This window comes from Carassius carassius, chromosome 12 (assembly GCF_963082965.1).
Source record: "Carassius carassius chromosome 12, fCarCar2.1, whole genome shotgun sequence".
Classification (NCBI taxonomy): domain Eukaryota; kingdom Metazoa; phylum Chordata; class Actinopteri; order Cypriniformes; family Cyprinidae; genus Carassius; species Carassius carassius.
Window position 1 is genome coordinate 23,926,392 of NC_081766.1, and position 1,087,790 is coordinate 25,014,181.

Here is a 1,087,790-nt window from a genome sequence, read left to right on the forward strand (position 1 = left end):
CACCATATAATCATGCATTCGTGATTGTTTGTGGTTTTCCCTTTTGGGAAGAGGTAAAATTTGTTATTTTTACAGTTGATCACTAGGTGGGACCATTAACCCTTTAGATAGGCCTGTGCAAAAAAAGACTTAGTTTCTGGCTTGTATATGGAGTTATATAGAAATCAGTGTTCCTGTAGCTTAATTGGTAGAGCACTGTGCTATCAAGCGCAAAGTTGGGGGTTCGATTCCCAGGGAACACATGATATGTAAAAATTGATAGCCTGAATGCACTGTAAGTGGCTTTGGATAAAAGCGTCTGCTAAATGCATACATTTAATTTAATTTTAATTTAATATGGAGTATAACAGCAAATTATAGTGTGTGTGTGTGTGTGTGTGAGAGAGAGAGAGAGAGATATTTGCTGCTCAATATGTGTCTGCCTGTCATGATATTAGAGAAAACACTCAACCTGCCTTGATCTGATGTTTCCATCACATGTAGGTTATGTTATGCCATATTACTGTATTGTATTACCTAGATGTATATTTTGCCTCTGTAAATCAAATACTATTCTATTTTATTTTATTTTATTTCTAACTTATACATTCACATACACTAATTCACTTTGCACTACATGGTTAATACTTTTTATATATTTTATTATTATGCGTCGTCAAGTCAAGTAACCTTTATTTATATAGCGCTTTAAACAAAATACATTGCGTCAAAGCAACTGAACAACATTCATTAGGAAAACAGTGTGTCAATAATGCAAAATGATAGTTAAAGGCAGTTCATCATTGAATTCAGTGATGTCATCTCTGTTCAGTTAAATAGTGCATTTATTTGCAATCAAGTCAACGATATCGCTGTAGATGAAGTGACCCCAACTAAGCAAGCCAGAGGCGACAGCGGCAAGGAACCAAAACTCCATCGGTGACAGAATGGAGAAAAAAACCTTGGGAGAAACCAGGCTCAGTTGGGGGGCCAGTTCTCCTCTGACCAGACGAAACCAGTAGTTCAATTCCAGGCTGCAGCAAAGTCAGATTGTGCAGAAGAATCATTTGTTTCCTGTGGTCTTGTCCTGGTGGTCTTTACAGGATATCTGTATCTGGGGCTCTAGTTGTCCTGGTCTCCGCTGTCTTTCAGGGCAGTAGAGGTCCTTTTTAGGTGCTGATCCACCATCTGGTCTGGATACGTACTGGATCCGGGTGACTGCAGTGACCCTCTGATCTGGATACAGACTGGATCTGGTGGCTACGGTGACCTCGGAATAAAAGAGAAACAGACAAATATTAGCGTAGCTGCCATTCTTCTAATGATGTAGCAAGTACATAAGGTGTTATGGGAAGTGTTCCCGGATCCGGTTTACCTAATTAATGCAGCCTAAAAATCCTTTAATGGATTTGGATATTAAAAGCATATTAGTATGTTATGTGTATGCCAGGTTAAAGAGATGGGTCTTTAATCTAGATTTAAACTGCAAGAGTGTGTCTGCCTCCCGAACAATGTTAGGTAGGTTATTCCAGAGTTTAGGCGCAAAATAGGAAAAGGCTCTGCCGCCCGCAGTTGATTTTGATATTCTAGGTATTATCAAATTGCCTGAGTTTTGAGAACGTAGCGGACGTAGAGGATTATAATGTAAAAGGAGCTCATTTAAATATTGAGGTGATATACCATTCAGGGCTTTGTAAGTAATAAGCAATATTTTAAAATCTATTTGATGTTTGATAGGGAGCCAGCGCAGTGTTGAATGGACCAGGCTAATATGGTCATACTTCCTGGTTCTAGGAAATGCTGCTGCATTTTGGACTAGCTGTAGTTTGTTTACTAAGCGTGCAGAACAACCACCCAATAAAGCATTACAATAATCTAACCTTGAGGTCATAAATGCATGGATTAACATTTCTGCATTTGACATTGAGAGCATAGGCCGTAATTTAGATATATTTTTGAGATGGAAAAATGCAGTTTTACAAATGCTAGAAACGTGGCTTTCTAAGGAAAGATTGCAATCAAATAGCACACCTAGGTTCCTAACTGATGACGAAGAATTGACAGAGCAATCATCAAGTCTTAGACAGTGTTCTAGGTTATTACAAACAGAGTTTTTAGGTCCTATAATTAACATCTCTGTTTTTTCAGAATTTAGCAGTAAGAAATTACTCGTCATCCAGTTTTTTATATCGACTATGCATTCCATTAGTTTTTCAAATTGGTGTGTTTCACCGGGCCGTGAAGAAATATAGAGCTGAGTATCATCAGCATAACAGTGAAAGCTAACACCATGCTTCCTGATGATATCTCCCAAGGGTAACATATAAAGCGTGAAGAGTAGCAGCCCAAGTACTGAGCCTTGAGGTACTCCATACTGTACTTGTGATCTTCATTCACTGCTACGAACTGATGGCGGTCATATAAGTACGATTTAAACCATGCTAATGCACTTCCATTAATGCCAACAAAGTGTTCAAGTCTATGCACTAGGTTTTGGGGACATATCCTAATGACAATGAGAAATTAATAAAAGTCAGAAGAGGATCTATGACTTGTGGTAGCACCTCTTTTAGGAGCTTAGATGGTATAGGGTCTAACATACATGTTGTTGGTTTAGATAATTTAACAAGTTTATACAATTCTTCCTCTCCTATAGTAGAGAATGAGTGGAACTGTTCCTCAGGGGGTCTATAGCGTCTATAGTCTGATGCGATACTGTAGCTGACGGCTGAATGATTGCAATTTTATCTCTAATAGTATTGATTTTAGAAGTAAAGTAGTTCATAAAGTCATTACTGCTGTGGTGTTGGGAAATGTCAACACTTGTTGAGGCTTTATTTTTCGTTAATTTAGCCACTGTATTGAATAAATACCTGGGGTTATGTTTGTTTTCTTCTAAAAGAGAAGAAAAGTAATCGAATCTAGCAGTTTTTAATGCTTTTCTGTAGGATAGGTTACTTTCCCGCCAAGCAATACGAAAAACCTCTAGTTTTGTTTTCCTCCAGCTGTGCTCCATTTACGGGCTGCTCTCTTTAGGGTGCAAGTATGCTCATTATACCATGGTGTCAAACTGTTTTCCTTAACCTTCCTTAAGCGTAAAGGAGCAACTGAATTTAAAGTGCTAGAAAAGAGAGAGTCCATAGTCTCTGTTACATCATTAAGTTGTTCTGAGGTTTTGGATATGCTAAGGAATTTGGATACATCAGGAAAATAACTTAAAAAGCAGTCTTTTGTGGTAGAAGTGATGGTTCTTCCATACTTGTAACAAGAAGTAGGCTTTACAATTTTGGCTATATGAAGTTTGTACAAAACTAAATAATGATCTGAGATATCATCACTTGGCTGCATAATTTCAACACTATCAACATCAATTCCATGTGACAGTATTAAATCTAGAGTATGATTTCGACAATGAGTAGGTTTTGAAACGTGTTTTCTAACCCCAATAGAGTTCAGAATGTCTATAAATGCTGATCGCAATGCATCTTTTTCATTATCAACATGGATATTAAAATCACCAACTATTAAAACTTTATCTGCAGCCAGAACTAACTCGGATGTAAAATCACCAAACTCTTTAATAAAGTCTGTATGGTGACCTGTTGAACCTAAATTAAATTGTTAATCTTAACTTGGTTTGGACGTCTTTTGTGTTTTCTAGTTCGGGGAACAGACACAGTCTCTATAGTGTGATATCTAGGTGAAAGAGTCTCTATGTGCTGAGAATTAGCTGACCTCTTTGAAGTGAGGCAGCTAGCAGACGGTCGGTCGGTTTAGCCAGTCTGTCTGCTTCCTGACCTGGGCCCCAGTTAGTCAAGTGTAAACACTAAGACTATTTGCCATATTTCTAGAGAGAAGAGTGGCGCCACCCCAGGAGGGATGAAGACCATCTCTTTTCAACAGGTCAGGTCTGCCCCAAAAGCTCGTCCAATTGTCTATGAAACCTATGTTATTCTGTGGGCACCACTTAGACATCCAGCCATTGAGTGATGACAATCTGCTATGCATCTCATCACCACGGTAAAGCAGGGAGGGGACCAGAGCATATTACAGTGTCTGACATCGTGCTTGCAAGTTCACACACCTCTTTAATGTTATTTCTAGTGATCTCCGACTGGCGAAGTCGAACATCATTAGCGCCGGCATGAATAACAATCTTACTGTATTTACGTTTAGCATTAGCCAGCACAATGTACAGGAATCCCTGAGCTAGACGCATCCAAAGCCGTATCTAGAACCCTAACATTCTTACTGTCCTCAATTAAAGTTTGGATGCGTGTCTCTAATTCTGAAATCTTCTCTGTCAGCCTAACTATTTCCCTGCATTTATCACATGTGAATCCCTCATCTGCGACAGAGATAGATTAACTGTACATGTGACAAGAGGTGCAAATAACAATAGCAGGAGAAGCCATTACTCACCGTGCTTGATGAAATATTCTTACTGCGGTTGTTTGATGAACTTGTGAAAAACTGGAGCGAGAGAGAGGAGAAAAGAAAACAGCGATAGGTTCAAATGAAAACGCTAATGACAAGCTAACGAGTGCTAACGCTTTGCAGGTGTACTGCACTCACGGATATAAAATAAAAGTGAATGATCGAAATTAATCTGATAAGATTGATCGATAATATCAGAAATATGGTGTGAATTAAGTTATATTTTATCACTTTAAAAAAACAGAGAGTGATAGTGAGATAAAGATTCTAGAGAAAAAAATAAAAACAGCTACACTGAGCTACGATTAGCTACAGAAAGGTACAGACACAATATCCTGGCACCGAATGGAGCTACGCATAAGGAACTGATTGCTTTGCTCTGTGACAAAATTGACGTCCTAGCAGCAGATTTTCCTCCCCCTTTCTCTGGCAGGAAACAGGCACAGAGGAGACAGAATATCGACCCGGCTTCCACTCTGACTTATGTTGCAACAGCCAAGCGGGCAGGTGGTTCAGCCATCTCAAAATGAGCAATCAACTCTTCTTCAGTCCTAAGCAATGACACAGTGTTGTCAGCATTGTCCAGCATTCAGTTTTCGCTCTCCGACATGAACTCCAGAATTCAGGCTCTGGAGTCCGTTTCAAAATCTAGGTCCTCTGCAAATCAGCTCTTCAAGGCGTGGCTGTCCGTGCTTACTCAGCAGCAGGATGATGATATCATCAATTCGGGGAATATACCACGAGGAACGATGGGAAGTGCAGTTCCAGTGTCTACAGGCTTTCCATTCTTTCCGCCGGCTGCTGTGATTTCTAATCAGTTGAGAAGACAAATAGTTGCAGGTAACGATGTTAATCTTGTGAAAATATTGCTTTGCTCAGAAATGAGTGAGAAGCATGTTGTTGACTGTGGCGATGTATCTGTTATGCTTAAAGACAACGATCCCTGGCTTTCCAAAATATTAACACTAGCTGATTTTAATGTGGCATTTGGGGTTTACAGAGATGTCATATGCAAAATCTATCCGTTTCATAGAGCCGAGCTGGACACATATTTAGCAATTATTTCTGACTTGGCTTTGACTTATAGAGGAACTCTCTTCTATGACTATCATAAGTCATTCTCTGCAAAAGCTGCTATGTTTATTCAATGTTTCAAACAGAGATTGGACTGGTCTGTAGTCGACTTAACCCTCATAAGCAGACATTTCACTGGTCATTAAGCCCTCCCCTGCTCGATCTGTGACTCTCTTTCTCACACTCTCAATCTATGCCCAAAATCTGTGTCTCCTCCACTCTCTAAGCCTGGCTTTCAAACTGTTGACTCTAAGGTAACACCATTTACTACTCCATTGTGCTATAATTTTAATGAAAATGTTAAGCAATGTTAAAGCAAATTCTATAATTGTAAATATGTTCATGATTGTAGTTACTGCGGGTATGGCCACCCAAAATCTGTGTGCCCAAGACGAACCTGCTTTATGAAAAAGGAGAAAAAGAAATAAAGCCATCATTCTTTTTCCTGTAGTAATTTGCTTTCTGCTGTAAAAGAACCTGAAATTGTTGATACTTTGTTGGAAAAGGAAGTTAAGAAAGGATTCCTGATTGGGCCTTTTGATAAGTCTCCTTTCTCAATTTGTCGGATTAACCCTATAGGGATCGCTACTCAAAAATATTCAGGGAAAAAGCACTAAGATCAGCTAAAGATCTTAAGGACATGGTTACCTTAGATGCAGGCTGCAGATCAGATCAGATTGAATTTCAGAAATTCCACCTCCTGTGTCCAGGTTCAGCGTCAGCCAGCTTGGTCTGTCCTCCTACCAGCCAAACCGTAATAGATTAGACATGACCCTTCAATCTTATTTACATTCAGCAGCCAAGTACACGTGCAGTGGTCTAGCAACTTCGACATTAAAAATGTACGACACTGCTTGGTCTCATTTTAGTTCTTTCTATGCCACCTTCGCTGTAAATATACTCCCTGTCAGTGTTTGTGTTAGTGCTTTTATAGTCCACTGTTTTGAGTCCCATAAAATGCAGCCTTCATCCATCAAAAGTATGATCGTCGGCATCCAATTTCACCTACACTGCTTGGATCCATCCATTATCAGCTTGCTTGAAAATTCATCAATTCGTCTCATGCTTAATGGACTTAAAAAAGAGAAACCTAAAGGCAATGATCAATGTCTCCCTCTCACACTTCAGCTTTTGAAAAAAATAATATCACGTCTGAGAGAGGGATGCTTTGGGATTTATTCTGATATGATGTTAGAATCTGATGTTAGGCTTTCTTGGAGGTGGCGATTTTTCAACACGCACAGATTCCTTCAATCCGTCACATGACCTCACAATATCAGATGTTTAAATTTTTTCTCTCCACTTCACCATATTTCTAAAGAACTCAAAAGCTGATAGGAAAAGGAAGGATCTTTTTTTATGTTTCTGAAACTAACTCTGCTTTTTGTCCTCTTTCATCTATGTTGGCTTATCTGAGGATTCGTCCACAAGCTCGTCTGGAGGACCCATTTTTTACAACTGAGGAGGGAAAGCTCCAGAGCCTGGTTTGCATCCCGTTTTCCACTTGCTTTGTCAGTACTGCGGGCTTCCCCCAGAGTATTACTCAGCTCATTCACTGCACATTGGGGCTGCTACAACTGCAGCTTCCTCTACTCCCGTTTCTACCCTTAAAGCTATGGGGAAGATGGTCTTCGGCAGCATATGAATGGTACTTCTGGCCAGATACTTGAGCCATACTTAGGCTCAGAAAGCTATGAGTGATGCTTGTGATCTGTAGTTGAAATAAATATTGCTTCGGTAACTAATGGGCTTATTTAATTACAGCTTCATTAGCTATAGCTTCATTCCTCTTGCTAGCTTCACGTTGATCTATTGTCTATTTCTTTTTACTAAATAAGATTGGCTTCTTGAAACGCTCATTTTGATCCTTGGCTGGCTCTTCGATTAAGCAGGAAGAGGCAGGGATGATTGCCTGGTATGGTTTGTTTGGGTGGAATTCATTTGCTGCTCTTCCAGTTTTAAATGGGAGATTGTCCCCAAAAGCAGTGGCTGTTCCCTGATTAGCTTTCATGGAGCTCATGAAAAGGATGGGTAACTCAGAACAGTGCCATACCGCCAAATGTAACTTTAACAATCATGCAAATAAAATATATGAAAATTTGACCAAAATAAATGTCTATGGTATTTTTTGACTCAAGTGGTCCTGACTGAAATAGAACAAAATGCTGGGTTTTATTGTTCAGTGAATTCTTAACGGTTTAGCCAACATAAAATTGTGTTTAGTTTGCGGTGTTAACTGTTTTGAGAGCTGTTACTTGAGAAATGTACCAAATCGAGTTGTAAAAGTGTAACTGGGAATTCTATCCAGTCTCTTTCAATCAATATTCCACATGTAGTAATGTGTAAATTTGTACTTTTGAAATGGATATATGGCATACATAAGCATATGGCATACTGTTCAATCCAGTAACTACCATCCAAAATGTTACCATAGTTTACATTAGGTAATACAAACAAAGTGCACTGTTATATTGACAACATGACTAAGCATTTTGACTTTCTTGTTTGTGAACATTGACACAAGGACTTTTCATTCTTATAGCACTGATATGTCCATTGACATAAATACTTACTATTGAGAGATGAACTAAAGATTTTGAGTAAGTTACAGGTTTTTGCAGGTAAACGTGTAGTACAGTTTTTAAAAATTTTGAGAAATCCACATACTTTTTGCAAATATTAAGAATGATTTTAGAAATGCACCAAAGCGACTGAGAAAAACGTCTCAGGTTAGGAATGTAACCATGGTTCCCTGAGAGGGAACGAGACACTGCGTCCTCTGAGGGGACACTATGGGGAACACCTCGTCGTGACCCGTGTCTGAAGCATACTTTGAAAAACGCCAACGTGTTGGCCGGCGACAGCCTCTGACGTCACTACCAGCGCGACTATAAATACGCCCCCGTAGGCCCCGTCACTATCTTCTTCGTGAAGCTTGCGTCCGAAGCATGGCAGGGAGCTAGAGGACGCAGTGTCTCGTGGGCAGTGCAGACCAGAATCATGGCAAACACTAAGTACCAACTCTACCGCTTTTCTCTTCACCGGGAGTCGCCCCTGGGACGGTCTGACGGCTGCCTAATGACATTATGCCTTACGGCCAAAGGCCTAAGCTACATACCCAACTTATCCTGTAGGGCCCTGGCCCGGGGTAGAGCTAAAGGCTTGGAATCACAAAGATTCCTTTAAAGGGATACGGCTAAGAGCCTGGCACTTTCCTCTACCAAGTCTTTGCCTGTCACACAGGGGCAACTGCTAGCTTTCGCAAAACTTGCCGAAAGGGCTGTCCCCACAGCACTCTAGTAGCGGCGCCCTTTTCTAGATAGGTATCCGAGGATACCTAGGTGGAGTGGTGCCCAAGATGAACGGGGCTTAAACCAACTCAAGAAAGGGCACGAAGCAGCAGCGCGAAGCCCTTACCATCTAGGGTTTTTAGAAAGAATGCAGATACTAGCGTGCGAACTTACCACAATGTGGATTTCAGAAAGTGTGCAAAGACTTCACGTGCACACTTACCATAAACATGGATTTACAAATACTGTTCTAAGGAGGGGCTCTCGTGGAACTCTGTCAGAGCAGCTCATAGAAGAATGGCCCGGGAGCAGGCAATTGGAGGCCTCAGCCCCTGCCTCAGCAGGATGCCTGCTCTCACAGAGCGTCTCAAACAGTATGTGGTACTGGAGCGCTCTGAAGAACCGGGAATCAGTCTCCCAAGAGAGGAAGACTCCGAGCTCCGAGCAGCATGCTCATAGGTGACCCTTTCAGAAAAGGGGAGCGCTGCTGAACTACCCGAGAATTGCCCACACAGCCCCCCCAAGTTGAGGGGGCTTGGGGTGTACAATCAGTACACACCGGTTGGATGAAGCCCAAGGAACACCGGGGCAAATCATCCCAAGAAAGGGAACGAAGCGGAGCGCGTAACCCTTACCATACAGGATTTTAGAAAGTGCGCAGAGTCTTGCGTGCACACTTACCACTCTACGTGGATTTCAGAAAGTGTGCAGAGTCTTGCTTGCACACTTACCACTTTAAGTGGATTTCAGACAGTGCGCAAAGCGTTAACATGCACACTGACCACCATGTGGATTTGAGAAAGTACACAGGCCTAGCGAGTGTACTGAAAGGTACCTGTCAACCACCGTATGTGGGAGCTCACATTCAGAGAGACCTGTGAAGCCTGCTACCTGATAACCACAATATGTGGGAGTTCACCTACAGAGAGGCCTAGAGAGGCCTACTATCTGTTACCAGATAACCACCTCAGTGGAAACTGAAAGCAATATGGAACTCGACTCCAGGGAGGCCTGGTGAGGCCTACTACCTGACAACCACAAATCGCGGGAGCTCGCTTTTTAGGAAACACACAGTATGTGGGAGCTAAATCTCCAGGGAGGCCTGGTGAGGCCTACTACCTGGCAACCACAGTATGTGGGAGCTCGTCTTCAGAGAGACCTGATGAAGCCTACTATCTGAAAACCACAATGTGCTATTTAGTGGAACGCACAATATGTGGGAGCTAAATCTCCAGGGAGGCCTGGTGAGGCCTACTACCTGGCAACCACAGTATGTGGGAGCTCGTCTTCAGAGAGACCTGATGAAGCCTACTATCTGAAAACCACAATGTGCTATTCCGTAGAAACGCATAGTATGTGGGAGCTAAATCTCCAGGGAGGCCTGGCGAGGCCTACTACCTGGCAACCACAGTATGTGGGAGCTCGTCTTCAGAGAGACCTGGTGAAGCCTACTATCTGAAAAAGCCACAATATGCTATTCCGTGGAAACGCATAGTATGTGGGAGCTAAATCTCCAGGGAGGCCTGGTGAGGCCTACTACCTGGCAACCACAGTATGTGGGAGCTTGTCTTCAGAGAGACCTGGTGAAGCCTACTATCTGAAAAAGCCACAACATGCTATTCCGTGGAAACGCATAGTATGTGGGAGCTAAATCTCCAGGGAGGCCTGGTGAGGCCTACTACCTGGCGACCACCGAACGTGGGAGCTCACCTTCAGAGAGACCTGGTGAAGCCTACTATCTGAAAACCACAATATGCTATATAGAGGAGACGCACAGTATGTGGGAGCTAAATCTCCAGGGAGGCCTGGTGAGGCCTACTACCTGGCAACCACAGTAAGTGGGAGCTCGTCTTCAGAGAGACCTGATGAAGCCTACTATCTGAAAAAAACACAATATGCTACCCCGTGGAAACGCATAGTATGTGGGAGCTAAATCTCCAGGGAGGCCTGGTGAGGCCTACTACCTGGCGACCACCGAACGTGGGAGCTCACCTTCAGAGAGACCTGGTGAAGCCTACTATCTGAAAAACCACAATATGCTATTTAATGGAGACGCACAGTATGTGGGAGCTAAATCTCCAGGGAGGCCTGGTGAGGCCTACTACCTGGCAACCACAGTATGTGGGAGCTCACCATCAGGGAGGCCTGATGAAGCCTACCACCTGATAACCACAATATGTGGGAGTCCACCCAGCCCCTCATGTGGAAGCGATGCTTGAGGTGTATAACAAATACACACTGGTTGAATGAAGCCCATGGAACCCAGGGCTAATCATCATAAGAAAGGGAACGAAGCGAAGCGCGTAACCCCTACCGTGCAGGATTTTAGAAAGTGCGCAAAGTAATGCGTGCACACTTACCACTTTACGTAGATTTCAGAAAGTGCGCAGAGTCTTGCATGCACACTTACCACTTTACGTGGATTTTAGACAGTGCGCAAAGCGTTAACGTGCACACTGACCACTATGTGGTTTTGAGAAAGTACACAGGCAAGCGTGTGTACAGAGAGGTTCCCAAGCATCGCAGAGGCGCTGGATCGCATGGGAGCGGTGAGCTCCAACCCTCTTTTCTAGGCGAGGGGAGCATCACCTGAGGCAGTAAATACAGAGCTTCTTGCCCTATCCACCACCTCCCCGGATGCGCCAAGCGGCCAGGCGGCCCCGCAGGGTGACCTGGCCGGACATCTATGGAATTCCCTGCAGTGCTGTGTCAATTCTTTGGCCACCTAGCTACTGTAAAGGAAACTCACAGAGATTGTTAGTAGACATATAACCACCAGCAACATAACGTCCATAAACAGGTAGAGCAAGGGTTACGTACTCACCCACCCTCCTGTACTGGAGTCCCGCTTGCGGGGCGCCCCCTTCTGGTCCGGACCGTCAATAAGGTGGTTGCTATGAACATAGACCCAACCAAAAACATCATCGGTCCAGGTAGGAGACTGTTATGTGAGAGACTGTCCACCTAACCTCGATCAGGTGGAAAGCTGGTGGCTACAGGGGAATTAGGCAGGGGAGGACAAAAAACAGAGGTTAAAACAGAGGTTAAAACATCCGGAGCTACTAGGTCTTCCTACCGCTCTGACCCGGGCGAGGACGCAGCCTCGTCTGAATCACGTCCCTCAGACCCTGCTTACCACACCGTGACCCGCGGTTCCTCTTGCCCCTGCCCGTAGGCGGGGGAGGAGCACGAGCCGCAACACTAGCCTTCTGCGCCCATCTAAGATCCTCAGATCGAGATGGGCCAGGACCCCTGTGTTGTTCGGGCTCAGACCTTGAACGGAGAATTGAGAGAGGACATTTCCCCCACAGAGAGATAGCTAGCCAGCATCTGCCTACAGGGGGCATCCTCTCATAGCCGCTTTCGTGCATGCCCCCGATATCAGCATAACTTGTATGCTGAAACCGATGGATGTGAGAGAAAAACGGCCTCTTCCATTCCCTTTCGACTTCTGCAGCTAACAGCTCCCCATACGCAGGGCAGGAGGATTGAGAAAGGCTCAGCCTCCGCTTCTTCTCCACTCTCAGACATCTCCTGCTCTTCCTGGGAAAAAAACCAGCAGAGCACTAACTTCAGTACAACAAAGGGTTAATGACAACGCATCTTCCTCCCGAAGTTCACTCTCGTTTGCCGCCGGAGAGTGTGAAAGGAAAAAAGTCCCTCTCTACACTCCTCAGCGAGATCCACCTGTAATCACCCCGAGCTCATCCTCCTCCGTGCCTCGGCAACGGTGGGTCCTGAGCCACGGGATCCAGATGGCTGTCCCTCTTTCCTCGAAAAGAGAGGGAAACGAGAGAGGAGCTTTTTCACCGAAAAACGCTCGCAGTGCACGCAGATTGCCCCCTCGAGGACATCACGCGCGTGCTCTCCGCCCAAACAAGAGATGCAAAGAGTGTTGTGTGCCGTATAACACTGACACGGATGTACACACTGTTTAAACGCCTGCTAGTGGATGCCATGACAACAATAATAGATCGCTCTTACCGTTTTGGTCGTTTCTCAGATGCACGCTTCAAACAAAACAGTCAATGAAGACAAAGAAGATAGTGACGGCTCCTACGGGCGCGTATTTATAGTCGCGCTGGTAGTGACGTCAGAGGCTGTCGCCGGCCAACACGTTGGCGTTTTTCAAAGTATGCTTCAGACATGGGTCACGACGAGGTGTTCCCCATAGTGTCCCCTCAGAGGACGCAGTTCGAAGTTCCCTTGAAAGGGAACTGTATATATGACATTCTTGTATAGTATAGAAAGAGGTCTGTCAACAGAAAAGTAGGAAAAATCTCATAAAACAAATATGAAATGAAATTGCATAAAACTAAATTATATTTGGATATAGCACAAAATTAACTGAAATAATGAACGGAAATTTGCATATAACAGATATTTCCGTGGTGAAGAAACATAACATTCTGACTAGTCTGACTGACACAATGACAAAAACACTGTTTATTTTGGTCATTGCAAAAGAGGCTGGCTGTTCAAGTCAAGTCAAGTCAAGTCACCTTTATTTATATAGCGCTTTAAACAAAATACATTGCGTCAAAGCATCTGAACAACATTCATTAGGAAAACAGTGTGTCAATAATGCAAAATGACAGTTAAAGGCAGTTCATCATTGAATTCAGTGATGTCATCTCTGTTCAGTTTAAATAGTGTCTGCACATTTATTTGCAATCAAGTCAATGATATCGCTGTAGATGAAATGACCCCAACTAAGCAAGCCAGAGGCGACAGTGGCAAGGATCCGAAACTCCATCAGTGACAGAATGGAGAAAAAAACCTTGGGAGAAACCAGGCTCAATTGGGGGGCCAGTTCTCCTCTGACCAGACGAAACCAGCAGTTCAATTCCAGGCTGCAGCAAAGTCAGATTGTGCAGAAGAATCATCTGTTTCCTGTGGTCTTCTCCCGGTGGTCGTCTGAGACAAGGTCTTTACAGGGGATCTGTATCTGGGGCTCTAGTTGTTCTGGTCTCCGCTGTCTTTCAGGGCTGTAGAGGTCCTTTCTAGGTGTCGATCCACCATCTGGTCTGGATATGTACTCGATCTGGATGACTGCAGTGACCCTCTGCAGTGAACCCCCTGAGGAACAGCTCCACTCATTATCTACTATAGGAGAGGAAGAATTGTATAAACTTATTAAATCATCTAAACCAACAACATGTATGTTAGACCCTATACCACCTTAGCTCCTAAAAGAGGTGCTTCCAGAAGTCATAGATCCTCTTCTGACTATTATTAATTCCTCATTGTCATTAGGATATGTCCCCAAAACCTTCAAACTGGCTGTTATTAAGCCTCTGCTCAACAAAATACAACTTGGCCCCAAAGATCTAGTTTATTATAGACAAATCTCGAATCTCCCTTTTCTGTCCAAGATACTAGAAAAGGTGGTATCCTCACAATTATATTCCTTCTTAGAGAAAAATGGTATATGTGAGATTTTCCAGTCAGGATTTAGACCGTATCATAGTACTGAGACTGCTCTCCTTAGAGTTACAAATGACCTGCTCTTATCATCTGATCGTGGTTGTATCTCTCTATTAGTTTTATTGGATCTTAGTGCTGCATTTGACACAATTGACCACAACATTCTTTTGCATAGACTTGAACACTTTGTTGGCATTAATGGAAGTGCATTTGCATGGTTTAAATCGTACTTATATGACCACCATCAATCCGTAGCAGTGAATGAAGAAGTATCATATCGATCACAAGTGCAGTATGGAGTACCTCAAGGCTCAGTACTAGGGCCGCTACTCTTCACGCTTTATATGTTACCCTTGGGAGATATCATCAGGAAACATGGTGTTAGCTTTCACTGTTATGCTGATGATACTCAGCTCTATATTTCTTCGCGGCCCGGTGAAACACACCAATTTGAAAAAAACTACTGGAATGCATAGTCGATATAAAAAAATGGATAACGAGTAATTTCTTACTGCTAAATTCTGAAAAAAACAGAGGGGTTAATTATAGGATCTAAAAACTCTGCAGGTAATAACCTAGAACACTGTCTAAGACTTGATGGCTGCTCTGTCAATTCTTCGTCATCAGTTAGGAACCTAGGTGTGCTATTTGATCGCAATCTTTCCTTAGAAAGCCACGTTTCTAGCATTTGTAAAACTGCATTTTTCCATCTCAAAAATATATCTAAATTACGGCCTATGCTCTCAATGTCAAATGCAGAAATGTTAATCCATGCATTTATGACCTCAAGGTTAGATTATTGTAATGCTTTATTGGGTGGTTGTTCTGTACGCTTAGTAAACAAACTAAAGCTAGTCCAAAATGCAGCAGCAAGAGTTCTTAATAGAACCAGGAAATATGACCATATTAGTCCGGTCCTGTCAACACTGCACTGGCTCCCTATCAAACATTGTGTAGATTTTAAAATATTGCTTATTACTTATAAAGCCCTGAAGGGTTTATCACCTCAGTATTTGAATGAGCTCCTTTTACATTATAATCCTCTACGTCCGCTACATTCTCAAAACTCAGGCAATTTGATAATACCTAGAATATCAAAATCAACTGCGGGCGGCAGATCCTTTTCCTATTTGGTGCCTAAACTCTGGAATAATCTACCTAACATTGTTCGGGAGGCAGACACACTCTTGCAGTTTAAATCTAGATTAAAGACCCATCATTTTAACCTGGCTTACACATAGCATACTAATTAGCATACTACTACACAATTAGCATACTAATATGCTTTTAATATCCAAATCCATTAAAGGATTTTTAGGCTGCATTAATTAGGTAAACCGGAACCGGGAACACTTTCCATAACACCCAATGTACTTGCTACATCATTAGAAGAATGGCATCTACGCTAATATTAGTCTGTTTCTCTCTTATTCCGAGGTCACCATAGCCACCAGATCCAGTCTGTATCTGTAGAGAGATACAGCCACGATCATATGATAAGAGCAGGACATTTGTACTGCCTTTTCTAGTATCTTGGACAGAAAAGGGAGATTCAAGATTGGTCTATAATTAACTAGTTCTTTGGGGTCAAGTTGTGGTTTTTTGATGAGAGGCTTAATAACAGCCAGTTTGAAGGTTTTGGGGACATATCCCAATGAAAATGAGGAATTAATAATAGTCAGAAGAGGATCTATGACTTCTGGAAGCACCTCTTTTAGGAGCTTAGATGGTTTAGGGTCTAACATACATGTTGTTGGTTTAGATGTGTGACGAGTGGGGCGGGGCCGAGGGACGTGGGAGCGAGGCCGGTGGAGTGATTGGAGATGAACTACACCTGTTCGACCCGCCGGTCTCGAGGCCCACGGAGGAGATGGAAGGATATAAAACTGGAGCGACGACAGTGAAGGACGAGAGAGGACCAGGCCTGGGCTTTTAGTTGTGTTTTGGGTTTTATTTGAGCGCACCAGTCGTCCGTGAGGGGCTGGTGCACTGTTTTGTGTTTATTTTGTATTATTAAAATGTTATTTGATTGTCCGCCGGTTCCCGCCTCCTTCTTCCGGATGAATATGAAGGTTTTTATCATTACAGTGGTGCCGAAGCCCGGGAGAAGGAGGGACGCGCTGCTTAAGATCCCTGGCCGCTGTGGTGAATCCGTGGTGCCATCGAGCAGGCGAAGAGTGTGCCGCCATGGACGCTCGAGGCGGTGGGCTGGAGTGAGTTGCCGGGGACGGGCGATATGGAGGGGCGACTGCTGTCCGTGAGGGAGTGGAGGAGTCGGTGCCGTTCGCCAGGGGGCCGGAGCCTGCTGCCATCCGCCGGAACAGGGAGGAGCAGGGAACGGGGGACTCCTGCAATCTGCCCAAAACCGGAGGAGCCGTCGCCATCCACCGGGCGGCGGAGGAGTGTCGTGCCGTCCGCCGAGGGCCGTCCAGTGCCACCGCCAGGCACCGCGGAGGAGATCACCCAGCTGGTGGAGGGCCGAGCAGCAGTGCGCCTGGGAACCGGAATTTTTTATTTTTTTATTTTTTTCCTCTCTCCCCTCTCTCATCTCTGTCGCTCCTCCTTCCTTCTCCGTTTCTCTCACCTCGTCTGTCCTACCCCCAGGTTCCCGCAGGTCCCCGTGAGCGGTCCTCTCCGGAGTGAAGGGGGGGGGTGTAGAGCGCAGTCTCAGGAGTACCCCCCGGCCTGCGAGGGGCGATGGGGGTATGTGACGAGTGGGGCGGGTCCGAGGGACGTGGGAGCGAGGCCGGTGGAGTGATTGGAGATGAACTACACCTGTTCGACCCGTCGGTCTCGAGGCCCACGGAGGAGATGGAACGATATAAAACTGGAGCGACGACAGTGAAGGACGAGAGAGGACCAGGCCTGGGCTTTTAGTTGTGTTTTGGGTTTTATTTGAGCGCACCAGTCGTCCGTGAGGGGCTGGTGCGCTATTTTGTGTTTATTTTGTATTATTAAAATGTTATTTGATTGTCCGCCGGTTCCCGCCTCCTTCTTCCGGATGAATATGAAGGTTTTTATCATTACAAGATGATTTAAAGTTTACAGATTTCTTCCTTTCCTATAGTAGAGAATGAGTTGAACTGTTCCTCAGGGGGTCTATAGTGCACTGTCTGATGCGATACTGTAGCTGACGGCTGAATGGTTAAAATTTTATCTCTAGTAGTATCGATTTTAGAAGTAAAGTAGTTCATAAAGTCATTACTGCTGTGATGCTGGAAAATGTCAACACTTGTTGAGGCTTTATTTTTCATTAATTTAGCCACTGTTTTGAATAAATACCTGGGGTTATGTTTCTTTTCTTCTAAAAGAGAAGAAAAGTAATCTGATCTAGCATGCTTTTCTGTAGGATAGGTTACTTTCCCACCAAGCAATACGAAATACCTCTAGTTTTGTTTTCCTCCAGCTGCGCTCCATTTTTCGGGCTGCTCTCTTTAGGGTGCGAGTGTGCTCATTAACCCATGGTGTCATACTGGTTTCCTTAACCCTCCTTAAGCGTAAAGGAGCAACTGTATTTAAAATGCTAGAAAAGAGAGAGTCCATAGTTTCTCTTACATCAAGTTGTTCTGAGGTTTTGGATATGCTAAGAAATTCGGATACATTAGGAAACTTAAAAAGCAGTCTTTTGTGGTAGAAGTGATGGTTCTTCCATACTTGTAACAAGAAGTAGAATTTACAATTTTGGCTATATAAAGTTTGCACAAAACTAAATAATGATCTGAGATATCATCACTTGGCTGCATAATTTCAACACTATCAACATCAATTCCATGTGACAGTATTAAATCTAGAGTATGATTTCGACAATTAGTAGGTTCTGAAACGTGTTGTCTAACCCCAATAGAGTTCAGAATGTCTATAAATGCTGACCCCCAATGCATCTTTTTCATTATCAACATGGATATTAAAATCACCAACTATTAAAATTTTATCTGCAGCCAGAACTAAGTCGGATGTAAAATCACCAAACTCTTTATTAAAGTCTGTATGGTGCCCTGGTGGCCTGTATACAGTATCCAATACATACATTACAGGGGATTTATCATTAACATTTGTTCCTCTGGATAATGTTATATGAAGCACCATTACTTCAAACGAGTTATACTTGAAGCCTGCCCTCTAAGAAATCCTGAAAACATTGTTATAAATTGAAGTAACACCTCCCCCTTTGCCTTTTAGACGCGGCTCATGTTTATAACAGTAATCTTGGGGGGTGTACTCATTTAAGATCATGTAATTATCAGGTTTTAGCCAGGTTTCTTTCAAACAGAGCAAATCTAGATTATGTGAATAACCCAAGCTTTATCATTTGCTTATCCGTATTGCATCTGTTTTTTATTTGTTGAACCTCAATTAAATTGTTAATCTTAACTTGGTTTGGACGTTTTTTGTATTTTCTAGTTCGGGGAACAGACACAGTCTCTATAGTGTGATATCTAGGTAAAGAGTCTTTATGTGCTGAGAATTAACTGACCTCTGTAACGTGAGGCAGCTAGCAGACGGTCGGTTTAGCCAGTTTGTCTGCTTCCTGACCTGGGCCCCAGTTAGTCAAGTATAAACTCTAAGACTATGTGCCATATTTCTAGAGAGAAGAGCGGCACCACCCCAGGAGGGATCTCTTTTCAACAGGTCAGGTCTGCCCCAAAAGCTTGTCCAATTGTCTATGAAACCTACATTATTCTGCGGGCACCACTTAGACATCCAGCCATTGAGTGATGACAATCTGCTATGCATCTCGTCACCACAGTAAGCTGGGAGGGGACCAGAGCATATTACAGTGTCTAAAATCCTGCTTGCAAGTTCACACACCTCTTTAATGTTACTTTTAGTGATCTCGGACTGGTGAAGTCGAAAATCATTAGCGCCGGCATGAATAACAATCTTACTGTATTTACGTTTAGCATTATTATGTTAGCCAGCACTTTTAAATTTGCCAAGATGTCAGGCGCTCTGGCTCCCGGTAAACATTTGACTATGGTGGCTGGTGTCTCTATATTCACGTTCCGTACAATAGAATCACCAATAACTAGAGCACTTTCATCAGGTTTCTCAGTGGGTGCATCACTGAGTGGGGAGAACCTGTTTAATGTTTTGATCGGAACAGAAGAGCGGTGTTTTGACCCACGACTATGCTGCCTCACTGTCACCCAGTTGCCCTGCTGCAGGGGCTCTGTTGCCGGAACCGAACAATGTACAGGAATCCCTGAGCTAGATGCATCCAAAGCCGTATCTAGAGCCCAAACATTCCTACTGTCCTCAATTAAAGTTTGGATGCATGTCTCTAATTCTGAAATCTTCTCTGCCAGCCTAACTATTTCCCTGCCTTTATCACATGTGAATCGCTCATCACCGACAGAGATAGATAAACTGTATATGTGGCAAGAGGTGCAAATAACAATAGCAGGAGAAGCCATTACTCACCGTGCTTGATGAAATATTCTTACCACAGTTGTTTGATGAACTTGATGAACTCTGTGTCCAAGCACATTAATAGAGAGGCGAAGGGAAGGAAAAGATTTGGAAGAATAATGTGTACAAGCAATAGGGATAACCGCACACTTGAGATGATTGTGAAATAAAACCCATTCAAAAATGTGAGGAAGATTCACAAAGAGTGGACTGCAGCTGGAGTCAGAGCTTCAAGAACCACTATGTACAGACGTATGCAAGACATGGGTTTCAGCTCTCGCATTCCTTGTGTCTAGCCACTCTTGAACAGCAGACAGTGTCAGAAGCGTCTAAAGACAAAAAGGACTGGACTGCTCATGAGTGGTCCAAAGTTATGTTCTCTGATTAAAGTAAATTTTGCATTTCCTTTGGAAATCAGGGTCCCAGAGTCTGGAGGAAGAGAGGAGAGGCACACAATTCACGTTGCTTGAGGTCCAGTGCAAAGTTTCCACAGTCAGTAATGGTTTGGGGTGCCATGTCATTTGCCGGTTTTGGTCCACTTTGTTTTCTGAGGTCCAAGGTCAACACAGCCGTATACCAGGAAGTTTTAGAGCACTGCATGCTTCCTGCTGCTGAACAACTTTATGGAGATGCAGATTTCATTTTTTCAACAGGACTTGGCACCTGCACACAGAAAATCAATGGGGTATTGTGAAGAGGATGATGCGATATGCCAATCTCGAATCTCCCTTTTCTGTCCAAGATACTAGAAAAGGTGGTATCCCCACAATTATATTCCCTACTAGAGAAAAATGGTATATGTGAGGATTTCCAGTCAGGATTTAGACCGTATCATAGTACTGAGACTGCTCTCCTTAGAGTTACAAATGCTGCTCTTATCATCTGATCGTGGGTGTATCTCTCTATTAGTTTTATTGGATCTTAGTGCTGCGTTTGACACAATTGACCACAACATTCTTTTGCATAGACTTGAACACTTTGTTGGCATTAATGGAAGTGCATTAGCATGGTTTAAATCGTACTTATGACCGCCATCAGTTCGTAGCAATGAATGAAGATCTATCATATCGATCACAAGTGCAGTATGGAGTACCTCAAGGCTCAGTACTAGGGCCGCTACTCTTCACGCTTTATGTTACACTTGGGAGATATCATCAGGAAACATAGTGTTAGCTTTCACTGTTATGCTGATGATACTCAGCTCTATATTTCTTCGTGGCCTGGTGAAACACACCAATTTGAAAAACTAATGGAATGCATAGTCGGTATAAAAAAACTGGATGACGAGTAATTTCTTACTGCTAAATTCTGAAAAAACAGAGGTGTTAATTACAGGACCTAAAAACTCTGCTTGTAATAACCTAGAACACTGTCTAAGACTTGATGGTTGCTCTGTCAATTGTTCGTCATCAGTTAGGAACCTAGGTGTGCTATTTGATTGCAATCTTTCCTTAGAAAGCCACGTTTCTAGCATTTGTAAAACTGCATTTTTCCATCTCAAAAATATATCTAAATTATGGCCTATGCTCTCAATGTCAAATGCAGAAATGTTAATCCATGCATTTATGACCTCAAGGTTAGATTATTGTAATGCTTTGTTGGGTGGTTGTTCTGCACACTTAGTAAACAAACTACAGCTAGTCCAAAATGCAGCAGCAAGAGTTCTTACTAGAACCAGGAAGTATGACCATATTAGCCCGGTCCTGTCAACACTGCACTGGCTCCCTATCAAACATTGTATAGATTTTAAAATATTGCTTATTACTTATAAAGCCCTGAATGGTTTAGCACCTCAGTATTTGAATGAGCTCCTTTTACATTATAATCCTCTACGTCAGCTACGTTCTCAAAACTCAGGCAAGTTGATAATACCTAGAATATCAAAATCAACTACGGGCGGCAGATCCTTTTCCTATTTGGTGCCTAAACTCTGGAATAATCACCTAACATTGTTCGGGAGGCAGACACACTCTTGCAGTTTGAATCTAGATTAAAGACCCATCTCTTTAACCTGGCTTACACATAACATACTAATATGTTTTTAATATCCAAATCCTTTAAAGGATTTTTAGGCTGCATTAAATTAGGTAAACTGGAACCGGGAACACTTCCCATAACACCCTATGTACTTGCTACATCATTAGAAGAATGGTATCTACGCTAATATTTGTCTGTTTCTCTCTTTGTCACCGTAGCCACCAGATCCAGTCTGTATCCAGATCAGAGGGTCACTGCAGTCACCCGGATCCAGTACGTATCCAGACCAGATGGTGGATCAGCACCTAGAAAGGACCTCTACTCCCCTGAATGACAGCGGAGACCAGGAAAACTAGAGCCCCAGATACAGATCCCCTGTAAAGACCTTGTCTCAGAGAACCACCAGGACAAGACCACAGGAAACAGATGATTCTTCTGCACAATCTGACTTTGCTGCAGCCTGGAATTGAACTACTGGTTTCGTCTGGTCAGAGGAGAACTGGCCCCCCAACTGAGCCTGGTTTCTCCCAAGGTTTTTTTCTCCATTCTGTCACTGATGGAGTTTCGGTTCCTTGCCGCTGTCGCCTCTGGCTTGCTTAGTTGGGGTCACTTCCATCTACAGCGATATCGTTGACTTGATTGCAAATAAATGCACAGACACCATTTAACTGAACAGAGATGACATCACTGAATTTAATGATGAACTGCCTTTAACTGTTATTTTGCATTATTGACACAATGTTTTCCTAATGAATGTTGTTTAGTTGCTTTGACGCTATTTATTTTGTTTAAAGCGCTATATAAATAAAGGTGACTTGACAGTACAAAAGAAACATTATCCCAGTCAAAACTGGAAAATATGTATTGCCCATATAGAGTATACCATAAGCTAATTTGCATCTCAGGTCCCTAGAAAGGCTTTTCTAAAAAAAAAATAATAATAAAAAAAAGTTAAATAGAAACAAAGAATAAAACTACTACTCATAGAATAAAACTACCACACTATTTCCCTTACAGACATTCGAATACCTCCCTGAATTATACATATAAGGAAAAAAAACCCTTTACATTACATTACCCTTATACATACAAAAATTCTTACATTTAAATATACGTGCAATTCTGGTTTATTTTAAACCACCGCTTTACCTTCAATGTAAAGGACTTTATTTCAAGTATTGCCTTAAACTCATTTGGCAACAGGTTCCAGAGTTTGGAGCCCTCAATAGAAAAGGCTCTTTGTTCTTGTGTAGTTCTACAAAAATTTATCCTACAATTCCCACCTGCCAAACTCCTAGTAATTCTACTTGTATCATCCTGTCTCTTTATCAATTTACATAAAACAGATGGTGCCTTATTATGCAAACATTTAAAAATCAATTTTATATATCACAGCTTTTAAAAATTTGTGAAACTTAGCATATTAAATTTAAGACGTTGCAATGATGCCATCGATTTGGCTTTTTATCCATTAATTTTAGAGCACGGTTATACAACATTTAAATTTTTTTGATTAAGGAGTCACTTGTTTGAGTCCAAACTGTTATACAGTATGAGATGCAGGACAAGATCATTGCATGCATAAAAAGATGAGCTGCATCATTTGAGATATATTTTCTAATAAGTCTAAAACAGTTTAGGGTGCGCCTTACCATTTTTTATAGCTTTTTTTATATGTTTATCAAATTTAAGTTGTGAGTCTAAAACGGTACCTAAAAAATTAAGCTCATCTACCTCCTCTATTTCTTTATTATTTACTCGAATTATTACTTTTTCTTTTTGCTTTCTATTAGAAAAGCACATAAAGACAGTTTTCTTAACATTCAAGATGATTTTCCTGGAGCCATATAGTTATCCTTTCCATTTGTTTATTTAACCCTTGTGCATTGTTCAAATTCACTACCCTTTCGTTATGTTCGGGATGAAAACATCCACTCAATTAAACTGCTGTAAAAATGTATCAGATTCATATTTTGTTTTTGCATAAATCTGTTAATCAACTTAATTCCTGATCAAAACTACCAAATGTTTTTAAAAAATCCAAGATTTTAACTCTTTAATTGCCAAGTTCATAAATTATGTCATTGATTTGGGGAAAAAAAACACACAAAATGACTTATTTTCAATATAAAAGTAATTGTGGCTGGATTTTTTTTTTAAGTTTTTATAACAGTCTTGGGCATGTCAAAGATAAGTAGCAACATTGGCTTTGATTTATTTTTAGTTTTTGTGCAGCATTAGATTTACATTTTTTCTCCCTCATTTACTGTTCGTGGCTGTTTTTGCCCCATTGACTTCCATTATAACGACATTTCTTATTGCAAAGCCATGCCACCATATAATCATGCATTCTTGATTGTTTGTGGTTTTCCCTTTTGGGAAGAGGTAAAAAAAAATATTTTTACAGTTGATCATTAGGTGGGACAATTAACCCTTTAGATAGGCCTGTGCAAAAAAAAGGCTTAGTTTCTGGCTTTTATATGGAGTTATATGGAGTATAACAGAAAAATCTAAAGTCAAGAATGCATGATTATATGGTGTCATGGCTTTGCAATCAAAAAATGTTGTTATAATGGAAGTCAATGGGGCAAAAACAGCCACGAACAGTAAATGAGGGAGAAAAAATTTAAATCTAATGCTGCACAAAAACTAACAATGCATCAAAGCCAATCTTGTTACTAATCTTTGACATGCCCAAGACTGTGATAAAAAGTAAAAAAAATATCCAGTCCACAATCACTTTTTATATAGAAAATATGTAATTTTGTGTGTTTTTTTCCCCAAATCAGTGACATCATTTATGAACTTGGTAATTAAATAGTTAAAATCTTGGATTTTTTTTAAACATTTGGTAGTTTTGATCAGGAATGAAGTTGATTAACAGATTTATGCAAAAAAAAAAAATATGAATCTGATGCATTTTTTTGTGCAACACAAGTTCCCCTCATTTATCTGTAATATATTATCCCAATCAGCGTTGTTAATCTCTAATTCAGATTGACCTAATTTAGATTTCGGTATCCCAAACTTAATTCTATCTGGTCTCTGGTTTTTGAATTGCTTTAATCGTTGTTTAGTTAGTTTTCTTACTGTTAATATCATATTATGATCTGATAACCCAGTCAGTAGATTATATTTTTTTATAATACGCTCTTCCCTATTTGTAAAAACAAGATCTATCAAAGTCTTACTAGTTCTGATTACTCTTGTTGGCTTTTTTTTTAATCAACTGATCATAATTAAATTTGGACATCATTATTTTTAACTTTTGTCTTCCACATTTATCTGCCCAATTTCTATTAAAATCACCATAAAATATTTTCAAAATGTTTCAATAGAATTATCAAACATTTCCAATAGTTCTTTCAAATCATCATAAAAAGGAGTGTTTGATGGAGGATTATATAAAACAACAATATTAAATTGCATTCGAGGAGAAGTATCACTTTTAAGGCTAAACATTAGATTTTTGTATTTAGATCAACTCTTATACATTTAAACGTTTCTCTAATATAAATTAACACCCCACCACCCTTACCAGATGATCTGTCTTTTCTGAAACAGACATAGCCAGGGACATTTACCATGTTTGTAGGGATTTTACCATGAAGCCATGTTTCACTCAGACAAATGTATAATGGTGCTATGTTGGAAACAGTTCTGCTGTCTAATATATTTGATGAATAAAAGGTTAAAAAGAACTGCATTTATTCAAAATAAAAAAAACAATTCTAATAATATATATTCTAGTAATATATTTTCTTTACTATCACTTTTTATCAATTTAAAACATCCTTGCTGAATAAAAGTATTGATTTTATTTAAAAAGAAAAAAAATTACTGACCCCTAATTACTGACCAGTAGTGTATATTTTTATTACAAAATATTTATATTTTAAAAACAGCTTTTTTTTTGTTTTTGTTTTTTTACTTTTTATTCATCAAAGTATCCTAAAAAAGTATCACATGTTCACAAGCAGCAGAACTGTTACCAACTTTGATAATGAATCATCATATTAGAATGATTTCTAAAGGATCATGTGATAATGATCCTAAAAATTCAGCTTTGCATCACAGAAATAAATGATAATTTAAAGTATAATAAATTTAAAAACAATTATTTTAAATTGTAATAATATATCACAATATTACATTTCTTTCTGTATTTTTGATCTAATGAATGCAGGCTTGATGAGCAGAAGAAAATTCTTTCAAAAACATTAAAAATAGTAATGTTTCCAAACTTTTGGTCTGTACTGTATATGTTATATGAACAGTTATACATGTATAACTGTTTAGGTCGGTTCTTCTGTCACACTACACAAGGAATCAAATATCCAGGAATGAGGAGACAATGAATTCATGAAGTGAGAGTATTTAATAATCCAAATGGGAAACATACAGCACATTGAAGACATCAGGAACCTACTAACACAAACTGAAAGGACTAGGGCTAATAAAGACAGGATAATTGGGGAAACACCGGTGCATGGACAAAATTATTAACAGGAAAATGGAACCCATATGGAGGGAAAACATAATGAGTCCGGGGTAGTGACACAAAAAATATTTCTAGATTTTCAAGATGTGCATGATCATATGAATTAAATGTTTGACGACATTTGTAATCATTGTAATTTACAGTAATTATCTGTTGATCATTAGGAAACTTTTTTTTTAAATAAATTTAGAAAACATTAACAAGCACATTACGTCTTTGTATCTATGTGAATATATATTAACTAATGGTCCATTAAGCATAATTTTTGTTATTTATTAATAAAAATTATTATTAAGTGTTACCATTTATTTAAATCAGTGTATTAATGTGTTTAGTTATTCAATGCATCAGTGAACTTATTTAATTTGTCAAAACAATATCTAGAAATACTGCAATATCCCCTTCCATTCTGGTCCATATCTGTTCTGTATTGTCTTATCTAATTTGTACAAAACCACATAAATATTAGTTTCTTAAATTAAAATATAAATAGCAAAAATATTAATTTACACTGCAATGTTAATATATATATATATATATATAAAATAATCGCTGCATCATGCTTTCTTTTTTATGTGAGTAACTATGCTAATGTCTTCAAAGCAACATGCAAAGTACTGTGGCCCCGGGGCTCATTTTCTAAGACAGAACACAGGGCTGTCAAGGCCCCCCTATGTGGCAGAGATGCAGACAGATGGTTGGGATAATTAGATAATTAGAGTCATGCAGTCCGTTGTATTAATAAACATTATAATAGATTGAAAACGTCTTCAGGTGGGCCACAGGGGCAGCACATGGACAGGAAATGCACAACAAAAAGAGTATGACTGTCATAGCATAAAGGACAAAGTGTTTCTTTGACATTGGTGAAGTTAATACAAAACGTATTATAAAAAATAAAAAACAAAACACAAATTTAATGATTGTATATATACATAACATATACCCCCTTTTTTAATCAACTGAAGTTATTTTACCATTGAGCAAATTACACCAAGGGTTATTGCGAGGAATTAATGCAATTTCTTCAAAGTTCTCAGAGAACATCAAGACCCAGGATGGAGGGGCAGGTCATTAGAGCTGTGCTTATGGCATGATGTCTCTTCCTGCTGAAGGGAATAGTGGTAGGAGGCCATAAGCATATTAAGGAGCTCCTTCAGTTTGGTTTGAGAACCCTGATACATCCTCAAGTTGACATGTTAAGTAATTGAACATTCAACTACAGTACTTCAAACTACTCCATTTTACAACAACCTTTCAGAGGTTTCTTGAGTAAAAATAATTTCTGAAAAGGACAAAAATATATTCAGGACTCGACAATGTGAGTGTTTTTTGTTTTGTTTTATCCCAGTGGGTCCTTAAAAGTCTAAAATTTTCGATTTTTAATAAATATTAAAGTCATAAAGTCTTAAATATCATAAAAAGTACAACATTTTAATTACAATTTAAAGAGGCCTGAAATTAAGGGGATGCAAAAACAGGAATTGCGATAAAGCCTAATGTGACTATTAACCTTTAAAAGACAAATTTCTTTGAAAAAATAGGATTGATGCACATTTCAAAGTAAAAATATTAACTATATATATATATATATATATATATTAATGATCTGTTGTTGATGAAATATGAGTGTTTACTTGATGGTGTTTATATTTTTGTAGATTGTTTGGAGATATAGATGGTGTTTATATTGATTGTAGATGCTAGTTGTCACAATGATATTCAGTTTAGTTTGGTTTTCTGTCTTTGTGTTCTTCTCCTGTCTGTGTGTCTGATGTGTTTGCCTCATCAACCAGTGTATTTTAGATACTCTGTTTGAATCCTCATTTGTTCGGTATCGTTAGTGTGATGTGGTTGTTCTACTTTGCCTGCTTGCCTTTTGAGTTTGTTCTGTGAATCTGTACTATTAAAAACTATTTAATTTCTTTATATTAATCACTGTGCTTTGGACTACCACTTTTTGTGACAAAATACTGAACCAAACTAAACTTAATATCATCGTGACACTAGTACAGCACAGACATTAAGAAGTGTCTCAGTGTATTTGGGTCTTGTTTATAATTAAAGCTCCATTATTTGATAAAGATTCATTGTGCTCCTTAATTTTTTTTTTTACTTATGTGCTCCTTCTGTAAAATGTTAGCATCATGCCTTGATTTGTAAAAGAACAGCAGGTGTTTTAGATATGTTAGTTAAACTACAGATATTCTAGAATGGAATATTGCAGAATGGTGTCAGCTCTAAATTTATTTTAGATAACTTTGATGATTATACAGGCTTATAAACTATACAAGTGGCCTGTTTTGAACCAGAGCACAGACCTTAAATTATTCTGCCACATTAATTAAATACACTTGAGTGACAGCCCTATATCTGATAAAAAAGGCAAATTTAATTAAATTCTCTGGATTCTCTGGTGATTCATATACACATGCCCACTGTTTAAATTAAACCTATCGTAATCAGAAAAAATAGACTGGCTGGAAACCTAAGCAAATGTGACAAAACAAACATTTTAATTTGCCACCTACCTCATTAAAAGATAATTGCTCACTCAGCTGTTAATTTAGGGAGTATTTTATTGCTCCCTATCTGCAGGAAACAACTGCTTCAAACTCGCAGATTGTTTACACTTAATAGAAGCAAGCTGTAAAAAACGTACCCATAGTAACTTGCTCTGGAGCAGGTTATGTTCCAGGGTTAGTTCACTTCAGCGCTATCAGCGCACGCCGAAGGTGTGACGAGCCTTCAGTGGGTGTGACGGATAGCGTACAACATTATATAATATTACAATATGTAAAATAGACTATATATATATATATATATATATATATATATATATATATATATATATATATATATATATAAAATGATGAAGCACTAATATAAGTACTACATAAGGCAATATATTATTCTAATATGGTTATTTATTTTATTGGCATAAATAGGTTATCTGTATAAATTATAAAACACTATGATATGTTAATGTTTAATTTATATTTTATATATTTTTTACATTTTATATTATCATCTCACACATGGATCTGCATTTTCTATAATGTCTAAATTCTAAATCAAAATACATATCTGATATGAGTGCAATACATAATTAGCATCAAACAATATAATACATATTCTCAAGGATTAAAGATTAAAATAAAATAAAAAAATGTTTGCACAACAATCAATTAGGTGGCGATATGCACAAGCATGTAAATTACAATTGAACAAAAGAAGACAGAAGTCGACAACAATCTCCTTCATTTTCTCCACATTCAGAGATAGAGATTGTTGTCACTGCACCACCCGGCCAGGCAACTCACCTTGCTCCTGTAGTTTGTCTCATCTCTGTCTCTAATGAGACCCACCACAGTCGTGTCGTTCCGCAAACTTAATAAAGAGTTTAGAGTTGTGTGCCGGTGTGCAGTCGTGGGTCAGCAGAGTGAAGAGGAGTGGGCTCAGCACTATGAACAGTCTATGAACAGCATTCTGACATATGAGTCCTTTTGGTCCAGATGTGTGAGTGCTGAGTGGAGGGCAGTTGTGATGGCGTCATCAGTCAAGCGATTGGACCGATATGCAAACTGGAAAGGGTCCAGGGATAGGGGGGAGGGCAGAACTTGATATGGTGCATGACTAGCCATTCAAAGCACTTCATGATAATAGGAGTATGTCTAACAGGAAGTTAGTCATTGAAGCAGGATGGAGATGGCTTCTTCGGGACTGGAATGATGGTGGTAGCTTTGAAGCATGTGGGAACAACAGCCTGACTAAGCGAGATGTTGAAAATGTCTGTGAACACACAAGTAAGTTCCCCTGCACAGTCTCTCAATACACACCCAGGGATGTTGTCAGGACCCGGAACTTTGCGTGCATTGATCCTGCTGAAGGATCTCCTCATGCTGTCTGGGGTCAGCGTCATCACCCTGTCACCGGGAGGAGGTGGAGTCTTCTGTGCAGTGGTGCTGTTTTGTTTCTCAAAGCAAGCGAAGAAGGCGTTCACCTTGTTCGGCAGAGAGATGTTGCTGTCACAGGTCCGTGGTGGGGGCTTGTAGTCCGTAATGGTCTGTATCCCCTGCCACAGGCTCCAAGTGTCTCTGCTGTTGCTGAATTGATGGGCTATCCTCTTGGAGTACTGTCTCTTAGCCTCTCTGATGCCACGGGATAGGTTGGCCCTAGCTGTTCTCAGGCCCACCTCATCTCCAGGTCTGAAGGCAGCGTTCTGCGTCTTCAGGAGTCTGTAGACCTCCACTGTCATCCACGGTTTCTGGTTGGCCCGGACAGTGATGGTCTTAGTGACTGTTAAATCATCAATACACTTGTTGATGTAGGCAGTGACAGTCTCTGAGTACTCTTGGAGGTCAGTGTTATTGTATGTGGCAGTCTACTTAAACATATTCCAATTGTGTCAGTCTTGAAGAGCCTCTGACAACCCTTCCGGCCACACTTGAATCTAATGAGCGGTCTGTATGCAGGCATTAGCATGACAGTGATGTGGTCTAAGGCACCGAGGTGGGGGGAGGGCTTTGTAAGCTCCTCTCTGTGTGGTGTAAACAAAGTCTAAAATGTTATTACCTCGTGTTGGAAAGTTAATGTGTTGGTGTATTTTTGGAAACACTCTTTAAGTCTGCATGGTTTGAAATCCCCAGCTATGATGAAAAAAGCATCAGGGTGGGCTGTCTCATTGATGTGCTGGTACAGTTCATTTAGTGCATCGTTCCTGTTGCTGTTGTTCGGAGGAATGTAAACAGCAACGAGCAGTATGGCTGTATATTCCTTCTGCAGATAGAACGACGAGAGCTCTATCCACTTGATAGCACGTCAGCTGGTCGAGCTGAATAGCGCCGTCTGGAATGCTGTTGTTAATCCATGTTTCTGTGAACACAAAATCACAGCAGTCTCTTACAGTCCTCTAAATTATGAGTAGTAATCGGATGTAGTCCAGTTTATTGTCCAAAGAGCATTCGTTATCCAGTATGATGGTGGGGATAAATGGCTTGTGTGGGTACCTCTGCGCTAACCCCTCTACTGCTTCCTCTCACGCCGCTTGTGGCACCTCCGTTGTGGGGGAGATGCAGCAGTGGGGGTCGGTGATGGTGTAGGCCTCCGGAGCAGACAGAGCAGCTGTTAACTCTAAAAATGTGGTTCTGCCAACATCCAGCAGAAACTCACAACTGTATGCATGCTTCCAAACAGGTAGACGCAATGAAAACATACAAAAACTGCGACTCACAAGACAAAAATCATGAAAACACTGTTCTGACGGGACAGAGAGAAGCCGCTGCATGTGGATGGACCACCATCTTGAGTTTGTCGCTCTGTTGAGAATGTCTTGAGTCTTAACCAGGAACATATTCTGAGTTGAATAAACTTACTCCCGGACACGTTTTTGGAACCACATACCTCAAGTAAACAAGGTTGGGAGTTAACCAGCTGAAAATTCAGGGTATAGCTGACGGTAAGTTTCAGGGTTCGCATCATCTGAGGTCCTCTGAGGGGTTGGCATCATCTCTTCTCAGGTGTTCTGGAACGGAACTTAATAGGTAGCCAGTGCAGAGACTGTAAAATTGGGGTAAAATTATAATATTTTCTTGACCTGGTAAGGACTGTAGCCGCTGCATTTTGGACTACCTGTAGCTTGTTTATTGAAGATGCTGGACAACCACCAAGAAGTGCATTACAATAGTCCAGTCTAGAGTTCATAAATGCAGTTCACTGACTTTGGAAACTTCACATTTACTGTGCAAAATTTACTATGCTAAATGCTAAATTTACTTTAGTTTCACGATAGGGCTGGGACAACGCGTCGAGGTCATCGATGACGTCGACGCAAAAAATACGTAGATGCAAAATATGCGCATCGATTCGTCAACCTGTTTTTATTTCTCTAAAAAACGTTTGCAAAACGTTTACCTTATGTGCGCTGAATATACGCGATGGCCGGATCAACATTCTGTCCAACGTTATATAACCAATTCAGGGGTTTTTCTGCATTGATCTTTTTTTTTGGCGGCTGTCAAAGCCTTATTTGATCGGTGAGTGACAGTGACAGGGCGCGTATGAGAGAGAGCCCCGGCTGCGCGCGCACTCACAGTCTTCAAACAACACGAGCGCTTCTTGCTCTCTCTCTCCCTTGTGCATATTAATCAAAATCATTAAACACGATAGAAAAAGGGCGAAACACCCAAGTTTCACGCGCGCTCGCGCACTCACAGTCCTCAAACTACACGAGCGCTGTCTTGCTCTCTCTCTCTCTCTCTCTTCCTCTCTCTCCCTCGTGCATATTAACCAAAATCATTAGACACGATAGAAAAAGGGCGGAACGCCAAAGTTTCACGTGGAGCATTCAGAGATTTTTTTTTCTACATGACAGGCTGCTGGCTCCCACTGTTAATTTTTATTTTTTATTTTTTGGAAAGGCACTCTCTGTATTAGCTTAAAGCCCTAAAGTTTACATTAGTTACTGTATTCTTTCAATTGCTCTAAACAAGTATTTTGGGTGAACTTTTTTATTGAATGCTAGACATCAAGTTGTTGTTATTTTCATCTGAAAGAAGAACTTTTTTTCAGTAAGCTAGGCCCTGTGTGTTCAGTAAGCTTGTTTCAGTAAGCTATGTTTTCAAGGTTTCAAGGTTTTATTGAATGCTATCTCTATACAAGTGCAAAGTAATGCATTCTTAGTCAGTCTTTTATTTTGTAATTTTAAGAGCAATAAACATATATTGCAATGTTAAGGAATTCATGTTTTTTTCATTCAGATATGTAAATCAACATGTATAAATTGTTAGTAGTCAATTAATGGGGAGATAATCGAAATCGAATCAGTCTGAAAAAATTAATCGTTAGATTAATCGATGCACCGAAAAAATAATCGCTAGATTAATCGTTTAAAAAATAATCGTTTATCCCAGCCCTAGTTCACAATGGTGCCGCACACGGCTGCATCAGTTCTTGGCTCTCCAGTGTTTATAATGTTTTTTTTTGTTTCTCCTGTTTTTTGTAAGTTTCACCAGGGATGAACTGCTAAACTTTCATCAGAACACACCACAAAATCTTCTACCAGATTTAAATTATTCTGACATTTTACACCCAAGAATGCAGAAGAGCTGAAGGCCACTATCAGAGCAACCAGGCCTCTCATAACACCTGAGCATTCCACAGACTGATTGACTCCATGCCAGTCAAAAGGAGCCCCAACTAAGTATTGAGTGCTGTACATGCTCATACTTTTCATGTTCATACTTTTCAGTTGGCCAATATTTAAAAAAATCCTTTCTTTGTATTGGTCTTAAAGCTTTAGTTCACCCAAAAATGAAAATGATGTCATTAATAACTCCAGCTTATCATTGATACCTCCATTTATCTTCGGAACACAGTTTAAGATATTTTAGATTTAGTCCGAGAGCTCTCAGTCCCTCCATTGAAACTGTGTGTATGGTATACTGTCCATGTCCAGAAAGGTAAGAAAAACATCATCAAAGTAGTCCATGTGACATCAGAGGGTCGGTTAGAATATTTTGAAGCATCGAAAATACATTTTAGTCTAAAAATAGCAAAAACTACGACTTTATTCAGCATTGTCTTCTCTTCCGTGTCTGTTGTGAGAGAGTTCAAAACAAAGCAGTTTGTCATATCCGGTTCGTGAACGAATCATTCGATATAACCGGATCTTTTTGAACCAGTTCACCAAATCGAACTGCATTGTTTTAAACGGTTCTTACTGGTTTGGAACGACATGAGGGTGAGTTATTAATGACATAATTTTCATAACCAACCCTTTAAGTAATATTCTAATTTTCTGAGATACTGAATTTGGGATTTTCCTTAGTTGTCAGTTATAATCAAAATTAAAAGAAATAAACATTTTAAATATATCAGTCTGTCTGTAATGAATGAATATAATATAAAAGTTTTACTTTTTCATTGAAATTAGAGAAATAAATCAACTTTTTGATGATATTCTAATTATACGACCAGCACCTGTATGCATTATTCAGATGGGGGACAAAGAGAAAATGATAAAATACAAGAAAGCCTGACCACATAGCTTGTTTTCATGGTTCCCAAGGGAAAGCCAAATGTGTTTGTCCTAGACTTATTTTCAATAATCATATTGCAGATAATATACTGATTCATGACTCCATTTTATCCAGTGACAACAGTTTTTTCATCTCAGTCTTAAACACACGGCCATGACCATTTCTCTTTCTGTGCATACATTTACTCAGAGCAAGCCTTTGATGAAACATTATCTGATCATTTGAACGTGGTCATCCTATTTTTACATGTCCTCTTGAGTGCTCGTGGTGTGGCCTATGGTGGGACTCAGTGCTGCGACTATTCTACTAGTGACCCTAGGTGTCACAAAAATCATTACCAGCCTTGTTTACCCTGTGAGAGAACACAATTGCTATAATTATTATAATTTTCATCAAAGCCGGTGAAAGCTGATGTAATGTTAGTTTGATGCTGTAAAATTACAGGGGACACACTAAGAAGGGCCTATTAAAATGGCTCTTATTGAAGAGTAATGACTGCTGCCTCTTTTTCACTTTACAAAAAGGGCCAAAAGTTTTGAGAATGACACAAATATTAATTTTCACAAAGTCTGCTGCCTCAGTTTTTATGATGGCAATTTACATACACTCCAGAATGTTATGAACAGTGATCAGATTAATTGCAATTAATTGTCCCTCTTCGTCATGAAAATTAACTTAATCCCAAAAACATTTTTGCATTTCAGCCCTGACAAAAAGGACCAGCTAACATCATGTCAGTGATTCTCTCATTAACACAGTTGAGAGTGTTGATGGGGACAAGGCTAGAGATCACTCTGTCATGCTGATTGAGTTAGAATAACACACTGGAAGCTTTAAAGTGAGGGTGGCGCTTCAGCTGCAGGATCAGGGAACCACCAATGCAGAGCTTATCAGGAATGGCAGCAGGCAGGTGTAAGTGCATCTGCACGCACGAGGCGAAGACTCTTGGAGGATGGCCTGGTGTCAAGGAAGGCATCAAAGAACCCACTTCTCTCTTGTTGTTCTTCTTCTTCTTTATTTATTTATAAAGCACAATTTAATACAACAGCAGTTGCCCAAAGTGCTATACCACAAACGTCAATATAATACCAATAATATGTATAACAAATTATACAAAAATAACATAACATACACAATTACTACAAGATCAGAATAAAACATGCCTTCGGTCCTAATCGAGATTAAAAGCCCGGGATAATAATTGAGACTTTAATCGAGCTTTAAAAGTAGATATTGATAGAATTATTCTGACAAGCAGAAGTAATATGTTCCACAGTTAAGGTGCAGCGCCTGTTTGTCTGTTTGTTTTTCCCTCTTACACATGTGGAAACTATGAAAGCTTATTTCTGTCATGGAATATAAAGGGTAAAGGGTAATTGTGACTTTGTTTCATCTCACAGACTTTTATTTCTTGCAATTGTAAATCTGATAAAGTCTGAATTACAAGATGTAAACTGTAGTCCAAATTGTGAGATAAAAAGTTCACAATTACCGTTTTTACAAGCATGCAAAGTAACCTAATTTTTGTTGATCACTGACATCAGCTACCCTCGACATCCAACCCCCACCCACTGGAGAGCAATTTCAATCAAGGTTTCAATTGAATTTCTGCATTGAGGACCCCATTTTATTCTATTGTACATTCTATAAAGAAACGACTCATTCAGTTTTAGACAGTAAGTTGCCAAGAATGAACACTTTCAACACTAAAAATTTTAAATGGGTTTCAGTTTAAGGTAACTAAATTACAAAAAACAATGGTTTTTTGAAAAAAATTAACAATGAACAATATTTATATTGTCTATGCAAGTAGAACTAAAACATCTATGTCAAACATGTACAAGAAAGTAATGCAGTTTTTGTAAAGCCATCAACTGTTAGTATTTTGAGATTCATTGTTCTATGATTGACTATATGTTCCTATTGGAGAGCAAAGTAGTGCTAATATTTTGTTCGATTGACTTTATTTTGAATTGTGTTTGCTGTGTTTTGATAGAGTTAGTATATGTAGAAAAAGGTATTCAGCATTTTGAAGTGTAGAGTTCGTATTTATTTAACAAAATTTGATTTTGACCAGAAAATTAACTATTTGGCTAAGTGTGAGATGTAGTTGTGTTGCTGTGTTAAGAGTTTAGAAAAAGTACTTTAAGTATTGGTAAACGCTTGTTAGCAACTGAAAAAAAAGTAAATATGTAAAATGGGTTTCAGTTGAAGGTAACTAAATTACAAAAAACAACAGAATTTTATATTGTCTATATGCAGGTAGAAATGAAACATGTATGTCAAATGTACAAAAAAATAATGCCGTTTTTGTAAAGCCATCAACTGTTAGTATTTTAACAGTCACTGTGTTATGATTGACTATATGTTCCTATAGGATAGAAAAGTAGTGCTTATGTTTTGTCCGAATTACTCGATTTTGAATCGGGTTTGCTGTGTTTTGATAGAGTCAGTATATGTAGAAAAAAGTATTTAGCATTTTGATATGTAGAGTTAGCATTTATTTAACAAAATGTGGTTTGGGCCAGAAAATTTACTATTTGGCTCATTGTGTGATGTAGGTGTGTTGCTGTGTTAAGAGTTTAGAAAAAGTACTTTAAGTATTGGTAAAGGCTTGTTAGCAATTGAAAAAACTGTAATAAACCAGCAAAGTATGGGTGACCATTTAATGATTTAAAAACAAATAATAAAAGTTTATATTCAATTCTGAAACATATCGGCAACCATACAAGCGAAAAAAAAATAATTGGTGTAATTTGCTCATGCTTGCGTGTACTGTACTTGTCAGTAGTCTAGCGGCCGCATTCAGTGCTGTCTGACTCCTACATAAAGATAGTTACAGTAGTCAGGCAGTAAAAAAAAAATGGCATGAATGATTTTCTCAAGACCATTCATAGAAAAAAAACATCTAGGATATGTATGTAACCCTCGTTCCCTGAAGGACGGAACGGACACATTACATCAGAAAGAGACTGACGAATGGGGTCTCGCCCGAGAGCCCAATCACCTTTGAATGGTAACAAAATGAGCCAATTGTACACAGTGTACCTTGGTCTGCGGGTTTGCATTGTGAGCACAGCCCTGCTGTGTGGTTATATAAGGAACAGCACAAGTAACTCGCATTCAAGTCTTCAATGAGGAGCTGAGCCCAGTGACCTGGCCATTCAGCGGAACGGCGATGTGGCAAAGGTACGTAACGTCTTTGTTCCCTCCCTCAGGGAATGAAGGTTTAATACGTAACCTAGACATTCCCTTTCAGTCGGTCACGTTCAACGTTATGTCAGAAAGAGACTGACGAATGGGGTCACGTGACCTACATACCTTTACGTAGGGATCTTGAATGTATTGGAAACACTAGTTTAGTTGTGCACGCTTTTCTTGTATGTTTTTGTTTAGTGTATTTAGTGTAGTTTATGACAGTTTTGCGTTGAAGTCTTTTCTTTTTCTTTAATAGTTTAGGGGTTTGTGGGATTTAGTTACTTAGTGGGAACTTTTTTTTCTTATCTTTTATTTTATGATTTAAGAGTCACTTTAACTTCCCTTCTTTTCCTTTGTCTTGTTTGTTTAACCTGTTGTTTCTTGGGGGCAATAAAAATTTATTGTAGTGCAGTTTCGTATCATGTGTTCCATTGCAACTCATTTCCCTGGCTTATTTCTTTAATATGTCTACATAATGTTACCTCCTTTAATCCCTAGACAAAAATTTACATCAGAGACGTAACACTAACCAAGGCCCTTCTCCATCAGCTGCTCAGTTTGGCCACGAAGCCAGCTGTAAGAAGAGTCCTGGTTGTTTCACTAAGGGTAACTTCTTCCATTAAGGGTAACAGAGACTACATGATTCTGTGAACCTTCAATGATACAGAAACCTTTCTGTATCCTTCCCTTGATCTGTGCCTCAATACAATCCTGTCTCAGATATCTACAGACAATTCATTGGACTTCATGGCTTGTACAAATTTTACTAGTTAGACTTTTTCCAAACTATATAATCAAGTGAAACATTATGAAGTTTCATTCACAGCATCTTAATGTCTCACGATGCCAGGATGTTTATTTATTTATTTTTATTTGTTTATGTTCTATGACATAGACAGCAATATGATATAAAAGTAATATGGGTTATAATGTTACTAGCCTAATGTCAGTAGGAATGATTAGACAAAACTTTACTGCAATTCTCTGTTCATCTGAGGTGTAAATGCACCAAGTAAGCTGTAAATATCACTGATAATATGTGTGCTATGTGGTAATTGTTTTTTTTTTTCTATTACAGTTTTTTTAAATTGCTAATAAGTGTTTACCAATACTTAAAGTACTTTTTCTAAACTCTTAACACAGCAACAGAACTACATCACACAATTAGCCAAATAGTACATTTTCTGGCCAAAACCACATTTTGTTAAATAAATACAAACTTTACATTTCAAAATGCTGAATACCTTTTTCTACATATACTAACTCTATGAAAACACAGCAAACACAATTCAAAATCGAGTCATTCAGACAAAACATTAGCACTATTTTTCCATCCAATAGGAACATACAGTCAATCATAGAACATTGACTGTCAAAATACTAACAGTTGATGGCTTTACAAAAACTGCATTACTTTCTTGTACATGTTTGACATACACTCACCTAATGGATTATTACGAACACCATACTAATACTGTGTTTGACCCCCTTTCGCCTTCAGAACTGCCTTAATTCTACGTGGCATTGATTCAAGAAGGTGCTGAAAGCATTCTTTAGAAAAGTTGGCCCATATTGATAGGATAGCATGTTGCAGTTGATGGAGATTTGTGGGATGCACATCCAGGGCACGAAGCTCCCGTTACACCACATCCCAAAGATGCTCTATTGGGTTGAGATCTGGTGACTGTGGGGGCCATTTTAGTACATTGAACTCATTGTCATCTTCAAGAAACCAATTTGAAATGATTCGAGCTTTGTGACATGGTGCATTATCCTGCTGGAAGTAGCCATCAGAGGATGGGTACATGGTGGTCAAAAAGGGATGGACAAGGTCAGAAACAATGCTCAGGTAGGCCATGGCATTTAAACAATGCCCAATTGGCACTAAGGGGCCTAAAGGGTGCCAAGAAAACATCCCCTACACCATTATTCCACCACCACCAGCCTGCACAGTGGTAACAAGGCATGATGGATCCATGTTCTCATTCTGTTTACACCAAATTCTGACTCTACCATCTGAATGTCTCAACAGAAATCGAGACTCATCAGAACAGGCAACATTTTTCCAGTCTTCAAATGTCCAATTTTGGTGAGCTTGTGCAAATTGTAGCCTCTTTTTCCTATTTGTAGTGGAGATGAGTGGTACCTGTGGGGTCTTCTGCTGTTGTAGCCCATCTGCCTCAAGGTTGTGCATGTTGTACCTTGCTCAAGTCGTGGTGTTGCTGGCCTGAGACTCGAACCCACAAATATAGGGTTAGGAGTCAAACTCTCTAACCACTAGGCCACAACTTCCCCAATAGAACAGAATAAAATAATGCATTAGGATAGAATGTACAATAGAAAAAATGGGGTCCTCTATGCAGAAATTCGGTTGGAACCTTGAAATTGAAACTGTATGTGGATGGTAGCTGATGGTCAGTGATCAACAAAAATTACAACATACATGGACTTTGGTTACTATGCAAGCTTGTTTCCGTCACAGGATAAAAAAAAGTTCAAACGGTAATTGTGAACTTTTTATCTCCATTACTATTCAATTTGGACATCCATTCTTGGAATTGCGAGTTTACATCTTGCAAATCAGACATTATCAGATTCACAATTGCAAGAAATAAAAGTCAGAACTGTGAGATGAAACAAAGTCACAATTACCCTTTATATTCCATGGCAGAAATAAACTTTCATAGGTTCCACACGTCTAAGAGGCAAAAGCAAACAAACAAACTTAAAAAATATACAGTCCAGCACACATTCCAACCCGTTCTCATCTCAGGGCGTCATAAAAGGCCATTTTGTCACGTCCCTAGGCGTTTTTTGCCCACGCATATAGCACCCTTTTACGTATAGATGACACGCACATGGCTTTCAACCAACTTCAATGTAAAACCATCAGTGTTGTTATTACACGCTCAGGGCTTTGCCAGTCATCAATTCACCTCATCACTGACTACACGTAACAGATGTTTCAAGCAACAACGACTTACGTTTGCTCTATGATTAGGATTGCCTGCACCTAACACAGGAGGTCAATGTTTTCCATTATTTATCTTTCAAGAGTAGTCTATTTGACATTTCCAATGCCCTTATCGCCTGTGAGAGATGCTCGGCTTAACCACCTCCAATGCAACCCACCTGCGTATTACAGGACGCAGTTGGACTTTGCCAGCCAATCCTCTTGCGTTATATCAGATGCTTTCATGCGTAGGCTACAATTTCGTTTAGTTTTAAATTAGCCTGTGGTAGCCTACTCAATTTAAACATGAATGTGTTCTAGGTATCCTAACTAAAAACACGACAATATAGGTTACATCATCCCTTAATTGCCCGCAGGAGTATATTGGCCGAATTCAACACACACGCTTTATCGTGTGTGAGAGACGCTCATGGCTTTCAACCATCAATGCCACCCACAGGAATTTAACAGGACGCAATTGGACTTTGCAAGCCAATTCAAGTGTGTGATATCTGACGCTTCCAGCAACAGCAATGTGCAGAACATTTGTTTTTTAATAACCTGCCTACTTTATCAGCCTTTGCCTTTTCTGTGGCACTGAGGACATAAACATCACTGTCCTCAGCTAAGTGCTGAAGCGGACAAAGAAATACACCTTCATTGTTGGCAGTAAGCTAACTTCATTTATCTCTTTTGAACATTTCATATTAGCAAATCTCTCTTGAATGAATGACGTCCGCCAATGTCATTCATTTCATTGGATCACTTGCTGGTGACGATGAAGAGTCCACACGTGGGTTAGAAGCCACTGATTGGCTTAGAAGCTTTCACTCAACGCTTTCCTTGGGCTGCTTATTGGATGAACTGCTAAAATGAAAATCACTCACTACTCATAGGCCTGGGCCAAAATGTGTGCTTGGTAGGCCCAATTAAACTCTACTATATCATCCCTTAATAGTGAAACTGTCCTCCTCCTAAAAACGACCTCATATGTCATTTGTGCAAGCAGCGTATTTTGACCTATTATTACGTTTAAATCAGGCGCCCTCTAGCGGCCTTATTATGACAGTCTCGTTTGTCAGTTGTGTCGTCATCAAATGACCTTTGACTTTCGTTACCATCGTTACCACTCACAAAAAGGAGGAGTGACCCAACAGTTCACCGAGCGTTGTTATCCAGGTGTGTAAACTATTTTATTTTATGGTTTATTTTTAAGGTACTGTTCTGATTCTCTGCAATTAATGTTATGTAAGTGCAGTTTGACATTTTCTTTACAAATCTGTTGCGAATGCCAGTAAACGAATTTGTGAAATGCCCAGTGACCACAACACTTACCATATTATTTACCATGATAACTGTTTTACTGGGTTATTTGTATTTAAAGAAAATTAACCACAGTGCCATGCCTTTAATACCTTTTTGTAATTGTCACAGTGTCTGGTCTGTGTTTCCCTGGGTATCCACTAGTGGTCTCAATTCCCCATAGTCACCCCACTGCAGGCACTACATTTTCCCACAAGCCTTTGTCCCTTTCATCACTGTTAATTGCACACCTGTTAATTGCACTCAGCTGTCTCCACTTTCATCATCTTCACCTGTCTATATAAACCAATCTGTTTCTATCTTTTTCATGGAGTCCTTGTTTTCCGTCACCCGGCTTTCTCGTGTTCTTTTCATGTTTCTTGTTTTTGGACCTCTTGCCTGTTTTTGAATATTGGTTTTTGGATTACCCATTAAAACACTGCATTTGGATCTCTCGTTTCCTGTGTGCATTTCTGACAGAAATGTAATTGTAATTCAATGTTTTTCTTTTCTTTTCTTTTCTGTTTTGCAGTTTCTTCATATCACACACATCTTCAGCTCCTACAACAACATTCAGTCTCCAGTAGCTCTTTATGAAGCTCTCTCTCTCTCTCTGTGATGTTCCTTCCCTATTTTTCTGAACTCTAATTCATAATTCAGTCACACATCTGTTTCTTTCTTTCTCTTGTTCGTCATGGCATATTTCCAAAGCTAAGAATCAGATTTGGATCAGTTCTGTCAGAAAGCTGCTAGTATTAACAGGGAACTTGAACTCGAAGCTTAATGCTTAATGCTAAAGTTGTCAGGGAAGCTGAAGTCCTTCACAGGTTCAACACTTCACAGGTAATGTTGAAGACATTTAGTTGTAACTGATTTACTTTAATTAATTTATTATGTGTTAATAACCTTCCTTATAGTCCTTCCTTTCAAATATTTTGTTCACAGATCATTTCAAACACACTGTCTCAACAAGTCTTTATCAAAACAACAACAAAATTTTCCTTTTTCTGTATTTAAGTTTAAAAGGAAGACCAAAGGAAGGCCTGTCAAACTCTGTTCAAACCCATCTTGTTTGTGGAGAGGGATGAATTTGACCATCTTGTGTGTTTACGGACAAGACCAAAAGCTGCAAAGGCAAACATTTCCAGTGGTACGTCTGTGTCGGTCTGAGCACCTCAACAGAACTTTACTGCAGTTACATTTTGCACCGAATTTGATGTTTTTTTTAAACTTTTTACATACCTCACTACCCCATCAGTATGAGCCCTGGGCTTTTGCTCCTGCTGTCATTGACAATTGCCTCAACTGTCATGCAGACTTTGCCCATTGTAAGTAGTCAGAGCGTTTATATCCTAAAGTTTATATTGAGTCCACTATATTCTTTATTAGTGCCGTCTCTTCTCGTTCTAAAAGTACATGATATCTGTCCACACCTCACAGTCTGCCTTTATTTCCATGTTGATTTTAATTGAACACATCTGTCTAAAAGCAAGTCTGGAAATGCTGTTTAACTTGTCATGTGATGCATCAGATCTTCAGTTAATTGGGCCAAATTAGATCATTTAAGGCTGTTCACACCCAGAATAGTAACTACAATAACTATTTTAGCATCCACACCACCAGATGATAAAGTTATGTTTATTATTATACAAGCAGCAGTGATGTTGTCTGTCACTTTAAATGCTCAAGCTTGCTAAACGCAGGTGCATCCTGATTGGCTGTTTTTATTGTTCATCAACTGGAAAATATAATCCAATGATGTCATTCCTCTGTGTCATTAAATGTTAAATGAAAATGAAAACTGATACCAATGATGTTGTTCCTCTGTGTCATTAAATGTTAAATAGTTGCAGTATGGACTCATCCTTGGTGTGAATAGGTCTTTAAACTGCTTACAATAATCCTGCTAGCATGTTATCGTGTAGAAAATAATTGAGAATAATATAGCTTGAAGACTGCATGATAGTGAAGGTGATGAATCAAGGAAAGATCAACATGAATCCTGTTCTGTATTATAATAAAGATGATCATGCACATAACTGATGTTTTGCACCTTAAGAGGACAAAGATGAGACATTCTTTACAAAGATTTATGAATTAGGTCTTTTACATTATGATTCTTTGCATTGCATGAATTGTATGGCTTTTGCACCATAAAATGCACACTATCATACATCATCTTACTAAATGACACATTGGCCTTGTGTGATAGTACACAATATGTGATGCAAAATGAAAGTGTCACAATATGTATTTGTTGTCTTAGTTTTGTAGTGGAATTTACAGTTAAAACCCAAGGACCAGGTGTTGTCACAATGAAGACCAGGAGTCAGAGATGAGTTCAATTAATAATAATAATTTTACTGAAGAAAATAGTTTGCAGTTTCATCAGCAGAAGTCAGCTCAAAAAAAAAAGCCCCCGTACAACTCAAAATCAACCACAGTTATACCCTGACAGAGGATACTAATTGCGTCAATACATAAGTCAACAAAATTCTGATTGGTTCCAAAACCTAGATAAACTCTCCAAAGACGTATATCTGATACGCTGGACACTGGCAGTTGATCGTTTGTCCTGGGACTGTCTGAGCTTCTCTCTGTACAGACAGATACTAACACACATACACAGAGAACTTGTCTAAAATTCAAGGCTTTCTAGCACTGGCGAGTGTTTTATCATTACGGTTGGACACACACACATAATATGTGGACATTAAGCTTGAGGAAAAGAAATACAGGGTAGAACAGGATTCTTTAATATCTCATAAGTGCACATAAGGTTACACATTTCACTCTTGCCATAACTTGATTAATAGTCAAACAAGAAATCATGTAATAATATAATTAATATCAGTATGAAGGATATGGCAACTATAACATCCACTCCTTCAGTTTACTGTCAGCACTGTATTCTTGCTCTTGATCTAATGAAATAAATGGATACCTTTTCAAATCGGCATTTGTGTAGATTTTCTGGTGTCTTTATTCTAGGTTAAGTATGACTTCCAGCGTACATAATGGTATGTTTTTGAAAAGACAATCTAAAGAAATGTGACTCAACAGTTTTTTATCAATGATGAGAATAGATTTGTGTATTTTTTCCTGCCCTTCCATCGCCAGGGGCCCAGTAGAGTCCCCTGGAAGAGCAAAATAATTAACATTTCAAATGGCTGTAAATCAAAATCTGAATATAGTTTCAAAAAGAAAATGGTTAGGACAACTACTTATGCTATGTTTACTAACACACTGTGTTGGACAGCTTTAAAACATTTTTAGAAAAGTGCTATAACTTGTTTAAAAAAGTGCTCTTAGTGAAATACCAAATTTCAGCCTGCCTCTAATATATGTCATGGATGTTTACACAATCAACATGCTTAGATATCCCTCTGTAAAAAAAAGATAGTATTTTTCACAATTTCATTATGAAACATTTTAAACTACATTGCCCATAAGCCTCAGCCATTCTATAGATGGAAAGTGAAATTCATGGCGCTGTTTTGTGTAGTTCACTTTAAGCCTGGTTAACACGGGACGATTTTAAAATTGTCGGCCGATTTTCCAAACCGGAGAGACCCACCACACGGCGATAAAAAATCACGGGTCTAACAGTTTTGGTCGTACAGTGTGTGGTGTGCAGCCACACGGCAAAATCAACACATCACACACGAACCGATTTGACCCCCGAGAATTCCCAGGTCGGACGGGAAATCTCGCAAAATCCCTCGAGATCAAACGTTACTTCAGAGTAAACAATCATGGCGGACGAAGAGGATGCAGTGGCCTAAGTTTGTGCTTTGTTTGTAACCGAAAAAAAAACATAAGAAAAACAAGAAAAGGTGATGGTCAAAGAAGTGGAGACAAAGTCCTCCATCTCCGACGTCCACCGGACTTTCTGGTGCGCCATTGCCACCGGCTGTTTTGATTTTGTTTCCCGGTACTTCCTCGCCGCCTCGTCACCTCGCTTTCTGATTGGCTACATGCCACAGTCCACAGGCTGCGTGATCGTTTGTCCTCGGGGGACACCACACACGAGAAGAAATCGGGCCAAATAAATCCAACATGTTGGATATCCCCGATTTGAGATCGGAGCGGTCCCGACGTCCTTCCGAGCAGAGGAGAGCAGTCTTAACACACCACACACGGCAGGAATATCTGATCAGATTATTTTACGATAATCAGAGCATCATTAAGATTGTCGGAAGGTGTCAATCGGGGCTAAAATCGGCCTAATTATCCTGCCGTGTGAACCAGGCTTAAGTTATGTTCAGGATTAGGGTTAGGATCTCGGTAAAGAGTTAATTTTTTCACAATATAGCAGTACATCATTGTTAACTGAAGGTATTACTGACGTAATAATAACAGCAAAACTTACTTTGCAACATTAAATGTTTTTTTAATTTGGGTTAAAAGAAAGTCCAATCAAAGCAAGTCCTGCGTAAACTTCAAAGCCAATGGCAACCCAGCTGAGCAGAAGCGTCACACTAACTTGTCCATATATGGTCATTCAGGACAGGGTCTTCCAGGTTCTTGTGGTGAATAGAAACATTCAGATTTTCGCCCACTAAATATAAAACTAAAACTACAGATTTGCATTGTGGGGTAAACCTGATTCAGCAATAGATTTTTTGATTACAGTTATTTATTTATTTTCCAAAAAGGGCCTAATATTTCCCATTGTACTGTGGCAATTTGGAAGAAATCCATGCCAGCTTTTCATTTTTTCTAATGGGCGGAAATCAATGAGGAAATTTAATATAAAAGAGAGTTAGAAACGGAAGAGGAGGAGGGACGTAAAAACAAAACACACGTGTAGGTTGTCTCGGAATGGGACACACGCTACCTTAAGGTCGTTGCTATTCTTTGCTGGAATCTCTGTGCATGCGCTGACTGGGTGCGATCGCCAAAGCGTTGGAGAAATTGAGCTCTACTGCATGGTTCGGTCGCCTGCCTGGGGCAACACAATCCAGTCTGGTTCGTTCGCCTGCCTCAGGTACTAGTGATGTTGTCCATCATTTGTTAACCTCACGTCAAGTCTCCAAACTCCCGGGATTAGCGGCCGTTACACAGACTTCACACAGCCACCACACACACACACACATACACTCTCATTGCACACGCACACGCATACGTACACCCACACACAAACACTCGTTTGGATTATTTATTTTTCTTTGTTTCCTTTTTTTTTCCTTTAATGGAAATTGAACATGGAAAAACTGAGTTGGAAATAGAAACGAACTTTAAGACACTCGTGAATCAAGGACTCGCTGATTTTGTGCTTGTTTATGAAATCTTGAATTGAACTTGAACAGCAACCCAGCTAACACAAATAAGTAACTGTTACGTAACTGCAACGTAATCTTGTGACCAAACTTTCGTCGTGGCGACGAAATTAGTTACGTCGTGGCAACCGGAAAAGTGAAATTCCCAGATACGTCGCCACAACGTAACTTTGTGACGTTGCCAGTAAGTAACTGCGACGTAGTGGCAACGTCGCGGATCGGTGGTCGTGTGCTGGTAATCAGTTGGTCATTTTTTATAATTATTCTATGGGCGGACATGCAGTACTTGAACCTAATTTATGTCCTCATATGCCCAAACTAATTTAAAGGCTGTTTCAGCAGCTGTGAATGATGAATACATACTCGAAATGAATTCAGTTAATTTATTAACAAGCAAATATGAACAGTAATACACCCAGATTATTAATAAAAACATAGGATATACAGCGAAATATGATTGAAAGCATTCAGCCCATACAGAAGCACATAGATTGAGATATATTAATAATAAATACATTTCCATATATTTAAATATCTATACTCTTCTGTAAGCATCCAGGGTCAAAACATTATGCACCAACATGCAAGTCTTAGTAGGCACTCAGTACATTGCATTTAAATATTAGCATTAACAATGTACACATTCATCAACTAATCACAAGCTCCCACAAATAATACATCAGCTAATCACACCCTTAACCAAACCACTACAAATAATTCATTGAAAATAATATGCAATAGCTTATGAACAGATGTATTATAGCAAATCAAGTTTAATGAATCTCACACCTATCATACAGCATTATGGCCAGTTCACACTGCCACAAAAAATATATCTAAAAAAATATATATATGTATATATGTTTAAGCAATTAACATTAAATTCTAAAATCTTAAGTAATTCTTACTTTCTCTATTCTTGCAATATTCAAGTGTTCATGTCCCTGAGTAATATCTGCATCTGGCGAAGTCTGAAGAGAACACAATATGCTAGTAGACAGCAATCCTCGTGAGAGAGAGGTCTGGTGTGGAAGGTGGATCTGGAACTGACTTCTCTTGATTATCTGTCTTCACAAACTGCCCTGAAATACAATTCAAACATTAACAATGATTGTTATAAATGCAATGTAAGGCTCTTACATTCATAATGCTCATTTTGGAAATATAGTTAATATCAGTAATATGCAGCATGCACGATACAAGGAAGTGGTCAGTAACAACACTTTGAGGTATGATATCTGTATCAGTAAGGCTACCTTTAAGAAAAAATAAAATGAATAAATTAAGTTGTGTTATGCATTCAAATAGTTAGACATGCTAAAATACAGAATCTGTTAACAATAATAATAAAAAATAATATGCTGGGGAAAAAATGAAACATTTCATAGGGCCCTAAACATGTTTTTTTTTTTTTTTACTTTTAATAAATTGATGTGAAAATGTATGTACTACGAAAAAGGAGATGAATGAAATGAAATGAAATATTTATTTTATCATTCAAAGTCAAAGTCACCTTTATTTATATATCGCTTTAAACAAAATACATTGCGTTAAAGCAACTGAACAACATTCATTAGGAAAACAGTGTCAATAATGCAAAAAAAAAAAATCATTGAGGATTTCTCTAAAAAAAAAAAAAAAATCTCATCTCGCTCTCATGAACCCAGTCTCGTGTCTCATCTCGTCTTGTGGGATAAGTGTCTCGTCACACCCCTAGTAGCCAGAGCAAGAGATACATTAGATTTCTTTTGCATGTCTGACAGTGTAACATTAAGCTGAAGTATTTCGAATGAGTTAAACCTGTATCCTGTTTTCTGGGTAACATTGAGAATATCACTATATATTGTTGCAACACCTCAGCCACTACCAGTCTGATGGGGCTCATGCTTATAACAGTAGTTTGGTGGAGTTTAGACTAATGCTAAATCAAAAATGCCTGTCAAAATTAACACTGGAACAAACACAATCTTTATTGATTGGACAGCACAAGTACTTCTATTTGAGCGTGTAGAACAAAACTGATCATAATAGTTATTTGAGAATTGTCTTACTAGTCACATGGAGCGAAGTGTCCTGGAGATGTTGTCAGAGAGCAGCTCCGCTCCGACTCTGCTGGGCTGCAAGCCATCAGCGCGAAACAGCCTAGGACGCTCCCAGAAAAGATTCCAGTTATTAACAAATAGCAGTTTCTGTTCTTTACACCATGACAACAACCATTCATTTAAAGCAACAAGTCTACTGAACCTTTCGTATCCTCGTCGATACGTGGGCAGTGGTCCTGACATGATGATCGTCGCCGCGGGCGTCGTGCTGCGAACCGTCTCGATCAGGCTGCTGAAGTCCCTCTTCAGCGTATCCGTCTGCCGCAGCGTGGTGTCGTTAACCCTCTCAGATGATAACAGTGTCGTGTTCTGTCTCGCGAAGTGGAGCTCCTGCAGGTGGAGATCCTGAAGACCGGAGGCGTTGGAAGGAGAGAGGTCATCGCCCAGGTCCTGGCTCATGTCTTACGCTGTGGACATCTGGGAAGATCGCGTCCTGGGTGCACCAAGCTTGTGCTGAGAACCACACAGAGTAGAGGTGGTAGTAGGGTTAGCTGTTTACTTACCCTGGACTTATGAGCGTCAACCCCTGAATGTTTCCAGCACAGCTCTCCACTTTCTCAGCTGGGCCTGCTTCTCCACGAGGTCACGGATGTGCTTCTCCACAGCCTCCAGCTCCTTATTAGAAATAAACAAAGTAGAGAATAGGGGAAATGCAGAAAAGAAAAATAGCAAAATGGAAAACATACATATAAATCTTAAAATACCAGTATTCACATTTTTTGATGTTACAGATGCATAATGATATGTTGTGTAAAATAAATATTAAGTTATTTAATAAGCTTCCTCGGATCACCTGTGTTTTCTATCTCTGTCAGCAGCTCCCATTAGAAATTCTCTTGGAACTTCCCCTCTGTTTTAGAGGGTTTTTAAGACACTCCTGAAATCACAGTACAATTTTAATCCATATTTGTTTACAATGAAAAATCAAAACGTGTTTGAAACACTGGTTTGAAATAGTGTCAGCCAAATTTAGACCGCGAGTGACGTCACTGATAGACTCTACAGTGCAGACTTTTAGTTTTAATTAGCTTACTTCCATTTATCTTTTGACATATTATCATCAAAAAAGTTTACAAAGCTATCAAAACCGCTCCTTTACACATAAGATGTGATTAAAAGCCCAAACATTCATTAATAAGAGCTCAAATCTATTATGTTATACTTATGCTTCTAAGCTAGCATAATATTTGCTAGCAGACATATCAGATAATTAAGATGCCATAATCACAGAGGTATAAATGTTAACAAAAGTACTTAAAGTAGACTGTGGATAATATTAACATATGTTACTTAACCAATCTGTCGCAGTTGTTGAACTTTTCTTTGGTATAACTGACGAGAAACAGAGAAACTGTCAGACGAGTCCTCTCCTCTCCAGCAGCTGATGTGTCCGCGGTTGCCATGGTAACTCTCAACGGCTAGTAGGCTAATAAAAACAATAATATTAAAAAAGGGTTTTAGCGTCTTTACGGAGATCAAGACTTTTGTTTTATACATTTTATCAACCTCTTTATTTATTATAAATTGTAAGACTCACCTCAGAAAAGCCATTTCTCCTGTCAGACACAGTTGAAGTGAAAAGTACTTCAAACAAACGCGCTGTCCTCCTGATAACGTTACTGTATCTGCGGCAGATGAGATGGTGCAGCCAGTCTGTCATTATTTCACGTTCACAACTCCTTACGAAATAGAAAGTTTCACAACTCCGAAAAATGTATTTCCTTTCTTGTCAATATTGTGCGCGTGGGTGCGTCAGTTGTGGAAGCGCGCACGCGCTGTATGCCACGTCACTATATATTAAAAGCATGTCCATATTCTGACTTGGTGAAAAGAAACACATTTTATCTTTAAGGAACGTTTAATCGTGTGTCTGAAGTTTAATTACACTTTATAAATAGCACTATACTCAGGGAGCATATAAAGAATGTACAAAAATTATGGTAATTAAAATTACGTGCATACGACGTTGTAGTTACGTTGCCAGTAAGTCATGAAGTTACCAATATATTACGAATAGAGGACCTATCTGGGACGTTCTTGGTTATCTTGTTACGTTGGAAGGACGTACTGACGACGTTGTGAGTTGGTAATGTGATGGTAATACAATTACGTGCATGCGACGTCGTAGTTACGTTGTCAATTGGTAAGTCATGGAATTACCAAAAATTACCAATACGTTACGTAACTGTTACGTCGTGTGTTAGCATCTTCTTACTTTCTGTTTACACTTTCTTCTGTCATTTGTTATGTGAAGTAACGAAAAAAATACAAATGGTGTGAAAATTTAATTTCATGTAGTTTTTTTTTTTTTTGAAAAACTTTTTCTTAAAATATATTTTGTTGTTGTTTTTTTTGTTGTTGTATAACAGTGGCTTGAGCTATTTACAGGGAAACTGAAATTAATTACGCCTATATATACATTTTTTTTTCTTGACAAGTTTTGCTTGTCTGGCGCCCGAACAATTTAAATTAAATATACATTTATTAAATCAAATTTTATTTGGGGCAGCCACCGTTACAGTACACATTCTTTACATTTAATGTTAATGTCTGGGAGATGTATGTCCAATCTTGCCATTCTTAGCTCTACCAGTTGAATTACAGGTATAAAAAGTAAAAAAATAATAAAAATGAAAAATAAATAAATATTTTAAAACACAGGCATACAAATTGTACTCATTTGTAGTAATTTCCATATCAATGTTTGATATTTCGTACTTTTCAGACAATGATAATTCCCATAACCGCATTCACTCTCTCCAGTTTGTGCCACTATGAAGACATACAAACATATTAGTTATTATAAAAATTATAGATTATACTGAAACATAACAACTTTACAAAATGACTGATTGATAAAGTTACTAATAGGTAGAGACAGAAATATGTAACCGACTAAAACTGTTAATAACAATTATACTTTTATAAATCGTTTTCAGTTGGAAAATGCATTTCTATCATTAAATGGCCTTAAAGGTTTCAAACACACACACACACACACACACACACACACACACACACACACACGTGTATATAGATAAAACATAATATACAATTCAATAACATTGTTGATAAATTTAATGAAACAATTTTAAAAAGAAATAAAAAAAATATATATATAATTTTTACATTACCATTACCATCAGCTTAGAAATACATGACAATTAAGACTCTTAATAATGTCTTTAAAAGTAAACAGTGGTTATCATGTAGATGTGGCAGTGGGACATCTATCCTGTAGCCTGGTTATGAAGATGAGTGTCTCTCAGCAGTGAGGTCCATGCCAGCTGACACTTGAAAGCCTTAGTGATCTGAAACAAAGAAGACAACAACCAGAAGGTGCACAGTAATATGCTCATGCTTATAATGGAGAGGGAGGGAGGGTTGCAAGCCGTTTGACCATGCTTACCGAGCAGTGGTGCCACGTATATATATCCGCGTCTAATAGGAGAGTGGTAGTGATTGGACCGTTTTGACAGCTGACCGCATCAGCTGGTCGCAGCCTATGCCTATGTGGCCTGACTGAACTAACGCTGTGCTTGATGAGTGTTCATTCAGATGGGAGTGTTGACTAGAGGAGAAATAATACAAGTAGACGTGCTAAGGACTGAGAGCAGATGTGCCACACAAGAGAGAGTGATGTGGATGCTTTTGGAAAAGGTCTAAGTAATCTGTGAGAAATTCTGCAAGAAGAAAAAAAGAGAATTTATCACATGATGAACAATTAAAACATTGACAACAAACGAAAGTAACAAAAATGTGAAAGCGACGTGACATACAGCCATGAAGCTGACTTCACCCTGGCAGTGGCCTAGTGGTTAGAGACAACATAACTGCAGTGTGTATAACAATAAACACAACTTTGTTTGTACCGATGCTAAAATAGTTAATATAGTTGATTGTTCTTGTTGCCACCTAAATGATCTAATTTAGTCAAATTAATTAAAAACCTGGGGCCAGCTGCATAAACTGCTTAGACTAGTCTTAAAAAGTTAGCCATCTAATTTGTTTTCCTCTAGACTAGTCATAACTGTTAAAACCCAGTTACAAAAACATAGATTGGCCCAATTTTAATAAGAAAAATGAGACCAATTATCTTTTGGCTCACTGCTAGTTCAGTCAGCTAGATCTTAAGACACCGTCTTAACATAATGGCTGTGTCTACCCAACCGGCCCCTGATGTGTCACATGACAAGTTAAACAGCATTTCAAGACCTGCTTTTAGACAGATGTGATCAATTAAAACCAACATGGAAATAAAGGCAGACTGTGAGGTGTGGACAGATATCATGTACTGTTACAACGGGAAGAGACAGCACTAATAAAGAATATAGTGGACTCAATATAAACTTTAGGATATAAACGCTCTGACTACTTACAATGGGCACAGTCTGCATGACAGTTGAGGCAATGGTCAATGACAGCAGGAGCAAAAGCTCAGGGGCTCGTACTGATGGGGTCGTGAGGTATGTAAAAAAAAAAGTTTAAAAAACATCAAATTTGGTCCAAAATGTAACTGCAGTAAGGTTCTGTCGAGGTGGTCAGACTGACACAGATGTACCACTGGAAATGTTTGCCTTTGCAGCTTTTGGTCTTGTCCGTAAACACAAGATGGTCAAATTCATCCCTCTCCACAAACAAGATTGGTTTGAATAGAGTTTGACAGGCCTTCCTTTGGTCTTCCTTTTCAAATGAAATACAGAAAAAGGAAAATGTTGTTGTTGTTGTTTTGATTCATACATGTTGAGACTGTGTTAGAAATGATCTGTGAACAAAATATTTGAAAGGAAGGACTATAAGGAAGGTTATTAACACATAATAAATTAATTAAATTAGTTATAACTAAATGTCTTCAACATTACCTGTCAAGTGTTGAACCTGTGAAGGACTTCAGCTTCCCTGACAATTTCTTCAAGTTCAGCATTGAGCTTCGAGTTCAAGTTCCCTGTTAATACTAGCAGCTTTCTGACATAACCTATCCAAATCTGATTCTGAGCTTTGGAAATATGCCATGATGAACAAGAGAAAGAAAGAAAGCAACATATGTGTGATAATGAATTACAGTTCAGAAAAATAGGGAAGGAACATCAGAGAGAGTGAGAGAGAGAGCTTCATAAAGAGCTGCTGGACACTGAATGTTGTCGTAGGAGCTGGAGATGTGTGTGATATGTAGAAACTGCAAAACAGAAAAGAAAAGAAGAACACTGAATTACAATTACATTACAAAAAGGTATTAAAGGCATGGCACTGGGGTTCATTTTGTTTAACTACAAATACCACCGTAAAACAGTTATCATGGTAAATAATATGGTAAGAGTTGTGGTCACTGTCCATTTCACAAATTAAGTCACTGGCATTCGCAAAAGATTTGTAAAGAAAACGTCAAACTGCACTTAACATAGTTCCACATTAATTGCAGAGAATCAGAACAGTATCTTAAAAATTAAACCATAAAATAAAGTAGTTTACACACCTGGATAACAACGCTCGGTGAACTGTTGGGTCACTCCTCCTTTTTGTGAGTGGTAACGATGGTAACGACAGTCAAAGGTCATTTGATGACAACACAACCGAAAAACGAGACTGTCGTAATAAGGCCGCTAGAGGGCGCCTGATTTGAAAACGTAATAATAGGTCGTAATACGCTGCTTGCACAAACAACATATGTGGTCGTTTTTAGGAGGAGGACAGTCTCGCTATTAAGGGATGATACAGTAGAATTTAATTAGACCTACCAAGCACACATTTTGGCCCAGGCCTATGAGTAGTGAGTGATTTTCATTCGAGCGGTTCATCCAATAAGCAGCCCGAGGTAAGCGTTGAGTGAAAGATTCTAAGCCAATCAGTGGCTTCTAACCCATGTGTGGACTCTGCATATTCACCAGCAAGTGATCCACTGAAATGAATGACGTTGGCGGATGTCATTCATTCAAAACAGACACAGACACTTTTGCTAATATGAAACGTTAAAAAAGGGATAAATTAAGTTAGCTTACTGCCAACAATGAAGGTGTATTTCTTTGTCCACTTCAGCACTTAGCTGAGGACAGCGATGTTTATGTCCTCAGTGCCGCAGAAAAGCCAAAGGCTGGTAAAGTAGGCAGGTTATTAAAAAACAAATGTTCTGCACATTGCTGTTGCTGGAAGCGTGAGATATCACGCACTTGAATTGGCTTGCAAAGTCCAACTGCGTTCTGTTAAACTCCTGTGGGTTGCATTGATGGTTGAAAGCCATGAGCGTCTCTCACACACGATAAAGGGTGTGTGTTGAATTCGGCCAATATACTCCTGCGGGCAATTAAGGGATGATGTAACCTATATTGTCACTTTTTTTAGTTAGGATACCTAGAACACATTCACATTTAAATTGAGTAGGCTACCACAGGCTAATTTAAAACTAAACAAAATTGTAGCCTACGCATGAAAGCGTCTGATATCACGCACGAGGATTGGCTGGCAAAGTCCAACTGCATCCTGTAATACGCGGGTGGGTTGCATTGGAGGTGGTTAAGCTGAATGTCTCTCAAAAACGATAAGGGCATTGGAAATGTCAAATAGACTCATCTTGACAGATAAATAATGGAAAACCGTGACCACCTATGTTAGGTGCAGGCAATCCTAATCATAGAGCAAATGTAAGTAATTGTTGCTGGAAACGTCTGTTACGTGTAGTTGTCACGATCATTAGATGGAGTGCCCATGAGCTTCAGTAGAGGGCACTCCAGTCAGGACCATTCCACCCATTCACCACCAGTTGTCACTTGGACACTAGCACCTCTCAAACTGTTGCACCACACCCGAACTACATTACCCATGAGTCACTGCATCACAATCACCCTGCCACACCTGCACCTCATTCATCAGCCAATTTCCTTGCCACACCTGCACCTCATTTACACACACACATAAAAGCAGCACACTCACTCTCACTCACTGCGAAGTCTTGTTTAGCCAGTCTGACATTTCCGAGCGTTTTCCCTGTATTTATTATTCCTGTGTTTTGACCTTTGGACTGTTTATTCCGACTCTGATTCTCCGCAGCCTGTCCCGATCCCTGCTTGTTTCTGATTACGATTCTGGTTATCCCTGACACACCTGACGCCATTCCTGATCTCTGCCTTTTTGACCATTCTGTTTAATAAATGCTGCATATGGATCCGAACGCCTCCGACTCCTTGTTACAGTAGTCAGTGATGAGGTGAATTGATGACTGGCGAAGCCCTGAGCATGTAATAACATCGCGGATGGTTTTACATTGAAGTTGGTTGAAAGCCATGTGCGTGTCATTTATATTTATTTATTTATTTATAAGTTTATTTGTATAGGGACAGTATCTTCCTGATGTATCCAAATTCCTTAGCATATCCAAAACCTCAGAACAACTTGATGATGTAACAGAAACTATGGACTCTCTCTTTTCTAGCACTTTAAATACAGTTGCTCCTTTACGCTTAAGGAAGGTTAAGGAAAACAGTTTGACACCATTGTATAATGAGCATACTCGCACCCTAAAGAGAGCAGCCCAAAAAATGGAGCGCAGCTGGAGGAAAACAAAACTAGAGGTATTTCGTATTGCTTGGCGGGAAAGTAACCTATCCTACAGAAAAGCATTAAAAACTGCTAGATCCTATTACTTTTCTTCTCTTTTAGAAGAAAACAAACATAACCCCAGGTATTTATTCAATACAGTGTCTAAATTAACGAAAAATAAAGCCTCAACAAGTGTTGACATTTCCCAACACCACAGCAGTAATGACTTTATGAACTACTTTACTTCTAAAATCGATACTATTAGAGGTAAAATTGCAACCATTCAGCCGTCAGCTATAGTATCGCATCAGACTATAGACCCCCTGAGGAACAGTTCCACTCATTCTCTGCTATAGGAGAGGAAGAATTGTATAAACTTGTTAAATCATCTAAACCAACAACATGTATGTTAGACCCTATACCATATAAGCTCCTAAAAGAGGTGCTTCCAGAAGTCATAGATCCTCTTCTGACTATTATTAATTGCTCATTGTCATTAGGATATGTCCCCAAAACCTTCAAACTGGCTGTTATTAAGCCTCTCATCAAAAAAACACAACTTGACCCCAAAGAACTAGTTAATTATATGAACGTTTTAGTCGGCGGAGCAGGTGCACTGATCAAGCGCTTCAGGACGCGCAACAGAGAAAGAGAGAAGGCGTGCTCGTCAAGCTCAGAAAGCGTGGATTCTGAACGCCGTTGCCTAGTGTCCATCTATCCATATCCGCTCTCTACCTGACAAAACGGACAAACTTCTCCTGCACTCTCTGACAATTAAAGATTTCTTACATTCTGTTGCTCTGTGTTTCATGGACACCTAGCTGAATGATGCGATTCCGGACAGCGTGCTCCATCTGCCCCACTTTCACATGTTTAGAGCAGATCACGATGCAGAATCAACGTGGACATCTCGCAGCGGTGGGACATGCTTTTACATCAATGAAAGGTGGTGTATAAATGTAACTGTGTTAAAGAAGATGCACTGTCCTGATCTAGAAGCACTCTTCATTAACTGCAAGCCGTCCTATTCACAGCGGGAGTTTCACTCTTTCAATCTTGTGAGAGTTTACATTCCACTGCAAACGCGTGTGAGCTCAGCTTTACAGAACAACAACACCCAGACTCTGTTTTAATCATTTTTGGGGACTTTAATAAAGCAAAGCTTTCCTGTGAACTGCCAAAGTACAGATAGCATGTTACATGTCCCACCCGAGACAGTAATATACTGGATCACAGCAATAGTCAAAGTCAAAGTCACCTTTATTTATATAGCGCTTTAAACAAAATACATTGCGTCAAAGCAACTGAACAACATTCATTAGGAAAACAGTGTCAATAATGCAAAAATGATAGTTAAAGGCAGTTCATCATTGAATTCAGTGATGTCATCTCTGTTCAGTTAAATAGTGTCTGTGCATTTATTTGCAATCAAGTCAACGATATCGCTGTAGATGAAGTGTCCCCAACTAAGCAAGCCAGAGGCGACAGCGGCAAGGAACCGAAACTCCATCGGTGACAGAATGGAGAAAAAAACCTTGGGAGAAACCAGGCTCAGTTGGGGGGCCAGTTCTCTTCTGACCAGACGAAACCAGTAGTTCAATTCCAGGCTGCAGCAAAGTCAGATTGTGCAGAAGAATCATCTGTTTCCTGTGTTCTTGTCCTGGTGCTCCTCTGAGACAAGGTCTTTACAGGGGATCTGTATCTGGGGCTGTAGTTGTCCTGGTCTCCGCTGTCTTTCAGGGATGTAGAGGTCCTTTCTAGGTGCTGATCCAGCATCTGGTCTGGATACGTACTGGATCCGGGTGACTGCAGTGACCCTCTGATCTGGTCACAGAATGGATCTGGTGGCCACGGTGACCTCGGAACAAGAGAGAAACAGACAAATATTAACGTAGATGCCATTCTTCTAATGATGTAGCAAGTACATAGGGTGTTATGGGAAGTGTTTCCGGTTCCGGTTTACCTAATTAGTGCAGCCTAAAAATCCTTTAACGGATTTGGATAATAAAAGCATATTAGAATGTTATTTGTATGCCAGGTTAAAGAGATGGGTCTTTAATCTAGATTTAAACTGCAAGAGTGTGTCTGCCTCCCGAACAATGTTAGGTAGGTTATTCCAGAGTTTAGGCGCCAAATATGAAAAGGATCTGCCGCCCGCAGTTGATTTTGATATTCTAGGTATTATCAAATTGCCTGAGTTTTGAGAACGTAGCGGACGAAGAGGATTATAATGTAAAAAGAGCTCATTCAAATACTGAGGTGCTAAACCATTCAGGGCTTTATAAGTAATAAGCAATATTTTAAAATCTATACGATGCTTGATAGGGAGCCAGTGCAGTGTTGACAGGACCAGGCTAATATGGTCATACTTCCCGGTTCTAGTAAGAACTCTTGCTGCTGCATTTTGGACTAGCTGTAGTTTGTTTACTAAGCGTGCAGAACAACCACCCAATAAAGCATTACAATAATCTAACCTTGAGGTCATAAATGCATGGATTAACATTTCTGCATTTGACATTGAGAGCATAGGCCGTAATGTAGATATATTTTTGAGATGGAAAAATGCAGTTTTACAAATGCTAACGTGAAACGTGGCTTTCTAAGGAAAAATTGCGATCAAATAGCACACCTAGGTTCCTAACTGATGACGAAGAATTGACAGAGCAACCATCAAGTTTTAGACAGTGTTCTAGGTTATTACAAGCGGAGTTTTTAGGTCCTATAATTAACACCTCTGTTTTTTCAGAATTTAGCAGTAAGAAATTACTCGTCATTGAGTTTTTTATATCGACTATGCAATCCATTAGTTTTTCAAATTGGTGTGTTTCACCGGGCTGTGAAGAAATATAGAGCTGAGTATCATCAGCATAACAGTGAAAGCTAACACCATGTTTCCTGATGATATCTCCCAAGGGTAACATATAAAGCGTGAAGAGTAGCGGCCCTAGTACTGAGCCTTGAGGTACTCCATACTGCACTTGTGATCGATATGATAGATCTTCATTCATTGCTACGAACTGATGGCAGTCATATAAGTACGATTTAAACCATGCTAATGCACTTCCACTGATGCCAACAAAGTGTTCAAGTCTATGCAAAAGAATGTTGTGGTCAATTGTGTCAAACGCAGCACTAAGATCCAATAAAACTAAGAGAGATACACCCACGATCAGATGATAAGAGCAGATCATTTGTAACTCTAAGGAGAGCAGTCTCAGTACTATGATACGGTCTAAATCCTGACTGGAAATCCTCACATATACCATTTTTCTCTAAGAAGGAATATAATTGTGAGGATACCACATTTTCTAGTATCTTGGAAAGAAAAGGGAGATTCGAGATTGGTCTATAATTAACTAGTTCTGGGGTCAAGTTGTGGTTTTTTGATGAGAGGCTTAATAACAGCCAGTTTGAAGGTTTTGGGGACATATCCTAATGACAATGAGGAATTAATAATAGTCAGAAGAGGATCTATGACTTCTGGAAGCATCTCTTTTAGGAGCTTAGATGGTATAGGGTCTAACATACATGTTGTTGGTTTACATGATTTAACAAGTTTATACAATTCTTCCTCTCCTATAGTAGAGAATGAGTTGAACTGTTCCTCAGGGGGTCTATAGTGCACTGTCTGATGTGATACTATAGCTGACGGCTGAATGGTTGCAATTTTATTTCTAATAGTATCGATTTTAGAAGTAAAGTAGTTCATAAAGTCATTACTGCTGTGATGTTGGGAAATGTCAACACTTGTTGAGGCTTTATTTTTCGTTAATTTAGCCACTGTATTGAATAAATACCTGGGGTTACGTTTGTTTTCTTCTAAAAGAGAAGAAAAGTAATCGGATCTAGCAGTTTTTAATGCTTTTCTGTAGGATATGTTACTTTCCGCCAAGCAATACGAAATACCCCTAGTTTTGTTTTCCTCCAGCTGCGCTCCATTTTTCGGGCTGCTCTCTTTAGGGTGCAAGTATGCTCATTATACCATGGTGTCAAATTGTTTTCCTTAACCTTCCTTAAGCGTAAAGGAGCAACTTTATTTAAAGTGCTAGAAAAGAGAGAGTCCATAGTTTCTGTTACATCATCAAGTTGTTCTGAGGTTTTGGATATGCTAAGGAATTTCGTTACATCAGGAAGATAACTTAAAAAGCAGTCTTTTGTGTTAGAAGTGATGGTTCTTCCATACTTGTAACAAGAAGTAGAATTTAAAAATTTTGGCTATATGAAGTTTGCACAGAACTAAATAATGATCTGAGATATCATCACTTGGCTGAATAATTTCAACACCATCAACATCAATTCCATGTGACAGTATTAAATCTAGAGTATGATTTCGACAATGAGTAGGTCCTGAAACGTGTTGTCTAACACCAATAGAGTTCAGAATGTCTATAAATGCAGATCCCAATGCATCTTTTTCATTATCAACATGGATATTAAAATCACCAACTATTAAGACTTTATCTGCAGCCAGAACTAACTCGGATGTAAAATCACCAAACTCTTTAATAAAGTCTGTATGGTGCCCTGGTGGCCTGTATACAGTAGCCAGTACAAACATAACAGGGAATTTATCATTAACATTTGTTTCTCTGTATAATATTATATGAAGCACCATTACTTCAAACGAGTTATACTTGAAGCCTGCCCTCTGAGAAATCCTGAAAACGTTGTTATAAATTGAAGCAACACCTCCACCTTTGCCTTTTAGACGCGGCTCATGTTTATAACAGTAATCTTGGGGGGTGGACTCATTTAAAATAATGTAATCATCAGGTTTTAGCCAGGTTTCTGTCAAACAGAGTACATCTATATTATGATCAGTGATCATATTATTTACAAAAAGTGTTTTCGTAGAAAGGGATCTGATATTCAATAAGCCAAGCTTTATCGTTTGTTTATCCATATTGCTTCTGTTTTTTATTTGTTGAACCTCAATTAAATTGTTAATCTTAACTTGGTTTGGACGTTTTTTGTTTTTTCTAGTTCGGGGAACAGACACAGTCTCTATAGTGTGATATCTAGGTGAAAGAGTCTCTATGTGCTGAGAATTAACTGACCTCTGTGACGGGAGGCAGCTAGGAGACGATCAGTTTAGCTAGTCTGTCTGCTTCCTGACCTGGGCCCCAGTTAGTCAAGTATAAACACTAAGACTATTTGCCATATTTCTAGAGAGAAGAGTGGCGCCACCCCAGGAGGGATGAAGACCATCTCTTTTAAACAGGTCAGGTCTGCCCCAAAAGCTCGTCCAATTGTCTATGAAACCTATGTTATTCTGTGGGCACCACCAGGGGCGTCATGCATTCATGATTTTTGAGGGGGCACATTTGGGGGGGGGGGGGTCGGGAGTATAAGTCATTCTACGAAAGCACTGTATAACTGATATAGGCTTATTTTTTATTTTTTTTAATTTTTATTCAAAACAATTCCAAACATGCTTAATATATCAGGAAATATCTCGTTTCTCAAATATGTGTAGGTAAACGCGTTTTGCACCTTTATAGATTGTTATTTGATCAATATATGGAAATGTAGTGTAATCTATTAACTACACATAAAAACCTTACTTTTTACTTAAGTGCCATATCATGCCATAAAATATTTTTAATACGACTGAATTTGCATTTAATGTAAATTTTAATAACAATATTGTAAGATACTTATTTTAACACTTTCATTTTACAGAGAGTAAAGAACATTTACATTATCAAAAAACATTATGAAACGAATATCTTACTTACATTCGTACGCACATCTGCACTTTTTGTTGTTTTTGATGAGAGAATTCGCTAAATAATTCAGTCAGCGAGCAAGTGAACAAAACACCGCGTTTCAGTGATGACTCTTCTGGATGTCTCTCATTGGCCATTGCATCCATAAGCGCAACAGAATAGTTTCTGATTAGTTATCATGAAGCGTTGTACGAACGCGTCTGTCTCTGGCCCAGCGCCAGCCAGCGAACGCAGATTTGAATTTAGCAGCTGATGCTGTGCACTGAACGATCTAATCACACCGCTGTGATTGTATCAAATATATAAAAAATATTATTCTGCGTTTGTTTTGTTTTTTTCGTTTGGAAGCTGCATTTAAAATCCACTTGGCTCAGAAATCTGAGGGGGCACGTGCCCCCTCACTTTGAATGGGCACGACGCCTCTGGGCACCACTTAGACATCCAGCCATTGAGTGATGACAATCTGCTATGCATCTCATCACCACGGTAAGCAGGGAGGGGACCAGAGCATATTACAATGTCTGACATCGTGCTTGCAAGTTCACACACCTCTTTAATGTTATTTTTAGTGATCTCTGACTGGCGAAGTCGAACATCATTAGCGCCGGCATGAATAACAATCTTACTGTATTTACGTTTAGCATTAGCCAGCACTTTTAAATTTGCCAAGATGTCAGGCGCTCTGGCTCCCGGTAAACATTTGACTATGGTGGCTGGTGTCTCTATATTCATGTTCCGTACAATAGAATCACCAATAACTAGAGCACTTTCATCAGGTTTCTCAGTGGGTGCATCACTGAGTGGGGAGAACCTGTTTAATGTTTTGATCGGAACAGAAGAGCGGTGTTTTGACCCACGACTACGCTGCCTCACCGTCACCCAGTTGCCCTGCTGCAGGGGCTCTGTTTCCGGAACCGAACAATGTACAGGAATCCCTGAGCTAGACGCATCCAAAGCCGTATCTAGAGCCCTAACATTCTTACTGTCCTCAATTAAAGTTTGGATGCGTGTCTCTAATTCTGAAATCTTCTCTGTCAGCCTAACTATTTCCCTGCATTAATCACATGTGAATCCCTCATCAGCGGCAGAGATAGATAAACTGTACATGTGGCAAGAGGTGCAAGTAACAATGACAGGAGGAGCCATTACTCACCGTGCTTGATGAAAATTCTTACTGCGGTTGTTTGATGAACTTGTGAAAAACTGGAGCGAGAGGAGAAAAGAAAACAGCGATAGGTTCGAATGAAAACGCTAATGACAAGCTGTTACGACCGCAGCCATAACACAAGAGAGGACATGGACAACACACCTCGTACCATAGGGGATTTATTACGACAATAATAAGGACATAACAATAGGAAAATGAACTGGGTTTAGACACAACAGGAGAGCACACAGAACCGCCGCCGAACACCCTGCCCGCCGCACAGATCTGGCTGCTCGGACTTCTTATGCCAAACATACAGCATCCACAGGTGCCGGCAATCAGTCCCTAATAAAACAAAGACAGAACACACTCGCCCTCTAGAGGAAAAACAGATCAAAACTTAAAACAACAAATCACAAATACATGAATATGTAACACCTTCACCCCCCACAAAAGTGAACCTTCACCTTTTCATTACCTCTCTAGTTCATGCCCCTAACCGACCCGGGACAGGGCATCAGCCACCACATTATCCTTACCTCGAACATGTTTGATATTGAGGTCATATGGTTTTAACGTCAAACTCCAACGCATAAGACGCTGATTAGTGTTGCGCATTGAATTCAAAAATTGAAGCGGATTGTGATCACAATACACAACAATAGGATGAGAGCCAGTCAAATAAACCTCAAAATGACAGATGGCGAGGACTAAAGCTAAAGCCTCCTTCTCAATAGTAGAATAATTCCTTTGAGCAGCAACAAACTTCTTTGAAAAGTAACAGACAGGGTGTTCTACCTCATCAGAACCCCTCTGCTGGAGAACAGCTCCCGCACCCACGTCACTCGCATCAACTGCGAGGCTAAAAGGTCTTAAATGATCCGGTGCCATCAAAACAGGCGCTGAAATCAACAAGGACTTAACATTCTCAAAAGCACTCTGACACGAATCTGACCAGCGAAATAATGGCTTAGGACTTAGCAAATCGGTAAGGGGTGAAACCACAGTTGCAAAGTTTTTACAGAACGCTCGATAATAACCGACCATCCCTAGAAAACGTCGCAGCTGTTTTCGATCGACAGGTGGTGGAAACTCACAAATGGCAGTAACCTTTGCCGCAACTGGACGAACCTTTCCCCCACCAATCACTTTACCTAAATAAATTAGGTTAGCTTTACCGAATTCACACTTACTTAAATTGACAGTCAGCTTTGCATCTGCCAAGCGGGTAAAAACCTCCCTAAGCAAGTTTAAATGCTCATCCCAAGAAGAACTGTATAAAACAACGTCGTCCAAGTAGGCTTCACAACCCGATACGCCGGCCAGAACAGTGTTCACGAGTCTCTGGAACGTGCTAGGAGCATTTCGCTTTCCAAAAGCCATTACCCTATAATTAAGGAACGCATCAGGAGTTACGAACGCTGAAATCTCCTTAGCACGTACCGTTGAAGGTACCTGCCAGTATCCTTTTAACAAGTCCAGTTTTGAGACGTATTTAGCGGAACCTACACGATCTACGCAGTCATCTACTCTCGGCAATGGATAACAATCAGCCTTAGTTACAGCATTTACTCTCCGATAGTCAGTGCAGAATCGATAACTACCATCAGACTTCCCCACCAGCAAACAGGGTGAACTCCAGGGACTAATACTAGGCTCTGCGATTTGATTCTCTAGCATATACTGAACTTCTTTATTCAAAAGAGTTCTTTTATTTGGATTAACACGATATGGATGTTGCTTTATAGGTCGAGTGTTAAGCCCCACATCTATATCGTGCTCTATAACAGACGTTTGTGTAGAAATATTACTAAACAACATCGAGAAGTTCTTTATCGATTCCAAAATGTCAGTTTGTTGCACAGCAGATAAATGTGACAGTTGACTACACAAGGTTAGTAACGCTTCAGAATTTTTCAACCGACCCTCAACTACACACCTAGAAGGTCCCACCTCTTCATACAACAGTTCCTGTACAGCCAAACATACAGCAGCAGTCATATCAGTTGGTCCTGGATTAATACTGGGAGGAACACATTTCAGAGACTTCTCAATGCTCGACTCCCTCTCATGATAGATCTTGATCATGTTAATATGAAAAACTTTGGAACTTTTACGGGGATCTGGGAGATGAATAACATAATTATGGTCGGAAAGTTTCTTTTCCATAACATAAGGACCACTATATCGTGCTTGCAGCGACCCTCCCAGCACAGATAACAAAACCAGCACTTTGTCACCTGGTCTGAAACTTCGTTCTCTGGCTTTCTTATCATACCAGACCTTCATTTTACCTTGTGCTTTTTCAAGATTTTGTTTAGCCAACTCACGGACTCTATGAAGACGGGTACGAAAATCAGTAACATACTCGGGAAGAGATTTACCTTTTTGATCGGATAGCCAACTTTCTTTCAGGACTGTTAAGGGTCCACGCGGAGTATGGCCAAAGACCAAATCAGCGGGACTAAACCCGAGTGATTCCTGCACTACCTCGCGTGAAGCAAAAAGAAGCCATGGAATTCCCTCCTCCCAATCTCGTCCTAACTCAAAACAGTAAGAACGAAGCATAGATTTCAAGGTCTGGTGAAACCTTTCTAATGCGCCCTGACTTTCAGGATGATAAGCAGATGAGAAATTATGTTTAATGTGGAGACGTTTAAGCACTTGCGAAAACATACGAGATGTAAAATTAGTACCTTGATCGCTCTGGAGTACTTTCGGTAAACCAAACAGTGTGAAGAACTTAACGAGTGCTTTAGAAATAGTTCTCGCCGTTATTGTACGTAAAGGTACCGCCTCAGGAAAACGTGTAGTCGCGCACATTATGGTCAGCAAGTACTTACAACCAGACTTCGAACGAGGAAGAGGCCCGACACAATCGATGATTATGTGTTCAAAGGGTTCAGTCACCACAGGAACTGGAAACAACGGAACAGGAGGAATAGTTTGATTAGACTTCCCAACCATTTGACAAGTATGGCAAGTTTGACAATAGCGGGACACATCTTTCTTCAAACCGGGCCAGTAAAAGTTACGTAAAACTCGATGGTATGTTTTTTTTACACCCAAATGACCAGCCGTACCATCATGAGCTACACTTAAGATCATGTCTCGATAATCAACCGGAATCACAATTTGATCAACAACATTCCAGATATCAGACGAGTTAGAAGGCACCCACTTTCTCATCAATATCCCATCCCTGAGAAAGTAACCCTGGTGTGCATTCCCAAATGTCTGTCCTGTATGAACCAATTCAAATAATGACGCAAGCGTAGGATCTAACCTTTGAGTGGCAATTAGTCTATCAGAAGACAGAGACAAATCACCAAGATGTTCAAAACCCTTTTCAGCACTCAGAGGATGTAGATTTAATTCCCCCTGTGGAGCAACAGAAGACGACTTTGTTAACTCAGGATTTTCAAACCACGTACTACTTAACTCAACCTCATCTGAGACATCAGGTTTAACCATAGAGCGTTTAACCGCACATGCTGAAAACACATCAGGGTGCTTTAAAGCACACTCATCAGTAGTAGCAACGAGAGGTGACATTACCACTTCAGGTGGCACATTTAAACAACTCCACACACTGCCTCCAGCTAAATCGTTTCCCAGGATGAAAGTTACGTCAGGAATGGGCAAAGACGAACGAACACCTACAATCACATTCCCAGACACCAATTCTGAGTTCAAGTGAACACGGTGTAATGGAACTTCTAAAACTCCCATTTCGAAACCTCGAACGAGAGCGAAAGTACCTGTAGCAGTCTTCTCAGACAATGGTAATACTCCCTCCAAAATGAATGACAAAGCAGCCCCAGTATCGCGAAGGATGCTTACCGGCACACTCTCATCAGAACTAGACACGGACACAGTTCCCCTATTCAGGAATGGCCCATATCCAGCCTTCTCGGACTGAGTCATGGAGTCAGACGGAAGAACAGATTTCGAATAAAAATCACCTGAAATCAAACCAACAGACTTTGGGCTGGACTTCTTTTTAAGAATGGGACAGTTTGCAATTAAATGTCCAGAAGCTTTACAATAAAAACAAGCCCTGTCACCAAAAGGAATGACTGTTTTATTGCCAGATGACTTTTTATCACTTAAGACTTATGAAGAAACAGGAAATCGGTCTGAAAATGACTTGAAATGACTTCTCCTTAAATGCTACCTTATGCGTCAGCAGTCATCAGCTAACATAGCAGCGTTGTGAAGTGTCTCAGCTTTCTGTTCATTTAAATATGTAGAAAGAACAGCAGGCAAGCCATTTTTAAAATCTTCCACCAACATCAGTTGTCGCAACTGTTCTCTGCTTTCAGCTTTTTTAGACGCGCACCATCTATCAAATAATATCTCTTTCTCGTGCGCAAACTCCACATAAGTCTGATCAGAGAGTTTTACATAATGTCTGAAACGCTGTCTATACGCCTCCGGAACTAATTCATAGGCTTTTAGAATTGCAGATTTCACGGTTTCATAATCGGCTGCTTTGTCTATGGTCAAGGCAGAGTAAGCTTCTTGCGCCTTACCAGTGATCACGCATTGCAGTAATAAACACCAAAAATCTGCAGGCCACTTTAGAGTAATCGCAACTCTCTCAAAATGACTAAAGTATTTTTCAACATCCCTTTCGCAAAAAGGAGGAACCATCCTCCGATTTCGTCCCACATCAAATTCAGAGACAGCAGCACCCTTCTTAGTGGCCATTTCTAATTCCATTCGTTTTAAGGCAAACTCATGATCCAATTCACGTTTTCGTAAGTCTAATTTTGCATTTTCAAACTCCAACTCTTTTTCTTTCAAAGCTAATTCTCTCAAACGAATGGCATGATCTCCCATAGAAGGACCAGCCGTTTCCTCTGCTAAGGGACTTTCTAGAATACCCAATTTAACAAGATTACTTTTCAGTATGCTCCGCAAAGTTTCCTTTAAATTCCTGTCCTTAGAGGTTATTTCGATTTTATAAAACTCTGCTATCTGCAACAACTGTTCCTTTGTATACAAAGAAAGCAGTTCCTCAGATGGAGATTCATGAAAAGTATCCACCGAAGCCATTTCAAACTTTTATCCGCACTCGAATAAACGAATAAATGTCAAACGTACATGCACGTATACAAACAACTTGCTCTCACTAATTAACACTCATTTAAGCAACTAAACAAACGCGGCTTACACTAATTGCAACTAACAGCGATCCCACAGAAAAATGCATTTACCCTGTAACAGTTTTATTTTTTACCATCTAATCTTCAGTGGCGTTAGGGGCTCGGGGCGACTTTAAACGCTAAACTCATGTCCACCTCTGCACCGATCCCATTAACAAGCCACACGTGAACTGAAACGTACCCCCACTCCGAATAACCACTAAAAATAAAAAAGGCAAAATAACAAAGTGGCAGGTCCAACCTACCCGACGACTACAAAATACAGGGCAAATACTCACGTGGGACCACAGCAGTTACACCAAACACGGGCCAAATACGTCACACATTTTCCTCCACACATGGAAAAACAAAACAAAAACCTAATCGTTTCGGACGAGCCCCCAATTATGTTACGACCGCAGCCATAACACAAGAGAGGACATGGACAACACAGCTCGTACCATAGGGGATTTATTACGACAATAATAAGGACATAACAATAGGAAAATGAACTGGGTTTAGACACAACAGGAGAGCACACAGAACCGCCGCCGAACACCCTCCCCGCCGCACAGATCTGGCTGCTCGGACTTCTTATGCCAAACATACAGCATCCACAGGTGCCGGCAATCAGTCCCTAATAAAACAAAGACAGAACACACTCGCCCTCTAGAGGAAAAACAGATCAAAACTTAAAACAACAAATCACAAATACATGAATATGTAACACAAGCTAACGAGTGCTAATGCTTTGCAGGTGTACTGCACTCACGGATATAAAATAAAAGTGAACGATCAAAGTTAATCTGATAAGATTGATCGATAATATCAGAAATATGGTGTGAATTAAGTTATATTTTACCACTTTAAAAAAAACAGAGAGTGATAGTAAGATAAATATTCTAGAGAAAAAATAAAATAAAAACAGCTACACGGAGCTACGATTTGCTACAGAAGGCCAACAGGAAGTAGAGAAAACACTGTCCAACAGCCAATAAACAATGCATATCATTCTGTTCCCACGAGCAGCTTTAGGGATGTCTGATCACTGCTTGGTTCATCTTATACCAACCTACAGGCAAAAACTTAAATCTGCTAAACCTATAATAAAGACTGTAAAGAGATGGACCAACGAAACAGAGTGTGCTTTAAAAGCCTGTTTCGACCTCACTGATTTTAGTGTTTTTGAAGCTACTACCACTGATCTGGACAAACTCACAGCGACTGTAACATCCAATATTAGTTTTTGTGAGGATTTAGGCAGTCCTACCAGGACTAATTTAACATTCAACAATGATAAGCCATCAAAACTGAGACATCTTCATCAGGCCAAAGAGAATGCATACAGAAATGGGGACAGAGTCTTGTACAATCAGGCCAGGAATACATTGAATAAAGAGATTAGAGGCTAAAAGGACCATCATCCCTGTTCCAAAGAAACCCAAGATAACAGGACTTAACGACTACAGACATGTGGGTCTAACATCTGTCATCATGAAAAAGTTTGAAAAACTGGTTCTGGCTTATCTGAAGGACATCACTTGGACCCTCACTGGACCCCCTGTAGTTTTCTAACCGAGCAAACAGGTCCGTGTATGATGCAGTAAACATGGGACTGCACTTCATCCTGCAATGTCTGGACAAAACAGCGACTTATGTGAGAATCCTGTTTGTGGACTTTAGTTCGGCTTTCAACACCATTATCCCAACAGCCCTCCAGACCAAACTGAACCAGCTCTCTGATCCTAACTCTATCTGTCAGTGGATCACCAGCTTTCTGACGGATAGGCAACAGCTAGGGAGATTGGGGAATTTATGTCAAACAGCTCCTCAAACAACACCGGTGCCCCTCAGGGATGTGTTCTCTCCCCACTGCTCTTCTCCCTTACACCAACGACTACACCTCTAAACAACCCTCTGTAAATCTCCTGAAGTTTGCAGGCGACACTACAGTCATCTGTCTCACCCAGGACGGTGATGAGTCTGCTTACAGACAAGAGGTTGAGCAGCTGGCTGTCTTAACAACCTGGAGCTGAACATGCTCAAAACAGTGGAGATGATGGTGGACTTCAGGAGAAACACCTCTGCACTCCCCCCATTCACCATCATAGACAGAACTCTAGTGGTAGTGGAGTCATTCAGATTCCTGGTAACCACCATCTCTCAGGACCTGAAGTGGGACAACGACATAACATAACATAACATTTTAACACCATTAAAAAGGCCCAACAAAGGTTGTAGTTCCTTCGCCAGCTGAGGAAGTAACCTGCCACAGGAACTGCTGAAAAAGTTCTACTCAGCCATCACTGAGTCTGTCCTGAGCACTTCAATAACCGTCTGGTTTTGTTCAGCTACAAAATCAGACATGAGAAGACTACAGAGAATGGTTCGGACTGCTGAAAGCTTTACTGGTGCTCCCCTGCCCACCCTTTAACAACTGTATACACCCAGAGTGAGGAAAGGGGCTCAGAAAATCGCTCTAGATCCCTCACATCCAAGTTATCCCCTTTTTGTACTTTTGCCATCTGACCAAATACCAGGACAGCCAGGCACAAGAAAAGTTTCTTCCCCCAGGCAATCTACCTCATGAACATATATATTGTATATGTGGCTCACCCTCCTTGTGGAGAGTGTTGATGATTGTCTTCTGGACAACTGTCAAGTCAGTAGACTTTCCCATATTTTTCCCATAATTTACTTTTCCTTTAGCCTGAGGTTTATTCAGTACACTTTTTGGTATTGAAGGGATTTTACATTTCCTATAAATATAACTTGTGTTAAAAACAATCAAGCCCTGCTCATATTTAAAAAGTAACGTAAAAGTAATGCAAAAGGAATGTAATGCATTACTTTTCATAAAAAGTAAATAAGTAACGTAATAAGTTACTTTTTAAGGGAGTAACACAATATTGTAATGCATTACTTTAAAAGTAACTTTCCCCAACACTGTGTGTTGTATGTATATATATATATACTTGTGTATATACTTGATTTAATGATGAAGTGCTAATATAAGTAATAAATAAGGTAATATCTTATTCTAATGTGGTTGTCATTTATTTTATTGGCATAAATAACAGATATCTGTATAAATTATAAAAGTCAAGAACAGGGAGGAGAAACACCTACCCCTACCTGTGGATGTCACTGTTGGACAGTGTTATTCCTGCTTCCTGCTTGCCTTGCTGCTAATTTGTGATTGTATCTCCATGTAGCTTTGTTTTTCTGTATAATCTCTATCTTACTATTACTCTCTGTTGTTTAAAGTGATAAAATATAACTTATTTCCCACCATATTTCTGATATTATCTATCAATCTAATCTGATTAATTTGATTGTTCACTTTTATTCTAAATCTGAGAGTGCAGCGCACCTGCAGCGTGTTAGCATTCATTAACTGGCGTGCTTCCAGCTTTGCTACCGTTCGGACGTTCTAGCTTACTGCTCTGCGCTTTGCTTCTTATTTCTGTACTTTTCTCAGCACAGTGCTCAAACAACAGATTTTTGGCACAAACGCTAAAACTAAAAACTCTTTGGGACTGGATTAATACTACAAAAAGAAAACTTACATTCCAGAGACGGGATAACAACAGCCTACATTCAAACAGAAGAGAGAGAAAATGCCTCCTGTTGGATCTACTGGTTGCATAAACTGCTGCAAACTTCTACAAAGGATTGTGATTCTTGAAACAAAGTTACTTGCTGGACTTCCAAAACAGGCGGAACACTCAGCAGACTGTCATCATGGACCCCCTCAGCATACAGCCGGTCAGTCCCATGAATCTTCTGAATCTCAACAGTTTATACCAAGTGTAGAGGAACAAGCCGAAACTGATCGCCACACTAATCGATGGCACAAACAGGGAGCGAGACCCAAAGGAACACGAGACATCAGATTGTCACGAGTTTCTCGTATTGCTGCCGTAGCTTCCTCTACCCCAGATAGGACTATGACAAGGCTTGTAAATACTGGCATTCTACCACCCCCTATACATCTTGAAAACAGATTTGAAGCATTAATGAATGTGGGTGAGGAATCCCCAAATGTGATTAAACATGGATCAGATCAGCCAGCAGCTAACATCGCTACTAACAGGGGCTCAAGGACGAGCAGACAGCGGCATTCACCTCAGAACGCAGCCGAGCCCAGGACTCTGATAGTGGGTGACTCTATTATCAGAAACATCCGTAGCAGGACTACAACAACTCTGTGATATGAACAAGGAATATGTAAATCAAATATGTTTTCACGGTTGCTTGGGCTGAACACATGGCTACAAAGATCTTGTAATATAAAAGGAGTGAATTTCATTGACAACTTCAATCTTTTCTGGGGCCATAGACAAATTTTTTAACCTCTTAGCCAGCACCCCAACGCCCTCGTCCTGAAAGCCCCTAAACTCGCACGTGTCAGTGTTTATTAATATTGTTATTAATAGATTAAATGAAACGGGACAAATTTAATCTTGACAATCTATGTATCATTATAAAGATCTAAGCCTCAAGCATCGACAACAGATCGCTGTTTTTCAATGGAAATCTTATAAAGACTGTATTTGCTACATTTGTGTAAGCAGTACACATAAAAACATGAGCAATGGAAATGCTGTACATACCAGATCTGTCGTAATAACGAGTCATAAACACATCCACAGCTGTAAATCCCAGTTTAGTTGGAAAGGTAAGGGTCCACTGAATGACATCTCATGAAGCACGTTTAGTCCAACGAAGCAATAATGTTGTAATATGGATCATAATTCCTTTGTTTACGTTTCAGTTCTTCAGCGACAGAACCGTTTGTGTCCGTTATGGAATAAGTCACGGTCAGAAACTGCGTCTTTGTAGTTAAGAAACGGCATGGTTTTGCAGTGTACAGTGTCACAAACAGAATGAGAGGATCCACCGGAAAAATGAATGAATGAAAAATAGGTGAAAGATAGTATATTTGAATTTTGGCGCTCCCTCGTGACGCGCTCTGACACACCTGTCAGCTGATGGAGGCGGAACTTATAGCAATCGCCTTTTTTTTGTTTTTTATTTTTCAACAGTTTTTATATATGTGAGAGTGTGTTTTATGTTGAATGTGAATGTATCTGCATGATTACCATCTGTTTGAGTGCAAAATCAGCCCAAATCAGCTCGCTATTATTGTATGATCATGGTTATTAAAGTGAACGCGTCTATATGAATAGAGAGAGTGGATTATTTACTATATGGCGCATGTGTGTTATTACCATCTGTATAAGTGGCCATCAGCACATCAGCACTTATTTGCATCGTAATTCATTGTAAATGATGCATTTCTAGCAATCTCAGGATTTTCTGTAATTGGCAAACAAAGTTAAATCTTTTTTTATTTTTCTTAATATTCTTATTTTTCTTACTCAGATTATTCTTATTGTATTTTTCTATTGCTCAAATAAATCACTTATATGATGTCTAAGTTTCTGTCTAGTGTTTTATAATTGAAAAAAAAAAACTATGCAGTGGTATGTTTACTGACTAAATAGTTTGTAGAAGCCTTCAAAACTATTGGGAAATATATTTTTGTATATTTGGGGGGTGATGGGTCTAGACATAGTCTCAAAAATATTTGCAGGAGTCTCATTTCTCATGATAATCTACCCATTACTTTTCTAGATTGCTCCAGGACTCATTTCATGTATTTTTATATCTAAAAAAAAATGTTTTAAGTGTGGTAAAAAAAAATTCAATGCACTTCAGTGTCTATAACTTTTTATATTTTTGAGCATTATCAAATCTGGTTGATAAAAAGTAAAGCCCAAAGGGTCTTCTTTCCAAAGACACCAAAATTATGTTTGTAACACACTGAAGTAGGAAATTGTTACAATTATAAGTTAGGTAGAGCACTTTCAGCTGTGAGTCCCATAATGGGGGGTGCTGGCTAACAGGTTAAACCGGATAGCCTCCACCCAAACAAACTTGGTGCTAGAGTGTTTAACCCTCTGGAGTCTAAGGGTAATTTTGGGGCCTGGAGAAGTTTTGTCATGCCCTGACATTTGTGCTTTTTTCAGTTTCTTATAAATATCTAAATGGCTAAAGTCTAATCTCACTGTAATCAGCTCAAACTGGGCTATAATAATATGTGAGCAGCATGTACATGATTGTATTTTAGAGAAAAAAAGTTATGCGTGGTTAGTGAAAAACTAAAAATGTTAAATAAAACACATACAGAACATTGGTTCCCGGGATTTTTGAGAACTGGAGCTTGTAGCCTAGAATTTTTCTTTCTAAATTATGTGAAAATCATCTTGTTTACTCACTCACAGAAAACAATATATTGATTTAAATTTTCTAAGACACTTTTTGTTGGTAAAAGTCATATGCGAGTAGGCGTTAACTATCATGAATATCATTGTGATTTACACCTGAGAAGACAAATATGGAAGCATATGGGTAGCAATATTCAATTTGGGATGTAATATGCAAAATGACAATGCGATATGTAAAATGACAATGCATTTCTGTATTTACATTTACATTTTCCAATACATTTGTGCAACGTTTGGTGCAAAATGAAAATGAAAATTAAATTACATAATTTTCATTTGCCATTTCATACACCAGTTTTAATATGTAAAATGAATACTAATTTTAATGCTTTATAAGTTGCAAAATGAAAATGTATTACAGAAATGATTAGATGTCTAACATGTTCAAGCAAAAACTGTGGCAAAATTATCATTTAAATGCTATTTTTCTTAAATGCATTAACACTCACAGTCAAGACTTACGATTGCATTTTCATTCAGTGTCCTGCAATGAATGTAGCAAAATTCAATGTGCACATTGAAAATGCATTCCGAGCCGATCACGTCTCCGCCCCCTCGTGCCATGTCAATCACTGCGTGAACAAGGTGGGGCTTGCAGAAGGTCAAGAGACTCAAATCTCAATTAGAGGATTCAAGTGAGAGAACTTGGACAAGACAGTTGGTCCATGTACATTTTGATTATTTCGGTTTATGGCTTCAATATTTCATTCGCACTTGTGGGTGGAGCTGAAACGCTGCTTTCATCTGATTGGTCGAATCGCTCCACCTTCAGCTTGGTCTTTTCATTCTTTCAGGCAGAATAAGAGTCAGTGCGAGTGAAGCACTGTAATGTCTGAAACCACCGCTCACATTTAAGTAGCATAATATTTGAATCAGATGTAGCTGGGCACATAATTCGTGCTGCTGAGACCTGCAAATTATTTCTAGGTTGTAGTATTGTATGAATATTGTCCCACTGATAAATACAGTGCAAATAGTTCTCTCTCTTTGGATAAAAGTGAAGTGGAAATAAAAATCAATAATAGGCTGAACAGTTCCATGTCTGTTACATTTACCACTTTCATATTTTAAGTCATAAGGCACTAGGTATGTGTGTGTGACATTAATAAATAATTTTAAAAATTAATATAGTTACATTTCTAAATAAAAATAGTAAAATTAGCTCTGTGCTGCTCAGTGCTCCTGTAGCCTACCCCAAAGCGCCCTCTCGCGGCTGTAGACGGTAATGTTTTCTCTTGGTTCTGAATAAATGAGACTTATAGTTCAGTGCGACTTATATATGTTTTTTTCCTCGTCATGATGTATTTTTGGACTGATGCAACTTATACCGAAAAATACGGGTAACATTATTATTATTATTTATTATGAGAGTAATTGACACAGACTAGAACTTTAATGTTTCACCAAATTCAGCTCAGATCTTCAGACTCGCCTGACTCGCGTTGCTGTATAACTGGCCAGACTTACCTTCCCAAAAAAATCCTATTTAATTTTATTTCATAAATTTAACTATATTTATTTCCACTTCACTGTTATCCAAGGAGATTGAACTATTTGCACTGTTTTTATCAGTGGGACAATATTTATACAATACTATAACCTAGAAATAATTTAATTTAACTGGCCAGACTTACCTTCCCAAAAAATCCTATTTAATTTTATTTCATAAATTTAACTATATTTATTTCCACTTCACTGTTATCCAAGGAGACAGTTGTTATCCAAATAGACAACTATTTGCACTGTTTTTATCAGTGGGACAATATTTATACAATACAGTATATACAACCTAGAAATAATTTAACCGGGTCTCTTGCAAGTCGCAGCAGCATGAATTATGTGCCCAGCTACATCTGATTCAAATATTATGCTAATTAGCCTTTTGCCGAGCCCTGCCCCCCTTAGTTACTGTTGCTACTTCCGACAAACAAATGGTCAAACACGACCAGCGCAACAGATTGCCATGACGGGAAGAGGTATACCCGTGCGTGTCAGTGACCTTTTATGGAGTAATACCTCCTCGCGGTCCTCCAGATCGAGGCAAAAGGGGTTACAGTATGCCGTGGAGGGAAAAAAAGCGAAATCTAAGAAACACCATGACCTGTAACGTTACCTCAAATGCAACCAGCACAGCCTTGTGTACCAGTCATGCTCTTGCACTGCCGGGAAAGTTCTCTTTCATATGTTATGGTCTATTATTTTCTATTGCGAGGTTTTAAAAATGATAACTAAATACTAATTGAGTCTTAAATGCATAATGTAGACATATAGGCTAGCCTATATAGGCTAATGTTGGCATTATTCTTTTATTAAATTTCAGATGCTATCGCAAAGCAAATAAGGCAGAGTCTTTATCTTAATTAATTTCGTTATTGCCAAATACCCATCTTAATTTAGAATTTATCTTAATTAAAATTTTTAAGAAAGACTCGTTTTTATTGGTGCGATGGCCTATTTATAGGCTAAATGAGTCTATACCTAGGGCTATTTAGAGTTCTGAGATGTTACGATGTCACAGAGGACTCATTTTATTTCTTTGTTCAAACTTCCAAGTGGCCTATTACGTTAGTCATGTATAAATTATGTTAAAACATGTATAAATGACTCTTCTTGACAAAAGGCAAAAGAGCTGTGTGCGTACGTACATTTGAATAATGTCGGGCTGTAAACGGGTTCGGGCTTTTAAAAAGCTGTCAAATCAAAATGTACTTGTCTGGCTCGGGCCGAAATCTGTCGGGCTCGGGTCCTGTCGGGCCTAACTTTTAAGACCCGATTACAGCTCTATTCTAGTGTCTGATTTACAAACGCTGTGGGCGCACCGCTTCACCATCTTGCTTGGAGTCAAAGTTTGTCGGAACTGCCTCACATAGTAACGGTTGCTATGATGTGTGATTGGACAATGGCCGTTTTTGGGGAGGGGCCGGCGAAAGGCTTATTAACAGTGAGTGTAGTTTCATACATTACAGTGCTTCACTCGCACTGACTCTTATTCTGCCTGAAAGAATGAAAAGACCAAGCTGAAGGTGGAGCGATTCGACCAATCAGATGAAAGCAGCGTTTCAGCTCCGCCCACAAGTGCGAATGAAATATTGAAGCCTTAAACCGAAATGATCAAAACATACACGGGCCAACTGTCTTGTCCATGTTCTCTCACTTGAATCGTCTTCTTGAGATTTGAGTCTCTTGACCTTCGGAATGCATTTTCAATGTGCACATTGAATTTTGCTACATTCATTGCAGGACATTGAATGAAAATGCAATCGTAAGTGTCTTGACTGTGAGTGTTAATGCATTTAAGAAAAATAGCATTTAAATACTAATTTTGCCACATTTTTTGCTTGAACATGTTAGACATATCTAATCATTTCTGTAATACATTTTAATTTTAATTTTGCAACTTATAAAGCGTTAAAATTAGTATTCATTTTACATATTAAAACTGGTGTATGAAATGGCAAATGAAAATTATGTAATTTAATTTTCATTTTGCACCAAACGTTGCACAAATGTATTGGAAAATGTAAATGTAAATACAGAAATGCATTGTCATTGCATTGTAATTTTGCACATTACATCCCAAATTGAATATTGCTACTCATATGCTTCCATAGACAAAGGCCTGCAAAATGAGCTGCATAATGAGCCTCTCAGTCAGCTGTGCCACTGAGAGGGAGGTGTTACAAGAAAGAATGTGAGAACAAAATAAATGTATATAATTTTATGTTTGTAGTTTATTAAGAATATATTTAATTATCCCACAACATAATTTAATATCCACTTGGGGGAGCAGTTAAACAGTTTATTAGAACAATCAAAGCTGAATTTCAAACACATATTTTGGCATCCTTACTCCAGTCACACAATCCTTCAGAAATCCTTTTAACAATCTTATTTTCTACAAAAAAACAGACAGCACACCTTGTTTGTTATCTTTATTTTATAAGTGCACAAAGTTTTGTTGTTATTATGTCTGTATGAAAAAAGTAGACCCTTTACAGATTCGATTGATGTATTGCTCTTATCTGTATGATTAAAACTGAAAGTGCAATTTAACTTCTTTTCGGGGTTATCAGGAGAAAATGACTCAAAACGTGTATCCGCGTTAATCGACTCCAGAAGCTTAAGGACTATATCTACTTTCCCCTCCGACATCCTTCAGCCGTGTGTGTCAATCCATTCAGCACACAAACACTGGGTCTGAGTAATCATGTGTTTGACATATCCCAGAAGGACACTGATAACACCACGCAGCCAAAACAAGCACTGCTGATGGACACCATCCCGGCTGAGCCCAGCCCACAGAGCTCCTCACAGACAGACTGTGATGTATCAAAACAGCTACAAGATTCAGCACCCAAGGATGACTTTCTGGAAAACAGCCAGGGAAGCCAGGACAACATATCACAGCCACCGGAAACTCCAGAGACACAGCCCATCCCACCAGACACATTTCCCTCTCTCCAGCATCTCCACTTCTGTGCTTTTCACAGAAAATGGAGGAATTGGTGTATGCTGGGACTAAACTTTCTCACTCATTTGCTGCAAGCCCACAGATATCAACAAAAAAACTGACGGGCCCCGCAACCAACAAAGCCTGTGGACCCTGCTCCTGTGAGAGCTCTCCGACCGCTGCCACAACGCCAGGGCCCAAACCCTCTATCTGCTGAAGGTGAACCAAAAACAACTGATAGCAGCACATAGTGATATGTGTCGGGTCTAGGGATGGGAGGAAATATCGTTTGACAAAATATCGCGATACAAAACGTGACGAAACGCATCGAGGTCGAAAAAAATGGATTGCGAAATAAAGATAGATGGCACTGCTGCATGATTTGCGTAGTATATATAAATAATTTAGTGTATTATATGTGTGTGTATGTATATGGGGCAGACATGCAGTCTATGGTGGCAGGCTGGCAGCACCATCTGCTGATCAAGCAGGGTAAAAAAACTAAATGAAAAAAAAATTATATCCGGGGAACGGACTTAATTTGGCTGTTATTTTAATTTTATATATGTATACATGTCTGTATGTATATACATTTTTATTTTTATTTTTTTTATATTTTATTTACATGTTCAAATAAAATAAACAAACAAACAAAACGGTGCGGTACGTCATCACGTCAAGACAGCGCATGTTGCAACAACAACACTGCAGCGAGCTAACAAATATTAGGCCCCCAAACAGCCGACCATGGAGTCAAATGAGGTCGAAATTGAGGACGCTCCTCCTCGATACAAGTCATAAGTCTGGCATTATTTTGGCTTTCTAATTAAAAAAGACAAAGACGGCAATAGAGTAACTGACAAGACTAAGACTGTGTAAGCTATGCCATGCTGTCATTCCGTACACCACATCCAACACATCAAACATGAACCACCACCTTCAACGTCACCATAAAAATGTAAAGACGGCCCCGGAGAAAACGAGCCTACCGAAGGGACAGCTGACCATGAAACAAGCACTGACACCAACTCTACCTCCGTCAAGTCTGCGTGCCAAACAGATAACCAGGCTCATTGGCGAATTCATAGCAGACTATATGGCTCCATTTAACATGGTAGAGAACAGAAAATTCATCCAAATGTTCAATGTGCTGGAGCCCAAGTTTAAGATGCCATGTCGAGGACATTTTTCAGAGAAGGTAATCCCGGAAATTTACAATGAAACCAAACAAAGCGTGAAAGAGTATCTGAAAAATGCTGACTGTGTCGCCCTGACCACCAGGGTGGAGACCGCTCTCTCTCACAGCAATTTCCATGTTGCTCGCGTTGTCTGTGACACAAGCAATGGTTGTTTGTGGCCTCGTTAGCTCCCACTCACTCAGTGCATTTCTCAACACGTGAGCTATGTTAACACCAGTATGACTTTCACTTAGCTCACGAGTTTGCAACACAAAGCTTTTTCTCTCCCAAGATTTTAACTCTTTAATTACCAAGTTCATAAATGATGTCACTGATTTGGGAAAACCCCCACAAAATTACATATTTTCAATTTAAAAAGTGATTGTGGACTGGATATTTTTTTTACCTTTTATCACAGTCTTGGGGTTGCAAAGATTAGTAACAAGATTGGCTTTGATGCGTTGTTAGTTTTTGTGCAGCATTAGATTTAAATTTTTTCTCCCTCATTTGTTGTTGGTGGCTGTTTTTGCCCCATTGTCTTCCATTATAATGACATTTTTGGATTGCAAAGCCATGACACCATATAATCATGCATTCTTGATTGTTTGTTGTTTTCCCTTTTGGTAAGAGGTAAAAATTTGTTATTTTTACAGTTGATCACTAGGTGGGACCATTAACCCTTTAGATAGGCCTGTGCAAAAAAAGGCTTAGTTTCTGGCTTGTATATGGAGGTATATGGAGTATAACAGCAAATTATAGTGTTTGTGTGTGTGTGAGATTCTTGATTGTTGGTGGTGTTCCCTGTTGGGAAGAGGTAACATTTGTTATTTTTTTACAGTTGATCACTAGGTGGGACCATTAACCCTTTAGACCATTAACCCTTTAGCAAATTATAGTGTTTGTGTGTGTGTGTGTGTGTGTGTGTGTAAGAGAGAGGGGGAGAGAGAGAGAGAGAGAGGGAGAGAGAGAGAGAGAGAGAGAGAGAGGGTGTGAGAGAGACCTTTGTTCACTTACCTTGATGCATCTGAAAAAACCCAAATATGCACCTCATGCTCTCAGAACTTCATGGAGTAAACAATAAAAAAATAAGTGTGTTTATGCACCTGCTGCCTTTTGATGGTGAAAAGTATGGATGGTCTATGTGTGAAATGCTCATCTTTTCTTGATGGTAAAGCCAGTTTAAAACCTTAAAATCCTGTAAAAAAATCAACTTTGCATCAAATTTATGAACAATGTATTATGAACCAAAATGCAATACCAACTTCAAATAAGCTGCAGCTCGCTGGAGGGGTCAAGCTGCATAATCATTTCTAAAACTTCAGTACAAGTCAAGCCCTTTCTTGTGTTGTTTGCTGCTCTTCTCACCATTAAATGACCAGCACGATGGCATGCAAGTGTTTAAATCCACGTACTATGCTTTTGTTTAGTCTATACTTATCACCACCATCAAAAGGCAGCAGGTGCAGAAATACACTTTTTTTACTCCATGTAGTTCTGAGAGCTGAGGTGTACATTTTGATTTTCTCAAATACATCAAGGTAAGTGCGCAAAGGTCTCTCTCACACACTCTCTCTCTCTTTCTTTCTCACACACACACACACATACACACACAATATAATATGCTGTTATACTACATATAGCTTCATATACAAGTCAGAAACTAAGCTCTTTTTTTGCACAGGCCTATCTAAAGGGTTAATGGTCCCACCTAGTGATCAACTGTAAAAATAACAAAATTTTACCTCTTCCCAACAGGGAACCCACCAACAAACAAGAATCTCACACACACACAAACACTATAATTTGCTGTTATACTCCATATAACTCCATATACAAGCCAGAAACTAAGCCTTTTTTTGCACAGGCCTATCTAAAGGGTTAATGGTCCCTAGTGACCCAGTGATCAACTGTAAAAATAAAAAATGTTACCTCTTCCCAAAAGGGAAAACCACAAACAATCAAGAATGCATGATTATATGTTGTCATGGCTTTGCAATCAAAAAATGTCATTATAATGGAAGTCAATGGGGCAAAAACAGCCACCAACAACAAATTAGGGAGAAAAATTTTAAATCTAATGCTGCACAAAAACTAAAAATGCATCGAAGCCAATGTTGCTACTAATCTTTGACATGCCCAAGACTGTTATAAAAACTAAAAAAAAAAATCCAGCCACAATTACTTTTATATTGAAAATAAGTCATTTTGTGTGTTTTTCCCCCCAAATCAGTGACATCATTTATGAACTTGGCAATTAAAGAGTTAAAATCTAGCATTAAAAAAAAAAATTGGTAGTTTTGATCAGGACTGAAGTTGATTAACAGATTTATGCAAAAAAATTGAGAAAACATATGAATCTGACACATTTTTACAGCAGTTTAATTGAGTGGATGTTTTCATCCAGAACATAACGAAAGGGTAGTAAATTTGAACAATGCACAGGGGTTAAAACATTCGCTCACTAAAAAAACAAATAATTTCTAATCAATGACTTTATAACCACAAACAATCTGGATTTTATGTTTCTGAACGAAACATGGCTAGAAGACACCTCCAATGCAACAATCCTCAATGAAGCAGCCCCTCCTAACTTCACTTACATGACTGTCTGCAGGACTGCTAGGAGAGGTGGAGGTGTAGCTGCTCTATTTAAAGATGCATTTATAGACAAGCAAGTGTCATTTGGTCAGTACTTGTCTTTTGAATATCTAGGGATTGTGCTGAAAGGTGCTACACGCATTGTTTATTATTATTTACAGGCCTCCAAAATACTCTCCAGCCTTTGTTGAAGAGGTCACAGGAATGTTATCAATGATTTCCTCAGAGTTTGACTGTTTTGCTGTTGCAGGGGATTTTAATATTCACATAGACAATGCAGAAAACAAAACAACAAAAGAAATTAAAGCTGCAAGCAGCGATGAACGGGCCCTCGCACCCGGTCTCACCGGCAGCGAGTGGCTTTAGTAAATAGGTGAACGGTGAGAAATATGCATTTAAACTCATAAATTTAAGTAGAATATATCAATGTTTATTCCATATATGTTCCAATCTTCCTGTTGCCAGCAGTTGGCGCTATCATTATAATGGAATATTGGCCTTCAGATGTGTTCAGGGCTGCACTCTTATCGAACATGTGAAGTTTGGGGAAGATCAAACATTTTATGCCTGAGTTACAACAACTTCTCTTGCTGTGGCGAGACATACAATTTTGTCATTTTTGCCATGGACACGCTCTTTAACAAAAACTCAAGATTGCCACAATTTAACATTACACAGGCCTTTAGATTAGACTGACCACAAAAATACATTAATGTCAAAAAATCTCTAGGAGTAGTTTGTCTCAGCGTAAAATATGTCACTTCCTGTTGCCAGCAGGTGGCGCTATGACTATAATTGAATATGGGCATGTAGATCTGTTAAGGGCAGAAGTCTTATCTAACATGCAAAGTTTGGGGCAGATTGGACATTGTATGTCTGAGTTACAGCAACTTCCTTTTTAATGGCGAAACATCGAAATTTGGCAGGCCGCCATGGACACTCCCTTTAACGAAATCTCAAGATCTTCCCAATTTAACTTCGCAAAGGCCTTTAAATTTAACTGACCAAGTTTGATGTTGATCTGAATAAATCTCTAGGAGGATTTCGTTAAAGTACAACCCCTGAAAATGCCAAAAACAACACCAATTTTGCAGAGAACATTCTAAATAACTGACTTCCTATTTGGATTCGGATTTCGTACCAAGAGACTTTTTCGTAGATATTGGTGTGTTACATGTGTGTACCGATTTTTGTACATGTACGTGAAACATAGCTTGAGGCGCACTCCGTTGAAAGTGTATATGCACTCAGTTGAAAGTGTATAGGTGGCGCTATCGAGCCATTTTGCAACACCCAATGGAATATTGGCCTTCAGATCTGTTCAGGCCAGGACCCTTATCACACATGTGAAGTTTGGGCAAGATCGGACATTTTATGCCTGAGTTATAACAACTTTTATTCCCATGGCGACACATCGAACTTCGTCACGGCGCCATGGACACGCCTTTTAACGAAAACTCAAGATCTTCACAACTAAACATCACACAGGTCTTTAGATTAGACTGACCACAAAAATAACATTGATGTCATAAAATTTCTAGGAGTAGTTTGTCGAAGTGTAAAATATTTCATTTCCTGTTGCCAATAGGTGGCGCTATGACTATAACTGAATATTGGCATGTAGATCTGTTCAGGTCAAGAGTCTTATCCAACATGTGAAGTTTGGGGCAGATTGGACATTGTATGTCTGAGTTACAGCAACTTCCTTTTTCATGGCGAAACATCGAAATTTGTCAGGCCACCATGGACACGCCCTTTAACGAAACCTCAAGTCCTTCGCAATTTAACATCGCAAAGGGCTTTAGATTACACTGACCAAGTTTGGTGTTCATCTGAATAAATCTCTAGGAGGAGTTCGTTAAAGTACAACCCCTGAAAATGGCAAAAACAACACCAATTTTGCAGGGAAAATTCTAAATAATCGACTTCCTGTTGGGATTAGGATTTCGTACCAAGATACTTTTTTGTAGGTATTGGTGTGTTACATGTGTGTACCAATTTTTGTACATGTACGTGAAACATAGCTCGAGGTGCACTCCGTTGAAAGTGTATAGGTGGCGCTATCGAGCCATTTTGCCACACCCGATGGAATATTGGCCGTCAGATCTGTTCAGGCCAGGACTTTTATCACACATGTGAAGTTTGGGGAAGATCGGACATTTTATGCCTGAGTTATAACATCTTTTATTCCCATGGCGAGACTTTGAATTTTGTCACGGCGCCATGGACACGCCCCTTAACGAAAACTCAAGATCTTCACAATTTAACATTGCACAGGCCTTTAGATTATACTGACTATAAAAAAGACATTGATGTCAAAAGATTTCTAGGAGTAGTCTGTCGAAGTGTAAAATATGTCACTTCCTGTTGCCTATAGGTGGCGCTATGACTATAACTGAATATGGGCATGTCAATCTTTTCAGGTTCGGAGTCTCATCAAACATGTGAAGTTTGGGGCAGATTGGACATTGTATGTCTGAGTTATAGCAACTTCATTTTTCATGGCGAATCATCGAAATTCGCCAGGCCGCCACGGACACGCCCTTTAACGAAAACTCAAAATCTTCGCAATTTAACATCGCAAAGGCCTTTAGATTAGGCATACCAACTTTGGTGTTGATCTGAATTAATCTCTAGGAGGAGTTCGTTAAAATACAACGCATGGAAATGACAAAAATGACACAAAATTTGCTCATAAAATTAAAAATAACCGACTTCCTGTTGGGTTTCGGATTTTGCTCCAAGAGACTTTTTTGTAGGTATTGGAGAGATACATGTGTATACCAATTTTCATACATGTACGTGAAACGTAGCTCGAGGCGCACACCGTTGAACGTGTATAGGTGGCGCTGTCGAGCCATTTTGCCACACCCACTTCTGAAACCCATATCAGACGTAAATTTTCGCCAGTTCTGAGGTGTGTGCAAAGTTTCATGACTTTGAGCATGTTTAGGCTCTCAAAATTGCGATTCATCTTAGAGAAGAATAATAATAATAATAACAATAATAATAATAAACGGAGCAATTCCAAGAGGGTCCTCACACCATCGGTGCTCGGGCCCTAATAATAATAATAATAATAATAAACGGAGCAATTCCAAGAGGGTCCTCACACCATCGGTGCTCGGGCCCTAATAATAATAATAATAATAATAATAATAAACGGAGCAATTCCAAGAGGGTCCTCACACCATCGGTGCTCGGGCCCTAATGATAATGGTTCTAAACACTTTTGACTTGACTCAGTATGTGCATGGACCCACACCCAAAGGTGGACACACTCTAGCTTTAATCATCAGTAGGGTTCTAAACATTTCATCCATTGTTATTAAGGACATAGCACTATCTGATCACTTCTGTATTTTCTTTGATATTTTGATCTCTGCTACAAATGAATCTAGACCGGTTTCTGTAAGAAGGAGATGCATTAACGAGAACACAAGTGTACTATTTATGGAGGCTATATCTTTAACACCAAGCATTTCTGCAGACTCTGTTGATATTCTCCTTGATTCCTTCAACTCAAAAGTTAAGAATGTTATTGATGATATTGCTCCAATAATAGTCAGTAAGAAAACAAACAGACAACAAATCAGTTTGGAGAAGATCAACAGCAATTGTGTAACAGAAACTATGGACAGTTACAAAAATGTAACAGAAACTATGGACTCTCTCTTTTCTAGCACTTTAAATACAGTTGCTCCTTTACGCTTAAGGAAGGTTAAGGAAAACAGTTTGACACCATGGTATAATGAGCATACTCGCACCCTAAAGAGGGCAGCCCGAAAAATGGAGCGCAGCTGGAGGAAAACAAAACTAGAGGTATTTCGTATTGCTTGGTGGGAAAGTAACCTATCCTACAGAAAAGCATTAAAAACTGCTAGATCCGATTACTTTTCTTCTCTTTTAGAAGAAAACAAACATAACCCCAGGTATTTATTCAATACAGTGGCTAAATTAACGAAAAATAAAGCCTCAACAAGTGTTGACATTTCCCAACATGACTTGAACTACTTTACTTCTAAATTCGATACTATTAGAGATAAAATTGCAACCATTCAGCCGTCAGCTACAGTATCGCATCAGACAGTGCACTATAGACCCCCTGAGGAACAGTTCCACTCATTCTCTACTATAGGAGAGGAAGAATTGTATAAACTTGTTAAATCATCTAAACCAACAACATGTATGTTAGACCCTATACCATCTAAGCTCCTAAAAGAGGTGGTTCCTGAAGTCATAGATCCTCTTCTGACTATTATTAATTCCTCATTGTCATTAGGATATGTACCCAAAACCTTCAAACTGGCTGTTATTAAGCCTCTCATCAAAAAAAACACAAATCAAAGTCAAAGTCAAAGTCACCTTTATTTATATAGCGCTTTAAACAAAATATATTGCGTCAAAGCAACTGAACAACATTCATTAGGAAAACAGTGTCAATAATGCAAAAATGATAGTTAAAGGCAGTTCATCATTGGATTCAGTTATGTCATCTCTGTTCAGTTAAATAGTGTCTGTGCATTTAATAGTGTCTCTGCATTTGACCCCAAAGAACTAGTTAATTATAGACCAATCTCGAATCTCCCTTTTCTTTCCAAGATACTAGAAGAGGTGGTATCCTCACAATTATATTCGTTCTTAGAGAAAAATTGTATATGTGAGGATTTCCAGTCAGGAAAGTACTGAGACTGCTCTCCTTAGAGTTACAAATGATCTGCTTTTATCATCTGATCGTGGGTGTATCTCTCTATTAGTTTTATTGAATCTTAGTGCTGCGTTTGACACAATTGACCACAACATTCTTTTGCATAGACTTGAACACTTTGTTGGCATTAATGGAAGTGCATTAGCATGGTTTAAATCGTACTTATATGACCGCCATCAGTTTGTAGCAGTCAATGAAGATGTATCATATCGATCACAAGTGCAGTATGGAGTACCTCAAGGCTCAGTACTAGGGCCGCTACTCTTCACGCTTTATATGTTACCCTTGGGAGATATCATCAGGAAACATGGTGTTAGCTTGCTGATGATACTCAGCTCTATATTTCTTCGTGGCCCGGTGAAACACACCAATTTGAAAAAATAATGGAATGCATAGTCGATATAAAAATCTGGATGACGAGTAATTTCTTACTGCTAAATTCTGAAAAAACAGAGGTGTTAATTATAGGACCTAAAAACTCTGCTTGTAATAACCTAGAACTCTGTCTAAGACTTGATGGTTGCTCTGTCAATTCTTCGTCATCAGTTAGGAACCTAGGTGTGCTATTTGATCGCAATCTTTCCTTAGAAAGCCACGTTTCTAGCACTTGTAAAACTGCATTTTTCCATCTCAAAAATATATCTAAATTATGGCCTATGCTCTCCATGTCAAATGCAGAAATGCTAATCCATGCATTTATGACCTTAAGGTTAGATTATTGTAATGCTTTATTGGGTGGTTGTTCTGCACGCTTAGTAAACAAACTACAGCTAGTCCAAAATGCAGCAGCAAAAGTTCTTACTAGAACCAGGAAGTATGACCATATTAGCCCAGTCCTGTCAACACTGCACTGGCCCCCTATCAAACATCGTATAGATTTTAAAATATTGTTTATTACTTATAAAGCCCTGAATGGTTTAGCAACTCAGTATTTGAATGAGCTCCTTTTACATTATAATCCTCTACGTCCGCTACGTTCTCAAAACTTGATAATTTGATAATACCTAGAATATCAAAATCAACTGCGGGCGGCAGATCCTTTTCCTATTTGGCAGATAAACTCTGGAATAACCTACCTAACATTGTTCGGGAGGCAGACACACTCTTGCAGTTTAAATCTATATTAAAGACCCATCTCTTTAACCTGGCTTACACATAAAATACTAATATGCTTTTAATATCCAATCCGTTAAAGGATTTTTAGCCTGCATTAATTAGGTAAACCGGCCTTCAATAAAAGACAGTTCTTATGCCATTCTCTGACAAAAGATGTTCTGTGGGGACCAGAGGTTAAAAGGCCCCCTTAGGAATTTCAGACTGGTTCTGCTAGGTGAGGGGGAAGTCAATCCAAGGATCTTGTTTATTACTCTCATGGGTTTACATGTGCTGACCTGCGTTGTATCTTGATTACTTGCCCCAAATTTGACAATCTCTTCTCCGAATTGAAATGGTCAATAATTGTTCTAGTGGTGTTAATGTTGAAAGCTGTTCTGTGAAAGAGTTGATTGGTTGGTTATCTTACTTCTGACTTGTGGCACTAGGAATGATTTACAACCTCCTGTTGCCTTTCTGAGGAATTCGGCTGGTGTTTCAACCACAGTCCTGATCGACTCTTTAATCTGTCTGGTTCGGGTCTGATACGCTACACCAGGACATTTACATCTTGCCAACACACATTTAACTACCCTAGTCAACCCAGAACTGGTTTGTCCACTTTGCAGCCCCCAACAACCTGGTACAGTATGTGTCATAAGGCTAAAATCAAATTACATCTAAATACCTAAACATACACAGCTTTAGCCTACATCAAAACATGTTGGAAACGTTTGTGTACATTGAACATCTAGTGTTTACGAAACAATCACAGTTAGTTACGTTGTCATTTTGGTCAAGAAGTGTATGCTAAATGCAATGTAATTACAACACACTAAAACAGATATGAAGAAACTAACCTTGACCCGTACAATGCTGTTTTCATCACCTGGAGACTTGAAGATGGCCAAGTCCTACACCCAGCCACAGCAAAAAGCCTCGTAACTTTCCAAAGACTTAAACTCCTGCATTGTGTAGTAACTTACACCAAAAACAAGATAATTCACAATGTCCATATATGTGCTTGGAGGAAAAATGGTTCAGGTCTCTGTGCCATTCCGCTGCAGGTAGCTCGCATGGGTCGATATTTTGGATGCCTGAGAGCTTTTCGCTGTTTTGCGCTTGGTGTGAGCTTGTTCCTGTAAGGTCCCTTTTCTTTCGCCTTATCTTTTTGCATTGCTTTACTTTCTTCCTCTTCTTTCTCATATTCGTAGATCCCTCTCTGTCCCGCCGAAATAATAAATGCACAAAAATGAAAGAGCTCTGGAATGTTTAGTCGTGCCTCTGTAGAGTTCTGAAGGTGTTGCCCCTGGCAACAGATAGCGTCTCCTACAGTCATGGCTGACTGGCTCAGTCTCCGCCCAAATCAACCCAAATCGGCACGTGACTCCTCACTCTCAATAGATATCAATGTCAGTGTGAGAGCCACAGGCAGCCTGAGAAGCAAACATACCCCAGTATGTGTATTGAAATATGTCCTGAAGTAAAGAGTCTACTCCAGTTGGCCACACTTTGATGGTCCTCACTAATGGCTTCACACGGTTGATGAGGAGTGAATTCTTAGGGGTGAGAAACAAAGGAAGGTGATCAGACTTTCCGAGGTGGGGAGGGGGGTCGCGATGAAAGCTCCATCAATGTTTGTGTAAACATGATCTAAAGTTTTGTTCCCGCAACAATAAAAGCAGCCTCCGGGTGAGCAGTCTGTTGTTTACTAATGGCCGCGTGAAGTTAGTTCAAAGCAAGCTTGGCATTAGCATCCAGTGGAATATGGACTGCAGTAATAATAGTGAAAGTGAATTCCTGCAGCAGATAAAAAGGTCTACATTTAACCATGAGAAACTCTAGGTTAGCTGAGCAGTGTCTCCCAACAATAGCAGTGTTTGTACTCCTCTTGTGCTCATTTAGAACATGCAACCAAAATTATGGGAAAGTCTACTGACTTGACAGTTGTCCAGAAGACAATCATCAACACCTTCCACAAGGAGGGTAAGCCACAGAAGGTCATTACTGAAAGGGCTGGCTGTTCACAGAGTGATGTATCAAAATATACTCATAGAAAGTTTACTGAAACGAACAAGTGTGGTAGGAAAAGGGGCACAAGCAACAGGGATGACCACAGCCTTGGGAAAATTGTCAGGATAAGCCGATTCAAGAACTTGGGAGAGCTTCACAAGAAGAACTGGACTGTTGCTCAGTGGTCCAAAGTCCTTTTTTTAGATAGAAGTTAATTTAGCATTTCATTTGGAAATGAAGGTCTGGAGTCTGGAGGAAGACTGGAGAGGCAAAGAATCCAAAGTCCAGTGTGAAGTTTCCAAAGTCAGTGATGATTTGGGGTGCCGTGACGTCGGCTGGTGTTTGTCCATTGTGTTTTATCAAGGCCAAAGTCAATGCAGCCATCTACCAGGAGATGATTTTGGAGCACTTTATGCTTCCATCTGCTGACAAGCTTTATGGAGATACTGATTCATTTTTGCAGCAGGACTTTAGCACCTGCTCACAGTGCCAAAACCACTTCCAAGCAGTTTGCTGACCATGATATTACTGTGCTTGATTGGCCAGCCAACTCACCTTACCTGAACCTCACAGAGAATTCATCTGACAAACATCTGACAAACAATACAGAGGAGCTGAAGGCTCCTATCAAAGCAACCTGGGCTTCAATAACACCTCAGCAGTGACACAGGCTGATTGGCTCCATGCCACACCGCATTGAAGCAGCAATTTGTCAAAAAGGAGTCCCAACCAAGTATTGAGTGCATAATTAAACCTGCTTTGGAGATCTTGAACATTTCTGTTTTGTAAATCTTTTTTTTTCTTGATTGATCTTTGATAAAATATTATATATATATACAGGTCCTTCTCAAAAAATTAGCATATTGTGATAAAGTTCATTATTTTCCATAATGTAATGATAAAAATTAAACTTTCATATATTTTAGATTCATTGCACACCAACTGAAATTTTTCAGGTCTTTTATTGTTTTAATACTGATGATTTTGGCATACAGCTCATGAAAACCCAAAATTCCTATCTCAAAAAATTAGCATATCATGAAAAGGTTCTCTAAACAAGCTATTAACCTAATCATCTGAATCAACTAATTAACTCTAAACACCTGCAAAAGATTCCTGAGGCTTTTAAAAACTCCCAGCCTGGTTCATTACTCAAAACCGCAATCATGGGTAAGACTGCTGACCAGAAGGCCATCATTGACACCCTCAAGCGAGAGGGTAAGACACAGAAAGAAATTTCTGAACGAACAGGCTGTTCCCAGAGTGCTGTATCAAGGCACCTCAGTGGGAAGTCTGTGGGAAGGAAAAAGTGTGGCAAAAAACGCTGCACAACAAGAAGAGGTGACCGGACCCTGAGGAAGATTGTGGAGAAGGACCGATTCCAGACCTTGGGGGACCTACGGAAGCAGTAGACTGAGTCTGGAGTAGAAACATCCAGAGCCACCGTGCACAGGCGTGTGCAGGAAATGGGCTACATGTGCCGCATTCCCCAGGTCAAGCCACTTTTGAACCAGAAACAGCGGCAGAAGCGCCTGACCTGGGCTACAGAGAAGCAGCACTGGACTTTTGGACAAATTTTGCATGTCATTCGGAAATCATGGTGCCAGAGTCTGGAGGAAGACTGGGGAGAAGGAAATGCCAAAATACCTGAAGTCCAGTGTCAAGTACCCACAGTCAGTGATGGTCTGGGGTGCCATGTCAGCTGCTGGTGTTGGTCCACTGTGTTTTATCAAGGGCAGGGTCAATGCTGCTAGCTATCAGGAGATTTTGGAGCACTTCATGCTTCCATCTGCTGAAAAGCTTTATGGAGCTGAAGATTTCATTTTTCAGCACAACCTGGCACCTGCTCACAGTGCCAAAACCACTGGTAAATGGTTTACTGACCATGGTATTACTGTGCTCAATTGGCCTGCCAACTCTCCTGACCTGAACCCCATAGAGAATCTGTGGGATATTATGAAGAGAAAGTTGAGAGACGCAAGACCCAACACTCTGGATGAGCTTAAGGCCGCTATCGAAGCATCCTGGGCCTCCATAACACCTCAGCAGTGCCACAGGCTGATTGCCTCCATGCCACGCCGCATTGAAGCATTCATTTCTGCAAAAGGATTCCCGACCAAGTATTGAGTGCATAACTGAACATAATTATTTGAAGGTTGACTTTTTTTGTATTAAAAACACTTTTCTTTTATTGGTCGGATGAAATATGCTAATTTTTTGAGACAGGCATTTTGGGTTTTCATGAGCTGTATGCCAAAATCATCAGTATTAAAACAATAAAAGACCTGAAATATTTCAGTTGGTGTGCAATGAATCTAAAATATATGAAAGTTTAATTTTTATCATTACATTATGGAAAATAATGAACTTTATCACAATATGCTAATTTTTTAGAAGGACCTGTATATATATATTTCAGTTTTTGTGCAATGAATCTAGAATATAAGAAATGTTTTTTTTTTTTTTTTTTTTTTACAAAAAATAAAGAACCTTTCCATGATATAATTTTTTTTTTTTCTCAGATGCACCTATATATTTAGAATAAACCCTGTTCACAGCTGTGTATGCTATTACACCACAAACAATTAAGGTTCACTCTTCATAAAGCCACCTTAATTTATTAAAAGCAGAATGAAGATGTCTATCAATGTAAAGCCAAATTACATGCCTCAAATCTCAGCCAAGATCTTTAAAAGGGCAAATGCAAGGCCCACGGTTGGTTAGTGTGTGTGTGTGTGTATATATATATATATATATATATATATATATATATATATATATATATATATATATATATATATATATATGCATGTTTAAATTTGTATTTATGTATAGTCGTGGCCAAAAGTTTTGAGAATTACATACATATTGGAAATTGGAAAAGTTTTTATAATAGCAATTTGCATATACTCCAGAATGTTATGAAGAGTGATCAGATGAATTGCATAGTCCTTCTTTGCCATGAAAATGAACTTAATCCCAAAAAAACCTTTCCGCTGCATTTCATTGCTGTCATTAAAGGACCTGCTGAGATCATTTCAGTAATCGTCTTGTTAACTCAGGTGAGAATGTTGACGAGCACAAGGCTGGAGATCATTATGTCAGGCTGATTGGGTTAGAATGGCAGACTTGACATGTTAAAAGGAGGGTGATACTTGAAATCATTGTTCTTCCATTGTTAACCATGGTGACCTGCAAAGAAACATTGTGTTGCATAAAAATGGCTTCACAGGCAAGGATATTGTGGCTACTAAGATTGCACCTAAATCAACAATTTATAGGAGCATCAAGAACTTCAAGGAAAGAAGTTCAATTCTTGTAAAGAAGGCTTCAGGGCGTCCAAGAAAGTCCAGGAAGTGCCAGGATCATCTCCTAAAGAGGATTTAGATGCGGGATCGGAGTGCCACCAGTGCAGAGCTTGCTCAGAAGTGGCAGCAGGCAGGTGAGCACGCATCTGCATGCACAGTGAGGCGAAGACTTTTGGAAGATGGTCTGGTGTCAAGAAGGGCAGCAAAGAAGCCACTTCTCTCCAAAAAAAAACATCAGGGACAGATTGATCTTCTGCAGAATGTATAGTGAATGGACTGCTGAGGACTGGGACAAAGTCATATTCTCCAATGAAGCCCCTTTCCGATTGTTTGGGGCATCTGGAAAAAGGCTTCTCTGGAGAAGAAAAGGTAAGCGCTACCATCAGTCCTGTGTCATTCCAACAGTAAAGCATCCTGACACCATTCATGTGTGGGGTTGCTTCTCATCCAAGGGAGTGGGCTCACTCACAATTCTGCCCAAAAACACAGCCATGAATAAAGAATGGTACCAAAACACCCTCCAACAGCAACTTCTTCCAACAATCCAACAACAGTTTGGTGAAGAACAATGCTTTTTCCAGGACGATGGAGCACCATGCCATAAGGCAAAAGTGATAACTAAGTGGCTCGGGGACCAGAATGTTGAAATTTTGGGTCCATGGCTTGGAAACTCCCCAGATCTTAATCCCATTGAGAACTTGTGGTCAATCCTCAAGAGGTGGGTGGACAAACAAAACCCCACTAATTCTGACAAACTCCAAGAAGTGATTATGAAAGAATGGGTTGCTATCAGTCAGGATTTGGCCCAGAAGTTGATTGAGAGCATGCCCAGTCGAATTGCAGAGGTCCTGAAAAAGAAGGGCCAACACTGCAAATACTGACTCTTTGCATAAATGTCATGTAATTGTCGATAAAAGCCTTTGAAACGTATGAAGTGCTTGTAATTATATTTCAGTACATCACAGAAACAACTGAAACAAAGATCTAAAAACAGTTTAGCAGCAAACTTTTTGAAAACTAATATTTATGTAATTCTCAAAACTTTTGGCCACGACTGTATATGTATATGTTAATATTAATATAGAACTAAAGTTTTTTTTTTGAGGAACGGGGATGGTGGTTATGATTGATTCACCCAGTGATAGCTACTCCATTAAATCCAATTTTACTTTAGAAACAAAATAAGACTTTGATCTTAACATATGTTGTTAACATTGTATTATATATTTTTATTTGCATGTGGTGCTTAAACCTATGTAGTCTAATCATACAGCAATTCAGGTATCAGGGTATAACAGTACAAATTGAGATCTGATACACAGAACTGAAAACACGTCACCAAGGGGAACAGTTAGTTATTTATGAGAAACAGTGCTATGTACAGTGATGTCATTCAAGTTATCTCTGGATTCACAGTTAAATCTTTACCCAAAACCATTTAAACCAGCAATTTTGGAAACAACACTCTCAAAAAACAAACATGAAATGAAATAAAATAAAATAAAGCTACTGGTTCACCTCAATATATTAAAGAGCAGGTCCATATGGGTTTTTGAAATATTTACAAACGTAGTTATCTTTCAATGTAAAGTCTGCAAAGGTGTTTATCAAAAAAGTGCATGATAAATAAAGACAATGTCCCTCAAAATAAAGAGTTGACTCTGTACCGCATTGAGTCATCATATTTTCAAATCTTCTGCCGGTTACCTATATACGTCACAAGGTAATACATTTGCATAATCTCTGCCTACCCGTGAAATACGAACACTCTGACCTGCCCACAAACACTTCCGCTAGTTAGTGTGTTTACATTGTCTATTTACACCTCAAATAAATAAAATTAATGCAATAAAACTGCTGTCACATCACGTAAAGATATTTAGCCTGTGGAATGTGAATTTTTACAGGGGAACCCCCCTCGAAATGTGATTGGGCTAGTTTTTAGTAGCAATTGGGTGGAGTTGCTATGCTAATAGTAGTAGCTGTATTATTTGAGTCCCCTTTAAAACCCCCCTCCCCACACTGTTAAGACAAAATTTACACCTCCGATATGACCTGCTCTTTAATGATTAAAATGAAGGTGACCTCATGATTTGATGCTGCACTTTTTACTTAATTTCCACTTAAATATTCTATAAATGTGTCACAAAATACATAGCTAATGAACCATTCCAAAGGCACACTTGCTTTGTTTATAACCTGTAACAGGTTTCAGACTCATACAGGTATAATTACACATTTCACTTATGTTGGATCAGTTGCAAGTTTTTCTTTATTTCCTCATATGTCTACACAACTGTGTGTTACTGAAGAAAATGAGAGTGTTAGGGACAGGACTGGGCAGTGATTTATTATTGTTTGTTCTCCTCCCATGGTGGAAGTCTTTTCACCAATGCCTCATGGTCAGTTTTAATGCTTGCCAGCAGGCCGCCCTTATTTCCCTCTTTCCCAGAGTAATCAATCTGCTCTCCTTTGAGAGTCGTCATTTCACCACCAAGAGACCTCAAGATGGCATCACCCGCACAGATATCCCATTTTTTGATGTACGTCACATGGATGTAGATATCGGCCGTATCTTGTTCCTCATCAGTGGGGTCTAGAAGAGCTAGTACCTTATATCCTTTGGGAAAAAAAAAAAAGACACAAAGGTTGCAGTTGTATTTCCCTCAATGCAGTCTACATGAGAATTACAAAATATAAACTTCTGTATCTCTGTGAATAAGTATATTCTATATTAGGATAGGATTTGAAATTATATTCATTTGGAATTTAGTGGATTGTGAAAATTTGGGTGACAAGATGAGGTGGAATATATACATAAAATAAATACTATTTGAGCTGGGGCAAGTTAAATTAAACTATATTAAATATTAAAATGTTTATTAATAGCATAGAAATATGAAATTCTAATCAAATATAAACATTTATATTAAATTATAATTGCTGAACCATTTCAAAGGTTTTTTTTTTTTTTTTTTACTATGTAAAACATGCACCAATTAATTCACAATAGCACCAGGAACATGTATTTAAAAAGTAAATTTGGTCAATTCTGTTTTTAATGTGGACATTTACTTGATTTACTGCTTGCATCAACAATTTACAAATAACTTAAAATGTCTTGAAAAAGCTAAAAACCTTAACATATTACAAAATAAATACATCAACAATATTTTGTTGCATAAATATACAGTACATTTTAGCAAATGAGTATGGATATTCATTGTTGATATTTGTATTGATATTTGATATTTATATTTTTACAACAACAAAAATAGTGTTTAAAACACTACCAAGAGTCAAACGTTTGGAGTTGATTTTTGAACATTTTTAAAGAAGTCTCTTATACTCACCCAAGGCTGTGTTGATTTGATCTTAATGCAGTAAAACAGCAATAATGTGAAATCTATTTTTTAATGTGATATAATATATATATATTTTAAATGTAATGTGTTCATGTGATGGCAAAGCTGAATTTTCAGTAGACATTACTCGTATTCAGTGTCACATGATCCTTCAAAAAAAAAACAAAAAAACAACAACATTCTAACATGTTGACTTGATGCTAAAAAACAAACAACCATTATTTTCAATGTTAAAAAAAACATTAAGTGTTGCTTAAGATTCTTTTTTTTTTCTTAAGACTTTTTTTTATAAAGTTTAAAAGAACAGCATTTATATTATTTTTACATTAAAATGCCTTTACTGTTACTTTAGTTAACTTTAAATCTTACTGACCCCAGTCATTTGAATGGTAATGTACATTTTTGGTAGAAACATTTTTTTTTCAGAAGAGGGTGATTTACAGAATGCAGTACCTGCACCCCCTGCTGGTATAATTTCTGTATTGTTGCCAAAGGCCACTTGAACGAAGCTCTTCACCTTGCCTGAGTGTGAGCGTGAAACGATCACCTTAGGAAAGTTTGTGTTGTAGGAAGCACGAGGTACCACATTGGATCCCTCTCCAACAAAACCCCATGCTGAGGATGAGAACGTACATTTGAGCAGCACAGTGTGAATTAATAAAAAAAAAAAAAACAAGGTCAGAACAGAACAGTGTCAGTTATAATGACCATTACTGCCCTTATAGATAATAGTTTACTATTATAATTGTCATTAAAGACACTATAACTCATAATAGAAATTATAATAGTAAGCTATTTTAAATTCTCATGTTAAAATATTGTTAATACAATTAATCATTACACATTTTTAATGTTAATCATTAAACACCGTGTAGTTCTTGTCAAAGAATCACATATTTGTTGTTACCAATAATTTACAAAAAATGTGCAAAAAATGAACCGTGTAAATCACAAATCATTAATTATTCTGAACGTCACAGCACTCCCATAATGCCTCTTGGATCCAGGATCCAAAACCACCTGCTTAATCTGGTTTTGAATATGTCTGTAAACCTCAAATTAACACACCTGTGTACCCAGTGAAGGGTTTGTGAATCACACCTATAACAGGATCCCCGTCCACAGCCACACACACCATTGTGGTGACATACTTCTGGAGATTTTCTGTTGAAAGCACAAACAGGATTTACATCCTGGTAGAGCACCTGTGCACTGAATAAACATAAAACCATTCCTCCTGCTATAACAGCAGAACTAACACAATAAAACTACAAGACCAAAAAATACAACTCGAACATAGATAACCTACATAAATAATGTGATCCAAGATATATTTCTACCTGCTTCTTTCCTGAAATGGTTGCAGTTTAATGGCAACGGATTTACATTAGGAATAAAGAGTTGCACCAGACCTGTGTATTCCTGAGTGGCGTCCAGTGGATCAATCCACACTGTGATACTTTCTGCAGGAACTTCCTTCCCTCCTGAGATCTTTGCCAGAATTTCTTCAGGGATGATGTGTGTCCACACAGTGGCCTCACCCTCGGCATTAGCATGTTCTTCTGAGTTCACCTGCAAACAATGGAAACCACACTTGAGAACATTTATGCAGTGGTACTGGTTACTTCCCTTGAATTTAGTTGATAGAAACCTATCTATTAAAGTGGGGCAATTTCAAACTTTGCAAGGACAGTCTGGCGCTTCTGACTCTCAGCCTGTAAGTACATTTACATATTAAAAGAATTTTCCACTGATGATTCAAACTCAAGTTTTAAGCAGTGTAGAGTAGCACTTCTTGTTTGTCGTTTCTCTGATCACAAATGCAGACATGGTTTTGTTTACACATCACGATAAGCAACGCAATGCATAAAAAGGCAGTATAAGTTATTATAGCAAGTAATTATGTCCCCACTGGATGCAACAAATGACTCATTTGTAATGGGTTTTATTGGTTTTGTCTCGTTGTGCCGGGAGACTGCATCACAGTATTGATTCAGCCAATCACAACACACTGGATAGCTGGCCAATCAGCATACACCTTGCTTTTCAGAACAATATTCAGTAAGGCAGGGCATAGAGGAGCAACAATAATGTACATTATGTGGAACATAATTTTCTTTTAACCTTAAACAGCATAAACATTGCCTTACACCAAATAATGTTTATTTTTATTAACATCATATTTCCCCTTTAACAAAACATACAACAGGGTTATTTGGTGTCAAATAAACCAAATTTCAGAAACTTCCCTAGCCCAAATCTTTGATTTTGTCAATATTTTTTCTGAAAAAAAGATATTAAAATATTAGTCAAAATATTAAATGTCATGGATGTATATTTACTGAGCAATCCACAGTTTTGTAGAGAAATGTCAAAATGACAATTTTTCACCTGAGAATCACAGCCAAATTAACCCCTTAACTGTCACTCACCTTTTTGAAGATAGACTTGAATGTGCATGATACAAACCTAAATTTTTACAATTCATGACTGAAAACATTTTGTTACATGATTTTGATGTACCATTTACATGGTAATGCAATGTTTGAATTTAAAATGGGTTTCAAATGATGAATTTTGAGATTTTAAGTTTTCAGTTGATATATAATTTCTGATGATTTCTAAAATGTGATAAAAGGCAACAAAGTCGTCTTTTTTTTTTTAAACAAAGGTCAAAACTCCTGTTATAATTTAAATTTTTGAGGTGCACTGATCATAAATTAATCTATTACTTTTCCTACATAATTTTTAACAAAAAAAGATTGGTAAAATATACCATAATGACAAACGGCCGATTCTCGGTTTTTCATTTTAGGGGTGCTCAGCCCCCAATAAGGGTCAATTAAAAAAATATTATTTGACTATTAGGGTAGGGTTGTATACTACTAACCTTAGTGCAATCCACTATTCCATTGTATTCCCTGTTTTTCATATATGGAAGTAGGAGTAAAAAAAAAAAAATAATTGTGACCAGTCACTACAAAATTTTGATTTGGGAATGTAGTTTTTTTTTACAAAGAAGACTTCCTGATTCAATATTAGGACATTCATGTTTATCCTTTGAGATACCACTGCTTTTTCTTATGAAATGTACGTGGAAATTGGCAGACAATTAAAACAACATAAGGGTTCAATGACTGCAATGAATCTTGGGAACACAGTGGTATTGTGTGTGAGAGGATGTCTATGTTCTATTCTCACCTGACTGTTGCTCATTTGCAGACCTACTCCCGCACGACAAGAAAAAATGTTGTATATCTATCTACAATGAAATATAAATTATTATTATTTTTTTTTTAGCTTTTTAGCTTTTATAATCAACAATACGTTGGTTATACATCGTCACCCCCTTAATTTGAAATTTATTTGAAATCATTTAACTAACCAGCTAATATTCATTAAGTATATAGACAAAACATGTATTCATGTAATTGTCTATTGGCAATATGTTTAATCTGTTTTATATTTTTTTTCTATTTATTAAAAATAACAACATGAATTCAATTTACTACATAAAAAAATCCCTTTACTCTTACTCTAATATATGTATCATGATACACTAATGATTCATTATTATTACGCTGTTAAGCAGAGTTTTGTACCCACTGAAGTTTGCTCAAAATAAATTTTGATGCTCCTGCTAACAAGGCATTGCAATAATCAATTCTAGAGAAAACCCAGAGAATTTATTAATTTTTCAGCTACAGGGAAATGCAGCATGGACTGTAATCTGGATATATTTCTGAGATGAAAAAAAGAAACTTTAAAAGTTTTACGTACATAAAGATCAAATGTTAAATTAGAATCGAAAATTACTCCCAGGTTTTTTTTTTTTATTTAGATTGGAACTGTATAACAGAGCCATCCCACATGCAAGGCTATGGGTTTCACTCTGCGTAACTGGTGAGGAAAGTAGTTATTAGGTTATACGATATGCCAAGATTTGATTGATGGGTTTGACCTTTAGCCCTCCCCCACATGACCTTGACCTTTTGACCTTGGCATTTTGTCCTTGACCCCTCCTCCACTCGTCCTTGACCTTTTCTCCTTGACCCCTCCCCCACTAGCACTTGACCTTTTGACCTTGACCCTCCTCACCTGTCCTTGACCTATGACCTTTTAATGGTCACAGGTGTTGCTATGCTATGCCATCTGTTCATAATAAATCCAGGTTATACGTCATCAGAGTGAAATGACACCATCCGTGAATAATCGGCAGCTGTGACTTGTCATCTGTTTCCGAAATAGATCACGTCGTAAGGGATTATCCTAATGATGAGTGTGACAGTCACTTGTTTGAGAAATAGACACCGGACCTCCGGTACGTGACCATCCAGAGACAGGTGTCCTTTAGGTGAAAGATAAATCCTGTGTGTGCGTGACCATCCGGTGACTGGTGAACTTAGGGTGAAAGATTTTATGGTCTGTCACGTGTGGGGCGGGGTTTCCCCAGCAGCGGTGTCATCGGATTGGATTCGCTTAGATAAATAGGGCCCACCTCGGATTTCTGAGGAAATCAGAAAAAGAGCTGTGAAAAATACATAGACTTCTTATACTCACCTAAAACCCCCGAGAAGGAATTGGATGAAAAGATGATGGAAAGGTTGACTTTGGCACCGAGAAAGCCGTACAACAGTAAATTGTGCCTGGCGAGGTTTCTTGGTGAATATATAAATCGAAGTAAAATCAAGTTGTATAACAAAGGTTTTAAAATAAAATCCAAATAATTAAATGGAAATGAAAACAATCAATAAAGAAGTTGTATAATAAAAGTATAAAATAAAATCCTAATAATTAAATGGAAATAAAATCAACCAATATAGAAGCTGTATAATGATAGGTTTTAAATAAAATATCTAATAATAAAAGTTTACTCTTAGTACTAGATTAATATTGTACAGTTGAAACCTCTTAAACGTGGTCCTCTTTTTCACCCCTCTCTTAGAGTTTCTCTGCGTGTGAGTGTGTCTGTGTGAGTGTGTCTGTGTTAGACACATCCGCTCCTGACAATTTTGTGAGATTCAACCCCCATCTCTTTACACTCTACCTTTGTGTTAAAACATGTGAACTATCCATACGACGTGACCATTTGTCGTTTTTCCAGGTGATTCGTCAATATTATCCGTAGCGCTGTCTGTCCGAAGACGCATCTGTAAACCACGTGGCGCGGGTACTACTTGCATTCATGTCTCTCTCTGCACCCCCTCTCTCTCTCCCTCTCATGCATGTGTACACATTCATTCGTCTCCAAGTCTTATTTTCTTCTTTTAAATGAAAATAAACAAATGATACATTCACAAAACAATTTAAACAAAACATTTACAATAATTTTACTCATCACTAAAAATATACCAGGTTAATATATTTTTAAAAAATATTAAAAAATATATTTTACCAGGTTAAGAATAAATAAATAAATAAATAAATAAATAAATAAATAAATAAATAAATATAAAAAAAAAATATATATATATATATATATATATATATATAAAATTGAACAGAACGAAGGATATGGGCTATTGAGGAAGCCGGACATGTCATTGACAATTCAATTCACATTAATTGTTGCAACACATTTTCTACATTATATTTAGAACCTTTTATATTCATATTCACATCATATTAATGATTATTGTATCACCCCCACAGTACCCCCACACAATAAAATGCTGCATGCACGTACATTTTTAATTAAATTTAGTTTTTAAGCGATCCGAATTATGACTACTCAATAAATTTAATCATAAAACACATGTCCCTTGTTATATTAGTATAATATCCATGCCATGATAAATCATATAAACAAGCAGACATACACATGAACATATCAAGTTAAAAAGATAGTTATCTCGATTTTAAACAATATGAAAAAAATAAATAAAATATAAAATTATACATGACAACATGTTACTAAAGCAGAACATACATTTTAAACAAGTATTCACCAAGTTTATCAAACTTATAAAACACATCGCAGTAACAGACATGTTACTAAACCAAAGCATTTATTATACATTTTTAATTGTGTATTAAACATATACAGTACTTCAACAACATAAAAACACGTTATAAACAAAAGTTAAACAAAAACTGGTCATAAACGCTGCCTTCTCGAAATTACAGACATGTATAATCACAATCATGCTGCTCACATATTTATGTATATTCAGAGTTTAGCCATTAATACGTTTTAGGACAATGAAAAACACCAATGTCGGGGGATGCCAAAATATCTCCAGTCCCCCAAAACCCACCCAGGGGTTAAAGAATATGGAAATAAATAACTATATAATGACATCATGCTACTAAACTAATTCATTCATTAAACAAAGAAAAAGTAGTCAACATTTAAGTTAATCAAACTTATAAAACACACCATACTAGGGCTGTGCAATTAATCGCAATCGCAAAAAAATCGCGATTTAAGCACATGCGATTTCTAAACCGCATAAGGCTGCGATTTTATCTATTAATTTATTTAGATTTTTATACAGAATGCGTTCTTGTGCGCATGATTTTAATATGTTAACCAACCAGAGCTTACGCAGCGCACAGCTAAGCTGAGCGGGAGAAAGATGTTAACTAATCAGAGCTCACTCAGCGCACGACGAAGCTGAGCGGGAGAACCGAATAGGCGAGCGGGAGGAAAGAACATAAAATATGGATGCAGGTCAAAATAAAAATGAATTGGTGCCAAAAAGAAATTCAACGTCAGTCGTTTGGGAGTATTTTGGATTCAGGAGAGAGGATGTGTCACAGAGCAAGGTAATTTGCAAGACTTGTGAAATGATTATTCCAACAAAACGGAGCAATACTACAAATCTGTTCCAACACTTAAAACAGCGTCATAAAAAACTGCATGATCAATGCATGTCGACAAAGTCAATCGAAACAAACAAAAGCACATATCATAGCCAGCCCGAACAGCCTGAACAAGTATCCATTGCTCAAGCATTTGCAAGCGCCGTGCCTTATGAGAAAGGATCAAAACGGCACAAAGAAATTACAGACGCAATCACCTATCATATATGCAAGATATGATGCCTGCGCACATCGTCAGTAAAGACGGCTTCCGAAGACTAATTCAAACACTTGACAAAAGATACCAGCTGCCATCTCGCACTCATTTCACACGATTTGCTATTCCCGAAATGCAGTGTTGGGGAGTAACTAGTTACATGTAACTGTAATTAGTTACAGTTACTACGAAAAAATGAGTAATTAAATTACAGTTACTTATGAAATTTTTAACGATTACAAAGGGGATTACATTTGAATATTTACACACATCCACATACAGATTTAACTGATTTCTTTCCCAAATTGCACTGAATATTCTGAGACATACCGCCCTAATGATTTCCGGGATGCGGAAATACACTCTGGTTCGTAGAATCCAGTCATAAAAACGAAATGCCTAACGCGGACGGAATATGCCACATTTTGGATGACTAAATCAAAAGTAGGTCAGTACACTTGAATCAAAACATGACATCGACTAGTGTCTGTGACTGGACACCGGGAGAACCGGGACAATTCCCGGTGGCCTGGCAGCCGATTTTGCCCCACTATTTAATATCATTATTGTATAATTGCCTGCCGAATGTACTAAAGCGATCATTTGCGAATACTCCATTTGATAATTAAATCTCTAATAAGTCATGAATTGTTAATCATGACTCGCGCGTTCACCGCGCCTCCGCCAAACGGTTTGGATCAGACTCCGAGTAATCAATGCGAGAGAGAGAGAGAGAGAGAGAGAGAGAGAAAAGAGTGGACTGTGGAAGCGCACAGCTGGAGCAGAGAAGCAGAACTACTGTTCAGGGTTTCAGGTCAGTTTCATCTGTAAAGATGCTTTTTTGTCTTTGTTTTTTTATTTAATTAATCAAGCAGCAGCACGTTGCTCATCAGTCATCCCTCAAAATACTATATAAAGGACATCATTATTATCAGTTGTAAAGTTACAGTAGGAATTTAGCTGAAATTTAGCTTTTATAGGTTTAGGGGGAGCTACGACAGACAACACCACAACCGAATGGTTACTATTGTTTAACTGTGGTAACCAAAAATGTAAAATTATTTTACAAATGTATTTATTTAAAAATAAATACAAATCCATTTAAAAAACAAAACAAAAACAAAACAAGGTTATTTTACTTTTATATAGGCTAATAAAAGCATGGTAATTTTTTGTTAGGGAAAAACATGACTCGTGTACAGTATTAGGATTTTTCTATAAAGATATTGTAGTATTGTAGAGTATTGTATTGTAAAGTATAGTTTTGTTCAATCTTGAGTATTAAAGTCATGAGAGAAATGGATAACAGGGCAAAATAAAGAGACGGAAGAGAAAAATGGAAGTGAAGGTGCAGTTCAGGAGAGAACTTTTAATTATTTTGCATGTCCCCAAATTAAAGATTTAAACATTTTTTTATCTCAGGTCCATACCAAAAATAGTTTTGTCCATGAATTTGTTTGTATGAGTTTGAATTTTCCAGTCTGAATTTTTTTCCCAGTCTGCCCCTCCTGTAAATTAAAGGCAAAGACATGGTTTCATTTACTACACATAGGCCTACTGAAGCTCGCAGCGTTTTCAACCTCTGCTGCCTCAATATAGGAGTACACGAGCCCATAAACATAATTTCTAGAACTGCTCTGTGTCACTTAATGTGCATTTTACTTATTTTGCGAAAACTATCATCATATACAAAGAGACAGCAGTTTCAAAAAAACACCAATGTTTCAGGAGTTTATTACACAGAATACATCACATGCTTATTAGATAAATGTATTTAAGTTGATGTATATGCTTTCATTTATTATTCTTTAATTTTCACAAATTTAGAAAAGTAATCAAAAAGTACTCAAAAGTAATTAGTTACATTACTTTAATAAAGTAATTGAAAAAGTTACACTACTATTACATTTTAAACAGGGTAACTTGTAATCTGTAACCTATTACATTTCCAAAGTAACCTTCCCAACACTGCCGAAATGTATGAGAAATGTAAGGCGGGCGTTGAACACAAGCTCAAGCAGGTGAAATACTTCGCCACGACCACAGATTTGTGGTCCAGCAGAACGATGGAGCCATACATGAGTTTAACGGTCCACTATATGAATGACAACTTTGAAATGAAAAGTCGATGTTTGCAAACAGCATTCTTCCCAGAAGATCACACTGGAGAAAATATATCTGAAGGTTTAAAAGAAGCTTTAGCATCATGGGGACTTTGTGAAGAGCAACAAGTGTCTATCACCACAGACAATGCAACTAATATAGTGAAGGCTGTCACTTTGAACAACTGGACACGATTGCAGTGCTTCGGACACAGACTGCATTTGGCAATTGGTAAGTTAGATTTTATTATACATTTATTATACTTCACATTAAGTAATGTATAATTTACATTAGGACACTTTGTAGGGCATACTTTTTTATTAAGAAACAAATTGCGCAAAGATGTTTAATATGAAAACGTATTATAATGTTTTGTAATAGTATTTTCAACTTGTACCATAGTTGGTACCATAAGTCTGAAGGAAACCGATTGTCATCAGAAATTTTTGGATGTCATTTTCTTTTTATTTTTCCATAACTTACATGCCTGATAAAGCAGCCGAGCGTTGCAATGCTTTGTATATAGCGTTACCAAGGAAATCGCTCTCTGTTAACGTTAGTTCATGTCAGCCTCCTACTGGCGGAGAATGAATTAGCATATATGTCGCCACAAATACTAATATTTTAGCTAACAATAAACAATTTTCTTTTTCAGCATTTATTCATTCTTGTTAATGTTAGTTCATGTCACTACAGCTATTCATGTTAGTTCATGGTGCATTAACTAATGTTAACAATGACAACGTTTGATTATAATGTATTAATAAATGCTAAAATTAACATGAACTAACATTATTAGTATTGCTCATTGTCAGTTCATTTTAGCTAATGTATTAACTAGTTGTTAACAAATAGCACCTTTTTGTAAAGTGTTACTCAATAGTTTTATATTTAAATGAATGAAATACACAATTTCATTATGTTTTGCAATATTTTATTTTTTAGAAAATGCAATCAAAGATGAACCTCGCATTTCCCGAGCCAACGGTTTGTGTAAAAAGCTAGTGGGACATTTTTCCCACAGTTGGAAAAAAAAGAAGATGTTAGCCGAAGCCCAGGAAGAACTCAATGGGGCTCAATGCAACAAATGATAGACAGGGTTTTGGAGCAACAGAGGGCACTGTCCCAGGTCCTGTCAGCTGACCGTAAAACAAGACACCTAGTGCCCCAATGGCAAGACACAGATGTTCTAGAATCTGTAAGTAAGGCATTAGGTCCACTTCAGGAGTTCACGGATGCCCTTTCCAGTGAAAACTACATCAGTGTGTCGTATGTGAAACCGGTTCTTCACCTGCTGAACACCAAGATACTTGCAGTGGAGGATGAAGATACTGACTTGACAAAGACTATAAAGTCAAAAATTCTGAACTACCTCAACAAACATTATGAGGATGAAACTACCCAAGAGCTTCTGGATACAGCAAAATTTTTGGATCCAAGATTCAAAACCAGCTACACTGATGAGGATAAACTTCCAAACATTAAGGCCAGGGTCATGTCTTACATGGAAATGAGTTCACACAAGGTGAGTTAATTTATGTAAACTGGATGAAACTGTCATCTCCTTAGATAAACACTATTTCATATGGCTTTTTAATCTTTTCTTTCTGTTCTGTATGCCGAAGGATACATCTGAATCTGTGAGTAACACATGCAGGGAGAATCCTGACATCGATCTACCTCCACAAGGCAAAAAAGCACGGAAGTCCTTAGGAAGCTTCTTCAAAACGACATCAGCCATGCCAGCAGCTCTGCGACTTGAAGAAGCCATAGCCGCTGAGTTAAACAGCTACCTGCTTTCTCCATCCATTGACAGTGAGGAAGATCCTCTGAAATGGTGGAGATTCCATCAGATAAATTTTCCAAGAATGAGCAGGGTTGCACAAAAGTATCTTTGTATTCCTGCCACCAGCTCACCTTCGGAGAGAGTGTTTAGTACTGGGGGAAATGTGGTGACATGTCACCGGTCATGCTTAAAACCAGAAATGGTGGACATGCTGGTTTTTCTTGCAAAAAACCTTTAAGAGAGCAATCTGTTTTTTTTTTTTTTTGATTTAGGTTAGTTTTTAATTATTGTTATGACTGGAATTGAGGCTAGTTAATCTTTATTTTTTTCATGTTGTCTGTTTAAGACAATTTATTACAGTTTTATCAAGCAGTTAGTACTACTGTGTACAGTATGTTATTACTGTAACTAGAGTTTGAGGTTAGTTAATCTTAATTTATTTTATGTTGTCTGTTTTAAAGACAATTTTACTACAGTTTTGTTTATTAAACTTAATACTATGTTATTTCATTGTGAAATGTTTTGTTATGCACTTCTTGTGCACTGAATACATTTAGAATGTATGGCTGTAGCTTGTTTGAAAAAGCAAAAACAGTTGCCCAAAATCGCAAATAAAATCGCAATCGCAATATTCGTTCAAAAAAAATCGCAATATGATTATTTTGTCTATATTGCACAGCCCTACACCATACCCTTCTTTTAAAAAAGTTATCTTATTAGGGCCCGAGCACCGAGGTGCGAGGACCCTCTTGTATCTGCTTTGTTTATTATTATTAGGGCCCGAGCACCGAGGTGCGAGGACCCTCTTGTATCTGCTTTGTTTATTATTATTATTATTAGGGCCCGAGCACCGATGGTGTGAGGACCCTCTTGGAATTGCTCCGTTTAATATTATTATTATTAGGGCCCGAGCACCGATGGTGTGAGGACCCTCTTGGAATTGCTCCGTTTATTAGGGCCCGAGCACCGATGGTGTGAGGACCCTCTTGGAATTGCTCCGTTTATTATTATTAATATTATTATTATTATTATTATTTTTATTATTATTATTCTTCTCTAAGATGAATCGCATTTTTGAGAGCCTAAACATGCTCGAAAAGTCATGAAACTTTGCACACACCTCAGAACTGGCGAAAATTTACGTCTGATATGGGTTTCAGAAGTGGGTGTGGCAAAATGGCTCAACAGCGCCACCTATACACGTTCAACGGTGTGCGCCTCGAGCTACGTTTCACGTACATGTATGAAAATTGGTATACACATGTATCTCTCCAATACCTACAAAAAAGTCTCTTGGAGCAAAATCCGAAACCCAACAGGAAGTCGGTTATTTTTAATTTTATGAGCAAATTTTGTGTCTTTTTTGTCATTTCCATGCGTTTTATTTTAACGAACTCCTCCTAGAGATTAATTCAGATCAACACCAAAGTTGGTATGCCTAATCTAAAGGCCTTTGCGATGTTAAATTGCGAAGATTTTGAGTTTTCGTTAAAGGGCGTGTCCGTGGTGGCCTGGCAAATTTCGATGATTCGCCATGAAAAATGAAGTTGCTATAACTCAGACATACAATGTCCAATCTGCCCCAAACTTCACATGCTTGATGAGACTCCGAACCTGAACAGATTGACATGCCCATATTCAGTTATAGTCATAGCGCCACCTATTGGCAACAGGAAGTGACATATTTTAAACCGCGACTAACTACTCCTAGAAATTTTATGACATCAATGTCTTTTTTGTTGTCAGTCTAATCTAAAGGCCTGTGCGATGTTAAGTTGTGAAGATCTTGAGTTTTCATTAAGGGGCGTGTCCATGGCACCGTGACTAAGTTCGATGTCTCGCCATGGGAATAAAAGATGTTATAACTCAGGCATAAAATGTCCGATCTTCCCCAAACTTCACATGTGTGATAAGAGTCTTGGCCTGAACACATCTGTAGGCCAATATTCCATCGGGTGTGGCAAAATGGCTCGATAGCGCCACCTATACACTTTCAACATAGCGCGCCTCGAGCTCCGTTTCCCGTACATGTACAAAAATCGGTACACACATGTAACACACCAATACCTACAAAAAAGTCTCTTGGTACGAAATCCGAAACCCAGCAGGAAGTCGGTTATTTTTAATTTTATGAGCAAATTTTGTGTCATTTTTGTCATTTCCATGCGTTGTATTTTAACGAACTCCTCCTAGAGATTCATTCAGATCAACACCAAAGTTGGTATGCCTAATCTAACGGCCTTTGTGATGTTAAATTGCGAAGGACTTGAGGTTTCATTAAAGGGCGTGTCCCTGGCGGCCTGACAAATTTCGATGTTTCGCCGTGAAAAAGGAAGTTGCTATAACTCAGACATACAATGTCCAATCTGCCCAAAACTTCACATGTTTAATACGACTCCTGACCTGAACATATTTATATGCCCATATTCAGTTATAGTCATAGCGCCACCTATTGGCAACAGGAAGTGAAATATTTTACACTGCGACAAACTACTCCTAGAAATTTTATGACATCAATGTTATTTTTGTGGTCAGTCTAATCTAAAGACCTGTGTGATGTTTAGTTGTGAAGATCTTGAGTTTTCGTTAAAAGGCGTGTCCATGGCGCCGTGACGAAGTTCGATGTGTCGCCATGGGAATTAAAGATGTTATAACTCAGGCATAAAATGTCCGATCTTGCCCAAACTTCACATGTGTGATAAGAGTCCTGGCCTGAACAGATCTGAAGGCCAAAATTCCATTGGGTGTGGCAAAATGGCTCGATAGCGCCACCTATACACTTTCAACTGAGTGCATATACACTTTCAACGGAGTGCGCCTCAAGCTATGTTTCACGTACATGTACAAAAATCGGTACACACATGTAACACACCAATATCTATGAAAAAGTCTCCTGGTACGAGATCTGAATCCAAACAGGAAGTCAGTTATTTAGAATTTTCTCTGCAAAATTGGTGTTGTTTTTGGCATTTTCAGAGGTTGTATTTTAACGAACTCCTCTTAGAGATTTATTCAAATCAACACCAAACTTGGTCAGTTAAATCTAAAGGCCTTTGCGAAGTTAAATTGGGAAGATCTTGAGATTTCGTTAAAAGGAGTGTCCATGGCGGCCTGACAAATTTCGATGTTTCGTCATGAAAAAGGAAGTTGCTGTAACTCAGACATACAATATCCAATCTGCCCCAAACTTCACATGTTAAATAAGACTTCTGCCCTTAACAGATCTACATGCCCATATTCAATTATAGTCATAGCGCCACCTGCTGGCAACAGGAAGTGACATATTTTACGCTGAGACAAACTACTCCTAGAGATTTTTTGACATTAATGTATATTTGTGGTCAGTCTAATCTAAAGGCCTGTGTAATGTTAAATTGTGGCAATCTTGAGTTTTTGTTAAAGAGCGTGTCCATGGCAAAAATGACAAAATTTGATGTCTCGCCACAGCAAGAGAAGTTTTTGTAACTCAGGCATAAAATGTTTGATCTACCCCAAACTTCACATGTTCTATAAGAGTGCAGCCCTGAGCACATCTGAAGGCCAATATTCCATTATAATGATAGCGCCACCTGCTGGCAACAGAAAGATTGGCAAATTTATGGAATAAACATTGATATAATCTACTTATATTTATGAGTTTAAACGCATATTTCTCACCGTTCACCTATTTACTAAAGCCACTCGCTGCCGGTGAGCCCGGGTGCGAGGGCCCGTTCATCGCTGCTTGCAGCTTTAATTAGGGCCCGAGCACCGATGGTGTGAGGACCCTCTTGGAATTGCTCCGTTTATTATTATTATTATTATTATTATTATTATTAGGGCCCGAGCACCGATGGTGTGAGGACCCTCTTGGAATTGCTCCGTTTTTTATTATTATTATTATTATTTTTATTATTATTATTATTATTCTTCTTCTCCAGGATGAATCGCATCTTTGAGGGCCTAAACATACTCAAAAAGTCATGAAACTTTGCACACACCTCAGAACCGGCGAAAATGTACATCTGATATGGGCTTCAGAAGTGGGTGTGGCAAAATGGCTCGACAGCGCCACCTATACATGTTCAACGGTGTGCGCCTCGAGCTATGTTTCACGTACATGTATGAAAATCGGTACACACATGTAACTCCCCAATACCTACAAAAAAGTCTCTTAGAGCAAAATTCTAAACCCAACAGGAAGTCAGTTATTTTTAATATTATGAGCAAATTTTGTGTCATTTTTGCCATTTCCATGAGTTGTATTTTAACGAACTCCTCCTAGAAACTTATTCAGATCAACACCAAATTTGGTATGCCTAATCTAAAGTCCTTTGCGATGTTAAATTGCGAAGATTTTGAGTTTTCGTTAAAGGGCGTGTCCGTGGCGGCCTGGCGAATTTCGATGATTCGCCATGAAAAATGAAGTTGCTATAACTCAGACATACAATGTCCAATGTGCCCAAAACTTCACATGTTTAATAAGACTCCTGAGCTGAACATATTTACATGCCCATATTCAGTTATAGTCATAGCGCCACCTATACGCAACAGGAAGTGACATATTTTACACTTCGACAGACTACTCCTAGAAATTTTTTGACATCAATGTCTTTTTTATGGTCAGTCTAATCTAAAGGCCTTTGCAATGTTAAATTGTGAAGATCTTGAGTTTTCGTTAAGGGGCGTGTCCATGGCGCCGTGACAAAATTCAAAGTCTCGCCATGGGAATAAAAGATGTTATAACTCAGGCATAAAATGTCCGATCTTCCCCAAACTTCACATGTGTGATAAAAGTCCTCGCCTGAACAGATCTGAAGGCCAAAATTCCATCGGGTGTGGCAAAATGGCTCGATAGCGCCACCTGTACACTTTCAACGGAGTGCACCTCGAGCTATGTTTCACGTACATGTACAAAAATTGGTACACACATGTAACACACCAATACCTACAAAAAAGTCTTTTGGTACGAAATCCTAATCCCAACAGGAAGTCGATTATTTTGAATTTTCCCTGCAAAATTGGTGTTGTTTTTGCCATTTTCAGGGGTTGTACTTTAACGAACTCCTCCTAGAGATTTATTCAGATGAACACCAAACTTGGTCAGTGTAATCTAAAGCCCTTTGCGATGTTAAATTGCGAAGGACTTGAGGTTTCGTTAAAGGGCGTGTCCATGGTGGCCTGACAAATTTCGATGTTTCGCCATGAAAAAGGAAGTTGCTGTAACTCAGACATACAATGTCCAATCTGCCCCAAACTTCACATGTTGGATAAGACTCTTGACCTGAACAGATCTACATGCCAATATTCAGTTATAGTCATAGCGCCACCTATTGGCAACAGGAAGTGAAATATTTTACACTGCGACAAACTACTCCTAGAAATTTTATGACATCAATGTTATTTTTGTGGTCAGTCTAATCTAAAGACCTGTTTGATGTTTAGTTGTGAAGATCTTGAGTTTTCGTTAAAAGGCGTGTCCATGGCGCCGTGACGAAGTTCGATGTGTCGCCATGGGAATAAAAGATGTTATAGCTCAGGCATAAAATGTCCGATCTTGCCCAAACTTCACATGTGCGATAAGGGTCCTGGCCTGAACAGATCTGAAGGCCAATATTCCATTGGGTGTGGCAAAATGGCTCGATAGCGCCACCTATACACTTTCAACTGAGTGCATATACACTTTCAACGGAGTGCGCCTCAAGCTATGTTTCACGTACATGTACAAAAATCGGTACACACATGTAACACACCAATATCTACGAAAAAGTCTCTTGGTACGAAATCCGAATCCAAACAGGAAGTCAGTTATTTAGAATGTTCTCTGCAAAATTGGTGTTGTTTTTGGCATTTTCAGGGGTTGTACTTTAACGAACTCCTCCTAGAGATTTATTCAGATCAACATCAAACTTGGTCAGTTAAATCTAAAGGCCTTTGCGAAGTTAAATTGGGAAGATCTTGAGATTTCGTTAAAGGGAGTGTCCATGGCGGCCTGACAAATTTTGATGTTTCGCCATGAAAAAGGAAGTTGCTGTAACTCAGACATACAATGTCCAATCTGCCCCAAACTTTGCATGTTAGATAAGACTTCTGCCCTTAACAGATCTACATGCCCATATTCAATTATAGTCATAGTGCCACCTGCTGGCAACAGGAAGTGACATATTTTACGCTGAGACAAACTACTCCTAGAGATTTTTTGACATTAATGTATTTTTGTGGTCAGTCTAATCTAAAGGCCTGTGTAATGTTAAATTGTGGCAATCTTGAGTTTTTGTTAAAGAGCGTGTCCATGGCAAAAATGACAAATTTTGATGTCTCGCCACAGCAAGAGAAGTTGTTGTAACTCAGGCATAAATTGTTTGATCTTCCCCAAACTTCACATGTTCGATAAGAGTGCAGCCCTGAACACATCTGAAGGCCAATATTTCATTATAATGATAGCGCCACCTGCTGACAACAGAAAGATTGGCACATATATGGAATAAACTTTGATATATTCCACTTATATTTATGAGTTTAAATGCATATTTCTCACCGTTCACCTATTTATTAAAGCCACTCGCTGCCGGTGAGCCCGGGTGCGAGGGCCCGTTCATCGCTGCTTGCAGCTTTAATTATTATTATTATTATTCTTCTCTAAGATGAATCGCATTTTTGAGAGCCTAAACATGCTCGAAAAGTCATGAAACTTTGCACACACCTCAGAACTGGCGAAAATATACGTTTGATATGGGTTTCAGAAGTGGGTGTGGCAAAATGGCTCGACAGCGCCACCTATACACGTTCAGCGGTGTGCGCCTCGAGCTACGTTTCACGTACATGTATGGAAATTGGTATACACATGTATCTCTCCAATACCTACAAAAAAGTCTCTTGGAGCAAAATCCGAAACCCAACAGGAAGTCAGTTATTTTTAATTTTATGAGCAAATTTTGTGTCATTTTTGTCATTTCCATGCGTTGTATTTTAACGAACTTCTCCTAGAGATTAATTCAGATCAACACCAAAGTTGGTATGCCTAATCTAAAGGCCTTTGCGATGTTAAATTGCGAAGATTTTGAGTTTTCGTTAAAAGGCGTGTCCGTGGCGGCCTGGCGAATTTCGATGATTCGCCATGAAAAATGAAGTTGCTATAACTCAGACATACAATGTCCAATCTGCCCCAAACTTCACATGTTTGATGAGACTCCGAACCTGAACATATTTACATGCCCATATTCAGTTATAGTCATAGCGCCACCTGCTGGCAACAGGAAGTGACATGTTTTACGCTGCGACGAACTACTCCTTGAAATTTTATGACATCAATGTTATTTTTGTGGTCAGTCTAATCTAAAGACCTGTGTGATGTTTAGTTGTGAAGATCTTGAGTTTTCGTTAAAAGGCGTGTCCATGGCGCCGTGACGAATTTCGATGTGTCGCAATGGGAATAAAAGATGTTATAACTCAGGCATTAAATGTCCGATCTTGCCCAAACTTCACATGTGTGATAAGGGTCCTGGCCTGAACAGATCTGAAGGCCAATATTCCATTGGGTGTGGCAAAATGGCTCGATAGCGCCACCTATACACTTTCAACTGAGTGAATATACACTTTCAACGGAGTGCGCCTCAAGCTATGTTTCACGTACATGTACAAAAATCGGTACACACATGTAACACACCAATACCTACAAAAAAGTCTCTTGGTATGAAATCCGAATCCCAACAGGAAGTCGGTTATTTAGAAATTTTCTCTGCAAAATTGGCGTTGTTTTTGCCATTTTCAGGGGTTGTACTTTAACAAACTCCTCCTAGAGATTTATTCAGATCAACACCAAACTTGGTCAGTTAAATCTAAAGGCCTTTGCGATGTTAAATTGCGAAGATCTTGAGGTTTCGTTAAAGGGCGTGTCCATGGCAGCCTGGCAAATTTCGATGTTTCGCCATGAAAAAGGAAGTTGCTGTAACTCAGACATACAATGTCCAATCTGCCCCAAACTTCACATGTTAGATAAGACTTCTGCCCTTAACAGATCTACATGCCCATATTCAGATATAGTCATAGTGCCACCTGCTGGCAACAGGAAGTGACATGTTTTACGCTGCGATAAACTACTCCTAGAGAGTTTTTGACATTAATGTATTTTTGTGGTCAGTCTAATCTATCACATGTTCGATAAGAGTGCAGCCCTGAACACATCTGAAGGCCAATATTCTATTATAATGATAGCGCCACCTGCTGGCAACAGAAAGATTGGCACATATATGGAATAAACTTTGATATATTCCACTTATATTTATGAGTTTAAATGCATATTTCTCACCGTTCACCTATTTACTAAAGCCACTCGCTGCCGGTGAGCCCGGGTGCGAGGGCCCGTTCATCGCTGCTTGCAGCTTTAATTATTATTATTCTTCTTCTTCTCTAAGATGAATCGCATTTTTGAGAGCCTAAACATGCTCGAAAAGTCATGAAACTTTGCACACACCTCAGAACTGGCGAAAATTTACGTCTGATATGGGTTTCAGAAGTGGGTGTGGCAAAATGGCTCGACAGCGCCACCTATACACGTTCAACGGTGTGCGCCTCGAGCTACGTTTCACGTACATGTATGAAAATTGGTATACACATGTATCTCTCCAATACCTACAAAAAAGTCTCTTGGAGCAAAATCCGAAACCCAACATGAAGTCGGTTATTTTTAATTTTATGAGCAAATTTTGTGTCATTTTTGTCATTTCCATGCGTTGTATTTTAACGAACTCCTCCTAGAGATTAATTCAGATCAACACCAAAGTTGGTATGCCTAATCTAAAGGCCTTTGCGATGTTAAATTGCGAAGATTTTGAGTTTTCGTTAAAGGGCGTGTCCGTGGCGGCCTGGCGAATTTCGATGATTCGCCATGAAAAATGAAGTTGCTATAACTCAGACATACAATGTCCAATCTGCCCCAAACTTCACATGCTTGATGAGACTCTGAACCTGAACAGATTGACATGCCCATATTCAGTTATAGTCATAGCGCCACCTATTGGCAACAGGAAGTGACATATTTTACACTGCGACTAACTACTCCTAGAAATTTTATTATGACATCAATGTCTTTTTTGTGGTCAGTCTAATCTAAAGGCCTGTGCAATGTTAAGTTGTGAAGATCTTGAGTTTTCGTTAAGGGGCGTGTCCATGGCACCGTGACGAAGTTCGATGTCTCGCCATGGGAATAAAAGATGTTATAACTCAGGCATAATATGTCCGATCTTCCCCAAACTTCACATGTGTGATAAGAGTCTTGGCCTGAAAACATCTGTAGGCCAATATTCCATCGGGTGTGGCAAAATGGCTCGATAGCACCACCTATACACTTTCAACATAGCGCCTCAAGCTCCGTTTCCCGTACATGTACAAAAATCGGTAAACACATGTAACACACCAATACCTACAAAAAAGTCTCTTGGTACGAAATCCGAAACCCAACAGGAAGTCGGTTATTTTTAATTTTATGAGCAAATTTTGTGTCATTTTTGTCATTTCCATGCGTTGTATTTTAACGAACTCCTCCTAGAGATTCATTAAGATCAACACCAAAGTTGGTATGCCTAATCTAACGGCCTTTGTGATGTTAAATTGCGAAGGACTTGAGGTTTCGTTAAAGGGCGTGTCCATGGCGGCCTGTCAAATTTCGATGTTTCGCCGTGAAAAAGGAAGTTGCTATAACTCAGACATACAATGTCCAATCTGCCCAAAACTTCACATGTTTAATACGACTCCTGACCTGAACAGATCTACATGCCAATGTTCAGTTATAGTCATAGCGCCACCTATTGGCAACAGGAAGTGAAATATTTTACACTGCGACAAACTACTCCTAGAAATTTTATGACATCAATGTTATTTTTGTGGTCAGTCTAATCTAAAGACCTGTGTGATGTTTAGTTGTGAAGATCTTGAGTTTTCGTTAAAAGGTGTGTCCATGGCGCCGTGACGAAGTTCGATGTGTCGCCATGGGAATAAAAGATGTTATAACTCAGGCATAAAATGTCCGATCTTGCCCAAACTTCACATGTGTGATAAGGGTCCTGGCTTGAACAGATCTGAAGGCCAATATTCCATTGGGTGTGGCAAAATGGCTCGATAGCGCCACCTATACACTTTCAACTGAGTGCATATACACTTTCAACGGAGTGCGCCTCAAGCTATGTTTCACGTACATGTACAAAAATCGGTACACACATGTAACACACCAATATCTACGAAAAAGTCTCTTGGTACGAAATCCGAATCCAAACAGGAAGTCAGTAATTTAGAATGTTCTCTGCAAAATTGGTGTTGTTTTTGGCATTTTCAGGGGTTGTACTTTAACAAACTCCTCCTAGAGATTTATTCAGATCAACATCAAACTTGGTCAGTTAAATCTAAAGGCCTTTGCGAAGTTAAATTGGGAAGATCTTGAGATTTTGTTAAAGGGAGTGTCCATGGCGGCCTGACAAATTTCGATGTTTCGCCAAGAAAAAGGAAGTTGCTGTAACTCAGACATACAATGTCCAATCTGCCCCAAACTTCGCATGCTAGATAAGACTTCTGCCCTTAACAGATCTACATGCCCATATTCAATTATAGTCATAGCGCCACCTGCTGGCAACAGGAAGTGACATATTTTACGCTGAGACAAACTACTCCTAGAGATTTTTTTCACATTAATGTATTTTTGTGGTCAGTCTAATCTAAAGGCCTGTGTAATGTTAAATTGTGGCAATCTTGAGTTTTTGTTAAAGAGCGTGTCCATGGCAAAAATGACAAAAATTTGATGTCTCGCCACAGCAAGAGAAGTTGTTGTAACTCAGGCATAAAATGTTTGATCTTCCCCAAACTTCACATGTTCGATAAGAGTCCAGCCCTGAACACATCTGAAGGCCAATATTCCATTATAATGATAGCGCCACCTGCTCGCAACAGGAAGATTGGCACATATATGGAATAAACATTGATATATTCTACTTATATTTATGAGTTTAAACGCATATTTCTCACCGTTCACCTATTCACTAAAGCCACTCGCTGCCAGTGAGCCCGGGTGCGAGGGCCCGTTCATCGCTGCTTGCAGCTTTAATTATTATTATTCTTCTTCTTCTCCCGAATGAATCACATTTTTGAGGGCTTAAACATGCTCAAAAAGTCATGAAACTTTGCACACGTGTCAAACCTGGTGAAAAGTTTCGTCTGATATAGGATTCAGAAGAAGGTGTGGCAAAATGGCTCGACAGCGCCACCCATACTAAGAAAATCAACAGCCTTCCAGCTATGTTTCACGTACATGCACGAAAATTGGCACACATATGTAACACTCCAATACCTACAAAAAAGACTCTTGGAGCAAAATTCTAAACCCAACAGGAAGTCGGGTATTTTTAATATTATGAGCAAATTTTGTGTAATTTTGGTCATTTCCATGTGTTGTATTTTAACGAACTCCTCCTAGAGATTTCTTCAAATCAACACCAAATTTGGTATGCCTAATCTTAAGGCCTTTGCGATGTTAAATTGCGAAGATCTTGAGTTTTCGTTGAAGGGCGTGTCCGTGGCGGCCTGGCGAATTTCGATGATTCGCCATGAAAAATGAAGTTGCTATAACTCAGACATACAATGTCCAATGTGCCCCAAACTTCACATGTTTGATGAGACTCCGAACCTGAACAGATTGACATGCCCATATTCAGTTATAGTCATAGCGCCACCTATTGGCAACAGGAAGTCCTAGAAATTGTATGACATCAATGTCTTTTTTGTGGTCAGTCTTATCTAAAGGCCTGTGCGATGTTAAGTTGTGAAGATCTTGAGTTTTCGTTAAAAGGCGTGTCCATGGCGCCGTGACGAAGTTCGATGTCTCGCCATGAGAATAAAAGATGTTATAACTCAGGCATAAAATTTCCGATCTTCCCCAAACTTCACATGTGTGATAAGAGTCCTGGCCTGAACACATCTGTAGGCCAATTTTCCATCGGGTGTGGCAAAATGGCTCGATAGCGCCACCTATACACTTTCAACATAGCGCGCCTCGAGCTCCGTTTCACGTACTTCACGACATACAATGTCCAATCTGCCCCAAACTTCGCATGTTAGATAAGACTTCTGCCCTTAACAGATCTACATGCCCATATTCAATTATAGTCATAGCGCCACCTGCTGGCAACAGGAAGTTACATATTTTATGCTGAGACAAACTACTCCTAGAGATTTTTTGACATTAATGTATTTTTGTGGTCAGTCTAATCTAAAGGCCTGTGTAATGTTAAATTGTGGCAGTCTTGAGTTTTTGGACAAGAGCTTGTCCATGGCGCCGTGACAAAATTTGATGTCTCGCCATAGGAAGAGAAGTTGTTGTAACTCAGGCATAAAATGTTCGATATTCCCCAATCTTCACATGTTCGATAAGACTCCTGGCCTGAACACATCTGAAGGCCAATATTCCATTATAATGATAGCGCCACCTATTGGCAACAGGAAAATTGGCACATATAAATGACTTTGACATATTTCACTTTTTATTTATGATTTGAAATGCATATTTCTCACCGTTCACCTTTTTACTAGAGCCACACGATGGCGGTGAGCCCGGGTGCGAGGGCCCGTTCATCGCTGCTTGCAGCTTTAATTTTAAATGTGATTATATGTAACATAGTATATAAAACAAACATCTCTGATGATAAATATAAAAAAAATATCCCTTACATTTTTTGAGTGCTAAGAGATGGCCAAACCTGAATGAAATATCCCCAAAATAATAATAAATAAAAATAAATATAAAAAAAAAAAAAAAATGTAAAGTTATGTGATAAACAGAATCTCACAGGTCCTAGTAGGGGTATTCTCCTGTATGTGAAACCTGAAGGGGTGCTTCACATACCCCTCACAGCGAGGGTGGAGTTCCAGACTGTATGATCAATGGCGTACATTATTTCAAAGCTAACATTAATTAATGTTTAAATAAACAATACCCCCACTACATCTGATGTCCGCTGATTCTTAATTCAACAAAATGATACTATATATATTACCTATAATATTTATATTTTTATATAATATTATATAATAAATAATAATTTATATTATATTAGATGTGTTATGCATTAATCACTTTAGATTCTTTAAAGTTCTTATTTTAAGCATGATCTTCAAAGTTTTAATACCATCCCTCTCTCTCTCTCTCACTCTCTCACACACACACACACACACACACACACACACAATGAAACATGATGCCAAAGTCTTTCTGTATGTTTAAAAAAAAATATATATATTTTGCTTTAAATGTATGCTGAGGAGCTTTGTTTGTCACAGCATAGACTGTGAAGTTTAGATGTTAGTTGATTTATCTTTTAGAAGAACCCTCGTTTGTATTCAGCATTTAAGATGGTTCAGGACAGATGGCTTTGTGGACCCATGCTGTACATCTCCTGTACATCTCACGGCTGTAGTTCTATTTTATATATTTTATATTAAAAGTATCCTTACTATCCATATTATATTCTTTATTTAAAACAATATATTTAACTGGCAGTATTCCCCCAACGTGTATATTCCATCAGTTGTTTGGCCTTCAGCCTTTTTAAGTAGTGCTTTTCATTTACTGTAAGATCGCTTTACAGTAGTGTAATGAAAGTTAACTTTTCTTAAAGTTTATAGTTGTATTTTACTGTATCCGCATCCTTCTATTTATGTCGTATACTGTAAGAATCACTGACTACCAAAAGGATGCAAAAATGATGCACTATATTTTTAAGTAAATAGCATATTGTTTTTTTCAGTGCAGTTTAACACTTTCAACTGAAACACATCTCATCATTGCGGTCAAAATTAGAAATTCAGGTTTGAGGTTGTTAAACTTCGACACTATATATAAAAAATCAAGTAATGTTGTGCACACAGAATCCCTGTGTAACCGAATCACTAAGAAAATCAGCATATGAATGTGTAAATTCACGATCGTGACCATTTAGGTATATTCTTATAAAAGTTGCTTTTTTTCTTTCTTTATTTCTTACGGCACTAGATTTAGACCTGTTGTTCAGATAGGTGATGACAATGTTCACATTTTACTCGTCGTATTCGTGTCATTCAACATTCCCGCTTGACATTAAAGCATAGGTCTATGTGTACACCCCATCGGTCATAAGTATTAGCATCTACATATTTATCCCTACTTCAATTTAAGAATGTAAATTCAACAACATATTGTTGAAATAAAAAAATGTTGAATCCCTTCACTGGCAATTCTTTTCTTAGAGTTCATTTTTTTGGATTTTAATGATTTAGCATACGTCTTTATTCAAAGTGACTTACAATGAGTATGACAGAAGCATAAAAGTCGTGTATAGACAGGACGGGAGTAGACAGAAGCGAAATATTAAAAAACGAACTTGCATCTGATATAAACTAGTATAGTATAATAATATAACGTAAAAGACGAGGACGAAAAATATATTTTATGAAATCAAGCAAATTCACAGAGATATTGCGGCGTATGAACAAAGAGGTTGACGGCAAAAACTAGGAAACAATCCGCGAGGCCTAGGAATTACACTTAGTTGGTGAAAATAAGATAAGAATGGTGAAAGTCCATTAGACAAATTTAAACAGAACGAATGAGCAAAGTCATGGAAGCATACGATTGTACTTGTTTCTTAGTGTAATGCGATGAGAAAGTTTGTGGTTTACAGTTCACTTCGGCGTGATGAGATCTAGCGTCCGTTAAACACAGTGATAAAGTCAAGAAATCAAGACATTTCAACATATTTATGAACACTGTTACAGATTTTGTCTTAGTAACATGGAATACAATATTTTGTTAAAAAGATAATGCTATGGGCTGTTTGAGTAACACTGTCGTCTCCGATGCTTGAAGTTTTCACCGCTTACAGGCACCCCACTAACCTAAACCTGTAACTATCATAATAATTATTTAAAATAACTATAAACTTCATGCATGGCACCTATGTAACTGACTTAAACTAATATGTATGCTAAACAAACATTTGCAGTTGTGAAAAATTAAGTGAATTATTTAGGGGTGTAACGGTACGTGTATTCGTACTGGACCGTTTCGGTACAGGGCTTTCGGTACGGTGCACGTGTGTACCGAATGACCGAATGCAATATTTTGTGCGTGGAACATAGGTACATTTTCGTGTTTCCAAACGAACCTATTAAGTAGCGGAAGTCTCCGCGTTCAGTGCAAATCCCGCCCTGCAGCTGATTCTAAGGCCAGTGACACACTGCGTGTCAGTTGCGTGACGGCTGTTTCCCGTTTTCTGTGTCTTTACACACCAGAATGTAACACCGCGCTGCTGCTACGGTACGTGACATAGAGGGAGGCCGCCGAGGCGCCGACAGACCAGGATCTTGTCTACACGACAACAATATCTATACTTCATGTTGAGCATAAATATAAAGCTGATAAAAGGACACTGTCAACCGTATTGACGGCAAAATAATGTTTGACAGGTGCAATATGCCAGTGTGTCACCGGCCTAAGGTTTTCAAAAGGCATCACGTGAGTGTGAACATCACTACAACTAGGAAAAAAACGATTGTAATTCAAACGCAGCTCCCGTCAGCATTTAAACAGACCTTTGCTCTTAATTCCGATCGGTCCAACGCAATAACGAAATCTGAGCAGGTCTAAAAACTGAAACTGTTGATGCTGCACTTTACTTTGCGATGGCCCAACAGCTCCGGGACTCCTGCCGCAAGTGGCTACTAGCCGAGGGAAGCGACGTGGAGCATGTCATCGACCTGGTGGTGCTGGAGCAGTTCATCGCTCGGCTTTCCAAAAAGAGGGCCTAGTGGGTCCAGTGCCACCGCCCCACGTCGCTGGACTCGGCCATCCATCTGGCGGAGGACCACATGGTGGCATGCCCAGGGGTCGGCGCACCCCCAGCTGCTAACTCTCTCTCTCCTTCTCTCTCTCCCCCCTCTCTCTCTCGCCCTGTCCCTCTCCCTAGGTCCCGTCCACCCGGCCCTCGTCGTGTCCCGCCCCGGGGGCGGCGGGTAGGTCTGGGCTGGCCTGTTGGCGTTGCAGGGACCCGGAGCATTTCATGGACAGGTGTCCAGTGATGGAGGTGGGGACGATGATCCGGGTCCCGGACGTCCCACAGGTCACCCCCGGTCAGGCTGGCGAGTACCAAATACCTGTGAGTATCAAGGGGGGTACATATCCAGCTTTGGTGGATTCAGGATGCAACCAAACCTCAATCCATCAAAGCCTGATTCAACCGGGGGCATTGGATACAAGCCGCGTGGTTAAGGTGCGGTGCGTACACGGGGATGTGGTGGAGTATCCAGTCGTCCCAATTATGATTCAATTCCGGGGACAAAAGCATAGTGTGGAGGTGGCGGTTAGTCCCCACCTCCGGCATCCGATAATTTTGGGAACGAATTGGCCCGCATTTACGGTTTTATTGGGGTCGTTATGTGCGGATGCCTCTTGGGGAAATAAGGCGCGGAAGGAGACCGCGCGGGTACAGGTGGGGGAAACTGAGCCAGGACCGCTGGGTTCTGCTTCAGGGGAACCGAACGAAATCGGGAGACTGATTCTCTCGGAGCGTGCTGACTTTCCTCTGGAGCAGTCTCAGGATGAGACACTAAAACATGCGTTTCAACAGGTCCGCGCCATCGATGGCCAGTCTCTCCAACCTGCCCTCCCGCTCTCCTATCCGTATTTTGCAATTTTAAAAGACCGGTTGTATCGAGTGACCCAAGACGCTCGGACAAAAGTGAATACAACCCAGTTGTTAATTCCAAAGGGCTCATTCTAATCCTATGGCGGGCCATTTGGGACAGGCCGCAACACTAAATCGCCTCATGACCCGTTTCTTTTGGCCGGGCATTCATGACAACGTGCGCAGGTGGTGCGCGTGTTGTCCAGAATGTCAGTTGGTGAACCCACCGGCCGCCCCAAAAGCGCCTTTGCGCCCTCTTCCCTTAATGCAAGTCCCCTTCGAAAGAATAGGAATGGACCTCATCGGGCCATTAGAGCGATCGGCACGAGGACATCGCTTTGCATTAGTCATAGTTGATTATGCAACACGATATCCTGAAGCGGTGGCCCTCCGCAACATTTCCGCTAAAAGTGTTGCGGATGCCCTGTTTCGTCTTATCTCCCGGGTGGGGGTTCCAAAAGAAATCCTCACCGATCAGGGCACGGCGTTTATGTCACGTACGCTACGCGAACTGTACGGATTGTTGGGCATTAAATCGAATCGAACTAGCGTCTATCACTCACAAAGCGACGGCCTGGTCGAACGATTTAATCGCACTCTTAAATCCATGATCCGTAAGTTCGTTCACGAAGACGCCAAAAATTGGGATAGGTGGCTAGAGCCCTTGTTATTCGCTGTGCGAGAGGTCCCACAAGCCTCCACGGGGTTTTCCCCCTTCGATCTTCTCTATGGGCGCCAGCCCCGGGGGGTGCTCGACGTACTGAGAGAAACTTGGGAGGAGGGACCATCTCAGGGCAAAAACGAAATTCAATATGTGTATGTAATGGCTAAGTGGCAGGGACCGTTTGAGGTCGCACGACAAGTCGGAGATCTCGATTATGAGGTAATACGGTCCGGTCATAGGAACGGGTCCCGTCAGATCTACCACCTCAACCTCCTTAAAAAATGGAATGAGGCAGAATCAGTGATGTTGGCAACGGTGATTGGGGGGGGGGGGGGATGATCTCGGTCCAGAGGCGAATTTCAAACCACAATCCCTCGCCCTGGCTCCAGGTGGAGATCACCTCTCGCCGTCCCAACTCATTGATTTAACGAAATTACAGGCAGACTTTGCCGACGTCAAAAGCTTGATGTAAATAATATAAATGTAACAAATAGATAACTGTCACAAATGTAAAAACATGCTTTTCTTTCAATTTATTCCCCCTAAAAACCCAGAAAAATATTCTCAGCTCTTTTCAACATTAATAATAATGATAATAATAATAACAATAAATGTTGTTTTTGTAGAAAATAAGATTGTTAAAAGGATTCTGAAGGATTGTGTGACTGGAGTAAGGATGCCAAACAATTTGTTTGAAAGTCAGCTTTGATTGTTTCTAATAAACTGTTTAACTGCTCCCCCAAGTGGATATTAAATTATGTTGTGGGATAATTAAATATATTCTAAATAAACTACAAACATAAAATTATATAGATTTATTTTGTTCTTGCATTCTTTCTTGTAACTCCTTCCTCTCAGTGAAACAGATGACTGAATGGCTCATTATGCAGCTCATTATGCAGGCCTTTGTCTTCTCAGGTGTAAATCACAATGATATTCATGGTAGTTGACGCCTACTCGCATATGACTTTTACCAACAAAAAGTGTCTTAGAAAATTTAAATCAATATATTGTTCTCTGTGAGTGAGTAAACAAGATGATTTTCACATAATTTAGAAAGAAAAATTCTAGGCTACAAGCTCCAGTTCTCAAAAATCCCGGGAAACATTGTTCTTTATGTGTTTTTTTGCCTTATTCAAGTGTTTTAACATTTTTAGTTTTTCACTAACCACGCATAATATTTTTTTTCTCAAAAACACAATCATGTACATACATGCATTTCTTATATTATTATAGCCCAGTTTGTGCTGATTACAGTGAGATTAGACTTTACCCATTTAGATATTTATAAGAAACTGAAAAAAGCACAAATGTCAGGGCATGACAAAACTTCTCCAGGCCCCAAAAATACCCTTAGACTCCAGAGGGTTAAGTAACTGTAACATGCAATTTTAAGCAGTGTTACCTTAAAATCTTTAGTTGAGAATCATAACATATTTGAGTATCCCAATGAACAAATTGGTGTAAGACAATATTTTAAGTAGATTTTACTAATATATTTATTTATAAATTTAACTAAAACTAATAAAGGTAAGTTATTTCTACAATAAAAGTCTTGCTAACCCCATTATAAAATTTCAACTCATTTAGATTGATAATTTTTAGTTTTTGTAGGTACTGCTCAATACTTAAATTAGTTATATATAACTATGAGTGGAAGTCATGACAGACAACTGGTGAATATTAAATGAAAAATAATTTTTTACAAATGCAACTTAAAATATTTTAAACATTTTTAAAACAATTTAAAAAATGACTACAGATACAGTAAAAATACTGAACAGTATCAACATGCTTTTTTATATTTGCAGTGTTGTATGTGTGTGTGTGTGTGTGGTATATATTACACAATGTTTGAGGGGTTGTTTGTGTGTTTGTTTGAGTGCTGTGAAGTGCTGAGTATGTAATGTGCGGTGTTGTATGCTTTTTGACTTGCATGTGTGAGTTTTACAATGTATCGTGGCGTTAAAAATGCATTACAGTTTGCATCGATTACTAACCCACAATTCGTGAAACAATTCACCATTTTCTCACATTTATAAACACAACCTCAAAACTACACACCAACTTGTGCAAACTTCAAACTTCCGGGTCAAAATCAAACAGTTTAGTCAAAAACATGTTTTCTTTTGTCAGACTCAAACTTTGGCCACAGACGATACACAAACCTGACGTTCAAGGTTTCAAAACACTGTTACAAAGACCTCCTTTTGGGAAATAGGAATCCTTTTGGTAGTCAGTGATTCTCACAGTATACAACATAAATAGAAGGATGCGGATACAGTAAAATACAACTATAAACTTTAAGAAAAGTTAACTTTCATTACACTAGTGTAAAGCGATCTTACAGTAAATGAAAAGCACTAGGTAAAAAGGCTGAAGGCCAAACAACTGATGGAAAATACACATTGGGGGAATACTGCCAGTTAAATATATTGTTTTAAATAAAGAATATAATATGGATAGTAAGGATACGTTTAATATAAAATATATAAAATAGAACTACAGCCGTTAGATGTACAGGCGGTCATTTTAATATTTTATTTTTGCTTTTAAATAGAGTTATTTTGGAACCGCTAAACAGAGGCCCTGCAAAATGTCTTTCCTGCTCTGTGTCTGAAAGTACCATAGATATTAGGGGTGTGCACGGATAGTCGAACATTTGAATTTTCGTTCTGCTCTAATTATTCGATAAATAAATTTGATATTCAAATTTCGCAAAAAAAAAAAAAAAAAAGTTCACAATAAAACCTAATTTGGGTACTTTCTGTGATTCTCCACGGCATATTTGAAGATGTATGCAAGCAAAAAATAATTCATGAATGAATAAGGGGCCGTTCACATATCGCGTCTAAAAATGCGTGGAAAAGGCTAGGCGCGCCGCTTTCTCCTTTCCAAAGCGCTCAGACAGAAGCGCTCCTGGCGTCTTCGGGGAAGTCGTGGCCTAATAGTTAGAGAATCGGATTCACAATCGAAAGGTTGTGGGTTCGAGTCCCGGGCCGGCAGGAATTGTGGGTGGGGGGAGTGCATGTACAGTTCTCTCTCCACCTTCAATACCACGACTTAGGTGCCCTTGAGCAAGGCATCGAACCCCCAACTGCTCCCCGGGCGCCGCAGCATAAATGGCTGCCCACTGCTCCGGGTGTGTGCTCACAGTGTGTGTGTGTGTTCACTGCTCTGTGTGTGTGCACTTCGGATGGGTTAAATGCAGAGCACAAATTCTGAGTATGGGTCACCATACTTGGCTGAATGTCACTTCACTTTCACTTTCACTTTCACTAAGCAACAATGAAGCCGCGTAAATTTCAGCAAAGGATGAATGGATTTGCAGCAAAAAAAAATCGCTTTCAGTAGCTCTGCTACTAAATTTATTTCAAAATGGCAATCCATATACAGCTATGATCAGCTGTTCCTCCATCTTGGCTGAGCTTTCAACGTTATTACGGGAAAGGATGAAGCTGAATGTTTAGTTCTTGTCACATGAGCCGCGGTGCGCTTGCGGCATTCTGAAAAGTTGAGATGTTTTTAACTCGATGTGGTGCGGACGCGCCTGGAAAAAACGGGCGCACCGCGTGCGCATCGCGACCGTGTCACTTCCGTTATAGGGGCGCATACTGCGCGCCTACATTGGAAATAACGAACTTGGGCGCGCAAATGACGCGATATGTGAACAGCCCCTAAGAACTGCAGTCTTCAACAGTACTTCAAATAAGCCATGGAGAATCACAGAAAGTGACCGAATTCAAGAACATTGTTGCGGCATCTCTCAAGCAACGAATAAACACCGCTAACTTGGAGAATGCAGTGAAAACTCCTCTTCTCGCGTCTGCCCTAGACCCTCGGCATAAACATCTCAGGTTTCTCGATGAAAACATGAGAGAAGTAAGAAAAAATACTTTTTTGAACATTATCAGAACATTTTCCTTGATGCGAGTGGTGCGGATGCAAGAGGATGCAATGCCCACTCGTCGGAAAAGGCTGAGCCAGTTCTTCAGCGATGAATAAAGAGAGTCCAGCCGAGACGAATGGGAACAGTTCTTGCTGGAGCCATGTATTTCACCAAATGAGGATCCCATTCAGTGGTGAAACGAAAACACGAAGCGCTTCACAAAACTTATTCGCTTAGCACACCGTTATTTGTGTGTCCCGCCAACGTCTGTGCCGTCAGAGCGCGTTTTCTCCGCGGCCGGCCTTATTGTTAACAGACTAAGGAATCGACTTTCCCCCGATCATGTTTACATGCCCGTATTTCTTAACAAGAACATGTAAAACAATAGAAAAAAAAGCAAAAAAGACTTGCTGACAGTTTAAAAGTTTCAAAGTTAATTGTAGGCTACGTTCTACAATAGCCTAATTGCTGCAGGCTGCTTTACGTTTTTTCTGTGTTCACTTTTTTTTCTTTTCTTTTTTTGCTTTTAATCTGTACTTTTGTTTGTTTGCACGCATTGTTAAAGGTTTTCAGCTACAAAACACGATGTGTAATGTTCAAGCTTATTGTGTGTAAGCTTGTTCAAAATGACGGAAACAATAAATGTTGCTGAAAAATAACGTCTGTCTCATTAAACTTAATTTAAATAAATGAATATTCGAATATTCGTTTTTTGTGAGCTCAAATATTCGAATGTGATATTTGCGTAAAACGCCCATCCCTAATAGATATGTATAAGGTTTATGACCATACCAAAGCACAGTTCTCAAATTGCAACTCAAGGATGCATGGGTCCACAAAGCCATCTGTCCTGAACCATCTTTAATGGCTGAATACAAACGAGGGTCTTTCTCTGAACGAATTCTTCTAAAAGATAAATCAACTCCATCTAAACTTCACAGTCTATGCTGTGACAAACAAAGCTCCTCAGCATACATTTAAGGCAAAATATTTTTTGTTTTATTTTTAAAACATACAGAAAGACTGGCATCATGTTTCATTGTGTGTGTGTGTGTGTGTGTGTGTGTGTGTGAGAGAGAGCGAGAGAGAGAGAGAGAGAGAGAGAGAGAGAGGGATGGTATTAAAACTTTGAAGATCATGCTAAAAATAAGAACTTTAAAGAATCTTAAGTGATTAATGCATAACACATCTAATTTAATATAATCATATATATAATATGATATAAATTATTATTTATTATATAATATTATATAAAAATATAAATATTATAGGTAATATATATTATCATTTTGTTGAATTAAGAATCAGCGGACATCAGCTGTAGTGGGGGTACTGTTTATTTAAACATTACATTAATGTTAGCTTTGAAATAATGTACCCCATTGATCATACAGTCTGGAACTCCACCCTCGCTTTGAGGGGTCTGTGAAGCACCCCTTCAGGTTTCACATACAGGAGAATACCCCTACTAGGACCTGTGAGATTCTGTTTATCATTTAACTTTAAATTTGTTTTTTTGTTATTTTATTTTGAGGATATTTCATTCAGGTTTGGCCATCTCTTAGTACTCTAAAAATGTAAGGGATATTTTTTTATATTTATGATCAGTGATGTTTATTTTATATACTATGTTACATATAATCACATTTAAAATAAGATTTTTAAAAGAAGGGTATGGTGTGTTTTATAAGTTCGATTAACTTAAATTTTGAATACTTTTTCTTTGTTTAATGAATTAATTAGTTTAGTAGCATTATGTCATTATATAGTTATTTATTTCCATATTCTTTAACCCCTGGAGTCTGAGTGGGTTTTGGGGGACTAGAGATATTTTGGCATCCCCCGACATTGGTGTTTTTCATTGTCCTAAAACGTATTAATGGCTAAAGTCTGAATATACATAAATATGTGAGCAGCATGATTGTGATTGTACATGTCTGTAATTTCCAGAAGGCAGCGTTTATGACCAGTTTTTGTTTAAAATATGTTTATAACGTGTTTTTATGTTGTTGAAGTATATGTTGAATACACAATTAAAAATTTATGATAAATGATTTGCTTTGGTTTAGTAACATGTCTGTTACTGCGATGTGTTTTATGAGTTTGATAAACTTGGTGAATACTTGTTTAAAATGTATGTTCTGCTTTAGTAACATGTTGTCATGTATAATTTTATATTTTATTTATTTTTTCACATTGTTTAAAATCAAGATAAGTATCTTTTTAACTTGATATGTTCATGTGTATGTCTGCTTGTTTATATGATTTATCATGGCTAGGGTTGGGAATCGTTAGAAATTTTCCGGTTCCGATTCCGGTTCCGGTTCCACCTAACGGTTCCGGTTCTGATCCCGGTTCCATTAAAATCATTAAACAATTATTAAGAAATAGTGGTAAGGAAAAATGCACAATACTCAACTACTCAATGCTCAATACTGTTTATTACTTACTGTCAACTTAATTTAAAGGTTGGCAATGTCAAAATGCAACATATATTACAGTGTACATTACATTTACATTTAATCATTTAGCAGACGCTTTTATCCAAAGCGACTTACAAATGAGAACAATAGAAGCAGTCAGGTCAACAAGAGAACAACAACAGTATACAAGTGCCATGACAAGTCTCAGTTAGTCTAGTATAGAACGCATAGGTAGGTTTTTTTTTTTTTTTTATAAAATTAAAAGACAAGAAAAGGAAAAGTGCTAGTGTTAGTTGGTTAAGTGCAGGCGAAAAAGATGAGTCTTTAGATGTTTCTTGTTTCTTGTGCAAATCTTCATAAGTAGGGTGGGGTATTTTTTGACATTTTCTGGTTCGGCTTCTGGTTTCATTTAAATGAACTATGTTTTTTACTATTTTACCCTCACTGAATGTAGCGTTGCTGGAAGGTAGTAAGTAATGCTGAGTAATGCTAGTCCATCAATCAGCATGTGTTTCAAAGTTGATGTTTTTTACACTATCAATAACGTTTTGCTTTTCAAGCAGGAATAAGCTTGTTGGCCCCTTGAGGGCTGAGACACTTGTTAATTTCCCTTAATTAATGAAATATAAACGGTTAAATGTATACACACTTTCCATAAAGTCCCTATTTTAAAAATAATAATGCAGTCAGGAGATGGTATGATGCAATGAGTGGTTTCCACATTTTTAAACATTTAAAATGCATTAAAATAAATATTTTCTATCACTTTGCTTATCACTCTTGAAATGACCTGTACACTAAATAATCTAACCCTCATACTTGCATAACAATAGCAGTCTATTTATTTAGTGGTCCAAGTTGAAGCCACTATGTATATTAATGACAATATGGGACAAATATAATGTAATTTAGTGGCGGCAGGTGCAGCGCGCTGCTGTTAGATGTACAGTCAGACAAAACGATGTGCAGTCATCAAAGGCGCGAGTGCACATACAGTCGTGGGAAACAATGTGTTCGGCAATTAAAGACGGGACAGCACAACGAGTTTGTGGATGCGTGTCATTGAAATCAATGTGCTCAGTAATTAAAGAGGCAGGGAGGCGTGTCTGTTATTCGGTTCGTAACATCCTTTATGGCAGCGGTTCTCAATTCCAGTCCTCGCGCCCCACTGCTCTGCATATTTTGCACGTTTTTCTTTGTTAACACACCTGATTCAGATAATCAGCTCGTTAGAAATGAACTCCGTGCATGAACTGTGTTCCAATTGTTCATTGCTCCCTACTCCCGGAGCAGGGGAAATCTGTTGAAGTTTACCTCACATCGAAACATTCATTCACTGATTTGTGCTGTGCAGCGTCTTTAAACATGGACAACTGTGACATATACCTCTGTAAATCAATACAATTTAAATTCATGTCTTTCACACTTCAATGCACTTCGATTAGAACATATAGCTACATTCGCTTCGAATTGGAATCATGGCTGAATATCCTGTGATGTCCACTTCGCAGGGCACTTATGTTCGAATAGAACAAATGTCTGAAGCGTCAAGAGAAACGTTCAAAATGTGCAGAGCAGTGGGGCGCGAGGATTGCAATTGAGAATCGCTGCTTTACGGGAAACGCCAAATATTTAGAACACCGGCTGCTCACAGCGCTTGGTCACGTGTTGCACCAGAACCGTTTTCGGAACCGAAACTTAGAAATTGCTCACGGTTCCGGTTCTTTTCAAAGAACAAAACCGGTACTGAATAAGAACCGGTTTTCGGTTCCCATCCTTAATCATGGCATGGATATTATACTGATATAACAAGGGACATGTGTTTTATGATTAAATTTATTGAGTAGTCAATTCGGATCGCTTAAAAACTAAATTTAATAAAAAATGTACGTGCATGCAGCATTTTATTGTGTGGTGGTACTGTAGGTGTACAGTAAAAATAATTATACAGCTTTTGAAAAAGATCAGTTATACTACATGATCTTTAGAATGTTTACAATGTTGGTAGGTTTAGGGGGTGATACAATAATCATTAATATGATGTGAATATGAATATAAAAGGTTCTAAATATAATGTAGAAAATGTGTTGCAACAATTAATGTGAACTGAATTGTCAATGACATGTCCGGCTTCCTCAATAGCCCATATCCTTCGTTCTGTTCAATTTTATATATATATATATATATATATATATATATATATATATATATATATATATATATATTTGTTAGATATTTTATTTAAAACCTATCATTATACAGCTTGTATATTGGTTGTTTTTATTTCCATTGAATTATTATGATTTTATTTAAAACCTTTGTTATACAACTTTATTGATTGTTTTCATTTCCATTTAATTATTTGGATTTTATTTAAAACTTTTATTATACAACAACTTCTTTGATTGTTATATTTTAAATCTTTTATTTCCATTTCATGGAATTTTTATTTAAAACCTTTATTATATCGCTGTGAAACGATTTATACAGTCAACCGATTATATTTGAGGGTACACACACTCATATTATGATATGAGGTCACATTATCTTCGGTCTTGATTCATTTTTCCTCGCACGCTGTCCGTATTTTCACAGAGAAACCTCGCCAGGCACAATTTACTGTTGTACGGCTTTCTCGGCGCCAAAGTCAACCTTTCCATCATCTCTTCGTCCAATTCCTTCTCGGGGGTTTTAGGTGAGTATAAGAAGTCCATGTTTATGTATTTTTCACAGCTCTTTTTCTGATTTCCTCAGAAATCTGAGGTGGGCCCTATTTATCTAAGCGAATCCAATTCGATGACGCCACTGCTGGGGAAACCCCGCCCCACACGTGACAGACCATAAAATCTTACACCCTAAGTTCACCGGTCACCGGATGGTCACGCACACACAGGATTTATCTTTCACCTAAAGGACACCTGTCGCCGGATTGTCACGTACCGGAGGTACAGGTGACCATCACACTCGTCATTAGAATAATCCCTTACGACGTGATCCATTTCGGAAACCGATGACAAGTCACAGCTGCCGATTATTCACGGATGGCGTCATTTCACGCTGATGACGTATAACCTAGATTTATTACAAACAGATGGCATAGCATAGCAACACCTGTGACCATTAAAAGATCATAGGTCAAGGACAGGTTAGGAGGGTCAAGGTCAAAAGGTTAAGGACGAGTGGGGGAGGGGTCAAGTATAAAAGGTCAAGGTTAAAAGGTCAATGACGAGTGGAGGAGGGGTCAAGGACAAAAGGTCAAGGTTAAAAGGTCAAGGTCATGTGGGGAGGGGCTAAAGGTCAAAGGTCAAACCCCATCAATCAAATTTTGACAGGTCGTATAACCTAATAACTACTGAGGCAAACCAATAAGCAACACTTCTGTCTTATCACTATTTAGACATAGAAAATTAACAGACATCCATTTTTTTATATCTGTGATACAGTTAGAAAGATGTGAAGCAGCCACACTTACAACAGATTTTGCGTGAATGTATATCTGGATGTCATCAGCATAAAAATGAAAATCAAGACTAAGAGACCTCAAGAGTAGGCCAAGAGGAAACATATAAAGACTACAAAGTAAAGGACCTAAAATTGAACCTTGAGGTACACCATATTTTACCACGCCAACCTAAGATCTGCAGCCACCCAGCACAACAAATTGTTTGCGATCTGAGAGATAAGACTTAAACCAACTCAGAGCAGAGTCAGATACACCAAAGACAGATTTTAGGCGAGAAAGTAAGGTACAATGAACAATAGTGTCAAAAGCGGCACTGAGATCAAGCAAAATCAGTATTGATAAGCATCCAGAATTGGAAGCCATCAGAAAGTTATTTATGACTTTCTCAGTGCTATGCATTTTACAGAGGCCAGATTGAAGAGGTTCAAAGAGGTTATTTACAGACAGATGAGAGAGCAATTGTAATGTAACAATACGTTCTAACATCTTAGCAATAAAAGAGAGATTAGAGATGGGACGAAAGTTTGTTAAGATTCTCAAAGTCACGGCTATTTGTTTTTGGAACAGGAGTTACAGCGGCAATTTTAAGTGCAGTCATTTATAATACTCAAAACAGCCGGACACAATGACGAAAAGCATGACTGAAACAACCTAGATGGTATGGGATCAACATTTGAGGTGGTAGCTTTCATTTTTAAAACCACATTACACAGGGATTGAGAATCTAATGTGGAGAATTCTGAAAGATAAACACCAGATAATTCTATATTATTTAATTTTGGGGTAACAAATGTATTTGTAGTAGTAATCTGATCTCTTATCCCCTCAATCGTATTACCAAAAAACACAAGAAACCTGTTACATAATTGAACAGAAGCAGAAACATTGGAAAAATGATTTCTGTTTAAATAATTGTTGATTGAATTTTAAAAAAATTTTTAGGGTTATCTTGATTACTTGAAATAATCTGGGAAAAGTGAGTAGACCTCGTTGATACAATTTCAGTCCTATATTCACCCAAACTTTCTTTCCAGGCCTGATGATACACAGTTAAAGGGATCCACAAATGACTTAAGCTGTTAACTTTTTTAATGTGGCTGACACTTCCTCTGAGTTAAAACAAACCAATAACCCGGAGTAATTCATTTACTCAAACAGTACACTGACTGAACTGCTGTGAAGAGAGAACTGAAGATGAACACCGAGCCGAGCCAGATCACGAACAAAAGACTGACTCGTTCCTAACTGTCCACTTCATAGCGATTGATTTTACCATGAAGAGCAAGTGCCTACAGACTTCTTTTTTCCCCGACGACCACAAAGGTGAGATCTTGGCACAGGGACTCAAGGATGCCCTAGCATCTTGGAGTTTGGAAGAGGAGAAAATGGCATGTATAACAACAGACAATGGATCAAACATAGTGAAGGCAATCTCCATCAACAACTGGACCAGGCTCCAATGTTTTGGCCATAGGCTACATCTGGCAATTGGTGAGTTGGTGTGTGTGCGCGTGTAAGTTAACTGACTCTGTGTGTGTGTGTGTGTGTGTGTGTGTGTGTGTGTGTGTGTGTGTGTGTGTGTGTGTGTCTGACTGACTGACTGTGTGTGTTTGACTGTGACTGTATGTTTAACTATGACTGTGTGTCTGTCTGACTAACTGTGTGTGTGTATGTGTGTGTGTGTTTGTCTGTCTGACTGACTCTGTGTGGGTGTTTAACTGTGTGTGTGTGTGTTTAACTGTGTGTGTGTGACTGTCTGTCTGTCTGTCTGTGTGTGTTTAACCATGTCTGTGACTGTGTGTGTGTGTGTGTGTGTGTGTGAGAGAGTGAGTGAGTGACTGTCTGTCTGTGTGTGTTTAACTGTGACTGTGTGTGTGTGTGTGTGTGTGTGTGTGTGTGTGTGTGTGTGAGAGTGAGTGAGTGTGTGACTGTCTGTGTGTGTTTAACTGTGACTGTGTGTGTGTGTGTGTGTGTGTGACTGTGTCTGTCTGACTGACTGAGTGTGTGTGTTTAACTATGTCTGTGACTGTGTGTGTGACTGTCTGTGTGTGTTTAACTATGTCTGTGACTGTGTGTGTGACTGTCTGTGTGTGTTTAACTATGTCTGTGACTGTGTTTGTGACTGTCTGTGTGTGTTTAACTGTGACTGTGTGTCTGTCTGTCTGACTGACTGACTGAGTGTGTGTGTTTAACTATGTCTGTGACTGTGTGAGAGAGTGAGTGTGTGACTGTCTGTGTGTGTCTGTGTGTGTCTGTGTGTGTGTGTGTGTGTGTGTGTGTGTGTGTGTGTGTGTGACCAAGTTAGCCCTTGTACTTGCAGTGGTTCCCAAACCTGTCCTGGAGGACCACCAACACTGCACGTTTTCTTTGTCTCCCTAATCAAACACACCTGATTCAACTCATCAGCTCATTATCACATGGATTAATGAGCTGATGAGTTGAATCAGGTGTGTTTGATTAGGGAGACAAAGAAAACGTGCAGTGTTGGTGGTCCTCCAGGACAGGTTTGGGAACCACTGCTCTAGGGCATACTACTACTACAAATAAATAAATAAAGTTATTTGTGATATTACAGACTAATAGTTTGTGTGTTGTTCTCATTCAGATTTGTTATATTTTTCTTCTAGAAAATGCCATGAAAGATCCACGAATTGACCGCGTCACAGGCCTTTGCAGAAAGATTGTGAGCACTTTCAGTCACAGCTGGCTACGGAGGAGAAACCTTGCCATGGTCCAGAAAGAGCTCAAACTCCCTGAGCATCAACTGAAAACCGAGTGCCCAACAAGATGGGGATCAAGGCAAGAGATGATTCAGAGGATCCTGGAACAGCTTCCAGCCATTTCACAGGTCCTCAATGATCGAAAGGTTAGACACCTAGTGCCCACATGGCAGGACATAGAAGTCCTTGAGGCAATGAACAACACCCTAAGTCCTCTGGCTGAATTCACCGATGCACTCTCTGGGGAACTATATGTCAGCATATCCTCTGTGAAGCCGGTTCTCCACCTTTTCAAAACCTCTGTTTTGGCTGTGCAAGAGGATGACGCAGAATTCACAAAATCAATCAAGTCAAACATCCTGAAATATCTGCAAGAGAAGTACAGTGATCCCCAAACTCAGGATTTACTCGACATGGCCACAACCCTCGATCCTAGGTTCAAGATGAACTACATCAGTGAGGAGAAGAAAGCCACAGTTAAAGCAAGACTGACAGACGAGATGACTGGCATAACTCTAGCTATGGTAAGGTCATTTCCACATTTCAATACAATTGTCTAGTCCTGAACTGTTGTGATATTATATTACTTAATATTGATTATTAATTCATTTTAAATCCCCAGCCAAATGCCTCCCCAGCACCCCCCATATGAAGAAGGGCCGAAAGACTCTGGGAAGTTTCTTCAAAGCAGCACAAGGCAATGACGACAAGTCCTCTTCTCTAGAGCAAGCAGTGTCCACAGAGCTGGAGGCATATCTTCTGACATGCAACATCGACAGTGAAGATGACCCCTTAATCTGGTGGCAGCAAAATAGCAATGTATATCCACGGTTGTCTGTGTTGGTGAAGAAATACCTATGCATTCCAGCTACCAGCTCACCTTCTGAGCGGCTGTTCAGTACAGGGGGCAACATTGTGACATGCCACCATGCATCACTAAAGCCAGAGCATGTTGATAGACTTGTTTTTCTGGCCAGGAATCACGGTTGTCTGTGTTGGTGAAAAAAATACCTATGCATTCCAGCTACCAGCTCACCTTCTGAGCGGCTGTTCAGTACAGGGGGCAACATTGTGACATGCCACCGTGCATCACTAAAGCAAGAGCATGTTGATAGACTTGTTTTTCTGGCCAGGAATCTTTAAGTGCAATATTCAGGGTCACATATTTGGTTATGTGAGAGGCCTATGGCCCAAAGAAAATAATATTTAATTTACTCTTTTGTAATGGCCAAATTAATATTCATTTTCTTTTGTCATTGACGCCTTAGTAGGTTGGCAGATTTATTTTATTTATGCATATTTATGTTACTATTTTAAGAGCCTAATTGAATGGCCAATTAAATGTTTGTTTTATTTTTTCATTGAAGCCTTCATTTACAGGTGTGTGGAGTTGGCTCAATAAACATTAAACTACTAAAAGGCCAGCAATTAAAGACAAGGTGCCGCTATATATACAAAATAAATTATTAGTTTTTGATACTGCAACTGCACTTCAATGGCCAATTGCTACTTTTCTTTAGACACTGAACCCTCAGAATGTTGAATGATGTTTCAATTAGCCTATTTAGAGCCATGTTCAGGCCATATTCAGCGCAGTGCGTTAAACTTCTATTTTTGGTAACCTACTTGAATGGCCAGTTGAATGTTAATTGTACAAAAGGCAAGCAGTTAAAGAGTGTTTCTTCTTTATTCATTGAAGCCTCTATGTTTACAGGCTTGTGGTGATGTGCAATGTTCTATAGGTGCCAAAACAAATATTTTTGGTACTTCCAATTTGTTTTGTTTTGTCATGGTTCATGTGTGCAATAAATATTACATTTCATGAGAAAAAAAATCGTTGTAGAGAATCGTGATATCAATTCTAAGCTAAAAAATCGTGATTCATATTTTTCCCAGAATCGTGCAGGCCTAATTGTAACATCTTTAAAAAACATTTATTTTTTTACAGCGAGTTAATTTCAAAATGTAGGAGTCTTAGGCTACAGTCTACACATCAAAAATGCAAATATATATATATATATATATATATATATATATATATATATATATATACATATATATATATATATATATATATATATATACATATATATATATATATATATATATATACATATATATATATATATATATATATATATACATATATATACATACATACATACATACATACATACAGTACAGACCAAAAGTTTGGAAACATTACTATTTTTAATGTTTTTGAAAGAAGTTTCTTCTGCTCATCTGCATTTATTTGATCAAAAATACAGAAAAAAGTAATGTTGTGATATATTATTACAATTTAAAATAATTGTTTTTAAATTTATTATACATTTCTGTGATGCAAAGCTGAATTTTTAGGATCATCATCACATGATCCTTTAGAAATCATTCTAATATGATGATTCATTATCAAAGTTTGAAACAGTTCTGCTGCTTAATATTTTTTCAGAACATGTGATACTTTTTTCATACTTTGATGAATAAAAAGTAAAAAAAAAAAAAGAAGCTATGTTTTTAAAATATATATTTTGTAATAATATACCATACTGGTCAGTAATTTATTTTTTCTTTCTTCTTTTTAAATAAAATCCATACATTTATTCAGCAAGGATGTGTTGAATGTAATACTTTTATTCAGCAAGGATGTGTTAAATTGATAAAAAGTGATAGTAAAGAAAATATATTATTAGAATATATACTATTAGAATTTTTGTTTTTATTTTGAATAAATGCAGTTCTTTTTAACCTTTTTTTCATCAAATATATTAGACAGCAGAACTGTTTCCAACACTCATAATAAATCAGAATAATAAAATAATTTCTAAATGATCATGTGATAGACTGGATGTTACATGTGACACTGAAGGCTGGAGTAATGATGCTGAAAATTCAGCTTTGCGTCACAGGAATAAATTATTTTTTTAAAGTATATATATATATATATATATATATATATATATATATATATATATATATATATATATATATATATATATATATATATATATATACACACACATATACGGATAAAAAACTAAATTCTTGGTTTAAAAAAAATCTTCAGGTTCCATATGCAGAGCGAAATCAAAACGGTCCAGCATTTAGCAATAATTATTATTAACTTGGTTTTTATTATTCTTGATTTTTCAAACTGCTAACACTTTGCATTTTTGAATTATGCCTTATGTGTGACCAAAAATTTAGTATTTTCTGTTTCAGCTGTTTGATCGCGCTGGTGCCTCGCGCACATATTCATAAGAAACAGCAGCCATTCACTTTGGCATATTGCTAATTATGATTTTTTTCCATCCATACTGAAACACGCATGAACTACAAAGCCTATTTTACTTCATGAATAATAATTAAGCTTCAAATGGGCAACATCACGAATATGGAAACGTTTGGATTTCTCCCGAGTGAGAGAATGAGAAAGCCCAACCTTACCTTATGTTTCGCTTTATATTATTATTATTATTTGTTTATAGCTAAGCCTATATTATTATATACTGCAATTATATTTATCCATTAGAATTATATATTTATAATTCTTGTTTTGTTCTGATAAATGTATTAAATTTAAAGGATGTGTTGTAAAGTTAATGGAACAAAAAATATCCTGTTGGTACATCATAACATTATTAGGCCTGCCGTTTTTATTTCTAAATGTAATAAAATGCAACTTATAAATGACTTTTTTTTTTCCTCTCACAAGCTTAATTATTTTTTTAGAATGTTTAAAAAACATGCAGCAAACGAAAATAGGCGATTAATCCGTTAAAATTTGGGTTAACAGTAATTATAATTATTATATACTTAGGAACAGAGCCTGGGCCTAATCTAGGCTATCCGGGTTATTATTATTATTTTAAAATTTTTTTCATTGCATCTGAAAATGAGTTCAATGAGTGCATCACATTCACTTCACGCGCTCTGGCGCAGATCCGCCTCTCGCGTTGCTCAGCTGTGGGTGATTTAAAAATGTTTGATATAAAGGTTGCTGCCCCATTTTATACAGGAATGGTTCATTAAAAAAAAAAAAAACTAATTATATTGTTAACACAAGTTCACTTAGGCTATTTAACATGCACTGTGACATTTTACCCTTTTTAACTTATAACTTATAAACTTTTAAGATTTTAAAGTTAGTTTAATAGTATTTCAATTAAAAAAAAGGTTTTAATTGCTTAAATTATTTCTATGAATTAATAATACTTTATGTTTATTCTTGTAGAAAATAAGTGTTTATTATTGAACAAAATAAGGGAAAAAATAAGGGATGATCCAAATATTTGTTTTATGTAGGCTACAATTATTAAATGTGTATGTATATATTGTATGTATATATATGTATATGTGTGTATATATATATATATATATATATATATATATATATATATATATATATATATATAATATAATGTCATTAAAAAATTCCATCGGCCTGAGTAAATTTGACCATTATAGAATTGTGACTTTAAAGGTTAGTGATTTAGGAGGTGAAAATACTGTGAAATTACAAATGGCAAGGATTTTAGAGCATAACAACTGAAGGTCTATGAAACGTTAGACAATAAAGCATTTTTTAAACAATGGAACTTAAAGTTGTGAAATAAAATTTTATTGCAACCAAATAGCCTGTGAATAAATAAAATGCATACTTTTCATAACGTTTCATTATTCATAAAATGCATAACGTTTCTGGTGTTTGGATTTGTACTAATGAGCTCCAAGTTTAACCCTTGTGCATTGTTCAAATTCACTACATTTTCAGTATGAAAACATCCACTCAATTAAACTGCTGTAAAAATGAATCAGATTCATTTTTTTTTTTTTTTTGCATAAATCTGTTAATCAACCTCAGTCCTGATCAAAACTACCAAATGTTTAAAAAAAAGAAATCCAAGATTTTAACTCGTTAATTGCCAAGTTCATAAATGATGTCACTGATTTGGTGGAAAAAACACACAAAATGACTTATTTTCAATATAAAAGTAATTGTAGCAACATTGGCTTTGATGCATTTTTAGTTTTTGCGCAGCATTAGATTTAAAATTTTCTCCCTCATTTGTTGTTGGTGGCTGTTTTTGAGAGCATGAGGTGCATATTTGAATTTTTTCAGATACATCAAGGTAAGTGCACAAAGGTCTCTCTCACACTTTCTCTTTCTCTCTCTCTCTCTCTCTCTCACACACACACACACACTATAATTTGCTGTTATACTCCATATAACTCCATATACAAGCCAGAAACTAAGCCTTTTATTGCACAGGCCTATCTAAAGGGTTAATGGTCCCACCTAGTGATCAACTGTAAAAAATAACAAATGTTACCTCTTCCCAACAGGGAAAACCACCAACAATCAAGAATTCCACACACACACACAAACACTATAATTTGCTGTTATACTCCATATAACTCCATATACAAGCCAGAAAATAAACCTTTTTTTTGCACAGGCCTATCTAAAGGGTTAATGGTCCCACCTAATGATCAACTGTAAAAATAACAAATTTTACCTCTTCCCAAAAGGGAAAACCACAAACAATCAAGAATGCATGATTATATGGTGGCATGGCTTTGCAATAAAAAAAATGTTGTTATAATGGAAGTCAATGGGGCAAAAACAGCCAACAACAACAAATGAGGGAGAAAAAATTAAAATCTAATGCTGCACAAAAACTAACAATGCATAAAAGCCAATCTTGTTACTAATCTTTGACATGCCCAAGACTGTGATAAAAGGTAAAACAAATCCAGTCCACAATCACTTTTTATATTGAAAATATGTAATCTTGTGTGGTTTTTTTTTCCCAAATCAGTGACATCATTTATGAACTTGGTAATTAAAGAGTTAAAATATTGGATTTTTTTTAACATTTGGTAGTTTTGACCAGGACTGGGGCTGATTAATGGATTTATGCAAAAAAAAAAATAGAAAAAAATATTTATCTGTTACATTTTTACAGCAGTTTAATTTAGTGGATGTTTTCATCCACGAACATAACGAAAGGTGAATTTGCATGATCATATCATTGTATTGGTGAATTTGCCCACATTGTACCGTTGAGTTTTTGAAAAATTTCATTTTCCCAAAATATGGGTCAAAATAAGATTTGTCACCAAAAAGCATTCCATTAGCTCAAACACAGAGAAAGTTGTGGCCAAAATAAGACTGAACTTTACCCCCTAGTGGACGAAAACGTCCCCAACAACGCATAAGGGTTAAAGGGTCATGAAACCCCCCAATTCAGCACAGGTTAGTCCTCACCACGGTTTTGGTGTAGCGGACCGGGGGAGGGGGAAGAAAGAGGGGAGACAGACAGCACACAAAGCTTTGCGTTCAGAAAGTTTCATTTCGCTCCCATCGAGCTAAAAGCACAAATAAATGCACAGCCATTTGCACTCTGCATCGAAAACATATTACACATTCAGTCATTTAGCAGACGCTTTTATTCAAAGCGACTCACAAATGAGACATATATATTATTCTGTGGCGTTTATATAAGCCTTCTGACAGGTTGTGTCACAGAGCTATAAAAACGGTTACACTCACCAAGTGAATGAATCGCGTTTGTGCCGAACTCTAATTACAAAGAAAAAACAAACACTCTTCTGCAATCCATGAATGTTTCTCTGTTAATGTGTGCGATGTCATTTCACAGTCTGATGAGTCTTCCATAGCAAATGAACACATGCTGTTGTGAATAATTAAGCGAAGCTCTTCTCATAGGATAAACACGCAATCTCATGAATAATTGAAGACACCGACGCGTCATCAATGTACTATAGTCCATTGCCATGTCAAAAATCGTGACGTCAACACAATGTAGATTCTAAATCCGGAAGATGAAAATGGAGCAAAAAAAAGCTTAAAATTGACCAATTTTCTCCAAAAGTTAAAATTAGCGGATGCTAACATTGTCTTCTATGATGTGCAACACAAACACCTGCTAAAATCTTAGAATAAGTAGTCTGGGGTTTCATGACCCTTTAAGGATAGCCCTAGACTTGGTTTTCTCTCTCTCTCTCTCTCTATTTAACAGCATTAGCTCAATGAAATATGTCTTCCTTCAGTTAGAATTATAGTTTTCCTGCCTTACTAAATATTGGGCTCATGATCAATAAATTGAATTCGCCTCAATCTGATTTAGTAAAGTCAAACCGCAGACAGTGAAGCTGCGTCTGAGTCACGCGCGCTGTGAGCCAGGAGCAGATGAAGGAGGACTCCCCTTGGTCTTAAATCCTTCCGCAAACACCCACAATCACAAATAATGCATTTTGTAAAATAATGATTAATTATCAATTGATAATTTGTTATAATCATTATGGCTGCGAGAAACTAATGAATAACAAGAGTAAGGCTGCTGTGAGTACAGGCATGTTTCAACTCAGTAACATGAAAACACATCATTCCTTCAGCCAAAAAAAACAAAAACAGACAGAATTCAGTTCAGCTGGAGGGGGTTGGTTTTTTGGGGGGTATTTATGTAAGGCTTGTGGTGGTCGAGATCAAGGTGTGAATTAGAGCTGAAGATCTTTGCCCGAAACCGACGGGACCCGATGGGACCCGACGGGTTCGGGCTTAATTTATGTCATCTTACGCGGGCTCGGGCCGGGCTCGGGCTTGCGCTCCGGTTTGCGAGGTAACCGAGCGGTCATGTGATGTGTTTCGATTAGCGCGAGAAAGATGCGAAAATGGATGCGCAGTAGGTGTAACGGGGGCTTGCCTCTGGTGATTACGTTTTGGTTGCACCAGCAACTAAAGCAAAGTCTGAGGTGTGGAAAAGTTTTGACCATGTTTAAAATGAGAATAAAGAGTGAATAATGACGCACCATCAGTGAGCGCAGGAACGCACTGAAGACATCTACAGTGGATTCAATCATTTTCCTCCACAAAAACATGTAGACCTAGCCTAATCTCTGTGAGTAAAGGTTTTTCAAATGATAAATAAATATTCATTGAGTCTTAAATGCATAATGTGGACAGAGTATTTACGCTAATGTTGGCATTATTCTTTTATTAAATATCATCTGCTAGTGCGAAGCAAATCCGGCGGAGCCTTTATCTTAATTTCGTTATTGCCAAATACCCATCTTAATTTAAAATTTATCCTAATTTAATTTGTCAAAAATGACTCGTTTTTATTGGTGCGTTGGTTTATTTATAGGTTAAATGAGCCTATGTCTAGAATGCTGAGATGTTACGATGTCACAGAGGACTTATTTTATTTCTTTATTCCAACTTCCAAGTGGTCTAGTCTACGTTAGTTATGAATAAATTATGTTAAAACATGTTTAAATGACTCATTATTGACAAAAGGCAAAAGAGTTGTGTGCGTGTGACATTTAAATAATGTCGGGCTGTAAACGGGTTCGGGCTTTTAAAAAGCTGTCAATCAAAATGTACTTGTCGGGCTCGGGTACTGTCGGGCGTATCTGACCTGAACCAGACAAATTAAAGAGTCGATCAGGACTGTGGTTGAAACACGAGCCGAATTCATCAGAAAGGCAACAACAGGTTGTAAATAATTCCGAAGCAAGATAGCCAACCAACCAACCAACTCTTTCAGAGAACAGCTTTCAACATTAACACCACTAGAACAATTATTGACAATTTTAATTCAGAGAAGAGATTGTCAAATTTGGGGCAAGTAATCAAGATGCAACGCCGGCCAGCATATGTAAACCCATGAGAGTTATAAACAAAATCCTTGGATTGACTTCCCCCCCACCTAGCAGAACCAGACTGAAATTCCTAAGGGGGCCTTTTAAAGGCCATCTTTCAATATAATTTTATAACTTAATTTATACAGAATATTGTATGAAAATGTAAATTTAAAAAGACGTACATAAGAATACATATGTTTTACAACACCCACGGGCAGAAATTAAGGAAAAAAAGTGCCTATTCTAAGCTACGCGCCAAAAAACCGCCTTTTCCCAGAGAAGGCGTCATATGACGTAACGACAGGCAAACATAGGCGCTGCAGCCCTGGTTCTCAGTGTGGGTTTACGTAGTCTGAGAGGTGGAAACAGAAAATAGAGATTGTCGTTATCGTTATTATAGTTATAGTAGGTTTGAGTTGTCACAATGGTGAATTCTTGTGTTTGTTTTGGATGCAACAACTCCAACTTGTCTGGCCATCGGGTCCACCGATTTCCAAACAAGAAACACAAAGATTTCCGTGCTTGGATACGTTTCGTCCAGGCAAAGAGAAGCAATTTCGCTGCCTCCTCGTTGACTAGACACACGGTGGTATGTGAAAAACACTTCACACCGGACAGCTACAACCAAGGAGATCTTATGGAATTTCGCATGGGATTTCGACGAAAAGAGTGGGTTAGGCTGGCAAATGGAGCTGTGCCATCGGTGCATGCAAGTCCACCTGCAAAATCTGGCGGGAGTGAAGAGTCTAACGTTAATGTTAGCACTAGCAGAGAATCTGCGCGTCGAAAACGGGAGCTTTGCACAGTAAGTCTTATAATACCATATACAAATTGTTGCATCGAAATGTAGCTCTGCATGTAATCTCTGCAAATGTATTTTTCTTGACGTTATAATGGATTAGTCTTGGCATGGCACGAAAGCCCGCCTAGCTGCCGTCAGCTTACTCTTGTTACACCCCGTGAGGCTGCACATGAGCCTCCTGCCACTTATTTTATTGAGCTATTTAGACAGGGTTCCAGAAAATTTAATTTTTTTTAATTACAATTTTATGTGGTCGCATTCGCATATTACTACTCGGTTAAATTCACGCATGAATTTTCCTGCATTTAACTTGTTTTAGCGCCCGCCAAATTGATTTTTTTGTCCCGCCAAAGTCTTATTTGATCGGTGAGTAATGTAGATTGTGACAGGGCGCATGTTTGACTGAAAGAAAGAGCGCGCACTTTTCACCGTCTCCAAAACGCATCCAAGTAATTCTTTACAATATTAGTTTTCTTAGTTAAATCGGATTTGCCTTGGTTTTCTTTGACTAATCGAAGCTGGTATCAACAAGGCACATGCAAGGGAATGCAGCTCGGGACTAACGTACTTTAAAAAGATTTTGAAAAGATTAACAGTCTTTTAAATAATGCATGAATGGGGGATTTTCATGAAAGGACTACATTTTTTAGAGTTCAAAGTTGTGATCTCGGTCTGTTTTCAGATTATGGGAGAGAGTGCTGCCAGCAAAGACGGGGCGGGTGCAACTGCCACTTCAGATCCTGATGGAGATGGAGACATCTCTACAATGGACCCTGAGCCAGAACTGGTCCATCGTGGATCACAGTGCAACATAAGATGTTTACATCGTTCATTAGGTAGTTAGCTTATATATCTAGCATTCAACATACATGCCATAAACAATCACAAATAAGGATTACGTCAAATTTCATGATCTCCATGGTTACTATTTTGTCATTTCCACTTTTCAGACAGTAAACATTAAAAATTAAGAACTTCATAATGTTAGAAAAATACATTTTTACTGGGTTGCATTAGATAGTGCATGTGTTGTTACCAATGAATGTACAATTGGTGAACAATTATTAAGATGAATCTCTTTCATCTAAGGTGTTCAGGTAAAGCCTCAGATGGTGGATGTGGGGACTCAAACCGAAAGGTTTGAGCATCGCAGATCAACTCCACTGGCCAGTCCTGAACAAAGTGATGATGAATGGTCATTTTCTGATATTGTCAACCATTCTGGTGATATGTCATGGAGTCCAGGGGAGGAGATGTTGAGAGAGTCCTCTGAGGAGGAACCAGAAGAGCTGGAATCTCTCAGTGACCCAAAGTAAAAACCTTTTTATTAATGGAAACTGTTTCTGATGTCATAGTCAGAATTAATGAGTCTTTTCCTTTTCTTGTTTTCAGTGCTGTTGACAAGTTCATTGTTTGCCAGAGGCAGTTGCTGTCCTTGTTCACAGTTTGCCCTGCATGCTGTGGGGAAACCCAGGGACGCATAATGCACCCGGAAGGAACTTTCATAAAAGTCAAGCAGGTAATGTCTTAATTGTCAACTGTCTATGAGGAGCTGAATTATAGTCTGTGAATGTACAGTATGTATATTCATTATTTGTGTCTTAACTATACAGGTTTTTTACTGGCTCATCTTAAAGCTGCTTGAGTATTGAATCTTCTATCATCTTTCAGGCCTGCGGAACTTGTGGCTATGAGCGTTACTGGCAAAACCAAGAGAAGGTGCATCGAAACATGCCTGCCTGCAACCTTTTACTCAGCGGTGCCATCCACTTCTCAGGTTGCATGGCTACTCAGACAATCAGGATGCTGAAGCTGTTTGGACTGCAGTGCATAAGTCCCGGCACTTTTTTCCGCCATCAGCGCTATTACACTATCCCTACTATCGTGCAGGCCTGGAGGAATGAGCAGAGTGGGATCATCAGGGAGTTGAAGGAGACTGGGGGTGGATTGATCCTGTCTGGTGACTGCAGGTAGAATGGTCCAGCTCACGTCACTGATGTAGAACAGGTCAATGTGTTTTTGCATTAACCTATAAATGTAACTGTTTTTGACGTTCTTAGATCAGATTCTCCTGGACACTGTGCCAAGTATGGTAGCTACTCCTTGATTGAGGATCGAATTAACAAAGTTTTGGATGTTCAGCTTGTCCAAGTAAGTTGATGTCACACAGAAATCTTGTGTCTGATTTAGTTACTGATATTACAGTTACTGTTCAGTAATAATCAGTTGGTTTTACAGAGCTCAGAAGTCCCAAGCAGCTCTTGGTGTGAGCTAGAGGGTCTAAAGCGGAGTATGCAGTTCCTGATGGACCAAGACATGCAAGTGTCTGCTCTGATAACAGACAGAAATCGGCAGGTAATGATGCTAGGAGAGATCTAAAGCTGAACAGCATTGACAGGCACAGTATCACTCAAAATCAATTCTATAAAATCAATTTGTGTTTTAGGTGGCCAAGTGGGTACGTGAGAAAATGTGTTCAGAAGGAACAAAGCATTTCTTTGACGTCTGGCATATTGGGAAAAGTATGTATTGTGATGCTGGTAGTTCTATATAACAGACTTGTTTTTGTAGTTAAATTCACTTTCCTAATAATTAATTTGCTCTGCTCTGTTTGTCTGCTCTGGAACAGGTGTACAGAAAGCACTGAATGCTGCTGCAAAAGAGAGGGACTGTGAGGATCTGAAGCTGTGGAGGCCTGCCATTATCAACCATCTCTATTGGACCGCAGCTTCCACCCCTACAGGAGATCCAGATGAGATGCAGGCAAAATGGCAGAGTATGATAAATCATGTACAGGACATACATGAACACAGCTCTCCAGCATTTACCAGCTGCGCACATCCACCATTGGAAGGAGAGGCAAGAAACAAGGAGTGGCTGGAACCAGGTACAACATAATAGCCTATGTTAAAAGATGTCAAATGTTTTGAGGCTAAACTTTTTTCAGTGCTTGTAAATTTTAGTTTGGTTTTATCAATACGTAACCCCATGTGTACTAATAATTACTTGTGTTATGAAATGCGAGAGATTATATGACAGAATACGTTTTATTCAGGATCACCAGCAGCCACTAAACTGGAGAGTGTAGCTGCCAGGAAAGCACTGGTAAAGGATATTCGACAATTGTCACCTTAGCATCAGACATTCTCCCTGGAGGCCTACCATTCTCTTATTCTGCACTTTGCTCCCAAACACACTGGCTTTTCTTTTCTTGGGATGTACAGCAGGTAGTGTTATCACTTAAAAGTATCGATACTAATAAAATTAGTGTTTTTTTTTTTTTTCAATTTCAGGAAATTATGACAGAATGAATATGGCTAAAAACTAATGCAGTCTTGTATAGCAGACCAAAATGTTATAGATTGATAACAGCATTACATATTGTTTGCAAAAAAATAATTGCAAAGATGAGTCATTGTCTTATACCCATTTGAACTGAAAACATTAATGTCATATTTCTGTTGCATTTCACTGCATTGGGTTAGCTTTGGAGACCTAATGTTTTATCTACTTATCTCGTACAGACTTCTCTTGGCAGCCCTACATTTCAATAGTAATGGCAACAGAGATGTAGTGCGTACTAGTGAGGGTGAGGTACGCTACGCTGTTCGCTACCCACGGTTTCGGAAAGGTGGCTGGGTAGTCCACCCCATCAAGGAGAAACCATCTTACGGTTAGTAGTTTCACTTAGTTTTTCAATATCTTTTTTGTGTGAATCTATCTTTATGCGAGTCATCCATGTTACTAAATGTTTTCTAAACATTTCTCTCCTCAAGGATACGCAACAAATCTTATGGTCTCTCTGGTAGAGGAATACTGCAAGTCACCACAGGCCCTACAAGAAAGCAGTGCCGTCTTGTCCTCTGCTGCACCGCCCCCCCCTCACCTCTTCCGTCCAGAAGGTTGCCAAGGATGAGGCAGTCAGCCTCCATCTCGCACGACACTCACGTTTTAACATGTAATAAAAGATCAATTGTACCAGTACAGTTTGTTTCACTATGTATTTATTAATCGTCTTCCAAGCGGGGCCACTGGAAACCTTTGTATGTTTGTCCCTCCTCTGCAAACTGCTTCCTTATTGCTGACACAACACATGAAGGTATGGCTTTCCTAATGTTCCTGCCTAGTATTCCATACGCCCAGCGGACAACCTGCCTGTATGCTGTGTATCGGAACTGCCTGTGGTGTAGATTGGGACATAATTACATTTTGATCATACCATGTTTTCATAGTAAACAATTCCAATGGTAAATATTGCATGTCCTGTTGGCTGATATTCTACTGTACTACACAACACCAAAGTTGTTTTTATAGGAAGTATATGGAAACCACTGAGTTTAAAAACCTGCTTAACAGGATTTACTATTTTGGTGTAGAAAAGCTGTTTCTTTGAATTGCAGTGTGAAATAATTTTTGCTCAAAACCTACTCTGGTCTGCTGGCTTGAAGAGGGCCATGCTCCTGTCTGAAGTTCATGTATGCTATCTGCAGCACAAAAGGATTCAGACAGGATGCTTCAAACCCTGGATGGAGTGTGAGGCAGGTAATGTCTTCTGGGGGATCTAGGTTTTGGACAAGGGACCAATAGGCGTCGACCTCCCTACAGCACACACTCTCCACTGCTGATGGCATAGCCTCACATCTACCACACAAGCACCTGTTAAACAAATGTGCTAAGATAAATTCACTCTCCTTCCCTCCTTGTAGCTCTAATGGTTGGTGTAAGACCTTGTAAGAAACGACATGTAGACTACTTACTTCCTAAAACTTGGGTAAATATGCACTGTAAAAAGACACACCCCCTGTACAGTATAGGCTGTCAATTAGATGCATTTATCTGCATGCCTTACAACCAGTATCCCTTCACATGACAATAAAATATCCTTGTTACAATGACTGTATTTACATGAACAGCATATTCCCGTCCTAGCCGGAAGACTAACCGCTTTCATACACGTACTCCACAGTACATGTGAGCTCATTTACATAATGTCCGTCGGAAATACTAAGGTGAGTAGTATAACAGCCGACTAAGTTCGGAATTCCAGCTGTCCGGTTATGTTGTTTAGATATACGGCCCAAACGCTTGACATCTGCAGAAGCAGAACATGCGGACACCTAGGTCTAAAAGCAGTTACTGATTAAAAATCAGTTAGCAATTTCTACAAAATTTCACATTAAACTGTGTTGAATAGAAATGCACAGAATTTCTATCCCTATCCAGACTAGCTGACCGTCACATATGTAAGCTATAGCCTACATCCTACAACATTCATTTAAAATCTGGGATCTAAATTAATTATTTTAAGACACATGTTGCTGGCATAAATGGTGACAATCTACATGGATGCTTGAAAAACAACAAAGTCGACAGCAATATTGCTAAATATGATTTATTAAAAATACTGCAATGTGTTAAACATGGAGACGTTAGCCACAATTGGCTTTAGCCTGTGGTCACTCACCAAGACACCTGCCCAATTCTCAACCGATTCTCCTCACACCACAACTCTATCTCTCTCCTCTGTCCATTTACCCTTCCCCTTAACTCTGCCTGACCCCTCTCTCGCCTAGGCGGCTCGTAATTATACGGCAATGGCCCATCGTAAGAGTTGACATTTATCCCTACTGCAACCTCTTCACTGTCTGACTCCATTACGAAGAGACGATGTTTACCGGCCGTTGCGTCACTTCCGATCAGAGCGTTTTCACAACGGAAGTAATTTTACTCACAATTTCTTTTAAAAAACTGTTTTAATGCACATTTATGATTAATTTCTTCAAGCAAGTCGAATTCCTACACTATTTATCTACACGTTCATTCACAGGGATCTTCAACTTGAAAGATAGGCTTTAACCTCTGGTCTCCACATTCTCTTTATGTCAGAGAATGGCAAAGAAACTGTCTTTTCTAGATATAAATGGACCAAAATGAACTGAAAATGACTTCTAAATGAATATCAATCCATCACTTGACTCCATATTCATTTATATGTAACCCACACATTTGACTATCATGTTATAATCACTTATAGTGTATGTCTTTTAATAACTATTGGATAGCTTAAGAATACATATTCATGTTTCGTATGTATGTGTTTGAATCTGTTAGCTTGAAACAGTCCTGACCATCAGTTATTTGTCAAATGTATCATATTCTTGTTATAGGAATCATGTCCAAAATTATACCCTGCAAGAGCGGGAAAATTCGGACCACGTGCTTGATAAGATAACATATGATTTATGATACCCCGAGCAAAGAAAATATCTGATTGGTCAAGACAACATTTGAGGTGTGGCCAACAGGCCAGTTTAAATACTTAGGACACCATCAAATTTTGTTTTTTAGCTTGTAGCTTTGCTTTTCGCTTTTAGCTTTTAGTTTTGCTTCTGCTATTTGTCATGCCTGCTTTTAGTTTGCTTTAAGCTTTTAGCTTTGCTACTAGCCAGGCTTTCTTAGTCATCACTTTTAGCGTTCTTCATAGTTTATTTTTCTTTTCCGTTTGAGAGTTACGTTTTGTAACGCCTTGTTTCCGAGTCTGACCAAGTGCACGTTCAACTTCAACCAGCCCATAACTCTGCATCGTCAGCCAACGCCCTACCACGGGCTTCCCAAGACATCACTTCAACGACTACTGAACTTCCAGTCAATCAGAGACATCGGGAAACCCCCTTTCAATGACAACAAAGGGAACCCCCTTTTCACAGGAGACGCAATTAGGACCTCCTGACTGATCTATACTGTTGTATCTAATATAATTTTAACCTCATTGAGGAACTCAATGCGAGGGCTAATTAAGTGATTGATGGTTGTTCATGTCTATGCAATTTAACGTATTGCTGTAAACTTGGGATGCCACATTTCCATTCTCTTAAACTCATCTTTCCCTAACTTTCGATCTTCCCTGCAACTTGTGTGAATGTGTGAGTGCGTGCGTTTATGTGTTAGATTGGTTTATGTCTTAGATTTATCTAATAAAGCCTTATTCATATTGAAAAGAGAAGTATCGTGTATTTTGTACTTACAAGTTAATGTCTTAAACTGCCGATCTTGTTACTGTGCTAATTGATAGTGTTTTCCACTATAATTTGGATATTAATATCCAGTGCAGATTTGATGTTAAAAGGCTCGTTCAGTGATTCGCAGGGCGTCTCAGTGATCAGCCGTGAAACAGTGATTCTGTTCAAATTCCCTTTAAAATCTTAAATGACCCCCTTTTGAGCTAAATTGACCTGTTTCCCTTACAATCTCTTGCTCTTTCATATGGACAGTGTCTTATGAAACTTGCTGAGCAGGTTTAGGACTTGTTGTGGTCTGCCACCACGTAAGACTTTTCCTAGTTCTAGTCGTTCATTTGTCATTATTCAACTAATCAGATGTTTATATCAAATTAACATAATTAAGTCTTAATATATTCCGCGCTCAAGCACATGCATTAAGTTTGCTGCAAAGCACATGCAGAAGTTGCCTAATAATTGTGAAAAATGAGACATTTAAATTATATGTTAATAAACAAATGTTTTCTTGTTGGCTGCAAGATGAAATTCACAGTGCTGGCTCTCTCCGACGAGAGAAATGCAACATTCACAGACTGGAGCAAAGAGCGGAACTTTTTAAGAGTCTGAGCGTCGTTGTTTCTCCATCAGAGCTCCGTCACGGGTACAATTCATGCCAACAGCCTGTAATATAACTGCATATTCAGCAAGAATGTCTAGACATATTTAGCTATGGCTTGATCAGAAGGTTATAATGACTGCAATAGTGGAGCAGGATGTTACAGGCTAGTTCTCAAGGAGTTTGTCTGTTTCTTTTACTGATTATTTTCAGGTTAAGGCATGATTTGCACATTCACACACAATCACTTACACAATAATGCATTCAAACAAATGTAATCTTACAGTACTATTAAATTATCAGTATCTGATTTTGAAATCTTGAATAAATTCATCTATCTGTTTATATAAAATAACTGACGAAAATGTACTGTTATTTTCATCACAAACAAAATTTGCACAGCAGAAAGCAGCAATTAAAGATTTAATGCTTACAATGTTTACACACAATACCCTAAGCCACTTTGAAAATCTGTCTGTTATTTTAATTTTTGTTATTAAAATTTTTTCATAGGTTACGTTATGAACATAACATTTCAAACATACTGAATAACTCCGCCACGGAGTGAAGGTGGAGCGTGTTTCTGGTATCAGTTTTATGCTCTGAGCGCGCGGAGGGTAAGTTTGTTGCTGCTCACAGACTCTGCTGCCGAGTGAGAGAGATGTTTCACCCGACGAAATGAAGACGACCGCGGCAGAACAAGCACAGCACATCCGCCAAAAGCAACCGGCTGCAGCAATGCTCGTTGCTTGACTCGCCAAGCTTTACTTTTGTAGGTCGCATGGCAGTAAATAATATGATGATATGATCATGCAGTCAATAAAGATATTTAATAAAAACATTAAAAACAAACAGGGCTGTAACATAACCCTTTAAAAAACGCACGTCAGGTCTACACCGGACACGAGTGGCGCGAACCGACAAAAGACAACAGAACCCAGTGATGCTGTCTACACTGGACACGATCCCCATCAGTGAACTGATGCTCGTTCGGTTTATGATGAAATGTTCTGAAACTGCTTTCAGATGATTTGTCACTGATGTGACAAGTTTAGACACACTTTTCGCGTCCGGTGTAAACACAGACAGTGACTGCTCTATTTACAAATAAGTTATATAAGAAAAAACCTAAACCATAGGCATAACGAGATGGAAATATATACTTTGCTCTGTCCTCCGTCCATGACACTGATTCACTGCAGAGCTGGTAGTTTTAATCTGAACAGCTCTTAACGCAGAGTAGACTTGTGCCGGTATTCGGTAATGCGATATATAAAGGTAATGAATATGCACAAATTTGTTATCGTGGGCATTTCTAAATACTGTGAATAATTTTATATTACAAATTATTCCGAATTTGGAATGCATTTTAAGAATACTATTCCCATCAACTGCTCAAAATGCACAACACCGCTGTATGCTGCTTTAAAGACTCTGTGCCCTCTGATGTAAACAAGCACGCATGAGAAGCACATGTGAGAGGCGCGCTGAATGAAGCACATTCACTCTCTGACAGCAGATGGCGCTAAACTGCAGAAAATGTCCTTACCCTGGAAACACCACAAATAAACCAGCTGCCTTACTTTCTAAAACATATTTAATAAATAATAAATAAATTTTAAATAGCCAATCAGATTTGTGTATTTGCTATGATGTTCATCACAGTGCCAAATACTTAAGTATTAAGTCTTAATATGCTATTTTAATCTGGACTACAACTTGACATAGAAATAGTTTGAAAGTGTTTTGATTTTTTTATTGTTAATTTACATTTTAAATTAGGGCTTCATTTTTAACATTAGTTAATTCATTAGTTAACATACACTGCCAATGAAAAATTCTTCTGAACATTCATTCATCTTAGGTATTCCAATATTTAATAACACGTTGATAAAATCTAAAGTTGCAACTGTATTATTTAATGAGCTAACATGAACTAAAACTTTTATTTTTTTAACAAAGATTAATAAATTCTGTAGCAAATGTAGCTATTGCTCATTGTGAATGTTAATGGTGAACTAAAGAGATCTTATTGTAAAGTAATACCGTGGGTCTTTATAGTTCTTTAGCACTTTAATCGGTGCAAAACTTTTAACTTTATATATTTTTCTGCATTGCTTTATTGTATTTAAATATTCAGTTATTTTTGTTATAAGAAAAACAGTTTTTTAACCTGTTATACTGTATTATGAGCACTTTTTTTAAAACTAAATTTCAATACCGTGATAATACCTCAATACCATGATAAAAGCATGAGCAATTAATCGCAACAAGAAAATTTGATACTTGCATATCCCTAACGCCGAGTGGATGGTTGGATGCATGATGGGCTAGTATTAACAACAAATAATGGATAAATATTTAGTCTAATTTTAAAACTACTGTGAGCCATCTATAACAGCCTTGTGAGTAATAATTTTACCGGGGCATTTATTCATGCAAACAGCAGCACCTGCAGACTGACTTGACCCATGACTGAGTAACATATCATCCCCCCACAGTTTTTTCCAAAAGGCAGCATCTGCCGACTCTGAATGATTTTCCTGTAAAAACAAGCAGTGTGATTTTTGACTTTTGCAAAATAAAAAAAAATTGCCTTTTTTAAACAGGATCCTTTAAACCCAATTCAAGGACAAAAACAAGATGTTAGATTTTAACATGAACATGAACAATTAATTCAAGTTTATTATTAATTTTTTTGTATAACGCTTTTTACGATACAAATCATTACAAAGCAACTTTGCAGAAAATTAAGTTTCTACAATATTTAGTAGTAGCTTATAAGTGTTGACTGTCAGTTTGTGCGCATATGACAGGAAAAATTTATTTTTAGAAAAATTAATACAAGCTTAGTCAGCCAGACGTTGACTTTAAACAACAATTAAACAACAAATTAATCTATGAAATAAACAGAAATAAGAATGCAGTCTGTTGCAACACAGACTAAATGTAAAGTTTGCGGAATAGAAAACAAAATCCCGTTTTCTTATCAGTCCATCTCACCTCATAGAAACAGTCATACCCTCTCAAGAAATACGTTTACCCGATGTACCCAAATGGGCCTCTAAAGCCAGTTGCTTTGCCTTTCTTTCTGGCTGGTTCGATTCTTGGCCATAATTCACGTCTTAAAAGTCTGTCTTCCTTCGTCAAATCCTCCACAAAACGGATGCCAGCTTCCTTACATACCGAAGACGTCTTGGTTCTTTTCCATATTTCATCTCGGACCATATTGCAGGCGAAGACAATGATCACATCTCTGGGACGACTGACCTCCTTCCTACCCACCCGATGCATGACATCCACAGCCTCTGACATGATAGCGTCAAACTCAGGCGTTATATTACCAAGAAGCTGAATCACATCCTCTCTTATATGTTCACTTGAGGTCTCCTTGATACCTTTTATGCGAAGACACCACCTTCTTTTGTACCATTCCTCTTCCAACACACAAACTTTCAATTTGCTAGGTGGCATCTATTTAATAATTTTTTTTTTATTTTTTTTATAATTTTAGAATGTATCACAATGCTGAGGTGCATATGATTGCCACTATTTGCAATAAGTAATTAGTAGAATAACCTGCTATTTTAACATGCTTATTGTAAATTGCATCTATCCCAAAAAAAAAAAAAATGCTATTTTTGAAACATATTCATGAAAACTTAATTTTGCATGCGTTTTTAAGCACTGCAGTTTAAAACAAATGATTTTATATATATATATTTTTTTTTTTTATGGATGCACGATCATGATTTTTTTATGGCCGATTCAGATACCAATTTTTTTACAAGCAAACTGGCCAATTCCGATACCGATTTCCGTGTTTTTTTTTTTTTTTTTTTTTATCTTTAAGCAACAAACAAGAAAGAAGGTAAGTGTGCATAAACAAGATGTTTATTTGTTATTAAATAGGCCAAACTGGCTTTTGGCTATTGAAAACAATAACCGTGACCATCTGAAATTAGCGGCAGTAACTGCACAGTAAGTAGCCTACATTCAATACAAACATAGATGCTACAGACATCAGCATTCAGCTTTTGTATTTGAATTGGGTTGAAACTACATAGAACTGGCCTTAAATGAAAAGATTAACTGTAACCATGTGAAATTAAAGGCAATGACTGCATAGTTCTACAATCCAAACAACACAATCAACACACATTCAATAAGAGGTTTCTTAATCAGCATTCAGTATTTGTTCTAATTTTTAAATTTGGTTTTAAATAAAAAAAGGTCTTTACCAGTGAGACTAAATAAAAGTATGCTATATAAATACATTATTCCAAAATGTTAAAAACAAATAATGTTGGTGCGAATAAAACAAAGATGCAAAGTTTTTCATTCATCCAGTTAAAAAAAAAGAAAATTAGGGTAATGATTAGGGCTGTGACGGTGGCTGATTTTTACCACTGCGGTAGTCATGGACCAACAACCGCCGGTGGTGTGGTGTTGAAAATTTTATTTTTATATATATATGTATGTATATGTATGTATATATGTATATATGTATGTATATGTTAATGTATAAATATATTAGTGTCAAAATTTGCTCGTTAACGAAGGTGATAATTTTTTTTTCAGTTTAACGTATTCAAAATATTTAACGTAGGCGTGGGGATGGCCACCAACTCACAACTGCTGCTTCTGACACTTTTTCTCATGACAAGAAGTGAATTTATTCAGTCGCAGAATAACTGAACAGGAGACGAATAACTGAACAGGAGACGTTTCAGACGCGCTCCACTTCACTTTGTGCGCGCTTCCTTTCATATCAAACTGCGAAATAAACTATGTGCAAGCAGTGTCGTGGTCAGTTAATTCATGTAATTACCAAAAAAGGTGATTAAAGCTGACTTAAACTGTGCATGCATGTAATATATTTTATATATATTATATACAGAATATATTTATATGTATTCACATGTCTATAAAATCAGCCCAGCACTGTCTCACTCATCTAACACATCGTATTTAACTTGTCTGTTCGTGTTTATTTGAGCACTTCTGTCAGTGAAAGTAGCCTACTTGAGGGGAAGTCGTGGCCTAATGGTTAGAGAGTCGGACTCGCAATCGAAAGGTTGTGAGTTCCGAGTCTCGGGTCGGCAGGAATTGTTGGTGGGGGGAGTGCATGTACAGTTCTCTCTCCACCTTCAATACCATGACTTAGGTTCCCTTGAGCAAGGCACCGAACCCCCAACTGCTCCCCAGGCGCCGCAGCATAAATGGCTGCCCACTGCTCCGGATGTGTGTTCACAGTGTGTGTGTGTGTTCACTGCTCTGTGTGTGTGCACTTCGGATGGGTTAAAAGCAGAGTATGAATTCCGAGTATGGGTCACCATACTTGGCTGCAGGTCACGTCACTTTCACTAAGAAAGTTAAATACACCCGGTCTAACGGACACGAGCGACGCAGCGCGACAAAATACTATTATAATCAGTGATGCTACACTGGATGCAGCACAACACGACATGATAAATCCCCCGTCCGGTCTGTGAGGTACTGACACAGAGTTCATATGTCCTCTATAGACACTAGACAGACTAAACCTGGCGCAACGCGGTTGTGTTGCGTCCGGTTTACTTTTCCGCCACCAAGCAAGCTCAGTAACTCCTCATCTGCACGTGCTCTCTTTGAAATAGGAATCGTTGCCATATTTCTTGTTACCATCTTTTATTTATCGCAGTCTCGTTTGTATTTGGCAAGTTTGAGAGCCTCACCAAACTTGACCAGCCAGCGTTTGCGATCACGAGAACTTGTGCAAACGCTGATGGGTGACATGAATGCAGATGACTCCAGATAGGTGATGTTGTATTTGCTTTCCCAACTAGATCCATCGCCCAACACTAAATTAATTTGCTGAATGCAAACTGTATTTTCCTGCGCTCAAATCTGCTGATCTAAAGGAAACACTGTGTTTGAGGTAATTAAATTACCATAGACTTAAAATTTGCAACTATTACAGTTATTGCACTTATATACAAAACTTTGTATTATGCAAGATGCTGTGGTAGCCATGCTGGTTCAGTATGCCTTCAATTTTGAATAAATCCCCAACAGTGTCACCAGCAAAGCACCCCCACACCATCACACCTCCTCCTCCATGCTTCACGGTGGGAACCAGGCATGTAGAGTCCATCCGTTCACCTTTTCTGCGTTGCACAAAGACACGGTGGTTGGAACCAAAGATCTCAAATTTGGACTCCTTGATTCCTTGTGTTCTTTAGCCCAAACAAGTCTCTTCTGCTTGTTGCCTTTCTTTAGCAGTGGTTTCCTAGCAGATATTCTACCATGAAGGCCTGATTCACACAGTCTCCTCTTAACAGTTGTTCTAGAGATGTGTCTGCTGCTAGAACTCCGTGTGCTGCTGTTAACCTGCGATTTCTGAGGCTGGTGACTCGGATGAACTTATCCTCCGCAGCAGAGGTGACTCTTGGTCTTCCTTTCCTGGGGCGGTCCGCATGTGAGCCAGTTTCTTTGTAACGCTTGATGGTTTTTGTGACTGCACTTGGGGACACTTTCAAAGTTTTCCCAATTTTTCGGACTGACTGACCTTCATTTCTTAAAGTAATGATGGCCACTCGTTTTCCTGTACTTAGCTGCTTTTTTCTTGCCATAATACAAATTCTAACAGTCTATTCAGTAGGACTATCAGCTGTGTATCCACCTGACTTCTGCACAACACAACTGATGGTCCCAACCCCATTTATAAGGCAAGAAATCACACTTATTAAACCTGACAGGGCACACCTGTGAAGTGAAAACCATTTCAGGTGACTACCTCTTGAAGCTCATCAAGAGAATGCCAAGAGTGTGCAAAGCAGTAATCAAAGCAAAAGGTGGCTACTTTGAAGAACCTACAATATGACATTTTCAGTTGTTTCACACTTTTTTGTTATGTATATAATTCCACATGTGTTAATTCATAGTTTTGATGCCTTCAGTGTGACTCTACAATTTTCATAGTCATGAAAATAAAGAAAACTCTTTGAATGAGAAGGTGTGTCCAAACTTTTGGTCTGTACTGTGTATATATATACAGTATTGTTGTCACGGTAGCAAATTTTCAGGATTCGTTACTGATACCAGTGAAAATCCACGGTTCTCTGTATCAATTTCGTTACCTAAGCAAAACACAAAAATATGCTAATTAAAAAAAAAAAAAAATGTATCACTAAAAATAAAAGCAATGCCCTTCTTTATACTTATTTACAATTGTGTTTAAAGTTTTTCTAAAAGTAATATAATTATGAAAAACAGTAAACAAGTTTCACCCAAAATTAATTTGTCTTTTAATTAATTAACACTTTTATTTGCTATTAAAATTAAAACATGGAAGAAATATTGTGCAATTTATTTCTTTAAAAAGTTTTATTAATTTTTTCAACAGTAGTAGCAGTATCACATAGATTCTACTAAATAATACTAATATTTCTAGCACAATGCCTTTATGTAAAATGAGTTACCGTCAATACCTTTAAATTGACACTGGTTTTACTCAAATGAAACGGTAAAATTGCTTGTGAAGTGACTCAGAACCGTTCTGGTGATGTTGTTTATGTAATTATGTCCTCATTGAGATGTCAGAAGCTGAAATTACTGCAAGCGTCACGCGCTTCAGTCAACAAAACCGCACATCTCTGCCATTCATTCATTCACACAGAGATGCGCAGAACATGCAGGATTCATATTTCAACCAACTTTTGCGGCTTAACATTTACAGATACTGGTCCATATGGAGATTTGATTTGATTCATTTATTCTAACTTTGACAAATTCCTTGACTGTCCATATTAAAATGTAAGTTTCATTTTCATGACTGGATTTTGAGATTCCGTCCGTCTTAAAGAAAGGCGGTACCGTGACATTTAAATTTTTTAGTACCGACTTGGTACCGAAGTACCGGGTCTTTTGACAACACACAATATATATATATATATATTAGAGCCCGACCGATATGGATTTTTTGGGGCCGATGCCGATGTCGATATTAACTCGAAAAGAGCCGATTTATAAGCCGATATTTTGATTTTGAAAATAAACTGGATATTAGACCCATTTCCTATAAACTGCACTTACACAACATTCAATAGCAAAATATCTGCCTGTTCTATGTATGTGGGCTGTATAAACCATTTTCCAGAAGGGATTATGTTAAAAAAAAAGCCTTAGATTACAGTCTCAATGAATAAACAATTGCATATCAAAAGTATATATTTTTTTAATGATCAAAAAACAGTCTGGTTTTAAACATTTAACACTTTTACTTTCTTCCAGTTGAAGCTGGTTTTAACAGTCTGTGTGTGTACTGTAAATAAATTATAATACTAAAGTTCAAGTATTTGCAGAAGTAGTCCCACACTTTGCTGCTACAGCTTTCAACTTTTTCAGCCATCTGTAGGCAGAAAGAGAGACAGAGAAAGAATAAGCATGTGTATTAAAATCACCATGTATCATTACTCATGTCATCATTAGAATTATAATAATAATAAACAGGGATCTCCTACATAGGCAAAAATTTGAAATATATATATATTTTTTATTTTTCAAGCAATAGGTATGACCTATTACCTACTTATATTTAACAATATTATTACAACATTTTCCTGTTATGTCTGTAAAGTTGCTTTGAAACAATATGTAAAAAAGAAAAAAAGCGCTTATTCAGCTCACATTTATTTACATGTCCCTTCTGGTTTAATCATTTCTGACGCAGCTACTGTAGTTACTGTAACTACACTATTTGCTCTCACAGACACATTCACAACGGACCCGTACATCTTCTCTTCTCTTTGTGCAGTCTGAATCAAAACATCGTCATGCGCTGGCGAACGTTAAGTTAGCCTACTGTTACCGGAAGATTACGGAATCAATTCGAAGTTGAATGGTTAACGTTAGTGTCATGAACACACAGCTGTCAATTTTAAGAAGAACCACCTTCAAACAAGTTAATAGCAAGCGTTTAAGGGGCTTGCTAAAAAAGGAAGCTATATTAGCGTTAGAGTAACGTAACAGTTGTTGTTTTTTCGAGGCACGCTGTACATAACTTCTAGTCATTGACTACACGCGGCCCCCTGCCAGTTACGCGGTCATAATGTGCAGATATATTTAGATATATTATCTGCAGATATATTCAGAATAAGTTAAACGCTAACGTTATAGTTTGACCCTTTTATTAACGTTCGCGCTCTTCCACTGATAAACATGGTATTAGCTTTGTTGCTAATCTAATATAGCAATGCATTAGCGGCTGTAAGTGATGTTTCAGAATATTAAGAAGTGATAATGATAGGACCGTTAGCTAGAACTACCACACTGTTTTTATATACAGTGTATGAACTAAATCTACAATCATTTCACATGACGAACGACAGACTCACTGTCAAAAGAGTGCACCTCCTGTGGCTTGGCTGATAACTTTCTTCTGTAGTGGATTTCTGGCGCTGTTGTCAACTGGGGAGGTGCAGATCTCCCTCTGGTGGGCAAACTATGCAACACTCATAACATGAGTGAAGCATGAGACTCTGTTTCTCATGTTTCATCGGCCGTTATAAACGCCGATGCCGATTTAAATGCAATTAGCTCATATCGCCCGATAATATCGGCCGGCCGATATATCGGTCGGGCTCTAATATATATATCTCTCTCATACCTGCCAACCTTGAAGAAATTTTATGAGTACTACAATCCCCCCCCCCAAGCACGCACGCGAGAAACTGACAGCCCACCGCCAATGTATGCTCCACCGTTGCACACACACCTGTGAGAAACTTATGAGATACCTAACACTATAATACATATTATACACATAATATCCTTTCACCAATTAAGATTTATTAGTTACTCCATAACATATACAAGTAGACCATAAATGTTATACAATTACTGCAATCACTCCGAACATTTTGTACAGGAGGCATAGCCTATGGAAACTTCTTCCACCTGAAAATCTTGTCAGAAATAAAAGTAAACTGAGGACATTCTTTCTAAATAAATAAATCAAAACATTAAATAAATGTGCAAAACCAGCACTTATCAATATCAAAATCAGTTTGCTAAAAACAAACAAAAATGTTTATAATTTTCCATGCATAGTGTTTAAACTTTTGCATTGTTTAACTTGTTAAAGGTTGCAGATTTGGCTTTTTTAAGTAGTGCATCAGTGAAAGTGTCTTTGTAACAAATGCTGCCTTTGGAGGCAATCATGACTTTTCTTGTCACCAAAGAACATCTCTGTGCTCATATTAATAGATTTTTATTAATGTTGAAAAGAGCGGAGAATATTATTTTTTTCTTCAGGTTTCTTCGGGGGGATACATTGAAAGAACAGCATTGTTTGTTACATTTGCTACAGTTACATTTATATTATTTACATCAAGCTTTTGAATGGTATAGTATTGCATATTGTTATTGAAACTTCATAATGTTTCACTTGATTATACATTTAGTCAGGAATTATAGTCTGGAAAAGTCTAACTAGTAAAAATGTTTACACGTTATGTGAAAACTAGTACAAGTATATAAATAAATAAAAAGAGACTTACTCATGTTTATGATCTCTGCTGAATAAAGTGCTTCATTCTTTTTTTCTGAGGAAATCCAAATCTCAAATACTCAACCAAATCACATTTTGGGGTGAATTATATCTTATTCCTCTCATCGCGAAGCAAACAGTAAAATAAAAATAAAAACTTTATTTATCATTACAATCTGAATAGCGCGGGGGGCGTGGTCGAATTAGATATAATGAAGGGAGACGTGAAAAACGGACATTGCGTTGTTTTCATATGGATTACTTTAAACAAGTGCTGCCGAAAACAAATATTCTATGATAGTTTAAAAGTAGACGTGTCAAGCTTTCGATAGATCTCTCTCTCATGTCTCTTCGTTGAGTATTCACGGAGTTACAGTTCATTTTAATGACGTGTTTGTAAATGAAGATCAGCGCAGACAAAGGCTGCAGACAGCACACCTTGTTTGTTATCTTTATTTTATAAGTGCACAAAGTTTTGTTATTATTATGTCTGTATACAGATAAAAGTAGACCCTTTACAGATTCGATTGATGTATTGCTCTTATCTGAAAGAGAAAATTAAAAAAATTACTCATAACGCGTATCCACGTTAATCGACTCCAGAGGGTTGAACAGAACAATTCAAAACGAAAGAAAACAGACTGCTCTCTGCTTATGTAACGTTAATCCGTATGAAATGTGCATTTCTGACACGTTCACTACTGCGAAGATCGCAAGACAGCATCGTCAACTTTATCTTTGCAGTCAACACGACATTGATACAGAAAACACTTGTTTATTAATAATTATATTCATAAAATATTCATAATCATTACTTTTGCCTGTTCTTTGTGACAGCTTTTAGGTGCGTTATAGGCAGCGCCACCCTTACATGTTAGCCTACATGAACGCGTGAACTGAACTGAGCTCGTCACAGCTGGACTGCTTGTTATGATGTCAAGGTCATTTTTAATGTTCATAAATTCAATTAGGCTAAATATAGCCTAACTGTTACCTTTATCTTACGTTAATCAGCACCTGGCATATCTAAAACCTTCTAGATTTCAAGGCATTCCACCACTTTTCTGCCAACTAAGCTTGTGGATAGGAGGGGCAGGTGGGCGGTGGGTTAACATGCACCGCTCTGATTGGCCGAAAGCTTTTCACTCCACTTACACACTGTGGATCAGTGGCAGAATCAGCGTCATAGGTTGCGTAGAAACTGAAATCGGCGAAATGCGAGAAGCAACAAAATGCGTACGTAGAGAGAAGCGAATCGTACAAGCGTACTTATGGGTCAAAGTGCGTGCAGAGTACGAAAAATGCATACATGTTGGCAGGTCTGATATAGATATAGATATATATATATATATATATATATATCGTATTTTTTGGACTATAAGTCGCACCTGAGTATCAGTCGCATCAGTCCAAAAATACATCATGGTGAGGGAAAAAAAACATAAGTCGCACTGGACTATAAGTCGCATTTATTTAGAACCAAGAGAAAACATTACCGTCTACAGCCGCAAGAGGGCGCTCTATGCTACTCAGTGTAGGCTACAGGAGCACTGAGCAGCATAGAGCGCCCTCTCGCGGCTGTGGACGGTAATGTTTTCTCTTGGTTCATTTCTCTCGGTTCATGTCAAACTAATTTTGATAAATAAGTCGCACCTGACTATAAGTCGCAGGACCAGCCAAACTATGAAAAAAAGTGTGACTTATAGTCCGGAAAATATGGTATATTAGAGTGATACACAGTGAATACTGATTCATTTACACAATGTATTTCTTATTTATTGTAGTTTCTATCTTATTGCTTGTAATTAGTTTCTTGTTCTTATTTCATCACTGACTGTTTGTGTATCTCCAGTGAGCTTGAGTTTTCATTAATTTTCATTTTCTTATATTCGTTTGATATTGACATTGGTGACAAGGATTATGAAAATTCTATGGTATCAAATATAATATTATAAAATAATATTATATTAATATTATTAAAAAAAACTTATTAAAAGAAAAAAATACTATATCAAGATATAAGATTTTGGTCATATCACTCACCCCTAAGCAGAAATCATACCATGTGTCATACTCGCGGGGACAGTATGCTTGGAAATAATATTTCATGTCTTCCATTGCATTAGTTATTTGCAGTGCACCAGCCACCCAATAGCAATAAGCTTTGTGCTTTTGGGAGGCCTACTTTTAATATCTCTCAGCTTTCAAAATCGGTTTTATAGTGAAACACAAATTACAATAATGTGTTTTTCAAGCTCTTTAATGATCAGATTGCTGTATTTATGTGAAACAATTCATTAAATTAAACTGTTTTCTTTGTGAAAATTCCACCACTTACTCTACAAAAACGTCAAAACGTTCTAAAAGCTGAAGTGGGCTCCAAATCGTTAAAATAGGCTACGTTATATTGTTTTATTTTCTGAGGTAGCCTGTAGGCTACAACATGTAAGTGACCAGGCCTATTCACAAGCTGTTTTATTCATGGTATAATACAGTAAATGATTGGACATATTATTTAACGTCTTCTATTCATTATTTGTAGTACGTCAGCCACGCAGTAATCGCAATAATTTTGTAATAATTGTAATAAATATTTAACCATTGTGCGTTGTTGGGGACGTTTTCGTCCACTAGGGGGTAAAGTTGAGTCTTATTTGGGCCAGAACTTTCTCTGTGTTTGAGCTAATGGAATGATTTTTGGTGACAAATCTTATTTTGACCCATATTTTGGGACAATGCTTTGAAATTTTTCAAAAACTCAACGGTACACTGTGGGCAAATTCACTACCCTTTCGGGATGTTCGTGGATAAAAACATCCACTAAATTAAACTGCTGTAAAAATGTATCAGATAAATATTTTTTTTCAATTTTTTTTGCATAAATCTATTAATCAACCTCAGTCCTGATCAAAACTACCAAATTTTTTAAAAAAATTCCACGATTTTAACTTTTTTTAATTACCAAGTTCATAAATGATGTCACTGATTTGGGAAAAAAAACACACAAAATTACATATTTTCAATATAAAAAGTGATTGTGGACTGGATTCTTTTTACCTTTTATAACAGTCTTGGGCATGTCAAAGATTAGTAACAAGATTGGCTTTGATGCATTGTTAGTTTTTATGCAGCATTAGATTTAAATTTTTTCTCCCTAATTTGTTGTTGGTGGCTGTTTTTGCCCCATTGACTTCCATTATAACGACATTTTTTGATTGCAAAGCCATGACACCATATAATCATGCATTCTGATCTTGATTGATTGTGTTTTTCACTTTTGGGAAGAGGTAAAAAAAAGTATTTTTACAGTTGATCACTAGGTGGGACCATTAACCCTTTAAATAGGCCTGTGCAAAAAAAGGCTTGGTTTCTGGCTTGTATATGGAGTTATATGGAGTATAACAGCAAATTACAGTAGGTGGCCAGCCTATCTGGGCCTTACCGCCGCCGCGGTGCCACGGGGGTAACTGTAATTCAGTCGCGTGTTAAAATCATTTGCGAAACTACCGCCAGGTGGCGCAAAGGGACGGATTGCGAAATGAATGTAATTGTAAAATGAGATAAAAGAAAGAAGTAAAACAACAATAACATTATGATCTAACATTGTAACATTTAAAAAAAAACATAAAAAAATGTACAATTTGTTAATTTTTAAAACGTAGGATAGTCTTAGGCTACAGTCTACTAAACAAAAATTAAAAGAAGACCTTTACACAAAGGATCATATGCATGCTATTTTTATTAAACAGTAAATAAATATAAGGCCTATGTATATATATATATATATATATATATAAGCTAAATGTTTTAATTTCATTTTCATTTTGGTTCTTGGTTTAAAAAAAATCTTCAGGTTCCATATGCAGAGCGAAATGGGAACGGTCCAGCACTTAGCAATAATTAGTATTAACTCTTATTATTCTTGATTCTTCAATCTACCAACACTTTGCATTTTTGAATTATGCCTTATGTGTGACCAAAAATTAATTATTATTTGTTTCAGCTGTTTGATCGCGCTGGTGCCTCACGCACATATTCACTGGAAACAGCAGTCGTTCACCAGACATTCGGTGTGAGCACTTTGACATATTGTTAATTATGTTTTTTTTTCCATCGATACTGAAACGCACACAGCCTATTTACCTCATGAATAATAGTTAAGCTTCAAATGGGCAACATCACGAATATGGAAACGTTTGGATTTCTCCCGATTGAGAAAGCCCAACCTTACCTTATGCTTAGCTTTAAATTATTATTATTATTTTTTTTTTTTTTTATTACTAAGCTTATATTATTATATACTGCAATTATATTTATCCATTAGAATTACATATTTTTAATTATTGTTTTGTTCTGATAAATTTGTTAAATTTAAAGGATTTGTTGTAAAATATTTTCTTATAGCCTATTTTCTTACTCTCACAAACTCTGATTTATTTTTTAGCGTGTTAAAAAAAAAACATGCAGCAAACGAAAATAGATTAATCTGTTAAAATGAAACATATACACGACTCATATATTTTTTTCCTCTGACAAACTTAATTTATTTTTAGCGTGTTTAAAAAATAAAAAATAAAGAAAACATTCAGCAAATTCAGAAAATAGGCGATTAATCCGTTAAAATTTGTTACTCTTGGTTAAGAGTAATTATAATTAATTATTTTACTTTAGAACAGAGCCTGGGACTAGGGCTGGGCGATATATCGAATATTAGCGATAATATCGGAATAATTTTGACGACGATGTACAATTTGAATATATCGGGAATATCGAATATTTCAAATTCAAGCATACTTTCCCAAAAGAACGCGCCGAATGTCCAAAAAAGGAACCTGTAACTGCTGACTGCTCTACGCCCCTCTACTACGAGAGCTTTAATGATAGCGGTTGCCAGATAACAAGAGTTTAAATCTCAGAATCAGAGCTCCACTTATACAGTGATACATTTTCTGCCTGGTGTGTGCTTATTTTAAGCAATCTGGCAACCATGCGCACGTGCTCACTCCCCATTGCGGAAGAGCCGCTGACGATAATCTGAAAACACTAACAAGCTGGAATTGAGCGATCTAATGAAAGCGTCGTTCAGCCGGTCTGTGTTCTGTCGTGAGATCTCAACTGTATTCATTGTTTGCATTTCTGATCGCAAAATAAATGCACTTACTCGACCGCTGATGTTTGAATTAGAGCCCGACCGATATGGATTTTTGGGGGCCGATGCCGATATTAACTCGAAAAGAGCCGATTTATAAGCCGATATTTTGATTTTAAAAATAATCTGGATATTAGACCCATTTCCTATAAACTGCACTTACACAACATTCAATAGCAAAATATCTGCCTGTTCTATGAATGTGGGCTGTATAAACCATTTTCCAGAATGGACTATGTTAAAAAAAAAGCCTTAGATTACAGTCTCAATGACTAAACAATTGCACATCAAAAGTATATATTTTTTAATGATCAAAAAACAGTCTGGTTTTAAACATTTAACACTTTTACTTTCTTCCAGTTGAAGCTGGTTTTAACAGTGTGTGTGTTTACTGTAAATAAATTATAATACTAAAGTTAAAGTATTTGCAGAAGTAGTCCCACACTTTGCTGCTACAGCATTCACCTTTTTCAGCCATCTGTAGGCAGAAAGAGAGACGGAGAAAGAATAAGCATGTGTATTAATAATATCACCATGTATCATTACTCATGTCATCATTAGAATTATAATAATAATAAACTGGGATCTCCTACATAGGCAAAAATGAGAAATATATATATATATATTTATTTGTCAAGCAATAGGTATTACCTACTTATATTTAACAATATTATTTCAACATTTTCCTGTTATGTCTGTAAAGCTGCTTTGAAACAATATGTAAAAAAAAAAAAAAAAGCGCTTGTTCAGCTCACATTTATTTACATGTCCCCTCTGGTTTAATCATTTCTGACGCACCTACTGTAGTTACTGTAACTACACTATATTTGCTCTCACAGACGCATTCACAACAGACCCGTATATCTTCTCCTCTTCTCTTTGTGCAGTCTGAATCAAAACATCGTCTTGCCTACTATTACCGGAAGATTACGGAATCAATTCGAAGTTGAATGGTTAACGTTAGAGTCATGAACACACCGCTGTCAATTTTGAGAAGAACCACCTTCAAACAAGTTAATAGCAAGCATTTAAGGGGCCTGCTAAAAAGGAAGCTATTAGCGTTAGAGTAACGTAACCAGCCTGAATTCACCAAATTGTTCTCTGGACCTGAGGGTAGCCTCTTCTTCCTTGCTTCTCTCTTAATTCTCATCAGCAGGACTAGCGCTATCGCTCGCTTCTTACAACGGGACAGATACATGTTTGCTGCTGACCGAAAGAAGGAGGAACAGACTATGAGAGCTCCCACTAAACGTTTTTAAAACTCCGCCTATGCCATAGCGCAAATCGCGTTGTATCTGAAGGGCAACGCTGAACCCAGCAGCAAGCGCCGTGCATACCGCGTACTGTGTGAAAGGCCCAATTACGCGGTCATTATGTGGGAAACACACCGCAATAGAATAAGAATAAGTTAAACGCTAACGTTATAGTTTGACCTCCTATTAACGTTCGCGCTCTTCCACTGATAAACATGGTATTAGCTTTGTGGCTAATCTAATATAGCAATGCATTAGCGGCTGTAAGTGATGTTACAGAATATTTAGAAGTAATAATGATAGGACCGTTAGCTAGAACTACCACACAGTTTTTATATACAGGGTATGAACTAAATCTACAATCATTTCACAGGACGAACGACAGACTCACCGTCAAAACAGTTGATCGCTTTCTTCTGTAGTGGACTTCTGGCGCTGTTGTTAACTCTGGAGCTGCAGAGCTCCCTCTGGTGGGCACACTATGCAACACTCATAACATGAGTGAAGCATGAGACTCTGTTTCTCATGTTTCATCGGCCGTTATAAATGCTGATGCCGATTTAAATGCAATTAGCTTATATCGGCCGATAATATCGGCCGGCCGATATATTGGTCGGGCTCTAGTTTGAATAGAGAAACATAGGCTATGGCCATTTGGAATTACTATTGGGGAATTTCACTGATATGTTTACCAGTTTCCATAATATAGACAGAGAGAATGCAAAAGTCTTTGTTATTCATTTATATATATTTATATAAGAAATAGCTATGTGCTTCAGCAACTAGCTCCCCATCTAAGAGGGTTTTTAGTGTCAGTAAGAACATAGTTTCATGCCACAGAGCTTCTCTTAAAACCACAGACAGTTGACAGACTTGTGTTCTTAGCTTAAAAACTTGTTAAAAAAATTAAAATAAAATACTTATCCCAGTTGCATAGTTTAAATTGTGAATTGCATGCACTAAAAAGTTGACAGAATGCACTTTCTGTAACTGTTACTTAATTTGCACTGCTTCAGTTACATATAGGCCTACATGTATTCATTTAATAAAAAGCAGTAAGTGATCTCTTGGTCTAGATTTTTTTAACTGGTTAAATTAGCTGTTTAATCTAAATAGTTTTTGTTTTTTTTTAATGGGCAAAAGAAAATCATGTTTTATTTTTTATTATTTGAATGCAAATGCAAACATATCGAGATATATATCGAATATCGTAAAAAATTTCACAATATCGAGATATCATTTTTTTTTATATATCGCCCAGCCCTACCTGGGACTAATCTAGGCTATCCAGGGTTTGTTTTTGTTTTTTGTTTTTTTTCATTGCATCTGAAAATGACTTTGTTCATTACATTCACTTCACGCGCTCTGGCGCAGATCAGCCTCCCGCGATGCTCAGCTGTGGACGGTTTAAAAATGTTTGATATAAAGCAGTGGTTCTCAATCCCGTCACGAATTCAAATGCGGCCCGCACCACATGCTGAATTAAAAAAAAACTTTATCAGTTTGTAATTTTTTTTTTTTTACATGAATAAAAAAAAAATGCTACTAATGAAATATAAGCTATATCCTAATGTTTTTATGTAAATTTTTTTCTTCATATATTATTTTCAGACATGAGCAGACCTACTGGCATAAGCATTTAACGAACACATACAAGCGCGCACTTTGGCAGAATTCAATTCAAATAGTCATCAACAGCCACTAGGTAAATTGCCTTTAAGGTAAAATTGCGCATCAGAATGGACAAATTTGTTTTTTAAGGGAGAAAAAAAAGAAATTCAAAAAATGCCAGCGAATTAACATTTACAAACTGTGAATAGTCGCAGTATCAGTATTGAAGAAGAAGTGCTGGATTTTCGGTTTTTTTTTGCCCCGCAACTCACTTGAAGAAGTTCAGGCAAATAGAAACACCATACACTAGCAATCCTTAATTGAAGAAATGTGGCAAAACATCTCTGGAGAGTCTCCAGAGATCTCATCTCTTTTTAAATTCAAAAGTGCTTTCCATATTTGGATCAAAATAGGCTACATTTGTGAACGCACATTTTCTGAAATGTTGCGCATCAGGTCATGCAAGCCTGCATCTTAAAGCCTCTGTCAAACTTTCTGCGTTCGCGAGTCCGCTATGGACCGCTAGGTAGGCGTGACGTAAAAATCGTCATTGGAGAGTGTGCGCCGAGGCTCATGAGCAGACGACCGCGCGGACAGGTGCGCGTGGTCAGTAGACTTCAAAAGCACAATTGCACATGGGCAGGCAGCAGGGGCGGACTGGGACCAAAAAGTGGCCCTGGACTTTCTGGCCCACAGCAGCCCACCACATCAAAACGCAAACGCCCCTGTTTTGATGTAATTTATTTATTTGATATTTAAGTATACTGTTTGGGGATTTTAACCAATAGGGCAACTGATCCTCCATTGAAAAAAAAAAAAAAAAGATAACCTGCGTGCTGCAGCTGTTCATTTAGCGACTCCTAGTGAGCGATACATGTTCATCACGAGACAAACATTCTCCTAGAACTCACACTTTGCATTCAATTAACAGATGCATGAATATGCGGTAATATAAGTTCATGATCCGATTCGTGAACAGATTATTCTCTTGAGTAAATCTTTTAAAATAATCATTTATTTTGTTTAACGAAAACATTGTGGAAACCAGTGGTTCACAAACTGGATAGATCTGAGGTGCAGGGCTCGCAAAATCGCTAGCCCGACGTCCAGGGGCTATTGTGTTTTGCAGTCGGGCTCCAAAATGTATCACTGCTCTTCCCGACGGGCTATCGTGAATAGTGATTTAAAATTCGCGTTGTTCATTCGCTTGGAGGGGTGAAATGTATCGTAGTTGATCGTTTTCACTTGTTTCTAAATCTTGCTGATTCAACTTTTTTAAACAATTTGCGCGCGTTCGAAGCTTGCGCGCACTCGTTCAAAGCACGCGCTGTGAGCAGCATTTCAGACAATGCGCGTACAAAGAATTAATTCATCTTTTGGGTATCCTAACTTCTGAATGAACAAATACACACACAATTATTTCAAAATAATTGTCTCTGCAAGTATTCTCGTAAACACAGTCGGTTATGTTTTAAGTGAACGTATACAGTGGCCAGTGTTGGGGAGTAACTAGTTACATGTAACGGCGTTACGTAATTTAATTACAAAATTATTGTAACTGTAATTAGTTACAGTTACTAAGAAAAAATGAGTAATTAAATTACAGTTACTTATGAAATTTTTTACGATTACAAAGGGGATTACATTTGAATATTTACACACATCCACATACAGATTTAACTTATTTCTTTCCCAAACTGCACTGACTATTCTGAGACATACTGCCCTGATAATTTCCGGGATGCGGAAACACAGTCTGGTTCGTAGAATCCAGTCATAAAAATGAAATGTCTAACGCGGATGGAATATGCCACATTTTGGATGACTAAATCAAAAGTAGGTCAGTACACTTGAATCAAAACATGACATGGACTAGTATCTGTGAATATAAAGCCCCAAAAATGCAATATATGACTTGCACATTCTGCGTGTCTGTGGAAATCAGGCGCGGACTGGACACCGGGAGAACCGGGACAATTCCCGGTGGGCCGATTTTGCCCCACTATTTATTATCATTATTGTATAATTGCCTGCCGAATGTACTAAAGCGATCATTTGCGAATCCGCCATTTGATAATTAAATCTCTAATAAGTCATGAATTGATAGTCATGACTCGCGCGCTCTCCGCGCCTCCGCCAAACGGTTTGGATCAGACTCAGAGTAATCAATGCAAGAGAGAGAGAGAGAGAGAGAGAGAGAGAGAGAGAGAGAGAGAGAGAGAGTGGACTGCTGGAGCAGAGTAGCAGAACTACTGCTCAGGGTTTCAGGTCAGTTTCATCTGTAAAGATGCTTTTTTTGTCTTTGTTTTTTTATTTATTTAATCAAGCAGCAGCATGTTGCTCATCAGTCATCACTCAAAATACTATATAAAGGACATCATTATTATCTGTTTTAATGTTACAGTAGTAATTTAGCTGAAAAAATAATCAGATTTTTTTTATAGGTTTAGGGGGAGCTACGACAGACAACAACACAACCCTTACGAAAATTAACATTTTAATATTTAACTATAAATCCAGAGAAAATGGTTACTATTGTTTAACTGTGATAACCAAAAATTTAAAATTATTTTACAAATGTATTAATTTAAAAATAAATACAAATCCATTTGCAAAACAAAAACAAAACAAGGTTATTTTACTTTTATATAGGCTAATAAAAGCATGGTAATTTTTTTGTAAGGGAAAAACATGACTCGTGTACAGTATTAGGATTTTTCTATAAAGATATTGTAGTATTGTAGAGTATTGTATTGTAAAGTATAGTTTTGTTCAATCTTGAGTATTAAAGTCACGAGAGAGATGGATAACAGGGCAAAATAAAGAGACTGAAGAGAAAAATGGAAGTGAAGGTGCAGTTCAAGAGAGAACTTTTAATTATTTTGCATGTCCCCAAATTAAAGATTTAAACCTTTTTTTATGTCAGGTCCATACAAAAAATGGTTTTGTCCATGAATTTGTTTGTATGAGTTTGAATTTTCCAGTCTGAATTTTTTTCCCAGTCTGCCCCTCCTGTAAATTAATGGCAAAGACATGGTTTCATTTACTACACATTGGCCTACTGAAGCTCGCAGTGTTTTCAACCTCTGCTGCCTCAATATAGGAGTACACGAGCACATAAACATAATTTCTAGAACTGCTCTGTGTCACTTCATGTGCATTTTACTTATTTTGAGAAAACTTTCATCATATACAAAGAGACAGCAGTTTCAAAAAAACACCAATGTTTCAGGAGTTTATTACACAGAATACGTCACATGCTTATTAGATAACTGTATTTAAGTTGATGTATATGCTTTTATTTATTATTCTTTAATTTTCACAAATTTAGAAAAGTAATCAAAAAGTACTCAAAAGTAATTAGTTACATTACTTTAATAAAGTAATTGAAAAAGTTACACTACTATTACATTTTAAACAGGGTAACTTGTAATCTGTAACCTATTACATTTCCAAAGTAACCTTCCCAACACTGACAGTGGCCTGCTGCTCAGAGAAATTCGCTGTACCAGATGAATCTGTCTCTCTCTAAATTAGACGAAAACGCGCTTGTTGGCTGCGCGATCGACTCACTCATCTATTTGCGTAGAAAAGAGATGTAATATTATGATTTCCGTCAATTAAAAAAAATATATATATATATATATTTGTGTACCGGGTGGGCCGGCCCACATTGGCTAGCGGCCCACCGGGAAAAGTCCCGGTGCTCCAGATGGCCAGTCCGCCCCTGGCAGGCAGTGTGAAGAAGCTCATTGCTACTCGAACATGTGCAATCCGTCAATAAAAGAATATAAAGACAGTCAAATGTGCAATAATTCTGGGCAATTGCAGAGCGGATCATCAGCCTGCAGATTCAGAAGTATAAATTGAAGAAGTCTGTGTCCGCGCTGGCCGTGTCTGCGTCCGGATTGCTCATGCGGAAAGTATAACACAGGCGTTACAATCGCAACTTCTTTGTGCTGTTACTCCTTTCAAGCTGAATCTCACAAAATTGGTCAGCTCCTGACAGCATCAGGTGTTTTATTTATGGGGAGTAGAATTGTTTATTTCAATGAATGTAATAGATTATATATCATAATAGTTAGGCTATAATATTATAAATCAGGTTGGTTTGTATTGCTGACGTAATATGTAAATTGTATGCGACTTGCTCTTAGACCATAGTGCGGCCTGCTGGAAAAAAAAGGTTGAGAACGACTAGGTTGCTGTCCCATTTTATAGGCTACAGGAATTGTTCATTTTAAAAAATCAAATTATATTGTTAGTTACGTGTTTATTCTTTAAGAAAACAAGGGAAAAAATAAGGGACAATACGAATATTTGTTTTGCTTTACCTATTTATGTAGGCTACAATTATTCAAAAAAATAAAATAAAAAATAATAAAATAATGTCATTAAAAAATACCATTGGCCTGAGTAATTTTGACCATTATAGAATTGTGACTTTAAAGATTAGTCATTTAGCTGGTAAAAATACTGTGAAATTAATAATGGCATGTATTTTAGAGCATAACAACTGAAGGTTTATGATACATTAGCCAATAAAGCATTTTTTTAAACAACGGAACTTAAATATTATTTCAACCATACAGCATGTAAATGAATAAAATGCATACTTTTCATAACATTTCATTATTCATAAAATGCATAAAGTCTCTTGTGTTTGGATTTGTACTTCAATATAATGAGCTCCAAGTTTAAGAATAGCCTCTCTCTCTCTCTCTTTAACAGCATTAGCTCAATAAAATACGTCTTCCTTCAGGTAGAATGAATGTTTTCTTGCTTGCTAAATGTTGGGCTCATGATCAATAAGTTTTATTCGCCTCAATCTGATTCAGTAAAGTCAAACCGCATACATTAAAGCTGCATCACTGAGCGCGAGTCCCGTGAGGCGGGAACAGAGGATTCCGCTTGGTCCTAAAGCCTTTCCCCAAACATCCACGATCAAAAATAACAATGATTTTCGTAAAATAATGATTAATTATTAATTGATGATTCGTTATTATCATTATTGTCTTGTGAAAATAATAATATGGGCTGCGAGAAAATTATGAATACAAAGAGTAGTGCTGCTGAGTGCAGGCATGTTTCAGCCCAGTAACACACCGTTCCTCAGAGCCAAAACACAGACCGAATTCTGTTCAGCTGGAGGGGGTTGGGTTTTGGGTAGTTATGCATGGCTTGTGGGGGTCGAGATAAAGGTGTGAATTGCTCTTTCATATGGACAGTGTCTTATGAGGCTTTCACTTGCTGAACTGGTTTATATAGGACTGTTGTTTTGGTTATATTCACAGTGCTGGCTCTCTCCGACGAGAGAAATGCAACATTCACAGATAACACAATTTGTTTTTGTTTAAAAAACATTTCAAGCTTTCTGTAGATATATATTTTAATGCATGTGAGACACCTCGATATTAAGTTAATTAAAAAATTATACAATCATTATCATGAAAAAATTAAAGTGATGAGACGGGGCCTCCCTGTTATTAATGCACATTAATAATTTTTGAACAAACACTTGAAAATGAGCTTCGTGGTTTTCACCCGCTCCAAGACCGCTCCATCACGAGTACAATTCATGCCATATAACTGCATATTCAGCAAGAATTCATGTTAAACATATTTAGCTTGATCAGAAGGTTATGACTGCAAGAGTCGAGCGGGATATTAAGAGTTTGTCGGTTTCTTTTACTCATTATTTTCGGGTTAAAGCATGATTTAAACAGATTCACACTCAATCGCTTTCGCAATAATGTAATCTTACAGTGCTACTACATTATGAGCATGCTATCTGATTTTGAAATCGTGAAGAAGTTAATCGATCTGTTTAGATAAAATAACTGACAAAGATGTCATTTTCATCACAAACAAAATCTTCACAGCAGAAAGCAGCAATTAAAGATGTAATGCTTACAATGTTATTAGTTTGGCATGTGATATAGGGAAAAAAGTTTACACATAGCTTAAGCCACTTTGAAAATCTCCTGTTATTTTTTTAAATTATTATTATTATTTTATATGCTATGTTATGAACATAACATTTCAAACATACTGAAATACTTATTCACTGAGTGAAGGCGGAGCGTGTTTCTGGTATCAGTGCGCACGGAGGGGAAGTTGTTGCTTCTCACAGACTCTGCTGCGGAGTGAGAGAGACGTTTCACCCGACGAAATGAAGACGACCGCGGGAGCACAAGCACCGCACATCCGCCGAAAATCAACCTGCAGCAATGCTCGTTGATCGACTCGCCAAGCTTTAGTTTTGTAGGTCACATGGCAGTAAATAAATCGATAATATTACCATGCAGTCAATACAGATATTTAATAAAAACATTAAAACAAGCAGGACTGTAAAATAACAATAAAAAACGCACGCCAGGTCTACACCGGACACAGGTGGAACGATCCAACAAAAGACAACAGAACCCAGTGATGGATACACTGGACACGATCCCCATCATTGAACTGATGCTCGTTCTGTTTATGACAAAATGTTCTGACACTGCGTTCAGATGATTTGACACTGTGATGTCATCAAGTTTAGACACACTTTTCGCTGTGGGGCACAGATGACAACTTTCGCGTCCGGTGTAGACACACATAAAGTCGCTGCTCTATTTATAAAAAAAGTTCTAAAAAAAAAAAAAAAAAAATCTAAACCAGTGGCATAACGAGATGGAAATATAAACTAGAAAATATATTAACAGGTCCTCCGTCCATGACACTGACTCACTGCGGAGCTGGCAGTTTTAATCTGAACAGCTCTTAAAGCTGAGTGGATGGTTAGATGCATGATGGGCTAGTATTAAAAAAATTATTTAAAAAAAATACAAAAATAAAGGTCTTTCCAGTATTAAGGTTATAACAGCACTGTTTTTTTAAATCATCTTGTTGCAGTTATAAATTTGACTGCTAAAGAAATGATAAAGAACTATATTAAAACTTCTTTTGTAAAATTTCTTCGTCATTTGAATATTGATTTAAAAATCGGTTTAAATCATAGATCAGATTTTTTTTTCTAAAATAAAAAAAAAACTGGGATTTTATTTAGGCCATATGATATTACCCTACTTTAAAAGCAAGTAAAGAAGGTTCCCCTTTAAAATCACTTAAGTTGTCAATTACTAATGCTTTTTTTTTTTTTTTACATTGTGTGAATGTTGTTGATTATAATGAGAGAACTTGAGTTTAATCGTGAGGACGTTTTATTAATTCTTTAGAGTTTCAAAGATTTAATCATGCCGGTTTAATTTTATTCATTAATTGTTTTAGGCAAATTAGGCCTAAATAATGGGAACGAAATTATACAGTGCTTCACATTTAAATATGCAACAATTTCTTAATCAGTTTACAGACAAATGTCTTTTTCCCAATAAGTTATGTCAAAATAAAGGACAGGTAACGAATAACAAAAATGCATGTTGTTTTATTAAAGGGAAAAATATATTTATATTTAAAATATAAATTAAAATATAGGCATAATATATTAAAATATTGACATTTTACATACTAATCCATGTAGCCTACACCCCTAAAATAGGCCACCACTTTTAATGCTCCGATGCAAAGTAAACCACAATTTCTTTTGAATAATATAACGCATAATTAATATAATTTAAATAATACTGCACACCTTTTAAATGTGTCAAATCTAAAATATAGTTTAATACCATGTATCTTAGAAAATATAAGCACAGACTCAGGCACAGGCTTGACATTTATCCTGCTTGAATTCGTTCTAAGAAATGCACATAACTCCATAAATACCAAACTTTCATCTGTGAATATTAAATATTAAATATATTAAATATTTAAACTATAGTGTTTTTCTTTCATTTTCCGTGACTGAAGCAGTCAAATGTAACACATCAGCGAGGCAAAACTGACGTCTATTTGCGAAAATGTGCTTTGATGCGCTTGTTTGATAACTTGTGGTTAAAGCGTCACTCAGCGGTCAAAAGCTGCAAATGCACTTTACAAACGCTGCGGCGGCGGTACCCGCGGTGGTAAAAGAGGCGTTTTCGATGTCTACTTAGTGTATAGTGTTTGTGTGTGTGTGAGATTCTTGATTGTTGGTGGTTTTCCCTGTTGGGAAGAGGTAACATTTGTTATTTTTTACAGTTGATCACTAGGTGGGACCATTAACCCTTTAGATAGGCCTGTGCAAAAAAAGGCTTAGTTTCTGGCTTGTATGGAGTTATATGGAGTATAATAGCAAATTAAAGTGTGTGTGTGTGTGTGTGTGTGTGTGTGTGTGATAGAGAGAGAGAGAGAGAAAGAGAGGGTGTGAGAGAGACCTTTGTGCACTTACCTTGATGTACAGTATCTGAAAAAATCAAAATATGCACCTCATGCTCTCAGAACTACATGGAGGAAACAATAAAAAAAGAAGTGTGTTTATGCACCTGCTTCCTTTTGATGGTGAAAAGTACAGATGGCCTATATGTGAAATGCTCCTTTTTTCTTTATGGTAAAGCCAGTTTAAAACCTTAAAATCCTGTAAAAAAATCTACTTCGCATCAAATTTATGAACATAATGTATTATGAACCAAAATGCAATAACAACTTCAAATAAGCTGCAGCTCGCTGGAGGGGTCACGCTACATAATCATTTCTAAAACTTTGGTACAAGTCAAGCCCTTTCTCGTGCTGCTTGCTGTTCTCCTCACCATTAAATATCCAGCACGATGGCATGCAAGTGTTTAAATCCACGTACTTTGAGTCTATTCGCTTGTTAAGTCTGACGTCACGTAGCAGCGCTTCCGTGTCCAAACGCTCCTTCAGTTACCACGAGAAAACAACAAAAGGTGCTACTATTAACTCACAATGTGATAGAATACTAGCGAAAAAGTTATAATATTAACCTTTAACTCCATACCAAAGTACCAGATAGCCAGACCACGAAAATATAAATATAAAAAAATATATATAAAAATTATTTGTGTTTGGGACGATGTGAGCACGGAGACTGTAGTGTATATCGTAAGTTTGAAAGCGTTCAACTTAAATTATCAATATGAATAAACAGTGCTCATAAACGGCTGCTGAGGTCATATTCTCAAGTGAAGCGAGTTGAGGCCTGGACCCGGAAACAGCGCTTCTTACGTCATCACTTAACAACCGAATACTTTCACCACCATTAAAAGTCAGCAGGTGCATAAATACACTTTTGTTTACTCCATGTAGTTCTAAGAGCTGAGGTGTACATTGTGATTTTCTGAAATACATTAAGGTAAGTGCGCAAAGGTCTCTCTCACACACACTCTCTCTCTCTCACACACACAAACATACATACTCAACATAATATGCTGTTATACTCCATATAGCTTCATATACAAGTCAGAAACTAAGCTTTTTTTGCACAGGCCTATCTAAATGGTTAATGGTCCCACCTAGTGATCAACTGTTAAATTAACAAATTTTACCTCTTCCCAAAAGGGAAAACCACAAACAATCAAGAATGCATGATTACATGGTGTCATGGCTTTGCAATCAAAAAATGTCGTTATAATGGAAGTCAATGGGGCAAAAACAGCCACCAACAACAAATTAGGGAGAAAAAAATTAAATCTAATGTTGCACAAAAACTAAAAATGCATCAAAGCCAATGTTGCTACTAATCTTTGACATGCCCAAGTTATAAAAAGTTAAAAAAAAGTCCAGCCACAATTACTTTTATATTGAAAATAAGTCATTTTGTGTGTTTCTTTACCCCAAATCAGTGACATCATTTATGAACTTGGCAATTAAAGAGTTAAAATCTTGGATTTTTTTAAAAACATTTGGTAGTTTTGATCAGGACTGAGGTTGATTAACAGATTTATGCAAAAAAAATGAAAAAAAAATATATGAATCTGATAAATTTTTACAGCAGTTTAATTGAGTGGATGTTTTCATCCCGAACAACTCGAAAGGGTAGTGAATTTGAACAATCCACAAGGGTTAAACTTTAATCTTTATCTTCAAAATATTTCTACTTTATTCTCATAAACTTATTCTGAGTGCAATATTTTTACAGATTTGTTTAAACTGTGTACAATATAATCATGTTTAATTAAGATGAGATATAACACTATAAATACTTAATTCATTTGCAACAAAACTATAAAGTTTTGATGCAAAAGGATGAAGACTTAGGATTCAAAGCTCGCCCTCGCATGCGTTCGGAGTTTTCCCAAAAAGGAATATTATATTGTGGGTGTTGTATTTTGATTAATAATAATAATTACAATACAAAAGTGAAATTTAAATTACCCTGCTTCTAAATAAATAAAACCGTAATTTCGTAAAAATGGGCCAAAATAGACCTTTGAACTAGTAGGCTACCAGAGAGAGAAAAAAAAAAAAAAAAAAAAAAAAACCTTAACATTTTGGCTCGTAATTATTTTTTAATACCTGCATGATTTTAGTCATAGGCCGACATGATAAATATCAAATACGTTTTAACTTGACCACAAGTTTAAAAACAACACTGCAATTGTCATAATTAAGGAAATTAAACTTACCATCATGAAATGTGTCTACAGAGATATAATACCAAAAAGAAAGAGAAACATTGGAAAATAGGCATATTTTATTCAAGATATTATTATTATATGCCATCAACAAGTATTTTTCATTATTACAATCACCACCAGGATGTCCAATTTCACCATGATGAACTTAAAACTGGGTTCTATTATTTTTCTCAACAGTTTTCCTCACAAAATGAAATTCATTTGAAACTATTAGCAACACCAAAATTTCTCAATGCTAATGTTTTCTGTTAGTTTAATCACAAACTAAGAAAAGTAAAACCAATCTTTGTAGCAATAATCATGACCAAACTGAACATGGCGTGTGTTTGTGGTGCATGTCGACAATGTTGTCTCGGCAGGGGCGGGGCATGGAGGAGGTGGGGTTTAGGTAGATGATATTATCAGATATTGCGATATCTTTAAAGGTGATTATCGTTAAGATGTTTTTGACATATTTCCCAGCCCTAAGTATTACTATAGCATTTCACCTAAGCATTGTAAATCAAGCGTATGGCTTTGTTCTTGGTTCTCATCAACAGTATCTCTGCCATGATAAGTGCTAAATGAATGACAGGCTTTCCGTTTTAACATTGTGCAAGGTAAATAAGGGTAAATGAGGGTAATGAGACACTTTACTAAAACATGTTTTATACAGAAACTGTAGTTTTCCACCAAAATAAAAGATCAGCTGGTTTCAGTCATAAAGGTACAAGGGTCTCTCTTGTAAGTGCTGCAAAAAAATATGCATTTATATGCAAAAATATGCAAAATTATTAAAAAAAACCTTTAAATATTATTGTATTTGGATTGTTCTACTACATGTTTTTAACAATACATCCATGCATACTCTGAAAAATAAAGTTTGGGATTATTTTCATCTGTTTTATATAGTATGTTTCCAAAATAAAACTGCTGTTTTACAATTTTGAGGATGTGGTAGTTTATTGAAGTTGATTGTAAAGCCATTGCTGCCAGTCATTTGATTTTTAGCCTCTATCATGAACAGTGTTGATCTAAATGCAAACTAGGATCTAATTGAACATACAATTGTGTATTTATACATGGTGCAAGGTACAACGGTGAAACAACGTCATGTTAACAACGTTCATTAACTTTTCAAATCAACACCAAATTCAGCGTTAATCCAAGGTCTCCAGAACGATCACAATTCCCCCGTGATGAAGGTAAGACGGTGAAACAGAGTCCTGATTTCAACGTTGATCCAATTTGCAAAATCGAAAGGTAATTCAACGGTGATTCAACCCTTGTACCTGACGTTGTTTCAACGTTGAATCAACGTTGAAATGCCGACTGGGTTGTTTCTTTTAATTTAGAATAAATCTACAGAAGCAAACAGACGAGTACAGTAGGCTAAAAACAAACTCTTTACTATGACCTGCCTTAAACAATAACTTCATAATTTTGCAATGGGTTTTAATTATTTTTGCAGTGTTTTTCCTGTAAAATAAAAAATGATCACCAACTGCCTTTTACAGTTTAGTGTGAACTGTGAATGTCTTTGTAGAATTTGAAGTGTTATATATTACAATAACACCAAAATAAAAAATAAAATGTGTTGCCAAATTGTTTTGTAAAAATACGCGCCCTCTGCTATGTGCAGTCATTTATTCTAAATATATACTTTGAAACTATAGTAGCAAAGAAAACATGCACAGGATAGTTTAATTTGTTGTTGCCTGTTCTTTGTGATAAAATTAATGAATGTTAAAGAAGACCATGGTCTCTATGTGAACTGATTATTTTGTAGACACTGTTGAAAAATGAAACCTGAAACAATTGGTGTGAGCGGATTAAAATAAATTGGTAATTAAGTCAGAGTTGTGTCAATATATTTAACTTTACCAATTTATTTGAATCCCCTCACACTTATGAAGGACAAAAAATGACAGAAGTAAAAATAAATAAAACTAGAAATAAATAAATAAATTCAGAAATAATAGTGAAAATAAATACATTTTGGTAATATAAATGGCTATTTCTGTATTTTTGCATGTATTTATTTATTTATTTATGCATTTCTATATGTATTAATTTATGTATTTATACATTTATATAATTATGTATTTATTTATTTATTCATGTATTTATTTATACATTTATATACGTCTGTATGTCCACATTTATTTATTTCTGTATTTCCACATTTCTACATTTATTTTCCCTACGCCTGTATGCTAATTGAGTGGGGGGTGCCCACATCAGTCTGAAGCAGGATTGGTTAGCTGGAGGCCGCATCGCTAATCGAAGCAAACGATCCATCTATCAGGCTACCTTGCAATCCTGCGCTAATGATCTTAAATCGTAAGCAATTGCTTGAACAAAAGTCTCCATCCACGCTACATAAAACTGAAAACAGCTTCTATTAACTCAAGCAGCATTCAGTGTTGCCAACTTCTTTCAATGGAAATTAGCTAAACCCCGCCTTAAAAGTCGCTAAATGACGCCATATGCTATTTAGCATATTCATGACGTAAGTGCGTCATATTATCTTGCCCTTTGCGTGCTGATGTACTGCATTTTAATGCAACCAAAATTCTCAATAAAATGTTTATTATTATATTTTAACGTTTCTGTTGTCCGACAACGGAATTAATATTATAATGACTGAAACACGGTCCATTAAAACTACATAACCAGCTCTCAAAGATGTTAATCTCTGCACTAAAATCCTATTCATGACATTGTCTTATTAAATCAAATGCACATAAGATTAAGACAATGGTTGTACTGTGTTTTCGAGAATATCTTTTTTTAACTGAAAGTGCTGCTCCTCTCTGCTCGCTGAACAGAGCAGAGAGAGAGAGGCGTGTGCGCGCGTTGGGAGAGAGAGAGAGAGCTCGTTCTTGGTAAGGTCTGTCAAAAAAAAGTAGCTAGATTTGTCGCTAGTCGCTTTTTGGAAAAAAGTCGCTATGGGGGTCTGAAAAGTCGCTAAATCTATCGCTAAAGGCGGGCGTACACGGTGTGATTTTTGCTGTCGTACGAGTTCGCATGCGATTTTTTTCAATCGTGTGGAAATGGCACTGTGTACGCCCGCCTTAAGTTGGCAACACTGGCAGCATTACCGAGTAGGCTTCCTTGTACCAGCGAAATCAAGGCAGTAGTAGTAGATAGATTCGATCACATCGCTCTAACCAATCCTTCTTCAGACTGATGTTGGCACCCCCTCTCAATTAGCATACAGGCGCAGGGATAAATAAATGTAGAAATGTGGAAATACAGAAATAAATAAATGTAGAAATACAGAAATAAATAAATGTAGAAATAAATAAATATATAAATACATAAATACATATAGAAATGCATAAATAAATAAATACATGCAAAAATACCAAAATTACCAAAATGTTTTCTGCATTTGTTTATTTAGTTCTACTTTTATTTTTTTTTATTTTTTTTTTCCTTCTGTCATTTTTAGTCCTTCATACACACTCACCCAATTGTTTCATGTTTCATTGCGAAGTGACCTTTTTCTACTTAGTCCCTGCCCCTGCCTGTACCTGTATATCAGGGTAGGTGTTCTTGACCAGGTAGAACATCTTGCGGTGGGAGTTCAGATCACCCAGCGTGAGCTTTTCACTGGCCCCTTCTTTTGTTTTGCCCTTTGACTTTTCCTCTAGTGTGTTGTCCTCCCTGATCCTCTTCACCTCCCGTCCGCCCTGCACCGCAGCCTCCATGGACAGCGCGAGCAGCTCTCTCAGATCCACAGTCCTCTTCTGTCTGAACGAGGCGATTCTACTAGATAAAACTCCCGCGTAAAGGTGATAGATCACGCCGACTCCTAGTAAGCAGAACACGGCTATGCCGAGCGGGGACAACCGGATGCCCATCGGAGCCATAACAAAGGCGGACGTGCGAACAAAACCGATGAACACGAGAACGGCAACAGCTAAACTATTCGTGTTCCTCTTTGGTGATCATTTGCACGTAATTTTAACGCAAATAACAGCGTGCTACTAAATCAAGTGTTATTTATTTCTTTCACTGGCGAAATCCAGATTAGGTCAAGCGAAAATTCCTTCGTTGGTTTGTAGTATATTCCCTAGTCTTAGTACAAATATCTGCTTTCTCACAGTGACAGATGTCTGTGACAGCGAGTAATACTGTATTGCATTCCACGTCCACCGTCGTGTCAACCAAGGCTGAACTAACACTACGTTTTACTTCCTGGTCAAAAAGAAACAGTTTTGAGCACGAGCGAGCGCCCTCTACTGCTTCAGCATCACAAACCTCTGCTGAGATTCGCCCTGCGTCCCATTGTTCATACTATCCATCATTAAGAGATTAGAATAAACATGTCCCAGAGCAGACGATTATCTTGTTTTCTATTTTCCATTTTCTTGTAATAGATTTTTCATATGATATTGCTAATTTTCTTATTTCAATTTAGTTTGTTCCCAGCATTTTTCATAAGTCGGGGTCATAGATGCCTGTTTTCAGTATTGAATGATTAAGATCTTTATTTGAGCACAAAAATAGTTATGTTTCAATAAACTAGTAATTAATTTCCAATATCCTCTCTTAACCATATTTGACTGACTACCTGAAATGTTAACTTTAATGGATATGCCTTATATCGGCTTTTTTTATATTAGTTGCACAAGTGATGGCCGCTTAATTAAAAACCTTTTTTTTTTTTTTCTTTTTTTTTTTTTTTTTTTTTTTTGTCAAAAACAGTGAATACGTGGAGAGTGTTGAACATGCTTTGCTTTTGTCATTCTCAGAATTCTTTAAGAAAAAAAAAAAATGTGAAACCAAAAGTCTATGTTTATGTTTGATGCAATCCCAGGTAAAGTTGTAAAATTAGATATTCTTCTGTTAAATGCTGGCCAACAACCAATGACTTGTAGTAATATCAATCAAGTTTTATTTATAAAGCACATTTAAAATCAACCTTGGTTGGCCAAAGTGCTGTACAGTAAAATAAGAAAGACAAACAAAACAATGATGATCCCTTGATCTGAGTGATCTTGATGGATTATGAATGCTAATTAAGTCGGAAAGGTATTTAGGGGCCTGGTTGTTAAGAGATTTGTAGACGAATAATAAAATTTTAAAATCAATTCTGTATCGGACTGGTAACCAATGCAGAGAACATAGAATTGGGGTGATGTGATCTCGTTTTCGGCTGCCAGTGACCAGACGGGCAGCCACGTTTTGGACCATCTGAAGACGAGAGATGGAAGTGAGAGGTAGCCCAACATATAGTGAGTTGCAATAGTCAAGTTGTGTTGAAATAAAAGCGTGAATAATTGTTGTATATGATATTTATTGGTGATATTAATAATGTTAAAGTAAAATGCAGTAACAGATATGTTAGAAATGTGTTAAAGGAGAATTATGTGCCATGTCATTTGGTCATAAAAACATTGAGTGGAAAAAAGTTTGGTCAATAACAAATAAGTGTTTTATAAGTAATAAAGTAAGAGAAGTATCTTAAAATATAACACAGTGGTCTCCAACATGGTGCCCGCGGGCACCTGGTAGCCCGCGTGGAGTCTCTGAGTCGCCCGCCGAGCACGTTCTATAAATAGCCTGAATTGTAATCTTTCATTTTTTTTTATGATAATGGCATAAAATGAGAAAATAACTATTGATGACATCTCATATACCATTAAAACATAATAAAATAATTCAATAATTAAAAATATTTAGAATCTGCACGTCTCTCTATCTCTCTCTCTGCGTCTCGTGCGCGCACCTCTCTCTCTCTCTCTGTGTCTCTCTCGCTCGCTCTTCGTCTCGCGCGCGCACTTCTCTGTCTCTGTCTCTCTCTCGCTCTGCGTCTCGTGCGCGCACCTCTCTTGTTCTCTCTGCGTATCGCGGCAGAGGAGCAGCGTTTTAATTTAGTTAAACACAGATATTATGTTGCTTTTCTCATTTTACATGCAAGTATAACCGAAATCATTCAGTCACTATTTCATATTTATGCCGTTGTTCTTTCTCCCTTTCCCCCCGTGATTTTGTCTATATCGCGAATATAAGACGACCCCCCATTTTTCAGCCTATTTTTAGGGAAAAAAAACTTGTCTTATATTCGGGTATATACGGTAATTATATATTCAATTGTCATAATATTTAACAATATTACTGTTTGTTGTTGTATTTTTCAAAACTTGAAACTTTGTGTGTGTGTGTGTGTGTGTGTGTGTGTGTGTGTGTGCGTGTGCGTGTGCCTATATCAAACAAGTAGCCCTCAAGACTATTTTATCCCTTCAGGGAGCCCTCACTCACAAAAAGGTTGGAGACCCCTGATATAACACATAATTTACCCTGTTATCAGTTCGAATTGCATAGTGAAAACTCTTGTGACTTTTGTGGTGTTGTTAAAGAATCTTTGGTTCATTGTTTTTTAGTGTGTATACTCAAGATTATTTTGTACAGTACAGATGCCTCATAGTTCATTTCTATGATGTTTGGAACATTAATACAAAATTATGTGTTTTTGCACAAGATACTACTGATTCTAAAGTACAATTTCTTTTCTTACACAACTGTATTTTACTTGGGAAATATATGCATGTAAAGAATTGGGCTAAAGCCAAGGCAAATTTTTAACATTTTATAAAAGAGATCAAACAATTTATTTTACTTCTTTGCAGTACTACTTTGGTAGTATCCAGTATGTATTATGTGCATAGTATGCAAATTTTCTGTATGCATGGAATACCAGGATGACCTACTATATTTGCCAGAATCTGCTAAATAAATCTCAAGTACACTGAAATTAATACAGAAACTGTATAAGGAATGGCATACTACCATACAACTCATACTATATTGCAGTATGCTACAGTATGTGCATACTGTGAATAGTATGTGAATTTTCTGTATGCATGGCATCATCATTCTGCTACATTTGCTGAAATTTGATGTATGCATCTGAATATTCTGCATGGAATATTGTTTCCCAGAATGCAATGCGCTCCATCTGACATTTCATCTTCAAATGCGTGAGTGAACTGGAGGTGGGGAATAGTAATTATTAGGGCTGTAGTACTCGAGTCCGATCTCGGACTCATTGGTGTTTGCACTCGCACTTGTCTCGGACTTGGTCATTGGACTTGCCAAATGTTCTTGTTGGTCTTGACCAAGTCCAACAAAATTAGTTTTTCTCTTTCAATACCAAACCACATTTGCCACCTCCTCGGGGGACTCGTCCGCGGCGCCCGCCGCCTCTTCGGGGGGCTCGTCCGCGGTGCCCGCCGCCTCCTCGGGGGACTCACCCTCCGCCTCCTCGGGGGGCTCGTCCGTGGTGCCCGCCGCCTCCTCGGGGGACTCGACGGTTCCTCGATGTCCGCCAGGGAGAGCGAAGCATCGAGGATTATGCTTGGGACTCTGTGGGGGCGGCTCGGTTGTCGGCGACAGAGAAGACCTGTCTTATGGTCTTCTTCTGGGGAGGACTGGCTGAGCCCTTTAAATCTTTCATGCCATACTGGCACCCCGACGAGACCCTGGAGGACTACGTGAACCTGGCTCTGGAGTTGAGTGGCTCAGCTGACAGGGTGGGGGTGCCGACACAGTAAATTTGTTAGAGTAAAATTTACTCAAATTGAAGAAAATTTTACTCTATGCCAGATAACATTTGGTCCCTCTCTGAAAAGAGTAAAAGTTACTCTTTTGATAGAGCAGTTTTTCCAGAGTTAATTATACTCAATTTAGTGATAATATTTTACTCTTTCCTACGATATTTAACTCTATTTAGTGTTTTTTTAAATCAACTCTCATGCTATTTTACTCACTTAAGAGCTACAAGAAATTGACTCTGCTACTTTTTAACTCTGTTCAGGGGAACTTCAAATTTACTCTGCCACATTTTACTTCCCCTCCAGAGTTGTTTATCATCAATTATGAGTAAACTATAAAGAATAACTAACTGAATAAAGAATAACTATTCATGGTTTACACTCAAAAAGTCTAGAAAATATAAATGAAAAACTTGCTTTTCAGTCTGAAAATAAAATCAACAACCGTATACTCATGTCTCAATTTTATTTTCAAGCACCTGTTTCAACAACATTACACTTACACTTAATTCATTTGTGATCCTAAAAAAAAATAATGAAAACAATACTAAAAAAATAATAAATAAATCTAGCACCTGTTTAGTTCACTTGTGATCATAAAATAAATAATGAAAAGAGTAATACTAAAATAATAGAAAATTGTGATAGTGGTAATGTAAAAGAAGAGATGAAGAATTACATGAAACAATATGGTACAATAAACAAATCAGAATCCAAACCATAAGACATAAGAATATCAAACAACTTGTGGTGCAAAATATCCCTAATCTCCAAAACAGAAGGTGCTTCTGTGGTATGTGCAACTTTGTAAGCATGGATATGATCAGCTAAACAAAACGTTTTTAGTGCAGTTGTAATCAAAAGGACCTGCTCATCTTTGATAACAATTTTCTGGATTACATGAAATACAGGCATTTCATTTTGAACTTGAACACAAACTGCTAACCCCAAACGATAAGTATTTCCACAACGCTTGACCCATTTCACATTTAGAACCTTAGTCCACATAGGTACATTAAGTTTCTCAGCAATCTCAGCACCAACTTCCATTTCATTCAAGGGAGCCATTTTCCCAGGCCCTAATTTCATGTCATTTGGATCAAATGTTTGCCAAATGTAAGCGGTTTGGCACTGGTGTTTTTTTGCTAATGTTTTCGTTATGTTTTTAAAGCTTTTCAACTGCTTTTTAAAAAAGTTATGCTTTGCTTCATAACGCATGCACCAACAATGTATCAGTGGTCCAATTTTCTGCATACAACTGGGGTAATGCACCATGAAATGATGCTTTGGTAACAAGTTCTTATCAGGAAACAAATGCTTAAACAAACTGTGGTGCTCTGCAATCAGGTGTTTCAAATAAATTGTGATACCAGTGGATATAACTGAAGAAAACACTATATTAACTATCTGAAGCAATAAAATAAACAAATACCAGTGTTGATCATTAGGACAGACAAGATCTCCAAACATAATGGGTAGATGACGCAGTAAACACCAGCTCTGGGTGGCATTTAAGCCCAAGTCATTGGAACCCTCTCTTAATGCTACACCAGGAGGTTTGTTGTTTTGTTCCAAGAAGCCATAGTTGAAACTCTGAATTCTTCTGTGTACTTCTGCTGATGTGGTGTAATTGTCAATCAGGTGCTGAAGGAGTAATTTCATTTCATATTGTCCAACGCCCTCTAAAATATCATGCATGATATCAACCGAAAAATTTGCAGTGGTGTGGAAATATTGCAACGAATTTAAAAGGCAAGACTTTTTTACTCCCATTACATAAGGTAGACTGGGATTGCTCTGCATACTCTGACAGTGTTCAGCATGAAGTTCTTTAGTTCGCACTGATATCTTTGGACTATCTTCACTGAACTCTGTCTGAAAGTCTTCTTTCTCTAGTAAGCAAAAGCGGCAGCAGTACCTAGCACTGAAAGATTCTACAAAACCAAATAAAGAATGGACTCCAAGGTTGTCACCGGTGACTTGGACAATGGTTCCATAAACTGTATGATCAAATAAAGGAATCTGAATTCCCTTGGTTTCCAGTGTTGAGATATCCTGAACAAGCGGCTCTAGTATTTTATCAAACCCGTATGTTTTTATATCTTGTGCATGAAATAAAGCGACTAAATGGATATTTAGTAAACTCGAATTGTATTTAGGGGAAATATTTCTAAGGGTAAAATAGATAGCTCCTAGTTTATGTATTCCCTTTTTTGATCCAAGGGGGTTTGAGCATTCGAATTCATCAAAAAAAAGCTGGATCTGAACAGCATGTCTTTGTTTTGAGAAGAGCGCATGATTCTTAAAGAATTCTCCATCTTGTATGTCATAAATAAAATTTGGTATTTGTTGTGAATCCCTCATCATCATATCTTTAATGTTAGGGTGCTTATAAATTGACTGTAATGTCTCAAGAATTGGTATATATACAAATTTATCCTTAACAATGGTTTGGACAAAAGTTCCAATTGTTCTGTTACGCCGTGTAGCAAATCTTGTTCCGAGAACATATTCAACAGGATCTATTTTTCCCCATTTATCCGAAAAGTACTGCATTCTCTTACTCTCAGTGTTTAATGCCACAAAAGGATTTTGCATTTTTTCAAAACACTGATCAATTTGAGACTCAACTAAACTTTTTATGGGCTCCTCTAAAGATAAGCTGTTTTTCACAGATTCTTGAGTTTGACTATAAACGTCTCCAATCACTTCTTCTAGAGCACTAACAACATAGTTAATAGTTGTCTCTGCAACACCAGCAACTTTAAGTTCAGCTACCACTGTTGCACAACTGTTTGCTATATTTGTTTTTAGGAGTACAGGTTCACAAGTTGAATTTTCGTTTGGTAAAACACCTACATCCCCTAGTGAAATGGAGTTGGCGTTGGATGAGCTTTCACCATACTCGAGGCGCGAACGGTCAATTGAACAACACTTGCTGAGATGCTTTCGTAATCCAGAAAAACTATGGTAAACATGTGAACAACCTCTTTGAGCACATTTTAACTTCAAACTTTTGCCTGGACAAAGGCCATGAACTAACTTAAAGTGCCTTATAAGGGCATTGGCACTAGCATGCCCCCTTTTACATATGAAACAAATCATCTGCTCACTGGAGCATTCTAGCTCTTAACTCAGCCACTCTGGGATTCACCTTGGTGGTTTCAACATCTATGTCATAGACAGTGGTTTGCAGAAAGCTATACACATTGGTAAGTTCCTGACAGTATGAGGTGCCAAAGACAAAGTGAGCTTTGAAAAGCTCATCAACACAGGCCAGTGAATTAGAGGCCTTACAGGGTAGAGCATGTTGGTCAATCACAATAAAACAAGACTGGACCATACTTCTCTTTGGCCCAACAACAAGTAGATACGGCTGGAGACTCTCTCCAATGGTATCCAAGTGCCCTTGGATACTGGTACCGGTCTGTGAAAGAAAGAAAACACATTAGTGCCAATGTGATTTAAAAGTTAAACTCAATATACACCATGAATAAAATATACAGTGATGTCTTCTACCAAAGTTTCATTACATACTTCCAACAGATTGTTACTAAGCAGGGCTCCAGACTAACTTTTCCACTGGTTGCATTGGTGCTACCAACTTTCTCAGTTGGTCGCACCAGCACATGATTTGGTCGCACCCATTTTTTTTTGCTACAACATAGGATTAATCAATGCATGCTGATGAATAGTTGTCTCAATCTTTTCATTTTTATATGACTTAATTCCTAAATTTCCTTAATTTCGAATGGACTATATGCACGGTTACTTTCTGGAACATTCCGTACTCACTTTACATCCACACAAAACCATCAATGGTTGACTTAATGTTGTATTTCTCTTTTAATGCCGTTATCACACTTAAACACAGTTTGAAAAATGGATTCAGGATGTACTCGTTCATTATATAAATTTGGTTGCAGTCTAGAACCCTGCTAAGTATGTACTAAGTAGAAAAGAATAGAACAAGAACAACAATTTGGAGGACCAAATAAGAACCTGTCTGAGAATTAAGCAAGTTCAAGGTCACACAGTAACACAACAATATGAACTAGTGTCATTTGATCTGCTTCATCAGTAGCTTCACCTTGATGAATTTGACAAGACAATCACATGCTTTTCTCGCTGAGATCTTTCCCGGTCTTTTGCGACCTTGACTTGAGGGTGGTAAAAGGTGAACCAGCATCAGAATGGAAGACATGTCACTGTCCCAACCTGGAGACAAGGAAAACAAAATAAACACATTTGTTTTAAGTTTTTAGGTAGAAGGGGTTGAGCATACCCTCCTACTCAGTTGAACTAGTTTAACTTAGATTTAACTTCACTTGGATGATGTGCCGGTATAAATACATTAACCACTCTAGTACTTTAGTTTATACTGCACACAGAATCAGTATTAACAGCACATTAATGGCCAAGTCTTGATGACTACAAATGTGTGGATGAATTAAGGTGAAACCTCTACATATATTGAAATGAGGTCATAGAGTTAAACTTTATCTATTACATATCAACCATACTTTTGTTATTCAGAGACCCAAATTCTGTAAATCTGCAACTCCTGTACTAGGCCTTTGAGAAAAGATCAGGGTAGAAATGTTAGAGAAACAGGTGATTTTCATTCTGACAGGTTACCCCATGCAAGTCTGTGTTGCATATGAATCAAGCATGTCTAATGGGTAAAGTTGTGACCACACTTTAAACTCTATAGATCTGAATAAAGCTATGCTTGTCATTAACGCATAACTTCCTATTAAATAATTTAAGTTATAGCACAATATAGTTACCTTCTTCACCTTCAGTGGCTTCAGCATTTTGGATGAGGTCTTGGAGCTCACTAGTCTGTGTGAGGCCACGGCACTGTGCAATAACCTTTGGTTTTATGTTGGTAGACCACTTCTCCAACAACTTTGCAGAGGTCGCATCACCAAATAGAAGTCCAAAATCTTGATCAATCTGTACAAAATGCCAAAGATAATTAAAGTAGGAACCACAGTAGAAACTTGCTTTTTTTACCTAATGAGTCTGGGTTACTGCAGAAAAACAATAGCACTTAATTTCATATGTGTATGTTTTCATGTTTAAAAATTTGAAGTCTCACATACCAAGCCTGGTATATCCAAGAATCGCGGGAAAATAGAAAGAATATCAGATGACTCTTTAGGGTCGTGCAGCATCTTCTGGCGATAGGCCAGTGTTAACCTCATCTTTTCCTTTACCACTGCCTCATCAGCTGTATGCTTCATCAGGGCAATTGCTTCCTGACACTGACGTTCATCTTTCAACCAGCTGTCTTCTTTGAAGGGATCCCTGTCAGTAGTTGGCCCACCTGAAAGTGTTTAAGACAATATGAAAACCAAATATTTAGTTCCTTTTCTTTCAAAAGCATGCACAACACATTTATACCAAAACTAGATACATGACAGGAAAAAACATAGAAAACATACATGTACAGTATCCCAGATGAACTTTTAAATTTGCCCAACATGGATGATTGTGCAAAACATATTTGCATTTAAAAAGAACAGCAATTATATTTTGAAGAGATACTATGTAACACTTGACCTCATTTACATTATGACTTAATTACAGACCAATCTGGAACAAAAGAATACTAGAATACTTTTAAAAAATTATAAAAATAAGCAAGTTTTACGTTCAATAAAAAAAAAAAAGTTTATCAAGCCTTCCAGCCAAGCTAATAAGAGCACTAACTAAGCATCAAATATCGCACCTGTTTGTGGTTGCCGTTGGCGTTTCATCCGTCCCTCTGATGCTTCTTTCTGCAGAGTCTTTATTCTCCATGCCAGATATCCACTTCCATCTTCTGCATTGTAATAGTGCTCCTATGACCAGAACAATACACAGACCTAGTAGTTATACATTACACAGCTAAGAAAATAAATACCATATAAATTATAATGTAGATAATCTTTACTCTGCAATAAACAGAGTATATCCTCTTCCTGTAAATCAAAAAGATTGAGAGGCAACAGCTACTTACATAACCAAGCTTGCTCCTGGGGTCAGCCAAGTATGGGAATAGGGAGATGATTCCCTTTGCATATTCTTCCTTCAAACGTCGGGAAGGGCTTGTTCTTTACACGCACAAATTAATTACAACCCATAACATCATAAACATCAATTTACAAATAAATGTATGAACAACCTACCCATGTTCATTTGTCAACTGGGCAACCAATATTTTCACCAAGTCACGTCTTCTGCCATCTGACAGACTTTTAGTGCGCGTGTATTCATTTATGACCTTCTCGCCTCCAGGGCTGCTCTTTAGGATATCTTCAATCATCTGGAGGGGGGAATTATGTAATATTGAGCAGAGATGAGAAATTATTAACAACTGACAAGTGTAGTTCCAAATATATTTACTATTTAAGTAATTCTATATACGTAGATGTATTTCAGAGGCAAGATTGTTGATCCTTACTTGACCAAGATGACGTTCCTCAGCTCGATTTTTTTCAGGAGGACTTCTAATCAACATTGCTGTGTCATCAGACTCTGACGTGCCCTCAGTATCTCCTAAATATGAGCTTAAGCTTAAAGAATCTGCAATATAAACCATATCAATGGTCTGAAGATCTGTTCATACTACTTTTGATTGCATGCTATAACAGCTATTGAGAATTAGTCGAATAGATTAGACTATGCAAATTGGTAAATATTGCTGAGAATAAACAAAACTTACCATCAATGCTTGCTGTGCCTGGGATGAAAATTTCCAGGACACCAATGTCTGGTCGTGTCAGCAGATATTCAAAAGCTTCCTCATCAACCTCTGTCTTTGAGTCATCAAAGACTTTTACATCCATTGTAGGAAGATCAAATTTCTTGGCAACTGAAGGAAGACAAACCATTGGGAAATTGACAAAGGCCAACAATGCCAAAGGAACTAAAACAGTTATTTTTATACCCCATAAGATAAAATCATACTTATTACATTACTATTAAAAAAATATTTTCAGAGGAAAAAGTATTAATGATATAAACAATGTTAAAGTTTGTTATATCTCACCACATTCCAAAAACGTCTGAAATGTAAAAGGTGTTGGAGAAAAAATATATTTCTTGCTATCTTTGAACTTCACTCTGACAACGTTGTTGGTTTGCATTCTGGAGGGACCAAAGACACAAAGTTACACAAGGCGTTGACACTCACAGTCAGATGAAAAAAGGAAAAAAAGAAAAAAATTGGTAACACTTTACTAAGCTTATTTTATAGGCCCATTTTCTTTCTTTTTTTTACAGGCCGAGTAAAAATTTGAATCACTGGCCCGACTGGATTTTCCAGCTAAAAAATCCTTAGCGTTGAGCCCTAGATTATGTATAATATAAGGTAATGAAAAGCATGATAGCTCCCTAATGTTGGCTGAAGTCATTGTTAGCTGTTGAGGTTTTTGTAAGATTTTGGATAGTAATGACGCAAGTGTTACTACATCTTTCTAAAGGAACTACTAATTATTTGGATCAGTATTCTAAAGTGAAGATCTTGGTAACCTACTAGTAATGACTAAAGTGTTACCAAATCAATCGGAAGGAATTACTATTCCAAATCTTCCAAAAATCTAAAAAGCCTACAATGACTATGACTTTAGCCATTACTCGGGAGTTATCATGCTTTTAACTTTAGAATACTGTTCCAAATAATTAGTAGTTCCTTCTGAAGGATTTGGTAATACTTGAGTCATTATTAGTGGGTGACTACCATTACCATATTTTATACGTTATGCATTATTCACGTTAATTATGAACCTGCAGTGTTCTTAGTAGTCCTCTGGGAGGTATGATTTTTATTTTATTTTACTGATAAACTAATTGTGAACTACCACATTCAGAACGATATTACTTACTAATTCATAAATCAGAGTTTCTTGTTAGTTAATAGTTGTTACTACGTGTTAACAATGCATTAATCATTTGTTCCATTGAAGTTATTCATTAATGATGGAACTTCCATCATTTATGAATAACTAACTTACACATGATGTGTAACAGTTAGGCTATGCGAATAACTAAATGATTAACGCATTGTTAACACTCTAGTAACCACCATTGAACATTATTCTAACGTGTTACCAAATGCACTACACAACATAAATTAACTTTTTTCACTAATGTGTTTTTAATTTGTAATAACAGTTTAATAGTTATGTTAAGGCACGGTGCTCAATGCTCATCCAAATCCACATCAAAATGGCCTCCATCGATCCTAACGTTAACTTAACTCATTACAGAGTCAAGTACATGTGGTGCACAACTCGAGCGCGCTCGTCACATTTGATATGAAGCTAACTTCACTGGTGTTAACGTTCATGTAATATATATGTTAGCTAACGTTATTTGCTTTGGTTACAAAAATAAGATAATTTATCATTTAAGATAATAAGATAACTTTCAAGATTTATCCTAACTTATTTCTATCTTGAGGCCAGTTTAAAATGTGATCATTTTAGGCTATGTGTTCGCCTTCCCAGTAAACTAACGTAGGCTAAACATTTTGGTGCACCACAGCATCCAACAAGTGATTAACGTTAGTGATTCTCCCTCGTTAGCTAGCTAAACAAGTCTTGTCGAGCACTAACGTTCACGTTAAACTTCACATCAAGTTAACATTAGAAAGCGATCTCTGTAATGTTTAAAAAAACGCGGCAAAATGATCTGAGCTCAAAATAGAGGCTATTATTATGAAAATGAGTAATATAACTTTGAAATTCTACTTACTTTTACATCCAGCAGAAGCACAAATTCTTCCAAATCCACATGCATGCGATCGCGATCGCCGTATCCAACGTAATGGCGGATAAACGAAACTTTCGGAGGAGAAGATTTTGGGGAGGAGTCACAGTTACTCTTTAATTTTGCTCCCACTCTATGGACACATTTTACTCTGTTCACTCAAAATAGACCAAAAACAACTATTTTTGAGGAAAAAAAAAAATGACTCTGGAAAAATTACTCTGCCAGTTTTCCTGTGGACCCAGGATGTTCCCCGCGAGGCGGCGGGCGCTGCTCACGAGTCCGCTCATGAGTTCCCCACTCCTCTCCTCTGGGTGGGGGGCCACTGGAACGTCTGGAATCCGTTCCTTAGAAGAGGGGTCCTGTCATGAGTCCGGAACCAGTGGTCCTCCCTCTCACCATCACCTTCACTATGCACAGCTGTGTCCACCACTCACACATTCACTCTACACACCTGGTTCACTCTGCACACCTGTTCCATTCTCACACACAGCTGTTCCCCATTTGTTCACGAGTATATAGTTTTGTCTCACACACCACTCTACCTGCCTGGATTATTGTAATGTTAATTGTGAACCGTGTCTCTAGTGCTTGTGTTATTTCGGCTTGTTCCCTGTGATTAGTTTCTGTTTTTTTTTTTGCCGTGTTGGCTTTTTTGTTTTGTTCTATTAAAAGATATTTCCCTGCATTTGGACCCAGACCCTGCTCTTTCCACGGCGCCGTGACAATGCTTAGCAGGATAATACCTATGTATGATTTTGAAAGAGACTTCTCTTACTTTATTTGTAAGGAGGTATTTGTAAGGAAGCTTCCATATGTTCTCCCAATTCAGGTTGTCAAGTTAGACCAATAGGGAACAACATTAGGTGTGCTGGTGACATCTCTCTGTAATAAAGAATGAATATTATGATTATTATTCCTCGTTGTGGTTGCGAAACATAATTTACCAACTGAGGTCAACTTAGGGTCCAGATCTGGTAGGCAATCTGGTTTTCCAGTCCCTTTTAAGAGAATTAAAATACCAGATGAACGGCATCCATAACAATTGCAAACTCTCTTGGGTTGATTGAAATGCCAAAAGTGTGAAGGAATTCAGAATAATCCAGCAATGATCCACTATCATTTATTAGTTGGGACACTAGAATTATGTTATTATTGAACCAAGTTTTATAAAATAAGGATTTATTCTTGAATTTAATAAGCCGATTGTTCCAGATGAAGCACCTATGTTGGGAGAAATTATGTTTGTTAATTAATAACCATGCTAAGAGGAATGGAATTGTATGGAATTTAGATAAAATTAAGGGATTTTTTTTCTATTTTATAATCACATAAAAGTAACAATTCTAGACCACCAACCTTAGAGAAGATATAGTTAGGTATAAAATTCCATGTAGATGTGGGACTTTTTAGAAAATGGTTTATCCAATTAATTTTAAAAGTTTTATTAAGGGTCGTAAAATCAAGAAAGTTTAGACCACCACATTCAAAGGTGTTCATAATAACACATTTTTTTCACATAATGCGTCTTGTTTTTCCAAATAAAATTGAAATATGAATTATCAATAGAATTACAGAGATTTTTATTGACAAACAAGGGGATAGCTGCATATGTTAGACGGGATAAACCTTCTGCCTTTGTCAACAATACTTGTCCTTTAAAGGATAAATCCCTCTGCAGCCCACGGATTTAGCTTTTTTTTTTTTTTTTTGTCTTATCACTAATCAAATTAAAGTTTACATAGCATCTATACTCCTCATTTTTAATTATAGTAATCCCTAGATAAGTGATCTTATCTTTGATTGGTATGCCATAGATCTGGGAGGTGTCGCTTTCTTTAAGGGAAAAAAGTTCACAATTCTTCAGATTTTAGCAGAGTCCAGAAGCTGCTGAAAATAATTATATTGTTTTGATACCGATTGGCACTTGGCTGGCATCTTTTAAAAATAATCATCTGTTAGTTGGGTGAGGATAATTTCTCTTTCTGCAATTGAAATTTCTTTTAAATTACTATTTTTAATATTGGTGGAAAGAAGTTGAGAACATAATATGAATAGGTAGGGGGAGGCAGGACAGCCCTGTCTGATGCCTCTTTGCAGCTCAAATCTAGGTGATGTCCCATTTTTTAGTCTGATAGAGCTGTTGCCTTTTCAGTACAAAAAGTTGTTCTAACAGCTTTACAGAAAAAAAATCACCAAAACCAAATTTCTCAATAGTTTGAAATATAATGTTATGTCTACTGTGTCAAAGGCTTTATAGAAGTCCAAGAAAAAGATATAACTATCATCAGGACATAAAAATGAATAATCAATTATATCTAAGACAAGCCGAATATTGTTTGAGATGCGTCTTTTTCTCATGAATCCTGATTGGACTTCATCAATAATAGGGTCTAAAACATTTTTTAATCGTTTTGCAAAAATTGAGGCAAAAATGTTGTAGTCAGTGTTCAGTAATGAAATAGGTCGCCAATTATCTATAAACAGTGGCTCCTTATTTGGTTTGGGGATTAACATTTAAGACTTGCGTCTGCGAAGGTTATAAAGAACCTTTTTTAACACTTTCTAAAATTACTTCAAGTAGAAAGGGAGCTAAATCTTTTGTAAAAGCCTGATAAAACCATCAACACCAGGAGGATTTGTTAGTTTTACAATGTTCAATTGCAAATGTAATTTCCTGCAAGGTCATCGCAGAGTTTCCTATCATCTTGAGAGATTGGAGTGACGATAAGAGAGTTCAGGAATGTAGTGGATGATTGATGGCAATATTTGGATTTGTATAAATTTCTATAGAAGTCCGCACAGAAAACAGCTAGGCTCTTCGGATTATCAGTTACAGTATCATTAATATTAAATTGCTGGATTAAATTACATTTCCCATGATATCTTTCTAAGACAAAAAAAATAGGCAGAGTTCTGCTCCCCTTCTTCAATCTAGCTATTCCTTGATCTTATGAAGGCACCTTTTGCTTTGTTGGAGAAGATCTCATTTGGTTTAAGTTGTTCTGAAATTAAAGTTAGTAATTTCTCTTCTGATAGATCTGCAAGGTCCTTCTGGTACAAGGAAATTATTTTAGAGACCACTCTTTCTTCCTCCAATTTATAATTTTTGGATAAGATACTACCATAATTCCTCAAATATTGTCCAGTTTTTAATTTTAGAAGTTCCCAATTGCTACCAAAAGCATCCTCTGACTTTGCTTTATTCCAGAATGTCACTATTAGATTCTTAATGTCTGATTTTACCTCACCGTGTTGTAGAAGCGAACTGTTTAGTTTCCAGTAAGCATTTCTACATCTTGTGGCACTTCTATTACTCCAAGTAAAAGCACTTATGTTAAGGTTGATAAATCTCCATACATCAATCAAGTTAAATATTTTCATAAATAATGTTATGTTATCATTTACTGCAGTGGAAACACGTGGAGGCCAACACTCGATATTGTGATCCAGAATCATATTAAAATACAACCCTATTACTATACTTGAATTTGTAAAGTTATTAAGTGTATTTTGTACAGTATATGCTTCTCTAAGGTTTCAAGCATTATGTCGTTCTCATGGTTAGAATTATAGCCATATATATTGATAACTTTCAAAGTAAAGTTTTCAATGGTTAATACTTGAAAAATAAAATGACCTGATGTATCACTGACAGATAAAAGAATAGTCCCTGGAAAATTATATTTTAGAGTCGCAACACCAGCAGAGCGTTCAGACCCATGAAACAGAAATTAGATTTGTGCTGCTTGACAAACAAAAATAACGCCTTGCGTTTAACAATATTCCTTATCCCCCTGGCATTGAGAGTAATGATAGATAAAGACATATAAACAACAACTGATAGAACAAATTAGACTTTAACCTTACTGTAAGGAGCTGCACCAATTAACTTAAATAAAAGGTGCATAGCAAAACTTAGTGAAACACTGAAAACTAAGGAGATACCTAGGAGATACCTATAGAAAATATATTAAATATTTAATATAAAATAGCAAAAACTACGACTTTATTCATCATTGTCTTCTCTTCCGTGTCTGTTGTGAGAGAGTTCAAAACAAAGCAGTTTGTGATATCCGATTCGCGAACTAATCATTCAATGTAACCGGATCTTTTTGAACCAGTTCACCAAATCGAACTGAATCATTTTAAACGGTTCGCGTTTACAATACACATTAATCCACAAATGACTTAAGCTGTTTACTTTTTTAATGTGGCTGACACTCCCTCTGAGTTAAAACAAACCAATATCCTGGAGTAATTCATGTACTCAAACAGTACACTGACTGAACTGCTGTGAAGAGAGAACTGAAGATGAACACCGAGCCGAGCCAGATAATGAACAAAAGATTGAAAAAAAGAAAAAAAGAAAGAAAGAAAAATTACAATAATCTTAATACACACGTAATACAAAGGGAGCACTGGGCAATTCAACACAATAAAATATAGTTAAAATAGTCGTGCTAGTCCTGCAACACAAAAGCTTATTTTAAGAACCTTGAATTGAGCATTTACATCAATAAATTATTTAATCCAATCAAATACCTTTAAAATAACTGTCAAACTGTCAAAAATAGTGCCTTTGATTATTCACTCACGTCATTCATTAATTCTGAGGACTGTGTTGCCAGGCCAATCACTAGTGATAGAAGCGGGATTCTGAAACAAAATAAAACCACTTTTCTTTATACCACATAGTTCACTACCTTCCTCATAATAAAAACCCATAAGTTAAAGTACTTCCTACCGACCTTTAATTAAATTAAAATTACCTAACACACAAATTATATATGCAACAAAACTACATCTTTGCTCAAACTGAAACTGCTCTCATGATTGAAATTCAACAATCACTATTAAAACAGTTGAGGACAATTTACCTGATCTTAGTGATCTTACCCGCTTGTTTGTACCATCAATAGATGAGCAAAATGTGAGAACGCTGTACTACTTTGAATATTTATAGCAGGTGCAGATATAATTAAGCTACCCTACAGACTTATGGGAAGTGTAGTCCAGAATTCATTCATCACCCCGTTACAATCCACCCCCCATCTTGGATGGACGCCCCGTCGATAGACCATGGTTTCACAAACATGGCCTAAACAAACAACTTTGGGGACTGCTTGATGGCCTTATCACAGGGAGAGCTCTATGATCATTAATGCAAGCAGATTGTGGAAGATGATATGGGTTACGATGACATCCTGCAGTAGATCTTGGAGTACGTCTTGGTTCGATATCCAACTGTGAAGATAGTGGCATAACACTTGGATTCCTGCTTGATCCAGATAGAGATTTTCTGAACATTCATCTTGTGAACATACCTCTTCCATTGGTTCGGATACAATTAGAATGGGATTGACATCTGAATTTCCTTCATCTCTCTTGTGGAGAGGTAAACCAGGATCATCCACAGAACTACTAACAGGACGCAACTCACACGATGTATCTTTTTAACTCCACCACTCCCATCTGCTGGACAAACTGAGTACACTGGACCTGGACCATCTGGGCCCTGGACAATCCTATATAAGGTAGGATTCCAAACATCCTGGATCTTATTTCTGCCTCTGACCTTATGTGACTTACAATACACCAACTGACCTTCTTGCAAGAAATCACGGCGCACCTTTTCATTGTTGGCTCGGGCACGCTGTGCTGCTGCAGCTTTCAAGCGGGCTCTAGCACACTTACAAATTTGCTCCAAATTTTCTCTATGTTGCACTATCCAAGTTTTTCCACTAGGATCAAGATTGTCCTGCCCCAGAATAAAATCAATTGGTAACTGTGGTTCCTCTCCAAACATAAGAACATATGGAGAGTAACCAGTAGACTGATGTTCTGTAGTGTTATAAGCAAACACAACTTGTGAAAGAAAATCTGGCCAATGATGCTTCTTTTCAGTGGGAAGGGTTCTTAGCAAGTCATGCATTGTCCTATTAAATCTCTCGCACTGACCATTTCCTTGGGGCCTATATGGTGTTGTGCGAGTTTTAACAATGCCATATAATTTACACAATTCCTGGATAATTCTGCTCTCAAAGCAACGACCTTGGTCGGAATGAATTTGCCTTGGCAATCCAAACAGATAAAACCAATGCTCAACTAATACTCGTGCCACAGTCTGTGCGGTCTAATCTTTTGTCGGTATTGCTTGGGAATTTTTGCTATCAGTCATGACCAAAACGTTTTCTGTTCCATTAGATGATGCTCCCAATCCTTGATGGCTTTTATCCACTTCCAAATCAAATGGTCTACTGAAGTCTGCATAAGCTAGGATGGGGGCACTTGTCAACAACTCTTTCAATGTTTGGAATGCATGCTCGCAATCTTCTGTCCAGCTCTTTTTCACACACATCTTTGATGACTAACCTTTTTGATTACGGGTGACTTTTGCTACAAGACTATTCAAGGGGCCTGCAACACCAGAAAACTCCTTAATAAAATGCCTGTAATAGCTGGCGAATACCAATAATGACCAAAGCTCTTGAACATTGTCTGGTCGCCTCCAATTTGTCACAGTTGACACCTTATTGGGATCTGTTCCCACACCTGCAGCAGAGACAACATGATCCTAAGTGACCTCAGAACGAAAGAAGCCGCATTTACTAAGTTTAATTTTGAGATTTTGTTGCTGTAAATGATTTAACACCAATTCCAAGTGCTGAATATGTTGATCTATAGAGGCAGAAAAAAATTATCACATCATCCAGGTATAATAGTAGGGACTGAAAGCTCTGATCACCAAAAATCCTTTCCATAATTGCTGAAAAGTGCTTGGTGCATTGCACAACCCAAATGGCATCCTGTTAAACTCAAACAGACCAAAAGGTGTGCAAAAGGCAGTTTTATACTTATCCTCTTCTAATACCAGAATTTGATTATAGCCGCTGGCCAAGTTGAGTGTCGAAAACCACTTTGCACCAGTCAACGCATCCAAAGATTCTTCTATCCTAAAGGCATCTTTCCGAGTTTTAATGTTTAGTTGGTGGTAGTCAACACACATTCGCAGAGAGCCATTCTTTCTGACCAGTACTATAGTGCAAGCATAAGGGCTGGAACTCCCCCTAATGACTTGGCCATCCAACAACTGCTTAATATGAGCTTTAACAGCCTCAAACTGACTTGGGGGGAAGTCTACGTTAGCGCTGACTCACTGGAGTATCATCTAGAAGAGGGATACAATGTTCAATCAATGATGTACATCCTAGATCACCATCATTCTTTGCAAAAACATTGTTGTATCAGGCTAAAAGAACTCTCACTAATCCCTGTTCAGATTTAGAAAGCCCTGGTAATTCCACTTCATTGGAAGATTCTGATTAATTAAAAGTACATGACTGAGATTAAACTACAATAGTATGAGTGTTATCCCTTTTTTCAAAACAAAGACCCTCGTTTTGTGATGGAATCACTTTAGCCCTAACCAGTGTTCCCAATCTAGCTCTTGATGGCAAACTCACAGAAACAGTACTAACATTCATCACAGGAACCAGGACCAGACCTTGGGCTAGCCGGATCAATGCAGGAGAAATCAGAACCCCTGAAGGTAACCCATTAATTCCTGATTCCTGTGGATCCAGTAATGCAACCGTATTATCATAACCAAAACCTTTCGGACAAAGGGCTGGTACTAACCTTAATGTGCCTGCTGGGATCTGTAATGGATAGTCAGACTGCACACGCACATGACCAATAAAACCAGCAGTAGAGGTATTCTCGACTCTGGCATTCCAATAGGGTGTCTTTCCATCCTGGCTCTGCTTGCTTAACTGAAGATGCTGAAAATAATGCTGGACCATACAGTTCAAACAACTCACTATAACATTGGCCACTAACATTCATACCCAACGAGCCCGGGGTAAGCATCCTCCCTTAATGTAAAGCAGCCCCAACTGGGTCTTTAACAACCAGAACACCTCTTCTTGGAATAGTTTGTCCCAATACGAACATATCTCAAACTATCCAAAATAGGGAATATCTAAACCATATACAGCTTTCAACTGAAGCCAACTGCATTCTTTAAGGGCCTCTTCACCTAGTGATTTAAAAGTGGCTAAGAAAAATGATTCAGTTATCGTAGTCACCATGGATCCGGTATCCAAAAGGCACGGAACTGTGACTCTCTCCATCTGAACAGTTACTCTTGGACACTGACTAACCATGCTTTGTAAAACAGAAGGACAAACTGGGATAGAAGCCATTACTACCCTTTTCTGTTATCTGACTCAGGACAACAAAGGGTACTAGTATAAAAGCCTCTTCAGCAGATGTTTCACCAACATTAACTGTGGGAGATCTAGAACTAGCATTAACAGGCCAAGGCTGTCGACAGTATCTAGCAATGTGACCAAGCTTATTACAGCGCAAAAATCTTCGAGTTTTCAATCTAGGAGACATAGGAGTAATAGTTTCAGATCTAGGCTTAAGTTCATTCAGACACTCAGTAATAGCATCTGTCTGCTTTTGCTGACTTTTAAGCACATCTTTATTTCATTCAGCTCAGTTGATTTTCCAAACTGTTTAATTTTTCCATCAAACTGAACTACTCAACAGTGAGAGAGAAAAGAAATTAGGCAAAGAAAAAAATAAATAAAAAAGATAATAGACATGAATAGATATCTTAAAACTCTATTTTATACACCATCCTTTTTCTTCCTATAATGTGTGAATATATCCTCTATTGTATTCTACAACAAAAACAATCAGAGTGCCTTGTTATCACTAGTTTTATTTTGATTTCCCGGGTCCGCTATTTAGCTTATAGCCCGTTAGCATCAGCAGCATGGTAGCTGCTAAACCTGCTTGCATTGCTAATACTCTATTCACACACATGACCATTGCTTTACTCACTGTTACTTGCTTCAATGGTGGATGTATGTCTACCTTTGATTGCAGGTGAGGACACGTTCGAGGTGCATTCGGTGCAGCTCGAGCTGGAGGCCATGGAGAAGAAGATTCGCGACCTGGAGGTGAGGCGGCCCAGCTGAGAGAGCGGAGAGCCGTGCTGGAAACCTCCCAGGCTGATGCTCACAAGTCCGGAGTAAGTACACAGCACGCTGCTAAAAGTCCCACCACCTCTACTCCATGTGTTTCTCTGCACAGATCCGGTGCACCCAGGACACAATCTTCCCAGATTTCCTTCACTCCGGCACCGGGACACCACGGACACCCTGGGTGCATCCCCAGCAGAGGACGTGAGCCAGGCCCCGGGTGACGACTTCTCCCCCTCTGGTCTTCGAGATCTCCTCCCGGAACCGCTTCACTCCCCTCCGTGAGATGGTTCACAGCACGATGCCCGTGGCAACTATCATCATTTCAGGACTACTGCCCACGTATCGACAAGGACACGAAAGGTTCAGTAGACTGGTTGCTTTAAATAAATGGTTATTTTCAGGGTGTAAAGAACAGAAACTGCTATTTGTTAATAATTGGAATCTTTTCTGGGAGCGTCCTAGGCTTTTTCGCACTGATGGCCTGCACCCCAGCAGAGTCAGAGCAGAACTCCTGTGTAAGAACATCTCCAGGACTCTTGTGCTGCATATGACTAGTAAGACAATTCTCAAATAATTATTATGATGACTTTTGTTCTACCCGCTTAAATGATAAAAGTACTTGTGCTGTACAATCTATTAAGTATGGAGGAATTATTGAGTCAGATTATAAACTAAAAGTCTAAAACTAAAAGTCTTAAAACAAAACCAAAAATCTAAATTTGAAACGTAAAGTCCAAGTCGAAATTTGGTATTTAGGATAGGGCATTTTGTATTTAGGATTGGGCATTTTCTATTTAGGGTTGGGCATTTGGTCATTTAGACATTTAGGATTTAGGATTGGGCATTTGGTATTTAGGATTGGGCATTTAATCATTTAGCCATTTAGGATTGAGGATTGGGCATTTGGGGATTTAGGATTGGGCATTTGAAGATTTAGGATTGGGCATTTGAGGATTGAGGATTGAGGATTGAGGAGTGTATGCAAATTAGGAGGCGTGGCCCAAATACTGGAGGCTGGGTTTGAAATGGCTGGGCAGAGGCACCTTATGAACAGCAGAGGGAGCCCCCAGTGCTAAGGAGCACACTGTAATGAAAGTAATGTAATTGTAATGTAATTCTGTTTCTGTAATGAAACAGAGCGAGTGAGCAGCTTGAGCGAGGACTGTGTGATAACTTCAACTTAATGACAGCTTTGTAACATAAGCTTTCTAACGACGAGAAAGCAGCAGACAGTGCAGCAGGTAAGATGCTAACATTAGCTACTAGTTATATAAGCTGATATTGCTAACATGCTTTAGTAGGCTATTATTATATTGGGACATGCTGTTTTGTTTTTTAAACTGCGGTTAACCCCTCTGACATTAGTAGATACACTTCTTTCACATTGCCACTAGATAGTCTTGTGTCTGTTTTTTTTTTGCTATATAGCCTATATATATTTTATAAAGATTGTAAGAGAAAATAAATTAGACTTGTTTGACTTTAACCGGCGCTGCACACTGCAAGACTGATCGGTTTATGACATTAAAGTGCTGTGAGAGCGATTCAAATGCATAAGGAGCGTCTACTCTCTTTGATGTCATATGTTGTGTGTGTGTGTGTATGTATATATACACTCACCTAAAGGATTATTAGGAACACCTGTTCAATTTCACATTAATGCAACTATCTAATCAACCAATCACATGGCAGTTGCTTTAATGCATTTAGCTGTGTGGTCCTGGTCAAGACAATCTCCTGAACTCCAAACTGAATGTCAGAATGGGAAAGAAAGGTGATTTAAGCAATTTTGCTTTTGCTTTTATGCTTTTGAATCAGTCTCACAGTACTTTGAACAAGCCTAATTTCTTTTATCTCACAATCTTTATAAAATATATATAGGCTATATAGCAACAAAAAAAGAACAGAAACAAGACCATCTAGTGGCAATGTGAAAGGAGTGTATCTACTAATGTCAGAGGGGTTAAGCACAGTTTAAAAAACAAAACAGCATGTCCCAATATAGTAATACCCTCCTAAAGCATGTTAGCAATATCAGCTTATATAACTAGTAGCTAATGTTAGCATCTTACCTGCTGCACTGTCTGCTGCTTTCTCGTCATCAGACTGATAGCCTTCCTTTTACTGGTGACTTTGTGTTTGAGTCCACAAATGTTACAAAGCAGTCATTAAGTTGAAGTTATCACACAGTCCTCGCTCAAGCCGCTCACTCGCCCTGTCTCATTACAGAAACAGAATTACATTACAATTACATTACTTTCATTACAGTGTGCTCCTTAGCACTGGGAGCTCCCTCTGCTGTCCATAAGTTGCCTCTGCGCACCAGCCATTTCATACCCAGCCTCCAGTATTTGGGCCACGCCTCCTAATTTGCATACACTCCTCAATCCTCAAATGCCCAATCCTCAATCTTCAAATGCCCAATCCTAAATCCCCAAATGCCCAATCCTCAATCCTAAATGGCTAAATGATTAAATGCCCAATCCTAAATACCAAATTCCCAATCCTAAATCCCCATTGCCCAATCCTAAATCCTAAATGGCTAAATGACCAAATGCCCAACCCTAAATAGAAAATGCCCAATCCTAAATACAAAATGCCCTATCCTAAATACCAAATGCCCAATCCTAAATACCAAATTAATTTTCGACTTGGACATTAAGTTTCAAATTTAGATTTTTAGTTTTGGTTTAAGACTTTTAGTTTTAGACTTTTAGTTTATAATCTGACTCAATAATTCCTCCATAATTAAGACTGTGTCTGTTCCCCCGAATAGTGAGGTCAAAATATTAATTTAATGTAGGATCTAGAAAAAATCTTATCATGATTAAACCAGAAAAATGTCAAATAAATGAACAAAAAACATTTTTAAAGTTTGGGCTCATAAACTTTAGATCACTCACACCCAAAGCAGTTGTTGTAAATTAAATGATCACAGATACTAGTTTTGATGTACTCTGCTTGACTGAAACCTGGCTAAAACCAAATGATTATATTGGTCTAAATGAGTCTACTCCACCAAACTACTGTTATAAGCATGAGCCCCGTCATACTGGTGGTGGTCGGAGGTGTTGCAACAATATATAGTGATATTCTCAATGTTACCCAGAAAACAGGATGCAGGTTTAACTCATTCAAAACACTTATGCTTAATGTTACATTGTCAGATAAGCAAAGAAATCTATTGTGTCTCTTGTTCTGGTTATTGTGTATAGACCACCAGGGCCATATACAGAATTCTTAAAAGAATTTGCAGATTTCCTCTCAGACCTTTTGGTTATAGTTGATAAAGCAGTAATTGTCTGAGATTTTAATATTGATTTTGATAATACAAATGATGCATTAGGACTTGTGTTTACTGACCTAATAAACTATTTTGGAGTCAAGCAAAATGTCACTGGACCCACTCATTGTTTTAATCATACACTAGATTTAATGATATCGCATGGAAGTGATCTTACTGATATAGATATCGTACTTTAGGGTGATGATGTTACAGATCATTTCATTGTATCGTGCATGCTGCATATTACTGATATTAACTATATGGCTCAGCGTTACCGTCTGGGCAGAACTATTGTTCCAGCCACCAAAGAAAAATTTGCAAATAACCTGCCTGATTTATCTCAACTGCTATGTGTACCCATAAATACACATGAACTAGACAAAATGGCTGGCAACATGGGCACTATTTTCTTTAATACATTAGAAGCTGTTGCCCACATCAAATTGGAAAAGGTTAGAGAAAAACGTACTGTGCCATGGTATAACAATAATACTTACTCTCTCAAGAAAGAAACTCGTAGTCTTGAGTGCAAATGGAGAAAAACTAACTTCGGAGGTTTTTAGAATTGCATGGAAAACAGTATGTCCAGCTATAGACAGGCCCTAAAAACTGCCATGGAGTGCCACAAGATCTTTCCTAGGTCCTCTTCTATTTTCTATATACATGTTGCCCCTTGGTAATATTATTAGAAAATATGGGATTAGTTTCTACTGTTATGCTGATGATACTCAACTATATATATCAATGAAACCAGATGAAACTTCTAAATTATCTAAGCTAACAGAATGTGTTAAAAATGTAAAAGATTGGATGACTAATAATTTTCTCCTATTAAATTCGGATAAGACAAAAATATTACTTATTGGACCAAAAACCAGTACACAGAATCTAGTAGACTACAATTTGCACCTAGACAGATAAACTGTTACTTCCTCTACAGTCAAAAATCTGTGTGTTATATTAGACAGCAACTTGTCTTTTGAAAACCATATTTCCCATGTTACAAAAACAGCATTTTTCCATTTTAGAAACACTGCCAAGCTATGAAATATGTTACCTGTTTCTGATGCAGAAAAGCTAGTTCATGCATTTATGACCTCTAGACCGGACTATTGTAATTCACTTCTTGGTGGTTGTCTAGCATCTTTAATAAACAAGCTACAGGTAGTCCAAAAAGCTGCGGCTAGAGTCCTTACCAGGTCATGAAAATATTATCATATTAACCTCTGAACTGGCTACCTTCTGTACCTTTAAGTTCCGTATCAGTTACAAAATATTATTACTTACCTACACTGTTGGGAACGTTACTTTAAAAAAGTAATTAGTTATAGTTACTCACTACTTGTTCCAAAAAGTAACTGAAGTTACTGAGTTAGTAACTGAATTACTCTATAATAAAAGTAACTCGTGACCAGGGAAAGTAACTATTTGCATTACTGTAAAAAAAAAAAAAAAAAAAAAAAGTTGCTATATGTCAAAGAATTTGTTTTCGATATTTATTGCACGTCAACAGACAGCAGGAGTTTTATCCTGCACTCTTTGTAAGAAAAGTGTTTTTGGCCACTAGCTTTGTAGATGCGTGTGTATCACATTACATGTACACATTACATGCACGTTCTTGCCTTTGACTACAATGAATTTGAAGTAGTGCTTATATCTCCACCTTGAAAATGCCAACTTTTCATCAGATTGCTCCTGACTCGCCATTTCTCCTGCTGCTGCGAATCTCTGTGTAGCTGTTGCGTATGTGTGACTGTGTGTGTTTGGCGCCGCTGGCGCGTGTGTGTAAAAACACTGGCTCTGATTGGCTACCATGAAACACATGACTCTGCCTTAGCCAATCATAATCTCTTATCTCGTTATTAACCCACCTGCTCACTCGCTGTGTGAGCCAGGGGTGCGTTCGGATTGCATATTAAATCAATGCATAGTAACGCACCGCATTTAACGTTCAGTAACGTTAACAGCGTTTTAACGACGGGAAAAGTAATTAGTTAGATTACCCCGTTACTGAAAAAATAACGTCGTTACCTAACGCCGTTCTTTTAAACGCCGTTATTCCATACACTGCTTACCTATAAGGCCCTTAATGGTTTAGCTCCTGTGTATCTAACTAGCCTTATACCACGCTAGCCATCACGATCCCTAAGGTCACAAAACGCTGGATTTTTGGTAGTTCCTAGGATAGCAAAGTCCACTAAAGAAGGTAGAGCTTTTTCGCTTTTGGCTCCCAAACTCTGGAAAAGCCTTCCTGATAATGTTCGGGGTTCAGACACACTCTCTCTGTTTAAATCTAGATTAAAAACACATCTCTTTCACCAAGCATTCGAATAATGCATCTCATAGTTTGTGACTGCAGTTGTATCTGATGAAATGCGCATTCTTATTCTTTAGCTTGGGTTAAACTAATTAATTTTACTTTGTTGGAACAGCAGCTACGCTAATGATGTCTCTATTTGTTTCTCTGTTTTGCCACGGGATTTACATATATATAGCAACCGATTCAGAATATCCCTTATCAGAGCCATATCTCTGACCACAGACATAATGGGGCACCGGAATCCGGTGGCGATCAGCCGCTGCCTTGGTCTTTCTGGAGGCCTGGACCAGGGCCTTCCTAGCCTTCCTCCAGACACTACGACATCTCCTAGTGTCTGGACAAAGGCTAGAGCAGACGGGACTGCAGCATCGGGTTCCCAAGAGGGAAATAAAGGAGGTAGTTAACCAACAGGACATTCAAAGGGTGACATACCTGTGGATGCTACTGGAAGACTATTATGGGAATACTCAATCCAAGTGAGCTGTTGGCTCCAAGAGGCAGGATTGCGGGATGCCAGGCAGCGGAGTACTCTCTCAAGATCCTGATTGGCTCACCCACACTGGACCCTATCAGAGACATAGTCCACCGGAAGACTATGGATTCGGAAGACATGGTCAATTACCAGTTGGGTTGTCTCCTTGGCACAGGGGAGTTTAGGTAGGGGCACACAATGAACCGCCTTAGAGAAGCGATCCACCACCGTGAAAATAACAGTATAACCTCTCAAAAGGGGTAAGCCAGAGACAAAGTCTAAGGCAATATGTGACCAGTGATGAGAAGGATTGGGCAGGGGTTGAAGTAGACCAATGGAGGGATGGTTAGAGACCTTGTTTTGGGCACAAACGGAGCAATCCAATACAAACTGCCTGAGATCCTGGCCCATAGAGGGTCACCAAAACGCTGGTGGATTGCAGCCAGAGATCTCCTGACTCCTGGATGGCAGGCGATCCTAGACTCATGACCCCACTGAAGGACCTCAGGGCATTGCGCTGCCGGCATGAACAACCGACCCGCCGGACACTCGACTGGTACTTCCTCCCCTCGTCCGGGCTCCTCCACCCACTGGATCCATCTCTGGTCAGTCCGTACTGTCAAGAGCAAGACCAGGATCCAGCAGCAGGTGAATGAATATTAAAGTTTATTAACAAAAACACTCTGAAGACTTAATCGGCCGGATGATGAAACCGCCAGCACTCCATCAGAAAGACCAGCGTGGAGACTACAATTGCATCAGCCGGACAGAGGCGAGGGAAAGTCTTGAGCCAACAGTGGAAAGCCGCCGCTGGAAAAACAGGAACACCAGACCGACTAAACAGGAAAAAAATAAATAAAGAAGGCTGGCTCAAAAACTTGACTGGCAAGGAGAATATTTAAGCATCATACAAAACTTACAGACTAACATAAGACAGCAAACACAAGGGCATGATAAAATGAAGATAATCAGTGCAATACAGGGTGCAGATGAGGGAGAACACGTTAACAGGGATAACGAGAGAGGCGGAGAAAACATAGCGGTGATCACGAAACACATGGCGAGCCACCAAAACAAAAAACCATGTGCTCCAGGACAACAAAAGCCTCAGATTCCACCGAGATCCTGACAAGCACTGTCTATGAGATGCCTTCACGCCCTTAAATGGTCAGTCTTCTGTGACTGGTGTGCAGCGCAAAGCTTAGACCTGGTTTCTTGTGACATGTCCCATGTGCTATCTTTCTTACAAGACCTGCTGGACAACTGGTGTGTCCCTTCCATGCTCAAAGTTTATGTGGCAGCTAACGCATTGAATCATTCCCTTGAAGCTGGCCAGTAGGTCTGCAGAAACAAATCTGGCTGGTCGTCGCCATTCACATTTGCCAGATTTTATATTTTATATTACCCTGCTGGCACGGATATTGTCTGTTTAAATGGCCTATTTCTCAAATAAACAAACTTATTCTTAGTAATTGGTAATAAGTTACTACTTAAATATTTATTAATCACTTGTAAATAATTTAAATGTCAACATTGTACTAATATCTCAGAGCATTAAATATACTCCACGTATCAGAAAAGAAATCTGTCTATACCCTCACCAGTCAGCCCTTCATTGCAGTACACACTACAAAGTATTCAAAACCTGTTGTGTACACGCGTGAATAAATAATTTACAACACTTTCTGCATCCCCTAATCTAAAGTGTAAACTACTCATCAGTTGTAATTGTTTTACTCATCATTCGTAGATCTTTCACCCCAGTGTGTATTCTCATACAATCTGTAACCAGCAGATTTGTAAAACATTTACAACTGAAGGCGAGTAGATTACACTTTAGAATATCGGCAAAAAACGCTTTTAACAAAGCAAAAGTAAGACCAATTGTGCGTCTTCGAGCAGCAATGAGTATTTTGTGACTGAATGAATCTTTGTTTTTGAACGAATCATTTGAGTCAATGATTCAGTGCCCCATTCATGAAGACAATCACTACCTTTGTTTCTAAATGAATCAGCAGTTTTGAATGAGTCAGTGGATCACTCATAAAGACAGAGACTTGCTGCCACCTACTGGCAGCTTTAATGTCATTTATTTACAGTTTTTTTTACAATCGCTATGACAATTTCTTTCAATACTTTTAACAATTTCCCTAAACTCTTAAAACACTTAGCACAACATCCATCTGTGTAGGCTATTCAGTTTACACATTTCTTGTTGCTTTGACACAAAATGCTTGTATTTAACACAAATCTAAAATGCTTGAACTTTGTTTACACACAAGCTCAACCAAGACCAAAACAATGTAATTTTACTGACACATTTTCAAATGGTTTCACACTGTATGACAGAACAGATAACATCACATTCTAAAGCTAACTTATAGGATAAAGTCAAAGTAAACATCTGTATTGTTAATTGAAGCATGAATATGTCCCCTGTATTTTATTTTATTATATTCCTAATGAGAAACAGCTGTTTGAAGTTATGCAAACATATAAATTACAGCTGATTTCCATCTAGGAAACACACTCAGGTGTTGAGGTTCTTTCAAGTTGCATGATCATATGATACATAGTGAAAGATGATCTTTTTGGGCTGATCTTGTGTGGAAAAGTGCACTCTGGCATAAATGTGAGATTTTAGAAGATCTGTGTCCCTCCAGGATGCAATGGATGCTGTATATGCCAAGACATTATAGCTGAACAATACCAGGAAGGATAAGGCATACCAAAATACCTCATTCAGTCTGTTTACCCCTCAAGTGCGGGGCCCGGTGACACCGAATCATTTGCACCCCCTAAGGACGGCCCTGGCTGAATGTATGTTACTGATCACTGAACAAAGTCTGTGCCAGTGGCGTTTGGACCTCCTTGGAAAAAGTAGTCTCTTTATTTTTTTTCAGGACGACAGGATGTGGTTCTCTGCTGTTTCCAGCTAAGCAAGAAATCCACTCCCACTTGCAGCATCACAAAAGTGCTCCTGTAAAGTTGAGGGGGGGGGGGGGGCAGAATAAATTCACATCCATTTATCAAAGCTATTATTAACAAGTGAAATATCAGAAACAAGTATCAATTACAGTGCAATAATAGTTTACTCCAAACATTTATCTTAAAATTCTGTCACCATTTTTTTTTATCTTGATGTGGTTCCAAAACTGTATGACATACATGGTGTCTGTGGAATGACATGAGTATAAGAAATAAAAATTCAGGTGAACTATTTGTTTTAAGGGTTATTTCGCCCCAAAAAATAAAAATGATGTCATCATTTATTTACCTGACTGCTGGTCTCATCAGACTCTTTTAGCAAAGTAAAGCAATTCAATCCAACTCAACTAGGACAAACACACAAGTTGTGAACAATCAAGATGAATAAAAACTAAATAAAATAGAATCTATATACAGCACTTTTTTTCTCTGAGGTAAATACATCTGTTGTGCTCATTGCAACAGGAAGTGATCACGTCCATCTGTCAGCTGTCTTTTTGACTGCCATGACAAATGAAGCTCCAGTCCGGAGTCACATTTTTATTAATCTTGATTTTTTTTTCAGAACTTGTGAGCAGAGTGAACTGAACGGTCCCACTTTATATTAAGTGGCCTTAACAACTATGTACTTACATGGCAAATTAAGCATTTGATACAATGTACTTATGCTGTACTTACTTGTATTTACACTGTACTTACATTTTATATACCTGCTTGATTTATTTGTAGTTATTGTAGTATAGTTACATTTGTAAGTACACTTTTGTAAGTACACACCATAATTGCATATTGTAACTACAATTGTAACAATGCTAGTTTCTGTTAATTTTTGGGGGGTGATGTTTTTACACATATAAAACATTATTGTTCATGCCTACTTGTGTGTGGATACTTATTATTTAAACCATTTAATAGTCAAGGTGTTTGCCAAGTGCATTCCTAAAGGCTTCATAACAACATGCACTTGCCCTGCTCACTCTAAATTCCCAACTTCAAGGGCTCCATCCTTCCAAGGGAATAGGGCATAGGGATGATCACTTCCATTTGGAATTTGCCCATGACCCGTTCAGTACGAATAGACATACTGTTACACCCCTATTTGTAGAGCATGTATTAATCTCAGTAGTTGTTAGTTAAAATGTTCTCTTTCATGTTAATTCACAGAATATTAACCAAGGTTGTCAGATGCAACATTTGATCTTAAAAATGTATTAATAAATGCTGAGATTAACATTAACTAAGCTTAATAAATGCTGTGGAATGTTGTTAACGAATTAAAACATATTTTAAAGTGTTACCAGAAAGGGTGCGAAACCTGCGTTGGTACCCGGGAACTAATGTGTACTTACACTGAAAATACACAAAAACTGACCACTTAAAATAAAGTGTGGAACCTGCGTTGGTACCCAGGACCTAATGTGTACTTACACTGAAAATACACAAAAACTGACCACTTAAAATAAAGTGTGGAACCTGTGTTGGTACCCGGGAACTAATGTGTAGTTACTCTGAAAATACACAAAAACTGACAGCTTAAAATAAAGTGTGGAACCTACGTTGGTACCCAAGAACTAAAGTGTGGAACCTGCGTTGGTACCCGGGAACTAATGTGTACTTACACTGAAAATACACAAAAACTGACCACTTAAAATAAAGTGTGGAACCTGTGTTGGTACCCAAGAACTAATGTGTAGTTACTCTGAAAATACACAAAAACTGACAGCTTAAAATAAAGTGTGGAACCTACGTTGGTACCCAAGAACTAAAGTGTGGAACCCGCGTTGGTACCCGGGAACTAATGTGTACTTACACTGAAAATACACAAAAACTGACCACTTCAAATAAAGTGTGGAACCTGCATAGGTACCCAGGACCTAATTTGTACTTACACTGAAAATACACAAAAACTGAGCACTTAAAATAAAGTGTGGAACCTGTGTTGGTTCCCGGGAACTATTGTGTAGTAACACTGAAAATACACAAAAGCTGTCCACTTAAAATAAAGTGTGGAACCTGCATTGGTACCCGGGAACTATTGTGTAGTTACACTGAAAATACACAAAAACTGACCGCTTAAAATAAAGTGTGGAACCTGCGTTGGTACCCGGGACCTAATGTGTACTTACACTGAAAATAGACAAAAACTGACTGCTTAAAATAAAGTGTGGAACCTGTGTTGGTACCCGGGAACTAATGTGTAGTTACACTGAAAATAGACAAAAACGGTGCGCTTAAAACAAAGTGTGGAACCAGCGTTGGTACCCGGGAACTATTGTGTAGTTACACTGAAAATACACAAAACTTGACCGCTTAAAATAAAGTGTGGAACCTGCGTTGGTACCCAGGAACTAATGTGTGGAACCTGCGTTGGTACCCGGGAACTAATGTGTACTTACATTTAAAATACACAAAAACTGAACACTTAAAATAAAGTGTGGAAGCTGCGTTGGTACCTGGGACCTAATGTGTACTTACACTGAGAAAACAAAAACTGTCCACTTAAAATAAAGTGTGGACCCTGCGTTGGTACCCAGGAACTAATGTGTGGAACCTGCGTTGGTACCCGGGAACTAATGTGTACTTACACTGAAAATACACAAAAATTGTCCACTTAAAATAAAGTGTTGAACCTGCATTGGTACCCAGGACCTAATGTGTACTTACACTGAAAATACACAAAAACTGACCACTTAAAATAAAGTGTGGAACCTGTGTTGGTACCCGGGAACTATTGTGTAGTTACACTGAAAATACACAAAAACTGTCCACTTAAAATAAAGTGTGGAACCTGCGTTGGTACCCGGGAACTATTGTGTAGTTACACTGAAAATAGACAAAAACTGACCGCTTAAAAAAAAGTGTGGAACCTGTCTTGGTACCCGGGAACTAATGTGTAGTTACACTGAAAATACACAAAAACTGACAGCTTAAAATAAAGTGTGGAACCTACATTGGTACCCAAGAACTAAAGTATGGAACCTGTGTTGGTACCCGGGAACTAATGTGTACTTAGACTGAAAATACACAAAAACTGACCACTTAAAATAAAGGGTGGAACCTGCGTTGGTACCCGGGACCTAATGTGTACTTACACTGAAAAAAAAAAACAAAAAAAAACTGTCCACTTAAAATAAAGTGTGGAACCTGCGTTGGTACATGGAAACTAATGTGTACTTACACTGAAAATATACAAAAACTGACCGCTTAAAATAAAGTGTGGAACCTGCGTTGGTACCCAAGAACTAATGTGTAGTTACACTGAAAATACACAAAAACTGCCAGCTTAAAATAAAGTGTGGAACCTACATTGGTACCCAAGAACTAAAGTGTGGAACCTGCGTTGGTACCCGGGAACTAATGTGTACTTACACTGAAAATACACAAAAACTGACCACTTAAAATAAAGTGTGGAACCTGCGTTGGTACCCAGGACCTAATGTGTACTTACACTGAAAATACACAAAAACTGACCACTTAAAATAAAGTGTGGAACCTGTGTTGGTACCCGGGAACTATTGTGTAGTTACACTGAAAATACACCAAAAACTGTCCACTTAAAATAAAGTGTGGAACCTGCGTTGGTACCCGGGAACTATTGTGTACTTACACTGAAAATACACAAAAACTGACCGCTTAAAATAAATTGTGGAACCTGCGTTGGTACCCTGGAACTAATGTGTGGAACCTGCGTTGGTACCCGGGACCTAATGATTACTTACACTGAGAAAAAAAAAAAACTGTCCACCTAAAATAAAGTGTGGACCCTGCGTTGGTACCCAGAAACTAATGTGTAGTTACACTGAAAATACACCAAAAACTGACAGCTTAAAATAAACTGTGGAACCTACGTTGGTACCCAAGAACTAAAGTGTGGAACCTGCGTTGGTACCTGGGACCTAATGATTACTTACACTGAGAAAAAAAAAAAACTGTCCACCTAAAATAAAGTGTGGACCCTGCGTTGGTACCCAGAAACTAATGTGTAGTTACACTGAAAATACACCAAAAACTGACAGCTTAAAATAAACTGTGGAACCTACGTTGGTACCCAAGAACTAAAGTGTGGAACCTGCGTTGGTACCCGAGAACTAATGTGTACTTACACTGAAAATACACAAAAACTGACCACTTAAAATAAAGTGTGGAACCTGTGTTGGTACCCAAGAACTAATGTGTAGTTACTCTGAAAATACACAAAAACTGACAGCTTAAAATAAAGTGTGGAACCTACGTTGGTACCCAAGAACTAAAGTGTGGATCCTGCGTTGGTACCCGGGAACTAATGTGTACTTACACTGAAAATACAAAAAAACTGACCACTTAAAATAAAGTGTGGAACCTGCGTTGGTACCCAGGACCTAATGTGTACTTACACTGAAAATACACAAAAACTGACCACTTAAAATAAAGTGTGGAACCTGTGTTGGTACCCGGGAACTATTGTGTAGTTACACTGAAAATACACAAAAACTGTCCACTTAAAATAAAGTGTGGAACCTGTGTTGGTTCCCGGAAGCTAATGTGTACTTACACTGAAAATACACAAAAATTGTCCACTTAAAATAAAGTGTGGAACCTGTGTTGGTACCCAAGAACTAATGTGTAGTTACTCTGAAAATACACAAAAACTGACAGCTTAAAATAAAGTGTGGAACCTACGTTGGTACCCAAGAACTAAAGTGTGGAACCTGCGTTGGTACCCGGGAACTAATGTGTACTTACACTGAAAATACACAAAAACTGACCACTTAAAATAAAGTGTGGAACCTGCGTTGGTACCCAGGACCTAATGTGTACTTACACTGAAAATACACAAAAACTGACCACTTAAAATAAAGTGTGGAACCTGTGTTGGTACCCGGGAACTATTGTGTAGTTACACTGAAAATACACAAAAACTGTCCACTTAAAATAAAGTGTGGAACCTGCGTTGGTACCCGGGAACTTTTGTGTACTTACACTGAAAATACACAAAAACTGACCGCTTAAAATAAATTGTGGAACCTGCGTTGGTACCCGGGACCTAATGTGTACTTACACTGAAAATACACAAAAACTGACCGCTTAAAATAAAGTGTGGAACCTGTGTTTGGTACCCGGGAACTAATGTGTAGTTACACTGAAAATACACAAAAAACTGACCACTTAAAATAAAGTGTGGAACCTGCGTTGGTACCTGGGACCTAATGTGTACTTACACTGAGAAAAAAAAAAAAAAACTACCCACTTAAAATAAAGTGTGGACCCTGCGTTGGTACCCAGGAACTAATGTGTGGAACCTGCATTGGTACACGGGAACTAATGTGTACTTACATTGAAAATACACAAAAACTGACCACTTAAAATAAAGTGTGGAACCTGCGTTGGTACCTGGGACCTAATGTGTACTTACACTGAGAAAAAAAAAAAAAAAACTGTCCACCTAAAATAAAGTGTGGACCCTGCGTTGGTACCCAGGAACTAATGTGTGGAACCTGAGTTGGTACCCGGGAACTAATGTTTACTTACACTGAAAATACACAAAAACTGACCACTTAAAATAAAGTGTGGAACCTGCGTTGGTACCCAGGACCTAATGTGTACTTACACTGAAAATACACAAAAACTGAGCACTTAAAATAAAGTGTGGAACCTGTGTTGGTACCCGGGAACTATTGTGTAGTTACACTGAAAATACACAAAAACTGTCCACTTAAAATAAAGTGTGGAACCTGCATTGGTACCTGGGAACTATTGTGTAGTTACACTGAAAATACACAAAAACTGACCGCTTAAAATAAGGTGTGGAACCTGCGTTGGTACCCGGGACCTAATGTGTACTTACACTGAAAATAGACAAAAACTGACCGCTTAAAATAAAGTGTGGAACCTGTGTTGGTACCCAGGAACTAATGTGTAGCTACACTGAAAATACACAAAAACTGACAGCTTAAAATAAAGTGTGGAACCTACGTTGGTACCCAAGAACTAAAGTGTGGAACCTGCGTTGGTACCCGGGAACTAATGTGTACTTACACTGAAAATACACAAAAACTGACCGCTTAAAGTAAAGTGTGGAACCTGTGTTGGTACCCGGGAACTAATGTGTAGTTACACTGAAAATAGACAAAAACGGTACGCTTAAAACAAAGTGTGGAACCTGCGTTGGTACCCGGGAACTATTGTGTAGTTACAATGAAAATACACAAAAATTGACCGCTTAAAATAAAGTGTGGAACCTGCGTTGGTACCCAGGAACTAATGTGTGGAACCTGCATTGGTACCCGGGAACTAATGTGTACTTACATTGAAAATACACAAAAACTGACCACTTAAAATAAAGTGTGGAACCTGCGTTGGTACCTGGGACCTAATGTGTACTTACACTGAGAAAAAAAAAAAAAAAGCTGTCCACCTAAAATAAAGTGTGGACCCTGCGTTGGTACCCAGGAACTAATGTGTGGAACCTGCGTTGGTACCCGGGAACTAATGTGTACTTACACTGAAAATACACAAAAACTGACCACTTAAAATAAAGTGTGGACCCTACGTTGGTACCCAGGAACTAATGTGTAGTTACACTGAAAATACACAAAAACTGACAGCTTAAAATAAAGTGTGGAACCTACGTTGGTACCCAAGAACTAAAGTGTGGAACCTGTGTTGGTACCCGGGAACTAATGTGTACTTACACTGAAAATACACAAAAACTGACCACTTAAAATAAAGTGTGGAACCTGCGTAGGTACCCAGGACCTAATTTGTACTTACACTGAAAATACACAAAAACTGAGCACTTAAAATAAAGTGTGGAACCTGTGTTGGTACCCGGGAACTATTGTGTAGTTACACTGAAAATACACAAAAACTGTCCACTTAAAATAAAGTGTGGAACCTGCATTGGTACCTGGGAACTATTGTGTAGTTACACTGAAAATATACAAAAACTGACCGCTTAAAATAAGGTGTGGAACCTGCGTTGGTACCCGGGACCTAATGTGTACTTACACTGAAAATACACAAAAACTGACAACTTAAAATAAAGTGTGGAACCTACGTTGGTACCCAAGAACTAAAGTGTGGAACCTGCGTTGGTACCCAGGAACTAATGTGTAGTTACACTGAAAATACACAAAAACTGACAGCTTAAAATAAAGTGTGGAACCTACGTTGGTTTCCAAGAACTAAAGTGTGGACCCTACGTTGGTACCCAGGAACTAATTTGTACTTACACTGAAAATACACAAAAACTGACCCCTTAAAATAAAGTGTGGAACCTGCGTAGGTGCCCAGGACCTAATTTGTACTTACACTGAAAATACACAAAAACTGAGCACTTAAAATAAAGTGTGGAACCTGTGTTGGTACCCGGGAACTATTGTGTAGTTACACTGAAAATAGACAAAAATGGTGCGCTTAAAACAAAGTGTGGAACCTGCGTTGTTACCCGGGAACTATTGTGTAGTTACACTGAAAATACACAAAAATTGATCGCTTAAAATTAAGTGTGGAACCTGTGTTGGTACCCGGGAACTATTGTGTAGTAACACTGAAAATACACAAAAACTGTCCACTTAAAATAAAGTGTGGAACCTGCATTGGTACCCGGGAACTATTGTGTAGTTACACTGAAAATACACAAAAAATGACCGCTTAAAATAAAGTGTGGAACCTGCGTTGGTACCCGGGACCTAATGTGTACTTTCATTGAAAATAGACAAAAACTGACCACTTAAAGTAAATTGTATGGAACCTGTGTTGGTACCCGGGAACTAATGTGTAGTTACACTGAAAATAGACAAAAATGGTGCGCTTAAAACAAAGTGTGGAACCTGCGTTGTCACCCGGGATCTATTGTGTAGTTACACTGAAAATACACAAAAATTGACCGCTTAAAATAAAGTGTGGAACCTGCGTTGGTACCTGGGACCTAATGATTACTTACACTGAGAAAAAAAAAAAACTGTCCACCTAAAATAAAGTGTGGACCCTGCGTTGGTACCCAGAAACTAATGTGTAGTTACACTGAAAATACACCAAAAACTGACAGCTTAAAATAAACTGTGGAACCTACGTTGGTACCCAAGAACTAAAGTGTGGAACCTGCGTTGGTACCTGGGACCTAATGATTACTTACACTGAGAAAAAAAAAACTGTCCACCTAAAATAAAGTGTGGACCCTGCGTTGGTACCCAGAAACTAATGTGTAGTTGCACTGAAAATACACCAAAAACTGACAGCTTAAAATAAACTGTGGAACCTACGTTGGTACCCAAGAACTAAAGTGTGGAACCTGCGTTGGTACCCGAGAACTAATGTGTACTTACACTGAAAATACACAAAAACTGACCACTTAAAATAAAGTGTGGAACCTGTGTTGGTACCCAAGAACTAATGTGTAGTTACTCTGAAAATACACAAAAACTGACAGCTTAAAATAAAGTGTGGAACCTACGTTGGTACCCAAGAACTAAAGTGTGGAACCTGCGTTGGTACCCGGGAACTAATGTGTACTTACACTGAAAATACAAAAAAACTGACCACTTAAAATAAAGTGTGGAACCTGCGTTGGTACCCAGGACCTAATGTGTACTTACACTGAAAATACACAAAAACTGACCACTTAAAATAAAGTGTGGAACCTGTGTTGGTACCCGGGAACTATTGTGTAGTTACACTGAAAATACACAAAAACTGTCCACTTAAAATAAAGTGTGGAACCTGTGTTGGTTCCCGGAAGCTAATGTGTACTTACACTGAAAATACACAAAAATTGTCCACTTAAAATAATGTGTGGAACCTGTGTTGGTACCCAAGAACTAATGTGTAGTTACTCTGAAAATACACAAAAACTGACAGCTTAAAATAAAGTGTGGAACCTACGTTGGTACCCAAGAACTAAAGTGTGGAACCTGCGTTGGTACCCGGGAACTAATGTGTACTTACACTGAAAATACACAAAAACTGACCACTTAAAATAAAGTGTGGAACCTGCGTTGGTACCCAGGACCTAATGTGTACTTACACTGAAAATACACAAAAACTGACCACTTAAAATAAAGTGTGGAACCTGTGTTGGTACCCGGGAACTATTGTGTAGTTACACTGAAAATACACAAAAACTGTCCACTTAAAATAAAGTGTGGAACCTGCGTTGGTACCCGGGAACTATTGTGTACTTACACTGAAAATACACAAAAACTGACCGCTTAAAATAAATTGTGGAACCTGCGTTGGTACCCGGGACCTAATGTGTACTTACACTGAAAATACACAAAAACTGACCGCTTAAAATAAAGTGTGGAACCTGTGTTTGGTACCCGGGAACTAATGTGTAGTTACACTGAAAATACACAAAAAACTGACCACTTAAAATAAAGTGTGGAACCTGCGTTGGTACCTGGGACCTAATGTGTACTTACACTGAGAAAAAAAAAAAAAAACTACCCACTTAAAATAAAGTGTGGACCCTGTGTTGGTACCCAGGAACTAATGTGTGGAACCTGCATTGGTACACGGGAACTAATGTGTACTTACATTGAAAATACACAAAAACTGACCACTTAAAATAAAGTGTGGAACCTGCGTTGGTACCTGGGACCTAATGTGTACTTACACTGAGAAAAAAAAAAAAAAACTGTCCACCTAAAATAAAGTGTGGACCCTGCGTTGGTACCCAGGAACTAATGTGTGGAACCTGAGTTGGTACCCGGGAACTAATGTGTACTTACACTGAAAATACACAAAAACTGACCACTTAAAATAAAGTGTGGAACCTGCGTTGGTACCCAGGACCTAATGTGTACTTACACTGAAAATACACAAAAACTGAGCACTTAAAATAAAGTGTGGAACCTGTGTTGGTACCCGGGAACTATTGTGTAGTTACACTGAAAATACACAAAAACTGTCCACTTAAAATAAAGTGTGGAACCTGCATTGGTACCTGGGAACTATTGTGTAGTTACACTGAAAATACACAAAAACTGACCGCTTAAAATAAGGTGTGGAACCTGCGTTGGTACCCGGGACCTAATGTGTACTTACACTGAAAATAGACAAAAACTGACCGCTTAAAATAAAGTGTGGAACCTGTGTTGGTACCCAGGAACTAATGTGTAGCTACACTGAAAATACACAAAAACTGACAGCTTAAAATAAAGTGTGGAACCTACGTTGGTACCCAAGAACTAAAGTGTGGAACCTGCGTTGGTACCCGGGAACTAATGTGTACTTACACTGAAAATACACAAAAACTGACCGCTTAAAGTAAAGTGTGGAACCTGTGTTGGTACCCGGGAACTAATGTGTAGTTACACTGAAAATAGACAAAAACGGTGCGCTTAAAACAAAGTGTGGAACCTGCGTTGGTACCCGGGAACTATTGTGTAGTTACAATGAAAATACACAAAAATTGACCGCTTAAAATAAAGTGTGGAACCTGCGTTGGTACCCAGGAACTAATGTGTGGAACCTGCATTGGTACCCGGGAACTAATGTGTACTTACATTGAAAATACACAAAAACTGACCACTTAAAATAAAGTGTGGAACCTGCGTTGGTACCTGGGACCTAATGTGTACTTACACTGAGAAAAAAAAAAAAAAAGCTGTCCACCTAAAATAAAGTGTGGACCCTGCGTTGGTACCCAGGAACTAATGTGTGGAACCTGCGTTGGTACCCGGGAACTAATGTGTACTTACACTGAAAATACACAAAAACTGACCACTTAAAATAAAGTGTGGACCCTACGTTGGTACCCAGGAACTAATGTGTAGTTACACTGAAAATACACAAAAACTGACAGCTTAAAATAAAGTGTGGAACCTACGTTGGTACCCAAGAACTAAAGTGTGGAACCTGTGTTGGTACCCGGGAACTAATGTGTACTTACACTGAAAATACACAAAAACTGACCACTTAAAATAAAGTGTGGAACCTGCGTAGGTACCCAGGACCTAATTTGTACTTACACTGAAAATACACAAAAACTGAGCACTTAAAATAAAGTGTGGAACCTGTGTTGGTACCCGGGAACTATTGTGTAGTTACACTGAAAATACACAAAAACTGTCCACTTAAAATAAAGTGTGGAACCTGCATTGGTACCTGGGAACTATTGTGTAGTTACACTGAAAATATACAAAAACTGACCGCTTAAAATAAAATGTGGAACCTGCGTTGGTACCCGGGACCTAATGTGTACTTACACTGAAAATAGACAAAAACTGACCGCTTAAAATAAAGTGTGGAACCTGTGTTGGTACCCAGGAACTAATGTGTAGTTACACTGAAAATACTTAAAAACTGATAGCTTAAAATAAAGTGTGGAACCTACGTTGGTACCCAAGAACTAAAGTGTGGAACCTGCGTTGGTACCCGAGAACTAATGTGTACTTACACTGAAAATACACAAAAACTGACCACTTAAAATAAAGTGTGGAACCTGTGTTGGTACCCGGGAACTAATGTGTAGTTACACTGAAAATAGACAAAAACGGTGCGCTTAAAACAAAGTGTGGAACCTGCGTTGGTACCCGGGAACTATTGTGTAGTTACAATGAAAATACACAAAAATTGACCGCTTAAAATAAAGTGTGGAACCTGCGTTGGTACCCAGGAACTAATGTGTGGAACCTGCATTGGTACCCGGGAACTAATGTGTACTTACATTGAAAATACACAAAAACTGACCACTTAAAATAAAGTGTGGAACCTGCGTTGGTACCTGGGACCTAATGTGTACTTACACGGAGAAAAAAAAAAAAAAAACTGTCCACCTAAAATAAAGTGTGGACCCTGCGTTGGTACCCAGGAACTAATGTGTGGAACCTGCGTTGGTACCCGGGAACTAATGTGTACTTACACTGAAAATACACAAAAACTGACCACTTAAAATAAAGTGTGGACCCTACGTTGGTACCCAGGAACTAATGTGTAGTTACACTGAAAATACACAAAAACTGACAGCTTAAAATAAAGTGTGGAACCTACGTTGGTACCCAAGAACTAAAGTGTGGAACCTGTGTTGGTACCCGGGAACTAATGTGTACTTACACTGAAAATACACAAAAACTGACCACTTAAAATAAAGTGTGGAACCTGCGTAGGTACCCAGGACCTAATTTGTACTTACACTGAAAATACACAAAAACTGAGCACTTAAAATAAAGTGTGGAACCTGTGTTGGTACCCGGGAACTATTGTGTAGTTACACTGAAAATACACAAAAACTGTCCACTTAAAATAAAGTGTGGAACCTGCATTGGTACCTGGGAACTATTGTGTAGTTACACTGAAAATATACAAAAACTGACCGCTTAAAATAAGGTGTGGAACCTGCGTTGGTACCCGGGACCTAATGTGTACTTACACTGAAAATAGACAAAAACTGACCGCTTAAAATAAAGTGTGGAACCTGTGTTGGTACCCAGGAACTAATGTGTAGTTACACTGAAAATACTTAAAAACTGACAGCTTAAAATAAAGTGTGGAACCTACGTTGGTACCCAAGAACTAAAGTGTGGAACCTGCGTTGGTACCCGAGAACTAATGTGTACTTACACTGAAAATACACAAAAACTGACCACTTAAAATAAAGTGTGGAACCTGTGTTGGTTCCCGGAAACTAATGTGTACTTACACTGAAAATACACAAAAATTGTCCACTTAAAATAAAGTGTGGAACCTGTGTTGGTACCCAGGAACTAATGTGTAGTTACACTGAAAATACACAAAAACTGTCCACTTAAAATAAAGTGTGGAACCTGCGTTGGTACCCGGGACCTAATGTGTACTTACACTGAAAAAAAAACTGTCCATTTAAAATAAAGTGTGGAACCTGCGTTGGTACCCAGGAACTAATGTGTAGTTACACTGAAAATACACTAAAACTGACAGCTTAAAATAAAGTGTGGAACCTACGTTGGTACCCAAGAACTAAAGTGTGGAACCTGCGTTGGTACCCGAGAACTAATGTGTACTTACACTGAAAATACACAAAAACTGACCACTTAAAATAAAGTGTGGAACCTGTGTTGGTTCCCGGAAACTAATGTGTACTTACACTGAAAATACACAAAAACTGACCACTTAAAATAAAGTGTGGAACCTGTGTTGGTTCCCGGAAACTAATGTGTACTTACACTGAAAATACACAAAAACTGACAACTTAAAATAAAGTGTGGAACCTACGTTGGTACCCAAGAACTAAAGTGTGGAACCTGCGTTGGTACCCGGGAACTAATGTGTACTTACACTGAAAATACACAGAAAACTGACCACTTAAAATAAAGTGTGGAACCTGTGTTGGTACCCGGGAAATTATTGTGTAGTTACACTGAAAATACACGAAAACTGTCCACTTAAAATAAAGTGTGGAACCTGCGTTGGTACCCGGGAACTATTGTGTAGTTACACTGAAAATACACAAAAATTGACCGCTTAAAATATAGTGTGGAACCTGCGTTGGTACCCAGGAACTAATGTGTACTTACACTGAAAATACACAAAAACTGACTGCTTAAAATAAATTGTGGAACCTGCGTTGGTACCTAGGAACTAATGTGTACTTACACTGAAAATAGACAAAAAATGACCGCTTAAAATAAAGTGTGGAACCTGCATTGGTACCCAGGAACTAATGTGTAGTTACACTGAAAATACACAAAAATGTACCACTTAAAATAAAGTGTGGAACCTGCGTTGGTACCCAGGAACTAATGTGTACTTACACTGAAATTACACAAAAACTGACCGCTTAAAATAAAGTGTGGAACCTGTGTTGGTACCCAGGAACTAATGCGTACTTACACTGAAAATACAGAAGAAAACGTTTTAATACCTAGAAGTTACTTTGAAAATACATGAAGTCTGTACAGGTATCTACGAAAGTAAATTATACTTCCTGTTAAAAACTATGTGAGGACATTTATTTATATTATCAAGCAATCTGGATGTACATATAATTACCCTATTTGATATTAGAACAAATACATTTTTTTCATTCTTGTTCTACGTGAACTTAAGAGAAATAATATTTATCAGTTGATATGTTCTGCATGGCTACAGATTAATGGATTTTGAAATCTTTTCTTATGTCATGAAAAAGCAATTACTCCTTGTCTGTTTCGTTTGCCTAACCAGTGATACCACTGAATACATTTTAAATGCTCTTTCAAGAGTGGAGTGCTTTTGTTGCCTCTGTGCTTGTTAACCTGTGACTTGATGCTTTGCCATGCACACGCAATGTGCTGTGTATGGCAACCAGTGACTTGATCAACAAAGTTTTTTGAATGGTTGACCGTAAAATGCCTGTATCAATGCCTAGGAAGAGCCTGAACATATGCTCTCCAACAGTCAATGAAAACGGTGGATCCTCTTCTCACGTGCCTTCTGATAATGGGTATTAGAGTTTGTCTTGAGCGGTTTTTGACAATCTTCAAAATGGGCAAACGTCTATGTCCTTTCATTTCCAGTATTCCAAAAACCCAGTTGTTTCTTCTCCATGTAGTTAGGAAACGACCACGGTTATACTAGAAGAAAATAATCAAACTTTAGGTACATTGGAGATACCCAAAATAACACCAAATATTTCATTTTATAAATGATAGACTGTGATCTTTAAATCCTGCACTTTTATTTCACCCTGTGTTTGTATATATCAGTACCAGTCAAAAGTTTATTTTTTTTTATGTTTTTGAAAGAAGTCTCATGCTCATTAAGCATCCATTTATCAGATTAAAAATACAGAAAAAAACAGTAATATTGTGGCTCAGTGGTAAAGCATTGCGTTAGCAGCACAAAAGGTCTTAGGTTCAATTCCCGTAGCACAAAAGTAGGTTAAATAATAAAAAAAAAAAAAAAATACATAAAATAAATACAAATATATGTATATATATATATATATATATATATATATATATATATATATATATATATATATATATATATATATATATATACATATATATATATATATATATATATATATATATGTATATATGTATATATATATATACAGTCGTGGCCAAAAGTTTTGAGAATTACATAAATATTGGTAATTGGAAAAGTTGCTGCTTAAGTTTTTATAATAGCAATTTGCATATACTCCAGAATGTTATGAAGAGTGATCAGATGAATTGCATAGTCCTTCTTTGCCATGAAAATTAACTTAATCCCAAAAAAACCTTTCCACTGCATTTCATTGCTGTCATTAAAGGACCTGCTGAGATCATTTCAGTAATCGTCTTGTTAACTCAGGTGAGAATGTTTACGAGCACAAGGCTGGAGATCATTATGTCAGGCTGATTGGGTTAGAATGGCAGACTTGACATGTTAAAAGGAGGATGATGCTTGAAATCATTGTTTTTCCATTGTTAACCAAGGTGACCTGCAAAGAAACGCGTGCAGCCATCATTGCGTTGCATAAAAATTGCTTCACAGGCAACGATATTGTGGCTACTAAGATTGCACCTAAATCAACAATTTATAGGATCATCAAGAACTTCAAGGAAAGAGGTTCAATTCTTGTAAAGAAGGCTTCAGGGCGTCCAAGAAAGTCCAGAAAGCGCCAGGATCGTCTCCTAAAGAGGATTCAGCTGCAGGATCGGAGTGCCACCAGTGCAGAGCTTGCTCAGGAATGGCAGCAGGCAGGTGTGAGCGCAACTGCACGCACAGTGAGGCGAAGACTTTTGGAAGATGGTCTGGTGTCAAGAAGGGCAGCAAAGAAGCCACTTCTCTCCAAAAAAAACATCAGGGACAGATTGATCTTCTGCAGAAAGTATAGTGAATGGACTGCTGAGGACTGGGGCAAAGTCATATTCTCCGATGAAGCCCCTTTCCGATTGTTTGGGACATCTGGAAAAAGGTTTGTCCGGAGAAGAAAAGGTGAGCTCTACCATCAGTCCTGTGTCATGCCAACAGTAATGCATCCTGACACCATTCATGTGTGGGGTTGCTTCTCATCCAAGGGAGTGGGCTCACTCACAATTCTGCCCAAAAACAAAGCCATGAATAAAGAATGGTACCAAAACACCCTCCAACAGCAGCTTCTTCCAACAAAACCAACAACAGTTTGGTGAAGAACAATGCATTTTCCAGCACGATGGAGCACCGTGCCATAAGGCAAAAGTGATAATTAAGTGGCTCGGGGACCAGAATGTTGAAATTTTGGGTCCATGGCCTGGAAACTCCCCAGATCTTAATCCCATTGAGAACTTGTGGTCAATCCTCAAGAGGCGGGTGGACAAACAAAAACCCACTAATTCTGACAAACTCCAAGAAGTGATTATGAAAGAATGGGTTGCTATCAGTCAGGATTTGGCCCAGAAGTTGATTGAGAGCATGCCCAGTCGAATTGCAGAGGTCCTGAAAAAGAAGGGCCAACACTGCAAATACTGACTCTTTGCATAAATGTCATTGTCGATAAAAGGCTTTAAAATGTATGAAGTGCTTGTAATTATATTTCAGTACATCACAGAAACAACTGAAACAAAGATCTAAAAGCAGTTTAGCAGCAAACTTTTTGAAAACTAATATTTATGTAATTCTCAAAACTTTTGGCCACGACTGTATATATATATCCTGAATGCACCATAAGTTGCTTTGGATAAAAGAGTCTGCTAAATGCATAAACTATTAAAAAATTTGGGGTCCGTAAGTTTATTTCTCCTTTTTAAAAATAAATTAACACTTTTATTGAGCAAGGATGTGTTCACCGATATAAAGTGATAAGTTAAGATTTACATTGTTTCCAATCTTTTGACAGGTACTATATGTATACACACACACACACACACACATACACTTGTTAAAAGACTGTAACAATTTACAAATACAAAGTTTTTCTAAAGATCACATTTACTCCTATGGGATCTCTATTATGACACTTCAGTTGTGACAAATGCATAAATTGAGACCACATATACTGAATATGAGTAGCAAATATGGCCAAGACAAAACAGCTCTCGCACAATTTCTTCAATAAGAATAAGATGTTTTATCAGAGCAGATAATGAAAAACCCTCAATCTACTACAAGAAACCTGCTAGGCGAACAGATTGGAAAGCAGGGGAAAACATTACAGTGCAGACTATATAAGCTAGCATTGACTTCATGTCTGGACACATTGATGAATGCCACTCTTGTCCAAAAGAGTCTAAATGGCTTACTTGAATATGGTAAAAGGAATTTGGATAGACCTTTGAAATTTTGGAAGCATATTTACAAAATGTTACTTTTTTGGGGGTTCAGTAATTTTGTATATGGATATTTAAATTAAATTTAGATTAGAACTTTCTTCTTTTTTTCTTTTAAATTTGTTCATGGCCCATTTACCTTCCTTTTGTGTGCAAACTTTGACTCATCAATAGAAACAAACTTGCGTCTTGAGTTTCCACCAACTGTAAGACCGGTTCTTCTTCTCAGTCTCTGTAGTGCATCTATGCATATCTAAATAACATAATAGAAATATAAATGAATGGCATACAATGTTTATTTGCATTGTTTTTGTAGTCATTAGGACGAAGTACCTCACCTTCTTAAGTGCATTTGTCATTCGCGCAAGAGTTCTTGAACTTCTGGCTATCTGATCCTCTAACAGGTCAGTTTGCCTGAGTTGGAGACCTTGTGCAAATCTGTGGACAACGAGCACATCACTAGTACTGGCTCTGTCTACTCCACAGGCTACACAAACATTATTGTAGTAAATCATTGTAAAGCATTGTTCAGATATAAATAAGCCTTTATCTTTTTATAATCACTCACCGGTAAATAAATTCCCACCATTTAACAAGTTGTACTCTACTTTGGCTGAAAAGTGAACCTTTTCTTACTGATGATGAGACTTTGCGATGACTCTTTCTCCTGCACATACAGCACATAAAACAAATAAAGTGAAGCATTAACATTCTAACTGCAAATACAATATTTTATATTACATGTGACCCAGAAAAAAAAATTAAGGAACATTAATTATAACACTGTAAATAGTTAACATGCTGTTTTGCTACAAAGCAATAAGCAAGAAGTTATGGTTTACAGTGAATTTAGAACTGCTAATGGGTGTTTTAGTTTAGTGGCTAAAACCCACTAAGATGCCATAAATTCACTGTAAACCACAGATTAACAGGACTTTTTGCTTGTATTAAAAGGCTAGTCCAGTAAAAATACATTTGATTTAATAAATAACAGGTGTATGTACAGCATTTTACAATGGCTTAGAGGCTCAGCCAATCACAATCAAGGACTGGGACTATCCCTTTTATAATTCTTCATATACACTTTTGTATTAATTTAGATTTATGAAAACCAAAGGTCTAATTAAGTTTTAAATATATATATATATATATATATATATATATATATATATATATATATATATACATACAAATTAGGTCTCTTTTAATATGCTTAATTTGCTAAACATATAATAAACTGTATTTGTAATGTTTTACATCTCAATATACTTCAATTCTGGATTTTACCTTTGTCTCTTACTTTAAAATTTATTTTATATGTAAGATAATTGTATATTCAGTTAAATAATAAAGATTATAATGGAAATATATTATACAAAGATACACCGAAAATATAGACGTTGCCATACGCATTCATATAAATTTTAACCAAAATCTTGATTTTGGAAACACATTCATTAACTTGTTAAGTCTTACATTATCCAGTGCATGCATATACAGTAACTTGAATTGCTCTACTTAGCATATATAGCAATCGTTGCACTTGTGATTGGTAAGTTTCATTTTCTTTCCGCAAACGCCGCAGACCGGTGCACTATGAAGAAGTCTCTTCTTGATTAACCATTTTATAAAAAAAAATTCGATGAGATCCTCTTCTACATCGATGTAGAATATGATGTATTTGCACGGATAAATTAATTTCAAACGCATCACTTAATTACCTTTCGTGTCCTGCTTCTACCAAGTGTTCTGTCTTCTGTTTTTTTATTATAACAAAGTTGAAACACGGGAGCGAAACACCCAATCAGAGGTCTGCATTTGCCCCGCCGGATAGCCGAGACGCATCACGCGCATGTGCAGTAGCCGGCTCCGGGGGGCTTTTTTTCCCCTTCATTTTGAATTTCAACGGCTGACGTCAGGTTGGTGTGTTATTTGAAGTTAAAACAGTTAGGGGAAGAATCATTGTGGAAGCTTCTTGAGATATATAATAAAATATGGAAAGAGGGGAAGTTACCAGGTATCTGGAAAGAAGCGATAGTGATACCAATAAGAAAACCGGGTAAAGATCCAACTAATCCTATTAGTTACAGACCAATAGCGCTAACATCCAATCTGTGTAAAATCATGGAAAGGATGATAGCGGATAGACTGACTTATGTCCTTGAAAAAAGAGGAATACTGGCTAAATGTCAAAGTGGCTTTAGGAAGGGAAGAAGCACAATAGATTCAGTGGTGAGATTGGAGACTGAAATAAGAAAGGCGCAAGCAAATAGAGAGTCAGTAATTGCAGTATTTTTTGATATAGAAAAAGCCTACGATATGATGTGGAAGGAGGGGTTATTAATCAAATTAAGTAAGATAGGGGTTGAAGGAAGAGTGTTTAATTGGATAAGAGATTTTTTGTTTGGAAGGAAAATACAAATAAGGATTGGGGCAGAATTTTCAGATCAATACATAGTTGATAATGGCACACCTCAAGGCAGTGTGATAAGTCCATTACTTTTCATTATTATGATTAATGACGTATTTGGAACAGTTCCAGAAGATATAGGAAGGTCTTTGTTCGCAGACGATGGCGCGCTATGGAAGAAAGGAAGGAATATAGAATATGTTACTAGGAAAATACAGGAAGCAATTGATATAGTGGTGGAGTGGGGATATAAGTGGGGGTTTAGGTTTTCTATAGAAAAAACTCTATTTTCTTGAGTTTTCTTTACAAGAAAAAGAATTCAGGAAGGACTAAAGTTAAGAATGTATGGGAGAGACTTAGAGAAAGTTGGAACTTTTAAATTTCTTGGAAGTAATTTGGATTCACGTTTGACATTTGCAGAACATATCAGGAGAATTGAAGAAAAGTGCAAAAGAGTAATAAATGTAATGAGATGTTTGAGGGGAAAAGAATGGGGTGCAAGTAGATTAGCAATGAAGAAAATATATGTGGCCCTAATCCGTTCAGTGTTAGATTATGGATGTGTGGTTTTTGGTTCTGCAGCTCAATCTCTGTTAAAAAAGCTTGATGTTATCCAGGCACAGGCCTTGAGGCTGTGTTGTGGAGCTTTTAAAACTTCCCCAGTATCAGCATTACAGGTAGAAATAGGAGAATGTCCTTTAGAGCTAAGAAGGAAGCAGTTGATGGTAAATTATTGGGCAGGACTACAGGGGCACAATGATTCTCATCCTACAAAGGCAATGTTACAGGAGAGCTGGGAATATGGGAAAAGGAAAAATGAAAACTTTGGTAGGATTGGAAATGACACAGCTAAAGAATTAGGAGTTTTTAATTTGAGGGTAAGTTGCACAGTTGTTTATCCAGAGGTGGCTCCCTGGAAGTTAGTTTGGCCTGAGGTAGATTGGTTTGTGTTGGAGGAAAAAAGGAGGGCAAAGGGAGGTATAAATCGTACTCGGTTACTAACGTAACCTCGGTTCGCTACGCGCCCTTCACGCCACTTCCCGCCGAAACGGGTGTGGCCCAACCCTATAAAAGGAGCTCGAAAAGGCCGAGCCTAGGCTTGAGTATGACCCTTGAGTCATTAGGCCCAAACTCCAAGCACGACTGGTTCACCGAGAGCGCGTGCAGGTCACCCACACGCTTCACTGAAGCGAGAGCCAACAGGAATACTGTCTTGAACGACAGATGCTGGAGGCTAATTGATTGGATAGGCTCAAAAGGGGGACCCTTCATGGCCTCCAAAACCGCCGCGAGATCCCACATATGGACTGACGGAGGTCTGGGAGGATTCAGCCTCCTAGCTACTCTAAGGAAGCGGATGACCAAATCGTTCCTTCCTATTGACTGACCGAGCGCTGTTTCAGAAAACGCTGCGATGGACGCCACATAAACTTTGAGCGTGGATGGGGCTCTGCCCTTATCCAACAGCTCCTGTAGGAAGGAGAGAACCTCCGTCACCTCACAACTAAGGGGTGAACATCCCCGAGCTGTGCACCAGCTGGAGAACACCGACCACTTCGCGGCATACAGCCGTCGTGCTCGACGGAGCTCTAGCCTGAGTGACGGTATTTAGCACTCCCACTGAGAGATCAGCGGGTAACCGTTGAGCGCCCACACATGGAGGGACCACAACTCCGGTTGAGGGTGCCAAATCGAGCCCCTGGCCTGCGAGAGGAGGTCCCTCTTCAACCGCACTGGCCACGGGGCGATGTCTGCTAACTGCATCAAATCTGGGAACCATGGTTGGTTCTTCCAAAAAGGTGCTACAAGCAGTATTAAACATCTCGTTTCTCTCACTAGTTCTATCACTGCGGAAGGAGGGAGACGGGAGGGAAAGCATAAAGCAGGCAGCACGACCATCTCCGTGACAGCGCGCTTTCGTTCTTGGAAAAGAACGCGGGGCAGTGAGCGATTTCGTGGGACGCGAAGAGGTCCACCTCCGCCCTGCCAAATCTCTCCCACAACAGCCGGACTGTTTGCGGGTGTAGAGACCATTCGCCCGTGGGAATGTTGTCTTTGGACAGCCTGTCTGGACCCAGATTCTGTAGCCCAGGCACATGAACTGCCCTCAGCGAGCGCAAGTTGCGCTGAGCCCAAACCAGGAGGCGTTCCGCCAGCCTGTACAGGTTTCGGGACCCGAGACCGCCCTGGCAATTTATGTAGGACACCACAGACATGTTGTCCGAACGGACTAAGACGTGGCGGCCCTTGATTCTGGGACAAAAGTGCGTCAGCGCGTTCTCCACTGCCAGCATGTCCAGACAGTTGATATGATGGAGCTTTTCCCGTTCTGACCACAAGCCAAAGGACGGTCTGCCCTCGAGCAGCGCTCCCCATCCCGAAGTGGAGGCGTCCGTCGACACCATCTTCACTTTCGAGGAAGTCCCCAGGCTTACACCTGATTGGTACCAGTCATTCGCCGTCCAGGGTTTCAGGGCTGTAACGCAGCTCTGATTGACCCTGAGACGCAGCCGACCAGATACCCGCGCTCTCAGCCAGAACTGCAGGGGGCACATGCAGAGCAGGCCCAACCGAAGAACTGGAGATGCTGAGGCCATGAGACCCAGCATCTTCTGAAATTCTCTGAGCGAACCGGTCGCGCCGCAGCAGAGAGAATTCGCTGCGCGCTGAATGCCCAACGCGCGCTGTGGTGACAGCCGCGCCGTCATGGAACATGAGTCCAGAGCTATACCCAAAAACAGTCTTGTCTGACTGGGGTTCAGCGAACTCTTCGTCCAGTTAACACTAAGACCGAGCTTCTCGAGGTGATCGAGTAAATTGGCCCCATGTTCCACGAGCTCTGCTCGTGATTAAGCCAGAATCAGCCAGTCGTCCAAATAGTTCAGCACTCGCATGCCTCTGAGTAAACGTACGAGGAGCCACGGACCAGCCTAACGGCAGGACTGTAAACTGGTATTCCTGGCCAGCCCCTCTGCTCAACAGTTTTAATATTTCGGCTCGAAGTAGGTGTGCTACTTCTGTTTTGACCAAAGTTTCGACGTGTGCTAAAAAGCACGGAGGGCGTCGAAAAAACTGTAGCGAGTAGCCTCCCCTTATAATGTCTAGCACCCAATCCGAAACCTCTGGAAGCGCTGACCATGCGTCTGCATGAATGGCTAGGGGTTGGATGCGAAGCGCGCTCTGTTGGCTGGGCAATGGCAGCGCTTCGATGTGCTCTAACATGGGCGTTAAGCCTGTGACATTTGAGGCGGGGAGCACGCTGATCACAGCGGGCAGATCGCTCGCCCGCGACCCCCCTGAGCGGGTCCCGTGGGACTCGTGCTGTCTGTGAGTAATTGTGGGCTGTAAGCGTGCACATTTACTGCTTTAGACTCGCTGTCTGCCTGGGCAGAACGAACGTGCACGGGTTTCGTTTTTACAGAAACCACATGACGCGTGTGACATAGTGTTTGTGGGCACTGAGGAGTGGGCACGTTTACTATGCAGTGCGCGCGATCGACTTGAGTCGCTTTTATGGGCGCGAGCCCTGTGTGAAGGGCTGTGCTTATTTGTGGAGATGGGCACTGAGCAGTGGGCATCGTCACTACATTTATAGCACCATCGGCCATGGCCGGGACACCAGAAATTACACCTTTTCGGGAAATATATTTTTTTTTTTTGCAGGCAAGCGGTCCACCGTACAGGCTTGCGCATTGCAAAAGACGCTGAAACAGTCACAATCCCTGGAACTGAAACAGTGGCGCGCTTAGGTGAGAGTTCGGCCGCTGCGACTCGTACACCGGCGCTTTCCCCGGATGGCTTCGGGGCTTCCGGCCTCACCGTAATCCTCTGCCGTGGTCCGTTCCAAGCCTTCGCCACCTCTTCGTGAAGCTCAGGAAGAAATGAGGCGGGCTTTGAGAAGTCGGGAACGAGAGGGGGGCGCTGGTGCAGACCACTCGAGGCCGAGACTCGTCGCGGCCAGCGTGAGGACTCGCCTCGGCTCCTTCTCGATGTCAGCTCGTTTGCTGGGCTTCTGAGCAGAAGGCGCGAGAACCTCGGAGCTCGCCCAGCCCTCACTGCCCAAAGCTAGCAGAGAGCACGTGTCCTCTTCCCCCGACGCGGCCCTGAGATCGACTTCCTCGGACGACGCGGCGGCAAACAGCGGGCGCTGCCCCCCGGGAAGCGATGCAGGGGAGGTCGGTGAAGCAGGGCGAACCGGCGAACTTGGTTGAGCTGAAGACGGTTCCGGAATGCGCTGGAAGCGGTGCTTTTACGGCGCCTCAGCGCAGCGGAGAATGCAGGCTCAGAGAAAAAGGCCAAGCGAGTCCTCAGAGTCACCATGGCAACAGCTCGCAGTAAGGGCATCCGCCGTCAGCGAGCGGGAGCGCTGCATAAACTTCACCCAGGCAGGAGACACAGATGACGTACCGGTCCCCCTCGCTGAGTGGGGCTCTGACGAGCCGCAGGAAGGCATCTTAAAAAAGACGCAAGCTCTTTTACGAGTGTGTGTCGCAGGGCGAACACACACACGCATAAAGAACAGTTGGATATAACAGAATTGAAAGGATATGTGCGCCGGAACGCGCAGCAGGAACGGCAGTGGAGACGGCGAAGGCCAGCAGCTTCAGAAGTGGCTCGTCCCGCTGAGATGCCTATCAGACGGCGCTTGCTTCCTCGTGATCCAGCGATGCGTGAGCTTCGCTGAAGAGATGAAAAATCAGGTGAGTCAGCCTTTTCGAGCTCCTTTTATAGGGTTGGGCCACACCCGTTTCGGCGGGAAGTGGCGTGAAGGGCGCGTAGCACCCTTATTGGTCTGATATTGCATCAGCCTGCGCTCGATAGGCTGTGCACTTGCCACAGAGCAGCCAATAAGCGAGCGAGCCGTCTCGCCTATGGCTGTGTACTGCTACAAATGCGCTTTACAAAAATTCAAAATTAAGGATTTTTTTTTTTGCTTCAGTATTTCGTGAAAAGAGACTTTTCCCGTAGCGTCTTAGCTAAGACGCAGTACGAGAGAACTCTCGTAAGAGAACTAAAAATGGTGTTCAACAATCGGATAGCAGAAAAGTATAATGATTACACGCAGGTTTATACAGATGGCGCTAAGGAACCAGAGACAGAAATAACAGGATTGAGTGTGGTGGTTCCAAGTAAAGGAATTGGAATTAATAGAAGAACCTCTAATATGTTAGGGGTTTATATAATGTAAATGCTGGCAATATTTATCGCTGTACGTTGGGTGGAAAAGACAGGGCAGCATAAAGTATTAGTTTGTTCAGATTCATCGTCAGTGTTAGCAAGTATAAGGTCATTTTATTCAAAAAGTCGGCAAGACATACTATATAAAGTCCTACAGTCAGTTACAAGAATATTTAATCAAGGAAGGCAGATACAATTTGTATGGGTACCAGGACATGTAGGGATAAGGGGAAATGAACTGGCAGATAAATTAGCCAAGACAGCATTATTAAAAGGAAATATAGAAATGCAAGTCAGTATCAGCAAATCAGAGGTTAAAAGTGTGATATGGAAGACAGTACATCAAATGTGGCAAGAGAGGTGGGATAGAGAGGGAAAAGGAAGGCAATTATATCAAATCCAGAGGGATGTTAAGTGTACAGTGATTGGAAGTGGAAATAGCAGAGAGGAAACGGTCATCTCTAGGTTAAGATTGGGACATTGTTTATTAAATAAAACAATAAAGGTAATAGGAAAACATGACACAGGATTGTGTGAGGTGTGCAAGGAAGAGGAGTCAGTGGAGCATGTGGTCTTGAGGTGCAGCAGGTATGATGTTCAGAGAGAGATGATGAGGAATAAGTTGAGAGAGATAGAGGTTCAGGACATGACATTAAAAGGGCTATTGAGCACTCAACATAGGGCACAGACTAGAATTCTTATGGGTTTCTTAAGGGACACAGGGGTTTATAGTAGAGTGTGAAGAGTCATAGGAGTATTGAGGAAGGTTATTACTATTACTTTTTTTTTTTTTTTTTTTTTTTTTTTAAGTATTATAATAGGGTTGAATAATGGTGAAGTGTGTGGATTTATATGCTTGGGGAGTAGGAGGGAATGGGGTGAATAAATATGTGAACCTGTTTTCTGATCCACACTCCGGAGCAGAGGGTGGCGGTAATGCACCAATTATGCTGGATGCCAACCGCCGTTAAACATTAAAAAGAAGAAGAAGAAGAAGAAGAAGACGTCAGGTTGAAGGTATGTAAAATTCTTTAATATAAATAGTCAATTAATTGAGTCTGACAGGGGTGGACGATATAGCGGTAGATAAGATTAAACGGGTAAAAATGTGTGAACCGGTAACGATAGAGATTTTGTACTATTTTCTCCATCGCAGTTAATGTACGAGCTCACGTCTATGCAGGTGGTATCAAAAACTTAACTTTTTTTCTTTTTACTTTTTTTTTTTACCAGTTTTTAAGCATTGCAGTTTGAAAATAACTGATATATATCTCGATTTCTGTATTTAAGGCCGCATATCCACTGCCCCTTGAGCTCCTGAGCAATTTTGCAGCTTTTTTGGCATTGAAGACACACTTAACTTTATATGCGTCATAATGCCCGTCTTTGAAAGTATCTTCATAAACACAATATTTTAGTTCTTAAGTGAACGTGAACAACTGCTGTGAGAAAAAATGCATGTGTTAACAGTATATTGGTACCGGTCTTAAAGGGGAAGTTACCTAGTATTGCTCCTCTCTGTCGTTCATGTAGAATAGATCAAACAGCAGTAAGAGAAAATCTTTCATTGCTCTTGACTACATCACTTTGGTATCAAGTTTATATATATATATATATATATATATATTATAAAATCCATATTAAAAATAAAAAAATAACTTGTTATTGTGATACAAATACTCATATTGTGATATAATATTTTGGTCATATCGCCCACCCCTAAAGCATATTGCGTTGAATCAACCGTGCAATGACAGACACAAGCAAGAACATTTAATCAAATAGACATCTTTAATCTCTATGATGACTGATTCCAGAGACAGGATTTTGATTCTCCACATTCCAATGTTGCGAAGGAGGAAGATAAGAAAACCCGTGCTCTACTGGTTTTAGATAAAAACGAAAGATATGGATCATCCTGTGGTTAATATTGACTTGATAATAGCTCATTAAGCATTTCATTCACTACGTTATCAATTTACTTGCTTTGCTACACATTTAACTACATAACTACTATTTTCACAGATGAGGAGAATGAGGTCCCCGAGCAGTCTGTGGATCCTGAAAATAACCCAGGTTAGAAATCAATCTTCTGAAATGTATTTTGTACACACTAATATGTAGTTGCATGCAGATGTTAGCTTAATGTAATATAATTTTATCTAGATGTAACCTATATTAATTATGAGGTGTAACCTACATAATATATTTAATTCAGTTTTTTAATAGTTTTACTATAATCAATTAGCGTCGAACACCTGTAGGTCATAGATAGGTGCGTAGGAAAAAAGACTGATATAGTAAAAACATGAGAAAACAAGAAAATCCCGCACACTATTACCTTGCAAAACAATAAAAAAATACTTTAATAGCAATGTTTTGATCGTATGATTTTCATCAGGCATAATTTTTTTATTGTTTTGCAAGTTGATAGTGTGCAGGATTTTACTGTTTTCTCATAATAATTTTACTATAAAATGTAATTTTGTATATGGTTACCAGAATTACATTAATTTTGTTTTACAGATGCCTCGTACCCAGACACTGCACCTGCTGCAAGCTGTGAAAGTGAAAAAGGTGAGATGATTAATGATCTATGTAACCACTACACAATCCTCATGTGACTGTTATATCAAAACTAGTCTTTGATGGAAAAAAAAAACAAAGAGTGTTACAAAAAAAAACAATGATACCTATGTTAAAGAGTCCAGGCATCTGTTGATGAATCACCAGAGGACAACCTTTTGAAACGGATAGAAGCATTAGAGCAAGAACGTGACTTTTTTAGGCACACTCTTGCAACCGTTTGTTGTGAGTAATGATTAGTACATTTACTTCAAAAATGCTTTAAAAATACATTTGTTAGTGTGAGTACTATACAATCTGGTTTAGTAAATTAGTCATACTTAGTTGTTTTCATTTATTCAGTATTACTTTTTTACTTTATCTGAAACTATTTTCAGTCTGCTCTCACCTAAGCTTATGCTACTCCTACATTATGCGTCAGGTCAGAGGTCTCTCTCCCGCCGGAACTAGACTTGCATACAGCCATTACCGGAAACCAGTGATTATGGTTTATAAAGTTATAATTATACATATTTCTCTTACAAAAACACATAACTTCGCTTCTAAAGGCCTTTATTAACCCTTAGAGCCATATGGATTACTACTTTTATGATGGATGGATGCACATTTTTTGGCTTCAAAATTCCAGGTACCATTCACTCCCATTATAAAGCTTGAAGAGCCGGAATATTTTTAAATATACAGGGAACTACACTAACCTTTTCCACTGGTGGCACTTGCGCAACTAACTTTTTCAGTTACTGGCGCAAAACATGATTTGGTCGCACAAATTTTTTATAGTAAGCCGCTCTGGATAATAATGAACAATAATGAAACTATTGCATTCAGATGTGCTTTTTATTTTACTTGCAATCTTTTAAACCACATGCCTTCTTGTTTTATTTCTTACAGTACACACAGTGCATTGCTCTGTCTTGGTACCTTAACCCAGGGCCGTAGCTGGGGTTAGAGGGGCCCTGGTGCAGGCTGTACAGTGGGCCCTGTCTGAAATTGTTTAATATGTACTGTATGTTTGTTCTATTTATTTGTGCTATTTACACAATTTTTACTTTTTTTTTCTTTTTTTTTTTTAAGTTAGTAGGTGTCCAGAAACTAATTTAAAATAGCACTGCATAGTCTTCACTGTAAAATAAAATACACAGTCAAACCAAAATGTATTCAGACACCTTCAACATTTCTCACATTATCACAGTTTATTTGTTATAGTTTAGAAATTGGTAATAAAATATGACAAGAAATCAGAGTTAAACTGTGTCAGAACTAATTCCTCTTGATAATGTCAGATATCTTTGATAGAAAGATATGTAATGGAATCAACCAAAAACTTCAGACAACTGTCAGTATGATAATATTTACACAACTATCAATACTTTGTTGAACAATTACCAAGCAAGCAATGCTTAATTTTGTTCAGTCTGTGGTGTGAAAAGGTTGCATTAGCAATTAAAGAAAGAAACACTTAAGCAAAACATGGTCAGGTCCCTAATTTTTATTTTATTTAATTTTTTTTTTTACAATTTCACTGGTAGTCTACAGTATGAAGAATTTTTGGATATAATATTTCACAGTTCACTCTATTTTGCTATACCCACTTACATAAATGAACAAGTGTCCTGCACCCACCAGTAAAACAATATAATCAATTATATCTGATTTTTAGTTTGACTGTGGATAAATTCTTGTTAAAACTACATAGTAATTCTGTCAAGAGCAGTGAGTGATTTACTTAAGATGATTTCGCCTTATGTTTTCATAGGCAGAGAGTGTGTAGGAAGGCTGGGGAAGGCTTATCAGTTCCACCACAGCAAAAATGCAGGAAGCAACAACACTGTAGCGAGTATAAATGTATTATGCCTTATTTCTTTGTGTATACATTTGGGCGGCGTTATGAAACTCTGCCCCCACAGACTGACGTAGATTTGTGGGGGCGTGTTTAAACGAGGCATTTTAGGAGGCGTGGCTGAGCCTTAACATTCATAAAGAATATAAATAATCATTTATAAAGATTCTCTTTGGGTTTGAGACTTTGAGCTTTGTAACTCAGCAGATCTTATACATGCAGAAACAGTTACATAACACACTGAAGAAAAATGAAAAGGAATTACATAATTTGACCCCTTTAAGTTAGAATAGCCTCACCATAGATATTGAAGTTATCCAAAGGTAAAAGAAGAAAAACCACACTCTCAAGATATCCTTCCATAAATTTATTCATACCATGTCTTACACAGATGCGTTTCGGCCTAAGCCATCATCAGTGTGTCACAAATTTATGAAAGGATATCTTGAGAGTGTGGTTTTTCCTCTTTTACCTTTGGATAACTTCTTTATTACTCGCACCCATTAAAACAACTTGGGAGTTGAGCGTGCCTTCTCCACTGTAATTCAAGGCTAAATAAAATATTAATTGTACAGTTAGCTTAATTGATTAGCAGAATTTTGTGAGATTGCAATGAATTAAGATGAGTGACAGCTTAATGATAATAAAGGGAGTGCTTTTATGTACACTTTCTAGATGATAATTTACATTTACATTTAATAATCTAGCAGACGCTTTTATCCAAAGCGACTTACAAATGAGAACAATAGAAGTGGTCAGGTCAACAAGAGAACAACAACAGTATACAAGTGCCATGACAAGTCTTAGTTAGTCTAGTACAGAACGCATTGCCAGTTTTTTTTATTTTTTTAAAAATAATTTAAATCAAAAACTTTCCTAGCAATGACGATCACACATTAGTATAATGAGAAAACACTTACAAGCTGCTGTCCTTCTCTGTTGCTCGGCTGTTTCTTCTGACAAGTGCTTTCAAAACAGCTAATTAAGTACTTTCACTGGCTTTGGCCACGCCTCACTATTTAGCAGATTGAAACTGGGCAATCCCACGATAGGCAAACACAAAACCAAGTGCCACTTTTAGCACGTTACCAGGGTAAGACACACACAATTTAAACCAAAAACTTTCCTAGCAATGACGATCACACATTAGTCTAATGAGAAAACAAGACTAAACACTTACAAGCTGCTGTCCTTCTCTGTTGCTCGGCTGTTTCTTTCTAATCCACTCAATATGTTTTTTTTTTTTTTTTGCTGCATTAGGTAAGGCAATGGTTAGGCCAGTGGTTCTCAATCCCTGCCATCGCGCCCCCACCCCGCTCTGCACATTATGGATGTTTCTTATTTAACACGTTAGAAAAGAGCCACTTGCATGAACTTTGTTCGGATTAACTGCGTCATCCCTAGTGTTCACTTTTCCCTACTCTCCGAGCTTAGGAAATCCATTAAAATTTATTTCATTTCAGAAAACTTTCATTCATGGTATTCAGTGTCTTCACACATACAAAACTTACTAGAGAAGTGTGAAGTGTAACATAAAATACCTTCATAAATAACGTTTTTATGTTAGGATGTGTAGGTTGTTGATAGGAGACACAGAACCATTTTATGACATACAATTTGAATGTGTTTTTAAGGAGGAATCGCATCTATCCTTACCCTAAAGTCGGTTTACCCTCTGCCTATGGATGTTTTGTAAAATTTGTAATGCATTGACAAACTGGGTATCACTTTCATTGTCCTTGTTAGACATTAAATGTAACACCTTTAGTGATAACTATGAATTATGGATAACTACATGCAGCTGAACCTAAACTAAAGTCTAACCCTCTAACAAGTAAGTGCTTGTTGTTATTTAGTATTACTTAGTACTAAAATGTATAACGCTGTAACAAGAAGACCTTCAAATGTAGTGTCACCACAAACAGTTTACTTATTTATTTTTTTACATTTAACAGCCAAGTGTCCAGATGATGTTCTCAAGAGATAGAAAAAAGTTATCCGTGCGTTTAAAAAGGAAGGAAGCATGACAAGAGCATTCATGAAGATCGGAGTGGACAGAAACACCCTTGCCCTCACTGCAGTTGTGGCTGAGATTCAAATTATCAGCCCAGAATTTTATCGCTCCATCCCTCAGTTCCAGCCTCAGCAAGAGGCCCTGATTTGATTTGATTTTGCCCTGAGGTGCTCAGAGGCCTTGACAACTGAGATGAAAGCTATGGAAGGCATTTTCTGCCAAATTTAAATAAATAAATGAAATGATTAAAATTAAAATTAAAACCAGATTAACGATTTCATTACAGAAAACTGTACGCAAAATATGTGACAAAATTGAGAATGAAATTAAATGATTTCATTTTCAGGTGACATACCTGTCAAATTGAAAAATAAAATGCAATTGGTGATTTCACATTTCATTTTCAATACAGTCTCGAGGCAAGACTGCCAATATTAAAATGAAAAGCCAAACGTGAAAAAGAAACTACACATACAGTTTTTACAAAGCTCTTTATTAACGCTCACGCAATAATAGTGACACAATTCAAATTTAAATGTAAATTTTACTTGTCATTTTAATTCCTCTTTTATTTCACTGTTTTCATTTTCGTTTTCATTTTCAAAGACAACCTGCATGCAAATTATATGTTAATGAGTGGGTGTGAAATGCGTGTGCACCACTCTCAGCGGTGGTATCATTATGTCTGATTTGTTGTCACCGTGTGTCTCCTTGCAGTAAAGTTCAGGCCTCCTCTTCGGTATTCTCCCTTTCTCTATGTCAGCCGCAGCCATCAGCACTTCTGTCATCTGTTGGGGTATCAGGCATTTGGTTTCTTTTACGGTTTTACAGTCAATGGAGCAGCTCTCCACGAATGAGACATCTGCAGACACAGCCAGCAGCTGGTGTTTATCTTCAGCTCCTCTTTTTGCAGCAGTGCCAAAGTACACGCCTTGTTCCCCTGGCACTTCGTCATGGCTTTTTGTACTGCAGGATTCATTCCCCCTCTGACCGCTTCCTCATTTCCCATCCCATCCTTTGTAGCTGGTTCAAAAGCAGGCTCAACAAGATGTTTCATTGGCTGTGGTGCTCGCCTACAACAATGCTTAATGCTTCACACCAATAAGTTCCCGTTTTGTCATTGCCACAATAGTATTTGCCTTGATCCGAAGTTCTGATTTCTGCAATCGTGACAGACATTCAGAACGGCCTGGAACGGTCCCAGCCACCTTTTCGCCTTCCAGCTCTTTCTCCTCAGATCTCGTACCACCACGAAATCCCCTGGTTTCAGGTTGAGGTTTTCAGGTTAGCAACCTTCCCCTGAGCAGCTTTCACCTGCACACAGACATTGGACAACAGAGAAGACATTTCTTTGCAGTAGCTCAACATGTCATGCTCACACACCTCTGTAGATGGCAGCTGTTGTTTACCCCCTCCTATCCCCATAAATGGTGGTTTACCAAAGAGAATTTAAAAAGGGCTCAGGTTTACTCTGGAACGTTTTCTCATTCTCATGTACATGAGAACGATGGGGAGCGTTTTAACCCATGTGAGTCCAGTCTCCTCACAACACTTAGCCAATTTGTTTTTTATTGTCCCGTTCGATAGCCCCTCCCCCTGAGGCCTTATACGCACAGTGTGTTCTCATATCAATTCCTAAGAACTGACCCACCTGTTTAATTACCTCATTGACAAAATGTGTTCCATTGTCTGAACTGATTTTTCGTGGGATCCCCCATCTCGGGACTATTTCAGTTAGCAGAGCTTTTGCTACTGCTGCTGCATCCTGTTTGGACGTTGGGAAGGCCTCTACCCATTTGGACCACATGTCCACAAATACCAAACAATTTTTTTCCCTTCACATGGGGACAGTTCAATGAAATCTATCTGTAAATATTCGAAGCGCCCCATCGGTGCTGTCTGGGATACCTGAGGCATTTTTATGCCTCTTGCTACATTATGTGTATTACAAATGACACATCTTTTGCAAACATTTTCTGCATAAATTGTGAACCCCTTTGTAAACCACAATTCTTTCATTTGCATAATCATTCCCCCTTTCAATGCGTGGTCTTTCCCATGCATCGACTTAGCATAGTGAGGAGTGTGTTTAGGTAAACAAGGCTTGCCATCTCTGCTCTGTTGTTAGGCCTCTCAAGGGCTGTTCAAGAATCGCATAATTTGGAATAAATGTTCTACAATATGAACACATCCCCAAAAATGAAAGCATTTGTTTCTTTGTCTGTGGTTTTGGGACTTCTTTTATAGCTTTAACCTTTTTTTTCAGACAGTGATTTGCTATTTGGTGTTACATGCCCCAGGAATGTAATCTGTTTTACTAACTGCAGTTTTGTCAGGCTGACTTTATGGCCCTCCTGGGCCAGATGCTTCAGGAGAGTCACAGTGTCAGCTACACATGTAGGCTCATCACGAGCACACAAGCAAAGATCATCCACATATTGTAACAAAGCTGTACCTGCTGTCAGGGTCAAAGGTTCCAAACTCCTCCTTAGGGCTTCGTTGTAATCGATAGAGGCGTTGTAATACCCTTGTGTCATTCGAGTGCAAGTGTAACCTTTGCCCTCAAATTCAAATGCAAACCAGAATTGGCTGTCTTTATCAACTGACACGCTAAAAATGCATTTGCCAAATCTACCACTGAGAAGAATGTTGCATCTTGTGGTATTTGTGACAAAATTGTGTATGGATTTGGCACTAATGGAGCCCTTTGCCTGACAGCAGCATTCACAGCCTGTAAATCTTGCACAAATTGCCACTCTGTGGGCTGACCCTCATCCCTTATCTTTTTCACAGGAAAATTGGAGTGCGAACTGGAGAATCATTGCATGGCACCATTATCCCCTCTCTTAATAGTGACTCAAACACTGGTTTTATACCAAGAATTGCCTCTGGTTTTAGAGGGTATTGACGTTGACACGGTCTGTAATCAGATTTTGGGGTGACCACAACTGGTTTACATCCTTTAATTAAATCCACATCATATTTGTGTTTTGCCCATAACTCTGATGGCACTTCTGCTAATGCTGGTTGTATATCTGAGGCACAAATAATTGTCATGCAATTATTTTCCCTTTCTCTTTTGTCAATGGGTACCACAACTCTCTCTGCTTCAATGTCATGCTCGCACTCAGACATAAACGCTCCCAGACTCTCACTGTGTTTCACCCTCTCTCCTATCTGTCTCCAGTCTGTGGCATAAACACAGCTTTTGACAAACAGTTCTAATCTGGGCCCTGTCTGTCTCCTGGCCTCGGAGAGCGATAAGTGAGGCACAGAATCTTCTGCCATTAAGTAAAACTGAAGCTGTTTTTCTGTCAGACAAACTGAAACTGCACACACATTTTCTGTCCAAAATATTTTATCAAAATGTAAAGTTTCTCCTTTTTTCCCCTCAAACCAGTCTCTTTCATACTGGTCATCTCGTTGTACCACAACATGTGACGTGCAATGCAATTTGTCAGGCAACATGATCTCTCTGTCAAATGGTTTTGTTCGATTTTTAGCCAGTTCACACATCATTTCAGCCCAATCAGAATTTATGATGTGCCATTCATATGCCCATTTTGGTTCTGCTTGCAGACAGCAAATCTGCACTTTCTCTGCCACTCAGACACCCCCAGAGTCTGCAATCAGTGTCAAATTTAGTTTGCACAATAAATCTCTCCCCATCAAAGGCACTGGACATGCAGGGGTGTAGAGAAAAGCATGCCTCAGCACCTCGCCCCCCTCTGTTTCACAATTCAGAGGCACTGTGAATCTTTCACAAATTACGTGCCCTGATGCAGAAATTGACTCACTAATTTCGCCTGTTAATTGTGGTTGGCATTGCAAATCACATGGCCGTATAGCTGACCTTGCGGCTCCAGAATCAGCTAAAAACTCAATCAATATCCCCTCCACTAGCATAGGATATTTAGGCATTTTCATAAAGGCTTCACTCTTAAATATAATCGCACATTTATCAGGATGTTCATCAACAGAATCAGACATACACAAAGGAAAGCAAGCTTTTTCTTCATTGCAGAGAGCAGAAAGTACATCAGTGTATGTGTGAGTGTTTGTGGTTAGAAAATTTTCACTTCCCAGACTTGTGACCGTTGGTTGCTCGCCCTGCACCCCTCCTCTCTGCTCTCCGTCTCCCTCGCTTCAGTCTGCTTGTTGATTTCGCTGGTTCTCCGGGCATTCCCTTGCCCAATGACTGTCCTTTTTGCACAGCCTGCATCTGGTACACTTGAATGTCGTATGTTCATCAGTCTTCGCAGATCCAACAACCCCATCTTTCAGATTTTCTTTCAGTTTCATTCGGATATCTTCCTACTCCTCTCTTCCATCTTCCCCCTCTCGATTGCTGGTCTCGCTGCGCAGAATAGCCCCCCGGCTTTGACACGGCTTGCACTACCGCCAGCTGCCACTCTTTGTTGGTTTTGGCTTTGACCCTTTCCTTCTTCGCTGTCTGCACCTCTTCTGCATGCAGAGTGTGTGCCAAAACAGCAGATAGCCATCCACTTTTCCATTTTATGTAACTGGTCTTTACTGCTTGTGCAATTTCAGGTCTCAGTGCATTCAAAAACCAGCTCCGCATGTGACACTCCCATGTGCCAGCCTGATGCCATCTGGTTCCTCCAACCCGCTGTGTTTGTTGAAAATCAGGTACAAGCGGTGGTAATAGTCCTGAACAGACTCGTCTCTGCTCTGGGAACAGTTGCCAATCTTTGCTGTGTCCACGCGCGCTGTAAATGCTGCTTTTATTCCCTCAGCCAGCTCTTCCACAGCCTTTTGGTAGTCTGCATTATCATGATGTGTCCACTCGCAGTGTTCTCTCCGACAATCCTCTTTCTGCAGCTTTCCACTCACTTTATGCCAGCTCGTAGCCCCCAGTTTCACTGCCAACAGCCTTCTCAGTTCGTTTTAAATTTATCACCTGCTTCGTCAGGGCTCGTGAGCCATCGCTTCCTTCATGTCCGTTATAGTCCACGGTCTAAAGACCATAATAGGCCCGTCAGGACCTGAAACTTCAATCATTGGAGCTGTTATAATCACATTTTGTTCTTTCACTGTTTGTCTTGTTTTTCTTTTCTTTGTTAGGGGTGCTCTGCGCACTATTACCTCTTCAATTTCTTCGTTGGGGGTTTCAGGCATGATTTCTGGGTCTTCCACTGTTTCTTGTCTCCAATCTGGAGTGCTATTGGTCTTCTCGGCGGAGAGCAGTCGAGGTCAGGGTCCATTTTCGCAGATTGCAACTCAATCGCGGGAAAATGTGTATAGGGCAGAGGTACATGTCTAGAAACACAAACATCAGAGCGGTTAGTAGGTCTATGTGAGGCATTTACATTTTCTTCACATTCTTCAACTTTCTTTTCCTCCTTTCTACTTGCTAATTCTTTCTGCATCATTCTCCTTTCTCTCCTATCTGCTTCCGTTATCCAACAATTCACAGTTCATTCACATTTCTCACACATATGTCTCACACAACAACCTTTCTGTCTCTCGCTTCCCTCTTCTACTGATTTCTTCACAGCTTTTAATTTCTTAACACTCAACGTTCCCTCTTTTGGAAAACCACGGTATTTAATTAATTTCCCCATATCTTGCATGCAATTTTGGCCATACACTTTTTTTCATTTGCCTAAAACACCAGTGTATCATATTCAACGAGCTTGCTCTGAGACTTTCCCATATCTGCTAGTTTCCTTCTCTGTGGATACCTTTTCCTTTGGCGTGCCTACAATCTGTCAGACGTCTCCAACAGATCCGACTTCCCCTGCCAAAGTCGGGGAGGCAATACTCGCACAGCCTCACTTCCCCTTTTAGAAATATGTTTGCGCGTGATCTCAACTTATCGCTTCGAAATATCTGGATCGTTTCGATCTCAATTTCTAACTCAATTTCCGATCACGCCAGTTTGCAGCAGTTTCAATTCCCCCTAGAAATGTATTAACTGTGCCGCAGTATTCCCACAATCAAATTCCCCTGGAATCACCCTGATTGTGCTTTCCACAGAGAAGGACCCACCGCTATGGTTCGTCCGTTTTCTAATTTAAATTCCAATCCTTATTTCTAAAAAAACCCAAATTTAGAATACCATGAACTGTCTCTTACCCGAGAGTTCTGTTGCCACCCAGGTTCTTTTCTGATTCCAGTGGTGTCCCCTCCGGGCCTCTGCGGTCGGTCCCTCTCTCCCTCAAACCTAATCGGGCTAGGGCTGAACTTCTATAGTCCAGGATGATCAGTCACCGTCCGCTCACAGGTCCAGAAGACACATCCAAGGAATCCCACGTTCTGACACCAAATTGTTGTGGCAAAATTAAATCAACTCTCGTCAGCATAAGAGACAGACTCAATCTCAGGCTATAATTAAAAAGAAAGCTTTTATTCTTATAAAGAAGGTCAGACAGTCGTACAGAATACAAGTGATTTCTGCAGAGTGAAACCAACCCAGGAAGAGGGCAGTCCTCCACCTTATATCCCTTTGCTGCTTCAAGGTTATAAAAAGTCTTAGCAGCTGTAACTTTCCATGGATAACATAAAACACAGTCTCTGTGGTTTGTTTCTCATACATTTACGACTTAGGTGACCCCCTCAGGTCATCCTCAGACGTCTGTGAGCTGCCTTTACTTACAAGTGACAGATTTGGAACACTGTACAGACAGCAACTATCATGCAAATAGCACCTACTGTATGAGACACACAGGACTCACAGTTGAGTGAAATAGCGTTAGGTAAGATGGGCCATTTTACTGACATTATTGAATTAATGTATATGAATCTATTTATAATAGTTTTTGTCCTCTACCACAGTGGATGCAATGGAATTCAGAAATATCAGTATTTGGGTTTTTCTGAAGCTATGATTGTGTTTACAGTGTGCAACATAACGTGTTCATGTTTCGCATATAAAAAAACACAGTATTTTTCACACAATTAACTTATCTGTATACCGCTGTTTTCACTGTCATAAAAACGGGCTGATGACTTCCTTGTTCTATAAAATCCCTCCAGAAATACGTAACGAGTTCTGATTGTGCCAGCGGTTCCTGTGTCGTGATTCGACAGCAGCTTAGCGCACGCGGCCCTCCTGGAAATGCGTTTGGACAATTTTTTGAGAAACAAGTGGGCAGGATTTGTTTTGAAAACCTGGCAATCCTGATCTGAATGCACATGTTGAAGATGTACTTCTAATCACAGAACGCCTTTACTGACGAGCTGCGAGAAATTTTCTGCACAGCGCTACCATCTAGTTAACAAAGCTAAACAGCGTTGCCCTTTGTGTAATAAGTTACAGAAACTGTTAAACGCACCAACTTAATAAAATACACTTAAGTTCAAGTTCAAGTTCAGTTTATTTATAAAGCACAAATAAAAACGGCCACAGGCCGACCAAAGTGCTGTACAAGTTAGGGAAAATAAAAGGTTAAGTACTCTAAAGTCAGCAAGATAGTTTAAAACAGAACACTTATAAAGTACACAAATAGTAGCAAACAATTTATGATAGAACACTCTTATAAGTTAAAAGCAACCGAGAATAGATAAGTTTTGAGACATGATTTGAACTCAGACAAAGTGGAGGCAGATCTAATATGGAGTGGGAGCTTATTCCACAGTGGGCCGGCCACTTCAAAGGCTCGGTTACCCCTCGATTTTAGCCAGGTTGAGGGAATCTGAAGGAGGAGCTTATCTTTGGATCTAAGGCCTCTAGTGGGAAGGTAGGGATGGAGTAGATCGGACAAATAAGAAGGTGCTAAATCATTTAATGATTTAAAAACCAGTAGTAAAATTTTGAAATCAATTCTAAAATTAATCGGAAGCCAGTGAAGGGATCTTAGGAGGGGGGTGACATGATCAAATTTCCTCTTTCCCTTCAGAAATCTTGCCGCTGCGTTTTGAACGACCTGTAGGCGTGACGTTTGGGACTTAGATATACCAAAGTATAGGGAATTGCAATAGTCCAGGCGAGAGGTAATAAGAGCATGGATAGCAGTCTCCATGGAGCGCTTAGGGAAAAAAGATTTGATTTTTGTTAAAGAGCGAAGAGAGAAGAAGCTGGACCCAATGACTGTGCTTATCTGCTTGTCAAATTTGAGGCACCTATCTACCATCACACCTAGATTTCTTACTTGGGGAGAGATGAACTGATTTAGAGATTCAAGGTCAGGGTGATTACTTAGCCTGGATTCTGAGGAGTTAAAAACAATGACTTCTGTTTTGTCTGAGTTCAGAAAAAGAAAATTATTGGCAAGCCAAGCTTTCACATCCTCAAGACACGCTGTTAAGTTGCCTAGAGAACTGTTATTTTTCCTAGACACAGGCATATAGATTTGCATATCGTCAGCATAGCAGTGGAATGAGACATTATGTTTCCTGAGAATGGAACCCAAAGGGAGAAGATAAAGAGAAAAAAGGACGGGAGCTAAAACAGAGCCTTGTGGCACACCACAGGAAAGATTACTAGGAGAAGAAGAGAAATTTCCTATTTTTACTTGGAAAAATCTATTGGTAAGAAAAGATTTAAACCAGCTTAAAACAGCCCCCCCTAACCCAACGCAGTGTTCCATCCGAGAGATAAGAATTGAGTGATCGACGGTGTCAAAAGCAGAGGATAGGTCTAACATTATTAAAATGACAGAGTCCCCCGAATCTGTAGCCATATAAATATCATTGAGAACTTTTACAAGAGCGGTTTCTGTGCTGTGCAGTGATTTAAACCCAGACTGGAACTTCTCAAGAACCTGATTATCAGTCAGGAAGGTCTGGAGCTGTAAAAACACAGTATCTTTCCAGTATCTTAGAAATAAATGGCAAAATGGAAAACGGACGAAAATTGTGTCGAAAATGGACGAGGCAGGTGTAAGAGAAGGCAGTGGGAGGGATAATTTAAATAAAACATGAAAATGGTCAGAGATGGCAGAATCAACAACTTCAATGTCAGTTACAGATATACCATGTGACAAAATTAAGTCCAAAGTATGTCCATGAGTATGAGTAGGATGGTTAACCCACTGCAGTAGGTTAAAAGAATCAATTATGTTTAAAAACTCAGGAGTTAGCTGCTTAGAGGGGCAACATATATGGACGTTAAAGTCACCTAAAATGAGGATGCGATCGTGTTTAGTGATCAGTTCCCCCACAACTCTGAAAACTCTACTATGAAGTCTTTGATTAGATGTGGTGGTCAATAGATCAAGGCTAAGACCACGGGTTCAGACCAGTTTAGAAATAGAATCTGAGCTTCAAAACTAGAGACATTGGCACAAGATAATGGTCGGCATTGAGGTCGGCACTTACCAGTTGTGGTCCATAAACAACGCCTTTTTTCAGACAAAGAGGCAACTGCTCCATCTTTTAAGAATAATCTTTGTGCGAATCCGGTATTAAACTGATTAAGATTGAGGAAGCTGTCCTCAGCAAAATGTGCTGTACATAGTTTTACTTGTGGATTATAATTTTTGGGAACCGAGTTAAACATAAATTGTAACCATTGATCTCTAAGTACAGCATCCCTGGGAAGGCCAAACAAAGATGATTGAACTCCGAGATGAAAATAACAGGGTTTCGACGACATGGCGACAAACACACTCTTTAAACGCAATTCTTCCTCCTCCTCCGTGCGAGCGCAACAAGACCACGCCCCCTTTTTTGTGTATTCCTGTGGGCGGAGGTTAGTCAAAAAATGGTTCTAGTGACGTCATTACTGCAGGAAGTAGAGGGATGTAGTCCAAACTGGTCGTTCGATGTAGGCGAATTCTGTTAAATGAAATATCTCGCTTGGCATTGAACTTTGAGCTTTAGAATTTTACAGATATTATTTATACTCCAACAACAACATTACACACTAACTAAAGTTTAAAACAAGGGATCACGAAGAACGGGACCTTTAACACTGATGTATTGTCCAATCAGCATCTAGGACCAAAACTGTCCATTCTGTGTGCTTAAACACGATGTGAGGGCAGTCAGGAACTAAAAGAGAGAAATGTAGCGAGAGAACTCGAGTGGAAGATACACAGCGTCGGGCAAACAGAAAACAATTGTTTCACTTCCAACCTTAACCTATTTCACCTTTAAACAGCAGATCTCTTTCACTCAATAAATTTCTGCACATTGGCTGTGGTGTGCAGTGGAAAAGGGATTTTAGATGCGCCTTTCATTTTAGAATTTTCTCACTCTCTGTTTTTCTACTTTGGTTTTGTTTACATGCCACTGTTTATTTTTTTATTGTCTTCTGTTGTGAGGACTTGTGGACTTCACACATTGAAAACACATGGGGGCGGCTTCACTAAACAATCAAATGATGGAGAAGAGCGTTAGAAATAAGCATGTGTCCAGACCTGCCACGAGGAGCTTTTTTGACATGTTAAAGAGCCAGTGTGTAGGATTTCTTTAGAATGGAAGCTTGCTTGTGATTGCATGTTATAAATAGTGTGATAGAAATGTGAAATTCTAACAAAAAAAATAGATTTGCGAGACAAACTTGCAATTCAGAAATATCTTGTCATAATGGTGAGTTCATATCTTTATAACAGGGAACTGTGAGTTATTAAGTCAGAATTGTGAGATATGAACTTGCAATTTCAAAGAAAATAGTATTATTATTATTTTAGAATTGGATTTTATAACCCATAATTACAGGTTTATATCTCAAAATTCTGCACTAAGGGAAAGTTATCATTTTAATTTTTTTCTCCATTTAATAAATATAGATGTGAATCATTACCCAAATTTTTTTTTATTGGATGAATGAAACATTTTTTTTAGTGTGAGAAATTAAGTCTAAATTGTGAGATGAAAATTCGCAATTGCAAGGAAAAGTCAAACCTGCGAGTTTCTACCACACAATTCTGAGAAATGAAATCAAAATTGCGAGATGTAAACTCACAAATGCGAAAAAGTCAGAATTGTGAGATATAAACTCGTAATTGTGAGAAGAAAGTAAATTTTGGGAAAATTGTCAGAATTGCAAGATATAATCTCACAATTGTGAAAAAGTCCTTTTTTTGGGGGGGCCGGAAACGGGCTTCCATACTTCAGTTGATCAGCCTTTAAAACAAGACAAACAGCATGTGCAGTCCATTCTTAGTAAATTATATTCTTAAAATCTTGGAAAGCCATTCAAACTCCCATAACAGAGCCACATACATGCATATAATAACAAATCTAAAACATATCCGCTCGCCCGTTCTCTCTCCCCCACTCCACCCTCTGCCTCCTGCATAAACGCGTTCATTTGAATCCTTCAAATCCACAGACAACAGAAGATGACACCCAAAAAGCCATGACAAGAAACGCACGTTCAGATTTGCATGTGAGCCTCCCTTGTCCCCTGCGCTGCAATGTCTGCTTGTCAGAGATTGTTTTTGCCACTTAAATATTTTTGGTGTTTTCTGCTGATTAACTGCAAGACTAATGACAAACCTGTGCTGTTAAAAGCAATGGCGAATATTACTCCGTCGTCCCGTCCTGCTCTTTGAGTTACTAGATTGTGCTGCTCTGCTAGTCCCCTGAGTCAGGGGTCAATAGGTCAACTGCAGGCAGCCTGCCCCGCGACCTCTCATCAATCTCTGTCGTTATTACAATAAATTCTAATAATTATTATATAATATTATATAATAATTATTATAAAAATATTTTTTGATGACTATGTTTGACGTCAATTTGATGTCTCTTTGACATCAATTGCCCGCTGGGTTGATATCAATGTGATGTCAATATGACATCAACTGAACGCATATAACACGACGTTGATTTGACGTCAATGTCAAACATGTTGGCCCATATACTTACATCAGGGATGCAAACAGCGCGCTTTTCGGCGCCTCGTGCTTTTTCACGTCAGTTTGGGTGACTTGGGTCTGAGAGGGTCTGATTATAATTTCACAAAGTCATCTGAAGCCATTACATAGCTTAATGTGAGGGACAGAAGTCTATTTACATCATTAAATTAAAGTTTACGGAAACTCGTTTTCCCTCCTCTTCGGCTGTCACTCATTTTCCATTCAGTATTCAAACAGCGAGCGCCTCGTCCGGTTACAGCAGGATACACGGTAAAACTCCAATATGATATATTCACATTATAATGCTTGATCTGTAGATAAAAGGCTGTAGATTTGCATAAAATGACTTTATTGTGTGTATTTGTATTTCATATTTGTTGCTGTTTTAACGACACGCTACCGTGTGCCTGCTAAGTTAGATCACACACATCACAAGGACTATGAATCGGCATCAAACACACAACAACTGGAATTTAAAACTGTGAAGAAACAAATGATCAATAAAGTGTTGGACAGATATATACTAGGATTTGTGCGCTCAACATTTCTTCACTTTGTGCCGTGAACTTCTAAATGCGCACTTGTGCAGAGCAGCACACTGTGACCCCATTTTGCTTTGAGCACATCATTCTGCACCCGCTATGCGCATACGCGCTTTGTGCGCTGTGTTTTGAAGCGTTTCATATTATCATGGTTTTGCGCACTGAAAGATTATTAAAAGCCTATTTTTTTTATACCTAGCCTACACAATACATTTAAAATAAGCATAATTTAATTGTATATTATTTATGTGTAGTGTAGGCTATATAAATATACTATATACTAATAGTAATTTGTTTTTATTAACATGTTTAGATTTTATAAAGTTACTGTGCAGATTTTTTCAAGAATTCTTTTTTGCTGCTCATTTATACACTCACTAAGTTTAATAAAAATACATAATACATTTATGTAATATTTAAAGGTGTTAACTGTAATCTCACAATGCAAAATGATAATTTACAAAGGATTAAATTCATCACAATTATGTAAGTATCTGGATATTTGCCACGGGGCAAGGGCTTCAATAACCTCTCTCTTTTTTTTACCATACATGTGTTTGCATCCCTGTTACATAATCAATTTCAGTATGGGATGAACCTAATATTTTCACCTATTAACCACTGGAAGGACTTGATGTATAATCTGACTTTGAAATTATGTTTTGCAGCATCTTGATCAAATCTTGTCTAATATTTGACGTCAAATTGACAGTCATCGGAGTCATCGGTCCACTATCCGATTTGTTGTTTCCCAAGACAACAAACTGGGAACGATCAGTGAAGTATGATTTGAACCAGTCCAGTACAGTGCCAGTAATACCAAGCCAGCTCTCTAGCCTATTCAGCAGGATAGAATGGCACACTGTGTCAAACGCTGCACTCAGATCTAACAAGACCAAGATGGTTGAGGCTCCAGAGTCAGCTGAGATAAGCAGGTCATTCATAACACGAACCAAGGCTGTCTCTGTACTGTGTCCCTTTCTAAACCCAGACTGAAAAGGTTCAAGAAGCTTGTTGGATACCAGGTGTGTGTGGAGTTGTGCTACAACCACACGTTCTAAAACCTTGGAAAGAAAGGGAAGATTTGAAATAGGCCTATAGTTTGATAGGTCTGACTTATCACAACCAGGCTTTTTAAGGACTGGTGTAATAGCTGCAACCTTTAAGGCCTTCGGAACAGTACCTGTAGTAAGTGAGGTGTTCACAATGCTACAAATGAGGGGACTAATTGAAGTAAGACACCCCTTGAGAACAGATGTTGGGATAGGGTCAAGGGCACTGGTAGTGGTGTTCATTGCCATCACCAATTTTGAAATACAATCAGTAGTGACTAAGTCAAAATTGGATAATGGAAACTTAAGAAAAGTAACTGGATAGGTCTCGGGAATTGCAGAACAAGATGGAAGATTGATAGACTTGTAGATGCTTAAAATTTTATCCATAAAAAACATGAGAAATTTGTTACACTCCTGCACAGAAAAGCAAATTGAAGGTTTAATTTAGGGATGGAGAAAACTAAAAAATTCCTTGACCGACCACCGAGCCTCATTAGCCGGTTGAAACCGGTTAACCGATTAGTTTAAAATATGGTACGCTATTTGAAATAACAGCCATTTCGAGCCGCGCCTGCAATTTCGCAACTCTGTCGCATCTCTCTGCCGCTCTGCCTCCCGCACACACACACACACACACTACCACTCACGTCACTTTTTTAAAATCCCCTACAGCGCGAAACATGAGTCCCGCAAACGCGGCGCCGAAGAGCTTGTTGTATGTAATCGTAGGACAAATGGCTCCTTAGTTTCAAATGGTTTGGGTACAAGGTGATCGCTTTGAAAATAAAGGCGTTGTCTAGGTTAGAAGCTCATTTGAAACATTGCCACGGCTCATTTAAGAAAATGACAGCTCCGAAGAGACGCCGATTTAGTTGAGGTAGTGCTAACCATAATAAAGAAAGATGATGATCATCATCACCTTATCGGTTACAACTGAAATGTAGATGTAATGTATTTCCAAATCTAAGCCCATCTTATGCGGAATGTTGCCTAATAGACTGCAACATGATAAAACCAATGGATAAAACAGGCACCTTCAAAATGCGTAAAAGACGCACCGGCAAAGGCAGGTCTAACTCACTTTGTGCCTTCTAATAACAGACAGGACAACTCTGTTGTATAATTAATATTATTTTTTTATTTTTCAAAAAGACAAGTGTCAACTTCTGTTGAGGGCAACATCTCCTAAACCATAACAGACAAAAACCTACAGCTATTCTTAAGAATAACATTAAATAAACGAAAAATTATTAGAATCTATGAATGAGAATACTGTAGCCAACAAACAGCTCACAGACAGGTGTTAAGGGTGCTAATTATTAAAACATAACACAATGGTTTGGCCATTAGTTATTCTTGGAAAATAAATTAACGAAAAACAAGTTAAATAGAGAATACTGTGGCCAAAATAGACTGAATGCGTAAAAGACGCCTTAACTTATTTTTCTCAGATGTCAAGTGTTGGGCCCCAACCAATCTTACATAACAGAAAATATTGGCCTACCCCACTCCGAGTCAGTCACTTATTTTTATTCAAGAACACAAGCATGTCTACGTGCTCTGGGGTCAAGCGGGTACGCAGTCGATTAACCACAAGTCCCGCAGTGGAGAAAACCTTCTCTGATGGAACAGAAGTCCCGGGGATGCAAAGGTAGCGCTGCGCCAATCTTGCCAATCTGGGAAAGCGCGTCTGGTTTGCCCTCCACCAATCAAGCGGATTGCTTTCTAGTGAGGGGCGACTATCTTTCACATACGTATCCACTTCCATCTGTGGATCCGTGGCATTGACTGCGCTGTAATCATCTCCCAGTAGCAGACTCATTGCATTCTCCTTGTGGCTGGCTCCACTGGATGGACCCGCTGTCACAGCAGCATCATCATCTCCTCCTGCAGCACCAGGCTCTTCTTCCTCACCCATGTCCTCCTCCTCAATAGCTGCATGATCCATGTCAGCACAGAGTTCCTTGAGTTTATCAAGCACTGCCTTTGTTTTTTCTCTTGATAAAAACGGTAGGTGTTTATGTCGAGGATCCAGGGCAGAGGCGATCACCGCTGGCATTGAAACCAAGCGTTCGTTGTAGTCAACCTGTGACGAACAATACAGCTGAATTAATGTCTATAATTAATTAATTAATTCATAACACTTGATATTTCGAATTGTAGCCTATATAACGACCAATAGGCCTAGCCTAGTGTACTATAAGGCCATCTTTAAAAATATTTTGGTTTGCCGCAACAGCCTAAAGAAAAAAAAGGGTCGGTAGGTCGGTCTATATTTTTTTTTCGAGATTCAATGTAAAAAAAAAAAAAAAAGTAAAATTTTGCTCAATTTATGACCAGTTAATGCGCCAGAGAGAAATGCACATTTCATTACAATACATAAGCAGAGAGCAGTCTGTTTTCTTTCGTTTTGAATTGTTCTGTTTAAAGGTGTACATTTCATGCTTTCTATATCTATATATATGTGTGTGTCTCAGGTCTGTGAGGCAAGTATATGCTGAGTTTCGGTTGATTTAAGAGACCAGCTCACGCGCCGGCGACTCTGTGCTTTAGCCTACCTCTTATTAAATCCCGGAAATTTGTTGATGAAACATTGGTTAAAATTAAGATACAATTAATATAAAACGAAATTCACTTTAAAGACAGGCTTTCTACAAAAACAGACTTAATGAAGTGGTCAAAATCATCTGCCCACTCCATTTGTCTCCCGATATTTTAGGGATCATCTTATCCTTATTCCTGCTTTTCACTTTTTATAATCAACATGAAATTTAGAAAAATATATATTTTATTTAAACATGAATATGAAACGAAATCGTTTTTTCGTTACAACACATTAGTATTATTATAGCAAGCGGCAAGTCGGTCGGACTAAAAGGGAGAAAGAAATTTGGGTCGGACGGTCGGTCCTAAATTGACAGGGTCGGTTGGGTTACGGCAAACAAGAATATTTTTAAGGATGGCCTAAATTACTCCTAAACACAAAATTATAACTTACCTCCATGCGTTCACTCAATGACTGTCGAACCTTGGCCTTGAACTCTGCTACCCGAGGCCTGTCATTGGTAGCGATGGCCATGTGCTTATTAATGATGCTGAAGGTGATGGGGTAGATGTGGGAGATCAACACGGTCTTCTCAGAAGACATGATAGTGGTTGCGCATTTGAGGGTTTCCAGGACAGGTTTAAGATCAGCCATTATTGCCAAGTATTCGTCCTTGATCTCGAGAATGCTGGCATCCTGCAGCTTTGTGACGGTGCGGTCGGACAAGATGGCTGTCACTGCCCATCGCTGTTCGAGAAGCCTCTCAAACATGTCGAACACCGAATTCCATCTAGTTTTGCAGGACTGGATGAGCTTGTGTTTGGGGAGCTGCATCTGTTCTTGTTTGGCCTCGAGGGCTTTGCAGGCTACAGTGCTGTGATTGAAATGGCGAACTAGTTTTCCGGCTGCAGATATAACTTTATACACAAACAGCTTAAATGAGTCATTGATCGCCAGTTGTAGTGTATGGGCGAAACACGCAACTGATACCCAGTCCACCCTTTCAGGAATATTGGCAGCCACTATGTTGTTCGCGTTGTCGTGGACACATGCGACCACTTTCCCTGTCATTCCCCAGGCATCTACCGCTTCGTTTAGTGTTGCAGCCAGGTTGTCGGCGGTGTGTCTGCCTGGCATACTTTTCGTGAGGAGTACTGCTGATTTAACCTGCCAGTCCTTGTCAGTCCAGTGGCAGGTGACTGTCACATAACTCTCTGTGATTAGTGCTGTCCAGCAGTCTGTCGTGATGGCTACACATCTGGCACGATACAGGCGCGCTTTGAGCTCATCTTTTTTCTTGACAAAGCGCTCTTCAATGCGCGTGGTTATGGTCTGTCGAGATGGGACTGTGTAGTTGGGTTCAAGGAATTGTATAAGCTCTAGAAAGCCCTCACCACTTACAAAGTCAAGGGGCAGCATGTCTTTTTCAACCATTCCGCATATCTTTTGGGTAATAGTCTCTGAGCGCTGTTTGTCACATTTCCTACCTGCTAGCATAGAAGACACGGTAGGTTGGCTTTGGCTACCTTTCTCACCCGAAGAGGCTTGCGGGTGTTGCGTTTTCAGGTGATACATCATAGATGATGTGCTGCTACTATATTTAAGCACTGTATCACACAAGTTGCAACTTACATCTGTCTCATTCTTTTTGGTGAAATGGTCCCACACACTACTTTTCTTTGCACGCTTCATCCTGTCGTCTGCCCTGGCTCTAACCTCGAGTGTTTTAGCCTGTTGCCTTTACTTTTCGCAAACCTTGTGAGCGCGCGAAACCCAAACGCTGACCTCGCGCCAAATGTTTTTATTGGTTTATTAAGTACAAACAGACGAGTTATGAAAAATTGAGTGTGAGGGATAATTTGTTCACTTAACACAAAAAGATGAGGAATGAGATGGCTAACTGTAGTAGCGTATAGTCCACTGTCTATAATAGCCTAATTTAGATATCACTTTTTTTTTTAACCGACTACCGACAACTTTGACCGGTTATCGTTGATACGGTCAACCACCGGTCAAACGGTCATCGGTTAACATCCCTAGTTTAATTGGAGCAAGAATTTTGTTAATCGTCTTAAAAATCATATTTGGATTTGCAGCACCATCCCTAATGACGGACGAGTAGTATTTTGTTCTTGCTATTTTAAGTGCTTCAGCATATTGACGTAAAAAGTCATCATGCATTAGCTTATGGACAGTTAAACCTGATTTTTTGTGTTGACGTTCTAGTTGTCTGCTTTTCACTTTAAGAGCCCTGAGCTCAGTAGTGTACCAAGGAGATGATTTAGCAAATGTAACGACACGTGTTCTCCTAGGGGCTAACGTGTCCAAAGCAGATGACAAAATGTAATTATAGTGGTCAACAGTTTCAACTGTTGAGTGCTCTGATATCATACATGAGAGAGTGTCAACATTAATATTCTTAACATTTCTAAAATTAATGACCCTCTTATGAGCATTTCTTAAAGATGTAACATTTAGGTTAAAAGTGAGAAGCTTATGATCGCTAATACACAAGTCACTGCTGTCCAGCTGGACAATGTCCACCCCTACAGAACACACCAGGTCTAGTGTGTGACCCTTGTTGTGAGTGGGCAATTTCACATGCTGTGTCATATTAAAACAGTCAAGTACCTCCATAAATTCCACAGTTTGATTACTTCTAAGATTGTCCACATGGATATTAATGTCTCCAGTGAGAATAATTGATGGACAGACAGAGCTAACAGATGTAAGTAGCTCTGAATGTAATAGCTCGACATGAATGTTTTCTATGTCGCTCCAATTGCGTTAAAGCATATTTTAGGTCGATACAGCTAGCACACATGTGCAGTCTCGAGCGGGTTTCATGTTTCTATGGCAACCAGTGAGGGACACTTCGACCGCCAAACCGCGCTTTACATTTTCTCCCATTTTTATAATAATATAAATGAACCGTTTAATCTAAAACATTTATTGGTCAGATTCAGACTCGACACAGAGCAGAGAGTACAGAGATGTTAGCAAATAAATAATGTCAGCGGCCATGGCATTGCACGAGCGATCATTATTATAGTTCAAAAGGGCAAACAGTCGAAGTTATTATGCAAGTTAACTCGAGTCAGAATGGACATGTGCACAGTTGCATTTGTCATCCGCCACCTTGACATCAAGTGGACTTTTGAAATAATGAGTGGATTAAGCTTGGACTTGGAATAAAGAAAGGAATAACATGGATGACTTTCTTGTCGGAGGATTGTAATGCATCACAGGGAGTCAGGTACAGGGAAGAGAGGCACAAATTTTTGGACCCGTGAAGACCTCTACTCTGGATCACTGTGTCTGTCTCCCTGACTGCGGGTGTCGCTGTTGGACAGTGTTTTCAGTGGGAAGCATGTCCGTTTTGTTGGTCAGAGTTTTTTTTTTTTGTTGTTGTTGTTTTAAAGTCTGTTAAGTAGTTTGTTTTAGTTTTAGTTTGTTTTTTGTACTGATCAAACATCTACATCTTTGACATCAAACATCTACTCTGGCTTGTTAAAGCGCGTCAAAACTCATGGATCCGACTTTGTTCCTGTTTTTGGCGTCCGTATGGCACCTGGGATCACTCTGGCAGATTCAATACTCCAAAGACTATCTGCTAACATTTGAAAAACCTGTGATCAGCGGACCACCAGTGGACTTGATCATACCTGATCTGGAGGAATTGGCCGGTCTCGGGAAAGGCGATCACTTCAGAACTCCAGAACGGAGGCCAAGGAGGCGAGGAAGAAGAGGCGGGAGCGTATGAGACGGCAACATCCGTCTCGCATTCCCCTGCCTTCAATTATCCTGTCCAACGCCCGTTCTCTCCATAATAAAACTGACGAACTCCAGGCTCTTGTTCGCCATCAACACGCATTTAAAGACGCCTGTATTCTGGCCTTTTCAGAGACCTGGCTCGGAGAAAGGGACGCTGACGGTGATTTAGTTATAGACGGGTTTGGGATCCCGTTTCGCACCGACAGAACGTCCACGACTACCGGGAAATCATGCGGAGGTGGAGTATGCGCGTACATAAATGAACACTGGTGTAAAAATGTTATAGTGAGAGAGAGAGACTTTGCACCAAGGACGTGGAGCTGCTTTCTTTGTCCATGCGCCCTATGTATTTGCCACGGGAATTCCCACAGATTATAAACTTCATAAACTGCATAAACTTCAGTCTTTATCTCCTGATGCTCCTAACCTGGTTTTAGGAGATTTTAATCATTGCTCATTGGACAAATCTCTCAGGAGCTTTTATCAGTACGTTTCCTGCCCCACTAGGAAAAACAGGATTTTGGACAAGTGTTATGGGTCCATCAAAAATGCATATAAATCAATTTCATTCCCCCCTCTCGGCTCAGCTGACCATAACTGTGTGTACTTGGTTCTATCCTATCGGACATGTCTTCAGAGGGGGAAGGTGACAACTAGAAACATCAAAGTGTGGTCGGAAGAGGCCACCCTCACCCTCCAGGGCTGTCTGGAGAGCACAGACTGGGAGGTGTTCACTGAATCCTCTAGAGACATTCACGAGCTCACTGATGTGGTCAGTTCATGGATAACTTACTGTGAGGACATTGTTGTTCCTGTAAAGACTGTCAGAACCTACCCAAATAGTAAACCTTGGGCAAGTAGACAACTTAAAGTGCTACTAAATAAAAAGAAACAGGCTTTTAAACAGGGAGATTCTACTGAGCTAATGTCTGTACATAAGGAAATTAAAAGGGAAATTAGGAGAGCTAAATTATCTTATAAAAGAAAATTAGAAGACATGCTTAGCAACAATAATATGGGTTCAGCATGGGACAGTATCAGGTCTATGGTCGGTTTGACTGACAATGTAAAGAAAAGTGTCTCATTAGATGGGTTCACCTCTGATCTGGTCCTGGCACAAGAGCTAAACAAATTTTACTCCAGATTCGATGTGCATTTTTTCAATAATGAAATAATGACGCTGAGAAATACAGCACTGGAATCAAAACAATGTTTTTCCCCTCTTTTTGATGAATATTCGGTTGTTAAAACTTTTAAACACTGTAAAATAAGAACAAGTGCTGGTCCAGATAATATCAGTAGTCGATTACTCTCCAACTGTGCTGTACAATTAGGCCCGATTTTTAATTATATTTTTAATTTATCCTTGTCTCAACAGAAGATGCCTAATCTGTGGAAACAGTCTACTATAGTCCCTGTTGGTAAATCTAAACATCCCAAATCATTAAATGACTTTAGGCCTATAGCCCTGACTTCATTAGTGATGAAGTCACTGGAAAAACTGATCAAAGCTGAACTGCTGAAAACTACTGAACACCTGATGGATCCCCTGCAGTTCGCGTACAGGACCAAGAGAGGTGTTCAGGATGCCACCATAACTCTGTTGAATTACATCTGTAAGCACCTTGACAGTCCAAACAACCATGTCAGATTGATGTTTGTTAATTTTTCATCTGCCTTCAACACTATTCAGCCTCATCTACTAATCCAGAGACTAAGGGATAACTTTGGTCTAGAAGGTAGTATTGTTGGCTGGATCTTGGACTTTCTTACAGGCAGAACGCAAAGAGTCAGAGTAAATGGCAAATTTTCTGATCTATCTGTAACATCTACTGGCTCACCACAAGGGTGCGTTCTTTCTCCTTTGCTGTACATATTGTACACAAATGACTGTTGTAGTAGTTTTGAAAACCGTCATATATTGAAGTTTGCGGATGACACAGTCATAGTGAGCCTATTGAATAGCACTGAAACTTCGCATGGTCCTGTGATTGATTACTTTTTAAAATGGTGTCAGGAATCTTTTTTATCCTTAAACGTTTTAAAGACAAAAGACATGTGCATTGATTTTAGACGTGCTCAGCCTTCCCCTGACACTATAGTGATTGATGGTCAGACAGTCGAATCGGTAGAGTCTTATAAGTACTTAGGCACTTTTCTCGATAACAAGCTGACATTTAAGAAAAATACTGACTCGATCCATAAGAAAAGCCAGCAGCATCTTTTTTGTCTTAAAAAACTATCTAAATTCCAGGTTGACTCTACTTTGATGATTTTGTTTTATCGTTCTTTTATTGAGTCTATTATTACGTTCTCCCTTGTTTGTTGGTTTCAATCCTTGAGTGTAAAAGAGAGGAACTTACTGAACAAGGTTGTTAGTGTCAGTAGTAAAATTATAGGGCTTCCACAAGAAACTTTACAGGATCTTTACGAAAAACAGCTGTTTAAGAAAGCAAACTCTATCTTGACTGACTGCTCTCATCCTTTATATCTACAGTTTCAGTTTCTACCATCAGGTTCATTGCTCAGACTCCCATTTGCTAAAACAAACAGATTTAAACACTCTGTTCTGTCTGATGTCTCTCTTCTAAATGCTAGGAGGGTAAGGTAGCTTACACATTATTTTATTTGATCAGAATGTGCATTATATTTATTTTATTTTATTATACTATGTGTATTTGTGTTTGTAAGTTTGTGTGCTCCTATGCTGTAAAACTAATTGCCCCACTGGGGGACAAATAAAGGTATTGAACTTGAACTTGAACTTACTATCACTCTCTGTTGTTTAAAGTGATAAAATATAACTTAATTCCCACCATATTTCTGATATTATCGATCAATCTTATCAGATTAATTTTGATCGTTCACTTTTATTTTAAATCCTGTGAGTGCAGTGCACCTGCATTGCGTTAGCACTTGTTAGCTTGACATTAGTGTTTTCATTCATACCTATCGCTGTTTTCTTTTCTCCTCTCCTCTCTCTCTCTCGCTCCAGTTTTTCACAAGTTCATCAAACAACTGTGGTAAGAATATTTCATCAAGCACAGTGAGTAATGGCTTCTCCTGCTATTGTTATTTGCACCTCTTGTGTACATCACATGTACAGTTTAACTATCTCTGTCGGCGATGAGGGATTCACATGTGATAAATACAGGGAAATAGTTAGGCTGACAGAGAAGATTTCAGAATTAGAGACACGTATCCAAACTTTAATTGAGGACAGTAAGAATGTTAGGGCTCTAGATACGGCTTTGGATGCGTCTAGCTCAGGGATTCCTGTACATTATTCGGTTCCGGCAACAGAGCCCCTGCAGCAGGGCAACTGGATGACAGTGAGGCAGCATAGTCATGGGTCAAAACACCACTCTTCTGTTCCGATCAAAACATTAAACAGGTTCTCCCCACTCAGTGATGCACCCACTGAGAAACCTGATGAAAGTGGTCTAGTTACTGGTGATTCTATTGTAAGGAACATGAATATAGAGACACCAGCCATTATAGTCAAATGTTTACCGGGAGCGCATGACATCTTGGCAAATTTAAAAGTGCTGGCTAATGCTAAATGTAAATGCAGTAAGATTTTTATTCATGCTGGCACTAATGATGTTCGACTTCGCCAGTCGGAGATAACTAAAAATAACATTAAAGAGGTGTGTGAACTTGCAAGCACGATGCCAGACACTGTAATATGCTCTAGTCCCCTCCCTGCTTACCGTGGTGATGAGATGCATAGCAGATTGTCATCACTCAGTGGCTGGATGTCTAAGTGGTGCCCACAGAATAACATAGGTTTCATAGACAATTGGACGAGCTTTTGGGGCAGACCTGACCTGTTGAAAAGAGATGGTCTTCATCCCTCCTGGGGTGGCGCCACTCTTCTCTCTAGAAATATGGCAAATAGTCTTAGTGTTAATACTTGACTAACTGGGGCCAAGGTCAGGAAGCAGACAGACTGGCTAAACCGACCATCTGCTAGCTGCCTCACGTCACAGAGGTCAGCTAATTCTCAGCACAGAGAGACTGTTTCACCTAGATATCACACTATAGAGACTGTGTCTGTTCCTCGAACTAGAAAATACAAAAAACGTCCAAACCAAGTTAAGATTAAAAATTAAATTGAGGTTCAACAAATAAAAAACAGATGCAATATGGATAAACAAATGATAAAGCTTGGCTTATTGAATATCAGATCCCTTTCTACGAAAACACTTTTTGTAAATAATATGATCACTGATCATAATATGGATGTGCTCTGTTTGACAGAAACCTGGCAAAAACCTGATGATTACATTATTTTAAATGAGTCCACCCCCCAAGATTACTGTTATAAACATGAGCCGCGTCTAAAAGACAAAGGGGGAGGTGTTGCTTCAATTTACAACAACGTTTTCAGGATTTCTCAGAGGGCAGTCTTCAAGTATAACTCGTTTGAAGTAATGGTGCTTCAAATAACATTATCCAGAGAAACAAATGTTAATGATAAATCCCCTGTTATGTTTGTACTGGCTACTGTATACAGGCCACCAGGGCACCATACAGACTTTATTAAAGAGTTTGGTGATTTTACATCCGAGTTAGTTCTATGTCAATGGTCTTACGAAGCATTTGTTTGTTCTTATTAAAACGCTCCACAAGGCCGTCTGTCTGTGGATGGTACACTGATGTTCTTATTTGCTTTGTCTTTAGGAGGGTGCAGAGCTCTTTCTTTATACAACACAAGAATGGGGTCCCCTGGTCTGTAAGAATTTATTTTGGGATACCCACTCTAGTACAAATCAGGAATAATTATTTGGCAATTTGTTTTGATGTAGCTTTCCTTAAAGGCACCACTTCAGGGTAGCGGGTTGCACAGTCTATCATCACCAAAATATATTGGTGACTCCTGCCGCTCTTCGGGAGAGGCCCCACAATGTCCATCCCAATCCTCTCAAAGGGGGTTTGTATGATGGTTAATAGAATCAAGGGATTACAAAAATTAGGTTTGGAGCTCACTGCTGACACTCCGGGCGACTACAGCAGTAGTTCTCTACTTGCTTATGCACACCAGGCCAAAAGAACCGTTTTAATAGTCTTTATTTGTTTTTTTCCACCCCTAAACATGCCCCATGCAGGTGAGTGTGGGCTAGTTGCTGTACTGTGGCCCTATGGGTTTGAGGGTTTCCAGGTTGTCTCTTCTATACATCCATGTCTGCACTGGAAGGGTGTGGTGTGTTATAGTTTGGACATTTTGACTTGCACGATTTACTATATTTTGTCTGACTTTACCCCTGGGCCGCTGTGGTTCTCTTGTTCTGATTGCTTGTACGTCTTGCCACAACATATGAAACACAGGACAATCTCGTCCAATTAATACCTGTACCAGCAGGGATCCCACCACCTCAGCTTGAATTTCATTCTTCCCTCTAGTCGTGACTAGTGTTACTGCAGATGTGGGGTATGTACAGGTGTCACCATGCACACACGAAACTGGAACTGGGTTTTCTGGTGAGATTTGCTTTGGGTTGACCAAGGACAACCAGGGTAATTATGCTTCCAGAATCCAGTAATGCCTCTACATCTTGACTATTTACTGATACAGGACATGCCATAGCTTGGAACACAGAGTTGCCCAACAAGGCAGCAAAAGATTATTTTCAATCTGTGTATGTGGTGGCTGCTCTTTCCTGAAGCACCATGCATGGAATTTCTGGGCCATCCCGAATTCTGTAATACCACTGTGACTTAATATTTATTTCTTTAAGGAGTCATACCTATTGGCCAAGGTTTGGTCATTTTTCTCTGGCAGCAGTTGTCTCACAGGCATGCAAATAAGCTTCGACATCATTATTCTCTCCCATTTTAGGAATAAAGTCACTAGCCCGTATCCTTCTAACATCTTGGGCTTGTCTCATCTCCAATTCTTTAACTTTAAGGTTATTAGCCCGCATTTGTTCCTCCAGCAAGCCAGCTTGGATTTGCTGCTGCACTTTATTGCCCTCTATCATTGTTTTCAGTAACTTTTCCATTTTACAATCAATTGATTGTGTACTTAGCTTAGAAAAGAGGATTGTGAGGTCCTCCACATCACTCTGGAACATCAGCAGTTATCCAAGGCCAGCATTCTCCACCCTATGTGACAGCATGATAGGTTCAGGATCTTTTGTTTGTGCAAGTTCCCAGTAAACACCACTTCAACGATCTCTTCAGTATGTAGGTGTGTTTAATAATAAAGCAAAAAAAAAAAGGTTCACAACTTAATTCTTTTCAGCTCAAAAGTAACACAGTCTTTGTTTCACAGAAGTGCGTGTCCTTTCTCCAGCCACCACCCCTCAACAGTTGGTATTGAAAATTGGTGTGTTTCACCGGGCTGCGAAGAAATATAGAGCTGAGTATCATCAGCATAACAGTGAAAGCTAACACCATGTTTCCTGATGATATCTCCCAAGGGTAACATATAAAGCGTGAAGAGTATATATATATATATATATATATATATATATATATATATATATATATATATATATATATATATATATATATATATATATATATATATAATATTGACACATATACGCCTATAAATATATATATATATATATATATATATATATATATATATATATATATATATATTCTTAGGTGTATATGTGTCAATATTTCACAGCATTCCAGAGTTTAGGTGCCAAATAGGAAAAGGATCTGCCGCCCGCAGTTGATTTTGATATTCTAGGTATTATCAAATTGCCTGAGTTTTGAGAACGTAGCGGATGTAGAGGATTATAATGTAAAAGGAGCTCATTCAAATACTGAGGTGCTAAACCATTCAGGGCTTTATAAGTAATAAGCAATATTTTAAAATCTATACAATGTTTGATAGGGAGCCAGTGCAGTGTTGACAGGACCGGGCTAATATGGTCATACTTCCTGGTTCTAGTAAGAACTCTTGCTGCTGCATTTTGGACTAGCTGTAGTTTGTTTACTAAGCGTGCAGAACAACCACCCAATAAAGCATTACAATAATCTAACCTTGAGGTCATAAATGCATGGATTAACATTTCTGCATTTGACATTGAGAGCATAGGCCGTAATTTAGATATATTTTTGAGATGGAAAAATGCAGTTTTACAAATGCTAGAAACATGGCTTTCTAAGGAAAGATTGCGATCAAATAGCACACCTAGGTTCCTAACTGACGATGAAGAATTGACAGAGCAACCATCAAGTCTTAGACAGTGTTCTAGGTTATTACAAGCGGAGTTTTTAGGTCCTATAATTAACACCTCTGTTTTTTCAGAATTTAGCAGTAAGAAATTACTCGTCATCCAGTGTTTTATATCGACTATGCATTCCATTAGTTTTTCAAATTGGTGTGTTTCACCGGGCCGCGAAGAAATATAGAGCTGAGTATCATCAGCATAACAGTGAAAGCTAACACCATTTTTCCTGATGATATCTCCCAAGGGTAACATATAAAGCGTGAAGAGTATACATATATATATATATATATATATATATATATATATATATATATATATATATATATATATATATATATATAATATTGACACATATACGCCTATAAAAAAAAATAGATATATATTCATAGGCGTATGTGTCAATATTTTACAGCGATATCGTTGACTTGATTGCAAAGATACTATTTAAACTGAACTGACATGATGACACCACTGAATTCAATGATGAACTGCCTTTACCTGTCATTTTGCATTATTGACACACTGTTTTTCTAATTAATGTTGTTCAGTTGCTTTGACACAATGTTTTTTGTTTAAAGCACTATATAAATAAAGGTGACTTGACTTGACTTGACACCTCTAAAATAACCTAGCATCATCTTTTAAAACGTTTTCCTTGATTTTTTTTTTCAGTGAACATTGTCAGTGAACATTGTGACAGAAATGAACGGCATGAGTTGGGCTCACTGGAGTAAGGAGCAGGTGGACTGAGACAAGGTTCTGCATTTCGATCGTCTGTGACTAATCCACAGAATACGGCTTTCCTTGTTTCTGAGGTATCCTCTCGCGCCTCAACTAGGAGCTTGACTGGCCAATGGTCTGGCGGTTCACGGAGGAATCTTGGGCGTCGACTCCACATGTCAGAGTTCGCCAGCTCCTTGAGCGTCCTCCCTCTGGTAATATTGTCCGCTGGGTTATTTGAGGAGTCAACGTATCGCCAAGAGTGGAGCTCAGTCAACTCTTTTATTTCTGCCACACTTGTCCCGATGAACACCTTGTATCTACAGGACTCAGACTGGATCCAGGTGAGCACTGTAGTCGAGTCAGTCCATGATGTCACTGTCTCTATGGCAATGGTTAGCTCCTGTCTGAGAAACTGTGCAAGCTGAGTGCTAGTCAATGCTGCACACAGCTCGAGACGTGGCATCGACAGCTGACGCATGGGGGCTAACCTAGAGTTAGCCATGACAAAGGTGGTGTGGATCTTATCGCATGGAGATAAGCCACTGATCCATAAGCAACCTCGGACAGCGTCGCCAAAGACATGAAGGCTTAATCTTGATTTCTCCACATCAAAGTCGGCAGGAAGATAGCACCTTGGAAGTTTGAGCTTACAGAGATCAGGCAGTTCCTTCTCCCATATGTTCCACTTCTCCAGCAGGTCTGCAGGAAGATTTGGATCGTCCCAATCCCTCGGTTTGGTCCAGAGTCTCTGAACGAGAACCTCGAGTGGTGAAGGGAATGGAGGATACTAGAGGGTCATATTGCGTTGCCAAGACCTTATAAATATAACTCATGGTCGGGTGATCCTCTGCTAGTGTACGATGGCTGTAACCCAGGCTGTCTTCTAGGCAGTGCCACATTAAGCCAAGAGCCGGCTCCAATGGGTCTGAATGATTTTGCCGTAGCCACAATTCGATGCTCTCTGAACGAGCCTTAGATGGGAGGTGCTGGACAACAGAAGGGATATTAGTGGCCCACTGTCTGATTTCAAAGCCCCCGGAGGCTAAGTGAGGCGAGTCAGCGAACGTGCATCTGCAGCACAAAGGTGGCACAGCAGGGGCTGCAGGTCGTCCCGAAAGGCAACACTTGTCATTCATAGATGTCTGGCGGGTCCTTTCTGCGCATGTTCCTCCAAATGAACCTCAGAAGGGGTCTATCCTCTGGTAGGAGTCTCACTTGGTGGAACATACCACGTATATCCCCACTGATGGCGACCGCGTACTGCCGGAACCGCAGAAGTACTCCTAGCAGTGAGGCACCGAGGGTAGGACCTGGAAGCAACTGCTGGTTAAGAGACACACCTTGGTAGGCAAAGGAACAATTGAAGACCAACCTGTATTTGGCGTTATGCTGCACGAGGTGGTGTGGTATGAACCACAATTCCTTGTCTACCTGCTGCTTTCTGATGGTACACTGACAACATACCCTGAATCAAGGAGCTTCTGTATTTCAGCTTCGTACACCTTAGCCCTCTCAGGGTCTCTACTCAGGTGTTTCTCAGTGTTCCTGAGGCTGGACAAAACGGATTCCATAGTCCCCTTCAGCGGTGGAGCATTTGGCGCACGAAGGAGTGGAGTAGCATAGCGCCAGACTCCATCAACTTCTACTCATCGCGTCCTGGTCTCCAACATGTCTGCAGCCATCTGATCCTGTTTAGACCGAGTTATCACTTTCTCGCTGCGAGATGGAAGGACATCGAGCTGCCAGAGTTGTTCAACATGCTGATAGACAGGATCTTGAAGTGATGTAAGAGAAGTGAACAAACACTGAGATGAAGGTAACTGATGTGGGAGCAATCCATCTGGTCCCTGGAGGACCCAACCGAGCTGCGTGCGTACAGCGACTGGTCCGCCCGCTGGTCCCAATCTGATGGGCTCCTTTTAGGTAATCAATGTAGGATAATCAGACCCAATTAAAATTAAGGGTTGGACCCTAGTGAAAGATGGAATGGGGATCCCTCTGAGATGGTGATAACATCGCTGGAGCCTCTTGATGGGGTAGGTTTGCTCGGTAAGCGTGAGGAGAGGCGAGGTGAAGATACCGGTAAGGCTGTGCTTCTCCTCTGGCCTTGACTGCGGGGAAAGCAGGGAGTCAATTGACTGCCCCTTCAATTCTGTGATGTCATGGCGGATGGTGCAAAGGGCCATAATCTCCTCTCTTCCCTCAATACCAAGCTGCTGGACTGCTGCAGGAGGGATGATACTCCACTGAGCCCCATCGTCCAAGATAGCATAAGTTGAAATAGACCTCTTGCCTCTCCACAGAAGCACTGGAACTACTTTCAAGTACACACGCCCTGTCAAACTAGGAGAAGTACGATATGCACGCTCGTGAGAGGTTGTCAGCAGCACACCGTTAGGACCATCTTGGGCAATGGAATGCAGCACTCCGAGATGTATATTACCACAGTCCCTGCAGAGCTTCTTCAAAGTACATTCCTCCCATTTATGACTTGTGCGTCCACATTTTCCAGCATCTTTTCCCATCCTTTATCCACTTTAGAATCTGATCAGGTGAGCACTCAGTGATTTTGCTACACTGTGAGAGATAATGCTCCTGACTCTTTCAGAACTGCCCTGTGCTAGCTTCCATGGGCTGTTCACTGCCATGATAGACTGCAGTGGATCGAGTCTGGGGCTTGGGTACAGACTGGCAGTCCTTACGTGAGACCTGTACTCTCTCTGTCTGGTAGCGTTGCACCATCTTGGTATATAAACGCTGTGCTGTGCAATCGGCCTCGCAACTGTAAATGCTCTATAAAGCTGTCTCGGTAGTGTTTGGGCAACTTACTGAGTAATCTATCGACATGCCCCGTACAAGAGAGCTCTCGCCCCTGTGGCCCCACGAGTGACATCAGCATACCAACTAGCAAGTCAACATTGAGTTCAAAACTCTGAAATGCCTTTGCATCCCCAACTCTAATATCAGGTGAGTTCAGCAGGGCTGCGATCTCGCTCTGTGCCAGTTGATGAGGCTGGCCATACTGTCGTTGCAATGCTATCATAGCTTCCTTATGTGTATAAATGTGGTCCTTTTGAAATAAACAGAATAAACAAACATCAGTTTACATCTGCTAAATGTGAATTACAGATGTGTAATGGAACTAACAACTTGCTACTGTCACATTATACATTAATCAACATGAGAGGATTAACGGTAGTGAGCATACTAGGGGTGTAACGGTACGCAAAAATCACGGTTCGGTACGTACCTCGGTTTTAAAGTCACGGTTCGGTTCATTTTCGTTACAGTAAGGGAAAGAAATGCAAACATTAAACTGCAGGTTGTTTATTACTATAAACTTTTTTTTTAACAATTTGTTTACACGTTTTTAAAAAACTTTTTAATAAAATATATATAAAATAAAAAAATAATAAGAAATAAAATACTGCTGCAAAGTTCTCCACTAAATAAAATACTCTCAGTCTCAAACCAATATCATATAATAAAATATAATGAAAAATATAAATAAATAACTATGATTACAGTGCAGCATTACCAATCCCAGCTTTTAGGCCTGCTCATATTTAAAAAATATATATATAACTTTTCCAAAGTGTAAAGTGCAGCATCAACAGTTTCAGTTTTTAGACTTAAGAATTAAGAGCAAAGGTCTGTTTAAATGCCGACGGGGGCTGCGTTTGAATCACAATCGTTTTTTTCCTAGTTGTAGTGATGTTCACCCTCGCGTGATGCCTTTTGAAAACCTTAGGCCAGTGACACACTGGCATATTGCACCTGTGAAACAGGTGTGTCTATTTTGCCGTCAATACAGTTCAGTTCAGTTTCAGTTTATTGTCCCCTAAAGGGAAACTTGTCTTACAGCTAGGTAAACACACAGGTAGCACAACAGGTAAACACCACATACACATACAAATAACAATACAACTACTAATTAAAAACACTGTTACACTACTACTCATCTAGATCAAGAATTATGCAAGTTTAGCAACCGAATTGCACTTGGTATAAAAGAGTTCTTTGTCCTATTTGATTTAAAACGAGGGACTCTGAATCTCCGGCCTAAGGGGAGGACCTCAAAAGAACAATGAAGGGGGTGATTTACACAATCCAATATGGCATCTGCTTTCCTCATAACCTGCCTCTCATAAATATTTGTCAAGGAAACCTGTGGGCAGCCTATTGACTTACCAGCCACCTTTACAATATAGCTGAGGTTATTTTTTTCCCTCAGGCTGATGCCCTCATACCAGGCAATAAAAGCAAAAGTAAGGACAGATTCAATAAAAGATTTATAAAATAAAGACAGGATAACCTTATCAACATTAAAAGAGTTAAGCTTCCTTAGGAAGTACAATCGTTGTTGTCCCTTTTTACAGATCATCTCTGCATTTATGTTAAATTTAAGTTTATTGTCTATCACAGTGCCCAGATATTTGTACTGCTCTACCACCTCTATGCTGATTCCTTTTATATAGGTGGGTGGAGGAGAACCAGATTGTTTTCTCCTAAAATCTATGAGCATATCCTTGTTTTTAGAAGTGTTAAGATGGAGAAAAGACCTGTCACACCAATTTACAAACTCATCGACCACTGGCCCATGCTGAGATTCATGTTTCTGCAGTAAACTGACAATAACTGTATCATCCGCATATTTCAGGATGTGTCTATTTCGATACTGACTCCTACAATCGTTAGTGTAGAGGATGTATAGTAAAGGTGAAAGTACACAACCCTGCGGGGAGCCAGTGGAAGAGACACGCCTTCCAGAGAGACAACCATTCACCTGAACTCGCTGTGTTCTGTTAGTTAAAAAGTCCATAATCCAGCACACAAGATTACTCTCAATGTTAACTTCTGATAATAATTTACTGGCTAAAACATGTGGCTGGATAGTAGGCAAACACCCCACAGAGCTGCTCTGAACAGCACTTCAACAATCTCCCAGTAATTCCATCCGGTCCTGGACTCTTATTTACTTGAATTCTCTTAAATACAGACCTAACCTCCTCTTTTGTAATTGAGAAAGGAATAGATTTTACCTGAGCCTGTTCCTCAGTTAATTTCTTTAGTTTGTCTGAAAAGTCATGAATATCAAAACGTGAAAAAAAGGTGATCAATGCTTCAGATAACTCACTATCATTTGTATACATTGGCAATTGGACTGATTTTTTTTGTGTTTTTTGCAACCGTATCATTCTTTTCACCCCATCCCATGCTACCTTCAGGTTGTTACTGCCCAGTCTTTCCTCTATCTTATTTTTATATTGCAATTCAGCCTTCTTGATTTCTGCTCGGACCTCCTTCGTTGCCTCCCTTATTTCATGCTCATCCCCGTTATGAAAAGCACTATGCTTTTTCATTAATACTTGTTTCAATGAGCTAGTGACCCATGGCTTATTATTTGCATACACTTTGACATGTTTTTTTGGAATAATAGAATCCACACAAAAAGAAATATAGCAACATACAGTATCAACAAGCTCATCGATATCCGAAGCAGAGTCAATGAAAACAGACCAATCAGTGCAGTCAAAACAACCTTGTAATTTCAGAACAGACTCTTCGTCCCAGATCTCAATCTCTCTAGTTTTAACTTCCCCCCTTTTGAGTATAGGTCTGTACACCGGGACTGTACAGACTAATAGTACAGTGATCTGAAGATCCTATGGGAGCCAGAGGAGAGACCTTATAAGCCTCCTTAATTGAACCATAGCAATTGTCCAAAGTCTTATTTTTTCTAGTTGGACATGTGACATATTGATAAAAATTGAGGGATTTACTCAGTTTGCAATTATTAAAATCCCCCATAAGCAGACATGGGGCATCCGGGGAAAAAGAGATTGAAGTCTTTGAGTCACTTTATGAATAATATTGGCAGCAGTTTGTGTGTTTGCTTTGGGGTGAATATATATTACAGTCAGAAATATCTGGGGAAATTCTCTCAGGATATAGAATGGGCGAACGGAGATGGAAAGCAGTTCGATGTCAGGAGTGCATATCTTTTCCCTGACGGTGATGTTGCTACACCACCGCTGGTTTATATATACACACACTCCACCACCCTGTGCGCGCGGGACTCCGCTATAACTGACGCAGCTTCACTGTCTGCGGTTTGACTTTACTAAATCAGATTGAGCGAATACAACTTATTGACCATGAGACCAACATTTAGCAAGGCAGGAAAACATTCATTCTAACTGAAGGAAGACGTATTTCATTTAGCTAATGCTGTTAAAGAGAGAGTTAAATAGAGAGAGAGAGAGCTCATCATATTGAAGTACAAATCCAAACACCAGAAACGTTATGCATTTTATGAATAATGAAATGTTATGAAAAGTATGCATTTTATTTAATCACATGCTGTATGGTTGAAATTATATTTTAGTTCACAACTTTAAGTTCCATTGTTTAAAAAAAATGCTTTATTGGCTAAAGTTTCATAAACCTTCAGTTGTTATGCTCTTTATGAGGTGTAGCAGCTTCATCAGTCTCACTGACGTTCTGGTGGGAGACTGTGTATACTGCGAAGTGTTGGTCCTCTGTCAGATCCATTCTGCACACCTGGTCTTTGGTCACCGGCATGACAGATGTGATGGCGATGAATCTGAAGGGTGCAGTGAACAATGTGTTGTTTGTACTCCCTTCGGGTATCAGTGCAGGTTGAATGGGCCCAATGACAGGTGGTACAAGTTCAAAGTCATTAAAGTCATGGCTCACTAGCCATCCCAGCCAGTAGGCCTTGGGAATGTTGATATCAGTTGCCGTGCAGTTGTTGCACAGGATGTAGACTATACAAGATGACACTTCAGTGAGGGGTGTGGCTTCAAGTGTGAGTCCGAGTTCCACACATTCAGGTGAGGGTTGGAAGAAACCCAGTGTGTGGTTTAAGGTTTGACCACATCACATGTTGAGCCGAACAGTGACCCCTTTGGTGTAAGCTGGTACCACCATTCCCTGTTCGTTGACTAAGGTGCAGAGGAGCGAACTTGAGCCTTGGTCTGCTGTTGAGGCTGTGTACCCATGGTTGGCTGCTGGGGTTCCCGTGAGCTCTGTGACCTGGCAGTCTGGCTCTGTGGGAGTTCCTGTGACCTCTGTGACCCGGCAGTCTGGCTCTGGCGACCTGTGTGGCTGGAGGGGAAGAGGTTCTCGCACTTGAGCCCAGACTTTTAGCTGTTTGAAGTTCAGTAAAGGGTCAAAGTGGTCTTGCAAGTCTTTGCTGATGAGGAGTGGGTAAGTGTGCATTGGTGAAATGTACACGGGATGGATTAGACTCATAGGACCAATCGTCAGGTGAATGGAATGTATGTAGGCAGCTGTCAGCTGTGGAGCTTGGGTTATGCTGTCACCTTGTGATGTGACAGTTAGCTCTGTGGTCTGTGCAATGCTTTAAGTGGCCAAAAAGAGGTGCCGGTATTCAATAAAAGCCTATATAGTTTTTGTTTTTGTTTTGTTTTTTGATGACTCCCCTCATCCCCTGAGGTAAGGGGGGTGTCTGCGGTCTTGGGTGATGGGATGGGGGGCTTATGATATTAGACTTCGTAGCCAACCTTTCAAACCTTAACTAAACATTTTTATTCAAAGATCAACCGTCTGTCATTACTCTTTAGTCTGCCACAAGAAACAACAACATTAAAATCATGAACTCAAATGTCATTGTAAAAAAAAAAACAAAAAAAAAACAATGACTGTTGTAACAGTGCGTAAATCAGACCTTTCTGTAACGCTAACGCTAATAAGCTTAAATGAAAATAACGAAATAATTGTTTAGCGCAGTATTTTTTGTACACAGTGCTGCGAACTGTCAATCACTCCTGTACGCGTGCATCACTGTCCTCCTCGCAGCTGCAGAAACTTGTGCTCTCTTCATCAAGCTTTAAAACAAAAAGGTCGTATTATCTTTGTGCATATAGATTAATTAGATAAATGAATATCTAAATTTGTGCCTAGCCGCCTACGGTATTTTTTTAGAACTTAGAAAAAAGATGCTGCAGCCAATGAGCAGCCGGCGGGGGCTGGTTGCAGGACGACTCAACCTCCGCAGACAGTTTTTAATGTTTATCAGAGAATAACTACTCAAGATTTTGCTTTAGTATAATTTTCGGGACAATTAGGGCCAGATTCAGGATTCGGGACAACAGTTTAGATTTTGGGACTTTCCCGAATTTTTCGGGACGTCTGGTCACCCTACCTGAAAGAGCTACTGCATTACTTCATTAGCTTGCGTCTGACCTGCAGCGATATCATTCTGGCTTGGTGGGGTGTCAGCCAGCGAGTCATCATCTGATTCTGACCGTGTTCTTTTAGTACTCAGAGTCTGAAGACAGCAGAGCTTACTAACTTTTATTCACTGTATTTGAATTTTTACCGAGCCGAGTGTGCGCATTTCACACACCCTCTCCGGCCAAGTTGAGTTGTTGACATTGACAGCGGCAAAAGCGATGCATGCGCTTATAACTTGTAAAACTCAAGGTTGTATGGGTAATGTAGTGTCTGCTCTCGGTGGGACGAATTGCATTGTGAAGGGTGCTCTCAAAAGCGGCAGCGCAGGCAAAAGATTAAAACCTCTATAAAAACAGATGTCCAAATGAGCGTTCCGGTACGCTAAAAGCACGTTCTGGGCGCACGGAGAGGTGGCGGTACTCTCAAGAGCTATATTTGGAAGTGGCGTTACTGAGTACTGGTGCGTACCGGCCCACTTAAAGCACTGGGTCTGTGGATGACGAGCAGTGTTCGGGCTGGTTGGCTTATACAGATGGCAGTTAGACAGGGTGTTGGTTTCAGTTCTTACGTTTAGACATAAGATGTTTGGTTTGTCTTTCTTGTCTTCCTTGCGACTTTTCATGTAAAGAAGATCTTTCAGCACCCAGGATCTCTGCTGTCTCAGACGTGGCTGCCCTGTGTTTTTCTGATGTGGGCTCAGGATTGAGCTTACCAGTGTCATGTCGACAGTGGTTCCACTGCCGGCTGTCGGGGCTTTGTGTCCTGGACGGTGGGGATCGGCTCTTTTTGGGTCGCCGGTCCCAGAATCTTTCAGAACGCTCGCTCTGGTGCTTTGGACGAGCACCACCACGATTGTGTTGCCCTCTGCTGGCTTGTAACGGTATTGACTTTCTGTAAAAAGGTCTGTGACTGTGGTGTTGTGGGGCGTCCTCTAGGGTTAACTCCGAGCAGTGCTCAGAGACAGAGATTGTGGGGTTTTTCACAGTCTTTTCAGAAATAGTCTTTTGCTTGGTGTAAGCTTTGTGGGCTAAGTTCCTTAACTCTTGTGTAGTCATGTTACGCGGACACGCTGGGACTCTGAGATGAAAACTCCAACTGGCTTGTAGGTTTCGGAGGAACAGAGTTTTTAAGTCGACATCCTGTTCCATACCTGGTTTGTTGCATGCTCCAAAGTAGGCTGACTGTAGAAAGTCTGTGGGTTTTCAAGTCGGCCCTGTCTGAGGTCCATAGCAATAAGGAGCCCATGGTCTGAGTCTGTATCAGAGAATTCAAGAATCAAAGCTTCTCACAGTTGCTGGTAGTCTGCTTTGACAGTCTCTGGTTGACGATCCAGAAAACTATGCACATCACGGCTGGATGTGATTTTTAACAGGTACAATGTGTCCAAAGTTGTCACGTTGGCGACAGTTTGCAAGTGAAAGTCAATGTCTTGTAAATAAGCGTGAACGTCATGTCCTCCTGCAGGATCTGGATTGAACGTAGGGACGTTTCTGGCTAGCTTGTCAAGTTTTCTGTGAGCTGTGCAGGGTTTAGGGTTTAGTGTGCGTTCTCTGGAAGGGCTCTCCCCCCTCCGTTGTTGACAGGTGTTATTGTAAGCTGGTTATTCTTGAGCCGTGGGCTTACACCCCCTTTTTCAGCTCTGGGTTCTTGGCTGAAAGGGTTGGAGTGGCGGGCAGGGAGAAACTCTGTGGTGTGTTTCTCCGTTCCAGCCACTCTGTAATCTGTAAGAATGTTTCAGTTCTGCGTGAACAGTGTCAAGTTCATCTTGGAGCTCGTCTCTCTTCAGAGTAATCTCGTTGATTTTAGCTCGGGCCGCTTGCAAGTGTTTTTCGCAGGCCCAGGTTTTAGAGTCTCTTTCTTTCAGTTCAGTCTCTGCTCTTTTTAGGAGAGCATCACAGTTATTTTCTGGCTTCTCTCTCCAGCTGTTCTCTTTGGTCTGTGTCGAGGAGAAGATCTTGCAGGGCATTGTGAAGTCTTTCTACTTCTTTCTGTAGCTCTGGATCTGTGTCGTCCTCTTTCTCACGCTGGTTCTGGGTCTCGAGGAGGAGCTGATCAAGGCGACTCTGGGTTTGGGCCTGGTCCTTGCTGCTTGCTGTTCAAGGTCGATGTTGCGCCGTTCGCTGAGCCGTGTCTGGGTGACGAGAATGTGAACTAGGCTTCCGAGGATCTTGGCGAGTTCTTTGTAGTGTTCGCTTTGGGTTGGATCATGTGCCATCAGTTCATCTAGCTCGGTGTCTAGTTGCTCTTGGTGCTGCAGGTTACTGGCATCCTTGGGCAGGAAGGGGGTTGTCACTGCTTTCAACCATGTGGAGAGGTGGCCCCCGTGGACTGCTGGACTGGATGACTGGAACACAGCACACACACAAAAAGACCAATGCAAGTCGGTTCTACGGTTAACGAGCTATATTCATACGGGCTGTGCCATTTATGAGAATTTTGGTGCTAACTGATGCAAACAGTCAGACAGTTTAGCATCCAATTAACTTGGGTCACCGAAGGACCTGAAATGGAGATTTGACAGGCAGTAGCCTAGCAGGTCGCGTGATGACACTGGCTGCTGGTTGTCGCTCTACTATTTAGCTTCTTTGGTGGCTCTCACATGTTACTGTCTCTATGTGAAATGAAAGAAACAAATCACAACAGAACAGAGGATAGAAAAAGATCAAAGTGAAACACAACACTTGAAATAAGATAAAAACAATAGTGACACAATGTGTTAGTGAGAACAAGGAGGCCTAAGCCTACTGCTAGGTTTTAAGATAGGGCCAACAGGTGAGTGGGGCTATTGGGCTAGGAAACCTAGAAAGATTGTGTGGCTCGAAGAAGCAATGGGTCAAACACTTAAAATATATCTGGGGGAATGTCTAATATTCTGTGACTTATAATAAGGGGATGGATTTTATCACATTTGGTTCACTTTTCGGTGAATTGAAGCCATTCAGGTGGAAACCAGTGGCTTGGTCAACCTCTCTGGCGCTCCCCAAACACTCAACCGCAGTGTCCTCGGCCCTCCGTTACTCTGTGTCGCGTTGCGTCTGCTCAAACAGCTTGTGACTTTTAACACAACCTGGCAACACCAAGATGTCAACTGCCAGACAGCACTGCAAAATAGGGCTGTTCCCCAAAACCCTCTCGAACGAGAGTGGCCCCTCTTTAGGCCTCGGTTTAGGTACTGGTCCCAGAAATTGCGTTGTTTGTGTCGGCTGGACTGATTGACTACCTTTGGAGTGCCAAATTGCTGATGTCTCCACTGCGTGCCGCAACGACGGACAGAGATAAGAGAAACCGAGATTCACTCACAGCCAGTGCCGGAAATGCTGGTCGGGCAACCTTGCTCACTGAAATCCCGAGATGACTGTCCAATCATCAAGGGAGTTCTTACATGATGCCAGGAACACTTCTCCTCCAACTCCTGGATCTCAGTGATTCTGTTCCCCACAAAGACTCTGTAACGGGAAGAGTCAGAATTCAACCACTGGAGGACTGTAGTAGAGTCTGTCCACAGGGAAATAGATTTGATTGGTAGGGTTAACTCTATCTCCAGTAAGTTAGCCAGCTGTGCCGCAACTAGACTAGCAAAGAGTTCCAGTCTTGGAATGGAGTGAGCTCGTTTAGGAGTGACACAAGAGCATGCTATAATGAAGGACAGGTAGGTCTGACCATCCTGGTCAATAGTCCGGAGATACCACTGCTCCATTTGCCTGCTCAGAGGCATCCGAGAAGATATGTACCTCATGGGTGACTCCATCCCGCACAACTTCAGGAGGAACATAAGACCGGGGAAAGGAGATACTTCTTCCTCTGAGATCTGAGTTCTTCCTCCCATGCATTCCAGGACTGGAGGAGCTCAGGTGGTAGGTTGAGGTCATCCCACCCTCTTGGCTTGTTCCACAGCTGCTTAATGATGACTTTTGCCCAAGTGGAATAAGGTAGAAGCCACCCCAGGGGGTCGTACTGGGTAGCTAGGACCTTATAGATGTTCCTCAAAGTTGGAGTCTCACAGGTCGATGTTTGTAGGACAAAGTGTCCGTCTGCCAGTTCCCGTTCAGACCCAGTGGCAATTCAAGGATGTCAGATTTCTCCTGCATCAACCACAGTTCAACACTTGCAGCTTGTGCATGGGAAGGTAGGTGACTCAGCACAGTAGGATCATTGCAGGCCCATTTGTGAATTTCGAATCCAGCTCCGGAAAGGATATTCCGTAGTCGATCAGTCAAGTCACGAGCCTCATATGCAGCAGGCAGGCTCTGCAGGCAGTTATCAACAAAGAAACACCTCTCCACTGAGAATCTAATTGCCTCATCCATCAGGGAGTGTTGCTGCACGTGACACTGTAGTGCATAGGTAGCACAACAAGGACTGGAGGTTGTGCCGAAGGGTAATACCCGGCCCTCAAGAATTCTGAGGGCCTGATCCATCTTCAGGTACCGCCAAAGGAAACGAAGTAGAGGACAGTCCTCAGGTATAAGGCGAACCTGATGGAACATCGTTTTAATATCCCCACTCACTGCTACAGGATGTTCTCTGAAACGGATAAGGATGCCCAACAGTGAGGCCCAGAGGGTGGGTCCTGGCAGCAAGTACTGATAAAGGCTTTGTCCCTGATACTGATAGGAGCAGTTAAAGACAAGGCAGCACTTTCCATTGTGTCTAACGAGATGGTGGGGGATGTACCAGCATTCATCTGAATCAGGTATAGGGTCAGTCACCTTCCTAACAGCTCCTGTCTAAATGAGTTTCCTCATCTTCTCTTTATAGACCTCAGCTTTGACAGGCTCATTCAGCAGACGCCTCTCCACACTGCGAAGGGTAGGTAGGACAGATTCTTTAGCCAAACTGTTGATCCCCTCCATTTCCAGGGTGAGAGTCTTATGGTCAAGCTGCTGAAGAGCCTCCCGATCCTGCTTGGACCTGGTCACCTCTTTGCCCTCCCACTGTGGAACCATATCCAACTGCCACAGTCTTTGAACATTCTGAAGGAGTTCTTCCTGAATTGGAGCCATAGAGGTGAGCAGACATTGCCGTGGGGTAGGAGGACAGCCCATGGAAGGTATAGGGCCCTGGAGTGTCCAACCTAAGTGTGTGTGAACTGCAGCTGGTGCACCTGGGCTGCCCCATCGAACAGGCTCTGTTGGGGTTATGAGATTGGGCTGATCTGAACCGATGAGAAGTAAAGGTTGGACATCAGTGAGTGGATGGAGGGGAATACCGCACAGATGTCTGTACTTCTGTTATAGCTGTTCTACTAGGTAAGACTGGCGTGACAGGTTAATACGATCAGCCGTGAAGGCATGATTTATCTTATAACTGGTCTGAGGTTTAACCCTTAAAGACCTAGAACATTTTTGGGGCACCTGACACACCTGCACTTGTCTTTGTTTTTCAGACCTATTCTAGCAGTCAGCATCAAGTGCCATATATCATTATAAACAGGAGAATGTAGAGTTTAAGTTAAACTAATTTAAAGTCTCAGTTTTACTTTCGTTTTCTCAAAGAATAAATTAAATGAGAGAATTTTAAGAAAAATGCAAGCAACAGTTAGGTGTTTTTTTTACTGTGTGCTCAAACAGAAACATCTAAAGTTTGGATATTTTTCTTTAGAAAGTTCTGTCTGGGTGTTTTACACTTCCAAATGAAATTTTGTTTAGATATACCATTCCCCAAGCAAGTTATAGCCATTTGTTACAATATTGTTATCTGCGCTTTTAAGTGAAAAACAGGCCTATTTCGTTAACTAACAATAGAGTTGTGTCCAAAAACATTTTAATGAGTAAAGAAAATGGAAAGAGTGTTATTTTATAACAAAACCAAACAAAAAAAGTTTTTTTCTTCTTCTGAGAAATATATTTTCAATCTGAGTATGAACAATAAACACAAACTATGCAGCATATAGTAAAAACAATTGCACAAATTGTCTTCAACAATACAGTGCAAAAACAGTGCAGATGATTCACAAACTACACTTCACTACACAAACTACACTACAATATGAGAGAGAAATATTCAGAGTGCAACAGAAAAAATAGTGTCAAACTTACCCTTAAGAATTATATATTTATATAATTATTTACACGTCAAGTCAAGTCACATTTATTTATATAGCGCTTTGAACAAAATACATTGCGTCAAAGCAACTGAACAACATTCATTAGGAAAACAGTGTGTCAATAATGCGAAATGACCGTTAAAGGCAGTTCATCATTGAATTCAGTGATGTCATCTCTGTTCAGTTTAAATAGTGTCTGTGCATTTATTTGCAATCAAGTCAATGATATCGCTGTAGATGAAGTGACCCCAATTATGCAAGCCAGAGGCGACAAGGAACCGAAACTCCATCGGTGACAGAATGAAGAAAAAACCTTGGGAGAAACCAGGCTCAGTTGGGGGACCAGACGAATCCAGCAGTTCAGTTCCAGGCTGCAGCAAAGTCAGATTGTGCAGAAGAATCATCTGTTTCTTGTGGTCTTGTCCTGGTGGTCGTCTGAGACAAGGTCTTTACAGGGGATCTATATCTGGGGCTCTAGTTGTCTTGGTCTCCGCGGTCTTTCAGGGATGTAGAGGTCCTTTCTAGGTGCTGATCCACCATCTGGTCTGGATACATACTGGATCTGGTGGCTACGGTGACCTCGGAATAAGAGAGTAACAGACAAATATTAGCGTAAATGCCATTCTTCTAATGATGTAGCATGTACATCGGGTCTTATGGGAAGTGTTCCCGGTTCCGATTTACCTAATTAATGCAGCCTAAAAATCGGATTTGAATATTAAAAGCATATTAGAATGTTATGTGTAAGCCAGGTTAAAGAGATGGGTCTTTAATCTAGATTTAACCCTCTGGAGACTAAGGGTATTTTTGGGGCCTGGAGAAGTTTTGTCGTGCCCTGACATTTGTTTTTTTTTTTCAGTTTCTTATAAATATCTAAATGGGTAAAATCTAATCTCACTGTACTTTTACAGTGTTATGTTATGCGTGGTTAGTGAAAAATGTTAAAACACTTGAATAAGGCAAAAAAACACATAAAGAACAATGGTTCCCGGGATTTTTGAGAACTGGAGCTTGTAGCCTAGAATTTTTCTTTCTAAATTATGTGAAAATCATCTTGTTTACTCACTTACAGAAAACAATATATTGATTTAAATTTTCTAAGACACTTTTTGTTGGTAAAAGTCATATGCGAGTAGGCGTCAGCTATCATGAATATCATTGTGATTTACACCTGAGAAGACAAAGGCCTGCATAATGAGCTGCATAATGAGCCATTCAGTCATCTCTGCCACTGAGAGGAAGGAGTTACAAGAAAGAATGTGAAGACAAAATAAATCTATATAATTTTATGTTTGTAGTTTATTTAGAATATATTTAATTATCCCCCAACATAATTTAATATCCACTTGGGGGAGCAGTTAAACAGTTCATCAGGAACAATCAAAGCTGACTTTCAAACAAATTTTTTGCATCATTACTCCAGTCACACAATCCTTCAGAAATCCTTTTAACAATCAGATTTTCTACAAAAAAAATGTATTGTTATTGTTATTATCATTATTATTATTATTATTATTAATGTTGAAAAGAGCTGAGAATATTTTTCAGTTTTTTTAGGGGGGATAAATTAAAAGAACACCATTTTTTGTTACATTTGTTACACTTACATTTATTTGTTATATTTATATTATTTACATCAAGCTTTTGAATGGTATATATTGTATATTGTTATTGAAACTTCATAATGTTTCACTTGATTATACATTTAGTCAGGAATTATAGTTTGGAAAAAGTCTTTGTGAAAGGTCTAACTAGTAAAATGTTTACACGTTATGTGAAAACTAGTACAAGTATATAAATAAATAAAAAGAGACTTACTCATGTTTATGATCTCTGCTGAATAACATGCTTCATTCTTTTTTTTCTGAGGAAATGCATTTCTCAAATCCTCAACCACATCACATCTTTTTGGGGTGAATTATGTCTTATTCCTCTCATCGCGAAGTAAACAGTAAAATAAAAGAACTTGAAGAACAGTCTCGCTGCTTTTTCTTCTGCGTGTGCGTATTCAAGCCGCGCGCTTCAGTTTGAATCTGAATAGCGCGTTCAGCGCGGGGGCGTGGTCACATTAGATATAATGAAAGGAGACTTGAAAAACGGACATTGCGTTATTTTCATATGGATTACTTTAACACAGAATATCTGTTTTCGGCAGCACTTATTTAGTTTAAAAGTAGACATGTCAAGCTTTCTATAGATATCTCTCTCATGTCTCTTCGTTGAGTATTCACTGAGTTACAGTTCATTTTAATGACATGTTTGTAAATGAAGATCAGCGCAGACAAAGGCTGCAAACAGCACACCTTGTTTTTTATCTTTATTTTATAAGTGCACAAAGTTTTGTTGTTATTATGTCTGTATCCAAAAAAAAGAAGACCCTTTACAGGTTCGATTGATGTATTGCTCTTATCTGTACGATTAAAAATGAAAGTGTAATTTAAGTTCTTTTCGGGGTTATCAGGAGAAAATGACTCATAACGCTTATCCGCATTAATCGACTCGAGAGTGTTAAACTGCAAGAGAGTGTCTGCCTCCGGAACAATGTTAGGTAGGTTATTCCAGAGTTTAGGCACCATATAGGAAAAGGATCTGCCGCCCGCAGTTGATTTTGATATTCTAGGTATTATCAAATTGCCTGAGTTTTGAGAACGTAGTGGACGTAGAGGACTTAATAGACATAATATAAATGATCGATCCGCTGACTGTAATCTGCGTCAGAATCGATTTTACCGGGACATTGCCTAGCGACCTAAGACATAAATCCTAGAGCTTTATCAAATATGTACCACTGTTTCATCCTTGGTTTGGTTTCTTTTATGTCAAAGTTCTCTGTCGTGTGTTTTTTTGTGCTCTGTCGTGTTTTTTTTTTTTAGTTTTCTCATGCAAATGTGTTATTTTGTATTCATGCACTTGCGACAGACTTCACTTTCACTTTGTGTTTGTTCATATTTCCAAAGAAATATTTTAAGTAGTAGTTGAAAAGACTACTTATTGTTTGAATATGGGACAGTTTGAACTAATCTGGGCTCGGGGGTGGGACTACGCGTCAACAATCATTTCTGTTTGGCTCAGAGGCGTAATCACGTACACTACGGTGCCTCTGAATATCCAAATTTGAGAAATAGATATTTTACGAAACGTGGAGAATCTCTTCTTTACATCACTTTTTAAAGCATTCAGATTGGATTAGCATTTCAAAAGTTATTAAACATTAAAAAACAACAGTTATTTTTAGCCACGGGCGGCTGTCTTAGTCTTTGAGGATTAAAGAGGGGAGAAACTTGAAAGGAAATAGAACAACCATGAATTACATAAATATCATCTCTCACTGTCCGCAATGGAAGATTTTCTGGGATACCCTGAATCCCCAAGGCCTTAACTGCAGTGCAGAGTAGAATGGTTCTCTCTGACCCATCGTCAAGAAGAATGAAGGTGTTCAAGGATCGATCTTCATAATGCAGATTCACTGGAACCACTTTGAGCATAACTCATCATTTGACAGAGGTTTTATACAGAAAGAACCTAATCTGGGGAGGAATTTGTTCTCCATGTTAGATGGATTCTCCTTCGGCAATGGACTGACATTCACCTCATGGAGAGGGTGGAGATGGGTGCCCTGGCAGATGTTGCAAGGCTTTTTAAGGTCACACTGAGCAGCATGGTGTGCCCTGGCACAGCACCAACATCAGTTGTTACTGCGAATTCAAGTCCTGACCTGGTCTGAGGTAAGCTTAACAAAGGAGGCACACTGGCTTACCGTGGAGGACATTGAAGACATCTACCTATTCGGAACCATGATAACAGGTCTTCTGCTGATTGGATTAGGCTTTGCCCTGGGTTATCGAAAAATTAAGGAGACGGGAACAGCTGTCCAAAGCCTCGCAAGGCTGCCCGTCAGGATTGAAGCAGTGGGCAGAGCGGTCAGCATTGAGACTGAGACTTTTAACTGCAATATGGATAGCATCACGAAGAAGCTCAAGGCTTTGGAAAGGAAATTTGAGAATTTGGAGACCAAAATGGACAATGAACAATCATAGTGACCGTGAAATGGAATGCGGCTACTAGACCAAACAACTGGTATCTTATCTTCCTTCAGCTTTACCAGCGCTGGCCTTGGCTAGTCTGGAACAACAAATTTCTCCCTGGGAGCACTGCAGCCAGAACTTTCTCGCGTTCCTTGCCCCATTCACAGACCCCTGTTGATTGTTGACTCTGTCTAGGACCTAATCAAGGCTGTCTCCATGGCAACTTGCTGTGACGCTGTATAATCTGCGGACTGAGGCATCTAGAGAGAATCGCAAATCTCCAGGCCTACAAATACACAAACTCTTACACAGAGTCTGTGACCAGCGCTGTAATAGCTGCAGGACCGGATGGCTGTTTCCCTGCGCTGGATCACCTCGCCCCCTCCAATTTCTGTCCCCAGTTGCAAGTCGTGTGTTTATGGTGTATTGATTATGTGCTTTTGTGCTGAGGTGTTTTTCCGGTTCTCACACTGTGCTCCTATGGGAGCACAGTCTGGGTGTTGTTGTTTTTTTCCTCTCTTTCCTAATGTTTTGGTGTTATCTCTTCCCCTGTCTACTGTATTTCGTTGCCTTGTGCCCACTTGTGCAATGACAATAAAGTTGAATCTAATCTAATCTAATGCTCAGTCTTATCACAGAAAGGAAAATAATGTTTCACTTTGGCAGGCTTGGTGTGTGAAACAGGACCTTTACAATGGACAGGAGTCTCAACTGGGGATTCTCCAACTCCATGTAGGATGGTCACAGTTCTCTTCCCTGAATCTGATTTTGCATGTGAACCCTTGTACATCGGCTCAGTATCATAACTGTGGCACCAAGTTTCATAACGTAGCCAGTTTGAAAGATCAATCAGATTAGGGTTTGTGCCAGGTTGGCGGAACATATGCCGACAAAACTCGCTGCTCAGGGGGTAGCTTACTCAGGAGGCGTGCGATGTGGGACCCACAACTCAACTCCAGCTCACCGTCACATCCCAGAGTTCTCAATAGGTGACTGCACTTGGAGAGCAAACCTCTGGAAGGCTGAGATATCACCTCTCTTTATGCCAGGACTCTCAAGGACACTAGCAATCTTCTGAAAGCTAGCTGATGTGGTTGACCACAGTTTCAGCAGCCGAGAACACAAAAGAATACTTTCTATTCTCTGGCATCACCGGGTGGAGAACAGTGGCGCCCGTGTCAGAGAGTGTAAGGTCACCCACCTGCTTCATCCAGTCAATGTCAGGCTGAGGCCAGGGCGGTGGGGGAAGATCAGCAAAATGTCCATCCCCCGCGAAAGGTGTGGATTCATACCGCCTCACAGGAGGACTGGATAGCTGCAATGCTGGTGGCTGTGCTGATGAGAGATTCTGGCCTCTGGTTAGACTAAGGTCAGCTTGAAGTAACTGAGCAACTTGAACTAACTAACTATTGCACAAACTTCTCTCAGCTCTCTCAGGTCTGCTTGGAAAGCCTGTTGAGTCTGCATTAGTTGTGCATGCTCATGACGCAGGAGCTGTAATTTACTGTCATGTGCAGAGGAAATGAAACCAGCCACTTGAGGTGAGGAGAAGGATGGCTGATGGAATTCAGCATGCTGTGGAGGCTGATAATTTGAGGACATGATCTGTGAGCCATCAGAACAGAGCAGGTCACCACCAGGGGGAGTGGCGTAAGTCTGGAAGGATGGGGGATGGTCCGGTGGACAGGTGACTCCCAGTGATGCGGGACATCATACTCAGCGACAGGTCTGACTTTGGTATACTGTACTTCATACTGCTGAAGGTGAGCTGGTGGACGAGTATGGCGTTTAGGACGAGCACCATTAACAATCTCCTCATCAGGATCCATCATGTCAGAAAGGAATACTCCTCCGGCTCGAAGTACCAATTTGTTGGAGAGACTTTAGGACTGTTAGGTTCTGATCAGGTAATGGATGAGTAAACCATTAGGGTTTCAGTCAGAGCACCAATAATGAGGAGACAGGTGATTAGCTTTCAATGGTGTATTAGTAGAGAAAAGGAAGGCCCACAGATGTACAATCACAGGTGAAGATAGTGTGCAAAAATAAATACAATATAGAAATGAATAAACTTAAGATATATGTAAACAATAGTAACATTTATTGTTACATAATGAGACCAAAGCATTCATAATAATCACATAAATTGCATTTATCTACTTAACATATAGTTAAATGAAGGGAGACCAGATATTTCACAGAAAACTACATGTCATGAGTGATCATTTGTCCCTATGAACATAAAGCTCTATAAATGGATAGAATCAAGGTGCATATGAATAACATTTACATAAAGAGAACGCTAATCACTCGTTTGGTTTTGTAGCAGATTAACAGAACAACATCACATTGTTAAGACATAAAACTGATTTACATCTTTATAAAGAATAAATAATCACACATTAAATAATATTCCCGATCAGAACACAAAAGAACGATCAATACCAGACATGTCTAGGAATGTTTATATGGAACAAACGCATTTAACATTGTGGCGATCACTGCTAAAACAAATATAAATAAAAAAGGCTTACGTTGTGGTCAGTGACTAACACCTTGATATTAAATATGCAACAATCCTTACATACAAACTGGATGCATCATCCTTGCAGCTGATGGCTTGGACAGATCACACGAACACAGCAAACAGCGGCAGCTCATCAAACTACACTGCTTTCCTAATTCCAAGCCTTCAGCTCTGCCCCGGGCCGAGGCCATAACAATTAAGTTGGGTATGTAGCTCAGGCCTTTGTCTGTAAGGGGTACTGCCACCTTTTTTCAATGTATACTTCAGACACAGGTCACAACGAGGTGTTCCCCATAGCGACCCCTTGAGGACACAGTGTCTCGTTCCCTACTCAGTGAACCATGGTTACATTCGTAACCTGACACGTTTTCGTCGGGCCAAAAAACCCTGGCCGTTGGCCCCGAGGAAGCACTGACGAGGCACGATCAAGCACTAGAGGTGACAGTGGAAACGCGACTGGCCCTGGCACATACTAGCACGCCTGCTTTTAGCCCGACAGTGGAAACGCGGCTAATAGCACCCACCTTAAAATGAAAAACATGAGCATTGAAGCTATAAAATAAGTTTCTGTGGATAGAAATTCTAACACATTAAAAACTGTCTTTCTGCATTGCAAAAAAAAAACATTTTAATTCATAAGACAGAAGCATCTTCCATGTTGGCAAGTTTTGCACTTAACATTGAATGAAGCAGCTTTCTCTAACTGAGAGAGAAGCTTTTCAGCATATATGGGCTTGTTTTTACTTCATTTGAACATAAGCGGTCTTTCAGCATTAGTAGTCTCAGAAAGGTGTAACATGACAAACCTGAGCATTGAAGCTCTAACATAAGTTTCTTTGCATAGAAATTCAAATACATTAAAAACTGTCTTTCTGCATTGCAAAAAAACATTTTAATTCATGAGACAGAAGCATCTTTCATTTTAGCAAGTTTTGCACTTAACATTGAATGAGGCAACTTTCTCTCACTGAGAGAGAAGCTTTTCAGCATACATGGGCTTGTTTTGACTTCATTTGAACAGAAGCTCTATTTCAGCATTAGTGTTCTCAGAAAGCTGTAAACTGACAAAGCATTGAAGCTCTAACATAAGTCTCTGTGCATAGAACTTCTAACACATTAAAACATGTCTTTCTGCATTGCAAAAAAACATTTTAACCCTTGTGCATTGTTCAAATTCACTACCCTTTTGTTTTGTATGGGATGAAAACATCCACTCAATTAAACTGCTGTAAAAATGTTTCAGATAAATATAGTTTTTCAATTAGTTTTTTTGCATAAATCTATTAATCAACCTTAGTCCTGATCAAAACTACCAAAAGGTTTTTTTTTTAAATACAAGAATTTAACTCTTTAATTGCCAAGTTCATAAACTTGGGGGGGGGGAGGGGGAAGGGGGGGGCAAACAAAATGACTTATTTACAATATAAAAGTAATTGTGGCTGAATTTTTTTTTTTTTTGAACTTTTTTCACAGTCTTGGGATGTCAAAGATTAGAAACAACATTGGCTTTGATGCATTTTTCGTTTTTGTGCAGCATTAGATTTATTTATTTTTTCTCCCTCATTTATTGTTCGTGGCTGTTTTTGCCCCATTGACTTCCATTATAATGACATTTTTTGATTGCAAAGCCATGACACCATAAAATCATGCATTCTTGGCGGTTGGTGGTTTTCCCTGTTGGGAAGAGGTAAAATGTGTTATTTTTACAGTTGATCACTAGGTGGGGCCATTAACCCTTAAGATAGACCTGTGCAAATAAAAGGCTTAGTTTATGTCTTGTATATGGAGTTATATGGAGTATAACAGCAAATTATAGTGTGTGTGTGTGTGTGTGTGTGTGAAAGAGATAGAGAGAGAGAGAAAGAGTATGTATTGTATGTATGTATGTATTTGAGAAAATCTAAATGTACACCTCAGCTCTCAGAATTACTTGGATTTAAACGCATGCCACCCTGCTGGTCATTTGATAGTGAAAAGAGCAGCAAGCAACACGAGAAAGGGCTAGACTTGTACCAAAGTTTTAGAAATGATTATGCAGCTTGACCCCTCCAGCGAGCTGCAGTTTATTTGAAGTTGGTATTGCATTTTGGTTCATAATAAATTATGAATCTGATGCAAAGTAGATTTTTGTACAGAAAAATCAAAAAGTGTATCATTGAAGGATTTTAAGGCTTTTATCTGGCTTTACCATCAAGAAAAGACAAGCATTTCACACATAGGCCATCCGTACTTTTCACCATCAAAAGGCAGCAGGTGCATAAACACACTTCTTTTTTTATTGTTTACTCCATGAAGTTCTGAGAGCTGAGGTGAGAGAGGATCCTGTGCACCTTGTCTCCAAAAATTTGATTGATGAGGGTCATAAAAGCCATCTGTTCTGGACACCTGTTTGTACACCCCCTCCCCTCTCTGTACAGCCCAGTGACCTAAATATGAACTTATGAACCTAAGAAGGAATTTCGGTGAGGGAGGGCAAAGGGTTTTTTGTTGTGTGTGTGTTGGGATCTATGTGCTTTTTAAACTCTGAAATGTAAAATCGTGAAAATGGTATAAGGGAAGTTTTTATTAAGGTTTAAAGTACACAGTGCATTTCAAGAAAAAGGTTATAAACACATGCGAAATGGAAACAATGTAATGATTGTTTTCGTAGTTGGAAAAATGTAAAAACGGTGTTAAAGTTGTTACAAATGAAATAAAAAGAAAGGTACAAAAAGCATTTGTACCTTACCTCATACTAAAAAAGAAGCGAATGTAAAGAAACGATACAAACCAGAAAAGTTGGCGTTTGTCACGTCGGGGTGAAAAATTAAAACAAAAGAAAAAAGATGGTAGGCATTTAAGCGGATCTAAAATAAAATACATCAGACAAGATACTTGTCAAATCTATGCAGTACTTTACCACTAACTACAATTTTAAAAATCGAGACTGTTACTGACAGAGAGTTAAACAAAAGAAAAAAAGATCTCACAGCAAAGTGTTACGATGTCTCCGGTAACGTTAGATCGACTCAAACTAAAAAAAGAAGCTAACGTAAAGCAATGTTACAAACCAAGAAAGTAAGCGTTTGTCACGTCGGGTGAAAAGTTAAAACAAAAGAAAAAAAAGGTAGGCATTTACGCTGATCTCAAAGAAAATACATCGGACCCCGTCTTTAAAACACCAGCACAAGATACTTGTCAAAACTATGCTGTACTTTACCACTAACTACAATTGTAAAAATCTAGACTGTTACTGACAGAGAGTTAAACGAAAGAAAATAAAAATATCTCCCAGCAGAATTTGCGAAGCCTCCGTAAAACAACCTCACAGCAACGCAGACACACTCAGAATGCTTACGTCCGGTCCCACTCAAACCACTTCTTCTTCTTCCTCTTTCACGCAAGGCTTTAGGTGCATTTACCGCCACTTACAGGGCAGGAGTGTGGAGCATTGACGTTAATGAAAACTAACTCAAACATAAGAGATAAAAGAAATACAAAAATAAAATTAATGATAATAATAAACTTAGTAGTGATTATTTAAATACTGTTTATCAACTCTTTGAGATACTTAGTCTGTGAAACATTTCTATAGCCACATCTTTATTTAACAAAATCTAAAATGAGATCTGATTATTTCTATGTTAAGTGCTTCTGTAAGTTGTAATCTTCCGTTGTCATATCTTTTACATTTTATTAAAATAGGTTCAACTGTTTCAGGAAGATCACATTTAACACAAAGTCCAGACACATGTTTTTCCTCTTATAAATAATGACTGATTAAGTGCAATGTGTCCAATTCTATGGCGAGATCTTCCTTTCTACCCCCAAAATTCTCCTTTCATTTCCGACTGTTCTTTGAATATTATATAAATGCCGTCCTTTATTCTCACCACCCCATTTAATTTGACACGTATCTTTTTATGTTTTTTTTTTTGTTTTGTTTTTTTATTAGCCCTTTTATTTCTAATTTACTCATTGGAGTATTAAATTTGATGTCTGATATTTTAAAGGGTCATGAAACCCCCCATTTCAGCACAGGTTAGTTCTCACCACAGTTTTAAAATATGCTAAAAAAGTGGGCGTGGTGTGCAGCGGACCGGGGGAGGGGGAAGAAAGAGGGGAGACAGACAGCACACAAAGCTTTACGTTCAGAAAGTTTCATTTCGCTCCCATCGAGCTAAAAGCACAAATAAATGCACAGCCATTTGCACTCTGCATCGAAAACATATTACACATTCAGTCATTTAGCAGACGCTTTTATTCAAAGCGAATCACAAATGAGACATATATATTATTCTGTGGCGTTTATGTATGCCTTCTGACAGGTTGTGTCACAGAGCTATAAAAATGGTTACACTCACCAAGTGAATGAATCGCGTTTGTGCCGAACTCTTATTACAAAGAAAAAACAAACACTCTTCTGCAATCCATGAATTTTTCTCTGTTAATGTGTGCGATGTCATTTCACAGTCTGATGAGTCTTTCATAGCAAATGAACACATGCTGTTGTGAATAATTAAGCGAAGCGTCTTCTCATAGGATAAACATGCAATTTCATGAATAATTGAATAGACACCGACGCGTCATCAATGTACTATATGCCATTGCTACGTCAAAAATCGTGACGTCAACACAATGTAGATTCTAAATCCGGAAGATGAAAATAGAGCAAAAAAGCTTAAAATTAACCAATTTTCTTCAACAGTTAAAATTAGCGGATGCTAACATTGTCTTCTATGATGTGCAACACAAACACCTCTGCTAAAATCTTAGAATAAGTAGTCTGGGGTTTCATGACCCTTTAATGTTTGTATCTGGTCCACTACTTTCATTACCTTCATTACCTATATGTGTGGGTATCCATACAAAATAAATCTTTGTTTTTGCTTGTATTCTGAACAAACTCTGTAAAATGACTGACAAAATGTCTTGTCTAGTAGAAGCTTCACCACTCTTTAAACTTGATAGTACTGAAAATGAGTCTGAACATATGACTACTTTAGGTATATTAATGTGTTAAACCCCACTGAAAAGCCAAAAATATGTATCATTTCTGTAGTATAAACAGACGGATGATTAGATGTTCTTTCTGGTATTCTATACCTAACCCTTGGAACATAAATAGCTGCTGCTGCTGTATGGACTGTTTCAGGATCTTTAGATACATCTATGTATATGAGTTACTTTAAAACTAGGTTAGCCTATATGCTCTTTATTTTTAATCTAAACTAAATTCCTTGATGTTTTATTTTATTTTAATAAGCCACTCACACTTACTTTAGTAGCCTAAATAATTGAATATGTCTTTTATTTTGTTAATATTAACCTCTGGCACGAAATTCTACATTCATAAATGTATGTTTTTTCAAAATCCCCCCACGTTTAGTGGCGTTTAAAGAGGAATTTGTGATGTATTTGGAGACGTTAAAAGGAATGAAAAGTTCCAAAGTAAGATTTTTGTATTCTTCATTAGAGGACTTTGGTTTCTTAACATGAATATATGTTACTCACCCCCAATCCCCCCCCTCCCCTACATTATCTTTATTTTTATATTTTTTCTTTTTTCTTTAGTGTTGTTTTATTTATTTTACATTTATTTGTTTTATGATGTACAGAGTGTTAACAAACATTTAGTGTAATCTCAGACCGTATTTGTAAATCTACCAGTAATGTATGCCTTTCTGTATCAATGTTCAAAGCAACCGATGTTTTTACTTTAAAATTAGGTTAACCTATACGATTTTATTTTTTCATCTCAACAAAAATTCCTTGTTGGAAAAAAGTGTTGTTTTATTTAATTTTAATAAGTCACTCACACATACTTTAGTAGTCTAAATCCTTGAATACGTCTTTTATGTTATCAATATTAACTTCTATCATTGCTATATCGTTGCTATATCAATTAAAACATGCGTTTAGGCATACAAATATTAAACAGGAATGAATGTGGTAAGTCAAGATGGGCTTTTCTTGCCAAAGAAACTTTTACAACATTACAGGAAAGGCTAAATATTTCATCTCAAGTAGTGCGTAGAAACGCGTCTGGTGTCTGGCATCTGACGTCTTTGTGTTTACTGTTACGACAATGTCAGCGAAGATTGTAAAACATCTAAAGGTTTTCGGGGTTTGCAACTCAACTGTAACCTAATTCGTTTTCCGGGGTTCTGGTGTTGTAAATGGTGTGCTGTAGGTCAGCTAAAGTAAAAAAAAAAATGTTTGTGTATTCAGTGATCAAAGGGTGACAATTTCAACTTTATTGCTTAGGTCTGTGATCGCGAGGTTAGCTGAAACTTCATTTACTGGTCAAAAGGATGTGAAATCTTTTTAACAAGTCAGACCATATAGGAAAATGTAGTTTAATTCGAGTTAATTTAGTTTATTTTAGTTACATTTATAATTTTTATTAACCCCTAGATCTTTCAACCTCAACATAAACGTACTGAGAATGCAAACAAGTACACAAACACAAGCATAATCACAAACGAACGTAAACACACACACACACACACACACACACAAATGTAAACATACAGAAAACATGAACATGTAACCAAACAAATACAAATATACACTTAAACAAGTAAATAAATACATAAACAAACAAAATAGGTCACAAACACGAAAATACCTATATTAGATTAAAAATGAGTTGTCATAAGTTTCCTTGTTTTCTTTGAAACCAAGTGTTTGTTGCTACAAATGTCTCACAGGACTTTATACAATAGATTAAATGTCCTTTCTCACTTTCCAAATGGTGTTGTTAACCATGATGATTAAAATAGTTTTAAAAAGTATTATTTTTTAGCTTTCATTTAGGATTCATGTCAGCACTCAAATGTTTTTAGCAAGAGTCCAGAGACAGATGAAAATAGATGGGTGAAGAAAAAAAATGTAAGAGTTTTTTAATGACAGACTAAATGGTTTAGATTGTTTGAAACAATTGAGTTTATGCATTTCTCTTGAATGTGTGTACGGTAACCGTTGCATATATGAAGCAGAAGAAATACATAACCTCATAAATGCATTGTGGTTGATGTTAAACAATAAAAAAAATATTATTTATATATCATAACTTACTTTCTTTTCAAAACACAATAAACATTCTTATGACTTTTTTAACTGCGAACAACCGGTTTGGTTGGAAAATAAAAAATAAATAAAAACATTATGTTTCTAAGTTAGAATGCTTATAGTTTGTAGTAAAATCACATATTTAAGCTAAAACATTTTTCTTTCAAACCACGTGGTTTTCACACACATTCCTCACAAAACTGCCAACAAGGACCTTAAGTTTTTGTTTTAACGTTTAGCTGTAGCTGAGACCTTGGGGGAATTATTTTACGCACAATTTTGGGGAGGTTACTATGAACTTTGTAATAGGTCATAGATTACAAATTACCCTATTTAAAATCTAAAAGTTTGTGCAACTATATCAATTTCTTTAAAAAAGTAATGTAACTGATAACATTTGATTACATGTTTTAAGACTTGTAATGTTTTCAACCGTTAATCTTTTGAAACATGTAAACAGGACGGGGTTAACATTAGAGTGCTCAACAGCTAATGACCGTCAGATTTTTCAAAATCCTTCATCACTTAAATTAGGATTGAAATCAGGTTTTTGCACACCTATGAAGGGAAATGCCACGGCATCTAACAATGGGTTGGTAAAACAGTTCAATTTAACAAATATATATACATCAGCCAAATAGGAAATTAGCATAGGTCTTTAACTCCTGAAACATCTGACTCATATTTTAAAGTAGTTAAGGTAGTTTATGAAATATATCAATGAAATCTGTACATGTGTGAAAAAATATTCAGATGTAACATTTTCATAATTAACCGCAATTTAATTATTTTTTTCTCACTGACTGTAACTGATTACATTTATTTTTGTAATCAAATGATATAATTTAGCTATATGTAACTAGTTGACCCCTAACACTGATTATGCATTCTAACAATAATAGATGGTGAAAGAGTTCATTAACCTCTTTAACTTTAAAAATGCGGACAGTGTCGCTTAACTCTAGTTTGGCAAACAAGGGTTTGTTCATAAAACAACCCAGACCCCCGACTTGAAAGCCCCGTAACAAGTATAGCTATTGCAGAAATTTATTGTAGAGATGCAGTAAGATAAACTCTGGATGCACGGTTGACCGACTTATCACATGTTTACCATATTAATACAATGCCCTGCTTACCTAGTTTTATGATGAAATATGTCTGTAAAAATAAACAAGCATACACACAATCTCCAGAATGGGGGCTGATGATGGGGGGTTCATCATTTCATGATGAAGACAGACTGGATATTCAGACCACAGCAGCAGGACACGATTGTCTTTTTCTAAAAATAAAGACAATTATTTGGTTTCAGGACACACGAATCCTAACATAACAACATAACAACGGTTGATCCATTACATCATAGTCAACCCTATTTTACCCTGTCATGTTTAAGCACATGTATATCGTATTATTGTTGAATATAGTCGTTTAGTCTAAATATGTGTTAACAGTTATTTTATTGTTGTCATATGTATTATATGTTTTTGTTTTACAAAGGGGTTAAATTTAATACGTTTAACTAATACCTCATTCAAGCTATGTAGATCTTCAGTTCAGGGAACTACAATACCCATCATACACCTCAGGCTTCAAACATGGCCGTCGTGGATACGTACTCATATTGTATGTGGCAACGCTCTAAATCATTGGACATCTGATTAAATGCATGCGCATTTAACCTAAATAAAAAGACGCACATTTCTACGCTGTTTGTGAAGTATACGCTCCTTCCATGTTGTGATGTTACAAACCCTCTTTTTTGTGATCTGTTTTAGCAATGCAAAGTTCAATTAACTTCTGAAAAATTATTCATTTGGACAGTTTGGTTCAATGAACTGATTCATATTCATTTAAATCATTTTCGCAGTTACGTCAGTACACATTTTTTGTGACTCAAGAGTCATTTTATTTCCGTGAATCATCTAAATAAATTTATTGTGTGAACACATATTGGTGGTCATTATCTTTTGTTCATTTAAGTTAATGCTGAATCATCTAAATAAAGTTAACTGTGTGAACACATATTGGTGGTTATTGTCTTTTGTTCATTTAAGTTAGTGATGTTTGTGTTCGCAGTTTTATGCACAATGCCTCCGTCGTTTGTTTAGATTAAACATCAGTTTTTAGTCAGTTACAAAGGTGTCAGGCATTAAGTTTTTGTATTTTTAACTAACCTAATTATGACAGAGTTACAGGTTTCGGGTGTTTTTGGTGAGTGTAAGCGGTGAAAACTTAAATGTGACCGTCAAGTAACTTTAGCTACTCAAACGAAGACAAATTGTGTAAGTGTTCATTAAGATTGCGAAATGAAAATAAGCGTACAAATATTCATAATGACATAATGACATAATGAGAGTGGTGAGATATTTACATTTACATTTATTCATTTAGCAGACGCTTTTATCCAAAGCTACTTACAGATGAGGACGGTGGAAGCAATCAAAAACAACAAAAAGAGTAATGATATATAAGTGTTATAACAAGTCTTAGTTAGGTTAACACAGTACACATTAAGGGGAAGTTGTGGCCTAATGGTTAGAGAGTCGGACTCCCAATCGAAAGGTTGTGAGTTCGAGTCCCGGGCCGGCAGGAATTGTGGGTGGGGGGAGTGCATGTACAGTTCTCTCTCCACCTTCAATACCACGACTTAGGTGCCCTTGAGCAAGGCATCGAACCCCCAACTGCTCCCCGGGCGCCTCAGCATAAATGGCTGCCCACTGCTCCAGGTGTGTGTTCACAGTGTGTGTGTGTGTTCACTGCTCTGTGTGTGTGCACTTCGGATGGGTTAAATGCAGAGCACAAATTCTGAGTATGGGTCACCATACTTGGCTGAATGTCATGTCACTTTCACTTTACACGTAGCATGGGATTTTAAATAATATAATAAATAAAAAGAAAGAAAACAGATTGAATAAAAAAAGAATAGAGCAAGCTAGTGTTAGAGGTCTTTACACACACACACACACACACATATAAATAGATATAAACCGCAATGTTTTTCATAGCGTTACAGTTTGAAACCAGAACGATATGTTTCCATGATTTTGTTAGCTCTTTCTGTTTGAATCTGTTTACCGCAGTTTCACCATCCTAATTGCAATGGTTTGGTCTTACGCTTGGTGTTACCGCAGTTTCACCATCCTAATTGCAATGGTTTGGTCTTACGTTTACGCTTATACGAGTCCTTTTCTTAGTTTTTGATCTCATGTTAACCGACCTCTTTGTTCATACAAAGCAATATTTCTGTGAATTTGGGTATTAAAATATTGCTTTAAACATCGTCTTCATTCGAGACGTTTACTTAACATCATTATATTATCCTTTATATTATCTTAGTTTATATCAGATATAAGATACAAGATCGTTGCTTATTAATTATTATCCAACCTTTTAATCATAAACCAAAATATCATGGCCGACTTGAGTGAAACTTATCTTGGGCGTGACCAATGTTTATGACTTCCTGGTTGAGGGTGGGTCCGATCACTAAAACCAACAAAGACCAGCTGATAAACGCTACAGTTGCCTGCTGTTAATAAATCAATAAACCAGAAATTAATCGTGAATTAAAACAGTACATCCGCATTCGGCGACAAAATTCTATATCGATTAGGGGGCAAAGTTTATGCCTTGGAAAGAATCGAATTCTGAAAAAGTCGTCTGACGCTGCACAAAGACCCATGGAGGGTAAATGGAGCGGCGCTGATGAGGTCGAAAAACTGGAGTGCGCCGCGGGAAACACCTGTTTTGTAAAAGACATTATCGACCCTGTTTTTAAACTACACTACAGAGGACAGATGATCGGTCTGATGCAAAAGATCATCACAGCGGAATGCGACCCAAATCACGATTTTACGGGCGATAGCAAGCGGGAAAAAAAATCTCAGAAACCAAATGAAACTTGTAAGAACCCTGAAATATACATGGCCTGATTTGACGAGCAGATTTTTAACTGGGAGGGACCCGGTGCATGTTTCTGCACGTAAAATTCTGGAAGTGATGTCTGAATGTGAAGATGAGATGGACGTTAATGACGTTCTCTATCTGTGTACATCTGTAACAGATCAATGTGTGCTGTTGGCTTCCAAAAATTATGATTCTATGACCTGTTTAATTGTTGCATCGCTGGTTGATTTTATATTGGAGCAAAACATGTTAATCTGCAGAGATTTTCTATTCTGGTTAGATTGCCTGTAATGTCAAGAGTACTATTTGTTTTTAATGACAATTTGATCATTTTCTTCACTACATCGATGTATATTCAACAATATAGTGTTGAAATAAAAGATTGATCACCTTCACTCGCTCTTGTGTTCTCTGAATTCAGAAACTTTTTTGTTTGTTTGTTAACAACTCAATAATAATAAGCAACATATCTTATATCTGATATAAACATTATCATAATATAATAATGTTAAGTAAACGTCTCTTTGTTCATACAAAGCAATATTTTAATACCCAAATTCACAGAAATATTGCTTTGTATGAACAAAGAGACCCACTAACACGAGAGCAAAAACTAGGAAACGCAACGTATAAGGCCCTAAGCATAAGACCAAACCATTGCAATTAGGATGGTGAAACTGCGGTAAACAGATTCAAACAGAAACATATCGTTCTGGTTTCAAAGTGTAACGCTATGAAAAACATTGCGGTTTATATCTATTTATATGTGTGTGTGTGTGTGTGTGTGTGTAAAGACCTCTAACACTAGCTTGCTCTATTCTTTTTTTATTCAATCTGTTTTCTTTTTATTTATTATATTATTTAAAATCCCATGCTACATGTACTGTGTTAACCTAACTGAGACTTGTTATAGCACTTAAATATCATTGCTCTTTTTGTTGTTTTTGATTGCTTCCACCGTCCTCATCTGTAAGTCGCTTTGGATAAAAGCGTCTGCTAAATGAATAAATGTAAATGTAAATATCTCACCACTCTAGCAAATTTTAGGTTTACTTAGCAGGGGCTATTGTGTTTTTAGGGTATATTATACTTATTGTCATTATGAATATTTGTACGCTTATTTTAATTTCGGCATCTTAATGAACACTTACACAATTTGTCTTCATTTGAGTAGCTAACGTTACTCGACGGCCACATTTAAGTTTTCACCGCTTACACTCACCAAAAACACCCGAAACCTGTAACTCTGTCATAATTAGGTTATTTAAAAATACAAAAACTTAATGCCTGACACCTTTGTAACTGACTAAAAACTGATGTTTAAGCTAAACAAACAACAGAGGCACTGTGCATAAAACTGCGAACACAAACATCGCTAACTTAAATGAACAAAAGACAATAACCACCAATATGTGTTCACACAGTTAACTTTATTTAGATGATTCAGCATTAACTTAAATGAACAAAAGATAATAACCACCAATATGTGGTCACACAATACATTTATTTAGATGATTCACGGAAATAAAATGACTCTTGAGTTGTTAGAAGAAAAAAAATGTGTACTGAAGTAACTGCGAAAATGACTTAATGTCCCTATGAATCGGTTCATTGAACCAAACTGTCCAAATGGAATAATTTTTCAGAAGTGAATCGAACTTTGCATCACTAAAACAGATCACAAAAAAGAGGGTTTGTAACATCACAACATGGAAGGAGTGTATACTTCACAAACAGCGTAGAAATGTGCGTCTTTTTATTTAGGTTATCTGCGCATGCGTTTAATCAGATGTCCAATGATTTAGAGCGTTGCCACATACAATATGCGTACGTATCCACGACGGCCATGTTTGAAGCCTGAGGTGTGTGATGGGTATTGTAGTTCCCTGAACTGAAGATCTACATAGCTTGAATGAGGTATTAATTAAACGTATTACATTGAACCCCTTTGTTAAACAAAAACATATAATACATATAATAACAATAAAATAAATGTTAACACATATTTAGACTAAACGACTATATTCAAGAATAATACGATATACTGTACATGTGCTAAAACAGGCTAAAATAGGGTTGGCTATGCTGTAATGGATCAACCGTTGTTATGTTATCTTGTGAACCGTTAGGATTCGTGTGTCCTGAAACCAAATAATTGTCTTTATCTTTAGAAAAAGACAATCGTGTCCTGCTGCTGTGGTCTGAATATCCAGTCTGTCTTCATCATGAAATGATGAACCCCCATCATCAGCCCCCATTCTGGAGATTGTGTGTATGCTTGTTTATTTTTACAGACATATTTCATCATAAAACTAGGTAAGCAGGGCATTGTAATAATATGGTAAACATGTGATAAGTCGGTCAACCGTGCATCCAGAGTTTATCTTACTGCATCTCTACAATACATTTCTGCAATGGCTATACTTGTTATGGTGCTTTCAAGTCGGGGGTCTGGGTTGTTTTATGAACAAACCCTTGTTTGCCAAACTAGAGTTAAGCGACACTGTCCGCATTTCTAAAGTTAAAGAGGTTAATGAACTCTTTCACAATCTATTTTTGTTAGAATGCATAATCAGTGTTAGGGGTCAACTAGTTACATATAGCTAAATTATATCATTTGATTACAAAAATTAAATGTAATCAGTTAAAGTCACTGAGAAAAAATTATTAAATTGCGGTTAATTATGAAAATGTTACATCTGAATATTTTTCACACACGTAGAGATTTAATTGATATATTTCATAAATCACCTTAACTACTCTAACTACTCTATGTATTTAATCTCCAAGCAAATCTGCTTTTGTGGTGGTTGTGTTTTAAAATGAAATGATCACAATCCTAATTTAAGTTATGAAGGATTTTGAAAAGTCTGACGGTCATTAGCTGTTGAGCACTCTAATGTTAACCCCGTCCTGTTTACACGTTTCAAAAGATTAACGGTTGAAAACATTACAAGTCTTAAAACATGTAATCAAATGTTGTCAGTTACATTACTTTTTAAAGAAATTGATATGGTTACACAAACTTTTAGATTTTAAATAGGGTAATTTGTAATCTATAACCTATTACAAAGTTCATAGTAACATCCCCAAAACTGTGCGTAAAATAATTCCACCAAGGTCTCAGCTACAGCTAAACGTTCAAACAAAAATTTAAGGTCCTTGTTGGCAGTTTTGTGAGGTGTGTGTGTGTGTGTGTGTGTGTGTGTGTGTGTGTGTGTGTGTGTGTGTGTGTGTGTGTGTGTGTGAAAACCGTGTGGTTTGAAAGAAAAATGTTTTAGCTTATATATGTGATTTTACTACAAACTATAAGCATTCTAACTAAGAAACATAATATGTTTTTATTTATTTTTTATTTTCCAACCAAACCGGTTGTTCGCAGTTAAAAAAGTCATAAGAATGTTTATTGTGTTTTGAAAAGAATTTTCAAAGTTATGATATATATAAATAATATATTTTTTTATTTTTTTAACATCAACCACAATGCGTTTATGAGGTAATGTATTTCTTCTGCTTCATGTATGCAACGCTTACTGTACACACATTCAAGAGAAATGCATAAACTCAATTGTTTTAAACAATCTAAACCATTTAGTCTGTCATTAAAAACCTCTTACATTTTTTTTCTTCACGCATCTATTTTCATCTGTCTCTGGACTCTTGCTAAAAAACATTTGAGTGCTGACATGAATCCTACATGAAAGCTAAAAAATAATACTTTTTTTAAACTATTTTAAACATCATGGTTAACAACACCATTTGGAAAGTGAGAAAGGACGTCTAATCTATTGTATAAAGTTCTGTGAGACATTTGTAGCAACAAACACTTTTGGTTTCAAAGAAAACTTATGACAACTCATTTTCAATCTAATATAGGTATTTCTTGTTTGTGACCTATTTTGTTTGTTTGTGTATTTATGTACTTGTTTGAGTGTATATTTGTATTTGTTTGGTTACATGCTCATGTTTTCTGTATGTTTACATTTGTGTGTGTGTGTGTGTTTATGATTGTATGGTTGTGTTTGTGTACTTGTTTGCATTCTCAGTACGTCTATGTTGAGGTTAACAAAATTTTGTTAAACAACATTTTTCTATGGTCTGACTTGTTAAAAGATTTCACATCCTTTTGACCAGTAAATGAACTTTCAGCTAACCTCGCGATCACAGACCTAAGCAATAAAGTTGAAATTGTCACCCTTTGATCACTGAATACACAAACATTTTTTTTTTTTTTACTTAGCTGACCTGCAGCACACCATTTACAACACCAGAACCCCGGAAAACGAATTAGGTTACAGTTGAGTTGCAAACCCCGAAAACCTTTAGCTGTTTTACAATCTTCGCTGACATTGTCGTAACAGTAAACACAAAGACGTCAGATGCCAGACACCAGACGCGTTTCTACGCACTACTTGAGATGAAATATTTAGCCTTTCCTGTAATTTTGTAAAAGTTTCTTTGGCAAGAAAAGCCCATCTTGACTTACCACATTCATTCCTGTTTAATATTTGTATGCCTAAACGCATGTTTTAATTGATATAGCAACGATATAACAATGATAGAAGTTAACATTGACAACATAAAAGACGTATTCAAGGATTTAGACTACTAAAGTATGTGTGAGTGACTTATTAAAATTAAATAAAACAACACTTTTTTCCAACAAGGAATTTTGTTGAGATGAAAAAATAAAATCGTATAGGTTAACCTAATTTTAAAGTAAAAACATTAGATTTACAAATACGGTCTGAGATTACACTAAATGTTTGTTCACACTCTGTACATCATAAAACAAATAAATGTAAAATAAATAAAACAACACTTAAGAAAAAAGAAAAAATATAAAAATAAAGATAAAGAAAATGAAGGGGGTGGGAGTAATTAAGAAAATTAAAAAATTGGTTTCTTAATTTTCACATTAAGAAACCAAAGTCCTCTAATGAAGAATACAAAAATCTTGCTTTGGAACTTTTCATTCCTTTTAACGTCTCCAAATACATCACAAATTCCTCTTTAAACGCCACTAAACATGGGGGGATTTTGAAAAACATACATTTATGAATGTAGAATTTCGTGCCAGAGGTTAATATTAACAAAATAAAAGACATATTCAATGATTTAGGCTACTAAAGTAAGTGTGAGTGGCTTATTGAAATAAAATAAAACATCAAGGACTTTTGTTTAGATTAAAAATGAAGAGCATATAGTCTAACCTAGTTTTAAAGTAACTCATATACATAGATGTATCTAAAGATCCTGAAACAGTCCATACAGCAGCAGCAGCTATATATATGTTCCAAGGGTTAGGTATAGAATACCAGAAAGAACATCTAATTATCCGTCTGTTTATACTACAGAAATGATTGTCATGTCATATTTTTGGCTCTTCAGTGGGGTTGAACACATTAATATACCTAAAGTAGTCATACGTTTAGACTCATTTTCAGTACTATCAAGTTTAAAGAGTGGTGAGCTTCTACTAGACAAGACATTTTTTTGTCAGTCATTTTACAGAGTTTGTTCAGAATACAAGCAAAAACAAAGATTTATTTTGTATGGATACCCACACATATAGGTAATGAAGGTAATGAAAGTAGTGGACCAGATAAAAACATTAAAATATCAGACATCAAATTTAATACTCCAATGAGTAAATTAGAAATAAAAGGGCTAATTAAAAAAAAAAACATAAAAAGATACGTGTCAAATCAAATGGGGTGGTGAGAATAAAGGACGGCATTTATATAATATTCAAAGAACAGTTGGAAATGAAAGGAGAATTTTGGCGGTAGAAAGGAAGATCTCGCCATAGAATTGGACACATTGCACTTAATCAGTCATTATTTATAAGAGGTAAAATATGTGTCTGGACTTTGTGTTAAATGTGATCTTCCTGAAACAGTTGAACTTATTTTAATAAAATGTAAAAGATATGACAACGAAAGATTACAACTTACAGAAGCACTTAATATAGAAATCAATCAGATCTCATTTTAGATTTTGTTAAATAAAGATGTGGCTATAGAAATGTTTCATAGACTAAGTATCTCAAAGAGTTGATAAACAGTATTTAAAGAATCACTACTAAGTTTATTATTATCATTTATTTTATTTATGTATTTCTTTTATCTCTTATGTTTGAGTTAGTTTTCATTAACGTCAATGCTCCACACTCCTGCCTTGTAGGTGGCGGTAAATGGACCTAAAGCCTTGCGTGAAAGAGGAAGAAGGAGTGGTTTGAGTGGGACCAGACGTAAGCATTCTGAGTGTGTCTGTGTTGCTGTGAGGTTGTTTTACGGAGGCTTCGCAAATTCTGCTGGGAGATCTTTTTATTTTCTTTCGTTTAACTCTCTGTCAGTAACAGTCTAGATTTTTAAAATTGTAGTTAGTGGTAAAGTACAGCATAGTTTTGACAAGTATCTTGTGCTGGTGTTTTAAAGACGGGGTCCGATGTACAGGTCCTTATCAAAAAATTTGCATATTGTGATAATGTTCATTATTTTCCATAATGTAATGATAAAAATTAAACTTTCATATATTTTAGATTCATTGCACACCAACTGAAATATTTCAGGTCTTTTATTGTTTTAATACTGATGATTTTGGCATACAGCTCATGAAAACCCCAAATTCCTATCTCAAAAAATTAGCATATTTCATCCCACCAATAAAAGAAAAGTGTTTTTAAAACAAAAAAAGTCAACCTTCAAATAATTATGTTCAGTTATGCACTCAATACTTGGTCGGGAATCCTTTTGCAGAAATGACTGCTTCAATGCGGCGTGGCATGGAGGCAATCAGCCTGTGGCACTGCTGAGGTGTTATGGAGGCCCAGGATGCTTCGATAGCGGCCTTAAGCTCAACCAGAGTGTTGGGTCTTGCGTCTCTCAACTTTCTCTTCATATTATCCCACAGATTCTCTATGGGGTTCAGGTCAGGAGAGTTGGCAGGCCAATTGAGCACAGTAATACCATGGTCAGTAAACCATTGGTTTTGGCACTGTGAGCAGGAGCCAGGTCGTGCTGAAAAACGAAATCTTCATCTCCATAAAGCTTTTCAGCAGATGGAAGCATGAAGTGCTCCAAAATCTCCTGATAGCTAGCTGCATTGACCCTGCCCTTGATAAAACACAGTGGACCAACACCACGCTTTATATGTTACCCTTGGGAGATATCATCAGGAAACATGGTGTTAGCTTTCACTGTTATGCTGATGATACTCAGCTCTATATTTCTTCGCGGCACAGTGAAACACACCAATATGAAAAAATAATGGAATGCATAGTCGATATAAAAAACTGGATGACAAGTAATTTCTTACTGCTAAATTCTGAAAAAACAGAGGTGTTAATTATAAAAACTCTGCTTGTAATAACCTAGAACACTGTCTAAGACTTGATGGTTGCTCTGTCAATTCTTCGTCATCAGTTAGGAACCTAGGTGTGCTATTTGATCGCAATCTTTCCTTAGAAAGCCACGTTGTAAAACTGCATTTTTCCATCTCAAAAATATATCTAAATTATGGCCTATGCTCTCAACGTCAAATGCAGAAATGTTAATCCATGCATTTATGACCTCAAGGTTAGATTATTGTAATGCTTTATTGGGTGGTTGTTCTGCACGCTTAGTAAACAAACTACAGCTAGTCAAAGCAAGAGTTCTTACTAGAACCAGGAAGTATGACCATATTAGCCCGGTCCTGTCAACACTGCACTGGCTCCCTATCAAACATCATATAGATTTTAAAATATTGCTTATTACTTATAAAGCCCTGAATGGTTTAGCACCTCAGTATTTGAAAGAGCTCCTTTTACATTATAATCCTCTACGTCCGCTACGTTCTCAAAACTCAGGCAATTTGATAATACCTAGAATATCAAAATCAACTGCGGGCAAGAGATCCTTTTCCTATTTGGCGCCTAAACTCTGGAATAACCTACCTAAAATTGTTCGGGAGGCAGACACACTCTTGCAGTTTAAATCTAGATTAAAGACCCATCTCTTTAACCTGTCTTACACATAACATACTAATAATAGTCGGCAGCCATATCACCCTTGAGCCCAAGACCGGTTTCCCACTGAAGCTAAACAGGGTTGAGCCTGGTCAGTACCTGGATGGGAGACCTCCTGAGAAAACTAGGTTGCTGCTGGAAGAGGTGCTAGCGAGGCCAGCAGGGGGTGCTCACCCTGTGGTCTGTGTGGGTCCTAGTGCCCCAGTGTAGAGAAGGGGACACTATACTGTCAACAAGCACCGTCCTTCGGATGAGACGTTAAACCGAGGTCCTGACTCTCTGTGGTCAGTAAAAATCCCAGGATGTCTTTCGAAAAGAGTAGAGGTGTGACCTCGGCATTCTGGCTAAATTCACCCATTGGCCTCGGACCATCATGGCCTCCTAACAATCCCCATATCCACTGATTGGCTTCATCACTCTGTCTCCTCTCCACCAGTAAGCTGGTGTGTGGTGGGCGTTCTAGCGCACTATGGCTGCCGTCGCATCATCCAGGTGGATGCTGCACACTGGTGATGGATAAGGAGATACCCCCTGAAAATGTAAGCGCTTTGAGTGCCTAGAAAAGCGCTATATAAATGTAATGAATTATTATTATTATTATTAATATGCCTTTAATATCCAAATCCGTTAAAGGATTTTTAGGCTGAATTAATTAGGTAAACCGGAACCGGGAACACTTCCCATAACACCCGATGTACTTGCTACATCATTAGAACAATGGCATCTGCACTAATATTAGTCTGTGTCTCTCTTATTCCGAGGTCACCAGATCCAGTCTGTATCCAGATCAGAGGGGATCACTGCAGTCACCTGGATCCAGTACTTTTCCAGACCAGATGATGGATCAGCACCTAGAAAGGACCTCTACAGCCTTGAAAGACAGCGGAGACCAGGACAACTAGAGCCCCAGATACAGATCCCCTGTAAAGACCTTGTCTCAGATGACCACTACGACAGGACCACAAGAAACAGATGATTCTTCTGCACAAGAGATTCATTTAAAAAAACACTTTAGTTCTTTATCCAGAGAGATCTTTCATGTTGGCAAGTTTTGCAGTTAACATTGTAAAAAGCTACATTCTCTCACTGAGAGATAAGCTGTGTTGCATATGTGGGCTTGTTTTAGCTTCGTTTCACCAGAACCACTAACTAAACATTAGTGCTCTCAGAAGCTCTATACTGACAATCCTGAGCACTGAAGCTGCAACATAAGTTCATGTGCATAGAACATATAACACATTAAAAACTGTTTTTCTGCATTGCAAAAAACACATTAGTTGATTAGTCAGAGAGATCTTTCATGTTGGCAAGTTTTGCAGTTAACATTGTAAAAAGCTACATTCTCTCACTGAGAGATAAGCTGTATTGCATATGTGGGCTCGTTTTAGCATCGTTTCACCAGAACCACTAACTAAACATTAGTGCTCTCAGTAGCTCTATACTGAAAATTCTGAGCACTGAAGCTGTAACATAAGTTTATGTGCATAGAACATGTAACACATTAAAAACTATGTTTCTTCATTGCAAAAAGCACATTAGTTGATTAGTCAGAGAGATCTTTCATGTTGGCAAGTTTTGCAGTTAACATTGTAAAAAGCTACATTCTCTCACTGAGAGATAAGCTGTATTGCATATGTGGGCTTGTTTTAGCATCGTTTCACCAGAACCACTAAGTAAACATTAATGCTCTCAGTAGCTCTATACTGACAATCCTGAGCACTGAAGCTGTAACATAAGTTAATGTACATAGAACATGTAACACATTAAAAACTGTGTTTCTTCATTGCAAAAAGCACATTAGTTCATTAGTCAGAGAGATCTTTCATGTTGGCACGTTTTGCAGTTAACATTGTAAAAAGCTACATTCTCTCACTGAGAGATAAGCTGTATTGCATATGTGGGCTTGTTTTAGCATCGTTTCACCAGAACCACTAAGTAAACATTAGTGCTCTCAGTAGCTCTATACTGACAATCCTGAGCACTGAAGCTGTAACATAAGTTCATGTACATAGAACATGTAACACATTAAAAACTGTGTTTCTTCATTGCAAAAAGCACATTAGGTCATTAGTCAGAGAGATCTTTCATGTTGGCAAGTTTTGCAATAAACATTGTAAAAAGCTACATTCTCTCACAGAGAGATAAGCTCTATTGCATATGTGGGCTTGTTTTAGCTTCGTTTCACCAGAACCACTAACTAAACATTAGTGCTCTCGAAGCTCTGTACTGACAATCCTGAGCACTAAAGCTGTAACATAAGTTTATGTGCATAGAACATGTAAAACATTAAAAACTGTGTTTCTGCATTGCAAAAAGCACATTAGGTCATTAGTCAGAGAGATCTTTCATGTTGGCAAGTTTTGCAGTAAACATTGTAAAAAGCTACATTCTCTCACAGAGAGATAAGCTCTGTTGCATATGTGGACTTGTTTTAGCTTCGTTTCACCAGAACCACTAACTAAACATTAGTGCTCTCAGAAGCTATATACTGACAATCCTGAGCACTAAAGCTGTAACATAGGTTTATGTGCATAGAACATGTAAAACATTAAAAACTGTGTTTCTGCATTGCAAAAAAACACATTAGTTCATTAGTCAGAGAGATCTTTCATGTTGGCAAGTTTTGCAGTTAACCCTAATAAGGTCTTCGTTTCCTGTTTACAAATCTGGGGTGCGTTCTCCGAAACTACCTTAACGCTACGTCGTTCTTAAGTTGTACCTTAAGAAGTACCTTATCGTTAATACGTGGTTTCCGAAACCTTCTTAGTTAAGTATACCTTCTGTAAGTCATGCGTTCGTAAGGTTGGTCTGGAGCGCTCTTAGCTATACCTTATCGCTGCTGACGGTTCAAACCGCTAGTGGCCACCACTACGCAAAAAGATTTGTTACATCGCAGTTTAATTACACATAGAAAATTTTATATGAACATTTAATATAAAATCTGATTTAGTATTAAAATTACATTTTTACTTTAAAATTATACACATAAAATACTTAAGTTGTTATAGCCAACACCCAGTTTATGGAAGTGTTTTTATTAATAAAGTTTCCATACACTAATGGTTGTTAGCTTTTTTAATTACTATCCTAAGGCACATCAGCTGGCGAACCATTTGACAGAAAAGGCTTAGGAGTCTATATAAAGAAAGATTAGTTTACACAAACTTTATAGCTATGGCAGCGAGACAGCGAGTACTTGTTTTAAATCAAAGACGGCGGCGTCCGCGGAGCCAGTTAGTGTATGTCAACTATAAGAGAACATTTTAGTCCACTGACTACCATGTCAGAAGAGACCATTGTAAAAAAAAATTCGCCTGCCACGGGAGCAAATTCTGTAGCTCTTGCATCTTGTTGGCCCAGATTTGTCAAGACAAACTCTACGGAGCTACCCCCTCAGCCCCGAAATTCAGCTGCTGGTGGCTCTTCGTTTTTATGCCGTGGTGGAGTTTTCTGGAGGTTGTTGGGGATGGATATGGGCTGAGTAAGACCTCAGTGTGGCTGGGCGATCTCTTTTTGCAGACTTTTTCCCCCGACATAGTGAATGTCGGTATGTCTCTCATGTTTGCGCTTTTATTGAGGAAATCATCCAATTACACAAATGAGCGATTTACGCCAATAATGTGATACGGCTGGTGGATAATCAGCATACGTTGTGGAGAACATTAACACACTTATGGCCGTGAGGGTTTGGGATTGTACACTTGCTAAATTATAAACACATACTCATATTTATTTCTGCATGTACTTATTTCAATAAGCCCCGATAAATGCAGTTTGTACTATTTCTAAAACGCTTCTTTATAACGAACATTGTTTTCTCAATACTTTACCTATACCGCTGTGAAGGAAAGAGCGCACAATCGATCATCGAGGCGTCGATATCAACCTATTCAGCACCTCCACCATGGACAGCAACTGCTAAGGTCGAACTTAAGAAGGTTTACCTTAAGCAACATCCTAAGGTATAGTTCGGAGAACACACGTAGCAAAGGTATACCTGTAGTTAAGGTGTACCTTTTGAGTATTCGTAGCGCTCTAAGAGACAACGTTATCGGAGAACGCACCCCTGGTCTTTGGGGTCTATATGACCCCAACAATTGATAGAGAAATTATACAAAAAATATACATTTTTAATTATACAAATAATATATGTTTTTTTTTTGGTTTACTTCTCATCTATTCATTAATGCTGTGTTTTGGGAGATATGAAGTACTTTTGTACCTATTTACCACACAATTCCTCAACTACACCATAAGCTTGCATTTGAAATATTAATTTTTTATGAAAAAATTACTTAAATGATGATCTAAATTTAATTTAAATTGTTTCTGGATATTGATCTAGGTGTTATGTGTAGAAGTACGCCATCTACTGGTTAGAGATAAACCTAAATTCTTTGCAGTTTAAGAAAGAAATAGTTTTGACCAGCAGAGGCAATAGAGAGCAATTCATTTTACTGCATGTGGCCAACTGCTTGTATTACAACTTTTGAAATACATTTTGTAAATTTATATATATATAAACATAAGAAAGGACATTTAAAATAATTATTTTTTAGAATAGTAGAATTTTTGTAGTTTTGATGCATTTTGAAATGTCTGTTTTTTACAAAATGCCACAGAAATATGACAGAAAAATGCCACCTAAATGCCACCTAAGACAAACCGAAAGGACAAGACTTGGAGTCAGATTTTAGTTGCATATTGTTGTATGCATTATTTTAATGAACAAAGTGTAAAAATAAATAATTAACTTTAGAATGCAAAAGAAATTAAATAAATAATATGTAAACAAAAGCAATATGAGTGAACATCTAATAACCATAACATTTTTTTCAATAACATTCTGAACACTGAACATAAAAGCAATAACAAGCTACAAAAAATATGTAAAACAAATTGTAAAACAATAATCAGTCCACGCACATCTGGCACAGGAACATCGTGTGAGCAGCACAAACGGCTCTTTTGCAGTTTGTGCACTGCTTGTCAGTTTTGGTGTCCTTTGGCCGTGGACAAACCTGACACCGTTTTCTTTTTGGGGGTGGATCAGTGGGGGGCCCTGGCTCGTTGGACGAATGCTGTTGTTGTCTCTTCAGAATCGCTGCAGAGGCTGGTGTACGAGGCACGTGTTGTCGTCGCTCCATCTGAGGGGACACCAGAGCTTTTCCCAGCTGCTCTAGAAAGAGCCTCCTTTTCATACTCTTCCCTCTCTCCCATGATGGATTGACTTCTCTCCACACCACAAAGGCATTTATGGCTGAAACATTGAGGTTTGTGGAGAAGACAAACATTGGCCATCGATTAGTCTTTCGCTTGCAGCTGTAGCTTGAAACCATCTGCAATATTTCAAACACACACACACACACACACACACACACACACAAACAAATTAGCATATCTGCTAGCAAATGAAATATCAATTACTAACTCAGCAACTTTGAAAATTAGCTAAACAATGCATCAAATAATAAAATTTGTAAATATCTTGTCAAGGTTGTCAACTCCGCCTTTGCAGCGATTGTAGTCCAAGATGACCTCTGGCTTCTTGTCCTCCCTGTCACTGATTTTGCCATCCTTGTGACATGTGCTCATGAGCAGCACATTTTTATGCCTTTTGGGGCAATACGAAACAATAGTGTGTGTTTCATTGAATGCAAAAAGAGAAGAAAACACAGCTCGGTCTCTCGTGGTCAGTAGAGCAGGTGGGAGTTCTGGTTTGTTTTTTCGAACTGTGCCAAACATGGTCAACTTCCTTCTCAGGAGCTCCTGGCCAAGGGCATAGGAAGTGAAGAAATTGTCACACGTCACTGTGTGTCCCTGCAGACCAGTGGTCAAATCAAGGACCACACGCATGCCCTGGTTTCTCTCTGGCTGGCCACCTCGAGGTTTACCGGTGTAAACTTTTTGTAATACTGTTTTTATTGCATTTTCTTAAACACTTACACAACAATGTACATCACATGTCTGTAACATCACATATAATGTAAAAAAAAAAAAAAAAAAAAAAGACAAACCCCGGGGCTCATATTACTTGAAAAATGCAATAGCACAAACCAACATTGGATAAAGTATGTACTTTGGAAGACAGAGTTAACAGTACACTGCAATCAATAATAGCCACGGATAAGATAAATAAAATAAAATAGGATTAGTGCAAATTAAAATGTAATTTCAAATGAAAATAATACCTAATCAAGCATTTTGTTCCTCCTCTATTATATTGTTCATATCCCCTTGCTCAATAAATAATAAAAAGGGACTCCAAATCCTCTTAAATTGGTCTTCTTTAACCTTAAGAATATATGTTATCTTTTCCACTGCAATGCATGAAGATATTTCTCTTAACCATTGAGTTATAGTAGGCCTTTCTATCTTTTTCCAATAAATGGCGATGAGCCGTTTAGCATGTAGAATACACATATCTATCAATACTTGAGTGTCCTTTTTAATTTTCCAGTTATCTGGATGAATACCAATAATGAAAAGCCCAGGATCCAGTGGCAATCTCACTGAGACTATATGCCATATCATATTATTAATTTCTTTCCAAAACTCTTTTATTTGATCACATTCCCACATACAATGAATCAACGTGCCTTTTGCACTGTTACATTTAAAACAAGTATCTGGTATGTTGCTATAAATTTTATTTAGTTTTACCGGAGTTATATAAGTACGCATAAGCCATTTGTACTGTAACAGTTTTAGTCTGCTGTTAACTGTCTGTGTTTGAGCTTTTGAACATGTTTGCTCCCATTTTTTCTTATCTATCTTTAATCCAAGGTCTTGTTCCCACATGGCTAATCTGGATGCAGATGACTCCTGAGAACCTAACAATAACATGTTGTATAAACAAGATATGTGTCCTCCACCAAGGCTTGGTTTAGATATACATTTCTCTATGTAGATTAGTTAGCTCTGGCTCAGCAAGTCCTTGTCCCCGGGCAGTACGTATAAAATTCCTAATTTGCAAATATTTATAATAATGTTTTTTAGGGATTTTGAACTTATCAGTAATATCAGTAAATGACATTAGAACGCCATCTTTGTATAGATCTTTAACTTTCCACACACAATTCTGAGCCCAGAGTCGAAAGCCTAAATCCTTTCGACCAGGTATAAAATTATCATTCCCCCATATTGGGCTAAATACAGATAGAGACTCTTTTTCCTTTAGATGAATTCGTACTTTCCCCCAGACATTAATCATGTTCAGTACTATTGGATTAAATGTTATTGCACTCAAATTTTTCTGTAGTATTTTTATATTGGCTGAATAAAGATGCAAGTTAAAAGGAATCTTCGATTTCACAAATAATTTTTCTATTTCTAGCCATTTTGGAGGAGCACCTGCCGAAAAATGAAATATTATCGCTCTTAACTGGGATGCCCAATAGTATGCTTGAATATTTGGGAGTTTCAATCCTCCCCTATCGTATGGTAGGTAAAGCAAAGATGTCCGGACTCTTTGGGTGTTTATTATTCCAAGTAAACTGGATAAACATTCTTCGTAGAATGGTGAAAAATGAGGTAGTGGGGGGCAAAGGGATATTTTGGAAATAATACATTATTTTGGGTAGTGTGTTCATTTTTAATATATTAATGCGACCGATTAATGAGATTGGTAAACCTGACCATCTATCTACAGACTTAGTAATTGAGTTTGTTAGGTTAATGTAGTTCAATGAGGGTTTTTTTTTCTATATCTGCCACAATCTGGAGTCCTAAGTATGTAAATGAATCTGTAACATTAAGATTGGAAGTTAAGTATGATAATTTTGACTTTTCCTCTTGATTGAGAAATAAAATAGAGGATTTAGACTGATTTATCTTATAGCCAGAAAATTTCCTGAACCTTTTTATGAGATTGAGTAAAGCTGGAATAGATTGCCTGAGCTCAGTAAGAAATAATAATACATCACCTGCATATAGGGATATGCAGTGTGTTATTGAGCCGATCCTAATTCCACTAATGTTGCTTTCATCCCGTACTGCAATAGCAAATGGTTCAATTACCAAGAGAAACAAAAGTGGTGACAGAGGACATCCCTGCCGGGTGCCTCTGTTTACTTTGAAAGGCCTTGAAATTATTCCATTGGTCAGGTCCATCTGCTGTAGGGTGTGTATACAATAACTTAATCCATGAGCAAAATACTTCCCCAAAACCAAACCTTTCTAGAACCTCCCAGAGGAAAGGCCACTCCACCCTATCAAAGGCCTTCTCTGCATCTAAAGATAAAATTGCTGTATCTGGAGAACCCTTTTTATGATGTAAAATATGAAACAACATCCGTACATTGTGAAATCCCTGACGGCCTTTCACAAATCCATTCTGATCACGGTCCACTATATTTGTTAAGACATTTTCTAGTCTTTTTGCTAATAGCTTACTAAGTATCTTTGTATCAGAGTTTAGTAATGAAATTGGACGATAGGATTCACACTTTGTTTTTAATTTGTTGGGTTTAAGAAGGAGCATAATCAGTGCACCCCTTAAAGATGGTGGGAGCACACCTTGTTGGTATGACTCTTTAAACATATTTAAGATAGGAGAATCTAATTTTTTCTTAAACTTCTTATAAAAATCTATAGGAATTCCGTCTGGTCCAGGAGTTCGACCACCTCTCAGATACTCAATAGCACTCAAAACTTCTTCTTCTGATAAATCTGCTTCAAGATTGTATTTTACCTCATTAGAAATCTTAGGAATTTTAATCTAATTTAAAAAAGTTTCTTGTTGTATCTTCTGTATATTCTGAGCTGTATAAAGAGCTAAAAAAATCTTTAAACACATTATTTATTTTAACAGGATCCGTCATAATATCTCCCCCCTCTCCCTGAATAGAATTAATAGCACTTTCGGATTGCAACTGTTTGATTCTCCATGCTAAAAGTTTCCCTTGCTTTTTGCCTTGATCATAATAGCTTTGTTTCAGTTTCATCATACTGTTTGCCACTCTAGAGGCGGACATCTCTTCATACTGGGCTCTTAGAAATAAAATTTCCTGATCAATTTTTGTATCATTAATTTGATTTTGAAATTGTCTTTTTTCTAGGTCTTTCAATTTAGAATCCAGAAGATTTAACTTTTGATTACATAATTTTGATTTTGTTTTAGTGTAACTAATTATCTGACCTCTAATAAAGGCTTTAAATGCTTCCCACCTAGTACTAGCTGATGTTTCTGAAGTATTCATATCGAAATATAGGTCAATCTGTTGTTCCATATATTCAATAAACTTTGAATTCCCTAGCCACTTTGGATGTAATCTCCAGTTTGGTGGGTCACTTCTTAAATTGGCATCCATGTATATCAGAGATATGGAAGCATGATCTGATAGTACCATACTATCATACCAACAGTCCTGAATCTTCGACAGGAGAGGTGCTGATATAAGAAAATAGTCAATTCTTGAGTGAGTCTTGTGCGTACTTGAGTAACATGAGAATTGGATATGTGTGGGCTTTTGGTTTCTCCATATATCAATTAAATTTAAGTCATTTATAAAAGATTTTAGTACTTTTCTTGTTTGATTGTGTGACCGATCAACTCAAGAAGATCGATCTTTACCCGGATCTAGGGTGCAATTAAAGTCACCTCCCATTATATAGTGACCCTGAAGTGAGGAAATAGTTAAGAATAGGTTAGTAAAGAATGCAGCATTATCTATAATTGGGACCGTATACGCTAATTAAGTTTAGTGTTTCTGACAAAAGGGTTCCCTTTATAATGACATACCTCCCCATAGTATCGTATTTTACCTCAGACATCTGAAATGGTATAGATTTATGAATCAAGATAATTACCCCTCGTGCTTGGCTACTATAAGATGCAGAAAAAACTTGTAAAGGCCATCTCCTTCTAACCCTTATTATATCTTCAGATCTTAGATGTGTTTCTTAAAGGAATACAATTTTGCACTGCAATTGTTTGAGTCGGAGCATGACCTGCTTGAGTTTTGTAATACTGTTAAGTCCCCAGGGTTGGGGAGTAATGGAATACATGTAACGGCGTTACGTAATCAGGATACAAAAATCCAGTAACTGTAATCCGTTACAGTTACGTCAAAAAACGTAGTAATCAGATTATAGTTACATTTTGAAAAAAGGGGGAATACTTTCAGGATTACAATGGTTTCATTTTAAACTAAATAAATCAGTATTTTGGCATAATAACACTATATTAAGCGCAGCTTGATTAATGACTCACGCAAGTCACGTGTGCCACCCGCTGGTGCATGCGCTAATAACAGCTGTCTACAATCTCCTCAGATGCAGATTGAATCAATGCTGCTAAACGATATGCTACCCGCGGGCAAAAACGCGTTCATTTCATGGAAATTCCGCTGCTATTTTGTTTTCAAAGAAGAAAATGCAAACAATATGGTTGTACAGTGCAAACTGTGCCTTCCAGCAACGAAACGAAACGATTTGAATTCTCTATTTTCCTGTTGAAGAAACATTTCCATTGTCTTAAATTATTTCTTATTATATTTTCTTGAAAATAAAACAAAATAATCTGTAATACCAATACCATGCACTAGATGTCTGTATAGTCCTTTACATATATATTAATTCGGGGCTGTGAATTACTTAATTAATAAAGGTTGTTGTTTTTTAAAAATAATATTTGACCTTGAAGTAATGTAGAAGTAATCCAAAAGTAATCAGTTACATTACTTTCATTTTGTGGTACTTGGATTACGTTACTGAATACTTTTTTTTTTTATGAAGTAATTAGTAACTGTAACCGAATACATTTTTAAAGTAACCCTCCCAAGCCTGTAAGTCCCCTACAGTTCCAGGATGTAATTTTAAGCTTTACTTCTCTAGACATTGTTATTAATTATGCATGCAGTGCACCCTTTTCTTCTATTCAACACTTGAATGTCTCCAGAATGAACGGATTCGTAAAATTATAGACCAAAAATAAAAAGCAGCCCCTAGTTGAACAATTAGACATAAAAAAGAAGAAAAAAATACGAATTAAACTTAATGAACACATTTCCCAGGTCTTTTCGACCACCCTTATCCCCTGAATTTAACTTCCCTAGAAACAACACTGGTCCACCGACTCTCTCTCCCTGAGGAACCGTTCTCCTTATGTCAACTCGCGCCATCACTTCCGTACTTAAGCTCTTTAGTATGTAGTTAACTATTTACATTGATAGGTTATGCGAAAAAAATATCAGTAAAAAATAAAATAAAATACACAAATAAATAAATTAAATTACAGGATGGGGGGCAAAATATACATTTCCCCTCACAGGTCGGTTAACATTGTCCAATTACGTTTGCACTCTTTCAGTCGCAACCCCATGCCCATGCAAAAATTTAATAAATAAATGAATGGTCGACTAATAGTAATAATAAAAATGATTAAAACAAGTGTATAAAGTGGGCATTATCAAAGTTTAAAGTCTCTGGCATTATATTTTTAATCCAGTTCATTACATCAGTGACTCACCCTATTTCTATTGGACTCTACTCTGGTGGATTGTCCAAAAAGGTTTCAACTTCTCCAGGGTTCTCAAAAGTATATAATGTTCCATTGAAAGACACCTGTAGCCGTGAGGGGAAGAGGAATCTGTAATCCAAACCTTTTGCTCTAAGCTTTTTCTTGACCTCGTTGTAGCGCTGGCGTTTCTTGCTGACCTCGGCTGAAAGATCAGGAAAGAGCATCACTCGCTTGCCTTTGTACAGAACCTCTTTTTTTCCTCTGGCCGCATTCAATACCCGGACTTTGTCTTTGTAATTGAGGAACTTCATTATTAATGCACTCGGCGGTGCTTTGTCGTCTGATCTGACACTTGCGATTCTGTGAGCTCGTTCAATTATCAGCGGAGAGCGAAGAGGTTCCATCCCCAGTGCATCAGGAAGCCAATTTTTCGAAAAGGCACACGCATCACTGCCTTCAGCTTTCTCCGGCAGCCCCACCAACCGTACGTTGGAACGCCGACTGCGATTTTCCAGATCTTCTATTTTAGCAGACAGCGACTTTATTTTGTCTTCCAACATTTTAGCTGTAGATTGTAGCTTGTTAACGGTGTCCTCGGTCTGAGATATTATCTCCTCTGCTTCTGTCAGTCTAGCGGAGCAGTCACCTATTTGATTCTTAACATCCGTCAAGATGGTTAACACCGATTCAAATTTAGCAGAAAACTCAGACTTTAATGAGATGATTGCTTGAATAATATTATCCAAGTTAGCGGGATTACTTTCCCTCGATGTCTCTGCGTCTGAAGACTCGGCCTCCGAACTTTGTGTAACACCCGCTAACTTCACCTCCTCATGGTCTTTGGAGGCGGAGAGCCCTTCATCTCGATCTGATCTAGACGTTTTTCCGCCTTTATTTTTCGACAGTTTAGGTGCCATATTTTTTAGGAATATATGAAATATCAGTAAATACTTTCTATTAATAATGCAAGAGCGATTATTGATGAAATTAGATGAAAGTGGAAGCGACGCAAGATAACGTTACCGCTTATCTCAGGTCTTGTTGCCCTTTCATCAAATTGGATGACTCTTGATAAAGTGCTAAACCTTTTCAGAATCATTACAGCACAAAAGATCACACGCCCAGTTTCAGCCTCCCACAAACTGGACAGGGCCTCATTGTTAGAACGATTAACTCCGGCAAGAATAAGCAGACCAATAAATGTCTCAATATCAGTCCAGTCGACATCCCTCCAGTCAGCATCATATACTTGCTTGCCTTCCAAATTTGTCATCTCCACCAAGATGCTTTGGATGCTTGGTGGAAAAAACAATAAAAAAGATGACTTTATGTCCTCTACACGAGAACATGTGTACCTTGTCGGTCCGGGTGTCAGCTTTGTCACACGTGCTGCTGAAGCTCCACCTGGCCCCTGGGAAGGTGGGATAGTAGACCAGGTTACTTGCCCATTTTTAGAAGTGAAGGTTTGATCTGCATCTCCCTCCTCACAGTCATCATCCGATTCCTGGTAATCTTCTAACCCTGTGTTGTCTTCAGGGGGCTCAGAGTCTCCTGGCTGTGTGTGTGTGTGTGTGTGTGTGTGTGTGTGTGTGTGTGTGTGAGAGAGAGAGAGAAAGAGTGAGAGAATGCATGTGTGCATATGTATGCATGTGTGTGTGTGCGTGCGTGCGTGCGTGTGTGCGAGTGTGTGTGTGTGTGTGTGTGTGTGTGTGTGTGTACTTGTCTACCTATCCAATAGGGGACCATGGTGTCGTTACACACTCACCGACAGGGGACCTCAGAGATAAGAGGGGACATTTTCCAGGTCCCCTGTTAGATATGCCTTAAATCATGCTAAAATCAACTGAAAAAGCCCCTGGTAAAGTTTTTTTTAATTTTGACCAAATGGGGACCTGGACGTGTGTGTGTGTTTAAACTCATTCTCAGCAGCGCCCCTGTAGGCTGGGGCAGGAACTGTAAGGGCAAATTCACACACGTCGTTCACACTCCTCTATTGTCTGAATGCCTGCTGTTCCAGAGAGTCTCTGGGGCTCTAGAGGAGATTGAACACAAACCAGTCTTTTAAACTCTTCTAAACTCTTCTAAACTCTTAAAACATTCCTATTCTTGAACATCCAGGAGGACCACATTACAGTGAAACAAAATAATGTCTGAATTATTAGCATTATTATTTCACTCTAATGCTAAAAAAAAAGTTTATTTATATATTTTTTTACCCCAAAATCTTTTAACAGTGTATGTTGAATGTCAAGAACTGGTATTTTAGTGTTATCATCAACATTGCCATTGCATGCACAGACAGTGAGAAATTTGAAATTTTGTCAAATGTAAGGTCAACCACCATCACACTTGACCATCTAACAGGGGACCAGTGTGCTTTAGTCTAGTGAAAGCAGTACTATATGCACAGACCTGTTGCTGTGTAAGTTTAGCATCTACAGTTTAGTCTGTGTAGAAATGACCATGCAGTAGTGAACAGAATGGTGACCTAAACATCGAAACATTGAAATGAACTGATTTTGTTCAAGTGAAAAATATTATTGAACATCATTGAACCAAATTTACACTTCAGTTTTCACCAACAAAACTTTTGACATTTTATGGGTAAAAACCAGCAGAAAGAGCTCTTTAAGGTAACAATTGCAGGTCAGTACTTTTAATAGTAAAGAGTGAATTTGTTAGATAAAATGACTTTGTTCCCCAGTTAGATAGTCAAGTGCGATACATGTCTGGTTGATTTGCCCTTTCTCGAATAACAAATGTACTATAAAGATTCTGGAGCTCAAAACTCAACAATTCTACTACTGACGAATACTGTTAAATTTAAAGGGTTTGTTGTGGACTACGGTGTTTATAGTTTTTATTTGTTTAATAAGCAAATTTTACATTATTTCGAGTTTAATGAAACACAAATGTTTTCTGTCAAAAACAATTGTGTTTGATATGAGTAGCATATTTTACTAACTATTCAGCAGATGCTGTAAAAAATGCTTGAAAAAAAATCTTACATTTCATCTTAAAATCTTAAATTTCATTTTAACAACAGTTTGTAAGTAAACATTCTTAATGTCAGTTTACAGTTAACCCTTGGCATCAATTTTTAGTTTGCCCATTTAGTGCCGTTTTTCCATGTGCAGGGTATTTCATTGGTTTCATTAAGATACCTTTGCATCAACAGACGCAATGTGGACAGGGACATTTATTACGTCAGTTTTGATTGTAATAAAAAAGATTTGGTCTTATTATTTATCTCAAACTCTGTCATGTTTAAATTCAGCTGTATTTTATGATGACTGTGTTTATGGAGTGGAATTATTTTCAGTAATTAATACCTCAATGTTGAAACTTTTCACATAAACTTATTGTATGACTTCAGAAGACTTTGAATACAACACAAATAGTTTTTAATACTTTTATAATCTTTCTTGGACTAAATGTCCATGAGTATATGTACCCCGATATATTATTTCATCAGGAAATAACATTTGCCCATAGATTCTGCATATTGATGCTAAAGGTTTCTCATTCAAAGCCATGGAGTACCTGCATGTGGATAAACAGTGTTTTCTGTCAATATGTGACCAGTTGAGAACGTTTGAGAGTTTAAGCAGTGTGGAAATACACACAGAAGAGATTTTGTTAGAATGACTTTGGTCCCCAGTTAGATGGTGAATTGTGACGCCTATTTGGCTGATTTTGCCATGAGAAGCCCATTAAGTTCTATTTAGCCATTTTTTACGTTATTTCTGAATGTAATAATGACATATGAGTTACACATATTATCTGTCTTTATACACAATTTTGACTATAATGTATATAAGTATATTACTTATATTACTAAAAATTACTTAAATTACTTTTGAATTGTTCACTAGTAGTATTAATATGGTTTTCTTTTTACCTTAAAATCTTTTAACAGTGTATGTTGAATGTCAAGAACTGGTATTTTAGTGTTATGATCAACATTGGCATTGCATGCACAGATAGTGAGAATGCTAATTGTAAAGTCAACCACCATCACACTTGACCATCTAACAGGGGACTAGTGTTGTTTAGTTTAGTCAAATCACTTCTACACTGTAAAAACCGATACGTTCTAAATACACCATTTTTTTGTGGACACCAATTATCTATAAAAAAAATAATAATAATTAAGCAACTCAAATTCCCTTTTAAGGGAACTTCGAACTGCGTCCTCTGAGGGGACACTATGGGGAACACCTCGTCATGACCCGTGTCTGAAGCATACTTTGAAAAACGCCAACGTGTTGGCCGGCGACAGCCTCTGACGTTACTACCAGCGCGACTATAAATACGCGCCCGTAGGACCCGTCACTATCTTCTTCGTCTTCATTGACTGTTTTGTTTGAAGCGTGCATCTGAGAAACGACCAAAACGGTAAGAGCGATCTATTATTGTTGTCATGGCATCCACTAGCAGGCGTTTAAACAGTGTGTACATCCGTGTCAGTGTTATACGGCACACACACTCTTTGCGTCTCTTGTTTGGGCGGAGAGCACGCGCGTGATGTCCTCGAGGGGGCAATCTGCGTGCACTGCGAGCGTTTTTCGCTGAAAAAGCTCCTCTCTCGTTTGCCTCTCTTTTCGAGGAAAGAGGGACAGCCATCTGGATCCCGCGGCCCAGGACCCACCCTTGCCGAGGCACGGAGGAGGATGAGCTCGGGGGGATTACAGGTGGATCTCGCTGAGGAGTGTAGAGAGGGACTTTTTTTCCTTTCACACTCTCCGGCGGCAAACGAGAGTGAACTTCGGGAGGAAGATGCGTTGTCATTAACCCTTTCTTGTACTGAAGTTAGTGCTCTGCTGGGTTTTTTCCCAGGAAGAGCAGGAGATGTCTGAGAGTGGAGAAGAAGCTGAGGCTGAGCCTTTCTCAATCCTCCTGCCCTGCGTATGGGGAGCTGTTAGCTGCAGAAGTCGAAAGGGAATGGAAGAGGCCGTTTTTCTCTCACATCCATCGGTTTCAGCATACAAGTTATGCTGATATCGGGGGCATGCACGAAAGCGGCTATGAGAGGATGCCCCCTGTAGGGAGATGCTGGCTAGCTATCTCTCTGTGGGGGAAACGTCCTCTCTCAATTCCCCCTTTTTTAGATCCCGCTTAAATGGCAAAACATACGCAGCAGCAGGTCAGGCGGTGGCTTCGTTGCACACGATGGCAGTGCTTCAGGCTTACCAGGCTGGCCTGCTGAAGGACCTGGATACCGTCGAAAGAAAGGAGTCCAGGTCCGAGCCCGAACAACACAGGGGTCCTGGTCCATCTCGATCTGAGGATCTTAGATGGGCGCAAAAGGCTAGTGTTGCGGCTCGCGCTCCTCCCCCGCCTACGGGCAGGGGCAAGAGGAACCGCGGGTCACGGTGTGGTAAGCAGGGTCTGAGGGACGTGATTCAGACGAGGCTGCGTCCTCGCCCGGGTCAGAGCGGTAGGAAGACCTAGTAGCTCCGGATGTTTTAACCTCTGTTTTAACCTCTGTTTTTTGTCCTCCCCTGCCTAATTCCCCTGTAGCCACCAGCTTTCCACCTGATCGAGGTTAGGTGGACAGTCTCTCACATAACAGTCTCCTACCTGGACCGATGATGTTTTTGGTTGGGTCTATGTTCATAGCAACCACCTGATTGACGGTCCGGACCAGAAGGGGGCGCCCTGCAAGCGGGACTCTTTATGGACGCTTTTATTATAACGTTTATGGACGTTATGTTGCTGGTGGTTATATGTCTACTAACAATCTCTGTGAGTTTCCTTTACAGTAGCTAGGTGGCCAAAGAATTGGCACAGCACTGCAGGGAATTCCATAGATGTCCGGCCAGGTCACCCTGAGGGGCCGCCTGGCCGCTTGGCGCATCCGGGGAGGTGGTGGTTACGGCAAGAAGCTCTGTATTTACTGCCTCAGGTGATGCTCCCCTCGCCTAGAAAAGAGGGTTGGAGCTCACCGCTACCGTGCGATCCAGCGCCTCTGTGATGCTTGGGAACCTCTCTGTACACACGCTTGCCTGTGTACTTTCTCAAAACCACATAGTGGTCAGTGTGCACGTTAACGCTTTGCGCACTGTCTGAAATCCACTTAAAGTGGTAAGTGTGCACGCAAGACTCTGCGCACTTTCTGAAATCCACGTAAAGTGGTAAGTGTGCACGCATGACTTTGCACACTTTCTAAAATCCTGTACGGTAGGGGTTACGCGCTTCGCTTAGTTCCCTTTCTTATGATGATTAGCCCTGGGTTCCATGGGCTTCATTCAACCAGTGTGTATTTGTTATACACCTCAAGCATCGCTTCCCTCAACATGAGGGGCTGGGTGGACTCCCACATATTGTGGTTATCAGGTGGTAGGCTTCATCAGGCCTCCCTGATGGTGAGCTCCCACATACTGTGGTTGCCAGGTAGTAGGCCTCACCAGGCCTCCCTGGAGATTTAGCTCCCACATACTGTGCGTCTCCACTAAATAGCATATTGTGGTTTTTTCAGATAGTAGGCTTCACTAGGTCTCTCTGAAGTTGAGCTCCCACGTTCGGTGGTCGCCAGGTAGTAGGCCTCACCAGGCCTCCCTGGAGATTTAGCTCCCACATACTATGCGTTTCCACGGGGTAGCATATTGTGGTTTTTTCAGATAGTAGGCTTCATCAGGTCTCTCTGAAGACGAGCTCCCACTTACTGTGGTTGCCAGGTAGTAGGCCTCACCAGGCCTCCCTGGAGATTTAGCTCCCACATACTGTGCGTCTCCTCTATATAGCATATTGTGGTTTTCAGATAGTAGGCTTCACCAGGTCTCTCTGAAGGTGAGCTCCCACGTTTGGTGGTCGCCAGGTAGTAGGCCTCACCAGGCCTCCATGGAGATTTAGCTCCCACATACTATGCTTTTCCACGGAATAGCATGTTGTGGCTTTTTCAGATAGTAGGCTTCACCAGGTCTCTCTGAAGACGAGCTCCCACATACTGTGGTTGCCAGGTAGTAGGGCTCACCAGGCCTCCCTGGCGATTTAGCTCCCACATACTATGCGTTTCCACGGAATAGCATATTGTGGCTTTTTCAGATAGTAGGCTTCATCAGGTCTCTCTGAAGACGAGCTCCCACATACTGTGGTTGCCAGGTAGTAGGCCTCACCAGGCCTCCCTGGAGATTTAGCTCCCACATACTGTGCGTTTCCTAAAAAGCGAGCTCCCCCGATTTGTGGTTGTCCGGTAGTAGGCCTCACCAGGCCTCCCTGGAGTCGAGTTCCATATTGCTTTCAGTTTCCACTGAGGTGGTTATCTGGTAACAGATAGTAGGCCTCTCTAGGCCTCTCTGTAGGTGAACTCCCACATATTGTGGTTATCAGGTAGCAGGCTTCACAGGCCTCTCTGAATGTGAGCTCCTACATACGGTGGTTGTCAGGTACCTTTCAGTACACACGCTAGGCCTTTGTACTTTCTCAAATCCACATGGTGGTCAGTGTGCACGTTAATGCTTTGCGCACTGTCTGAAATCCACGTAAAGTGGTAAGTGTGCACGCAAGACTCTGCGCACTTTCTGAAATCCACGTAGAGTGGTAAGTGTGCACGCAAGACTCTGCACACTTTCTGAAATCCACGTAGAGTGGTAAGTGTGCACGCAAGACTCTGCACACTTTCTAAAATCCTGTATGGTAAGGGTTACGCGCTCCGCATCGTTCCCTTTCTTGGAATGATTTGCCCTGGTGTTCCTTGGGCTTCATCCAACCGGTGTGTACTGATTGTACACCCCAAGCCCCCTCAACTTGGGGGGGGGGGGCTGTGTGGGCAATTCTCGGGTAGTTCAGCAGCGCTCCCCTTTTCTGTAAGGGTCACCTATGAGCATGCTGCTCGGAGCTCGGAGTCTTCCTCTCTTGGGAGACTGATTCCCGGTTCTTCAGAGCGCTCCAGTACCACATACTGCTTGAGACGCTCTGTGAGAGCAGGCATCCTGCTGAGGCAGGGGCTGAGGCCTCCAATTGCCTGCTCCCGGGCCATTCTTCTATGAGCTGCTCTGACAGAGTTCCACGAGAGCCCCTCCTTAGAACAGTATTTGTAAATCCATGTTATGGTAAGTGTGCACTTGAAGTCTTTGAACACTTTCTGAAATCCACATTGTGGTAAGTTCGCACGCTAGTCTCTGCGTTCTTTCTAAAAACCCTAGATGGTAAGGGCTTTGCGCTGCTGCTTCGTGCCCTTTCTTGAGTTGGTTTAAGCCCCGTTCATCTTGGGCACCACTCCACCTAGGTATCCTCGGATACCTATCTAGAACAGGGCGCCGCTACTAGAGTGCTGTGGGGACAGCCCTTTCGGCAAGTTTTGCGAAAGCTAGCAGTAGCCCCTGTGTGACAGGCAAAGACTTGGTAGAGGAAAGTGCCAGGCTCTTAGCCGTATCCCTTTAAAGGAATCTTTGTGATTCCAAGCCTTTAGCTCTACCCCGGGCCAGGGCCCTACTGGATAAGTTGGGTATGTAGCTTAGGCCTTTGGCCGTAAGGGATAATGTCATAAGGCAGCCGTCAGACCGTCCCAGGGGCGACTCCCGGTGAAGAGAAAAGCGGTAGAGTTGGTACTTAGTGTTTGCCTTGCCGGTGTAGATTTGCCCTCACATGAAGATCAAACGTTTAGAATGTCATGAATGTCTGTGAAATCCTGCAGGTGTTGTGTGCCACTTTCTCTGATATAGTGAAACTCAGAACAAACCTAGAAAACCACAAAAATGCAAAGTGTTTAACCGACAATGGAAAAGAGAAAGGCAAGTCTGTGTCCCGTTATGTTAGGACACTTCACACAACTTGCTCTTCAGCTCAATAGAAGTTACCTTAAGTGTTGAGGCTCACTCTGTTATATTCATCCATATATGCATCCAGCTAAGCCTGCAGTTTCAGAAAGATTTGTAAAGATTTACTACAAGTTTGTACAATGCTTTTGTAATTTTAATATATTGCAATATTCATGTCTGTGTATAAGCTTAAACCTAATTTTGGATTTGTACTCTTAGAAGCTAGTTGTTTAAAAACAGACCAAAAAACAAACACACACATTTAACCGGGCATTTCCCCAAAAAAGCACTTTATGACTATGATGATCGTAGAAACATTTGACACCAATTTGGTGACAACATTTGACTTGGCTCATAATGCTTTTGAGAAACGCAGTCCTAACATCACAGTTAACACCAGTAACATTCAAATCGTTTACTGAGAAAATGCCAGCTAACGTTAAGATTAGTGCCCTTCTTTGACGTTAACAACATACTGTAAGCAGTGATGCTAAAATAGAATCCAAATCAATGCGCATTCAAAAGCACTTGGGCGGTGTGTAAAAACAGCATTTCCCAAAAATGAAAACATCCCTTTATCGTGATATTCAAATAAGAAATGTTCAAAATTGTTTTGATGTACTTACAAGTTGTTCCATAAGTTTGCTCCAGTCACTTGTGATTTTCTGCCATGTTGAATGGATTCTTCTGAACGTCGATTAGAGCAACAACGTGACGTCACTGAAAACTTAAAATTAATAATTTAAATAGAAAAGTCTACTCAAAACTGCTAAGCCACGCAAAAATAAAACAATTCCTCGTTCAGAAAATGTAATTGTTATAAGTTGCTAAGTTGTATCAATAATTTAAAAGACTATAATTGCGGTGTTCTTAATCTTTTTAAGTTAGTAGTACAGTTCAGGTTCAGACCTGTTGCTGTGTAAGTTTAGCATGTACAGTTTAGCCTGTGTAGAAATGACCGTGCAATAGTGAACAAAATGGTGACCTAAACATTGAAACATATATATATATATATATATATATATATATATATATATATATATATATATATATATATATATATATATATATATATATATCAGTATCTACAATGTGTATGATGGTCTTTCCTGGCTAGTGCATTATAAAAAAAGAAAGTAAAATCGGATTATTTTTCAAGCTACGTAATCTTAAAGCAGATCAATCCCAATCAAAGTGACTTGTTTTAAAGAATCCCCACACCCCAAAATTCACCCAGCAGCGTCTGGTAAACTGATTGTCTCCTCTATTTATATGCTAATGGCACTAATGCCTCCACATTCAGCAGCTTTATCACCTGGCCCTCTCACAGCAACAGTGCCAACAGGAATGGTGGCTAACTGAGTCTTATCCAATCACAGTCCAGATAGCTGGGTAGGGTTGTATATGTACTCTGTGTTCCTGTAAGAATCTCCATAGAATTTTTTTTTTTTTGTCAAATAAAATACTAAAACCTTGAAGGAGAAACTGCTTTTTGCTACAAGGGACCACATACAACAAAGCCTTCTAAGGCCATTTCTCATCTCTTTTTCCATTCAAGACTGAAAAGGTAAGTTATACATTCTGAGTTTAGATTCTGATAATATGTAAATGGTAGCCTTAAAAAATAAATGTCTGCCAAAAATGCAAACATGCATGCAGACTGTTAAAATTTGCATGTAGTCTCTTAGTAAATGTTAGTGTTGTTTAATCTCTATTTACTGTATATATTTGTTCATTTATTGATTGATAGATTTTTTTTGTGGTTGTTTCTTAAATATTGTTTTTCATTTTGGCAAATGCAGTGTACCCTAAAAAAATCTTGAATATTTCACAGGAAAATGAGACCCAGAAGAGTCTGTCCTGAAAAGGAAGCTTTGAAATTCATCGCATCTGGGAAAGATAAAGACATATTTCAGAAAAATGTTATGAGTCAAGAGAAAGGTAAGTTATCATTTAAGACTCTGTCTCCAATACTGTATGACTGCAAATCTTAATTAAATACTTAGCATAGTAGCTTATGAATTTCAAGAAGTGTACTGTGCAATGTTTGTCACGACCGGAATACAGGAAACCACAGAGAGAGATCCAAATGCGGGTACGTCTTTATTTAAGGGCAAATCCAAAGAATAAACAGTCCAAGCTGGGGTCAATACCAAACATATCCAAAACATAAACAAACAAGGACACAGGGCAAGAGCACGACAAGAGACAGACGTGAATAAACAAGGACTCCGTGACACATACTTAGACAGACCGGGTATAAATACACAGGGAGAGACAAAGGCTAATGGGGAATTGACTGAGTGCAATGATTGATAATCCGTGACAGCTGGGTGCAATGATCTAGGCAGGAAGTAACAGACACCGTGGGGAAGGAGGACATCTAGTGGATACCCAGGGAACACAAACCAGACACTGTGACAATACCCCCCCTATACGGAGCGGCTCCCAGACGCTCCACGACAAGACTACAACACCAGAGACCAGGAGGGAGGCGGACAGGTGGAGGCTCAGGGGGAGGGACGGAGGGCCAGGCTAACAAGGGGGAAGGACCAGAAGTGAACACAAAAAAGCAAAAAAAACAACAACAACAAAACAGGAGATCAGGGTGGATCATGGCGTTCAGGAACCCAGGATGACGCCGACCGGGCAGGACCCCAGGGCGGAGCAGAAGACCACCACGTCCGTGTGACCAAAACCGACGCCCCCCCAGGGCGGAGCAGAAGACCACCACATCCGTGTGACCGAAACCGACGCCCCCCAGGGTGGAGCATAAGACCACCAAATCAGTGTGGTAGGGACGGACGCCCCCCAGGGCGGAGCAGAAGACCACCACAACCGTGTGGTCAGGGCGGAGCAGAAGACCACCACATCCGTGTGGTCGGGACGGACGCCCCCCCAGGGCGGAGCAGAAGACCACCACATCCGTGTGGCCGGACCAACAGGAGGACAAGTCTGGTTGGGCAAGTCTGAAACAATAAACCTGAACAAGTTAAGAGTAGCCTCCGTGGCCACAACAGGATCAGTCGGAGGCTCATAAAGTTCGACTGAGACCTGACGAGGCTCAGGAAGTCCCGCAGAGGCATGGAGAGATTCCGGTAATCCAGCCGAGACGAGGAGAGGCTCCAGTAGTTCAGCAGAGACATGGAGAGGCTCTGGTGATCCCATGGTGTTTAGACTGGATTCCAGAAGATCAGTGCTGACTTGACTCTGCTTCTGAAGATCCTTGGTGATCTGACTCTGCTCATGAAGATCATTGGTGACTTGCATTTGTTCATGGTGATTATTGGTGACTTGCATTTGTTCATGGTGATTATTGGTGACTTGCATTTCTTCATGAAGATCATTGGTGACTTGCATTTCTTCATGAAGATCATTGGTGACTTGCCTTTGTTTTTGAAGATCACCGGTGACTTGACTCTGTCCTTGAAGATCGCCAGTGACTTGATTCTGTCCTTGAAGATCACCAGTGATTTGACTTGACTCAGGAAGGTCAACGGTGACAAGCTCTGACTCTGGAGGGTTATCGATGACTAGCCCTGACTTTGGAAGGTCATCGGTAACTAGCCCTGACTCTGGAAGGTCATCGGTGACTAGCCCTGACTCTGGAAGGTCAACGGAGACTAGCCCTGACTCTGGAGGGTCATCGATGACTTGACTTGACTCTGGAAGGTCCACGGTGACTAGCCCTGACTCTGGAAAGTCTACGGGCACCTGCCTCGACTCTGGAAGGTCAACCAAAATCTGACTCGACTCTGGAGGGTCAACTGGAACCTGACTCGACTCTGGAGGGTCAACTGGAACCTGACTCGACTCTGGAGGGTTCAGGGAAACCTGACTCAACTGGAAGGTCAGCTGTGGCTGTCATCCTGTGCAGAGGCGCTGGGCAAGCAGCCATCTTGGGCCATGACTCTGGACAGGCGGCCATCTTGGGCCATGGCTCTGGACCAGTGGCCAACTTGGGCAATGGCGCTGGGTTAGCGGCCATCTTGTGCTGTGAGAAGTAATCCAAAAAGGTCTCTGCGACCATCATGGGCAGCGGCGCTGGGCTGGCGGCCGTCTTGCCTCATGGCTTGGGGCTGGAGACCACCTTGTGCTGTGGCGCTGGGCTGGCGTCCATCTTGCCTCGGGGTGCTGGCTTTGCGGCCATCATGGGCAGTGGCGCCACCATGGCGGACGTGCGCTTCTTCTCCCCTCTCCGTCCACCATGGTGAGACGGTGGCTCTGATCCGTCCCACACGAGCCCCGGGTCGAAGGGGGGCCATGGTTGAGAGCGATGCTGAGCCTCCTCTCGACCACTCCCTCCTCGGCGACCTCCCCTGGTTCCCCGGAAAACGACCAGGCGAGTTCCCTCAAAACCATTCCTCTCCCCCTCTGTGGCTGGGGAGGAGACATAAGCAGACATACCGCTGGCTCTCAGAGTGACGGAGTCCTTCTGTCACGACCGGAATACAGGAAACCACAGAGAGAGATCCAAATGCAGGTACGTCTTTATTTAAGGGCAAAAAGAGAACGTGAGGAATGAGGTTCAGGAAGTGACAGACACCGTGGGGAAGGAGGACATCTAGTGGATACCCAGGGAACACAAACCAGACACTGTGACAATGTTATTACTTGTTCATAGTGTGCAGGGTGAAAAAATAACAACAGAAATTATAGATAATCAGTGGCTTTATATATTTAGTGTATTTTAATTTTGATGCACAGTTATAAAGATTGTAATGTACTGATAATCATACTTGATAAAATATTTAATACTGATAATCATTGGAACTTGAAAACAACTGAGACGCATATTAAACTTGTATCATAAATGTATGTATTCTCATTTATACTCTCTTTATTAGGTATTTGAGTAATAGCCAGCAGAAACATTGAGGCAGGAGAACTCCTGCTTGAGTCTGCTGGAAGACACATGACTGGATCTGAATGAGACGCTCGTATATATTTATATATATATTAACGATATTTATATATATTTATATATATAAATATTCTCTCCACGCAGTGTTGATGGTGGTAAACACACAGAAAGATGATCACATCAAGCCAAACAGCAAAATCCAAATCGTAAGTCTGACCTTGTATTATTTTCTTATACTAATTTAAACATGCAGCCCCATATTAAAAATAGTATTATTTGATATAAGTACAGAATATGTGATAATTAAAAAGCTAATTTGGGCGTGTGTATGTGTTTGTGACCAACAGATTGTTGATGAACAGAAAAGAGCACATTTGTGTGCATTTGTGACCACAAACATCACTACAGGAGAAGAAATGATGTTCGACTGCAGAGATCCTGACTGCCCATGGAGATAGGTACATTTCTATTTCAATATTTTTAGCTCATATTTCTGAGTTATTTCATGAATTGTTATTTATTTGTAGTAGATCAAATTTACTTTGAGTTTTAATGTAAAATAATGGAATTACCTTGGCAAACCTGTTACAAACAATGTTAAATCAGTTTGGTTTGGGATCAGTACGATTTTTAAATGTCTTTAAAAGAATATTCTGCTCACCAAGGCTGCATTTATTTAATAATAAAAAATACAGTGAAAACTATAAAATAGTGAAATAGTATCACAGTTTAAAGTAACAGTTCTCTCTCTCTCTCTCTCTCTCTCTCTCTCTCTCTGTCTCTCTCTCTCTCTCTCTCTCTCTCTATATATATATATATATATATATATATATATATATATATATATATATATATATAGACACTGTTATGCTGATGATACTCAGCTCTATATCTCTTCGGAGCCCGGTGAAACACACCAATTTGAAAAACTAATGGATTGCATAGTCGATATAAAAAACTAGATGACGAGTAATTTTTTACTGCTAAATTCTGAAAAAACAGAGGTGTTAATTATAGGACCTAAAAACTCTGCTTGTAATAACCTAGAACACTGTCTAAGACTTGATGGTTGCTCTGTCAATTCTTCGTCATCAGTTAGGAACCTAGGTGTGCTATTTGATCGCAATCTTTCCTTAGAAAGCCACGTTTCTAGCATTTGTAAAACTGCATTTTTCAATCTCAAAAATATATCTAAATTATGGCCTATGCTCTCAATGTCAAATGCAGAAATGTTAATCCATGCATTTATGACCTCAAGGTTAGATTATTGTAATGCTTTATTGGGTGGTTGTTCTGCACGCTTAGTAAACAAACTACAGCTAGTCCAAAATGCAGCAGCAAGAGTTCTTACTAGAACCAGGAAGTATGACCATATTAGCCCGGTCCTGTCAACACGGCACTGGCTCCCTATCAAGCATCGTATAGATTTTAAAATATTGCTTATTACTTATAAAGCCCTGAATGGTTTAGCATCTCAGTATTTGAATGAGCTCCTTTTACATTATAATCCTCTACGTCCGCTACGTTCTCAAAGCTCAGGCAATTTGATAATACATAGAATATCAAAATCAACTGCGGGCGGCAGATCCTTTTCCTATTTGGCGCCTAAACTCTGGAATAACCTACCTAACATTGTTCGGGAGGCAGACACACTCTTGCAGTTTAAATCTAGATTAAAGACCCATCTCTTTAACCTGGCATACACATAACATACTAATATGCTTTTGTTATCCAAATCCGTTAAAGGATTTTTAGGCTGCATTAATTAGGTAAACCGGAACCGGAAACACTTCCCATAACACCCTATGTACTTGCTACATCATTAGAAGAATGGCATCTATGCTAATATTTGTCTTTTTCTCTCTTGTTCCGAGGTCACCGTGGCCACCAGATCAAGTCTGTGTCCAGATCAGAGGGTCACTGCAGTCACCCGGATCCAGTACGTATCCAGACCAGATGCTGGATCAGCACCTAGAAAGGACCTCTACATCCCTGAAAGACAGCGGAGACCAGGACAACTAGAGCCCCAGATACAGATCCCCTGTAAAGACCTTGTCTCAGAGGAGCACCAGGACAAGACCACAGGAAACAGATGATTCTTCTGCACAATCTGACTTTGCTGCAGCCTGGAATTGAACTACTGTTTTTTTTCTCCATTCTGTCACCGATGGAGTTTAGGTTCCTTGCCGCTGTCGCCTCTGGCTTGCTTAGTTGGGGACACTTCATATACAGCGATATCGTTGACTTGATTGCAAATAAATGCACAGACACTATTTAACTGAACAGAGATGACAACTGAATCCAATGATGAACTGCCTTTAACTATTAATTTTGCATTATTGACACTGTTTTCCTAATGAATGTTGTTCAGTTGCTTTGACGCAATGTATGTTGTTTAAAGCGCTATATAAATAAAGGTGACTTTGACTTTGACTTTGATAGATATCTCTATATAGGCCTATTCAGTTTATTTTAAATAAATGCTGTAATTTTGAACTTTATTTTCATTAAATAATCCTAAAAATGTACTATATATCACAGTTTCCACAAAACTATGAAGCAGGAAAAAATGCTTTCAACATTGATAATATAAGAATCATTATTAATGATTGAGAACCAATAATAATTGATAATAAAAGAACATCAATTCATCTAATTAAAATGATTTCTGAAGATCATTTGACACTGAAAAGTGGAGTAATCATACTGAAAATACAGCTGCGCATCACAGAAATAAATTACAGTTTAAAGAACATTAGATAAGAAAACAGTTATTTCAAATTGTAATAATATTTCAAAATTTTAAATTCATTTTACAACATTTCTGATCAGGTAAATGCAGCCTTGATTAGTAGAAAAGACTTCTTTTAAAAACATTAAACCAATCTTCATGACCCAAACTTGCTGTTTAGGTGTGTTGATCCTGTTAGAGGTGTGAATGTTTGTGGGGGAGAGAGAGCATGAACAGGGCAGATAGCACTACAACACAATAGGGATTATTGATCAAATGGAAGCTTTGTATATGTGAGGAAAAAACAATCCGCATTGGTATGGTCTTTACAATATTTCATAAAATAGTACCGCTTTTCCATAAGATGTCATTGGTTAACACTAGTAAACATGAAAATCACTTTTAAAGTGTTTATTAATGTTAGTAAACATTACTTTCATCATTAACAAATAGAATGTTTGATTTTAATAATGTATTAATAAATATTATTTAATGGAGCTGAGCTTACATTAACAAAAAATAAACAGTTGAATTATTTTTACTAATGTTAACAAAGCTTAAATATTTAAACAAATGTATTGCTCATTGTTAGTTAATGTGTCCTGTCCATCGCTCAGTGTTTTTAAAAAGTGTTTTTAAATCAAACTTAAAGACTCATTTTTACTCCCTTGCATTTGCGTGATGCTGTTTACGGTTCTTTTCAGGCACGTGCACACATAGACATGAAAGGGGGCTTGAGCACCTGCCCTTTTTATTCCTGGAGAGAAAGTGCCCTTTTTTCTGGGATGCTTTTTTTTATTTTTGAAAAATAATATATATTTCTGTTTGCACACAGCTTCCCTGTCAAACAAATATATTTATTGAAATATAATATCTAAATATCAGGTCAGGATTTCTGAAGCGCTCCCTCTCCCTCTCCCCCGATTGTTAAACCCGATTGTATTGCTTCCGCTAAAGAAAATAGTCCGCTCCGTCTCTACGGTTAGAATCCATAGCAGTCCATAGCAACGCTTTGTTTTTCATGGCAACGGTCTGTTATACTCCGCACAGCGGTCTGTTGGTTATAACAGACTGCATTCTACATTGGAATTCAACCAAGCCATGTAATAAAATAAGTTAATAAAATAAGCATATATCACCACCAGGTGATATGCTTTAGTTATTTTGTTTATCCTATTTCCCTGTCAATTAGATGCAAATGTGCGCATTTTAAATAGTTGACGCCTAATTTGCATACAGAATGTCCCCAGTTATTGACTTACATCAAGAGTCTTTCCCCCTGAAATTTAGAAATCTAAATGGGTGAATTTAGAAGAAATCTACAGATGCAAACAGATGGAGGATACACTCTAAAAAATATAGTAAATCTGAGTAACTGCATCTGGTACATTAATAAATAAAACTGAGTAGAAATAAGTTAACATTAAACTTTAAAAATAACAATATTTATAAATTAACTATTTAAGTAATTTAACTTTTTTTATTTCGTCGAAACCTTTATAAAATAGTATTCCATACCACCACAAATACATACATGAGATTGGCTTTTATTGAATTTTTACTCAATTATTTTGGTAAGTTTAATTTTAAAGTGTTATGTATTCTGATAACACCAAAATAATTAAAACGATGTAGTGCCTTGTGCAAAAATAAACAAATTATTAGTAAAACACGCCCCTCTGTTTGATGCAGTTATTTAGGTTATTCTAAATATGAAGAGTTCAGATGAAAAATCCTCTAAGTGCCATCTGAAATTTCCTTAAATAATGATCATTTTAATCAAACTTGTATGTTTATGTTCACTTATTTCACATTACTGGCAATGAAAATTACCTATTAATTGTCATTTAAGTTAAATTACTGAACTTAAATACGAGCTTGAAAAAAAAAGCTCATAAGAAAATTTCAGATGGCACTTAGAGGCTTTTGCATCTGAACTCATCATATATACTTGAAACTAGTAGCATAGAAAATGTTTTCAAAACATGCACATTGTGGAATGGTTTCCTTTGCTGCTCTATAAACCTAGTGAATACTGAGGAGACCATGGTTTCTGTGAACTGATTATTTTGTAGACATCTTTTGAAAATGAAACAATTGCGTGAGTTTGAGGAAGATAAAATTAATTAACTTTTTAAATTATTTTTTTTAAAAGGAAGTCAGAGTTGCGTTAATATATATATATATATAGCCTATACTTTTTTGTTTAAAAAAAAAAAAAAAAAAACTAATTATGAGAAGTGCCCTTTATTTCACTTGAGCCCCTGCCCCTCAAAATGTCTGTGCACGTCCCTGGTTCTTTTGATGTATGTTTTTAATTTTTTTAAATGTGTATACATATTTTTTATTATAATTTTTGATCTCTGTTGCTTTTAAAGTAACCTTTTCTTGTAAAGCACTTTGGATCAATGATGGTTGTGTTAATGTTGTGCTCTATAAATAGAAATTGACTTGACTTTGACCTGAAAAAAACACTTTATTTTAAGGGACTAATGCATTGGTAATCCAGAATAATGCATTAGTTAATCAATAATTATTGGCTTATTCTGGTCAGTAAACTTGAATATCACCTAGTAAGTGCCACTCAATAATTGTGAAAAAGTTAATCATTAATTACTGGTTTGTTTATTCTTAACTAATACACAATTCTGGATCCTTAAACTGTTAGGTTAATCATTAATTACTAGTGTGTTATTACATGAATTACACCTTTTACTTTGGGTCTGGGTTTGACTATAAAAGGGGATACAAGTCAACAAGTTTAATGTATGCAATGATAACATTTTAGTCTGTAACAAATATGATTAAAATAATTAATTAAAGCATTAATTAAAATCAGTTTTACAAAAAAGAGCACTTGTTGAATTGTTCTGCATGTCACTATCAGCGTTCATAACAATATTATTATTAATTGTATTAATTCTGTACAGCTTAGTTAGGTGGCCATTAATAGACATTGTTATAAATGAATCTTCTATTTTATAGGTAGCAGGATGCTTGGTCCATTACATCCTGACAGATGGGCAACACCCTTATCAGACAACTACACCCTACACCAACGTTCCACTTGGTATGTCTCTAAATGTCAGAACGAGTAACTTCAGTCTTCAATGTGATGAAAGATAAAAAAAATATCTTAAGCACAATGCTGAGCAAATCAGTGGAAGAGCGTCCTACTATTGAGGAATGCCTTCAGGAAGTCAAAACTATGTGCAAAGACATATTGTAGAGTTTACAATAAGCAGTAAAATGATTGGATATAAATATTGGTGTGAATTTACAGGTTTCGATCACCAGTCTTATCAAATATCAACCACAAACAGCTACAGCAATGTCCATGTGGTTTCAGGAAATAGTGACACAAAGGATGATCTTTCTGAAATAAGGGCTGCCAACTCAGAAAAGACTTCAGCCTTCAGTCTTGGATACATCAGTACATCACTAGTGCCATTAAATTAAAACGGTATGTTCCATTCAACATTAAGAATACAGAAGATCTAAAGATCATTGTCTTTTCATGTTTTCAACTTTGTAAAGTATGTATTACTGACATTACATTTTCATTCATTCATATATTTATTCACTATATATATTTTTTATCTTTTCGTTTTGTTAAATAGCAAATCCCAGATGGCCCTGGTCAGAAACAGAGGGGAAAGTCATAGAACACTGTTTCAAGAACTACTTTGAGGAAATGAAGGCTCCTGGAAAAGTGGACTGTGAAAAATGCATAAATGGAAACAAGATTCTAAAGGATAATGGAAGAGACTGGCAAACAGTTAAATACTTTGTGCTCAACAGAATAATTCCGGTTAAGAGAAGTTTGGGTCAACAGTACTGAGCCCATAAACCCTGCACTGTAAAACCCGACAAGTTTACTTTACTCAAACCGTTTGAGTAAACCGATTGCCTTGACTGTAATACCCGACAAGTAAACTTAACTCAAATGGTTTGAGTAAACAGATATCCTTAAGTTATGTTAACTCAAACCATTTGAGGAAACCGATTGCCTTAAACCGTTTAAGTTGAAAAAAACTAACAGTTATGAGTACTCTGAACTTAATTCAGTTGAGTTCACTGAAAGAATATATACATTGCAATTAAGTGATTAAGTGATTAATTGAGTGATAATTGAGTTTAGTGATGAACAGCTGCTGTTAACAAACAGAATTACTGAAGAAAAGAGAGAAAGGAACAACAGCTGACTTCAGACACGGCCTCACTCAAACCTGACAAGTTATGTTAACTCGAACCGTTTGAGGAAACCGATTGCCTTAAACCGTTTAAGTAAAAAAAAAACTAACAGTTATGAGTACTCTGAACTTAATTCAGTTGAGTTCACTGAAAGAAGGTGTACATTGCAATTAAGTAATTAAGTGATTAACTAAGGGCTGATTGAGCATTAGTGATGAACAGCTGCTGTTACAGTTTTTCCCAATTGCTAAAACACTAAACCCTATTGTCTGAACCAAATGCTCAGTTGCCTGAACCCACTGATTGAATCAATCACTCTTTTGGCAAAACCATAAGCACTTTTCACCTGTTTAGACACAACTTGCCAACACATTTTCATTGTGATGCACCCGGGCTGTATAATGGTGAGCACAGGTGACAAAAGTCAAACACAAATAAAGCACAGATGTCACCATTTGAACACAACAACTCAAAATTGATCACACTTGTGGCTAATGATGTGAGGGAACATATACAGTGAACCAGTTCAGAGAGCACTGGTTTATGAGGCCCTACAATGGATAGAAATCTGAGAGGAAGAGTTCGTGTGAGAGGAGGTCGAGGTGGTCGAGGTGGTCAGCGAAGACAAAGAACAGTAATATCTGATGAATTCAGAGCTACTGTGATTGACCATGTTCTTGTCCATGGTATGAGCATATAGGAGGCTGGACAAAGGGCACAACCAAACATCAGTAGATTCACAGTGTTCACCATAATCCGAAGATTTAGAGAACAGGTAATTACCTTTTTTTGACATTATAGAACAGTATGTAAATGTTGACAGCAATTACTGTATGACTTACTATATATTGTACCACTGTACACTGTAAGTAAATATGTTTCAGTACATCACTGTACTGTAATATTGTAATGGAGGGTTGGTATAACTGTTTGTAGGCCTATTCCATGTACATTTTTTGTAACTCCATGTTCTCTTTTTGTAGAATTGAAAGACTGTCACATGGGGGTGGGAGGACAGGTGTGTTCTCCCCACACCAAGAGACCCTAATTGTTGATATGGTCCGTGATAACAATGCCATTAAACTGAGTGAAATTCAGCAGAAGATCATTGAGGAACATGTAAATTTTGAGGGTATCAACAGTGTCAGCCTCTCTGCTGTTGATCGTGTCCTCAATCGCAGCAGACTGCGCATGAAACAGCTATACAGAGTACCCTTTGCCAGGGGTTTTTTCCCCCGTTGCCTGGCCAGACAAAATGTGGCCTGTGATGTGGATGAAGTGCTGTGGCCTGACCCGGTACGGAGACATGATGCTGTGGCTGAGTAATGCACTTATTTGTATATTTTTGTACTTTATTTTTACATGGGCTTACTGTACACAAGTGGCAAACGCATAAGATTTCTGTTTTGTCTTTTTGTACAAGTGCTAAATGCACAGGTTTTTTTTGTTTTGCAACATGCATTTAGCCTACAGTGAACAATAAACATTCATTTCTCCAGCTTCATGTCCTGAGCATTGTGTTTTCTATTTTTCTAAGTAGTGTTTAGTGACTGTTCAGTAGTGTCTTTAATTTTGATTGATTCAGGGCACGATTTGACAACATAGTTCAGTTTTGAGCACAGATTGAACTGTTTTGAGGTGAAAGTTTGGGTTTACAAGAAGAGTCTGAGGTTTTGTGAATGTAGCTTGAAAATTGGCTTTTGTGTTCACAGTTTAGAGAAAAGAAGAGCAGCTTTCAAGAAATGTGTCTTAACAATCGAGAAAAACTGTAACAAACAGAATCACTGAAGAAAAGAGAAACACAAGAACTACTACAACTGACTTCAGACACAGCCTTAGATGAAATCAGCTGAAATAAAATACATGAAATCTCTCAAGATCTGATTAATCAACCCCACAAACAGCATCACCATCTACACTTATTAATAACCAGACTGACTTTATTTCTGTCAGACGTCTACAGAAGATCTTATTGAGAATGAACTAAGGTTTAGTGTTGATTTGTTTCATTTGAAGTAACCATGTTAGAGATCAGTGTTTGCTTTAGTTGGGCTCTTGACCCTTGACTTCAGTCTTTGTGTTTTCTCTGGCTGTTATAACCGTGTGTTTCTAAAAAACACATTTGTTGTAATTCAAAAGCCCAGAAGAAATGCCATCAGGTGTTAACCTGTACCTAGGTGTAGGTTGTTATACTTTATATTGGCGATGGTAATCATCAATTATTGAACTCTACGGAGTCTGATGAAGTAAGTTTCATGTAATTTGATTGATTATAGTAAAAGTGATTCTAAGAGCCAGTGGTTCTGTAATAATCAGTTAATCTGACTTTTCAAATAGTGTGGTCTTCTATGGTGTCAAACAGTCACACACAGACATCAATAATCAGAATATGAACCTCAACAATGGTGACCATAAAAAAACATGCGGCAATACATGCTGGGTAATACTGTAGTAAAAAAAATTAACAATGGCTCCCAGCATGCTCTGCAGCATTTTTATGGTCACCATTGTTGAGGTTCATATTCTGATTATTGATGTCTGTGTTTGACTAATTGACATCGTAGAAGACCACACTATTTGAAAAGTCATTCAGATTAACTGATTATCACAGAACCACTTGCTCTTAGAATCACTTTTAATATAATCAATCAAATTACACGATACCTACTTCATCAGACTCCGTAGAGTTCAATAATTGATGATTACCATCACCAATATAAAGTATAACAACCTACACCTAGGTACAGGTTATCACCTGATGGCATTTCTTCTGGGCTTTTGAATTACAACAAATGTGTTTTAGAAACACACGGTTATAACAGCCAGAGAAAACACAAAGACATAAAATAAAGGATCAAGAGCCCAACTAAAGCAAACACTGATCTCTAACATGGTTACTTCAAATGAAACAATAAATCAACATCTAAACCTTAGTTCATTCTCAATAAGATCTTCTGTAGACGTCTGACAGAAATAAAGTCAGTCTGGTTATTAATAAGTGGAGCTGGTGATGCTGTTTGTGGGGTTGATTAATCAGATCTTGAGAGATTTCATGTATTTTATTTCAGCTGATTTCATCTAAGGCTGTGTCTGAAGTCAGTTGTAGTAGTTCTTGTGTTTCTCTTTTCTTCTGTGATTCTGTTTGATAACAGCAGCTGTTCAGCACTAATTCACAATTATCACTCAGTTAATCACTTAATTACTTGAATAGAAAGTTTTAAAACTTACATGGTTTAAATCAAGGCAATCTGTTTACTCAAACGGTTTGAGTTAAGTTTACTTGTCGGGTTTTACAGTGTGAGAGCTTGTGATGTGGAGTATCAGTGTTGAGTCATAACTGTGCTGCGACATTGACGGTCCATGTAAATGGAGCATCAGTGCGTTATAGCATTGAAATGATTGACTACAGCTGTTTTCAGCTGCTGTTTGGGCCTCTGTTTTGGAAAGACCTGTTATAACTTTGATGTAAGCCACTGTAATTTTGAACTATTTAAAAAATACATTTAAAATACACATATTTTATTATTTTCATTTTGATTTGTTGTTTTACTTTTCTTTATACTATCTATACTAATTTTAATATAATTATCTATATTATTATTTCCTACATAGTTTATCAAATGGAAAACCATTTTCGTCGACAGCAATGCAGCTGAAGCAAGTGAAAAACCAACAAGGAGTGTTTGTGGACTTTAAATAAAGTTTGACTTGATTTCATTCAAAATGCTGTTTTGTCTTTTCACAATATCCTTTTCAATGCAGAAAGTCTGCATATATATGTATGTATGTATTACCTCCAAAGATCCAAATGGTCATCTGTTTGCTTGCCTTTACATTTAACAATTTACATTTCACATGAATGTTTAGAATATTCTGACTTTTTCTGAATGTAATGGCAATATGGATTATAAAAATGGAGCCCTTAAATCAAGTGCTGCTCTGAAAAATGTTAGTGTGTTAAACGACTGAAGTGCCAATGCTTAAAAAGTATTTTATTGTAGCTGTCCATACAAAACCTGACACTAATACACATGTGGAGATCAAAACTAAAAAATATATATTGATTGTTGCATTGAAAATTTTCAGTTGGATCTACAAATGTGCAAATGTTAAAAGACATTCAGTTCATCAAATTTACTGGAGCCAGCTGAAGATTTTAATGCAGTAAATAAAAAAATAAAAACACTGGTCCCCTGTTAGATGGTGAAGTGTGACGCCTGATTGGCTGACCTTACATTTAACAATATTTCACATTCTCACGATCTCTGAATGCTTTGGCAAGGATGATAATACAATGTTACAATATATGTTGATTGTAACATTGATTTAGAAATTTAGCCAATTAAATATTTTCAAAGTCAACATGAAATTGGCAAGAAATGTCAAAGCAACCAAAGAGATGTCGCAGTTTACCATTTAACAGGGGACCTAAGTGTTTGATAAACATTAGCACTATTCCATCTATCTATCTATCTATCTATCTATCTATCTATCTATCTATCTATCTATCTATCTATCTATCTATCTACCTACCTATCTATCTATATATCTATCTATCTATCTATTAAAAAATTAAAAAATTGGCCTCCAAGATCAAAACGGTCCCCAGTTAGATGGTGAAGTATGACGTGATCTGTTTGGTTGCCTTTACATTTAACAAATTACATTTATTTATTCATTTATTCATTTATTCATTTATTTCTAAATATAATGGCTATGTTGATAATACCCTAAATGGAGCCTCTGAAAAATGTCAGTCTTAAACAGCTAAAGTGGTTAAAAGGTATTTTACTGAACTCAATTGAAATTTTTCAATGCATCAAGTTAACATATAATATTGTTTCTTAAGTTAACATATAATGTTGTTTTTTAACTTAACATATAATGTTAACTATGTGTCTGTGATGTAAAGAAGAAGTGATTGAGCCTAACAGCCATCACACGTCACCATCTAACTGGGGACCAAAGTCATATTTTCTAACAAATGCACTCTTTACTGTCAAAAGTATTGACATGCAATTGTTACCTTAAAGAGCTCTTTCTGCTCTTTTTAACCCATACATGTGTTTTGTTGGTGTAAATTAACATAAACTAATCATTATGCTTTACTGGAGAAATTAATGTAATTATTTTTCTCCTCGCCTTTTATTGTTTGATTAGCATTAATGCCAACACTTAACTCAAGCCACAAGACAAGATTTTTACAGATTAAAAAAAAAAGGAATCTCAATGACCAACTACTGGTCTAAACATTTTTGACTGGAAAAATCATCTTGTAATAAATATAATTTCAGTTCTACTTTCTGAGTATGAATTATCATATGCAGTAAAAACAACTACACTCAAGCTCTGTAAAAGGTTTTGTTCAACTGACTGGATTCTCTCCTGCATGATTTTATGTGAGTCTCTTTAGACATTGGAACCGTACATGAATTATGAGCTTCTAGAATTGGGATCCCAATTTGTCAGTCATCACCGATGTGACATTGAGAGTGACTGACTGAAAGTGAACTCCTTTTCACAAATTGAACATACAAATAAACACATAACAAATAACATAATAGTCGTATTAAGTAGAAACAATAAGTGCTCTCTATATATTCAAAGTGCAAATAGAGAAATTTTTCAAGCAAGATGCAGATCTATAGACAACTACAAAACCTGTTATAGTCTACATACTAATAACAGCCTAGATATGTTAAGAAGCCTAATTTGCACGCATCAGGGAGTCACTCTCAAAATGCGGGGTTATTAAAATCGCTTTTAAATACGCGGGCATGTTTCGATTTAATGATCGCGGGAACACTCGGCGGTGCTGAGGGTACATTATACATTACAAGACATTAATTTTGTCAGACACTCTACAACGAATCCTCCTTTGATGTTTCTTATGGGACAGTGAGGGTCATTTTTGTTTGTGCTGAACAAAAAAAATTCAAATAATAAAAACAATTCCACACAGGCTTAACTGTACATACTAAACGTACACGGCAACAGGTCTGTGCATGTAGTGTTGATTTCACTAGAGTAAAGCACACTGGTCCCCTGTTAGATGGTGAAGTGTGATGCCTGATTGGCTGACCTTACATTTAACAATATTTCACATTCTCACGATCTCTGAATGCTATGGCAAGGTTGACAATACAATGTTACAATATATGTTGATTGTAACATTGATTTAGAAATTTAGCCAATTGAATATTTTCAAAGTCAACATGAAATTGGCAAGAAATGTCAAAGCAACCAAAGAGATGTCGCAGTTTACCATTTAACAGGGGACCTAAGTGTTTGATAAACATTAGTACTATTCCATCTATCTATCTATCTATCTATCTATCTATCTATCTATCTATCTATCTATCTATCTATCTATCTATCTATCTATCTATCATTAAAAAAAATCAAAAATTGGCCTCCAAGATCAAAACGGTCCCCAGTTAGATGGTGAAGTATGACGTGATCTGTTTGGTTGCCTTTACATTTAATAAAATTACATTTATTTATTTATTTATTTCTGAATATAATGGCATTGTTGATAATACCCTAAAAAATGGAGCCTCTGAAAAATGTCAGTATTAAACAGCTAAAGTGGTTAAAAGGTATTTTACTGAACTCAATTGAAAATTTTCAATGCAGCAAGTTAACATATAATGTTGTTTCTTAAGTTAACATATAATGTTGTTTTTTAACTTAACATATAATGTTAACAATGTGTCTGTGATGTAAGAAGAGGTGATTGAGCCTAACAGGCGTCACACGTCACCATCTAATTGGGGACCAAAGTCATTTTATCTAAAAAATGCACTCTTTACTGTCAAAAGTATTGACATGCAATTGTTACCTTAAAGAGCTCTTCATTTTTCTTTATTTTTGCTATCCTCAAATTAACTATAGTGTCTTGCTTGTTTTGTCTTAATATTTTTTGGTTTGACTGAAACAAATATATATATATATATATATCTGTGTGATTGCATTCATATATTGAGAAGTGTATTTGTATTAGTGTCAAGCCCAGAAAATATCTGCACGTCATACTAATTTATTAAACATTTTGGATTTCTATCAGAATATTTCTTCAATGGTGATATAGTGTGAATGTTTCAAAGTTTAGAGTTGCATTTAAATATAGTTAGATTGTAAAGAAACACTTGGTACAATTGCCCTTATGCTTGCACACACAGTTGCATTGCAGTCTATGGAGGTCCTCTGTTGGATAGGTAGATGTCACTCAGGACCCACTTGGCATGTTTTTTTAAAAAAAACATGCCAGTTATATTATGAAAAAAGACCTTAAATGAAAATTTTGTATGTAATTTTTGTTTCTTAATAATGACCAGAAACACTGGTCCCCTCCTGGTCAGTGTAGAGCGAGAGTCCCCTCTTAGTAACATAGACGTGTATGTGTGTGTGTGCTTGTGTGTGCCTGTGTGTTTGTGTGCATGAATTAGGTCTGACCCTTTTATATCTTTGTTCTGCATTTGTGACTGATTTCCTTTGCCAGTTCTATAAAAATGCTGTGGCAGTACACTCATACATGTGTGTGTTTGTTTGTGTGTGTTTTTGTGTGTGTGTGAGTGAGCATGTCTTTTCTACATCACATTTATGCTCTAGTAGTAGGCCTTCATTTCTGTTAGAAAATTTTCTGATTTATGCTGGATTGATAGATTTTTTTTTTTTTGACAAATGAAGAAAAAATATTGAGTTTTTTCACATTTCCCATTCATTTCAATGTGAGGTCATATTGATCCAGAAGACCAGAAGTGTAAAAAATTTGTTTACATACCTTCAGAACAACCGAATTAAGCCCAGTTTTTTTGTGTGTGTGTAGATAATTTATGCAGGAAAAGTCACAAAATATTATTCCACTCAGATGAAGGGAACCCTTTTTTTTAATCAAGGAAAAGTCGATTGGGGTCATATAGACCAAAAGAACTGATTGAGGGTTAACAATGTAAAAAGCTATATTCTCTCACTGAGAGAGAAGCTATATTGCATATGTGGGCTTGTTTTAGCTTCGTTTCACCAGAACCACAAACTAAACAGTAGTGCTCTCAGTAGCTCTATACTGACAATCCTGAGCCCTGAAGCTATAACATAAGCACTGAAGCTGCAACATAAGTTCATGTGCATAGAACATGTAACACATTAAAAACTTTTTTTCTGCATTGCAAAAAACACTATAGTTCATAAGTCAGAAACATCTTTCATGTTGGCAAGTTTTGCAGTTAACATTGTAAAAAGCTACATTCTCTCACTGAGAGATAAGCTGTATTGCATATGTTGGCTTATTTTAGCTTCATTTCACCAGAACCACTAACTAAACATTAGTGCTCTCAGTAGCTCTATACTGATAATCCTGAGCACTGAAGATGTATCATAAGTTTATGTGCATAGAACATGTAAAACATTAAAAACTGTTTTTCTGCATTGCAACAAGCACATTAGTTCATTAGTCAGAAACATATTTCATGTTGGCAAGTTTTGCAGTTAACATTGTAAAAAGCTACATTCTCTGACTGAGAGAGAAGCTGTATTGCATATGTGGGCTTGTTTTAGCTTCATTTCACAAGAACCACTAACTAAACATTAGTGCTCTCGTAATCTCTATAATGACAATCCTGAGCACTGAAGCTGTAACATAAGTTTATGTGCATAGAACATCTAACACATTAAAAACTGTGTTTATGCATTGCAAAAAACACTATACTTCATAAGTCAGAAACATCTTTCATGTTGGCAAGCTTTGCAGTTAACACTGTAAAAAGCAACATTCTCTCACTGAGAGAGAAGCTGTATTGCATATCTGGGCTTGTTTTAGCTTCTTTTCACCAGAATCACTAAATAAACATTAGTTCATTAGTCATAGAGCTCTTTCATGTTGGCAAGTTTTGCAGTTAACATTGTAAAAAGCTACATTCTCTCACCAAGAGATAAGCTGTAATACATATGTGGGCTTGTTTTAGCATCATTCACCAGAACCACTAACTAAACATTAGTGCTCTCAGAAGCTATATACTGACAATCCTGAGCACTGAAGCTGCAACATAAGTTCATGTGCATAGAACATGTAACACATTAAAAACTGTTTTTCTGCATTGCAAAAAACACATTAGTTCATTAGTCAGAGAGATCTTTCATGTTGGCAAGTTTTGCAGTTAACATTGTAAAAAGCTACATTCTCTCATGGAGAGATAAGCTGTATTCCATATGTGGGCTTGTTTTAGCTTTGTTTCACCAGAACCACTAACTAAACATTAGTGCTCTCAGAAGCTATATACTGACAATTCTGAGCACTGAAGCAGTAACATAAGTTAATGTGCATAGAACATGTAAAACATTAAAAACTGTGTTTCTGCATAGCAAAAAACATATTAGTTCATTAGTCAGAGAGATATTTCATGTTGGCAAGTTTTGCAGTTAACATTGTAAAAAGCTACATTCTCTCACGGAGAGATAAGCTGTATTCCATATGTGGGCTTGTTTTAGCTTTGTTTCACCAGAACCACTAACTTAACATTAGTGCTCTCAGAAGCTATATACTGACAATCCTGAGCACTGAAGCTGCAACATAAGTTCATGTGCATAGAACATGTAACAGATTAAAAACTGTTCCTTTTCAGGAACTCGAGCTGCGTCAAGCGCTTTGGGGAACGTCCCTGACGAGACCGACTCTGAATATCATGTGCAATCTGTCCAACGGAAGGGCGTGACGTCACGGGCGGGGTGACGTAGTGACCAGGAAGCTATAAAAGCACGTGCCGTGCAGCTGGCTTCAGCTTTGCGTCTGTCAGCAAGCGCTCTGTGTGTGCATGTCAAAAGTCTGTCCCGTTGGTCCTATTTATTGTTGTCTCTCAAGCATTAAAAGATCGCTAGAACAGCTCAATATGCCTAAAGTTAAGGCCAAGACCAAACATATTAAGGGCGATTCCAAGCCACGTTACAGATTGTGTGTTCCTCCCTGCCCTCGCTACATTACGAGTGGGGATACACACAATTTGTGCATGGCTTGCCTGGGATCGAAGCATGCTGAAACGGCTCTCGAGGGGGCCGACTGTCCGCATTGTGATCGATTTCCAATGCGGACGCTTCGATCCCGCAGGGCTCTCTTCGAGGAGGGAGCCATTACCAGCGTGCCCCGCTTCTGCCGAGGCAGAATGGCTGCTGTACTCGTGGGGTTCGCAGGTGGATCTGTCAGAGGGAATGGAGACGGGCCAGTCCTTATCTCCTTCCTCATCTGCCAGATCTGGCGCCCTGGGTTTGGAAGCACGCTCGTCGGTTTCTTCCCCCCAGGGTGAGGGATCAGCTCTTCACCTCTCTTCCTCCGAGGAGGTCGATGTGGAGACTGTTGCTGGGGATTCGCCACCCCTGGCACCCCAATATGAGGAGTTTTTGAAGGTGGTTACACACGCAGTCGATAAACTAAAAATCGAATGGCCTGCTGAAAAACATTCTGAGCCGCAGAGAAGAAAGTTAGATGAACGCTTTCTGCGGCTGAGGCCACCACCTCCACGTCGGAGCCTACCATTTTTTCCCGATCTCCACGACAAGATATCGAGATCGTGGAATCATCCTTATTCAACCCGCCTCTTTGGCCCCGATTCACTATATTATGGCAACGTGATGGGGCTGGGAGAGCGGGGTTATAAAGCGGTGCCACGGGTCGAACAGATGCTCGCGGGCTGTCTGTCGCCTGGGTCGGCATCGTCTCTAAAGGCTCCGACGTTGCCCACCAAGCCTCTTAGAGTTACATCATCGCTGGTGGGCAAAGGTTATGTGGCAGCAGGTCAGGCTGGGGCTTGCCTTCACACTATGGCAGTCCTACAAGCTTATCAGGCCGACCTGCTGGGAGATATCGACGAGGGGGAGGGGATTAAGTCTGAAGATATCGAAGAACTTAGAAAGACCGCTGATCTCTCCCTCCGCGCCACTAAAGAGACCGCTCACGCAATTTGCCGGTCTATGGCAGCCTTAGTGGCCGTGGAGAGGCATTTATGGCTGACCCTGACAGAAATCAGAGAAAGAGACAGGGTCTGCCTCCTGGACACCCCGCTTCAGCTTTCTGGCCTGTTCGGCGACACAGTCAATACTGTCGTCGACAGGTTCCAGGAGGCACGAAAGCAGGCGGCGGCGTTCCAGAATTTCCTCCTTCGTCGCTCTCGTGGTGCATCTGGGCGGGAGATGACCACGCCACATGCCGGCTCCTCATATAGGGAAGTGCAAAAACAGAGTGTTGCCACTCATGCTCCCCCACGACGGGAATGAGGGCCTCAGCGACGCTCTGAGTCGGGGACTTCCAAATCTAAAAAGCCTGATTTAAGAACAGTTATCGAGGCCCGGAAGTCAAAAAAGATCCTGACGCCAGTGGCTTAAGGATCCTGAGGGTAGCCCCTACTGGGGTAGAGCGCGGTTCACCTCATTATACGTTGCCCGCCTCACCTCAGTGCCCTCAGGAGGTCGGTCTGCCAACCCTGCCAGAGTTTAAGGGCGCAGCGGCCTCCAGCGAGCGCTACTCCCAGTTATTTCCGCCCGCGAGCGTAGCGGAGCTGGGATGCTCGCCGCCCCTCCGGGGGCCTTTTACACCAGAGGTCAGTCTCGAGAGACTGATTCCCTTATTAGATTATTTAGCAGCGTGTAAACTACTGCCAAATGTATCTCAGTGGGTCCTGCGTAAAATAGGAAAAGGCTACTGCATTCAGTTCGGTCATCCACCGCCGAAATTCAACAGGGTAACACCAACAGTGGTCGGCCCCCGGCAGGCTCTGGTTATGGAACAAGAAGTGTACTTTCTCCAGTTCAGAGAACCACCTAACTAGGCGTAGTGTGGAATTCAACCACGATGCAGGCACGTTTGTCTCCTGCTCGGATCGAGTCGATCCTCACATCAGTCGCCCGAGGGGAAATCCACTTCGAGTTATCAAGGTCACGCGGCAATGCCTTCGTGCCTTAGACATGTGGAAGAAACCTTGGTTCTTGAATCAGGGCCCGGTGCTGGGAGCTCCTTGTCGCCGTGTAACGCTAGCGACAGATGCGTCCCTCACCGGTTGGGGTGCGGTCATGAGTGGCCATCCTGCCCGCGGTCTGTGGAGTGGTAGCCATCTGACATGGCACATCAATTGCCTAGAGATGATAGCAGTCTTTCGAGCATTGAAACATTTCCTCCCAGACCTGAGAGGTCACCATGTGTTGGTGCACACCGACAACACATCAGTGGTCTCTTATATCAATCACCAGGGGGGTCTGCGTTCACGCCCCTTGTACAAGCTGGCACACCAGATCCTTCTGTGGTCCCAGGGCAAACTCCTGAGTAGTGTATATTCCTGGTAGATTGAATGTGGGAGCAGACATACTGTCGAGGCAGGGGCCGAGGCCGAGGCCGAGGCCCGGGGAATGGAAACTTCACCCCGAGGTGGTGAAACAGATATGGAGAGTGTTTGGCACAGCCCAGGTGGACCTCTTTGTGACTCAGGAGACATCGCAATGTCCCCTCTGGTTCTCTCTAGTTCTATGGTACAGACTTGGCCGAGGCTTCGTCTGTACGCATTTCCCCCTATCGCTCTGCTCCCGGAAGTTCTGGCGAGAGTACGCCGGGACGGGGTCTGTCTGTTATTAGTAGCCCCGTACTGGCCGGGCCGAGTATGGTTCGCAGATCTAGTCTCGCTCCTCGACGGCTCGCTCCTCGACGGCTCTCCGTGGGAGATACCGATCAGGACAGACGTACTCTCACAGGCGCAGGGCACGATAATTCACCCTCGCCCGGAGCTGTGGAAACTGTGGGTGTGGCCCCTGAAGGGGCACAGCTCATAGAATCTGGTCTCTCAACTGAGGTTGTTGAGACCCTTCTCCAATCCAAAGCTCCCTCTACGAGGAAACTGTACCACTTGAAGTGGAAACTCTTCACTTCATGGTGCAGAGACCGCCAGCTTGACCCTGTTAACTGCCCAGTTGGTACAGTTCTGGAGTTTCTACAAGCTAGGCTCTCTGCGGGGTTAACCCACTCCACCTTAAAGGTGTACGTGGCGGCCATAGCTGCTTACCATGTCCCTTTCAATGATCAGTCAGTGGGTAGACACCCCCGAGTTACACGTTTCCTCTGCGGTGCGCTGAGACTGAGACCTCCAGTACGATCCCATGTTCCCCCCTGGGATTTGGTTGTGGTTTTAGAGGCTCTTTGTAAAGCTCCATTCGAGCCAATACAAGATATCTCAGATAGACATCTGACACTTAAAACTGCCCTGTTACTGGCAATCACCTCACTAAAGAGAGTTGGAGATCTTCAGGCCCTTTCGGTGGCCCCTACTTATCTAGACTTTGCCCCTGGTATGGCCAAAGCATTCTTATACCCCCGAGCGGGTTATGTTCCGAAGGTTCCCTCTGTTACACCACAACCTATCGTACTGCAGGCCTTCTGTCCTCCTCCCTTTCGGGAGCCAGACCAGGAAAAGCTAAATTGTATGTGTCCAGTGCGAGCACTGGACGCATACGTCCACAGAGCTGCCCTGTGGAGAAAATCCGACCAATTGCTTGTTTGCCACAGTCCTCCTAAAAAGGGTTCTCCTGCCTCCAAGCAGACCCTAAGTCGTTGGAAAGTCGAGGCTATCAACGTCTCCTATGAGTCCTCTGGTCTTCCCCTTCCTTTGAGAGCCAAGGCTCACTCTACTCGGGTTATGGCGGCCTCTAAGGCCTTCTCAGCAGGTGTGTCCCTCTTGGACATCTGCAACGCTGCGGGGTGGTCCACCCCTTGTTTTAGCTTCATTTCAACAGAAACACTAACTAAACATTAGTGCTCTCAGAAGCTCTATACTGACAATCCTGAGCACTGAAGCTGTAACATGAGTTAATTAGTCAGAGAGATCTTTCATGTTGGCAAGTTTTGCAGTTAACATTGCAAAAAGCTACATTCTCTCACTGAGAGAGAAGCTGTATTGCATATGTGAGCTTGTCTTAGCATCGTTTCACCAGAACCACTAAATAAACATTAGTACTCTCAGTAGCTCTATACTGACAATCCTGAGCACTGAAGCTGTAACATAAGTTTATGTGCATAGAATGTCTAACACATTAAAAACTGTGTTTATGCATTGCAAAAAACACATTAGTTCATAAGTCAGAAACATCTTTCATGTTGGCAGGTTTTGCAGTTAACAATGTAAAAAGCTACATTCTCTCACTGAGAGATAAGCTGTATTGCACATGTGGGCTTGTTTTAGCTTCGTTTCAACAGAAACACTAACTAAACATTAGTGCTCTCAGAAGCTCTATACTGACAATCCTGAGCACTGAAGCTGCAACATAAGTTTATGTGCACAGAATGTCTAACACATTAAAAACTGTGTTTATGCATTGCAAGAAACACTATAGTTCATAAGTCAGAAACATCTTTCATGTTGGCAAGTTTTGCAGTTAACATTGTAAAAAGCTACATTCTCTCACTGAGAGATAAGCTGTATTGCATATGTGGGCTTGTTTTAGCTTCGTTTCAACAGAAACACTACCTAAACATTAGTGCTCTCAGAAGCTCTATACTGACAATCCTGAGCACTGAAGCTGTAACATAAGTTTATGTGCATAGAACATCTAACACATTAAAAACTGTGTTTCTGCATTGTAAAAAAACAAATTAGTTCATTAGTCAGAGAGATCTTTCATGTTGGCAAGTTTTGCAGTTAACATTGTAAAAAGCTACATTCTCTCACTGAGAGATAAGCTGTATTGCATATGTAGGCTTGTTTTAGCTTCGTTTCAACAGAAACACTAACTAAACATTAGTACTCTCAGAAGCTCTATACTGACAATCCTGAGCACTGAAGCTGTAACATAAGTTTATGTGCATAGAACATCTAACACATTAAAAACTGTGTTTATGCATTGCAAAAAACACATTAGTTCATAAGTCAGAAACATCTTTCATGTTGGCAAGTTTTGCAGTTAACATTGTAAAAAGCTACATTCTCTCACTGAGAGATAAGCTGTATTGCATATGTGGGCTTGTTTAAGCTGCGTTTCACCAGAACCACTAACTAAACATTAGTGCTCTAAGAATGTCTATACTGACAATCCTGAGCACTGAAGCTGTAACATAAGTTTATGTGTATAGAATGTGTAACACATTAAAAACTGTGTTTATGTATTGCAAAAAACACTATAGTTCATTAGTCAGAGAGATCTTTCATGTTGGAAAGTTTTGCAGGTTAACATTGTAAAAAGCAACATTCTCTCACTGAGAGAGAAGCTGTATTGCATATGTGGGCTTGTTTTAGCTTATTTTCTCCAGATGCACTGACTAAGAGTTAGTGCTCTGAGAAGTTCCAAACTGACAATCCTGATCATTAAAGCTGTAACAAAATTGTATGTGCATAGAACATCTAACACATTAAAAACTGTGTTTCTTCATTGCAAAAAACACATTAGTTCATTATTCAGAGAGATCTTTCATGTTGGCAAGTTTTGCCCTTAACATTGTAAAAAACTACATTCTCTCACTGAAAGAGAAGCTGTATTGCATATGTGGGCTTGTTTTAGCTTCTTTTCACCAGAACCACTAACTAAGCATTAGTGCTCTCAGAAGCTCTAAACTGACAATCCTGAGCGTTGAAGCTCCTAACATAGACTTATGTGCATAGAAGGTCTAACACACTAAAAACTGTGTTTCTGCATTGCAAAAAACACATTAGTTCATAAGTCAGAAACATCTTTCATGTTGGCAAGTTTTGCAGTTAACATTGTAAAAAGCTACATTCTCTCACTGAGAGATAAGCTGTATTGCACATGTGGGCTTGTTTTAGCTTCGTTTCAACAGAAACACTAACTAAACATTAGTGCTCTCAGAAGCTCTATACTGACAATCCTGAGCACTGAAGCTGCAACATAAGTTTATGTGCACAGAATGTCTAACACATTAAAAACTGTGTTTATGCATTGCAAGAAACACTATAGTTCATAAGTCAGAAACATCTTTCATGTTGGCAAGTTTTGCAGTTAACATTTTAAAAAGCTACATTCTCTCACTGAGAGATAAGCTGTATTGCATATGTGGGCTTGTTTTAGCTTTGTTTCAACAGAAACACTACCTAAACATTAGTGCTCTCAGAAGCTCTATACTGACAATCCTGAGCACTGAAGCTGTAACATAAGTTTATGTGCATAGAACATCTAACACATTAAAAACTGTGTTTCTGCATTGCAAAAAAACAAATTAGTTCATTAGTCAGAGAGATCTTTCATGTTGGCAAGTTTTGCAGTTAACATTGTAAAAAGCTACATTCTCTCACTGAGAGATAAGCTGTATTGCATATGTGGGCTTGTTTTAGCTTCGTTTCAACAGAAACACTAACTAAACATTAGTACTCTCAGAAGCTCTATATTGACAATCCTGAGCACTGAAGCTGTAACATAAGTTTATGTGCATAGAACATCTAACACATTAAAAACGTACTCGGTTACTAACGTAACCTCGGTTCCCTGAGATGAGGGAACGAGTACTGCGTAAGCTAGCTTACGCTATGGGAAAAGGTCCCCTTTTCTCGAGAATATGAAGCCAAAAATTATCCTTAATTTTTAAATAATGTAAAACGCAGTGCTGCAGCACAGCAGACCCAAGCGAAGCGGCTCGCGCGCTTATTGGCTGTGCTGCGGCAACTGCAGCAACCTATGGTGAGGCGGCGGAGAGTAACGAACCAATGGGGGCGCTTCGCGCCCATTGGACGTCAGAGCGCGCCAAAATAGGCGTGGCTGGAACTATATAAGCCACCGCTTCACCATAGGGATCAGGTTTTAAATCGACTGAAGCGATCACCCGGTCCGAGCACATAGCACGGCAGGTTACGCAGTACTCGTTCCCTCATCTCAGGGAACCGAGGTTACGTTAGTAACCGAGTACGTTCCCTTTCGAGAGTACTCTCGTACTGCGTAAGCTAGCTTACGCTATGGGAACACAATGTAAAACGCCGTGCGTGCTCGGGAACTTCGACCTGTCACAGCCCGAGGCGAGAGCTCGGGGCTTTATAGCAGGAGAAATCCCAGTCCCAACAGCCAACCTTAGTGAGCTTTATATAGGGAACGAAAAAAGGGGGACGTGATAAGGCTTAGCACGTCTATATAGAAAGTACCCTGGCCTGCAGGGCAGGGACTTGCAGATTATAGAATCTAATAAATGTGGACGGAGAGGCCCAGCCTGCCGCCGCACAGATATCATCCAGTGGTATCCCGCAGGACCACGCCCATGACGAGGCCATACCTCGGGTGGAATGGGCTCTGATGCCGAACGGGCAGTGAAGGCCCTTAGATTTGTAAGCCAGCGAGATAGTGTCTACTATCCATCGCGATAGGCTTTGCTTCGTGGTGGCGAGACCTCGGGTGCGCCCACCAAAGCATATGAAGAGCTGGTCCGACCTCCTGAATAAGGCGGAGCGCGCAATATAGGTTTTAAGAGCCCTGACGGGGCAGATGAAGCTCGCGTTGCTTTCGTCGCTTTGCGAGGAAAGGGCTGACAGCGAGATGACCTGCGCTCTGAACGGTGTTGAGAGCACCTTGGGGACATAGCCGTGTCTTGGTCTGAGAATGACTCTGGAGTCATTAGGCCCAAACTCGAGACAGTCAGCGCTTACAGATAGCGCATGTAAATCCCCCACTCGCTTGACTGAGGCCAGAGCCAGTAGAAAAGCGGTTTTGAACGAAAGAAGCTTCATATCGACAGACTGAAGCGGTTCAAAAGGGGGGCCCTTTAAGGCCTCTAGGACCATAGACAGGTCCCAGGAAGGGATTGAAGGGGGTCGGGGAGGGTTCATCCGACGAGCTCCCTTAAGGAAACGAATGACCAGTTCGTTTTTCCCAGTGATAGGCCGGCCACCGGAGCATGAGAAGCTGCAATGGCTGCCACATACACTTTGAGCGTAGACGGGGATCTGCCCGCATCTAAACGCTCCTGTAGGAAGGAGAGTATCTCCGTCACGTCACATAAGTGAGGGTCTAGGTTCCGTGTCCCGCACCAGGTGGAGAACACTGACCATTTCTGCGCGTATAGGCGCCTGGTTGAGGGCGCTCTGGCTTCCGTAATGGTCTTTAACACTCCCTCAGGGAGGTTCCCGGGTACCCGTTGAGGGGCCATACATGAAGGGCCCAAAGTTCGGGGTGGGGATGCCAGAGCGCGCCCTTCAGCTGCGTGAGGAGATCTTTCCGCAGCGGTATTGGCCATGGGGCTGTACTGGACAGCTGCATCAGCTCGGAGAACCAAGGTTGGGTCGTCCAGAGTGGGGCTACTAGCAGCATAGCACATCTGCTCTTCCTGACTCGATCGATGACCTGCGGTAGCATCGCGACCGGTGGGAAGGCATAAAGCGGGCGTCTGGGCCAATCGAGGGCCAGCGCGTCCCTGCTCTTTGAAAAATATATTGGGCAATGAGCGTTGTCTTCTGAGGCGAAGAGGTCGACCTCTGCCCTGCCGAAGATGCTCCACATCAACTAAACCGTCTGTGGGTGAAGAGACCACTCCCCAGGGGGAACATTCGCCCTGGAAAGCATGTCCGGGCCCCGGTTCAGGATGCCAGGTACATGCGCTGCCTTTAGCGAGCGCAGATTGTAATGTGCCCATGTCAGAAGACGCTCGGTCAGGGTGTGCAAGGTTTCTGACCTGACACCACCCTGGCGATTTATGTAGGCCACCACTGACATGCTGTCTGATCTGACCAGAACGTGGTGGCCCTTTAAAAATGGGAGGAAAGCTTTCAGGGATAGTTCGACCGCTATCATCTCCAGACAGTTTATGTGTAACAGTCGCTCCGGGCTCGACCAGAGGCCGGAGGCAGACCTGCCCTCGTACAGGGCGCCCCAACCGAGGTTGGATGCATCTGTCGAGACTACTTTCCATTTCGAGACAGCGCCCGTGCTTACGCCTAACTGATACCAGTTGGCTATTTTCCAAGGGGCCAGAGCTGTGATGCAGCCGTGGGTCACCCTGATGCGTGCGCGGCCGGAAATCCAGGTGCGCGCTGGAACACGGTCTCTCTGCCAGCGCTGTAGTGGGCGCATGCGCAGCAGGCCCAGTTTGAGAACCGCAGAGGCTGATGCCATCAGACCTAGCATTTCCTGAAATCGTTTGAGCGGGTAAAGAGACCCGGCTTTGAACGACACGGCTAAATGCTGAATAGTGAGAGCGCGCTGTGACGTCAGATGCGCTGTACATGTCACAGAGTCTATGTCTATCCCCAAAAAGGAAATCCTCTGGCTGGGAGACAGAGCGCTCTTGACAGTGTTGATCGTGAGACCCAGGCATTCTAAATGGCTGAGGATCCAGGATCTGTGTGTCGTCAGTAGTTCCTCGGAATGGGCTAAAACTAGCCAGTCGTCGAGGTAGTTCAATACTCGCACTCCCCGCATTCTCAGGGGTGCGAGAGCGGCATCCATGCACCGTGTAAACGTACAGGGCGCTACGGAGAGGCCGAATGGAAGAACCATGTACTGATAAGTCTGCCCCTCGAAGGCGAATCTCAAGAATGGCCTGTGATGGGGTGCTATTTGAATGTGAAAGTAAGCGTCTTTCAGATCCACTGAGAAAAACCAATCCCTCGGGCGAATTTGCGCGAGTATTTGTTTGGTAGTTAACATTTTGAACGATCGCGTCATAAGCGCTTTGTTCAAACGTCTGAGATCTAGGATGGGTCTGAGACCGCCATCCTTTTTTGGTACGAGGAAGTAGCGGCTGTAAAAGCCTGACTCGCGCTGCGCAGGGGGGACAGTTTCTATCGGCCCTTTTGCAAGAAGGTTTATCAGTTCGGCGCGAAGGACGTGTGTCATTTCGCTTTTCACTTTCGTTTCGACCACGGCGCGAAAGCGTGGCGGTCTGCGAGCGAACTGGAGCAAGTAACCTCGTTTTATTATATTCAAAACCCAATTTGATATGCCGGGGATGGCCTGCCATGCAGCGGCTCGTGCGGCTATGGGTTGAATGTGCTTCGGGCACTGGCCGCCTGTTATGAGGGGACCAGTAGCTCGAGTATGCTGTGCTTGTGACACTGTGGTGACAGCGCTTATTTGTAGGGTTGCGCACTGAGAAGTGGGCATGCGCGCTACATTTAGAGCACCTCCGGCGCGAGCGGGAAGGTGGGCATGAAAGGAGACCCGAGTGAGTCTTTGTGACACTTGGGGGAGTGTGTATACATGTAGGGGTGCGTACTGTGTAGTGGGCACACTGCCTACATAGAAAAAGCTCTTTTTGTGCTTTATTGAGGTCGCCGTGAAAACGGCGTTTGTGTGCAGGCGTGCGTGCATTGTAACAGGCTCGTTTACTGCAGTATAGACATCTCCAACCGCCTTTAGTGAGGGGATTGGAGGAAGCATGTGAGGTTTCTTGTGTGGTGGTCCGGCCGCAGCGGGACTTAACCAAGGTCTTTTCAGCCCGAAGGTCAGGAGGGCTTCGGAGGCTCGGGGTTCAGCACAATCCTGGGCCGAGGTCCCCGTCTCTCTGGCGGTTTGCGGCTCGTAGAGCGAGAGCGGTGCTGGGTTTTGGTCGCTGGGCGAGACTGTAAGTCTGGCTGCGATGGCTTCGAGGTCTGAGGGGGCGGCGCATTTCTACGGCGTCCCGCAGCAGAGCTAGAGCGTTTCGGCAGGAAGTGTCTCATTGCCTGTGACGTTTTCTGAGCCTCAGTGAAGCGTTCAGCGAAACCCTTAACCGACTGGCCAAAGAGGCCGGAAGGCGAGATAGGAGAGTCGAGAAAGGCGGATTTGTCGGCGTCTTTCATCTCCGTGAGCGTGAGCCAGAGGTGTCGCTCTAAAACAGCGAGGCTTGCCATGCTTCGGCCGATCGCTTGTGCTGTGGTCTTTGTCGCACGCAGGGCTAGATCAGTAGCGCTGCGGAGATCTTTAAAGTCATAGGTATCTGGGGCAGACTCGTCCAGGTTACGGAGAAGTCTGGCCTGAAAAACCTGCAGCACAGCCATGGTGTGTAGAGCCGAAGCAGCTTGACCAGCGGAGGTGTAAGCTCGGCCAGCGAGAGCTGAGGTGGTGCGGCACGGCTTGGATGGATGCACAGGCTTCGACCGCCATCCAACGGCTGAGGGCGGGCAGAGGTGTGCAGCAATAGCCTCCTCGAGAGGGGGGAGGCTCTCGTAACCGTGGTCTCGGGCGCCGTCGACAGAGGAGAGCGCTGACGAGACAGAAGTCTTCAAGCGTGCGGAGAATGGGGCTTTCCACGACTTCGTGAGTTCATTGTGAACTTCCGGGAAGAAGGGGGCGTTTCTTTGCGGAGGGGCCGAAGGGCGCCCCTGCAGGAACCATTCATCCAGCCTGCTTTTAGCGGGCTCGTCTGGAGGAGACCAGTCGAGCTGAAGGTCGCTGACAGCCCTTGTAAGCACGCGAGTAAGCTCCGCGTCGATATCGGCGCGTTGTCCGGTGCAGCTGGGTGCTGTAGAGGGGGGGGGTCCGCAATGGAGCCCGACCATTCCTCACTACTGGACGCGGCGAGAGAAAGGCTGTCGTGTCTGTCCTCTTCCGCCTCAGGCGCTCCGAAGGAGAAGGGGGCGCTGGTGAGCAGGGACTGGCGCTGCTCGTCCACGAAGAGGACAGGCGAAGGAGAGAGAGCGGGCGAGGCACGCGGGGAGTGTTCCGGCGTGAGCTCGCGTGTAGCAGTATGCTCAGGCATTCTCTGATCGCGGCGTTTCTTACGCGGCACTTGAGAGAGAAGAGGCGGAGCGGGTGGAGCATCGTGGCTGGTTTGAGCTAATCGAGCCCGCAGGGTCGATATAGCCATGTCGTCGCACTCAGGGCAGCCGCCCTTGAAGAGTGCGCTCTCAGCATGCTCGCGGCCCAGGCAGGAGACACAGATGATGTGGCGGTCCTCGCTGGGCAGAGGGCCTCGGCAGGAAGCGCAGGCCCGAGGCATTTGAAACAACGCCTCGAATTCTGGAGGAAAAAAGTGTGATGCAGCGGCAAACACACTAGCTTTGAAAAGGATATAGTCACGCCGGATGGCGCAGCAGGAAGCGAGTGCTGAAGGAGGCGTCGAGATGAAGCACGAGCCGGCGTCCTCAGATCTGCGTTGCAGTGCTATCCCGCTGAGAGGCTTTTCGACGGCGTGTAGAGGCTTCTCCGGAGAAGACAGCGAAGTGCAGGTGAGATCGCTGAAGGAGATGAAATCTGATCCCTATGGTGAAGCGGTGGCTTATATAGTTCCAGCCACGCCTATTTTGGCGCGCTCTGACGTCCAATGGGCGCGAAGCGCCCCCATTGGTTCGTTACTCTCCGCCACCTCACCATAGGTTGCTGGGTCTGCTGTGCTGCAGCACTGCGTTTTACATTTTTTAAAAATTAAGGATAATTTTTGGCTTCATATTCTCGAGAAAAGGGGACCTTTTCCCATAGCGTAAGCTAGCTTACGCAGTACGAGAGTACTCTCGAAAGGGAACTGTGTTTATGCATTGCAAAAAACACATTAGTTCATAAGTCAGAAACATCTTTCATGTTGGCAAGTTTTGCAGTTAACATTGTAAAAAGCTACATTCTCTCACTGAGAGATAAGCTGTATTGCATATGTGGGCTTGTTTAAGCTGCGTTTCACCAGAACCACTAACTAAACATTAGTGCTCTAAGAATGTCTATACTGACAATCCTGAGCACTGAAGCTGTAACATAAGTTTATGTGTATAGAATGTGTAACACATTAAAAACTGTTTATGTATTGCAAAAAACACTATAGTTCATTAGTCATAGAGATCTTTCATGTTGGAAAGTTTTGCAGGTTAACATTGTAAAAAGCAACATTCTCTCACTGAGAGAGAAGCTGTATTGCATATGTGGGCTTGTTTTAGCTTATTTTCTCCAGATGCACTGACTAAGAGTTAGTGCTCTGAGAAGTTCCAAACTGACAATCCTGATCATTAAAGCTGTAACAAAATTGTATGTGCATAGAACATCTAACACATTAAAAACTGTGTTTCTTCATTGCAAAAAACACATTAGTTCATTATTCAGAGAGATCTTTCATGTTGGCAAGTTTTGCCCTTAACATTGTAAAAAACTACATTCTCTCACTGAAAGAGAAGCTGTATTGCATATGTGGGCTTGTTTTAGCTTCTTTTCACCAGAACCACTAACTAAGCATTAGTGCTCTCAGAAGCTCTAAACTGACAATCCTGAGCGTTGAAGCTCCTAACATAGGCTTATGTGCATAGAAGGTCTAACACACTAAAAACTGTGTTTCTGCATTGCATAAAACACATTAGTTCATTAGTCAGAGAGATCTTTCATGTTGGCAAGTTTTGCAGTTAACATTATAAAAAGCAACATTCTCTCACTGAGAGAGAAGCTGTATTGCATATGTGGGCTTGTTTTAGCTTATTTTCTCCAGATGCACTGACTAAGAGTTAGTGCTCTGAGAAGTTCCAAACTGACAATCCTGATCATTGAAGCTGTAACAAAATTGTATGTGCATAGAACGTCTAACACATTAAAAACTGTGTTTCTTCATTGCAAAAAAACACATTAGTTCATTATTCAGAGAGATCTTTCATGTTGGCAAGTTTTGCCCTTAACATTGTAAAAAGCAACATTCTCTCACTGAGAGAGAAGCTGTATTGCATATGTGGGCTTGTTTCAGCTTCTTTTCACCAGAACCACTAACTAAACATTAGCGCTCTCAGAAGCTCTAAACTGACATTCCTGAGCACTGAAGCTCTAACATAAGTTCCTCTTTAGGAACTCGAGCTGCCTCAAGCGCTTTGGGGAAACGCCTTTGGCAAGATCAACTCTGAATAGCGTGTGCAATCTGTCCAATGGAAGAGCGTGACGTCACAGGCGGGGTGACTTAGCGACCTGGAAGCTATAAAGGCACGTGCCACGCAGCTGGCTTCAGCTTCGCGTCTTTCAGCAAGCGCTCTGTGTGTGGATGTCTAAAGTCTGTCATGTGAGTCTTATTTATTGCTGTCTGTCCCAATAAACAACATAAAGGCCAGTCACTCACTGTCAAGCAGTTTCAGAGACTGTTAGGGCTTATGGCAGCTGCGTCCAATGTTATACCTTTTGGCCTCCTGCACATGAGACCCCTACAGTGGTGTCTCAAGACCAAGGGGTTTTCCCCGAGGGGAAATCCATTACGAACTATCAAGGTCACGCGGCAATGACTTATGCCTTAGACATATTGAAGAAACCTTGGTTCTTGAATCAGGGCCCGGCGTTGGGAGCTCTTGGTCGCCGTGTAACGCTAGCGACAGACGTGTACCTCACTGGCTGGGGTGCGGTCATGAGTGGCCACCCTGCCCGCGGTCTGTGGAGTGGTCGCCATCTGACATGGCACATAAATTGTCTAGAAATGCTAGCAGTGTATCGAGCATTGAGATATTTCCTCCCAAACCTGAGAAGCCGTCATGTGTTGGTGCACACCTACAACACATCGGTGGTCTCTTATATCAATCACCAGGGAGGTCTGCGTTCACGCCCCTTATACAAGCTGGTATACCAGATCCTCCTGTGGTCCCAGGGCAAACTCCTCTCATTAAGAGCAGTATATATTCCTGGGAGATTAAATGTGGGAGCAGCCATAGCTGCTTACCATGTCCCTTTCAATGATCAGTCAGTGGGTAGACAACCCCTAGTTACACGTTTCCTCCGTGGTGCGCTGAGGCTGAAGCCTCCAGTACGGTCCCGTGTTACCCCCTGGGACTTGGTTGTGGTTTTATAGGCTCTTTGTAAAGCTCCATTTGAGCCGATACGTGATATCTCAGATTAGCCCCTTTCACACTGCACATCGGACCCGGCATATTGCCGGATCATTGCCGGGTCGCCTTCTGTGTGAAAGCAACCACATCCCGGGATTGATTCTGGCACTGAACCCGGGTCGGGGACCTAGTAACATTGCCGGGTTCAACCCGGGACGAGCGCTGTGTGAACAAAAGCCAGATCTAATGCCGTGTTGAAGTGATGACGCACGTCATCGCGCGACTCTTTTACCAGCAGTTTTGAAGGAAGATCAACGTTCGCAACGAAAAAATATGTGCAAACTCTAATGAAGCAGAGATCAGTTTCTTCCTCACTTTCCACGCTGACGCCAAGATTGTTCGCTTGCTTCAGTGAAAGTATAACGTGCCTAACACTTTCGACTCGTACATAACACATCACGCCCTGATGTCACGTGTCCTTGCGGGATTTTTACGGGTTGTGTATGAAAGCACGCACATATCCCGGGTAATCACTGGCAGTGTGAACGTGCAAAATCTAGCGACCCGGGAACAATTGCCGGAACACTTTACCCGTGTATTTGCCGGAATGGCAGTGTGAAAGGGGCTATAGACTGCCCTGTTACTGGCTATCACCTCACTAAAGAGAGTTGGAGATCCTCAGGCCCTTTCGGTGGCCCCTACTTACCTAGACTTTGCCCCTGGTATGGCCAAAGCATTTTTATACCCTCGAGCGGGTTACGTTCCCAAGGTTCCCTCTGTTACACCACAACCTATTGTACTGCAGGCCTTCTGCCCTCCTCCCTTTCGGGAGCCAGACCAGGAAAAGCTAAATTGTATGTGTCCAGTGCGAGTACTGGACGCATACGTCCACAGAGCTGCCCTGTGGAGAAAATCTGACCAATTGCTTGTTTGCTATGGTCCTCCTGAAAAGGGTTCTCCTGCCTCCAGCAAACCCTAAGTCATTGGATAGTCGAGGCAATCAACGTATCCTATGAGTCCTCTAGTCTTCCCCTTCCTTTGGGAGCCAAGGCTCACTCTACTCGGGTTATGGCGGCCTCTAGGGCCTTTTCAGCAGGTGTGTCCCTCTTGGACATCTGCAACGCTGCGGGGTGGTCCACGCCCTCTACATTTGTCCGATTTTATGACCTTGATATGCGAGCCAATCCGGGTTCTTCTGTTTTCTCGTCTTAGCTGTGCTCTTCGGATACACACTAGGCAGGGATTTGGAAGTCTGGCAGCGTCGGCACATCTTTCCCCAAAGCGCTCGACGCAGCTCGAGTTCCTGAAAAGGAACGTGTCAAGGTTACGAATGTAATCCTGGTTCCTTGAAAGAACGAGACGCTGCGCCATACTCAAGGCACCCCTTCGCTTGCTGAAAGACACGAAGCTGAAGCCAGGTGCGCGGCACGTGCATTAATAGCTTCCTGGTCGCTACTTCACCCCGCCCATGACGTAGTCTCGGTCTCGCCAGGAACGTTCCCCAGAGCGCTCGACGCAGCGTCTCGTTCCTTCAAGGAACCAGGGTTACATTCGTAACCTTGAGACGTTTTTAATGTGTTAGATGTTCTATGCACATAGCTTCAGTGCTCAGGATTGTCAGTATAGAGATTCTGAGAGCACTAATGTTGAGTTAGTGGTTCTGGTGAAACGAAGATAAAACAAGCCCACATATGCAATACAGCTTCTCTCTCAGTGACATAATGTAGCTTTTTACAGTGTCAACTGCAAAACTTGCAAACATGAAAGATCTCTCTGACTAATGAACTAATGTGCTTTTTACAATGCAGAAACACAGTTTTTCAAGTTTTAGATGTTCTATGCACATAAACTTATGTTACACCTCAGTGCTCAGGATTATCAGTATAGAGCTTCTGAGAGCACTAATGTTTAGTTAGAGCTTCAATGCTCAAGATTGTCAGTTTACAGGTTTCTGAGACCACTAATGTTAAATTAGTGCTTCTGTTCAAATGAACTGCAAACTAGCACGAATCTGATTAAAACCTTCTCTCTCAATGAGAGAAAGCTGCTTCATTCAATGTTTAGTGCAAAATTGCCAAACTGAAAGATGCTTATGTCTAATGAAATAAAATGCGTTTTGCAATGCAGTGAGACAGATTTAAATGTGTTAGAAGTTATATGCACAAAAACTTATGTTAGAGCTTCAATGCTCAAGATTTCAGTTTACAGGTTTCTGAGACCACTAATGTTGAAATAGTGCTTCTGTTCAAATGAACTGCAAACTAGCCCAAATCTGCTTCAAACCTTCTCTCTCAATGAGAGAAAGCTGCTTCATTCAATGTTCAGTGCAAAACTTGCCAAACTGAAAGATGCTTATGTCTTATCAAATATATTTTTTTACAACGCAGTAAAACAGTTTTTAATGTGTTAGAAGTTATATGCACAAAATCTTATGTTAGAGCTTCAATGCTCAAGATTTGTCAGTTTACAGGTTTCTGAGACCACTAATGTTCAAATAGTGCTTGTGTTCAAATGAAGTGCAAACTAGCCCAAATCTGCTTAAAACGTTCTCTCTCAATGAGAGAAAGCTGCTTCATTCAATGTTTATTGCAAAACTTGCCAAACTGAAAGATGCTCATGTCTAATGAAATAAAATGCTTTTTGCAATGCAGTGAGACAGATTTAAATGTGTTTGAAGGTATATGCACAAATACTCATGTTAGAGCTTCAATGCTCAAGATTATCAGTTTACAGGTTTCTGAGACCACAAATGTTCAAATAGTGCTTCTGTTCAAATGAACCGCAAACTAGCCCAAATCTGCTTAAAACCTTCTCTCTCAATGAGAGAAAGCTGCTTCATTCAATGTTCAGTGCAAACTTGCCAAACTGAAAGATACTTATGTCTAATGAAATAAAATGTTTTTTGCAATTCAGTGAGACAGATTTAAATGTGTTAAAAGTATTATGCACAAAAACTTATGTTAGGACTTCATTGCTCAAGATTGTCAGTTTACAGGTTTCTGAGACCAGTAATGTTAAAATAGTGCTTCTGTTCAAATGAAGTGAAATCTAGCCCAAATCTGCTCAAAAGCTTGTCTCTCTATGAGAGAAAGCTGATTCATTCAATTTTCAGTGCAAATCTTGCCAAACTAAAAGATGCTTATGCCTTATGAAATACAATGTTTTTGCAATGCTGTAAGACAGTTTTTAATGTGTTAGAAGTTATATGCACAAAACCTTATGTTAGGACTTCAATGCTCAATATTGTCAGTTTACAGGTTTCTGAGACCAGTAATGTTAAAATAGTGCTTCTGTTCAAATGAAGTGAAATCTAGCCCAAATCTGCTCAAAAGCTTGTCTCTCTGTGAGATAGAGCTGCTTCCTTCAATGTTCAGTGCAAATCTTGCCAAACTGAAAGATGCTTATGCCTTATGAAATACATGTTTTTGCAATGCTGTAAGACAGTTTTTAATGTGTTAGAAAGTTATATGCACAAAAACTTATGTTAGGACTTCAATGCTCAAGATTGTCAGTTTACAGGTTTCTGAGACCAGTAATGTTAAAATAGTGCTTCTGTTGAAATGAAGTGAAATCTAGCCCAAATCTGCTCAAACGCTTGTCTCTCTATGAGAGAAAGCTGCTTCATTCAATATTCAGTGCAAATCTTGCCAAACTGAAAGATGCTTATGCCTTATGAAATACAATGTTTTTGCAATGCTGTAAGACAGTTTTTAATGTGTTAGAAAGTTATATGCACAAAAACTTATGTTAGGACTTCAATGCTCAAGATTGTCAGTTTACAGGTTTCTGAGACCAGTAATGTTAAAATAGTGCTTCTGTTCAAATAAAGTGAAATCTAGCCCAAATCTGCTCAAAAGCTTGTCTCTCTATGAGAGAAAGCTGCTTCATTCAATATTCAGTGCAAATCTTGCCAAAGTGAAAGATGCTTATGCCTTATGAAATACAATGTTTTTTCAATGCTGTAAGACAGTTTTTAATTTGTTAGAAGTTATATAAACAAAAACTTATGTTAGGACTTCAATGCTCAAGATTGTCAGTTTACAGGTTTCTGAGATGAGTAATGTTAAAATAGTGCTTCTGTTCAAATGAAGTGAAATCTAGCCCAAATCTACTCAAAAGCTTGTCATTATGAAATACAATGTTTTTGCAATGCTGTAAGACAGTTTTTAATGTGTTAGAAGTTATATGCACAAAAACTTATTTTAGGACTTCAATGCTCAAGATTGTCAGTTTACAGGTTTCTGAGACCAGTAATGTTAAAATAGTGCTTATGTTCAAATGAAGTGAAATCTAGCCCAAATCTGCTCAAAAGCTTGTCTCTCTAAGAGAGAAAGCGGCTTCATTCAATATTCAGTGCAAATCTTGCCAAACTGAAAGATGCTTATGCCTTATGAAATACAATGTTTTTGCAATGCTGTAAGATAGTTTTTAATGAGTTAGAAGTTATATGCACAAAAACATATGTTAGGACTTCAATGCTCAAGATTGTCAGTTTACAGGTTTCTGAGACCAGTAATGTTAAAATAGTGCTTCTGTTCAAATGAAGTGAAATCTAGCCCAAATCTACTCAAAAGCTTGTCTCTCTGTGAGATAGAACTGCTTCATTCAATGTTCAGTGCAAATCTTGCCAAAAAAAAAAACTGCTTATGTCTTATGAAATAAAATGATTTCTGCAATGCAGTGAGACAGTTTTTAATGTGTTAGAAGTTATATGCACAAAAACATATGTTAGGACTTCAATGCTCAAGATGTTCAGTTTACAGGTTTCTGAGACCAGTAATGTTAAAATAGTGCTTCTGTTCAAATAAAGTGAAATCTAGCCCAAATCTGCGCAAAAGCTTGTCTCTCTATGAGAGAAAGCTGCTTCATTCAATATTCAGTGCAAATCTTGCCAAACTGAAAGATGCTTATGCCTTATGAAATACAATGTTTTTGCAATGCTGTAAGACAGTTTTTAATGTGTTAGAAGTTATATGCACAAAAACTTATGTTAGGACTTCAATGCTCAAGATTGTCAGTTTACAGGTTTCTGAGACCAGTAATGTTAAAATAGTGCTTCTGTTCAAATAAAGTGAAATCTAGCCCAAATCTGCGCAAAAGCTTGTCTCTCTATCAGAGAAAGCTGCTTCATTCAATATTCAGTGCAAATCTTGCCAAACTGAAAGATGCTTATGCCTTATGAAATACAGTTTTTGCAATGCTGTAAGACAGTTTTTAATGTGTTAGAAGTTATATGCACAAAAACTTATGTTAGGACTTCAATGCTCAAGATTGTCAGTTTACAGGTTTCTCAGACCAAAAATGTTGAAATAGTGCTTCTGTTCAAATGAAGTGAAATCTAGCCCAAATCTGCTCAAAAGCTTGTCTCTCTATGAGAGAAAGCTGCTTCATTCAATATTCAGTGCAAATCTTGCCAAACTGAAAGATGCTTATGCCTTATGAAATACAATGTTTTTGCAATGCTGTAAGACAGTTTTTAATGTGTTAGAAGTTATATGCACAAAAACTTATGTTAGGACTTCAATGCTCAAGATAGTCAGTTTACAGGTTTCTGAGACCAGTAATGTTAAAATAGTGCTTCTGTTCAAATGAAGTGAAATCTAGCCCAAATCTGCTCAAAAGCTTGTCTCTCTAAGAGAGAAAGCGGCTTCATTCAATATTCAGTGCAAATCTTGCCAAACTGAAAGATGCTTATGCCTTATGAAATACAATGTTTTTGCAATGCTGTAAGATAGTTTTTAATGTGTTAGAAGTTATATGCACAAAACTTATGTTAGGACTTCAATGCTCAAGATTGTGAGTTTACAGGTTTCTGAGACCAGTAATGTTGAAATAGTGCTTCTGTTCAAATTAAGTGAAATCTAGCCCAAATCTGCTCAAAAGCTTGTCTCTCTATGAGAGAAAGCTGCTTCATTCAATATTCAGTGCAAATCTTGCCAAACTGAAAGATGCTTATGCCTTATGAAATACAATGTTTTTGCAATACTGTAAGACAGTTTTTAATGTGTTAGAAGTTATATGCACAAAACCTTATGTTAGGACTTCAATGCTCAAGATTGTCAGTTTACAGGTTTCTGAGACCAGTAATGTTAAAATAGTGCTTCTGTTCAAATGAAGTGAAATCTAGCCCAAATCTACTCAAAAGCTTGTCTCTCTGTGAGATAGAACTGCTTCATTCAATGTTCAGTGCAAATCTTGCCAAAAAAAAAGCTGCTTATGTCTTATGAAATAAAATGATTTCTGCAATGCAGTGAGACAGTTTTTAATGTGTTAGAAGTTATATGCACAAAAACATATGTTAGGACTTCAATGCTCAAGATTTTCAGTTTACAGGTTTCTGAGACCAGTAATGTTAAAATAGTGCTTCTGTTCAAATAAAGTGAAATCTAGCCCAAATCTGCGCAAAAGCTTGTCTCTCTATGAGAGAAAGCTGCTTCATTCCATATTCAGTGCAAATCTTGCCAAACTGAAAGATGCTTATGCCTTATGAAATACAATGTTTTTGCAATGCTGTAAGACAGTTTTTAATGTGTTAGAAGTTATATGCACAAAAACTTATGTTAGCACTTCGATGCTCAAGATTGTCAGTTTACAGGTTTCTGAGATGAGTAATGTTAAAATAGTGCTTCTGTTCAAATGAAGTGAAATCTAGCCCAAATCTACTCAAAAGCTTGTCATTATGAAATACAATGTTTTTGCAATGCTGTAAGACAGTTTTTAATGTGTTAGAAGTTATATGCACAAAAACTTATTTTAGGACTTCAATGCTCAAGATTGTCAGTTTACAGGTTTCTGAGACCAGTAATGTTAAAATAGTGCTTCTGTTCAAATGAAGTGAAATCTAGCCCAAATCTGCTCAAAAGCTTGTCTCTCTATGAGAGAAAGCTGCTTCATTCAATATTCAGTACAAATCTTGCCAAACTGAAAGATGCTTATGCCTTATGAAATACAATGTTTTTGCAATGCTGTAAGACAGTTTTTAATGTGTTAGAAGTTATATGCACAAAAAACTTATGTTAGGACCTCAATGTTCAAGATTGTCAGTTTACAGGTTTCTGAGACCAGTAATGTTAAAATAGTGCTTCTGTTCAAATTAAGTGAAATCTAGCCCAAATCTGCTCAAAAGCTTGTCTCTCTATGAGAGAAAGCTGCTTCATTCAATATTCAGTGCAAATCTTGCCAAACTGAAAGATGCTTATGCCTTATGAAATACAATGTTTTTGCAATGCTGTAAAACAGTTTTTAATGTGTTAGAAGATATATGCCCAAAAACTTATGTTAGGACTTCAATGCTCAAGATTGTCAGTTTACAGGTTTCTGAGACCAGTAATGTTAAAATAGTGCTTCTGTGGAAATGAAGTGAAATCTAGCCCAAATCTGCTCAAAAGCTTGTCTCTCTGGGAGATAGAACTGCTTCATTCAATGTTCAGTGCAAATCTTTCCAAAATAAAAGCTGCTTATGTCTTATGAAATAAAATGATTTCTGCAATGCAGTGAGACAGTTTTTAATGTGTTAGAAGTTATATGCACAAAAACATATGTTAGGACTTCAATGCTCAAGATTGTCAGTTTACAGGTTTCTGAGACCAGTAATGTTTTAATAGTGCTTCTGTTCAAATAAAGTGAAATCTAGCCCAAATCTGCGCAAAAGCTTGTCTCTCTATGAGAGAAAGCTGCTTCATTCAATATTCAGTGCAAATCTTGCCAAACTGAAAGATGCTTATGCCTTATGAAATACAATGTTTTTGCAATGCTGTAAGACAGTTTTTAATGTTTTAGAAGTTATATGCACAAAAACTTATGTTAGGACTTCAATGCTCAAGATTGTCCGTTTTACAGGTTTCTGAGACCAATAATGTTAAAATAGTGCTTCTGTTGAAATGAAGTGAAATCTAGCCCAAAACTGCTCAAAAGCCTGTCTCTCTATGAGAGAAAGCGGCTTCATTCAATATTCAGTGCAAATCTTGCCAAACTGAAAGATGCTTATGCCTCATGAAATACAATGTTTTTGCAATGCTGTAAGACAGTTTTTAATGTGTTAGAAGTTATATGCACAAAAACTTATGTTAGGACTTCAATGCTCAAGATTGTCAGTTTACAGGTTTCTGAGACCAATAATGTTAAAATAGTGCTTCTGTTGAAATGAAGTGAAATCTAGCCCAAATCTGCTCAAAAGCCTGTCTCTCTATGAGAGAAAGCGGCTTCATTCAATATTCAGTGCAAATCTTGCCAAACTGAAAGATGTTTATGCCTCATGAAATACAATGTTTTTGCAATGCTGTAAGACAGTTTTTAATGTGTTAGAAGTTATATGCACAAAAACTTATGTTAGGACTTCAATGCTCAAGATTGTCAGTTTACAGGTTTCTGAGACCAGTAATGTTAAAATAGTGCTTTTCTGTTCAAATGAAGTGAAATCTAGCCCAAATCTGCTCAAAAGCTTGTCTCTCTATGAGAGAAAGCTGCTTCATTCAATATTCAGTGCAAATCTAGCCAAACTGAAAGATGCTTATGCCTTATGAAATACAATGTTTTTGCAATGCTGTAAGACAGTTTTTAATGTGTTAGAAGTAATATGCACAAAAACATATGTTAGGACTTCAATGCTCAAGATTGTCAGTTTACAGGTTTCTGAGACCAGTAATGTTAAAATAGGGCTTCTGTTGAAATGAAGTGAAATCTAGCCCAAATCTGCTCAAAAGCTTGTCTCGCTATGAGAGAAAGCTGCTTCATTCAATATTCAGTGCAAATCTTGCCAAACTGAAAGATGCTTATGCCTTATGAAATACAATGTTTTTGCAATGCTGTAAGACAGTTTTTAATGTGTCAGAAGTTATATGCACAAAATCTTATGTTAGGACTTCAATGCTCAAGATTGTCAGTTTACAGGTTTCTGAGACCAGTAATGTTAAAATAGTGCTTCTGTTCAAATGAAGTGAAATCTAGCCCAAATCTGCGCAAAAGCTTGTCTCTCTGTGAGATAGAGCTGCTTCATTCAATATTCAGTGCAAATCTTGCCAAACTGAAAGATGCTTATGCCTTATGAAATACAATGTTTTTGCAATTCTTTAAGACAGTTTTTAATGTGTTAGAAGTTATATGAAGAAAAACTTATGTAAGGACTTCAATGCTCAAGATTGTCAGTTTACAGGTTTCTGAGACCAGTAATGTTAAAATAGTGCTTCTGTTCAAATAAAGTGAAATCTAGCCCAAATCTGCGCAAAAGCTTGTCTCTCTATGAGAGAAAGCTGCTTCATTCAATATTCAGTGCAAATCATGCCAAACTGAAAGATGCTTATGCCTTATGAAATACAATGTTTTTGCAATGCTGTAAGACAGTTTTTAATGAGTTAGAAGTTATATGCACAAAAACATATGTTAGGACTTCAATGCTCAAGATTGTCAGTTTACAGGTTTCTGAGACCAGTAATGTTAAAATAGTGCTTCTGTTCAAATGAAGTGAAATCTAGCCCAAATCTGCTCAAAAGCTTGTCTCTCTATGAGAGAAAGCTGCTTCATTCAATATTCATTGCAAATCTTGCCAAACTGAAAGATGCTTATGCCTTATGAAATACAATGTTTTTGCAATGCTGTAAGACAGTTTTTAATGTGTTAGAAGTTATATGCACAAAAACTTATGTTAGGAATTCAATGCTCAAGATTGTCAGTTTACAGGTTTCTGAGACCAGTAATGTTAAAATAGTGCTTCTGTTCAAATAAAGTGAAATCTAGCCCAAATCTGCTCAAAAGCTTGTCTCTCTATGAGAGAAAGCTGCTTCATTCAATATTCAGTGCAAATCTTGCCAAACTGAAAGATGCTTATGCCTTATGAAATACAATGTTTTTGCAATGCTGTAAGACAGTTTTTAATGTGTCAGAAGTTATATGCACAAAAACTTATGTTAGGACTTCAATGCTCAAGATTGTCAGTTTACAGGTTTCTGAGACCAGTAATGTTAAAATAGTGCTTCTGTTCAAATGAAGTGAAATCCAGCCCAAATCTGCTCAAAAGCTTGTCTCACTATGAGAGAAAGCTGCTTCATTCAATATTCAGTGCAAATCTTGCCAAACTGAAAGATGCTTATGCCTTATGAAATACAATGTTTTTGCAATGCTGTAAGACAGTTTTTAATGTGTTAGAAGTTATATGCACAAAAACTTATGTTAGGACTTCAATGCTCAAGATTGTCAGTTTACAGGTTTCTGAGACCAGTAATGTTAAAATAGTGCTTCTGTTCAAATAAAGTGAAATCTAGCCCAAATCTGCTCAAAAGCTTGTCTCTCTATGAGAGAAAGCTGCTTCATGCAATATTCAGTGCAAATCTTGCCATACTGAAAGATGCTTATGCCTTATGAAATACAATGTTTTTGCAATGCTGTAAGACAGTTTTTAATGTGTCAGAAGTTATATGCACAAAAACATATGTTAGGACTTCAATGCTCAAGATTGTCAGTTTACAGGTTTCTGAGACCAGTATTGTTAAAATAGTGCTTCTGTTGAAATGAAGTGAAATCTAGCCCAAATCTGCTCAAAAGCTTGTCTCTCTATGAGAGACAGCTGCTTTATTCAATATTCAGTGCAAATCATGCCAAACTGAAAGATGCTTATGGCTTATGAAATACAATGTTTTTGCAATGCTGTAAGACAGTTTTTAATGAGTTAGAAGTTATATGCACAAAAACATATGTTAGGACTTCAATGCTCAAGATTGTCAGTTTACAGGTTTCTGAGACCAGTAATGTTAAAATAGTGCTTCTGTTCAAATGAAGTGAAATCTAGCCCAAATATGCTCAAAAGCTTGTCTCTCTATGAGAGAAAGCTGCTTCATTCAATATTCAGTGCAAATCTTGCCAAACTGAAAGATGCTTATGCCTCATGAAATACAATGTTTTTGCAATGCTGTAAGACAGTTTTTAATGTGTCAGAAGTTATATGCACAAAAACTTATGTTAGGACTTCAATGCTCAAGATTGTCAGTTTACAGGTTTCTGAGACCAGTAATGTTAAAATAGTGCTTCTGTTCAAATGAAGTGAAATCTAGCCCAAATCTGCTCAAAAGCTTGTCTCTCTATGAGAGACAGCTGCTTCATTCAATATTCAGTGCAAATCTTGCCAAACTGAAAGATTCTTATGCCTTATGAAATACAATGTTTTTGCAATGCTGTAAGACAGTTTTTAATGTGTTAGAAGTTATATGCACAAAAACTTATGTTAGGACTTCAATGCTCAAGATTGTCAGTTTACAGGTTTCTGAGACCAGTAATGTTAAAATAGTGCTTCTGTTCAAATGAAGTGAAATCTAGCCCAAATCTGCTCAAAAGCTTGTCTCTCTATGAGAGACAGCTGCTTCATTCAATATTCAGTGCAAATCTTGCCAAACTGAAAGATTCTTATGCCTTATGAAATACAATGTTTTTGCAATGCTGTAAGACAGTTTTTAATGTGTTAGAAGTTATATGCACAAAAACTTATGTTAGGAATTCAATGCTCAAGATTGTCAGTTTACAGGTTTCTGAGACCAGTAATGTTAAAATAGTGCTTCTGTTCAAATGAAGTGAAATCTAGCCCAAATCTGCTCAAAAGCTTGTCTCTCTATGAGAGAAAGCTGCTTCATTCAATATTCAGTGCAAATCATGCCAAACTGAAAGATGCTTATGGCTTATGAAATACAATGTTTTTGCAATGCTGTAAGACAGTTTTTAATGAGTTAGAAGTTATATGCACAAAAACATATGTTAGGACTTCAATGCTCAAGATTGTCAGTTTACAGGTTTCTGAGACCAGTAATGTTAAAATAGTGCTTCTGTTCAAATGAAGTGAAATCTAGCCCAAATATGCTCAAAAGCTTGTCTCTCTATGAGAGAAAGCTGCTTCATTCAATATTCAGTGCAAATCTTGCCAAACTGAAAGATGCTTATGCCTTATGAAATACAATGTTTTTGCAATGCTGTAAGACAGTTTTTAATGTGTTAGAAGTTATATGCACAAAAACTTATGTTAGGAATTCAATGCTCAAGATTGTCAGTTTACAGGTTTCTGAGACCAGTAATGTTAAAATAGTGCTTCTGTTCAAATAAAGTGAAATCTAGCCCAAATCTGCGCAAAAGCTTGTCTCTCTATGAGAGAAAGCTGCTTCATTCAATATTCAGTGCAAATCTTGCCAAACTGAAAGATGCTTATGCCTCATGAAATACAATGTTTTTGCAATGCTGTAAGACAGTTTTTAATGTGTCAGAAGTTATATGCACAAAAACTTATGTTAGGACTTCAATGCTCAAGATTGTCAGTTTACAGGTTTCTGAGACCAGTAATGTTAAAATAGTGCTTCTGTTCAAATGAAGTGAAATCTAGCCCAAATCTGCTCAAAAGCTTGTCTCTCTATGAGAGACAGCTGCTTCATTCAATATTCAGTGCAAATCTTGCCAAACTGAAAGATTCTTATGCCTTATGAAATACAATGTTTTTGCAATGCTGTAAGACAGTTTTTAATGTGTTAGAAGTTATATGCACAAAAACTTATGTTAGGACTTCAATGCTCAAGATTGTCAGTTTACAGGTTTCTGAGACCAGTAATGTTAAAATAGTGCTTCTGTTCAAATGAAGTGAAATCTAGCCCAAATCTGCTCAAAAGCTTGTCTCTCTATGAGAGAAAGCTGCTTCATTCAATATTCAGTGCAAATCTTGCCAAACTGAAAGATGCTTATGCCTTATGAAATACAATGTTTTTGCAATGCTGTAAGACAGTTTTTAATGTGTTAGAAATTATATGCACAAAACCTTATGTTAGGACTTCAATGCTCAAGGTTGTCAGTTTACAGGTTTCTGAGACCAGTAATGTTGAAATAGTGCTTCTGTTCAAATGAAGTGAAATCTAGCCCAAATCTGCTCAAAAGCTTGTCTCTCTGTGAGATAGAGCTGCTTCATTCAATACTCTGTGCAAATCTTGCCAAACTGAAAGATGCTTATGCCTTATGAAATACAATGTTTTTGCAATGCTGTAAGACAGTTTTTAATGTGTTAGAAGTTATATGAACAAAAACTTATGTTAACTTCAATGCTCAAGATTGTCAGTTTACAGGTTTCTGAGACCAGTATTGTTAAAATAGTGCTTCTGTTGAAATGAAGTGAAATCTAGCCCAAATCTGCGCAAAAGCTTGTCTCTCTATGAGAGAAAGCTGCTTCATTCAATATTCAGTGCAAATCTTGCCAAACTGAAAGATGCTTATGCCTTATGAAATACAATGTTTTTGCAATGCTGTAAGACAGTTTTTAATGAGTTAGAAGTTATATGCAAAAAAACCTATGTTAGGACTTCAATGCTCAAGATTGTCAGTTTACAGGTTTCTGAGACCAGTAATGTTAAAATAGTGCTTCTGTTCAAATAAAGTGAAATCTAGCCCAAATCTGCGCAAAAGCTTGTCTCTCTATATGAGAAAGCTGCTTCATTCAATATTCAGTGCAAATCTTGCCAAACTGAAAGATGCTTATGCCTTATGAAATACAATGTTTTTGCAATGCTGTAAGACAGTTTTTAATGTGTCAGAGGTTATATGCACAAAAACTTATGTTAGGACTTCAATGCTCAAGATTGTCAGTTTACAGGTTTCTGAGACCAGTAATGTTAAAATAGTGCTTCTGTTCAAATGAAGTGAAATCTAGCCCAAATCTGCTCAAAAGCTTGTCTCTCTATAAGAGAAAGCTGCTTCATTCAATATTCAGTGCAAATCTTGCCAAACTGAAAGATGCTTATGCCTTATGAAATACAATGTTTTTGCAATGCTGTAAGACAGTTTTTAATGTGTTAGAAGTTATATGCACAAAAACTTATGTTAGGACTTCAATGCTCAAGAATGTCAGTTTACAGGTTTCTGAGACCAGTAATGTTAAAATAGTGCTTCTGTTCAAATGAAGTGAAATCTAGCCCAAATCTGCTCAAAAGTTTGTCTCTCTATGAGAGAAAGCTGCTTCATTCAATATTCAGTGCAAATCTTGCCAAACTGAAAGATGCTTATTCCTTATGAAATACAATGTTTTTGCAATGCTGTAAGACAGTTTTTAATGTGTTAGAAGTTATATGCACAAAACCTTATGTTAGGACTTCAATGCTCAAGGTTGTCAGTTTACAGGTTTCTGAGACCAGTAATGTTGAAAAAGTGCTTCTGTTCAAATGAAGTGAAATCTAGCCCAAATCTGCTCAAAAGCTTGTCTCTCTGTGAGATAGAGCTGCTTCATTCAATATTCTGTGCAAATCTTGCCAAACTGAAAGATGCTTATGCCTTATGAAATACAATGTTTTGCAATGCTGTAAGACAGTTTTTAATGTGTTAGAAGTTATATGAACAAAAACTTATGTTAACTTCAATGCTCAAGATTGTCAGTTTACAGGTTTCTGAGACCAGTAATGTTGAAACAGTGCTTCTGTTCAAATGAAGTGAAATCTAGCCCAAATCTGCGCAAAAGCTTGTCTCTCTATGAGAGACAGCTGCTTCATTCAATATTCAGTGCAAATCTTGCCAAACTGAAAGATGCTTATGCCTTATGAAATACAATGTTTTTGCAATGCTGTAAGACAGTTTTTAATGAGTTAGAAGTTATATGCACAAAAACTTATGTAAGGACTTCAATGCTCAAGATTGTCAGTTTACAGGTTTCTGAGACCAGTAATGTTAAAATAGTGCTTCTGTTCAAATAAAGTGAAATCTAGCCCAAATCTGCGCAAAAGCTTGTCTCTCTATGAGAGAAAGCTGCTTCATTCAATATTCAGTGCAAATCTTGCCAAACTGAAAGATGCTTATGCCTTATGAAATACAATGTTTTTGCAATGCTGTAAGACAGTTTTTAATGAGTTAGAAGTTATATGCACAAAAACTTATGTTAGGACTTCAATGCTCAAGATTGTCAGTTTACAGGTTTCTGAGACCAGTAACGTTAAAATAGTGCTTCTGTTCAAATAAAGTGAAATCTAGCCCAAATCTGCGCAAAAGCTTGTCTCTCTATATGAGAAAGCTGCTTCATTCAATATTCAGTGCAAATCTTGCCAAACTGAAAGATGCTTATGCCTTATGAAATACAATGTTTTTGCAATGCTGTAAGACAGTTTTTAATGTGTCAGAGGTTATATGCACAAAAACTTATGTTAGGACTTCAATGCTCAAGATTGTCAGTTTACAGGTTTCTGAGACCAGTAATGTTAAAATAGTGCTTCTGTTCAAATGAAGTGAAATCTAGCCCAAATCTGCTCAAAAGCTTGTCTCTCTATAAGAGAAAGCTGCTTCATTCAATATTCAGTGCAAATCTTGCCAAACTGAAAGATGCTTATGCCTTATGAAATACAATGTTTTTGCAATGCTGTAAGACAGTTTTTAATGTGTTAGAAGTTATATGCACAAAAACTTATGTTAGGACTTCAATGCTCAAGAATGTCAGTTTACAGGTTTCTGAGACCAGTAATGTTAAAATAGTGCTTCTGTTCAAATGAAGTGAAATCTAGCCCAAATCTGCTCAAAAGTTTGTCTCTCTATGAGAGAAAGCTGCTTCATTCAATATTCAGTGCAAATCTTGCCAAACTGAAAGATGCTTATTCCTTATGAAATACAATGTTTTTGCAATGCTGTAAGACAGTTTTTAATGTGTTAGAAGTTATATGCACAAAACCTTATGTTAGGACTTCAATGCTCAAGGTTGTCAGTTTACAGGTTTCTGAGACCAGTAATGTTGAAAAAGTGCTTCTGTTCAAATGAAGTGAAATCTAGCCCAAATCTGCTCAAAAGCTTGTCTCTCTGTGAGATAGAGCTGCTTCATTCAATATTCTGTGCAAATCTTGCCAAACTGAAAGATGCTTATGCCTTATGAAATACAATGTTTTGCAATGCTGTAAGACAGTTTTTAATGTGTTAGAAGTTATATGAACAAAAACTTATGTTAACTTCAATGCTCAAGATTGTCAGTTTACAGGTTTCTGAGACCAGTAATGTTGAAACAGTGCTTCTGTTCAAATGAAGTGAAATCTAGCCCAAATCTGCGCAAAAGCTTGTCTCTCTATGAGAGAAAGCTGCTTCATTCAATATTCAGTGCAAATCATGCCAAACTGAAAGATGCTTATGCCTTATGAAATACAATGTTTTTGCAATGCTGTAAGACAGTTTTTAATGTGTCAGAAGTTATATGCACAAAAACTTATGTTAGGACTTCAATGCTCAAGATTGTCAGTTTACAGGTTTCTGAGACCAGTAATGTTAAAATAGTGCTTCTGTTCAAATGAAGTGAAATCTAGCCCAAATCTGCTCAAAAGCTTGTCTCTCTATGAGAGACAGCTGCTTCATTCAATATTCAGTGCAAATCTTGCCAAACTGAAAGATTCTTATGCCTTATGAAATACAATGTTTTTGCAATGCTGTAAGACAGTTTTTAATGTGTTAGAAGTTATATGCACAAAAACTTATGTTAGGACTTCAATGCTCAAGATTGTCAGTTTACAGGTTTCTGAGACCAGTAATGTTAAAATAGTGCTTCTGTTCAAATGAAGTGAAATCTAGCCCAAATCTGCTCAAAAGCTTGTCTCTCTATGAGAGAAAGCTGCTTCATTCAATATTCAGTGCAAATCTTGCCAAACTGAAAGATGCTTATGCCTTATGAAATACAATGTTTTTGCAATGCTGTAAGACAGTTTTTAATGTGTTAGAAGTTATATGCACAAAACCTTATGTTAGGACTTCAATGCTCAAGGTTGTCAGTTTACAGGTTTCTGAGACCAGTAATGTTGAAATAGTGCTTCTGTTCAAATGAAGTGAAATCTAGCCCAAATCTGCTCAAAAGCTTGTCTCTCTGTGAGATAGAGCTGCTTCATTCAATATTCTGTGCAAATCTTGCCAAACTGAAAGATGCTTATGCCTTATGAAATACAATGTTTTTGCAATGCTTTAAGACAGTTTTTAATGTGTTAGAAGTTATATGAACAAAAACTTATGTTAACTTCAATGCTCAAGATTGTCAGTTTACAGGTTTCTGAGACCAGTATTGTTAAAATAGTGCTTCTGTTGAAATGAAGTGAAATCTAGCCCAAATCTGCGCAAAAGCTTGTCTCTCTATGAGAGAAAGCTGCTTCATTCAATATTCAGTGCAAATCTTGCCAAACTGAAAGATGCTTATGCCTTATGAAATACAATGTTTTTGCAATGCTGTAAGACAGTTTTTAATGAGTTAGAAGTTATATGCACAAAAACTTATGTTAGGACTTCAATGCTCAAGATTGTCAGTTTACAGGTTTCTGAGACCAGTAATGTTAAAATAGTGCTTCTGTTCAAATAAAGTGAAATCTAGCCCAAATCTGCGCAAAAGCTTGTCTCTCTATATGAGAAAGCTGCTTCATTCAATATTCAGTGCAAATCTTGCCAAACTGAAAGATGCTTATGCCTTATGAAATACAATGTTTTTGCAATGCTGTAAGACAGTTTTTAATGTGTCAGAGGTTATATGCACAAAAACTTATGTTAGGACTTCAATGCTCAAGATTGTCAGTTTACAGGTTTCTGAGACCAGTAATGTTAAAATAGTGCTTCTGTTCAAATGAAGTGAAATCTAGCCCAAATCTGCTCAAAAGCTTGTCTCTCTATAAGAGAAAGCTGCTTCATTCAATATTCAGTGCAAATCTTGCCAAACTGAAAGATGCTTATGCCTTATGAAATACAATGTTTTTGCAATGCTGTAAGACAGTTTTTAATGTGTTAGAAGTTATATGCACAAAAACTTATGTTAGGACTTCAATGCTCAAGAATGTCAGTTTACAGGTTTCTGAGACCAGTAATGTTAAAATAGTGCTTCTGTTCAAATGAAGTGAAATCTAGCCCAAATCTGCTCAAAAGTTTGTCTCTCTATGAGAGAAAGCTGCTTCATTCAATATTCAGTGCAAATCTTGCCAAACTGAAAGATGCTTATTCCTTATGAAATACAATGTTTTTGCAATGCTGTAAGACAGTTTTTAATGTGTTAGAAGTTATATGCACAAAACCTTATGTTAGGACTTCAATGCTCAAGGTTGTCAGTTTACAGGTTTCTGAGACCAGTAATGTTGAAAAAGTGCTTCTGTTCAAATGAAGTGAAATCTAGCCCAAATCTGCTCAAAAGCTTGTCTCTCTGTGAGATAGAGCTGCTTCATTCAATATTCTGTGCAAATCTTGCCAAACTGAAAGATGCTTATGCCTTATGAAATACAATGTTTTGCAATGCTGTAAGACAGTTTTTAATGTGTTAGAAGTTATATGCACAAAAACTTATGTTAGGACTTCAATGCTCAAGATTGTCAGTTTACAGGTTTCTGAGACCAGTAATGTTAAAATAGTGCTTCTGTTCAAATGAAGTGAAATCTAGCCCAAATCTGCTCAAAAGCTTGTCTCTCTATGAGAGAAAGCTGCTTCATTCAATACTCAGTGCAAATCTTGACAAACTGAAAGATGCTTATGCCTTATGAAATACAATGTTTTTGCAATGCTGTAAGACAGTTTTTAATGTGTTAGAAGTTATATGCACAAAACCTTATGTTAGGACTTCAATGCTCAAGATTGTCAGTTTACAGGTTTCTGAGACCAGTAATGTTGAAATAGTGCTTCTGTTCAAATGAAGTGAAATCTAGCCCAAATCTGCTCAAAAGCTTGTCTCTCTGTGAGATAGAGCTGTTTCATTCAATATTCTGTGCAAATCTTGCCAAACTGAAAGATGCTTATGCCTTATGAAATACAATGTTTTTGCAATGCTGTAAGACAGTTTTTAATGTGTTAGAAGTTATATGAACAAAAACTTATGTTAGGACTTCAATGCTCAAGATTGTCAGTTTACAGGTTTCTGAGACCAGTAATGTTAAAATAGTGCCTCTGTTCAAATAAAATGAAATCTAGCCCAAATCTGAGCAAAAGCTTGTCTCTCTATGAGAGAAAGCTGCTTCATTCAATATTCAGTGCAAATCATGCCAAACTGAAAGATGCTTATGCCTTATGAAATACAATGTTTTTGCAATGCTGTAAGACAGTTTTTAATGTGTCAGAGGTTATATGCACAAAAACTTATGTTAGGACTTCAATGCTCAAGATTGTCAGTTTACAGGTTTCTGAGACCAGTAATGTTAAAATAGTGCTTCTGTTCAAATGAAGTGAAATCTAGCCCAAATCTGCTCAAAAGCTTGTCTCTCTATAAGAGAAAGCTGCTTCATTCAATATTCAGTGCAAATCTTGCCAAACTGAAAGATGCTTATTCCTTATGAAATACAATGTTTTTGAAATGCTGTAAGACAGTTTTTAATGTGTTAGAAGTTATATGCACAAAACCTTATGTTAGGACTTCAATGCTCAAGGTTGTCAGTTTACAGGTTTCTGAGACCAGTAATGTTGAAAAAGTGCTTCTGTTCAAATGAAGTGAAATCTAGCCCAAATCTGCTCAAAAGCTTGTCTCTCTGTGAGATAGAGCTGCTTCATTCAATATTCTGTGCAAATCTTGCCAAACTGAAAGATGCTTATGCCTTATGAAATACAATGTTTTTGCAATGCTGTAAGACAGTTTTTAATGTGTTAGAAGTTATATGAACAAAACCTTATGTTAACTTCAATGCTCAAGATTGTCAGTTTACAGGTTTCTGAGACCAGTAATGTTAAAATAGTTCTTCTGTTCAAATGAAGTGAAATCTAGCCCAAATCTGCTCAAAAGCTTGTCTCTCTATGAGAGAAAGCTGCTTCATTCAATATTCATTGCAAATCTTGCCAAACTGAAAGATGCTTATGCCTTATGAAATACAATGTTTTTGCAATGCTGTAAGACAGTTTTTAATGTGTTAGAAGTTATATGCACAAAACCTTATGTTAGGACTTCAATGCTCAAGATTGTCAGTTTACAGGTTTCTGAGACCAGTAATGTTGAAATAGTGCTTCTGTTCAAATGAAGTGAAATCTAGCCCAAATCTGCTCAAAAGCTTGTCTCTCTGTGAGATAGAGCTGCTTCATTCAATATTCAGTGCAAATCTTGCCAAACTGAAAGATGCTTATGCCTTATGAAATACAATGTTTTTGCAATGCTTTAAGACAGTTTTTAATGTGTTAGAAGTTATATGAACAAAAACTTATGTTAGGACTTCAATGCTCAAGATTGTCAGTTTACAGGTTTCTGAGACCAGTAATGTTAAAATAGTGCTTCTGTTCAAATGAAGTGAAATCTAGCCCAAATCTGCTCAAAAGCTTGTCTCTCTATGAGAGAAAGCTGCTTCATTCAATATTCATTGCAAATCTTGCCAAACTGAAAGATGCTTATGCCTTATGAAATACAATGTTTTTGCAATGCTGTAAGACAGTTTTTAATGTGTTAGAAGTTTTATGCACAAAAACTTATGTTAGGAATTCAATGCTCAAGATTGTCAGTTTACAGGTTTCTGAGACCAGTAATGTTAAAATAGTGCTTCTGTTCAAATGAAGTGAAATCTAGCCCAAATCTGCTCAAAAGCTTGTCTCTCTATAAGAGAAAGCTGCTTCATTCAATATTCAGTGCAAATCTTGCCAAACTGAAAGATGCTTATGCCTTATGAAATACAATGTTTTTGCAATGCTGTAAGACAGTTTTTAATGTGTCAGAAGTTATATGCACAAAAACTTATGTTAGGACTTCAATGCTCAAGAATGTCAGTTTACAGGTTTCTGAGACCAGTAATGTTAAAATAGTGCTTCTGTTCAAATGAAGTGAAATCTAGCCCAAATCTGCTCAAAAGTTTGTCTCTCTATGAGAGAAAGCTGCTTCATTCAATATTCAGTGCAAATCTTGCCAAACTGAAAGATGCTTATTCCTTATGAAATACAATGTTTTTGAAATGCTGTAAGACAGTTTTTAATGTGTTAGAAGTTATATGCACAAAACCTTATGTTATAGGACTTCAATGCTCAAGATTGTCAGTTTACAGGTTTCTGAGACCAGTAATGTTGAAAAAGTGCTTCTGTTCAAATGAAGTGAAATCTAGCCCAAATCTGCTCAAAAGCTTGTCTCTCTGTGAGATAGAGCTGCTTCATTCAATATTCTGTGCAAATCTTGCCAAACTGAAAGATGCTTATGCCTTATGAAATACAATGTTTTTGCAATGCTGTAAGACAGTTTTTAATGTGTTAGAAGTTATATGAACAAAAACTTATGTTAACTTCAATGCTCAAGATTGTCAGTTTACAGGTTTCTGAGACCAGTAATGTTAAAATAGTTCTTCTGTTCAAATGAAGTGAAATCTAGCCCAAATCTGCTCAAAAGCTTGTCTCTCTATGAGAGAAAGCTGCTTCATTCAATATTCATTGCAAATCTTGCCAAACTGAAAGATGCTTATGCCTTTTGAAATACAATGTTTTTGCAATGCTGTAAGACAGTTTTTAATGTGTTAGAAGTTATATGCACAAAACCTTATGTTAGGACTTCAATGCTCAAGATTGTCAGTTTACAGGTTTCTGAGACCAGTAATGTTGAAATAGTGCTTCTGTTCAAATGAAGTGAAATCTAGCCCAAATCTGCTCAAAAGCTTGTCTCTCTGTGAGATAGAGCTGCTTCATTCAATATTCTGTGCAAATCTTGCCAAACTGAAAGATGCTTATGCCTTATGAAATACAATGTTTTTGCAATGCTTTAAGACAGTTTTTAATGTGTTAGAAGTTATATGAACAAAAACTTATGTTAGGACTTCAATGCTCAAGATTGTCAGTTTACAGGTTTCTGAGACCAGTAATGTTAAAATAGTGCTTCTGTTCAAATAAAGTGAAATCTAGCCCAAATCTGCGCAAAAGCTTGTCTCTCTATGAGAGAAAGCTGCTTCATTCAATATTCAGTGCAAATCATGCCAAACTGAAAGATGCTTATGCCTTATGAAATACAATGTTTTTGCAATGCTGTAAGACAGTTTTTAATGAGTTAGAAGTTATATGCACAAAAACATATGTTAGGACTTCAATGCTCAAGATTGTCAGTTTACAGGTTTCTGAGACCAGTAATGTTAAAATAGTGCTTCTGTTCAAATGAAGTGAAATCTAGCCCAAATCTGCTCAAAAGCTTGTCTCTCTATGAGAGAAAGCTGCTTCATTCAATATTCATTGCAAATCTTGCCAAACTGATAGATGCTTATGCCTTATGAAATACAATGTTTTTGCAATGCTGTAAGACAGTTTTTAATGTGTTAGAAGTTATATGCACAAAAACTTATGTTAGGAATTCAATGCTCAAGATTGTCAGTTTACAGGTTTCTGAGACCAGTAATGTTAAAATAGTGCTTCTGTTCAAATAAAGTGAAATCTAGCCCAAATCTGCTCAAAAGCTTGTCTCTCTATGAGAGAAAGCTGCTTCATTCAATATTCAGTGCAAATCTTGCCAAACTGAAAGATGCTTATGCCTTATGAAATACAATGTTTTTGCAATGCTGTAAGACAGTTTTTAATGTGTCAGAAGTTATATGCACAAAAACTTATGTTAGGACTTCAATGCTCAAGATTGTCAGTTTACAGGTTTCTGAGACCAGTAATGTTAAAATAGTGCTTCTGTTCAAATGAAGTGAAATCCAGCCCAAATCTGCTCAAAAGCTTGTCTCTCTATGAGAGAAAGCTGCTTCATTCAATATTCAGTGCAAATCTTGCCAAACTGAAAGATGCTTATGCCTTATGAAATACAATGTTTTTGCAATGCTGTAAGACAGTTTTTAATGTGTTAGAAGTTATATGCACAAAAACTTATGTTAGGACTTCAATGCTCAAGATTGTCAGTTTACAGGTTTCTGAGACCAGTAATGTTAAAATAGTGCTTCTGTTCAAATAAAGTGAAATCTAGCCCAAATCTGCTCAAAAGCTTGTCTCTCTATGAGAGAAAGCTGCTTCATTCAATATTCAGTGCAAATCTTGCCAAACTGAAAGATGCTTATGCCTTATGAAATACAATGTTTTTGCAATGCTGTAAGACAGTTTTTAATGTGTCAGAAGTTATATGCACAAAAACTTATGTTAGGACTTCAATGCTCAAGATTGTCAGTTTACAGGTTTCTGAGACCAGTATTGTTAAAATAGTGCTTCTGTTGAAATGAAGTGAAATCTAGCCCAAATCTGCTCAAAAGCTTGTCTCTCTATGAGAGACAGCTGCTTCATTCAATATTCAGTGCAAATCTTGCCAAACTGAAAGATGCTTATGCCTTATGAAATACATTGTTTTTGCAATGCTGTAAGACAGTTTTTAATGAGTTAGAAGTTATATGCACAAAAACTTATGTAAGGACTTCAATGCTCAAGATTGTCAGTTTACAGGTTTCTGAGACCAGTAATGTTAAAATAGTGCTTCTGTTCAAATAAAGTGAAATCTAGCCCAAATCTGCGCAAAAGCTTGTCTCTCTATGAGAGAAAGCTGCTTCATTCAATATTCAGTGCAAATCTTGCCAAACTGAAAGATGCTTATGCCTTATGAATTACAATGTTTTTGCAATGCTGTAAGACAGTTTTTAATGTGTCAGAAGTTATATGCACAAAAACTTATGTTAGGACTTCAATGCTCAAGATTGTCAGTTTACAGGTTTCTGAGACCAGTATTGTTAAAATAGTGCTTCTGTTGAAATGAAGTGAAATATAGCCCAAATCTGCGCAAAAGCTTGTCTCTCTATGTGAGAAAGCTGCTTCATTCAATATTCAGTGCAAATCTTGCCAAACTGAAAGATGCTTATGCCTTATGAAATACAATGTTTTTGCAATGCTGTAAGACAGTTTTTAATGTGTCAGAAGTTATATGCACAAAAACTTATGTTAGGACTTCAATGCTCAAGATTGTCAGTTTACAGGTTTCTGAGACCAGTAATGTTAAAATAGTGCTTCTGTTCAAATAAAGTGAAATCTAGCCCAAATCTGCGCAAAAGCTTGTCTCTCTATGAGAGAAAGCTGCTTCATTCAATATTCAGTGCAAATCTTGCCAAACTGAAAGATGCTTATGCCTTATGAAATACAATGTTTTTGCAATGCTGTAAGACAGTTTTTAATGTGTTAGAAGTTATATGAACAAAAACTTATGTTAGGACTTCAATGCTCAAGATTGTCAGTTTACAGGTTTCTGAGACCAGTAATGTTAAAATAGTGCTTCTGTTCAAATAAAGTGAAATCTAGCCCAAATCTGCGCAAAAGCTTGTCTCTCTATGAGAGAAAGCTGCTTCATTCAATATTCAGTGCAAATCATGCCAAACTGAAAGATGCTTATGGCTTATGAAATACAATGTTTTTGCAATGCTGTAAGACAGTTTTTAATGAGTTAGAAGTTATATGCACAAAAACATATGTTAGGACTTCAATGCTCAAGATTGTCAGTTTACAGGTTTCTGAGACCAGTAATGTTAAAATAGTGCTTCTGTTCAAATGAAGTGAAATCTAGCCCAAATATGCTCAAAAGCTTGTCTCTCTATGAGAGAAAGCTGCTTCATTCAATATTCAGTGCAAATCTTGCCAAACTGAAAGATGCTTATGCCTTATGAAATACAATGTTTTTGCAATGCTGTAAGACAGTTTTTAATGTGTTAGAAGTTATATGCACAAAAACTTATGTTAGGAATTCAATGCTCAAGATTGTCAGTTTACAGGTTTCTGAGACCAGTAATGTTAAAATAGTGCTTCTGTTCAAATAAAGTGAAATCTAGCCCAAATCTGCGCAAAAGCTTGTCTCTCTATGAGAGAAAGCTGCTTCATTCAATATTCAGTGCAAATCTTGCCAAACTGAAAGATGCTTATGCCTTATGAAATACAATGTTTTTGCAATGCTGTAAGACAGTTTTTAATGAGTTAGAAGTTATATGCACAAAAACTTATGTTAGGACTTCAATGCTCAAGATTGTCAGTTTACAGGTTTCTGAGACCAGTAATGTTAAAATAGTGCTTCTGTTCAAATGAAGTGAAATCTAGCCCAAATATGCTCAAAAGCTTGTCTCTCTATGAGAGAAAGCTGCTTCATTCAATATTCAGTGCAAATCTTGCCAAACTGAAAGATGCTTATGCCTTATGAAATACAATGTTTTTGCAATGCTGTAAGACAGTTTTTAATGTGTTAGAAGTTATATGCACAAAAACTTATGTTAGGAATTCAATGCTCAAGATTGTCAGTTTACAGGTTTCTGAGACCAGTAATGTTAAAATAGTGCTTCTGTTCAAATAAAGTGAAATCTAGCCCAAATCTGCGCAAAAGCTTGTCTCTCTATGAGAGAAAGCTGCTTCATTCAATATTCAGTGCAAATCTTGCCAAACTGAAAGATGCTTATGCCTTATGAAATACAATGTTTTTGCAATGCTGTAAGACAGTTTTTAATGTGTCAGAAGTTATATGCACAAAAACTTATGTTAGGACTTCAATGCTCAAGATTGTCAGTTTACAGGTTTCTGAGACCAGTAATGTTAAAATAGTGCTTCTGTTCAAATGAAGTGAAATCTAGCCCAAATCTGCTCAAAAGCTTGTCTCTCTATGAGAGACAGCTGCTTCATTCAATATTCAGTGCAAATCTTGCCAAACTGAAAGATGCTTATGCCTTATGAAATACAATGTTTTTGCAATGCTGTAAGACAGTTTTTAATGTGTTAGAAGTTATATGCACAAAACCTTATGTTAGGACTTCAATGCTCAAGGTTGTCAGTTTACAGGTTTCTGAGACCAGTAATGTTGAAATAGTCCTTCTGTTCAAATGAAGTGAAATCTAGCCCAAATCTGCTCAAAAGCTTGTCTCTCTGTGAGATAGAGCTGCTTCATTCAATATTCTGTGCAAATCTTGCCAAACTGAAAGATGCTTATGCCTTATGAAATACAATGTTTTTGCAATGCTTTAAGACAGTTTTTAATGTGTTAGAAGTTATATGCACAAAAACTTATGTTAACTTCAATGCTCAAGATTGTCAGTTTACAGGTTTCTGAGACCAGTATTGTTAAAATAGTGCTTCTGTTGAAATGAAGTGAAATCTAGCCCAAATCTGCTCAAAAGCTTGTCTCTCTATGAGAGACAGCTGCTTCATTCAATATTCAGTGCAAATCTTGCCAAACTGAAAGATGCTTATGCCTTATGAAATACAATGTTTTTGCAATGCTGTAAGACAGTTTTTAATGAGTTAGAAGTTATATGCACAAAAACTTATGTAAGGACTTCAATGCTCAAGATTGTCAGTTTACAGGTTTCTGAGACCAGTAATGTTAAAATAGTGCTTCTGTTCAAATAAAGTGAAATCTAGCCCAAATCTGCGCAAAAGCTTGTCTCTCTATGAGAGAAAGCTGCTTCATTCAATATTCAGTGCAAATCTTGCCAAACTGAAAGATGCTTATGCCTTATGAAATACAATGTTTTTGCAATGCTGTAAGACAGTTTTTAATGAGTTAGAAGTTATATGCACAAAAACTTATGTTAGGACTTCAATGCTCAAGATTGTCAGTTTACAGGTTTCTGAGACCAGTAACGTTAAAATAGTGCTTCTGTTCAAATAAAGTGAAATCTAGCCCAAATCTGCGCAAAAGCTTGTCTCTCTATATGAGAAAGCTGCTTCATTCAATATTCAGTGCAAATCTTGCCAAACTGAAAGATGCTTATGCCTTATGAAATACAATGTTTTTGCAATGCTGTAAGACAGTTTTTAATGTGTCAGAGGTTATATGCACAAAAACTTATGTTAGGACTTCAATGCTCAAGATTGTCAGTTTACAGGTTTCTGAGACCAGTAATGTTAAAATAGTGCTTCTGTTCAAATGAAGTGAAATCTAGCCCAAATCTGCTCAAAAGCTTGTCTCTCTATAAGAGAAAGCTGCTTCATTCAATATTCAGTGCAAATCTTGCCAAACTGAAAGATGCTTATGCCTTATGAAATACAATGTTTTTGCAATGCTGTAAGACAGTTTTTAATGTGTTAGAAGTTATATGCACAAAAACTTATGTTAGGACTTCAATGCTCAAGAATGTCAGTTTACAGGTTTCTGAGACCAGTAATGTTAAAATAGTGCTTCTGTTCAAATGAAGTGAAATCTAGCCCAAATCTGCTCAAAAGTTTGTCTCTCTATGAGAGAAAGCTGCTTCATTCAATATTCAGTGCAAATCTTGCCAAACTGAAAGATGCTTATTCCTTATGAAATACAATGTTTTTGAAATGCTGTAAGACAGTTTTTAATGTGTTAGAAGTTATATGCACAAAACCTTATGTTAGGACTTCAATGCTCAAGGTTGTCAGTTTACAGGTTTCTGAGACCAGTAATGTTGAAAAAGTGCTTCTGTTCAAATGAAGTGAAATCTAGCCCAAATCTGCTCAAAAGCTTGTCTCTCTGTGAGATAGAGCTGCTTCATTCAATATTCTGTGCAAATCTTGCCAAACTGAAAGATGCTTATGCCTTATGAAATACAATGTTTTTGCAATGCTGTAAGACAGTTTTTAATGTGTTAGAAGTTATATGAACAAAAACTTATGTTAACTTCAATGCTCAAGATTGTCAGTTTACAGGTTTCTGAGACCAGTAATGTTAAAATAGTTCTTCTGTTCAAATGAAGTGAAATCTAGCCCAAATCTGCTCAAAAGCTTGTCTCTCTATGAGAGAAAGCTGCTTCATTCAATATTCATTGCAAATCTTGCCAAACTGAAAGATGCTTATGCCTTATGAAATACAATGTTTTTGCAATGCTGTAAGACAGTTTTTAATGTGTTAGAAGTTATATGCACAAAACCTTATGTTAGGACTTCAATGCTCAAGATTGTCAGTTTACAGGTTTCTGAGACCAGTAATGTTGAAATAGTGCTTCTGTTCAAATGAAGTGAAATCTAGCCCAAATCTGCTCAAAAGCTTGTCTCTCTGTGAGATAGAGCTGCTTCATTCAATATTCTGTGCAAATCTTGCCAAACTGAAAGATGCTTATGCCTTATGAAATACAATGTTTTTGCAATGCTTTAAGACAGTTTTTAATGTGTTAGAAGTTATATGAACAAAAACTTATGTTAGGACTTCAATGCTCAAGATTGTCAGTTTACAGGTTTCTGAGACCAGTATTGTTAAAATAGTGCTTCTGTTGAAATGAAGTGAAATGTAGCCCAAATCTGCTCAAAAGCTTGTCTCTCTATGAGAGAAAGCTGCTTCATTCAGTATTCAGTGCAAATCTTGCCAAACTGAAAGATGCTTATGCCTTATGAAATACAATGTTTTTGCAATGCTGTAAGACAGTTTTTAATGAGTTAGAAGTTATATGCACAAAAACTTATGTAAGGACTTCAATGCTCAAGATTTTCAGTTTACAGGTTTCTGAGACCAGGAATGTTAAAATAGTGCTTCTGTTCAAATAAAGTGAAATCTAGCCCAAATCTGCGCAAAAGCTTGTCTCTCTATGAGAGAAAGCTGCTTCATTCAATATTCAGTGCAAATCTTGCCAAACTGAAAGATGCTTATGCCTTATGAAATACAATGTTTTTGCAATGCTGTAAGACAGTTTTTAATGAGTTAGAAGTTATATGCACAAAAACTTATGTTAGGACTTCAATGCTCAAGATTGTCAGTTTACAGGTTTCTGAGACCAGTAATGTTAAAATAGTGCTTCTGTTCAAATAAAGTGAAATCTAGCCCAAATCTGCGCAAAAGCTTGTCTCTCTATATGAGAAAGCTGCTTCATTCAATATTCAGTGCAAATCTTGCCAAACTGAAAGATGCTTATGCCTTATGAAATACAATGTTTTTGCAATGCTGTAAGACAGTTTTTAATGTGTCAGAGGTTATATGCACAAAAACTTATGTTAGGACTTCAATGCTCAAGATTGTCAGTTTACAGGTTTCTGAGACCAGTAATGTTAAAATAGTGCTTCTGTTCAAATGAAGTGAAATCTAGCCCAAATCTGCTCAAAAGCTTGTCTCTCTATAAGAGAAAGCTGCTTCATTCAATATTCAGTGCAAATCTTGCCAAACTGAAAGATGCTTATGCCTTATGAAATACAATGTTTTTGCAATGCTGTAAGACAGTTTTTAATGTGTTAGAAGTTATATGCACAAAAACTTATGTTAGGACTTCAATGCTCAAGAATGTCAGTTTATAGGTTTCTGAGACCAGTAATGTTAAAATAGTGCTTCTGTTCAAATGAAGTGAAATCTAGCCCAAATCTGCTCAAAAGTTTGTCTCTCTATGAGAGAAAGCTGCTTCATTCAATATTCAGTGCAAATCTTGCCAAACTGAAAGATGCTTATTCCTTATGAAATACAATGTTTTTGAAATGCTGTAAGACAGTTTTTAATGTGTTAGAAGTTATATGCACAAAACCTTATGTTAGGACTTCAATGCTCAAGGTTGTCAGTTTACAGGTTTCTGAGACCAGTAATGTTGAAAAAGTGCTTCTGTTCAAATGAAGTGAAATCTAGCCCAAATCTGCTCAAACGCTTGTCTCTCTGTGAGATAGAGCTGCTTCATTCAATATTCTGTGCAAATCTTGCCAAACTGAAAGATGCTTATGCCTTATGAAATACAATGTTTTTGCAATGCTGTAAGACAGTTTTTAATGTGTTAGAAGTTATATGAACAAAAACTTATGTTAACTTCAATGCTCAAGATTGTCAGTTTACAGGTTTCTGAGACCAGTAATGTTAAAATAGTGCTTCTGTTCAAATGAAGTGAAATCTAGCCCAAATCTGCTCAAAAGCTTGTCTCTCTATGAGAGACAGCTGCTTCATTCAATATTCAGTGCAAATCTTGCCAAACTGAAAGATGCTTATGCCTTATGAAATACAATGTTTTTGCAATGCTGTAAGACAGTTTTTAATGAGTTAGAAGTTATATGCACAAAAACTTATGTAAGGACTTCAATGCTCAAGATTGTCAGTTTACAGGTTTCTGAGACCAGTAATGTTAAAATAGTGCTTCTGTTCAAATAAAGTGAAATCTAGCCCAAATCTGCGCAAAAGCTTGTCTCTCTATGAGAGAAAGCTGCTTCATTCAATATTCAGTGCAAATCTTGCCAAACTGAAAGATGCTTATGCCTTATGAAATACAATGTTTTTGCAATGCTGTAAGACAGTTTTTAATGAGTTAGAAGTTATATGCACAAAAACTTATGTTAGGACTTCAATGCTCAAGATTGTCAGTTTACAGGTTTCTGACACCAGTAACGTTAAAATAGTGCTTCTGTTCAAATAAAGTGAAATCTAGCCCAAATCTGCGCAAAAGCTTGTCTCTCTATATGAGAAAGCTGCTTCATTCAATATTCAGTGCAAATCTTGCCAAACTGAAAGATGCTTATGCCTTATGAAATACAATGTTTTTGCAATGCTGTAAGACAGTTTTTAATGTGTCAGAGGTTATATGCACAAAAACTTATGTTAGGACTTCAATGCTCAAGATTGTCAGTTTACAGGTTTCTGAGACCAGTAATGTTAAAATAGTGCTTCTGTTCAAATGAAGTGAAATCTAGCCCAAATCTGCTCAAAAGCTTGTCTCTCTATAAGAGAAAGCTGCTTCATTCAATATTCAGTGCAAATCTTGCCAAACTGAAAGATGCTTATGTCTTATGAAATACAATGTTTTTGCAATGCTGTAAGACAGTTTTTAATGTGTTAGAAGTTATATGCACAAAAACTTATGTTAGGACTTCAATGCTCAAGAATGTCAGTTTACAGGTTTCTGAGACCAGTAATGTTAAAATAGTGCTTCTGTTCAAATGAAGTGAAATCTAGCCCAAATCTGCTCAAAAGTTTGTCTCTCTATGAGAGAAAGCTGCTTCATTCAATATTCAGTGCAAATCTTGCCAAACTGAAAGATGCTTATTCCTTATGAAATACAATGTTTTTGAAATGCTGTAAGACAGTTTTTAATGTGTTAGAAGTTATATGCACAAAACCTTATGTTAGGACTTCAATGCTCAAGGTTGTCAGTTTACAGGTTTCTGAGACCAGTAATGTTGAAAAAGTGCTTCTGTTCAAATGAAGTGAAATCTAGCCCAAATCTGCTCAAAAGCTTGTCTCTCTGTGAGATAGAGCTGCTTCATTCAATATTCTGTGCAAATCTTGCCAAACTGAAAGATGCTTATGCCTTATGAAATACAATGTTTTTGCAATGCTGTAAGACAGTTTTTAATGTGTTAGAAGTTATATGAACAAAAACTTATGTTAACTTCAATGCTCAAGATTGTCAGTTTACAGGTTTCTGAGACCAGTAATGTTAAAATAGTTCTTCTGTTCAAATGAAGTGAAATCTAGCCCAAATCTGCTCAAAAGCTTGTCTCTCTATGAGAGAAAGCTGCTTCATTCAATATTCATTGCAAATCTTGCCAAACTGAAAGATGCTTATGCCTTATGAAATACAATGTTTTTGCAATGCTGTAAGACAGTTTTTAATGTGTTAGAAGTTATATGCACAAAACCTTATGTTAGGACTTCAATGCTCAAGATTGTCAGTTTACAGGTTTCTGAGACCAGTAATGTTAAAATAGTGCTTCTGTTCAAATGAAGTGAAATCTAGCCCAAATCTGCTCAAAAGCTTGTCTCTCTATGAGAGAAAGCTGCTTCATTCAATATTCAGTGCAAATCTTGCCAAACTGAAAGATGCTTATGCCTTATGAAATACAATGTTTTTGCAATGCTGTAAGACAGTTTTTAATGTGTTAGAAGTTATATGCACAAAAACTTATGTTAGGACTTCAATGCTCAAGATTGTCAGTTTACAGGTTTCTGAGACCAGTAATGTTAAAATAGTGCTTCTGTTCAAATAAAGTGAAATCTAGCCCAAATCTGCGCAAAAGCTTGTCTCTCTATGGGAGAAAGCTGCTTCATTCAATATTCAGTGCAAATCTTGCCAAACTGAAAGATGCTTATGCCTTATGAAATACAATGTTTTTGCAATGCTGTAAGACAGTTTTTAATGAGTTAGAAGTTATATGCACAAAAACTTATGTTAGGACTTCAATGCTCAAGATTGTCAGTTTACAGGTTTCTGAGACCAGTATTGTTAAAATAGTGCTTCTGTTCAAATGAAGTGAAATCTAGCCCAAATCTGCGCAAAAGCTTGTCTCTCTATGAGAGAAAGCTGCTTCATTCAATATTCAGTGCAAATCTTGCCAAACTGAAAGATGCTTATGCCTTATGAAATACAATGTTTTTGCAATGCTGTAAGACAGTTTTTAATGTGTTAGAAGTTATATGAACAAAAACTTATGTTAGGACTTCAATGCTCAAGATTGTCAGTTTACAGCTTTCTGAGACCAGTAATGTTAAAATAGTGCTTCTGTTGAAATGAAGTGAAATCTAGCCCAAATCTGCTCAAAAGCTTGTCTCTCTATGAGAGAAAGCTGCTTCATTCAATATTCAGTGCAAATCATGCCAAACTGAAAGATGCTTATGGCTTATGAAATACAATGTTTTTGCAATGCTGTAAGACAGTTTTTAATGAGTTAGAAGTTATATGCACAAAAACATATGTTAGGACTTTAATGCTCAAGATTGTCAGTTTACAGGTTTCTGAGACCAGTAATGTTAAAATAGTGCTTCTGTTCAAATGAAGTGAAATCTAGCCCAAATCTGCTCAAAAGCTTGTCTCTCTATGAGAGAAAGCTGCTTCATTCAATATTCAGTGCAAATCTTGCCAAACTGAAAGATGCTTATGCCTTATGAATTACAATGTTTTTGCAATGCTGTAAGACAGTTTTTAATGTGTCAGAAGTTATATGCACAAAAACTTATGTTAGGACTTCAATGCTCAAGATTGTCAGTTTACAGGTTTCTGAGACCAGTATTGTTAAAATAGTGCTTCTGTTGAAATGAAGTGAAATATAGCCCAAATCTGCTCAAAAGCTTGTCTCTCTATGAGAGAAAGCTGCTTCATTCAATATTCAGTGCAAATCATGCCAAACTGAAAGATGCTCATGCCTTATGAAATACAATGTTTTTGCAATGCTGTAAGACAGTTTTTAATGAGTTAGAAGTTATATGCACAAAAACTTATGTTAGGACTTCAATGCTCAAGATTGTCAGTTTACAGGTTTCTGAGACCAGTATTGTTAAAATAGTGCTTCTGTTCAAATGAAGTGAAATCTAGCCCAAATCTGCTCAAAAGCTTGTCTCTCTATGAGAGACAGCTGCTTCATTCACTATTCAGTGCAAATCTTGCCAAACTGAAAGATGCTTATGCCTTATGAAATACAATGTTTTTGCAATGCTGTAAGGCAGTTTTTAATGTGTTAGAGAAGTTATATGAACAAAAACTTATGTTAAGACTTCAATGCTCAAGATTGTCAGTTTACAGGTTTCTGAGACCAGTAATGTTAAAATAGTGCTTCTGTTCAAATAAAGTGAAATCTAGCCCAAATCTGCGCAAAAGCTTGTCTCTCTATGAGAGAAAGCTGCTTCATTCAATATTCAGTGCAAATCTTGCCAAACTGAAAGATGCTTATGCCTTATGAAATACAATGTTTTTGCAATGCTGTAAGACAGTTTTTAATGTGTTAGAAGTTATATGCACAAAACCTTATGTTAGGACTTCAATGCTCAAGGTTGTCAGTTTACAGGTTTCTGAGACCAGTAATGTTAAAATAGTTCTTCTGTTCAAATGAAGTGAAATCTAGCCCAAATCTGCTCAAAAGCTTGTCTCTCTATGAGAGAAAGCTGCTTCATTCAATATTCATTGCAAATCTTGCCAAACTGAAAGATGCTTATGCCTTATGAAATACAATGTTTTTGCAATGCTGTAAGACAGTTTTTAATGAGTTAGAAGTTATATGCACAAAAACTTATGTTAGGACTTCAATGCTCAAGATTGTCAGTTAACAGGTTTCTGAGACCAGTATTGTTAAAATAGTGCTTCTGTTGAAATGAAGTGAAATCTAGCCCAAATCTGCTCAAAAGCTTGTCTCTCTAGGAGAGACAGCTGCTTCATTCAATATTCAGTGCAAATCATGCCAAACTGAAAGATGCTTATGGCTTATGAAATACAATGTTTTTGCAATGCTGTAAGACAGTTTTTAATGAGTTAGAAGTTATATGCACAAAAACATATGTTAGGACTTCAATGCTCAAGATTGTCAGTTTACAGGTTTCTGAGACCAGTAATGTTAAAATAGTGCTTCTGTTCAAATGAAGTGAAATCTAGCCCAAATCTGCTCAAAAGCTTGTCTCTCTATGAGAGAAAGCTGCTTCATTCAATATTCAGTGCAAATCTTGCCAAACTGAAAGATGCTTATGCCTTATGAATTACAATGTTTTTGCAATGCTGTAAGACAGTTTTTAATGTGTCAGAAGTTATATGCACAAAAACTTATGTTAGGACTTCAATGCTCAAGATTGTCAGTTTACAGGTTTCTGAGACCAGTATTGTTAAAATAGTGCTTCTGTTGAAATGAAGTGAAATATAGCCCAAATCTGCTCAAAAGCTTGTCTCTCTATGAGAGAAAGCTGCTTCATTCAATATTCAGTGCAAATCATGCCAAACTGAAAGATGCTCATGCCTTATGAAATACAATGTTTTTGCAATGCTGTAAGACAGTTTTTAATGAGTTAGAAGTTATATGCACAAAAACTTATGTTAGGACTTCAATGCTCAAGATTGTCAGTTTACAGGTTTCTGAGACCAGTATTGTTAAAATAGTGCTTCTGTTCAAATGAAGTGAAATCTAGCCCAAATCTGCTCAAAAGCTTGTCTCTCTATGAGAGACAGCTGCTTCATTCACTATTCAGTGCAAATCTTGCCAAACTGAAAGATGCTTATGCCTTATGAAATACAATGTTTTTGCAATGCTGTAAGGCAGTTTTTAATGTGTTAGAGAAGTTATATGAACAAAAACTTATGTTAAGACTTCAATGCTCAAGATTGTCAGTTTACAGGTTTCTGAGACCAGTAATGTTAAAATAGTGCTTCTGTTCAAATAAAGTGAAATCTAGCCCAAATCTGCGCAAAAGCTTGTCTCTCTATGAGAGAAAGCTGCTTCATTCAATATTCAGTGCAAATCTTGCCAAACTGAAAGATGCTTATGCCTTATGAAATACAATGTTTTTTCAATGCTGTAAGACAGTTTTTAATGTGTTAGAAGTTATATGCACAAAACCTTATGTTAGGACTTCAATGCTCAAGGTTGTCAGTTTACAGGTTTCTGAGACCAGTAATGTTAAAATAGTTCTTCTGTTCAAATGAAGTGAAATCTAGCCCAAATCTGCTCAAAAGCTTGTCTCTCTATGAGAGAAAGCTGCTTCATTCAATATTCATTGCAAATCTTGCCAAACTGAAAGATGCTTATGCCTTATGAAATACAATGTTTTTGCAATGCTGTAAGACAGTTTTTAATGAGTTAGAAGTTATATGCACAAAAACTTATGTTAGGACTTCAATGCTCAAGATTGTCAGTTAACAGGTTTCTGAGACCAGTATTGTTAAAATAGTGCTTCTGTTGAAATGAAGTGAAATCTAGCCCAAATCTGCTCAAAAGCTTGTCTCTCTAGGAGAGACAGCTGCTTCATTCAATATTCAGTGCAAATCTTGCCAAACTGAAAGATGCTTATGCCTTGTGAAATACAATGTTTTTGCAATGCTGTAAGACAGTTTTTAATGTGTTAGAAGTTATATGCACAAAACCTTATGTTAGGACTTCAATGCTCAAGATTGTCAGTTTACAGGTTTCTGAGACCAGTAATGTTAAAATAGTGCTTCTGTTGAAATGAAGTGAAATCTAGCCCAAATCTGCTCAAAAGCTTGTCTCTCTATGAGAGACAGCTGCTTCATTCAATATTCAGTGCAAATCTTGCCAAACTGAAAGATGCTTATGCCTTATGAAACACAATGTTTTTGCAATGCTGTAAGACAGTTTTTAATGAGTTAGAAGTTATATGCACAAAAACTTATGTTAGGACTTCAATGCTCAAGATTGTCAGTTTACAGGTTTCTGAGACCAGTAATGTTAAAATAGTGCTTCTGTTCAAATGAAGTGAAATCCAGCCCAAATCTGCTCAAAAGCTTGTCTCTCTATGAGAGAAAGCTGCTTCATTCAATATTCAGTGCAAATCTTGCCAAACTGAAAGATGCTTATGCCTTATGAAATACAATGTTTTTGCAATGCTGTAAGGCAGTTTTTAATGTGTTAGAGAAGTTATATGAACAAAAACTTATGTTAAGACTTCAATGCTCAAGATTGTCAGTTTACAGGTTTCTGAGACCAGTAATGTTAAAATAGTGCTTCTGTTCAAATAAAGTGAAATCTAGCCCAAATCTGCGCAAAAGCTTGTCTCTCTATGAGAGAAAGCTGCTTCATTCAATATTCAGTGCAAATCTTGCCAAACTGAAAGATGCTTATGCCTTATGAAATACAATGTTTTTGCAATGCTGTAAGACAGTTTTTAATGTGTTAGAAGTTATATGCACAAAACCTTATGTTAGGACTTCAATGCTCAAGGTTGTCAGTTTACAGGTTTCTGAGACCAGTAATGTTAAAATAGTTCTTCTGTTCAAATGAAGTGAAATCTAGCCCAAATCTGCTCAAAAGCTTGTCTCTCTATGAGAGAAAGCTGCTTCATTCAATATTCATTGCAAATCTTGCCAAACTGAAAGATGCTTATGCCTTATGAAATACAATGTTTTTGCAATGCTGTAAGACAGTTTTTAATGTGTTAGAAGTTATATGCACAAAAACTTATGTTAGGACTTCAATGCTCAAGATTGTCAGTTTACAGGTTTCTGAGACCAGTAATGTTAAAATAGTGCTTCTGTTCAAATAAAGTGAAATCTAGCCCAAATCTGCTCAAAAGCTTGTCTCTCTATGAGAGAAAGCTGCTTCATTCAATATTCAGTGCAAATCTTGCCAAACTGAAAGATGCTTATGCCTTATGAAATACAATGTTTTTGCAATGCTGTAAGACAGTTTTTAATGTGTCAGAAGTTATATGCACAAAAACTTATGTTAGGACTTCAATGCTCAAGATTGTCAGTTTACAGGTTTCTGAGACCAGTATTGTTAAAATAGTGCTTCTGTTGAAATGAAGTGAAATCTAGCCCAAATCTGCTCAAAAGCTTGTCTCTCTATGAGAGACAGCTGCTTCATTCAATATTCAGTGCAAATCTTGCCAAACTGAAAGATGCTTATGCCTTATGAAATACATTGTTTTTGCAATGCTGTAAGACAGTTTTTAATGAGTTAGAAGTTATATGCACAAAAACTTATGTAAGGACTTCAATGCTCAAGATTGTCAGTTTACAGGTTTCTGAGACCAGTAATGTTAAAATAGTGCTTCTGTTCAAATAAAGTGAAATCTAGCCCAAATCTGCGCAAAAGCTTGTCTCTCTATGAGAGAAAGCTGCTACATTCAATATTCAGTGCAAATCTTGCCAAACTGAAAGATGCTTATGCCTTATGAATTACAATGTTTTTGCAATGCTGTAAGACAGTTTTTAATGTGTCAGAAGTTATATGCACAAAAACTTATGTTAGGACTTCAATGCTCAAGATTGTCAGTTTACAGGTTTCTGAGACCAGTATTGTTAAAATAGTGCTTCTGTTGAAATGAAGTGAAATATAGCCCAAATCTGCTCAAAAGCTTGTCTCTCTATGAGAGAAAGCTGCTTCATTCAATATTCAGTGCAAATCATGCCAAACTGAAAGATGCTCATGCCTTATGAAATACAATGTTTTTGCAATGCTGTAAGACAGTTTTTAATGAGTTAGAAGTTATATGCACAAAAACTTATGTTAGGACTTCAATGCTCAAGATTGTCAGTTTACAGGTTTCTGAGACCAGTATTGTTAAAATAGTGCTTCTGTTCAAATGAAGTGAAATCTAGCCCAAATCTGCTCAAAAGCTTGTCTCTCTATGAGAGACAGCTGCTTCATTCACTATTCAGTGCAAATCTTGCCAAACTGAAAGATGCTTATGCCTTATGAAATACAATGTTTTTGCAATGCTGTAAGGCAGTTTTTAATGTGTTAGAGAAGTTATATGAACAAAAACTTATGTTAAGACTTCAATGCTCAAGATTGTCAGTTTACAGGTTTCTGAGACCAGTAATGTTAAAATAGTGCTTCTGTTCAAATAAAGTGAAATCTAGCCCAAATCTGCGCAAAAGCTTGTCTCTCTATGAGAGAAAGCTGCTTCATTCAATATTCAGTGCAAATCTTGCCAAACTGAAAGATGCTTATGCCTTATGAAATACAATGTTTTTGCAATGCTGTAAGACAGTTTTTAATGTGTTAGAAGTTATATGCACAAAACCTTATGTTAGGACTTCAATGCTCAAGGTTGTCAGTTTACAGGTTTCTGAGACCAGTAATGTTAAAATAGTTCTTCTGTTCAAATGAAGTGAAATCTAGCCCAAATCTGCTCAAAAGCTTGTCTCTCTATGAGAGAAAGCTGCTTCATTCAATATTCATTGCAAATCTTGCCAAACTGAAAGATGCTTATGCCTTATGAAATACAATGTTTTTGCAATGCTGTAAGACAGTTTTTAATGAGTTAGAAGTTATATGCACAAAAACTTATGTTAGGACTTCAATGCTCAAGATTGTCAGTTAACAGGTTTCTGAGACCAGTATTGTTAAAATAGTGCTTCTGTTGAAATGAAGTGAAATCTAGCCCAAATCTGCTCAAAAGCTTGTCTCTCTAGGAGAGACAGCTGCTTCATTCAATATTCAGTGCAAATCTTGCCAAACTGAAAGATGCTTATGCCTTATGAAATACAATGTTTTTGCAATGCTGTAAGACAGTTTTTAATGTGTTAGAGAAGTTATATGAACAAAAACTTATGTTAGGACTTCAATGCTCAAGATTGTCAGTTTACAGGTTTCTGAGACCAGTAATGTTAAAATAGTGCTTCTGTTCAAATAAAGTGAAATCTAGCCCAAATCTGCGCAAAAGCTTGTCTCTCTATGAGAGAAAGCTGCTTCATTCAATATTCAGTGCAAATCATGCCAAACTGAAAGATGCTTATGCCTTGTGAAATACAATGTTTTTGCAATGCTGTAAGACATTTTTTAATGTGTTAGAAGTTATATGCACAAAACCTTATGTTAGGACTTCAATGCTCAAGATTGTCAGTTTACAGGTTTCTGAGACCAGTAATGTTAAAATAGTGCTTCTGTTGAAATGAAGTGAAATCTAGCCCAAATCTGCTCAAAAGCTTGTCTCTCTATGAGAGACAGCTGCTTCATTCAATATTCAGTGCAAATCTTGCCAAACTGAAAGATGCTTATGCCTTATGAAACACAATGTTTTTGCAATGCTGTAAGACAGTTTTTAATGAGTTAGAAGTTATATGCACAAAAACTTATGTTAGGACTTCAATGCTCAAGGTTGTCAGTTTACAGGTTTCTGAGACCAGTAATGTTAAAATAGTTCTTCTGTTCAAATGAAGTGAAATCTAGCCCAAATCTGCTCAAAAGCTTGTCTCTCTATGAGAGAAAGCTGCTTCATTCAATATTCATTGCAAATCTTGCCAAACTGAAAGATGCTTATGCCTTATGAAATACAATGTTTTTGCAATGCTGTAAGACAGTTTTTAATGTGTTAGAAGTTATATGCACAAAAACTTATGTTAGGACTTCAATGCTCAAGATTGTCAGTTAACAGGTTTCTGAGACCAGTAATGTTAAAATAGTGCTTCTGTTCAAATAAAGTGAAATCTAGCCCAAATCTGCGCAAAAGCTTGTCTCTCTATGTGAGAAAGCTGCTTCATTCAATATTCAGTGCAAATCTTGCCAAACTGAAAGATGCTTATGCCTTATGAAATACAATGTTTTTGCAATGCTGTAAGACAGTTTTTAATGTGTTAGAGAAGTTATATGAACAAAAACTTATGTTAGGGCTTCAATGCTCAAGATTGTCAGTTTACAGGTTTCTGAGACCAGTAATGTTAAAATAGTGCTTCTGTTCAAATTAAGTGAAATCTAGCCCAAAACTGCGCAAAAGCTTGTCTCTCTATGAGAGAAAGCTGCTTCATTCAATATTCAGTGCAAATCTTGCCAAACTGAAAGATGCTTATGCCTTATGAAATACAATGTTTTTGCAATGCTGTAAGACAGTTTTTAATGTGTTAGAAGTTATATGCACAAAACCTTATGTTAGGACTTCAATGCTCAAGGTTGTCAGTTTACAGGTTTCTGAGACCAGTAATGTTAAAATAGTTCTTCTGTTCAAATGAAGTGAAATCTAGCCCAAATCTGCTCAAAAGCTTGTCTCTCTATGAGAGAAAGCTGCTTCATTCAATACTCAGTGCAAATCTTGACAAACTGAAAGATGCTTATGCCTTATGAAATACAATGTTTTTGCAATGCTGTAAGACAGTTTTTAATGTGTTAGAAGTTATATGCACAAAACCTTATGTTAGGACTTCAATGCTCAAGATTGTCATTTTACAGGTTTCTGAGACCAGTAATGTTGAAATAGTGCTTCTGTTCAAATGAAGTGAAATCTAGCCCAAATCTGCTCAAAAGCTTGTCTCTCTGTGAGATAGAGCTGTTTCATTCAATATTCTGTGCAAATCTTGCCAAACTGAAAGATGCTTATGCCTTATGAAATACAATGTTTTTGCAATGCTGTAAGACAGTTTTTAATGTGTTAGAAGTTATATGAACAAAAACTTATGTTAGGACTTCAATGCTCAAGATTGTCAGTTTACAGGTTTCTGAGACCAGTAATGTTAAAATAGTGCCTCAGTTCAAATAAAGTGAAATCTAGCCCAAATCTGAGCAAAAGCTTGTCTCTCTATGAGAGAAAGCTGCTTCATTCAATATTCACTGCAAATCATGCCAAACTGAAAGATGCTTATGCCTTATGAAATACAATGTTTTTGCAATGCTGTAAGACAGTTTTTAATGAGTTAGAAGTTATATGCACAAAAACGTATGTTAGGACTTCAATGCTCAAGATTGTCAGTTTACAGGTTTCTGAGACCAGTAATGTTAAAATAGTGCTTCTGTTCAAATGAAGTGAAATCTAGCCCAAATCTGCTCAAAAGCTTGTCTCTCTATAAGGGAAAGCTGCTTCATTCAATATTCAGTGCAAATCTTGCCAAACTGAAAGAAGCTTATGCCTTATGAAATACAATGTTTTTGCAATGCTGTAAGACAGTTTTTAATGTGTCAGAAGTTATATGCACAAAAACTTATGTTAGGACTTCAATGCTCAAGATTGTCAGTTTACAGGTTTCTGAGACCAGTAATGTTAAAATAGTGCTTCTGTTCAAATGAAGTGAAATCTAGCCCAAATCTGCTCAAAAGCTTGTCTCTCTATAAGAGAAAGCTGCTTCATTCAATATTTAGTGCAAATCTTGCCAAACTGAAAGATGCTTATGCCTTATGAAATACAATGTTTTTGCAATGCTGTAAGACAGTTTTTAATGTGTTAGAAGTTATATGCACAAAAACTTATGTTAGGACTTCAATGCTCAAGAATGTCAGTTTACAGGTTTCTGAGACCAGTAATGTTAAAATAGTGCTTCTGTTCAAATGAAGTGAAATCTAGCCCAAATCTGCTCAAAAGTTTGTCTCTCTATGAGAGAAAGCTGCTTCATTCAATATTCAGTGCAAATCTTGCCAAACTGAAAGATGCTTATTCCTTATGAAATACAATGTTTTTGAAATGCTGTAAGACAGTTTTTAATGTGTTAGAAGTTATATGCACAAAACCTTATGTTAGGACTTCAATGCTCAAGGTTGTCAGTTTACAGGTTTCTGAGACCAGTAATGTTGAAAAAGTGCTTCTGTTCAAATAAAGTGAAATCTAGCCCAAATCTGCTCAAAAGCTTGTCTCTCTGTGAGATAGAGCTGCTTCATTCAATATTCTGTGCAAATCTTGCCAAACTGAAAGATGCTTATGCCTTATGAAATACAATGTTTTTGCAATGCTGTAAGACAGTTTTTAATGTGTTAGAAGTTATATGAACAAAAACTTATGTTAACTTCAATGCTCAAGATTGTCAGTTTACAGGTTTCTGAGACCAGTAATGTTAAAATAGTTCTTCTGTTCAAATGAAGTGAAATCTAGCCCAAATCTGCTCAAAAGCTTGTCTCTCTATGAGAGAAAGCTGCTTCATTCAATATTCATTGCAAATCTTGCCAAACTGAAAGATGCTTATGCCTTATGAAATACAATGTTTTTGCAATGCTGTAAGACAGTTTTTAATGTGTTAGAAGTTATATGCACAAAACCTTATGTTAGGACTTCAATGCTCAAGATTGTCAGTTTACAGGTTTCTGAGACCAGTAATGTTGAAATAGTGCTTCTGTTCAAATGAAGTGAAATCTAGCCCAAATCTGCTCAAAAGCTTGTCTCTCTGTGAGATAGAGCTGCTTCATTCAATATTCTGTGCAAATCTTGCCAAACTGAAAGATGCTTATGCCTTATGAAATACAATGTTTTTGCAATGCTTTAAGACAGTTTTTAATGTGTTAGAAGTTATATGAACAAAAACTTATGTTAGGACTTCAATGCTCAAGATTGTCAGTTTACAGGTTTCTGAGACCAGTAATGTTAAAATAGTGCTTCTGTTCAAATAAAGTGAAATCTAGCCCAAATCTGCGCAAAAGCTTGTCTCTCTATGAGAGAAAGCTGCTTCATTCAATATTCAGTGCAAATCATGCCAAACTGAAAGATGCTTATGCCTTATGAAATACAATGTTTTTGCAATGCTGTAAGACAGTTTTTAATGAGTTAGAAGTTATATGCACAAAAACATATGTTAGGGCTTCAATGCTCAAGATTGTCAGTTTACAGGTTTCTGAGACCAGTAATGTTAAAATAGTGCTTCTGTTCAAATGAAGTGAAATCTAGCCCAAATCTGCTCAAAAGCTTGTCTCTCTATGAGAGAAAGCTGCTTCATTCAATATTCATTGCAAATCTTGCCAAACTGAAAGATGCTTATGCCTTATGAAATACAATGTTTTTGCAATGCTGTAAGACAGTTTTTAATGTGTTAGAAGTTATATGCACAAAAACTTATGTTAGGAATTCAATGCTCAAGATTGTCAGTTTACAGGTTTCTGAGACCAGTAATGTTAAAATAGTGCTTCTGTTCAAATAAAGTGAAATCTAGCCCAAATCTGCTCAAAAGCTTGTCTCTCTATGAGAGAAAGCTGCTTCATTCAATATTCATTGCAAATCTTGCCAAACTGAAAGATGCTTATGCCTTATGAAATACAATGTTTTTGCAATGCTGTAAGACAGTTTTTAATGTGTCAGAAATTATATGCACAAAAACTTATGTTAGGACTTCAATGCTCAAGATTGTCAGTTTACAGGTTTCTGAGACCAGTAATGTTAAAATAGTGCTTCTGTTCAAATGAAGTGAAATCCAGCCCAAATCTGCTCAAAAGCTTGTCTCTCTATGAGAGAAAGCTGCTTCATTCAATATTCAGTGCAAATCTTGCCAAACTGAAAGATGCTTATGCCTTATGAAATACAATGTTTTTGCAATGCTGTAAGACAGTTTTTAATGTGTTAGAAGTTATATGCACAAAAACTTATGTTAGGACTTCAATGCTCAAGATTGTCAGTTTACAGGTTTCTGAGACCAGTAATGTTAAAATAGTGCTTCTGTTCAAATAAAGTGAAATCTAGCCCAAATCTGCTCAAAAGCTTGTCTCTCTATGAGAGAAAGCTGCTTCATTCAATATTCAGTGCAATTCTTGCCAAACTGAAAGATGCTTATGCCTTATGAAATACAATGTTTTTGCAATGCTGTAAGACAGTTTTTAATGTGTCAGAAGTTATATGCACAAAAACTTATGTTAGGACTTCAATGCTCAAGATTGTCAGTTTACAGGTTTCTGAGACCAGTATTGTTAAAATAGTGCTTCTGTTGAAATGAAGTGAAATCTAGCCCAAATCTGCTCAAAAGCTTGTCTCTCTATGAGAGACAGCTGCTTCATTCAATATTCAGTGCAAATCTTGCCAAACTGAAAGATGCTTATGCCTTATGAAATACATTGTTTTTGCAATGCTGTAAGACAGTTTTTAATGAGTTAGAAGTTATATGCACAAAAACTTATGTAAGGACTTCAATGCTCAAGATTGTCAGTTTACAGGTTTCTGAGACCAGTAATGTTAAAATAGTGCTTCTGTTCAAATAAAGTGAAATCTAGCCCAAATCTGCGCAAAAGCTTGTCTCTCTATGAGAGAAAGCTGCTTCATTCAATATTCAGTGCAAATCTTGCCAAACTGAAAGATGCTTATGCCTTATGAATTACAATGTTTTTGCAATGCTGTAAGACAGTTTTTAATGTGTCAGAAGTTATATGCACAACAACTTATGTTAGGACTTCAATGCTCAAGATTGTCAGTTTACAGGTTTCTGAGACCAGTAATGTTAAAATAGTGCTTCTGTTCAAATAAAGTGAAATCTAGCCCAAATCTGCTCAAAAGCTTGTCTCTCTATGAGAGAAAGCTGCTTCATTCAATATTCAGTGCAAATCTTGCCAAACTGAAAGATGCTTATGCCTTATGAAATACAATGTTTTTGCAATGCTGTAAGACAGTTTTTAATGTGTCAGAAGTTATATGCACAAAAACTTATATTAGGACTTCAATGCTCAAGATTGTCAGTTTACAGGTTTCTGAGACCAGTATTGTTAAAATAGTGCTTCTGTTGAAATGAAGTGAAATCTAGCCCAAATCTGCTCAAAAGCTTGTCTCTCTATGAGAGACAGCTGCTTCATTCAATATTCAGTGCAAATCTTGCCAAACTGAAAGATGCTTATGCCTTATGAAATACATTGTTTTTGCAATGCTGTAAGACAGTTTTTAATGTGTCAGAAGTTATATGCACAAAAACTTATGTTAGGACTTCAATGCTCAAGATTGTCAGTTTACAGGTTTCTGAGACCAGTAATGTTAAAATAGTGCTTCTGTTCAAATAAAGTGAAATCTAGCCCAAATCTGCGCAAAGGCTTGTCTCTCTATGAAAGAAAGCTGCTTCATTCAATATTCAGTGCAAATCTTGCCAAACTGAAAGATGCTTATGCCTTATGAATTACAATGTTTTTGCAATGCTGTAAGACAGTTTTTAATGTGTCAGAAGTTATATGCACAAAAACTTATGTTAGGACTTCAATGCTCAAGATTGTCAGTTTACAGGTTTCTGAGACCAGTATTGTTAAAATAGTGCTTCTGTTGAAATGAAGTGAAATATAGCCCAAATCTGCTCAAAAGCTTGTCTCTCTATGAGAGAAAGCTGCTTCATTCAATATTCAGTGCAAATCATGCCAAACTGAAAGATGCTCATGCCTTATGAAATACAATGTTTTTGCAATGCTGTAAGACAGTTTTTAATGAGTTAGAAGTTATATGCACAAAAACTTATGTTAGGACTTCAATGCTCAAGATTGTCAGTTTACAGGTTTCTGAGACCAGTATTGTTAAAATAGTGCTTCTGTTCAAATGAAGTGAAATCTAGCCCAAATCTGCTCAAAAGCTTGTCTCTCTATGAGAGACAGCTGCTTCATTCACTATTCAGTGCAAATCTTGCCAAACTGAAAGATGCTTATGCCTTATGAAATACAATGTTTTTGCAATGCTGTAAGGCAGTTTTTAATGTGTTAGAGAAGTTATATGAACAAAAACTTATGTTAAGACTTCAATGCTCAAGATTGTCAGTTTACAGGTTTCTGAGACCAGTAATGTTAAAATAGTGCTTCTGTTCAAATAAAGTGAAATCTAGCCCAAATCTGCGCAAAAGCTTGTCTCTCTATGAGAGAAAGCTGCTTCATTCAATATTCAGTGCAAATCTTGCCAAACTGAAAGATGCTTATGCCTTATGAAATACAATGTTTTTGCAATGCTGTAAGACAGTTTTTAATGTGTTAGAAGTTATATGCACAAAACCTTATGTTAGGACTTCAATGCTCAAGGTTGTCAGTTTACAGGTTTCTGAGACCAGTAATGTTAAAATAGTTCTTCTGTTCAAATGAAGTGAAATCTAGCCCAAATCTGCTCAAAAGCTTGTCTCTCTATGAGAGAAAGCTGCTTCATTCAATATTCATTGCAAATCTTGCCAAACTGAAAGATGCTTATGCCTTATGAAATACAATGTTTTTGCAATGCTGTAAGACAGTTTTTAATGAGTTAGAAGTTATATGCACAAAAACTTATGTTAGGACTTCAATGCTCAAGATTGTCAGTTAACAGGTTTCTGAGACCAGTATTGTTAAAATAGTGCTTCTGTTGAAATGAAATGAAATCTAGCCCAAATCTGCTCAAAAGCTTGTCTCTCTAGGAGAGACAGCTGCTTCATTCAATATTCAGTGCAAATCTTGCCAAACTGAAAGATGCTTATGCCTTATGAAATACAATGTTTTTGCAATGCTGTAAGACAGTTTTTAATGTGTTAGAGAAGTTATATGAACAAAAACTTATGTTAGGACTTCAATGCTCAAGATTGTCAGTTTACAGGTTTCTGAGACCAGTAATGTTAAAATAGTGCTTCTGTTCAAATAAAGTGAAATCTAGCCCAAATCTGCGCAAAAGCTTGTCTCTCTATGAGAGAAAGCTGCTTCATTCAATATTCAGTGCAAATCATGCCAAACTGAAAGATGCTTATGCCTTGTGAAATACAATGTTTTTGCAATGCTGTAAGACAGTTTTTAATGTGTTAGAAGTTATATGCACAAAACCTTATGTTAGGACTTCAATGCTCAAGATTGTCAGTTTACAGGTTTCTGAGACCAGTAATGTTAAAATAGTGCTTCTGTTGAAATGAAGTGAAATCTAGCCCAAATCTGCTCAAAAGCTTGTCTCTCTATGAGAGACAGCTGCTTCATTCAATATTCAGTGCAAATCTTGCCAAACTGAAAGATGCTTATGCCTTATGAAACACAATGTTTTTGCAATGCTGTAAGACAGTTTTTAATGAGTTAGAAGTTATATGCACAAAAACTTATGTTAGGACTTCAATGCTCAAGGTTGTCAGTTTACAGGTTTCTGAGACCAGTAATGTTAAAATAGTGCTTCTGTTGAAATGAAGTGAAATCTAGCCCAAATCTGCTCAAAAGCTTGTCTCTCTATGAGAGAAAGCTGCTTCATTCAATATTCATTGCAAATCTTGCCAAACTGAAAGATGCTTATGCCTTATGAAATACAATGTTTTTGCAATGCTGTAAGACAGTTTTTAATGTGTTAGAAGTTATATGCACAAAAACTTATGTTAGGACTTCAATGCTCAAGATTGTCAGTTAACAGGTTTCTGAGACCAGTAATGTTAAAATAGTGCTTCTGTTCAAATAAAGTGAAATCTAGCCCAAATCTGCGCAAAAGCTTGTCTCTCTATGTGAGAAAGCTGCTTCATTCAATATTCAGTGCAAATCTTGCCAAACTGAAAGATGCTTATGCCTTATGAAATACAATGTTTTTGCAATGCTGTAAGACAGTTTTTAATGTGTCAGAAGTTATATGCACAAAAACTTATGTTAGGACTTCAATGCTCAAGATTGTCAGTTTACAGGTTTCTGAGACCAGTAATGTTAAAATAGTGCTTCTGTTCAAATAAAGTGAAATCTAGCCCAAATCTGCGCAAAAGCTTGTCTCTCTATGAGAGAAAGCTGCTTCATTCAATATTCAGTGCAAATCTTGCCAAACTGAAAGATGCTAATGCCTTATGAAATACAATGTTTTTGCAATGCTGTAAGACAGTTTTTAATGTGTTAGAAGTTATATGAACAAAAACTTATGTTAGGACTTCAATGCTCAAGATTGTCAGTTTACAGGTTTCTGAGACCAGTAATGTTAAAATAGTGCTTCTGTTCAAATAAAGTGAAATCTAGCCCAAATCTGCGCAAAAGCTTGTCTCTCTATGAGAGAAAGCTGCTTCATTCAATATTCAGTGCAAATCTTGCCAAACTGAAAGATGCTTATGCCTTATGAAATACAATGTTTTTGCAATGCTGTAAGACAGTTTTTAATGAGTTAGAAGTTATATGCACAAAAACTTATGTTAGGACTTCAATGCTCAAGATTGTCAGTTTACAGGTTTCTGAGACCAGTATTGTTAAAATAGTGCTTCTGTTGAAATGAAGTGAAATCTAGCCCAAATCTGCTCAAAAGCTTGTCTCTCTATGAGAGACAGCTGCTTCATTCAATATTCAGTGCAAATCTTGCCAAACTGAAAGATGCTTATGCCTTATGAAATACAATGTTTTTGCAATGCTGTAAGACAGTTTTTAATGTGTTAGAGAAGTTATATGAACAAAAACTTATGTTAGGACTTCAATGCTCAAGATTGTCAGTTTACAGGTTTCTGAGACCAGTAATGTTAAAATAGTGCTTCTGTTCAAATTAAGTGAAATCTAGCCCAAAACTGCGCAAAAGCTTGTCTCTCTATGAGAGAAAGCTGCTTCATTCAATATTCAGTGCAAATCTTGCCAAACTGAAAGATGCTTATGCCTTATGAAATACAATGTTTTTGCAATGCTGTAAGACAGTTTTTAATGTGTTAGAAGTTATATGCACAAAAACTTATGTTAGGACTTCAATGCTCAAGATTGTCAGTTTACAGGTTTCTGAGACCAGTAATGTTAAAATAGTGCTTCTGTTCAAATAAAGTGAAATCTAGCCCAAATCTGCGCAAAAGCTTGTCTCTCTATGTGAGAAAGCTGCTTCATTCAATATTCAGTGCAAATCTTGCCAAACTGAAAGATGCTTATGCCTTATGAAATACAATGTTTTTGCAATGCTGTAAGACAGTTTTTAATGTGTCAGAAGTTATATGCACAAAAACTTATGTTAGGACTTCAATGCTCAAGATTGTCAGTTTACAGGTTTCTGAGACCAGTAATGTTAAAATAGTGCTTCTGTTGAAATGAAGTGAAATCTAGCCCAAATCTGCTCAAAAGCTTGTCTCTCTATGAGAGACAGCTGCTTCATTCAATATTCAGTGCAAATCTTGCCAAACTGAAAGATGCTTATGCCTTATGAAACACAATGTTTTTGCAATGCTGTAAGACAGTTTTTAATGAGTTAGAAGTTATATGCACAAAAACTTATGTTAGGACTTCAATGCTCAAGATTGTCAGTTTACAGCTTTCTGAGACCAGTAATGTTAAAATAGTGCTTCTGTTCAAATAAAGTGAAATCTAGCCCAAATCTGCGCAAAAGCTTGTCTCTCTATGAGAGAAAGCTGCTTCATTCAATATTCAGTGCAAATCATGCCAAACTGAAAGATGCTTATGGCTTATGAAATACAATGTTTTTGCAATGCTGTAAGACAGTTTTTAATGAGTTAGAAGTTATATGCACAAAAACATATGTTAGGACTTCAATGCTCAAGATTGTCAGTTTACAGGTTTCTGAGACCAGTAATGTTAAAATAGTGCTTCTGTTCAAATGAAGTGAAATCTAGCCCAAATCTGCTCAAAAGCTTGTCTCTCTATGAGAGAAAGCTGCTTCATTCAATATTCAGTGCAAATCTTGCCAAACTGAAAGATGCTTATGCCTTATGAAATACAATGTTTTTGCAATGCTGTAAGACAGTTTTTAATGTGTTAGAAGTTATATGCACAAAAACTTATGTTAGGAATTCAATGCTCAAGATTGTCAGTTTACAGGTTTCTGAGACCAGTAATGTTAAAATAGTGCTTCTGTTCAAATAAAGTGAAATCTAGCCCAAATCTGCACAAAAGCTTGTCTCTCTATGAGAGAAAGCTGCTTCATTCAATATTCAGTGCAAATCTTGCCAAACTGAAAGATGCTTATGCCTTATGAAATACAATGTTTTTGCAATGCTGTAAGACAGTTTTTAATGTGTTAGAAGTTATATGCACAAAACCTTATGTTAGGACTTCAATGCTCAAGGTTGTCAGTTTACAGGTTTCTGAGACCAGTAATGTTGAAATAGTGCTTCTGTTCAAATGAAGTGAAATCTAGCCCAAATCTGCTCAAAAGCTTGTCTCTCTGTGAGATAGAGCTGCTTCATTCAATATTCTGTGCAAATCTTGCCAAACTGAAAGATGCTTATGCCTTATGAAATACAATGTTTTTGCAATGCTGTAAGACAGTTTTTAATGTGTTAGAAGTTATATGAACAAAAACTTATGTTAACTTCAATGCTCAAGATTGTCAGTTTACAGGTTTCTGAGACCAGTATTGTTAAAATAGTGCTTCTGTTGAAATGAAGTGAAATCTAGCCCAAATCTGCTCAAAAGCTTGTCTCTCTATGAGAGACAGCTGCTTCATTCAATATTCAGTGCAAATCTTGCCAAACTGAAAGATGCTTATGCCTTATGAAATACAATGTTTTTGCAATGCTGTAAGACAGTTTTTAATGAGTTAGAAGTTATATGCACAAAAACTTATGTAAGGACTTCAATGCTCAAGATTGTCAGTTTACAGGTTTCTGAGACCAGTAATGTTAAAATAGTGCTTCTGTTCAAATAAAGTGAAATCTAGCCCAAATCTGCGCAAAAGCTTGTCTCTCTATGAGAGAAAGCTGCTTCATTCAATATTCAGTGCAAATCTTGCCAAACTGAAAGATGCTTATGCCTTATGAAATACAATGTTTTTGCAATGCTGTAAGACAGTTTTTAATGTGTCAGAAGTTATATGCACAAAAACTTATGTTAGGACTTCAATGCTCAAGATTGTCAGTTTACAGGTTTCTGAAACCAGTATTGTTAAAATAGTGCTTCTGTTGAAATGAAGTGAAATATGCCCCAAATCTGCTCAAAAGCTTGTCTCTCTATGAGAGACAGCTGCTTCATTCAATATTCAGTGCAAATCTTGCCAAACTGAAAGATGCTTATGCATTATGAAATACAATGTTTTTGCAATGCTGTAAGACAGTTTTTAATGTGTTAGAAGTTATATGCACAAAACCTTATGTTAGGACTTCAATGCTCAAGGTTGTCAGTTTACAGGTTTCTGAGACCAGTAATGTTAAAATAGTTCTTCTGTTCAAATGAAGTGAAATCTAGCCCAAATCTGCTCAAAAGCTTGTCTCTCTATGAGAGAAAGCTGCTTCATTCAATATTCAGTGCAAATCATGCCAAACTGAAAGATGCTTATGGCTTATGAAATACAATGTTTTTGCAATGCTGTAAGACAGTTTTTAATGAGTTAGAAGTTATATGCACAAAAACATATGTTAGGACTTCAATGCTCAAGATTGTCAGTTTACAGGTTTCTGAGACCAGTAATGTTAAAATAGTGCTTCTGTTCAAATGAAGTGAAATCTAGCCCAAATCTGCTCAAAAGCTTGTCTCTCTATGAGAGAAAGTTGCTTCATTCAATATTCAGTGCAAATCTTGCCAAACTGAAAGATGCTTATGCCTTATGAAATACAATGTTTTTGCAATGCTGTAAGACAGTTTTTAATGTGTTAGAAGTTATATGCACAAAAACTTATGTTAGGAATTCAATGCTCAAGATTGTCAGTTTACAGGTTTCTGAGACCAGTAATGTTAAAATAGTGCTTCTGTTCAAATAAAGTGAAATCTAGCCCAAATCTGCGCAAAAGCTTGTCTCTCTATGAGAGAAAGCTGCTTCATTCAATATTTAGTGCAAATCTTGCCAAACTGAAACATGCTTATGCCTTATGAAATACAATGTTTTTGCAATGCTGTAAGACAGTTTTTAATGTGTCAGAAGTTATATGCACAAAAACTTATGTTAGGACTTCAATGCTCAAGATTGTCAGTTTACAGGTTTCTGAGACCAGTAATGTTAAAATAGTGCTTCTGTTGAAATGAAGTGAAATCTAGCCCAAATCTGCTCAAAAGCTTGTCTCTCTATGAGAGAAAGCTGCTTCATTCAATATTCAGTGCAAATCTTGCCAAACTGAAAGATGCTTATGCCTTATGAAATACAATGTTTTTGCAATGCTGTAAGACAGTTTTTAATGTGTTAGAAGTTATATGCACAAAAACTTATGTTAGGACTTCAATGCTCAAGATTGTCAGTTTACAGGTTTCTGAGACCAGTAATGTTAAAATAGTGCTTCTGTTCAAATAAAGTGAAATCTAGCCCAAATCTGCGCAAAAGCTTGTCTCTCTATGAGAGAAAGCTGCTTCATTCAATATTCAGTGCAAATCTTGCCAAACTGAAAGATGCTTATGCCTTATGAAATACAATGTTTTTGCAATGCTGTAAGACAGTTTTTAATGTGTTAGAAGTTATATGCACAAAACCTTATGTTAGGACTTCAATGCTCAAGGTTGTCAGTTTACAGGTTTCTGAGACCAGTAATGTTGAAATAGTGCTTCTGTTCAAATGAAGTGAAATCTAGCCCAAATCTGCTCAAAAGCTTGTCTCTCTGTGAGAGAAAGCTGCTTCATTCAATATTCTGTGCAAATCTTGCCAAACTGAAAGATGCTTATGCCTTATGAAATACAATGTTTTTGCAATGCTGTAAGACAGTTTTTAATGTGTTAGAAGTTATATGAACAAAAACTTATGTTAACTTCAATGCTCAAGATTGTCAGTTTACAGGTTTTTGAGACCAGTATTGTTAAAATAGTGCTTCTGTTGAAATGAAGTGAAATCTAGCCCAAATCTGCTCAAAAGCTTGTCTCTCTATGAGAGACAGCTGCTTCATTCAATATTCAGTGCAAATCTTGCCAAACTGAAAGATGCTTATGCCTTATGAAATACAATGTTTTTGCAATGCTGTAAGACAGTTTTTAATGAGTTAGAAGTTATATGCACAAAAACTTATGTAAGGACTTCAATGCTCAAGATTGTCAGTTTACAGGTTTCTGAGACCAGTAATGTTAAAATAGTGCTTCTGTTCAAATAAAGTGAAATCTAGCCCAAATCTGCGCAAAAGCTTGTCTCTCTATGAGAGAAAGCTGCTTCATTCAATATTCAGTGCAAATCTTGCCAAACTGAAAGATGCTTATGCCTTATGAAATACAATGTTTTTGCAATGCTGTAAGACAGTTTTTAATGTGTCAGAAGTTATATGCACAAAAACTTATGTTAGGACTTCAATGCTCAAGATTGTCAGTTTACAGGTTTCTGAAACCAGTATTGTTAAAATAGTGCTTCTGTTGAAATGAAGTGAAATATGCCCCAAATCTGCTCAAAAGCTTGTCTCTCTATGAGAGACAGCTGCTTCATTCAATATTCAGTGCAAATCTTGCCAAACTGAAAGATGCTTATGCATTATGAAATACAATGTTTTTGCAATGCTGTAAGACAGTTTTTAATGTGTTAGAAGTTATATGCACAAAACCTTATGTTAGGACTTCAATGCTCAAGGTTGTCAGTTTACAGGTTTCTGAGACCAGTAATGTTAAAATAGTTCTTCTGTTCAAATGAAGTGAAATCTAGCCCAAATCTGCTCAAAAGCTTGTCTCTCTATGAGAGAAAGCTGCTTCATTCAATATTCAGTGCAAATCATGCCAAACTGAAAGATGCTTATGGCTTATGAAATACAATGTTTTTGCAATGCTGTAAGACAGTTTTTAATGAGTTAGAAGTTATATGCACAAAAACATATGTTAGGACTTCAATGCTCAAGATTGTCAGTTTACAGGTTTCTGAGACCAGTAATGTTAAAATAGTGCTTCTGTTCAAATGAAGTGAAATCTAGCCCAAATCTGCTCAAAAGCTTGTCTCTCTATGAGAGAAAGTTGCTTCATTCAATATTCAGTGCAAATCTTGCCAAACTGAAAGATGCTTATGCCTTATGAAATACAATGTTTTTGCAATGCTGTAAGACAGTTTTTAATGTGTTAGAAGTTATATGCACAAAAACTTATGTTAGGAATTCAATGCTCAAGATTGTCAGTTTACAGGTTTCTGAGACCAGTAATGTTAAAATAGTGCTTCTGTTCAAATAAAGTGAAATCTAGCCCAAATCTGCGCAAAAGCTTGTCTCTCTATGAGAGAAAGCTGCTTCATTCAATATTCAGTGCAAATCTTGCCAAACTGAAACATGCTTATGCCTTATGAAATACAATGTTTTTGCAATGCTGTAAGACAGTTTTTAATGTGTCAGAAGTTATATGCACAAAAACTTATGTTAGGACTTCAATGCTCAAGATTGTCAGTTTACAGGTTTCTGAGACCAGTAATGTTAAAATAGTGCTTCTGTTGAAATGAAGTGAAATCTAGCCCAAATCTGCTCAAAAGCTTGTCTCTCTATGAGAGAAAGCTGCTTCATTCAATATTCAGTGCAAATCTTGCCAAACTGAAAGATGCTTATGCCTTATGAAATACAATGTTTTTGCAATGCTGTAAGACAGTTTTTAATGTGTTAGAAGTTATATGCACAAAAACTTATGTTAGGACTTCAATGCTCAAGATTGTCAGTTTACAGGTTTCTGAGACCAGTAATGTTAAAATAGTGCTTCTGTTCAAATAAAGTGAAATCTAGCCCAAATCTGCGCAAAAGCTTGTCTCTCTATGAGAGAAAGCTGCTTCATTCAATATTCAGTGCAAATCTTGCCAAACTGAAAGATGCTTATGCCTTATGAAATACAATGTTTTTGCAATGCTGTAAGACAGGTTTTAATGTGTTAGAAGTTATATGCACAAAACCTTATGTTAGGACTTCAATGCTCAAGGTTGTCAGTTTACAGGTTTCTGAGACCAGTAATGTTGAAATAGTGCTTCTGTTCAAATGAAGTGAAATCTAGCCCAAATCTGCTCAAAAGCTTGTCTCTCTGTGAGAGAAAGCTGCTTCATTCAATATTCTGTGCAAATCTTGCCAAACTGAAAGATGCTTATGCCTTATGAAATACAATGTTTTTGCAATGCTGTAAGACAGTTTTTAATGTGTTAGAAGTTATATGAACAAAAACTTATGTTAACTTCAATGCTCAAGATTGTCAGTTTACAGGTTTCTGAGACCAGTATTGTTAAAATAGTGCTTCTGTTGAAATGAAGTGAAATCTAGCCCAAATCTGCTCAAAAGCTTGTCTCTCTATGAGAGACAGCTTCTTCATTCAATATTCAGTGCAAATCTTGCCAAACTGAAAGATGCTTATGCCTTATGAAATACAATGTTTTTGCAATGCTGTAAGACAGTTTTTAATGAGTTAGAAGTTATATGCACAAAAACTTATGTAAGGACTTCAATGCTCAAGATTGTCAGTTTACAGGTTTCTGAGACCAGTAATGTTAAAATAGTGCTTCTGTTCAAATGAAGTGAAATCTAGCCCAAATCTGCGCAAAAGCTTGTCTCTCTATGAGAGAAAGCTGCTTCATTCAATATTCAGTGCAAATCTTGCCAAACTGAAAGATGCTTATGCCTTATGAAATACAATGTTTTTGCAATGCTGTAAGACAGTTTTTAATGTGTTAGAAGTTATATGCACAAAAACTTATGTTAGGAATTCAATGCTCAAGATTGTCAGTTTACAGGTTTCTGAGACCAGTAATGTTAAAATAGTGCTTCTGTTCAAATAAAGTGAAATCTAGCCCAAATCTGCACAAAAGCTTGTCTCTCTATGAGAGAAAGCTGCTTCATTCAATATTCAGTGCAAATCTTGCCAAACTGAAAGATGCTTATGCCTTATGAAATACAATGTTTTTGCAATGCTGTAAGACAGTTTTTAATGTGTTAGAAGTTATATGCACAAAACCTTATGTTAGGACTTCAATGCTCAAGGTTGTCAGTTTACAGGTTTCTGAGACCAGTAATGTTGAAATAGTGCTTCTGTTCAAATGAAGTGAAATCTAGCCCAAATCTGCTCAAAAGCTTGTCTCTCTGTGAGATAGAGCTGCTTCATTCAATATTCTGTGCAAATCTTGCCAAACTGAAAGATGCTTATGCCTTATGAAATACAATGTTTTTGCAATGCTGTAAGACAGTTTTTAATGTGTTAGAAGTTATATGAACAAAAACTTATGTTAACTTCAATGCTCAAGATTGTCAGTTTACAGGTTTCTGAGACCAGTATTGTTAAAATAGTGCTTCTGTTGAAATGAAGTGAAATCTAGCCCAAATCTGCTCAAAAGCTTGTCTCTCTATGAGAGACAGCTGCTTCATTCAATATTCAGTGCAAATCTTGCCAAACTGAAAGATGCTTATGCCTTATGAAATACAATGTTTTTGCAATGCTGTAAGACAGTTTTTTTTAATGTGTCAGAAGTTATATGCACAAAAACTTATGTTAGGACTTCAATGCTCAAGATTGTCAGTTTACAGGTTTCTGAAACCAGTATTGTTAAAATAGTGCTTCTGTTGAAATGAAGTGAAATATGCCCCAAATCTGCTCAAAAGCTTGTCTCTCTATGAGAGACAGCTGCTTCATTCAATATTCAGTGCAAATCTTGCCAAACTGAAAGATGCTTATGCATTATGAAATACAATGTTTTTGCAATGCTGTAAGACAGTTTTTAATGTGTTAGAAGTTATATGCACAAAACCTTATGTTAGGACTTCAATGCTCAAGGTTGTCAGTTTACAGGTTTCTGAGACCAGTAATGTTAAAATAGTTCTTCTGTTCAAATGAAGTGAAATCTAGCCCAAATCTGCTCAAAAGCTTGTCTCTCTATGAGAGAAAGCTGCTTCATTCAATATTCAGTGCAAATCATGCCAAACTGAAAGATGCTTATGGCTTATGAAATACAATGTTTTTGCAATGCTGTAAGACAGTTTTTAATGAGTTAGAAGTTATATGCACAAAAACATATGTTAGGACTTCAATGCTCAAGATTGTCAGTTTACAGGTTTCTGAGACCAGTAATGTTAAAATAGTGCTTCTGTTCAAATGAAGTGAAATCTAGCCCAAATCTGCTCAAAAGCTTGTCTCTCTATGAGAGAAAGTTGCTTCATTCAATATTCAGTGCAAATCTTGCCAAACTGAAAGATGCTTATGCCTTATGAAATACAATGTTTTTGCAATGCTGTAAGACAGTTTTTAATGTGTTAGAAGTTATATGCACAAAAACTTATGTTAGGAATTCAATGCTCAAGATTGTCAGTTTACAGGTTTCTGAGACCAGTAATGTTAAAATAGTGCTTCTGTTCAAATAAAGTGAAATCTAGCCCAAATCTGCGCAAAAGCTTGTCTCTCTATGAGAGAAAGCTGCTTCATTCAATATTCAGTGCAAATCTTGCCAAACTGAAACATGCTTATGCCTTATGAAATACAATGTTTTTGCAATGCTGTAAGACAGTTTTTAATGTGTCAGAAGTTATATGCACAAAAACTTATGTTAGGACTTCAATGCTCAAGATTGTCAGTTTACAGGTTTCTGAGACCAGTAATGTTAAAATAGTGCTTCTGTTGAAATGAAGTGAAATCTAGCCCAAATCTGCTCAAAAGCTTGTCTCTCTATGAGAGAAAGCTGCTTCATTCAATATTCAGTGCAAATCTTGCCAAACTGAAAGATGCTTATGCCTTATGAAATACAATGTTTTTGCAATGCTGTAAGACAGTTTTTAATGTGTTAGAAGTTATATGCACAAAAACTTATGTTAGGACTTCAATGCTCAAGATTGTCAGTTTACAGGTTTCTGAGACCAGTAATGTTAAAATAGTGCTTCTGTTCAAATAAAGTGAAATCTAGCCCAAATCTGCGCAAAAGCTTGTCTCTCTATGAGAGAAAGCTGCTTCATTCAATATTCAGTGCAAATCTTGCCAAACTGAAAGATGCTTATGCCTTATGAAATACAATGTTTTTGCAATGCTGTAAGACAGTTTTTAATGTGTTAGAAGTTATATGCACAAAACCTTATGTTAGGACTTCAATGCTCAAGGTTGTCAGTTTACAGGTTTCTGAGACCAGTAATGTTGAAATAGTGCTTCTGTTCAAATGAAGTGAAATCTAGCCCAAATCTGCTCAAAAGCTTGTCTCTCTGTGAGAGAAAGCTGCTTCATTCAATATTCTGTGCAAATCTTGCCAAACTGAAAGATGCTTATGCCTTATGAAATACAATGTTTTTGCAATGCTGTAAGACAGTTTTTAATGTGTTAGAAGTTATATGAACAAAAACTTATGTTAACTTCAATGCTCAAGATTGTCAGTTTACAGGTTTCTGAGACCAGTATTGTTAAAATAGTGCTTCTGTTGAAATGAAGTGAAATCTAGCCCAAATCTGCTCAAAAGCTTGTCTCTCTATGAGAGACAGCTGCTTCATTCAATATTCAGTGCAAATCTTGCCAAACTGAAAGATGCTTATGCCTTATGAAATACAATGTTTTTGCAATGCTGTAAGACAGTTTTTAATGAGTTAGAAGTTATATGCACAAAAACTTATGTAAGGACTTCAATGCTCAAGATTGTCAGTTTACAGGTTTCTGAGACCAGTAATGTTAAAATAGTGCTTCTGTTCAAATAAAGTGAAATCTAGCCCAAATCTGCGCAAAAGCTTGTCTCTCTATGAGAGAAAGCTGCTTCATTCAATATTCAGTGCAAATCTTGCCAAACTGAAAGATGCTTATGCCTTATGAAATACAATGTTTTTGCAATGCTGTAAGACAGTTTTTAATGTGTCAGAAGTTATATGCACAAAAACTTATGTTAGGACTTCAATGCTCAAGATTGTCAGTTTACAGGTTTCTGAAACCAGTATTGTTAAAATAGTGCTTCTGTTGAAATGAAGTGAAATATGCCCCAAATCTGCTCAAAAGCTTGTCTCTCTATGAGAGACAGCTGCTTCATTCAATATTCAGTGCAAATCTTGCCAAACTGAAAGATGCTTATGCATTATGAAATACAATGTTTTTGCAATGCTGTAAGACAGTTTTTAATGTGTTAGAAGTTATATGCACAAAACCTTATGTTAGGACTTCAATGCTCAAGGTTGTCAGTTTACAGGTTTCTGAGACCAGTAATGTTAAAATAGTTCTTCTGTTCAAATGAAGTGAAATCTAGCCCAAATCTGCTCAAAAGCTTGTCTCTCTATGAGAGAAAGCTGCTTCATTCAATATTCAGTGCAAATCATGCCAAACTGAAAGATGCTTATGGCTTATGAAATACAATGTTTTTGCAATGCTGTAAGACAGTTTTTAATGAGTTAGAAGTTATATGCACAAAAACATATGTTAGGACTTCAATGCTCAAGATTGTCAGTTTACAGGTTTCTGAGACCAGTAATGTTAAAATAGTGCTTCTGTTCAAATGAAGTGAAATCTAGCCCAAATCTGCTCAAAAGCTTGTCTCTCTATGAGAGAAAGTTGCTTCATTCAATATTCAGTGCAAATCTTGCCAAACTGAAAGATGCTTATGCCTTATGAAATACAATGTTTTTGCAATGCTGTAAGACAGTTTTTAATGTGTTAGAAGTTATATGCACAAAAACTTATGTTAGGAATTCAATGCTCAAGATTGTCAGTTTACAGGTTTCTGAGACCAGTAATGTTAAAATAGTGCTTCTGTTCAAATAAAGTGAAATCTAGCCCAAATCTGCGCAAAAGCTTGTCTCTCTATGAGAGAAAGCTGCTTCATTCAATATTCAGTGCAAATCTTGCCAAACTGAAACATGCTTATGCCTTATGAAATACAATGTTTTTGCAATGCTGTAAGACAGTTTTTAATGTGTCAGAAGTTATATGCACAAAAACTTATGTTAGGACTTCAATGCTCAAGATTGTCAGTTTACAGGTTTCTGAGACCAGTAATGTTAAAATAGTGCTTCTGTTGAAATGAAGTGAAATCTAGCCCAAATCTGCTCAAAAGCTTGTCTCTCTATGAGAGAAAGCTGCTTCATTCAATATTCAGTGCAAATCTTGCCAAACTGAAAGATGCTTATGCCTTATGAAATACAATGTTTTTGCAATGCTGTAAGACAGTTTTTAATGTGTTAGAAGTTATATGCACAAAAACTTATGTTAGGACTTCAATGCTCAAGATTGTCAGTTTACAGGTTTCTGAGACCAGTAATGTTAAAATAGTGCTTCTGTTCAAATAAAGTGAAATCTAGCCCAAATCTGCGCAAAAGCTTGTCTCTCTATGAGAGAAAGCTGCTTCATTCAATATTCAGTGCAAATCTTGCCAAACTGAAAGATGCTTATGCCTTATGAAATACAATGTTTTTGCAATGCTGTAAGACAGTTTTTAATGTGTTAGAAGTTATATGCACAAAACCTTATGTTAGGACTTCAATGCTCAAGGTTGTCAGTTTACAGGTTTCTGAGACCAGTAATGTTGAAATAGTGCTTCTGTTCAAATGAAGTGAAATCTAGCCCAAATCTGCTCAAAAGCTTGTCTCTCTGTGAGAGAAAGCTGCTTCATTCAATATTCTGTGCAAATCTTGCCAAACTGAAAGATGCTTATGCCTTATGAAATACAATGTTTTTGCAATGCTGTAAGACAGTTTTTAATGTGTTAGAAGTTATATGAACAAAAACTTATGTTAACTTCAATGCTCAAGATTGTCAGTTTACAGGTTTCTGAGACCAGTATTGTTAAAATAGTGCTTCTGTTGAAATGAAGTGAAATCTAGCCCAAATCTGCTCAAAAGCTTGTCTCTCTATGAGAGACAGCTTCTTCATTCAATATTCAGTGCAAATCTTGCCAAACTGAAAGATGCTTATGCCTTATGAAATACAATGTTTTTGCAATGCTGTAAGACAGTTTTTAATGAGTTAGAAGTTATATGCACAAAAACTTATGTAAGGACTTCAATGCTCAAGATTGTCAGTTTACAGGTTTCTGAGACCAGTAATGTTAAAATAGTGCTTCTGTTCAAATGAAGTGAAATCTAGCCCAAATCTGCGCAAAAGCTTGTCTCTCTATGAGAGAAAGCTGCTTCATTCAATATTCAGTGCAAATCTTGCCAAACTGAAAGATGCTTATGCCTTATGAAATACAATGTTTTTGCAATGCTGTAAGACAGTTTTTAATGTGTTAGAAGTTATATGCACAAAAACTTATGTTAGGAATTCAATGCTCAAGATTGTCAGTTTACAGGTTTCTGAGACCAGTAATGTTAAAATAGTGCTTCTGTTCAAATAAAGTGAAATCTAGCCCAAATCTGCACAAAAGCTTGTCTCTCTATGAGAGAAAGCTGCTTCATTCAATATTCAGTGCAAATCTTGCCAAACTGAAAGATGCTTATGCCTTATGAAATACAATGTTTTTGCAATGCTGTAAGACAGTTTTTAATGTGTTAGAAGTTATATGCACAAAACCTTATGTTAGGACTTCAATGCTCAAGGTTGTCAGTTTACAGGTTTCTGAGACCAGTAATGTTGAAATAGTGCTTCTGTTCAAATGAAGTGAAATCTAGCCCAAATCTGCTCAAAAGCTTGTCTCTCTGTGAGATAGAGCTGCTTCATTCAATATTCTGTGCAAATCTTGCCAAACTGAAAGATGCTTATGCCTTATGAAATACAATGTTTTTGCAATGCTGTAAGACAGTTTTTAATGTGTTAGAAGTTATATGAACAAAAACTTATGTTAACTTCAATGCTCAAGATTGTCAGTTTACAGGTTTCTGAGACCAGTATTGTTAAAATAGTGCTTCTGTTGAAATGAAGTGAAATCTAGCCCAAATCTGCTCAAAAGCTTGTCTCTCTATGAGAGACAGCTGCTTCATTCAATATTCAGTGCAAATCTTGCCAAACTGAAAGATGCTTATGCCTTATGAAATACAATGTTTTTGCAATGCTGTAAGACAGTTTTTTTTAATGTGTCAGAAGTTATATGCACAAAAACTTATGTTAGGACTTCAATGCTCAAGATTGTCAGTTTACAGGTTTCTGAAACCAGTATTGTTAAAATAGTGCTTCTGTTGAAATGAAGTGAAATATGCCCCAAATCTGCTCAAAAGCTTGTCTCTCTATGAGAGACAGCTGCTTCATTCAATATTCAGTGCAAATCTTGCCAAACTGAAAGATGCTTATGCATTATGAAATACAATGTTTTTGCAATGCTGTAAGACAGTTTTTAATGTGTTAGAAGTTATATGCACAAAACCTTATGTTAGGACTTCAATGCTCAAGGTTGTCAGTTTACAGGTTTCTGAGACCAGTAATGTTAAAATAGTTCTTCTGTTCAAATGAAGTGAAATCTAGCCCAAATCTGCTCAAAAGCTTGTCTCTCTATGAGAGAAAGCTGCTTCATTCAATATTCAGTGCAAATCATGCCAAACTGAAAGATGCTTATGGCTTATGAAATACAATGTTTTTGCAATGCTGTAAGACAGTTTTTAATGAGTTAGAAGTTATATGCACAAAAACATATGTTAGGACTTCAATGCTCAAGATTGTCAGTTTACAGGTTTCTGAGACCAGTAATGTTAAAATAGTGCTTCTGTTCAAATGAAGTGAAATCTAGCCCAAATCTGCTCAAAAGCTTGTCTCTCTATGAGAGAAAGTTGCTTCATTCAATATTCAGTGCAAATCTTGCCAAACTGAAAGATGCTTATGCCTTATGAAATACAATGTTTTTGCAATGCTGTAAGACAGTTTTTAATGTGTTAGAAGTTATATGCACAAAAACTTATGTTAGGAATTCAATGCTCAAGATTGTCAGTTTACAGGTTTCTGAGACCAGTAATGTTAAAATAGTGCTTCTGTTCAAATAAAGTGAAATCTAGCCCAAATCTGCGCAAAAGCTTGTCTCTCTATGAGAGAAAGCTGCTTCATTCAATATTCAGTGCAAATCTTGCCAAACTGAAACATGCTTAAGCCTTATGAAATACAATGTTTTTGCAATGCTGTAAGACAGTTTTTAATGTGTCAGAAGTTATATGCACAAAAACTTATGTTAGGACTTCAATGCTCAAGATTGTCAGTTTACAGGTTTCTGAGACCAGTAATGTTAAAATAGTGCTTCTGTTGAAATGAAGTGAAATCTAGCCCAAATCTGCTCAAAAGCTTGTCTCTCTATGAGAGAAAGCTGCTTCATTCAATATTCAGTGCAAATCTTGCCAAACTGAAAGATGCTTATGCCTTATGAAATACAATGTTTTTGCAATGCTGTAAGACAGTTTTTAATGTGTTAGAAGTTATATGCACAAAAACTTATGTTAGGACTTCAATGCTCAAGATTGTCAGTTTACAGGTTTCTGAGACCAGTAATGTTAAAATAGTGCTTCTGTTCAAATAAAGTGAAATCTAGCCCAAATCTGCGCAAAAGCTTGTCTCTCTATGAGAGAAAGCTGCTTCATTCAATATTCAGTGCAAATCTTGCCAAACTGAAAGATGCTTATGCCTTATGAAATACAATGTTTTTGCAATGCTGTAAGACAGTTTTTAATGTGTTAGAAGTTATATGCACAAAACCTTATGTTAGGACTTCAATGCTCAAGGTTGTCAGTTTACAGGTTTCTGAGACCAGTAATGTTGAAATAGTGCTTCTGTTCAAATGAAGTGAAATCTAGCCCAAATCTGCTCAAAAGCTTGTCTCTCTGTGAGAGAAAGCTGCTTCATTCAATATTCTGTGCAAATCTTGCCAAACTGAAAGATGCTTATGCCTTATGAAATACAATGTTTTTGCAATGCTGTAAGACAGTTTTTAATGTGTTAGAAGTTATATGAACAAAAACTTATGTTAACTTCAATGCTCAAGATTGTCAGTTTACAGGTTTCTGAGACCAGTATTGTTAAAATAGTGCTTCTGTTGAAATGAAGTGAAATCTAGCCCAAATCTGCTCAAAAGCTTGTCTCTCTATGAGAGACAGCTGCTTCATTCAATATTCAGTGCAAATCTTGCCAAACTGAAAGATGCTTATGCCTTATGAAATACAATGTTTTTGCAATGCTGTAAGACAGTTTTTAATGAGTTAGAAGTTATATGCACAAAAACTTATGTAAGGACTTCAATGCTCAAGATTGTCAGTTTACAGGTTTCTGAGACCAGTAATGTTAAAATAGTGCTTCTGTTCAAATAAAGTGAAATCTAGCCCAAATCTGCGCAAAAGCTTGTCTCTCTATGAGAGAAAGCTGCTTCATTCAATATTCAGTGCAAATCTTGCCAAACTGAAAGATGCTTATGCCTTATGAAATACAATGTTTTTGCAATGCTGTAAGACAGTTTTTAATGTGTCAGAAGTTATATGCACAAAAACTTATGTTAGGACTTCAATGCTCAAGATTGTCAGTTTACAGGTTTCTGAAACCAGTATTGTTAAAATAGTGCTTCTGTTGAAATGAAGTGAAATATGCCCCAAATCTGCTCAAAAGCTTGTCTCTCTATGAGAGACAGCTGCTTCATTCAATATTCAGTGCAAATCTTGCCAAACTGAAAGATGCTTATGCATTATGAAATACAATGTTTTTGCAATGCTGTAAGACAGTTTTTAATGTGTTAGAAGTTATATGCACAAAACCTTATGTTAGGACTTCAATGCTCAAGGTTGTCAGTTTACAGGTTTCTGAGACCAGTAATGTTAAAATAGTTCTTCTGTTCAAATGAAGTGAAATCTAGCCCAAATCTGCTCAAAAGCTTGTCTCTCTATGAGAGAAAGCTGCTTCATTCAATATTCAGTGCAAATCATGCCAAACTGAAAGATGCTTATGGCTTATGAAATACAATGTTTTTGCAATGCTGTAAGACAGTTTTTAATGAGTTAGAAGTTATATGCACAAAAACATATGTTAGGACTTCAATGCTCAAGATTGTCAGTTTACAGGTTTCTGAGACCAGTAATGTTAAAATAGTGCTTCTGTTCAAATGAAGTGAAATCTAGCCCAAATCTGCTCAAAAGCTTGTCTCTCTATGAGAGAAAGTTGCTTCATTCAATATTCAGTGCAAATCTTGCCAAACTGAAAGATGCTTATGCCTTATGAAATACAATGTTTTTGCAATGCTGTAAGACAGTTTTTAATGTGTTAGAAGTTATATGCACAAAAACTTATGTTAGGAATTCAATGCTCAAGATTGTCAGTTTACAGGTTTCTGAGACCAGTAATGTTAAAATAGTGCTTCTGTTCAAATAAAGTGAAATCTAGCCCAAATCTGCGCAAAAGCTTGTCTCTCTATGAGAGAAAGCTGCTTCATTCAATATTCAGTGCAAATCTTGCCAAACTGAAACATGCTTATGCCTTATGAAATACAATGTTTTTGCAATGCTGTAAGACAGTTTTTAATGTGTCAGAAGTTATATGCACAAAAACTTATGTTAGGACTTCAATGCTCAAGATTGTCAGTTTACAGGTTTCTGAGACCAGTAATGTTAAAATAGTGCTTCTGTTGAAATGAAGTGAAATCTAGCCCAAATCTGCTCAAAAGCTTGTCTCTCTATGAGAGAAAGCTGCTTCATTCAATATTCAGTGCAAATCTTGCCAAACTGAAAGATGCTTATGCCTTATGAAATACAATGTTTTTGCAATGCTGTAAGACAGTTTTTAATATGTTAGAAGTTATATGAACAAAAACTTATGTTAACTTCAATGCTCAAGATTGTCAGTTTACAGGTTTCTGAGACCAGTATTGTTAAAATAGTGCTTCTGTTGAAATGAAGTGAAATCTAGCCCAAATCTGCTCAAAAGCTTGTCTCTCTATGAGAGACAGCTTCTTCATTCAATATTCAGTGCAAATCTTGCCAAACTGAAAGATGCTTATGCCTTATGAAATACAATGTTTTTGCAATGCTGTAAGACAGTTTTTAATGAGTTAGAAGTTATATGCACAAAAACTTATGTAAGGACTTCAATGCTCAAGATTGTCAGTTTACAGGTTTCTGAGACCAGTAATGTTAAAATAGTGCTTCTGTTCAAATAAAGTGAAATCTAGCCCAAATCTGCGCAAAAGCTTGTCTCTCTATGAGAGAAAGCTGCTTCATTCAATATTCAGTGCAAATCTTGCCAAACTGAAAGATGCTTATGCCTTATGAAATACAATGTTTTTGCAATGCTGTAAGACAGTTTTTAATGTGTCAGAAGTTATATGCACAAAAACTTATGTTAGGACTTCAATGCTCAAGATTGTCAGTTTACAGGTTTCTGAGACCAGTATTGTTAAAATAGTGCTTCTGTTGAAATGAAGTGAAATCTAGCCCAAATCTGCTCAAAAGCTTGTCTCTCTATGAGAGACAGCTGCTTCATTCAATATTCAGTGCAAATCTTGCCAAACTGAAAGATGCTTATTCCTTATGAAATACAATGTTTTTGCAATGCTGTAAGACAGTTTTTAATGTGTTAGAAGTTATATGCACAAAACCTTATGTTAGGACTTCAATGCTCAAGGTTGTCAGTTTACAGGTTTCTGAGACCAGTAATGTTAAAATAGTTCTTCTGTTCAAATGAAGTGAAATCTATCCCAAATCTGCTCAAAAGCTTGTCTCTCTATGAGAGAAAGCTGCTTCATTCAATATTCAGTGCAAATCATGCCAAACTGAAAGATGCTTATGGCTTATGAAATACAATGTTTTTGCTATGCTGTAAGACAGTTTTTAATGAGTTAGAAGTTATATGCACAAAAACATATGTTAGGACTTCAATGCTCAAGATTGTCAGTTTACAGGTTTCTGAGACCAGTAATGTTAAAATAGTGCTTCTGTTCAAATGAAGTGAAATCTAGCCCAAATCTGCTCAAAAGCTTGTCTCTCTATGAGAGAAAGCTGCTTCATTCAATATTCAGTGCAAATCTTGCCAAACTAAAAGATGCTTATGCCTTATGAAATACAATGCTTTTGCAATGCTGTAAGACAGTTTTTAATGTGTTAGAAGTTATATGCACAAAAACTTATGTTAGGAATTCAATGCTCAAGATTGTCAGTTTACAGGTTTCTGAGACCACTAATGTTAAAATAGTGCTTCTGTTCAAATAAAGTGAAATCTAGCCCAAATCTGCGCAAAAGCTTGTCTCTCTATGAGAGAAAGCTGCTTCATTCAATATTCAGTGCAAATCTTGCCAAACTGAAAGATGCTTATGCCTTATGAAATACAATGTTTTTGCAATGCTGTAAGACAGTTTTTAATGTGTTTGAAGTTATATGAACAAAAACTTATGTTAACTTCAATTCTCAAGATTGTCAGTTTACAGGTTTCTGAGACCAGTATTGTTAAAATAGTGCTTCTGTTGAAATGAAGTGAAATCTAGCCCAAATCTGCTCAAAAGCTTGTCTCTCTATGAGAGACAGCTGCTTCATTCAATATTCAGTGCAAATCTTGCCAAACTGAAAGATGCTTATGCCTTATGAAATACAATGTTTTTGCAATGCTGTAAGACAGTTTTTAATGAGTTAGAAGTTATATGCACAAAAACTTATGTAAGGACTTCAATGCTCAAGATTGTCAGTTTACAGGTTTCTGAGACCAGTAATGTTAAAATAGTGCTTCTGTTCAAATAAAGTGAAATCTAGCCCAAATCTGCGCAAAAGCTTGTCTCTCTATGAGAGAAAGCTGCTTCATTCAAAATTCAGTGCAAATCTTGCCAAACTGAAAGATGCTTATGCCTTATGAAATACAATGTTTTTGCAATGCTGTAAGACAGTTTTTTAATGTGTCAGAAGTTATATGCACAAAAACTTATGTTAGGACTTCAATGCTCAAGATTGTCAGTTTACAGGTTTCTGAGACCAGTAATGTTAAAATAGTGCTTCTGTTCAAATGAAGTGAAATCTAGCCCAAATCTGCTCAAAAGCTTGTCTCTCTATGAGAGAAAGCTGCTTCATTCAATATTCAGTGCAAATCTTGCCAAACTGAAAGATGCTTATGCCTTATGAAATACAATGTTTTTGCAATGCTGTAAGACAGTTTTTAATGTGTTAGAAGTTATATGCACAAAAACTTATGTTAGGACTTCAATGCTCAAGGTTGTCAGTTTACAGGTTTCTGAGACCAGTAATGTTGAAATAGTGCTTCTGTTCAAATGAAGTGAAATCTAGCCCAAATCTGCTCAAAAGCTTGTCTCTCTGTGAGATAGAGCTGCTTCATTCAATATTCTGTGCAAATCTTGCCAAACTGAAAGATGCTTATGCCTTATGAAATACAATGTTTTTGCAATGCTGTAAGACAGTTTTTAATGTGTTAGAAGTTATATGAACAAAAACTTATGTTAACTTCAATGCTCAAGATTGTCAGTTTACAGGTTTCTGAGACCAGTATTGTTAAAATAGTGCTTCTGTTGAAATGAAGTGAAATCTAGCCCAAATCTGCTCAAAAGCTTGTCTCTCTATGAGAGACAGCTGCTTCATTCAATATTCAGTGCAAATCTTGCCAAACTGAAAGATGCTTATGCCTTATGAAATACAATGTTTTTGCAATGCTGTAAGACAGTTTTTTATTGAGTTAGAAGTTATATGCACAAAAACTTATGTAAGGACTTCAATGCTCAAGATTGTCAGTTTACAGGTTTCTGAGACCAGCAATGTTAAAATAGTGCTTCTGTTCAAATAAAGTGAAATCTAGCCCAAATCTGCGCAAAAGCTTGTCTCTCTATGAGAGAAAGCTGCTTCATTCAATATTCAGTGCAAATCTTGCCAAACTGAAAGATGCTTATGCCTTATGAAATACAATGTTTTTGCAATGCTGTAAGACAGTTTTTAATGTGTCAGAAGTTATATGCACAAAAACTTATGTTAGGACTTCAATGCTCAAGATTGTCAGTTTACAGGTTTCTGAGACCAGTATTGTTAAAATAGTGCTTCTGTTGAAATGAAGTGAAATATAGCCCAAATCTGCTCAAAAGCTTGTCTCTCTATGAGAGAAAGCTGCTTCATTCAATATTCAGTGCAAATCTTGCCAAACTGAAAGATGCTTATGCCTTATGAAATACAATGTTTTTGCAATGCTGTAAGACAGTTTTTAATGTGTTAGAGAAGTTATATGAACAAAAACTTATGTTAGGACTTCAATGCTCAAGATTGTCAGTTTACAGGTTTCTGAGACCAGTAATGTTAAAATAGTGCTTCTGTTCAAATAAAGTGAAATCTAGCCCAAATCTGCGCAAAAGCTTGTCTCTCTAGGAGAGAAAGCTGCTTCATTCAATATTCAGTGCAAATCTTGCCAAACTGAAAGATGCTTATGCCTTATGAAATACAATGTTTTTGCAATGCTGTAATACAGTTTTTAATGTGTTAGAAGTTATATGCACAAAACCTTATGTTAGGACTTCAATGCTCAAGATTGTCAGTTTACAGGTTTCTGAGACCAGTAATGTTGAAATAGTGCTTCTGTTCAAATGAAGTGAAATCTAGCCCAAATCTGCTCAAAAGCTTGTCTCTCTGTGAGATAGAGCTGTTTCATTCAATATTCTGTGCAAATCTTGCCAAACTGAAAGATGCTTATGCCTTATGAAATACAATGTTTTTGCAATGCTGTAAGACAGTTTTTAATGTGTTAGAAGTTATATGAACAAAAACTTATGTTAGGACTTCAATGCTCAAGATTGTCAGTTTACAGGTTTCTGAGACCAGTAATGTTAAAATAGTGCTTCTGTTCAAATAAAGTGAAATCTAGCCCAAATCTGAGCAAAAGCTTGTCTCTCTATGAGAGAAAGCTGCTTCATTCAATATTCAGTGCAAATCATGCCAAACTGAAAGATGCTTATGCCTTATGAAATACAATGTTTTTGCAATGCTGTAAGACAGTTTTTAATGTGTTAGAAGTTATATGCACAAAAACGTCCCAAGGTTACGTATGTAACCCTAGTTCCTTGAAGGAACGAGACGCTGCGTCGAAACGCTTTTGGGGAACGTCCCTGACGAGACCGACTCTGAATATCGTGTGCAATCAGTCCATCGGAAAGGCGTGACGTCACGGGCGGGGTGACGTAGCGACCAGGAAGCTATAAAAGCACGTGCCGTGCAGCTGGCTTCAGCTTCGAGTAGGGAAGCAAGCGCCGGCAGGGGTGCCGGGAGTATGGCTCTGCGACGCAGCGTCTCGTTCCTTCAAGGAACTAGGGTTACATACGTAACCTTGGGACGTTCCTTTTCAGGAACTCGAGCTGCGTCGAAACGCTTTTGGGGAACGATGTGCCAACGCTGCCAGACTTCCAAATCCCTGCCTAGTGTGTAGTCAAAAGAGCACAGCTAAGACGAGAGGACAGAAGAGCCCGGCGTGGCTCGCATGTCAAGATCGTAAAATCGGACAAATGTGGAGGGCGTGGACCACCCCGCAGCGTTGCAGATGTCCAAGAGGGACACACCTGCTGAGAAGGCCTTGGAGGCCGCCATACTCCGAGTAGAGTGAGCCTTGGCCCCCAAAGGGGGGGGAAGACCAGAGGACTCATAGGAGAGGTTGATAGCCTCGACTATCCAACGACTAAGGGTCTGCTTGGTGGCAGGAGAACCCTTGTTAGAAGGACCGTAGCAAACAAGCAATTGGTCTGATTTTCTCCACAGGGCAGCTCTGTGGACGTATGCGTCCAGTGCTCGCACTGGACACATACAGTTTAGCTTCTCTTGGTCGTGCTCCCGAAAGGGAGGAGGACAGAAGGCCTGCAGTACGATAGGCTGTGGTGTAACAGAGGGAACCTTCGGAACGTAACCCGCTCGAGGGTATAAAAATGCTTTGGCCATACCAGGGGCAAAGTCTAAGTAGGTAGGGGCCACCGAAAGGGCCTGAAGATCTCCAACTCTCTTTAGTGAGGTGATTGCCAGTAATAGGGCAGTTTTAAGTGTCAGATGTCTATCTGAGATATCTTGTATAGGCTCGAATGGAGCTTTACAAAGAGCCTCTAGAACCACAACCAAATCCCAGGGGGGAACACGGGATCGTACTGGAGGTCTCAGCCTCAGCGCACCGCGGAGGAAACGTGTAACTAGGGGGTGTCTACCCACTGACTGACCATTGAAAGGGACGTGGAAAGCAGCTATGGCCGCCACGTAAACCTTTAAGGTGGAGTGGGATAACCCCGCAGAGAGCCTGGCTTGTAAAAACTCCAGAACTGTACCAACTGGGCAGTCTGCTGGGTCAAGCTGGCGGTCTCTGCACCATGAAGTGAAGAGCTTCCACTTCAGGGCGTACAGTTTCCTCGTAGAGGGAGCTCTGGATTGGAGTAGGGTCTCAACAACCTCGGTTGAGAGACCGGCTGCTAACAGCTGTGCCCCCTCAGGGGCCACACCCACAGCCTCCACAACTCCGGGCGAGGGTGAATTATCGTGCCCTGCGCCTGTGAGAGTAGGTCTGTCCTGATCGGTATCTCCCACGGAGAGCCGTCGAGGAGCGAGACTAGATCTGAGAACCATACTCGGCCCGGCCAGAACGGGGCTACTAGTAGTAGACGGGCCCCGTCCCGGCGTACTCTCGCCAGAACTCCCGGGAGCAGAGCGATAGGGGGAAAAGCGTACAGACGAAACCTCGGCCAGGTCTGTACCATAGCGTCCAGTCCCAGAGGAGCTGGATGAACTGGAGAGAACCAGAGGGGACATTGCGATGTCTCCTGAGTCGCAAAGAGGTCCACCTGAGCTGTACCAAATACTCTCCATATCTGCTTCACCACCTCGGGGTGAAGCATCCATTCCCCGGGCCTCGGCCCCTGTCTCGACAGTATGTCTGCTCCCACATTCAATCTCCCAGGAATATACGCTGCTCTGATCGAGAGGAGCTTGCCCTGGGACCACAGAAGGATCTGGTGTGCCAGCTTGTACAAGGGGCGCGAACGCAGACCCCCCTGGTGATTGATATAAGAGACCACTGATGTGTTGTCGGTGCGCACCAACACATGGTGACCTCTCAGGTCTGGGAGGAAATATTTCAATGCTCGATAGACCGCTAGTATCTCTAGGCAATTGATGTGCCATGTTAGATGGCGACCACTCCACAGACCGCGGGCAGGGTGGCCACTCATGACCGCACCCCGACCGGTGAGGGACGCATCTGTCGCTAGCGTTACACGGCGACAAGGAACTCCCAGTACCGGGCCCTGATTCAAGAACCAAGGTTTCCTCCACATGTCTAAGGCACGAAGGCACCGCCGCGTGACCTTGATAACTCGAAGTGGATTTCCCCTCGGGGAAAAGCCCTTGGACTTGAGCCACCACTGTAGGGGTCTCATGTGCAGCAGGCCAAAAGGTATCACGTTGGACGCAGCTGCCATCAGCCCTAACAATCTCTGAAATTGTTTGACAGTGAGTGACTGGCCTTCTTTGACTCTCTCGACTGATGTGAGGATCGACTCGATCCGAGCAGGAGACAAGCGTGCCTGCATCGTGGTCGAATTCCACACTACGCCTAGATAGGAGGTTCTCTGAACTGGAGAAAGTACACTCTTCTTGGCGTTTAGTCTCAAACCCAGCTCCCCCATGTGTGCGAGGACGACATCTCGATGTCGAACCGCCATCTGCTCTGATTGAGCTAGAATCAACCAATCGTCGATAAAGTTCAGAATGCGGATGCCCTGCATACGGAGGGATACCAGAGCCGCATCTACACATTTCGTGAACGTGCTGGGTGAGAGTGCGAGGCCAAAGGGAAGTACTCAGTATTGGTAGGCTTTGCCCCCAAAAGCGAACCTCAGAAACTTCCTGTGTTGTGGAAGGATGGATATGGAAGTATGCGTCTTGAGATCTATTGTGACAAACCAGTCCTCGGATCTGATTTGAGCTACAATCTGTTTGACAGTGAGCATTTTGAACTTCAGTGACATTACTGAGAGGTTTAGATGACATAAGTCTAAGATCGAACGCAACTCCCCATCCTTCTTTGGAACTATGAAATACCGGCTGTAAAATCCGGATTCCCTGTCTAGAGGAGGGACCACCTCGATGGCCTCCTTCCTTAATAGGGTATTCACTTCTTGTTCCATAACCAGAGCCTGCTGGGGGCCGACCACAGTCGGTGTAACCCCGTTGAACTTCGGTGGTGGATGACCGAACTGAATGCAATAGCCTCTTTCTATTGTACGCAGGACCCATTGAGATACATTTGGCAGTAGCTTCCACGCTGCTAAATAATCTACTAAGGGAATCAGTCTCTCGAGACTGACCTCTGGTGTAAGAGGCCCCCGAAGGGGCGGCGAGCATCCCAGCTCCGCTACGGTCACGGGCGGAAGTAACTGGGAGTGGTGCTCGCTGGAGGCCACTGCGCCCTGAAACTCTGGCAGGGTTGGCAGACCGACCTCCTGAGGGTACTGAGGTGAGACGGGCACCGTGTAATGAGGTGAACCGCGCTCTACCCCAGCAGGGGCTACCCTCTGGATCCTGGCGTCAGGATCGTTTCGTCGAGGACTTCCGGGCTTCGATGACAGATCTTAAATCGGCTTTCGCCCTAGAAGCCCCCGACTCAGAGCGTCGTTGCCCTCGGTCCCGACGTGGGGGAGCACGAGTGGCGACGCTCTGTTTTTGCGCTACCCGGTGTGAGGAGCCGGTATGTGGCGTGGTCATCTCCCGCCCAGATGTACCACGAGAGCGACGAGGGAGGAAACTCTGGAACGCCGCCGCCTGCTTGTGCGCCTCCTGGAACCTGTCGACGACAGTATTAACTGTGTCGCCGAACAGGCCCGAGGCTTGAAGCGGGGCGTCCAGGAGGCAGACCCTGTCCCGTTCTTTAATTTCTGACAGGGTCAGCCACAAATGCCTCTCCGCGGCCACTAAAGCTGCCATAGACCGCCCAATTGCGCGAGCGGTCTCCTTAGTGGCGCGGAGGGAGAGATCAGCGGTCTTCCTGAGTTCTTCAATCTCCTCAGACTTAATCCCCTCCCCCTCATCGACATCTCTCAGCAGGTCAGCCTGATAAGCTTGCAGGACTGCCATAGTATGAAGGCACGCCCCAGCCTGACCTGCTGCCACATAACCTTTGCCCACTAGCGATGATGTAACTCGAAGCGGCTTAGTGGGCAATGTCGGAGCCTTTAGAGACGAGGCCGAACCGGGTGACAGATAGCTCGCGAGCGTCTGTTCAGCCCGTGGCATCGCTCTATAACCACGCTCTCCCAGCCCCATCACGTTGCCATAGTATAGTGAATCAGGGCCAAAGAGGCGGGTCGAATACGGGTGTTTCCACGATCTCGATAACTCGTCATGGAGATCGGGAAAATATGGAAGGCTCCGACGTGGAGGTGGTTGCTGCGGCCGCAGAAAGCGTTCATCTAATTTGCTTCTCTGCGGCTCAGTCTGTTTTTCAGCAGGCCAGTCAATTTTTAATTTATCTACTGCCCGCGTGACCACCTCCAACAGCTCCTCATACTGGGGCGACAGGGGTGGCGAATCCCCAGCAACAGTCTCCACATCGACCTCCTCGGAGGACGAGAGGTGAAGAGCTGATCCCTCACCCTGGGGGGAAGAAACCGACGAGCGTGCTTCCGAACCCAGGGTTTGGGCGCCGGATCTGGCAGATGAGGAAGGAGATAAGGACTGGCCCGTCTCCATTCCTTCTGACAGATCCACCTGCGAGCCCCACGAGTGCAGCAGCCACTCTGCCTCGGCAGAAGCGGGGCCAGCACCGCGAGGAACGCTGGTAAAGGCTCCCTCCTCGAAGAGAGCCCTCCGGGATCGAAGCGTCCGCATTGGCAAACGTTCACAATGCGGGCAGTCGGCCCCCTCGAGAGCCGACTCAGCGTGCTTCGATCCCAGGCAAGCCACGCACAGCATGTGTGTATCCCCACTCGTAATGTAGCGAGTGCAGGGAGGAACACACAGTCTGTAACGCGGCTTGGAATCGCCCTTCAAATGTTTGGTCTTTTGCTTTTGTTTAGGCATATTGTAGCTGTTTTAGCGATCTTTTTAAGCTAAGGGACAGACAACAATAAATAGGACCAACAGACAGACTTTTGCACATTCACACACAGAGCGCTTGCTGACAGATTCGAAGCTGAAGCCAGCTGCACGGCACGTGCTTTTATAGCTTCCTGGTCGCTACGTCACCCCGCCCGTGACGTCACGCCTTTCCGATGGACTGATTGCACACGATATTCAGAGTCGGTCTCGTCAGGGACGTTCCCCAAAAGCGTTTCGACGCAGCTCGAGTTCCTGAAAAGGAACTTATGTTAGGACTTCAATGCTCAAGATTGTCAGTTTACAGGTTTCTGAGACCAGTAATGTTAAAATAGTGCTTCTGTTCAAATAAAGTGAAATCTAGCCCAAATCTGCGCAAAAGCTTGTCTCTCTATGTGAGAAAGCTGCTTCATTCAATATTCAGTGCAAATCTTGCCAAACTGAAAGATGCTTATGCCTTATGAAATACAATGTTTTTGCAATGCTGTAAGACAGTTTTTAATGTGTCAGAAGTTATATGCACAAAAACTTATGTTAGGACTTCAATGCTCAAGATTGTCAGTTTACAGGTTTCTGAGACCAGTAATGTTAAAATAGTGCTTCTGTTGAAATGAAGTGAAATCTAGCCCAAATCTGCTCAAAAGCTTGTCTCTCTATGAGAGACAGCTGCTTCATTCAATATTCAGTGCAAATCTTGCCAAACTGAAAGATGCTTATGCCTTATGAAATACAATGTTTTTGCAATGCTGTAAGACAGTTTTTAATGAGTTAGAAGTTATATGCACAAAAACTTAGGTAAGGACTTCAATGCTCAAGATTGTCAGTTTACAGGTTTCTGAGACCAGTAATGTTAAAATAGTGCTTCTGTTCAAATAAAGTGAAATCTAGCCCAAATCTGCGCAAAAGCTTGTCTCTCTATGAGAGAAAGCTGCTTCATTCAATATTCAGTGCAAATCTTGCCAAACTGAAAGATGCTTATGCCTTATGAAATACAATGTTTTTGCAATGCTGTAAGACAGTTTTTAATGTGTCAGAAGTTATATGCACAAAAACTTATGTTAGGACTTCAATGCTCAAGATTGTCAGTTTACAGGTTTCTGAGACCAGTATTGTTAAAATAGTGCTTCTGTTGAAATGAAGTGAAATATAGCCCAAATCTGCTCAAAAGCTTGTCTCTCTATGAGAGAAAGCTGCTTCATTCAATATTCAGTGCAAATCTTGCCAAACTGAAAGATGCTTATGCCTTATGAAATACAATGTTTTTGCAATGCTGTAAGACAGTTTTTAATGTGTTAGAAGTTATATGAACAAAAACTTATGTTAGGACTTCAATGCTCAAGATTGTCAGTTTACAGGTTTCTGAGACAAGTAATGTTAAAATAGTGCTTCTGTTCAAATAAAGTGAAATCTAGCCCAAATCTGCGCAAAAGCTTGTCTCTCTATGAGAGAAAGCTGCTTCATTCAATATTCAGTGCAAATCATGCCAAACTGATAGATGCTTATGCCTTATGAAATACAATGTTTTTGCAATGCTGTAAGACAGTTTTTAATGTGTTAGAAGTTATATGAACAAAAACTTATGTTAGGACTTCAATGCTCAAGATTGTCAGTTTACAGGTTTCTGAGACCAGTAATGTTGATATAGTGCTTCTGTTCAAATGAATTGAAATCTAGCCCAAATCTGCTCAAAAGCTTGTCTCTCTGTGAGATAGAGCTGCTTCATTCAATGTTCAGTGCAAATCTTGCCAAACTGAAAGATGCTTATGCCTTATGAAATACAATGTTTTTGCAATGCTGTAAGACAGTTTTTAATGTGTTAGAAGTTATATGAACAAAAACTTATGTTAGGACTTCAATGCTCAAGATTGTCAGTTTACAGGTTTCTGAGACCAGTAATGTTAAAATAGTGCTTCTGTTCAAATAAAGTGAAATCTAGCCCAAATCTGCGCAAAAGCTTGTCTCTCTATGAGAGAAAGCTGCTTCATTCAATGTTCAGTGCAAATCTTGCCAAACTGAAAGATGCTTATGCCTTATGAAATACAATGTTTTTGCAATGCTGTAAGACAGTTTTTAATGTGTTAGAAGTTATATGAACAAAAACTTATGTTAGGACTTCAATGCTCAAGATTGACAGTTTACAGGTTTCTGAGACCAGTAATGTTAAAATAGTGCTTCTGTTCAAATAAAGTGAAATCTAGCCCAAATCTGCGCAAAAGCTTGTCTCTCTATGAGAGAAAGCTGCTTCATTCAATATTCAGTGCAAATCTTGCCAAACTGAAAGATGCTTATGCCTTATGAAATACAATGTTTTTGCAATGCTGTAAGACAGTTTTTAATGTGTCAGAAGTTATATGCACAAAAACTTATGTTAGGACTTCAATGCTCAAGATTGTCAGTTTACAGGTTTCTGAGACCAGTATTGTTAAAATAGTGCTTCTGTTGAAATGAAGTGAAATCTAGCCCAAATCTGCTCAAAAGCTTGTCTCTCTATGAGAGACAGCTGCTTCATTCAATATTCAGTGCAAATCTTGCCAAACTGAAAGATGCTTATGCCTTATGAAATACAATGTTTTTGCAATGCTGTAAGACAGTTTTTAATGAGTTAGAAGTTATATGCACAAAAACTTATGTAAGGACTTCAATGCTCAAGATTGTCAGTTTACAGGTTTCTGAGACCAGTAATGTTAAAATAGTGCTTCTGTTCAAATAAAGTGAAATCTAGCCCAAATCTGCGCAAAAGCTTGTCTCTCTATGAGAGAAAGCTGCTTCATTCAATATTCAGTGCAAATCTTGCCAAACTGAAAGATGCTTATGCCTTATGAAATACAATGTTTTTGCAATGCTGTAAGACAGTTTTTAATGTGTCAGAAGTTATATGCACAAAAACTTATGTTAGGACTTCAATGCTCAAGATTGTCAGTTTACAGGTTTCTGAGACCAGTATTGTTAAAATAGTGCTTCTGTTGAAATGAAGTGAAATATAGCCCAAATCTGCTCAAAAGCTTGTCTCTCTATGAGAGAAAGCTGCTTCATTCAATATTCAGTGCAAATCATGCCAAACTGAAAGATGCTTATGCCTTATGAAATACAATGTTTTTGCAATGCTGTAAGACAGTTTTTAATGAGTTAGAAGTTATATGCACAAAAACTTATGTTAGGACTTCAATGCTCAAGATTGTCAGTTTACAGGTTTCTGAGACCAGTATTTTTAAAATAGTGCTTCTGTTGAAATGAAGTGAAATCTAGCCCAAATCTGCTCAAAAGCTTGTCTCTCTATGAGAAACAGCTGCTTCATTCAATATTCAGTGCAAATCTTGCCAAACTGAAAGATGCTTATGCCTTATGAAATACAATGTTTTTGCAATGCTGTAAGACAGTTTTTAATGTGTTAGAGAAGTTATATGAACAAAAACTTATGTTAGGACTTCAATGCTCAAGATTGTCAGTTTACAGGTTTCTGAGACCAGTAATGTTAAAATAGTGCTTCTGTTCAAATAAAGTGAAATCTAACCCAAATCTGCGCAAAAGCTTGTCTCTCTAGGAGAGAAAGCTGCTTCATTCAATATTCAGTGCAAATCTTGCCAAACTGAAAGATGCTTATGCCTTATGAAATACAATGTTTTTGCAATGCTGTAAGACAGTTTTTAATGTGTTAGAAGTTATATGCACAAAACCTTATGTTAGGACTTCAATGCTCAAGATTGTCAGTTTACAGGTTTCTGAGACCAGTAATGTTGAAATAGTGCTTCTGTTCAAATGAAGTGAAATCTAGCCCAAATCTGCTCAAAAGCTTGTCTCTCTGTGAGATAGAGCTGTTTCATTCAATATTCTGTGCAAATCTTGCCAAACTGAAAGATGCTTATGCCTTATGAAATACAATGTTTTTGCAATGCTGTAAGACAGTTTTTAATGTGTTAGAAGTTATATGAACAAAAACTTATGTTAGGACTTCAATGCTCAAGATTGTCAGTTTACAGGTTTCTGAGACCAGTAATGTTAAAATAGTGCTTCTGGTCAAATAAAGTGAAATCTAGCCCAAATCTGAGCAAAAGCTTGTCTCTCTATGAGAGAAAGCTGCTTCATTCAATATTCAGTGCAAATCATGCCAAACTGAAAGATGCTTATGCCTTATGAAATACAATGTTTTTGCAATGCTGTAAGACAGTTTTTAATGTGTTAGAAGTTATATGCACAAAAACTTATGTTAGGACTTCAATGCTCAAGATTGTCAGTTTACAGGTTTCTGAGACCAGTAATGTTAAAATAGTGCTTCTGTTCAAATAAAGTGAAATCTAGCCCAAATCTGCGCAAAAGCTTGTCTCTCTATGTGAGAAAGCTGCTTCATTCAATATTCAGTGCAAATCTTGCCAAACTGAAAGATGCTTATGCCTTATGAAATACAATGTTTTTGCAATGCTGTAAGACAGTTTTTAATGTGTCAGAAGTTATATGCACAAAAACTTATGTTAGGACTTCAATGCTCAAGATTGTCAGTTTACAGGTTTCTGAGACCAGTAATGTTGAAATAGTGCTTCTGTTGAAATGAAGTGAAATCTAGCCCAAATCTGCTCAAAAGCTTGTCTCTCTATGAGAGACAGCTGCTTCATTCAATATTCAGTGCAAATCTTGCCAAACTGAAAGATGCTTATGCCTTATGAAATACAATGTTTTTGCAATGCTGTAAGACAGTTTTTAATGAGTTAGAAGTTATATGCACAAAATCTTATGTAAGGACTTCAATGCTCAAGATTGTCAGTTTACAGGTTTCTGAGACCAGTAATGTTAAAATAGTGCTTCTGTTCAAATAAAGTGAAATCTAGCCCAAATCTGCGCAAAAGCTTGTCTCTCTATGAGAGAAAGCTGCTTCATTCAATATTCAGTGCAAATCTTGCCAAACTGAAAGATGCTTATGCCTTATGAAATACAATGTTTTTGCAATGCTGTAAGACAGTTTTTAATGTGTCAGAAGTTATATGCACAAAAACTTATGTTAGGACTTCAATGCTCAAGATTGTCAGTTTACAGGTTTCTGAGACCAGTATTGTTAAAATAGTGCTTCTGTTGAAATGAAGTGAAATATAGCCCAAATCTGCTCAAAAGCTTGTCTCTCTATGAGAGAAAGCTGCTTCATTCAATATTCAGTGCAAATCATGCCAAACTGATAGATGCTTATGCCTTATGAAATACAATGTTTTTGCAATGCTGTAAGACAGTTTTTAATGTGTTAGAAGTTATATGAACAAAAACTTATGTTAGGAATTCAATGCTCAAGATTGTCAGTTTACAGGATTCTGAGACCAGTAATGTTGATATAGTGCTTCTGTTCAAATGAATTGAAATCTAGCCCAAATCTGCTCAAAAGCTTGTCTCTCTGTGAGATAGAGCTGCTTCATTCAATGTTCAGTGCAAATCTTGCCAAACTGAAAGATGCTTATGCCTTATGAAATACAATGTTTTTGCAATGCTGTAAGACAGTTTTTAATGTGTTAGAAGTTATATGAACAAAAACTTATGTTAGGACTTCAATGCTCAAGGTTGTCAGTTTACAGGTTTCTGAGACCAGTAATGTTAAAATAGTGCTTCTGTTCAAATAAAGTGAAATCTAGCCCAAATCTGCTCAAAAGCTTGTCTCTCTATGAGAGAAAGCTGCTTCATTCAATATTCAGTGCAAATCTTGCCAAACTGAAAGATGCTTATGCCTTATGAAATACAATGTTTTTGCAATGCTGTAAGACAGTTTTTAATGTGTTAGAAGTTATATGAACAAAAACTTATGCTAGGACTTCAATGCTCAAGATTGTCAGTTTACAGGTTTCTGAGACCAGTAATGTTGAAATAGTGCTTCTGTTCAAATGAAGTGAAATCTAGCCCAAATCTGCTCAAAAGCTTGTCTCTCTGTGAGATAGAGCTGTTTCATTCAATATTCTGTGCAAATCTTGCCAAACTGAAAGATGCTTATGCCTTATGAAATACAATGTTTTTGCAATGCTGTAAGACAGTTTTTAATGTGTTAGAAGTTATATGAACAAAAACTTATGTTAGGACTTCAATGCTCAAGATTGTCAGTTTACAGGTTTCTGAGACCAGTAATGTTAAAATAGTGCTTCTGTTCAAATAAAGTGAAATCTAGCCCAAATCTGAGCAAAAGCTTGTCTCTCTATGAGAGAAAGCTGCTTCATTCAATATTCAGTGCATATCATGCCAAACTGAAAGATGCTTATGCCTTATGAAATACAATGTTTTTGCAATGCTGTAAGACAGTTTTTAATGTGTTAGAAGTTATATGCACAAAAACTTATGTTAGGACTTCAATGCTCAAGATTGTCAGTTTACAGGTTTCTGAGACCAGTAATGTTAAAATAGTGCTTCTGTTCAAATAAAGTGAAATCTAGCCCAAATCTGTGCAAAAGCTTGTCTCTCTATATGAGAAAGCTGCTTCATTCAATATTCTGTGCAAATCTTGCCAAACTGAAAGATGCTTATGCCTTATGAAATACAATGTTTTTGCAATGCTGTAAGACAGTTTTTAATGTGTTAGAAGTTATATGAACAAAAACTTATGTTAGGACTTCAATGCTCAAGATTGTCAGTTTACAGGTTTCTGAGACCAGTAATGTTAAAATAGTGCTTCTGTTCAAATAAAGTGAAATCTAGCCCAAATCTGAGCAAAAGCTTGTCTCTCTATGAGAGAAAGCTGCTTCATTCAATATTCAGTGCAAATCATGCCAAACTGAAAGATGCTTATGCCTTTTGAAATACAATGTTTTTGCAATGCTGTAAGACAGTTTTTAATGTGTTAGAAGTTATATGCACAAAAACTTATGTTAGGACTTCAATGCTCAAGATTGTCAGTTTACAGGTTTCTGAGACCAGTAATGTTAAAATAGTGTTTCTGTTCAAATAAAGTGAAATCTAGCCCAAATCTTCGCAAAAGCTTGTCTCTCTATGTGAGAAAGCTGCTTCATTCAATATTCAGTGCAAATCTTGCCAAACTGAAAGATGCTTATGCCTTATGAAATACAATGTTTTTGCAATGCTGTAAGACAGTTTTTAATGTGTCAGAAGTTATATGCACAAAAACTTATGTTAGGACTTCAATGCTCAAGATTGTCAGTTTACAGGTTTCTGAGACCAGTAATGTTGAAATAGTGCTTCTGTTGAAATGAAGTGAAATCTAGCCCAAATCTGCTCAAAAGCTTGTCTCTCTATGAGAGACAGCTGCTTCATTCAATATTCAGTGCAAATCTTGCCAAACTGAAAGATGCTTATGCCTTATGAAATACAATGTTTTTGCAATGCTGTAAGACAGTTTTTAATGAGTTAGAAGTTATATGCACAAAAACTTATGTAAGGACTTCAATGCTCAAGATTGTCAGTTTACAGGTTTCTGAGACCAGTAATGTTAAAATAGTGCTTCTGTTCAAATAAAGTGAAATCTAGCCCAAATCTGCGCAAAAGCTTGTCTCTCTATGAGAGAAAGCTGCTTCATTCAATATTCAGTGCAAATCTTGCCAAACTGAAAGATGCTTATGCCTTATGAAATACAATGTTTTTGCAATGCTGTAAGACAGTTTTTAATGTGTCAGAAGTTATATGCACAAAAACTTATGTTAGGACTTCAATGCTCAAGATTGTCAGTTTACAGGTTTCTGAGACCAGTATTGTTAAAATAGTGCTTCTGTTGAAATGAAGTGAAATCTAGCCCAAATCTGCTCAAAAGCTTGTCTCTCTATGAGAGAAAGCTGCTTCATTCAATATTTAGTGCAAATCTTGCCAAACTGAAAGATGCTTATGCCTTATGAAATACAATGTTTTTGCAATGCTGTAAGACAGTTTTTAATGTGTTAGAAGTTATATGAACAAAAACTTATGTTAGGACTTCAATGCTCAAGATTGTCAGTTTACAGGTTTCTGAGACAAGTAATGTTAAAATAGTGCTTCTGTTCAAATAAAGTGAAATCTAGCCCAAATCTGCGCAAAAGCTTGTCTCTCTATGAGAGAAAGCTGCTTCATTCAATATTCAGTGCAAATCATGCCAAACTGATAGATGCTTATGCCTTATGAAATACAATGTTTTTGCAATGCTGTAAGACAGTTTTTAATGTGTTAGAAGTTATATGAACAAAAACTTATGTTAGGACTTCAATGCTCAAGATTGTCAGTTTACAGGTTTCTGAGACCAGTAATGTTGATATAGTGCTTCTGTTCAAATGAATTGAAATCTAGCCCAAATCTGCTCAAAAGCTTGTCTCTCTGTGAGATAGAGCTGCTTCATTCAATGTTCAGTGCAAATCTTGCCAAACTGAAAGATGCTTATGCCTTATGAAATACAATGTTTTTGCAATGCTGTAAGACAGTTTTTAATGTGTTAGAAGTTATATGAACAAAAACTTATGTTAGGACTTCAATGCTCAAGATTGTCAGTTTACAGGTTTCTGAGACCAGTAATGTTAAAATAGTGCTTCTGTTCAAATAAAGTTAAATCTAGCCCAAATCTGCGCAAAAGCTTGTCTCTCTATGAGAGAAAGCTGCTTCATTCAATATTCAGTGCAAATCTTGCCAAACTGAAAGATGCTTATGCCTTATGAAATACAATGTTTTTGCAATGCTGTAAGACAGTTTTTAATGTGTTAGAAGTTATATGAACAAAAACTTATGCTAGGACTTCAATGCTCAAGATTGTCAGTTTACAGGTTTCTGAGACCAGTAATGTTGAAATAGTGCTTCTGTTCAAATGAAGTGAAATCTAGCCCAAATCTGCTCAAAAGCTTGTCTCTCTGTGAGATAGAGCTGTTTCATTCAATATTCTGTGCAAATCTTGCCAAACTGAAAGATGCTTATGCCTTATGAAATACAATGTTTTTGCAATGCTGTAAGACAGTTTTTAATGTGTTAGAAGTTATATGAACAAAAACTTATGTTAGGACTTCAATGCTCAAGATTGTCAGTTTACAGGTTTCTGAGACCAGTAATGTTAAAATAGTGCTTCTGTTCAAATAAAGTGAAATCTAGCCCAAATCTGAGCAAAAGCTTGTCTCTCTATGAGAGAAAGCTGCTTCATTCAATATTCAGTGCAAATCATGCCAAACTGAAAGATACTTATGCCTTATGAAATACAATGTTTTTGCAATGCTGTAAGACAGTTTTTAATGTGTTAGAAGTTATATGCACAAAAACTTATGTTAGGACTTCAATGCTCAAGATTGTCAGTTTACAGGTTTCTGAGACCAGTAATGTTAAAATAGTGCTTCTGTTCAAATAAAGTGAAATCTAGCCCAAATCTGTGCAAAAGCTTGTCTCTCTATATGAGAAAGCTGCTTCATTCAATATTCAGTGCAAATCTTGCCAAACTGAAAGATGCTTATGCCTTATGAAATACAATGTTTTTGCAATGCTGTAAGACAGTTTTTAATGTGTCAGAAGTTATATGCACAAAAACTTATGTTAGGACTTCAATGCTCAAGATTGTCAGTTTACAGGTTTCTGAGACCAGTAATGTTAAAATAGTGCTTCTGTTGAAATGAAGTGAAATCTAGCCCAAATCTGCTCAAAAGCTTGTCTCTCTATGAGAGACAGCTGCTTCATTCAATATTCAGTGCAAATCTTGCCAAACTGAAAGATGCTTATGCCTTATGAAACACAATGTTTTTGCAATGCTGTAAGACAGTTTTTAATGAGTTAGAAGTTATATGCACAAAAACATATGTTAGGACTTCAATGCTCAAGATTGTCAGTTTACAGGTTTCTGAGACCAGTAATGTTAAAATAGTGCTTCTGTTCAAATGAAGTGAAATCTAGCCCAAATCTGCTCAAAAGCTTGTCTCTCTATGAGAGAAAGCTGCTTCATTCAATATTCAGTGCAAGTCTTGCCAAACTGAAAGATGCTTATGCCTTATGAAATACAATGTTTTTGCAATGCTGTAAGACAGTTTTTAATGTGTTAGAAGTTATATGCACAAAAACTTATGTTAGGAATTCAATGCTCAAGATTGTCAGTTTACAGGTTTCTGAGACCAGTAATGTTAAAATAGTGCTTCTGTTCAAATAAAGTGAAATCTAGCCCAAATCTGCGCAAAATCTTGTCTCTCTATGAGAGAAAGCTGCTTCATTCAATATTCATTGCAAATCTTGCCAAACTGAAAGATGCTTATGCCTTATGAAATACAATGTTTTTGCAATGCTGTAAGACAGTTTTTAATGAGTTAGAAGTTATATGCACAAAAACGTATGTTAGGACTTCAATGCTCAAGATTGTCAGTTTACAGGTTTCTGAGACCAGTAATGTTAAAATAGTGCTTCTGTTCAAATGAAGTGAAATCTAGCCCAAATCTGCTCAAAAGCTTGTCTCTCTATAAGAGAAAGCTGCTTCATTCAATATTCAGTGCAAATCTTGCCAAACTGAAAGATGCTTATGCCTTATGAAATACAATGTTTTTGCAATGCTGTAAGACAGTTTTTAATGTGTTAGAAGTTATATGCACAAAAACTTATGTTAGGACTTCAATGCTCAAGATTGTCAGTTTACAGGTTTCTGAGACCAGTAATGTTAAAATAGTGCTTCTGTTCAAATAAAGTGAAATCTAGCCCAAATCTGCGCAAAAGCTTGTCTCTCCATATGAGAAAGCTGCTTCATTCAATATTCAGTGCAAATCTTGCCAAACTGAAAGATGCTTATGCCTTATGAAATACAATGTTTTTGCAATGCTGTAAGACAGTTTTTATTGTGTCAGAAGTTATATGCACAAAAACTTATGTTAGGACTTCAATGCTCAAGATTGTCAGTTTACAGGTTTCTGAGACCAGTAATGTTAAAATAGTGCTTCTGTTCAAATGAAGTGAAATCTAGCCCAAATCTGCTCAAAAGCTTGTCTCTCTATAAGAGAAAGCTGCTTCATTCAATATTCAGTGCAAATCTTGCCAAACTGAAAGATGCTTATGCCTTATGAAATACAATGTTTTTGCAATGCTGTAAGACAGTTTTTAATGTGTCAGAAGTTATATGCACAAAAACTTATGTTAGGACTTCAATGCTCAAGATTGTCAGTTTACAGGTTTCTGAGACCAGTAATGTTAAAATAGTGCTTCTGTTGAAATGAAGTGAAATCTAGCCCAAATCTGCTCAAAAGCTTGTCTCTCTATGAGAGACAGCTGCTTCATTCAATATTCAGAGCAAATCTTGCCAAACTGAAAGATGCTTATGCCTTATGAAACACAATGTTTTTGCAATGCTGTAAGACAGTTTTTAATGAGTTAGAAGTTATATGCACAAAAACTTATGTTAGGACTTCAATGCTCAAGATTGTCAGTTTACAGGTTTCTGAGACCAGTAATGTTAAAATAGTGCTTCTGTTCAAATGAAGTAAAATCTAGCCCAAATCTGCTCAAAAGTTTGTCTCTCTATGAGAGAAAGCTGCTTCATTCAATATTCAGTGCAAATCTTGCCAAACTGAAAGATGCTTATTCCTTATGAAATACAATGTTTTTGCAATGCTGTAAGACAGTTTTTAATGTGTTAGAAGTTATATGCACAAAACCTTATGTTAGGACTTCAATGCTTAAGGTTGTCAGTTTACAGGTTTCTGAGACCAGTAATGTTGAAAAAGTGCTTCTGTTCAAATGAAATGAAATCTAGCCCAAATCTGCTCAAAAGCTTGTCTCTCTGTGAGATAGAGCTGCTTCATTCAATATTCTGTGCAAATCTTGCCAAACTGAAAGATGCTTATGCCTTATGAAATACAATGTTTTTGCAATGCTGTAAGACAGTTTTTAATGTGTTAGAAGTTATATGAAAAAAAACTTATGTTAACTTCAATGCTCAAGATTGTCAGTTTACAGGTTTCTGAGACCAGTAATGTTAAAATAGTTCTTCTGTTGAAATGAAGTGAAATCTAGCCCAAATCTGCTCAAAAGCTTGTCTCTCTATGAGAGAAAGCTGCTTCATTCAATATTCATTGCAAATCTTGCCAAACTGAAAGATGCTTATGCCTTATTAAATACAATGTTTTTGCAATGCTGTAAGACAGTTTTTAATGTGTTAGAAGTTATATGAACAAAAACTTATGTTAACTTCAATGCTCAAGATTGTCAGTTTACAGGTTTCTGAGACCAGTAATGTTGAAATAGTGCTTCTGTTCAAATGAAGTGAAATCTAGCCCAAATCTGCTCAAAAGCTTGTCTCTCTGTGAGATAGAGCTGCTTCATTCAATATTCTGTGCAAATCTTGCCAAACTGAAAGATGCTTATGCCTTATGAAATACAATGTTTTTGCAATGCTGTAAGACAGTTTTTAATGTGTTAGAAGTTATATGAACAAAAACTTATGTTAGGACTTCAATGCTCAAGATTGTCAGTTTACAGGTTTCTGAGACCAGTAATGTTAAAATAGTGCTTCTGTTCAAATAAAGTGAAATCTAGCCCAAATCTGCGCAAAAGCTTGTCTCTCTATGAGAGAAAGCTGCTTCATTCAATATTCAGTGCAAATCATGCCAAACTGAAAGATGCTTATGCCTTATGAAATACAATGTTTTTGCAATGCTGTAAGACAGTTTTTAATGAGTTAGAAGTTATATGCACTAAAACTTATGTTAGGACTTCAATGCTCAAGATTGTCAGTTTACAGGTTTCTGAGACCAGTAATGTTAAAATAGTGCTTCTGTTCAAATGAAGTGAAATCTAGCCCAAATCTGCTCAAAAGCTTGTCTCTCTATGAGAGAAAGCTGCTTCATTCAATATTCAGTGCAAATCTTGCCAAACTGAAAGATGCTTATGCATTATGAAATACAATGTTTTTGCAATGCTGTAAGACAGTTTTTAATGTGTTAGAAGTTATATGCACAAAAACTTATGTTAGGACTTCAATGCTCAAGATTGTCAGTTTACAGGTTTCTGAGACCAGTAATGTTAAAATAGTGCTTCTGTTCAAATGAAGTGAAATCTAGCCCAAATCTGCTCAAAAGCTTGTCTCTCTATGAGAGACAGCTGCTTCATTCAATATTCAGTGCAAATCTTGCCAAACTGAAAGATGCTTATGCCTTATGAAATACAATGTTTTTGCAATGCTGTAAGACAGTTTTTAATGTGTTAGAAGTTATATGAACAAAAACTTATGTTAGGACTTCAATGCTCAAGATTGTCAGTTTACAGGTTTCTGAGACAAGTAATGTTAAAATAGTGCTTCTGTTCAAATAAAGTGAAATCTAGCCCAAATCTGCGCAAAAGCTTGTCTCTCTATGAGAGAAAGCTGCTTCATTCAATATTCAGTGCAAATCTTGCCAAACTGAAAGATGCTTATGCCTTATGAAATACAATGTTTTTGCAATGCTGTAAGACAGTTTTTAATGTGTCAGAAGTTATATGCACAAAAACTTATGTTAGGACTTCAATGCTCAAGATTGTCAGTTTACAGGTTTCTGAGACCAGTATTGTTAAAATAGTGCTTCTGTTGAAATGAAGTGAAATCTAGCCCAAATCTGCTCAAAAGCTTGTCTCTCTATGAGAGACAGCTGCTTCATTCAATATTCAGTGCAAATCTTGCCAAACTGAAAGATGCTTATGCCTTATGAAATACCATGTTTTTGCAATGCTGTAAGACAGTTTTTAATGAGTTAGAAGTTATATGCACAAAAACTTATGTAAGGACTTCAATGCTCAAGATTGTCAGTTTACAGGTTTCTGAGACCAGTAATGTTAAAATAGTGCTTCTGTTCAAATAAAGTGAAATCTAGCCCAAATCTGCGCAAAAGCTTGTCTCTCTATGAGAGAAAGCTGCTTTATTCAATATTCAGTGCAAATCTTGCCAAACTGAAAGATGCTTATGCCTTATGAAATACAAGGTTTTTGCAATGCTGTAAGACAGTTTTTAATGTGTCAGAAGTTATATGCACAAAAACTTATGTTAGGACTTCAATGCTCAAGATTGTCAGTTTACAGGTTTCTGAGACCAGTATTGTTAAAATAGTGCTTCTGTTGAAATGAAGTGAAATATAGCCCAAATCTGCTCAAAAGCTTGTCTCTCTATGATAGAAAGCTGCTTCATTCAATATTCAGTGCAAATCATGCCAAACTGAAAGATGCTTATGCCTTATGAAATACAATGTTTTTGCAATGCTGTAAGACAGTTTTTAATGAGTTAGAAGTTATATGCACAAAAACTTAAGTTAGGACTTCAATGCTCAAGATTGTCAGTTTACAGGTTTCTGAGACCAGTATTGTTAAAATAGTGCTTCTGTTGAAATGAAGTGAAATCTAGCCCAAATCTGCTCAAAAGCTTGTCTCTCTATGAGAGACAGCTGCTTCATTCAATATTCAGTGCAAATCTTGCCAAACTGAAAGATGCTTATGCCTTATGAAATACAATGTTTTTGCAATGCTGTAAGACAGTTTTTAATGTGTTAGAGAAGTTATATGAACAAAAACTTATGTTAGGACTTCAATGCTCAAGATTGTCAGTTTACAGGTTTCTGAGACCAGTAATGTTAAAATAGTGCTTCTGTTCAAATAAAGTGAAATCTAGCCCAAATCTGCGCAAAAGCTTGTCTCTCTAGGAGAGAAAGCTGCTTCATTCAATATTCAGTGCAAATCTTGCCAAACTGAAAGATGCTTATGCCTTATGAAATACAATGTTTTTGCAATGCTGTAAGACAGTTTTTAATGTGTTAGAAGTTATATGCACAAAACCTTATGTTAGGACTTCAATGCTCAAGATTGTCAGTTTACAGGTTTCTGAGACCAGTAATGTTGAAATAGTGCTTCTGTTCAAATGAAGTGAAATCTAGCCCAAATCTGCTCAAAAGCTTGTCTCTCTATAAGAGAAAGCTGCTTCATTCAATATTCAGTGCAAATCTTGCCAAACTGAAAGAAGCTTATGCCTTATGAAATACAATGTTTTTGCAATGCTGTAAGACAGTTTTTAATGTGTTAGAAGTTATATGCACAAAAACTTATGTTAGGACTTCAATGCTCAAGATTGTCAGTTTACAGGTTTCTGAGACCAGTAATGTTAAAATAGTGCTTCTGTTCAAATAAAGTGAAATCTAGCCCAAATCTGCGCAAAAGCTTGTCTCTCTATGAGAGAAAGCTGCTTCATTCAATATTCAGTGAAATATTGAATGAAGCAGAACAAAAACTTATGTTAACTTCAATGCTCAAGATTGTCAGTTTACAGGTTTCTGAGACCAGTAATGTTAAAATAGTTCTTCTGTTCAAATGAAGTGAAATCTAGCCCAAATCTGCTCAAAAGCTTGTCTCTCTATGAGAGAAAGCTGCTTCATTCAATATTCATTGCAAATCTTGCCAAACTGAAAGATGCTTATGCCTTATGAAATACAATGTTTTTGCAATGCTGTAAGACAGTTTTTAATGTGTTAGAAGTTATATGCACAAAACCTTATGTTAGGACTTCAATGCTCAAGATTGTCAGTTTACAGGTTTCTGAGACCAGTAATGTTGAAATAGTGCTTCTGTTCAAATGAAGTGAAATCTAGCCCAAATCTGCTCAAAAGCTTGTCTCTCTGTGAGATAGAGCTGCTTCATTCAATATTCTGTGCAAATCTTGCCAAACTGAAAGATGCTTATGCCTTATGAAATACAATGTTTTTGCAATGCTTTAAGACAGTTTTTAATGTGTTAGAAGTTATATGAACAAAAACTTATGTTAGGACTTCAATGCTCAAGATTGTCAGTTTACAGGTTTCTGAGACCAGTAATGTTAAAATAGTGCTTCTGTTCAAATGAAGTGAAATCTAGCCCAAATCTGCTCAAAAGCTTGTCTCTCTATGAGAGAAAGCTGCTTCATTCAATACTCAGTGCAAATCTTGCCAAACTGAAAGATGCTTATGCCTTATGAAATACAATGTTTTTGCAATGCTGTAAGACAGTTTTTAATGTGTTAGAAGTTATATGCACAAAACCTTATGTTAGGACTTCAATGCTCAAGATTGTCAGTTTACAGGTTTCTGAGACCAGTAATGTTGAAATAGTGCTTCTGTTCAAATGAAGTGAAATCTAGCCCAAATCTGCTCAAAAGCTTGTCTCTCTGTGAGATAGAGCTGTTTCATTCAATATTCTGTGCAAATCTTGCCAAACTGAAAGATGCTTATGCCTTATGAAATACAATGTTTTTGCAATGCTGTAAGACAGTTTTTAATGTGTCAGAAGTTATATGCACAAAAACTTATGTTAGGACTTCAATGCTCAAGATTGTCAGTTTACAGGTTTCTAAGACCAGTAATGTTAAAATAGTGCTTCTGTTCAAATGAAGTGAAATCTAGCCCAAATCTGCTCAAAAGCTTGTCTCTCTATAAGAGAAAGCTGCTTCATTCAATATTCAGTGCAAATCTTGCCAAACTGAAAGATGCTTATGCCTTATGAAATACAATGTTTTTGCAATGCTGTAAGACAGTTTTTAATGTGTTAGAAGTTATATGCACAAAAACTTATGTTAGGACTTCAATGCTCAAGAATGTCAGTTTACAGGTTTCTGAGACCAGTAATGTTAAAATAGTGCTTCTGTTCAAATGAAGTGAAATCTAGCCCAAATCTGCTCAAAAGTTTGTCTCTCTATGAGAGAAAGCTGCTTCATTCAATATTCAGTGCAAATCTTGCCAAACTGAAAGATGCTTATTCCTTATGTAATACAATGTTTTTGAAATGCTGTAAGACAGTTTTTAATGTGTTAGAAGTTATATGCACAAAACCTTATGTTAGGACTTCAATGCTCAAGGTTGTCAGTTTACAGGTTTCTGAGACCAGTAATGTTGAAAAAGTGCTTCTGTTCAAATGAAGTGAAATCTAGCCCAAATCTGCTCAAAAGCTTGTCTCTCTGTGAGATAGAGCTGCTTCATTCAATATTCTGTGCAAATCTTGCCAAACTGAAAGATGCTTATGCCTTATGAAATACAATGTTTTTGCAATGCTGTAAGACAGTTTTTAATGTGTTAGAAGTTATATGAACAAAAACTTATGTTAACTTCAATGCTCAAGATTGTCAGTTTACAGGTTTCTGAGACCAGTAATGTTGAAACAGTGCTTCTGTTCAAATGAAGTGAAATCTAGCCCAAATCTGCTCAAAAGCTTGTCTCTCTGTGAGATAGAGCTGCTTCATTCAATATTCTGTGCAAATCTTGCCAAACTGAAAGATGCTTATGCCTTATGAAATACAATGTTTTTGCAATGCTGTAAGACAGTTTTTAATGTGTTAGAAGTTATATGAACAAAAACTTATGTTAACTTCAATGCTCAAGATTGTCATTTTACAGGTTTCTGAGACCAGTAATGTTAAAATAGTTCTTCTGTTCAAATGAAGTGAAATCTAGCCCAAATCTGCTCAAAAGCTTGTCTCTCTATGAGAGAAAGCTGCTTCATTCAATATTCTGTGCAAATCTTGCCAAACTGAAAGATGCTTATGCCTTATGAAATACAATGTTTTTGCAATGCTGTAAGACAGTTTTTAATGTGTCAGAAGTTATATGTTAGGACTTCAATGCTCAAGATTGTCATTTTACAGGTTTCTGAGACCAGTAATGTTAAAATAGTTCTTCTGTTCAAATGAAGTGAAATCTAGCCCAAATCTGCTCAAAAGCTTGTCTCTCTATGAGAGAAAGCTGCTTCATTCAATATTCATTGCAAATCTTGCCAAACTGAAAGATGCTTATGCCTTATGAAATACAATGTTTTTGCAATGCTGTAAGACAGTTTTTAATGTGTTAGAAGTTATATGCACAAAAACTTATGTTAGGACTTCAATGCTCAAGATTGTCAGTTTACAGGTTTCTGAGACCAGTAATGTTAAAATAGTGCTTCTGTTCAAATGAAGTGAAATCTAGCCCAAATCTGCTCAAAAGCTTGTCTCTCTATGAGAGAAAGCTGCTTCATTCAATACTCAGTGCAAATCTTGACAAACTGAAAGATGCTTATGCCTTATGAAATACAATGTTTTTGCAATGCTGTAAGACAGTTTTTAATGTGTTAGAAGTTATATGCACAAAACCTTATGTTAGGACTTCAATGCTCAAGATTGTCAGTTTACAGGTTTCTGAGACCAGTAATGTTGAAATAGTGCTTCTGTTCAAATGAAGTGAAATCTAGCCCAAATCTGCTCAAAAGCTTGTCTCTCTGTGAGATAGAGCTGTTTCATTCAATATTCTGTGCAAATCTTGCCAAACTGAAAGATGCTTATGCCTTATGAAATACAATGTTTTTGCAATGCTGTAAGACAGTTTTTAATGTGTTAGAAGTTATATGAACAAAAACTTATGTTAGGACTTCAATGCTCAAGATTGTCAGTTTACAGGTTTCTGAGACCAGTAATGTTAAAATAGTGCTTCTGTTCAAATAAAGTGAAATCTAGCCCAAATCTGAGCAAAAGCTTGTCTCTCTATGAGAGAAAGCTGCTTCATTCAATATTCAGTGCAAATCTTGCCAAACTGAAAGATGCTTATGCCTTATGAAATACAATGTTTTTGCAATGCTTTAAGACAGTTTTTAATGTGTTAGAAGTTATATGAACAAAAACTTATGTTAGGACTTCAATGCTCAAGATTGTCAGTTTACAGGTTTCTGAGACCAGTAATGTTAAAATAGTGCTTCTGTTCAAATGAAGTGAAATCTAGCCCAAATCTGCTCAAAAGCTTGTCTCTCTATGAGAGAAAGCTGCTTCATTCAATACTCAGTGCAAATCTTGCCAAACTGAAAGATGCTTATGCCTTATGAAATACAATGTTTTTGCAATGCTGTAAGACAGTTTTTAATGTGTTAGAAGTTATATGCACAAAACCTTATGTTAGGACTTCAATGCTCAAGATTGTCAGTTTACAGGTTTCTGAGACCAGTAATGTTGAAATAGTGCTTCTGTTCAAATGAAGTGAAATCTAGCCCAAATCTGCTCAAAAGCTTGTCTCTCTATGAGAGAAAGCTGCTTCATTCAATACTCAGTGCAAATCTTGACAAACTGAAAGATGCTTATGCCTTATGAAATACAATGTTTTTGCAATGCTGTAAGACAGTTTTTAATGTGTTAGAAGTTATATGCACAAAACCTTATGTTAGGACTTCAATGCTCAAGATTGTCAGTTTACAGGTTTCTGAGACCAGTAATGTTGAAATAGTGCTTCTGTTCAAATGAAGTGAAATCTAGCCCAAATCTGCTCAAAAGCTTGTCTCTCTGTGAGATAGAGCTGTTTCATTCAATATTCTGTGCAAATCTTGCCAAACTGAAAGATGCTTATGCCTTATGAAATACAATGTTTTTGCAATGCTGTAAGACAGTTTTTAATGTGTTAGAAGTTATATGAACAAAAACTTATGTTAGGACTTCAATGCTCAAGATTGTCAGTTTACAGGTTTCTGAGACCAGTAATGTTAAAATAGTGCCTCTGTTCAAATAAAGTGAAATCTAGCCCAAATCTGAGCAAAAGCTTGTCTCTCTATGAGAGAAAGCTGCTTCATTCAATATTCAGTGCAAATCATGCCAAACTGAAAGATGCTTATGCCTTATGAAATACAATGTTTTTGCAATGCTGTAAGACAGTTTTTAATCAGTTAGAAGTTATATCCACAAAAACGTATGTTAGGACTTCAATGCTCAAGATTGTCAGTTTACAGGTTTCTGAGACCAGTAATGTTAAAATAGTGCTTCTGTTCAAATGAAGTGAAATCTAGCCCAAATCTGCTCAAAAGCTTGTCTCTCTATAAGAGAAAGCTGCTTCATTCAATATTCAGTGCAAATCTTGCCAAACTGAAAGAAGCTTATGCCTTATGAAATACAATGTTTTTGCAATGCTGTAAGACAGTTTTTAATGTGTTAGAAGTTATATGCACAAAAACTTATGTTAGGACTTCAATGCTCAAGATTGTCAGTTTACAGGTTTCTGAGACCAGTAATGTTAAAATAGTGCTTCTGTTCAAATAAAGTGAAATCTAGCCCAAATCTGCGCAAAAGCTTGTCTCTCTATATGAGAAAGCTGCTTCATTCAATATTCAGTGCAAATCTTGCCAAACTGAAAGATGCTTATGCCTTATGAAATACAATGTTTTTGCAATGCTGTAAGACAGTTTTTAATGTGTCAGAGGTTATATGCACAAAAACTTATGTTAGGACTTCAATGCTCAAGATTGTCAGTTTACAGGTTTCTGAGACCAGTAATGTTAAAATAGTGCTTCTGTTCAAATGAAGTGAAATCTAGCCCAAATCTGCTCAAAAGCTTGTCTCTCTATAAGAGAAAGCTGCTTCATTCAATATTCAGTGCAAATCTTGCCAAACTGAAAGATGCTTATGCCTTATGAAATACAATGTTTTTGCAATGCTGTAAGACAGTTTTTAATGTGTTAGAAGTTATATGCACAAAAACTTATGTTAGGACTTCAATGCTCAAGAATGTCAGTTTACAGGTTTCTGAGACCAGTAATGTTAAAATAGTGCTTCTGTTCAAATGAAGTGAAATCTAGCCCAAATCTGCTCAAAAGTTTGTCTCTCTATGAGAGAAAGCTGCTTCATTCAATATTCATTGCAAATCTTGCCAAACTGAAAGATGCTTATGCCTTATGAAATACAATGTTTTTGCAATGCTGTAAGACAGTTTTTAATGTGTTAGAAGTTATATGCACAAAAACTTATGTTAGGACTTCAATGCTCAAGATTGTCAGTTTACAGGTTTCTGAGACCAGTAATGTTAAAATAGTGCTTCTGTTCAAATGAAGTGAAATCTAGCCCAAATCTGCTCAAAAGCTTGTCTCTCTATGAGAGAAAGCTGCTTCATTCAATACTCAGTGCAAATCTTGACAAACTGAAAGATGCTTATGCCTTATGAAATACAATGTTTTTGCAATGCTGTAAGACAGTTTTTAATGTGTTAGAAGTTATATGCACAAAACCTTATGTTAGGACTTCAATGCTCAAGATTGTCAGTTTACAGGTTTCTGAGACCAGTAATGTTGAAATAGTGCTTCTGTTCAAATGAAGTGAAATCTAGCCCAAATCTGCTTAAAAGCTTGTCTCTCTGTGAGATAGAGCTGTTTCATTCAATATTCTGTGCAAATCTTGCCAAACTGAAAGATGCTTATGCCTTATGAATTACAATGTTTTTGCAATGCTGTAAGACAGTTTTTAATGTGTCAGAAGTTATATGCACAAAAACTTATGTTAGGACTTCAATGCTCAAGATTGTCAGTTTACAGGTTTCTGAGACCAGTAATGTTAAAATAGTGCTTCTGTTCAAATGAAGTGAAATCCAGCCCAAATCTGCTCAAAAGCTTGTCTCTCTAGGAGAGAAAGCTGCTTCATTCAATATTCAGTGCAAATCTTGCCAAACTGAAAGATGCTTATGCCTTATGAAATACAATGTTTTTGCAATGTTGTAAGACAGTTTTTAATGTGTTAGAAGTTATATGCACAAAAACTTATGTTAGGACTTCAATGCTCAAGATTGTCAGTTTACAGGTTTCTGAGACCAGTAATGTTAAAATAGTGCTTCTGTTCAAATAAAGTGAAATCTAGCCCAAATCTGCTCAAAAGCTTGTCTCTCTATGAGAGAAAGCTGCTTCATTCAATATTCAGTGCAAATCTTGCCAAACTGAAAGATGCTTATGCCTTATGAATTACAATGTTTTTGCAATGCTGTAAGACAGTTTTTAATGTGTCTAAAGTTATATGCACAAAAACTTATGTTAGGACTTCAATGCTCAAGATTGTCAGTTTACAGGTTTCTGAGACCAGTATTGTTAAAATAGTGCTTCTGTTGAAATGAAGTGAAATATAGCCCAAATCTGCTCAAAAGCTTGTCTCTCTATGAGAGAAAGCTGCTTCATTCAATATTCAGTGCAAATCATGCCAAACTGAAAGATGCTCATGCCTTATGAAATACAATGTTTTTGCAATGCTGTAAGACAGTTTTTAATGAGTTAGAAGTTATATGCACAAAAACTTATGTTAGGACTTCAATGCTCAAGATTGTCAGTTTACAGGTTTCTGAGACCAGTATTGTTAAAATAGTGCTTCTGTTCAAATGAAGTGAAATCTAGCCCAAATCTGCTCAAAAGCTTGTCTCTCTGTGAGATAGAGCTGTTTCATTCAATATTCTGTGCAAATCTTGCCAAACTGAAAGATGCTTATGCCTTATGAAATACAATGTTTTTGCAATGCTGTAAGACAGTTTTTAATGTGTTAGAGAAGTTATATGAACAAAAACTTATGTTAGGACTTCAATGCTCAAGATTGTCAGTTTACAGGTTTCTGAGACCAGTAATGTTAAAATAGTGCTTCTGTTCAAATAAAGTGAAATCTAGCCCAAATCTGCGCAAAAGCTTGTCTCTCTATGAGAGAAAGCTGCTTCATTCAATATTCAGTGCAAATCATGCCAAACTGAAAGATGCTTATGCCTTATGAAATACAATGTTTTTGCAATGCTGTAAGACAGTTTTTAATGTGTTAGAAGTTATATGCACAAAAACTTATGTTAGGACTTCAATGCTCAAGAATGTCAGTTTACAGGTTTCTGAGACCAGTAATGTTAAAATAGTGCTTCTGTTCAAATGAAGTGAAATCTAGCCCAAATCTGCTCAAAAGTTTGTCTCTCTATGAGAGAAAGCTGCTTCATTCAATATTCAGTGCAAATCTTGCCAAACTGAAAGATGCTTATTCCTTATGAAATACAATGTTTTTGCAATGCTGTAAGACAGTTTTTAATGTGTTAGAAGTTATATGCACAAAACCTTATGTTAGGACTTCAATGCTCAAGGTTGTCAGTTTACAGGTTTCTGAGACCAGTAATGTTGAAAAAGTGCTTCTGTTCAAATGAAGTGAAATCTAGCCCAAATCTGCTCAAAAGCTTGTCTCTCTGTGAGATAGAGCTGCTTCATTCAATATTCTGTGCAAATCTTGCCAAACTGAAAGATGCTTATGCCTTATGAAATACAATGTTTTGCAATGCTGTAAGACAGTTTTTAATGTGTTAGAAGTTATATGAACAAAAACTTATGTTAACTTCAATGCTCAAGATTGTCAGTTTACAGGTTTCTGAGACCAGTAATGTTGAAACAGTGCTTCTGTTCAAATGAAGTGAAATCTAGCCCAAATCTGCTCAAAAGCTTGTCTCTCTGTGAGATAGAGCTGCTTCATTCAATATTCTGTGCAAATCTTGCCAAACTGAAAGATGCTTATGCCTTATGAAATACAATGTTTTTGCAATGCTGTAAGACAGTTTTTAATGTGTTAGAAGTTATATGAACAAAAACTTATGTTAACTTCAATGCTCAAGATTGTCATTTTACAGGTTTCTGAGACCAGTAATGTTAAAATAGTTCTGTTCAAATGAAGTGAAATCTAGCCCAAATCTGCTCAAAAGCTTGTCTCTCTATGAGAGAAAGCTGCTTCATTCAATATTCATTGCAAATCTTGCCAAACTGAAAGATGCTTATGCCTTATGAAATACAATGTTTTTGCAATGCTGTAAGACAGTTTTTAATGTGTTAGAAGTTATATACACAAAAACTTATGTTAGGACTTCAATGCTCAAGATTGTCAGTTTACAGGTTTCTGAGACCAGTAATGTTAAAATAGTGCTTCTGTTCAAATAAAGTGAAATCTAGCCCAAATCTGCGCAAAAGCTTGTCTCTCTATGAGAGAAAGCTGCTTCATTCAATATTCAGTGAAATCTTGCCAAACTGAAAGATGCTTATGCCTTATGAAATACAATGTTTTTGCAATGCTGTAAGACAGTTTTTAATGTGTCAGAGGTTATATGCACAAAAACTCATGTTAGGACTTCAATGCTCAAGAATGTCAGTTTACAGGTTTCTGAGACCAGTAATGTTAAAATAGTGCTTCTGTTCAAATGAAGTGAAATCTAGCCCAAATCTGCTCAAAAGTTTGTCTCTCTATGAGAGAAAGCTGCTTCATTCAATATTCAGTGCAAATCTTGCCAAACTGAAAGATGCTTATTCCTTATGAAATACAATGTTTTTGAAATGCTGTAAGACAGTTTTTAATGTGTTAGAAGTTATATGCACAAAACCTTATGTTAGGACTTCAATGCTCAAGGTTGTCAGTTTACAGGTTTCTGAGACCAGTAATGTTGAAAAAGTGCTTCTGTTCAAATGAAGTGAAATCTAGCCCAAATCTGCTCAAAAGCTTGTCTCTCTGTGAGATAGAGCTGCTTCATTCAATATTCTGTGCAAATCTTGCCAAACTGAAAGATGCTTATGCCTTATGAAATACAATGTTTTTGCAATGCTGTAAGACAGTTTTTAATGTGTTAGAAGTTATATGAACAAAAACTTATGTTAACTTCAATGCTCAAGATTGTCAGTTTACAGGTTTCTGAGACCAGTAATGTTAAAATAGTTCTTCTGTTCAAATGAAGTGAAATCTAGCCCAAATCTGCTCAAAAGCTTGTCTCTCTATGAGAGAAAGCTGCTTCATTCAATATTCATTGCAAATCTTGCCAAACTGAAAGATGCTTATGCCTTATGAAATACAATGTTTTTGCAATGCTGTAAGACAGTTTTTAATGTGTTAGAAGTTATATGCACAAAACCTTATGTTAGGACTTCAATGCTCAAGATTGTCAGTTTACAGGTTTCTGAGACCAGTAATGTTGAAATAGTGCTTCTGTTCAAATGAAGTGAAATCTAGCCCAAATCTGCTCAAAAGCTTGTCTCTCTGTGAGATAGAGCTGCTTCATTCAATATTCTGTGCAAATCTTGCCAAACTGAAAGATGCTTATGCCTTATGAAATACAATGTTTTTGCAATGCTTTAAGACAGTTTTTAATGTGTTAGAAGTTATATGAACAAAAACTTATGTTAGGACTTCAATGCTCAAGATTGTCAGTTTACAGGTTTCTGAGACCAGTAATGTTAAAATAGTGCTTCTGTTCAAATGAAGTGAAATCTAGCCCAAATCTGCTCAAAAGCTTGTCTCTCTATGAGAGAAAGCTGCTTCATTCAATACTCAGTGCAAATCTTGCCAAACTGAAAGATGCTTATGCCTTATGAAATACAATGTTTTTGCAATGCTGTAAGACAGTTTTTAATGTGTTAGAAGTTATATGCACAAAACCTTATGTTAGGACTTCAATGCTCAAGATTGTCAGTTTACAGGTTTCTGAGACCAGTAATGTTGAAATAGTGCTTCTGTTCAAATGAAGTGAAATCTAGCCCAAATCTGCTCAAAAGCTTGTCTCTCTGTGAGATAGAGCTGTTTCATTCAATATTCTGTGCAAATCTTGCCAAACTGAAAGATGCTTATGCCTTATGAAATACAATGTTTTTGCAATGCTGTAAGACAGTTTTTAATGTGTCAGAAGTTATATGCACAAAAACTTATGTTAGGACTTCAATGCTCAAGATTGTCAGTTTACAGGTTTCTAAGACCAGTAATGTTAAAATAGTGCTTCTGTTCAAATGAAGTGAAATCTAGCCCAAATCTGCTCAAAAGCTTGTCTCTCTATAAGAGAAAGCTGCTTCATTCAATATTCAGTGCAAATCTTGCCAAACTGAAAGATGCTTATGCCTTATGAAATACAATGTTTTTGCAATGCTGTAAGACAGTTTTTAATGTGTTAGAAGTTATATGCACAAAAACTTATGTTAGGACTTCAATGCTCAAGAATGTCAGTTTACAGGTTTCTGAGACCAGTAATGTTAAAATAGTGCTTCTGTTCAAATGAAGTGAAATCTAGCCCAAATCTGCTCAAAAGTTTGTCTCTCTATGAGAGAAAGCTGCTTCATTCAATATTCAGTGCAAATCTTGCCAAACTGAAAGATGCTTATTCCTTATGTAATACAATGTTTTTGAAATGCTGTAAGACAGTTTTTAATGTGTTAGAAGTTATATGCACAAAACCTTATGTTAGGACTTCAATGCTCAAGGTTGTCAGTTTACAGGTTTCTGAGACCAGTAATGTTGAAAAAGTGCTTCTGTTCAAATGAAGTGAAATCTAGCCCAAATCTGCTCAAAAGCTTGTCTCTCTGTGAGATAGAGCTGCTTCATTCAATATTCTGTGCAAATCTTGCCAAACTGAAAGATGCTTATGCCTTATGAAATACAATGTTTTTGCAATGCTGTAAGACAGTTTTTAATGTGTTAGAAGTTATATGAACAAAAACTTATGTTAACTTCAATGCTCAAGATTGTCATTTTACAGGTTTCTGAGACCAGTAATGTTAAAATAGTTCTGTTCAAATGAAGTGAAATCTAGCCCAAATCTGCTCAAAAGCTTGTCTCTCTATGAGAGAAAGCTGCTTCATTCAATATTCATTGCAAATCTTGCCAAACTGAAAGATGCTTATGCCTTATGAAATACAATGTTTTTGCAATGCTGTAAGACAGTTTTTAATGTGTTAGAAGTTATATACACAAAAACTTATGTTAGGACTTCAATGCTCAAGATTGTCAGTTTACAGGTTTCTGAGACCAGTAATGTTAAAATAGTGCTTCTGTTCAAATAAAGTGAAATCTAGCCCAAATCTGCGCAAAAGCTTGTCTCTCTATGAGAGAAAGCTGCTTCATTCAATATTCAGTGAAATCTTGCCAAACTGAAAGATGCTTATGCCTTATGAAATACAATGTTTTTGCAATGCTGTAAGACAGTTTTTAATGTGTCAGAGGTTATATGCACAAAAACTCATGTTAGGACTTCAATGCTCAAGAATGTCAGTTTACAGGTTTCTGAGACCAGTAATGTTAAAATAGTGCTTCTGTTCAAATGAAGTGAAATCTAGCCCAAATCTGCTCAAAAGTTTGTCTCTCTATGAGAGAAAGCTGCTTCATTCAATATTCAGTGCAAATCTTGCCAAACTGAAAGATGCTTATTCCTTATGAAATACAATGTTTTTGAAATGCTGTAAGACAGTTTTTAATGTGTTAGAAGTTATATGCACAAAACCTTATGTTAGGACTTCAATGCTCAAGGTTGTCAGTTTACAGGTTTCTGAGACCAGTAATGTTGAAAAAGTGCTTCTGTTCAAATGAAGTGAAATCTAGCCCAAATCTGCTCAAAAGCTTGTCTCTCTGTGAGATAGAGCTGCTTCATTCAATATTCTGTGCAAATCTTGCCAAACTGAAAGATGCTTATGCCTTATGAAATACAATGTTTTTGCAATGCTGTAAGACAGTTTTTAATGTGTTAGAAGTTATATGAACAAAAACTTATGTTAACTTCAATGCTCAAGATTGTCAGTTTACAGGTTTCTGAGACCAGTAATGTTAAAATAGTTCTTCTGTTCAAATGAAGTGAAATCTAGCCCAAATCTGCTCAAAAGCTTGTCTCTCTATGAGAGAAAGCTGCTTCATTCAATATTCATTGCAAATCTTGCCAAACTGAAAGATGCTTATGCCTTATGAAATACAATGTTTTTGCAATGCTGTAAGACAGTTTTTAATGTGTTAGAAGTTATATGCACAAAACCTTATGTTAGGACTTCAATGCTCAAGATTGTCAGTTTACAGGTTTCTGAGACCAGTAATGTTGAAATAGTGCTTCTGTTCAAATGAAGTGAAATCTAGCCCAAATCTGCTCAAAAGCTTGTCTCTCTGTGAGATAGAGCTGCTTCATTCAATATTCTGTGCAAATCTTGCCAAACTGAAAGATGCTTATGCCTTATGAAATACAATGTTTTTGCAATGCTTTAAGACAGTTTTTAATGTGTTAGAAGTTATATGAACAAAAACTTATGTTAGGACTTCAATGCTCAAGATTGTCAGTTTACAGGTTTCTGAGACCAGTAATGTTAAAATAGTGCTTCTGTTCAAATGAAGTGAAATCTAGCCCAAATCTGCTCAAAAGCTTGTCTCTCTATGAGAGAAAGCTGCTTCATTCAATACTCAGTGCAAATCTTGCCAAACTGAAAGATGCTTATGCCTTATGAAATACAATGTTTTTGCAATGCTGTAAGACAGTTTTTAATGTGTTAGAAGTTATATGCACAAAACCTTATGTTAGGACTTCAATGCTCAAGATTGTCAGTTTACAGGTTTCTGAGACCAGTAATGTTGAAATAGTGCTTCTGTTCAAATGAAGTGAAATCTAGCCCAAATCTGCTCAAAAGCTTGTCTCTCTGTGAGATAGAGCTGTTTCATTCAATATTCTGTGCAAATCTTGCCAAACTGAAAGATGCTTATGCCTTATGAAATACAATGTTTTTGCAATGCTGTAAGACAGTTTTTAATGTGTCAGAAGTTATATGCACAAAAACTTATGTTAGGACTTCAATGCTCAAGATTGTCAGTTTACAGGTTTCTAAGACCAGTAATGTTAAAATAGTGCTTCTGTTCAAATGAAGTGAAATCTAGCCCAAATCTGCTCAAAAGCTTGTCTCTCTATAAGAGAAAGCTGCTTCATTCAATATTCAGTGCAAATCTTGCCAAACTGAAAGATGCTTATGCCTTATGAAATACAATGTTTTTGCAATGCTGTAAGACAGTTTTTAATGTGTTAGAAGTTATATGCACAAAAACTTATGTTAGGACTTCAATGCTCAAGAATGTCAGTTTACAGGTTTCTGAGACCAGTAATGTTAAAATAGTGCTTCTGTTCAAATGAAGTGAAATCTAGCCCAAATCTGCTCAAAAGTTTGTCTCTCTATGAGAGAAAGCTGCTTCATTCAATATTCAGTGCAAATCTTGCCAAACTGAAAGATGCTTATTCCTTATGTAATACAATGTTTTTGAAATGCTGTAAGACAGTTTTTAATGTGTTAGAAGTTATATGCACAAAACCTTATGTTAGGACTTCAATGCTCAAGGTTGTCAGTTTACAGGTTTCTGAGACCAGTAATGTTGAAAAAGTGCTTCTGTTCAAATGAAGTGAAATCTAGCCCAAATCTGCTCAAAAGCTTGTCTCTCTGTGAGATAGAGCTGCTTCATTCAATATTCTGTGCAAATCTTGCCAAACTGAAAGATGCTTATGCCTTATGAAATACAATGTTTTTGCAATGCTGTAAGACAGTTTTTAATGTGTCAGAAGTTATATGCACAAAAACTTATGTTAGGACTTCAATGCTCAAGATTGTCAGTTTACAGGTTTCTGAGACCAGTAATGTTAAAATAGTGCTTCTGTTCAAATGAAGTGAAATCCAGCCCAAATCTGCTCAAAAGCTTGTCTCTCTAGGAGAGAAAGCTGCTTCATTCAATATTCAGTGCAAATCTTGCCAAACTGAAAGATGCTTATGCCTTATGAAATACAATGTTTTTGCAATGTTGTAAGACAGTTTTTAATGTGTTAGAAGTTATATGCACAAAAACTTATGTTAGGACTTCAATGCTCAAGATTGTCAGTTTACAGGTTTCTGAGACCAGTAATGTTAAAATAGTGCTTCTGTTCAAATAAAGTGAAATCTAGCCCAAATCTGCTCAAAAGCTTGTCTCTCTATGAGAGAAAGCTGCTTCATTCAATATTCAGTGCAAATCTTGCCAAACTGAAAGATGCTTATGCCTTATGAATTACAATGTTTTTGCAATGCTGTAAGACAGTTTTTAATGTGTCTAAAGTTATATGCACAAAAACTTATGTTAGGACTTCAATGCTCAAGATTGTCAGTTTACAGGTTTCTGAGACCAGTATTGTTAAAATAGTGCTTCTGTTGAAATGAAGTGAAATATAGCCCAAATCTGCTCAAAAGCTTGTCTCTCTATGAGAGAAAGCTGCTTCATTCAATATTCAGTGCAAATCATGCCAAACTGAAAGATGCTCATGCCTTATGAAATACAATGTTTTTGCAATGCTGTAAGACAGTTTTTAATGAGTTAGAAGTTATATGCACAAAAACTTATGTTAGGACTTCAATGCTCAAGATTGTCAGTTTACAGGTTTCTGAGACCAGTATTGTTAAAATAGTGCTTCTGTTCAAATGAAGTGAAATCTAGCCCAAATCTGCTCAAAAGCTTGTCTCTCTGTGAGATAGAGCTGTTTCATTCAATATTCTGTGCAAATCTTGCCAAACTGAAAGATGCTTATGCCTTATGAAATACAATGTTTTTGCAATGCTGTAAGACAGTTTTTAATGTGTTAGAGAAGTTATATGAACAAAAACTTATGTTAGGACTTCAATGCTCAAGATTGTCAGTTTACAGGTTTCTGAGACCAGTAATGTTAAAATAGTGCTTCTGTTCAAATAAAGTGAAATCTAGCCCAAATCTGCGCAAAAGCTTGTCTCTCTATGAGAGAAAGCTGCTTCATTCAATATTCAGTGCAAATCATGCCAAACTGAAAGATGCTTATGCCTTATGAAATACAATGTTTTTGCAATGCTGTAAGACAGTTTTTAATGTGTTAGAAGTTATATGCACAAAAACTTATGTTAGGACTTCAATGCTCAAGAATGTCAGTTTACAGGTTTCTGAGACCAGTAATGTTAAAATAGTGCTTCTGTTCAAATGAAGTGAAATCTAGCCCAAATCTGCTCAAAAGTTTGTCTCTCTATGAGAGAAAGCTGCTTCATTCAATATTCAGTGCAAATCTTGCCAAACTGAAAGATGCTTATTCCTTATGAAATACAATGTTTTTGCAATGCTGTAAGACAGTTTTTAATGTGTTAGAAGTTATATGCACAAAACCTTATGTTAGGACTTCAATGCTCAAGGTTGTCAGTTTACAGGTTTCTGAGACCAGTAATGTTGAAAAAGTGCTTCTGTTCAAATGAAGTGAAATCTAGCCCAAATCTGCTCAAAAGCTTGTCTCTCTGTGAGATAGAGCTGCTTCATTCAATATTCTGTGCAAATCTTGCCAAACTGAAAGATGCTTATGCCTTATGAAATACAATGTTTTGCAATGCTGTAAGACAGTTTTTAATGTGTTAGAAGTTATATGAACAAAAACTTATGTTAACTTCAATGCTCAAGATTGTCAGTTTACAGGTTTCTGAGACCAGTAATGTTGAAACAGTGCTTCTGTTCAAATGAAGTGAAATCTAGCCCAAATCTGCTCAAAAGCTTGTCTCTCTGTGAGATAGAGCTGCTTCATTCAATATTCTGTGCAAATCTTGCCAAACTGAAAGATGCTTATGCCTTATGAAATACAATGTTTTTGCAATGCTGTAAGACAGTTTTTAATGTGTTAGAAGTTATATGAACAAAAACTTATGTTAACTTCAATGCTCAAGATTGTCATTTTACAGGTTTCTGAGACCAGTAATGTTAAAATAGTTCTGTTCAAATGAAGTGAAATCTAGCCCAAATCTGCTCAAAAGCTTGTCTCTCTATGAGAGAAAGCTGCTTCATTCAATATTCATTGCAAATCTTGCCAAACTGAAAGATGCTTATGCCTTATGAAATACAATGTTTTTGCAATGCTGTAAGACAGTTTTTAATGTGTTAGAAGTTATATACACAAAAACTTATGTTAGGACTTCAATGCTCAAGATTGTCAGTTTACAGGTTTCTGAGACCAGTAATGTTAAAATAGTGCTTCTGTTCAAATAAAGTGAAATCTAGCCCAAATCTGCGCAAAAGCTTGTCTCTCTATGAGAGAAAGCTGCTTCATTCAATATTCAGTGAAATCTTGCCAAACTGAAAGATGCTTATGCCTTATGAAATACAATGTTTTTGCAATGCTGTAAGACAGTTTTTAATGTGTCAGAGGTTATATGCACAAAAACTCATGTTAGGACTTCAATGCTCAAGAATGTCAGTTTACAGGTTTCTGAGACCAGTAATGTTAAAATAGTGCTTCTGTTCAAATGAAGTGAAATCTAGCCCAAATCTGCTCAAAAGTTTGTCTCTCTATGAGAGAAAGCTGCTTCATTCAATATTCAGTGCAAATCTTGCCAAACTGAAAGATGCTTATTCCTTATGAAATACAATGTTTTTGAAATGCTGTAAGACAGTTTTTAATGTGTTAGAAGTTATATGCACAAAACCTTATGTTAGGACTTCAATGCTCAAGGTTGTCAGTTTACAGGTTTCTGAGACCAGTAATGTTGAAAAAGTGCTTCTGTTCAAATGAAGTGAAATCTAGCCCAAATCTGCTCAAAAGCTTGTCTCTCTGTGAGATAGAGCTGCTTCATTCAATATTCTGTGCAAATCTTGCCAAACTGAAAGATGCTTATGCCTTATGAAATACAATGTTTTTGCAATGCTGTAAGACAGTTTTTAATGTGTTAGAAGTTATATGAACAAAAACTTATGTTAACTTCAATGCTCAAGATTGTCAGTTTACAGGTTTCTGAGACCAGTAATGTTAAAATAGTTCTTCTGTTCAAATGAAGTGAAATCTAGCCCAAATCTGCTCAAAAGCTTGTCTCTCTATGAGAGAAAGCTGCTTCATTCAATATTCATTGCAAATCTTGCCAAACTGAAAGATGCTTATGCCTTATGAAATACAATGTTTTTGCAATGCTGTAAGACAGTTTTTAATGTGTTAGAAGTTATATGCACAAAACCTTATGTTAGGACTTCAATGCTCAAGATTGTCAGTTTACAGGTTTCTGAGACCAGTAATGTTGAAATAGTGCTTCTGTTCAAATGAAGTGAAATCTAGCCCAAATCTGCTCAAAAGCTTGTCTCTCTGTGAGATAGAGCTGTTTCATTCAATATTCTGTGCAAATCTTGCCAAACTGAAAGATGCTTATGCCTTATGAAATACAATGTTTTTGCAATGCTGTAAGACAGTTTTTAATGTGTCAGAAGTTATATGCACAAAAACTTATGTTAGGACTTCAATGCTCAAGATTGTCAGTTTACAGGTTTCTAAGACCAGTAATGTTAAAATAGTGCTTCTGTTCAAATGAAGTGAAATCTAGCCCAAATCTGCTCAAAAGCTTGTCTCTCTATAAGAGAAAGCTGCTTCATTCAATATTCAGTGCAAATCTTGCCAAACTGAAAGATGCTTATGCCTTATGAAATACAATGTTTTTGCAATGCTGTAAGACAGTTTTTAATGTGTTAGAAGTTATATGCACAAAAACTTATGTTAGGACTTCAATGCTCAAGAATGTCAGTTTACAGGTTTCTGAGACCAGTAATGTTAAAATAGTGCTTCTGTTCAAATGAAGTGAAATCTAGCCCAAATCTGCTCAAAAGTTTGTCTCTCTATGAGAGAAAGCTGCTTCATTCAATATTCAGTGCAAATCTTGCCAAACTGAAAGATGCTTATTCCTTATGTAATACAATGTTTTTGAAATGCTGTAAGACAGTTTTTAATGTGTTAGAAGTTATATGCACAAAACCTTATGTTAGGACTTCAATGCTCAAGGTTGTCAGTTTACAGGTTTCTGAGACCAGTAATGTTGAAAAAGTGCTTCTGTTCAAATGAAGTGAAATCTAGCCCAAATCTGCTCAAAAGCTTGTCTCTCTGTGAGATAGAGCTGCTTCATTCAATATTCTGTGCAAATCTTGCCAAACTGAAAGATGCTTATGCCTTATGAAATACAATGTTTTTGCAATGCTGTAAGACAGTTTTTAATGTGTTAGAAGTTATATGAACAAAAACTTATGTTAACTTCAATGCTCAAGATTGTCAGTTTACAGGTTTCTGAGACCAGTAATGTTGAAACAGTGCTTCTGTTCAAATGAAGTGAAATCTAGCCCAAATCTGCTCAAAAGCTTGTCTCTCTGTGAGATAGAGCTGCTTCATTCAATATTCTGTGCAAATCTTGCCAAACTGAAAGATGCTTATGCCTTATGAAATACAATGTTTTTGCAATGCTGTAAGACAGTTTTTAATGTGTTAGAAGTTATATGAACAAAAACTTATGTTAACTTCAATGCTCAAGATTGTCATTTTACAGGTTTCTGAGACCAGTAATGTTAAAATAGTTCTTCTGTTCAAATGAAGTGAAATCTAGCCCAAATCTGCTCAAAAGCTTGTCTCTCTATGAGAGAAAGCTGCTTCATTCAATATTCATTGCAAATCTTGCCAAACTGAAAGATGCTTATGCCTTATGAAATACAATGTTTTTGCAATGCTGTAAGACAGTTTTTAATGTGTTAGAAGTTATATGCACAAAAACTTATGTTAGGACTTCAATGCTCAAGATTGTCAGTTTACAGGTTTCTGAGACCAGTAATGTTAAAATAGTGCTTCTGTTCAAATGAAGTGAAATCTAGCCCAAATCTGCTCAAAAGCTTGTCTCTCTATGAGAGAAAGCTGCTTCATTCAATACTCAGTGCAAATCTTGACAAACTGAAAGATGCTTATGCCTTATGAAATACAATGTTTTTGCAATGCTGTAAGACAGTTTTTAATGTGTTAGAAGTTATATGCACAAAACCTTATGTTAGGACTTCAATGCTCAAGATTGTCAGTTTACAGGTTTCTGAGACCAGTAATGTTGAAATAGTGCTTCTGTTCAAATGAAGTGAAATCTAGCCCAAATCTGCTCAAAAGCTTGTCTCTCTGTGAGATAGAGCTGTTTCATTCAATATTCTGTGCAAATCTTGCCAAACTGAAAGATGCTTATGCCTTATGAAATACAATGTTTTTGCAATGCTGTAAGACAGTTTTTAATGTGTTAGAAGTTATATGAACAAAAACTTATGTTAGGACTTCAATGCTCAAGATTGTCAGTTTACAGGTTTCTGAGACCAGTAATGTTAAAATAGTGCTTCTGTTCAAATAAAGTGAAATCTAGCCCAAATCTGAGCAAAAGCTTGTCTCTCTATGAGAGAAAGCTGCTTCATTCAATATTCAGTGCAAATCTTGCCAAACTGAAAGATGCTTATGCCTTATGAAATACAATGTTTTTGCAATGCTTTAAGACAGTTTTTAATGTGTTAGAAGTTATATGAACAAAAACTTATGTTAGGACTTCAATGCTCAAGATTGTCAGTTTACAGGTTTCTGAGACCAGTAATGTTAAAATAGTGCTTCTGTTCAAATGAAGTGAAATCTAGCCCAAATCTGCTCAAAAGCTTGTCTCTCTATGAGAGAAAGCTGCTTCATTCAATACTCAGTGCAAATCTTGCCAAACTGAAAGATGCTTATGCCTTATGAAATACAATGTTTTTGCAATGCTGTAAGACAGTTTTTAATGTGTTAGAAGTTATATGCACAAAACCTTATGTTAGGACTTCAATGCTCAAGATTGTCAGTTTACAGGTTTCTGAGACCAGTAATGTTGAAATAGTGCTTCTGTTCAAATGAAGTGAAATCTAGCCCAAATCTGCTCAAAAGCTTGTCTCTCTATGAGAGAAAGCTGCTTCATTCAATACTCAGTGCAAATCTTGACAAACTGAAAGATGCTTATGCCTTATGAAATACAATGTTTTTGCAATGCTATAAGACAGTTTTTAATGTGTTAGAAGTTATATGCACAAAACCTTATGTTAGGACTTCAATGCTCAAGATTGTCAGTTTACAGGTTTCTGAGACCAGTAATGTTGAAATAGTGCTTCTGTTCAAATGAAGTGAAATCTAGCCCAAATCTGCTCAAAAGCTTGTCTCTCTGTGAGATAGAGCTGTTTCATTCAATATTCTGTGCAAATCTTGCCAAACTGAAAGATGCTTATGCCTTATGAAATACAATGTTTTTGCAATGCTGTAAGACAGTTTTTAATGTGTTAGAAGTTATATGAACAAAAACTTATGTTAGGACTTCAATGCTCAAGATTGTCAGTTTACAGGTTTCTGAGACCAGTAATGTTAAAATAGTGCCTCTGTTCAAATAAAGTGAAATCTAGCCCAAATCTGAGCAAAAGCTTGTCTCTCTATGAGAGAAAGCTGCTTCATTCAATATTCAGTGCAAATCATGCCAAACTGAAAGATGCTTATGCCTTATGAAATACAATGTTTTTGCAATGCTGTAAGACAGTTTTTAATCAGTTAGAAGTTATATGCACAAAAACGTATGTTAGGACTTCAATGCTCAAGATTGTCAGTTTACAGGTTTCTGAGACCAGTAATGTTAAAATAGTGCTTCTGTTCAAATGAAGTGAAATCTAGCCCAAATCTGCTCAAAAGCTTGTCTCTCTATAAGAGAAAGCTGCTTCATTCAATATTCAGTGCAAATCTTGCCAAACTGAAAGAAGCTTATGCCTTATGAAATACAATGTTTTTGCAATGCTGTAAGACAGTTTTTAATGTGTTAGAAGTTATATGCACAAAAACTTATGTTAGGACTTCAATGCTCAAGATTGTCAGTTTACAGGTTTCTGAGACCAGTAATGTTAAAATAGTGCTTCTGTTCAAATAAAGTGAAATCTAGCCCAAATCTGCGCAAAAGCTTGTCTCTCTATATGAGAAAGCTGCTTCATTCAATATTCAGTGCAAATCTTGCCAAACTGAAAGATGCTTATGCCTTATGAAATACAATGTTTTTGCAATGCTGTAAGACAGTTTTTAATGTGTCAGAGGTTATATGCACAAAAACTTATGTTAGGACTTCAATGCTCAAGATTGTCAGTTTACAGGTTTCTGAGACCAGTAATGTTAAAATAGTGCTTCTGTTCAAATGAAGTGAAATCTAGCCCAAATCTGCTCAAAAGCTTGTCTCTCTATAAGAGAAAGCTGCTTCATTCAATATTCAGTGCAAATCTTGCCAAACTGAAAGATGCTTATGCCTTATGAAATACAATGTTTTTGCAATGCTGTAAGACAGTTTTTAATGTGTTAGAAGTTATATGCACAAAAACTTATGTTAGGACTTCAATGCTCAAGAATGTCAGTTTACAGGTTTCTGAGACCAGTAATGTTAAAATAGTGCTTCTGTTCAAATGAAGTGAAATCTAGCCCAAATCTGCTCAAAAGTTTGTCTCTCTATGAGAGAAAGCTGCTTCATTCAATATTCATTGCAAATCTTGCCAAACTGAAAGATGCTTATGCCTTATGAAATACAATGTTTTTGCAATGCTGTAAGACAGTTTTTAATGTGTTAGAAGTTATATGCACAAAAACTTATGTTAGGACTTCAATGCTCAAGATTGTCAGTTTACAGGTTTCTGAGACCAGTAATGTTAAAATAGTGCTTCTGTTCAAATGAAGTGAAATCTAGCCCAAATCTGCTCAAAAGCTTGTCTCTCTATGAGAGAAAGCTGCTTCATTCAATACTCAGTGCAAATCTTGACAAACTGAAAGATGCTTATGCCTTATGAAATACAATGTTTTTGCAATGCTGTAAGACAGTTTTTAATGTGTTAGAAGTTATATGCACAAAACTTTATGTTAGGACTTCAATGCTCAAGATTGTCAGTTTACAGGTTTCTGAGACCAGTAATGTTGAAATAGTGCTTCTGTTCAAATGAAGTGAAATCTAGCCCAAATCTGCTTAAAAGCTTGTCTCTCTGTGAGATAGAGCTGTTTCATTCAATATTCTGTGCAAATCTTGCCAAACTGAAAGATGCTTATGCCTTATGAATTACAATGTTTTTGCAATGCTGTAAGACAGTTTTTAATGTGTCAGAAGTTATATGCACAAAAACTTATGTTAGGACTTCAATGCTCAAGATTGTCAGTTTACAGGTTTCTGAGACCAGTAATGTTAAAATAGTGCTTCTGTTCAAATGAAGTGAAATCCAGCCCAAATCTGCTCAAAAGCTTGTCTCTCTAGGAGAGAAAGCTGCTTCATTCAATATTCAGTGCAAATCTTGCCAAACTGAAAGATGCTTATGCCTTATGAAATACAATGTTTTTGCAATGTTGTAAGACAGTTTTTAATGTGTTAGAAGTTATATGCACAAAAACTTATGTTAGGACTTCAATGCTCAAGATTGTCAGTTTACAGGTTTCTGAGACCAGTAATGTTAAAATAGTGCTTCTGTTCAAATAAAGTGAAATCTAGCCCAAATCTGCTCAAAAGCTTGTCTCTCTATGAGAGAAAGCTGCTTCATTCAATATTCAGTGCAAATCTTGCCAAACTGAAAGATGCTTATGCCTTATGAATTACAATGTTTTTGCAATGCTGTAAGACAGTTTTTAATGTGTCTAAAGTTATATGCACAAAAACTTATGTTAGGACTTCAATGCTCAAGATTGTCAGTTTACAGGTTTCTGAGACCAGTATTGTTAAAATAGTGCTTCTGTTGAAATGAAGTGAAATATAGCCCAAATCTGCTCAAAAGCTTGTCTCTCTATGAGAGAAAGCTGCTTCATTCAATATTCAGTGCAAATCATGCCAAACTGAAAGATGCTCATGCCTTATGAAATACAATGTTTTTGCAATGCTGTAAGACAGTTTTTAATGAGTTAGAAGTTATATGCACAAAAACTTATGTTAGGACTTCAATGCTCAAGATTGTCAGTTTACAGGTTTCTGAGACCAGTATTGTTAAAATAGTGCTTCTGTTCAAATGAAGTGAAATCTAGCCCAAATCTGCTCAAAAGCTTGTCTCTCTATGAGAGACAGCTGCTTCATTCAATATTCAGTGCAAATCTTGCCAAACTGAAAGATGCTTATGCCTTATGAAATACAATGTTTTTGCAATGCTGTAAGACAGTTTTTAATGTGTTAGAGAAGTTATATGAACAAAAACTTATGTTAGGACTTCAATGCTCAAGATTGTCAGTTTACAGGTTTCTGAGACCAGTAATGTTAAAATAGTGCTTCTGTTCAAATAAAGTGAAATCTAGCCCAAATCTGCGCAAAAGCTTGTCTCTCTATGAGAGAAAGCTGCTTCATTCAATATTCAGTGCAAATCATGCCAAACTGAAAGATGCTTATGCCTTATGAAATACAATGTTTTTGCAATGCTGTAAGACAGTTTTTAATGTGTTAGAAGTTATATGCACAAAAACTTATGTTAGGACTTCAATGCTCAAGAATGTCAGTTTACAGGTTTCTGAGACCAGTAATGTTAAAATAGTGCTTCTGTTCAAATGAAGTGAAATCTAGCCCAAATCTGCTCAAAAGTTTGTCTCTCTATGAGAGAAAGCTGCTTCATTCAATATTCAGTGCAAATCTTGCCAAACTGAAAGATGCTTATTCCTTATGAAATACAATGTTTTTGCAATGCTGTAAGACAGTTTTTAATGTGTTAGAAGTTATATGCACAAAACCTTATGTTAGGACTTCAATGCTCAAGGTTGTCAGTTTACAGGTTTCTGAGACCAGTAATGTTGAAAAAGTGCTTCTGTTCAAATGAAGTGAAATCTAGCCCAAATCTGCTCAAAAGCTTGTCTCTCTGTGAGATAGAGCTGCTTCATTCAATATTCTGTGCAAATCTTGCCAAACTGAAAGATGCTTATGCCTTATGAAATACAATTTTTTGCAATGCTGTAAGACAGTTTTTAATGTGTTAGAAGTTATATGAACAAAAACTTATGTTAACTTCAATGCTCAAGATTGTCAGTTTACAGGTTTCTGAGACCAGTAATGTTGAAACAGTGCTTCTGTTCAAATGAAGTGAAATCTAGCCCAAATCTGCTCAAAAGCTTGTCTCTCTGTGAGATAGAGCTGCTTCATTCAATATTCTGTGCAAATCTTGCCAAACTGAAAGATGCTTATGCCTTATGAAATACAATGTTTTTGCAATGCTGTAAGACAGTTTTTAATGTGTTAGAAGTTATATGAACAAAAACTTATGTTAACTTCAATGCTCAAGATTGTCATTTTACAGGTTTCTGAGACCAGTAATGTTAAAATAGTTCTGTTCAAATGAAGTGAAATCTAGCCCAAATCTGCTCAAAAGCTTGTCTCTCTATGAGAGAAAGCTGCTTCATTCAATATTCATTGCAAATCTTGCCAAACTGAAAGATGCTTATGCCTTATGAAATACAATGTTTTTGCAATGCTGTAAGACAGTTTTTAATGTGTTAGAAGTTATATGCACAAAAACTTATGTTAGGACTTCAATGCTCAAGATTGTCAGTTTACAGGTTTCTGAGACCAGTAATGTTAAAATAGTGCTTCTGTTCAAATAAAGTGAAATCTAGCCCAAATCTGCGCAAAAGCTTGTCTCTCTATGAGAGAAAGCTGCTTCATTCAATATTCAGTGAAATCTTGCCAAACTGAAAGATGCTTATGCCTTATGAAATACAATGTTTTTGCAATGCTGTAAGACAGTTTTTAATGTGTCAGAGGTTATATGCACAAAAACTCATGTTAGGACTTCAATGCTCAAGAATGTCAGTTTACAGGTTTCTGAGACCAGTAATGTTAAAATAGTGCTTCTGTTCAAATGAAGTGAAATCTAGCCCAAATCTGCTCAAAAGCTTGTCTCTCTGTGAGATAGAGCTGCTTCATTCAATATTCTGTGCAAATCTTGCCAAACTGAAAGATGCTTATGCCTTATGAAATACAATGTTTTTGCAATGCTGTAAGACAGTTTTTAATGTGTTAGAAGTTATATGAACAAAAACTTATGTTAACTTCAATGCTCAAGATTGTCAGTTTACAGGTTTCTGAGACCAGTAATGTTAAAATAGTTCTTCTGTTCAAATGAAGTGAAATCTAGCCCAAATCTGCTCAAAAGCTTGTCTCTCTATGAGAGAAAGCTGCTTCATTCAATATTCATTGCAAATCTTGCCAAACTGAAAGATGCTTATGCCTTATGAAATACAATGTTTTTGCAATGCTGTAAGACAGTTTTTAATGTGTTAGAAGTTATATGCACAAAACCTTATGTTAGGACTTCAATGCTCAAGATTGTCAGTTTACAGGTTTCTGAGACCAGTAATGTTGAAATAGTGCTTCTGTTCAAATGAAGTGAAATCTAGCCCAAATCTGCTCAAAAGCTTGTCTCTCTGTGAGATAGAGCTGCTTCATTCAATATTCTGTGCAAATCTTGCCAAACTGAAAGATGCTTATGCCTTATGAAATACAATGTTTTTGCAATGCTTTAAGACAGTTTTTAATGTGTTAGAAGTTATATGAACAAAAACTTATGTTAGGACTTCAATGCTCAAGATTGTCAGTTTACAGGTTTCTGAGACCAGTAATGTTAAAATAGTGCTTCTGTTCAAATGAAGTGAAATCTAGCCCAAATCTGCTCAAAAGCTTGTCTCTCTATGAGAGAAAGCTGCTTCATTCAATACTCAGTGCAAATCTTGCCAAACTGAAAGATGCTTATGCCTTATGAAATACAATGTTTTTGCAATGCTGTAAGACAGTTTTTAATGTGTTAGAAGTTATATGCACAAAACCTTATGTTAGGACTTCAATGCTCAAGATTGTCAGTTTACAGGTTTCTGAGACCAGTAATGTTGAAATAGTGCTTCTGTTCAAATGAAGTGAAATCTAGCCCAAATCTGCTCAAAAGCTTGTCTCTCTGTGAGATAGAGCTGTTTCATTCAATATTCTGTGCAAATCTTGCCAAACTGAAAGATGCTTATGCCTTATGAAATACAATGTTTTTGCAATGCTGTAAGACAGTTTTTAATGTGTCAGAAGTTATATGCACAAAAACTTATGTTAGGACTTCAATGCTCAAGATTGTCAGTTTACAGGTTTCTAAGACCAGTAATGTTAAAATAGTGCTTCTGTTCAAATGAAGTGAAATCTAGCCCAAATCTGCTCAAAAGCTTGTCTCTCTATAAGAGAAAGCTGCTTCATTCAATATTCAGTGCAAATCTTGCCAAACTGAAAGATGCTTATGCCTTATGAAATACAATGTTTTTGCAATGCTGTAAGACAGTTTTTAATGTGTTAGAAGTTATATGCACAAAAACTTATGTTAGGACTTCAATGCTCAAGAATGTCAGTTTACAGGTTTCTGAGACCAGTAATGTTAAAATAGTGCTTCTGTTCAAATGAAGTGAAATCTAGCCCAAATCTGCTCAAAAGTTTGTCTCTCTATGAGAGAAAGCTGCTTCATTCAATATTCAGTGCAAATCTTGCCAAACTGAAAGATGCTTATTCCTTATGTAATACAATGTTTTTGAAATGCTGTAAGACAGTTTTTAATGTGTTAGAAGTTATATGCACAAAACCTTATGTTAGGACTTCAATGCTCAAGGTTGTCAGTTTACAGGTTTCTGAGACCAGTAATCTTGAAAAAGTGCTTCTGTTCAAATGAAGTGAAATCTAGCCCAAATCTGCTCAAAAGCTTGTCTCTCTGTGAGATAGAGCTGCTTCATTCAATATTCTGTGCAAATCTTGCCAAACTGAAAGATGCTTATGCCTTATGAAATACAATGTTTTTGCAATGCTGTAAGACAGTTTTTAATGTGTTAGAAGTTATATGAACAAAAACTTATGTTAACTTCAATGCTCAAGATTGTCAGTTTACAGGTTTCTGAGACCAGTAATGTTGAAACAGTGCTTCTGTTCAAATGAAGTGAAATCTAGCCCAAATCTGCTCAAAAGCTTGTCTCTCTGTGAGATAGAGCTGCTTCATTCAATATTCTGTGCAAATCTTGCCAAACTGAAAGATGCTTATGCCTTATGAAATACAATGTTTTTGCAATGCTGTAAGACAGTTTTTAATGTGTTAGAAGTTACATGAACAAAAACTTATGTTAACTTCAATGCTCAAGATTGTCATTTTACAGGTTTCTGAGACCAGTAATGTTAAAATAGTTCTTCTGTTCAAATGAAGTGAAATCTAGCCCAAATCTGCTCAAAAGCTTGTCTCTCTATGAGAGAAAGCTGCTTCATTCAATATTCATTGCAAATCTTGCCAAACTGAAAGATGCTTATGCCTTATGAAATACAATGTTTTTGCAATGCTGTAAGACAGTTTTTAATGTGTTAGAAGTTATATGCACAAAAACTAATGTTAGGACTTCAATGCTCAAGATTGTCAGTTTACAGGTTTCTGAGACCAGTAATGTTAAAATAGTGCTTCTGTTCAAATGAAGTGAAATCTAGCCCAAATCTGCTCAAAAGCTTGTCTCTCTATGAGAGAAAGCTGCTTCATTCAATACTCAGTGCAAATCTTGACAAACTGAAAGATGCTTATGCCTTATGAAATACAATGTTTTTGCAATGCTGTAAGACAGTTTTTAATGTGTTAGAAGTTATATGCACAAAACCTTATGTTAGGACTTCAATGCTCAAGATTGTCAGTTTACAGGTTTCTGAGACCAGTAATGTTGAAATAGTGCTTCTGTTCAAATGAAGTGAAATCTAGCCCAAATCTGCTCAAAAGCTTGTCTCTCTGTGAGATAGAGCTGTTTCATTCAATATTCTGTGCAAATCTTGCCAAACTGAAAGATGCTTATGCCTTATGAAATACAATGTTTTTGCAATGCTGTAAGACAGTTTTTAATGTGTTAGAAGTTATATGAACAAAAACTTATGTTAGGACTTCATTGCTCAAGATTGTCAGTTTACAGGTTTCTGAGACCAGTAATGTTAAAATAGTGCTTCTGTTCAAATAAAGTGAAATCTAGCCCAAATCTGAGCAAAAGCTTGTCTCTCTATGAGAGAAAGCTGCTTCATTCAATATTCAGTGCAAATCTTGCCAAACTGAAAGATGCTTATGCCTTATGAAATACAATGTTTTTGCAATGCTTTAAGACAGTTTTTAATGTGTTAGAAGTTATATGAACAAAAACTTATGTTAGGACTTCAATGCTCAAGATTGTCAGTTTACAGGTTTCTGAGACCATTAATGTTAAAATAGTGCTTCTGTTCAAATGAAGTGAAATCTAGCCCAAATCTGCTCAAAAGCTTGTCTCTCTGTGAGATAGAGCTGTTTCATTCAATATTCTGTGCAAATCTTGCCAAACTGAAAGATGCTTATGCCTTATGAAATACAATGTTTTTGCAATGCTGTAAGACAGTTTTTAATGTGTTAGAAGTTATATGAACAAAAACTTATGTTAGGACTTCAATGCTCAAGATTGTCAGTTTACAGGTTTCTGAGACCAGTAATGTTAAAATAGTGCCTCTGTTCAAATAAAGTGAAATCTAGCCCAAATCTGAGCAAAAGCTTGTCTCTCTATGAGAGAAAGCTGCTTCATTCAATATTCAGTGCAAATCATGCCAAACTGAAAGATGCTTATGCCTTATGAAATACAATGTTTTTGCAATGCTGTAAGACAGTTTTTAATCAGTTAGAAGTTATATGCACAAAAACGTATGTTAGGACTTCAATGCTCAAGATTGTCAGTTTACAGGTTTCTGAGACCAGTAATGTTAAAATAGTGCTTCTGTTCAAATGAAGTGAAATCTAGCCCAAATCTGCTCAAAAGCTTGTCTCTCTATAAGAGAAAGCTGCTTCATTCAATATTCAGTGCAAATCTTGCCAAACTGAAAGAAGCTTATGCCTTATGAAATACAATGTTTTTGCAATGCTGTAAGACAGTTTTTAATGTGTTAGAAGTTATATGCACAAAAACTTATGTTAGGACTTCAATGCTCAAGATTGTCAGTTTACAGGTTTCTGAGACCAGTAATGTTAAAATAGTGCTTCTGTTCAAATAAAGTGAAATCTAGCCCAAATCTGCGCAAAAGCTTGTCTCTCTATATGAGAAAGCTGCTTCATTCAATATTCAGTGCAAATCTTGCCAAACTGAAAGATGCTTATGCCTTATGAAATACAATGTTTTTGCAATGCTGTAAGACAGTTTTTAATGTGTCAGAGGTTATATGCACAAAAACTTATGTTAGGACTTCAATGCTCAAGATTGTCAGTTTACAGGTTTCTGAGACCAGTAATGTTAAAATAGTGCTTCTGTTCAAATGAAGTGAAATCTAGCCCAAATCTGCTCAAAAGCTTGTCTCTCTATAAGAGAAAGCTGCTTCATTCAATATTCAGTGCAAATCTTGCCAAACTGAAAGATGCTTATGCCTTATGAAATACAATGTTTTTGCAATGCTGTAAGACAGTTTTTAATGTGTTAGAAGTTATATGCACAAAAACTTATGTTAGGACTTCAATGCTCAAGAATGTCAGTTTACAGGTTTCTGAGACCAGTAATGTTAAAATAGTGCTTCTGTTCAAATGAAGTGAAATCTAGCCCAAATCTGCTCAAAAGTTTGTCTCTCTATGAGAGAAAGCTGCTTCATTCAATATTCATTGCAAATCTTGCCAAACTGAAAGATGCTTATGCCTTATGAAATACAATGTTTTTGCAATGCTGTAAGACAGTTTTTAATGTGTTAGAAGTTATATGCACAAAAACTTATGTTAGGACTTCAATGCTCAAGATTGTCAGTTTACAGGTTTCTGAGACCAGTAATGTTAAAATAGTGCTTCTGTTCAAATGAAGTGAAATCTAGCCCAAATCTGCTCAAAAGCTTGTCTCTCTATGAGAGAAAGCTGCTTCATTCAATACTCAGTGCAAATCTTGACAAACTGAAAGATTCTTATGCCTTATGAAATACAATGTTTTTGCAATGCTGTAAGACAGTTTTTAATGTGTTAGAAGTTATATGCACAAAACCTTATGTTAGGACTTCAATGCTCAAGATTGTCAGTTTACAGGTTTCTGAGACCAGTAATGTTGAAATAGTGCTTCTGTTCAAATGAAGTGAAATCTAGCCCAAATCTGCTTAAAAGCTTGTCTCTCTGTGAGATAGAGCTGTTTCATTCAATATTCTGTGCAAATCTTGCCAAACTGAAAGATGCTTATGCCTTATGAAATACAATGTTTTTGCAATGCTGTAAGACAGTTTTTAGTGTGTTAGAAGTTATATGAACAAAAACTTATGTTAGGACTTCAATGCTCAAGATTGTCAGTTTACAGGTTTCTGAGACCACTAATGTTAAAATAGTGCCTCTGTTCAAATAAAGTGAAATCTAGCCCAAATCTGAGCAAAAGCTTGTCTCTCTATGAGAGAAAGCTGCTTCATTCAATATTCAGTGCAAATCATGCCAAACTGAAAGATGCTTATGCCTTATGAAATACAATGTTTTTGCAATGCTGTAAGACAGTTTTTAATCAGTTAGAAGTTATATGCACAAAAACGTATGTTAGGACTTCAATGCTCAAGATTGTCAGTTTACAGGTTTCTGAGACCAGTATTGTTAAAATAGTGCTTCTGTTGAAATGAAGTGAAATATAGCCCAAATCTGCTCAAAAGTTTGTCTCTCTATGAGAGAAAGCTGCTTCATTCAATATTCAGTGCAAATCATGCCAAACTGAAAGATGCTCATGCCTTATGAAATACAATGTTTTTGCAATGCTGTAAGACAGTTTTTAATGAGTTAGAAGTTATATGCACAAAAACTTATGTTAGGACTTCAATGCTCAAGATTGTCAGTTTACAGGTTTCTGAGACCAGTATTGTTAAAATAGTGCTTCTGTTCAAATGAAGTGAAATCTAGCCCAAATCTGCTCAAAAGCTTGTCTCTCTATGAGAGACAGCTGCTTCATTCAATATTCAGTGCAAATCTTGCCAAACTGAAAGATGCTTAATGCCTTATGAAATACAATGTTTTTGCAATGCTGTAAGACAGTTTTTAATGTGTTAGAGAAGTTATATGAACAAAAACTTATGTTAGGACTTCAATGCTCAAGATTGTCAGTTTACAGGTTTCTGAGACCAGTAATGTTAAAATAGTGCTTCTGTTCAAATAAAGTGAAATCTAGCCCAAATCTGCGCAAAAGCTTGTCTCTCTATGAGAGAAAGCTGCTTCATTCAATATTCAGTGCAAATCATGCCAAACTGAAAGATGCTTATGCCTTATGAAATACAATGTTTTTGCAATGCTGTAAGACAGTTTTTAATGTGTTAGAAGTTATATGCACAAAAACATGTTAGGACTTCAATGCTCAAGAATGTCAGTTTACAGGTTTCTGAGACCAGTAATGTTAAAATAGTGCTTCTGTTCAAATGAAGTGAAATCTAGCCCAAATCTGCTCAAAAGTTTGTCTCTCTATGAGAGAAAGCTGCTTCATTCAATATTCAGTGCAAATCTTGCCAAACTGAAAGATGCTTATTCCTTATGAAATACAATGTTTTTGCAATGCTGTAAGACAGTTTTTAATGTGTTAGAAGTTATATGCACAAAACCTTATGTTAGGACTTCAATGCTCAAGGTTGTCAGTTTACATGTTTCTGAGACCAGTAATGTTGAAAAAGTGCTTCTGTTCAAATGAAGTGAAATCTAGCCCAAATCTGCTCAAAAGCTTGTCTCTCTGTGAGATAGAGCTGCTTCATTCAATATTCTGTGCAAATCTTGCCAAACTGAAAGATGCTTATGCCTTATGAAATACAATGTTTTGCAATGCTGTAAGACAGTTTTTAATGTGTTAGAAGTTATATGAACAAAAACTTATGTTAACTTCAATGCTCAAGATTGTCAGTTTACAGGTTTCTGAGACCAGTAATGTTGAAACAGTGCTTCTGTTCAAATGAAGTGAAATCTAGCCCAAATCTGCTCAAAAGCTTGTCTCTCTGTGAGATAGAGCTGCTTCATTCAATATTCTGTGCAAATCTTGCCAAACTGAAAGATGCTTATGCCTTATGAAATACAATGTTTTTGCAATGCTGTAAGACAGTTTTTAATGTGTTAGAAGTTATATGAACAAAAACTTATGTTAACTTCAATGCTCAAGATTGTCATTTTACAGGTTTCTGAGACCAGTAATGTTAAAATAGTTCTGTTCAAATGAAGTGAAATCTAGCCCAAATCTGCTCAAAAGCTTGTCTCTCTATGAGAGAAAGCTGCTTCATTCAATATTCATTGCAAATCTTGCCAAACTGAAAGATGCTTATGCCTTATGAAATACAATGTTTTTGCAATGCTGTAAGACAGTTTTTAATGTGTTAGAAGTTATATGCACAAAAACTTATGTTAGGACTTCAATGCTCAAGATTGTCAGTTTACAGGTTTCTGAGACCAGTAATGTTAAAATAGTGCTTCTGTTGAAATGAAGTTGAAATCTAGCCCAAATCTGCTCAAAAGCTTGCCTCTCTATGAGAGACAGCTGCTTCATTCAATATTCAGTGCAAATCTTGCCAAACTGAAAGATGCTTATGCCTTATGAAATACAATGTTTTTGCAATGCTGTAAGACAGTTTTTAATCAGTTAGAAGTTATATGCACAAAAACGTATGTTAGGACTTCAATGCTCAAGATTGTCAGTTTACAGGTTTCTGAGACCAGTAATGTTAAAATAGTGCTTCTGTTCAAATGAAGTGAAATCTAGCCCAAATCTGCTCAAAAGCTTGTCTCTCTATAAGAGAAAGCTGCTTCATTCAATATTCAGTGCAAATCTTGCCAAACTGAAAGAAGCTTATGCCTTATGAAATACAATGTTTTTGCAATGCTGTAAGACAGTTTTTAATGTGTTAGAAGTTATATGCACAAAAACTTATGTTAGGACTTCAATGCTCAAGATTGTCAGTTTACAGGTTTCTGAGACCAGTAATGTTAAAATAGTGCTTCTGTTCAAATAAAGTGAAATCTAGCCCAAATCTGCGCAAAAGCTTGTCTCTCTATATGAGAAAGCTGCTTCATTCAATATTCAGTGCAAATCTTGCCAAACTGAAAGATGCTTATGCCTTATGAAATACAATGTTTTTGCAATGCTGTAAGACAGTTTTTAATGTGTCAGAGGTTATATGCACAAAAACTTATGTTAGGACTTCAATGCTCAAGATTGTCAGTTTACAGGTTTCTGAGACCAGTAATGTTAAAATAGTGCTTCTGTTCAAATGAAGTGAAATCTAGCCCAAATCTGCTCAAAAGCTTGTCTCTCTATAAGAGAAAGCTGCTTCATTCAATATTCAGTGCAAATCTTGCCAAACTGAAAGATGCTTATGCCTTATGAAATACAATGTTTTTGCAATGCTGTAAGACAGTTTTTAATGTGTTAGAAGTTATATGCACAAAAACTTATGTTAGGACTTCAATGCTCAAGAATGTCAGTTTACAGGTTTCTGAGACCAGTAATGTTAAAATAGTGCTTCTGTTCAAATGAAGTGAAATCTAGCCCAAATCTGCTCAAAAGTTTGTCTCTCTATGAGAGAAAGCTGCTTCATTCAATATTCAGTGCAAATCTTGCCAAACTGAAAGATGCTTATTCCTTATGAAATACAATGTTTTTGAAATGCTGTAAGACAGTTTTTAATGTGTTAGAAGTTATATGCACAAAACCTTATGTTAGGACTTCAATGCTCAAGGTTGTCAGTTTACAGGTTTCTGAGACCAGTAATGTTGAAAAAGTGCTTCTGTTCAAATGAAGTGAAATCTAGCCCAAATCTGCTCAAAAGCTTGTCTCTCTGTGAGATAGAGCTGCTTCATTCAATATTCTGTGCAAATCTTGCCAAACTGAAAGATGCTTATGCCTTATGAAATACAATGTTTTTGCAATGCTGTAAGACAGTTTTTAATATGTTAGAAGTTATATGAACAAAAACTTATGTTAACTACAATGCTCAAGATTGTCAGTTTACAGGTTTCTGAGACCAGTAATGTTAAAATAGTTCTTCTGTTCAAATGAAGTGAAATCTAGCCCAAATCTGCTCAAAAGCTTGTCTCTCTATGAGAGAAAGCTGCTTCATTCAATATTCATTGCAAATCTTGCCAAACTGAAAGATGCTTATGCCTTATGAAATACAATGTTTTTGCAATGCTGTAAGACAGTTTTTAATGTGTTAGAAGTTATATGCACAAAACCTTATGTTAGGACTTCAATGCTCAAGATTGTCAGTTTACAGGTTTCTGAGACCAGTAATGTTAAAATAGTGCTTCTGTTCAAATGAAGTGAAATCTAGCCCAAATCTGCGCAAAAGCTTGTCTCTCTGTGAGATAGAGCTGCTTCATTCAATATTCAGTGCAAATCTTGCCAAACTGAAAGATGCTTATGCCTTATGAAATACAATGTTTTTGCAATGCTTTAAGACAGTTTTTAATGTGTTAGAAGTTATATGAACAAAAACTTATGTAAGGACTTCAATGCTCAAGATTGTCAGTTTACAGGTTTCTGAGACCAGTAATGTTAAAATAGTGCTTCTGTTCAAATAAAGTGAAATCTAGCCCAAATCTGCGCAAAAGCTTGTCTCTCTATGAGAGAAAGCTGCTTCATTCAATATTCAGTGCAAATCATGCCAAACTGAAAGATGCTTATGCCTTATGAAATACAATGTTTTTGCAATGCTGTAAGACAGTTTTTAATGAGTTAGAAGTTATATGCACAAAAACATATGTTAGGACTTCAATGCTCAAGATTGTCAGTTTACAGGTTTCTGAGACCAGTAATGTTAAAATAGTGCTTCTGTTCAAATGAAGTGAAATCTAGCCCAAATCTGCTCAAAAGCTTGTCTCTCTATGAGAGAAAGCTGCTTCATTCAATATTCAGTGCAAATCTTGCCAAACTGAAAGATGCTTATGCCTTATGAAATACAATGTTTTTGCAATGCTGTAAGACAGTTTTTAATGTGTTAGAAGTTATATGCACAAAAACTTATGTTAGGAATTCAATGCTCAAGATTGTCAGTTTACAGGTTTCTGAGACCAGTAATGTTAAAATAGTGCTTCTGTTCAAATAAAGTGAAATCTAGCCCAAATCTGCTCAAAAGCTTGTCTCTCTATGAGAGAAAGCTGCTTCATTCAATATTCAGTGCAAATCTTGCCAAACTGAAAGATGCTTATGCCTTATGAAATACAATGTTTTTGCAATGCTGTAAGACAGTTTTTAATGTGTCAGAAGTTATATGCACAAAAACTTATGTTAGGACTTCAATGCTCAAGATTGTCAGTTTACAGGTTTCTGAGACCAGTAATGTTAAAATAGTGCTTCTGTTCAAATGAAGTGAAATCCAGCCCAAATCTGCTCAAAAGCTTGTCTCACTATGAGAGAAAGCTGCTTCATTCAATATTCAGTGCAAATCTTGCCAAACTGAAAGATGCTTATGCCTTATGAAATACAATGTTTTTGCAATGCTGTAAGACAGTTTTTAATGTGTTAGAAGTTATATGCACAAAAACTTATGTTAGGACTTCAATGCTCAAGATTGTCAGTTTACAGGTTTCTGAGACCAGTAATGTTAAAATAGTGCTTCTGTTCAAATAAAGTGAAATCTAGCCCAAATCTGCTCAAAAGCTTGTCTCTCTATGAGAGAAAGCTGCTTCATTCAATATTCAGTGCAAATCTTGCCATACTGAAAGATGCTTATGCCTTATGAAATACAATGTTTTTGCAATGCTGTAAGACAGTTTTTAATGTGTCAGAAGTTATATGCACAAAAACTTATGTTAGGACTTCAATGCTCAAGATTGTCAGTTTACAGGTTTCTGAGACCAGTATTGTTAAAATAGTGCTTCTGTTGAAATGAAGTGAAATCTAGCCCAAATCTGCTCAAAAGCTTGTCTCTCTATGAGAGACAGCTGCTTTATTCAATATTCAGTGCAAATCATGCCAAACTGAAAGATGCTTATGGCTTATGAAATACAATGTTTTTGCAATGCTGTAAGACAGTTTTTAATGAGTTAGAAGTTATATGCACAAAAACATATGTTAGGACTTCAATGCTCAAGATTGTCAGTTTACAGGTTTCTGAGACCAGTAATGTTAAAATAGTGCTTCTGTTCAAATGAAGTGAAATCTAGCCCAAATATGCTCAAAAGCTTGTCTCTCTATGAGAGAAAGCTGCTTCATTCAATATTCAGTGCAAATCTTGCCAAACTGAAAGATGCTTATGCCTTATGAAATACAATGTTTTTGCAATGCTGTAAGACAGTTTTTAATGTGTTAGAAGTTATATGCACGAAAACTTATGTTAGGACTTCAATGCTCAAGATTGTCAGTTTACAGGTTTCTGAGACCAGTAATGTTAAAATAGTGCTTCTGTTCAAATAAAGTGAAATCTAGCCCAAATCTGCTCAAAAGCTTGTCTCTCTATGAGAGAAAGCTGCTTCATTCAATATTCAGTGCAAATCTTGCCATACTGAAAGATGCTTATGCCTTATGAAATACAATGTTTTTGCAATGCTGTAAGACAGTTTTTAATGTGTCAGAAGTTATATGCACAAAAACTTATGTTAGGACTTCAATGCTCAAGATTGTCAGTTTACAGGTTTCTGAGACCAGTATTGTTAAAATAGTGCTTCTGTTGAAATGAAGTGAAATCTAGCCCAAATCTGCTCAAAAGCTTGTCTCTCTATGAGAGACAGCTGCTTTATTCAATATTCAGTGCAAATCATGCCAAACTGAAAGATGCTTATGGCTTATGAAATACAATGTTTTTGCAATGCTGTAAGACAGTTTTTAATGAGTTAGAAGTTATATGCACAAAAACATATGTTAGGACTTCAATGCTCAAGATTGTCAGTTTACAGGTTTCTGAGACCAGTAATGTTAAAATAGTGCTTCTGTTCAAATGAAGTGAAATCTAGCCCAAATATGCTCAAAAGCTTGTCTCTCTATGAGAGAAAGCTGCTTCATTCAATATTCAGTGCAAATCTTGCCAAACTGAAAGATGCTTATGCCTTATGAAATACAATGTTTTTGCAATGCTGTAAGACAGTTTTTAATGTGTTAGAAGTTATATGCACAAAAACTTATGTTAGGAATTCAATGCTCAAGATTGTCAGTTTACAGGTTTCTGAGACCAGTAATGTTGAAATAGTGCTTCTGTTCAAATGAAGTGAAATCTAGCCCAAATCTGCTCAAAAGCTTGTCTCTCTGTGAGATAGAGCTGCTTCATTCAATATTCTGTGCAAATCTTGCCAAACTGAAAGATGCTTATGCCTTATGAAATACAAAGTTTTGCAATGCTGTAAGACAGTTTTTAATGTGTTAGAAGTTATATGAACAAAAACTTATGTTAACTTCAATGCTCAAGATTGTCAGTTTACAGGTTTCTGAGACCAGTAATGTTGAAACAGTGCTTCTGTTCAAATGAAGTGAAATCTAGCCCAAATCTGCTCAAAAGCTTGTCTCTCTGTGAGATAGAGCTGCTTCATTCAATATTCTGTGCAAATCTTGCCAAACTGAAAGATGCTTATGCCTTATGAAATACAATGTTTTTGCAATGCTGTAAGACAGTTTTTAATGTGTTAGAAGTTATATGAACAAAAACTTATGTTAACTTCAATGCTCAAGATTGTCATTTTACAGGTTTCTGAGACCAGTAATGTTAAAATAGTTCTTCTGTTCAAATGAAGTGAAATCTAGCCCAAATCTGCTCAAAAGCTTGTCTCTCTATGAGAGAAAGCTGCTTCATTCAATATTCATTGCAAATCTTGCCAAACTGAAAGATGCTTATGCCTTATGAAATACAATGTTTTTGCAATGCTGTAAGACAGTTTTTAATGTGTTAGAAGTTATATGCACAAAAACTTATGTTAGGACTTCAATGCTCAAGATTGTCAGTTTACAGGTTTCTGAGACCAGTAATGTTAAAATAGTGCTTCTGTTCAAATGAAGTGAAATCTAGCCCAAATCTGCTCAAAAGCTTGTCTCTCTATGAGAGAAAGCTGCTTCATTCAATACTCAGTGCAAATCTTGACAAACTGAAAGATGCTTATGCCTTATGAAATACAATGTTTTTGCAATGCTGTAAGACAGTTTTTAATGTGTTAGAAGTTATATGCACAAAACCTTATGTTAGGACTTCAATGCTCAAGATTGTCAGTTTACAGGTTTCTGAGACCAGTAATGTTGAAATAGTGCTTCTGTTCAAATGAAGTGAAATCTAGCCCAAATCTGCTCAAAAGCTTGTCTCTCTGTGAGATAGAGCTGTTTCATTCAATATTCTGTGCAAATCTTGCCAAACTGAAAGATGCTTATGCCTTATGAAATACAATGTTTTTGCAATGCTGTAAGACAGTTTTTAATGTGTTAGAAGTTATATGCACAAAACCTTATGTTAGGATTTCAATGCTCAAGATTGTCAGTTTACAGGTTTCTGAGACCAGTAATGTTGAAATAGTGCTTCTGTTCAAATGAAGTGAAATCTAGCCCAAATCTGCTCAAAAGCTTGTCTCTCTGTGAGATAGAGCTGTTTCATTCAATATTCTGTGCAAATCTTGCCAAACTGAAAGATGCTTATGCCTTATGAAATACAATGTTTTTGCAATGCTGTAAGACAGTTTTTAATGTGTTAGAAGTTATATGCACAAAAACTTATGTTAGGACTTCAATGCTCAAGATTGTCAGTTTACAGGTTTCTGAGACCAGTAATGTTAAAATAGTGCTTCTGTTCAAATGAAGTGAAATCTAGCCCAAATCTGCTCAAAAGCTTGTCTCTCTATGAGAGAAAGCTGCTTCATTCAATACTCAGTGCAAATCTTGACAAACTGAAAGATGCTTATGCCTTATGAAATACAATGTTTTTGCAATGCTGTAAGACAGTTTTTAATGTGTTAGAAGTTATATGCACAAAACCTTATGTTAGGATTTCAATGCTCAAGATTGTCAGTTTACAGGTTTCTGAGACCAGTAATGTTAAAATAGTGCCTCTGTTCAAATAAAGTGAAATCTAGCCCAAATCTGAGCAAAAGCTTGTCTCTCTATGAGAGAAAGCTGCTTCATTCAATATTCAGTGCAAATCATGCCAAACTGAAAGATGCTTATGCCTTATGAAATACAATGTTTTTGAAATGCTGTAAGACAGTTTTTAATGTGTTAGAAGTTATATGCACAAAACCTTATGTTAGGACTTCAATGCTCAAGGTTGTCAGTTTACAGGTTTCTGAGACCAGTAATGTTGAAAAAGTGCTTCTGTTCAAATGAAGTGAAATCTAGCCCAAATCTGCTCAAAAGCTAGTCTCTCTGTGAGATAGAGCTGCTTCATTCAATATTCTGTGCAAATCTTGCCAAACTGAAAGATGCTTATGCCTTATGAAATACAATGTTTTTGCAATGCTGTAAGACAGTTTTTAATGTGTTAGAAGTTATATGAACAAAACCTTATGTTAACTTCAATGCTCAAGATTGTCAGTTTACAGGTTTCTGAGACCAGTAATGTTAAAATAGTTCTTCTGTTCAAATGAAGTGAAATCTAGCCCAAATCTGCTCAAAAGCTTGTCTCTCTATGAGAGAAAGCTGCTTCATTCAATATTCATTGCAAATCTTGCCAAACTGAAAGATGCTTATGCCTTATGAAATACAATGTTTTTGCAATGCTGTAAGACAGTTTTTAATGTGTTAGAAGTTATATGCACAAAACCTTATGTTAGGACTTCAATGCTCAAGATTGTCAGTTTACAGGTTTCTGAGACCAGTAATGTTGAAATAGTGCTTCTGTTCAAATGAAGTGAAATCTAGCCCAAATCTGCTCAAAAGCTTGTCTCTCTGTGAGATAGAGCTGCTTCATTCAATATTCAGTGCAAATCTTGCCAAACTGAAAGATGCTTATGCCTTATGAAATACAATGTTTTTGCAATGCTTTAAGACAGTTTTTAATGTGTTAGAAGTTATATGAACAAAAACTTATGTTAGGACTTCAATGCTCAAGATTGTCAGTTTACAGGTTTCTGAGACCAGTAATGTTAAAATAGTGCTTCTGTTCAAATGAAGTGAAATCTAGCCCAAATCTGCTCAAAAGCTTGTCTCTCTATGAGAGAAAGCTGCTTCATTCAATATTCATTGCAAATCTTGCCAAACTGAAAGATGCTTATGCCTTATGAAATACAATGTTTTTGCAATGCTGTAAGACAGTTTTTAATGTGTTAGAAGTTATATGCACAAAAACTTATGTTAGGAATTCAATGCTCAAGATTGTCAGTTTACAGGTTTCTGAGACCAGTAATGTTAAAATAGTGCTTCTGTTCAAATGAAGTGAAATCTAGCCCAAATCTGCTCAAAAGCTTGTCTCTCTATAAGAGAAAGCTGCTTCATTCAATATTCAGTGCAAATCTTGCCAAACTGAAAGATGCTTATGCCTTATGAAATACAATGTTTTTGCAATGCTTTAAGACAGTTTTTAATGTGTTAGAAGTTATATGCACAAAAACTTATGTTAGGAATTCAATGCTCAAGATTGTCAGTTTACAGGTTTCTGAGACCAGTAATGTTAAAATAGTGCTTCTGTTCAAATAAAGTGAAATCTAGCCCAAATCTGCTCAAAAGCTTGTCTCTCTATGAGAGAAAGCTGCTTCATTCAATATTCAGTGCAAATCTTGCCAAACTGAAAGATGCTTATGCCTTATGAAATACAATGTTTTTGCAATGCTGTAAGACAGTTTTTAATGTGTCAGAAGTTATATGCACAAAAACTTATGTTAGGACTTCAATGCTCAAGATTGTCAGTTTACAGGTTTCTGAGACCAGTAATGTTAAAATAGTGCTTCTGTTCAAATGAAGTGAAATCCAGCCCAAATCTGCTCAAAAGCTTGTCTCTCTATGAGAGAAAGCTGCTTCATTCAATATTCAGTGCAAATCTTGCCAAACTGAAAGATGCTTATGCCTTATGAAATACAATGTTTTTGCAATGCTGTAAGACAGTTTTTAATGTGTTAGAAGTTATATGCACAAAAACTTATGTTAGGACTTCAATGCTCAAGATTGTCCGTTTACAGGTTTCTGAGACCAGTAATGTTAAAATAGTGCTTCTGTTCAAATAAAGTGAAATCTAGCCCAAATCTGCTCAAAAGCTTGTCTCTCTATGAGAGAAAGCTGCTTCATTCAATATTCAGTGCAAATCTTGCCAAACTGAAAGATGCTTATGCCTTATGAAATACAATGTTTTTGCAATGCTGTAAGACAGTTTTTAATGTGTCAGAAGTTATATGCACAAAAACTTATGTTAGGACTTCAATGCTCAAGATTGTCAGTTTACAGGTTTCTGAGACCAGTATTGTTAAAATAGTGCTTCTGTTGAAATGAAGTGAAATCTAGCCCAAATCTGCTCAAAAGCTTGTCTCTCTATGAGAGACAGCTGCTTCATTCAATATTCAGTGCAAATCTTGCCAAACTGAAAGATGCTTATGCCTTATGAAATACATTGTTTTTGCAATGCTGTAAGACAGTTTTTAATGAGTTAGAAGTTATATGCACAAAAACTTATGTAAGGACTTCAATGCTCAAGATTGTCAGTTTACAGGTTTCTGAGACCAGTAATGTTAAAATAGTGCTTCTGTTCAAATAAAGTGAAATCTAGCCCAAATCTGCGCAAAAGCTTGTCTCTCTATGAGAGAAAGCTGCTTCATTCAATATTCAGTGCAAATCTTGCCAAACTGAAAGATGCTTATGCCTTATGAATTACAATGTTTTTGCAATGCTGTAAGACAGTTTTTAATGTGTCAGAAGTTATATGCACAAAAACTTATGTTAGGACTTCAATGCTCAAGATTGTCAGTTTACAGGTTTCTGAGACCAGTATTGTTAAAATAGTGCTTCTGTTGAAATGAAGTGAAATATAGCCCAAATCTGCGCAAAAGCTTGTCTCTCTATGTGAGAAAGCTGCTTCATTCAATATTCAGTGCAAATCTTGCTAAACTGAAAGATGCTTATGCCTTATGAAATACAATGTTTTTGCAATGCTGTAAGACAGTTTTTAATGTGTCAGAAGTTATATGCACAAAAACTTATGTTAGGACTTCAATGCTCAAGATTGTCAGTTTACAGGTTTCTGAGACCAGTAATGTTAAAATAGTGCTTCTGTTCAAATAAAGTGAAATCTAGCCCAAATCTGCGCAAAAGCTTGTCTCTCTATGAGAGAAAGCTGCTTCATTCAATATTCAGTGCAAATCTTGCCAAACTGAAAGATGCTTATGCCTTATGAAATACAATGTTTTTGCAATGCTGTAAGACAGTTTTTAATGTGTTAGAAGTTATATGAACAAAAACTTATGTTAGGACTTCAATGCTCAAGATTGTCAATTTACAGGTTTCTGAGACCAGTAATGTTAAAATAGTGCTTCTGTTCAAATAAAGTGAAATCTAGCCCAAATCTGCGCAAAAGCTTGTCTCTCTATGAGAGAAAGCTGCTTCATTCAATATTCAGTGCAAATCTTGCCAAACTGAAAGATGCTTATGCCTTATGAAATACAATGTTTTTGCAATGCTGTAAGACAGTTTTTAATGTGTTAGAAGTTATATGAACAAAAACTTATGTTAGGACTTCAATGCTCAAGATTGTCAGTTTACAGGTTTCTGAGACCAGTAATGTTAAAATAGTGCTTCTGTTCAAATAAAGTGAAATCTAGCCCAAATCTGCGCAAAAGCTTGTCTCTCTATGAGAGAAAGCTGCTTCATTCAATATTCAGTGCAAATCATGCCAAACTGAAAGATGCTTATGGCTTATGAAATACAATGTTTTTGCAATGCTGTAAGACAGTTTTTAATGAGTTAGAAGTTATATGCACAAAAACATATGTTAGGATTTCAATGCTCAAGATTGTCAGTTTACAGGTTTCTGAGACCAGTAATGTTAAAATAGTGCTTCTGTTCAAATGAAGTGAAATCTAGCCCAAATATGCTCAAAAGCTTGTCTCTCTATGAGAGAAAGCTGCTTCATTCAATATTCATTGCAAATCTTGCCAAACTGATAGATGCTTATGCCTTATGAAATACAATGTTTTTGCAATGCTGTAAGACAGTTTTTAATGTGTTAGAAGTTATATGCACAAAAACTTATGTTAGGAATTCAATGCTCAAGATTGTCAGTTTACAGGTTTCTGAGACCAGTAATGTTAAAATAGTGCTTCTGTTCAAATAAAGTGAAATCTAGCCCAAATCTGCTCAAAAGCTTGTCTCTCTATGAGAGAAAGCTGCTTCATTCAATATTCAGTGCAAATCTTGCCAAACTGAAAGATGCTTATGCCTTATGAAATACAATGTTTTTGCAATGCTGTAAGACAGTTTTTAATGTGTCAGAAGTTATATGCACAAAAACTTATGTTAGGACTTCAATGCTCAAGATTGTCAGTTTACAGGTTTCTGAGACCAGTAATGTTAAAATAGTGCTTCTGTTCAAATGAAGTGAAATCCAGCCCAAATCTGCTCAAAAGCTTGTCTCTCTATGAGAGAAAGCTGCTTCATTCAATATTCAGTGCAAATCTTGCCAAACTGAAAGATGCTTATGCCTTATGAAATACAATGTTTTTGCAATGCTGTAAGACAGTTTTTAATGTGTTAGAAGTTATATGCACAAAAACTTATGTTAGGACTTCAATGCTCAAGATTGTCAGTTTACAGGTTTCTGAGACCAGTAATGTTAAAATAGTGCTTCTGTTCAAATAAAGTGAAATCTAGCCCAAATCTGCTCAAAAGCTTGTCTCTCTATGAGAGAAAGCTGCTTCATTCAATATTCAGTGCAAATCTTGCCAAACTGAAAGATGCTTATGCCTTATGAAATACAATGTTTTTGCAATGCTGTAAGACAGTTTTTAATGTGTCAGAAGTTATATGCACAAAAACTTATGTTAGGACTTCAATGCTCAAGATTGTCAGTTTACAGGTTTCTGAGACCAGTATTGTTAAAATAGTGCTTCTGTTGAAATGAAGTGAAATCTAGCCCAAATCTGCTCAAAAGCTTGTCTCTCTATGAGAGACAGCTGCTTCATTCAATATTCAGTGCAAATCTTGCCAAACTGAAAGATGCTTATGCCTTATGAAATACATTGTTTTTGCAATGCTGTAAGACAGTTTTTAATGAGTTAGAAGTTATATGCACAAAAACTTATGTAAGGACTTCAATGCTCAAGATTGTCAGTTTACAGGTTTCTGAGACCAGTAATGTTAAAATAGTGCTTCTGTTCAAATAAAGTGAAATCTAGCCCAAATCTGCGCAACAGCTTGTCTCTCTATGAGAGAAAGCTGCTTCATTCAATATTCAGTGCAAATCTTGCCAAACTGAAAGATGCTTATGCCTTATGAATTACAATGTTTTTGCAATGCTGTAAGACAGTTTTTAATGTGTCAGAAGTTATATGCACAAAAACTTATGTTAGGACTTCAATGCTCAAGATTGTCAGTTTACAGGTTTCTGAGACCAGTATTGTTAAAATAGTGCTTCTGTTGAAATGAAGAGAAATATAGCCCAAATCTGCGCAAAAGCTTGTCTCTCTATGTGAGAAAGCTGCTTCATTCAATATTCAGTGCAAATCTTGCTAAACTGAAAGATGCTTATGCCTTATGAAATACAATGTTTTTGCAATGCTGTAAGACAGTTTTTAATGTGTCAGAAGTTATATGCACAAAAACTTATGTTAGGACTTCAATGCTCAAGATTGTCAGTTTACAGGTTTCTGAGACCAGTAATGTTAAAATAGTGCTTCTGTTCAAATAAAGTGAAATCTAGCCCAAATCTGCGCAAAAGCTTGTCTCTCTATGAGAGAAAGCTGCTTCATTCAATATTCAGTGCAAATCTTGCCAAACTGAAAGATGCTTATGCCTTATGAAATACAATGTTTTTGCAATGCTGTAAGACAGTTTTTAATGTGTTAGAAGTTATATGAACAAAAACTTATGTTAGGACTTCAATGCTCAAGATTGTCAGTTTACAGGTTTCTGAGACCAGTAATGTTAAAATAGTGCTTCTGTTCAAATAAAGTGAAATCTAGCCCAAATCTGCGCAAAAGCTTGTCTCTCTATGAGAGAAAGCTGCTTCATTCAATATTCAGTGCAAATCATGCCAAACTGAAAGATGCTTATGGCTTATGAAATACAATGTTTTTGCAATGCTGTAAGACAGTTTTTAATGAGTTAGAAGTTATATGCACAAAAACATATGTTAGGACTTCAATGCTCAAGATTGTCAGTTTACAGGTTTCTGAGACCAGTAATGTTAAAATAGTGCTTCTGTTCAAATGAAGTGAAATCTAGCCCAAATATGCTCAAAAGCTTGTCTCTCTATGAGAGAAAGCTGCTTCATTCAATATTCAGTGCAAATCTTGCCAAACTGAAAGATGCTTATGCCTTATGAAATACAATGTTTTTGCAATGCTGTAAGACAGTTTTTAATGTGTTAGAAGTTATATGCACAAAAACTTATGTTAGGAATTCAATGCTCAAGATTGTCAGTTTACAGGTTTCTGAGACCAGTAATGTTAAAATCGTGCTTCTGTTCAAATAAAGTGAAATCTAGCCCAAATCTGCGCAAAAGCTTGTCTCTCTATGAGAGAAAGCTGCTTCATTCAATATTCAGTGCAAATCTTGCCAAACTGAAAGATGCTTATGCCTTATGAAATACAATGTTTTTGCAATGCTGTAAGACAGTTTTTAATGTGTCAGAAGTTATATGCACAAAAACTTATGTTAGGACTTCAATGCTCAAGATTGTCAGTTTACAGGTTTCTGAGACCAGTAATGTTAAAATAGTGCTTCTGTTCAAATGAAGTGAAATCTAGCCCAAATCTGCTCAAAAGCTTGTCTCTCTATGAGAGACAGCTGCTTCATTCAATATTCAGTGCAAATCTTGCCAAACTGAAAGATGCTTATGCCTTATGAAATACAATGTTTTTGCAATGCTGTAAGACAGTTTTTAATGTGTTAGAAGTTATATGCACAAAAACTTATGTTAGGACTTCAATGCTCAAGATTGTCAGTTTACAGGTTTCTGAGACCAGTAATGTTAAAATAGTGCTTCTGTTCAAATAAAGTGAAATCTAGCCCAAATCTGCGCAAAAGCTTGTCTCTCTATGAGAGAAAGCTGCTTCATTCAATATTCAGTGCAAATCATGCCAAACTGAAAGATGCTTATGGCTTATGAAATACAATGTTTTTGCAATGCTGTAAGACAGTTTTTAATGAGTTAGAAGTTATATGCACAAAAACATATGTTAGGACTTCAATGCTCAAGATTGTCAGTTTACAGGTTTCTGAGACCAGTAATGTTGAAATAGTGCTTCTGTTCAAAAAAGTGAAATCTAGCCCAAATCTGCTCAAAAGCTTGTCTCTCTGTGAGATAGAGCTGCTTCATTCAATATTCTGTGCAAATCTTGCCAAACTGAAAGATGCTTATGCCTTATGAAATACAATGTTTTTGCAATGCTTTAAGACAGTTTTTAATGTGTTAGAAGTTATATGAACAAAAACTTATGTTAGGACTTCAATGCTCAAGATTGTCAGTTTACAGGTTTCTGAGACCAGTATTGTTAAAATAGTGCTTCTGTTGAAATGAAGTGAAATGTAGCCCAAATCTGCTCAAAAGCTTGTCTCTCTATGAGAGAAAGCTGCTTCATTCAGTATTCAGTGCAAATCTTGCCAAACTGAAAGATGCTTATGCCTTATGAAATACAATGTTTTTGCAATGCTGTAAGACAGTTTTTAATGAGTTAGAAGTTATATGCACAAAAACTTATGTAAGGACTTCAATGCTCAAGATTGTCAGTTTACAGGTTTCTGAGACCAGTAATGTTAAAATAGTGCTTCTGTTCAAATGAAGTGAAATCTAGCCCAAATCTGCTCAAAAGCTTGTCTCTCTGTGAGATAGAGCTGCTTCATTCAATATTCTGTGCAAATCTTGCCAAACTGAAAGATGCTTATGCCTTATGAAATACAATGTTTTTGCAATGCTGTAAGACAGTTTTTAATGTGTTAGAAGTTATATGAACAAAAACTTATGTTAACTTCAATGCTCAAGATTGTCAGTTTACAGGTTTCTGAGACCAGTAATGTTAAAATAGTTCTTCTGTTCAAATGAAGTGAAATCTAGCCCAAATCTGCTCAAAAGCTTGTCTCTCTATGAGAGAAAGCTGCTTCATTCAATATTCATTGCAAATCTTGCCAAACTGAAAGATGCTTATGCCTTATGAAATACAATGTTTTTGCAATGCTGTAAGACAGTTTTTAATGTGTTAGAAGTTATATGCACAAAACCTTATGTTAGGACTTCAATGCTCAAGATTGTCAGTTTACAGGTTTCTGAGACCAGTAATGTTAAAATAGTGCTTCTGTTCAAATGAAGTGAAATCTAGCCCAAATCTGCTCAAAAGCTTGTCTCTCTATGAGAGAAAGCTGCTTCATTCAATATTCAGTGCAAATCTTGCCAAACTGAAAGATGCTTATGCCTTATGAAATACAATGTTTTTGCAATGCTGTAAGACAGTTTTTAATGTGTTAGAAGTTATATGCACAAAAACTTATGTTAGGACTTCAATGCTCAAGATTGTCAGTTTACAGGTTTCTGAGACCAGTAATGTTAAAATAGTGCTTCTGTTCAAATAAAGTGAAATCTAGCCCAAATCTGCACAAAAGCTTGTCTCTCTATGAGAGAAAGCTGCTTCATTCAATATTCAGTGCAAATCTTGCCAAACTGAAAGATGCTTATGCCTTATGAAATACAATGTTTTTGCAATGCTGTAAGACAGTTTTTAATGTGTTAGAAGTTATATGCACAAAACCTTATGTTTAGGACTTCAATGCTCAAGGTTGTCAGTTTACAGGTTTCTGAGACCAGTAATGTTGAAATAGTGCTTCTGTTCAAATGAAGTGAAATCTAGCCCAAATCTGCTCAAAAGCTTGTCTCTCTGTGAGATAGAGCTGCTTCATTCAATATTCAGTGCAAATCATGCCAAACTGAAAGATGCTTATGGCTTATGAAATACAATGTTTTTGCAATGCTGTAAGACAGTTTTTAATGAGTTAGAAGTTATATGCACAAAAACATATGTTAGGACTTCAATGCTCAAGATTGTCAGTTTACAGGTTTCTGAGACCAGTAATGTTAAAATAGTGCTTCTGTTCAAATGAAGTGAAATCTAGCCCAAATCTGCTCAAAAGCTTGTCTCTCTATGAGAGAAAGCTGCTTCATTCAATATTCAGTGCAAATCTTGCCAAACTGAAAGATGCTTATGCCTTATGAAATACAATGTTTTTGCAATGCTGTAAGACAGTTTTTAATGTGTTAGAAGTTATATGCACAAAAACTTATGTTAGGAATTCAATGCTCAAGATTGTCAGTTTACAGGTTTCTGAGACCAGTAATGTTAAAATAGTGCTTCTGTTCAAATAAAGTGAAATCTAGCCCAAATCTGCGCAAAAGCTTGTCTCTCTATGAGAGAAAGCTGCTTCATTCAATATTCAGTGCAAATCTTGCCAAACTGAAAGATGCTTATGCCTTATGAAATACAATGTTTTTGCAATGCTGTAAGACAGTTTTTAATGTGTCAGAAGTTATATGCACAAAAACTTATGTTAGGACTTCAATGCTCAAGATTGTCAGTTTACAGGTTTCTGAGACCAGTAATGTTAAAATAGTGCTTCTGTTCAAATGAAGTGAAATCTAGCCCAAATCTGCTCAAAAGCTTGTCTCTCTATGAGAGAAAGCTGCTTCATTCAATATTCAGTGCAAATCTTGCCAAACTGAAAGATGCTTATGCCTTATGAAATACAATGTTTTTGCAATGCTGTAAGACAGTTTTTAATGTGTTAGAAGTTATATGCACAAAAACTTATGTTAGGACTTCAATGCTCAAGATTGTCAGTTTACAGGTTTCTGAGACCAGTAATGTTAAAATAGTGCTTCTGTTCAAATAAAGTGAAATCTAGCCCAAATCTGCGCAAAAGCTTGTCTCTCTATGAGAGAAAGCTGCTTCATTCAATATTCAGTGCAAATCTTGCCAAACTGAAAGATGATTATGCCTTATGAAATACAATGTTTTTGCAATGCTGGAAGACAGTTTTTAATGTGTTAGAAGTTATATGCACAAAACCTTATGTTAGGACTTCAATGCTCAAGGTTGTCAGTTTACAGGTTTCTGAGACCAGTAATGTTGAAATAGTGCTTCTGTTCAAATGAAGTGAAATCTAGCCCAAATCTGCTCAAAAGCTTGTCTCTCTGTGAGATAGAGCTTCTTCATTCAATATTCTGTGCAAATCTTGCCAAACTGAAAGATGCTTATGCCTTATGAAATACAATGTTTTTGCAATGCTGTAAGACAGTTTTTAATGTGTTAGAAGTTATATGAACAAAAACTTATGTTAACTTCAATGCTCAAGATTGTCAGTTTACAGGTTTCTGAGACCAGTATTGTTAAAATAGTGCTTCTGTTGAAATGAAGTGAAATCTAGCCCAAATCTGCTCAAAAGCTTGTCTCTCTATGAGAGACAGCTGCTTCATTCAATATTCAGTGCAAATCTTGCCAAACTGAAAGATGCTTATGCCTTATGAAATACAATGTTTTTGCAATGCTGTAAGACAGTTTTTAATGAGTTAGAAGTTATATGCACAAAAACTTATGTAAGGACTTCAATGCTCAAGATTGTCAGTTTACAGGTTTCTGAGACCAGTAATGTTAAAATAGTGCTTCTGTTGAAATGAAGTGAAATCTAGCCCAAATCTGCTCAAAAGCTTGTCTCTCTTTGAGAGACAGCTGCTTCATTCAATATTCAGTGCAAATCTTGCCAAACTGAAAGATGCTTATGCCTTATGAAACACAATGTTTTTGCAATGCTGTAAGACAGTTTTTAATGAGTTAGAAGTTATATGCACAAAAACTTATGTTAGGACTTCAATGCTCAAGATTGTCAGTTTACAGGTTTCTGAGACCAGTAATGTTAAAATAGTGCTTCTGTTCAAATAAAGTGAAATCTAGCCCAAATCTGCGCAAAAGCTTGTCTCTCTATGAGAGAAAGCTGCTTCATTCAATATTCAGTGCAAATCTTGCCAAACTGAAAGATGCTTATGCCTTATGAAATACAATGTTTTTGCAATGCTGTAAGACAGTTTTTAATGTGTTAGAAGTTATATGAACAAAAACTTATGTTAGGACTTCAATGCTCAAGATTGTCAGTTTACAGCTTTCTGAGACCAGTAATGTTAAAATAGTGCTTCTGTTGAAATGAAGTGAAATCTAGCCCAAATCTGCTCAAAAGCTTGTCTCTCTATGAGAGAAAGCTGCTTCATTCAATATTCAGTGCAAATCATGCCAAACTGAAAGATGCTTATGGCTTATGAAATACAATGTTTTTGCAATGCTGTAAGACAGTTTTTAATGAGTTAGAAGTTATATGCACAAAAACATATGTTAGGACTTCAATGCTCAAGATTGTCAGTTTACAGGTTTCTGAGACCAGTAATGTTAAAATAGTGCTTCTGTTCAAATGAAGTGAAATCTAGCCCAAATCTGCTCAAAAGCTTGTCTCTCTATGAGAGAAAGCTGCTTCATTCAATATTCAGTGCAAATCTTGCCAAACTGAAAGATGCTTATGCCTTATGAAATACAATGTTTTTGCAATGCTGTAAGACAGTTTTTAATGTGTTAGAAGTTATATGCACAAAAACTTATGTTAGGAATTCAATGCTCAAGATTGTCAGTTTACAGGTTTCTGAGACCAGTAATGTTAAAATAGTGCTTCTGTTCAAATAAAGTGAAATCTAGCCCAAATCTGCGCAAAAGCTTGTCTCTCTATGAGAGAAAGCTGCTTCATTCAATATTCAGTGCAAATCTTGCCAAACTGAAAGATGCTTATGCCTTATGAAATACAATGTTTTTGCAATGCTGTAAGACAGTTTTTAATGTGTCAGAAGTTATATGCACAAAAACTTATGTTAGGACTTCAATGCTCAAGATTGTCAGTTTACAGGTTTCTGAGACCAGTAATGTTAAAATAGTGCTTCTGTTCAAATAAAGTGAAATCTAGCCCAAATCTGCTCAAAAGCTTGTCTCTCTATGAGAGAAAGCTGCTTCATTCAATATTCAGTGCAAATCTTGCCAAACTGAAAGATGCTTATGCCTTATGAAATACAATGTTTTTGCAATGCTGTAAGACAGTTTTTAATGTGTTAGAAGTTATATGCACAAAAACTTATGTTAGGACTTCAATGCTCAAGATTGTCAGTTTACAGGTTTCTGAGACCAGTAATGTTAAAATAGTGCTTCTGTTCAAATAAAGTGAAATCTAGCCCAAATCTGCGCAAAAGCTTGTCTCTCTATGAGAGAAAGCTGCTTCATTCAATATTCAGTGCAAATCTTGCCAAACTGAAAGATGCTTATGCCTTATGAAATACAATGTTTTTGCAATGCTGGAAGACAGTTTTTAATGTGTTAGAAGTTATATGCACAAAACCTTATGTTAGGACTTCAATGCTCAAGGTTGTCAGTTTACAGGTTTCTGAGACCAGTAATGTTGAAATAGTGCTTCTGTTCAAATGAAGTGAAATCTAGCCCAAATCTGCGCAAAAGCTTGTCTCTCTATGAGAGAAAGCTGCTTCATTCAATATTCAGTGCAAATCTTGCCAAACTGAAAGATGCTTATGCCTTATGAAATACAATGTTTTTGCAATGCTGTAAGACAGTTTTTAATGTGTCAGAAGTTATATGCACAAAAACTTATGTTAGGACTTCAATGCTCAAGATTGTCAGTTTACAGGTTTCTGAGACCAGTATTGTTAAAATAGTGCTTCTGTTGAAATGAAGTGAAATCTAGCCCAAATCTGCTCAAAAGCTTGTCTCTCTATGAGAGACAGCTGCTTCATTCAATATTCAGTGCAAATCTTGCCAAACTGAAAGATGCTTATGCCTTATGAAATACAATGTTTTTGCAATGCTGTAAGACAGTTTTTAATGTGTTAGAAGTTATATGCACAAAACCTTATGTTAGGACTTCAATGCTCAAGGTTGTCAGTTTACAGGTTTCTGAGACCAGTAATGTTAAAATAGTTCTTCTGTTCAAATGAAGTGAAATCTAGCCCAAATCTGCTCAAAAGCTTGTCTCTCTATGAGAGAAAGCTGCTTCATTCAATATTCAGTGCAAATCATGCCAAACTGAAAGATGCTTATGGCTTATGAAATACAATGTTTTTGCAATGCTGTAAGACAGTTTTTAATGAGTTAGAAGTTATATGCACAAAAACATATGTTAGGACTTCAATGCTCAAGATTGTCAGTTTACAGGTTTCTGAGACCAGTAATGTTAAAATAGTGCTTCTGTTCAAATGAAGTGAAATCTAGCCCAAATCTGCTCAAAAAATTGTCTCTCTATGAGAGAAAGCTGCTTCATTCAATATTCAGTGCAAATCTTGCCAAACTGAAAGATGCTTATGCCTTATGAAATACAATGTTTTTGCAATGCTGTAAGACAGTTTTTAATGTGTTAGAAGTTATATGCACAAAAACTTATGTTAGGAATTCAATGCTCAAGATTGTCAGTTTACAGGTTTCTGAGACCAGTAATGTTAAAATAGTGCTTCTGTTCAAATAAAGTGAAATCTAGCCCAAATCTGCGCAAAAGCTTGTCTCTCTATGAGAGAAAGCTGCTTCATTCAATATTCAGTGCAAATCTTGCCAAACTGAAAGATGCTTATGCCTTATGAAATACAATGTTTTTGCAATGCTGTAAGACAGTTTTTAATGTGTCAGAAGTTATATGCACAAAAACTTATGTTAGGACTTCAATGCTCAAGATTGTCAGTTTACAGGTTTCTGAGACCAGTAATGTTAAAATAGTGCTTCTGTTCAAATGAAGTGAAATCTAGCCCAAATCTGCTCAAAAGCTTGTCTCTCTATGAGAGAAAGCTGCTTCATTCAATATTCAGTGCAAATCTTGCCAAACTGAAAGATGCTTATGCCTTATGAAATACAATGTTTTTGCAATGCTGTAAGACAGTTTTTAATGTGTTAGAAGTTATATGCACAAAAACTTATGTTAGGACTTCAATGCTCAAGATTGTCAGTTTACAGGTTTCTGAGACCAGTAATGTTAAAATAGTGCTTCTGTTCAAATAAAGTGAAATCTAGCCCAAATCTGCGCAAAAGCTTGTCTCTCTATGAGAGAAAGCTGCTTCATTCAATATTCAGTGCAAATCTTGCCAAACTGAAAGATGATTATGCCTTATGAAATACAATGTTTTTGCAATGCTGGAAGACAGTTTTTAATGTGTTAGAAGTTATATGCACAAAACCTTATGTTAGGACTTCAATGCTCAAGGTTGTCAGTTTACAGGTTTCTGAGACCAGTAATGTTGAAATAGTGCTTCTGTTCAAATGAAGTGAAATCTAGCCCAAATCTGCTCAAAAGCTTGTCTCTCTGTGAGATAGAGCTGCTTCATTCAATATTCTGTGCAAATCTTGCCAAACTGAAAGATGCTTATGCCTTATGAAATACAATGTTTTTGCAATGCTGTAAGACAGTTTTTAATGTGTTAGAAGTTATATGAACAAAAACTTATGTTAACTTCAATGCTCAAGATTGTCAGTTTACAGGTTTCTGAGACCAGTATTGTTAAAATAGTGCTTCTGTTGAAATGAAGTGAAATCTAGCCCAAATCTGCTCAAAAGCTTGTCTCTCTATGAGAGACAGCTGCTTCATTCAATATTCAGTGCAAATCTTGCCAAACTGAAAGATGCTTATGCCTTATGAAATACAATGTTTTTGCAATGCTGTAAGACAGTTTTTAATGAGTTAGAAGTTATATGCACAAAAACTTATGTAAGGACTTCAATGCTCAAGATTGTCAGTTTACAGGTTTCTGAGACCAGTAATGTTAAAATAGTGCTTCTGTTCAAATAAAGTGAAATCTAGCCCAAATCTGCGCAAAAGCTTGTCTCTCTATGAGAGAAAGCTGCTTCATTCAATATTCAGTGCAAATCTTGCCAAACTGAAAGATGCTTATGCCTTATGAAATACAATGTTTTTGCAATGCTGTAAGACAGTTTTTAATGTGTCAGAAGTTATATGCACAAAAACTTATGTTAGGACTTCAATGCTCAAGATTGTCAGTTTACAGGTTTCTGAGACCAGTATTGTTAAAATAGTGCTTCTGTTGAAATGAAGTGAAATATAGCCCAAATCTGCTCAAAAGCTTGTCTCTCTATGAGAGAAAGCTGCTTCATTCAATATTCAGTGCAAATCATGCCAAACTGAAAGATGCTTATGCCTTATGAAATACAATGTTTTTGCAATGCTGTAAGACAGTTTTTAATGAGTTAGAAGTTATATGCACAAAAACTTATGTTAGGACTTCAATGCTCAAGATTGTCAGTTTACAGGTTTCTGAGACCAGTATTGTTAAAATAGTGCTTCTGTTGAAATGAAGTGAAATCTAGCCCAAATCTGCTCAAAAGCTTGTCTCTCTATGAGAGACAGCTGCTTCATTCAATATTCAGTGCAAATCTTGCCAAACTGAAAGATGCTTATTCCTTATGAAATACAATGTTTTTGCAATGCTGTAAGACAGTTTTTAATGTGTTAGAAGTTATATGCACAAAACCTTATGTTAGGACTTCAATGCTCAAGGTTGTCAGTTTACAGGTTTCTGAGACCAGTAATGTTAAAATAGTTCTTCTGTTCAAATGAAGTGAAATCTAGCCCAAATCTGCTCAAAAGCTTGTCTCTCTATGAGAGAAAGCTGCTTCATTCAATATTCATTGCAAATCTTGCCAAACTGAAAGATGCTTATGCCTTATGAAATACAATGTTTTTGCAATGCTGTAAGACAGTTTTTAATGTGTTAGAAGTTATATGCACAAAAACTTATGTTAGGACTTCAATGCTCAAGATTGTCAGTTTACAGGTTTCTGAGACCAGTAATGTTAAAATAGTGCTTCTGTTCAAATAAAGTGAAATCTAGCCCAAATCTGCGCAAAAGCTTGTCTCTCTATGTGAGAAAGCTGCTTCATTCAATATTCAGTGCAAATCTTGCCAAACTGAAAGATGCTTATGCCTTATGAAATACAATGTTTTTGCAATGCTGTAAGACAGTTTTTAATGTGTCAGAAGTTATATGCACAAAAACTTATGTTAGGACTTCAATGCTCAAGATTGTCAGTTTACAGGTTTCTGAGACCAGTAATGTTAAAATAGTGCTTCTGTTGAAATGAAGTGAAATCTAGCCCAAATCTGCTCAAAAGCTTGTCTCTCTATGAGAGACAGCTGCTTCATTCAATATTCAGTGCAAATCTTGCCAAACTGAAAGATGCTTATGCCTTATGAAACACAATGTTTTTGCAATGCTGTAAGACAGTTTTTAATGAGTTAGAAGTTATATGCACAAAAACTTATGTTAGGACTTCAATGCTCAAGATTGTCAGTTTACAGGTTTCTGAGACCAGTAATGTTAAAATAGTGCTTCTGTTCAAATAAAGTGAAATCTAGCCCAAATCTGCGCAAAAGCTTGTCTCTCTATGAGAGAAAGCTGCTTCATTCAATATTCAGTGCAAATCTTGCCAAACTGAAAGATGCTTATGCCTTATGAAATACAATGTTTTTGCAATGCTGTAAGACAGTTTTTAATGTGTTAGAAGTTATATGAACAAAAACTTATGTTAGGACTTCAATGCTCAAGATAGTCAGTTTACAGCTTTCTGAGACCAGTAATGTTAAAATAGTGCTTCTGTTGAAATGAAGTGAAATCTAGCCCAAATCTGCTCAAAAGCTTGTCTCTCTATGAGAGAAAGCTGCTTCATTCAATATTCAGTGCAAATCATGCCAAACTGAAAGATGCTTATGGCTTATGAAATACAATGTTTTTGCAATGCTGTAAGACAGTTTTTAATGAGTTAGAAGTTATATGCACAAAAACATATGTTAGGACTTCAATGCTCAAGATTGTCAGTTTACAGGTTTCTGAGACCAGTAATGTTAAAATAGTGCTTCTGTTCAAATGAAGTGAAATCTAGCCCAAATCTGCTCAAAAGCTTGTCTCTCTATGAGAGAAAGCTGCTTCATTCAATATTCAGTGCAAATCTTGCCAAACTGAAAGATGCTTATGCCTTATGAAATACAATGTTTTTGCAATGCTGTAAGACAGTTTTTAATGTGTTAGAAGTTATATGCACAAAAACTTATGTTAGGAATTCAATGCTCAAGATTGTCAGTTTACAGGTTTCTGAGACCAGTAATGTTAAAATAGTGCTTCTGTTCAAATAAAGTGAAATCTAGCCCAAATCTGCGCAAAAGCTTGTCTCTCTATGAGAGAAAGCTGCTTCATTCAATATTCAGTGCAAATCTTGCCAAACTGAAAGATGCTTATGCCTTATGAAATACAATGTTTTTGCAATGCTGTAAGACAGTTTTTAATGTGTCAGAAGTTATATGCACAAAAACTTATGTTAGGACTTCAATGCTCAAGATTGTCAGTTTACAGGTTTCTGAGACCAGTAATGTTAAAATAGTGCTTCTGTTCAAATAAAGTGAAATCTAGCCCAAATCTGCTCAAAAGCTTGTCTCTCTATGAGAGAAAGCTGCTTCATTCAATATTCAGTGCAAATCTTGCCAAACTGAAAGATGCTTATGCCTTATGAAATACAATGTTTTTGCAATGCTGTAAGACAGTTTTTAATGTGTTAGAAGTTATATGCACAAAAACTTATGTTAGGACTTCAATGCTCAAGATTGTCAGTTTACAGGTTTCTGAGACCAGTAATGTTAAAATAGTGCTTCTGTTCAAATAAAGTGAAATCTAGCCCAAATCTGCGCAAAAGCTTGTCTCTCTATGAGAGAAAGCTGCTTCATTCAATATTCAGTGCAAATCTTGCCAAACTGAAAGATGCTTATGCCTTATGAAATACAATGTTTTTGCAATGCTGGAAGACAGTTTTTAATGTGTTAGAAGTTATATGCACAAAACCTTATGTTAGGACTTCAATGCTCAAGGTTGTCAGTTTACAGGTTTCTGAGACCAGTAATGTTGAAATAGTGCTTCTGTTCAAATGAAGTGAAATCTAGCCCAAATCTGCGCAAAAGCTTGTCTCTCTATGAGAGAAAGCTGCTTCATTCAATATTCAGTGCAAATCTTGCCAAACTGAAAGATGCTTATGCCTTATGAAATACAATGCTTTTGCAATGCTGTAAGACAGTTTTTAATGTGTCAGAAGTTATATGCACAAAAACTTATGTTAGGACTTCAATGCTCAAGATTGTCAGTTTACAGGTTTCTGAGACCAGTATTGTTAAAATAGTGCTTCTGTTGAAATGAAGTGAAATCTAGCCCAAATCTGCTCAAAAGCTTGTCTCTCTATGAGAGACAGCTGCTTCATTCAATATTCAGTGCAAATCTTGCCAAACTGAAAGATGCTTATGCCTTATGAAATACAATGTTTTTGCAATGCTGTAAGACAGTTTTTAATGTGTTAGAAGTTATATGCACAAAACCTTATGTTAGGACTTCAATGCTCAAGGTTGTCAGTTTACAGGTTTCTGAGACCAGTAATGTTAAAATAGTTCTTCTGTTCAAATGAAGTGAAATCTAGCCCAAATCTGCTCAAAAGCTTGTCTCTCTATGAGAGAAAGCTGCTTCATTCAATATTCAGTGCAAATCATGCCAAACTGAAAGATGCTTATGGCTTATGAAATACAATGTTTTTGCAATGCTGTAAGACAGTTTTTAATGAGTTAGAAGTTATATGCACAAAAACATATGTTAGGACTTCAATGCTCAAGATTGTCAGTTTACAGGTTTCTGAGACCAGTAATGTTAAAATAGTGCTTCTGTTCAAATGAAGTGAAATCTAGCCCAAATCTGCTCAAAAAATTGTCTCTCTATGAGAGAAAGCTGCTTCATTCAATATTCAGTGCAAATCTTGCCAAACTGAAAGATGCTTATGCCTTATGAAATACAATGTTTTTGCAATGCTGTAAGACAGTTTTTAATGTGTTAGAAGTTATATGCACAAAAACTTATGTTAGGAATTCAATGCTCAAGATTGTCAGTTTACAGGTTTCTGAGACCAGTAATGTTAAAATAGTGCTTCTGTTCAAATAAAGTGAAATCTAGCCCAAATCTGCGCAAAAGCTTGTCTCTCTATGAGAGAAAGCTGCTTCATTCAATATTCAGTGCAAATCTTGCCAAACTGAAAGATGCTTATGCCTTATGAAATACAATGTTTTTGCAATGCTGTAAGACAGTTTTTAATGTGTCAGAAGTTATATGCACAAAAACTTATGTTAGGACTTCAATGCTCAAGATTGTCAGTTTACAGGTTTCTGAGACCAGTAATGTTAAAATAGTGCTTCTGTTCAAATGAAGTGAAATCTAGCCCAAATCTGCTCAAAAGCTTGTCTCTCTATGAGAGAAAGCTGCTTCATTCAATATTCAGTGCAAATCTTGCCAAACTGAAAGATGCTTATGCCTTATGAAATACAATGTTTTTGCAATGCTGTAAGACAGTTTTTAATGTGTTAGAAGTTATATGCACAAAAACTTATGTTAGGACTTCAATGCTCAAGATTGTCAGTTTACAGGTTTCTGAGACCAGTAATGTTAAAATAGTGCTTCTGTTCAAATAAAGTGAAATCTAGCCCAAATCTGCGCAAAAGCTTGTCTCTCTATGAGAGAAAGCTGCTTCATTCAATATTCAGTGCAAATCTTGCCAAACTGAAAGATGATTATGCCTTATGAAATACAATGTTTTTGCAATGCTGGAAGACAGTTTTTAATGTGTTAGAAGTTATATGCACAAAACCTTATGTTAGGACTTCAATGCTCAAGGTTGTCAGTTTACAGGTTTCTGAGACCAGTAATGTTGAAATAGTGCTTCTGTTCAAATGAAGTGAAATCTAGCCCAAATCTGCTCAAAAGCTTGTCTCTCTGTGAGATAGAGCTGCTTCATTCAATATTCTGTGCAAATCTTGCCAAACTGAAAGATGCTTATGCCTTATGAAATACAATGTTTTTGCAATGCTGTAAGACAGTTTTTAATGTGTTAGAAGTTATATGAACAAAAACTTATGTTAACTTCATTGCTCAAGATTGTCAGTTTACAGGTTTCTGAGACCAGTATTGTTAAAATAGTGCTTCTGTTGAAATGAAGTGAAATCTAGCCCAAATCTGCTCAAAAGCTTGTCTCTCTATGAGAGACAGCTGCTTCATTCAATATTCAGTGCAAATCTTGCCAAACTGAAAGATGCTTATGCCTTATGAAATACAATGTTTTTGCAATGCTGTAAGACAGTTTTTAATGAGTTAGAAGTTATATGCACAAAAACTTATGTAAGGACTTCAATGCTCAAGATTGTCAGTTTACAGGTTTCTGAGACCAGTAATGTTAAAATAGTGCTTCTGTTCAAATAAAGTGAAATCTAGCCCAAATCTGCGCAAAAGCTTGTCTCTCTATGAGAGAAAGCTGCTTCATTCAATATTCAGTGCAAATCTTGCCAAACTGAAAGATGCTTATGCCTTATGAAATACAATGTTTTTGCAATGCTGTAAGACAGTTTTTAATGTGTCAGAAGTTATATGCACAAAAACTTATGTTAGGACTTCAATGCTCAAGATTGTCAGTTTACAGGTTTCTGAGACCAGTATTGTTAAAATAGTGCTTCTGTTGAAATGAAGTGAAATATAGCCCAAATCTGCTCAAAAGCTTGTCTCTCTATGAGAGAAAGCTGCTTCATTCAATATTCAGTGCAAATCATGCCAAACTGAAAGATGCTTATGCCTTATGAAATACAATGTTTTTGCAATGCTGTAAGACAGTTTTTAATGAGTTAGAAGTTATATGCACAAAAACTTATGTTAGGACTTCAATGCTCAAGATTGTCAGTTTACAGGTTTCTGAGACCAGTATTGTTAAAATAGTGCTTCTGTTGAAATGAAGTGAAATCTAGCCCAAATCTGCTCAAAAGCTTGTCTCTCTATGAGAGACAGCTGCTTCATTCAATATTCAGTGCAAATCTTGCCAAACTGAAAGATGCTTATTCCTTATGAAATACAATGTTTTTGCAATGCTGTAAGACAGTTTTTAATGTGTTAGAAGTTATATGCACAAAACCTTATGTTAGGACTTCAATGCTCAAGGTTGTCAGTTTACAGGTTTCTGAGACCAGTAATGTTAAAATAGTTCTTCTGTTCAAATGAAGTGAAATCTAGCCCAAATCTGCTCAAAAGCTTGTCTCTCTATGAGAGAAAGCTGCTTCATTCAATATTCATTGCAAATCTTGCCAAACTGAAAGATGCTTATGCCTTATGAAATACAATGTTTTTGCAATGCTGTAAGACAGTTTTTAATGTGTTAGAAGTTATATGCACAAAAACTTATGTTAGGACTTCAATGCTCAAGATTGTCAGTTTACAGGTTTCTGAGACCAGTAATGTTAAAATAGTGCTTCTGTTCAAATAAAGTGAAATCTAGCCCAAATCTGCGCAAAAGCTTGTCTCTCTATGTGAGAAAGCTGCTTCTTTCAATATTCAGTGCAAATCTTGCCAAACTGAAAGATGCTTATGCCTTATGAAATACAATGTTTTTGCAATGCTGTAAGACAGTTTTTAATGTGTCAGAAGTTATATGCACAAAAACTTATGTTAGGACTTCAATGCTCAAGATTGTCAAGTTTACAGGTTTCTGAGACCAGTAATGTTAAAATAGTGCTTCTGTTGAAATGAAGTGAAATCTAGCCCAAATCTGCTCAAAAGCTTGTCTCTCTATGAGAGACAGCTGCTTCATTCAATATTCAGTGCAAATCTTGCCAAACTGAAAGATGCTTATGCCTTATGAAACACAATGTTTTTGCAATGCTGTAAGACAGTTTTTAATGAGTTAGAAGTTATATGCACAAAAACTTATGTTAGGACTTCAATGCTCAAGATTGTCAGTTTACAGGTTTCTGAGACCAGTAATGTTAAAATAGTGCTTCTGTTCAAATAAAGTGAAATCTAGCCCAAATCTGCGCAAAAGCTTGTCTCTCTATGAGAGAAAGCTGCTTCATTCAATATTCAGTGCAAATCTTGCCAAACTGAAAGATGCTTATGCCTTATGAAATACAATGTTTTTGCAATGCTGTAAGACAGTTTTTAATGTGTTAGAAGTTATATGAACAAAAACTTATGTTAGGACTTCAATGCTCAAGATAGTCAGTTTACAGCTTTCTGAGACCAGTAATGTTAAAATAGTGCTTCTGTTGAAATGAAGTGAAATCTAGCCCAAATCTGCTCAAAAGCTTGTCTCTCTATGAGAGAAAGCTGCTTCATTCAATATTCAGTGCAAATCATGCCAAACTGAAAGATGCTTATGGCTTATGAAATACAATGTTTTTGCAATGCTGTAAGACAGTTTTTAATGAGTTAGAAGTTATATGCACAAAAACATATGTTAGGACTTCAATGCTCAAGATTGTCAGTTTACAGGTTTCTGAGACCAGTAATGTTAAAATAGTGCTTCTGTTCAAATGAAGTGAAATCTAGCCCAAATCTGCTCAAAAGCTTGTCTCTCTATGAGAGAAAGCTGCTTCATTCAATATTCAGTGCAAATCTTGCCAAACTGAAAGATGCTTATGCCTTATGAAATACAATGTTTTTGCAATGCTGTAAGACAGTTTTTAATGTGTTAGAAGTTATATGCACAAAAACTTATGTTAGGAATTCAATGCTCAAGATTGTCAGTTTACAGGTTTCTGAGACCAGTAATGTTACAATAGTGCTTCTGTTCAAATAAAGTGAAATCTAGCCCAAATCTGCGCAAAAGCTTGTCTCTCTATGAGAGAAAGCTGCTTCATTCAATATTCAGTGCAAATCTTGCCAAACTGAAAGATGCTTATGCCTTATGAAATACAATGTTTTTGCAATGCTGTAAGACAGTTTTTAATGTGTCAGAAGTTATATGCACAAAAACTTATGTTAGGACTTCAATGCTCAAGATTGTCAGTTTACAGGTTTCTGAGACCAGTAATGTTAAAATAGTGCTTCTGTTCAAATGAAGTGAAATCTAGCCCAAATCTGCTCAAAAGCTTGTCTCTCTATGAGAGAAAGCTGCTTCATTCAATATTCAGTGCAAATCTTGCCAAACTGAAAGATGCTTATGCCTTATGAAATACAATGTTTTTGCAATGCTGTAAGACAGTTTTTAATGTGTTAGAAGTTATATGCACAAAAACTTATGTTAGGACTTCAATGCTCAAGATTGTCAGTTTACAGGTTTCTGAGACCAGTAATGTTAAAATAGTGCTTCTGTTCAAATAAAGTGAAATCTAGCCCAAATCTGCGCAAAAGCTTGTCTCTCTATGAGAGAAAGCTGCTTCATTCAATATTCAGTGCAAATCTTGCCAAACTGAAAGATGCTTATGCCTTATGAAATACAATGTTTTTGCAATGCTGGAAGACAGTTTTTAATGTGTTAGAGGTTATATGCACAAAACCTTATGTTAGGACTTCAATGCTCAAGGTTGTCAGTTTACAGGTTTCTGAGACCAGAAATGTTGAAATAGTGCTTCTGTTCAAATGAAGTGAAATCTAGCCCAAATCTGATCAAAAGCTTGTCTCTCTGTGAGATAGAGCTGCTTCATTCAATATTCTGTGCAAATCTTGCCAAACTGAAAGATGCTTATGCCTTATGAAATACAATGTTTTTGCAATGCTGTAAGACAGTTTTTAATGTGTTAGAAGTTATATGAACAAAAACTTATGTTAACTTCAATGCTCAAGATTGTCAGTTTACAGGTTTCTGAGACCAGTATTGTTAAAATAGTGCTTCTGTTGAAATGAAGTGAAATCTAGCCCAAACCTGCTCAAAAGCTTGTCTCTCTATGAGAGACAGCTGCTTCATTCAATATTCAGTGCAAATCTTGCCAAACTGAAAGATGCTTATGCCTTATGAAATACAATGTTTTTGCAATGCTGTAAGACAGTTTTTAATGAGTTAGAAGTTATATGCACAAAAACTTATGTAAGGACTTCAATGCTCAAGATTGTCAGTTTACAGGTTTCTGAGACCAGTATTGTTAAAATAGTGCTTCTGTTGAAATGAAGTGAAATATAGCCCAAATCTGCTCAAAAGCTTGTCTCTCTATGAGAGACAGCTGCTTCATTCAATATTCAGTGCAAATCTTGCCAAACTGAAAGATGCTTATTCCTTATGAAATACAATGTTTTTGCAATGCTGTAAGACAGTTTTTAATGTGTTAGAAGTTATATGCACAAAACCTTATGTTAGGACTTCAATGCTCAAGGTTGTCAGTTTACAGGTTTCTGAGACCAGTAATGTTAAAATAGTTCTTCTGTTCAAATGAAGTGAAATCTAGCCCAAATCTGCTCAAAAGCTTGTCTCTCTATGAGAGAAAGCTGCTTCATTCAATATTCATTGCAAATCTTGCCAAAATGAAAGATGCTTATGCCTTATGAAATACAATGTTTTTGCAATGCTGTAAGACAGTTTTTAATGTGTTAGAAGTTATATGCACAAAAACTTATGTTAGGACTTCAATGCTCAAGATTGTCAGTTTACAGGTTTCTGAGACCAGTAATGTTAAAATAGTGCTTCTGTTCAAATAAAGTGAAATCTAGCCCAAATCTGCGCAAAAGCTTGTCTCTCTATGTGAGAAAGCTGCTTCATTCAATATTCAGTGCAAATCTTGCCAAACTGAAAGATGCTTATGCCTTATGAAATACAATGTTTTTGCAATGCTGTAAGATAGTTTTTAATATGTCAGAAGTTATATGCACAAAAACTTATGTTAGGACTTCAATGCTCAAGATTGTCAGTTTACAGGTTTCTGAGACCAGTAATGTTAAAATAGTGCTTCTGTTGAAATGAAGTGAAATCTAGCCCAAATCTGCTCAAAAGCTTGTCTCTCTATGAGAGACAGCTGCTTCATTCAATATTCAGTGCAAATCTTGCCAAACTGAAAGATGCTTATGCCTTATGAAATACAATGTTTTTGCAATGCTGTAAGACAGTTTTTAATGTGTTAGAGAAGTTATATGAACAAAAACTTATGTTAGGACTTCAATGCTCAAGATTGTCAGTTTACAGGTTTCTGAGACCAGTAATGTTAAAATAGTGCTTCTGTTCAAATAAAGTGAAATCTAGCCCAAATCTGCGCAAAAGCTTGTCTCTCTATGAGAGAAAGCTGCTTCATTCAATATTCAGTGCAGATCTTGCCAAACTGAAAGATGCTTATGCCTTATGAAATACAATGTTTTTGCAATGCTGTAAGACAGTTTTTAATGTGTTAGAAGTTATATGAACAAAAACTTATGTTAGGACTTCAATGCTCAAGATTGTCAGTTTACAGGTTTCTGAGACCAGTAATTTTAAAATAGTGCTTCTGTTTAAATAAAGTGAAATCTAGCCCAAATCTGCGCAAAAGCTTGTCTCTCTATGAGAGAAAGCTGCTTCATTCAATATTCAGTGCAAATCATGCCAAACTGAAAGATGCTTATGCCTTATGAAATACAATGTTTTTGCAATGCTGTAAGTCAGTTTTTAATGAGTTAGAAGTTATATGCACAAAAACTTATGTTAGGAATTCAATGCTCAAGATTGTCAGTTTACAGGTTTCTGAGACCAGTAATGTTAAAATAGTGCTTCTGTTCAAATAAAGTGAAATCTAGCCCAAATCTGCGCAAAAGCTTGTCTCTCTATGAGAGAAAGCTGCTTCATTCAATATTCAGTGCAAATCTTGCCAAACTGAAAGATGCTTATGCCTTATGAAATACAATGTTTTTGCAATGCTGTAAGACAGTTTTTAATGTGTCAGAAGTTATATGCACAAAAACTTATGTTAGGACTTCAATGCTCAAGATTGTCAGTTTACAGGTTTCTGAGACCAGTAATGTTAAAATAGTGCTTCTGTTCAAATGAAGTGAAATCTAGCCCAAATCTGCTCAAAAGCTTGTCTCTCTATGAGAGAAAGCTGCTTCATTCAATATTCAGTGCAAATCTTGCCAAACTGAAAGATGCTTATGCCTTATGAAATACAATGTTTTTGCAATGCTGTAAGATAGTTTTTAATATGTCAGAAGTTATATGCACAAAAACTTATGTTAGGACTTCAATGCTCAAGATTGTCAGTTTACAGGTTTCTGAGACCAGTAATGTTAAAATAGTGCTTCTGTTGAAATGAAGTGAAATCTAGCCCAAATCTGCTCAAAAGCTTGTCTCTCTATGAGAGACAGCTGCTTCATTCAATATTCAGTGCAAATCTTGCCAAACTGAAAGATGCTTATGCCTTATGAAATACAATGTTTTTGCAATGCTGTAAGACAGTTTTTAATGTGTTAGAGAAGTTATATGAACAAAAACTTATGTTAGGACTTCAATGCTCAAGATTGTCAGTTTACAGGTTTCTGAGACCAGTAATGTTAAAATAGTGCTTCTGTTCAAATAAAGTGAAATCTAGCCCAAATCTGCGCAAAAGCTTGTCTCTCTATGAGAGAAAGCTGCTTCATTCAATATTCAGTGCAGATCTTGCCAAACTGAAAGATGCTTATGCCTTATGAAATACAATGTTTTTGCAATGCTGTAAGACAGTTTTAATGTGTTAGAAGTTATATGAACAAAAACTTATGTTAGGACTTCAATGCTCAAGATTGTCAGTTTACAGGTTTCTGAGACCAGTAATGTTAAAATAGTGCTTCTGTTTAAATAAAGTGAAATCTAGCCCAAATCTGCGCAAAAGCTTGTCTCTCTATGAGAGAAAGCTGCTTCATTCAATATTCAGTGCAAATCATGCCAAACTGAAAGATGCTTATGCCTTATGAAATACAATGTTTTTGCAATGCTGTAAGTCAGTTTTTAATGAGTTAGAAGTTATATGCACAAAAACTTATGTTAGGAATTCAATGCTCAAGATTGTCAGTTTACAGGTTTCTGAGACCAGTAATGTTAAAATAGTGCTTCTGTTCAAATAAAGTGAAATCTAGCCCAAATCTGCGCAAAAGCTTGTCTCTCTATGAGAGAAAGCTGCTTCATTCAATATTCAGTGCAAATCTTGCCAAACTGAAAGATGCTTATGCCTTATGAAATACAATGTTTTTGCAATGCTGTAAGACAGTTTTTAATGTGTCAGAAGTTATATGCACAAAAACTTATGTTAGGACTTCAATGCTCAAGGTTGTCAGTTTACAGGTTTCTGAGACCAGTAATGTTAAAATAGTGCTTCTGTTCAAATGAAGTGAAATCTAGCCCAAATCTGCTCAAAAGCTTGTCTCTCTGTGAGATAGAGCTGCTTCATTCAATATTCAGTGCAAATCTTGCCAAACTGAAAGATGCTTATGCCTTATAAAATACAATGTTTTTGCAATGCTGTAAGACAGTTTTTAATGTGTTCGAAGTTATATGCACAAAAACTTATGTTAGGACTTCAATGCTCAAGATTGTCAGTTTACAGGTTTCTGAGACCAGTAATGTTAAAATAGTGCTTCTGTTCAAATGAAGTGAAATCTAGCCCAAATCTGCTCAAAAGCTTGTCTCTCTATGAGAGAAAGCTGCTTCATTCAATATTCAGTGCAAATCTTGCCAAACTGAAAGATGCTTATTCCTTATGAAATACAATGTTTTTGCAATGCTGTAAGACAGTTTTAATGTGTTAGAAGTTATATGCACAAAACCTTATGTTAGGACTTTCAATGCTCAAGGTTGTCAGTTTACAGGTTTCTGAGACCAGTAATGTTGAAATAGTGCTTCTGTTCAAATGAAGTGAAATCTAGCCCAAATCTGCTCAAAAGCTTGTCTCTCTGTGAGATAGAGCTGCTTCATTCAATATTCTGTGCAAATCTTGCCAAACTGAAAGATGCTTATGCCTTATGAAATACAATGTTTTTGCAATGCTGTAAGACAGTTTTTAATGTGTTAGAAGTTATATGAACAAAAACTTATGTTAACTTCAATGCTCAAGATTGTCAGTTTACAGGTTTCTGAGACCAGTAATGTTAAAATAGTTCTTCTGTTCAAATGAAGTGAAATCTAGCCCAAATCTGCTCAAAAGCTTGTCTCTCTATGAGAGAAAGCTGCTTCATTCAATATTCATTGCAAATCTTGCCAAACTGAAAGATGCTTATGCCTTATGAAATACAATGTTTTTGCAATGCTGTAAGACAGTTTTTAATGTGTTAGAAGTTATATGAACAAAAACTTATGTTAACTTCAATACTCAAGATTGTCAGTTTACAGGTTTCTGAGACCAGTAATGTTAAAATAGTGCTTCTGTTCAAATGAAGTGAAATCTAGCCCAAATCTGCTCAAAAGCTTGTCTCTCTATGAGAGAAAGCTGCTTCATTCAATATTCAGTGCAAATCTTGCCAAACTGAAAGATGCTTATGCCTTATGAAATACAATGTTTTTGCAATGCTGTAAGACAGTTTTTAATGTGTTTAGAAGTTATATGCACAAAACCTTATGTTAGGACTTCAATGCTCAAGGTTGTCAGTTTACAGGTTTCTGAGACCAGTAATGTTAAAATAGTGCTTCTGTTCAAATAAAGTGAAATCTAGCCCAAATCTGCGCAAAAGCTTGTCTCTCTATGAGAGAAAGCTGCTTCATTCAATATTCAGTGCAAATCTTGCCAAACTGAAAGATGCTTATGCCTTATGAAATACAATGTTTTTGCAATGCTGTAAGACAGTTTTTAATGTGTCAGAAGTTATATGCACAAAAACTTATGTTAGGACTTCAATGCTCAAGGTTGTCAGTTTACAGGTTTCTGAGACCAGTAATGTTAAAATAGTGCTTCTGTTCAAATGAAGTGAAATCTAGCCCAAATCTGCTCAAAAGCTTGTCTCTCTATGAGAGAAAGCTGCTTCATTCAATATTCAGTGCAAATCTTGCCAAACTGAAAGATGCTTATGCCTTATGAAATACAATGTTTTTGCATTGCTGTAAGACAGTTTTTAATGTGTTAGAAGTTATATGCACAAAAACTTATGTTAGGACTTCAATGCTCAAGGTTGTCAGTTTACAGGTTTCTGAGACCAGTAATGTTAAAATAGTTCTTCTGTTCAAATGAAGTGAAATCTAGCCCAAATCTGCTCAAAAGCTTGTCTCTCTATGAGAGAAAGCTGCTTCATTCAATATTCATTGCAAATCTTGCCAAAATGAAAGATGCTTATGCCTTATGAAATACAATGTTTTTGCAATGCTGTAAGACAGTTTTTAATGTGTTAGAAGTTATATGCACAAAAACTTATGTTAGGACTTCAATGCTCAAGATTGTCAGTTTACAGGTTTCTGGGACCAGTAATGTTAAAATAGTGCTTCTGTTCAAATAAAGTGAAATCTAGCCCAAATCTGCGCAAAAGCTTGTCTCTCTATGTGAGAAAGCTGCTTCATTCAATATTCAGTGCAAATCTTGCCAAACTGAAAGATGCTTATGCCTTATGAAATACAATGTTTTTGCAATGCTGTAAGATAGTTTTTAATATGTCAGAAGTTATATGCACAAAAACTTATGTTAGGACTTCAATGCTCAAGATTGTCAGTTTACAGGTTTCTGAGACCAGTAATGTTAAAATAGTGCTTCTGTTGAAATGAAGTGAAATCTAGCCCAAATCTGCTCAAAAGCTTGTCTCTCTATGAGAGACAGCTGCTTCATTCAATATTCAGTGCAAATCTTGCCAAACTGAAAGATGCTTATGCCTTATGAAATACAATGTTTTTGCAATGCTGTAAGACAGTTTTTAATGTGTTAGAGAAGTTATATGAACAAAAACTTATGTTAGGACTTCAATGCTCAAGATTGTCAGTTTACAGGTTTCTGAGACCAGTAATGTTAAAATAGTGCTTCTGTTTAAATAAAGTGAAATCTAGCCCAAATCTGCGCAAAAGCTTGTCTCTCTATGAGAGAAAGCTGCTTCATTCAATATTCAGTGCAAATCATGCCAAACTGAAAGATGCTTATGCCTTATGAAATACAATGTTTTTGCAATGCTGTAAGTCAGTTTTTAATGAGTTAGAAGTTATATGCACAAAAACTTATGTTAGGAATTCAATGCTCAAGATTGTCAGTTTACAGGTTTCTGAGACCAGTAATGTTAAAATAGTGCTTCTGTTCAAATAAAGTGAAATCTAGCCCAAATCTGCGCAAAAGCTTGTCTCTCTATGAGAGAAAGCTGCTTCATTCAATATTCAGTGCAAATCTTGCCAAACTGAAAGATGCTTATGCCTTATGAAATACAATGTTTTTGCAATGCTGTAAGACAGTTTTTAATGTGTCAGAAGTTATATGCACAAAAACTTATGTTAGGACTTCAATGCTCAAGGTTGTCAGTTTACAGGTTTCTGAGACCAGTAATGTTAAAATAGTGCTTCTGTTCAAATGAAGTGAAATCTAGCCCAAATCTGCTCAAAAGCTTGTCTCTCTGTGAGATAGAGCTGCTTCATTCAATATTCAGTGCAAATCTTGCCAAACTGAAAGATGCTTATGCCTTATAAAATACAATGTTTTTGCAATGCTGTAAGACAGTTTTTAATGTGTTCGAAGTTATATGCACAAAAACTTATGTTAGGACTTCAATGCTCAAGATTGTCAGTTTACAGGTTTCTGAGACCAGTAATGTTAAAATAGTGCTTCTGTTCAAATGAAGTGAAATCTAGCCCAAATCTGCTCAAAAGCTTGTCTCTCTATGAGAGAAAGCTGCTTCATTCAATATTCAGTGCAAATCTTGCCAAACTGAAAGATGCTTATTCCTTATGAAATACAATGTTTTTGCAATGCTGTAAGACAGTTTTAATGTGTTAGAAGTTATATGCACAAAACCTTATGTTAGGACTTTCAATGCTCAAGGTTGTCAGTTTACAGGTTTCTGAGACCAGTAATGTTGAAATAGTGCTTCTGTTCAAATGAAGTGAAATCTAGCCCAAATCTGCTCAAAAGCTTGTCTCTCTGTGAGATAGAGCTGCTTCATTCAATATTCTGTGCAAATCTTGCCAAACTGAAAGATGCTTATGCCTTATGAAATACAATGTTTTTGCAATGCTGTAAGACAGTTTTTAATGTGTTAGAAGTTATATGAACAAAAACTTATGTTAACTTCAATGCTCAAGATTGTCAGTTTACAGGTTTCTGAGACCAGTAATGTTAAAATAGTTCTTCTGTTTAAATGAAGTGAAATCTAGCCCAAATCTGCTCAAAAGCTTGTCTCTCTATGAGAGAAAGCTGCTTCATTCAATATTCATTGCAAATCTTGCCAAACTGAAAGATGCTTATGCCTTATGAAATACAATGTTTTTGCAATGCTGTAAGACAGTTTTTAATGTGTTAGAAGTTATATGAACAAAAACTTATGTTAACTTCAATACTCAAGATTGTCAGTTTACAGGTTTCTGAGACCAGTAATGTTAAAATAGTGCTTCTGTTCAAATGAAGTGAAATCTAGCCCAAATCTGCTCAAAAGCTTGTCTCTCTATGAGAAAAAGCTGCTTCATTCAATATTCAGTGCAAATCTTGCCAAACTGAAAGATGCTTATGCCTTATGAAATACAATGTTTTTGCAATGCTGTAAGACAGTTTTTAATGTGTTAGAAGTTATATGCACAAAACCTTATGTTAGGACTTCAATGCTCAAGGTTGTCAGTTTACAGGTTTCTGAGACCAGTAATGTTAAAATAGTGCTTCTGTTCAAATAAAGTGAAATCTAGCCCAAATCTGCGCAAAAGCTTGTCTCTCTATGAGAGAAAGCTGCTTCATTCAATATTCAGTGCAAATCTTGCCAAACTGAAAGATGCTTATGCCTTATGAAATACAATGTTTTTGCAATGCTGTAAGACAGTTTTTAATGTGTCAGAAGTTATATGCACAAAAACTTATGTTAGGACTTCAATGCTCAAGGTTGTCAGTTTACAGGTTTCTGAGACCAGTAATGTTAAAATAGTGCTTCTGTTCAAATGAAGTGAAATCTAGCCCAAATCTGCTCAAAAGCTTGTCTCTCTATGAGAGAAAGCTGCTTCATTCAATATTCAGTGCAAATCTTGCCAAACTGAAAGATGCTTATGCCTTATGAAATACAATGTTTTTGCATTGCTGTAAGACAGTTTTTAATGTGTTAGAAGTTATATGCACAAAAACTTATGTTAGGACTTCAATGCTCAAGATTGTCAGTTTACAGGTTTCTGAGACCAGTAATGTTAAAATAGTGCTTCTGTTCAAATAAAGTGAAATCTAGCCCAAATCTGCGCAAAAGCTTGTCTCTCTATGAGAGAAAGCTGCTTCATTCAATATTCAGTGCAAATCTTGCCAAACTGAAAGATGCTTATTCCTTATGAAATACAATGTTTTTGCAATGCTGTAAGACAGTTTTTAATGTGTCAGAAGTTATATGCACAAAAACTTATGTTAGGACTTCAATGCTCAAGATTGTCAGTTTACAGGTTTCTGAGACCAGTAATGTTAAAATAGTGCTTCTGTTCAAATGAAGTGAAATCTAGCCCAAATCTGCTCAAAAGCTTGTCTCTCTGTGAGATAGAGCTGCTTCATTCAATATTCTGTGCAAATCTTGCCAAACTGAAAGATGCTTATGCCTTATGAAATACAATGTTTTTGCAATGCTGTAAGACAGTTTTTAATGTGTTAGAAGTTATATGAACAAAAACTTATGTTAACTTCAATGCTCAAGATTGTCAGTTTACAGGTTTCTGAGACCAGTAATGTTAAAATAGTTCTTCTGTTTAAATGAAGTGAAATCTAGCCCAAATCTGCTCAAAAGCTTGTCTCTCTATGAGAGAAAGCTGCTTCATTCAATATTCATTGCAAATCTTGCCAAACTGAAAGATGCTTATGCCTTATGAAATACAATGTTTTTGCAATGCTGTAAGACAGTTTTTAATGTGTTAGAAGTTATATGAACAAAAACTTATGTTAACTTCAATACTCAAGATTGTCAGTTTACAGGTTTCTGAGACCAGTAATGTTAAAATAGTGCTTCTGTTCAAATGAAGTGAAATCTAGCCCAAATCTGCTCAAAAGCTTGTCTCTCTATGAGAAAAAGCTGCTTCATTCAATATTCAGTGCAAATCTTGCCAAACTGAAAGATGCTTATGCCTTATGAAATACAATGTTTTTGCAATGCTGTAAGACAGTTTTTAATGTGTTAGAAGTTATATGCACAAAACCTTATGTTAGGACTTCAATGCTCAAGGTTGTCAGTTTACAGGTTTCTGAGACCAGTAATGTTAAAATAGTGCTTCTGTTCAAATAAAGTGAAATCTAGCCCAAATCTGCGCAAAAGCTTGTCTCTCTATGAGAGAAAGCTGCTTCATTCAATATTCAGTGCAAATCTTGCCAAACTGAAAGATGCTTATGCCTTATGAAATACAATGTTTTTGCAATGCTGTAAGACAGTTTTTAATGTGTCAGAAGTTATATGCACAAAAACTTATGTTAGGACTTCAATGCTCAAGGTTGTCAGTTTACAGGTTTCTGAGACCAGTAATGTTAAAATAGTGCTTCTGTTCAAATGAAGTGAAATCTAGCCCAAATCTGCTCAAAAGCTTGTCTCTCTATGAGAGAAAGCTGCTTCATTCAATATTCAGTGCAAATCTTGCCAAACTGAAAGATGCTTATGCCTTATGAAATACAATGTTTTTGCATTGCTGTAAGACAGTTTTTAATGTGTTAGAAGTTATATGCACAAAAACTTATGTTAGGACTTCAATGCTCAAGATTGTCAGTTTACAGGTTTCTGAGACCAGTAATGTTAAAATAGTGCTTCTGTTCAAATAAAGTGAAATCTAGCCCAAATCTGCGCAAAAGCTTGTCTCTCTATGAGAGAAAGCTGCTTCATTCAATATTCAGTGCAAATCTTGCCAAACTGAAAGATGCTTATTCCTTATGAAATACAATGTTTTTGCAATGCTGTAAGACAGTTTTTAATGTGTCAGAAGTTATATGCACAAAAACTTATGTTAGGACTTCAATGCTCAAGATTGTCAGTTTACAGGTTTCTGAGACCAGTAATGTTAAAATAGTGCTTCTGTTCAAATGAAGTGAAATCTAGCCCAAATCTGCTCAAAAGCTTGTCTCTCTGTGAGATAGAGCTGCTTCATTCAATATTCTGTGCAAATCTTGCCAAACTGAAAGATGCTTATGCCTTATGAAATACAATGTTTTTGCAATGCTGTAAGACAGTTTTTAATGTGTTAGAAGTTATATGAACAAAAACTTATGTTAGGACTTCAATGCTCAAGATTGTCAGTTTACAGGTTTCTGAGACCAGTAATGTTGAAATAGTGCTTCTGTTCAAATGAAGTGAAATCTAGCCCAAATCTGCTCAAAAGCTCGTCTCTCTATGAGAGAAAGCTGCTTCATTCAATATTCAGTGCAAATCTTGCCAAACTGAAAGATGCTTATGCCTTATGAAATACAATGTTTTTGCAATGCTGTAAGACAGTTTTTAATGTGTTAGAAGTTATATGCACAAAACCTTATGTTAGGACTTCAATGCTCAAGGTTGTCAGTTTACAGGTTTCTGAGACCAGTAATGTTGAAATAGTGCTTCTGTTCAAATGAAGTGAAATCTAGCCCAAATCTGCTCAAAAGCTTGTCTCTCTGTGAGATAGAGCTGCTTCATTCAATATTCTGTGCAAATCTTGCCAAACTGAAAGATGCTTATGCCTTATGAAATACAATGTTTTTGCAATGCTGTAAGACAGTTTTTAATGTGTTAGAATTTATATGAACAAAAACTTATGTTAACTTCAATGCTCAAGATTGTCAGTTTACAGGTTTCTGAGACCAGTAATGTTAAAATAGTTCTTCTGTTCAAATGAAGTGAAATCTAGCCCAAATCTGCTCAAAAGCTTGTCTCTCTATGAGAGAAAGCTGCTTCATTCAATATTCATTGCAAATCTTGCCAAACTGAAAGATGCTTATGCCTTATGAAATACAATGTTTTTGCAATGCTGTAAGACAGTTTTTAATGTGTTCGAAGTTATATGCACAAAAACTTATGTTAGGACTTCAATGCTCAAGATTGTCAGTTTACAGGTTTCTGAGACCAGTAATGTTAAAATAGTGCTTCTGTTCAAATGAAGTGAAATCTAGCCCAAATCTGCTCAAAAGCTTGTCTCTCTATGAGAGAAAGCTGCTTCATTCAATATTCAGTGCAAATCTTGCCAAACTGAAAGATGCTTATTCCTTATGAAATACAATGTTTTTGCAATGCTGTAAGACAGTTTTAATGTGTTAGAAGTTATATGCACAAAACCTTATGTTAGGACTTTCAATGCTCAAGGTTGTCAGTTTACAGGTTTCTGAGACCAGTAATGTTGAAATAGTGCTTCTGTTCAAATGAAGTGAAATCTAGCCCAAATCTGCTCAAAAGCTTGTCTCTCTGTGAGATAGAGCTGCTTCATTCAATATTCTGTGCAAATCTTGCCAAACTGAAAGATGCTTATGCCTTATGAAATACAATGTTTTTACAATGCTGTAAGACAGTTTTTAATGTGTTAGAAGTTATATGAACAAAAACTTATGTTAACTTCAATGCTCAAGATTGTCAGTTTACAGGTTTCTGAGACCAGTAATGTTAAAATAGTTCTTCTGTTCAAATGAAGTGAAATCTAGCCCAAATCTGCTCAAAAGCTTGTCTCTCTATGAGAGAAAGCTGCTTCATTCAATATTCATTGCAAATCTTGCCAAACTGAAAGATGCTTATGCCTTATGAAATACAATGTTTTTGCAATGCTGTAAGACAGTTTTTAATGTGTTAGAAGTTATATGCACAAAAACTTATGTTAGGACTTCAATGCTCAAGATTGTCAGTTTACAGGTTTCTGAGACCAGTAATGTTGAAATAGTGCTTCTGTTCAAATGAAGTGAAATCTAGCCCAAATCTGCTCAAAAGCTTGTCTCTCTATGAGAGAAAGCTGCTTCATTCAATATTCAGTGCAAATCTTGCCAAACTGAAAGATGCTTATTCCTTATGAAATACAATGTTTTTGCAATGCTGTAAGACAGTTTTTAATGTGTTAGAAGTTATATGCACAAAACCTTATGTTAGGACTTCAATGCTCAAGATTGTCAGTTTACAGGTTTCTGAGACCAGTAATGTTGAAATAGTGCTTCGGTTCAAATGAAGTGAAATCTAGCCCAAATCTGCTCAAAAGCTTGTCTCTCTGTGAGATAGAGCTGTTTCATTCAATATTCTGTGCAAATCTTGCCAAACTGAAAGATGCTTATGCCTTATGAAATACAATGTTTTTGCAATGCTGTAAGACAGTTTTTAATGTGTTAGAAGTTATATGAACAAAAACTTATGTTAGGACTTCAATGCTCAAGATTGTCAGTTTACAGGTTTCTGAGACCAGTAATGTTGATATAGTGCTTCTGTTCAAATGAAGTGAAATCTAGCCCAAATCTGCTCAAAAGCTTGTCTCTCTGTGAGATAGAGCTGCTTCATTCAATGTTCAGTGCAAATCTTGCCAAACTGAAAGATGCTTATGCCTTATAAAATACAATGTTTTTGCAATGCTGTAAGACAGTTTTTAATGTGTTAGAAGTTATATGAACAAAAACTTATGTTAGGACTTCAATGCTCAAGATTGTCAGTTTACAGGTTTCTGAGACCAGTAATGTTAAAATAGTGCTTCTGTTCAAATAAAGTGAAATCTAGCCCAAATCTGCGCAAAAGCTTGTCTCTCTATGAGAGAAAGCTGCTTCATTCAATATTCAGTGCAAATCTTGCCAAACTGAAAGATGCTTATGCCTTATGAAATACAATGTTTTTGCAATGCTGTAAGACAGTTTTTAATGTGTCAGAAGTTATATGCACAAAAACTTATGTTAGGACTTCAATGCTCAAGGTTGTCAGTTTACAGGTTTCTGAGACCAGTAATGTTAAAATAGTGCTTCTGTTCAAATGAAGTGAAATCTAGCCCAAATCTGCTCAAAAGCTTGTCTCTCTATGAGAGAAAGCTGCTTCATTCAATATTCAGTGCAAATCTTGCCAAACTGAAAGATGCTTATGCCTTATGAAATACAATGTTTTTGCATTGCTGTAAGACAGTTTTTAATGTGTTAGAAGTTATATGCACAAAAACTTATGTTAGGACTTCAATGCTCAAGGTTGTCAGTTTACAGGTTTCTGAGACCAGTAATGTTAAAATAGTTCTTCTGTTCAAATGAAGTGAAATCTAGCCCAAATCTGCTCAAAAGCTTGTCTCTCTATGAGAGAAAGCTGCTTCATTCAATATTCATTGCAAATCTTGCCAAAATGAAAGATGCTTATGCCTTATGAAATACAATGTTTTTGCAATGCTGTAAGACAGTTTTTAATGTGTTAGAAGTTATATGCACAAAAACTTATGTTAGGACTTCAATGCTCAAGATTGTCAGTTTACAGGTTTCTGAGACCAGTAATGTTAAAATAGTGCTTCTGTTCAAATAAAGTGAAATCTAGCCCAAATCTGCGCAAAAGCTTGTCTCTCTATGTGAGAAAGCTGCTTCATTCAATATTCAGTGCAAATCTTGCCAAACTGAAAGATGCTTATGCCTTATGAAATACAATGTTTTTGCAATGCTGTAAGATAGTTTTTAATATGTCAGAAGTTATATGCACAAAAACTTATGTTAGGACTTCAATGCTCAAGATTGTCAGTTTACAGGTTTCTGAGACCAGTAATGTTAAAATAGTGCTTCTGTTGAAATGAAGTGAAATCTAGCCCAAATCTGCTCAAAAGCTTGTCTCTCTATGAGAGACAGCTGCTTCATTCAATATTCAGTGCAAATCTTGCCAAACTGAAAGATGCTTATGCCTTATGAAATACAATGTTTTTGCAATGCTGTAAGACAGTTTTTAATGTGTTAGAGAAGTTATATGAACAAAAACTTATGTTAGGACTTCAATGCTCAAGATTGTCAGTTTACAGGTTTCTGAGACCAGTAATGTTAAAATAGTGCTTCTGTTTAAATAAAGTGAAATCTAGCCCAAATCTGCGCAAAAGCTTGTCTCTCTATGAGAGAAAGCTGCTTCATTCAATATTCAGTGCAAATCATGCCAAACTGAAAGATGCTTATGCCTTATGAAATACAATGTTTTTGCAATGCTGTAAGTCAGTTTTTAATGAGTTAGAAGTTATATGCACAAAAACTTATGTTAGGAATTCAATGCTCAAGATTGTCAGTTTACAGGTTTCTGAGACCAGTAATGTTAAAATAGTGCTTCTGTTCAAATAAAGTGAAATCTAGCCCAAATCTGCGCAAAAGCTTGTCTCTCTATGAGAGAAAGCTGCTTCATTCAATATTCAGTGCAAATCTTGCCAAACTGAAAGATGCTTATGCCTTATGAAATACAATGTTTTTGCAATGCTGTAAGACAGTTTTTAATGTGTCAGAAGTTATATGCACAAAAACTTATGTTAGGACTTCAATGCTCAAGGTTGTCAGTTTACAGGTTTCTGAGACCAGTAATGTTAAAATAGTGCTTCTGTTCAAATGAAGTGAAATCTAGCCCAAATCTGCTCAAAAGCTTGTCTCTCTGTGAGATAGAGCTGCTTCATTCAATATTCAGTGCAAATCTTGCCAAACTGAAAGATGCTTATGCCTTATAAAATACAATGTTTTTGCAATGCTGTAAGACAGTTTTTAATGTGTTCGAAGTTATATGCACAAAAACTTATGTTAGGACTTCAATGCTCAAGATTGTCAGTTTACAGGTTTCTGAGACCAGTAATGTTAAAATAGTGCTTCTGTTCAAATGAAGTGAAATCTAGCCCAAATCTGCTCAAAAGCTTGTCTCTCTATGAGAGAAAGCTGCTTCATTCAATATTCAGTGCAAATCTTGCCAAACTGAAAGATGCTTATTCCTTATGAAATACAATGTTTTTGCAATGCTGTAAGACAGTTTTAATGTGTTAGAAGTTATATGCACAAAACCTTATGTTAGGACTTTCAATGCTCAAGGTTGTCAGTTTACAGGTTTCTGAGACCAGTAATGTTGAAATAGTGCTTCTGTTCAAATGAAGTGAAATCTAGCCCAAATCTGCTCAAAAGCTTGTCTCTCTGTGAGATAGAGCTGCTTCATTCAATATTCTGTGCAAATCTTGCCAAACTGAAAGATGCTTATGCCTTATGAAATACAATGTTTTTGCAATGCTGTAAGACAGTTTTTAATGTGTTAGAAGTTATATGAACAAAAACTTATGTTAACTTCAATGCTCAAGATTGTCAGTTTACAGGTTTCTGAGACCAGTAATGTTAAAATAGTTCTTCTGTTTAAATGAAGTGAAATCTAGCCCAAATCTGCTCAAAAGCTTGTCTCTCTATGAGAGAAAGCTGCTTCATTCAATATTCATTGCAAATCTTGCCAAACTGAAAGATGCTTATGCCTTATGAAATACAATGTTTTTGCAATGCTGTAAGACAGTTTTTAATGTGTTAGAAGTTATATGAACAAAAACTTATGTTAACTTCAATACTCAAGATTGTCAGTTTACAGGTTTCTGAGACCAGTAATGTTAAAATAGTGCTTCTGTTCAAATGAAGTGAAATCTAGCCCAAATCTGCTCAAAAGCTTGTCTCTCTATGAGAAAAAGCTGCTTCATTCAATATTCAGTGCAAATCTTGCCAAACTGAAAGATGCTTATGCCTTATGAAATACAATGTTTTTGCAATGCTGTAAGACAGTTTTTAATGTGTTAGAAGTTATATGCACAAAACCTTATGTTAGGACTTCAATGCTCAAGGTTGTCAGTTTACAGGTTTCTGAGACCAGTAATGTTAAAATAGTGCTTCTGTTCAAATAAAGTGAAATCTAGCCCAAATCTGCGCAAAAGCTTGTCTCTCTATGAGAGAAAGCTGCTTCATTCAATATTCAGTGCAAATCTTGCCAAACTGAAAGATGCTTATGCCTTATGAAATACAATGTTTTTGCAATGCTGTAAGACAGTTTTTAATGTGTCAGAAGTTATATGCACAAAAACTTATGTTAGGACTTCAATGCTCAAGGTTGTCAGTTTACAGGTTTCTGAGACCAGTAATGTTAAAATAGTGCTTCTGTTCAAATGAAGTGAAATCTAGCCCAAATCTGCTCAAAAGCTTGTCTCTCTATGAGAGAAAGCTGCTTCATTCAATATTCAGTGCAAATCTTGCCAAACTGAAAGATGCTTATGCCTTATGAAATACAATGTTTTTGCATTGCTGTAAGACAGTTTTTAATGTGTTAGAAGTTATATGCACAAAAACTTATGTTAGGACTTCAATGCTCAAGATTGTCAGTTTACAGGTTTCTGAGACCAGTAATGTTAAAATAGTGCTTCTGTTCAAATAAAGTGAAATCTAGCCCAAATCTGCGCAAAAGCTTGTCTCTCTATGAGAGAAAGCTGCTTCATTCAATATTCAGTGCAAATCTTGCCAAACTGAAAGATGCTTATTCCTTATGAAATACAATGTTTTTGCAATGCTGTAAGACAGTTTTTAATGTGTTAGAAGTTATATGCACAAAACCTTATGTTAGGACTTCAATGCTCAAGATTGTCAGTTTACAGGTTTCTGAGACCAGTAATGTTGAAATAGTGCTTCTGTTCAAATGAAGTGAAATCTAGCCCAAATCTGCTCAAAAGCTTGTCTCTCTGTGAGATAGAGCTGCTTCATTCAATATTCTGTGCAAATCTTGCCAAACTGAAAGATGCTTATGCCTTATGAAATACAATGTTTTTGCAATGCTGTAAGACAGTTTTTAATGTGTTAGAAGTTATATGCACAAAAACTTATGTTAGGACTTCAATGCTCAAGATTGTCAGTTTACAGGTTTCTGAGACCAGTAATGTTAAAATAGTGCTTCTGTTCAAATGAAGTGAAATCTAGCCCAAATCTGCTCAAAAGCTTGTCTCTCTGTGAGATAGAGCTGCTTCATTCAATATTCTGTGCAAATCTTGCCAAACTGAAAGATGCTTATGCCTTATGAAATACAATGTTTTTGCAATGCTGTAAGACAGTTTTTAATGTGTTAGAAGTTATATGAACAAAAACTTATGTTAGGACTTCAATGCTCAAGATTGTCAGTTTACAGGTTTCTGAGACCAGTAATGTTGAAATAGTGCTTCTGTTCAAATGAAGTGAAATCTAGCCCAAATCTGCTCAAAAGCTCGTCTCTCTATGAGAGAAAGCTGCTTCATTCAATATTCAGTGCAAATCTTGCCAAACTGAAAGATGCTTATGCCTTATGAAATACAATGTTTTTGCAATGCTGTAAGACAGTTTTTAATGTGTTAGAAGTTATATGCACAAAACCTTATGTTAGGACTTCAATGCTCAAGGTTGTCAGTTTACAGGTTTCTGAGACCAGTAATGTTGAAATAGTGCTTCTGTTCAAATGAAGTGAAATCTAGCCCAAATCTGCTCAAAAGCTTGTCTCTCTGTGAGATAGAGCTGCTTCATTCAATATTCTGTGCAAATCTTGCCAAACTGAAAGATGCTTATGCCTTATGAAATACAATGTTTTTGCAATGCTGTAAGACAGTTTTTAATGTGTTAGAATTTATATGAACAAAAACTTATGTTAACTTCAATGCTCAAGATTGTCAGTTTACAGGTTTCTGAGACCAGTAATGTTAAAATAGTTCTTCTGTTCAAATGAAGTGAAATCTAGCCCAAATCTGCTCAAAAGCTTGTCTCTCTATGAGAGAAAGCTGCTTCATTCAATATTCATTGCAAATCTTGCCAAACTGAAAGATGCTTATGCCTTATGAAATACAATGTTTTTGCAATGCTGTAAGACAGTTTTTAATGTGTTCGAAGTTATATGCACAAAAACTTATGTTAGGACTTCAATGCTCAAGATTGTCAGTTTACAGGTTTCTGAGACCAGTAATGTTAAAATAGTGCTTCTGTTCAAATGAAGTGAAATCTAGCCCAAATCTGCTCAAAAGCTTGTCTCTCTATGAGAGAAAGCTGCTTCATTCAATATTCAGTGCAAATCTTGCCAAACTGAAAGATGCTTATTCCTTATGAAATACAATGTTTTTGCAATGCTGTAAGACAGTTTTAATGTGTTAGAAGTTATATGCACAAAACCTTATGTTAGGACTTTCAATGCTCAAGGTTGTCAGTTTACAGGTTTCTGAGACCAGTAATGTTGAAATAGTGCTTCTGTTCAAATGAAGTGAAATCTAGCCCAAATCTGCTCAAAAGCTTGTCTCTCTGTGAGATAGAGCTGCTTCATTCAATATTCTGTGCAAATCTTGCCAAACTGAAAGATGCTTATGCCTTATGAAATACAATGTTTTTACAATGCTGTAAGACAGTTTTTAATGTGTTAGAAGTTATATGAACAAAAACTTATGTTAACTTCAATGCTCAAGATTGTCAGTTTACAGGTTTCTGAGACCAGTAATGTTAAAATAGTTCTTCTGTTCAAATGAAGTGAAATCTAGCCCAAATCTGCTCAAAAGCTTGTCTCTCTATGAGAGAAAGCTGCTTCATTCAATATTCATTGCAAATCTTGCCAAACTGAAAGATGCTTATGCCTTATGAAATACAATGTTTTTGCAATGCTGTAAGACAGTTTTTAATGTGTTAGAAGTTATATGCACAAAAACTTATGTTAGGACTTCAATGCTCAAGATTGTCAGTTTACAGGTTTCTGAGACCAGTAATGTTGAAATAGTGCTTCTGTTCAAATGAAGTGAAATCTAGCCCAAATCTGCTCAAAAGCTTGTCTCTCTATGAGAGAAAGCTGCTTCATTCAATATTCAGTGCAAATCTTGCCAAACTGAAAGATGCTTATTCCTTATGAAATACAATGTTTTTGCAATGCTGTAAGACAGTTTTTAATGTGTTAGAAGTTATATGCACAAAACCTTATGTTAGGACTTCAATGCTCAAGATTGTCAGTTTACAGGTTTCTGAGACCAGTAATGTTGAAATAGTGCTTCGGTTCAAATGAAGTGAAATCTAGCCCAAATCTGCTCAAAAGCTTGTCTCTCTGTGAGATAGAGCTGTTTCATTCAATATTCTGTGCAAATCTTGCCAAACTGAAAGATGCTTATGCCTTATGAAATACAATGTTTTTGCAATGCTGTAAGACAGTTTTTAATGTGTTAGAAGTTATATGAACAAAAACTTATGTTAGGACTTCAATGCTCAAGATTGTCAGTTTACAGGTTTCTGAGACCAGTAATGTTGATATAGTGCTTCTGTTCAAATGAAGTGAAATCTAGCCCAAATCTGCTCAAAAGCTTGTCTCTCTGTGAGATAGAGCTGCTTCATTCAATGTTCAGTGCAAATCTTGCCAAACTGAAAGATGCTTATGCCTTATAAAATACAATGTTTTTGCAATGCTGTAAGACAGTTTTTAATGTGTTAGAAGTTATATGAACAAAAACTTATGTTAGGACTTCAATGCTCAAGATTGTCAGTTTACAGGTTTCTGAGACCAGTAATGTTAAAATAGTGCTTCTGTTCAAATGAAGTGAAATCTAGCCCAAATCTGCTCAAAAGCTTGTCTCTCTATGAGAGAAAGCTGCTTCATTCAATATTCAGTGCAAATCTTGCCAAACTGAAAGATGCTTATTCCTTATGAAATACAATGTTTTTGCAATGCTGTAAGACAGTTTTAATGTGTTAGAAGTTATATGCACAAAACCTTATGTTAGGACTTTCAATGCTCAAGGTTGTCAGTTTACAGGTTTCTGAGACCAGTAATGTTGAAATAGTGCTTCTGTTCAAATGAAGTGAAATCTAGCCCAAATCTGCTCAAAAGCTTGTCTCTCTGTGAGATAGAGCTGCTTCATTCAATATTCTGTGCAAATCTTGCCAAACTGAAAGATGCTTATGCCTTATGAAATACAATGTTTTTGCAATGCTGTAAGACAGTTTTTAATGTGTTAGAAGTTATATGAACAAAAACTTATGTTAACTTCAATGCTCAAGATTGTCAGTTTACAGGTTTCTGAGACCAGTAATGTTAAAATAGTTCTTCTGTTCAAATGAAGTGAAATCTAGCCCAAATCTGCTCAAAAGCTTGTCTCTCTATGAGAGAAAGCTGCTTCATTCAATATTCATTGCAAATCTTGCCAAACTGAAAGATGCTTATGCCTTATGAAATACAATGTTTTTGCAATGCTGTAAGACAGTTTTTAATGTGTTAGAAGTTATATGAACAAAAACTTATGTTAACTTCAATACTCAAGATTGTCAGTTTACAGGTTTCTGAGACCAGTAATGTTAAAATAGTGCTTCTGTTCAAATGAAGTGAAATCTAGCCCAAATCTGCTCAAAAGCTTGTCTCTCTATGAGAGAAAGCTGCTTCATTCAATATTCAGTGCAAATCTTGCCAAACTGAAAGATGCTTATGCCTTATGAAATACAATGTTTTTGCAATGCTGTAAGACAGTTTTTAATGTGTTAGAAGTTATATGCACAAAACCTTATGTTAGGACTTCAATGCTCAAGGTTGTCAGTTTACAGGTTTCTGAGACCAGTAATGTTAAAATAGTGCTTCTGTTCAAATAAAGTGAAATCTAGCCCAAATCTGCGCAAAAGCTTGTCTCTCTATGAGAGAAAGCTGCTTCATTCAATATTCAGTGCAAATCTTGCCAAACTGAAAGATGCTTATGCCTTATGAAATACAATGTTTTTGCAATGCTGTAAGACAGTTTTTAATGTGTCAGAAGTTATATGCACAAAAACTTATGTTAGGACTTCAATGCTCAAGGTTGTCAGTTTACAGGTTTCTGAGACCAGTAATGTTAAAATAGTGCTTCTGTTCAAATGAAGTGAAATCTAGCCCAAATCTGCTCAAAAGCTTGTCTCTCTATGAGAGAAAGCTGCTTCATTCAATATTCAGTGCAAATCTTGCCAAACTGAAAGATGCTTATGCCTTATGAAATACAATGTTTTTGCATTGCTGTAAGACAGTTTTTAATGTGTTAGAAGTTATATGCACAAAAACTTATGTTAGGACTTCAATGCTCAAGATTGTCAGTTTACAGGTTTCTGAGACCAGTAATGTTAAAATAGTGCTTCTGTTCAAATAAAGTGAAATCTAGCCCAAATCTGCGCAAAAGCTTGTCTCTCTATGAGAGAAAGCTGCTTCATTCAATATTCAGTGCAAATCTTGCCAAACTGAAAGATGCTTATTCCTTATGAAATACAATGTTTTTGCAATGCTGTAAGACAGTTTTTAATGTGTTAGAAGTTATATGCACAAAACCTTATGTTAGGACTTCAATGCTCAAGATTGTCAGTTTACAGGTTTCTGAGACCAGTAATGTTGAAATAGTGCTTCTGTTCAAATGAAGTGAAATCTAGCCCAAATCTGCTCAAAAGCTTGTCTCTCTGTGAGATAGAGCTGCTTCATTCAATATTCTGTGCAAATCTTGCCAAACTGAAAGATGCTTATGCCTTATGAAATACAATGTTTTTGCAATGCTGTAAGACAGTTTTTAATGTGTTAGAAGTTATATGCACAAAAACTTATGTTAGGACTTCAATGCTCAAGATTGTCAGTTTACAGGTTTCTGAGACCAGTAATGTTAAAATAGTGCTTCTGTTCAAATGAAGTGAAATCTAGCCCAAATCTGCTCAAAAGCTTGTCTCTCTGTGAGATAGAGCTGCTTCATTCAATATTCTGTGCAAATCTTGCCAAACTGAAAGATGCTTATGCCTTATGAAATACAATGTTTTTGCAATGCTGTAAGACAGTTTTTAATGTGTTAGAAGTTATATGAACAAAAACTTATGTTAGGACTTCAATGCTCAAGATTGTCAGTTTACAGGTTTCTGAGACCAGTAATGTTGAAATAGTGCTTCTGTTCAAATGAAGTGAAATCTAGCCCAAATCTGCTCAAAAGCTCGTCTCTCTATGAGAGAAAGCTGCTTCATTCAATATTCAGTGCAAATCTTGCCAAACTGAAAGATGCTTATGCCTTATGAAATACAATGTTTTTGCAATGCTGTAAGACAGTTTTTAATGTGTTAGAAGTTATATGCACAAAACCTTATGTTAGGACTTCAATGCTCAAGGTTGTCAGTTTACAGGTTTCTGAGACCAGTAATGTTGAAATAGTGCTTCTGTTCAAATGAAGTGAAATCTAGCCCAAATCTGCTCAAAAGCTTGTCTCTCTGTGAGATAGAGCTGCTTCATTCAATATTCTGTGCAAATCTTGCCAAACTGAAAGATGCTTATGCCTTATGAAATACAATGTTTTTGCAATGCTGTAAGACAGTTTTTAATGTGTTAGAATTTATATGAACAAAAACTTATGTTAACTTCAATGCTCAAGATTGTCAGTTTACAGGTTTCTGAGACCAGTAATGTTAAAATAGTTCTTCTGTTCAAATGAAGTGAAATCTAGCCCAAATCTGCTCAAAAGCTTGTCTCTCTATGAGAGAAAGCTGCTTCATTCAATATTCATTGCAAATCTTGCCAAACTGAAAGATGCTTATGCCTTATGAAATACAATGTTTTTGCAATGCTGTAAGACAGTTTTTAATGTGTTCGAAGTTATATGCACAAAAACTTATGTTAGGACTTCAATGCTCAAGATTGTCAGTTTACAGGTTTCTGAGACCAGTAATGTTAAAATAGTGCTTCTGTTCAAATGAAGTGAAATCTAGCCCAAATCTGCTCAAAAGCTTGTCTCTCTATGAGAGAAAGCTGCTTCATTCAATATTCAGTGCAAATCTTGCCAAACTGAAAGATGCTTATTCCTTATGAAATACAATGTTTTTGCAATGCTGTAAGACAGTTTTAATGTGTTAGAAGTTATATGCACAAAACCTTATGTTAGGACTTTCAATGCTCAAGGTTGTCAGTTTACAGGTTTCTGAGACCAGTAATGTTGAAATAGTGCTTCTGTTCAAATGAAGTGAAATCTAGCCCAAATCTGCTCAAAAGCTTGTCTCTCTGTGAGATAGAGCTGCTTCATTCAATATTCTGTGCAAATCTTGCCAAACTGAAAGATGCTTATGCCTTATGAAATACAATGTTTTTACAATGCTGTAAGACAGTTTTTAATGTGTTAGAAGTCATATGAACAAAAACTTATGTTAACTTCAATGCTCAAGATTGTCAGTTTACAGGTTTCTGAGACCAGTAATGTTAAAATAGTTCTTCTGTTCAAATGAAGTGAAATCTAGCCCAAATCTGCTCAAAAGCTTGTCTCTCTATGAGAGAAAGCTGCTTCATTCAATATTCATTGCAAATCTTGCCAAACTGAAAGATGCTTATGCCTTATGAAATACAATGTTTTTGCAATGCTGTAAGACAGTTTTTAATGTGTTAGAAGTTATATGCACAAAAACTTATGTTAGGACTTCAATGCTCAAGATTGTCAGTTTACAGGTTTCTGAGACCAGTAATGTTGAAATAGTGCTTCTGTTCAAATGAAGTGAAATCTAGCCCAAATCTGCTCAAAAGCTTGTCTCTCTATGAGAGAAAGCTGCTTCATTCAATATTCAGTGCAAATCTTGCCAAACTGAAAGATGCTTATTCCTTATGAAATACAATGTTTTTGCAATGCTGTAAGACAGTTTTTAATGTGTTAGAAGTTATATGCACAAAACCTTATGTTAGGACTTCAATGCTCAAGATTGTCAGTTTACAGGTTTCTGAGACCAGTAATGTTGAAATAGTGCTTCGGTTCAAATGAAGTGAAATCTAGCCCAAATCTGCTCAAAAGCTTGTCTCTCTGTGAGATAGAGCTGTTTCATTCAATATTCTGTGCAAATCTTGCCAAACTGAAAGATGCTTATGCCTTATGAAATACAATGTTTTTGCATTGCTGTAAGACAGTTTTTAATGTGTTAGAAGTTATATGCACAAAAACTTATGTTAGGACTTCAATGCTCAAGATTGTCAGTTTACAGGTTTCTGAGACCAGTAATGTTAAAATAGTGCTTCTGTTCAAATAAAGTGAAATCTAGCCCAAATCTGCGCAAAAGCTTGTCTCTCTATGAGAGAAAGCTGCTTCATTCAATATTCAGTGCAAATCTTGCCAAACTGAAAGATGCTTATTCCTTATGAAATACAATGTTTTTGCAATGCTGTAAGACAGTTTTTAATGTGTTAGAAGTTATATGCACAAAACCTTATGTTAGGACTTCAATGCTCAAGATTGTCAGTTTACAGGTTTCTGAGACCAGTAATGTTGAAATAGTGCTTCTGTTCAAATGAAGTGAAATCTAGCCCAAATCTGCTCAAAAGCTTGTCTCTCTGTGAGATAGAGCTGCTTCATTCAATATTCTGTGCAAATCTTGCCAAACTAATAAGAAGATGCTTATGCCTTATGAAATACAATGTTTTTGCAATGCTGTAAGACAGTTTTTAATGTGTTAGAAGTTATATGCACAAAAACTTATGTTAGGACTTCAATGCTCAAGATTGTCAGTTTACAGGTTTCTGAGACCAGTAATGTTAAAATAGTGCTTCTGTTCAAATGAAGTGAAATCTAGCCCAAATCTGCTCAAAAGCTTGTCTCTCTGTGAGATAGAGCTGCTTCATTCAATATTCTGTGCAAATCTTGCCAAACTGAAAGATGCTTATGCCTTATGAAATACAATGTTTTTGCAATGCTGTAAGACAGTTTTTAATGTGTTAGAAGTTATATGAACAAAAACTTATGTTAGGACTTCAATGCTCAAGATTGTCAGTTTACAGGTTTCTGAGACCAGTAATGTTGAAATAGTGCTTCTGTTCAAATGAAGTGAAATCTAGCCCAAATCTGCTCAAAAGCTCGTCTCTCTATGAGAGAAAGCTGCTTCATTCAATATTCAGTGCAAATCTTGCCAAACTGAAAGATGCTTATGCCTTATGAAATACAATGTTTTTGCAATGCTGTAAGACAGTTTTTAATGTGTTAGAAGTTATATGCACAAAACCTTATGTTAGGACTTCAATGCTCAAGGTTGTCAGTTTACAGGTTTCTGAGACCAGTAATGTTGAAATAGTGCTTCTGTTCAAATGAAGTGAAATCTAGCCCAAATCTGCTCAAAAGCTTGTCTCTCTGTGAGATAGAGCTGCTTCATTCAATATTCTGTGCAAATCTTGCCAAACTGAAAGATGCTTATGCCTTATGAAATACAATGTTTTTGCAATGCTGTAAGACAGTTTTTAATGTGTTAGAATTTATATGAACAAAAACTTATGTTAACTTCAATGCTCAAGATTGTCAGTTTACAGGTTTCTGAGACCAGTAATGTTAAAATAGTTCTTCTGTTCAAATGAAGTGAAATCTAGCCCAAATCTGCTCAAAAGCTTGTCTCTCTATGAGAGAAAGCTGCTTCATTCAATATTCATTGCAAATCTTGCCAAACTGAAAGATGCTTATGCCTTATGAAATACAATGTTTTTGCAATGCTGTAAGACAGTTTTTAATGTGTTCGAAGTTATATGCACAAAAACTTATGTTAGGACTTCAATGCTCAAGATTGTCAGTTTACAGGTTTCTGTGACCAGTAATGTTAAAATAGTGCTTCTGTTCAAATGAAGTGAAATCTAGCCCAAATCTGCTCAAAAGCTTGTCTCTCTATGAGAGAAAGCTGCTTCATTCAATATTCAGTGCAAATCTTGCCAAACTGAAAGATGCTTATTCCTTATGAAATACAATGTTTTTGCAATGCTGTAAGACAGTTTTAATGTGTTAGAAGTTATATGCACAAAACCTTATGTTAGGACTTTCAATGCTCAAGGTTGTCAGTTTACAGGTTTCTGAGACCAGTAATGTTGAAATAGTGCTTCTGTTCAAATGAAGTGAAATCTAGCCCAAATCTGCTCAAAAGCTTGTCTCTCTGTGAGATAGAGCTGCTTCATTCAATATTCTGTGCAAATCTTGCCAAACTGAAAGATGCTTATGCCTTATGAAATACAATGTTTTTGCAATGCTGTAAGACAGTTTTTAATGTGTTAGAAGTTATATGAACAAAAACTTATGTTAACTTCAATACTCAAGATTGTCAGTTTACAGGTTTCTGAGACCAGTAATGTTAAAATAGTGCTTCTGTTCAAATGAAGTGAAATCTAGCCCAAATCTGCTCAAAAGCTTGTCTCTCTATGAGAGAAAGCTGCTTCATTCAATATTCAGTGCAAATCTTGCCAAACTGAAAGATGCTTATGCCTTATGAAATACAATGTTTTTGCAATGCTGTAAGACAGTTTTTAATGTGTTAGAAGTTATATGCACAAAACCTTATGTTAGGACTTCAATGCTCAAGGTTGTCAGTTTACAGGTTTCTGAGACCAGTAATGTTGAAATAGTGCTTCTGTTCAAATGAAGTGAAATCTAGCCCAAATCTGCTCAAAAGCTTGTCTCTCTGTGAGATAGAGCTGCTTCATTCAATATTCTGTGCAAATCTTGCCAAACTGAAAGATGCTTATTCCTTATGAAATACAATGTTTTTGCAATGCTGTAAGAGAGTTTTTAATGTGTTAGAAGTTATATGCACAAAAACTTATGCTAGGACTTCAATGCTCAAGATTGTCAGTTTAGAGGTTTCTGAGACCAGTAATGTTAAAATAGTGCTTCTGTTCAAATGAAGTGAAATCTAGCCCAAATCTGCTCAAAAGCTTGTCTCTCTATGAGAGAAAGCTGCTTCATTCAATATTCAGTGCAAATCTTGCCAAACTGAAAGATGCTTATTCCTTATGAAATACAATGTTTTTGCAATGCTGTAAGACAGTTTTTAATGTGTTAGAAGTTATATGCACAAAAACTTATGTTAGGACTTCAATGCTCAAGATTGTCAGTTTACAGGTTTCTGAGACCAGTAATGTTAAAATAGTGCTTCTGTTCAAATGAAGTGAAATCTAGCCCAAATCTGCTCAAAAGCTTGTCTCTCTATGAGAGAAAGCTGCTTCATTCAATATTCAGTGCAAATCTTGCCAAACTGAAAGATGCTTATTCCTTATGAAATACAATGTTTTTGCAATGCTGTAAGACAGTTTTTAATGTGTTAGAAGTTATATGCACAAAAACATATGTTAGGACTTCAATGCTCAAGATTGTCAGTTTACAGGTTTCTGGGACCAGTAATGTTAAAATAGTGCTTCTGTTCAAATGAAGTGAAATCTAGCCCAAATCTGCTCAAAAGCTTGTCTCTCTATAAGAGAAAGCTGCTTCATTCAATATTCAGTGCAAATCTTGCCAAACTGAAAGATGCTTATGCCTTATGAAATACAATGTTTTTGCAATGCTGTAAGACAGTTTTTAATGTGTTAGAAGTTATATTCACAAAACCTTATGTTAGGACTTCAATGCTCAAGGTTGTCAGTTTACAGGTTTCTGAGACCAGTAATGTTAAAATAGTGCTTCTGTTGAAATGAAGTGAAATCTAGCCCAAATCTGCTCAAAAGCTTGTCTCTCTATGAGAGACAGCTGCTTCATTCAATATTCAGTGCAAATCTTGCCAAACTGAAAGATGCTTATGCCTTATGAAACACAATGTTTTTGCAATGCTGTAAGACAGTTTTTAATGAGTTAGAAGTTATATGCACAAAAACTTATGTTAGGACTTCAATGCTCAAGATTGTCAGTTTACAGGTTTCTGAGACCAGTAATGTTAAAATAGTGCTTCTGTTCAAATAAAGTGAAATCTAGCCCAAATCTGCGCAAAAGCTTGTCTCTCTATGAGAGAAAGCTGCTTCATTCAATATTCAGTGCAAATCTTGCCAAACTGAAAGATGCTTATGCCTTATGAAATACAATGTTTTTGCAATGCTGTAAGACAGTTTTTAATGTGTTAGAAGTTATATGAACAAAAACTTATGTTAGGACTTCAATGCTCAAGATTGTCAGTTTACAGCTTTCTGAGACCAGTAATGTTAAAATAGTGCTTCTGTTGAAATGAAGTGAAATCTAGCCCAAATCTGCTCAAAAGCTTGTCTCTCTATGAGAGAAAGCTGCTTCATTCAATATTCAGTGCAAATCTTGCCAAACTGAAAGATGCTTATTCCTTATGAAATACAATGTTTTTGCAATGCTGTAAGACAGTTTTTAATGTGTCAGAAGTTATATGCACAAAAACTTATGTTAGGACTTCAATGCTCAAGATTGTCAGTTTACAGGTTTCTGAGACCAGTAATGTTAAAATAGTGCTTCTGTTCAAATGAAGTGAAATCTAGCCCAAATCTGCTCAAAAGCTTGTCTCTCTATGAGAGAAAGCTGCTTCATTCAATATTCAGTGCAAATCTTGCCAAACTGAAAGATGCTTATGCCTTATGAAATACAATGTTTTTGCAATGCTGTAAGACAGTTTTTAATGTGTTAGAAGTTATATGCACAAAAACTTATGTTAGGACTTCAATGCTCAAGATTGTCAGTTTACAGGTTTCTGAGACCAGTAATGTTAAAATAGTGCTTCTGTTCAAATAAAGTGAAATCTAGCCCAAATCTGCGCAAAAGCTTGTCTCTCTATGAGAGAAAGCTGCTTCATTCAATATTCAGTGCAAATCTTGCCAAACTGAAAGATGCTTATGCCTTATGAAATACAATGTTTTTGCAATGCTGGAAGACAGTTTTTAATGTGTTAGAAGTTATATGCACAAAACCTTATGTTAGGACTTCAATGCTCAAGGTTGTCAGTTTACAGGTTTCTGAGACCAGTAATGTTGAAATAGTGCTTCTGTTCAAATGAAGTGAAATCTAGCCCAAATCTGCTCAAAAGCTTGTCTCTCTGTGAGATAGAGCTGCTTCATTCAATATTCTGTGCAAATCTTGCCAAACTGAAAGATGCTTATGCCTTATGAAATACAATGTTTTTGCAATGCTGTAAGACAGTTTTTAATGTGTTAGAAGTTATATGAACAAAAACTTATGTTAACTTCAATGCTCAAGATTGTCAGTTTACAGGTTTCTGAGACCAGTATTGTTAAAATAGTGCTTCTGTTGAAATGAAGTGAAATCTAGCCCAAATCTGCTCAAAAGCTTGTCTCTCTATGAGAGACAGCTGCTTCATTCAATATTCAGTGCAAATCTTGCCAAACTGAAAGATGCTTATGCCTTATGAAATACAATGTTTTTGCAATGCTGTAAGACAGTTTTTAATGAGTTAGAAGTTATATGCACAAAAACTTATGTAAGGACTTCAATGCTCAAGATTGTCAGTTTACAGGTTTCTGAGACCAGTATTGTTAAAATAGTGCTTCTGTTGAAATGAAGTGAAATCTAGCCCAAATCTGCTCAAAAGCTTGTCTCTCTATGAGAGACAGCTGCTTCATTCAATATTCAGTGCAAATCTTGCCAAACTGAAAGATGCTTATTCCTTATGAAATACAATGTTTTTGCAATGCTGTAAGACAGTTTTTAATGTGTTAGAAGTTATATGCACAAAACCTTATGTTAGGACTTCAATGCTCAAGGTTGTCAGTTTACAGGTTTCTGAGACCAGTAATGTTAAAATAGTTCTTCGGTTCAAATGAAGTGAAATCTAGCCCAAATCTGCTCAAAAGCTTGTCTCTCTATGAGAGAAAGCTGCTTCATTCAATATTCATTGCAAATCTTGCCAAAATGAAAGATGCTTATGCCTTATGAAATACAATGTTTTTGCAATGCTGTAAGACAGTTTTTAATGTGTTAGAAGTTATATGCACAAAAACTTATGTTTAGGACTTCAATGCTCAAGATTGTCAGTTTACAGGTTTCTGAGACCAGTAATGTTAAAATAGTGCTTCTGTTCAAATAAAGTGAAATCTAGCCCAAATCTGCGCAAAAGCTTGTCTCTCTATGTGAGAAAGCTGCTTCATTCAATATTCAGTGCAAATCTTGCCAAACTGAAAGATGCTTATGCCTTATGAAATACAATGTTTTTGCAATGCTGTAAGACAGTTTTTAATATGTCAGAAGTTATATGCACAAAAACTTATGTTAGGACTTCAATGCTCAAGATTGTCAGTTTACAGGTTTCTGAGACCAGTAATGTTAAAATAGTGATTCTGTTCAAATAAAGTGAAATCTAGCCCAAATCTGCGCAAAAGCTGGTCTCTCTATGAGAGAAAGCTGCTTCATTCAATATTCAGTGCAAATCTTGCCAAACTGAAAGATGCTTATTCCTTATGAAATACAATGTTTTTGCAATGCTGTAAGACAGTTTTTAATGAGTTAGAAGTTATATGCACAAAAACTTATGTAAGGACTTCAATGCTCAAGATTGTCAGTTTACAGGTTTCTGAGACCAGTATTGTTAAAATAGTGCTTCTGTTGAAATGAAGTGAAATCTAGCCCAAATCTGCTCAAAAGCTTGTCTCTCTATGAGAGACAGCTGCTTCATTCAATATTCAGTGCAAATCTTGCCAAACTGAAAGATGCTTATTCCTTATGAAATACAATGTTTTTGCAATGCTGTAAGACAGTTTTTAATGTGTTAGAAGTTATATGCACAAAACCTTATGTTAGGACTTCAATGCTCAAGGTTGTCAGTTTACAGGTTTCTGAGACCAGTAATGTTAAAATAGTTCTTCGGTTCAAATGAAGTGAAATCTAGCCCAAATCTGCTCAAAAGCTTGTCTCTCTATGAGAGAAAGCTGCTTCATTCAATATTCATTGCAAATCTTGCCAAAATGAAAGATGCTTATGCCTTATGAAATACAATGTTTTTGCAATGCTGTAAGACAGTTTTTAATGTGTTAGAAGTTATATGCACAAAAACTTATGTTTAGGACTTCAATGCTCAAGATTGTCAGTTTACAGGTTTCTGAGACCAGTAATGTTAAAATAGTGCTTCTGTTCAAATAAAGTGAAATCTAGCCCAAATCTGCGCAAAAGCTTGTCTCTCTATGTGAGAAAGCTGCTTCATTCAATATTCAGTGCAAATCTTGCCAAACTGAAAGATGCTTATGCCTTATGAAATACAATGTTTTTGCAATGCTGTAAGACAGTTTTTAATATGTCAGAAGTTATATGCACAAAAACTTATGTTAGGACTTCAATGCTCAAGATTGTCAGTTTACAGGTTTCTGAGACCAGTAATGTTAAAATAGTGATTCTGTTCAAATAAAGTGAAATCTAGCCCAAATCTGCGCAAAAGCTGGTCTCTCTATGAGAGAAAGCTGCTTCATTCAATATTCAGTGCAAATCTTGCCAAACTGAAAGATGCTTATGCCTTATGAAATACAATGTTTTTGCAATGCTGTAAGACAGTTTTTAATGTGTTAGAAGTTATATGAACAAAAACTTATGTTAGGACTTCAATGCTCAAGATTGTCAGTTTACAGGTTTCTGAGACCAGTAATGTTAAAATAGTGATTCTGTTCAAATAAAGTGAAATCTAGCCCAAATCTGCGCAAAAGCTGGTCTCTCTATGAGAGAAAGCTGCTTCATTCAATATTCAGTGCAAATCTTGCCAAACTGAAAGATGCTTATGCCTTATGAAATACAATGTTTTTGCAATGCTGTAAGACAGTTTTTAATGTGTTAGAGAAGTTATATGAACAAAAACTTATGTTAGGACTTCAATGCTCAAGATTGTCAGTTTACAGGTTTCTGAGACCAGTAATGTTAAAATAGTGATTCTGTTCAAATAAAGTGAAATCTAGCCCAAATCTGCGCAAAAGCTGGTCTCTCTATGAGAGAAAGCTGCTTCATTCAATATTCAGTGCAAATCTTGCCAAACTGAAAGATGCTTATGCCTTATGAAATACAATGTTTTTGCAATGCTGTAAGACAGTTTTTAATGTGTTAGAAGTTATATGAACAAAAACTTATGTTAGGACTTCAATGCTCAAGATTGTCAGTTTACAGGTTTCTGAGACCAGTAATGTTAAAATAGTGCTTCTGTTTAAATAAAGTGAAATCTAGCCCAAATCTGCGCAAAAGCTTGTCTCTCTATGAGAGAAAGCTGCTTCATTCAATATTCAGTGCAAATCATGCCAAACTGAAAGATGCTTATGCCTTATGAAATACAATGTTTTTGCAATGCTGTAAGACAGTTTTTAATGAGTTAGAAGTTATATGCACAAAAACTTATGTTATGAATTCAATGCTCAAGATTGTCAGTTTACAGGTTTCTGAGACCAGTAATGTTAAAATAGTGCTTCTGTTCAAATAAAGTGAAATCTAGCCCAAATCTGCGCAAAAGCTTGTCTCTCTATGAGAGAAAGCTGCTTCATTCAATATTCAGTGCAAATCTTGCCAAACTGAAAGATGCTTATGCCTTATGAAATACAATGTTTTTGCAATGCTGTAAGACAGTTTTTAATGTGTCAGAAGTTATATGCATAAAAACCTATGTTAGGACTTCAATGCTCAAGATTGTCAGTTTACAGGTTTCTGAGACCAGTAATGTTAAAATAGTGCTTCTGTTCAAATGAAGTGAAATCTAGCCCAAATCTGCTCAAAAGCTTGTCTCTCTATGAGAGAAAGCTGCTTCATTCAATATTCAGTGCAAATCTTGCCAAACTGAAAGATGCTTATGCCTTATGAAATACAATGTTTTTGCATTGCTGTAAGACAGTTTTTAATGTGTTAGAAGTTATATGCACAAAAACTTATGTTAGGACTTCAATGCTCAAGATTGTCAGTTTACAGGTTTCTGAGACCAGTAATGTTAAAATAGTGCTTCTGTTCAAATAAAGTGAAATCTAGCCCAAATCTGCGCAAAAGCTTGTCTCTCTATGAGAGAAAGCTGCTTCATTCAATATTCTGTGCAAATCTTGCCAAACTGAAAGATGCTTATGCCTTATGAAATACAATGTTTTTGCAATGCTGTAAGACAGTTTTTAATGTGTTAGAAGTTATATGAACAAAAACTTATGTTAGGACTTCAATGCTCAAGATTGTCAGTTTACAGGTTTCTGAGACCAGTAATGTTGATATAGTGCTTCTGTTCAAATGAAGTGAAATCTAGCCCAAATCTGCTCAAAAGCTTGTCTCTCTGTGAGATAGAGCTGCTTCATTCAATGTTCAGTGCAAATCTTGCCAAACTGAAAGATGCTTATGCCTTATAAAATACAATGTTTTTGCAATGCTGTAAGACAGTTTTTAATGTGTTAGAAGTTATATGAACAAAAACTTATGTTAGGACTTCAATGCTCAAGATTGTCAGTTTACAGGTTTCTGAGACCAGTAATGTTAAAATAGTGCTTCTGTTCAAATAAAGTGAAATCTAGCCCAAATCTGCGCAAAAGCTTGTCTCTCTATGAGAGAAAGCTGCTTCATTCAATATTCAGTGCAAATCTTGCCAAACTGAAAGATGCTTATGCCTTATGAAATACAATGTTTTTGCAATGCTGTAAGACAGTTTTTAATGTGTTAGAAGTTATATGAACAAAAACTTATGTTAACTTCAATACTCAAGATTGTCAGTTTACAGGTTTCTGAGACCAGTAATGTTAAAATAGTGCTTCTGTTCAAATGAAGTGAAATCTAGCCCAAATCTGCTCAAAAGCTTGTCTCTCTATGAGAGAAAGCTGCTTCATTCAATATTCAGTGCAAATCTTGCCAAACTGAAAGATGCTTATGCCTTATGAAATACAATGTTTTTGCAATGCTGTAAGACAGTTTTTAATGTGTTAGAAGTTATATGCACAAAACCTTATGTTAGGACTTCAATGCTCAAGGTTGTCAGTTTACAGGTTTCTGAGACCAGTAATGTTAAAATAGTGCTTCTGTTCAAATGAAGTGAAATCTAGCCCAAATCTGCTCAAAAGCTTGTCTCTCTGTGAGATAGAGCTGCTTCATTCAATATTCTGTGCAAATCTTGCCAAACTGAAAGATGCTTATTCCTTATGAAATACAATGTTTTTGCAATGCTGTAAGAGAGTTTTTAATGTGTTAGAAGTTATATGCACAAAAACTTATGTTAGGACTTCAATGCTCAAGATTGTCAGTTTAGAGGTTTCTGAGACCAGTAATGTTAAAATAGTGCTTCTGTTCAAATGAAGTGAAATCTAGCCCAAATCTGCTCAAAAGCTTGTCTCTCTATGAGAGAAAGCTGCTTCATTCAATATTCAGTGCAAATCTTGCCAAACTGAAAGATGCTTATTCCTTATGAAATACAATGTTTTTGCAATGCTGTAAGACAGTTTTTAATGTGTTAGAAGTTATATGCACAAAAACTTATGTTAGGACTTCAATGCTCAAGATTGTCAGTTTACAGGTTTCTGAGACAAGTAATGTTAAAATAGTGATTCTGTTCAAATAAAGTGAAATCTAGCCCAAATCTGCGCAAAAGCTGGTCTCTCTATGAGAGAAAGCTGCTTCATTCAATATTCAGTGCAAATCTTGCCAAACTGAAAGATGCTTATGCCTTATGAAATACAATGTTTTTGCAATGCTGTAAGACAGTTTTTAATGTGTTAGAAGTTATATGAACAAAAACTTATGTTAGGACTTCAATGCTCAAGATTGTCAGTTTACAGGTTTCTGAGACCAGTAATGTTAAAATAGTGCTTCTGTTTAAATAAAGTGAAATCTAGCCCAAATCTGCGCAAAAGCTTGTCTCTCTATAAAAGAAAGCTGCTTCATTCAATATTCAGTGCAAATCATGCCAAACTGAAAGATGCTTATGCCTTATGAAATACAATGTTTTTGCAATGCTGTAAGACAGTTTTTAATGAGTTAGAAGTTATATGCACAAAAACTTATGTTAGGAATTCAATGCTCAAGATTGTCAGTTTACAGGTTTCTGAGACCAGTAATGTTAAAATAGTGCTTCTGTTCAAATAAAGTGAAATCTAGCCCAAATCTGCGCAAAAGCTTGTCTCTCTATGAGAGAAAGCTGCTTCATTCAATATTCAGTGCAAATCTTGCCAAACTGAAAGATGCTTATGCCTTATGAAATACAATGTTTTTGCAATGCTGTAAGACAGTTTTTAATGTGTCAGAAGTTATATGCATAAAAACCTATGTTAGGACTTCAATGCTCAAGATTGTCAGTTTACAGGTTTCTGAGACCAGTAATGTTAAAATAGTGCTTCTGTTCAAATGAAGTGAAATCTAGCCCAAATCTGCTCAAAAGCTTGTCTCTCTATGAGAGAAAGCTGCTTCATTCAATATTCAGTGCAAATCTTGCCAAACTGAAAGATGCTTATGCCTTATGAAATACAATGTTTTTGCATTGCTGTAAGACAGTTTTTAATGTGTTAGAAGTTATATGCACAAAAACTTATGTTAGGACTTCAATGCTCAAGATTGTCAGTTTACAGGTTTCTGAGACCAGTAATGTTAAAATAGTGCTTCTGTTCAAATAAAGTGAAATCTAGCCCAAATCTGCGCAAAAGCTTGTCTCTCTATGAGAGAAAGCTGCTTCATTCAATATTCTGTGCAAATCTTGCCAAACTGAAAGATGCTTATGCCTTATGAAATACAATGTTTTTGCAATGCTGTAAGACAGTTTTTAATGTGTTAGAAGTTATATGAACAAAAACTTATGTTAGGACTTCAATGCTCAAGATTGTCAGTTTACAGGTTTCTGAGACCAGTAATGTTGATATAGTGCTTCTGTTCAAATGAAGTGAAATCTAGCCCAAATCTGCTCAAAAGCTTGTCTCTCTGTGAGATAGAGCTGCTTCATTCAATGTTCAGTGCAAATCTTGCCAAACTGAAAGATGCTTATGCCTTATAAAATACAATGTTTTTGCAATGCTGTAAGACAGTTTTTAATGTGTTAGAAGTTATATGAACAAAAACTTATGTTAGGACTTCAATGCTCAAGATTGTCAGTTTACAGGTTTCTGAGACCAGTAATGTTAAAATAGTGCTTCTGTTCAAATAAAGTGAAATCTAGCCCAAATCTGCGCAAAAGCTTGTCTCTCTATGAGAGAAAGCTGCTTCATTCAATATTCAGTGCAAATCTTGCCAAACTGAAAGATGCTTATGCCTTATGAAATACAATGTTTTTGCAATGCTGTAAGACAGTTTTTAATGTGTTAGAAGTTATATGAACAAAAACTTATGTTAACTTCAATACTCAAGATTGTCAGTTTACAGGTTTCTGAGACCAGTAATGTTAAAATAGTGCTTCTGTTCAAATGAAGTGAAATCTAGCCCAAATCTGCTCAAAAGCTTGTCTCTCTATGAGAGAAAGCTGCTTCATTCAATATTCAGTGCAAATCTTGCCAAACTGAAAGATGCTTATGCCTTATGAAATACAATGTTTTTGCAATGCTGTAAGACAGTTTTTAATGTGTTAGAAGTTATATGCACAAAACCTTATGTTAGGACTTCAATGCTCAAGGTTGTCAGTTTACAGGTTTCTGAGACCAGTAATGTTGAAATAGTGCTTCTGTTCAAATGAAGTGAAATCTAGCCCAAATCTGCTCAAAAGCTTGTCTCTCTGTGAGATAGAGCTGCTTCATTCAATATTCTGTGCAAATCTTGCCAAACTGAAAGATGCTTATTCCTTAAGAAATACAATGTTTTTGCAATGCTGTAAGAGAGTTTTTAATGTGTTAGAAGTTATATGCACAAAAACTTATGTTAGGACTTCAATGCTCAAGATTGTCAGTTTAGAGGTTTCTGAGACCAGTAATGTTAAAATAGTGCTTCTGTTCAAATGAAGTGAAATCTAGCCCAAATCTGCTCAAAAGCTTGTCTCTCTATGAGAGAAAGCTGCTTCATTCAATATTCAGTGCAAATCTTGCCAAACTGAAAGATGCTTATTCCTTATGAAATACAATGTTTTTGCAATGCTGTAAGACAGTTTTTAATGTGTTAGAAGTTATATGCACAAAAACTTATGTTAGGACTTCAATGCTCAAGATTGTCAGTTTACAGGTTTCTGAGACCAGTAATGTTAAAATAGTGCTTCTGTTCAAATGAAGTGAAATCTAGCCCAAATCTGCTCAAAAGCTTGTCTCTCTATGAGAGAAAGCTGCTTCATTCAATATTCAGTGCAAATCTTGCCAAACTGAAAGATGCTTATTCCTTATGAAATACAATGTTTTTGCAATGCTGTAAGACAGTTTTTAATGTGTTAGAAGTTATATGCACAAAAACATATGTTAGGACTTCAATGCTCAAGATTGTCAGTTTACAGGTTTCTGGGACCAGTAATGTTAAAATAGTGCTTCTGTTCAAATGAAGTGAAATCTAGCCCAAATCTGCTCAAAAGCTTGTCTCTCTATAAGAGAAAGCTGCTTCATTCAATATTCAGTGCAAATCTTGCCAAACTGAAAGATGCTTATGCCTTATGAAATACAATGTTTTTGCAATGCTGTAAGACAGTTTTTAATGTGTTAGAAGTTATATTCACAAAACCTTATGTTAGGACTTCAATGCTCAAGGTTGTCAGTTTACAGGTTTCTGAGACCAGTAATGTTAAAATAGTGCTTCTGTTGAAATGAAGTGAAATCTAGCCCAAATCTGCTCAAAAGCTTGTCTCTCTATGAGAGACAGCTGCTTCATTCAATATTCAGTGCAAATCTTGCCAAACTGAAAGATGCTTATGCCTTATGAAACACAATGTTTTTGCAATGCTGTAAGACAGTTTTTAATGAGTTAGAAGTTATATGCACAAAAACTTATGTTAGGACTTCAATGCTCAAGATTGTCAGTTTACAGGTTTCTGAGACCAGTAATGTTAAAATAGTGCTTCTGTTCAAATAAAGTGAAATCTAGCCCAAATCTGCGCAAAAGCTTGTCTCTCTATGAGAGAAAGCTGCTTCATTCAATATTCAGTGCAAATCTTGCCAAACTGAAAGATGCTTATGCCTTATGAAATACAATGTTTTTGCAATGCTGTAAGACAGTTTTTAATGTGTTAGAAGTTATATGAACAAAAACTTATGTTAGGACTTCAATGCTCAAGATTGTCAGTTTACAGCTTTCTGAGACCAGTAATGTTAAAATAGTGCTTCTGTTGAAATGAAGTGAAATCTAGCCCAAATCTGCTCAAAAGCTTGTCTCTCTATGAGAGAAAGCTGCTTCATTCAATATTCAGTGCAAATCTTGCCAAACTGAAAGATGCTTATGCCTTATGAAATACAATGTTTTTGCAATGCTGTAAGACAGTTTTTAATGTGTCAGAAGTTATATGCACAAAAACTTATGTTAGGACTTCAATGCTCAAGATTGTCAGTTTACAGGTTTCTGAGACCAGTAATGTTAAAATAGTGCTTCTGTTCAAATGAAGTGAAATCTAGCCCAAATCTGCTCAAAAGCTTGTCTCTCTATGAGAGAAAGCTGCTTCATTCAATATTCAGTGCAAATCTTGCCAAACTGAAAGATGCTTATGCCTTATGAAATACAATGTTTTTGCAATGCTGTAAGACAGTTTTTAATGTGTTAGAAGTTATATGCACAAAAACTTATGTTAGGACTTCAATGCTCAAGATTGTCAGTTTACAGGTTTCTGAGACCAGTAATGTTAAAATAGTGCTTCTGTTAAAACAAAGTGAAATCTAGCCCAAATCTGCGCAAAAGGTTGTCTCTCTATGAGAGAAAGCTGCTTCATTCAATATTCAGTGCAAATCTTGCCAAACTGAAAGATGCTTATGCCTTATGAAATACAATGTTTTTGCAATGCTGTAAGACAGTTTTTAATGTGTTAGAATTTATATGAACAAAAACTTATGTTAACTTCAATGCTCAAGATTGTCAGTTTACAGGTTTCTGGGACCAGTAATGTTAAAATAGTGCTTCTGTTCAAATGAAGTGAAATCTAGCCCAAATCTGCTCAAAAGCTTGTCTCTCTATAAGAGAAAGCTGCTTCATTCAATATTCAGTGCAAATCTTGCCAAACTGAAAGATGCTTATGCCTTATGAAATACAATGTTTTTGCAATGCTGTAAGACAGTTTTTAATGTGTTAGAAGTTATATTCACAAAACCTTATGTTAGGACTTCAATGCTCAAGGTTGTCAGTTTACAGGTTTCTGAGACCAGTAATGTTAAAATAGTGCTTCTGTTGAAATGAAGTGAAATCTAGCCCAAATCTGCTCAAAAGCTTGTCTCTCTATGAGAGACAGCTGCTTCATTCAATATTCAGTGCAAATCTTGCCAAACTGAAAGATGCTTATGCCTTATGAAACACAATGTTTTTGCAATGCTGTAAGACAGTTTTTAATGAGTTAGAAGTTATATGCACAAAAACTTATGTTAGGACTTCAATGCTCAAGATTGTCAGTTTACAGGTTTCTGAGACCAGTAATGTTAAAATAGTGCTTCTGTTCAAATAAAGTGAAATCTAGCCCAAATCTGCGCAAAAGCTTGTCTCTCTATGAGAGAAAGCTGCTTCATTCAATATTCAGTGCAAATCTTGCCAAACTGAAAGATGCTTATGCCTTATGAAATACAATGTTTTTGCAATGCTGTAAGACAGTTTTTAATGTGTTAGAAGTTATATGAACAAAAACTTATGTTAGGACTTCAATGCTCAAGATTGTCAGTTTACAGCTTTCTGAGACCAGTAATGTTAAAATAGTGCTTCTGTTGAAATGAAGTGAAATCTAGCCCAAATCTGCTCAAAAGCTTGTCTCTCTATGAGAGAAAGCTGCTTCATTCAATATTCAGTGCAAATCTTGCCAAACTGAAAGATGCTTATGCCTTATGAAATACAATGTTTTTGCAATGCTGTAAGACAGTTTTTAATGTGTCAGAAGTTATATGCACAAAAACTTATGTTAGGACTTCAATGCTCAAGATTGTCAGTTTACAGGTTTCTGAGACCAGTAATGTTAAAATAGTGCTTCTGTTCAAATGAAGTGAAATCTAGCCCAAATCTGCTCAAAAGCTTGTCTCTCTATGAGAGAAAGCTGCTTCATTCAATATTCAGTGCAAATCTTGCCAAACTGAAAGATGCTTATGCCTTATGAAATACAATGTTTTTGCAATGCTGTAAGACAGTTTTTAATGTGTTAGAAGTTATATGCACAAAAACTTATGTTAGGACTTCAATGCTCAAGATTGTCAGTTTACAGGTTTCTGAGACCAGTAATGTTAAAATAGTGCTTCTGTTAAAACAAAGTGAAATCTAGCCCAAATCTGCGCAAAAGGTTGTCTCTCTATGAGAGAAAGCTGCTTCATTCAATATTCAGTGCAAATCTTGCCAAACTGAAAGATGCTTATGCCTTATGAAATACAATGTTTTTGCAATGCTGGAAGACAGTTTTTAATGTGTTAGAAGTTATATGCACAAAACCTTATGTTAGGACTTCAATGCTCAAGGTTGTCAGTTTACAGGTTTCTGAGACCAGTAATGTTGAAATAGTGCTTCTGTTCAAATGAAGTGAAATCTAGCCCAAATCTGCTCAAAAGCTTGTCTCTCTGTGAGATAGAGCTGCTTCATTCAATATTCTGTGCAAATCTTGCCAAACTGAAAGATGCTTATGCCTTATGAAATACAATGTTTTTGCAATGCTGTAAGACAGTTTTTAATGTGTTAGAAGTTATATGAACAAAAACTTATGTTAACTTCAATGCTCAAGATTGTCAGTTTACAGGTTTCTGAGACCAGTAATGTTAAAATAGTGCTTCTGTTCAAATAAAGTGAAATCTAGCCCAAATCTGCGCAAAAGGTTGTCTCTCTATGAGAGAAAGCTGCTTCATTCAATATTCAGTGCAAATCTTGCCAAACTGAAAGATGCTTATGCCTTATGAAATACAATGTTTTTGCAATGCTGGAAGACAGTTTTTAATGTGTTAGAAGTTATATGCACAAAACCTTATGTTAGGACTTCAATGCTCAAGGTTGTCAGTTTACAGGTTTCTGAGACCAGTAATGTTAAAATAGTTCTTCGGTTCAAATGAAGTGAAATCTAGCCCAAATCTGCTCAAAAGCTTGTCTCTCTATGAGAGAAAGCTGCTTCATTCAATATTCATTGCAAATCTTGCCAAAATGAAAGATGCTTATGCCTTATGAAATACAATGTTTTTGCAATGCTGTAAGACAGTTTTTAATATGTCAGAAGTTATATGCACAAAAACTTATGTTAGGACTTCAATGCTCAAGATTGTCAGTTTACAGGTTTCTGAGACCAGTAATGTTAAAATAGTGATTCTGTTCAAATAAAGTGAAATCTAGCCCAAATCTGCGCAAAAGCTGGTCTCTCTATGAGAGAAAGCTGCTTCATTCAATATTCAGTGCAAATCTTGCCAAACTGAAAGATGCTTATGCCTTATGAAATACAATGTTTTTGCAATGCTGTAAGACAGTTTTTAATGTGTTAGAAGTTATATGAACAAAAACTTATGTTAGGACTTCAATGCTCAAGATTGTCAGTTTACAGGTTTCTGAGACCAGTAATGTTAAAATAGTGCTTCTGTTTAAATAAAGTGAAATCTAGCCCAAATCTGTGCAAAAGCTTGTCTCTCTATGAGAGAAAGCTGCTTCATTCAATATTCAGTGCAAATCATGCCAAACTGAAAGATGCTTATGCCTTATGAAATACAATGTTTTTGCAATGCTGTAAGACAGTTTTTAATGAGTTAGAAGTTATATGCACAAAAACTTATGTTAGGAATTCAATGCTCAAGATTGTCAGTTTACAGGTTTCTGAGACCAGTAATGTTAAAATAGTGCTTCTGTTCAAATAAAGTGAAATCTAGCCCAAATCTGCGCAAAAGCTTGTCTCTCTATGAGAGAAAGCTGCTTCATTCAATATTCAGTGCAAATCTTGCCAAACTGAAAGATGCTTATGCCTTATGAAATACAATGTTTTTGCAATGCTGTAAGACAGTTTTTAATGTGTCAGAAGTTATATGCATAAAAACTTATGTTAGGACTTCAATGCTCAAGATTGTCAGTTTACAGGTTTCTGAGACCAGTAATGTTAAAATAGTGCTTCTGTTCAAATGAAGTGAAATCTAGCCCAAATCTGCTCAAAAGCTTGTCTCTCTATGAGAGAAAGCTGCTTCATTCAATATTCAGTGCAAATCTTGCCAAACTGAAAGATGCTTATGCCTTATGAAATACAATGTTTTTGCATTGCTGTAAGACAGTTTTTAATGTGTTAGAAGTTATATGCACAAAAACTTATGTTAGGACTTCAATGCTCAAGATTGTCAGTTTACAGGTTTCTGAGACCAGTAATGTTAAAATAGTGCTTCTGTTCAAATAAAGTGAAATCTAGCCCAAATCTGCGCAAAAGCTTGTCTCTCTATGAGAGAAAGCTGCTTCATTCAATATTCAGTGCAAATCTTGCCAAACTGAAAGATGCTTATTCCTTATGAAATACAATGTTTTTGCAATGCTGTAAGACAGTTTTTAATGTGTTAGAAGTTATATGCACAAAACCTTATGTTAGGACTTCAATGCTCAAGATTGTCAGTTTACAGGTTTCTGAGACCAGTAATGTTGAAATAGTGCTTCTGTTCAAATGAAGTGAAATCTAGCCCAAATCTGCTCAAAAGCTTGTCTCTCTGTGAGATAGAGCTGCTTCATTCAATATTCTGTGCAAATCTTGCCAAACTGAAAGATGCTTATGCCTTATGAAATACAATGTTTTTGCAATGCTGTAAGACAGTTTTTAATGTGTTAGAAGTTATATGCACAAAAACTTATGTTAGGACTTCAATGCTCAAGATTGTCAGTTTACAGGTTTCTGAGACCAGTAATGTTAAAATAGTGCTTCTGTTCAAATGAAGTGAAATCTAGCCCAAATCTGCTCAAAAGCTTGTCTCTCTGTGAGATAGAGCTGCTTCATTCAATATTCTGTGCAAATCTTGCCAATCTGAAAGATGCTTATGCCTTATGAAATACAATGTTTTTGCAATGCTGTAAGACAGTTTTTAATGTGTTAGAAGTTATATGAACAAAAACTTATGTTAGGACTTCAATGCTCAAGATTGTCAGTTTACAGGTTTCTGAGACCAGTAATGTTAAAATAGTGCTTCTGTTCAAATAAAGTGAAATCTAGCCCAAATCTGCTCAAAAGCTTGTCTCTCTGTGAGATAGAGCTGCTTCATTCAATATTCTGTGCAAATCTTGCCAAACTGAAAGATGCTTATGCCTTATGAAATACAATGTTTTTGCAATGCTGTAAGACAGTTTTTAATGTGTTAGAAGTTATATGAACAAAAACTTATGTTAGGACTTCAATGCTCAAGATTGTCAGTTTACAGGTTTCTGAGACCAGTAATGTTAAAATAGTGCTTCTGTTCAAATAAAGTAAAATCTAGCCCAAATCTGCGCAAAAGCTTGTCTCTCTATGAGAGAAAGCTGCTTCATTCAATATTCAGTGCAAATCATGCCAAACTGAAAGATGCTTATGCCTTATGAAATACAATGTTTTTGCAATGCTGTAAGACAGTTTTTAATGAGTTAGAAGTTATATGCACAAAAACTTATGTTAGGACTTCAATGCTCAAGATTGTCAGTTTACAGGTTTCTGAGACCAGTAATGTTAAAATAGTGCTTCTGTTCAAATGAAGTGAAATCTAGCCCAAATCTGCTCAAAAGCTCGTCTCTCTATGAGAGAAAGCTGCTTCATTCAATATTCAGTGCAAATCTTGCCAAACTGAAAGATGCTTATGCCTTATGAAATACAATGTTTTTGCAATGCTGTAAGACAGTTTTTAATGTGTTAGAAGTTATATGCACAAAACCTTATGTTAGGACTTCAATGCTCAAGGTTGTCAGTTTACAGGTTTCTGAGACCAGTAATGTTGAAATAGTGCTTCTGTTCAAATGAAGTGAAATCTAGCCCAAATCTGCTCAAAAGCTTGTCTCTCTATGAGAGAAAGCTGCTTCATTCAATATTCAGTGCAAATCTTGCCAAACTGAAAGATGCTTATTCCTTATGAAATACAATGTTTTTGCAATGCTGTAAGACAGTTTTTAATGTGTTAGAAGTTATATGCACAAAAACTTATGTTAGGACTTCAATGCTCAAGATTGTCAGTTTACAGGTTTCTGAGACCAGTAATGTTAAAATAGTGCTTCTGTTCAAATGAAGTGAAATCTAGCCCAAATCTGCTCAAAAGCTTGTCTCTCTATAAGAGAAAGCTGCTTCATTCAATATTCAGTGCAAATCTTGCCAAACTGAAAGATGCTTATGCCTTATGAAATACAATGTTTTTGCAATGCTGTAAGACAGTTTTTAATGTGTTAGAAGTTATATTCACAAAACCTTATGTTAGGACTTCAATGCTCAAGGTTGTCAGTTTACAGGTTTCTGAGACCAGTAATGTTAAAATAGTGCTTCTGTTGAAATGAAGTGAAATCTAGCCCAAATCTGCTCAAAAGCTTGTCTCTCTATGAGAGACAGCTGCTTCATTCAATATTCAGTGCAAATCTTGCCAAACTGAAAGATGCTTATGCCTTATGAAACACAATGTTTTTGCAATGCTGTAAGACAGTTTTTAATGAGTTAGAAGTTATATGCACAAAAACTTATGTTAGGACTTCAATGCTCAAGATTGTCAGTTTACAGGTTTCTGAGACCAGTAATGTTAAAATAGTGCTTCTGTTCAAATAAAGTGAAATCTAGCCCAAATCTGCGCAAAAGCTTGTCTCTCTATGAGAGAAAGCTGCTTCATTCAATATTCAGTGCAAATCTTGCCAAACTGAAAGATGCTTATGCCTTATGAAATACAATGTTTTTGCAATGCTGTAAGACAGTTTTTAATGTGTTAGAAGTTATATGAACAAAAACTTATGTTAGGACTTCAATGCTCAAGATTGTCAGTTTACAGCTTTCTGAGACCAGTAATGTTAAAATAGTGCTTCTGTTGAAATGAAGTGAAATCTAGCCCAAATCTGCTCAAAAGCTTGTCTCTCTATGAGAGAAAGCTGCTTCATTCAATATTCAGTGCAAATCATGCCAAACTGAAAGATGCTTATGGCTTATGAAATACAATGTTTTTGCAATGCTGTAAGACAGTTTTTAATGAGTTAGAAGTTATATGCACAAAAACATATGTTAGGACTTCAATGCTCAAGATTGTCAGTTTACAGGTTTCTGAGAGAAGTAATGTTAAAATAGTGCTTCTGTTCAAATGAAGTGAAATGTAGCCCAAATCTGCTCAAAAGCTTGTCTCTCTATGAGAGAAAGCTGCTTCATTCAATATTCAGTGCAAATCTTGCCAAACTGAAAGATGCTTATGCCTTATGAAATACAATGTTTTTGCAATCCTGTAAGACAGTTTTTAATGTGTTAGAAGTTATATGCACAAAAACTTATGTTAGGAATTCAATGCTCAAGATTGTCAGTTTACAGGTTTCTGAGACCAGTAATGTTAAAATAGTGCTTCTGTTCAAATAAAGTGAAATCTAGCCCAAATCTGCGCAAAAGCTTGTCTCTCTATGAGAGAAAGCTGCTTCATTCAATATTCAGTGCAAATCTTGCCAAACTGAAAGATGCTTATGCCTTATGAAATACAATGTTTTTGCAATGCTGTAAGACAGTTTTTAATGTGTCAGAAGTTATATGCACAAAAACTTATGTTAGGACTTCAATGCTCAAGATTGTCAGTTTACAGGTTTCTGAGACCAGTAATGTTAAAATAGTGCTTCTGTTCAAATGAAGTGAAATCTAGCCCAAATCTGCTCAAAAGCTTGTCTCTCTATGAGAGAAAGCTGCTTCATTCAATATTCAGTGCAAATCTTGCCAAACTGAAAGATGCTTATGCCTTATGAAATACAATGTTTTTGCAATGCTGTAAGACAGTTTTTAATGTGTTAGAAGTTATATGCACAAAAACTTATGTTAGGACTTCAATGCTCAAGATTGTCAGTTTACAGGTTTCTGAGACCAGTAATGTTAAAATAGTGCTTCTGTTCAAATAAAGTGAAATCTAGCCCAAATCTGCGCAAAAGCTTGTCTCTCTATGAGAGAAAGCTGCTTCATTCAATATTCAGTGCAAATCTTGCCAAACTGAAAGATGCTTATGCCTTATGAAATACAATGTTTTTGCAATGCTGGAAGACAGTTTTTAATGTGTTAGAAGTTATATGCACAAAACCTTATGTTAGGACTTCAATGCTCAAGGTTGTCAGTTTACAGGTTTCTGAGACCAGTAATGTTGAAATAGTGCTTCTGTTCAAATGAAGTGAAATCTAGCCCAAATCTGCTCAAAAGCTTGTCTCTCTGTGAGATAGAGCTGCTTCATTCAATATTCTGTGCAAATCTTGCCAAACTGAAAGATGCTTATGCCTTATGAAATACAATGTTTTTGCAATGCTGTAAGACAGTTTTTAATGTGTTAGAAGTTATATGAACAAAAACTTATGTTAACTTCAATGCTCAAGATTGTCAGTTTACAGGTTTCTGAGACCAGTATTGTTAAAATAGTGCTTCTGTTGAAATGAAGTGAAATCTAGCCCAAATCTGCTCAAAAGCTTGTCTCTCTATGAGAGACAGCTGCTTCATTCAATATTCAGTGCAAATCTTGCCAAACTGAAAGATGCTTATGCCTTATGAAATAAAATGTTTTTGCAATGCTGTAAGACAGTTTTTAATGAGTTAGAAGTTATATGCACAAAAACTTATGTAAGGACTTCAATGCTCAAGATTGTCAGTTTACAGGTTTCTGAGACCAGTATTGTTAAAATAGTGCTTCTGTTGAAATGAAGTGAAATATAGCCCAAATCTGCTCAAAAGCTTGTCTCTCTATGAGAGACAGCTGCTTCATTCAATATTCAGTGCAAATCTTGCCAAACTGAAAGATGCTTATTCCTTATGAAATACAATGTTTTTGCAATGCTGTAAGACAGTTTTTAATGTGTTAGAAGTTATATGCACAAAACCTTATGTTAGGACTTCAATGCTCAAGGTTGTCAGTTTACAGGTTTCTGAGACCAGTAATGTTAAAATAGTGCTTCTGTTGTGAAATGAAGTGAAATCTAGCCCAAATCTGCTCAAAAGCTTGTCTCTCTATGAGAGACAGCTGCTTCATTCAATATTCAGTGCAAATCTTGCCAAACTGAAAGATGCTTTTGCCTTATGAAATACAATGTTTTTGCAATGCTGTAAGACAGTTTTTAATGTGTTAGAAGTTATATGCACAAAACCTTATGTTAGGACTTCAATGCTCAAGGTTGTCAGTTTACAGGTTTCTGAGACCAGTAATGTTGATATAGTGCTTCTGTTCAAATGAAGTGAAATCTAGCCCAAATCTGCTCAAAAGCTTGTCTCTCTGTGAGATAGAGCTGCTTCATTCAATATTCTGTGCAAATCTTGCCAAACTGAAAGGTGCTTATGCCTTATGAAATACAATGTTTTTACAATGCTGTAAGACAGTTTTTAATGTGTTAGAAGTTATATGAACAAAAACTTATGTTAACTTCAATGCTCAAGATTGTCAGTTTACAGGTTTCTGAGACCAGTAATGTTAAAATAGTTCTTCTGTTCAAATGAAGTGAAATCTAGCCCAAATCTGCTCAAAAGCTTGTCTCTCTATGAGAGAAAGCTGCTTCATTCAATATTCATTGCAAATCTTGCCAAACTGAAAGATGCTTATGCCTTATGAAATACAATGTTTTTGCAATGCTGTAAGACAGTTTTTAATGTGTTAGAAGTTATATGCACAAAAACTTATGTTAGGACTTCAATGCTCAAGATTGTCAGTTTACAGGTTTCTGAGACCAGTAATGTTGAAATAGTGCTTCTGTTCAAATGAAGTGAAATCTAGCCCAAATCTGCTCAAAAGCTTGTCTCTCTATGAGAGAAAGCTGCTTCATTCAATATTCAGTGCAAATCTTGCCAAACTGAAAGATGCTTATTCCTTATGAAATACAATGTTTTTGCAATGCTGTAAGACAGTTTTTAATGTGTTAGAAGTTATATGCACAAAACCTTATGTTAGGACTTCAATGCTCAAGATTGTCAGTTTACAGGTTTCTGAGACCAGTAATGTTGAAATAGTGCTTCGGTTCAAATGAAGTGAAATCTAGCCCAAATCTGCTCAAAAGCTTGTCTCTCTGTGAGATAGAGCTGTTTCATTCAATATTCTGTGCAAATCTTGCCAAACTGAAAGATGCTTATGCCTTATGAAATACAATGTTTTTGCAATGCTGTAAGACAGTTTTTAATGTGTTAGAAGTTATATGAACAAAAACTTATGTTAGGACTTCAATGCTCAAGATTGTCAGTTTACAGGTTTCTGAGACCAGTAATGTTGATATAGTGCTTCTGTTCAAATGAAGTGAAATCTAGCCCAAATCTGCTCAAAAGCTTGTCTCTCTGTGAGATAGAGCTGTTTCATTCAATGTTTAGTGCAAATCTTGCCAAACTGAAAGATGCTTATGCCTTATAAAATACAATGTTTTTGCAATGCTGTAAGACAGTTTTTAATGTGTTAGAAGTAATATGAACAAAAACTTATGTTAGGACTTCAATGCTCAAGATTGTCAGTTTACAGGTTTCTGAGACCAGTAATGTTAAAATAGTGCTTCTGTTCAAATAAAGTGAAATCTAGCCCAAATCTGCGCAAAAGCTTGTCTCTCTATGAGAGAAAGCTGCTTCATTCAATATTCAGTGCAAATCATGCCAAACTGAAAGATGCTTATGCCTTATGAAATACAATGTTTTTGCAATGCTGTAAGACAGTTTTTAATGAGTTAGAAGTTATATGCATAAAAACTTATGTTAGGACTTCAATGCTCAAGATTGTCAGTTTACAGGTTTCTGAGACCAGTAATGTTAAAATAGTGCTTCTGTTCAAATGAAGTGAAATCTAGCCCAAATCTGCTCAAAAGCTTGTCTCTCTGTGAGATAGAGCTGCTTCATTCAATATTCTGTGCAAATCTTGCCAAACTGAAAGATGCTTATTCCTTATGAAATACAATGTTTTTGCAATGCTGTAAGAGAGTTTTTAATGTGTTAGAAGTTATATGCACAAAAACTTATGTTAGGACTTCAATGCTCAAGATTGTCAGTTTACAGGTTTCTGAGACCAGTAATGTTAAAATAGTGCTTCTGTTCAAATGAAGTGAAATCTAGCCCAAATCTGCTCAAAAGCTTGTCTCTCTATGAGAGAAAGCTGCTTCATTCAATATTCAGTGCAAATCTTGCCAAACTGAAAGATGCTTATTCCTTATGAAATACAATGTTTTTGCAATGCTGTAAGACAGTTTTTAATGTGTTAGAAGTTATATGCACAAAAACTTATGTTAGGACTTCAATGCTCAAGATTGTCAGTTTACAGGTTTCTGAGACCAGTAATGTTAAAATAGTGCTTCTGTTCAAATGAAGTGAAATCTAGCCCAAATCTGCTCAAAAGCTTGTCTCTCTATGAGAGAAAGCTGCTTCATTCAATATTCAGTGCAAATCTTGCCAAACTGAAAGATGCTTATTCCTTATGAAATACAATGTTTTTGCAATGCTGTAAGACAGTTTTTAATGTGTTAGAAGTTATATGCACAAAAACTTATGTTAGGACTTCAATGCTCAAGATTGTCAGTTTACAGGTTTCTGAGACCAGTAATGTTGAAATGGTGCTTCTGTTCAAATGAAGTGAAATCTAGCCCAAATCTGCTCAAAAGCTTGTCTCTCTATAAGAGAAAGCTGCTTCATTCAATATTCAGTGCAAATCTTGCCAAACTAAAAGATGCTTATGCCTTACGAAATACAATGTTTTTGCAATGCTGTAAGACAGTTTTTAATGTGTTAGAAGTTATATGCACAAAAACTTATGTTAGGACTTCAATGCTCAAGATTGTCAGTTTACAGGTTTCTGAGACCAGTAATGTTAAAATAGTGCTTCTGTTCAAATAAAGTGAAATCTAGCCCAAATCTGCGCAAAAGCTTGTCTCTCTATATGAGAAAGCTGCTTCATTCAATATTCAGTGCAAATCTTGCCAAACTGAAAGATGCTTATGCCTTATGAAATACAATGTTTTTGCAATGCTGTAAGACAGTTTTTAATGTGTCAGAAGTTATATGCACAAAAACTTATGTTAGGACTTCAATGCTCAAGATTGTCAGTTTACAGGTTTCTGAGACCAGTAATGTTAAAATAGTGCTTCTGTTGAAATGAAGTGAAATCTAGCCCAAATCTGCGCAAAAGCTTGTCTCTCTATGTGAGAAAGCTGCTTCATTCAATATTCAGTGCAAATCTTGCCAAACTGAAAGATGCTTATGCCTTATGAAATACAACGTTTTTGCAATGCTGTAAGACAGTTTTTAATGTGTCTGAAGTTATATGCACAAAAACTTATGTTAGGACTTCAATGCTCAAGATTGTCAGTTTACAGGTTTCTGAGACCAGTAATGTTAAAATAGTGCTTCTGTTCAAATAAAGTGAAATCTAGCCCAAATCTGCGCAAAAGCTTGTCTCTCTATGAGAGAAAGCTGCTTCATTCAATATTCAGTGCAAATCATGCCAAACTGAAAGATGCTTATGCCTTATGAAATACAGTGTTTTTGCAATGCTGTAAGACAGTTTTTAATGAGTTAGAAGTTATATGCACTAAAACTTATGTTAGGACTTCAATGCTCAAGATTGTCAGTTTACAGGTTTCTGAGACCAGTAATGTTAAAATAGTGCTTCTGTTCAAATGAAGTGAAATCTAGCCCAAATCTGCTCAAAAGCTTGTCTCTCTATGAGAGAAAGCTGCTTCATTCAGTATTCAGTGCAAATCTTGCCAAACTGAAAGATGCTTATGCATTATGAAATACAATGTTTTTGCAATGCTGTAAGACAGTTTTTAATGTGTTAGAAGTTATATGCACAAAAACTTATGTTAGGACTTCAATGCTCAAGATTGTCAGTTTACAGGTTTCTGAGACCAGTAATGTTAAAATAGTGCTTCTGTTGAAATGAAGTGAAATCTAGCCCAAAGCTGCTCAAAAGCTTGTCTCTCTATGAGAGAAAGCTGCTTCATTCAATATTCAGTGCAAATCTTGCCAAACTGAAAGATGCTTATGCCTTATGAAATACAACGTTTTTGCAATGCTGTAAGACAGTTTTTAATGTGTCTGAAGTTATATGCACAAAAACTTATGTTAGGACTTCAATGCTCAAGATTGTCAGTTTACAGGTTTCTGAGACCAGTAATGTTAAAATAGTGCTTCTGTTCAAATAAAGTGAAATCTAGCCCAAATCTGCGCAAAAGCTTGTCTCTCTATGAGAGAAAGCTGCTTCATTCAATTTTCAGTGCAAATCATGCCAAACTGAAAGATGCTTATGCCTTATGAAATACAGTGTTTTTGCAATGCTGTAAGACAGTTTTTAATGAGTTAGAAGTTATATGCACTAAAACTTATGTTAGGACTTCAATGCTCAAGATTGTCAGTTTACAGGTTTCTGAGACCAGTAATGTTAAAATAGTGCTTCTGTTCAAATGAAGTGAAATCTAGCCCAAATCTGCTCAAAAGCTTGTCTCTCTATGAGAGAAAGCTGCTTCATTCAGTATTCAGTGCAAATCTTGCCAAACTGAAAGATGCTTATGCATTATGAAATACAATGTTTTTGCAATGCTGTAAGACAGTTTTTAATGTGTTAGAAGTTATATGCACAAAAACTTATGTTAGGACTTCAATGCTCAAGATTGTCAGTTTACAGGTTTCTGAGACCAGTAATGTTAAAATAGTGCTTCTGTTGAAATGAAGTGAAATCTAGCCCAAAGCTGCTCAAAAGCTTGTCTCTCTATGAGAGAAAGCTGCTTCATTCAATATTCAGTGCAAATCATGCCAAACTGAAAGATGCTTATGCCTTATGAAATACAGTGTTTTTGCAATGCTGTAAGACAGTTTTTAATGAGTAAGAAGTTATATGCACTAAAACTTATGTTAGGACTTCAATGCTCAAGATTGTCAGTTTACAGGTTTCTGAGACCAGTAATGTTAAAATAGTGCTTCTGTTCAAATGAAGTGAAATCTAGCCCAAAGCTGCTCAAAAGCTTGTCTCTCTATGAGAGACAGCTGCTTCATTCAATATTCAGTGCAAATCTTGCCAAACTGAAAGATGCTTATGCCTTATGAAATACAATGTTTTTGCAATGCTGTAAGACAGTTTTTAATATGTGAGAAGTTATATGCACAAAAACTTATGTTAGGACATCAATGCTCAAGATTGTCAGTTTACAGGTTTCTGAGACCAGTAATGTTAAAATAGTGCTTCTGTTCAAATGAAGTTAAATCCACCCCAAATCTGCTCACAAGCTTGTCTCTCTATGAGAGAAAGCTGCTTCATTCAATAATCAGTGCAAATCTTGCCAAACTGAAAGATGCTTATGCCTTATGAAATACAATGTTTTTGCAATGCTGTAAGACAGTTTTTAATGTGTTAGAAGTTATATGAACAAAAACTTATGTTAGGACTTCAATGCTCAAGATTGTCAGTTTTACAGGTTTCTGAGACCAGTAATGTTGATATAGTGCTTCTGTTCAGTGCAAATCTTGCCAAACTGAAAGATGCTTATGCCTTATGAAATACAATGTTTTTGCAATGCTGTAAGACAGTTTTTAATGTGTTAGAAGTTATATGCACAAAACCTTATGTTAGGACTTCAATGCTCAAGGTTGTCAGTTTACAGGTTTCTGAGACCAGTAATGTTGAAATAGTGCTTCTGTTCAAATGAAGTGAAATCTAGCCCAAATCTGCTCAAAAGCTTGTCTCTCTATGAGAGAAAGCTGCTTCATTCAATATTCAGTGCAAATCTTGCCAAACTGAAAGATGCTTATTCCTTATGAAATACAATGTTTTTGCAATGCTGTAAGACAGTTTTTAATGTGTTAGAAGTTATATGCACAAAAACTTATGTTAGGACTTCAATGCTCAAGATTGTCAGTTTACAGGTTTCTGAGACCAGTAATGTTAAAATAGTGCTTCTGTTCAAATGAAGTGAAATCTAGCCCAAATCTGCTCAAAAGCTTGTCTCTCTATAAGAGAAAGCTGCTTCATTCAATATTCAGTGCAAATCTTGCCAAACTGAAAGATGCTTATGCCTTATGAAATACAATGTTTTTGCAATGCTGTAAGACAGTTTTTAATGTGTTAGAAGTTATATTCACAAAACCTTATGTTAGGACTTCAATGCTCAAGGTTGTCAGTTTACAGGTTTCTGAGACCAGTAATGTTGAAATAGTGCTTCTGTTGAAATGAAGTGAAATCTAGCCCAAATCTGCTCAAAAGCTTGTCTCTCTATGAGAGACAGCTGCTTCATTCAATATTCAGTGCAAATCTTGCCAAACTGAAAGATGCTTATGCCTTATGAAATACAATGTTTTTGCAATGCTGTAAGACAGTTTTTAATATGTGAGAAGTTATATGCACAAAAACTTATGTTAGGACATCAATGCTCAAGATTGTCAGTTTACAGGTTTCTGAGACCAGTAATGTTAAAATAGTGCTTCTGTTCAAATAAAGTGAAATCTAGCCCAAATCTGCTCAAAAGCTTGTCTCTCTATGAGAGAAAGCTGCTTCATTCAATATTCTGTGCAAATCTTGCCAAACTGAAAGATGCTTATTCCTTATGAAATACAATGTTTTTGCAATGCTGTAAGAGAGTTTTTAATGTGTTAGAAGTTATATGCACAAAAACTTATGTTAGGACTTCAATGCTCAAGATTGTCAGTTTACAGGTTTCTGAGACCAGTAATGTTAAAATAGTGCTTCTGTTCAAATGAAGTGAAATCTAGCCCAAATCTGCTCAAAAGCTTGTCTCTCTATGAGAGAAAGCTGCTTCATTCAATATTCAGTGCAAATCTTGCCAAACTGAAAGATGCTTATTCCTTATGAAATACAATGTTTTTGCAATGCTGTAAGACAGTTTTTAATGTGTTAGAAGTTATATGCACAAAAACTTATGTTAGGACTTCAATGCTCAAGATTGTCAGTTTACAGGTTTCTGAGACCAGTAATGTTAAAATAGTGCTTCTGTTCAAATGAAGTGAAATCTAGCCCAAATCTGCTCAAAAGCTTGTCTCTCTATGAGAGAAAGCTGCTTCATTCAATATTCAGTGCAAATCTTGCCAAACTGAAAGATGCTTATTCCTTATGAAATACAATGTTTTTGCAATGCTGTAAGACAGTTTTTAATGTGTTAGAAGTTATATGCACAAAAACTTATGTTAGGACTTCAATGCTCAAGATTGTCAGTTTACAGGTTTCTGAGACCAGTAATGTTGAAATGGTGCTTCTGTTCAAATGAAGTGAAATCTAGCCCAAATCTGCTCAAAAGCTTGTCTCTCTATAAGAGAAAGCTGCTTCATTCAATATTCAGTGCAAATCTTGCCAAACTAAAAGATGCTTATGCCTTACGAAATACAATGTTTTTGCAATGCTGTAAGACAGTTTTTAATGTGTTAGAAGTTATATGCACAAAAACTTATGTTAGGACTTCAATGCTCAAGATTGTCAGTTTACAGGTTTCTGAGACCAGTAATGTTAAAATAGTGCTTCTGTTCAAATAAAGTGAAATCTAGCCCAAATCTGCGCAAAAGCTTGTCTCTCTATATGAGAAAGCTGCTTCATTCAATATTCAGTGCAAATCTTGCCAAACTGAAAGATGCTTATGCCTTATGAAATACAATGTTTTTGCAATGCTGTAAGACAGTTTTTAATGTGTCAGAAGTTATATGCACAAAAACTTATGTTAGGACTTCAATGCTCAAGATTGTCAGTTTACAGGTTTCTGAGACCAGTAATGTTAAAATAGTGCTTCTGTTGAAATGAAGTGAAATCTAGCCCAAATCTGCGCAAAAGCTTGTCTCTCTATGTGAGAAAGCTGCTTCATTCAATATTCAGTGCAAATCTTGCCAAACTGAAAGATGCTTATGCCTTATGAAATACAACGTTTTTGCAATGCTGTAAGACAGTTTTTAATGTGTCTGAAGTTATATGCACAAAAACTTATGTTAGGACTTCAATGCTCAAGATTGTCAGTTTACAGGTTTCTGAGACCAGTAATGTTAAAATAGTGCTTCTGTTCAAATAAAGTGAAATCTAGCCCAAATCTGCGCAAAAGCTTGTCTCTCTATGAGAGAAAGCTGCTTCATTCAATATTCAGTGCAAATCATGCCAAACTGAAAGATGCTTATGCCTTATGAAATACAGTGTTTTTGCAATGCTGTAAGACAGTTTTTAATGAGTTAGAAGTTATATGCACTAAAACTTATGTTAGGACTTCAATGCTCAAGATTGTCAGTTTACAGGTTTCTGAGACCAGTAATGTTAAAATAGTGCTTCTGTTCAAATGAAGTGAAATCTAGCCCAAATCTGCTCAAAAGCTTGTCTCTCTATGAGAGAAAGCTGCTTCATTCAGTATTCAGTGCAAATCTTGCCAAACTGAAAGATGCTTATGCATTATGAAATACAATGTTTTTGCAATGCTGTAAGACAGTTTTTAATGTGTTAGAAGTTATATGCACAAAAACTTATGTTAGGACTTCAATGCTCAAGATTGTCAGTTTACAGGTTTCTGAGACCAGTAATGTTAAAATAGTGCTTCTGTTGAAATGAAGTGAAATCTAGCCCAAAGCTGCTCAAAAGCTTGTCTCTCTATGAGAGAAAGCTGCTTCATTCAATATTCAGTGCAAATCTTGCCAAACTGAAAGATGCTTATGCCTTATGAAATACAACGTTTTTGCAATGCTGTAAGACAGTTTTTAATGTGTCTGAAGTTATATGCACAAAAACTTATGTTAGGACTTCAATGCTCAAGATTGTCAGTTTACAGGTTTCTGAGACCAGTAATGTTAAAATAGTGCTTCTGTTCAAATAAAGTGAAATCTAGCCCAAATCTGCGCAAAAGCTTGTCTCTCTATGAGAGAAAGCTGCTTCATTCAATTTTCAGTGCAAATCATGCCAAACTGAAAGATGCTTATGCCTTATGAAATACAGTGTTTTTGCAATGCTGTAAGACAGTTTTTAATGAGTTAGAAGTTATATGCACTAAAACTTATGTTAGGACTTCAATGCTCAAGATTGTCAGTTTACAGGTTTCTGAGACCAGTAATGTTAAAATAGTGCTTCTGTTCAAATGAAGTGAAATCTAGCCCAAATCTGCTCAAAAGCTTGTCTCTCTATGAGAGAAAGCTGCTTCATTCAGTATTCAGTGCAAATCTTGCCAAACTGAAAGATGCTTATGCATTATGAAATACAATGTTTTTGCAATGCTGTAAGACAGTTTTTAATGTGTTAGAAGTTATATGCACAAAAACTTATGTTAGGACTTCAATGCTCAAGATTGTCAGTTTACAGGTTTCTGAGACCAGTAATGTTAAAATAGTGCTTCTGTTGAAATGAAGTGAAATCTAGCCCAAAGCTGCTCAAAAGCTTGTCTCTCTATGAGAGAAAGCTGCTTCATTCAATATTCAGTGCAAATCATGCCAAACTGAAAGATGCTTATGCCTTATGAAATACAGTGTTTTTGCAATGCTGTAAGACAGTTTTTAATGAGTAAGAAGTTATATGCACTAAAACTTATGTTAGGACTTCAATGCTCAAGATTGTCAGTTTACAGGTTTCTGAGACCAGTAATGTTAAAATAGTGCTTCTGTTCAAATGAAGTGAAATCTAGCCCAAAGCTGCTCAAAAGCTTGTCTCTCTATGAGAGACAGCTGCTTCATTCAATATTCAGTGCAAATCTTGCCAAACTGAAAGATGCTTATGCCTTATGAAATACAATGTTTTTGCAATGCTGTAAGACAGTTTTTAATATGTGAGAAGTTATATGCACAAAAACTTATGTTAGGACATCAATGCTCAAGATTGTCAGTTTACAGGTTTCTGAGACCAGTAATGTTAAAATAGTGCTTCTGTTCAAATGAAGTTAAATCCACCCCAAATCTGCTCACAAGCTTGTCTCTCTATGAGAGAAAGCTGCTTCATTCAATAATCAGTGCAAATCTTGCCAAACTGAAAGATGCTTATGCCTTATGAAATACAATGTTTTTGCAATGCTGTAAGACAGTTTTTAATGTGTTAGAAGTTATATGAACAAAAACTTATGTTAGGACTTCAATGCTCAAGATTGTCAGTTTTACAGGTTTCTGAGACCAGTAATGTTGATATAGTGCTTCTGTTCAGTGCAAATCTTGCCAAACTGAAAGATGCTTATGCCTTATGAAATACAATGTTTTTGCAATGCTGTAAGACAGTTTTTAATGTGTTAGAAGTTATATGCACAAAACCTTATGTTAGGACTTCAATGCTCAAGGTTGTCAGTTTACAGGTTTCTGAGACCAGTAATGTTGAAATAGTGCTTCTGTTCAAATGAAGTGAAATCTAGCCCAAATCTGCTCAAAAGCTTGTCTCTCTATGAGAGAAAGCTGCTTCATTCAATATTCAGTGCAAATCTTGCCAAACTGAAAGATGCTTATTCCTTATGAAATACAATGTTTTTGCAATGCTGTAAGACAGTTTTTAATGTGTTAGAAGTTATATGCACAAAAACTTATGTTAGGACTTCAATGCTCAAGATTGTCAGTTTACAGGTTTCTGAGACCAGTAATGTTAAAATAGTGCTTCTGTTCAAATGAAGTGAAATCTAGCCCAAATCTGCTCAAAAGCTTGTCTCTCTATAAGAGAAAGCTGCTTCATTCAATATTCAGTGCAAATCTTGCCAAACTGAAAGATGCTTATGCCTTATGAAATACAATGTTTTTGCAATGCTGTAAGACAGTTTTTAATGTGTTAGAAGTTATATTCACAAAACCTTATGTTAGGACTTCAATGCTCAAGGTTGTCAGTTTACAGGTTTCTGAGACCAGTAATGTTGAAATAGTGCTTCTGTTGAAATGAAGTGAAATCTAGCCCAAATCTGCTCAAAAGCTTGTCTCTCTATGAGAGACAGCTGCTTCATTCAATATTCAGTGCAAATCTTGCCAAACTGAAAGATGCTTATGCCTTATGAAACACAATGTTTTTGCAATGCTGTAAGACAGTTTTTAATGAGTTAGAAGTTATATGCACAAAAACTTATGTTAGGACTTCAATGCTCAAGATTGTCAGTTTACAGGTTTCTGAGACCAGTAATGTTAAAATAGTGCTTCTGTTCAAATAAAGTGAAATCTAGCCCAAATCTGCGCAAAAGCTTGTCTCTCTATGAGAGAAAGCTGCTTCATTCAATATTCAGTGCAAATCTTGCCAAACTGAAAGATGCTTATGCCTTATGAAATACAATGTTTTTGCAATGCTGTAAGACAGTTTTTAATGTGTTAGAAGTTATATGAACAAAAACTTATGTTAGGACTTCAATGCTCAAGATTGTCAGTTTACAGCTTTCTGAGACCAGTAATGTTAAAATAGTGCTTCTGTTGAAATGAAGTGAAATCTAGCCCAAATCTGCTCAAAAGCTTGTCTCTCTATGAGAGAAAGCTGCTTCATTCAATATTCAGTGCAAATCATGCCAAACTGAAAGATGCTTATGGCTTATGAAATACAATGTTTTTGCAATGCTGTAAGACAGTTTTTAATGAGTTAGAAGTTATATGCACAAAAACATATGTTAGGACTTCAATGCTCAAGATTGTCAGTTTACAGGTTTCTGAGACCAGTAATGTTAAAATAGTGCTTCTGTTCAAATGAAGTGAAATGTAGCCCAAATCTGCTCAAAAGCTTGTCTCTCTATGAGAGAAAGCTGCTTCATTCAATATTCAGTGCAAATCTTGCCAAACTGAAAGATGCTTTTGCCTTATGAAATACAATGTTTTTGCAATCCTGTAAGACAGTTTTTAATGTGTTAGAAGTTATATGCACAAAAACTTATGTTAGGAATTCAATGCTCAAGATTGTCAGTTTACAGGTTTCTGAGACCAGTAATGTTAAAATAGTGCTTCTGTTCAAATGAAGTGAAATCTAGCCCAAATCTGCTCAAAAGCTTGTCTCTCTATGAGAGAAAACTGCTTCATTCAATATTCAGTGCAAATCTTGCCAAACTGAAAGATGCTTATGCCTTATGAAATACAATGTTTTTGCAATGCTGTAAGACAGTTTTTAATGTGTTAGAAGTTATATGCACAAAAACTTATGTTAGGACTTCAATGCTCAAGATTGTCAGTTTACAGGTTTCTGAGACCAGTAATGTTAAAATAGTGCTTCTGTTCAAATAAAGTGAAATCTAGCCCAAATCTGCGCAAAAGCTTGTCTCTCTATGAGAGAAAGCTGCTTCATTCAATATTCAGTGCAAATCTTGCCAAACTGAAAGATGCTTATGCCTTATGAAATACAATGTTTTTGCAATGCTGGAAGACAGTTTTTAATGTGTTAGAAGTTATATGCACAAAACCTTATGTTAGGACTTCAATGCTCAAGGTTGTCAGTTTACAGGTTTCTGAGACCAGTAATGTTAAAATAGTGCTTCTGTTCAAATAAAGTGAAATCTAGCCCAAATCTGCGCAAAAGCTTGTCTCTCTATGAGAGAAAGCTGCTTCATTCAATATTCAGTGCAAATCTTGCCAAACTGAAAGATGCTTATGCCTTATGAAATACAATGTTTTTGCAATGCTGTAAGACAGTTTTTAATGTGTTAGAAGTTATATGAACAAAAACTTATGTTAGGACTTCAATGCTCAAGATTGTCAGTTTACAGCTTTCTGAGACCAGTAATGTTAAAATAGTGCTTCTGTTCAAATGAAGTGAAATCTAGCCCAAATCTGCTCAAAAGCTTGTCTCTCTATGAGAGAAAGCTGCTTCATTCAATATTCAGTGCAAATCATGCCAAACTGAAAGATGCTTATGGCTTATGAAATACAATGTTTTTGCAATGCTGTAAGACAGTTTTTAATGAGTTAGAAGTTATATGCACAAAAACATATGTTAGGACTTCAATGCTCAAGATTGTCAGTTTACAGGTTTCTGAGACCAGTAATGTTAAAATAGTGCTTCTGTTCAAATGAAGTGAAATGTAGCCCAAATCTGCTCAAAAGCTTGTCTCTCTATGAGAGAAAGCTGCTTCATTCAATATTCAGTGCAAATCTTGCCAAACTGAAAGATGCTTATGCCTTATGAAATACAATGTTTTTGCAATCCTGTAAGACAGTTTTTAATGTGTTAGAAGTTATATGCACAAAAACTTATGTTAGGAATTCAATGCTCAAGATTGTCAGTTTACAGGTTTCTGAGACCAGTAATGTTAAAATAGTGCTTCTGTTCAAATAAAGTGAAATCTAGCCCAAATCTGCGCAAAAGCTTGTCTCTCTATGAGAGAAAGCTGCTTCATTCAATATTCAGTGCAAATCTTGCCAAACTGAAAGATGCTTATGCCTTATGAAATACAATGTTTTTGCAATGCTGTAAGACAGTTTTTAATGTGTCAGAAGTTATATGCACAAAAACTTATGTTAGGACTTCAATGCTCAAGATTGTCAGTTTACAGGTTTCTGAGACCAGTAATGTTAAAATAGTGCTTCTGTTCAAATGAAGTGAAATCTAGCCCAAATCTGCTCAAAAGCTTGTCTCTCTGTGAGATAGAGCTGTTTCATTCAATATTCTGTGCAAATCTTGCCAAACTGAAAGATGCTTATGCCTTATGAAATACAATGTTTTTGCAATGCTGTAAGACAGTTTTTAATGTGTTAGAAGTTATATGAACAAAAACTTATGTTAGGACTTCAATGCTCAAGATTGTCAGTTTACAGGTTTCTGAGACCAGTAATGTTAAAATAGTGCTTCTGTTCAAATGAAGTGAAATCTAGCCCAAATCTGCTCAAAAGCTTGTCTCTCTATAAGAGAAAGCTGCTTCATTCAATATTCAGTGCAAATCTTGCCAAACTGAAAGATGCTTTTGCCTTATGAAATACAATGTTTTTGCAATGCTGTAAGACAGTTTTTAATGTGTTAGAAGTTATATGCACAAAACCTTATGTTAAGACTTCAATGCTCAAGGTTGTCAGTTTACAGGTTTCTGAGACCAGTAATGTTGATATAGTGCTTCTGTTCAAATGAAGTGAAATCTAGCCCAAATCTGCTCAAAAGCTTGTCTCTCTGTGAGAGAAAGCTGCTTCATTCAATATTCAGTGCAAATCTTGCCAAACTGAAAGATGCTTATTCCTTATGAAATACAATGTTTTTGCAATGCTGTAAGACAGTTTTTAATGTGTTAGAAGTTATATGCACAAAACCTTATGTTAGGACTTCAATGCTCAAGGTTGTCAGTTTACAGGTTTCTGAGACCAGTAATGTTAAAATAGTGCTTCTGTTGAAATGAAGTGAAATCTAGCCCAAATCTGCTCAAAAGCTTGTCTCTCTATGAGAGACAGCTGCTTCATTCAATATTCAGTGCAAATCTTGCCAAACTGAAAGATGCTTATGCCTTATGAAACACAATGTTTTTGCAATGCTGTAAGACAGTTTTTAATGAGTTAGAAGTTATATGCACAAAAACTTATGTTAGGACTTCAATGCTCAAGATTGTCAGTTTACAGGTTTCTGAGACCAGTAATGTTAAAATAGTGCTTCTGTTCAAATAAAGTGAAATCTAGCCCAAATCTGCGCAAAAGCTTGTCTCTCTATGAGAGAAAGCTGCTTCATTCAATATTCAGTGCAAATCTTGCCAAACTGAAAGATGCTTATGCCTTATGAAATACAATGTTTTTGCAATGCTGTAAGACAGTTTTTAATGTGTTAGAAGTTATATGAACAAAAACTTATGTTAGGACTTCAATGCTCAAGATTGTCAGTTTACAGCTTTCTGAGACCAGTAATGTTAAAATAGTGCTTCTGTTCAAATGAAGTGAAATCTAGCCCAAATCTGCTCAAAAGCTTGTCTCTCTATGAGAGAAAGCTGCTTCATTCAATATTCAGTGCAAATCATGCCAAACTGAAAGATGCTTATGGCTTATGAAATACAATGTTTTTGCAATGCTGTAAGACAGTTTTTAATGAGTTAGAAGTTATATGCACAAAAACATATGTTAGGACTTCAATGCTCAAGATTGTCAGTTTACAGGTTTCTGAGACCAGTAATGTTAAAATAGTGCTTCTGTTCAAATGAAGTGAAATGTAGCCCAAATCTGCTCAAAAGCTTGTCTCTCTATGAGAGAAAGCTGCTTCATTCAATATTCAGTGCAAATCTTGCCAAACTGAAAGATGCTTATGCCTTATGAAATACAATGTTTTTGCAATCCTGTAAGACAGTTTTTAATGTGTTAGAAGTTATATGCACAAAAACTTATGTTAGGAATTCAATGCTCAAGATTGTCAGTTTACAGGTTTCTGAGACCAGTAATGTTAAAATAGTGCTTCTGTTCAAATAAAGTGAAATCTAGCCCAAATCTGCGCAAAAGCTTGTCTCTCTATGAGAGAAAGCTGCTTCATTCAATATTCAGTGCAAATCTTGCCAAACTGAAAGATGCTTATGCCTTATGAAATACAATGTTTTTGCAATGCTGTAAGACAGTTTTTAATGTGTCAGAAGTTATATGCACAAAAACTTATGTTAGGACTTCAATGCTCAAGATTGTCAGTTTACAGGTTTCTGAGACCAGTAATGTTAAAATAGTGCTTCTGTTCAAATGAAGTGAAATCTAGCCCAAATCTGCTCAAAAGCTTGTCTCTCTGTGAGATAGAGCTGTTTCATTCAATATTCTGTGCAAATCTTGCCAAACTGAAAGATGCTTATGCCTTATGAAATACAATGTTTTTGCAATGCTGTAAGACAGTTTTTAATGTGTTAGAAGTTATATGAACAAAAACTTATGTTAGGACTTCAATGCTCAAGATTGTCAGTTTACAGGTTTCTGAGACCAGTAATGTTAAAATAGTGCTTCTGTTCAAATGAAGTGAAATCTAGCCCAAATCTGCTCAAAAGCTTGTCTCTCTATAAGAGAAAGCTGCTTCATTCAATATTCAGTGCAAATCTTGCCAAACTGAAAGATGCTTTTGCCTTATGAAATACAATGTTTTTGCAATGCTGTAAGACAGTTTTTAATGTGTTAGAAGTTATATGCACAAAACCTTATGTTAGGACTTCAATGCTCAAGGTTGTCAGTTTACAGGTTTCTGAGACCAGTAATGTTGATATAGTGCTTCTGTTCAAATGAAGTGAAATCTAGCCCAAATCTGCTCAAAAGCTTGTCTCTCTGTGAGATAGAGCTGCTTCATTCAATATTCTGTGCAAATCTTGCCAAACTGAAAGGTGCTTATGCCTTATGAAATACAATGTTTTTACAATGCTGTAAGACAGTTTTTAATGTGTTAGAAGTTATATGAACAAAAACTTATGTTAACTTCAATGCTCAAGATTGTCAGTTTACAGGTTTCTGAGACCAGTAATGTTAAAATAGTTCTTCTGTTCAAATGAAGTGAAATCTAGCCCAAATCTGCTCAAAAGCTTGTCTCTCTATGAGAGAAAGCTGCTTCATTCAATATTCATTGCAAATCTTGCCAAACTGAAAGATGCTTATGCCTTATGAAATACAATGTTTTTGCAATGCTGTAAGACAGTTTTTAATGTGTTAGAAGTTATATGCACAAAAACTTATGTTAGGACTTCAATGCTCAAGATTGTCAGTTTACAGGTTTCTGAGACCAGTAATGTTGAAATAGTGCTTCTGTTCAAATGAAGTGAAATCTAGCCCAAATCTGCTCAAAAGCTTGTCTCTCTATGAGAGAAAGCTGCTTCATTCAATATTCAGTGCAAATCTTGCCAAACTGAAAGATGCTTATTCCTTATGAAATACAATGTTTTTGCAATGCTGTAAGACAGTTTTTAATGTGTTAGAAGTTATATGCACAAAACCTTATGTTAGGACTTCAATGCTCAAGATTGTCAGTTTACAGGTTTCTGAGACCAGTAATGTTGAAATAGTGCTTCGGTTCAAATGAAGTGAAATCTAGCCCAAATCTGCTCAAAAGCTTGTCTCTCTGTGAGATAGAGCTGTTTCATTCAATATTCTGTGCAAATCTTGCCAAACTGAAAGATGCTTATGCCTTATGAAATACAATGTTTTTGCAATGCTGTAAGACAGTTTTTAATGTGTTAGAAGTTATATGAACAAAAACTTATGTTAGGACTTCAATGCTCAAGATTGTCAGTTTACAGGTTTCTGAGACCAGTAATGTTGATATAGTGCTTCTGTTCAAATGAAGTGAAATCTAGCCCAAATCTGCTCAAAAGCTTGTCTCTCTGTGAGATAGAGCTGTTTCATTCAATGTTTAGTGCAAATCTTGCCAAACTGAAAGATGCTTATGCCTTATAAAATACAATGTTTTTGCAATGCTGTAAGACAGTTTTTAATGTGTTAGAAGTAATATGAACAAAAACTTATGTTAGGACTTCAATGCTCAAGATTGTCAGTTTACAGGTTTCTGAGACCAGTAATGTTAAAATAGTGCTTCTGTTCAAATAAAGTGAAATCTAGCCCAAATCTGCGCAAAAGCTTGTCTCTCTATGAGAGAAAGCTGCTTCATTCAATATTCAGTGCAAATCATGCCAAACTGAAAGATGCTTATGCCTTATGAAATACAATGTTTTTGCAATGCTGTAAGACAGTTTTTAATGAGTTAGAAGTTATATGCATAAAAACTTATGTTAGGACTTCAATGCTCAAGATTGTCAGTTTACAGGTTTCTGAGACCAGTAATGTTAAAATAGTGCTTCTGTTCAAATGAAGTGAAATCTAGCCCAAATCTGCTCAAAAGCTTGTCTCTCTGTGAGATAGAGCTGCTTCATTCAATATTCTGTGCAAATCTTGCCAAACTGAAAGATGCTTATTCCTTATGAAATACAATGTTTTTGCAATGCTGTAAGAGAGTTTTTAATGTGTTAGAAGTTATATGCACAAAAACTTATGTTAGGACTTCAATGCTCAAGATTGTCAGTTTACAGGTTTCTGAGACCAGTAATGTTAAAATAGTGCTTCTGTTCAAATGAAGTGAAATCTAGCCCAAATCTGCTCAAAAGCTTGTCTCTCTATGAGAGAAAGCTGCTTCATTCAATATTCAGTGCAAATCTTGCCAAACTGAAAGATGCTTATTCCTTATGAAATACAATGTTTTTGCAATGCTGTAAGACAGTTTTTAATGTGTTAGAAGTTATATGCACAAAAACTTATGTTAGGACTTCAATGCTCAAGATTGTCAGTTTACAGGTTTCTGAGACCAGTAATGTTAAAATAGTGCTTCTGTTCAAATGAAGTGAAATCTAGCCCAAATCTGCTCAAAAGCTTGTCTCTCTATGAGAGAAAGCTGCTTCATTCAATATTCAGTGCAAATCTTGCCAAACTGAAAGATGCTTATTCCTTATGAAATACAATGTTTTTGCAATGCTGTAAGACAGTTTTTAATGTGTTAGAAGTTATATGCACAAAAACTTATGTTAGGACTTCAATGCTCAAGATTGTCAGTTTACAGGTTTCTGAGACCAGTAATGTTGAAATGGTGCTTCTGTTCAAATGAAGTGAAATCTAGCCCAAATCTGCTCAAAAGCTTGTCTCTCTATAAGAGAAAGCTGCTTCATTCAATATTCAGTGCAAATCTTGCCAAACTAAAAGATGCTTATGCCTTACGAAATACAATGTTTTTGCAATGCTGTAAGACAGTTTTTAATGTGTTAGAAGTTATATGCACAAAAACTTATGTTAGGACTTCAATGCTCAAGATTGTCAGTTTACAGGTTTCTGAGACCAGTAATGTTAAAATAGTGCTTCTGTTCAAATAAAGTGAAATCTAGCCCAAATCTGCGCAAAAGCTTGTCTCTCTATATGAGAAAGCTGCTTCATTCAATATTCAGTGCAAATCTTGCCAAACTGAAAGATGCTTATGCCTTATGAAATACAATGTTTTTGCAATGCTGTAAGACAGTTTTTAATGTGTCAGAAGTTATATGCACAAAAACTTATGTTAGGACTTCAATGCTCAAGATTGTCAGTTTACAGGTTTCTGAGACCAGTAATGTTAAAATAGTGCTTCTGTTGAAATGAAGTGAAATCTAGCCCAAATCTGCGCAAAAGCTTGTCTCTCTATGTGAGAAAGCTGCTTCATTCAATATTCAGTGCAAATCTTGCCAAACTGAAAGATGCTTATGCCTTATGAAATACAACGTTTTTGCAATGCTGTAAGACAGTTTTTAATGTGTCTGAAGTTATATGCACAAAAACTTATGTTAGGACTTCAATGCTCAAGATTGTCAGTTTACAGGTTTCTGAGACCAGTAATGTTAAAATAGTGCTTCTGTTCAAATAAAGTGAAATCTAGCCCAAATCTGCGCAAAAGCTTGTCTCTCTATGAGAGAAAGCTGCTTCATTCAATATTCAGTGCAAATCATGCCAAACTGAAAGATGCTTATGCCTTATGAAATACAGTGTTTTTGCAATGCTGTAAGACAGTTTTTAATGAGTTAGAAGTTATATGCACTAAAACTTATGTTAGGACTTCAATGCTCAAGATTGTCAGTTTACAGGTTTCTGAGACCAGTAATGTTAAAATAGTGCTTCTGTTCAAATGAAGTGAAATCTAGCCCAAATCTGCTCAAAAGCTTGTCTCTCTATGAGAGAAAGCTGCTTCATTCAGTATTCAGTGCAAATCTTGCCAAACTGAAAGATGCTTATGCATTATGAAATACAATGTTTTTGCAATGCTGTAAGACAGTTTTTAATGTGTTAGAAGTTATATGCACAAAAACTTATGTTAGGACTTCAATGCTCAAGATTGTCAGTTTACAGGTTTCTGAGACCAGTAATGTTAAAATAGTGCTTCTGTTGAAATGAAGTGAAATCTAGCCCAAAGCTGCTCAAAAGCTTGTCTCTCTATGAGAGAAAGCTGCTTCATTCAATATTCAGTGCAAATCTTGCCAAACTGAAAGATGCTTATGCCTTATGAAATACAACGTTTTTGCAATGCTGTAAGACAGTTTTTAATGTGTCTGAAGTTATATGCACAAAAACTTATGTTAGGACTTCAATGCTCAAGATTGTCAGTTTACAGGTTTCTGAGACCAGTAATGTTAAAATAGTGCTTCTGTTCAAATAAAGTGAAATCTAGCCCAAATCTGCGCAAAAGCTTGTCTCTCTATGAGAGAAAGCTGCTTCATTCAATTTTCAGTGCAAATCATGCCAAACTGAAAGATGCTTATGCCTTATGAAATACAGTGTTTTTGCAATGCTGTAAGACAGTTTTTAATGAGTTAGAAGTTATATGCACTAAAACTTATGTTAGGACTTCAATGCTCAAGATTGTCAGTTTACAGGTTTCTGAGACCAGTAATGTTAAAATAGTGCTTCTGTTCAAATGAAGTGAAATCTAGCCCAAATCTGCTCAAAAGCTTGTCTCTCTATGAGAGAAAGCTGCTTCATTCAGTATTCAGTGCAAATCTTGCCAAACTGAAAGATGCTTATGCATTATGAAATACAATGTTTTTGCAATGCTGTAAGACAGTTTTTAATGTGTTAGAAGTTATATGCACAAAAACTTATGTTAGGACTTCAATGCTCAAGATTGTCAGTTTACAGGTTTCTGAGACCAGTAATGTTAAAATAGTGCTTCTGTTGAAATGAAGTGAAATCTAGCCCAAAGCTGCTCAAAAGCTTGTCTCTCTATGAGAGAAAGCTGCTTCATTCAATATTCAGTGCAAATCATGCCAAACTGAAAGATGCTTATGCCTTATGAAATACAGTGTTTTTGCAATGCTGTAAGACAGTTTTTAATGAGTAAGAAGTTATATGCACTAAAACTTATGTTAGGACTTCAATGCTCAAGATTGTCAGTTTACAGGTTTCTGAGACCAGTAATGTTAAAATAGTGCTTCTGTTCAAATGAAGTGAAATCTAGCCCAAAGCTGCTCAAAAGCTTGTCTCTCTATGAGAGACAGCTGCTTCATTCAATATTCAGTGCAAATCTTGCCAAACTGAAAGATGCTTATGCCTTATGAAATACAATGTTTTTGCAATGCTGTAAGACAGTTTTTAATATGTGAGAAGTTATATGCACAAAAACTTATGTTAGGACATCAATGCTCAAGATTGTCAGTTTACAGGTTTCTGAGACCAGTAATGTTAAAATAGTGCTTCTGTTCAAATGAAGTTAAATCCACCCCAAATCTGCTCACAAGCTTGTCTCTCTATGAGAGAAAGCTGCTTCATTCAATAATCAGTGCAAATCTTGCCAAACTGAAAGATGCTTATGCCTTATGAAATACAATGTTTTTGCAATGCTGTAAGACAGTTTTTAATGTGTTAGAAGTTATATGAACAAAAACTTATGTTAGGACTTCAATGCTCAAGATTGTCAGTTTTACAGGTTTCTGAGACCAGTAATGTTGATATAGTGCTTCTGTTCAGTGCAAATCTTGCCAAACTGAAAGATGCTTATGCCTTATGAAATACAATGTTTTTGCAATGCTGTAAGACAGTTTTTAATGTGTTAGAAGTTATATGCACAAAACCTTATGTTAGGACTTCAATGCTCAAGGTTGTCAGTTTACAGGTTTCTGAGACCAGTAATGTTGAAATAGTGCTTCTGTTCAAATGAAGTGAAATCTAGCCCAAATCTGCTCAAAAGCTTGTCTCTCTATGAGAGAAAGCTGCTTCATTCAATATTCAGTGCAAATCTTGCCAAACTGAAAGATGCTTATTCCTTATGAAATACAATGTTTTTGCAATGCTGTAAGACAGTTTTTAATGTGTTAGAAGTTATATGCACAAAAACTTATGTTAGGACTTCAATGCTCAAGATTGTCAGTTTACAGGTTTCTGAGACCAGTAATGTTAAAATAGTGCTTCTGTTCAAATGAAGTGAAATCTAGCCCAAATCTGCTCAAAAGCTTGTCTCTCTATAAGAGAAAGCTGCTTCATTCAATATTCAGTGCAAATCTTGCCAAACTGAAAGATGCTTATGCCTTATGAAATACAATGTTTTTGCAATGCTGTAAGACAGTTTTTAATGTGTTAGAAGTTATATTCACAAAACCTTATGTTAGGACTTCAATGCTCAAGGTTGTCAGTTTACAGGTTTCTGAGACCAGTAATGTTGAAATAGTGCTTCTGTTGAAATGAAGTGAAATCTAGCCCAAATCTGCTCAAAAGCTTGTCTCTCTATGAGAGACAGCTGCTTCATTCAATATTCAGTGCAAATCTTGCCAAACTGAAAGATGCTTATGCCTTATGAAATACAATGTTTTTGCAATGCTGTAAGACAGTTTTTAATATGTGAGAAGTTATATGCACAAAAACTTATGTTAGGACATCAATGCTCAAGATTGTCAGTTTACAGGTTTCTGAGACCAGTAATGTTAAAATAGTGCTTCTGTTCAAATAAAGTGAAATCTAGCCCAAATCTGCTCAAAAGCTTGTCTCTCTATGAGAGAAAGCTGCTTCATTCAATATTCTGTGCAAATCTTGCCAAACTGAAAGATGCTTATTCCTTATGAAATACAATGTTTTTGCAATGCTGTAAGAGAGTTTTTAATGTGTTAGAAGTTATATGCACAAAAACTTATGTTAGGACTTCAATGCTCAAGATTGTCAGTTTACAGGTTTCTGAGACCAGTAATGTTAAAATAGTGCTTCTGTTCAAATGAAGTGAAATCTAGCCCAAATCTGCTCAAAAGCTTGTCTCTCTATGAGAGAAAGCTGCTTCATTCAATATTCAGTGCAAATCTTGCCAAACTGAAAGATGCTTATTCCTTATGAAATACAATGTTTTTGCAATGCTGTAAGACAGTTTTTAATGTGTTAGAAGTTATATGCACAAAAACTTATGTTAGGACTTCAATGCTCAAGATTGTCAGTTTACAGGTTTCTGAGACCAGTAATGTTAAAATAGTGCTTCTGTTCAAATGAAGTGAAATCTAGCCCAAATCTGCTCAAAAGCTTGTCTCTCTATGAGAGAAAGCTGCTTCATTCAATATTCAGTGCAAATCTTGCCAAACTGAAAGATGCTTATTCCTTATGAAATACAATGTTTTTGCAATGCTGTAAGACAGTTTTTAATGTGTTAGAAGTTATATGCACAAAAACTTATGTTAGGACTTCAATGCTCAAGATTGTCAGTTTACAGGTTTCTGAGACCAGTAATGTTGAAATGGTGCTTCTGTTCAAATGAAGTGAAATCTAGCCCAAATCTGCTCAAAAGCTTGTCTCTCTATAAGAGAAAGCTGCTTCATTCAATATTCAGTGCAAATCTTGCCAAACTAAAAGATGCTTATGCCTTACGAAATACAATGTTTTTGCAATGCTGTAAGACAGTTTTTAATGTGTTAGAAGTTATATGCACAAAAACTTATGTTAGGACTTCAATGCTCAAGATTGTCAGTTTACAGGTTTCTGAGACCAGTAATGTTAAAATAGTGCTTCTGTTCAAATAAAGTGAAATCTAGCCCAAATCTGCGCAAAAGCTTGTCTCTCTATATGAGAAAGCTGCTTCATTCAATATTCAGTGCAAATCTTGCCAAACTGAAAGATGCTTATGCCTTATGAAATACAATGTTTTTGCAATGCTGTAAGACAGTTTTTAATGTGTCAGAAGTTATATGCACAAAAACTTATGTTAGGACTTCAATGCTCAAGATTGTCAGTTTACAGGTTTCTGAGACCAGTAATGTTAAAATAGTGCTTCTGTTGAAATGAAGTGAAATCTAGCCCAAATCTGCGCAAAAGCTTGTCTCTCTATGTGAGAAAGCTGCTTCATTCAATATTCAGTGCAAATCTTGCCAAACTGAAAGATGCTTATGCCTTATGAAATACAACGTTTTTGCAATGCTGTAAGACAGTTTTTAATGTGTCTGAAGTTATATGCACAAAAACTTATGTTAGGACTTCAATGCTCAAGATTGTCAGTTTACAGGTTTCTGAGACCAGTAATGTTAAAATAGTGCTTCTGTTCAAATAAAGTGAAATCTAGCCCAAATCTGCGCAAAAGCTTGTCTCTCTATGAGAGAAAGCTGCTTCATTCAATATTCAGTGCAAATCATGCCAAACTGAAAGATGCTTATGCCTTATGAAATACAGTGTTTTTGCAATGCTGTAAGACAGTTTTTAATGAGTTAGAAGTTATATGCACTAAAACTTATGTTAGGACTTCAATGCTCAAGATTGTCAGTTTACAGGTTTCTGAGACCAGTAATGTTAAAATAGTGCTTCTGTTCAAATGAAGTGAAATCTAGCCCAAATCTGCTCAAAAGCTTGTCTCTCTATGAGAGAAAGCTGCTTCATTCAGTATTCAGTGCAAATCTTGCCAAACTGAAAGATGCTTATGCATTATGAAATACAATGTTTTTGCAATGCTGTAAGACAGTTTTTAATGTGTTAGAAGTTATATGCACAAAAACTTATGTTAGGACTTCAATGCTCAAGATTGTCAGTTTACAGGTTTCTGAGACCAGTAATGTTAAAATAGTGCTTCTGTTGAAATGAAGTGAAATCTAGCCCAAAGCTGCTCAAAAGCTTGTCTCTCTATGAGAGAAAGCTGCTTCATTCAATATTCAGTGCAAATCTTGCCAAACTGAAAGATGCTTATGCCTTATGAAATACAACGTTTTTGCAATGCTGTAAGACAGTTTTTAATGTGTCTGAAGTTATATGCACAAAAACTTATGTTAGGACTTCAATGCTCAAGATTGTCAGTTTACAGGTTTCTGAGACCAGTAATGTTAAAATAGTGCTTCTGTTCAAATAAAGTGAAATCTAGCCCAAATCTGCGCAAAAGCTTGTCTCTCTATGAGAGAAAGCTGCTTCATTCAATTTTCAGTGCAAATCATGCCAAACTGAAAGATGCTTATGCCTTATGAAATACAGTGTTTTTGCAATGCTGTAAGACAGTTTTTAATGAGTTAGAAGTTATATGCACTAAAACTTATGTTAGGACTTCAATGCTCAAGATTGTCAGTTTACAGGTTTCTGAGACCAGTAATGTTAAAATAGTGCTTCTGTTCAAATGAAGTGAAATCTAGCCCAAATCTGCTCAAAAGCTTGTCTCTCTATGAGAGAAAGCTGCTTCATTCAGTATTCAGTGCAAATCTTGCCAAACTGAAAGATGCTTATGCATTATGAAATACAATGTTTTTGCAATGCTGTAAGACAGTTTTTAATGTGTTAGAAGTTATATGCACAAAAACTTATGTTAGGACTTCAATGCTCAAGATTGTCAGTTTACAGGTTTCTGAGACCAGTAATGTTAAAATAGTGCTTCTGTTGAAATGAAGTGAAATCTAGCCCAAAGCTGCTCAAAAGCTTGTCTCTCTATGAGAGAAAGCTGCTTCATTCAATATTCAGTGCAAATCATGCCAAACTGAAAGATGCTTATGCCTTATGAAATACAGTGTTTTTGCAATGCTGTAAGACAGTTTTTAATGAGTAAGAAGTTATATGCACTAAAACTTATGTTAGGACTTCAATGCTCAAGATTGTCAGTTTACAGGTTTCTGAGACCAGTAATGTTAAAATAGTGCTTCTGTTCAAATGAAGTGAAATCTAGCCCAAAGCTGCTCAAAAGCTTGTCTCTCTATGAGAGACAGCTGCTTCATTCAATATTCAGTGCAAATCTTGCCAAACTGAAAGATGCTTATGCCTTATGAAATACAATGTTTTTGCAATGCTGTAAGACAGTTTTTAATATGTGAGAAGTTATATGCACAAAAACTTATGTTAGGACATCAATGCTCAAGATTGTCAGTTTACAGGTTTCTGAGACCAGTAATGTTAAAATAGTGCTTCTGTTCAAATGAAGTTAAATCCACCCCAAATCTGCTCACAAGCTTGTCTCTCTATGAGAGAAAGCTGCTTCATTCAATAATCAGTGCAAATCTTGCCAAACTGAAAGATGCTTATGCCTTATGAAATACAATGTTTTTGCAATGCTGTAAGACAGTTTTTAATGTGTTAGAAGTTATATGAACAAAAACTTATGTTAGGACTTCAATGCTCAAGATTGTCAGTTTTACAGGTTTCTGAGACCAGTAATGTTGATATAGTGCTTCTGTTCAGTGCAAATCTTGCCAAACTGAAAGATGCTTATGCCTTATGAAATACAATGTTTTTGCAATGCTGTAAGACAGTTTTTAATGTGTTAGAAGTTATATGCACAAAACCTTATGTTAGGACTTCAATGCTCAAGGTTGTCAGTTTACAGGTTTCTGAGACCAGTAATGTTGAAATAGTGCTTCTGTTCAAATGAAGTGAAATCTAGCCCAAATCTGCTCAAAAGCTTGTCTCTCTATGAGAGAAAGCTGCTTCATTCAATATTCAGTGCAAATCTTGCCAAACTGAAAGATGCTTATTCCTTATGAAATACAATGTTTTTGCAATGCTGTAAGACAGTTTTTAATGTGTTAGAAGTTATATGCACAAAAACTTATGTTAGGACTTCAATGCTCAAGATTGTCAGTTTACAGGTTTCTGAGACCAGTAATGTTAAAATAGTGCTTCTGTTCAAATGAAGTGAAATCTAGCCCAAATCTGCTCAAAAGCTTGTCTCTCTATAAGAGAAAGCTGCTTCATTCAATATTCAGTGCAAATCTTGCCAAACTGAAAGATGCTTATGCCTTATGAAATACAATGTTTTTGCAATGCTGTAAGACAGTTTTTAATGTGTTAGAAGTTATATTCACAAAACCTTATGTTAGGACTTCAATGCTCAAGGTTGTCAGTTTACAGGTTTCTGAGACCAGTAATGTTGAAATAGTGCTTCTGTTGAAATGAAGTGAAATCTAGCCCAAATCTGCTCAAAAGCTTGTCTCTCTATGAGAGACAGCTGCTTCATTCAATATTCAGTGCAAATCTTGCCAAACTGAAAGATGCTTATGCCTTATGAAACACAATGTTTTTGCAATGCTGTAAGACAGTTTTTAATGAGTTAGAAGTTATATGCACAAAAACTTATGTTAGGACTTCAATGCTCAAGATTGTCAGTTTACAGGTTTCTGAGACCAGTAATGTTAAAATAGTGCTTCTGTTCAAATAAAGTGAAATCTAGCCCAAATCTGCGCAAAAGCTTGTCTCTCTATGAGAGAAAGCTGCTTCATTCAATATTCAGTGCAAATCTTGCCAAACTGAAAGATGCTTATGCCTTATGAAATACAATGTTTTTGCAATGCTGTAAGACAGTTTTTAATGTGTTAGAAGTTATATGAACAAAAACTTATGTTAGGACTTCAATGCTCAAGATTGTCAGTTTACAGCTTTCTGAGACCAGTAATGTTAAAATAGTGCTTCTGTTGAAATGAAGTGAAATCTAGCCCAAATCTGCTCAAAAGCTTGTCTCTCTATGAGAGAAAGCTGCTTCATTCAATATTCAGTGCAAATCATGCCAAACTGAAAGATGCTTATGGCTTATGAAATACAATGTTTTTGCAATGCTGTAAGACAGTTTTTAATGAGTTAGAAGTTATATGCACAAAAACATATGTTAGGACTTCAATGCTCAAGATTGTCAGTTTACAGGTTTCTGAGACCAGTAATGTTAAAATAGTGCTTCTGTTCAAATGAAGTGAAATGTAGCCCAAATCTGCTCAAAAGCTTGTCTCTCTATGAGAGAAAGCTGCTTCATTCAATATTCAGTGCAAATCTTGCCAAACTGAAAGATGCTTTTGCCTTATGAAATACAATGTTTTTGCAATCCTGTAAGACAGTTTTTAATGTGTTAGAAGTTATATGCACAAAAACTTATGTTAGGAATTCAATGCTCAAGATTGTCAGTTTACAGGTTTCTGAGACCAGTAATGTTAAAATAGTGCTTCTGTTCAAATGAAGTGAAATCTAGCCCAAATCTGCTCAAAAGCTTGTCTCTCTATGAGAGAAAACTGCTTCATTCAATATTCAGTGCAAATCTTGCCAAACTGAAAGATGCTTATGCCTTATGAAATACAATGTTTTTGCAATGCTGTAAGACAGTTTTTAATGTGTTAGAAGTTATATGCACAAAAACTTATGTTAGGACTTCAATGCTCAAGATTGTCAGTTTACAGGTTTCTGAGACCAGTAATGTTAAAATAGTGCTTCTGTTCAAATAAAGTGAAATCTAGCCCAAATCTGCGCAAAAGCTTGTCTCTCTATGAGAGAAAGCTGCTTCATTCAATATTCAGTGCAAATCTTGCCAAACTGAAAGATGCTTATGCCTTATGAAATACAATGTTTTTGCAATGCTGGAAGACAGTTTTTAATGTGTTAGAAGTTATATGCACAAAACCTTATGTTAGGACTTCAATGCTCAAGGTTGTCAGTTTACAGGTTTCTGAGACCAGTAATGTTGAAATAGTGCTTCTGTTCAAATGAAGTGAAATCTAGCCCAAATCTGCTCAAAAGCTTGTCTCTCTGTGAGATAGAGCTGCTTCATTCAATATTCTGTGCAAATCTTGCCAAACTGAAAGATGCTTATGCCTTATGAAATACAATGTTTTTGCAATGCTGTAAGACAGTTTTTAATGTGTTAGAAGTTATATGAACAAAAACTTATGTTAACTTCAATGCTCAAGATTGTCAGTTTACAGGTTTCTGAGACCAGTATTGTTAAAATAGTGCTTCTGTTGAAATGAAGTGAAATCTAGCCCAAATCTGCTCAAAAGCTTGTCTCTCTATGAGAGACAGCTGCTTCATTCAATATTCAGTGCAAATCTTGCCAAACTGAAAGATGCTTATGCCTTATGAAATAAAATGTTTTTGCAATGCTGTAAGACAGTTTTTAATGAGTTAGAAGTTATATGCACAAAAACTTATGTAAGGACTTCAATGCTCAAGATTGTCAGTTTACAGGTTTCTGAGACCAGTATTGTTAAAATAGTGCTTCTGTTGAAATGAAGTGAAATATAGCCCAAATCTGCTCAAAAGCTTGTCTCTCTATGAGAGACAGCTGCTTCATTCAATATTCAGTGCAAATCTTGCCAAACTGAAAGATGCTTATTCCTTATGAAATACAATGTTTTTGCAATGCTGTAAGACAGTTTTTAATGTGTTAGAAGTTATATGCACAAAACCTTATGTTAGGACTTCAATGCTCAAGGTTGTCAGTTTACAGGTTTCTGAGACCAGTAATGTTAAAATAGTGCTTCTGTTCAAATAAAGTGAAATCTAGCCCAAATCTGCGCAAAAGCTTGTCTCTCTATGTGAGAAAGCTGCTTCATTTAATATTCAGTGCAAATCTTGCCAAACTGAAAGATGCTTATGCCTTATGAAATACAATGTTTTTGCAATGCTGTAAGACCGTTTTTAATATGTCAGAAGTTATATGCACAAAAACTTATGTTAGGACTTCAATGCTCAAGATTGTCAGTTTACAGGTTTCTGAGACCAGTAATGTTAAAATAGTGCTTCTGTTGAAATGAAGTGAAATCTAGCCCAAATCTGCTCAAAAGCTTGTCTCTCTATGAGAGACAGCTGCTTCATTCAATATTCAGTGCAAATCTTGCCAAACTGAAAGATGCTTATGCCTTATGAAATACAATGTTTTTGCAATGCTGTAAGACAGTTTTTAATGTGTTAGAGAAGTTATATGAACAAAAACTTATGTTAGGACTTCAATGCTCAAGATTGTCAGTTTACAGGTTTCTGAGACCAGTAATGTTAAAATAGTGCTTCTGTTCAAATAAAGTGAAATCTAGCCCAAATCTGCGCAAAAGCTTGTCTCTCTATGAGAGAAAGCTGCTTCATTCAATATTCAGTGCAAATCTTGCCAAACTGAAAGATGCTTATTCCTTATGAAATACAATGTTTTTGCAATGCTGTAAGACAGTTTTTAATGTGTTAGAAGTTATATGCACAAAACCTTATGTTAGGACTTCAATGCTCAAGATTGTCAGTTTACAGGTTTCTGAGACCAGTAATGTTGAAATAGTGCTTCTGTTCAAATGAAGTGAAATCTAGCCCAAATCTGCTCAAAAGCTTGTCTCTCTGTGAGATAGAGCTGCTTCATTCAATATTCTGTGCAAATCTTGCCAAACTGAAAGATGCTTATGCCTTATGAAATACAATGTTTTTGCAATGCTGTAAGACAGTTTTTAATGTGTTAGAAGTTATATGAACAAAAACTTATGTTAGGACTTCAATGCTCAAGATTGTCAGTTTACAGGTTTCTGAGACCAGTAATGTTAAAATAGTGCTTCTGTTCAAATAAAGTGAAATCTAGCCCAAATCTGCGCAAAAGCTTGTCTCTCTATGAGAGAAAGCTGCTTCATTCAATATTCAGTGCAAATCATGCCAAACTGAAAGATGCTTATGCCTTATGAAATACAATGTTTTTGCAATGCTGTAAGACAGTTTTTAATGAGTTAGAAGTTATATGCACAAAAACTTATGTTAGGACTTCAATGCTCAAGATTGTCAGTTTACAGGTTTCTGAGACCAGTAATGTTAAAATAGTGCTTCTGTTCAAATGAAGTGAAATCTAGCCCAAATCTGCTCAAAAGCTCGTCTCTCTATGAGAGAAAGCTGCTTCATTCAATATTCAGTGCAAATCTTGCCAAACTGAAAGATGCTTATGCCTTATGAAATACAATGTTTTTGCAATGCTGTAAGACAGTTTTTAATGTGTTAGAAGTTATATGCACAAAACCTTATGTTAGGACTTCAATGCTCAAGGTTGTCAGTTTACAGGTTTCTGAGACCAGTAATGTTGAAATAGTGCTTCTGTTCAAATGAAGTGAAATCTAGCCCAAATCTGCTCAAAAGCTTGTCTCTCTGTGAGATAGAGCTGCTTCATTCAATATTCATTGCAAATCTTGCCAAACTGAAAGATGCTTATGCCTTATGAAATACAATGTTTTTGCAATGCTGTAAGACAGTTTTTAATGTGTTAGAATTTATATGAACAAAAACTTATGTTAACTTCAATGCTCAAGATTGTCAGTTTACAGGTTTCTGAGACCAGTAATGTTAAAATAGTGCTTCTGTTCAAATGAAGTGAAATCTAGCCCAAATCTGCTCAAAAGCTTGTCTCTCTATGAGAGAAAGCTGCTTCATTCAATATTCAGTGCAAATCTTGCCAAACTGAAAGATGCTTATTCCTTATGAAATACAATGTTTTTGCAATGCTGTAAGACAGTTTTTAATGTGTTAGAAGTTATATGCACAAAACCTTATGTTAGGACTTCAATGCTCAAGATTGTCAGTTTACACGTTTCTGAGACCAGTAATGTTGAAATAGTGCTTCTGTTCAAATGAAGTGAAATCTAGCCCAAATCTGCTCAAAAGCTTGTCTCTCTGTGAGATAGAGCTGTTTCATTCAATATTCTGTGCAAATCTTGCCAAACTGAAAGATGCTTATGCCTTATGAAATACAATGTTTTTGCAATGCTGTAAGACAGTTTTTAATGTGTTAGAAGTTATATGAACAAAAACTTATGTTAGGACTTCAATGCTCAAGATTGTCAGTTTACAGGTTTCTGAGACCAGTAATGTTAAAATAGTGCTTCTGTTCAAATGAAGTGAAATCTAGCCCAAATCTGCTCAAAAGCTTGTCTCTCTATAAGAGAAAGCTGCTTCATTCAATATTCAGTGCAAATCTTGCCAAACTGAAAGATGCTTTTGCCTTATGAAATACAATGTTTTTGCAATGCTGTAAGACAGTTTTTAATGTGTTAGAAGTTATATGCACAAAACCTTATGTTAGGACTTCAATGCTCAAGGTTGTCAGTTTACAGGTTTCTGAGACCAGTAATGTTGAAATAGTGCTTCTGTTCAAATGAAGTGAAATCTAGCCCAAATCTGCTCAAAAGCTTGTCTCTCTGTGAGATAGAGCTGCTTCATTCAATATTCTGTGCAAATCTTGCCAAACTGAAAGTTGCTTATGCCTTATGAAATACAATGTTTTTACAATGCTGTAAGACAGTTTTTAATGTGTTAGAAGTTATATGAACAAAAACTTATGTTAACTTCAATGCTCAAGATTGTCAGTTTACAGGTTTCTGAGACCAGTAATGTTAAAATAGTTCTTCTGTTCAAATGAAGTGAAATCTAGCCCAAATCTGCTCAAAAGCTTGTCTCTCTATGAGAGAAAGCTGCTTCATTCAATATTCATTGCAAATCTTGCCAAACTGAAAGATGCTTATGCCTTATGAAATACAATGTTTTTGCAATGCTGTAAGACAGTTTTTAATGTGTTAGAAGTTATATGCACAAAAACTTATGTTAGGACTTCAATGCTCAAGATTGTCAGTTTACAGGTTTCTGAGACCAGTAATGTTGAAATAGTGCTTCTGTTCAAATGAAGTGAAATCTAGCCCAAATCTGCTCAAAAGCTTGTCTCTCTATGAGAGAAAGCTGCTTCATTCAATATTCAGTGCAAATCTTGCCAAACTGAAAGATGCTTATTCCTTATGAAATACAATGTTTTTGCAATGCTGTAAGACAGTTTTTAATGTGTTAGAAGTTATATGCACAAAACCTTATGTTAGGACTTCAATGCTCAAGATTGTCAGTTTACAGGTTTCTGAGACCAGTAATGTTGAAATAGTGCTTCGGTTCAAATGAAGTGAAATCTAGCCCAAATCTGCTCAAAAGCTTGTCTCTCTGTGAGATAGAGCTGTTTCATTCAATATTCTGTGCAAATCTTGCCAAACTGAAAGATGCTTATGCCTTATGAAATACAATGTTTTTGCAATGCTGTAAGACAGTTTTTAATGTGTTAGAAGTTATATGAACAAAAACTTATGTTAGGACTTCAATGCTCAAGATTGTCAGTTTACAGGTTTCTGAGACCAGTAATGTTGATATAGTGCTTCTGTTCAAATGAAGTGAAATCTAGCCCAAATCTGCTCAAAAGCTTGTCTCTCTGTGAGATAGAGCTGTTTCATTCAATGTTTAGTGCAAATCTTGCCAAACTGAAAGATGCTTATGCCTTTTAAAATACAATGTTTTTGCAATGCTGTAAGACAGTTTTTAATGTGTTAGAAGTAATATGAACAAAAACTTATGTTAGGACTTCAATGCTCAAGATTGTCAGTTTACAGGTTTCTGAGACCAGTAATGTTAAAATAGTGCTTCTGTTCAAATAAAGTGAAATCTAGCCCAAATCTGCGCAAAAGCTTGTCTCTCTATGAGAGAAAGCTGCTTCATTCAATATTCAGTGCAAATCTTGCCAAACTGAAAGATGCTTATGCCTTATGAAATACAATGTTTTTGCAATGCTGTAAGACAGTTTTTAATGTGTTAGAAGTTATATGAACAAAAACTTATGTTAACTTCAATACTCAAGATTGTCAGTTTACAGGTTTCTGAGACCAGTAATGTTAAAATAGTGCTTCTGTTCAAATAAAGTGAAATCTAGCCCAAATCTGCGCAAAAGCTTGTCTCTCTATGAGAGAAAGCTGCTTCATTCAATATTCAGTGCAAATCATGCCAAACTGAAAGATGCTTATGCCTTATGAAATACAATGTTTTTGCAATGCTGTAAGACAGTTTTTAATGAGTTAGAAGTTATATGCATAAAAACTTATGTTAGGACTTCAATGCTCAAGATTGTCAGTTTACAGGTTTCTGAGACCAGTAATGTTAAAATAGTGCTTCTGTTCAAATGAAGTGAAATCTAGCCCAAATCTGCTCAAAAGCTTGTCTCTCTGTGAGATAGAGCTGCTTCATTCAATATTCTGTGCAAATCTTGCCAAACTGAAAGATGCTTATTCCTTATGAAATACAATGTTTTTGCAATGCTGTAAGAGAGTTTTTAATGTGTTAGAAGTTATATGCACAAAAACTTATGTTAGGACTTCAATGCTCAAGATTGTCAGTTTACAGGTTTCTGAGACCAGTAATGTTAAAATAGTGCTTCTGTTCAAATGAAGTGAAATCTAGCCCAAATCTGCTCAAAAGCTTGTCTCTCTATGAGAGAAAGCTGCTTCATTCAATATTCAGTGCAAATCTTGCCAAACTGAAAGATGCTTATTCCTTATGAAATACAATGTTTTTGCAATGCTGTAAGACAGTTTTTAATGTGTTAGAAGTTATATGCACAAAAACTTATGTTAGGACTTCAATGCTCAAGATTGTCAGTTTACAGGTTTCTGAGACCAGTAATGTTAAAATAGTGCTTCTGTTCAAATGAAGTGAAATCTAGCCCAAATCTGCTCAAAAGCTTGTCTCTCTATGAGAGAAAGCTGCTTCATTCAATATTCAGTGCAAATCTTGCCAAACTGAAAGATGCTTATTCCTTATGAAATACAATGTTTTTGCAATGCTGTAAGACAGTTTTTAATGTGTTAGAAGTTATATGCACAAAAACTTATGTTAGGACTTCAATGCTCAAGATTGTCAGTTTACAGGTTTCTGAGACCAGTAATGTTGAAATGGTGCTTCTGTTCAAATGAAGTGAAATCTAGCCCAAATCTGCTCAAAAGCTTGTCTCTCTATGAGAGAAAGCTGCTTCATTCAATATTCAGTGCAAATCTTGCCAAACTGAAAGATGCTTATGCCTTATGAAATACAATGTTTTTGCAATGCTGTAAGACAGTTTTTAATGTGTCAGAAGTTATATGCACAAAAACTTATGTTAGGACTTCAATGCTCAAGATTGTCAGTTTACAGGTTTCTGAGACCAGTAATGTTGAAATAGTGCTTCGGTTCAAATGAAGTGAAATCTAGCCCAAATCTGCTCAAAAGCTTGTCTCTCTGTGAGATAGAGCTGTTTCATTCAATATTCTGTGCAAATCTTGCCAAACTGAAAGATGCTTATGCCTTATGAAATACAATGTTTTTGCAATGCTGTAAGACAGTTTTTAATGTGTTAGAAGTTATATGAACAAAAACTTATGTTAGGACTTCAATGCTCAAGATTGTCAGTTTACAGGTTTCTGAGACCAGTAATGTTGATATAGTGCTTCTGTTCAAATGAAGTGAAATCTAGCCCAAATCTGCTCAAAAGCTTGTCTCTCTGTGAGATAGAGCTGTTTCATTCAATGTTTAGTGCAAATCTTGCCAAACTGAAAGATGCTTATGCCTTTTAAAATACAATGTTTTTGCAATGCTGTAAGACAGTTTTTAATGTGTTAGAAGTAATATGAACAAAAACTTATGTTAGGACTTCAATGCTCAAGATTGTCAGTTTACAGGTTTCTGAGACCAGTAATGTTAAAATAGTGCTTCTGTTCAAATAAAGTGAAATCTAGCCCAAATCTGCGCAAAAGCTTGTCTCTCTATGAGAGAAAGCTGCTTCATTCAATATTCAGTGCAAATCTTGCCAAACTGAAAGATGCTTATGCCTTATGAAATACAATGTTTTTGCAATGCTGTAAGACAGTTTTTAATGTGTTAGAAGTTATATGAACAAAAACTTATGTTAACTTCAATACTCAAGATTGTCAGTTTACAGGTTTCTGAGACCAGTAATGTTAAAATAGTGCTTCTGTTCAAATAAAGTGAAATCTAGCCCAAATCTGCGCAAAAGCTTGTCTCTCTATGAGAGAAAGCTGCTTCATTCAATATTCAGTGCAAATCATGCCAAACTGAAAGATGCTTATGCCTTATGAAATACAATGTTTTTGCAATGCTGTAAGACAGTTTTTAATGAGTTAGAAGTTATATGCATAAAAACTTATGTTAGGACTTCAATGCTCAAGATTGTCAGTTTACAGGTTTCTGAGACCAGTAATGTTAAAATAGTGCTTCTGTTCAAATGAAGTGAAATCTAGCCCAAATCTGCTCAAAAGCTTGTCTCTCTGTGAGATAGAGCTGCTTCATTCAATATTCTGTGCAAATCTTGCCAAACTGAAAGATGCTTATTCCTTATGAAATACAATGTTTTTGCAATGCTGTAAGAGAGTTTTTAATGTGTTAGAAGTTATATGCACAAAAACTTATGTTAGGACTTCAATGCTCAAGATTGTCAGTTTACAGGTTTCTGAGACCAGTAATGTTAAAATAGTGCTTCTGTTCAAATGAAGTGAAATCTAGCCCAAATCTGCTCAAAAGCTTGTCTCTCTATGAGAGAAAGCTGCTTCATTCAATATTCAGTGCAAATCTTGCCAAACTGAAAGATGCTTATTCCTTATGAAATACAATGTTTTTGCAATGCTGTAAGACAGTTTTTAATGTGTTAGAAGTTATATGCACAAAAACTTATGTTAGGACTTCAATGCTCAAGATTGTCAGTTTACAGGTTTCTGAGACCAGTAATGTTAAAATAGTGCTTCTGTTCAAATGAAGTGAAATCTAGCCCAAATCTGCTCAAAAGCTTGTCTCTCTATGAGAGAAAGCTGCTTCATTCAATATTCAGTGCAAATCTTGCCAAACTGAAAGATGCTTATTCCTTATGAAATACAATGTTTTTGCAATGCTGTAAGACAGTTTTTAATGTGTTAGAAGTTATATGCACAAAAACTTATGTTAGGACTTCAATGCTCAAGATTGTCAGTTTACAGGTTTCTGAGACCAGTAATGTTGAAATGGTGCTTCTGTTCAAATGAAGTGAAATCTAGCCCAAATCTGCTCAAAAGCTTGTCTCTCTATGAGAGAAAGCTGCTTCATTCAATATTCAGTGCAAATCTTGCCAAACTGAAAGATGCTTATTCCTTATGAAATACAATGTTTTTGCAATGCTGTAAGACAGTTTTTAATGTGTTAGAAGTTATATGCACAAAAACTTATGTTAGGACTTCAATGCTCAAGATTGTCAGTTTACAGGTTTCTGAGACCAGTAATGTTAAAATAGTGCTTCTGTTCAAATGAAGTGAAATCTAGCCCAAATCTGCTCAAAAGCTTGTCTCTCTATAAGAGAAAGCTGCTTCATTCAATATTCAGTGCAAATCTTGCCAAACTAAAAGATGCTTATGCCTTATGAAATACAATGTTTTTGCAATGCTGTAAGACAGTTTTTAATGTGTTAGAAGTAATATGAACAAAAACTTATGTTAGGACTTCAATGCTCAAGATTGTCAGTTTACAGGTTTCTGAGACCAGTAATGTTAAAATAGTGCTTCTGTTCAAATAAAGTGAAATCTAGCCCAAATCTGCGCAAAAGCTTGTCTCTCTATGAGAGAAAGCTGCTTCATTCAATATTCAGTGCAAATCTTGCCAAACTGAAAGATGCTTATGCCTTATGAAATACAATGTTTTTGCAATGCTGTAAGACAGTTTTTAATGTGTTAGAAGTTATATGAACAAAAACTTATGTTAACTTCAATACTCAAGATTGTCAGTTTACAGGTTTCTGAGACCAGTAATGTTAAAATAGTGCTTCTGTTCAAATAAAGTGAAATCTAGCCCAAATCTGCGCAAAAGCTTGTCTCTCTATGAGAGAAAGCTGCTTCATTCAATATTCAGTGCAAATCATGCCAAACTGAAAGATGCTTATGCCTTATGAAATACAATGTTTTTGCAATGCTGTAAGACAGTTTTTAATGAGTTAGAAGTTATATGCATAAAAACTTATGTTAGGACTTCAATGCTCAAGATTGTCAGTTTACAGGTTTCTGAGACCAGTAATGTTAAAATAGTGCTTCTGTTCAAATGAAGTGAAATCTAGCCCAAATCTGCTCAAAAGCTTGTCTCTCTGTGAGATAGAGCTGCTTCATTCAATATTCTGTGCAAATCTTGCCAAACTGAAAGATGCTTATTCCTTATGAAATACAATGTTTTTGCAATGCTGTAAGAGAGTTTTTAATGTGTTAGAAGTTATATGCACAAAAACTTATGTTAGGACTTCAATGCTCAAGATTGTCAGTTTACAGGTTTCTGAGACCAGTAATGTTAAAATAGTGCTTCTGTTCAAATGAAGTGAAATCTAGCCCAAATCTGCTCAAAAGCTTGTCTCTCTATGAGAGAAAGCTGCTTCATTCAATATTCAGTGCAAATCTTGCCAAACTGAAAGATGCTTATTCCTTATGAAATACAATGTTTTTGCAATGCTGTAAGACAGTTTTTAATGTGTTAGAAGTTATATGCACAAAAACTTATGTTAGGACTTCAATGCTCAAGATTGTCAGTTTACAGGTTTCTGAGACCAGTAATGTTAAAATAGTGCTTCTGTTCAAATGAAGTGAAATCTAGCCCAAATCTGCTCAAAAGCTTGTCTCTCTATGAGAGAAAGCTGCTTCATTCAATATTCAGTGCAAATCTTGCCAAACTGAAAGATGCTTATTCCTTATGAAATACAATGTTTTTGCAATGCTGTAAGACAGTTTTTAATGTGTTAGAAGTTATATGCACAAAAACTTATGTTAGGACTTCAATGCTCAAGATTGTCAGTTTACAGGTTTCTGAGACCAGTAATGTTGAAATGGTGCTTCTGTTCAAATGAAGTGAAATCTAGCCCAAATCTGCTCAAAAGCTTGTCTCTCTATGAGAGAAAGCTGCTTCATTCAATATTCAGTGCAAATCTTGCCAAACTGAAAGATGCTTATGCCTTATGAAATACAATGTTTTTGCAATGCTGTAAGACAGTTTTTAATGTGTCAGAAGTTATATGCACAAAAACTTATGTTAGGACTTCAATGCTCAAGATTGTCAGTTTACAGGTTTCTGAGACCAGTAATGTTGAAATAGTGCTTCGGTTCAAATGAAGTGAAATCTAGCCCAAATCTGCTCAAAAGCTTGTCTCTCTGTGAGATAGAGCTGTTTCATTCAATATTCTGTGCAAATCTTGCCAAACTGAAAGATGCTTATGCCTTATGAAATACAATGTTTTTGCAATGCTGTAAGACAGTTTTTAATGTGTTAGAAGTTATATGAACAAAAACTTATGTTAGGACTTCAATGCTCAAGATTGTCAGTTTACAGGTTTCTGAGACCAGTAATGTTGATATAGTGCTTCTGTTCAAATGAAGTGAAATCTAGCCCAAATCTGCTCAAAAGCTTGTCTCTCTGTGAGATAGAGCTGTTTCATTCAATGTTTAGTGCAAATCTTGCCAAACTGAAAGATGCTTATGCCTTTTAAAATACAATGTTTTTGCAATGCTGTAAGACAGTTTTTAATGTGTTAGAAGTAATATGAACAAAAACTTATGTTAGGACTTCAATGCTCAAGATTGTCAGTTTACAGGTTTCTGAGACCAGTAATGTTAAAATAGTGCTTCTGTTCAAATAAAGTGAAATCTAGCCCAAATCTGCGCAAAAGCTTGTCTCTCTATGAGAGAAAGCTGCTTCATTCAATATTCAGTGCAAATCTTGCCAAACTGAAAGATGCTTATGCCTTATGAAATACAATGTTTTTGCAATGCTGTAAGACAGTTTTTAATGTGTTAGAAGTTATATGAACAAAAACTTATGTTAACTTCAATACTCAAGATTGTCAGTTTACAGGTTTCTGAGACCAGTAATGTTAAAATAGTGCTTCTGTTCAAATAAAGTGAAATCTAGCCCAAATCTGCGCAAAAGCTTGTCTCTCTATGAGAGAAAGCTGCTTCATTCAATATTCAGTGCAAATCATGCCAAACTGAAAGATGCTTATGCCTTATGAAATACAATGTTTTTGCAATGCTGTAAGACAGTTTTTAATGAGTTAGAAGTTATATGCATAAAAACTTATGTTAGGACTTCAATGCTCAAGATTGTCAGTTTACAGGTTTCTGAGACCAGTAATGTTAAAATAGTGCTTCTGTTCAAATGAAGTGAAATCTAGCCCAAATCTGCTCAAAAGCTTGTCTCTCTGTGAGATAGAGCTGCTTCATTCAATATTCTGTGCAAATCTTGCCAAACTGAAAGATGCTTATTCCTTATGAAATACAATGTTTTTGCAATGCTGTAAGAGAGTTTTTAATGTGTTAGAAGTTATATGCACAAAAACTTATGTTAGGACTTCAATGCTCAAGATTGTCAGTTTACAGGTTTCTGAGACCAGTAATGTTAAAATAGTGCTTCTGTTCAAATGAAGTGAAATCTAGCCCAAATCTGCTCAAAAGCTTGTCTCTCTATGAGAGAAAGCTGCTTCATTCAATATTCAGTGCAAATCTTGCCAAACTGAAAGATGCTTATTCCTTATGAAATACAATGTTTTTGCAATGCTGTAAGACAGTTTTTAATGTGTTAGAAGTTATATGCACAAAAACTTATGTTAGGACTTCAATGCTCAAGATTGTCAGTTTACAGGTTTCTGAGACCAGTAATGTTAAAATAGTGCTTCTGTTCAAATGAAGTGAAATCTAGCCCAAATCTGCTCAAAAGCTTGTCTCTCTATGAGAGAAAGCTGCTTCATTCAATATTCAGTGCAAATCTTGCCAAACTGAAAGATGCTTATTCCTTATGAAATACAATGTTTTTGCAATGCTGTAAGACAGTTTTTAATGTGTTAGAAGTTATATGCACAAAAACTTATGTTAGGACTTCAATGCTCAAGATTGTCAGTTTACAGGTTTCTGAGACCAGTAATGTTGAAATGGTGCTTCTGTTCAAATGAAGTGAAATCTAGCCCAAATCTGCTCAAAAGCTTGTCTCTCTATGAGAGAAAGCTGCTTCATTCAATATTCAGTGCAAATCTTGCCAAACTGAAAGATGCTTATTCCTTATGAAATACAATGTTTTTGCAATGCTGTAAGACAGTTTTTAATGTGTTAGAAGTTATATGCACAAAAACTTATGTTAGGACTTCAATGCTCAAGATTGTCAGTTTACAGGTTTCTGAGACCAGTAATGTTAAAATAGTGCTTCTGTTCAAATGAAGTGAAATCTAGCCCAAATCTGCTCAAAAGCTTGTCTCTCTATAAGAGAAAGCTGCTTCATTCAATATTCAGTGCAAATCTTGCCAAACTAAAAGATGCTTATGCCTTATGAAATACAATGTTTTTGCAATGCTGTAAGACAGTTTTTAATGTGTTAGAAGTTATATGCACAAAAACTTATGTTAGGACTTCAATGCTCAAGATTGTCAGTTTACAGGTTTCTGAGACCAGTAATGTTAAAATAGTGCTTCTGTTCAAATAAAGTGAAATCTAGCCCAAATCTGCGCAAAAGCTTGTCTCTCTATATGAGAAAGCTGCTTCATTCAATATTCAGTGCAAATCTTGCCAAACTGAAAGATGCTTATGCCTTATGAAATACAATGTTTTTGCAATGCTGTAAGACAGTTTTTAATGTGTCAGAAGTTATATGCACAAAAACTTATGTTAGGACTTCAATGCTCAAGATTGTCAGTTTACAGGTTTCTGAGACCAGTAATGTTAAAATAGTGCTTCTGTTGAAATGAAGTGAAATCTAGCCCAAATCTGCGCAAAAGCTTGTCTCTCTATGTGAGAAAGCTGCTTCATTCAATATTCAGTGCAAATCTTGCCAAACTGAAAGATGCTTATGCCTTATGAAATACAACGTTTTTGCAATGCTGTAAGACAGTTTTTAATGTGTCTGAAGTTATATGCACAAAAACTTATGTTAGGACTTCAATGCTCAAGATTGTCAGTTTACAGGTTTCTGAGACCAGTAATGTTAAAATAGTGCTTCTGTTCAAATAAAGTGAAATCTAGCCCAAATCTGCGCAAAAGCTTGTCTCTCTATGAGAGAAAGCTGCTTCATTCAATATTCAGTGCAAATCATGCCAAACTGAAAGATGCTTATGCCTTATGAAATACAGTGTTTTTGCAATGCTGTAAGACAGTTTTTAATGAGTTAGAAGTTATATGCACTAAAACTTATGTTAGGACTTCAATGCTCAAGATTGTCAGTTTACAGGTTTCTGAGACCAGTAATGTTAAAATAGTGCTTCTGTTCAAATGAAGTGAAATCTAGCCCAAATCTGCTCAAAAGCTTGTCTCTCTATGAGAGAAAGCTGCTTCATTCAGTATTCAGTGCAAATCTTGCCAAACTGAAAGATGCTTATGCATTATGAAATACAATGTTTTTGCAATGCTGTAAGACAGTTTTTAATGTGTTAGAAGTTATATGCACAAAAACTTATGTTAGGACTTCAATGCTCAAGATTGTCAGTTTACAGGTTTCTGAGACCAGTAATGTTAAAATAGTGCTTCTGTTGAAATGAAGTGAAATCTAGCCCAAAGCTGCTCAAAAGCTTGTCTCTCTATGAGAGAAAGCTGCTTCATTCAATATTCAGTGCAAATCTTGCCAAACTGAAAGATGCTTATGCCTTATGAAATACAACGTTTTTGCAATGCTGTAAGACAGTTTTTAATGTGTCTGAAGTTATATGCACAAAAACTTATGTTAGGACTTCAATGCTCAAGATTGTCAGTTTACAGGTTTCTGAGACCAGTAATGTTAAAATAGTGCTTCTGTTCAAATAAAGTGAAATCTAGCCCAAATCTGCGCAAAAGCTTGTCTCTCTATGAGAGAAAGCTGCTTCATTCAATATTCAGTGCAAATCATGCCAAACTGAAAGATGCTTATGCCTTATGAAATACAGTGTTTTTGCAATGCTGTAAGACAGTTTTTAATGAGTTAGAAGTTATATGCACTAAAACTTATGTTAGGACTTCAATGCTCAAGATTGTCAGTTTACAGGTTTCTGAGACCAGTAATGTTGATATAGTGCTTCTGTTCAGTGCAAATCTTGCCAAACTGAAAGATGCTTATGCCTTATGAAATACAATGTTTTTGCAATGCTGTAAGACAGTTTTTAATGTGTCAGAAGTTATATGCACAAAAACTTATGTTAGGACTTCAATGCTCAAGATTGTCAGTTTACAGGTTTCTGAGACCAGTATTGTTAAAATAGTGCTTCTGTTGAAATGAAGTGAAATCTAGCCCAAATCTGCTCAAAAGTTTGTCTCTCTATGAGAGAAAGCTGCTTCATTCAATATTCAGTGCAAATCTTGCCAAACTGAAAGATGCTTATTCCTTATGAAATACAATGTTTTTGCAATGCTGTAAGACAGTTTTTAATGTGTTAGAAGTTATATGCACAAAACCTCATGTTAGGACTTCAATGCTCAAGGTTGTCAGTTTACAGGTTTCTGAGACCAGTAATGTTGAAAAAGTGCTTCTGTTCAAATGAAGTGAAATCTAGCCCAAATCTGCTCAAAAGCTTGTCTCTCTGTGAGATAGAGCTGCTTCATTCAATATTCTGTGCAAATCTTGCCAAACTGAAAGATGCTTATGCCTTATGAAATACAATGTTTTTGCAATGCTGTAAGACAGTTTTTAATGTGTTAGAAGTTATATGAACAAAAACTTATGTTAACTTCAATGCTCAAGATTGTCAGTTTACAGGTTTCTGAGACCAGTAATGTTGAAATAGGGCTTCTGTTCAAATGAAGTGAAATCTAGCCCAAATCTGCTCAAAAACTTGTCTCTCTGTGAGATAGAGCTGCTTCATTCAATATTCAGTGCAAATCATGCCAAACTGAAAGATGCTTATGCCTTATGAAATACAGTGTTTTTGCAATGCTGTAAGACAGTTTTTAATGAGTAAGAAGTTATATGCACTAAAACTTATGTTAGGACTTCAATGCTCAAGATTGTCAGTTTACAGGTTTCTGAGACCAGTAATGTTAAAATAGTGCTTCTGTTCAAATGAAGTGAAATCTAGCCCAAAGCTGCTCAAAAGCTTGTCTCTCTATGAGAGACAGCTGCTTCATTCAATATTCAGTGCAAATCTTGCCAAACTGAAAGATGCTTATGCCTTATGAAATACAATGTTTTTGCAATGCTGTAAGACAGTTTTTAATATGTGAGAAGTTATATGCACAAAAACTTATGTTAGGACATCAATGCTCAAGATTGTCAGTTTACAGGTTTCTGAGACCAGTAATGTTAAAATAGTGCTTCTGTTCAAATGAAGTTAAATCCACCCCAAATCTGCTCACAAGCTTGTCTCTCTATGAGAGAAAGCTGCTTCATTCAATAATCAGTGCAAATCTTGCCAAACTGAAAGATGCTTATGCCTTATGAAATACAATGTTTTTGCAATGCTGTAAGACAGTTTTTAATGTGTTAGAAGTTATATGAACAAAAACTTATGTTAGGACTTCAATGCTCAAGATTGTCAGTTTTACAGGTTTCTGAGACCAGTAATGTTGATATAGTGCTTCTGTTCAGTGCAAATCTTGCCAAACTGAAAGATGCTTATGCCTTATGAAATACAATGTTTTTGCAATGCTGTAAGACAGTTTTTAATGTGTTAGAAGTTATATGCACAAAAACTTATGTTAGGACTTCAATGCTCAAGATTGTCAGTTTACAGGTTTCTGAGACCAGTATTGTTAAAATAGTGCTTCTGTTGAAATGAAGTGAAATCTAGCCCAAATCTGCTCAAAAGCTTGTCTCTCTGTGAGATAGAGCTGCTTCATTCAATATTCTGTGCAAATCTTGCCAAACTGAAAGATGCTTATGCCTTATGAAATACAATGTTTTTGCAATGCTGTAAGACAGTTTTTAATGTGTTAGAAGTTATATGAACAAAAACTTATGTTAGGACTTCAATGCTCAAGATTGTCAGTTTACAGGTTTCTGAGACCAGTAATGTTAAAATAGTGCTTCTGTTCAAATAAAGTGAAATCTAGCCCAAATCTGCGCAAAAGCTTGTCTCTCTATGAGAGAAAGCTGCTTCATTCAATATTCAGTGCAAATCATGCCAAACTGAAAGATGCTTATGCCTTATGAAATACAATGTTTTTGCAATGCTGTAAGACAGTTTTTAATGAGTAAGAAGTTATATGCACTAAAACTTATGTTAGGACTTCAATGCTCAAGATTGTCAGTTTACAGGTTTCTGAGACCAGTAATGTTAAAATAGTGCTTCTGTTCAAATGAAGTGAAATCTAGCCCAAATCTGCTCAAAAGCTTGTCTCTCTCTGAGAGAAAGCTGCTTCATTCAATATTCAGTGCAAATCTTGCCAAACTGAAAGATGCTTATGCCTTATGAAATACAATGTTTTTGCAATGCTGTAAGACAGTTTTTAATGTGTTAGAAGTTATATGCACAAAACCTTATGTTAGGACTTCAATGCTCAAGGTTGTCAGTTTACAGGTTTCTGAGACCAGTAATGTTGAAATAGTGCTTCTGTTCAAATGAAGTGAAATCTAGCCCAAATCTGCTCAAAAGCTTGTCTCTCTGTGAGATAGAGCTGCTTCATTCAATATTCTGTGCAAATCTTGCCAAACTGAAAGATGCTTATGCCTTATGAAATACAATGTTTTTGCAATGCTGTAAGACAGTTTTTAATGTGTTAGAAGTTATATGAACAAAAACTTATGTTAACTTCAATGCTCAAGATTGTCAGTTTACAGGTTTCTGAGACCAGTAATGTTAAAATAGTTCTTCTGTTCAAATGCAGTGAAATCTAGCCCAAATCTGCTCAAAAGCTTGTCTCGCTATGAGAGAAAGCTGCTTCATTCAATATTCATTGCAAATCTTGCCAAACTGAAAGATGCTTATGCCTTATGAAATACAATGTTTTTGCAATGCTGTAAGACAGTTTTTAATGTGTTAGAAGTTATATGCACAAAAACTTATGTTAGGACTTCAATGCTCAAGATTGTCAGTTTACAGGTTTCTGAGACCAGTAATGTTAAAATAGTGCTTCTGTTCAAATGAAGTGAAATCTAGCCCAAATCTGCTCAAAAGCTTGTCTCTCTATGAGAGAAAGCTGCTTTATTCAATATTCAGTGCAAATCTTGCCAAACTGAAAGATGCTTATTCCTTATGAAATACAATGTTTTTGCAATGCTGTAAGACAGTTTTTAATGTGTTAGAAGTTATATGCACAAAACCTTATGTTAGGACTTCAATGCTCAAGATTGTCAGTTTACAGGTTTCTGAGACCAGTAATGTTGAAATAGTGCTTCTGTTCAAATGAAGTGAAATCTAGCCCAAATCTGCTCAAAAGCTTGTCTCTCTGTGAGATAGAGCTGTTTCATTCAATATTCTGTGCAAATCTTGCCAAACTGAAAGATGCTTATGCCTTATGAAATACAATGTTTTTGCAATGCTGTAAGACAGTTTTTAATGTGTCAGAAGTTATATGCACAAAAACTTATGTTAGGACTTCAATGCTCAAGATTGTCAGTTTACAGGTTTCTGAGACCAGTATTGTTAAAATAGTGCTTCTGTTGAAATGAAGTGAAATCTAGCCCAAATCTGCTCAAAAGCTTGTCTCTCTATGAGAGACAGCTGCTTCATTCAATATTCAGTGCAAATCTTGCCAAACTGAAAGATGCTTATGCCTTATGAAATACAATGTTTTTGCAATGCTGAAAGACAGTTTTTAATGAGTTAGAAGTTATATGCACAAAAACTTATGTAAGGACTTCAATGCTCAAGATTGTCAGTTTACAGGTTTCTGAGACCAGTAATGTTAAAATAGTGCTTCTGTTCAAATGAAGTGAAATCTAGCCCAAATCTGCTCAAAAGCTTGTCTCTCTATGAGAGAAAGCTGCTTCATTCAATATTCAGTGCAAATCTTGCCAAACTGAAAGATGCTTATGCCTTATGAAAATCAATGTTTTTGCAATGCTGTAAGACAGTTTTTAATGTGTTAGAAGTTATATGCACAAAAACTTATGTTAGGACTTCAATGCTCAAGATTGTCAGTTTACAGGTTTCTGAGACCAGTAATGTTAAAATAGTGCTTCTGTTCAAATAAAGTGAAATCTAGCCCAAATCTGCGCAAAAGCTTGTCTCTCTATGACAGAAAGCTGCTTCATTCAATATTCAGTGCAAATCTTGCCAAACTGAAAGATGCTTATGCCTTATGAAATACAATGTTTTTGCAATGGCTGTAAGACAGTTTTTAATGTGTCAGAAGTTATATGCACAAAAACTTATGTTAGGACTTCAATGCTCAAGATTGTCAGTTTACAAGTTTCTGAGACCAGTATTGTTAAAATAGTGCTTCTGTTGAAATGAAGTGAAATCTAGCCCAAATCTGCTCAAAAGCTTGTCTCTCTATGAGAGAAAGCTGCTTCATTCAATATTCATTGCAAATCTTGCCAAACTGAAAGATGCTTATGCCTTATGAAACACAATGTTTTTGCAATGCTGTAAGACAGTTTTTTATGTGTTAGAAGTTATATGAACAAAAACTTATGTTAGGACTTCAATGCTCAAGATTGTCAGTTTACAGGTTTCTGAGACCAGTAATGTTAAAATAGTGCTTCTGTTCAAATAAAGTGAAATCTAGCCCAAATCTGCTCAAAAGCTTGTCTCTCTATGAGAGAAAGCTGCTTCATTCAATATTCAGTGCAAATCTTGCCAAACTGAAAGATGCTTATGCCTTATAAAATACAATGTTTTTGCAATGCTGTAAGACAGTTTTTAATGTGTTAGAAGTTATATGAACAAAAACTTATGTTAGGACTTCAATGCTCAAGATTGTCAGTTTTACAGGTTTCTGAGACCAGTAATGTTGATATAGTGCTTCTGTTCAGTGCAAATCATGCCAAACTGAAAGATGCTTATGCCTTATGAAATACAATGTTTTTGCAATGCTGTAAGACAGTTTTTAATGAGTTAGAAGTTATATGCACAAAAACTTATGTTAGGACTTCAATGCTCAAGATTGTCAGTTTACAGGTTTCTGAGACCAGTATTGTTAAAATAGTGCTTCTGTCGAAATGAAGTGAAATCTAGCCCAAATCTGCTCAAAAGCTTGTCTCTCTATGAGAGACAGCTGCTTCATTCAATATTCAGTGCAAATCTTGCCAAACTGAAAGATGCTTATGCCTTATGAAATACAATGTTTTTGCAATGCTGTAAGACAGTTTTTAATGTGTTAGAAGTTATATGAACAAAAACTTATGTTAGGACTTCAATGCTCAAGATTGTCAGTTTACAGGTTTCTGAGACCAGTAATGTTGATATAGTGCTTCTGTTCAAATGAAGTGAAATCTAGCCCAAATCTGCTGAAAAGCTTGTCTCTCTGTGAGATAGAGCTGCTTCATTCAATGTTCAGTGCAAATCTTGCCAAACTGAAAAATGCTTATGCCTTATGAAATACAATGTTTTTGCAATGCTGTAAGACAGTTTTTTATGTGTTAGAAGTTATATGAACAAAAACTTATGTTAGGACTTCAATGCTCAAGATTGTCAGTTTACAGGTTTCTGAGACCAGTAATGTTAAAATAGTGCTTCTGTTCAAATAAAGTGAAATCTAGCCCAAATCTGCTCAAAAGCTTGTCTCTCTATGAGAGAAAGCTGCTTCATTCAATATTCAGTGCAAATCTTGCCAAACTGAAAGATGCTTATGCCTTATGAAATACAATGTTTTTGCAATGCTGTAAGACAGTTTTTAATGTGTCAGAAGTTATATGCACAAAAACTTATGTTAGGACTTCAATGCTCAAGATTGTCAGTTTACAGGTTTCTGAGACCAGTATTGTTAAAATAGTGCTTCTGTTGAAATGAAGTGAAATCTTGCCCAAATCTGCTCAAAAGCTTGTCTCTCTATGAGAGACAGCTGCTTCATTCAATATTCAGTGCAAATCTTGCCAAACTGAAAGATGCTTATGCCTTATGAAATACAATGTTTTTGCAATGCTGTAAGACAGTTTTTAATGAGTTAGAAGTTATATGCACAAAAACTTATGTAAGGACTTCAATGCTCAAGATTGTCAGTTTACAGGTTTCTGAGACCAGTAATGTTAAAATAGTGCTTCTGTTCAAAGGAAGTGAAATCTAGCCCAAATCTGCTCAAAAGCTTGTCTCTCTATGAGAGAAAGCTGCTTCATTCAATATTCAGTGCAAATCATGCCAAACTGAAAGATGCTTATGCCTTATGAAATACAATGTTTTTGCAATGCTGTAAGACAGTTTTTAATGAGTTAGAAGTTATATGCATAAAAACTTATGTTAGGACTTCAATGCTCAAGATTGTCAGTTTACAGGTTTCTGAGACCAGTAATGTTAAAATAGTGCTTCTGTTCAAATGAAGTGAAATCTAGCCCAAATCTGCTCAAAAGCTTGTCTCTCTATGAGAGAAAGCTGCTTCATTCAATATTCAGTGCAAATCTTGCCAAACTGAAAGATGCTTATGCCTTATGAAATACAATGTTTTTGCAATGCTGTAAGACAGTTTTTAATGTGTTAGAAGTTATATGCACAAAACCTTATGTTAGGACTTCAATGCACAAAGGTTGTCAGTTTACAGGTTTCTGAGACCAGTAATGTTGAAATAGTGCTTCTGTTCAAATGAAGTGAAATCTAGCCCAAATCTGCTCAAAAGCTTGTCTCTCTGTGAGATAGAGCTGCTTCATTCAATATTCTGTGCAAATCTTGCCAAACTGAAAGATGCTTATTCCTTATGAAATACAATGTTTTTGCAATGCTGTAAGAGAGTTTTTAAATGTGTTAGAAGTTATATGCACAAAAACTTATGTTAGGACTTCAATGCTCAAGATTGTCAGTTTACAGGTTTCTGAGACCAGTAATGTTAAAATAGTGCTTCTGTTCAAATGAAGTGAAATCTAGCCCAAATCTGCTCAAAAGCTTGTCTCTCTATGAGAGAAAGCTGCTTCATTCAATATTCAGTGCAAATCTTGCCAAACTGAAAGATGCTTATTCCTTATGAAATACAATGTTTTTGCAATGCTGTAAGACAGTTTTTAATGTGTTAGAAGTTATATGCACAAAAACTTATGTTAGGACTTCAATGCTCAAGATTGTCAGTTTACAGGTTTCTGAGACCAGTAATGTTAAAATAGTGCTTCTGTTCAAATGAAGTGAAATCTAGCCCAAATCTGCTCAAAAGCTTGTCTCTCTATGAGAGAAAGCTGCTTCATTCAATATTCAGTGCAAATCTTGCCAAACTGAAAGATGCTTATTCCTTATGAAATACAATGTTTTGCAATGCTGTAAGACAGTTTTTAATGTGTTAGAAGTTATATGCACAAAAACTTATGTTAGGACTTCAATGCTCAAGATTGTCAGTTTACAGGTTTCTGAGACCAGTAATGTTGAAATGGTTCTTCTGTTCAAATGAAGTGAAATCTAGCCCAAATCTGCTCAAAAGCTTGTCTCTCTATGAGAGAAAGCTGCTTCATTCAATATTCAGTGCAAATCTTGCCAAACTGAAAGATGCTTATTCCTTATGAAATACAATGTTTTTGCAATGCTGTAAGACCGTTTTTAATGTGTTAGAAGTTATATGCACAAAAACTTATGTTAGGACTTCAATGCTCAAGATTGTCAGTTTACAGGTTTCTGAGACCAGTAATGTTAAAATAGTGCTTCTGTTCAAATGAAGTGAAATCTAGCCCAAATCTGCTCAAAAGCTTGTCTCTCTATGAGAGAAAGCTGCTTCATTCAATATTCAGTGCAAATCATGCCAAACTGAAAGATGCTTATGCCTTATGAAAGACAATGTTTTTGCAATGCTGTAAGACAGTTTTTAATGAGTTAGCAGTTATATGCACAAAAACGTATGTTAGGACTTCAATGCTCAAGATTGTCAGTTTACAGGTTTCTGAGACCAGTAATGTTAAAATAGTGCTTCTGTTCAAATGAAGTGAAATCTAGCCCAAATCTGCTCAAAAGCTTGTCTCTCTATAAGAGAAAGCTGCTTCATTCAATATTCAGTGCAAATCTTGCCAAACTGAAAGATGCTTATGCCTTATGAAATACAATGTTTTTGCAATGCTGTAAGACAGTTTTTAATGTGTTAGAAGTTATATGCACAAAACCTTATGTTAGGACTTCAATGCTTAAGGTTGTCAGTTTACAGGTTTCTGAGACCAGTAATGTTGAAATAGTGCTTCTGTTCAAATGAAGTGACATCTAGCACAAATCTGCTCAAAAGCTTGTCTCTCTGTGAGATAGAGCTGCTTCATTCAATGTTCAGTGCAAATCTTGCCAAACTGAAAGATGCTTATGCCTTATAAAATACAATGTTTTTGCAATGCTGTAAGACAGTTTTTAATGTGTTAGAAGTTATATGAACAAAAACTTATGTTAGGACTTCAATGCTCAAGATTGTCAGTTTACAGGTTTCTGAGACCAGTAATGTTGAAATAGTGCTTCTGTTCAAATGAAGTGAAATCTAGCCCAAATCTGCTCAAAAGCTTGTCTCTCTGTGAGATAGAGCTGCTTCATTCAATGTTCAGTGCAAATCTTGCCAAACTGAAAGATGCTTATGCCTTATGAAATACAATGTTTTTGCAATGCTGTAAGACAGTTTTTAATGTGTTAGAAGTTATATGAACAAAAACTTATGTTAACTTCAATACTCAAGATTGTCAGTTTACAGGTTTCTGAGACCAGTAATGTTAAAATAGTTCTTCTGTTCAAATAAAGTGAAATCTAGCCCAAATCTGCGCAAAAGCTTGTCTCTCTATGTGAATCAGAATCAGAATCAGAATCAGAATCAGAAAGAGCTTTATTGCCAAGTATGCTTGCGCATACAAGGAATTTGTTTTAGTGACATAAGCTTCCAGTAAACAGAGACAACAACACACAGACAAAAAAAAAAAAAAAAAAAAAAAAAAAAATATTACAGGAGAATTACAAATTGGCAAATAAATAAGTGTATAAATAATTGTGCTATAAATGATAATGGAATAGGATTGAGTGAGATACAGGAATGTTCTAGGATGGAGGGGTAACAAATAAATATAAGGATATTGCACATTTTTGCATAAGCATACGTTTAAGTGGGAAACATTTAACTGTTCATGAGGTAGATTGCCTGGGGGAAGAAACTATTCTTGTGCCTTGCTGTTCTTGTATTTGCGGCTCTGAGGCGCCGGCCAGATGGCAAAAGTTCAAAGATGGGGTGACTTGGATGTGAGGGATCCAGAGTGATTTTCTGAGTCCTTTTCCTCACTCTGGATGTGTACAGTTCTTGGAGGGTGGGCAGGGGAGCACCAATAATCCTTTCGGCAGTCCGAACAGTTCTCTGTAGTCTTCTGATATCTGATTTTGTAGCTGAACCAAACCAGACAGTAATTGAAGTACACAGGACTGACTCAATGACGGCTGAGTAGAACTGTTTCAGCAGCTCCTGTGGCAGGTTAAACTTCCTCAGCTGGCGAAGGAAGTACAACCTTTGTTGGGCTTTTTTCACAATGGAGCCAATGTGATTGTCCCACTTCAGGTCCTGAGAGATGGTGGTTCCCAGGAATCTGAATGACTCCACTGCAGTTACAGTGCTGTTCATGATGGTGAGTGGGGAAAGTGCAGGGGGGTTTCTCCTAAAGTCCACAGTCATCTCCACTGTTTTGAGCGTGTTCAGCTCCAGGTTGTTAAGACTGCACCAGACAGCCAGCTGCTCAACCTCCTGTCTGTAAGCAGACTCGTCACCGTCCTGGATGAGGCCGATGACTGTAGTATCGTCTGCAAACTTCAGGAGCTTGACAGAGGGGTCTTTAGAGGTGCAGTCGTTGGTGTACAGGGAGAAGAGCAGAGGGGAGAGAACACATCCCTGAGGGGCACCAGTGTTGGTGGAGCAGCTGTTTGACATGAATTTCCCCAGTCTCACTAACTGTTGCCTATCTGTCAGAAAGCTGGTGATCCACTGACAGATAGAGCTAGGAACAGAGAGCTGGGTCAGTTTGGTTTGGAGGGTTGTTGGGATGATGGTGTTGAAAGCCGAACTAAAGTCCACAAACAGGATCCTCACATAAGTCCCTGTTTTGTCCAGATGTTGCAGGATGAAGTGCAATGCCATGTTGATTGCATCATCCACGGACCTGTTTGCTCGGTACGCAAACTGCAGGGGGTCCAGTAAGGGTCCAGTGATGTCCTTCAGATAAGCCAGAACCAGTTTTTCAAACGACTTCATGACGACAGACGTTAGAGCCACAGGTCTGTAGTCGTTAAGTCCTGTTATCTTGGGTTTCTTTGGAATGGGGATTATGGTGGAGCGTTTGAAGCAGGAAGGCACTTCACACAACTCCAGAGATCTGTTGAAGATCTGTGAAAAGATGGGGGCCAGCTGGTCAGCACAGATTTTCAGACAGGCTGGTGTAACGCCATCTGGGCCTGGTGCTTTTCTTCTTTTGTTTTTCTTGAAGACCTGGCGCACATCATCTTCACAGATTTGAAGAGCAGGAGGTATGGAGAGGGGGATTGCAGGGGGTGTTAATGGTTGTGTAGGGAGATGGTCAGAATGGGTGTTGGGGGTTTCAAATCTACAATAAAACTCATTCAGGTCGTTAGCAAGTCGTTGATTAGCCTCAGTGCAAGGGGATGGTGTCTTGTAGTTTGTGATGGCTCTCAGTCCTCTCCAAACTGAAGTAGAGTCGTTGGAAGTAAACTGGTCTTCCAACTTTTTAGCATAGGTCTTTTTAGCCGCTCTAATCTCTTTGTTCAGTGTGTTCCTGGCCTGATTGTACAAGACCCTGTCCCCATTTCTGTAGGCATCCTCTTTGGCCTGACGAAGGTGTCTGAGTTTTACTGTAAACCATGGCTTATCATTGTTGAATGTTAAATAAGTCCTGGTAGGAATGCATATATCCTCACAGAAACTAATATAGGATGTTACAGTCTCTGTGAGTTCGTCCAGATCGGTGGTAGCAGCTTCAAAAACGCTCCAGTCTGTGATGTCAAAACAAGATTGTAAATCCTGCTCTGTTTCGCTGGTCCATCTCTTCACAGTCTTTACTACAGGTTTAGCAGATTTAAGTTTCTGCTTGTAGGTTGGTATAAGATGAACCAGACAGTGATCAGAACGTCCCAAAGCTGCTCGTGGAACAGAGTGATATGCATCCTTTATTGTGGTGTAACAGTGATCCAGTATATTACTGTCTCTGGTGGGACAGGTAACATGCTGTCTGTATTTTGGCAGTTCACGGGAGAGATTGGCTTTATTAAAGTCCCCAAGAATGATTAAAACAGAGTCCGGGTGTTGTTGTTCTGTGTCTGTGATCTGCTCAGCGAGTTTCTGTAAAGCTGAGCTCACATGCGCTTGAGGTGGAATGTAAACACTAACCAGAATGAGCGAGTGAAACTCCCGCGGCGAATAGAACGGCTTGCAGTTGATAAACTGCGTTTCTAGATCAGGACAGCACATCTTCTTTAACACAGTTACATCTGTACACCACCGTTCATTGATGTAAAAGCATGTCCCGCCGCCGCGTGATTTCCCCGTTGATTCTGCGTCGCGATCCGCTCTAAACAGCTGAAAGCCCGGCAGATGGAGTGCGCTGTCCGGTGTGGCGTCATTCAGCCAGGTTTCCGTGAAACACAGAGCAGCAGAGTGAGAGAAATCCTTATTTGTCCGAGAGAGCAGAAGGAGTTCGTCCGTTTTGTTGGGTAGAGAGCGGAGATTTGCGAGATGGATGCTAGGCAACGGCGTTCGAAATCCGCGCTTCCTGAGTCTGACGAGCGCTCCCGCTCGCTTTCCCCGTCTGCGCGTCCTGAAGCGCTTGATCAGCGCCGCTGCTCCTCCGATAACAATGTTCAGTAAAACGTCTGTATAATAGAAATCCGGAAAAATATCATGTGGTGTGTTCTGCCGAATGTTCAGCAGTTCATCCCTGGTGAAACTGATCGTGTTTGTTAAACAAAAAACAGGAAAAACGAACAAAAACAGTACAAACACTGGAGAGCCAAGCACTGAAGCAGCCATGTGCGGCGCCATCTTGGATTGGAGTCCAAGATTGGAGTGAGAAAGCTGCTTCATTCAATATTCAGTGCAAATCTTGCCAAACTGAAAGATGCTTATGCCTTATGAAATACAATGTTTTTGCAATGCTGTAAGACAGTTTTTAATGAGTTAGAAGTTATATGCACAAAACCTTATGTTAGGACTTCAATGCTCAAGATTGTCAGTTTACAGGTTTCTGAGACCAGTAATGTTAAAATAGTGCTTCTGTTCAAATAAAGTGAAATCTAGCCCAAATCTGCGCAAAAGCTTGTCTCTCTATGAGAGAAAGCTGCTTCATTCAATATTCAGTGCAAATCATGCCAAACTGAAAGATGCTTATGCCTTATGAAATACAATGTTTTTGCAATGCTGTAAGACAGTTTTTAATGAGTTAGAAGTTATATGCATAAAAACTTATGTTAGGACTTCAATGCTCAAGATTGTCAGTTTACAGGTTTCTGAGACCAGTAATGTTAAAATAGTGCTTCTGTTCAAATGAAGTGAAATCTAGCCCAAATCTGCTCAAAAGCTTGTCTCTCTATGAGAGAAAGCTGCTTCATTCAATATTCAGTGCAAATCTTGCCAAACTGAAAGATGCTTATGCCTTATGAAATACAATGTTTTTGCAATGCTGTAAGACAATTTTTAATGTGTTAGAAGTTATATGCACAAAACCTTATGTTAGGACTTCAATGCTCAAGGTTGTCAGTTTACAGGTTTCTGAGACCAGTAATGTTGAAATAGTGCTTCTGTTCAAATGAAGTGAAATCTAGCCCAAATCTGCTCAAAAGCTTGTCTCTCTGTGAGATAGAGCTGCTTCATTCAATATTCTGTGCAAATCTTGCCAAACTGAAAGATGCTTATTCCTTATGAAATACAATGTTTTTGCAATGCTGTAAGAGAGTTTTTAATGTGTTAGAAGTTATATGCACAAAAACTTATGTTAGGACTTCAATGCTCAAGATTGTCAGTTTACAGGTTTCTGAGACCAGTAATGTTAAAATAGTGCTTCTGTTCAAATGAAGTGAAATCTAGCCCAAATCTGCTCAAAAGCTTGTCTCTCTATGAGAGAAAGCTGCTTCATTCAATATTCAGTGCAAATCTTGCCAAACTGAAAGATGCTTATTCCTTATGAAATACAATGTTTTTGCAATGCTGTAAGACAGTTTTTAATGTGTTAGAAGTTATATGCACAAAAACTTATGTTAGGACTTCAATGCTCAAGATTGTCAGTTTACAGGTTTCTGAGACCAGTAATGTTAAAATAGTGCTTCTGTTCAAATGAAGTGAAATCTAGCCCAAATCTGCTCAAAAGCTTGTCTCTCTATGAGAGAAAGCTGCTTCATTCAATATTCAGTGCAAATCTTGCCAAACTGAAAGATGCTTATTCCTTATGAAATACAATGTTTTTGCAATGCTGTAAGACAGTTTTTAATGTGTTAGAAGTTATATGCACAAAAACTTATGTTAGGACTTCAATGCTCAAGATTGTCAGTTTACAGGTTTCTGAGACCAGTAATGTTGAAATGGTGCTTCTGTTCAAATGAAGTGAAATCTAGCCCAAATCTGCTCAAAAGCTTGTCTCTCTATGAGAGAAAGCTGCTTCATTCAATATTCAGTGCAAATCTTGCCAAACTGAAAGATGCTTATTCCTTATGAAATACAATGTTTTTGCAATGCTGTAAAGACAGTTTTTAATGTGTTAGAAGTTATATGCACAAAAACTTATGTTAGGACTTCAATGCTCAAGATTGTCAGTTTACAGGTTTCTGAGACCAGTAATGTTAAAATAGTGCTTCTGTTCAAATGAAGTGAAATCTAGCCCAAATCTGCTCAAAAGCTTGTCTCTCTATGAGAGAAAGCTGCTTCATTCAATATTCAGTGCAAATCATGCCAAACTGAAAGATGCTTATGCCTTATGAAATACAATGTTTTTGCAATGCTGTAAGACAGTTTTTAATGAGTTAGAAGTTATATGCACAAAAACGTATGTTAGGACTTCAATGCTCAAGATTGTCAGTTTACAGGTTTCTGAGACCAGTAATGTTAAAATAGTGCTTCTGTTCAAATAAAGTGAAATCTAGCCCAAATCTGCGCAAAAGCTTGTCTCTCTATGAGAGAAAGCTGCTTCATTCAATATTCAGTGCAAATCATGCCAAACTGAAAGATGCTTATGCCTTATGAAATACAATGTTTTTGCAATGCTGTAAGACAGTTTTTAATGAGTTAGAAGTTATATGCATAAAAACTTATGTTAGGACTTCAATGCTCAAGATTGTCAGTTTACAGGTTTCTGAGACCAGTAATGTTAAAATAGTGCTTCTGTTCAAATGAAGTGAAATCTAGCCCAAATCTGCTCAAAAGCTTGTCTCTCTGTGAGAGAAAGCTGCTTCATTCAATATTCAGTGCAAATCTTGCCAAACTGAAAGATGCTTATGCCTTATGAAATACAATGTTTTTGCAATGCTGTAAGACAGTTTTTAATGTGTTAGAAGTTATATGCACAAAACCTTATGTTAGGACTTCAATGCTCAAGGTTGTCAGTTTACAGGTTTCTGAGACCAGTAATGTTGAAATAGTGCTTCTGTTCAAATGAAGTGAAATCTAGCCCAAATCTGCTCAAAAGCTTGTCTCTCTGTGAGATAGAGCTGCTTCATTCAATATTCTGTGCAAATCTTGCCAAACTGAAAGATGCTTATTCCTTATGAAATACAATGTTTTTGCAATGCTGTAAGAGAGTTTTTAATGTGTTAGAAGTTATATGCACAAAAACTTATGTTAGGACTTCAATGCTCAAGATTGTCAGTTTACAGGTTTCTGAGACCAGTAATGTTAAAATAGTGCTTCTGTTCAAATGAAGTGAAATCTAGCCCAAATCTGCTCAAAAGCTTGTCTCTCTATGAGAGAAAGCTGCTTCATTCAATATTCAGTGCAAATCTTGCCAAACTGAAAGATGCTTATTCCTTATGAAATACAATGTTTTTGCAATGCTGTAAGACAGTTTTTAATGTGTTAGAAGTTATATGCACAAAAACTTATGTTAGGACTTCAATGCTCAAGATTGTCAGTTTACAGGTTTCTGAGACCAGTAATGTTAAAATAGTGCTTCTGTTCAAATGAAGTGAAATCTAGCCCAAATCTGCTCAAAAGCTTGTCTCTCTATGAGAGAAAGCTGCTTCATTCAATATTCAGTGCAAATCTTGCCAAACTGAAAGATGCTTATTCCTTATGAAATACAATGTTTTTGCAATGCTGTAAGACAGTTTTTAATGTGTTAGAAGTTATATGCACAAAAACTTATGTTAGGACTTCAATGCTCAAGATTGTCAGTTTACAGGTTTCTGAGACCAGTAATGTTGAAATGGTGCTTCTGTTCAAATGAAGTGAAATCTAGCCCAAATCTGCTCAAAAGCTTGTCTCTCTATGAGAGAAAGCTGCTTCATTCAATATTCAGTGCAAATCTTGCCAAACTGAAAGATGCTTATTCCTTATGAAATACAATGTTTTTGCAATGCTGTAAAGACAGTTTTTAATGTGTTAGAAGTTATATGCACAAAAACTTATGTTAGGACTTCAATGCTCAAGATTGTCAGTTTACAGGTTTCTGAGACCAGTAATGTTAAAATAGTGCTTCTGTTCAAATGAAGTGAAATCTAGCCCAAATCTGCTCAAAAGCTTGTCTCTCTATGAGAGAAAGCTGCTTCATTCAATATTCAGTGCAAATCATGCCAAACTGAAAGATGCTTATGCCTTATGAAATACAATGTTTTTGCAATGCTGTAAGACAGTTTTTAATGAGTTAGAAGTTATATGCACAAAAACGTATGTTAGGACTTCAATGCTCAAGATTGTCAGTTTATAGGTTTCTGAGACCAGTAATGTTAAAATAGTGCTTCTGTTCAAATGAAGTGAAATCTAGCCCAAATCTGCTCAAAAGCTTGTCTCTCTATAAGAGAAAGCTGCTTCATTCAATATTCAGTGCAAATCTTGCCAAACTGAAAGATGCTTATGCCTTATGAAATACAATGTTTTTGCAATGCTGTAAGACAGTTTTTAATGTGTTAGAAGTTATATGCACAAAAACTTATGTTAGGACTTCAATGCTCAAGATTGTCAGTTTACAGGTTTCTGAGACCAGTAATGTTAAAATAGTGCTTCTGTTCAAATAAAGTGAAATCTAGCCCAAATCTGCGCAAAAGCTTGTCTCTCTATATGAGAAAGCTGCTTCATTCAATATTCAGTGCAAATCTTGCCAAACTGAAAGATGCTTATGCCTTATGAAATACAATGTTTTTGCAATGCTGTAAGACAGATTTTAATGTGTCAGAAGTTATATGCACAAAAACTTATGTTAGGACTTCAATGCTCAAGATTGTCAGTTTACAGGTTTCTGAGACCAGTAATGTTAAAATAGTGCTTCTGTTGAAATGAAGTGAAATCTAGCCCAAATCTGCGCAAAAGCTTGTCTCTCTATGTGAGAAAGCTGCTTCATTCAATATTCAGTGCAAATCTTGCCAAACTGAAAGATGCTTATGCCTTATGAAATACAATGTTTTTGCAATGCTGTAAGACAGTTTTTAATGTGTCAGAAGTTATATGCACAAAAACTTATGTTAGGACTTCAATGCTCAAGATTGTCAGTTTACAGGTTTCTGAGACCAGTAATGTTAAAATAGTGCTTCTGTTGAAATGAAGTGAAATCTAGCCCAAATCTGCTCAAAAGCTTGTCTCTCTATGAGAGACAGCTGCTTCATTCAATATTCAGTGCAAATCTTGCCAAACTGAAAGATGCTTATGCCTTATGAAACACAATGTTTTTGCAATGCTGTAAGACAGTTTTTAATGAGTTAGAAGTTATATGCACAAAAACTTATGATAGGACTTCAATGCTCAAGATTGTCAGTTTACAGGTTTCTGAGACCAGTAATGTTAAAATAGTGCTTCTGTTCAAATGAAGTGAAATCTAGCCCAAATCTGCTCAAAAGTTTGTCTCTCTATGAGAGAAAGCTGCTTCATTCAATATTCAGTGCAAATCTTGCCAAACTGAAAGATGCTTATTCCTTATGAAATACAATGTTTTTGCAATGCTGTAAGACAGTTTTTAATGTGTTAGAAGTTATATGCACAAAACCTTATGTTAGGACTTCAATGCTCAAGGTTGTCAGTTTACAGGTTTCTGAGACCAGTAATGTTGAAAAAGTGCTTCTGTTCAAATGAAGTGAAATCTAGCCCAAATCTCCTCAAAAGCTTGTCTCTCTGTGAGATAGAGCTGCTTCATTCAATATTCTGTGCAAATCTTGCCAAACTGAAAGATGCTTATGCCTTATGAAATACAATGTTTTTGCAATGCTGTAAGACAGTTTTTAATGTGTTAGAAGTTATATGAACAAAAACTTATGTTAACTTCAATGCTCAAGATTGTCAGTTTACAGGTTTCTGAGACCAGTAATGTTAAAATAGTTCTTCTGTTCAAATGAAGTGAAATCTAGCCCAAATCTGCTCAAAAGCTTGTCTCTCTATGAGAGAAAGCTGCTTCATTCAATATTCAGTGCAAATCTTGCCAAACTGAAAGATGCTTATGCCTTATGAAATACAATGTTTTTGCAATGCTGTAAGACAGTTTTTAATGTGTTAGAAGTTATATGCACAAAACCTTATGTTAAGACTTCAATGCTCAAGATTGTCAGTTTACAGGTTTCTGAGACCAGTAATGTTGAAATAGGGCTTCTGTTCAAATGAAGTGAAATCTAGCCCAAATCTGCTCAAAAGCTTGTCTCTCTGTGAGATAGAGCTGCTTCATTCAATATTCTGTGCAAATCTTGCCAAACTGAAAGATGCTTATGCCTTATGAAATACAATGTTTTTGCAATGCTGTAAGACAGTTTTTAATGTGTTAGAAGTTATATGAACAAAAACTTATGTTAGGACTTCAATGCTCAAGATTGTCAGTTTACAGGTTTCTGAGACCAGTAATGTTAAAATAGTGCTTCTGTTCAAATAAAGTGAAATCTAGCCCAAATCTGCGCAAAAGCTTGTCTCTCTATGAGAGAAAGCTGCTTCATTCAATATTCAGTGCAAATCATGCCAAACTGAAAGATGCTTATGCCTTATGAAATACAATGTTTTTGCAATGCTGTAAGACAGTTTTTAATGAGTAAGAAGTTATATGCACTAAAACTTATGTTAGGACTTCAATGCTCAAGATTGTCAGTTTACAGGTTTCTGAGACCAGTAATGTTAAAATAGTGCTTCTGTTCAAATGAAGTGAAATCTAGCCCAAATCTGCTCAAAAGCTTGTCTCTCTATGAGAGAAAGCTGCTTCATTCAATATTCAGTGCAAATCTTGCCAAACTGAAAGATGCTTATGCATTATGAAATACAATGTTTTTGCAATGCTGTAAGACAGTTTTTAATGTGTTAGAAGTTATATGCACAAAAACTTATGTTAGGACTTCAATGCTCAAGATTGTCAGTTTACAGGTTTCTGAGACCAGTAATGTTAAAATAGTGCTTCTGTTGAAATGAAGTGAAATCTAGCCCAAAGCTGCTCAAAAGCTTGTCTCTCTATGAGAGACAGCTGCTTCATTCAATATTCAGTGCAAATCTTGCCAAACTGAAAGATGCTTATGCCTTATGAAATACAATGTTTTTGCAATGCTGTAAGACAGTTTTTATTATGTGAGAAGTTATATGCACAAAAACTTATGTTAGGACATCAATGCTCAAGATTGTCAGTTTACAGGTTTCTGAGACCAGTAATGTTAAAATAGTGCTTCTGTTCAAATGAAGTTAAATCCACCCCAAATCTGCTCACAAGCTTGTCTCTCTATGAGAGAAAGCTGCTTCATTCAATAATCAGTGCAAATCTTGCCAAACTGAAAGATGCTTATGCCTTATGAAATACAATGTTTTTGCAATGCTGTAAGACAGTTTTTAATGTGTTAGAAGTTATATGAACAAAAACTTATGTTAGGACTTCAATGCTCAAGATTGTCAGTTTACAGGTTTCTGAGACCAGTAATGTTAAAATAGTGCTTCTGTTCAAATAAAGTGAAATCTAGCCCAAATCTGCGCAAAAGCTTGTCTCTCTATGAGAGAAAGCTGCTTCATTCAATATTCAGTGCAAATCATGCCAAACTGAAAGATGCTTATGCCTTATGAAATACAATGTTTTTGCAATGCTGTAAGACAGTTTTTAATGAGTAAGAAGTTATATGCACTAAAACTTATGTTAGGACTTCAATGCTCAAGATTGTCAGTGTAACGATATCAACCTTCATATTCATCCGGAAGAAGGAGGCGGGAACCGGCGGACAATCAAAAACATTTTAATAACAAAATAAACACAAAACAGCGCACCAGCCCCTCACGGACGACTGGTGCGCATAAAATAAAACCCAAAACACAACTAAAAGCCCAGGCCTGGTCCTCTCTCGTCTTTCACTGTCGTCGCTCCAGTTTTATATCCTTCCATCTCCTCCATGGGCCTCGAGACCGGTGGGACGAACAGGTGTAGTTCATCTCCAATCACTCCCCCTGCCTCGCTCCCATGTCCCTCGGCCCCGCCCCACTCGTCACATACCCCCATCGCCCCTCGCAGGCCGGGGGGTACTCCCGAGACTGCGCTCTACTCCCCCCCCCCCCTCCCTCCGGGGGGGCCGCTCCCGGGGACCTGCGGGAACCTGGGGGTAGGACAGGCGAGGCGAGAGAAAAGGAGATGGAAGGAGGAGCGACAGAGACGAGAGAGGGGAGAGAGGAAAAAAAAAAATAAAAATTCCGGTTCCCAGACGCACCGCTGCTCGGCCCTCCACCAGCTGGGTGATCTCCTCCGCGGTGCCTGGCGGTGGCACTGGACGGCCCTCGGCGGACGGCACGACACTCCTCCGCCGCCCGGTGGACGGCGACGGCTCCTCCGGTTTTGGGCAGCCGGCAGGAGTCCCCCGTTCCCTGCTCCTCCCCGTTCCGGCGGATGGCAGCAGGCTCCGGCCACCTGGCGAACGGCGCCGACTCCTCCGCTCCCTCACGGACGGCAGCCGTCTCTCCACATCGTGGGCGGCCGGTAGCGAGCTCGCCCGTCCCCGGCAACTCGCTCCAGCCCACCGCCTCGAGCGTCCATGGCGGCACACTCCTCGCCAGCTCGTTGGCACCGCGGATTCACCACAGCGGCGAGGGATCTTCAGCAGCGCGTCCCTCCTTCTCCCGGGCTTCGGCACCACTGTAACGATTAAACCTTCATATTCATCCGGAAGAAGGAGGCGGGAACCGGCGGACAATCAAAAACATTTTAATAACAAAATAAACACAAAACAGCGCACCAGCCCCTCACGGACGACTGGTGCGCATAAAATAAAACCCAAAACACAACTAAAAGCCCAGGCCTGGTCCTCTCTCGTCCTTCACTGTCGTCGCTCCAGTTTTATATCCTTCCATCTCCTCCATGGGCCTCGAGACCGGTGGGACGAACAGGTGTAGTTCATCTCCAATCACTCCCCCGGCCTCGCTCCCATGTCCCTCGGCCCCGCCCCACTCGTCACAGTCAGTTTACAGGTTTCTGAGACCAGTAATGTTAAAATAGTGCTTCTGTTCAAATGAAGTGAAATCTAGCCCAAATCTGCTCAAAAGCTTGTCTCTCTATGAGAGAAAGCTGCTTCATTCAATATTCAGTGCAAATCTTGCCAAACTGAAAGATGCTTATGCATTATGAAATACAATGTTTTTGCAATGCTGTAAGACAGTTTTTAATGTGTTAGAAGTTATATGCACAAAAACTTATGTTAGGACTTCAATGCTCAAGATTGTCAGTTTACAGGTTTCTGAGACCAGTAATGTTAAAATAGTGCTTCTGTTGAAATGAAGTGAAATCTAGCCCAAAGCTGCTCAAAAGCTTGTCTCTCTATGAGAGACAGCTGCTTCATTCAATATTCAGTGCAAATCTTGCCAAACTGAAAGATGCTTATGCCTTATGAAATACAATGTTTTTTTGCAATGCTGTAAGACAGTTTTTATTATGTGAGAAGTTATATGCACAAAAACTTATGTTAGGACATCAATGCTCAAGATTGTCAGTGTACAGGTTTCTGAGACCAGTAATGTTAAAATAGTGCTTCTGTTCAAATGAAGTTAAATCCACCCCAAATCTGCTCACAAGCTTGTCTCTCTATGAGAGAAAGCTGCTTCATTCAATAATCAGTGCAAATCTTGCCAAACTGAAAGATGCTTATGCCTTATGAAATACAATGTTTTTGCAATGCTGTAAGACAGTTTTTAATGTGTTAGAAGTTATATGAACAAAAACTTATGTTAGGACTTCAATGCTCAAGATTGTCAGTTTTACAGGTTTCTGAGACCAGTAATGTTGATATAGTGCTTCTGTTCAGTGCAAATCTTGCCAAACTGAAAGATGCTTATGCCTTATGAAATACAATGTTTTTGCAATGCTGTAAGACAGTTTTTAATGTGTCAGAAGTTATATGCACAAAAACTTATGTTAGGACTTCAATGCTCAAGATTGTCAGTTTACAGGTTTCTGAGACCAGTATTGTTAAAATAGTGCTTCTGTTGAAATGAAGTGAAATCTAGCCCAAATCTGCTCAAAAGCTTGTCTCTCTATGAGAGACAGCTGCTTCATTCAATATTCAGTGCAAATCTTGCCAAACTGAAAGATGCTTATGCCTTATGAAATACAATGTTTTTGCAATGCTGAAAGACAGTTTTTAATGAGTTAGAAGTTATATGCACAAAAACTTATGTTAGGACTTCAATGCTCAAGATTGTCAGTTTACAGGTTTCTGAGACCAGTAATGTTAAAATAGTGCTTCTGTTCAAATGAAGTGAAATCTAGCCCAAATCTGCTCAAAAGCTTGTCTCTCTATGAGAGAAAGCTGCTTCATTCAATATTCAGTGCAAATCTTGCCAAACTGAAAGATGCTTATGCCTTATGAAAATCAATGTTTTTGCAATGCTGTAAGACAGTTTTTAATGTGTTAGAAGTTATATGCACAAAAACTTATGTTAGGACTTCAATGCTCAAGATTGTCAGTTTACAGGTTTCTGAGACCAGTAATGTTAAAATAGTGCTTCTGTTCAGTGCAAATCTTGCCAAACTGAAAGATGCTTATGCCTTATGAAATACAATGTTCCTTTTCAGGAACTCGAGCTGCGTCGAAACGCTTTTGGGGAACGTCCCTGACGAGACCGACTCTGAATATCGTGTGCAATCAGTCCATCGGAAAGGCGTGACGTCACGGGCGGGGTGACGTAGCGACCAGGAAGCTATAAAAGCACGTGCTGTGCAGCTGGCTTCAGCTTCGAATCTGTCAGCAAGCGCTCTGTGTGTGCATGTGCAAAAGTCTGTCTGTTGGTCCTATTTATTGTTGTCTGTCCCTTAGCTTAAAAAGATCGCTAAAACAGCTACAATATGCCTAAACAAAAGCAAAAGACCAAACATTTGAAGGGCGATTCCAAGCCGCGTTACAGACTGTGTGTTCCTCCCTGCACTCGCTACATTACGAGTGGGGATACACACATGCTGTGCGTGGCTTGCCTGGGATCGAAGCACGCTGAGTCGGCTCTCGAGGGGGCCGACTGCCCGCATTGTGAACGTTTGCCAATGCGGACGCTTCGATCCCGGAGGGCTCTCTTCGAGGAGGGAGCCTTTACCAGCGTTCCTCGCGGTGCTGGCCCCGCTTCTGCCGAGGCAGAGCGGCTGCTGCACTCGTGGGGCTCGCAGGTGGATCTGTCAGAAGGAATGGAGACGGGCCAGTCCTTATCTCCTTCCTCATCTGCCAGATCCGGCGCCCAAACCCTGGGTTCGGAAGCACGCTCGTCGGTTTCTTCCCCCCAGGGTGAGGGATCAGCTCTTCACCTCTCGTCCTCCGAGGAGGTCGATGTGGAGACTGTTGCTGGGGATTCGCCACCCCTGTCGCCCCAGTATGAGGAGCTGTTGGAGGTGGTCACGCGGGCAGTAGATAAATTAAAAATTGACTGGCCTGCTGAAAAACAGACTGAGCCGCAGAGAAGCAAATTAGATGAACGCTTTCTGCGGCCGCAGCAACCACCTCCACGTCGGAGCCTTCCATATTTTCCCGATCTCCATGACGAGTTATCGAGATCGTGGAAACACCCGTATTCGACCCGCCTCTTTGGCCCTGATTCACTATACTATGGCAACGTGATGGGGCTGGGAGAGCGTGGTTATAGAGCGATGCCACGGGCTGAACAGACGCTCGCGAGCTATCTGTCACCCGGTTCGGCCTCGTCTCTAAAGGCTCCGACATTGCCCACTAAGCCGCTTCGAGTTACATCATCGCTAGTGGGCAAAGGTTATGTGGCAGCAGGTCAGGCTGGGGCGTGCCTTCATACTATGGCAGTCCTGCAAGCTTATCAGGCTGACCTGCTGAGAGATGTCGATGAGGGGGAGGGGATTAAGTCTGAGGAGATTGAAGAACTCAGGAAGACCGCTGATCTCTCCCTCCGCGCCACTAAGGAGACCGCTCGCGCAATTGGGCGGTCTATGGCAGCTTTAGTGGCCGCGGAGAGGCATTTGTGGCTGACCCTGTCAGAAATTAAAGAACGGGACAGGGTCTGCCTCCTGGACGCCCCGCTTCAAGCCTCGGGCCTGTTCGGCGACACAGTTAATACTGTCGTCGACAGGTTCCAGGAGGCGCACAAGCAGGCGGCGGCGTTCCAGAGTTTCCTCCCTCGTCGCTCTCGTGGTACATCTGGGCGGGAGATGACCACGCCACATACCGGCTCCTCACACCGGGTAGCGCAAAAACAACGACGCTCTGAGTCGGGGGCTTCTAGGGCGAAAGCCGATTTAAGATCTGTCATCGAAGCCCGGAAGTCCTCGACGAAACGATCCTGACGCCAGGATCCAGAGGGTAGCCCCTGCTGGGGTAGAGCGCGGTTCACCTCATTACACGGTGCCCGTCTCACCTCAGTACCCTCAGGAGGTCGGTCTGCCAACCCTGCCAGAGTTTCAGGGCGCAGCGGCCTCCAGCGAGCACCACTCCCAGTTACTTCCGCCCGTGACCGTAGCGGAGCTGGGATGCTCGCCGCCCCTTCGGGGGCCTCTTACACCAGAGGTCAGTCTCGAGAGACTGATTCCCTTAGTAGATTATTTAGCAGCGTGGAAGCTACTGCCAAATGTATCTCAATGGGTCCTGCGTACAATAGAAAGAGGCTATTGCATTCAGTTCGGTCTTCCACCACCGAAGTTCAACGGGGTTACACCGACTGTGGTCGGCCCCCAGCAGGCTCTGGTTATGGAACAAGAAGTGAATACCCTATTAAGGAAGGAGGCCATCGAGGTGGTCCCTCCTCTAGACAGGGAATCCAGATTTTACAGCCGGTATTTCATAGTTCCAAAGAAGGATGGGGGGTTGCGTCCGATCCTGGACTTGCGTCTCCTGAACCGCTCAGTTATGTCACTGAAGTTCAAGATGCTCACTGTCAACCAGGTTGTAGCTCAAATCAGATCCGAGGACTGGTTTGTCACAATAGATCTCAAAGATGCATACTTCCACATATCCATCCTTCCACAACACAGGAAGTTTCTGAGGTTCGCTTTCGGGGGCAAAGCTTATCAATATCGAGTACTTCCCTTTGGCCTCGCACTCTCACCCCGCACGTTCACGAAATGTATGGATGCGGCTCTGGTATCCCTCAGTATGCAGGGCATCCGCATTTTAAATTATATCGACGATTGGTTGATCCTAGCTCAATCAGAGCAGATGGCGGCTCGACATCGAGATGTCGTTCTCGCACACATGGGGGAGCTGGGTTTGAGACTAAACGCCAAGAAGAGTGTACTTTCTCCAGTTCAGAGAACCACCTATCTAGGCGTAGTGTGGAATTCGACCACGATGCAGGCACGCTTGTCTCCTGCTCGGATCGAGTCGATCCTCACATCAGTCGAGAGAGTCAAAGAAGGCCAGTCACTCACTGTCAAACAATTCCAGAGATTGTTAGGGCTGATGGCAGCTGCGTCCAACGTGATACCTTTTGGCCTGCTGTACGTGAGACCCCTACAGTGGTGGCTCAAGTCCAAGGGTTTTTCCCCGAGGGGAAATCCACGTCGAGTTATCAAGGTCACGCGGCGGTGCCTTCGTGCCTTAGACATGTGGAGGAAACCTTGGTTCTTGAATCAGGGCCCGGTGCTGGGAGTTCCTTGTCGCCGTGTAACGCTAGCGACAGATGCGTCCCTCACCGGTTGGGGTGCGGTCATGAGTGGCCACCCTGCCCACGGTCTGTGGAGTGGTCGCCATCTAACATGGCACATCAATTGCCTAGAGATACTAGCGGTCTATCGAGCATTGAAATATTTCCTCCCGGACCTGAGAGGTCACCATGTGTTGGTGCGCACCGACAACACATCAGTGGTCTCTTATATCAATCACCAGGGGGGTCTGCGTTCGCGCCCCTTGTACAAGCTGGCACACCAGATCCTTCTGTGGTCCCAGGGCAAGCTCCTCTCGATCAGAGCAGCGTATATTCCTGGGAGATTGAATGTGGGAGCAGACATACTGTCGAGACAGGGGCCGAGGCCCGGGGAATGGATGCTTCACCCCGAGGTGGTGAAGCAGATATGGAGAGTATTTGGTACAGCTCAGGTGGACCTCTTTGCGACTCAGGAGACATCGCAATGTCCCCTCTGGTTCTCTCTAGTTCATCCAGCTCCTCTGGGACTGGACGCTATGATACAGACCTGGCCGAGGCTTCGTCTGTACGCTTTTCCCCCTATCGCTCTGCTCCCGGGAGTTCTGGCGAGAGTACGCCGGGACGGGGCCCGTCTACTACTAGTAGCCCCGTTCTGGCCGGGCCGAGTATGGTTCTCAGATCTAGTCTCGCTCCTCGACGGCTCTCCGTGGGAGATACCGATCAGGACAGACCTACTCTCACAGGCGCAGGGCACGATAATTCACCCTCGCCCGGAGTTGTGGAGGCTGTGGGTGTGGCCCCTGAGGGGGCACAGCTGTTAGCAGCCGGTCTCTCAACCGAGGTTGTTGAGACCCTACTCCAATCCAGAGCTCCCTCTACGAGGAAACTGTACACCCTGAAGTGGAAGCTCTTCACTTCATGGTGCAGAGACCGCCAGCTTGACCCAGCAGACTGCCCAGTTGGTACAGTTCTGGAGTTTTTACAAGCCAGGCTCTCTGCGGGGTTATCCCACTCCACCTTAAAGGTTTACGTGGCGGCCATAGCTGCTTTTCACGTCCCTTTCAATGGTCAGTCAGTGGGTAGACACCCCCTAGTTACACGTTTCCTCCGCGGTGCGCTGAGGCTGAGACCTCCAGTACGATCCCGTGTTCCCCCCTGGGATTTGGTTGTGGTTCTAGAGGCTCTTTGTAAAGCTCCATTCGAGCCTATACAAGATATCTCAGATAGACATCTGACACTTAAAACTGCCCTATTACTGGCAATCACCTCACTAAAGAGAGTTGGAGATCTTCAGGCCCTTTCGGTGGCCCCTACCTACTTAGACTTTGCCCCTGGTATGGCCAAAGCATTTTTATACCCTCGAGCGGGTTACGTTCCGAAGGTTCCCTCTGTTACACCACAGCCTATCGTACTGCAGGCCTTCTGTCCTCCTCCCTTTCGGGAGCACGACCAAGAGAAGCTAAACTGTATGTGTCCAGTGCGAGCACTGGACGCATACGTCCACAGAGCTGCCCTGTGGAGAAAATCAGACCAATTGCTTGTTTGCTACGGTCCTTCTAACAAGGGTTCTCCTGCCACCAAGCAGACCCTTAGTCGTTGGATAGTCGAGGCTATCAACCTCTCCTATGAGTCCTCTGGTCTTCCCCCCCCTTTGGGGGCCAAGGCTCACTCTACTCGGAGTATGGCGGCCTCCAAGGCCTTCTCAGCAGGTGTGTCCCTCTTGGACATCTGCAACGCTGCGGGGTGGTCCACGCCCTCCACATTTGTCCGATTTTACGATCTTGACATGCGAGCCACGCCGGGCTCTTCTGTCCTCTCGTCTTAGCTGTGCTCTTTTGACTACACACTAGGCAGGGATTTGGAAGTCTGGCAGCGTTGGCACATCGTTCCCCAAAAGCGTTTCGACGCAGCTCGAGTTCCTGAAAAGGAACGTCCCAAGGTTACGTATGTAACCCTAGTTCCTTGAAGGAACGAGACGCTGCGTCGCAGAGCCATACTCCCGGCACCCCTGCCGGCGCTTGCTTCCCTACTCGAAGCTGAAGCCAGCTGCACGGCACGTGCTTTTATAGCTTCCTGGTCGCTACGTCACCCCGCCCGTGACGTCACGCCTTTCCGATGGACTGATTGCACACGATATTCAGAGTCGGTCTCGTCAGGGACGTTCCCCAAAAGCGTTTCGACGCAGCGTCTCGTTCCTTCAAGGAACTAGGGTTACATACGTAACCTTGGGACGTTTTTGCAATGCTGTAAGACAGTTTTTAATGTGTCAGAAGTTATATGCACAAAAACTTATGTTAGGACTTCAATGCTCAAGATTGTCAGTTTACAGGTTTCTGAGACCAGTATTGTTAAAATAGTGCTTCTGTTGAAATGAAGTGAAATCTAGCCCAAATCTGCTCAAAAGCTTGTCTCTCTATGAGAGAAAGCTGCTTCATTCAATATTCAGTGCAAATCTTGCCAAACTGAAAGATGCTTATGCCTTATGAAATACAATGTTTTTGCAATGCTGAAAGACAGTTTTTAATGAGTTAGAAGTTATATGCACAAAAACTTATGTAAGGACTTCAATGCTCAAGATTGTAAGTTTACAGGTTTCTGAGACCAGTAATGTTAAAATAGTGCTTCTGTTCAAATGAAGTGAAATCTAGCCCAAATCTGCTCAAAAGCTTGTCTCTCTATGAGAGAAAGCTGCTTCATTCAATATTCAGTGCAAATCTTGCCAAACTGAAAGATGCTTATGCCTTATGAAAATCAATGTTTTTGCAATGCTGTAAGACAGTTTTTAATGTGTTAGAAGTTATATGCACAAAAACTTATGTTAGGACTTCAATGCTCAAGATTGTCAGTTTACAGGTTTCTGAGACCAGTAATGTTAAAATAGTGCTTCTGTTCAAATAAAGTGAAATCTAGCCCAAATCTGCGCAAAAGCTTGTCTCTCTATGACAGAAAGCTGCTTCATTCAATATTCAGTGCAAATCTTGCCAAACTGAAAGATGCTTATGCCTTATGAAATACAATGTTTTTGCAATGCTGTAAGACAGTTTTTAATGTGTCAGAAGTTATATGCACAAAAACTTATGTTAGGACTTCAATGCTCAAGATTGTCAGTTTACAGGTTTCTGAGACCAGTATTGTTAAAATAGTGCTTCTGTTGAAATGAAGTGAAATCTAGCCCAAATCTGCTCAAAAGCTTGTCTCTCTATGAGAGAAAGCTGCTTCATTCAATATTCAGTGCAAATCTTGCCAAACTGAAAGATGCTTATGCCTTATGAAATACAATGTTTTTGCAATGCTGAAAGACAGTTTTTAATGAGTTAGAAGTTATATGCACAAAAACTTATGTAAGGACTTCAATGCTCAAGATTGTAAGTTTACAGGTTTCTGAGACCAGTAATGTTAAAATAGTGCTTCTGTTCAAATGAAGTGAAATCTAGCCCAAATCTGCGCAAAAGCTTGTCTCTCTATGACAGAAAGCTGCTTCATTCAATATTCAGTGCAAATCTTGCCAAACTGAAAGATGCTTATGCCTTATGAAATACAATGTTTTTGCAATGCTGTAAGACAGTTTTTAATGTGTCAGAAGTTATATGCACAAAAACTTATGTTAGGACTTCAATGCTCAAGATTGTCAGTTTACAAGTTTCTGAGACCAGTATTGTTAAAATAGTGCTTCTGTTGAAATGAAGTGAAATCTAGCCCAAATCTGCTCAAAAGCTTGTCTCTCTATGAGAGAAAGCTGCTTCATTCAATATTCATTGCAAATCTTGCCAAACTGAAAGATGCTTATGCCTTATGAAACACAATGTTTTTGCAATGCTGTAAGACAGTTTTTAATGTGTTAGAAGTTATATGAACAAAAACTTATGTTAGGACTTCAATGCTCAAGATTGTCAGTTTACAGGTTTCTGAGACCAGTAATGTTAAAATAGTGCTTCTGTTCAAATAAAGTGAAATCTAGCCCAAATCTGCGCAAAAGCTTGTCTCTCTATGAGAGAAAGCTGCTTCATTCAATATTCAGTGCAAATCTTGCCAAACTGAAAGATGCTTATGCCTTATGAAATACAATGTTTTTGCAATGCTGTATGACAGTTTTTAATGTGTTAGAAGTTATATGAACAAAAACTTATGTTAGGACTTCAATACTCAAGATTGTCAGTTTACAGGTTTCTGAGACCAGTAATGTTAAAATAGTGCTTCTGTTCAAATAAAGTGAAATTGCCCAAATCTTCGCAAAAACTTGTCTCTTTATGAGAGAAAGCTGCTTCATTCAATATTCAGTGCAAATCTTGCCAAACTGAAAGATGCTTATGCCTTATGAAATACAATGTTTTTGCAATGCTGTAAGACAGTTTTTAATGTGTTAGAAGTTATATGAACAAAAACTTATGTTAGGACTTCAATGCTCAAGATTGTCAGTTTACAGGTTTCTGAGACCAGTAATGTTAAAATAGTGCTTCTGTTCAAATAAAGTGAAATCTAGCCCAAATCTGCGCCAAAGCTTGTCTCTCTATGAGAGAAAGCTGCTTCATTCAATATTCAGTGCAAATCATGCCAAACTGAAAGATGCTTATGCCTTATGAAATACAATGTTTTTGCAATGCTGTAAGACAGTTTTTAATGAGTTAGAAGTTATATGCACAAAAACTTATGTTAGGACTTCAATGCTCAAGATTGTCAGTTTACAGGTTTCTGAGACCAGTATTGTTAAAATAGTGCTTCTGTCGAAATGAAGTGAAATCTAGCCCAAATCTGTTCAAAAGCTTGTCTCTCTATGAGAGACAGCTGCTTCATTCAATATTCAGTGCAAATCTTGCCAAACTGAAAGATGCTTATGCCTTATGAAATACAATGTTTTTGCAATGCTGTAAGACAGTTTTTAATGTGTCAGAAGTTATATGCACAAAAACTTATGTTAGGACTTCAATGCTCAAGATTGTCAGTTTACAGGTTTCTGAGACCAGTATTGTTAAAATAGTGCTTCTGTTGAAATGAAGTGAAATCTTGCCCAAATCTGCTCAAAAGCTTGTCTCTCTATGAGAGACAGCTGCTTCATTCAATATTCAGTGCAAATCTTGCCAAACTGAAAGATGCTTATGCCTTATGAAATACAATGTTTTTGCAATGCTGTAAGACAGTTTTTAATGAGTTAGAAGTTATATGCACAAAAACTTATGTAAGGACTTCAATGCTCAAGATTGTCAGTTTACAGGTTTCTGAGACCAGTAATGTTAAAATAGTGCTTCTGTTCAAATGAAGTGAAATCTAGCCCAAATCTGCTCAAAAGCTTGTCTCTCTATGAGAGAAAGCTGCTTCATTCAATATTCAGTGCAAATCATGCCAAAGTGAAAGATGCTTATGCCTTATGAAATACAATGTTTTTGCAATGCTGTAAGACAGTTTTTAATGAGTTAGAAGTTATATGCACAAAAACTTATGTTAGGACCTCAATGCTCAAGATTGTCAGTTTACAGGTTTCTGAGACCAGTATTGTTAAAATAGTGCTTCTGTCGAAATGAAGTGAAATCTAGCCCAAATCTAGCTGTCTCTCTATGAGAGACAGCTGCTTCATTCAATATTCAGTGCAAATCTTGCCAAACTGAAAGATGCTTATGCCTTATGAAATACAATGTTTTTGCAATGCTGTAAGACAGTTTTTAATGTGTTAGAAGTTATATGAACAAAAACTTATGTTAGGACTTCAATGCTCAAGATTGTCAGTTTACAGGTTTCTGAGACCAGTAATGTTGATATAGTGCTTCTGTTCAAATGAAGTGAAATCTAGCCCAAATCTGCTCAAAAGCTTGTCTCTCTGTGAGATAGAGCTGCTTCATTCAATGTTCAGTGCAAATCTTGCCAAACTGAAAAATGCTTATGCCTTATGAAATACAATGTTTTTGCAATGCTGTAAGACAGTTTTTTATGTGTTAGAAGTTATATGAACAAAAACTTATGTTAGGACTTCAATGCTCAAGATTGTCAGTTTACAGGTTTCTGAGACCAGTAATGTTAAAATAGTGCTTCTGTTCAAATAAAGTGAAATCTAGCCCAAATCTGCTCAAAAGCTTGTCTCTCTATGAGAGAAAGCTGCTTCATTAAATATTTAGTGCAAATCTTGCCAAACTGAAAGATGCTTATGCCTTATGAAATACAATGTTTTTGCAATGCTGTAAGACAGTTTTTAATGTGTCAGAAGTTATATGCACAAAAACTTATGTTAGGACTTCAATGCTCAAGATTGTCAGTTTACAGGTTTCTGAGACCAGTATTGTTAAAATAGTGCTTCTGTTGAAATGAAGTGAAATCTTGCCCAAATCTGCTCAAAAGCTTGTCTCTCTATGAGAGACAGCTGCTTCATTCAATATTCAGTGCAAATCTTGCCAAACTGAAAGATGCTTATGCCTTATGAAATACAATGTTTTTGCAATGCTGTAAGACAGTTTTTAATGAGTTAGAAGTTATATGCACAAAAACTTATGTAAGGACTTCAATGCTCAAGATTGTCATTTTACAGGTTTCTGAGACCAGTAATGTTAAAATAGTGCTTCTGTTCAAATGAAGTGAAATCTAGCCCAAATCTGCTCAAAAGCTTGTCTCTCTATGAGAGAAAGCTGCTTCATTCAATATTCAGTGCAAATCATGCCAAACTGAAAGATGCTTATGCCTTATGAAATACAATGTTTTTGCAATGCTGTAAGACAGTTTTTAATGAGTTAGAAGTTATAGCCACAAAAACTTATGTTAGGACTTCAATGCTCAAGATTGTCAGTTTACAGGTTTCTGAGACCAGTATTGTTAAAATAGTGCTTCTGTCGAAATGAAGTGAAATCTAGCCCAAATCTAGCTGTCTCTCTATGAGAGAAAGCTGCTTCATTCAATATTCAGTGCAAATCTTGCCAAACTGAAAGATGCTTATGCCTTATGAAATACAATGGTTTTGCAATGCTGTAAGACAGTTTTTAATGTGTTAGAAGTTATATGAACAAAAACTTATGTTAGGACTTCAATGCTCAAGATTGTCAGTTTACAGGTTTCTGAGACCAGTAATGTTAAAATAGTGCTTCTGTTCAAATAAAGTGAAATCTAGCCCAAATCTGCGCAAAAGCTTGTCTCTCTATGAGAGAAAGCTGCTTCATTCAATATTCAGTGCAAATCTTGCCAAACTGAAAGATGCTTATGCCTTATGAAATACAATGTTTTTGCAATGCTGTAAGACAGTTTTTAATGTGTCAGAAGTTATATGCACAAAAACTTATGTTAGGACTTCAATGCTCAAGATTGTCAGTTTACAGGTTTCTGAGGCCAGTATTGTTAAAATAGTGCTTCTGTTGAAATGAAGTGAAATCTTGCCCAAATCTGCTCAAAAGCTTGTCTCTCTATGAGAGACAGCTGCTTCATTGAATATTCAGTGCAAATCTTGCCAAACTGAAAGATGCTTATGCCTTATGAAATACAATGTTTTTGCAATGCTGTAAGACAGTTTTTAATGAGTTAGAAGTTATATGCACAAAAACTTATGTAAGGACTTCAATGCTCAAGATTGTCAGTTTACAGGTTTCTGAGACCAGTAATGTTAAAATAGTGCTTCTGTTCAAATGAAGTGAAATCTAGCCCAAATCTGCTCAAAAGCTTGTCTCTCTATGAGAGAAAGCTGCTTCATTCAATATTCAGTGCAAATCTTGCCAAACTGAAAGATGCTTATGCCTTATGAAAATCAATGTTTTTGCAATGCTGTAAGACAGTTTTTAATGTGTTAGAAGTTATATGCACAAAAACTTATGTTAGGACTTCAATGCTCAAGATTGTCAGTTTACAGGTTTCTGCGACCAGTAATGTTAAAATAGTGCTTCTGTTCAAATAAAGTGAAATCTAGCCCAAATCTGCGCAAAAGCTTGTCTCTCTATGAGAGAAAGCTGCTTCATTCAATATTCAGTGCAAATCATGCCAAAGTGAAAGATGCTTATGCCTTATGAAATACAATGTTTTTGCAATGCTGTAAGACAGTTTTTAATGAGTTAGAAGTTATATGCACAAAAACTTATGTTAGGACTTCAATGCTCAAGATTGTCAGTTTACAGGTTTCTGAGACCAGTATTGTTAAAATAGTGCTTCTGTCGAAATGAAGTGAAATCTAGCCCAAATCTAGCTGTCTCTCTATGAGAGACAGCTGCTTCATTCAATATTCAGTGCAAATCTTGCCAAACTGAAAGATGCTTATGCCTTATGAAATACAATGTTTTTGCAATGCTGTAAGACAGTTTTTAATGTGTTAGAAGTTATATGAACAAAAACTTATGTTAGGACTTCAATGCTCAAGATTGTCAGTTTACAGGTTTCTGAGACCAGTAATGTTGATATAGTGCTTCTGTTCAAATGAAGTGAAATCTAGCCCAAATCTGCTCAAAAGCTTGTCTCTCTGTGAGATAGAGCTGCTTCATTCAATGTTCAGTGCAAATCTTGCCAAACTGAAAAATGCTTATGCCTTATGAAATACAATGTTTTTGCAATGCTGTAAGACAGTTTTTTATGTGTTAGAAGTTATATGAACAAAAACTTATGTTAGGACTTCAATGCTCAAGATTGTCAGTTTACAGGTTTCTGAGACCAGTAATGTTAAAATAGTGCTTCTGTTCAAATAAAGTGAAATCTAGCCCAAATCTGCTCAAAAGCTTGTCTCTCTATGAGAGAAAGCTGCTTCATTCAATATTCAGTGCAAATCTTGCCAAACTGAAAGATGCTTATGCCTTATGAAATACAATGTTTTTGCAATGCTGTAAGACAGTTTTTAATGTGTCAGAAGTTATATGCACAAAAACTTATGTTAGGACTTCAATGCTCAAGATTGTCAGTTTACAGGTTTCTGAGACCAGTATTGTTAAAATAGTGCTTCTGTTGAAATGAAGTGAAATCTTGCCCAAATCTGCTCAAAAGCTTGTCTCTCTATGAGAGACAGCTGCTTCATTCAATATTCAGTGCAAATCTTGCCAAACTGAAAGATGCTTATGCCTTATGAAATACAATGTTTTTGCAATGCTGTAAGACAGTTTTTAATGAGTTAGAAGTTATATGCACAAAAACTTATGTAAGGACTTCAATGCTCAAGATTGTCATTTTACAGGTTTCTGAGACCAGTAATGTTAAAATAGTGCTTCTGTTCAAATGAAGTGAAATCTAGCCCAAATCTGCTCAAAAGCTTGTCTCTCTATGAGAGAAAGCTGCTTCATTCAATATTCAGTGCAAATCATGCCAAACTGAAAGATGCTTATGCCTTATGAAAATCAATGTTTTTGCAATGCTGTAAGACAGTTTTTAATGTGTTAGAAGTTATATGCACAAAAACTTATGTTAGGACTTCAATGCTCAAGATTGTCAGTTTACAGGTTTCTGAGACCAGTATTGTTAAAATAGTGCTTCTGTTGAAATGAAGTGAAATCTTGCCCAAATCTGCTCAAAAGCTTGTCTCTCTATGAGAGACAGCTGCTTCATTCAATATTCAGTGCAAATCTTGCCAAACTGAAAGATGCTTATGCCTTATGAAAATCAATGTTTTTGCAATGCTGTAAGACAGTTTTTAATGTGTTAGAAGTTATATGCACAAAAACTTATGTTAGGACTTCAATGCTCAAGATTGTCAGTTTACAGGTTTCTGAGACCAGTAATGTTAAAATAGTGCTTCTGTTCAAATAAAGTGAAATCTAGCCCAAATCTGCGCAAAAGCTTGTCTCTCTTTGAGAGAAAGCTGCTTCATTCAATATTCAGTGCAAATCATGCCAAACTGAAAGATGCTTATGCCTTATGAAATACAATGTTTTTGCAATGCTGTAAGACAGTTTTTAATGAGTTAGAAGTTATATGCACAAAAACTTATGTTAGGACTTCAATGCTCAAGATTGTCAGTTTACAGGTTTCTGAGACCAGTATTGTTAAAATAGTGCTTCTGTTGAAATGAAGTGAAATCTTGCCCAAATCTGCTCAAAAGCTTGTCTCTCTATGAGAGACAGCTGCTTCATTCAATATTCAGTGCAAATCTTGCCAAACTGAAAGATGCTTATGCCTTATGAAATACAATGTTTTTGCAATGCTGTAAGACAGTTTTTAATGTGTCAGAAGTTATATGCACAAAAGCTTATGTTAGGACTTCAATGCTCAAGATTGTCAGTTTACAGGTTTCTGAGACCAGTAATGTTAAAATAGTGCTTCTGTTCAAATGAAGTGAAATCTAAGCCCAAATCTGCTCAAAAGCTTGTCTCTCTATGAGAGAAAGCTGCTTCATTCAATATTCTGTGCAAACCTTGCCAAACTGAAAGATGCTTATGCCTTATGAAATACAATGTTTTTGCAATGCTGTAAGACAGTTTTTAATGTGTTAGAAGTTATATGAACAAAAACTTATGTTAGGACTTCAATGCTCAAGATTGTCAGTTTACAGGTTTCTGAGACCAGTAATGTTAAAATAGTGCTTCTGTTCAAATAAAGTGAAATCTAGCCCAAATCTGCGCAAAAGCTTGTCTCTCTATGAGAGAAAGCTGCTTCATTCAATATTCAGTGCAAATCATGCCAAACTGAAAGATGCTTATGCCTTATGAAAAACAATGTTTTTGCAATGCTGTAAGACAGTTTTTAATGAGTTAGAAGTTATATGCACTAAAACTTATGTTAGGACTTCAATGCTCAAGATTGTCAGTTTACAGGTTTCTGAGACCAGTAATGTTAAAATAGTGCTTCTGTTCAAATGAAGTGAAATCTAGCCCAAATCTGCTCAAAAGCTTGTCTCTCTATGAGAGAAAGCTGCTTCATTCAATATTCAGTGCAAATCTTGCCAAACTGAAAGATGCTTATGCCTTATGAAAATCAATGTTTTTGCAATGCTGTAAGACAGTTTTTAATGTGTTAGAAGTTATATGCACAAAAACTTATGTTAGGACTTCAATGCTCAAGATTGTCAGTTTACAGGTTTCTGAGACCAGTAATGTTAAAAATAGTGCTTCTGTTCAAATAAAGTGAAATCTAGCCCAAATCTGCGCAAAAGCTTGTCTCTCTATGAGAGAAAGCTGCTTCATTCAATATTCAGTGCAAATCTTGCCAAACTGAAAGATGCTTATGCCTTATGAAATACAATGTTTTTGCAATGCTGTAAGACAGTTTTTAATGTGTCAGAAGTTATATGCACAAAAACTTATGTTAGGACTTCAATGCTCAAGATTGTCAGTTTACAGGTTTCTGAGACCAGTAATGTTAAAATAGTGCTTCTGTTCAAATAAAGTGAAATCTAGCCCAAATCTGCGCAAAAGCTTGTCTCTCTATGACAGAAAGCTGCTTCATTCAATATTCAGTGCAAATCTTGCCAAACTGAAAGATGCTTATGCCTTATGAAATACAATGTTTTTGCAATGCTGTAAGACAGTTTTTAATGTGTCAGAAGTTATATGCACAAAAACTTATGTTAGGACTTCAATGCTCAAGATTGTCAGTTTACAAGTTTCTGAGACCAGTATTGTTAAAATAGTGCTTCTGTTGAAATGAAGTGAAATCTAGCCCAAATCTGCTCAAAAGCTTGTCTCTCTATGAGAGAAAGCTGCTTCATTCAATATTCATTGCAAATCTGGCCAAACTGAAAGATGCTTATGCCTTATGAAACACAATGTTTTTGCAATGCTGTAAGACAGTTTTTAATGTGTTAGAAGTTATATGAACAAAAACTTATGTTAGGACTTCAATGCTCAAGATTGTCAGTTTACAGGTTTCTGAGACCAGTAATGTTAAAATAGTGCTTCTGTTCAAATAAAGTGAAATCTAGCCCAAATCTGCGCAAAAGATTGTCTCTCTATGAGAGAAAGCTGCTTCATTCAATATTCAGTGCAAATCTTGCCAAACTGAAAGATGCTTATGCCTTATGAAATACAATGTTTTTGCAATGCTGTATGACAGTTTTTAATGTGTTAGAAGTTATATGAACAAAAACTTATGTTAGGACTTCAATACTCAAGATTGTCAGTTTACAGGTTTCTGAGACCAGTAATGTTAAAATAGTGCTTCTGTTCAAATAAAGTGAAATTGCCCAAATCTGCGCAAAAACTTGTCTCTCTATGAGAGAAAGCTGCTTCATTCAATATTCAGTGCAAATCTTGCCAAACTGAAAGATGCTTATGCCTTATGAAATACAATGTTTTTGCAATGCTGTAAGACAGTTTTTAATGAGTTAGAAGTTATATGCACAAAAACTTATGTAAGGACTTCAATGCTCAAGATTGTCAGTTTACAGGTTTCTGAGACCAGTAATGTTAAAATAGTGCTTCTGTTCAAATGAAGTGAAATCTAGCCCAAATCTGCTCAAAAGCTTGTCTCTCTATGAGAGAAAGCTGCTTCATTCAATATTCAGTGCAAATCTTGCCAAACTGAAAGATGCTTATGCCTAATGAAAATCAATGTTTTTGCAATGCTGTAAGACAGTTTTTAATGTGTTAGAAGTTATATGCACAAAAACTTATGTTAGGACTTCAATGCTCAAGATTGTCAGTTTACAGGTTTCTGCGACCAGTAATGTTAAAATAGTGCTTCTGTTCAAATAAAGTGAAATCTAGCCCAAATCTGCGCAAAAGCTTGTCTCTCTATGAGAGAAAGCTGCTTCATTCAATATTCAGTGCAAATCATGCCAAAGTGAAAGATGCTTATGCCTTATGAAATACAATGTTTTTGCAATACTGTAAGACAGTTTTTAATGAGTTAGAAGTTATATGCACAAAAACTTATGTTAGGACTTCAATGCTCAAGATTGTCAGTTTACAGGTTTCTGAGACCAGTAATGTTGATATAGTGCTTCTGTTCAAATGAAGTGAAATCTAGCCCAAATCTGCTCAAAAGCTTGTCTCTCTGTGAGATAGAGCTGCTTCATTCAATGTTCAGTGCAAATCTTGCCAAACTGAAAAATGCTTATGCCTTATGAAATACAATGTTTTTGCAATGCTGTAAGACAGTTTTTTATGTGTTAGAAGTTATATGAACAAAAACTTATGTTAGGACTTCAATGCTCAAGATTGTCAGTTTACAGGTTTCTGAGACCAGTAATGTTAAAATAGTGCTTCTGTTCAAATAAAGTGAAATCTAGCCCAAATCTGCTCAAAAGCTTGTCTCTCTATGAGAGAAAGCTGCTTCATTCAATATTCAGTGCAAATCTTGCCAAACTGAAAGATGCTTATGCCTTATGAAATACAATGTTTTTGCAATGCTGTAAGACAGTTTTTAATGTGTCAGAAGTTATATGCACAAAAACTTATGTAAGGACTTCAATGCTCAAGATTGTCAGTTTACAGGTTTCTGAGACCAGTAATGTTAAAATAGTGCTTCTGTTCAAATGAAGTGAAATCTAGCCCAAATCTGCTCAAAAGCTTGTCTCTCTATGAGAGAAAGCTGCTTCATTCAATATTCAGTGCAAATCTTGCCAAACTGAAAGATGCTTATGCCTTATGAAAATCAATGTTTTTGCAATGCTGTAAGACAGTTTTTAATGTGTTAGAAGTTATATGCACAAAAACTTATGTTAGGACTTCAATGCTCAAGATTGTCAGTTTACAGGTTTCTGAGACCAGTAATGTTAAAATAGTGCTTCTGTTCAAATAAAGTGAAATCTAGCCCAAATCTGCGCAAAAGCTTGTCTCTCTATGAGAGAAAGCTGCTTCATTCAATATTCAGTGCAAATCATGCCAAACTGAAAGATGCTTATGCCTTATGAAATACAATGTTTTTGCAATGCTGTAAAACAGTTTTTAATGAGTTAGAAGTTATATGCACAAAAACTTATGTTAGGACTTCAATGCTCAAGATTGTCAGTTTACAGGTTTCTGAGACCAGTATTGTTAAAATAGTGCTTCTGTCGAAATGAAGTGAAATCTAGCCCAAATCTGCTCAAAAGCTTGTCTCTCTATGAGAGACAGCTGCTTCATTCAATATTCAGTGCAAATCTTGCCAAACTGAAAGATGCTTATGCCTTATGAAATACAATGTTTTTGCAATGCTGTAAGACAGTTTTTAATGTGTTAGAAGTTATATGAATAAAAACTTATGTTAGGACTTCAATGCTCAAGATTGTCAGTTTACAGGTTTCTGAGACCAGTAATGTTAAAATAGTGCTTCTGTTCAAATAAAGTGAAATCTAGCCCAAATCTGCGCAAAAGCTTGTCTCTCTATGAGAGAAAGCTGCTTCATTCAATATTCAGTGCAAATCTTGCCAAACTGAAAGATGCTTATGCCTTATGAAATACAATGTTTTTGCAATGCTGTAAGACAGTTTTTAATGTGTCAGAAGTTATATGCACAAAAACTTATGTTAGGACTTCAATGCTCAAGATTGTCAGTTTACAGGTTTCTGAGACCAGTATTGTTAAAATAGTGCTTCTGTTGAAATGAAGTGAAATCTTGCCCAAATCTGCTCAAAAGCTTGTCTCTCTATGAGAGACAGCTGCTTCATTCAATATTCAGTGCAAATCTTGCCAAACTGAAAGATGCTTATGCCTTATGAAATACAATGTTTTTGCAATGCTGTAAGACAGTTTTTAATGAGTTAGAAGTTATATGCACAAAAACTTATGTAAGGACTTCAATGCTCAAGATTGTCAGTTTACAGGTTTCTGAGACCAGTAATGTTAAAATAGTGCTTCTGTTCAAATGAAGTGAAATCTAGCCCAAATCTGCTCAAAAGCTTGTCTCTCTATGAGAGAAAGCTGCTTCATTCAATATTCAGTGCAAATCTTGCCAAACTGAAAGATGCTTATGCCTTATGAAAATCAATGTTTTTGCAATGCTGTTAGACAGTTTTTAATGTGTTAGAAGTTATATGCACAAAAACTTATGTTAGGACTTCAATGCTCAAGATTGTCAGTTTACAGGTTTCTGAGACCAGTAATGTTAAAATAGTGCTTCTGTTCAAATAAAGTGAAATCTAGCCCAAATCTGCGCAAAAGCTTGTCTCTCTATGAGAGAAAGCTGCTTCATTCAATATTCAGTGCAAATCATGCCAAACTGAAAGATGCTTATGCCTTATGAAATACAATGTTTTTGCAATGCTGTAAGACAGTTTTTAATGAGTTAGAAGTTATATGCACAAAAACTTATGTTAGGACTTCAATGCTCAAGATTGTCAGTTTACAGGTTTCTGAGACCAGTATTGTTAAAATAGTGCTTCTGTCGAAATGAAGTGAAATCTAGCCCAAATCTGCTCAAAAGCTTGTCTCTCTATGAGAGACAGCTGCTTCATTCAATATTCAGTGCAAATCTTGCCAAACTGAAAGATGCTTATGCCTTATGAAATACAATGTTTTTGCAATGCTGTAAGACAGTTTTTAATGTGTTAGAAGTATATGAACAAAAACTTATGTTAGGACTTCAATGCTCAAGATTGTCAGTTTACAGGTTTCTGAGACCAGTAATGTTAAAATAGTGCTTCTGTTCAAATAAAGTGAAATCTAGCCCAAATCTGCGCAAAAGCTTGTCTCTCTATGAGAGAAAGCTGCTTCATTCAATATTCAGTGCAAATCTTGCCAAACTGAAAGATGCTTATGCCTTATGAAATACAATGTTTTTGCAATGCTGTAAGACAGTTTTTAATGTGTCAGAAGTTATATGCACAAAAACTTATGTTAGGACTTCAATGCTCAAGATTGTCAGTTTACAGGTTTCTGAGACCAGTATTGTTAAAATAGTGCTTCTGTTGAAATGAAGTGAAATCTTGCCCAAATCTGCTCAAAAGCTTGTCTCTCTATGAGAGACAGCTGCTTCATTCAATATTCAGTGCAAATCTTGCCAAACTGAAAGATGCTTATGCCTTATGAAATACAATGTTTTTGCAATGCTGTAAGACAGTTTTTAATGAGTTAGAAGTTATATGCACAAAAACTTATGTAAGGACTTCAATGCTCAAGATTGTCAGTTTACAGGTTTCTGAGACCAGTAATGTTAAAATAGTGCTTCTGTTCAAATGAAGTGAAATCTAGCCCAAATCTGCTCAAAAGCTTGTCTCTCTATGAGAGAAAGCTGCTTCATTCAATATTCAGTGCAAATCTTGCAAAACTGAAAGATGCTTATGCCTTATGAAAATCAATGTTTTTGCAATGCTGTAAGACAGTTTTTAATGTGTTAGAAGTTATATGCACAAAAACTTATGTTAGGACTTCAATGCTCAAGATTGTCAGTTTACAGGTTTCTGAGACCAGTAATGTTAAAATAGTGCTTCTGTTCAAATAAAGTGAAATCTAGCCCAAATCTGCGCAAAAGCTTGTCTCTCTACGAGAGAAAGCTGCTTCATTCAATATTCAGTGCAAATCTTGCCAAACTGAAAGATGCTTATGCCTTATGAAATACAATGTTTTTGCAATGCTGTAAGACAGTTTTTAATGTGTTAGAAGTTATATGAACAAAAACTTATGTTAGGACTTCAATGCTCAAGATTGTCAGTTTACAGGTTTCTGAGACCAGTAATGTTAAAATAGTGCTTCTGTTCAAATAAAGTGAAATTGCCCAAATCTGCGCAAAAGCTTGTCTCTCTATGAGAGAAAGCTGCTTCATTCAATATTCAGTGCAAATCTTGCCAAACTGAAAGATGCTTATGCCTTATGAAATACAATGTTTTTGCAATGCTGTAAGACAGTTTTTTAATGTGTCAGAAGTTATATGCACAAAAACTTATGTTAGGACTTCAATGCTCAAGATTGTCAGTTTACAGGTTTCTGAGACCAGTAATGTTAAAATAGTGCTTCTGTTGAAATGAAGTGAAATCTAGCCCAAATCTGCTCAAAAGCTTGTCTCTCTATGAGAGACAGCTGCTTCATTCAATATTCAGTGCAAATCTTGCCAAACTGAAAGATGCTTATGCCTTATGAAATACAATGTTTTTGCAATGCTGTAAGACAGTTTTTAATGAGTTAGAAGTTATATGCACAAAACCTTATGTTAGGACTTCAATGCTCAAGATTGTCAGTTTACAGGTTTCTGAGACCAGTAATGTTAAAATAGTGCTTCTGTTCAAATAAAGTGAAATCTAGCCCAAATCTGCGCAAAAGCTTGTCTCTCTATGAGAGAAAGCTGCTTCATTCAATATTCAGTGCAAATCTTGCCAAACTGAAAGATGCTTATGCCTTATGAAATACAATGTTTTTGCAATGCTGTAAGACAGTTTTTAATATGTGAGAAGTTATATGCACAAAAACTTATGTTAGGACATCAATGCTCAAGATTGTCAGTTTACAGGTTTCTGAGACCAGTAATGTTAAAATAGTGCTTCTGTTCAAATGAAGTTAAATCCACCCCAAATCTGCTCACAAGCTTGTCTCTCTATGAGAGAAAGCTGTTTCATTCAATATTCAGTGCAAATCTTGCCAAACTGAAAGATGCTTATGCCTTATGAAATACAATGTTTTTGCAATGCTGTAAGACAGTTTTTAATGTGTTAGAAGTTATATGAACAAAAACTTATGTTAGGACTTCAATGCTCAAGATTGTCAGTTTTACAGGTTTCTGAGACCAGTAATGTTGATATAGTGCTTCTGTTCAGTGCAAATCTTGCCAAACTGAAAGATGCTTATGCCTTATGAAATACAATGTTTTTGCAATGCTGTAAGACAGTTTTTAATGTGTCAGAAGTTATATGCACAAAAACTTATGTTAGGACTTCAATGCTCAAGATTGTCAGTTTACAGGTTTCTGAGACCAGTAATGTTAAAATAGTGCTTCCGTTGAAATGAAGTGAAATCTAGCCCAAATCTGCTCAAAAGCTTGTCTCTCTATGAGAGACAGCTGCTTCATTCAATATTCAGTGCAAATCTTGCCAAACTGAAAGATGCTTATGCCTTATGAAATACAATGTTTTTGCAATGCTGTAAGACAGTTTTTAATGAGTTAGAAGTTATATGCACAAAACCTTATGTTAGGACTTCAATGCTCAAGATTGTCAGTTTACAGGTTTCTGAGACCAGTAATGTTAAAATAGTGCTTCTGTTCAAATAAAGTGAAATCTAGCCCAAATCTGCGCAAAAGCTTGTCTCTCTATGAGAGAAAGCTGCTTCATTCAATATTCAGTGCAAATCTTGCCAAACTGAAAGATGCTTATGCCTTATGAAATACAATGTTTTTGCAATGCTGTAAGACAGTTTTTAATGTGTTAGAAGTTATATGAACAAAAACTTATGTTAGGACTTCAATGCTCAAGATTGTCAGTTTACAGGTTTCTGAGACCAGTAATGTTAAAATAGTGCTTCTGTTCAAATAAAGTGAAATTGCCCAAATCTGCGCAAAAGCTTGTCTCTCTATGAGAGAAAGCTGCTTCATTCAATATTCAGTGCAAATCTTGCCAAACTGAAAGATGCTTATGCCTTATGAAATACAATGTTTTTGCAATGCTGTAAGACAGTTTTTAATGTGTCAGAAGTTATATGCACAAAAACTTATGTTAGGACTTCAATGCTCAAGATTGTCAGTTTACAGGTTTCTGAGACCAGTAATGTTAAAATAGTGCTTCCGTTGAAATGAAGTGAAATCTAGCCCAAATCTGCTCAAAAGCTTGTCTCTCTATGAGAGACAGCTGCTTCATTCAATATTCAGTGCAAATCTTGCCAAACTGAAAGATGCTTATGCCTTATGAAATACAATGTTTTTGCAATGCTGTAAGACAGTTTTTAATGAGTTAGAAGTTATATGCACAAAACCTTATGTTAGGACTTCAATGCTCAAGATTGTCAGTTTACAGGTTTCTGAGACCAGTAATGTTAAAATAGTGCTTCTGTTCAAATAAAGTGAAATCTAGCCCAAATCTGCGCAAAAGCTTGTCTCTCTATGAGAGAAAGCTGCTTCATTCAATATTCAGTGCAAATCTTGCCAAACTGAAAGATGCTTATGCCTTATGAAATACAATGTTTTTGCAATGCTGTAAGACAGTTTTTAATGTGTCAGAAGTTATATGCACAAAAGCTTATGTTAGGACTTCAATGCTCAAGATTGTCAGTTTACAGGTTTCTGAGACCAGTAATGTTAAAATAGTGCTTCTGTTCAAATAAAGTGAAATCTAGCCCAAATCTGCGCAAAAGCTTGTCTCTCTATGAGAGAAAGCTGCTTCATTCAATATTCAGTGCAAATCTTGCCAAACTGAAAGATGCTTATGCCTTATGAAATACAATGTTTTTGCAATGCTGTAAGACAGTTTTTAATGTGTCAGAAGTTATATGCACAAAAACTTATGTTAGGACTTCAATGCTCAAGATTGTCAGTTTACAGGTTTCTGAGACCAGTATTGTTAAAATAGTGCTTCTGTTGAAATGAAGTGAAATCTTGCCCAAATCTGCTCAAAAGCTTGTCTCTCTATGAGAGACAGCTGCTTCATTCAATATTCAGTGCAAATCTTGCCAAACTGAAAGATGCTTATGCCTTATGAAATACAATGTTTTTGCAATGCTGTAAGACAGTTTTTAATGAGTTAGAAGTTATATGCACAAAAACTTATGTAAGGACTTCAATGCTCAAGATTGTCAGTTTACAGGTTTCTGAGACCAGTAATGTTAAAATAGTGCTTCTGTTCAAATGAAGTGAAATCTAGCCCAAATCTGCTCAAAAGCTTGTCTCTCTATGAGAGAAAGCTGCTTCATTCAATATTCAGTGCAAATCTTGCCAAACTGAAAGATGCTTATGCCTTATGAAAATCAATGTTTTTGCAATGCTGTTAGACAGTTTTTAATGTGTTAGAAGTTATATGCACAAAAACTTATGTTAGGACTTCAATGCTCAAGATTGTCAGTTTACAGGTTTCTGAGACCAGTAATGTTAAAATAGTGCTTCTGTTCAAATAAAGTGAAATCTAGCCCAAATCTGCGCAAAAGCTTGTCTCTCTATGAGAGAAAGCTGCTTCATTCAATATTCAGTGCAAATCATGCCAAACTGAAAGATGCTTATGCCTTATGAAATACAATGTTTTTGCAATGCTGTAAGACAGTTTTTAATGAGTTAGAAGTTATATGCACAAAAACTTATGTTAGGACTTCAATGCTCAAGATTGTCAGTTTACAGGTTTCTGAGACCAGTATTGTTAAAATAGTGCTTCTGTCGAAATGAAGTGAAATCTAGCCCAAATCTGCTCAAAAGCTTGTCTCTCTATGAGAGACAGCTGCTTCATTCAATATTCAGTGCAAATCTTGCCAAACTGAAAGATGCTTATGCCTTATGAAATACAATGTTTTTGCAATGCTGTAAGACAGTTTTTAATGTGTTAGAAGTATATGAACAAAAACTTATGTTAGGACTTCAATGCTCAAGATTGTCAGTTTACAGGTTTCTGAGACCAGTAATGTTAAAATAGTGCTTCTGTTCAAATAAAGTGAAATCTAGCCCAAATCTGCGCAAAAGCTTGTCTCTCTATGAGAGAAAGCTGCTTCATTCAATATTCAGTGCAAATCTTGCCAAACTGAAAGATGCTTATGCCTTATGAAATACAATGTTTTTGCAATGCTGTAAGACAGTTTTTAATGTGTCAGAAGTTATATGCACAAAAACTTATGTTAGGACTTCAATGCTCAAGATTGTCAGTTTACAGGTTTCTGAGACCAGTATTGTTAAAATAGTGCTTCTGTTGAAATGAAGTGAAATCTTGCCCAAATCTGCTCAAAAGCTTGTCTCTCTATGAGAGACAGCTGCTTCATTCAATATTCAGTGCAAATCTTGCCAAACTGAAAGATGCTTATGCCTTATGAAATACAATGTTTTTGCAATGCTGTAAGACAGTTTTTAATGAGTTAGAAGTTATATGCACAAAAACTTATGTAAGGACTTCAATGCTCAAGATTGTCAGTTTACAGGTTTCTGAGACCAGTAATGTTAAAATAGTGCTTCTGTTCAAATGAAGTGAAATCTAGCCCAAATCTGCTCAAAAGCTTGTCTCTCTATGAGAGAAAGCTGCTTCATTCAATATTCAGTGCAAATCTTGCAAAACTGAAAGATGCTTATGCCTTATGAAAATCAATGTTTTTGCAATGCTGTAAGACAGTTTTTAATGTGTTAGAAGTTATATGCACAAAAACTTATGTTAGGACTTCAATGCTCAAGATTGTCAGTTTACAGGTTTCTGAGACCAGTAATGTTAAAATAGTGCTTCTGTTCAAATAAAGTGAAATCTAGCCCAAATCTGCGCAAAAGCTTGTCTCTCTACGAGAGAAAGCTGCTTCATTCAATATTCAGTGCAAATCTTGCCAAACTGAAAGATGCTTATGCCTTATGAAATACAATGTTTTTGCAATGCTGTAAGACAGTTTTTAATGTGTTAGAAGTTATATGAACAAAAACTTATGTTAGGACTTCAATGCTCAAGATTGTCAGTTTACAGGTTTCTGAGACCAGTAATGTTAAAATAGTGCTTCTGTTCAAATAAAGTGAAATTGCCCAAATCTGCGCAAAAGCTTGTCTCTCTATGAGAGAAAGCTGCTTCATTCAATATTCAGTGCAAATCTTGCCAAACTGAAAGATGCTTATGCCTTATGAAATACAATGTTTTTGCAATGCTGTAAGACAGTTTTTTAATGTGTCAGAAGTTATATGCACAAAAACTTATGTTAGGACTTCAATGCTCAAGATTGTCAGTTTACAGGTTTCTGAGACCAGTAATGTTAAAATAGTGCTTCTGTTGAAATGAAGTGAAATCTAGCCCAAATCTGCTCAAAAGCTTGTCTCTCTATGAGAGACAGCTGCTTCATTCAATATTCAGTGCAAATCTTGCCAAACTGAAAGATGCTTATGCCTTATGAAATACAATGTTTTTGCAATGCTGTAAGACAGTTTTTAATGAGTTAGAAGTTATATGCACAAAACCTTATGTTAGGACTTCAATGCTCAAGATTGTCAGTTTACAGGTTTCTGAGACCAGTAATGTTAAAATAGTGCTTCTGTTCAAATAAAGTGAAATCTAGCCCAAATCTGCGCAAAAGCTTGTCTCTCTATGAGAGAAAGCTGCTTCATTCAATATTCAGTGCAAATCTTGCCAAACTGAAAGATGCTTATGCCTTATGAAATACAATGTTTTTGCAATGCTGTAAGACGGTTTTTAATGTGTCAGAAGTTATATGCACAAAAGCTTATGTTAGGACTTCAATGCTCAAGATTGTCAGTTTACAGGTTTCTGAGACCAGTAATGTTAAAATAGTGCTTCTGTTCAAATGAAGTGAAATCTAGCCCAAATCTGCTCAAAAGCTTGTCTCTCTATGAGAGAAAGCTGCTTCATTCAATATTCTGTGCAAATCTTGCCAAACTGAAAGATGCTTATGCCTTATGAAATACAATGTTTTTGCAATGCTGTAAGACAGTTTTTAATATGTGAGAAGTTATATGCACAAAAACTTATGTTAGGACATCAATGCTCAAGATTGTCAGTTTACAGGTTTCTGAGACCAGTAATGTTAAAATAGTGCTTCTGTTCAAATGAAGTTAAATCCACCCCAAATCTGCTCACAAGCTTGTCTCTCTATGAGAGAAAGCTGTTTCATTCAATATTCAGTGCAAATCTTGCCAAACTGAAAGATGCTTATGCCTTATGAAATACAATGTTTTTGCAATGCTGTAAGACAGTTTTTAATGTGTTAGAAGTTATATGAACAAAAACTTATGTTAGGACTTCAATGCTCAAGATTGTCAGTTTTACAGGTTTCTGAGACCAGTAATGTTGATATAGTGCTTCTGTTCAGTGCAAATCTTGCCAAACTGAAAGATGCTTATGCCTTATGAAATACAATGTTTTTGCAATGCTGTAAGACAGTTTTTAATGTGTCAGAAGTTATATGCACAAAAACTTATGTTAGGACTTCAATGCTCAAGATTGTCAGTTTACAGGTTTCTGAGACCAGTAATGTTAAAATAGTGCTTCCGTTGAAATGAAGTGAAATCTAGCCCAAATCTGCTCAAAAGCTTGTCTCTCTATGAGAGACAGCTGCTTCATTCAATATTCAGTGCAAATCTTGCCAAACTGAAAGATGCTTATGCCTTATGAAATACAATGTTTTTGCAATGCTGTAAGACAGTTTTTAATGAGTTAGAAGTTATATGCACAAAACCTTATGTTAGGACTTCAATGCTCAAGATTGTCAGTTTACAGGTTTCTGAGACCAGTAATGTTAAAATAGTGCTTCTGTTCAAATAAAGTGAAATCTAGCCCAAATCTGCGCAAAAGCTTGTCTCTCTATGAGAGAAAGCTGCTTCATTCAATATTCAGTGCAAATCTTGCCAAACTGAAAGATGCTTATGCCTTATGAAATACAATGTTTTTGCAATGCTGTAAGACAGTTTTTAATGTGTTAGAAGTTATATGAACAAAAACTTATGTTAGGACTTCAATGCTCAAGATTGTCAGTTTACAGGTTTCTGAGACCAGTAATGTTAAAATAGTGCTTCTGTTCAAATAAAGTGAAATTGCCCAAATCTGCGCAAAAGCTTGTCTCTCTATGAGAGAAAGCTGCTTCATTCAATATTCAGTGCAAATCTTGCCAAACTGAAAGATGCTTATGCCTTATGAAATACAATGTTTTTGCAATGCTGTAAGACAGTTTTTAATGTGTCAGAAGTTATATGCACAAAAACTTATGTTAGGACTTCAATGCTCAAGATTGTCAGTTTACAGGTTTCTGAGACCAGTAATGTTAAAATAGTGCTTCCGTTGAAATGAAGTGAAATCTAGCCCAAATCTGCTCAAAAGCTTGTCTCTCTATGAGAGACAGCTGCTTCATTCAATATTCAGTGCAAATCTTGCCAAACTGAAAGATGCTTATGCCTTATGAAATACAATGTTTTTGCAATGCTGTAAGACAGTTTTTAATGAGTTAGAAGTTATATGCACAAAACCTTATGTTAGGACTTCAATGCTCAAGATTGTCAGTTTACAGGTTTCTGAGACCAGTAATGTTAAAATAGTGCTTCTGTTCAAATAAAGTGAAATCTAGCCCAAATCTGCGCAAAAGCTTGTCTCTCTATGAGAGAAAGCTGCTTCATTCAATATTCAGTGCAAATCTTGCCAAACTGAAAGATGCTTATGCCTTATGAAATACAATGTTTTTGCAATGCTGTAAGACAGTTTTTAATGTGTCAGAAGTTATATGCACAAAAGCTTATGTTAGGACTTCAATGCTCAAGATTGTCAGTTTACAGGTTTCTGAGACCAGTAATGTTAAAATAGTGCTTCTGTTCGAATGAAGTGAAATCTAGCCCAAATCTGCTCAAAAGCTTGTCTCTCTATGAGAGAAAGCTGCTTCATTCAATATTCTGTGCAAATCTTGCCAAACTGAAAGATGCTTATGCCTTATGAAATACAATGTTTTTGCAATGCTGTAAGACAGTTTTTAATGTGTTAGAAGTTATATGCACAAAAACTTATGTTAGGACTTCAATGCTCAAGATTGTCAGTTTACAGGTTTCTGAGACCAGTAATGTTAAAATAGTGCTTCTGTTCAAATGAAGTGAAATCTAGCCCAAATCTGCGCAAAAGCTTGTCTCTCTGTGAGATAGAGCTGCTTCATTCAATATTCAGTGCAAATCTTGCCAAACTGAAAGATGCTTATGCCTTATGAAATACAATGTTTTTGCAGTGCTGTAAGACAGTTTTTAATGAGTTAGAAGTTATATGCACAAAACCTTATGTTAGGACTTCAATGCTCAAGATTGTCAGTTTACAGGTTTCTGAGACCAGTAATGTTAAAATAGTGCTTCTGTTCAAATAAAGTGAAATCTAGCCCAAATCTGCGCAAAAGCTTGTCTCTCTATGAGAGAAAGCTGCTTCATTCAATATTCAGTGCAAATCTTGCCAAAGTGAAAGATGCTTATGCCTTATGAAATACAATGTTTTTGCAATGCTGTAAGAAGGTTTTTAATGTGTCAGAAGTTATATGCACAAAAGCTCATGTTAGGACTTCAATGCTCAAGATTGTCAGTTTACAGGTTTCTGAGACCAGTAATGTTAAAATAGTGCTTCTGTTCAAATGAAGTGAAATCTAGCCCAAATCTGCTCAAAAGCTTGTCTCTCTATGAGAGAAAGCTGCTTCATTCAATATTCTGTGCAAATCTTGCCAAACTGAAAGATGCTTATGCCTTATGAAATACAATGTTTTTGCAATGCTGTAAGACAGTTTTTATTATGTGAGAAGTTATATGTACAAAAACTTATGTTAGGACATCAATGCTCAAGATTGTCAGTTTACAGGTTTCTGAGACCAGTAATGTTAAAATAGTGCTTCTGTTCAAATGAAGTTAAATCCACCCCAAATCTGCTCACAAGCTTGTCTCTCTATGAGAGAAAGCTGCTTCATTCAATATTCAGTGCAAATCTTGCCAAACTGAAAGATGCTTATGCCTTATGAAATACAATGTTTTTGCAATGCTGTAAGAAAGTTTTTAATGTGTTAGAAGTTATATGAACAAAAACTTATGTTAGGACTTCAATGCTCAAGATTGTCAGTTTTACAGGTTTCTGAGACCAGTAATGTTGATATAGTGCTTCTGTTCAGTGCAAATCTTGCCAAACTGAAAGATGCTTATGCCTTATGAAATACAATGTTTTTGCAATGCTGTAAGACAGTTTTTAATGTGTCAGAAGTTATATGCACAAAAACTTATGTTAGGACTTCAATGCTCAAGATTGTCAGTTTACAGGTTTCTGAGACCAGTAATGTTAAAATAGTGCTTCTGTTGAAATGAAGTGAAATCTAGCCCAAATCTGCTCAAAAGCTTGTCTCTCTATGAGAGACAGCTGCTTCATTCAATATTCAGTGCAAATCTTGCCAAACTGAAAGATGCTTATGCCTTATGAAATACAATGTTTTTGCAGTGCTGTAAGACAGTTTTTAATGAGTTAGAAGTTATATGCACAAAACCTTATGTTAGGACTTCAATGCTCAAGATTGTCAGTTTACAGGTTTCTGAGACCAGTAATGTTAAAATAGTGCTTCTGTTCAAATAAAGTGAAATCTAGCCCAAATCTGCGCAAAAGCTTGTCTCTCTATGAGAGAAAGCTGCTTCATTCAATATTCAGTGCAAATCTTGCCAAACTGAAAGATGCTTATGCCTTATGAAATACAATGTTTTTGCAATGCTGTAAGACAGTTTTTAATATGTGAGAAGTTATATGTACAAAAACTTATGTTAGGACATCAATGCTCAAGATTGTCAGTTTACAGGTTTCTGAGACCAGTAATGTTAAAATAGTGCTTCTGTTCAAATGAAGTTAAATCCACCCCAAATCTGCTCACAAGCTTGTCTCTCTATGAGAGAAAGCTGCTTCATTCAATATTCAGTGCAAATCTTGCCAAACTGAAAGATGCTTATGCCTTATGAAATACAATGTTTTTGCAATGCTGTAAGAAAGTTTTTAATGTGTTAGAAGTTATATGAACAAAAACTTATGTTAGGACTTCAATGCTCAAGATTGTCAGTTTTACAGGTTTCTGAGACCAGTAATGTTGATATAGTGCTTCTGTTCAGTGCAAATCTTGCCAAACTGAAAGATGTTTATGCCTTATGAAATACAATGTTTTTGCAATGCTGTAAGACAGTTTTTAATGTGTCAGAAGTTATATGCACAAAAACTTATGTTAGGACTTCAATGCTCAAGATTGTCAGTTTACAGGTTTCTGAGACCAGTAATGTTAAAATAGTGCTTCTGTTGAAATGAAGTGAAATCTAGCCCAAATCTGCTCAAAAGCTTGTCTCTCTATGAGAGACAGCTGCTTCATTCAATATTCAGTGCAAATCTTGCCAAACTGAAAGATGCTTATGCCTTATGAAATACAATGTTTTTGCAATGCTGTAAGACAGTTTTTAATGAGTTAGAAGTTATATGCACAAAACCTTATGTTAAGACTTCAATGCTCAAGATTGTCAGTTTACAGGTTTCTGAGACCAGTAATGTTAAAATAGTGCTTCTGTTCAAATAAAGTGAAATCTAGCCCAAATCTGCGCAAAAGCTTGTCTCTCTATGAGAGAAAGCTGCTTCATTCAATATTCAGTGCAAATCTTGCCAAACTGAAAGATGCTTATGCCTTATGAAATACAATGTTTTTGCAATGCTGTAAGACAGTTTTTAATGTGTCAGAAGTTATATGCACAACAGCTTATGTTAGGACTTCAATGCTCAAGATTGTCAGTTTACAGGTTTCTGAGACCAGTAATGTTAAAATAGTGCTTCTGTTCAAATGAAGTGAAATCTAGCCCAAATCTGCTCAAAAGCTTGTCTCTCTATGAGAGAAAGCTGCTTCATTCAATATTCTGTGCAAATCTTGCCAAACTGAAAGATGCTTATGCCTTATGAAATACAATGTTTTTGCAATGCTGTAAGACAGTTTTTAATGTGTCAGAAGTTATATGCACAAAAACTTATGTTAGGACTTCAATGCTCAAGATTGTCAGTTTACAGGTTTCTGAGACCAGTAATGTTAAAATAGTGCTTCCGTTGAAATGAAGTGAAATCTAGCCCAAATCTGCTCAAAAGCTTGTCTCTCTATGAGAGACAGCTGCTTCATTCAATATTCAGTGCAAATCTTGCCAAACTGAAAGATGCTTATGCCTTATGAAATACAATGTTTTTGCAATGCTGTAAGACAGTTTTTAATGAGTTAGAAGTTATATGCACAAAACCTTATGTTAGGACTTCAATGCTCAAGATTGTCAGTTTACAGGTTTCTGAGACCAGTAATGTTAAAATAGTGCTTCTGTTCAAATAAAGTGAAATCTAGCCCAAATCTGCGCAAAAGCTTGTCTCTCTATGAGAGAAAGCTGCTTCATTCAATATTCAGTGCAAATCTTGCCAAACTGAAAGATGCTTATGCCTTATGAAATACAATGTTTTTGCAATGCTGTAAGACAGTTTTTAATGTGTCAGAAGTTATATGCACAAAAGCTTATGTTAGGACTTCAATGCTCAAGATTGTCAGTTTACAGGTTTCTGAGACCAGTAATGTTAAAATAGTGCTTCTGTTCGAATGAAGTGAAATCTAGCCCAAATCTGCTCAAAAGCTTGTCTCTCTATGAGAGAAAGCTGCTTCATTCAATATTCTGTGCAAATCTTGCCAAACTGAAAGATGCTTATGCCTTATGAAATACAATGTTTTTGCAATGCTGTAAGACAGTTTTTAATGTGTTAGAAGTTATATGCACAAAAACTTATGTTAGGACTTCAATGCTCAAGATTGTCAGTTTACAGGTTTCTGAGACCAGTAATGTTAAAATAGTGCTTCTGTTCAAATAAAGTGAAATCTAGCCCAAATCTGCGCAAAAGCTTGTCTCTCTATGAGAGAAAGCTGCTTCATTCAATATTCAGTGCAAATCTTGCCAAACTGAAAGATGCTTATGCCTTATGAAATACAATGTTTTTGCAATGCTGTAAGACGGTTTTTAATGTGTCAGAAGTTATATGCACAAAAGCTCATGTTAGGACTTCAATGCTCAAGATTGTCAGTTTACAGGTTTCTGAGACCAGTAATGTTAAAATAGTGCTTCTGTTCAAATGAAGTTAAATCCACCCCAAATCTGCTCACAAGCTTGTCTCTCTATGAGAGAAAGCTGCTTCATTCAATATTCAGTGCAAATCTTGCCAAACTGAAAGATGCTTATGCCTTATGAAATACAATGTTTTTGCAATGCTGTAAGAAAGTTTTTAATGTGTTAGAAGTTATATGAACAAAAACTTATGTTAGGACTTCAATGCTCAAGATTGTCAGTTTTACAGGTTTCTGAGACCAGTAATGTTGATATAGTGCTTCTGTTCAGTGCAAATCTTGCCAAACTGAAAGATGCTTATGCCTTATGAAATACAATGTTTTTGCAATGCTGTAAGACAGTTTTTAATGTGTCAGAAGTTATATGCACAAAAACTTATGTTAGGACTTCAATGCTCAAGATTGTCAGTTTACAGGTTTCTGAGACCAGTAATGTTAAAATAGTGCTTCTGTTGAAATGAAGTGAAATCTAGCCCAAATCTGCTCAAAAGCTTGTCTCTCTATGAGAGACAGCTGCTTCATTCAATATTCAGTGCAAATCTTGCCAAACTGAAAGATGCTTATGCCTTATGAAATACAATGTTTTTGCAATGCTGTAAGACAGTTTTTAATGAGTTAGAAGTTATATGCACAAAACCTTATGTTAAGACTTCAATGCTCAAGATTGTCAGTTTACAGGTTTCTGAGACCAGTAATGTTAAAATAGTGCTTCTGTTCAAATAAAGTGAAATCTAGCCCAAATCTGCGCAAAAGCTTGTCTCTCTATGAGAGAAAGCTGCTTCATTCAATATTCAGTGCAAATCTTGCCAAACTGAAAGATGCTTATGCCTTATGAAATACAATGTTTTTGCAATGCTGTAAGACGGTTTTTAATGTGTCAGAAGTTATATGCACAAAAGCTCATGTTAGGACTTCAATGCTCAAGATTGTCAGTTTACAGGTTTCTGAGACCAGTAATGTTAAAATAGTGCTTCTGTTCAAATGAAGTGAAATCTAGCCCAAATCTGCTCAAAAGCTTGTCTCTCTATGAGAGAAAGCTGCTTCATTCAGTGCAAATCTTGCCAAACTGAAAGATGCTTATGCATTATGAAATACAATGTTTTTGCAATGCTGTAAGACAGTTTTTAATGTGTTAGAAGTTATATGCACAAAAACTTATGTTAGGACTTCAATGCTCAAGATTGTCAGTTTACAGGTTTCTGAGACCAGTAATGTTAAAATAGTGCTTCTGTTGAAATGAAGTGAAATCTAGCCCAAAGCTGCTCAAAAGCTTGTCTCTCTATGAGAGAAAGCTGCTTCATTCAATATTCAGTGCAAATCTTGCCAAACTGAAAGATGCTTATGCCTTATGAAATACAATGTTTTTGCAATGCTGTAAGACAGTTTTTAATATGTGAGAAGTTATATGCACAAAAACTTATGTTAGGACTTCAATGCTCAAGATTGTCAGTTTACAGGTTTCTGAGACCAGTAATGTTAAAATAGTGCTTCTGTTCAAATAAAGTGAAATCTAGCCCAAATCTGCGCAAAAGCTTGTCTCTCTATGAGAGACAGCTGCTTCATTCAATATTCAGTGCAAATCTTGCCAAACTGAAAGATGCTTATGCCTTATGAAAATCAATGTTTTTGCAATGCTGTAAGACAGTTTTTAATGTGTTAGAAGTTATATGCACAAAAACTTATGTTAGGACTTCAATGCTCAAGATTGTCAGTTTACAGGTTTCTGAGACCAGTAATGTTAAAATAGTGCTTCTGTTCAAATAAAGTGAAATCTAGCCCAAATCTGCGCAAAAGCTTGTCTCTCTATGAGAGACAGCTGCTTCATTCAATATTCAGTGCAAATCTTGCCAAACTGAAAGATGCTTATGCCTTATGAAATACAATGTTTTTGCAATGCTGTAAGACAGTTTTTAATGTGTTAGAAGTTATATGAACAAAAACTTATGTTAGGACTTCAATGCTCAAGATTGTCAGTTTACAGGTTTCTGAGACCAGTAATGTTAAAATAGTGCTTCTGTTCAAATAAAGTGAAATCTAGCCCAAATCTGCGCAAAAGCTTGTCTCTCTATGAGAGAAAGCTGCTTCATTCAATATTCAGTGCAAATCTTGCCAAACTGAAAGATGCTTATGCCTTATGAAATACAATGTTTTTGCAATGCTGTAAGACAGTTTTTAATGTGTCAGAAGTTATATGCACAAAAACTTATGTTAGGACTTCAATGCTCAAGATTGTCAGTTTACAGGTTTCTGAGACCAGTATTGTTAAAATAGTGCTTCTGTTGAAATGAAGTGAAATCTTGCCCAAATCTGCTCAAAAGCTTGTCTCTCTATGAGAGACAGCTGCTTCATTCAATATTCAGTGCAAATCTTGCCAAACTGAAAGATGCTTATGCCTTATGAAATACAATGTTTTTGCAATGCTGTAAGACAGTTTTTAATGAGTTAGAAGTTATATGCACAAAAACTTATGTAAGGACTTCAATGCTCAAGATTGTCAGTTTACAGGTTTCTGAGACCAGTAATGTTAAAATAGTGCTTCTGTTCAAATGAAGTGAAATCTAGCCCAAATCTGCTCAAAAGCTTGTCTCTCTATGAGAGAAAGCTGCTTCATTCAATATTCAGTACAAATCTTGCAAAACTGAAAGATGCTTATGCCTTATGAAAATCAATGTTTTTGCAATGCTGTAAGACAATTTTTAATGTGTTAGAAGTTATATGCACAAAAACTTATGTTATAGGACTTCAATGCTCAAGATTGTCAGTTTACAGGTTTCTGAGACCAGTAATGTTAAAATAGTGCTTCTGTTCAAATAAAGTGAAATCTAGCCCAAATCTGCGCAAAAGCTTGTCTCTCTATGAGAGAAAGCTGCTTCATTCAATATTCAGTGCAAATCTTGCCAAACTGAAAGATGCTTATGCCTTATGAAATACAATGTTTTTGCAATGCTGTAAGACAGTTTTTAATGTGTTAGAAGTTATATGAACAAAAACTTATGTTAGGACTTCAATGCTCAAGATTGTTAGTTTACAGGTTTCTGAGACCAGTAATGTTAAAATAGTGCTTCTGTTCAAATAAAGTGAAATTGCCCAAATCTGCGCAAAAGCTTGTCTCTCTATGAGAGAAAGCTGCTTCATTCAATATTCAGTGCAAATCTTGCCAAACTGAAAGATGCTTATGCCTTATGAAATACAATGTTTTTGCAATGCTGTAAGACAGTTTTTAATGTGTCAGAAGTTATATGCACAAAAACTTATGTTAGGACTTCAATGCTCAAGATTGTCAGTTTACAGGTTTCTGAGACCAGTAATGTTAAAATAGTGCTTCTGTTGAAATGAAGTGAAATCTAGCCCAAATCTGCTCAAAAGCTTGTCTCTCTATGAGAGACAGCTGCTTCATTCAATATTCAGTGCAAATCTTGCCAAACTGAAAGATGCTTATGCCTTATGAAATACAATGTTTTTGCAATGCTGTAAGACAGTTTTTAATGAGTTAGAAGTTATATGCACAAAACCTTATGTTAGGACTTCAATGCTCAAGATTGTCAGTTTACAGGTTTCTGAGACCAGTAATGTTAAAATAGTGCTTCTGTTCGAATGAAGTGAAATCTAGCCCAAATCTGCTTAAAAGCTTGTCTCTCTATGAGAGAAAGCTGCTTCATTCAATATTCTGTGCAAATCTTGCCAAACTGAAAGATGCTTATGCCTTATGAAATACAATGTTTTTGCAATGCTGTAAGACAGTTTTTAATGTGTTAGAAGTTATATGCACAAAAACTTATGTTAGAGCTTCAATGCTCAAGATTGTCAGTTTACAGGTTTCTGAGACCACTAATGTTCAAATAGTGCTTGTGTTCAAATGAACTGCAAACTAGCCCAAATCTGCTTAAAACGTTCTCTCTCAATGAGAGAAAGCTGCTTCATTCAATGTTCAGTGCAAAACTTGCCAAACTAAAAGATGCTTATGTCTAATGAAATAAAATGCTTTTTGCAATGCAGTGAGACAGATTTAAATGTGTTTGAAGTTATATGCACAAATACTCATGTTAGAGCTTCAATGTTCAAGATTGTCAGTTTACAGGTTTCTGAGACCACTAATGTTGAAATAGTGCTTCTGTTCAAATGAACTGCAAACTAGCCCAAGTCTGCTTAAAACCTTCTCTCTCAATGAGAGAAAGCTGCTTCATTCAATATTCAGTGCAAAACTTGCCAAACTAAAAGATGCTTATGTCTAATGAAATAAAATGTTTTTTTTTTGCAATGCAGTAAGACAGACTTAAATGTGTTAGAAGTTATATGCACAAAAACTTATATTAGAGCTTCAATGCTCAAGATTTCAGTTTACAGGTTGCTGAAACCACTAATGTTGAAATAGTGCTTCTGTTCAAATGAACTGCAAACTAGCCCAAATCTGCTTAAAATCTTCTCTCTCAATGAGAAAAAGCTGCTTCATTCAATGTTCAGTGCAAAACTTGCCAAACTGAAAGATGCTTATGTCTTATCAAATATAATGTTTTTTACAATGCAGTAAAACAGTTTTTAATGTGTTAGAAGTTATATGCACAACATTTTATGTTAGAGCTTCAATGCTCAAGATTGTCAGTTTACAGGTTTCTGAGACTACTAATGTTCAAATAGTGCTTGTGTTCAAATTAACTGCAAACTAGCACAAATCTGCTTAAAACCTTCTCTCTCAATGAGAGAAAGCTGCTCCATTCAATGTTCAGTGCAAAACTTGCCAAACTGAAAGATGCTTATGTCTTATCAAATATAATGTTTTTTTACAATGCAGTAAAACAGTTTTAATGTGTTAGAAGTTATATGCACAAAATCTTATGTTAGAGTTTCAATTCTCAAGATGGTCACTTTACAGGTTTCTGAGACCACTAATGTTCAAATAGTGCTTGTGTTCAAATGAACTGCAAACTAGCCCAAATCTGCTTAAAATGTTCTCTCTCAATGAGAGAAAGCTGCTTCATTCAATGTTCAGTGCAAAACTTGCCAAACCAAAAGTTTATTATGTCTAATTAAATAAAATGTTTTTTGCAATGCAGTGAGACAGATTTAAATGTATTAGAAGTTATATGCACAAATACTCATGTTAGAGCTTAAATGCTCAAGATTTTCAGTTTACAGGTTTCTGAAACCACTAATGTTCAAATAGTGCTTCTGTTCAAATGAACTGCAAACTAGCCCAAATCTGCTTAAAATCTTCTCTCTCAATGAGAGAAAAAGCTGCTTCATTCAATGTTTAGTGCAAAACTTGCCAAACTGAAAGTTTATTATGTCTAATTAAATAAAATGTTTTTTGCAATGCAGTGAGACAGATTTAAATGTATTAGAAGTTATATGCACAAAAACTTATGTTAGAGCTTCAATGCTCAAGATTTCAGTTTACAGGTTTTTCTGAGACCACTAATGTTGAAATAGTGCTTCTGTTCAAATGAACTTCAAACTAGCCCAAATCTGTTTAAAACCTTCTTTCTCAATGAGAGAAAGATGCTTCATTCAATGTTTAGTGCAAAACTTGCCAAACTTAAAGATGCTTATGTCTAATGAAATAAAATGCTTTTTGCAATGCAGTGAGACAGATTTAAATATGTTTGAAGTTATATGCACAAAAACTTATGTTAGAGCTTCAATGCTCAAGATTTCAGTTTACAGGTTTCTGAGACCACTAATGTTCAAATAGTGCTTGTGTTCAAATGAACTGCAAATTAGCCCAAATCTGCTTAAATTGTTCTCTCTCAATTGAGAAAGCTGCTTCATTCAATGTTTAGTGCAAAACTTGCCAAACTGAAAGATGCTTATGTCTAATGAAATAAAATGCTTTTTGCAATGCAGTGAGACAGATTTATATGTGTTTGAAGTTATATGCACAAATACTTATGTTAGAGCTTCAATGCTCAAGAATTCAGTTTACAGGTTTCTGAGACCACTAATGTTATAATAGTGCTTCTGTTCAAATGAACTGCAAACTAGCCCAAATCTGCTTAAAACCTTCTCTCTCAAAGAGAGAAAGCTGCTTCATTCAATGTTCAGTGCAAAACGTGCAAAACTGAAAGATGCTTAGGTCTAATGAAATAAAATGCTTTTTGCAATGCAGTGAGACAGATTTAAATGTGTTTGAAGTTATATGCACAAATACTAATGTTAGAGCTTCTTTGCTCAAGATTGTCAGTTTACAGGTTTCTGAGACCACTAATGTTCAAATAGTGCTTCTGTGCAAATGAACTGCAAACTAGCCCAAATATGCTTAAAACCTTCTCTCTCAATGAGAAAAAGCTGCTTCATTCAATGTTCAGTGCAAAACTTGCCAAACTGAAAGATGCTTATGTCTTATCAAATATAATGTTTTTTTTACAATGCAGTAAAACAGTTTTAATGTGTTAGAAGTTATATGCACAAAATCTTATGTTAGAGTTTCAATTCTCAAGATGGTCACTTTACAGGTTTCTGAGACCACTAATGTTCAAATAGTGCTTGTGTTCAAATGAACTGCAAACTAGCCCAAATCTGCTTAAAATGTTCTCTCTCAATGAGAGAAAGCTGCTTCATTCAATGTTTAGTGCAAAACTTGCCAAACTGAAAGATGCTTATGTGTAATGAAATAAAATGCTTTTTGCAACGCATTGAGACAGATTTAATGTGTTTGAAGTTATATGCACACATACTCATATTAGAGCTTCAATGCTCAAGATTGTCAGTTTACAGGTTTCTGAGACCACTAATGTTGAAATAGTGCTTGTGTTCAAATTAACTGCAAACTAGCACAAATCTGCTTAAAACCTTCTCTCTCAATGAGAGAAAGCTGCTCCATTTAATGTTCAGTGGAAAACTTGCCAAACTGAAAGATGCTTATGTCTTATCAAATATAATGTTTTTTTACAATGCAGTAAAACAGTTTTAATGTGTTAGAAGTTATATGCACAAAATCTTATGTTAGAGTTTCAATTCTCAAGATGGTCACTTTACAGGTTTCTGAGACCACTAATGTTCAAATAGTGCTTGTGTTCAAATGAACTGCAAACTAGCCCAAATCTGCTTAAAATGTTCTCTCTCAATGAGAGAAAGCTGCTTCATTCAATGTTCAGTGCAAAACTTGCCAAACCAAAAGTTTATTATGTCTAATTAAATAAAATGTTTTTTGCAATGCAGTGAGACAGATTTAAATGTATTAGAAGTTATATGCACAAAAACTTATATTAGAGCTTCAATGCTCAAGATTTCAGTTTACAGGTTTTTCTGAGACCACCAATGTTGAAATAGTGCTTCTGTTCAAATGAACTTCAAACTAGCCCAAATCTGTTTAAAACCTTCTTTCTCAATGAGAGAAAGATGCTTCATTCAATGTTTAGTGCAAAACTTGCCACACTTAAAGATGCTTATGTCTAATGAAATAAAATGCTTTTTGCAATGCAGTGAGACAGATTTAAATGGGTTTGAAGTTATATGCACAAAAACTTATGTTAGAGCTTCAATGCTCAAGATTTCAGTTTACAGGTTTCTGAGACCACTAATGTTCAAATAGTGCTTGTGTTCAAATGAACTGCAAATTAGCCCAAATCTGCTTAAATTGTTCTCTCTCAATTGAGAAAGCTGCTTCATTCAATGTTTAGTGCAAAACTTGCCAAACTGAAAGATGCTTATGTCTAATGAAATAAAATGCTTTTTGCAATGCAGTGAGACAGATTTATATGTGTTTGAAGTTATATGCACAAATACTTATGTTAGAGCTTCAATGCTCAAGAATTCAGTTTACAGGTTTCTGAGACCACTAATGTTGAAATAGTGCTTCTGTTCAAATGAACTGCAAACTAGCCCAAATCTGCTTAAAACCTTCTCTCTCAAAGAGAGAAAGCTGCTTCATTCAATGTTCAGTGCAAAACTGAAAGATGCTTATGTCTAATGAAATAAAATGCTTTTTGCAATGCAGTGAGACAGATTTAAATGTGTTTGAAGTTATATGCACAAATACTAATGTTAGAGCTTCGTTGCTCAAGATTGTCAGTTTACAGGTTTCTGAGACCACTAATGTTCAAATAGTGCTTCTGTTCAAATGAACTGCGAACTAGCCCAAATCTGCATAAAACCTTCTCTCTCAATGAGAGAAAGCTGCTTCATTCAATGTTCAGTGCAAAACTTGCCAAACTGAAAGATGCTTATGTCTAATGAAATAAAATGCTTTTTGCAATGCAGTGAGACAGATTTATATGTGTTTGAAGTTATATGCACAAATACTTATGTTAGAGCTTCAATGCTCAAGAATTCAGTTTACAGGTTTCTGAGACCACTAATGTTGAAATAGTGTTTCTGTTCAAATGAACTGCAAACTAGCCCAAATCTGCTTAAAACCTTCTCTCTCAAAGAGAGAAAGCTGCTTCATTCAATGTTCAGTGCAAAACGTGCAAGACTGAAAGATGCTTATGTCTAATGAAATAAAATGCTTTTTGCAATGCAGTGAGACAGATTTAAATGTGTTTGAAGTTATATGCACAAATACTAATGTTAGAGCTTCTTTGCTCAAAATTGTCAGTTTACAGGTTTGTGAGACCACTAATGTTCAAATAGTGCTTCTGTTTAAATGAACTGCGAACTAGCCCAAATCTGCATAAAACCTTCTCTCTCAATGAGAGAAAGCTGCTTCATTCAATGTTCAGTGCAAAACTTGCCAAACTGAAAGATGCTTATGTCCAATGAAATAAAATGTTTTTTGCAATGCAGTGAGACAGATTTAAATGTGTTAGAAGTTATATGCACAAAAACATATGTTAGAGCTTCAATGCTCAAGATTTCAGTTTACAGGTTGCTGAGACCACTAATGTTGAAATAGTGCTTCTGTTCAAATGAACTGCAAACTAGCCCAAATCTGCTTAAAATCTTCTCTCTCAATGAGAAAAAGCTGCTTCATTCAATGTTCAGTGCAAAACTTGCCAAACTGAAAGATGCTTATGTCTTATCAAATATAATGTTTTTTACAATGCAGTAAAACAGTTTTTAATGTGTTAGAAGTTATATGCACAAAATTTTATGTTAGAGCTTCAATGCTCAAGATTGTCAGTTTACAGGTTTCTGAGACTACTAATGTTCAAATAGTGCTTGTGTTCAAATTAACTGCAAACTAGCACAAATCTGCTTAAAACCTTCTCTCTCAATGAGAGAAAGCTGCTCCATTAGATGTTCAGTGCAAAACTTGCCAAACTGAATTATGCTTATGTCTTATCAAATATAATGTTTTTTTACAATGCAGTAAAACAGTTTTAATGTGTTAGAAGTTATATGCACAAAATCTTATGTTAGAGTTTCAATTCTCAAGATGGTCACTTTACAGGTTTCTGAGACCACTAATGTTCAAATAGTGCTTGTGTTCAAATGAACTGCAAACTAGCCCAAATCTGCTTAAAATGTTCTCTCTCAATGAGAGAAAGCTGCTTCATTCAATGTTTAGTGCAAAACTTGCCAAACTGAAAGATGCTTATGTGTAATGAAATAAAATGCTTTTTGCAACGCATTGAGACAGATTTAATGTGTTTGAAGTTATATGCACACATACTCATATTAGAGCTTCAATGCTCAAGATTGTCAGTTTACAGGTTTCTGAGACCACTAATGTTGAAATAGTGCTTCTGTTTAAATGAACTGCAAACTAGCCCAAATCTGCTTAAAACCTTCTCTCTCAATGAGAAAAAGATGTTTCATTCAATGTTCAGTGCAAAACTTGCCAAACTGAAAGATGCTTATGTCTTATCAAATATAATGTTTTTACAATGCAGTAAAACAGTTTTTAATGTGTTAGAAGTTATATGCACAAAATTTTATGTTAGAGCTTCAATGCTCAAGATTGTCAGTTTACAGGTTTCTGAGACTACTAATGTTCAAATAGTGCTTGTGTTCAAATTAACTGCAAACTAGCACACATCTGCTTAAAACCTTCTCTCTCAATGAGAGAAAGCTGCTCCATTCAATGTTCAGTGCAAAACTTGCCAAACTGAAAGATGCTTATGTCTTGTCAAATATAATGTTTTTTTACAATGCAGTAAAACAGTTTTAATGTGTTAGAAGTTATATGCACAAAATCTTATGTTAGAGTTTCAATTCTCAAGATGGTCACTTTACAGGTTTCTGAGACCACTAATGTTCAAATAGTGCTTGTGTTCAAATGAACTGCAAACTAGCCCAAATCTGCTTAAAATGTTCTCTCTCAATGAGAGAAAGCTGCTTCATTCAATGTTCAGTGCAAAACTTGCCAAACTGAAAGATGCTTATGTCTAATGAAATAAAATGTTTTTTGCAATGCAGTGAGACAGATTTAAATGTGTTAGAAGTTATATGCACAAAAACATATGTTAGAGCTTCAATGCTCAAGATTTCAGTTTACAGGTTTCTGAGACCACTAATTTTGAAATAGTGCTTCTGTTCAAATGAACTGCAAACTAGCCCAAATCTGCTTAAAACCTTCTCTCTCAATGAGAGAAAGCTGCTTCATTCAATGTTCAGTGCAAAACTTGCCAAACTGAAAGATACTTATGTCTAATGAAATAAAATACTTTTTGCAATGTAGTGAGACAGATTTATATGTGTTTGAAGTTATATGCACAAATACTTATGTTAGAGCTTCAATGCTCAAGATTGTCAGTTTACAGGTTTCTGAGACCACTAATGTTCAAATAGTGCTTGTGTTCAAATGAACTGCAAACTAGCCCAAATCTGCTTAAAACGTTCTCTCTCAATGAGAGAAAGCTGCTTTATTCAATGTTCAGTGCAACACTTGCCAAACTAAAAGATGCTTATGTCTAATGAAATAAAATGCTTTTTGCAATGCAGTGAGACAGATTTAAATGTGTTTGAAGTTATATGCACAAATACTCATGTTAGAGCTTCAATGTTCAAGATTGTCAGTTTACAGGTTTCTGAGACCACTAATGTTGAAATAGTGCTTCTGTTCAAATGAACTGCAAACTAGCCCAAATCTGCTTAAAACCTTCTCTCTCAATGAGAGAAAGCTGCTTCAAACAATGTTCAGTGCAAAACTTGCCAAACTAAAAGATGCTTATGTCTATTGAAATAAAATGTTTTTTTTTTTGCAATGCAGTGAGACAGATTTAAATGTGTTAGAAGTTATATGCACAAAAACTTATGTTAGAGCTTCAATGCTCAAGATTTCAGTTTACAGGTTGCTGAGACCACTAATGTTGAAATAGTGCTTCTGTTCAAATGAACTGCAAACTAGCCCAAATCTGCTTAAAACCTTCTCTCTCAATGAGAGAAAGCTGCTTCAAACAATGTTCAGTGCAAAACTTGCCAAACTAAAAGATGCTTATGTCTATTGAAATAAAATGTTTTTTTTTGCAATGCAGTGAGACAGATTTAAATGTGTTAGAAGTTATATGCACAAAAACTTATGTTAGAGCTTCAATGCTCAAGATTTCAGTTTACAGGTCTCTGAGACCACTAATGTTGAAATAGTGCTTCTGTTCAAATGAACTGCAAACTAGCCCAAATCTGCTTAAAACCTTCTCTCTCAATGAGAGAAAGCTGCTTCATTCAATGTTCAGTGCAAAACTTGCCAAACTAAAAGATGCTTATGTCTAATGACATAAAATGTTTTTTTTGCAATGCAGTCAGACAGATTTAAATGTGTTAGAAGTTATATGCACAAAAACTTATGTTAGAGCTTCAATGCTCAAGATTTCAGTTTACAGGTTGCTGAGACCACTAATGTTGAAATAGTGCTTCTGTTCAAATGAACTGCAAACTAGCCCAAATCTGCTTAAAATCTTCTCTCTCAATGAGAAAAAGCTGCTTCATTCAATGTTCAGTGCAAAACTTGCCAAACTGAAAGATGCTTATGTCTTATCAAATATAATGTTTTTTTTACAATGCAGTAAAACAGTTTTAATGTGTTAGAAGTTATATGCACAAAATCTTATGTTAGAGTTTCAATTCTCAAGATGGTCACTTTACAGGTTTCTGAGACCACTAATGTTCAAATAGTGCTTGTGTTCAAATGAACTGCAAACTAGCCCAAATCTGCTTAAAATGTTCTCTCTCAATGAGAGAAAGCTGCTTCATTCAATGTTTAGTGCAAAACTTGCCAAACTGAAAGATGCTTATGTGTAATGAAATAAAATGCTTTTTGCAACGCATTGAGACAGATTTAATGTGTTTGAAGTTATATGCACACATACTCATATTAGAGCTTCAATGCTCAAGATTGTCAGTTTACAGGTTTCTGAGACCACTAATGTTGAAATAGTGCTTGTGTTCAAATTAACTGCAAACTAGCACAAATCTGCTTAAAACCTTCTCTCTCAATGAGAGAAAGCTGCTCCATTTAATGTTCAGTGGAAAACTTGCCAAACTGAAAGATGCTTATGTCTTATCAAATATAATGTTTTTTTACAATGCAGTAAAACAGTTTTAATGTGTTAGAAGTTATATGCACAAAATCTTATGTTAGAGTTTCAATTCTCAAGATGGTCACTTTACAGGTTTCTGAGACCACTAATGTTCAAATAGTGCTTGTGTTCAAATGAACTGCAAACTAGCCCAAATCTGCTTAAAATGTTCTCTCTCAATGAGAGAAAGCTGCTTCATTCAATGTTCAGTGCAAAACTTGCCAAACCAAAAGTTTATTATGTCTAATTAAATAAAATGTTTTTTGCAATGCAGTGAGACAGATTTAAATGTATTAGAAGTTATATGCACAAAAACTTATATTAGAGCTTCAATGCTCAAGATTTCAGTTTACAGGTTTTTCTGAGACCACCAATGTTGAAATAGTGCTTCTGTTCAAATGAACTTCAAACTAGCCCAAATCTGTTTAAAACCTTCTTTCTCAATGAGAGAAAGATGCTTCATTCAATGTTTAGTGCAAAACTTGCCAAACTTAAAGATGCTTATGTCTAATGAAATAAAATGCTTTTTGCAATGCAGTGAGACAGATTTAAATGTGTTTGAAGTTATATGCACAAAAACTTATGTTAGAGCTTCAATGCTCAAGATTTCAGTTTACAGGTTTCTGAGACCACTAATGTTCAAATAGTGCTTGTGTTCAAATGAACTGCAAATTAGCCCAAATCTGCTTAAAATGTTCTCTCTCAATGAGAAAAAGCTGCTTCATTCAATGTTTAGTGCAAAACTTGCCAAACTGAAAGATGCTTAGGTCTAATGAAATAAAATGCTTTTTGCAATGTAGTGAGACAGATTTATATGTGTTTGAAGTTATATGCACAAATACTTATGTTAGAGCTTCAATGCTCAAGAACTCAGTTTACAGGTTTCTGAGACCACTAATGTTGAAATAGTGCTTCTGTTCAAATGAACTGCAAACTAGCCCAAATCTGCTTAAAACCTTCTCTCTCAAAGAGAGAAAGCTGCTTCATTCAATGTTCAGTGCAAAACGTGCAAAACTGAAAGATGCTTATGTCTAATGAAATAAAATGCTTTTTGCAATGCAGTGAGACAGATTTAAATGTGTTTGAAGTTATATGCACAAATACTAATGTTAGAGCTTCTTTGCTCAAGATTTTCAGTTTACAGGTTTCTGAGACCACTAATGTTCAAATAGTGCTTCTGTACAAATGAACTGCGAACTAGCCCAAATCTGCATAAAACCTTCTCTCTCAATGAGAGAAAGCTGCTTTATTCAATGTTCAGTGCAAAACTTGCCAAACTGAAAGATGCTTATGTCTAATGAAATAAAATGCTTTTTGCAATGCAGTGAGACAGATTTATATGTGTTTGAAGTTATATGCACAAATACTTATGTTAGAGCTTCAATGCTCAAGAATTCAGTTTACAGGTTTCTGAGACCACTAATGTTGAAATAGTGCTTCTGTTCAAATGAACTGCAAACTAGCCCAAATCTGCTTAAAACCTTCTCTCTCAAAGGGAGAAAGCTGCTTCATTCAATGTTCACTGCAAAACGTGCAAAACTGAAAGATGCTTATGTCTAATGAAATAAAATGCTTTTTGCAATGCAGTGAGACAGATTTAAATGTGTTTGAAGTTATATGCACAAATACTCATGTTAGAGCTTCAATGTTCAAGATTGTCAGTTTACAGGTTTCTGAGACCACTAATGTTGAAATAGTGCTTCTGTTCAAATGAACTGCAAACTAGCCCAAATCTGCTTAAAACCTTCTCTCTCAATGAGAGAAAGCTGCTTCAAACAATGTTCAGTGCAAAACACTACGTCAGAATGACGCTTTGAATGACGTCATTAACGTGAATGATTAACGTGCGACCTGCAAGTATAAAAGGGAGCCTTGCAAACATGACAAACATCCTATCGTCTGAAGGGACTGTTGCAGGCAGGCCCCGAGGCATGGCAGGAAGACGTAGTGTCTCGTTCCCTGTTCTCAGGGAACATAGGTTACAGTCGTAACCTGAGACGTTCCCTTTCGAAAGGGAACTCTACACTACGTCAGAATGACGCTTTGGGGAACGATATACCAACGCCACCATGCTAAGGGGAGTGCCTGCCAAGCGGCAGTGACAACTGACAGAACTAGCAAATTCAAATGAAACGCTAGAACCACTCACCCTCAGGTCACACTGGGCTGTCAGTGACAGCACTCCCTACGGTCATAGCCCAAGCTATATGATACCACAGAAAAACCTCCATAAACATAGTTTTAGTGAAAGGTCTACCTGGGCCTGCTCAAGGGCCTAGGACCACAACTTCAACTTCTTAGAAGGGGTCCCTTCTAGGGAATGTGGCTAGGGAACCTGAGGGAACCCCAGCCAGTCACTATTCAGGGGAACGTGCCACCTGAAATGCCACCAGGCAGGCCTGACCTGGTGTCACCATACAAGACACTATAGTCTGGCCACTTCCTGTCTGTCCGAAGACAGAGCCTCTGGACACTTGCCTTTAGGAAGGCATCCAACCCGAGGGACTGCGAAGGAGGCAGTGAACCACTCGGACCGGATCTCAGAGACGGGATATCCTGGAGAGTATGACTCAGCATAGTGCATTACAACCCTTGCCAGCGAGGGGAGTTTCTCTACTCGATCCACGGATCAACCCAGTGTTTGTGTTTCAAAACACTAAGGAGGCCTGTGAGGGCCTAAGGACTGATCTAACTGGGAGGCCTCATGAGAGGCCTACGACCGACTGATCAGACTCAGGAGACCACATACTCATACTGACCCTCAGTGAGGGGAGCATTAGATCTACCTGGTAGGCAACCAGGCTGTAGCAAGATAAAGAGGTTCCAGGAGGGAACCCGTAGCAGAGAATAAAAACTTGAGTCGAGCCAGGGCGCAAGCTCACCTTTGGTAGCTGCCTGATAAGGTCTGCTAAACTGAACGTAAGCGGCCACTAGCTTACAAAACCCAGCACCACTGTGAAACTACTCAGGGAGACCTGGAGAGGCCTACTACCTGACAACCACAGTATGTGGGAGCTCACCATCAGAGAGGCCTGGTGCAGCCTACTATCTGATAACCATAAAATGTGAGAGCTCACTTTCAGAGAGGCCTGGAGAGGCCTACTACCTGAAAAACCATGCTCAGTGGAACACACAGTAAGTGGGAGCTAACCTTCCAAGGAGGCCTGGAGAGGCCTACTACATGATAACCACAGTATGTGGGAGCTCAACTTCAGGGAGGCCTAGTGAGGCCTACTACCTGATAACCACAGCGCATGGGAGTTCACTTACAGAGAGGCCTGGAGAGGCCTACTACATGACAACCACAAAACCTGGGAGCTCAACTTAAGGGAGGCCTAGTGAAGCCTACCACAGTACATAGGAGTTCGCTTACAGAGAGGCCTAGAGAGGCCTACTACCCATTACCAGAAAACCCACATTAAGTGGAAACTCAAAGTATGTTGGAACTCAACTCCAGGGAGGCCTGGTGAGGCCTACTACCAGAGAACCATGACATGAAGGAGCTTACTTTCAGGGAGGCCTGGAGAGGCCTACTACCTGAAAACCACAGCTGACAGTGGGCCAGACTGGCAGTCCAGTTGACTGTCTATGGGGCTTTGCCTTCAGGGAGGCCTTATGAGGCCTACTACCTGATAGTTCAACCTCAGGGCCACTTAGTACCACAGTATGAGGGATTCAGTCCTCAGGGAGGCCTAGTAAAGCCTACTACCTGATCTCCACAAAAAATGTGGGAGCCCATCTTCAGGGAGGCCTGAAGAGGCCTACTTCCTGAAACGGTCTAATCAGCTGGATGTGTACTGCTGCTGGGGACTCGCCTAACAGGGAGGCCCGGTCGAGCCTACTAGCTGATAGCGAGTCTTTCTGGTACTTTAATGAACACTGCTGGAACCATACTAATAAAAAACTTTCCTAAAGTTTTGACCTAGTGTATGCTCCACAATGTTGTGACCCACCTCCGAGGAGGCCTGTTAAGACCTACTACTTGGTAGTGAGTCTTCTGCCCAAACTACCAGGGCCAACCACCAAAGGTGAGCTGGCCTAGGAGCCCTATCTTAGGGGTTACCCAGTCAAGGAGGCCTGCTGGGGCCTACTACCTAACTGTGCAGCCTTCAAGGCAGAAAAACTGTTACTACAGCGCTTACAGCATCCTGGTACCTAATCACATTGCCAAAGGCAGTGTACTCAGCAAAAAGCAATACCCTCATAGCAGGGGAGTACAACATACGCCACTCTGCCTAGTGGAGGCCCCATTTTAAGGGCCTACCTACTAAATGCAAGGGCATCAGCTCATGGCAATGCTCTGGCTTCAAGGGAGCGGAGTTCAAATACCGGAATGAAATGTAGTTAGAACTCCCTGCTCAACCGGAGCCATCATGGTGTGAGGTAGATAATACAGAGCTGAGAATGGATTACTCAAAACTACCCTGCGTTAGCGGGGGAGTAACACCATATGCCCCTGAAATGTTAGACAGGGAGCGGGCCTGCAAGTGGCTCCAAAGGGTGACAGGGATTTGTCCTGTGCCCAGCCTGGGGGAGCGGAGCTTGCTTGCAAGCCAACCAACTTTCACCCATCGTCCGAGCGGTTCAGCTCAACGGGCTGAGTGGAGCCAGCTCTAGAGGCCTAAAAACAAGTAGCTCTGTTCGGCAGGGTCTGGCAAACTATCACATCGCAGAGCGAAAGACAGCCTGACCCGCCTGAAGGATCATACCTCAACTACCACCCTGCATTACTCTATCACCCCTGAATGCAGTGAAAGGGGCGGGCTTTGGCCAACAACTCCCATTTAAGGGAGGAGGCTGAAATCTCGGGGAGGAAGCCTACACATAATAAAATGCGGCAGCTATACTTAGCAAAACGCCTCCAACATCCCAAGCATAGCCTAGGCCAGCTACAGAGGCGGCCCGGGTTAGGGCCGACCTACAAGCATAGATCTACCTGAGGGCTCGGAGGAGCCACAGCCTACTTGATTGAGAGGCTGTGAAACACTCAACCTACTGCCAGGGGAGCGAAGTACTCAGGATACCAATGTCACAAACCGAAAGGTAGGACATAAGATCTATCTGAAGCGCCAGCGTCAGTCTAAACCTAAAGTAAAAAAGTTTTTTTTTTTTTTTTTAGGAAGACCAACTACTCTACCCCTAGGCGGCTTAAAGCCCTGAGGCTAACATAGAAATGAGTGGTGGCCCACCACGCATAAAAATGTCATGACAGGAAGGCCATCACCTACTCACACGGGAGTCAAATCTTTTTTTGAGCTTCTCCCTAAATCGTTCTAGCCACAAGCTGGGGGGGGGGGGGGGGGGCTTCAAGGCCCTGAAGTTCCAATACCTTACCTCATTGCTCCTCTAAGAATGACTCCCTAGGTCTATACAGGGAACAAGGTCTGTAGAGAAATACAAATCAGTGTTAGTATACACACAGAAATTATATTAAAAACCAACCAGTTCACCTGCGGCGTGCAGAGTGAAGACTCGCCAGAGAGTTCTCTATGAACCTGGGGGCCATCACTTTACATGCCTGAAAGAGGCGCTCTCACCAACCAAGCCGAGGCGGGCCATCAGAACCTTGTTCTCATCCTAGACCCAGCCCCAGGCCTGGTGTAAGAAACGCCTGGGGAGTCGGGAAAAAGAGGAGAGGGCTAGGATAGTAACAGCCCTCCAGGAGATGATCCATCACTAACGCTGTGATCGTTTGTACTGGATCACCTCCCTCAGATCCTTCTTTTTCCTGCGGGAGTCACGCCTCCTCTGTGACCTGCTCCTACATGGAGGGGGTGCACGAGAGGCGACACTAGCTCTCTGGCCCTGTCTACGGCCCTCAGGTCGTGAAGGGCCAGGGTCTCCCGCCTGTCTGGGCTCGGATCCGGATCTCAGCGGTATACAGGTCTTAAACGCCGCTGAGCGTGCCTTCGCCTCCCTGAACTTTCCAACCACCGCCTCCACGGAGGTGCCAAAAAGTTCAGAGGGCGAAACCGGTGCATCAAGGAGAAAGGCCTTCTCTTTCTCCCCGATGCCAGCCAGGTTCAACCACAGATGCCTCTCCGTGGCCACCATTGCCGCCATCGATCGACCGATCTGTTTAGTGGCCCGGAGAGCAAGATCTGTGGTGCGGCGCAGCTCAGCCACCGCCTCAGGGGACAGCCCTGCCCCCTGGTCGAGATCCCCCAGCAGGTCGGCCTGGTACGCCTGCAACACCGCCATAGTGTGCAGGGCAGCACCGGCCTGACCCGCTGCCGTGTATGCTCTGCCATTCAAACGCGCTGTGGTCTTGAGCGGTTTGGATGGCAGGGCTGGAGCACTCAGTGTCGACGCCCGCCCAGACACGAGATGGTTCGCAAACGTCTCGTCAATGGGCGGCATCGACACATACCCATACTCGCCGATCCCCTCAACATCAGCGAAACTAGCCCGCTGATGTCGGTGGATCCGAGCAGAGTATGGGTTCTTCCATGCCCTCTCGATCTCAGTATGGAGATCAGGAAGAAATGGAAGGCTCGCCTGAGCTGGTGGTCTATGGCCGGGGAGAAATCGATCGTCCAGCCTGCCACGAACAACTTCTCCCCTAACGCGCCGCCATGGCAGTTGCAACCTGTCAGTGGCGCGTTCCATTACATCCAGCAGCTCAGCATACACGGGGCAGGGTGGCTGAGAGGGTTCAGGGTCCACCTGAATGACCTCCTCCTCATCCATCACCTGCCCGTCCTGAAGAGCATCTGTTGCAGGAACAGTAGGAGAAAAATCCTCTTTGTCATCCACCTGCAACTCACCCTCGTCATCCGCCGAATCATCTGAGAGGTTAACACCCCTCTCAAGACGATCGGCGAGATCCCTCTGGGAACCCCATGACGCGAGTCGCCGCTCTGCCTCAGCGCGAGCGGGACCTGAGCCACGAGGTACAGATGGTGAGCCCTCCTCACTCGAGAAGAAGGCTAGACGAGAGCGGAGCGTTTTCAAAGCAAAACGCTCACAGTTTGCACAGACAGCTCCCTCAAGAGCCGCCTGTGCATGCTCTTTGCCCAGACAGAGAACGCACAGTTCGTGTGAATCACCCGGCGTCAAATACCTTGGGCACGGATCCGCACACTTCCTGAAGCTTTCAGCCTTCTCCGTGCGTTTAATTTTTTTTTGCCGACTTTTCCAGCGATATCAAACAGACAGTCCCTGAAGACGAAAAGATGTTTGTCATGTTTGCAAGGCTCCCTTTTATACTTGCAGGTCGCACGTTAATCATTCACGTTAATGATTCACGGGCTGTCGCCGGTCATTATGATTGCCGTGATTTGATAGTGAATTCAGACACCTGTCACGCCTGAGGCGTTCCCCAAAGCGTCATTCTGACGTAGTGTAGAGTTCCCTTTCGAAAGGGAACATATGTTAGAGCTTCAATGCTCAAGATTTCAGTTTACAGGTTTCTGAGACCACTAATTTTGAAATAGTGCTTCTGTTCAAATGAACTGCAAACTAGCCCAAATCTGCTTAAAACCTTCTCTCTCAATGAGAGAAAGCTGCTTCATTCAATGTTCAGTGCAAAACTTGCCAAACTGAAAGATACTTATGTCTAATGAAATAAAATACTTTTTGCAATGTAGTGAGGCAGATTTATATGTGTTTGAAGTTATATGCACAAATACTTATGTTAGAGCTTCAATGCTCAAGATTGTCAGTTTACAGGTTTCTGAGACCACTAATGTTGAAATAGTGCTTCTGTTCAAATGAACTGCAAACTAGCCCAAATCTGCTTAAAACGTTCTCTCTAAATGAGAGAAAGCTGCTTCATTCAATGTTCAGTGCAAAACTTGCCAAACTGAAAGATACTTATGTCTAATGAAATAAAATGCTTTTTGCAATGCAGTGAGACAGATTTATATGTGTTTGAAGTTATATGCACAAATACTTATGTTAGAGCTTCAATGCTCAAGATTGTCAGTTTACAGGTTTCTGAGACCACTAATGTTCAAATAGTGCTTCTGTTCAAATGAACTGCAAATTAGCCCAAATCTGCTTAAAACCTTCTCTCTCAATGAGAGAAAGCTGCTTCATTCAATGTTCAGTGCAACACTTGCCAAACTGAAATATGCTTATGTCTAATGAAATAAAATGCTTTTTGCAATGCAGTGAGACAGATTTAAATGTGTTTGAAGTTATATGCACAAATACTCATGTTAGAGCTTCAATGTTCAAGATTGTCAGTTTACAGGTTTCTGAGACCACTAATGTTCAAATAGTGCTTCTGTTCAAATGAACTGCAAACTAGCCCAAATCTGCTTAAAACCTTCTCTCTCAATGAGAGAAAGCTGCTTCAAACAATGTTCAGTGCAAAACTTGCCAAACTAAAAGATGCTTATGTCTATTGAAATAAAATGTTTTTTTTTTTGCAATGCAGTGAGACAGATTTAAATGTGTTAGAAGTTATATGCACAAAAACGTATGTTAGAGCTTCAATGCTCAAGATTTCAGTTTACAGGTCTCTGAGACCACTAATGTTGAAATAGTGCTTCTGTTCAAATGAACTGCAAACTAGCCCAAATCTGCTTAAAACCTTCTCTCTCAATGAGAGAAAGCTGCTTCATTCAATGTTCAGTGCAAAACTTGCCAAACTAAAAGATGCTTATGTCTAATGAAATAAAATGGTTTTTTTTGCAATGCAGTAAGATAGATTTAAATGTGTTAGAAGTTATATGCACAAAAACTTATGTTAGAGCTTCAATGCTCAAGATTTCAGTTTACAGGTTGCTGAGACCACTAATGTTGAAATAGTGCTTCTGTTCAAATGAACTGCAAACTAGCCCAAATCTGCTTAAAATCTTCTCTCTCAATGAGAAAAAGCTGCTTCATTCAATGTTCAGTGCAAAACTTGCCAAACTGAAAGATGCTTATGTCTTATCAAATATAATGTTTTTTACAATGCAGTAAAACAGTTTTTAATGTGTTAGAAGTTATATGCACAAAATTTTATGTTAGAGCTTCAATGCTCAAGATTGTCAGTTTACAGGTTTCTGAGACTACTAATGTTCAAATAGTGCTTGTGTTCAAATGAACTGCAAACTAGCCCAAATCTGCTTAAAATGTCCTCTCTCAATGAGAGAAAGCTGCTTCATTCAATGTTTAGTGCAAAACTTGCCAAACTGAAAGATGCTTATGTGTAATGAAATAAAATGCTTTTTGCAACGCATTGAGACAGATTTAATGTGTTTGAAGTTATATGCACACATACTCATATTAGAGCTTCAATGCTCAAGATTGCCAGTTTACAGGTTTCTGAGACCACTAATGTTGAAATAGTGCTTCTGTTTAAATGAACTGCAAACTAGCCCAAATCTGCTTAAAACCTTCTCTCTCAATGAGAGAAAGCTGCTTCATTCAATGCTTAGTGCAAAACTTGCCAAACTGAAAGATGCTAATGTCTAATGAAATAAAATGCTTTTTGCAATGCAGTGAGATAGATTTAAATGTGTTTGAAGTTATATGCACAAATACTCATGTTAGAGCTTCAATGCTCAAGATTGTCAGTTTACAGGTTTCTGAGACCACTAATGTTGAAATAGTGCTTCTGTTCAAATGAACTGCAAACTAGCCCAAATCTGCTTAAAACGTTCTCTCTCAATGAGAGAAAGCTGCTTCATTCAATGTTCAGTGCAACACTTGCCAAACTGAAAGATGCTAATGTCTAATGAAATAAAATGCTTTTTGCAATGCAGTGAGACAGATTTAAATGTGTTTGAAGTTATATGCACAAATACTCATGTTAGAGCTTCAATGCTCAAGATTGTCAGTTTACAGGTTTCTGAGACCACTAATGTTCAAATAGTGCTTCTGTTCAAATGAACTGCAAACTAGCCCAAATCTGCTTAAAACCTTCTCTCTCAATGAGAGAAAGCTGCTTCATTCAATGTTCAGTGCAAAACTTGCCAAACTGAAAGATGCTAATGTCTAATGAAATAAAATGCTTTTTGCAATGCAGTGAGACAGATTTAAATGTGTTTGAAGTTATATGCACAAATACTCATGTTAGAGCTTCAATGCTCAAGATTGTCAGTTTACAGGTTTCTGAGACCACTAATGTTCAAATAGTGCTTCTGTTTAAATGAACTGCAAACTAGCCCAAATCTGCTTAAAACCTCTCTCAATGAGAGAAAGCTGCTTTATTCAATGTTCAGTGCAAAACTTGCCAAGCTGAAAGATGCTTATGTCTAATGAAATAAAATGCTTTTTGCAATGCAGTGAGACAGATTTAAATGTGTTAGAAGTTATATGCACAAAAACGTATGTTAGAGCTTCAATGCTCAATATTTCAGTTTACAGGTCTCTGAGACCACTAATGTTGAAATAGTGCTTCTGTTCAAATGAACTGCAAACTAGCCCAAATCTGCTTAAAACCTTCTCTCTCAATGAGAGAAAGCTGCTTCATTCAATGTTCAGTGCAAAACTTGCCAAACTAAAAGATGCTTATGTCTAATGAAATAAAATGTTTTTTTTTGCAATGCAGTAAGACAGATTTAAATGTGTTAGAAGTTATATGCACAAAAACTTATGTTAGAGCTTCAATGCCCAAGATTTCAGTTTACAGGTTGCTGAGACCACTAATGTTGAAATAGTGCTTCTGTTCAAATGAACTGCAAACTAGCCCAAATCTGCTTAAAATCTTCTCTCTCAATGAGAAAAAGCTGCTTCATTCAATGTTCAGTGCAAAACTTGCCAAACTGAAAGATGCTTATGTCTTATCAAATATAATGTTTTTTACAATGCAGTAAAACAGTTTTTAATGTGTTAGAAGTTATATGCACAAAATTTTATGTTAGAGCTTCAATGCTCAAGATTGTCAGTTTACAGGTTTCTGAGACTACTAATGTTCAAATAGTGCTTGTGTTCAAATTAACTGCAAACTAGCACAAATCTGCTTAAAACCTTCTCTCTCAATGAGAGAAAGCTGCTCCATTCAATGTTCAGTGCAAAACTTGCCAAACTGAAAGATGCTTATGTCTTATCAAATCTAATGTTTTTTTACAATGCAGTAAAACAGTTTTAATGTGTTAGAAGTTATATGCACAAAATCTTATGTTAGAGTTTCAATTCTCAAGATGGTCACTTTACAGGTTTCTGAGACCACTAATGTTCAAATAGTGCTTGTGTTCAAATGAACTGCAAACTAGCCCAAATCTGCTTAAAATGTTCTCTCTCAATGAGAGAAAGCTGCTTCATTCAATGTTTAGTGCAAAACTTGCCAAACTGAAAGATGCTTATGTGTAATGAAATAAAATGCTTTTTGCAACGCATTGAGACAGATTTAATGTGTTTGAAGTTATATGCACACATACTCATATTAGAGCTTCAATGCTCAAGATTGTCAGTTTACAGGTTTCTGAGACCACTCATGTTGAAATAGTGCTTCTGTTTAAATGAACTGCAAACTAGCCCAAATCTGCTTAAAACCTTCTCTCTCAATGAGAGAAAGCTGCTTCATTCAATGCTTAGTGCAAAACTTGCCAAACTGAAAGATGCTAATGTCTAATGAAATAAAATGCTTTTTGCAATGCAGTGAGACAGATTTAAATGTGTTAGAAGTTATATGCACAAAAACGTATGTTAGAGCTTCAATGCTCAAGATTTCAGTTTACAGGTCTCTGAGACCACTAATGTTGAAATAGTGCTTCTGTTCAAATGAACTGCAAACTAGCCCAAATCTGCTTAAAACCTTCTCTCTCAATGAGAGAAAGCTGCTTCATTCAATGTTCAGTGCAAAACTTGCCAAACTAAAAGATGCTTATGTCTAATGAAATAAAATGTTTTTTTTGCAATGCAGTAAGACAGATTTAAATGTGTTAGAAGTTATATGCACAAAAACTTATGTTAGAGCTTCAATGCTCAAGATTTCAGTTTACAGGTTGCTGAGACCACTAATGTTGAAATAGTGCTTCTGTTCAAATGAACTGCAAACTAGCCCAAATCTGCTTAAAATCTTCTCTCTCAATGAGAAAAAGCTGCTTCATTCAACGTTCAGGGCAAAACTTGCCAAACTGAAAGATGCTTATGTCTTATCAAATATAATGTTTTTTACAATGCAGTAAAACAGTTTTTAATGTGTTAGAAGTTATATGCACAAAATTTTATGTTAGAGCTTCAATGCTCAAGATTGTCAGTTTACAGGTTTCTGAGACTACTAATGTTCAAATAGTGCTTGTGTTCAAATTAACTGCAAACTAGCACAAATCTGCTTAAAACCTTCTCTCTCAATGAGAGAAAGCTGCTTCATTCAATGTTCAGTGCAAAACTTGCCAAACTGAAAGATGCTTATGTCTTATCAAATCTAATGTTTTTTTACAATGCAGTAAAACAGTTTTAATGTGTTAGAAGTTATATGCACAAAATCTTATGTTAGAGTTTCAATTCTCAAGATGGTCACTTTACAGGTTTCTGAGACCACTAATGTTCAAATAGTGCTTGTGTTCAAATGAACTGCAAACTAGCCCAAATCTGCTTAAAATGTTCTCTCTCAATGAGAGAAAGCTGCTTCATTCAATGTTTAGTGCAAAACTTGCCAAACTGAAAGATGCTTATGTGTAATGAAATAAAATGCTTTTTGCAACGCATTGAGACAGATTTAATGTGTTTGAAGTTATATGCACACATACTCATATTAGAGCTTCAATGCTCAAGATTGTCAGTTTACAGGTTTCTGAGACCACTCATGTTGAAATAGTGCTTCTGTTTAAATGAACTGCAAACTAGCCCAAATCTGCTTAAAACCTTCTCTCAATGAGAGAAAGCTGCTTCATTCAATGCTTAGTGCAAAACTTGCCAAACTGAAAGATGCTAATGTCTAATGAAATAAAATGGTTTTTGCAATGCAGTGAGACAGATTTAAATGTGTTAGAAGTTATATGCACAAAAACTTATGTTAGAGCTTCAATGCTCAAGATTTCAGTTTACAGGTTGCTGAGACCACTAATGTTGAAATAGTGCTTCTGTTCAAATGAACTGCAAACTAGCCCAAATCTGCTTAAAATCTTCTCTCTCAATGAGAAAAAGCTGCTTCATTCAATGTTCAGTGCAAAACTTGCCAAACTGAAAGATGCTTATGTCTTATCAAATATAATGTTTTTTACAATGCAGTAAAACAGTTTTTAATGTGTTAGAAGTTATATGCACAAAATTTTATGTTAGAGCTTCAATGCTCAAGATTGTCAGTTTACAGGTTTCTGAGACTACTAATGTTCAAATAGTGCTTGTGTTCAAATTAACTGCAAACTAGCACAAATCTGCTTAAAATGTTCTCTCTCAATGAGAGAAAGCTGCTTCATTCAATGTTTAGTGCAAAACTTGCCAAACTGAAAGATGCTTATGTGTAATGAAATAAAATGCTTTTTGCAACGCATTGAGACAGATTTAATGTGTTTGAAGTTATATGCACACATACTCATATTAGAGCTTCAATGCTCAAGATTGTCAGTTTACAGGTTTCTGAGACCACTAATGTTGAAATAGTGCTTCTGTTTAAATGAACTGCAAACTAGCCCAAATCTGCTTAAAACCTTCTCTCTCAATGAGAGAAAGCTGCTTCATTCAATGCTTAGTGCAAAACTTGCCAAACTGAAAGATGCTAATGTCTAATGAAATAAAATGCTTTTTGCAATGCAGTGAGACAGATTTAAATGTGTTTGAAGTTATATGCACAAATACTCATGTTAGAGCTTCAATGCTCAAGATTGTCAGTTTACAGGTTTCTGAGACCACTAATGTTCAAATAGTGCTTCTGTTTAAATGAACTGCAAACTAGCCCAAATCTGCTTAAAACCTCTCTCAATGAGAGAAAGCTGCTTCATTCAATGTTCAGTGCAAAACTTGCCAAGCTGAAAGATGCTTATGTCTAATGAAATAAAATGCTTTTTGCAATGCAGTGAGACAGATTTAAATGTGTTTGAAGTTATATGCACAAATACTAATGTTAGAGCTTCTTTGCTCAAGATTGTCAGTTTACAGGTTTCTGAGACCACTAATGTTCAAATAGTGCTTCTGTTCAAATGAACTGCGAACTAGCCCAAATCTGCATAAAACCTTCTCTCTCAATGAGAGAAAGCTGCTTCATTCAATGTTCAGTGCAAAACTTGCCAAACTGAAAGATGCTTATGTCTAATGAAATAAAATGTTTTTTGCAATGCAGTGAGACAGATTTAAATGTGTTAGAAGTTATATGCACAAAAACATATGTTAGAGCTTCAATGCTCAAGATTTCAGTTTACAGGTTTCTGAGATCACTAATTTTGAAATAGTGCTTCTGTTCAAATGAACTGCAAACTAGCCCAAATCTGCTTAAAACCTTCTCTCTCAATGAGAGAAAGCTGCTTCATTCAATGTTCAGTGCAAAACTTGCCAAACTGAAAGATACTTATGTCTAATGAAATAAAATGCTTTTTGCAATGCAGTGAGACAGATTTATATGTGTTTGAAGTTATATGCACAAATACTTATGTTAGAGCTTCAATGCTCAAGATTGTCAGTTTACAGGTTTCTGAGACCACTAATGTTCAAATAGTGCTTCTGTTCAAATGAACTGCAAATTAGCCCAAATCTGCTTAACACCTTCTCTCTCAATGAGAGAAAGCTGCTTCATTCAATGTTCAGTGCAACACTTGCCAAACTGAAAGATGCTTATGTCTAATGTAATGAAATGCTTTTTGCAATGCAGTGAGACAGATTTAACTGTGTCTGAAGTTATATGCACAAATAATTATGTTAGAGCTTCAATGCTCAAGATTGTCAGTTTACAGGTTTCTGAGACCAATAATGTTGAAATAGTGCTTCTGTTCAAATGAACTGCAAACTAGCCCAAATATGCCTAAAACCTTCTCTCTCAATGACAGAAAGCTGCTTTATTCAATGTTCAGTGCAACACTTGCCAAACTGAAAGATGCTTATGTCTTATCAAATATGTTTTTTACAATGCAGTAAAACAATTTTTAATGTGTTAGAAGTTATATGCACAAAATCTTATGTTAGAGCTTCAATGCTCAAGATTGTCAGTTTACAGGTTTCTGAGACCACTAATGTTCAAATAGTGCTTCTGTTCAAATGAACTGCAAACTAGCCCAAACTGCTTAAAACCTTCTCTCTCAATGACAGAAAGCTGCTTTATTCAATGTTCAGTGCAACACTTGCCAAACTGAAAGATGCTTATGTCTTATCAAATATAATGTTTTTTACAATGCAGTAAAACAATTTTTAATGTGTTAGAAGTTATATGCACAAAATCTTATGTTAGAGCTTCAATGCTCAAGATTGTCAGTTTACAGGTTTCTGAGACCACTAAGGTTCAAATAGTGCTTCTGTTCAAATGAACTGCAAACTAGCCCAAATCTGCTTAAAGAGATGGGTCTTTAATCTAGATTTAAACTGCAAGAGTGTGTCTGCCTCCCGAACAATGTTAGGTAGGTTTTTCAGAGTTTAGGCACCAAATAGGAAAAGGATCTGCCGCCCGAAGTTGATTTTGATATTCTAGGTATTATCAAATTGCCTGAGTTTTGAGAACGTAGCGGACGTAGAGGATTATAATGTAAAAGGAGCTCATTCAAATACTGAAGTGCTAAACTATTCAGGGCTTTATAAGTTATAAGCCATATAAAAAAAAAAAATCTATACAATGTTTGATAGGGAGCCAGTGCAGTGTTGACAGGACTGGGCTAATATGGTCATACTTCCTGGTTCTAGTAAGAACTCTTGCTGCTGCATTTTGGACTAGCTGTAGTTTGTTTACTAAGCGTGCAGAACAACCACCCAATAAAGCATTACAATAATCTAAACTTGAGGTCCTAAATGCATGGATTAACATTCTTGCATTTGACATTGAGAGCATAGGCCGTAATTTAGATATTTTTTCAGATGGAAAAATGCAGTTTTACAAATGCTAGGAACGTGGCATTCTAAGGAAAGATTGCGATCAAATAGCACACCTAGGTTTCTAACTGTTGAGGAAGAATTGACAGAGCAGCCATCAAGTCTCAGACAGTGTTCTAGGTTATTACATGCAAAGTGTTCAAGTGTATGCAAAAGAATGTTGTGGTCAATTGTGTCAAACGCAGCACTAAGATCCAATAAAACTAATAGAGAGATACAACCACAATCAGATGATAAGAGCAGGTAATTTGTATCTCTAAGAAGAGCAGTCTCAGTACTATGATACGGTCTAAATCCTGACTGGAAATCCTCACATATACCATTTTCCTCTAAGAAGGAACATAATTTTGAGGATACCACCTTTTCTAGTATCCTGGACAGAAAAGGGAGATTCCATTCTGTAAGGTTATTTGCATCCGTTCTGTGGTTTCTCTCTTTGAGCAGGTGTCAGTTCCCTGTAGAACTCTGTGACTTGCAAGTTCAATTCATTTAACTCCTGTCTGAGGCCCATGACGCTGTAGGCCAAGGAGAGGATGATGCTGGTCAGATCCTGGTTGTTCAGGATGGGTGTCAGGTGTCCACTTGTCTCGCTGTTCCTTTCTCTGCCATCGCAGTTCGTTGGTTGTTTGGGCTGAAGGATGTCCATCACAGTTCTCTTCTGGTACTGTTGAGTAGGCAGGGCTAGACGTCTGTGGAGGTAGCATGCTAAGAACACAAGGAGAAGATTTGAGTAACTTTGTTGATGGGGCAGTAAGCAGGGGTCAGCTAATGACCGCATTGATGGTTCAAAGGTTTGTTCATTATGAAGTTTTCAAATAAACAAAACTGACATAAAATCAGGAAGAGACAGAGCTGGGAAAAGGTCCTAATAGCTGTAGGAAACTAAAAGGAAAAGTAAATAAGCCAATTGATTTAATTAAATCTCTTTGATTTTATTAAAAATTAACTTAGCTGAATTGGTACATTCATGCTAAACAAATGTAAATTAATGAAAATAAAATCAAAGAGAAGGTGATAGCATAAACAAGAAGTGAAACCAGGAGTGAGGAGGAGGAGAGAGAGAGATAGGGAGAGAGAGGAGTGGTTTGAAAGTTACACTTTATACACACCTATCTCAGTGTCAGTCAGATGCTGAGCTCTCAGTTGAGGTAAAGGGCTTAGCTTGGCTAGAATGGCTGCTAAAAGAGTTAGCTTTGGCTACATGCAGTTCTTTGTTTACACAAAGGTCTGTTAAGTGAGTGCTGTTATCAGATTAACCCGGAAGAGTCTGCTCACACTTCCGGGGTCACATGTTGCTAGGAGACCAATGAAAGCTCACATCACAGCCCATGTGGAGCAGCAATTGATCTGTCAGCGTGCATAGGAAACTCTCATGTAGTCAGATGAGGTGTGCTCAGTCATGATGTCACATGCAACCCATTCACAAATCAAAACAGCACGTTCACTTCACAGGCAATGGAGAATTCATACTTAGCAATGCTAGAATAACACCATTAATTTGATAGAAATGTTTCACATGAGTGGGTCACTATGAATACAATGATACGTAACACATAATAAGGCCTTAAATCGTTAAAATGATGAGCATTACTCAGATCACCTACAACAGTGCTGAAAGTAGGGATTTCTCCGTCCAAGATCAGACTGATTTATCCTGGTACCTAGTATATGGGCTGCTAATCTGAGATTTCTTCATCAGAAAATGCATACACTCTACTAACAACAGAAATTAGGGTTCCTACGCTAAAATCAGGTTAGTTTCTTATCGTACGATTCAAACACATTCTATCACTGAAAACTTTCTACTGCTTGTAGGATGGCACATTCAAGCTATAGTTTTATCTGATTTTTATCAGAAACTGGTGCACGCATATATAAGAAATTACTTAAACTTTATGAGACAGACGCATAAGATTGATTACTGGGTCTGCTTGCAAGGAATGTTTAAAATTAATGCCACCATTCTAAATTATTGCTAGTACTGCATAAAGTAGAAAAACTATTATTTTCCTGGTTATGTGAATGCTGGTATGTTTCTGGCTAGCTTGTCATGGTCTCTGGGGGTCACATCATGCACTGTTGCAGGGATGCTTGGAAGGGACCTTCTCCTCTCTGTGGTTGCTGGAGGTATTATGGTTCTGTCTGCTGAGTTAAGCAGAAAGTGCTGGCTAGTTCCTCATAGTCTGGTGCAAGCCTGAAGGAATTTGCACTGCTGAGCGAGGGTGAGGGAGTAGGGTATCTCTCCCACTGTGGTTCCTTTTGCAGCCTATAAGAGTACCTGAGTTCTCTCTGGACCAGGTCATGTTCATTTTGAGTGTTGTCCAGCTTTTCCAGGTCCTTTCTGGCTGCATTTTCCAGCTGCTCTTGTTGTTCAGCAGCTGTCAGAGCCTTTTGAAGTCTGTTGGTTTCCTCCTGTAACTACATTCTGCTGGGGTCCTTGTGGGATCTGTGAGATCCGTGATATGTTGCTTGAGATGATTTACCTCCTGTTTCAGACTAATGAGGACATTAGTCAGGAAGATGATGATCTTGGTGATCTCTATGTAGTCATAACTCTGGCTTGAGTCATGAGTCAGTAGTACCATTGTTGTCTTTCGGTGCAGTAGGTTGTCTGCAGCCCTGGGTGTTCCTCACAATGCCTGGCCAGTCCTTTTGGTCTGCCGTCTGGGCAGTTAGACTGAGCATATTCAATATTTGAGCAAACTCATGTTAAGAGTAAGGGTGGGAGAATAATGCAAGATCAAACAGACTGTGGAGCTAAGGTTTTACAGTTAGGTTTTGCCAGGTGTGGTTAGCTGATGAAGAATTCTGTTATAGACATAGTACAAGGCTTCATTACTTGAGTAAAAGTACAGATACCCCTTGCTAAATTTTACTCAAGTACAAGTAAAAGTACTACAGTCAGATGTCTACTTAAGTAAAAGTACTGAAGTACTTGTTTTAAAAAAAGTATTTGAGTATCAAGAGTACAAGAGTACATTTTCTAAATATTGCATTACTACTGCCACAGTGCTTACATTTATGTACAGAAACGTCCTACATGGAGTTATGAAAATTTTAATGTTAATACCTGTAACGATCGGGAACACAGGGACACAGGAGATGAGAGATCCAAAAGCAGTGTGAGTTTTAATGGGTAATCCAAAATCAGAATCCAACAAGCAGGAGGTCAAAACCAAAAATCAATCCAAAACAAACAAACAAACAGGAACAGGAATTCGAAACTAGGAACGCGAGGAAACTGGGTGACGGAAAGTAAGGACTCCATGAAAACACCTGAGTGCAATTAACAGGAGTGCCTATGGGGAAGTGAGACCACTAGTGGAGACCCAGGGAAACACAGAACAGACACCGTGACATTACCCCCTCCTCTACAGAGCAGATACCAGATGCTCCACCCGAACACAAGAACAGACAAAGGAACACAGAAACCAGGAGGGAGGTGGACCGGCGGAGGACCAGGGGGAGGTACGGAGGGCCAGGCAACAGAGGGAAACAGAAACAGGAAGTGCAAACAACAAAAACAAGGAGACCAGGAGGGAGGTGGACCGGCGGAGGACCAGGGGGAGGGACGGAGGGCCAGGTAATATAGGGAAACAGAGACAGGAAGTGCAAAAAACAAAAACAAGGAGACCAGGAGGGAGGTGGACCGGCGAAGGACCAGGGGGAGGGACGGATGGCCAGGTAATATAGGGTAACAGATACAGGAAGTGCAAAAAACTAAAACAAAACAACAACAAAACACATGGCCAGGAGAGAAATGAAAGTCCAGGGGCCCAGGGCCGAGCCAACAGGGCAGGAATCCAGGGTGGAGCAAGGTGGAACTGGAGCCATGCAGTCGAGACAGAAACCCACCAGGGCGGTGCAGAAGACCACCACATCCGTGCGGTCGAGACCGAAGCCCACCAGGGCGGCGCAGAAGACCACCACATCCGTGCGGTCGAGACCGAAGCCCACCAGGGCGGCGCAGAAGACCACCACAGCCGTGCGGTCGAGACCGAATCCCACCAGGGCGGCGCAGAAGACCACCACAGCCGTGCGGTCAAGACAGAAGCCCACCAGGGCGGCGCAGAAGACCACCACAGCCGTGCGGTCGAGACCAAAGCCCACCAGGGTGGCGCAGAAGACCACCACAGCCGTGCGGTCGGGACAGGAGTCCACCAGGGCGGCGCCGAAGACCACCACAGTGGGATCGATGACACAGGAGAGCAAGTCTGGCTAGGCAAGTCTGAAACAGAGAACATGAACAGGTTAAGGGTGGCCTCCGTGGCCACAACAGGATAAGTCGAGCGCTCAGAGAGTTCGGCTGAGACGTGACGAGACTCTGGAAGTTCCGCAGAGATGAGGAGAGGCTCTGGTAGTTCAGCAGAGATGTGGAGAGGCTCTGGAAAGGTTCAGCAGAGACGTGGAGAGGCTCTGGTAGTTCAGCAGAGATGTGGAGAGGCTCTGGTAGTTCAGCAGAGACGTGGAGAGGCTCTGGTAGTTCAGCAGAGACGTGGAGAGACTCTGCTAGTTCAGCAGAGACGTGAAGAGGCTCTGGTAGTTCAGCAGAGAAATGGAGAGGTTCTGGTAGATCTGTGGTGTTTAGACTGGATTCAGGAAAATCAATGGTGATTTTACTCTGCTCATGAAGATCATTGGTGACTTGACTCTGCTTATGAAGATCATTGGTGACCTGACTTTGCTCATGAAGATCATTGGTGACCTGACTTTGCTCATGGAGATCAATGGTGACTTGCCTTTGCCCATGAAGATAGTCGGTGACTTGACTTTGTCCATGAACAACACTGGTGACCTGATTTTGCCCATGAAGAACACTGGTGACTTGACTTTGCCCTTGAAGATCACCGGTGACTTGACTTGACTCCTGAGGTCTAACTGTGGTAGTGCTTAATTCATGAGTGTCAACGGTGACTTGACCTGACTCTGGAGTGTCAACGTTGACTTGACCTGACTCTGGAGTTTCAACGGTGACTTGACCTGACTCTGGAGTGTCAACGGTGACCTGACCCGACTCTGGAGTGTAAACGGTGACCTGACCCGACCCTGGAGTGTAAACGGTGACCTGACCCGACCCTGGAGTGTAAACGGTGACCTGACCCGACTCTGGAGTGTAAACGGTGACCTGACCCGACTCTGGAGTGTAAACCGTGACCTGACCCGACTCTGGAGTGTAAACCGTGACCTGACCCGACTCTGGAGTGTAAACCGTGACCTGACCCGACTCTGGAGTGTAAATCTAATATATCTAAATTACAGCCTATGCTCTCAATGTCAAATGCAGAAATGTTAATCCATGCTTTTATGACCTCAAGGTTAGATTATTGTAATGCTTTATTGGGTGGTTGTTCTGCACGCTTAGTAAACAAACTACAGCTAGTCCAAAATGCAGCAGCAAGAGTTCTTACTAGAACCAGGAAGTATGACCATATTAGCCCGGTCCTGTCAACACTGCACTGGCTCCCTATCAAGCATCGTATAGATTTTAAAATATTGCTTATTACCTATAAAGCCCTGAATGGTTTAGCACCTCAGTATTTGAATTAGCTCCTTTTACATTATAATCCTCTACGTCCGCTACGTTCTCAAAACTCAGGCAATTTGATAATACCTAGAATATCAAAATCAACTGCGGGCGGCAGATCCTTTTCCTATTTGGCGCCTAAACTCTGGAATAACCTACCTAACATTGTTCGGGAGGCAGACACACTCTTGCAGTTTAAATCTAGATTAAAGACCCATCTCTTTAACCTGGCATACACATAACATACTAATATGCTTTTATTATCCAAATCCGTTAAAGGATTTTTAGACTGCATTAATTAGGTAAACCGGAACCGGAAACACTTCCCATAACACCCTATGTACTTACTACATCATTAGAAGAATGGCATCTACGCTAATATTTGTCTGTTTCTCTTTTGTTCCGAGGTCACCGTGGCCACCAGATCCAGTCTGTGTCCAGATCAGAGGGTCACTGCAGTCACCCGGATCCAGTATGTATCCAGACCAGATGCTGGATCAGCACCTAGAAAGGACCTCTACATCCCTGAAAGACAGCGGAGACCAGGACAACTAGAGCCCCAGATACAGATCCCCTGTAAAGACCTTGTCTCAAAGGAGCACCAGGACAAGACCACAGGAAACAAATGATTCTTCTGCACAATCTGACTTTGCTGCAGCCTGGAATTGAACTACTGGTTTCGTCTGGTCAGAGGAGAACTGGCCCCCCAACTGAGCCTGGTTTCTCCCAAGGTTTTTTTCTCCATTCTGTCACCGATGGAGTTTCGGTTCCTTGCCGCTGTCGCCTCTGGCTTGCTTAGTTGGGGACACTTCATCTACAGCGATATCGTTGACTTGATTGCAAATAAATGCACAGACACTATTTAATTGAACAGAAATGACATAACTGAATTCAATAATGAACTGCCTTTAACTATCATTTTTTCATTATTGACACTGTTTTCCTAATGAATGTTGTTCAGTTGCTTTGACGCAATGTATTTTGTTTAAAGCGCTATATAAATAAAGGTGACTTTGACTTTGACTTTAAACGGTGACCTGACCCGACTCTGGAGGGTCAATGGGAACCTGACCAGACTCTGGAGGGTCAATGGTAACCTGACCCTACTCTGGAGGGTCAACGGGAACCTGAGACGACTCTGGAGGGTCAAAGGGAAACTGACTCGACTCTGGAGGGTCAACTGTGGCTGTCATCTTGTGCAGAGGCGCTGGACAGACGGCCATCTTGTGCCATGACTCTGGACTTGAGGCCATCTTGTGCTGTGGTGCTGGGCTGGTGGCCATCTTGCACTGTGGTGCTGGGCTGGCGACCACCTTGTGCTGTGGCACTGGGCTGGCGGCCATCTTGCGCCGTGGTGCTGGGCTGGTGACCACCTTGTGCTGCGGCGCTGGGCTGGCGGCCATACTGTGTATCAATCAAATCAATAAACCTAAACCAGCATAGAAGGCAATATAGCAATGTTCTGACTGTTGAATGGTCACACCTCTTAACTTGACCGTGTTATACACACAGCATAGAAGATAAAATAATAATGATTAAAGAAAATCAGCTAATCAGCTGTGTTTAGGTCAGCATACAAAGAATGAAAAATAAAATTCTGCTCATTTGAGTGACAGTATTATGCTCCTTTCTTTCACATTGACATACTGTACAGGCAAAGCCAGGAGAAAATACTTTCAGCTGAATAACACCATTCTCACACACACAATCTATGGGCCCTATCATTCACCCAGCGCAATGCAACGCAAAGCGCGGCGCAAGTGTGTTTGATAGTTTCAGTCCGGCCCCGGTCGCATTTTCCCATCCAGCGCCAAGTCGTTTAATTAGCAAATGCATTTGCACCCATGGGCGTGTTTGTCTATTGCTATTTTAAGGAGCTGAAAATAGACTGTGCAATAGACCAACTCAAACCTGGTCTAAAGTCTAAAGTCAATGGCGCAATATTTTTTTCCTATTTCAGTTTGCTTATTACACACAGGGATGCACATCACACAAACATGCCAAATATTTAAAACAAAAGGATTACAGTGTAAAATAATATTATTGTGTAGGCTACATAAATATAAGAATGTAATGATGGATAGTTATTGCATGTTTTAGAATTATGCTACCGATTTGCAATTCAGCCTATTACTAGGCTACTTATAATGATACATGAAATATGCTAATTAATTGAACAATCATGGCAATACAGACACATATATTTTAACTGACTCATCACGCGGAGCTATTTGAAAGCATGTACTGCTACTTCATCCCACGCCGCCTTCACCTCGGGAAGCTTTGGTGGATTCCTGCTTGTCCCGTAACTTTGCGCAAGAGCAGATCGGTTTCTTTGCTTAAGAAGCGTTCAGCTTTTCCACTAACAAATTCCGCCATGTAAATAGTGATCTGCCATGGCGCAAGCGCATCTCGCTCTTAAAGGGAATTGGAGATGAACGTTACGCCCATTACTTATTAAGAGAATAGGGACAATCAATTCCAAAAAGGCGCCCTGGCGCACGGACCATTTTTCCATCGTTAAAATAGCAAAAGTGGATTTGGACACGCCCTGAGTGCACCTGCACCGTGCGCTTTACACTTTGCGTTTAGATCGTTAAAATAGGGCCCTCTGTGTGACAACTCTCTCTCTCTGTGTGTGTGTGTGTGTGTGTGTGTGTGTGTGTGTGTGTGTGTGTGTACTGTACTTCAGTTCAATCAAATGCCATGAAGTCTTTGGCGGAAAGGTGATTGCTGATAGTCTGTCCCAATCAGTGGCGCCTGCACAATCCAATCACATTTGAGAGGAAGACAACAAATTGAGGGTTTCCGAGATTTTTCTTCTTTCCTTTTGTTTTTTTTTTATTTTATTTTTTTAGAAGAAGTAACATGTATTTACGGTTATGGATAGAAATGTAGCGGAGTGAAGAGTACAATATTTGCCACTCAAATGTACTTGAGTAATGTCCTGAGTACTCCCCAAAAATGATACTCGAGTAAAGTACAGATCCCTAAAAATTGTACTTAAGTACTGTACTCAAGTAAATATACTCCATTACTGTCCAGCTCTGTTCAGGACTATAATTATGCCTTAGTATTGGTCTAGATTACTTGTGTAACAGGGTAATAAAATTAGAGCACATGTTGAAAATAAACAAATCAGAAATGAAATGGTCTCTGCTTCCTTTTTGTTAGAGAACATCAAACCAAAGTGGAAAAAAGGGGGTATAAAATGTAAATGGATTTTAAAATAGCTGGCTGCTATTATTAGAACATGGTAATCAATCTGATTAATAGGAACAATTATTAACACTACTGATTAACTGTAAGATTTGTGTTGGGCAACACACCATGGTTGGTTGCAGCTGCTGCATGTTCATCTCCCATGCTTAGACCATACCATGTGAATGCCCCACCCTTCGTAGCATGTTATTCACTGTGCTATTAAAAAAAAACAATAACTTAATAATTATTCTCTAAATAAACAGTTAAATGTAATTGAATTTAGATTTAATTAAGTAGTTGTCATTCAAGTCGTTGTCATGGTAACCAATGCATGCTAGTGCAAATCAAGCAGTTTAGTGTCTGCCTATTTCAAAGAAGTTGCCCACAGTTTTAAAACGTGGTGCATTCAGTTCTTTAAGGCTTGTTGCATTAAATAAGCACCTCTGTGAGTGCTTCTCTAATTTCAAAAAAACTTCTTGCACTTGTTTAAAGAGTAACAAAACAGTTTTGCTGTAGGTTAAAGCCGGATTAAACATATATGTAGTAATGTTTGTCTCACACATGAATACTGAAGTACAGTATCACACCTTTTGTTTCACTCAGCGAGAGAAACACAATAATGAACACCAGGTTGCTAGGCTTGTATACATACAGTCAAAGTGTAGATGAATTGCATCGATCTAATTATAATCTATAAGGCCTTGATGCTATAGAAAGAGGAGCATCACTCACATCTACCTTTATATAACACTGTACTGACATTTCTTTGTGATTTCTTGTGATTTCTTCTCCAAAGCAGTTTAAACGCACTATGGTATAGTTTGGACTGCTGAGCTGAGGTTTCTTCATCATGACTTACACTTTAATAATGAAATTAGGGTTTATTCGCTAAAATCAAATTAAGCATGAAATGCTTATAGCTTTTTTCAATCATAGTAGTGGTACCAATTCAAGCTCCCTAATTTATGTGCATAACCTGCAAATAGGGGCGCAAATGAGTATCTCAAGTCATGCCCTATTCTTCCTTGGACTATCAAGCACACACTTTTAGGCTGACAGTGTTTTAAACACAACACTGACACTCTCTCCTCCACTGCACTGCTAGGACCAACCTCTAGTAGAGAGGAGTTGTTCTTCACATGTGACACTTGCCCTTGCTGTTTAACCTCATTCAGTGTCATTGTGTCTCTTTGTGTTTGCCTTTTCCTCTCTCTCTATGTTTTCCTTTGCCCTCTAGTACCCTCATCAAGAAATTCCCTTAACTCAACTTTAAATCCAATAAAATTAGGATTGACTCCTTTCACCAAAATTTATTTGTAATAAATCATTGTGAAAAGCCATCATCAACCAAATTAAGGCAACCCAAGCCAAAATCGTAGGAAACCGATGGCTAGTCAACATCCCAGTGTGCACAGCTACCTTCACCTATGATCAACAAGACACTGCCTCGCGCATTATCCTGCACAACCAAACTTTATGGATCAATGTCCCTAAGGGCTAGATCCTCCTTATTGACAATTTGGCATTGTATCACCTTACTGATGACTAGTATAAGGCAAAATCTCACTCTTCTTCAAACATCATTCCTTCATCCTCGATCCAGAATTGGAAGAAAGGATCAAGGGGGAAGGACCGTAACTTCTGTGATCTGACTCCTGTTGATACAGCCTTAGAAGCTATGGTGTGCAAATCATTTGGTCTTGGTCTATCGCTGACACAGCATTTTGGGTTTCTAGTATTGTAGGATACTCTGAAACTTGCCTTTCTCAACAAGCAAATGGATGCTGTCAACAAATGCACGTCCGGCATCATTCACATTTTTTTGATGCAATAAAACTGACCAAAAACCCAGAACCTGAGAACTCAACAAACTTGATTGAGATTTTGCCTATACTGTCTCGTCGAACCTCTGACAATTAGATCAGTTGAAACGACCCAATTACAAATAATCATAAACAATTCATCCCTACGTCATCTCAAATGTTCCTTACACAATGGTCCCAAATTACCTTGCACCAGGATTCAGGTAGTGATGGGGATGTTGTTTGTGTCTTGTGTTTGCCTGTTCTCTCTCTCTATGATTTAATTAAATAGTTGTCATTCAAGTCGTTGTAATGGTAACCAATGCATGCTAGTGGAAATCAAGCAGTTTAGTGTCTGCCTATTTCAAAGAAGTTGCCCACAGTTTTAAAACGTGGTGCATTCAGTACTTTAAGGCTTGTTGCATTAAATAAGCACCTCTGTGAGTGCTTCTCTAATTTCAAAAAAACTTCTTGCACTTGTTTAAAGAATAACAAAACAGTTTTGCTGTAAGTTAAAGCCGGATTAAACATACACTAAGTAGACATCCAAAAGGCCCTTTTTACCGCCACACGTACCGCCGCGGCGGCGGTATAAATTGCATTTGCAGCCTTTGACCGCTGAGTGGCGCTTTAACCACAAGTTATCAAACAAGCGCATCAGAGCACATTTTCGCTAATAGACGTCAGTTTTGCCTCACTGATGTGTTAGATTTGATGGCTTCAGTCAGGGAAAATGAAAGAAAAACACTGTAGTTAAAATATTTAATATTTAATATCCACAATCCACAGACGAAAGTTTGGTACTTATGAAGTTATGTGCATTTCTTAGAACGAATTCAAGCAGGATGTCAAGCCTGTGCCTGAACCTGTGAGTATATTTTCTCTAATCTACATGGTATTAAACCATATTTTAGATTTGACACATTTAAAAGGTGTGCATTATTATTTATATTATATTATGCGTTATATTATTCAAAATAAATTTTGGTTTACTTTGCATTGGAGCATTAAACGTGGTAGCATATTTTAGGGGGGTTGGCTACATGGATTAATATGCAAAATGTCAATATAAGGATTACTTTATCACAGAATATCAGTTTTCGGCGGTTTTTCTATAGATATCTCTCTCATGTCTCTCCGTTGAGTATTCACGGAGTTACAGTTCATTTTAATGACGTGTTTGTAAATGAAGATCAGCGCAGACAAAGGCTGCAGACAGCACACCTTGTTTGTTATCTTTATTTTATAAGTGCACAAAGTTTTGTTGTTATTATGTCTGTATCCAAAAAAAAGTAGACCCTTTACAGATTGGATTGATGTATTGCTCTTATCTGTACGATTAAAACTGAAAGTGTAATTTAAGTTCTTTTCGGGGTTATCAGGAGAAAATGACTCATAACGCGTATCGTTTTATTTTATGTAATAAAACAACATGCATTTTTGTTATCCGTTACCTGTCCTTTAACTTATTGGGAAAAAGACATTTGTCCGTAAACTGATTAAGAAATTGTTGCATGTTTAAATGTGAAGCACTGTATAATGTCGTTCCCATTATTTAGGCCTAATTTGCCTAAAACAAGAAACGAATAAAATTAAACCGGCACGATTAAATCTTTGAAGCTCTAAAGAATTAATAAAACGTCCTCACAATTAAACTTAAGTTCTCTCATTATAATCAACAACATTCACACGAAGTAAAAAAAAAGCTTTAGTAATTGACAACTAAAGTAATTTTAAAGGGAACCTTCTTTACTTGTTTTTAAAGTAAAGTAATATCATATAGCCTACAAAAAAAATCCCTGTTTTTTTTTTTTTTTTATTTTAGAAAAAAAAAATCTGATTTATGATTTAAACAGATTTTTAAATCAATATTCAAATGACGAAGAAATTTTACAAAACAAGTTTTAATATAGTTCTTTAGCAGTCAAATTTATAACTGCAACAAGATGATTAAAAAAAAAACTGTTTTTGTTATTACCTTAATGCTGGAAAGATGCTATTTTTTTTAATACTAGCCCATCATGCATCTAACCATCCACTCAGCTTTAAGAGCTGTTCAGATTAAAACTGCCAGCTCCGCAGTGAGTCAGTGTCATGGACGGAGGACCTGTTAATATTTTTTCTAGTTTATATTTCCATCTGGTTATGCCACTGGTTTAGATTTTTTATTTTTATTTTTTTTTCTTATAGAACTTATTTGTAAATAGAGCAGTCACTGTCTGTGTCTACACCGGACGCGAAAGTTGTCATCTGTGCCCCACAGCAAAAAGTGTGTCTAAACTTGATGACATCACACTACAGTGTCAAATCATCTGAACACAGTGTCAGAACATTTCTTCATAAACAGAACGAGCATCAGTTCACTGATGGGGATCGTGTCCAGTGTATCCATCACTGTGTTCTGTTGTCTTTTGTTGGATCGTTCCACTTGTGTCCGGTGTAGACCTGGCATGCATTTTTTATTGTTTTATTTTACAGCCCTGCTTGTTTTAATGTTTTTATTAAATATCTGTATTTACTGCATAGTCATATTATCGAATTATTTACTGCCATGCGACCTACAAAAGTAAAGCTTGGCGAATTGATGAACAAGCATTGCTGCAGGTTGATTTTTGGCGGATGTGCCGTGCTTGTGCAGCCGCGGTCGTCTTCATTTCGTCGGGTGAAACGTCTCTCTCACTCGCAGCAGAGTCTGTGAGCAGCAACACCAGAAACATAACATAGCATATAAAATAATAATAATAAAAAAAATAACTGGAGAGTTTCAAAGTGGCTTAAGCTTTTTTTTGTGAAAACTTTTTTCCCTATAGCCTATCACATGCCAAACTAATAACATTGTAAGCATTACATCTTTAATTGCTGCTTTCTGCTGTGAAATTTTGTTTGTGATGAAAATAACAGTATATTTTTGTCAGTTTTTTTTTATCTAAACAGATCGATTAACTTCAAGATTTCAAAATCAGATAGCATGCTGATAATGTAGCACTGTAAGATTACATTTGTTTGAACGCATTATTGCGAAAGCGATTGAGTGTGAAACTGTTTAAATCATGCTTTAACCCGAAAATAATCAGTAAAAGAAACAGACAAACTCTTAACATCCCGCTGTACTCTTGCAGTCAACCTTCGGATCAAGCTAAATATGTTGGCTGTTGGCATGAATTTTACTCGTGATAAGAAGCTCATATTCAAGTGTTTGTGCAAAAATTTTTAATGTGCATTAATGACAGGGAGGCGCCATCTCATCACTTTAATTTTTCATGATAATGAATGTATAATTTTTTAATTAACATAATATCGTGGTGTCTCACATAGGTACATTAAAAATATATCTACAGAAAGCTTGAAATGTTTTTAGACGAAAATAAATAGTGTAATGTGTGAATGTTGCATTTCTCTCGTCGGAGAGAGCCAGCACTGTGAATATAGCCAAAACAACAGTCGTATATAAACCGGTTCAGCAAGTGAAAGCCTCTGTCCATATGAAAGAGTAATTCACACTTTTATCTCGACCCCATAAACCATGAATAACTATCCAAAGCCCAACCCCCTCCAGCTGAACAGAATTCGGTCTGTGTTTTGGCTCTGAGGAACGGTGTGTTACTGGGCTGAAACATGCTTGCACTCAGCAGTACTCTTTGTATTCATAATTTTCTCGCAGCCCATATTATTATTTTCACAAGACCATAAAGATAATAACAAATCATCAATTAATAATTAATCATTATTTTACGAAAATCATTGTTATTTGTGATCGTGGATGTTTTTGCGGGAGGCTTTAAGACCAAGCGGAATCCTCTGTTCCCGCCTCACAGCGCACGGGTCTCGAGGCTTCACTGTCTGCGGTTTGACTTTACTGAATCAGATTGAGGTGAATAAAACTTATTGATCATGAGCCCAGGGCCAGCGCAAGCTCAAATGCCGCTCTTGGCAGAGCACGATCGTGCCGCCCCCCTCACATTCACAATTAGGGATCCTTAAGATGCATGTCAACACTTTTTTTTAAATCTATGAAATTACACTAAAATAAAAACGTGCAAGCATGTTTTCAGAGTTTCTATTTTTTTCATTCTGCAAAAAGGTGAAAAGGGTAGCTTACACAATGCAACAGCTAAGTATAAATTCTGTTTTATAGGCTAATAGATAGCCTAGTTTACAGAATAAAACTAAACATGTGCACTTAACTTTTTAGCTCACAAAACTGGAGTTTTCAATTGTTTTCTTGACTGATACACACATTCACTCACCTACATTTCAGAAGCGTGCGCGTCGGGCTTTCGCAGCGGCAAACGCTTTGATTGCTTCCTCGAGTTTGACTTGTACTTCGGAGATCATTTTTATCAGTTTAAGCTTTGAGAAACTGCGTTCTCCATAGCTCACAGTGACAGGGAGAGTGAGAAGCACTCTCAATGCTACAAAAACATTTGGAAAATTGTTTTCCATCCCTTTTTCACAGATGAATTTAAGCGCATCCAGTGGTTTAGATCCAGCAACCAGGCGTCTGCCCAAAGCAGTCAGCTCTTCAAACAATTCATGCCCATCAACATCCCGCGAGTCTCCATGAGTCAGGGCCTTTTCCAATCCTAAGCAATCCTGAAGGCTATTCTATTCTCCTTTTCTTTGAGAGATGCGATGTCATATAAAAATCCAAATACGCGCCCATGGTCTCTAAGCAGCGAAAAGCCCTCTTCCACGGAGGCGATTACTCATGACCAGATAAATTTATTCGGTTTGACATTTTTGAATATACATTAAAGTATTTTGCATGCATATAGACCTACTAAAAGGGCGCTGCCTGCGGGAATTTTTATTCGAAATGTAAAGTTTTTTTGTTTATTTATAGCTTTTATTTTATTTATACCTAATGTGAAACAAACAAATTAATTAATAATTCTCTCTCTCTCTCTCTCTCTCTCTCTCTCTCTCTTGCCTTCTCTCTCTCTCTCTCTCTCTCTCTCTCTCTCCTTCTCTCTCTCCGCCCTAGGAGGCTGCCTAGTTCGCCTATAGGCACGCGCCGGCCCTGCATGAGCCCAACATTTAGCACGGCAGGAAAATTCTAACGGAAGGAAGACGTATATCATTGAGCTAATGCTGTTAAACAGAGAGAGAGAGAGAGAAACTAGTCTAGGGCTATTCTTAAACTTGGAGCTCATTATATTGAAGTACAAATCCAAACACCAGAAACGTTATGCATTTTATGAATAATGAAATGTTATGAAAATTATGCATTTTATTTATTCACATGCTGTATGGTTGAAATAATATTTTAGTTCACAACTTTAAGTTCTGTTGTTTAAAAAATGCTTTATTGGCTAATGTTTCATAAACCTTCGGTTGTTATGCTCTAAAATGCCATTGTTAATTTCTAAAATGTTATGCCATTATTAATTTCACAGTATTTTTACCACCTAAATGACTAATCTTTAAAGTCACAATTCTATAATGGTCAAAATTACTCAGGCCACTGGTATTTTTTAATGACATTATTTTATTATTATTATTATTATTATTATTATTATTATTATTGTTATTATTATTATTATTATTATTATTATTATTATTATTTGAATAATTGTAGCTTATATAAATAGGTAAAGCAAAACAAATATTCGGATTGTCCCTTATTTTTTCCCTTGTTTTCCTAAAGAATAAACACGTATTTTTTACAAGAACAAACATGATAACATATTATTAATTAATACAAAATAATTTAAGCAATTAAAACCTTTTTTTAAACTTGAATTTAAATACTATTAAACTAACTTTAAATTCTCAAGGAGTTTATAAGTAAAAAAAAAGTTCTAAATTAACTTGTGTTAAACAATATAATTAGAACTAACAATATAATTCGATTTTTTAAAATGAACAATTCCTGTATAAAATGGGACAGCAACCTTTATATCAGTGGTTCTCAACCTTTTTTTCCAGCGGGCCGCACTATGGTCTAAGTGCAAGTCTACGCATATAATTTACATATTACGTCAGCAATACAAACCAACCTGATTTATAATATTATAGCCTAACTATTATGATATATAATCTATCACATTCGTTGAAATAAACAATTCTACTCCCCATAAATAAAACACCTGATGCTGGCGGGAGCTGACCAATTTTGTGAGATTCAGCTTGAAAGCAATAACACAAAGAAGTTGCGATTGTAACGCCTGTGTTATACTTTCCGCATGAGCAATCCGGATGCTCTGTTCTGAAGTAAAATAATTATAATTACTGTTAACCAAGAGTAACACATTTTAACGGATTAATCGCCTATTTTCATTTTAAATATAATTGCAGTATTTAATAATATAGGCTTAGTAATAAAACAAAAAAAACAAACAAAATAATAATAATTTAAAGCTAAGCATAAGGTAAGGTTTGGCTTTCTCAATCGTGAGAAATTTAGTCAGGTACACGTATCAGACAGGACACGACAAGACAGAGGTTAGAAAGCTGGTAACAGGTACGTAGCATTCGGCAATAATCTGACAAAGAACAGAGGAAAGGAAAGCCTAGAAATAGAGAGTCTAATCAGACTATAATATACTATAAAAGGTGGTATCCTCACAATTATATTCCTTCTTAGAGAAAAATGGTATATGTGAGGATTTCCAGTCAGGATTTAGACCGTATCATAATGGTACTGAGACTGCTCTCCTTAGAGTTACAAATGATCTGCTCTTATCATCTGATCGTGGTTGTATCTCTCTATTAGTTTTATTGGATCTTAGTGCTGCGTTTGACACAATTGACCACAACATTCTTTTGCATAGACTTGAACACTTTGTTGGCATTAATGGAAGTGCATTAGCATGGTTTAAATCGTACTTATATGACCGCCATCAGTTCGTAGCAGTGAATGAAGATGTATCATATCGATCACAAGTGCAGTATGGAGTACCTCAAGGCTCAGTACTAGGGCCGCTACTCTTCGCGATTTATGTTACCCTTGGGAGATATAATCAGGAAACGTGTTAGCTTTTACTGTTATGCTGATGATACTCAGCACTATATTTCTTCGTGGCCCGGTGAAACACACCAATTTAAAAAACGAATGGAATGCATAGTCGATATAAAAAACTGGATGACGAGTAATTTTTTACTGCTAAATTCTGAAAAAACAGAGGTGTTAATTATAGGACCTAAAACTCTGCTTGTAATAACCTAGAACACTGTCTAAGACTTGATGGTTGCTCTGTCAATTCTTCGTCATCAGTTAGGAACCTAGGTGTGCTATTTGATTGCAATCTTTCCTTAGAAAGCTACGTTTCTAGCATTTGTAAAACTGCATTTCTCCATCTCAAAAATATATCTAAATTACGGCCTATGCTCTTAATGTCAAATGCAGAAATGTTAATCCATGCATTTATGACCTCAAGGTTAGATTATTGTAATACTTTATTGGGTGGTTGTTCTGCACGCTTAGTAAACAAACTACAGCTAGTCCAAAATGCAGCAGCAAGAGTTCTTACTAGAACCAGGAAGTATGACCATATTAGCCCGGTCCTGTCAACACTGCACTGGCTCCCTATCAAACATTGTATAGATTTTAAAAAATAGCTTATTACTTATAAAGCCCTGAATGGTTTAGCACCTTAATATTTGAATGAGCTCCTTTTAAATTATAATCCTCTACGTCCGCTACGTTCTCAAAACTCAGGCAATTTCATAATACCATGAATATCAAAATCAACTGCAGGCGGCAGATCCTTTTCCTATTTGGCGCCTAAACTCTGGAATAACCTACCTAACATTGTTCGGGAGGCAGACACACTCTTGCAGTTTAAATCTAGATTAAAGACCCATCTCTTTAACCTGGTTTACACATAACATACTAAAATGCTTTTAATATCCAAATCCGTTGAAGGATTTTTAGGCTGCATTAATTAGGTAAACCAGAACCGGGAACACTTCCCATAACACCCTATGTACTTGCTACATCATTAGAAGAATGGCATCTACGCTAATATAAGTCTGTTTCTCTCTTATTCCGAGGTCACCGTAGCCACCAGATCCAGTGTGTATCCAGATCAGAGGGTCACTGCAGTTACCCGGATCCAGTACGTATCCGGACCAGATGGTGGATCAGCACCTAGAAAGGACCTCTACTGCCCTGAAAGACAGTGGAGACCAGGACAACTAGAGCCCCAGATTCAGATCCCCTGTAAAGACCTTGTCTCAGAGGACCACCAGGACAAGACCACAGGAAACAGATGATTCTTCTGCACAATCTGACTTTGCTGCAGCCTGGAATTGAACTACTGGTTTCGTCTGGTCAGAGGAGAACTGCCCCCCCAACTGAGCCTGGTTTCTCCCAAGGTTATTTTCTCCATTTTGTCACCGATGGAGTTTTGGTTCCTTGCCGCTGTCGCCTCTGGATTGCTTAGTTGGGGTCACTTCATCTACAGCGATATCGTTGACTTGATTGCAAATAAATGCATTGACACTATTTAACTGAACAGAGATGACATCACTGAATTCAATGATGAACTGCCTTTAACTATCATTTTGCATTATTGACACACTGTTTTCCTAATGAATGTTGATCAGTTGCTTTGATGCAATGTATTTTGTTTAAAGCACTATATAAATAAAGGTGACTTGACTTGACTTTATGATGATATTTAAATGCTGTGCGCACCTAAACGAGTCTCATAGATTAGAGCTGATGTGCAGCGCAGACCCTGGTGCAGACGCGGGTTAACTTAAATACCGGAAAGACCAGAATTACTTCTTTAATTTTTTGGTTTTTGGTTTTACCTCATTTAAAATATCTATTTTATAACATCATATTGATTTATGGCGACATTAATATGTGCTCCTACACTTTCCTCAGAGAGATATTTTCTTTCACTCGAAGCGTAGCAGACGGGGAAGTTTGTTTTAACAAGGATAGCACCAAAAGTAAGTGGTTAACATCATTTACTATGTGTTTTTCATAAAATAATATTATGTAATAATGATATTTGTATGCTGTGCGTGCCTAGACGATCTGAAACGTTTCTCACAGATTAAATTTGATGTCAAATCAAACCACTGTAAACGGCCCAAATCTAAAATAGCAATATCATTAACGTTAATTGTTTCTAGCATGTCTCGTGACCAAATTTTGTGATTATACTAAGCATTAATTTAATGAGTTTTCATTAAATATTCAATAATATTTTTGATAAATGGATGTGAAATTATTCAGTTTTTTCCCCCCAATTTTACAGGAGTACTTTTGTGATGCTGCAAGTCAGAGTGGATTTTTTGCTTAGCTGTAAACTGCAGAGAACCACGTCGTCTTATCCTGAAAATAAGAAAGAGACTACTTTCTCCAAGGGGGTCCAAACGCCATTGGCACAGACTTTGTTCAGTGATCAGTAACATATATTCAACTAGGGCTGTCCTTAGGGGGGGATGCAACTGGTGCAGTCGCACCGGACACCGCACTTGAGGGGTAAACAGACTGAATGAGCCCCCCACCCCGGGAACACTACCTACTTCGCACCGGGCCCCGAATCAACTAAGTACGGCCCTGCATTCATGGTTGATGGTAATGAATGAGATGCTGTGGTTTAAGTAGATAAATGTAAGCACTATAAACCTGATTAAATTGAGAATACATATGGACAAAACAAGTTTTTTGTGCCTTTGCACTGATTTGGTTTGAAATTGTTTTAATTGTTGTAAAGTATGTTCTTTACATGTATTGAAAACACTGAATGTTTAGACATTTTGGTGCAGGGAAAAAAGAATTACAATGTTTCAGTTAAAATAAGTATAAACATGCATTGTTTTGTGGATTAATTTCTCTCTCTCTCTCTCTCTCTCTCTATATATATAGTGTTTTTGTTGTTGAGTTTAAAACACTTATTACAGTGTTGTTATTTAACTCTAATAGTGTTACATTTTAACACCATAATAGTGTTCACAATATCAAATACACTGTGTGAGTTGTGTGATTACCATAAAGTGTTACATTTGTATTCTTAAGAGTGATAATTTCTCAACACCTTGAGTGTTAAATGTTACACTAACGCAGTGTTTGAATAATAAACACTTTCATTAGTGTTGTTTTAACACAAGCAAAGATGGACCTGTATGTTCACCCGGAAAGTGATAATTTTAACACCTATGGTGAAAAAACTCACAACATATTTTTGCTGTGTAGGTTGTCAAGGTGGATTGAGAGATTGATGAACTGTTCCAGTGTCTTTCCCCTGTTGCGGCAGGCCGGTTCTGTCTGTAATTCAGCGGATAAAGCATTGCAGTAAAGCAGGTTTAGGGGACCGTTATCCCAACCGGTTTGGGCTACGAGCGTGTGGAAGGTGAGAGAGTAATCAGCTGCGGTATCTCTGCCTTGAAGTGCGAGCAACTGTTCGCCAGCCTTCTTGCCACAGGCCGAATGCTCGAATATCTCTCGAACTGATGAAGGAATTCGTTGAAGGAAGGGAATGACAGGCTTCCACCTTCCCATATGGCCGTAGCCCAATTCAACGCCCGTCCAGTCAGCAGGGAACAGATGAAGGCCACGCGACTGTTGTTTGTGGGATGTAACAATGGTTGTTAATCCACAAACAGGGAACATTGTAAGAGGAAGCCTTTACACTTATCTGGAGTGCCGTCAAACCTCTCTGGTAAGGAGAGTTGAGGGTTTGTAGTGTGAGGGCTTTAGAAAATTTAGAAAATGTTTTTAAGATGTTTATGAATTAGAATGTATGTAAAATTGTACATTTTATCAGACATTCTATCAGATGTTTGTATACAGCAGATGCTTCCCAGATGAAGCTATATTTAACAGTGCTATTGTGGGACTTTGTTCCATGTTTTGTATGTCACCTTTATTTTTTATATAGTGCTTTAAACAAAATACATTGCGTCAAAGCAACTGAACAACATTCATTAGGAAAACAGTGTGTCAATAATGCAAAATGATAGTTAAAGGCAGTTCATCATTGAATTCAGTGATGTCATCTCTGTTCAGTTAAATAGTGTCTGTGCATTTATTTGCAATCAAGTCAACGATATCGCTGTAGATGAAGTGATCCCAACTAAGCAAGCCAGAGGCGACAGCGGCAAGGAACCGAAACTCCATCGGTGACAGAATGGAGAAAAAAAACCTTGGGAGAAACCAGGCTCAGTTGGGGGGCCAGTTCTCCTCTGACCAGACGAAACCAGTAGTTCAATTCCAGGCTGCAGCAAAGTCAGATTGTGCAGAAGAAAAATCTGTTTCCTGTGGTCTTGTCCTGGTGGTCCTCTGAGACAAGGTCTTTACAGGGGATCTGTATCTGGGGCTCTAGTTGTCCTGGTCTCCACTGTCTTTCAGGGCAGTAGAGATCCTTTCTAGGTGCTGATCCACCATCTGGTCTGGATACGTACTGGATCCGGGTGACTGCAGTGACCCTCTGATCTGGATACAGACTGGATCTGGTGGCTACGGTGACCTCGGAATAAGAGAGAAACAGACAAATATTAGCGTAGATGCCATTCTTCTAATGATGTAGCAAGTACATAGGGTGTTATGGGAAGTGTTCCCGGTTCCGGTTTAGTGTAGTGACATTCAGCCAAGTATGGTGACCCATACTCAGAATTTGTGCTCTGCATTTAACCCATCCGAAATGCACACACACAGAGCAGTGAACACACACACACACACTGTGAGCACACACCCGGAGCAGTGGGCAGCCATTTATGCTGCGGCGCCCGGGAGCAGTTGGGGGTTCGATGCCTTGCTTAAGGGCACCTAAGTCGTGGTATTGAGGGTGGAGAGAGAACTGTACATGCACTCCCCCCACCCACAATTCCTGCCGGCCCGGGACTCGAACTCACAACCTTTCGATTGGGAGTCCGACTCTCTAACCATTAGGCCACGACTTCCCAAACCTAATTAATGCACATTTACCTAATTAATGCAACATAAAAATCCTTTAACGGATTCGGATATTAAAAGCATATTAGTATGTTATGTGTAAGTCAGGTTAAAGAGATAGGTCTTTAATCTAGATTTAAACTGCAAGAGTGTGTCTGCCTCCCGAACAATGTTAGGTAGGTTATTCCAGAGTTTAGGCACCAAATAGGAAAAGGATCTGCCGCCCGCAGTTGATTTTGATATTCTAGGTATTATCAAATTGCCTGAGTTTTGAGAACGTAGCAGATGTAGAGGATTATAATGTAAAAGGAGCTCATTCAAATACTGAGGTGCTAAACCATTCAGGGCTTTATAAGTAATAAGCAATATTTTAAAATCTATACGATGTTTGATAGGGAGCCAGTGCAGTGTTGACAGGACCGGGCTAATATGGTCATACTTTCTGGTTCTAGTAAGAACTCTTGCTGCTGCATTTTGGACTAGATGTAGTCTGTTTACTAAGCATGCAGAACAACCACCCAATAAAGCATTACAATAATCTAACCTTGAGGTCATAAATGCATGGATTAACATTTCTGCATTTGACATTGAGAGCATAGGCCGTAATTTAGATATATTTTTGAGATGGAAAAATGCAGTTTTACAAATGCTAGAAACGTGGCTTTCTTAGGAAAGATTGCGGTCAAATAGCACACCTAGGTTCCTAACTGATGACGAAGAATTGACAGAGCAACCATCAAGTCTTAGACAGTGTTCTAGGTTATTACAAGCAGAGTTTTTAGGTCCTATAATTGTATGTGTTTTGCTCCTCATGTGCTTATTTGGAACATTATTCCTATGTTTCCTTATTTGGTCTTGTTCCTTCATCTCATATAGTTTAATTATGATTCCTGTTACCTGCGTTAGTAATTATCCCTGGTATATAAGGCTGTGCTTTGGCATTCTGTTTCTGTCTGTTCTACTTGTCGTTATGTTGACGTGTTCCCTGCTGTTTCCAGTGTTGATTTTTCCGGTGTGCCATTGGATTAAAGACTGTGTTAAGTTCACTTTTTGCCTCCTCACTCCTTTGTTCCGGTTATCCCTGTGTGTGTGTCGTGACAGTTATCTGGAAAGAGACTTTCAAGAGACCAACATCCCTGGTCCTCCACAGTATCAAGTTTTTGCCTTGTAGGATACATGTTGGATATGCTATAGTATATAGTATGCTATAGTATATAGAATAGCTATAGTTCCCTTTCAAGGGAACTTCGAACTGCGTCCTCTGAGGGGACACTATGGGGAACACCTCGTCGTGACCCGTGTCTGAAGCATACTTTGAAAAACGCCAACGTGTTGGCCGGCGACAGCCTCTGACGTCACTACCAGCGCGACTATAAATACGCGCCCGTAGGACCCGTCACTATCTTCTTCGTCTTCAGTTGACTGTTTTGTTTGAAGCGTGCATCTGAGAAACGACCAAAACGGTAAGAGCGATCTATTACTGTTTTCATCATGGCTTCCACTAGCAAGGCGTTTAGACAGTGTGTGCATCCGTGTCAGCGTTATCTGACACCCGATGACACGCACACTCTTTGCGTCTCTTGTTTGGGCGAAGAGCACGCGCGCGATGTCCTTGAGGGGGCGGTCTGCGTGCACTGCGAGCGTTTCTCTCTGAGAAAGCTCCACTCTCGTTTGTCTCTCTTTTCGAGGAAAGAGGGACAGCCATCTGGATCCCGCGGCTCAGGTCCCGCCGTTGCCGAGGCACGGAGGAGAATGAGCTCGTGGGGATCACAAATGGATCTCGCTGAGGAGTGTAGAGAGGGACCTTCCTTTTCACACTTCGGGAGGCAGATGTGGTATCATTAACCCATTCTGACACTGAAGTTAGTGCTCTGCTGGGTTCTACCCAGGAAGAGCAGGAGATGTCTGAGAGTGGTGAAGAAGCTGAGGCTGAGCCTTCTCAATCCTCCTGTCCCGCGTATGAGGAGCTGTTAGAGGTTATGGATCGCGCCACGGCAAAATTAGATTTGCCATGGAAGCGTGCCAGCAAGGTGGCGCCACGAGGTCGCCTCGCTGAGCGGTACTTGTCTGACCATAGCCCTCCAGCCCAGGTGAGCCTTCCATTCTTGCCTGACTTACATGCAGAAGTCGAAAAGGAATGGAAGAGGCCGTTTTCCTCTCGCATCCACCGGTTTCAGCATACGAGCTATGCTTATATCGAGGGCTTGCATGAGAACGGCTATGAGAGGATGCCCCCTGTAGAAGAGACGCTGGCTTGCTATCTCTCTGTGGGGCAAACATCCTCTCTTAAATCTCCCGCTTTGCCATCTAAGCCCCTCCAAGATACATCCCGCTTAAATGGCAGGTCATACGCGGCTGCCGGTCAGGCTGTGGCTTCACTGCACACGATGGCGGTGCTCCAGGCCTACCAGGCTGACCTGCTGAAGGACCTGGATACAGGTGAGGGCCTTTCACCTGACCAGGTAGCCGAGCTGCGCCGCACCACAGACCTCTCTCTCCGAGCTACCAAGCAGGCCGCCTCCGCCATGGGCAGGTCTATGGCGGCCATTGTGGTGACGGAGAGACATCTGTGGGTGAACCTGGCTGACATCGGGAAGGAAGAAAGGGGGTTTCTTCTCGATGCTCCGGTCTCGCCTTCTGAGCTTTTTGGTACCTCCATCGAGATGGTGGTCGGGAAGTTCAGGGAGGCAAGGGCGCGCTCAGCGGCCTTTAAATCCTTCATTCCACGAAGGTCCAGGTCCGAGCCCGAGCAACTCAGGGGTCCTGGCCCATCTCGATCTGAGGGTCGTAGAGGGGCGCAGAAGGCTAGTGTTGCGGCTCGCGCTCCTCCCCCGCCTAAGGGCAGGGGCAAGAGGAACCGCGGGTCACGGAGCGGTAAGCAGGGTCTGAGGGACGTGATTCGGACGAGGCAGCGTCCTCGCCCGGGTCAGAGCGGTAGGATGACCTAGTAGCTCCGGATGTTTTTAACCTCTGTTTTTTGTCCTCCCCTGCCTAATTCCCCTGTAGCCACCAGCTTTCCACCTGATCGAGGTTAGGTGGACGGTCTCTCACATAACAGTCTCCTTTCTGGACCTATGATGTTTTGGTTGGTTCTATGTTCATAGCAACCGCCTTACTGACGGTCTGGACCAGAAGGGGGCGCCCCGCAGCGGGACTCCAGTACAGGAGGGTGGGTGAGTAGGTAACCCTTGCTCTACCTGTTTATGGACGTTATGTTGCTGGTGGTTATATGTCTACTAACAATCTCTGTGAGTTTCCTTTACAGTAGCTAGGTGGCCAAAGAATTGGCACAGCACTGCAGGGAATTCCATAGATGTCCGGCCAGGTCACCCTGAGGGGCCGCCTGGCGCATCCGGGGAGGTGGTGGTTACGGCAAGAAGCTCTGTATTTACTGCCTCAGGTGATGCTCCCCTCGCCTAGAAAAGAGGGTTGGAGCTCACCACTCCCGTGCGATCCAGCGCCTCTGCGATGCTTGGGAACCTCTCTGTACACACGCTTGCCTGTGTACTTTCTCAAAGCCACATAGTGGTCAGTGTGCACGTTAACGCTTTGCGCACTGTCTGAAATCCACGTAAAGTGGTAAGTGTGCACGCAAGACTCTGCGCACTTTCTGAAATCCACATAAAGTGGTAAGTGTGCACGCAAGACTCTGCGCACTTTCTAAAATCCTGTATGGTAAGGGTTACGCGCTCCGCTTCGTTCCCTTTCGTGGGATGATTCGCCCCCGGTGTTCCTTGGGCTTCATCCAACCAGTGTGTATTTGTTATGCACCTCAAGCATCGCTTCCCTCAACATGAGGGGCTGGGTGGTCTCCCTGGAGATTCGGCTCCCACATACTGTGCGTCTCCACTAAATAGCATATTGTGGTTTTCAGATAGTAGGCTTCACCAGGTCTCTCTGAAGGTGAGCTCCCACGTTCGGTGGTCGCCAGGTAGTAGGCCTCACCAGGCCTCCCTGGTGATTTAGCTCCCACATACTATGCGTTTCCACGGAATAGCATGTTGTGGCTTTTTCAGATAGTAGGCTTCACCAGGTCTCTCTGAAGACGAGCTCCCACATACTGTGGTTGCCAGGTAGTAGGCCTCACCAGGCCTCCCTGGAGATTTAGCTCCCACATACTATGCGTTTCCACGGAATAGCATATTGTGGCTTTTTCAGATAGTAGGCTTCACCAGGTCTCTCTGAAGACGAGCTCCCACATACTGTGGTATGCCAGGTAGTAGGCCTCACCAGGCCTCCCTGGAGATTTAGCTCCCACATACTATGCGTTTCTACGGAATAGCACATTGTGGTTTTCAGATAGTAGGCTTCATCAGGTCTCTCTGAAGACGAGCTCCCACATACTGTGGTTGCCAGGTAGTAGGCCTCACCAGGCCTCCCTGGAGATTTAGCTCCCACATATTGTGCGTTCCACTAAATAGCACATTGTGGTTTTCAGATAGTAGGCTTCATCAGGTCTCTCTGAAGACGAGCTCCCACATACTGTGGTTGCCAGGTAGTAGGCCTCACCAGGCCTCCCTGGAGATTTAGCTCCCACATACTGTGCGTTTCCTAAAAAACGAGCTCCCGCGATTTGTGGTTGTCAGGTGGTAGGCCTCACCAGGCCTCCCTGGAGTTGAGTTCCATATTGCTTTCAGTTTCCACTGAGGTGGTTATCTGGTAACAGATAGTAGGCCTCTCTAGGCCTCTCTGTAGGTGAACTCCCACATATTGTGGTTATCAGGTAGCAGGCTTCACAGGCCTCTCTGAATGTGAGCTCCCACATACTGTGGTTGTCAGGTAACCTTTCAGTACACACGCTTGCCTGTGTACTTTCTCAAATCCACATGGTGGTCAGTGTGCACGTTAACGCTTTGTGCACTGTCTGAAACCCACGTAAAGTGGTAAGTGTGCACGCAAGACTCTGCGCACTTTCTGAAATCCATGTAAAGTGGTAAGGGTTACGCGCTCCGCTTCGTTCCCTTTCTTGGGATGATTCGCCCCGGTGTTCCTTGGGCTTCATCCAACCAGTGTGTATTTGTTATACACCTCAAGCATCGCTTCCCTTATCATGAGGGGCTGGGTGGACTACCCACATATTGTGGTTGTCAGGTGGTAGGCTTCATCAGGCCTCCCTGATGGTGAGCTCCCACATACTGTGGTTGCCAGGTAGTAGGCCTCACCAGGCCTCCCTGGAGATTTAGCTCCCACATACTGTGCGTTTCCTAAAAAGCGAGCTCCCGCGATTTGTGGTTGTCAGGTAGTAGGCCTCACCAGGCCTCCCTGGAGTCGAGTTCCATATTGCTTTCAGTTTCCACTGAGGTGGTTATCTGGTAACAGATAGTAGGCCTCTCTAGGCCTCTCTGTAGGTGAACTCCCACATTTTGTGGTTATCAGGTAGCAGGCTTCACAGGCCTCTCTGAATGTGAGCTCCCACATACTGTGGTTGTCAGGTAACCTTTCAGTACACACGCTTGCCTGTGTACTTTCTCAAATCCACATGGTGGTCAGTGTGCACGTTAACGCTTTGCGCACTGTCTGAAATCCACGTAAAGTGGTAAGTGTGCACGCAAGACTCTGCGCACTTTCTGAAATCCACGTAAAGTGGTAAGTGTGCACGCAAGACTCTGCGCACTTTCTAAAATCCTGTATGGTAAGGGTTACGCGCTCCGCTTCGTTCCCTTTCTCGGGATGATTCGCCCCGGTGTTCCTTGGGCTTCATCCAACCGGTATGTACTTATTGTACACCCCAAGCCCCCTCAACTTGGGGGGGCTGTGTGGGCAATTCTCGGGTAGTTCAGCAGCGCTCCCCTTTTCTGAAAGGGTCACCTATGAGCATGCTGCTCGGAGCTCGGAGTCTTCCTCTCTTGGGAGACTGATTCCCGGTTCTTCAGAGCGCTCCAGTACCACATACTGTTTGAGACGCTCTGTGAGAGCAGGCATCCTGCTGAGGCAGGGGCTGAGGCCTCCAATTGCTCTGCTCCCGGGCCATTCTTCTACGAGCTGCTCTGACAGAGTCCCACGAGAACCCCTCTTTAGAACAGTATTTTAAATCCATGTTATGGTAAGTGTGCACGGGAGTCTTTGCGCACTTTCTACAATCCACATTGTGGTAAGTTCGCACGCTAGTCTCTGGGTTTTTTCTAAAATCCCTAGATGGTAAGGGCTTCGCGCTGCTGCTTCGTGCCCTTTCTTGAGTTGGTTTAAGCCCCGTTCATCTTGGGCACCACTCCACCTAGGTATCCTCGGATACCTATCTAGAACAGGGCGCCGCTACTAGAGTGCTATGGGGACAGCCCTTTCGGCAGGTTTTTGCGAAAGCTAGCAGTAGCCCCTGTGTGACAGGCAAAGACTTGGTAGAGGAAAGTGCCAGGCTCTTAGCCGTATCCCTTTAAAGGAATCTCTGTGATTCCAAGCCTTTAGCTCTACCCCGGGCCAGGGCCCTACAGGATAAGTTGGGTATGTAGCTTAGGCCTTTGGCCGTAAGGGATAATGTCATAAGGCAGCCGTCAGACCGTCCCAGGGGCGACTCCCGGTGAAGAGAAAAGCGGTAGAGTTGGTACTTAGTGTTTGCCATGATTCTGGTCTGCACTCCCCTCAGCATGGCGGCGTGGGTATACTGTTCCCCATAGTGTCCCCTCAGAGGACGCAGTTCGAAGTTCCCTTGAAAGGGAACGTCTCAGGTTACGAATGTAACCATGGTTCCCTGAGAGGGAACGAGACACTGCGTCCTCTAGCTCCCTGCCATGCTTCGGACGCAAGCTTCACGAAGAAGATAATGATGGGTCCTACGGGCGCGTATTTATAGTCGCGCTGGTAGTGACGTCAGAGGCTGTCGCCGGCCAACACGTTGGCGTTTTTCAAAGTATGCTTCAGACACGGGTCACGACGAGGTGTTCCCCATAGTGTCCCCTCAGAGGACGCAGTGTCTCGTTCCCTCTCAGGGAACCATGGTTACATTCATAACCTGAGACGTTTCTTATAATCTCCTATTTTGACTGGAATTGTGTTGGACATAATAATTAGGAATTATGGAATTGAAACTGCTCTGTTTATTATTATATTAACCTGAGGACCCTCTTGGAATCTCTTCTTGTTCTCTTTATTCTTTTTCTTCTTCTTCAAAGTGAATCACATTTTTGAGGGTCTGAACATGCAAGAAAACTCAGGAAACTTTGCAACCATCTCAGAACTGGTGAAAATTTACAATCTGATATGGTGTATGTGTGTGTGGCATATTGGTGCCACCAGTAAAATTTCAATGGAGTGTGCCTCGAGCTACGTTTTACGTATATGCACGAATATTGATACACCCATGTAACACACCATTACCTACAAAAAAGTATCATGGTACAAAATCCAAAACCCAACAGGAAGTATTTTATTTCCTGCACAATTTTTTCCATGCCTCATACTTTTATGAACTTGTTCAAAGGGCTTCTTCCTGTGACCAATGAACATATGCAACGTCACCATCATGTGTATCACGTGCCATGAGGAAGTTGAGCAGGTGCGCTGAACAGACATGCAGAATGCAAACTCCTTCCATGAGCAATCTGTTTCATCTCACATTTGTCTGCAATGTCTCAAACTTACTAATGCAATATAGTTGTGCGTGCGTATAAAATAAGTGTATTATGTTGTTCCGTTAAAGGATTTTTAGGCTACATTAATTAGGTAAACCGGAACCGGGAACACTTCCCATACCACCCGATGTACTTGCTACATCACTAGAAGAATGGCATCTATGCTAATATTAGTCTGTTTCTCATTTATTCCGAGGTCACCGTAGCCACCAGATCCAGTCTGTATCCAGATCAGAGGTTCACTGCAGTCACCCGGATACAGTACTTATCCAGACCACATGGTGGATCAGCACCTAGAAAGGACCTCTACTGCCCTGAAAGACAGCGGAGACCAGGACAACTAGAGCCCCAGATACAGATGCCCTGTAAAGACCTTGTCTCAGAGGACCACCAGGACAAGACCACAGGAAACAGATGCTTCTTCTGCACAATCTGACTTTGCTGCAGCCTGGAATTGAACTATTGGTTTCTTCTGGTCAGAGGAGAACTGGCCCCCCAACTGAGCCTGGTTTCTCCCAAGGTTTTTTCTGCATTCTGTCACCGATGGAGTTTCGGTTCCTTGCCACTGTCGCCTCTGGCTTGCTTAGTTGGGGTAACTTCATCTACAGCGCTATCGTTGACTTGATTGCAAATAAATGCACAGGCACTATTTAAACTGAATAGAGATGACATCACTGAATTCAATGATGAACTGCCTTTAACTGTCATTTTGCATTATTGACACACTGTTTTGCTAATGAATGTTGTTAAGTTGCTTTGACACAATGTATTTTGTCTAAAGCGCTATATAAATAAAGGTGACTTGACTTGACTTGACTTCTTTATTTAAATCTGCTGATTGTTTTATCCCGCGAGTGAGATTCATCTAGCGCTTTTGCACCATATGTATATGTGTTTATGACAATATATATAGTTGATTTGTCACCGTTAAGCTTGCTTTCATGCTCATTATATCTGATGCAAGTAATGTTAAGTATTTACTTGCCATTTACAATATAGTAAATGTGTGCCTCAGTCACGTCTAGTGCAGTAATGGCACCATCTTGTGGGCTGACTGCTCTAGTTAAATGCACAGACATTTTTTCAACTGCTTTAATTTGTAGGTTAATTTTATACTTGAAAGGATTGCTATTGCATAATTGTTTGTAAATTTTATTTTAATAATTATTCATGTAAGATTATTTTGTATTCTGTTCCAGAACCACAACTTTGCCATCAGTAAACTCCCTAATGAGATTCAAAATTCTGGGGTGAATTCTTCAAGCTAGAAGATATTTAAACAGTTCTGACTGACTGTCTGCATGGGTTCGAATACACCCGAATCAGTTAAACAATTTGAAACCTCAATTACAGAACTCCTCCTAAAGTTTTAATCAGATCAATTTCAGATATGGTGAGTGCTATCATAAGACTAAGTAATGTTAAATTGTGAAGATATTGAGTTTTAGTCAAAGGGCGTGACCCTGGCGGCCTGACAAAATTTGATGTTTTGCCATTAAACAGGAAGTTGCTCTAACTCAGGCAAGCAATATCTGATCTGCCCCAAACTTCACACGTTTGATAGGTGTTCTATGCTGAACAAATACCCAAGCCTAAATTCAGTTATAGTCATAGCGCCACCTGCTGGCAACAGGAAGTGACTTGTTTAACACTTATGGACTCCAAGGAACATATTAAAAAGTGACAACAAGAGTTAAATAGGCTGGCCACATGCAAGAAACATATAAAAATATGCTAGCAACATTTAGCTAAGTGTTCAAGCATGCTATTAATCCTGTGAAATAGGAAGTTACGGTAACTCAGGCATGCAGTGCCCAATCTGCCCCAAATTTAACAAGTTTGAGTTTTTTCCTAATCAACATGCCTGTATTCAGTAATAGTCATAGCGCCATCTTCTGGCAACAGGAAGTGATGTTTAACACTGTGATTAACTATTAGCAACACAGTAACATAGACCATTGTGTGCTTAACATGTTAGAAACATGCTCAGACCAAGCGTCAACCTCCCACTCTCTCTGGTGAAGCCAACACAGAAGTGACTTAAACTGTAATTTGTCAACTGGCTGCTACAGGCTGGCTGCAAAATAGAGTCAATCCCACAGACTCGCCATGTTAAAATGCCTAAATTTACAGCAGAGAGAGAGAAAAAAAAGGTCTATACAGCTAATTTTGCCCTTCATGAAAACTGTGAGGGGGTGAATTATATAATATATATATATATTATTATATATATTATTATTATAAATATTATTATTTATTTATTTTTTAAGCCGGAAGCAGCTTCCAGCTTCCCACTGCCAGTAGCTTACATTCTGGAGAAGGGAAAACACAGCTGCCCACATTCACACCAAAAGAAAGAAAATGCCTCCTGTTGAATCTACTTACTGCATGAACTGCTGCAAACTTCTATAAAGGATTGCAGTTCTTGAAAAAAAATTACTTGCTGGACTTCCAAAACAGGCAGAACACTCAGCAGACTGTCGTCACGGATATATACAGCCAGTGAGTCTCATGTGATTAAACATAGATCAAATCATCCAGCAGCTAACATAGTTACTAAAAGGTGTTCAAGGTCGAGCAGACAACGGCATTCAGCTCAGAGCGCAGCCAAGCCCAGGACTCTGATAGTTGGTGACTCTATTATCAGAAACATTAGGCATGGATTTCTGATCTGAACAAGGAACTTATGGAAATTCTAATGAAGCACAAGCCTGCAAAATGGAATCATCATCCATGTGGGGAAGAATTATATTCGGAAAGAGCAGTCAGAACTCCTTAAAGAGGACGTCGGTGAACTATTTGCAACACTTTGTAGGGGAAACAGGTCAATTTAGCTCAAAGGGATTCATTTAAGATTTAAAAGGGAATTTGAACAGAATCACTGTTACACGGCTGATTACTGAGGTGCCCTGCGATTCACTAAACGAGCAGTGTAACATCAAATCTGCACTGGATATTAATATCCAAACTATAGTGAAAACACTATTAATTAGCACAGTAACAAGATTGGCAGTTTAAGACATTAATCAGGACCTCACAAAGTCACTGGTAGTTTGACTTTTTTTGACTGGTCTGTTGATCTAGGAAGTTTCGTACCTCAGGACTGGCCTGCTGATGTTTTCAGACAGCTTGTTGAGATCTTTCATGGTCATCCCGTGTGCAGCTCCAAGATCAGCTTTGACGGGAGGTTTTCTTTCATTGGCAGGAAATGGTTGTGTGGCAAAGGCAGGTGAGGTTTTGGGTTGTGGCCCTTCGCTCCTTTCTTCATATGCCAGTTCTTGGATGTGGGACTCTGCTCTGCTCAGCAGTGATGAGGCTAAGAGATGTTTCTCTTTTCTTGGCGCTTGTTTCTGCTTGTAAGCATTTTGGAGTTCTTTTCTGACCATGTAGAGCTCATCGTTGGTATCGTCTAGTTGTTGGGTCAGATTGTCTGTTTCAGTTCTGTACCTTTCAAGGTGGTCTTCCAAAACACTGATTATTGACTCTGATGTCATTCTTGGCTTCCTCTAGTAGCTGTTCGGCATACTGGAGTCTGTTTACCAGGTCTTTCTGAGCAGCCGTTGCATGTTGCTGGTCGAGCTGAGCTGCTACCAGGGCTGTTTGGAGCTTCATAACATGTTCCGTTGTTTCCTGCTCCCTCTCGATGGGTGCTTTGAGTTGATCTTGAACTTTCACTTCGAGCTTGTCCATGCGACGTTGATCACATGTCAGCTCCTCTTGAAGGTGGGTGATGTGCTTGTCGCTCAGTTTCAGCTGGGTTGTGAAGGCATAGCTTAGGGAGCTGGTGATCTTAACTAGCTCCTCGTGGTTGCTGTTCTGTCTTGAATCTTGTGTCAGGAATCTTCTCAGGATTAGGATTATTATTAAAAATGATAACAGTTCAAATGTCTTGGGGGTGAGGCTGTTTGTCATGCCTCTCAGCCAAGTGTTCACATCTTCCCCATGGGCAATGGGGTCTGCAGTCTGCGAGAATGTTGGCACGCTGGGGAGAAGAGAGACTGACACAGATCTGTGTGGAGTAAAAGCCTATGTGTGGTGGGACAAGGGTTGTATCAGTGATTGTGAACCACTAGTGAAGTGTGGTGATGACGGTGTTGGTCTCAGGGTGTCTAAGTAGACTAGAGAAGCGAAGACTTTGTCACTCTAATGAGGAAGAGGAAAAGAGAAAAAGAGGTGAAAAACAAATTAAATTACAGGCAAAAATTTATGTTTTTCAAATGATGGCAGGAAACACGGGAACATCTAACATCTTGCTGGAAAACCACCGCCCCCCAAAGCACAAGAAGTGGCGGGGATGGAGGGGTTTTGTGAGGGTAACGGGAAGGGGCGAACGCTCCCTTGTGCGCCTAGAGCCACTAGCTCAGTGCCCTGAAGTGGTGGACCGGCAGGGGACGACTGTACTAGCTACTCTACAGACCTCTGTAGAGGTAGCGAGCCTCTTAGCACCACTAGTTTCCGGGCAGTAACTGAGGGAATTGTTCACCGGAGATTGCTGCGCCCTGAAACACCGACAGGGTTTGCAGAGCGATCTCATGAAGGCACTGAGAAGAGAGGGCACCGTGTAATGTGGTGCCGATGGCCCCTCCCCTAGATTGTGGCCAGGGAGGAAATGATGAATGCCTTTTCAATGCCCGTCAAATTAAGCCACAGATGCCTCCCCGTGCTGACTAAAGCTGACATAGAAAGGCCGAAGGCACAGGCCGTTTGCCTAGTCGCATAGGGAGACAAATCTGTGGCTCGATGAAGCTCCCTTTGAGTGCGGCGAGGAAGGAACTGAACGAACGCTTCTTCATGTTTCTTCATCTCCCTAAACCTGTTGACAACCGTATTAACCGAATCGCCAAACAGGCCCAATGGAGAAATAGCAGAGTCTAAAAGAAACAAACGTTTCCTCTCCTTAATGCCAGTCAAATTAAGCCACAGATGCCTCTCTGTGCTGACTAAAGCTGACATCGATCGGCCAATGGCACGAGCCGTCTGCTTGGTCGCACGGAGGGACAACTCTGTGGCCCAACGAAGCTCAGCGAATGCTTCCTCGTCGATTTTACCGACCCCACTCAAGTCCTTCAACAGATCAACCTGGTAGGCCTGTATAACTGCCATAGTGTGCAGCGCAGCACCAGCCTGACCTGCAGCTTGGTAAGCTTTACCCACTAGTGATGATGTTCTTTTAGAAGGCTCTTCACTGAGAGCAGTAGACAATGCTCACACTCGCCCGTCTCTAAAGCCAGAACCGTGTGCTCTTCCCCCAAACAAACAAAACAGTAAACGTGTATCCAGCTCATACATAGGACGAGAGCATGGAGGAACACAACACTTACCATTTCGTTGACTCATCCTACGATGATCTGTAGCCGACGAGAAGAATCTTCCTGACGCACACATCTGAAGACAAAAGACCTGTTGATGCACCTGTGGCGTATCTATTTATAGCCCAGTGTTGCGGGCGTGCGCGCCCCGATGATGTCATCAACCGAGGCTATATTACCACCGGGTCAATTCTATAGACGTGTTACACACATTATTCACAGCTGGTCACGAATAAGACGTTTCCCAATGCACCGAGCAGCGCAGCATCGACAGAAGCTTTCGAAAGCGAACAATAGCTACTTTTCCCTCTATCATCCCTCAGTAGTGTGTGTCAAACTACTCAACCTGGGGTGCGTTTCCCAAAACCCTAGTTGCTAACTAAGTTAGCAAATTTGTTGATTGCAATGCAATTTCCCATTGCCAACCGACCAAGTTGCTTACAGGTTAGCAACCATGGTTTTGGGAAACGCACCACTGAATGGCACACACACCTGAACAGAGTATGAGTGACGACAGGATTTAATATCAGCTTCTGAGTCATCATGTCAAGTCAAGTCACCTTTATTTATATAGCACTTTAAACAAAATACATTGCGTCAAAGCAACTGAACAACATTCATTAGGAAAACAGTGTGTCAATAATGCAAAATGACAGTTAAAGGCATTTATTTGCAATCAAGTCAACGATATCGCTGGAGATGAAGTGTCCCAAACTAAGCAAGCCAGAGGCGACAGTGGCAAGAAACCGAAACTCCATCGGTGACAGAATGGAGAAAAAAACCTTGGGAGAAACCAGGCTCAGTTGGGGGTTAAGTTCTCCTCTGACCAGACAAAACCAGTAGTTCAATTCCAGGCTGTAGCAAAGTCAGATTGTGCAAAACAATCATCTGTTTCCTGTGGTCTTTACAGGTCTTGTGATCCACCATCTGGTCTGGATACGTACTGGATCCGGGTGACTGCAGTGACCCTCTGATCTGGACACAGACTGGATCTGGTGGCTACGGTGACCTCGGAATAAGAGAGAAACAGACAAATATTAGCGTAGATGCCATTCTTCTAATGATGTAGCCAGTACATAGGGTGTTATGGGAAGTGTTCCTGGTTCCGGTTTACCTATTTAATGCAGCCTAAAAATCCTTTAATGGATTTGGATATTGAAAGCATATTAGTATGTTATGTGTAAACCAGGTTAAAGAGATGGGTCTTTAATCTAGATTTAAACTGCAAGAGTGTGTCTGCCTCCCGAACAATGTTAGGTAGGTTATTCCAGAGTTTAGGCGCCAAATAGGAAAAGGATCTGCCGCCCGCAGTTGATTTTGATATTCTAGGTATTATCAAATTGCCTGAGTTTTGATAACGTAGCGGACGTAGAGGATTATAATGTAAAAGGAGATCATTCAAATACTGAGGTGCTAAACCATTCAGGGCTTTATAAGTAATAAGCAATATTTTAAAATCTATACGATGTTTGATAGGGAGCCAGTGCAGTGTTGACAGGACCGGACTAATATGGTCATACTTCCTCCATAGTAAGAACTCTTGCTGTTGCATTTTGGACTAGCTGTAGTTTGTTTACTAAGCATGCAGAACAACCACCCAATAAAGCATTACAATAATCTAACCTTGAGGTCATAAATGCATGGATTAACATTTCTGCATTTGACATTGAGAGCATAGGCCGTAATTTAGATATATTTTTGAGATGGAAAAATGCAGTTTTACAAATGCTAGAAATGTGGCTTTCTAAGAAAAGATTGCTATCAAATAGCACACCTAGATTCCTAACTGATGACGAAGAATTGACAGAGCAGCCATCAAGTCTTAGACAGTGTTCTATGTTATTACATGCAGAGTTTTTAGGTCCTATAATTAACACCTCTGTTTTTTTTTCTTCAGAATTTAGCAGTAAGATATTACTCGTCATCCTGTTTTTTATATCGACTATGCATTCCATTAGTTTTTCAAATTGGTGTGTTTCACCGGGCCGCAAAGAAATATAGAGCTGAGTATCATCAGCATAACAGTGAAAGCTAACACCATATTTCCTGATGATATCTCCCAAGGGTAACATATAAAACGTGAAGAGTAGCGGCCCTAGTACTGAGCCTTGAGGTACTCCATACTGCACTTGTGATCGATATGATACATCTTCATTCACTGCTACGAACTGGTGGTGGTCATATAAGTACGATTTAAACCATTCTAATGCACTTCCATTAATCCCAACAAAGTGTTCAAGTCTATGCAAAAGAATGTTGTGGTCAATTGCGTCAAACGCAGCACTAAGATTCAATAAAACTAATAGAGAGATACAACCACGATCAGATGATAAGAGCAGGTCATTTGTAACTCTAAGGAGAGCAGTCTCAGTGCTATGATGCGGTCTAAATCCTGACTGGAAATCCTCACATATACCATTTTTCTCTAAGAAGGAATTTAATTGTGAGGATACCACCTTTTCTTGTATCTTGCACAGAAAAGAGAGATTCAAGATTGGTCTATAATTAACTAGTTCTTTGGGGTCAAGTTGTGTTTTTTTGATGAGAGGCTTAATAACAACCAGTTTGAAGGTTTTGGGGACATATCCTAATGACAATGATGAATTAATAATAGTCAGAAGAGGATCTATGACTTCTGGAAGCACCTCTTTTAGGAGCTTAGATGGTATAGGGTCTAACATACATGTTGTTGGTTTAGATGATTTAACAAGTTTATACAATTCTTCCTCTCCTATAGTAGAGAATGAGTGGAACTGTTCCTCAGGGGTCTATAGTGCACTGTCTGATGCGATACTGTAGCTGAATGGTTACAATTTTATCTCTAATAGTATTGATTTTAGAAGTAAAGTAGTTCATAAAGTCATTACTGCTGTGATGTTGGGAAATGTCAACACTTGTTGAGGCTTTATTTTTCTTTAATTTAGCCACTGTATTGAATAAATACCTGGGGTTATGTTTGTTTTCTTCTAAAAGAGAAGAAAAGTAATCGGATCTAGCAGTTTTTAATGCTTTTCTGTAGGATAGGTTACTTTCCCGCCAAGCCATATGAAATACCTCTAGTTTTGTTTTCCTCCAGCTGCACTCCATTTTTCGGGCTGCTCTCTTTAGGGTGCGAGTATGCTCATTATACCATGGTGTCATACTGGTTTCATTAACCTTCCTTAAGCATAAAGGAGCAACTGTATTTAAAGTGCTAGAAAAGAGAGAGTCCATAGTTTCTTTTACATCATCAAGTTGTTCTGAGGTTTTGGATATGCTAAGGAATTTGGATACATCAGGAAGATAACTTAAAAAGCAGTCTTTTGTGGTAGAAGTGATGGTTCTTCCATACTTGTAACAAGAAGTAGAATTTACAATTTTGGCTATATGAAGTTTGCACAGAACTAAATAATGATCTGAGATATCATCACTTGGCTGCGTAATTTCAACACTATCAACATCAATTCCATGTGACAGTATTAAATCTAGAGTATGATTTCGACAATGAGTAGGTCCTGAAACATGTTGTCTAACCCCAATAGAGTTCAGAATGTCTATAAATGCTGATCGCAATGCATCTTTTTCATTATCAACATGGATATTAAAATCACCAATTATTAAAACTTTATCTGCAGCCAGAACTAACTCAGATGTAAAATCACCAAACTCTTTAATAAAGTCTGTATGGTGCCCTGGTGGTCTGTATACAGTAGCCAGTACAAACATAACAGGGGATTTATCATTAACATTTGTTTCTCTGGATAATGTTATATGAAGCACCATTACTTCAAACGAGTTATACTTGAAGTCTTCCCTCTGAGAAATCCTGAAAACATTGTTATAAATTGAAGCAACACCTCCCCCTTTTAGACGCGGCTCATGTTTGTAAAAGTAATCTTGGGGGGTGGACTCATTTAAAATAATGTAATCATCAGGTTTTAGCCAGGTTTCTGTCAAACAGAGCACATCTAGATTATGAGCAGTGATCATATTATTTACAAGAAGTGGTTTCGTAGAAAGGGATCTGATATTCAATAAGCCAAGCTTTTTCATTTGTTTGTCCGTATTGCATCTGTTTTTTTATTTGTTGAACCTCAATTAAATTGTTAATCTTAACTTGGTTTGGACGTTTTTTGTATTTTCTAGTTCGGGGAACAGACACAGTGTCTATAGTGTGATATCTAGGTGAAAGAGTCTCTATGTGCTTAGAATTAATTGACCTCTGTGAGGCAGCTAGCAGACGGTCGGTTTAGCCAGTCTGTCTGCTTCCTGTCTTGGGCCCCAGTTAGTCAAGTATAAACACTAAGACTATTTGCCATATTTCTAGAGAGAAGAGTGGTGCCACCCCAGGAGGGATGAAGACCATCTCTTTTCAACAGGTCAGGTCTGCCCCAAAAGCTCGTCCAATTGTCTATGAAACCTATGTTATTCTGTGGGCACCACTTAGACATCCAGCCATTGAGTGAGTACAATCTGCTATGCATCTCATCACCACGGTAAGCAGGGAGGGGACCAGAGCATATTACAGTGTCTGACATCGTGCTTGCAAGTTCAAACACTTCTTTAATGTTATTTTTAGTGATCTCTGACTGACGAAGTCGAACATCATTAGCACCGGCATGAATAACAATCGTACTGTATTTACATTTAGCATAAGCCAGCACTTTTAAATTTACCAAGATGTCAGGCGCTCTGGCTTCCTGTAAACATTTGACTATGGTGGCTGGTGTCTCTATATTCACGTTCCGTACAATAGAATCACCAATAACTAGAGCACTTTCATCAGGTTTCTCAGTGGGTGCATCACTGAGTGGGGAGAACCTGTTTAATGTTTTGATTGGAACAGTAGAGCGGTGTTTTGACCCACAACTACGCTGCCTCAATTTCACCCAGTTGCCCTGCTGCAGGGGCTCTGTTGCCGGAACCGAACAATATACAGGAATCCCTGAGCTAGACACATCTCACAAGGACACTGATAACACCATGCAGTTACAACAAGCACTGCTCATGGACACTATCCGGGCTGAGCCCTGCCCACAGAACTCATCACAGACAGACTGTGACACATCAGAACTGCTCCAAAACTCAGCAACTAAGGACAACTTTCTGGAAAACAGCCAGGGAAACCAGGACACCATATTTTTAGCCACCAGAAACACCAGAGCCATAGCCCCGCTTACCAGACACATTATCCCTCTCTTTACAATCTCCACTTCTCCACTTCACGAGTTTGCTCTTTCCTGTCCAAGCATTGAGATGCTACGTAGACCGGACACAAAGCTTCAGGACCTCAGACCAGCTCTTTGTCTGTTACGGAGGCCGGCAGAAGGGGAATGCTGTCTCCAAGCAGAGGATGGCCCACTGGATTGTGCATGCCATAACCCTGGCTTATCAGGCACAGGGTGTGCCCTGCCTATTCAGGTTGCAAGCTCACTCAACTAGAAGTGTTGCATCCTCTGGGTGCTGGCTCGTGGCGCCTCACTGACAGATATTTGTAGAGCCGCAGGCTGGGCGACCCCCAACACATTTGCTAGATTCTATAGCCTTCTTGTACAGCCGGTATCCTCCTGTGTTCTCACCAAAATGGGTAGTGGCACGGAGAGGCCCTGGTTAGTGTTGGCTCGCTAATACTGCTCCAGAGTGTCTGTACTTTAGACCCTGTTGAGATCCTCCATCACCCATGAGAACCATGAAAGGCTGGGTTCAAAACTGAGACCTAAGCGGTATGCGTATGTATATAGTCCATGGTGTAGCCTTTGAGCCTGTGTTTCCCCAGCAGACTTCTGCCCTCCCAAGAGGGTTTTAATCTCTTCATATTTCTCCGTATAGACCTAAACAGATGCTATTTATGTATTTGCTTCCGAAAAAAAACTCCTCTTGGAAGGATGGGGCTTTCGCAGCATCACCGTTCCAAGTGGAACAGGTACGTTTTTTTCCCAGTGTTATCCAGTCTCACCCTGTGATGTAGTGCTATGACAATGCTGAGTTGAACCACTTGTTCCGAGCCCTAGTCTACACTTAATAGGGGCACAGGCGGCTTGCACAGGGCACTGGAAGGGGCAGCACCCATGACGCTTTGGTAACGATCCCAATTCGTTGGTCAACAACATTACCATACAAAACAGATACTTTTTTTTGCCATTTACAGGATAATATTCTTATTTTTTGTTGTTTCCCAGTATATCTTGTCTTGAGAGCACCCTTTGATTTTACTTCTGTAAGTAGTTATCAGTCAAGTAAATTATCTTTATAATGTTGTAGCAGTTGATATTTAAAGATTACTCTATGTTCGTGTCTTCCAGTGTGACATTCCAAAAGAAAAGAGATGGTGGACTCTTATTCTTCTGGAGAACTTTGGGTTTTTCTCTGAAAGACATTTGCTCCAGCCCACCATTACCTTTGCACTTCCTTCCGACCAATTTTAAATGAACCAAGATACCTGTATATTATGTGCAGAAGCCCTACAAGAGGCCCATCCAAGCAGATAACAGGCTATGCTTGTGAGGTATGTCTCAGATATATCTATCTATCTATCTGTCTATGTATGCCTATTCATATGTCTGATATGTCTGTCTTTCTGTCTATCTTTCTGTCTCTCTGACTGTCTATTAATAATACATCAATAAGTCACCTTTATTTATATAGTGCTTTAAACAAAAAAAAAACAAAAAAAGATTGTGTCAAAGCAACTGAACAACATTATTTAGGAAAACAGTGTGTCAATAATGCAAAATGACAGTTAAAGGCAGTTCATCATTGAATTCAGTAAGGTCATCATCTCAGTTCAGTTTAAATAGAATTTGTGCAATCATTTGCAATCAAGTCAATAATATCGCTTTAAATGAAGTGACCCCAAATAAGCAAGGCAGAGGCGATAGCGGCAAGGAACCAAAACTCCATTGGTGACAGAATGGAGAAAAAACCTTGGGAGAAACTAGTCTCAGTTGGGGGGCCAGTTCTCTTCTGACCAAACAAAACCAGCAGTTCAATTCCAGGTTGCAGCAAAGTCAGATTGTGCAAAACAATCATCTGTTTCTTGTGGTCTTTACAGGGGATAAGTATCTGGGGCTCTAGTTGTCTTGGTCTTCGTTGTTTTTCAGGGCTGTAAGAGGTCCTTTCTAGGTGCTGATCCACCATCTGGTCTGATCTGACTGATCTGGTGGCCGAGATATTTAGCTGGGAAACATACAAACACACAAGAATATATCGTATACATTTGTAATGGCTTACATTCTGAGTTAAAAGGTTTGCGTGTGAGTGTGTGTGTGTGTGTGCGGCATGGGGAGGTCTTTTCCTCTGCATGCTTGGGCCATTGACTGACTAAGATCTCTTTGAAGCTTATGAGTCCGAGCTAGGAATGTAGAGGTGTTCCTGGTGATACTCAAACAGGCTCTTAAATGTGTCAGTGGCACAGTTTGATGCAGACTCATTGGATCTAAGCTGTGATTTACATGAGGTCAGTCAGTAGATGAAAAATCTTTCTGAATATTAGAATGAGCAAATTAATATAAATGTTATTTGCAATGCACAAAGTCAAATTTTAATGTTTTAGGAGTTTTATGAATTATGTTAGAGCTTCTAAGCACAAGACACTAAGTTAAGTGCTTCTGGTAACAGTAACACTATGCAACTAAGCAAATTAAGAGAATACAAATCCACATATGCTCAAATCCTACTTTCTCTGTTAGAAAAAATTGGTTTGTGTAGTGTTAAGGCTAAAGATTGCCCACATGAAAGACGTTTGAAACGTGTGAATAGATATGTTATTTGCAATGCAGAAAGACAGATTTTAATGGGTTAGCAGTTTTATGCTCATGAAGTTTGGTTAGAGCTTCTAAGCACAAAACATTTTTTTGTGCTTCTGGTAACAGTAACACTATGTTAGTGCAACTAAGCAAATGAAGAGACTGCAAGCCCACATATGCTTAGGGTTGGGCATCGTTTTGATTTGAACGATTCTGATTCCGATTCCGATTCTTACTTTCGATTCCGGTTCTTTTCGATTCTCGATTCCGATTCTTTGAGGGGTATAGTCAAACATGTCACAGGCTCAATTCACAGAGAATTTTTTTATTTATATTCAATATTCTGCAGCCCATGTGGGAGAAAATTATGGAATGCCTCTTCACCAGAAAATATTAATATATGATTTATAAAGAAAAAAAGGTTTGTATATGCAGAACTTGCACGCTGGTCTGGACACTCTGAACATGCATAAAATAGCTCAATAATACATTAAAAACAATTCTTGTTAAGAAATATCAGCATGTCTGCCTTCTCAGGCAGTATCCGTGAACATTCAGCACAGATTGTGTCACCGGCAGTTGAAAACACCCGTTCACTAGGTGCCGAGGAGGCCTGAACACACAAATACGAAAAAGCTATTTTTGCCATTAAAGGATAAGTCATGCGCTGGTTCCACCACCAGGCAGCAGGGTCATCCGACATAAAGGTTGGTGGTGTCTCCTTATACATCTGCATCTCCTTCTCCGCTTGGTCCTGGATAGACATGGTCCTCCGCTTTGATGACATATTTTCTGCATCCTCATCGGCAAAAAGCTCCTCCAATGGAGACTTTCTTGGATGTTTGCTTGGAGGTTGTTGCTGCAAAAACAAAGAATAGGCTTATTCGCTAAAAGAAAAACATCTACTAAAGGCAGACAGAGGCTAAGATCCTAAATATAATTTCAGCATTTCTGTGCTTACATTCTCATCTTCCTCTTCATCACTCTCATGCCTTTTCTCATCACTGCTTTCCCCACAATCGACCTCTGTTGACTGCAAATAACATAATTGGCATTTATAGAACAAACATTTTAATAACTAAATTGGAGACATTAAATGATTGAGCTTCAATGTCATTATATAACCTGCTCGTGCTCAGATTCTGTCATCATGTCTCTCTTGATTCGGTCCCAGACAGCGTCGTCATCATCACCATCAATTTTTCTTTTGAAGCGTGGATCTAATTCTGTTGCCACTTCAAGAAAGTTCCTGATGTCCTCACTCTGAAAAATATATATTTTTTGTATTTAAATATACAATTAAGTCACAGGAATATAATTATTTAATGTATAGTTCTTGAATGAAAGTTACCTGATATCGCCTGGACAAGTTTGCCCAAACTTGCTTCATGAGATTAGATACAAATACTGTGTCCTCCTCAACCACAGTAAAGTGCATCTCAAGCTTTTTAATAATTGGCAGGATCTGTCCACATGTAGGGTTCTTCTCAGTTGATACACAAAGTGTGGAAGTGTAAAGAACTCTCATCAAGTTGATGAAGTCCTCTGCCTTCCTGAAGTCTTCATCACACAGCCTGGAAAGTCTGTGTGTGACAATTAGGATACATTTTATAATATAAAATGAAAGCTTTTCTTGCTTGTTAGATCATTTTTAATTATCTAGCATTGGACTCTCCCTTGAAGTTGACTGAATCTTAAGCTGCTTAGTGTTTTGTTCATCTAGTGTATTAGTGCTGTACTGTATATATATGTTCAGTAGGAATAGGATACCCAGATTTTCCTCTCTCCTATCTAGCTCTACCTGTCCCTCTCCATATTCTTTCTCAGCCGTTGGTCCAAGCTGGCTGCTTGAATTGCAGGGTATTGCTCTAGGAATCTCTCCATCATAAGGTAGAGAGAGTTCCATCGAGTTCTCACATCCAGTGTGAGTGAGTGTTGTGGCAGCTCTGACACAAACAATAAAAATCACAAATACAGATAAACAAATGATATTATATATAATATAACATCATACAACATGATTGTTTTATGTTTGTTTGTTTTTTTTTGTACATTTAGACATTGTACTATTTAAAAAAAATAAATGCATGCAAAATTTATGCTATTAAAAAAGGCATTTTAATTATATAGTGTCCATAGTGGTCAAATGAAACATTCAGTGATTCTTACCTAGAAGATCTTGCTTCTCTCTCAGAACAACCTTTGCCATTGAGGACCTCTTCATCCACACGATGATGGCTCGTATCTTTGCAGTCCACTGAGTCACTGCACTCAGGGAGTAGAGACTCTGTGCTGCAAGATTGAGTGTATGAGCAAAGCAGCCCAGTTTCACAAACTCTAGTCTTTTTATGGCTATGTCCATATTTGCTGCATTATCCACAGTAGCAGCTACTACTTTGTCAAAGATGCCATATTCTTTGAGGACGTCACCGATCTCCTCTGCCACAGCATGTCCAGTCTGGGCTGTGTAGACAGCTTTTGTTTGCAGCACTTTTTGCTTCATTTTGCCCTCCACTAAATAGTGTGCTGTTACAGTTAGGTAGTGGTCTTGAGCAATGCTAGTCCAAGCGTCACAAGTGAGGGCAACAGAGTGGACATCAGCAAACTCAGAGATTACATTAGATTTTTCCACCTTGTACCAAGCTGGGATTAACTGGTTTGCCAAATAGTCTCTGGTAGGGGGAGTGTACTTGGGGTTGATAGAATGGATCATATCCCTGTGAACACAACACATAACAATATGATATATATACAGCATTTATTCATCTTTGTAATGTTAATTTCAACATTTACTAATACTTTATTAAAATCTGGTTAACATGAATTAATGCACTGTGAACTAACATGAACAAACAATGAACAGCTTTATTTCTAATAACTAACATTAACAAAGATTAATAAATACTGTAACAAATGTATTACTCATTGTTAGTTCATGTTAGTTAATACATTAATGTTTAATAAATGTTGTGAATGTTAACTCAGTCAAGTTAAATCTTAAATCATTGATTAACATAAACAGTTAACTTAACTTACCTGAACGTAGGGGATTCCACATCTGAGAAGGGGTGCAGTCTTTTCACCACATATGCAGTTACTTTTCTGTGGCACTCTTCAATTTTCTCAGATGGCATTTTTCCCTGCTTTGCTGCTAATGTGAACGGAGTCTGCATCGGTTCAGCATTAGCAGCAATGATATCAGGACTGCTGCTACTAGTGTGGGCAATTTGCTTAATGCTACATTCACCTACGAGGGGAAAAAATAATTTCAGCAACGTTGTTGTTCACAATTAGCAATTTAGTGTACACTACAATCCCTTACCTGATTGTGACGATTGTGAAGTGTTGCCCGGGGAGGACGGGACAGTGGCCCTACGCAGCACGTCAAACACGCTACACTCAGTTTGTATACCATGCAGGCGTAGGTGTTTCGTCATATTAGTAGTGCATCCTCTCGTGCAAGAAATAAGTCTGCTGCAAGTGTTGCACTGTGCTGATCCAGGTTTTTTTAAAGTAAAATAAAGCCACACTTTTGAGCGCCGCTTACCGTGCTCCATGTCTGATGTCTGCAAAAGATAAAGCGCGCGCGGGACAGCACTTCCGAATCCGGAGATACAGTGGCCACTATGCACCAAAAACCTGCGCGTTTGGAACCGATGATCGGAATCGACTTTTTTTTCTCTGAACGATTCCAATGGTATCGTTTTTTAAAAAACGGTTCCAAGTTGGAACCGGTTTTCGATGCCCAACCCTACATATGCTCAAATCCTTCTTTCTCTGTTAGAGAACGTTGGTTAATGCAATTTTAAGACTAAAGCTTGCCCACATGAAATAAGTATTAAACGTGAATAGAAATGTTATTTGCAATCCAGAAAAAGACAGATTTTACTATGTTGGAGATATATGCTCATGTAGTTAGGTTAGAGCTTCTAAGCACAAAATGCATAGTTTAGTGTTATTCCTCGACCAACTGGGATTCCTGCGGTGGGTTAAAGTACTGCAGTTTGAGCGGTCTGGAACTTAATCCTGGCCCACCTGGGTTTCCTGAGCTGGGTTAGAGTCACTGCAGCTTGAGCGGCCTGGAGGATATTCATCTGGAGTTATGCCATCATCTTCTTTTGTTTCTCATTTTTTGCTATACTGAGATATGCAATAAATCATTTTTGCCCTCGCACTTAGATCTCGAGACTTGATCATTGTTACAGAACGAACCAACCAGAATGGATCCAGCGAGCTCGGCAGAATTACAAGACTTCTTTACCAGTAGTAACTCTCGCATGGAGTGCCAAGAGGACCAGATGATGGCCACGGGTAATGCTGTCCAAGCCCTGGTTGCTCAGGTTTTGGAGCTTACCACTCAGTTTCAGTGGATCAAGTCAACTCAAAGGCTGTTTCGTTTCAGCCCCCATCCTTATTGACCCTGATTCTTCCCGGCAGTTCATGGTGGAGGTTGACGTGTCACAGGTGGGGGTTGGCGTGGTTCTACCCCAGTGTTCCCTCACGGACGGTAGGGTGCATTCTTGCGCCTATTTTACTCACCTAGCGTAATTATGACATTGGTAACAGAGAGCTGTTGGCAGTCAAGCTCACTTTGGAAGAGTGGCGTCATTGGTTGGAAGGTTCGGGGATTCCTTTTGTTGTTTGGACCGATCACAAAAATCTTGATTACATCAAGTCCGCTAAAAGATTAAGTCGAAGGTTCGCACACCCTCTCAAGGGGTAACGTCCCCGCCCGGATGCCCACCGGGCCGGTTGTTTGTGTCAGAGTCTTTAAGGTCCGAAGTTATCCGATGGGGTCATTATTCCAAGGTAGCTTGGCAACCTGGGGGTAATCGTACCAAGTTTCTTGTTAAACAACGGTTTTGGTGGCCAGCCATGGCTCGCAACATTCATCTTTTTGTTTTGGTTTTCTCTGTCAGTGCTGTTTCAAAGTCTTCCAATCGACCCCCTGCTGGACTCCTTCAGCCGTTGTTAGTTCCTTCGAGACCCTGGTCCCACATTTCGCTAGATTTCGTTTCGGGTCTCCCTCCCTCACAGGGAAACACGGTGGTTTTGACCGTGGTGGATCGGTTTTCGAAGGCAACTCATTTCATTCCTCTGCCTAAATTACCTTCTGCCAGAGAAACAGCGGTTGCTCTCATAGATCACGTTTACTGGTTACATGGCCTCCCAATGGACGTGGTCTCTGATGGGGGCCTCAGTTTGTTTCCAAATTTTGGAGAGAATTTTGTAAATTGCTGGGGGCGACTTTTAGTCTTTCTTCTGGATTTCATCCTCAGAGTATTGGTCAGACAGAGAGGGCCAATCAAATCCTACAACGAGTTGCGATGTTTGGTTTCTCAGAACCCCTCCTCTTGGAACCAGCAGCTCTCATGGGTTGAGTACGCACATAACTCGTTACCAGTTTTTAGCTACGGGCCTATCGCCTTTTCAGTGTAGTTTAGGGTACCAGCCACCACGTTTTCCGAGTATGGAATCCGAAGTCGCGGTTCCCCCACGCATTTATCCAGGGGTGCAGACGCACCTGGAATAGGGCCAGATTGACCCTGCTCCGGGTGGGGGCGCGTACCAAGGTTCAGGCTCACCACCACCAGTCGAAACCTCCCGTCTACATTGTAGGTCAAAAAGTGTGGCTTTCATCAAAAAATATTCCCCTCCGATCCGTCAGTAATAAGCTCGCGCCCAAATTTATTGGCCCATTTACTGTCACCAAGATTATTAGTCCGGTGGCAGTCCACCTCAAACTCCCTCTGGCGTACCGGAGAATTCATCCGGTGTTTCATATATCTAAATTAAAGCCCGTTTTTCATTCATCCATTAATCCGCCGGTCCCGGCTCCCACCCCCGCCGCGTCTCTTAGACGGGGAACCAGCTTATTCTATAGAACGTATTCTAGAATCGAGGCGGAGGGGATGAGGATTTCAATACTTGGTGGACTGGGAAGGTTTCACCGGTCTGGAACTTAATCCTCGCCCACCTGGGTTTCCTGTGCTGGGTTAGAGTCACTGCAGCTTGAGCGGCCTGGAGGATATTCATCTGGAGTTATGCCATCATCTTCTTTTGTTTCTCATTTTTTGCTATACTGAGATATGCAATAAACCATTTTTGCGTACCGGAGAATTCATCCGGTGTTTCATGTATCTAAATTAAAGCCCGTTTTTCATTCATCCATTAATCCGCCGGTCCCGGCTCCCACCCCCGCCGCGTCTCTTAGACGGGGAACCAGCTTATTCTATAGAACGTATTCTAGAATCGAGGCGGAGGGGATGAGGATTTCAATACTTGGTGGACTGGGAAGGTTTCACCGGTCTGGAACTTAATCCTCGCCCACCTGGGTTTCCTGTGCTGGGTTAGAGTCACTGCAGCTTGAGCGGCCTGGAGGATATTCATCTGGAGTTATGCCATCATCTTCTTTTGTTTCTCATTTTTTGCTATACTGAGATATGCAATAAACCATTTTTGCGTACCGGAGAATTCATCCGGTGTTTCATGTATCTAAATTAAAGCCCGTTTTTCATTCATCCATTAATCCGCCGGTCCCGGCTCCCACCCCCGCCGCGTCTCTTAGACGGGGAACCAGCTTATTCTATAGAACGTATTCTAGAATCGAGGCGGAGGGGATGAGGATTTCAATACTTGGTGGACTGGGAAGGTTTCACCGGTCTGGAACTTAATCTTTGCCCACCTGGGTTTCCTGTGCTGGGTTAGAGTCACTGCAGCTTGAGCGGCCTGGAGGAAATTCATCTGGAGTTATGCCATCATCTTCTTTTGTTTCTCATTTTTTGCTATACTGAGATATGCAATAAACCATTTTTGCGTACCGGAGAATTCATCCGGTCATGGTCTGGAGGAGAAGAGTTGGGTTCCTGCTAGAGACATGTTGGACCACTCCCTTATCGATGATTTCAATCGCCGGGTAGGTTCTCCTGAGAACGCCAGGAGGCGTTCCTAGGGGAGGGGGTACTGTCACGGTTCATGGGTCGGTGCGTTCATCTTGCGTCTCTGTCTGATTGTGTGTGTCTGTTAACTAGCACCGCAGCTGTGGTCTATGAGTGCCAGCTGCAGCTCATTTGCACTGCCTTTAAGTTGGCTGGAAATCCTGTTTGTTTTGTTGGTTTGTTAATTGTCGTCTGTTTCTCATGTCTAGTTGTTGTTCCTGTTCCTCCAGTTGATATTTTCTGGATCTTATTCCTCGCCCACCTGGGATTCCTGCGCTGGGTTAAAGTACTGCAGTTTGAGCGGTCTGGACCTTATTTCTTGCCCACCTGGGTTTCCTGCGCTGGGTTAGAGCTACTGCACTTGAGCGGTCTGGACATTATTCCTCACCCACCTCGGATTCCTGCGCTGGGTTAGAGTCACTGCAGCTTGAGCGGCCTGTACGATATTCATCTGGAGTTATGCCATCGTCTTCCTTCATTTCTCATTGCTTGCTATACTGAGATATGCAATAAACCATTTTTGCCCTCGCACTTAGATCTCGAGACTCGATCATTGTGACAAACAGTAACACTATATTAGTGCAACTAAACAAATGAAGATACTGCAAGCCCACATATGCGCAAATCCTTCTTTCTCTGTTAGAGAAAGTTGGTTTGTGTCATGTTAAGTCTAAAGCTTGCCCAGATGAAAGAAGTTTCAAACATGAATTCAAATGTCATTTGCCATGCAGAAAGACAAATTTTAATGTGTTAGGAGTTGTAAGCTCATGATGTTAGGTTAGAGCTTCTAAGCACAAGATGCTTAGTTTAGTGCTTCTAGTAACAGTAACACTATGTTAGTGCAAATATGCAAATGAAAGTGAAAGTGACATGACATTCAGCCAAGTATGGTGGCCCATACTCAGAATTCGTGCTCTGCTTTTGACCCATCCAAAGTGCAGAAACAGCAGTGAACACACACAAACCGTGAACACACACCTGGAGTATTTGGCAGCCATTTATGCTGCAGTGCCCGGGGAGCAGTTAAGACTAAAGTTAAGAGCAGTTAAGACTAAAGCTTGCCCACATGAAAGAACTTTGAAACATGTGAATAGATATGTTATTTGCAATGCAGAAAGACAGATTTTAATGTGTTAGGAGTTTTATGCTCATTAAGTTAGGTTTTTATTTTTATATTTCATTTTTATTCGGATAATTTTCAAAATATTACTGTTATTGTGTCATGAAATGTAGTTTTAAAAGTATTTCAGGCGAGAATGTAGTTGTTTTAAACTCAAATATGCGGTTTATTTATAATGACAGCGTCTATTTAAAAAATGTGTTTCGCCGATCTCGGAGATGAGCTCCATGCATTCAGCGGGAGCTCCGTCATCATGTATTCGCCGAGAGCAGCCTCACCTTGGCTAGATCTTCTGACATTTGCCACTGGTTCTGATGTCTCTTTAGTGGTTCAAGATAAAATATAATTTGTTTGGGGTAAAATTAAACGTTTCTTATCTTTGGCCTTTATTCAATTTATCTATTAATATGTTTATATATATATAGAAATATGAACTTTTGTCATATAGCTCCGGTTGACTGCTCACTGACAACATCAGTCGTTCCTCCTTGTTGAATGAGTGGAGAAGGGTATTCCTGCACAACCGGAGGCTGCAGGAACATACTGTTGAATGAGTGACTTCTAGCAGGCTCCTGATTGGTTAATGTGGCGCGAATTGATGCCAAAGTTCACATTTTTCAACTCGGGCGGCAGACGCGAATTCGCGTCAAACGCTAAATGCACAAAAAGCACCGTTCGCACTTAACGCGTGTTTCACGCAAAGCGCTCTATTCGCGCAAAGCGCTCTATTCGCGCGTAAATGAGGCGAATTCGCGTCTTCCGCGCCGCGCTTAACGCCCCATTCACGCCGCAAGACCTCCAGACGCGCGTAAATGTGCCTTTGCATTGACTTAACATTGAAATCATTTGCGCCAGACGCTCTATTCGCGTTTGGTGTGAACACAGCATAAGACAGTAACTTGTAAGCACAAAACACAAGATACTTCTCTTTTCAATATGAATAAGGCTTTATTAGATAAATCTAAGACATATAAACTAATCTAACACATAAACGCACGCACGCACACATTCACACAAGTTGCAGGAAGATCGAAAGTTAGGGAAAGATGAGTTTAAGAGAATGGAAATGTGGAATCCCAAGTTTACAGCAATACGTTAAATTGCATAGACATGAACAACCATCAATCACTTACTTAACCCTCGCATTGAGTTCCTCAATGAGGTTAAAATTATATTAGATACACCAGTACAAATGTCTGAAGGTACATTGCCTGAGTAAAGGTGTCCCTTTGTTGTCGCTGATTGGCTGGAAGTTCAGTAGTCTTTGAAGTGACATCTTGGGAAGCCCGTAGTTGGGCGTTGGCTGAAGATGCAGAGTTGTGTTTAGCTGGTTGAAGTTGAACTCGACGTTTCAAAACTTAACTCAGAACACGAAACTCTCAAACGGAAAAGAAAAGAAATAAAGTTTGACGAGACTAGGTGGTGTTTCTTCTCATCGTGGCTAAGTAGCAGCAGCCGTGCAGGCTGAAGCACGCTGGAACCGCGCTCAAAGAACAATGATGACAAACAGCATGGCTAAAAGCTAAAGCTAAGAAGCAAAGCTAAAAGCTAAAAGCAGGCATGACTGATAGCAAAAGCAGAGCTAAAACTAAAAGCAGGCATGACTAGTAGCAGAAGCAAAGCTAACAACTAAAAGCATACATGACTAATAGCAGAGCAAAGCTAGAAGCTAAAAGCTAAATTTTATGGTGTCCTGAGTATTGAAACTGGCCTGTTGGCCACACCTCAAATGTTGTCTTGACCAATCAGATATTGTCTTGGCTTGGACATATCATAAATCATATGTTATCTTACCAAGCATGTGGTCCGAATTTTCCCGCTCTTGCAGGGTCTAATTTTGGACATGATTCCTATAACAAGAATATGATACATTTGACAAATAACTGATGGTCAGGACTATTTCAAGCAAGCAGATTCGATTACATAGATACTAGACATGAATATGTATCCTTAAGCTGAATATGTATCCTTAAGCTATCCCATAGTTATTAAAAGACATACACAATAAGTGATTATAACATGATAGTCAAATGTGTGGGTTACATATAAATGAATATGGAGTTAAGCGATGGACTGATATTCATTTAGAAGTCATTTTGGAGTTCATTTTGGTCCATATATATGTACAAAAGACTTTGTCATTATCTGACAAAGATTTCTGTGGAAACCAGAGGTTCAAACCCCCCCCCCCCCCCCCCCTTAGGAATTACAGTCTGGTTCTGCTAGGTGGGGGAAGTGTTTAACTCTCATGGGTTTACATGTGATGTCCGACGTTGCATCTCACTTACGAACAACAAATTTGACAATCTCTTCTGCGAATTAAAATTGTCAAATATTGTTCTAGTGGGGTTAATGTTGAAAGCTGTTCTATGAAAGCATTGGTTGGTTTGTTATCTTGTTTGGGACTTTTGGCACAGAATGTTTTATGACTTCCTGTTGCCTTACTGAGGAATTCGGCTCGTGTTTCAGCCACAGCCCTGATCGACTCTTTAATTTGTCTGGTTCGAGTCATTTCTGCTACAAATCCCCCTTTCGATCGGCGAGGTGTTTAGCTGAAGACATCGTCGATCGCTGGAGAAACAAAGGCAGAAGAAGCAGACAAACACAGCAAACAACAAGACAACACCTCCATGACAGTTACTGTACTGGTGCAGGCATCAGGTTATTTAGGTACACGTGGTTAAGTTCAATTAGTCAATGTAGTTTAGGACATTGAGGATAGTTTAGATCGTTTTGGAAATAGTAGTTTTATTTTGATTCAACAATCAAATTTGTGGTTAACTTTGTTTGGTTCTTCTAGGTTGTCTTACTTTACACATTTACCGTTAGTTTTCTAGTAATCTCATTTTCAATTAAATGAATTGACCTATCATGCATGGAGCTTTCTGGCTTCCATTCAGTTTAGAGTGGCTGGCGGATATTAGGTGTTCAGAGTCAATCCTAATATCAGACCTTTGACCCTTGCAGGGTGTCTAGGTGTTTCACCTACTCAGGAAAGAGGGGAAGGAGAAGGATAGGTAAAAGAAGAACAAAACAAAACAAAGCTGCTGTGGGTTTTCCTAGAATGGCTTACAACTACTATTGAGCTAGGATGTCATGTGCAGCTAGTGTGTCATGAACCTTAACTTAGTGTCAGGTGTTCTACCTATTGTGAGGATGGCTGCACGTATCTTCATGGTGGGTATGTGTAACTTTGTTACGCTAAAAGTTGGATATTCTACCTGTGGGAAGAATATGTTTGTTGAATGTGTTATCAGTAGATGTGGTTACCTCTGGGTGTAGGCAATGTTGTGTGTGTTGATGATGTAGTGCATGTGTGGTCAGATCTGTTCAAGTCTGTGTTGTCTCCCCCTTTTTCTAGTATGTCACTGAAGACTGGCTCTCTGCATCCTTGGCTTGGATGAGGGCGTGTCCATGGTCTAATGAGGGTCAGTCCAGCAAGGCAGAAAGTTCTTAGCAGACAGTCGGAGGCAGTTTGGCATGGCTGGGTGAAGCTGGGTTGCAAAACTTTGTCTCCTATGTTGCATTCTTCTTGTGGTGCCTTCTGGTTGTAGCAGACTTTCTGACCTTCTGTTCTCTGGTGGTTGCTGTTGCACAGACAGGGAATGTGGTTCTTGGAGTTGGAGTTCATTTGAAAGTTTGTTAGTGACTGAGGTGATGTCCTTTGGTACCTCAGATTTTTTGAGGAGCGTCTCGCTGCAGCTTGCGGTGGACATCCAACCCCGCCCACATCCAAGTGTGACGTCAGACGCCACGCCTATGCCATAAGTAAAAATACGTCATCGGGTGATGCCAGGTGAACACCCATGTGTTGTGCGCATGTGCAAAAATGGCGGAAGTATGTTTTTTATTTATTTTTTTATTAACATTTTGTCAAAGTACAATTTTAAGACGTAAACAAAATTGAATCAATATGGCGAAAGTATATTGTTTCGGGGATCAAATTAAATAATGTTATCTTTCGTTTTAGTAATACAGGTTAAATAACTTGTATTAAATACATTTAAATAGTACAAATTAAACCTAGGCCACATCTCTAATGTATGGAAGTAAATTCATCCAAACAGCTGGTAAAACGCCTGCATTGGTTGATTATACTTAGGCAAATTAATAAAATATTTATACCTTCCGCTGTTCGATTATGAAATGACAAATGCACATATTTTATGATCGATTGTAACATACCTTAGACAATATCAAAGTTAAGTAGACAATTTTGTTTAAGGCATTTTTATTTATCTAATTCTCTAAAAATATGTTTCACTTATATGGTGGGAATGTTAGTGATCATATCACTATTTTAAGGATAAATATGGGTGTTATGCAATAACTGGAATCCTCCCCTCTTTATTTTTTTTTAAAAAATGTGTTTATTTTTCATATTTCTTTCATTTTAAATAAAAAAAATGTTCCTGAATTTGGCAAATTTATATACTTCATTTGGTTTTAAGTATTTTTATTTTCCTTTTAATTATATACAAGAACAATTATGATCTACACACTAATATTTTTTATATGTACATGGAAAAAAAAATTATCACCTCGCAAAAAAGAGCAACTACATTTGCATGATAGGATTGACGGTTCTCTATTTAGACTAAGCTACACATGCATAGGCTTAAGTCATTGGTTGCTTTGATAGATTATGTAAGTAACATGGCATTGACTTTTGGGCCTTTTTCCATCAACACAAATATATATAAAAATCAACTTGTTTTCCCTTGTTTCACTGGGTATTGTTATATTTATTTCACAAAACAATAATATTCAACAATGTAGATATAAATTAAATAACTCCCAGAAACATTTTATTGACTTTCAGCCCCTGTTCATCAACACATTTTAATAAGAATGTTTCCATATCCTCGCGATTGTCAAAGACAAACACACAGGCATCCCTTGCTTTCTCAGTCTCTCTTTTCAGGTAGTCTTTGATTATATTAGACTGTTTTTCTTCGTCCATCTGGAGAAATTCAGGCTCTGTCACCTCTCCATGGAACAGCTGACAGTGGCTCTGAACCCAGCACCATGCTACACCAATGTCCCTTATGTTCCTCTTCAGTTCCTCTTCGATCTTCTGTTGAAAGTACAAAATAAACTGTGTTTGTGGGGTAAATCTAAAATTACTATAATTATTTTCACACAAAAAAAAAAAGTTTTTACCTCATCACTGTCATCTTGACCCATCACAGTTTCCGTACTAGCTGGCTGTTTGGTGATGGTGGAGTGGAGAAGGGTATTCCTGCACAACCGGAGGCTGCAGGAACATACTGTTGAATGAGTGGCTCTGACAACCTAAAGACAGACTCAAAGGTTAGGTAAATGGACCATTTGTAGAGCATCTTTTTAGTATTCCCAACCACTCAAAGCATTCAACACATTTCTAAACATTCAACATTGTGGCCTCTCCAAAGTTTTGCTACTGCTTAACATTCTAGGAGGAAACATTTAGTGTGTCTGGGTAGTTTGAATGCAGAAGAATCAATTTCATTTCATTAACCAGTTGTGTGTACCTTGGATGTGACATGTTTTGCAAGAGCAAACTACACCACCACCTTCGGAGCTGAGGGATGTTATCCTAACAGATAAAACACAAAATAAAAAACTGAAAATGCATTTGAAAAAACTTAATACAAAATAAATAAATAAAAAAGGAAAACCTTCCAAAAGAAAATTTGAGGTCATCACCTGGCTAAAGTCAAATGTCCAGTCCAGGGCCATATAGAGTGCATACTGAAACTGACAACAAATACCATTGAGAAAATTCAAATATTGAAATTAACTGACACCAATTTACTGTAACGTACAGATAACATGACCATATTCATCTAAATACTGCATGTAAACTAAACTAAACTTCTGCCATCACCATAACTGCTCAGAATCTGTAATTCACTGCTTACCATCAGCATGAACAGACCACAATCCAGTCCCTCTCTCTGGGTTGGAATATTCTATCAAATATTTAAATGTATAATTACATTTTTTTTATACATAAAGCTACAGAACAAGGACTGAAAAAAAAACTGATGATTTCTCGTACCTTGGTTTTAATGATCTTCCATGGGCCATTCATTTTAAGATGGATAGAAAAAAAAATTAACAAGTGTAGTTAATAAAAGTTAATAAGTGTAGAGTGTACACAGCAAGTTACAAAACACACATAGATAAATAACAACAATATTCTCATCACTTTAGTGGTTCCCAAGAAACTACAGTTCATCTTGTTGTTCTTTGAGATTCACATACAATATTTAGATTATACAACATACATATACATGCATATATGATTTAAAAACACAAAAACCAATCATTATCTAAAGACATGCTCTCACCATACCTCCATGCTCCACTGCATGACTTATGTGGTTCTCTAGGTGAAGTGTAAAAAATAACTTCTCTTAACTGCAGCAGGGACATTCAAACCCCCCATCACGGCAGAACTGTTCTGGATCAGGTTTGGACTGCAGAGGTGTAGGATACTGTAAAACATGATAAATATTATGTGTATATAGAAGGATACAAAGATTTGCCACGAACAGAGACATAGTAAGACATAGTGAATTGTGTGGTTGCTCAAACAAGTTATTGTGCAAGAGTTGTCAGTGTATATCATTAAATATATTCCATGTGTTTTGCGTGGGGCCAGGGGAGTACATGTATGTGAGAGAGGTGAAGTGTGAGTGTGTGTGAGAGAAAGAGAGATCAGTATTATGTGTCAGGGATATAAAAAAAAACATGAAGGTTGAATCAATGCACATACATTTTATCAGGATACAGTTAGGAGCATTATAGACATTATGAAAGTAAACACAGCAGTGTTGGTAGCCTTATAACGTGCCTGTGTGAAGTCAGCATCTGGTCTTTGTAACTTTACTAAAGCTCATAACAAAACAGTTATCGTTGTGCTATCGTTTCACTTCATGTCTAACAAAATATTCATTGATAATTTAATGTGTACATTTTACCATTTTAACTATTAACGTTAAGCAGAGACATACAGTGAGTGTGACAAACACTTTTGGGCTAAGAACCGATTTTTTCATTACTTACAGCCATGGCAGATAACTTCTTCCTCTTCTGGGCAACTGGCAAATACAGATAACAACAACTTCTTCTTCTTTCTGGCGATCGCAAAACAATATTTCCTTCTTTTACCGATTAAAAACAACACAAACTTCTTCACTTCAGTCTTCTCGACGCTTCTTCCTGTTTGAAATTTAATGAGAACGTGACGTAGACGGATATAGGCACGGTTTATGATGGCACACCCGGGTGGGCAGGGTTGGATATGTGACGTCTTTGGATGTGGGTGTGGTTTCTGATGTCACGCTTGGATGTGGGCGGGGTATCTGACGTCACGCTTGGATGTGGGCAGGGTTGGATGTCCACCGCAGGCTGCAGCGAGCCCTACTTGGATTTTTTGGCCGTGAAAGACTTGTTCGTTCTGGGTGGTTGTTGAACAGGTGCTTGTCATCTCTGATGTGGTGCACCAGGTGATCACCAGCCTTCCATTCTGTCGCTGGTCACAGCAAGCAAGACTCAACTTTGTGGTCATATGCATGTAAATGGTCTTGAAGGAACTCTCTCTGTTGTTTCATGACTTGTTCCATGTCTTCTGATAGTAAGCTGTCATGTTCTTGTGCATACTCAGCACTGTGCATGTCTGAGTGGTGCTGAGGTGGGTTTTGTTGTCGCTTACCCACACGAGTTGCTCTTGGATGAGTCAGGCCATGACACCTAGATGGTGACTGACTCCAGGGTGCAGATTCTTTAGGAAGAGGCTTTTGAAGTTCACATCCTCTTCAAGGTCAGGTTGGTTGTGTGCACCAAAGTAGGCTTGTCGGAGTCGGTTGTAGTAAGCTTGTGGAGTCTCTTGTCGACCTTGTTTGGTTTCCAAGGGAGTTAACAGTCCATGTTCAGACTCTGGGTCTGTAAACTCTTTAATCAGGGCCTCACGAAGTCGCTGGTAGTTTGACTTGGTTTGACTGGGCTGTCGATCTAGAAAGTTTCGTACCTCGGGACTGGATGTGGCTCTAAGGAGGTATAACCAGTCTCTGTCAGTCACATGAGGGTTCATTTCCAGATGAAATTCGATATCTCGCAGGTAAGCCTGGATGTCGTGGCCCTCTATGGAGTTCGGGTTGAACCTGCTGATGTTTTCAGACAGCTTGTTGAGGTCTTTGATGTTCATCCCGTGTGCAGCTCCAAGGTCTTGGAGGGGAGGTTTTCTTTCGTTGGCAGGAAAGGGTTGTGTGGCGAAGGCAGGTGAGGTTTTGGGTTGTGGCCCTTCGCTCCTTTCATCATATGCCAGTTCTTGGACGTGTGACTCTGCTCTGCTCAGCAGTGATGAGGCTAAGAGATGTTTCTCTTTTCTTGGCTCTTGTTTCTGCTCGTAAGCATATTGGAGTTCTTTTCTGACCATGTAGAGCTCATCGTTGGTATCGTTTAGTTGTTGGGTCAGATTGTCCGTTTCAGTTCTGTACCTTTCAAGGTGGTTTTTCAAAGCACTAATTTCAGAATTCTTGTTTCTGATGTCTATCTTGGCTTTCTCTAGTAGCTTTTCGGCATACTGGAGTCTGTTTACCAGGTCTTTCTGAGCAGCCGTTGTATGTTGCTGGTCGAGCGGAGCTGCTGCCAGGGCTACTTGGAGCTTCATAACTTTTTCCGTTGTTTCCTGCTCCCTCTCGCTGGGTGCTTTGAGTTGATCTTGAACTTTCACTTCCAGCTTGTCTATGCGACGTTGAGCACATGTCAGCTCCTCTTGAAGATGTGTGATGTGCTTGTCGCTCAGTTTCAGCTGGGTTGTGAAGGCATAGTTTAGGGAGCTGGTGATCTTGACTGGCTCCTCGTGGTTGTTGTTCTGGCTTGAATCTTGTGTCAGGAATCTTTTTAGGATTAGGATTATTATTAAAAATAATAACAGTTCAAATGTATTTGGAGTGAGGCTGTCTGTCATGCCTCTCAGCCAAGTGTTCTCATCTTCCCCATGGGCAATGGGGTATGCAGTCTGCGAGCATGTTGGCACGCTAGAGAGAAGAGAGACTGACACAGATCTGTGTGGAGTAAAAGCCTATGTGTTGCGGGACAACTAAGTGTTGTAGTAGTGATTGTGAACCACTAGTGAAGTGTGGTGATGACTGTGTTGGTCTCAGGGTGTCTAAGTAGCCTAGAGATGCGAAGACTTTGTCACTCTAATGAGGAAGAGGAAAAGAGAGAAAGAGGTGAAAAACAAATTCAATGACAAGCAAAAAGGTATGTTTTTCAAATGAGGAAAATTAATTTTCCCAATTAAATGTTATCAAAAAGGTAAACAATATTATTAAATCTCTATTTTGGACAAAATAATACAATAATAATGCTGATATCTCTTTCCTTAGTCTTACAGGATTGTACACCGTACACCTTACAGTTGGACCGCTCACCAGGGAGGCTGCGAAGGCGACAGTCGTTCAACACGTATCTCTATTAAATTGATCTCAACGTTTGATGAGATGCTAAAACTTGGATTGCGTTTCCAAATGTAGGGAGGTTAGGAAGAACAAAGGAGAGGATGATTACAATCAATCAACAGTCGGCGAACCCCTGCCCTCTAACTCTCTCTCTCATTCTCTTTCTCCCCCTTCTCTCTCTCTCCCTGTCCCTCTCCCTATGTCCCGTCCACCCGGCCCTCCTCGTGTCCCACCCCAGGGGCAGGGCGGGATTGACCAAGGGCACTTTGCGAGTCCAAGGGCCCCGCCCGGGGAGGGGACAGTGCTTCCGTTTCTCCGCTTTCTCCGCGCCAATTCCCCAATCCACTCCCTGCCACTGGGGCGGCGGGTAGGTCTGGGCTGGCCTGTTGGCGTTGCGGGGACCCGGAGCATTTCGTGGACAGGTGTCCAGTGATGGAGGTGGGGACGATGATCCGGGTCCCGGACGTCCCACAGGTCACCCCCGGTCAGGCTGGCGAGTACCAAATACCTGTGAGTATCAAGGGGGGTACCTATCCGGCCTTGGTGGATTCAGGATGTAAACAAACCTCAATCCATCAAAGCCTGATTCAACCAGGGGCATTGGATACAAGCCGCGTGGTTAAGGTGTGGTGCGTACACGGGGATGTGGTGGATGCCTCTTGGGGAAATAAGGCACGGAAGGAGACAGCGCGGGTACATGTGGGAGAAACTGAGCAAGGAACGCTGGGTTCTGCTTCAGGGGAACCGAACGAAATCGGGAGACGGATTCTCTCGGAGCGTGATGACTTTCCTCTGGAGCAGTCTCAGGATGAGACATTAAAACATGCATTTCAACAGGTCTGCTCCATCAATGGCCAGCCTCTCCAACCTGCCCTCCCGCTCACCTATCCGTATTTTGCCATTTTAAAAGACCGGTTGTATCAAGTGACCCAAGACGCTCGTACAAAAGTGAATACAACCCAATTGTTAATTCCGAAGAGCCGCAGGGAAATGCTTTTCCATGCGGCTCATTCTAATCCTATGGCGGGCCATTTGGGACAGACAGCAACACTGAATCGCCTCATGACCCGTTTCTTTTGGCCGGACATTCATGACAATGTGCGCAGGTGGTGCGCGTCTTGTCCAGAATGTCAGTTGGTAAACCCACCGGCCGCCCCAAAAGTGCCTTTGCGCCCTCTTCCCTTAATGCAGGTCCCCTTCGAGAGAATTGGTATGGACCTCATCGGGCCATTAGAGCGATCGCCACGAGGACATCGCTTTGCATTAGTCATAGTTGATTATGCAACGCGATATCCTGAAGCGGTGGCCCTCCGCAACATTTCCGCTAAAAGTGTTGCGGATGCCCTGTTTCGTCTTATCTCCCGGGTGGGGGTTCCAAAAGAAATCCTCACCGACCAGGGCACAGCGTTTATGTCAAGTACGCTACACGAACTGTACGGGTTGTTGGGCATTAAATCGATTCGAACTAGCGTCTATCACCCACAAACTGACGGCCTGGTCGAACGGTTTAATCGCACACTTAAATCCATGATCCGTAAGTTCGTTCAGGAAGACGCCAAAAATTGGGATAGGTGGCTAGAGCCCTTGTTATTCGCTGTGCGAGAGGTCCCACAAGCCTCCACGGGGTTTTCCCCCTTTGAGCTTCTCTATGGACGCCAGCCCCGAGGGGTGCTCGACGTACTGAGAGAAACTTGGGAGGAGGGACCATCTCAGGGCAAAAATGAAATTCAGTATGTGCTGGACTTGAGAACAAAACTCCACACATTGGGGCTATCAGTGGATAATTTGTTACAAGCCCAGGACCACCAGAGCCAGCTGTATAACAGGGGAAATAGGTTACGCAAATAGACCGAGCCGGGCGTGGTAGTTCGCAGCCGGCCGTATCTCTTACCTGAGCACAAGAAAAAAGTAGTTCAGGCTGAATTAGGCGCTATGCTTGACATGGGGGTAATAGAAGAATCCAATAGTAACTGGGCGACCCCGATAGTTTTAGTTCCGAAAACGGACAGCTCAGTCCAGTTCTGTGTGGATTACCGCAAGGTGAATGCTGTGTCGAAATTCGACGCGTATCCAATGCCGCGGGTTGGCGAGTTGCTTGATCGGCTAGGCACGGCTCGTTTTTATTCGACAATGGACTTAACAAAGGGCTATTGGCAGATCCCCTTGTCTCCATTATCCAGAGAAAAGACAGCTTTCACAACGCCGTTTGGATTACACCAGTTTGTTACCATTCTTCCGTTTGGCTTGTTCGGGGCACCAGCTACCTTTCAGCGCCTCATGGATAAGATTCTGCGGCCCCATGCTGCATATGCGGCTGCCTACCTGGATGATATCATTATATTTAGTAATGATTGGCAGCGGCATATGCAGCATCTGAAGGCTGTCCTGAGGTCGCTGAGGGGAGCGGGGCTCACGGCCAACCCAAGAAGTGTGCGATTGGGCGTGTGGAAGTAAGGTATCTGGGCTTCCACTTGGGGTATGGACAGGTGCGTCCCCAAATTGATAAGACAGCCGCTATTGCGACCTGCCCACGTCCCAAGACCAAAAAGGAGGTAAGGCAGTTCTTGGGGCTGGCGGGATATTATAGACGGTTTATCCCTAATTATTCGGACCTCACCAGCCCTTTGACTGACCTTACTAAAAAGGAGGTGCCAGATACGGTCCAGTGGACGGAGCCGTGTCAGCAGGCCTTTACCCAGGTCAAGGCTGCTCTGTGTGGCGGGCCGTTGTTACACTCTCCTGATTTTTCTCTCCCTTTTCTGTTGCAGACAGACGCGTCGGACAGGGGACTGGGGGCAGTCCTGTCCCAGGAGATAGAGGGAGAGGAACGGCCGGTGCTGTACATTAGCCGGAAGCTATTATCTCCTTGGTGGCTCCACCGCATGAAGGACACCAACGCGCGGATCACCCGTTGGTATCTAGCTCTTCAGCCTTTTAAGTTCAAGGTGATCCACAGGCCGGGTGTTCAGATGGCGGTGGCCGACTTCCTCTCCAGAAATGGGGGGGGGGGCTGCAGGCCGGATGGATGGTATGTGGCAGGGGGGGCGTGGTTTAGCGAAGTCTGCAGCGGGAGAGAGAATCAGGAGACGGTTTAGCGAAGTCTGCAGCGGGAGAGAGAATCAGGAGACGAGCGGTAAGTCTAGCCGACCCCTTTGTCCTCTTCCTTTCCTCTCACGAACATACTACACTCAACTACAAGGATAATGTTGTGTTAGTTGCTGCACAACTAATCGAACAAAATAAACTTTAAGTGAAAGAGAGTTGTCTTTCTAATTTATTTGAACTCGTAGTGAAGGATAACAATGTCTCCTTTTAGGGCTCAGGTGTGTCGTGCCCAAGCTAGGATACACTAAGTAAAGAAATGGTAAGAAAAAGTAAAATAAAAAAATTCATAAATGGGCAAAATATGCAAAAATGAAAATAAATATAGAAAATAAATAAGTAAAACAATAGTGGTTAAGTGTATAACCAAAACAGGAAGAGGGGTTAAACGCAATCAAATAAGTAAAGGTCTGAATAGCATATATTCAGATGGGTAATAAATAAATTAGGCAGAATAAGTTTACTTAAACTTTCAAAGTTCAAGGCTGATTCATTCCTAAAATAATTAGGCCCCAAAGAGAATACTAGAAATAATGACCATATGAAATGATCTGAGAGGGAAATTTTGAATGATTCAAAATAAATTTAATGTTTCAATTAAACTTCAATTTGACAATTAATAATTATGATTCAGTATTTCCCTTTCTAGTAATATGAAAATAAGTGGTATAGTGAGAAAAGAGAGCAACAAGAGAGAGAAAGAGACCAGCAGGTGTTAGTTAAGATGTTTAAAGGGTTAAATCACGTCAGCGTTGCCCAAACACACACTATTCAACCACTGGATTTAATGCTAACGGCTAACCTTTGAGGCTAGTGGCTTTAGCATAGACTTCAATGTAAATACAACGGTTTCGTTAGCTTAGCAACACCATGGAGTTTGTTTACACTAGTGTCGATGCGCTGAGCGTGCGCAGTTCAGAGTTGCTACGGATGTACGTTAAGGCTTCCGTGTCACGGTCATCACTGTGGCAACCAAAACACACTCTAGTGGATTAACGTTAGCACATGAATCGTTGCATTGGACATACAGTTAAACATGTAACATGAAATGTCGGCTCATTTCAACTGTACAAATAACAACACCGCTTTAGTTGGTTTTGCAATGTGGCACTTAAACTCTCAGTTCGTTTAGAGTTAAATTTATCTTAATTCAAATAGCAGCTTCCTGCTGTAGTTAAGGGAACACAGTGATATCGATCTCAGCGAATCTGAATCTCCGTGCCAGTTTTTTCTGGACACAAACACAACAGGATTTATTAGTTGTTGGTAACTTACACAGCTAAAATTTACTCGATCAAGCTTTTAAAACACTCCCATTCAACTTACTCTCAGACACACGCAGTGTTACGCGAGAATGCATTCACTTTGTGAACGGACACAGACAGGCAAACATTATTCTCTAATGTTAAACTTGGGGGAGTCAAATATCAAATTTGATTCGGCAGTGGAACACGCAATCAAACTATGAACACTGAGGCTTTGATACATAGATTGAGGAACATGCTCAAAACTATTCTTTATTCACTGATTTATTTCCCTTTGAATCACAGCAGTTTAGCTCTGTTCAGCGAACGGTGACTGAGATAGCTTTTGAGAGCCACTGGAACACGTAGTGAAATCAAATCAGCTATAAACAAGGCATTACACAAATAAGGAACACGCTCAATTTCTACCTTATTGTACGATCTCCGATGTTTACTTTTAAGTTCACTTACTGCTGTTAACAATGGAGACACGGACTTGCAGTCTCCTCTGGTTTCATTCATTTAGCTGGCGCACGCTGCTTACGTCACGGGTCACACACACACACACACACACACACACACACACACACACGTCTCGCTAGCTTCTCATCTTTCATCCGCAGCAAAATAAAAGATGAAATAACTTGGTTATGCTCACAATTTAGATTAAAATGCCCGCATTCTCCACTATAAATGTAAGAGAAACAGGTCAATTTAGCTCAAAGGGAATCATTTAAGATTTTAAAGGGAATTTGAACAGAATCACTGTTTCACGGCTGATCACTGAGATGCCCTGCGATTTACTGAACGAGCCGTTTAACATCGAATCTGCGCTGGATATTAATATCCAAAGTATAGTGAAAACACTATCAATTAGCACAGTAACAAGATCTGCAGTTTAAGACATTAACTTGTAAGCACAAAACACAAGATACTTCTCTTTTCAATCTGAATAAGGCTTTATTGTTATTATTTTATTGTTATTATTTTATATATTATTTTTATATATTATTATTTTAAGACATATAAACTAATCTAACACATAAACGCACGCACGCACACATTCACACAAGTTGCAGGAAGATCAAAAGTTAGGGAAAGATGAGTTTAAGAGAATGGAAATGTGGAATCCCAAGTTTACAGCAATACGTTAAATTGCATAGACATGAACAACCATCAATCACTTAATTAACCCTCGCATTGAGTTCCTCAATGAGGTTAAAATTATATTAGATACACCAGTTCAAATGTCTGAAGGTACATTGCCTGAGTAAAGGTGTCCCTTTGTTGTCCCTGATTGGCTGGAAGATCAGTAGTCTTTGAAGTGACGTCTTGGGAAGCCCGTAGTTGGGCGTTGGCTAAAGATGCAGAGTTGTGTGTAGCTGGTTGAAGTTGAACTCGACGTTACAAAACTTAACTCAGAACACGAAACTCTCAAACGGAAAAGAAAAGAAATAAAGTTTGACGAGACTAGGTGGTGTTTCTTCTCATCTAAGTAGCAGCAGCTGTGCAGGCTGAAGCACGCTGGAACCACGCTCAAAGAACAATGATGACAAACAGCATGGCTAAAAGCTAAAGCTAAGAAGCAAAGCATGAATATGTATCCTTAAGCTATCCCATAGTTATTAAAAGACATACACAATTAGTGATTATAACATGATAGTCAAATGTGTGGGTTACATATACATGAATATGGAGTTAAGCGATGGACTGATATTGAAGTCATTTTGGAGTTCATTTTGGTCCATATATATGTACAAAAGACTTTGTCGATTTCTGTGGAGACCAGAGGTTCAAAGGCCCTCACTTACGAACAACAAATTTGACAATCTCTTCTGCGAATTAAAATTGTCAAATATTGTTCTAGTGGTGTTAATGTTGAAAGCTGTTCTGTGAAAGCATTGGTTGGTTGGTTATCTTGCTTGGGACTTGTGGCACAGAATGTTTTATGACTTCCTGTTGCCTTACTGAGGAATTCGGCTCGTGTTTCAGCCACAGCCCTGATCGACTCTTTAATTTGTCTGGTTCGAGTCATTTCTGCTACAGCTGCCTGCATTGCAGCCTGTCACAGAGTCACATTTCTAGCTGAATGAATGACCATCACCTTCAGCTCAACCTTACTAAGACAGAATTGCTGGTGGTTCCAGCTAACCCATAATTTCAACACAACTACTGTGTACAGCTGGGTTCGTCAACCATAACTACAGTACTTCCAGGACAGCTAGAAACCTAGGAGTTGTGATGGATCATCAGTTAAGCTTCACTGACCATATTGATACAACGACCCGGTCCTGCAGATTTGCCTTATACAACATTAGGAAGATTAGACACTTCCTGTCAGAGCAAGCCACCCAACTTCAAGCCAAAACAGCTCACATTACTCCTCTCTTCATCAGGTTACAATGGCTTCCAGTAGACGCTCACATCAAATTCAATGTACTGATGCTTGCCTACAAGACAACAACTGGCATGGCACAAATATACCTAAACTCACTAGTTCAAACTTATGCTCTCTCCAGAAGCTTGTGTTTCTCTTGTTGGTCTGATTGCTTCTATTGTTCTCATTTGTAAGTCACTTTGGATAAAAGCGTCTGCTAAATGATTAAATGTAAATGTTATATGTAAATGTCAAAAAGGCAGAACAGGCCTCTGGTTCCATGGCAACCAAAGGCACACTATCTGATAAGTCAAGTCAAGTCAATAAAAATAATAATAATAATAATTCATTACATTTATATAGCGCTTTTCTAGGCACTCAAAGTGCTTTACATAGTCAGGGGGTATCTCCTCATCCACCACCAGTGTGCAGCATCCACCTGGACGGCAGCCATATTGCGCCAGAACACCCACCACACACCAGCTTATTGGTGGAGAGGAGACAATAAGCTGGTTTATAAATGAAGGTCGTCACCTTTATTTATATAGCGCTTTAAACAAAATACATTGCATCAAAGCAACTGAACAACATTAATTAGGAAAACAGTGTGTCAATAATGCAAAATGATAGTTAAAGGCAGTTCATCATTGAATTCAGTGATGTCATCTCTGTTCAGTTTAAATAGTGTCTGTGCATTTATTTGCAATCAAGTCAACGATATTGCTGTAGATGAAGTGACCCTCTTCTGCATTTTTCCTCAGCAGTTGCAGGTCTCTATACATTTTAATGTATAATTTTAATGTGTGTTTCTTTTTTTTTACATTCAAGAAATATATTTAATAATGGCTATTTCATAAAAGTTTATTCGTTCGCTTGAACTATATTATATATATATGCAATTTTATTTATATTTTTATTTACATTCAATAAATAGTTGAATGTGTATGTGTACTACTGTTCACTTGCACTACAGTCATTGTGTTTTATGTGCACTACCTTTTCTGACTCCCTTTTTTGCTTTATGTTTGTGATTGTTAATGCAACTTGTAGTTCATAAAAAAAAAATAAAAAAAAAATTGTTTCATTTTTCCAAAAGTAATTGTGCATAAGTGACTTACTTGAAAGTAATGTAACATATGTTGGGATTTGGCATATATTTGTACATAAGTATTCTTGACCTCTTATTGAAATAGCTATGTGCCTAATTACCTAGTCACTGTATTTTTAGGCAATATTTATCAATCTACAGGAACATAACCATTTTGGGCACAGAATTGTGCAGGGAATTAGAACATTTTAAAGAAAATGCTTGTAAAAATGTTTAATAAAAATACATATTTTCAAAATCACTACTTAAATATAGCTGTAAATAAGTATATGTTGAAGTGACCAAATACTTTACATTTTGCAAAAAACTAAGCTTTAGCTTTGATAGAACATGTTATATCAAAAATATTTAATTTGCTGTGGTGAGTGCTGACATATTAATTAATGAAGAATCAGATGCAATAGATTTGATAGTGTATTTAAATTCACAGAAATTGTATGCACATACACACACACTAGCGGTTTTCACAATGGAAAATGTAATGAACATGGCTCAAATTTACAGTTTGATTTTATCTGTTCCCCAGACCATGGTTCACATGGTAATACTGCCAAGCAACTTCTCCTGCTGGTGAGTTGAAGTACTCTTTGTACAGTTCTCGGACATTTTGTGCCTCCATAGATGCCCGCTGCCCCCTACAATGTTCAAAGCATTGTAGTGTTTGCTCACAATCATGGTCATCCTCTGTGGCATGATTCTGGTCGTTTCCTTTCGGGCGCTAATAATTCCACAGTGCACAAGCAGCTTTGACAACTTTGTCAACAACACTTGGTTGAACCAAGTTCTTTGGAAAACCCAGAAGCATTGACTGAGGATGCCAAATACATTTTCAGAGATGCGCCGTGCCCGAGACAAACGATAATTGAAAATTCTCTTGTCTGTGTGGAATTGGCATCCAGGGTATGGCCAGAGGAGATATAGTTTCAGTGGAAAAGCTTTATCTGCCACAATACCTTGGTTAACTTTTTCCAGCTCAGGAGCACCTTGAAGTTCACTTGGTTGGGGAACATTCGGAGTTCTTTCAATCTTTCTGTACAACCAAGGGTTGGTGAGTGTAACGCTATCCAAAAGAACCTTTAAGACCAGTATCCTCTGCGCCGCCAGAGAAGAGTTAACAGACAGCTGTAGAGTTTGGTTAACTAAGTTACCCTCTAAAAAGTATATTTTAGAGATGAAAGTAATCCTCTGTTTAGGCAGGGAAGATTAGCATTACATGCTAATATTTTGCTACCATCTGTTTCGGCAGGGAAGTTTAGCATAAAGTGCTAGTAATTTGTGTCCCCAACTAAGCAAGCCAGAGGCGACAGCGGCAAGGAACCGAAACTCCATCGGTGACAGAATGGAGAAAAAAACCTTGGGAGAAACCAGGCTCAGTTGGGGGGCCAGTTCTTCTCTGACCAGACGAAACCAGTAGTTCAATTCCAGGCTGCAGCAAAGTCAGATTGTGCAGTAGAATCATCTGTTTCCTGTGGTCTTGTCCTGGTGGTCGTCTGAGACAAGGTCTTTACAGGGGATCTGTATCTGGGGCTCTAGTTGTCCTGGTCTCCGCTGTCTTTCAGGGATATAGAGGTCCTTTCTAGGTGCTGATCCACCATCTGGTCTGGATACGTACTGGATCCGGGTGACTGCAGTGACCCTCTGATCTGGACACAGAATGGATCTGGTGGCCACAGTGACCTCGGAACAAGAGAGAAACAGACAAATATTAGCGTAGATGCCATTCTTCTAATGATGTAGCAAGTACATAGGGTGTTATGGGAAGTGTTTCCGGTTCCAGTATACCTAATTAATGCAGCCTAAAAATCCTTTAACGGATTTGGATATTAAAAGCATATTAGTATGTTATGTGTATGCCAGGTTAAAGAGATGGGTCTTTAATCTAGATTTAAACTGCAAGAGTGTGTCTGCCTCCCGAACAATGTTAGGTAGGTTATTCCAGAGTTTAGGCGCCAAATAGGAAAAGGATCTGCCGCCCGCAGTTGATTTTGATATTCTAGGTATTATCAAATTGCCTGAGTTTTGAGAACGTAGCGGACGTAGAGGATTATAATGTAAAAGGAGCTCATTCAAATACTGAGGTGCTAAACCATTCAGGGCTTTATAAGTAATAAGCAATATTTTAAAATCTATACGATGTTTGATAGCGAGCCAGTGCAGTGTTGACAGGACCGGGCTAATATGGTCATACTTCCTGGTTCTAGTAAGAACTCTTGCTGCTGCATTTTGGACTAGCTGTAGTTTGTTTACTAAGCGTGCAGAACAACCACCCAATAAAGCATTACAATAATCTAACCTTGAGGTCATAAATGCATGGATTAACATTTCTGCTTTTGACATTGAGAGCATAGGCCGTAATTTAGATATATTTTTGAGATGGAAAAATGCAGTTTTACAAATGCTAGAAATGTGGCTTTCTAAGGAAAGATTGCGATCAAATAGCACACCTAGGTTCCTAACTGATGACGAAGAATTGACAGAGCAACCATCAAGTCTTAGACAGTGTTCTAGGTTATTACAAGCAAAGTTTTAAGGTCCTATAATTAACACCTCTGTTTTTTCAGAATTTAGCAGTAAGAAATTACTCGTCATCCAGTTTTTTATATCGACTATGCAATCCATTAATTTTTCAAATTGGTGTGTTTCACCGGGCCGCGAAGAAATATAGAGCTGAGTATCATCAGCATAACAGTGAAAGCTAGCACCATGTTTCCTGATGATATCTCCCAAGGGTAACATATAAAGCGTGAAGAGTAGCGGCCCTAGTACTGAGCCTTGAGGTACTCCATACTGCACTTGTGATCGATAGGATACATCTTCATTCACTGCTACGAACTAATGGAGGTCATATAAGTACGATTTAAACCATGCTAATGCACTTCCACTGATGCCAACAAAGTGTTCAAGTCTATGCAAAAGAATGTTGTGGTCAATTGTGTCAAACACAGCACTAAGATCCAATAAAATTAATAGAGAGATACACCCATGATCAGATGATAAGAGCAGATCATTTGTAACTCTAAGGAGAGCAGTCTCAGTACTATGATACGGTCTAAATCCTGAATGGAAATCCTCACATATACCATTTTTCTCTAAGAAGGAATATAATTGTGAGGATACCACCTTTTCTAGTATCTTGGACAGAAAAGGGAGATTCGAGATTGGTCTATAATTAACTAGTTCTTTGGGGTCAAGTTGTGGTTTTTTGATGAGAGGCTTAATAACAGCCAGTTTGAAGGTTTTGGGGACATATACTAATGACAATGAGGAATTAGCAATAGTCAGAAGAGGATCTATGACTTCTGGAAGCACCTCTTTTAGGAGCTTAGATGGTATAGGGTCTAACATACATGTTGTTGGTTTAGATGATTTAACAAGTTTATACAATTCTTCCTCTCCTATGGTAGAGAATGAGTGGAACTGTTCCTCAGGGGGTCTATAGTGCACTGTCTGATGTGATACTGTAGCTGACGGCTGAATGAAAGTAGTTCATAAAGTCATTACTGCTGTGGTGTTGGGAAATGTCAACACTTGTTGAGGCTTTATTTTTCGTTAATTTAGCCACTGTATTGAATAAATACCTGGGGTTATGTTTGTTTTCTTCTAAAAGAGAAGAAAAGTAATCGGATCTAGCAGTTATCAATGCTTTTCTGTAAGATATGTTACTTTCCCGCCAAGCAATACGAAATACCTCTAGTTTTGTTTTCCTCCAGCTGCGCTCCATTTTTCGGGCTGCTCTCTTTAGGGTGCGAGTATGCTCATTATACCATGGTGTCAAACTGTTTTCCTTAACCTTCCTTAAGCGTAAAGGAGCAACTTTATTTAAAGTGCTAGAAAAGAGAGAGTCCATAGTTTCTGTTACATCATCAAGTTGTTCTGAGGTTTTGGATATGCTGATATATGAATTTGGTTACATCAGGAAGATAACTTAAAAATCAGTCTTTTGTGGTAGAAGTGATGGTTCTTCCATACTTGTAACAAGAAGTAGAATTTACAATTTTGGCTATATGAAGTTTGCACAGAACTAAATAATGATCTGAGATATCATCACTTGGCTGAATAATTTCAACACCATCAACATCAATTCCATGTGACAGTATTAAATCTAGAGTATGATTTCGACAATGAGTAGGTCCTGAAACGTGTTGTCTAACACCAATAGAGTTCAGAATGTCTATAAATGCTGATCCCAATGCATCGTTTTCATTATCAACATGGATATTAAAATCACCAACTATTAAAACTTTATCTGCAGCCAGAACTAACTCGGATGTAAAATCACCAAACTCTTTAATAAAGTCTGTATGGTGCCCTGGTGGCCTGTATACAGTAGCCAGTACAAACATAACAGGGGATTTATCATTAACATTTGTTTCTCTGGATAATGTTATATGAAGCACCATTACTTCAAAAGAGTTATACTTGAAGCCTGCCCTCTGAGAAATCCTGAAAAAGTTGTTATAAATTGAAGCAACACCTCCACCTTTGCCTTTTAGACGCGGCTCATGTTTATAACAGTGATCTTGGGTGGTGGACTCATTTAAAATAATGTAATTAATGTAAATAATGTAATGTAATTAAATAAAGCAGAAACAAGATACAAGAGATACAACAGGCACACTCAAGATACGTACAATTAAGTAACACTATTTAAACTGAACAGAGATGACATCACTGAATTCAAAGATGAACTGCCTTTAACTTTCATTTTGCATTATTGATACACTGTTTTGCTAATGAATTTTGTCCAGTAGCTTTGACGCAATGTATTTTTTTAAGCGCTATATAAATAAAGGTGACTTGACTTGACTTGACTAGCTACTCCTTAATGGGCAGACAGTGAGTTCAAATCATTGTTAGTACAGCACATGGACTCAATAGTGACAGAGTCAGTCAGATTAGATTTGATAAAGAAATTTGGTATTGATCCAGAAAAAGTACTAGGATCATGTATTCGCAAAAACAATGCCAAAGGCATTATGTGCTGCCACAGAGAATTTGGTTTAGCACTAGCTATGCAACATTCTCAGCGTAACTCAGAGCTAGAGAAACAGAACAAAGAGCTCAGAGCTAGAGTATCCTCTTTGACTAAAAAATTGGACCACAAAAAAGCTGCAGCAAAAACTGATGTGGAAGAAGTTAGTCAGATTGACAACACTTATCCTGACTTACAAACTTTCTTTGAAACAGATGTAGCCATCCAGTCAGTAACTGATGTGCCTGTAGATTCAGTGAATGTATGTGGTGCTAGGAGAAGATCTCAGAGAATTGAGGAAACTGAAAGTGTTCAACTCTTCTACAACTCTTCTGTAGTCCGAGTACAAACTTTTGCCAAAGCACCCAGACCTAAAGATATAGAGAGACTATCCCAGAGCTTACCCTCTGCATGCACAAATTTTTACTGAATTCAGAAGAGCATTGATCAGCAAAATGTGTCTCTATGACATGTCGTTAGCAGAAGTCACACAGCTGATGTCACAAATTCTAACTAAATCTGAATTCAACAGTTTTGAGTCTGCTGTTACTTCTTAACTACAATATGCCAGGAAAGATGTTCTGAGAGAGTTAAATAATATTGTTGGAGCAAAAGTGGATTGGTCAAAGGTCACTAGTTGGGTGCAGAAGGAGGCTGAAACTGTGTGAATACACTGAAAGATTTTGTCAGTCAGCAGTAACTTGTACTTGTAACAGTGGAATAGTTGATGATCCTGAAAGTGTGTTAGAGGACAAGGGACCATTAGTCTGCATCTGGTCAGATGGCCTTGTAGCTGAGTACAGAAAAGCCTTGCCATTCTTAAATCTAAGTTGGTCTAACAAAACTCTCAGAAGTAATCTAGACAGTTTAGCTACTTGGGAAAGAAACTCTGATGTCAAAGCCAGAGTAAAGATTGCAGCAGCATCTTGTCAGGTCAAAACAGAGAACCGACAGAAATGTAAAAGTCCTAAGAAGGAGAGCAGTTGTCATTTTTGTGGTAAAACTGGACACTGGATGAAAGACTGTAGGAAAAGCAGGAAGACATTAAGAGAAATGAACAGCTTTACTCAGCTCCTACTCAGTCTGCTTACCACTCTGAAGCAGCCCCTCCCCATTCCACCTAACTGTTGGAGCAGCTTGCTCAGATGTTAACTGTAAGGGCTGTGAGTGCTTAACTTCCCCCTGTAATGTACAACAAAGATGAAACATCTTTTGTAAATAAACTACAGGATGTTGACTGTCACTTCAACATCCTGTCAACATCCAGAGTGTTTTCTCTACTTCCTGTTGGCCTTCTGTAGCAAATCGTAGCTCCGTGTAGCTGTTATTTTATTTTTTCTCTAGAATCTTTATCTTACTATCACTCTCTGTTTTTTTAAAAGTGGTAAAATATAACCTCACACAATATTTCTGATATTATCGATCAATCTTATCAGATTACCTCTATCGTTCACTTTTATTTTATTTCCGTGAGTGCAGTACACCTGCAAAGCGTTAGCACTCGTTAGCTTGTCATTAGTGTTTTCATTCGAACCTATCGCTGTATTCTTTTCTCCTCTCGCTCCAGTTTTTCACAAGTTCATCAAACAACCGCAGTAAGAATTTTCATCAAGCACGGTGAGTAATGGCTTCTCCTATCATTGTTTCTTGCACCTCTTGCCACATGTATAGTTTATCTATCTCTGTCGCTGATGAGGGATTCAAATGTGATAAATGCAGGGAAATAGTTAGGCTGACAGAGAAGATTTCAGAATAAGAGACACGCATCCAAACTTTAATTGAGGACAGTAAGAATGTTAGGGCTCTAGATATGGCTTTGGATGCGTCTAGCTCAGGGATTCCTGTACATTGTTCGGTTCCGGAAACAGAGCCCTTGCAGCAGGGCAACTGGGTGACGGTGAGGCAGCGTAGTCGTGGGTCAAAACACCGCTCTTCTGTTCCGATCAAAACATTAAACAGGTTCTCCCCACTCAGTGATGCACCCACTGAGAAACCTGATGAAAGTGCTCTAGTTATTGGTGATTCTATTGTACGGAACGTGAATATAGAGACACCAGCCACCATAGTCAAATGTTTACCGGGAGCCAGAGCGCCTGAAATCTTGGCAAATTTAAAAGTGCTGGCTAATGCTAAACGTAAATACAGTAAGATTGTTATTCATGCCGGCGTTAATGATATTCGACTTCGCCAGTCGGAGATCACTAAAAATAACATTAAAGAGGTGTGTGAACTTGCAAGCACGATGTCAGACACTGTAATATGCTCTGGTCCCCTCCCTGCTTACCGTGGTAATGAGATGCATAGCAGATTGTCATCACTCAATGGCTGGATGTCTAAGTGGTGCCCACAGAATAACATAGGTTTCATAGACCAGGGGTCTCCAACCTTTTTGTGAGTGAGGGCTCCCTGAAGGTATAAAATAGTCTTGAGGGCTACTTGTTTGATATAGGCACACACACACACACACACACACACACACACACACACACACACAAAGTTTCAAGATTTGAAAAATACAACAAAAAACAGTAATATTGTTAAATATTATGACTATTGAATATATAATTACCGTATATACCCGAATATAAGAAGTTTTTTTTGTCCTAAAAATAGGCTTTTTTGTCCTAAAAAAATGGGGGGTCGTCTTATATTCGCGATATAGACAAAATCACGGGGGGAAAGGGAGAAAGAACAACGGCATAAATATGAAATAGTGACTGAATGATATACTTTACATACTTGCATGTAAAATTAGAAAAGCAATATAATATCTGTTTAACTAAATTAAAACGCTGCTCCTCTGCCGCGCGATACGCAGAGAGAACAAGAGAGGTGCGCGCACGAGACGCAGAGCGAGAGAGAGAGAGACAGAGAGGTGCGCGAGCGAGACGAAGAGCGAGAGAGAGAGAGATGCGCGCACGAGACGCAGAGCGAGAGAGAGAGACAGAGAGGTGCGCGCGCGCGCCAGACGAAGAGCGAGAGAGAGAGGTGCGCGCACGAGAAGCAGAAAGAGAGAGATAGAGAGACGTGCAGATTCTAAATATTTTAAATTATTGAATTATTTTATTATGTTTTAATGGTATATGAAATGTCACCAATAGTTATTTTCTCATTTTATGCCATTATCATAAAAAAAAATGAAAGATTACAATTCAGGCTATTTATAGAACGTGCTCGGCGGGCGACTCAGAGACTCCACGCGGGCTACCAGGTGCCCGCGGGCACCATGTTGGAGACCACTGTCATAGACAATTGGACGAGCTTTTGGGGCAGACCTGACCTGCTTAAAAGATATGGTCTTCATCCCTCCTGGGGTGGCGCCACTCTTCTCTCTAGAAATTTGGCAAATAGTCTTAGTGTTTATACTTGACTAACTGGGGCCCAGGTCAGGAAGCAGACAGACTGGCTAAACCGACCGTCTGCTAGCCGCCTCCCATCACAGAGGTCAGTTAATTCTCAGCACATAGAGACTCTTTCACCTAGATATCACACTATAGAGACTGTGTCTGTTCCCCGAACTAGAAAAAAACAAAAAACGTCCAAACCAAGTTAAGATTAACAATTTAATTGAGGTTCAACAAATAAAAAACAGAAGCAATATGGATAAACAAATGATAAAGCTTGGCTTATTGAATATCAGATCCCTTTCTACGAAAACACTTTTTGTAAATAATATGATCACTGATCATAATATAGATGTACTCTGTTTGACAGAAACCTGGCTAAAACCTGATGATTACATTATTTTAAATGAGTCCACCCCCCAAGATTACTGTTATAAACATGAGCCGCGTCTAAAAGGCAAAGGTGGAGGTGTTGCTTCAATTTATAACAACGTTTTCAGGATCTCTCAGAGAGCAGGCTTCAAGTATAACTCATTTGAAGTAATGGTGCTTCATATATCATTATCCAGAGAAACAAATGTTAATGATAAATCCCCTGTTATGTTTGTACTGGCTACTGTATACAGGCCACCAGGGCACCATACAGACTTTATTAAAGAGTTTGGTGATTTTACATCCGAGTTAGTCCTGGCTGCAGATAAAGTTTTAATAGTTGGTGATTTTAATATCCATGTTGATAATGAAAAAGATGCATTGGGATCAGCATTTATAGACATTCTGAACTCTATTGGGGTTAGACAACACGTTTCAGGACCTACTCATTGTCGAAATCATACTCTAGATTTAATACTGTCACATGGAATTGATGTTGATGGTGTTAAAATTATTCAGCCAAGTGATGATATCTCAGATCATTATTTAGTTCTGTGCAAACTTCATATAGCCAAAATTGTAAATCCTACTTCTTGTTACAAGTATGGAAGAACCACCACTCATTCTCTACTATAGGCGAGGAAGAATTGTATAAACTTGTTAAATCATCTAAACCAACAACATGTATGTTAGACCCTATACCATCTAAGCTCCTAAAAGAGGTGCTTCCAGAAGTCATACATCCTCTTCTGACTATTATTAATTCCTCATTGTCATTAGGATATGTCCCCAAAACCTTCTGGCTGTTATTAAGCCTCTCATCAAAAAACCACAGCTTGACCCCAAAGAACTAGTTAATTATAGACCAATCTCGAATCTCCCTTTTCTGTCCAAGATACTAGAAAAGGTGGTATCCACACAATTATATTCCTTCTTAGAGAAAAATTGTATATGTGAGGATTTCCAGTCAGGATTTAGACCGTATCATAGTTCTGAGACTGCTCTCCTTAGAGTTACAAATGATCTGCTCTTATCCTCTGATCGTGAGTGTATCTCTCTATTAGTTTTATTGGATCTTAGTGCTGCGTTTGACACAATTGACCACAACATTCTTTTGCATAGACTTGAACACTTTGTTGGCATTAATGGAAGTGCATTAGCATGGTTTAAATCGTACTTATATGACCGCCATCAGTTCGTAGCAGTGAATGAAGATGTATCCTATCGATCACAAGTGCAGTATGGAGTACCTCAAGGCTCAGTACTAGGGCCGCTACTCTTCACGCTTTATATGTTACCCTTGGGAGATATCATCAGGAAACATGGTGTTAGCTTTCACTGTTATGCTGATGATACTCAACTCTATATTTCTTCGCAGCCCGGTGAAACACACCAATTTGAAAAACTAATGGATTGCATAGTCGATATAAAAAACTGGATGACGAGTAATTTCTTACTGCTAAATTCTGAAAAAACAGATGTGTTAATTATAGGACCTAAAAACTCCGCTTGTAATAACCTAGAACACTGTCTAAGACTTGATGGTTGCTCTGTCAATTCTTCGTCATCAGTTAGGAACCTAGGTGTGCTATTTGATCGCAATCTTTCCCTAGAAAGCCACGTTTCTAGCATTTGTAAAACTGCATTTTTCCATCTCAAAAATATATCTAAATTACGGCCTATGCTCTCAATGTCAAATGCAGAAATGTTAATCCATGCTTTTATGACCTCAAGGTTAGATTATTGTAATGCTTTATTGGGTGGTTGTTCTGCACGCTTAGTAAACAAACTACAGCTAGTCAAAAATGCAGCAGCAAGAGTTCTTACTAGAACCAGGAAGTATGACCATATTAGCCCGGTCCTGTCAACACTGCACTGGCTCCCTATCAAGCATCGTATAGATTTTAAAATATTGCTTATTACCTATAAAGCCCTGAATGGTTTAGCACCTCAGTATTTGAATGAGCTCCTTTTAAATTATAATCCTCTACGTCCGCTACGTTCTCAAAACTCAGGCAATTTGATAATACCTAGAATATCAAAATCAACTGCGGGCGGCAGATCCTTTTCCTATTTGGCGCCTAAACTCTGGAATAACCTACCTAACATTGTTCGGGATGCAGACACACTCTTGCAGTTTAAATCTAGATTAAAGACCCATCTCTTTAACCTGGCATACACATAACATACTAATATGCTTTTATTATCCAAATCCGTTAAAGGATTTTTAGGCTGCATTAATTAGGTAAACCGGAACCGGAAACACTTCCCATAACACCCTATGTACTTGCTACATCATTAGAAGAATGGCATCTACGCTAATATTTGTCTGTTTCTCTCTTGTTCCGAGGTCACCGTGGCCACCAGATCCAGTCTGTGTCCAGATCAGAGGGTCACTGCAGTCACCTGGATCCAGTACGTATCCAGACCAGATGCTGGATCAGCACCTAGAAAGGACCTCTACATCCCTTAAAGACAGCGGAGACCAGGACAACTAGAGCCCCAGATACAGATCCCCTGTAAAGACCTTGTCTCAAAGGAGCACCAGGACAAGACCACAGGAAACAGATGATTCTTCTGCACAATCTGACTTTGCTGCAGCCTGAACTACTGGTTTCGTCTGGTCAGAGGAGAACTGGCCCCCCAACTGAGCCTGGTTTCTCCCAAGGTTTTTTCTCCATTCTGTCACCGATGGAGTTTCGGTTCCTTGCTGCTGTCGCCTCTGGCTTGCTTAGTTGGGGACACTTCATCTACAGCGATATCGTTGACTTGATTGCAAATAAATGCACAGACACTATTTAATTGAACAGAGATGACATAACTGAATTCAATGATGAACTGCCTTTAACTATCATTTTTTCATTATTGACACTGTTTTCCTAATGAATGTTGTTCAGTTGCTTTGACGCAATGTATTTTGTTTAAAGCGCTATATAAATAAAGGTGACTTTGACTTTGACTTCCTTTCAATGAGAGAACGTTAAGTACACTCACAGCCTTCAAAGCTATACTACAGCACACTCCCGTCACTAACCTATTCTCTTTAGGTCTATAGGTTATAGGTTATTTTTTGTTATGACTGATATTCCATTAGAGGATGGAGATGTTGTACAGTAAAGTTTGCACACCAACTACAGGGACAGACTAGGACACACACAGGCCAGTGAGGAGCCCTCGGGGTCCAACCCTGTGGCAAAGACTTTCTCATAGGTTTCCCCTATCAGTAGATTTATCCCCACCTCACTGGTCCATAGGTGTCAAATTACTTGAAACTATATTGAGAAAGACACTATATAATCACCAGACTTAAAACCACTATACGATCGACAAAAGTCCAAAAATGTCTATGCATGAATACTGCTGGTCTGCTGTTTCTTTGTTTTCTTGTGTTGCAGGAATGTGTGTATGAGAAGTCATCTACATAAGCAACACCCTGGTGTAAAGCATCACCTCAGACATCCATGAACAAGCTTCATGAGGACCAAGAGTCATCTGAGTGAATCTATGTGGGAAATGGACTACAGAAAACAGACTTCACAGTTATTCAGGCGCCATGGACTTCAAGACTTTCACTTTTACGCCTGTTTCACACATACTGTCTGCAGTGCGTATGCTCTAGTTATTGGTGATTCTATTGTACGGAACGTGAATATAGAGACACCAGCCACCATGGTCCAATGTTTATCGGGAGCCAGAGCCCCTGACATCTAGGCAAATTTAAAAGTGCTGGCTAATGCTAAACGCAAATACAGTAAGATTGTTATTCATGCCGGCACTAATAATGTTTCTACTTCGCCAGTCGGAGATCACTAAAAATAACATTAAAGAGGTGTGTGGTCTTGCAAGCATGATGTCAGACACTGTAATATGCTCTGGTCCCTTCCCTACTTACCTTGGTGATGAGATGCATAGCAGATTGTCATCACTCAATGGCTGGATGTCTAAGTGGTGCCTGCAGAATAACATAGGTTTCATAGACAATTGGACGAGCTTTTGGGGCAGACCTGACCTGTTGAAAAGAGATGGTCTTCATCCCTCCTGGGGTGGCACTGCTCTTCTCTCTAGAAATATGACACATAGTCTTAGAGTTTATACTTGACTAACTGGGGCCCAGGTCAGGAAGCAGACAGACTGGCTAAACCAATTGCTGCTAGCTGCCTCATGTCACAGAGGTCAGTAAATTCTCAGCACATAGAGACTCTTTCACCTAGATATCACACTATAGTGACTGTCTGTTCCCCAAACTAGAAAATACAAAAAACGTCTAAACCAATTTAAGAGTAACAATTTAATTGAGGTTCAACAAACAAAAAACAGATGCAATATGGATAAACAAATGATAAAGCTTGGCTTATTGAATATCAGACCCTTTCTACGAAAAGGTTTTTTATAAATAATATGATCACTGATCATAATCTAGATGTGCTCCGTTTTACAGAAACCTGGCTAAAACCTGATGATTACATTATTTTAAATGAGTCCACCCCCCAAGATTACTGTTATAAACATGAGCCGCATCCAAAAGGCAAAGCGGAGGTGTTGCTTCAATTTTCAGAGGGCAGGCTTCAAGTATAACTCGTTTGAAGTAAAGGTGCTTCATATAACACTATCCAGAGAAACAAATGTTAATGATAAATCCCCTGTGATGTTTGTACTGGCTACGGTATACAGGCCACCAGGGCACCATACAGACTTTATTCAAGAGTTTGGTGATTTTCATCCGAGTTAGTTCTGGCTGCAGATAAAGTTTAATAGTTGGTGATTTTAATATCCATGTTGATAATTAAAAAGATGTATTGGGATCAGCATTTATAGACATTCTGAACTCTATTGGGCTTAGACAACACGTCTCAGGACCTACTCAATGTCGAAATCATATCTAGATTTAATACTGTTACATGGAATTGATGTTGATAGTGTTGAAATTATGCAGCCAAGTGATGATTTCTCAGATCATTATTTAGTTTTGTGCAAACTTCATATAGCCAGAATTGTAAATTCTACTTATTGTTACAAGTATGGTAGAACCATCACTTCTTCCACAAAAGACTGCTTTGTAAGTTATCTTCCTGGTGTATCCGAATTCCTTAACATATCCAAACCTCAGAACAACTTGATGATGTAACTTTTCTAGCATTTTAAATACAGTTGCTCCTTTACGCTTAAGGAAGTTTAAGGAAACCAGTCTGACACCAGTATAATGAGCATACTTGCACCCTAAAGAGAGCAGCCCGAAAAATGGAGCGCAGCTGGAGGAAGATAAAACTGGAGGTATTTCATATTGCTTGGCGGGAAAGTAACCTGTCCTACAGAAAAGCATTAAAAACTGCTAGATCCGATTACTTTTCTTCTCTTTTAGAAGAAAACAAACATAAACCCAGGTATTTATTCAATACAGTGGCTAAATTAACGAAACATAAAGCCTCAACAAGTGTTGACATTTCCCAACATCACAGCAGTAATGACTTTATGAACTACTTTACTTCTAAAATCGATACTATTAGAGATAAAATTGTAACCATTCAGCCGTCAGCTACAGTATCGCATCAGACAGTGCACTATAGACCCCCTGAGGAACAGTTCCACTCATTCTCTACTATAGGAGAGGAAGAACTGTATAAACTTGTTAAATCATCTAAACCAACAACATGTATGTTCGACCCTATTCCATCTAAGCTCATAAAAGAGGTGCTTCCAGAAGTCATAGATGCATATCTATCTCTGTCGCAGATGAGGGATTCACATGTGATAAATGCAGGGAAATAGTTAGGCTGACAGAGAAGATTTCAGAATTAGAGGCACGCATCCAAACTTTAATTGAGGCCAGTAAGAATGTTAGGTCTCTAGATACGGCTTTGGATGCGTCTAGCTCAAGGATTCCTGTACATTGTTCGGTTCCGGCAACAGAGCCCCTGCAGCAGGGCAACTGGGTGACGGTGAGACAGGGTAGTCGTGGGTCAAAACACCGCTCTTCTGTTCCGATCAAAACATTAAACAGGTTCTCCCCACTCAGTGATGCACCCACTGAGAAACCTGATGAAAGTGCTCTAGTTATTGGTGATTCTATTGTAAGGAACATGAATATAGAGACACCAGCCACCATAGTCAAATGTTTACCGGGAGCCAGAGCGCCTGACATCTTGGCAAATTTAAAAGTCCTGGCTAATGCTAAATGTAAATACAGTAAGATTGTTATTCATGCCGGCGCTAATGATGTTCGACTTCACCAGTCAGAGATCACTAAAAATAACATTAAAGAGGTGTGTGAACTTGCAACCACGATGTCAGACACTGTAATATGCTCTGGTCCCCTCCCTGCTTACCGTGGTGACGAGATGCATAGCAGATTGTCATCACTCAATGGCTGGATGTCTAAGTGGTGCCCACAGAATAACATAGGTTTCATAGACAATAGTGTCACCTAGTGACCAACGTTACATAAAATAAATCAGGTCCCAGCCACAGAAACAAAACAGACAGTCAATGTGCGGATACAACAAATAGTCTTTATTGGGACAGCAAGCACTAACTAGAAATAGTGTTACGTAGGGGGAAGAGTTCACTAAAATGATGTCTCTGAAGCCGTTTGGAAAGAGGCTAAGGTTCGGTGGCTTCACGACAGTTCGCTCCAGCGGTCCTCCCTCCAAAAAGTCAAGCGGACACGTCCAGAAGGTCACGGCAGTAGTCCGACCCACAGGGAAACGTTAAGATACTCTCGGCGGCAAACAGCAAACGCTGAGGGAGATTCCGGTGTAACCAAGGCAGTCTTCACAGCAACACTGGGCCCAGGGATCCAAGGTGGATAATCCAGAGGCTAGAAGAGAGCACCACGAATGACAACCAACATCACAGATAGCGGGTCACACTTACACTGTAGTACGATAAAATATAATTACGGCCCTTCAGGCAGCATTAGAGAGCGTTGAGGGAGGTTCGAGGATAGCCACAGTCTTCAGGACAATGCCAACCACTGGAACCATAAGACAGGTATTGCTGAGGCTAAAAGCAAACGACCACAATGAACACCAACACCACAGAAAATGGACACACATTCACAATGTGTGGTAATACAATATATTTACGGCCCTTTAGGCAACATTAGAGAGCGTTGAGAAAATCCAGCTGCAGTATACCGGTGGTCAAACAGAGATGCCTGGGAACTTGGGCTTCGTGTACAGAGCAGGGAAGTGCACAGAACACAAAATGGCAGCAGAACAGCAGCCACCAGGCAAGACCCCTCTCTGTTCCAAAGAGTCAGTTTTTATCTCCTTCAAACTAGGCATGGCCAGCTGTTAGAGAATTAGTCACTAATTGCCATTATCAGCAGCAATGCAGAGGCAATAATAAAGTTACTCAAATCACAGGAAGTGTCGTCCAAATATGGGCAAAAAGGTGGAGCATGGTGACAAGTTCTAATGAATTAATTAAGTCACATTAGCAGGGAGGAAGCACAGTCCAAATATGGGCAGAATAATAAAACAGGAAGCGGGTTGCCAGGTTTGTCCATTAATAGGTGTCTATAAAGAGTCAAGCAGGGCAGATTAAGAAATAGAAACCCACTACAAATTTGATGCAAATGCACAGTAAATAACCACTACAATTCAGAGTGCCAATATATTAATGCACACAGTAAACACCATCACACATGACACTGCACAATATAAGGCCCAAATGTCTCTGATCAAAAACAAACAAAATACTGAGTCAACCCTTGACAATAGGACGAGCTTTTGGGGCAGACCTGACCTGTTGAAAAGAGATGGTCTTCATCCCTCCTGGGGTGGCGCCACTTTTCTCTCTAGAAATATGACAAATAGTCTTAGAGTTTATACTTGACTAACTGGGGCCCAGGTCATGAAGCAGACAGACTGGCTAAACCGACCGTCTGCTAGCTGCCTCCCTTCACAGAGGTCAGTTAATTCTCAGCACATAGAGACTCTTTCACCTAGATATCACACTATAGAGACTGTGTCTGTTCCCCGAACTAGAAAATACAAAAAATGTCCAAACCAAGTTAAGATTAACAATTTAATTGAGGTTCAACAAATAAAAAACAGATGCAATATGGGTAAACTAATGATAAAGCTTGGCTTATTGAATATCAGATCCCTTTCTACGAAAACACTTTTTGTAAATAATATGATCACTGATCATAAAATAGATGTACTTTGTTTGACAGAAACCTGGCTAAAACCTGATGATTACATTATTTTAAATGAGTCTACCCCCCAAGAATACTGTTATAAACATGAGCCGCGTCTAAAAGGCAAAGGGGGAGGTGTTGCTTCAATTTATAACAATGTTTTCAGGATTCTCAGAGTGCAGGCTTCAAGTATAACTCGTTTTAAGTAATGGTGCTTCATATAACATTATCCAGAGAAACAAACGTTAATGATAAATCCTCTGTTATGTTTGTACTGGCTACTGTATAGAGAACACCAGGGCACCATACAGACTTTATTAAAGAGTTTGGTGATTTTACATCCAAGTTAGTTCTGGCTGCAGATAAAGTTTTAATAGTTGGTGATTTTAATATCCATGTTGATAATGAAAAAGATGGATTGGGATCAGCATTTATAGACATTCTGAACTCTATTGGGGTTAGACAACACATTTCAGGACCTACTCATTGTCGAAATCATACTCTAGATTTAATACTGTCACATGGAATTGATGTTGATAGTGTTGAAATTATTCAGCCAAGTGATGATATCTCAGATCATTATTTAGTTCTGTACAAACTTCATATTGCCAAAATTGTAAATTCTACTTCTTGTTACAAGTATGGAAGAACCATCACTTCTACCACAAAAGACTGCTTTTTACGTTATCTTCCTGATGTATCCAAATTCCTTAGCATATCCAAAACCTCAGAACAACTTGATGATGTAACAGAAACTATGGACTCTCTCTTTTCTAGCACTTTAAATACAGTTGCTCCTTTACGTTCCTTTACGCTTAAGGAAGGTTAAGGAAAACAGTTTGACACCATGGTATAATGAGCATACTCGCACCCTAAAGAGAGCAGCCCGAAAAATGGAGCGCAGCTGGAGGAAAACAAAACTAGAGGTATTTCGTATTGCTTGGCGGGAAAGTAACCTATCCTACAGAAAAGCATTAAAAACTGCTAGATCCGATTACTTTTCTTCTCTTTTAGAAGAAAACAAACATAACCCCAGGTATTTATTCAATACAGTGGCTAAATTAACGAAAAATAAAGCCTCAACAAGTGTTGACATTTTCCAACACCACAGCAGTAATGACTTTATGAAATACTTTACTTCTAAAATCGATACTATTAGAGATAAAATTGCAACCATTCAGCCGTCAGCTACAGTATCACATCAGACAGTGCACTATAGACCCCCTGAGGATCAGTTCCACTCATTCTCTACTATAGGAGAGGAAGAACTGTATAAACTTGTTAAATCATCTAAACCAACAACATGTATGTTAGACCCTATACCATCTAAGCTCCTAAAAGAGGTGCTTCCAGAAGTCATAGATCCTCTTCTGACTATTATTAATTCCTCATTGTCATTAGGATATGTCCCCAAAACCTTCAAACTGGCTGTTATTAAGCCTCTCATCAAAAAATCACAACTTGACCCCAAAGAACTAGTTAATTATAGACCAATCTCGAATCTCCCTTTTCTGTCCAAGATACTAGAAAAGGTGGTTCTCTTACGAGAGTTCTCTCGTACTGCGTCTTAGCTAAGACGCTACAGGTGACTCTGAGGACTCGCTTGGCCTTTTTCTCTGAGCCTGCATTCTCCGCTGCGCTGAGGCGCCGTAAAAGAGCCGCTTCCAGCGGATTCCGAAACCGTCTTCAGCTCAACCGAGCTCGCCGGTTCTCCCTAGAGGACACGCGCTCTCTGCTAGCTTCGGGAGAAGCAGCCTCTCATCAAAAAATTACAACTTGACCCCAAAGAACTAGTTAATTATAGACCAATCTCGAATCTTCCTTTTCTGTCCAAGATACTAGAAAAGGTGGTTCTCTTACGAGAGTTCTCTCGTACTGCGTCTTAGCTAAGACGCTACAGGTGACTCTGAGGACTCGCTTGGCCTTTTTCTCTGAGCCTGCATTCTCCGCTGCGCTGAGGCGCCGTAAAAGAGCCGCTTCCAGCGGATTCCGAAACCGTCTTCAGCTCAACCAAGCTCGCCGGTTCTCCCTAGAGGACACGCGCTCTCTGCTAGCTTCGGGCAGTGAGGGCTGGGCGAGCTCCGAGGATCTCGCGCCTTCTGCTCAGAAGCCCAGCAAATGAGCTGACATCGAGAAGGAGCCGAGGCGAGTGCTCACGCTGGCTGCGACGAGTCTCGGCCTCGAGTGGTCTGCACCGGCGCCCCTCCTCTCGTTCCCGGCTGGATGGTAGTTTCCTTTCGGATGAGCGTACTTCTCAAAGCCCGCCTCATTTCTTCCTGAGCTTCACGAAGAGGTGGCAAAGGCTTGGAACGCTCCATATTCAGCGCAAACTCGTTCGTCTGTCTCACTAGCATTCTCCACACTGGATGATGCTAAAAACAGGAACTACCAGTCACTTCCGCCGGTGGAACAGGCGATAGCGACGCACCTTTGTCCGCCCTCTGCTGGACGGCGGACAAAAGCGGTGTTGCCATCTAAAGCCTGCTGCATGACGTCACCTCTGCTCGCGCGAATCTTTTCTGCTGCTGAGCAGGCTGCGTCTGCACTACACACGATAGCTGCTTCATCGAAGCGCCGGTGTACGAGTTCCGCTGTGGCCGAGCTCTCACCCAAGCGCGCCGCTGTTTTCAGTTCCAGGAATTGTGACTGTCTCAGCGTTTTCTGCAACGCGCAAGCCTGCACGGTTGCCCGCTTGCCTGCACACAAAAACCGTTATCACGGCTACCCAGATATTTCTCAAAAGACGTGTAATTTCTGGTGTCCCGGCCACGGCCGATGGTGCTATAAATGTAGTGACGATGCCCACTGCTCAGTGCCCATCTCCACATATAAGCACAGCCATTCACACAGGGTTCGCGCCCATAAAAGCGACTCAAGTCGATCGCGCGCATTGCATACTAAACGTGCCCACTCCTCAGTGCCCACAATCACTATGTCACACGCGTCATGTGGTTTCTGTAAAAACGAAACCCGTGCACGTTCGTCCGGCCACGGCCGATGGTGCTATAAATGTAGTGACGATGCCCACTGCTCAGTGCCCATCTCCACATATAAGCACAGCCATTCACACAGGGTTCACGCCCATAAAAGCGACTCAGGTCGATTGCGCGCACTACATAATAATAATAATAATAATAATACATTTTATTTGTAATGCGCTTTTCTTAAACCCAAAGCGCTACAGTAATAAAGTAATAAATAAAGTAAAACAAAACACCAAAAGCAATACAACAATTCATTATAGAAAGACAGTCTTGAATAAATGTGACTTAATCAACTTTTTAAAATCATCCAATGTTGGTGCATTTCTGACGTGCAGAGGAAGTACATTCCATAGCTTAGGGGCTTTATATGAAAAGGCTCTTTCCCTCATGGTCTTTAGCTTGCATGATGGCTGGTTAAGTGAAAGAGAGTTAGTAGAGCGAAGAGAGCGTGATGGAATATAAGGGCTGATGAGTTCACAAAGATACTCAGGTGCAGTCCCATGAAGTGCCTTGTATGTTAAAGTAAGAATTTTAAAATCAATTCTCGCATTTACGGGAAGCCAGTGTAATTGTGAAAGAACCAATGTAATGTGTTCACGAGGAGAAGTACAAGTGAGCACACGAGCGGCAGAATTTTGTATATACTGAAGCTTGCTCAACGATTTAGCTGGAAGGCCAGAGAACAAGGCATTACAATAATCTAACCTAGTTGTTATGAAGGCATGTATAAGCCTTTCTGTGTCTGCAAAAGAGAGAAAAGGTCTAAGTCGAGCTATGTTTCTCAGGTGGAAAAATGCAGTTTTAGAGATGTGTTTTATGTGTGCTTCAAATGATAATTGTGAATCAAAAATGACACCAAGATTTCGCACCTGTGAAGTGGGGATTACCGTGCAGGAATCAACAATCAAACTGATCTGCTCGGCCTTACGTGTGGCTGCCACTGTACCAATCCGCATCAGTTCAATTTTGGAGCTATTCAGCTTCAGGAAGTTGTTATGCATCCAGTTACTGATCTCTGCTAAACAACCACGTAAAGCTATTAATGAGCAATGGACATCAGGACTAGTGGTGATGTAAATCTGCGTATCATCCGCATAGCAGTGATACCCAAGACCATGTTTCCCAATGATCTGCCCAAGTGGAAGCATATAAATATTAAATAATATTGGACCCAGTACTGAACCCTGAGGAACTCCCTGTCGAACAGGCACGGTATCTGATTTATAGTTACCCAAGCCAACAAACTGGGCACGTTTAGTTAAATAAGACCGAAACCAATTGAGGACAGCTCCAGAAAAACCCAACCAATTTTCCAGCCTGTCAAGCAGAAGAGAGTGACATATAGTGTCAAAAGCAGCACTGAGGTCTAACAAGACCAAAATACTGTATGCACCTGAATACGCTGTGATAAGAAGATCATTTATGACCCTAATTAAAGCGGTTTCAGTACTATGCCCTCTTCTGAACCCAGATTGAAAAGGTTCAAAGAGACTGTTAAGAGCTAGGTGATTATTTAACTGAACAGCCACAACACGCTCAAGAACTTTAGCCAAGAATGGGAGATTAGAAATCGGCCTGTAATTGGATAAATCAGATACATCACAACCATTCTTCTTAGGGACTGGTGTAATGGCAGCTATTTTTAGTTCTGAAGGAACAATTCCAGAGGTCAATGACAAGTTCACAATTGAAGTCATAAAAGGGCAGATTGATGCAAGGCAGTTCATGATGACCGAGCAGGGAACCGGATCTAAAATACTGGTTGTAGAGTTCATGGACTTCACTGTACTTATAATAAAATCATCTCCGACCATTTCAAAGTTTGAAAAGGTAGTAGTTGGGAAGTTTGAAGGCTGGATATTAACTAGCTAATTTAACTAACTAGAGGAGTGATGGTATTTAAAGTGCTAAATATATCCTCAACCTTACCAGTGAAATAAAGAAGAAACTTATTGCACTGTTCAACACAGTACATAGTAAACGTGCCCACTCCTCAGTGCCCACAATCACTATGTCACACGCGTCATGTGGTTTCTGTAAAAACGAAACCCGTGCACGTTCGTCCGGCCACGGCCGATGGTGCTATAAATGTAGTGACGATGCCCACTCCTCAGTGCCCATCTCCACATGTAAGCACAGCCCTGCACACAGGGCTCGCGCCTATAAGATCGACTCAGACCGGTCACGCGCTCCACATAGTAAACGTGCCCACTCCTCAGTGCCCACGAACACTATGTCACACACGGCGCGTGGTTTCTGTAAAAGTGAAACCCGTGCACGTACGCTCTGCCCAGGCAGACAGCGAGTCGAAAGCAGTAAATGTGCACACTTGCAGCCCACAGTTACTCGCAGACATCACGAGTCCCACGGGACCCGCTCAGCCCTCCCTCAATCGGTTAAGCGCCGGGATGGGGTCGAGGAGGAGCGATCTGCCCGCTGTGATCAGCGCGCTCCCCGCCTCAAATGCCACAGGCGTAACGCCCATGTTACAGCACACCGAAGCGCCGCCGTTGCCCAGTCAACAGAGCGCGCTTCGCATCCAGCCCTTAGCCATTCATGCAGATGCATGTTCAGCGCTTCCAGGGGTTTCGGATTGGGTGCTAGGCATTATAAGGAGAGGCTACTCACTACAGTTTTTTCGACGCCCTCCGCGCTTTTTAGCCCGCGTCGAAACCACGGTCAAAACAGAAGTAGCACACATACTTCGGGCCGAAATATCAAAACTGTTGAGCAAAGGGGCTGTAGAGCCTGTGTCTCAAGCTCAAAGCGAGCGGGGGCTGTACAGCAGATGCTTTCTAGTGCCCAAGAGAGACGGGGGTCTCAGGCCCATACTGGATCTAAGACAGCTGAACAAGGCATTGGTGAAACGCAGTTTCAGAATGCTTACGACCAGGAAGCTCCTCGCGCATATTCGCAGAGGAGACTGGTTCATGTCAATAGATCTTAAGGACGCGTATTTTCAAATACAGATAGCGTCAGGTCACAGGTGATATTTGAGATTCGCCTTTGAGGGCCAGGCATACCAGTTTACAGTCCTGCCGTTCGGCATGTCCGTAGCTCCTCGTACGTTTACGAGGTGCATGGACGCAGCACTCGCTCCTCTCAGACTCAGAGGCATGCGAGTGCTGAACTATTTGGACGACTGGCTGATTCTGGCTCAATCACGAGCGGAGCTCGTGGAGCACAGGGCCGTTTTACTCGATCACCTCGAGAAACTCGGTCTCAGTGTCAACTGGACGAAGAGTTCGCTGAGCCCCAGTCAGACGATACTGGTTTTGGGTTTAGCTCTGGACTCACGTTCCATGACGGCGCGGCTGTCACCACAGCGCGCGTTGGACATTCAGCGCGCGGCGAGTTCTCTCCGCTGCGGCGCGACCGTTTCGCTCAGAGAATGTCAGAAGATGCTGGGTCTCATGGCCCAGCATCTTTCAGTTCTGGCTGAAAGCGCGGGTACCGCGCGGAGCGTGGGTATCTGGTCGACTGCGTCTCAAGGTCAATCGGGGCTGCGTTACAGCCCTGAAACCCTGGACAGCAAACGACTGGTACCAATCAGGTGTAAACCTGGGGACTTCCTTGAAAGTGAAGATGGTGTCGACGGACGCCTCCACTTCGGGATGGGGAGCGCTGCTCGAGGGCAGACCGTCCTTTGGCCTGTGGTCAGAATGGGAAAAGCTCCAACATGTCAACTGTCTGGAAATGCTGGCAGTGGAGAACGCGCTGACGCACTTTTCTGGGTCCAGTCAGGCTGTCCAGAAACAACATTCCCTTGGGCGAATGGTCTCTACACCCGCAAACAGTCCGGCTGTTGTGGGAGAGATTTGGCAGGGCGGAGATGGACCTCTTCGCGTCCCATGAAAACGCTCACTGCCCCGCGTTCTTTTCCAAGAACGAAAGCGCGCTGTCACGGAGATGGCCGTGCTGCCCGCTTTATGATTTCCCTCCCGTCTCCCTCCTTCCGCAGGTGATAGAACAGGTGAGAGAAACGAGATGTTCAATACTGCTTGTAGCACCTTTTTGGAAGAACCAACCATGGTTCCCAGATTTGATGCGGTTAGCAGGCATCGCCCCGTGGCCAGTGCCATTGAAGAGGGACCTCCTCTCGCAGGCCAGGGGCTCGATTCGGCACCTTCAATCGGAGTTGTGGTCCCTCCATGTGTGGGCGCTCAACGGTTACCCGCTGATCTCTCAGTGGGAGTGCTAAATACCATCACTCAGGCTAGAGCTCCGTCGACACGACGGCTGTATGCCTCGAAGTGGTCGGTGTTCTCCAGCTGGTGTACAGCTCGGGGATGTTCACCCCTTAGTTGTGAGGTGGCGGAGGTTCTCTCCTTCCTACAAGAGCTGTTGGATAAGGGCAGAGCCCCATCCACGCTCAAAGTTTATGTGGCGGCCATCGCAGCGTTTTCTGAAACAGCGCTCGGTCAGTCAATAGGAAGGAACGATTTGGATAGTTGACGCCATAGCGTTGGCTTACGCTTCCAGGGGCCTTCAGTGCCCACTGGGCATCAGAGCACACTCCACGAGGGGCGTCACCTCATTGTGGGCGTGGTCTACTGGGATCTCCTTGCAGGATATATGTATGGCGGCAGGTTGGGCCTCGCCGTCTACATTTATCAGGTTCTATAACCTGGAGGTTCCCGCCTTGCAAGCAAGGCTGCTGTAGGTATAGCCCAATCAGGGCCCTGATGGGAATTCTGAGTTCGTGAGTGTTATGCGCTGCCGACTGTTATGTGGGCAGTATTGCGTAAGACCCGCATTGCCACATTGGTCAGGCCTTGCCTCGACTGTGTGATGTTTGTATTGCCGCATCTACGGGTGCTGCTAGATATGGGACGGAGGGCTCCCCCCCTCTCCTGTCCTGGGCTCTCTGTGAGTCCCTCGGGTGACTGTGCACTGTAAATCCTGGGCGTTGCTTCAGGTTTATTGGTGTGTGATCCCTGCGCGCACGGCGTTTTACATGGGGTTCCTGTAGCGTCTTAGCTAAGATGCAGTACGAGAGAACTCTCGTAAGAGAACGTACTCGGTTACTAACGTAACCTCGGTTCTCTCTAGAAGAGGGAACGAGTACTGCGTTCTCTGCCGTGCGTACGATTCACTCTGGTTCTCTTCGGCGATGAAATAAATCAGGTGAGTCAGCCTTTTCGAGCTCCTTTTATAAGGTTGGGCCACTCCCGTTTCGGCAGGAAGTGGCGTGAAGGGCGCAAAGCACCCTTATTGGTCTGATATGGCATCAGCCTGCGCTCGATAGGCTGTGCACTTGCCGCAGAGCAGCCAATGAGCGAGCGAGCCATCTCGCCTATGGCTGTGTACTGCTGCAAATGCGCTTTACAAAAATTCAAAATTAAGGATAATTTTTTGCTTCAGTATTTCGTGAAAAGAGACTGTTCCCGTAGCGTCTTAGCTAAGACGCAGTACTTGTTCCCTCTTCTAGAGAGAACCGAGGTTACGTTAGTAACCGAGTACGTATCCTCTCAATTATATTCTTTCTTAGAGAAAAATGGTATATGTGAGGATTTCCAGTCAGGATTTAGACCGTATCATTGTACTGAGCCTGCTCTCCTTAGAGTTACAAATGATCTGCTCTTATCATCTGATAGTGGGTGTATCTCTCTATTAGTTTTATTGGATCTTAGTGCTGCGTTTGACACAATTGACCACAACATTCTTTTGCATAGACTTGAACACTTTGTTGGCATCAATGGAAGTGCATTAGCATGGTTTATATCGTATTTATATGACCGCCATCAGTTCGTAGCAGTGAATGAAGATGTATCATATCGATCATAAGTGCCGTTTGGAGTACCTCAAGGCTCAGTACTAGGGCCGCTACTCTTCACGCTTTATATGTTACACTTGGGAGATATCATCAGGAAACATGGTGTTAGCTTTCACTGTTATGCTGATGATACTCAGCTCTATATTTCTTCGCAGCCCGGTGAAACACACCAATTTGAAAAACGAATGGAATGCATAGTCGATATAAAAACTGGATGACGAGTAATTTCTTACTGCTAAATTCTGAAAAAACAGAGGTGTTAATTATAAGGACCTAAAAACTCTGCTTGTAATAACCTAGAACACTGTCTAAGACTTGATGGTTGCTCTGTCAATTCTTCGTCATCAGTTAGGAACCTAGGTATGCTATTTGATCAAAATCTTTCCTTAGAAAGCCACGTTTCTAGCATTTGTAAAACTGCATATTTCCATCTCAAAAATATATCTAAATTACGACCTATGCTCTCAATGTCAAATGCAGAAATGTTAATCCATGCATTTATGACCTCAAGGTTAGATTATTGTAATGCTTTATTGGGTGGTTGTTCTGCATGCTTAGTAAACAAATTACAGCTAGTCCAAAATGCAGCAGCAAGAGTTCTTACTAGAAACAGAAAGTATGACCATATTAGTCCGGTCCTGTCAACACTGCACTGGCTCCCTATCAAACATCGTATAGATTTTAAAATATTGCTTATTACTTATAAAGCCCTGAATGGTTTTGCACCTCTGTATTTGAATGAGCTCCTTTTACATTATAATCCTCTACGTCTGCTACGTTCTCAATGTCAATGTCACCTTTATTTATATAGCGCTTTAAACAAAATACATTGCGTCAAAGCAACTGAACAACATTCATTAGGAAAACAGTGTCAATAATGCAAAAATGATAGTTAAAGGCAGTTCATCATTGGATTCAGTTATGTCATCTCTGTTCAGTTAAATAGTGTCTGTGCATTTATTTGCAATCAAGTCAACGATATCGCTGTAGATGAAGTGTCCCCAACTAAGCAAGCCAGAGGCGACAGCGGCAAGGAACCGAAACTCCATCGGTGACAGAATGGGGAAAAAAACCTTGGGAGAAACCAGGCTCAGTTGGGGGGCCAGTTCTCCTCTGACCAGACGAAACCAGTAGTTCAATTCCAGGCTGCAGCAAAGTCAGATTGTGCAGAAGAATCATCTGTTTCCTGTGGTCTTGTCCTGGTGCTCCTCTGAGACAAGGTCTTTACAGGGGATCTGTATCTGGGGCTCTAGTTGTCCTGGTCTCCGCTGTCTTTCAGGGATGTAGAGGTCCTTTCTAGGTGCTGGTCCAGCATCTGGTCTTGATACGTACTGGATCCGGGTGACTGCAGTGACCCTCTGATCTGGACACAGACTGGATCTGGTGGCCACGGTGACCTCGGAACAAGAGAGAAACAGACAAATATTAGCGTAGATGCCATTCTTCTAATGATGTAGCAAGTACATAGGTTGTTATGGGAAGTGTTTCCGGTTCCGGTTTACCTAATTAATGCAGCCTAAAAATCCTTTAACGGATTTGGATAATAAAAGCATATTAGTATGTTATGTGTATGCCAGGTTAAAGAAATGGGTCTTTAATCTAGATTTAAACTGCAAGAGTGTGTCTGCCTCCCGAACAATGTTAGGTAGGTTATTCCAGAGTTTGGGCGCCAAATAGGAAAAGGATCTGCCGCCTGCAGTTGATTTTGATATTCTAGGTATTATCAAATTGCCTGAGTTTTGAGAACGTAGCGGACGTAGAGGATTATAATGTAAAAGGAGCTCATTCAAATACTGAGGTGCTAAACCATTCAGGGCTTTATAAGTAATAAGCAATATTTTAAAATCTATGCGATGCTTGATAGGGAGCCAGTGCAGTGTTGACAGGACCGGGCTAATATGGTCATACTTCCTGGTTCTAGTAAGAACTCTTGCTGCTGCATTTTGGACTAGCTGTAGTTTGTTTACTAAGCGTGCAGAACAACCACCCAATAAAGCATTACAATAATCTAACCTTGAGGTCATAAATGCATGGATTAACATTTCTGCATTTGACATTGAGAGCATAGGCCGTAATTAAGATATATTTTTGAGATGGAAAAATGCAGTTTTACAAATGCTAGAAACGTGGCTTTCTAAGGAAAGATAGCGATCAAGTATCACACCTAGGTTCCTAACTGATGATGAAGAATTGACAGAGCAACCATCAAGTCTTAGACAGTGTTCTAGGTTATTACAAGCAGTGTTTTTAGGTCCTATAATTAACACCTCTGTTTTTTCAGAATTTAGCAGTAAGAAATTACTCATCATCCAGTTTTTTATATCGACTATGCAATCCATTAGTTTTTCAAATTGGTGTGTTTCACCGGGCTGCGAAGAAATATAGAGCTGAGTATCATCAGCATAACAGTGAAAGCTAACACCATGTTTCCTGATGATATCTCCCAAGGGTAACATATAAAGCGTGAAGAGTAGCGGCCCTAGTACTGAGCCTTGAGGTACTCCATACTGCACTTGTGATCGATAGCATACATCTTCATTCACTGCTACGAACTGATGGCGGTCATATAAGTACGATTTAAACCATGCTAATGCACTTCCACTGATGCCAACAAAGTATTCAAGTCTATGCAAAAGAATGTTGTGGTCAATTGTGTCAAACGCAGCACTAAGATCCAATAAAACTAATAGAGAGATACACCCACGATCAGATGATAAGAGCAGATCATTTGTAACTCTAAGGAGAGCAGTCTCAGTACTATGATACGGTCTAAATCCTGACTGGAAATCCTCACATATACCATTTTTCTCTAAGAAGGAATATAATTGTGTGGATACCACCTTTTCTAGTATCTTGGACAGAAAAGGGAGATTCGAGATTGGTCTATAATTAACTAGTTCTTTGGGGTCAAGTTGTGTTTTTTTGATGAGAGGCTTAATAACAGCCAGTTTGAAGGTTTTGGGGACATGTCCTAATGACAATGAGGAATTAATAATAGTCAGAAGAGGATCTATGACTTCTGGAAGCACCTCTTTCAGGAGCTTAAATGGTATGGGGTCTAACATACATGTTGTTGGTTTAGATGATTTAACAAGTTTATACAATTCTTCCTCTCCTATGGTAGAGAATGAGTGGAACTGTTCCTCAGGGGGTCTATAGTGCACTGTCTGATGTGATACTGTAGCTGACGGCTGAATGGTTGCAATTTTTTCTCTGATAGTATCGATTTTAGAAGTAAAGTAGTTCATAAACTCATTACTGCTGTGGTGTTGGGAAATGTCAACACTTGTTGAGGCTTTATTTTTCGTTAATTTAGCCACTGTATTGAATAAATACCTGGGGTTATGTTTGTTTTCTTCTAAAAGAGAAGAAAAGTAATCGGATCTAGCAATTTTTAATGCTTTTCTGTAGGATATGTTACTTTCCCGCCAAGCAATACGAAATACCTCTAGTTTTGTTTTCCTCCAGCTGCGCTCCATTTTTCGGGCTGCTCTCTTTAGGGTGCGAGTATGCTCATTATACCATGGTGTCAAACTGTTTTCCTTAACCTTCCTTAAGCGTAAAGGAGCAACTTTATTTAAAGTGCTAGAAAAGAGAGAGTCCATAGTTTCTGTTACATCATCAAGTTGTTCTGAGGTTTTGGATATGCTAAGGAATTTGGATACATCAGGAAGATAACTTAAAAAGCAGTCTTTTGTGTTAGAAGTGATGGTTCTTCCATACTTGTAACAAGAAGTAGAATTTACAATTTTGGCTATATGAATTTTGCAAAGAACTAAATAATGATCTGAGATATCATCACTTGGCTGAATAATTTCAACACCATCAACATCAATTCCATGTGACAGTATTAAATCTAGAGTATGATTTCGACAATGAGTAGGTCCTGAAACGTGTTGTCTAACACCAATAGAGTTCAGAATGTCTATAAATGCTGATCCCAATGCATCGTTTTCATTATCAACATGGATATTAAAATCACCAACTTTATCTGCAGCCAGAACTAACTCAGATGTAAAATCACCAAACTCTTTAATAAAGTCTGTATGGTGCCCTGGTGGCCTGTATACAGTAGCCAGTACAAACATAACAGGGGATTTATCATTAACATTTGTTTCTTTGGATAATGTTATATGAAGTACCATTACTTCAAACGAGTTATACTTGTAGCCTGCCCTCTGAGAAATCCTGAAAACGTTGTTATAAATTGAAGCAACACCTCCACCTTTGCCTTTTAGACGTGGCTCATGTTTATAACAGTAATCTTGGGGGGTGGACTCATTTAAAATAATGTAATCATCAGGTTTTAGCCAGGTATCTGTCAAACAGAGTACATCTATATTATGATCAGTGATCATATTATTTACAAAAAGTGTTTTCGTAGAAAGGAATCTGATATTCAATAAGCCAAGCTTTATCATTTGTTTATCCATATTGCTTCTGTTTTTTATTTGTTGAACCTCAATTAAATTGTTAATCTTAACTTGGTTTGGACATTTTTTGTTTTTTCTAGTTCGGGGAACAGATACAGTCTCTATAGTGTGATATCTAGGTGAAAAAGTCTCTATGTGCTGAGAATTAACTGACCTCTGTGACGGGAGGCAGCTAGCAGACGGTCGGTTTAGCCAGTCTGTCTGCTTCCTGACCTGGGCCCCAGTTCTCAAAACTCAGGCAATTTGATAATACCTAGAATATCAAAATCAACTGCGGGCGGCAGAACCTTTTCCTATTTTGCGCCTAAACTCTGGAATAACCTACCTAACATTGATCGGGAGGCAGACACACTCTTGCAGTTTAAATCTAGATTAAAGACCCATCTCTTTAACCTGGCTTACACATAACATACTAATATGCTTTTAATATCCAAATCCGTTAAAGGATTTTTAGGCTGCATTAATTAGGTATACCGGAACCGGAAACACTTGCCATAACACCCTATGTACTTGCTACATCATTAGAAGAATGGCATCTACGCTAATATTTGTCTGTTTCTCTCTTATTCCAAGGTCACCGTAGCCACCAGATCGGGTCTGTATCCAGATCAGATGGTCACTGCAGTCACCCGGATCCAGTACGTATCCAGACCAGATGGTGGATCAGCACCTAGAAGTGGACCTGCCCTGAAAGACAGCCGAGACCAGGACAACTAGAGCCCCAGATACAGATCCCCTGTAAAGACCTTGTCTCAGACGACCACCAGGACAAGACCACAGGAAACAGATGATTCTTCTGCACAATCTGAGTTTGCTGCAGCCTGGAATTGAACTACTGGTTTCGTCTGGTCAGAGGTTTCGGTTCCTTGCCGCTGTCGCTTCTGGCTTGCTTAGTTGGGGTCACTTCATCTACAGCAATATCGTTGACTTGATTGCAAATAAATGCACAGACACTATTTAACTGAACAGAGATGACATCACTGAACTCAATGATGAACTGCCTTTAACTGTCATTTTGCATTATTGACACACTGTTTTCCTAATGAATGTTTTTTTAGTTGCTTTGACGTAATGTATTTTGTTGAAGGCGCTATATAAATAAAGGTGATTTGACTTGACTTGACATATATACAGGGCTTGACATTAACTTTTTTGCTCACTAGCCAATGTGGCTAGTGGTTTTCCAAAGTTACTAGCCACACAGCATTTTTACTAGCTACATTTTTGTTGTTGTGAATATACCAACAAGCCCTCCAACTCATTTCACCATATAGGTCATTTGTCACTCTCCTCAAATACGACCCATACGAGTGTTCTCTAAATTAGCGCCCCTATTGGCAATAGGATATATGATACATAATCTTTCGCCTAAATGCATTGTGGGTTTATTTTAATATGTTTGCTATTTGCGTTTTGAACTCTTTGTGTTTTAAACACTCCCAGATGTTTGAAATGTTTTGCTAAAAACATATGGATTTTAGATGACTTCGAGACATATACAGGTAGGGTTTCCACCCGTCTCATAACGTAGTCGATTGTTTATGAATAATATTATGATATTTTTTTTTTCAAATCGATACTGGATGCTGTTTGTCCTGTTCAACCTGTTCGATGTTCAGATCATTCAATCGGACTCCGCCAGCATTATAAAGTTAGTTTTCATTGTGATATTCATTTGAAATTCACCTGTGGTGGACAGAGGTCATGTAAAAGTCACGCATTTACCATGTTTTTACCATAATACCATGTAGCTCAACCATGTCATGTGTAATAAAACCTCAGCAACCACAACACATATCATGTATCGCCTGTCGTAATTTTAATTTTACTTTGGTATTTGTAGTATAAACACTGTGCCATGCTTTTTACCACAGTAACTGTGTTTTTGTACTCTTTAGTTAAGTAACACAGTAAACACATAATTTGCCATGCCTTGAATACCTTTTTGTAATGTAATTGTAATTCAGTGTTTCTTTCTTTTCTGTTTTGCAGTTTCTTCATATCACATACATCTCCAGCTCCTACAACAACATGAGAGCAGCTCTCTCTCTCTCTCTGTCTCCTTCCCTATTATTCTGAACTGTAATTCATAATTCAGTCACACATATTTTTCTTTCTTCCTTTCTCTGGTTCATCATGACATATTTTCACAGCTCAGAATCAAATTTGGATCAGTTCTGTCAGAAAGCTGCTAGTATTAACAGGGAACTTGAACTCAAAGCTCAATGCTGAACTTGAAGTTGTCAGGGAAGCTGAAGTCCTTCACAGGTTCAACACTTGACGGGTAATGTTGAAGACATTTAGTTATAACTGATTCAATTTAATTAATGTATCCTTACTTTATGTGTTAATAACCTTCCTTATAGTCCTTCCTTTCAAATATTTTGTTCACAGATCATTTCTAACACACTGTCTCAACATGTATGTATTAAAACAACAACAACTTTTTCCTTTTTATTTATTTAAGCTGAAAAGGAAGACCAAAGGGCCTGTCAAACTCTTGTCAAACCCATCTTGTTTGTGGAGAGGGATGAAATTGACCATCTTGTGTGTTCACTGACAAGACCAAAAGCTGCAAAGGCAAACATTCCCAGTGGTACGTCTGTGTTGATCTGAGCACCTCGTCAGATCTTTACTGCAGTTACATTTTGCACCAAATTTGATGTTTTTTTTTTTAACTTTTTTACATATCCCACGACCCCATCAGTACAAGCCCTGTGCTACGTCAAAGTATTAATAATTCAAACATTTTCAGCAAATTCATATGATATTGTACAAGTGTACTCATGCAAAACCTCTACAGTTTTTCCTCCTGCTGTCATTGACCATCGGCTCAGCTCTCATGCAGACTGTGTCCATTGTAAGTAGTCAGAGTGTTTATATCCTAAAGTTTATTATATTAAGTCCACTGTATTCTTTATTAGTGCCGTCTTAACCCGTTCTAACAGTGCATGATATCTGTCCACACCTCACAGTCTGCCTTTATTTCCATGTTGATTTTAATTGAGCACATCTGTCTAAAAGCAAGTCTGGAAATGCTGTTTAACTTGTCATGTGACACTTCAGATCTTCAGTTAATTTGGACAAATTAGATCATTTAAGGCTCTTCACACCAAAAATAGTAACTACAATAACTATTTTAGCATCCACACCAGCAGACGATAAAGTTATGTTTATCATTATACATTCTGGAGTGATGTTGTTGTCTGCCACTTTAAATGCTCAAGCATATTAAACGCCAGAGGTGGGTAGAGTACCCAAAAACTGTACTCAAGTAAAAGTAAAAGTACTTCTAGAAATATTTACTCAAGTAAAAGTAAAAGTACTAGTCTTGAATTAGGGATGGGCGTTTTCCACAAATATCACATTCGAATATTTGAGCTCACAAAAAACGAATATTCGAATATTCGTTTATTTAAATTAAGTTTAATGAGTCAGACGTTATTTTTCAGCAACATTTGTTTTCGTCATTTTGAACAAGCTTACAATAAGCTTGAACATTACACATCATGTTTTGTAGCTGAAAACCTTTAACAATGCGTGCAAACAAACAAAAGTACAGATAAAAAAATAAATAAAAGTGAACAAAGAAAAAACGTAAAGCAGCCTGCAGCAATTAGGCTATTGTACAGAATGTAGCTTACACTTAACTTTTAAACTGTCAGCAAATCTTTTTTGATTTTTTTCTATTGTTTCAAATGTTCTTGTTAAGAAATACGGGCATGAAAACATGATCGGGGGAAAGTCGGCTCCTTAGTCTGTTAACAATAAAGCCAGCCGCGGAGAAAACGCGCTCTGACGATACAGACGTTGGCGGGACTCACAAATAACGGTGTGCTAAGCGAATAAGTTTTGTGAAGCGCTTCGTGTTTTCGTTTCACCACTGAATGGGATCCTCATCTGGTGGAATACATGGCTCCAGCAAGAACTGTTCCCACTCGTCTCGGCTGGACTCTCTGTAATCATCGCTAGAGAACTGGCTCTGCCTTTTCCGACGAGTGGGCATTGCATCTTCTTCATCGTGCATCCGCACCACTCGCATCAAGGAAAATGTTCTTTTTTTCTTACTTCTCTCATGTTTTCATCGAGAAACCTGAGATGTTTGTGCCGAGGGTCTAGGGCAGACGCGAGAAGAGGAGTTTTCACTGCATTCTCCAAGTTAGCGGTGTTTACCCTTACGAAAAATAACCATGGTTTTATTATAGTAAAACTGTAGTAACCCATGGTTTTTTGGCGTGTTGACTACCATTTGTATAACCACAGATTTACTACAAATACCATGGTTAAACTATGGTTAATTTAGCTAAACCAAGGTTAATTTGTGGTTACCATGGTTTAACTATAGTAACCATGGTTTTTTGGTTTTATTTGTAGTAAAACCATGGTTAATTTTCATAAGGGTATTCGTTGCTTGAGAGATGCTGCAACAATGTTCTTGAATTCGGTCACTTTCTGTGATTCTCCACGGCATATGTGAAGTACTGTAGAAGACCGCTTAGGCGGCGTTCACATATCGCGTCTTTTGCATGCTCAAGTTCGTTATTTCCAATGTAGGCGCGCGGTATGCGCGCTCATAATGGATGCGATGCGGTCGCGATGCGCACGTGGTGCGACGCGGTCCCGTTTTTCCAGGCGCGTCCGCACTGCATCGAGTTAAAAACATCTCAACTTTCAGAATGACACAAGCGCACTGCAGGTCATGTGACAAGAACTAAACATTCAGCTTCATCCTTTCCTGTAACAACGTTGAAAGCTCATTCAAGATGAAGGAACAGCTGATCATAGCTGTATATGGATTGCCATTTTGAAATAAATTTGGTAGCAGAGCTACTGAAAGCGATTTTTTTTTGTGCTGCAAATCCATTTATCCTTTGCTGAAATATCCGCGTCTTCATGGAGAGAACGCGTCGCCTCAGGAGCGCTTCTATGGCAAGCCAAAAGGGTCAGAATTACGCTATAGATGAATCGCGTTTACAGCCAAACGCCGTAAAATACGGCGTTTTAAACCGTTCTTGCGCCGCGAAATACGCCGTTGTGATTACAAACGCCGTAAAACGTGCGAAAATGTGTCAATGACGCCGTATTTGACGGCGTTTTGGTGTCCATGAAAAACGCCGTTTTTTACGCCGTTAATGTTGCCATAGGACGGCGTAAAAAACGCCGTTTTGGTTGCACAGAGCGCGCGTCATTCACGGCGTTTTGCTAATAGTATAATGAGCCACGCCCACTGATTCCCGCAGCCAGTATGTTTGAATGGTTTTCACCCAATCAATGGTAACTTAAAACAGACCAGACTAATTGATCACAGATCATTCTAGCCAAATGAATTAATAGGATATTTAAGTACAATACCCCTTTCCTTTTTGGATATTTAATCTCTACTAACATTAAACATAAAAAATTGCACCTCTTCATCATAGTGTAATGTAGGCTTATTGCTAAGATTATGTTCAACAACTATCCTACCTTCCCCATTTTATGTATTCAACTTACCACAGAGATACCTTTTACTACTGCGTTAGAAAATAAATGGACACAGCTTTGAGTAATGTTTCCAAATGAGAAAAAGCCCCTATTAAAGTGAGATAGTGTTTAATAGTTGCACATCATATTATGGAGCCTGTTGATCACCTGCTTGTTAAAGTGCCAGACTCCCACGTCACCGAGCGCTGGTTCATGTTCGGCTCTTAGCGGGTCTAGCCAGCATTTTAGCGTTGATTAAACAGTGAATAGACGTCGGGTTCCATCATGTCCATAAGCCAGTCAACATTGAATTAGGTTTAGATTTTGCAAATTGGATCAAGGTTAATATTTTGAAATAGTTTCACCATCGTATACCTTTTCAACATGGGTGAATACACAACTGTACGTTCAATTAGACCTAGTTCGCATTTAGATCAACCCTGTACATTCATAAAGGTTTAAATATATATATATATAAAATGAAATAACTGGCAGCAATGGCTTTAAAGTCAACCTCAAACTACCACATGCTAATTTTTTTTTAAACAAGTTTTATTTTGGTAATATTCTGTATAAAACTGATGAATATGATCCCAAACTTTAGCTTGCAGTGTTTGTGCATGGATGGCTTGTTAAAAACCTGTAGAACAACCATCCAAATACAAAAAAATAAATAAAAATCCTGCACATTTTGCACTTGTAAGACAATCCCACGTACTTAGAAACCCCTGTACTTTTTTTGACTGAAACAAGTTGCTTTTATTTTGGTGAAAAAATATGGTTTATGTGAAAACATGTTATACTAATGGGTCTCATTACAAGAGATGCGTACATTTGTGCAGTGAAAATACTGAACTGTTTGAGAATGGAACCTGCAACAGAATCCGTGGTCCAAGACCAGTCTTGATTTTTGTCGACAGCCAGAGGTGGCCCTAAATTTGACAGTCACCTTAATTCTGTACGGAAGAACCCTACCTTGAATGAAATGCATTTAATATTTTAATTAGAACGGTTTCTTCAAATTGTGATAAAGTGTTACAACCAACAGCCTCGTTTTTTGTGGTTATGCTTTGGGTGATCCTTGAAAGAGTCCCAGCTCTAGGTCCTTTCTGATGCAGTCCTCTCCTCTCTCCCATGTGTGCGCTTTCTGTATGGTCCTTTACTAAATACTCAATATCAGCTCGTTAAATATCTTTAACTGAAAGCAAAGCAAATCACATACAATATTTTCACTTTACAGTTCAGTAACAGGGGGGTTGGAAAAAGTGCACAAGGCTATTCATTAAACACTTCATGTATTCAGATGAAAGTTTGCAATATTAAATTATTCACAAGCAGTGTTTTAGAGCCCCCAGATACACGGTTTTAATTAGAGTCCTAACTATATAGTGTATTTTGTAAATCAAGTAAAATCAAATTTTTATTAAACCAAGTGAAATCAAAACCTATAACAATTGGTCGATGCATCCCTCCCAACTGAAGTGACAGTGAAATGTAGCAGATGAACAACTCCTTACCAATTTGCCAAGAATAAGCTAGATCTTTGATGAATCTACAAGGGGAAAGAAATGTTTACTGAAAGTTCTTAAAAAGTAGGATTTCATTTTATACCATTTCTTTAAACCAGTGGTTCTCAAACCTTTTATACCAACTTTAGAAAATATTTGGCTCTCCAAGTACTACCATAACGACCAACATTAAAATTTCAGCAGCATAGTTGGCCTAACTATTCAGCTACAGCTCTGCACAGTTTTATACGAGCCAGTTTTATTCCTCATAAGAATATTTATTGTTGTCAGCCACTTCAACATTGTAAATACTCAGTTTTAACATTAACACTGTACTGTTTACATACTGTTAAATAATTAAATTATAAATTCAAATGTGTTGTACCAAAAAATTTACTATTTAAAATGGAAACACCAAAAAACAACTTTACTCAAAAGACCAAATTAAAATGTATTAACATTAATTTGTTTAGTGATTCCTCTGCGTACCACTAGAAGGAGCTAACTAACTAACGTTAGTGCTACTCGTACCACACTTTGAGAACCACTGCTTTAAACAATCTTGGTGGTATGGGGAATTTTGTCAAGGCTTATTTTCTAATGTAACCTATCGCTGGGCTAACTAGGATTAGCAATGTGTATTATTTTAAGGTGAGACACTGCAGGCAAAAACACTTTTTTCAAGCACCTGTCAATTTTGAGATTTTGGGCTTTTTGGTTTTTCATAAAATGCTTTTTCAAACTAGTGGAAGGAAAACATCCAAAAGACACTGTTAAGTATTTCCTTTATAGCACTTTATCTGTTTGTGTCAATAGATTTCAATTACAATACATTTTTAAAGGCAGTTTTCTCAAAATAAGTTTTTTCTTCAACACTGAGCCATAAATCTCCACTTCAGTAGCACTTACACACACCAAACTTGACATTTTTATTCCTGTCTATATTCTGAAGATTTTTACAGAGGGATTTGTTCATATATATTTTCCTTGATTATATACAACATTTTATTCCCCCCAAAATTGTGAAAATATATTGTTTTCTGGCTGTTCAAAGTATTTTCTGAATTATGGAGTGACAAAAAAAGATAACCAGAATTCCCTCTGTAAAAACATTTGACTCTAATATGTCAAAAAAATTAAACAAAAAATTTGAAACTGACTTCATTTAGTGTTCAGATTTTTGTACTAGACATTTATGCAAATTAGCACATATTTCATTAAATAATGCCTCATTTGCATATTTAAACATAACATTTTTGAAAACTTGTAATACAAAAAATGTTTGCAATAATGTATTCAATCAACTCTGTACATAAGGTGATAACTATTAGTTATTTTTTTTACCCTATTCACCTGCAGTGTCTCGCCTTAAGAGACCATTCAAAGGATGGCATACACATCCATTGCTGTATGTTTGTTTAACATTTAAACTTGCTGACGTTAGTGTACTGAAGGTTGGGGACTTTCACCTATAAAACAGAAACTTGCTGATTTACTAGATAAAACCAACACCATTTCATATGCATAGATTATTTCACCTGATATGAAGTGTGCACTGCAAACACGAGCATTATTTATGATCATCTCCGTCAAGTCTGTACGTCGTATTGCATTCAACCACAACGGTCTTCTTGATTTCTGTGAAGGAATGTCTGCCGGGATCCAGTAAAATTTTAGTTTTGAAACAAAAGTTCTGTTCCTTCTATTCTGGCAGCCAAAAACCCAACAAGAAGACATTTTAAAGTCAAAACCTCAAACTTTTATGAGCTCTGCCTTATGTTTTGCCTCCAGCTAGAGCGGTGACGTCACAGTGACGTAGAAGATTAAGGGGTTTATACATTTAAGTGACATTTGCGATTACTAAGAAAAACACAAACGGAGTATGTTATCTTTGAGACTATTGAACGATAAACAATATAATGGGCCTAATGCATGGCATTCACATCAGAAAAATATGCAAAGTCTCTAAAGGACAGACATTAACAAATTAGCAAGCATCACACATCAGATGAGCTTCTAACTTTAGCTTCTGTGATACAATATAAATATACACACGGACATATTTATTTTCTGCAGGTTACATGTCCTTTAGCCATTTACAAATTAACTATTTTTGAAAGGTATAGCGATTTTCTTACCTGATTTTGCCCATTTGTTTGCAGGACCTCGCAGATCACATCTGACCCATGTGCTTACATTCCATTCTAAAAATAAAACATTAACAGCTAAATATAAAATAATTCGGCACCAGCCCAGCAGTTTTAATGAGCAGCATTGCAATTGCCCGATTGGGTGAAAACCGTAGCTGTGGGTATCAGTGGGCGTGGCTCATTATATTATTAGCAAAATGCCGTGAATGACACGCGCTCTGTACAACCAAAACGGCGTTTTTTACGCCGTCATATGGCAACATGAACGGCGTAAAAAACGGCGTTTTTCATGGACACCAAAACGCCGTCAAATACGGTGTCATTGACGCATTTTCGCACGTTTTTTACTGAGTTTGTAATCACAACAGCGTATTTTGCGTCGCAAATACTGCAAATGCTCTCTTTTTTCTTTCTTTTTTTTGTTTAGAACTTATTTAATTTAGTTATTTAAATAATGTATATTACATTTTATTTTATTTTAGCCTTTAAAAAGTTTTAGCTAACAATACCAGCACTGCCATGCAATTGTATTGTCACCCACATGCACTTCTCTCTGCTGTTTAAAAAAAATCTTTTTTTAATATTTTATTTATTTAAGTGACTACAAAAAAGTAGTAAAGAGAAATGATAAACGGTTTGATTTTATAATTATTTGTCTGTTGTTGTTGTTATTTCGTTTTGTTTGAGAAACGGAAAAATGAAATTAAGCTAGGTTTTTTTCGTGGGTAAAAACAAATAAACTTAGACTATGCATTAATAATTATTTTACATGCGTGGGCAGCTTCAGGTCCATTTTAGTCTGATTATGATATATTATTGACTATAGATTGGTATCTTTACCTGAATCGTGTCCCACTTTACCATAATGTGAGCAAGCTAATGCTGCTGTCGCCGCGGTCCTGACATAAAAGAGCATCTGCACTCTGCTGAAATTATAAGAATACACTATTTTAAATGTATTGTAATATTTTTCACAATACCGACTCTGGGCTAGAAATGTTTCTTTATTTGAGTGACTCAAGTTTGATTTAACGACAAATCTAAATACAAACAAAAAGAAATAAAGATAAATGATAATTTGATTGTAGTATTATCATTATTATTATTATTATTATTTCGTTCTGTCTGAAGAATGGAAAAACGAAAATTAAGCTATATATCAGACTAAAATGGGACTAATGCTGCACACGCATGTGAAAGAAATAAAGCATAGGCCTAGTCTAAATACTATTCACAAATGTGAAGTGGGCTAATTATTTAGTATTTGTGACATTCCATTCAAGTCCGAAGTTAAATAGGCCTATTTTAGACAAGATCAGGAAATACGATTAAAACTTAACTTTGAACCTCTTATGCTGTCCAACGTAAATTGAGCTCTTGGTTACATCGTAATTTGGTAGCAGATGGGTTGGGTTATATCGGGTTATTTGTCCCGCAGTGGATCTGGGCTGGATTTCCCGAATACTGAATACCCATTGGGCTTGCCCACAAAAAGCCTTGTATGTATGTATGTATATGTGTATTTATATTTATATATTTACACACCCAGCCCACACTGTATACACGCTGTCCCCACCGTCCCCACACCCAGCCCACACTTGTATGCACAATCTCCCCACTGTGCCCACACCCAGCCCACACTGAACCTACACCCTCCCCACCGTCCCCACACCCAGCCCACACTTGTATGCACAAACTCTCTGCCGTCCCCACACCCAGCCCACACCGAATGCTTCCCAACTGCATTCCTCAAGTCCAACGCTGCTGCTGGGAAGTTGGTTATCACAGCATCTGCCAAATAATAATAATAAAAAAAAAGCTTTTTTTATATTTTTTACTTTAATTACACTAAGGAATTTTCATTTTAGTACAAACTATATATAAAAGTAAAATATTACGGTTCATATTTTTGTGTTTAACAGATGAAATGGAAGTGTTTAAATACACCTACCCAGCCCCTGCACCAAGGAACACAAGAACTACAGATGTTGAGGAATGTTGGCTTTATTCGCTTATGTATACCTTTAGTATTTTATATAAAATGGATGTTCTTATGGAACATTAAAAAAAAAGGGACAGTTCCAGTAAAGATTTTCTGGTGATGCACAACAATATCACAATGTGGGAACTTTAAACTTATTTTCAAGTTCGAAATGTGACCTTGCTATTTGTGATGTTACTTTAAAATGCCACACCATCTTAAAGGGTTAGTTCACCCAAAAATCTAATTTGTCATTACTCACCCTCATGATTTCCAAAACCTTTAAGATCTTAGTTAGACCTCAAAACAAAAATTAAAATATTTTAGATTCAATTCGGGAGTAATTCGAAACAAATATCATTAAGAATCGAAGCTTCTTGAATCACGGTTCTGAGATGATCCTTCACTAGATTGAAAAAGTCTGTTTTTGTGCACAAAAAGTATTTGTTGCTTTATGAAAGTCATTACATTTGCGAAGTATGGTAACCCATACTCCGAATTGGTGGTCTGCATTTGTCCTATCCAAGTGCACAGACACTTACATTGTATTCATTAATTTAGCAGATGCTTTTATTTTACACACAGCAGTGAGAAGTGAAAACACCATGAACACACACAGAGCAGCTATATATACCCAGCGCCTGAGAAGCAACTGGGGGTTCAGTGCCTAGCTTGCAGTCACTTCAGCCATGGATCTTGAAGGTGACTCCTGCGAGCTTGATTCTGCTGCCGGTACCTGAAGAATGGTTTCATTTGCTGGCCCAGCTGTTCTGCCAAAGATCTCTTCTATTGCAGTGATCCACTGTCCTTTTTGTTCCAGGCAGCCCAGATCAAAAATCTGCATGGGTGTCTGGTGTTGTTCCGTTCTCAGCCCATGGTTATTCCACTGTAAACGCCTGTTGATCCTCAGCACATAGACAAGGTGAAGAGCCCAGAGATGCATTTCATTATCTAGGTCCAAGATACCTTCAGCCTCCAGGAAGTGGAAGAGATAATAAACAGTCAATCCCCGCCACGTCACCCCAGAGCCTCTCAATTTTTGGTTGTGAACGCTCCTGCCTCCTATTACCTGCCTCTCTGTGAGCCCCTGAAAAGGTTCATTAATCACACAGACATCACGGTTTACTCCTCCATGATCTGTTCGGACCCTAGAAGGCACTCAAAGTCAAGTCACCTTTATTTATATAGTGCTTTAAACAAAAAAAAACAAAAAAAGATTGTGTCAAAGCAACTGAACAACATTCATTAGGAAAGCAGTGTGTCAATAATGCAAAATGATAGCTAAAGGCAGTTCTTCATTGAATTCAGTGATGTCATCTCTGTTCGGTTAAATGGTGTCTGTGCATTTATTTGCAATCAAGTCAACGAGATCGCTGTAGATGAAGTGTCCCCAACTAAGCAAGCCAGAGGCGACAGCGGCAAGGAACCGAAACTCCATCGGTGACAGAATGGAGAAAAAAACCTTGGGAGAAACCAGGCTCAGTTGGGGGGTCAGTTCTCCTCTGACCAGACAAAACCAGTAGTTCAATTCCAGACAGCAGCAAAGTCAGATTGTGCAGAAGAATCATCTGTTTCCTATGGTCTTGTCCTGGTGGTCGTCTGAGACAAGGTCTTTACAGGGGATCTGTATCTGGGGCTCTAGTTGTCCTGGTCTCCACTGACTCCATACCTGGCCACAGCATTCAAAAAGCTATTCATTACTGTGCTGCTGCGGTTGTTGTTGTTCGAGGCACAAAGAAAAACTGTAAGACGACTGTAGCCATCTATACCACCGTGAATGACAATTCTCCATCTAAAACATGAGAAAAATAAATAAATGACATTAAAAGACAAGCGGCAAGTTATTGAATTGCCTTACTTTCAAAAAGTTCACAGTATTTTTTTTTTTTTGGATACCATGAAAGCTACCTGCATTTTTTAATTCATTCTTGTGTTCAAAGAAAAACTCATACAAATGTTAAATAAGTTAAGAATGAGTACATGTGACTAATTTCATTTCAGTCAACCATCCCTTTAACATCTGATTGTCTTTTGCTGCAAAACCAGCCAAAATCAAAGCATGAGTTTTTCCAGAAACTCTTTAGTTTACACCATACTCACAAAACACTGCCACTACAATACTTTTCTTTAGCCTTAGAAAGGGCAGAATTATGAAGTTGATGTTTCTTTTTGCCAGGGACAAACTATGACAGGTTCATCATACACAAATCTTGTTTAGTTAATCTCTTTGAATGGATAAAAACTATGGGTGTGCAATATTACAAATATTTTCTGGGGTTTTATCTTTAATGATAATTAGATGAAATCTTACTGAGAGTGTTATTGTGCTGGTACCTTGACTTTTTTTCCATATTTGTCTTTTTTTGTCTAGTTTGCAATGCAGAGGAAACGGATATCTACTTTATCAATTTGTGGTTGCCATCTAGGTGCCACAGGGAGTTTGGACCAGTAACACTGTACAGCCTTCTGTGTGGTCTTTGTGACATGGCCCGTTGTGGCGCTACCCTTGGGTTAATTCGAACCAAGCTCCTCCGTACTCTTGTCTTTGTACACGAATTCCATCTGCCCGTAACTGCACCCTGACAGCCTCCGATCCCAGCTTGTCATTTCCATCCACAACGTCGGTAATCACATCGAGGTCAACATCAGTTATTTCAGAATACATCAGAGAGGGACTTAAATTGAACCTCCTGGAACAAACACGCATACAAAAGTATTATTGCTTCTCAAAAATAATTTTAAACCATTAACTAAGTGCACTTTTCATGCATTACAAGTAATAAAAAGCTAATTTTAAAACCAAATCTTACTTCGCATCGTTTGAAGTTTAAAGTGATGAGACTATCTCATCAGAATGGCTAATGTAATAAATTGCACTCACTATCTTTTTTTAATCTTCTCTAAAAGTTAAGATAAATTAATATGGGCTCATTAATACTTAGAACTTGCTAGACAGACAGTTTGAAAGCTATAGCTAGAGGGTTTAGACAGAAAAGACATTTCAGAAGAGTTTAGAAATGATAGATGGATAGTTTAGAAAATAGTTTTCTACAATAACTATTTGGATGATTTAATAATAGATAGAAGTGATAGATGGATATTTTAGAAAAGTGGCCAATTAAGAAATACAGATGATGGTTTAGAAAAGATAGACGATAATTTAGAAATGATAAAAGGAATAATTTAGAAACAACAGATAAACAGACAGTTTAGCAAATAGATAAATTGACATTAGAAATTATAGATGGATAGTTAGAATGTAGTATAGAAGACAGAGAGAGATTTTAGAAAAGACAAAAAAGGTAGACACTAGAAAGCCAGAATTTTAAAGTTCAAGATATTACAGATATAGTTTAGAAATGACTTACCTTGTTGTCCATGCTGCCTATGGTCTTGTACCTCTGCTATAGATTCATTGAGATCATCAAGTAACTTGTCTGCTTCTGGTGAAGTGATCAGCCTCCTTCTCACCCATGCAATGCTTCTTTGCATTGTTTCTAGCCTTTAAAAAAAGAAGCCACTTTTATGTACTGAATTTTCAGGATGCAAAAAGGTTCATCAATATAATAATTTAGAATAGAATAAGAACATTCAACTTAATGGGCTAAAGAAAGCACACAAATCTAAGTTTCAGAAACAAGGGTGTGTAAACTCAGTCCTAGAAAGTCACTATCCAGCAGAGTTTAGCTCAACTTGCAATAAACCTTCCTGGAAGTTTCCCGGATGCTGTTGAGGGCTTGATTATCTGAATCAGGTGTGTTTAATTGGGGTTAGAGCAAAAAGGTCGCAGGACAGCGCCCATGTTTTACATAACCTGAAACAAAGCAATCTTACCTCACTAAAGTTGACTGTAATACACCAGAATCTTCTGTCAGCTGTCGAGTACAATTGTTCAGCTTCTGTTAACAACGCAAAATAAAATTCCTCCTGGTCACTTTGATGTCAATCAACCGAATCGAACTCGGAGATAAACTAGTCTGGTCTTAGTCATGTCATCATTGATTGGACGAGAACAGTTCAAACTTATTGGTTACAGAAATCAGTGGGCGCGGCTCATTATACTTTTAGCAAAACGCCGTAAATAACGCGCGCGCTTTTGTGCAATCAGAACGGCGTTTTTTACGGCGTCCTGTGGCAGGCCAAACGGCGCAAAAGCAGCGCTTTTTACAAACACTAAAACGCCGTTAAATACGGCGTTTTTTACGGTTAACGCGCGTTTTTAACGGCGTTTGCCATCAGGACAGCGTATTTGACGGCTCTGATACCGTTTTAAACGGCGTAAAAAACGGCGTTTTGAATGTAAACGCGATTCATCTATAGCGTAATTCTGACCCTTTTGGCTTGCCATACGCTTCTGCCCGAGAGCTTTGGAAAGAAGGAGAAAGCGGCGCGCATAGCCTTTTCCACGCCTTATTAGGCGCGATATGTGAATGGCCCCTTAATCATTCATTAATTATTTTTTGCTTGCATACACCTTCAAATATGCCGTGGAGAATCACAGAAAGTGACCAAATTAGGTTTTATTGTGAACTTTTTTTTTCTTTTTTCTTTACGAAATTCAAATATCATTTTTATTTATCGAATAATTAGAGCAGAACGAATATTCAAATGTTCGACTATCCGTGCACAACCCTATCTTGAATAGTTACTTGAGTAAGAGTAAAAGAGTATCGGATAAAAAATCTACTCAAGTAGTTAGTTACTAGTTACTTTGGGTCATATACTGAGCCTATTTTTATTTAGATATATAGATAAAATGTATGTAATGTATGTGTGCGTGTATAAATGTATATATTTCATCAGCCTTTTCTCCAATTTATGTAATTTATTATAAAACCCTGTCTGTTTACTTAAGTAACAGATTTAGGTGTCATGCCATAACATATTTTTAATACGACTGACTTTATATTAAATGTGAATTTAACATTGAAAGTTAATGTGATATAAATATTGCTACTAATCTTTCATTGTTCAGAAAGAGAGCAAATAACATTTACATTATTAAAGATCATTTTCACTGACAGTCTAGATTTCAATCACTCTCAGAAACTCCCATTAAAATCACTGAAACTGTTAACACTGTGAAATCAATATCTTAATTAAAGATTCGTACACACATCTGCACTTTGTTGTTTCTGACGAGAGAATTCGCCAGAAAGAGGTATTCAGTCAGTGAGCGAGTGAAGGAAGCACCGGCATTTTAGCGATGACTCATCGGAACACCTCTGATTGGCCAATGCTTTAATACGCTCAAAAGAATCATGTGTGATTGGTTATAATGCGCAGTGCTGTAAAAACGCATCTATCTCTGGCTCAGCGCCAGCAAGCAATCACAGATCTGAATTTAGCAGCTGGACTTGCTGAACGTACTCGCACCGGTGTGACTGTATTAAAATTAATAAAATCTTAATCGGCTATTTTTTGTCTTTTGGAAGCTGCATTCAACTCCCCTCTGTTATAAGCCACACACGTACAACAAACTAATGTCACAGTGGTATCGTGTACTGTTGATCGAATGTAGCCCAAGTTATTACCTGTTGAACAGTAGACAGCACACGTGGTGTTCATCTAATAAGGATCTCCATCGCTAGCAAATAATAGCCTTTGCAGATTTGCTTTCAATTCAGTGCAGTTCCAGCCACGTTTTCAACGCTGCTGATGTTAAACGTTACAACTCCGAGTGAACCACTTCAGACGCTCAGCGCGTGCGACAGGGAACTGAACGACTCATTCAAACTGATTCATGAACCAATTCACTCGTTTGCCAATTGGTTTGATCAAGCCTTTGAACAGAATTGACTCAAAAGAATGAATCATTTGCGAATGGGCATCGCTCATTGCCCAGAGAAAAGTAGACGGCGCGTTTGGAATAAACTGAAGCATTTATAACATATATGCTGCATTAAGATAAAGTAACGAGAGGAGCGTCGACCACAGTAACGAAGTAAAAGTACAGATTTTTCCCAAAAAATTTACTCAAGTAAGAGTATAAAGTACCCATCTTTAAATATACTCCGAAAAGTATTAGTTACCCCAAAAAATTACTCAAGTAAATGTAACGAAGTAAATGTAACTCGTTACTACCCACCTCTGTTAAACGCAGGTGCATTCTGATTAGCTGTTTTTATTGTTCATCAGCTGGAAAATATATTCCAATGATGTTGTTCCCCTGATTCATTAAATGTTACATGAAAATGAAAACTGATACAAATTATGTTGTTCCTCTGTGTCATTTAATGTTAAATAGTTGCAGTATGGACTCATCCTTGGTGTGAAGAGGTATTTAAACTGCTTACAACAATCCTGCTAGCATGTAATCATGTAGAAAATAATTCAGAATAATATAGCTTGAAGATACAGCTTTCTTTCCTTTCATTTTGTTAAACTCAAACACACGATTCTGCCTTTCTCTGCCTGTATCTCTTCATCTTAGTCCTTTACTCTCTCTTTCTCGCTCTGTTGTAAGGTAGAAACAGAGCAGATGGTTGCATGATGGCCTTTTTCACTTTTGTCAACTGAACGTCTACTAGTGAGGCTCAGCAAGTTCCTGTCATGATCAGCCCTCTCCAAGTAAGGTTTGTAGAAAATTGTAATCAATATTCATTTAATCCTCTAACCTGAATCTTTTGGTGAATTAACTTAATTATATATGTCTTAATTCATATGTTTAACCAGCAATAGTAATTAAACATGGGGTAAATAGACATATTTTTGTTTTACAGCTGAAGAGCAAAAACACAAAGAACATCAGTCCTGTTGTGGATGAGGAATGAACATGGCTCTATTGTGCCCAAACAGAAAAGACTAAAAAGGTGCTCATTCCCATTGGTATGTCTTTATTCAAGCAATGCAGTAGTACAGCATTTGATGTTGATCTCTATTCAAGTCAGTAATTATAATTATTTTTGTAAGTCCTAGAATGAACAAATCATCATTTCTGGAATTTGGGCAGACAATGACAGAACATGGTGAGTACTGACAGCTGCACCTGTATTCACCAAAACTATTTTTCTTATGGACTTATAGTTTTTGATTTTTTTTTTTTTTGAAGGAGGATGAAGTCAGTTGATGGAGAAATTAAGAACGAGGCATGTTGTATATGAAGACTTCGGATGCTAAAGCCTTTAAGTTATATCTGAAATGTCCTTTCTAACAAGAATTTTAGAAGAAAATTTCAGACAGATCTTAGAGGCCTTTGCATCTGAAGTCTTCATATGTACTACGAGTTTTCAATACATTACTGTTTTGTTATAACTGCTTGTATTATGTTCTACTTGTACAGAAAGACTGCAGTAGAAGGAAAGCTGTTACTGAAAACATTCTTCACTCACATGGTCCAGACTAAAGAGAAACGGGTCTGAGGCAAGAGTTGGAGGAGTTTTTATTTGACAGTGTATTCAATGGCCACCAAGTACAGCGCTGCAGCCTGAAACTGTGAAGACTGCATTCCCAAACAGCTCTGTGACAGCACAGATTTTACGGCCATAAAAGAAACTTCACAAGTGAGAGCCCATACCTCCAACAACCTTCAACAGTAATCAATGGTATGTCCTTTACACCAATTCAAAATAATAATAATATATATTGTTTATTGATTTACAACACCCACAATAATTTTGTCTCTCCAGGACATCTACGCAAGGTTTTTTCTTTTTCTGAGGAAAGCACAGAGGACCATCAGAGACTGCAGCCACACAAGCTATGGTTTGCTCTCACTGTTACAATCAGGCAGAACCAGCACCAGCAGACTGTAAGGCAAGTATCTTCCACAGGCAATCAGACTGAACTGAACTCGTACCAGTAACACCACACACACACACACACACACACACACACACAAACACACCAGCAGCCTCATGTGCACTGCACTCTATCAGTTATGCTAACTGGACTCTGGACTCACGGGACTTACTATTATTCTTCACCCTGACATTTTGTTTGCACTAATTCAAAGCATACTGCACTGCAAAGGTATATCTACAGTATACAGTAATTGTTGTTTATTATTGTTTTCATTTTGTGCTCTCTGTACAGTATAATATTGCACTAAATATTATTTTCTACCTGTATTGAGCCCTTATGTATACTGTGTATATTTTTAATACTGTATATATGTTGCAAATATATTCAGCACTTGTCATACTGTCATGCTGCAGAGTTTGCAAAAAAAAAAGAAAAAAGCATTACCACCTGTATACTTGCATTAATGGTATTGTGAAAATAAAGTGATTTGATTTGAATTGGTCACATGACTTGTTCATCAGTTGTATTGTTGTGCTGGATAACAATTGAAAATTGTTTATGACATTGAAGAAGATTATAATAGGGACATCGATTTGAAGAAAATCAGAAGAGCTCTGATGATGAGAAGGAAACTGGATGTGATTCTTTGGTGCTCAAGACATTTCACCATGCATGCATCTGGGTTTCTTCATATGATTAAAATAATATGCTTTTAACATAACCCATTTTTATTTCACTTGAATATCATTTGTCTTAATGTGCTACTTTATCTGTATTTACGCTGCATAATAGTAAATATTGCGTATAGTGTTGGATAATAAAGTATGGTAAATATTCTGTACTAGGGATGGTTTTTGGTAAATTCACCATTTAATTTTGTAAACAAAACATATAATCACCATGGCTGTTTTAATTAAGACATGAACATCAGTCATATTAATGAAATTCAGTTAGATGAAGAGCAGGCAGAAAGCTGTATTAGAAGAGACTGCATGGACTTCATGCATAACTGAAGGAGATGAATCAAGGAAAGATCAACATATGAATCCTGTTCTGTATTATAATGAAGATGATCATGCACATTACTGATGTCAAGCACCCGAGGAGGACAAAGATGAGACATTCTTTACAGAGATTTATGAATTAGGTCTTTTATATTATGATTCTTTGCATTGCATGAATTGCACCATATGCATTATGGCATCATAAACTGCACACTGTCACACATTGTCTGACTGAATGACACATTGGCCTTGTGGATAGTACAATGAAGTGTCACAATATGTATTTGTTGTCTTTGTTTACTGTCAGCACTGTATTATTGCTCTTAATCTAATGAAATAAATTGAGCCCCGTCTAAATGGGCACTTACTGTATGTAGATTTTCTTGTGTCTTAATTCTAAGATAAGTATGACTTCCAACTTACATAATGGTATGTTTTTGAAAAAACAATCTAAAAAAATCTGTCTCAACTGTTTGTTGCCAATGATGAGAATAGATCTTTGCATTTCTTTCCTGCCCTTCCTTCCCCAGGGGCCCAGTAGAGTCCCCTGGAAGAGCAAAATAATTAACATTTCAAATGGCTGTAAATCAAAACCTGAATATAGTTTCAAAAATAAAATTGGCAGGACAACTACTTATGCTTTGTTTACTTAATAATGTTGGGCACAGCTTTTAAACATAAACATAAGCCTTAGCCATTCTATCGATGGAAAGTGAAAATCATGGCGCTGTTTTTTGTAGTTCAATTAAGTTATGTTTAGGATTAGGGTTAGGATCTCGGTAAAGAGGTAATTTCTCACAATATAGCAATACATCAGTGTTAACTGAAGGTATTACTGACATAATAATAACAGCAAAAATTACTTTGCAACATTAAACGTTTTTTTAATTTGGGTTAAAAGAAGGTCCAATCACAGCGAGTCCTGCGAGTGCCAAGTGGACTTCAAAGCCAATGGCAACCCAGTTGAGCAGAAGCGTCACACTTACTTTTCCATATATGGTCATTCAGGACAGGCTCTTCCAGGTTCTTGTGGTGAATGGAAAGATTCGGTTTATTTTCCCCCACTAAATATAAAATTTAAATAACAGATTTGCATTGTGGGGTAAACCTGATTCAGCAATAGATTTGTTGATTACAGTTATTTATTTTCAAACAAGGGCCTACTATTTCCCATAGTACACATTCTTTACACTAATATTAATGTACAATATTTAAGCTCAACATCTTTGCATATACTGTATAAAAAATAATTTATGGTGTATTAAATGTATACATTTAATCACTTCTGTGTTTCTGGGAGATGTATGTCCAATCTTGCCATTCTTAGCTCTACCAGTTGAACTACAGGAATAAAAAGGTAATAGTAAAAAAGAAAATTAAATACAATTTAAAAACACAGCCATAAAAATTGCACACATTTGTAGTAATTTCTATATCAGTGTTTATTGATATGTCAAACTTTTCAGACAAACATAAAGCCCATAACACCATTCTCTCTCTCCAGTTTGTGTCACTATGAAGAAATAAAAGCAAAAAAGCAGTTATTATAAAAAGAATATTTTATAGTGAAATATAACAAATTTTAAAAATTACTGATTGAAAAAGTAACTAATAGGTACAGACAGAAATATGTAACAGAAAACCCCTTTAAAACTAAATTGGCGTATATATATATGTATATATATATAAAATAAATAAAAATAAATAAATAAAAATTGTCAATTTGGCACCAGCTGAAATCATCTTCTTTCCTTCCATTTAAAAGTGATTTACTAATTAGAAAAATATTGTTAAGACTAATATTTCACATTATTACCTCTAAATCTCCTGTCATCACTGATCACTTCTGTTGTGAATAAGTGTAAGACAAACTAAAACTGTTAATAACAATTAAAATTTTATAAATCGTTTTCAGGCAAAACTCACGCAATTTGATAATACCTAAAATATCAAAACCAACTGAGGGCGGCAGATCCTTTTCCTATTTGGCGCCTAAACTCTGGAATAACCTACCTAACATTGTTCGGGAGGCAGACACACTCTTGCAGTTTAAATCTAGATTAAAGACCCATCTCTTTAACCTGGCTTACACATAACATACTAATATGCTTTTAATATCCAAATCCGTTAAAGGATTTTTAGGCTGTATTAATTAAGTAAACCGGAACCGGGAACACTTCACATAACACCCTATGTACTTGCTACATCATTAGAAGAATGGCATCTACGCCAATATTTGTCTGTTTCTCTCTTATTCTGAGGTCACCGTAGCCACCAGATCCAGTCTGTATCCAGGTCAGAGTGTCACTGCAGTCACCCGGATCCAGTACGTATCCAGACCAGATGGTGGATCAGCACCTAGAAAGGACCACTTCTGCCCTGAAAGACAGCGGAGACCAGGACAACTAGAGCCCCAGATACAGATCCCCTGTAAAGACCTTGTCTCAGAGGACCACCAGGACAAGACCACAGGAAACGGATGATTCTTCTGCACAATCTGACTATGCTGCAGCCAGGGGCGGACTGGGACCAAAAAGTGGCCCTGGACTTTCTGGCCCACAGCAGCCCACCACATCAAAACGCAAACGCCCCTGTTTTGATGTAATTTATTTATTTGATATTTAAGTATACTGTTTGGGGATTTTAACCAATAGGGCAACTGATCCAACATTGACAAAAAAAAAAAAAAAGATAACCTGCGTGCTGCAGCTGTTCATTTAGCGACTCCTAGTGAGCGATACATGTTCATCACGAGACAAACATTCTCCTAGAACTCACACTTTGCATTCAATTAACAGATGCATGAATAAGCGGTAATATAAGTTCATGATCCGATTCGTGAACAGATTATTCTCTTGAGTAAATCTTTTAAAATAATCATTTATTTTGTTTAACGAAAACATTGTGGAAACCAGTGGTTCACAAACTGGATAGATCTGAGGTGCAGGGCTCGCAAAATCGCTAGCCCGACGTCCAGGGGCTATTGTGTTTTGCAGTCGGGCTCCAAAAAGTATCACTGCTCTTCCCGACGGGCTATCGTGAATAGTGATTTAAAATTCGCGTTGTTCACTCGCTTGGAGGGGTGAAATGTATCGTAGTTGATCGTTTTCACTTGTTTCTAAATCTTGCTGATTCAACTTTTTTAAACAATTTGTGCGCGTTCGAAGCTTGCGCGCACTCATTCAAAGCACGCGCTGTGAGCAGCTATTCAGACAATGCGCGTACAAAGAATTAATTCATCTTTTGGGTATCCTAACTTCTGAATGAACAAATACACACACAATTATTTCAAAATAATTGTCTCTGCAAGTATTCTCGTAAACACAGTCGGTTATGTTTTAAGTGAACGTATACAGTGGCCTGCTGCTCAGAGAAATTCGCTGTACCAGAGGAATCTGTCTCTCTCTAAATTAGACGAAAACGCGCTTGTTGGCTGCGCGATCGACTCACTCATCCATTTGCGTAGAAAAGAGATGTAATATTATGATTTCCGTCAATTAAAAAAAAAAAAAATAAATAAAAAAAAAAAATATATATATATATATATATTTGTGTACCGGGTGGGCCGGCCCACATTGGCTAGCGGCCCACCGGGAAAAGTCCCGGTGCTCCAGATGGCCAGTCCGCCCCTGGCTGCAGCCTGGAATTGAACTACTGGTTTCGTCTGGTCAGAGGAGAACTGGCCCCCCAACTGAGCCTGGTTTCTCCCAAGGTTTTTTTCTCCATTCTGTCACCGATGGAGTTTCGGTTCCTTGCCGCTGTCGCCTCTGGCTTGCTTAGTTGGAGTCACTTCATCTACAGCGATATCGTTGACTTGATTGCAAATAAATGCACAGACACTATTTAACTGAACAGAGATGACATCACTGAATTCAATGATGAACTGCCTTTAACTATCATTTTGCATTATTTACACACTGTTTTCCTAATGAATGTTGTTCAGTTGCTTTGACGCAATGTATTTTGTTTAAAGCGCTATATAAATAAAGGTGACTTGACTTGACTTCAGCCAGAAATGCATTTCTATCATTAAATGACCTTATATATGCACTCACCTTAAGGATTATTAGGAACACCATATTTATACTGTGTTTAACCCCCTTTCAGCTTCAGAACTGCCTTAATTCTATGTGGCATTGCTTCAACAAGGTGCTGAAAGCATTCTTTAGAAATGTTGACCCATATTGATAGGATAGCATCTTGCAGTTGATGGAGATTTGTGGGATGCACATCCAGGGCACGAAGCTCCCGTTCCACCACATCCCAAAGATGCTCTATTGGGTTGAGATCTGGTGACTGTGGGGGCCATGTTTGTACAGTGAACTCATTGTCATGTTCAAGAAACCAATTTGAAATGATTTGAGCTTTGTGACGTGGTGCATTATCCTACTGGAAGTAGTCATCAGAGGATAGGTCCATGGTGGTCATAAAGGGATGGACATGGTCAGAAACAATGCTCAGGTAGGCCGTGGCATTCAAACGATGTCCAATTGGCACTAAGGGGCCTAAAGTGTGCCAAGAAAACATCCCCCACACCATTACACCACCAGCCTGCACAGTGGTAACAAGGATGACTCATCAGACCAGGCAACATTTTTCCAATCTTCAACTGTCCAATTTGGTGAGCTTATGCAAATTTGTAGCCTCTTTTTCCTATTTGTAGTGGAGATGAGTGGTACCCGCTGGGGTCTTCTGCTGTTGTAGCCCATCCGCCTCAAGGTTGTGCGCGTTGTGGCTTCACAAATGCTTTGCTGCATACATCGGTTGTAACGAGTGGTTATTTCAGTCAAAGTTGCTCTTCTATCAGCTTGAATCAGTCGGCCTATTCTCCTCTGACCTCTAGCATCAACAAGGCATTTTCGCCCACAGGACTGCCGCATACTGGATATTTTTCCCTTTTAACACCATTCTTTGTAAACCCTAGAAAAGGTTGTGCATGAAAATCCCATTAACTGTGCAGATTGTGAAATACTCAGACCGGCATAATATGCAATTCAATTACATTAAGTTGATGCAATTAATGAAACATTGTTAAAAAGAAATACATTATTAAATTAAATTTATGCATTTAGCAGACGCTTTTATCCAAAGCGACTTACAGTGCATTCAGGCTATCAAATTTTTACCTATCATGTGTTCCAAGGGAATCGAACCCCCAACCTTGCGCTTGATAGCGCAGTGCTCTACAAATTGAGCTACAGGAAAAATATATTATATATTATATTATATGATACATTATAGAATTAAATAAAATTTTAAATTAGCATTTTGAATTAGTTGGCATGTAGAATACAGTAGCTGGGATGGTGATAGTGACAGGAGTGTTCACAGTAGAGATGGGAGTGTTGACTTGAGGAAAAATAATACAAGTAGACATGCTAAGGACTTAGAGCAGATGTGCCACACAAGAGAGAGCGATGTGGATGCTTTTGGAAGGGCTGCTATTGTTGAGAGCTGATGGAGAAGGACTAAGTAATCTGTGAGAAATCCTGCAAGACAGGAAAAATTTGAATTTATCACGTGATGAACAATTAAAACATTGACAACAAATGAAAGTGACAAAAAAGTGAAAGTGACGTGACATACAGCCAAGTATGGTGACCCATACTCTGAATTCATGCTCTGCATTTAACCCATCCAAAGTGTGCGTGTGCGTGCACACACACACACACACACACACACACACACTTACACACACACACACACCCGGAGCAGTGGGCATCATTTATGCTGTGTCACCCGGGGAGCAGTTGGGGGTTCAGTGACTTGCTCAAGGGTTCAGTACCCTCAAGTACCCTAAGCCCCTTTCACACTGCGATTCCGGCAAATACACGGGTAAAGTGTTCCGGCAATTGTTCCCGGGTCGCTAGATTTTGCACTTTCACACTGCCAGTGATTACCCGGGATATGTGTGCGTGCTTTCACACACAACCCATAAAGATCCCGTAACGTCAGGTTGTGACGTGTAATGTACGAGTCCAAAACGTTAGGCACGTTCTACTTTCACTGAAGCTGGCGAACGATCTCGGCGTCAGCGTGGAAAGTGAGGAACAAACTGATCTCTGCTTCATTACAGTTTGCACATATCTTTTTGTCGCGAACGTTGATCTTCCTTCAAAACAGCCAATAAAAGAGTCACGCGATATCGTGCGTCATCACTAAGACACGGCATTAGATCTGGCTTTTGTTCTTAGATCTGGCTTTTGTTCACACAGTGCTCGTCCCGGGACTGAACCCGGCAATGTTACTAGGTCCCCGACCCGGGTTCAGTGCCGGAATAAATCACGTGTTTGCTTTCACACAGAATGCGACCCGGCAATGTTCCGGCAATTTGCCGGGTCTGACGTGCCGTGTGAAAGGGACTCTACAGTACCCTCAGTCATGGTATTGCTGGCCCGAGACTCGAACCCACAAGCTTAGGGTTAGGAGTCAAACTCTCCAACCATTAGGCCATGACTTCCCCCTGGCAGCGGCCTAGTGGTTAGAGACAACATTACTGCAGCATGAATAACAATAAACAGAACTTTATAATTTGTTGATACCGATGCTAAAATGGTCATTATAGTTATTGTTCTTGTTGTAAACACCTTTAATTGATCTAATTTGGTCAAATTAATTAAAGACCTGGGGACAGTTGCATAAACTGCTTAGACTAGTCTTAAATCTAATTTGTTTTCCACTAGTCTGGACATAACTGTTTAAAGTCAGTTACAAAAACATAGATTGGCCCAATTTTAAGTAAGAAATTTGAGACTTGTTATCTCTTGGGTCACTGCTAGTTGGTCACAGTCTTAACATAATAGCTATGTTTACGCAAGCGGCCCCTGATGTGTCACATGACAAGTTAAACAGCATTTCCAGACTTGCTTTTAGACAGATGTATTCAATTAAAATCAACATGGAAATAAAGGCAGACTGTGAGGTGTGGACAGATATCATGTACTGTTAGAACGGGTTAAGACGGCACTAATAAAGAATACAGTGGACTCAACACGTCCCAGCCAGGATTTTAATAATGCCTAAAATATCCAGGTTTTGGCTATTTGCTCTGTCCCACTAAACATTGGACGTCGGATAGACGTGCAGATCATGTCTATATTGGGTCCGTCAGTCCATGACCAATTCTGGACATCTATTCGACGTCCAAACTAGGTCCACTATTTCGACGTCCAACCATGACTCAACTTGGACGTCATATAGACGTTCAACATTGGACTTTTGAACTGGGTAATTTTTTTCGACGTCCAAACTAGGTCCACTATTTGGACGTCCAACCATGACTCAACTTGGACGTCATATTGACGTTCAACATTGGACCTTTGAACTGGGTAATTTTTTTCGACGTCCAAACTAGGTCCACTATTTGGACGTCCAACCATGACCCAACTTGGACGTCATATTTAAGTTCAACATTGGACCTGAACTGGGTAATTTTTTGGACGTCATTTGGACGTCTATGACAGGTGCAGGAAATTTACATGATTATTATAATTTTTTTAATTTACAAATGAAGATCCTTTTCCAAAACGCGAGTTTGTCATGTCATTTTGCTGTGTAATGAACCTATTCACTGCTCCATCCACGTTTCTAAATCGCTATATTTAAAATGTAATATATTTTTGAAATATTTAAAATATTATATTTAAAACATTTTAAATGTACTGCAAGATGCTCGTGATCTTATGTTCCAAGCGCCGAACCTATTTTTAGCCTAAACGCGATAATCAGTGTGTGTGTGTGTGTGTGTGTGGTTGTGTGTGTGTGTGTGTGTAAGAACAAGCCGCTGTTTTGTTTGATAGCACTGAGCGCGATTTATTGTAAACAAATTTTTGTGGATGGACGTCGAAAAATGACGTGCGGATGACGTCGAAAAAAGACGTCGCCTGGCGTTACAAAACAACCTCTTCAATGGACCAAATTTGGACATCCAAAAATTACATGAAAATGACGTCACTACGACGTCACATTGCGCAGTGGGGGGCAGGTTGATCGTTGTGTAACATTCATGAGAGCTATAAGAACAGAGCAGACGGCTCCTTATGCTTTCGAATCGCTTTCACGTGTTTGTTCGTTCGTTTGACTTGAAGCATTGTAGCGCACTTTGTTTTTTAGTTTTTTTTTGGATTTGTGCGCAGCCACGCTTAAAGTCAGTCAAGCGTACAAACACGTGCGCATATTTGCATCACTTTGATCGTTCCCTCTAGATCTCACCTTCTTACACGCAGCCCCACGATTGGTCATTTATGTGCAATACCTGCATGTTATTGGTCAAACTGCTCTGGATGTCTTAGGCAATATTAAAATCCTGGCCGGGACGTGTCCCGTATGAACGGCTCATACGACCTCAGCAAAAACTTCACTTGCAAATTAATACTTTTGGTAGCAAATGCAACCGTTTTAGTGGCAGTCTGGAGCCCTTCTATATCACGCTTCAAATAAAGATGGAAGAGATGGGTTTTAAGCCGATTCTTGAAGATGGCTAAGGACTCAGCTGCTCGGATTAAGTTGGGGAGGTCATTCCACCAGGAGGGAACATTTAATTTAAAAGTTCGTAAAAGCGACTTTGTGCTTCTTTGGGATGGCACAATCAAGCGATGTTCACTTGCAGAATGCAAGCTTCTAGAGGGCACATAAGTCTGAAGTAACAAATTTAGGTAAATGGGTGCAGAGCCAGTGGTAGTTTTGTAGGCAAACATCAATGCCTTGAATTTTAAGCGAGCAGATATTGGAAGCCAGTGCAGATTGATAAACAGAGGTGTGACGTGTATTATTTTTGGCTCATTAAAAATTTATCTTGCTGCCGCGTTCTGGATAATTGTAAAGGTTTGATAGAACTGGCTGGAAGATCTGCCAAGAGGGCACTGCAATAGTCCAGCCTAGACAGAAGGAGTGAATCATTGATTCAACGGTTTCATTCAAATGGCTGATTCATTAAATAAATAAAGCAAGTAACCGTCTTTATAAATGGCTTACTGAATCATTGAATCATCGTTCAAAAATGAATAATTTAGCAACGAAAGACTTGTGTGTTGCTCAGAGATGCACAACTGTTCTGCTGTGGCTTTTCTTAGAACTATTTTTGCTAACGAAATGGAGCAAAAACAATCCATAATGTGTCTAAAATGCATGTCAGTTAATATTACTTGTTTGTTTACCTTGTATAAAATCAAGATCACATTTGCAATCGAGCTGAAAGTCAGGAAAACATCACTTCTGGTCGTTTGATGTTGCATATATTATATAGAATATTAGTATTTTTTCTACCGCAGTGTGTTTGTTCATGTTTGTTTCTGTTGCACTTATAGTTTTGATTTCTCTGGTAGTCAGACTGGCTACAAAAGCCTCAACTGACGTGACCATGATACTGTCAATACATTATCCGTTTACACTGAAAGTAATAAAATCAGAATCATTCTTGCCAAATTGTGCTACCCCAGTTATTTTTGTTATTAAAATTTTGATCAGGTTAATTGGCCGGTTGGGCAAGTAAAATTTTCTTTCACTTGACCCTTCACAGAATCCACTTGTCCTGGACAAGCGTTAATCTCGAGCACTGGGAAACATCTTTTGAAATAATTCACAATGTATGATGGATACTTACATAAATTCCATGAAAAGCATTAGGGTCAATATCACTATAAAGTGCCTTTGGTGTCCTCATCAGAATCGCTCAGTCATCATGAACATAATGCAAAATAATGAAATTCTGAGCTTTTATAATAAATGACCAAACACTTACACACATACAAGTACAATGATACGTCTCTTGAAATGAGTTTTTCTGATTTTATACCACTTTCTTTGATTGGATGTATGTGATTTTGGCATGTCCCACACGCTGCTCAGCTAACTTCAGTGAGGATAAAAAGTGGTTAAATGACATAAAATTAAAATACTTTTTTAATGTACTTATTGTCCTCAGCAAGTAATTTAATAAAAGAAGTCATTTTGATTATTTATATTTTATTTTCATAATAATATTAAGCAGTTAGCACGTGTCCCTGAAATTGCTATCCACCCTGTCATTATGGGGTAAACGCCCCTTTAAGAAACCAACTGATGTACTCAGTGACATCCCCTCCCCCATTTGGTCTTTCTTCAGTTGGAGGTTAAAACATCTGCAACACACACAGTAAGTATCTACACTAATATTTCCTAATTTTCATCATATTGTGTTTGTAGTTGCGTGTTGTCAAGCTTAACATGTCCACCCTGTCATTGTTAAATATTAATTAATATAAAAACTTTTCAAAAATTCAAAATATGTATTTTAAACAGTGCACAGTCAGCTTCAACAGTGAATCACTTTGCTAGCTGCTGTACACCATGTGCTCATTAAATGCTAACTTTAGCCAAAAATGTCCACCCTGTCACTGTCCACCCTGTCACCAAGCCTTCCATGACAGGGTGGACATGGTTCATCATGACAGGGAGGACATTTGCAGTTTTTTTCACATATTATAACAGTTATAACACAGTTATAACACATATATTATAACATTAGATTCTATACATGAGTGGACGTGAACTTTGTTGGCAATATCACTATCAGCAGGTGTTTTGATGATGATAATTTGATGATAGTTCACAAACTTTTTTTCCTATGTAATCAAAGATCAACATGGATTTCATTGACTGTTTGAAAAAATACAGCCCTAACAATTTAAATAAGACTAGGCAAGCCTAGTTTAGTTGGACCAATTAAAGGGAAATTTGTAAGGGAACATTTTGAATTGTTTTGAAATATAATAATTTTTTTCCAGGCATGAGTCTAAGTGGAGCTAAGAAAGCAAGGAGATATAGGGAATGTCGTGATGCTGACCCAGAGAGAAGAAGAAAGTACCTTGAGAAAGAGAGGGAGAAATGGAAAAAAGACAGAGAGACTGGAAAAAAGAAGGGTATTAATGAGCTAAGTAAGAGAGAGAAAAGGTCAAAAAGAAAGAAACGGAAGGAGGCAAAAAGGCAAGCCAGAGCCAGAGCCAGAGCCAGACCCAGAGCCAGTGCTTTGCTACAGTCAGAGACACCACCCGACTCTCCTAATATTTCTGAGCCAGGCCCCTCCAGGTTAGAACAAGGAAGATTAGATACAGAAATCATTAGAAAATTTAGTTTTATTTGAAGGACGTTCATGTTCTCTTCTAGTTCACCCATTAATGCATTTGTCCACCCTGTCATGCCAAGTTCCACCCTGTCACTTTGTTGTCCACCCTGTCATGTTCAACTTTTATGAAAATAAATTATTTTAACAAGTTAACATAACCTTGTGTGTGATTTCTTAATAAACAAAAAAGGGCCAGTTAGTATTGTTTTACATTTTGACTAAATATCTTAATTGTTAGATTTTATTTAGAATAGAATGTGCAACTATCGCACATTTTATTGGGCAATAGATATTTAAGCAGTAACTTCATTATTATAAAAATACTTTTACCATTAACTAAAATGTTTTGTAGGGAAAGGGACACATTATCTTTCCTCAGATCTACATTTTATAATCACTATGCAATGAAAATGTATTTATTCTACTATGAATTTGTCCATGACAGGGTGGACATATTTTATCGTTTGCTCATATATTGTCAGCTTGCAGTTAATTTAAAAAAAGTGCTGGAGCTTGACCAATATGTATTTCTAACAGCCTAATGTCTCCTTAATACAACACATATAAAGTTAAATGGAAAATCTCAGATTTTGTTTAGGGAAATTGTGAAGTCTCAAAAGCACTTTATGGTGATTTTGACCCATTAGCTTTGACACACTGTTTTCCTAATGAATGTTGTTCAGTTGCTTTGACGCAATGTATTTTGTTTAAAGCGCTATATAAATAAAGGTGACTTGACTTGACTTGACTTGACTTTGTTGTTTTCTAATACTTCACCTGTTAATGTTTGTGTGTGAGGCCATCTTTGCAATTCAAAATCAAAGTGCACTTTTTAATTTTATAATGCCGTATTATTGCTCTTCTTCCTTGTAGGTGCATTTTAAAAATGTTGTCCTAATGAATCGAGGCTCTGTACGACTGGATTCATGTGCAAAGGACCTGTTACTCTGCTCTGAGAAAGACCTTCCAGAGTATCTTGAGATTGGTATTAGATTTTTTCATAATCTGAAAAACTAAATTTGTCAAATATTACTTTGTTGTTGTAGTAAGTTAAACAAAACCAGTTGCTCAAAATATGTTCATAATATCTCATAACACAGCTGCTACTTTAGAACATTTACAGTAAGGTCTTGCCTTTGTGAACTGCATAAGGGTTTGAATTAATACTGTACCTGGACCGGTCACTGTGCTTGGACTGCTTCCTGTGTTGGTACCATTTGCGGTGCTGGGATATAGGGCTGCACAATTAATTGAATTTCTAAGCGCGATTACAATTATGGATGACACAATTACATAATCGTTCAAAGTGGCAATTAATCATTCAAAGTCCACTTATGTAATTCTGCATGCTTAAGATGTGTTTTTTCTTCTTATTAAAATGTAATCTCAAGGGTTTTTCCCATTATTTTGATTTAATTTTCTTGTTAGGGCATGCTCCAAACAGTGTTACCAGGTTCCATTCTTCCATATTCCAATACAGGAAGAACAAACAAAAGTAAACAAACAAAAAACAACCCCACACTAAACAAAATAATATTTACATCAGAAACATCAAACACACCCTTACTTGTAAATCGTTTGGATTTTGAAGGCACATAAACAAGATGGTTAATCCAGTAGGGATTTAACATACAGAAATGAACAACAACATTCCTGATTAATGACTCCACTGCATCTCATGGACTACGCCAAAAATTAATTATTGTTTACGTAGTTTCCGCCGTATATGATAACGATGTTCGAGAGAGTCCAGTCCTGTGGACGCCTGATCTGAACACAACTGTAGCTTCAATGCTGTGTGTGATTAATTATAATGCCAATAATACCTGTGCTGGGGAACCCTGCATAAGATTGTATGCATTGCAGTCTTAGGATGTAGTCTAATTGAGCAGGAAATTTTTTTACCTTATATGCTCAAAGTGCACACTCTCCCGTGGAAAACAAACCAAGCAGACTTTTTTTTTCTCTCTTCTATCAGAGGGCTCGCGTTAATAAGAGCACTCTACAGCCACAGGCGCAGACTCGAGTGGAGCTGCTTATATAATTAAACCATGGTTACCCATTCAGTAAAGAAGCCAATATTAACTCAGTGCACGCATTTCCAAGCACTTATGTAAATCCAAGCATTTTTATTTATTTACTTTGAAAACACTGCATTAAATTTCCAGCATTTTCAAGTATTTCAAGCACCCGTATGACCCTGTACGATGGCGACTGTGATGAGTATAAAGCCTTGACCATTTGATCAGGTGCGCGCGCAGTCAGCGGAGGCTCGCAAGTGGAGCCAGCGAAAGCATAAATCCCTCCTATGCAACAGCAGGACTAGCACATGATACTGGACAATAGATAAGCCTCAACAAGCAAGCAGTCCCATATCCTGATAGCTTTAAGCAAGACCTTCAACATTTACGATCTGTAAATTTAATATCAAGCACTTTATCGATATACTAGTTTGAGCAACAGCAGATCACTGATTTAAGCCCAGTGTGTTGGAGTAGTCAGATGATTTTGATGAAAGCATCCCCAATAGATGAGCCTGAAGCAGCAGCAGTTAATATATCGACAGCCTTGACCACAGATAAACGAGGCTCGTGTTGAACTGGGAGTGTTACCAGTGTGGTAATATGATAGCATGTCTAAACAATTAGCTTTGTACAATAAGCAATGTTTGAAGCATGTTTGCCAAAATAGCACTAGGCAATAAAATGAAAGAACTTTGCTTAGCTTCGTGAAGACGTCCAGAGATGAATTAAAGTGAAATTGCCAGTTGTTCGTGGATGCTTTGATTCTTGTTGAATATCTAGTTTCTTCCAGCGGGGAGCAGAGCTCGTGTAAAGTTGTGAGTCAGTCATATTAGTAAAACATTGGCAATGAATCGCGGGTGAAGAATCTATATCAAGTGCTTGCTCATATCAATTCAGTCCGTTGCTTGACAAACAATGAGGTGAATTCCCTTAAGTTCACGACTGAAATCTGGTGTGATACTCAGTGGGAATCCTGCCAAATCCTGATTTCAACACTTCCTATGGAGATAGATTCACCGTCTGATAGTTCCTGAGCGAGCGACAGCTCTTGCGAGCCGTTGAGCATACTTACAGAGCAGTGGTGCCATGTCTAATAGGAGAGTGGTAGTGATTGGAGTGATTTGACAGCTGAACGCATCAGCTGGTCACAGACTATTGAACTAACGCTGTGCTTGATTTAAGGCTCCTCCCCTTAACTTCAAACAAACCAATGGCAGGGCTATTTCAATTACTATCTACAGTACATAGCTTATTTATGAGATCATATTTAACATCAACATTCAAATATCCGGAACTTCTTTCGGACAACATCTCCAGGACATTTTGCTCCATATGACTAGTAAGCCAACTCTCAAATAACTATTATGATGACTTTTGTTCTACCCGCTTAAATGATAAAAGTACTTGTGCTCTCCAATCTATTGAGACAGTGTCTGTTCCCCGAATAGTGGGGTCAAAATATAAATTTAATGTAGGATCTAGAATAAAAATCTTATTGTGATTAAACCAGAAAAATGTTAAATGAATAAAAACATTTTTTAAATGTTGGGCTCATAAACATTAGATCACTCACACCCAAAGCAGTTATTGTAAATAAAATGATCACAGATAATAGTTTTGATGTACTCTGCTTGACTGAAACCTGGCTAAAACCAAATGATTAAATTGGTATAAATGAGTCTACTCCACCAAACTACTGTTATAAGCATAAGCCCTGTCAGAGTGGTAGTGGCAGAGGTGTTGCAACAATATATAGTGATATTCTAGTGCAGTGGTCTCCAACATGGTGCCCGCGGGCACCTGGTAGCCCGCGTGGAGTCTCTGAGTCGCCCGCCGAGCACGTTCTATAAATAGCCTGAATTGTAATCTTTCATTTTTTTTTTAATGATAATGGCATAAAATGAGAAAATAACTATTGGTGACATTTCATATACCATTAAAACATAATAAAATAATTCAATAATTTAAAATATTTAGAATCTGCACGTCTCTCTATCTCTCTCTTTCTGCTTCTCGTGCGCGCACCTCTCTCTCTCTCGCTCTTCTTCTGGCGCGCGCGCGCGCACCTCTCTGTCTCTCGCTCTTCGTCTCGCTCGCGCACCTCTCTGTCTCTCTCTCTCGCTCTGCGTCTCGTGCGCGCACCTCTCTTGTTCTCTCTGCGTATCGCGCGGCAGAGGAGCAGCGTTTTAATTTAGTTAAACAGATATTATGTTGCTTTTCTAATTTTACATGCAAGTATGTAAAGTATATCATTCAGTCACTATTTCATATTTATGCCGTTGTTCTTTCTCCCTTTCCCCTCGTGATTTTGTCTATATCGCGAATATAAGACGACCCCCCATTTTTTAGGACAAAAAAGCCTATTTTTAGGACAAAACAAACTTCTTATATTCGGGTATATACGGTAATTATATATTCAACAGTCATAATATTTAACAATATTACTGTTTTTTGTTGTATTTTTCAAATCTTGAAACTTTGTGTGTGTGTGTGTGTGTGTGTGTGTGTGCCTATATCAAACAAGTATCCCTCAAGACTATTTTATCCCTTCAGGGAGCCCTCACTCACAAAAAGGTTGGAGACCCCTGTTCTAGTGTATCTGAGCAATCTGCGTGCAAGCGGAGAGATTCGCGATCATGCATTATTTTAATGTGCTTTCGCGTTACAATAATGCGCTCTCTCTGCTCACACATATATATCCGCACACACATACTGTATATATTTATATTTATTTTTTTGCCATTAGTCTATAAATGTTGTTACACCTTTACTATAGTGTTTATTTTGACTAATGTCTGTTCTAGAGACGTTACAACGTTTTGATAAAGCTCTAATTGGTTTTCTTTTGGAAATATGTTTCAAATTCATCCTGAATGCATTTATGACTGTAAAGCATATATGTGTGCATCAAAATTGTGATTAAAATCGAAATAGCAAAATTGATCAAAGAAATCGCGATATGTTTTTTTTTTTTTTTTGTCCATATCGCACAGCCCTAGTTCATTCAATAAATACAGTTAACAATCTAGCTTCTGAGTACTAAGTTAATAACCCAACAATAGCGGGTCAGTTATTTATTTATTTTTTTGCCGTGGGTCGCGCAAACATATATGTTTGGTTGTGTGGGCCGCGAGTTGAAAAAGGTTGGGAACCACTGAACTAGACAAAATGACCTAATACATTAGAAGCTGTTGCCCCCATCAAATTGAAAAAGGTTAGAGAAAAACGTACTGTGCCATGGTATAACAACAATAATCCCAGTCTCAAGAAAGAAACTCGTAGTCTTGAGCGCAAATGGAGAAAAACTAACTTTGAAGTTTTTAGAATTGTGTGGAAAAACAGTATGTCCAGCTATAGACAGGCCCTAAAAACTGCCAGGGCTGAGCATATCCACAAACTCGTTGAAAATAACCAAAACAATCCAAGGTTTTTATTTAGCACAGTGACTATTTTAACAAATAACCAGACATCACCTGATTCAAATATTCCATCAACGTTTAATAGTAATCGCTTTATGAATTTCTTCACTGATAAAATAGATGACATCAGAAATTCAATAACAAATGTAGATTCTACAGCATCTAACACTTCAGTTTCATCCATCGCACCCAAAGATAAACTGCAGTGCTTTACAACTATAAGACAGGGAGAGCTAAATAAACTTTTCACTGTATCTAAACCAACAACATGTTTATTAGATCCTGTACCCACTAAATTACTAAAAGAGTTGTTACCTGTAGCAGAAGAACTGCTTCTCAACATTATTAACTCGTCGTTATCTTTTGGTCACATCCCAAAACCATTCAAGCTGGCAGCCTATTATTAAGAAACCACAACTAGATCCTAGTGAACTGGCAAATTATAGGCCCATATCAAATCTTCCATTTATGTCTAAAATGTTTTTTTTTAAAAGTGTGTCTGCTCAATTGAGCTCCTTCCTGCAAAAAAAAAAAGATCTGTATGAAGAATTTCAGTCAGGTTCCAGGCCCCACCATATCGCATAAACTGCACTTGTTAAAATGACAAATTACTTGCTTCTTGCATCAGATCAAGGTTGCATCTCATTGTTAGTTTTACTTGATCTTAGTTCTGCGTTCGACACCATAGATCATGACATACTCCTAGATCGATTACAAAACTATACACATATTCAAGGGCATGCTCTAATATGGTTTAGATCCTACCTGTCTGATTGCTACCATTTTGTTTATTTAAATGGCGAGACCAGATAAAACTTCTAAATTATCTAAGCTAACAGGGTGTGTTAAAAATGTAAAAGATTGAATGACCAATAATTTTCTCCTTTTAAATTCGGATAAGACAGAGATATTACTTATTGGACCAAAAAACAGTACAAAGAATCTAATAGACCACAGTTTGTAACTAGATGGATGTACTGTTACTTCCTCTACAGTCAAAATCTGGGTGTTATATTAGACAGCAACTTGTCTTTTGAAAACCATATTTCCTGTGTTACAAAAACAGCATTTTTCCATCGCAGAAACATTGCTAAGCTACGAAATATGCTACCTGTAGAAAAGCTAGTTTATGCATTAATGACCTCTAGACTGGACTATTGTAATGCACTTCTAGGTGGTTGTCCCGCATATTAAATAAACAAGCTACAGGTAGTCCAAAATGCAGTGGCTAGAGTCCTTACCAGGTCAAGAAATTATGATCATATTACCCCAATTTTACAGTCTCTGCACTGACTACCTATTAAGTTCCGTATGAGTTGTTATTATTATTATATAAATTATTATTACTTACCTATAAGGTCCTAAACGGTTTAGCTCCTGCGTACATAACTAGCCTTTTACCACGCTACATTTCATCACTTTTTTTTTTTTTTTCTTTTCTCCTCTCCCTCGCTCCAGTTTTTCACAAGTTCATCAAACAACCGCAGTTAGAATTTTCATCAAGCACGGTGAGTAATGGCTTCTCCTATCATTGTTTCTTGCACCTCTTGCCACATGTACAGTTTATCTATCTCTGTCGCTGATGAGGGATTCACATGTGATAAATGCAGGGAAATAGTTAGGCTGACAGAGAAGATTTCAGAATTAGAGACACGCATCCAAACTTTAATTGAGGATAGTAAAAATGTTAGGGCTCTAGATACGGCTTTGGATGCGTCTAGCTCAGGGATTCCTGTACATTGTTCGGTTCCGGAAACAGAGCCCCAGCAGCAGGGCAACTGGGTGACGGTGAGGCAGCGTAGTCGTGGGTCAAAACACCGCTCTTCTGTTCCGATCAAAACATTAAACAGGTTCTCCCCACTCAGTGATGCACCCACTGAGAAACCTGATGAAAGTGCTCTAGTTATTGGTGATTCTATTGTACGGAACGTGAATATAGAGACACCAGCCACCATAGTCAAATGTTTACCGGGAGCCAGAGAGCCTGACATCTTGGCAAATTTAAAAGTGCTGGCTAATGCTAAACGTAAATACAGTAAGATTGTTATTCATGCCGGCGCTAATGATGTTCGACTTCGCCAGTCGGAGATCACTAAAAATAACATTAAAGAGGTGTGTGAACTTGCAAGCACGATGTCAGACACTGTAATATGCTCTGGTCCCCTCCCTGCTTACCGTGGTGATGAGATGCATAGCAGATTGTCATCACTCAATGGCTGGATGTCTAAGTGGTGCCCACAGAATAACATAGGTTTCATAGACAATTGGACGAGCTTTTGGGGCAGACCTGACCTGTTTAAAAGAGATGGTCTTCATCCCTCCTGGGGTGGCGCCACTCTTCTCTCTAGAAATATGGCAAATAGTCTTAGTGTTTATACTTGACTAACTGGGGCCCAGGTCAGGAAGCAGACAGACTGGCTAAACCGACCGTCTGCTAGCTGCCTCCCGTCACAGAGGTCAGTTAATTCTCAGCACATAGAGACTTTTTCACCTAGATATCACACTATAGAGACTGTGTCTGTTCCCCGAACTAGAAAAAACAAAAAACGTCCAAACCAGGTTAAGATTAACAATTTAATTGAGGTTCAACAAATAAAAAACAGAAGCAATATGGATAAACAAATGATAAAGCTTGGCTTATTGAATATCAGATCCCTTTCTACGAAAACACTTTTTGTAAATAATATGATCACTGATCATAATATAGATGTACTCTGTTTGACAGAAACCTGGCTAAAACCTGATGATTACATTATTTTAAATGAGTCCACCCCCCAAGATTACTGTTATAAACATGAGCCACGTCTAAAAGGCAAAGGTGGAGGTGTTGCTTCAATTTATAACAACGTTTTCAGGATTTCTCAGAGGGCAGGCTACAAGTATAACTCGTTTGAAGTAATGGTACTTCATATAACATTATCCAAAGAAACAAATGTTAATGATAAATCCCCTGTTATGTTTGTACTGGCTACTGTATACAGGCCACCAGGGCACCATACAGACTTTATTAAAGAGTTTGGTGATTTTACATCTGAGTTAGTTCTGGCTGCAGATAAAGTTTTAATAGTTGGTGATTTTAATATCCATGTTGATAATGAAAACGATGCATTGGGATCAGCATTTATAGACATTCTGAACTCTATTGGTGTTAGACAACACGTTTCAGGACCTACTCATTGTCGAAATCATACTCTAGATTTAATACTGTCACATGGAAATGATGTTGATGGTGTTGAAATTATTCAGCCAAGTGATGATATCTCAGATCATTTAGTTCTTTGCAAATTTCATATAGCCAAAATTGTAAATTCTACTTCTTGTTACAAGTATGGAAGAACCATCATTTCTAACACAAAAGACTGCTTTTTAAGTTATCTTCCTGATGTATCCAAATTCCTTAGCATATCCAAAACCTCAGAACAACTTGATGATGTAACAGAAACTATGGACTCTCTCTTTTCTAGCACTTTAAATAAAGTTGCTCCTTTACGCTTAAGGAAGGTTAAGGAAAACAGTTTGACACCATGGTATAATGAGCATACTCGCACCCTAAAGAGAGCAGCCCGAAAAATGGAGCGCAGCTGGAGGAAAACAAAACTAGAGGTATTTCGTATTGCTTGGCGGGAAAGTAACATATCCTACAGAAAAGCATTAAAAACTGCTAGATCCGATTACTTTTCTTCTCTTTTAGAAGAAAACAAACATAACCCCAGGTATTTATTCAATACAGTGGCTAAATTAACGAAAAATAAAGCCTCAACAAGTGTTGACATTTCCCAACACCACAGCAGTAATGAGTTTATGAACTACTTTACTTCTAAAATCGATACTATTAGAGATAAAATTGCAACCATTCAGCCGTCAGCTACAGTATCACATCAGACAGTGCACTATAGACCCCCTGAGGAACAGTTCCACTCATTCTCTACCATAGGAGAGGAAGAATTGTATAAACTTGTTAAATCATCTAAACCAACAACATGTATGTTAGACCCTATACCATCTAAGCTCCTGAAAGAGGTGCTTCCAGAAGTCATAGATCCTCTTCTGACTATTATTAATTCCTCATTGTCATTAGGACATGTCCCCAAAACCTTCAAACTGGCTCTTATTAAGCCTCTCATCAAAAAACCACAACTTGACCCCAAAGAACTAGTTAATTATAGACCAATCTCGAATCTCCCTTTTCTGTCCAAGATACTAGAAAAGGTGGTATCCACACAATTATATTCCTTCCTAGAGAAAAATGGTATATGTGAGGATTTCCAGTCAGGATTTAGACCGTATCATAGTACTGAGACTGCTCTCCTTAGAGTTACAAATGATCTGCTCTTATCATCTGATCGTGGGTGTATCTCTCTATTAGTTTTATTGGATCTTAGTGCTGCGTTTGACACAATTGACCACAACATTCTTTTGCATAGACTTGAATACTTTGTTGGCATCAGTGGAAGTGCATTAGCATGGTTTAAATCGTACTTATATGACCGCCATCAGTTCGTAGCAGTGAATGAAGATGTATCCTATCGATCACAAGTGCAGTATGGAGTACCTCAAGGCTCAGTACTAGGGCCGCTACTCTTCACGCTTTATATGTTACCCTTGGGAGATATCATCAGGAAACATGGTGTTAGCTTTCACTGTTATGCTGATGATACTCAGCTGTATATTTCTTCGCAGCCCGGTGAAACACACCAATTTGAAAAACTAATGGATTGCATAGTCGATATAAAAAACTGGATGACGAGTAATTTCTTACTGCTAAATTCTGAAAAAACAGAGGTGTTAATTATAGGACCTAAAAACTCTGCTTGTAATAACCTAGAACACTGTCTAAGACTTGATGGTTGCTCTGTCAATTCTTCGTCATCAGTTAGGAACCTAGGTGTGCTACTTGATCGCAATCTTTCCTTAGAAAGCCACGTTTCTAGCATTTGTAAAACTGCATTTTTCCATCTCAAAAATATATCTAAATTACGGCCTATGCTCTCAATGTCAAATGCAGAAATGTTAATCCATGCATTTATGACCTCAAGGTTAGATTATTGTAATGCTTTATTGGGTGGTTGTTCTGCACGCTTAGTAAACAAACTACAGCTAGTCCAAAATGCAGCAGCAAGAGTTCTTACTAGAACCAGGAAGTATGACCATATTAGCCCGGTCCTGTCAACACTGCACTGGCTCCCTATCAAGCATCGCATAGATTTTAAAATATTGCTTATTACTTATAAAGCCCTGAATGGTTTAGCACCTCAGTTTTTGAATGAGCTCCTTTTACATTATAATCCTCTACGTCCGCTACGTTCTCAAAACTCAGGCAATTTGATAATACCTTAGAATATCAAAATCAACTGCAGGCGGCAGATCCTTTTCCTATTTGGCGCCCAAACTCTGGAATAACCTACCTAACATTGTTCGGGAGGCAGACACACTCTTGCAGTTTAAATCTAGATTAAAGACCCATCTCTTTAACCTGGCATACACATAACATACTAATATGCTTTTATTATCCAAATCCGTTAAAGGATTTTTAGGCTGCATTAATTAGGTAAACCGGAACCGGAAACACTTCCCATAACAACCTATGTACTTGCTACATCATTAGAAGAATGGCATCTACGCTAATATTTGTCTGTTTCTCTCTTGTTCCGAGGTCACCGTGGCCACCAGATCCAGTCTGTGTCCAGATCAGAGGGTCACTGCAGTCACCCGGATCCAGTACGTATCCAGACCAGATGCTGGATCAGCACCTAGAAAGGACCTCTACATCCCTGAAAGACAGCGGAGACCAGGACAACTAGAGCCCCAGATACAGATCCCCTGTAAAGACCTTGTCTCAGAGGAGCACCAGGACAAGACCACAGGAAACAGATGATTCTTCTGCACAATCTGACTTTGCTGCAGCCTGGAATTGAACTACTGGTTTCATCTGGTCAGAGGAGAACTGGCCCCCCAACTGAGCCTGGTTTCTCCCAAGGTTTTTTTCTCCATTCTGTCACCGATGGAGTTTCGGTTCCTTGCCGCTGTCGCCTCTGGCTTGCTTAGTTGGGGACACTTCATCTACAGCGATATCGTTGACTTGATTGCAAATAAATGCACAGACACTATTTAACTGAACAGAGATGACATAACTGAATCCAATGATGAACTGCCTTTAACTATCATTTTTGCATTATTGACACTGTTTTCCTAATGAATGTTGTTCAGTTGCTTTGACGCAATGTATTTTGTTTAAAGCGCTATATAAATAAAGGTGACATTGACATCACTTTCCCTAAGGTCACAATACGCTGGACTTAGGAGGTAGAGCTTTTTCGCATTTGGCTACCAAACTCTGGAATAGCCTTCCTAATAATGTTTGGGGTGCAGACACACTCTCTCTGTTTAAATCTAGATTAAAAACACATCTCTTTCGCCAAGCATTCAAATAATGCATCTCATAATTTGTGACTGCAGTTGTATCTGATCAAATGGGCATTATTATTATTTAGCTTGGGTTAAACTAATTAATTTTACTTTGTTGCAACCACAGCAACGATAATTATGTCTCTATTTGTTTCTCTGTTTTGTAACTTGGTTTCACACAAGTAACTAGGATTTACACAAGCTCCAGTCTGGAACCAGAACACCTGAGATGAGATGATGCCAACTCCTCAGAGGACCTCAGAAGATGCCAACCCTGAAACAACATACAGAACTACCGATTTGCTATAAGTGTGATTGCATCATGTAATAATTGCTGTTAATAGTGTTTGTCATCTGGTTGACTACGTCTTGTATTAATTTTTCAGAAAATTCTGGTCATATGCACATCAAGTCAAGTCAAGTCACCTTTATTTATATAGCGCTTTAAACAAAATACCCCCTTTCTGCAAAGATAACAACAAAAGGGGATCCTTTCATACAAAGAATAACCTCCAGATTCTAGCTGAACTAGTGCATTTAATGTAAAGTTTATAGCCTCATTGAGAGACTCAATGTGAGGGTTAATTAGATGATTGATGGTCCTAAGTGTAGGCTATTGGCTATGACTAGATGGCAAATGCTATCCCCCTCTCCAGTCCCACGTCTCAGACCACAAATACATACAATTTGAGCTTTGGTAAACATAGTATTTCTTTTGTAAAGAAAACATTACTTTTTCCAAACATCAAGATGTTTATTTACCATTGCAAAACATTGTTTAACTGTTTTGGAACTTGAGGTTTTACTGACTGTCACAAGCTCTTTTTAATACCTTTCATTGGCTAAATATTTGTTAGACAGACAGACAGACATAAATGGTGACTAATAGCATGGATTTTTTTTGACGTAGAAAACAAACAGACAAACAAACAAAAAACACCACCACTAAAGGGCATGTGCTCTGCACAGGTTGAGCCCTACCGGTGCACGTGCCTGGTGACAGCCATATTGCCAATAGGAATTTTCAAGAAGGTCACATGAATTTACCTAACTGAAGGAGACAAAGTACATTACAGAATTTTAAATTTTATATTTGTTTATTAATCTTAAAAAGTCTCTTGTGACAATCAGCATACTAATGGCACTGTACAGTTAAGCGAACACTCTGCAGTAAAACAAAGGACATAGGCTTTTTGCCTGTCACAGTGCACATTTTAAATACAAAGATGATTGTTCATTGTTACTTTCCATATGGCAGCCTCTAGCCACAAGAGAGTGAATTACAACATTTATTGGTGATCTGCATATAGTGGTAGCTTGACACTCATACATAAAAACAGGCTACAACATGTAACCTCCATGTTTTTGAGACTATACCAAGTGCTACCTCGGTTGTTTATTCCTCTTGTCATCCAACCTATGATTACCTCACACAACCATATGAGTTAAATAAATGGACCATCTGTTTCATACAGTGTCTAAAATACTATTTTAGACATTTAATAATTGTATTTCTCCAAAATGCTTGTAAACCAGCAAACAATCCTCTATAACTCTCTCAGGGGGTTAGTCTACAGTCTTTACGACTGTGTTCACCCAGTGTGACCCAGTTACAGTGAGTACCGGTCTCCAAAGCAACACATTTTGTACAGGCATCAATTTCAAACATGGAGGTCAATGGAAGTAATGAGGAATTTGGGAGGTGAGGGAATTTTACTACATCATCCAAATACTTTGGCAATGCAGATGGTGCATTGGTTGTGCAAATGAATGACTACTTGAACTGATTTGAGAGGTTGAGGTAGAGGGACAACAGTGGGTATCCAGTTAGGTAATATGTGATAGAGGATTGTGGAATTGCAGCTCTTTTGTACAGCCTCTTTGTTTATGCAGCCATAAGCCCTGTTACCTGGCCTTGAAGCCATAGGTACTATATACTTGCAATAGCTGAGAGCTACTGGTCATTGGTTTGTTTTGCTAATACAGACAGTTGTGTTTGTCTGAATTTTCAATTCCAAATCCAAATCTACTCCATTAACTTATGGTAAATTATGGCACAGCCATTCTACGCAAGACAATTACACAAAATCATCTCATTTTACAATTATCAGTCCATATACACAATACTTAAAAATGCTGAGATAAAAAAAAAAAAAAAAACATATATATATATATTACAGACTGTCATTCATCTCTGGGTGACTATCTTTGCACTTCTCAAAGAATTCTTAATGTCTTCCGCCAGCTATTGCCACAGACCCAAAGAGGAGAGGGCTGTCCCTCGAGATTTACACCTGTACGTCACATGTACACACAGAGCTGTTACAACATCCCATAAAGGAGAAATTTTCTGTATTACTCAGGAGAAAAAAAAAACTTTTAACCTTTTACTATGTGCAGTGACCTGATCTTAAATCAGTCATACTCTCTGAAAATTACTACTCACTTTAAATGACTAAAGAAATCAAAGGCAGAGCAAATGAGAATGTGGCTAAAAGCAATGAACCCTTTCTGAAGGCTTTTGAGAAATTCTTGATCTGTTTATTAGAAATTAAATAAAATTTATGCATTTAGCAGACGCTTTTATCCAAACGGACTTACAGTGCATTCTGGCTATCATTTTTTACCTATCATGTGTTCCCGGGGAATCAAACCCCCAACCTTATGCTTGATAGCACAACGCTCTAACAATTGAGCTACAGGAACACTCAAAAAAGACATTCAAATAAATGATCTAATAATGTGTGCAAAGACAGCTAGAATGAAGCTAGCCCTAATCCAATCACCACAATGTCCAGTGTTTAAATAGACTTCATTAAGTATGGTAAAATACCACAGAAACGTCATTTTCAGAGTTATTAAAATAGAAAGGCAAGTAAAAGCTGGATGAAAAGGTACAGATTGTGCATTGCAAAGTAAAAAAAAAATGGCAGCAACACATACATAATCTTTGCATGGATAATGTATTTAATTTAGAAAATATCTATTGATGCTAACTCATTAAAGAACATTGCATATAAAAATATTAAATATCAACAATATTACGAAAACATCATAAACTGCAAGCTCTGAAATATTGCTACAGTATCCTTTTGGTGGGTTCAAACCTGCTTGATAATGAAAGACAGAGCATGACCCTAATATGCTCATAAATCCACAAATTCAAATGGCTGTGTCCCAGAAGACTGTAGTCTGAGTAGGGTAGGGGGGTGGGCTGTGCTTCTTTGCCCCGTTAGTTTTTTTCCAGCTGGGCATTGTAGGCAGGCTTTCTTTCTTGCATGGGCTATGGTCAGGAAGACATTGTCGAGAGCGTATCTCCCGGCAGAGGCGTTGTTTCCTCTCGATCATCTCCACCATGGTGCTGTCACTATACAACCATGGCATAGGGGGCATCTATTGGGCACATATAAAGAACATAGGTTGTCAAGTCTATGTAATTTTACAGCTGCACAAATAAGTACAGTTATAAAGACGGGTACCTGTTGGACATCAGCTGGCTGTCTTTGAGGTGTGCCTTTTGGAGATGGTGATACTGTTGTAGAAGAAGAAGACCGTCCTACCTTTGGAACCATCTTCAGCTCTGCAAGCAACATTCCTACAAATGAACAAGAAACATCAGTTATGACAGTCATATTTTTCCACCTAAAAAGACCAGCCTTGACTAGCTTGAATTTCTGTGCTCTTCCAGAGTAGATCAGGCAAATTTTTTGCTGGTTATTGCTAAAACTCAAACCAGCCAAATCTAGCTTTCCAGGCTGATTGGGCGTGTCTATAGCCCGGGGTTTTCTGCACTTTTTTAGCTAGTCTGAAGACTAGGATTGAAGACCAAGTAGGTAAAGAAGTTGGTCAGAAACTTCATCAAATTAGCATCTCTTCTCAGGGACAGCATTCAAGACATGTTACTATTTAGTTGTGCTCATCTTTTTAGCTGGGCTGTAAAACGTATTCTGTTCTTACCAGAGTTTGAATTCCCCAACATTATATTTGGACTTGTGGAGGATTGTCCAGACCGAGTGGTTGATGCCATGGCTGAAGATCCAGACCTTGCATCTTTGTCCTGTGCTTTGGGTGATTCTGTGCTATAATTGCTTCTATCTTTCTCATCATACCAGGGTAAAGTCTCATTTGTTTGTACTCCTCTATCTTTACAGTCCCATTTGCTCATGACTTCATTACCATTGATGATCCTTTCCTTGCTCCCCCTCCGGGTGTCTGCACTGTGGTTGCTTTTCTCCTTGTCCTTCCCAGATTCTATGACATGCTTGTCACCATCTTTATCCCGTTGACGTTCCAAGCCTGTTCTACACAGATCTTTATTTTCATGTCTGGGAAGAAGGTCTATCCCATAGCAAACAATCTCTCGGCTGGCACATCTGCTGTCTGGGCCATTTTTTAGAAGATCTTTACTGTCTTGTCTGGACAAGTGCTCTGGACCAACACAACCTCGTTCTTTACTGTCATGCCTGGCAAAAGGTTCTGCATTATTGCATCCCTTGTCTTTGCTATCTCGTTGAGGCAGAGCCTCATCTTTGCTCTGTTGTCGGGGAGGCAGCTCTGGGCAGTTATATCCCCTGTCCTTGCTGTCCCTTCTGGCTAATGGCTCAACATTACTATATCCACAGTCTTTGCTGTCATGTCGAGATAAGGCTTCATTGCCATTTGGTTCTCTGTCTTTGCTGTCACGACGATGCAAGGACTTTCGATTGCTGCTTCGGTCTTTATCCCGCTTGAATTCTTTGCTGTGATGGCTCCTCTCCTTATGCTCCCATTTGTACTCTGAACTGTGACCTTTTCCTTTGATTTCAACTAGAAGAGGGAGAAATTACAGATACTTCAGTGACTTAATCTCATGTTCAACAACTATGTGGCTATTCACAATAATGTGTTCCAAATTTGTATTATTACAGTATTGGAATTTAGTCACTAGGTGTCCCCATGATACCCAATGATTCATCAACCAAGTAGCTTTGTGTTCTTTGTACTGTCCATGGTTTTCAGTGCATCAGGCATTTGTGAAAGGTGTGGCACACACCCAGATTTTTAACATACGGGCTGCACAATATATTTTATGTTAATCTGGATAAAGTGCATTGTTTCTTTAAAAAATATAAATACAATTCAAAAAGGTTAGATAAACGCATTAACTTAAATTGGTCTGCTAGAACCAGAAGACTTTTATGTTCTAACATTCATAAGACTAGACAGACCAGCATCATTTACTCACTCTTATGTCATTCCAAACATGTATGCACATGTATGATATTTTCAAAATTATCTCAGTGTTTTGAGTTCATGCAATGAAAATCACTGGGGTTTAGAGTTGTTTGGAACATTTTACATTTTCAGTGAACTGTACGGTAGAAGTTGTGGCCTAGTGGTTAAAAAGTTTGACTCCTAACCCTAAGGTTGTGGGTTTGAGTCTCAGGCCGGCAATACCACGACAGAGGTGCCCTTGAGTAAGGCACTGATCCTCCAACTGCTTGCCTGGCGCCGCAGCATAATATGTGTGTGTGTGTGTGAGTGAGTGCATATCAGGACACAACTTTGTATAATGACATGGGTATGACACAGGTATTACAAGGAGAGGTTGACTTATGAGGACATAACCCATGTCCCCATTTTTCAAAACACTTATAAAACACAGTTTTTTTTTTTTTTTGAGAAAGTAAAAACTGCACAAAGTTTCCTGTGAGGGTTAGGTGTAGGTTTGGTGTAGGGCCATACAATATACAGTTTGTACAGTATAAAAACCATTATGCCTATGGGATGTCCCCACTTTTCACAAAAACAAACGTGTATGTGTGTGTGTGTGCGCGCACTTTGGATGAGTTAAATGCAGAGCACAATTTCTGAGTATGGGTCACCATACTTGGCTGTATGTCACATCTCTTTACCTTTAATGACTAAACAATATTTTGTGATTCTATGGTTGCAGTTTTGTAATGTGTAACTGATGAGTGGGTTCATAAATAGGTAACACACTGTTTTCCATCAACAGCATGGACAGATAATACTCTTATCTCAGTACAACCAGAAATTGTGCTGAACCCTTTCACTGCTTGGGGACCCTAATCATTTTGACCCATACAATGTATTTTTGTCTATACAGTATACCCGAGCGACTTAAGGGTCATATGTATATATACACAGTAGGTGGCCAACCAGAGTGTGCTGTCTACTGCCACGAGTGCCGGGTCTGCAAATTGCATTTGCAGCTTTTGACCGCTGAGTGGCGCTTTAACCACAAGTTATCAAACAAACGCATCAAAGCACATTTTAGCAAATAGCCATCATCTTTGCCTGGCCGATGTGTTACATTTGATGACTTCATGTCAATAGTCTCACATATTAGGCCTATGTTTGTAACAAGTAAATTTTTAATTTATATTTAAAAATCATTTAATAAAACAGCATTCATTTTTGACATGCACATACTTTGTTATTCATTACCTGTGGTTTATTTTGACAGAGAACTGCTTGGGGAAAAGATATCTGTTTGTACACTTTTTGTTGCATTGTTGCATTTTATGAATTATTTAATCTATTTTAGTAAAATTTATTAAAACAAGAAACAAATAAATTAAACAAATAAATTGGCCACGATTTAGCTAAATCACTGAAACTGAAAAGAATGGATTAATAAAACGTCCTCACGTTTAAACTCAAGGTATCTCATTATTATCAACAAAGTACACACAATGTAAAAGAGCTTCATTAATTGACATCTTCAGTGATTTTAAATAGATTGTAAAGGCTTTACTTGCTTTTATGCAGTTTAAAAAATAAAAATAAAAATTGCAGCAATGCAGGAGTGTATACTCTTCTTTATCCTGTTAGCCAGCACCCCCCATTATGGGACTCACAGCTGAAAGTGCTCTACCTAACTTATAATTGTAACAGTTTCCTACTTCAGTATGTTACAAACATAATTTTGGTGTCTTTGGAAAGAAGACCCTTTGAAAATATATTTCCCAATAGTATTGAAGGCTTCTACAAACTATTTAGTCAGTAAACATACCACTGCATAGTTTTTTTTTCAATTATAAAACACTAGACAGAAACTTAGACATCATATAACTGATTTATTTGAGCACTAGAAAAATACAATAAGAATAATTTGAGTAAGAAAAATAAGAATAATAAGAAAAATAAAAAAGATTTAACTTTCTTTGCTTATTACAGAAAATCCTGAGATTGCTAGAAATGCAGCATTTACAATGAATTACGATGCAAATAAGTGCTGCTGTGCTGAAGGCCACTTATACAGATGGTAATAACACAAATGAGCCATAATGTAAATAATAAACTCTCTCTATTCATATAGACGCGTTCACTTTGATAGCCGTGATCTTGCAGTAATAGCGAGCTGATTTGGGCTGATTTGCAATCAAACAGATGGTAATCATGCAGATACATTCACATTCAACATAAAACACACTCTCACATATATAAAAACTATTTACAAAAATAAAACAAACAAAGAAAAAGGCGATCGCTATAAGTTCCGCCTCCATCAGCTGACAGGTGCGTCAGAGCGCGTCACAAGGGATCGACAAAATTCAAATATACCATCTTTTGCCTATCTTTCATTCATTCTTTTTTCCGGTGGATGGTCTCATTCTGTTTGTGACACTGTACGCTGCAAAACCATGCCGTTTTTTTACTACGAAGACGCAATTTCCGACCGTGAGTTATTCCATAATGGACACAAGCAGTTCTGTCGCTGAAGAACTGAAACATAAACAAAGGAATTATGATCCATATTACAACGTTATTGCTTTGCCTGGACTAAACGTGCTTCATTAGATGTCGGTGAGTGGAACTTTACCTTTCTAACTAAACCGGGATTTACAGCTGTGGATGTGTTTATGACTCGTTATTACGACGGATCTGGTATGTAAAGTGTTTTCATTGCTCAAGTTTTTAAGTGTACTGCTTACACAAATGTAGCAAATACAGTCTTTATAAGCTTTCCATTCGAAAAGCTTGTCAGAATCAGAATCAGAATGAGCTTTATTGCCATGTATGTTTACACATACAAGGAATTTGTTTTCGTGATAGAAGCTCCCCAGTACAACAGAATAACAGTGACAGAACGTAAAACACATAGAATAAAAAAGAATAAAAAAATACAAATAAGTAGGTAAGGAATGACAATATACAAATTGACTATTGTAGGCAGGTATATTACAAAAAGCAGTTATGTATGTACAGGTATATTATGTGCAAAATTTAAGTGTATACTAAGTATGTGTGTTAGATAAATAAGTGTATGTGTATATAAATATCAAGTGTAGTGGTTCCACAGTCATTATCAGTTGTTCATTAGATGGATTGCCTGAGGGAAGAAATTGTTCCTGTGTCTGGTCGTTCTGGTGCTCAGAGCTCTGTAGCGTCGACCAGATGGCAACAGTTCAAAGAGGGAGTGTGCTGGATGTGAGGGGTCCAGAGTGATTTAGCCAGCCCTTTTGCTCACTCTGGATAAGTACAGTTCTTGAATAGAAGGGGGGGTTGTACCGATGATTCTCTCAGCAGTCCGGACTACCCTCTGTAGTCTTCTGAGGTCCAATTTAGAAGCTGAGCTGAACCAGACAGTTACTGAAGTGCAGAGGATGGATTCAATGATGGTGGAGTAGAACTGTTTCAGCAGCTCCTGTGGCAGGTTAAACTTCCTCAGCTGGCGAAGGAAGTACAATGTGAGTCAAAGTGAATGTCCCACTTCAGGTCCTGAGAGATAGTGGTGCCCAGGAACCTGATTGACTCCACTGCATTTACAGTGCTGTTCATGATGGTGAGTGGGGGGAGAGCAGGGGGGTTACTCCTGAAGTCCACGATCATCTCCACTGTTTTGAGTGTGTTATTAAGCCTCTCATCAAAAAACCACAACTTGACCCCAAAGAACTAGTTAATTACAGACCAATCTCGCATCTCCCTTTTCTGTCCAAGATACTAGAAAAGGTGGTATCCTCACAATTATATTCCTTCTTAGAGAAAAATGGTATATGTGAGGATTTCCAGTCAGGATTTAGAGCGTATCAAAGTACTGAGACTGCTCTTCTTAGAGTTACAAATGATCTGCTCTTATCATCTGATCGTGGGTGTATCTCTCTATTAGTTTTATTGGATCTTAGTGCTGCATTTGACACAATTGACCACAACATTCTTTTGCATAGACTTGAACACTTTGTTGGCATCAGTGGAAGTGCATTAGCATGGTTTAAATCGTACTTATATGACCGCCATCAGTTCGTAGCAGTGAATGAAGATCTATCATATCGATCACAAGTGCAGTATGGAGTACCTCAAGGCTCAGTACTAGGGCCGCTACTCTTCACGCTTTATATGTTACCCTTGGGAGATATCATCAGGAAACATGGTGTTAGCTTTCACTGTTATGCTCTATATTTCTTCGTGGCCCGGTGAAACACACCAATTTGAGAAACTAATGGAATGCATAGTCGATATAAAAAACTGGATGACGAGTAATTTCTTACTGCTAAATTCTGAAAAAACAGAGGTGTTAATTATAGGACCTAAAAACTCCGCTTGTAATAACCTAGAACACTGTCTAAGACTTGATGGTTGCTCTGTCAAATCTTCGTCATCAGTTAGGAACCTAGGTGTGCTATTTGATCACAATCTTTCCTTAGAAAGCCACGTTTCTAGCATTTGTAAAACTTCATTTTTCCATCTCAAAAACATATCTAAATTACGGCCTATGCTCTCAATGTCAAATGCAGAAATATTAATCCATGCATTTATGACCTCAAGGTTAGATTATTGTAATGCTTTATTGGGTGGTTGTTCTGCACGCTTAGTAAACAAACTACAGCTAGTCCAAAATGCAGCAGCAAGAGTTCTTACTAGAACCAGGAAGTATGACCATATTAGCCCGGTCCTGTCAACACTGCACTGGCTCCCTATCAAACATCGTATAGATTTTAAAATATTGCTTATTACTTATAAAGCCCTGAATGGTTTAGCACCTCAGTATTTGAATGAGCTCCTTTTACATTATAATCCTCTACGTCCGCTACGTTCTCAAAACTCAGGCAATTTGATAATACCTAGAATATCAAAATCAACTGCAGGAGGCAGATCCTTTTCCTATTTGGCGTCTAAACTCTGGAATAACCTACCTAACATTGTTCGGGAGGCAGACGCACTCTTGCAGTTTTAATCTAGATTAAAGACCCATCTCTTTAACCTGGTTTACACATAACATACTAATATGCTTTTAATATCCAAATCCATTAAATGATTTTTAGGCTGCATTAATTAGGTAAACCGGATCCGGAAACACTTCCCAAAACACCCTATGTACTTGCTACATCATTAGAAGAATGGCATCTACACTAATATTTGTCTGTTTCTCTCTTATTCCGAGGTCACCGTAGCCACCAGATTCAGTCTGTATCCAGATTAGAGGGTCACTGCAGTCACCCGGATCCAGTACGTATCCAGACCAGATGGTGGATCAGCACCTAGAAAGGACCTCTATTGCCCTGAAAGACAGCGGAGACCAGGACAACTAGAGCCCCAGATACAGATCCCCTGTAAAGACCTTGTCTCAGAGGACCACCAGGACAAGACCACAGGAAACAGATGATTCTTCTGCACAATCTGACTTTGCTGCAGCCTGGAATTGAACTACTGGTTTCGTCTGGTCAGAGGAGAATTGGCCCCCTAACTGAGCCTGGTTTCTCCCAAGGTTTTTTTCTCCATTCTGTCACCGATGGAGTTTCGGTTCCTTGCCGCTGTCGCCTCTGGCTTGCTTAGTTGGGGTCACTTCATCTACAGCGATATCGTTGACTTGATTGCAAATAAATGCACAGACACTATTTAACTGAACAGAGATGATATCACTGAATTCAATGATGAACTGCCTTTAACTATCATTTTGCATTATTGACACACTGTTTTCCTATTGAATGTTGTTCAGTTGCTTTGACGCAATGTATTTTGTTTAAAGCACTATATAAATAAAGGTGACTTGACTTGACTTGACTTAAGCTCAAGGTTGTTGAGAGTGCACCAGACAGCCAGCTCTTTAACCTCCTGTCTGTAATTCAGTCCTGAATGAGGCCGATGAGTGTGGTGTCATCTAAAAACTTCAGGAGCTTGACAGAGGGGTCCTTAGATGTGCAATCATAAGTGTACAGGGAGAAGAGCAGTGGGAAGAGAACGCAGCCCTGGGGAGCTCCGGTGCTGATTGTACGGTGCTGGATGTGTATTTTCCCAGCCTCACTAGCTGCTGCCTGTCTGTCAGGAAGCTGTTGATCCACTGACAGATGGAGGTGGGCACGGAGAGCTGAGTTAGTTTGGGCAGGAGGAGGTTTGGGATGACCGTGTTAAAGGCCGAGCTGAAGTCCACAAACAGGATCCTCACATAAGTCCCCGGTCTATCTAGGCGTTGCAGAACATAATGCAGACCAATGTTTACTGCATCGTCCACAGACCTGTTTGCTCTGTAGGCAAACTGAAGAGGATCCAGCAAGGGTCCAGTGATGTCCTTCAGGTGGGCCAGCACTAGTTTTTCAAATGACTTCATGACTACGGATGTTAAAGCCACAGGCCTGTAGTCATTATGCCTGTAATTTTGGGTTTCTTTGGGATGATGGGGGAGCATTTGAAGCATGAAGGGACTTCGCACAGCTCCAGCGATCTGTTGAAGATCTGTGTGAAGATGGGGGCCAGCTGGTCAGCACAGGATTTCAGACAGGCTGGTGTAACACAATCTGGGCCTGGTGCATTTTTCCTTTTCTGCTTCCGGAAGACCTGGCGCACCGCATCCTCGCTGATCTGAATTGCAGGTGTGGGGGAGAGGGGGGATGCAGGAGGTGTGAATGGTGAGGGCGCTTGATTGGAGAGGTGTTCAGGATGGGTTGCAGGAGTTGTTAATGGTGTGAACGGTTGTGTGGAGAGGCGTTCAGGGTGGGTTGCAGGAGTTGTGAATGGTGAGAGCGGTTGTATGGAGAGCCATTCAGGGCAGGTTATGGGTGTTCTTTCAAACCTGCAGTAAAACTCGTTCAGATCGTCTGTCAGTCGTTGATTCTCCACAGTGTTGGGGGGTGGTGTCTTGTAGTTGCTAATCTCTTTCAGACTTTTCCACACTGATGCTGAGTCGTTGGAAGTGAACGGAGTCCTTATTTTTCCAGAATAATTCCTTTTGGCCACTTTGATCTCCTTTTCCAGTGTGTATTTAGCCTGTTTATACAAGACATTGTCCCCCTTCCTGACGGAGCTGTCTGAGTTTTGCAGTGAACCACGGTTTGTCATTGTTGTAAGTTAGATGAGTCCTGGTAGGAAAACACATATCCTCACAGAAACTGATATAAGATGTTACAGTCTCTGTGAGTTCATCCAGATTGGTGGCAGCAGCTTCAAAAACACTCCAGTCAGTGAGGTCAAAACAAGATTGTAAATCCTGCTCTGCTTCATTAGTCCATCTTTTTACAGTCCTTAATACAGGTTTAGCTGATTTTAGTTTCTGCCTGTAGGTCGGTATTAAGATAAATCAGGCCGTGATCAGAACGTCCCAAAGCTGCTCGTGGAACAGAGTGATATGCATTCTTTTTTGTGGTGTAAAAGTGATCCAATATATTACTGTCTCTTGTGGGACATGTAACATGCTGTCTGTATTTTGGCAGTTCACGGGAGAGATTGGCTTTATTAAAGTCCCCGATAATGATTAAAACAGAGTCCGGGTGTTGTTGTTCTGTCTCTGTGATCTGATCAGAGTTTCTGTAAAGCCAGGCTTATGTGTACTTGTGGAGGAATGTAAACACTCACCAGAATGAACGAGTGAAACTCCCTCGGCGAATAGAACCTGTCGTCGATGCTTGAGGCTTAGATCTTTATAATGATACATAGTTTGTCAAGATTAAATTTGTCCCGTTTCATTTAATCTATTCATAAACACTGACACGTGCAAGTTGAGGGGCATTCAGGACGAGGGCATCGGGGTGCTGGCTAAGAGGTTAAAATATCAGAGTGGAAAATTTGCACAGCATGCATGATGCTGAATGCGATGTGCAACATTTATTCTCATTTGTCTACATATTTTATCTTCATTACAAATCTTGTTTGGTTTTATTTTGTATAATCGCATGTTAAAAATAATTAACTTTTAATGCAAATGCAAAATGTGAAACTGCAATCTTATTCGTAGTCATTTTATAATAATTTGTACAATAATATATAACTTAATCTTAATTTTATCTTTATTATTTAATACAAATGAGATGTAATCCATTTAAACTTAATCAAGAACAACCAGTGGTGGACAAAGTACACAAATCAAGTACTTGAGTAAAAGTACAGATATGTATAATAAAATATTACTCCAGTAAAAGAAAAAGTACTCCTTTTTCTATTTTACTCAAGTTAAAGTACAAAAGTTCTCAATTGTTTTCTGTACTTAAGTAAAAAAGAAAAGATACCGAAAGATAGATTTAGCAATTTTATATAGGCCACTTAGGTTAATTTTATATTAGCAGATACAGGTGCTGGTCATATAATTAGAATATCATCACGAAGTTGATTTATTTCACTAATTCCATTCAAAAAGTGAAACTTGTATATTATATTCATTCATTACACACAAACTGATATATTTCAAATGTTTATTTATTTTAATTTCAATGATTATAATTGACAACTAAGGAAAATCCCAAATTCAGCATCTCAGAAAATTAGTGTCACCGTCTTCAACTGGTGTGCCCGTCTTCTGTGAGTGTTGTGTTTGTTTGGTGCCATGTGCTTTGTCCTATATGGCATCAAATCAATGACAATATTATCCGAGTGCACAACTGATGCTGGCGCGCGTGCTAACTCGCTTCCACGAGAGGAAAACTAAACCGGATGCGAGGAAACGGGAGCCCGCGAGCTCATTTCAAACTTTCGCGCGCTAGAAAATTATTATTAATTTAGTTAATCAATAAACAATGCATTAAATTACATTAAAGACAAAAATAAATTAAACAAGCGAATGAAATGATGAAACTCACATGTATCTGGTCCACTGATGAAGTCATGTGTCAAGTCAAGTGAATTATTATTCATTTTCTAACAGGCGTCCAATACTGACTACAGGAAAAGGGGAATAACCAATGACATTTGAGATAACAACTAAAACACAAGCCCCGCCCCACGACTGACAAAAATAAAATTGTTCGCGTGAGGCAGAGGTGAGATGATCGAGCGCGAGAATGTGGGGAATGACCATGCCCGTGAGGGCTTTTATTGCACGCGAGGGTTTGTATTGCACACAGAGTACATGTGATGCGTGCGCGAGAGTTTGAAATGAGCTCGCAGGCTCCCGTCCGATTTAGTTTTTCTCTCGCGGAAGCGATTTAGCGCGCGAGCCAGCATCAGTTGTGCGCTCAGATAATATTGTCATTGATTTGCCGCCATAGTCCTGTCTCTTTTCTTACCCCACCTATCTTGTCACCTCATCATTGTTTTAGTTGCTACACCTGTGTTTCTCCCTTGCTCCTGGACTCATTTACCTTCACTCCGCACACCTGTCTCTCAATCACACACACAGCTGTTGCTCATTGTCATGGACTATATTTTCTCGTCTCACACACCACTCTGTCTGGCTGTATTAATCGTTGTTTGTGTATGCTGTGGTTGCTGGTTTCGTGTCTTCATGTCGGCTGTATCCGCTCTTGTTCCCGGTGATTTGTTTCAGTTTTTTTTTTTTTTTTACCGTGTTGGCCTTTTTCTTCCTGTTTATAATTAAAAATAATTTCCCTGCATTTGGACCCAGACCGAGGCGCCGGTGGCCGTTCAGAAAGCTCCCGAAGCAGCAGTGTCCGCTCACAATTCCCCCGAGGCAGCGGTGGCCGTTCAGAAAGCTCCAGAGGCGGTGGTGTCCGCTCACGATTCCCCCGAGGTGGTGGTGGCATCTCAGAGAGCTCCAGAGGCGGTGGTGTCCGCTCACGATGCCCCCGAGGTGGCGGCTTCCGTTCAGAGAGCTCCCGAGGCGGCGGCGTCCACTCACGACCCTCTCTTTGTCCTGTCTCTTTTCTTACCCCACCTATCTTGTCACCTCATCATTGTTTTAGTTACTACACTTGTGTTTCTCCCTTGCTCCCAGACTCATTTACCTTCACTCCGCACACCTGTCTCTCAATCACACACACAGCTGTTGCTCATTGTCATGGACTATATATTCTCATCTCACACACCACTCTGTCTGGCTGTATTAATCGTTGTTTGTGTATGCTGTGGTTGCTGGTTTCGTGTCTTCATGTCAGCTGTATCCGCTCTTGTTCCTGGTGATTTGTATCTTTTTTGTATGTTTTGTTTTTGCCGTGTTGGACTTTTTGTTCCTGTTTATAATTAAAAATAATTTCCCTGCATTTGGACCCAGACCCTGTTTCTTCCTCTGTGCGTCCTACCGTGACAATTAGAATATTGTGAAAAGGTTCAATATTGAAGACACCTGGTGCCACACACAAGGCAAAGGCCTTTAAATGGTCTCTCAGTCTAGTTCTGTAGGCTACACAATCATGGGGAAGACTGCTGACTTGACAGTTGTCCAAAAGTTGACCATTGACACCTTGCACAAGGAGGGCCAGACACAATAGGTCATTGCAAAAGAGGCTGGCTGTTAACAGAGCTCTGTGCCTAAGCACATTAATAGAAAGGCAAAGGGAAGGAAAATATGTGGTAGAAAAAAAGTGTACAAGCAATAGGGATAACCGCACCCTAGAGAGGATTTTGAAACAAAATCGATTCAAAAATGTGGGGGAGATTCACAAAGAGTGGACTGCAGCTGGAGTCGGTGCTTCTACGCATGGACGTATGCAAGACATGGGTTTCAGCTGTCGCATTCCTTGTGTCAAGCCGCTCTTGAACAACAGACAAAAGCACTGGACAGCTGCTGAGTGGTCCAAAGTTATGTTCTCTGATGAAAGTAAATTTTGCATTTCCTTTTTGGGTCCCAGAGTCTGGAGGAAGAGAGGAGAGGCACACAATCCACGTTGCTTGAGGTCCAGTGTTAAGTTTCCACAGTCAGTGATGGTTTGGAGTGCCATGTCATCTGCTGGTGTTGGTCCAGTGTGTTTTCTGAGGTCCAAGGTCAACACAGCCGTATACCAGGAAGTTTTAGAGCACTTCATGCTTCCTGCTGCTGACCAAGTTTATGGAGATGCAGATTTCATTTTCCAGCAAGACTTGGCACCTGCACACAGTACCAAAGCTATCAGTACCTGGTTTAAGCACCATGGTATCCCTGTTCTTAATTGGTCAGCAAACTCGCCTGATCTTAACCCCATAGAAAATCTATGGAGTATTGTGAAGAGGAAGATGCGATATGCCAGACCAAACAATGCAAAAGAGTTGAAGGCCACTATCAGAGCAACCTGAGCAGTGCTACAGACTGATCGACTCCATGCCACGCCACATTGCTGCAGTAATTCAGGCAAAAGGAGCCCCAACTAAGTATTGAGTGCTGTACATGTTCATACTTTTCATGAAAAGTATGTGAAATATTTAAAGTTAGTTTTAAAGTAGAATCTTTAAAATACATTGAGAGTTTTACACAATGGTCTGTTATTGTGGTGACATGTCCACACCTCGAAACATGACGATGAACAAAACGAACTGTGATTGGTTGTCTGACATGTCGGTTAAACGGCCTCATGGGTGGGCTTTGGCCAATGAAAGCTGCCATACATTCCAGAACTTCAGTCTGAAGGTCTAACTATGCGAGATTACTCTGTTACTGACCTGCACTGAGAACATCTAATGATCAACTATTTGGAGAGACATCGGCCATTAAATAATTTAAAGTGTCAAATTGCCTTCAATTTACAGATTATAACTGCATCTGTCTCAGTTGTAGACTTGTGAAGATTTATTTTTAATGCGGATCTCATACTGTAATCTAAAATAAATGTGCTCTATTACTATTCACATTCAAGTGTTTGTGCAGAAAATTGTGTAGAAAAGGGAGTCGCCCTCGAGATCATTTAAATTTTTTTCCTGATAATGAAATAACTTAAAATTGGGGTGCCTCACATACTGTACATGAAAACATATATCCACAGAAGGCTTGAAATTTCTATTTTTACACGAACCAATTGAAAACGAAAACAAATATATACAACCCGAATTCCGGAAAAGTTGGGACGTTTTTTAAATTTTAATAAAATGAAAACTAAAAGACTTTCAAATCACATGAGCCAATATTTAATTCACAATAGAACATAGATAACGTAGCAAATGTTTAAACTGAGAAATTTTACACTTTTATCCACTTAATTAGCTCATTTAAAATTTAATGCCTGCTACAGGTCTCAAAAAAGTTGGCACGGGGGCAACAAATGGCTAAAAAAGCAAGCAGTTTTGAAAATATTCAGCTGGGAGAACATCTAGTTAATTGATATCAGGTCTGTAACATGATTAGCTATAAAAGCTTTGTCTTAGAGAAGCAGAGTCTCTCAGAAGTAAAGATGGGCAGAGGCTCTCCAATCTGTGAAAGACTGCGTAAAAAAATTGTGGAAAACTTTAAAAACAATGTTCCTCAACGTCAAATTGCAAAGGCTTTGCAAATCTCATCATCTACAGTGCATAACATCATCAAAAGATTCAGAGAAACTGGAGAAATCTCTGTGCGTAAGGGACAAGGCCGGAGACCTTTATTGGATGCCCGTGGTCTTCGGGCTCTCAGACGACACTGCATCACTCATCGGCATGATTGTGTCAATGACATTACTAAATGGGCCCAGGAATACTTTCAGAAACCACTGTCGGTAAACACAATCCGCCGTGCCATCAGCAGATGCCAACTAAAGCTCTATCATGCAAAAAGGAAGCCATATGTGAACATGGTCCAGAAGCGCCGTCGTGTCCTGTGGGCCAAGGCTCATTTAAAATGGACTATTTCAAAGTGGAATAGTGTTTTATGGTCAGACGAGTCCAAATTTGACATTCTTGTTGGAAATCACGGACGCCGTGTCCTCCGGGCTAAAGAGGAGGGAGACCTTCCAGCATGTTATCAGCGTTCAGTTCAAAAGCCAGCATCTCTGATGGTATGGGGGTGCATAAGTGCATACGGTATGGGCAGCTTGCATGTTTTGGAAGGCTCTGTGAATGCTGAAAGGTATATAAAGGTTTTAGAGCAACATATGCTTCCCTCCAAACAACGTCTATTTCAGGGAAGGCCTTGTTTATTTCAGCAGGACAATGCAAAACCACATACTGCAGCTATAACAACAGCATGGCTTCGTCGTAGAAGAGTCCGGGTGCTAACCTGGCCTGCCTGCAGTCCAGATCTTTCACCTATAGAGAACATTTGGCGCCTCATTAAACGAAAAATACGTCAAAGACGACCACGAACTCTTCAGCAGCTGGAAATCTATATAAGGCAAGAATGGGACCAAATTCCAACAGCAAAACTCCAGCAACTCATAGCCTCAATGCCCAGACGTCTCCAAACTGTTTTGAAAAGAAAAGGAGATGCTACACCATGGTAAACATGCCCCATCCCAACTATTTTGAGACCTGTAGCAGAAATCAAAATTGAAATGAGCTCATTTTGTGCATAAAATTGTAAACTTTCTCAGTTTAAACATTTGCTATGTTATCTATGTTCTATTGTGAATAAAATATTGGCTCATGTGATTTGAAAGTCTTTTAGTTTTCATTTTATTAAAATTTAAAAAACGTCCCAACTTTTCCGGAATTCAGGTTGTATATATACATACATATATATATATATATATATATATATACGTGTGTGTGTGCTCTTGATTTTGTGACATATCAGGACACAACTCTGTATAAAGACATGGGTATCACACAGGTATTACAAGGAGAGGGTGACTTACGAGGACATAACCCATGTCCCCATTTTTCAAAACACTTATAAATCATACAGAATGAGTTTTTTTGAGAAAGTAGAAATACACAAAGTTTCCTGTGATGGTTAGGTTTAGGGGTAGGGTTGGTGAAGGGCTGTAGAATATACAGTTTGTACAGTATGAAAACCATTACGCCTATGGGATGTCCCCAGTTTTCACAAAAACAAACGTGTGTGTGTGTGTAGTACCAAAAATGAACACTTAAATAATAATGAAATACTTTATATGCCATTGCAAAAATTGCAAAAGCCAAACCAAATGAGGCATTTGTCCTAAAACAGACACTTTGCCTAAACCTGATCTGCAAGTTTGAAATGCTGATCAGATTTTCTCCATATGAAAGAGCAAGAGATGCGATTCACACCTTTATTTCAACTTTCAACTTTCAGTTCACAAGCTATACAGAACTATCACCAAACCCCAACCCCGTCCAGCTGGACTGAATTTAGTGACACTACTGGCTTCTTAGTGTAAAATATACATGCTCTATCTAAAAAACAAAACAAAACAAAAAAATACAAAATGGTGTCACATAAGCCAGCATACTGCAGAATACACACACCTGCATTCATAATTTTATATATTATTTTATTATTATTATAAATAATAATAATAACAATAATAATAAAAACACAATCCAGGATTTCTGAAATCACTGACTACCTTTTGGGCTATGGATTAACTTGATAAACCATACTTCCATTTTCCTTTGCTTGACAGATGCGCTCTTCATTCATCTCACTTCGCAATAATAAAAATAACAGTGTCATCAAGCAGATAATTCTTGCGTGTTTATTATAGTGTTCAAATGCTGATCTAATAGGCCTAATATATATATATATATATATATATATATATATATATATATATATATATATATATATATATATATATTTATATATATATATATATATTTTTTTATATTCCTAAAATAATAATTTGAAACTCATTTGGTACTGACCTATGACAGACATCCTGTGACATGACATTTATCTGAATTTACACAATATCATGGATGTAACAGTAAAACACTTCAGCTCACAGATGAAGACTAAGCTGTAATGCAGGCAAAAATATTTTGCAAATGCTTATAGATCAATAAAATCGTTAAAAATGCTTTTTCACAGAGTGCATAATAATCAGGCACACTGATATTCTGATGATATTTTTTTTCCAAGCACATGTTACTAATTCCAAAATCACATCAATCTTAATAACTACTATACATTTGGTATTTAGTCATTGTGAGTGATTTATACTTGTCCTTGAAGGCTGGAAGTGAAAAACTCCTTATATTCAGGAGTGCTGAATTATTAGGCATGTTTTCTTGCCATGCATTGGTCATAGAGCTCATTGTAGCGGTGCCTCAGGTGTTGAAATAGATTTGTTATACATTAAACAGGTTCACACGTACTCCGTCTGCAGTGTGTATACAGTATAGCCGCGTTTCCACAGCAGCAACTTTACCCAGGAACTAGGAACTTTGGCCTGGTACTCGATGGGTTTCCACCACAGGAACCAGGAACTAAATAAAGTTCCGGGTAAAAAAATGCCCCTCAGAATGTCCCTGCCGGTGAGGTAGTACTTTTTCAAAGTTCCGGAACTTGGACTTGGGCGCTAAACATGCTGATTGGTTGAGTTCACGCAGCATTGTGATTTCAACCACCATTTATTTGGATAATTTTCAAAATATTACTGTTATTATGTCATGAAATGTCATTTTAAAAGTATTTCAGGTGAGAATGTATTGTTTAAAACTCAAATCTGTGGTTTATTTATAAAGACAGCACCTATTTGAAAATGTGTTTCGCCGATTTCGGAGACGTGAGCTCTACGCGATCAGTGGGAGCTCAGTGCTCATGTATCTGCCGAGAGCAGTCTCACCTCGGCTACACCTTCTGATATGTGCCACTGGCTCTGATGTCTCTTTAGTGGTTAAACATAAAATATAATTCGTTTTGGGTAACTCTAACAGGTAATCTTTGGTCTGTATTTAATTTATCTATATGTTAAAATGAAAATGAAAAAGGGAAATTGATATAATATTTTGTTTTATTGTAATGGCTGTATATATACACATTCCCCTGAACTAAGTACATTTATGCGGCTATTATTATGTTCAAATGAAAATGAAAGGAGGCAGTGGTATTTGATATCCTATTTCATTTTATTATAAATATACAGTGAGGAAAATAGCAGTAGCCAAGGTGAGCTGACTGATGTTATCAAGTATGGTGCTTTTTGCTGATTTACCGGATTTGCGTCGTCATGGACATCACACTCCCGAGTCGAATGCGCAAAGTCTGAACTACCGAGGATGCAAATCCGAAATCAGAGAACTTTGTATTGAGAAATGCACGCAGACCTATGTCACCAGACTATTTGCCTAATATTCCCGGTACTTTAGACCACGATGGAAACGCAGAAAGCGACAGGTCTGGGGGAAAAACACGTTTCCTCTTGCTCAAACGGTGTCCTGTGCACTCACAACTCTCTCTATGCTCATGCGCTAGATATTCATTCTTTCCACACCTTTCTATTTCTAACCTTTTCTGTTCACATCTTTTATCCTGTGCAGTGTGAACGCTCTGATCCATTAACATGGGCTTGGAAAAAATACGCATTAACAGACAGAGCTTGTGAACCTGGCGTTATGTAGGCATATGACCACGCTTCATTCTGACTGGTTCAGATAGCGACACCTAACATACAGTGTGTAATACCAGGCATGGCCACCGGATTTTCTTACTGTTTAAGTGAGAGGAAACATGTTTTAAATGCCCGCACTCTCTCCAGGCGAGAGCAGCGTGTATCTGAGCACGCGTGTCTGGTTTTGTAACAAAGCAAAGGAAATCTGTGTGTGAGCGGAGAGATTCGTGATCACACATTATTTTAATATTTGTTTAACTTGCTCTCGCTGACGCGGACGGAATCTCAAAATCCAGTCATGAAAATTAAACTTACATTTTAATATGGACAGTCACGGAATTTGTCAGTTAGCATAAATTTATCAAATAAAATCTCCATATGGACCAGTATCTGTAAATGTTAAGCCGCAAAAGTTGGTTGAAATCTGAATCCTGCATGTTCTGCGCGTCTCTGTGTGAATGAATGAATGAATGGTTTGTTTACTACATAGACTGAAGCGCGTGACGCTTGCAGTAATGAGGACATAAATACATAAAAAATATCACCAGAACTGTTCTGAGTCAATTCACAATCATTTTACCATTTCATTTGAGTAAAACCAGTGTCAATTTAAAGGTATTCACGTCAACCTGTCAAAACAACCCTCTACATTGCGAGTAAGTCACTTGCGTATGCGACTAAATTTTACTCTGGGCGACTAAATTATGTCTATTGTTAGCCATTGGCTAATAAATTCTAGATTTTACTCACCAGTGTGTGTGTTCAAGGCTATTATACGATTAACACATGTTCACTCGCTGAACACTGACTGAGCGCTTCAGAGTTCTCTCTCCATCAAGCGATCTGTACACGATTCATCTCAATGGACGGCCAGCGCACCTGTATTTGACGCTCTGTAAACTCTGTGTGAAGGCACACGACTCACCGTCACTTTGCTGATAGCGCTGTTTCTCACACATGCAAAGAGAGAGCGAGAGTCTTACCATGCTGAATCGAAACGCTACATGTAAACTATATTATTTGTTGTCTTCTCCTATCAAAATAATGGAGATAATTTAGAATTTTTCAGCTATTTGGAACAAGCAGTAAGCCGGTTTCTCCGGTAGTGGGCGGAGCTAATGCGCAAAGGGCAATTTCATTGGCTGGCGCTCATCTATTACCATCCCTGTTTTGATTTCAGCAAATCCGTTCGACCGAATGCAGACAACGTGATTAATATTCATGAACCCAGCAGCTCATCAATCCATAGTGCATTGTATATTGTTAGTATGGTAGTAGAACTAGTATTAGTATTATCTTTTAATAATAATTAATATGATCTATTACTATTTTTTTTTTTACTGAAGCCCTCAATGACCAAAATATCTTAAACATCACCACCAATCTTACGTTCAGTTAAAATGACAAATATGCATTCATACATGGTTATCAAGTTTTAGTTATAATCACTAAAGTTCTATCATTAAATAGAGCTTAATACCATATAATGCTTGACTGACTGATTAAGAAGCTAAGATTTAAGAAGCTGTGCCATTTTACAAAGATAAGCTGATTGGAATCATATGTGTGTGTGTAAAATAGTATATCAGTCTGGCCACTGGCTATTATATTGCCAAGGTGTGCAAAATAAAAGTTCATTTTTGCATAAAGGCATTGTGCTAGAAATATTACTATTATTTAGTAAAATGTATGTGATACTGCTACTACTGTTGAAAAAATGTATAAAACTTTATTTTTTAATTAATTAAATCACACAATATTCTTCCATGTTTTAATTTTAATAGCAAATCCCCTTTATTTACCAAAAAAATAAAATGTGTTTAAATTTCAGTAATTAAAAGACAAATTAAATTTGGGTGAAACTTGTTTACTGTTTTTCATAATTATATTACTTGTAGAAAAACTTTAAACACAATTGTAAATAAGTATAAAGAATGGCACTGGTTTTATTTTTAGTAATAAAAAGTGTGTAATTAGCATATTTTTGTGTTTTGCTTTGGTACCGAAATTGGTACCGAGAACCGTGGATTTTCACTAGTACCGGTACCGAATACTTAAATTTTAGTACCGTGACAACACTATGCTGGAGATTGGTGAAATCCCTTCAAACAAACAAACAAACAAATAAATAAATAAATAAATGTAAACCCTTATATAACTTAAGAATTTTGTCGTTTAATTAGAAAACAACCCCTGATTCACAACATTGTGAAGACCAAGCGGATTATGGCAGACAGATTTGATCACAATGATTTGAGAAGGCTAAATTGATCAAACAAGACTTGCTTAAAATAAAATCTGTAGATATAGAACATTTAAAACATATTACAATGTTAGTTTAAACATTTAAAAGTGCACTGTTAGTGTGGAAGATTTTTATTAGTAAGATTTTAATCAATAAAGTATATAATCAATGTGAATCTAGCCATTTTTGTTGCTAGTTATTATTCCATTATAATCCTATAGGTAAAGTATAGAAAGGAATTTGCCTACGTGCTGGAATGTACAAAACTGATGAGAAACATGTGGTCAGATATATAGACAGGGCCTTTCTTTGTACCAAATCATGCAGGGGGCCTCTTCTCTCTAGGGAGGTATTAAAATTGTAATCATAAGGAAAAGTTTGACTATGTGGAACCGCCCCATATAGTGTATATAAGGAGATACCAAATAACACTCGAGAGATCTCCTTGCAAGGAACTCTTGACTTTATTCTCTTTGAAATAAAGTCTTTTCTTCTGAGAGAAAAACCCCAGACTGAGTGTGCTTCTTCAGAGAACCAGGCAGATGACACTACAAATTTGGCACCCCAGATGGGACAGGAAAAGAGCAGCAGAGTGGACAACCGCTTTTGAGCTGACCGATGATCAACACAACCGGGTGGCCACCATAAAATAAGTTAAGCATTTTTGCTTATAAAATTCGTTTGTGTTGGTTGAGGTCAGTTCTGAGTGGTAAGGACACTTAAAATCTGCTCTTCCAAATTTAGAAAAATAATAGGATATATAAATTCAAAAAGGGGTTTTATTCCAGAAGAAATAACTGCATGCACATATTTGGTTTATTAATAGGAAAGCCTTGAAACCTCGAGGGGCTTGTCACTCGCCTTCCTGATATTCATGAGGGCGCGGGAAAATGGATTAAGATGTTTGAGGAGGAAACAATGGGAAAGCTAGTGGCAGTGAGTGATATTAAAGCTCTGCTGGCTAAAATTATTGGAGGGACAAAGATGGATGAAATTCTTCATACAACGACTCTAAACAGAGGAGTGAACTCTCACAATATGGATGGGATTGTTTTTGATGCATTCCACCCAGCAGTATGGCAGGCATTGCGTGCGGAGAATCCGATCAGACTGAATCCTAAATCATTGAAGGGAGAAGAGGTGGGGGACACAGAAAATCCAACCACATATGTTCATAAACAGCTGAAAAGGTGGAAACAAGAAACTGAGGGGGATCCCGAAGGAGACCCATTAATGGCAAGCTGTGATTGATGCTATGCCGCCAGCGGTAAAAAGCAAGCTAGAGGATGTGGTCGGTTTAACTTCTAAAATGCACAAAGAGTTTTGTGACCATGTGTCTCATGCAGTGGAACAACACAGAAAAAATTTACAAAAACTCAAAAGTCAAGAGATAGAGTTACAACGTAGACTAACTCAATTACAGCTTGAAGAACTCACAAAGAAAAATAAGAAAAAGATTCAAGCTTCAGTAACAAATGCGGCAGCAGAACAAATGACAATAATGTCTCCAGTAATTGCTCCACAACCAACTCTTCAGTCAAGTCCACTTACGGCAGTCCCTCCAAATGAACACTTGAACTCTGTGCCCATAATAAATGTTTATACTCAACAGCCAGGACAAATGGGATGGAGAAAAAAACCCATACAGTGAGGCCAGAGAGGCAGAGGCAAGCCTCCAGGTTTGTGCTGGGCCTGTGGACAGCTCGGACACAATAAAAATAACTGGCCAACTTATCCATGGCAACAGCGACCTCATGGTGGAAGGGGGGTGAGCTGGCAACAACCTAATCAGGGCCCAGTAAACCCTTGGGGAGGTCCCAATCCAGGCTATTAGGGGTGCCCAGAGAATCCTAAAGGGGAGAGTCAGCTTCCAATTTTATCAACAAAAGCTGATCAAGAGCCTATTATGCAGATTAAGATAGAGGGGAAAAAAAATTCCAATGATGGTTGATACGGGCGCTAATTTTACTTGTATAAATTTGAAATATGCTTCACATCTCCCCTTGTCTGGAAAATTTGCAAAGACAATAGGATTCTCGGGAAAAATGCAGTTGATTCCCATAACAGCTCCAGTGTGTCTACAAACAAAAGATCAAAGTATAACAATGCCCATTCTGGTATCAAATCAAACTCCTATCAATTTTTTAGGAGGTGATGCATTATGTAAATTAGGACTACAAATTTGGTGTTCTCCAGAAGGAATATATATTGATGCAATAGGAACAGAAACACAAATGGTGGTTGCAGAGCCAAAAGCAAATGTTTATTGGATAGGACAGATAGAACAAGATGTGAGACAGAGAGTCAATAAATGGGGAAAGTTTATTGAAGCACAGATACCTGAAGCACAGCTGTCAAAGTTTAAATTTCATTGCGCAATGATGTATGATCAAGAAAGGGATGAAAATATAGAACAGAAATGGCAAAAAGAAACAAAAGGACAGCGGATTGAGATAGTACATCATCATAGGTAAGCAGGGAGCAGCTTTAAATATACCAGAAGGTGAATTTGTCAAAAAATGGTTCAATGTAAATAACTCTGTCCCGCATATTGCAGTGTATGCAGGAAAAAATTGGGAAGCAAAATATCTAGGACCAATGATGAAAAGGAAAAAAAAAAGCAAATCGGAATCAACAGAAAATCCATTAATTTTTCATTCAGCTGACAAAAATTACATCAAAATTTTGTGTGCAACCAGTTTGCTGGGAATTCCACGTGAAGTAGTTATCGGTCAAAAGAAAGTGACACAGATGACTACAGCATCTGATTTAATAAAAACAACTGAGACTGAATTATTTAAGGAAATGGAGTGTCAGGTACCAACTGAACTATGGTCTCAAGATGACACAGATATTGGATTAATAAAATCAGCAAATCCAGTAAGAGTTTAACTTGAGCCAAATGCACGTCTACCTAGAAAAGCACAATATCCTTTACGGGCAGATGCTGAAGCAGGAATAAAGGACACAATTGAAGGCTTAGTGAAGGCAGGAGTATTGATAGAAACTACTAGTTACTGTAACACTCCAATTATGCCTGTAATCAAATCAGACAAAAATAGATGGCGACTTGTTCATGATTTACAAACAATAAATGAAATAACAGAAGATATGCCAGCTGAGGTACCATACCCTCACACTTTACTGACAAATGTCCCTCCTGATGCCAAATACCTTACTGTAATTGATCTTTGCTCTGCCTACTTCAGTGTACCGCTTGCAGAAGAGAGTAGGTATTTGTTTGCATTTACATATGCAAATAAACAATACAATTATACTAGAATTCCTCAGGGATATAAACATTCACCACATTTATTCAACAAGATTCTTAAGGCTGATTTTGAAGACCTCGTAATAGACGGTACCCTATTACAATATATGGATGATTTAATTATCTGTTCTACCTCACTAGAACAATGTCACAAAGATTCAATTAAGGTATTGACAAAATTAGCACAAGGAGGACACAAGGTGTTTAAAAACAAATTGCAATATTGCCAGCCTCAAGTGGAATACTTGGGAAGATTAATTGCATTTGGCACACGAGCTATAGCTCCAGCTCAATTAGAAGGTATAAGTAAAACACCATTGCCTCAGACAGTAGGACAAATGATGACCTTTCTAGGAATGACTGGCTTTAGTGCTGACTGGATAGAAGACTATGCAGTAAAAACAGGGCCTTTGAGAGAAATTATGAAACAAGCAGGATTACAACATTTAAGCAATCCATTAAAATGGAACACAGTTGCCTTACTAGCATTTGAAACAATAAAAAAAGAATTACAACAGGCCCCTGCCCTGGGAATGGCAGAATATGATAAAATGTTTCATCTATATGTGGCAAATAGAGTTGATGGTTATGCATCAGCTGTATTGATGCAAGAGACCTGTAGTGGGAGGAAAAAACAGCCTATAGCATACTACAGCACAAAGTTAGACAATGTAGCCCAGGGATACCCACCATGTTACCAACAGGGTTTAGCTGCAGTGTATTATGCCTATGAAAAAGTATCCACAATAACTATGGGGTATCCAGTAACTATATATACACATCACAAAGTTGTGGAGTTAATAGAACAAGGGAAATTTGTTCTGACACAAGCTCGAATTCTAGCCTATTCCCCGATGTTACCATTAAAAGATTCCATACAGTTAATCCAGCTGAATTAATTCCTTTGGCTTTTGAAGGAAAACCTCATGAGTGTGTGAAAGAGTCCTTGGCATTTACTAGATTACGACCAGATCTTGAATCAACACCTATTTCTGAAGCAGAAGTTACTTACTTTGTAGATGGTTCTAGCTTTAGAGATCACGAAGAAAATCATACAGGATATTCAGTAGTGAAGAAAAACAAAAAAGAATATGAATCTGTAAAACACAACATTGTGTACAGCCTTGCTCTGCTCAATTAGCAGAATTAAAAGCTCTCACAACTGCATGTCAGTTAGCAAAAGGACAAACTGCTAACATTTTTACAGATTCAGCATATGCTCATGGTGTATGTTATCTATTCGGAGCAGTATGGAAACAAAGAGGTTTCAAAAAAAGTGATGGGGCTCCCATCCAACATAGTGATATGATGTTACCAAAACGACTAGCAATAATCAAATGTCAAACACACAAGAAGGGAAATGACTATGTCATTAAAGGCAACAATGCAGCAGATTTAGAAGCTAAAAAAGCTTCAGGGTGTCAGGTAGCAGTATTAGCACCTGTAGTACTTATCAAACCTCATCCTCAATTGGATGACATTATTCGGATTCAACAACAAGCAGGCCCCTATGAACAATCAATGTGGCATCAAAGGGGAGCTAAAAAAGACTCACAGGAGATCTGGCGTACACATGAAGGACACATTGTTGCACCTAGTCAGGATTTAGACCGTATCATAGTACTGAGACTGCTCTCCTTAGAGTTACAAATGATCTGCTCTTATTAGCTGATCATGGGTGTATTTTATTGGATCTTAGTGCAGCGTTTGACACAATTGACCACAACATTCTTTTGCATAGACTTGAACACTTTGTTGGCATTAATGGAAGTGCATTAGCATGGTTTAAATCATACTTATATGGCCGCCATCAGTTCGTAGCAGTGAATGAAGATGTATCATATCGATCACAAGTGCAGTATGGAGTACCTCAAGGCTCAGTACTAGGGCCGCTACTCTTCACGCTTTATATGTTACCCTTGGGAGATATCATCAGGAAACATGGTGTTAGCTTTCACTGTTATGCTGATGATACTCAGCTCTATATTTCTTTGTGGCCCGGTGAAACACATCAATTTGAAAAACTAATGGAATGCATAGTTGATATAAAAAACTGGATGACGAGTAATTTCTTACTGCTAAATTCTGAAAAAAACAGAGGTGTTAATTATAAGGACCTAAAAACTCTGCTTGTAATAACCTAGAACACTGTCTAAGACTTGATGGTTGCTCTGTCAATTCTCCGTCATCAGTTAGGAACCTAGGTGTGCTATTTGATAACAATCTTTCCTTAGAAAGCCACGTTTCTAGCATTTGTAAAACTGCATTTTTCCATCTCAAAAATATATCTAAATTACGGCCTATGCTCTCAATTTCAAATGCAGAAATGTTAATCCATGCATTTATGACCTCAAGGTTAGATTATTGTAATGCTTTATTGGGTGGTTGTTCTGCACGCTTAGTAAACAAACTACAGCTAGTCCAAAATGCAGCAACAAGAGTTCTTACTAGAACCAGGAAGTATGACCATATTAGCCCGGTCCTGTCAACACTGCACTGGCTCCCTATCAAACATCGTATAAATTTTAAAATATTGCTTATTATTTATAAAGCCCTGAATGGTTTAGCTCCTCAGTATTTATCACATTATTTGCGATGGTTTTACTGATTATAATGAAAATTGTATTTTAATGGAAGCTGTAATGGCGCCTGTTGCTCTCTACCAGTAATTGGTCACCTTCTATTCTTTACTTTGATGTTTTGTAATGTTTGTATTTGTAGAGGAAAACATTCAAATATCTGTGATGGTTTCTATTGTTTTGGTCAGCAGTCACCATGGGTTTTGTGATGTTATTTGCCATAAATGCAATAGGATTGCTTTAATATTGTGAGACAGTAGTCAAGTCAAGTCACCTTTATTTATATAGCGATTTAAACAAAATACATTGCGTCAAAGCAACTGAACAACATTCATTAGGAAAACAGTGTGTCAATAATGCAAAATGATAGTTAAGTTTTTAATATTAAAATCATCACAGCGCGGTAGAGACGGCGCCGTGGAATGAACAAGGTCAGGGTCCAGATGCAGGGAAGAATTTACTTTAATCAGAACAGAACAAAAAGGCCAACAAGGCAAAACAAAACGTGCTCAAACTCGATCACTGGCAAACCACACACATGCATATCTCGAGGAACACTAGCACTAGAAATACAAATCAACAATTCACAAGTACAATTAATCCAGGCAGGCAGAGTGTTGGGAGTGGGGAGAATATATAATCGTTGACAATGGGGAACAGCTGTGTGTGTAAGTATGTGAGTGGAAAAAACAGGTGGGCAGAGTAAACCAGGTGTGTAGTGTTAAGGTGAATGAGTCTGGGAGATGGGGAAGTGACGCCCTCTGGTGGTGAGAGGGAGGACACTGGGTCCGGACTCATGACAAAAATATCATTATGTAACCTACGTGTTCTATCTGTGTACAAGTGTTATGATATTGATTTTGAAAGTACTGACAGGGCTCAACACTAAATAATTTTTTTTCTGGTCCTGTTTGGCCAGTGGTTTAAATGTTTTACTTGCCCTGGTAAAATTTTCACAGGCTTTGCCACAATCAATGATTAAATCAATAAATACGACTTATGGTTTCATTGCTGACTGGTTTAAGAAGGTTTAAAAAGATCTGAAGGGCTGCCATCATCTCAAGGCAGTTGATTATATCATATTCTATATCAGAGCAGGAGCCAAAGGTTGGTCTGCCTTCACACAGAGCATCCCAGCCCATGTTGGACGTATTTGTTGAGATAATCTTCCTTCTGTGAATCAAGCCCATAGTCATGCCCTGCTTGAACCACTGTGGGTATTTCCAATACCGTTGTTCTGCAGGGCTTGGAGGGGTGACTGACCTTCCCTTTCCATCCAGTGGCAGTGGGTGGGTAAAAGTGGGCAGCCACTGACTCATCAAGAGGAGGTCGTTTTTCATAGTTTTTCATAGCTATCTAGATAGATCTAGGCTCCGTGTAGCTGTTTTTATTTTATTTTTTCTCTAGAATCTTTATCTTACTATCAATCTCTGTTTTTTAAAGTGGTAAAATATAACTTAATTCACACCATATTTCTGTTATTATCGATCAATCTTATCAGATTAACTTTGATCGTTCACTTTTATTTTATATCCGTGAGTGCAGCACACCTGCAAAGCGTTAGCACTCGTTAGCTTGTCATTAGCGTTTTCATTCGAACCTATCGCTGTTTTTCTTTTCTCCTCTCCTCTCTCTCGCTCCAGTTTTTCACAAGTTCATCAAACAACCGCAGTAAGAATATTTCATCAAGCACGGTGAGTAATGGCTTTTCCTGTTATTGTTACTTGCACCTCTTGCCACATGTACAGTTTATCTATCTCTGTCGCTGATGAGGGATTCACATGTGATAAATGCCAAAGTCAAAGTCAAAGTCACCTTTATTTATATAGCGCTTTAAACAAAATACATTGCGTCAAAGCAACTGAACAACATTCATTAGGAAAAAAGTGTCAATAATGCAAAAATGATAGTTAAAGGCAGTTCATCATTGGATTCAGTTATGTCATCTCTGTTCAGTTAAATAGTGTCTGTGCATTTATTTGCAATCAAGTCAACGATATCTCTGTAGATGAAGTGTCCCCAACTAAGCAAGCCAGAGGCGACAGCGGCAAGGAACCGAAACTCCATCGGTGACAGAATGGAGAAAAAAACCTTGGGAGAAACCAGGCTCAGTTGGGGGACCAGTTCTCCTCTGACCAGACGAAACCAGTAGTTCAATTCCAGGCTGCAGCAAAGTCAGATTGTGCAGAAGAATCATCTGTTTCCTGTGGTCTTGTCCTGGTGCTCCTCTGAGACAAGGTCTTTACAGGGGATCTGTATCTGGGGCTCTAGTTGTCCTGGTCTCCACTGTCTTTCAGGGATGTAGAGGTCCTTTCTAGGTGCTGATCCAGCATCTGGTCTGGATACGTACTGGATCCGGGTGACTGCAGTGACCCTCTGATCTGGATACAGACTGGATCTGGTGGCCACGGTGACCTCGGAACAAGAGAGAAACAGACAAATATTAGCGTAGATGCCATTCTTCTAATGATGTAGCAAGTACATAGGGTGTTATGGGAAGTGTTTCCGGTTCCGGTTTACCTAATTAATGCAGCCTAAAAATCCTTTAACGGATTTGGATAATAAAAGCATATTAGTATGTTATGTGTATGCCAGGTTAAAGAGATGGGTCTTTAATCTAGATTTAAACTGCAAGAGTGTGTCTGCCTCCCGAACAATGTTAAGTAGGTTATTCCAGAGTTTGGGCGCCAAATAGGAAAATGATCTGCCACCCGCAGTTGATTTTGATATTCTAGGTATTATCAAATTGCCTGAGTTTTAAAATAAATAAATAGTGAAGTGACATTCAGCCAAGTATGGTGACCCATACTCGGAATTTGTGCTCTGCGTTTAACCCATCCAAAGTGCACACACACAGAGCAGTGAACACACACACACTGTGAGCACACACCCGGAACAGTGGGCAGCCATTTATGCTGCAGCGCCCGGGGAGCAGTTGGGGGTTCGATGCCTTGCTCAAGGGCACCTAAGTCGTGGTATTGAAGGTGGAGAGAGAACTGTACATGCAGTCCCCCCACCCACAATTCCTGCCGGCCCGGGACTCGAACTCACAACCTTTCGATTGGGAGTCCAACTCTCTAACCATTAGGCCACGACTTCCCTACGTTTTGAGAACGTAGCGGACGTAGAGGATTATAATGTAAAAGGAGCTCATTCAAATACTGAGGTGCTAAACCATTCAGGGCTTTATAAGTAATAAGCAATATTTTAAAATCTATGCGATGCTTGATAGGGAGCCAGTGCAGTGTTGACAGGACCGGGCTAATATGGTCATACTTCCTGGTTCTAGTAAGAACTCTTGCTGCTGCATTTTGGACTAGCTGTAGTTTGTTTACTAAGCATGCAGAACAACCACCCAATAAAGCATTACAATAATCTAACCTTGAGGACATAAATGCATGGATTAACATTTCTGCATTTGACATTGTGAGCATAGGCCGTAATTTAGATATATTTTTGAGATGGAAAAATGCAGTTTTACAAATGCTAGAAACGTGGCTTTCTAAGGAAAGATTGCGATCAAATAGCACACCTAGGTTCCTAACTGATGACGAAGAATTGACAGAGCAACCATCAAGTCTTAGACAGTGTTCTAGGTTATTACAAGCAGAGTTTTTAGGTCCTATAATTAACACCTCTGTTTTTTCAGAATTTAGCAGTAAGAAATTACTCGTCATCCAGTTTTTTATATCGACTATGCAATCCATTAGTTTTTCAAATTGGTGTGTTTCACCGGGCTGCGAAGAAATATAGAGCTGAGTATCATCAGCATAACAGTGAAAGCTAACACCATGTTTCCTGATGATATCTCCCAAGGGTAACATATAAAGTGTGAAGAGTAGCGGCCCTAGTACTGAGCCTTGAGGTACTCCATACTGCACTTTTGATCGATAGGATACATCTTCATTCACTGCTACGAACTGATGGCGGTCATATAAGTACGATTTAAACCATGCTAATGCACTTCCACTGATGCCAACAAAGTGTTCAAGTCTATGCAAAAGAATGTTGTGGTCAATTGTGTCAAACGCAGCACTAAGATCCAATAAAACTAATAGAGAGATACACCCACGATCAGATGATAAGAGCAGATCATTTGTAACTCTAAGGAGAGCAGTCTCAGTACTATGATACGGTCTAAATCCTGACTGGAAATCCTCACATATACCATTTTTCTCTAAGAAGGAATATAATTGTGTGGATACCACCTTTTCTAGTATCTTGGACAGAAAGGGGAGATTCGAGATTGGTCTATAATTAACTAGTTCTTTGGGGTCAAGTTGTGGTTTTTTGATGAGAGGCTTAATAACAGCCAGTTTGAAGGTTTTGGGGACATATCCTAATGACAATGAGGAATTAATAATAGTCAGAAGAGGATCTATGACTTATGGAAGCACCTCTTTTAGGAGCTTAGATGGTATAGGGTCTAACATACATGTTGTTGGTTTAGATGATTTAACAAGTTTATACAGTTCTTCCTTCTTCCACTCTAGAGAATGAGTGGAACTGTTTCTCAGGGGGTCTATAGTGCACTGTCTGATGTGATACTGTAGCTGACGGCTGAATAGTTGCAATTTTATCTCTAATAGTATCGATTTTAGAAGTAAAGTAGTTCATAAAGTCATTACTGCTGTGGTGTTGGGAAATGTCAACACTTGTTGAGGCTTTATTTTTCGTTAATTTAGCCACTGTAATGAATAAATACCTGGGGTTATGTTTGTTTTCTTCTAAAAGAGAAGAAAAGTAATCGGATCTAGCAGTTTTTAATGCTTTTCTGTAGGGTATGTTACTTTCCCGCCAAGCAATACAAAATACCTCTAGTTTTGTTTTCCTCCAGCTGCGCTCCATTTTTCGGGCTGCTCTCTTGAGGGTGCGAGTATGCTCAATATACCATGGTGTCAAACTGTTTTCCTTAACCTTCCTTAAGCGTAAAGGAGCAACTTTATTTAAAGTGCTAGAAAAGAGAGAGTCCATAGTTTCTGTTACATCATCAAGTTGTTCTGAGGTTTTGGATATGCTAAGGAATTTGGATACAACAGGAAGATAACTTAAAAAGCAGTCTTTTGTGTTAGAAGTGATGGTTCTTCCATACTTGTAACAAGAAGTAGAATTTACAATTTTAAGTATATGTGAGGATTTCCAATCAGGATTTAGACTGTATCATAGTACTGAGACTGCTCTCCTTAGAGTTACAAATGATCTGCTCTTATCATCTGATCGTGGGTGTATCTCTCTATTAGTTTTATTGGATCTTAGTGCTGCGTTTGACACAATTGACCACAACATTCTTTTGCATAGACTTGAACACTTTGTTGGCATCAGTGGAAGTGCATTAGCATGGTTTAAATCGTACTTATATGACCGCCATCAGTTCGTAGCAGTGAATGAAGATGTATCCTATCGATCACAAGTGCAGTATGGAGGCTCAGTACTAGGGCCACTACTCTTCACGCTTTATATGTTACCCTTGGGAGATATCATCAGGAAACATGGTGTTAGCTTTCACTTTTATGCTGATGATACTCAGCTCTATATTTCTTCGCAGACCGGTGAAACACACCAATTTGAAAAACTAATGGATTGCATAGTCGATATAAAAAGCTGGATGACGAGTAATTTCTTACTGCTAAATTCTGAAAAAACAGAGGTGTTAATTATAGGACCTAAAAACTCCGCTTGTAATAACCTAGAACACTGTCTAAGACTTGATGGTTGCTCTGTCAATTCTTCGTCATCAGTTAGGAACCTAGGTGTGCTATTTGATTGTAATCTTTCCTTAGAAAGCCACGTTTCTAGCATTTGTAAAACTGCATTTTTCCATCTCAAAAATATATCTAAATACGGCCTATGCTCTCAATGACAAATGCAGAAATGTTAATCCATGCATTTATGACCTCAAGGTTAGATTATTGTAATGCTTTATTGGGTGGTTGTTCTGCACGCTTAGTAAACAAACTACAGCTAGTCCAAAATGCAGCAGCAAGAGTTCTTACTAGAACCAGGAAGTATGACCATATTAGCCCGGTCCTTTCAACACTGCACTGGCTCCCTATCAAACATCGTATAAATTTTTAAATATTGCTTATTACTTATAAAGCCCTGAATGGTTTAGCACCTCAGTATTTGAATGAGCTCCTTTTACATTATAATCCTCTACGTCCGCTACGTTCTCAAAACTCAGGCAATTTGATAATACCTAGAATATCAAAATCAACTGCGGGCGGCAGATCCTTTTCCTATTTGGCGCCTAAACTCTGGAATAACCTACCTAACATTGTTCGGGAGGCAGACACACTCTTGCAGTTTAAATCTAGATTAAAGACCCATCTCTTTAACCTGGCATACACATAACTTACTAATATGCTTTTAATATCCAAATCCGTTAAAGGATTTTTAGGCTGCATTAATTAGGTAAACCGGAACTGGAAACACTTCCCATAACACCCTATGTACTTGCTACATCATTAGAAGAATGGCATCTACGCTAATATTTGTCTGTTTCTCTCTTGTTCCAAGGTCACCGTGGCCACCAGATCCAGTCTGTATCCAGATCAGAGGGTCACTGCAGTCACCCGGATCCAGTACGTATCCAGACCAGATGGTGGATCAGCACCTAGAAAGGACCTCTAGAGCCCCAGATACAGATCCCCTGTAAAGACCTTGTCTCAGAGGAGCACTAGGACAAGACCACAGGAAACAGATGATTCTTCTGCACAATCTGACTTTGCTGCAGCCTGGAATTGAACTACTGGTGTCGTCTGGTCAGAGGAGAACTGGCCCCCCAACTGAGCCTGGTTTCTCCCAAGGTTTTTTTCTCCATTCTCTCACCGATGGAGTTTTGGTTCCTTGCCGCTGTCGCCTCTGGCTTGCTTAGTTGGGGACACTTCATCTACAGAGATATCGTTGACTTGATTGCAAATAAATGCACAAACACTATTTAACTGAACAGAGATGATATAACTGAATCCAATGATGTACTGCCTTTAACTATCATTTTGCATTATTGACACTGTTTTCCTAATGAATGTTGTTCAGTTGCTTTGACACAATGTATTTTGTTTAAAGCGCTATATAAATAAAGGTGACTTTGACTTTGATAGATAGATAGATAGATAGATAGATAGATAGATAGATAGATAGATATATAGATAGATAGATAGATATTGTAGGACCTGAGTGAACAATCACACAAGTAAACTGCACAATCTGAACACCATTAATGATAAGCTGAATGGGAACAATGCTCAGTTGTATGTCAGCTTTAAAAGAAGGGACAACATGATTCTGCAACAGAGGACCTTTGTTCCAAAATACCCCCGCTCATCAGAAAACTAATCATGAGGTAATCATGACTATCTATGACATGACTTTTTAGGCTATCTCCTAAAAAGGAGCTGATTTAGCCGATTTAATTAACTCTGATCACAATATTCAAACCCGAAGGAATCATCTGTAATTAATGGACCACAACAAAGAATCCTTAAAATGTTTTGCATGGCTTTTGACTTGTTTGTGAATTTTTCTACAAACTGAACTTTTCAAGAAATAATCTCAAAAGGGCAACCAGTGAGAAATCTGAAGGTTTAACTATATTAACAAGTATGTTTATGTATTATATATGTTTGATGTGTTCCAGGTAATCGGTGCAACTTTAACCAATGTTGTTTAACCAAAATGTTATATATGGCTTTTATAACTGTAGCAGATAGTGCTATTAAATGTGTGTAAAATATGGAAAGTTTAGTGTTGAACGAATGGCAGCGATATTTGCAAGACTGTGAAATGAATGAAAAGATGGTATTTTGAATGGCGTGTGGTGTACGACACATTATAGAAGTTATTAAACAAAAGCCTGCAAAGATATCGCCCCATGTGATAAGTTGAAGCGTCATGTTAAGGAATGCATGCCCCGCCTTGCAACAGCATCCCATTGGAAGATCATGTCGTGGGATGGACCAAAACCACATGGATAAAACCCCAATGCCTGAACTAATACAAGTGGTGTGCTTCTGTCTTCGAAATGGCTTGAACTACCTACTCCAACACGCTGCTAGCGTTCTTGTCATCCAGAACTTCGTGACTGCCAAGAATCTACGAGGTCTTGCATACAAGACCTATCTATCTATCTATCTATATATCTATCTATCTATCTATATATCTATCTATCTATCTATCTATCTATCTATCTATCTATCTATCTATCTCTAGACAGATACATTGATAGTGTAAGTATGAGGAGCGTGACGGCATCGTAATATGTGCCCCCCCCCCCATCTTTTTTTACCCTGAATGACTCTAATGTTCTCCATATTCACTCTGGTCATGTCTAATGCCCTGAAATTCATACAGTAGAACTGATGTGAATGGTTGCAGGGAACAAGATTGGATTTACCTAACGCTTATCATTTGGTTCGCATTCGGAAGGGGTTATGAATGGAAAACTGTTTTAACTTCCCCAGAGTGCATTTTGAATATTTAGTTAAGCCGTTCGGGCTTTCCAACTCCCCAGCACTTTTCCAGGCGTTGAAAGACCTACCTGGATGACACATTTTTTATTTTTTTCATATTCTCTCCAGGAACACGATCAGCACATCAGGCGAGTGCTTCAGAGGCTGCTAGAGAATGGTCTTTTTGCCAAGGCGGATAAATGTGATTTTCACGCACACTCTGTTTCTTGGTCAGAGGAGAACTGCCCCTCAACTGAGCCTGGTTTCTCCCAAGGTTTTTTTCTCCATTCTGTCACCGATGGAGTTTCGGTTCCTTGCCGCTGTGGCCTCTGGCTTGCTTAGTTGGGGACACTTCATCTACAGCGATATCGTTGACTTGATTGCAAATAAATGCACAGACACTATTCAACTGAACAGAGATGACATAACTGAATCCAATGATGAACTGCCTTTAACTATCATTTTGCATTATTGACACTGTTTTCCTAGAAGAGAGGTTGTGCAGTTGCTTTGACGCAATGTATTTTGTTTAAAGCGCTATATAAATAAAGGTGACTTTGACTTTGACTTGACTTTTCTAGGATACATCGTCTCGTCTGAGGGAGTACATATGGACCCTGACAAGGTTAAGGCTTTGGTAGATTGGCCAAGTCCAGATTCCCGTAAGGCCCTACAGAGGTTTCTGGGGTTTGCCAATTTTTACTGGTGTTTCATCTACAATTTCAGCCAACTAGCTGCTCCTCTGACCACCTTGACCTCCCCCAGAATGACGTTCAGGTGGTCCGATACAGCTGAGGCCCCTATTCTCATAGCCCCTGATCCTTCACATCAGTTTGTGGTGGAGGTTTAATAACAATAGCATGCACAAGAGCCTTTGTGTAAAGGTCTTTCTTTAAATTGTTGATGCAGAGACTGTTACCTCACTGAAAATGTTCAAATGGTTTTTAAGGATGGAACAATGTTATATTATAATGTTATTGTTGTTTTACTTCGTCCTTTCATCTCCGTTTACAAACCAACATTTTACAATTACATTCAGTTCGCAATCTGTCCCTTTGCACCACCTGGTGGTAGTTTGACTTACAGTTAACACCACGGCCCTGCGGTGGCGGTACACGCTGCGGTATTACCCATTCTGGTTATCCACCTACTGTATATATATATATATACATTTGCACTGTTGAAAATGTAAATAAGCCATAAAACTGTCTGCAGAAATCTTAGTATCCATCAGCAGGTGCACAATGGAAAATATTGACAGTGAATAACAGATGCAACTTACTGCTAACACATGCTAACAAACACTTACGGACCAAAAATAGTCAATACCCCTATATCTGTCTATTTCACTTTCTTTGCCTATAACTGCTTTCAGAGTATTCTGACCTGTTGTTAATGACTGTTCACAAACTTAACCCTTATGTGCTGTTCGTTTTGGGTATACACTCAAGCTGTTTGGGGTCTCCAGAGAAACTGGTGTGTGTGCGAGTGCAATAGTTCTGCATTGTGAATATGTGGAAGGGTTTCCACTTCATTTTCGATTCTTGTATTTCTGCATTGTGGTGGATTTAGTGATTTTATTTGACAAATGTAAAAGAAAATGTACAGATTTGATAATTTCCCCATTTATTTCAATGTATAATATTACATATTTCAACCATCCTGAGTGTGACCTTTTTCTTTTACACTAACATTGAACCAAATATCCTTTTTTTTTTTGTAGAGATAGCAAGTGTTGTCAACCATTCAAAGTCTCATGTGATTTAGATAAAGTGAACTTTTCTTTTTCAGCAAACGTCCTTTGGCTTCAAAAAGTCCCCAAAGAGCACCTAAGGGTTAAAGTAACATGCTGCTTTGGTTAATGGATCAGCAGAAGGTCTGGGGGGTCAACACTGACTGGGCCTGTCACAACTGGGCACCTGGGACTGCATACACTGTCCCAGGTCAGAAAAATTCCAGAGCTAAGTGCCCTTAGTGTATCTAAATGTATCTTGTAGGGGAGTAACAATTCACTCGTTTTCTCGATGCATAGATTACAAACCCTGACGATTCATATGCATCGATCTTGAAACATGATTTTTGAATTGTGAATCGCCGATCTCGGACAGTAATCATTTTAAAACGCTAAGAATCGAATGAATCGTGATTTCTATAGTGATTCAATGCTTTCAAAATATATACACATTAAATTACTACAAGCACAAATTAATGGAGAGCTTGAACAGTGTTCGTGCCTGACATCTATCCTTCACATGCTCCACTATTACCGCCCGAGACTGTCATTTGATTGCGCTTGTGCTCTGTTTGTCACTGACGCAGCTGGTGTGTGATCTCTCCTTAGGACTTAGTGGCCAGTAATACTAAAGTGAGTAGCTTTACTTTTCTGTAGTTTGTCAGTGGCTCTCTGCATCTTACTGACGGCGTTACCTGAGCAGTCGAAAGCTGTGTATTTATTGCATGGACGGAGCAGAAATGCAGGGGCGTAGATTACGCGGGGGACATGTCCCCCCCACTTTTATCATCACGGAACTTCGTCCCCCGCACTTTTTCGGGTGTGTTTGTATAGAGGTTTTCAAGAGCTCTTATTATGATAATGTTGAAAACAGCTGAGTAGATTTTTTTCAGGTTTCTTTGATGAATAGACAGTTCATAAGAGCAGCATTTATCTGAAATAGAAATCTCTTGTAGAATGATGTCTTTATCATCACTTTTGATAAATTTAAAGAATCCTTGCTAAATAAAAGTATTAATTTCTATAATTTATTTAACAAGAAAAAAAAAAATACATATACATACTATGTAGACCATAGCAGGAAACTTCTGTCCCTTGAAAATGGGTCCGTCAAAATAATGCAGGCATACACATAAACTGAAACCTTTACTGCCTTTTATTGGACAGAGCTCATAAATCTCACTATATATATATATATATATATATATATATATATATATATATATATATACACACACACACACACACTGACTAAGCTTTTGAATGATATAGTGTCTAATGTAGTGAAAGCTTTTTATTTCACATAAATGTTGATTTTTGGGTCCTTCTATTCATCAAAGAATGGTGAAAAAAATTTACTCATCTGTTTTAAATATTGATAATCAGCAAATTTGATTGATTTGAATGATTTCTGATTAATGTGACACTGAAGACTGGAGGAACGATGCTGAAAATACACCTTTGATCACAGGAATACATTACATTTAAAATATATTCAAATAGAAAACAGTTATTTTAAATAGTAAAAATATTTGACAATATTACTGCTTTTGCTGTACTTTGGATCAAATAAAGGCAGGCTTGGTGAGCAGAAGAGACTTCTTTCAAAACATTAAAAATCTTAATGTTCAAAAACTGTTGACTAGTGGGCTATGTAGATTACGGAAATGTTATATCGTAATGTTATATGTGTGTGTGTGTGTGTGTGTGTGTGTGTGTGTGTGTGTGTGTGTGTGTGTGATTTCTGTCCCCCTCACTTCTGAAAGGATGGCTACGCCCCTGCAGAAATGTAAGTGTCTAAATCATACGCAAAGTTCCATTGAATGATAAAGGTGTGTTAACAATGCTGATGAACCGAATATATGAAGGAAACTGTTAAAATAACCACAGCATTAACAGGGACCTTAAAATAAGAGCGCGAGGTTTATCTGATAATCAGATGCATGAAAGTAGCGCTTGTTGCTTTAGAAACAGACATCGGGTGCGTTTTCTCTCAGAATCATCATTCGCTGACGGAGAGAAAAAGTTAAATAGCTATTATATAATTTTATTTCGTGAAAATGAGATAAAGAAGTTTTCAGATTGAAAAATAAGTGATTTCGCTCTCATAGACGTGCCAGGCTATATCTGCAGCTAAACTGAATAAAAGCAGAATGAAATTATAAAACATTAAGAAAAAAAAACACAATAAACAAATAACATTTATGAATGATGCAGTGCTAATTGACATCATTTATTACAGTACATAAACTATAAAGTATTGATTATTGATTGATTATTGTCGAGCAGCATATTTGATTTCTTACAGCAAATTAAAAGTGCTAAAAAAAGTGCTAAAAATGATAAGAATCATGATAATACACTGGCTACATACATAAAATTATTTTATTTGACGTTTCAGTCACTTCTGAAATGATGTCCCTGGTGTGACAAAATGTTAGCTTATACATAATACTTTTAAAGCTGTTTTTTAAAATCTTGCCTTAGGCTACATACATATTTACGTATGCCATGTTATGCCATAGTTTCTTTAAACTAGCATCTAACAATGGACAATATATATATATTTTTTTTTTTCTTTTTTTTCTAACCTATGGTTCTCTAACCATAAAGGCTGTCTGTAATTTGCCCCCTGACTAAGCATTTAAAGAATTTAGGGGAAACATTTAAATAATCCAGTGAATGCACTTAAAGAGTGCAGAATCTAATCGTTATAATCGAATTGTATCAAATTTAATTGTGAATCGAATCGAATTGAATTGTCTAAATTTGCAAAAATCGTTCTTGAATCGAATCGAAAACCTATGAATCATGAATCGAATCGAAGCGCTGCCTACCCAAAGATTCACAGCCCTAGTATCTTGTCATTCATCATGATCAGAACTCATGTGCCCTAAAATAGCGAGACTTGAAGAAAAACATTACAGTGTAAGTTTAATGAATTGGTTATTGCATATATTTGTTATTAAAATGTAAAGTTTTGCACATTTTATTGCAGAGTCAAGAATATTCATTATGTGAAACATCCAACTGCTTTTTAATCACTTAATTAAAAGCACCACAATTATTACATTGTGTTGTCTGTTACATAGTACACTGAAAATCAAAATGTTTAAATCAAGCTCTATAAAAGCTTTTTTTTTTTTACATCATGTTGTAAGTGTGTGCCACCAGGTAATCAAACGTTCTACAAACTTGTGGTCTTAGGCCAAAATACAGGAAATACGTCATCTAAGTAGACAAGTGGTCATGTGCAAACACAGTACATTTGCCTGTATTGGGACTGGTCTATCGCTTTAAGCCCAAAGTACACTTCCACAATCTGGATTCCATGATAGTCCCCGTACAACAGCGCACACTTAAGGTGTATGATGGGACAGAAGAGTTCACTTAATAGTACTTATACTAATTGTACTAATAGTACATGTGTTTAACTTGTCCATCCATGCATATGTGATTGATTAATTTCTTTGGAAGCTGCTGTGCTTTGAAGGCTTTAGCCTTTTAATCTCTCTGGATTAATAAAAAAAAAGAGTATATTAGGTCCAAGACAGTCTTACAAAGTTTACAAATATAAATTGAATATAATTGACCCAGAATTAAAAGGATTAACAGTTTTCAATAAGTAAAATAATAATATACAAGAAGAGACATAAATTAAATCAGCAATTATTTAATTTTACTAAATTGATTTTGCACAATATACTGATTTGCACTATTGCTTATGTATATATTTGTATTACTAATGCACTTTTTAAAGTTTTTAAAACTGGTGAACAATTACTAAATTAGTGACTGAATATGATTATAGGCGGTTGGCACTCACTTTCTCCCGGCTCCTTGCTCTTTCTGCCACTGGTATTCTTTTTCAGCATGTTCCTGCCAGTGGTGAAGAGGTTTGTGAGCTCATCTAGAGGGCTAGTGGGCGTTCGTGACCGTGCCACTGACACATTCTGCATGGAGCCATGATGCCGTCCCCCTGAGCTTGTATCCTGCGGCGGTGATCCCTTTCCATGTGGTGTGGCAGAGGCACTGCGAGGAAGGCCTGTTGTAGGAAATGTCCCCTCAAAAGGAGGTGACCGCATGAGGCTGAGGGGCGTCAGGCAGCGGCCCATACTAACAGGTGAGGGGCAGGCTGAGTGACTGCGCTGATAACCGTGTGAGGAGGAATAACTTTTATAGACGGCACAGGGCAGTGGTGGTGCCGACGATCGCCCAGATACTGTGATTGTAGGTGTGGCTGTTAGCTCCCTCTCAGCACGTCTTAGGTGTGGCGTAGATGCGGAGCCAGAGGGTTCCAGAGAAGATGAGGTTGGTGACTTGCCATAAGAACTGTTCTCTAACATAGGAAGCTTTGCTACATCGAGAGGGGTGAGTGGGGACTCGTCCGAGTTGGGCGAGCACTGAGCTGGGACTGGAGGGAAAACCAGTAAAGGTGGCCTATGTGTCAACAGGTTGGGGAATGGGGCAGGGATTTCACAAACTGGCATGCCCCAAGAGGTAGTACAACGGCTTATGGTGGCATGGATATCAAGCTCAGGTGTACAGGGTGTCGCACACTGTGAGCGACAGCTAGAAAGATCCCAACGCATGTCAAACTCGTCAAGGCCTGGATACTTCATCTCTTCATAGACAGCCTCACCCGGCTCATCTTCCTCAGGATGGAGTGTCGTTTCTCGTCCCACATTCCCAGACATCTCAATGTAGACAGGTTCAACTAAGTCTGAATCCTGTGGGCACCGTGGCTGAGCAGGGGAAGGAGCCTGGACATCACTTGAGGTGGGAAAACCTTTAGAACCATGATTGCGGATGTAAGACTCGTCAAAGGAAGTGCTTAGTTGCGTGTTAGGATTCCTCTTAGGCTTCGGTGGAGGAACTTTCCTGCAGTCCTCACTGCAGCCTTGTGTTCCTGAGTAAGTAGAAATGCATGAAGAAAGATATATGGTTTAGCATACTGGGGTCACTGTACATAGGACAATTGATTAACTTTAAATTATTCAGATACCATGTGGTCTTGCTGCTCTAACTTTATCAACATCTTTATCACCAACTCCATGCAAGTAAACACCAATATATTTTATACAACATGCAATAAAAAAGTTGCCTTTACTGAAATACACACATTGGGAAACACAATCTGGGCACTGCCTCAAAAGGTGAAACATGAAATAGATAATATTCTGTCACACACATGCACTAACTCTTATATTCCAACTTCACTCTGAGAATAAAAATGATAAAATTCCCAAAAATAAACATAAAAAACGATTATACATTTGTTAATTCTGTGAAAATGTAGACTGGTGGGTCTTGACATCGGTTTCAACACCTCTGAACATGCCCCTCCTCCTGCTCTCTCTGTCTTTCCCCTCCCTTTGAGTGGATCTGTTTACCCTCGCCCTCTCTCCTCCAGGGGAACTAAATCTAGGTCAGTCACTCCTCCTGAATGAATTCTGTGCTAGCTCCCTCCCCCAACACCCTCTCAACCTCCCGTTCAACAAACAACTGTCCTCTGAATGAGTTACATTCCACACTCTTTGGTGCTCATTGGCTAAAGCTCTGTTGAGCTGGCTGCTAGCTCATTCCTTATTGGTTGTTGCCACACTCTGTCTTCCTATCACCTCGCTGAAGATTGGTTGAGGCTGACATCTGATGTCTGGATTGGTGGAGCAGCAAGAGGTCTCTGTTTCTGTGGGTTGGTTGCTGTGGCTTTGAGGAAGATCTCTGTGCACACTGTGATCCCTTCAAATTCTGACAAAAATTATTTCTCACGGCACACTACTTGAGAAATATAAATTGACTTAATACTTTTGCAGTCTACAGCTAAATAAAAGATAAAAGAGGGTCATCACTGCATAGACATAAACTGATAGGAATGTTGAAATCTGAATGAGGAAGTCCCCGGAACACTGTTGATGCCTACGGTTTGCCTTTTTTTTCAGGGATGAAAACCTGCACAATTATAATCACAAATTTAGCAAGCAGCTTCAACCACTACACAATAACTTCCCAAATGATGGTGGGAGATAAATTTAGGTAAATTGCATAAATGCCTTAGCATGTGTAAAAAATGTGCCCCAATTTTTTTCCTGATCTGGAAGACATCACATGCTATAGTCTTGTTTGTGCTCAGTCCAGATAAGGCTTCAAATAACTTGGCCATTTAAATTTTTTTTTTTGCCATTGTCCACATTGTTGTGTGTTTGCTTTTACATGAAACAATAGCCAAACTCTAAAAAAAATGCTGGGTTATTTTCAGAGTTGGGTATAACACGTTGCACAGTAGCTGTATTACAGTACTGTAACTGAATTACTTTTCCTGATAATGCAGTAAAGTAATGCATTATATTTTAAATGTATCTAATATGTTGATTACAGTTACTCATGCCAATAAAATTACGTTACTTAAGTTACAAATGCAGTATTAAAAATTATGAAGTAAAAATCATGATTTGTGAGCCCCTTAATAAATAATTGGAGAATGCAAGCTAAAATGCAGACAAGTCCTACAACATTATTTCCAAATGTTGTACTCAACATATTTTAGTCTCGCATTAATAGTTTGGGAAAATTTCAACAAGTGAATATGTACAAGTTTATGTCACAGTAACACTAATATAAGTAAAAATAAATAACTCACTAGAATGAGATCATCTGCTGCGTTAAGCCACGTCGGCATCATAATTCAAGGCTTATTCCTCACAGCGCGTCTTCTTCCAAAAACGAAAAGTAGCCGAGATGAACTTAAACTTTCTTTGTATATGGAGGTTATGTGGACATTTACATGTTCGCTCATCTCAAGCCTGATATCACGTAGGTGATTATCTTATAGCGCATGGTGAGCGCAGACACATTATAGGTGAGCTGAAGCGGGAAAGACTGTACCTCGCATTGGTTTCATAAAGATTATTTTGACAGAGAATATTTGTTTTCGACATGACTTCATTTAATAATAGACACTTCAAGCTTTTTTTTAAATATACTCTATTTCTCAAGTCATTTTCATTCATTTTAGTGATTCGTTTCAGGAAGGTATTCACAGAGAATGAATCCAGAAAGCGCACCCTATTTGTTTTATTTATTTTCACAAAACAAAAAACTATTTTGTAGAAATTGGTTTGATAACTTGAAAAGTAAACTTGAAAGTAACTAATTAGTAATCTGATTACTTTTTAAGTGCAGTTATCAGCAATGTAATCAAATTATAATTTTAAAGAAGTAATTCTGTAGTGGATTACTTTTTTTGAGTAACTTACCCAACATTGTTTTTTTTTTCAACCCATTCACTGGGTTGTAAGCCTGTTGGGTCATTATGTTGGTTTATTTTTCCAGTGTTTGGTAGTTTTTGCATAAGCCAACTATTGGGTTAGTGGCTGGTTCAATCTCACTGACCACTGAAACTATACACCCCCTCTCCCTCCACCCGACAAAGCAACCCAGCTGTTGGGTTACTTTCAGAGCATGGGTTTTTCATCTTCTTCAGGAGTGAGCGGTTCTCAGCACTGCCGATTTGGTGGACTTCTTCAGTGATATTAAGGTTTGTATACATTTTATTTCATCTATAAAGTCTTTACTGTGCTGTAAATAATTTTATTTTACGGAACTCACCATATAAGGACGAGATGTCAGTCAGCTAAATGTGCCAGCAACGGTCATTTTGCATGATGAAAAAACGCTTTGCCTTGCATAAAATAAACTGATTTTATTTGTTATAATACTGATTCTAATTAATTTGGATGTTAAAATATGTTCTCAAAACTCCGTACTGTTTGTTTATGGGCAGGTATCTGATTGCAGGTGTGTATTGCTTCTAGAAATTCTGTGTCTTATTTATAATGCCTTGTCATGTGTAAAAATGTGCCCAAATTTTTTTCCTAATCTGGAAGACATCACATGCTATGGTCATGCTTGTGCTCAGTCCAGATAAGGCTTTACATGACTTGGCCATTCAAAATTATGGCATTGTTCACACTGTTGTGTGTGTTTGCTTTTACAAGAGAAAAATTGTATATGTGAGGATTTCCAGTCAGGATTTAGACCATATCATAGTACTGAGACTGCTCTCCTTAGAGTTACAAATGACCTGCTCTTATCATCTGATCATGGTTGTATCTCTCTATTGGTTCTATTGGATCTTAGTGCTGCATTTGACACAATTGACCACAACATTCTTTTGCATAGACTTGAACACTTTGTTGGCATTAATGGAGGTGCATTAGCGTGGTTTAAATTGTACTTATATGATCGCCATCAGTTCGTAGCAGTCATCAGATAGGAACCTAGGTGTGCTATTTGATCGCAATCTTTCCTTAGAAAGCCACGTTTCTAGCATTTGTAAAACTGTATTTTTCCATCTCAAAAATATATCTAAATTACGGCCTATGCTCTCAATGTCAAATGCAGAAATGTTAATCCATGCATTTATGACCTCAAGGTTAGATTATTGTAATGCTTTATTGGGTGTTTGTTCTGCATGCTTAGTAAACAAACTACAGCTAGTCCAAAATGCAGCAGCAAGAGTTCTTACTAGAACCAGGAAGTATGACCATATTAGCACGGTACTGCCAACACTGCACTGGCTCTCTATCAAACATCGAATAGATTTTAAAATATTGATTATTACTTATAAAGCCCTGAATGGTTTAGCACCTCAGTATTTGAATGAGCTCCTTTTACATTATAATCCTCTACGTCCACTACGTTCTCAAAACTCAGGCAATTTGATAATACCTAGAATATCAAAATCAACTGCGGGCGGCAGATTCTTTTCCTATTTGGCGCCTAAACTCTGGAATAACCTACCTAACATTGTTCAGGAGGCAGACACACTCTTGCAACATCTAGATTAAAGACCCATCTTTTTAACCTGGCTTACACATAGCATACTAATATGCTTTTAAAATCCAAATCCGTTTAAGGATTTTTAGGCTGCATTAATTAGGTAAACCGGAACCGGGAACACTTCTCATAACACCCGATGTACTTGCTACATCATTAGAACAATGGCATCTACGCTAATATTAGTCTGTTTCTCTCTTATTCTGAGGTCACCGTAGCCACCAGTTCCAGTCTGTATCCAGATCAGAGGGTCACTATAGTCACCCGGATCCAGTACGTATCCAGACCAGATGATGGATCGGCACCTAGAAAGGACCTCTACAGCCCTGAAAGACAGCGGAGACCAGGACAACTAGAGCCCCAGATACAGATCCCCTGTAAAGACCTTGTCTCAGACGACCACCGGGACAAGACCACAGGAAACAGATGATTCTTCTGCACAATCTATCTTTGCTGCAGCCTGGAATTGAACTGCTGGTTTCGTCTGGTCAGAGGAGAATTGCCCCCCTGACTGAGCCTGGTTTGTCTTAAGGTTTTTTTTCTCCATTCTGTCACCGATGGAGTTTCGGTTCCTTGCCGCTGTCACCTCTGGCTTGCTTATTTGGGGTCACTTCATCTACAGCGATATCATCATTGAATTGATTGCAAGTAAATGCACAGACACTATTTAACTGAACAGAGATGACATCACTGAATTCAATGATGAACTGCATTATTGACACACTGTTTTCCTAATGAATGTTGTTCAGTTGCTTTGACGCAATGTATTTGTTTAAAGCGCTATATAAATAAAGGTGACTTGACTTGACTTGACAAGAAACAATAGGATTCAATTTAACCCATTATTTTAACATCAGTTAGTATATAACGACAAAAGAGTTGATCTTAACATTTTGTGCAGCAGGAATTGTGAAGGTGAAGCTTGGATTAAACAACCATAGAATCTTACCATCACACCTCTCTGAGTCATTGCCTTTATTCCCGGTGGGACTGAGGTCCACAGCTTCAGAGGAGATGCTGAGTTTGGTGCTGGGGTTCCTCCGTGGTTTGGGAGGGGGCTGCTTACGGGATGTGGGGCTGCCCTCCTCTTCCCCTCCTTCCACAGAGTGTAGGGACTGAGAGCGAACTGTGAAACCTGGGTTACAGGAGGGCTGGTGCTGGTGAGGAGATATGTGTTCCACAGGGGCCGGCATGCTCATGGAGCCCATTCCCAGGTGCTCACCCTCGGTGATCACGTCTTCCCCCCTATAAGAAACCACAATAAGAAATAAAACAGTTCATGAATGGATTTTAAAGGAAATAGCAGCATTGTGTGATGCACAGGTGCATTTAAAAAAAATTAATATCAAGGAGAAGTGCTTTATTTTTTTGTAATTTTGTTAAAAAAAAAGCAAACTTTCCTTTATTCTATATTCATTGCACACAGAATGAAATATTTCAAGTTTTTTTTTTTTTTATCCTGATGGTTACGACTTTCAGCTTAGGAAAATTAAAAATTCAGTCTCTTAAAAAATTGAATATTGCATTTTGAGCTTAATTTGATACATTTTGAGTATAAATACTGGGTAACGCTTGTTTAAAATATGAATCCACAATTATGGGAAAGACTACTGACTTGACAGTTGTCCAGAAGACAATCATCAACACCCTCCACATGTGAGGAGGTCACCTTAAGCGAGACTAGAACCCTGGTCTCTGGTGTAGAGGGTGTGAAGTGTGTCCTACTGAGCTCACTTCCAGGTATAGAAACCCAAGAGCTGAAGAGTCATGAGTCAGGAGACTTGAGTCTTCCAAACAAAAAAATCTTTACTCGAGAAACCATGGTAACAAAGTACGAATAAACTAGGATAGCTGAGCTTCCATAAAACAGAGAAAAAAAATAGACACAAGGGTCAAAAAGGTACAATAAGGTACAGACTTAACTGAGAGCTCGTAACTTGAGTACATAGGCTCAAGACTGAACACAATAGCAGAGAACGAGCACCTTTAAAAAGGTTAAAACACAGGTGAAGGGAATCAGGACTAACGAAGAGAGTACTAAGCAAGATTAAGTACGATATTGCCCTCTGCAGGGGTGGAGAGCACTGGGCTTGGGGTAAACATGCCATCTGGAGTGAATGAAGATGTATCATATCGATCACAAGTGCAGTATGGTGTACCTCAAGGCTTAGTACTAGGGCCGCTACTCTTCACGCTTTAAATGTTACCCTTGGGAGATATCATCAGGAAACATGGTGTTAGCTTTCACTGTTATGCTGATGATACTCAGCTCTATATTTCTTCGCGGCCCGGTGAAACACACCAATTTGAAAAACTAATGGAATGCATAGTTGATATAAAAAACTGGATGACGACTAATTTCTTACTGCTAAATTCTGAAAAAACAGAGGTGTTAATTATAGGACCTAAAAACTCTGCTTGTAATAACCTAGAACACTGTCTAAGGCTTGATGGTTGCTCTGTCAATTCTTCGTCATCAGTTAGGAACCTAGGTGTGCTAGTTGTTCTGCACGCTTAGTAAACAAACTACAGCTAGTCCAAAATGCAGCAGCAAGAGCTCTTACTAGAACCAGGAAGTATGACCATATTAGCCTGGTCCTGTCAACACTGCACTGGATCCCTATCAAACATTGTATAGATTTTAAAATATTGCTTATTACTTATAAAGCCCTGAATGGTTTAGCACCTCAGTATTTGAATGAGCTCCTTTTACATTATAATCCTCTATGTCCGCTACGTTCTCAAAACTCAGGCAATTTGATAATACCTAGAATATCAAAATCAACTGCGGGCGGCAGATCCTTTTCCTATTTGGCGCCTAAACTCTGGAATAACCTACCTAACATTGTTCGGGAGGCAGACACACTCTTGCAGTTTAAATCTAGATTAAAGACCCATTTATTTAACCTGCCTTACACATAACATACTAATATGCTTTTAATATCCAAATCCGTTAAAGGATTTTTAGGCTGCATTAATTAGGTAAACCAGAACCGGGAACACTTCCCATAACACCCGATGTACTTGCTACATCATTAGAAGAATGGCATCTACGCTAATATTAGTCTGTTTCTCTCTTATTCTGAAGTCACCGTAGCCACCAGATACAGTCTGTATCCAGATCAGAGGGTCACTGCAGTCACCCGGATCCGGTACGTATCCAGACCAGATGGTGGATCAGCACCTAGAAAGGACCTCTACTTCCCTGAAAGACAGCCGAGACCAGGACAACTAGAGCCCCAGATACAGATCCCCTGTAAAGACCTTGTCTCAGAGGAGCACCAGGACAAGACCACAGGAAACTGATGATTCTTCTGCACAATCTGATTTTGCTGCAGCCTGGAATTGAACTACTGGTTTCGTCTGGTCAGAGGATAACTGGCCCCCAAACTGAGCCTGGTTTCTCCCAAGGTTTTTTTCTCCATTCTGTCACGATGGAGTTTCGGTTCCTTGCCGCTGTCGCCTCTGGCTTGCTCAGTTGGGGTCACTTCATCTACAGCGATATCGTTGACTTGATTGCAAATAAATGCACAGGCACTATTTAACTGAACAGAGATGACATCACTGAATTCAATGATGAACTGCCTTTAACTATCATTTTGCATTATTGACACACTGTTTTCCTAATGAATGTTGTTCAGTTGCTTTGACGCAATGTATTTTGTTTAAAGCGCTATATAAATAAAGGTGACTTGACTTGACTTGACTTGGAGGCCTGGAGGGAGCATAACCAAGAAGCCTTAAGGAAGGCGTCCCCTGCAGGCCAGGAGCGGAACAGCAGTGCAGAGATGAGATCTTTATAGGAGCCCCTCCCCTAGGAACGGCCCTTGACATTCTTCTGACAGTTTCCTTGGGCTCTACGAAACTGAAACGAAACTTGGGCTCTGTACGAAAACAGAGATGAGAATCTGGTCTAAAATATATCGTGCAGGAACCCAGGACCTCTCCTCTGGGTCAAAACCCTCCCAATCCACAAGATACTTAACCCTGCCATGGACCCGTTGAGAATCCAACAACCTTCGAACTATGTAAACTGGCTGGCCATCAATGATGTGGGGTACTGGTGGGGATTTCCTAGCTGGAGACAGAGTAGAACAAACAACAGGTTTTAAATGGGAAACTTGAAAAGTGGGATGAATCTTCATAGACCTTGGCAAGAGGAGTCGATTAGCCACTGGATTGATCTTTTTGAGGATCTTGAAAGGACCAATGTATCGAGGGGCCAGCTTGCGGGATTCCACTCACAAAGGAAGGTCCCTGGTTGAGAGCCACACTCTTTGTCCCGCTTGGGTTGTTGCTTGGGTAAAGGAAGGAGGTGACAAGCTTTTGAAAATCTGTCTATGACTACTAGGATTAGGATTTCCTTGAGACTGAGGCAAGCCTGTGATAAAGTCCATGGAAATGTGAGACCAGGGGCATCATGGAATGAGCAGCAGATGCAGCAGGCCATGGAGGTGGGTCCTTGGCTCTTTGTTCTGGCCACAGACCAAACAAGCGGCAACAAAATTCTTGGATGTCCTTCTGTAGTCTAGGCCACCAGAACTTCCTCTAGATGAGCTTGCATGTTTTCGTAGTCCCAGGGTGTCCAGAAGGGATAGATGCATGAGCCCACTGTAAAACCTCAGAACACGTAGAGGGTTAGGAACAAAGAGGCGCCCTGAAGTGCCCTTATCTGGACCTGGACAGCAGTGCAGAGATGAGATCTTTACGCCACAAGGAACGGTAAGCCACAGAATGTCATTGCTGAAAGGGCTGGACTCTTCACAGAGTGCTGTATTCAAATATATTAATAGAAAGTTAACTGGAAGGAAGAAAGTGTGGTAGGAAATTGTGCACAAGCAACAGGAATGACCACAGCCTTGGGAAGATTGTCAGGAAAAGCTAAATCAAGAACATGGGAGAGCTTCACGAGGAGTGGACTGAAGTCAGAGTCAGTGCATTAGGAGTCAACACACTCAGACGTCTTCGGGAAAAGGGCTACAGCTCTCACATTCCTAGAACCAAGCCACTCCTGAACAAGAAAAAAACTTCAGAAGCATTTCACCTGGGATAAGCAGAAAAAGACCTGGACTGTTGCTCAGTGGTCCACAGTCCTCTTTCATATGAAAGTAAATTTAGCATTTCATCTGGAAATCAAGGTCTGGAGTCTGGAGGAAGACTGGAGAGCCACAGAATACAAGCTGCTTGAAGTCCAGTGTGAAGCTTCCAGTGTCTCCATTGTGTTTTATCAAGTTCAAAGTCAATGCAGCCATCTACAAGGTGATATTGGAGTACTTTATGCTTCCATCTGCTGCCAAGCTTTATGGAGATGCTGATTTCATTTTGCAGCATGACTTTAGCACCTGTCCACAGTGAAAAACCACTTCCAAGTGGTTTGCCGACCATGATATTACTGTGCTTGATTGGCAAGCCAACTCACCTGACCTGGACCTCACAGAGAATCTATTGGGTATTGTGAAGAGGAAGATAAGTAACATCTGACAAACAATACAAAGGAGCTGAAGGCTGCTATCAAAGCAACCTGGGCTTCAATAATGCCTAGGCAGTGGCACAGGGTGATCGCCTCCATGCCACAATGCATTGAAGCAGTAATTTGTGCAAAAAGCCCCAACCAAGTATTGAGTGCATAATTAAACCTACTTTGGAGATCTTGAACATTTCTGTTTTGTATTTTTTTTGATCTTTGAGAAAATATTCACATTTTTTGAGATACTGAATTTATAATTTTCATAAGCTGTAAATCATAACCAACAGAATAATAAAAAAAAAAACTCTTGAAATATTTGTTTGGTTGCAATGAATCTAGAATATAAGAAAGTTTGCTTTTTTTGAATTAAATTACAAAAAATAAAACACTTTTCCATGATATTCAATTTTTTTTAGATGCATCTGTATTAAAGATAAAACTACTGAATGTTACATTTCTTTACACCACATGATGATACAGAAGATGATGACAGTGATACAATTTTACAAAAATATGACAAGTTATATGGACTGCACTGGAAATTGTCCTTGATCTTGCTTATTCTCTCATGAACTGTTAAAACCACACTTGCCATTTTTTCGCTACTATAACTATGTTTCTATTGGACACAGTAGTCAAAATCTAGATTAGTTCTTTTGAAATGCTAGATGAATGATTTCTCTCACTCTCTCGCTCTTTCTGTGTGTCTCATGTGCATGTGCGGAGTGGCTGAGAGCATGTGAGTGGAAGAGTGTGTGGCGTTGAGTGAGTTTCAAACTTTTCCTTCTTTTCCGGGTTTATTCCTTTTGAATATTGCTTTGGATTAGAGGATAGAGAGTCGGGGTGCTGACTTCTGTCAGCATAGCTGATAAAGATGGGCTCAAATTCTGATGGTTTTTCTTGTTTGTCCGCGCGGCTTGCATGCAAGTGCATGCCGGCAGATGCATCAGTGTCCATTGAGAACATTTTGGTCGCAATTGGCAGAGAAATAGGTGCACAAAACATCATGTCTGCTTCTAGAATGAATAAAGCAATGGTTTTTTTTCTGAAAGAAGTTGAAATGGTCAATCATTTATTGGAGTGTGGTTTGACCGTTCATGATGTTTTTATTCCTGTATTACCCCTGTCTAACCTATCGAAAAAAGGTAATGTTTTCGAACGTACCCCCATTTATCTCTGATAAAGCGCTTGAAGATATTTTAAGTTGTTAAAATACAACAGAAAATCAGAGAAAGCCAGAGATTTAAATGTTCATTGTTGATTTACTTTTTATTGAGTCCTTGCTAGTTGCCATGAAGAAGGCCACTTTAGATTAACTAGATCAGCATAAGCGCTACTGACTTAAAAAGTTTGTGTGCTGAGTGCTGTCAGAAAAAGACCAAAAAAAAAAATAAAATAGTTCACCCAAAAATCTAAATTATGTCATTAATAACTTACCCTCATGTCGTTCCAAACCCGTGAGACCTCCGTTTATCTTCGGACTACAGTTTAAGATATTTTAGATTTAGTCCGGGAGCTCTCAGTCCCTCCATTGAAACTGTGTGCACAGTATACTGTCCATGTCCAGAAAGGTAAGAAAACATCATAAAAGTAGTCCATGTGACATCAGAGGGTCAGTTAGAATATTTTGAAGCATCAAAAATACATTTTGGTCCAAAAATAGCAAAAACTACGCCTTTGTTCAGCATTGTCTTCTCTTCCGTGTCTGTTGTGAGAGAGTTCAAAAAACAAAGCAGTTTGTGATATCCGGTTCGCAAACGAATCATTCGATGTAACCGGATCTTTTTGAACCAGTTCACCAAATCGAACTGAATCGTTTTAAATGGTTCGCATCTCCAAAACGCATTAATCCACAAATTACTTAAGCTGTTAACTTTTTTAATGTGGCAAACTATCACTTTAAAGTGTCATGATGAACAGGATATATAGGATTATGTGTCTTTTCTCTTTTTTAATCGTGATGGCATCATTTAACATTGGATCGTTTAAATATAAATGGCTGTAGGGATGTACAGAAGAGAACTACTTTATTTAATTATTTACACCTTAAAAAATGGATGTGATTATGTTACAGAATACACATACCGATGCCCGTAATAAAGTTGACTGGACAAATGAATGGTTGGGTAATATTGGCCTTAATTATGGCACGAATCTGAGTGCTGGTGTTGCGTTTTTATTTTCAAAACGAGTAAAAATTATCCAGACTTTCTAGAAATATTACCTGGGCGCTTATTACATGCTGATATAACAATAGACAATTATCGTTTTTCATTTTTTAACATTTATGCTCCTAATATAGGAAATGAACAAAGTGTTGTTGTTTTTTTGGAAAACTTTCTGAAGAATTGTTAAAATGTCCTCAGGATGACATTGTTATAATAGGTGGTGATTTCAATTGTACTGTAGATCACAAATTAGATAGAATCTATGAAGAACCTCATCCTAGTTCAGTGGGAATTTTTTAAATCTTTAATTAATAGACACAATCTGGTAGATTTGTGGAGAGAGTCTTACCATCATGTTAAACAGTACACTTGGTTAAAAATGATTCAAATAAGGTCTCTGCTGCGAGACTGTATAGTTTTTATGTTGAAAAGGCTAGTAAAGGAAGATTTTATGGAAGTTGTATTTCACCAACATTTATGTCAGATAACCATTTTATTTCTATGTCTAGGTCTGTTCTGTCGTCTAAACCCTATCAGACACACTGGTACTTTAAAAGCAGATTACTGCACGATCACATCTTTGTGCACTCTTTTGATCTCTTGTGGAAATCTTGGAGGGAAGAGAGATTTAGTTATACATCTTTAAATCAGTGGTGGGACCTCTGAAAGGTGCAGATAAAAAAAACGTTTGTCAACAATACACTGCACTTAATACAGAAAATTTAAGAAAAGAAAATGAAGATTTTGGAGCAAGAAATTCTTCAGCAAAGCTACATTAACGAAAGAAGATTATTGTCAGCTGACATCATTAAAGCAAATAAAAGCCTTTTGAATGATTTATTGGATGAACAGGAGAAGGAAACTCTTGTGAGAACAAGATATTTAAAGCACAATGAAATGGATGCTCCAACGGCCTTCTTTTTTGGACTGGAGAGAGAGCCAAAAGAGCAGAAATTTTTCCATAAACTGAAACTTTCTAATGGCAGTGAAACTACTGACCAGCGAGAAATTATAGCTTCTGCTATTTCTTTTTATGAGAATCTCTATCAGTCAGAACACTGAGGAAGCAGCAGTTGAAGAACTTCTTCAACGTCTTCCACAGTTGTCAACGACTGAGAAGGAGGAGCTAGAGGGATTTCTAACTTTTTCTGAGCTGTCAAGTGCTGTGCTGGAGCTTAACAGTGACAAATCACCTGGACTGGATGGTCTGTCTGCAAAGTTCTATAAAGGTTTTTGGAATGTGCTTGGACAAGATTTGTATCATGTTTTTTCTGGTCTTTTAACCAAGGTGTTCTACCCTTGAGCTGTAGAATACCCCTTTTTAATACCCAATAAAGGAGATCTTGGATACTTGAAGAATTGGCGTCCTGTTTCATTACTGTGTACTGATTTTAAAATACTGTCAAAAGTTATAACCAATATGTTAAAGAAATGTATGGCAACTATAATTCATGAGGATCAGTCATACTGTATCCCCAAAAGAACAATTTTCAACAACCTATTCTTGTTAAGAGACATTATTACAGTTGCCAAAACACATCAAGTATTGATATTGGACTCTTATCTCTAGATCAAGAGAAACCTTTTGACAGAGTGTATTATTTATATTTACTAAAGACATTAAAAATCCTTTGGCTTTGGTCCACAATTTATCTCCTCTGTTAAATTATTATATAGTGAAAAATCTAGTATTCTGAGAATTAATGGGTGCCTGACTAGACCTTTTGCAGTAACTAGAGGTATACGGCAAGGATGTCCTCTTTCCGGACTTTTGTGCTCTATTGAAACTTTTCTGTCAATTTTAAGGAAACGATTGCACGGACTTGTTGTTCCTTGGTTTCCAGAAATTCCACCTGTGAAACTCACAGCGTATGCAGACAATGTAACTGTATGTATCAGAAACACGGATGATATATCTGCTTTGATTTCTAGCTTGGAAATATTTCAAAAAGCAACATCTGTTAAATTAACTGGGATAAGTGTACATCTCTGCTTCTAGGTTAATGGCAAAATAAAGACCCTCCTCGGCTTCCACAACAATGTAAATGGATTAAGGATGGTTTTAAGGTTCTTGGGGTATATCTGGGAACTGACCTTTACATGAAAAAGAATTGGGAAGGTCAAGCTGATAAAGTTACAGGTAGACTACAAAAGTGGAGGTGGATCCTTCCGAAGTTATCTTATAGAGGGAGATGTTTAATTGTCAATAACTTGACAGCCTCAATGTTGTGGCACCGGTTTACAGTTTTGGATCCTCCTGAAGAGCTACTTGTTACAATTCAAAAAAGTTAATTTTAAAGTCAACATTAACATTAAAACATTAAGGTCAATTTTTGAAACATTAAAGTAAATTTTTTCTGGGATGATTTTCATTGGCTTCCTCCTGGGGTTTTATATCTCCCAGTGACTGAAGGAGGACGAGGACTCACAGATTTAGAAGCAAGAGTTAAAACAATGAGACTTCAAACATTACAGAAATTGCTATACTGCTCAGATAAGATTCCCTGGATTGCATATACCTTATCTATTCTACAAGATATAGGAGGAATCGGAATAGATGAGCAGTTGTTCTTAAAGGGTTAGTTCACCCAGATAGCAAAATTATGTAATTAATAACTTACCCTCATGTTGTTTCAAACCCGTAAGACCTCCGTTTATCTTTGGAACACAGTTTAAGTTATTTTAGTTTTAGTCCGAGAGCTCTCAGTCCCTCCATTGAAGCTGTGTGTACGGTATACTGTCCATGTCCAGAAAGGTAAGAAAAACATCATCAAAGTAGTCCATGTGACATCAGAGGGTCAGTTGGAATTTTTTGAAGCATCGGAAAAATACATTTTGGTCCAAAAGTAGCAAAAACGACGACTTTATTCAGCATTGTCTTCTCTTCCGTGTCTGTTGTGTGAGAGAGTTTAAAACAAAGCATTCTGGATATCCGGTTCGCGAACGAATCATTCAGTTCACCAAATCGAACTGAATCGTTTTAAACGGTTCGCATCTCTAATACACATTAATCGACAAATGACTTAAGCTGTTAACTTTTTTAATGTGGCTGGCACTCCCTCTGAGTTCAAACAAACCAATATCCCTGAGTAATTCATGTACTCAAACAGTACACTGACTGAACTGCTGTGAAGAGAGAACTGAAGATGAACACAGAGCCGAGCCAGATAAGAAGAATCGAGGAGCTGATGATACTGCGCATGTGTGATTCAGTATGAAGCAGACTGACACACAGAGCGCCTGCACCGAACTGATTCTTTTGGTGATTGATTCTGAACTGATTCTGTGCTAGTACTATGAGCGCGGGTAAACCGAAGGCTTGAATCAAGGGCAATCATCGCAAATGACGCCATTACGTCGAGCGCAAAAGAACCGGTGAACCGTTTTCTTCAACCGGTTTATTGAATCGAACTGTCCAAAAGAACTACTGGTGATCCGAAAAACCGATGCAACCGGTTCTTGACTCGTGAACGAGTCAGTCCATTGTTCGTTATCTGGCTTGGCTCGGTGTTCATCTTCAGTTCTCTCTTCACAGCAGTTCAGTCAGTGTACTGTTTGAGTGCATGCATTACTCCGGGATATTGGTTTGTTTGAACTCAGAGGGAGTGTCAGCCACATTAAAAAAGTTAACAGTTTAAGTCATTTGTGGATTAATGCGTATTAGAGATGCGAACCGTTTAAAACGATTCAGTTCGATTTGGTGAACTGAATGATTAGTTCGCGAAACGGATATCCAGACTGCTTTGTTTTGAACTCTCTCACACAACAGACACGGAAGAGAAGACAATGCTGAATAAAGTCGTCATTTTTGCTATTTTTGGACCAAAATGTATTTTCGATGCTTCAAAAAATTCTAACTGACCCTCTGATGTCACATGGACTACTTTGATGATGTTTTTCTTACCTTTCTGGACATGGACAGTATACCGTACACACAACTTCAATGGAGGGACTGAGAGCTCTCGGACTACATCTAAAATATCTTAAACTGTGTTCCAAAGATAAACGGAGGTCTTACGGGTTTGGAACAACATGAGGGTAAGTTATTAATTACATAATTTTGCTATCTGGGTGAACTAACCCTTTAATTGAAAAATCTTTTGTCTCAAGAGTAAGTTGTTGTCTTTTAAAGTTTTATGAGTCTGTGTTTAGAGATTGGCAATTGTTAAAGAAGGTTAGAAAGGAGAGTGAACATTACAGTGTTTTGGAACCATTATTCTTTAATTATATTTTTAAAATAAACTCATCGATTTCAAGTACAGTAGTTGATATGTTTGACTGGAATAGCTACTGTAATGGACTTAATTGATTCTACAAAAGGTCAATGACATGTGACTTCATCAATAGCTGATCAAGTTGGGATTAGTTCAGAAAGATATGATGGAGGGTTAATGGAGGATTTCAAAGAATATTTTCCTCAATCTTTCTTGACCCTTGTAAAAACTTTTTTTGAAACTTTTTTTTTTTGACCTTTCCAGATCTTAGAGTAGAAATAGGATTTGAATTAGATGATTTAAATAATACTTTGTTATTAAAGGGATTTAAAGATATATTGTTTCAGAATGTGGAAAAAAAGATCTTTGTTTTATGCTCAATTGAAAAGACGGACTGATACTAAATTTAGTATTTTAGTATTAGATATTTATTAATTTCTTCAGAACTAACTCCATCATGGAGGAGAATACTCCACTGTGCTGTGGCAACAAATAGTCTTGTCTCAAAATTAAATGCGATGATTTCATTTACATGACCGTTTTGTAATGCTCCTGATACTGTTTTTCTTTTTTTTCTGATTGTTTTAGATTCATTCCTCTGTTTGAACTGTTGGGAAAAGTATTCACAGAACTTGGGTTTATTTTTACAAAAAATCCATTTATTTTGGGCTTGAAATACAAGAAGGAATGAAAAGCACAGTGCACTGTGGCTAACTTTCTATTAGGTCAGGCAAAGTTGGCAATTCTGAAATCCCACACATGTAAAAATGAGGGGGGGAAATATTGATCTGGTTGGAATATTCAAATCATTAGTAAAGTACAGGGTTGCTGTAGAATATGCCTATTGTAAATTAACAAATAATATGTTTGTTTTGTTTTTTTTTGTTTTTTTTGTGATGCAAGGTGGAGTGTGAAAAATGCTCTTGTGGTGAGAAATGTTTTTGGAGTGTTATGGTTTAATTGGTAAAATTGTGAATTACTATCATTATTATTATTTAATTTATTTATTTTCTTTTTGTATGGTGCAAATATTGGTTTTAAAATAGTTGTTTGATTAAAATATTTTAAAAGTCAAAAAGTTTTTCTCTCTCTCTTTCTCTCTCTCTCTCTCTCTCTCCCTTAAATATCTCTGTCCCACAAATAAGAATGACTGCACTAGCCATTAGTTTTGAATAAAAAAATTAATTGCTGTTTGTGTTGCCAAAGTTCAAGGTGTGTTAATTTATTACCTGATTGTGTGCATGGGTTTGTGTAACTTGGTAGCTACTGTACACACAACAGGAGTCTTGAGAGGAGGGTTCATTGGTCAGGGGCTTAAGTTTGCCTAGCAACAGGGTACCCGCAGAAACCAAACACAAAATCTGCTGCTGCTCTGTGAAATCAGTCTCCTCACACAGTCGTGCATACACAAAACATGTAAACACACACACCCATGTGACGGATCAGGCATTAAGCTCTCATTAGGAAGAGGAACGGTGATGTTGGAGCAGCTGTCAGCACTGCATGTGCCTGTTCCTGCTTGGCGCAGACATGTTTCCTACTGTTAAATGAAACTGACACTATGCTTCTTCTTAGCAGAGCATTCAGTGTAAAGTTACAAAATCTTTTTTAAATTCTGAATAAAGGAATGCTGCAAGTTGTATTATTATTTATTTTCTTAAAATGACAGTCATCATTTTGACAATTCCGTTTGCTGACAGAAATTACATTACCTTTAAATATGGTCAATTAAACAGACTTTATCTGAAAGGAAGTCTATTATTTATTACATTGCCCTGGCCCAGTAAAAGTGTTAATGTCATTACTGCCAATATATTAAAAGCTGCTGGGCAGCATTCTTACAACCTTTTCAAAATACTGAAAAATAGTTATTTATATTAAAATGTCTTGCACAGAAAAAATCTAAAATAAGGGTGTCAACTCTGGAAATTTTTGGAGGAATACAACTCCACGCTTGAAATACACACCTGATCCAACTAATCAAGTTCTTCAGGATTACTCAAAAACTACATGGTATGTGTTTGTTGGAACGAAACTCTGTAGGGCTCTGGCCTTCCAGGAAATGAGTTTGACACCACTAATCTTAAACATTAAATTATTTTTCAGTCCTGTATAGTATCATATATACTTCATTATTTCCTTTTATTTCTGTCCATGCTCTTCAGTGTTTACAGCATAGTAAGTAAGTAAGTAAAGTTTATTTATAGAGCGCTTTTCACAGATAAAATCACAAAGTGCTTTACAAGGTACAACCACATTAATATTCAAATAAAATTAAAACAAATAAAAAGTCCAAAGTAAACTTAAGCCCAATCAACTAAAAGCTTGTTTAAATAACAGTGTCTTGAGTTGCCTTTTAAAGGACTCAACAGAATCAGCCACATGGAGGAACAAAGGCAAGGCGTTCCACAGTCTGGGGGCTACAGCCTCAAAGGACAGATCTCCCCGGGTTTTATAAAGAGCCTTTGGGACAATTAAAAGACATAAAAGACACAGCATAGTTGCTGTAAGCAAATGAGCATGTGAAGCTGTGTATGGACAAAGTTTCTGTGCACTCCCAGAGACAGTGAAAGCTCCAACAGAATGGCAGAGAATGAAAGAAGACCCGCCTCACTCAAGAGGAATGAGCATGTGGAAGCATGTTTTATAAAGAGCCTTTGGGACAATTAAAAGACATAAAAGACACAGCATAGTTGCTGTAAGCAAATGAGCATGTGAAGCTGTGTATGGACAAAGTTTCTGTGCACTCCCAGAGACAGTGAAAGCTCCAACAGAATGGCAGAGAATGAAAGAAGACCCGCCTCACTCAAGAGGAATGAGCATGTGGAAGCAATCGGATTGGTCGGTGACTGCTCCAGCTGTCACCAGGCAGAACACAACTCCTGCCAGCACACTCTTCACACTTAATCTCTTTCAACCAGATTTTTCTCTCCCTCTCTTCCAATCAGTTTCTGTAAAAATGGGTTGTCTCATTGACCCACTTATGTGCCTCATGAAAAATCCAGCTATTCTTTTTTTTCTAGCCATCATCTTCCAGCCACTCTGAGTATGAATATTTTATATCAGCAACAGCTGATAAGCAGACTAGAAGTAGACCAATATCACAGAATAAATACTCTTCTGCACCCTTCACAGTCAAGAACGTTACTTATGGTAATATTTTGGTGAAAGCTCTTCTTGGTGTCTTATGTAAATCAGGATCTCACTGAAGACTGTTAATCAAACACTGCTATCTGCTTTATTGTGTGTAGTGCTGATGGGAAATCAACTGCATCTTATATAGGAGATTTTAACTGGGAGCAGACATCCACAGTTATAGATAGCATAATGAAGATTCAGTGATCATTTTGTCCAAAGATGTTGAGATGACCTAAAAAGTAAATGGTAATCTGGGACATTAATTAATGTGGGACACCTAAGCTCTTTTGGGTACATTTCTTGCTTAATCAAAAAATATAAAAAAATATTGCCATGACCATATTTGTTTGGATGACAACCACAATAAATTGCTCCACTTCATCACATATGTATTTATTATAAACAGCTGTAAAATATTAAAAAATCTGAACCAAGCTCATCTAGGTACATTAGGTTATATGGTGTTTTGACGCATAAATCATTCAAAGATGAAAAAAAAAAAAAAAAAAAATTGTTATGCCTTCCAGTAAATGGTGTATTAAGATTATGCAGCATTCCTTGTAAGCACAAATTTACATCATGTCAAAGCTTAAAAAGTAGGTGAGGCCTGAGCTATATACATGAAAAAGTTATCTGAGACTATTAGTTTTAAATGCACTTAGAAGACTGTGGCAAATGTGATCAATGCAATCTATGTCAATGGGTCAGGGGCAGCACTCAACAGTAAATTGCCCACTGACACAATTACAGCTGCATTTATGTTAGCAAGGCCAATGATTTAAAAACTGTAAAAAAATCCATCTGAAGCCTGTGCTTACGACTGCAATCACTTTTCTATGACTTAAATTACATTAAGATGAAAAACTAATGACTAGTATGAAACTGAAACAAATGTTGTGCAACATTATTAAAAAAATATATTTGGTAATGTGTCTTGCACATCACCTTTCAAGTCACAAGGATGAAAGACATTATGAACATGCCCAAACTCCATGTAAAAAAAATTGACAGATGTATTCATTGTGAGGGAGCATCATGGGTAACAATATTAAGGTTTGTTTCTTTTTGTGGCTGTCATTTACATAAATTTAGTTAAGAGTGTGTGCCAATGAGTTAATGCTCATAATGCTTTATGTCAGCTTGAGTGAGTTGATCCCTATCTCCACAGTCTTAAATTAGGGTGTTTTCAATATGTGCATTTTATTATTTTATTTTATTTTATTTTATTTTATTTTTTATCCATTGATAAAATATTTTCATTCTTACCTTATAATGGCTTCTTCCTGTTTTTGCTTCGTGTCGATTTTCCCCTGAAACTTAATCCAGTTTTTCTCATTCCACTCGTGGCTGATGTTCTGTGAGACCAATCTGTTATATGCTCTTAGTCCATAGTTTTCAACATATTGCAGAAATTTTTGTGAATCCTCCTCTTTTGAGCTAATCATTGCTGACAGGTATTCCAACAGGGTATTCTGCAAATAAAATTCAAATTATAATTGTAATCATTTGAATTATTGTTATTATTATCATATTGCTTTTAAAAGATAGACAGATTGATGGATGGATGTGTTGGTGGGTAGGTGGGTGGATGGACGGACAACGGACGGACAGATAGATAGATAAATAGATAGATGCTTAGAACAGCTGATTTCATATGCAGTACCATTTTAATGGATTATTGTGTAAACAAGGATTCTGTGTCAAGTAGATGCTCCCACCATCAGCAAACACAAAGAAATGGTTAAGCCTCAGGAGCACACATACAAAGAAACTGTTTATTAGTTGGAGTAGTCTGTAGCATTATTAACCGCCTTTTTCTTGTGAAAAAAAAGGCCAGTGCATTTATCAGCCTGGATTATGAAGCATACAGTGAACGAATGTATGTTAGTAGAGTAATGGGCTGCATTTAGTGAGATGCAACACGTCTGATTATTTACTGAGCTTGAGTAAAGATATTTTCTACAGGATGTGTTTGTGTGTGGGGTGCGGAGTGCACATAAATTATATTAATGCAGAAAGGCAGAGTGTGGAGTGTATAGTCTAACGCAGTGTACATCTGCAGAAGTCTAAGAGGAGGAGAGGAGACAACACTCTGTGTTATGTAGGTCAGTATTTTCAGAGTGATCCAAGAATATGGGCATCCTTGTTAATGTGGGGCTGTATTTATGTGTGAGGAGGGAGGGTGTGTGGGAGGGGGGGGGGGGGGGGGTTAAAGCAGTCAAAAAGGTAATGCACTTCCAGCTCAGAGACCCACCACTGTTGTCCAGCATCCTCTGCATCATCTACAGTTGACCTTTGAGAAACTTGTTTTCACAGCAGATTTGCAGTTGTATTCAGTTCATATTCACTTACTTCTTATTGCATTTGAACCTGTTCAATGTCACATGACCTTACTGAGTTAGTCAGTAGACCTTTTGCATATGTTGCAATTCTTGTTTAAAACAATTCAGTGAGGTTTATGCTAACAACACAAAAAAAGAAAGAAATAAGAAAATGTAATATTCTTTGAAAACAATTTTTTAAAATTTCTATTATTAACAGGAAATTTAATCTTGTTTTAAGGATATTTGTACTTTTTGTGCATCTGTGCATGATGCTATTATACACCACACTTCTGATGGCTTGGTCAAATGGCTTGTTTCTAAGCATCAGATACACTCATTAATCCTGTAATATCACTAGATAGATTCTCTAGCTTATTCTACCAACATCTCATCTTATCCTCCCTATTTACTTGACAGTATTTGCAACACCTGACCCTATGAGGAGAGATGACCGTATTATCCAAACTGAACACAATACATGTTTCTAGACAGATGGAGACACCATCTTCAAAGAAAAGTGTCGAGGCCAGTGTGAAATTTTAAGTCTGCTTGTGTGTGTGAAAAAGCCGTAGTTTCAAATAAAAAGAGAACACTTATGCAGAAATGTACATCTGAAATCATAAATATGTAAAATAAGGATAATTGTAAAGTTTCAAGAAAGGGGTGAGAGCTCATTTGAGATTTGTACTTACAGAGGAACTAGGTCCCGGCAGGCTACAATGCCACCCATTTCAGGTAGCTCCATTAGACTTCAAAAAGCATCAGGTACTGATTTCACGAGATTCCAACTCCAGTCCAATAGGAAAGTTTCAAGCCATTTCAAGTCAAGCCCTGGTCCATAAACTTGAATTCCAAAACTTCAGGTGCATAAAAGCAGTGGTTGTCTGCAGCTCCTTGTAGCTAAAGAAACTTCACCCCCCTGGGTATGCACACATCTAGAATGAAAGATACTTTCCTCTTCATCTGTACATGCTACACCTGCTAGAGTGCAACAACATTTTGAAAGCAACCTGAGAAAAACATCCTTTCTAATTCCCATCAACATGCACTTTTAAAAGTCTTACTACAGCAGAAAGCATAAAGCTCCTTGAGTCTTCCAAGATGAACCACAGAGGCTCAGGAGAAGAAATTTGGAAAATAATCCTTTTTTGTTGTTGTTTAAGGACATAATTGAGCAGGGGCTGTGCTGGGCACCTCACAGCAGTGCTGTTCTCAGATGTACGGCTCCTCTCTGAGTGGATGCCACAGCAGATTAACTCGGGCTGCACAACACAAAGAACACGCCTCCACCCTCCTCCTCTCTCCCCCTCACATGCACTTGCTCACACTGTTTCCAGATATCAGTACCAAGGATAGCTCCTCTGCAGCCCTGCTATTGTTGGTGGGCTGTAGTAAAGGGGCAGGAAAATATGTGTCAGTCGTGGCACATTGGGTAGGGTGGGTGTCCAGGGTGTGACCTCATTAGAATGTACAACTGTAAGCACCACTCCCAGTGTCCTCAAACAGTAAACAACACAGTGAAAAAGCCAAGCCTTAAAAGCCCTAAATTAAAAGTAATTATGAAGTTAACTACATGGTTTGTTTATGCATTCATATATATATATATATATATATATATATATATATATATATATATATATATATATATATATATATATATATATATATATATATATATATGAATTATTATTATTATTATAATTATTATTATTGTTGTTGACTGAAAGATTCGGAGCAAGCTAAATTGTTAATTATTTCTGCTTAATATATATATTAAGCAGAAATAACTAACAATTTAGCTTTCTCCGAATCTTTCAGTCAAACATAAATGAATAAACAATAATAATAATAATAATAATAATAATAATAATAATAATAATAATAATAATAATAATAAAAATAATAATAATAATAATAATAATTCACAACAGATACAAAACAAAAGAGAGTTGGCATGTTTGAGATTTGTTCGTATGATTATTGCAGCATTTAATGCATGGGCTTATTCAAATGGATCACTACTGTCAACACAAAGGGATGAAAAGCAGTGATCTGTTGTATTGCTCAAGACCATGCACCACCCAACCCACCCCGTCTCCCCCTCCCTCACTTTCCACCTCCCTACCTCCCACAGTCTCTATGTCTGTGACTGATGTAACGATAAACTATGTCAGAGGCATTTAAAAGCATATGTATACTTATTTTCATACCATGCACACTACAAAACATTTCAGAGCTCACAGGCTCTCTATTGAGAGGATTTTTTTTGCCAGTTAAAGCCTGATGGTTGCTATTAACCAGATTGTATACTTTTTAGTTGGTTTTTGGAGAAGAATAAGGCCATCGAGTGATGGGCTAGTTTTTATCACTCTGGGGTGGAAGAGTTGAGGATACAGGTCAGTGGATGAGAAAAGGGCATTTGAAAGATGAAAGGCTCTCATTAAAGTTTTACTGCACCTTATTTCCACACCTGTGCCTGACCAACCAAAGTGGGCCATCAGTCTGCAATGTTTTCACCTTGATTTGAACTGAAAATCTCATACACACACACATAAGATATTTTGAGAAATACCCATACAAAGTAGGTCAGTGATAACCAAATCTCTGATAGAGCTAAGGGACTGCGTTCCTTAAAGCAACACTCCACTTTAAAGAAAAAATTTGGCTCATTTTCCAACTCTGCTATTGCTGCAACTACACAAACTAGCTGGGGACTATTTTCAGGCACTGCGTAATATCACTGCGCATGCTGCACCCATGGTATGGCAGTAAAGTTCCTTGATTATTATGCTATAGTTCCTAGCCATATCGGCAGTGTTGGGAAGGTTACTTTGGAAATGTAATAGGTTACAGATTACAAGTTACCCTGTTTAAAATGTAATAGTAGTGTAACTTTTTTAATTACTTTATTAAAGTAATGTAACTAATTACTTTTGAGTACTTTTTGATTACTTTTCTAAATTTGTAAAAATTAAAGAATAATAAATAAAAGCATATGCATCAACTTAAATACAGTTATCTAATAAGCATGTGTCGTATCCTGTGTAATAAACTCCAGAAAAATTGGTGTTTTTTTTGAAACTGCTGTCTCTGTATATGATGATAGTTTTCTCAAAATAAGTAAAATGCACATAAAGTGACACAGAGCAGTTCTAGAAATTATGTTTATGTGCTCGTGTACTCCTATATTGAGATGGCAGAGGTTGAAAACACTGCGAGCTTCAGTAGGCCTATGTGTGGTAAATGAAACCATGTCTTTGCCATTAATTTACAGGAGGGGCAGACTGGGAAAAAAATTCAGACTGAAATATTCAAACTCATACAAACAAATTCATGGACAAAACTATTTTTTGTATGGACCTGACATAAAAAAGGTTTAAATCTTTAATTTGGGGACATGCAAAATAATTAAAAGTTCTCTCCTGAACTGCACCTTCACTTCCATTTTTCTCTTCAGTCTCTTTATTTTGCCCTGTTATCCATCTCTCTCATGACTTTAATACTCAAAATTGAACAAAACTATACTTTACAATACAATACTCTACAATACTACAATTTCTTTATAGAAAAATCCTAATACTGTACACGAGTCATGTTTTTCCCTTACAAAAATTAACCTTGCTTTTATTAGCCTATATAAAAGTAAAATAACCTTGTTTTTTTATTTATTTTTTTTGCAAATGGATTTGTATTTATTTTTAAATAAATCCATTTGTAAAATAATTTTACATTTTTGGTTATCACAGTTAAACAATAGTAACCATTTTCTCTGGATTTATAGTTAAATATTAAAATGTTAATTTTCGTAAGGGTTGTGTTGTTGTCTGTCGCAGCTCCCCCTAAACCTATAAAAAAATCGGAATTTTTTTCAGCTAAATTCCTACTGTAACATTACAACAGATAATGTCCTTTATATAGTATTTTGAGTGATGACTGATGAGCAACGTGCTGCTGATTGATTAAAAAAACAAAGACAAAAAAGCATCTTTACAGATGAAACTGACCTAAAACCCTGAACAGTAGTTCTGCTTCTCTGCTCCAGCTGTGCGCTTCCACAGTCCACTCCACTCTATTCTCTTACTCTCGCTCTCTTTATTAGGAAATTATTAGGGCGGTATGTCTCAGAATAGTCAGTGCAATTTGGGAAAGAAATCAGTTAAATCTGTATGTGGATGTGTGTAAATATTCAAATGTAATCCTGTAATTTAATTACTAATTTTTCCTAGTAACTGTAGCTAATTACAGTTACAATAATTTTGTAATTAAATTACGTAACGCCGTTACATGTAATTAGTTACTCCCCAACACTGCATATCGGCCTAGAAAATCACAACTTTTCATTTTCCATCGGTCTTAGTACAAAATGTAACTACAGAAGAGTAAATTAAGAAAAATATAGAAACTCTTTGAGCGAGATGGTAACGGTCTAATCAGATTCAATGATCTGTGCTAAGCTAAGCTAAAAATGCTACCACCAGACCTGGAGATTAGCTGAATGGATTTGAAAATGGTAAAACTCAACTCTTTAACCCAAGGGAAGTTGGAAAATTAGCCAATTTAAAAAGAAATTGTAGAGTGTTCCTTTAAGTAAGAACTGCTAAAACCATTTGATGGCCTATACAACTGAAATGTCAACAAAAGTGTGAGCTCTTGTAAGAGGAATGATACAGAGGTGAAAATTTGGGTCTGGGACCACATTCCCTTAAACAGGTGGCAGGCTGAATCTGGGATTTTTCTTCGAAAGCCCAACGTATATATATATTTTTTACACGTATGTAGTTGTCCGCATATGGTGTGCATGAAGCAAATTTCTTCTCCAGAACAATATGGACATACTGTGCGTGCACTGCCTGATTTTGTACCTGTGCACAGGTTGCACAAGTACATTTATTTATTTATTTTTGTATTTATTTTCTCCTTTTTCTTTATTAGCAAACAAGTCAGAATGAAAACAATATAACATCTCAATTTAACATCATCCAACTCCCCCCCCTCCCCCCCCCAACACTGCAGTCTCTTTACAATGGGGAGGACACTAATAGAGTTAACAGAAAAAGTCACAGTGATCATGGAACATAAATTTCTGTGAAAAGTAAAAAAAAAAAAAAAACACCCGTCCAAGTCATAGTTCTGTGTAATATATTTGGCGATCTTCACAGCAGCTATAGTCCAGGTCTCTTATGTAGAAGGTTGTACCATATTCACCCAGGCAGTGGATATTTCTAACATAATAATGTCTTGAAGTTTCATTAGCCACTTATGCACTTATACATATCCAAATGTGTGGAGGGAGCCAGTGGTGAGCTAACAATTTTTTGTCGGATGTCAACCCGGCAAGCCAAATCATTTTGGTTACTCTTTATTTTGATAGTCCACTTTAGACATTCTACTGACTTTGTAACTTTGTAACTACATGTCAACTATATATCAACTAAATCTCAGAAATTTGCAACTACATGTCTACTAACTCTCAGAGTAGACTGTTAGGGTAGGTTTAGGGTTAGTGTTAGGGGTAGGTTTAGGCTTAGTATAAGTTGACAATAAGTTGACAAAGAAAGTGTTAGAAGATATTAAGCAGACAGTCTACTAATACTCTACTAACTGCTAGTTGACATGTAGTTGCAAAGTTACTTACTGCTAGTAGAATGTCTAAAGTGGACTATCAAAATAAAGTGTTACCATCATTTTTTGCAACTTAGAAAAGCTCAATGTTGAATCGTCATTCAATAGTATTATAGCAGGGTTCACCAGTATAGGGTACTCAATAATTTTGGATAAGACAGTACATACTGCATTCCAATTTTTTTTTGACCTTATTACATTCCCATGTCATGTGGAAAAAGGTTCCAAGTTGTTGATCAGAACAATTATTGCAGAAGGGGCTGAATGAAGAGTGTATCCGATGTCTTTTCAGTGGGGTCCAATAATTTCTGTGACAGAAGTTAAAATTAATCAGTTGGTGATTTGGATTTCTTGATGAAGTAAAAAAGTTCTGCCATGTTCTACCCCAATTCATGATATCCTCATCCAGTTAACTACCTCTTTCCCATACACACTGTATAGCTAAGTCCTTTGAGAAGTCGTGGCCTAGTGGATAGAGAGTTTGACTCCTAACCATAGGGTTGTGGGTTAGAATCTCGGGCCAGCAATACCACAACTTAGGTAACATTGAGCAAGGTATGAACCCCCAACTGCTCCCTGGGCGCCGCAGCATAAAAATGGCTGCCCACCGCTCCGGGTGTGTGTTCACTGCTGTGTGTGCGCACTTTGGATGAGTTAAATGCAGAGCACAATTTCTGAGTATGGGTCACCCTACTTGGCTGAATGTCACTTCACTTTCACTTTCTTGATGAGGCCTCCGGAACGTTCGCCTACACCCATGAGGTAAAATGTCCAGACAAAGTCCTATCAATATAAATAATTGGATGTATGGGGTGCATCCGCCCCCCAGGGCACTCCGTAGGAAACAAGAAGTTTCCATTCCATACCATTCACAATTCTTGAAAACTTAACATGTCTTTAGGTCCTGAAATATCCTTCAGTGTATAGATGCCTTTCTGCATCCAATCTCTGGAGACAAATGGTGCACCTACCGAAAGAATGCTATAGTTATACCAAATGGGGGTATTAGTGTTCCACTTATTTGAACACTGATTATTTTTTCCATCAACTTAAAATTGACTACAGTGTTGGCCATGATTGGACCAAAAGAATGCATACATTGTTTGTTACTGAGCCCCAAGAACAGTACATCTTGTAATCGGTGATTGCCAGCTAAACTCTCCTCAATCTCCCTCCAGGGAACCTTAGAGACTGGGTGAATACATCTTACTTGAAAGGCCCTGTGGTATAATTAAACGTTTGGAAGTGACAAACCCCCATTCTGTTTTACCCGCTGCAGGGTTTCAAATTTTAGTCTTGGTTGTTTACCATTCCAAATGAATTTATGAATCATAGAATTAAGTTTGTGCCAAAAACTTTTAGGTGCAGCTAACGGAATCATGGAACTGAGAAAGCTGATCTGCGGCAACACGTTCATTTTGACACATAATGGCATCAAAGTCCATATCTGGAGATCTTGTTCCACCCTTGCCAGAAATTGTAGATAATTGGCATCTGGAATAGCTTTCAGGGATGGATGAACGACAACGCCAAGGTATGTAATTGAGGACTGAATGGAAATATCACATGGCAGTCTGACTGCTTTGGCCATACTATTAAGTGGAAGCAAGGAGGATTTGTCCAAGTTAATTTTGTAACCAAAGTGCTTAACTTTCCAAATACCTGTAGAATCTGCGGAATTGAAACTTGAAGGTCCGAAATAAAAAGTAATATATCATCCACATAAAGAGATATATGTTGTTTATAAGAACTAACTGAGATTGAACAAACATTTTCCTGTCTTATCAGTTGTGCTAAAGGGTCGAGCAACAACGCAAATAACTTTGGGGATAAAGGGCACCCTTGTCGTTTGCCTCTTTGTAAATTGAAGGGTAAAGAGTACACCCCATTAGTTATTACAGAAACCGTGTGGTTCTTATATAAGACCTTAATCATATTTAAGAAGCCTTCGACAAGTCCATACCCATCCAAAACAGACCAGAGGTAGTCCCACTCCAGCCTATAAAATGCCTTCTGCGCATCCTAGGTAAGAACTGCAGCTAGGGTGGCCCTCAGTCTCATGTATGACATGCATAAGTCTCCAAATATTGTCCGCAGCCAGTCTGTTTGGCATAAAGCCGGTCTGGTCTGGATGCACTAGTTTATTTCTATACCGCTTTAATCGCAAGGCAAGGATTCTAGCATACATTTTGATATCAGTATTTAACAAACTAATGGGTCTATAATTTGCACTGTCTGAATGATCTTTTCCTTTTTTAGGTATCAAGGAAATCAGTGCTGTATTCATTTGTGGATGAAAAGCGCCAGCGTCTACAGCAGCATGTACGGAAGTTAGGAAGACAGGCCCCAGTAAATCCAAATATTTCAGAAATAGCTTTGCTGGGATTCAGTCTATGCCTGGCGCTTTGCCCTTGTAAAGCCTCTTTAAGCTCCTCTAAGGAGACAGGCTGCCCTAAAAGTTCAGCTTCTTCATGAATTAGACGGGGTAGATTGAGAGACTGCAGAAAGTCAGTATGACTTGAACTTGAGGAGTTAAGTTTGGAAAAGAAATTAGAAAATATTAAGTTAATTTATTTTCCATCCCTGACCCATCAATACAGGCTTTCGCCTGACTTTGTTTCAGTCTTAGGGCTAAGAGTTTGCTGAGTTTAGCACCTTTGAAATAATAGGTCTGTCTGGTCCTGAAAATCACAAATTCAGCTTTCATTCTTAAAAGATCATTCAATTCTGTTTTTAAGGGTCCGAAGTGTCTTGAATACCAAACTATAATAAGAAGAGTTTAGTGACAATTCAAGCTTTTGACATTCTTTTTCTAAAAAGACCATTCTTTGATTTTGCATCTTTTTCATATTGGTGCCAAAGGCTATAGAGCAATCTTCAATGAAACCTTTTGTAGCTTCCCAAACAAATATAGGGTCATCAACAGAACAAATATTAAATGAAAGAAATTCAGACAGACCGGCTTTGAAATCGTTATCAAACTGGTTATTCTGCAAAAGAGAAATAATAAAACTCCACCGCAGAGATCTTTCAATCAGCGGATTGCACTTAAAGTATGTCATTATAGGTTTACGATCTGCAACAATAGCTGGAAGTATTTCTGTACGCTCAAAAGAATTTAAAAGTTCTTTGGAACACAGTAAATAGTCTATTCTTGAAGATGAAAGATGTCGTGTTGAGAAAAAAGTGTAATTCTTACCCGAAGGGTTCTCAAATCTCAGAACATCAATGAAATTCAGTCCTTTTACAAAATCTTTAAGTGCAGCAGAAGAATTAAGTTGAACTAAATTGGAGGAGGAAGACCTGTCCAGTACTGAGTTTATAACTGCATTCATATCACAAATAACACAAACAAATATCCCCTATCAGAGATCGCTAAAACCCACAATATTACCAGGGCCCGTGACAACATTAACCGCTATTCACCAGAGCATCAATGTCATCCACCATCTTCCACTGAACATGAAACGCGCACTATATCAACAATAAGTAAATATAACAACCGTATATGCCTACATGAACAGACTATATACATATCAATCTATTTGACTGCACAAAATAAATAATAAATAAAAAAAATTGTTACATGACTCCAATCATCCGAAACCAATGGAGGCTGCACCTCATGAACAGAGCACTCACTCATTCCTGGTACTTTTAAAGTAAAGCTTGCTTTACTCATCCATTGATTATGTAGGAAGTGGAGGTTCATAAAAGGTCAATTTATGCCTGGCACCCGATGGCTAACCATTACGAGCTTCGGCCAAGAATTTTTCAGCTTTTTTAACTGAGTCGAAAGATTGTTGACTGCTTCCAGAGCCGACACAAAGTACAGCGGGGTTTATGAGAAAAATTTTAATTCCCATCGCATGTAACTCCTTCTGAATGCTTACGAATGCCCGTCTTCTACTGGAAGTAAATCTGCTGTAATCAGCAAAAAAAAAAAAAAAAAAAACGCAGCAGGTTCTCCTGGTCTCGAATTGGTTCTGCTTTTATCGCTTCCCTAGCACCTTGGAGAATCGGCTGTTGGTCATGATAATGAAGCACTCGAAAGATCAAAATGCGGGATTTATTAGAGCCGTAGATTCTGTGCACTCGGTCAATCTCAATTGGACCATTTTTCTCCAACGCCGGTATCCAGATAGGGAGCATCCTTTAAAGAAAACTTATTGGATCATCCCCTTCACGGCCCTCTGGTAGTCCTATCAGGTGTATTTTGTTACGGAGTCACCTGTCTTCTAACTCCACTATTTTCAAGGTAAGGCTTTGCTGCTCTGTTGTGCACGTATTTATATCCTTCTTCATCTGTCGAGTTTCACCCTGAAGCTTATCAACCTTTGACGTCAAGTCTCGTACAGTGTTTGTTTGAGATTGTACCTCTTGGCGGAGCTCAAGAAAAAGAAGTTTTAACATCTTCCATAGTCGCTTGTATCGCATTCTGGACCGTAATTTCCAGGGAGATTTGTTGTTTTGATAGCGCCTCTGTAATGGCGTCAGTCAGCTTTTTTTTTGTTTCCGTACATCAGCCAGCCATTTTCATTGTTTCCGTACATTAAGCTGATAATATACAAAACAGAAAAATACCAGTTGATGATACTGTAAGTCTGTAAGTTAAAATGAAGAAATAAGAGGGTTTTGATGGAGCATTAGATTCCTTCGACCATCACGTGCCGTAATTATAAACCCTATTGTAATTGTTAGGATTTGTATTATTATTAGGGGTTCAAGCACGCAGTGCTGAAACCCTTTTGAAATTGTTAGGATTTTTATTATTATTAGGGGTTCGAGCACGCAGTGCTGAAACCCTCTTGAAATTGTTAGGATTTTTAGGGGTTCGAGCACGCAGTGCTAAACCTCTTGTAATTGTTAAGATTTTTAGGGGTTCAAGTACGCAGTGCTGAAACCCTATTGGAATTGTTAGGATTTTTATTATTATCGTGGGTTCAAGCACGAAGTGCTGAAACCCTATTGTAATTGTTAGGATTTGTATTATTATTATTATTATTATTAGGGGTTCAAGCACGCATTGCTGAAACTCTATTGTAATTGTTAGGATTTTTATTATTATTAGGGGTTCAAGCAATGAAGTGCTGAAAACCTATTGTAATTGTTAGGATTTGTATTATTATTATTATTATTAGGGGTTCGAGCACACAGTGGCCCACGCAGTGCTATTGTATTCTTTTGTCCAAAACAAGAGATTTAATAATATTGTTTACCTTCTTGATAACATTTAATTGGGAAAAATTTATTTTCCTCATTTGAAAAACAGAAATTTTGCTTGTCATTTAATTTGTTTTTCACCTCTTTCTCTCTTTTCCTCTTCCTCAGAGTGACAAAGTCTTCGCATCTCTAGTCTACTTAGACACCCTGAGACCAACACCATCATCACCACACTTCACTAGTGGTCCACAATCACTGATACAACCTCAGACATGCACAGTGCTGAGTATGCACAAGAACATTGACCACTTACCTTCAGAAGACATGGAACAAGTCATGAGACAACTGAAAGAGTTCCTTCAAGACCAGTTTCATGCATATGACCACAAAGTTGAGTCATGCTCGCTGTGACCAGCGACAGAATGGAAGGCCGGTGATCACCTGATGCACCACATCAGAGATGACAAACACCTGTTCAACAAGTCTTTCACGGCCAACCGTTGATGAAAAATCTGAGGTACTAAAGAACATCACCTCAGTCACCCAATGCTCACTAACAAACTGTCAAATGAACTCCAACTCCAATTTAAGTTCCTCAATGTTTTGGCATCATGTAGACAAAGTTTGGTGTGTCAAGTGTACTTCTCCTCTGAGGAGTATTCATTAATTCACAGCTATATTTTCTCAAAAATCCACATTCAAATCAAAATAGCAGACTTCCTGTTGGTCGTAGCTGATGACTGTGAATTAGAAAGTTGTCCGTCTTGATAAGAACATGTACCAAGTTTGGTCTCTGTAGCTAAAACTAACCCACCCACTTTTGACAAAAGGTGGCACTATAGAGTGCCTCCTTCACGCCCTTTTAAAAGCTTTTGCCATTGTCTAGCTATCATTAATACTGATATGTGTTTTGAGTTTCATGTAAATCTGAGGTTGTTATCTGCCTCAAAATCACCATAACAGAATATTAAAGTTTGACACGTTGCCATGACAACAATATATAAGATATCAATATCACCACAACAGATTTACATCAGCCATGTTTTGTCATTATTCTGATGAAGTTTAAAGCAAATAGAGTAAAAATAAAATGTGAATTCAAAGCATTTTGAAAATGACTCCATTCCTGCTGCCAGTTGGTGGCACTATAACGTTGACTTCTAATAGTCACATATATACGATCAGTATCATACAACGAACAAACTCATAAAGTTTGCTGAAAGTCAGGTAATGTATGTGGATGTTATTAGACATTTCCTGTTTCTAATTTCTTGCCCTAATTTCAACGCCTCGCCACGGGCAAACCGTTCGAGATATCAAAAATCCCCTGGCAAATTTTTCACCCTCAATGTCTTGAGATCATGTTCACCAAGTTTTTCAGTATTTCAAATTCCAGAGCATTTTTTAAACAGCCCTGAATAGCTGACTTCCTGTTGGACTGAGCCTATGACATAGAGCGCAAAAGTTGTTCAGCTCAATGAGATCTATAAGTGTACTGAGTTTCATATAAATACATGCAAGTGTGTGTGAGCTATGGTTAAAGATTCCTGACTGTGTTCCAGGGGGCACTGTAGAGCCCCTGTGCCACTCCTGGGTCCCAGTCTCTGTGGCATCCTAATGGCCACAGATTCCAATGTGTGTGCCAATTTTCAGGAGTTTTTGAGCATGTATGTTGAACTCTCGCAACAGGGCTCACTGCCAACGAGTGGCTTTAGTCAAAAGGTGAGCGGTAAGAAATATGCATTTAAAGTCATAAATATAAGTGGAATATATCAAAGTATATTCCATATATGTGCCAATCTTCCTGTTGCCAGCAGATGGCGCTATCATTATAATGGAATATTGGCCATCAGATGTGTTCAGGCAAGGACTCTTATCGAACATTTTATGCCTGAGTTACAACAACTTCTCTTGCTCTGGTGAGACATCAAATTTTGTCATGGCACCATGTGTTACAAACACGCCAGGTTCCACCTCCACTCATTCACAACGCACGCCCTCACCTGAGTACTAAGCACTTCCACCTGACCCTCATCATTACCCAATCACCTCCGCACCATAAATACCACACACACGCACTCAATCAGCGTCCGGTCTCGTTCGCGACAAGGTCTTACCTGTATGCTAACTCAAAGGACTATCTCTTCCTCTACTTACCTCTCTCCAGCGATTCTCCGAAGATCAAGATCCCCAGTGTGCGTGTGTGTGGTTCCCCTCCCTCCTCTGACGTCTTCACCCAGCTCTCACGGATCCATTCATCACTCTACCCAACACTACCTGCTCCTCTGCTTGTGTCTATTAATAAACCCTTCTGTCTGTTACTGCTCAGCCTCCCGAGTGATCTGTAACAGAAGACCGGACCTACACCGCTAGGCACAAGCATGAGCCTCACGGACCCCTTTCAAGATCTGGTCAATGCACTCCGAAGAACACTCACGGCTACACCTGCATCCCCAACACCAGCGAGCACTTCCTCACCTTCCGTTCACGCCAGTCCCATGGCCCGGCCGGCGCCCTACTCTGGTTCGGCGGAGGAGTGCAGTGGTTTCCTCCTACAATGCTCGCAATTGTAGTACAATGCTACAATGCTCCTCGATTCTGGGTCAGCCGGCAACTTCATCTCCGGTGCACTCTGCCGTCAGCTCAAGCTCGCTACCACGGCAACACCATTAGCCTAGCAAATCCACACTATCACCGGCAAACCGTTAAGTAGAAGATGCGTGCGTTGTAGTGTGGGTCTCATTTCCCTCCAAACCGGACTACTCCATCATGAGGAAATCCATCTGCTGGTTCTGGAGGAATCCACCGCTGACGCAATTCTAGGGTGCCCGTGGTTAGATCAGCACAATCCCGTAATCTCCTGGAAGACGGGCAAAGTCCTGAATTGGGGAGACGCCTGTTTCAAGAGCTGCATCTCAGGTTGTCCAGTTCCGGCCACATCTTCCCCTGAACCTCTTCCAGTTTGTTCCACTTCAATAGAGAGCCCAGTGGAAAACCAATCCATCGCCATCCCTACCTGCTACGCCCCCTTCAGTGACGTCTTCTGTCCCAAACGGGCTTCCAAGCTGCCTCCACACCGGCCGTGGGACTGTGCCATCGATCTGCTGCCGGGTGAACCAGTGCCTAAAGGAAGGATATACCCCCTATCCATTCCGGAGGAGAAGGCCATGGAGGAATACATCAAGGAGGCGCTGGCCCAGGGTTATATTCGTCCATTTACCTCCCCTGCTGCTTTGAGTTTCTTCTTTGTGGAGAAAAAGGACGGAGATTAAAGACCATGCATTGATTATCGGGCTCTCAACAATATCACTGTCAAGTTCAGGTACCCACTTCCCCTCGTCCCAGCTGCCTTGGAACATCTCCGTGGTGCCACTGTTTTCACCAAGTTGGACCTCCGCAGCGCCTATAACCTCATCCGGATACGAGAGGGGGACGAGTGGAAAACAGCCTTCATAACCCCTACTGGCCACTATGAATACTGCGTGATGCCGTATGGACTTGTTAACGCCCCCTCCGCCTTCCAGGACTTCATCCATGAGGTGCTCCGGGAGTTCCTCCACAAGTTCGTCCTCGTCTACATAGATGATATCCTAAAATACTCCCGGAGCCTGGCAGAACATCAACGCCACGTTGCGGAGGTCCTGCAACGCCTGAGGGCCTTTCAACTCTATCTCAAGGTCGAAAAGTGCTCTTTCCATCAGCCCTCAGTGCAGTTCCTTGGATACAACATCAGCAGCAGTGGCATCCAGATGGACGAGGGGAAGGTAAATGCCGTCAGAGATTGGCCCACTCCTACCACCATCAAAGAGTTACAACGGTTCCTTGGCTTTGCCAACTTCTATAGACGGTTTATCCAAAACTTCAGTACCATCACCAGCCATCTCACCAGTCTCCTCCGTAACAAACCCAAATCTCTCCCCTGGACTCCTGCCGCCACAGAGGCCTTCCACACCCTCAAAGAGGCCTTTACGACCGCCCCACTGCTGGTTCATTCCGACCCTGACCGACTCTTCGTCGTGGAAGTCGACGCCTCAACCACCGGAGTGGGAGTGGTCCTTTCTCAGCAGCAGGGGAATCCCAGTCGCCTCCACCCATGCACCTTCTTCTCCCGGAAACTCAATCCGACGGAGGTCAACTATGATATCAGCAACCGGGAGTTGTTGGCCATCAAGTTGGCCTTAGAAGAATGGAGGCATTGGTTGGAGGGAGCCAAACACCCCTTTCTGGTCCTCACAGATCATAAAAACCTGGAGTATCTTCGATTGGCCAAAAGATTAAATCCAAAACAAGCCTGCTGGGCGTTATTCTTCACCCGCTTCCACTTTACCATCTCATATCGCCCAGGGGTGAAAAACGTAAAGGCTGATGCCCTGTCCCGGTGTCATGCCCCGAAGAGAATCCCGAAGAACCAGAAACCATTCTTCCAGAACAGGTCATCGTCTCTCCTATTACCTGGTCCGTAGAGACCTTTCCTCCTACCGATCCTACTACGAACACCCCGCCAGGTTGCCCTGAATAAATCTGAATAAATCTCTAGGAGGATTTCATTAAAATACTACGCATGGAAATGACAAAAATTACACAAAATTTGCTCATAATATTAAAAATAAACGACTTCCTGTTGGGTTTAGAATTTTGCTCCAAGAGTCTTTTTTTTAGGTATTGGTGTGTCACACCCTCTTCTGAATCCTATATCAGACGTAAATTTTCACCAGGTTTGATGCGTGTGCAAAGTTTTATGACTTTTTGAGCATGTTTAAGCCCTCAAAAATGCGATTCATTTTGGAGAAGAAGAAGAAGAAGAAGAAGAATTAAAGCTGCAAGCAGTGATGAAAGGGCCCTCGCACTCGGGCTCACCACCACCCGGTACCTATAGGAAGAACAGTGAACATTGGGCCATAAGCTTATAAAATAGAAAATATTTGTGCCACATTTCCTGCTGCCAACAGGTGGCGCTATGATTATAACGGAAAATTGGCCTTTAGTTGTGTTCAGGCCAGGACTCTTATCAAACATGTGATGTTTGGGTCAGATTGGGGATTGTATGCATGAGTTACAACAACTTCCTGTTTTATAGTATTAATAGCATCATTTTGCACATACTAAGTGTTGCTAGAATGTTTTCAAATATTTCTAGCATGATTAGCACACAATGGCATATTTTACTGTGTTGCAAATAGTGAATAAAAGTGTTAAAAATGACACTTCCTTTGGCGCTATGACTATAACCGTATATGGGCATGTTGATTTATTTAGGACAGGACATGTGAAGTTTGGGGCAGATCAGACATTGCTTGCCTGAGTTACAGCAACTTCCTTTTTCACTGCATTAGTAGCATGCTTTAGCACTTAGCTAAGTGTTGCTAGCATGTTTTAGTATGCTTCTAGAATGTTGCCAGCCTATTTAACACTTGCCGATGCTTTTATTATTTTGCAAGGAGTCCATAACAGTTTTAAAAATGCCACTTCCTGTTGCCAGCAGATGGAACTATCATCGAATACAGGCATGTTGATGTGTTCAGGAGAGGACTCTTATCAAACTTGTTCATTTTGGGGCATATTGGACACTATATTCGTGAATTACAGTAACTTCCTAATTCACTGCAGTAATATAATGCTTTAGCATTTAGCTTAGTATTGCTAACATGTTTTAGTATGTTTCTAGCATGTTGACAGTATATTTAGCACTTGCTGACGCTTTTTAATATGTTGCTAGGAGTCCATAACAGTGTTAACATTGCCACTTCCTAATACCAGCAGCTGGCGCTATAACTATAACTGAATTTGGTCATGGTTGTTTGTTTGTGTGAAGTTTGGGGAAGATCGGACATTGCTTGCCTGAGTTACAGCAACTTCCTTTTTCACTGTATTAGTAGCATGCTTTAACACTTAGCTAAGTGTTGCTAGCATGTTTTAGCATGATTCTAGAATGTTGCCAGCCTATTTAACACTTGTTGATGTTTTTTATTATTTTGCAAGGAGTCCATAACAGTGTTAAACATGCCACTTCCTGTTGCCATCAGGTGGCGCTATGATTATAATTAAATACGGGCATGTTGATGCGTTTAGGACAGGACTCCTATCAAACTTGTTCAATTTGTGGCAGATTGGACACTGTATGCCTGAATTACAGGAACTTCCTAATTCACTTCAGTAATGTGATGCTTTAGCATTTTTGTATTTATTTGTATTTATTATTAGTTCACCCACACATAATATCAGAACAAATGGCATAATTCAGATAGCACATATATTCATGTGTGAATCAGGTCTCCCAAAGAAGCTATCCAAGCTTATAATAGGGAGCCTGAGGACATATTGACATACCAGTTATACATTAAAAACAAATAAGTAAGCTGAACAAAAAGAAAAAACACACACAAAAAAAAAAAAAAAAATTTTAACACCAATCACACAACAATGGAATCATAACAAAATACACAATACAACATAAGACACAAAAAAGGAAATCAGGACAATGCTTTTGCATATAATCTACTATGATCTAGGTAGGCTACTGAATAGGGTGTAGATACAATCGTAAAAGTTCCTTTTTTTATAATTTCTTAAAGATGGATACAGAATTCAGCACCTTAAGCTTGTCATCTAACTCATTCCAAATCTTTGGACCTCTACTTGTAATGCTCAAACTTGCACTTTTAAGTCTTCTATTTTTACCAGTGATCAGGTTTTTATTCCTAGTAGCATGAGCGTGAAGCGGACTACTAATTGGAATGAGCTGAGATAGCCTGGTATTTGTCACATTAACCACTTGGTGCCTAATGCAAGCATTGTGGTATATATTCAACTCAGTAAGCCGGAGTAGACCATAACAGTGAAAGAACGGTCTTGTGGGAGTATTGTACTTAGACCACGACATGGCTCGTATTATCTTCTTTTGTAGACTTATTAATTTATTTAAGTGACTCGGGTAAGTATTACACCAAATTACATTACAATAACTAATGTGAGGTTCAAACAGAGTTTTGTACAGGGTGAGAAGAGCAGGTAATGTAAGATAGTGCCGTATTCTAAAAAATAGACCAACATATTTTGAGAGCTTCTGCATCAAGTGATCAATGTGGCATTTAAAATTTAGACATTTATCAATGTAAACCCCCAAAAACTTTGTGGAGGTAACTGGTAGTATCTCCTCATCATTTACTTTGAGGCAAAGGTGTTTTGTGGCTGATGCCCTTATGTTTGATTGGAACACTATATAATTTGTTTTTTTAATATTAAGAGATAATTTGTTGCACTTGAACCAGACAGCAATTTTTTGTAGTTCTTCACTTAAAAGAATTTGTAAGTCACCTGAATTTTTATGTGACAAGAACAAATTGGTGTCGTCTGCAAACATCACCTTTTGAAATACTTGGGAGGAATTCACAAAGTCATTTATATATATGTTGAATAGTAATGGACCTAATATTGAGCCTTGGGGAACCCCATATTTGATTTCTTTATTTTGAGATATATGGTTATTAATCATCACATATTGTTTACGACCATATAGGTAACTTTTAAACCAATCAAGTGCTACTCCTCTAATGCCATAGTGATGTAATTTCTCTAAGAGTATATTAAAATCAATAGTGTCAAATGCTTTGGATAGGTCAAGGAAAACACCAACTCCACAATCACCCTGATCTAAAATATCATTGATTTTTTCGATGAGGTCTAAAACAGCCATAAAGGTAGAGTTCTCTTTCCTGAAACCATACTGTGATCTCACTAAAATATTAAGCTTATCCAAATAATGACTTAACCTACTGTGTACCACTCTCTCTAATACCTTAGACAGAGATGGTAAAATAGAAATTGGACGGTAGTTGCCCATATTATTTTTGTCACCTGATTTGTAAATTGGCGTAATTCTGGCAATTTTTGTCATACTTGGCACTACACCGTACAGAAGTGATAGGTTAATGCAGTGTGTAAGTGGTTGTGCTATTACAACCCGAATTCCGGAAAAGTTGGGACGTTTTTTAAATTTAATAAAATGAAAACTAAAAGACTGTCAAATCACATGAGCCAATATTTTATTCACAATAGAACATAGATAACATAGCAAATGTTTAAACTGAGAAAGTTTACAATTTTATGCACAAAATGAGCTCATTTCAATTTTGATTTCTGCTACAGTTCTCAAAATAGTTGGGACGGGGCATGTTTACCATGGTGTAGCATCTCCTTTTCTTTTCAAAACAGTTTGAAGACGTCTGGGCATTGAGGCTATGAGTTGCTGGAGTTTTGCTGTTGGAATTTGGTCCCATTCTTGCCTTATATAGATTTCCAGCTGCTGAAGAGTTCGTGGTCATCTTTGACATATTTTTCGTTTAATGATGCGCCAAATGTTCTCTATAGGTGAAAGATCTGGACTGCAGGCAGGCCAGGTTAGCACCCGGACTCTTCTACGACGAAGCCATGCTGTTGTTATAGCTGCAGTATGTGGTTTTGCATTGTCCTGCTGAAATAAACAAGGCCTTCCCTGAAATAGACGTTGTTTGGAGGGAAGCATATGTTGCTCTAAAACCTTTATATACCTTTCAGCATTCACAGAGCCTTCCAAAACATGCAAGCTACCCATACCGTATGCACTTATGCACCCCCATACCATCAGAGATGCTGGCTTTTGAACTGAACGCTGATAACATGCTGGAAGGTCTCCCTCCTCTTTAGCCCGGAGGACACGGCGTCCGTGATTTCCAACAAGAATGTCAAATTTGGACTCGTCTGACCATAAAACACTATTCCACTTTGAAATAGTCCATTTTAAATGAGCCTTGGCCCACAGGACACGACGGCGCTTCTGGACCATGTTCACATATGGCTTCCTTTTTGCATGATAGAGCTTTAGTTGGCATCTGCTGATGGCACGGCGGATTGTGTTTACCGACAGTGGTTTCTGAAAGTATTCCTGGGCCCATTTAGTAATGTCATTGACACAATCATGCCGATGAGTGATGCAGTGTCGTCTGAGAGCCCGAAGACCACGGGCATCCAATAAAGGTCTCCGGCCTTGTCCCTTACGCACAGAGATTTCTCCGGTTTCTCTGAATCTTTTGATGATGTTATGCACTGTAGATGATGAGACGTTGAGGAACATTGTTTTTAAAGTTTTCCACAATTTTTTTACGCAGTCTTTCACAGATTGGAGAGCCTCTGCCCATCTTTACTTCTGAGAGACTCTGCTTCTCTAAGACAAAGCTTTTACAGCTAATCATGTTACAGACCTGATATCAATTAACTTAATTAATCACTAGATGTTCTCTCAGCTGAATCTTTTCAAAACTGCTTGCTTTTTTAGCCATTTGTTGCCCCCGTGCCAACTTTTTTGAGACCTGTAGCAGGCATTAAATTTTAAATGAGCTAATTAAGTGGATAAAAGTGTAAAATTTCTCAGTTTAAACATTTGCTACGTTATCTATGTTCTATTGTGAATAAAATATTGGCTCATGTGATTTGAAATTCCTTTAGTTTTCATTTTATTAAAATTTAAAAAACGTCCCAACTTTTCCGGAATTCGGGTTGTATATCTGCAACAGCTATCATAATTTTACTACATATTCAATCAACCCCTCCTGTACGAGAGCTCTTTAAATTTGTAATAATTTTATGAATTTCAGTTTTATCAGTAGGTTTCATAAAAAAAAGATTGTTTATAATTTCCATTGAGATAGTGTCTAAAAGAAGATCCATTGGGAGGTCTAATTTTTTTTGCGAGATCTTCACCCAAGGAGACAAAATAATCATTAAAACTATCAGCTAATGAAAGTGAATTGTCATTTGAGCATTCGGGTAGCACAGCTGACTTCTGGCCCCTGTTTAGAACTTTATTCAACACAGCCCAGGTCCTTTTGGAGTCACCCTGGGCTGCATTTATATGTTCGGTATAGTAAATTTGTTTACTCTTCCTCATAATATGAGTGAGTTTATTTCTAAACTGAGAATATTTACTTTTATTTTCATCATTGGGATTTTTCCTGTAAACCTTATAAAGTTTATTTTTACGTTTGATAGAATTGAGGATCCCTTTAGTGAACCAAGGGTGATGATCATCATTTCTGCATATGACAGTCTTCACTGGAATGGTATTATGAATGGACTCCGTAGGCAGTGTCTGGGTCATGGGCTTCATACACACTAGTCCAAACCTTGCTCTCCAAATTTTTACGGAGCTGTTGTAACGTTCTATCATTCAGGACATTGATCTTTATCTTACAACGTTTAGGTGGAGGTTTGGATGCCAGGTTTAAAGATAGCACAATTGGGTAGTGATCAGATATATCAGTCACAACCACACCTGACTCCAACCTTAGGTTTTGTAAGTTTGTGATAATATTATCAATAATAGACTTGGATGAGTGAGTTACTCTAGTATATCTATTAATAGTCGGAATAAAGGAGGAGGAGTAAAGAGTGTTCATGAAATCATTTTTAATAGAACCATCCCTAGAGATGTCAATATTAAAATCCCCGAGGATTATACAGTTTCGATTTTTCCTGTAGATATCAAAAAGAGTTTCCTCAAATTTACTAGTAAAAGTTATAGGATTCAGATCAGGGGGGCGATACACTATGCCAACGATAAGATTACTAGTTGCATTGATACTTATATCCACAAATAATGAGTCTATTTGTTCATCATCCAAGGCCAAATTGTCACAGACATTGGCCTGGAATCTTGAGTTAACATAAAGACACACACCTCCACCCATTCTACCTAATCTGTTCTTATAGTAAAGTTTGTAGCCCTTAAGGTTTAGAGAATCACAGTATGACCTATCATTTAACCAGGTTTCACTACAAGCAATTACATCAAAGCTACAACCTGATACAGACAGCATTGACACTAGTTGATCGTAGTGTTTGGTTAGGCTTCTGATATTAATATGGACCACCGAAAAGTTATTATTCATACTTAAGTGTTTAAGATTTTCTAGGTCATACTGCTTGCAAGTGGTATATGCACCAATGTCACTGCAGAGCCGAACCTCCCCATCTAGATCATCCGAATCATCCAACCCCATCAAAAAGCAGTAGACCTAATCCTACATCCAGCATCCATGATAAGGCATATACACATAAAGCATTCATTCCTAAATACAACAAATAAAAAAAATACAAAAAAAATACAAAAAATACAAAAAAAAAAATACAAGTACACTTGTCTAGGTGAGCTCTCTCTTGCATCTTACTCAATTTACACCCATAACCACCCTCACATCCACACCCACTTCCAACCACAATTTGATTTATGAAGAGCACAAACTGACACATTTGTACCATTGGATGGTGATCTCAACACCCACATTTATAAGTATAATTAATTAATCAACCAAAGTATGCATAAGTAATTTTTGCTCAAATGAGAAGCCAGAAATAAAGACAAATAGAAAATAAAAAGTAAAATAAAAAGTAAAAGGTATGCCTTATTGACAGTTCTAAAGCCATTCAACACAAGGACTAAGCCTTTTCAAATAACCACACAGGTCACCAGCCAGCCAGTTTAGGGCAATGTCTTAATGTATTGCATTGCTTCTGGAACCGAAGAAAAGTACATCCTACCTCCCTCCTTGAGCTTGATAAAAAGTCTGGCAGGGAATAGAAGCGTTGGTCTAAGTCCGCGTTTATACAGCTCCGACATCACCTCTCTATATTCCTTCCGTTGCGCCACAATTTCAGGTGGATAATCCTCGTAGACTGAGATGAGATGGGATTGGAACTTCAACTGACCTCTTTTGGCCCGAGCTTCACGAATGATTTTCTCCTTTACAAGGTACTTGTGAAGCCTAATGATGACCGGCCGCGGTCTCTGACCTGGTTGTGGTTCGGCAGATGGGGTTCGATGAGCCCATTCGCACTCAGGCGGGGAGTCCAGAATGTGGCCAAACACCTCGGTTAGCATTTTGGAGTAAAACACTATTGGCTGTTGCTGTGTTTCGATGGATTCAGGTAGGCCAACCACCCTGATATGATGTCGACGATACCGGGATTCCAAGTCACTTACTTTCGCAAGTAGCTTAGTGTTACTGTCCTTTAATTTAACACAGTTTGCTTCCAGTGTTGCCAAGCGTGAATCTTGTTGAGTTGCATTTTCCTCAAGTTCGCCGATCGTCACGGAATGCGCTGCAACAGTATCATGAATTCGATCCAGTTTATGTTCAAGTTTTGCAAGCGTTTCTTTAAAATCCAAGGTTAGTACTTCTCGGTTTTTTTCGAGAAGTTTAGCGATGAACGCCAAAGTCAGATCCCCGCCGTCTTCAACATGTGCTAGATTTGGGGATTCTGATTTGTTTTTGGAAGGTTTAGGCATGTTTAAGCGTTTGGTATAATGATCTGGTAATTTAGATCGTAGGTAATAATTATTCAGATCAAGTTATGTTCTTAGAAAAGGTTTAATTGCATAATTGTCGGTGGTATTGAGACACCTATATCGTACACCTACACGTCAGCCATTTTACTTGCACTGAGCTTTATGATTTAGCTAAGTGTTGCTAACATGTTTTAGTATGTTTCTAGCATGCTGCCAGTGTATTCATCACTTGCTGGCACTTTTTAATATGTTGGTAGGAGTCCATCCAGACCATCCAGACTTTGAACCATCCAGACTTTGAAGTCACATACACAGAACAATATATATAACTTTAGAAACACTTTACAATAATTTTTTGTTTATTTACATTAACTATGTTAACATAATAATTATGTAGCATCCATTAATGTCAGTTAATATTCCAAACTTAAACATTAAAACATTGTTTTATTGTAATTTTTTTCCAAGCACATTTTACCAATTCCAAACCATATCAATCTTAATAATTACCATTATTAAATAATTTTTTATTTAATCATTTAAGAGTCATATATGATTGTCCGTGAAATCTGGAAAAGAAAAACTCCTTTTATTCAGGTGTGCATAATTATTAGGCATGTTTCCTTTACAGATTAAATAAGCCAAAAACGAGTTTTAACTCAAACTAAATTAAAAAATGATTAAATCACCATGAGAAATAGCAAAAACTAATGTAATACAGAAATTGCAAAGTTAAGACATGACCATTGGACAAAAGATGATGATTGGGTCAGCTGTGGCCTAATGGTTAGAGAGTTGGACTTGTAACCTGAAGGTTGCAGATTCAAGTCTCGGTGCTGGTAGGATTTGTAGTTGGGAGGGAGTGAATGAACAAAAAATGCTGACTGGGTCAGCGGGGTCAGAAAAAAAACAGGTGAAGAAGAAACGACAAAAAGAATTAAGAATTAATAACTATTTCAGGATAAGAGATGGAATAAAAATGAGCTCCTAAATTCTGGAACTGGAAGATATATTCCTAAAACCGTTGTACAAGAGGAGGTGATGCTAGTCCTTCAAGAGTAACTCAAAACCTATCTGTTCATAAAGCCTATATATAAAGTCTTAATATATAGTATTTCACAATATGTCGTGCTAGTCTAATTAAGTCATTTTTGGGGATCTTTTAAGTCTCTCAGAACCTGACACCTTGTAATTCTGTAGACTCCAGGAAAGTTGCAGTTCTGGAAAATGGTGGCGCTGTAGACTAAATGCTCCCTGATAGTTTCACACCTAATTCTTCACTTAAATTCTTAATTCTTTTGAATTTAACGTGTTTCTGTTCTTCTCCACCTCTTTTTTTTCTGACCTTTCTGACCTAGTAAGCATTTTGCTGTCCAGTGGTCATGTCTTTACTTTGCAATTACTGTACTGCTCTAATTTTGAATATTTCTCATGGGGATCTAATAATTTTGGATTTTTCAGTCTGAGTTAAACCTCTTTTTTGGCCCATTATATCAGTAAAGGAAAAAATGCCTAATAATTCTGCACACCTGGATATAAGGAGTTTCTTTTTCTCTTCCAGTCTTCATGATCAACTACATATATATCACACTCGTTGCCTTCTCTAGTGCAGCTCAACCAATTTACATCCCATTCATCAATATTTGTGATATCACAAATCCCAGAAAATGCTCGTTGTAGTCCAAACAATTTGTTCTTTGTAGTTTTTTAAAAGTGATTTTTGTTAAATAAAATGTCTTCTTTTGAATTGGACTTTCAGCTTTGTAACTTTGCAGAACTTTTTATGCTGAAACAGCAACATTACAGACTAACTAAAGTTGAAAAAGTGAAAAAGCATAATAACACTCCTCTAATAGGCATTATTAAGCAGTTCATAAATACAGCTATAGATATTTTGTTATTGAGCATATCTATAAAGTTCAATCATTGTATTTTCATACTTTTAGGATCAATTTATCATTTATAAATTATTGCATTATTTACAAACCAGTTATTAACGAGTTATCAGTGTTTTATGATATCATTAAGAAAGTGAAATTAAATGATTAATGAACTATTTTAGTGTAAATATATAAATCTTATTATTTAGACACATGATAATAGTTGGCCAGTTTGTTAATAACTGCTTTATTGACATATATTCCAGCTGTAATTCATGATAAAGTCAGGTTTTTATAAAACATTTAGTAATTGCCAGCTATCTATTTTTCTGAGCTCATCTAAAGTGAGGACTCTTTAGACATTTAAAGCATTCACAAAGGAGATTTAAAGAATCATTGATCTTCCAAACTGAAAAGTTAAACACAACACAGGGATAAAGAACACAGAAATATTTTTTCAAGATGCAAAAAATGAAACTGTACAGCTGTACACTTGATAAAAAAATTAAATATAAACTTATGCAATTGCAATATATATATATATATATATATATATATATATATATATATATATATATATATACTGGCTTTCCAATGCCGTTGTTGTTGATAATAGGATTAAGCAATTGTAGAACACGTACGATCAGAGTCCATGTAGACAGATGTAGATGCATAACAAATGTCTTTCTTTATTACTTGAGCTCCATTAAACATGAACTAAAACTTCTTGTGGCCTCTCCTTGTTCACATGTACACACAAAGCCATACCTTATGGACCACATACAACTAGAATCCTTCATGCGAGATACTCTGCAGTGCGCTCAAAACTGTGCTTCCCAATTACCAACACACACTTGTTGCTTAGGGGTGCGTTTCCCAAAACCATAGTTGCTAACCTGTTAGGAACTTACTTGGTTGGCAATGGGAAATTGCATTGCAACCGACAAAGTTGCTAACTTAGTTAACAACTATGGTTTTGGGAAACGCACCCCAGGTTCTCTAATTAAACATAGCCACAGCACCACCCAGTGGACAAAACCTTTACCACCAAGATGCAATAAAAGAAAACTATACACTTTAATTATATATATATATATATATATATATAATTAAAGTGTATAGTCTTCTTTTATTGCATCTTGAAATAAATATTTCTGAGTTCTGTATCGAACAGTGTTGTGTTTGTTTATTTTTTATTTTTTAGGAAGATTACAGCCTTTAATCTCCTCAAAATAAATGTGCATATAAACCATGAACAATTTAATTATAGCTGTATTTATAAAATGCTTACTAACAACTATTAAATTGGGAGAAGGCTATATAAAGCATGAACTGACTATTTACTAATGCTTAGCTAATGAGTGCAGCTATGAAGTGTTACCAATGCATTTACTAATGTTAACAAATGAGACATTATTTTAAAGTGTTACCAAATCCTTAAATAATTTAAAAGTGTTTTGTTAGGATTTTATTGACCTATAAGCATTTGTGAAATAGTTCTGCTTGCATTACAGCTTAGTCTTCATCTGTGAGCTTAACAGTTTTACTGTTACATCGATGAGATTATGTAAATTCAGATAAATGTCATGTCACAGGGTGTCAGAGGTCAGAGTCAAATGAGTTTGAAATTATTATTTGCAGCACAAATAAGTATTTTTAGAATTTTTTTTTTAATTCCTGAAACTGTCAGAAAAGGATAAGGCCTAAGAGATTTCTTAAGCTGTAATAAAAACAGCACAATTAGCAACAACAACAAAAAAATAACAATTTAAAATACAGTTTTTTTTCTGGTGATTAAAGAGATGTTTAAGTCTCTCTCTCTCTCTCCCTCTATCTGTCTGTCTGCCACTCAGCTCATGCCCATGCCCCACTCTCTCTCTCTCTCTCTCTCTCTCTCTCTCTCACACACTCACACACACACACACACAGTCAGCACTCACACAGAACACAGAGTGACAGAGTGAAATCAGATGTCTGACAGTTTTTTAATTTTCTTTTAATCATACAGTGTTGTAAAGTCATGAAACTATGCATATTTCCTCAGAATCACTTGTTCTCTAAACAAAAAATCACCACGACTAAACCGTTCAAGCTATCAAAAATTCATTCACAATTTAAGTTCCTCAATATTTTTTACATCATGTAGACAAAGTTTGGTGTGTATAGTGTAATTAATTCACAGCTGTAATTTTTCAAAAATCCATATTCAAATCAAAATACCCAATTCAAAGGATGTGATCTGTCTCAAAATTACCTAAAAAATATTCCAGTTTGACATGTCGCCATGTCAACAATATTTTAGATATCAATGTACCCACCACAGTTTTACATCGGCTGTGTTTTGTCATTATTCTGATGAAGTTTGAAGCAAATCGAATACAAATAATATGCTGAAATCACGGCATTTTGAAAATTACACACTTCCTGCTGCCAGTTGGTGACGCTATAACTTTGACTCCTAATATTCACAACTATGGGACTGACATCATAAATCGAACAAACTGATGAAGTTTAATTAAAATCAGGTAATGTATGTGGATGGTATTAGACACTTCCTGTTTCTTATTTCTCGCCATAATTTCAACGCCTTGCCATGAGCAAACCGTTCGAGATATCAAAAATCCCCTGGCAATTTTTCATCCCCAATGTCTTGAAATCATATTGACCAAGTTTGGTGGCAATCGGGTAAAAAACCTATGACAAGTATATCAAATTCCAGAGCATGTGCTTTTTACATAGCTCTAAATACCTGACTTCCTGTTGGGCAGAGCCTATGACATGAAATACGAAAGTTGCTCGGCACAATGACATCTAGATGTGTACTGAGTTTCATATGAATACGTGCAAGTATGTGTGAGCTATACATCAACATTTCTGACTGTGTTCCAGGGGGCGCTGTAGAGCCCCTGTGCCACGCATGGGTGCAAGCCACTGCGGGCTCCTAAAGGCCACAGATTCCAAGGTGTGTGAAAATTTTCAAGAGTTTTTGAGCATGTTAAGGGCCCCAAAAGACCCCACTACTTTGATGAAAAATATGAATACTAAACCCTAAATAGCCAACTTCCTGTTGGGCGGAGCCTATGACATGCAGTACGAGTTGTTTGGTTTGATGAAATCTTCATGTGTACCGAGTTTCATGTGTCTACGTGCAAGTATGTATGATATATGGCCCTCAGTATTCCAGGGGGCGCTGTAGAGCCCCTGTGCCACGCCTGTGCATCAGTCTATGCCCGACCCTAATGGCCGCAGGTTCCAAGGTGTGTGCCAATTTTCAAGAGTTTTCGAGCATGTTAAGGACCCCAAAAGCCCCCGAAACCTTTGACAAAATTAAAGCTGCAAGCAGCGATGAACGGGCCCTCGCACCCGGCTCACCACGAGTGTCTTTAGTAAAAAAGTGAACAGCGAAAAAATATGCATTTGAGGTTGAAAATATAAGTGGAATATGTCAAAGTCATTTATATCTGCCAATCTTCCTGCATGATGTTTCCAATTGCCAACAGGTGGCGCTATGATTATAACTGAATACTGGCCTTTAGATGTCTTCAGGCTATGACTCTTTCCAAATATCTGAAGTTTGGAGAAGATTGGATATTTTATGCATAAGTTACAACAACCTCTATTCCCATGGCGAGACATCAAATTTTGTCACAGTGCCATGGACACGCCCTTTACCAAAAACTCTAGATCTCCACAATGTAACATTGCAAAGAACTTTAGTTTAGACTGACCAAAATAAAATATTGGTGTCATCAAATTTCTAGGAGTAGTTTTGTACAACGTAAAACATGTCACTTCCTGTTGCCAGCAGGTGGCGCTCTGGCTATAACTGAATATGGGCATGTAGATCTGTTCAGGTCAGGAGTCTTATCAAACATGTGAAGTTTGGTACAGATTGGACATTGTTTGTCGGAGTTATAGCAACTTCCTTTTTCATCAAACATCAAAATTTGTCAGGCCGCCACGGACACGCCCTTAAACAAAAACTCAAGATTTTCGCAAATTAACATCGCAAAGGTCTTTAGATTACACTGACTAACTTTGGTGTTTATCTGAATAAATCTCTAGGAGGAGTTTGTTAAAGTAAAACCCCTGAAAATGGCAAAAACGACACCAATTTTGCAGAGAAATTTCAAAATAGCCAACTTCCAGTTGGGATTCGGATTTCCTACCAAGAGACTTTTTTGTAGATATTGGTGTTTTACATGTGTGAACTGATTTTCGTACATGTACGTGAAATGGAGCTCGAGGCGTGCTATGTTGAAAGTGTATATGTGGCGCTATCGAGCCATTTTGCCACACCCAATGGAATATTGGCCTTCAGTTGTGTTCAGGCCAAGACTCTTATCAAACATGTGAAGTTTGGGGAAGATCAGAGATTTTATGCCTGAGCTAAAAATTGTATTTCCATGACGAGACATCAAACTTTGTCACGGCGCCAAGGACACGCCCTTTATCGAAAACTCAAGATATTCACAATTCACTATCGCAAAGGCCTTTAGATTAGTCTGACCAAAATTAAATGTTGATTTTTTTAAATTAATAGGAGTAATTAATTGCAGCGTAAAGCATTCACTTCCTGTTGCCAGCAGGTGGCGCTATGACTATAACTAAATTTGGGAATGTTGATCTGTTCAGGTCAGGAGTCTTATCAAACATGTGAAGTTTGGTGCAGATTGGACATTGTATGGCTGAATTATAGCAACTTCATTTTTCATGGCGAATCATCGAAATTCGTCAGGCCGCCACGGACACACCCTTAAACGAAAACTCAAGATCTTCGCAATTTAACATTGCATAGGCCTTTAGATTACACTGACAAGCTTTGGTGTTGATCCGAATAAATCTCTAGGAGAAGTTCGTTAAAGTACAACCCCTGAAAATGGCAAAAACGACAAATTTTTTTGCTGAGAAAATAAATAATAACTAACTTCCTGTCGGGATTTGGATTTCGTACCAAGAGACTTTTTTGTAGATATTGGTGTGTTACATGTGTGTACCGATTTTCGTGAAACGTAGCTCAAGACACACTTCGTTGAAAATGTATATGTGGCGCTGTGGAGCAATTTTGCCACACCCACCTTAGCAAACCATATCATACCTAATCTTTTGCCTGTTCTGATGTGTGTGCCAAGTTTCATGACTTTTCGAGAAAGTTTCAGAAAAAAAAGATAATAATAATTAAAGCTTCAAGCAGCGATGAACGGGCCCTCGCACCCGGCTCACCGGCAGTGAGAGGCTTTAGTAAATAGGTGAACCGTGAGAAATATGTGTTTAAACTCGTAAATATATGTAGAATATATCAATGTTTATTCCATATATGTACCAACCTTCCTGTTGCCAGCAGGTGGCGCTATCATTATAATGGAATATTGGCCTTCAGATGTGTTCAGGACAGGACTCTTATCAAACATGTGAAGTTTGGGGAAGATTGAACATTTTATGCCCGAGTTACAACAACTTCTCTTGCTGTGGCGAGACATCAAATTTTGTCATGGCGTTATGGACACGCCCTTTAACAAAAACTCAAGATTTCCACAATTTAACATTGCATAGGCCTTTAGATTAGACTGACCACAAAAAATACATTAGTCAAAAGATTTCTAGGAGTAGTTTGTCGCAGCATAAAATATGTCACTTCCTGTTTCCAGCAGGTGGCGCTATGACTATAACTGAATATGGGCATGTAGATCTGTTAAGAGCAGACGTCTTAACTAACATGTGAAGTTTGGGGCAGATTGGATATTGTATGTCTGAGTCACAGCAACTTCTTTTTTCATAGCGAAACATCGAAATTTGTCAGGCCGCCATGGACACGCCCTTTAACGAAACTTCAAGATCTTCGCAATTTAACATTGCAAAGGCCTTTAGATTACACTGACCAAGTTTGGTGTTGATCTGAATAAATCTCTAGGAGGAGTTCGTTTAAGTACAACCCCTGAAAATGGCAAAAACAACACCAATTTTGCAGAGAAAATTCAAAATAACTGACTTCCTGTTGGGATTCGGATTTCGTACCAAGAGACTTTTTCATAGGTATTGGTGTGTTACATGTGTGTACTGATTTTTGTACATGTACGTGAAACATAGCTCGAGGTGCACTCCGTTGAAAGTGTATAGGTAGCGCTATCGAGCCATTTTGCCACACCCGATAGAATATTGACATTCAGATGTGTTCAGGTCAGGACTCTGATCAAACATGTGAAGTTTGGGGAAGATCTGACATTTTATGCCTGAGTTACAACAACTTTTATTCCCTTGACGAGACTTTGAACTTTGTCACGGCGCCATGGACACGCCCCTTAACGTAAACTCAAGATCTTCACAATTTAACATTGCACAGGCCTTTAGATTATACTGACCATAAAAAAGACATTGATGTCAAAATTTCGTCGAATCGTCGAAATTCGCCAGGCCACCACGGACACGCCATTTAACGAAAACTTTCATTAAACCTTTAGATTAGGCATACCAAATTTGGTGTTGATCTGAATGAATCTCTAGGAGGAGTTCGTTAAAATACAACGCATGGAAATGACAAAAATGACACAAAATTTGCTCATAAAATTAAAAATAACCGACTTCCTGTTGGGTTTCGGATTTTGCTCCAAGAGATTTTTTTGTAGGTATTGGAGAGATACATGTGCATACCGATTTTCATACATGTACGTGGAACGTAGCTCGAGGCGCACACCGTTGAACGTGTATAGGTGGCGCTGTCGAGCCATTTTGCTACACCCACTTCTGAAACCCATATCAGACGTCAATTTTCGCCAGTTCTGAGGTGTGTGCAAAAATTTGTTTATGTGTCATTCGACAACGGTTGGACGAATCAACTAGAATTCCATAACTTTTTGCCAGCATGGTCTGAAGATGATATGAGCCAATTTTCGTGAAGATCGAACTAACCGTCTAGGACGAGTTCGAAAAAGTAGGTTTTTCAAAAAATTTAAAATAGCGAAAAAACTAAACCTTGCGATTTTTTAATTTTGGGGTTCATTCGACTTGGCATGAGCCAAGGATTCAGAGGAAAAAAGAAGTTCGCATATTATTAGCATACAAACATTGAAAGTTTGGACAAGTGGTGGCGCTAGAGAGTAGGAGTTAGAGACTTCAAATTTGCTATAGTTAATGTTGGGACTGTCCTCTATCAGTGTGCCAAGTTATACAACTTTCCCGCAATCGGTTCTATGGGCTACCATAGACTTGCAGCGGAAGAAGAAGAATAATAACGCCAACGAAAACAATAGGTGCCTACGCACCTTCGGTGCTTGGCCCCTAATAATAAATATAGCTGCAAGCAGCAATTACAGGGCCAAGCACTCCAGCAGAAAGTTAAGTAGCTAAGCGTCGCTTGAAGCATCACACGAAGTGTAACAATGAGCAATTAAAGCAATTTTAGGATTATTGTAATTAAATGGCTAAAAAACATTAATACAATCTCTACTAGCATGATTACTTGGCTTATCAAGTTTGACCAATAGGTGGCGCTGTTATCAAATCAATTTGGTGCACTCTGTGTGACTTGTCAATGACACACACAAAGTTTGGTGTCAATATGCCAAAGCATTGCAGAGATACAGCCTCAAGTGTCATTTTGGCATTGTGCCTCAAATTCGTCGCTGTTGTATGCAAAAACGGTTTTGTCTATCGACACAAAATCCATAACATTTTGTCAGCACAGTCTGAAGATCATTTGATTCAAATTTGGTGAAAATCGGACCTATGGTTGATGAGGAGTTTGAAAAAGTAGGTTTTCAACATAAATCAAAATGGCGGACAGGAAGTTCTGCTTAAACTGGCATATTTGGTATCTATGTTGTCAGTATAAGCCAGGGAATATTTTGAATCCAGTTTCATTACAATAGGCTAATGCATTAAAAAGTTATTAGCATTTTTATAAGTGTAATTATTCATAGTTAATGAATGGTTCATTACTCTTGACCAATAGGTGGCGCTGTTATCAAATTTATGTGGCATGGTCAAAGTTAGGTGCCGATGACACATACAAAGTTTGGTGCAAATATGTCAAAGCGTTGCTGAGATACAGCCTCAAATGCATTTTGGCACCCTTCCAGCAAATTCGTTGATGCGCTAAATGAGAACCGTTTCGTATATCAACACGAAATCCATAACTTTTTGTCAGCATGGTCTGAAGATGATCCACGTCAAATTTGGTGAAAATCGGACTAGCGGTCTAGGAGGAGTTCGAAAAAGTTTTCAACATTGATCAAAATGGCGGACAGGAAGTAAGGCCAATTTTTGCATAATTGGTATCGATGCTCTCGGCATGACCCACAGAATATAGAGAGATGATTTTCATTTAAATAGTCTTATTTATTCAAATGTTATTAGCATTTTTGTGATATTTCATTATAACTCTTGACCACAAGGTGGTGCTGCCACCAAACTTTTTGAGTACCTTCAGGGCACGGAGACAAATATTTTTGTAATTATTTTCGTAACGATACGATGCTGCGTTAAAAAAATACAGCATTTTAAAACATAATTCAAAATGGCCGACGCCTAAAATGGCCGACACGGGAAAATTGGATATCATACGACTCGACATGACTCACTGAATCTAAAGAGACCAGTTTTGTGATTTTTAGCCAAACCATTCAGAAGTTATAAGCCAAAATATGCCTTTTTCATATCTCCTGACCACTAGGTGGCGCTGCGTCAAAACACTGCAGGTAGTCTCAGGTCATGGTTACTATAACACACACCAAGTTTGGTCTCAATATGCCAAACCGTTTCCGAGATATAGCCTCAAGTGTATTTTTGCGTGCTTTTCTTCAAATTTGTTTACGTGTCATTCGAGAACGGTTGGATGAATCAACTTGAATTCCATAACTTTTTGCCTGCATGGTCTGAAGATGATCTGAGCCAATTTTCGTGGCAATCGGACTAACCGTCTAGGGCGAGTTTGAAAAAGTAGGTTTTCCAAAAAATTTAAAATAGCGAAAAAACTAAACCTTGCGATTTTTGAATTTTGGGGTTCATTCGACTTGGCATGAGCCAAGGATTGAGAGGAAAAAATTTTTCATTTTCTGGCTTACGGTTCAAAAGTTATTAGCATACGAACATTGAAAGTTTGGACAAGTGGTGGCGCTAGAGAGTAGGAGTTAGAGACTTCAAATTTACTATAGTTAATGTTGGGACTGTCCTCTATCAGTGTGCCAAATTATACAACTTTCCCGCAATCGGTTCTATGGGCTGCCATAGACTTGCGGCGGAAGAAGAAGAATAATAACGCCAACGAAAACAATAGGTGCCTACGCACCTTCGGTGCTTGGCCCCTAATAATAAATATAGCTGCAAGCAGCAATTACAGGGCCAAGCACTCCAGCAGAAAGTTAAGTAGCTAAGCGTCGCTTGAAGCATCACACGAAGTGTAACAATGAGCAATTAAAGCAATTTTAGGATTATTGTAATTAAATGGCTAAAAAACATTAATACAATCTCTACTAGCATGATTACTTGGCTTATCAAGTTTGACCAATAGGTGGCGCTGTTATCAAATCAATTTGGTGCACTCTGTGTGACTTGTCAATGACACACACAAAGTTTGGTGTCAATATGCCAAAGCATTGCAGAGATACAGCCTCAAGTGTCATTTTGGCATTGTGCCTCAAATTCGTCGCTGTTGTATGCAAAAACGGTTTTGTCTATCGACACAAAATCCATAACATTTTGTCAGCACAGTCTGAAGATCATTTGATTCAAATTTGGTGAAAATCGGACCTATGGTTGATGAGGAGTTTGAAAAAGTAGGTTTTCAACATAAATCAAAATGGCGGACAGGAAGTTCTGCTTAAACTGGCATATTTGGTATCTATGTTGTCAGTATAAGCCAGGGAATATTTTGAATCCAGTTTCATTACAATAGGCTAATGCATTAAAAAGTTATTAGCATTTTTATAAGTGTAATTATTCATAGTTAATGAATGGTTCATTACTCTTGACCAATAGGTGGCGCTGTTATCAAATTTATGTGGCATGGTCAAAGTTAGGTGCCGATGACACATACAAAGTTTGGTGCAAATATGTCAAAGCGTTGCTGAGATACAGCCTCAAATGCATTTTGGCACCCTTCCAGCAAATTCGTTGATGCGCTAAATGAGAACCGTTTCGTATATCAACACGAAATCCATAACTTTTTGTCAGCATGGTCTGAAGATGATCCACGTCAAATTTGGTGAAAATCGGACTAGCGGTCTAGGAGGAGTTCGAAAAAGTTTTCAACATTGATCAAAATGGCGGACAGGAAGTAAGGCCAATTTTTGCATAATTGGTATCGATGCTCTCGGCATGACCCACAGAATATAGAGAGATGATTTTCATTTAAATAGTCTTATTTATTCAAATGTTATTAGCATTTTTGTGATATTTCATTATAACTCTTGACCACAAGGTGGTGCTGCCACCAAACTTTTTGAGTACCTTCAGGGCACGGAGACAAATATTTTTGTAATTATTTTCGTAACGATACGATGCTGCGTTAAAAAAATACAGCATTTTAAAACATAATTCAAAATGGCCGACGCCTAAAATGGCCGACACGGGAAAATTGGATATCATACGACTCGACATGACTCACTGAATCTAAAGAGACCAGTTTTGTGATTTTTAGCCAAACCATTCAGAAGTTATAAGCCAAAATATGCCTTTTTCATATCTCCTGACCACTAGGTGGCGCTGCGTCAAAACACTGCAGGTAGTCTCAGGTCATGGTTACTATAACACACACCAAGTTTGGTCTCAATATGCCAAACCGTTTCCGAGATATAGCCTCAAGTGTATTTTTGCGTGCTTTTCTTCAAATTTGTTTACGTGTCATTCGAGAACGGTTGGATGAATCAACTTGAATTCCATAACTTTTTGCCTGCATGGTCTGAAGATGATCTGAGCCAATTTTCGTGGCAATCGGACTAACCGTCTAGGGCGAGTTTGAAAAAGTAGGTTTTCCAAAAAATTTAAAATAGCGAAAAAACTAAACCTTGCGATTTTTGAATTTTGGGGTTCATTCGACTTGGCATGAGCCAAGGATTGAGAGGAAAAAATTTTTCATTTTCTGGCTTACGGTTCAAAAGTTATTAGCATACGAACATTGAAAGTTTGGACAAGTGGTGGCGCTAGAGAGTAGGAGTTAGAGACTTCAAATTTACTATAGTTAATGTTGGGACTGTCCTCTATCAGTGTGCCAAATTATACAACTTTCCCGCAATCGGTTCTATGGGCTGCCATAGACTTGCGGCGGAAGAAGAAGAAGAAGAAGAAGAAGAAGAAGAAGAAGAAGAAGTAGAAGAAGAAGAAGAAGAATAACGCCAATGAAAACAATAGGTGCCTACGCACCTTCGGTGCTTGGCCCCTAAATATAGTTGCAAGCAGCAATAACGGGGCCAAGCACTACAGAAACAAGCTTCAGACGAACGGCAGGAATGAGAAATTAAAACCGTTTTAAGATTATTTTAGGCAAAATGGCTTGAAAACAATAAACACAACAACTAGTAATAGGATTTATTGGCTTATCACGTGTAACCAATAGGTGGCGCTGTTATCAAATTAGTTTGGAATGGTCAGTGTGAGGTGACAATGACACATACAAAGTTTGGTGCAAAAATGTCAAAGCTTTGCTGAGATACAGCCTCAAATGCATGTTGGCATCCTTCCAGCAAATTTGTTGATGCACTAAATGAGAACCGTTTTGTATATCGACACAAAATCAATATCTTTTAGGTGGCTCAGTCTGAAGATGATATGATTCAATTTTGGTGAAAATCGGACAAAGGGTTGATGAGGAGTTCGAAAAAGTAGGTTTTAAATGAAATTCAAGATGGCGGACAGGAAGTTTGGCCAAATAAGGAAAACTTGGTATCTATGTTCTCGGCTTGAGCCAAGGAATCTATTAAAAGCAGCGACATTTCAATAGCCAGATTTATTCAAAAGTTATTGGCCTTTTTTGAAATTTTGTTATAACTTTTGACCCATGCATTTGTTTAGTATAGCATTCTATTTCAGAAAACTGTATTGAAGTCAATGGGAATTTCATGTTTTGTTCTATTATAGCGCCACCAAGAGGCTCAGTCCCACCATTTTTTTTATTTGTCATCAGAGTGAGCCCATACATATGCGTGTCAAATTTGGTGAAAATATCTCAATTCACTTCAGAGTTATAGACAATTATATGAATAAACACGTAAAAAATTGCTGACTCTTGACTTTGATTGAATTTTACTACCCCTTACTATCAATATTTTCGCATTTGGGCATTGCTGTATAGCTATTAACCTATGTTTTCGAACTTCTGACGGTGGTTTCGTCTCGATCAGACAAGCGGTTTCGAAGATATAGCTAAATGGTTTTTAAGCGCTAAATCACAATGCTACACAAACTGTAAGGCGAAACCTAGCATGTTTGGTATCGTAGGACTCGGTAAGGATTCAGGAGTCGAATTTGATGAGTCTCGTGAAAATAAGTCGACCACACCCAGAGTTATAAGCATTTAAAAAAAGATGATCACCACTAGGTGGCGCTGTTTCGAAACTTCTCACGCTCCTTCAGGACATTGTGCTGATGACCCATACCATGTTTCGTAACAATCCGTTGATGCGTTCTTAAAATACAGCATTTTAGCACAAAATTCAAAATGGCCGACAGTCAAAATGGCCGAAATGGTAAAATTGGATATCAGTCGACTCGGCATCTTGCCCTGAATCTAACAAGACCAATTTTATGATGGACAAACTGTTTAAAAGTTATAAGCAAAAATAGCAATTTTTCATATCTCCGGACCAGTAGATGGCGCTGCACTGAAACGCAGCAAGTAGCCTCAAGTCATGCTTGTTATGACATGTACCAGGTTTGGTCTCAATACGATAAATCGTTGCAGAGATACAGCCTTACAACCGTTTTTGTAAGCGTTACCTAAAATGTGTTTGAGCGTTTATCAAAAACGGTTTGACAAATCAATTTTATTTGCATAACTTTTGGTCAGCACTGACTGAAGATGATCTGGTTCAATTTTCGTGTGAATCGGACAAACCGTCTAGGACGAGTTTGAAAAAGTAGGTTTTTAAAAAAAATCAAATGGCGGCCATCTTTCTATGACGGAAAGGGACTTCATAGGGTGCAATCGAATTGGCATGAGCTCAGAAATCAGAGGAAAAAAAGAATTTTGTTGATTGGCCTTAGGGTTAAAAAGTTATTAACAAAATTAAAGTGAAATTTTGGACAGTTGGTGGCGCTAGAGGGAATGTCTTAGACACACCAAAATTGGTGTAATTAATGTCGGCACTGTCCTTTATCAGAATGTCAAACCAAAACAACTTTCCCGCAATCGGTTCTATGGGCTGCCATAGACTGCTGTCGGAAAAAGGAAGAATAATAATAATATTAATAAAAATAATAAGAACCGGAATAATTACAATAGGGTCCTACGCACCTTCGGTGCTTGGCCCCTAATAACGCCAATGAAAACAATAGGTGCCTACGCACCTTCGGTGCTTGGCCCCTAATAACGCCAACGAAAACAATAGGTGCCTACGCACCTTCGGTGCTTGGCCCCTAAATATAGCTGCAAGCAGCGATGGCGGGCTCAAGCCATCAGTGCAAATGCCACCCCGGTGGCATCGGGAAAACTGTGCCCAGCGGGGATAAGCATTTACAGTAACCCTCTGGCAATCAAGTTTTACGGGTTACGGCAGTTAAAGGTTTAATCCAACCCATCTAGACTTTGAAATCACATACACAGAACAATATATATAACTTTAGTAACACTTTATTTTAATATATATAAAAAATGTATAAGGTGTGCATTGTAGCTGACACCTAAATTAACACATTACAATTGTTTTATGACTGCAAGTCTTTCTCCTCAAATGCTATTGAGCTTCAAATTTGCGTTTGAGCCCATGTGAAAAAGTAGCATAATTTACATATGTCTTACAGTTTGTTTTAATAAACATCAAACATTCAATTTAATTGTGCATTATAGCTGTCACCTAGATGAACAATTACAGTTGTTTTTTTGACTGTAAGTCATTTTCTTCAAATGCTACTGACGTTAGAAATGTGTATAACAATATCACATGTAACTTTAGAGACCGTCCCTAAATTTGAGACTCTCGAATGTCCAATGTCAAGACAACTTTATGCCTGTTTACTTTCTTTAGTTTTCTTTTCTCTGTGCCTGATTGTTGATGTCCTTTACCTGGGCATAGATGTCGATCCATCAATTACGAACAGTGAGCCGCAAACATGAGATGCGAGCGCGGATGGAAGAATGGAGCATGTTTTTTTTTTGTTTTTTTTGAGCAACTGGGATGGTGCCCCCTCTGGGAGTTGGTGCCCTACGAAGACTGCGTACTCTGCATATAGGGAGTGGCGGTACTATCTGGAAGATATATTCCTCAAACCATCGTACAAGAGGAGGTGATGCTAGTCCTTCAAGAATCACTCAAAACCTATCTGTTCATAAAGCCTATATATAAGGTCTTAATAAATAATATTCCACAATACGTCATGCTATTCTAATTAAGTCATTTTTTGGGATCTTGTACGTCTCTCAGAACCTGACACATTGTAATTCTGAGACTCCAGGAAAGTTGCAGTTCTGGAAAATGGTGGCACTGTCGACTAAATGCTCCCTGATAGTGTCACACCTAATTCTTCACTTTAATTCTTAATTCTTTTGCAGTTTACGTGTTTCTGTTCATCTCCACCTGTTTTTTTTCTGACCCTTCTGACCCAGTAAGCATTTTGCTGTCCAGTGGTCATGTCTTTACTTTGCATTTACTGTAGTGATCTAATTTTGAATATTTCTCATGAGGATCTAATAATTTTGTTTTTTTCAGTCTGAGTGAAATGTCTTTTTTTTTTTTGGCTCATTTTATCAGTAAAGGAAAAGTGCCTCATAATTCTGCACACCTGAATATAAGGAGTTATTTTTTTCTCTTCCAGTCTTCATGGTCAACTACGTATATATCACACTCGTTGCCTTCTCTAGTGCAGCTCAACCAATTCACATCCCATTTGTCAATATTTGTGATATCACAAATCCCGGAAAATGCTTGTTGTAGTCCAAACAATTAGTTTGTTGTAGTTTTTAAAAAGTGATTTTTGTATAATTGCGCATGTTTATATTTCATATATATATATATATATATATATATATATATATATATATATAGCTTTCCATATATATATATATATAGCTTTCCAATGCCGTTGCTGTTGATAATAGGATTAAGCAAGTGTAGAACACGTACAAACAGAGTCCGTGTAGACAAATATAGATGCATAACAAATGTCTTTCTTTATTACTTGAGCTCCATTAAACATGATCTCAAACTACTTGTGGCCTCTCCTCAATCACATGTACACAAAAAGCCATACCTTATGGACCGCATACAACTAGAATCCACCTTACGGGCTAATCTGCCATGCGCTCAAAAACTGTGCTTCCCAGTTACCAACATTGCAACACACACAGTTCTTGCTTAGGTGCTCTAATTAAACATAACCACAGCACCACCAAGTGGACAAAACCTTTACCATCCCCAAAATGTCTCCTACTATATATATATATATATATATATATATATATATATATATATATATATATATATATATATATATATATATATATATATATATATATATATATAATTCAAGTGTACTTTTTTTTATTTTACTTTTATTGCATATTGAAATAAATATTTCCGAGTTCTGTATCAATCTGTGTTGTTGTTTGTTTATTTTAATTTTTCTTAGGAGGATAACTGACCCTTTATTTTCCTTTGTAATAAATGTGCTTATAAACCAAGAACAAGCTATTTTATAGCTGTATTTATAAACTGCTTAGTATTGACTATTAATGTTAAGACAAGGCTTTATAAAGCATAAACTGACTATTTACTAATGAGTGCAGTTATTATAAAGTGTTACCAATGCATTTACTAATGTTAACAAATTAGACATTATTTTACAGTGTTATAAAATCCTTAAATGATTTATAAGTGTTTTGTAATGATTTTATTGACCTACAAGCATTTGTGAAAGTTCTGCTTGCATTACAGCTTAGTCTTCATCTGTGAGCTGAACAGATTTATTGTTACATCCATGAGATTATGTAAATTCAAATAAATATCATGTCACAGGATGTCATAGGTCAGTATCAAATTAGTTTGAAATTATTATTTGCAGCACAAATAAGATTTTTTAGGATTTTTAAAAATCCCTAAAACTGCCAGAAAAGATATTTCTATGTGAGTGGCTAAATTTATTTTCGTTTTTATAATTATAATACATAAACTATGAAATTATACAAAATGTATAAAAAAGTAAATAAATAAATACGTACACACAAAAAAAGCAGCCAAGACGAATGAGTTTCCTTTTTTTATATATAGATTAAAATTGAAGACAGAAGCAGCTGGTAAATGCGGTCACTTAATATTCAAATCCAGTAGATCCACTTCAGATTTATTTCTCAACAGTTCATGTTCACGTGGCTGTTTTCGTTTATATTCACCAAGCTTCAAAAACAGTTCAAAAACATCTGAAATTAGCTCTTGGTGTGTTCTAATTGGTGAATTGTGTGATATCCTGTAATATTTTATTTTTAATAGCTATAAAACAAGAATAAACTCGTTTTTTCTGAGCTCGTCATTCCACACGCTCCTGCTCAGAGCGGTGATTCATCTCTCGTATTTCTCACGTATCACTGACCACACATCAATTATTAATGAGCCCTGAGTCGGTAATAATCAAATATGTTGGTTTAGCTTGTCAGTGTGAATTAAATCGAAGTATTTATTTGTATTTTTAACCGATTTAAAAAATGAAACTAAAAGAGAGTCTCCTCCCTTTTTTACTCCGGGAATTGCACCTGTAGGGGCGCATTTTCTCTCAGACAATGTAAGTCTCAGCACATATACTCAAACAGAGGGACAGAATGAGATGAGATGTCTGACAGTTTTTTAATTTTCTGTTATCCATACAGTGTTGTAAAGTCGTGAAACTATCCATATTTACACAGAATGATTTTTTTTCTGTATGAAAAAAGGTTTTGAAGTGTTTGGAATTTAAAAATGCAGGACAATTAATTATTCCCTTTTTACTGTCATTTAAAAAAATCACCACGACAAAACAGTTCAAGCTATCCAAAATCCATTGGCAATTTAAGGTCCTCAATGTTTTGGCATCATGTAGACAAAGTTTGGTGTGTATAGTGTTACGCTACTCTGAGCAGTATGCATTAATTCACAGCTAAATGTAAAAAAAATCCACATTCAAATCAAAATAGCCGACTTCCTGTTGGTCGTAGCTGATGACTGTGAATTAGAAAGTTGTCCGTCTTGATAAGAACAATTTGTGTACCGAGTTTGGTGTCTATAGCTAAAACTAACCCCCCCACTTTTGATAAAAGGTGGCGCTATAGAGTGCCTCTTCCACGCCCTCTAATGAACTTTTGCCAGTGTCTAGTTATCATTAATACTGATATGTGTTCCGAGTTTGAAGAAATTCTAAGCATGTTATATGCCTCAAAATCACCTGAGAATTATTCCAGTTTGACATGTTGCCATCAATATCCCCCCAGCAGATTTATATCGGCTGTGTTTTAACATTATTCTGATGAAGTTTGAAGCAAATTGAGTAAAAATAAGATGCTGAATTCAAAGCATTTTGAAAATGACACACTTCCTGCTGCCAGTTGGTGGCGCTATAACTTTGACTCCTAATAGTCACATATATGCGATCGAAATCATACAACGAATAATCTGATGAAGTTTGATTAAAATCAGGTAGTGTATGTGGATGCTATTAGACACGTCCTGTTTCTCATTTCTCGCCATAATTTCAACACCTCACCACGAGCAAACCGTTCGAGATATCAAAAATCCCCTGGCAATTTTTCATCCCCAATGTCTTGAGATCATGTTGACTGAGTTTGGTGGCAATCGGCAAAAAAACCTATGACAAGTATTTCAAATTCCAGAGCATGCACTTTTTACATAACTCTAAATAGCTGACTTCCTGTTGGGCGGAGCCTATGACATGCAATACGAAAGTTGTTGGGCACGATGAGATCTATATGTGTACTGAGTTTCATATGAATATGTGCAAGTATGTGTGAGCTATACATCAACATTTCCGACTGAGATCCAGGAGGCGCCGTAGAGCCCCTGTGCCACGCCCGGGTCCCAGCCTCTGCAGGCTCCTAAAGACCACATATTCCAAGGTGTGTGCAACTTTTCAAGAGTTTTTGAGTATGTTGAGGGTCCCAAAAGCCCGCAAAACTTTGCGGAAAATACGAATAATAAACCCTAAGTAGCCAACTTCCTGTTGGGCTGAGCCTATGATATGCAATACGAAAGTTGTTTGTATTGATGAGATCTATATGTGTACCGAGTTTCGTACGTCTACGTGCAAGTATGTATGATATATTGCCCTCCATATTCCAGGGGGCGCTGTAGAGCCCCTGTGCCACGCCCGTGTATCAGTCTCTGCCCGGTCCTAATGGCCGCAGATTCCAAGGTGTTTGCCAATTTTCAAGAGTTTTCGAGAATGTTAAAAGCCCAAAAAGCCCCCGAAACCTTGAAGAAAAATAATAATAATAAATAATAATTAAAAAAAAAAAAAAAAAAAAAAATAATAATAATAATAATAACAAATAATCCTAAGGAAAACAATAGGGCTCTCACCCTACAGGCTTGAGCCCTAATAATAATAATAATAATAATAATAATAATAATAAACGGAGCAATTCCAAGAGGGTCCTCGCACCATCGGTGCTCGGGCCCTAATTAAAGCTGCAAGCAGCGATGAAAGGGCCCTCGCACTCTGGCTCACCACCACCCAGTGCCCATAGGAGGAACAGTGAACGTTGGGCCATATGCTTATAAAATAGTAAATATTTTTGCCACATTTCCTGCTGCCAAAAGGTGGCGCTATGATTATAACTGAATATTGACATGTAAATGTCTTCAGGCCAGGACTCTTACCAAACATGCAAAGTTTCGGGCAGGTCAGACAAGTCATGTTTAAGTTAGTATAAAATAATTAATTTCCTGTTCCCAGCAGGCGGTGCTATAATTATAATTCAATATTGGCCTTCAGTTGTGTTCAGGCCAGTACTCTTATAAAACTTGTATGCATGAGTTACAACAACTTCCTGTTTTATAGTATTAATAGCATCGTTTTGCACATACTAAGTGTTGCTAGAATGTTTGAAAATATTTCTAGCATGATTACCACACAATGGCATATTTTACTGTGTTGCAAATAGTGCATAAAAGTGTTAAAAATGACACTTCCTGTTGCCAGCAGGTGGTGCTATGACTATAACCGAATATGGGCATGTTGATTTATTTATGACAGGACCCTTGTCAAACGTGTGAAGTTTGGGGCAGATCGGACATTGCTTGCCTGAGTTACAGCATCTTCCTTTTTCACTGCATTAGTAGCATGCTTTAGCACTTAGTTAAGTGTTGCTAGCATGTTTTAGTATGTTTCTAGAAGGTTGCCAGCATATGTAACCCTTTTTGACACATTTTAATTTGTTCCTAGGAGTCCATAACAGCATTAACCTTGTCACTTCCTGTTACCAGCAGGTGGCGCTATGACTATAACTGAATTTGGCCATGGGTGTTTGTTCAGGACAGAACACCTATCACGCGTGTGAAGTTTGGGGAAGATCGAACATTGCTTGCCTTAGTTACAGCAACTTCCTTTTTCACTGCCTTAGTAGAATGCTTTAACACTTAGCTAAATGTTGCTAGCATGTATTTGCATGCTTATAAAATTTTGCCAGCCTATTTAACCCTTGTTGATGCCTTTTATTATTTTGCAAGGAGTCCATAACAGTGTTAAACATGCCACTTCCTGTTGCCAGCAGGTGGCACTATGAATATAATCAAATATGGGCATGTTGATGTTTTCAGTACAGGACTCTTGTCAAATGTTTGAACTTTGAGGCAGATCGGACATTGCTTGCATTAGTTACAGCAAATTCATTTTTCACTGCATCACTAGCATGCTTTAGCATTTACCTAAGTGTTGCTAGCATGTATTGGTATGTTTCTAGCATGTTGCCAGCCTTTTTAACACTTGTTGACACTTTTTAATATGTTCCTAGGAGTCCATAACATGTAACTTCCTGTTACCAGTAAGTGGCGCTATGACTATTACTGAATTTGGTCATGGGTGTTTGTTCAGGACAGAACACCCATCACACATGTGAAGTTTGGGGACAGATTGGACATTGCTTGCCTGATTTACAGCAACTTCCTGTTTCACTCCATTAGTAGCATGCTTTAGCACTTAGCTAAATGTTGCTAGCATGTATTAGCATGCTTATAAAATTTTGCCAGCCTATTTAACCCTTGTTGATGCCTTTTATTATTTTGCAAGGAGTCCATAACAGTGTTAAACATGCCACTTCCTGTTGCCAGCAGGTGGCACTATGAATATAATCAAATATGGGCATGTTGATGTGTTCAGGACAGGACTGTTGTCAAACGTTTGAAGTTTGAGGCAGATCGGACATTGCTTGCATTAGTTAAAACAAATTCCTTTTTCACTGCATCACTAGCATGCTTTAGCATTTACCTAAGTGTTGCTAGCATGTATTGGTATGTTTCTAGCATGTTGCGAGCCTTTTTAACACTTGTTGACACTTTTTAATATGTTCCTAGGAGTCCATAACAATGTTAACCATGTAACTTCCTGTTACCAGCAGGTGGCGCTATGACTATAACTGAATTTGGTCATGGGTGTTTGTTCAGGACAGAACACCCATCACACGTGTGAAGTTTGGGGCAGATCGGACATTGCTTGCCTGGGTTACAGCAACTTCCTGTTTCACGGCGAAACATCAAACTTTGTCAGGCCGCCAGGGACACACCCCTTGACGAAAACTCAAAAGCTTCGCAATTTAACGTCACAAAGTTCTTATGATGACCCTCACCAAATTTGAAGATAATCTGATTAAAACTGTAGGAGGAGTTCGTCAAAGTATGAGGCATGGAAACGGCAAAAACTGGACAAAAATCGTACAGGAAATTCAAAATAACTTACTTCCTGTTGGGTTTTGGATTTTGTACCGATTTTCATGCATGTATGTGAAACGTAGCTCAAGGGACACTCCGTTGAAATTTACCAGGTGGCGCTATCGAGCCATTTTGCCACACCCACTTCTGAAACCTATATCAGATGTAAATTTTCGCCGGTCCTGATGCGTGTGCAAAGTTTCGTGAGTTTTGGAGCATGTTTAGGCCTTCAAAAATGCGCTTCATTATGGAGAAGAAGAAGAAGAAGAAGAAGAATTAAAGCTGCAAGCAGCGATGAACGGGCCCTCGCACCCGGGCTCACCGGCAGTGAGTGGCTTTAGTAAATATGTGAACGGTGAGAAATATGTATTTAAAGTCATAAATATAAGTGGAATATATCAAAGTATAGTCTATATATGTACCAATCTTCCTGTTGCCAGCAGGTGGCGCTATCATTATAATGGAATATTGGCCTTCAGATATGTTCAGGCCAGGACTCTTATCGAACATGTGAAGTTTGGGGAAGATCAAACATTTTATGCCTGAGTTACAAGTTCAAATTTTGAACTTTGAAATTTTTGATTTTGAGACATTAAATTTTGTCATGGCGCGATGGACACGTCCTTTAACAAAAACTCAAGATCTCCACAATTTAACATTGCACAGGCCTTTAGATTAGACTGACCACAAAAAATACATTAATGTCAAAAGATTTCTAGGAGTAGTTTGTCGCAGCGTAAAAAATGTCACTTCCTCTTACCAGCAGGTGGCGCTGTGACTATAACTGAATATTGGCATGTAGATCTGTTAAGGGCAGAAGTCTTATCTAACATGTGAAGTTTGGGGCAGATTGGACATTGTATGTTTGAGTTACAGAAACTTCCTTTTTCATGGCGAAACATCGAAATTTGTCAGGCCACCATGGACACGCCCTTTAACGAAACCTCAAGATCTTCGTAATTTAACATCGCAAAGGGCTTAATATTACACTGACCAAGTTTGGTGTTGATCTGAATAAATCTCTAGGAGGAGTTTGTTAAAGTACAACCTCTGGAAATGGCAAAAACAACACAAATTTTGCAGAGAAAATTCTAATTAACTGACTTCCTGTTGGGATCCGAATTTTGTATCAAGAGACTTTTTTGTAGGTATTGGTGTGTTACATATGTGTACCAATTTTTGTACATGTAAATGAAACGTAGCTCGAGGTGCACTCCGTTGAATGAGTATAGGTGGCGCTATCGAGCCATTTTGCCACACCCGATAGAATATTGGCCTTCAGGTGTGTTCAGGCCAGGACTCTTATGACACATGTGAAGTTTGGGCGAGATCGGACATTTAATGCATGAGTTACAACAAGTTTTATTCCCATGGCGAGACTTTGAACTTTGTCACGGCGCCATGGACACGCCTTTTCAAGAAAAACTTTTCAAGATTTTCATAATTTAACATTGCACAGGCCTTTACATTAGACTGACCATAAAAAAGACACTGACGTCAAAAAATGTCAAGGAGTAGTCTGTCACAGCATAAAATATGTCACTTCCGGTTGCCAATGGGTGGCGCTATGACTATAACTGTATATGGGCATGTCAATCTGTTCAGCATGTTTAAGCCCTCAAAAATGCGATTCATTTTTGAGAAGAAGAAGTGGAATAATAATAATAAACGGAGCAGATACAATAATAGGGTCCTCACACCATCGGTGCTCGAGCCCTAATAAACGGAGCAGAAACAAGAGGGTCCTCGCACCATCGGTGCTCGGGCCATAATAATAATAAAAAAAGGAGCAATTCCAAAAGGGTCCTCGCACCATCGGTGATCGGGCCCTAATAATAATTAAAGCTGTAAGCAGCGATGAAAGGGCCCTCGCACCCGGGCTCACCGCCACCCGGTGCCCATAGGAGGAACAGTGAATGTTGGGCCATATGCTTATAAAAGAGTAAATATTTATGCCACATTTCCTGATGCCAACAGGTAGCCCTATGATTAAAACTGAATATCGGCATGTAAATGTCTTCAGGCCAGGACTCTTACCAAACATGCAAAGTTTCCGGCAGATCAGACATCTCATGTTTAAGTTAGTATTAAATAAGTCATTTCCTGTTGCCAGTAGGCGGCACTATATTTATATTTGAATATTGGCCTTTAGTTGTGTTCAGGCCAGGACTCTTGGACTCCAGGTCAGATTGGGAATTGTGTGCATGAGTTACAACAACTTCCTGTTTCATAGTATTAATAGCATTATTTAACACATAGTAAGTTTTCTAGAATGTTTGAAAATAATTCTAGCATGATTAGCACACAATGACAAATTGTATAGTGTTGCAAGTAGTGCATAAAAGTGTTAAACATGACACTTCCTGTTGCCAACAGGTGGCGCTATGACTATAATCGAATACAGGCATGTTGAATACAGGCAGGGGAAGTCGTGGCCTAATGGTTAGAGAGTCGGACTCGCAATCGAAGGGTTGTGAGTTCAAGTCTCGGGCCGGCAGGAATTGTGGGTGGGGGGAGTGCATGTACAATACTCTCTCCACCCTCAATACCACGACTGAGGTGCCCTTGAGCAAGGCATCGAACCCCCACTTGTTCAATTTGGGGCAGATTGGACACTATATGCCTGAATTACAGTAAATTCCTGTTTCACTGCATTAATATGATGCTTTAGCATTTTAGATAAGTGCTGCTAACTTGTTTTAGTATGTTTCTAGCATTTTGCCAGAATATTTAGCACTTGTTGATGGTTTTTAATATGCTGCTAGGAGTCCATAACAGTGTTACATATCACACTTCCTGTTGCCACTATGGCTATAACCGAATACGGGCATGTTGATGTGTATAGGACAGGTTTCTTGTCAAATGAGTAAAGTTTGGGGCAGATCGGACATTGCTTGCCTTAGTTACAGCAACTTTCTTTTCACTGCTTTAGTAGCATGCTTTAACATTTAGCTAACTGTTGCTAGCATGGTTTATTATGTTTCTAGCATGTTGCCAGCCTATTTAACACTATTTGACAATTTTAATCTGTTCCTAGGTGTCCATAACAGTTTTAACCTTGTCCCTTCCTGTTACCAGCAGGTGGCACTATGATTATAACTGACATAACAAAACACCTATCACACGTGTGAAGTTTGGGGAAGATCGGACGTTGCTAGCCTGAGTTACAGCAACTTCCTTATTCAATGCAATAGCTGCATGCTTTAACACTTAGCTAAGTGTTGCTAGCATGTTTTTTATGTTTCTAGAATGTTGCCAGCCTATTTAACACTTTTTAATTTGTTCCTAGGAGTCCATAACAGTGTTAACCTTGTCACTTGCTGATACCATTAGGTGGCGCTATGACTAGAATCGAATAAGTGGCATGTTTATGTGTTCAGGACAGGACTCTCATCAAACTTGTTCAATTTGGGGCAGATTGGACACTGTATGCCTGAATTACAGTAGCTTCCTTATTCACTGCAGTAATGTGATGCTTTAGCATTTAGCTAAGTGTTGCTAACATGTTTTAGTATGTTTCTAGCATGCTGGAAGTGTATTTATCACTTGCTGGCACTTTTTAATATGTTGCTAGAAGGCCATAACAGTGTTACACATGACACTTCCTGTTACCAACAGGTAGCGCTATGACTATGACCGGATACGGGCATGTAGAATAAAGTCGAGAGTTCCTTGCAAGGAGATCTCGACTTTATTCTCTTTGAAATAAAGTCTTTTATTTTGAGAGAAAAACCCCAGACTGAGTGTGCTTCTTCAGAGAACCAGGCAGACGACACTACAAATTTGGCGACTCTGGTGGGACTGGAAAAGAGCAGCAGAGTGGACAACCGCTTTTGAGCTGACTGATGATCAACACAACTGGGTGGCCACCATAAAATAAGGTAAGCATTTTTGCTTATAAAATTTGTTTGTGTTGGTTGAGGTCAGTTCTGAATGGTAAGGACACTTAAAATCTGCTCTTCCAAATTTAGAAAAATAATAGGATATCTAAATTAAAAAAGGGGTTTTATTCCAGAAGAAATTACTGCATGCATATATTTGGTTTATTAATAGGAAAGCCTTGAAAGGTAACCTTAATTTAAAACAAAGACGGTGTAGGCAGAAAGACATTGTATGCAATGGTTTGTGTTTATTGAAGACTGGGCCTAGGAAGGACAGTAATAAACGGAGAAACAGATTAGTTAAGGAATCGCGAGGAAAAGCCCCACGGCTACCGCTTTGAGAACGAACAGAGTGAAAGGTCACTGTCTCAAAGGTCAGAACGGGTGGGCCCTATAGGACGCTCTATGGAAGAGTGTTGTTATGTTGTATGGATGTAACTGTGTCCGGATAAATGAATGTGTGAAAGATGATGAATGTATGAACAAATAATTCCGTAATGGGTGGGTAAAAGTTGCGCACCATTCTTGGACCGTCACTTCAGGGTGACTGGGTGGAGTTGGACGCAACTAGTATCCACTCGAGAGGGATGAATGTATGATAAGCCTTGATAATAAAAGGACAATTAATGACTGATTATCCCTTAGATAAAGGGAAAAAGCATGCACGAATAAGCACTCAGGCTCAATAAAGAGTGTAGAAAGTGTGAATGAGTTTAGGAAAATTGTATCAATAAAGTTTGAATCAAGATCTATAATAGGTTTTTGCATTTTGGATGACTGTGTGAAAGAGAAGGAGAAAATTCTCTGAGCACAGTGCAGTGGGAGTGAGAGCAAGGGATGAATTTCTACATTAAAGTTGTATTACATGGGTGGACAAAAAAGGAAAGAGAAGTAATAAATAAAGAGTTATTGATAGAACTAGTTACCTAAAAAGTGATAATAAAATAGAGCAAATAAAATAGACAGTCAAATAATATAAAAAAAGCGTAAATGCATCAGACAAAATAAAAAACTAAATTCAAAGAGGTATGACACAAAGTAAAGAATAAAAAATAGGGGGAAATTGGAAAAAAAATAGTTAAATTAAGTGAAAGGAAAAGAAGAGATCGTTACTAAGTTACTATATAAAACTAAACAGTTGATTTTTGATGTTAATAATATAAATAAAGATATGGCAGCCACACCAGTGGAAATAATTGGATTAAAATATCCACTGTGTAAAGAGCAAATAAACAAAATCTAAAAAAAATGGCAGAAGAGAACAAAAAAGATGATGACAAAATGGCCAAAGGAGGGGACATTTGATGTAGCATTGTGTGAGGAAATGGAAACTCTGATAAAATAACTATAAAACTAAAAGCATTAGTATGAAAAGAGAAAAAAGAGTAACAAAGAGGGAAAAAGAGAAACAAAGAGGGAAAAAGAGAAAGAAGTAATTGCCCTGTTTAAAAAAGAAGGTGAGGATATGTTGAAGAGTCTTAAACAGGCTAGGAAAATCCTGAACGGGGCCGAGAAAGATAACATGAGAAAAAAAAAGTTATTTTCAGAGCCTCCCCCCTATTTGCCAGTACAAGGAGAGTTCCCAATTCTCAAGGGAACAGTGGAAGTAACAGGAGAACTAGAGTTAGAAGGGCAGATAGAGTTGGATGATAGAGAGGAACCAGCTAAAAAACACAGAGGCAACCCAGAAAGGAAAGTGTAGAAAGTTTGCATCTTGATTGTTACAGGCAAGCACGTACAGCTTTAGGAAAAAATTAAGCAAATCAGGAAGATAACCCTTACAAAAATTAACCATGGTTTTACAACAAATAAAACCAAAAAACCATGGTTAATTTGTGGTTACCATGGATTAACTATAGTAACCATGGTTTTTTGGTTTTATTTGTAGTTTTGCTAAATTAACCATAGTATAACCATGGTATTTGTAGTAAATCTGTGGTTATACAAATGGTAGTCAAACCGCCAAAAAACCATGGGTTACTACAGTTTTACTATAATAAAACCATGGTTATTTTTCGTAAGGGAAAACCTGGTTTGAGGAAGGATTAGAAAAAAAGAGGAGGAAAGATAGAGATATTGAAGCACAAGTACAAACTATGGAAGAAGAGAAAATTAGAGAATCAGGAAAAAAAGATCCAAGAGGTAAATAAGTTGGAGAGAGGAAAGAGTAAGTTGTTCTATGGTAGTGAGGATGAGAATCAGGCAGAGGAGTTATTTGATAACGGTAAATGGGAACAGGGCAGAGAAAAAGGGACACTCAGACCACTGGCCGCACAGCTCCCAATTTTAATCAAGGGTGAGCAGGGACAGTATGTCCCCTGGGCTTCACAGGACCTCGAGGGGCTTGTCACTCGCCTTCCTGATATTCATGAAGGCGCGGAAAAATGGATTAAGATGTTTGAGGAGGAAACAATGGGAAAGCTATTGGCAGTGGGTGATATTAAAGCTCTTGCTGGCTAAAATTATTGGAGGGACAAAGACGGATGAAATTCTTCATACAACGACTCTAAACAGAGCAGTGAACTCTCACAATATGGATGGGATTGTTTTTGATGCATTCCGCCCAGCAGTATGGCAGGCATTGCGTGCGGAGTATCCGATCAGACTGAATCCTAAATCATTGAAGGGAGAAGAGGTGGGGGACACAGAAAATCCAACCACATATGTTCAGAAACAGCTGAAAAGGTGGAAACAAAAACTGAGGGGGATCCCGAAGGAGACCCATTAATGGAAACATTGTTTAGACAAGCTGTGATTGATGCTATGCCGCCAGCGGTAAAAAGCAAGCTGGAGGATGTGGTCGGTTTAACTTCTAAAACGCACAAAGAGTTTTGTGACCATGTGTCTCATGCAGTGGAACAACACAGAAAAAATTAACAAAAACTCAAAAGTCAAGAGAAAGAGTTACAACGTAAACTAACTCAATTACAGCTTGAAGAACTCACAAAGAAAAATAAGAAAAAGATTCAAGCTTCAGTAACAAATGCAGCAGCAGAACAAATGACAATAATGTCTCCAGTAATTGCTCCAAAACCAACTCTTCAGTCAAGTCCACTTAAGGCAGTCCCTCCAATTGAACACTTGAATTCTGTGCCCATAATAAATGTTTATACTCAACAGCCAGGACAAATGAGATGGAGAAAAAAACCATACAGCGAGGCCAGAGAGGCAGAGGCAAGCCTCCAGGTTTGTGCTGGGCCTGTGGACAGCCCGGACACAATAAAAATAACTGTCCAATTTATCCATGGCAACAGCGACCTCATGGTGGAAGGGAGGTGAGCTGGCAACAACCTAATCAGGGCCCAGTAAACCCTTGGGGAGGTCCCAATCCAGGCTATTAGGGGTGCCCAGAGAATCCATTCTGGTATCAAATCAAGCTCCTATCAATTTGTTAGGAAGAGATGCATTATGTAAATTAGGACTAGAAATTTTGTGTTCTCCAGAAGGAATATATATTGATGCAATAGGAACAGAAACACAAATGGCGGTTGCAGAGCCAAAAGCAAATGTTTATTGGATAGGACAGATAGAACAAGATTTGAGACAGACAGTCAATAAATGGGGAAAGTTTATTGAAGCACAGATACCCTAAGCACAGCTATCAAAGTCTGAATTTCATTGCACAATGATGTATTATCAAGAAAGGGATGAAAATATAGAACAGAAATGGCAAAAAGAAACAAAAGGACAGCGGATTGAGATAGTCTCCCAGTACATCATCATAGGTAAGCAGGGAGCAGCTTTAAATATACCAGAAGGTGAATTTGTCAAAAAATGGTTCAATGTAAATAACTCACGCATATTGCAGTGTATGTAAGAAAAAATTGGGAAGCAAAAGATTTAGGACCAATGATGAAAAGGGCAGAACAAAGCAAATGGGAATCAACAGAAAATCCATTTATTTTTCATTCAGCTGACAAAAATTACATCAAAATTTTGTGTGCAACCAGTTTGCTGGGAATTCCACAGGAAGTAGTTATCGGTCAAAAGAAAGTGACACAGATGACTACAGCATCTGATTTAATAAAAACAACTGAGATTGAATTATTTAAGGAAATGGAGTGTCAGGTACCAACTGAACTATGGTCTCAACATGACACAGATATTGGATTAATAAAATCAGCAAATCCAGTAAGGGTTCAACTTAAGCCAAATGCACGTCTACCTAGAAAAGCACAATATCCTTTACGGGCAGATGCAGAAGCAGGAATAAAGGACACAATTGAAGGCATAGTGAAGGCAGGAGTATTGATAGAAACTACTAGTTACTGTAACACTCCAATTATGCTTGTAATCAAATCAGACAAAAATAGATGGCGACTTGTTCATTATTTACGAACAATAAATGAAATAGCAGAAGATATGCCAGCTGAGGTACCAAACCCTCACACTTGTGTCACACAAATGTCCCTCCTGATGCCAAATACTTTACTGTAATTAATCTTTGCTCTGCCTACTTCAGTGTACCGCTTGCAGAAGAGGGTAGGTATTTGTTTGCATTTACATATGCAAATAAACAATACACGTATACTAGAATTCCTCAGGGATATAAACATTCACCACATTTATTCAACAAGATTCTTAAGGCTGAGTTAGAAGACCTCGTAATAGATGGTACCCTATTACAATATATGGATGATTTTATTATCTGTTCTACCTCACTAGAACAATGTCACAAAGATTCGATTAAGGTATTGACAAAATTAGCACAAGGAGGACACAAGGTGTCTAAAAACAAATTGCAATATTGCCAGCCTCAAGTGGAATACTTGGGAAGATTAATTGCATTTGGCACACGAGCTATAGCTCCAGCTCAGACAGTAGGACAAATGATGAACTTTCTAGGAATGACTGGCTTTAGTGCCGACTGGATAGAAGACTATGCAGTAAAGACAGGGCCTTTGAGAGAAATTATGAAACAAGCAGGATTACAACATTTAAGCAATCCATTAAAATGGAACACAGATGCCTTACTAGCATTTGAAACAATAAAAAAATAATTACAACAGGCCCCTGCCCTGGGAATGGCAGAATATGATAAAATCTATATGTGGCAAATAGAGTTGATGGTTATGCATCAGCTGTATTGATGCAAGAGACCTGTAGTGGGAGGAAAAAACAGCCTATAGCATACTACAGCACAAAGTTAGACAATGTAGCCCAGGGATACCCACCATGTTACCAACAGGGTTTAGCTGCAGTGTATTATGCTGATGAAAAAGCATCCACAATAACTATGGGGTACCCAGTAAATATATATACACATCACAAAGTTGTGGAGTTAATAGAACAAGGGAAATTTGTTCTGACACAAGCTCGAATTCTAGCCTATTCCTCATTACTCACATATCCAGATGTTACCATTAAAAGATTCCATACAGTTAATCCAGCTGTATTAATTCCTTTGGCTTTTGAAGGAAAACCTCATGAGTGTGTGAATGAGTCCTTGGCATTTACTAGATTACGACCAGATCTTGAATCAACACTTATTTCTGAAGCAGAAGTTACTTACTTTGTAGATGGTTCTAGCTTTAGAGATCATGAAGGAAATCATACAGGATATTCAGTAGTGAAGAAAAACAAAAAAGAATATGAATCTGTAATATCACAACATTGTGTACAGCCTTGCTCTGCTCAATTAGCAGAATTAAAAGCTCTCACAACTGCATGTCAGTTAGAAAAAGGACAAACTGCTAACATTTTTACAGATTCAGCATATGCTCATGGTGTATGTCATCTATTCGGAGCAGTATGGAAACAAAGAGGTTTCAAAAAAAGTGATGGGACTCCCATCCAACATAGTGAACAAATAGGGCAATTGATTTCTGCTAGGATGTTACCAAAACGACTAGCAATAATCAAATGTCAAGCACACAAGAAGGGAAATGACTATGTCATTAAAGGCAACAATGCAGCAGATTTAGAAGCTAAAAAAGCTTCAGGGTGTCAGGTAGCAGTATTAGCACCTGTAGTACTTATCGAACCTCATCCTCAATTGGATGACATTATTCGAATTCAACAACAAGCAGGCCCCTATGAACAATCAATGTGGCATCAAAGGGGAGCTAAAAAAGACTCACAGAAGATCTGGCCTACACATGAAGAACACATTGTTGCACCTACTTCACTTTTGAATATTCTTATTACAGATGCACATGGTTTTGACCATTGTGCAAGGGGAGAAGTAGTAAGAAAAATTAAACAGCAAGGATATTGGTTTCCTTATTTATATGCAATGGTGGATGAATTTTTGTCCACATGTGAAGTATGTGCTAAATACAATGTAAGGAAAGGCATAGTGACACCAATAGGCCATATTCCAACACCTGAAGGCCCCTTTAAACATCGTGTAGTTGATTATGTGGATATGATAAAGCGTGTACAGGGCAAAAGATACATGCTTGTTATCAAAGACAGATTTAGCAGATGGGTGGAGGCGGTGCCATCCGCCGATCTAGGAGCAGGAACGGTAATTAAATTTCTAACAAGAGCGGTAATTCCTAGATTTGGAATTCCATCAGAAATAAGTTCAGATAATGGGTCACCATTCATACAAAAAACTGTGAAACAAGTATTGCAACAATTAAGAATAAAACAGAGACTAGGATGCATTTATAGACCTCAATCACAAGGGTCAGTGGAGAGGGTTAATGGAGTTATCAAGGCCAAAATAAACAAAATATGTGAAAGTACTAAACTTAATTGGATTGATGCATTACCTCTTGCACTAATGAGCTATCGCTTGCAAACTAACAGGAACACGCACTTAACACCGTATGAAATGCTTACGGGTCGACCCATGCCTGTGCCATATTGTAGAGGTCCCTATAAAGGACCGCCTCTAGAGCAATTACAAATGGAACTTCGCTCTTATATGAAGAAATTAACTGCCATACATAAAGCTATCTATTAACAGGAAAAAAGAAAAGAGCCCAGAGAGGAATCGGAGACTGCCTGTCCAGTTGTTCCAGGTGACCAAGTTTATCTGAGGGTATTCCGGAGAAAGTAGAACGAGCCCAGGAGAGAAGTACACTACACAGTGGTGAGAGCTACTCCAAAAGCAGTCCAAGTGGAGGGAAGCACAACCTGGTATCATCTAAACCACTGTACTAGAGTTCCCACAGGAAAAGCAGAAAGAAAGGAAAACAGACAACCAGACAATGCAGGAGAAAGCAATGAGGAAAAGTCAGAGACACATGATGAAGTGCAAACTGATGAGAGCTCACCAAAAGATACACAAGGAGCTTCTTTCCTCCTGTCAGACAAACTGGAGAGGACAGAGAATAAGTCTGACAACATATCTGAAGACCATCCTATGCCTAATGCATCTCATAATGCAGACTCAAACTCAACCATTAGAAAGCAACCTGACTTCCCTTCAATTGACTTTTCAACCTTCGAACAAAAGGGACAATGTTATCAACTCAACAGAACCAATGATAATCAAAAATCATTAGAGACATTGATTATGATGTTCAAGGTGATGAAGACATTAGTCAAATTGATGCATTATGGTATACAGCCCAAAATAATGAATGGTATAAATGGGCAGCCTTTACAGCTAAAGAAACAGGAAAAGAAAATTGCTTGCTGTGCTCCAAATCTCCATTAAACAAAGTAATCAAAGTCAAAGTCAAAGTCACCTTTATTTATATAGCGCTTTAAACAAAATACATTGCGTCAAAGCAACTGAACAACATTCATTACGAAAACAGTGTCAATAATGCAAAATGATAGCTAAAGGCAGTTCATCATTGAATTCAGTGATGTCATCTCTGTTCAGTTAAATAGTGTCTGTGCATTTATTTGCAATCAAGTCAACGATATCGCTGTAGATGAAGTGACCCCAACTAAGCAAGCCAGAGGCGACAGCGGCAAGGAACCGAAACTCCATCGGTGGCAGAATGGAGAAAAAAACCTTGGGAGAAACCAGGCTCAGTTGGGGGGCCAGTTCTCCTCTGACCGGACGAAACCAGTAGTTCAATTATAAGTAATAGCCATACCATTTACATTTACATTTAATCATTTAGCAGACGCTTTTATCCAAAGCGACTTACAAATGAGAACAATAGAAGCAGTCAGGTCAACAAGAGAACAACAACAGTATACAAGTGTCATGACAAGTCTCAGTTAGTCTAGTATAGAACGCATAGGTAGGGTTTTTTTTTTTTTTTTTTTTTTTTTTTTTTATTAAAAGACAAGAAGAGGAAAAGTGCTAGTGTTAGTTGGTTAAGTGCAGGCGAAAAAGATGAGTCTTTAGCTGTTTCTTGAAAATGAGTAAAGACTCAGCTGTACGAATTGAGATTGGGAGGTCATTCCACCAGCTGGGCACAGTCCAGGAAAAGGTCCTTGAGAGTGATTTTGAACTTCTTTGGGATGGTACCACAAGGCGTCGATCACTTGCAGAGCGCAAACTTCTGGAGGGCACATAAGATTTAACCAATGAGTTTAGGTAAGTTGGTGCCGTGTCAGTGGTCGTCTTGTAGGCTAGCATCAGTACCTTGAATTTGATGCGAGCAGCTACTGGTAGCCAGTGTAACCTGATGAGGAGCGGAGTAACGTGAGCTTTTTTTGGCTCATTGAAGACAATCCTCGCTGCTGCATTCTGGATCAATTGCAGAGGCTTGACAGTACATGCAGGAAGGCCCGCCAGGAGAGCATTACAATAGTCCAGTCTGGAGAGAACAAGAGCTTGGACAAGAAGTTGGGTTGCTTGCTCTGACAGGAAGGGTCTAATCTTCCTAATGTTGTATAAGGCAAACCTGCAGGACCGTGTAGTTGTAGAAATGTGGTCTGTGAAGCTTAACTGATGATCCATCACAACTCCTAGGTTTCTAGCTGTCCTCGAAGGAGTACCTCGAAGGAGATACCAAATCCATATGACTACCGAAAATGTTCCCAATTTGGGAGAAACTTTTGTCATTTAACAGTTTTTACCAGACCATATTGTATTGCTGAATGTCTAGGATTTTTAGGAAATCCTAAATTAACAGATTATTTCTTTAGACCACTCTGGGGATCTTGGTGTCAGTATTCAGATGTCGGTCAAAATATAAAAATTGAAAAACAAAAAGTAGAGATTCCAAAATGGTATAGCATAGATTATAAACAAGAATATGAGTGTTTCCATAAACCAAAAGGAACCCAAGATGTGGGTAAATTCAAGGGAAGATGTGCTATTATTTGGTATATAGATAAGAAAAAGTCTTGGAAATCAGGAGTTCCTTTTAGAGCTTCAGAACTTTTAGCATTCGGAACAACTAAAGGAAGTAAGATAGCACCTGAAAAATGTGAAAATCAAACTATAGCCTTACCGCCAATAGAAATTTATGAAGACCAATCATTAATAATAGCAGTGTGGCAGGGGGGGCGGGGTTTAGCGAAGTCTGCAGCGGGAGAGAGAATCAGGAGACGAGCGGTAAGTGAGTGGTTTGGGCAAAAATTATCATCACCTGTTTCTTGTTCCAGTAATTGGCGTGGAGAGAGTATAAAACGCCAGGAGAGACGGAAGCAAGCGAGAGAGAGACGGACTGCTGACCCGAACTGGAAACGGAAACCGGAAGGAGTAAACCGAAAGTGCTCTGCCAACGTGTTAGAATAGAAGTCACCATTTGGTGTTTGCAAAGTTTTATTTATTTTTGTTATTAATAAATACGTCAGCAGTCCAGCCGACCCCTTTGTCCTCTTCCTTGCCGCACACGAACTTACTACACTGGTGCCGAAACCCAGGAAGGACGAAGGACCGCCGCCACCGCCATGCAAAGCCCGTCCTCCACGCCGCTTGCACCGCGAACATCACCAGGCCCTGCTGGACCTGAGTTCAAATCAGGAGAGACACTTCCAGGCCATCGTTCAGGCACAGCAGGAGGACCGCGAGAGGTCCCGGAGCTGGATTGATCGGGAGGTTCACGCTGAGGCCGCCGGGCCGCCCGCCGCCCCCATGCACCTGCCACTTCACAAGATGGGGTCCCAGGACGATCCGGAGGCCTTCCTGGAGCTGTTCGAGAAGTCGGCGGAGGCCTGCGGGTGGCCCCGCGAGCAGTGGCCGGTGCGCCTCATTACCCTGCTCTCCGGCGAGGCCCAGGTGGCCGTGCAACAACTTCCGGTGGCGAACCTCCTGGTCTTCGACGACCTGAAGAGGGCCATCATCCAGCGGGTCGGCCGGTCGCCAGAGCAACACTGCCAGCACTTCCGGTCCCTGGACTTGGGCGAGGCCGGTCGGCCCTTCGCGATGGCCCAACAGCTCCGGGACTCCTGCCGCAAGTGGCTACTAGCCGAGGGAAGCGACGTGGAGCATGTCGTCGACCTGGTGGTGCTGGAGCAGTTCATCGCTCGGCTTCCCAAAAAGACGGCCGAGTGGGTCCAGTGCCACCGCCCCACGCCATCCACCTGGCGGAGGACCACATGGTGGCATGCCCAGGGGTCGGCACACCCCCACCTACTAACTGTCTCTCTCCTTCTCTCTCTCCCCCTTCTCTCTCTCGCCCTGTCCCTCTCCCTAGGTCCCGTCCACCCGGCCCTCCTCGTGTCGACTGACCAAGCCACTTCGCGAGTCCAAGGGCCCCGCCCACGGGCTGCCGGAGGGGACAGTGCTTCCGGTTCTCCGCTCTCTCTGCGCCAATTCCCCAATCCACTCCCTGCCACTGGGGCAGCGGGTAGGTCTGGGCTGGCCTGTTGGTGTTGCGGGGACCCGGAGCATTTCGTGGACAGGTGTCCAGTGATGGAGGTGGGGATGATGATCCGGGTCCCGGACGTCCCACAGGTCACCCCCGGTCAGGCTGGCGAGTACCAAATACCTGTGAGTATCAAGGGGGGTACATATCCGGCCTTGGTGGATTCGGGATGCAACCAAACCTCAATCCATCAAAGCCTGATTCAACCGGGGGCATTGGATACAAGCCGCGTGGTTAAGGTGCGGTGCATACACGGGGATGTGGTGGAGTATCCGGTCGTCCCAATTATTATTCAGTTCTGGGGACAAAAGCATAGTGTAGAGGTGGCGGTTAGCACCAACCTCCGGCATCCGATAATTTTGGGAACGAATTGGCCTGCGTTTACGGTTCTATTGGGGTCGTTATGTGCGGATGCCTCTTGGGGAAGTAAGGCACGGAAGGAGACCGCGCGGGTACAGGTGGGAGAAACTGAGCCAGGACCGCTGGGGTCTGCTTCAGGGGAACCGAACGAAATCGGGAGACTGATTCTCTCGGAGCGTGATGACTTTCCCCTGGAGCAGTCTCAGGATGAGACATTAAAGCATGCATTTCAACAGGTCCGCTCCATCGATGGCCAGCCTCTTCAACCTGCCCTCCCGCTCACCTATCCGTTTTTTGCCATTTTAAAAGATCGGTTGTATCGAGTGACCCAAGAAGCTCGGACAAAAGTGAATACAACCCAATTGTTAATTCCGAAGAGCTGTAGGGAAATGCTTTTCCATGTGGCTCATTCTAACCCTATGGTGGGACATTTGGGACAGGCAGCAACACTAAATCGCCTCATGACCCGTTTCTTTTGGCCGGGCATTCATGACAACGTGCGCAGGTGGTGCGCGTCTTGTCCGGAATGTCAGTTGGTGAACCCACCGGCCGCCCCAAAAGCGCCTTTGCGCCCTCTTCCCTTAATGCAGGTCCCCTTCGAGAGAATTGGTATGGACCTCATCGGGCCATTAGAGCGATCGGCATGAGGACATAGCTTTGCATTAGTCATAGTTGATTATGCAACACGATATCCTGAAGCGGTGGCCCTCCGCAACATTTCCGCTAAAAGTGTTGCGGATGCCCTGTTTCGTCTTATCTCCCGGGTGGGGGTTCCAAAAGAAATCCTCACCGATCAGGGCACGGCGTTTATGTCATGTATGCTATGCGAACTGTACGGATTGTTGGGCATTAAATCGATTCGAACTATCGTCTATCACCCAGAAACCAACGGCCTAGTCGAACGATTTAATCGCACTCTTAAATCCATGATCCGTAAGTTCGTTCAGGAAGACGCCAAAAATTGGGATAGGTGGCTAGAGCCCTTGTTATTCGCTGTGCGAGAGGTCCCACAAGCCTCCACGGGGTTTTCCCCCTTCAAGCTTATAACTGTCCCAAGCTATTTTAAACCAGGCCTGCTACAGAAGAATGAGGGGGAATCAATCTTGCACTCTATCCTAGTGGATTCTGTGTTCAGGGTATACGTGTATCAACAAAAGACAAGAAAAGAAAATCTTTTCACTGCATATATTGAATTTTTACATGAACAGTGCACCATAAACACCAAACAAACAAACTAGCTCAAACGTAAAATAAATCACATAAAAAGTAATGGTGTGAGTGGATAAGTTTGAACTGTCCCATAAAGATGTTGATGAATAATGGAGTTGATCAAGTGAGCAGTCTTAATAATGAACAGTCTTATCTGCAAATGGTAGGTATTGATGGAAGGAAGTATTTGTTCTTCTGGTTGTAGTCCGGGAGTCTTGGAATACAATCCTTGGGCAGTTGCTTTGTCCTAAGCACCCAAGCAAATTCTCATACCAGCACTCAAGGCAATGTAAGTTCCATGTAATGCAAAGGTCCTAGCTGAGCAGCAAACAAAAAGTTTCTCAAGCCAGGATTGTTAAAGAGTACAGCCATTAACCATGTTCTATGTAATACAAAGGTCCTAGCTGAGCAGCAAACAAAAACGTTTTGCAAGCCAGGATTGTTAAAAAGAACAGCCATTAACCATGTGGTTACTCAAACTGAAGCTACCTCTTACTCTTCTCCTTGCTCTTTTATACACAAGGTATAGATGCTACTGGTGTCCCCTAGTGGATGGGATGAACATAGCACTGACCATAAGGACAAGTAAATAATGTGACAGACAGTGACTGTTACAAGCTTCTCTGTGGACGCGGGTTGACGAGTTGCTTGATCGGCTAGGCACGGATCGTTTTTATTCGAAATTGGACTTAACAAAGGGCTATTGGCAGATCCTCTTGTCTCCATTATCCAGAGAAAAGACAGCTTTCACAACGCCGTTTGGATTACACCAATTTGTTACCCTTTAGTTTGGCTTGTTCGGGGCACCTGCTACCTTTCAGCGCCTCATGGATAAGATTCTGCGGCCCATGCTGCATGTGCGGCTGCCTACCTGGATGATATCATTATATTTAGTAATGATTGGCAGCAGCATATGCAGCATCTGAGGGCTGTCCTGAGGTCGCTGAGGGGAGCGGGGCTCACGGCCAACCCAAAGAAGTGTGCGATTGGGCGTGTGGAGGTAAGGTATCTGGGCTTCCACTTGGGGCATGGACAGGTGCGTCCCCAAATTGATAAGACAGCCGCTATTGCGACCTGCCCACGTCCCAAGACCAAAAAGGAGGTAAGGCAGTTCTTGGGGCTGGCGGGATATTATAGACGGTTTATTCCTAATTATTCAGACCTCACCAGCCCTTTGACCTTACTAAAAAGGAGGTGCCAGATACGGTCCAGTGGACAGAGCCGTGTCAGCAGGCCTTTACCCAGGTCAAGGCTGCTCTGTGTGGCGGGCCATTGTTACACTCTCCTGATTTTTCTCTCCCTTTTCTGTTGCAGACAGACGCGTCGGACAGGGGGCTGGGGGCAGTCCTGTCCCAGGAGATAGAGGGGGAGGAACGGCCGGTGCTGTACATTAGCCGGAAGCTCTCAAAGAGAGAGGCTAAGTACAGCACCATAGAGAAAGAGTGCCTTGCCATCAGGTGGGCCGTCCTCACCCTCCGCTATTATCTCCTGGGACGGGAGTTCACCCTCTGTTCGGAACATGTTCCGCTGCAGTGGCTCCACCGCATGAAGGATACCAACGCGCGGATCACTCGTTGGTATCTAGCTCTTCAGCCTTTTAAGTTCAAGGTGGTCCACAGGCCGGGTGTTCAGATGGCGGTGGCCGACTTCCTCTCTCAGATGGCTCCCCGGCCTGAGTCGGGCGGTGGGGGTATGTGGCAGGGGGCGCGTGGTTTAGCAAAGTCTGCAGCGGGAGAGAGAATCAGGAGACGAGCAGTAAGTGAGTGGTTTGGGCAAAAATTATCATCACCTGTTTCTTGTTCCAGTAATTGGCGTGGAGAGAGTATAAAATGCCAGGAGAGACGGAAGCAAGCGAGAGAGAGACGGACTGCTGACCCGAAACGGAAACGGAAACCGTAAGGAGTAAACCGAAAGTGCTCTGCCAACGTGTCAGAATAGAAGTCACCATTTGGTGTTTGCAAAGCTTTATTTATTTTTGTTATTAATAAATACGTCAGCAGTCCAGCCGACCCCTTTGTCCTCTTCCTTGCCGCACACGAACTTACTACAAGCAGATTTCTTTTGGATCTGTGGAAGTGAAATATTATTGCCTTCTTTACCAGATGGATGGAAAGGTATATGTGTAAGAGTACAATTACTTCAAGAAGTTAGCATGGCACACGAACAAGGAAGACAATAGAACTAAAAGATGATACGAACCAGACCCCAATGTATATTTAGACTCAATTTGACAGCCAAGAGGAATTCCTAATAAATTCAAGGCAAGAGATGAAATAAAAGTAGGTTTCGATCAATCTTGGTTTGGATCACACCAAACAAAAATACAGAGTGTATTAATTATATTTATTATAATCAACAAAGATTCATTAATTATACTGATGAGGCGTTAACCTTATTAGGCGACCAAGTGCATGCAACAAGTAGAATGACATGGCAAAACAGACAGGCTCTTAATTGGCTCTTGGCAGACAAGGGAGGAGTTTGTGTTATGTTTGGAGATCAATGTTGTACATTTATCCCAAATAACACCGCCCCTGGAGGAGCTTTCAGTGAAGTTATGAAAAAAATAAAAAAATTAAGAAATGAAGTTACAGCAAATGCCGGAAGAGACCAACAAATTTGGGATTGGATTGATGTGAAATTTGGAGCATGGGGAGCATGGTTTGTTAACTAGGAATGTTTTTAGGAGTTGCCATATTAATAGGAGGATTATTATTTTGCTGTGTATTACCTTTATTAAGATCATTAATCGTCAATGCTACTGTTAAGCAAATGGAAGTGATAAAAGTCCCAAATAATCAACAAGGGATCACTGAAAGGAGTCTGGAGGAATATTATGAAGGATGGCTAAACAAACTGAACTTAAATGAGCAAACTTTTGATGATAGTTCTATTGACTCTAACGAGGATGATGAAGATGTCTAAAGGTGAACCATACCCTGGATATAAGTGCCAGTTTAACTTCGGCCCAGGGAGGCTCTCTACGATACATAAGGTATCTGAGCTGAAGATCAACTTTTATAATCTTGAGATATTCAATTATTAATGTAATGTATGTATTTTATGTCTTTTATACATAACTGTGATAACCACAGGCAAATGCTGAACCAATTGCATGCTCACGCTTATAAAATTGTGTACTATTAAAGAAGGAATTAGGGAGACTGGATATTTTACTCCCTCCTTGTCAAATTAGGAGAGAGATGTTTGGTCCAGGAATCCCTCAGAGTGGAATTTCATAAACTAGTCACTGGTGATAATACAATGTGACTTATTTAGTCACTAGGTAGTGTAACTAATATGATTGGATTATGGAGTAGCACTCTGGGTAAGAATAATCAAATGTGAGACTTACTAAGTCTCAAAGGGGAGAATATGTGGAAGATCTTTAATCAATCAAGTATATAATCAATGTGAATCTAGCCATTTTTGTTGCTAGTTATTATTCCATTATAATCCTATAGGTAAAGTATAGAAAGGAATTTGCCTACGCGCTGGAATGTACAAAACTGATGAGAAACATATGGTCAGACATATAGACAGGGCCTTTCTTTGTACCAAATCATGCAGGGGGCCTCTTCTCTCTAGGGAGGTATTAAAATTGTAATCATAAGGAAAAGTTTGACTATGTGGAACCGCCCCATATAGTGTATATAAGGAGATACCAAATAACATTCGAGAGATCTCCTTGCAAGGAACTCTCGACTTTATTCTCTTTGAAATAAAGTATTTTCTTCTGAGAGAAAAACCCCAGACTTAGTGTGCTTCTTCAGAGAACCAGGCAGACGACACTACATAAACAAGATGATTTTCACATAATTTAGAAAGAAAAATTCTAGACTACAAGCTCCAGTTCTCAAAAATCCCGGGAACCAATGTTCTTTATGTGTTTTTTTGCTTTATTCAAGTGTTTTAACATTTTTTGTTTTTCACTAACCACGCATAACATTTTTTTTCTCAAAAACACAATCAATGTCAATGTCACCTTTATTTATATAGCGCTTTAAACAAAATACATTGCGTCAAAGCAACTGAACAACATTCATTAGGAAAACAGTGTCAATAATGCAAAAATGATAGTTAAAGGCAGTTCATCATTGGATTCAGTTATGTCATCTCTGTTCAGTTAAATAGTGTCTGTGCATTTCTTTGCAATCAAGTCAACGATATCGCTGTAGATGAAGTGTCCCCAACTAAGCAAGCCAGAGGCGACAGCGGCAAGGAACTGAAACTCCATCGGTGACAGAATGGAGAAAAAAACCTTGGGAGAAACCAGGCTCAGTTGGGGGGCCAGTTCTCCTCTGACCAGACGAAACCAGTAGTTCAATTCCAGGCTGCAGCAAAGTCAGATTGTGCAGAAGAATCATCTGTTTCCTGTGGTCTTGTCCTGGTGCTCCTCTGAGACAAGGTCTTTACAGGGGATCTGTATCTGGGGCTCTAGTTGTCCTGGTCTCCGCTGTCTTTCAGGGATGTAGAGGTCCTTTCTAGGTGGTGATCCAGCATCTGGTCTGGATACGTACTGGATCCGGGTGACTGCAGTGACCCTCTGATCTGGACACAGACTGGATCTTGTGGCCACGGTGACCTCGGAACAAGAGAGAAACAGACAAATATTAGCGTAGATGCCATTCTTCTAATGATGTAGCAAGTACATAGGTTGTTATGGGAAGTGTTTCCGGTTCCGGTTTACCTAATTAATGCAGCCTAAAAATCCTTTAACGGATTTGGATAATAAAAGCATATTAGTATGTTATGTGTATGCCAGGTTAAAGAGATGGGTCTTTAATCTAGATTTAAACTGCAAGAGTGTGTCTGCCTCCCGAACAATGTTAGGTAGGTTATTCCAGAGTTTGGGCGCCAAATAGGAAAAGGATCTGCCGCCTGCAGTTGATTTTGATATTCTAGGTATTATCAAATTGCCTGAGTTTTGAGAACGTAGCGGACATAGAGGATTATAATGTAAAAGGAGCTCATTCAAATACTGAGGTGCTAAACCATTCAGGGCTTTATAAGTAATAAGCAATATTTTAAAATCTATGCGATGCTTGATAGGGAGCCAGTGCAGTGTTGACAGGACCGGGCTAATATGGTCATACTTCCTGGTTCTAGTAAGAACTCTTGCTGCTGCATTTTGGACTAGCTGTAGTTTGTTTACTAAGCGTGCAGAACAACCACCCAATAAAGCATTACAATAATCTAACCTTGAGGTCATAAATGCATGGATTAACATTTCTGCATTTGACATTGAGAGCATAGGCCGTAATTTAGATATATTTTTGAGATGGAAAAATGCAGTTTTACAAATGCTAGAAACGTGGCTTTCTAAGGAAAGATTGCGATCAAGTAGCACACCTAACTGATGACGAAGAATTGACAGAGCAACCATCAAGTCTTAGACAGTGTTCTAGGTTATTACAAGCAGAGTTTTTAGGTCCTATAATTAACACCTCTGTTTTTTCAGAATTTAGCAGTAAGAAATTACTCGTCATCCAGTTTTTTATATCGACTATGCAATCCATTCGTTTTTCAAATTGGTGTGTTTCACCGGGCTGCGAAGAAATATAGAGCTGAGTATCATCAGCATAACAGTGAAAGCTAACACCATGTTTCCTGATGATATCTCCCAAGGGTAACATATAAAGCGTGAAGAGTAGCGGCCCTAGTACTGAGCCTTGAGGTACTCCATACTGCACTTGTGATCGTTAGGATACATCTTCATTCACTGCTACGAACTGATGGCGGTCATACAAGTACGATTTAAAACCATGCTAATGCACTTCCACTGATGCCAACAAAGTATTCATGTACATATATGCTGCTCACATATTATTATAGCCCAGTTTGTGCTGATTACAGTGAGATTTAGATTTATTTATAAGAAACATCTATATCTAATATCTAATTTAAATATCTAATTTACCATTTAGATATTTATAAGAAACTGAAAAAAGCACAAATGTCAGGGCATGAAAAAACTTCTCCAGGCCCCAAAAATACCCTTAGACTCCAGAGGGTTAAACCATGCTAATGCACTTCCATTAATGCCAACAAAGTGTTCAAGTCTATGTAAAAGAATGTTGTGGTCAATTGTGTCAAACGCAGCACTAAGATCCAATAAAACTAATAGAGAGATACACCCACGATCAGATGATAAGAGCAGATCATTTGTAACTCTAAGGAGAGCAGTCTCAGCACTATGATACGGTCAAAATCCTGACTGGAAATTCTCACATATACCATTTTTCTCTAAGAAGGAATATAATTGTAAGGATACCACCTTTTCTAGTATCTTGGACAGAAAAGGGAGATTCGAGATCGGTCTATAATTAACTAGTTCTTTGGGGTCAAGTTGTGGTTTTTTGATGAGAGGCTTAATAACAGCCAGTTTGAAGGTTTTGGGGACATATCCTAATGACAATGAGGAATTAATAATAGTCAGAAAAGGATCTATGACTTCTGGAAGCACCTCTTTTAGGAACTTAGATGGTATATGGTGTAACATACATGTTGTTGGTTTAGATGATTTAACAAGTTTATACAATTCTTCCTCTCCTATAGTAGAGAATGAGTGGAACTGTTCCTCAGGGGGTCTATAGTGCACTGTCTGATGCGATACTGTAGCTGACGGCTGAATGGTTGCAATTTTATCTCTAATAGTATCGATTTTAGAAGTAAAGTAGTTCATAAAGTCATTACTGCTTTGGTATTGGGAAATTTCAACACTTGTTGAGGCTTTATTTTTCATTAATTTAGGCACTGTATTGAATAAATACCTGGGGTTATGTTTGTTTTCTTCTAAAAGAGAAGAAAAGTAATCGGATCTAGCAGTTTTCAATGCTTTTCTGTAGGATAGGTAACTTTCCCGCCAAGCAATATGAAATACCTCTAGTTTTGCTTTCCTCCTGCTGCGCTCCATGATAGTTTCACATCTAATTCTTTACTTTAATCCTTAATTCTTTTGCAGTTAACGTGTTTCTGTTCTTCTCCACCTGTTTTTTTTCTGACCCTTCTGACCCAGTAAGCATTTTGCTGTCCAGTGGTAATGTCTTAACTTTGCAATTAATGTACTGATCTAATGTTGAATATTTCTCGTGGGTATTTAATAATTTTGGATTTCTCAGTCTGAGTTAAAGAAAAAAATGCCCATTAATTCTTCACACCTGAATATAAGGAGGTTTTTTTTCTTCCAGCCTTCATGGTCAACTACATATATATCACACTCATTGCCTTCTCTAGTGCAGCTCAACCAAGTTTCATCCCATTTGTCCATATTTTTGATATCACAAATCCCGGACAATATTTTTTGTAGTCCAAACAAGTTGTTCGTTGTAGTTTTTAAAATGTTATTTTTGTTAAATAAAATTTCTCCTTTTGAATTGGACTTTGAGTTTTGTAACTTTGCAAAACTTTTTGATGCTGAAACCACAACATTACAGACTAAAGTTGAAAAAGTGAAAAATAATAATAGCACTCCTTTAATAGGCATTATTAAGCAGTTCATAAATACAGCTATAAATGTTTTGTTCTTGAGCATATCTATAAAGTTCAATCATTGTATTTTCATACTTTTTTAAGGATCTTTTTATCATTTATAAATTATTACGTCATTTACAAAAGTGAAATATAAACAAATGCAATATATATATATATATATAATATGTACTGGCTTTCCAATGCCGTTGCCATTGATAATAGGAGTAAGCAAGTTTAGAACACCTACAAACAAGAGTCCATGCAGACAGATTTAGATGCATAACAAATGTCTTTATTCATTACTTGAGCTCCTTTAAACATGATCTCAAACTTCTTTTGGCCTCTCCTTGTTCACATGTACACACAAAGCCATACCTTATTGACCGCATACAACTAGAATCCTCCTTGTGAGCTAATCTGTCATGTGCTCAAAAACCATGTCCTTCCCAATTACCAACACACACACTTGTTGCTCAGATGCTCTAATTAGATATAGCCACAGCACCACCCAGTGGACAAACCTTTACCATCCCTAAAATGCCTCCTACTATATATATATACAATACAGACCAAAAGTTTGGACACACCTTCTCATTCAAAGAGTTTTCTTTATTTTCATGACTATGAAAATTGTAGAGTCACACTGAAGGCATCAAGGGCTATTTGACCAAGAAGGAGAGTGATGGGGTGCTGCTCCAGATGACCTGGCCTAAACAGTCACCGGACCTGAACCCAATCGAGATGGTTTAGGGGTGAGCTGGACCGCAGACAGAAGGCAAAAGGGCCAACAAGTGCTAAGCATCTCTCGGGGAACTCCTTCAAGACTGTTGAAAGACCATTTCAGGTGACTACCTCTTGAAGCTCATCAAGAGAATGCCAAGAGTATGCAAAGCAGTAATCAAAGCAAAAGGTGGCTACTTTGAAGAACCTAGATTATGACATATTTTCAGTTGTTTCACACTTTTTTTGTTATGTATATAATTCCATATATAATTCCACATGTGTTAATTCATAGTTTTGATGTCTTCAGTGTGAATCTACAATTTTCATAGTCATGAAAATAAAGAGAAAACTCTTTGAATGAGGTGTGTCCAAACTTTTGGTCTGTACTGTATATATATATATATATATATATATATAATTCAAGTGTACAGTTTCCTTTTATTGCATCTTGAAATAAATATTTCTGAGTTCTGGATCAAACTGTGTTGTGTTTATTTATTTTATAAGATAACTGAGACTTTACTCTCCTTTGTAATATATGTGCTTTTAAACCAAGAACAATTCATTAATAGCTGTATTACTGCTTAATAATGACTATTATTAAGGGACAGGGCTTTATAATTATGAACGGATTATTAACTAATACTTAGCTAATGAGTGCAGTTATTATATAATGTTACCAATGCATTTACTAATATTAACAAATGAGACATTATTTTACAGTGTTACCAAATCCTTTAATAATTATTACTGTTTTGTAAAGATTTTATTGACCTATAAGCATTTGTGAAATACTTTTGCTTGCATTCCAGCTTAATCTGTCAGTTGAAGAGTTTTACTGTTACATCTATGAGATTATGTAAATTCAGATAAATATCATCTCACATCACAGGATGTCATAGGTCAGTATCAAATGAGTTTGAAATGATTATTTGCAGCACAAATAAGGATTCTTAGGAGGTTTTTAAATCCCTAAAACTGTCAGAAAAGGATGAGGCCTAAGATATTTGTTAAGCTGTAATGAAAGGAAAAAAACCGCCACCATTACCAACAACAAAAAAACAATAACAAATTAAAATAATGATTTTTTTTTTCTGATATCTAAAGATCTATCTCTCTCTCTCTGTGTCAGACCGCCCCTCCCCTCCCTACAATCCACACACAGTCAGTCACCAAAAATTCACAGTCAGTCACCAACCCCCTCCCTCTCCCCCTCCATTCCCTCACATAGAGAGTGGCCTCAGAGTGAGATCAGATGTCTGACAGTTTTTTTTTTTTTCTGTTATCCATACAGTGTTGTAAAGTCATGAAACTATGCATATTTCCTCAGAATAATTTGATCTCAGTATGAAAAAATGCTTTGAAGTGTTTGGAAGCTGCACATTAAAAATACAAGAATATTAATGATTCCCTTTTTACTGTCATTTAAAAAAAATCAGCATTGCAAAATCATTCAAGCTAACCAAAGTCCGTTCGCAATTTAAGTTCCTCGATGTTTTGGCATCATGTAGACAAAGTTTGTTGTGTATAGTGTACTTCTCCTTTCAAATCAAAATAGCCGACTTCCTGTTGGTCGTAGCTGATGACTGTGAATTAGAAAGTTGTCAGTCTTCATAAGAACAATATATGTACCGAGTTTGGTGTCTGTAGCTAAAACTAACCCCCCACTTTTGACAAAAGGTGGTGCTATAGAGTGCCTCCTCCACGCCCATTTATGAGCTTTTGCCATGGTCTATATACATATCTTTAATACTGATATGTGTTTTGAGTTTCATGTAAATCTGAGCTTGTTCTCTGCCTCAAAATCACCAGAACAGAATATTCAAGTTTGACACGTTGCCATGGCAACATTATATAAGATATCAATATCCCCACAACAGATTTATCTCGTCCATATTTTTTCATTATTCTGATGAAGTCTAAAGCAAATAGAGTAAAAATAAGATGCTGAATTCAAAGCACTTTGAAAATGACCCACTTCCTGCTGCCAGTTGGTGGCGCTATACCTTTGACTCCTAATAGTCACATATATACGATCAGCATCATACAACGAACAAACCGATGAAGTTTGATCAAACTCAGGTAATGTAAGTGGATGTTATTAGGCATTTCCTGTTTCAAATTTTTTGCCCTAATTTCAGCGCCTCGCCATGATGAAACCGTTCGAGATATCAAAAATCCCCTGGCAATTTTTCATCCCCAATGTCTTGAGATCATGTTCACCGAGTTTCGTGGCGAACGGGTGAAAAACCTCAGAGGAGTATTTCAAATTCCAGAGCATGCTTTTTTTAAACAGCCCTGAATAGCTGACTTCCTGTTGGGCGGAGCCTATGACATAGAGGGTGAAAGTTGTTCGGCTCAATGAGATCTATAAGTGTACTGAGCTTCATTTAAATACATGCAAGTGTGTGTGAGCTATGGTTCAAGATTCCTGACTGTGTTCCAGGGGGCACTGTAGAACCCCTGTGCCACGCCCGTGTATCAGTCTCTTCCCGGCCCTAATGGCCGCAGGATCCAAGGTGTGTGCCAATTTTCAAGACTTTTTAAGCATATTAAGGGCCCCAAAAGCCTCCGCAAACCTTGGAAATAAATTAGAGGAATAATAATAACAAAATATAGCTGCAACTCTGGGAGTTGGTGACCTATGAAGACTGCATACTCTGCATAAAGGGAGAGGCGGTACTATCTGGAAGATATATTCCTCAAACGTCGTACAAGAGGAGGTGATGCGAGTCCTTCAAGAATCACTCAAAACCTATTCAAGTGTACAGTTTCCTTTTATTGCATCTTGAAATAAATATTTCTGAATTCTGCATCAAACTGTGTTGTGTTTATTTATTTATTTTATAAGACAACTGAGACTTTAATCTCTTTTGTAATATATGTGCTTTTAAACCAAGAACAATTTATTTATAGATGAATTACTGCTTAATAATGACTGTTATTAAGAGAAAAGGCTTTATAATCATGAACTGACTATTTACTAATGCTTAGCTAATGAGTGCAGTCATTCTAAAGTGTTACCAATGCATTTACTAATGTTAACAAATTAGACATTATTTTACAGTGTTACCAAATCCTTTAATAATTTATTAGTGTTTTGTAATTATTTAAATGACCTATAAGCATTTGCTTGCATTGCAGCTTAATCTGTCAGTTGAAGAGTTTTACTGTTACATCCATGAGATTAATAAATGTCATGTCACGTCTCAGGATGTCATAGGTCAGTATCAAATGAGTTTGAAATTATTATTTGCAGCACAAATAAGGATTCTTGGGATGTTTTTAAATCCCTAAAACTGCCAGAAAAGGATAAGGCCTGAGAGATTTCTTAACCTGTAATAAAAGGAAAAAAAACACCACCATTAGCAACAACAAAAACAATAACAATGTAAAATACTGATTTTTTTTTCTGATGATTAAAGAGATAATTAGGTCTCTCTCTCTCTCTCTGCCAGACAGCCCCTCCCTTCAATCCACACACACTGTCAGTAACCAAAAATTCACAGTCACCAACCCCCTCACACTCCCCCTCCCTCTCCCCCTCTCTTCCCTCACACAGACAGAGTGGCCAGAGTGAGATCATGTCAGTTGAGAAGTCTGACAGTTTTTAAATTTTCTGTTATCCATACAGTGTTGTAAAGTCGTGAAACTATGCATATTTCCTCAGAATGATTTGATCTCTGTATGAAAAAATGCTTTGAAGTGTTTGGAAGCTGCAATTTAAACATACAAGACTTTTATTGTCTGTATGTATGTATGTAAAAAAAAGGCCTAAGAGATTTCTTAAGCTGTAATGAAAACAACTAAAAAAATAACAATTTAAAATACAGTCTTTTTTCTGGTGAATAAAGAGATGTTTAAGTCTCTCTCTCTCTCTCTCTTTCTGTCTCTCTGTCTCTCTGCCACTCACCTAATGCCCATCCCCCACTTAAACACACACACACACACACACACACTCAGTCAGCACACATACATTCCTCAAACAGAGGGACAGAGTGAGTTGAGATGTCTGACAGTTTTTTAATTTTCTTTTAATCATACAGTGTTGTAAAGCCATGAGACTATGCATATGTCCTCAGAATGATTTGATCTCTGTATGAAAAAATGCTTTTAAGTGTTTGGAAGCTGCAATTTAAAAATACAAGACAATTAATGATTTCCTTTTTACTGTCATTTTAAAAAATCACCACGACAAAACCATTCAAGCTAACCAAAATCCGTTCGCAATTTAAGTTCCTCAATGTTTTTGCAACATGTAGACAAAGTTTGGTGAGTATAGTGAACTTTTCCTCTGAGGAGTATGCATTAAATCACAGCTCAATTAAAAAAAAATCCATATTCAAATCAAAATAGCTGACTTCCTGTTGGTCGTAGCTGATGACTGTGAAATAGAAAGGTATATTGATAAGAACAATATACGTACCGAGTTTGGTGTCTGTAGCTAAAACTAACCCCCCCACTTTTGACAAAAGGTGGCGCTATAGAGTGCCTTTTCCACGCCCTTTTAAAAGCTTTTTCCATTGTCTAGCTATCACTAATACTGATATGTGTTCTGAGTTTCATGTAAATCTGAGGTTGTTATCTGCCTCAAAATCACCATAACAGAAATTCACGTTTGACATGTTGCCATGGCAACAATATATAAGATATCAATATCCCCACAACAGATTTACATCAGCCATGTTTTGTCATTATTCTGATGAAGTTTGAAGCAAATCGAGTAAAAATAAGATTCTGAATTCAAAGCATTTTGAAAATGACTCAATTCCTACTGCCAGTTGGTGGCGCTATAATGTTGACTCTTAATAGTCACATATATACAATCGGTATCTTACATCGAACAAATCAATGATGTTTGATCAAACTCAGGCAATGTATGTGGATGTTATTAGGCATTTCCTGTTTCTCATTTTTTGCCCAAATTTCAACGCCGCGCCACGGACAAACCGTTTGAGATATCAAAAATCCCCTGGCAATTTTTCATCCCCAATGTCTTGAGATCATGTTGACTAAGTTTGGTGGCAATCAAGTAAAAAACCTATGACAAGTATATCAAATTCCAGAGCATGCTTTTTTTAAACAGCCCTGAATAGCTGACTTCCTGTTGGGCGGAGCCTATGACATAGAGCGTGAAATTTGTTCAGCTCAATGAGATCTATAAGTGTACTGAGTTTCATATAAATATGTGCAAGTGTGTGTGAGCTATGGTTCAAGATTTCTGACTGTGTTTCAGGGGGCGCTGTAGAGCCCCTGTGCCACGCCCGGGTCCCAGTCTCTGCGACGTCCTGATGGCCGCAGGTTCCAATGTTTGTGCCAATTTTCAAGAGTTTTTGAGCATGTTAAGGCCCCCAAAAACCCCCGGAAGATTTGATAAAAAATAAAAATAATAATAAATATAGCTGCAAGCAGCGATGGCGGGCTCAAGCCGTCAGTGCAAACGCCACCCCAGTGGCATCGGGAAAACTGTGCCCAGCAGGCATAAGCATTTACAGTAACCCTCTGGCAATCAAGTTTTAAGGGATACGGCAGTTAAAGGGTTAATCCGACCCATCTAGACTTTGAAATCACATACACAGAACAATATGTATATAACTTTAGTAACACTTTATTTTAATATATATAAAAAATGTATAAGGTGTGCATCGTACCTGACACCTAAATGAACACATTACAATTGTTTTATGACTGCAAGTCTTTCTCCTCAAATGCTATTGAGCTTCAAATTTGCGTTTGAGCCCATGTGAAAAAGTAGCATAATTTACATATGACTTACAGTTTGTTTTAATAAATATCAAACATTCAATTTAATTGTGCATTATAGCTGTCACCTAGAGGAACAATTACAGTTGTTTTTATGACTGTAAGTCATTCTCTTCAAATGCTACTGACGTTAGAAAAGTGTATAACAATATCACATGTAACTTTAGAGACGGTCCCTAAATTTGAGACTCTCGAATGTCCAATGTCAAGCCATCTTTATGCCTGTTTTTGTTTTGTTTTTTACTCTTTTTTATTTTTATTTTCTCTGTGCCGGATTGCTGATGTCCTTTACATGGGCATAGATGTCCATCCATCAATAACGAACATTCATCCGCAAACATGAGGTGCGAGCGGTCGCGAGCGCGGATGGGAGATTGGCGCATGTTTTTTTTGAGCAACTGGGATGGTGCCCCCTCTGGGAGTTGGTGCCCTACGAAGCCTGCGTACTCTGCATATAGAGAGCAGCAGTAATATCTGGAAGATATATTCCTCAAACCGTCGTACAAGAGGAGGTGATCTGTTCATAAAGCCTATATATAAAGTCTTAATATAGTATTACACAATACGTTGTGCTATTCTAATTAAGTCATTTTTTGGGATCTTTTTACGTCATTCCGAACATGACACATTGTAATTCGTAGACTCCAGGAAAGTTGCAGTTCTGGAAAATGGTGGCACTGTAGACTAAATGCTCCCTGATTGTTTCACACCTAATTCTTCACTTTAATTCTTAATTATTTTGCAGTTTACGTGTTTCTGTTCTTCTCCACCTGTTTTTTTTTTCTGACCCTTTTGACCCAGTAAGCATTTTGCTGTCCAGTGGTCATGTCTTTACTTTGCAATTAATGTAGTGATCTAATTTTTGATATTTCTCATGAGGATCTAATAATTTTGTTTTTTTTTCAGTCTGAGTGAAATGTCTTTTTTTGGCTCATTTTATCAGAAAAGGAAAAAGTGGCTAATCATTCTGCACACCTGAATATAAGGAGTTCTCTTCCAGTCTTCATGGTCAACTACATATATATCACACTCGCTGCCTTCTCTAGTGCAGCTCAACCAATTCACATCCCATTCATCCATATTTGTGATATCACAAATCCCGGAAAATGCTTGTTGTAGTCCAAACAATTTGTTCATTGTAGTTATTAAAAAGTGATTTTTGTTGAATAAAATATCTCCTTTTGAATTGGACTTTGAGCTTTCTAACTGTGCAGAACTTTTTATGCTGAAACAGCAACATTACAGACTAACTAAAGTTGAAAAAGTGAAAGCATAATAGCACTCCTTTAATAGGCATTATTAAGCAGTTCATAAATACAGCTATAAATATTTTGTTATTGAGCATATCTATAAAGTTCAATCATTGTTTTTTTCACACTTTAAGGATCAATTTATTATTTATAAATTATTGCATTATTTACAAACCAGTTATTAAGGAGTTGTCAGTGGTTCATGAGATCATTAAGAAAGTGAAATGAAATGATTAATGAACTATTTTAGTGTAAATATATAAATCTTATTATTTAGACACATGATAACAGTTGGTCAGTTTATTAATAACTGCTTTATTGACATATATTCCAGCTGTAATTCATAAAAAAGTCAGGTTTTTATAAAACATTTAGTAATAGCCAGCTATCTATTTTTGTGAGCTCATCTAAAGTGAAGACTATTTATACATTTAAAGCATTTACAAAGGAGATTTAAAGAATAACTGATCTTCCAAACTGAAAAGTTAAACACAACACAGAGGGATAAAGAACACAGAAATATTTTTTCAAGATGCAAAAAATGAAACTGTACAGCTGTACACTTGTTAAAAAAATTAAATATTAACTTATGCTATTATATATATATATATATATATATATATATATATATATATATATATAATTGCCCATGTGTATATTTCATATATATATATATATATATATATATATATATATATATATATATATATATATATACTGGCTTTCCAATGGCGTTGCTGTTGATAAAAGGATTATCACACAAAGCCATACCTTATGGACCGCATACAACTAGAATCCTCCTTGCGAGATACTCATTGCTCATTGCGCTCAAAACTGTGCTTCCCAAGTACCAACACACACACACATGTTGCTCAGGTGCTCGAATTAAACATAGCCACAGCACCACCCAGTGGACGAAACCTTTACCCCCATAAAAAAAAAATTGTAAAAAAATAATATATATAAAAACATTCAAGTGTACAGTTCCCTTTTATTGCATCTTGATATAAATATTTCTGAGTTCTGTATCTATCTGTGTTGTGTTTGTTTATTTTAAATTTTTTTTTTTTTTTAGGAAGATTGCAGCCTTTAATCTCTTCAAAATAAATGTGCATATAAACCATGAACAATTTAATTATAGCTGTATTCATGAATTTCTTACTAATGACTATTAATTTTGGGAGAAGGCTATATAAAGCATGAACTGACTATTTACTAATGCTTAGCTAATGAGTGCAGCTATTATGAAGTGTTACCAATGCATTTACTAATGTTAAAAAATGAGACATTATTTTAAAGTGTTACCAAATCCTTAAATAATTAAAAGTGTTTTGTTATAATTTTATTGACCTGTAAGCATTTTTTAAATAGTTCTGCTTGCATCACAGCTTGGTCTTCATCTGTGAGCTGAACAGTTGTACTGTTACATCCATGTGATTATGTCAATTCAGATAAAATGTCACAGGGTGGCAGAGGTCAGTATCAAATTAGTTTATTATTTGCAGCACAAATAAGTATTTTTAGAATTTTTTTTAAATTCCTGAAACTGTCAGAAAAGGATAAGGCCTAAGAGATTTCTTAAGCTGTAATGAAAACAGCGCAGTTAGCAACAACAAAAAAAAAAAAACAATTTAAAATAAAGTTTTTTTTTCTTCTGGTGATTAAAGAGATGTTAAATTCTCTCTCACTCTCTCTCTCTCTCTCTCTCTCTCTCTCGCTGTCTGTCTGCCACTCAGCTCATGCCCATCCCCCACTCACACACACACACTCAGTCAGTCAGCACACATACATTCCTCAAACAGAGGGACAGAGCGAGTTGAGACGTCTGACATTTTTTTAATTTTCTTTTAATCATACAGTGTTGTAAAGTCATGAAACTATGCATATTTCCTCAGAATGATTTGATCTCTATATGAAAAAATGCTTTTAAGTGTTTGGAAGCTGCAATTTAAAAATACAAGACAATTAATGATTTCCTTTTTACTGTCATTTAAAAAAATCACGACAAAACCGTTCAAGCTAACCAAAATCCATTCGTAATTTAAGTTCCTCAATGTTTTTTCAACATGTAGACAAAGTTTGGTGTGTCAAGTGTACTTCTCCTCTGAGCAGTATGCATTAATTCACAGGTGAATTTTCCTAAAAATCCATATTCAAGTCAAAATAGCCAACTTCCTGTTGGTCATAGCAGATGACTGTAAATTAGAAAGTTGTCTGTCTTGATAAGACCAATATATGTACTGAGTTTGGTGTCTGTAGCTAAAACTAACCCCCCCACTTTTGACAAAAGGTGACGCTATAGAGTGCCTCCTTCACGCCCTTTTAAAAGCTTTTGACATTGTCTAGCTGTCACTAATACTGATATGTGTTCTGAATTCCATGAAATTCTAAGTATGTTATATGCCTCAAAATCACCTGAAAAGTATTCCAGTTTGACATTGTGACGAGTGGGGCGGGGCCGAGGGACATGGGAGCGAGGCCGGTGGAGTGATTGGAGATGAGCTACACCTGTTCGACCCGCCGGTCTCGAGGCCCATGGAGGAGATGGAAGGATATAAAACTGGAGCGTCGACAGTGAAGGACGAGAGAGGACCAGGCCTGGGCTTTAACTTGTGTTTTGGTTTTTATTTGCGCGCACCAGTCGTCCGTGAGGGGCTGGTGCGCTGTTTTGTGTTTATTTTGCTTTATTAAAATGTTGTTTGATTGTCCGCCGGTTCCCGCCTCCTTCTTCCCGATGATTAGCAAGGTTTAATTCATTACAGTGGTGCCGAAGCCCGGGAGAAGGAGGGACGCGCTGCTGAAGATCCTCTCGCCGCTGTGGTGAATCCGCGGTGCCAACGAGCAGGCGAGGAGTGTGCCGCCATGGACGCTCGAGGCGGTGGGCTGGAGCGAGTTGCCGGGGACGGGCGAGCTCGCTACCGGCCGCCCACGATAGGGAGGGGCGGCTGCCGTCCGTGAGGGAGTGGAGGAGTCTGCGCCGTTCGCCAGGTGGCCGGAGCCTGCTGCCATCCGCCAGAACGGGGAGGAGCAGGGAACGGGGGACTCCTGCCGGCTGCCCAAAACCGGAGGAGCCGTCGCCGTCCACCGGGCGGCGGAGGAGTGTCGTGCCGTCCGCCGAGGGCCGTCCAGTGCCACCGCCAGGCACCGCGGAGGAGATCACCCAGCTGGTGGAGGGCCGAGCAGCGGTGCGTCTGGGAACCGGATTTTTTTTTTTTTTTTTTTTTTTTTCTCCTCTCTCCCCTCTCTCGTTTCTGTCGCCCCTCCTTCCATCTCCTTTTCTCTCACCTCGCCTGTCCTACCCCCAGGTTCCCGCAGGTCCCCGTGAGCAGTCCCCCCCGGAGGGAGGGGGGGGGGAGTAGAGCGCAGTCTCGGGAGTATGTGACGAGTGGGGCGAGGCCGAGGGACATATATATATATATATATAATTGCCCATGTGTATATTTCATATATATATATATATATATATATATATATACTGGCTTTCCAATGGCGTTGCTGTTGATAAAAGGATTATCACACAAAGCCATACCTTATGGACCGCATACAACTAGAATCCTCCTTGCGAGATACTCATTGCTCATTGCGCTCAAAACTGTGCTTCCCAAGTACCAACACACACACACATGTTGCTCAGGTGCTCGAATTAAACATAGCCACAGCACCACCCAGTGGACGAAACCTTTACCCCCATAAAAAAAAAATTGTAAAAAAATAATATATATAAAAACATTCAAGTGTACAGTTCCCTTTTATTGCATCTTGATATAAATATTTCTGAGTTCTGTATCTATCTGTGTTGTGTTTGTTTATTTTAAATTTTTTTTTTTTTTTAGGAAGATTGCAGCCTTTAATCTCTTCAAAATAAATGTGCATATAAACCATGAACAATTTAATTATAGCTGTATTCATGAATTTCTTACTAATGACTATTAATTTTGGGAGAAGGCTATATAAAGCATGAACTGACTATTTACTAATGCTTAGCTAATGAGTGCAGCTATTATGAAGTGTTACCAATGCATTTACTAATGTTAAAAAATGAGACATTATTTTAAAGTGTTACCAAATCCTTAAATAATTAAAAGTGTTTTGTTATAATTTTATTGACCTGTAAGCATTTTTTAAATAGTTCTGCTTGCATCACAGCTTGGTCTTCATCTGTGAGCTGAACAGTTGTACTGTTACATCCATGTGATTATGTCAATTCAGATAAAATGTCACAGGGTGGCAGAGGTCAGTATCAAATTAGTTTATTATTTGCAGCACAAATAAGTATTTTTAGAATTTTTTTTAAATTCCTGAAACTGTCAGAAAAGGATAAGGCCTAAGAGATTTCTTAAGCTGTAATGAAAACAGCGCAGTTAGCAACAACAAAAAAAAAAAAACAATTTAAAATAAAGTTTTTTTTTCTTCTGGTGATTAAAGAGATGTTAAATTCTCTCTCACTCTCTCTCTCTCTCTCTCTCTCTCTCTCTCTCGCTGTCTGTCTGCCACTCAGCTCATGCCCATCCCCCACTCACACACACACACTCAGTCAGTCAGCACACATACATTCCTCAAACAGAGGGACAGAGCGAGTTGAGACGTCTGACATTTTTTTAATTTTCTTTTAATCATACAGTGTTGTAAAGTCATGAAACTATGCATATTTCCTCAGAATGATTTGATCTCTATATGAAAAAATGCTTTTAAGTGTTTGGAAGCTGCAATTTAAAAATACAAGACAATTAATGATTTCCTTTTTACTGTCATTTAAAAAAATCACGACAAAACCGTTCAAGCTAACCAAAATCCATTCGTAATTTAAGTTCCTCAATGTTTTTTCAACATGTAGACAAAGTTTGGTGTGTCAAGTGTACTTCTCCTCTGAGCAGTATGCATTAATTCACAGGTGAATTTTCCTAAAAATCCATATTCAAGTCAAAATAGCCAACTTCCTGTTGGTCATAGCAGATGACTGTAAATTAGAAAGTTGTCTGTCTTGATAAGACCAATATATGTACTGAGTTTGGTGTCTGTAGCTAAAACTAACCCCCCACTTTTGACAAAAGGTGACGCTATAGAGTGCCTCCTTCACGCCCTTTTAAAAGCTTTTGACATTGTCTAGCTGTCACTAATACTGATATGTGTTCTGAATTCCATGAAATTCTAAGTATGTTATATGCCTCAAAATCACCTGAAAAGTATTCCAGTTTGACATTGTGACGAGTGGGGCGGGGCCGAGGGACATGGGAGCGAGGCCGGTGGAGTGATTGGAGATGAGCTACACCTGTTCGACCCGCCGGTCTCGAGGCCCATGGAGGAGATGGAAGGATATAAAACTGGAGCGTCGACAGTGAAGGACGAGAGAGGACCAGGCCTGGGCTTTAACTTGTGTTTTGGTTTTTATTTGCGCGCACCAGTCGTCCGTGAGGGGCTGGTGCGCTGTTTTGTGTTTATTTTGCTTTATTAAAATGTTGTTTGATTGTCCGCCGGTTCCCGCCTCCTTCTTCCCGATGATTAGCAAGGTTTAATTCATTACAGTGGTGCCGAAGCCCGGGAGAAGGAGGGACGCGCTGCTGAAGATCCTCTCGCCGCTGTGGTGAATCCGCGGTGCCAACGAGCAGGCGAGGAGTGTGCCGCCATGGACGCTCGAGGCGGTGGGCTGGAGCGAGTTGCCGGGGACGGGCGAGCTCGCTACCGGCCGCCCACGATAGGGAGGGGCGGCTGCCGTCCGTGAGGGAGTGGAGGAGTCTGCGCCGTTCGCCAGGTGGCCGGAGCCTGCTGCCATCCGCCGGAACGGGGAGGAGCAGGGAACGGGGGACTCCTGCCGGCTGCCCAAAACCGGAGGAGCCGTCGCCGTCCACCGGGCGGCGGAGGAGTGTCGTGCCGTCCGCCGAGGGCCGTCCAGTGCCACCGCCAGGCACCGCGGAGGAGATCACCCAGCTGGTGGAGGGCCGAGCAGCGGTGCGTCTGGGAACCGGATTTTTTTTTTTTTTTTTTTTTTTTTCTCCTCTCTCCCCTCTCTCGTTTCTGTCGCCCCTCCTTCCATCTCCTTTTCTCTCACCTTGCCTGTCCTACCCCCAGGTTCCCGCAGGTCCCCGTGAGCAGTCCCCCCCGGAGGGAGGGGGGGGGGAGTAGAGCGCAGTCTCGGGAGTATGTGACGAGTGGGGCGAGGCCGAGGGACATATATATATATATATATAATTGCCCATGTGTATATTTCATATATATATATATATATATATATATATATATACTGGCTTTCCAATGGCGTTGCTGTTGATAAAAGGATTATCACACAAAGCCATACCTTATGGACCGCATACAACTAGAATCCTCCTTGCGAGATACTCATTGCTCATTGCGCTCAAAACTGTGCTTCCCAAGTACCAATACACACACACATGTTGCTCAGGTGCTCGAATTAAACATAGCCACAGCACCACCCAGTGGACGAAACCTTTACCCCCATAAAAAAAAAATTGTAAAAAAATAATATATATAAAAACATTCAAGTGTACAGTTCCCTTTTATTGCATCTTGATATAAATATTTCTGAGTTCTGTATCTATCTGTGTTGTGTTTGTTTATTTTAATTTTTTTTTTTTTTTTAGGAAGATTGCAGCCTTTAATCTCTTCAAAATAAATGTGCATATAAACCATGAACAATTTAATTATAGCTGTATTCATGAATTTCTTACTAATGACTATTAATTTTGGGAGAAGGCTATATAAAGCATGAACTGACTATTTACTAATGCTTAGCTAATGAGTGCAGCTATTATGAAGTGTTACCAATGCATTTACTAATGTTAAAAAATGAGACATTATTTTAAAGTGTTACCAAATCCTTAAATAATTAAAAGTGTTTTGTTATAATTTTATTGACCTGTAAGCATTTTTTAAATAGTTCTGCTTGCATCACAGCTTGGTCTTCATCTGTGAGCTGAACAGTTGTACTGTTACATCCATGTGATTATGTCAATTCAGATAAAATGTCACAGGGTGGCAGAGGTCAGTATCAAATTAGTTTATTATTTGCAGCACAAATAAGTATTTTTAGAATTTTTTTTAAATTCCTGAAACTGTCAGAAAAGGATAAGGCCTAAGAGATTTCTTAAGCTGTAATGAAAACAGCGCAGTTAGCAACAACAACAAAAAAATAACAATTTAAAATAAAGTTTTTTTTTCTTCTGGTGATTAAAGAGATGTTAAATTCTCTCTCACTCTCTCTCTCTCTCTCTCTCTCTCTCTCTCTCTCTTGCTGTCTGTCTGCCACTCAGCTCATGCCCATCCCCCACTCACACACACACACTCAGTCAGTCAGCACACATACATTCCTCAAACAGAGGGACAGAGCGAGTTGAGACGTCTGACATTTTTTTAATTTTCTTTTAATCATACAGTGTTGTAAAGTCATGAAACTATGCATATTTCCTCAGAATGATTTGATCTCTGTATGAAAAAATGCTTTTAAGTGTTTGGAAGCTGCAATTTAAAAATACAAGACAATTAATGATTTCCTTTTTACTGTCATTTAAAAAAATCACGACAAAACCGTTCAAGCTAACCAAAATCCATTCGTAATTTAAGTTCCTCAATGTTTTTTCAACATGTAGACAAAGTTTGGTGTGTCAAGTGTACTTCTCCTCTGAGCAGTATGCATTAATTCACAGGTGAATTTTCCTAAAAATCCATATTCAAGTCAAAATAGCCAACTTCCTGTTGGTCATAGCAGATGACTGTAAATTAGAAAGTTGTCTGTCTTGATAAGACCAATATATGTACTGAGTTTGGTGTCTGTAGCTAAAACTAACCCCCCCACTTTTGACAAAAGGTGACGCTATAGAGTGCCTCCTTCACGCCCTTTTAAAAGCTTTTGACATTGTCTAGCTGTCACTAATACTGATATGTGTTCTGAATTCCATGAAATTCTAAGTATGTTATATGCCTAAAAATCACCTGAAAAGTATTCCAGTTTGACATTGTGACGAGTGGGGCGGGGCCGAGGGACATGGGAGCGAGGCCGGTGGAGTGATTGGAGATGAGCTACACCTGTTCGACCCGCCGGTCTCGAGGCCCATGGAGGAGATGGAAGGATATAAAACTGGAGCGTCGACAGTGAAGGACGAGAGAGGACCAGGCCTGGGCTTTAACTTGTGTTTTGGTTTTTATTTGCGCGCACCAGTCGTCCGTGAGGGGCTGGTGCGCTGTTTTGTGTTTATTTTGCTTTATTAAAATGTTGTTTGATTGTCCGCCGGTTCCCGCCTCCTTCTTCCCGATGATTAGCAAGGTTTAATTCATTACAGTGGTGCCGAAGCCCGGGAGAAGGAGGGACGCGCTGCTGAAGATCCTCTCGCCGCTGTGGTGAATCCGCGGTGCCAACGAGCAGGCGAGGAGTGTGCCGCCATGGACGCTCGAGGCGGTGGGCTGGAGCGAGTTGCCGGGGACGGGCGAGCTCGCTACCGGCCGCCCACGATAGGGAGGGGCGGCTGCCGTCCGTGAGGGAGTGGAGGAGTCTGCGCCGTTCGCCAGGTGGCCGGAGCCTGCTGCCATCCGCCGGAACGGGGAGGAGCAGGGAACGGGGGACTCCTGCCGGCTGCCCAAAACCGGAGGAGCCGTCGCCGTCCACCGGGCGGCGGAGGAGTGTCGTGCCGTCCGCCGAGGGCCGTCCAGTGCCACCGCCAGGCACCGCGGAGGAGATCACCCAGCTGGTGGAGGGCCGAGCAGCGGTGCGTCTGGGAACCGGATTTTTTTTTTTTTTTTTTTTTTTTTTCTCCTCTCTCCCCTCTCTCGTTTCTGTCGCCCCTCCTTCCATCTCCTTTTCTCTCACCTCGCCTGTCCTACCCCCAGGTTCCCGCAGGTCCCCGTGAGCAGTCCCCCCCGGAGGGAGGGGGGGGGGGAGTAGAGCGCAGTCTCGGGAGTATGTGACGAGTGGGGCGAGGCCGAGGGACATGGGAGCGAGGCCGGTGGAGTGATTGGAGATGAGCTACACCTGTTCGACCCGCCGGTCTCGAGGCCCACGGAGGAGATGGAAGGATATAAAACTGGAGCGACGACAGTGAAGGACGAGAGAGGACCAGGCCTGGGCTTTTAGTTGTGTTTTGGTTTTTATTTGCGCGCACCAGTCGTCCGTGAGGGGCTGGTGTGCTGTTTTGTGTTTATTTTGCTTTATTAAAATGTTGTTTGATTGTCCGCCGGTTCCCGCCTCCTTCTTCCCGACGATTAGGAAGTTTAATCCATTACAGACATGTTGCCACGGCAACAATATTTTTAGATATCGATATCCGCCCAGCAGATTTATATAGGCTTTGTTTTAACATTATTCTGATGAAGTTTGAAGCAAATTGAGTAAAAATAATATGCTGAATTCAAAGCATTTTGAAAATGACACACTTCCTGCTGCCAGTTGGTGGCACTATAACTTTGACTCCTAATAGTCACATATATGCGATTGACATCATACAACGAATAATCTGATGAAGTTTGATTAAAATTAGGAAATGTATGTGGATGCTATTAGACACGTCCTGTTTCTCATTTCTCACCATAATTTCAACGCCTCGCCACGAGCAAACCGTTCGAGATATCAAAAATCTCCCCTGCCAATTTTTCATCCCCAATGTCTTGAGATCATGTTGACCGAGTTTGGTGGCAATAGGCTAAAAAACCTATGACAAGTATTTCAAATTCCAGAGCATGCGCTTTTAACATAACTCTAAATAGCTGACTTCCTGTTGGGCGGAGCCTATGACATGCAATACGAAAGTTGTTCGGCACGATGAGATCTATATGTGTACTGAGTTTCATATGAATATGTGCAAGTATGTGTGAGCTATAAATCAACATTTCTGACTGTGATCCAGGGGGCGCCGTAGAGCCCCTGTGCCACGCCCAGGTCCCAGCCTCTGCAGGCTCCTAAAGGCCACAGATTCCAAAGTGTGCGCAAATTTACAAGAGTTTTTGAGTATGTTAAGGACCCCAAAAGCCCCCACAACTTTGACGAAAAATATGAATACTAAACCCTAAATAGCCAACTTCCTGTTGGGCGGAGCCTATGACATGCAGCACGAAAGTTGTTTGGTTTGATGAGCTCTACATGTGTACCGAGTTTCATGTGTCTACGTGCAAGTATGTATGATATATGGCCCTCAGTATTCCAGGGGGCGCTGTAGAGCCCCTGTGCCACGCCCGTGTTTCAGTCTCTGCCGGGCCCTAATGGCCGCAGGTTCCAAGGTGTGTGCCAATTTTCAAGAGTTTTCGAGCATGTTAAGGACCCCAAAAGCCCCCGTAACGTTAGAAAAAATAAAAATAAAAAATAATAATAATAATAATAAAAAATAATTCTAAGGAAAACAATAGGGCTCTCGCCCTCCAGGCTTGAGCCCTAAAAATAATCCTAAGGAAAACAATAGGGCTCTCCCCCTCCAGGCTTGAGCCCTAATAAGAATAATCCTTAGGGGAACAATAGGGCTCTTCGCCCCTTCGGGTTTGAGCCCTAATAATAATAAGAATAATCCTTAGGGGAACAATAGGGCTCTTGGCCCCTTCGGGCTTGAGCCCTAATAATAATAATAAGAATAATCCTTAGGGGAGCAATAGGGCTCTTCGCCCATTCGGGCTTGAGCCCTAATAAATGGAGCAATTCCAATAGGGTCCTCGCACTGCAGTGCTCGGGCCCTAATATACAGAGCAATTCCAGTAGGGTCCTCGCTGTACTGTCCTCAACATTGCTTTAGTTTTGTTTTGACAGTCAGATAAACTCCCTTCCCTCACACAACTCTGAAGACAAGAAATTTGTTTGCCACAGGTTTAATGGTCTTGGGTATGGAGTGAAACTACAAATAAACCAATGGACACATTAAATAATATTGTCAAGAAATTAACAAAACTACAGAAGCAAAATGACATTCACATTGATATAATATGCTGTGGTGCTTGGAAATACACACAGTCTTTCCTATGTAAATACACAATACAGCGATAGGACGCTAAAGTAGAATGTGCCAATGCAATAGCTCAGTGAAAATGACAATTCACTTTGACCTTAACAGTTTACATTTATATACAGGTATAATGAACATTAAAGCAAATCAGATAAATACTTACAAGCGATGCTGTTGCAAGGTTACAGATTACAGAAATATACGACAACTAAAGAGAGCCATCGTTACAGCTGCCCGCATGGAGCACTTACAACTTCCTGATTCACGTGAACACCAGAAATCCCAATTAAACGTAACATCAAACTTCTCACTAGATGGTGCTCTAAACATTAATAAAATGAATAGGAGAATTACTGTTATTAAAGATTTGTAATCAATAAACAATTAAATCTCTAATCAAATTAAACATTAAACATGGAATCTGTTTAAATCAAACTTGTTCCAGCACACTCCCCATCTGGCGTGGTTAACATGCCACTACCACAGATAATTTAAACTGACCTAGTCAAGTTTCTCAGGAGTGAGGAGAAGGATCATCTTAGTGATAGGTCATATGAAAACCTTAGGGCCTTCCTTTTTAAAGACCTTGACCTCTACCTTGCGGACTTTATTGTCCTTGCTTGGGAAGACTTGAGTGACCCGTCCCATTGGCCATTCATTCCTTTTTTGTTGTTCATCCTTTAACCACATCAACTCTGGGGACCCACCGGTGGGTCCAATATTGCATATGCCTAATTCTCAAAAAATCAAAATAACAGCTGAAGTGGTTAAGAGCACAATGCTTCCTGGTTCAAGGTCAGGCTTACTATTAGGCCACTTCCTTTTTGGTTGTAAAAGCGTTAGGTACGGCTTTTTCCATTTATCCCAGAAAGTTTGTGCCAGATGTTGTACCCTGCGCCACTGTCGGTTGTGAAGATTTTTGACCCAATGAATGGATCACATGGGTCAGTTGACACTGGGACAAGGGGTCTGGCATTAATTATAGCAGAGACTTCTGCCATAAGAGTAGAGAGCATATCATGTGTCAGAGGTGAAGGCCCAAGCTGTTGAAACATTGCATCCAGTATCCTCCTAGCAAGGCCAATCATCCTCTCCCAAGACCCACCCATGTGAGATGCATGGGGTGGGTTAAACTGCCAAACACAGCCTTGGCCCAAGAGGAACTTGTTAACAGTGGTATTGTCAATGTTAGAGCAAATGTTGAGCTCCCTGCAAGCACCGACAAAATTTGTTCCTCTGTCTGAGCAGATGAGTTTCACAAGCCCACGAACGGCAAGAAAACGCCGCAGGGCATTAATAAAGCTAGATGTATCTAATCATTCAATAAGTTCAATGTGTACAGCTCTCACACTCAGACAGGTGAACAATACTGCCCACCTTTTGCTCTGGGCATGACCACCTCTGGTTCTTCATGCCACCATGGTCCATGGGCCGGAAACATCTAGTCCAACATTTGAAAATGGAGGATCAGTGGATACACGATCTGCTGGAAGATCAGTCATTTTTTTAATCTGTGGTGCTCTTCTGAGTTTTCGGCATGTAACACATTCATGAATGACACTGCAAACTCGCCTCTTACCACCAACTATCCAGTAACCAGCATCTCGCACAGCACCCTCTGTATAATGTCATCCCTGGTGCTGCACTCTTTCATGGTGATGTTTGACCAAAAGTGTTGCAATGTGATGTTTACCAGGGATGATCAAGGGCTTTCTTACTTCAAATTCAATCTGCGCTTCTGTTAATCGTCCTCCTACTCGTAGCAGGCCATCTACATCTATGAAAGTGTCTAAGCCTTTGAGAGGGCTTTTCCTGGACAGCTTATTTCCTATTTCCAAGATCTTATACTCTTGGGCATACGTCTCCTGTTGTACTGCTTTGATGATAATTTTTTCAGCACATATGAGTTCTTCAACTGTTGGAGCATTGGAACAGTAATGCCAGCCCTTGCTACTTGATGTTTTTGTTGTAAACCCTGTATGGAATTGTCGAGATATATGAAGAAGACGTGCAATGGCACGAGTGGTGGACTTCCAAGTGGAGAACTTAGAGAAGCGTTGTGTTCCAAGATTTTTACTCGTTAATGTAGTGCTCAATGTGGAAACTTCAGGATGTACCTCTGCATCTGAAGAAGGATTGACAAGCTCATATATGTTCTCTTCATGTAGAGTCTGAGGGTTGTTTAGAAGAAACTTTGGTCCATAAAGCCAGTTGGTGTCTTGGAGATGAGCAGCAGTGACAGACCTTGTTGCAATGTCTGCTGGGTTCTCAGCTGTGTGCACATACTTCCACTGATTTGGATGAGAAGACTTACGAATCCGGAGGACTCGATTGCTGACATATACATAGAAGCATTGTGTTTCATTTTGTATATAGCCTAGCACTACCTTACTATCAGTAAAGTAAGTAGTTTTATCCAAGTTCATGTCAATTTCTGAAGCAATGAACTCTGCCAATTCTACTGCCAAAACTGCAGCACACAACTCAAGCTTGCTCAGGACTGAGTTTTGCTTTACCCATGATGAAGCCAACATGATTGATTCCACGTGAATCTGTCAGTCTAATGTAAGCTACTGCAGCAATTGCTTTTGTTGAAGCATCAGAGAAGACAAATAGCTCCCTTTGCGTTGCTGTAGAAGGTGATATGTTTGTGTAGCATCTCGGGATGTGAAGATTACTTAAATCCTTAAGCGAAAGTCACCACATGTTCCATTCGTCCTCCATTTCTTTCGGAAGGGGGGTGTCCCAGTCATCATTCTGATTGTTTAGCTCATGATTGATTTGCCCTGGATTGTAACTGGGGCAACAAACCCAAGGGGATCGAAGATGCTATTAACAGTTGATAGAACACCTCGACGAGTAAAGGGTTTTGCGTCAGTAGCAATTTCGAAAACAAAAGTGTCAGTTTTCAGATTCTAATTCAGTCCCAAACTATGTTGCGTAGACAGCATGTCAGAGCCAAGATCAAAATTTTAAGATCGCTGGCATGATCTTGAGATGGTAAGGCCTTTAGAACTTCTTTGCTGTTCGAAGCTATCTTGTGAAGGCGTAAGTTGGAACCAGCAAGAGCCCTCTGTGTTTCTTTGAGCAAGTCTACTGCTACCTTGGCTGTAGGCAAAGACTTCAACCCATCGTCTATATAAAAATTGCGGTTCACAAAGTTCTTGACATCCGGGTCACCATCTTTGACAGACTGTCTGAGACAATAGATGGCTACAGCGGGGGAGGGACTGTTGCCAAACACATGGACTCGCATGCGATACTCAATAATGTCTTCAGATGGGTCATTATTACGGAACCACAGAAACCTTAGGAAATTGCGGTTGTCTTCTCTCACTAAGAAACAGTAGAACATTTGTTCAGTGTCAGCTGTTATGGCTACTGCTTCCTTGCGAAATCGCATGAGCACCCCTAAAAGGTTGTTGTTCACGTCTGGCCCAGATAAAAGAACATCATCAACCCTCATGACGAGCACTAGAGTCAAAAACCACTCTTATGTTCCCTGTTTTTTTAGGGTGATATACCCCGAAGAGGGGCAAATACCAGCACTCTTCTCCTTCCAACAAAGAGGGAGCTTCTTCAGCATGATTGTTACTAAAGACTTTGCCCATAAATGTAAAAAGTGCTGTTTCATCTCTGGGTTTCTCTCTAGATTACATCTTAAGATCGACAACCTTTTCATGGCTTGAGATCTGTTGTTAGGGAGTCTACACCTTGGAGCTCTGAAAGGCAACGGAGTTACCCAGCTGTTACTTTCATCTTTCTTCAGTTCTTGTTCCTTAATGTGAAGAAACGACAAGTCATCAATAGATGGGGCAACTTTGTTGTCATCACAAGTAACCTTAACACTCTGGAGTCTAAGGGTATTTTTGGGGCCTGGAATTTTGTCATGCCCTGACATTTGTGCTTTTTTCAGTTTCTTATAAATATCTAAATGGGTAAAGTCTAATCTCACTGTAATCAGCACAAACTGGGCTATAATAATATGTGAAATGCATGCATGTACATGATTGTATTTTTGAGAAAAAAATGTTATGCGTGGTTAGTGAAAAACTAAAAATGTTAAATCACTTGAATAAGGCCATAAATCACGTACAGAACAATGGTTCCCGGGATTTTTGAGAACTGGAGCTTGTAGCCTAGAATTTTTCTTTCTAAATTATGTGAAAATCATCTTGTTTACTCACTTACAGAAAACAATATATTGATTTAAATTTTCTAAGACACTTTTTGTTGGTAAAAGTCATATGCGAGTAGGCGTCAACTATCATGAATATCATTGTGATTTACACCTGAGAAGACAAAGGCCTGCATAATGAGCTGCATAATGAGCCTTTCATTCATCTGTGCCACTGAGAGGAAGGAGTTACAAGAAAGAATGTGAGAACAAAATAAACGTGTATAATTTTATGTTTGTAGTTTGTTAAGAATATATTTAATTATCCCACAACATAATTTAATATCCACTTGGGGGAGCATAAACAGTTTATTAGGAACAATCAAAGCTGACTTTCAAACAAATTTTTTGGCATCATTACTCCAGTCACACAATCCTTCAGAAATCCTTTTAACAATCTTATTTTCTACAAAAAAAAAACATTTATTGTTATTATTATTATCATTATTATTATTATTAATGTTGAAAAGAGCTGAGAATATTTTTCAGGTTTTTAGGGGGAATAAATTGAAAGAACAGCATTGTTTTTACATTTGTTACAGTTATCTATTTGTTAAATTTATATTATTTACATCAAGCTTTTGAATGGTATAGTATTGTATATTGTTATTGAAACTTCACAATGTTTCACTTGATTATACATTTAGTCAGGAATTATAGTTTGAAAAAAGTCTTTGGAAAAAGTCTAACTAGTAAAATGTTTACACTTTATGTGAAAACTAGTACAAGTATATAAATAAATAAAAAGAGACTTACTCATGTTTATGATCTCTGCTGAATAAAGTGCTTCATTCTTTTTTTTCTCAAATCCTCAACCACATCACATCTTTTTGGGGTGATTTATGTCTTATTCCTCTCATCGCGAAGCAAACAGTAAAATAAAAAAAACTTGAAGAATAGTCTCGCTGCTTTTTCTTCTGTGTGGGCGTATTCAAGCCGCGCGCTTCAGTTTGAATCTGAATAGCGCATTCAGCGCAGGGGCGTGGTCACATTAGATATAATTAAGGGAGAAGTGAAAAACGGACATGGCGTTATTTTCATATGGATTACTTTATCACAGAATATCTGTTTTCAGCGGCACTTGTTTAGTTTAAAAGTAGACATGTCAAGCTTTCTATAGATATCTCTCTCATGTCTCTTCGTTGAGTATTCACGGAGTTATAGTTCATTTTAATAACGTGTTTCTGTCACTCCAGAATAAGTTCTCAGGGTATATGGAGAAGTTGGGGTATTTTCCTTGAAGGCATCAAAGAATTCAGAGCGAGCTAATGACCTGTTGCTCTGCTCATCAAGAATCACATAGACTTTCATTGCTTTCTCAGGTTGACCTTTGGGATAGACTTTTGCCAAACTGATTTTTGAACATGACTTATTACTAAGGTCACCTTTGCAAACCTCAGTGCAATGAGCTTCCACTTCTGTTGGTGGTGTGGAAATCTCCTCCCCGCCATCCTGTGGTGAGGAGACCACTCCTTGAGCTTTCAGAGCTGGGCCACGGTGTAGTGCAGAAATATGTTTCTCACTTCCACACTCTGTACATTTTGTCACAAATCTGCAGTTCTTAGCTGTGTGTGTTGTGGCTAAGCAACACTTGAAACAGATTCTCTTTTCTTTTAAAAATGCCAAACGTTCTTCCAAAGGCTTCTCACGAAAGGAACGGCATTTCCTAAGTAAGTGAGGTCTTTTGTGAATGGGACAAAGTCTTTCCGCATCCTCAGTTTTTCTTTCATCTTTATCGGTGTCTAAATATACAGGGGAAGACACATTTATCTTATTAACTGAGACATCTCTAGACTTGCTCTGCTTCCAGCTAGCCTTGTCTACTTTATGAAGTGAATCTGTTTGAGTTAAGAAGTTGAAGCCTGGATCATTCCTTATTCTAGATTGCTGACTTATGAAGTCAACCAAGACCTCAAAAGATGGAAACGAAACACCATACCGGTCTTTGTAACCTGCTCCATATGACAGCCACTTTTCTTGCAGATTAAATGGCAGCTTGGCAACTATGGGATTGATGCCCCTTGCTTTGTCCAGATATGATAAGTCTGGAAGGTATCCATCAGCTTTGGCTGACTCTATTTCCATAAGAAGATCGCTCAACTCATGAAGTTTTGAGTAATCTCTGCTTGAAATTCTTGGAAAATTTTCTACACATCTAAAAAGTGCTCCTTCGATAACCTCTGGAGCACCGTAACACTCTTCCAGTCTAGTCCATATCATGTCAAGGCCCTTTGATGGCTGATTAATGTGCACTGACCTCATGCGTTTAGCGTGTTCAGCTGATTCTTTTCCCAACCATTTGACTAACAAGTCCATTTCTTCACTGGCTGTCAAATTCAATCCTTATACAGCATTTTGAAAGGACCATTGCCAGGCTATGATGCTTTCCGGTTTGTCATTGAACTGTACTAACCCAGTGTTAAGAAGTTCACGGCGAGCTAAATATCTAAGTCTGAAATATCTGTTTTGTGTTGTTTTATCACTGATTGTGTTTGACTTGCCATTGGTAAAGATGGCGTGCTACTTTGAGCGAAATGTGTCTGTCGTAACATCAGCAGGAGCTGTTTGCAGTTGAGGCTTGCATTTACTATGGATGCTGGTGTCAACAGCCGCTTCTAGAGCCTCTGCTTCGGCTACGGCTGCAGCAGTTTCTCTCTCTAACACCATTTTATAAATTTTTGCATCCAATTTGGCTTTTTCCACCTTTATTCATTCCTCTTCATCTGCAAACATCAAACGTGCTTTGGCTACCTCAGCCTTTGCTCTGGCCCTAGCAGCTGCAGCGCTTGTAGAAGAGCTGCCCGATCGTGAACAAGACAAATAAGATCTTGTTTTGAGCGAGGGTGTGGACTCCATAATGCACACTATACTGCTTCACAACTGCTGCTGTAAACTGTTCTTGCAGCCGCTTTTTCACTGTAGTGTCCTCAACATTACTTTAGTTTTGTTTTGACAGTCAGATAAACTCCCTTCCCTCACACAACTCTGAAGACAAGAAATTCGTTTGCCACAGGTTTAATGGTCTTGGGTATGGAGTGAAACTACAAATAAACCAATGGACACATTAAATAATATTGTCAAGAAATAAACAAAACTACAGAAGCAAAATGACATTCACATTGATATAATATGCTGTGGTGCTTGGAAATACAGACAGTCTTTCCTATGTAAATACACAATACAGCGATAGGACGCTAAAGTAGAATGTGGCAATGCAATAGCTCAGTGAAAATGACAATTCACTTTGACCTTAACAGTTTACCTTTATATACAGGTATAATGAACATTAAAGCAAATCAGATAAATACTTACAAGCGATGCTGTTGCAAGGTTACAGATTACAGAAATATACGACAACTAAAGAGAGTCATCATTACAGCTGCCCACATGGAGCACTCACTACTTCCTGATTCACGTGAACACCAGACATCCCAATTAAACGTAACATCAAACTTGCCACTAGATGGTTCTCTAAACATTAATAAAATGAATAGGAAAATTAATGTTATTAAAGATTTGTAATAAATAAACAATTAAATCTCTAATCAAATTAAACATTAAACATGTAATCTGTTTAAATCAAACTTGTTCCAGCACACTCGCACTGCAGTGCTCGAGCCCTAAATATAGCTGCAAGCAGCGATGGCGGGCTCAAGCCATCAGTGCAACACCACCCCGGTGGCATCAGGTAAACTGTGCCTAGCGGGCACATGCATTCACAATAGCCCTCTGGTTAGTCAAGTTTTAAGGGATACTGCAGTTAAAGGGTTAATCCGAATCATCTAGACTTATATAATATATATATATATATATATATATATATAAAATATATTTAACTTTAGTAACACATTTTTTAGTCTGAGTTAAATCTATTTTTTGGCTCATTTTATCAGTAAAGGAAAAAATGCCTAATAATTCTGCACACCTGAATATAAGGAGTTTTGTTTTTCTTTTCCAGCCTTCATGGTCAACTACATATATAGCACAATCGTTGCCTTCTCTAGTGCAGCTCAACCAAGTTTCATCCCATTCGTCCATATTTGTCAATGTCAATGTCACCTTTATTTATATAGCGCTTTAAACAAAATACATTGCGTCAGAGCAACTGAACAACATTCATAAGGAAAACAGTGTCAATAATGCAAAAATGATAGTTAAAGGCAGTTCATCATTGGATTCAGTTATGTCATCTCTGTTCAGTTAAATAGTGTCTGTGCATTTATTTGCAATGAAGTCAACGATATCGCTGTAGATGAAGTGTCCCCAACTAAGCAAGCCAGAGGCGACAGCGGCAAGGAACCGAAACTCCATCGGTGACAGAATGGAGAAAAAAACCTTGGGAGAAACCAGGCTCAGTTGGGGGGCCAGTTCTCCTCTGACCAGACGAAACCAGTAGTTCAATTCCAGGCTGCAGCAAAGTCAGATTGTGCAGAAGAATCATCTGTTTCCTGTGGTCTTGTCCTGGTGCTCCTCTGAGACAAGGTCTTTACAGGGGATCTGTATCTGGGGCTCTAGTTGTCCTGGTCTCCGCTGTCTTTCAGGGATGTAGAGGTCCTTTCTAGGTGCTGATCCAGCATCTGGTCTGGATACGTACTGGATCCGGGTGACTGCAGTGACCCTCTGATCTGGACACAGACTGGATCTGGTGGCCACGGTGACCTCGGAACAAGAGAGAAACAGACAAATATTAGCGTAGATGCCATTCTTCTAATGATGTATCAAGTACATAGGTTGTTATGGGAAGTGTTTCCGGTTCCGGTTTACCTAATTAATGCAGCCTAAAAATCCTTTAACGGATTTGGATAATAAAAGCATATTAGTATGTTATGTGTATGCCAGGTTAAAGAGATGGGTCTTTAATCTAGATTTAAACTGCAAGAGTGTGTCTGCCTCCCGAACAATGTTAGGTAGGTTATTCCAGAGTTTGGGCGCCAAATAGGAAAAGGATCTGCCGCCTGCAGTTGATTTTGATATTCTAGGTATTATCAAATTGCCTGAGTTTTGAGAACGTAGCGGACGTAGAGGATTATAATGTAAAAGGAGCTCATTCAAATACTGAGGTGCTAAGCCATTCAGGGCTTTATAAGTAATAAGCAATATTTTTAAATCTATGCGATGCTTGATAGGGAGCCAGTGCAGTGTTGACAGGACCGGGCTAATATGGTCATACTTCCTGGTTCTAGTAAGAACTCTTGCTGCTGCATTTTGGACTAGCTGTAGTTTGTTTACTAAGCGTGCAGAACAACCACCCAATAAAGCATTACAATAATCTAACCTTGAGGTCATAAATGCATGGATTAACATTTCTGCATTTGACATTGAGAGCATAGGCCGTAATTTAGATATATTTTTGAGATGGAAAAATGCAGTTTTACAAATGCTAGAAACGTGGCTTTCTAAGGAAAGATTGCGATCAAGTAGCACACCTAGGTTCCTAACTGATGACGAAGAATTGACAGAGCAACCATCAAGTCTTAGACAGTGTTCTAGGTTATTACAAGCAGAGTTTTTAGGTCCTATAATTAACACCTCTGTTTTTTCAGAATTTAGCAGTAAGAAATTACTCGTCATCCAGTTTTTTATATCGACTATGCAATCCATTAGTTTTTCAAATTGGTGTGTTTCACCGGGCTGCGAAGAAATATAGAGCTGAGTATCATCAGCATAACAGTGAAAGCTAACACCATGTTTCCTGATGATATCTCCCAAGGGTAACATATAAAGCGTGAAGAGTAGCGGCCCTAGTACTGAGCCTTGAGGTACTCCATACTGCACTTGTGATCGATAGGATACATCTTCATTCACTGCTACGAACTGATGGCGGTCATATAAGTACGATTTAAACCATGCTAATGCACTTCCACTGATGCCAACAAAGTATTCAAGTCTATGCAAAAGAATGTTGTGGTCAATTGTGTCAAATGCAGCACTAAGATCCAATAAAACTAATAGAGAGATACACCCACGATCAGATGATAAGAGCAGATCATTTGTAACTCTAAGAAGAGCAGTCTCAGTACTATGATACGGTCTAAATCCTGACTGGAAATCCTCACATATACCATTTTTCTCTAAGAAGGAATATAATTGTGTGGATACCACCTTTTCTAGTATCTTGGACAGAAAAGGGAGATTCGAGATTGGTCTATAATTAACTAGTTCTTTGGGGTCAAGTTGTGGTTTTTTGATGAGAGGCTTAATAACAGCCAGTTTGAAGGTTTTGGGGACATGTCCTAATGACAATGAGGAATTAATAATAGTCAGAAGAGGATCTATGACTTCTGGAAGCACCTCTTTCAGGAGCTTAGATGGTATAGGGTCTAACATACATGTTGTTGGTTTAGATGATTTAACAAGTTTATACAATTCTTCCTCTCCTATAGTAGAGAATGAGTGGAACTGTTCCTCAGGGGGTCTATAGTGCACTGTCTGATGTGATACTGTAGCTGACGGCTGAATGGTTGCAATTTTATCTCTAATAGTATCGATTTTAGAAGTAAAGTAGTTCATAAAGTCATTACTGCTGTGGTGTTGGGAAATGTCAACACTTGTTGAGGCTTTATTTTTCGTTAATTTAGCCACTGTATTGAATAAATACCTGGGGTTATGTTTGTTTTCTTCTAAAAGAGAAGAAAAGTAATCGGATCTAGCAGTTTTTAATGCTTTTCTGTAGGATATGTTACTTTCCCGCCAAGCAATACGAAATACCTCTAGTTTTGTTTTCCTCCAGCTGCGCTCCATTTTTCTGGCTGCTCTCTTTAGGGTGCGAGTATGCTCATTATACCATGGTGTCAAACTGTTTTCCTTAACCTTCCTTAAGCGTAAAGGAGCAACTTTATTTAAAGTGCTAGAAAAGAGAGAGTCCATAGTTTCTGTTACATCATCAAGTTGTTCTGAGGTTTTGGATATGCTAAGGATTTTGGATACATCATGAAGATAACTTAAAAAGCAGTCTTTTGTGTTAGAAGTGATGGTTCTTCCATACTTGTAACAAGAAGTAGAATTTACAATTTTGGCTATATGAAGTTTGCAAAGAACTAAATAATGATCTGAGATATCATCACTTGGCTGAATAATTTCAACACCATCAACATCAATTCCATGTGACAGTATTAAATCTAGAGTATGATTTCGACAATGAGTAGGTCCTGAAACGTGTTGTCTAACACCAATAGAGTTCAGAATGTCTATAAATGCTGATCCCAATGCATCGTTTTCATTATCAACATGTATATTAAAATCACCAACTATTAAAACTTTATCTGCAGCCAGTACTAACTCGGATGTAAAATCACCAAACTCTTTAATAAAGTCTGTATGGTGCCCTGGTGGCCTGTATACAGTAGCCAGTACAAACATAACAGGGGATTTATCATTAACATTTGTTTCTTTGGATAATGTTATATGAAGTACCATTACTTCAAACGAGTTATACTTGTAGCCTGCCCTCTGAGAAATCCTGAAAACGTTGTTATAAATTGAAGCAACACCTCCACCTTTGCCTTTTAGACGTGGCTCATGTTTATAACAGTAATCTTGGGGGGTGGACTCATTTAAAATAATGTAATCATCAGGTTTTAGCCAGGTTTCTGTCAAACAGAGTACATCTATATTATGATCAGTGATCATATTATTTACAAAAAGTGTTTTCGTAGAAAGGGATCTGATATTCAATAAGCCAAGCTTTATCATTTGTTTATCCATATTGCTTCTATTTTTTATTTGTTGAACCTCAATTAAATTGTTAATCTTAACTTGGTTTGGACGTTTTTTGTATTATCTAGTTCGGGGAACAGACACAGTCTCTATAGTGTGATATCTAGGTGAAAGAGTCTCTATGTGCTGAGAATTAACTGACCTCTGTGACGGGAGGCAGCTAGCAGACAGTCGGTTTAGCCAGTCTGTCTGCTTCCTGACCTGGGCCCCAGTTAGTCAAGTATAAACACTAAGACTATTTGCCATATTTCTAGAGAGAAGAGTGGCGCCACCCCAGGAGGGATGAAGACCATCTCTTTTAAACAGGTCAGGTCTGCCCCAAAAGCTCGTCCAATTGTCTATGAAACCTATGTTATTCTGTGGGCACCACTTAGACATCCAGCCATTGAGTGATGACAATCTGCTATGCATCTCATCACCACGGTAAGCAGGGAGGGGACCAGAGCATATTACAGTGTCTGACATCGTGCTTGCAAGTTCACACACCCCTTTAATGTTATTTTTAGTGATCTCCGACTGGCGAAGTCGAACATCATTAGCGCCGGCATGAATAACAATCTTACTGTATTTACGTTTAGCATTAGCCAGCACTTTTAAATTTGCCAAGATGTCAGGCGCTCTGGCTCCCGGTAAACATTTGACTATGTGGGCTGGTGTCTCTATATTCACGTTCCGTACAATAGAATCACCAATAACTAGAGCACTTTTGTCAGGTTTCTCAGTGGGTGCATCACTGAGTGGGGAGAACCTGTTTAATGTTATGATCGGAACAGAAGAGCGGTGTTTTGACCCACGACTACGCTGCCTCACCGTCACCCAGTTGCCCTGCTGCTGGGGCTCTGTTTCCGGAACCGAACAATGTACAGGAATCCCTGAGCTAGACGCATCCAAAGCCGTATCTAGAGCCCTAACATTTTTACTGTCCTCAATTAAAGTTTGGATGCGTGTCTCTAATTCTGAAATCTTCTCTGTCAGCCTAACTATTTCCCTGCATTTATCACATGTGAATCCCTCATCAGCGACAGAGATAGATAAACTATACATGTGGCAAGAGGTGCAAGAAACAATGATAGGAGAAGCCATTACTCACCGTGCTTGATGAAAATTCTTACTGCGGTTGTTTGATGAACTTGTGAAAAACTGGAGCGAGAGGAAAAAGAATACAGCGATAGGTTCGAATGAAAACGCTAATGACAAGCTAACGAGTGCTAACGCTTTGCAGGTGTACTGCACTCACGGATATAAAATAAAAGTGAACGATCAAAGTTAATCTGATAAGATTGATCGATAATATCAGAAATATGGTGTGAATTAAGTTATATTTTACCACTTTAAAAAACAGAGAGTGATAGTAAGATAAAGATTCTAGAGAAAAAAATAAAATAAAAACAGCTACACGGAGCTACAATTTGCTACAGAAGGCCAACAGGAAGTAGAGAAAACACTGTCCAACAGCGACACCCAAAAACATTAATACATTTAAAACATATATTTAAAACATTTGTGATATCACAAATCCCGGACAATATTTGTTGTAGTCCAAACAATTTGTTCATTATAGTTTTTAAAAAGTGTTTTTTGTTAAATAAAATATCTCCTTTTGAATTGGACTTTCAGCTTAGTAACTTTGCAGAATTTTTTATGCTGAAACAGCAACATTACAGTATAACTAAAGTTGAAAAAGTGAAAAATAATAATAGCACTCCTTTAACAGGCATTTAATAGGCAAGTATAATTACGTTATTTTCAAACCAGTTATTAAGGAGTTGTCAGTGGTTCATGAGATCATTAAGAAAGTGAAATTAAATGATTAATAAACTATTTTAGTGTAAATATATAAATCTTATCATTTAGACATGATAATAGTTGGTCAGTGTGTTAATAACTGCTTTATTAACATATATTTCTGCTGTAATTCATGATAAAGTCAGGTTTTTATAAAACATTTAATAGTTTCCAGCTATCTATTTTTGTTAACTCATCTAAAGTGATGACTATTAATACATTTAAAACATTCACAAAGGTGATTTAAAGGAACATTCATCTACCAAACAAGTTAAACACAACACAGAGGGATACAGAGCACAGAAATATTTTTTTCAAGATGGAAAAAAATGAAACTGTACAGCTGTACACTTGATAAAAAATGTTATATATATATATATATATATATATGTGTGTGTGTGTGTGTGTGTGTGTACTGGCTTTCCAATGCCATTGATAATAGGAGTAAGCAAGTTTAAAACAGGTACAGAGTCCATGCAGACGGATGTAGATGCATAACAAATGTATTTCTTTATTACTTGAGCTCCAATAAACATGATCTCAAACTTCTTGTGGCCTATCCTTGTTCGCATATACACACAAAGCCATACCTTATGGAACGCATACAACTAGAATCCACCTTGCGAGTTACTCTGCAGTGCAATCAAAAACTGTGCTTCCCAAATACCAACACACACACACTTGTTGCTCAGGTTCTTTATATATATAATTCAAGTGTACGGTTTCCCTTTATTGCATATTGAAATAAATATTTCTGAGTTCTGTATCAATCTGTGTTGTGTTTGTTTATTTTTATTTTTCTTAGGAAGATAACTGACTCTTTACTCTCCTTTGCAATATATGTGCTTATAAACCAAGAACAAATTTTTTATAGCTGTATTTATAAGCTGCTTACTAATGACTATTAATGTTGGGACAAGACTTTATAAAGCATGAACTGACTATTTACTAATGAATGCAGTTATTATAAAGTGATACCAATGCATTTACTAATGTTAACAAATTAGACATTATTTTACAGTGTTATCAAATCCTTAAATGATTTATAAGTGTTTTGTAATGATTTTATTGACCTCTAACCATTTGTGAAAGTTCTGCTTGCATTACAGCTTAGTCTATGTGGTCTTTAGGAGCCCCCTGGAACACAGTCAGAAATGTTGATGTATAGCTCACATATACTTGCATGTATTAATAATGTCACAGGCTCTGCCCAACAGGAAGTCAGCTATTTAGAGTTATGTAAAAAGCGCATGCTCTAGAATTTGAAATACTTGTCATAGGTATTTTAGCCAATTGCTACCAAACTCGGTCAATATGATCTCAAGACATTGGGGATGAAAAATTGCCAGGGGATTTTTGATATCTCGAACGGTTTGCTCGTGGCGAGGCGTTGAAATTATGGCGAGAAATGAGAAACAGGACGTGTCTAATAACATCCACATACACTAACTGAGTTTGCTCAAACGTCATCGGTCAGATGAATACTGACCGATCAATCCCTAAATCTCTCAGAAAAGGATAAGGTCTAAGAGATTTCTATGTGAGTGGCTAAATTTATTTTTGTTTTTACAATTTTAATACGTAAACTATGAAATTATACAAAATGTATATAAAGTTCAACAGTTATTGTTTTTCAATGTTTTTATTTATTTATTTATTTTTTTTTGGGGGGGGGGGGGGGGGTTACATTAAAAAAATTAGCCTACTTCAATCATTCTAAACAGCTTGAATAAAACCTGTTAATATTTAGCATAGACCACTGTGACTGTCTATAATCTAACAAACAAGTTTATTATGAAAATAAAAGTGTTTATGTAACCCAGGTTAAAATCTGTCAAAATATATATTAAATGTTTGTATATTGGTTTTGCTGTCCCCGTCCCTTTAAATTGCCTGTGTGGAGTAGTGCCCTGCGACTTCACGTAATTCCAGTCAATTGACTGTGCTTAGCCAATCACGCAATTGAGCACAGGTGTTTAATCAGACTGTGGCGTCTTCCTCACTCAGAGGGGTGGGGAAGCCGATCGACAGTTGTGGACAGGTTTGTGTCATACAAACTATTCACTCTTGTGCTCAATAGGTTGGTTTCACGTGACGTCACATTGCTGCTTCGCGAACGCGCGAAATTCAGATGGAGGGCAGGAAGTGAATTAGCGAGGATTTGCCGTCTGTAAAAATGCCCATGTTTTGTGCAGTTTACGGCTGCTCCAATCGTTCTAACCATGAAAAAGGAAAGGGTTTTTTCAGAGTTCCAAAGATTGTCCTTCATAAAGGTGAGAAATGTAAAAAGCTCACAGAACAACGACGTAAAAAGTGGATTTTAAACGTACGTCTGCGGTCGGGAGGAGCAGAGTCTGCTAATGCCCGTGTCTGCAGCGACCACTTTGTCGGAGGTATGTTAGCTAGCTAACTTTTTTGTGGCTGTGTTTATATATCTATAGGTTGTCGTTAAATGCAAATTTACTTCGTAATAATTATTATGTTACCGGTAGTCTAATATGGACTTCATTGTGACTGTTTAGGCTGCCCTAGCGCTTTGGTTGACGTTGAGTCGGTAGACTGGGCGTAGACTGGGCTCCGACAGTCAACCTCGGTTACCAAAAAACTAAGCCCAAATCAGAAGCATCTCTGCAACGAGAGCAGAGGATGAAGCTCAAGGAAGACAAACAAAGACGGTCGGAATGTGCAGAGGCTATGTTGAATCTCCAACAGACAGCTGAGAGCCCGGATCTAACGCAGACAGCCGAGAGCTCCGAACAGAAGCAGTCAGCTGACATCTCACAGTCAAAGGACATCAGTGGGAATGGGACATTAAATGATCAAGGTAAATTATTGTGCTAAGATGTGTAACTAGCATTATTATTAAATGTTACAAATGTGATTGTCAGAAAATCACCCTGTGTAATTGGACCAGAGAACTTGCATGTTTGCTTCGGACCAAAGCACTGGACTCACAGTTCAACCAGGAGTCCTTTGAAAAAAATGAAGACAAGACAAAGTTCTACACAGGGCTTCCCAACTTCTTGGTTTTAATGCAGATTTTTGAGCTGTGTGAACCCTACATCACATGTGGTCCTATGTCTGTGCTGTCTAAATTTGAACAGTTCATCTTAGTTTTGATGAAGCTGAGACTAAATCTCCCGTTGAAAGATTTAGCTTTTAGGTTCAAGATCTCTCTGCCCACTGCTTCTAGAGTTTGGCATAAAGTAATTGACATACTTCATGACAGGTTAGAATTTCAAATTGAGTGGCCAGAGCGGCATGTACTTCAAGCTACAATGCCAATGGCATTCAGACAGGCATTTGGATGTAAAGTTGCTGTGATAGTTTTGAAGTTTTTATTGAGAAGCCCTCTAATTTACTAGCCCAAGCTCAAACGTGGTCAAATTACAAGCATCACCATACTGTAAAACTTCTGCTTGGTGTTGCACCCCAAGGCTATGTCACTTACATATCTTGTGCCTGGGGAGGGAGAGTCAGCGATAAACAGATCACAATAGAGAGTGGCCTCCTAAAAAACCTGTTACCTGGAGATATTGTTCTAGCAGACCGTGGGTTCAATATTGGTGATAGTGTGGGATTTTACTGTGCTTCACTACAGATACCTGCATTTACCAAGGGGAGAAAACAACTGTCAGCGTATGAGGTGGCAGAAACTAGAAAAATAGCGAATTTGCGTATTCATGTTGAGAGAGTTATCGGTTTAGTCAGAAGAAAATATCAGATTCTGCAAAGCAGGGCTATGCCCATAGAGCACATGGCAACAAAACCAGGTGAGGAACTAGCAATGATTGACAAGATTGGGGTTATTTGCTGTGTCTTGTCTAATCTTTGTGAGTCTGTTGTCCCATTAGAGTAAGGAGGAAGGGAAGGAGAAGAGGGAGGAAGGGAAGGAGAAGAGGGAGGGACATCATTTTGTTAATGTTTCAAATGTAATATTTTTATCCAATAATCCAATTGTACTGGCGATATGTATTATATGTAATGAAATGGATTCCAATTTATTATTGCACACCATGTTCTTATAGTTATTATAACAATTGTTGAAAAATCTAATCTTGTAAATAAACCGCCATGTATTATTCTGTATTCTCAATAGCATTTAATCATAACAATATTCAAAATTTCATGTCTCATACAACAGTATTTATATAACGGCAATGTATCACACAGCCCACTTTCAAGAGTGCCTGGAACTAAGTACATAACGTTTTATCATATTTTACACATGTAAGTTTGTAACTTGCTGTCCCAGTATTTCTGGAAGTAAACAGTTTCTAAAAAAGCACTCAACTTTAGGAATCACATCATCCCAAAGTTCAAAATCAGGCAAAATCCTTTCCACAAAAATGTCATTACAGTTCCACACAACAAAGTCACAGTACTCAGCACCTACAATGTGAAGCTGTGCCTGAACTTGGTAGTAGTAGTCATGACTTCGGTCCAGTTTAAATCCATCATTGATGAGGCAGAAACTCTTTTCCCCTGCACAAATGCGCAGATTGGCCTTATCTTGGTGAGAGTGTGGGCACTAAAATCACAGTGAGAAGGACATATGAACAATAGATTAAAGCAAAACACCATCGTTTTTCAATATTTTACTATGTTCTTATCTCAATTTAGATAAATTAATACATACCTGTCTTTTTTCAATGTGTGCACTTCATCTTTGCCCAGTGCGTTGTGAATGTGTTAGCATTAGGGATGGGACGGTATGAAAATTTAATATCATGATTATAGTGACTAAAATTATCACGATTATCAATATTATCACGGTTTTGTTGAAACGAGATGAAAGTGTTCAAAAATAGTGGATGCTCACACTGAAAACATTTCAGCAAGTTTTATATTTAATAATCAACAAACAACTAATAAAACAAGCAACTCTATGCACTTAATTTAAAGAAAGATTAAATTCTGTGGCATTTCCTTCCTTACAATGAAAAGTGTAGAAGCATAGAAAAGCATAGAAAAGTCACTGACTTTCGCCATTCCTTCTCGAAAAAAAACAAAAAAAACATTGTGCGCTGCGCTTGCGTCAGACTGTTGCTGGCTGGACATGATTTAATAGTGAGTTATTAAAACCGCTATAATCAAACACGGTTTTAATGATAATTCATTTTTAAACGATATTACTAACCTTCAGCACATTTTATCACGGTTATCAATAAAACCGGTTATCGTCCCATCCCTAGTTAGCATTAAGCCTAGCCCCATTCATTCCTTAGGATCCAAACAGGGATGAATTTAGAAGCCACTAAACATTTCTATGTTTTCCTTATTTAAAGACTGTTACATGAGTAGTTACACGAGTAAGTATGGTGGCACAAAATAAAACGTGATGATTTTTTTAAGTGGATAAAAAATGAGAACTATATGGTATGGCAGAAGAACACTTAGTTTGCAGCACTTCGACCTCAGCGCGCAGTAACATCATCGCTCCTAAAAACCCACCCTCCCCCACTCAAACTTCTGAAGTCAGGATTGATGATTTTACTGAGCGCTGAGGTCGAAGTGCTGCAAACTAAGCTCTTCCGCAACATGATATAGTTATTTTTTTTATCCGCTTAGAAAATTGGCACGTTTTATTTTGTGCCACCATACTTCGTTTTCCTTTAACAAAGATAATTTCTGCGTTTTTGCTCAGTTTAGGACTTGAGACTTGACTCGTACTAGAGATATAGGGAATTTACTACAACAGAGACTGTAATGTTACCTTAATCTCGCAGATGCCAGTTCCGTGACAGTCACAAGCGACAATCCCATCAGGGGAGGACCCCATGTATGGCCACTTGGGGTTCAGCCAGAGACCACTGTCCATACAGGAGAAGCGTGCATGCTCCCGAACCATCAGCTTCTCATATGCTCCTCTGGCTTGTGCTTCATGTTTGCATCCATAACTGTACACAGTACACATGCAACACATGAAACAGAAAATTATTACTTTGTATTGCACATGAACAGCAAGTTCAGTGATTTAAATGCTATTAACCTAACCCCTATACTTAGTTCTAATCCTGCATAACCCTAGTCTTATAACCCTATAACTAATGTTTATCTTTCAGGGCTGTCCATACCATGAATCAACTATGAAAACAGTAAACATTTGTTCATGCCTCATACCCCAAATCTTACCTTTGCCTTTCCCTAATTCCAACCCTAAATACCTTGTAGCGGCTGTGATGAACCTATATGCTTCTGGGTAGCATATGCCCTTGATCAAGCTCTTGGATGGCTGCTGGGGGTTGGTCTTAAGAACTTGTTTCAGCTTTGAGGCCGTTACACGTCCTGCTCTTTGCCTAAACCAAACCCTGCTTGCACTCTGACTTCGAGTTGCCCTCTCTACAGCCTGAACATGAGACAGGGTGAGCTCTTCTAGCTGGAAATCCTGGCATAGCTCTCCAAGCTCTTTGGGGGGTAGCTGCAGAGTCTCTGGTGTTCTGTATTCAAGAACAGTTTTAGGAAGCATGCAAGATTTGGGGATGAATTCTTTGTGGTAAGGCTCCCTAGCCATCAGTGCTGCACTCCTTGGACAGTTTTTGCTTAATGTCTCAAAAAACCTAGCATATGTTTCTGACCCTCTCTTCACTCTTGGGCATGGAAGTGATTTCCCAACCTTGTTGTCAGTTGTCCTGCCATCAATGGAACGGTCAAGCTTTATTTTTTTTGCTTTTGCTGAGGAGAAGTCAATCAGAGCTACTGGAGCAGCAGGAATCTGAAAATAAGTTAACACAAAGAAGATCATTAACTCCACATTCTGTGGTCCATAACACATCTATATGCAGTTTAAATCTGCCGTTTATCCGATTGAGATCACAGGATTGAGATGCCAAACTGTATTTATGTGGGTCTTTGTTGTCTTAACTCCTCTTTGCCCAACAGGGAAATTGTGACTGACCACAATGTCACCACAAGCTACACAGATTTAGGCAGAATATAGAATAGAAATACTTTAATAATCACCAACATTAGGTAAGATGAAATATAATGAAAATCCCCTCATAGAGGAGGAAATGTAGACGAAGGCAAGCAATCTACTTGTCTACTGTATGTTGTGTCCTGATGAATTAACCAGAGCAAAGACATAACCAAAGGGGCACAATATAAACATCAAAAAAGGATTGTTCACCCAAAAATGAAAATTCTGTCATCATTTACTCACTCTCATGTGGCCACAAACCCACATAAATTTCTTTGTTCTGATGAACACTAAGGAAGATGTTTAGAGAAATGTTTGTAATTAAACCGTTCGTGGACCCCATTTACTTCCATAGCAGGATAAAGGAATACTATGCAAGTAAATGGGGTCCACAAACGGTTTGGTTACGAACATTTCTCAAAATGTCTTCCTTTGTGTTCATCAGAACAAAGAAATGTATGTGGGTTTGCAGCAACATGAGAGTGAGTGATGACAGAATTTTCATTTTTGGGTGAACTAACCTTTTAATTTATTAACATCATAATTTAGCCTACTGTTAAACAGTGTCCCAAAATAACATTCTCTGTCCCACATTAGGTTTGCTGTGAACGTGTAACCTTACCTTTTTTACATGTGATGGCATCAGCCACTTGCACTGCTCTGTTGTGCAGGAAGCTGAATCTCGCATCTTTACCCCAACTTCAATGGAAAAAAGAACTGCCCCTACATGAGAACACGATTCTGATAGTCTGTGAACAGAATACAATATGACATTTTTTAAACCTCAAATGCAATCTGCACAAATGGCAAAGTGGTTCCATATATATCAGCACATTTTGATGAAGTGCAATATAGCACACTTATACTAAAATGGATGGAGTAGCACTTTACATTAATCAACATGTTTATTCCTTAAAGCTCTCTCTCCGCTGGTTCTGAAGTACACAGTATGCTAGCAGTACGGTGTGTGTGTGTGTGTGTGTGTGTGTGTGTGTGTGTGATCTCGTTGTAAACATCCCAGCCAACATAAATTACTTACCCTGCCATGCAATTGCAATGAGCTGCAATGACTTCTCCAGGCTGCTTTGCAATAATCCAGGTCTTCAGAGGTGTTTCGCTTGACCTCTGAGAGTGGTTTACCTTGGAACATAGACGACTGTCAGACTAACGTCGTCGTTAAGATGTGTTGCATTACTGCTAGCCTCTTAGCACAAAAAAAAATATAAGAACAAACACTCACTCTGGCGAAGACCAAACGATGATCATCGTGGAGCCGTTTGACACCGAGTTTGTGGACCCATCCGTTGACAAAAAAGTTGTATGCCTCCAGACTTTTATAGGCCTTCATTTGCTGTCTGGTGTAGTACGATGTCTGAAGGACCAGATAGTTGGTGATGTCAACAGCCTCAACTGTCGGTAAATCTTTCAGTTCTACTGAAAACTCACTCATCTTCATGAGGTACGGGTCACGTCCAACATATCTGTTAATTAACTCCTTGTATCTATGTCTTGAAACTGGATCTAAATCCGTACAATACTGACTTTCTGCAACGGTTTCCTCTATAGACGTATTCTCCATGTTTACTTCCTGCCCTCCATCTGCCTTCTTCCCTCCCTCGCGCGGCATCATAATCACGTGACTGAAACCCTGCAATTCATGCTTTTAAGTTAAGCATATCATTTTAACTTTTAGAACAACTTAACTGGCTGCAGGGAATTCGTCACCGCCATCAGGTTATGTTACATAGAGCAGTGATTCTCAACTGGTGGGTCGCGACCCAAAAGTGGGTCGCAGACCTGTTTTGGGTGGGTCTCGGTAAGCTGGTCAAAAAAAAAAAAAAAAAATTAATGTGCGTCTCATGTTTGATTGGTCTTTTATTTTAAAAAGGGTTTATTTTGACAGGCATTCGTCAGAGACGTGCGGTAGTTTACTATGGTAGCCATGGTAACCATCCTGTATTGTTTTGACATTCAGATTCGAGATGGCGAAGCGCAAATATGACCCAAACAATTTAAAAAATGGATTTTCGTACATTGAGGATAAAAATGGACAGAAACCCCAGTGTGTGCTTTGTAGTGAATTGCTTGCCAATGAGAGCATGAAACCGTCCAAACTGAAGCGCCATTTAGAAACAAAACATCCCGCATCGAAAGACAAGCCGGTGGAGTTTTTTCAAAGACGTCTCCAGGAGCTGAGGGCATCACAAAAGTGTCTGACAGCGTCTTGCTCCAAACAAGAACAAGCTCTTCGGGCATCTTACCTAGTAGCTCACCGCATTGCAAAGACCAAGAAACCTCACACAGTAGCCGAAGAGCTCATTTTACCTGCTGCAATGGATATGGTAAGAGAGGTGCTGGATCAGTCAGCGGCGGATAAACTGATAACCATACCACTTTCCAATGATACCATAGCTCGGCGGATTGAACACATGTCTGGTAACATAAAACAACAGACCACAGCCCGCATCCAGGCAAGCCCTTACTACGCCTTACAGATGGACGAATCGACAGATATCGCTAACCATGCCATTTTATTGGTTTATGTGAGGCATGTGTGGGACGGTGATTTGCAAGAACAATTTCTCTGCAGCAGAGACCTCCCTACCACTACAAAAGCAGAGGACATTTTTCACACCCTGGACTTGTATTTGAGCTCACTGGGCCTCAGTTGGGAATATTGTGTGGGAATCACCACTGATGGAGCTGCCTCTATGACCGGGAAACATTCCGGTGTGGTGAAGCGAATTCTGGAGAGGGCACCTAACGCGACGTGGAACCACTGCTTTTTGCACCGAGAAGCGCTGGCGGCTAAGAATATGGTACCTTTACTTGATGAAGCTTTAACAAATGTCATCAAAGTGGTGAACCACATAAAACGGAGTGCAAAAAGTAGCCGTTGCTTTTCACATCTGTGTAAAGAGATGGGCTCTGAGCACATGCAGGTGCTGTATCACTCAGAAGTCCGCTGGCTGTCGAGGGGCAAGGTGTTGTCACGCTTTTACGAACTTAAAACAGAAATCGCCACATTCCTCTCAGAGACTAACTCCCCGTATGCAGAACTGTTTGACAACGAAATGTGGTTTCGCATCAGCTGGTGGACCTGTCATGTGACCTGACGCTGAAAAAGAGATTTGGTGAGGTAAGCCTTTCACACTTCTGGTGCAGCGATGTGATGACTGAGTATCCATCCCTCGCCACTTTAGCAGTCAAAACGATCTTACCATTCAGCACAACCCATTTGTGTGAAAGTGGCTTCTCTACCTTGGTCCAGCTCAAGTCAAAGCAGAGAAACAGGTTGGACACTGAGCATGATCTGAGAGTAGCTCTGTCTACTGTCACCCCAGACTTTGAAACTCTTATCAAGAGTAAAGCACATCCCCAATTGTCTCATTAACTTCCACAAATGACCTGGTTAGGTGAAAACTTTATTTTGAGTGATTTTGACATTGATTTTATTCACGTTTGTACATGCAGTTGTCATGGTCCTCCTTAGTTTCTTATTAATTTGCTCATAATGCAGTAAAAATATCTTGTTTGGTGGCCTTGTTTATTTTGAGTGATTTTGACATTGATTTTATTCACTTTTGTACATGCAGTTGTCATGGTCCTCCTTAGTTTCTTATTAATTTGCTCTAAATAGAGTAAAAATATCTTGTTTTGTGGCCTTATTTATTTAATTAACTTTTGTACATGCGGTTGTCAGGGTCCAGTTACTTATTAAGCTCTGAAATGCACGTTGTACGGGATAATATATGTATGTATGTAGGTTTATGTTTTTAAAAAGATGATATATGAGTGTTTTCAAAAGTTATTTTTGAATAAATAAATTTTGTTGGTTGAATTCTAAAAAAGTGGGTCGCGACTTAATGACCATGGGAAAATGTGGGTCTCAGGGTGGGACCAGTTGAGAACCCCTGACATAGAGGAACTGGTGAGTAATCTGAACGAATGAATGAACCACTTGCTAGAGGCTAACATATTAAGTTAGCAGAGCTGAACATTAGCATTAGCATTAGCACGGTGACCTCGGAACAAGAGAGAAACAGACAAATATTAGCGTAGATGCCATTCTTCTCATGATGTAGCTGTCACGATTATTAGATGGAGTGCCCATGAACTTCATTAGAGGGCACTCCACTCAGGACCATTCCACCCATCAACCACCAGATGTCACTTGGACACTAGCACCTCTCATACTGTTGCACCACACCCGAACTACATTACCCATGAGTCACTGCATCACAATCACCCTGCCACACCTGCACCTCATTCATCAGCAAATTTCCTTGCCACACCTGCACCTCATTTACACACACACATAAAAGCAGCACACTCACTCTCACTCAATGCGAAGTCTTGTTTAGCCAGTCTGACATTTCCGAGCGTTTTCCCTGTGTTTATTATTCCTGTGTTTTGACCTTTGGACTGTTTATTCCGACTCTGATTCTCCGCTGCCTGTCTCGATCCCTGCTTGTTTCTGATTACGATTCTGGTTATCCCTGACACACCTGACGCCATTCCTGATTTCTGCCTGTTTGACCATTCTTTAATAAAATGCTGCATATGGATCCGAACGCCTCCGACTCCTTGTTACAGAAGACTTCGCCAAACCAGGATCCAGCAGCTTTAAGGAGTAAATCCAGGTCAGCCATGAATCCAGTAAGCCAACTTATGCGTTTACGTCAGGGAATTAGGCCCATCGAGGACTATGTGAAGAACTTTATTGAGTTTGCCCATTTATCTATCATGGACGAGATGTGCCTGATGATATTTTTTCGTGGTGGCCTATCTGAGCCGCTTGGCTCACTCATGCCTTTGCATGATCCTCACTGGACTCTGCAGTATTATATTGATCTGGCACTCCAACTGAGCAGCTCTGCATATACTGTGGGTGTTGTGGAGGAGGAACACAGCACTTTTGCAGTATCCACCACTCCTGAGTCTTGTCCTGTTATGGCCGCCAGCCCAGCGCCTCTGCACAAGATGGCCACCAGCCCAGCGCCACTGCACAAGATGGCCGCCAGCCCAGCGCCACTGCACAAGATGGCCGCCAGCCCAGCGCCGCTGCACAATATGGCCGCCAGCCCAGCGCCGCTGCACAATATGGCCGCCAGCCCAGCGCCGCTGCACAAGGTGGCCGCCAGCCCAACGCCGCTGCACAAGATGGCCGCCTCAGTTGAATTTCCAGAGTCAAGTCAGGTCAAGTCTCCACTGACCGTCCAGAACAAGAGTCCAATCAGGTCACTGTTGACCATCCAGAGTCAGGTCAAGTCTTCGCTGACCTTCCAGAGTCAGGGTTAGTTCCTGTTGGCCTTCCAGAGTCGAGTCAGTTGACCGTTGAATTTTCAGAGTCGAGTCAGGTTCCAGTGAACTCTCCAGAGTCGAGTCAGGTTCCAGTGAACTCTCCAGAGTCGAGTCAGGTTCCAGTGAACTCTCCAGAGTCGAGTCAGGTTCCAGTGAACTCTCCAGAGTCGAGTCAGGTTCCAGTGAACTCTCCAGAGTCGAGTCAGGTTCCAGTGAACTCTCCAGATTCGAGTCAGGTTCCAGTGAACTCTCCAGAGTCGAGTCAGGTTCCAGTGAACTCTCCAGAGTCAGGGCAGGTTCCAGTGAACTCTCCAGAGTCAGGGCTAGTCACCATGGACTTTCCAGAGTGAGGGCTAGTCACCATGGACTTTCCAGAGTCAGGGCTAGTCACCATTAACCTCCGTGAACTAAGTCAAGTCTTCAATGATCTTCATGAGCAAAGTCAAGTCACCATTAACCTTCATGAGCAAAGTCAAGTCATCAACGATCTTCATGAGCAAAGTCAAGTCACCATTAACCTCCGTGAACTACGTCAAGTCACAGTTGATCCTCAGGAACCAAGTCAAGTCACCAACGATTTTCATGAGCAAAGTCAAGTCACCAACGATTTTCATGAGCAAAGTCAAGTCACCAACGATCTTCATGAGCAAAGTCAAGTCACCATTAACCTTCATGAGCAAAGTCAAGTCACCATTAACCTTCATGAGCAAAGTCAAGTCACCATTAACCTTCATGAGCAAAGTCAAGTCATCAACGATCTCCATGAGCAAAGTCAAGTCACCATTAACCTTCATGAGCAAAGTCAAGTAACCATTAACCTTCATGAGCAAAGTCAAGTCACCATTAACCTTCATGAGCAAAGTCAAGTCATCAACGATCTTCATGAGCAAAGTCAAGTCATCAACGATCTTCATGAGCAAAGTCAAGTCATCAACGATCTTCATGAGCAAAGTCAAGTCACCATTAACCTCCGTGAACTAAGTCAAGTCACAGTTGATCCTCAGGAACCAAGTCAAGTCACCAACGATTTTCATGAGCAAAGTCAAGTCACCAACGATCTTCATGAGCAAAGTCAAGTCACCATTAACCTTCATGAGCAAAGTCAAGTCACCATTAACCTTCATGAGCAAAGTCAAGTCACCATTAACCTTCATGAGCAAAGTCAAGTCATCAACGATCTTCATGAGCAAAGTCAAGTCATCAACGATCTTCATGAGCTAAGTCAAGTCACCATTAACCTCCGTGAACTAAGTCAAGTCACAGTTGATCCTCAGGAACCAAGTCAAGTCACCAACGATTTTCATGAGCAAAGTCAAGTCACCAACGATCTTCATGAGCAAAGTCAAGTCACCATTAACCTTCATGAGCAAAGTCAAGTCACCGTTAACCTTCATGAGCAAAGTCAAGTCACCAACGATCTTCATGAGCAAAGTCAAGTCATCAACGATCTTCATGAGCAAAGTCAAGTCAACAACGATCTTCATGAGCAAAGTCAAGTCACCATTAACCTCCGTGAACTAAGTCAAGTCACAGTTGATCCTCAGGAACCAAGTCAAGTCACCAACGATTTTCATGAGCAAAGTCAAGTCACCAACGATCTTCATGAGCAAAGTCAAGTCACCATTAACCTTCATGAGCAAAGTAAAGTCACCATTAACCTTCATGAGCAAAGTCAAGTCACCATTAACCTTCATGAGCAAAGTCAAGTCACCATTAACCTTCATGAGCAAAGTCAAGTCATCAACGATCTTCATGAGCAAAGTCAAGTCATCAACGATCTTCATGAGCTAAGTCAAGTCACCATTAACCTCCGTGAACTAAGTCAAGTCACAGTTGATCCTCAGGAACCAAGTCAAGTCACCAACGATTTTCATGAGCAAAGTCAAGTCACCAACGATCTTCATGAGCAAAGTCAAGTCACCATTAACCTTCATGAGCAAAGTCAAGTCACCATTAACCTTCATGAGCAAAGTCAAGTCACCAACGATCTTCATGAGCAAAGTCAAGTCATCAACGATCTTCATGAGCAAAGTCAAGTCAACAACGATCTTCATGAGCAAAGTCAAGTCACCATTAACCTCCGTGAACTAAGTCAAGTCACAGTTGATCCTCAGGAACCAAGTCAAGTCACCAACGATTTTCATGAGCAAAGTCAAGTCACCAACGATCTTCATGAGCAAAGTCAAGTCACCATTAACCTTCATGAGCAAAGTCAAGTCACCATTAACCTTCATGAGCAAAGTCAAGTCACCAACGATCTTCATGAGCAAAGTCAAGTCATCAACGATCTTCATGAGCAAAGTCAAGTCAACAACGATCTTCATGAGCAAAGTCAAGTCACCATTAACCTCCGTGAACTAAGTCAAGTCACAGTTGATCCTCAGGAACCAAGTCAAGTCACCAACGATTTTCATGAGCAAAGTCAAGTCACCAACGATCTTCATGAGCAAAGTCAAGTCACCATTAACCTTCATGAGCAAAGTCAAGTCACCATTAACCTTCATGAGCAAAGTCAAGTCACCAACGATCTTCATGAGCAAAGTCAAGTCATCAACGATCTTCATGAGCAAAGTCAAGTCACCATTAACCTCCATGAACTAAGTCAAGTCACAGTTGATCCTCAGGAACCAAGTCAAGTCACCAACGATTTTCATGAGCAAAGTCAAGTCACCAACGATCTTCATGAGCAAAGTCAAGTCACCAACGATCTTCATGAGCAAAGTCAAGTCACCAACGATCTTCATGAGCAAAGTCAAGTCATTAATGATCTTCATGAGCAAAGTGAAGTCATCAATGATCTTCATGAACCCAATCAAATCACCAAAGATCTACCAGAGCCTCGTCACATCTCAGCCGAACTCCCAGAGCCTCGTCACATCTCAGAGCTCTCGTCCTATCCTGTCACGGCCAGGGAGGCCGTCAATGAGCTCTCATTCATTCCGGTCTGGGCTACGGAGACCATCCACCAACTCTCTGTCTGTCCTGTCATGGCCACGGAGGTCCTCCATGAACTAACCGCCTGCCCTGTAATGGCCAAGGAGGCCAGCTACCATCTCATCACGGCCACGGAGGCCGCTATTAACCTGTCAATGTTCTCTGTTTCAGTCCCACCTGAGCAGACTTGCGGTCCGGTGCCATCGACTCCACTGTGGTGGTCCTCTGCTTCGCCCCTGGTGGGCTTCTGTCCCGTCTGCTCGACTGTGGTGGTCCTCTGCACCGCCCTGGTGGGCTTCTGTCCCGTCTGCTCGGCTGTGGTGGTCCTCTGCACCGCCCTGGTTGGCTTCTGTCCCGTCTTCTCAGCTGTGGTGGTCCTCTGCTCCGCCCTGGTGGGCTTCTGTCCCATCTTCTCAGCTGTGGTGGTCCTCTACTCCTCCCTGGTGGGCTCCAGGTCCACCTGCTCCACTCTGGTGGGCTGCCACGCCACCAGCTCTGCCTTGGTGGACCCTTGTTCCAGAGTTAGGCCCATGGCGGGCTCCCGTTCCCGAGTTAAGCCCATGGCGGGCCCCTGTTTCCTATGTCAGGCCCAGGAGGGGCTCCTGTTTTCCTGAGTAAGGCCCAGGAAAGGCTCCAGTTCCACCTGCTCTGCCCCAGTCCACTGCACTTCCTCATGGACCTGGCCCTCCATCCCTCCCCCTGTTCCGCCTCCGCTCCACCGCCCTCCTAGATTGTTTTGAGCGTCTGGAAGCCGCTCCTTTGGGGGTGGGCTATGTCACGATTATTAGATGGAGTGCCCATGAACTTCATTAGAGGGCACTCCACTCAGGACCATTCCACCCATCAACCACCAGATGTCACTTGGACACTAGCACCTCTCATACTGTTGCACCACACCCGAACTACATTACCCATGAGTCACTGCATCACAATCACCCTGCCACACCTGCACCTCATTCATCAGCCAATTTCCTTGCCACACCTGCACCTCATTTACACACACACATAAAAGCAGCACACTCACTCTCACTCAATGCGAAGTCTTGTTTAGCCAGTCTGACATTTCCGTGCGTTTTCCCTGTGTTTATTATTCCTGTGTTTTGACCTTTGGACTGTTTATTCCGACTCTGATTCTCCGCTGCCTGTCTCGATCCCTGCTTGTTTCTGATTACGATTCTGGTTATCCCTGACACACCTGACGCCATTCCTGATTTCTGCCTGTTTGACCATTCTTTAATAAAATGCTGCATATGGATCCGAACGCCTCCGACTCCTTGTTACAGAAGACTTCGCCAAACCAGGATCCAGCAGCTTTAAGGAGTAAATCCAGGTCAGCCATGAATCCAGTAAGCCAACTTATGCGTTTACGTCAGGGAATTAGGCCCATCGAGGACTATGTGAAGAACTTTATTGAGTTTGCCCATTTATCTATCATGGACGAGATGTGCCTGATGATATTTTTTCGTGGTGGCCTATCTGAGCCGCTTGGCTCACTCATGCCTTTGCATGATCCTCACTGGACTCTGCAGTATTATATTGATCTGGCACTCCAACTGAGCAGCTCTGCATATACTGTGGGTGTTGTGGAGGAGGAACACAGCACTTTTGCAGTATCCACCACTCCTGAGCCTTGTCCTGTTATGGCCGCCAGCCCAGCGCCTCTGCACAAGATGGCCACCAGCCCAGCGCCACTGCACAAGATGGCCGCCAGCCCAGCGCCACTGCACAAGATGGCCACCAGCCCAGCGCCACTGCACAAGATGGCCGCCAGCCCAGCGCCGCTGCACAAGATTGCCGCCAGCCCAGCGCCGCTGCACAATATGGCCGCCAGCCCAGCGCCGCTGCACAAGATGGCCGCCAGCCCAACGCCGCTGCACAAGATGGCCGCCTCAGTTGAATTTCCAGAGTCAAGTCAGGTCCCCGTCGACTTTCCAGAGTCAGGTCAAGTCTCCACTGACCGTCCAGAACAAGAGTCTAATCAGGTCACTGTTGACCATCCAGAGTCAGGTCAAGTCTTCGCTGACCTTCCAGAGTCAGGGTTAGTTCCTGTTGGCCTTCCAGAGTCGAGTCAGTTGACCGTTGAATTTTCAGAGTCGAGTCAGGTTCCAGTGAAATCTACAGAGTCAAGTCAGGTTCCAGTGAACTCTCCAGAGTCGAGTCAGGTTCCAGTGAACTCTCCAGAGTCAGGGCTAGTCACCATGGACTTTCCAGAGTCAGGGCTAGTCACCATGGACTTTCCAGAGTCAGGGCTAGTCACCATTAACCTCCGTGAACTAAGTCAAGTCTTCAATGATCTTCATGAGCAAAGTCAAGTCACCATTAACCTTCATGAGCAAAGTCAAGTCATCAACGATCTTCATGAGCAAAGTCAAGTCACCATTAACCTCCGTGAACTAAGTCAAGTCACAGTTGATCCTCAGGAACCAAGTCAAGTCACCAACGATTTTCATGAGCAAAGTCAAGTCACCAACGATCTTCATGAGCAAAGTCAAGTCACCATTAACCTTCATGAGCAAAGTCAAGTCACCATTAACCTTCATGAGCAAAGTCAAGTCACCATTAACCTTCATGAGCAAAGTCAAATCATCAACTATCTCCATGAGCAAAGTCAAATCATCAACTATCTCCATGAGCAAAGTCAAGTCACCATTAACCTTCATGAGCAAAGTCAAGTCACCATTAACCTTCATGAGCAAAGTCAAGTCACCATTAACCTTCATGAGCAAAGTCAAGTCATCAACGATCTTCATGAGCAAAGTCAAGTCATCAACGATCTTCATGAGCAAAGTCAAGTCACCATTAACCTCCGTGAACTAAGTCAAGTCACAGTTGATCCTCAGGAACCAAGTCAAGTCACCAACGATTTTCATGAGCAAAGTCAAGTCACCAACGATCTTCATGAGCAAAGTCAAGTCACCATTAACCTTCATGAGCAAAGTCAAGTCACCATTAACCTTCATGAGCAAAGTCAAGTCACCATTAACCTTCATGAGCAAAGTCAAGTCACCATTAACCTTCATGAGCAAAGTCAAGTCATCAACGATCTTCATGAGCTAAGTCAAGTCATCAACGATCTTCATGAGCAAAGTCAAGTCACCATTAACCTCCGTGAACTAAGTCAAGTCACAGTTGATCCTCAGGAACCAAGTCAAGTCACCAACGATTTTCATGAGCAAAGTCAAGTCACCAACGATCTTCATGAGCAAAGTCAAGTCATCAACGATCTTCATGAGCAAAGTCAAGTCATCAACGATCTTCATGAGCAAAGTCAAGTCACCATTAACCTCCGTGAACTAAGTCAAGTCACAGTTGATCCTCAGGAACCAAGTAGGGTCACCAACGATTTTCATGAGCAAAGTCAAGTCACCAACGATCTTCATGAGCAAAGTCAAGTCACCATTAACCTTCATGAGCAAAGTCAAGTCACCATTAACCTTCATGAGCAAAGTCAAGTCACCAACGATCTTCATGAGCAAAGTCAAGTCACCAACGATCTTCATGAGCAAAGTCAAGTCATCAACGATCTTCATGAGCAAAGTCAAGTCACCATTAACTTTCATGAGCAAAGTCAAGTCACCAACGATCTTCATGAGCAAAGTCAATTCACCAACGATCTTCATGAGCAAAGTCAAGTCATCAACGATCTTCATGAGCAAAGTCAAGTCACCATTAACTTTCATGAGCAAAGTCAAGTCACCAACGATCTTCATGAGCAAAGTCAATTCACCAACGATCTTCATGAGCAAAGTCAAGTCATCAACGATCTTCATGAGCAAAGTCAAGTCACCATTAACCTTCATGAGCAAAGTCAAGTCACCAACGATCTTCATGAGCTAAGTCAAGTCATCAACGATCTTCATGAGCAAAGTCAAGTCACCATTAACCTCCGTGAACTAAGTCAAGTCACAGTTGATCCTCAGGAACCAAGTCAAGTCACCAACGATTTTCATGAGCAAAGTCAAGTCACCAACGATCTTCATGAGCAAAGTCAAGTCACCAACGATCTTCATGAGCAAAGTCAAGTCACCAACGATCTTCATGAGCAAAGTCAAGTCATCAATGATCTTCATGAACCCAAACAAATCACCAAAGATCTACCAGAGCCTCGTCACATCTCAGCCGAACTCCCAGAGCCTCGTCACATCTCAGAGCTCTCGTCCTATCCTGTCACGGCCAGGGAGGCCGTCAATGAGCTCTCATTCATTCCGGTCTGGGCTACGGAGACCATCCACCAACTCTCTGTCTGTCCTGTCATGGCCACGGAGGTCCTCCATGAACTAACCGCCTGCCCTGTAATGGCCAAGGAGGCCAGCTACCATCTCATCACGGCCACGGAGGCCGCTATTAACCTGTCAATGTTCTCTGTTTCAGTCCCACCTGAGCAGACTTGCGGTCCGGTGCCATCGACTCCACTGTGGTGGTCCTCTGCTTCGCCCCTGGTGGGCTTCTGTCCCGTCTGCTCGACTGTGGTGGTCCTCTGCACCGCCCTGGTGGGCTTCTGTCCCGTCTGCTCGGCTGTGGTGGTCCTCTGCACCACCCTGGTTGGCTTCTGTCCCGTCTTCTCAGCTGTGGTGGTCCTCTGCTCCGCCCTGGTGGGCTTCTGTCCCATCTTCTCAGCTGTGGTGGTCCTCTACTCCTCCCTGGTGGGCTCCAGCTCCACCTGCTCCACTCTGGTGGGCTGCCACGCCACCTGCTCTGCCTTGGTGGACCCTTGTTCCAGAGTTAGGCCCATGGCGGGCTCCCGTTCCCAAGTTAAGCCCATGGCGGGCCCCTGTTTCCTATGCCAGGCCCAGGAGGGGCTCCTGTTTTCCTGAGTAAGGCCCAGGAAAGGCTCCAGTTCCACCTGCTCTGCCCCAGTCCACTGCACTTCCTCATGGACCTGGCCCTCCATCCCTCCCCCTGTTCCGCCTCCGCTCCACCGCCCTCCTAGATTGTTTTGAGCGTCTGGAAGCCGCTCCTTTGGGGGTGGGCTATGTCACGATTATTAGATGGAGTGCCCATGAACTTCATTAGAGGGCACTCCACTCAGGACCATTCCACCCATCAACCACCAGATGTCACTTGGACACTAGCACCTCTCATACTGTTGCACCACACCCGAACTACATTACCCATGAGTCACTGCATCTCAATCACCCTGCCACACCTGCACCTCATTCATCAGCCAATTTCCTTGCCACACCTGCACCTCATTTACACACACACATAAAAGCAGCACACTCACTCTCACTCAATGCGAAGTCTTGTTTAGCCAGTCTGACATTTCCGAGCGTTTTCCCTGTGTTTATTATTCCTGTGTTTTGACCTTTGGACTGTTTATTCCGACTCTGATTCTCCGCTGCCTGTCTCGATCCCTGCTTGTTTCTGATTACGATTCTGGTTATCCCTGACACACCTGACGCCATTCCTGATTTCTGCCTGTTTGACCATTCTTTAATAAAATGCTGCATATGGATCCGAACGCCTCCGACTCCTTGTTACAGAAGACTTCGCCAAACCAGGATCCAGCAGCTTTAAGGAGTAAATCCAGGTCAGCCATGAATCCAGTAAGCCAACTTATGCGTTTACGTCAGGGAATTAGGCCCATCGAGGACTATGTGAAGAACTTTATTGAGTTTGCCCATTTATCTATCATGGACGAGATGTGCCTGATGATATTTTTTCGTGGTGGCCTATCTGAGCCGCTTGGCTCACTCATGCCTTTGCATGATCCTCACTGGACTCTGCAGTATTATATTGATCTGGCACTCCAACTGAGCAGCTCTGCATACACTGTGGGTGTTGTGGAGGAGGAACACAGCACTTTTGCAGTATCCACCACTCCTGAGCCTTGTCCTGTTATGGCCGCCAGCCCAGCGCCTCTGCACAAGATGGCCGCCAGCCCAGCACCACTGCACAAGATGGCCGCCAGCCCAGCGCCACTGCACAAGATGGCCGCCAGCCCAGCGCCACTGCACAAGATGGCCACCAGCCCAGCGCCGCTGCACAAGATGGCCGCCAGCCCAGCGCCGCTGCACAATATGGCCGCCAGCCCAGCGCCGCTGCACAAGATGGCCGCCAGCCCAACGCCGCTGCACAAGATGGCCGCCTCAGTTGAATTTCCAGAGTCAAGTCAGGTCCCCGTCGACTTTCCAGAGTCAGGTCAAGTCTCCACTGACCGTCCAGAACTAGAGTCCAATCAGGTCACTGTTGACCATCCAGAGTCAGGTCAAGTCTTCGCTGACCTTCCAGAGTCAGGGTTAGTTCCTGTTGGCCTTCCAGAGTCGAGTCAGTTGACCGTTGAATTTTCAGAGTCGAGTCAGGTTCCAGTGAACTCTCCAGAGTCGAGTCAGGTTCCAGTGAACTCTCCAGAGTCGAGTCAGGTTCCAGTGAACTCTCCAGAGTCGAGTCAGGTTCCAGTGAACTCTCCAGAGTCAGGGCTAGTCACCATGGACTTTCCAGAGTCAGGGCTAGTCACCATGGACTTTCCAGAGTCAGGGCTAGTCACCATTAACCTCCGTGAACTAAGTCAAGTCTTCAATGATCTTCATGAGCAAAGTCAAGTCACCATTAACCTTCATGAGCAAAGTCAAGTCATCAACGATCTTCATGAGCAAAGTCAAGTCACCATTAACCTCCGTGAACTAAGTCAAGTCACAGTTGATCCTCAGGAACCAAGTCAAGTCACCAACGATTTTCATGAGCAAAGTCAAGTCACCAAGGATCTTCATGAGCAAAGTCAAGTCACCATTAACCTTCATGAGCAAAGTCAAGTCACCATTAACCTTCATGAGCAAAGTCAAGTCACCATTAACCTTCATGAGCAAAGTCAAGTCACCATTAACCTTCATGAGCAAAGTCAAGTCACCATTAACCTTCATGAGCAAAGTCAAGTCACCATTAACCTTCATGAGCAAAGTCAAGTCATCAACGATCTCCATGAGCAAAGTCAAGTCACCATTAACCTTCATGAGCAAAGTCAAGTCACCATTAACCTTCATGAGCAAAGTCAAGTCATCAACGATCTTCATGAGCAAAGTCAAGTCATCAACGATCTTCATGAGCAAAGTCAAGTCACCATTAACCTCTGTGAACTAAGTCAAGTCACAGTTGATCCTCAGGAACCAAGTCAAGTCACCAACGATTTTCATGAGCAAAGTCAAGTCACCAACGATCTTCATGAGCAAAGTCAAGTCACCATTAACCTTCATGAGCAAAGTAAAGTCACCATTAAACTTCATGAGCAAAGTCAAGTCACCATTAACCTTCATGAGCAAAGTCAAGTCACCATTAACCTTCATGAGCAAAGTCAAGTCACCATTAACCTTCATGAGCAAAGTCAAGTCATCAACGATCTTCATGAGCTAAGTCAAGTCATCAACGATCTTCATGAGCAAAGTCAAGTCACCATCAACCTCCGTGAACTAAGTCAAGTCACAGTTGATCCTCAGGAACCAAGTCAAGTCACCAACGATTTTCATGAGCAAAGTCAAGTCACCAACAATCTTCATGAGCAAAGTCAAGTCACTATTAACCTTCATGAGCAAAGTCAAGTCACCATTAACCTTCATGAGCAAAGTCAAGTCACCAACGATCTTCATGAGCAAAGTCAAGTCATCAACGATCTTCATGAGCAAAGTAAAGTCATCAACGATCTTCATGAGCAAAGTCAAGTCATCAACGATCTTCATGAGCAAAGTCAAGTCACCATTAACCTCCGTGAACTAAGTCAAGTCACAGTTGATCCTCAGGAACCAAGTCAAGTCACCAACGATTTTCATGAGCAAAGTCAAGTCACCAACGATTTTCATGAGCAAAGTCAAGTCACCAACGATCTTCATGAGCAAAGTCAAGTCACCATTAACCTTCATGAGCAAAGTCAAGTCACCATTAACCTTCATGAGCAAAGTCAAGTCACCAACGATCTTCATGAGCAAAGTCAAGTCATCAACGATCTTCATGAGCAAAGTCAAGTCTTCAACGATCTTCATGAGCAAAGTCAAGTCACCATTAACCTCCGTGAACTAAGTCAAGTCACAGTTGATCCTCAGGAACCAAGTCACCAACGATTTTCATGAGCAAAGTCAAGTCACCAACGATCTTCATGAGCAAAGTCAAGTCACCATTAACCTTCATGAGCAAAGTCAAGTCACCATTAACCTTCATGAGCAAAGTCAAGTCACCAACGATCTTCATGAGCAAAGTCAAGTCATCAACGATCTTCATGAGCAAAGTCAAGTCATCAACGATCTTCATGAGCAAAGTCAAGTCACCATTAACCTCCGTGAACTAAGTCAAGTCACAGTTGATCCTCAGGAACCAAGTCAAGTCACCAACGATTTTCATGAGCAAAGTCAAGTCACCAACGATCTTCATGAGCAAAGTCAAGTCACCAACGATCTTCATGAGCAAAGTCAAGTCACCAACAATCTTCATGAGCAAAGTCAAGTCATTAATGATCTTCATGAGCAAAGTCAAGTCATCAATGATCTTCATGAACCCAATCAAATCACCAAAGATCTACCAGAGCCTCGTCACATCTCAGCCGAACTCCCAGAGCCTCGTCACATCTCAGAGCTCTCGTCCTATCCTGTCACGGCCAGGGAGGCCGTCAATGAGCTCTCATTCATTCCGGTCTGGGCTACGGAGACCATCCACCAACTCTCTGTCTGTCCTGTCATGGTCACGGAGGTCCTCCATGAACTAACCGCCTGCCCTGTAATGGCCAAGGAGGCCAGCTACCATCTCATCACGGCCACGGAGGCCGCTATTAACCTGTCAATGTTCTCTGTTTCAGTCCCACCTGAGCAGACTTGCGGTCCGGTGCCCTCGACTCCACTGTGGTGGTCCTCTGCTTCGCCCCTGGTGGGCTTCTGTCCAGTCTGCTCGACTGTGGTGGTCCTCTGCACCGCCCTGGTGGGCTTCTGTCCCGTCTGCTCGGCTGTGGTGGTCCTCTGCACCGCCCTGGTTGGCTTCTGTCCCGTCTTCTCAGCTGTGGTGGTCCTCTGCTCCGCCCTGGTGGGCTTCTGTCCCATCTTCTCAGCTGTGGTGGTCCTCTACTCCTCCCTGGTGGGCTCCAGCTCCACCTGCTCCACTCTGGTGGGCTGCCACGCCACCTGCTCTGCCTTGGTGGACCCTTGTTCCAGAGTTAGGCCCATGGCGGGCTCCCGTTTCCGAGTTAAGCCCATGGCGGGCCCCTGTTTCCTATGCCAGGCCCAGGAGGGGCTCCTGTTTTCCTGAGTAAGGCCCAGGAAAGGCTCCAGTTCCACCTGCTCTGCCCCAGTCCACTGCACTTCCTCATGGACCTGGCCCTCCATCCCTCCCCCTGTTCCGCCTCCGCTCCACCGCCCTCCTAGATTGTTTTGAGCGTCTGGAAGCCGCTCCTTTGGGGGTGGGCTATGTCACGATTATTAGATGGAGTGCCCATGAACTTCATTAGAGGGCACTCCACTCAGGACCATTCCACCCATCAACCACCAGATGTCACTTGGACACTAGCACCTCTCATACTGTTGCACCACACCCGAACTACATTACCCATGAGTCACTGCATCACAATCACCCTGCCACACCTGCACCTCATTCATCAGCCAATTTCCTTGCCACACCTGCACCTCATTTACACACACACATAAAAGCAGCACACTCACTCTCACTCAATGCGAAGTCTTGTTTAGCCAGTCTGACATTTCCGAGCGTTTTCCCTGTGTTTATTATTCCTGTGTTTTGACCTTTGGACTGTTTATTCCGACTCTGATTCTCCGCTGCCTGTCTCGATCCCTGCTTGTTTCTGATTACGATTCTGGTTATCCCTGACACACCTGACGCCATTCCTGATTTCTGCCTGTTTGACCATTCTTTAATAAAATGCTGCATATGGATCCGAACGCCTCCGACTCCTTGTTACAGTAGCAAGTACATAGGTTGTTATGGGAAGTGTTTCCGGTTCCGGTTTACCTAATTAATGCAGCCTAAAAATCCTTTAACGGATTTGGATAATAAAAGCATATTAGTATGTTATGTGTATGCCAGGTTAAAGAGATGGGTCTTTAATCTAGATTTAAACTGCAAGAGTGTGTCTGCCTCCCGAACAATGTTGGGTAGGTTATTCCAGAGTTTGGGCGCCAAATAGGAAAAGGATCTGCCGCCTGCAGTTGATTTTGATATTCTAGGTATTATCAAATTGCCTGAGTTTTGAGAACGTAGCAGACGTAGAGGATTATAATGTAAAAGGAGCTCATTCAAATACTGAGGTGCTAAACCATTCAGGGCTTTATAAGTAATAAGCAATATTTTAAAATCTATGCGATGCTTCATAGGGAGCCAGTGCAGTGTTGACAGGACCGGGCTAATATGGTCATACTTCCTGGTTCTAGTAAGAACTCTTGCTGCTGCATTTTGGACTAGCTGTAGTTTGTTTAATAAGCGTGCAGAACAACCACCCAATAAAGCATTACAATAATCTAACCTTGAGGTCATAAATGCATGGATTAACATTTCTGCATTTGACATTGAGAGCATAGGCCGTAATTTAGATATATTTTTGAGATGGAAAAATGCAGTTTTACAAATGCTAGAAACGTGGCTTTCTAAGGAAAGATTGCGATCAAATAGCACACCTAGGTTCCTAACTGATGACGAATAATTGACAGAGCAACCATCAAGTCTTAGACAGTGTTCTAGGTTATTACAAGCAGAGTTTTTAGGTCCTATAATTAACACCTCTGTTTTTTCAGAATTTAGCAGTAAGAAATTACTCGTCATCCAGTTTTTTATATCGACTATGCAATCCATTAGTTTTTCAAATTGGTGTGTTTCACCGGGCTGCGAAGAAATATAGAGCTGAGTATCATCAGCATAACAGTGAAAGCTAACACCATGTTTCCTGATGATATCTCCCAAGGGTAACATATAAAGCGTGAAGAGTAGCGGCCCTAGTACTGAGCCTTGAGGTACTCAATACTGCACTTGTGATCGATAGGATACATCTTCATTCACTGCTACGAACTGATGGCGGTCATATAAGTACGATTTAAACCATGCTAATGCACTTCCACTGATGCCAACAAAGTATTCAAGTCTATGCAAAAGAATGTTGTGGTCAATTGTGTCAAACGCAGCACTAAGATCCAATAAAACTAATAGAGAGATACACCCACGATCAGATGATAAGAGCAGATCATTTGTAACTCTAAGAAGAGCAGTCTCAGTACTATGATACGGTCTAAATCCTGACTGGAAATCCTCACATATACCATTTTTCTCTAAGAAGGAATATAATTGTGTGGATACCACCTTTTCTAGTATCTTGGACAGAAAAGGGAGATTCGAGATTGGTCTATAATTAACTAGTTCTTTGGGGTCAAGTTGTGGTTTTTTGATGAGAGGCTTAATAACAGCCAGTTTGAAGGTTTTGGGGACATGTCCTAATGACAATGAGGAATTAATAATAGTCAGAAGAGGATCTATGACTTCTGGAAGCACCTCTTTCAGAAGCTTAGATGGTATAGGGTCTAACATACATGTTGTTGGTTTAGATGATTTAACAAGTTTGATTCCCTTTTTACTGTCTATTCAAAAAATCACCACGACAAAACCATTCAATCTATCCAAAATCCATTCGCAATTTAAGTTCCTCATTGTTTTTGCATCATGTAGGCAAAGTTTGGTGTGTACAGTCGTGGCCAAAAGTTTTGAGAATTACATAAATATTAGTTTTCAAAAAGTTTGCTGCTAAACTGCTTTTAGATCTTTGTTTCAGTTGTTTCTGTGATGTACTGAAATATAATTACAAGCACTTCACACGTTTCAAAGGCTTTTATCGACAATTACATGACATTTATGCAAAGAGTCAGTATTTGCAGTGTTGGCCCTTCTTTTTCAGGACCTCTGCAATTCGACTGGGCATGCTCTCAATCAACTTCTGGGCCAAATCCTGACTGATAGCAACCCATTCTTTCATAATCACTTCTTGGAGTAATTCTTGTCAGAATTAGTGGGTTTTTGTTTGTCCAGCCGCCTCTTGAGTATTGACCACAAGTTCTCAATGGGATTAAGATTTCAGCATTCTGGTCCCCAAGCACTTTTGCCTTATGGCACGGTGCTCCATCGTGCTGGAAAATGCATTGTTCTTCACCAAACTGTTGTTGGATTGTTGGAAGAAGTTGCTGTTGGAGGGTGTTTTGGTACCATTCTTTATTCATGGCTGTGTTTTGGGGCAGAATTGTGAGTGAGCCCACTCCCTTGGATGAGAAGCAACCCCACACATGAATGGTGTCAGGATGCTTTACTGTTGGCATGACACAGGACTGATGGTAGCGCTCACCTTTTCTTCTCCGGACAAGCCTTTTTCCAAATGCCCCAAACAATCGGAAAGGGGCTTCATCGGAGAATATGACTTTGCCCCAGTCCTCAGCAGTCCATTCACTATACTTTCTGCAGAAGATCAATCTGTCCCTGATGTTTTTTTTTGGAGAGAAGTGGCTTCTTTGCTGTCCTTCTTGACACCAGGCCATCTTCCAAAAGTCTTGGCCTCACTGTGCGTGCAGATGCGCTCACACCTGCCTGCTGCCATTCCTGAGCAAGCTCTGCACTGGTGGCACTCCGATCCCGTAGCTTAATCCTCTTTAGGAGACTATCCTGGCGCTTGTTGGACTTTCTTGGACGCTTGAAGCCTTCTTTACAAGAATTGAACCTCTTTACTTGAAGTTCTTGATAATCCTATAAATTGTTGATTTAGGTGCAATCTTAGTAGCCACAATATCCTTGCCTGTGAAGCCATTTTTATGCAATGCAATGATTGCTGCACGCGTTTCTTTGCAGGTCACCATGGTTAACAATGGAAGAACAATGATTTCAAGCATCACCCTCCTTTTAACGTGTCAAGTCTGCCATTCTAACCCAATCAGCCTGACATAATGATCTCCAGCCTTGTGCTCGTCAACATTCTCACCTGAGTTAACAAGACGATTACTGAAATGATCTCAGCAGGTCCTTTAATGACAGCAATGAAATGCAGTGGAGAGGTTTTTTTTGGGATTAAGTTCATTTTCATGGCAAAGAAGGACTATGCAATTCATCTGATAACTCTTCATAACATTCTGGAGTATATGCAAATTGCTATTATAAAAACTTAAGCAGCAACTTTTCCAATTTCCAATATTTATGTAATTCTCAAAACTTTTGGCCACGACTGTATAGTGTACTTCTCCTCTGAGCAGTATGCATTAATTCACAGCTGAATTAAAAAAAAAAAATCCACATTCAAATCAAAATAGCGACTTCCTGTTGGTCGTAGCTGATGACTGTGAATTAGAAAGTTGTCCGTCTTGATAAGAACAATATATGTACCGAGTTTGGTGTCTGTAGCTAAAACTAACCCCCCCACTTTTGTCAAAAGGTGGCACTATAGAGTGCCTCCTCCACGCCTATTTATGAGCTTTTGCCAGTTTCTAGCTATCAGTAATACTGATGTGTGTTCTGAGTTTCGTGAAATTCTAAGTATGTTATATGCCTCAAAATCACCTGAAAAGTATTCCAGTTTGACATGTTGCCACGGAAACAATATGTTTAGATATCAATCTCCCCGCAGCAGATTTATATCGGCTGTGTTTTAACATTATTCTGATAAAGTTTGAAGCAAATCGAGTAAAAATAAGATGCTGAATTCAAAGCATTTTGAAAATGACGCACTTCCTGCTGCCAGTTGGTGGCGCTATAACTTTGACTCCTAATAGTCACATATATGCGATCAACATCATACAACGAATAATCTGATGAAGTTTGATTAAAATCAGGAAATGTATGTGGATGGTATTAGACACTTCCTGTTTCTCATTTCTCACCATAATTTCAACGCCTCGCAACGAGCAAACCGTTGAAGATATCAAAAATCCCCTGGCAATTTTTCATCCCCAATCTCTTGAGATCATGTTGACTGAGTTTGGTGGCAATCGGGTAAAAAACCTATGACAAGTATATCAAATTCCAGAGCATGCTCTTTTTACATAACTCTAAATAGCTGACTTCCTGTTGGGCGGTGCCTATGACATGCAAGACGAAAGTTGTTCGGCACGATGAGATCTATGTCTACTGAGTTTCATATTAGTAAGTGCAAGTATGTGTGAGCTATACATCAACATTTCTGACTTTGTTCCTGGGGGCGCTGTGGCACGCCCGGGTCCCAGCCTCTACGGCCTCCTAAAGGCCACAGATTCAAAGGTGTGCGCAAATTTGCAAGAGTTTTTGAGCATGTTAAGGACCCCAAAAGCCCTCAAAACTTTGACGACAAATATGAATACTAAACCCTAAATAGCCAACTTCTTGTTGGGCGGAGCCTATGACATGCAATACGAAAGTTGTTTGGATTGATGAGATCTATATGTGTACCGAGTTTCATACGTCTACGAGCAAGTATGTATGATATTTGGCCGTCCATATTCCATGGGGCGCTGTAGAGCCCCTGTGCCACGCCCCTTTATCAGTCTTTGCCCTGCCCTAATTGCCGCAGGTTCCAATGTGTCTGCCAATTTTCAAGACTTTTTAAGCATGTTAATGGCCCTAAAAGCCCCCGAAACCTTGGGAAAAATTAGAAGAATAAATAATAATAATAATAACAAATAATCCTAAGGAAAACAATAGGTCTCTCGCCCTTTGGGCTTGAGCCCTAATTAAAGCTGCAAGCAGCGATGAAAGGGCCCTCGCACCCTGGCTCACCACTACCCGGTGCCCATAGGAGGGACAGTGAACGTTGGGCCATATGCTTATAAAATAGTAAATATTTATGCCACATTTCCTCCTGCCAACAGGTGGCGCTATGATTACAACTGAATATCAGCATATTAATGTCTTCAGACCAGGACTCTTACCAAACATGGAAAGTTTCGGCTAGATCAGACATCTCATGTTTAAGTTAGTATAAAAGAAGTCATTTCCTGTTGCCAGCAGGCAGCGCTACACTTATAATTGAATAGTGCCGTTTAGTTGTGTTCAGGCCAGGACTCTTATAAAACATGTGATGTTTGGGTCAGATTGGGAATTGCATGCATGAGTTACAACAACTTCCTGTTTTATAGTATTAATAGCATCATTTAGCACATGGTAAGTGTTGCTAGAATGTTTGAAAACATTTCTAGCATGATTAGCACACAATGGCATATTTTACTGTGTAGCAAGTAATGCATAAAAGGGTTAAAGATGACACTTCCTGTTGCCAGCAGGTGGCGTTATGACTATAACCGCATATGGGCATGTTGATTTACTTAGGACAGGACCCTTGTCAAACGTGTGACGTTTGGGGCAGATCGGACATTGCTTGCCTGAGCAACTTCCTTTTTCACTGCATTAGTAGCATGCTTTAGCACTTAGCTAAGTGTTGCTAGCATGTTTTAGTATGCTTCTAGAATGTTGCCAGCCTATTTAACATTTTTTGATGCTTTTTATTATTTTGCAAAGGAGTCCATAACGGTCTTAAAAATGCCACTTCCTGTTGCCAGCAGGTGGCACTATCATCGAAAATGGGCATGTTGATGTGTTCAGGAAAGGGATTTTATCAAACTAGTTCAATTTGGGGCAGATTGGACACTGTATGCCTGAATTACAGTAACTTCCTAACTCACTGCAGTAATATGATGCTTTAGCGTTTAGCTAAGTGTTGCTAACATCTTTTAGTATGTTTCTAGTATGCTGCCAATGTATTTATTACTTGCTGGCACTTTTTAATGTTTCCAGAAAGTCCATAACAGTGTTACACATGACACTTCCTGTTGCCAGTAGATGGCCCTATGGCTATAACCTAATACGGGCATGTTGATGTGTATAGGACAGGACTCTTGTCAAACATGTGAAGTTTGGGGCAGATTGGACATTGCTTGCCTGAGTTACAGCAACTTCCTTTTTCACTGCATTAGTAGCATGCTTTAGCACTTAGCTAAGTGTTGCTAGTATGTTTTAGTATGCTTCTAGAGTGTCACCAGCCTATTTAGCACTTGTTGATGCTTTTTATTATTTTGCAAGGAGTCAATGACCGTGTTAAACATGCCACTTCCTGTTGCCATTAGGTGGCACAATGACTATAATTGAATATGGGCATTTTGAAGTGTTCAGGACAGGACTCTTATCAAACTTGTTCAATTTGGGGAAGATTGGACAGTGTATGCCTGAATTACAGTAACTTCCTAATTCACTGCATTAATATGATGCTTTAGCATTTAGCTAAGTGTTGCTAACATGTTTTAATATGTTTCTAGCATGCTGCCAGTGTATTTATCACTTGCTGACAATTTTTATTATGTTGCTAGGAGTCCATAAAAGTGTTAAACATGACACTTCCTGTTGCCAGCAGGTGGCACTATGACTATATCCGAATATGGGCATATTGATTTATTTAGGACAGGGCCCTTCTCAAACGTGTGAAGTTTGGGAAAGATCGGACATTGCTTGCCTGAGTTACAGCAACTTCCTTTTTCACTACATTAGTAGCAAGCTTTAGCACTTAGCTAAGTATTGCTAGCATGTATTAGTATGTATCTAGCATGATGCCAGCTTATTTAACACTTTTTAACACTTTTTAATTAGTTCCTAGGAGTCCATAACAGTGTTAACCTTGTCACTTCCAGTTAACAGAAGGTGGCGCTATCATCGAATATGGGCATGTTGATGTGTTCAGGAGAGGACTCTTATAAAAAAATTTCAATTTGGGGCAGATTGGCCACGATATGCATGAATTACAGTAACTTCCTGTTTCACTGCATTAATATGATGCTTTAGCACTTAGATAAGTGCTGTTAGCATGTTTTTGTATGTTTCTAGCATGTTGACAGAATATTTAGCAGTTGTTGATGCTTTTTAATATTTTGCTAGGAGTCCATAACAGTGTTACACTTCACACTTCCTGTTACCAACAGGTGGTGCTATGACTATAACCGAATACAGGCATGTTGATGTGTTCAGTACAGGACTCTTGTCAAATGTGTGAAGTTTGGGGCAGATCAGCTTTGCTAGCCTGAGTTACAGCAACTTCCTTATTCAATGCAATAGTTTCATGCTTTAACACTTAGCTAAATGCTTCTAGAATTTTGCCAGCCTATTTAACTCTTTTTGACACTTTTTAATTTGTCCCTAGGAGTCCATAATAGTGTTAACCATGACACTTCCTGTTTCCAGCAGGTGGCGCTATGACTATAACTGAAATTGGTCATGGGTGTTTGTTCGGAACAGAACACCTATCACACGTGTCAAGTTTGGTGAAGATCGGATATTGCTTGCCTGAGTTACAGCAACTTCCTTTTTCACTGCATTAGTAGCATGCTTTAGCACTTAGCTAAGTGTTGCTAACATGTATTAGTATGTATCTAGCATGTTGCCAGCCTATTTAACACTTGTTAACACTTTTAATATGTTCCTAGGAGTCCATAAGAGTGTTAACCATGTAACTTCCTGTTACCAGCAGGTGGCGCTATGACTATAACTGAATTTTTTCATGGGTGTTTGTTCAGGACAGAACACCTATCACACGTGTGAAGTTTGGGTCAGATCGGAAATTGCTTGCATGAGTCACAGTAACTTCCTGTTTCACAGCGAAACATCAAATTTGTTAGGCCGCCAGGGACACACCCCTTGACGAAAACTCAAAACCTTCGCAATTTAACATCACAAAGGTCTTATGATGACCCTCACTAAATTTGAAGACAATCCGATTAAAACTGTAGGAGGAGTTCGTCAAAGTACAAGGCATGGAAATTGCAAAAACTGCCCAAAAACCGTACAGGAAATTCAAAATAACTAACTTCCTGTTGGGTTTTGGATTTTATACTAAGATACATTTTTGTAGATAATGGTGTGTTACATGTGTGTACCGATTTTCATGCATGTATGTGCAACGTAGCTCGAGGCGCACTCCGTTGAAATTTAACAGGTGAAGCTATCGAGCCATTTTTCCACACCCACGTCTGAAACCTATATCAGATGTAAATTTTCGCCAGTCCTGTTGTGTGCAAAGTTTCGTGAGTTTTGGAGCATGCAGCTTGAGAGATCAATGTTTGTCTGCCCTCAGACAGTCTCGCGCTATCTTTAATGTGTACACTTAAACAGCTAACAAACACCTGAATGTAGCTCTTGTTGTGTTAAAATGGGTGGACTGTGTGCATTCGCGGTAATATTTTATTTTAAAAAGCTCTTAAACAACAATAAATTCTTTTTTTTGTGAGATCGTGACACTGAACGCGCTCATCTGAGCGGTGATTTCAGATAGTGACATACAGGCAGCCGCAAATATTTCTTTTTCACACTATACAGTCACAAACATCTGAATTTAGCTCTTGGTGTGTTTTAATTGGTGGATTGTGTGATATCGCTGTAATATTTTATTTTTAAAAGCTATAAAACAAGAATAAATTCGTTTGTTATGTGACTCCACACGCTCGTGTTCATAGCGGTGATTAATCTCTCGTCTTTCTCTCTTCTCACCTGGCCAGACATCAAATATTAATGAGCCCTGACCCGGTAATAATCAGATATTTAGGTTTAGCTTGTCAGTGTGAATTAAATCTAAGTACATATTTGTATTCTTAACCGATTTAAAAGTGAAACTATAAGAGAGTCTCCTCCCTTTCAGTCCAGGAATTGCTCCTGTAGGGGCGCTATTTCTCTCAGACAATGGAAGTCTCAGCAGATATACTCAAACAGAGGGACAGAGTGAGATGAGATGTCTGACAGTTTTTTTTTAATTTTCTGTTATCCATACAGTGTTGTAAAGTCGTGAAACTATGCATATTTCCTCAGAATGACTTTTTTCTGTATGAAAAAAAAGTTTTGAAGTGTTTGGGAGCTGCAATTTAAAAATACAATACAATTAATGATTCCCTTTTTACTGTCTTTTCAAAAAATCACCACGACAAAACCATTCAATCTATCCAAAATCCATTCGCAATTTAAGTTCCTCATTGTTTTTGCATCATGTAGGCAAAGTTTGGTGTGTACAGTCGTGGCCAAAAGTTTTGAGAATTACATAAATATTAGTTTTCAAAAAGTTTGCTGCTAAACTGCTTTTAGATCTTTGTTTCAGTTGTTTCTGTGATGTACTGAAATATAATTACAAGCACTTCACACGTTTCAAAGGCTTTTATCGACAATTACATGACATTTATGCAAAGAGTCAGTATTTGCAGTGTTGGCCCTTCTTTTTCAGGACCTCTGCAATTCGATTGGGCATGCTCTCAATCAACTTCTGGGCCAAATCCTGACTGATAGCAACCCATTCTTTCATAATCACTTCTTGGAGTAATTCTTGTCAGAATTAGTGGGTTTTTGTTTGTCCACCCGCCTCTTGAGTATTGACCACAAGTTCTCAATGGGATTAAGATTTCAGCATTCTGTACCCAAGCACTTTTGCCTTATGGCACGGTGCTCCATCGTGCTGGAAAATGCATTGTTCTTCACCAAACTGTTGTTGGATTGTTGGAAGAAGTTGCTGTTGGAGGGTGTTTTGGTACCATTCTTTATTCATGGCTGTGTTTTGGGGCAGAATTGTGAGTGAGCCCACTCCCTTGGATGAGAAGCAACCCCACACATGAATGGTGTCAGGATGCTTTACTGTTGGCATGACACAGGACTGATGGTAGCGCTCACCTTTTCTTCTCCGGACAAGCCTTTTTCCAAATGCCCCAAACAATCGGAAAGGGGCTTCATCGGAGAATATGACTTTGCCCCAGTCCTCAGCAGTCCATTCACTATACTTTCTGCAGAAGATCAATCTGTCCCTGATGTTTTTTTTTGGAGAGAAGTGGCTTCTTTGCTGTCCTTCTTGACACCAGGCCATCTTCCAAAAGTCTTGGCCTCACTGTGCGTGCAGATGCGCTCACACCTGCCTGCTGCCATTCCTGAGCAAGCTCTGCACTGGTGGCACTCCGATCCCGTAACTTAATCCTCTTTAGGAGACTATCCTGGCGCTTGTTGGACTTTCTTGGACGCTTGAAGCCTTCTTTACAAGAATTGAACCTATTTACTTGAAGTTCTTGATAATCCTATAAATTGTTGATTTAGGTGCAATCTTAGTAGCCACAATATCCTTGCCTGTGAAGCCATTTTAATGCAATGCAATGATTGCTGCACGCGTTTCTTTGCAGGTCACCATGGTTAACAATGGAAGAACAATGATTTCAAGCATCACCCTCCTTTTAACGTGTCAAGTCTGCCATTCTAACCCAATCAGCCTGACATAATGATCTCCAGCCTTGTGCTCGTCAACATTCTCACCTGAGTTAACAAGACGATTACTGAAATGATCTCAGCAGGTCCTTTAATGACAGCAATGACATGCAGTGGAAAGGTTTTTTTTGGGATTAAGTTCATTTTCATGGCAAAGAAGGACTATGCAATTCATCTGATAACTCTTCATAACATTCTGGAGTATATGCAAATTGCTATTATAAAAACTTAAGCAGCAACTTTTCCAATTTCCAATATTTATGTAATTCTCAAAACTTTTGGCCACGACTGTATAGTGTACTTCTCCTCTGAGCAGTATGCATTAATTCACAGCTGAATTTTTAAAAAAAAATCCACATTCAAATCAAAATAGCCGACTTCCTGTTGGTCGTAGCTGATGACTGTGAATTAGAAAGTTGTCCGTCTTGATAAGAACAATATATGTATCGAGTTTGGTGTCTGTAGCTAAAGCTAACCCCCCCACTTTTGTCAAAAGGTGGCACTATAGAGTAGCTCCTCCACGCCTATTTATGAGCTTTTGCCAGTTTCTAGCTATCAGTAATACTGATGTGTGTTCTGAGTTTCGTGAAATTCTAAGTATGTTATATGCCTCAAAATCACCTGAAAAGTATTCCAGTTTGACATGTTGCCACGGAAACAATATTTTTAGATATCAATCTCCCCGCAGCAGATTTATATCGGCTGTGTTTTAACATTATTCTGATAAAGTTTGAAGCAAATCGAGTAAAAATAAGATGCTGAATTAAAAGCATTTTGAAAATGACACACTTCCTGCTGCCAGTTGGTGGCGCTATAACTTTGACTCCTAATAGTCACATATATGCGATCAACATCATACAACGAATAATCTGATGAAGTTTGATTAAAACCAGGAAATGTATTTGGATGGTATTAGACACTTCCTGTTTCTCATTTCTCACCATAATTTCAACGCCTCGCAACGAGCAAACCGTTGAAGATATCAAAAATCCCCTGGCAATTTTTCATCCCCAATCTCTTGAGATCATGTTGACTGAGTTTGGTGGCAATCGGGTAAAAAACCTATGACAAGTATATCAAATTCCAGAGCATGCTCTTTTTACATAACTCTAAATAGCTGACTTCCTGTTGGGTGGTGCCTATGACATGCAAGACGAAAGTTGTTCGGCACGATGAGATCTATGTCTACTGAGTTTCATATTAGTAAGTGCAAGTATGTGTGAGCTATACATCAACATTTCTGACTTTGTTCCTGGGGGCGCTGTGGCACGCCCGGGTCCCAGCCTCTACGTCCTCCTAAAGGCCACAGATTCAAAGGTGTGCGCAAATTTGCAAGAGTTTTTGAGCATGTTAAGGACCCCAAAAGCCCTCAAAACTTTGATGACAAATATGAATACTAAACCCTAAATAGCCAACTTCTTGTTGGGCGGAGCCTATGACATGTAATACGAAAGTTGTTTGGATTGATGAGATCTATATGTGTACCGAGTTTCATACGTCTACGAGCAAGTATGTATGATATATGGCCCTCCATATTCGAGGGGGCGCTGTAGAGCCCCTGTGCCACGCCCGTTTATCAGTCTCTGCCCTGCCCTAATTGCCGCAGGTTCCAATGTGTCTGCCAATTTTCAAGACTTTTTAAGCATGTTAATGGCCCTAAAAGCCCCCGAAACCTTGGGAAAAATTAGAAGAATAAATAATAATAATAATAACAAATAATCCTAAGGAAAACAATAGGTCTCTCGCCCTTTGGGCTTGAGCCCTAATTAAAGCTGCAAGCAGCGATGAAAGGGCCTTGCACCTTGGCTCACCACTACCCGGTGCCCATAGGAGGGACAGTGAACGTTGGGCCATATGCTTATAAAATAGTAAATATTTATGCCACATTTCCTTCTGCCAACAGGTGGCGCTATGATTACAACTGAATATCAGCATATTAATGTCTTCAGACCAGGACTCTTACCAAACATGGAAAGTTTCGGCTAGATCAGACATCTCATGTTTAAGTTAGTATAAAAGAAGTCATTTCCTGTTGCCAGCAGGCAGCGCTACACTTATAATTGAATAGTGCCGTTTAGTTGTGTTCAGGCCAGGACTCTTATAAAACATGTGATGTTTGGGTCAGATTGGGAATTGCATGCATGAGTTACAACAACTTCCTGTTTTATAGTATTAATAGCATCATTTAGCACATGGTAAGTGTTGCTAGAATGTTTGAAAACATTTCTAGCATGATTAGCACACAATGGCATATTTTACTGTGTAGCAAGTAATGCATAAAAGGGTTAAAGATGACACTTCCTGTTGCCAGCAAACTTTTTAATTTGTCCCTAGGAGTCCATAAGAGTGTTAACCATGTAACTTCCTTTTACCAGCAGGTGGCGCTATGACTATAACTGAATTTTTTCATGGGTGTTTGTTCAGGACAGAACACCTATCACACGTGTGAAGTTTGGGTCAGATCGGAAATTGCTTGCATGAGTCACAGTAACTTCCTGTTTCACAGCGAAACATCAAATTTGTTAGGCCGCCAGGGACACACCCCTTGACGAAAACTCAAAACCTTCGCAATTTAACATCACAAAGGTCTTATGATGACCCTCACTAAATTTGAAGACAATCCGATTAAAACTGTAGGAGGAGTTCGTCAAAGTACAAGGCATGGAAATTGCAAAAACTGCCCAAAAATCGTACAGGAAATTCAAAATAACTAACTTCCTGTTGGGTTTTGGATTTTATACTAAGATACTTTTTTGTAGATAATGGTGTGTTACATGTGTGTACCGATTTTCATGCATGTATGTGCAACGTAGCTCGAGGCGCACTCCGTTGAAATTTAACAGGTGAAGCTATCGAGCCATTTTTCCACACCCACGTCTGAAACCTATATCAGATGTAAATTTTCGCCAGTCCTGTTGTGTGTGCAAAGTTTCGTGAGTTTTGGAGCATGTTTAGGCCCTCAAAAATGCGATTTGTTTCGGAGAAGAATAAGAAGAAGAATTAAAGCTGCACGCAGCGATGAAAGGGCCCTAGCACCCGGGCTTACCTTCACCCAATGGCTGTTGGGAAACAGCGAACAGTAGGTGATATGCTTTTAAAGTGGATACTGTTAAATAAATGCATCAAATTCCTTTATATGTGCCATACTTCCTGCTACCAGTTGGTGTTGCTATGACTATAACTGGATATTGACATGTAGAAGTCCTCAGACCAGGACTCTTAACAAACATGTGAAGTTTGGGGCACATTGGACATTGCATGTTTAAGTTAGTGTAAAAAAGTAATTTCCTGTTGCCAGCAGGTGGCGCTATATTTATAATTGAATATTGACCTTTAGTTATGCTCAGGCCAGAACTATTATAAAAAGTGTGAAGTTTGGGGCAGATTGGTTATTGTATGCATGAGTTACAACAACTTCCTGTTTCATAATATTAACAGCCAGCTTTAGCACTTACTAAGTGTTGCTAGCATATCTGAGAAATATTTAGCATGTTTAGCACACAAAAGCATATTTTACTGTGTTGCTAATAGGGCATAGCAAGTGTAAAACATGTTACTTCCTGTTGCCAGTAGGTGGCGCTATATGTATAACAAAATATGAATACGTAGATGTCTTCAGGTCAGGACTCTAAACAAACTTTTGAAGTTTGTGGCAGATCGGACATTGCTTGCCTGACTTACAGCAACTTCCTCATTCACTGCATTATTAGCATGCTTTAACACTGAGCTAAGTGTTGCTCGCATGTTTTAGAATACTTCTAGAGTTTTTTTCTGGCCTATTTAACACTTGTTGATGCTTTTTATTATTTTGCAAGGAGTCCATAACTGTGTTAAAAATGCCACTTCCTGTTTCCAGCAGGTGGCGCTATGACTATAACCGCATATGGGCATGTTGATTTATTTAGGACAGGACCCTTGTCAAACGTGTGACGTTTGGGGCAGATCGGACATTGCTTGCCTGAGCAACTTCCTTTTTCACTGCATTAGTAGCATGCTTTAGCACTTAGCTAAGTGTTGCTAGCATGTTTTAGTATGCTTCTAGAATGTTGCCAGCCTATTTAACCCTTGTTGATGGCTTTTATTATTTTGCAAAGGAGTCCATAACGGTGTTAAAAATGCCACTTCCTATTGCCAGCAGGTGGCACTATGAATATAATCAAATACGGGCATGTTGTTGTGTTCAGGACAGGACTCTTATCAAACCGTTGAAATTTGGGGCAGATCGGACATTGCTTGCCTGAGTTACAGCAACTTCCTGTTTCACTGCATTAATATGATGCTTTAGCAATTAGCTGAGTGTTGCTAGCATGTATTAGTATGTTTCTAGCATTTTGCCAGTGTATTTAGCATTTGCTGACACTTTTTAATATGTTGCCAGAAGTCCATAACAGTGTTATACGTGATGCTTCATGTTGCCAGCAGGTGGCGCTATGACTATAACTGAATTTGGTCATGGGTCTTTGTTCAAAACCGAACACCCATCACACGTGTGAAGTTTGGGGCAGATCGGACATTGCTTTGCTGAGTTACAGCAACTTCCAACTTCCATCAAATTTTGACAGGCTGCCAGGGACACACCCCTTGACGAAAACTCAAAAGCTTCGCAATTTAACGTCACAAAGGTCTTATGATGACCCTCACCAAATTGGAAGATAATCCGATTAAAACTGTAGGAGGTGTTCGTCAAAGTACGAGGCATGGAAATGGCAAAAACTGCACAAAAATCCTACAGGAAATTCAAAATAACTTACTTCCTGTTGGGTTTTGGGTTTTGTACCAAGACACTTTTTTGTAGGTAATGGTGTGTTACACATGTGTACCGATTTTCATGCATGTACGTGAAACGTAGCTCGAGGCACATTCCATTGAAATTTTCCAGGTGGCGCTATCGAGCCATTTTGAGACACACCCACTTCTGAAACCTATATCAGATGTAAATTTTCGCCAGTTCTGATGCGTGTGCAAAGTTTCGTGAGTTTTGGAGCACGTTTAGGCCCTCAAAAATGCGATTCATTTCAGAGAAGAAGAAGAAGAATAAACGGAGCAATTCCAATAGGGTCCTGGCACTGCAGTGCTTGGGCCCTAATTAAAGGTGCAAGCAGTGATGAAAGGGCCCTCGCACTCGGGCTCACCACTACCCGGTGCCCATAGGAGGAACAGTGAACGTTGGGCCATATGCTTATAAAATAGTAAATATTTATGCCACATTTCCTGCTGCCAACAGGTGGCGCTATGATTATAACTGAATATCGGCATGTAAATGTCTTCAGGCCAGGACTCTTACCAAACATGCAAAGTTTTGAGTAGATCAGACATCAACTCAACACCTTCGCAATTTAACATCTTAAAGGTCTTATGATGACCCTCACTAAATTTGAAGACAATCCGATTAAAACTGTAGGAGGAATAGCTATAATCAAAATGACAGTACTTCCAAAAATAAACTATTTTTTCTCAATGATCCCAACCCAACCTTCTCTCAATTGGTTCAAATCTTTAGACTCCATCATTACCCGATTCTACTGGAAAAATAAACCACCCCGGATAAAATTAAGCACTTTACAAAAACCCAAATCCTTAGGAGGATTAGAAGCACAGCATTTTTACCATTACTCACTAGCAAACCAACTTCAATACATATATAAATGGACTCACCCCACTCAGTCAGACATGGCTACATGGCTAGACATAGAACAATCACTCTGCGAAAAATTGCACATATCAGACATCCCATTTCTTAGTCAGTCCATTAAACACCACCCATGTTTCAAATCATTGACAATAGCCTCTGCTCTGACAGCCTGGTGGAAATATCATCACATCACAAACTCCAATCAGGCCCCATCTGAACTCACCCCACTCTGGAATAACCCTGATTTCACAAGCAACAAAAAAACACTCAATTTCCATAAATGGGCACAAAAGGGCATCTCACATTTAAAGCACATTTTTCAGTCTAACAACTTTGTTTCATTTTCTTACTTAGTCCAGGAGTACGGTATCGGGAGCAATCAATTCTTGAATTATCTGCAACTCAAATCAGCTGTATTATCCAAAATCAACAACAAAACTATCAACATTCACCTTCCTACCGCATTAGCAGATTTAATTAATATATCCTCCCCGAAAAAATTACTTTCCAAAATATACAAAATTATAGCTTATTCAAATAAAACCATAACTTTACCAACAATCAAATGGAAAGAAGACCTTTCGATTGCTCCTGATACCGACTTCTGGACTCAAATTTGTAAAAATATTTTTTCCATGACTAAAAACGCCAACCTTCAGCTCATACAGTATAAGACTCTTCATAGAACACACTACACTGGGGAAAGGCTGGCAAAAATGGGATTCACATCAGGAATTTGCTCACACTGCTCACAAAACTGTCCGGACACATATATCCATATCCATATACATATATCCGTTTTAGTATGCTTCTAGAATGTTGCCAGCCTATTTAACACTTGTTGATTATTTTTATTATTTTGCAAGGAGTCCATAACCATGTTAAACATGCCACTTCCTAATGCCATTAGGTTGCGCTATGACTATAATCGAATAAAGGCATGTTGATGTGTTCAGGACAGGACTCTTATCAATCTTGTTGAATTTGGGGCAGATTGGACACTATAGCCATGTCCCAAAGTTGAGTGTATGCATTTCGAAGGCCCTCCGAAGTGCCCTCCGAAGTGCCCTCCGAAGTGCCCTCCGAAGTGCGTGAGATGCTCCGCCTTTGCAGGATTTCCTAATTCCACCACCTGGTGTTTCCGATAGCGATCTGTCGCATAGCAACGGTGAGAGGAGAGCTGACATCCTGGCACATTTATAAAAGTTATGGAGCCAGCATTATTAATATTTGTTTTTATATTTTGTTTTAATGGAGGAGATGGGGGGAATGTTTCACCCATGGCGGCGCCGGGTGATGTATCTCAGGCTTAGCCGAGACCGAAGACAGGTACGTTCCACTGTTTGCTGTGTTCTTGCCGAATTACAACTTTAAATGCATGTATTGCGTTTGAACTGACTTGAATAATGTAATGATACATATGAAAACACCGCCCCCCCCCCCCACACACACACACACAAACATAATAGCGGCTCAAATGCTGACTGATATCTTACTAAGGTGCGCTTTTAAAATAGTTTGTCGTCTTGACCATGGTGAACTTATTTAGAAAGGTTTGCAACCCTGATTTTAGGCAGTAACCATAAAGATAAAACTGAGTAAATGAAAACAAATGGAGCACTTTTGTTCAGCTCAATGTTCAGTGCTCTGTATGGCCGGTCTGAGTCTTTCAAATGTAGCCTTTGATATGGTTTGCAGCTGTTGGCAACAATTTGTTAATATTCTGACAATAAATGTTAATTTCATTTTTAAAATGACCAATGGGGGACTTTAACAAAGCACATTCGTTAAGTACATTACATTAAACTACCCAGCAGTATATTAAGTAGGCAACTTTAAATTTTTATATATATATTTAAAAATATTTGAACATATTCAGAAGTAAAATGCAACATACACGGTAATGCAGCAGTAACATTAATACAAAACCATTCTGATAAATTATTTTTTTCAGAACAATACATACTTTCGCTTTTACTCTCCATGCCTTATTACAGTATATTACAGTATGCAACATAATACTTTTACTTAAAGGGACTGTTCATCCAGAAATTTAAATTCAATAATTTACTCACTCTCAAGTTCCTTTATACAAACCTTTATACATTTCTTTGTTCTGCTGTGCACAAAGATATTTGGAACCGTGTTTGTAACTAAGCAGATCTTGCCCCCATTGACTACCATACGAAAAAAAAATACCATACCTTTTTTTGGGTGGTAAATTGTTAAAATGGAGCACACTGAAAATGCACACTCTAGTCAAGAGTTTTCTGCAACGACAGCTAGGAGCATGACTGCTACGTCTAATAGCATAGTTAATTGTCCCGTGTTCATGCCAGAGACATTTACAGGTAGCGGCCGTGACTGGTCTGATTGGTCCCAGCAATTTGAAATGGCTGCGGAGGTGAATAATTGGAACGGGGATCTAAAATTGAAATTTATGTCACTTTTGTTGTCTGGCAGAGCGAGAGATGTATTCTGTGGTTTGACAATAGAAGATCGTAGTAATTACGCCAAATTAAAAGAAGCGCTGAGCAAGTGTTTTGATCCTTGTGAAAGTGAGGATTGGAATCGTGCAAGTCTGTCTGCTAGGCGACGATTACCTGGGGAAAGTGCACGTGAGTTCGGTAATGCTTTAAGGCGATTAGTAGCCAAATCTTATCCAGTGGCTAACTGTGATACGCAAGATTTACTAGCACGTGAGCAATTTATTGCATATTTTGGAACCGGCGAACTGCGAATACAGCTCCGTAGTGCTAGACCAGCTACATTAGAGGCAGCTATAACTTTGGCTTCTGAATTGGAGCTTATTCGAGTGTTAGAGCGTAGTCAGATTACACCTGAAATGAAGGTGCGTGGAGTGTCTAATAACAATCCTAATGATACTCAAATGGCTATATTGCTTGAAACAGTAGAGAGTTTGCGCCAGGAAGTTAGAACTTTACAGGTTACTGTTCAAAATCTTACTAAGACTCAAGTCAATAATGCCTCTTCTTTTAGGGCTCCTTCCCATTCTGAATTACAGGGTTTTAGTCGGGGCCAGAAGGGACGTGGGGATGTATGTTGGGAGTGCGGTTGTGATCGCCATTTGAGAAAAGCATGTCCGTATGTACAGGGAAAATAGAGGGGGCGAGTAAAGAGGGCCAAATGCTCGTCCCCCTCCCTGATTATACGACTGGCCTAAAAATGAGTGTTTCTTGTAGTGAACAGGGTGTTGGTGTGTTTCTATCAGCTAGAGTGGGAGGTACAGCCTGTGTTTTGTTGTTAGATACAGGTGCTCAGGTGTCTGCAGTGTCTAAAGAATTTTGGAAAACTGCAACAAATGGGGGTACTGAATTGGTCCCCTATGTAGGGAAGGTGTCTGTAGCTGATGGGGGACAGATGAATATTGTAGGAAAATGGTCAACTGTGTGTCAGATTGAGGCGTTGGCTTTGGCCACGGACTTTTTAGTGGCTGATATACCCTTGCAGGAGATAATTTTGGGCACAGACTTCTTGAAGAAGTTTGGGGCCGTGATTGACTTAAATACAAGAAGTTGTACCTTAATGGGGAAGAGCCTACCCCTACAACTGGGTAATGTGAACAACAAGACCAGGACTGTATCTGTAAGGCAGGATGTGATTGTGCCCCCAAGAAATGAGGTTATAATTCCTGGTAGTGTTGAAGGAGTGGGGCAAGTGTTTTTGGAAGGAATGCTGGAACCTTCAGATAGATTAGTTACTGAAGTTCTGGTGGCCCGGGTGTTATGTAGAGTGGAAAAGGGAATGTTGCCACTAAGGGTTATTAATGTGACCAGTGAGGAACTTATCCTAAGAAAAGGGATGACTATTGGAACTTTGTGTACCGATGTTCAGATAGGGGATAGTGCAGTCAGTTCTCTGGGTTCACCGAAAGATTTAGTAGAGCAGCCATGGAGTGCTGAAGTTTTGCTACAAAATCTGGGGTTGAAGGATAGAGGCCTGGAACCAACACAGTTACAAGCCGTTCAAGAATTATTGAATAATTATCTTCCTGTTTTTAGTCAAAGTGACACGGATTTAGGGCGGACCCATAGGACTCTACATCAGATTGACACTGGGGATGCAAAGCCCATTAAATTGGCTCCTCGTCGGGTACCACTTCATTTGCAGCAGGAGGTGGCAGATCATGTGAAGCAGATGCAGGAAGGGGGTATCATACGACCATCCTGTAGTCCTTGGGCTGCTCCTGTTGTTCCGGTGAGAAAGAAAGATGGGTCATTGAGGTTCTGTGTCGATTATCGGAAGTTAAATGATGTTACTAGAAAGGATGCATATCCTCTTCCACGTATTGACGATGCATTAGATAGCCTAACTCATGCACAGTGGTTTTCTACTTTAGATTTAGCTAGTGGCTACTGGCAGGTCGAAGTGGACCCTATAGATCGCCCTAAAACTGCCTTTATAACAAGACAGGGGCTTTTTGAATTTAATGTTCTTCCTTTTGGACTGTCCAATAGTCCAAGTACATTCCAAAGACTTATGGACTTGATTTTGGCCGACTTGCAGTGGTCCACGTGTTTAGTCTACTTGGTTGACATTATAGTTTTCGGGAAAGATTTTGGGGAACATCTTCAGCGGTTAGGTCAAGTATTGTCCAAATTGCAGGCTGCCAATCTTAAAGTGAAACCATCTAAGTGCAATCTGTTCGCTACCAAAGTGCAATACCTTGGTCACGTTATTTCGGCTGAGGGAGTTATGGCCGATCCTAGTAAAGTGGAAGCTGTACAATCATGGCCAATCCCTAAAAATCAGACTGAGGTACGAAGCTTTTTGGGCTTAGCCTCATATTATAGGCGATTTGTAAGGGGTTTTGCTGAGTTGGCTAGACCATTGCATCGGCTTACAGAAAAGGGGAGGCGATTTCAGTGGGATGATGGTTGCCAGGTTGCTTTTGAGAAGTTGAAAGCATGTCTTACTACTGCTCCAGTTTTAGCCTATCCAGACCCGCAGCGTTCGTTTATTCTGGATACAGATGCCAGTGACGTGGGGATTGGGGCTGTTTTGTCACAGGAAGTTGATGGTTTAGAGCAAGTGGTGGCATATGCAAGTAGAACCCTGAGTAAACAAGAACGTAAATACGCCACTACCAAGAAAGAACTTCTTAGTCTGGTTACTTTTACTAAGTACTTCAAACATTTTCTACTAGGGAAAGAGTTTTTGCTGCGAACGGACCATAATTCTCTTCGTTGGTTGCATAATTTCCAGGGCCTGGAAGGCCAGTTGGCCCGGTGGTTGGAACAGCTAGCTGTTTTCCAATATAAAATTGTTCACCGACCAGGTAAAGAGCACATTAATGCTGATGCGCTATCAAGATTACCTGCTTATTCGGGGGAGGTTGTGGCTAGCTCTGTTAGCTATGTAGAAGTTGAACCTGCACCTCAGGGTGGTATTCTGGAACAGGGAGAGATACTGAATTATGAAATAGGGGAGGTAGAAGGAGGACCGAATGAGTTGACCAGAGCCCAACACAGTGACCCAGAGTTGAGTTTGATACTAAAACTGAAGAGCCAGAAAGGTAATAGACAGGAGATAGTGAATGCTTACCCATCCCTTAAGAAGTATGCCTTGGTCTGGGAGCAGATAGAGGTTCAGGGGCAGAGGTTGGTGAGGGTGTTGTCTCCAAAAGTTGGTCTGGTCTTGGATGGTATAAGGATGTGAAACGATGGTGTCAGGAATGTCCTGAATGCGCGGTTCATAAGGAGATCGGTCCTGTTCCTCGGGCCCCACTTATTCCTTCTGTAACGTCTCGTCCTTATGAACGAGTGGCACTCGACATATTAGGGCCTCTTCCTGAGACCCTCCTTAGAAATAAATACGTGTTGGTGGTGGGGGACTATTTTTCAAAATGGACAGAAGCGTACCCCCTCCCAAATCAAGAGGCAAAGACCGTAGCTAGAGTTCTGGTAGAAGAGTGGGTGTGTCGTTATGGAACCCCTAGAAGCCTGCATTCCGACCAAGGTCGAAACTTTGAATCCAATTTGTTTGGTGAATTGTGTCGGTTGCTAGGCATTAATAAGACCAGGACAACTCCATATCAACCTCAGTCAGATGGAATGATTGAGAGGTTTAATCGTACATTGCTGTCTATGTTGTCTTTTTATATTGATGACAATCAACAGAATTGGGATGTCCTTTTGCCTTATGTGATGATGGCCTATAGAAGTAGCGTTCATTCCAGTACTGGCTTTACCCCATATAAAGTGTTATTTGGTCAGGAGATGGTTTTACCGATTGACATCATGATGGATGTAGATGGACAAGAGCGATTTGCAACTGTGAATGAGTATGTGAAGGGGGTAGCTGAAAGTCTTGCCACAGTAGTGGGGGCAGTGAAAAGTCATCAGGCTAGAGCCTCAGAGCATCAAAAGCGGTATTTTGACTTTAAGGCCAAGTTTCAGTATTATTCAGTGGGGGAGTTGGTATGGTTAAAGAATAAGGCTAGGAAGAAAGGGGTGAGTCCAAAATTGCAGAAACGGTTTAAGGGCCCATATAGGGTTTTGGAAAGGGTTTCTGAAGTGTTGTATCAGATACAGCCAGAGGCTGGAGGTATAGATCAGGTGGTGCATTTTAATCAACTGAAACCTTATGTCTCTTCTATGGTTGCAGAGTGTACGGGTGGCCATACAACACCCAAAGTTGACCATAAGACTACATCTGCCCCAATTAGGGGGAAGAAAGAAAGGGGTCCAAGCTTTGGGTCTAGCTGGGTGTTTCGACGATCACGGCCACCTGATTTGCCTGTTGCTGGTGGGGGTGTCCATTCATCAGGTTCTACCAGTGTCACCGAGGGGTTTCAGTCGTTTAGGCCACCTGCTGCTGCTGGAATACCTGTTTCACATTGGCTGCCGACTGCTATCAGCGACTCTCAAACATCGCAGCTTTCTGGTGAGGCTGAGGTGTCTTTGGATTCAGTGGAAGTTCCAGTTGTGGACAGTGGTTGCCCCCGGTGTCTCCGGTCACAGTGAGAGAACCACCCTTAACTGCTGGATCTACAGTTACTGAGGGGGCTGGCAAGAGCGATTTGTCTGTGGCTGGGGGGAAATTGCCTATGCCAGCTATATCTGCTACAGAGCGGGGCCGTCCCCTACGAACACGTAAACCCCCTGTGTGGTTCAAGGATTACGATGGATCGGTTTAAGGACTCGAGGACGAGTCCTATTTTTTCAAGAGGGGAAGTAGTGTAATGATTACGATTCGATTGATGGTGTGACGTCATTGTTACGGACAAACACTGAAGGAACGATGTCTGTGAGTACACCTGTGGACAATGAACAATTTTGGGAGGCTTTTAAATGTGGGGGAGGGGAAAGGTGAGGACGCGCGGTTGCCTAATAATGAACTGTAAAAGAGACTGAGACGCTGTGTTTGTTAAGCCTGCTGGGTTCACAAAAGCAAGGGATCCGTTGCGTTCGTGGTTGGCTAGCACCACCGGCGTGAAGAAAACCGGGGTCCCACTTATTGGCCCGGAGGTAGACAGTGGGGGGCGGAAACTCAGATAGATAGGGAAGCGAGTGTAGGTGGACTTGGCAGGCTGTGTGAAAGAAACCTTCTCAGCATTTCCGCGGAAGGGGAAGGTTGAGTGCTCACAGTGACGGCAGGGTGTCGTCGGATGTGGACAGGGAAGTCCCAAGTTATTTTATTATTACAGAGTTGTGTGGGTTGTTTTTGTACTCATTCATTTGTGATTACTGTCCTCCTGAATTTTGGTGATTGCCTGTGCTGGTTATTACACATAGAGCATGTGATTTAGGTTTGGAGTTTCTAATTAAGTGGGCTGTGTATGAGATTTCACCTAATTTATTGTTTGCTGTGAATTTGGAATGAGTACTTGGGTTCTCTTTTAAATGTGTGTCACAGTTTAATAGAATATGACCAGTGTATGTAATCGGGATATTTAAGTGAGACAATGCCAAATGGCTGCTGTTGTTAATAAAAAGTGCATTCCTTGATAAATCTTGGTTTTGAGTGTGTTTTGAGTGCTCCTCCCGGACCAGACCGTGTTGAGATTAAAGGTGGTGGCAGAATAGGTGTTCGTCCGCATTACCAGTGGCCCCTAGTGGTGGCAAAATTTATTACAGTAATTCCGCCACCAGGTGTTCCAGGTTACTGCACCTGTCCAAGCGTCCTTCTTCTGTCGCATAGAAATGGTACGAGGAGCGCTGGCATCCTGCCAGGATAGGTGGAGCCAGAATTGCTTATTTTTGTTTTTATGTTTTATATCACAGTGGAGGAGATGGTAGGAATGTTTCACCCCCGGCGGCACCGGTTAAGTACCTCAAGCTTAGACGAGACCGAGGCCAGGTTATCTGGTTTGCTTCGTCCTTAATGCTGGATTTCAACTTTAAATGCAGATATTGGCTTGGAACTTACTTGAATAATGTAATCATAGACTTGAAAAACTACAAAATACACGAAAATATGGTCTTTTACAACATGATGTAGATTAAACAAACCAACAGCTATATGAAGTAGGCAACTTCAAATTTACTAACCTTTAACATATTCGGAAGTAAAATGCAACATACACAGTAGTGCAGAAGTAATATTAATGTAAAACCATCCTGATAAATATTTTTTTTTCAGAACAACACTTTATATCTTCACATTTACTCTTAATAACTTAAGCATATTTAAATATGTAATATAATACTTTTACTTAAAGGATGGTTCAGCCAAAAATTCTGTAATCATTTACTCACCCTTATGTTGTTACAGGTGTAAAATGTTAACTTTTGGGTGAACTATCCCTTTAGCTAAGGTTTTAAATATGACTAGTAGTTTTTCCCCAATGTGGTATTAGTAGTTACTTATAGTATACCAATATTTCTAGTACTAATTATGTTGTCATAGCTCTAAACAATTTCTCTTTTCCTTCTTTATCTAAATCAGAGCAGACCCCTGTACTGCAGGATAAAGCTGAATGTGTCAGCGCTGGACAGGTGTTTAATGGTTTTGAGCTGAGCAGTGAGACCCTGACAGAACTGCTGGATCTTCTGAGAAGTGCCACAATCCAGACCCTGGTGTTTCTCTTCTGTCTGCTAGTGCTAGATCATACAGATGGTCTCCAGAGTATTTGACGTCTCGTTCCACTGTCCACCGCATTGTCCTCCAAGAGGAGGTGCTGGCCATTCACCAAGAGATTGACCTCCTGAAGACCCCAGAACACATGGAGGCAGCGCTGGGCTCAAACTGATGTTTTTTTTATGTTAAACTAAAGCTAGGCTGTAAATGGTTGTAAAAAGTACTTTCAGTTATGCATAGAACAATTTGTTTTAATGTTTAAAAAAATATTTACAGGACACAAAAATAAAAACAAAAGAATGTTTTGTTAAAAAAATGTACAGTATAAGCTGCATAAAAAAATTAACAATGTACATAAGTACTTCTCTTTTATTTACACGTGAATATTAAAAACAAAAATACAAAATGTTCAGAAAGTACTCAGGCTTATTTACGAATAAAATTACACACTAAAAAAGAAAAATGTATACAACTTATGCATTTAATTTGTAACTTGCAACACAAAAATAAGCTATAAAAAAATAGGCTTTTCCATTGACAATATGACATTTTAAAAAAAGATATCGAAAAACTGTAATATACCCATTTTTTCCTACTGTAATCTCTTGGCTAATAAAGAATGTATTTTTTACGTATTCTCTTAAGAAGAGAAAACTTTTCTCTCTCTCTCTCTGGAGTTTGATGTGCTCCCTGAGCAGCTCCACTCACTCTCTCACTTGTTTAAGGACATCTTAGCAAATAAACCACACCTGTTAACAACAACACAATGAATTTCAGCAAAAATTGTCTGTTAACTTTGTATTTTTAAGTCTTTGCCAGCAGGCACACTCTCTCCAGAATAGTAATAAAATGAGAGAAAATGGAAACACTTGTGAAAAATATAAAGACAGTTTTGAAATCTTACCAATAGAAAATATGACACAGCAGGCCATGCATACAAAATACTTCAGTGCTCAAGTTTGGTCAAAACATTTGTAGACATCTCTTGCATGACAGCACTTTAAAAACACAACAAAGAGAAAGACCATTGTCTTATATAGTGGCTGTCTTATTGTTTGTGGGCTTTATGTAAAGAAAACAACAACAAAAAAACTGGCTTTTAACACTTTCGCTAGGTATTTGAGTGAATGAAAACACAATACTTACATATCAATGTGAAGTCCTCCACAGAACTCTCACCTGCCACCGTCATCATTTGCACGCGAGTGATTCTGGGATATGGTAGGGTGCAAAGTGTCCATCAGATGTACACTTTATTTTCATGAGAAATGAAGGGCGCATTTGAAGTCGCTTTCGAAATTCATCAGCCTTTGTCGCACCGCGGTGACGCATTCGCACTTCAAATGCGCTTTTCGAAGTGCGCATTCTGACTTTAGCTATGTCCCAAAGTTGAGTGTACGCACTTCGAAGGCCACGGACTTCGAAGACCAGTCTCCGAAGTGCACGAAGGGCCCTCCGAAGTGCGTGGATGCTCCGCCTTCGCAGTATTTCCTAATTGCAGGGTTTCAGTCACGTGATTATGATGACGCGCGAGGGAGGGAAGAAGGCAGATGGAGGGCAGGAAGTAAACATGGAGAATACGTCTATAGAGGAAACCGTTGCAGAAAGTCAGTATTGTACGGATTTAGATCCAGTTTCAAGACATAGATACAAGGAGTTAATTAACAGATATGTTGGACGTGACCCGTACCTCATGAAGATGAGTGAGTTTTCAGTAGAACTGAAAGATTTACCGACAGTTGAGGCTGTTGACATCACCAACTATCTGGTCCTTCAGACATCGTACTACACCAGACAGCAAATGAAGGCCTATAAAAGTCTGGAGGCATACAACTTTTTTGTCAACGGATGGGTCCACAAACTCGGTGTCAAACGGCTCCACGATGATCATCGTTTGGTCTTCGCCAGAGTGAGTGTTTGTTCTTATATTTTTTTTGTGCTAAGAGGCTAGCAGTAACGCAACACATCTTAACGACGACGTTAGTCTGACAGTCGTCTATGTTCCAAGGTAAACCACTCTCAGAGGTCAAGCGAAACACCTCTGAAGACCTGGATTATTGCAAAGGAGGCTGGAGAAGTCATTGCAGCTCATTGCAATTGCATGGCAGGGTAAGTAATTTATGTTGGCTGGGATGTTTACAACGAGATCACACACACACACACACACACACACACACACCGTACTGCTAGCATACTGTGTACTTCAGAACCAACGGAGAGAGAGCTTTAAGGAATAAACATGTTGATTAATGTAAAGTGCTACTCCATCCATTTTAGTATAAGTGTGCTATATTGCACTTTATCAAAATGTGCTGATATATATGGAACCACTTTGCCACTTGTGCAGATTGCATTTGAGGTTTAAAAAATGTCATATTGTATTCTGTTCACAGACTATCAGAATCGTGTTCTCATGTAGGGGCAGTTCTTTTTTCCATTGAAGTTGGGGTAAAGATGCGAGATTCAGCTTCCTGCACAACAGAGCAGTGCAAGTGGCTGATGCCATCACATGTAAAAAAGGTAAGGTTACACGTTCACAGCAAACCTAATGTGGGACAGAGAATGTTATTTTGGGACACTGTTTAACAGTAGGCTAAATTATGATGTTAATAAATTAAAAGGATAGTTCACCCAAAAATGAAAATTCTGTCATCACTCACTCTCATGTTGTTGCAAACCCACATACATTTCTTTGTTCTGATGAACACAAAGGAAGACATTTTGAGAAATGTTCGTAACCAAACCGTTTGTGGACCCCATTTACTTGCATAGTATTCCTTTATCCTGCTATGGAAGTAAATGGGGTCCACGAACGGTTTAATTACAAACATTTCTCTAAACATCTTCCTTAGTGTTCATCAGAACAAAGAAATTTATGTGGGTTTGTGGCCACATGAGAGTGAGTAAATGATGACAGAATTTTCATTTTCCGGTGAACAATCCTTTTTTGATGTTTATATTGTGCCCCTTTGGTTATGTCTTTGCTCTGGTTAATTCATCAGGACACAACATACAGTAGACAAGTAGATTGCTTGCCTTCGTCTACATTTCCTCCTCTATGAGGGGATTTTCATTATATTTCATCTTACCTAATGTCGGTGATTATTAAAGTATTTCTATTCTATATTCTGCCTAAATCTGTGTAGCTTGTGGTGACATTGTGGTCAGTCACAATTTCCCTGTTGGGCAAAGAGGAGTTAAGACAACAAAGACCCACATAAATACAGTTTGGCATCTCAATCCTGTGATCTCAATCGGATAAACGGCAGATTTAAACTGCATATAGATGTGTTGTGGACCACAGAATGTGGAGTTAATGATCTTCTTTGTGTTAACTTATTTTCAGATTCCTGCTGCTCCAGTAGCTCTGATTGACTTCTCCTCAGCAAAAGCAAAAAAAATAAAGCTTGACCGTTCCATTGATGGCAGGACAACTGACAACAAGGTTGGGAAATCACTTCCATGCCCAAGAGTGAAGAGAGGGTCAGAAACATATGCTAGGTTTTTTGAGACATTAAGCAAAAACTGTCCAAGGAGTGCAGCACTGATGGCTAGGGAGCCTTACCACAAAGAATTCATTCCCAAATCTTGCATGCTTCCTAAAACTGTTCTTGAATACAGAACACCAGAGACTCTGCAGCTACCCCCCAAAGAGCTTGGAGAGCTATGCCAGGATTTCCAGCTAGAAGAGCTCACCCTGTCTCATGTTCAGGCTGTAGAGAGGGCAACTCGAAGTCAGAGTGTAAGCAGGGTTTGGTTTAGGCAAAGAGCAGGACGTGTAACGGCCTCAAAGCTGAAACAAGTTCTCTTTTTGACAACCTTCTTACAAACATGCAAGTTCTCTGGTCCAATTACACAGGGTGATTTTCTGACAATCACATTTGTAACATTTAATAATAATGCTAGTTACACATCTTAGCACAATAATTTACCTTGATCATTTAATGTCCCATTCCCACTGATGTCCTTTGACTGTGAGATGTCAGCTGACTGCTTCGGATCGGAGCTCTCGGCTGTCTGCGTTAGATCCGGGCTCTCAGCTGTCTGTTGGAGATTCAACATAGCCTCTGCACATTCCGACCGTCTTTGTTTGTCTTCCTTGAGCTTCATCCTCTGCTCTCGTTGCAGAGATGCCTCTGATTTGGGCTTAGTTTTTTGGTAACCGAGGTTGACTGTCAGAGCCCAGTCTACCGACTCAACGTCAACCAAAGCGCTAGGGCAGCCTAAACAGTCACAATGAAGTCCATATTAGACTACCGGTAACGTAATAATTATTACGAAGTAAATTTGCATTTAACGACAACCTATAGATATATAAACACAGCCACAAAAAAGTTAGCTAGCTAACATACCTCCGACAAAGTGGTCGCTGCAGACACGGGCATTAGCAGACTCTGCTCCTCCCGACCGCAGACGTACGTTTAAAATCCACTTTTTACGTCGTTGTTCTGTGAGCTTTTTACATTTCTCCCCTTTATGAAGGACAATCTTTGGAACTCTGAAAAAACCCTTTCCTTTTTCACGGTTAGAACGATTGGAGCAGCCGTAAACTGCACAAAACATGGGCATTTTTACAGACGGCAGATCCTCGCTAATTCACTTCCTGCCCTCCATCTGAATTTTGCGCGTTCGCGAAGCAGCAATGTGACGTCACGTGAAACCAACCTATTCCTCCACCTGGTGTTTCCGATTAGCACTCTGTTGCATAGCAACGGTGCGAGCGGAGCACTAACGAGAGGACAATCCTGCCAGGAGAGGTGGAGCCAGAGCGGTTTTTATGTTTTACGTCAAAGTGGAGAATCCTCCGGCATGACCGAGGCCAAGTTACACTGGTTTGCTGCGTCCTTTGTCGGATTACAACTTTAAATGCAGGGACTGGTTCGGAGCTTACTTGAATAATGTAACGTTAATGATACATATGAAAAACTACAAAATACACGAACACACATATCAGTTAAAATGCTGACTAATATCTTACAAAGGTGCGATTTTATGTAATTTATTGTCTTGACCATGGTGATCACATGTAGACATGTTTGCATGTTGTAAAAAGTTGTAAAACATGGTTACATGGTTGTAAAAAGTACTTTCAATTATAGAGCAATTTGTTTAATGTGTAAAAAAATATTTACAGGATGAAAAAATAAAAGAATGTTTTGAGAAAATATTTATAAGCTGCATTAAACAAATTAACAACGTACATAAGTACTTATTTCATTTACACGTGAATATGCAAAAAAAATAATATACAAAATGTACTTATTTACAAACAAATTACACACAAAAAATGAATAATGTATACAACTTGCACCACAAAAATAAACTACAGAAATTAGGTCGTTTCATTGACAATATGATATTTAAAAAAGATACTGAAAAACTGTAATGTACCCATTTTTCCCCACTGTTTTCTCTTGACTAATGAAGAATAAATTTAAGCATTCTCTCAAGAAGAGAAAGCTTGCACTCCTCTCTCTCTCTCTCTCTGGAGTTTGATGTCCTCCCTGAGCAGCTTCCAATCACTCTCTCACCTGTACCAGGACACTTAGCAAATAAACCATGCCTGTTAACAACAACAGCAAAATGAATTTCACCAAAAAATTGTCTATTAACTGTGTATTAAGTCTTTCCCCAGCAGGCTTACTTTCTCCAGAATAGTACTAAAATGAGAAAATGGAAACACTTGTAAAAAAAAACAACAACAAAAAAAACTAAACAAAGAGATCTTAACATTAGAAAATATGACACAGCAGGACATGCATACAAAATAATGAAGTGCTAAAGTTTGGTTAAAACTTTTGTAGACATCTCTTGCATGACAGCGCTTCAAAAACACAACAAAGGAAAAGACAATTGCCTTATACTATATATATAATCTTGACTTGACTGTCTTATTGTTTGTGGGCTTTATGTAAAAAAACACTGGCTTTTAACACTTTGGCTAGATATTTGGGTAAATGAAAACACAATACTTACATTTCAATGTGAGGTCCCCCATAGAACTCTCACCTGCCTTGTTATTTGAATATAAACACCGTCGTCGTATGCACGCAAGTGATTCTGGGATATGGTAGGGTGCGAAGTGTCCATCAGATGTACACTTCGTTTTCATGGGAACTGATGGGCGCATTTGAAGTCGCTTTCGAAATTCGTCATTCTTCGTCGCGCCGCGGTGACGCATTCGCACTTCAAATGCGCCCTTCCAAGTGCGCATTCTGACTTTGGGACAGCTTACGTCGTGACGCTGTGACGCAATTACACTCCACATCTGCACTTCGGAGTCCACGCACTTCACTTTGGGACACAGCTTTTGGGACAACTTACGCCGTGACGCTGTGACGCAATCACACTCCACATCCGCACCTCAGAGTCCACGCACTTCACTTTGGGACAACCTTCGTCGCGCTGCTGTGACGCATTCGCACTTCAAATGCGCACTTCGGAGTCCACGCACTTCACTTTGGGACACAGCTTTCATGCCTGAATTACAGTAAATTCCTGTTTCACTGCATTAATATGATGCTTTAGCTTTAGATAAGTGCCGCTAACATGTTTTAGTATTTTTTAGCATGTTGCCAGAATATTTAGCACTTGCTGATGGTTTTTAATATGCTGCTAGGAGTCCATAACAATGTTACATATGACACTTCCTGTTGCCAGTAGATGGCACTATGGCTATAACCGAATACGGGCATGTTGATGTGTATAGGACAGGTTTCTTGTCAAATGAGTAAAGTTTGGGGCAGATCGGACATTGCTTGCCTCAGTTACAGCAACTTTCTTTTCACTGCCTTAGTAGCATGCTTTAACACTTAGCTAACTGTTGCTGTCAACACTGCACTGGCTCCCTATCAAACATCGTATAGATTTTAAAATATTGCTTATTACTTATAAAGCCCTGAATGGTTTAGCACCTCAGTATATGAATGAGCTCCTTTTACATTATAATCCTCTACGTCCGCTACGTTCTCAAAACTCAGGCAATTTGATAAAACCTAGAATATCAAAATCAACTGTGGGCGGCAGATCCTTTTCCTATTTGGCACCTAAACTCTGGAATAACCTACCTAACATTGTGCGGGAGGCAGACACACTCTTGAAGTTTAAGTCTAGATTAAAGACCCATCTCTTTAACCTGGCTAACACATAACATACTAATATGCTTTTAACATCCAAATCCGTTAAAGGATTTTTAGGCTGCATTAATTAGGTAAACCGGAACCGGAAACACCTACCATAACACCCTATGTACTTGCTACATTATTAGAAGAATGGCATCTACGCTAATATTTGTCTGTTTCTCTCTTGTTCCGAGGTCACCGTGGCCACCAGATCCAGTCTGTGTCCAGATCAGAGGGTCACTGCAGTCACCCGGATCCAGTACGTATCCAGACCAGATGGTGGATCAGCACCTAGAAAGGACCTCTACATCCCTGAAAGACAGCGGAGACCAGGACAACTAGAGTCCCAGATACAGATCCCCTGTAAAGACCTTGTCTCAGAGGAGCACCAGGAAAAGACCACAGGAAACAGATGATTCTTCTTCACAATCTGACTTTGCTGCAGCCTGGAATTGAACTACTGGTTTCGTCCGGTCAGAGGAGAACTGGCCCCCCAACTGAGCCTGGTTTCTCCCAAGGTTTTTTTCTCCATTCTGTCACCGATGGAGTTTCGGTTCCTTGCCGCTGTCGCCTCTGGCTTGCTTAGTTGGGGTCACTTCATCTACAGTGATATCGTTGACTTGATTGCAAATAAATGCACAGACACTATTTAACTGAACAGAGATGACATAACTGAATTCAATGATGAACTGCCTTTAACTATCATTTTGCATTATTGACACGGTTTTCCTAATGAATGTTGTTCAGTTGCTTTGACGCAATGTATTTTGTTTAAAGCGCTATATAAATAAAGGTGACTTTGACTTTGACTTTTTATTGGGTTACTTTCTCTTTAATTACATGATGTCTAACATAACAGATCTCACCCAGTCAGTCACCAACCTGTTCTTGTCCTCAACTTTTTCTTCAAGGTGTCAATTTCCTCTTGCATTTTCTTAATTTTTTTCCGCAGTCTTTTATTTTTCTGCTGCAACTTCAGGGAGCTGATTTTATCTACAATCAACAAAATATTCACTGTACAGTTAATGTTTTTATATATGAAGCATTTAGAAAGAAGTTTAATGAAAGTGCTAAATACGATTACAATAAAAGGTTAAAAAGATAAAAGTTAGAATACTGATATTTAATAACATTTTAACAGAAGGTAAAAAAAAGCATTATATTAAAAATAATTGATTAAACTAAAATCAGTGACAATATGTGATAATAATAGTGGACTTGAAAAATACATGTTAATAAAATAAGCAATGGATGGGTAGGACCTAATGTGCATTCCCTTTTCTTTTTACCAGTTTTAAAAGTTTTTAAAAATTTAAGGAAGTAGCTGCTTTTTATGAAGATATTTATCTATATTTTTAAATTTCAATTAAGGAATGCTTACATTCCCAGAATCAAGGTACAATACAATGAAATAAACCCGGCGATCTTGCATATTCCATATTTAGTAAGTGCTTGCTTATTATAATGAACCTTTAATGCATTATTATACTGTTTTATATGTGCCTTATAAATGTTGGCTGTAAAAATGCATACTTAGTAGTAAAGACACATAACATTATTTAACACATTCAATATATAGATTAACTATAGAGTGTCAACACAATAATCCTTTTATTGTGTTTCTATGAACTCAATTGTATACTAGGAAAATACAATATGATCAACCTCTAATTAGTATGTATTGGTATTTTAGTATATAAACCAAGTTTAATGTATATGCAAATATAGAATGAACCATAAATGAGCCAGTTTTGCAGTTGAATGCATGCCCCAACCTGTTTAAGTAAAATAATCTGAGATACACAATTTATTTCCTTATTGTTTGGGTTTTGTGCTTCTGTTAGAAGTTCTTCTAAATTTGATGAAATTGCAGAACGCATAAAGAATAATATCTAAAATGTTTTGTTGTTGTTTTATTTGAATGCATGGCAAAAAAAAAAATCTATACATTTATGTTATGTTTTATAATTTAAAAGTTTAAAATTAAAATATCTAATATATTAAAATTAAAATATATAATATATAATATTTAAAATTACCATTTCCTTTTAATAAGGTTGGGGGGGGGGTAGAATCCTCTGGAAATAGTTTTCATTGGGAAAGTGTCATAAAAGCATTTATTTCTGACACTGGTGAGGCTTTACATTTTGTAAATACTAACTTGGTTGTTTTATAGGTTTGCACAAGGATTGAGATTACGTCAGATTGACATGATGGAAGATGGAGTGGCATCCAGTTCAACAACACTCTCAAAAATGACCAAAAAGCTCAGAAAGGTAGAATCCATATGCTTAAACCAATAAAAGCTGATGTAATAGTTTGCTTTTTGTGGTTACTAATTGTGGTATTTAATTAAAAGGTGTGCACAAATGCATTGAGAAGAATGAAAAGAAAGCATCAATTCAAAATTGGAGGGCACTCAAGACATTGTTTTGTTGTAATTGATGAGTCCAAATTCAGCCATAAAATAAAGGTACTCAAATAAATGTTTTTTTTTTTTTTTTTTTTTTATTGTTTTTTTTAGTTCGGTTATTTAGCATTAGCAGAACTGCATTTGGTAAAACAAGATTTTGTGTGCACACTTATAAGATCTATTGTGTATTTGTGTATACCGTATTTTTCGGACAATAAGTTGCACCTAAGTATAAGACGCATCAGTCCAAAAATACGTCATGACGAGGAAAAAACATATGTAAGTCGCACTGGACTATAAATTGCATTTATTTAGAACCAAGAACCAAGAGAAAACATTACCGTCTCCAGCCGCGAGAGGGTGCTCTATGTTTTCAGTGTAGACTACAGGAGCACTGAGCAGCATAGAGCGCCCTCTCGTGGCTGTAGACGGTAATGTTTTCTCTTAGTTCATTTCTCTTGGTTCATGTCAAATTAATTTTGATAAACAAGTCGAACCTGACTATAAGTCAAAGGACCAGCCAAACTATGAAAAAAACTGTGACTTATAGTCCGGAAAATACGGTACATAACTGATATTGTATATTTCTTACAGTATAACCGTGGACGGTATGGTGGTACCTGGGATCCACAGACTGGTAGCCACACTCAACACATTGAGAGATACTGGCAAACAATTAAAGGACAAGTGTGGAGATTAAGGGGGAACTGTACTGAGAAAATGCTGAAGAGTCACTTAAAGTTTATTGAATGGACATATTGGTTAGGAAAGAAAAACAAAAAAGGCATCTTTGGAAGGCTAATTCAGGACATAAGTCAAAAGTACAGAGTGTGAATGGACTGTGACCTCAGTGGACTTTCAAGAACACACTGTAGAGAGTATAATATAATATAGAGTTAATTTTAAAAATATGTATTAATTCTTATTAAAGTTTGTGAAACATAAAATTTTAGCAGCTGGTTATATGTTGTATTTGATGTAAAGGTCTATCATTGTTGAGTTTTTGAGGGTAAAAATAAATATATTTACATTTTGAATTTTCAATTTATTAGTCACCCTATGTGTTTACTGGCAGGTGGACAGAAAAGGCAATTCATCACATCAGTTCAACTCTATACTACTGAGTTAAAGCACTTTATTATTAAATTTAAATGTAATTAGGAAACTAGTGCATGTATTTAAGCTGTGAACTAGCGAGTCATTTCAAACTATTTTACAGATGGATAAGGTATAGATACACATGAAGTACACTTAAGTACAGTTTTGTTACACTTTATTTTACGTAACCTATCCCAGTGTAATTTAAATTTAATTAGAAAGCTAGTGCATGTATTTAAACTGTGAACTAGAGTCAATTCAAACTATGTTACAGATGGATAAGGTATGTAGATACAATATGAAGTACACTTAAGTACAATTTTTATACACTTTATTTTACGTAGCTGATCCCAGTGTACTATTCTGTAATTTAAATGTAATTAGGAAGCTAGTGCATGTATTTAAACTGTGAACTAGTGAGTCAATTCAAACTACGTTACAGATTCATAAGGTACTGTATGTAGATACATTATGAAGTACAGTACACTTAAGTACACTCTTGATACACTTTATTTTATGCTTGTCCCATGTAATATTCTGTCATTTAAATGTTATTAGGAAGCTAGCACATGTTTTAAGATGTGACAAGTTAATTCAAACTAAGATGGCAAGGAACAAACTAAAGTACAACACATAGGCCTACTATAGAACTACTACAGCTATTGTTTTACCATTTTACCTTCTTTTGGGATGGTCTGTGCTCATGCAGATCCTGTGTTAGCAGCAATGATTTGTGGCAAGGATTCTGCTCTTCTGATGTAGCAGTGTTTTGTGAGAATAAATATTTTAAAAGATCTGGATCACCAGTGTAATCAACTTTGCCCTTTCATACGTATAGCAACCTACAGAACATACAAAATTACCCTATGTAACCAGAAACTTTTCCACACCTTAGTAACATATGTAGGTACTTGTTGTTACATTGTGTATTACTAAGTGCTTTTTATATAGTTACATTGTAACACATATGTAACAAGATCTTTTGTTACATCTGTCCACTATTGAAGTTAGTTTATTTGGATTTGGATTGGCGGGTGTCGCTGTTGAACAGTGTTTTCTCGACTTCCTGCTGGCCTTGCTGTAGCTAATCTTAGCTCCGTGTAGCTGTTTTTTTTTTCTCTAGGGTCTTTATCTTACTATCACTCTCTGTTTTTTAAAGTGATAAAATATAAATTAATTCACACCATATTTCTGATATTATCGATCAGTCTTATCAGATTAATTTTGATTGTTCACTTTTATTTTATATCCGTGAGTGCAGTACACCTGCATTGCGTTAGCACTCGTTAGCTTGTCATTAGTGTTTTCATTCGAACCTATTGCTTTCTTTTCTCCTCTCCTTTCTCTCGCTCCAGTTTTTCACAAGTTCATCAAACAACTGTGGTAAGAATATTTCATCAAGCACGGTGAGTAATGGCTTCTCCTGCTATTGTTATTTGCACCTCTTGTCACATGTACAGTTTATCTATCTCTGTCGCAGATGAGGGATTCACATGTGATAAATGCAGGGAAATAGTTAGGCTGACAGAGAAGATTTCAGAATTAGAGACACGCATCCAAACTTTAATTGAGGACAGTAAGAATGTTAGGGCTCTAGATACGGCTTTGGATGCATCTAGCTCAGGGATTCCTGTACATTGTTCGGTTCCGGCAACAGAGCCCCTGCAGCAGGGCAACTGGGTGACAGTGAGGCAGCGTAGTCGTGGGTCAAAACACCGCTCTTCTGTTCCGATCAAAACGTTAAACAGGTTCTCCCCACTCAGGGATGCACCCACTGAGAAACCTGATGAAAGTGCTCTTGTTATTGGTGATTCTATTGTATGGAACGTGAATATAGTCACACCAGCCACCATAGTCAAATGTTTACCGGGAGCCAGAGCACCTGACATCTTGGCAAATTTAAAAGTGCTGGCTAATGCTAAAGGTAAATACAGTAAGATTGTGTGAACTTGCAAACACGATGTCAGACACTGTAATATGCTCTGGTACCCTCCCTGCTTACCGTGGTGATGAGATGCATAGCAGATTGTCATCACTCAATGGCTGGATGTCTAAGTGGTGCCCACAGAATAACATAGGTTTCATAGACAATTGGACGAGCTTTCGGGGCAGACCTGACCTGTTGAAAAGAGATGGTCTTCATCTCTCCTGGGGTGGCGCCACTCTTCTCTCTAGAAATATGGCAAATAGTCTTAGTGTTTATACTTGACTAACTGGGGCCCAGGTCAGGAAGCAGACAAACTGGCTAAACCGACTGTCTGCTAGCTGTCTCACGTCACAGAGGTCAGCTAATTCTCAGCACATAGAGACTCTTTCACCTAGATATCCCACTATAGAGACTGTGTCTGTGCCCCGAACTAGAAAATACAAAAAACGTCCAAACCAAGTTAAGATTAAAAATTTAATTGTGGTTCAACAAATAAAAAACAGATGCAATACGGATAAACAAATGATAAAGCTTGGCTGATTGAATATCAGATCCCTTTCTACGAAAACACTTTTTGTAAATAATATGATCACTGATCATAATCTAGATGTGCTCTGTTTGACAGAAACCTGGCTAAAACCTGATGATTACTTTATTTTAAATGAGTCCAAGATTACTGTTATAAACATGAGCCGCGTCTAAAAGGCAACAACGTTTTCAGGATTTCTCAGAGGGCAGGCTTTCAAGTATAACTCATTTGAAGTAATGGTGCTTCATATAACATTATCCAGAGAAACAAATGTTAATGATAAATCCCCTGTTATGTTTGTACTGGCTATTGTATACAGGCCACCAGGGCACCATACAGACTTTATTAAAGAGTTTGGTGATTTTACATCCGAGTTAGTTCTGGCTGCAGATAAAGTTTTAATAGTTGGTGATTTTAATATCCATGTTGATAATGAAAAAGATGCATTGGGATCAGCATTTATAGACATTCTGATCTCTATTGGGGTTAGACAACACGTTTCAGGACCTAATCATTGTCGAAATCATACTCTAGATTTAATACTGTCACATGGAATTGATGTTGATAGTGTTGAAATTATGCAGCCAAGTGATGATATCTCGGATCATTATTTAGTTTTGTGCAAAATTCATATAGCCAAAATTGTACATTCTACTTCTTGTTACAAGTATGGTAGAACCATCACTTCTACCACAAAAGACTGCTTTTTAAGTTATCTTCCTGATGTATCCAAATTCCTTAGCATATCCAAAACCTCGGAACAACTTGATGATGCAACAGAAACTATGGACTCTCTCTTTTCTAGCATATTAAATATTTGCTCCTTTACACTTAAGGAAGGTTAAAGAAACCAGTATGACACCATGGTATAATGAGCATACTCGCTAGGGATGGGTATCGTTAAGGTTTTAACGGTATTACTACTCTTACCGATACTGCTTAACGGTCCGGTACTTTAACGGTATTCTTATCGGTACTTTGTGTTGTGTTACTTTGTGTTGTGTTAGGCAGTCGAAAACTTTTCATTTCTCTGTCTGCACATAATGCACTTTTGAAAGATGCTTTGAAAGATTGCTTGTGTTTCCGCCCTAACATGAAGAGATTTTTATGCACTTATGACAACCAGCGTTGTCTGCATCAACTCTAGTGAAGTATAACCACACTTTGGAACATTTTGCTGTCTCCGCCATCATCACTCTTTGTATTAAGCAGGAGTTTTCGTACTGTAAGGGGTCGTTAACGAAAAATAAAGCCTCAACAAGTGTTGACATTTCCCAACATCACAGCAGTTATGAACTACTTTACTTCTAAAATCGATACTATTAGAGATAAAATTGTAACCATTCAGCCGTCAGCTACAGTTTCGCATCAGACAGTGCACTATAGACCCCCTGAGGAACAGTTCCACTCATTCTCTACTATAGGAGAGGAAGAATTGTATAAACTTGTTAAATAAGCTAAACCAACAACATGTATGTTAGACCTTATACCATATAAGCTCCTAAAAGAGGTGCTTCCAGAAGTCATAGATCCTCTTCTGACTATTATTAATTCCTCATTGTCATTAGGATATGTCCCCAAAACCTTCAAACTGGCTGTTATTAAGCCTCTCATCAAAAAAACCACAACTTGACCCCAAAGAACTAGTTAATTATAGACCAATCTCGAATCTCCCTTCTCTGTCCAAGATACTAGAAAAGGTGGTATCCTCACAATTATGTTCCTTCTTAGAGAAAAATGGTATATGTGAGGATTTCCAGTCAGGATTTAGACCATATCATAGTACTGAGACTGCTCTCCTTAGAGTTACAAATGACCTGCGCTTATCATCTGATCGTGGTTGTATCTCTCTATTAGTTTTATTGGATCTTAGTGCTGCGTTTGACACAATTGACCACAACATTCTTTTGCAAAGACTTGAACACTTTGTTTGCATTAATGGAAGTGCATTAGCATGGTTTAATTCATACTTAAATGACCACCATCAGTTTGTAGCAGTGAATGAAGATGTATCATATCAATCACAAGCGCAGCATCGAGTACCTCAAGGCTCAGTACTAGGGCCGCTACTCTTCACGCTTTATATGTTACCCTTGGGAGATATCATCAGGAAACATGGTGTTAGCTTTCACTGTTATGCTGATAATACTCAGCTCTATATTTCTTCGCGGCCCAGTGAAACACACCAATTTGAAAAACTAATGGAATGCATAGTCTATATAAAAAAACTGGACGACGAGTAATTTCTTACTGCTAAATTCTGAAAAATCAGAGTTGTTAATTATAGGACCTAAAAACTCTGCATGTAATAACCTAGAACACTGTCTAAGACTTGATGGCTGCTCTGTCAATTCTTCGTCATCAGTTAGGAACCTAGGTGTGCTATTTGATCGCAATCTTTCCTTAGAAAGCCACGTTTCTAGCATTTGTAAAACTGCATTTTCCATCTCAAATATATATCTAAATTACAGCCTATGCTCTCAATGTCAAATGCAGGAGTGTTAATCCATGCATTTATGACCTCAAGGTTAGATTATTGTAATGCTTTATTGGGTGGTTGTTCTGCACGCTTAGTAAACAAACTACAGCTAGTCCAAAATGCAGCAGCAAGAGTTCTTACTAGAACCAGGAAGTATGATCATATTAGCCCGGTCCTGTCAACACTGCACTGGCTCCCTATCAAACATTGTATAGATTTTAAAATATTGCTTATTATTCATAAAGCCCTGAATGGTTTAGCACCTCAGTATTTGAATGAGCTCATTTCACATTATAATCCTCTACGTCTGCTACGTTCTCAAAAATCAGGCAATTTGATAATACCTAGAATATCAAAATCAACTGTGGGCGGCAGATCCTTTTCCTATTTGGCGCCTAAACTCTGGAATATCCTACCTAACATTGTTCGGGAGGCAGACACAATCTTGCAGTTTAAATCTAGATTAAAGACCCATCTCTTTAACCTGTCTTACATATAACATACTAATATGCTTTTAATATCCAAATCCGTTAAAGGATTTTTAGGCTGCATTAACTAGGTAAACCGGAACAGGGAACACTTCCCATACCACCCGATGTACTTGCTACATCATTAGAAGATTGGCATCTACGCTAATATTAGTCTGTTTCTCTCTTATTCCAAGGTCACCGTAGGCACCAGATCCAGTCTGTATCCAGATCAGAGGGTCACTGCAGTCACTCGGATCCAGTACGTATCCAGACCAGATGGTGGATCAGCACCTAGAAAGGACCTCTACATCCCTGAAAGACAGGGAGTCCAGGACAACTAGAGCCCCAGATACAGATCCCCTGTAAAGACCTTGTCTCAGATGACCATCAGGACAAGACCACAGGAAACAGATGATTCTTCTGCACAATCTGATTTTGCTGCAGCCTGGAATTGAACTACTGGTTTCGTCTGGTCAGAGGAGAACTGGCCCCCCAACTGAGCCTGGTTTCTCCCAAGGTTTTTTTCTCCATTCTGTCACCGATGGAGTTTCGGTTCCTTGCCGCTGTCGCCTCTGGCTTGCTTAGTTGGGGTCACTTCATCTACAGCAATATCGTTGACTTGATTGCAAATAAATGCACAGACACTATTTAACTGAACAGAGATGACATAACTGAATTCAATGATGAACTGCCTTTAACTGTCATTTTGCATTATTGACACATTGTTTTTGCTAATGAATGTTGTTCAGTTGCTTTGACGCAATGTATTTTGTTTAAAGCACTATATAAATAAAGGTGACTTGACTTGACTTGACATCAGTAGGTAGCTGTGTAATTACATAAGTGTAACAGTTGCTGCCTATTACATGTGCATAAATACAATCTGTAAGTACATGCTGTTCCATAACTTAGTTACATATTAAGTACATTTTGTTGCATGTTATTACACCATCTACTACTAAGTACTTAATTACGTAATTACTCTGTATTATGGACACCGTAAAATAAATTGTTACCAAGACAGCCCTCAACCCACATTACATTTCCACAGGTCACACAAAGAAGGACGACTAGCAAGATGAGCAAATTTGCATGCTTGATATCACTAAGAAAAAACTCTGACAGGTGACAGCAGTTCTAGTAAGGCCAAGGAATGCTTTGCTCCATAAAAGAGAACCAGTGAGTGTGCAGTTATGATCTCAAGGGAGAGCCTTGCATTAATCAGCAAAATGGTTACAGAGTGACACCTGAGTTCACATCTCTAACCTTAAAATACGCCAACCAGCTTCGATAACTCCACGCAGCATGAAGTGAGGGATGAAGGGCGTGCTTGTACTGACCCACCCTTGCCAACGAGGGAAAGACCATTGCAACGACCCGCAAAGAGTCTCCCTGGTGAAGATGGAACGAGAGAGTGATGGGACTGCTACTGAGATCAAAATACTTGAGAGCAGATGTGAGCCAACAAATGGAAAAGAAAAAGTGGAAAGATAATGTCAAGTAATGGCAGATCAAGATTTCAAAGGTTATGAGAAGAAGAGAAATATGGATGTAGGAAGATTTGAAGGGAAAATAGAGCAATTGGATGACATTATTTGAATTCAACAACAAGCAGGCCCCTATGAACAATCAATGTGGCACCAAAGGGGAGCTAAAAGAGACTCACAGGAGATCTGGCGTACACATGAAGGACACATTGTTGCACCTACTTCACTTTTGAATATTCTTATTACAGATGCGCATGATTTTGACCATTGCGCAAGGGGAGAAGTAGTAAGAAAAATTTAACAGAAAGGATATTGGTCTCCTTATTTATATGCAATGGTGGATGAATTTTTGGCTACATGTGAAGTGTGTGCCAAATACAATGTAAGGAAAGGCATAGTGACACCAATAGGCCATATTCCAATACCAGAAGGACCCTTCAAACATCTTGTAGTTGATTATGTGGATATGATAAAGCGTGTACAAGGCAAAAGATACATGCTTGTTATCATAGACAGATTTAGCAGATGGGTGGAGGCAGTACCATTCGCAGATATAGGAGCAGGGACGGTAATTAAATTTCTAACAAGAGAGGTAATTCCTAAATTTGGAATTCCATCAGAAATAAGTTCAGATAATGGGTCGGCATTCATAAAAAAAACTTTGAAACAAGTATTGGAACAATTAAGAATAAAACAGAGACTAGGATGCATTTATAGACCTCAATCACAAGAGTCGGTGGAGGAGTTAATGGAGTTATCAAGGCCAAAATATGTGAAAGTACTAAACTTAATTGTATTGATGCATTACCTCTTGCACTAATGAGCTATTGCATGCAAACTAACAGGAACACGCACTTAACACCGCATGACATGCTTTCCCTATAAAGGACCACCTCTAGAGCAATTACAAATGGAACTTCGCTCTTATATGAAGAAATTAACTTCCATACATAAAGCTATCTATTTACAGGAAAAAAGAAAAGAGCCCAGAGAGAAATCGGAGACTGCCTGTCCAGTTGTTCCAGGTGACCAAGTTTATCTGAAGGTGTTCCGGAGAAATTGGAATGAGCCCAGGAGATAAGGACCCTACACAGTGGTGAGAGCTACTCCAACAGCGGTCCAAGTGGAGGGAAGCACAACCTGGTATCATCTAAACCACTGTACTAGAGTTCCCACTGTCAGACAAACCCCTGTCAGACAAACTGGAAAGGACAGAGAATAAGTCTGACAACATATCTGAAGACCATCCTATGCCTAATGCATCTAATAATGCAAACTCAAACTCAACCAATAGAAAGCAACCTGACTTCCCTTCAATCGACTTTTCAACCGTTGAACAAAACTGACAATGTTATTGTGGCGAGTGGGGCGGGGCCGAGGGACGTGGGAACAAGGAGTGAGGCCGGCAATGATTGGGCAAATCAGTGGCACCTGCGGCCCACCGCCGGTCTCGAGTCCCACGTAGGAGATGGAAGGATATAAAACTGGAGCGACGACAGTGAAGGACGAGAGAGGACCAGGCCTGGGCTTTTAGTTGTGTTTTGGTTTTTATTTGAGCGCACCATTCATCCGTGAGGGGCTGGTGCGCTGTTTTGTGTTTATTTTGGAATTATTAAAATGTTATTTGATTGTCCGCCGGTTCCCGCCTCCTTCTTCCGGATGAATACTAAGGTTGAATTCATTACAGTGGTGCCGAAGCCCGGGAGAAGGAGGGACGCGCTGCTGAAGGTCCCTCGCCGCTGTGGGGAATCCGCGGTGCCATAGAGCTGGCAAGGAGGATGCCGCCATGGACGTTCGAGGCGGTGGGCTGGAGCGAGTTGCCGGGGACGGGCGAGCTCGCTGCCGACCGCCCGCTATCTGGAGGGGCGGCTGCCGTCCGTGAGGGAGCGGAGGAGTCGGCGCCGTTCGCCAGAGAGCCGGAGCCTGCTGCCTTCCGCCTGAACGGGGAGGAGCAGGTAACGGGGGACTCCTGCCGGCTGCCCAAAACCGGAGGAGCTGTCGCACTCCACCGGGCGACGGAGGAGTGTCGTGCCATCCGCCGAGGGCTGTCCAGTGCCACCGCCAGGCACCGCGGAGGAGATCGCCCAGCCGGTGGAGGGCCGAGCAGCAGTGCGTCTGGGAACCGGATTTTTTTTTTTTTTTTTTTTCTCCTCTCTCTCGTCTCTGTCGCTCCTCCTTCCATCTCCTTTTCTCTCGCCTCGTCTGTCCTACCCCCAGGTTCCCGCAGGTCCCCGTGAGCGGTCCCCCCCGGAGGGAGGGGGGGGGGGTAGAGAGCAGTCTTTTGTGTTGCAGACAGATGCGTCGAACAGGGAACTGGGTGCAGTCCTGTCTCAGGAGATAGAGGGGGAGGAACGGCCGGTGCTGTACATTAGTCGCAAGCTCTCTAAGAAAGAGACTAAGTACAGCACCATTGAGAAGGAATATCTTGCCATCAGGTGGGCCATCCTCACCCTCCGCTATTATCTTCTGGGACGGGAATTCACACTCTGTTCGGACCACGCTCGTTGGTATCTGGCTCTACAACCTTTTAAGTTCAAGGTAATCCACAGGTCGGGTGTTCAGATGGCTGTGGCCGACTTTCTCTCCAGAAATGGGGGGGGGGGGGGCTGCAGGCCAGATTCCCGGCCTGAGTCGGGCAATGGGGGTATGTGGCGGGGGGGCGTGGTTTATTGAAGTCTGCAGCGGGAGAGAAAGGCAAGAGACGAACAGTGAGTGAGCGGGTTAAACGGAAATAACGGACACCTGTGTCTTGTTTCAGTAATTGGTGTGGAGAGAGTATATAACGCTAGGAGAAACAGTAGTAGATGAGAGAGAGAAGGACTGCTGAGGGATGATCATGCCTCAGAGAAGAAAACCCGGAAATGATCGCGATATTGTGTTTATGTTGGAGTAGTTGACATTGTGAACCATTAAAAGTGAATTATAGAATTAAAGTACCGTCAGCAGTCAAGCTGACCCCTCCGTCCTCTTCCTTTCCACTCACGAACACATTACACTATCCTAAAGAAAAGCATTAAAAACTGATAGATTACTTTTCATCTTATTTAGAAGAAAACAAACATAACCCCAGGTATTTATTCAATACAGTGGCTAAATTAATGACAAATAAAGCATCAACAAGTGTTGACTTTTCCCAAAATCACAGCAGTAATGACTTTATGAACTACTTTACTTAAAAATCTATACTATTAGAAATAAAATTGTAACCATTCAGCCGTCAGCTACAGTATCGCATCAGACAGTGCACTATAGTTCCCCTGAGGAACAGTTCCACTCATTCTCTACTATAGGAGAGGAATAATTGTATAAACTTGTCATCTAAACCAACAACACGTTAGACCCTATTCCATCTAAGCTCCTAAAAGACGTGCTTCCAGAAGTCATAGATCCTCTTCTGACTATTATTAATTCCTCATTGTCATTAGGATATGTCCCCAAAACCTTCAAACTGGCTGTTATTAAGCCTTTCGTAAAAAAAAAAAAAAAAAAACACAACTTGACCCCAAATAACTAGTTAATTATAGACCGATCTCAAATCTCCCTTTTCTATCCAAGATACTAGAAAAAGGTAGTATCCTCACAACTATATTGCTTCTTAGAAAAAAATATATATCTGTGAGGATTTCTAGTCAGGATTTAGACCGTATCATAGACTTCTCTCCTTAGAGTTACAAATGACCTGCTCTTATCATCTGATCGTGGTTGTATCTCTCTACTAGTGCTATTGGATCTTAGTGCTGAATTCAACACTATTGACCACAACATTATTTTGCATAGACTAGAACACTTTGTTGGCATTAATGGAAGTGCATTGGCATGGTTTAAATCGTACTTATATGACCGCCATCAATTCATAGCAGTTAATGAAAAGGTATCATAGCGATCACAAGGCTCAGTACTAGGGCCATTACTCTTAACGCTTTACATGTTACCCTTTGGAGATATCATCAAGAAACACAGTGTTAGCTTTCACTGTTATGCTGATTATACACAGCTCTATATTCCGTCGCGGCCCAGCGAAACATACCAATTTGAAAAACTGAAAATGGAATGCATAGTCGATATAAAAAACTTGATGACAAGTAATTTCTTACTGCTAAATTCTGAAAAAACAGAGGTGTTAACTATAGGACCTAAAAACTCTGCATGTAATAACCTAGAATGCTATCTAAGACTTGATGGCTGCTCTGTCAATTCTTCGTCATCAGTTAGGAACCTTGGTCTGCTATTTGATAGCAATCTTTCATTAGAAAGCCACATTTCTAGCATTTGTCAAACTGCATTTTTCCATATCAAAAATATATCTAAATTATGGCCTATGCTCTCAATGTCAAATGCAGAAATTTTAATCCATGCATTTATGACCTCAAGGTTAGATTATTGCAATGCTTTATTGGGTGAATGTTCTGCACGCTTGGTAAACAAACTCCAGGTAGTCCATAATGCAGCAGCAAGAGTTCTTACTAGAACCAGAAAGTATGACCATATAAGCCCTGTTCTGTCAACACTGCACTGGCTCCCTATTAACCCTAAAAGACAAAGACAGCCGCCTACGGCTAAAAATAACTATTGCTTTTTAATGTTTAATAACTTTTGAGCCGCTAATCCAATCTGAATGCTTTAAAAAGTGATGTAAAGCAGAGATTCTTCATATCTTATCTTATCTCCATATAATATCTTATTTATCTCATTTGGATATTCAGAGGCGCCATAGTGCACGTGATTACGTCCTCACATTTTGACGACATTGATTTGTCAGAAGAAACCAATGCATTTATTTCCTCTGAGCCAAACAGAAATGATTGTTGACACGTAGTCCCACTCCAAATCGGTTCAAACTGTCCCATATTCAACCAATAAGTAGTCCTTTGAACTACTACTTAACATATGTCTTTGGAAATATGAATGAACACAAAGTGAAAGTGAAGTCTGTCGCGAGTGCATGGATACAAACACAAAACAACACATTTGCATGAGAAAACCCTCTGAAAGGGCACAAAAAAACCCACGACAGAGAACTTTGACACAAAACAAATCAAAACCAAGGATAAAACAGTGGGACATATCTGATAAACCACTGGGATTTATGTTTTTCGTCGCTATGCGATGTTCCAGTAAAATCGATTCTGACGCAGATTACAGTCAGTGGATCTCTAATTTATATTATGTCTATTATGTGTAATTAATTATATAAATATATAGTTCATAAAGATAGTTTTGTCACGGTTCATGAATTCACTGTCTCTTTTCTGTGCGTGTGTAAAAAGTTTGCACAATTTTATTTCTGTTGCACTCTAAATATTTCTCACTCATTTTGTGTGTAGTTTGTGAATCATTTGCATTGTTTTTGCAATGTATTGTTGAAGACAATTTGTGCAATTGTTTTTACTATATGCTGCATAGTTTGTGTTTATTGTTCATACTCAGATTGAAAATATATTTCTCAGAAAAAGAAAAAAAACGTTGTTATAAGATAACACTCTTTCCATTTTCTTTACTCATTAAAATGTTTTTGGACACATCTCTATTGTTAGTTAACAAAATAGGCCTGTTTTTCACGTAAAAGCATTGATAACAATATTGTAATAAATGGCTATAACTTGCTTGGGGAATAGTATATCTAAACAAAATTTTATTTGGAAGTGTAAAACACCCAGACACAACTTTCTAAAGAAGAATATTCTAACTTTAGGAGTTTCTGTTTGAGTACACAGTAAAAAACACCCAACGGGTGTTTGCATTTTTCTTAAAATTCGGTAATTTCATTCATTCTTTGAGGAAACTAAAGTAAAATTGAGACTTTAAATTAGTTAAACTTAAACTGTAAGTTCTCCTGTTTATAATGATATATGGCACCTGATGCTGACTGCTAGAATATGTCTGAAAAACAAAGAAGAGTACAGGTGTGTCAGGCGCCCCCAAAATTTTCTAGGTCTTTAAGGGTTAAACATCGTATAGATTTTAAAATCTTACTTATTACTTATACAGCCCTGAATGGTTAAGCACCTCAGTATTTGAATGAGCTCTTGTTACATTATAATCCTCCACATCCGCTGCGTTCTCAAAACTCAGGCAATTTGATAATACCTAGAATATCAAAATCAACTGCGGGCGGCAGATCCTTTTCCTATTTGGCACCTAAACTCTGGAATAACTTACCTAGCATTGTTCAGAAGGCAGACACACTCTTGCAGTTTAAATTTATATTTAGACCCATCTCTTTAACCTGGCTTACACATAACACACTAATATGCTTCTAATATCCAAATCCGTTAAAGGATTTTTAGGCTGCATTAATTAGGTAAACTGGAACCAGGAACACTTCCCATTACACCAGCTGTACTTGCTACATCATTAGAAGAATGGCATCTATGCTAATATTAGTCTGTTTCTCTCTTATTCCGAGGTCACCGTAGCCACCAGATCCAGTTTGTATCCAGAACAGAGGGTCACTGCAGTCACCCGGATCCAGTACGTATCCAGACCAGATGGTGGATCAGCACCTAGAAAGGACCTCTACAGCCCTGAAAGACAGTGGAGACCAGAACAACTACAGCCCCAGATACAGATCCCCTGTAAAGACCTTGTCTCAGACGACCACCGAGACAAGACCACAGGAAACAGATGGTTCTTCTGCACAATATGACTTTGCTCCAACCTGGAATTGAACTACTGGTTTTGTCTGGTCAGAGGAGAACTGGCCCCCCAACTGAGCCTGGTTTATCCCCAGGTTTTTTCTCCATTCTGTCACCGATGGAGTTTTGGTTCCTTGCCGCTGTTGCCTCTGGCTTGCTTAGTTGGGGTCACTTCATTTACACAGATATCGTTGACTTGATTGCGTTGAGATGATGACATCACTGAATTCAATGATGAACTGCCTTTAACTGCCTTTAAGTCATTTTGCATTATTGACACACTGTTTAATGTTGTTTGTTTAAAGCGCTATATAAATAAAGGTGACTTGATATTCAGCTGCAATGAATCCATAGTAGAATTGTTAATTTTTGCCATTATTCATAATTAAGAGGGATGTGGTCACATTTTGAGTCATTTCAGCCACCCTGGGCCAAAGTGTGCTTATTTATGTTTCTTTGATTACACAGTGCCTATTGAAAATTTTGATGTATAATACATCAATACAGTTTTGCTAAATTTGCTAAACAATGAGTATATTTAATTTATCTTGGTGCAAATCCATAAAGTTGAAGCATATTTTTTGCCTTATTTATTTGCCATATTTCATTCACACTTGAGTATATAATGCACCAATATCTTTCTTAAATGTTAAGGTACATGTATTATTGTCAGTTTAAGAGATATTTTGTGTTGCTGAAATTAATATACATAGAGTTATGAGCAAAACCAGCAGCGTAAGATTTCAGTTTTTTTTAAAAAATCACATTATATACATTTATGGATAGTTACAAAAAACCTCAGCTTATTTTGCGGAGAACTTTTAACATAAAAGTCCAATATGGTGTTGTCTATGCAACAATGCATTTAAAATGTAGTGCCCAAACTTTTTCCTACAACCCGAATTCCGGAAAAGTTGGGACGTTTTTTAAATTTTAATAAAATGAAAACTAAAAGACTTTCAAATCACATGAGCCAATATTTTATTCACAATAGAACATAGATAACATAGCAAATGTTTAAACTGAGAAAGTTTACAATTGTATGCACAAAATGAGCTCATTTCAATTTTGATTTCTGCTACAGGTCTCAAAATAGTTGGGACGGGGCATGTTTACCGTGGTGTAGCATCTCCTTTTCTTTTCAAAACAGTTTGAAGATGTCTGGGCATTGAGGCTATGAGTTGCTGGAGTTTTGCTGTTGGAATTTGGTCCCAGTCTTGCCTTATATAGATTTCCAGCTGCTGAAGAGTTCGTGGTCGTCTTTGACGTATTTTTCGTTTAATGATGCGCCAAATGTTCTCTATAGGTGAAAGATCTGGACTGCAGGCAGGCCAGGTTAGCACCCGGACTCTTCTACGACGAAGCCATGCTGTTGTTATAGCTGCAGTATGTGGTTTTGCATTGTCCTGCTGAAATAAACAAGGCCTTCCCTGAAATAGACGTTGTTTGGAGGGAAGCATATGTTGCTCTAAAACCTTTATATACCTTTCAGCATTCACAGAGCCTTCCAAAACATGCAAGCTGCCCATACCGTTTGCACTTATGCACCCCCATACCATCAGAGATGCTGGCTTTTGAACTGAACGCTGATAACATGCTGGAAGGTCTCCCTCCTCTTTAGCCCGGAGGACACGGCGTCCGTGATTTCCAACAAGAATGTCAAATTTGGACGCGTCTGACCATAAAACACTATTCCACTTTGAAATAGTCCATTTTAAATGAGCCTTGGCCCACAGGACACGACGGCGCTTCTGGACCATGTTCACATATGGCTTCCTTTTTGCATGATAGAGCTTTAGTTGGCATCTGCTGATGGCACGGCGGATTGTGTTTACCGACAGTGGTTTCTGAAAGTATTCCTGGGCCCATTTAGTAATGTCATTGACACAATCATGCCGATGAGTGATGCAGTGTCGTCTGAGAGCCCGAAGACCACGGGCATCCAATAAAGGTCTCCGGCCTTGTCCCTTACGCACAGAGATTTCTCCAGTTTCTCTGAATCTTTTGATGATGTTATGCACTGTAGATGATGAGATTTGCAAAGCCTTTGCAATTTGACGTTGAGGAACATTGTTTTTAAAGTTTTCCACAATTTTTTTTACGCAGTCTTTCACAGATTGGAGAGCCTCTGCCCATCTTTACTTCTGAGAGACTCTGCTTCTCTAAGACAAAGCTTTTATAGCTAATCATGTTATAGACCTGATATCAATTACTAGATGTTCTCCTAGCTGAATCTTTTCAAAACTGCTTGCTTTTTTAGCCATTTGTTGCCCCCGTGCCAACTTTTTTGAGACCTGTAGCAGGCATTAAATTTTAAATGAGCTAATTAAGTGGATAAAAGTGTAACATTTCTCAGTTTAAACATTTGCTACGTTATCTATGTTCTATTGTGAATAAAATATTGGCTCATGTGATTTGAAATTCCTTTAGTTTTAATTTTATTAAAATTTAAAAAACGTCCCAACTTTTCCGGAATTCGGGTTGTAGTTCAGCTTATGGCCCTTATTATATTACAGTTATTTTTTACTGATCTATGTGCTGCTCTCAGGGCAGGAGTACTCATTATTCACATTGCTGTATGTGCTGCTCCCAGGGCAGGAGTACTTAATATTCATATTACTGTTTTTAGAGTACTTTTTACTGCCTCAGGGCAGCAGTACTCAAAATTCATATTACTGTTATTTTTACTGCTCCATGTGCTGTTCTCAGAACAGGAGTACTCAATAATATTACTGTTATTTTTACTGATCTATGTGATGCTCTCAGGGCAGAAGTACTCAATATTTATATTACTGTTATTTTTACAGATCTATGCACTGCTCTCATGGCAGGAGTACTCAATATTTATATTACTGTTATTTTGCTAAACTATGCGCTGCACTCGGGGCAGGAGTACTCAAGTATATTATTTATTTTTACTGATCTATACGCTGCTCCCAGGGCAGGAGTACTTAAAATTCATATTACTGTTGTAGGACCTGAGTGAACAATCACACAAATAAACTGCACAATCTGAACACCATTAATGATTAACTGAAGGGGAACTTAGTTGATAACGTGACTCCACAACAGATGTCTGTCTCGCTTATCAGAAAAACGAATCATGAGCTAATCATGTGACATCGACATCCTGAGTTGGTTTTCTGTCAGCCTTGTTTTTTTTTTCAATTAAAAGAGGTGACAACATTAACTCTTTTCCCAAGATACAAGGACCCTGTGTATCAAGAAGCATCTCATGATCACAATGTATGGAAACCCCTGTAGCCCCACAGTAATCATTAATAATTAATGGACCTCAACACAAAGGATCCATATAGGATCCATCCCATGACTCTACTTCCTGCTTGCTTGTGAATTCTTCTACAAACTGAACTTTTCAAGAAATAATCACAAAAGGACAATCATTGAGAAATCTTAAGATTTAACTATATTAACAAATATGTTGTATGTATAATATATGTTCGATGTGTTCAAGATAATCGGTGCAACTTTTAACCAATCTTTTATATATGGCTTTAATAACTTTAGCAGATTACTTTAGCAGAAACTTTAGTGCTATTAAATGTGTGTAAGATATGGAAAGTTTAGTGTGGAACGAATGGCCGCGATCTTTGCAAGACTGTAAAATGAATGAAAAGAAGTATTTTGAATGGTGTGTGACGTACAACACATTATAGAAGTTATAAATCAAAAGCCTGCAAAGATATCGCCCCATGTGATAAGTTGAAACGTAATGTCAAGGAATGCATGCTCTGCCTTGCAACAGCATCCCATTGGAAGATCACGTCGTGGGATGGACCAAATCTGCTTCGATAAAACCCTAATGTTTGAACTAATTCAGTGCGCTGTCCTGCTCTTCCGTCTTTGCCATGGCTTGAACTACCTACTCCAACAATGCTGCTAGTGTTCGTGTCATCCAGAACTCAAAAACACTCCTTTGAACTTTGTGACTACCAAGAATCTTCGAAGCAATCGAAAATACATTTTGGTCCAAAGATAGCAAAAACTACGACTTTATTCAGCATTGTCTTCTCTTCCGTGTCTGTTGTGAGAGAGAGTTCAAAACAAAGCAGTTTGTGATATCCGGTTCGCGAACGAATCATTCGATGTAACCAGATCTTTTTGAACCAGTTCACCAAATCGAACTGAATCATTTTAAATGGTTTGCGTCTCCAATACACATTAATCCACAAATGACTTAAGCTGTTAACTTTTTTAATGGGGCTGACACCTCTGAGTTCAAACAAACCAATATCCCAGAGTAATTCATTTACTCAAACAGTACACTGACTGAACTGCTGTGAAGAGAGAACTGAAGATGAACACCGAACTTAAACCCTTCGTTTTAAAATTGTCTGACTCTCAACCTACCTTCCCTTCTCACCCTGGGATCCTACCCAGGTAAGGCTATAGTAGATCAACAAGAGGACCGATAGGGGTCCACCAAATATTGAACACGTAGCTAAAAACGCTTTGATTGGTGTTTGGTTGTCAATCCTACCAGCTGAGAAACCAATACAGTCATTGCTATTGTTTTATTTATTTAATTGTCCTTATTCTGTAACCAGAAAAGGGCATTTTGTGTTGTCTTTCTCTCTCATCTTACCATTGGCTCTAATCTTTCCTTACAAAACAAAAGACAAAAAAAATAAAACCCTTTCTTTTATAGGAAAAGTGAAAGCAGCCAAAAAGTGTTCTGTTCCTTGCTCTGTTTGTTACACTTCTCCCTCTGTTCTCTAGCAGTGCTACCTGTGTGTGCTTATTAATTTTCCCTGCAGAGACAACAAATTAGAAGCATGTCTATCAGAGATTCACAAGTCCCTGAGAACTACATTCACCTGCCCATTACACACTCAACATCAAGCCACACTTGACATACTTACACCTCTATTTTGCCTTGTTTTGGTTTTGTTTTGTTTTCTCCTCTTCATGGTCTGTGTCAGTCTAGGTTCTAAATCTCCCTCAAAGCGGCAAAAACATGTCTCGCACAACAGACCCTGTTGGCAACTGGGAGGACCTTGAGACTTTGCTAGGTGTTGTAACAGACATCCTCCTACCTTTCCAAGGGAAAACGACAAACACACCCTGGAGCAACCAGCCCAAGAAATCGATGAAAAAACTCAACAGAACAACAGACAACACCGTGCTTTGACTCACAAGATCTGATGATGATGAAAGAGTTCTTCCAATGAAAGGAGGAGGACTGGAAGTTGGAAAAGAAAGAGAAACAAGATTCATCCTGACTACCAGCTGGACGTGAAGACAGCGACCACCTGACCCAACAAACCACAGAAAGCAGCACTCCTTCACCTCACTCTCTGAGACACATAACTACTCTATCTTCAGATGGACAAGAAATCCTACCTGAAAACCCAGCAACAGAGTTAGTCCCTAACTCAACACCTGATACTCCAGATCACAGCAGTGTCCAACAAAAACCTGCTGCTTAGTCATCTGTCACTCCTCCAAAGAACACCAGATCAGTCCTGAAATCCTACCTGTTTCCTCCCAAACTCCAGTCCCTCAACTCTTGGGCGACCTCATTGAGAAAGGTATAGCAAGAAAGTTTTACCTCTCCAATATCATTGAACGCCACATCAAAGTCGAAGCCCTTCTCAACACAGGAGCCAACATCACTCTATTGTCGACCAAACTCCTTGAAGTCAAAGAAAGAACAAAGAAGTTTAATAGCACCCTCAAATTTCAAAGGTGTGAGCTGAACCTCAACGCATATTCCCACACAGGCCTACAACTAAAACATGTGGCCCCAATTCACCTAACCGTGGGGCCAATGAATCTCATCCACCCAGTGTGCATTTCACCACTCAACACCTATCCACTCCTAATTGGGAACGACTGCTTTGAACATTTAATAGACTTCAAGCACCTGAAGATCTGGACTCAAGTCCGCAAGCCTCCAGTCAGTAAACCCAAACGAGTTGCAGTGTCAAGCCACAGACACCGCCCCCCATTCACTGGCTGACGATGCAAGGTCAAAGCCAAGAGCTCGCTCAACTCTGAACAGCAAGAACCAAGACCCTTTCCTCTTCTCATTGCAAGAGTCTGACTCAGACTCAGGTTCTCTTCTAATCATGACTGCCATAAATGTCCAAGACACACCAGTGTCTGATGCAGCATTAGCCCTGTGGACTGAAAACTCACCCATCAGCCCAAAGCTCTTCAAAACATTTAAGCAGAGATGCATTGAAGCACAGCTGCTTCCTTCTCAGTCCATGCCACCCAAATGTTCACGCAAAGAAAGAAGGCTTGGTTTCAGTAACCGCAGTTAGTGTTGAGGCAGCCATGTCAGGGAGATGCTGTGTGTATCTAAGCGAAAGCTAAAACATTTTATTTGGCCTTCCAAAAGTAGATGCATTTAGGAATCTTTATGATTACTTACAACAGAACAGCAACGCATTTTATGGATGAACGTTTCATGAACCTTGGAGAGGAGGTAATTCTGACTTTTACGACAATCTTGCGCTTTGTAAGTATGTTTTGTTATTAGTTTAAGTACTTGCTATTGAATGTTGAAATGCAGAGCCAGCAGTCTTAACCAACTGTGGCTTATGTACTGCAAACACATACGAGCCTCATCACTGTGTCTGTCAGGCCAATCTATTCCCTTTTCAGGCTTGAACTAATGGTAAAACTAAGGACATTATTAACTGTCATTTCATTTCTGACGAGTGCTTGTGTTGTTAGGCCAATCACAATGCACTAGGTCAGCTGGCCAAACAGAGCAGACTGGACTTGTTGGAAGGGACTTTTGATAGGACTTTGTAGAAAATGATGCATTTGAGAGAGACAGGGCATAGAGGTCCTAGAATAATGTACAGTATTTGAAAAATTATGTGTTTTTTTAACTTTAAAGCATGTCAACATATTCTGTTACACCAAATACACAAAATAATGATCTTTAAAAAATCATCATATGACCCCTTTAAC

The 1,087,790-nt window shown here is 38.4% G+C and overlaps 5 protein-coding genes and 5 long non-coding RNA genes across 13 annotated transcripts; 6 read left to right on the top strand and 4 right to left on the bottom strand.

Annotated features, from left to right (window-relative positions):
* Positions 1-42,635: 42,635 nt before the first annotated feature.
* LOC132155123 (uncharacterized) lies at positions 42,636-814,018 on the top strand. The gene is made up of 4 exons (XR_009437223.1): positions 42,636-42,740; positions 813,521-813,625; positions 813,773-813,862; positions 813,963-814,018. It is a non-coding gene; the product is annotated as an uncharacterized LOC132155123 (long non-coding RNA).
* On the bottom strand, positions 95,380-188,608 carry bpnt2 (3'(2'), 5'-bisphosphate nucleotidase 2). Its single transcript, XM_059563933.1, has 5 exons — positions 187,945-188,608; positions 98,944-99,103; positions 98,600-98,695; positions 97,985-98,146; positions 95,380-96,786 (listed from the first exon to the last, which is right to left on the bottom strand). The coding sequence occupies exons 1-5, from the start codon at positions 188,281-188,283 to the stop codon at positions 96,518-96,520; spliced, it is 1,026 nt and encodes a 341-aa protein (XP_059419916.1). The 5' UTR covers positions 188,284-188,608; the 3' UTR covers positions 95,380-96,517.
* LOC132155347 (uncharacterized) lies at positions 147,250-150,649 on the top strand. Its single transcript, XM_059564228.1, has 9 exons — positions 147,250-147,754; positions 148,434-148,587; positions 148,841-149,063; positions 149,144-149,270; positions 149,423-149,721; positions 149,812-149,902; positions 149,990-150,106; positions 150,198-150,273; positions 150,381-150,649. The coding sequence occupies exons 1-9, from the start codon at positions 147,374-147,376 to the stop codon at positions 150,647-150,649; spliced, it is 1,737 nt and encodes a 578-aa protein (XP_059420211.1). The 5' UTR covers positions 147,250-147,373.
* Positions 232,912-237,003, bottom strand: LOC132154255 (uncharacterized). The gene is made up of 3 exons (XR_009437123.1): positions 236,541-237,003; positions 236,112-236,410; positions 232,912-233,308 (listed from the first exon to the last, which is right to left on the bottom strand). It is a non-coding gene; the product is annotated as an uncharacterized LOC132154255 (long non-coding RNA).
* Positions 245,362-246,138, top strand: LOC132154256 (uncharacterized). Its single transcript, XR_009437124.1, has 3 exons — positions 245,362-245,483; positions 245,586-245,636; positions 246,087-246,138. It is a non-coding gene; the product is annotated as an uncharacterized LOC132154256 (long non-coding RNA).
* LOC132154257 (uncharacterized) lies at positions 339,111-342,560 on the top strand. Its single transcript, XR_009437126.1, has 3 exons — positions 339,111-339,187; positions 339,455-339,561; positions 342,468-342,560. It is a non-coding gene; the product is annotated as an uncharacterized LOC132154257 (long non-coding RNA).
* Positions 342,817-352,977, top strand: LOC132154259 (uncharacterized). Of its 3 annotated transcripts, XR_009437129.1 has the most exons (5): positions 342,817-342,942; positions 348,201-348,554; positions 348,621-348,678; positions 348,836-349,074; positions 352,714-352,977. It is a non-coding gene; the product is annotated as an uncharacterized LOC132154259 (long non-coding RNA). The 3 variants fall into 3 exon arrangements; XR_009437127.1 differs by having other exon boundaries at positions 348,201-348,678; XR_009437128.1 differs by having other exon boundaries at positions 348,621-349,074.
* A 25,806-nt stretch (positions 814,019-839,824) lies between the features above and the next one.
* nyap2b (neuronal tyrosine-phosphorylated phosphoinositide-3-kinase adaptor 2b) lies at positions 839,825-905,931 on the bottom strand. Its single transcript, XM_059563932.1, has 7 exons — positions 905,386-905,931; positions 903,636-903,841; positions 888,332-888,627; positions 882,371-883,453; positions 842,704-843,552; positions 842,226-842,341; positions 839,825-842,139 (listed from the first exon to the last, which is right to left on the bottom strand). Exons 2-7 carry the CDS (start codon positions 903,812-903,814, stop codon positions 841,909-841,911), a joined length of 2,754 nt encoding a protein of 917 aa, XP_059419915.1. The 5' UTR covers positions 903,815-903,841; positions 905,386-905,931; the 3' UTR covers positions 839,825-841,908.
* A 104,816-nt stretch (positions 905,932-1,010,747) lies between these two features.
* On the bottom strand, positions 1,010,748-1,015,193 carry LOC132154260 (uncharacterized). Of its 2 annotated transcripts, XM_059562826.1 has the most exons (6): positions 1,014,828-1,015,193; positions 1,014,627-1,014,727; positions 1,014,210-1,014,336; positions 1,013,285-1,013,383; positions 1,012,385-1,012,568; positions 1,010,748-1,011,199 (listed from the first exon to the last, which is right to left on the bottom strand). In XM_059562826.1, the coding sequence occupies exons 1-5, from the start codon at positions 1,015,164-1,015,166 to the stop codon at positions 1,012,551-1,012,553; spliced, it is 684 nt and encodes a 227-aa protein (XP_059418809.1). In that variant the 5' UTR covers positions 1,015,167-1,015,193; the 3' UTR covers positions 1,010,748-1,011,199; positions 1,012,385-1,012,550. The 2 variants fall into 2 exon arrangements, with proteins under 2 accessions (XP_059418809.1, XP_059418808.1); XM_059562825.1 differs by lacking the exons at positions 1,013,285-1,013,383; positions 1,014,210-1,014,336; positions 1,014,627-1,014,727; positions 1,014,828-1,015,193 and adding an exon at positions 1,012,836-1,013,278.
* A 42,989-nt stretch (positions 1,015,194-1,058,182) lies between these two features.
* LOC132154354 (uncharacterized) lies at positions 1,058,183-1,060,547 on the top strand. Its single transcript, XM_059562889.1, has 5 exons — positions 1,058,183-1,058,592; positions 1,058,692-1,058,792; positions 1,059,077-1,059,203; positions 1,060,030-1,060,417; positions 1,060,543-1,060,547. Exons 1-5 carry the CDS (start codon positions 1,058,203-1,058,205, stop codon positions 1,060,545-1,060,547), a joined length of 1,011 nt encoding a protein of 336 aa, XP_059418872.1. The 5' UTR covers positions 1,058,183-1,058,202.
* The last annotated feature ends 27,243 nt before the right edge of the window (positions 1,060,548-1,087,790 follow it).

Coding starts and splice junctions, on each gene's coding strand:
- LOC132155347 (XM_059564228.1), top strand. CDS start 147,374: ATGGTGAATTCTTGTGTTTGTTTTGGATGCAACAACTCCAACTTGTCT. Junction 147,755..148,433: donor GAAAACGGGAGCTTTGCACA/GTAAGTCTTATA, acceptor GTCTGTTTTCAG/ATTATGGGAGAGAGTGCTGC. Junction 150,274..150,380: donor CGTCTGGCATATTGGGAAAA/GTATGTATTGTG, acceptor GCTCTGGAACAG/GTGTACAGAAAGCACTGAAT.
- bpnt2 (XM_059563933.1), bottom strand. CDS start 188,283: ATGGCTCCGATGGGCATCCGGTTGTCCCCGCTCGGCATAGCCGTGTTC. Junction 98,696..98,943: donor CGCCACTCAGGAATACACAG/GTCTGGTGCAAC, acceptor TGCTTTCAACAG/AAAATCTCCAGAAGTATGTC. Junction 96,787..97,984: donor TATACCAGCAGGGGGTGCAG/GTACTGCATTCT, acceptor TTTTTCCCAAAG/GATATAAGGTACTAGCTCTT.
- nyap2b (XM_059563932.1), bottom strand. CDS start 903,814: ATGATTAGCTCAAAAGAGGAGGATTCACAAAAATTTCTGCAATATGTT. Junction 883,454..888,331: donor TGACTCAGAGAGGTGTGATG/GTAAGATTCTAT, acceptor CTACTTACTCAG/GAACACAAGGCTGCAGTGAG. Junction 842,342..842,703: donor GTTGGGGAATTCAAACTCTG/GTAAGAACAGAA, acceptor GTTCATTTGTAG/GAATGTTGCTTGCAGAGCTG.
- LOC132154260 (XM_059562825.1), bottom strand. CDS start 1,013,182: ATGGCTAGGGAGCCTTACCACAAAGAATTCATCCCCAAATCTTGCATG. Junction 1,012,569..1,012,835: donor TTCATCACAGCCGCTACAAG/GTATTTAGGGTT, acceptor TACTGTGTACAG/TTATGGATGCAAACATGAAG. Junction 1,011,200..1,012,384: donor CTGGCATCTGCGAGATTAAG/GTAACATTACAG, acceptor CTGTGATTTTAG/TGCCCACACTCTCACCAAGA.
- LOC132154354 (XM_059562889.1), top strand. CDS start 1,058,203: ATGATGACGCGCGAGGGAGGGAAGAAGGCAGATGGAGGGCAGGAAGTA. Junction 1,058,793..1,059,076: donor CATTGCAATTGCATGGCAGG/GTAAGTAATTTA, acceptor TTCTGTTCACAG/ACTATCAGAATCGTGTTCTC. Junction 1,059,204..1,060,029: donor TGCCATCACATGTAAAAAAG/GTAAGGTTACAC, acceptor ACTTATTTTCAG/ATTCCTGCTGCTCCAGTAGC.